General features: G+C 37.2%; 4 protein-coding genes, 4 long non-coding RNA genes, 2 other non-coding genes and 4 pseudogenes across 28 annotated transcripts; 9 read left to right on the forward strand and 5 right to left on the reverse strand.

The window, feature by feature from the left end:
- Nucleotides 1-52699: 52699 nt before the first annotated feature.
- On the forward strand, nt 52700-52803 carry LOC111556427. The gene has a single exon (XR_002735904.2). It is a non-coding gene; the product is annotated as a U6 spliceosomal RNA (small nuclear RNA).
- A 16934-nt stretch (nt 52804-69737) lies between these two features.
- On the forward strand, nt 69738-161955 carry LOC123380010. The gene is made up of 3 exons (XR_006585221.1): nt 69738-69971; nt 154305-154377; nt 161897-161955. It is a non-coding gene; the product is annotated as an uncharacterized LOC123380010 (long non-coding RNA).
- Nucleotides 161956-165055: 3100 nt separating this feature from the next.
- LOC123380012 lies at nt 165056-166076 on the reverse strand. Its single transcript, XR_006585226.1, has 2 exons — nt 165394-166076; nt 165056-165292 (listed from the first exon to the last, which is right to left on the reverse strand). It is a non-coding gene; the product is annotated as an uncharacterized LOC123380012 (long non-coding RNA).
- Nucleotides 166077-166142: 66 nt separating this feature from the next.
- Nucleotides 166143-212047, forward strand: CCDC39 (coiled-coil domain containing 39). Its single transcript, XM_004001176.6, has 20 exons — nt 166143-166376; nt 174101-174220; nt 176068-176214; nt 177421-177579; nt 178335-178427; nt 178524-178652; nt 182271-182462; nt 185199-185302; nt 185635-185767; nt 189083-189277; nt 190216-190380; nt 193074-193211; nt 195460-195668; nt 203110-203233; nt 207059-207218; nt 207637-207743; nt 208258-208398; nt 208549-208728; nt 208873-208958; nt 210216-212047. The coding sequence occupies exons 1-20, from the start codon at nt 166287-166289 to the stop codon at nt 210370-210372; spliced, it is 2829 nt and encodes a 942-aa protein (XP_004001225.2). The 5' UTR covers nt 166143-166286; the 3' UTR covers nt 210373-212047.
- Nucleotides 212048-213133: 1086 nt separating this feature from the next.
- Nucleotides 213134-223334, reverse strand: TTC14 (tetratricopeptide repeat domain 14). 3 transcript variants are annotated; one of them, XM_004001175.6, is made up of 12 exons: nt 223023-223330; nt 222397-222521; nt 222092-222291; nt 221071-221155; nt 220771-220900; nt 220335-220490; nt 219866-219937; nt 219075-219194; nt 218849-218971; nt 216519-216636; nt 215487-215596; nt 213134-214652 (listed from the first exon to the last, which is right to left on the reverse strand). In XM_004001175.6, the coding sequence occupies exons 1-12, from the start codon at nt 223181-223183 to the stop codon at nt 213740-213742; spliced, it is 2313 nt and encodes a 770-aa protein (XP_004001224.3). In that variant the 5' UTR covers nt 223184-223330; the 3' UTR covers nt 213134-213739. The 3 variants fall into 3 exon arrangements, 2 of the variants coding, with proteins under 2 accessions (XP_004001224.3, XP_019695638.2); XM_019840079.3 differs by having other exon boundaries at nt 222894-223142; XR_006585222.1 differs by lacking the exon at nt 213134-214652 and having other exon boundaries at nt 215537-215596; nt 216034-216636; nt 223023-223334.
- Nucleotides 223335-223358: 24 nt separating this feature from the next.
- On the forward strand, nt 223359-665898 carry LOC123380011. 2 transcript variants are annotated; one of them, XR_006585224.1, is made up of 10 exons: nt 223359-223475; nt 225582-225673; nt 357236-357313; nt 468296-468485; nt 534138-534264; nt 538575-538627; nt 538903-539063; nt 638417-638448; nt 662509-662565; nt 663556-665898. It is a non-coding gene; the product is annotated as an uncharacterized LOC123380011 (long non-coding RNA). The 2 variants fall into 2 exon arrangements; XR_006585225.1 differs by lacking the exon at nt 638417-638448.
- Nucleotides 381874-382266, reverse strand: LOC101092343 (annotated as a pseudogene).
- LOC101092093 lies at nt 409450-410718 on the forward strand (annotated as a pseudogene).
- Nucleotides 665899-668708: 2810 nt separating the features above from the next.
- On the forward strand, nt 668709-671074 carry LOC111562268. Its single transcript, XR_002745347.2, has 2 exons — nt 668709-670340; nt 670618-671074. It is a non-coding gene; the product is annotated as an uncharacterized LOC111562268 (long non-coding RNA).
- An 18499-nt stretch (nt 671075-689573) lies between these two features.
- LOC111556481 lies at nt 689574-689731 on the forward strand (annotated as a pseudogene).
- A 44450-nt stretch (nt 689732-734181) lies between these two features.
- Nucleotides 734182-962508, forward strand: PEX5L (peroxisomal biogenesis factor 5 like). Of its 16 annotated transcripts, none has more exons than XM_045037231.1 (16): nt 734184-734603; nt 794455-794526; nt 859177-859242; nt 861561-861665; nt 870218-870329; nt 878236-878430; nt 881945-882068; nt 882975-883071; nt 893777-893872; nt 941250-941366; nt 943854-943997; nt 946855-946925; nt 948452-948649; nt 949314-949479; nt 949869-950026; nt 956133-962508. In XM_045037231.1, exons 1-16 carry the CDS (start codon nt 734583-734585, stop codon nt 956335-956337), a joined length of 1947 nt encoding a protein of 648 aa, XP_044893166.1. In that variant the 5' UTR covers nt 734184-734582; the 3' UTR covers nt 956338-962508. The 16 variants fall into 16 exon arrangements, with proteins under 16 accessions (XP_019695640.1, XP_044893166.1, XP_011284358.1 ...); XM_023260371.2 differs by lacking the exon at nt 734184-734603 and adding an exon at nt 791850-792949; XM_045037236.1 differs by lacking the exons at nt 734184-734603; nt 859177-859242 and adding exons at nt 791850-792070; nt 795875-795988.
- Nucleotides 962509-968707: 6199 nt separating this feature from the next.
- USP13 (ubiquitin specific peptidase 13) lies at nt 968708-1086645 on the reverse strand. The gene is made up of 21 exons (XM_023260372.2): nt 1086340-1086645; nt 1064597-1064722; nt 1053039-1053099; nt 1043667-1043788; nt 1037893-1038035; nt 1036080-1036264; nt 1029064-1029158; nt 1027552-1027739; nt 1022588-1022659; nt 1021868-1021961; nt 1011934-1012059; nt 1010056-1010209; nt 1007509-1007683; nt 1000657-1000745; nt 998196-998318; nt 996556-996582; nt 993350-993493; nt 990345-990511; nt 988634-988787; nt 975241-975325; nt 968708-973594 (listed from the first exon to the last, which is right to left on the reverse strand). Exons 1-21 carry the CDS (start codon nt 1086505-1086507, stop codon nt 973501-973503), a joined length of 2592 nt encoding a protein of 863 aa, XP_023116140.1. The 5' UTR covers nt 1086508-1086645; the 3' UTR covers nt 968708-973500.
- LOC111556470 lies at nt 1066947-1067106 on the forward strand. Its single transcript, XR_002735942.2, has one exon. It is a non-coding gene; the product is annotated as a small nucleolar RNA SNORA81 (small nucleolar RNA).
- Nucleotides 1086646-1089582: 2937 nt separating the features above from the next.
- LOC111556497 lies at nt 1089583-1089736 on the reverse strand (annotated as a pseudogene).
- Between the last annotated feature and the right edge of the window lie 23793 nt (nt 1089737-1113529).

Consider the following 1113529-nt stretch of genomic DNA (forward strand, 5'->3'; position numbering starts at 1 on the left):
AGTTATCATGTAGTCAAAGAAGGATACATTCGAAACCCAAGAACAATGTGAAAAATGACCAAATGCATGAAATAGGAACATTCAGTCCAGTTAAAGATTTTTAGTTTGTTCACATAGAATATGGGAATATTTCTATGTCATTGTATTATGCACCTTAATTGAAACATATTGCACTCATATTATTTTCTACCAACCTGTAAGCTCTTCGAAGGAAGTTTTTGGTTTATACTCAACTGCACTTGGTATTTAATAAATATTTACTAAATAAAAATTTAGTCAACATTAGGACGAATACTGTAAGCCATGTTAAGAGGTTCGGAATTATTGTATTTCTGAAAGGCAGCTGTGTAATGTAATGTAAAGTAAAGTAAAAACACTAGAGTCAAACTGCTAGCTTGGCCACTAACTAGCTACAACCTTGGGCAAATTATTTAACCTCTCTGTGCCCTGGTTTTATCACTTGTAAAACTGGAATGAAAATGACTACTCCAAAAGAATTGATATAAGGATTTAATGAAATAATATATACAAAGAACTTAGAAGAATGTCAGGTATATTTTAGATAGATGTTTGATAAATGGCGATGATGGAGTCAGATAATGAACAAGCCACCACAAGTTCAGAAATAGGGTGATCACTTAACTACGTTTGGGTTTTAAGAAAGAAAATTTATCAGTAGAGAGGAACATAGATTTAAAAATCACAGTAAAAACAGAAACCAGATAAAAGGCTATTGCAAGCTAGATAAGAGATAAATAAAACCCAAATAAAAGCAATAAGAGTGACGAAAAAGAGATAAAATTGAGATATTTAAAACGTTGAAGCAATGGGACCTAATAGCTAGATATATGATGAGAAATGAGAGACTTAAGGATAAATGTTAGCTTTTACCTGGGCAACTGGGCACATAATGATGCTATTAATTTAGAACATAAGGGGAGATTTGTGGAGGGAGATAAGTTCTGTTCAGGAAATACTGCATTTGAGATGTTTTCAAAACACTCTGTGAAGGTTTAGTAGAGGTGTAGGGTAGAGATTAAGTTTTGGGAGCCTATGGTGAATATTTAGCATTTAAGATTAGGAAAGCGGATGAGATATCCTAGGAAAGCTTTTGAGGAGAAAGTAAAATAAGAGTGAATGCAATTTATAGATGGACCATCTGTAAATGGATGGTCCTTGTTTTTAGGGAACTTTTCTTCTTAGAAGGTAAAAAGCAGGGGCGCCTGGGTGGCTCAGTCGGTTGAGCGTCCAACTTCAGCTCAGGTCATGATCTCGCGGTCTGTGAGTTCAAGCCCAGCGTCAGGCTCTGTCTCAGAGCCTGGAGCCTGCCTCAGATTCTGTGTCTCCCTCTCTCTCTGCCCCTCCCCTGCTCATGCTCTGTCTCTCTCTCAAAAATAAATAAACATTAAATAAAAATAAAAATAAATAAACTGCACAAAGAACCCCTAGTGTTTTCAAATAAATGAGTCTCACACTTAAATTAAAATACTGATTCTCCAGGCACCTGGCTGGCTCAGTTGGTTAAGTGCCTGACTCTTGATTTCGGTTCAGATCATGAACTCACAATTCATGGGATAGAGCCCCGAGCAGTTAATCAAGAGCTGAAATCAAGAGTTGGATGCTTAACCGACTGAGCCACCCAGGTGCCCCAAAATAAATAAATATTTTTAAAAAATAAAATCAAATACTGATTCTAACAAAAATGGTAATTTTAATACTCTAATCAGCACTGATTCTAACAGTACTTCTGGGGTTTAATAATAATAACTGAGCACTCATTACATGCCAGACACCATACTCAGCTCTTCTACATGTATTGCTTCACTTAATTTTCTCATTAGCCCTTAGAGGGGTGGCCATTATCATTCTTCATTTCACAGAAGAGAAAACCAAAGCTCAGAGATGTTAACCAATCAGCTTAGAATTCAAATTCAGTCTTTCTAACTCCAAAGTTCATGTTTTGAACTGCCAAATTATCATATCTTAGTACCATTAGCAAGCTAATTAAGGTGGAATGGGCACAAGGGTTAAATGATAAGAACTGCCTCAAAAGATGGTGGAGGAAGTCAGGATAAGAGTGGACGAATGGGGCACCCAGCTGGCTCAGTTCTAGAGCTTGCAACTCTTGGTCTCAGAGTTGTGGATTTGAGCCTCATGTCGGATGTAGACTTAAAAATAAGATATTGGGACACCTGGGTGGCTCAGTCAGTTAAGCATCCAACTTTGGCTCAGGTCATCATCTCACTGTTCCTGAGTTCAAGCCCCTCTTCTGGCTCTATGCTGACAGCTCAGATCCTGGAGCCTGTTTCAGATTCTGTCTCCCTCCCTCTGCCCCTCCCCCACTCACACTCAGTCTCTCTCTCAAAAATAAATAAACATAAAATAAAATAAATAAAATAAAATCTTAAAAAAAAAAAAAAAAGGAGTAGACAAAGGATTTGATAATGTAGCCAAGAACAGGAATCTGAATTTGAGAATCAGGTATTGGCTACTGACCTTCTGAACATACTTCTACTTTTCTTAGTCCTCACTGGTATTACCAGATCTCAGACTTTTCAGTCCTGGATTCTATGCAAAGCACATAGGATACACTTTCTTTCTTTTGAAAAATTATGTATCTTCTCTTGTAAGTTTTTCTTTTTGTTGAAAGTTATATCTAATTTAAAGAATCAGTTAGTTCTCAACGAATTTTAGAAACTTCAGTGCCCCACTCTCATCTATAATCATTTCCCCTTTCCCAGAGATAACCACTTATAACTTATTAGCTATCTTCTGTATCTCAGATAATAGGTGGGCATTAGCTATTGACTTCCCATTGTGGAAAAGGAGGCCTTAGGTCTTTTCTTTTTACTACCACCACAGCACATGCACACTTTCTATTGTTATCCTTTTACTTTAGTCTTATTGGAATTTAGGTTGGATCAGTATATTATATTATGTAATAATAGTATACATTATACTTATATAATATATATTCATATACTCAGAGGTGAGCCATAAGATAAATAAGAGTTAGTTTTCTGGGATGACTTAAAATTTTTTTTTTAATGTTTATTTATTTTTGAGAGGAGGGGGAGGGGCAGCGAGAAAGGGGACACAGAATCCAAAGCAGGCTCCAGACTGACTTGGGGCTCAAACTCACAAACCATGAGATCATTACCTGAGCCCAAGTTGGCCACTTAATCGACTGAGCCACCCAGGCACCCCCGGGATGACTTTAAAATTTTCCTGGAGGGGCACCTGGGTGGCTCGGTTGGTTAAGCGTCCAACTTCGGCTCAGGTCATGATCTCACCATCTGTGAGTTCAAGCCCCGCGTCGGGCTCTGTGCTGACAGATCAGAGCCTGGAGCCTGTTTCAGATTCTGTGTCTCCCTCTCTCTCTGCCTCTCCCCTGTTCACGCTCTGTCTCTCTCTGTCTCAAAAATAAATAAACATTAAAAAATTTGTTTTTTAATTTTCCTGGAGTTTTAAATTATTTTGTTAACTTGCATAATGTTTTAATTATTTATCAGCAATTCAATCCCAAACTTTTCACTAATTGTTTAAATGTCATTTCAACAAGTGCATTCGCAATAAGCCATTCTAACAGGTTTGTCTTAAAAAAGTATCTCTCAGGGATTTTTTTTTAACTTTTTCTAAACTGAACTGGTTATACTCTTCACCAGACCCATAGCTATCATCCTGAGATCTTCCTTCACCAACATCCTAGGGTTTCACTTCACCTCTCTCCTGTATTAGAGTCTCGTTTATCTCATTTTTTTTTAAAGATCATAATCTTCAGTTGCTTCCACAGAAAGAATGTGGGGAAGTAAATTTTCTACATTTTTCTGTATCTTAAGTATTTTTATTCTACTTCATAGATGATGATAGTTTGGCTGGCTATAAAATTTTAAGTTGAAATCATATTCCTTCAAACATTTGAAATACATTGCTCAAGTATCTTCTTGTTTCCAATGTTGCTATTAAAAAGTCTAAAGCAGGGGCACCTGGGTGGCTCAGTCAGTTAAGAATCCAACTCTTAATTTCAGCTTAGGTCATGATCTCATAGTTCATGGATTCAAGCCCTGCATTCCGTAGGGCTCTGTGCTGACAGCATAGACCCTGCCTGGGATTCTCTCTCTTTCTTACTCTCTGCCCTTACCCCCACCTCTCTCAAAATAAATAAATAAACATTAAAAAAAAAAAAGAAAAGAAAAGTAAGGGACTAATTAACAGAGAAATCAGGATAGCAGTTACCTCTTGAGATGGGAAAAGGAAAGATTTTCAATCTGAGAGGAGTTTAAAAAGGGTTTCTAAGATACTGGTAATGCTTTATTTATTAAGCGAATAGGTTTATGGAGTTCAACCTATTACTGGTTTTGTTCTCTAGAAGATCTGCTTTTTAAATTTTTTTTTTTTAACGTTTATTTATTTTTGGGACAGAGAGAGACAGAGCATGAACGGGGGAGGGGCAGACAGAGAGGGCTCCAGAAACAGAAACAGGCTCCAGGAAACAGGCTCCAGGCTCTGAGCCATCAGCCCAGAGCCCGACACGGGGCTCGAACTCACAGACCGCGAGATCGTGACCTGGCTGAAGTCGGACGCTTAACGACTGCGCCACCCAGGCGCCCCGAAGATCTGCTTTTTATATGCTTTTATGAATACATGATATATGTACAGTTTTTTAATGTTTATTTATTTATTTTGAGACAGAGAGAGAGAGAGAAGGGGAAGGGGCAGAGAGAGGAGAGAGAGAATCCCAAGAAGGCTCCTCAATGTCAGCAAAAAGCGTGATGCAGGGCTTGAACCCATGAAGTGTGAGATCATGACCTGAGTCAAAATCAAGAAATTAGATGCTTAACTGACTGAGTCACCCAGGTGCCTGTATCTAAAAATTTTAAAGATGATTTTCAAACAAAAAAAAAATGATAGGCATTTCCAATTTTACTATAAAATTCTTTGTATTTTGGATTTAACTTCTTTGGCTAATTTTGACTCTACAATTTCCATAACTGCAGAGAATGTATACTTTGTAGTACTTTCAAAATATATTTGGTGGGGGTGCCTGGCTCACTCAGGTGGTAGAGAATGTGACTCTTGATCTCAGGATCATGAGTTCAAGCCCCACAATGGGCCTACAGCTTACTGGAAAAAAAAAAAATACACACACACATGTATATATACACACACATATAGAGAGAGACACATATACATATTTAAATATATATATTTGGGATAAATAAAACTACTTTGAAACACCACTGAAAATTTTTTAAGTTTATTTATTTATTTTGAGAGAGAGAGCAGAGGAGGGGCAGAAAGAGAATCCCAAGCAGGCTCTGCGCTATCAATGTGAAGCCGGATGCAGTGTTCGATCTCACAAACATGAGATCATGACCTGAGCTGAAATCAAAAGTTGGACACTTAACTGACTAAGCCACCCAGGCACTCCTGAAACACAATGGAAACTTAATAATGTTTTCTCTAATTTCCAATATAAAGAAAATTTCAAAGCCAAAAAGATGGAAATAAATAACTTCCAAATATTTACTGTTCAATACTCTCAAGAGTTAATAAGATAGGAGAGGGAAATGATTTTATAAGACATATTTTTAAACAGGCCATATCACTTCATAATGATATGAAATGTGCATCAAAGAAAATTATTCTAAAACTCTATGAAGGACAGCAGTACCACAGTTCTGGTCAATTATGATAAGAGGAATTGGCTGGAGCCCATATAATCTGAATGTGAATTTGATTAAAATTGTTTTGCTTTAAATCTATACTTGGTGATGTTGAGAAAAAGATACTTCTATATAAATAACATTTAATCAGGTAGATTCAGTTAGGCAAAAATGGGAAAGAAAACATCTGTTCTAATTGAGGGTAAACAGAAGCTTTTTTGGTTGTCTTAGATTCGATGAATCTTTTGACCTGGTTTAACTGTTTTGTTTGTTTGTATTTCTTTGGTGAGTTTTCATTCTGTTCTCTGTGAATAAGCTAATGATTTAAGAAAACGGAGTTGCAGTAATTCTTCTAATGACACATTTCTATTAAGAAACCATAAAAGCTGGGGATGTAGAAGTTGTATTGGATTTAGTTCACTAAATAAAGTTAGGTTCTTATCCATAATAAGTTTTTTTTTTTCCTCTGACAAGTATTATTAGATGTGTTAGTTAGCATAAGCAATGTAAGCAAATACATTTGTATGGAGACTAAGAATTTTTAAAAAGTCTAATGTGATCTTAAAGAATAACTAATTCTTTTAAAAACTGTTCTTCATTTATCTATCAATTAAATATTTCAGGGATATATACAATATAGGGTTTAAAAAAATGTTTATTTATTTACTTTGGGCGGGGGGGGGCGCGTGTGGAGAGCATGTGCATGTGCACATGTGCAAGAGGTAGAGAGAGAGGGAGAGAGAGAATCCCAAGCAGGATCCGTGCTGTCAGCTCAGAGCCCAACACATGGCTCAATCCCATGAACCATGAGACCGTGACCTGAACTGAAAGCACCCAACCAACTGAGCCACCTGGGCACCCCTACAATATGTCAAGCATTTGTTAAGTATCAAGTATATAAACAGCAAAAATACATATATACAGTTAATTTCTTTGACTCTCATATTCTTTTTATGGGTATATGTTGAGCAAAATTTTTTATATTATGTGAGTTACCCCTCCTTTCCCCACAGAGTAAACAGTGGGAGAAAAGGGGGAAAAAAGGAGATAATACTTGGATCTCCAATTTTGTATGAATTCTCTAATTTACTAATTACATTGTACATACACTTTAATATCAAAATAGAAACCATACTACTATTATTCATAGGTCACATTGTATTTTTAAACTAAGATAACCTTGGTATTCATCATGAGAAAGACCAACTTTACTTGGGAAATGGCTTGAGAAGTTAAAAAAATTGTTAATGCACCCATGAATCTTGATATTTTATTACAATTTTATTTTCTGAAAGTTGCCTATGGATTTATTTTATTCCTTTTTCTGATCTTGCTTTGTAAATTCTTTTTCTATCATGGCTAGAAAATAGAAACATTTTCTTCTCTACTAAGAATTATCTTCTTAGGGAAAAGGATGTCCTTAGTAAGATGACATTTTTTTGAGAATAATATGTAATTAACTCATAACAACTCAACAAGTGTGATAACTCAGAATTTCATTTTAATGACTCCTCATTCAAAAACACCAGTTTTCTAGGCAAATATGTTGTGAGGCACTTTAAGATTGTTTTGCTATTACGATTGCATTTTCCATGCAAAAATGTTCATACAAATGGATTACAGGAAGAGTAAACTGATCACAATCTTAGGGGATTGCATTACTAGTAAAATTATTTTTTTAAATAATAATTTTCAGGGCATCTGGGTGGCTCAGTTGGTTAAGCGTCCAACTCAGCCCAGGTCATGATCTCATGGTTCACGAGTTCGAGCCTGGTGACTGACTCTGTGCTGACAGCTGGGAGCCTGGAGCCTGCTTTGGGTTCTGTGTCTCCCTCTCTCTCTGCCCCTCCCTCACTAGTTTTCTCTCTCTCTCTCTCTCAAAAATAAATAAAAACATTAATTTTTTAAAATAATTTTCAATAATGAAAATAAAGTTTTATGAAAGGGAGAAAGAGCTCCAACTTTAATTTTCCATTCATCTTGCAAATATTTATTAGACTTTTACTGTGTTATATGTTATCCTAGGTACACATATGATATAATAGTATGAGAAAGATGGATAGAGTCATTGTTCTCTAAGAGATTTCAGTTTATCAGGCAAGAAGGTGACTGAACAAGGAATTACAATAGAATAAGACAGGTTCCAGATGGGGAAAGGACTGGGTTCTATTAGAGCACAAAACAGGGCATCATAATGTAATCATAGGGAGAGGCAATGTATTATTTCCTGGAGGAAGTGAGGTTTAAGCTGAGATCTCACAGTAGGAAATTACATAATACATCTATAATTGGAATATATGGGAATTACAGTTTACCCTGCAACAAAGAAGGGGGTAAGTGGTGCTGATCTCCTTATACATTGGAAAATCTGCATATAACGTTGACTTCCCCAAACCTAACTACAAACAGCCTGCTGTTGACTGGAAGCCTTACTGGTAACATAAACAGTCAATTAACACATATTTTATGTATGCATTACATATTGTATTCTTACAATAAAGTAAGCTCTCTTAGAGAAAATAAAATTTTATTTATAAAATCATAAGAGAAAATACATTTATAGTACTATGATATATTTATTGAAAAAAAAATCTACATAGAAGTGGACCTGTGCCATGCAAACCCATGTCGTTCAAGGATCGGCTGTGTAATGAAAATACTTAAAGACACATCCGCAAACCTTCAGTAACTTGACATTTGACAGGTAATTGATTTTTACAAATAGACGATCCTTAGGTGAGTAACTTTAACCCCACTGTAAAGAATGGGAAACATGTTAAGGATGCTAAGGATGCTAAGGTGGGATTCTAATCCCTTGAAGCAATGTGAATGGAGCTTAGGTATATTTTTAAAAAGTATAAATACATAAATTTGACACAAAAGTTTAGGCCTTTCTTACATGTCAACTTAAAATCAAGAGAACGAAGAATGTAAAATGTTAAGTTATTCAGGAAGTCTCAAAGCATACTGAATAAGACAGTGACAAAGTTTAGACTCATTCCACCATCAATAATCATCAACACATTATTATTTTGTGATAAAACGTAAAGGATTTTTGGTATTACCAAGGAATCCAGTATGTAAAAATACTTTTTGATTATTTTAAGAACGTATTTATAAAGCCACTTGTATGAATACCACTGAAGGAAAGAACCAATTTTAAAAAATCAGGTTGGAGCTTCACAGTCTTGCCAAATTGTCTGAGATCTCTGCCAGAACCTATCACACAAAATTATTCTGAGAAAATGAGATGTGTTTTATAAACTCCTAAAGGCTGTTTAAATCTCCTCTCCTCCAACTTTCTCTTGTACCCTGAGGGCTGCCACCAATGCCTACTATGTAATAAAGTAAGCAAGGAATCTCTGCCCGATGGAAGTATTTCTAATCCTATAACAATGAAATACTGTTTGACAGAGAAGGGTGTTACTCTGTGTGACCACCTGTCTCTTCATGATCAACTCTGCTTTTATTTCTTCTCTATTTTAGACTTCATTGTAAGCTTGCCACAGAGGAAACTGTTAGTTTTGTAACATTATGGAAAATTAACTACTGCAGTAAACCCTAATTACTTGATGCTGGTATTCTCATTTTGGTTCAGATTTACACATTTTAGAATGAATGGATCTGGTGGAGGCATACAAGCAGTGTTTCTCAGGGCTATTCCAATTTTGTGATATGAGAGCTATGACTTCTTTGAAATGCTTTGCAATGCTGTGTGTAACCAGACCTAACTTGAATTATTTGACTTCTACAGCAGTTTTCTCTAATACTTGATTTTTATAGCAGTTCTCATAAAGCCCATCCCGCTGGCAACTGACTTTGTCCACCTTGTGGGATTCCTTAAATTTGGTAGTTAATTTCTATACTAAATTTCCACATGTTTATCTTCTTTCTAGAACATAAGCATATAGTAGGCACTCAAAAATGTATTGATTAGTTAATAAATGCAAGTGTTAGAGTTGTATGCCTCTCCATATCCTGGGATTTGGCAAAATAAATCACATAAAAATCTTAGTAGAAATTCACGAGTTTTGAATTCAGAGGGATTAAAATTGCAGTAATACTTTAACATTTCTAAACATGTTTCCACTTCTTTAAAATGGGAATATGAGGGGCACCTGGGTGGCTCAATCGGTTAAGTGTCCGACTTCAGCTCAGGTCATGATCTCACAGTCCATGAGTTCAAGCCTCGCGTCGGGCTCTGTGCTGATGGCTCAGAGCCTGGAGCCTGCTTCCGATTCTGTGTCTCCCTCTCTCTCTGCCCCTCCCCTGCTGATGCTCTGTCTCTCTCTGTCTCAAAAATAAATCAAAACATTAAAAAATTTTTAAATGGGAATATGATACCCATGTTAGTAGAATGTTGTGGGAGAAAAACACCTAATACTTAACACTTATAATTCCATTTTCTTTCATCAAAATACATATCCTTTATAGATCATGAACTCTTTGGGAGCAGGGACTATATGTTAATCACATCTCTACCTTAAACACTTAACAAAATGCCTGGTCTGGCAAAAGTATTTGGCAAATTTTTTTCATTTAATTTAATTAATGCTATTGAACAAATGGTAGTGGGTCTCCTATAAATAAGTTGGAGACTTATCATAATTGGATATTTCATTTATAGATTTATTTTCAGCTAGCATGCTTTCATTTTTCTTCAGTTATGTAGATGTCAAGATGGTCAATATTTATTGGATACTTAGTATACTGTATGTGTTAAGGCTTTCAGTAATGTTGGTTCAATTGAATTGTGGGGCTGTTATACAAGAGGTAAATGATATGAGTCCTTTCCCTCAACCAGCTTACAATCTAATTGTAAATACAAAAATGTTCTTATAGAAAAGATTAAGAGAATTTTTATTTCTTTTTATTTTTTAAAGATTTTATTTTTAAGTAATCTCTACACCCAACACGGGACTTGAATACACAACCCTGAGATCAAGAGTTGCATGCTCTAGCGACTGAGCTAGCCATGTGCCTAAGACTGAGAACATTTTTAAAGCAATAAACAAGTAAATGAGACATATTAGAGTGGCTTTCGAAGTTTTTACATCTTGAACCAGAGTAAGAAATACATTTTGCATGGTGACCAAGCATATATCCACATAAATAACTAAAACAAAGTCATGAAAGAATGCATAGTCTTATTTTATGGTTAAATTCTATTTTTTTATCCCATCCTATTTCATTGTATTTTGTTTAATTAAAAACATTCTAGAGTCTGCCAACTAAACTTAGCTTATGACCCTATAATGAGTCATGGCCTATAATTTGGAAAACATTGAGCTTGTTAGATTACTAATAATACTTTTTCATTTACCTATGATAACATGTTTTCTGTGCTTTCAATTTTTGGTTCTACGAAAGTTAAGGACAAGTACATAAAATGACTACTCAAAAGCAACCATTTTGTATGAGGAAGAAATTGTTTGACAGGAATAAATTTGATAAAGCTATGGGTTTCTAGAGAGAATAATCCAGGGCCCTAAGTGTGAACTAGGCTAAGTTAAGTAGAGAACTGTAGGAACAGGAATGGTGAAAAAGGCATTGTCCCCAGAAGCAGGGAAAATAAAGTGGCATCAAATGAAATCAGAGCAGAGCCAGAGACATAGAGAGGGAAAGTGGCTCATCAAGACATTTGAGATATGAGATCAGGTAAGAGAATCCAGGGGGAAAACAATTTGACTTGTAGTCACTTGGGATGACCCCAAAATACTTGATAAAGTATTGTGGAATAAGGGGACTATGATAGTCAGCTAAACATAAAGCAGAGTTGATGTGAGGCTCCATACTGCAAAATTGGTTTCTGGGATTATGTTTTTGCTTGCAGATTGGTCATTTAATATGGTTTCTGCCTCGATGTTTCTTTATGTGGTCTCAAAGTCACTCTGAGTTGCTTTTAGAATTGAATTAGTAATTTATACTAATCTATCTTTACTCTAACACATAGTCTCCTTTTAACCAGCCAATTTGTGTCAGACCAGAAACATTCATTTCTGAGATTATAAAGGTACCATTTGTCCAGTACTTATAATGTGTCAGGCATTGCTGTAATCACTTTGCACGTGTCAATTCATCCAAACTTTGGAATGACCTTTTGAGGTAGATGGTATCGTTACTCCCTATTTTATGAATAGGTTGCATAGGCAGAAATAATTTGCCCGACATCATACAGCTAGCAGGTAGCAGTGTCTGGCTTCAAAGTCCTTGTTCTTAAACATTGTGTAGTACAGGCTGCCTGAGGCTAGTATCTGAGGACCATAGCAGTCCTCAATATTGTCCAGGGCCTAGCCAGCTGATGTAGGATGCCCAGGCATACTCTTTTGATGATTCAGCAGTAGCATACATAAAATATACACATTGCAAAAACTTAGGAACAATGATATGCATGAAAGAAATGATAAATTAATCAGGCATAGACAAAATATTTAATGTCATTACAATGTGTACAAAGAAATTACATTAATTTTGATGGGATTAAGCAGGGCAAGCTACTTCTGATATTAGCAAAAATGAAAGCGTTTGATAGACAAGGAATTACTCCCAGCTAGAGAAGATGCACTACCTCTTTTGACCACAATTTAGACCTTTTGCTGGATATTTTCTGTTTGCTTTGCTGGACCCTTTCTCTACTCTTTCTTTAGATTAGCAACCTTTAGCAGCAACCAGGGAGGTTGACCTGCATAGGCTGCCTCACAGGCTTTTTTTTCTTTGACCTCTGAGTGTTTGCTGCTAAGAGAGAACCCCCGCAGGAGATGGTAGAAGGGCCATGAGCTATTCGGGAACTGGTTCCACCATCTAACATATATTTGCATCTATTGACTGAAGTTAGAGTGCCTGTCAGACCCTCTCCACAGAGCTTTCTTAGTCTCCAGGTTCTGGAAGCCACACATCCCCTTTGCTCTGCAGGCCTTGCAGTGGCGAGGGAACCTAATTCCTACTGCACTATCTCATATGGTAATTTCCCTATATCCTGGGGGCACTTTTACAATAGGTTCTCTCTCTCTCTCTCTCTCTCTCTCTCTCTCTCTCTCTCTCTCTTTTAATTTGTTGAGAGAGAGAGAGAGAGAGAGAGAGAGAGAGAACAGGGGAGGGGCAGAGAGAGAGAGCGAGTGAGAGAATCCCAAGCAGGCTCCATGTTGTCAGCATAGAGCCCGATGCAGGCCTTGAACTCATGAACTGTGAGATCATGACCAGAACCGAAATCAAGAGTCAGACCCTTAACCAACTAAATCACTCAGGCGCCTCTACAATAGTCTCTTTAAAAAAAATTTTTTTTAAGTTTATTTATTTATTTTGAGAGAGAGAGAAAGTACAAGCAGGGGAGGCCAGGGAGACAGAGAGAGAGAGAGAGAGAGAGAGATTGAGAGAGAGACAGAATCCTAAGCAGGCTCCACACTGACAGCCCAGAGCCCAATGCAGGGCTTGAACTCATAAACTGTGAGATCATCAGCTGAACCAAGACCAAGAATCAGTCGCTTAACAGACTAAGCCGCCCAGGCACCCCAATAGTCTCTTTTTAAAACTGTACTTGAGGGGCGCCTGGGTGGCGCAGTCGGTTAAGCGTCCAACTTCAGCCAGGTCACGATCTCACGGTCCGTGAGTTCGAGCCCCGCGTCAGGCTCTGGGCTGATGGCTCGGAGCCTGGAGCCTGTTTCCGATTCTGTGTCTCCCTCTCTCTCTGCCCCTCCCCTGTTCATGCTCTGTCTCTCTCTGTCCCAAAAATAAATAAACGTTGAAAAAAAAATTAAAAAAAATAAAAATAAAAATAAAAAAAAAACTGTACTTGAATGATCCAATTTGAGTATGTCATCAATTTCCTACCAGTTCCTCACTGATAAAATCCTTTAGGACTCTACTGCTTTTGACCTTACCCTAAAGAATTTGAAAATAAATAATGTAAAATGCCTAGGATATTCATAACGCATTTTCCCCAACACAATGAAGTAATACTTATTCTCTTGTGTTTCTCCATTCATAACATGGTAAAAGAAAGAAAGAGGGGGTACAGGAAGAAAAAGAAGTAGAATAAAAACAGGAAGTTAACAGTAAACCAGGAAACAAAAGGAAATTAAGGTCAATCAGATGGGCAGTAGGGTCAAGTCATGAAGGGCTGAGTTTCTGAGGCCATCAATCCTGGGCTCAACCACACAGACACTTAATAACAGTGTGACATTGAGAAAGTTACTTTCCTTAAAATTTGAACTGTTGAAAATAATATTTCCTACCTCATAACACTTTGGTAGGGATTGAGGAAAAAACATTTGTATCAATTCCTGGCAAACTTAGGCCTTCAGCTACTGATTTCTTTTTTTCTTTCCCCTAGGCTTTATTGAAGACTACTAAAATATCATGTAACTATTTTGGGCGTATTTTCATTGACATGAAATTAATTCAGAATTTGAAAGAGAACCAAAACCTACTCTTTCTGATTCCTAACACAAAAGCAAAATTAATCATTCCAACCTGCTCATAACCTGTTTCATAAATTTAGAGATTTAAGCATGAATTCAAGATTTTCAGGATCAATTCAGTTCATATTCCATAAAATAGAACTTTTGGTTTAATAAGGTAAACACAAAAATAGAACTTAACAATAAAATATCATAGAGGACACCAAAAAACATGTCTATCGGTTCTTGGATAGTTATTTCATTTTACCAAGAAATTTTTAGAAGAATCATGTGTAAAACAACCAAGAGTATTTTGATTCACTTAATATATAATTCACCTCACTCTCTGGAAAATGTGATTTTAAAAATGTGGAATGCTTAACTGGTAAGTATTAACACTTGAAAAATAGTATTAAATACACCAAGAATATTCACTGCTTTCTTTTAATTATTAAGAAATCATTATCCACTGGGGCATCTGGGTGGCTCAGCTGGTTGAGTGTCCAACTCTTGATTTCGGCTCAGATCATGATCTCATAGTTCGTGGGATTGGGCCCCATGTTAAGCTTTGTGCTTACAACACGGAGTCTGCTTGGGATTCTCTCTGCTTTCTCGAGCTCTCTCAAAACAAATAAATAAATATTAAAAAAAAAAAAGAAATCATTGTCCACTGGTTATCATTTTGCCTCTTTTCTTATTTTCCCATTGAATAAATTAAGAAAAAATACACACTTAAAATATATAAAAAACATATATGATATGTAGGTATATATGATATATTTTTAACATATTATAAATATATATAAATATTAATAGATTCAGAAATATGTTATATATAATAATATATTTTTCATAATCCAAGATGAACAAAATGAAAATTTAATGAATATATGATACAGAACTTACCACCATATGTGCAATAGCTCTCTAGCATAATTGATGGTATTCAATAGGAATATAGGTATGATTATTATGGACCCGTACTTGGAAATCACTGTTTTTTCTCAGTATGACTTACAAAGTACAAGGTGTATATAGCATTTTGAAACTTTCCTGTAGCATTTAAAAATCAAATTCAGATACAATGTACCACGTAGCAGAGAAAATCTTCAAATATAAACTCAAGAACATTTAAAAATCAGGGGCGCCTGGGTGGCTCAGTTGGTTAAGTGTCCGACTTCAGCTCAGGTCATGATCTCATGGCTTGTGAGTTTGAGCCCCACATCAGGCTCTGTGCTGACAGTTGGGAGCCTGAAGCCTGCTTCTTATTCTGTGTCTGCTTCTGTCTCTGCCCCTCTCCCGCTTGTGCTGTCTCTGTCTCTCAAAAATAAATAAATGTAAAAAAAAAATTATTTAAAAATCAAACCTAATTGCATCCATACCATGAATGGTATGGTGTTCATGCACATATGTGAACACATATGTGTATATATCACGTATACAACTGAAAGGCATTTGAAAAATATGTATGCGATCATAAATAAAAATTAGTGCCTTCTAAGTGTAGAACAGTATAAGCCGTCTTTTTGATAATGGAAAATATTAAATAAGAGATATGAATCACTTTTGTAAGAAAGGAAACCAGTTTTAATTAAGGGGAGATTTTGAAGCAATCATTTGGCCCCTCAGTTTACTCAGCAGCAAAGCAGTAAATGCCCCTGCTCTGAATTATTTACAGTACCTTGTTCAGCAAATTAGCTGAACCAGTTGGGCTAAGATTCAAAGTTGCACTTCAGACTGAATTTTGTTATACTCTCATTTCCTTCATAGATTTCCTCCTCCTCTGTCACCTGATACCCAAATTACAAAAACATACAAGGTCTCTTAAATGCGCTACAGAAACCATATTCTACTACAAATACAAACTCTAACTCCTATTCTTGGTTTACTTTTAAGTTTTGTGAATCATGCTTTATGCTGAAATCATAAAGCATAGCTAGTGTTGGATATAAAGATAGTTTACATTTTATGATATTATCACTAATTCCTGTTTTTAATTTGTTTGCTTTGTGTCTTTTCCACCTCCCCATGGGGCTTTTTTTTTCGCTAGTCATTGAAAACAAACAAACAAATCTACCTCAGTGTAACTTATGTTGCTTGAGAAAGCCGTTCCCCCTGTCAGTTTTTCTGCTGAAGTTTAAATTAGACTTACATTAAGGATGTCTTATGGTTTTCTTGAACTCCAATATAATAGAAGCTGAATGTAAGCTTCATGGCAACAATATTTTTTATTTTGCTCACTAATGCAGTCCAAATACAGTGCCGGTACACTGTGGAAGTTTAATAAATATTTGTTGACTATGATCCTTTTTTACTGTAACAAATATAAACAATACAAAAATGCTTAAATTTAAAAATAAAAGATTTGTCTTCCATCATCTTGATTCTCAATAACTACTATTAAGTGGTATGTGTCTTTCAGACTTTGTTCAATGTATATCTACTTTTTTTTTAGTTCTTAGTGATAATACATATTTTATATGCTAATTAGTTATATATATTTCTAATTTTTTTTAACATTTATTTATTTTTGAGACAGAGAGAGACAGACCATGAATGGGGGAGGGTCAGAGAGAGAGGGAGACATAGAATCCGAAACAGGCTCCAGGCTCTGAGCTGTCAGCACAGAGCCCGACACGGGGTTCGAACTCACGGACCGCGAGATCATGGCCTGAGCTGAAGTCGGACGCTTAACCAACTGAACCACCCAGGCGCCCCAATATATTTCTTATTCTGTTTCTATGCTTTGCCCTATTTTTCATTCTAGGAAAAAATGGTAAATATAACAAGCTTCTGCTCTATGGCATCAGCTACAATTCATTCCTATGTTCAGTCACTGCATTAGTATTTTAAAATCATTTGGTGGGTTAAGTCACATTCTGAAATTTCCAGAAAGACTATTCTGATTTGTTACTAAAATATTATATAAGCTTGGAAAAGTTATTCACCATCTCCATGCTTTATATTCCTTGTCTATAAAATGGAGGCAACCTATGAGTATGTGGCAAACTTTGGTCATAGAAAATGAATAATGAGTAGAAATTTCACCTCTCATGATCTAATCCCATGCCACCCCTGAGTAGGAATGAAATAAATTTCACATGCTGCAAAAGTAAGAGCTGATAATAGTCCCTTTTTTTCCTGTGTGATTAATAACATCATTTCAAATATAAGCTTTAAAAATTTGAATAATATTGGAACACTATGGCATCATACAATCAAAACTTGAGAAAGTATTTATAATTATAAATCACAAGTGATATGAAACAGTTGGGACAGTTACCTAAACTTATTTAGGGTGAATCAGAATTAGAATGAAAATGTCTTACGGATTTTACTAGTGCATTTAAAAATTCTCCCTAATTTTGTAAGCATCTTTGCAGATACAAAGGAAAACTTGATTCTACCTCATTGCATTTTAAAGCAATCTTTTGGGGTACCTGGGGGGCTCAGTCAAATAACCGAGTCTTGACTTTGGGTCAGGTCATGATCTCACGGTTCAGGAGTTCAAGCCCCACATTGGGCTCTGCACTGACAGGGCAAAGCCTGCTTGGGATTCTCTCTCTCCTCCTCTCTCTGCCCCTCCTCTGCTCATGCGCATGCTCTCTCTCTTTCTCTCTCAAAAATAAATAAATAAACTTAAAAAAAAAAAATCTTTGGTCAAAGTACAAAGAGATTGCTCTGGATGTTAGTATAAAAACGCTGAGGGGGCGCCTGGGTGGCGCAGTCGGTTAAGCGTCCGACTTCAGCCAGGTCACGATCTCCCGGTCCGTGAGTTCGAGCCCCGCGTCAGGCTCTGGGCTGATGGCTCAGAGCCTGGAGCCTGTTTCCAATTCTGTGTCTCCCTCTCTCTCTGCCCCTCCCCCGTTCATGCTCTGTCTCTCTCTGTCCCAAAAATAAATAAAAACGTTGAAAAAAAAATTAAAAAAAAATGCTGAGAGAGTATAATTCAGGTTTTTTAAAAGACTCAACTGAGAAACTGAAGCCCGTTTTATAGCCTTCTGAGAAATCTATTTACAAAGTCTCTGGAAGTTTTCTTTATTTAGTATGTTTAAATTAAATTCAACCTGGCAGGAAGTTTTGTTGAACAAAAATTTCTTACACATACAAGAAATGTTATCTGTTGCTGTACTTGACTGATATCTAACTTAGCATTTGTGCTAATTGGAAATAACTCAGTGTCCATTCCTTTATAGGCTCTTACACTGCCAAATCACAGACGCTTTTTACAACTGGCTGCCTAGGAAGACCTAGGGTATGACAGTAAACAAGCTGAATAACTACTGAAAACGATATTGGAAAGAAAATTAGAACATATCCCTTGTTACTGTTTGGGCCCCACAGAATTTTTCATTATGCATTTTGCCTAAAGGGCTTTATGAAGTTGAGAAAACTAGTGACTGAATTTTAATATATGAAATCCACACCTAAAAAGAGCGGATCATGACCCTACTGAAGTCTAAAAATACCCTCTGATGCCTTCAGACCTTGATTCTGTTACAATATTCTTCTTAGGTTGCTAAACTAAGAATTACTGCTAATGGAGACTGTAATATATGAGGGAGATTTGGTGTAGTTGTTCAGTTTGTTGACCCACGAACCACAAGAATATTTGATACCTTATGTAAAACTTTTCAAATTTCTGTTTCCTTTCTGCTGAATGAGAAAATCTATTTATAGATTACATGATAACATGAAAAGCATGGCAGGGGTTTTTGTTTTCAGGCAATAAAAACATAATGGAAGTCTTCCCTGGTAATGAAAAACAGTTTGACAAGTGTAATTCTGTAATTGCTTAAACGAGGACCACTTTTTAAAACCTGGTCTTTCAGTTTTCCAACTGGTTGTGAAAATCAGATACACCTCTTAGTAGTCGTTCATACATCGTACCTATTTCTTTCTTATTATAGTTTCTTTTAATTTTTTAATTTAAAAAAAAATTTTTTTTTTGAGAGAGAGAGAGACAGTACTAGCATGGGAGGGGCAGAGAGAGAGAGAGAGAGAGAGAGAGACAGAATCTAAAGCAAGCTCCAGGCGCTGAGCTGTCACAGAGCCCAACGTGGGGCACAGGCCGCAGGGTGCAGGGCGCAGGGCTCAGGGCTCGAACACACAGCACAAATCGAATCATGAGATCATGACCTGAGCCAAAGTCAGAGGGTTAACCGACTGAGCCATCCAGTTCCCCTTTAGACCTTGTAACTATTTCACAGGTATGTCTCAGTGGTTAATGGAAGTACCAAGACTTGAAAGGTGTATTCTAACATATGTAATGAGTGGTTACTGAAATGCACAAGGGTGAGAAGAAGGAAGGAAGGAGGGAAGGAGGGAAAAAAGGAAAGAAGTAAGGGGGGAGGGAAGGGAGAGAGGAAGAGAGAGAGGGAGGGAAGAAGGAAGGAAAGAAATTTGGTCTAATAAACCATGCCTAAAATCAGCCTGCATTCCCAAATAGATTAGTCAGCTCGGGAACTTGTCTGTTGCAGTTCCATTTGGAGACATGAGACATTTATTAAGCATACTATTTTAGGTAACATGCACTGCAGGCAGTGATCTAGTTGTTCAAATAATATGTTATTATAACCTGTTAGATAATTCTCTGTATGTAATGAAGTAAGAACTTGAAGCAAGCATATGAGAGTGACTCAAAGGGTATTTTGTTGTTCTAGGTATATACTGTCTCGATTGATTTTTCAAAATGCTGCAGAAAAATATGAATAAAGGAACATCTATGGTATGTTGTAGCATTGTTTGTAATAACTAAAAATTGGAAGGAACCTAAATATCCATTAATAGATATGGTTGAATACATTATAAGCACTCCAGTGTTGAATATCATGCAGTCGTTAAAATGAGCTCTGCACAATTGGAACATTTTCAAAACAAATTATTAACTAAAAATGTAAGCCACAGAACAATACATTTACAATTATTCCATTTGTGTAAAAATATTTAAAGTTATATGTGTGTATGTATGCAAATACTTATCAAAAGGAAAGGAACTTTGAGATTGTTTGAATCATAATAGAACGTATTCATGGATTACTTAAGAAATTAAACAGACATCTGAAAATAGCAGTTATATTTGGGTTCAAATTGGTTCATTGTGTGTTTAGCATGCAGCTGGGTACAAAATTAGTGCTCTTTGTTCTAGTTCCTTTGGTTTCTTGTCAGTTTTTAAGGCAAATATATTACAGTTACTGCTTACAACATATGGGCATTCCATCTGATTTCCAAAATACAGTGAAAATAAAATCTGTCAATCTTAGAAAAAACTCACTTAAGGAGGTTTAAGAAGAAAAGTCTGGGAGCCCTGCCCTTAGTTTGTTTTGGGATAAGGCTCTCAGGACTTTAAAATAGAATTCCTTATCATAATTTTTATTTTTAATTATAATCAGTTCATTAGACTTCTCAATATTCGTTGAGGCTCTGAAGGTACTAAGCCGACTTAGTGCTTCTAAACCAGGGCCACTGAGATTTTCTCAAGAGAAATCAAACTCACAAATAATTAGCAACTCCCCCTTTCTCCCCCAGCCATAAAATAAGCAGGATACTAGGAAGAGAAAAATAAAATTTGATGTCACTGTTATCCGTAAAAGTGCCTTGATTGCAGAAAACCTAAAATTATTTCTCAGTTGTCTTAAACAATAAGAAAAATGTGTAATTTCACACAGCAAGGGTTTTTTCCAAGAAGGCTGCCTGGGAAGGTAATGGGTCACCAACAGAGAATCTGAGAAGTGGGCTATTTTTTCTACCAACAACTAAGGTGGATCAGTCTTTATAAGTACAGAAAAATGACTCATGTCATGGGAGTTGCAGTTCGAAGGGTCCAGCAGGATAGTCTCCAAAGAATCTATAAAACCATATTTAAGAATGACTCAGCTTAAAAAAAAAAAAAAAAGAATGACTCAGCTTTAAACATCTGCCAAACCAGAGAGTACAAAGCCATTTTAAAATAGCACTAATCATGGAAGAACTTTTCTGCCTCCCTTTCCTCTCCTCCCTCCTAGTCCTCCAACTTAGTGGGGTCAGCAACAAGAGCTGAGAATGTGGGAGGAGGTAAACAAACAAGAAAGAAGTCTACCATATCCCCTTTTGCAAAGACCTGCCTACCATTAAGCTCTTGCTAAGTAAGGGGGTGAATACAGAAATCCTTTTATTAATGAAGATTAAAATGCTGAATTAACATAATGGCCTGGAAATTGGAATTTTGGATTCCAGCAACTGTATTGACTGCATAATGTGATTTAAAGTGGTGGGTGGCTCAGTCAGTTAAGCATCAGACTCTTGATTTTGGCTCAGGTCATGATGTCACAGTTTGTGGGTTTGAGCTCCATGTTGGGGCTCTGCACTGACAGGGCAGAACCTGCTTGGGATTCTCTCTCCCTCCCTGGCTCCCCCTCCCCCTCTCGTTTTCTCTCTCTCTCTCTCTCTCAAAATAAATAAACAAACAAATAAACAAACATAAAGATAGTACTAAACTATTAAAAAAAAATAAAGTGGTGGCTCAACTTTGTATAACATAAGCATGAAGAGGAAAGTTAAGGGAGAATTTGGGTTATCTCCCAAATACCCAGAAAGAAATTCTTCTGTTGAATATATTTTCTGAGGGAGATTTGGAAATAATTATCTCTTTAGATTCATGGACTGTCTTCCTTTTTTTTTTTTTTTTTTTTGGTATCTTTACACAGTTCCCTTCCTATTGTATAGTATGCACAAGCACTTAAATGTTCTTAAGTCACTTCTAACAAACCTCCTCATTTTCACATTCCCCGTGTGCTATCCTGACCTCTGTCTCTGCTCCTTTTTAAGATCGAACTTCCAGAAAAAAGATGTTTATGTTTGATATAGTTGACATCTGTTATTTGTATCTGCCTAGCATTTGGGGGGATGTGAGTGGGAACTGTTCCTCACCTACTCCATGTGGGTGGGTATCAGAGGTGTCTATACCAGGACCTTGAATTCTTGACCTCAGCAGTGGGCATTTGATACTGACTCCACAAATCATAGTGGTCCACCTCTTTGGAAACAGTGATTGGCCTAAGAATAGACCACTCTTTCGCCCATTGAATGATCTTGGCAACCTAATCAAAATCAACCAACTGTAAATGTAAGGGTTTATTTCTGTACTCTTAATTATATTCCATTAATCTATTTGTCTAACCTTATTCCAGTATCACACTGTTTTACTGCCGTAGCTTTATAGCAAGTTTCAAAATTGGAAAGAGTGAGTCCTTCAACTTTGTTCTTTTTTTCCAAAGTTTTGGTTATTTTTGGTCACTTGAATTTCCACATTAATTTTAAGGTGAGTTTTTCAATTTTTTCAAAAATTGCAGTTGGATTTTGATATGGATTGTTTTGAATCTATAGATCAATTTGAGGAATATTGACATCTTAATTATATTGTCTTCCAATTCATGATCATGGAATGTGTGTACATTTATTTAGATCTTCATTAATCTCAATAATATTTTATAATTTTCAGTGTACAAGTCTTGGACATTTTTTGTTAAATTTATTCCTTAGTTTTTTATTCTTTTTGATGCTATCATAAATGGAATTGTTTTATTCATTTTGCCTCAGATTGTTCATTGCTAGTGTGTGTAATTGATTTTGTATAATGATCTTATATCTTGTAAACTTGCTAAACTTGTTTATTAGTTCTGACATTTTAGTGGAGTCCTTAGGATTTTCTACATACAAGATTATATCATCCTCAAGTTAGATAGTTTTGCTTCTTCCTTTCTAATCTAGATGTCTTTTATTCCTTTTTCTTGCCTAATTGCACTAGCTAGAACCTCTAGTCCAATATTGAACAGAAGTGGTGAGAGCAGAGCTACTGTTTATTTATGATCTTTGGGAAAATCATCCAGTTTTTCACCATTAAGTGGATATTAGCTATGGGTTTTTTGGAGATTCCCTTTATCTGGTTGAAGAAGTTTCCTACTGTTTCAAGTTTGTTTAGTATTTTCATCATGAAATGTGTTTGAGTCTCTAATGGTTTTTCTGCATCTAGGTCATTATGTGGGCTTTATCCATTTTTCATCTTATGTACTTTACTTATTTATTTATTATTTATTTATATATTTATATTTATTTTTAAGTAAGCTCTATGCCTAATGTGGGGCTTGAACTTAGGACCCTGAGATCAAGAATTGCGTGTTACCAACCGATTCAGCCAAGTACTCCCATATGTACATTTTAAACTTCGATAGGCAATCTTAAATTGCTCTTCCTAAGCTATTTCTACTTAGCTGCAATTTATATTGCTGACACTTTCCTAACTGTCAGCAATGATTGTTATTAAGGTCAATCTAATAGGTAAAAAATGATATCTCATTGTTTTACTCTGCATGTTTATGATAACTAGTGATTTGAAGATATTTTAATATTTTTCTATTTATGGACATTTATATTTTCTTCTTGTGAACTGTGACAATATCAATATCCTTTAGTCATTTTTCTACAGCCTCATTGATCTTTCTTATTTGTGGAAACTCCTTATATACTGTAGGTATTCATTTTATGAACAGTTTAGGTATTTTATGCAAGTTCACAAAAAGGTAATTATGAAGAATATAAAAAAATCATTCACTTTGCCTTAATCATGCATTAAAATTACTTTTTTGTTAACATCTTACATGAATAAAACTCAGGGACTCTTTTTTTTTTTTTTTTAAGGCCTTAACAAGGTAAAATGTTTACCGTAACATCTTTGACACATTTAAGATTATATTCTGCTGATGCCTTTTTGCTAAAGAGCTGATCATAAAGGAACTAAAAATTTCTGGTGTTAAAAACCATCATTATAACCATGCCCTATAATTTTTCACGTTGTTTCTGTACTCTTTCAATTATATACTAATCTGCTCTTGCCTGCTGAACAGAATTGGCATTTCCAAAGGAAATGCTTTGGTTGTTTGTGTCTTTCAAGGAATTTTAATATTTTATATAATTTGTTGAATTTTATGACATAAAGTTGTTCATAATATTTCCTTATTATACTTTTAATATCTGTAGAATCTGAAGGCAATTACTTCTCTCATTTCTGGTCTTGGTCATTTGTGTCTTCTCTCACTTTTCTGTATCAGTCTGACCATCAGTTTTTCAATGTTACTGATCTTTTAATATAACCAGCTTTTGTTTTTATTGATCTCTAATCTGTTTCCTGTTTTATTGACTTCTGCTGTGGTTTTATTTTTTCCTTTATTCTGCTTACCTTGGGTTTCATTTGATCTTATTTTCTTAGTTTCTTATGACTGGAGATAAGTCATTGATTTGAGGCCTTTTCTAAGATAGGTATTTAATGTTATAAATTTTCCTCTAAATACTGCTTAGGGTGTATTCTACACATTTTGATGTGTTTATATTATTTCAGTCACAAAGACTTTCTAATTTCCCTATTAATTTCATTGACCCATTGGTTATTTAGAAATGTTTTTTTAGTTTCCCAACTTTATTTTATAAAATTTTTTTAATGTTTATTTATTTTTAAGAGACACACACACACACACACACACACACACACACACACACAGAGGGTGCACCAGTGGGGGAGGGGCAGAAAGAGAGGTAGACAGAGAATCCCAAGCAGGCTACACGCTGTCAGCTCAGAGACTGATGAGGGGTTTGTGTGCTGTGCTCCTAGTTTCCAAACTTCAGAGAATTTTCCAGATTATATATATTTTTAAGGTTTTTAAAAACTTATTCTGAGGTAGGAAGTGCAAGCAGTCAAGGGGCAGAGAGAGAGACGGAGAGAGAGAATCCCAAACAGGCTTTATGCTGTCAGCACAGAGCCGATACGAGGCTTGAACTCATGGAACCGTGAGATCATGACCTGAGCTGAAATCAAGAATCAGAGGCTTAAGTGACTGAGCCACCCAGGTGCCCCTCCAGATCATATTTTATTATTGATATCTGAAATAATTATACATTCTTTAGAGAACATACTTTGTATGATTTCAATTCATTTAAATTTTTAAGTTTTGGGGGTACCTGGGTGGCTCACTTGGTTAAGCCACTGACTTCGGCTCAGGTCATAATTTCACAGTTTGACAGTGCATGGCCTGCTTAGGATTCTCTCTCTCTCTCTCTCTCTCTCTCTCTCTCTCTCTGCCCCTCAGTGTTGACAGCTCAGAGCCTGCCTGCTTCAGATTCTGTGTGTGTGTCTCTCTCTGCCCTTTCTCTGCTTGTACTGTCCCAATCTTTCTCAAAAATAAATAAAAACATTAAAAAAATTTTTTTTAATATTTGGATTTAAATATATCTCCTTGCTATTTATTTTCCATTTTTGTTTTTTGTTCACTTTTCACTCTTTTTCTGCCTTATTTTGGACTAATTGAACATTTTTATTATTCCATTTTATCTCTATTGTTGGCTTATTAGCTGTGACTCTGATGGTTATTTTAGCTATTGCTTTAGAGTTTACAGAATATATCTTTTTTTTTATTTTTATTTTTTTTTTAATTTTTTTTTTCGACATTTATTTATTTTTGGGACAGAGAGAGACAGAGCGTGAACAGGGGAGGGGCAGAGAGAGAGAGGGAGACACAGAATCGGAAACAGGCTCCAGGCTCTGAGCCATCAGCCCAGAGTCCGACGCGGGGCTCGAACTCACGGACCGCGAGATCGTGACCTGGCTGAAGTCGGACGCTTAACCGACTGCGCCACCCAGGCGCCCCCAGAATATATCTTTAAGTCATCACAGTTTATCTTCAAGTGATATTAAATCACTTACCATATGGTATAACAACCTTATAACAGTATATTGGCATCTGTTTCCTCCCAGTCTTCATACTATTGTTGTCATACATTTTACTTCTACATATTTTATAAACCCCCAAACATTATAATTTTGCTTTAAACAGTCAATTATATTTTTTATTTTAATGTTTATTTATTATTTATTCTTGAGAGATAGAGACAGAACACAAGCAGGGGAGGGGCAGAGAGAGAGGGAAACGTAGAATCCGAGGCTCCAGGCTCTGAGCTGTCAGCCCAGAGCCCAACGTGGGGCTCGAACCCACGGACCCTGAGATCATGACCTGAGCCAAAGTCGGACACCTAACCGACTGAGCCACTTAGGCGTCCCAGCAATTATCTTTTAAAAATATTTAAATAATAACAGAAAATATTTTTATAGTTACCTACATAGTTTACCATTTCTGATACTCTTCATTCCTTTGCATAAACCCAGATTTCCATCTGCTATTATTTCCTTCTGATTGAAGGACTTCTTTCAACATTTTTCGTATGCAGTTTTGTATGCTGATGATGAATTCTTTCAGTTTTTGTATATCTGAGTAAGTTTCTTTTTTGCCTTCATTTTTGGCAGATATTTTTGCTGAATATAGATTTCTAGGTTAATGGCTTATTCCTTTCAGTATTTTAAAGATGTTACTTCTACCCTCCATTGTTGCCAACTAGAAATCTGTAATCTTTGTTCCTTCCATACACAATGTGTCTTTTTTCCTCTAGCTGCTTTTAAGATTTTCTCAGGGTCACCCTAAGAATACATGCAGCTTCTGACTGTTGAGTTGTATCTGTTGCCTGGAACAGATAGGTAGGTAGGTAAAGTGATAACCTAAAGTTTACCAGTCACTAAGAAAAACTCTTCTGCAGCTCCAGATGTTTTGTTACTTTTTTTAGTCTTCTCTCTGCTTTTGTATTTTTCATTTGGATAGTTTTTATTTCCACATTCTTTTATTCAGTAATCTTTGATTCTGCCATGTCTTCCTCTAGTTAGTTTTATCCAGTGTATTTTTTCATCTCAGATATTATAGTTTTCATTTATTTATTTATTTATTTATTTATTTATTTATTTATTTATTTATTTATTTTAAGTAGGCTTCATACCCAGTACAGAGCTTGAACTCATGACAGTGATATCAAGACCTGCACTGAGTTCAGAAGTTCAACCAACTGAGCAACCCAGGCGCCCCTCCAATATTGTAGTTTCCATCTCTAGATGTTCAATTTATGTCTTCCTGAAAATATCTTCTTTGTACATTCTTCATCTAACTTACTGAACATATGGGTATATAGTTATAATGTGTGGAATACATGTCTTAATGTGCTTATCTATTAATTCTATCATCTGTATCATTTCTGGATCAGTTTCTATTGATTACTTTTTCTTTCCTTGCTTATCTGCACACTGGGTAATTTTTGACTGTATTATGACATCGTAATTTTACCTTATGTGGTAAAAGAGACATTTTTGTATACCTAAGAAGATTTTTGAACTTTGTTCTGGGATACAGTTGAGTTGCATGGGCACTGTTTGATCCTTTTGGATCAAATTTTGATAGGCAATACCAGCATAGCATTTAATCTGGGGTAATTTTGCCCCATTTCTGAGGCAAAACCTTTTGTGTAGTTGACCTTATATTGCATGAATTATGAAGTTTTTCAATCTGAGTGTTGGTAACTGGAACTGTTTCTAGTCCTGTATGAGGTTTGAGGCTTATACCTGTAATCTTTTGAACACTTCTCCCCCGGGTCTATAGTGGTTTCCTTATATGTATGCATTGATCAGCACTCAGCAGAGTACTCTAGGGGGAACCTGTGCAGATCTCTGGAGTTCCCCTCTCAGTGCAGATTTCTTCTCTATGGGACTGTGCTTTGTGAACTCTAACTATTTTGGCCTCTCAAATGCCCAGCTCCAACCCCTCACATCAGGAAGCCACTGGGGTAATTCTTGTGTCACAGCCTGGACATTCCCTTAAGGCAGTTAATTGGGCAACTGTAAAGCTCAATTTATTTGTTTCCTGTCTCAGAAGTCATTACCCTTTCTTATTTAGTGCTCAATGTCTTTTAAAACTATCATGTGATGTATTTTGTCAGGTTTTTGGTTGTTTCAAAAGGGAGTGTGTATCTGGTCCTAGTTACTCCACCTCGGTCAGAAGGAGACATCCCTCTTACTGTTCATTTAACTGTCCTTTTGCCCAAACAAGTTAAAGCCTCAGCTGTTCCCTCCTTTGTAATTCAGACTACTCAAAATCATCTCAGCTCCAGGTATTTCTGGTATCTTCCCTCTGATCACATTATACCTGCTCAATCTTTCATTGTGTTGTATATTAGTTGATGGATTAAAGGACCAGTGCTAATGACCTAATGTATCTTTCATTCTAGCAATTAAATTTTTCAAAATGTTTTTTTTATTTTTAAATGTTTATTTGTTTATTTATTTATTTTAATGTTTATTTATTTTTGAGAGAGACAGAGATAGAATGCGAGTGGGTTGGGGCAGAGAGAGAGGGAGGCACAGAATCCGAAGCAGGCTCCAGGCTCCAAGCTGTCAGCACAGAGCCCAATGCGGGGCTTGAACTCACGAGCTGTGAGATCATGACCTGAGCCAAAGTCTGACACTCAACCAACTGAGCCACCCAGGCGCCCCTTTATTTGTTTATTCTGAGAGAGAGAGAGAGAGAGAGAGAGAGAGAAAGAGAGGAAGAGAGAGCTTGAGTGGGGGAGGAACAGAGAGAGAGAGAGGGAGAGAGAGAATCCCAAGCAGGCTCTGTGCTGTCAGCACAGAGCCCAACATGGGGCTCAATCTCATGAACAGTGATATGACCTGAGCCAAAATTAAGAGTTGGAGGCTCAACAAACTGAGCCATCCTGGCATCCCCCCCCCAAATTTTCTTAAATAACACTTTTTTTTGTTTATAATAATAAAAATGCACATTCTAAGGAGAATGTGTGAAGAAGAATCTGAAAATCACCTGTAATTAATTTCTCTATTTAGAGAGAAATGCTATAAATATTTTTTGGTTTATCCCAGGATTTTTTCTGTGTATTTTTTTAAATTTATGGAAAAATATATCCATTTTTATATATACCCATATATATATGTGTGTGTGTGTGTGTGTGTGTGTGTGTGTGTGTGTATTTAAATTTTAGTCAGTTAACCTACAGTGCAATATTGGTTTCAGGAGTAGAATTCAGTGATTTATCACATACATACAACACCCAGTGCTCATCACAAGTACCCTCCTTGTACCTATCACATATTTAGCCCATCCCCACCCACCTCTCTCCATCAACCTTCAGTTTGTTCTCTATTATTAAGAGTTTCTTGGTGGGGTGCCTGGATAGTTTAGTCATTTGAGCGTCTGACTCTTGAATTCAGTTTGGGTCATGATCCCAGGATTGTGGGATCAAGCCCCAAGTCGGGCTTCACATTAAGTGTGGAGCCTGCTTGACATTCTCTCCCTCTGCCTTTCTCCCCTGTTCACACATGTAATCTCTCATTCTCTCTCTAAAAAAAAAGTCTGTCTTCTTTCTTAAATTTCCCATATGAATGAAATCATATGGTATTTGAATTTTGCCGACTTATTTCACTTAGCATAAGGCATTCTAGCTCTATTCATGTTGTTGCAAATGGCAAGACTTCATTCTTTTTGATTGCCGAGTAATATTCCATTGTATATATATACCACATCTTCTTTATCCATTCATCAGTTGATGGACATTTGGACTCTCTCCATAGTTTGGCTATTGTTGATAGTGCTGCTATCAATTTTGGGGCACATGTACCCCTTCAAATCTGTGTTTTTATATACTTTGGATAAATACCTAGTAGTACAATTGCTGGATCACAAGGTAGTTCTATTTTTAACTTTTTGAGGAACCTCCATACTGTTCTCCAGAGTGGCTGCCCCAGTTTGCATTCCCACCAATAGTGCAAGAGGGTTCCCCTTTCTCTGAATCCTTGCCAACATCTGTTGTTTCTTCTGTTGTGAATTTTAAGCCACTCTGACAGGTGGTATCTCACTGTAGTTTTGATTTGTATTTCCCTGATAATGAGTGATGCTGAGCATCTTTTCATGTGTCTGTTAGCCATCTGGATGTCTTCTTTGGGAAGTGTCTATTCATGTCTTCTGCCCAATTCTTAACTGGGTTGTTTTTTTGGGTGTTGAGTTTGAGAAGTTCTTTACAGATTTTGGATACTAACCCTTTATGAGATATGTCATTTGCAAATATCTGCATTCCATAGGCTGCCTTTTAGTTTTGTTGATTATTTCCTTTGCTGTGCAGAATCTATCTTTTTTTAATGTTTTTTTTTTAAGTTTGATTTATTTATTTTGAGAAAGAGAGAGCACAAGTGGGGAAGGGACAGACAGAGAGGGAGAGAGAGAATCCCAAGCAGGCTCTGCACCACCAGTATGTAGCCCGATGCGGGGCTTGAACTCACGAACCTCAAGATCATGACCTGAGCTGAAGTTAGACTTAACCAACTGAGCCACCAAGATGCCCTATGAAATGTTTATTTATTTTGAGAGAGGTGGTGGGGGAGAGAGAATCCCAAGCAGGTTCTGCACTGTCAGTGCAGAGCCCGATGTGGAGTTCAATCTCACAAACTGTGAGATCATGACCTGAGCTGAAGAGTTGAATGCTTAAGTGACTGAGCCACCCAGGCACCCCAGAAGTTTTTATCTTCAAATAGTTCATGTTTGCTTTTGTTTCCCTTGTTTTCGATGACGTGTCTAGTAAGAAATTTCTCCTGCTGATGTCAAAGAGGTGGCTGCCTGTGTTTTTTTCTAGGATTTTGATGGTTTTCTATCTCACAATTTGGTCTTTCATCCATTTTGAATTTATTTTTGTGTATGGTGTAAGAAAGTGGTCCAGTTTCTGGTCACCTGTCCAGTTCTCCCAACACCATTTGTTGAAGAGACTCTTTTTTCTCTTGGATATTCTTTCCTGCTTTGTCAAAGATGAATTGACCATATAGTTGTGGGTCCTTTTCTGGGTTTTCTATTATGTTCCATTGCTCCATTGTTTTTGTGCCAGTACATACTGTCTTAATGACTACAGCTTTGTAATATAGCTTAAAGTCTGGAATTACAATGCCTCTGGCTTTGTTTTTCTTTTTCAAGATTGCATTGGCTTTTTGGGGTCTTTGTGGTTCCGTACAATTTTTGGGATTGTTTGTTCTACCTCTGTGAAAAATCCTGGTGGTATTTTGATAGGGATTACATTAAATGTATAGATTGCTTTGGGTAGTATGGACATTTTAACAATGTTTGTTCTTCCAATCCATGTGCATGTAACGTTTTTCCGTTTCTTTGTGTCCTTTTCAATTTCTTTGATATATGTTCTATAGTTTTCAGAGTACAGCTCTTTTACCTCTTCAGTTGGGTTTATTCCTAGGTATCTTATGGGTTTTGGTACAATTGTAAATGCGATCAAGTCCTTGTTTTCTTTTTTTGCTGCTTCATTATTGGTGTGTAGAAACACAACAGATTTCTGTATGTTGATATTATTGTGTATTCAGAAAGAAATACTCTAAATATTTTGTTAGTTTATCCTAGGGTTTTTTTTTCTGTGTATTTTTAATGGAATCACAAATATGCAATTCTGCATCCTGTTTTTTTCACTCCACATTTTAGTAAGCTTTTGCTCTGTTATTGAAACTTCTTTGAGAAGAAATTTAAGTGGCTGCAGAGTATCCAGTTTAACAATATTTGAATATTTGGGTAGTTTCCGATGTTCACTATTTTATATAACACTTGACAAATATATTTCTGTCTCTGATTATTTCTAGAATAAAGTCTCAAAATGGAATTACTAGATTAAAAGGTATAAGCCTGTTTAAAGTTCTTAATGAATATTACCATTTTTCCCTCCAGAAATATTATACCAATTTGTACCCTTACCAGTAGTGTGTGAGATTATCCATCTCATTATCTTGTTTTTATTAAATATCAAAATAGCAGGGGCTTTCTAGAGAGTGGGGAAAAACTTATTCACAAGGAATTACTTTAGTGATGGAAATTTCATGTGCTATAGTTGATAGTAGATCCTAAGATCTCTGAGTACAGTTGTCTAGTTTGCACACTGAGCAGAAAGACCTAGCTGAGGTGGCCAGGGGAGGTTAAAATCCAGTTCATGCTTTGCTTTCTAAGTTGAATATCCATAGGGCTTTTTCTAATTCAAAAGAACTATAAAGTCAGGTGGTGGCCCTGATAGCTACGATTTATCCATGGAATTACCATGTGTAATGCTAAGTCTGACACTGCTAAGTGTTTTAAATGTATTATCACATTTAGTCGTAAGAACCCTGTATTGAAAGTATTATTATTTTCATTTTTGAAATGAAAAAGCTTATAATTAGAGAACTTATATAGCCTTACCTAAGTTGCAGAACTGATAATGTATTGCAGTCTGAATTCAAATTATAATTGTCTGATTCTGAACCTACTATGTTACACTGTCAGTGATTGATTTTTAGTTAAGTTGGCCACGAAACATTCCTCAAATCTTTCTGGTAGGTCTTTTAGGCAGATAAAATGGTCACAGTTTATCAGTCACTAAAGAAAAATAAAACAAAGATAACATGATGGTTTGAAAACCTTTGTCCTCTGACGAGGGATGAAAATTTTTTACTTTGATTACCCAATGTACATACAGGTTGATTGTGTAATAATAGGTGATGTACATTTGTAAAAGTAGACAATCTAGGAAAAGCATATTCCCATTACAGTTTTCTACGTACTGTTGTATTTTGTGGTGAGGAACACCTAAAGAACAGTACTTGCTCACACCCCTCACAAAATATTATGGCCAAATCAATTTTAGTAGAGAGCTGTGAGAGAAAGTAGGATGAGCAATATAATGACTTGGTAGGAAAACGATTCATTTAATGTCCTGTTAACTTTTTTTCAATGATAAGCCACAGTGGAGTATTACTGTAATCATTCATTAAATCAGGGATGACTATAATTCTTCATTACAAAGAAATTACCTATCTTGTAATCTCTAAATCTTGGTTCTGGCTCTCACTTGATGCAAGACACCACTCAGTGGGGAGCAAGGCCCTGAGTGGAATATCATGATCTTTCATTTGTCATTTGTCTTTCCTTAGTTCCATTCTACCTACTGGAGTGTGATTCAAGTGGTCACGTTGCGCCTACTTAAATACTATATTCATTGATATTTGACCCTTGGGAAAGAGGTCGGTTATCTCCCACATCTAACAAGCTCTGGTTATAAATATAATATCTTCCCTGTTCTCCTAGGCAAAATAATGCTCACATTTGGGAGCTCCAATTGATTCTGCAGTAATCATTTTGTGAAAGGCAGAAATCACTGAAATTTCACCTATTGATAGAAAGGTAAATATAGAAAAGGCACTGGTTATGGTTACGGAAGAAAAAAAAGTATAATTATTCTGTTTGCTTTAATTAGTTTAAGATGTTTGTAAATGTGTTGATTTCTGGGTTTTGACTGCTCTTCAATGTTATACTTTAGATAAGCATGTTAATCAAAAATCCAGTCAACATTATGTGTTGATCCTTGGGGGAAAATAGAACTTGGATGTAATAGAAACTTAGTATTTTTTTTTAACATGTGTTGTATGGCTTGATGAAAAGATTGATGTATGTAAGAATTCGAGGCTTCCAGTTTTGAGTAAATGAAAGTTGGCTTGAAGTGCAATACTTTTAAAGTACATTCATCCTCTGGCCATCATCTAGGTAGGGCTTACATTTTCATTGATTTGTAGTCTAGATAATTTATTTATAAAATTGGGAAAAATTTGGGAAGCTGGGAAAGGGATTAGTCTTATCACTTGGCTATATCGTGACAATGTTTCTGACATTTTAGGGTTACTATTTATTGACATAATATCTGGGATTCTCTTTCAATATTTAGTTTCAAGAGTAAGATAAAGAGGCAGTGATGAAGCTCAGGAATGCATTCTGTCTAAAAGACAAATGTCATGATTACTCTTTGCACACAACCTGCAATCAGGGACAATATGAGCATCTAAGGTTATAAAAATTCAAACCCTAAGTGCTGCATAAAGGGTGCATCCTTATATACTTGAAACATATTCCATACTACTTTGGCTTTAAATCTCTCTAATTTTTCTATTCGATTACAAGTTATTCATTTGGGGAGCAATAAAGAAATTCCAACTTGAACTGCCTCACATCTTTTAATTGGAATTTTCCCAAAGCACAAAAGTAAAAATGTAAAAGTTGCTGTATTTCATTAGTTTTATTCTTTTGAATGTTGCTACGCTGAAAGCTCTGTGTGAAATTATTAGAAGACAAATTTTCAAATGGTTGTAAAAGAAGATGCATATATGGGGACTCACTCAAAGGGCATTATTTAAAAAAGAAATTTTCCAGCCACCCACATCTCAGGGTGGCTATGCCCATTCAAGGATAGAGAATCCACCATCTGTATGATTATTTTTACATTTGAACTTTTTTTATACACCAGAGAGACTCAAAACTTTCAGGGTCATTTGCCCAGCATGTAGTGGAATGTCCTGTGCAATAGATTCCAATTAATATAACCACGTTCAATGGCCGTGTACCACCAATGATGTGTAACTGCTTTCCACTTGGCTTTATATGGCACTTCTTTGTTGCAGCTGCAACCAGGTCTATCGCCCCTTTGATAAAAATTTCAGTTACCCCAGGGAGAAGCTTTTAACTTTATTAAGCATTGAAGTCTGCACTTGTGTTCTTCTTTGGAAGAGCAGATCAAAAGCACACTTTCTAAGGAAGTAATCTGAAAAATTAGGATAGCACTTGCGGACTTTGGCAGTAATGTTTTTCTGTAATTGAAACCTAAGAACCTGTGTCAACTGACTAGACTATTATGAACTTCTTAGCATTTAACAAACCTTTCTCTTTTTTTGAAAGTAAATAGGGTTCCTTGATTCTATTTAACCAGTTCTTTAGCATGCTGTGTTCTTTTTGTTGTGGTTAAGAAAACCTCAGTCCAGGTTTAAAGATAGGGAACTGACAATCAAGGAAAAAAGCAATTAGATGATCAAGTTGTGGTATAGAGAAAAGCCTGTGGTTTTCAGTTCTATCTCTGGCATTAACTCACTGTAAAAACTTAATTTTTCTGGGCCACAGTTTTTTCATCTTTTAAAAATGAAGAGAGGTTAGCTGATCTGTTAAGATTTCTGCTGAATTTGAAATTCTCTGAATTTAAATGTTGGTCCAGACACTGGCAACACCTCCTATTAGCTTTGAATCTCCTGTCTGTTTCCATCCCAGGTTTGGTTTGGCAAAGGAATAAATATGGTGCTGTTATATCTTTGAATTGAAAGGAGATATATCTGGAACATTGGTTAAAGTCAGAGTAGTACTGGGGCATGTGGGTGGCTCAGCTGGTTAAGCATCTGACTCTTGATTTTAGTTCAGGTCATGATCTTATGGTCATGAGATCAAGACCTACTTTAGGCTCTGCACTGATCGCGATCACGGAGCCTGCTTAAGATTTTCTCTCTCCCGGGGCACCTGGGTGGCTCAGTCGTTTAAGCGTTCGACTTTGGCTGAGGTCATGATCTCATGGTTCGTGAGTTTAAGCCCCATGTCGGGCTCTGTGATGACAGCTCAGAGCCTGGAGCCTGCTTCACATTCTGTCTCCCCCTCTCTTTGTCCCTCCCCCACTTGCTTTCTGTCTTTTTCTCTCTCTCAAATATAAATAAACACTAAAAAAATTTTTTTTAATAAAAAAAAGATTCTCTCTTTTCCTCTCCCTCTGGCCCTCTGCTGCTTGCTCTCACTCTCTTAAAAAAAAAAAAAAAAAGAAAGAAAGAAAAGAAAAGAAAAGAAAAGAAAAAAACAAAAGAAAGCCAGAGTATTACTACTTCACAAAGATTGGACTGAGTCCTATTTCTCCCACAATCCCAAGCTGTTAGAATTTTGTAAAAAGCACTAGACAGACTTCTGTTGAGAAAATTGCCCCTTACACACACACACACACACACACACACACACACACACACACACCCCACACATACTTCAGATTCCAATTTGTGGGATTTAGGCCCTTGGAAGGGGTGCCCTGAATCAAAATGTAAACCACATATTGCCTATAGACTGAATGTAATTCCTTGTAGCTTTTTGTCAATGGCTACTTCAAAGGTAAGCACTAAATGTAAAAGTATTCAAAATGTTTTAGTATTAAAAAGTTGGAACAATTTTGTTGACCAATTCTTTCTAAATTTTAAGTTGTAATGCTTAGGAATCAAGTTGGGGCCATGTCTTTCTTCAGGATCTTAATAATTATTACTAAGATAGGGTTAATATTATTAGAGACCTATTCTTGGGAGGTAGGGATTTAGGAGCCAAGTTTCTAATCTCAGACCTTCGGCAATTTATATTTAATATTGTACAGTTCACTTGTTCTGCCTGTCCTTTGTTTTCTTATCTTTTATATTACACCAAACCCCTACAAGTGTTAGGTTTTTAAAGGTTAATTACAGAGTGAAATCTGAAACCATTTAATTAAACTTTGTGTACTCAGTTGTGTTGAAATCTGCTGATGTATATCTTGAACATTGAATGGATCTTTGACTAATGCATAGTTTTGTAAAATTATTCATTGGTCATTGGGAAAATATTGGTTCACCAATTTATTCAGATCTTCTGAATGTTGACCCGTTTCATTATACAACATAAAAAATTGTGTTAATGTCACTATTATTCTCATTACAAAAGTCTTTCAAGTATTGAGAAATTGTAAATTTCACTGTGGTAAACTCAACTTTTCCAAAATTTAAATTTTCTCTTGAAGAAAATACCATCTGCTGTTTTCTTTGAAGTGACGGGTCAGCTTGTTCATTTAAAAAAAAACAAAAAAGTAAAAGTCTACCAAATACCCAATCTGGTAATCCATTATTTGTCTGTCACTCTTTTTTTCAAGTAAAAATGAAGTTTGATGAAAACACAGGGTGGTTCTGCTCGTAGCTCTATTGCACAAATTTCTTTTCCTGGCGACAGGCATCATACTTCAGTATGCAGAAGTTCAGTGTATTTCCCATTTCATCATATGGAATATTAGTAAGATGTTTAGATTTAATAAAGTTAATCAATTTTAGTGCCTTATAAAGGACATTCTTACATGAGTGGACCTGGTATTTTATTTATATTATGAGCACATGATGGTGGAGAATGTAACTACCAGTGTGGTTTGGTGTCACTGCCTTGATTCTTCTTAAGGGACCAACAGTTTTGCCACCATTGGTTTTGCACCACTAGTAAACATTAACATAGTAAAGAAGAAAAATAACATCTCAGTTTTATTATAAAAATAGTTTGGCCTAGCAGACTCCCTGTAAGTGTCTTGGAGCCCTCAGGAGGATGCAGATTGCATTTCGAAAACCACTGGACTAGAGTGACTTTTCCCCTTCTCCATTTGTCAGAAGAACAGGCCAGCTTTTCCTCGCTCCATTTCTGGTTAAGTTGCTTCATCAGAAGTAAGGAATTGTTGACAACGAGGCTCACTTATTAGAAGCAGAGACCCACTCCCTAATGACCAGATTGCCCTGTCTTGCTGACTGAAACAGAGTTATTAAAAGTAAGAACTTGAACTAATACAGTCAGTAACTGGCAAGCAGTATGCAATCTCTTCTCACTCTCCTTGCCTTTTTTCCCAAGGTGGGATAATAATATACAGAATTTAAAGAAATTCTTGTACGGGAAAAAGGCCAGGATTTGCATTTAGCTGGAGACCAAAGCCCATGTACTTGGCTACTACTTTATACTGACTCAAGTGCCGCTCTGAAAGTCAGTGATTCCAGAAAACAAATCTATTCCAGGAGTGGCAGGCGAGGCTGCTGGTAGTAGAGATAGGCCCCACAGACAACCTTGCAAGTGTTTAGGACTAACGCATATGGAAAGGATTTGGGTAAACTGGAAGGATTTTAGCAAATGCAACAGATAAAAAGTTTTTAATCACACAGAATGAGGCAACAGGACATGGTGGCTTAAAGAACAAGCTTTGAATATAAACTGTTCACAGCTCAGAACTACCATTATCCAGCTTTGTGATTTTGGGCAGGTTACGTAGCCTCTCTGTGCTTCAGTGTACTCATTCATAAGATGAAATGATTAGATATGATGATGATAATAATGCTCCCTGTTGAGGCTTCGGTTAGTAATGGTCTGGTAAGCAGTAGAGCATGTGGTAAGCAGTAATGAATCTCGGCCATTTAAATTATTCATAGGGCTGGGCACATGATAACCATGCAGTATAAATTGGCTATTATCATTTAACAAGCTGCCTCTTGCTTCTCATTACTGGTACAAACACAAGATTCGTTTGTTATTTATTTATTTGTTTGTTTGTTCCACAGTGATTTACTGATCACTTACTATGTAACTGTCCCTGTGCTAGGTGATGAGCCTGCTTTGGTTCTATAGTTGCCAGCTCCAATATTATCTATTATTTCTTTTCCTCTTATCATAGAGAAGTAGTATGTTAGCTTTTCATACGTTTGCTTAGATTGTGCAGTTCATGTCAATTACCAGATAATTTTCCTCTGTTTTTTTGTTTTGTTTTGTTTTGTTTTTGTACAGATGAGAGCCAGCTTGTTAATAATTTCATTTTGATCCTTAGGCCAACATTTAAAACCAAACAAACATAGATTGGAAAGTAAGCATCTCCCATTTTCTAATATTGTTATTAAGATTTTAAACATTCAAGCCTTGGGGAGCCTGGGTGGCTCAGTCAAGTGCCCGACTTTGGCTCAGGTCATGATCTCACGGTTTGTGGGCTTGATCCCCATGCAGGGCTCTGTGCTGATAGCTTGGAGCCTGCTTCAGATTCTGTCTCCCTCTCTCTCTGCCCTTCCCACACTTCTGCTCTCTCTGTCTCTAAAATAAAATAAGCATAAATTTTTTTTTTAATTCAAGCCAAAAAATGTTTTATTTGGTTTGGTTTCTTTTATCAGCATAAAAACATAAGATAGTATGACATGGATGAGACATTGATGATTACATACAGATTATCTGAGAGGAAGAGCTCTAACATTTTCCATCACCTGTAACATACTCAGCAGCTCCTGAAAATACCTTAACTGAGTATATTCAGATGAAAATGGAGTCCTTCACTATTACCCATATCACAAATAAATTTCCTTAAAATGTAAAGATTCTCCCTAAGAAACCAAGAACATAAATGCTAACAATTTATTCACTGAAACCAAAAGTAAGATTTGAAAATTTAAAGAAGATAATTTTTGAACAGTAGGAAAAGCTAATCATTTTTATTTAATAGCTTTTAAAAGCTTCATTCTTCCTCGAAATTTAAATTGTTCCTAATCTTAGCAAACACTAAAAATGTATAAAAATCATAATACAGGTGTACAGGAAATGTGTTTTTAAAATTTCATGTTTGACAGATTTGAAAACTGAATCATATTTTAAATGTATTAGGAAAAATCTCCATATAAAAGAATCATTAAGATGAACCCGTTCAGTAAGAATTTCTACTGTTAACCGCAGAAAAATCCTCTCTACAATTATGAGTGTCTAGATTTGTGTATTCCGTGTATTTTGAGGTAAAATATGCTATAGTAGAGGCTATTATGCTTACATGTATAATAGTAGAAGCTATTATTTATTATCAAGTTAGAATCACACCATGTCTCGGTCACTCTTGTGAAAAGTATCCTGACGGAAATAAACTGTAACGTGAGTCATGAACTGAGCTTGCCACCAGTGATGGAATTAATTTCAGCATGCATTCTCCTTGACCTCTTGGCACTGTTCAACACTGTTGGCCACTCCCTTTCTTGAATGTGTTCTTGTTTTGTCTCATATTGACACACCTTTCAAATATTTTTCTCTCTGACCTTTTTGGCTGCTTTTTCATTTTCTGGTTTCTTCTTTTATACTTCTGGGTATCAGGGCTCTTTAGGTCACAGTCCTGGGGGATTCTGTTTTTCAGAGTCCATACTTCAAGGATCCAAATTCTGGTCACAAAGCTTAAACTTACTATAGGTAAGAATTATGTGCCTATGTTTCTTAATACATAAAAAGGAAATAATAGTAATATCTACTTCATGGGTTCATTGTGAGGATTAAATACTTATATTAATTAAATATTAATTAAAGAATTAAATATATATTTATATCTATCTATTCTATCTATCTATCTATCTATCTATCTATCTATCTATCTATCTATTTGGGCTTCATGCCCAATACAGAGCCCAATTTGAAGCCCAACATGGAGCTTGAACTCACAACTCTGAGACCAAGACCTGAGCTGAGATCAAGAGTCAGATAGTTAACCATCTGAGCCATCCAGGTGCCCTGGGATTAAGTATATTTTAAAAACATTTAAAGAATTTAGAATAGTATCTGATATGTAATAGGCACTCAGTATGCTTTGTTTTTATTCTGCAATATATTCTCTTCCTAAGTAATTGTATCAATTTCCACCCATATGCTGATAATGCTAAATTTAGATCTCTAGTCCAGATGTCTCTTCTGAGGTTCAAATTTTATATTTATCTGACTACTCAGTATCTTCTCTTACATGGCTCTCAGATACTTCAAACCATGTTCAGAACTGAAAATTAAATGATTAACTTCCCTTCTTCTAAATCCCTTCCCCACCCCAAATTTGGTCCTCCTTAAGACATTACAGTATCAGCAAATGGCATCTTAACCACCTCCCAGTTCAAACAAAAACTGGATAGTTAAATTTTTAAACATTTTAACTTTTTAACATGGAAAATTTAACCTACAAAAATAGAGACAATACCTGACTTCAGCATTTGGCATGCCACTCTTGTTTTATTTATATTCCTACCAGTCTACCACATCCCAAACTGGATTAATTTGGAATGAATCCTGAACACTATACTATTTTGCACACAAGTATTTTCATATATGTCTCTAAAAAGATAAGGATTCTTTAAAAAAAACTTTATCAAAATATCATAGATTGACTCATAATTATTATTTTTTAAATTTTATAATTTTTTTCAAGTTTATTTATTTATTTTGAGAGAGACAGAGAATGTGAGAGGGGAAGGGGAGACAGAAAATCCCAGGCAGGCTCTGCACAGCACAGAATCCAATGTGGGGTTCAAACTCATGAGCCACGAGACCACGACCTGAGCTGAAACCAAGGCTCATCTAACTGAGCCACGCAGGCGCCCCTTATAATTATTTTTTTAATGTTGATTTAAATCAGAATCCAAATAAAGTCCACATATAGCAATTATTGATGTGTCTCTTACATTTATTTTAGCCCCTATTATTCCTCCCTCTCCCCGCGCTTGTCCCAGAAATAGATTTGATGAAGAAACAGCCATTACCTTGTAGTTTCCCTTTGTCCTCTGTATTTTTTGTAATGTTCATCATGATAAGTGCACTCCTAACCCCCTTCACCTATTTCACCCATCCTCCTCACCCACCTCCCCTCTAGTAACCATCTGTTTATTTTCTATAATTAAGAGTCTGTTTTTGGTTTTGGTTTTGGTTTGTCTCTCTCTCTTTTTTTTTCCTTTGTTCATTTGTTTTGTTTCTTAAATTCCACATGAGTGAAATCACATGGTATTTGTCTTTCTCTGACTGACTTATTTTGCTTAGTATTATACTCTCTAGCTCCATCCCTGTTGTTTGCAAATGTCAAGATTTTATTCTTTTTTATGGCTGGATAATATTCATATATATATATATATATTATATATATGTATGTATATACATATATACATATATGTATATACATGTATACACATATATGTACACACATACATATATATATGTACATATACATATACATATATATGTATACATGTATGTGTGTGTATATGTGTGTACACATATGCTTTATCCATTCATCTAGAGATGGACACTTGGGCTGCTTCCATAGTGTGGCAGTAGACATAGGGGGGCATATATCCCTTTGAATTAGTGTTTTTGTATTCTTTGGGTAACTACCCAGTGGTGTAATTACTAGATTGTGATTACTAGGGTAGTTTTATTTTTAACTTTTTGAGGAACCTCCATACTGTCCAGGTTTTCTTTTTTACATCTTCCATCATGAAGCAAGTAAAGTCTGTCTTTCTTATTTTTATGATCTGGATAAGCTTTTGATGGTCATTATTTAGAGTAGATCCATTATGCCGACCATGGTTATAAAATGTTGTTCTATTGTTGCTTCTTCATTTATTGGCTGAAACACTTCTATAAAAAGAAACTTCCTGTCACAACTTTTGGTTACCCAGCAGTATGTTTTAAATGGGAAAGGCAAAATCCTCTATTCTTTCCCTTAACTTATCAGCTTTTAGCATAATGAGTTGATTCTGTATCATATTGCATGGATGGCCAATGAACTTTTAACAATATTTGTACATGTTTCAATCCATTGCAGCAATTATATTTGTTGATGCTCAAATTATGCCATCTTTGACTAGTAGGAGTTTCTTCCAATTTGGCTCCTGATTCCTTCTGACAAACTTCAATAGTCTTTGGTAGCCTCATTGTTTTCTGGGATGATGAGATATTCCAGGATCACCTTAGACATTCCTTGCTTCAGCACTGAAATCATCTAGTTTTGCAAGGAACCCAGTGTTGGAAAGTGGTATTGAGATCAAAATCTTGATTTTTAAGAGTGCTCACTCCTGCTGCATTTGTCGTCATATCTAGGCTTGTTCAGAGCACAGAGCTAGGAAATACATAAATATTTTAAAAGAGAAAATATGATTTCACAACATTTGAAATTTAAGGTTACAATATTTTTACTTAACTTCTTTGATTTTATATTTATGATGTTTTATACTACTGTAAAAAAATATTGATTCTTAATGGCATAAACATCATTACTTATTTTCTTCTTCCTAGATTGTATATAATAGTTTTCAAAATAACAAAACCAATGCTATCTCTAGCAATATGATTGCTGAAAAAATTTTAAGATTTTTTTACAGTTTGGGCCACCTGTGTTGCTCAGTTGGTTAAACATCTGACTCTTGATTTTGGTTCAGGTCATGATCTCACAGTTCATGAATTCAAGCTCCACATCCAGCTCTGTGCTGACATTGCAGAGCCTGTTTAGGATTCTCTCTCTCTCCCTCTCTCTCTACCCCTTCCCTGCTCATGCTCACTCTCCTTCTCAAAAATAAATAAATAAAAACCTAAAAGAAAAGTTTTTTTTTTTTTTTTACATTTCTTGTATTTATGTTGGTCCTAAGGGTGTATCTGACTAGCCAAATAAAATTATTATGTTTTCAGTTCATTTGAAATAACTCTTTCTGTGTGATTATGCCATCAACTCATTGCATAGATTAATTTGTTTCATTTTGCTTCAGAGGTTTAGGGATTTCTTTTTTTTAATAAGATCTTAATTTTTTAATTATGTAAAATATTTGTATGGTTCCAAAGAATTCTACCAAACAAGGTATATTCAAAGAGGTCAATCATCTATCTCCATCTTTATTATAGTTTCTTCTTTCTACCTAGTATGTAGCCATTTAAAAACTTTCTGCTAGCCTTCTATTTAAAAAAAAATTAGCAAAAAACATACATGCCTTTGTATCCTCCCTGCTTTTAAAAGCATGTCATACATACTTTTCTTCAATTTGCTTTTTTTACTTGTCTGTATACTCTGGAGATCACTTTTATATGAGTATATAAAAAGAGCCCTATTTCCTTTTATAGTTGTGTAGTACTTCATTGAATGGATATATCATGGTTTATTCAACCAGAATGCTTTTGATGGATGTTTGGATTATTTCCAGTTGTGTGTTGGTAAATGTTTACCAATTAGCTCTTCTTAGGGGAAAAAGTTCTGATTTGAAGTGTTTGCATATTTCTATGTGATGTAAATACTCCTACCATGGATGATTTCAAGCTACTAACATCATGTCACTGGATGTGAAGTTGGGAAGTGACATACAGTAGCATGCCATTATGTAGTATTCCCACCATTCATAATTCTCAAGAGACACATAGTAATAAAATATAGTAAAATAACTAGAAATTGATGAATTTTGAGTACTTACTATCTCTGTTCTTAAATATAAGGTATTTAATTGTAAGCTTATATAATTTAATTTTTAAAAAATGTTTATTTATTTTGAGAAAGTGAAAGAGAGAGCACAACAAATGGAGGATGGGCAGACAGAGAGGGAGAGAGAGAATCCAAGCAGCCTCTGTGATAGCACAGAGCCTGATGTGGGACTCGATCTTACCAACAGTAAGATCATGATCTGAGCCGAAATCAAGAGTTGGACACTTAATGGACTGAGCCATCCAGGTGCCCCATATGTAGTTTAATTTTAAATCACTATGTTCAACAACCAGTTTACATAATCCCTGATAATTTAACAACTAATTCTTGTAAGCAATATAAGTCAGCTTTAGTATACTCATTGGTTGCTATTACAAATGTTGCTGTGATGAATAGCTTTGCAAATATATCAATTTTGTATATTTGCCAGTTTATCTTTGGTATCAACTTTTACTGAGTCAAAAGATAAATGCTTATGTTGCTAACTTCTCTTCCAAAGAGTCTGTGCAATTTAGCATTCCCATCAGCATTAAATGACATTGTTTCCTTGAGTCTCACCAACAGAATATGTTACCAAAATTTTGGATTTTTCCCTAAATAAGTGATCTTGTTATAGATCTCATTGGCATTTATCTTATTATGGATGGGGTTGACCATCTTTTCATATCTGTTAGTCACTACTGAAAGCTCCTTCCTGCCTCACTCCACATATGTAACCCACTATGAAGTATTTTTTTCTTTCTCAGTCTCATGGCACATCCTAGTAAAAGCTGAAATCTCATCTGGATTAATGTTTGGACTTCCTGTCTTGTCTTCCCACTCCATTTGTGCCTTTTCTGATCCATTCCCTACAGATCAGCCAGAGTAATCCTTCTGGTAAAAACAGAATCATATCTCACTTGCTTCTAATACTTCAAAGGCTTCCCACTAAACTTTAGATTCCAAATTTCTTAGATTGACCAATAGGCCATTGGAGAGAACTTTGTCACTGGAAAATATGGTGTGAAAATGGAAGGAGAGGATTTTTCTTACACTACCATTGATTAAATATGTCATTAATTAGGGGCTCCTGGATAGCTCAGTTGGTTAAGCGTCCAACTTCAGCTCAGGTCATGATCTCGTGTTTCCTGAGGTGGAGCCCTATGTTGGGCTCTGTGCTGATACCTCAGAGCTTGGAACCTGCTTCGGATTCTGTGTCTCCCTCTCTCTCTGCCCTTCCCCCCACTTACGCTCTCTCTCTCAAAAGTAAATAAATATTAACAAAAATTTTAAAAAATGTTACTAATTACAGACTTATTAAATAAGGCTGGAGTTTATTTGGGAAGACTTTTTTTTTTAAGGGATACACCAACTTTTTATTCATTGAAAAGTATACACTCCAGAGTCCTTAGATATGCCAAGGACTCACATCTAAAGGCAGAGCCCTCGATTCAGGAATTATTCCCAGAAAGGGAGCTTTTAATCCCCATTCAGCCAAGCATTCCACATTGATTCCTATTGCAGTAATTGCCAGGGCATTTTCACTGTCACCGAAAAGGGGGGAAAAGGGCAAGGGAAAAGGTTCATATAGGACAGATGTACCTTTTCTTTAAGATTTTCCAACGTGTTTTCCACCTGTAACTTGTCATTTTTGACACTTTCAAGTTCAGCTTCTGTCCTTTTGTATTGCTCTTGGACTTGACGTCCAAGACGTCATCTTCTCTGTGGGCTCTGCCTTGCTCTTGCTTCAGGGGTTCTACCTCATTCAGATAGAAATCGGGCTGCCAACGGAGGCTGTCATTTTCTTCCTTCAGAAATTCTGCCTGTGATATTAAGCTGATTTCCCAGTTTTTTTGTTCGTGTTGTTTCTTCTATTTCATCATCAGACGTCGCCATCTCTTCTCACCTGATTCTCTTTAATTCATCATTATGTATGTTATGAATTTCCTCAGCTTGTTTGCACCAAACGCTGATGTTTTTATGCTGGGCTTTTGTGAAATGGTCCCATGCCTTTTGTTTGGGGATGGAATGGCACACAGCTACTACCTGCTCCAATTGAATGAGGATTTATTCAGGAAGACTTCTTAAAGCAGGTGATGAATGTGACCTCACGGAAAGAAGAAGAATGTGTGCAAATGCCAGTAGGCAAGAAATAGCAAAGCTTTCCTGGCAATAGGAAGCAAGTGAGAGAGATAATAAGTGGAGAAGGAGCAGCGAGGTAGAGTCAGAGATTGAGAAAAGCTTAAGCTCCAGTGTTTGAGGCTTCCAGAAATAAATTCTAAAACAGGACTGCAAAATTTATGGTAAGCTTCAAAGACATCTGTTTGATACTTTAAACACCAAAAATATAATGCAATATAATTGTAACATTCACAAGATGATTACAGAATTTATACAAAAAATATTAATTCATAATAGGCCACAAGTAGTGTAGTATAATAGTTCTATGAAGCATGTCTCTTTCAAATTGCTGGAGTATCCCTAACAAGGACTGTGCTATGGATTAAATTATGTGTTCTATTCTAGATTAGTCAGAGTTCTCCAGAGAAACAGAATTAATAGGATATGTGTGTGTGTGTGTGTGTGTGTGTGTGTGTGTGCTTGTGTATAAAGAAATCTATCATAGGGAATTGCCTTATGCAATTATGGAGGCTGGCAAGTCCCAAATCTGCAGGTTGGAGACCCTGGGGAGCCAATGGTGGTGTTTAGTTCCAAGTTTTGCAGACTGGAGATCCAGGAGAGGCAATGGTGCAGATGAAGTTAAAAGGTAGTCTGCTGGAGAATTCTCTTGCTCAAAGAGGCTGGTCGTTTGTTCTATTCAGGCCTTCAGCTGATTTGATAAGGCCTACCCACATTACGGAGGGCAATCTGTTTTACACTGAGTTCACCAATTTAAATGTTAATCTCATCCAAAAACATCCTACAAGTTGACACATAAAATTTACCATCACAACCCCAATAAAGATACATTTAATTCCTAACCCCCGTACCTCAGAATGTGACCTTATTTGCAAATAGGATCTCTTCAGAGGTAATCAAGTTTAAGTGAGGTGTCCTTACCAAAAGGGGAAATTTGGACATAGACATGCACAGAAGGAAGACACAGAGATAATGCTACCTATAAACCAAGGAATCGCTGCGCTTCCAGAAGCTAGTAGAGACATGAGACAAGAGTCTCAGTTACAGCCTTCTAAAGGAACCAACTTCACTGACACCCTGGATTTAAACTTCTAGCCTCCAAAACTGTGAAACAATAAATTTCTGTTGCTTAAGCCAGCCAGTTTGTTGTACTTTGTTATGGCAGCCCCAAAAACTAAATGCAGAGTGTATGTATGACCTCCGTTGGAGATAGAATCCTAATTTGACACCATAAAGTTGACACTTAGACCAAATGTTTCTAGGTCAATTCACTAAAAGTCAGTTTTCCAAAACCTGTCAAGAACAGTTTAATGACAACCATTTCACTGTAGTAAAGGACAAGACTAAGACTTTGGAAATATCTTCAATAGTTCACCAAACTGCTCTACAATCATCCTTTCCACCTCAACTATTGGTAGACTCTAGTAGCTGCACATCTTAAATCTTACATCTTACAAAATACATGTGGTCAGTTATGAAAACGGCTGGTCCATGGTAGCTGTAATCTACATTAGTGTGCTGACTCCCCCAAGCTCTAAAGTCATTGTTGGATTCAAGTTACCCATTTAAACAGAATTTGGTGAAGGAAGAATCTGTTTTAGTTAGCAAACTAAACATTCTCCTTAAAATGAAAAAAAAAAGTAATTCTGCTGACAGTGTGGTCCTATCATGTTCTTTGGATTTAGGTTCTGCGGATGTTTTAAGCTGTAAAGTTCTGTGTCTTCTGTTTCTTAACTGAGAGGCACTGTGGTATAGTGGATATGGTTATCAGAAAGCCTAACACTGTTGCCACTCACTAAATATTGTTGAAAGAATAAAATTCACAAGTCTTAGAGTCAGTCTAGATTTCAATTCCAGATCTACTTTCTAGCTGTTAGACCTAGGATCGGCCATTGAACTTCTCTGACTCCCAAGTTTCTGTTTCTCTAAAACAAGGGGGGAAACCCTCCAACTTTTTCTTTCTTCTGTTATCTTTCACATTATCTGCAAGAGTGTCTTCCTTAGGTAATTTTTTAAAAAAATTTGTGATTTTTAAAAAATTAATAATTCCTGCCTTGTTTATTTCACAGAAATGGTGTGAAGACCAATGTGATGGTAAATATAAAAGTACTTGACAAAATATAAAGTAATACATGGATATAACAGATTATTATCCTGCTAAAAGCATCAACATTCTCAAAACAAATATCTCTCAGATTGAGTATTGTGAAGGTATATATATATGTTCTTTTTAAGACAAGAAAATGATTTTAATACTTGTTTGTAGTTTATACATGTATATATGCACATGTAGATTTTTGAAGCCTAGGATTGTAATTTATTTAAGTGTAAAGTATAACTTCTAGGGGCGCCTGGGTGGCTCAGTCGGTTAAGCGGCTTACTCTTGATTTTGGCTCAGGTCATCATCTCAGTCCGTGAGTTGGGGCCCTGTGTTGGGCCTGCTTGGAATTCTGTCTCTCTGTCTCCCTCTCTGCCACTCCCTGATTGGTGATCTCTCTCTTTCTGCCTTTCTCTCTCTGTCTCTGTCTGTCTCTCTTTCTCTAAACAAACAAACATTTAAAAAAATGAAGTATATGGGGCGCCTGGGTGGCGCAGTCGGTTAAGCGTCCGACTTCAGCCAGGTCACGATCTCGCGGTCCGTGAGTTCGAGCCCCGCGTCGGGCTCTGGGCTGATGGCTCAGAGCCTGGAGCCTGTTTCCGATTCTGTGTCTCCCTCTCTCTCTGCCCCTCCCCCGTTCATGCTCTGTCTCTCTCTGTCCCAAAAATAAATAAACGTTGAAAAAAAAAAATGAAGTATAACTTCTATCCAGTTAAATAAAGTTCCTTTTTAACATTGTATTACAGGATTGTAAACTGATATCTGAAATCCAAAAATATTTTTAGAATACAAAATCTTTTTTGTAACTGATTTATAGTAAAATTGGATTTGAACTATTTATAGTCTATTTATTGCGCTTAATATGAATATTCATACATTTCATTGCAGAAGAAATATTTCGTTCCTCCTACAAAGAGCTTAAGGAGGCCAGACCAATGAAGACTGGAAAATTAAAGAATAATATAAATGAGGTATTTAAGCTGCATATATTCAAAAGCTAAAATATTTAGTGCAAATGATAAGTTTCATGTGTTATTAGACAATAAATAAAATAAACAGAGACTCTAGTTCTGTCAACTTCTAGAAAGTTGAAAACAGTTTTATTGAATGATTCATGGTATGTTCAAATTCGACACAGTCCTAAAAAAAAAAAAGTACAGTTTCTGAAATGAATTTTAATTTTTCCTAAACAAAGAAAAGTAACCCTGATTCTTCAGAACTTTTCTTTCATCAAAGGTGAACCATCATATAATAAAAGCTCTTTGTCCTGGATGCTTATGAAACTTTATTATTGTTCCGTGTATTGGGTCTGAAGAGGTGTAGGATCATTGTCAGTCTTAAGAAATAGAGAATTTGATTTCCAGATGTTGGCTTCAACTTAGAATAAGACTCATAGAGAGTTCTTGACCTTAATATTTGCTCAGCAATCTTTCACGGCTCTGGCATATTTCATCCCATTTTTACAAGGCACAGCTTTCCAAACCTTGCTTACTGCCTCTGGTGTTCCAGGGCAAGGTCAGACAGAGTGCCCTGTGTTAATGTTGGAAGTGTAGGCCTTAGCACCCTCAGTGAATGCTGCCAATATCCACAAAGATTTGCTATTTTCCTTTAGAAATAAAGCCCTATTTAAGCCTCAGACAAAAGATGTAAGCTTTCAGGTGCTTGTTTAAAAATCTAAAATGCTTTGAATTTTCAATCCATCTATCTTCCTTCACAGGTCTGTCTGCAACATGCAATTTATAAAAGAAAGGAATATTTTCCTCCAATAAATACTATATTGCTATTAGAAGACCCAATAAAAAGCGTTTTCACTGAGCAAATAACCATTGTAGGACAGTGATCAGGAAAAGAAAGTTTAGATTATAAGAAACTGGATTCAAATTCCAGTTCTGCCAGAGCGTTTGGGTGGCTCAGTCGGTTAAGCGTCTGACTTCAGCTCAGGTCATGATCGCATGGTTCATGAGTTCAAGCCCTGTGTCAGGCTCTGTGCTGACAGGTCAGAGCCTGGAGCCTGCCTCGGATTCTGTGATTCTCTCTCTCTCTCTCTCTCTCTCTCTCTCTCTCTCTCTCTCTCTGCCCCTCCCCCACTTGTACTCTGTCTCTCTCTCTCTCTCTCTCTCTCTCTCAAAAATAAATAGAACATTAAAAAATTAAAAAAAAATCCAGTTCTGCCACCCCTACTTGTTCTGTGACTTTGGGCAAGTGACTCAACATCCTAGCCTCAGTTTTCCCATCTATAAAATGGAGTCAATAATAATACCTATAGTAATAGAATATTGTGAATAATAAATGTAAAACATTTAGCAAATTTCTGGACATTATATGTAAGAACTCAAGAACTGTTAACTTCTTACCATTATTAGCAGTGAATAAACCTATAATATGTCAAAAACTTTAGCTCGCAAAATACTCCATTGTTTGACCCTATTTCACTTCCGTCCACTTCAGTGGCTGCCACATGCCTCATGTTCTGTCCCCTTCACAGTCTGTGGGAGCACATTTTTCATTGTACCTGAGAATTGTGAGAAAATCTAATGTTTCAATTATTCAAATGTTACTGACCAATGTGACTGTGACCTAGAGTGCTATCACAACTGTGCTCTCAGCCTCCGGTTTTTAAAGTCACATTAAATATACTTCTGCTGAGTCATTTTACTTGAAGAATCCCTTTTTCTCTCTCCAAACTAGAGAGACCTGAGAGGGACTACCCCTCCGCCACTCTATTAAAACCCTCATCCTGTATCTTATCAACAGGGAATGATAGAAACAAGGTTTATAGGCAATCCAACTTTTGTTAGACTGATCACGTTGGTTTTTCAATATATGAATATGAAACTTACAGACTGGCCCTCGCATTCTTCCCATTTTCTAGAACACAACACATCATCTAAAGCAAAAACTGAGTTCTCTGTTTCTCTTCTCGACTACCTACTATGTGTCAGGAAATTAAAATATTTGTTATTAAGGTACATTTTAAGTTTAGTAATATTCACCCTGCAAGTTTTGACAAATGCACACAAGTCCACCACAATTAAATTAAGGAATAGTTCTCTCATTCCATATATTTCCCTGTGCTTTTTTTAAATTTTTTTTTAACGTTTTATTTATTTTTGAGACAGAGAGAGACAGAGCATGAACAGGGGAGGGTCAGCGAGAGGGAGACACAGAATCTGAAACAGGCTCCAGGCTCTGAGCTGTCAGCACAGAGCCCGACGCGGGAATCAAACTCACAGACTGTGAGATCATGACCTGAGCCGAAGTCGGCCGCTTAACCGACTGAGCCACCAGGCATCCCTTCCCTGTGCTGTTTTGTTTTTTTTTTAATTTTTTTTCTTTAACATTTATTTATTTTTGAGACAGAGAGAGACACAGCATGAACGGGGGAGGGGCAGAGAGAGAGGGAGACACAGAATCGGAAGCAGGCTCCAGGCTCTGAGCCATCAGCCCAGAGCCCGACGCGGGGCTGGAACTCGCGGATCGCGAGATCGTGACCTGAGCTGAAGTCAGACGCTTAACCGACTGAGCCACCCAGGAGCCCCTGCCCTTCCCTGTGCTTCTTAAGATCACCTCCTTCTGTGACCTCCAACTCCTGGCAGACATTGCTCTACTTTCTGTTTCTATAGTTTAGTCACTTTTCACATATATTGTCTCAGTTAATATTACCTAAACTCTGAGATAACGATAGTATTCTTGTGGAAGAGACAGAATTGACTGTCTTTCTTTGCTCATTTCAATATTTTTATTTATTTTATTTGCCATAAGTGATATTCAGTATCTTTTAGCTTTCTCATCAACATAGAGCCTTATAACAAAGTGTCTGGAAAAAAACAAAAACAAAAACAACAGCTGCTATCAAGTCAAGTGATGAGTTTCATGGTTTCCCTCCCTCTAATTAAAATTTCTTTTCTTTATTTTTTCTTTATTCCTTTACTTCTTTAAAGGGGAGAGAATTTTCTTCTGATATCATATTCTTCCTTCTCAAAATGTGAAGTTTTATTATTCAATTTCTGTAACCTAAAACCATTAACTGTTTACCTATCTCTGACCCATTGAACTTCAACCATGAATGGGAAAGAAGAAGCAGTCAAACATGAATTTTATGATAATATTTTCAAGCTCATGCCAGACACCCCTCAAAGACATCTTCTGTCTGGAAGAATTGACTAGGGATTCATTCATGCAAATGAGTTCAGGACTGTATTTATCTTGATTTGTCCAAGTTGGTTTTTTTGAAAGCTAAAGTCCTGACCTTTTATCTCTCATTGTGAACAGCCACAATAAGATGGGAACAAAGAGAACATGGAATTTCCCAAAGTTAGAAGGCTCCTTTGATTGCCTTGCTGTGACTGGAGCTCAGCCATGTGTGGCTCCAAGCTTTAAATACTCAGGTTTCTGTGTGGGAACAGGGGTGTCTGTCTGGCTCAGTTGATAGAGCATGCAACTCTTGATCCTGGGGTCATGAGTTCAAGCCCCACGTTGAGTGTACAGCCTACTTAAAAAAAAAAAGATTCTCTGTGAGAACAGTGGTGGTATGTGCCTGTGAGTTTAGCAGTCACATTAAACCAGCATCACAGATTTAGAAGAAGCTTCTTAACAATCTGTATAGCTATTTATTTATTTATTTACTTATTTACTTTTTTATTTATTAATTTTTAGAGAGAGAGAAAGCACACAAGCAGGGGGACAATACAGAGAAGATTAGCATGCCCTGTGCAAGAATAGCATGCAAATTTCTGAAGTATTCCATGTCTTTAGAAATGGAAAGACATTCCATGCACATGGATTGGAAGAACAAACATTATTAAAATGTCTATACTGCCCAAAGCAATATATACATTTAATTCCATCCCTATCAAAATGCCAATAGTATTTTTCACAGAACTAGAACAAATAATCCTAAAATTTGCGTGGAACCACAAAAAACCCTGAATATCCAAAGCAATCTTGAAAAAGAAAAGCAAAGCTAGAGGCACCACAATTCTGGACTTCAAGTTATATTACAAAGTAGTAATCAAAACAGTATGGTGATGGCACAAAAATAAACACATAGATTAGTTGAATACAATAGAAAATCCAGAAATAAACCCATAATTATATGGTCAATTAATCTTTGACAAAGAAGGCAAGAATATGCAAAGGGAAAAAGACAGTCTCTTCAGCAAATGGTACTGGGAAAAATAGACAGCAATATACAAAAGAAGAAAACTGGACCACTTTCTTACACCACACATAAAAATACATTCAAAATGTATTAAAGGCCTAAATGTGAGACCTGAAATCTTAAAAATCCTAGAAGCAAGCACAGGCAGTAATTTCTCTGACATTTGCTATAGCAACTTTTTCCTACATATGTCCTTGAGGCAAGAGAAACAAAAGCAAAGACAAACTATTGGGACTACATCAAAATAAAAAGCTTCTGCTCATTGAAGGAAACAATCAACAAAACTAAATGGCAATCTACACAATGGGAGAAGATATCTCAAATGACATATCTAATAAAGTGCTAGCACCCAAAACATATAAAGAACTTAACTCAACACCCAAAAAACAAATAATCCAATTACAAAATGGGCAGAAGACATGAACAAATATTTCTCCAAAGCAGACAGACAGATGGCCAGCAGATACATGAAAAGATGCTCAACATCACTCTTCTTCAGGGAAATGCAAATCAAAACTGCAATGAAATATCACTTCACACCTGTCAGAATGGCTAAAATTAACACAAGAAACAACAGGTGTTGGCAAGGATGTGGAGAAAATGGAACGCTCTTGCAATGTTGGTGGGAATTTAAACTGGTGCAGCCAGTATGGAGGAAAACAGTATGGAGGTTCCTCAAAAGTTAAAAATAGAACTACCTTATGATCCAGCAATGGCACTACTGGGTATTTACCCAAAACTGCCCAAACACTAATTCAAAGCAATGCATGCACCCCTATGCTCATAGCAGCATTATTTGCAATAGCGAAGAAGATATGGAAGCAGCCCAAGTGTCCATCTATTGATGCATGCATAAAAAAGAGGTGGTATATATAATACAATGGAATATTAGTCATCAGAAAGAATGAAATCTTGCCATTTTGCAATGACATGGATGGAGCTAGAGAACATAATGCTAAAGGAAATAAGTCAGTCAGAGAAAGGCAAATACCATAAGATTTCATTTATACGCGGAATTTAAGAAACAAAACAAATGAGCAAAAGGGGAAAAAAAGAGAGACAGAGAGGCAAATCAAGAAACAGACTCGTAACTATAGAAAACTGATGGTTACCAGAAGAGAGGTAGGCGGGAGGAATGAGTGAAATAGGTGATGGAGATTAAGGAGTGCATGTGTCTTGATGAGCACCAGGTGATTAAAATAAACACTTATGGGGTGCCTGGGTGGCTCAGTTAGTTGAACATCTGACTCTTGATTTTGGCTCAGGTCATGATTCCACACTGACAGCATGGAGCCTGCTTGAGATTCTCTCTCTCTCTTTCTCTTTCTGCCTCTCCCCCACCCACTCACAATGCTTGCTCTCTCTGTCTCTTTCCCTCTCTCTCAAAATAGATAAATAAACTTAAAAAAAACTTGAAAAAAACCCAAACAAAAAAGTAATTAATGGCTGGAAAGTCTCCAAATTTAGTGAAACATATACTTATATATTCAAGAAGCTTGGTGAATCATAAACAGGATAAATTCAGAGAAATCTACACCCAGGTGCATGAAATTCAAGCTGTTAAAAACTGAAGACAAAAAGTCCTGTACGGAGCTAGAGAAAAATGAAGCATTAAATATAAAGGAAAAGTGAGTTGAATAAATGAGAATTTCTCGTTGAAAACGCCAAGCCAGAAGGAAGGGAATTGCCACAAGATTTTTAAAGTGCTGAAAGATATGAAGCCACGGGCTCCTTGGTGGCTCAGGTGGTTTTGTGTAGGACTCTTGATTTTGGCTCAGGTTATGATCTCATGGTTCGTGGGATTGAGCCCTGTGTCAGGCTGTGTGCTGACAGCATGGAGCCAGATTGTGATTCTCTCTCTCCCTCTCTCTCTCTGCCCATCCTCCACTCATGCTCTCTCTCTCTCTCAAAATAAATAAATAAACTTAAAAAAAGAAAAGAATCCAGAGTTCTATATCCAGTGAAAATTTCTTTCAGTTAGTAAAGGTGAAATAAAGACATTCTTGATATGGGAAAACTAAAGGAATTCATCACTAGCAAACTGCTCTGAAAGAAACAATGGATGAATTCTTCAGATGGAAAAGAAATAACACCAGAGAGGAGCCTAAAACTGGAATGGTAAAAATGTGGGCAAATATAATAGACTATTCTCCTTAAGTTCTTTAAACAATATATGGCAGTTAAAAGCAAAAGTTGTAACATTGTCTAATGAGGTTTTCAATATATGTAGATTTATAATACATATGCCAACTGCAACATAAAGACGGAGCACTAAAAGGATCTATATCTTGATCGGGTTTCACATTCCACTTGAGGTGGTAAAATATTAATTTTAAGTAGACTGTGAAAACTTAACTATGTATATTATACTCCTTAGAGAAGCCAGTAAAAAAATTATGCAAAGATACATAATTTAAAAACATAATAGGTACATTAAAATGGAGTACAGGGATTCCTGAGTGGCTCAGTTATTTAAGCATCTGACTCTTGGTTTCAGCTCAAGTCATGATCTCATGGTTTGTGTGTTGGAGCCCTGCATTGGGCTCTGTGTTGCCAATGTGGAGCCTTCTTGATATTCTCTCTTCCCCCACTTTGTCCCCCTCCTGCTCTCTCTCTCCCTTTCAAAATAAATAAATAAACTTAAAAAAATGGAGTACCAAAATTTCAAATAATCTAAAAGAGTGTAGGAAATGGAAACAGAGGAACAAAATACAAGAAGAAACCGAATGCAAATACTAAAATGATAGACCATAACTTCAGTAAATGTAAATGATCTAAACACACTAATTAAAAAAGAGAAATTTGCAGAATGGATAAAAAACACCATGTGCTCCTACAAGAAATTTACTTTAAATTTAACAATATAGTAGATTAAAACCAAAAGGATAGAAAAAATATACAATACAGACACTAATCAAAAGAAAGCTGAGTGACTAGATTAATATCAGACATAGTAGACTTCAGAACAAGGAAAATAACCGGGGATAATGATGGACATTACATAATGATAAAAGGGTTAGTTTATTAAGAAGTCATAATAATCCTAAATGTGTATGCACCTAGCAACAAAGCTCCAAAATATATTAAGAAAAAAGTGATAGAACTAGACAAATAAAAATTATAGTTGGGAGTCTTAAAACTCCTTCATCAGTAATTGGTAGAACAAGTAAAGAGCAAATTAACAAAGATATAGGACTGGAAAACACAATCGACCAACTGGATCTAATTAATATTCATAGAAAATTCTAACCAATAACAGTAGAATATATTTTTTCTTCAATGCAGTGAGAACATTCACTAAAATAGGCAATATTCTGGGTCATAGAACAAAACTTAGAAAATTATAATTAATTGAAATCATACAAGGTATGTTATCTGAATATAATGGAATCAAACTAAAAGAAACCTGGCAATCCTGAGTATTAACCAGTAGTGATAGAGTTTAGTAGATTAAGAGCTTGAATTCTGGTTTCAAAGAAGCAGATGTGAATTATGACTCTGTTACTTACATGTTTTGGAAACTTGGACAATTTACCTAATTTGCTGCTTTCTTTTCTTTTAAAATTTTCTAATTTATAAAATAAGCTTAATAATGATCTCTACCTTACAATACTTTCAAGAATAAATCAATAATTCATTTATACAAAGTACATAAGGCAGTTTCATCACCTGTTTGTGTTCAATAAGCCTACGTTCCTATTATGAGGAAAGAGCCATTGTTAGAGGCAAAGTACTGATAACAAAAGGTGATAGTAGCTATTGATTTTAAAATAAAATATATGAAGGACTTCTTGCCATTAACCCAGCATAACGTATTTTAACATTTTACTTGAATATCACCCATTTGTCATTGTGGAAATGTTTTTATTGTAAGTAATACTGGGGATTGATTCACATTTCAGAGACCAAACTTTACCCAGCACTGGTAGACTGTATTTTCTAAGATTGAGTCACATAGCAACCCTCTTGACCACCTCCTCTTGACTGGTTGATTTTGTTGATGAAAATGTGAACCAGGATTGGGAGAGAGGATTCATTCATTTCAGATATTATTATTCAGCACCTACTTTGTAACAAGCACTATGTTAGCTAATGGGTAAATAGCACCAGAACTGATGGTCTAAAGTGGAAGCCAATACAACAAATTATAATTAAGTAAGGATTGGATGATATAACTGCTGGTAGACAAAGAACACCTTGAGTTCAGTTTCCCTTTGCAGTTGCTTTTCCATTATTCATTCTGGTAAGTGTTTAGGGTAGAAAATAGTATATCAAAATATTTCCCTGGGCTGGTGGATGACAGGCAGGGTGGGGAAGGGAAACACCCTTCAGATGTGTCCCAGTATGTTCATAATGGTGTCATAGACCCAAAGAAGATTAGAACACACTGTTGTAAGCTCATCAACCAGATCACCTTTCAAATTCAGAGATGCCAAAAGATTTCAAGATTCCAAAATTAGGATCGCCTTGGTTTCTTCAAGCGAATATGTTTACCAGCATTGCCAATATGATTTTATGAGTTATTCATCAAAAGCTGACCTGAGGGAAGGACTCTGCTCATGCAACGTAGAAAAGAATTTTATTGTAAAGAAAATTACTTTCTATAACTAAAGTCTCTAATGGCATAACATTGTGGTTTCCAATAATGTACAGGAAACAGGTGTCTAATGAAGCCAGAAGAGACAGAGATAGAACTCAACATATGAAATGGGGGTTAAATCAAATCTCATGATCAGCATATGTAAATTGATTTCTCAGGTTATGAAGAGCATAAGGAGGTAGAGTGAAAAAGGAATTTTAATGACTGAAATAACTGACTTGTTGACCATACTAGGGAGAAGCATGACTCTTTAGTTTTGGATCCTTCTGTATATGGTTATAAAAAGAGCAGGGAGTTAAAATTAGCATGAGCATTATTTTAGCTATTTTGTTAGGCTTGGCATCTTGCTGAATAGGATCATTCAATGTATTAAGCTTGAATCAGTTTCACAGAAACCTTTTTGTTTTTTAAAGTTTATTTATTTATAGAGGCGCCTGGGTGGCGCAGTCGGTTAAGCGTCCGACTTCAGCCAGGTCACGATCTCACGGTCCGGGAGTTCGAGCCCCGCGTCAGGCTCTGGGCTGATGGCTCAGAACCTGGAGCCTGTTTCCGATTCTGTGTCTCCCTGTCTCTCTGCCCCTCCCCCGTTCATGCTCTGTCTCTCTCTGTCCCAAAAATAAATAAACGTTGAAAAAAAAAATTTAAGTTTATTTATTTATTTTGAGAGAGAGAGAGAGAGAGAGAGAGAGAGAGCGAGCATGAACAGAGGAGAGGGAGAGAGAGGGAAAGGGAGAGAAAGACAGAGAATCCCAAGCAGGCCCTGCATGGTCAGCACAGAGCCTGATGTGGGACTCGAACCCATGAACTGTGAGATCACGACCTGAGCTGAAACCAAGAGTTGGATGCTTAACCAACTTAGCCACCCAGGTGCACCTCTCGGAAACTTTCAACAGGCAAGATAAACTCCTATTTTTATGGTAGATCTCCAAAGCTCTAAGAACAGTGGCCCAAACTATTAATGAGAACAACGCCGTCTTGCTGGGTTGGCAACGCCTCATGGATTGCATATAATTGAATAACATACTGAACATATAATTGAGAAACATACTGCACATGTCTTTGTGGACTTAGAAATGTTGGATAATCTTAAAAATTAGAAGATTCTCGAAAGAGAATATTAGTATAAAGTTTTATAAAGTATGCACAGGTACATTTATTCCATCTTGACAAGAACTAGTCGTAAGAGAGGTTATTTATTTTTTTTATGGATAATCAATCTGAAGCTCAGAGAGTTTAAGTGACTTACCAAAGTTCAAATTATTGGGAAGTGCTAAACTAATACGGATATGTAAATAATCTCTATGGAAATATTGTTCAAAGAGGCACACATTTACAACAACTTTCAGAGATACCACTGTTGTATAAATATCAAATAATTTTATGTTGAGATCTTGTTTTTGGCTTGGTAAATGTAAACGAACAATTAAATTATTAATTACCATCAATAAATGACATATTAAGCTTTCATTTGGGTTTTGCTTACATAAATAATACGAACTGATACTAGAATAATTTTAAAGGAGAAATAAACCAAAAGAATATTATCCATCCCTCAAATTTTTGGCCAGAGAAATCACTGATAAATTTTAATGTATATCTTTCTTTTTTTTCAAAGATTTTATTTTTAAGTAATCTCTACACCCAACACGGGGCTCGAACTTACAACCCTAGATCAAGGGTTGTGTGTTCCAACTGAGCCAGCCAAGCACCTCTAAGGTGTATCTTTCTTTCTTTCTTTTTTTTTTTTTAATATATGAAATTTATTGTCAAATTGCTTTCCATACAACACCCAGTGCTCATCCCAAAAGGTGCCCTCCTCAATACCCATCACCCACCCTCCCCTCCCTCCCACCCCCCATCAACCCTCAGTTTGTTCTCAGTTTTTAACAGTCTCTTATGCTTTGGCTCTCTCCCACTCTAACCTCTTTTTTTTTTTTTTTCCTTCCCTTCCCCCATGGGTTTCTGTTAAGTTTCTTAGGATCCACATAAGAGTGAAACCATATGGTATCTGTCTTTCTCTGTATGGCTTATTTCACTTAGCATCACACTCTCCAGTTCCATCCACGTTGCTACAAAAGGCCATATTTCATTCTTTCTCATTGCCACGTAGTATTCCATTGTGTATATAAACCACAATTTCTTTATCCATTCATCAGTTGATGGACATTTAGGCTCTTTCCATAATTTGGCTATTGTTGAGAGTGCTGCTATGAACATTGGGGTACAAGTGCCCCTATGCATCAGTACTCCTGTATCCCTTGGATAAATTCCTAGCAGTGCTATTGCTGGGTCATAGGGTAGGTCTATTTTTAATTTTCTGAGGAACCTCCACACTGCTTTCCAGAGCGGCTGCACCAATTTGCATTCCCACCAACAGTGCAAGAGGGTTCCCGTTTCTCCACATCTTCTCCAGCATGTATAGTCTCCTGATTTGTTCATTTTGGCCACTCTGACTGGCGTGAGGTGATATCTGAGTGTGGTTTTGATTTGTATTTCCCTGATAAGGAGCGACGTTGAACATCTTTTCATGTATCTTTCTAGTGTTTCATATAAGTGTGTGTGTACACACTAAAATATATGTAAGTATAATAAAACATAACCTGCAGACATATATATGCACACTTAAAATATGTATGCATTTTTTGGGGGGTGTGGGTTGCTCAGTCAGCTAATCATCTGACTCCTGGTTTCTGTTCAGGTCATGATCTCATCTTTATGAGACTGAGTGTCTCACAGGGCTCTGAGCTGGGCATGAAGCCCATGTAAGATTCTCCCTCCCCCTCTGCCCCTCCTCCACTCTTGTGCACATGCTTGTGTGTGCTCTCTTTCAAATAAATTATCAATAAAAATATGTATGTATTTTTAATTTCTACACCATATACATGTATATATATACACCTGTAAAATAAAATAAGACTATTCTATATATTCTACTTAAGTACTGAGTTTTGAACTTGTCATGGACATCTTTTCATTCACTAAATATACTTTTACAACATTTTTTATGGCAACAATTGTTGAACATTTTAGATTGCTATTATGAACAGTACTGTGATGAACATCCTTGTAGTTTTAATTTTGCCTGCATTCTCAATTATTTCCTTAAGGCAAATCTCTAAGCTTGAATTTTGATGCTTGTTGACATATTGTCCTTCAGGAAGTCATACTTCCATCAGCAGTGTGTATGAGACTGCTTGTTTCCTTACACACATGCTAATATAGAATATTTTCAGGTTAGCAATTGGCATTTGTTAACATCCCTACGTGCCCATAGTTCTGTCCTCTTGAGGATCTTGTGTTCTAAGTGACTGATCCTGAGATACATGTGCATAGGGGAGTGACAGGCAGACCAGCTGGGTTTCGAGGTTTAACGAGATAATCCATGTTCAGCATGTGGCAGAGTATCTATATGTAGTAAATGCTAAGTATATGGTAGCTATTTATTACTGTTGTTATTTTAACTTGGAATCTTCCCCTTCATCTCCATCAGGAAAAGTCTTATTCTTTCAGCACCCAAATAAAATATAATATTTTAGTCATCTTTCTTGATTTCCCCAAGGATGATTTAGACCCTTTCTCTTTGCGCTCAGCGCACTTTGTATATATTTCTGTTGTAGGTCATATCACATTGTAACATAATTATTCTTTTATCTCTTTGACTCTCTCAGTACATTGTGAATGCCTGTGAATAAGGGCCGTGTCTTATCTCTTCCCACAGCACTGAGCACAGGCTCTGACATATGGTAGCAATGCAATAAATGTTTGTTACATGAGTAAATAGTTGGAAAGCAAAAGAATAAAGATTTTGCTCTTCAGATGGGTGACTTGTGCCTTCCTTATGACTCCGCATCATAGGACTTAAGTTTGGAAGAAAGTGGGTAAGGACTATGCTCCTAGTTCCCTTGGAAGTTGGCAATAGAATTAAGAAAATATGAAGCAGCTATGGGGAAAACTATGGCTGAGGGTGTCATTGGAAGTTTCATCACAATACCAGTGGTGTGTGGATTTGAGTTACTAACAGCTCCTTCTTTTCATCCTGTTTAGTAAGAGTATGCCATTGAAGAGGAGAAACCTGCCAATTTCTTTAAAGGAAGGAAAGCTAGCAGATTCTCATGGGGGTGTCTACCGAGAGTACATCCCTCATCCCTAATCCACTTGGATGGGCCATTTTGCCACTGTTATTCTACCTCCTCCAGGACATAATTGAGCCAGAGTAGATACCTGATTCAAGAGAAACTAATCCATTGATATACAACTCAGCGTTTGTCCCTTGGGAATTTGGAATTTGGACTCACAGGTGCTGGCACTAATTAATTCCTGCTAGACCTGAGAGAACATGTAGGGACACTCAGTGTGGCAGACTTGGCTTTGTGTACCAAGTAGCCAAATAAGCACTTCTGCAGAGCAAGAATGACATAAATGTGCACAGTGAAAGAAAAGCATGCAATCCCATACAGTGAAAGAGGTTGAGGAGGAGAAAGAAAAGAAAGGGAAAAAGAAAGAGAAAGAGAAAAAGAGTTAGCTGCCCGCACTGTCTGGTTCTGGCTCTGGTTCTGTGTGGGGCTTCACCGGGTTTTGTAAGTCCCAGAAGATATCCTTAGATTAATTTAGAACATTTTCCATATACTCTTGTTATCTGAGTGGTGTTTGTTACTTTTAATCCAAGGAATTTTCAGCAAGGCAATAAGTTGTTGGTTTTACATAATGCTTGATGCAAAAGTTAGGCTTAAGGACATTTAGCCAAGGTGTCAAGCTGGGGTCTCAAAAAGACTTTCTGTCTTGATTGTGATCCAAATGGGTCTTGGAATGTACCCTGGGCCCACACTGATCCTAATGTATCCCAGAGAATCTCAGAATTTATGGGCCAGCCTTGCATTTGAGCACATTGGTAGAACAAAGAATTAAGGACTTTTGGATTAGAAGCAGCCTGCTGACATAGGGCAGAAGATGCAAGGTTTGCTAACTTCCTGGACAAAAATTAAAAATACGCCTGTTGGGTGACTTATTCAAACTTTTGAGACTGAAAGGGCACTATTAATAGTTACACCAGAACAACAGTTATGAAGTGGATCTGTCTTCAGAAAATACAGCACTATTAATAGTTACACCAGAACAACAGTTATGAAGTGGATCTGTCTTCAGAAAATACAGTGGATCTGTCACCATATCTTTGGGAAATTTGCAGTGATTTACATATATATTTAGTTAGCAAAGGTTTTAAGAACCACTATTTATTTTTATTTGGGAATAACTCATTTATTCTTGTTGTTTAAAAAAATCTTTTTTATCATAGATAAAAATTATAAAATGTAGACAAGCAGAGAGAATGCAGTAAAACACCCTGTCACTTCTTAAGGATAATGACTATTAATATTTTGGCATATATCTTTCTAGATTTGTCTAAGTATGCATATGATATATTAAAATAAAAATTAGATCATATTTTACATATTCTTGTATAAATTGCTTTTTAAAAAATTGCTTTTTAATGTCCTTACACATCACTATCATTTTTAATGGTTATTTCCTGATTTATTTATGATGTACCATAATTTGTTTAACAACTCTTTATTCTTGGCTGTTTAGTCTTTCTCCATTCTTCTTAATTGTGCTTTAAAAGGCCTCTTTTCTCCTGCAATATTTTTTCTTATAAAGTAAATGCAGGAAAGTGGAGGTGATTTGCACAGAGGATCATGCCTTCAAAGATCTTTCAGGTTAGACTGTACACATAAGTCTATTAAAGCATTTTAAGTGGTCATCAATTCAAATGTCAGGTTTCAATTTTTTTTTTCTTTCCTGGAAGACAAAGGGAAGCATTTGGAAGCAGGACCTGGGCACCCCCTTGTGTCACCTGGGTGGAATGTCCTGCCAACATTCAACATCCCTCTGCAGAAGAACAGATCTTCCCAATGCTGAGGAAGAAGCAGATTTTACAAAAAACACTGTGATGGAAATCATATAAAGACGGTGTAATTTGTCCTTATATGCTTAGAGATTTTTCTTACCATGAAGTGGATCTGGCTTTTGAGTGTCATTAGATATAATTCTCTTTTTATCGTGATTAACCTTTGGTACAAAATTATTTTGCATGATTGAAAAAAAAATTTAAACATACTCACTGTAGAAAATGTAGAAAGTTGTTGAAAAATAATTGTATTACCGTGACTTGGAAATAACAACTATTAACATTTTGATGTATTTTCTTCCAATATTTTTTCTGTATTTATACATATATAATTTTTTTTTTAAGTAGGTTCCACGCTGCATGTGACCCTGAGCTCAAGACCTGAGCTGAGATCAAGAGTCAGACACTGAACTGAATGAGCCACCTAGGTGCCCCTACATATATAAGTTATGTAACAGATAGTATAATAAAGGTTTTATAGCATTATTAAGTATTATAGTATTATAAGGACTTTCTTCTTACCTTTTTAAAACTTGACCTTAAATTGTTATTATTGGAAAGTCAGGTTCTGTATCTTTCATGTTCACTGCTGAATCTCCAGTGCCTAGCAAGATAGATGGCACATTAGTAAAAACTTGATAAATATTTATTTGATTACTGAATCTTAGTATATGTTGTAATTTTCTTAACCATTCCTTTCTTGCACATCATTTCCTGTTTTTTTCACTACTGTAAATCACATGATGATGAACTTCTTTATGCATTAGCTTTATCTACCTTCATGAGTTTTTTCCCTCATGTAAGATTTTTTAAATGCAATCATTAGATCAAAAGGATCTACATATAAAGATTCCAATTACATGGTGCCAGACTACTTTCCAATTCACCCAACACCAGCAGGACTTATAAAAAAATGGCAGAGCTATAAAATCCAACTAAAATCTTCACTCTGAAGCCTGGGTCCTTGACACAATTCTATGCCGCTTCTCTATCAACCTAGTTACAAAATGATTGAACAGTGGTAATCTAAAGATTCTGAATAATTAATTCTGGTTTATCAAGCCAATAATTCTAGTACAAAAAGAGTTTCGTAGGGCTTTAATTTAATGAAGCCCTTCTGACTCATGATAACAGGGCCACTGCTAGTCCAAATGGCACTTCTATATAAAAAATGACCCTTCTCCAATATATTTCAATACCTCTGCAGGAAAGTTTTCTTAATCAATACATACACCTATGAATATAGAGATGTGAGTTGCATCCTCTCGACCCATGAGGCATAAAACCTGGACTACTGTGTTTCCTAACCTTTTAGGAATTCTCTGTTCAATCCAGACTAGAATTGTGTGAGAATACAATGTCAACCTCAGTAGACTATGTGTTTTAGAAGCCTCTTTTTGAAAATTATTACAACTTTCATCCTTCTTTTGGTCTCCTGGATCCTCTTTGTGTCTCTTCATTTTTATAATGTTTCTGCAATCTCATCTACAAATCATGTTCTGCGGTCATAAATCCTCTCAGTTTAAATAGTGATGAGGGGAAATTTTATTTTAAAATAAAATCATTTATTTTCAATTATTTATAAACTATTTGCAATTTTAATATATATTGTATATGTAAATATATATTTATATATATAAATATATACTGTATATAAAAGCCAGTTTCATGTGTGCATGTTTATTTGAAACAACTTTAAAGACATAAATTTATTAAAGAAATCATACCATTTTATTTCTCTGATATATTCAGCCAGAGAATTTTTTTTTAAATTTTCTTAATGTTTATTTTATTTTTGAGACAGAGAGACAGAAGATGAGAGGGGGAGGGGAAGACAGAGAGGGGGACACAGAATCCAAAGCAGGCTCCAGGCTCTGAGCTGTCAGCACACAGCCTGATGCAGGGCTCGAACTCGTCAAACATGAGATCATGACCTGAGTTGAAGTCAATGCTCAACCAACTGAGCCACCCAGGCATCCCTCAGCCAAAGAATTTCTATTGTCAATTTGATTATCTGGCCCTTTATTGGATGAAATTCCATCAATTTTAAAAGTATATTTTATATTCAACCTTGACATCTCAGCTTCTAAATGTAAACTTGTGAATACAAGCAGTGTCTTCACCCAGAGGTATTATTATTATAATAAAAATTCTTTATAAATATTATATTATGAGTGGCCTAACAAGTTGAACAATTGTGACAACATCTGTACCTTGACTTTTAATTATTGAAACATTGTTGATGTACTCCTACACTGGAAGAAAAATTTTAAAGGGCATGATTTAATTCAAATAACACTGTGAGACTTTTTTACTCAGTAGATGCAGGTGAATAATTTCACTGAAACTAGAATTTTCTCTTCTATTTTGTTCTGCTGCTGCCATCTAGAGTAAAAGTGAAGCAAAGGAAACATGTTAACCAAGCAATGGAGAGAATCCAGATTCAATTGGAAACGGGGAACAGCGAGGGACATTTCCCAGAGCTCCTGTGAGCACAAATGGTGAATAAGTAGTATCTGCTTACAGTAGCTTCTGCCTTCCTCTTTTTGTCCCCTTTTCTCTTACTTGCCAGTATCTTTCAGGGTTCCTGGGCCTGAAGATGCTATTTTTAACTTCTTATTAAAATGTGCTTTCTGGACAGGATCTAATAAATACATTCATACTCAGGTATAAAGGATAAATAAACTAGATCCGTGACCTGTCACCTCTCTACATCCAGGTAGGGATAGTTTTGGTTGAGTGTATTCAGATGCAAATGGCAATACAATGATAAAGCCTTGAGGATTTATCTAGTTTCGTTCTCTGCATCTGGCTTTCAGCAAGACCACCCGTAACTCCACTGATGAGGACATCACGTGAGACCTCGACATTAGTATACAAAAGACCTGTTGCACGGGCTTTCTCTGATGACTCTATGATGTGCTCTCATTGCATCCAGAACTTTGCTAAGAGAGCTTCTCTCTCACTTTATAGTAATTGTTTCATTGTCTGTCTACCCCGTTAGGTTATAAGGCTTCCTAGGGCAGAAAATGATGTAGCTCTTAGGTTGAGTTAACATTCCATAAATGGGCTATGAAAAAAGCCCATAATAATGAAGAAACAGTATTATCTTTTTTTTTTTAATTTTTTTTCAACGTTTATTTATTTTTGGGACAGAGAGAGACAGAGCATGAACGGGGGAGGGGCAGAGAGAGAGGGAGACACAGAATCGGAAACAGGCTTCAGGCTCTGAGCCATCAGCCCAGAGCCCGACGCGGGGCTCGAACTCACGGACCGCGAGATCGTGACCTGGCTGAAGTCGGACGCTTAACCGACTGTGCCACCCAGGCGCCCCCAGTATTATCTTTTAAAATTTATTTGAGTTTCTTGTTCTCAAAGTAATTTAATGTGGAATATTATTGTAATGCCATTAAAATTCAGGCAAATAGAGCAGTCTACAGAAAAGAGCAACATTTAAACTGTTACAGAGTTATAAAATTTGAATTTGCTATTACTGTTATCAGCATCACTTAAACCATACCTATCATTAGATGCCATGTTTGAATAAACCGCAATAAATTTCCGAAGTGCAGGTGTGCCACCGGCATTGAAGCTATAATATCCTTATTCTCAGCAGTTAAATATATGACGAGTTAGATGAGAACGGAATATCTACATAATCACTCTAGGTGGAGCAAATAGTAGAACAACAACAGCAATGGAAAAAGGAAGTCACAAAATCAGGAGAGATCAGGACAAATATAAACACTAAAAAAAAAGCATCATTTATACTTATTGCTAATAACAACAGTGGCAGATAAGGCTCTGCCGGTCTAGTGAAGGGCCTTCGAATCAGAGGCCGTGGAAACCCTGAGGAAGGACCACTGATGAGCTGAATGACAATAAAGTTTATTTATGTGGCAAGAATTTCTATGGTACTTACTAATCAGACATATACAAGGTTCTAGTAATATTCATCACTAACATAACCTTCGATTATGAGAGACCACTGGAAAAATGTCCAACTAATCTAAGTTCAATAATAATGGAAAGATCTTAACATTAATCAGCCTTCTTTGGGGGCTATTCATGGTTCCAGTTTAAATGGAATACTGTCATAATCTCATTTGTCTCCCTCCCCCCTTTTTTCCTTCTTTCTTTTTCTTTCTCCCAAGCAGCTATGAGGGTAGTGTAAATTATTATTCCTCTACAGGATTATTCCATTCCTATACTAGCATCCGTCTTTTGAGAACACCAAAACTTTCCAGCTACAACCTATTCCCCTTGCTTCTACTTCATCTCCCATTCTCTTTTTAACCCATTCCAATAAGGATTTTTGATCTCATCATTCCATTTTGTCCTTACCATATTATTTTTAAAGATGATCAAATATATGTATCTTCCCAGTATCTATCAATTGTCTATTTTCTATTCTCATCTTACTTGACTTCTCATCCGTATTTGAAACTGTTGATCATTCTCATCTTTTTGAAAAAAGTTTTTTCTCTAGTGTCCTGCTCTAACACACTCAGCTGGTTTGCCTATCCACTCTGTGGGTAGTCTTTTTCTACCAGAATTCCACATGTTTGGGTTGTTTCCAATAATTTGCTATTACAAAAAATGGTGCAATAACAACCTTCTATAGATGTCATTTTACATATCTAGGACTGTATTTCTAGGATGTATTCCTAGAATCAAAGAAGATATGCAATAGTAGTTTTGGCAGTAATGTTAAATTGTCCTCCATAGTGACTGTACCATATTGTATTCCTCCATCAATGTCTGAGAGTGACTTTTTCTCAAAGCGTTTTCAACAGTGTGTTAATTTTTTAACCATTGCCAAACAAATAGGTGAAATATAGTATGACAACATAGTTTTAATTTGCATTTCTCTCATAATGAGCTGATGAGAATTTTTATGTATTTAAGACACATTTGTTTTTTTTTAAAACGTTTTTCTAAAAATTTTATGTTTATTTTTGAAAGAAGAGAGAGACAGAGTGCAAGCAGGGGAGGGACAGAGACAGAAGGAGACGCAGAATCTGAAGCAGACTCCAGGCTCCGAGCTATCAGCACAGAGCCGGATGGGGGGCTCGAACCTACAAACCTTGAGACCATGACCTGAATCAAAGTTGGATGCTTAACTGACTGAGCCACCCAGGTGCCCCTATTTAAGAGACATTTGTACTTATTTTTTTTATAAACTATTGATATCTTTTACATTTTTCTATTGTGTTTTTGTTGCTTTTCTTGCTAATTTATAAAACCTAAATATATGTTTTGGAATTTATCCCTTTCCATTGATATGAGTTACAAATAATTATTTCCTGTTTGTCATTTTATTTTTTTTTTCTTGTGCTCTTTTTTCCCACAAAGAAATTTAAAAATTTTCACAGGGTCAAATCATTGATTTTTCTTAGACGGCTTCTAAAATGTAAAAGCCCATCCCCCTACCCCCACCTCCAAAAACTCTTCCTTACCGTGCAATTATGGAAAAATATTTCCTATGGTTTCTTACAGTTCTTTATGGCTTACATTTCTACATTTAAATCTTGGATTCTCTGGAGTCCATTTTGAAGATGTGAGGAATGAACTAAAACTTACTTCCTTCCCCAACTGCTGCTAGTTCCTCCCTCCCTCACTTCATAGGTGCTCAAGTGACACGCTTGGTCGTATTAATTAATTAATTCTGCAACAAGCTTTCTTGTTTCCATTTGGTCCAGGGCTTGGGTGAGGGGTTTGAAGGCTGCCCAGTGGCTTCAGGGAGAGGTGAAGGCAGAAGCCCTGACGCCAGGGGGATGCCAGAGGGGCCCCTCAAAGGTAGCTGGGCTCTGGAGGCTTCCAGTCTTGCTTGAGGGTGAGCCTTCCCGAGATATTCATCCAGCCCAGCCCAGCCCAGCCCAGCCCAGCCCAGCCTCAGGGCCAGCCAGCCTGAAGCGGTTACTTACTCAGGTGGTCGCCCCTCTTCTTCGTGAGTTTCACCTGCTCATCCAGGAAGTGGTTTTCCGGGAAGTCAGTGAGTCTGCGCAGGCAGAACCCAGGGCGCGCAGATATAAAAGGGCCTGGCTCTGGTTCTTCTCCAGGTTGGAGGCGGTTTCCGTGGCATCCGGGGTTTTATCCCACTTACCTTGAGTCGGCTTCTGACTGCAAGGGAGCGCGGCCGCTGCTCTGGTTTTGCATCTTCAGTGGACTCTGGGTAGCCTTGCAGGTCTCCTTAACAGAAGTGGCCCACGCCTTCAGAGCCACGCGGTGGGTGGAAATAGAAGCCAGAGAGAGGTAGGTGTAAGAGGCCCGCAGATGCCTCTGGACGAAGCACTTGGCAGTGGCTTCCATCCGGGTGGAATAATTCTCACAAATCTGGGAGTTCACGGTTGATAGGTTTAAATAAAGAGCTAAAGTCAGAAAACGGTGTTGGCTGGTCCCAGAGGCAGAGGATGGCTGAGATGGTTCTGTGGGTTGTGACTGGAAAAGAGGTCGGAGGGTGGTTGGAAGCCGGAAGATGGGGTGTCTCTGGGTCTGTTCTATAAGAACAGCAAGAGATGAACAATCTGCAGGACTGCCCTGCCATCCACTTGCTCATTTTAAATCTACTTATTTAACTGGTTTAAAATGCTGCTTTTAATCACAATTTACTTCATGCTTTTTGGTCCGTTTTCTGGACTTCCTTTTCTATTCTTTTTTTTTTTTTTTTTTTTTTTTTTTTGGACTTTCCTGTTCTATTGAGCTGTTTGCATATTCATATGCAAGTGCAATACTGTTGTTATTTTTATACTAAATATCTTTTTTTAATAATAAATATCTTGTAGGGACAGTCTTCTTGCTCTTGTTTTTCAAACAAAATCCTGTCAATTCTTTTTTACCTTTCCAGTGAATTGAAGCTTATTTAGTTCAAAACATATCTGTTAATCTTTTTACTGGGATTGCATTTTATATAAAGATTAATTTGGGGAGTATTAACCGGCTTTTTGAAGTTTAGTGCTCACACACAAGGACATGTTATGCCAATATATCTGTTCATGCTTCCTGTTCCACAATAACGTTTTAAAGTTTTCCTCATATAGATCTTGCATATTTCTTGCTAAGTTTTTAAGTATTATATCCTTTATTGGTTGCTATTTGTGACCTGTCTTTTATCTTACATGAGGTTGTTTTTCATCCCACAGAAAATTTCCATTTTGAGGTAATCGTACTTTCAGCATTTACCAACATTTTCCTTTATGGTTTTGCAATTCATGTAAAATTTAATTAAGAAGACTTTCCTTACTCCAAGCCTTACTTAAAATTCTCAGAAAATTATATTTTAGTCTATAATTAAGAGGAATTTTAGTTCATGTCCATAGGGCCATAGAAATTTACACTTAATTTAGTGAATTTATTTAATACTGAATTTTTTCTTTAGCTTTCTATTTTTAGAAATTTCAAATTTACAGAATATTATAATTTTTTTATGTTTATTTATTTTTGAGAGCGAGAGAGACAGAACATGAGTGGGAAAGGGGCAAAGAGAGAGGGAGACACAGAATCTGAAGCAGGCTCCAGGCTCCGAGCTGTCAGCACAGAGCCCAACGTGGGGCTCCAACTCGTGGACCACGAGATCATGACCTGAGCCAAAGTCTGCCACTTAACCGACTGAGCCACTCAGGTGCCCCATTTTACAGACTATTTTAATGAACAGTGCAATAAAGTGTCAGTTAAGTGTCCTACTTTGATTTCGGCTCAGGTCATGATCTCATGGTTTGTGAGCCCTGTATCAGGCTCTGTGCTGACAGTGCAGAGCTTGCTTGGGATTCTCTCTTTCTCCCTCTCTCTGTGCCCCTCCCATTCTCTCTCAAAATAAATAAATAAACTTAAAAAATAAAAAATAAATAAAAATAAAATTATAGAAAAACAAAAAGAAAAAAAGAAAAACAGTAAGAAAATATAGAGGGCAGCATTATAATGTTTAAAAACAATAATGAAATCAATTTTCTACTCATTGAGATTATTAATCTTGATGGTATAGATTCATTGGATAAATCATTCAAAAGGTTTGATGTAGTTATGTCAAGACATGGACAAGTTCTGGGGTTGTACATTTTAATACATGGCACTATTACTGTTCATATCAGAGTAGTTTTATTGTCCCTTTGATTTCTTCTTTAATACAAAGTGATTAAAATGGGATTTTATAATTTTAAAACAGACATATATATGTATTTGGATATCATTATAATTTCTAATTTTATTGCATTGTGATGAATGAATTTAGTCTATATGCTGTTGGTCTGCATTTCAGATATATTGAGATTTTTCTTATTGGCCTATATGTGATTCTAATTGTGCCCTCTCCTTCTCTTCAGAGCTAACAGTTATCTTGGATTTTGTCTTTAACATCACCTCACTTTTCTTCAATATATTGTTTAGTTTTGCCTGTTTTTGACCTTTATATAAATGGAATATTACTATTTGAACTCTTATGATATGCTTTCCCCATAAAATGTTTTTTGTAATTCCTACGTGTTAATGTGTGTAGTTCTATTAATTGCCTTCGTTGCTAGAAAGTATTAGAGATACTAATTTATTGAAAATTTATTTTTTTCAATTGTTGATGGACATTTGAGTTAATTCCTGATTTTTTTTAAATCCATTACTAAACAAAAACAAAAACAAAAACTGAGCTATGAGCATGGCTTTCCTGATAGTTCACGCCTGACTTCTCTAGATAGATTTTGTGTCATTGCATCCAGTCTGACAGTTTTTGTCTTTTAAGTGGAGAATTTAGTCCTTTTAGATTGATTATGATTATTGATATATTTGAATTTTTTAATGGATCTGAATGTGAGTCGCTAAGCATTGTCAGTTTGCTTTCCAGAATTTGTGTGCTAGTTTATACTTTTGCCAGTAGTGCTCGTGGGTTACCATTCCCCCCCTTACCAACATTTGTTGTTATCTGCTTGCCTATTACTTGTCATTTGTCATTTTTACGTATCTTGTTTTAATTTGCATTTCTCATATAACCAGGGAGGTTGAAGATTGATATCATACCTATAAAATATAGCTGATTTCATGTGTATGTAATTATTATGTATATGTATATTATTTGAGAGTAGATTGCATGTACATGTACCACTTTATCCCTCTAATGCTTTAGGGCACATTTACTATGAACAATAATGCCCTGTTAATGCAACAAAAAATATAGTTATCAAATTCAGGAAATTTAACATTGATAAAGTACTTTAATCTATAGTCCATTTTATAATTTTGTCGAGTTGTTCCAATATTGCTTTTTATGACATTTTTCTCTCCAGCACAGAATTCAGTCCAGGGTCATATATTGATTTAGTCATCACATCTTGAATCTGTAAGAGTTCCTCAGCTTTTGGCATTACTATTTTAAAGAATATGGGCTAGTTATTTACAGTAGAATGCCCAGTTTGGTTTTGTCTGGGGATTCCTTCTTAACTGTATTTTGTGAGAGAATTAAGCCCTGGGGTATCCACTGTGTAGAATTTCTTTCTTTCCTATGTATCTAGAATGGAGTATTGACAAAATAGCTACTCAAGTCATTTTCTGTAAGGCTAATTCTGTTGTGGAACCCTGTATGAGAAAAGTTGGCTCTTTCCTCATGATTTGATTCAGCTTATATATCACTGGCCAGAATATTCCATAGGTGATATTGTGTCCCTCATTGGGGAGTTTAATTTTGATTATGCAAAGTGTTTTCTAGTTTTTCCACCATACAGTTACTGCTTTCCTCCTTGTAACTAATAAACAGTCTTGGGGATACCCTTTGAGATCATGCAAACATCTTGCTGGTCCTCAAACTTTCCCCTGTAGATTTAGCATCCATTGATGATACTTGTTCTGACAAATCATTACTATAATGGTTGCACAGTGCAAAAAATATGAAGATATTCCACAGAATGCAGCACAGAAAGATAATGATGTAGAAAATAGAACTTATTCTGAGGCTGTCATGTGGTCTTTCATGTACCCAGTCAGAATTCCTGAAGGAGAGGAGGGAGAGGCAATACAAGAAGAGATAATGGCTGAGAATGGTTCAGAACTGATGAGAGACACCTGCTGCAGATATAGGAAGTCTAAGAATCTTAAGCAAAATAAAGAAAAGGATGTCCACATTCACATATATCATCATCTATTAACACACCTTATGCAGAAAGAGCAATGTTGATGGTGGCTTGGTAGAAAAGGTGTGTCAGTACCATTCCTGTTACAGCCTTGTCCCTGACCTCTAGAGACTCTATGGATAAACTCTATCCTTCCTTTTGAGATAATAAATTCCTTGCTTTTTTTGTTTTTTGTTTTTTACAGTTTTAATGTCCATATTAGTTTCCTAGGGCTGTGAAAAAGTGCAACCTAGGTAGCTTAAAACAACTGAAATTTATTCTGTCCCATTTATGAAGACTAGAAATCTGAAATCAGGTGTTAGCACACCCACACTTTTTTTGAGGTCTTTAGAGGAAGACCTTTCCTTATCTTTTCTGGCTTCAGGGAGCTCTAGGTATTGTTTAGCTTGGGCAGCATAGTTTCAATAGCTGCCTCCACCTTCACATGGCATTTCCCCTGTGTCTGTCTTTTCCTCTTCTCATAAGGACACTGGTTATGTTGGATTAGAGTCCACTCTGATGACCTCATATTAACTTGATTATACCTGCAAAGACCCTATTTCCAAATATGGCCACATTCTCAGGTACCACAGGTTAGAATTTCAATATATCTTTATTCAGGACACAGTTTAAACCATGATACATCCTAAACACTAAAGTCCATTTTTGCCTGTTTTTGAACTTGAGATGAATGGAATCATATGTATTCTTTTGTATTCTTCTGTATTCTATGTATTCTTTTGGACTTGTTTTTCATCAGTTTGATCCATTCACATAGTGGTGTGGGGTTGCAATTTTTTTCATTTTCATTGTTTTGTACTATTTAGTTGTATCAATAAACCACAATTGATTGATCCATTAATTTTTTTTTGGTGCAAAAAACGGTAGTTTTATTAAAGCATGGGTACAGGACCTGTGGGCAGAAAGGGTTGCCTATCTATCAATTTTAGATGACATTTAGGCTGTTTCCAGTTTTTGCTATTATGAACAATGTTGCTATAAATATCCTGCACAACTATCTTGGTGCACGCATGCAAGAATTTCTTTAAAACCTGTATCTAAGAGAAAGCCAGGTAGGGCATAGAATTTGTATATCTTTAACTTTACTAAAAATGCTAAACTGGTTTTTCAAAGTTTTAGAGACAATTTACATACCTATCAACAGTGTGTAGAATTCCATATTTTGTCATGTTTATTGGTCATTCGTATTTTTCATCTTGTGCAGTTTGACACTTTTTCCCATTTAAAAAATTGTGTTCTAATTTTTACAGATTTTTATGAGTTGCTTATATTTTCTAATTTGGTACAGTATTGAATTGAAGTGGTCATAATAAGCGTATTTGTCTGGTTCCTGATCTCAGAACAAAAGCTTTCAAGTTTTTTTAATGCATAATGTTTGCAATACCTTGTTTGTTTGTTTGTAGATACCTTTTATTAGTTAAAGAGATTATCTTCTTTTCTTTTTTTCATGTTTTATTTATTTTTGAGAGAGAAAGAAAGACAGAGTGCAAGTTGGGGAGGGCAGAGAGAGAGAGGGAGACACAGAATCCAAAGCAGGCTCTAGGCTCTGAGCTGTCAGCACAGAGCCTAATGCGAGGACTCAAACCCGTGAACCGTGAGATGATGACTTGTGCTGAAGTTGGACGCTCAACCCAGTCGCCCCAATTATCTTCTGTTCTTAATTTGCAGTGAGTTTTATCATGCCTAGAAGTTAAATTTTTGTTAAAAGTCTTATTCTGCATGTAGATAGAAGATTGTACGCTTTTTCTCTTTTAATCTGCTAATATGGTAAATTACATTAATTGATTTCATAAGTTAAAACAATCTTGCAAAAAAAAAGACAAAAGAAAACAACAAAAACAAAATAAAACAATCTTGTATTTTTGGAATAAATGCAACTGACACATGATAAAAATGGTACTTTGTGTATACTGACTTAGTTTAGGATTTTTGTATCTATGTTATAGAATCTAAAATGCCATTATTTTATATATCCGTATGAAAGAGCAAAAATCCTGCCAGTTAAACTATGACACAATACTTTTTTCACGTAAATTAAAAAATATTTATTGAAGTACCCTTTTTGGCTTAAACATAGATCTTATTATCAAAAAAAATGTTAGCAAGATAAATTGGTTAAGGTGCTCCTAAGGTGTCTTCATAGCAGCTGTCCTGACTATATTACATTAAATCTAAAACTAAGCCTTAGTCAGTGGTAATACCGTATTTCATCAAGTTGAAGACTATCAATTGCTTGGGTGAAGATATATCCCTCCAGAGCACATTTGCTTTTGCATGTTATTGTGAGAACTGGAACTGTTTTTTCTTGAGTATTTGACGTATATATATTTTTTTGAATCTTGTTTTGGATTTACTTGTGTCATCTAAGAATGCTGTGCCTTTCTTTTTCTTTTACTTGACTCTAGTGATTGACTGGGAGAGGTGGCATAGGTTATAGATGGAGTATTCCCTACATACCTTCATATGAAGAAACTCTTCATATCTTCAAAGTTGCCGTCAACACTGGGCATTAACCTGCCTCTCTGGGCTAAGGGCTCCACGCTCACTGCTCCTGCCTGAAATAGGAGCCCTCTACTGCTGCACATTAGATAGATAGGGGTGGGATAGTAAATATGAGACCTACCTAGCTGTTCTTTCTGTGGCTTTCTAAATAATCATCTACTTTTCTTCAGCTTTCCTCCAGCTCCCCGTGTCTGCCACCTCTGTCTCAAAATCCTCCTTGAGCTGCTTCTGCACATCTTTTACTAATTTCTGACTATGGGGCTGTGATTTTTCCCTTAAATAACCTCCACTGCTTCCCAGTGGGAAGCATATGTTATATGTTTTCTATACCACCATAATCATCTTTTATTGTTATCCTAGGCGGTTGTGGATTTTTTATTATTATTATTATTATTATTATTATTTTAATTTTTCTAATGTTTATCTTTGAGAGAGAGAAAGAAAGAGAAAGAAAATGTGAGCACGGGAGGGCCATAGAGAGAGGGAGACACAGAATCTGAAGCAAGCTCCAGGCTCTGAGCTGTCAGCACAGAGCCTGACATGGGGCTTGAATCCAGAAACCATGAGATCATGTCCTGAGCCTAAGTCAGATGCTTAACTGACTGAGCCACCCAGGTGCGCCAATATTATTTTTCTATTTCTAGAAATCTGGGGTGGGATGTGAGGCTAGAATGTGCATTCATACCATAGTATTTCTAATCTCCTCTACCAGTAGTTTAACAGTGGTTATGACTAGGTAATTTAAAATTTATGTTTGGTATATTTTTAGTTTGTTTTCTTTCTTTCGTTCTTTCGTTCTTTCGTTCTTTCGTTCTTTCGTTCTTTCGTTCTTTCGTCCTTCCTTCCTTCCTTCCTTCCTTCCTTCCTTCCTTCCTTCCTTTTCTTTCTTTCCCCAACATGGGGCTCAAACTCCCGACCCTAAGATTAAAGGTCTACCATGTTCTACCAACTGAGCCAGCCAGGAACCCCAGCTTTTTAAATAATGTATATATATTACTTGGCTTAATTATATTTCCAATTACAAAAGTAATTGAAGGGGCACCTGGGTAGCTCAGTTGGTTGAGCATCCGACTCTTGATTCCAGTTCAGGTCATGATCTCATGGTTGGTGGGATTGAGCCTTATGTCAGGCTCTGTGCTGACAGCAAGGAGCCTGTTTGGGGTATTCTCCCCCCACCCCCTCTCAAAAAATACATTTAAAAAAAAGTAGTTTAAGTATGATTGTACAAAATCAAAAGTGAAATTCTCATGGAGAGAGCCCAAATGTTCACCAACTGATGAATGGATAAATAAGATGTGATATATACATACAATGGAATATTACTCAGCTATCAAAAAAATGAAATCTTGCCATTTGTAATGATGTGGATGGAGCTGGAATGTATTATACTAAGCAAAATAAGTCAATCAGAGAAAGACAAATACCATATTCTTTCACTCATATGTGGAATTTAAGAAACAAAACAGATGAACATATGGAAGGGGGGGAATACAGGGAAAGAAAAGAGAGGGAAACAAACCATAAAAGACTCTTGATAGAGAATAAACTATTGGTTATCAGAGAGAGGTGGGTGGGAGATGAGCTAGATGGCTGATGGGTATTAAGGAGGGCACTTGTTGGGATGAGCACTGGGTGTTGTATGTAAGTGATGAATCACTGAATTCTACTCCTGAAACCAATATTGCACTGTATGTTAACTAAAGTTTAAATTTAAAAAAAAGAAGTGAAACTCTTTCCTCCTTATCACCTCCAATCTCACTCCTCAGAGGTAACCACAGTCTTCATCAGAATTTCACAATCTTAGCATTATTGGCACATGGGCCAGATAGTTTTTTGTTATTTGGGGATGTCTTGTCCATTGTGGGATGTTTAGTATTCTGATTTCTACCAGGGATGCTAATAGCAATTCCAAATTGTGACAACCAGAAATGTATTCATACATTAACAAATGCCTCCTGGGGGCAGTGGGACAAAGATCATCTGTGGTTGAGAACCATTGGTCTAGATTTATACATACATATACATTTAAAGGAGAATATCTTGGGGGCACCTGGGTGGCTCAGTCGGTTAAGCGTCTGACTTCAGCTCAGGTCATGATCTCATGGTTAGTGAGTTTGAGCCCTGCATTGGGCTTTATGCTGCCAGCACAGAGCCCTCTTTGGATTCTCTCTCTGCCCCTCCCCGACTCATGCACATGCATACTGTCTCTCAAAAATGAACATTAAAAAATTATATAAAGGAAAATAACTTGTTATGCTAATAGTAAATGCTAAAACATTCTTGGCCTAGGAGCTTCTAAGTCAATACGCTAAAGTATGCTCTTTGAATACTAGCCTGATGCTAAGAGTATTATAACAAACAAACAAACCCCCAAATTAGTATTCTGTGGTCAAATAAATTTTGGTAACACTGAGTTAACAAAATTAAACTGGTTTCTTTCCTACCTGACTAGTCTGAATCTTTAAGTTGCTACTGTGCGTTGTGAATCTCCAGGAGGCAGCCTTAATTGTACTGCTCTCAAGTTTATATGGCTGCAGAATCTTTATTTCATGGAGCATTTCATGGGACTAATGTTCTATGGAAACCCAGGGGGAATTTACACATTGATCTGCTGAGTATAAGAAAGTTCATGGCAGATTTTAGACAAATACAAAGCTGAAACAATTAAAACACAAACAAGCAAAACACGGGAACTATTTATGGCAGTTTTTAAACAAATATAAAGCTGAAGCAATTAAACTAAAAGAACTATTTTATATTCCCAGTATTCTCTCATCTCCCTACTTTATCTAGTCTACTTTGAGGAAAATCAACCTGAGGTAAATTCAACAGATAAATCAGACAAAGAGATTGGCAGCCCCACTTGGCATATGAAAAGGTATGTGACTCTTTCACCCATGGGCCAGTTATTTATGGAAAACCATTAGTTGCCAAAAAGGGGAAAAGGATACCAGTTCCATTTCAGAAGAGGCTTGTTTCCTGAGTGGCCATAATAGCTCTTAAATTTCCCCTCTGCTCAAGATTGTAGGCCACTATCTGATTATTTTATTCCTCGTTGGAATAAATGGATAAAGTCATGGTGTTCAACAGAATTACAATGGCATAGTGTTTCTCTCTCTTTTAACTATCATTGACTTTCTAACAATTTACTAGGTCTTTAGACATTTTTTTAAAATGTTTGTTTTGAGAGAGACAGGGTATGAGTAGGGGAGGGACAGCGAGAGAGGGAGACACAGAATCTGAAGCAAGCTCCAGGCCCTGAGCTTTCAGCACAGAGCCTGACGCGGGGCTCAAACTCAAAACCTGTGAGATCATGACCTGAGCCGAAGTTGGATGCTTAACCGACTGAGCCACCCAGGCTCCCCAGTAGGTCTTTAGACCTTAAAACAGAATTCTTATTAGAGAAATACAAATGAATGAAGATCTTTATAATGTTTCTCTCAGATTGATCATCACTGCTCATGTGTGGTGAATATAAGGCCTTTTCTTCCTTGTTTTTGTAGCTGGTAGACAAGACTCAGATTGGACTGTAGGGCTTGGGGCAGAAGTGTACTGCAAAGAGACACTATTGATTCAAGTGAAGGTAGTCTGGGGATTAGTTGGAGGATGGTATAAAAGACAGCAGGGATGTAAATGAGCAACATTTATGCTTTCTTGTCCTTTTCTCTCTTCATGAATGAAATCAGAAGGTGAAACTAGGGTGAGAAAGAAAGAAAAGCTGGAGGTAGAAGATGTAGAGGGTGATATTTATGTTACCTCTGAACCATTTCCAAGCTGATTATCCAGTATTCATAGTTACGAGAGAGAGAAAAAATTAAGAAGAAAATCACATTGACTCATTCAGTGAGGCCAGGGCAGAAAAAGTTGAAGTCTGTTCTAATCTTATGTAAATAGTTTCAATTTCCATTTTTTTAAAAATTTTAATGTTTATTGATCTTAGAGAGAGAGAGAGAGAGACAGAGTGTGAGCAGGGGAGGAGCAGAGAGAGAGAGGGAGACACAGAATCTGAAGCAGGCTCCAGGCTCTGAGCCATCAGCACAGAGCCCGACGCGGGACTCAAACTCACGGACCGTGAGATCATGACCTGAGCTGAAGTCAGGCAAACCGACTGAGTCACCCAGGCACCCTCAATTTGCATTTTTGAAAGAAAAGCAGCATTATAAGAGGAGCCTATGTCATAGTATTTATTCTCATCCATGTTGACACCAGAGGGCACTAGCAAATGTGTATAAAAAGTTAAAACTTTAAAATTCAGAGTGCAAAGCTGTAAGCGTAAATCCTGCTGAAGTCTGTTACCTACCCTGTATTTTTTATTAACCTATAGACTGAGATATTTATAACGACTCTTACATGAAGTTCTCAGTTTTTAAATCTCAAACCGTTTTAAATTCAGATGACTTTTTGATATGATCAGTTATGACAGGTTATAACTATTATAGAAATCTTAATTAAAAGAAATTTGTGCTTTGAGAGGCAGTGGTGGTACCTGTATTATCCTAGGGTGCCATATGGTTGGGGCTTTACAGTTTTTTTTTTTTCCTTAGCTATCACCCTGATGCTCTGTCTTGACTTTCTGGGCATACTTTAAGAAGATAGTCCATGTATTTGGAGAGAGAAGGGTAAGGTGGAGTGAGGTTGAGAGGGATGGCAATATAAGACCTGACAGGAAGTTTTGGACAGATTGAAACCTTGGAGAGAGGGGAAAAAAAAAGATATCCTCTGCACCAAAAGAAAAGAGAGAAGAGATAGATAGATTGAAATTATGCAACACATGACTGGCTCAGTGGGAAGAACATATGACTCTTGATCTTGGGGTTGTGAGTTTAAGCCCCACCCTAGATGTGGAGATTACTAAAAAAAAAAATTATACAACACAAGTTTCAAAAGAAAATACACATAGACTTTGTAACATAATGCTGTTTAGTAAAAAACTCAATAAATTTTATTTTGAAAAAAATGTTTATTTTGGAATATTATAAGCATGGTTTGTTTAAACAGTAATTACATGTTTACTAATTAAGGTTACACATTTCAGGTTTTCATTTATTTATTTTTACAAATGAAGCTAGGAAAAACTTGAGAATTAAAGAGACTATCATTATTTTGGTAAAACAGAAGAAAGTAATTATGTGTTCAGGACTTGGTGTCAAGGACTTATTTTTCCCAATAGAAATTGTATGGGAAAGAAAAGAAAATAACTCAACTAAAACTTAAAATAAAATTTGTTGAATGTAAACTTGGTTTCAACAGTCTCAGTTGGCTGTAGTGCCACTCTTTGCAATTTCTCCTACTTCTAATTCTTCTTCTTTAACGTTTTATTTTATTTATTTATTTTTTTTGAGAGACAGTTCAAGCAGGGGAGGGGCAGAGAGAGAGGGAGACACAGAATCCGAAGCAGGCTCCAGGCTCTGAGCTGCCAGCACAGAGCCCAACGTGGGGTTCAAACCCATGAACGTGAGATCACGACCTGAGCTGATGTCAGATGCTCAACCAACTGAGCCACCCAGGTGCCCCTAATTCTTCATTTTTGTCACCATAACAAATGTCAGCAAACTACATGGGGTTCTCTTAGATTGAGAAAAAACTTCTCTGCTTTTGTTTCTGTGATAAAATAAAGCTGATATAAAAGAAGATGACAGACTTTAGTTTTTCAAAATTCTCATCATCCTTAGAGTTATGCTTGGTAAAAATCCCAGACTAATTCAGGAACCCTGTGCCACATCTTTTCGATCTGAAACCTTGAAACAAAAGCAGATGTCGACTGCCTCTGTTCATTAAGGACTCTGTATTTGCCAGCATCTAACCTTGATGCATTCACAAGAAATCTAATGGAGCCAAACCTAGGAACATGTTTGCTGTTTTATTGATAAATTTATGAAGGCACAAAAAGGGGTCTCCGACCAAAAACTCAACATTTCTCCAGAAAAATTACTCTAAACCATCTCTTCTATAAATTTCCTCTCAGCTTCTAGTCACCAGGTATCTCTTCTGTTCCATTCCATGCCCTGATCTGCCCTCAAGAAACTCTTAATTCTGCTGCTGCTTCTTCCCCCATTTTATTTTTCAGAGTAGCTTCTTTATTCCAATGAAAAATGCCATTTTCCCATGAAAAGTGGGAACCATCTGAGACTTCATTTGGCCAGAAGTGGCTATCAAAGAAGCATCTGAAATAGAATTGGTCTCTACTTCTTTTCTTTTTTTCTAATGTAATTTTCATTCTAGCTACTGAGAAGTATTGTTTAGAAGTGATACATGCTTGTACAAATAAACAAAAAGAAGAAAGTCATTGTTTTTTCCCTATGGAGTAGTGGATAAGAAGGTAAAATTACCAAGATTTACTTATTATGGAGAGCATATAACCCTACTGCTTGTGGAATATTTTGAAAGACTTAATTTTGCTTCTAACACATTGTAGAGGACTGAGGCTCTTTAACTGCTTAAGTGCAGAACGAAAGTGTTCCTTCTAAAATGTACTACACTGGTAGATTCTTAAGGACATTGACATCAGAGTAGAGCTCAGTTTCGTGGTGTATTAATTTTTTGTTGCATAACAAATCACCACAAATTTAGTGGTATGCAAAAAAACCACATTTATCATCTCCCAGTTTCTATGAGTCAGAAGTCCAGACATGGCTTAGTTAGGTCCCATGCTCAGAGTCTTAGAAGGCTGCAATCAGTGTGTTGTCTGAACTGTGTTCCTTTCTGGAACTCTGTTCTCTTCCAGCCTAACTTGGAACTTGTTGACAGAATTCACGTCCTTGTTTATAGGCCTGACATCACTATTTTCTTGCTGGTTATAAGCCTAAAGTTGTCTCAGCTCCTAGAGGCTACCTAAAGTTCCTTCAGCCTACCACAGTTATGTGCTTGTAAAAGACAAGAGATTCCTGGGTCAGAAGTTAAGGATAGTTTATTACTCACAGTAATAGTAATAGTAATAGCTGGAGCATCAACATTTGCTTAGGTTTTCCTGTGTTGCACTTCCCACAGGGCCATGTGAAGAGTGCCCCATAGAAAGATGCCCACACATGCAGTGGGTTGCATTACAGGAAAGGAACCCTAAATTTAAGGAAACCAGATCTTTTATAATGGATACTAATTATACCTGCCCTTTGTTCTAAAGGGAGATACTATATCTTCCAAGACTGTTACATAAACATTCCTGAAAAGATAGCTCAAAACAAAGACAGTTAGTGCCTCTGTCTGAAAAACATGGATAATTATCTCTTAACAACAACCACTGTACAGTTTTTGAAATTAGGATATTAACATTGATATAATACTATTTAATCTAAAAACCTTATCAAATTTTACCAATTGTTCCACTAATGTCCGCTTTCTGCTATGGGATCATATGTTACATTCAGTTGCTATGTCTCCTTCATCTCCTTTAACCTGAAACAGTTCATTACTCTTTTTTTTTTTTTTTTTAGTTTATTTATTTATTGAGAGAGAGTACAAGTGAGAGAGGGCAGAGAGAGAGAGAGAGAGGGAGAGAGAAAGAATCCCAAGCAGGCTCTGCACTGTCAGTGTGGAGTCTGACTCAGGGCTTGAGCCCATGAACCATGAGATCATGACCTGAGCCAAAATCAGACACTTAACTGACTGAGCCATCCAGGTGCTCCAACAGTTCATTACTCTTAGTCTTTCATAGTCTAGACACTTATGGAGGTAACAGGCTAGTTATTTTGTAAAAGTCCTGCAATTTTGTTTTGTCTGATATTTACTCACTATTGAATTCAGACTGTACATTTAAAAAGTTTATTTTGAGAGAGAGAAAGAGCGCACTTGCGTGAATGTACTCATAAGCGGGGGGTGGGGAGGCACAGAGAGAGGGCACAGAGAATCCCATGCAGGTTCCACACTCAGCATGGAGCCTGCTGTGGGACTCGATCTCATAACTGTGAGATCATGACCTGAGCAGAAATCAGGAGTCAGATGCTTAACTGACTCAGCCACCCAGGCACCCCAAATTATGCATTTTTAAAAATGTTTTCTAAAATTTATTTTGAGACAGAGAGACATGCATGTGAGTTGGGAGGGGGCAAAGAAAGGGAGAGCAAGAATCCCAAGCAGGCTCCACACTCAGCATGGAGCAGCTCGATGTCATGATTGTGAGATCATGAACTAAGCCAAAATCAAGAGTTGCTTAACCAACAGAACCACCACCCAGGCACTCCCACATTATGCATTTTTGATGAGAATACCACAAAAGTAGTGTTGGCTTTTTTTAGTGCATTATATCAGGAGGCACTAATATCATTTTATCTCACTGGCTAGTGACACTGATCTCTTGGTCAGCATGGTGTCTGCTGGATTTTCTCTGCTGTAGATGTAAGATTTCCACATTGTAATTAAGAAATCTTTGTGGGGAGATATTTTGAGACTACATACATCAGTTGTTTCTCATCATAATTTTGCCAGTGAATTCTAGCATCCATTGATGATTCTTGCCTGGGATAATTATTGTGGTGTTTGTCAAATGGTAATTTAAAACAAATTTTTTTTTGTTAATGTTTATTTTGAGAGAGAGACCGACAAAGTGCAAGTGGGCAGGGAGGGACAGAAAGAGAGGGAGACACAGAATCCGAAGCAGGCTCCAGGCTCTGAGCTATCAGCACAGAGCCTGATGCAGGGCTTGCACCCATGAAACGTGAGATCATGACCTGAACCAAAGTTGGACGCTTAACCAACTGAGCCACCCAGGTGCCTCTCAAATAGTAATTTTCTATTTCCTTTAGCATTTATTAGGTGGAAGGTGGAATACTACTGTAAGGAACAGCTTTACCTTTTCCCTATTTATTAATTAAATTATTTATATCAGCATGGACTCATGCATGATTATTTTTATTGGGGGGTTCAAATCCATTATTATTATTATTATTATTATTATTATTATTATTATCATCATCATCATTAGTTTTGGTCCAGATCCATTAATGTTACTGTTTTCTTACTCAAATTGTTGCAGATTTGACGACTGGGAATCCCTTTCAGTTGGTGGCTGTTGTGTCCTTTTGATATTCCCCATCATTTTCTGAATACTTCTTTACTTGCTAACAATGTCCATTAGTCCTGGGATGTCATTGCCTCTGGACCTTATCAGCAGATAAACCTAGGAATTTTATGTACACACACACACACACACACACATTATATCTATATACTAAAAACCATGAGTTTATACCCCAATTCCATTCCAATACAATCCTACAATGTTTTCCCCTTACCTTATTTTTAACAAATTTTATTCTAATTTTCTATGCCTCTTTGCACAATTCCCTCTCTTTACCCCCAGCTTCCATTCACTGATTTCCTTCCCTATACTGTTGTTTTTTTCAAAATGTCATGTATTTGGAATTGCAGAGTATATGGCCTTTTGTGTCTGGCTTCTTTCAGTTAACACACTGCTTCTGAAATTCATATATGTTACATGTATTAGTGGTTTCTTTTTATTGGTGAGTTGTATTCCATGGTATGGATGTACCACAATTTGTTTATCCATTTACCAGTTGATAGACATTTTTGTTGTTTCTAGTTTTTGACTTTATGAATAACTTGTTATAAACATTTTACACAGGTCTTTAACGATAGTTTTCCATTTATTTTTTTTAAAAGTGTATTTGTTTGTTTTGAGAGAGAGAGAGGGAGATGCAGAGAGAGAATTCCAAGCAGGCTCCCTGCTGTCAGTGCAGAGCCTGATGCAGGGCTTGATCCCATGACTGTGAGATCATGACCTGGGCTGAAATCAAGAGTCAGATGCTTAACTGACTGAGCCACCCAGGTGCCCTAAAAACATATATATTTATATATTTTTTTATTAGAGAGCATGCAAGTGGAGGAGAGGGGCAGAGGGAGATAGAATCTTAAACAGGCTCCACACCAGCATGGAGCCCAAGGCAGAGCTCCATCCCACAACCTCATTTATTTTGAATAAATACTTAGGAGTGAGATTGCTGGATCATGTACTAAGTATGTTTAATTTTATAGGTGCTGCTAAACTATTTGTTAAAAATTATCTGTACCTTTTGCATTCTCACCAGTAGTGTTTGAGATTTCCATTTGCTCCACATTCTTGCCATTGCTTGAAATTGTTAGTCTTCTGAATTTCAGCTATTCTAGTCTGTGTGTAGTGGTATCTCATTGTGGTTTTATTTTGCATTTCCCTAATGATCAGAGATGTCAGCTGTCGTGCCATGTGTTTATTTGCTCTCTGTATATCCTCTTTGGTAAAGTGTTCTTCAGATGATTTTCATGATTAGGTGGTTTGTGTTCTTATTATTGAGCTATAAGAATTCCCATACGTTGTGGATATTTCCCTCAATTTTTAGAAGTTTATCTTTTTATATTTCCCCACTTTGTCAATTGTCTTTTGATGTTGTTAGTAGTGGGTTTTTTTTGCCATAAAGTTTATTTTAAAAATTGTACTCCTATTTATAAATTTTTTAAATGTACACTGGATTTTGAGAGGCTTCCTAAGCCTTTTTCAACAATGGGAGTTGAAGAGGAAGTCACTCATGCTTTCTTCTAGTCCTCTATATTTCTATTAAAATATTTATAATTCATAATCCATGGAGTTTATCCTTGTATATGGTATAAGGTCTGTGTCTAATTTTTTTTCCAAGTGGTTGCCAGTTGACTTAGCACTATTTATTTTTTTATTTTAAAGATTTTATTTTTAAGTAATCTCTACACCCAACATGGGACTTGAACTCACAACCTTGAGGTCAAGAATCACATGCTCTACCTACTGAGCCAGCCAGGCACACCATCCCAGCACTATTTGTCAAATCTATGCTTCAGTGATTTAAAATGGCACTTTTATCATATACTAAATTTCTACTTGTATTTGGGCCCATTCCTGGGCTTTCTATTCAATTGCATTGGTCTGTTAGTCTACTTTTGCATATTGTTGTAATTATAGAGGCTCTTTAGTATGTTTTAATGTTAGGTAGGACTAGTGCCCTTCATATAATTTTTTTTTTAGTGTTTTCCATTTTATTTTTGCATTGCATCTTTGTTTTTCCATATGACCTTTAAAAAAATCAATCTTTTAATGTTAGAATAGTTTTAGATATATAGAAAAATCATAAAGATAGTACAAAGAATTTCCCAAACACTTCATGCCCAGTTTCCTCTGTTAACATCTTACAAGGGTATGAAATTTGTCATAATTAATGAACCAACATTAATACATTATTATTAACTAAAGTCCATACTTTATTCATATTTGATTTTTTAAGTTTTTTTATTCATATAGTCTTGATTTTTACCTAATACCCTTTTCCTGTTCTAGGATACCATCTATGATACCACATTACATGTAGTTATGTCTCCTTAGTCTCCACTAGGTGTGGCAGTTTCCCAGACTTTCCTTTATTTGATGACTTTGATAATTTTGAGGAGTATTGGTCAGGTATAGGATAGAAGATCTTACAGTTGGGGCTTGTCTGATGTATTTCTTGATTAGACTGAAGTTACGGGTTTTGGGGAGGAAAACCACAGACATAAAGTGACATACTTATCACATCATATATCAACATGACTTATTACTTGGCATTAACCTCAAGCACTTGGCTGAGGTAGTTTTTGTCATGTTTCTCCAATGTAAAGTTACTCTTTTCATACTCTTTATAAGGAGGTCAGTATACACACTCTGCACTCAGAGTAGGGAGTTATGCTCCCCTTTTTTGAGGATAAAGTATCTACATGAATTATGTAGGATTATTCTGGAGATTTATCTGTTCTTCCCATTTACTTATATCAGTATGGACTCATGGATATTTATTTTATATTTTGGATTATAATCTAATACTTGTTTATTGTTCAACTTTTTCCAACTTTGGTCATTGGGAACTCTTTCATTTGATTCCTGTGTCAGTCAACAGACCCCTATTACTGTGTTTTATGTTTGAGCACTTTCTTGTACCCTGTAATATATGCATTTTATACCTTTTCAAATCATTCCACAGTTTTTGGATGTTATTATTTTAAAATTTCCTTTGCGTTTCAATTTGGGAGTTTCTACTGATCCATCATCATACTCACCAATTGTTTCCTCATTTGTGTCCAGTCTACTGATGAGATCATCTAAGACATTCTTCATTTTTGTTACAGTGGTTTTGATTTCTAACATTTTCTTTGGATTCTTAAAGTTTCCTTGTCTCTACTTAAATTACCCATTTGTTCTTGAATATTATCTACCTAGAGTCCTTAACATACTAATTATAGGTATTTTAAATTCCCTGTCTGACAATTCCAACATCTGTGTCATATCTGAGTCTGTTTCTTATGCTTGCTTTGTCTCTTCAGACTGATTTTTTTCTTGCCTTTTGGCATACCTTGAAAGCTGAATACGATATATATATCAGATATAAAGAGCTGAGGTAAGAGGCCTTTAGTGTGAGGATTTATGTTAATGTGGTTAGGAGTTCAGCTGTTTGCTGGTCACTAAAGTTGGCTGCGGCTGCAAATTGTTCTGTTTTCCTTGTTTTTCTCTTTTTGAATGAGGGCTTTCCTAAATATTTCTGAGTCGATGTTTTGCTTTAGCTTTAATTAGCTCATTATATTGGAACACTTTGGTGTGGTGGTAAAGTGTGGCGGAGCATTCTATAATATTCCAATTAAATCTCAGTGTTTTAGTAGGTCTTCTCTTGGGACTGTGACCTTCACATGTGTTTTCCTCTTTTCTTCCCCCTCTTTTCCCCCCGTTATAATATTCCCAGCATAAGCCCTGACACCGTTTGAGTTTTTTTTAAACCCCTTTAGTTGAGACAGGACAGGTAGAGCGTATAGGAATGGGAGGAATGCTTTACTTCAAGGAATCATACCAGGTTCTCAACAGAGAAGACTAAGAAATATTCCACATGACTCTGTGAAAGTCATTTCCCCTGGGAAGTGGGACTTTGTCATAGAGAAAGCTCAGGGTGTATTTTTATATTTCCCAGTGCTTTACTCTTTCTCTTTCCCTGCAGAGCCAAGAGGGCATATTTCTTGCTTTTCTCTGTGAGAACCTGGTGAAGGTGCTAGAAAAAGCTCACAATATTGCAGCACGATCCCCCAATCCCTACTGTTGCCAGGAGTTTCCCACTCTCATGCTAGTTCATATTTAGCTTCCCGTAGTTTGTCTAAAGGACCATTTAAATGTTCCTACCAGTTGGAGTACCTGGGTGGCTCAGTACGTTAAGCATCTGACTCTTGGTTTCAGCTCAGGTCACCATGTCACAGTACCAGTTTATATTCCTACCAACAGTGCACAAGAGTTCCTTTTGTTCTATATTCTCACCAACACTTGTTATTTCTTGTCTTTTTAATTTTAGCCATTCTGACAGGTGTAAGGTGATATTGTGGTTTTCACTTGCATTTCCCTGATGATTAGTGATGTTGAGCATATTTTCATGTGTCTCCTGGCCAGCTGGATGTGTTCTTTAGAAAAATGTCTATTCAGGTCCACTGCCCGTTTTTTTTTAATGTTTATTTATTTCTGAGACAGAGACAGAGCATGAGTTGTGCAGAGAGAGAGGGAGACACAGAATCAGAAGCAGGCTCCAGGCTCTGAGCTGTCAGCACAGAGCCTGATGTGGGGCTCGAACTCATGGACCATGAGATCATGACCTGAGATGAAGTCAGTTGCTCAACCGACTGAGCCACCCCGGTGCCCCTCCACTGCCCATTTTTAAATCAGATATATATACTTTTTGGTCTTGAGTCTGATTTATTAGTTTTTAATAGTATTCTTTAACCTATTACCTACATAGCAGTGGTTCACAATGGAGGTGATTTTGCTCCTGGGGGACATTGGCAATGGCTATATTTTTGGTAGTCACCACTAGCATCTAGTGGGTAGGGACTAGGGATGCTGTTAAACATCCTATGTTGCACAGGACAGCCCTCACAACAAAGAATTATCTGAGCCAAATTAATAGTGCTGAGGTTAAGAGACCTTGCTACATAGCAATCAACTTTTCTCTTTCTCTTTTTTTCTCATTTCTTAGTTGCATTATTTCTATTTTGTAACAGCATCTAATATTTGCACATTATTATTTCTTTGTCATTTTTTGAGGAAAATCTAGAAAAATATTAAACTACAATCATATTACGTATACATCACATTCATTTTGGCTGATGTTTTCTCAGTTATCTCTTAACTGGCCCAAAAAAATACAATTATCATTACAGTATATTTTCCATGTTGTTATAAACTTTGGTATAAATACCTAATATAGTATTATATAAATATATATGAATTCATTTACACACTGTCAGAAGGCTTGGTTGTTTGCAGTATTTCCCTATTATACATTTTATAATGAAGATCTTTGTGCAAAGTTTATTTTTCTGAATTTAAATTTTCTTTCCAGAAATGGAATCACTGAGGTCAAGGGCATTCACATTTTTTAGGGTCTTGATATCTAATGTAAAATTGCTTTTGAAAAAATTGTTGTCAATTTATATATCCAAGAACAATAGGATGTCTAGCACTGGAATTTTGAATACCATGACTGATAATAGGAGATTTTCAATAAGAGGCTTTCTATGTCATTGTAAAGCCACTTTATACAGGTGTCTTTTTAGTTTCACTAATTTGACTACATTGCCCACCCAGTCATCGCCTCTATAATGAGACTAATTCTGAATAAGAGATAATATAATCTCTAAAAAACGTGTCTATTCCAGCCCAGAAGAACAATACCTGACATTTTGGGGATGGCCTTTGGATACCATCTCAGTGGCTGTCAAGCTTTAGTGTACTTAGTAATGGGAGGGGTGGAGCTAAGGGTCAAGAATATACAGAATGTGGGCCTCAACTCTAGAGTCTGAGTCAGAAGGTCTGGGGTTTGGGCCCTGGAATCTGTATTTTTAACAAGGGATTCTGGTGTGATGGTCTCTCCCCCTCTGAAGAGAAACTCTGTGTATTAAATCACTGATTAATGTTTCTTTCATGATTAACAATGGTTGATTGTGAAAAGGGAGACATAGGGTAAAAATAACTGTGGACAGTGCTAAGTTCAGCATATTGAACAGGTCTAAATGTATTTTTCAGAATTTTTAACATGCTAAAGATGGTCTGTGACTTTCCAAGGAGGATTTAGTTTTTTTGTAGACTACTCCAAATTTACATAACCCACTGAATTTATTTTATTGTTTCTTTTATTTTGTTTTGTTTCAGGATAGGCCATTATTAACATCTGGTGTTCTTGAGGACAAAGTTCAGAAATCTAGGCCTAAGCAGTTTTTCCTATTACAGGATTTCCCATTGTCCCTTTAGTACCTTGATAGATTCAATAAACTTCCTCAGGCACATTGCTTTTATTATAGTTTAGGCAAAATAAAATCTTTGTATTTTGTAAATCTGAATTATCAGGGCTGGACTAAGTGACTTCCTAGCAATCACACATAAACTTTTTTTCTTTATATTCAAATGCCTTTTCTGTTCATTCTCTTAATAGAAAGTATATCAAAACAACCTGTTTTCAAGCCCTCCATTTCCTATTAGTGCCTATTAACTAAAGTAAGATGTGATCTAGAAGAACTTCACATAATAGAAATCAAGCCCATGTGACCAAAAATTTTAACACTCATGTAACAACAACTGCTTTAGAAGCATCAGGGCCTTTATTGTTTAGACTTTCTGATGTTGGGGTTTTATTCAAAGGGTTATAAAAAGGTCTTTTGAAACACTCCTGTAGCAAATTATTTTGGCTGAATTATAAATCCTCAAAAGTGGGGTTTTATTATAATGGAAACAGAATAAACTCTACCAGTGTTTGTAGGCAGCACTGTATAATGAGGATTGAGTGCATTGCTATGTTATGACTGCAAGTGTATCTTTTCACTATTTCAGTAAAGCACTCCTAGCTTTTATACACAGTGTTATTGGTCAAGTGCTTTGTGAGTTTCCCTGTTTCTTTTCATCTGATTGTTTAACACATCTTCTTCATATGAAGCACCATAATCCCAGATGACCCTGTCAGTTTTAAATTATTAGTCCTGCATCATTCTCCTGTTAGAAATGTTCCACATACTTGTCTGTGGAAGTAAATAACCGCTTTAGCTTCACATGTCAACAACTCTATAGAATGTTCTAGCCAACTTGGATGAGTCCTATCTTAATAGCAGCATCTCAGATTTGCTTGGCTGATAAGATAAGGAAGGACAAAGATGGTTAATTAACTAACTTTGTATTGATGCTTTATAATTTACAAAGCATTTAATATACATGATCAAATGAGAGAAACCCCGAAATGATTCTGTGAGGCAGATACTGTTTTTATCTCTATTTTCCAAAGGTAGAGAAGCTGAGACTTAACTAAATGGAGTGACTCATCTAAATGTCTTATTGAGAAAAAGAAGCCTAGGACCCAGAACCAGGCAATTTGATGTGAAAACCTGTATTCTTTCTATCACACAAAGTTTCATTTTTCTAAGTCACCTTCCACTCAGGATAACTCAGAGATTTGGTTGTTTAAATCCCTGCTCCCCTTAAAGATCACCAAGAAACCCACTGACTTCCCAGTTACAGACCCTTTCCATGTGACCTCATGAAGGCAGTGGGATGTAGGGAACTGAGTGAGTCACAAAGCCCTGGGTTTGAGAATCTGCATCTACTTACTAGTCTTGTGACCTTAAGAATGATACCTTCCATGAGCCTGGTTCCTATTTGTGAAAATAGTGTAGCACTTCAGCAGGTTGTTATGAAATTAAACAAGTGTTATGAAAATATGAAAATATTTGTAGAACATGCCCAGCATAATACCAAGGATATCCAGTAGCTTCTCAAGAAAGTGGAATGGTAGCTATTTTTAATCTCACTTGCAGAATTTGACAATGTTGAATTTTGCCTGAGCTTTCTCAACCTGGAAAACAGTAACATTAAGAAATCCCATCACTCTCCATGCTCTGGAAAATTACTTAAGACTCACTGATGCCTCCCTTGTTGAAATATAGCAAAACCAGGGGCACCTGCCTGGTTCAGTTGGTAGAGCATTTGACTCTTGACCTTGGGGTTGTAAGTTTGAGCCCTGTGTTGGGTGGAGAAATTACTTAAAAATGAAATCTTTGGGGGGAAAAAAAGATTTTTCTCTAGGGGCGCCTGGGTAGCTCAGTAGGTTGTGTGTCCGACTTTGGCTCAGGTCATGATCTCACAGTTTGTGAGTCTGAGCCCTGCATTGGGCTCTGCACTGATAGTGGGGAGCCTGCCTGGCATTTTCTCTCTCTCCTCTCTCTCTGCCCCTCCCCTACTCATGCTTTCTCTCTGTCAAAAATAAATGAATACACTTTAAAAATAAAAAGATAATAAAACAAATATAATAAAGCCAGGCACAGACCCTCAAAATTCCTGTTCTTTGCCACATAGATGATCAGTTGAACTGTTTGTCCCCACTGATCATTTGCAACAAAACACTTGTTAACCAAAGTTTGGTTAATTCTCTATCCTCCAGGATCCTGAACTTTGGTGCACCCTTTACATGAACCAGCTTATGATTATTCCTGAGGGATGGGAAGGTAGGAGGGGAAAAAGGAAAGAGCAAACTGTTTGGTGTTTCTTATTGTAAGAACGCTAATTCCACTACCTCAGGGCCCCACTCTATGACCTCATTTAATCTTAATTATTTCCTTACTTCAGATGCAGCCACAATGGGGGGTTAGGGTTTTAACACACGTATTTTGGGGGTTTGGAGGTCACATACATTAAGTCCATGACACACATACTTACTATAAAGCGGTTAAATAATGAGTTTATAAAAGGTGCAACTGGTCCCTTTTACTTTTCTACTTCTACCCCAGAGACCACCACTGTTCAGGAGTCTTCCTATGCTCACACAAACATTCATGGAGGGGGTGGATACATGTGTGTGTGTGTATATATATATATATATATATATATATATATATATATATATATACACACACACACAACATTTATATTTGTACACATAGCCACATATGTGCAGTTACTTTTTGGTCTTAATGGAATCATACATTCCATATTCTGCATTTTGCTTTTTTTATTTTATGGTACATTCTGGACAGCTTTCCAACTCAGTTCCTGTGGATCTATTTTATTATTTTAAATAGCTACTTAGATTCCTTTTGGTACCATTATTTGTTGAAGGACATTTAGGTTACTTTCATTATTTTCGACTATGCTACCTTTTAAGCATTTTAAAGCAAGGATAAAAATCAGTACAGTATAAACCTAGTTTTAAATAAATAAACATTTTTAGAATGCTAGAATGAAATCTAAATGTAAAGAGTCCTTTTCTATGATGGCAGAAATATAGTTTCATTACTTTAAAAAATAGTTTGCTATATCCTCTGCTTCATACTTGGTAAGGTTACCGAACATTTTTTTTCAGTCTTCATTTAAGTCTTACCATCAGAGTGTTGGGGAGTTCTGCTGCAAAGAGGACAAATACTTCAACTATTGTGTGAGCTACTTAGTTTAGTTGTAAACATTAACCAGAATTATTTTTAGTTGCATTGTCATCCCCATTATCATTTTAATTATATAAAGCAGGAACTTCTTTTTGGAGAAATTGTCAAGAAGAATGTATATGGGATTTCACGTTTGGTAGACTTGGGTTTCAAACCTAGTTGAATTGTGTGACTTGGGAAGGTTAACTTTACTTCTCTTGACTCAGTTTCTTCTTCTGCTAAACAGAGAGAATTGAGAGGGGCGCCTGGGTGGCTGGGTTGGTTAAGCAGTGGACTTCAGCTCAGGTCATGATCTTGTAATTTGTGGGTTTGAGCCCCGCGTTGTGCTCTATGCTGACAGCCCAGAGACTGGAGCCTGCTTCAGTTTCTGTGTCTCTCTCTGTCTGCTCCTACCCAGCTAGTGCTCTGTCTCTCTTTGCCTCTCAAAAACAAATAAAAAAGGTTGAAAAAAAAAATAAACAGAATTGAGAGAATCAAGAAGTCAAGGGAATGAAGAGCCCACTTGCGTGCGTGTGCAACAATGCTGACATACCATTTATTTCTCACTATATGCGTTAGTGGTGGGTGGAGCCTATAGTCTGTAATGTCCTTCTGGCCCTCCTTTGAAAGGGTTTGAAATATACAAGCAGTAATATTGGAGTTCTTTCTCTGTAACAGGTTTACACAATGGTTAATCCAGTCCTATGCCATTTCTCCCTTAAATTGTTTTTATTCTGTGCACACTTGCCTTTTTTTGTTATGCAAGCATTTTAAAAGTTATTTTGAGGGGAGGAATATTGCTAATGCTAGGCTGTTTTCAAGAAAAGGTCAGGACAGATTTTGATGGGTCAGGTTACTTCCTCTGGCATCCTGTTGGAAAGCATCTGAGAGTGTCTGCAGTGCCCTTGGGCAGTTCTTCTGCTGAGTATAAACAATTGGGTCCCTGTCACACACTCCAGCCAGGTCTGCTCTCAGACTCTTCTTCCAGACTCTTACAGTAGGAGGGTGGTGGGGTTGAGGAATTGGCTTTCTGAGCTCTTTCCCCAGAGCATCAAAAATGACCTGGCGGCAAACTGTTCACCAAAGCCTAGGAATACAGGATACTCTTTAGCTGGACACAAACTCTACTCCGTCTACATTTAAAGGAAAAAGAAAAAAAAAAAGCATAGACATTGTAAGCTGTCAATACAAAGCCAAAGGTATAAAAAATAAAACAAAACTAGAAAGTCTTCCATATTGCCTTCTTACCCACTGTTCTTGAAACCAATGCACACAGCTTGATGTATATAAAAATGTAAAATATATCCTTAACTCTACATATGGGGCTGCGTGCACATGTGCGCGCGCGCGCGCGCGCACACACACACACACACACACACACACACACACACACACACCATCTATCTACCTATCTATATCTTAACCTGGTTGTGTGTGTAAAAATTTTGTTGTTGCTAAAAGTGGTGTCATAATCATCATATATGTGTAAGATAGTAGTGCTAGGGTGGCTGGACATAAAATTATAGAAGCATTTTGGCTTCCATTACTTTAAAAAAGTAATTTCACATATTTAAACTTCTTTCCCTCTCCTGGTCCCCCCAGCCTCCCAGCAGGCAGGCCTTGGAAAGCCTCACTAAGATCTTTCTTCTCAAATTTGCCAATAATTTCTTCCATGGCTAAGTTTCTCCTAGTGTAGAGTTTGTGTAGGAAAATGGTCTTTTTTGCTTAGGTATGATCTTTGTAATTTTATTTTTTTACTTCTCCAATTTGTAGACTAATAGATAGAAGGGACTTTTTTTTAGAGTAGAATAATTTGAGTATTTATTTTGGAAATCTTTATCTTAGACTGTTGGTTTTGTGTCTAGCCAAACCACCCCGAGTTCAAGCTGAGACACATACATAGTCTTTGTCACAGCATTTATTGAATTCTGCCCCCCACAGCCAGGCATTATAATAACTACGTTAAAAGATATTTATAAAACAAGTTAGTTATGCCACAATTTAAGGCTTATGTCTTCTTATTTTCTGAGGGTACACAGAGCAGTTATTTCTGATTATAGTTCTGATTAAGCCAATAATTGGAAAATAATCACATCCAAATGGGCTTTAAGATCTTGAATGGCACTTGGGCACTAACAAATATTTCTCCTCCAGGAAGCAGGCGGTGTGGAAAAACACAGTACAAGATGCTTTAGGATGGGTTTGCCTGGCAGTCATTCTGTATCTTCTACGGTTATCTGCAGAGAAGGACTGGCAGGGAGCGCTTCAGTTCTATAGAGTGGAACAAATAGCGATTCTGGCACTTTGCCATGTTGTTTGGCCTCAGGGTAACTTGCCAGGTCTTTAAAAAAAATACATGTCATTAAGTTCTGATTTACTGCCTATTTCCAGGTTGATCCTGAATAAAGTTCTATCTTTCCAACTAATCTTTAATCCCTGAGGAAAGAGTTATTGGCAGCCAGGAGTAAGGTGTTTTGGATGACCAGCGGTTCTCCCCCTCAATCAGTTGCTACCTATTGAGAGCACAGTTGCTCTTTTCCCCTCTTCATGGTTTCTTTGGGCATTGTCCCTCTAGCCCAGGTGAGTTGAGGTGATCAGCAGTGATGACAGAAAGCCACAACTTTGTGATTATTTTTGTACCTGAATTGCATTTAAGAAAGAAGTTGCGATGACCTGGATATGTCTTGCTTAAAAAGCACCATTATTTTCCTCTAGTATATTATGTTTTAAAGGTCTATTCATTCCTTTTTTTTTAATGCTTGTTTATTTTTGAGAGAGAAAGAGAGCATGAGCAGGGAAGGGGCAAAGAGAGAGAAGGAGACATAGAATCTGAAGCAGGCTCCAGGCTCGAGCTGCCAGCACAGAGCCTGATGTGGGGCTTGAACCCACAGACTGCAAGATCATGACCTGAGCCAAAGTCGGACACCCAACTGACTGAGCCACCCGGGTGCCCCAAGGCCTATTAATTCTTGAGACAATTTTTAAGTTATTGTTGATACGTGTTTCTATGTTTTATAGGGTCCATGAGAACAGGAACTTTTTTTATTGCTATATCCCCAGTACCTAGATAAGTACCTGGCACACAGTAGGCCCTCTATAAATATTTGTGGAATGACAACTGATATTGTTGCTTTACAGCTTTCAAGGGTCTCAGCCATAAGAAAGAGATTTTAATGTTATGTGTAGTAGGTGCTAGGTGTTTTTTTGTTTTATTCACTAGCAAAGATCTGTAGTTCAAATTCCTTGATAAGAAATATGTTCCCAAAGCACCAGGAAAAGAGCTCTCCATAGGTCCTCAGTAAAGGTTGCTGAGTACAGACTTCTTTCTAGCGACATTTGGTTGAGAGGTGGTTCAACTCTGAACCCTCTCCTGACGTGGCCAACAAGAGCACCAGTGAGGACCCACTTGTTCATGTGGAACCATGGATCATGAACTTTGGTTTTATCCATTTTCTTGATTTGTTGTCAAATGAAATCATTCCTGTTTACTTGCATTGCAGTCAAAGCACCACACACATGAACAACCAATATACAAGCCACCCCGTGTGACTGCCTCTGTTTGTTGTATTGTACGTCTCCTGTTTTCTACCAGAAAAATCTTTCGAATGCTTGTCTGTGCCACTGTGACATCTTTGTGACAAGATGTAAAAGATAAGGGCAAAATAGGAACTGGTATAGGGATTATTGTTGTCTTAAGAAACATCACGTATACAATGTTATATGAAAATTATAGTATAAACAGTTAAAAATGTAATTAATAAAGTTCAGCTGAAAAATGGAATGAATGAATAAGGAGTAAATGGACAAAAAATAGTTAATATAAAAATCCATGTGTCTTGTACAATTACTAGATCTCAGCAATCTTGTTCTTTTTGTTGGCAGCATATGTATATTACATGGTCACATGTTTTAAAATGCTGTATGTGGATTGTCTATATCACCATAAGAAGAATAGCTCACATTTCATAAATTTCATTGATAAAGTACTGAGGAAAAGATTCGCAGAGATTGTTTTCCCTCAATTCATTCCATTCATTTTTTTTCTCTTCTTTTGGCTAATTATTCATTTATCCCATTACCATAAAAGGTGCTAGGTTTGCTAATACACTGGGGGAGAAAGTGTGATCTTTGGTCTGAAGATGCGACGGGGACTTTGTTAGAAACAGTTTTATTAAAATAATGCCTTAATTGCAAGAGATTTGGAAATTCTGATGTCAAAGTCTGAATTAATTGCCAGAAAGGGAAACCTTTTTGTTGTCCTGTTTAATATGCTCCTGCTTGACAGGGGCCTTAAAGCTGGTGTGTTCAAAAACTGAGTCCAGTGGGTTGAATGGATTCTGATCCTCTCAAGGTGGTTCTGATGAGGCAGTATCCAAGAGCACTTAGGTCAGAGTTAATGCTCGTTTACTTGTTGTTGTTGTTGTTGTTTTCCTTCAATTACTGCTTGACTCCTCTAAACATGATCTGTGGTTATTTCAGAAATCACCAATTCCTTACCATCAAAAATGGAACCAGATTTCTGAGAGCAAATTTAACCTGTATTTGAGAAATATCATAGTTGCTCAAAGTGTCTTAGACTGTGTTTGTTTTCCTTGATGCAATGCTTTTAATTTCTCACGCTTGTTTTTAATAAAAACAAAAAGTGAACTGAGAGGGGACGCTATCATAACATGCCTTAATCATGGGGAAAGGTAAAAACATACAGGAGATAGGAGAAAAATTATATTGCATGGCAGGAAAAAACCCCACCCAAATGCACATTGAATTTGGAGCCCTTCAATACTTTACTGCATGCAAACTTTACTCTTTACTCTTCATTGCTAAAGAAACTTGTTTTAGTTGCCCAACTGAGAAGGATTTGTTTTGCGTACATTTGTGGAGATGGCTAATTTCAGTCACATTAAAAGAATACATTTTTACATGTATACATATATACATATTTATTTAAAATTACTCTTTTTTTTCCTGTAGGCATGACTTTTGTTGTAAACTGTCTTGCTGAGTAGCCTGTGTTTCTATATAATGAAGTACCACTGGAGAGAAAAGTCACTTGTGGCAGGTAGCAAAGAAATTTCAATAAAGTAAACTCTTAGTATTATCAAAATTATACATTTGGGGCTGTTAGCATGGCCTAGAAAAAGATGAGGACAGGCTCATCTCATTAAAAGAGAAGAAATAGTGGAATTAGCTTGAATCTAATTACAAGCCACACTATCTAATGTAAAAACATGACTGTTTTTTCACTCCCATTCATTTTGACTAGTAATTAGTTTTGGCCTCTAAAATGCCACCCTTTAATCATCCAAACACAGATGTGATTTGCCGTGCAATTTAATCTTGCTTTAATGAAGAACTAATGGACGCATCGCAAATTACTTTCCCTGTTGGAGAAAAATTCTATTTCCTGCTTTTCAAAAGATCAAGAGTATCTTGTGATAATAGCCCAAGCGGCCCTGGCAGCCTCACCGCACAGAGCAAACAAGCTCTTTTACTCAACTCCCAATTCAATGGAGAAAAAGAGGCTACAATTAGCAACAAAGCAGGGGAAACGCAGCATTACAGCCGAATCACTTTCTGTAGCTCAACCCCCAGCAACCACTGGCTTGTTAGAGCCAGGTCTAAAGTGTCAGGCACGAACAATGCGCTGTGATAAATTACTCTCTTCAAACAGCTGCACTGCTAATTTTCAATTATACACACAAATGGCTCTCAGATTGGAAGAAAATGGAGTGCATGGGGAGAACAGTAGTAGATTTCTATGTTTGTTTGGTAGTGAGTATGGAGGCGGGAGAATGACATCTTGAAAAGAAAGCCATAGTGAGGAGTCAGTGTTTGAACTTCAGAAGATGATCCATGCGAAATCTTAGGGAGACCTGTGGTTTCCCCATTTTGCTCTGGGCTCTGGAAGGTGTGAAATTTCGAGTTACTCTCCTTCGTGGGTTTGTTTGTTTTGACCCATCACTAACTTATAATGAAAATTTGCTACTGACCTTGCTGCTGCTCTGATTTGGTGAGGAATCCCAAAGCCTCCGTTCCCTGGATACCTTTCCTTACCATTGTTGTACAAATCCTTGCAGACGCTTCCGTCTCCTTTCCTACTTCCCTAGTTCCCACCAATCTCATTGTACTTCACCCCTTTACTCTTTTTACTCCCGTCAGCTACAGTCCTTAAAGCCAGAGTTCAGTGCTTTATGCCTAGACTCTGAAGACACATCTCCTCCACCCAAATAAATTCACCTCTTAGAGGAAGGAAAACTTTCTCAGGGTTTTTTTTGGTGAACAAGATTTTGCCAGCAGGGTACTCAGGTTTTGCCCTCAAATGAAAACAGGTGTCACGACATACTCCTTCTTAATTTTTGGCTCAGAGATGTGAAGTGTAAATTAACACACATTATTATTCTGTTTTCTTTACCCATGTGTTTTCCTTGTGTCCTAAGTGCCAGATTATTTTTTAGTTAGTTTCAGAATTAGAGTTCAGGGAGGTACATGCTGCTGGACCATCTCTTATTCTTTCAGGAAGAAAGAATGGTGGACCTATACCCAAACCTGCCCCACCCGGGACCACTGGCATGTACCTTTGTGGGACAAGTGCTCCCCTTGCCCCATCCTATTTGATCAACTGTGGCTATTTCTCAAGAAACAAAAGGCAAGCGTTGGCTTTTTCATAGAAAGACACTTGCTAAAGATCTGAATGGTGGCGCAAATTTACTTTCGTCTAGAAAACAGAAAGACTGTTCTTGATTAATCTGTTTCTGTCTTATTCCAAGCAGGAGGCTATAGGCACAAGTGCCTTTAGCTCACTTTTTTGGAAATGGATTTGTGACCACGGGAGCTGCTCTGTTGTCTTGAGGCAAGGATGTTGTTGTTGTTGCTACTGCATTTTTCACCTTGAAGATGTCATAAATCCCTTGCTGCTATCAGCATCAGTTCATTGTGTTCAGTGACAATGATGCACTGAGTTTTGGGTAACTGTTGGGTAACAGTCTGGGTAGGCAGGCCCCTATCTTACTGTGCTGATTTAAGCCCAGGCTTCCTTTGACTTTAGTAACCGGAAATAAGACAACAAATGGTCTCATCTGTTTAAGGGCCACAAATTAACAAGACATAATAATTTGACCAGAAGAGGATAATGGCTATTAACTGTTCTGATTTCTAACTGTTTTCTAGAAGATTAAATGTAATGTAAATTAATGTTCAAAGGGGCCTCCAGAATAGAATTTGTTTTATTTTTTAATGTTTATTAATTTTTTTTGAGAGGGAGCAAGAGAGAGAGAGAGGGAGAGGGATAGAGAGAGAGAGAGAGAGAGAGAGGGAGAGGGAGAGAGAGAGAGGGAGAGAGAGAATCCCAAGCAGACTCTGTGCTGTCAGTGCAGAGTCCGATGTGGGGCTTCATCTCACGAACCATGAGGTCATGGCCTAAGCCTATATTAAGAATCACTTAACGGACTGAGCCACCCAGGCGCCCCATGGAATTTGTGTTAAAAAGAACAACCATTTTATGTATGTATGTATGAAAAACCATTTTATTTATTTATTTATTTATTTATTTATTTATTTATTTTATTATTATTATTTTTTTAATGTTTATTTTTGAGACAGAGAGAGACAGAGCATGAACAGGGGAGGAGCAGAGAGAGGGAGACACAGAATCCGAAGCAGGCTCCAGGCTCTGAGCTGTCAGCCCAGAGCCTGATGCGGGGCTCGAACTCATGGACCGTGAGATTGTGACCTGAGCCGAAGTCGGACGCTTAACTGACTGAGCCACCCAGGCGCCCCTGAAAAACCATTTTAGAAGGGAGGGTAGGTTAACCACTTCTGGAGTAGTGTTCCTCAGCAAGGAAAGACTCTAAGCATTATATGTTTGAATTGGGAATATTACCATTCAGAGAAGACTATTGGAAAATTTGAAATGCCAGTTATTAAAAGTTACTTTTCTTGATGCAGTTGGGGAAGACTACTGGGGGGTGGGGGATGGTTGTAATAGTGAGTGGAAATGCGGTACTTTTTTTTTTTTTTTTTTTTTTTGCTGAAGTGGGATTTTATTCCTTCTACTTTATAATCGTTACAGAAATTTAAACCTCAAACCATTTCAGCCCAAGCTTATACTAAGCTTGTTAGTGGTTTCTGATGCTGTGGACGATAATGCTGCAGCATTACCATAAATCAGCAGAATTAACTATGATCTTCAGAAGCATGCTTGAAAGTGGGTGACAGAAGTCTGCAATTTGGTGCTCTGAATATTATGATAACATTCTATATTAAATGTTCATAATCTACTTAAAGCTGAGCTTCAAGTACATTTTGTATTTGTGCTTTGCCCAATATTAAAAACCTGTAACAATTATTACAATCCATATGAGGCTTCATTATTTGCAAATGAAAAATGTAAAAATATATGGTCACATATGTACCAAGTGGCCTTTTTATTAAATTTTTTAAAGTGTTAATTTGTTTTTAATCTAAATGTGGTTACTGCTTTGTCCATTTAAGAATTGGCTTAAAATTGTATCTTTATCACATTACCATTCACAAGGAAAATCGTATATAGATTCAAATACATTTTGGATATTATATTGTAAACTTCTAAAATATGTTATTCACTCTGCCTTTTGCATCAGATGCCAGTTTTTATATAATCTTACGCCTTGAAAGGGTCCATATTGGACACAAAGTCCCAGAAGCTAACACCCTACTTTGGAATAAACAATAATTAAGGTCTGTAATATGTTTTTTATACACCCCCCCCCCCACCTCTACTGCGATGACCTACTCTCTGACTTGGTCCCCAAATGACCCATTTGTGAGCAAATTGAGGTTTCTTTATTGCCCTTGTTATTCTGTGTTACATTGCACATATACTAAAGCCTATTCCTCAGTGCTCTAGAGGTGAGACGAAAACATCTAGGCAAGTCATTCTTAGCAGGTGGGTAGAAAGTGAATTTTTTTTACAGTGTTGAAAAAAATACAATTGTTCATTGCTTAAACTGAAACCATCACCCCACTGGTTAAGCTTACTTCTAAATAGCACCTCCAACAAAGGTTATATAGCACAATTGGTTGGCTAATTCAACAGGCAAGCAAGTTAGATACACCAAGCATTTTAAATATGTAATTTATTGGCCTAAAATGAGGATCAAATGATGCAAAATGTAAACTCAACTTTATTTTCCCACTGGTTTTGTGCAAGTGTGAGGAAATAAGAATTTTGACAGTATTTTTCATTTACAATGGTTATATAGAAAAGCTCATCTAAACCAGATCCTAAATGGGATTAAATGTGATCTATTTTAAATGGATCATCTTATAAAAACCTCATAAATTTCTAACACTCAAATGCTTTCAGAGAAGCTCTGCCTCTTAGGTCTTGATTGGGGATGCGGGAGGACTGAGTCCTTGAGATTCTGCAGGGCACAGTGCTTTCCTCAGCGCCCTCGTTCCCTGCCACCGCAGCCAGCAGTTGCCAGCAGCCCTCCCTCTCAATGTCTCTGTGCCCATATTTCATCCATAAAAAGAACATCAAGAGAAAAGATCCACAAAAGCACTTTGAAAGGAGAAACTGCTATGTGTGTGCAAGAGATACAACAGAGTAACAATGATAAAAATCACAATTTACTGGATACCTACTAAGTGCTGCAGAATTTAAATGCTTTACACACATTTTTCAAACTCTTACAAACAGCAGACAAGGTAGGCATTTTAACTTTTATTTTATAGATGAGGAAATTGAGTCTCCAAAGAAGTTAGCTTACGATGACCAACAATTTGAATCCAGGGGACTGATTCTAAGGCTCATAATTTAAATCTCTGGACTACTCTGGCTCTAATTATTTAAATATATCTATATCATCATCATTTTAAAATGTGTGTTAAAATGAATGCTCTAAATTACATGGTCAATGTGTTATCACTTATGAAAACTAGGATTTTGGTGAATTTCTTTTCCAAGGGAACCAGATTTGAAAGGCATTTATCTTTTGACCATATTATTGGGAAAACAAGGAAATGTTGGGGTTGCTGGGGGGTTGGGGTTCTCAGAAAACTCAGGGACATAATGACTTTGGTATAAAGATGTAGTGGTTGAATTTGCTACTTTAAGTAGCTTCAAACTGAGACTTTCTTTTCTTTTTCTTGGCATGGTATGCATTAATGATGTTTTCATCAAAAGTAGCATTATTTTCCCCATGAGTCTAGCAAAGTTACAAGAATAAATGGGCATGTAAGGTATACATGGGCCCCTTGGCATCACTGTTTATAATACTACAGAAAATTTAGGAAGAGAACTATGTTTAGAGACTTGCCTTATCAGTAGCAAAAGAAGATGATATGCTAGTCAAGATATGCTAATATGCAGAGGGGTTTTAATTCAAGAATAGACCAAGGAATCAGTGGGACAGAACATAAACATAAGATCAATGTATACATAGGGATGTAGTTATAATAAAAGCACATTTCAAATCAGGGGAATAGATGAACTCTTCAATCCATGTGTTGAGATAATTGGTTGCCAGTTTGAAAAAAAAAAAAACCGGCAATTATACCTCTACTGTTTACAAAAAAGTCCAGAGGAAGTAATAATATAACAAGCAGGTAAACATACAACAAAGCCAACAAAATAACACAGCCAGAAAAATCCTAGAAGAAAATATAGGAGAATTTTTTTTTTAACATTAGGGAAAAATGTTTCTTTAATTTGATTTTTTAAATCTTTATTTATTTTTGAGAGAGAGAGAGAGAGAGACCGAGTGCGAGTCGGGGAGGAACAGAGAGTGAGGGAGACACAAAATCCTAAGCAGGCTGCAGGCTCTCTGAGCTGCCAACACAGAGCCTGACGCAGGGCTCAAACCCACGAGCCATATGAGTTCCTGACCTGAGCCCAAGTCAGATGCTTAACCTAACTGACTGAGCTACCCGGGTGCCCTAGGGGAAAACATTTCTAAGCAAATCACAAAACTGCCAAGTCATAAATGAAAAGAAGTGACAAGTTTAACTACAAAATCAAAATCTTTTCTATAGCTAAAGAAAGACCCATTAAAAAATACTAAGACAAGTAAAGGCTGGAAGAAAATATCTGTGATATATGCAATATTCAAAGACTTTATACTACAATATGTAAAGTTCTCCTAAAAATCCAACAAGAAAAAGAAAACTATTCCAATGGAAAATTGAACAAAGGATATGGAGAGGCAATTAATTCCTGGAAGATGAAATACAACTAAGTAGTAAACACAGATGCATAATTTCACTAGCATTCAGGGAAATGCAAATGAGAACAAGTTATCTTTTATCCATTAAAGTAGCACAAATTTAAAAGCGTACTCATATCCAGTGTTAGGCTATAAAGAGCACACTCATACTGTGGTAGAATGTGAGTTGATACAATGCCCATCAAAATTAAAAATACCTAAACTACCTGACCCAAACAGTCTACTACTAAAAATAATCCTATAGAAATATTTTGCACATTTGCTCAAAGATACACGTACAAAGGTGTTCATGATAACATTTCTTGCAATGACAGAAAATTGGAAACATATTAAGAGTTTATCAACATTAGGATAATAAATATGGTACAACCACATGTGGAATGTTATACAGCCATTAAAAAGAATGAAATATAGCTATAGATCAAAATAAGTCCATTGATTAATGAAAAAAGACAAATCTCAGAATATGTGTGCTGTAATCCTTTCTATGTTATCTATATGTATATGTGTAGTACATAGAAAAGTTCTGGAAATTGTTAATATGGGAGGTAAAGCAAGACTAAAATTGGCAAGTTGCAAAGTGTGTGTGTATGAAGGTTTTACTCACTATACTTGTGTATTGTTTGAAAAAATTTTTTACAATGGTCTTGCTTTTTTATTTTATTTTTTGCAGTGAAAGTAATAGTAATAAGAAACCCAACCATGTAAACAAAGCATATTATGAGGAAGACAAAAGTTCTTATTAACATATCCTTGCATATTTTCTAGTTGCTAACCCTTTCCACAGTTTAGCACTGAGGTAAGAGAAAGAACTTTTGAGTCAGATATGTGCAGATTAAAGTTCCAGTGGAAAGTTGCTGAAACTTTGGAGGACTCAGTTTCTGCATCTGGAAAATGGGGATGGTGGTTCTTATCTTACAAGATTGTTGTGAGGGTTTATGAGGTAATGAACCTCAATTGCAGAGCTTGCAGTCTAGCCCAGAGTCAGAGTAGATTAATGGTGGCTCTATTTTTATAACTTTACAACAACTCTGTGATGTGGGAAGACATATTTAAACTCTAATTTTTTTTTACAGATGGAGATATTCAGGCTCAGACAGGTTAAATGGCCTTTTCAAGATCAGACAGAATCTGGGACTAGAATCTGGATCTAATTATTATTATTTTGGCCTCTGGTTCTTTTTCTTGGAAGCTGAAGAAATTGAAGGTTGGATAATTTTTACTCTAAAAATTACCAATTTTTTTCTATATTTTAGAAACTACTACTGTCACCTGTGAAATGTTAAAAAAAAATAATAATTTGCAGTGGAACTTGGCATTACAGGAACCCAGTAGCTCTACATAATTTTTTATGAATTGCCTGGCTTCTAGTGTAGAAATATCTGTCATTACTGGGGCACTAGGGTAATGAAAAGGGCAGATGTCTGTTCCTTCCTTCATCTGATTCAAATAATCTCTCCTTCCAGACTCCCATCTCACCCCAAGTAGCCTGCCCATTCTTGAAACTCAGCTTTCCCTTTTAGTTGATAGGATCGTCTTGTCTCCCGCTTGCTCCTCTGTCACCCTGATTCCTCTTTTGTAACTATAGTGCAGTGCCTGCTACTCATGTTCATTGAATGATGAATGGTTATGGAGTTTCACATGATCTTTTTTTTCCCTAGTTCATTAAGGAGACAGAATGTTTAGTGCTACAGATTTCAGTTCAATATAAGGAAGAAATATCTAGCAATGGGACAGGTTGTCTGGAAAGGTTTGAGGATCATCTGTCAAGGATGTCTGCAATGAGTAGGAAGCTACAAGATCATATATACAATCTCTTCTTGACTCTGGGACTCCAGAATTTTAAAATAAGTGTTGAGAATTTGTTTCTGTTTTGTTTTTGTATCGGATACTTGAATCCTGACGTTAGGTAAAGATAATAATTTTTTATTTTTTCTTCATAGAACTCAAAACCTAGAATTAATGGGTTGGCAGACATGGGAAAAACATAATCTTAAGGAATCAGTCTTAGGACTGGAGGTTGGTGGGAAGCTTAGAGTCTGGCCAAGCAGGGCATGAAGGACCTGGGAAATTGACATGTCTTTTGGGGTGTGCTTTCTTGGAGGAAACCGAGCTGGATGCAAGAGGATATCCAGAGACATCAGTAGGTGGTGTCTGGTTAGATAGCAACATTAAATGGTAGAGTTAAGAGAAAGGTGTTCTCAAAGATCAACAGAGAATCCTACACTAGGAACCATGTGGAGATTCAGGAAGAAGCCTGAGGCAAAAGTGGAAGAAGGTGGCTAGACCTCCATCTTCAGACTGGAATTCAGGGACAGATCTCCAAAGCCACAGGTGACTGGGGAGAATCAAGTAGGTGTCAAGGTAAGAACACAGTGCAGAGCATGGAAGTCACTACTCAGTTCAAGGGATAAGGTAAGATGCCTGGTCAAGATAGAAATCTAGTTACTAGAAATGGAGATCAAGGTCAGAACACAAAACACCAAAGACAATGACATAGGATTTTTAAGTTACTCCTACATAAACCAACATTAGGATGAGTTCTAAAATAGCCTCTCTTGTCCCCAAACAGCCAGGAAGCATGTAAGGAACTGTTTTTACAGTTAATAGCCAAGTGGGACATTATAGTGGTAAAATAAACTAATATAGAGGCCATTTAAAAAGAAATGAAAAGATATGCAATATATCACTTTATTAAAAATGCTTTCCTCATACCTCCCACCCCCCATTTTGTTTATTAGGAACATTTTTGCAGGTGAAATTTCATTTAGTTTTACATTAAGAAAATTAAAGAAGCAGTAGCATTTCTTCTGTTATTTTTTTTACAGTAATTATTTTCAACTTTTTTTTTACTATAAACTACTTTTTTAAATGGTAGAATTATTTGCTCAAAAATTATGCTTATGTAGCAGATATGGTGTATATATCCAATGGAATACTACTCAACCATTAAAAAAGGACTGAAATTTTGCCATTTCCAACAACATGATGGACCTTGGGGGTATTAAGTAAAAGTAAATAGAAGGAGAAAGACAAAAACAGTACAATTTCACTCATGTGGAATCTAAAAAACAAAAGCCCACATATAGACACATACCAGAAGGGAAGAGGGTTAGCGGGTGGGCAAAATGGGCAAAATGGGCAAAGGGGGTCAAATATATGGTGATCGATAGTAACTAGACTTTTGGAGGTGATCACTTTGTAATGAATAAAGAGGTAGAATTATGAAGTTGTATACCTCAAAATTATATACCAATCCTACTCAGTAAAAAAAAAAAAAAGTACGCATAGCCTAAACAAGTAAGCAAACAAAAAATTATGCTATGCAGCTGGAGAAAAAAATGACCTGTTGGTTGTTAATAGTCACAAAATTACCACTTAGCATTATGCAGTTTTTATGAGCCATCATCTATTTCGAGTAAATATTCCTGTGATCTGGACCTAACAATACTCTTTTCACAAAAAGACCAACTAATCAGGTTACTCTGATCAGCGCAGAAAATAAAATCAGGATCTTTGGGCCTTGCCTTTGGCTGTGGAACTAAAACTGGGTCTCTAATGAAAACATTTTAGAAGACCAGAGATGGTATGAGTTTTCTTTCGGTTGACCACCGTAAGGCTTCAAGGACTTCCTTCCCCTATGAAGACAGTTTTCTTCAAGACTGTGGTCCAGACAGACACTCCAGGAAGCCAGCAGGTAGCACACAAGTTTTATGAGGGCTTTGATTTGCATGAAGTCTCCTGCACACTTCTGAGCAAAGGACGACAGGAGGGGGAGATTTTCCATGAGGAGATTCGTTGAGTTTTTGTGCCAATTGAAGACTATGAATTAATGCTTTTCTGATATTCCTAAAATTAAAACCCCATGAACTAACCATTTCAGGGTATTAAGCTTTGCTTCAAAATGCATTCTCCACAGATGAATCAAAGGGCCTAATGCATTTGCTATTTGGAAATAATAAAGCATGAAATGGGGTGCAGGACTTATATATTTACATAAGAAGACAGAGCTGGAAAAGTTTAGGAAAAACAACAACAGAGGAAGGTGCCAATGTGAGACTTGCTCTGAAAAAGCAGATGTGTAAACTGCTCCTCTTCAAACTGCCACCAGGTTTATGACAATTGAGATGCAGAAAGGATTTCGGAGGTGTCCCCTCTTCCTTGGGTTCCCTACAACTTCCTCTAGATTTTGGCATTTCCCTTGCCTTGCTGTGTACTCCCAAAGGTCAAAGAGAAACAAAGGAAAAGAAAAACATTTTTTCCCCAAATTTTCAGTGTTGGTCAAGAATCACAATTAGGAAAATAATATTTAGAATGGAAGAGAAAAGGTCAGGTATAGGAACTATAGGAATACCAGAGACCTAATTTTTACCTTAAAATCAAGTCAATTCAGACATTGCATTTTGTGTAAGAAAAAGCTGTCTAAATCACATGTAAATGTGTACAGCCTCTTTGCAATCTCCTATACCACCTTGTGGCCCTCAAGGTAATTCCATTGAAGACTCGTGGAGTCACATAGTGTTGTAGCTATGCATTGAATATCCTGTTAAGGTAACTAGGATTTTTGTTGTTGCTGTTAAACAAAGATATCATTACAGCATCTTTTAAAATTTTATTTACTCACAGCAAAACAAATTCACATCCAGAGTCCTGCTTTACAGTCCCTAGGCAAACAGAGGCTGTGTCAGTTAGCATTGAATTTGCATGTGATGTCCAGTCCAAAGTTACAGAGACTTAAACAGGATTAAAAGTTTACTTTTCTTTCAAGTGGAATTAATGTGGAGGTAATGAGTCCAGGGCTGATGTGGTAACTCCATGGTCATCAAGGAGCTCAACTCTTTTGTTCTTGCTGCTTTGCCATTCTGAGTTTATCCCATGTCCAGAAACAGAAGTTCTTGCTCCAGTCATCATGTTTGTATTTCAGCAAAGGAAGGAAGCGAGGGAGGAAGGAGGGAGGAGAGAAGGAAGGAAGGGTGAGAGAAGGAAGGGAAGGAGGAAGGAAAGAGGGATGAGAGAAGGAAGGAAGAGTGAAAGAAGGAAGGAAGGAGGGAGGGAGTATAGAAGATGGAAGGTAAAGGAGATTACCAGAAGCTGCCACAAAGCTCTTCTAGTGTATTTCTAAACCCATTGCTTAATTTAATGGCTATAGCTAGCTGCAAGGAAGGCTGGGACTGTATTCTTTATTCTGGGCAGTAAAGTGCTGGTGTTTTATTAGTCAGGAAGAAGGTGAGAATGAATTTCAGAGTAGATGGCCACCAATCTGTGTTTGCATGCCAGCTAGATTCTTATTCTCATATCCAGTCTTCATTCTGTTTATTTCTTCACTTTTAACCAAGTTTCTCCTGGATGCAAGTACAGAGCACCAAAACACCAGTTATATTATGCAATGCCTATAATAATAATTGGGAAGACAAGAGGTAGAGATGGTTTCTGAGAAACAAAAAACAAGGAGGAAAGGCCCTTTTCAACTTTTTCTCTCTTGCCCCCCTCCACACAAACTTGTATTACAGCATTTTTTTTTCTTATTACTTTGCCAAAGCACCTCACTATGTAGTTGAAAATGTTTCCTATGATCTGGAGAAGAGAAGGATGACCATTACTTGGCTTTTTTGGACTTAATGGCAGATTATTTGACAGGTCAGCTGGTTTGTCTAGGGAATTAGTGTAGAAGAAAATATATAAGGGCCATCAATTATAAGAGAGATGCAAAATCTTTTTTTTTTTTTTTTTAAATCACTGTTAGCTGAAGGAAGTCAAAGCCTTGAGTTTTCTTTGGTAATTTCAAATACTTTCATTATATATCTTTTGCTCTCAAGTTTTTGCCAACCATGATAACCAGTAAAAATGGTGAGTTTTACCTATAACATCAACATGTGTTCAGTGTTAGAAATTCATTTGTTATCTATTTCATCTTCAGGGTATGAGTTGCCTTAATTAGGTGAAGTTATCTGGTAACATTCAAAGACAAAGTAGAATGAAGACTTGATTGTGCTGGCCTTGAGAATAAAATGATGTGAGTTAAGACCAAAATAATGTGGAATACCTGGGTAGCTCAGTCGATTAAGCATCTGACTTTTGCTCAGGGCATGATCCCACAGTTCAGTTCATTAGTTTGAGCTCAGTGAGGCTCTTGCCCTGACAGAGCGGAGCCTGCTTTGGATTCTCTGCCTCCTTTGGATTTTCTGTCTCCCTCTCTCTCTTTCTGCCCCTCCTCTATTCGTGCTCATTTGCGCTCTCACTCTCTCTCTGTCTCTCTCGCTCGCTCGCTCTCTCTCTCTCACACACACACACACAAATAAATAAACATTAAAAAAAACAAAAATTAAAAAAAAATGTGTTGATTAGATGATAGTGGTACAATATGGTAAAAATAACATATACTAGAACTGTGTTTCTTAAACTTGAGTGTGTACGATAACTGAGGGGTTTGTTAAAAGTATTTGTTCCTGGTCCAGCCCCCAAACCCAGGTTTATCCCATCTGGGATAGGGCCCAGGAATCCAAATTTTTGACAAGCATTTTAGGACCAAGATTTAAGAAATACTGACCTACACATTCCAGTAGCATGAGGACATTGATAGAACATGAGGTTTAATACGTTAAGAACTGGATTTGGCTCATCTTCCCCATTTACTAATTCTGGGAGCTTGGGCAAGCTACTTAACCTCTAAACTCAGTTTCCTCATTTTTAAAGTGGGTAAATATATAACTACCTTATAGGATTGTTTTTCAGATTAACTGGAAAAAGACAGGTAAAAGCATACTGTACATTGCTTGGTGCATAATAAACACATAAAAAAGTTCCTCCATCATGGCATAACCTGTTGTGCTCCATAGAGACTATCTACTTGAAAGCTCCATCACTAAGCACCCAAAATTCCTACCAAACAATCAGGCCTTTGGGTTAAAACACTGTCTTTAGAAAACACCTGTTGTTTCAAAATAAGTCACTTGGAACTGCTAACCCTTATCTGTTGCTTCCTGGGGTTTGTTGTGTGGAACAGGAGTCCCATGAGACATTTAAGAAGGGGTATAAAAATGTGTTTTTTGGTCAAATAATTTTGGAAAATATAGGATTAAATGGAATCAATAAAGTTTCTTTAGTATGAGACTGCTCTGAGCCTTTAAAACGTTAATGTACAATTTGAGTTTATAAGAGGGAGTTTTTGTATAAACAACTTCCAAATTTAATGGGAAAATCCCTTTTAATGAAACTTAATCAGGGTATTTGGGTCTACAGAACACACCTGAGAAACACAATGACATATTTCCACACTCTGAAATTTTAGATTTGCTAGCCGAGACCAGTAAGTCATGAGAGACACTAGCATGGTGATTTAGGGGAGAGGGAATAGAAAAAAAAGCATGGGACGTGCGATCTCGCCTGAGAGGGCAGATCCAAGTGAAGAGCTCCCAGCAGCCAAGGACATCATGGGGATTCCAGGGGTCCTGGAGGCCCTAAGTAAGAAGGATTCAAAGTTAAAATACCGTAGTCACAGTTTAATACTGCTTGGCTGGGGGCACAAGTTCCCCACTTGCTTTCTCGGTTCTAATTTTTACTTTTATAGTTTCTGATCTGCCTAATTGAGGTCACCCAGGTACTCACAATGAAAGTTCATTCCTCTTCTTTTCCACCAAAAAAAGCAAAACTCTTATTGGGTATTTAACATATGTCAGACATTGGACTTGGAACTAAGATTCAAAAGATGAACAAGTTATTTATGTTCTTTAAATTTTTTTTTAAAATGTTTTACTTATTTTTGAAGGAGAGAGAGAGAGAGAAAGAGAGAGAATATGAATGAGTGGGGGAGGGGCAGAGAGAGAGGGAGACACAGAATCTGAAGCAGGCTCCAGTTTCTGAGCTGTCAGCACAGAGCCGGACTCGGGGCTCAAACTCACAAGCCGCGAGTTCATGACCTGAGCCGAAGTTGGATGCTTAACCAACTGAGCCACCCAGATGCCCCTATTATTTATGTTCTTGAACACCATCTAGTAAGAAAGAAGTATAGGTAAATAGATGATTAAGATTGTGTGGTAATGTCAATTAAGTTACATATACCACTTACAGTGAATGAGGGACAGTGTTTCAGGAATTGGGGGTATCAGGAATATTTCAGGTATAAAGTTATGGTTTAGCTATTTCTTGAGGGAATTAAGGGTTGCCTGAAATGCAAAGGCTTAGAAAAACAAGGATAATAAATTTCTAGAGGACAGATTTTTATCTGGAAGCAAAGGAGCTCTCATATTTAATAGGAGCACATAGTCCTTTTATGTCATAAAGGATTGGAGGTAAATTCTTAAAACAATGATGCTAAATCCCCCTGTAATTAAGAGCTATTTTTCATTCATGACACAGTGATATTTATGAAAAAAAGTCAGCACTTAATAGGCTACAGATAGAGGAACCTAATGGACTGGGTGGTCATCCTAATGGATTTTCCTCTCAGGTGGGCTTTCTTGGAAACCCGCATAGTCACTGCTGAGTCTTGTTTTTATCATCTGTGCTCTTTGCTTAGACCAGTTCTTGGATCAGATTACCAATCTATTTTCATCTGAAATTAACTTGTGCTCCAAGGGGGAAATTCAAGCCTCAGACATAACCAGTGTGAAAATATCCCTCAGACATAACCAGTGTGAAAAATATTGGTGACTGATCCATAGTACCATCTTTTCCTGAATTTATGGTCTAAAAAGAACATTAGACACACAACTCATTTGCTACAGTTACCTCTTATATGGGATGATTCCTGAAAATTTCTTAAATTGCCATTTAAATTGATAGGGTCTGAGCACTCTGAAGTTAAAAAAACAAGAATTGACCAATTTTGTTTTTCTCCTCTCTTCCTTGAAGCAGTGGTATTCAAGGTTTCAATTTAACTATAGAATGACAAACAGAGAAAATAGGAATTTCTCCCTAAGCGGGAACACTATATGAAATGTGAGGTTTAGGGACATGTCTAATATCTCTTTTTATTTTTCCTCGTTTCTTGTATGGTTCCTTGTTGGTTTGTTGGTTAGTTTGGGGAGAGAAGTACTATAGGCTCTTAGAATTAGAACCATGAAGCTACTTTCCTGAACAAAAATGGCTTACTGTGAAGGTAGCCAGAGAAGCCATCTCTCTGCCTCAAAGTAAGTATCTCTGATAAACACCTACCTTTTTTTGCAACACTCTATGTATTTAAATATTTTTTTTAAAAACCTGGAATTTTATGAAGTAAAGCTGTTTTCTCTTAATTTTCAGGGAACAGGAGTTTTAAAATATGCATAGGAAAAGCAGAGATAAATGTCCATAGACCTATTAATTATTTAAGTTCTGATAGGGGAACAAAACTGTGCGATTAAAGAAATAAGAATGTTACAAGCCACTAATGTATATGCCTCCAGTACTTTTCAACAAAATGTAAAAGAGAAAAATAGAACAGTGTCTCCTTCATAACTGCTTTTGCTTTAGGCAAAACTTTGGCCATGAGGTCTGCTGCCTTGCTTCCGTGATTTTCTTATTTCAACAATTGCACTAAATTCTGGGTAAATTAATTTTCCCTCAAAGTGAAAGGCTCTTTTAATAATTCCTTGAATGTTCACATCATTGTCATTAATGGGCTTTGTTCTGTTCGCTGTAGGATAACTTCTTTATATACTTGTCCTTTCAAATGCTTGCTTCCCATGAATAGACATCATAGTCACTTGAAAAATCTCCTGTAAATATGAAAATTTTTTCAATATTATCAACCATTGTCTCATAATTTTCTTTTATAACTCTGACTTGGAATTACAGAAACCCTGGTCATGAATACCAGGTCAAATTCTATACTTGTAGCTTGAAAAAAGCAGTTTGATAATAAATACAAAGCTTATTGTAGTTAAAAAAAAAACCAATAGTAAAGCATCAATATGGGTTAGGATTCTGAAGAATTTATATTTTAAGTATCTTTTTGTTCTCATTCTATACTTTGAGGTTTAAACTGAGAATTCAAGATATAAAAATATGAAGGGTTAAGAGTTCAAGGAAATGTCATTTTTGGAGACCATATTCTTGAGGTTTTAGTTGTTGGTTTTTTGTTTTTAATTGCCAAGAGATGTATTCAGAGTAGAATAGTGTTAGACCTGTAGGCTCCATTGAGTTACACACCTGACTGAGTTCATCCATTGACTCCTCCACCCATTAGCTGTGCAACTTTGGTACATTCATCTATAAGTTGGGGATAATAGCAGCTATTTCAAAGGGATTTTTATGGAAATTAAATGAAGTAACCTATATAAAGGGCTTGGCAGTGTCTTAGAGGTAGCTATTATTTTTATCATCAAGAAAGCTATTGTTGTTGTCTGTATCTATTATTTTGGCATTGTATGATATTTGCAGCAGGGAAACCAAATAATTCCAGGAATGAGAATTTAGAAACTTTCTTTTTTGTAGAGCCCCAAAGAACCATATTCAGGGGTTATAGTACTATCATTTGAGGGGCTCCAGTAAAAATACAACTTTCCAGGAGAGCTATGTGATTAAATTTTATTTTTGTGTCCTCCAAGTGACTGGCTAGCCATGTAGAGCAGGTGAAACCCACACTCTTAGTTCTCAACATAGAACAACACATCATCAGGGGAACTGAGGGTAAACTTGCACACCACATACCCAGTTGTGTCAAGAAGCACTTTATTTTTCTACAGGTAAAATTAATGTCTGACTCTAGCTCTCATTCCACTGAGAGACAGGAATTCAGTTTCTACCTAATTCAAGTTTGCATCTAATCCTGCAGGGTTTACATGGAGCACATTCAGTAAGGGTTTGGGAAGCTTGGCTCAAAGAGCTGGGTGCAGGATTCATTTTCCAATTCATTTTATTTTTCTTATTAAAAATATTTTTAACATTTTTGAGAGAGAGAGAGAGAGAGAGACAGAGTGCAAGCAGATAGCAAATAGAGGTTGTCTAGACAAGGGGAAGTTAAAGGACAGAGGAGGATACAAAAGAAAATAGTGTTAGAAGGTTAAAATGGATTGGAGAGGCACCTGGGTGACTCAGTTGGTTAAGTGTCCGACTCTTGGTTTGGGGCTCAGGTCATGATCTTGCGGGTTCATGAGAGAACCTGGCTATTACTGCAGAGCCTGCTTCAGATTCTGTGTCTCCCTCTCTCTCTGCCCCTCCCCCGCTCATGCGCGCGCGCGCGCGCGCGCGCGCGCGCTCTCTCTCTGTCAAAAATAAACATTAAAAAAAAAATTAACAAGCCTGTGAGTTCTCTGTGTCTCTGTGTGACTATGGACAGTTAGCATTTACCAACATGCATTGGTCTGCTTTCTCTTGTTTAAAAAAAAGAAAAAAAACTTTAAAACTGGGGTTATAGAAGGTCAGCAAAGGGTGGGTTTGAGATGTTTGGGTGGGGTAAGGGGCATTTTGACAACATGGCTTCTCCTTTGGCATGTTTAATTGTGATGTTTAACAGACATCCTTGCAGTTGAAGATGGCACTTTTAAAATGAAATTCTCTCTTAATGATGACTTGAGACCTGTCACTCAGTGAGAGAATCAGCAGAACCGGTAGGATCTTATTTGGAATTGACATTCTCTGTTGTAATTTTGTTCCTATCTATCTATCTATCTATCTATCTATCTATTTATTTATTTTTCAACGTTTATTTATTTTTTTGGGACAGAGAGAGACAGAGCATGAACGGGGGAGGGGCAGAGAGAGAGAGGGAGACACAGAATCGGAACCAGGCTCCAGGCTCTGAGCCATCAGCCCAGAGCCTGACGCGGGGCTCGAACTCACGGACCGCGAGATCGTGACCTGGCTGAAGTCGGACGCTTAACCGACTGCGCCACCCAGGCACCCCGTTCTTATTTATTTTTAAATTTTCTTTTTGTTTCACTGGAAAGGAAGGATGATGCTCAGTTTTAAATGTTAAAAGTGTATGAGTTGCATTGTTACAATAAAACTAAAGGAGTACAGGGGGGCCTGGGGGGCCCAGTCAGTTGCGTCTGACTTGATTTCCGCTTAGGTCATGATATCATGGTTTCCTGAGTTGGAGGTCCACATTGGGCTCTGTGCTGATAGTGCAGAGTCTGCTTGGTTGGGTTTCTCTGTCTCCCTCTCTCTCTGACACTCCCCTGCTCATGCTGTCTCTCAAAAATAAATAAACGTAAAAAAAAAAAAAAAAACCCACCTAAGTGTGTACACAAACACACACACACACAGCCGTGAATTCTAAAGAGCCTGTAATAGTAATCAGAAAGTAAGAACTAAGGGGCGCCTGGGTGGTTCAGTCGGTTGAGCATCCAACTTCGGCTGAGGTCATGATCTCACAGTTTGTGGGTTTGAGCCCCGCATCAGGCTCTGTGCTGACAGCTAAGAGCCTGGATGGAGCCTGCTTCCAATTCTGTGTCTCCCTCTCTCTCTGCTCCACCCCCACTCGTGCTCTGTCTCTCTCTCTGTCTCTCTCCTTCAAAAATAAATAAAAACATTAAAAGAAAATTTAAAAAAAAAGAATTGAATGCATCTGTACTCTGCATTCTTTTTTAAAAACTTTATTTATTTTGGGAGAGTGGGGGGAGGGGCAGAAAGAGGAAAGAGAATCTTAAGCAGAGCCAGATGTGGGGCTTGATCTCATAAACTGTGAGGTCATGACTTGAGCCAAAATCAAGAGTTAAGACACTCAACTGCCTGAGCTACCCAGGCACCCTAAGTACTCTGCCTTCTTGTAGGCCATCCCTCCTTCTCTGAATAATGAATAGTTCTGGCCAAGTGAAAAAAGTAATATAATATTCTTAGAAGGGAGAGATCTTGTTAATATACCCAAGTTTCATCCTGTTACACCAAACAATCAGTCAATTCAGACTGTGGATGTGGATATTTGTAATGATTAAAAATATGAATCAGTGATACTTCCCTAATATCCTTTGGTTATTTATTCACCATGTAAGATGTGCAAAGAGATGGAGAAAGTGTTTTTTAATCAACCAGTTAGCTAGTAGGTTTGGGGGTAGGAGTGGGATAGGCATTGCACCATATGAGTTATTCTGCACAGTTTAGCTAATGGGAATCATTCTCCATGGCTAAGAGTTTGTGTGCATTGCTATAACCACACTCTTCAAAATGTAACAAGCTCCTATAAGAGAAAGAAGTTGGTAAGTGTAAAACCTGGTATTAAAATAAAGTGGTGGTAATGTTCATGCCAATATAAAACAATGGCAAAGGCAGCTACCATGCAGGCTGTAGGATATCTAGTGATATAGTGGCTAATTTCATCCCTGATTTGTTCCCTTATGATAGAGAACTTATTCATAAAACATTTGTTGAGCACAGAGCACTGGACATGAAAAAACAGTAATATACAGACCCCAGTGTGGAACTCGTGGTATGGTGCAGGTGGACCACTCCTGATTACCCTCTCACGCTCCGACTCTCCCAGTTTATATGGATTATGATCAGGGTTAAGACAGTCCTCCCAAACTTTATTTCTAATTAGTTTGAGCTGTTTTGTAACACATAGATTTATTCTCCTTAATGGCAAAGAGTGGTGAAGATGAGCAACTATTGGATATTATAATTGAGTGCATTACTTTTCTTTGATAGCTTTGAAATGCAGAGCCAGGTGTAGGAGAAAAGGTGTTTTTCTTCTCAACTCATTTATTCTCTTACCCATTTCTTCTTTTCTTCACTCCCTATCTACCTGCTAGAGCCACAGTGAGACTTATTTTAATTTCTAAAAGGCACTTCTGTGAGGGAGAGAGAAAAAAATGTTACAGTGGAAATAAACGTTGGAACAGGCAGAGTGCCCTCTATGAAGGACACTGAAGTAGCTAATAGTTCCCCTAAGATATTACCAGTGAAGTGGTCCTATGTGAAAGAAAGGTGGCATGAAAGATCATTGCTTCAGTTATTTTTAATGGATTGCTATTCCCACAAAGATCATGTGGGGAATGGTTCTGATTGGTTGACTGGTGCCATTAGAGGTAGTTTGTTTAGCTGTGTGACTAATGCCACTGTTTTCAAGGTCTGCTCATGGTACTTCAATTAGATGGAGGCTGTGGCAGTTAGAGAAGCTTTCTTGAACTCTTCCCTGAGTTTCAGGAAAGGAAAACTTTTCCATTAACTGTGAAGTTTAGAAAAAAAATCCTATAATGTATTTCTTAACCAGATTAGAAACCAGAACCCTGGTAGGCTTTTGTTTAGCTATTTTGCTGAGGGTGTTCTGCTGAGGCCATGCAAAGAATGAATAATTCACATTGAAAACCTTAGCATTTTACTTAAAAGCCTTATTTTCATTTTTGGAAAATGTGACAGCAAGAATTAGTACTGGCACTTCTGTTTCAATAATGGTGGTGATGTTTAAATGACAACAAACACATAATTGGACTTACATGCACATTTATGGACACAAAAATGTCATTACCTATTTTGGTGGAACATTTTACACTTACTCTATAAACAACAAAAATCAGCTTAAGTTGTTTTCATCTATAAGCAATGAATCAATGTGAGAAACCCTTGTGGCATTCACACTTTGAGAAAAATATTCTTTTTCTAATTCCCTGATCTTGAAAGGATGAAATTGTTTGTTTTAAATAAGATCTTGATGAGTCCTCCTAAAATAAATGTTAACCCATTTTCATAACATTCCTAAAGTTCCTTTGAATATCAATAATTAGACTCCTCCTCAGATTAGAGATAAACTGTAGCAGAATGATTTTTATGCTTCCCTCAGTTTGATTGAGCTGAAATTGTCTGAATAATACAGGGTATGAGATTGAGCATTTTATGGTGAGAACAGAGGAAAGAGATTAGGAAATCGAATGTTGTGGGAAGAATGGGGGAACTCATTAATACTACCGTGGGTACCAATCATTTCACCCATGGAAAACACAAGATAAATAAGTATGCAGTGCAACAAAGTAAAACAACTCTTCTCTCAAGATTACTTAAATACATAAATAACTTAAAAAAGTAAAAATACATTGCCTTAGTAGAGTGTTTTCCTGGATGTTGCTAACCTTAAACATTACAATATGCATTCGATTTGAGTGGCCATGAAACATTGATAGGTTTCTTCTAGAGACCCTTTTAGTCCACCTATTAGTTGGGACATATGGGTAAATTCTGAGAATTAAATACATAAAACAACTAGCTGTAGATATGTTAAGATCGACTGTTCTGTCCTTAACAACTTTAGAGGATGAATCTGTGTTTTCTGTCTTTCAGTGGCTCAATAAGAATGTAGCTGCTGCTGTGTGTTTTATGTGCTCCCTGTTCCTTTCTCAGGTCCAAGTGATGCTCTGTTCTTGCTGTTTGACCAGGTTGCTCCATAACTCAGGAGCCCTCAGTGGTTTTTGTTTCAAATACAACTCACTTCTCTAGCACATGGTTCTGTACAATTTGTGTTTATCTTGGGTTCTGCCCAGGAATGCAAGCTGTCTCAAATGCAGTCCACAGTGGACCCCTTGCACCTTTGATCCCTGACATCTGGCTTACTGCTCCCTGCTTGGTCACTGAGTGCCTTCATGTTCTTTGTCCTATCAAATCTAACCCCAAGAAAGATTTTAAACTCACAATATGGTTGAAATCAATTATATTGTTTGAAGTGTTATGTCTCTTTGGCATATCTACATTTACTAGCCAACGCAAGTTTTAGATAATAAAATTATTCTTTATTGGTAGAATTTTAAGTCTCAAAAGACCTAGGAAAATTTTTTGGAGGAGGGTGGGGGTGCAGGTGAGTCAAGGGGTCTTGTCCAGAACCTTGGAAAATACTCCCAGTCTCTTACTCTGCTTACTTATAAGATTAGTTCTGGTGAGGCATAACTCTCCTTCTCCCAAACCATCTCTCTCTCCCACCTTTATACTGAAGATCAGGGAAACCTCCACTAAGAAGCTTTTCTTGATTAGTTTCACCGTGCCTCAGCCAGCCTGTTTAAATTCTGGCCTCCTCTTCCACTGTTATCAGGCTGTTAAAGACCTCCCACTTTTATAGGCCCTACCCTACATCATATCACTTCAAAATGCACAGACATCCCACATTAACTATATTTATTTTTTCTATAAAAACAATTTAAAAGGATCATAATACTTTTACATCTAGAATTTTTTAGCTATGTATAACTTGTTTAAGATTGACTGTAATATCTTGGCAATAATTGTATATTTTCAAAAATCTTTGTGATGAGAATATATACCTTTTTTTAAAATGTTTTTTTTTTTATTTATTTTTAAGAAAGAGAGTGTGAATGGGGTGGGACAGAGGGGGGTGGACAGAGGATCTGAGGAGGGCTCTGCACTGAGAGCAGCAAGCCTGATGTGAGTCTCTGACTCATGAACCACGACATCATGAGCTGTGCCAAAGTCAGACGGTCAACCGATTAAGCCACCCAGGTGCCCCAAAAATATACCTTTTTTAATGTAATGAAGTTTTATGAATATTAAATTTCATAGACAATTAAGAATGCATTAGGGTGACAGTTTGTGGAAATATAATTAGCACTTGTTAATTTACTTTAAAAGTTTTTTTGGGGTACCTGGGTGGCTTAGTCGGTTAAGCATCTGACTCTTGATTTTGATTCAGGTCATGATCTCACAGTCAAATTCCTACTTGGGATTCTCTCTCTCCTTCTCTCTGCCCCTCTCCCACTCAAATAAAAAAAACATTAAAAAAATCTTTAAAGTTTTTTGTATCTTGAACTAAATTTTCTTTTCAGGTTTCAAATATTTTTACAAGTTCACAGAATGCTCATAGGCACTCATTTTACTGATTTCTATGTATCAGGCAGTGTACTGGCAGCTGGAATTAAAAAGCTGAAAAGACAAAGTCCCTGCCCTCAAAGAGTTCAAGGTGTGACAAAGATATTTAAGTAAATAATACCCACACAGTGTGGTAAATGTGCTAATAAAAATAGCATTAAGCACACAGATGACTCTGAATAACTCTGCCCAGCCCAGCTCCCAGGGCTTTGAGCATAGCACTGACTGACTTCCTAGATTGAAGAGTCCCTGGATCTAGGTACTTCATAGAGGATTGTCTCATTGATTATTTTCACATTCTACTTAATAGCTAATACATTCTTGAGTTCTTGTAGAAATCTGGAACATCTACCAGAATTGGTCTGACAATTTTCAACCCATCAGGCCACACTTTGTTTCCAGCTGCCTTCCCTTCTGCTGTAGAGATAGAATATGAACCACAGGGTGATCCGTTTGGATGTGATCTTCTTCACAGAGAACCTTTGAAGTCAATGCTAGCATGATTCCATTGAATAGGTGAGAAAATAAAACCTCAGAGGAGATTCATTTGCCTAAAATCAGGTGGCTAGTAAAATGGCAGGGCTGAGATTCAATCTCCTGTGTGTGGGACTCCAAAAACCTTACCCTCACCACTCTGTAGATTAGGACACTGAATAGCTCATCCTCAAATGCATTTGTGTGGCTGCTGTTCTCTAGGTAACTTTGTATATACGTTTTCTCATTAATTTCCTTCTCTGTCGATGAAGTGTAAAGGGACTTTGAAAAAGGAAAAAAAAAAAAAGAGAGAAACTCTGTCTCAAAAAAGAGGTAGAAAACTTTTATTGGGAAAAGATAACTCAGAACGGAAAAAATACTGAGTATAAAATCATTCCCTCAAAACCCTTAGCTTTTCCCATAGGTTCTTTTATAAAGTGACAAGCATTTCCATCTTCACCCTACATTTTTTTGCCTACCTTAGCAAGAAATATTTTGCTTGATACATAATTTTTGATAAGGGAAGATTCATCAGAATAAAAAAAAATCTATAATATTTCATATACTTGAATGAATTTTAGGATGGAAGTTAAACAGAACAATAGGAGTATTCATATTATAATAACCATTTTTAATGATCTAATTTTCAGATTTTGTTAGAAGCTGAGAGTAGAACCCACACAAACATTGAGTTAGTGAAAGGTACTAATAGCAAAAATTCCTCGGAGTCATGAAGATTAGTCTTTGCTGTAAGTTAGGATAATATTCTGTTAGAAGAGTTCTGATTTTAGTATTGTGTAAGCTGTTTTCTTAATACGTATCTACCCTCTGCCTAGGTGATATTCATGAAATAAGGCATAGATAATGCATTTAGTAACACTGAGCTGAATCATACAAAACATAATTTGTGTGCAATTTTGGGGAGTGTAAAATAAAAGTTGTTTTAAGTGTTAGAAAGAGAATCCATAAAAATAAAGCATTTTAATCAGAGAAAAAATTCAAAAGCTTGTGTCATAAAGGAAAACAATTTACTTGTGCTGGTACCCTTAATAAGTGCCCCAAAGCGTTCCAGTGCTGTTACATTCTCTAATGATATTACAGTATGTGGCACATCTCATCTAATCTGTTAGTAAAATCCTAAAGTCACTTATGTCAGTCTCTAATGCAAGCCAAATGAGTCTTTCCAGTAATAAGAAGCTTCGCAGAATTAGTTTTCGTTTTGCAGAAAATTGCCATTGGGGCTGGCACTTTTATCTAAAAATTTCACTCGTGCATAAGCAAAAAACTCATATATTATTTGGTTACATTCCATCAGTATGAGAAATAACATTGTGAGAATTCTATGCATGCTAATGATATATAGAAATCCACCTGCTTTCAGATAAAATGAGTTTAATTTTCTGTTGCCCACTGCCTGGTTGGCCTTTCATAAATTACTTATGCACAGCTATTATTAAAATAGAAGGAAAGCAAATTAGAAAGTCCTCCTATCTCTCTACTGGATTTAGCCAAGGCAGGGCTGTGACAGCTAGAGTCAGCGTTTTTGAAAAAATTCTGCTCTCTTGAAAAATTTTGCATCTCTATACAATTCTATACCACTGTTGTAAACGTTCTGACCTGCCTTCTTACCAAATTAACCTAAATCCTTTCTATTTTTCAACATTAATGGAATCCTCTAGAGTCCTGCTGATATATATTAAAATATATTTATTGGTTAATTTGAATTCCAGCATTTTGTACCTCATTTCCAGTGCTCCTGTTATATCTGAACAGCTTTGAGCTTTAGCATTAAAAACTTACAAATTAAGATACATACAGTACATCTTACAATTATCAGATCAAAACAACTTAACTTTTATTTGAGTATAGAATGGCAAATTTAACTTTCTGATAAAAACAGAAAATGAAGAGTGTGAAAGAGTTAATTGGATTTCGAAGGGTGTTTTTTAGATGGTGGGGGAGGGGTCTTTATTGGTCAATGAATACTTGACCTTTTGGTTTTAAGGACAAGTGAAAAGTTTTTATTTCTAGAGGATTTTGAAGCCCAAAGTTCCCAATCATTTAAGACTAATTTCTATTAATTATTTTGCTCTGGTCAATTATGATCACAGGCTTCTTAGAATGTATCAGGTGACCATGTCTTTGAAGGCTGAGTAAGCATCCATGAGGTTCTACCCTTGCCATGCTGTGGTGTTAAAAGAGCTATCAAAGTACTGCTTGCAAAGTGACTTCAACTGCAGTTCATATTGAAAAAGATAAAATAAAGACCACTTTCAAGCCATTTCATAAAATCTCAATATAAAGAGATCAGTTTTTAAGACAATTGCATCCTATGCCAGGAAGGATGGTTATATTACTCAAGTAGCAGTTTAACCTAATATTGGAAAATAAAATATGCTCCTCAGTTTCTCTTGTTAAGATCTTTTTTATAGTGTTTTGATACAAGCTTTGTGTATAACTCAGTGGAGTTTTTAAGAATATCGTGATAGTATAAGTTTTTAATACATATAAAATTGAAAATATGTATTTGTGGTGTACGTGCGAGGTAAGGGTGGAACAGTTTTAGGAAACTATGGTGGAATAGGGAGGGAGACACATACCTCTTTTTTTCCTCATCTGTGCCCTGAATTCTAACTAGCCATTTTGTTTTCCTCTTTGGGAGGAATCTTTCAAAGGTAACCAACGAACTTACACTGATGTTCAAAATAGATGTTCAAAAAGAATACCAGGAAAACAAACCTAGCAACACAACTAGAAGACTTACAAATGACTTTGAAATTCTGCTGTTGTAAGATATCAGAGGAAAATTTTATTTTCAGGTCTGTCTACAGCAGTGTTCACATAGAGTCATCTTCCTCCTAATAAAGTTTAATGATAAAATGTTCCTTCAGAGAACCAGATGAAAAATACTATTTATATATCCAGCATCATTAATTCTAAAAATTCAGCATGTAATTACATGGTCTTATGATGCCTTTAAAACTATTCTGAAATTTGCAAAGTGAATTATCTCAGAAAGATAGAATACAGAATTTAAGATCAGTCAACCATGATATGTTAATCATCTGTTTATAAAATACTTAACTAGCTGAAGCTTCTTAGTTTGTCATGTTTTTACCTTGGCAGTGGTGGTTTGAGCCAAGAAATCCCATTGAAGACAATCAGAGTGTCATTACTCCCCAGGCGTCTGCATAAAGTCTAGCACCTGCATGAAAAGAGAAACATCTATTCCTTTAGATACTTTAAATTGTCAGCATGGTTGGCATTGTGTAAACACAGCTTCCTATCAGTTCTAATGGTTACTATGAAGAAACATAAATCTAAATTGAGAATAGAAAATGAATTGAATTATCAGGATAATTCAGACAAAAAGCCAAAATAAAGTTTAACAAATAAGCCAGTCACATGCTATTCCTCAAAAACTGTAACTTTTCCTCAGACCGGTTGCTTTGAATTAATTCATCATTTAATTTATCAGTTGTTTCTCTGTAACTTGCTTGAAAGACAGCATGAATGGGGTTGTACATGAATGGGGTTGCAGCATGAATGGGATTCAAAAGCTAGGAACTTTTGAATTTGACAGAGCTAGATTTGAGACTTCGTTACAGCATTACCTAGTGATGTTATTCTTGCTAGGTATATAACCTCACTTAAGCCTCAGTTTCTTCATTTATAAAAATGGGATAATACTTTACTCATAGTTTGTTGGAAGGATTGAATAAGATCATGTATAAAAATTATTTACTTTTGAGTTTGTAGGTGCTCGATAAACATTAACCTTACTTTAGTGCATTTAATCAGCTGTAGGTATGTAAGGCTTTTTTACTTAAGTTTTTTATTTTTATTTTAGAGAGAGGGCATGAGCAGTGGAGAGGGGCAGTGGGGGAGACAGAGAGAGAGAGAGAGAGAGAGAGAGAGAGAGAATATCTTAAGTAGGCTCTATGCTCAGTGTGGACCCCGACTTGGGGCTTGATCCCACGGCCCTGGGATCATGACCTGAGCTGAAAGCAATAGACAGTTGCTCAACCGACTGAGCCACCCAGGTGCTCCTGTAAGGCTTTTTATTTTTATGTATTTATTTTTTAAAAACATTTTAATTTTTTTTAAATTTATTTATTTATTTAAAGAGAGAGAGAGAGGAAGTGCAAGCGAGGGAGGGGCAGAGAGAAACAGAGAGAATCTCAAGCAGGCCCCACACTGTCAGCACAGAGCCCAACATGGGGCGTGAACCCATGAACCATGAATTCATGACTTAATGTGAAATCAAGTCACCAACTCAACTGACTGAGCCACCCAGGTGTCCCCACCCACCCAAGGCTTTTTAAAATGTGCTACAGATCTTATACATTTTTTGGTAGTATTATAGGTATGATTTCCATATATAACTTCCTTTTAGTCATCTGTAGGTATATAAAAATATTTTTGTTGTTGTTGTTCTTTTAGATCTTATATGTGGTTTTATAGTGTATTGGTATGATCTCCATATATAACTCCTCAGTGTATACATCCCTGAATACAAAATTTTGTACATTTTGGAGATTTTGAAAATATGAAGGATATCAGTATATTCTTGAATATGAAAATACTTGAGATGCTCATTATAGAATATGTATTTGGGAATTATAGAACACTAAGTTAAAAAATGAAAATCTTTCCATATTCCAAAGATTTTTCAGTTGTCTTTTCAGCTAATTTCTATACATTTATCTATATGTTTAATTGAGATCATATTGTATTTGCTAAGATTTGGTACACATTTAATTTACTAACATATTAATCGTTCCTGATGACCTAAATATTTTTATAAGCACAATTTTTAATGACTGCAAAATATTCAGTTGGGTGACCTTACAGTAGTTTATCAAACCATTTGCTATTTTTGAATGCTTAGATTGTTTCTAATTTAGGTCTATTGTATAAATTTATTTAACAAACATTTTTTTGTTGCTAGTGGGTTTGAACTGTTTAAATGTGTATTTGAATTGTCTTTGGAGAATCATCTTTTCTTATCCTTTTATCATTTTTCTGTTGGTGTATTTATCTTTTTCTTATTGACTTATAAGACCTATGTATATATTAAAATATAAATCCTTAATCATTTTGCATTTTTTTGCCTTTTAATATTATGTTTTAAAATATATATAGTTTTACACTTTTATAGTGAAAAAGAAATCCTTCCTTTTATTTGTAATAGTATAAAATTTAATACTTTTATAAATATTACTTCCAAATATTTTACTTTTGGAAAGTAGAAAAATTATTGCTTAAAATTAATTCTTTTTATAGTTTTATTAAAAAATTTTTTTTAATGTTTATTTTTGAGACAGAGAGATAGAGACAGAGCATGACTGGGGCAGGGGCAGAGAGAGAAGGAAACAGAATCCAAAGCAGGCTCCAGGCTCTGAGCTGTCAGCACAGACCCTAATTCAGGGCTCGAACCTGTGAACTACAAGATCATGACCTGAGCTGAAGTCAGATGCTTAACTGACTGAGCCACCCAGGTACCCCTAGTTTTATTTTTTACATTTTATACAATTCACCTGAAAGTAATTTTTGTATTTATGAAGAAGTAGGGTATTAGTTTTATTTTTTTCATAGAGTAGGCCACTTTTTCCTATTTCTTATATGAACAAGTCTCATAGATTTATGATACTTTCTGACTTCTCAGTTATCTATTAGATCTGTTTACATCTGTTTATCTGCAGGTATTATTTCTCCTCTAATATTGTGTTCTTTTGTGCAATACAAACCTGGGTTATTTTTATCACTATTTGGGCCATAATAGTTACAATTACAATAAATGATAATTATGAAGAGGACAAGAATTATCAGTTCAGTCAAGTCAATGACCTATTTGCTAGGTAACCGTGGTTAAACTATTTACCCCACTTGGGGTAAGTGAAGTGGGAAGGATCTGTAAAATGGGGACAATAGTATCTGGTGAACATTGTGGTTGACTCCTCACTAGGCATTTTACTCTAAGTCTTTACTCCAACAGTTATGATGGTCTCATCATGGTTAACAGAAATTGGTTTAGATAGAGTCCTGTCTAAGCCAATTTGGGCCAATGACACTTGAGAAAAGTCTTGCTTAGGGCTTCTGAAAGGAGTAACAGATGGGCAGGATAGTTCTGGCCTGTCTCTGACACACACATACATTCCTCTTGAACATGAACAAGGAATTCCATTTTTTCTGTCTACTAGTGGCAGTCATCTTGAGATTGTGAGGCAAGTCAGTCTGAGGACTAAAGCTGACTCAAAGAGAAAGAAAAAGCTGAGGAAATAATGTGAAGTAGATCCTGAAGCCCTTATATCCCTTTGTCTGAAGCCCACACTACTTCTGGAAGGTCACTGTTGAAGTTGGAAGCATCCTGATTGATACATATTCCCTCTTCCAAGTTTAGTGTGACAAGCAAATAAAAGCATGATTCCTTAGTGCTTTAGACTATTGCAGCAATAATATGCGGTTGTCATCATCAAGATGTCATTAAATATGAAAATGTTGCTGTCATTATCCATGGGTTAGTCGATCACTCATCTATACCAGCAAAAAATGTTTGAGCATGTAGCTTCAATCTGTTTATTTATTAGCTACATTACTGTGCATGTATACATGATAGAGTGTATATTAGATATATATAACATTGCATATTATTGTATACATTATAAAAATTCACAGAAAAGGAGGGAACTAAGAAGAGAAATAAGAAATAACTAATTTAAAATCATTTTTTTTGTTCACTGATGTTACAAAAAACTTTTTCCTAACAGCATCATTATTAATTTTTTGTAAAGTATCTGCCGATAACACCCCATTGCCAAATACCATCATAGAAAAGGTCAACAAATCATGAGCAGTTATCTTTAAAAAAGTGGCACAACTCTCCTCATTAACTTCAACAACTCTTTTAAAGGGCTTTTTAAAGAAACTACTACAAACACCTATAACATACCAGGCTTTTCATGGTCACTCCCAACCTATTTCAGATATTGTAAAGATTCTATTCTTTTTTTAAAATTAATTAGTTTATTTTGAGAGGGAGAGAGCGAGAAAGAGAGAGAGCATAAGTGTAAGTGGGGGAGGGGCAGAGAGAGAGGGAGAGAATCCCAAGCAGGCTCTGTGCTGTCAGTTCAGAGCCCCACACAGGGCGCAATCTCATGAACTGTGAGATCATGACCTGGGCCCAAATCAAGAGTCAGACACTTAACTGACTGAGCCACTCAAACGCCCTCAAGATTATATTCTTTAAAGTAACATCTGTGTGTATACTTAGCCTTACACATAAGCTGCAATAGGCTATAATATGCTGAAAGTTTATAGACTTTCAAGTAGGACTTTCCTGTTGACCCTCTGCATTGCTAAAATCACTTATTTCCCTTCACCATACTGACAAACCTTTCCTGTTAAGTTGACCAATTTAGGGTGTCTATGTCAACTATATAATACTTCTAGTGTTTATTTTATTCCTTTTTAAGAAAAATATAAATATAAGCTCATTATTTCTTTCCATAGATCAATGGATTATCTTATGTCCTTTTGGTCTATGAGCATCCTGCACTGGGATCCATTAGTTACATATCACTTGTGAGCTGTTATTAAAGAAAAACTAACAAAGCCTTTATACAAATCTGTTTTTTTTTTCAAAAGCAGCAGTCATGAGATAACATGTCAAAACAGTTGAAAACAGATCCTACGAGAAGACTACTCTAGTTGACCCACTGTTATAAATGCAATGGCTCTATGCCATACATAGATCTCATACAATGGCAAAGGTTTGTTATGGTATGAATTATAAAGCTTGTAATCACAGTCACAAATACAAAATAAGACTAGTTTTTGCTAACAGGGAAGTAGAGGAAAAACAATACTAAATCAATGAGATTTGTTCTACTGGGTAAGGGACAGGACTAGGAATTTATCATGGTGTAACCAAACCACATGAAGTATTATCTTAAACACTTTCCACAGAAATAGAGAGCCAATAACATTTTCATTTATTTGTGGTAAAATTTAGCTGGATTGAAAATAAGGTAGAAATAGTTACATCGGGGTACTCTGAGCTCTTGGCATGTGAGTTACACTGTATAGCCAAAGTGTATTGCTTCCTAAGGACTAAACACTCAATAATCAACCTTTTTATTATATTTTAATTTTTCTGGTATGAGTTTCAATCATTTATGAACTAAGCAAAAATTTCCAAGACTCTTCTGTAGATTGTTATAGAGGGCTCATCTGAAGTGTGTAAGACCATTTGTTACATCATTAAGCAACTCTCCACACAGCCACTCTTTTTGAATTCTTGCTTTGCTTTTTACGGTGTCTCTCCTCATTTCTTTTCCTTATATATAGTTATTTCTTGTTAATAAACTAAAGTCTGCCTCTCCAGCCCTTCTCTCCCTTCCTAATTTGATTCTTTAAATCACTTTTGGCCTTGAAAGAAGTTAGAAATGTTCATTAAAGACTAAACTGGTTTTGATTACTGGCATAAGTTCTCTCCTATGAGCAGACTATAAATTTTACTGCCTGAGTATTATAACGTACATTTTGGTTACTTAATATTATTTTTTTTGGTTTGGGGATTGGTGAGGAGGCTACAGACCCATGGTTCAGAGTGGGTTAGCTGTTACTTAAGCACACAGTATTTTCTGCTTTTGACTTGGTGGTAGTGGATTCCTTCAAATGTGATACATCTGTTGATTGCTAAGCCTTTAATACACAAAAGATAATTATGACTCATTTCCTGTTATCCAACTTCCTGAAAATTTTTTCTCTCAGAACAGGGAATTTGGAAAAACATGTAAACATCCTAAGAAATGCCAAGAAGGAATTCTGCACTGAACATTAGTGACACCCTATTTAATTTTTGTTATTGCCTTAATCTAAGACCAAATTACAAAGTATTAATTGACCATGAATTGTTTCTTATTGACTTAGGAAAATTCAGAGTCATTGCCGCAATTTTTGGCTGAAATAAAGAAGTAAATTGAAATAGTAACTAAAATAAAATAAAATAAAATAAAATAAAATAAACTGTATTATTTGCCCTGCAATAACTTTCAAATTATTTGACTACTTACCAAACTACCTAGGGTTGACAGTGTTTACTTGATATTTGAAGTGCATTTCATAATATTTTTTTTGCAATTTTGTAATTATTTAAGACCTATTCCTTGAGAAGTTACAGAAATTTAGTAATCAGAATAAAGTCCAATACTACTGCTACTTTCTATCTGCTTTGTATTTACAATCTTCAAAGCATTCTGTCTATAACTTACTTTTTTTAGTTTTTGGAGCAGTGCCAAGAGGCAAATGGGGCAGGTATTAGAACTATTTTACAGATGAGAGACTGAGCCACTTTAAAATTGCAGCTAAGGGACTGACCAAGGTCACAGGGCTGGCTCGTAATTGGTAGGACTGGGATGTCAATGTCTTTTGCCCTTTAGCATGCTGCCAGAGGGGGCAGTTCATAGAACTGTTACGAAGGTGAATGCTTGATAAAGACCTACTGATTAGGGGCACCTGGCTGGCTTTGTCAGTAGAATGTGTGACTCTTGATCTCAGGGTTGTGGTTTCAAGCCCCAGGTTGGATGCACACCTTACTTAAACATAAAATCCTAAAAAAACAAAAACAAAAAAAAACAAAAACAAAAACAAACCCCACCAAGAACCTACAGATTAATTGATTGGTAAAGAAGCAAGTCCTCTCTAACTGAAGTGACAAGAAGCTGGCAAGGATCTCAGAACAGACCTGGAGAGGACCTAGCATGTGCCTGTGCATTTTCATTCTCAGTCACTGCTAGACCCTGTTCGACTGTGGATGAAATGGCCCAGGAGTCCTTCTTCCCTGACAGTGGCTGTTATATGTGAAGCAACTCTCCATTTAACTAGGATTAAGGAGGGACCATAGAAGAGTGACAAAGGGAGTCATCTCCTTACTAAAGAGGCTGAAAAAATGTTCAGATTCACAGTTGTTAGAAACAGCAGATCTTTGACACCATACCCATGTGGAAAAAGACAACTGGTGGAAATTCCGGTCCTTCAAAGTTCAAAGTTCCAGGACTTCAGAGTTCTGTTGTTTCTTTGAATCTTCGAAAAGGACTTTAGGATGATGTACCACATATCAATACATATAATATTTTACAATAATCAGTCCTTTGTCCTCAGAAGTTAATTTTCTTTTTTATTTAGCTTAGGACATATCCTAGGAACTTACTAAAGGGCATGCTACAATATTAAGAATTCTATAATTAATGTTGGCCAGGATTTGAATTTAAATCCTTTACTTTTCAGGGTCTAATTAAACTGAGACATTATTGTGAGTAGAATGAGACATTTTCATGACCAACCATATATTAATGGTTTAACGTGTAAGGATTTTATGTTAAAACTTTAAAACATATTTGGAATAATGCGTTTTCCTTTGAAGTTGAGTAAAGTGAAAAGTTATCTTGCCTTAACATGAAAGGAAATCACCTTTGATATAAGAGGCCTTAGTAGGGCAAATATTATTTTATTTCTTTACAATACTCAGTAGCTCTAAAATACACCATAAGATTGTAAATGTAATTATAGACACAACAGGAAGATAACCGCTATAGTTTAGTAGGTTTTGGTTCTAAATTACTAATTCATCTTAGATCACATTTTTAGCTGTTCAGTTGAACTCTTTGGGGAATGTTAATATTTGCAGGTAGCTTAACTGCAAAACTGTTGATATTATACAATTGTGCATTCAAGTGCTTAATTTCAGGTTATACTTGGGCTATAAAATGTAGTTTAATATATGTTCTAGAAAGTAAGCAATTAGAAAATAATCATCTGTTGATGTTTATCGTGTACTCTACAAAAGAAATAGTATTCATTTTCTGGCAATTATTTTTCCCCCCAGAACTATAAATTGTATGCATTAACAGCATTAACATCTTAGATGTCTACAGCAATTTTTTCTCAAATAATTCCAGTGCTTTTTACATCTGTTATTTCATTGAATCTTAACATCACTGTGTTTCATTACATTTCAAACTTACTAATCAATGTTAATTGAAAATAGTATTATAAAACTTAAACCTGAAAGAGAAATGCATAATCTGAAGTTTATAAACTATAAATATTACAAAAAGAACAAACCTCCAAAAATGCTCTGTTCCATAAAAGAATATTCTTCAGATTTCTCAAAGACCAACATATTAGTTAGGTTATTTAAAACTCAACTAATGTTGAATAAAATCACCAGATATAAATAAAACAGCCAAAGATGCTACAAAATAAGCCTTCAATTTTTGTGTAAAATAAAAGTGTGTTTTCATGCTCATACAAGCTTATAATCTTCTTCTGCCCTACTTCTCTGATCTTAGGAAGAAAGGATCAAGTTCTTTTGTTTTTTTTCAGTTTTGTCAAAATAGAAATCATAGATCTTAGGAGAAGGGGACAGGGAAGCGCAAAAAAGGTCAAAGCTGAGGGCCCAGGGGACTGAAAAGAAAGCTGAATACATTTTCCCTGAATCCGACTGCTTTCTGGAGTTGGCTTATCAAAGTCTCGTGTTGTAGTAGTAGTATAACTGTCATTCAGATCTATATTCTTCCTGCAAATAGAAAAGTAGCCTATTAATTTTAGGAAGACTGTAATTTTCACAAAGCCCTTAGATTAAGGCCCAGCTCACTGAAAGGAATGGATGAACACTGAGAGATGTTTAATTTAAGATTGAACTTGGACGATTTACCTTTGTCACCACCAGCAAATCCCAAAGTTGGATCTCTTGAAATTTACTATGTTTGGTTTCAGTAGCACAGGGGTTAAGTTTTCTTCCAACTTGCCCTAGGCTCTTCTTAGGAGCTGGGAAAGCAGTTCTCCCAATTCCCAAGTAAGTTTATTCAAGACAGCATAAGGCAGAGCTCAAATTCTTCTGTTGAGAACTTATCACTACTCAAACCATAAGGAAATCTAAAGAAGGCTGCCAAAATGCTTCTCTGCTCCCTTCCCGCACCAAGAAAGAGATAAAAATGGAAGATTTATAGAGCAAACTACAATGTGTGGAACACACACACACACACACACACACACACACACACACACAAATTTTTAAAAACCCTACCACTTTGTCTTATTTGCATGAGCACAAATCGCTTTCAACTTAATGCCAGAGAAAAAGGCAACATTCCCTGTGATGACTTACTGAAAAGCTCACTGTATTTGTTTGATAATGGATTTTAGTTCATTGTCATGTACTTCACTCTTCATCAGCAGGAGCACTTCAGGGTAAAGAAACAGGCTTTTACCACACTGGAACAAAAGCTATATAAGAAAAAAAAAATCCTGAGCAGATGGAATATTATTTGCATTTGCACAAATAGTGCTTTTTAGCACAATTCATATTTCTCCATTGTGAGCTAAAGTAAGCCAGATGTGTCTACAGCATGCTGCAGGCGCAGAATCGGCTTTTTGTTTGTCAGACTCAGAGGTCTCAACCTTATGATATCTTTGTACTTGTATATCCATTAGTTTTATTTCATTTACTTATCAGGAGGGAAAAGAAGAAAGTGGCACTATGTATCTAAGACCATTGCAGAGATGGCCAAATTAACTATTTTTTATTTTCATGAATGAGGATCAAATAGGTTTTAGTTATCTGAATGTCCATCTAAAGGTCTAGATGATGATGTGAAATTAAAAAGCAGAATATAAGTGCAATAAAGTTCAGTTCTCTATGATTGCATTAAATAATCTTTGACATATTTTTTGTTAAGTATCTCTCATGAAAAGTAGATCAACAAATTATTTGACATGATAGAATTAAAATAGAATTTTAGGTCTGAAAGGGATCTTTGACACTATCTTGTCCAACTTCCTCACTTTACAAGTCAGGAAACTGAGGCTCTGGAACTGAAGTGACTTATATGGAGTGGTACAAACGGGATTGGAGCCTGGGCTCCTGACCTTGAATCCAGTCATCTGTCTCTATATCAGCATTTAATAAAAGATTTTACTTGGGCGCCAAGCTCAAAGAGGTTTGATATTTAGGCTTCGGAAAAGTTAAACTAACAAATTTTTCTCAGCTGTTAGTGTGTGCCGTCTGTGTTGGACCTTTCTAAGAGCAGGAAATATCAAAAGCAGCCTTTCCCAAAATTATTTGGGACCTCCTTTTTCCATAGTACACACTAAGGGTCACTTGTGTAGAATGTCCTTTTGGGGATTGCAGCAGTGGAGCACTACATCTCCTCTATGGTGAAAAGACAATGAACCAGTTGAAAGAAATCACAGGAAAAAAAATGAATGACTTCAAGTTCTGGGAAAGATAAAATGAAGATATTCAGTTTAAGTAAAAACAATGAGTGATACATATATATTTTTAAATAGACTTATGTCCAATGTGGGGCTTGAACTTATAAGATCAAGAGTTGCACGCTGTACTGACTTGAGCCATCCAGGTACCCCCAAAACAATGAGTGACATTTTTAAAGATACTAGACACTGTTTTTTTTTATCAGTTAACATTCATTTGTTTCATTTCTTAAACCTCTGCTTTCCACGTTTTCACTGTGCCTTATATATAATAGTATGCTTATTCATCCATGCTGATAGAATAGTGGCTGCTTTCCACCTGTGCTAACTCAGGGTCTAGGGGGTAACCTGAGAGGCATTTTGAAAATATTTTTTATTAGAGAGAGAGTGTGTGAGGGGCAGAGGGAGAGAGACAGAGAATCTTAAGCAGGCTTCATGCCCAGCATGGTGTGTGATGTAGGGCTCGATCTCATGACCCTGAGATCATGACCTGAGCTGAAATCAACAGTTGGACGCTCAACTGACTGAGCCACTCAGGCACCCCAAGAGAGCCATTTTTATTTGGCTTTGAGATGCTTTCATTCATTTGACCATTTACTCATTCATGTTATGATGGAGCTCCTGCTATGTATCAGGCACCGTGCTAGACATTGAGACAATAGAAGTCAATAAGATAGAGCAGTTCTCCTCAAGGAGCTTATGGTCAGTTTAGTTAGGGAGAACAAAAAAAAAGAAAAACAAGCAAACAAAATCCAAACAAGTAAACAAATATATCAAGAAAAAAATCAGTAGTTATGATAAAATACATTATACTATAATCTATGTCAAATCTTCTAGCATACTCTCTGATGTCATCATGTACAATAAGTGCATGTAATAGGATGCCATGGAAGCATATTATACAGACCAAGAGGTTGAGGAAAGCCTTTTTCAGAAAGGCTATCTCAGCTGAGACTTGTAGGAAAACCAGATGTCAGCTATTGTTAGGCATGATGGGAAAGGGAGAAAGAAAAGGCATTCTGGGCCATTCTACAGACTAGAATGTGCAAAGACCAAGAGGTGAGTGAGAACTTGGTATGTTCTATGGGTTCTGGTGCTAGTGTTTCCATATGCTGGGGCAGAGATTATGACAAAAAGGTTAGAAGATATAAGGCTGGAGAAGTGAGTAGACACCAAAAGATGAAGCTCTCGGGAACTGTGTTAAGGAGTTGAGACTTTATCCACTGAACAGTGAGTATCAGAGGCCTCTGAGGGATTTTACCTGGTCAGATCTGCACTTCAGGATGATCACTCAGCTTGCTGTGTGGACTGAAGGGGAGGTGGCAAGGCTGAAAGTACACAGACAAGTTAAAGCTGTGAAATCATTCCTGAGGAAGATGCTGGTGAACTGAACATATTGGTGGTGATGGTAATAAGTGGACAGTGTGAAAAACATCAAGGAGGCAACATATGCAGTTCTTAGTGATGAATGACTAGTGTGGACTGAGAAGGGAGAAGACTCCAGATGACTCACAGATTTGGAGCATTTGTAGGTTGCTTTACTTAGTCATATCTGGTTTAGGTTTTTTTCTCTATAACCATCTGACGGCAAAGGAGAAAAAGTGCCTTTACTGAGATTTGAAATGATATAGAGTCATAGAGACGCAGATAAATATTTAATTTGTTTTCCCTAAAAGCTGAAGTTAAAGGAAAAAATTTTAATCTGTTGTAAAAATGTAAACATTTGTATCTTACTAACTTTTTAACTATAAAGGAAGCACTTTAATTTAGGAAATGTGCATGATCTATATGAGTAGAAGAAGATAATGTGTCATTTCTCACTCAGAAATATTTACTATTTTAACATACAGATATTTCTTACTGTCTGGATGCTTATTATCTGAATTCAGGAACTGAATTTTGATAGCATGGAATATTGTATTTCTTTCTAATCTTTTTATGTATACATTTTACAAAATTGGCTTCATATTGTATGTGTAATTGTGTCCTGATTTTTTTTTTGTTTAACATCACATTGCATACACTTGCCCTATGTTATCATATAATCTTGAAAAATGGGATTATACTGATGATACAATAATCCACTGCACTGTAATTTATAGAATCATTTCCCTATTGAAGAACATTAAGGCTATTTTTTTTTTTACCATAAGACTATGGCAATGGACATTTTAAAATACAATATTAGCCTTTGATTGTTTCCTTTACGATAAATTTCCAGAGGTGGAATTACTAAATCAGAAGTTATTCACATCTTGAAATGTCTTTAATAGATAATGCCAAATTGACCTTATACTTTATATCAATATTTTGAGTGTTCCCTGTGTTCCTGGAAGACTATTTGAATATTTCCAGAAAGCCGAAGTATTTTTAAATCAGGAATACATAACAGATATTTGAATTAAAGGAAAATGTGACCATTTGCTTTGTTATTCATTTGAGAAGGGAAAGTAGATATACCTTCCATAATAACAAGTGCACAGTGCCTCTCACACCAAGTGAACACACAGCATTTATCATGGCCCACAAAGGTGGGGATGGGGAAAAGAGATCTGATCTGATATGAAATGAACTTCTTTAGTTATATAGTCAGTGGAGAATAAATTGGGCAATGCATGATCAAACGTTGGACTTACATACTTTCATCAAGAAAAAAAGAAAGTTCTTTGTCTTCCTTTCCACTTCCCAAGATATTTCATACAGACCCACTTCTTAACTGAATTCCTTTTCCAAAATGTTGTATAGACATTTATCTCTTCTCTGCTCTTCCTTCAATAGCACTCTTCCAGTGCTAAATTATAACTTTTAGAGTGTTTGAAAATTCAATGAGCACTACAAGTACCGGCATGTCATGTTACCCAGAGAACTTTCCAGACAAGTACCATCTGATGTCTGGAGAGGAGTGGAGACTTGGTGTCCAATGGAGTCTATGCTGGGTTCATTACAGGACTCGTGAGCCAGAACCACATAGTCTTCTCTTTAGACAACCTCTTCCAAAACAGCAACAAAAATGAAGTATATCTGGGTATCTTTTTCAAATTTAATGTATGTGTGTTTATAAGACAGTATTCGGTGAATACTTGAAAAATGTATATATCATTCATTCATACCTGTGCGTGAGCAGTATTCTTCATAGCCAACAGAGCTCAGTTCAGCACAACTGCAAGTAGGTTACTGTAAGGTGTTTAAAATAAAATTTCTTCTAGTCAGTTATTCTTTTAATATAAGTGCCTATTTAAATGTGCCTGTTAACTTTTGTTGAATAGAATTCGTTTGTCGCATTAAAAAAAATACAAGTCTCATACAAATGACCATCATACAAATGTAAACACATGGCAAAAAGTTTTTAAATGTTTATTTATTTTAGAGAAAGAAACAGAGCATGAATGGTGGAGAGGCAGAGAGAGAGAGAGAGAGAGAGAGAGAGAGAGAGAGAGAGAGAGAATCCAAAGCAGGCTCCAGGCTCTGAGCTGTCAGCACAGAGCCTGATGCTGGGCTTGAACTCACGAACTGTGAAATCATGACCTTAGCCAAAGTTGGATGCTTAACCAACTGAACCACCCAAGTGCCCTGGCAAAAATTTTTCGACTTATTAGTCATTGAAGGACTGTCATTGAAACAATTATGATCATATTGAAGGAGACTTTGAAAAGCAGAGATATGTGCAAGTAGTTAGGAATGCGGAAATGAACGTACTAGTAGATGGAAAACTGGTTAATATTCTTTAGGGCAATAAAATGGTATGTTTGAGGTTATCTTTTCTATAGGGCAAAAGTCAATTATACCTCCACTGGACAAAATTTATTTGTATTGCCATTACCAAGAATAATTGCATTACTATTTAGGTTTGTTTGTTTGTTTGTTTGTTTTGCAAGTAAACTTCCACCTCTACAGAGTTGTAAAATAGTTCATAGAAAGTTAATTGGAGGTACTATACATTGCTACAAAAGCAGATAAATCCCGGAGGATCCTCGGAGGACATTTAATAATTGTTTATGCCCATTTCCAAGTTTTGGATATTTTTCCTGACACAATCATGTCCTCCATTTTGGTTATACATATTTGAAATTTTTTCCTATTGTTAAAAAACTGTCCTATTTGTCTCACTTTCAAGTTACCTCCATGTTTCTTTATTTCCCTTTATCAGTCAACTTCTTGCAAAGTTGTCTAGACTTTCTGCCTTTATAACCCCCCATCTCATTTACACAACAATCACTATAATCTCCTTTGAAACTCAGCCTTTCAGTAGAATTGGAATTACAATGATCATCCAAGTCTTATCTGCCCAATCTCATGCTATAGTTACAGACCTTGTTCTGCTGGATCTTTCTAGAGCATTTGGCACTGTTTAGCACTCCATATTTTCCGAAATGCTCTTCTCCCTCCGTTCCATGTCCCTGTTTTCTCCTGATTACCCTCTTACTTCTTGACTTCTTATCTACTCATGCATGAATTCGGCACACATTTCCTGAGAGGCTGGCTGGTGCCAGTTACTTTGTCAGAAAACAGAGACACAAAGATGAGTAAGACACAGAAGTATGGTAAGTAGAAATAAATTTATAAACAAATAATATCTACTGTTAGTCTAGTGTATTCTGTACGCTAGTCACTGTACCAAAAGCTTTATACATATCCTTTTTCCTCAAAATAACCTAGCTAGGGAAGTATTTTCGTCCCCGCCCCCATTTTTTTTGTTTTACATAGGAGAAACTCATGACTCAAAAGAGGTTAGATAATTTGCCAAAGGCCACACAACTAGTGGATCACAGAGTGGAAATTCAACCCAGGTCTTTCTAAATCTGTAGTCTGTATTCTTGTCCTCAGTGCTACAGAATAAAAGTATTATAAGAATTACAATAAGAATATTATTGTGCAAAGTCCCAGGGGCTTGGCACAAAGGTTGAACCATTCAATTCTATTAGAGGATGAAGAATGAAAGATCCAACAAAACCTTGAAGTAATGTTATGATTGTGTCATGTCATTACAGATGAATATACATTCATGAGGTAGACAAAGGGAAAAGAGCACTCTAGAGGGAGGGAGCATGAATAAAGACCTACTCTTTAAATGCTGATGTTTTCACATCTAGTGGGTTCACCTTTTGCTATCTTTTATTTCTCACTTTATGAGCCATCTGTGAACAATCTCATCCACTCCAGAGGCTATAAACACTGGAATAGCTATATTAGTCTCAAGCCTATATATCTAATGTGATCTTCTTAAGGATCACCAGAACTATATTGGTAACTCACTGGATGGCTCTATTTGCATATTTAACAAGCACTTTAAATGGAACATGATTTTTTCCTTTCCAGCCAGTGTTTCCTCCTATATATACTTAGATTAACCTGATTTCATAATCTTCTAAGATTTCTTATGTTTCCTCAATATTTAAGACTCTTTGAAAACAAGATCACTGAGAACCATTATTTCCCTCTCTTTTTTTATTTTTTTAAATGTTCATCTATTTTTGAGAGAGAGAGAGAGAGAGAGAGAGAGAGAGAGAGAGACCGAGTGCAAGTGGGGGAGGGGCAGAGAGAGAGGGAGACACAGAATCTGAAGTAAGCTCCCCCCTCCGATGCGGGGCTCAAACTCATGAACTGTGAGATCATGACTGGAGCTGAAGTTGGACCCTTAACCAACTGAGCCACCCAGGTGCCCCTATTTCCCTTTCTTAAATATCTCTTGATTCTGTTTTATCCTGCTATTCTGGCTGCTGTAGTCTTGGTTCAGGCATTTATTATTTCATTGAGTATATAGCTTTCTAATGGAAAAGAAGCAATGTGGCATAGATATAGTAAAGTGGAAAGAAGATAGGCTTTGGAGTTGAACAAGTCTTTAGAATATAATCTTCAACTCTTGATAATTAAATAAAGTTTTGGAACTTACTTAACTTACTTGAGTCATGATTTTTCCCTCTATAAAATGAGGAATCATGTCTACTTTTCAGATTTATTGTAAACATTTAATATGATGTGCATAAAGTACCCAGCACCATGCCTGGAATGTAATAGGTATTCAGTAAATGGCAGGTATTTTTTATACTTGGTTGTTGAGTGAAATAAATGCAGTTAAAAGACAAACAAAAGAAGAGTAATATTGACACATGCAGCTGAGAATCTTAAGACATTGTCAATCCAGGGCTGACAAAACATCCTTAGAGCTCTCTTTTTCCTTTTACCTATATTTTTCTAATATATTGGCATGTGTTTTACACAGACTCAATGTAATGGCCAGATGGTTGCTGGGAACTCTAAGCTTATATCCTTAGACTATGTTAACTGAAAGGATTCATGGGTTAAACCTCAGGAAAGAACCCAGATTCTCCATGTGACCTGAGTCACATGCTTACCCATGAACCAATCATGTGTCCCAGGAAATGTAGCATTAACCCTGACCCAACCTTATGGCTCTGTGGGACATTGTGATTGACAGTCCCACAAAGACTCTACAAGTGGAGAGGAAGTTCTCATGAGGGAATGAATGTTTTCAGACAAAAACATGCCCACCATACCTTTCCTACCCAATCTCCTTGTCTCCAACATTTCTATCCACTGTATCTTCCATGATATAAGTGAATTATTTTTCTAAAATGTAGAGTGTATTATGTGAGTCTCGGAACCTTAAGAACTTGTACCTTTCTTAGAGAACATAGAGCCATCTTCTTTAGAGGGCTTCAAATTGCACACTATCTGACTCCAACCATTCTTCCATTTTTTCCCCACTGTGTACCAACAATACCATCCATTTCCTCAACATACACTGAATCTTCCCTCTCTTTTCCTCTTTCCCTCTTGAGCCTTTGCTCAAACTGTTCTTCTTAGAATGACCCTTTTCTCCATGTTGGCCTGGACGTGGCCAATCTGTCTTAATAGACTACAATGGAATTCATTCTTTTGGTTTATCCAGAACTCCTCTTTCTAAAAGAATCCTCTTCTCTCCCATTACAATTATGTGTTTCTGAAAGCCTTACCAAACACAGTAGTGCCCCAGTTTGGGCTACATGACCCAGGCCAAACATATCATGCTTATGGCCACAATGATTGATCCAAGAATGAACAAGTAACCCAAGCTGGGCCAATTAGAGTCCTTTTGAAAAATTTTAAATTTATTTTTATTTTTTTTAATTTTTAGAGAGTGAGAGAGCAAGCAGGGGAGAGGGGCAGAGGGAGAGAAGAAGAGAATCTCAAGCAGGCTATATGCTCAGTGTGGAGCCCAATGCAAGGCTCCACCCATGACCCTGGTAGCATGACCTGAGATGAAATCAAGAGTTGGATGCTCAACCGACTGAGCCATCCAGGTACCCCTAAAGTGAAGTCCTTCTTAGAACGAAGGTAGGCAAGATAGATTATTTCTTTCTGAGTCATTAGTTTGGAATGATGTGTAGCCCAGAGCTACCAGAGACTGTATCCCCTAAACAAAAAGAAAGCATACATGCAGAAGGCAATGAGGCCAACATGTAAAGAGAATCAGATAAGAGAGGTGGAGAGACTAAAAGTTCCTGTGTTCCAGTCCTTATTTTAATAATGCCAACCCATAATCAATCTCTCTCTCTCTCTGTCTCTCTCTCTCTCTCTCTCTCTCTCTCTCTCCCCCTCCCCCTCCCCCTCTCCCCCTCTCTCCTCAACTGTTTGAGTTGAGGCTCTATTACTTGAAAGAAATAGTCTTTCAGGTCCAGCTTGAAAATTTCTTCCTTTGGGCAGTCTGTCTAGACCGAACCATTATAGACCTGTTTTATTATACAATTACGGTCTGCTTTTTAGAAGGTATAATTAGGTATTTACCTACTCCACTATGATCATTCATTCAGTAACATTGGCCCAAGTGCTACCATGTTTCTGGCTGTGCTAGACTGAGAGCTTAACTCCTACCCCACTCAGCACAGGGCCTTGTACACAGCAGAGTTAAAACATGGTTATTAAATTGAATTGCCAAAGGTCATTGAAAGAACGTTTTCTTCCCATTGTGCTTGATAACATATATTTCTCTTTCCATTCCAAGCTCTGCATTGGTAATAGAATCACAAATAATCTAAAATATTTCACTAAAAATGTAATTTTTGAAAAAAATATGTGAACAACTGGAGAACATGAGCTACATTAGAAGCAGAAAAAGGTTAAGTTTTCAAATAATGAACTCAAGCCATTTCTATGTCTCACCTCTAAATAGCAGGTACAAATTGGTTTATTTGCATTTTCTTGGTTAATTACACATTTTGGAACGATCTTTCCATGTGGAAGTCATTGATAACAGGATCTAATTCCAGAGACCAAAGTGCCATTAGTTTCTTTGAATTGAAGCATTTTCAGAGGTTGGAGTCAAAGCCTGGGAATTAGAAATCGTGGGTTTTAATTACATCTTGGTCACAGATTGGTTGTTTTCTTGGAAGCACATAACCTCCAAGAATTCAAGTGCGTGTAAAATGAAGATGAGAATCTTTGCCTCCTTCAACATCAGACTTTTATGTAGTTTAATGAAATATTACCTAAAAACACCTTTGAATTCCTAGGATGGTAGGTATTACTTGAACAGAGTGGCTATTTAGCTTCATGAACAAATAGGTAAATTAAGGTTACTGGTCCAGTGGAGAGCAAAGTCTAGTTGTTTGCAAAGGATGTCACAGAAATAGAGAAGGGAAAAAAGTTGGTCTGGATTGAGTGCCTACTATACACCAACTGGGTATTGGGCAAGGCTCTTTATTTATCTTTAATCCTTAGAAAATTTTTGTGAGCTAAGCAGAGAATACATTTTACCCATAATGAATCTGAACCTCAGATACCTTAAGTAAGTAATTTTCTTTAGAGTTACACCAACAACAGCTAGATGATGGTCTGTGTGCTGGTTTTTGTAGAATTAATTGTGATGTAAAAAGGCTGTGCTGCTGGTCTGGCAAACTGAGACATTTACTTATAACATTTAATAAAAGCTAGGTACCCATTTTGGGTGTCTTTTCAAAAGTTTTATATATTTTATTCCAATTATTGTCAGCAATAAGGGGAACTTTGTTTTTGCTCTATCAGAGTGACTCATAAATTTAAAAAGCTTACCCTTGAGTTTGTCTCTAGATGGAACTATAGGAATGCTATGGGCAACTATTCTCAAACTCTAGATTAGGCATTAGATTCACTTGTGGAGCATGCTGGAAGCAGACTCTGAAACGTGTGTGTGTGTGTGTGTGTGTGTGCGCCTGTGTGTCTACACTCTCCTTTCTGAAATAGGAAGATAGTGATCCCAGAATGACAAGTTTCCTGTGAGAAGACTAAAGCCAGTCCTGTGGAGATAGATGGGAGTGAGAAAAACTATGAAATCTAGGTTCTCTTTAGGGTAACCTAGAGTCCCTAAACTCACTCTATAGTTGCAGGCATTTCTAACTTGGGTTCAGAATTGGCCTGCTCTTCATATGACCCACTTGGCAGAGACAATACCTGGTCCTGAAAGGTTCTCTTCTCTCATCTTGGAGCACGTTTGAGTCAAAACAGCTAACAGAGGTGAAGAGACAGCATTCTGGGTGAATATGCGAAGCAGCTAAAGTGAGAATCCTTTGGCAACAAGCCAAAAACCATGCCATTAGGGAGGCTGCACCCCTTTCAACCACCAGATAAGACAGGATAATACCTTCATGTTTCACATGGCCAATTCATAATGTGGCACTCGAAGAGAATCAAGTCTGTCAAGCTTGTGTCTATATTATCTGATTTTTCTCACACTTCCCCTGCCATCCCCCATTGTGTCAGAAGTGCATTACTTGTTGGAGCAGTGAGGCTCAACCAACATGGAGAGTGGGGCTGGGAGGATTATGGTGAAGAGCAGTGAGGCTCATCTAATGTGGGGAGTGGGGAGAGCAGGGAGACATACGACAACACAAGCTCTGCTTTGACTCATGTGACCAAATCCAGTTGAAAAGCCAGTTCAGATTTTGGTGTAACAACTCTATTGGCAAAAGACAGCAAGAATTTTCCCAAAGCTGTTTCTTTTGAATTCAGATAAAATAGTGTTAGAAGGATGGAAATGCCACTCCCTTAATTTATTTTATTAAAAAGAGGTTTTGTGTGTGTGTGTGTGTGTGTGTGTGTGCACGCACGTGCGCGCGCATTCATTACTCCCTACATGGAAACACGGAAGGAGTCTCTCTTGAAAATGGCCCTAGTGTGCTAAAGGATAAAGCTATTTCACTGACCTTTTTCTTCTCCATAAGACACAGGAAATTTAACCTGATATTTTTTTCCCATGGAAACTGGCAGTAGTTAAACAATACAGCATGGGTGTCAGATAAGGATTAGGGTGTATGAAGGTCCACATTTTGATTCAAGACTGTATCCATATGCAAAAGCAAACAGTCTGTGGCATAGTCAAAACAATCAGTGTAGGCTGACTATGGATTCTGAATAGTTCATGAAAATGGTCCATTATTAACCAATACAGGAATAGTAATCACATTGGTTATTAAAACTGGCTTTAGAAAACATGAAGGTCATTTAAAATGTTGACAGTTTGATAAGTTTAAATATTTCTGATTACACATGATGCCTTGCTTTTTTAAATCTATGTACTAAAGAAAAATTTAAATTCTTCAGGTGGGAATACCACTTAGAAAGTTCATGGTGGGGCACCTGGGTGGCTCAGTCAGTTGAGTGTCTAACTTCGGCTCAGGACATGATCTTGCAGTTTGTGAGTTTGAACCCCACATTGGGCTTGGTGCTGTCAGTGCAGATCCCACTTTGGATTCTTTATCCCCTTCTCTCTGACCCTGCCCTGCTTGTGAGCTCTCTCTCTCTCTCTCTCAAAAATAAATAAACATTAAAGAAAAAATGCATGGTAACTTTTACTAGAGAACTTCAAATGTACCTTTTTTTCAAATTAAAGGTTTTTTTTTTTTTTTTAAATTTTAGAGAGTACAGGTGGGGGATAGGGACAGAGGAAGAGAGAGGGGGGGGGGGAGAATCTTAAGCAGGCTCCACGCTCAGTGCAGAGCCTCAGGGGGGCCTCCATTCCATGCCCCTGGGATCGTGACGTGAACTGAAATCAAGACTCGGATGCTCAAATGACTGAGCCACCTAGGGGCCTCTCAAATGTACTTAAAAAAATTAAAAAAAATTTTTTTTAATGTTTATTTATTTTGAGAGAGAGAGAGAAGGAACAAGCAGAGGAGGGGCAGAAAGAGAGAGAATCCCAAGCAGGCTCCACACTGCCAGTGCAGAGCCCGATGCAGGACTCGAACTCATGAACTATAAGATCATGACCTGAGCCAAACTCAAGAGTTGGACACTTAACTGACTGAGCCACCAGGCATCAGATGTACTTTTTAAATGAACATTAAAAAAATAATAAGTGATAATAATAAAAACAGCTTCCATTTACTGTGTAGCAACTATATAGATGATACAGTGGTGTTTAACACATATTATCTCAATAAATTCAAAAGCCCTATATTCTTAGTGCTGTAGTATCCCCATTTTACTGATGAGGAAAATAAAGCCTGGAGAGTTTAAGGTCACACAGCTAAAAAAGGGGTGGATGTAGGGATGGAACCTATAGAAGCCTGATCCCTGGAACCTGGCTCTTAACGATTACTGTATCCTAGAATCACAACCCCCTTCAGCATAGCCCAGGGATGTAACAAGAGGAATTAAATGGCTTGTCATGTTAAGTGGGCTTTCCCAAATTAATAAATTAGAAGTTGTTACTAAATCACATAAAATCTTCATTAAAGTAAATCAAGTAATCTTCCTTGCTTGCTAGCTTGATATCAATAAAGGATGCGGCAATCCCTCTCAAAATAACATTGCATTCTTCACAGAGCTAGAACAAACAATCCTCAAATTTGTATGGAACCAGAAAAGACCCTGAATAGCCAAAGCAATCCTGAAAAAGAAAACCAAAGCTGGAGGCATCACATCCTGGACTTCAAGCTGTAATACAAGTTGTTATCATCAAGACAGTATGGTACTGGCACAAAAACAGATACTCAGATCAATGCAACAGAATAGAGAACCCAGAAACGGACCCACAAACATATGGCCAACTAATCTTTGACAAAGCAGGAAAGACTATCCAATGGAAAAAAGACAGTCTTTTCAGCAGATGCTATTGGGAAAACTGGATAGCAATGTGCAGAAGAATGAACCTGGACTACTTTCTTACATCATACACAAAAATAAACTCAAAATGGATGAAAGACCTAAGTGTAAGATAGGAAGTCATCAAAATCCTAGAGGAGAAAACAGGTGACAACCTCTTTGACCTCGGCTGCAGCAGCTTCTTACTTGACATGTCTCCAGAGGCAAGGGGGGAAAAAGCAGAAGTGAACTATTGGGACCTCATTAAGATAAAAAGCTTCTGCACAGTGAAGGAAACAATCAGCAAAACTAAAAGGTACCCAATGGAATGGGAGAAGATATTTTCAAATGACATAGCAGATAAAGGGTTAGTATCCAAAATCTATAAAGAACTTCTCAAACTCAACACCCAAAGAACAAATAATCCAGTGAAGAAATGGGCAAAAGACATGAATAGACACTTTTCCAAAGAAGACATCCAGATAGCTAACAGACACATGAGAAGATGCTCAACATCACTCATCATCAGGGAAATACAAATCAAAACCACAATGAGATACCACCTTACCCCTGTCAGAATGGCTAAAATTAACATCTCAGACAACAACAGATGTTGGCAAGGATGCGGAAAAAGAGGAACCCTTTTGCACTGCTGGTGGGAATCCAAACTGGTATAGTCACTCTAGAAAACAGGATGGAGTTTCCTCAAAAAACTAAAAATAGAACTACCCTATGACCCAGCAATTGCACTAGTAGGTATTTATCCAAAGGATACAAAAATGCTGATTCAAAGGGACATATGCACCCCAATGTTTATAGCAGTTGTATCAACAGTAGCCAAAGTATGGAAAGAGCCCAAATGTCCATTGACTGATGAATGGATAAAGAAGATGCAGTGTATATATATAATGGAATATTATTCAGCAATCAAAAAGAATGAAATCTTGCCATTTGCAACAACATGGATGGAACTAGAGTGTATTAAGCTAAGCGAAATCAGAGAAAGACAAATATATGATTTCACTCATGTGGGATTTGAGATACAAAATAGATGAACATCAAGGAAGGGAAGCAAAAATAAAAACAGGGAGGCAAACCATAAGAGACTTAAAAAAAATTTTTTTTTCAATGTTTATTTATTTTTGGAACAGAGAGAGACAGAGCATGAACGGGGGAGGGGCAGAGAGAGGGAGACACAGAATCGGAAACAGGCTCCAGGCTCTGAGCCATCAGCCCAGAGCCCGACGCGGGGCTCGAACTCACGGACCGCGAGATCGTGACCTGGCTGAAGTCGGACGCTTAACCGACTGCGCCACCCAGGCGCCCCCATAAGAGACTTTTAAATACAAAGAACAAACAGGGTTGCTGGTGGGGTGTTGGGTGGGAGGAAGGGCTAAAGGGGTGAGGGGCATTAAGGAGGGCACTTGTTGGGATGAGCACTGGGTGTTAGATATAAGTGATGAATTACTCAATTCTGTTCCTAAAATTATTACACTATATGTTAACTAACTTGGATTTAAATTTTAAATTTAAAAAAAAATGAAAAAAAAAAAGGGTGGACTAGGGAGACTAGATTTCCAGTTAAAATTAAAAAGTTTACATGAACAGCCAAGCCTGGTTGTTCATGTAAACTTAAATAATGTAAGCTCCATCCTGCTGTCAAAAAGACTCCAGAGATATTCTATTAGATTTTCTTTAGGTTGCTTTTAAATTAAGAATTGCTATCTAGAAAAGAAACATATTTTCATTGTAAAAATAAGAAAGAAAAACACAAGTATATTTAAGAAAAAAATCATCCATTCATAACTCAGAGACCACCATTTATGTCTGTTGTTCATATTCTTCTAGTCTGTTTTTTGTGCCCATATACAAATAAAATATTTTTTAAATAAAAAATATTTTTAAGTAAAATATTTTTAAAATATTGATTTTTTTATTTTTTAAAATAAAAATAGATTTAACATAATATTATTTTATTTACTGTCTTCTCTTATCCATATATCAATATATGGTTCTGCAGCTACAACCCAGCTTTACATCTTATGAACTGTGAAACTTTGGGAAAATGGCTCAATTTCTAAGTGCCCCATTTGCTTTTCTGTAAAATTTAAGAGATATTAGTACTTTATAGTGTTGTCATAAAGTTTCATTTTTAATATATGAAAAATGCTTAGAGCAGTGCCTGATACATAGTAAGTACCACATAAGTGTTTGGTAAATGAAAAAAAATAAATATTGGAGCAAAGGATATGCATTTTTAAAGGATTCTGATGCATATTACCAAATTACTTTCCAGAAAGATTCTACCGATGTATAGTTGTTATAGCAGGATGTAAGTGGAGTACCCACTTTCCTGCCCCCATGGCAAAGTGATTTAAAAGTATGGGAGGTCAGGCCACCTTATCTCAAATTCTGGTTTATCACCCAGTAGCCACGATATCTTGTGATATCTTGACCATGCTAAGCTTTATTTCCCTTTTCTGTAAAATGGGAATGACAATAAATATATACTTCACTGGAATGCTGTGAGACTAAGACGAGTTTATGTAAATAAAGTGCTTGGTATAGTGCCTAGCATAGAGAATGGAATCCATAAATATGAACTACTAGTCTATGTTTGCAGTCTCTCCATTTTATTTATTTTTATGTATGTATATATGTCTTTAATGTTTATTTATTTTGAGAGAGAGAGAGTGCAAGCACTCATACATGAGGGAGGAGGGACAGAGAGAGAGAATCCCAAGCAGGCTGTGTGCTGTTAGTGCAGAGCCTAATGCAGGGCTCCATCTCACAAACTGTGAGATCATGACCTTAGCCAAAATTAAGAGTCTGACGCTTAACCAACTGAACCAGCCAGATGCCTTCCATTTTAAAGACAAGAAAAATTAGGACCAGAAAGTATGTCATCCATAGCTGAGACACTAAGGTAATAGGTCAAAATGACACAGGAAATCCAGTGAGAGAAAGGAAATATCTGGTTCTAGGTGATACATTTTTTGTGCATAGCTGATCAACATAGATCCCTTTTAAGACATATTTTCAGGATGCCTTCCTGTGACTGCTCAGCATATATTAGTGACATGGACAGTGAAGGCAGAAAGTATGCTCATTAAACCTGCCAGTGTGAGGGAGGGAGTGAGCGAACTTCATCTTGAAGAACCAAGAAGACATGATTCTACAAGGAAAAGTGATAGATGGCTACTTGGAAAGAAAAATCATTTGCCCAAGTGCCAAGTGGGGAATGAGTGATTATGCTCAAACCAGGCAGCAGATTAGCCAGTCTATGCAAAACAACAACAACAACAACAACAAAGAACCCAAACAAGCAAACAAAAACTTATGATGAATAGAATTCTATAGATTAGGTTGACCTAGGAGACTTGAGTAGATAAACTGAGAATGGGGTGGTATTCTTCTGTTTTTGGACACCACTGGTCAGCTTTCTGTAAGTAACAAGGTGGATTGGGTTCCCTAATTAGCATCTTGCAGAATATAGGATGTCATCAGAGACCTACAATACATATGTCTGGAAAGAGAAAAGGACCTAGCATTATTCATTCTGGGGAATTTAAGTCAGACAATTTTGTTATTGTTTCAAGTATAGACAAGACTCTCTTAGAAGGAAAAGTGTACAGTTGTTTACTTCTACTGAGAATAGAACTATAGGAAGTGGATTTCAAACTGCAGCATGAAAGATTTAAGTTGGAATGATTGAAGAAATATTAGTAATATGAACCATAAAACATTGCAAATGATTACCAACATAAGCTATGTAATCTCTTCAGAATTATTTAAAATAGGACTTTTTTTTTTTTTGTATTGGCTTTAAATTATTTTAGTAGGTATTAACTAAAGGCAGGAGAATAGCCTGGGTAGACTCTCAAGGTTCCTTTCTATGATTTGATGATAAAAAAGACTTGATCCTATAAAGATTGCTCTGGCTTCTTTTCTATTGCAGCTACCCAAGGAACAGCTGTTGCCTTGACAACAAGAGACAGTCTTAGGTTCCTCATATGCTAATAGGAAAACGGCCAATTTTCTTGTTCATAAAAGAAAACTGTTGGTTAATGTGTGCATCTCTCTCTCTGTCTCTTTTTCTCCTACCATTACTAACCACCTCTACGTGAACCTCAGTGAGAGGTAGAGTTAAAAGAAAGAGGGTAGAATAGTTTGTATTTTCAGAAATCCTCACTGAAACTTAAGAAACTCATTCACAAAGGAGTTTGGAGTATGATAATGACATGGGAATAACAAGAAATCAGCATTCAGTGTGCAGAGAAGAAAAACAATGGAGAGCATAAAATTCTAAGTCTACAGTAGAGTATAGGCAGACACTCTGAACAGATTGCAAGAGGAAAGATTCAGTATACCTTCACAGATGCCTCAACACCGACGACATCTGCCAGGCAGTTTCAACCACTTCCAACTGTCTAGGTGCATGTATATGCAGACATCATCAACTTTTGACCAAACTGAGTAGATTGTATGTGAATATTATAGAACATAGCAGAAGAAAAGCAATTACTTCCAAACACAATTCACTCAAGTAATAGGCAACAATTAGTTCTCCCAGGGAAAAAAGCATGTAATAATCCCTGCTTTCTCCTTTGCTATGTGAAAGATAGCCAAATGCAGGCTAAGAAACACATTGACAGCTGATAAAAAGTACTTTGAGTAAACTTACTCACATATTATGTGGACAGCTATAGCTCATTGAATAAAAGCAGGCCACCTCTCTGCAGTGTCTTTTAATGCTTTATGAAAAAGCCAAGTTTCTTAGCCCTGTGGAGTGGTGCTTTTTCCATATAGCAGTATGGAAGGTGCAGGCTGCGGCCCCATACCAGCCTTGTTTTTATACTGGTTTCACATGGATGGTGTGTACGGCATCATGACAAACACACGTTTCCTTGTATCTTTACCCTACATTTTTTGACATAGTAGTTATATGGTGGGTATGTTTTTGTTTACTGTTTTCACCACTCCTCATTACTTCCCAAGGATTTTGGTGGGGGGGGGGGATATTGTTAAAAAGTGTTTTTCTTCTGATCATAAAATAATTAATGCTCATTATAAAGGTATAAAAAAGTTTACAAAAAAACAGAGGGAAATGAAAGAATCTTTGTTTTATTTTGAAAAGCAATGCTAAATGCAAAGGAGCCTGTTACCAGTCCATTACCAGTATTTGTTTTACTAATTGCTAGGACAGCATAAGAAACAGATTATATACTTCCTCTCTCTGCCTTTCCATGTCTACCACGGGCCCTGGATAATAAGAACACTGATGATATACACAAACCTGCAGGAACCTATGGGTGTTACTACATGCTCTAATGACTTAAAGAGGGGGATTGTCAAACACATGGGAGAATATATAAGGTTTAGAAAGCTAGGTGAAAACACATTTACAGTTTGACAGTATAATTTTAAGGAGGTTTTGAAAACTTTGCTATTTGTGGGACAGTATTGCTGGCAGATTTTGGAACTAGCTTTTCTCATCCAAAGCCCACTGGTCCCTGATATTTCCAACAGGATGAGAAGACCACTCTCTTGGTTAGTCCTACCTCCAAAAAGTCACAAAGTCTTACCGTCTGCCTCTCTTATTTCAGATCGTCATTACTGTCTCTTTTCCATTTGTGTCTCCCAATCACAATTATTTGATGTATCCCTATTATCTACAAGAAAATATTTTTGTGACCTGGTACCTTTCAACTTTCCCAGCCTCATCTCATATTGCCCTCCTAGGCAAATGCTATGCCACAAAAGTTACCCCATTCCCCATTCAGCAGTGTTGAACTACTTGTAATTTCTCACTTGCCTTTATCTCCCAGGTTCAAGATTTTCCACAACTTTCTCCCTCAACTTTTCACCAGAAACCTTTGTATCTCATCTTTGAAGTTTCAGGTAAGACCCTATTCAATAGGTGACTCATCTGTCCCTGATGCCCTCCTACCTGGAGACAGACATGCTTTCCTGATGATTCCTGATAGCTTTTCCAAACCGTGTGCACTCTGTCTGCTTTAGTTAATTTAATGAAAGTTCTGGAAGGCAGCATCCTAGTCTGTTCCATTCACTGATACAATGTCCCTATCACTTACTTCAGGGAGCGTGTCACACATTAGGTGCTCAATGACTATACAATGAATCAATGAATGAATGTCTACTGTGTGCTTAATGCTTGGAAGCCAGGGTTAAATGAGCTACACACTCTCTGACTTATGTTGCTTGTAGTGTAATAGGAGAGGTGGAGAAGTAGAAAGTGTAAGTGCCATGACAGTGAAAATATGATGCTGGGGAAGCACATTTACATCAGGGAAGGTTGACATTAGCTGGGCAAATATGGGAAGAGTGGACCTTATAAGCCATGTTAAGGAGGCCACTGAGAGCCAAAGAGAGGTTTTTGATTGGGAAGGATAATATACTGAGATTTGAAGTTTAGAAAGATCTTTTTTGCTGAGGTGTGGAAATGGTATCAGAGAGGTCAATTATGAAGGCAGTTACCAATTAGGAGGCATCTTCTCTGCTTAATGGTTAAACTCTTTGAGGGAAAGAATAACCTCATTTTCAATTTTGTAACTTAAGGGCTAGGTCAATTTTTTTTTTAATTAAAACATTTTAAGTTTATTTAAAAAAAGAGGCAAAGAGAGAGGGAGGAGAGAATCCCAAGCAGTCTCTACACTGTCAGCATGGAGCCTGATACAGGGCTTGAACTCATGAACCATAAGATCATGACCTGAGCTGAAATGAAGAGTCAGACGCTCAGGTGATTAAGCCACCCAGGCACCCTGGGCTTGGTCAGTGTTTTAACAAATGTGATGTTTCTTTTATGAATGAAGAACTGCTTTTATGTCCATTATCGTATCTCAGAAAGACAAAAACAAACCACTTCCTTTAAGAAGTTGTGTCGCTGTGGTTCATCTAGTCATTGGGTCAATGTTACTGCTTCCAGGTAAGCTAGTTACAAAGGAGATTTAGTGGCACCCAACCCTGAACTTGCTCTCAATAGACATATAAGTTGATTTATCTTATCTATATTATAACCAACTATATGAATTGTATTTTTTTTTTTTTTTTGGCTTTTTCATCAAGATGTCATTCCTGGATTAAGACCGTGGCTTTTTAATGTTGTGTAGTCTACTCAGGAATAACTGATTCAGTTTTGCCTCCTTGAGTTTGTTCAAGGACTGGTCAAAGCATTAATGAAAATATGAATAAAGGAAAGCATAAATGACGAAATAGTCAACTAAAAGGTTCCTACTGACTCCCTTATATTTGTATTAAAATCTAGTCCTTAAAGTGATCTAATTCACTGAATAAAACCATTTTATTAAGCCTTTGGTCAGCAGATTATTAATACCTATATTATGTATAGAACTCATCTAAAATTAGTGACTATAGCTCTCCTTTTTCTTTGGATACAATGAAAAGAGTAAAAAAATTTAAATAATGCAAAAGGACATTATGAAATCATATCACCATTAACTGAATCAAAATTTAATACAATAAATTAATACAGTACTGAAAATGTTCTAATTTTTATATTAGTAGTTGATGTCCCCTTATTCTTGATTTACAATAAAATGATTTCAAAGCATTTTGAATTTGTTAGCTAATAGCATTACAATCTGCACAGTAAAAGGAGACAAAAAAATATATAACTTCTGATTCAGATTATATGTCAGTTTAGTTGTGTTTATAATATGTAATTAACATAAATTAACCATTTGCAGGTTGCTGGGTGATACAGATTATTTGTGCTGGTACCTAGAGTCTCTACTTGTATAAAGCTTTCAGGTTTTGATGATTCACAAAGAAACAATTTGTATGGTCAAGCTTAATTGCTGATTTAACAATAAATTTTATCTTTATAAAAATTTATATACCTATGTTTTTTGCCGTATGTTATCTTCTTACATGGTAAATTTACATATTGATCTACCCATTACAATCCTAAATTTAAACTTTCATTGTTACCTATTATCATTGTTATGGCTGCTTCATAATAATAGCAAGTAGTAATATTGAGAAGAATAAGAAGGATTCTGACTTTGCATCTGGATGTTTTTAATGGACTGACATAGAATTCTGTGTGACACTAAAGATTTTGTCATTTTAGAGTGAAAATGAGCTGAAGAAAAAAAAACTGTTAATAGATTGTTTGGTTGGTATTTGGTCCACAATTATTTCTGGGGGGTTTTCTACTTAAGTACATCTTTAATGCTACACCCAGAGATTTGGCTCAGGTGTCAGGAATAATAAGCTTTATTATAATAGTAAACCTTGGTGAGAGTTCTGGCTAAAAAAGAGAGAAAAGATAAAAAAGAAAAAAAAGGGCATTTGTGGTACTTTACATATACAGACATGTAGCACCATCTACTGGATTAGAGTAAATGAATAAAATCTGTAAAATATGTATTTCCACTAGCAAAAGTATGAACCCATGAATGTCAAAGGTTCGTATAGTATTGGTTTAGCCAATTCTTTGGTTGTAAGTGGTTTTTGGATAGGTGAGAATATTTGATATAAAGGACCTTCTTTTTCCCTTTGTCCTTGCAGCTAAGAAATAGTCACAGACAATTGTTAGCTGTTTAAGTTACCCATCTACAGCAATTGATTTTACACATGTACATTTGTGTGTGTATGAACACGTGTGCGTGCACACACACATACCCTACTGTACCCGACTCGATTATGTAATACTTTTTTACAAAGCAGTGGTTACCATGGGCAAAATAACTTTTGTGGACATGTATTTCTTAGAAAAGGATATTAGTCTGTAAGTAGAGAGGTTTTTCTTCTACTGTTTCTCTGTAGTAGAAAGTGTTTTAAGTATAGTTATGGCCTCCTGTTACCAGGAGAAATAAATCCTTGGGAATAATCCATTCATTAATTCAGCAAGCATTAAGTAATTATTGTGTTTCAGAAACAATGATAAAAAGATTGAAAAAAAAGAACAGTGATTTCAAAAATACTGCATAAGACTGGGCTGTGAGGTGAATGTTCCTTTGTAAAGACTTACATCCATCTTCTTCATTAACAGGGTGCATCAGAGCAGTCAAATATCTGAGACAGCCTTATGAAATGTACAGGTTTGCAAGATGTTATAGATAATGGTCAATATATTCACCACTACAAATGTGTTTTACACAAGTAGGGAGGTTGAGGAATAGGACAGTTATAAGACTCCTCTGACATTCTTCCCATAAGACTGTTAGGTCCTTATCCAAGTCATTATCTATTTCATAATATTGACTATTCCTCTGGAGGGAGTGACTACTTCAGCAGCAGAAGCATAAAAACATTGCATGGTGAAGTACATGTTATAGCCACTGGCGATCTTGGAAGTTTCTTCTGAGTGTGTGTAAATACTCTGAATCTGAATCATATGCAACTATATTAAGAATGAATTGCATAAAGGAAAATCTGAGAAAATGGAGACATTCACCATTTTCCTGGGTAGGAAGACAATAAAATAAAAGTTTCAGTTTTTCTGAAATTGTTATGTATATTCAAAGAAATTTCAGTGAAATTCCTAGGGTCCTTCTCTTTTTTTTGGCGGGGGATGAGGAACTTAACAATTTGATTTCAAAGAAGTGTTTCAGAATAGACAAAAATAGTTGTGATGGTGGTGTTGGATGGTATGTTTGACTCTAGCATATTAAGAAGCTGTGTTACCCAAAACAGTGTGGTACTTTTACAGAGATAGGTAAATACATCAATGAAATGCCACACACCCAGAAACATACCTTTGTATATATAAGAATGTAGTATATAAAAAGGACACGTTTCAAAACAAAAAGCAAGATAGACTATTTAACAAATGGTGCTGGGAAAATTACTATTTGTTTTGAAAAAGAGCTATGAATCTACTTCCTCTCACCACAAACATCAATTTTATGTGCATTAAAATTTTAACACATAATTATAAAAGTACTAGAAAAACTATTGGAGGTCATTTTTATAGTGTTCTGGAAAGGGCTTTCTTTAAGTGTGGTACAAAACCAAAGTTATTGAAGAAGACCAACAGATTTAATTACATAAAAATTTAAAATGCCTCTTTTAATTCATGTTTATTCTTTTGGCAAATTTTTATTGAGCACTACTTGTACAGGTATTGTTCTAGTTTCCAAATATAGGGTGAACACAGTGCATATGGTCCCTACTGTTGTGCATATTATAGTCTAATGGCAAAGATAAAAAAATAAGCAAACCAGCAAATAAAAACATTAACTACCAATTGTGGTGAGTTGTCAAGTAAAATTACAAAATGTGAAAAATTTGCTTTAAGAGGAAATAACAGGAGGGGTGCCTGGATGGCTCAGTTGGTTAAGTGTCCAACTCTTGACTTCAACTCAGGTCATGATCTCGTGATTTGTGAAGTCGAGCCCCGCATTGGGCTCTGTGCTGACAGTGAGGAGCCTGCTTGGAATTCTCTCTCCCTCTCCCCCTCTCCCCCTCTCCCTCTCCCTCTGTCCCTCCCCTGCTGGAGCACATGTTCTCTCTCTCAAAATAAATAAGCTAGGGGCGCCTGGGTGGCGCAGTCGGTTGAGCAGCCGACTTCGGCTCAGGTCATGATCTCGCGGCCTGTGAGTTTGAGCCCCGTGTTGGGCTCTGTGCTGACAGCTCAGAGCCTGAAGCCTGTTTCAAATTCTGTGTCTCCCTCTCTCTGACCCTCCCCCATTCATGCTCTGTCTCTGTCTCAAAAATAAACAAACATTAAAAAATAAATAAATAAATAAATAAGCTTAAAAAAAATGCAGAAATACCAGATATAAGGAGCAGTCATCATTCTTAATTCTGAGATAGAGTGTCCTAGGAAGAAGACCCTGTCAGGGCTCACTGAATGGCAAAAACTCCTTGTACTGCTGGTTGAACTTGCTGGGGAATGAATGGGGAGATGTCTCATTAGAGGCACTCTGCTGAAAAACTGCCCAAGTTGGGGTGGGGGTAGGTGCTAGGGGAAGCTGCTATGCACTGCAGGAGCTGGGAGCTGGAGAAGCCACCGGCACTGCAGGAGCCTGATGCTACAGATACTGCTTGTGCCAGGCAGGAACCAGATGCTGGAGAAGCTGTGCGTGCCTCAGGAGCCTGCCATGTGAGAACACTGGAACCAGGAAGAAAAAACACATTTTCCCTCCTGTAGGGTCTCTTCTGTGCCCTCTGTTGATAAAGCTTGATTTTGTACCAATGGTCAAAGGAGAAATATTTGAAGAGCCCATATCTGTCTTCACAGAGCAGACAAAATGGGTAAATTTGGAGCTGAAAGGCAACACATTGCAAAATGGCACAACATAGTACTTTTCCATTTATTTGAAGTTTTAAAGAGAAGAAACTAATTTATGATAGAGAAAACATTGGAATAGTAGTTGCCTCTGGGGGTTGGGGGAGGTGAAAGCCAGGATTGACTGGAAAGAGGCAAGTGGGAAATTTTAGAGTAGTGGTAAGTTCTACATCTTAAGAGTTTAGGTTAACTGGATGTATGCATATGTCAAAACACAAGATTTGTGTATTTCCTTGTATATAAATGTTACCTATATAGGAAAGAATATAAACAAAAGTAAACATATGTGTGGTGAAGCATTTAGGTGGAGAGTATATTTATTATTGCAATTTACTTTGAAATGCGTCAACACAGACTGATGAATGAATAGATTGATAGACAAGTGTAGTAAAAAGTTAGTGGTAGGATCTAGGAAACATCTAGATCAAGGGGATATTGATGCTCACTGTAAAATTATTTTGACTTTTCTGTATGTGGGAAACATTTCAAAATGAGTTCTTGGAAATAAAAGATTACCTTAACTGTTGAGGGAGAATGGATTTTAGGGGAGCAAGAGTGGAAGTGGGGAGATGGATTGGAGTGGTGGCGGTGGCGATGGAGAGAAGTAGAATCAATATAAGCCTGGGGGTAGAAGTGATATGTCCTAGTGATGTATTGGAGGTGGGAGGTGAGGAAGAGGATAGAAATCGGTATTGACAGGTGGGATCTGATTTTGTACAACTGGGTATATGGTTTTGGTTCTACTGTGCTAGGGAAGACTGAAAAAGAGGCTTAGAATATGTGTGGGATGAAATCAATAATTCTGTCTTGGGCCTGTGTATTAGATTTGAGACATCTCATCTAGGAGACATCTCAATGGAACTGTTAGGAAGGCAGTTGGATATACGTTTGGAGTGTAGAAGCATTTCCACAGCGAAATGCTAATGGAAGTCGTTAAAGAAACCTGTGGTATTTATTATTTAAAAAACTTTTTTTAATGTTTATTTTTTGAGAGAGAGACAGAGTGTGAATGGAGGAAGGGCAGAGAGAGAGGGAGACACAGAATCCAAAGCAGGCTCCAGGCTCCAAGCTGTCAGCCTAGAGCCTGATGCGGGGCTTGAACCCACGAACTCCAAGATCATGACCTGAGCCAAAGTCAGATGCTTAACCGACTGAGTCACCCAGGCACCCCAGAAATCGTGGTATTTAAAGCCATGAAAATGGGTATGATCACCGAGGAAGCAAGTGTAAGAACAGAAGAGTAGAGAGGCAAGCTTTGCATCTTGGGGAAAGCAACATTAAGAAGCTAATCAGGACAAGATAAAGGAACAAATGAAATTGAGAGGTTAATGGGAAACTGACAGTCCTAAAAGTGGAGAGAAGAACTAGGGAAGGAAAAGCTGAGCTGAATGCAGCCCACAGATCTGGCAAGTTGATGATAAACTTACCTGTTGGAATATGAAGCATACTAATGGTGACAATAGCAGTTTCTGAGGTGTTTATGGCAAAATATACCAAAAGTAAAGTTTTAAAAACCCCACAAACAGATTGGGAGAAAAATATTGTTCATACAAACATGTCAGATACAAACATACACAGAGAATACGGTCCATAAAATAGAAAGCACTGCAAAAAGAAGAGACAACCTAATGGAGTAAATGGGCAAAGGATATGATACATTTTATTTATTTTTATTTTTAAAAATTCTAGTATAATCAATGTACAGTGTTATATTAGTTTCAGGTGTATAATATAGTAATTCAATTCTGGACATTACTCAGTGTTCATCATAAGTGTACTGTTAATCCTCTTGACTTGTTTCACCTACCCCCCACCCACCTCCCCTCTGGTAACCATCTGTTTGTTCTCTGTAGTTAAGAGTCTTTTTGTCTTTTTTTATTTGTTCGTTTGTTTTGTTTCTTAAATTCCACATATGAGTGAAATCATACGCTATTTGTCTTAGGATCTGATAAATTCTTAGCAGAATAAATGTGATGCTCAGTCTCATAATTATAAAATTGTCAATAAACAATGAGATACCACATTTTTTCTCTTTAGGTTGTAAAATATTACTTTATAATATACAGAGTATGCAAGAACACTGCCATATTCTGTTGGTATGTAAAATCTTTTTTTTTTTTTTAATGTTTATTTTTGAGACAGAAAGAGACAGAGCATGAGCAGGGAAGGGGCAGAGAGAGAGGGACACACAGAATCTGAAGCAGGCTCCAGGCTCTGAGCTGTCAGCACAGAGTCCGACACAGGGCTCAAACTCATCAACTGCAAGATCATGACCTAAGCTGAAGTCAGATGCTCAACCAGCTGAGCCACCCAGGGACCCCGGTATGTAAAATCTTTTTGAAAGATAATTTAATAGTATCTCTCAAAATAAAATTGCTTATACATGTTTTTTATTAATTTTACTTCTAAGAATATGCCATACACTTATGCCCACACATAGGTGTGCAAGGTTATATCTTATTCACCAAATTGAAGACACCACTGATTGAAATATGCATCCCAATTTTAGAGATACTAAAATATGAAAATAAGTCTACCCCAGACTTGATGAAATACAGTGTTACAAGATGTTCATTGTAGCATTGTTTAAAAAGTTAAAATTGATGGATAATATTGAATTTTAAGCTGCTGTTAAAAGACCAAGGATCTAATGTACTAATACAGAAATATGGCCACTATTGTTAAGTGATAAAATGAATCTGCAAAAGAATATTTATAATATGATTCTGTTTCTGTAGGAAAAACTAATATATCTATAGATTTATTTTTTTTAATTTTTTTAATGTTTATTTTTGACAGAGAGAGAGAGAGAGAGAGAGAGAGAGAGAGAGAGAGAGAGAGAGAGAGATAAAGCATGTGTGGGGGAGGGGCAGAGAGAGGGAGACACAGAATCTGAAACAGGCTCCAGGCTCTGAGCTGTCAGCACAGAACCTGACGCGGGGCTTGAGCTCAGGAACAGTGAGATCATGACCTGAGCTGAAGTTGGACGCTCAACTGACTGAGCCACCCAGGAACCCCTATGGCTTTATTTTTAAAAATGCTGGTAGGACACATGCCAAACAGTGGCAACCTCCTGGGAATGAGGTTGGCATGGAGGTGAAGGATATCTTTTCTTTTATACACCTATCTTCCTTCCTTCTCTTTCTTTCTTTCTCTTTCTTTTCTCCTCCTCCTCCTCCTCCTCCTCCTCCTCCTCCTCCTCCTCCTCTTCTTTCTTCTTCTTCTTTCCTTCCTCCTTTTCCTCTTCTTTCTTTCCTTCCTTTCTTTCTTTCTTTCTTTCTTTCTTTCTTTCTTTCTTTCTTTCTTTCTTTCTTTCTTTCATCACATTATTTTTGCAAAACCAAAATCTCTTCATATTTTAGCCTGAACAGTGTGATCTGGATGAAGTTATCTACTTGGGAATGAAGCAGTAAAGGGATAGCATCTACCTTAGCATTTTGTAATTAAATTGAGTATTTCATGGTCAGCAACAAGGCTTGAAAAACTTTGGGTTTTGTTTCCAACTCTAGATTTTAATAAGTTCAATAGAGTTATAATCTAGAAGTTGTAGAATTATAAAAGTGGGAACTAGATGATATGGAATGCCGTGGTGATGAGGTGGAGAAGCATGACTATCATTTTAAGGCAGAAATGTAGAATTAGGAGGAGGCATGGACATTTTGCACAAAATTCAACACTGTGTAATTGTCATCCTGAAATTCAAGAGATAGAATCCCTGAGATACAGGAAATGTGGCTCTTTGCATGAATTTGGCTGCCAGACTTCTTATGTCCTTGGGCCTACAGGAGTACACAGCAAAGACAGCTGCAAGCATGCATTTTGGCAGCTCCTGCTAACACTGAGAGGGGTGGATCAACAGATTGGCACAGGCTGAGGCAGCTGCCTCAGTATTCATATTAGTAATGGGGATGAGAAATTAGAAAGGAATGTTTAAGACACATGGGCAGTAGCAACACTAATAATTTTAGGAAGCACACTGCCATAACAAATCTCAAGTATAAATAACGATGTGCCATCTTAATATATGCTGGATGCTAACATTTTCATTACTAGGAATGAGTAAATTGTTATAAAATAGAAGATCATCTTTTATAAGGTTATTTAGACTCTAAAATTTCGTTATTCCAAATAGGTTGAAATTTCCTCTACAAGCTTTCTCCTCCATCACGTTGGGAATTTAGGCATTGCAGAAGTGAGGAATAAAATGCCGTGGTAATTCTACCATCTATTGAAGATATTTCTAAGAATGTTGTATATGTGAATAAGTACAACGTTTTCTACAGTGAATGATGTTTCACCACACTGTGCTGCATTTTATATGGTCTATAAAGACACGCATATGAAAATTATTTCTAAAAATGGTAGTTGTATATATAGATATAGTATTATTTCAGTAAAGGGATTTGTTCATTAAACTTTGACTCATGAAATATACTATGCATAGTCAAATGTATAAAAGTCATTTCTAAGAATAATAGAATTCTGCTGCATCTGAGTAGTCATTCAGTGAAATAATGTATGCTGCATTCAATATATCTGTAAAATATGCCACATGTATAAAATGTTTCTAGTGTTAGAATTTAAAAATATAAATTGTTTTTAAGAACACAAAAAGCTAAATCTAGTCTTTGAGACTAGAGAAATATTCCATATAATTCAATATATGGAAAACCATGTAAACACAAAGAGACAAAGCTACTACAAGATTTCAAAAGCATAATAACAAACCAACAGTAAAAAGACACTTTCAGTGGGGCGCCTGGGTGGCGCAGTCGGTTAAGCGTCCGACTTCAGCCAGGTCACGATCTCACCGTCCGTGAGTTCGAGCCCTGCGTCGGGCTCTGGGCTGATGGCTCAGAGCCTGGAGCCTGTCTCCGATTCTGTGTCTCTCTCTGCCCCTCCCCCGTTCATGCTCTGTCTCTCTCTGTCCCAAAAATAAATAAATGTTGAAAAAAAAATTTTTTTAAAAGACATTTTCAGGACAATTGAAGAAATATAAATATGAAACAGTTATTAGATGATATTCAAGAATTTTGATGTTATTAATTTTGACCTATGTGACAATAATACTGTGTTTGTGTTAGAAAACATTGAATGTTAAACATTAGTGATGTATGCTCAGGTAGTTGGGGTAAAATATGATGTCTGATTTGTTTTAAAATGCTTTAGCAAAATAATATAGATGAAGTGAATGTGGCAAAATATGTTAAATCAAGATAATGAGTATGTGGGTGGGTATGTGCGCTCTCTCTCTCTCTCTCTCTCTCTCTATATATATATACACACATACATATACATATATATATTTAAACTTTTTATAATAAGCTTAACAAGATAATGATAAAATAAAATTCAAAAGGGCAAAAAAGGCTACAGATAGTTGCTTATTCGATAAGCAAAGTTAATTTATGTTCATGATGCCGTAATAGAGGGTATTTCAGCCAAGAACAACTCTCATTGCAGACAGCATAGTTTGTAGTAGGAGATCTGTATCCTCATTTAGGTTCTGCTGACTTTAATCGCTTCACCTCAGGGAGCCTCAGTTTGTTTGGAAAATAAAAGGATTAGATTAGTTGATAGTTTTATCCTTTCCAGTTCTGAGATGCTAACCAACAGAGGCGGTAAACTCAAATACCTACCAGTGCTGAGCAGGTAACTCAAATTACTGAATAGGTGTAGCGCTTGCCACTCTAACTGGGACTCTTCTTCAGCCGAATGCCTTCATGATAATGTGGACTCAGTGTTGCCTAGCTTTTTTGGAGATTAGGAAGAAATACAGATTTTTATGTGAAATTGAAGATTTGTGTATGTTATAGAAAACGTACAGCGAAAAGTATAGGAGTGGTGAGGCGGGGGTGGGGGTACTACCAAACCCTGCTGCAGTCCATGTCCGCGGTCAGCTAAGACGCTGCGAAGGGCAGATGAACACGGGGAGGAAGACCAGGAGATTAAAACAAAAGATGGAAACACACATCAGTGATTCTAGGGAGTGAATTCTGCTTCAAAATATCAGTCTACCTCAGCCGACGAGATTTCATCTACGGATGAAACTCAAACACCACTTGAAAAGAAAAGTCTGTTTTCGATAGTTCTCATCTTCTGCGTGTGATCCAGCAGTTGCGGGGCGCAATGCCATTCCCGCTCCCAGTGTCCCCCGGAGACCGCAGGCGCCACAGACTTTACACTCTCTGGGAGCGCCCCGGGGGACGATCCCGAGCTGCAACTTGAGGGATAGTTATGCTGGGGCCGCCAACCCCAGCGAACCTGTGGAGTAATTGCTTCGCTTCCTCGGAAGTTTAAAAGAAAAGCTGCGCGGGACCGAGGCAAGAGTTCTCAACCGGAAGTTTTGCCTTCCTGCTTGAGCACTTCCTGTTTGGTAACTAAGGACGCGGGGCGGTTGCTGGGGTTATCGTGGTAATTACTAGGGAGATTTGCGGGTGTAGGGAGTTGCCTCGTGTGCTGCTCCCAGGCTATACGAGAAGGTGGATCTTTCCTCCCCACCCTGTCAGAGGTTCTCTATCCTTTTGCCATCATGAGTAGTGAATTCTTGGCGGAGCTGCATTGGGACGATGGGTTCGCCATCCCGGTGGCAAACGAGGAGAACAGGATCCTGGAAGATCAGGTAAGGGTCAGGTGAAGAAGGCCGGGAAAGGGGGGGTAGTTTCTTGGTTGGCAGGAATACCCCAACCCTTTTATTCTTCCCTTTTCCGTCCCCAGTTTTATCTCTTTCTGTCTAATGCTCACCGCACCATCTCCTTCCTCCCTAACCTGTTTGCCCATTACGGTACTTGCAAAGCATTACAAAATGTATATTGAAAGGATGATTGATATTCGCGACTATAAAGTCTGAATCGTTATTCTCTCCCCTCCCACTCCATTTCGCCTCAGGGGCAGGAGAGGAAAGTCTGGTTCCTGCGTCCCCTTTTCCCTTCCTCAGAATTAAGCGCGGCTTGTAAAGGGACTCTGAGGTTTTCCTAGCAACAGTTGTTTGCGGATGTTTATAAGCAAATCACGCTCTGGTTGACATTACTTTTTGAGTTTCTGCCTAAGACATTTAAAGTTGAAAGGGACTTGAAGAAATATTTTCAAGAGAGACGTTCGAGTAAGAATGTAAAATGTGCAGTTTACAGCTTTTCAAAGTGAGGATGTTGTCACAGAGTGTTATAAAAATATTTTACGTTGTAAGGAATATTTTACACCGGCTTGCAACCAATGAATGCATAGTAGTTGTTAAAAATAAAATTGCATCTGGCTCAGAAAACTTTTAAAAACCTTTAGCAGTTAAAGTTCTGTCACATGGCAGTGTGTTGTGTAGAGGAGGATCCAGAAACAGATGATGTTTACATTACCTTGTAGAATGGAAGAGAAGGTGTTCTTCCCTTGGAAAAGAAAATGAAAATCCATCACTGTTTTTTGAAGTTTTTTTTTTTTCAAAATATTCTGACCTGTTTACTAATGTCTAAATTAGATAGCTGCAGTTTTTTGTTGCTTTGTTTTAATGAAGGGCAACATTAGGGAATATAAGAAATTTGGCACTAAAAAAAACAAAAAGCAGAAATTTGGCATTGAGTACTGAGGAATAATAATATTAACAAGTTTCCAGCCCTGGGTTCAGATCCTACTTACCAGCAGTGAACCTGTTTCTTCTTATATAAACTGGAAATAAATAATCATTTCACAGGGTTGTTTACAGCTCTAAGGATATTAATGTGGGTTAAAGTTCCAATCAAATATTAGTTTTTTTTATTATTGCCATAATATTTGTCTCATATGATTTTATATACGTATTAATTATATTAGCTATTTAAAAAATATTACGGAGTAATAAAAAGAAGAGTGAGGGCCAGAATCACTTTACCTGAATAAACAGTGGCATTAAAAAGGCAACTCTAATAAGTTTAAGATATTCAAACAGAAGGGTAAAAAATAAAAAATACCCACTGTTGACTCTAGAAGTGACTATCATGGCATTAAACAAATATTCCAGACATCATAGTCTACAGTTATATAGATAGAAAAGACAGACAGAAGTATCATTGTTTTTTAAAATTTAAATCCAAGTTAGTTAACATATAGTGTAACAATGATTTCAGGAATAGAATTTAGTGATTCATCACTTACATATAACACCCAGTGCTCATCCCAACAAGCGCCCTCCTAAATGGCCCTCACAGATTTAGTCCTTCCCCCCCACCCAACACCCCTCCAGCAACCCTCAATTTGTCAGTTCTATGTATTTAAGAGTCTCTTATGGTTTGTCTCCCTCTCTGTTTTTATATTATTTTTGCTTCCCTTCCCCTATATTCATCTGTTTTGTATCTTAAATTCCACATATGAGTGAAATCATATGATATTTATCTTTCTCTGACTGACTTCCTGTAGTGTAATACACTCTAGTTCCATCCACATTGTTGCAAATGGCAAGATTTCGCTCTTTTGGATCACCGAGTAATATTCCAGTGTGTGTGTGTGTGTGTGTGTGTGTGTGTGTGTGTGTGTGTGTGTGTGTACCCACCACATCTTCTTTATCCGTTCATCAGTTGATGGACATTTGGGCTCTCTCCACACTCTGGGTATTGTTGATAGGGCTGCTATAAACATTGGGGTGCATGTGCCCTTTCAAAACAGCACATCTGTATCCCTTGGATAAATACTCAGTAGTGTAATTGGTGGGTCGTAAGGTAGTTCTATTTTTAGTTTTCTGAGGAACCTCCATCCTGTTTTCCAGAGAGGCTGCACAGCTTGCATTCCCACCAGCAGTGCAAAAGGGTTCCTCTTTCTCTACATCCTTGCTAACATCTGTTGCTGCCCAAGTTGTTAATTTTAGCCATTCTGACAGGGGTAAGGTGATACCTCATTGTGGTTCTGATTTGTATTTCCCTGATGATGAGTGATGTTGAGCATCTTCTCGTGTCTGTTAGCCATCTGGATGTCCTCTTTGGAAAAATATCTATTCATGTATTTTGCCCAGTTCTTCACTGGATTATTTGTTTTTTGGGTGTTAATTTTGTTAAATTTCTTACAGATTTTGGATACTAACCCTTTATCTGCTATGTCATTTGCAAATATCTTCTCCCATCCGTCAGTTGCCTTTTAGTTTTGCTGATTGTTTCCTTTGCCATGCAAAACCTTTTTATTTTAATGAGGTCCCAATAATTCATTTTTACTTTTGTTTCCCTTGCCTCTGAAGACATGTCAAGTCTCCAGAAGTTGCTGTGGCTGAGGTCAAACAATCAGGTTGTTGCCTGATTTCTCCTCTAGGATTTTGATGGCTTTCTGTCTTACATTTAGGTTTTTCATCCATTTTGAGTTTATTTTTGTGTATGGTGTAAGAAAGTGCTCCAGGTTCATTCTTCTGCATAAGACAGAAGTATTATTAAAATGGAATCCTACTATATGTGCTGTTTTTAACATAAACATTTTATTTAATAAAAATTTTAATTTTATTTGTCTTAAGAGAAAAAAAGAAAGGAATTATTGAATTTCAGGTAAATATTACTTGATTACAAGAGATAGTGATTGCTAAGAAACTTTCTTAACATTAAGAAAAACTGCATAAGAAGAAATGGTTAGATTACTGTTTAAAAAATTCTTTGTTTCATTTGTAGGCAGTTATGGGTTGACTCCCTGCCCTTTCATTTTTCATTTTTAAAGCAAAGAACTTAGCTCTCTCACTTCTTTACACCATCTTTTTACCCATATTACCACTATTAAAAAATAGTGGTTTTATTATTTTTATATTATCAAGCTTTATTTTTTATTCCATTCAGTGCCTTTAATTTACTACAAGTGTTTAGCCTTAATTTTATATGAAAAAAAATTTTAATGTTTTTATTTATTTTTGAGACAGAGAGAGACAGAGCATAAGCAGGGGAGGAGCAAAGAGAGAGGGAGACACAGAATCTGAAGCAGGCTCCAGGCTCCGAGCTGTCAGCACAGAGCCTGACACTGGGCTGAAACTCACAAACCACAAGATCACATGACCTGAGCCAAAGTCGGACACTTAACCGACTGAGCCACCCAGGCGCCCAGCCTTAATTTTATATTTAAACTGATTTAATGGTCCTTAATGTAACCACTTTTATTCAGTTTATCTTTTCTTGGATTTTTCACTTTGATTCATCTTTTGCCTAGTTGGGTCCTATCCTCAAATAGTTGTTTCAAGAAGCGTCCATTGTTTTTTGCTTTTGATTCCTTGCATCCTTGGTTGCCAATTGATTTCTTGCATTGCTTGCTTTAAGTTTGTATTCCTTTAATCACAGTATCAGATCTTCAAGATACCTTCTTTCTGCCTCTACTCCTTCCTTCTGAGTCCTGTGTTTTTTTAATATGGACTTTTTTTCCCCAGACCTATTTCCCAACTGTGGACTACAGAATTCCCTTTATTCTTTTACGTGGTTGATGCTCTACTTCCTAAGTCACATATCTTCTTTCTTGGGTTATCTCCTTATCTCCTTATCTCAAAATAAGGAATATTTCCTTGTGTCTTCCTAACAAGGGTGTATAGGAGGTAAACCCTGAATCTGAAAATGTTTTTTATTTAATCTCATATTTGATGGTGTTGGCTGAGTCAAATGTTCTAGGTTAAAAATTTTTTTATGAAGAATTTGGAAAAATATTATCTTCCAGTAGTGATGTTGGTGAGTAATCTGCTATTAGAAATGTTTCCATTTCTTTGTAGGTTGCAATTTTAATGTCTGGAAGCTTTTAGGGTTTTATGTTTACATTGTAGTTTTTTTTTGGCAACTATATCATATGTTTGATTTTCAGGTTATTTGTTGCTTTTTTGTAGCACCTGGTCTCCTTTTAGTAGTACAATATCATTTACAATCTAAGTGTGTGTGTGTGTGTGTGTGTGTGTGTGTGTGTGTGTGTGTGTGTTTAGTTCTTTTTTGTGTCTTGAAGGATCTTTTTACTTGTTTATCTTGATATCTCTCACTTGATGTAAGTCTTCAATAAATATCTGGTGGTCCTTGCATGTCCTTTTATATTTAAAAGGAGCAAAAAATGCCTGGATATTCTGTGGGGAAGGAATTATCAACTTGTGGAGAGTTAATCATTATGCTTTCATTAGGAAAGCAGATGCCTTTGCTCTGGGTTCATTATGCAATCATAAAAGTTAATAACTGATGAAGAAAATAAAAGTCATAAAGCTGTATGCACCAAACAACATAGCAACTAAGTACATAAAAGTAAAAACTATTATAAATACAAGTAGACTTTGACAAAAATACAGTTGTAGTAGGATACTTCAATATTGACATCAGAATTGGACAGTTCTAATAGACAAAAATAAGAATATAAAGGTATGAATAATGCAGTAAAAGTAAAAACAGAGCATATATCCCTTAAATAAACAGTTTAAAAAATATGTCTGTAAACCATTTAACAAAGGTGGATCATTTACTATACCAGGATGAAAACCTTAATACATTAAAAGTGAATGATATGGGAATGCAAGCTGGTGCAGCTACTCTGGAAAACAGTACGGAGGTTCCTCAAAAAACTAAAAATAGAACTACTACCCTACGACCCAGCAATTGCACTACTAGGCATTTATCCAAGGGATACAGGTGTGCTGTTTCAAAGGGACACATGCATCCCCATGTTTATAGCAGCACTATCAACAATAGCTGAAGTATGGAAGGAGCCCAAATGTCCATTGAAGGATGAATGGATAAAGAAGACGTGGTATATATATACACAATGGAGTATTACTCAGCAATCAAAAAGAATGAAATCTTGCCATTTGCAACTACGTGGATGGAACTGGAGGGTATTATGCTAAGTGAAATTAGTCAGAGAAAGACAAAAATCATATGACTTCAATCATATGAGGACTTTAAGAGACAAAACAGATGAACATAAGGGAAGGGAAATAAAAATGATACAAAAAACAGGGAAGGGGACAAAACAGAAGAGACTCATAAATATGGAGAACAAACAGAGGGTTACTGGAGGGGTTGTGGGAGGAGGGATAAGCTAAATGGGTAAGGGGCACTAAGGAATCTACTCCTGAAATCGTCGTCGCACTACATGCTAACTAATTTGGATGTAAATAAAAAAAAAAAAGTGAATGATAAACCTTAAGGACCTTATACAAAGTGAAATAAGATGGACACAAAAGGACAAATCCTGTATGGTTTCACTTATATGACATACCTAGAGTAGTCAAGTTCATAGAGACATAAGTAGAATGGTGATTTCCAGAGGCTGGGTTGGGGGGAAGAGGAATGGGGAGTTAGGGTTTAATGGGCACAGAGTTTCAGTTTGGGAAGATGAAAATTTTTAGGTGGATGGTGGCAATTGTTGCACAACACATAAATGCACTTAATGCCATTCTTCTTCTTTTTTTAAGTTTATTTATTTTGAGAAAGCACACAAGCAAGGGAGGGGCAGAGAGAGAGAGAGAGAGAGAGAGAGAGAGAGAGAGAGAGAGAATCCTAAGCAGGCTCCATGCTGCCAGTGCAGACCCTGACGTGGGGCTCGAGTGAGATCATGACCTGAGCTGAGATCAAGATTTGGATGCTTAATGGGCTGAGCTACCTAGACAACCCGATGAATGACACTCTTCTTTTTTTTTTTTTTATATATGAAATTTATTGACAAATTGGTTTCCATACAACACCCAGTGCTCATCCCAAAAGGTGCCCTCCTCAATACCCATCACCCACCCTCTCCTCCCTCCCACCCCCCATCAACCCTCAGTTTGTTCTCAGTTTTTAACAGTCAATGACACTCTTAATGTACACTGAAAAATGGTTAAAATGATAAAATGTATGTTTATGTACATTTTACCAAAATTAGAGAAATGAGTGGTGGGAATTTTATAGGCCATATGTTTCTGATCATAAGCCAATAGGATTTATAGTAAATGATTTAAAAAATTATTCTCCATTTTATGGACTGTTTGCCCGCCCCTCCCATTCAAATGTTGAAGCCCTAATCTCCAGTGTGTTGGTATTTGGTGGTGCGGCCTTTTGAAGGTAATTAGGCTTAGATGAGGTCATGAGAATGTGGCTCCCATGATAGTATTATATCTTTATGCGAAGCGGAAGAGAGACCAGCGCTCTCTCTCTCCACCATTTAAAGATGCAGCTAGAAGGCACTGTCTGCAAGTCAGGAAGAGAGATTTCACCAGAACCAAATTTTCTAGTACCTCAATCCTGGGCTTCCTGGCCCCCAGAACTCGGAGAAATAGATTTCTATTCTTTAAGCCACTCAGTCTATGATATTTTGTTATGGCGGCCTGAGCTGACTAACACATCCATCTTAAACACTTAGGCCAATTTCTCAGAAACCTAGATAACTCTTCTATCATGGAGAAATTGAAAGGGAAAAGTTAGTTTTTAGAAAACAATAAAAAGAGACTGCTTCATACCTGTATCCGCTGGAAATAGGAAAAATCTTACTTAGAGAAAAGTTACAGGCTTAAATGCCTTAAATGCCTTCATTTTTAAATCCTCAGCATATGAATTCGAGGGTGACACAGACATTTAGTCTATAGCATCAATGTGACAAAAAGGTAAAATAATTAAAACCTGTTCTTAATAATTTTTTAAAAAAGAATAACAAAGTGAACCAAAGAGGGAATTAGAAGAAAAACTGAAATTAATGAAATAAAAAGCAAAAATACATATTTAGTATGATTTACTATGTTTAATGAAATACAGGAGATAACATGTAGTACATTAGTATTTTATTACTTATTTAAAAAATTCAAATAGCGTCTTTTGCACTTAGTGGATTTGTTGTGCTCCTCCTGGGTTGTAGCCCCAAATTTGGGAACCACAGATCAAGACTATAAGGAAGGATATTTTTGTTATGTTGAGCTTTTATATTGTTTTGAGGGGCGACGTATTCTAATTGTCCTGGGAATCTATCTTGTAATTTCCTAAAGTTTTTTGTTTGTGTGTTTGCTATGCATTTAAATTGTTTTGTTTCTACTCAGGGTTTTAATTCAATGACACACAACATACATTAAGAAAGAGGTCTTAAGCACATGGAAGTTTGTTCTGTTCTGTTAAGCTCTGTCCAAAATCTGTTTATTTTGAATAGCTCAGGGAGGAGCTTATTATACCTGATGTCCGCTGCTTTTAAAATTTATGGTTTGTGTTCTGTGTTTTTGTTACATCTGTTATTATGCTCTTGTTTGCTCTAGAGATGTTGTGGTTTAATTATGTAATAGGATCTCTTTTTTTCCTTTTAAGTACTGCTGTATGAAAATTGCGTTTTAGCGGTGGTTCCTGAAAGATTTCTGAGAAATCTTAGAGATTTCTATTCTATTTTAATATAGTGCTAATTTTCCCACAGCAATGTCTAAATTATCACATGTATTATTTACAGTTGTCAAAGCTGCAGGAGGAAAAGTCAAGCTTGCAAGATCAGCTACGTGACTATGAAGATCGAATTAATGCTATGACTTCTCACTTCAAAAATGTTAAGCAAGAGTTTTCGTTTACGCAGGTATAGTAATGTTGACATTCATGTTGATTAGGTCATGTGTAGTCATGAACATTTCACATTGCATATACATCTGTGATTTTATTTTAGACATACACGAAACTTTAGCATAGCTAACCTATTGTGAATGTAACCTTGAACCTGAAAGTAAGTAGGAAAAAAAGGCTTTTGAGGAATTCGCTACCAAGTTCAAGGAATAATTAACTCATTTGAAAGAAGAAATCATTCATACAATGTAACGTAATATTAGGCAGCAGATTATATGAGAAGGGTACAGTGACGGCAATGAGAAAAATTCTAAGCCAAAATAGACCTAATGTAACATGTGACAGAATTTCCACCTCATTTTCACTTTTACAGCATGACCCACTGGGGCCTTTTTGAGTGGGAACAAATAGTTCACACATTTCAGTAGCCCTTAGGACACCACAGCCCTTAGGATCCTGAGATAGTAGGAAAGTTAAATTATATCTAAGACACTAGTTAAGATAACTGGGGAAAGTATAATGCATTTTAGAAATATTACTACAAATAATAAAAGTTAAAACTTAGAGTGATAAGTATATTTGTTTTATGGACAATCTATTCATGTGTAGAACATCATTCCCTGATGATGCCCAGCAAATAGCTCAGCAAATCAGCATTGGAGAGTTTACTAACTTCCATATCAAACTATTTTTTTAAAAATGCATCTACCTTTCTTTGAAAGGTATGTAATTCTTAATAGTGAACAAAGCATGTTTTTAATACCAATTTATAATTAATATTGATAAGTAACCATTTTGTGGTTTACAGATTTTATTAGGAAGCAGTAAATTGATGAACTTTTAGAAGCAATACTTGAGAGTTTTGAATCCTGATATGATTAATTAATAAACTGAACAACATCATTCTTTAAGTTATTAAACCACTGAGTTGGGGATTTGAAAGTCAGAGATTCTAGGGGTGCCTGGGTGGCTCAGTCGGTTAAGGGTCTGACTTTGGCTCAGGTTATGATCTTGTGGTTCATGGGTTCAAGCCCCACACCAGGCTTTCTGCTGTCAGCCTGTCAGCTCAGAGCCTGGAGCCTGCTTCAGACTCTGTGTCTCCCTCTCTCTCTGCTCCTCCCCTGCTCACACTCTGTTTCTCTCTGTCTCTCAAAAATAAATAAATGTTTAAAAATTAAAAAAAAAAGTCAAATTCTCTGTGGGTGTATATTTCATTATAGTCAAACCTCAGTTAAATCGGATAATAGTTATAGAAGACAATAAACTTCCTATAGCATTAACAGCTCTAATAATGTAAAAATAATACTGATGGTGATAACTTAGAAGCACTACAAACTCAGTAGTCAATAAATACAATTTTATTGAGTAAAGCTTAACACAAAGGCATGGTTGTTTACTAATATATTCTATGAAATACTTATAACCATCGGTGTTTACATAGTCATTTATAAATTATCTCTGCAATCAGCTTATGTAGTCAGTTTATAGAAACAACCCATTTCCTAAAGTATTTTTAAATAAATTTTATTTATTTTTTAGGTAAGTCATGAGTTATATCTTTTTAACTCTTACCATATAAACTTTGATTTTCTGCAGTTTTTCTAGACCAACATAAAATCTAAAAACGGCTGACAACAGTATTTTCTTCTAGGTCATTCCATGAACTGACTTTCTTACAACTAGTAAGCAACACCAACTACACTGAATTGTAAAGTCTAACATGGTTTAGGTTTCAGAGAAGTGGAATTACTAGTACTTAATCTAAGTATTTTGTGGGAACTTTTTTTGGGCTAATGGGTTATTATAAATATTGTATAATGTTAAAAATTAAAAAGTCTTTCTATCTTGTAAATTATTCTGTAGTCTCTTTGTAAAGCAAGAGAGCATGAGATTGAAAGTGAAGAGCATTTTAAGATCATTGCTGAGAGAGAACTAGGACGAGTGAAGGATGAAATCCAACGACTACAAAATGAAATGGCTTCAATACAGGAGAAGAAAAGTGATAAGGAAGTATGTGTTGAAATGTTACTTAAAATTTTGTGCTATTAGTTCTTTTTTCCCTCACTAGCAAACACTGATTTTCTTTTCTTTTTTCTTTTCTTTCTTTTCTGTATGGGAAGGGCATTCATTAGTTTCCTGACATTTACAAAAAACATTGTTTTTTGGACAATGAAAGGCTTGCGGAGTTGTCATTTGAATGAAACAATGATAGAATGTTGCACTTATTTTCCTACTATTCATTTGCCAAATAGTCATTGAGCTATACCATATGCAGAGTACCATACTGGCTATCTACTATGCAATACTAAGCCTCATTTATTCATAAGTATCATATGATACTAGGCATAATTTATTCATATATTTTTAAGGACCACATTAAAAATTACTTTTAATATTTTCATTTTTAATTCAAAATTTTTACCTTTCATATTAATTTATCCGCCTATGACTCTAATATTAAGCTACTGTAAACTCTTTTTCTCTTTTCCTTCATTTTTAGTTACCTGATTTGGACGTTCTTTCCAAATTTGATTCTTCTTTTTACATATGCATATATATATATATATATATATATATATATATATATATATATATAAACACACATATATATGTATTTGTATGCATACATATTTTACTATATTAATTTGTACTTGTTTACATATTGATTTGTTTTCTTTTGTGGATCTAGATTTGTTAAATGAATACATTTACAGAAACATTTTTATTCCTTAACAACTATATTTATTTCAATTAGAAGTACTTCTAAAATTTCCATACGACCTCTTAGTGGCAGCAATCTGATTGGAGCTGTAGGGGACTTGTCTCAGGCTTGAGTTAGCATATCAAGTACATTATTTTTATTCAGATTTGGTGGAGTGACTAATATTAGAGATTGCTCTGGGGGAGTTTCCCTAAAGCCTTTTTAAACAACCTATGGCTCAACTATGATTCTCATCTTTTATAATCTTCTCCCTTCTATTTTATAACTAAAGAATTAAATATAAATGTGATGGTTACATGATTAAATATGGTATGTTACACACACACACACACACACACACACACACACACACACACACACATATATATGTGGTGGTAAGAACAGGATTTCTTCTTTCCTTTTTAATATGTTCTATAGTATGTAATGTTTTATTTTAGTTTGTATAGTAAATAATATTTTGTAATTTCTCCCTAACCCTTTTCTTTGGAAATTAGACTAACATATTTAAAACTACTCAAAAATTGGATAGTTTGAAATGTCAGATGAACTGGGACCAGCAAGCCTTGGAAGCCTGGTTAGAAGAATCAGCTCATAAAGACAATGATGCCCTCATTCTTCAGAAGTACGCACAACAAGATGATAATAAAATTAGGGTGAGAAATTATAAATTGTAATGTTAGGTTTTCTCTGAATCTGTAGTATGTGATCCTTTTTACCGAAATTAGATTTATAATTTTAAAGCAGTAGTTCTTAAACTTTTTTGAGTCAGAGACTCCTTTGACAATCTAATAAGCCAAGGATCCTCTCTTTAGAAAAATGACTGTACTCAAATAGTTACAAAATTTTACTGAGAGTTTTATAGATCCTCTGAAACCCTCTGACCATTTAGGAATCCACAGACTCAATTCTGATTGAGAAGAATTCTCAAAAGTATTTCAGAGAAGAAAGTTTTTTACTAAAATGTTGTATAAATATTTTAACTACTTTTATCTAAATAATGGTTTGAATTTAACATCGTGTTTGCTGATTTGAGACTATAGTGCTATTGATTACTTAATATATTATTATAACCATTACTTAAAATCTACTTGTAATTAAATCTGTTAATACTTTTGTATTATGAAACATGCTATTTTCTAATGGATATGATACAAAATGCATTATTTTAAATGACAAATTGTTAATGTTTTTTCTAACTAAAAAGTATTAAAAGTCTTTTTAGAAACAATTTAGTTTTCATTGCAACCCTTTGGAATTAAAAGGAAATGTATGAATTATTTCGTAGTTGTTTTAGATGGCAAATAAATGTGTATCTATAATATAATAGTACTTAATGTAAGACATGCTAATAGCTTTTAAGTGAATAAAACAACAATTTTGAATATTTTTACATGTAACTACATCATAGGCACTGACGTTGCAATTAGAAAGACTGACTTTGGAATGTCATCAGAAAAGAAAGGTACTTGACAACGAACTTACAGAGACTCTAAGTGCACAGGTTAGTTTAGTGAGTATTTTTATTTCTTAATTGTCAAAGGGATGTATACAAAAGCACTTAAATTCACAAAAATGTTATTTGCTCTGTATTTGACAGTTAGAATTGGATAAAGCAGCACAAGATTTTCGTAAAATTCATAATGAAAGACAAGAACTCATTAAACAGTGGGAGAACACAATAGAACAGATGCAGAAGAGAGATCGAGACATTGATAACTGTGCCTTGGTAAAGTAGTTGTTTGGTCCTTGCAATGTTCAACTGTATTATTCTCTTTTGTATTTAACCCATTCATTTCAAATGTAACTCACATTGCTATTTGAAAGTCACTTTTGTAGCAGGGTTTAATAGTTTTGGTAAATGTTTTCCAAGCTTAACTCTTTCCATTTAGATATGTGATTTTATGAAGATTATTTACTTATGGTATAATGACGCTGAAGACTGGATCCTGTCATCTCTGAAATGTGGAACAAGAGAAAGTCAATAGATAATGTTGGTGCAGTAAAGCCAATGCTCTGACTTACACATGGTTATCCACAGTGTTTTGAATTTAACGTATGTGCTATTTGGTAGTAATTACTGGTGTAGGGAAATGAGATTCATGGATAGTCAAGAAACAAAAAGGGAGAGTCAGGAAAGAAACCTAAACTGTGATAAAGCTTTCACTTTTGAAACTGAGGCACCCATAATAGGTTAGAAGCATGGAAGGGAAGGAATACCACACTGATTAAACATAGACCTAGTGTTATCTTTTGCTATTTTCAGAGGTTAATTTAGAAGTTTTTTTGAAAATCATTAAGGAACAAAATAGGGGTGAGTAAAGATGGGAAGATTAGGGAAAGTTGGGAAGGAGAAGGAATTGAGGAGGAAAGAAAGCAGATGAGAAGATGTTTTAACTTCCATTCTAAATCTACTACATGGAAAGGCATTTGGCAAGCGGCTCAGGTCACTGGAAGTTTGGAAATCTCATATCTGTATGAGGTTTACTTGTTATATGTGACTTAAATGTAAATATTTTATTTTAAATGTCTGTAAGTGACCAACATTATCAACAAAGTGGCCTATGCCTTCTTTGGAGGGACAAGGGAGAACCAGTTTTGACTATGAGTTCCACTTAATTCTTAATGCTGATCTTGGTTTTAAGCATCAAGTCCTGACTGCTTCCTCTTTGTAAATCAAATGTGATAGATCCAAGACTGCAGATCTATGTGCAATAGAACTGCATTCTCTTACAACCCCACAGCTAAATTGACTCAGCCTGCTGATTTGGCAAAATATACAGCTGGTCTCTGGTCATATTCATATTGGTTCCTTATTGACATCTCCTGGTTGTCTGTATTGTAAGAGAATAGGGAGGATGCTAAGAAGTGGCTCCATAGGTAGGGGTTTGCTTCCAAGTGTTTAAGAACTGGCTCCCCATTTGTAGCATTTCTGATTTCTGTGGTGAAACTACTTCCATACCAACATGACTCTGCTCAACAGAGTTGAAAAGAGATGTGTCAGTCAGTTCTGGTGAGCCAGTGAAAGCCAGTTCATACCGCTAGAGGATTTAATCTCTTGTTCCTCTTCCTCCAAAACAGTTCCTGCCTTCTTAGTGTCTTCTTGGCAGGAGTCTGAGTATATGAACCTATGAACCTGAAATTGGCTTTTTTTTTAAGTTTACTTATTTATTTTGAGAGAGAAAGGGAGGGAGAAAGCGTGCTTGAGAGTAGGGGAGTGGCAGAGAGCGAGGGAGAGAGAGAATCCTAAGCAGGCTCTGGGCTGTCAGTGTGGAGGCTGACATGGGACTCCATCTCATGAACCATGAGATCACTACCTGAGATGAAATGAAGAGTTGGATGCTTAACTGAGCCACCCAGACTCCCCTGAAATTGGCTTCTTAAAATAAACTTTTATGTCATTTAGAAAAGGAAAAATATTTTTCTATTATGCTTTTATTCCAGTGTAGAAATTTTGGGACATTACTGTACTTATCAGCATCACCTACATAAACTTAACTGTGAGTAGATAACACTGTTAAAAAATGTGAAGGTTGAAGTAGGTGTTAGAATATCTGGTTAAATGGTAGAAAAATCAATATAAGGCAGAAAATTCTCGAATGGTCGTTTGACATATATGAACTTAGGAAGTTTTGACCCGTCTTTGGTTGAATAAACACAGCAGATCTACAGAACGCTACATTATATAATGTTAATTGTTATAGAAAACATATAGGAATACTAGACTAAATAAATTAAAGATTTTTAAAAAATGTAGTACATTTCAGATATATATCCACTTAATATGCTAATATGTACAATATTACCTGCCGCATTTCTAAAATTTATTGATTTCAGATACCCTCTGAAATTATATGATTTCACATACCCTCCCCCAACCTGATTTTCTGTGATTAGTTGTTTGGTGGGACCCCATTTGGGAAAACTTGAAAGAAATACATTTTAGAGTAAATTTTCCTTCTCCCTCCAATTCATTCAATATATTGCTGTCAACATCACTTGTAAAAACCATAGATGGCCTTTTTATTCCTCAGCTCTAAAATCTTCTTTGTTTCATGTTGCTTAAAAATTGAACCTCTTGGGGGATGCCTGGGTGGCTCAGTTGGTCCAGCATCCAATTCTTGACTTCATCTCAGGTCATGATCCCAGGGTTGTGGGATTGAGCCCTGCATTAGGCTCCGTGGTGAGCATGGAGCCTGCTTAAGACTCTCTCTCTCTCTCTCTCTCTCTCTCTCTCTCTCTCTCTCTCTCTTCACCACCGCCCCTGACTCCTCCCCCACTTGGGCTCTCTCTCTCGGAAAAAAACACAAAATTTTTTTAAAAATTGAAGCTTTTTAACATGGCAATTGGAAAATTGAATTTATTCACAGTTGGGTCCTAACCTCTACCTTTCCAGCCTCATTCCTTTCATCTGTACCTGCCCCTTCTTAATATATGCCCATTCTATGCCTGCCTTCCCACCCTACACCTTAACCACATTAGAGCATTTATGCATATCCATTTATTTTTTTAGGTCTGACTTAAAAGAAGCCTCTTAGGTAATGCCTTTTGATAATTCTTCTCAGGTAGACTTCATCATCTCTTTGTTCCCATGGTGCTTTGTTCACATCTCAGTTACTACTTTGTATATTCTGTTTATTTTGTATTCCTAAGACCAAAGGTCTTGAGTGAAGGTATTCTTATTGAAACCAATAACTAAAATGTTATTCTCAAAAGATGAAAAAAAAAAAAAAACTAGTCCTGTGAAATATGTGGAAAAACCATTGGAATCCAACTTTCTATGTAGAAATATTCAACAGTGTTATGTTTTTTTAGATGTCACCTTTTGTTGATAAAAGATTGATATTTTTCTCATCTCTTTAGCCAAGTACCAGATTAAAGAGAAAGAAATCCTTAAAAATATGAGCTTATAGATATTGATGTATAGCCTATTAATATTTTGTTTTTATTCATATAAAAATAGACCTTTTTTTTATACATTTTTAAATGTTTTATTTATTTTTGAGAGAGAGACAGAGTGCAAGTGGCAGGCGGGGGGGGGGGGGAGGGGGCAGAGAGAGAGGGAGACATAGCATCTGAAGTGGGCTCCAGGCTCTGAGCTGTCAGCACAGAGACTAATGTGGGGCCTAGACCCATGAACTGGGAGACCATGACCTGAGGTGAAGTCAGATGCTGAGCTTCCCCGGGGCCCCGGGGCCTCTAAAAATAGACTCTTTAAAGAAAATATTGTCCTAAGAATTTTTGATACAATACTGAATTTGGTTTAATAGAAAAATAATAACTCATTTCCTTTTTGTTTGTTTTGTTCATCATATTAAACATATATTTAACATATTTTTAATCTTAGGCATTAGCAAGGATAAAGCAGGAAATAAGAGAAAAAGAAAATTTGGTTAAAGAAAAGATCAAGTTTTTGGAAAGTGAGATTGGAAATAACACAGAGTATAAGAAAAGAATTTCTGTTGCTGATCGGAAAGTTTTAAAATGTAGAATGGAGTATCAGCGTCATGAAACTAATAGAAATCAGCTGAAGGATGAGGTATGTTAACTAATAAGACTGGTTTGTGTGTTTATGACAAATTACTATAAAAATAAGCATAAAGGCTCTCCTTCGATTAAGGAACTGCCTTCTAGTTCTTTGTCTTATGTCCCTTCACGTTGTGGAACTTTTTGGGTATTCCAATGGCGCCCTGTTTGGTGAAGGCAACAGGAGTGCTAGTCATATCACATGTGGGATGAAGGGGTCCCCCTGGAGTTGTATAGCACACACCTTGCCTGTCACATGTGGTGTTTTGTAGGTGACTTGAGGCAAAATGCTCCTGAGGGGTCTAGACTGGGAACCATGATTATAACTTCCAAAGGGGCAGATGTGAAGGTGAATATTGTAGTGATGACCTGAAGTGGACATATAACATGTCCAGTGCTACATATGTATGGTGGTTTTAACTCAGAGTAGGTGGAGCTATTTGCTTAAGTTCAGTTTCTCACCTTGAGAAGGGATAATATTTCAGTCTGGTAGTGAGACAGTGTAGGGGTAAAATACCTTGAACAGAGAACAAAACTTTTCCTGCTTTGTTCATTTCTTCTTTCGCAGGCACACATGCCCAACTAGATTGTTCCATAGGGAGTGTTAGCAACAAAGGAATTTTTATGAAATTTGTGTCTTGAAGTCACATTAGCTGAAGTTACTGCTGTTTAGTCAGGAAACTGGAATATTGTAGAGCATTTCATTCTATAAGTTGTTATACTTTTTATTTCTGATAAAGAAGGAAAGATGTTTTATTGTCCAAAAAAAGAATAATTACTTAAGATCCTAAAATAGTAAAATAAGCAAATTTCTTGCCTAAATTAAATGTCATTGCTAATAGTTCATTCTTAAAAATTTTTAAATTGCAGAAAAGAATGCAGGGATTCATTCATTCATTTGTTCATAATTTGTTTATTGAGATGCAATTCATATATAATAACTTACCCTTTTGAAGTATGTAATTTAGTGGTTTTTAATATTTCATAGGATGTGCAACCATTACCACTATCTAATTTTAGACTGTCTTTTTCTTTCAAAAAGAAACCTTTTGCCCACTAGCAATCACTCTGCTTCCCTCCACCTACCCAGCCCTGGCAACTACTAATCTACTTTCTGTCTCCATGGATTTGCCTATTTTGGACATTTCATATAAATGAAACCATATCATACAGAGCACTTTATGTCTGGACTCTTTTACTGAAATAATGTTTTCAAGGTTCATCCATGTTATATAGCATGCATTAGTACTTCAATCATTTTTTTCTCTCCAAGTTTTAAAATTTTGTTAAAGTACACATAACATACAGTTTACCATCTTTTTAAAAAATATTTATTTGGTGGGGGGAGACACAGAATCCAAAGCAGTCTCCAGGCTCTGAGCTGTCAGTACAAGCTGTGAGATCATGACCTGAGCCGAAGTCAGGTGCTTAACTGACTGAGCCACCCTGGCGCCCCTACAGTTTACCATCTTAATCATTTCCCAGCATGCAGTTCAGTGGTGTTAAATACATTCCTAATGTTATGCAACCATCACCATCATCCATCTCCATAATTCTTTTCTTCTTGTAAAACTGAAACCCTGTACTTATTAAACAGTAACTCCCCATTCCCCCCTCTTCCCAGCTCCTAGCAACTACCATTTTGCTTTCTGTCTCTAGGAGACTACTCTAAGTTAACTTCACATGAATCAGACAGTATTTATCTTTTTGTGACGGCTTATTTCATTTATTTTACTTAGCATGGTGTCCTCAAAGTTCATCTATATTGTAGCATATGTCAAGGTTTTCTTACTTTTTAAGGCTGACTCCTATTCCATTGTATGTGTGGACCACATTTGGCTTACCCGTTTATCTGTCAGTGGACACTTGGGTTGCTGCCATGTTTTAGCTATTATGGATAATGCTGCTATGAACATGGGTGTACAATTATCTCAGAATTTCTGGATGGCAATTATGGTAATTATGTTTCTGATTTTTTAAGGGACCACCATAGTGTTTTCCATAGTGGCTGTACCATTTTACATTCCCACTAACAGTGCACGAAGGTTCTAATTTCTCCATATTCTCACCACCACTTGCTATTTTCTTTTTTGGCGACAGTCATCTTCATGGAAGAGTGTGAGGTGGGATTTCATTGTATTTGACGTGCATTTTCTTAGTGATAGATGATGTTGAACGTCTTTTCATGAGCTTATTGGCCATTAGTATATCTTTTTTGGAGAAATGTCTATTAAAATCCTTTGCTTATTTTTGAATCAGTTTATTTTTGTTGTTGTTGATGAGTTTTAGAAATTTTCTATATATTCTAGATATTAATCCCTTAGCAGGTATATGATTTTGCAAGTATTTTCTCCACTCTGTGGACTGCGTTTTAACTCTGTTGATATTGTCTTTTGGTGCACAGAAGCTTTTAATTTTGATGAAATCCAATTTGTCTATCTTTTGTTGCCTGTCATATACAATTAATCATTGCCAAATCCAATACTGTGAAGCTTTTGCTCTTTGTACCTGTCACACATCTATGTGGGACTCTGTAATTTGCCAGTATCATACAATAAGTCATTGAAAATGTAATATCAGATCAAAAAGAAAAACTGTTAATATGTATTACAGAAACATCGTTATTGTGTTTATGGGTATGATGTAGGTTAAAAGTTAATATGTTCAGAACAGAACTTCTCAAAAAAGAAATTACCTTATAAGATGTAAAATAAATATATATAATTTCTGTCTGTTAACTAATAAATAGCTGGATTCTTTAAAAGCCACTGTGAATAGAAGTTCTAGTGATTTAGAAGCTCTGCGGAAAAATATTTCCAAAGTAAAAAAGGACATTCATGAAGAAACAGCAAGGTAAGAAAAAAGATATTTAAATATGTTTATAGTTTTTGACTACTTCTAGAAAAATTATTAAATATTTAAGTTTTTGTTAAATAACTGAAAAATTATAGCTACTAAATTATTAAACGTGAAAATAAATTTTCCTGGGTTTTTCATCATAAAGGCTTAGGAATAATATTTTTGTGGCTTATTAAATATGTATTTAATAAATATATAGGGTTTACATAAAGGTAATAAAAAGGTTTATGGCAAAAGAAACCTTCAAATTATATGAAGATAAACTATTCCTTGTTTGTATTAATTTTAGACATGTTTTCTATTTTTTCTTCATAAACTCTCTCCAGGTTACACAAAATTAAAAATCATAATCAGGTTGTAAAGAAAAAATTAAAGCAGATAACTGAGAAAACTATGTCTGTAGAAGAGAAAGCTACCAATTTGGAAGACATGCTAAGGGAGGAGGAAAAAAGTATAAAGGTAAGGTTTACTTTCAGTTTTTAAAGAGTCACAATACATTTAGCAATAGTGAATGAGACTCTTGCGATTATGGGATAGGAGGTCTTTTAAGAGGCTCTGCTTTCTGTTGTGATCCCATTTGTAATTTGTAATCAGAATTTTGAGTTGTTAGACCTCTTTTTATGTGTGGCTTTCTAAAGAGGTTTCTGACCCTCTCTTAAAGCTTCTAATTCTCCTTTAGCTTCACGTTAAGCATTTAATATTGATGTCTTCTTTTGAAGGTTACAGGTAGCCCCTCTACCTTGGATCTCATTCCTTCCCAATGCCTAGTGTGTCCACGGCTCTGCTTGTCATTCATATGTATGTTCTTATATTGTAAACGTACCTGGAAAAATGCCTGTTTTACAATTGATTTCCATCTTTACAGTAGGCTGTCATTTTTTTGTTTTGTTTGTTTGTGATCATATTCCACCCCCCCCCCCCCCCAGTGGTCTACGTTTATTGCCTGTATTTCTTTATCATTTAATGTCTCTGACAGTCTGGCGCCATTTATTAGTAAATGGGCTCTTAAGTGCTTTACTTTACTAACTCTATTGGAATCTCTTTGACATCTTGGTAGCATTTAGGCCAATTTTGAGGAACTGGAAAAGGCTGGTTCACCATTTCCTCTTTGAAAACTTCAAAGTGACTTCTGTGACCTGACACAATTTGCACCACTTCCTGCTTTTTTGCCTTCTTTGAGGGGCAGCTGAAGATCATGGCAAAAATCCCCCATTTGCTGCATATCCAGTATGGTTTCACTTATATTTAGATACAATCCAGCTTCTGCAGTATGCTGTTGTATATTTAAATTCCTGAATAACAAAGTCATGCATCAATATGGACTTGAGCAGTATTTGAGTCCAAATCACACAACATTATTTTTAAAAAATTATGTTTTTTTGTGTGTATGTGGTTTTTTTTTTTCTCCTAAGAGAATGATTTTCAGTTGTCCATGAGATGGGACTATATTAGAACTTACTAGAAATCTGTAAAGACTGAAATTCATATGAAATAGGACTTTTGATGATGACATTAAAAAGGAATTACAGGGGCGCCTCGGTGGCGCGGTCGGTTAAGCATCCGACTTCAGCCGGGTCACGATCTCGCGGTCCGTGAGCCCCGCATCGGGCTCTGGGCTGATGGCTCAGAGCCTGGAGCCAGTTTCTGATTCTGTGTCTCCCTCTCTGTCTGACCCTCCCCCATTCATACTCTGTCTCTCTCTGTCTCAAAGATAAATAAATGTTTAAAAAAAAAAATTAAAAAAAAAAAAAAGGAATTACATTGTAGGGGCACCTGGGTGGGTCAGTCGGTTGAACGTCCGACTTGGGCTCAGGTCATGATCTCACCATTCGTGGGTTCGAGCCCCACGTCGGGCTCTCAGCTGACAGCTCGGAGCCTGGAGCCTGCTTCAGATTCTGTGTCTCCCTTTCTCTCTGCCCCTCCCCCATTCATGCTCTGTCTCTGTCTCACAAAACTGAATAAAAGTTAAAAAAAATTTAAAAAATGAGTGACATTGTTGAAATTAGCTACGTTAGAAAACAACATAGGATTGGCAGTGTATGTGTGCTGCTTGTGCTGTAGCAGAGTTATATTCATAGTCTTGAGTTTTGTAGTTCTTTGGAAAAATCCTTTCTTTGGAGATGTACTATGTTATTAACCACCAAGCACTGACTTTAAAATGCCAGGCAATCTTTGGGAAGGAGTTAAAACTAATAAAAATGGTCTATTATATAAAAATGAATTTTATAAGATTATATTCGATTATATTTCTTACTTTGTGAAAATTTAATGTGCCAATCACAGATTTTTCTTTTTTTTTCATATTGAAGTTCATTTGTTGCCAAAGGGAAATATGCTTATCTGGCTGTAAGAGCACAGAGGGAAATTATTTCAACATTTTAAAATGATAATTTCAGGGCACCTGGCTGGCCCAGTCAGTAGAGCATGCACTCTTGATCTCAGGGTTGTAACACCCCATGTTGGGTGTAGAGGTTACTTAAAAATAAAATCTTAAAAAAATAAAATGATAACTTTCAACAGATGTTGGCATGGGAGACCTATTTGAAGCCTTGAACACATGGTCATGTAGCCTTGAGGTCAAGACAAATCTGCCTCTTGAGAAATGAGCAGTGGGAATCAGGGACTGGTTTCTGTTTCCTAGAAGGCTGCACGTGTGGGGAGGCCAACTGGAGGCAAGGTGTGAGTAAGGGGTAGTGCCAGTAGTGTGTTGGGCCAGCTCTTACCAGCTCACAAGAGTTGATAGTTATATTTTCTGGAATTTTGCAAGTCAGCTGCTAAACATAGCTATTATTAAAAATTAAATTATATAGACTTATAATTAAATACATAATATTAAAAACAAAGTAATCAGTACTGAGCACTCATCACTTCCAAATTATTTTACTACATTTTACTATTATCTGTTTATACTCTTAAGTTTAAGGTTACTTCCATTTACAGTGTACGGTGTAACCTCTGTACAGTAGAAATGCTACATAATAATCTGCTACTGCATATCACATCCCAACTCTGCATTTAGTAGAATCGTGTCAGTAGCTTGAAATTGGCCAGATTGGGAATATTTATACAGTGAAAATCAGCTTCTTCCCCCTAATCTCCCATCTGCTGGAAAGCTGGTGGTGGTGGTTAAATATTTACCTGCTCACCACTGGATAGTGTCCAGAAGAAGGTGGGAGATTGAGTGATGTGAATTCTTCCCTGTAACACTCTCAAGACTTCAGCAACTTTTTTGTGAACTTACAGGCTGTGTTTCAGCAGTATATTTTCTTTTCTTTCTTTCTTTTTTTAATGTTCATTTATTTTGAGAGAGTATGAGTGGGGGGAGGGGCAGAGAGTGAGGCACAGAGAGAATCACAAGCAGGTTCCATGCTGTCACCACAGAGTCCAACCTGGAGCTTGATCCTACAAACCATGGAATCATGACCTGAGCTGAAATCAAGAGTTGGATGCTTAACTGACTGAGCCACCCAGGCACCCCTATTTTATTTTCTAAGGAAACCAGTGAAATAGCCAAGTTCCAAGGTCAGAGTGACATGGGGTAGAATTAAAGATGATAGATCAAAGTGAATGATGTGGGGATAGAAAACTGCTATTCTATCTACTAGAATAGACTACAAGAAATGTTGGAGATGTACTGAAATTGTGGGAAGGGCATTTTTATATTCTGAAGGGCTAAATGTTGGGGGGTTAGTGACCCCCCAAATTATAATGTTCGTATAATAAAACCTTTCAAAGTATTATAATTTCATTGATCACTATTATTCTTATCATCAGGAAGTGCAAGTTCAATTGAACATAATGAAAGATGTGCTATTTAAGAAAGTTCAGGAATTACAGACTGAGACAATGAAAGAAAAAGCTGTCTTATCAGAAATTGAAGGAACTCGTTCCTCTCTAAAGCACCTCAACCATCAGTTACATAAACTGGATTTTGAAACCTTGAAGCAGCAAGAAATTATGTACAGTCAGGTAGATGATACTCTTATTAATATCTTCCATATTGATTTGTTATAGTTGCGGTGGTCAGGATACTGCAATGTCCTGAAAAAAACAAAGATTTTGAAAGCACTCTTGGAGGGATAGATGGATGCTGAAGATGGGGTTTCATGTTTGGTCAGTAGTAGGGTAAGGGAGCCTTAAAAACTATTTTTTTTCTTGATTTGAAATAAACTGGTAAGAGGATAGACAACTCTAGTAAGGGACAGCCATGCTTTAAAGGAACATAGGGCAACCAGGCCTGGACTGAAATAAAACAAGGAGTGAGATATATGAGACCTGGAAAAATTGAGTCTTAGCTGTGCAAACATAGACATCCCACCCCAACCCCTAGACTGATAGTTTAAAAGTATTTTAAAAGTTTTTCTTATTTGTTCTATTCATAGATTCTGTCTCATGAAGCCTTAATATGACCCCTCTCTACATCTTAATTTCCCTGTCTAATGTATTCTTAGTTTCTCAAAATTAAAGATGCTAAAGTATTATTTAAGAAAATAATTCATTGGAAGTTCGTTAAATTTGAGCCATTTGTGGCTAACAATTCGTGACTCCTTTTGTGTATCCCTTAGAAAATGTACCCTCGAAAATCCATGTTCTTGTAAATACAGTGGATTTACTGCAGTTCCATCCTAGTAGTAGGAGAAATACCTTCCTAGCTGACTTCTTATATTTTCAGAAGATTACTTCTATGTCACTATTATGTATCTTGGTTATTGAAGAATAGTTTGCTATTTCTCCGCTTAGAGTTAAGAAGGATTTTATATTACAAATTATTGAAGGATTAAAGTGACTTTAGTAAATGATGACACCTAAGACTAAACTTATAAGAAAGTGTTTATTGTGTTTTTACATTTGTAGAAATGGTTTTAACTTTGTTTGTCTTTACTATCTTTTTTTAAATTATGTAATAGGATTTTTACATTCAACAAGTGGAACGCCGAATGTCACGATTAAAAGGAGAAATTAATTCTGAAGAAAAACAAGCTCTTGAAGCAAAAATTGTTGAACTTAAAAAGACATTGGAAGAGAAAAAATCTACATTTGGCCTTTTGGAAACACAGATCAAGAAGCTTCATGTAACTTAGTCAAAATACTTTTGATGCTTTAAATATCCTAGTCATTACTCTGTTTTAAGTCAACATGTTCCTAAGACTTTACTTTGGATAGGATGATTGCCAAGTTACCTGCATATATAACAAACGTATGAACTAATGTTCATGTTTCTATACTGACTATGAGAGAGAATATAACATTACCATTGATTATGCATTTAATATATTCCAAGTATATTACATGTCTTTAGCATTTCATTTAATCTTTATCAGTGTCTTGTGAGGGACATGTTATTATTTGTGTGACAAATTAAGTACATTGTCCATGGTTACACAACTAGTATGTGGAGAGCTAGGATGTGATCCCTGGTCCATCAAAATACTCTTAAATAGTACCATGATTTAAAACATTGATAAATTCCATTTTTGATTTTGTTTTTTCCAGATAACTTGATTGCCCTTTATCACTGAAATGACCCTTTATAGGTCATCTGTTGTTGTTATTCATATATTTACTTGGTAACAATATTTTGAATGACTATTTTGTTAATAAGGTAAAAATGTTCTTCACCTTTCAGTATTTTAATGTTTATGGTCATATAAAACCTGTATTAAGGGAACCTATGTAATGTAAAACCTATGTTAAAATTTAACTAGAAAGTAAGAGTGAAGGAGTGAGATTATGGATCTGAATGGGATGAGAACCCCAAAGAATTTGTCATTTACAATTTGAAATGCTTGTGTTGAGTGTCCTCTAGTGGTTATAAAAAGAATTGCTCTGAATTCCTTTAGGGCTACCAAGGTGAAAGTGAGCTCTTATTTTGTAAAACAAACAAACAAATAAATATTTATTTTAATATATTTTTTAGTTAATATATAGTATAGTAATGATTTCAGGAGTAGAACCCAGTGATTCATCACTTACGTATAACACCCAGTGCTCATCCCAACAAGTGTCCTCCTTAATGCCCGTTACCCACTTAGCTCATCCCCCCACCCAACACCCCTCCAGCAACCCTCAGTTTGTTTCTCTGTATTTAAGAGTCTTATGGTTTGCCTCCCTCTCTGTTTTTATCTTATTTTTCCGTCCCTTCCTCTATTGTGCTCATCTGTTGTGTTTCTTAAATTCCACATATTAGTGAAATCATGTTATTTGTCCTTCTCTGATTGACTCATTTCACTTAGCATAATACATTCTACTTCCATCCGTATTGTTGCAAATGGCAAGATTTCATTCTTTTTGATCACTGAGTAATATTGCATTGTCTATATCTACCACATCTTCTTTATACATTCATCACTTGATGGACATATGGGCTCTTTCCCTAATTTGGCTATTGTTGATAGTGGAAATGAGTTTTTAAAGATATTAAAGCTAGTTAGCCTTCTAATGAAGGTTTGCTCTTCTAAATAGTAGCATGACATTGTGAAGTCATTCTGCATTACTTCTCCCATCCCACTCCATCTACTCTTTTGCATAATAGAAACAAAGTCCTTCTGCTTGAAAATCACCTTCAGTTAAAAGTTTTTCATTCTAAAAGTTAATTTTATGAAATGACATGTTTATAAAAAAAATTCTTACTGTCTAACTACAATCTTAGGCATTTAAAAAAAAATTTTTTTTGAGAGTGAGACAGAATGTGAGTGGGGGAGGGGCAGAGAGAGAGGGAGACACAGAATCTGAAACTGCCTCCAGGCTCTGAGCTGTCAGCACAGAGCCCAACATGGGACACAAACTCACAAGCTATGAGATCTTGACCTGAGCCAAAGTCAGAAGCTTAACTGACTGAGCCACCCAGATACCCCTACAATCTTGGGTTTTGATTTCTCAGAGAAATATAGGTAATGAGAAAGGCAGGAAGGAGGGAGAGAGGAAGAGAAAGAAAAGGACAGAGGGAGAGAGAAATAGAACTACATCTTGAAACTAGAATGTTTTTGCTTTAGATGCCCAGACAGGACTGAGAGCACTAACCTTGTTCTGAGCTCTGGGTGAGTGGAGAGATGCAAACTGTTATAAAAACAGTAAGCTGGTATCTGGGAATGTGTGACACAGTTAAGCATCTACTGGAATTAGATCTTTTCTAGCATTTTTCTCTCTAGCAAGATGTGATTATACATGTAATTAAATAATAGTAATAATACATGACATTTCTTTGTGTCAAACACTGTTGTATATACCCGTCAACAGTAACATCTTTAATCTTCACAGTAGCCTAGGGAAGTAGGTGTTGTTACCATCTCTATTTTAGAGATGAGGAAACTGAGGAAGAGATTACCTACCAGGGTCAGATGACTAATGTGTAATTGAGGCCATCTGATTCTAGAGCTTGTGCTGTTAACAAGACCCTATGGTTTTAGACTGTTAAGGTTTATACCTTCTGTGACTTGGGTTGAATCAAATAATGAACTTCCTCCTCATATTTCTACCCATAAATGGCAATCATTCAGTAATTCAGGATGAACCATACATACTATTTCCCAGAATTAGAACCTAAGCCAAATCAATAAAATCAATAGGTGATAAAATGAAAATGTTTCTATGTGAATATATCCATGTATATTATATTGGAAACATTAGAATGTGAAGAGTGAGATTTAAAAACCCAATTATCATAAATATTCAATGGAGCATATAATTTAATGTAAGATATGTTTAATAGTATGTGCTTAATGCTATTTAAAATATGTATTTATGTACCTTTTCCCTCTTTTTACAGAACGATCTTTATTTTATCAAGAAGTCACATAGTAAAAATTGTGGTGAAAAACAGTCCCTCATGACCAAAATAAATGAACTAAACCTTTTCAATGACAGATCAGAGAAAGAATTTAATAAAGCCAAAGCTTTGAAACAGGTGCAGTAAAATCATATATGCATATATTAAAAACCACATGTTTTAATACTAATTATAGAAAAAATTTTAAATATATCAAATTATAAGGAAGTAAACTAAGTAAGTCACTATAGTAGCTGTATACTAGAGAAAGTGTTAAAGTTATATTATTTCCTTTCAGTCTTTTGAAGAAAATTGGCTTTATATATATTATAAAAAAATGGAAAATATATGATCTCCTTCCATGTATGTCTCCAAACATTAAATATTAAACATTAAGTATTCTTTAAAAATTATTTTTAAAGGCTTTCTACAGGTTATTGCTGAAGTTACCATAATTTAGTTAACTGTCTCCTGTTTTTTGGATACGTGTTTATTTCCAATGTTTGGTTATTCTGTTATAGTAATCTCAGGGGTGCCTGGCTGGCTCAGTTGGAGCATGTGACTCTTGATCTCAGGGTCATGAGTTTGAGTCCTACATTAGGTATGGAGCCTACTTAAAAATATTTTAAAAAATAAAAAAACATAAATAGTATTATCATATACCATGGACATATATCATTGTATAATTGTTCAATGAGTTCCTTAGGGAAAATTTCTAAGTGTATAATTATGGTCCAAAAAGAATGAATATTTTCAGTGTCTTGAAACTATTTTCAAGCCTAATTGTTTTCTAGAGGATTCAGTTAATACTCCCATCAACAGGGTGTAAGCATTCTGTTGCATTCACCACCAGTAAGTCTGGATATTATAATTTATAAAACTGTTGCCAATTTGATGGGCAGACATAGTATCTCATTGTTTTAGTGTAAATTTTTTAAATTGGTGACACGTGAAAACATTTCATGATTAAACATAAAATTTAAAATATTTATGTTTAAATAAAAATATTTAAAACATTTTTTCTATCATGATATATTCCATAATCTTTCTTTTTTGGATCTCTAGTTTATTATCTTGGCCCATATTACCATTAGGAGATATATACATACACACACACACACACACACACACACACACACACACACACTTTTTTTAATGTTTATTTTGAGAGAGAGAAATAGAGAAAGAGAGAGACAGCATGAGTGGGGGAGGGGCAGAGAGAGAGGGAGGCACAGAATCCAAAGCAGGCTCCAGGCTCTGAGCTGTCAGCACAGAGCTCAATGTGGGGCTTGAACTCGTTAACTGCAATATCATGACCTGAACCTAAGTCAGACACTCAACCAACTGAGCCACCCAGGTGTCCCAGGAGGTTTATGTTTTTAAGTAGCTTTGCAAAAGACCTTCATACGTAAAAATATTAACTCTGTCATAAACATTGTCAATATTTTTTCCATTTATGTTTAAATTTTTATTTAGGTTTTTGACATTAAAAACTTAAAAAAAATTTTTTTTAATTTATTTTTGAGAGAGGCAGAGACAGGGCATGAGCAGAGGAGGAGCAGAGAGAGAGGGAGACACAGGTCTGAAGTAGACTCCAGGCTCTGAGCTGTCAATACAGAACCTGACATGGGGACATCATGACCTGAGCTGAAATTGGACACTTAACCAACTGAGCCACCCAGGCGCCCCCTTAAAAACTTTTCTTGACATCAAATATTTAAGTGTTTTTCCCTGCATAATTTTTATGCTTAGAAACTTCTTTATCATACTAAAAATCAAACAAATGTTTACTATTCCAGTAATTGCATTGGTTTCATCTCTTAAGTTTTTCATGCTTCTGGAATTTATTTTTGGTACATTTGAGATGTATGGATCCAATCTTTTCTCCAACTGAAAAGCTATGTTTTGAAATAATAAAGTCTTACATTCAGGAGGGTTTGTTTCTATTCTGAAAATTGATCTATTTGTGTATTCTTGTATCAATCCCCTATCCATGACTGAATTGTTTAGAATAAAAATTTTTTACACATTATTTTGTGAGATTTAATTTAGAATATAAATGTGCTTATCCATAAGGCTTTACATATTTCCTAGATTGTAAATTTCATTTTTAGGAGTGACTTCTTTCTTTTTTCTTTTAGTAAAATTTAAATTTCAAATTGAAATATAATTAAAGACTTGAAATAACTATAACCCCTTTCTTAAAATAAAAAACGAAGAAAAACCATCACTCAGAGCAATCTAAATTTAATCCTACTTATCTTGGTCAGTGGTCAAATTAGAAAATGTTGTATTTTCAAGTTTGACTTTTGTGGCAATAACAAAAAAATTTTGGTTTGGGTATAACATTAATTATTTCAATATCTGACAATTTTGTTGTTGATAGGATTTGATGATAGAAGACAACCTTTTAAAACTTGAAGTTAAGCGTACTCGAGAAATGCTTCACAATAAGGCAGAAGAAGTACTTTCTCTGGAAAAAAGAAAACAACAATTACAAAGAGCTATGGAAGAAAGAATTGAAGAAATTAAGGTTCATAAAACAATGCTTGCATCACAAATAAGATATGTTGATCAAGAACGGCAAAACATAAGGTAATAATTCTAGTTTTAAAATACTGCTAAAAGTTTTTGAAAATGTGTGTCTGATGTTAGAAGAACTGACTGGATGTTTATCTTCTCCTTGTTTGAAAAGGCTTTTAATATATAGGGCATATTTTAGTCATAAATCTATGCTTTTTCCTCTCTATCTTTTTTAGAAAATTAATTAATTATTTAATATACATCCAAGGTAGATAGCATATCGTGCAACAATGATTTCAGGAGTAGATTCCTTAATTCCCCTTCCTCATTTATCTCATACCCCCTCCCACAACCCCACCAGCAATTTCCCCCATTGAGGATAATTTTTAAAAAATAAAAAAAACATAAATAGTATTATCATATACCATACTCTCCCCCTATTTCTACCTTCTTTCCACAAGCAAAAACAGCTCCCTGCCCTCCACGGCTTCTTTTTCCCCAAGTTCAGCTCTCTGTGTAACATACCTGTCAAGTTCTGTGGTTCAAGTTTTGCATATTGTTTTGTTAATCCTCAAATAAGTTTTGTAGGTATGCAAGATGGTTTAATGTGGATCTGGCTGCATTTCAGGGATGAAAGATGCAAAATAAACTTCCATGCCCTTCCACCATCTTGGCCTCTCTTCTCTCTTTCCTTTGAATCACCCTTCATTCTTTAGATCATCCTTTTTACAATGAGATCAATAATTCTCTTGGAACTGATTTTTGTGTATGGTTTGTGTTAAGAGTTCAATAACATGTTTTCCTTTATGGATACCCAATAGCTACATTTATTGAAACATTTTAAGGGGTTTTGCATATATTTTATAAAAAAAGATTTATTCCTAGCTACGTGCTATTTTTAAAAATGTTTCTGTCAATGTTATCTCCTATTAAATTATTTCATTTTTGGTTTGTTGCTGGCATTGTAAGAAATACAGTTGATTTCTATATATTAAGAATCCAGCAACTTGCTTAAACTTTTATTAATTCTGATAGTTGATCTGTAGATTGATTTCTAGGTATTTCATTCACATCATTTGCAGTGACAGTTTTGTGTCTCCCTTTTCAGTCTTATAACTTCTCTTTCTCTTGACTCACTGCCCTTGTTATCTAACCTTTAGGTCAGTGCTGACTAGCAGTGGTGACTGCTAGTCACCCCCTTGTCTTGTGCCTGATTTTGAAGGCAAAATGTTCATTGCTTTATCATTAGGTATGAATTGTAGAATTAAAAAAAATACTCTTTAGAAGATTATGGGAGCACCCATCTATTTTCATTCATTGCTAAGAGGTTATTTTGTTTCATCAAAGTGGATGTTGACTTTTGTTATGTGCTTTTCCTGTATTCACTGATATGATGTAGCTCCTTTAGTCTGTTAATATAATTAAATATACTGATTGCTTTTTCAAAGTTCAAACAACATTATATTCCTGGAATAAACAAAACTTCTCTGCCACATACTACATTTTGTATATATCTAGATTTTGTTTGGTAACATTTGTACACAATTATTGCATCCATGGTTATAATTCTCCTTTCTCTATTGCCCTTGTCAAGTCATCAGATTATTAAGGTTATGCTGGCTTTCAGAAAATAATTTTGTGTGTTTCTTATTTTTCTATAGTCTGGATAAGGCTGTGAAAGAGTAGAATTATATCTTTCTTGAATTTTCAAAGATCTTACCAGTAAAGCCATTGGAGGCCTTTTTAAAAAAAGATTTTAAACTGTTGGTTCAATTTATTTATTGACCATAAGACAGTGCGTATTTTTTATTTATTCTTGAGTCAGTTTTAGTTAATTATATTTTTTCCTAGGAAAAATTTCCATTTCATCTAAATTTTCAGTTATTGCCATAAAGCTGTTCGCTGTATCATTTTATTATTATTTAAAATTTTTTTTAATATTTATTTTTGAGAGAGAGAGATAGAGCGTGAGTGGTGAAGGGGGCAGAGGGAGAGGGAGACACAGAATCTGAAGCAGGCTCCAGGCTCTGAGCTGTCAGCACAGAGTCCAACATGGGGCTCAAACTCACAAACTGTGAGACCATGACCTGAGCCAAAGTCAGACACTTCGCCACCCAGGCGCCCAGATTTTTATTATTTTTTAATAGCTATAGTGTTTGTAGCTTTTCATTCCTGGTAATGGTTATTTGTGACTTCTCTGTTTTAGGAGGGATCATCTTTCTTATAGTTAATGAATGTTATTACTGTTTGAAAAAGAAATGTTTCTTGATTTTTTTCTATCGTGAATTCATTTTCTATTTTATTAGTTGCTGCTGTCACATTTATGATTTTTTTCCTTCTATCTTTGTGGGTTTATCTTGATGTTCTTTAACTTCATGAGAGTGATGGTTAGCTAATTATAATTTTCATCTTGAAGGCTAAAACAAGTTAGCTATCTCACGCAATTTTTTTCTTTAAGGGCCAAATAGTAAATATTCTAGGTTTTGTGGGCCATGTGGTCTCTGTTGCAACAACTCAACTCTGTCATTGTAGAGTGAAAGCAGCTATAGATACTAAGAAAATAAATGAGCTTGGATGTGTTTCAATAAAATTTTTGGATGCTGAAGTTTGAATTTCCTAGAATTTTTACTTTTCATGAAGTATAATTTTCCTCTCATTTTTTTTTTTTTTGGAATAACTTTACATTTAAAAATGTAAAAGCCATTCTTTGCTCATGGGCAGGCAGGATGTTTTGCTGACCCTAGATTTTTATCACTGAGTAGTTCATTTTCCATTGCACACGTCTACCCCAATTTATGTGTATATTTGAATTATTTCTTGTTTTGGCTATTACAGATTAGGCTTTATGAATATATGTTTTCTTGGTATGAATATATACTTCCTTTTCTCTTGAGTAAATACCTAGAAGTGGATCATATGATAGGTATTCTTTTTGTCTTCCCTGTCTTTCATTGGCTTTACTGAATTTTTTCTTTTGTTTCCTCTTTTATTATTTGGAATATATACATTCTAATTTTAATATTTTTGTTGGTTATTCTTAAATTCAAAAGAAACTTTAACCTTCCCATTTCTCTGTGAATACTGAAGATTAATTAGCCTCTGATTTTTTTCATTCATAAAAGAGGTAAGACCTTAGCATCTTTTATTGCTATATTTCTCTCTCCAACTTTCACATATTGTTGAAATCACCAATTAGAGTTTTAGGTTGTTATTTATTGTTTTTAATATTATGTCTCTATTTTTAAAGAACTCCTTTGTCATAACTTGTGTTAAACTGTACAGTTGCCAGCAAGAATTTCAATGTAGCTATATACTTTTTTTGATTTAATATTCTTTCATGTATCCTTTGTCATCCTAATTTCTGGATTCTCATTTCATTTCTCTGGAGTATGTTTTGAATTATTTTCCAGAATTGATGTTTTCTGAAATTTTTGAGTCCTTGCATGTTTAAAACATATTTATTCTACTCATATTTAAATTACAGTTGAACTTTGAAAGCATTGTTTTGTATTCTTCTAGATGATAGTGTTGTTTATGAGAGGTCTGATTCAGACTAATTCATTTTATTTTGTATGGTGTCTGGTTTTTGTTTGCTTTCTGAAAAGGTTTGGGACACTCTTTTTATCCTTAGGGTTGAAGAATTTCCCTATGTGTCTGGGTGGTTCTTTTCATTTTTTATTTTTGTTTTTTCATTTTTCTTGTTTGAATTTTGGTGAGCTCTTGCAGTTACTTCATTAATGCTTTTCTTCAGGTCAGGAAAATATTTTTCTACTAGTTCTCTAATTTTTTTCTCATACTATTCTCTGTTTTCTGATTTGTTGGCTCATTTTTAGTGGCTATTGGTCTTCTTAGATCTGTCTTCTGAATTTCTTAATTTTACTCTCATTTTAAAATTTCTGTTCTTTTTATTCTACTTTTAAAGATAGTCTCATTCTCTGTCTCCCTCTCCACTTCCTTTTTGCCTGCTGTTCATTCTCTGCCCCTCCTCCTCTTTCTCTCTAGATCACTGATTTAATCTTTCTTATTTACTACAATTAAATTGAAAAGGGAAAACTATTTGCAAGGATTTTTGTTCCTTCATTGGTCCTTTCTTTTCATACTAGCCCATTCTTGCTTTATGGATAGTTTTGGATCCAAATTCTCTCATCTTTTCGAGACACTGGGATACTTTGAAAGTTCTCTTTTGTCCCATGCATTATTTTTGTATCTCCTAGGGTATGTTCTGTGTTTGCTCATTTTGTTCTTTTCATTTATCCCGTTAACTTCCCAAAATGTCTGATAGTCTTTGGCTTTCTGTTATATTTATTAACAAGTGTTTAATTAATAATCACGATGATTGATATAGTTAGCTGGTATGTGTGTCTTCTGCAATTAGGTAGATCTTTTTTTTCCAGCCGGCCTCTCCTGTAAAGGGAGGACTGCTTGTAGGTGCTGGGCTAATCTGTCCCTTCAGGGTCATAAGGAGTTTTTCCCTGAAGGAGTTTATTTTGGGTGATAAAGACTTTATTTTCTTTATGGATGGAACTTTGTTTTTTTAATAACCTCCACTTTCTTGGGGGCCTGGAATTACATCATGTTCTGTTTTACTTTTCTCTCTAGCTCCAACATACAATGCTAGGAACTTTCGTAATTTGGGAGGTTCTCATTGTAGCATAAATAATTCCTGCCAGCATTTCTGTATACTTTGAGGGGTTGAGGAGAGTGGCCCAAATGTTCTGTAGCAATCCTTTTATTAATTACTTTAATAAATGTCCTCAGAGATCATTCTTGATCTTTTTCTTATTTCTGGGCTTGAATTTTCTCCACACTTCTTTGGTGAAACATAGCTCTTTTTTTTTTAACTTTTTAAATGTTTACTTATTTTAGACAGAGACATGTGAGCAGGGAAGGGCCAGAGAGAGAGGGAGACACAGAATCTGGAAGCAGGCTCCAGGCACTGAGCTGTCAGCACAGAGCCTGATGTGGGGCTTGAACCCATGAACCACAAGATCATGACCTGAGCTGAAGTTAGATGTTTAAATGACTGAGTCACCTAGGCACCCTGGTGAAACATGGCTCTTACTTCTGCATTAATCTTCTGTACATATCTCCATTTTCCCCCCATGTCAGTCATATCCCATTTGTTTCTCATTTTTTTTGTGAATTCATGACAAAATGTGTCTTTCTTGTTCCCAGAGCTGTGGTGGGTTTTTTCCCTTTATTCTTTAACATTTTAGGAAGGAGAGATATACTTGTACTCAGTCCACCATCTTAAGCTGGAAGGCCAGTTATACAAAGGATGAATGAATATTTTTTGATAATACAGCAGTAGTACTGTTACTGCAAAGCTGTAACTTCTGTCACTTAATATATTTTACCACCAACTTTCTTTAAGAGTAAGAAAACTGGTAGGTTGAAGATCTCTGTTTGCCATGGTTAGATGGTGCACCTTCATGATGTTGTAGTAGGCAAATGAGTCATTCTTCATGTTGCCATGCAAATATTAGCATTATTAGTATTATTATAAAATAAGTTTCAAAAAGTTCATAAAATAGGAATTTACTGGAATAAAAGGAAAAAATAATCAGCATATAAAAATTCTAAATCTTGGGAGACAATTCTTCGTGGGTTTCTCATATTTTGTATGCCTTGCAAGGAACGGTACTAAGTTTCCTGTTCTGGACTATCTTTAAAAAATCTTGGTAAAAAACATATTAAATATACCATCTTAACCATTTTTAAGTGTACAGTTCAGTGCTTAATATATCTTTAATATTCACATTGTTGTGTCAGATCTCCAGAACTCTTTCATTTTCTAAAACTGGAATTCTATATGCTCTACACACTAAGCTTCCATTTCCTCCTCCCTTCAGCCCTTGGTAACCACCATTCTTTCTATGTGAATTTGACTGCTTTAGATACTTCATATAATGGAATCATGCAGTATGCTATCCTGAGGCTGTGAAGTGATACTGTGGTTTTGATTTCCATTAAACTATCTTCTAAAAGATGTTCGGATAGTGCCAGAGAGCAGCTCCAGCAACCAGGGGTTCCTGAAGGATGAACGGCATCAGCGAAAAAGTGAAAACAAAACAAAACAAAAATAAAATGGACATAGACAACAGCAGTGTGTTGAACTGGCTGATTTATTGTAGCAAACGTGGCATTATATTGGCTAGTGATTTCCTTGTAGCATATGTCATCTATGTTTTGACCTAATTTTGAAAATGTTCCTATGTGGAATCAACCTTTAAGAAATAACATGGCGATTTTCTCATAATGTCCCGCCCTTTGATTATTGATTAATCTCTTACATTATTCCATTATGGACCTGCGTTTATCTATAATCTTATAAAGCATTTGCTTTGCTGTTTTCATGAAAGGTCATCTCTCTCTCAACACCTCAAGTGGAACAGTTACAGGGAGATGACCTCCCGGTTGTTTTTTTCCGAACCACTTGAAGCCAGAAGAACAATGTGTTTGCCTCGGTCCGAGGTGCCAGGAAGGGGCCGAAAAAGCCTTAGAAACCCATGCCTCATACATTCTCAGAGAGAGAGAGACAATGCACCTAGGAACCAATGAACCATTCTGTACCTTAACCGACTAGGTTCAGTCATCATCTGGAATGCCTCTGGGGGCCAGGTGGGCCTAGGGGTTGAAGTCACCTGTGCCCAGAGATACACTCCTTAGGTGCTGGAGTGGGGCTTTCAAATCCATGTGTCTCTGCTTTCCAGGTCCTCTTTGCTGACAAATGCATGAGGTTATCCTTCCTGTAAGTAGAGGAGTCTCCATAGGGGATGGCAAGGGCTAAATGTAAGGCCGCACAATTTCTTGCGGAACCTTGTTTTCTTTCCTAATGGTTCTTTTCCCAGAGGGCCTGTCAAGGGCAATTCCCCAACAGACAATACCCCAGGTACTTTTATTAAGGCCAAATTACCTAAAAGCGGGAGTACAAGTACTGTCGGTGGGCTGCCTTGCAGTCACCAATCCGTCCACAGCCTGGGCCTTGCCATCAGGCTGGGATAGCTCGGCTTCCAGCAGGACACCAAATAGCTTCAGAAGCTAGAGGCAGTATCCTCCCTGTGGAGTAAATATTGAATATATTTGCTTAGTTTCCATTATAAAATATTTGGCTTATCTAGCTTGAGGTTTCTCAGCTGTGATACAAACCTGTGGTGTGTGTAGCATCCATTTGAGCCCCTTCTCAGCTTCATGGGATTTCAAGAGCACTGCAAGCAGGAATCTCATGCTGCTTGGTATGCCATAAATGATAAAGTCCTTTTTCTCTGACCTAGGAATCTTGTGCCAACATCCATGCCAACATCCATGAAACCATGGCGGGCTAACTTCTCAGCTTTCAAATAGGGTGAAGCCTGAGACCTTCCCACTAATTATAAATTGAAAAGAAAGAACACATTTAACCTGTTTGATTTCAGTAGTAACACAAATGTCTTATAAGAATACTGTAGTCCTTTTTGAAAAAGTACGTTATTTGTTTTTCAGTGCTTAATTTTTCTTTTTCTTTCCATTTTAGTGCTGAGTTTCATGAGAGGCTAAGTAAAATTGATAAGCTGAAGAACAGATATGAAATCCTTACTGTTGTTATGCTGCCTCCTGAAGGAGAAGAAGAGAAAACACAGGCCTATTATGTAATAAAGGTAATCTTAATCGATTCATAGTTGTGATAAAGTGAAGTATCTTTTGTACTGGCAAGTATTTTGCCAGCTCTTTGTTAATAACCAAAATGTCAATGTTTTTTGTTTTTTGTTTTTTCTTTTGCCATGCAATTTCAAATTTCATGGCGCACTCATAGCTACTAGATTAGAGCTATAAAACATTAGTGGTTAGGTGGAGGTACTGAAGGTATTTTTATACACCTTGAGTCCATGAGGTCAAAGAGGGGTCTGGACGACTCTTTGATACTTTTTTTTTTGGCTATCATTTGTGTCATGTCATTTTCCCTCATTTATTCAAGATTTATAATCTGTTTTATCCTAAGACCTGCATGTCTTTAATAAACACTCATGTAACAACCTGTTCAACACCTCAGGCTCAAAGCTTTACTTCCCCATAGCTATCTGCTCATATGGCTGTATCCTAGACCACATCATCCCCTGGAGCTACACCACCTTTGAATCTTATTCTCCAATTTACCACTGTAGCTCTGGTAAGGCAGATATCCAGAGAGCAAGAGGACTGTTCCTTTGCCTTCATGTTAGATGGGAGACAGACACATCAGGTGAATCTGCTCTGTTCTGATGTTTGAGAGTTGTCTGCGACTTCATGGTTATCTTTACCTAGTAACCCATAAGGAGAAATGGAGAAGTGATCAGAAATCGGATGCATTTCCCTGAGTACTGCTATATTCATCTTTCCCATGTAGAAAATACCCTGAATAGGTGTGATTTACCTTACACAGAGGTCTGGGAAGTTACTCAAGACACTAAAAGGGAATGGAAAATTTAATTCATTTTTCCTCTATCATACACTGATAGGAGGGAGAACATCTCCCAATTCACACCTTTAGAGGATGGCCCTCATGGATGGATGTTCCCTTTCCTTTGAGTTGTATTTAATCTTCCAAGTTTCCTTCTATAGCCCTTCTTTGAGCATGCTCGCGGGGCTCGAACTCATGGACTGCGAGATCGTGACCTGGCTGAAGTCGGACGCTTAACCGACTGCGCCACCCAGGCGCCCCATGTGATGAGTTATCTAAAAGCACTGGTGTTAAGAGTGCCTCCATCATCAAGTGACCTTGAATAATTTATTTAATCATTTGGGGTGCTTAGTTCCCTCACTTGCAAAATGAGGATATTATTACTTTTGCTGTGAGAAGTAAATGAAGAAATATATGTAAAGCTCTTAAACAGTGCCTGGAGTAAAATGAGCCCTCAGTAAATGTTAGCTGTCATTATTTTTATTGCTGTGATGATGATGGTGGTAATAATGCATCCATTTTTCAGGAAAACAGGCAAATTTTTTGAGGAAAAGAGTATATGCCTTCTGTTCACAGTGAAGTTGCTAGATAAATGTCACTATAAGGGATATATAAGATGAATACAGGTGATCAGTTACCTTCCCAGTTTCCTAATGCCACTCCACTTTCCATCCTCTCCAGGGTCCACAGCTTGCCACATTATTCCATGTTTCATTGTATAGCATATTTAAATGTTTTACTCTTAACACTTACATGTGCCAGATGTATAAAAATGAAACTATTTCTTTGTAGCTAAACTCAATGTATCTTACATAGTCCTTATAAGGAAACAGCTCAACTCTGACCACAATTTAATGAAACTATTAGAAAATGAAATTACTAGAATATGCTTTAAAATGCTGACAGAAAGAAGTAAATAAAAATTTCACCCTAATATCAGCTTTCTAAATCTACAATAAAAGGTGTACATTCTCTATTCTCTTAGAGCCTAAAAGGATCATGGAGTTTCTAGAAGTTTAAGGTATATATGGAATTAGATCAGAAAATATGTATAAATGTACAAACTCAGCACCTTTGTTTGACAAATAAAGAAACTGAACTTGGAGAAGGAAAGTGAATTGTACTCAACTCACTTGTAGGAAACCCAAAACTAAAATCTAGCTGTTTTGATTCATTCTAGCTTTCTCCCACTACAATATTTTTCTTTTCTTTTTTTTTTTTTTTAAGTTTATTTATTTTTGACAGAGACAGAGTGCAAGCATGAACTGGGGAGGTGCAAAGAGAGAGAGGGAGACACAGAATCTGAAGCAGGCTCCAGGCTCCAAGCTGTCAGCACAGAGCCGGATGCGGGGCTTGAACTCACGAACCGTGAGATCATGACCTGGGCTGATGTTGGACGCTTAACCGGCTGAGCCACCCAGGCGCCCCTACAGTATTTTTCAAATAAAAAACTTGCCAATTCTATACTCCATGTACCGGAATTATAATTTATCTAAGAACTTTTTCTAAGCTATATTTTTTATTATGTACTTTTTACTACAAAAATGTGTAACATATTTTGAAGCATAACAAATACAAGTGAAAATGTTAAGAGTTAAGGAATTACCAATAATTTTTTAAATGACCACTTTCTGGGGCGCCTGGGTGGCTCAGTCGGTTAAGCGGCCGACTTCAGCTCAGGTCATGATCTCGGGGTCTGCGAGTTCAAGCCCCGCGTCAGGCTCTGTGCTGACAGCTCAGAACCTGGAGCCTGTTTCGGATTCTGTGTCTCCCTCTCTCTCTGACCCTCCCCCATTCATGCTCTGTCTCTCTCTGTCTCAAAAATAAATAAATGTTTAAAAAAAATTAAATAAATGACCACTTTCTGGTTTAAATACACATACGTAGGGATTGAATAAATTAACAAATGAAATTATTAGTTGATTTTGATTAAAGATGTCTTCTGGCACTTTTTAATATATATGTACTATCCCTGTCAACCTTTATTTAGAGAAATTCTTTGAAACTTTTTGGATTCAACTCTTGACAGCCTAACCCAGTGACAGAGTTAAGCTGGAAAAGTCACTGAGTATGTCTACTACTGAGGAATTTTTGGTTTTCAGCAATTTATAGACTGTATTTTTTCCCAGCCACTTTTAGCAATTATCTTTCTTTAATTTTTAAAATTTATTTTTAAAATATGTAAAATACACTTAAAATTGGCCACTTTAACAATTTTTTAAGTGTGCAGTTCAGTGGTATTAAGTACATTCCCACTGTTGTGCAACCAACACCAACATCCATCTCCAGAACTTTTTCATCTTCCCAAACTGAAACTCTCTACCCGTTAAACACAGAGTCACAGTTTTTCCCTCCCCTCGACCCCTGGCAACCACCATGCAACCTTCTGTGTGTGAATTTGACTATAATAGGCATCTCATGTAAGTAGAATCATGCGGTGTTTCTTTTAAGGATATAGAATGCTTCACAAACTTGCATGTTATTCTTGTACAGATGTCATGCTAACTTTTTCTACTCTGATTTTAATATGTGCTATTGAAGTGAGTACTCTGATTTTAATTTTACTTAACTGTTCAAAGATGTTGAAATCCTGGGTTGGAAATACTAAGCATTTACTTTCCTAGGTGTACCTTGCTCACCTTTTTTATTCCTGACTTAAAATGAGAAAGTATTCCTAAGCCTCTTTCAGGCCAGAAACATACATTCTCCTTATTGAATATCTAGTCTGAAGCCACCTCCAAGTTAACTCTATCTCCACTAAAGTTTATACCTGCTTTCTGGTAATTTTTGTTGGAAAGTCTTAATGCAAACTTTGGTTAGTTACTACAGTTCCATCACAGTTTGTATCCTATGTGCTATATTTTGAATGTCTTGGGGATTTAGTGTTCTACTCTAAATCAAGTGCAAGAAATAAATGCTTGATGCTGCATGTAGGCCCCAAGGTAAATTGGTATTGTTGTGAGTAAACTATTTCTTGCCCTGAAAACAGACACTCTCCCCCATAGTAAATAATTTTATTCAACCAGTTCTATTCTGTATTTCATAGGCTGCTCAAGAAAAAGAAGAACTTCAAAGGGAAGGTGACAGTTTGGATGCTAAGATCAACAAAGCTGAAAAAGAAATCTATGCTCTAGAAAACACCTTACAAGTGCTGAGAAGTTGCAACAACAACTATAAACAGTCTTTTAAAAAAGTGACTCCATCTAGTATGTGAGAGTTATTAAAAATTTTATATGAATATATGCAATTAAAGCTGTAGCTATTTATTTTAAAAAGAGGAACATTGTGAGACAAGGAAAACAAGAATGTACCATGTTTGATGGAATCAGAAAAACTAATCACCTCCCCCCCTTTAAAATAAGGGCTAAGGTGTTATTTCCATTATTCTAGTGATACTGAATTCTCACTTTTCTAGGGAATTAATTTCAAATGTGAAGAAAATGGCAGCATATTGGCTATGTTGACAAAACAAGAATGGCTACTACATGACCATATTGATTTTCAACAAATAGACATAAGGAATTTAACCTCCTATAACAAAAAATGTTAGAAGTTTAATAGATAGAAGATTGAAGCTTGCTTTCTACACAGCATGTTAAAAATTTAAGAATTCTCTAATTCTAGGTGATGAGTATGAACTAAAAATCCAACTAGAAGAACAAAAAAGAGCTATTGATGAAAAATACAGATACAAACAAAGACAAATCAGGGAACTACAGGAAGATATCCAGGTAAATTCTACACACTTTAGTAATAAGTCCTTAGTAAAAGTTAACTATCATTATTATTACACCTACTATCTTGTTATCTTGTACAAAGAAGACAATTTGTTTAGAGAAATAGAGAGTAAAAGTCTCATTTGAATGAGAAAAATAAGTGACCAAAGTGTTAAATAAATTAATTAAAACCACAATACTCAGCACAGGATGGACTGCTGATAATGACTTCTTAATTAGCTGATGAACTATAGCTAATTATCCATTAAATTTTATTTAATAAATTTTTATTTCATTCAGTTCCTTAAAGGTCACCTTAAAGATTGATCCTTAAACAAAATTTGAAAGATAAAAATAATCTAGTAGAAAGTAGTTACTAAACCACATCACTGAAAGAGAAAACAATGTGTTTGGTAAGCAAGCTTTATATAAAAACAAATGAATTAAAATTAAATGAATACTTGAAAATTGGCAAGTTGTAAGTTATTGATTCTAACCAATAAGTATGTTAACACTTTATTTTCTGCAGAGCATGGAAAATACTTTAGAAGTTATAGAGCACTTAACAAATAATGTCAAAGAAAAATTATCAGAGAAGCAGGCTTTTTCATCTCAGCTACATAAAGAAACTGGGGAGCAGAAGCCAAAATTAGAGAGAGTAACTAAACAGGTATCACTGTCTTTTTAAAAACTGACCTTTGATATTTGTACGTTTTGGAGTTACAAATGGTAACTCCAAATCCTCCTTCATCCATCCATCAAAAAATATTAAGCTCTGGAAAATAGGTTTAAGTAATAATTGACTACTATTGACCAACAGTGTGCAAAACTCACCAGGGAAATCCGACTTTTGAAAGACACAAAAGAGGAAACACTAGAAGAACAAGACATCAAACTTCGTGAAGTGAAACACTTCCACAAGATCATTGATGAAATGCTAGTCAAGGTCACTGAAGAAAATGCTGAAATCCATATTATCCTTCAAACATACTTTCAGCAGGTAGTAACAGTACCTTCCAGTTAAAATATTTTTTAAACACTTCATGAAATAAACAGTTTATGGCATTTATCATAAAGTGAGGTCTAACTAAAAATATTCTGAAAATGCAGTGGTACTAATTATCGCTGTTGAATATTCTTCCAGAATGGTTTAGAACTACCTACAGCTGGTAGTAAAGGTAGTCGCCAGACTTCTAGATCACCTTCACAGACTTCACTGTTGTCAGCAAGGTAAGTGGAGGCTTAGAAACCACCTGTTAATAACCCTCTAACCTATGCAAACACAGAGCGATTGGAACTGCCAGTGCTCTCCTGACCCTTACCCACTATGTCAGTGTCACATATGCAGAAAACAGCTAGCAGGATAAGACTCTTCTGATTTCTGTCTGATGTCAGTTTCTATTCGGGCATGGAGTGCTTTGTGACTAGCAGCTACTGCAGTAGGATAAAGTATGGAATTCTGGAGGTTACATCTTGCATGGTCAACCCTGAGTAGGGGAATTTTTTAAACCATAAAAAGACAACTTAGATGTACAAACATATGGAATATGATTTTTATTATTGGAACCACGTTAAAAATTTTTAAGTTGTCAGAATTTTACTTTGTTTTTCCTGCTTTATTTTCCTAACAAGGAAATGATTCTTTACTTTGGCAGTTTAGTTTTATCCAGAATTCTATCAGGTAGATAGATGTTTAACCAACACTCCTGTACTTTGCTGACAAAATGAAGTTAATGATAATCCTAATTTTAAAATTCCTAATCTCCTACACTCAGTAGCCATTTGCTTTTCATTAGTTGCCATAGAGCTTTCACAAAAAGGGACATCCTAAAACGTTGTTTGAAGTAAAACAAAACTGTTCCTACATAAACATGGGAAGCAGTCACCTGAACATTGCTGTACTTTCATATTTTTAAAACTTAGCATTCCAGAATCATATAGCCAGTTATGCTTTTCAAATGACCCCATCACTTTATCCTGTCAATAGGACTCACATTTTCTTCTATCTTCAGTTACATATTGTTATGGTCACTCTTGCCAGCACCCAAATTCCCTTGGCTCTCGCTTTATCTTTTATGCATAATGACTTTTGCAAAACCTTTAATGCTTAATGATTCCACTTCTAAAATGATTATAGTTGAAAATATTTTTCTCAGATTTGTTGAACTAGTTGAAACTGTATTCTTGCCTTTTTTTCTTTGAACTATTTTTTTTTAATGGTTATGCTTTTAAAATTTAGTAGTACTATTAAGAATATATACTTTTTGATTTGTATTTCCCTGATAAGGAGCGACGCTGAACATCTTTTCATGTGCCTGTTGGCCATCTGGATGTCTTCTTTAGAGAAGTGTCTATTCATGTTTTCTGCCCATTTCTTTTTGATCTCTTTATTTTCTTGTGGGACTATGGTATCATTTGCTATTAGTTAGGGGGTCTCTACTGATACAAAATTTGAATTTAAAATCATGCTTTTTTTTTTCCCTCTAGATCATCCAGAAGTACAAGTACTTCTGCTTCTCAGACTTCAGTTAAAGTATTAGAGCTGAACTTCCCAGACTCTTCTCCAGGAATTGGTAACACAAGTAATAGGCCAAGTGCTACCAACATCTCTAGTAATGGTAAAAATAAAAAAGGCAGCAAATAAACATATTAATCTCTTTTGTAGAAGTTGTAAACACAAAAACAAAAATCTTACTTCAAAAATAGTGAATATCCCCTATGCTTTTGGGTGCTGTGTAATGTTATAATCAAGGCCTAATGAAATCATGTTTAGAAATACATAATGACTAGACCAAAGTTTAATCCAGTGGAAGATGTGAAAGCTGTTAAAAAAAAAAAAAAAAAAAAAAAAGTCAAGGAATTTAGGTCTAAATAAGCCAAAGAAACATTTAATTTTCTTAGCTTTTGCCACACTGTTTTCTTCACAGAGAAGGAAAGCAGCAATAGCAGATTCTTAACAATGCCACATGTTCTATAAGCATAGATAAAATTGTTTTTCACTGTTCTTTTGATGTTTGTTACATTAGAAAATAGTTTGCTTCATTATTTCACACTAGCCATGAAACTACATTCAATTGTAATGTAACACAATCTTTCAGGCAATTTATGAAGAATCACTGTCTATGAATAGTTTATAATACTAACATTCTCACTTACCCTAGAAAATCCTGAAGTTAGGTTTTCTTTATTCAAAGAAACAGGTTTATTGGACTTCTGGGGGAGAAGTCTGTTAGTTTATTCTTTTGGTATGATTCTAAAATTTTTAACCAAAAAAAAAATAGCATTTACCCTCCCCCCTCCAAGAAAGCAATTAATAGGAAAAGAGATAGCACTATGTATCAATAAAAATATTTAAGTTCCTAGGAATTACTCCACTTTGATCTTGAAAGAAGTCAAACACATTAAACATTTTGCTCTCAATATACAACCAAGCATAAAGAATAATAATGTATTTTCAAGATGTTTTTTTCCCAAGACTTTCTTGATTTAATAAACAAAGAGAGCTAGGTATGATTTGATTTGCAATAGGAACTCCATATATTTACAGTGGAGGTGTAATACCAGATTTAGAGTCATTCAATTTATACCTTATTATATACCATGTGCCTAACACCCTGAACTCTTGAAACAGTGTGGAGTAGGATTATGTTATAAAACTGGCTTTTAAATAAATGTATTAGAATCTATGTACTTTAATGGAGTATTTCTCCTTCAAACCTCGGAAGAAAGTATTTGTTATGACAGTTGTCATTGTTTAAAAGTGTCATTTGCAGTTCCTTTTGAAAGGTAGTAGTGGCAATAAACCTGTCTTTCCTGATCATTATTTGAATATTTTATTATTATTTTTAGAAATAGCCAGGAAATGGGATAGCCAAGTCCAATGAATAATTTTTTTGTAAAACATGGTTGTAAATGCGTGAGATTCAGGAGACCTAAAAACGGATTTTATGGTCACTTTGTGTGTTCACTAGTTCTTATTCTCTGCCCTAAATTACTTTGTAAATTACTTACAACTTACATTTCAATATTAAACACTATCTTCTAAGGAGGCAGGGATAGTCTTACTAGCTCTGTGATCTTGGAGAAGTTACTTCTACTTTTTTCCTTATTTGCAATACTGAGACAGTAACAGTTACCAACATCACGTTTATTAAAATAGTCAAATATATGCAAAATGTACAGGGCCTGACACAAACTGCACAGTAACTTCTACCTGTTGAGTCACCACCCAAAGGCTAGCACAGTATTTGTGGGATGGTTAGGTTCTAGGTCAGCATACAAGCCTACATTTAACTCCTAAATAAAGTAACAGTTCCTGCCTCATGTGTTTAATGCTAAATGGTGACACAGGGATCAACCCCATTAACTCCAAATCTGGAGTTAACTTCCATATATTGTGTTAGAAATTTATTTACTTATTAAGTCAAGACACAGACTGGGTATGCAACTACAGACATAATAAGGAGAAAAACTGCTAAAGATAATCACTAGCAATTCTTGACAAGTAAATAAAATGGTTTAAGTAAAATACTAAAGATGTACTAGCAATTCCTAAAGGTCAAAGACTATGTTAAGAGATAGTTTTCATGCTTTACAAAAACCACTATGTAGGACTATGTATGGATGATAAAGGAGGTACACAGAAAGAACCAGACTCTTTTGAGTTTCTTGTACAAAGATGAACACATGAGTAACCTTTCTACTGCTATCAACCATGATTTTTGACCAGTTTTTCTCTATTCCATTGCAAAACAACTGTAGCTTTTTCATTAGGCCCCCAGTGCTGAAGTCTGAAAGCCACCAATAGTACATACCTAGCAAGAGTGACTTAGAGTGATAGCATTAAAGGTCTGTTGTCATTTACAGCATCTAGAATCTGAAACTGGAAAGATTCTAAAGACCATTATAAATCAACAACAATGACTCCTATCTCTATCTCCAAATCTGTTTTCAAATTTGGGAGGATCTTTAGATCCAGGTCACTTCTTCAGCTCTAGTTGCTAGAATTTATTCTGAGTAAAACCACTTTGTCGGCCTACTCACTTATTCAGACCTACGAAAGGAGGCATCAGGGAAGCATTAGGAGAGAGATATTAAGAAAAGAAGAAATGCAGGCCAGTTCTAGGTTAATTAAAAACATGCCCAGTGCCTTCCCAGCTGCACATATGCAGTACTAGGACGGTTTCCGAATTTTCTTTCCCTTAGGAGAAAAGCAGATTTACAGTGTGCTTCTCTTGCCACTGCTGTTTTTGCTAAAAGGATTCTTTTTATTCTGATCTATTCTTGCTTGGAACATAGACTCTGAGGGTCTTGCCAATATTTAAAGTTAAGAAATTTCTTAGGGCTATACTGTTAACAAGGTTTAAAAAAAAAAAAAAAAAAGAAAGAAGCAAAATCAGCCCCTATTCAGTTTTCATGGCTTTATTCCTAAACTGGTACACAAACCATATTAAGTCAAGCTTCAGAGGTCATTTAGGCAAGACAGATAATCTGCAATATAATCTTAGGAGTTCTACAAAAAAATTGTTACTCAAATGATCAATAAAAAATGGCACCTAAAGAACAAATACTGTAGATCTCTTTCAAAAGCTGAGGGAAAAGAATTTAACAGAAACGACCGTTAAATAATTTTTGAAGAAAACAATCCAAGTGTTCAATGAATAAATTTAATTTTCTCTCAAACAGCAGGATAAGGTGGACCCAAGGAATTCTCATATACTTTAATACAGTGAAGAAGCAATACTATGAGAATTATCTTTAGGTGAAGTTTAAATCATCACAGTAAGAAATACTGTACAGAAACATATACATGAAAAGCCTAAAAATCAAGCTGTGAGGACACCCACAACTGAAACAAATATATTTTGAGAATAGCTGAAAAGCATTTGCTTTCTGCAATCTCTACAAATAAAATAGCTTTTGGAGTGGAGATTTCTGCACTGGACTTAAATAAAAGACCCCAAACTTTCATGAACAGCCTTTTGTGTAAGAGTGCTGATTCCCTTGGCATATTAATTTTTTGGCTTATTTCCTTTTTCTTTTTCAAATGCAGCTATCTGATTAAATATATTGAGTAAATTTTGAGGTAAATTTTTTTTAACTCCACTTTCTGACTGCTCTTTGCTATTTAGTCCATCTGTTTCTGAAGCCTCTGTTTTAATGTCCTCCTCGTAAGTATCCTCTATTTCATATTCTCCTTGATTTTTATTTAACTGGTATCTTTGTTCATGTCTACCAAAATCACGTGATCCAGAATAAGTATATTTTTTATATTTTTCAACCGATTTATAAGAGTAGTCTGAGCTGGCTGGTGAAGTGGAATGCCTCATGGAACCTGGCTCCCACCTTCTATAGTGTTCTTTTCTTCCCTCTGTATCTTTTTCAAATCTTCTGTAACCATAAATTTTCACCTTGTCCTCTGAATTCCTATAAAAGGAATCTGAGGAATCTCTTCTACTGGAGAAATGTTTTTCTGATTTATATGGTTTTTCTGCTTTGCTACTACTTGCCTGAGAATAAAAATCTCTTGGATCTTCAGACCTACCTCCAAAATCATCCGGAATTTCAACTGAAGATGAAGAGACAGGGCATCTATCTTTCTCTTTTACCTGTTTCTTTTGATATGGTAACCTATCCTGCTTTTCCAGTAGTTTTTCCACTTCTTGTTTTTGGTTAAGAAAAGATGCTAAAGTATTGGTTGGAACTGGGAAGAACTCATCTTTCCTATTCTGATCTATCTGACTTGAGGATGCCTTATTAGCTAAATGCCTTTTGGAACTTCGAGAAGACTCTGAACGGTTCCTCCTATGTTTCTTATGCCTTTTGTGACCAGAAGAGGAAGAAGATGATGAAGAAGAACCAGATTCATCAGCAGAAGAAACACTTGAAGAGGAAGAAGTTGATTTTCTTCTTTTCTTCTTTAGCCTAAAAAATACAGTTAACCCATCAGATGTTAAGTACAAAAATGTTTCTTAATTATTCATAAAGATTTTGGTTCTATTTTAAAGTTCTATTGTTAGTTCTCCTTAAAGGTTTCCTAAAATCTGTGGCTTAGATAAGCAATTACTATAATAATCTTAGTTACTACAAGGTCCAATTTTACCAGGAGGCATGACTTTTGGGAAAAAATACTGGGTAGACAGTTGTCACTGAAAGTAAATCCATCATTTCTGAAGACAGTTACATTTCCAACATTATCTAAAAAACTTAAGCCCATCTGAACACACAAAGGATAGAACTGAAGTCTTATATCCAGCTAGCTGTAATATATGTGGTTTCTCCACCTTAACACTATTGACATTTTCAACACCTGAATAATTCTTTGTTGGGGAGGTAGGATGATGGTGGGGGGGTATGCTACCACATCACTGTAGGATGTTCAGCAGCATCCTTGACTTCTAGCCATTATATGCTAGTACCACTTCCAGTTATGATGACCAAAATATGTCTCCGGGGGGAGGGGGCGGAGTTAAAGCTGCCCCCAGTTGAGAACCACTGCTGTAGATCTAAAACATTTCTCTCTAAAATACAGGTAATTAAAATAACTTATATATTTTATTGTTTGTTTGCAGAATTCTACCTTCAGATTCCACTTTGCTTAATTTCTTTTACAGAAAAACTTGTGGTATACATACTTACAAAGTATCACTGATTATAACTCAACACTTTTTTTTTTTTTACTTACATTACTTCCATATGGCACTTTGGTTCAACTCAGTAGTTGCTTTAAGTTAAAAAATACTGAATGTTATAGTTTACCTTTTCTCCTCTTTTAAGAGCTTACGCAACTTTTCTGCACTTGTTTCTATTTTCTTTGTTTTCTGCTTTTCTTCCTTTTCAGCTTGTTTTTCTCTTAATTCCAAAGATTTCTTTTAGAACCCAGATATCGGAAAAAACCACACGTTAAAAATAGCAGAATACATAAAACCCAGTTTTCAAAAGACCACCCCCCCCCAAGCCAGAAATCAAATGGGGTATACCCAAATCACCATATATCCAGCATTAAAGAAATATTTTTAATATAAAAATTAATCATACAGGTGTTTGGCATTAATCATTGGAAGAGCCAGAGTAACATTGAGGACCATATTGCAGTTGGTATTCCATGAAAAAAGGGGAAGCCATCGCATTGGTACCCATGACCCAGAGTGCAAGAAAGGGAAAAAATAAAATATATATAAAATACATGAAAAAATATTTTTTAAAAAATTGAAAAATTTAGACAGGACACAAATTTTATAAATAAAATTCAAATAAATTCCATTAAGGTGAATTGTGGGGGGAATCACCATGTTCAAATACAAACCATTTAAAAAATAGCACAGCCCAGTTGGATGCATGATTACATAAGAAATCATTTTCCAGTTTGAGGATGGGGATGAGCAGCACCAGATGTCACAGACACAGCAGCAATGGTCCAATTCAGAAGAAAATGCATGAGAAAACATTATCATCAGTATTACAGGAAAAGGCAGTTTAAAATATTTCTCAAAGAGGTTTTTATAATTAACTCAATTACAACAACACTGAATTTGTAACCATCAGGAAAGCTCACTACAAGGACAATTCCCAAAACTACATACCACACATAGGCAGTAGGAATTTTCTCATAGGGCTATTTTTACTTTTACTATGAAGCAATGTCAAACCCAATTAGGTAAAGCTGTATCTAAAAAGAAATTTTTTATAACGTCTTACTAAGTAATCTAGAATAGTTTTCCCGAGAAGAAAGTTAAGTTTTGGCATTAATTTCAAATATCACTAAATTTCTAAGAGGAAATAAAGAATCACCTGCATATATTTATGAAGCTTCTGCAAAGCATCCTCTGCATCTTTAAAAGTCTCATCAAGAGCCAAAGCTTTCTTATAGTAACTTTCAGCATTTAAAAACTTTTCTTCTTCTTCTAACCTAAATTTGAAACAAAAGGTTTAGCTTTCTGAAAAAACAAAAAATTCCTCATTTATACAGGTCAGAGATTTATGACAGAACTTAAAGAAAAATTTTTTAGCAAATCATTTTCCAAACTAAGCAGTACTTAAATCAGGTACTTTTTACTATTTCTTTGGTAAAAAGACCACATAAACCAAAAAAAAGTCAACTCAGATATGGAGAACAGATTGGTGGTTATGCGGGGTTGGGGAGGGTGGCGTTGGTGAAATGGGTGAAGGTGGTAAAAATGTACCATCTTCCAATTAAAACATAAATAAGTCCTGGGGATGTAATGTACACCCTGGTGACTACAGTTAATGATACTGTATTACAGAAAAACAGTACTCCATTACTGGTAACTAAAGACAAATGTAGGTCCAGCATGGGGATTTTAGTCTGATACATGAAAACACGTTATCAGCCAATGTCTTCAATAAATTTAGTATAATCTTGAGCTTTAGCATAGAATTATATAGGTTGGGTGCACCTGGGTGGCTCAGTTGGTTAAGAGTCTGACTCTTGATTTTGGCTCAGGACGTGATCTTGAGGTTCTTGGGATCAAGCCCCACATCAGGCTCTGTGTGCTGACAGCATAGGGGCTGCTTGGGATTCTTTCTCTGCTTCTCTCTTTCTCAAAATAAATATTTAAAAAAAAATTACATAGGTTGGCTTTTCCAATAGTTTATGAAAAATTTTCCCAGAATATTCACTAATGAAGTTGGAAATACCAATGTATACATGTACATCACAAGTAGCCTTCAGAAAGAAGTATTAGATTACAGTCATGTCTACACTATGAAAAATCAGAATTAGAAAGGGTGGATACAAAGCAGAAAGGATTTCCAAAGTACTTTTGGTTTTTCCTCCGTTTTTATTTATTTTTGGGACAGAGAGAGACAGGGCACGGACAGGGGAGGGGCAGAGAGAGAGGGAGACACAGAATCGGAAACAGGCTCCAGGCTCTGAGCCATCAGCCCAGAGCCCGACGCGGGGCTCGAACTCACGGACCGCGAGATCGTGACCTGACTGAAGTCGGACGCTTAACCGACTGCGCCACCCAGGCGCCCCTTGGTTTTTCAAAAGTAGGAAAAAGTAATTACTGTGAAACAGAACAAAACCCAAACCCCAATGGCTTCAATGGGATCACTTCTGTATCACTGGATATGGGCAGTAAGGGACCAGTTCAAGGCTATCAACATTTTTGGCTTGGATAACATATAGATGATGTTGCCATCCACTCAGCTAAACACCAATATGTGGGTAATAAGATAACCTTATTTAAGTAGCTGTCTACCTAATGAGAAAGTAAAAAGGTGCTTCAGTCACTTCGGTACAAAAAGAAGTTCTTGAGTTGAAAACAAATATTGCAAATCTCTTTAATTTAGAATTATGGAATGATCATACAAACTGGATTAATAAAACAAATTCATGAAACAGAAAAGTGATAATTCTATTTAAAAAAATTAGTTGCAAAAAGATGCTACTAATAACAAATTGGTTTTTAGTTGTTAAAGTAGGCTATAACCAAAAATATTTATATTGGAATATTACATTTCTTCACATTTTATAAATTAGACTAGCCTGTAAGTCATTCAATATTTATGATACAACTATGCAAAGTAGTATGCCAGCATCTCAAGACAGTAACTTAAGTTATAGGGTTTGTTCTTAATGATTTGCTCTTCCATTTAATCTGAGTTTGTGGATTTTACTGCACAGATCAGAGTAATAAGCTGAATGTAATGGCAAAATATTATTCACAACTAACTACAAAATTCTCAATTCATACTTCTGGCATTATACCACTGGAATGATGAAATAAATTAAAAATCCAATTCCTCTCTATTAAAAAAAAAACCCTCTTGTGTGCGTGTCCAAGAAAAGAGTACTTCCCTTATTTTTGGACCTTCACATTTATATTTCTATATAAGGAGAATAGATATTCAGAACAATGAACTCAAGACACTAAAATATCTCCAACCTCCCATCATAACCTCAGTAATAAGGGAAAAAACACTAAAAGGCTTAAAAAGGACTATATTTAAAAAACATTTTCAACCAAAATTGAAATTAAGAGTGTTCTGAATTAAGTGAGTTAAAGATGCTACTTCCTTACATTAAGTTTAAGATTTTATAGTAGCTGCTTGAGTATTAGATCTCTACTTAATATTAAAAAAAATTTGACACTTACTGCCCTCCTCTTTCAACAAGTGTCTGACAGAGGTATTTTCTTGCATTCCTATGAGTTGGACAGTTTTCCAATGCAAGCTCAAAATCTTCTATTGCTTTGTTCAGACTTCCTTTTGTTGCATATCTAGAGATGTGAAATAAATTAGAGGAATTTATCTTCTGAACTATTAGTAAATCTTACATTCATTTACCTTATAAATATTCCTTAAAAGCCATGATCCACTTACAATGCTCCACGAGCCACCAAAGCTTCCACATTTTGTTTGTCTATTTCCAGAGCCTTATTATATTCATTCATAGCATCTACGTGGCGTCCAACCTTAAAATAATCAACTCCAATCTTCACACTAAAAAGACATTTGTAAACCATCACATGCATTTCTCAGAATATCCAAACATAACGTTAGCATTGATAAACTTTTATTTATTTATTTATTTATTTATTTATTTATTTATTTATTTATTTATTTATTTTTCAACGTTTATTTATTTTTGGGACAGAGAGAGACAGAGCATGAACGGGGGAGGGGCAGAGAGAGAGGGAGACACAGAATCGGAAACAGGCTCCAGGCTCTGAGCCATCAGCCCAGAGCCCGATGAGGGGCTCGAACTCACGGAGCGCGAGATCGTGACCTGGCTGAAGCCGGATGGTCAACCGACTGCGCCACCCAGGCGCCCCGATAAACTTTTAAAACAAATCTAATTTGGCTAATATTTAGTCTGCAATACTCTCAATATACATAGAGAGTATTTTGCCTTTCAGTAACTTTATAACAAATATCTATGAATCCATATTATCAATATACTAATTCCTTTTGAAAACATGGAAAATGTTGGTTAAAACTTAAGTCTGTTAAGCTTACAGCACCATTCACACCTCTAAAAAAGCTAATGTCAAAAACACATCATTTTAATTCATTTATAAACAAATTTGGTCTTAGTAAGGACTTAAGAATGCCTGCCTTATCCTAACCTTTAGACTAGATAATGCAATTGTTGAAAGATAAAGTTTTCATACCATTTTAAAGCCCAAGATGCAGACTGTTTCTTTCTCAATGCAGAAGCAAAATCATCTTCAGAGAAATTTTTGCTGTTCAAAGAAAATGAAAGTCAAACTATATGCTTTTTTTTTTTTTTTGGTAACAATCCTTCACTCTAACAGATAAAAATTCAACTCTGAAAAAGTAAATCACAGGCAAGAAATCTGTATTCCACATACAAAAGAATATTCTTAAACTCTCAGGAATGACTATTATTGTCAAACAGTATTTTTAACCCAAAATTCTTATAAACTTTCTGCATCGTTCTCTACACATATCATCACAACAGATTCCATTCCAGGAGATAGGATCATCTAGTTCACTCGCTTTTTAGCATATTGCAGCTGCTAGGCTTAGAATAGTCAAATATGTCCCTCAGTTATATAGCTTTTGATCTCAGCACCATTTACTTCACCACTTCAAAGAATAATAACTAATTTACTATACCTTTGTAAGCCTCGCATTAAAGATGGTGGATTAGATTCATCTATTCCTAGTTTTCCTAGAAGGAATTCCACTACTCCTGGATTAGCAAATCCCAAGGAACTCTGCATGACATTTTCATAGGATTCCAAAGAATTGCTATTTAGTTCAATACTTTTCCTTAAAAAAAACAAAACACACATACAACAAAAATATAAAAATGACTAAAATAATTAGCATGTTCCATTTCTATTAAATAAAACTCGTATCATTTTTGTACACAAAGGTACAGTAATATTATTTTGGTTTCTTTTACTTAAGGGTTATAAAAATAAAATGAGCATATTTTGAAATAAGAGAAATTAATTTTCTACTTTGTTGTCACAAGTTGGACACAATTTGGTTTTTTTAATCAAGCAACTTTTGCAATTAATTTGTTGAAATAACATGGATAACTTACCTGTAGTACAAAGGAAGCTCTTCAGAACTAATTACACCTAATTTGATACCAGACAGATGTGGTGGAAGAGATGAACTATATAGAGACACTGCAAGCTTTTCATGGTATCTGTCAATATCTTTGATTCCAGCTTAAAAAAAAAAAAAAAAAAACAACAACTAAGCTGATTAAAAAGAAAATGCAAGCTAACATAAAAACACACATGTTTTTCCAAACACTACTCTCATTAGACAGATTTTCAAAATTAATATAAAAATCTGACAACTGTTACTTTTTTATTAATATGATGAAACTGATCACCTCGAATAATGTCACCAGTTTGGTAATATGATAAAGGATCCCCATGGTTACTGTGAGAAGGTACATCTCTTAATGGACAAAGAGCCTGCAATGAGAAGTATTTTAAAATACCAGACATTCCATTCTTTGGTGAGAAATAACATCTTTTATCCTAGTTGTTCAGTACAATGAGCTAATAGTTGACACAAACATTAAAAAAACTAACACTCTAAAATCTAAATTTAAGGATTTTAATTATAAGCAACTTCTGTGCGCATAGTACAACAAGTTCTCTGGTTCAGTTCAAAGACTAAAATCTCACAAAATTTGCAATCAGTTCTAGGAACCAAATGTAAGTATGGATTATGAAACACATAGATATTTTGTGCTTGTTAAAAACAAAACTAAAACTGTTCAGAAAGTAGGAGAATTCCAGTGAAAACTAAGTGCAAATTCTCCAAAGTTTATGCCTATCATCCAGTCTGTGATGCCTTCTGCTTTTCTTCCTCTATCATCTACCTTGACAGACGGCAAATATCAAACCTTTTAAATTGACACATTATTTCAAATTCAAGACAATTCATCTTGGGCAAAGTATCTTATTATAATGCACAAGCCATTTACATTTAACTACTGTAACTATATAAATAAGAAATTTGTTTCTAAATTACCCACACGTAAGTATCTAATGCCAAATACTAAATAATTAAGAACATGTTCAGCTAGGAGAAATAAGCCTGGAACACCAATGAATCTCACCACGTCCACTGATATCTGTAAGCATTTAAAGAAGGACCCTACCCCTGCCAACCAAAGGGACCAAATAAACCTCCAAAACCAGAAATGGAGGGGGAAACTACACACGTAACTATATCACCGTTCTTTCAAAAAGAAAGAGTATTTTATTTTTCTCCAATACTTATTTCTCGAAACTACGGCAGCAGGGTACACTTAAGCATAACTGGATGCAAAAACATAATTTTTGCATTGAGATGACTCTTATCAAAAACAGAAGCAATCAAATAACTGAAAAATAACTTACTGTGATTTCTAAGTGGGATATATCTCTTATGATGCCACTGCCTAAACAAATCAACACCATGAAAAACCCAAATTCCCGAATGGAACTAATTCTTCCAATCACTATATCACCACGCTCAATATCTCGGAAAAACAGCTCTCTCCGGTCCATACTAGGGATCTCCATGAACTGCTCTAAAGGTGGCATGATTGCATAACCATCTGAAAAAAAAAATTAGCAAAATTACAACTGCTTTGTGTTTTGCTTCATCTCAAGTGCCATTAAAATAACCCAAACCGCAATCAAAATATTTTAAGAAAACTCACCTTCATTGTCTTCATTGACTTCAGAAGTTGCAGGTGCATCTGATTTCCAGGAAAGTGCAAAAAGCAAATCTGCCTTTTTGGAAATGAATTTTTGTATTTCAATGTTGTCAACTCTCTTCTCTTTTCTTAAAAGGAAACAAAACTTATGAAAACTGGATTATGGGTAAAACCTTTTTTAGCAAGGCCAAGCTTATGCTCTTGGCTTTTATTGCCCAAGCAGATCCATCCTAAGCTCTGGGCCGCACATCCTGCGAGAAAAAGTTTTAATCAGAGACTCCCTCATTCGCCAGCCAGTAGGTGGAGGGCGGGGAAAGTTAAAAAGTAGCCCCCGCAGCCCGGGGCGGGGGGTGGGGGGGGGTACTGCAGAAGAAAGCCCAAGGGATTTTGGATAAAGACTCCGTGCCTCCGCTAGCCCGCACGGAAGAAAAAGTTCAGTCCGCTTTCCGCCTTTCCCTCACACCCGCAGCGCGGACCCTCCGCCATTCAGCCCTCGGCACCTGCGGGGCAATCCTCACGTGTTCGCGGCCGCTGCTCTGCTCCTCCAGGACTCAGCCACCCGGCGGCGGTAGTGGGGCCCTGACCTGCGTCCCCTCCCCCGCCTCACAGAGGCGGCGCCGTACCATTACCTGCCCTGTAACTGCTGCTGGGGCGGCGGGCCCCGGGCGGGCTCGGCTGCGGACCCCAGGAGGCTCCGGAAGTGCGGGTTGTCTTGCTGTTCGCTCCGGAGAAGGGAGAGCAATGACGGCCCGTGGTAATTCAATGACTGCCGAAGAAGGTCCCGGTCCATGGCCAGAGATTGCTGGACCCAGTAACAGGTGGGCTGCTAGGTGCCCCCCGCCCCCACCCCGTTCGGTGCTCACTACTTCAGCTTGGTGGCCCCCGAGACTGAGGAAACAACCTGGAAACTGCCGGAAGGCCACATCACAGACACACAGTTGTCTGCCGGAAGTGTTCCGGGACCGCCCCAAGCGGCGGCGCGGAGGAGCTCAGCCTCGGTCTCGCGAAATGGAGCGAGACTACGGAAGCCGGAAGCACTGGGTTAAGCATTTCCTGAGCTAAGGGCTGCCTACGGCTCCGAGGTAGTGCTCTGTGAGAAAGTTTTTCAAAATTTCTGTGATGTTATTACGTTGAAATGGCCCCGGCTCTAAATCATCCTCTTATTTAGTGAGGCGCTTCTAAGTGCCATTGCCAGGGTGAGAACCCCATACGAGTTACAAAGTTTCTTCCTTCAGAGTGCTCGCAGGATAAGTCATTCTCTATGTCTCACATACAACCACATTAGAGTGACTGCTCTGGGAGATTTTCTGGTAGTCTAAGGTCAGAAGAAAGGAAGGATACTAGCATCTATTAAGCACTGGAATTGTGTTGTCCATCCATACTCCATTCACCCTGATGATTTTAGAGTTAGCTTAAAATGGCTGTAGACGTGCATACATGGATTCTATTTTATTTCTTTATTTAAGTGGTGTCTAAAGATTTAGTGCCCACTAGATTTACTTTGTAGTGCTGTGTATTTAAGTCAATGTATTGTTTTTGTGGGTAATTCAAGTGATTTTCAAATATAATTGTGATTTAGGCTCCCCCCCCCCCCACCTTAGTTAATGACTTGAGCTGCTAACCGCTTTAACTCATTATACTCTCTCGTTAGAGATTGAGGACACAGTCCCAAGAGTCTCAACAAATTGCTCAATGCCACCCACCTGTTAAAAGGTTAGAGTTAGGATTCAAACTGAGGTCTTAATACATCTTCACAGACACAATTGCTGAAGAGTGTTTTTATCATATAGAAGACATAACTTACTCTGATTTTGAGATAATATGACCTTATTTCAATATATTAAAATCTGTTCCACTTAAGTATGTATAGTTTAGTATAGTCCTCTTGAACAAAAATAAATGGTAGCAGTTATTCCACCTCCTCTCCAGCTATGTGTTTTCACTATCTCACCACTTGGATAGAAAACCCAGCCCAGAATATAGTGTATGACTCCACACTATTTTGTGAAAAATCCAGGCAGATTGTTTACTGAGACTTGAGAAGATGCAACAAAGAAGAATGCAAGTTTAAAAGATAATAAATTTTAAGCCACTATGGGCACATCAGGAAAGTTTGATCAATGGCACAGACCGACTTGTGTTAAGCTATAACTCTAGAGAATGACTGTTACTAGGAAAGAGGAATTATCACTGAAAGCCAACCACTAAAAATGAACTGTATAGACATTCTGGTAAACACATGATTTTAGTTAGAGTTGATCTGTTATTGAGGATCTAATTATCTCCAGAGGGACTGAGAAGCCCAGTGTCTGAGAACCAGATGCCAGGCAGCGGCACTTAGTCTGAGAAGGCCACTTTGTGAAGGCATTCTTGAGTAGCACATGTCTTCATCACTATGGGATCTGTCTACTGTTTTTCCTGATTTTAACACTAAACTCCAACCACCCCATGTCTTGAACAGCTAGAATTGCTGTGGTATTACCATGAAAACAGGAGAAAGTAGCTGCTTTTAGAGGGTAAACAGTGTTCATCAAGAGTGGAATTTATCAAGTGCTTGCTCTATACACAGTAATGATGGGAAAGAAAAAAAAACTTCAAGCAGGTGTAATCAAAACTTAGGCTGGGTCTTATCTTTGGTTAGGGCTGGCCTTACGTGGAAGTAGTCACAGTACTTATGTGACAGAGACAATCTTGTTCTTCACTTCTCAAGTACTACAATCACAGTATGGGAGTAAGCCTTTTACAGTTACTAATGTATTGGAATGAATTTTCTGCTGGGATAGATATATCCTTTGACTTTTGAGGCCACTGAGCATTGAATCTTTGACATAGGACTGGAGGAAGTGAGGAGAGGAAGTGAGGGGATTAGTTGCTTTTCATCTTGGAGAAGCTAGTCCCACATGCAGGATTTCTCAAGGTGGACATAGAAAGAAAACACTTTATTTTTCACTTCTTGAATAATTTTGTTTACTGGTTTGACCTTTAAAAGGATCTTTTAAAAATCCTGTTCAGTAGGTTTTCCAGATTAAACAGTATGAATCATCATGTGACTATATGGGAAGGAAAAGAGGGAAAGGATTCAAGACATTCAGATCTTTGGTGTCTAGATCCTGGGCCTATTTTTATTGTGATATAAAATTCCATTTTAAATAAACACATATGTACATCTCTTAACACATACTCTCTAGGCCCTGGAAATGTAAAGATGAAAAATACTCCTGATTCTTGAATGATGCACAATCCAATAGAAGATTAGACATAAGAAGAAATGTGACACATGGTAAGTACTATTGTTATGGACATCTACTAGGTGTCTGCTTAGACCCCTTATTTTTCTTGGGGGTTGAGGTAGTGGGAGTTGATGGAGGTAAGAAGGAGAGGAGGAGGCAAGTGCATTCCAGGAGGGGTGGGAAGGAGTAATATAGTTAAAGAAGTAGAGATGTGAAAAAGCAAGATGTGTTCTGGAGACAGCAAGTGTGAAATTGAGGTAGGTAGGGTTATTTTAGTTATGGACATTTTAGTTATATACATCATTACAGGTAGGCTGTAGATTGGTGAGAAGAGACCCGTTTCCTCTGTGTGAGAATACACACACACACACACACACACACACACACACACACACACACACACAGATTAAACGCCTGATTTTTTTTTTTTTTTTTTTTTTTTAGTAAAGGACATAAAAACTTAGCCAGAGCAAGGTAGCCATATAAAGCAAGGGCAAAAGCCGCATATCTCAAAGTAGCTTTTCTTGGATCCCCCAAGTTTCCCAAAATAACATGCAGAGCTGCTAGTGACACAGTGTGCAAAAGATGAAGTCTATCTGGACTTGAGAAACTTGCTTATTACAATGTGGGAAGGACTATACAAATAATCTGTGACTATATAAGAAATCTGTAGACAGGTTCTTTGTAGTTCTTGGCTCTGATGTAAACAATTTCAAAAAGCCTCATCCTCATCTGAGATTGAGGATAAGATGTTTGTATCAGGAAAGTGTGGGTAGAACCAAATAAGACCATAAGTATGTTAATACTCCTCCCTTTAATTTTTCAGTATTTTTTTCTATTCTTTTTCTTAAGAAAATCCTTTTTTGTTGCTTAAGCCAGCTTGAGTAAATTTATGGTTTGGAACCAAAAGAATCTTGACTATACTAGGAAGCCACCAACTAGTAGCTTCTGCTGTTTCTACTCTGCCATTTAAAAAAATTAAAAAACAGATATAGAAAGGTTGAGAATTTGTTCAAAAATGAACTTTAGAATCCACATTATCTTAGTATTTATCTAGTATTCTTTCTACCATGCCATACCATCTAGAGGATTAGCTGAAACCATGTTCTTTAAGGATATAGTTGTAAATGTACATGTGTGGAATTTATTTTACTTTAAAAATATCTATTATTATGTTAACTTGTTACAATGGCCATGAGCCTTTTTTCCCCCTAAAATGGGGCCACTTGGTTTCATTCATAGGCATATGGTGCAAGAGGCAACTTTGCTTCCATAGAAGGTAATTCACTTTGTTCTATTTAGAATTATATTTGGAGTCACCTTGGGTTAACTTAAAGAAGAATGAGGAATACTAAAAGAAAGTATGGCTAGATCAGCCAAAAATCCATCTTCATTATTAAGGAAATAATTCAGACTTCTTCTGATAAGGTTTCACTCATTCAGTAGTCTTTGAAGGGATTATACCACCTTCTCTCTCTTTTTTTTCATATCACAGATTAACACATTTCATTAAGGAAAACATTGTCAAATATTTATCCACACGAGGGTGCTGTAAGATCATTGTGGATATCAAGTTTTCTATCATTCACCAGAAAACCTACTGCCAATTAAACAAGTATTGTGGCCTGCCATGTAGAATCATTTTAAGATAGTTCTGTCTCTAACACCTTCTCCATATTTTAGTTATTGGTAAATTTTTTGAGGATACTATTTTAATATGAGTTAGTTCATATCTCATTGTCTTTGATTGATTAGCTCCGTAATTTTGAATTTTTCAAGAGGAAAGATCACTAATTTTAGTTACAATTTAGGCCGATTAGTTCTGAACAGACCCGGAGGTGAACATTGCATAACTCCAAGGAAGAGTGGGGGTGTTTGCACTGTTAACATTTACATCATAATCTATGTATGCCGTATGTGGAACTCCCAGAGTTGTGGAATATTGGACCATACACAGTGGCTGTCTACAGTGTTATTCCAAGCCAGCCATTTTTGTGTGTGTGTGTTTGTATTTGTTTACAAAAAGGACTTGGGAATAGGATGAAGATATTTCAGAACAAATCCATCATAATGGGGAAAAAAACAATTGAAAAGATGTGTGCAATACTGACATGGAATAGGTCAGTGTGCTTATCTTCAGGTACTTTGTCAGGACTGTTTAGAAAGATACAAACATACACATTTCTTAGATTCTCATTTTGTGGCAGTTTCTCAGAATACTATGCCAGGGAACATGTCAGAATTATAACAAAAAAAATTGACAGTTTGATGTTAAATAAACAGTATTCTTTGTCAATACATTCTGGATTGGTTTGATACTCATTTTTAATGTAATTTGGACATTTCTTTGAAAATGAGTAAATTGATTACCTTTTGATTATTAAACCATAACTCCTTTTTATTTTATTGGTGGCAGCACCAAAGGGGAATTTCAGAGACTAGAAATGTATTATTGTTTTAGTATATTGCCACTTCCTTAATGGAATCCGTTGGAAGATCTAGAATATCTGGTTAAAGATTAAATGACATTTGATTATTGGTAGATAGACTCTGATTTCTAACGGCAATTAATTGAATGAATGAATGAATGAATGAATGAATGAATTTGACAATTATTTATTGAGGGTTGGGCACTGTTTCAGATTTTAGGACTATAAATAGTGAAAAAAAATCAAGATTTCTGCTTTCAAGAGATTATATTCTGGTGGAGGGAGACAATGAGCAATAAACATAATAAATAAGTAAATGGTGTATATTGGAGAGTGATAAAACCTATGGAAAAAAATAAATCTGGGAAAGGGGCACTGGAAGTGCAGAGGAATGGGTTTAGTAGTTTTAAATAGAATGATCAGGGCAGGTCTCACTGAGAAGATGACATTTGAGCAAAGACTTGAAGGAGGTGAAAAATTAGTCATTCAGCTTTTTTTGGAAAAAAGAGTTTCAGGCTGAGGGAATAGCCAGTACAAAGGTCTAAGGCAGGAAGGTATGTGGTGTATTGAGGAACAGCAAGGAAGACAGTGTGGCAGGAACATAGTGATCATGAAAGTGCGGAACTTGGCTTTTACTCTTAGCGGAATGGGCATTGTTTCAGGGTTTTAAGCAGAAAGATGTGTTATGACTTTGATTATAAAAGGATCACTTCAGCTGCTATAGAGATTGGAGTTAACTAAATAACTATTGCTTATGATAGAAGAGAAAAACTTTTAATTTTTTTGAAGTTTATTTTTGAGGGAGAAAGAGACATGAACAGGGGAGGGACAGAGAGAGAGGGAGACATAGAATCTGAAGCAGGTCCCAGGCTCTGAGCTGTCAGCACAGAACCTAATGTAGGGCTTGAACCCATGAACCATGAGGTCATGACCAGAGCCAAAGTTGGACACTCAACCAACTGAGCCACGCAGGCACCCCAGAAGGGAAAAACTTTTGTAAAAGACTAAATATCTCTTGTGTCTTAGGAAACAATTTTATTTTAAAATTTACTCATCATCGCATAGAATGAAAATATGAGGTTTCATTGGCTCCAAGAAGATTAAGAGTGTCAGCAACTATTTATGATGAGGTAGGGAGTTATCATAATGGAAACAGTTTAGCCCAGGAGTCCAGGCTGCATCTTGGGGGCAGATCATCTAATCTCCCAAGCTTCTTGTCACCTTTTTTAAATTTTTTTTTTCAACGTTTATTTATTTTTGGGACAGAGAGAGACAGAGCATGAACGGGGGAGGGGCAGAGAGAGAGGGAGACACAGAATCGGAAACAGGCTCCAGGCTCTGAGCCATCAGCCCAGAGCCCGACGCGGGGCTCGAACTCACGGACCGCGAGATCGTGACCTGGCTGAAGTCGGACGCTTAACCGACTGCGCCACCCAGGCGCCCCAGACCTCTTGTCACCTTTAAAACTGAGGGCCTGGACCCTTTACATTCTCTGTGCTATGATAAAAACAATCCAAGTGCTAAAACTTCATGTTTCTCTTTAAGCCACTCTGCGTCTTTTTCTATGAAATCTGCATGGAATTTTTTTTTTCCTTTTACATTGCATTGCTGGTAAGTTCCCACTGTGGATGGTCTCTTTAAGTGAATGAGTTTCTCTAGTTCCAATTGGTTGTGTCTAGAAAAGAGACCAGACATATTGAATCACTGTACTGTACACCTATTAACTCTACTGGAATTAAAATAAAAACACATAGAAAGAAAGAAAGAAAGAAAGAAAGAGAGAAAGGAAGAAAGAAAGAGAGAAAGGAAGAAAGAAAGAAGTCATACAGAGAGATTGGCTGGTCAGCCTCAGGTAGTCTCAATGTGGCACTTCCATGACATAGTCCTTTTATCAAGCATCCATTTTTCAAGAGTAGAAATTCAAGATAGGCTTAGCAAACTGATAGACACTAACCAAACAAGCTAGACACTGATTTAGAAACCATATTGATAATGTTTTAATGGTGAAATATAGATGCTATGTGAACCGGAAACTCATATTGAATATCAATATATTTTCCCATAAGAAGCCAACTTTAGTCAGAGGTTTATTTGTGAGCCTGGAATCAGAGCAAAAACAGTCTGTTAGGTGATGTTAATGGCTAATTCCATCAAAGTATGTAATCTGATGCATTTATTTCCTCTATATGAGTATTTCTAAGGCTATCAGATACTCAGCTCACATAGGCACCCCCTACCTCCCGCTCTCCCTCCCTCCTTCTCTGTCTCTTTATTAGCAGTTATATTCTCTCTCTATATATATAACTGCTGCTTTTGAAGCAGTTTTCAATGATTTTTTCTTAAAATGGAAGCCCAGTATACAAAAAAGAACTGCAGAACTACCTTTGTTGAAGCTATGATAGAAAGATAATGAGATCTCAACCCGTTACTCCCCTCCACCCCTAACCCCCACCATGCACATACCAAATGGTGGCTGGATAGATACCTTTAAGGACTGTCTCAGACCTATTAATGGGTTACTTTTTCAGGTGGAGTTCAATATCACTGATTATGTTTTAGCTTAAGTTATCATATTCCAGTCCTTCTTCTGTATGTCTATACTGTATCACTCTGGAACTGTGTATTTCTCAGACTCTCTAGTCAAACACCATTTTATCCTTCCAGGTTTTACTTTCTCAGGAGGTAATTTGATTTCCAAGTTCAGGAAGGCTCTATTCTTTGTCCTAATAAAATCACTATGAGTCTTTTTTATGATTTGGTCTCTGCCTATGTATCCTATTATATTTTCAGCTCTATCTGTAAATCATTAGGATTCAACTGCAAAGATATCCTTTTTTTTAAACCACATAGATTTTCTGATATTTCCAAATATTCCAATTTTTTCCCCAACCTTAGAATTTCTGTACTTGCTGTTTTCTGAAATGTTCTTCCCTCACTTTATTTTCTTTTTCTTTTCAGTTCTCAGCCCAAAGGTAGCCTCTTCTCTGTCATAGCACTCCATTTATTTCCATAACAGTTATCATAAATTTTTTTCCTTATTATCTCTATTCCCCACTAAGATCCATGGAGGTGGGGCCTTATCTGTATTGTTCATGCCTCTATACTCAATAATAACTAGATCAGTGCCAGCAAATATCAGGAATTAAATAAATGTTTGAATGAATGACAATATAAAATACTTATATGTATATATCACATTCACAGTGAAGGATAGGTCAGAGTATGTCATATATGTCCGTTTATTTATTTATTTTTCGCCTGGTTTACATTTGGTTTTTGTCTTTTATCTTGTGTTAATTGTTGTTAATTTCACTGTGTCTCTGACTAAGGATAGTTTCTCTAGGGGTTCTGTGCATATAGGACAAATATCTGTATCCTTGTTGTATTAGGGTTCTCTAAAGAAACAGGATAAATAGCATGTGTACATATAGAAACAGATTTATTTTAAGGAATTGGCTCATTGGATTATGAAGGCTGGCAAGTCCAAAATATGCAGGGTGGGCTGGCAGGCTGAAAACCTAGGAAGATTTGATGCTGCAGTTCAAGCCTGAAGGCCACTGGGCTGGACACCAAAGAAGATCCAGTGTTGCAGTTCAGATCTGAAGGCTATCTGGTGGCCAAACTCTATCTGCTGGCTGAACTCACTTTTGCTTGAGAGATGTCAGTCTATTGTTCTGTTCAGGCTTTCATCTGATTAGATGTGGCCAACCCACATTATGGAGAGCATTCTGCTTTACTCAAAATCCATCAACTTGAATGTTAATCTTATCCCAAAATACCCTCACAGAAACATCCAGAATAATGTTCAACAACATATCCAGGCACCATGGTCCTGCCAAGTTGATACAAAATTAATCATCACAATTGTGTTATACTTCAATGCCTCATTTTAAGACAGTGAAGTTTATTCGGAGTAATACAATCTCATGATGGTGAAGCAGCCACGTTCATATTATATGAAGAATAGCTGAGGGGCGCCTGGGTGGCGCAGTCGGTTAAGCGTCCGACTTCAGCCAGGTCACGATCTCGCGGTCCGTGAGTTCGAGCCCCGCGTTGGGCTCTGGGCTGATGGCTCAGAGCCTGGAGCCTGTTTCCGATTCTGTGTCTCCCTCTCTCTCTGCCCCTCCCCTGTTCATGCTCTGTCTCTCTCTGTCCCAAAAATAAATAAACGTTGAAAAAAAAAAAAAGAATAGCTGAAAGAATTGAGAATGCTTAAAAATTCTCTATTGTTCAATATACTGGGTTCCAGTCTTGTTCATACCCAGTGTTTTTCTGAGTAGAACCACCACTTCTATCATAATTATAATATTAATTATAAACATTTCACTGTCTCGGTTTGAAATTAATGTCAGTTAAGGGCCTTTATGAGCAAAATTTCTAAGCTTGTAATACTTTTATTTTTGCTACTTCTAAGATGTAGAACTTAAGATTTCTTATCCATCACAGTGATTTCTGCAAGATAACTTCCATGTTAAGCACTGAGTAAAAAATTATCTACCATTTTTTATGAGTCACTGATTCCAGTTGACTTCCCTTTTTGAACTATAAAACATCACTCCTAATTGTAGCAGCCCAGGGTTTTGCTGTTAACCCTGTCCTACCCATTTCTGAGGCTACCTTTTAACCCTTTCTCCAACAGTAGTGAACAAAACCAAACACTATGATATTAGGAAATTTTTTTGTTTTTGATTTTGTTGTTATTTTTTCTATGACACTTAGACCTTTCAATAGCTTCTGATCCAGAATTTATTGTATTAATTTTCATTGGTGTCATGGCGTCTAACATGAATATGAGAGTTGTAATTCATTTGTTCACCTAATGTTTATTGCCTATCTATTTGTGCCAAGCAGCTCTAGGTGCTGAGAATTCAGTGATGAACAAGTCAGAAAAACAGCCAAAATGAAAAAAGGTAGCATGAATGGTTATTGCTGATGATCCTTTATTCTGTGTCTGTGGACTTAGATGTAGAAGAAAAGTGGATTATTTTTATAGCTTTTGTCAATTTCACAGAATAAAAGAACCTTTGAGGTACCTTTGTTACAACTTGAAGATTTAGAGGAGAATAAAATCCATAATAGTATAGTATATATTTATATAGCATATAGTATAGCATATATTTATGTATATTTATATAGTTATTTCACAATAACTAATACCATTGCATTAATTATCTCTGTATAATTAAAATATTTCCAAGCCTTTGTCATTGGCTCTTACTTTTGGCCAAATTAAGGATAACTTATTTCTTGAACTGTATAACAAGAGTCTTTGAGGGGCCCTTGGAAGTAGTGACATAAGAACCAAGTCAGTGAAATTTTTATACTGTTTACTAGAAATTTATTTTATGGAATATTCTCAGTTGACATAATCCCTTTTCCCAGTGTTCATGGAGAGAGAGAGTAGAATTGTGAGGAAATGTTCTTATGATGGATTATATTAAAAGTGATTAAACAAAAATATATCTTATATAAGAAATACTGAACATATTGATACCATATTACTGCTGAAATTCTCTGGGCAATCTGAGGGTTTATAAACCTATTTACTTATTTGTCTTTTTCAAACATTGATACCTTACCTCTGGAATTACTAGAATTCTGGAAATTTGCATAGATGTCCCTTTGACTATTTGACTAAATACTAAGCTGTATGTATATAGGGTGAGACTCTACAAGTCTAGAGAAACAACAACTACAGGGAAGCTGTAAGCTGAACAACCATCAGAGTTTTATAGTGGTTGGAAGATGCTTGCATTCTGACCAACTAGGGTAGAAAGGCCTGTTGACATGCAGAATTAAATGGAGATCCTAAAAAGGTATACTTTTATATATATTTAAATATATATATATATATTTATATATATATATATATATATTTAAATATATATATATATATATATTTAAATATATATATATAATATATATATATATAATAATATATATATATATATATATATATATTTTTTAGACCTTCTTAGGGCTAAACCTAGTCCTAAAGTCTGTTCTAGACTTGTCTTAACAAAGTTGAAAAAGCTTAAAAATTATCAAGTTAATTTCCAAGTAAATTAATTGCCTGCCAGCATAAAACTCAACTCCCTTTAATGAAACACATAAAAATCACTCAACAATAAAATTCACCATGTCCAACATCCATCAAAAATTACCAGACATGCAAAGAAGCATGAAAATGTGACCCACAACTAGGTTAAAAAAATCTATCAATAGAAACAGAAATGACAGAGATGATAGAATTAACAGACAAGGACTTTTAAAGCAGCTGTTACAAATGTGTACAAAGATTTAGAGTGGGAATGGAGAGAGAGGCAAGGAAAGAGCTTCAGCATTTTTTATGTGCATTTCTCCCTCAGAATGAATTTGGGGGCAAGTATAGAGAGAGGAGGGAGTGGTGGTAAATCTTTTCTTCCTGTCTTCATTTGATAGGGTTATTCTCTGAATCATCCTTTCTCTCTGGGACTGTGGTAGGCTTGCTGAGATTCACTACACCACAGCACAATGGTATAGAGAACAATGTATAGAGAACAATGGTATAGAGAACAATGGTATAGAGGATGCTGAAGCAATGGTGTGGCACACAGCAAGTGCCTGCTGGCAATCCTAGATCTAAGAGGTATGTGAAAAAGAGCATTTCTCTGTGTCAACAAGCAAGAAGGACTGAGAAGACTTGTAGGAGTTTTATCAGCCTCAGCTAGGGTAAGAAGACCCCTAGGGAAGATGGAGAAAGATCAGAAGAGGATGCTGCCACATTTCAGTAGATTATCAATATGGTGGAGAAACATGGTCTCCAAGGATACCAGCTTCAAAAATTAAACCCCTTAAAATCCAGAGTGGACAACCCTTCTACCTGGATGTCATAGTAACATTATTTAAGTCCTCCAGCCCAATACCAACCAGAGAGGAGAAAGAGGACAGAGGGACAGTAATCTCAAAAAGTACAGTAGTTAAGGTGGGAGCAGGGGGAGGGAAAAGGCTTAACCATGGTTTTACTTTCTGTAGTTTCAGTTACCCATAGTCAACTGCAGCCAGGAATCCAGTGATCCTCCTTCTGATATATGGTCAGAAGCTCAATAGCTTAATGCTAAGCCACAATATCTACATCATTAATCTTACCATGTAGGCATTGTATATCTTGTAACATCTCAAGAAGGATGAGTAGAGTACAGTTTTGAGAGACAAACCACATTAACATGACTTTTATTCTAGCATATTATAATTGTTCTATTTTATTATTAGTTATTGTTAATGTGTTAGTATGCCTAATTTATACATTAAACTTCACCATAAGTATTATGTATAGGAAGAAACACAGTGCATGTAGAGTTCAGTACTATCTACAGTTTCAGGCATCCATTAGGGGTCTTGGATGTGTCCCTGTAGATATGGGAGTGCAGAATACTCTGTTGAGGTTTTCATTTTGGTACATCTCAATTTGTTTCTTGTTAAACAGGCTAAAAAAATGATTTCTTGCTCCCCAATTGCTTTTCTAAGCATCTAGCTCTAGATCCATTACTGGATAATTTTAGAGATGTGCTCATTCTGTAGAGGAATAAACATGAAGCAAGCCTACAAACCTATGAGAAGGGAATGAACCTTGTGTAGGTAAGCAATTTAAAAACTAATATGTAGGTACATTATTGAGAGCAAAGGTAAAAAACACACTAGACAGCTAAAAATAGTCTTCTGTATGCTTTTAGAGATGTGGTGATTAAGTACTTGCTTTCTTCACTTTGTCTTATCAGCAAATACACAGCTGCAATAAAAAACTCCACTTACCCTGTCAGTGTGATCTGAGAGCACTGAATCCTGTATCTACCTGGCTAAAGCTTGTCTTCCCTAAACAGGATGATGTAAAGGGGATACACATCTAGGTTCAACCTTAATAGTCCCTTACTACTTGCATGATAACATTCACTATGGTCTGCAAGTTTATTTAGTGTCCCTGGTTAAAATATAATAGCTCTACTCATTACCTTATTATACTATAATTTCTCTGGGACATAGACTTTCATTTCTTCAAGATTGATTTTAAAATGCTGTCTAGTTTTAGGTCACTTGAGCTTTATTGATTCACAGTTCCTAAAATAATCTAGGCCTTTCCAGCTTTAAATTTCTGTGACAGTGTGATAATTTGGGGTTTAAAACCATTTATGTTGGGAAAAAAAAGATGCTTCAGAGAAAAATACCCCAAAGTGTAATTTTATCAATATTAACATCAAATTGACTTATTAATTCATTCTTCTATGCCGGTAGTTTGGGAAGAAAATTGAGCTAACAACCGAAACAGAAATGGCTCCTTCTTTTCAGGAATTAGCAACCTAAAGAGAATACTTACATTTTGCAGTGTTTATAGATCTAGAAAGCTAATATAAATGTTTAGTAGCACAAAAAATTAAATTATTGCATTATGGGAAGTTTTATATGCATACTTATATAGGTGTTAGTATATACACACACATATATAAGTATATACATATAAATAAATATGTCATGGCATCATTGGCATAAAATATGGAAATTAGAAGAAAAGTGGAAGTTGTTACTGCTTTTCCTTTCCTTTCTTTTCCTTTCCTTTCCTTTTTTCTTTTCTTTTTTTTTTTCTTTCCTTTTTTCTTTTTTTTCTTTTTAGTAGGCTCCATGTCCAGAGCAAGACCCAGGCAGGCCTTGAATTCACGACCCTAAGATGAAGTCCTGAATGAGATCAAAAGTCGGTTGCTTTAACTGACTGAGGCACCCAGGTGTCCCTACACTTTTTTAATGCAACTTTATCAGTCCAAACTAATCAATTCATATATCCTTGAATGCCACGATAATTGAGAGCTGAGAAGCAAACTGAGTTACCAAATAGGCCTTAGTGGTCATTTGTTGTCTTTTAGCTGCCTAGGATCCATTTTTCCTAATTTTGGTAACAGTACCTACCTTTCCCCCATGCTCTGTCCTTGGGCTTTGGGTATCTTATATTATTGAGTCTAAGGATAGGCATGTGACTTAGTATAGACCAGTCATCATATTTCATTCTTCTGATAAATTTGATTGGCTTAGGAATGGACAGTGATTTGATTTGGCCAGTAAGAATCAAGCCCAGGAATTCTGATTAAACTGTTGAAAGAACCTTGTGTTTTTTACTTTAGTTTTTACTGTTTTTTCTGGACTTCAATCTTAAATTGCTATCATATATTTTGCCACCACATAGAAACTTTGAATAAAGTCTACATGGAAGAGAACAGAGCTAAGAGATGGAAAGATACTGAGCCCCAGTTGCATCCTTTGAGATCTTGGATGAAGCTGGGCCTGAATATAGAACTACATCTATAGTTTTCAGATACATAAATTAATACATTACCTTGTTTGCTTAGATGAGCTTGAGTTACATTTTCTGTTACCTGCAGCAAAAGAGTAGTATATTGAGTATTTTTCATTTGCCCTTCAGATTCACTATGGACTCTTCACTCTCTGTGCCCCAAGGTACTGACCTATCTGGACTATATCAAAGAGTTCTTTTGCCCTGTGGCTTCTGGTTATATTCAGCTGATGGAAATCTCCCTGCAGAGTAAATCCAGGGCATTTATTCCCTCGGGGCTCTCCCTGGTAGATCATAATAAGTTGGCTAGTCTAGTCCCTCTTACAAAGGCTATAGACCTTCCCCAGTGCCCTTCTCTTTCCAGGTTTGAGTAACCATTTTCTCCCTCCATACCATCAAATGTAGGATAGTAATACTTCTTCACAATTGCTAGTTCTGCCGTAAAGCGTTATTCCTAATCAATTTCCTGTAACAGTTCCCATGCTTTTGTAGTCTATTAAAGTGTCCTCAATTATCCAGTTTGAGTGAGCCATCTCTTCCTAGTTGGACCTGAGTGATACTTACTCTATGTATCTTGGTCTTCAAAATAAATGGAAAATTCAGTAGTTTTAGAAGACACTATCAGATTTTCCATTTGCATATTTATTTCTTCGTAATGAATGCTCAATTGAGCATCAAGATAAAGAGTTCCAATTTTTTTCAATGCATGGAATTTTAGTAAGTCTTTGGTGAAGAGAAGTTAGGGCTGTTGGTATTTATATTAGCTGGGACTTATTTTTAGATTTTGGATTCTTTTCCAGTCTGTCACTCCCAGAAATTTCCTTTTAATGCAAACATGGTAGAATCCTTCTTCTTTATTATCCATGGTAGCCGTGTGTAAGCATTACAGTGCTCTCACAAATTTCCATTTTCACTTTTCCAGGTCCTAGAAAAAGGACTTCTTGAATTTCTGTGAATAAATGAATAAAGAAGTAATCTAGAAATGCATGCCAAATTAAATGGCAGCAATTTATATGCAAGTAAAGCATTCATTTACACTCTGAGTTTATATCTTGTAATTACCTGGTCACAATTTTCTGTTGTACCATGTACATAAAAAGAATTTCCTAAGCACATTGACAGTATTAACAAAATTTCAGGTATATGTTTAAAACTACTTAAAGAGAACAAACTTTCCATGGGCCTTTATATACCTTGGAAGGATACAACTACAAATACGCTAATTTCAGATTTACTCATTGAAGCGATTTTTGAAGACCTCAACTAGGTATCATATAATTAGTCTGTATATTTAGTAAGATTACTTTAACATTATTTATCATTCAGATTTTTACCATGGTTAGCCTTCTCTTTAATTAATCTGAGTGTTGACTGCTGATGAACTTTTTTAGTGATAGAATATTTTAAGAAATTAACTATATTGAACATATGTAAAAGATTAACAATAGCTGGTTATTCAACATTAGTCTGAAGGCATAGAGTATATTAAGTAGTTAAGATGAAGCACAATATTATTTATGCTTTGAGCTGAGAACACTTTACTAAGTTAATCAAGATACTTTTCACCTCATCTGGTTTTCTTGGCTCTTCACTTATAGCAAGACTTTCACATTTGGACAGTTTGAACTAATAATAAAGATATGGTTGTCATATTTTTTTGAACCACATCATCTATTGATGGTGATAATGCAATAAAATATTTGAAATTGCTCTTGACCTAGGGAAAAAAAAAACTAAGCTATAGTAAGGTTGCTATGTATATCATGTTATATCTGTAGCATACTTCCTCTCGATCTCTTATCAACAGCAAAATAGCTTAAAAAATATGTGCCAGTTTTCAGGGAAATCTAATAGACTTAAGAAAATATGTACTATAATAATAATGTTACACAAATGTTTGTAATAGAGATTAGTGCTTCACTATGCTAGGTAACTGTTGATTAAAGAGTACAGTAAGATATGGTTTCTGCTCTTAAGGAGAGTATAATCTGAGAGAAGTGGACTATCAACACAAGGCAGCATTAGAAGCCATGACATTTCAGAAGTCAGGATTACTGAGGACAGTTAGATGAAGAAAGAGGCAGTGTATATGGAGTGCTGGTCATGGAAATCTATAATCTGGGGTTTAGTCCTGTCTATATCACATGCTAGATATGTGACCTTAGCTACAAGTTCTGGGACACGGTTCTCAAAATAAACATAGTTACTTATCTGGCTGCCCCACAAAATCATTGGGAAAATCTGTCTCATACCCTCAACTTTCCCCCATTAAATTCTCTTTTTTTCCCCTTTCAGTTTCCTCTGATATGTCTTCTAGAATTACGTCCTCAGCCATCTTTTCAATTCTATAATGTCTTCCAAAGAAACTTCCTGGATGTACCAAAGGTCCCTTAAGCCCCACATGTCCAAAATCTGAATTGATAATCAGGTTTCTTAGACAGAGTATGTTTAAGATGATAGAGTTTTCCTAGTTGTAGTTTTCACACCTATAACTTTAATTACCAGTACATTTAGACTGGGAAAGTTAAAAAAAATGTGGTCATATTCCCTTTCTTCCTTCCTCCCTCCTCCCTCTCTTCTTTTCCTCTTCCTCCCTCTCTCTCTTTCCTTCCTCTTTCTTTCTTTCTTTCTTTCTTTCTTTCTTTCTTTCTTTCTTTCTTTCTTTCTTTCTTTCTTTCTTTTTTTCTTCCAAAAAGTAACACCCTAGCATCAGCTTGTAGGAAAAATTAGAAAGAATGGAGAGTCCAAGTAAAAGATTATGAGAATCTGTGTACAGTCAATGGTAATAGGAGTAGATCATAGGGCCACGTTAAAGAGTTATTTAGAATAGGCAGATTTACCCTCCTATGTTTTGGAACATAGGAGTGTTAGGATTACCTGATCTTTGGAAGTTTGCTAGGATTCCCTTGTGAAACTATTTTGGCTTTGTGTTTTTGTGTGCTAGTGTTTTGATTAACTATCTCTATTTGTTTTATGGAAATTAGTTTGACATTTTATATCTATTAGGGTCAGTTGTTGGAATGTATGTTTCATTGGTTGACATCCATGTTTATTTGCACAGAGTTGTACCATACAATATGTTACGATTTTTAAAAGTTTTCTTTAAAAAAATTTTTTTAATGTTTATTTATTTTTGAGAGCGCGCGCGCACACACACACACACACACACACACACACACACACACACACACACGCATGAATGGGGGAGGGGCCGAGAAAGAGGGAGACACAGAATCTGAAGCAGGCTCCAGGTTCAGAGCTGTCAGCACAGAGCCTGATGCAGGCCCAAACTCACTATCTGGGTCACGATCTGAGGTGAAGTCGGATGCTTAACCTCCTGAGCCACCCAGGCACCCAAAGTTTTCTTTTTTTATAGTTATTTCCTTATTATTTTTATTTTGTATTTTTGTGGTTCTGTTTTGCTTGATTAATTAGCTAGTGGATTCTGTATTTTGTTAGTTCTTTCTAAAAACCCAGCATTTTTATTTATTTATTCATTCTACTTTTTTTGTTTATAACTCATTATTTTTGCTATTATTTAAATATTTCCCTCATTCTGTGTTTATTTTTAACTACCTTAGAGTTAAATTTTATATTACTCATGAAGAATTGACATTGTTGTGATATTAAAAAATACTGTTTAAGAGCAAGGAATGTCTATTAATTTAAGTAGATATTTATTTTACTTCTTTCATTTTTTGTGTGTATAACCATACAAAGCTATGATTCTTTTCTCTGGTCTTTGCTTTAACTGTATCTCATTGATTCTAATATATAGTGTTTTCATTACCATTACTTTTATAAATTTAATTTTGAAATTTCAGTTCTCCTTTGAATTAAGTTGTTTAATAGTTATTTAACTTGAGATAGAAAGGCCTGCTTATGTTGTGGTTTTGTTATTAGTATCTATGCCATTTGTTAAAAACTTTTTTGGAGAGAGAGACAGCACATGTGAGCAGGGAGAGAGAATCTTAAGGAGGCTCTATGCTAAGTGTGGAGCCTAAAGCAGGGCTTGATCCCACAACCCTGGGATCATGACCTGAGCTGAAATAAAAAGTTAGATGCTCAACTGACTGAGCCACCCAGCCGACCCTAATATCTGTACTTTCATATGAGAGAATTATCTTTGTATCATTTCTACTTTATGAAGCTCATCAAGATTTTCTTGGACCATAAGATATGGTCTATCTTCATGAAAGCTTATCTGCTCTTGAAGATATATTTTCTATTTTGAGGATATAAAATCTGATATATATTCATATAATTTATTTTGTTGATTATGTTGTTCAGGCCTTTTAAATTTATTTATTTTGAGAGAGACAGAGAGAGTGTGAGCAGGGGAGGGGCAGAGAGAAAGGGAGAGAGAGAATCCCAAGCAGGCTTCATGCTGTCAGCATAGAGCCCTACATAGGGCTTGATTTCACGAAAGTGTGAGATCATGGCCAGAGCTGAAATCAAAAATTAGATGTTTAACTGACTGAGCCACCCAGGCACCCCTGCCCATCTGTTTATATTTAAAGCTTCTGGATTATTTTGTTTTATGGGTTTCTCTTATATATAGCATAGAATTAGGTTTTCTTTTCTTTCTTTATAAAAAATTTTTTTAATGTTTATTATTTTTGAGAGAGACACAAAGCAAGAGGGGGAGGGGCAGAGAGAGAGAGAGGGAGACAGAGAATCAGAAGCAGGCTCCAGGCTCTGAGCTGTCAGCACAGAGACTGACACGGGGCTTGAATTCACAAACCCTCAGATCATGACCTGAGCTGAAGTCAGACACTTAACCGACTGAGCCACCCAGGCTTTTTCTTTTAATATGTTAATTAAGTCCATTTAAATTTATTAATATCATTGGTAATTTTGGTCTCTGTCATCCACACTTGTCATTTTCCCTTTGTCCTTTTTTATATTCCTTTTGATATTTAGGAAGGTTTATAGTCTTTGTTCTTGTGGTTACTTTTATACTAATTGTAATAATTTTTTTTTTTTTATATAATGCCCTTAGTATTACCATCCCTTACTTAGGCTTTTGTTTAGCTCATGAGTTTCAGATGATATCCTTTGACTCTCACCTATTGCCTGTGTTGGTACATAGACATCTTATAATTTTGTCTTAATTTTTTATGTAATTTTGTCTTTCTTAAATTCTCCCAATGTTTGGCTAACTACTTCACATCTTTCTGTTGCTTGTTCATTTTTAGACTGAATTTAAAAATTTTATGTGTCTATAATTTCTTGTTTTATTACATTTAGTTTATGTTGAAACATTGTTAATTTTCTCTTTTGTGGTTGACATCTTTCTTCTTTCTGTCAGTCTTTTTGCCTTTGTTATGTAATTTTTGATAACATTTTATTTCATTTTTGGATGCGTATACTTAATGCATAGGGAAATTTAATGATGAGCTTGGGAATACTGCTAATTAATGGAAGAATAGAGATTACCCAGGTCTTTTGACTTCTAATGTATGACCTTCCTGAGCTATACTAAATTTGAAAGGACAGTGTTCCCATGAATAATAGAAGCAAGTCTACTGAGAAACTGAATATACAAATAGATATTGGCCAGACCATATATATGAATAGAATTCTGATCCATAATTTGCAGCATCTTGTGCAGGAAACTAACCTGTTATCTACAGTAAGCAGTCCAGGAAGCTGGCTTTTATAAATCAGACTTATAGGAAGTCAGACTGCTATCTCTGGTAACAATCAAGGAAACCAAAAATAACCCCTGTTACAATCTGCCCCAATGGCAAGAAACTGGTTAATAACTAATAACTAATTTCCTAATTTTCCCCTTGTTTCCAGTTTAGAACCAACCAGAGAAAGCTAAACATGTACTCCTAACCAATTACATAGGATCTCCCACTTCTAGTTAGATAGCTTATGGCTTCCCGAGGCCAACAGCCTCTGTTCAAGGCATATGTGAAGGCTTTTCCTTTTTTCCACTATAAAGCTTTCCCAGTCCTCTGCCTGTCTTTGAGTCTCTCTCTGTCAAAATGCAAGTAATAGTGGCTAACTCCTTTGCTATAGCAATCTCTAAATAGCCTTTGCGAGTTACATTTAGTTGGTCTTCATTTATTTCCATACTGCTGTTACTTGTAACGAAATATTTCCTTAAACATAGCTTAGATATGATTCTCTCCAATAGAACTACCTTCCCCTTAACCTATTTACATTGTCTTATCCCCATTTCTCCTTCTTCCTCTAGTGTATTGAACTACCAACAGAGGTCTACTCATTGCTCCCTAGTGTCATTTTTGAGGCCTTTATCTGCCACTGTTCTCCCGTTTCTCATCCCAGGTTCAGATAATCCATTTAGGCTACTTTATCCCCACTTCCAACATTGATTACTGGCTTCCATGACCCATTCCTGTCTTTACCATATTGCATGGGATATGTTTACTTTCTCAGTTCTGAGTCATCCAATGAAGAAGCTACTATTCATGTGTGGCCCTTAAACACTTGAAATGTAGCAACCCAATTGAGATGTGCTACAAATGTAAAAATATACACTAAATTTTGAAGATGATGTAAGATACAAAGAATGTAAAATTCTCAATATTTTTTCTATTGATTTCAAATTGAAATTTTGGTTAAACAAAATACATTATTAAAATTAATTTCCTCTGTTAATTTTACTTTTTAATGTAGCTACTAGAATCTTTTAAAATACATATTGGATACACATATTTCTCTTGGGCAGTGCTGATATCACTCCTCTTTGACTTCCTCACTATCCTAAAATCTGGCTGTACTGAAAAATATTAATAGCTTCCAAACTTATAAGCCTAACTTTTTTCTTGGTCTCCATTTTCATTGGTCTTTTTTTCTTGTGCTTCATGCAGCTGAAATTTTCCTTTTTTTTTTTTTTTTTATTTTCTTCATCTCTTGACTTCTACTCAGAGCTACCACAATTCTTATCCAATTTCTCTCACTATTATTCTCCTGTTCCTTTCATTGGTTTCTCTTTTCCTTACCTTAAGGGTCTAGAGCCATATGCTTTGATTGTCTTTCTTCACTCTTTCCCTTCAGATGTTTCATCCATTTTATCCAAACCATTGCATAAATGAAAATAATCAAATCACCATCTCCAGCTCTTCCCCCTCTTTTTAGCTGTAGTATTGTGTCTGCAGTTGTCTGTTAGACATTTCTTTTTTTTTTTTTTAATTTTTTTTTAACGTTTATTTATTTTTGAGACAGAGAGAGACAGAGCATGAACGGGGAAGGGGCAGAGAGAGAGGGAGACACAGAATCGGAAACAGGCTCCAGGCTCTGAGCCATCAGCCCAGAGCCCGATGCGGGGCTCGAACCCACGGACCGCGAGATCGTGACCTGGCTGAAGTCGGACGCTTAACCGACTGCTCCACCCAGGCGCCCCTGTTAGACATTTCTATTTAGACATCCCATCCTGTCATCAATTTGAAAATTTCATATCTTTTGAAACACATCAATTTGCTCTCAAAATCAGTTCTCCTTTCTATTTCTGTTGGTGGTGTCATGATTCTCTTTATCACTCAGCTTGAAATGTCTGATTTAAGTAGGACTTTAAATCTCTCCCAAGGCTCTCCTATCCTTGCAGTCAGGAAGAACTGAAAGCTGTTCCTTCATAATCAATTCTTCCTTCATAATGTCCCTTCTACCTGCTTTTTGTCTCTGGTGCTACAGATGGATGTTGCTCAGACGGCTGTTGCTTTCTGAACCTAGAGAACCTGGGTATGAAACACCAAGTGGTGGGATGGGGAGGGATGATGGCCATTTCCTAGATAATTACTCCAAAGTGATTTATTCACAGTATTTGTTGTTGTTGTTGTTGTTGCTAACAGATATCACTTTATCTCACAAAGGAAATTAGGATAAAAAAAGATACTGTTCTTATATAGTCATAGTCAGAGGCAGCATTGTACAAATAAGACTGACCCCTGGTTATTTTCTGTTTAAGATGTTAGAAAAATGCTTTATGGAAGAAATACATATGTTAGCACCATTTAAAAACTTTTCTTTAAACTACTATAACCTTCATATATCAGGTAGACTTTTACTTTGCTCCTAAATATTTCCCACAGCTATGATATCTGTAATTCCATGTAGAGGAACATAAAAATTGTATTCTACAATAGAAAATAGCAATTAATATACACACATAACTTAGGAAAGGGAATGCATTTTCTTAAATTCACTAAGCCAGTTTTGCTCACTGTATGATCTTATAACATTCTGCATCACAATAACTAGAGAACCAACTAAAATTCTTATCCTAGACCCACTGAATCAGCATCGATGAGATTGGTGACTTGTAACCTGTGTTTCAGATTGACTCCTCTGAGTTGTATTTATGCACACTAAGATTTGAGAACCAGTAAACAAAAACAGATATAAATGATACCAGTACAAGGAGTATCTCTCCTTAGAAAAGCAGATTCCCATCTAATTATGGGACAGAAATGAGACTAGGTACACGGAAATCTAAATCATAGCATGTCTTTGCCAAGCCTAGCCCTGTAGTTACTGATCTTTTAAGACAGACAACATCAGAATTATGTCACCAACTTAAATAACAAAACAAAAGAGCAAAAACTTTCATAGGGAGATGCACCAAGGGAACCATCTGTCTTTATGAGGTGTTTTGCAGAACTTGAAAGAAAAGCATAGTGTGTCATGGGTCAGTGGCAGGAGCAGTAACAGGGCACAATCCCTTAGCATTTTCCTCTTTGACCAGCCTGCCCAAACTCAGATATGACTTTGTATTCTCCCTCCTCTCTCCCTCTCTCTCTATTTGTCTCTATATATCTATCTCTATTTCTGTCTCTCTATATATATTCAAATTGTATTTGAATTGCCTAATTTGTATCCAGAGCCACTCAAAGATCTTTATGCTTTACTTCCCTGCATTTTTCTGCCTCACATCTTTGAGAATGGTGGAATATCTTTTTGTGGCCAAAAAATATCATATAGAAGCTTCAAAACAATTAAAAGAATGCATAAAGTGGTTTTTGTCTTTCTAGGAGCTACTTTTCTATCCAAAAGAAAAAAAAAGGAGGGGAAGAAGGGGAACTTAAAATCCAAAATAACAAAATGTTAAATAGTTAAAAATACTGTCAGTGATGCAAAAGCCTTAGTGTTTACACAGCCTTTTTCACAGCCTCAATATGTGTCCTATAAAGAGGATTTCAGAGCGCTCTGACAGCATTATATTTCATAGTCAATGTGGCTTGAGTGATAAGGCTCATGTATTCTTTCACTCTTTCAATGTCTATACTGTGCTTGCATTCTGTCTTTTCTGCCTGTATGTCTGTGTTTAATTCTTTACCTCCAAATAAGGGAAGATGCCTCTGACTGTGACTATGTAAGAACAGTGCCTTTTAAAAATCCTAGTTTCCCTTGTGAGATAAAATATCTGTTCATTTCTGAAAGTTTATTTCTATGCTTTTTATATATGTAAAATTTTTCTAGCCTCAGACAGCTACTTATAAAGTGGATATACTATTACCACTTGCTTACAGAACACAAAAATCCCTGGGTTGAACGTCTGCTGCATTATTATTTATTTATCTTCTGTTCTGACACAAATAACATTCTTGCTCAACAGACAGTGAAGTCTGCAAGTGAAATATCACTCCAGAAATGGAGTACAGGTTTGCCAACCAGTGACCTGGAACCAATCCTTACTCAGTGGCACCACAGCATACATAATACAGAGGTGTAAGAGAAAAATAAAAATACATCAGAGTACCCATTAAACCTGTAACAGACTTGTTTCTAGCCCAGCTCTTTCTACCCTTATGAAAAAGAAAGGAAGTCTTATCAATGAAGAAGGACCAAAAGGATTGAGCATAAGGTGGATGTACTTTCAAAAAGAGAGTTGTAAATATAGGTAGAAAGAAGATAATGAGACCAGAGCCTTTGCTGGATCACTGGGTTCAGCAGTGGCCTAGCAATGAGAGAATGTAATGCTTTGGGGAAATCTTCTCTGGGCAATCTTTCACTCCTCCCATCTGTGTCCACGTTCCCACAGTAGCTCCTCATACTACCCCTCTCCTGGTTTGAAAAGAAATAAAGCACTCTTCTAGCCCTCTTGATTATGGAGAAAATAAATAGTTCAGTACAAGCAAAACAACCAAGAAATAAGAGATATAATGAGCACCAGAGACAATGCTGCTTTAGAAGAAAAGGGAATCGATATGGGCTGGTGTATTTAGAAGCTGACTCAGGCTAAAGTTGGATGGGGGAGGGCTTCAGCTGGAATTGAAGAACAGGTAGAGTCTGAATAGGTGGGGACAAAAAGAAGACCTCTCTGAGATATGTTAACTGGTATCAGGCCAAAGATGGAAGGCAAAACAGATTTTTTCTTTCTTTCTTTTTTGTCAGCGCTTTAATGTTCTTTCTTGAAAAAAAAAGGAAGAGAGAAAGAAAGAAAAAGAAGAAAAGAAAATGAATGACAGTTAAATTCAAGCATCTCTCTATAAACACTTCCACAGTTATAAAAAAAGCTTCCTTTCCTTAAGTTTTTTTGAGATGACTAGACATCACAGCTTGACAAGATTATCTCTTTTCAAGGGCTTGTTATAGTGTCAGGAACAATTTAGTCACCTCTTTCAACTTTGCAAACTGGGACAGTCTGTAAAACTTGCAAGTTAAATTCTGAGTACATATCAGAGTATCAGGGTGGGGTTTGGCAGAATCCTGTCTTTAGATTCTTTGAAAACTTCTTTGTGCAGAGGTTGCCAAAAGAGTTGAGGACATAAAGGATTACAGGATTCTCTATATCTGGTAAACTTATTGGTAGTTTGCAGTTTTCCTCTTATCATCAAATCAGCAATTCTAATGAGCAGCTTGGGAATGTGCACAATAAATACTCACTAAAGAGCAATTAGAACAAATAACCATTGAACATTCAATGAAGAGGAAGTTTACACATTTCCCTAAAGTAATTAACACTCCTTTTCCTTGTTTTGTTTAAATTTTGTTTTTACCTAAATTACCTTAATGCTGCCCTTAGTGAAATAGTTTAAAATAAGAGTCATTGGAATTGGATCTTTCTTGATTAAGTGCTAGAAATACAGAGGTTAATTAGACCAAAACTGTATCTGAATCTGTTGAGTACAGATTAGTAGTCCAGACATTTTTTTAAATTTTTTTTAAATGTTTATTTAATTTTGAGAGAAGGAGAGCTAGAGTGTGAGAGGGGGAGGAACAGAGAGAGAGAGGGAAGACACACAATCTGAAGCAGGATCCAGGCTCTGAGCTGTCAGCACAGAGCCCGATGTGGGGCTCGAACTCATGAACCATGAGATCATGACCTGAGCCGAAGTTGGATGCTTAACCAACTGAGTCACCCAAGCACCTCAGTCCTGACATATTTAAAGGATGTCTTGCTCAGGTCTCACATTAATCTGTCTGCTTTTAAGACCTGAAGGTTGGGGCGCCTGGGTGGCGCAGTCGGTTAAGCGTCCGACTTCAGCCAGGTCACGATCTCGCGGTCCGTGAGTTCGAGCCCCGCATCAGGCTCTAGGCTGATGGCTCAGAGCCTGAAGCCTGTTTCCGATTCTGTGTCTCCCTCTCTCTCTGCCCCTCCCCCGTTCATGCTCTGTCTCTCTCTGTCCCCAAAAAAATAAACGTTGAAAAAAAAAAAAAGACCTGGAGGTTTGCATCATCATTCCTGGAGCTCCATTCAATACCTGCATGTCTGTAAAAACAACATACACAGAGAACTGATGACTTGGAAGCATTATCTTGAATGGGGAGGATTTTTTCTTCCTCATATCTTGCCTTAGAAGCAGCTAGTACCAGTTACTTCACTTCAAGTGCAGCTGAGGTAAGGCTTAGAAATGTTCTGAAAGTCTAGTCTTAGAGAAGAAGCATGAGTGAAATGTCTATGAGCCCTGAACCAAAGAGTGTCAACTCAAAGATACATATCACTGAAATTCACAAAGCACATCTCTTGCAAATATGATGGCTCTCAAATCTTTTGACCATTTTCCAGTGGAATAAGAACTTGGAGGTAATAATAAAGTGTTAACCTTCCGTCTCTATCCTCCACCCCTCATCCCAGGAGTGAATTTCATATAACTTTTAATAATAGAAGTGTGAATGACTCATATTAGAACTACGCTTCATGCTTGCCTTGAAGACCTGTCAGCGCAAAATTATAGCCCAAAATACTGTGAGTACAGACATGATGTCACCATAAACAGTAGCATAAACAACCATCAACAAACTAGATTGGTAATTTTGAAGCTAAATGAAAAGCTTTTTATATTTAAAAAAGAAGAATTGAAGCATTAATGACCAGAGCAATTCATTAATTCATTCATTTCACAAACCTGTTTTTGTATGGCCTGTGAACTAAGGATGGTTTTTACATTTTTAAATGGTTGTAAAATATACAAAAAAAAATCTTTTGTAATATGTGAAAATTACATAATATTCCATTTTCGGGGTCCATAATAAAAGTTAGGGTACAGTCACACTCTTTCATTTATGTATTGTCTCTGGCTGCTTTTGTGCTACAAAGGCAAAGATGAGTAGCTGAGACCTTATGATGTGCAAAGCCTAAAATGTTATCATCTGGCCCTTTACAGAAAAAGTTTCCTAGCCTCTGGCAAAGACTGTAACAATTTAAATGACCCCCTATTAGCAGCAGCATCAGTCTTCAACTTTACAGCTTTTCTCAAAGGTCTTAGATTAAAGGTCTTTAGAATAAAATAAGACCCCCAGAAACCTAAACTTTTTCTGATGGTTCATGTTATATGTCAACCTGATTGGATTATGGGGTGCCTGGGCATTTGACTTGACATTATTTCTGGGTGTGTCTGTGGGGATATTTCTGAGTGAGATTAGCATTTGATTTGTTCACTAAGTAAATCAGTTTGTCCTTGCCAGTGTGTATGGTGTCATCCAATCTATTGAGGGCCTAAATACAATAAAAAGGCAGGGGATGGGAGAATTTGCCCTTTCTGCTGACTACTTGAACTGGCATATTGGTCTTTCATGCCCTTGGACTGAGACTTACACCATAGCTCCCTTGATTCTTAGGCCTTTGGTCTTGGACTAAACTATACCTTCAGCTGTCCCAGGTCTCCAGCTTGCAGATGGTAGATCATGGGACTTCTCAGCCTCCATAATCACATGAGTATCTCGCTCCCTCCCTCTCTCCCACCTTTTCTTCCTCCCACCCTTTCTGTCTGTGCGCACACACACACACACACACACACACACACCCAATTGGGTCTGTTTCTCTGGGAAACCTTGACTATACATTTTTATTTACAAATGCCTAATAATGGATTGATGTATTCAATAAGGCCAATAATCAATTGGTGTTGGGCCAAAATAAGAGTGACTTAAAAAATTCTGATATGCTGATTCATGAATGGAACAAACTTGACTGCATGGATTGTCGATCAGTTGCAACAAAAATGTATGGTCCTGAACCAAGCAAACATTTTGACAGAAACATCATCTCAGTGATCTAAATTGTATCAGAGATTTTCCCTGGGAATCAGGAAACATGGTGAATGTATACTTAAGATATCAGAAATCCTACTCTTAGATTTTGTTTATTTAGCAGACCTTGAGACCTGTTGCCTTCTCATAAACGTAGTCAGACCTATGGTCACTGGCTAGGTGACCCTGAATGGGGAGGATCTCTCTGAGCTGCTAGACTTTGTCTGAGAGTTGACCTGTAAGGAGACCTCCAAATTTTGCTGATTAGAGAGCATGCCTTAGATTATTCTTCTGGTCTTACCACTCAATAGGCAGTTGTTTCAACCATCCTCTATCTTCTCTGAGCCTTAATTAAACACTTTCAAATTGATATTTGGAATTCTTATACTACAAAAGGAGCAATCATCAGATTTGCCCCACACAGCCTGTCTGTGGAATTTTTTCAGCTTCTCTATTGGCAGCCTCACTTTCCCCACCACTTTTATCCACTTTCTCTGAGCCTTTTTCTAAGTGGTTGCCCCAAACTGAGATTGTCTTTAGGCCTATAATATTTTAGGCTTGACTTGGTATTTTTCCTTCAGTTTCAAGCCTGCTTTACCTACAATCCTATCCTCCAGCTCCCCAGATCTAAAATTTATTTAGATCTAAAATTTATTGTTCTGTTTCATCAGACAATTGAAGAACATTTAGTCAGGATTCTCTAGAGAAATAGAACTAATAGGGTATGAATATATGTGTTTATATATATATCCATATGTAAATGGGGGAGAGGATGTGTGTGTAATAGGATGTGTGTATATAAACATAAACGTGTGTGTGTGGTGTGTGCATGCACGTGTGTATACACACATATACAGAGAGAGAGAGAGAGAGAGAGAGAGAGAGAGAGAGAGAGAATAAGGAATTGGCTTTTGCAGTGTGGGCTAGCAGGCTGGGGACCCAGGAGAGCCAGTGGTATAGATGAAATCTGAAGACAATCTGCTAGACAATTCCCTCTTGCTCAGGTTCCCTCTTGCTCAGGGTAGTTGCTCTTTTTATTCTGTTCAGCCCTGATTTCATGAGACCTGTCCTCATAAATAATCTATTTACTCAAAATTGACCAATTTAAATGTTAATCTCATCCAAAAACATGTTCTAAATTGACACATTAAATTAAACATCATATTAACTATACCAAACTTTGGTTTGGTTTGGATATTTAGCTAGCATTTATTAAGTGCCTGCTGTTTGTAAGGCACTTTATTTCTATTTGAATCCTATAGCAACCAGCAGGTTGGGCTATACTGCATCATTTTACTGAAGAAGAAACTTAAGCTCTGTGAGGTTAAACACATTGTTCAAGATTACACAGAACATAAGTGGCAAGCCCAAGGTGATAAACTCAGACTTCTTTAATTAAAAAATTTTGGGGGGATGCCTGAGTGGCTCAGTTGGTTAAGTGTTTGACTTCAGCTCAGGTCATGGTCTCACGGTTCATGGGTTTGAGCCTCGTATCGGGCTCTGCTGACAGTGTAGAGCCTGCTTCGGATCCTCTGTCTCCCTCTCTTTCTGGCTCTCTCTCTGTCTCTCTCTCTCAAAAATAAACATTAAAAAAATTTTTTTAATTGAAGTATAGTTAACACACAATGTTATATTAGTTTCAAGGGTACAGCATAGCGATTGGACAGCTCTATAAGTTATGGTATGCTCAAAACAAGTATAACTACCATCTGTCACCATATAGCACTATTATAATACTATTGACTATATTCCTCATGCTTTACCTTTCATTCCTATGACTTCTTCCATAACTGGAATCCTGTACCTCTTATTCCCCTTCACCCATTTTTCTCATCCTTCCATCCCCTTCTCTCCCCTCTGGCAACTACCAGTTTGTTCTCTGTTTTTATGGGTATATCTTCTGCTTTTGTTTGTTTGTTCATTTGTTTTGTTTTTTAGTTTCCACATATAAGAATCACATGGTATTTGTCTTTCTCGGTCTGAGTTATTTCACTTAGCATAATACCTTCTATATCCATCCATGTTGCTGCAAATGGCAAGATCTCATTCTTTTTTTGTGGTTGAGTAATATTCTGCTATATATCTATACTACATCTTCTTAATCCATTCATCTATCGATGGACACTTCGGTTACTTCCATATCTTGGCTATTGTAATTAATGCTACAATAAACATAGGGGTGCATATATCTTTTCAAATTAGTTTTTTCATTGTCTTTGGGTAAATACCCAGTAGTGAGGTTGCTAGATCATGTGGTATTTCTATTTTTAATTTCTTGAGGAACCTCCATACTGTTTTCCACAGTGACTGCACAATGTACCTTTTCACCAACAGTGTAGGTGGGTTCCTTTTCCTCCACATCCTTGCCAACATTTGTTATTTCTTGTCTTTTTTTTTTCTTTTTTTAAGAGAGAGAGCCAGAGAGCACAAATGTGCATGTGAGCGGGGGAGGGGCAGAGGGAGATGAAGAGAGCATCTTAAGCAGGCTCCACCCTCAGTGCAGAGCCTGACATGGGGGCTCAGACATGGGACTCAGTCTCACCACTGTGAGATCATGACCTGAGCTAAGATCAAGAGTCAGATGGTTAACAAACTGAACCACCCAGGCCCCCCTGTCTTTTTTATTTTAGCTATCCTGCCAGGTATAAAGTGACATTTCATTGTGGATTTGATTTGCATTTCCCTGATGATTAGTGATGCTAAGCATCTTTTCATGTGTCTGTTGGCCATCTGTATATCTTTTTTGGAAAAATGTCTAATCAAGTCCTCCATCCACTTTTAATTGGATTATTTGTATTATGGGTTTGTTTTGTTTTGTTTTGTTTTTGTTCTTGGTATTGAGTTAAAATCCAACTTGTTTGACTCTAAAGTCTATGTTTTTTATATTGTGCCATGGTATCTGAGAGGTCAATGTTAGCTTCTGACTTCTTGGTTGTCAGTACCAACCAATAAGTACAACTTACTGATATACAAAGCCACAATCTATGCAACTTCGTCAGCTGTATGTTTTTTTTGGTACTTAGAGTGGAATATGGCAGATGTCAGGAAGCAACAGGCATCTGCTCTAGCCAGAAATCTACACCCACATAAACATCAGTTGCCTAATTGTTTTCCTTCATATATCCTGATATTTCTCAGAAGTACACCATCTGCTCATGGAATAGATACCAGAATATGTCTGCAGGAGTTTTTTCTTGTCAAGTTATCTTTCCTCTTATAATGTATTGCTTTGGTTCTTATGCATACTTAATCTAATCCTGTATGGAAGCACAAAATATCTGCCGCCTCATCCACCCCAAGGGAAGGGGGCATATGTAAAATGGATTAAACATGAAGAAGCAGAATGTGTGGAGATTGATTTCAGCTTCTGGGGTTTGATAGGCCTGGCTTTAGATCTTTGTTCTACCTCTTGCTATCTAAGCCTTATTTTCCTCATCTACAAAATGGGGACAGTGAAAATACTGCTTACCTCATAGGGTTTTGGGAAATTAAGGTAGTATTGGAAACATTTAGCACAGTGAATATTTTGTAGTAAGAGGTATAGGTTAGGTAGGTATAGGTATAGGTATAGGTTAGGTATTTTTATCATTATCTTTTTTTTTTTTTTCACGCATGACTCTCCCTTACTGTGAGTAGACTATGGATAATTGCTGTTTCATTTGCTTTATATGGTAGATAACATTTTTAAAAAATCAAACTGGCCTTTCATTAAGTTGTTTATTCAAAAAATATTTAATATGCATCAAGTATTTCTTCTGGTTACTAGAAAGAAAATGATGAGCCAAAAGACAGGGTCTAAGACAAGGCCTAAGACCCCTTGCAGCCTAGAATCTAATGGAGAAGGAGATGTTGAACAAATAACCATTGAACAGGTACCATACATGCAAAATTACAGTGAGGGGAGAATGAGAACAAAGAGGGTGGGGAATTTTATGTTGGGAGTGAGGAATGTAACTTTATAAGTGACATTTTAATTATAATGGAATTGTGATGGAATAGGATCTCACTAAAGGAGGAGAAATGCCAAAGTAAAAAAATATTTTAGAGGGACTTATATGTTCATTGTTCCTCCCTTCCTTTCCTTTCTCCCTCCCTCAGTTACTCAAAGCTCATGACAGTGTGAAGGGTAATGTTCAATTGGCATGCACTGTATGGCTCTTCCAGGTATTAAAAATACTGAGATACTTTTTTTAATGCTTGGTAAAGAGCTTCTTCTACTCCAAACATTTTGAGTGGCCCTACTCTCACCCCCACTGCCTTAGTCCTAGCTAGATCCTCCTCCAGAACCCATCAGATTTCCCCTAAATCAGCCACTAAATGGTTGATGCCTGCCACAAAGTGTCCTCAGAGACCAAAAAGGACCTACTTCCTCTTTGGCAAGCTCAAGTCTATTTTACTAGGTCAGTACTGGTATCATACTGGTTGTAAAATATTTTTAATGTTATGTCTGGTTAGGATATCAACATTTCAGTATCTATTTTATCATCTGGGAGAGGTATGATAAAGTGATAAAATGATCTAAGTCAGTCTTAAGAGTTAAATTCTCTTCCTTTGTCTCAATTTGCTTATAGTTTTTAGTTTAGTTTATTATCTGTAACCTTTGAGGCTGACAGCAGGGAATCTAGCATCCATTGTATGAAGTGCTAACTTAGTATTTCATCTTAATTCCTTGGTTCATTGTGATTACATTTTACTTCAGGTTTGCTTGTTGTAATGACAGAGTCACAGAAGCTATAATCTATTATCCAAATAGGGTTTAAAATGTGTAGGTCTAATCCCAGTAGGTTTGCAGAGGGCACAACTTCAAATCTTTTTCCAAAGAATTAAAAGCATAGTTCTAGTTAGCACACAGAAAAAGGCTGTTTCTCCTAATACTATTTTGGATATTGAGAACTATCTTGTTTCAACTCCTATGATTGAGCTGACAAATTAGCCAATTTATTTTATTTTATTTTTTTCAACGTTTATTTATTTTTGGGACAGAGAGAGACAGAGCATGAACGGGCGAGGGGCAGAGAGAGAGGGAGACACAGAATCGGAAACAGGCTCCAGGCTCTGAGCCATCAGCCCAGAGCCCGACGCGGGGCTCGAACTCACGGACCGCGAGATCGTGACCTGGCTGAAGTCGGACACTTAACCGACTGCGCCACCCAGGCGCCCCAACAAATCAGCCAATTTAGACATGTTTAGTTTTATTATTTCCTGTATATATGGAAGTGGAATTGTAGAATTTGCCATGGGGTATTTAATAAAAAGAAATGGGCTTTATGTATTTTATGGTCTTAATGTTTATTTAGAGGCATCTGGGTGGCTCAGTCAGTTAAGTGTCTAAGTCTGATTCAGGTTATGATCTCATGATTTGTAGATTTGAGCCCTGCTTTGGGCTCTGCCCTGACAGCTTGGAGCCTGGAGTCTGCTTCAGACTCTGTCTCCCTCCCTCTCTCTCTGCCCCTCCCCAATTTGTGCTCTCTCTCTCTCTCTGTCTCAAAAAAAACATTTAAATAAAATAAAATATTTATTTTGAGAGAGAGAGAGTGTGTGTGTGTGCATGTGAGAGAGAACAGGGGAGGAGTAGAGAGAGGGAGAGAGAGAATCCCAAGTAGGTTCCTCGCTGTCAGCACAGAGCAATATGGGGCTCAATCTCACAAACTGCAAGATCATGACCTGAGCTGAAATCAAGAGTCAGACACTTAACCAACTGAGCCACCCAGGTGCCCCTATTTTGTGGTCTTTTAAACCACTGGATAGTTAGTACTTCTGTAGATGTTTAAGTGAGGAATTAAAGTTTTTAGGACATGTGAGTGGGATCTTCCAGGGCACTTCCCTGAACTATCACTAGAAACAAGGGCTTCTTTTTCACCTTTTGTGTATGAGCTATGTTTGACCTATTTGATCTCTCATGATAAGGAAATTGGGTTCTGGGAAGCAGCAGCGTTTCCTTTCCATACATTGTGTATGCATGCCACCTAACTAACCACAGGTTTTAAAAATAAGCAATATTATTATTCCAAAGTTTCCATCTGAGCTGACAAGCATCAGTCTTAGCCAGCAACTTATCATTTCTAATGATTAATAGACAGTATTTGGAGAATAAAAGACTGCTGAGCAAGTAGCCTTTGTCACATAAAAAAAATAAAAAAAGAATTCTCAGGGCAGTGTAGAAAATTTCCACAGATTGTAAAGACAAAAGGAGCAGGGGGCTGCTTTAATTTCTACATCTTCACATGGCATGGAATTTTAACGCAGTAATTATTTTGGCATTTAATGCTAATGAGTTAACTTTTATCCAGCATATACATAGCATTTATATTTTGGTAGGAAAAAATACAGAACATCACAGTAGAAGTTCAAAGATTTCAGGAAGTTTTATTGAGATAGCAAAATGGATAACGAGGCCATGAGGGAGTATGCCCATCTCAAAGGAAAAGAAAGCATTGAAAGCCTTCCCTGACTATCACTGGGGAAAAGAGGATACAAGAGAAGAGCAGTACCAATGGAGGGGATATAGGAGCATCTACCTGCATTTGGCAAGAAAGGTGGCATTATGGGCAGCTAATCCGACCAATCTGCCCTAAGATAGATTGGTGGTGAGGTTATCAGTCTATTCAGAACGTGACAGAGCATGTCAGTCTATTCCACTGATCCTGTGAGTATCACAGTGTCATAAAATGATGGAATTTGGAGGATAATTCATTTGGTTTAATATTTATTGAGCATGTACTATTATAGCTGGCCCTGCGTAGGCATTGAAGATAAATCAGTTAACAAGATACCCTAGGTTTCTGCCCTCAAAAAGGTTATCATTAACTAAATTACAAATATGATTTTGGGTAATGGAAAATGCTATGAGGAGAAATGAAGAGTAAGGTAAGGGTATAGCAAATGATGGTTGAGTTGTTTTAGATAGGGTGGTCAGAAATTGCTTTTTGTGGAAGATACAGTTAGTTAGGGATTTGGATGATATGGAGTTGCCAAGCATATAAATGTCTTTGAGAAGAGCATTTCAGGCAAAGAAATACCAGTGAACTGGGTCTGAGGTGGGAATAATTTTGCATATTTGAGGAACAGCCAGAAAGTTAGTGACGTAAGTTGTAAGTTAGGGAGTGTGGGCAAAAATGAGATGGAAGAGATAGTTAGAGCCAGATCATGTAGACTTAGGCCTTAGTAAGGAGTTTAGATTTTATTCTAAATACTATGGAAAGACATTGGAAGGTTTTGAGTGGGGGACTGATGTTATATGTTCCATGTTTTAAAAATGATTACTCATATGTTATGTGAAGGTTAGACTATAGAAGGGTAAATATAAAAACAAGGGAAGCCAATTAGGAGATAATTGCAGTATTTCAGATGAAGATGTGAATGAAGATGCACCAAGTGGTAGCAGTAGAGTAGTGAGAAATGGTTTGATTCTGGCTTTGTTTTGATAGCAGACGTAAGAGGACTTGCTGATGGGTTTGAGTGAGAGAAAGGCAAAAGCCAAGAATTGAGTTTTAACCTGAGAAACTGGGTGAATATTTGTGCTCACTACTATAAATTCTCTAAGAAACCAATGCCAGGGAGGATGCTGTAATTATAAGTTATTATCCATTTTTCCTTAAATGACCATACACAGTCTCTTAATCTGTCATCATCAGCCCCCAAAACCTGCCAGGTCATCCATCATCAGAGGGGCATGATTACAGTGTTTTACAGAGCCAGAATTGGCTCAAATCCTGGTTCTTCCATTTACTATATGTATGACATTGGCATGTTAATTGCTGTGCCTCAGTTTCTTCATCTGGAAAATGGGGATAAAAATAATGGTGCTTATACATTAAGAAAATCATTTACCATGATCAAGTGGGATTTATTCCTAGGATGCAAGGATGGTTCAGTATTCACAAAAAAATCAATGTGATATATCACATCATCAAGAGAAAGGATAAAAACCATATGATTGGGGTGCCTGGGTGGCTCGTTGGCTGAGCATCTGACTCTTAATTTCAGCTCAAGTCTTGATCTCAGGGTCCTGAGTTTAAGCCCCATATTGGGCTCTGCTCTGGGTGTGAAACCTACCTAAAAATAACCCAAACGTATGATTATTTCAATAGATGCAGAAAAAGCCTTTGACTAAGTACAACACCCATTCCTGATAAAAACCCTCAACAAAGTGGGTTTGGAGGGAACATACCTCAACATAATAAAGCCCATATTTGAAAAAAACACAGCTATAATCATACTCAATGGTGAAAAACTGAGAGCTTTTGCATTAAGATCAGGAACAAGACAAGGATGTTCACTCTCACCACTTTTATCCAGCATTGTACTGGAAGTCCTAGCCATAGCAATCAGATAAGAAAAAAATAAAGCCATCCACATTGGTAAGGAAGAAGTAAAACTTTCACTATTTGCAGATGACAACCTGTAAAACTTGAAAAACTCCACCAAAAATCTACTAGAACTGATAAAGGAATTCAGTAAGGTCACAGTATACAAAATCAGTATACAGAAACCTGTTTTATTTCTATACACTAATAACAAAGCAGCAGAAACAGAAACTAAGAACATAATTCCATTTATGACTGCACTAAAATAATAAAAATAACATAAAATAATAAACTTACCCAACAAGTTGAAAGACCTGCAGCATGAAAACTATAAAACACTGATGAGGGGCGCCTGGGTGGCGCAGTCGGTTAAGCGTCCGACTTCAGCCAGGTCACGATCTCGCGGTCCGTGAGTTCGAGCCCCGCGTCAGGCTCTGGGCTGATGGCTCGGAGCCTGGAGCCTGTTTCTGATTCTGTGTCTCCCTCTCTCGCTGCCCCTCGCCCGTTCATGCTCTGTCTCTCTCTGTCCCCAAAAAAATAAATAAACGTTGAAAAAAACACTGATGAAAGAAATTGAAGATGATACACATAGAAAGATTTTCCATGCTCATGAATTGGGAGAACAAATATTGTTAAAATGTCCCTACTATCCAAAGTAATCTATAGATTTAGTGCAATACCTACCAAAGTACTAGCAAACATGTTTCACAGAAATAGAACAAATAATCCTAATATTTGTATGGAACCACAAAAGACCCTGAACAGCCAAAGAGGTCTTGATAAAAGAAGAAAAAACTGGAAGTATCACAATTCCAGATATCAAGATATACTATAGAGCTGTAGTAATCAAAACAATATGGTACTGGCACAAAAATTGACACATAGATCAATGGAACAGAATACAAAGCCCAGAAATAAACCCATGATTATATGGTCAATTAATTTTTGACAAATGAAGCGAGAATATGCAATGGGAAAAGACAGCCTCTTCAACAAATGGTGTTGAGAAAAATGGACAGCTACATGCAAAAGAGTGAAAACTGGACCACTTTCTCATACCATACACAAAAATAAACTCAAAATGGATTTAAGACCTAAATGTGAGACCAGAAACCATAAAAATCCCAGAAGAGAACATAGGCAGTAATTTCTTTGATATCAGCTGTAGCAACATTTTTCTAGATATGTCTCCTGAGGTAAGGGAAACAAAAGCAAAAGTAAGCTACTTGGACTACACCGAAATAAAACGCAATGCACAGCAAAGGAAACAATAAAACTAAAAGACAACCTACAGAATGGGAAAAGATATTTGAAAATGACATATCCATTAAAGGGTTAGCATCCAAAATATATAAAGAACTGATACAACTCAAAACCAAAAAAAAACAAAAACAAAAACAAAAAAACAAAAAAACACCGAAAACAAATAATCTGATTAAAAATGGACAGAAGACATGAACAGGCATTTCTCCAAAGAAGACATACAGATGGCCAACAAATGCATGGAAAGATGTTCAGTATCACTCATCATCAGGGAAATACAAATCAAAACCACAATGAGATATCACTTCACGTCAGTCAAAATGACTAAAATCAAAAACACAAGAAAGAACAAGTGTTATTGATGATGTGGAGAAAAAGGAACCATTGTGCACAGTTGATGGGAATGCAAACTGGTGTAGCTACTGCAGAAAATAATATGGAAGTTCCTCAAAAAATTAAAAATAGAATTACTATATGATCCAGTAATTTCACTACTGGGTATTGAAAGAAAGAAAAATGAAAGAAAGAAAATGAAAATACTAATTCCAAATGATATGCACCCATATGTTTATTACAGCATTGTGCAGGGACCGAAGCATTGATCTAGTCATGTTTGTGTTCATGACATGGATTCTAGGCAAAATGCTACCTTTAATTAGTTGCCCTATGTCAAAAAAGTCACTCAACCTCTTTGCACTGTAGTGCCTTGCATGTACAGTAAGAAGAAGGGAGCAGGTGATCTTGGGTTCTGTGCTAATCACTGGACCAGTAATGTAAGATTTAAGTGATCTTGTAACATTTTCATTGTCTTTATTGAGTCTTATTCAAAGGAGTCATCCACAGAACCATTTGAAAAATATTGGCTGTAGATAGCTCAGGAGTTGAGGGAGAAGTTAAAAATAGAATCAGATAAATAGATTTTCCCTAAATAAAGCAGTAATCAGCTTCACAGAATCTGAGTATTGGTATAAGGAGAGAGTAGCAGGGTACTTTTAAGAGCTCTTCCTGGGAAACTTTGTGGCTACCAGATAACATTAGTCCAACCTTGCTGTGTCCTGCCCTGAGCTCATGTGCCATTCATAGTTACTGCCTCTACAGTTTGGCATTCTTCTCCCCAATGCTGCCTACAGACTTTACTTGCTTCCATGAAGTGCACTGCTGTCAGACTGTCCCTAAGCATGCTTTATCTGCTCCTGTAATGGGGGCCCAGACTGCTTACTTCTTCTGGAAGAAACCATCTGGCCCACCTGTTTGGCTTTCTAGGATATCTGGTACATTTTGGTGATTATATTTCCTTTCATTTCCCATTGTCAGTTTTGTCTCCCATAGTTGACCCAGTGGATGGGCCATCTAGTCCTTGGACTGTGGCATTCTTTCTAGAACTCCTGAGCCCATTCTGACAGCTGGGTCCAAAGGTTTTCATCTTCACAACAGTTTTTAGGTCTGCAGGGGTTGGACCACTCACAAATATTTCCCGGTGTCACCTCCAAAAGGCTAGTTTTTCATCATGAGCTTTCTGGTGGAAGGTCTGATCTACATGGCTCATTCTTTCAGGAATGAGCTGAAAGCTTCTAGTGCTATACCAAGGAGCATCTGGTACCATTCCTTAACACCCTAGCCATCCATTTAGTTCTGCTGACTCTCATGGAAGCAGTCTGTTACTTACTGTGGCTTGTTGAAAAAGTCAGTGGGTTTGGCATATTGTCAGGACTAGAGCCAGATATCTGACCCACAGGCTACTATTATTTTTTTCAAAGGATGCTGTCAAAGGGTTTGAAAGGATATAAAGCTCATTTACTGGACAAGCTTATTATTTTGACATAAAATAGATCTACAAGGCATTTACATGGAGCTAAGGATAAAAACAGTGAAAAAGGCACATATTCTTCCTGATAAGGTCTGAGGCATTGAGAGGGCTAGGAAGCAGTTACAGATTCTTTTCAACATGTCTTTCATGCATGTATGCAAATTGAGTAATAGAAATGGTTCTAAATGTGCTATGTTTGCTCAAGGTAGGTATGCAAATTATTATTGGTTATATTTTCTTTGGTTATATGGGACTATTTTATTTTTAATTTTTTTAATGTTTATTTTTTTTGAGAGAGAGAGACAGAGTGGGAGTGGTGGAGAGACGGAGAGAGAGGAAGAGACTGAATCTGAAGTAGGCTCCAGGCTCTGAGCTGTCAGCACAGAGCCTGACATGGGGCTTTAACTCACTAACCGTGAGATCATGTCCTGAGCTGAAGTTGGATGATTAACCGACTGAGCCACCCAGGCACCTCTTTATGGGACTATTTTAAAAGAAATGAACACAAATCCCTGTCATATAGATGGCATTAATAGATAATAAGTAAGAATTTATTGTTTAAGTAAAATAATGAAATGTTTTACTACAAATGTTGGGAAACATTGCTGTCAACAGAAAAAGTACTTCAATATTTATACTTAAAAAAATTTTTTTAATGTTTATTTTTGAGAGAGAGAGAGCACGAGTGGTGGAGGGGCAGAGAGAGAGGGAGACACAGAATTCGAAGCAGCCTCCGGGCTCTGAGGTTTCAGCACAGAGCCTGATGCGGGGCTCGGACCCACAAACCTGAGATCATGACCTAAGCCAAAGTCGGAGGCTTAACTGACTGAGCCACCCAGGCGCCCCTCAATATTTGTACTTCTGACCCCCAAATGAAATTTAGGTGGCTAACTTCAAAATGATTTATATTTACTTAAACATAGTATTGATTTGTGCATTGTTAGGCACTCTAAATATTTATACTCTTTCAATCTTCAAATGTTTTTACGTGGTTCCTATGGTAGAAAGAAAACAGTCAGATATAAATTCAAATCCCAGCACTGCCACTTATGAACATGTTTAACCTTTTTAACTTTTAATTTTTCTTCTGTAAAATTGGGATAATAATAATGTTTAATTCATAATATTTTCAAGATAATGTACATACAATATCTAGTGCCTGGCACAATTAAGTACTCAATAAATGTTAATTATTTATATTAGCACAATACCTTACATATAATAGATTCCTATAAACATTTGTTGAATGAATGAATGAACAAGTAAATAACTTTATTATCACAGAACTTCAGGAATATTTTATCATTTATTATAATTTTACTCTGTTCTTTTTCATAGATCCAACGTATCACATTTTTTCTTCTGTGAATACATGTACCCTTTCTTAACCTCAGCCATTTGGTGTCATGCCAGGGAATCATGGGATATCATGTTTCTGAGGCTAGGCTTTATTGGCCATTTGTCAAGGGGGTCATCCTTTATTTATTTGGGAACAAAATGGACATGGAGCTACCATACACAAGATTTGGGGTATTTCCCTCCCAAGAGATAAGTTATGAACATTAAACATAAACATGAAAAGTAACAAGAACTTGAGGTGTTCTTAAGATTTCATCATGACTTGCCCTATATCATAAGGATTTTTCATGCTCGCTATTTTGAAATATTTATTGGAAGAAAGTGGAATATACATTTCAGTGTGCCAAGTGAGACCAGAAAAGTTGCACTTGGATTTTGTCACTAACAATCATGTTTAGTATGAAACAAGGAAGCAGATCAGCTCAGCTCCAATGAAGCAATAACTGGACAAACATTTACTTGTCTTCCTCTCCTACAGTTAGATGTGAATGGGGATTCATCATTGTTAGGAAATTTAGAACAATAAAAGGAAAGGAGCCTCACAGAAAAAGAGCTGAGCAAACAGATGTGGGTACTATTTGATTACTTCTTAATTTCGTTTTTAATAGAAAATAAAATAATTTTATTGAAAAACCATTCTGACTGATGTCTGTTTCTAGAAATTTTGAAATTTTCCTGTACTGCTTCACACAAAAACTGATAGACTAATTTCTGGCCTAAAGAAGAGGGCTCCCTAATCAGTGGCCAAGAAATTCCTCAAGCAGTGTCTCACTTTTATTTATTTATTAATTTAAAAACTATTGAAGTATAATTAACATACAATGGGATATTTGTTTTGGATGTATAACGTATTGATTACACAATTCTGTACATTACTCAGTGCTCATCAAAATAGGGGTAGTCACTATCTGTCACCATACTTACAATATTGAATGTATTCTCTATGGTATACTTTTCATCTCTGTGACTTATTTATTTTATAACTGGAAGTTTGTATCTCTTTTTTCTTTAAGTTTATTTACTTAGAGAGAGAGAGAGTGAGAGAGCATGGGACAGGCAGGGAGAAAGGGAGAGAGAGAATCCCAAGCAAGCTCCACACTGTCAGCACAGAGCCCAATGTGGGACTCGAGCTCATGAACTGTGAGCTCATGACCTGAGCCAAAACCAAGAGTGGGATGCTTAACCAACTAAGCCACCCAGGCATCCCTGGAAGTTTGTACCTATTAATCACCTTTATCTACTTCAACCCTCCTCCCGCCCCCCACGCCTCCACCACCACCACTCTCTTCTTTCCTGACAATCACCAGTTTGTTCTCTGTATTTAAGAGTTTGTTTTGGTTTTTTAGATTTCGAATTAAGTGAAGTCATATGGTACTTGTCTTTCTTGTGTGACTTACTTCATTTAGTATAACACTGACTGGGTCCATCCATGTTGTCACAAGTGGCAAGATCTCATTCTTTTTTATGGTAGAGTAATATTCTATTGTGTATGTATATGTATGCCTGTATATATGCATATATACGTATAAGTATGTGTTTGTGTATGCACACACACATGCATATACCACATCTTATTTATCCAATCATCTTTTGATAGACACTTGTGTTGTTTCCATATCTTGGCTATTGTAACTAATGTTGCAGTCAACATAGGAGTGCATATGTCTTTTCAAATTAGTATTTTTATTTTCTTTAGGTAAATACCTATTAGTGGAGTAGTGGAATTACTTGATCATATGGTATTTTTATTTTTAATTTTTTGAAGAACATCCATACTGTTCTCCACAGTGGCTATGCCCATTTACATTCCTACCAAAAGTGTACAGGAGTTCTGTTTTCTCCACGTGTACAGGGGTTCTGTTTTCTCCACATCTTTGCCAACACTTGTTATTTCTTTTTGATGCTTCCATTCTTACTGGTCTGAGGTGATATCTCATTGTGGTTTTGATTTTAATTTCCCTAATAATTAGTGATGCTGAGCATCTTTTCATGTGTCTGTTTGTCATCTGTATGTTTTTTAGAAAAATGACTATTTAGGTCCTTTGCCCATTAAAAAAAATTTTTTTTAAGTTTATTTTTGAGGGCAAGAAGGGAGAGAGCAAGTGGGGCAGGGGCAGAGAGAGAGGGGGACAGAAGATCCAAAGCAGGCTCTGTGCTGACAGTAGAGAGCCCAATGTGGGGCTTGGACTCATGAACCATGAGATCATGAGCTGAGCTGATGGCAGACACTTAATCGACTGAGCCACCCAGGTGCCCCCCCCCACCCCTTGCCCATTTTTAAAAAGTTTTTATTCATTTATTTTGAGAGACAGCATGAGCAGGTGAGGGGCAGAGAGAGAGGGAGATAAGAATCCCAAGCAGGCTCTGTGCTTAGAGCAGAGCCTGACATGGGGCTCAATCTCAGTAACTGTGAGATCATGACCTGAGCCAAAATCAAGAGCTGGATGCTTAGCCAACTGAGCCACCCAGGCACCCCTGCCCAGTTTTTCATCAGATTAGTTTTATGTGTGTTGACTTCTATAAGTTTATATATATATAGGCTATTATCCACTTAGTTCATATGTTTCATTTACAAATATTCTCCTATTCAGTAGGTTGGCTCTATTTTGTTGATGGTTTTTTTCACTGTGCAAGCTTTTTATTTTGGTGTAATCCCAACAGCTTATTTTTGCTTTTGTTTTGCTTGCCTGAGGAGGATATGTTGCTAAGGCCAATGTTGAAGAGATTATTGCCTATGTTTTCTTTTAGGAATTTTGTGGTTTCAGGTCTCACATTTAGGTCTTTAATTCATTTTTAGTTTATTTTTTGTATATGGTGTAAAAAAGTGGTCCAGTTTCATTCTTTTGCATGCAGTGGTCTAGTTTTCCCAGCACCATTTATTGAAGATAGTTTTTTCCTCATTGTATATTCTTGCCTCCTTTGTGGTAGGTTATTTGACCATGAGTGTGGGTTTATTTCTGGGCTGTCTATTCTATTGATCTATGTCTCTGTTTTTGTGTCACTACCATACTGTTTTGAATAGTATAGGTTTGTAGTACATCTTAAAATCTGGGACTGTGATACCTCCAGCTTTGTTATTCTTTCTCAGGATTGCTTTGTCTATTTGGGATCTTCTGTTGCATACAAATTTTGGGATTATTTTGTCTAGTTCTGTGAAAAATGTTGTTGGTATTTTGATAGGGATTTCATTGACTCTTGTTTTGGGTAGTGTGGACATTTTAATGATACTTATTCTTCCAGTCCATGGTATATATTTTCATTAGTGCTGTCTTCAATTTCTTTCATTAGTGTCTTGCAATTTTCAGAGTATAGGTCTTCTACTTTCTTGGTAAAAATTATTCCTAGATATTTTATTCTTCTTGGTGCAATTATAAATGAGTTTGTTTTCTTAATTTCTTTTTGCTGCCTCATTATTAGTGTATAGAAATGCAACATATTTCTGTATATTTTGTATCCTGCAACTTTACTGAATTAATTTATCAGTTCTAATTTTTTTTTTGGTTGAATCTTTTGGGTTTTCTATATATAGTATCATGTCATCTACAAATAGAGATTATTTCTTTCTTACCAGTTTGGATGGTTTTTATTTTTTTCTCTTTTCTGATTGCTGCAGCTAGGACTTACAGTACTATATTGAATAAAAGTGATGAGAGTGGACATCCTTTTCTTTTCCCTGAACTTAGACGAAAGCTCTCAGCTTTTCACCATTGAGTGGTAGTGCCTTCCTGGTGTGGCAGTGCAGGAGCCACTTTGGAGGCTGGGGCTGCCTGCCTGGTGTGGCAGTTCAGAAGCCACTTTGGAGGGATGCCTGCCAAGGCAGATAATTTTGACAGGTGGGTGGGTCTGTGGGGAAATGCCAGGATGGGGGCATGGGGTGCTAGCAAGGAAGATGGAGAGTGTTAGCACTCATTCCCACAAGTGTCCAGCCATCTAAGCAGAGGGGTTGGGGAAAGGGAAGGTGTGGGCAGGAAGAAGAGAAATGGCTCCTGTGAGCACTTTTGTTGCCAGAGAAATCACCTGCACATCCCTTCCCCTTCTGCACATATTCTAAAATTATTCAGTAAATCTCCTTCACATATACCCCAGGTGCTTTTCATACTGCTATTTCTGTGCTGTGTTTAGGCCAAGTTATTTAGTATACTGGCTCATAAGGATGGGGACTCAGTTTTCTGCTCCTCTCTGGCTCTCCTGGAGTTAAGTCCCAGTGGTTTGCAAAGCCAGGTGTTATGGGGATTATCTTCCCAATGAGGGTCCCCAGTGTCAGGGTATCTGATCCTTTCACTTCTCCATACTTGTGATGTCCCTCCCATTTGTGGTTGGTCACACATGGTGGGCAGATTTGGTTCCCAGCTGTGTTTCTGCCCTCCTACCCTTTTTGATGTGACCTTCCCTTTATGGTTAGATGTGGAAGGTCTGTTCTGCCAGTCATCTGGTTGTTTTCAGAGTTAGTTGCAAAGATGTAGCTGTTATCTTGGTGTGTCTGTGCAACAGGGTGAGCTTAGGATCCTCCTATACCACCATCTTCCCAAAACTCCAGTGTCCTACTTTTATTGTCTGGTTTTATATTCCTTCTGGATTTCTTTCTTTTTTTGTATTGAATTTAAATATATTCAATAGTTGTTTTTTCATTATTTTGTTTTTATATATAAAGGTGACTTTTTTTTGTAGTTTTATGGTTTTATTAACACAAATACAACATGCACATAAGCTGATTCGTTTTCTTTGCTTTGCAGCCTGGCATTGGCATTGATCACTCTGATGGCCAGCTGGGCTGCTCTTTCCACAGTGGCTTTGTGGTTCTTGGAGGAGACATTGTAAGAAATCTCTGCACAGTAAGATTTGTAGAACATGAGTAGCACTTCAAGCTCTTTGATGTTGTGGACTAGGAACTTCCAGAAGCAACTGGGCAGCATGTGCTTTGTTTTCTTGTTGCTCCTGTAACCAGTGTTGGTCTATCAAGATCTGGTCCTTGTATCTTCTGTGTGCCCTATTGTCAGTGCCTCTGGATTTCCCTTATTTGTGCTTAATTTTGACGTATCAATCGACCATGATGTTGAGTAGGAGATGGCTACCACCTCCACAGGCAGCACTGAGGGAGAAATAAAAAACAAAAAACAAAAAACAACTTTACTTTTTAATTCTACTTTGACTGAATGACGTTGGTCAGTATCAGGATGGCAGTGAGAAGGTTAGTTGCCTGTTAAGATGTCTCTTTTTTGATGCATTCATTCTGCTTCAGGATTTCCTTGAAGGAACAGAAGCTTGAGCATATATTAGGTTGCGTCATAAGAAAATGCTGATATTTGACTGATTTTGACTTACAAAACTGGCAGTTTCACATAATTCAGCCTAATTAATCTGAGTTGGATTCCTGCCTCAGGGTAGAATTATTTCAACCGGGTTAGAGAGATTGATATATAAGGTGGAGTGCTACTTTCACAACTAGTAATGGCCACCATAACTGCTGTGGGAAACATCTCCTGGCACACTCTAGCCAGAGTGACAGTTCCGCCTTGTAGGTAGATCTACACAGGAAATTAAATGATAAGTCAGTTCTTAGCAAAGCTGCAGCCTGTATTCCATCAAAGAGTATGTATATCTCTTTTGAAGGAGAAAAAAAAGATTATTAAAAAATACCATTAAAATATGTACAAACATAAAACTAGGTATAAACCATTTTTAATCACCAAGATTTATGTAACAATGAAACAAAAACTGTAAATCAAATACAAACAAAAGTACAAAACCAATGTAATTTAGGTGAACCATATTGATTTAATAGAACAGGTTTTTTTTCCCCCTCTAAATCGCAGATTGCATCATTGACATGGCACTGATTTCAACAGTGAGTCTTTTGAGACTGCATGATTAACTATACATATGCATGCAAACACTCAGTTTTCTTAGCATCATCTCTGCTGTGAAACCTCCATTTGTACAGCAAAGAGTGATGCCATTTAGTTTTTCCTTGGTGTGGATTTGATCAATTCTACTCTTTTGGATAGAAGTTAGGCATTTCACAATTAAAAGGTACTATTTGGAGCCAGAGCTACCTTAAACACAAGCACAAATGCCTCTTTGTTTCTGGTCACCCTTATTAGGATTCAGAGGGTAGCTCTTTGGTGATCTAGGTTTATGTGAGGATCTTCTGTTAGATTTCACACCTTATGGGGAGCCCTGTGCCTTATCTATAACATTTTACTAGTCTTTAATATAGAGTAATTAGTAAGTAAAGGGTTTTCAGTTGCTATTGTTTTAATAATATCTTGTTGAATTTAAGACCCATCTATGAATTATCCTGCCTTGGTTGAGTTTGTATCCCTCTGTTTTTCTTTTCAGTAGATATTTTTTTTTTTCTGTCAACTATCATTAGATTAGAAAAACATTACCAAGTTCCCATCCAAACCTTCCATTTCCTAATTGCTGACAAAGGATTATGGACTTCAGTCTTTATGGGTATGAAAAAGATAAGTAATGACTCAGGAATTAAATAACTGTACAGAGATTTTAATTTCAATTCCGCAGTCAACATTGCGAAAATATCATTTTATTATTTTAGGAAGAATAAACAACAACAAACAAATCTTTTTAAAAGAAACCTCAATTGTATCAAAGATACCCTTGTAGTAGGTTTTTTTTTTTTTTTGAAGAAAAAGTGTCCAAACTCAATTACATTCTTTCCTTTGATTTATAGTTGATGAGTAGATAAAGGGCTCTTGGTCTAAATGTCAGCTGTTACTTGAGATATAAGGCAAGAAAAATAGTTCATACTCTTAAATGATTTCTGGTGGGGTACATTAACTATTCAATTATTGATGAAATTAAGACATTGCAAGATGATTTTAAGGAGCAACATTCTAAGATGTAACATATAATTTAGTTAATTTGAATATTTGTAATATATCCTTCTATTGTAATTGTAAGCTTTTAGTGACTGAAACATTAGAGACAAAGAACAGTCAGAGAGAATGAAATTATGTTTCTTTATATATCACTCATTAGTGTATTCAACAAACATTAATTGAGCATTTAGCCCTTGACCTAGATACCAGAGATATAGACAGAGATACTAGAAGTGCTTTTCTACTAGTTCTCTATCTGGAAAACTACTCATTCTCCCAGAGTCAGTTCAGAGGATATTCCCTGTACACAGATAATTAGTTGGTCAAGGCTTTGTGCTTTGTATGTTACTTGTTTATTATATATTGCTTGCATATTAATAAATAGATATAAGTAACACATATACCAACTCATATCTACCAACTTGAGTGTAAACTCTTCAAGGACAGGTTTCACTGTTACACTTTTAATATCTTTCCTTTTTTCATTTTGTTTTCCTATTTAAATTGTGGCAATCTTTATGTCTCATTCTCTAAATGTTATATAAATAGCGTTTATTTATGTAGTTAAATATTTCTTGATTTTTATTGGCATCATAGTATCACATGTATAAGCCATAATTGATTTAGCCATTCCTCTACTTTTGGACAATTAAGTTATTTCCTGTTTTCTAGTATTATAATAATGCTGAAATCCTTGAAGATACTTATCCATATCTCTGATAATTCATTTAGAGTTATACATTTCTAGAAGTGATATTACTGTGTCAAATGATATGAGCCCTGTAAATGTTCTCACTATAAATGGCCAAATTGCTTTCTAAGAAGTCTGTTCCATGGGTAATAAATGAGAATGCCTGTTTTATCTTACCCACTCTTCCCAAACCTAGACATATCATTCCAAAAACCTTTGACAATTTGGTATGCAACACCAAATAGCTCTTTTTTTGATTTCTTGAGTGATTTTATGTTTTATATTATCTGCCCTAGTAATTTGGGCACTTGAGTTTTTAATCATTTGACTATTTTCTGTACTAGTTTCTAGGCAAAGAGAGGTTTAAAAGGTTAAAGAAAACTAAAATTCAAAATATACTTTAAAAAAAAAAAGACTGTGGAGTCCAACATGGGGCTCAATTTCATAACTGTGAGCTGAGCTGAAATCAAGAGTCAGGCACTTAATGGCTGAGCCACATAAGCACCCCTTAAGTCAGTTTTTAATTTTTTTGGTAAGTTTATTTATTTATTTTTGAGAAAGAGAGAGAGAGAGAGAGACAGAGAATCCCAAGCAGGCTTCATGCTTTAAGTGCAGAGCCTGACATGGGGCTTGAACTCACGAGATCATGACCTCGGCTGAAACCAGGAGTCCAATGCTTATGGACTGAGCTACCCAGGTGCCCTAAGTCAATTTTTAATTGTTGATAAGTACAGATACTAAGGTATTTACCATTGTGGTAGAAATAACTTATGAAAAAGATACCCCTATCCTTGTTGTTCAGTCACATATCACATAATTATATGTGTCATTCTTTCCCCCAGTTTGCAGAATAGCATAAGGTATGTCAAGGAAATCTAAGGAATTAAAATAATATAATAAACTGTTGTATGATCCTTTACCTCAAAACCCCAGGGTTCATCGTCTTGCCACTTCAAAGAATGAAGAGGTAGACACAAAATGAGCAGTAGGCAAAAGTTTATTTGAGCATAAGATTGGAAAGTAAGAATAGTATGAAACCTCTCTTTATAGAGAGGGGGCTTTCGAAGGTGAAAGCCTGTGACAATAGTCAAGGGCCTTTGTTTTATAAGGTTTTGGTCAGCCCTCCTTTCCCTTCCCCCTTCCTTGTTTCTTCTCAGGTTCTGCTCTCATTGGCTAGGTAACTCTAAATGCCTAGTCATTCCTTCTTGATTGACTCATTTCTGTAGATGAGGGGTGGGTGATAAGTTTTGTGGTTTATTTTTAGTTAGATATTTTTTTCAAATTCCTGAGGGGAAGGTGAAGGTGAGGGGGAATAAGTGGTATCTGTTACATTCTTAAGAGGAACCTTACGCCTGAGGGGGTTTGCTGTGGTCAGACACTCCTAGCATTGTTTCAAAATATGTGTTTTTCCCCACCCAGGGGCTTCAGGTCTTTCCCTCTGCCTACTGAATCCTATCTTTTCCTATCATAAAACTAGGATGGCATATCCTTAGTTAAAATTAAACAAAAACAATAATGAAAAAAGAAAACTCTGGCCATACCAAATGTTGGAAAATTTATAGAGCAATTAGGACTCTCATGCTGATGTGGGCTAGCAAGATCAGAACTGAGTATGTGGAAGTATGAAATGCTTTCCTCTCAATCCTCCCCTAATTTTTAACTTTATCTCTTGATTTGCCTGAGATCTAGGGTGAGGCTCTTACTGACATTTGTGAAGGATAGAAAATGGCTCCATAAGAGTCCTTAAAGCCAGAGTGAGAGAAAAGAATCATCACAACAAATGAAGGTGTCTGTCCCCATGAGAAGGGAGAATTAGCATAGGATACAGATGTGAGACTAAAATTTTTTCCTGCTTAGACCCTTGTGGGTGCTTATGACCCTGGAACAGAGATAGTTGTATGGTAAAGTTGAAAGCACTTTATTACTATGAGCCCTGCTCATAGTTTCTGCTTTCAATTCCTTCTGCCTTCATACGTGAAGAGATGAACAAGTGGAAATAATTTCTTTCCAGGTGTGGACTAGAGGTCAAGATTGGGTTAACATCAGTGTATTAGTGACCAGAATAGGGTTGTAGGTGGTGGTTATGCCAGGAACTTGGAGGCAGGCAGGATGATGTTCCAGGCACCAAATTTGAGAAAATAGATACTTCAAAGGATATCAAAAGTTATTACCACCATGTGGGTTCCTTGCCAAACATAATTATTTGTGACAAGGGAAATTGTACTAGCCAAGAAGAATGTTGGCTAGTATAAGAGCAGTAGAAATAGTAAGCTGTGTAAATTCTATGTGAGATATTCCTTATCCTCTTTGGAGTATCCAAGAAACACCAGAAAGAATAGAAAGGCTGCTGTTTGGCAAGTTGGGGACTATTATTCTAGTGACATTGGGAAAGAGCTTTAAAGTGGTCATGTGTAAGCTCCACAAACAAATGGTAGCGAGGGAGTAATTTGATTTAAAATGGATTTTATAAAATAAGTTTTTAAAATCTAAGTTAAAATCATGATCTGCATAGAAAAACCATTATTAGCCAAAAGTGGAAGGGCAATATCTTTCACATTATAAATATGATAGACTATTATACAGTTTATAGGTTTGGTCCATAGTTCAAAAGCTGGGGTCCCGGGTTAGTCAAAGTGTTTTTATCAGGTGCTGCCTGGGACTGTTCATTCATCCCCATATCTCATGTTTTATCCATGTAACTCAAAGGTATCTGTTATGGTGTCTTTGTTACATTTATCCTGTTGTCTGTTTTCATTTACTTCATTTAGTTCAGCAAACTTCTGCTCCCTGGTTATCTTGCTGCCATCTCTCTCTGAAAAGATCAAGGCTTTTACCCAAACATTGCATCCATGCTGTGGATGTGCATCCCTTTGGAGTAGGATGTGGGGCTTTGAAGCAGTTTAATTTAATTACATTCATTTGAATGTCCTGAAAAATGACTACAGTGCTCAATCAGTTTTTTCTCTTTAGGCATCTCCCTTTCATTTATGTTTGGGGGAAGGATGAGTTGGGGGAGAGGAGAGAGGGAAGAGGAAGGAAAACCAGTTCTCCTTTAATCACCATTTAAGGCTTTAAGAAGAAACATCAAAGAAAATAATTCCATATCTTAATTAAAAAGATTCAGCTCATGGTAAAAAAAAACTGATTTGTAAAAATACATTTGAGTTTTAACTTCAAAGTAGAGTCAGAATTTTTATAGGGGTTACCATATGATTATAACTTTTTTTTTTTTTTTGGTAGCTAGATTTGACAAGTGTTTATTGTGGACTTACTCTGGGTCGTGATCATCATATGTAATAAATAGATAAAATCAGGGAGTATCCCTTGAGGTAATTAATATTTAGTCTTATTTTACAGATGAAGATGCTGAGGTGAAATTAAGTCCACCTAATAAGAGGCAGTATCAGGATTAGAATTCAGGGCTACCCATTACTCTTCCTTTTTGTCCAGACCAGTACTTTCTAACCTGTAACCTGTACATCAGTCATCTGAGGATTTTGCTAAACTGTGGGTTCTAATGCAACAGGTCTGGGATGGAGCCTGAGATTTTGTTTTTTCAAGATCCCAGGGGATGCTGATGCCACTTATTTACAAACTACACTTTGAGTGGCAAGGCCGTAAGCTCTTATCACTTTGAGAACTAAAAATGACTTTCTGTAATGACAAGTGAAGATAGAGCAATTAGTACACTCATTAGCTTATCAGTTTGCTTATCAAGTGTTTAATTTTTAGAGAATCTTACATTGGTTTTTGATAATCCCAGAGGATAGTGGTTTTGTATACACTTGGTGTAGACTGATGCAGCAAATACACAATGTACTTTTGAGAATGTGATCTAAAGTGGCAGATACTAGCAAGAAAATTACTCTGTGCTTTTTAAGTGACTTAATTTTTTGAAATAATAGCTTGAAAACAAATCCAAATTAGATAATGTAGAGTAATTATGGCAAAGAAAGTTTGGGTAAATCCTCAGTAAAATCACTTTCTAAATCATTTGTGTGGAAGATGTAATTGGAGAGAATGATTATACCCCTACCTTTCTTCTGTTTTGTTAAGCTTTAAATAGACAATGAACAATACCAGCTGTAATCTAATTGAAGTCAGCAGTCCCCAGGTGTTCAGAGAGGCTGCTCATTCAGTCAGAGTTTTCCAAATCAACCCTTCTTGGGATAAGCCCTTGTAAGGGCTTTAATATTGAAGTATATTTCTTTTCAGTGTTTGTAAATCAGTGAATTATTTTCTTGTGATTAAATGCACTAATGAAACTTAATTTAAAACTTAACTAAATTTAATTTAATGATAGTCAAGACAAAATTTCACTGATAGTAGAAGTTATACAGGAAGTCATTTTTTAAAATTCTTTTTATTTTTTAAAATTTATTTTGAGAGAGAGTGTGAGTGGGGGAGGGGCAGAGAGAGAGAGAGAGAGAGAGAGAGAGAGAGAGAGAGAATCCCAAGCAGGGTCTATGCTATCAGAAATCAGGAGTTGGATGCTTAACTGCCAGAAACACTTAGGTGCCCCTAGCAGGAAGTCCATTTCTAAAAAGAGTATTCTAAATATTAGAATAAACGTTAGAGTTAGAAGTACTCTTAGAGATGAGGATGTCATGGGCCCCATTCCCAGTGTCAAGTGAACATATTGAGTCCTAAACAGATTTAACAACTTGCTGAAGGTCAGCTTGTTGGTAGCATAATTTTTATTAGAAGTGTGGTCAGTGATCACAAAGTGAATTGCTACCAGAGCCAGGTAAAAAACAATTTAGATTTATAAATTATAACATCAAAGAGATGTTAGGGAATGGGACAGATGTCTTAGGTGAAAGGGTCACTGCCACACAGATCTAGCTGATTATTTACGTGTGAAAACAGGGACTCAGTATAGCCAGATCATCTGATTTTTAAATAAAAGCTGGGAATCCAGGAGTGCCTGCGTGGCTCAGTTGGTTAAGCATCCGGCTTCGGCTCAGGTCATGATCTCATGGTCTTTGGGCTTGAGCCCCACATATGGCTCTGTGCTGACAGCTCAGAGTCTGGAGCCTGCTTCGCATGCTGTGTCTCCCACTCTCTCTGCTCCTCCCCTGCTCATGCTCTGTGTCTGTCTTTCAAATATGAATAAACATTAAAAAAAATTTTTTTTTAAAGCTGGGAATCTGGAGATTTTATGTAAAAGATTTCAATTTTAGGGGCGTCTGGGTGGCTCAGTTGGTCGAGTGCCTGACTCTTGACTTTGGCTCAAGTCATGATCTCATGGCTTATGAGTTTGAGCCCCGAGTCAGGCTTTGTGCTGACAGAGTGGAGCCTGCTTGAGATTTTCTCTCTCTCCCTTTTTCTCTCTGTCTCTCTGCCCCTCCCCGACTTGCTCGCACACACTCTCTCAAAATAAATAAGCTTAAAACAATTTTTTTTAAATTTCAATTTTAAAACGCTGACAACAAAGAAAAAGAAAAACAGTGTGAGTCAGACAAAACACATTTACAAGGCAGAATTGGCCTATGAGGCTGCACTTTTACAATTTCTGATCCAGGCTTTTGATCTCCCAGTTTAGTATACCTCTACCAGTGATTTTTAACAGTAATCTGAAGTTCTTTAAGTTAGTAGCTAATCTAAAAATTGAGCAGAGGTCAGGTGTTTGGGTTTCTAGTCCTTCCAATTCCATATCAACAAAGTCTTCACATGAAGATCCTTTGGAAAGAAGGTTTCCAAATAATAATGAATAAAAACTTAAGATCTGAAGGAGTTAGGATAATGGAGAAGCAGGGGACCCTGGGTTTTCCTAGTCCTTCAAATGCAACTGTATTGAGGTCAGATCACTTGGAACACTTAGGAAATCAATCTGCAGGCTGGCAGAAAGATCTCCATGATTGGAGGGAGACAGTGTGGCAGGTGTGAGGTGCATGGAACTGAATTGGGGGAGAGAAAATGGTGGTGCCATGGAGGGGAGGGAACCATTTCTGTGGAGAGACAAAAGGGAGAGAAAGAGAGAGGGATTGAAAGAGTGTAGCATAGGTTCAGACAAGATGAAAACATCTCTGGACCATGGACTGGGGAGTGAGAAGTATTGAGCATCACAAGTGTTTTTTTGCAGTAGTGTTTGGAGCTTGAACTCTGAGGTTTTGGAAGTACATAGCTTTCTGTGGAGCGGAGCTGTGCTGTGCACTCCTACAGAGGAGGGAGCTGGTCCCAGAGTGCAGAGCGTGGTATAGAGATCTCTGGGGCACTTTGGGAGAGAACATTCCCCTTCCTGGAGTACTTTTGGAAAAGGGTATATTGCCTCCTCAAGGACAATAGCCCTGTAGGTTCCAGAAAATCCTTTCATCTCAGGGGAGAGTGACACACCCATAGGGAATATAACCTTTGCTGCTTTTAATGGTGCTACACCATAGATTCCTGGCACTGCTCAGGCATGGGACTGTTTTTCAGGGACAAAGGTCTATAGACATGGTAAGGAGAGGCTTTATTCTTGAGGGGGTGGTGAGTCTGTGCAGTGCTGGGTCCTTTAAAATTTCAAGTTTTGAATCTCAGCTGTGCACCAAAGAAAAAATGCATGAGAGAGCTGTAGTGCAGGGTGAGCTGACTGCCCTCATTATTCTGTGAGGGCTGCCCAAACAGTGGCCAGGGGGCAGGGGATGTAAGATCTCCTGTCCAGGACGAGAGATTGGGGTGGCACTATTTCCCCCCAACACCAACACGGTGGGATGTCAGAGAGTAACACAGCAGCTCCCAGTGGAGATGAGACCTGCTTACACCAAACCCCATCTCCTGTGCCTGGCAACTACTTATTTACTGGGATAAGACAGACTCTGAGCCAAGACCGTGGACCTTTCCTCCAGAAGACCCACATAGCCAGCACCCTGCATGCACCACGTGTATTGAAAATTGTGTGCTTCAAAATGGCACCTGCAGTTCTGGTGGAAATAGGACCAGGCTTACTTTCTTTTCTTTCTTTCTTCTTCTTTTATTCTTTTAGTCATAGTTTCTTGTTTTTTGTTTTGTTTTGTTTTGTTTTGTTTTCATTTCCTTCTCCCTCTCTCTTTCTTTCTTTCTCTCTCTCTTTCTCTCTCTCTCTTTTTTTTTTTTTTTTTGATCAGTCTTCTTTAGTGTTTTCTTTTTCTTTCCTTTTTCATTTTCCTTTTCCTTTCTTTTTCTTTGGAATCAGCCTGATAGTTTTTTGATTCACTGTTGGGTTTTTCTTTTGTTGTTCCCTTTCCTTTTCTTTTTTGGAATCAGGATTTGTTTGTTTTCCCTTTTTTCCAGGATTATTTTAACAAACCAATCAAAGCACACCTAGTAAAAGGTCCAAACACTCCCCACTGCAAGAAAGGAGGAGCTCGGCAGAGGACTGACCAGTGGGAAAGAGTAGCCAAAACACAACACAGAAGCACACAGCATACACCAGCAACACTTCCTGAAGTGCCAGGCTCTGAACAGTATATGACCCCTTTTTAATATAGCAGTACTCTCAGGTGCAGGAAACATAACAAGCTTTCAACATATGCAAAAGACAGAAACTTAGGCAAAATGACAAGATGGAGGGATTATCCCCAAAAGAAAGGTCAAAAAGAAATCACAGCAAAGGACTTGCTCAAAACAGATGTAAGCAATATATCTGAACAAGAATTTTTTTGAAAAAAAGCATAGAAGACACCAAAGAAACCCTTGCTATAGAGATCAAAGACCTAAAAACTAGTCAGACTGAAATAAAAAATGCTATAGCTGAGATGCAAAACCGATTGGGTACAGTCACAATGAAGATGGAAAAGCAGAGGAGAGAATAGGTGATATAGAGGATAAAATTATGGAAAATAAGCTGAAAAGAAGATGGAATGGAAAGTATTAGATCATGAGGAGAGTCTTAGAGAACTAAGTTATTCCATAAAATGAAACAACATCTGTATCATAGGAGTCCCAGAAGAAGAGTGGGGGGAAAGGGGCAGAAGATTTATTTGAACAAATTATAGCTGAGAACTTCCCTAATCTGGGAAAGGAAACAGGCATTCAAATCCAAGAGGCATAGAGAACTCCCCTTAAAATCAACAAAAACAGGTCAACACCACTATAAATCATAGTGAAACTGGCAAAATACAAAGATAAAGAGAAAATTCTGAAAGTAGCTAGGGACAGAAAGTCCATAAGCTACAAGGGTAGACACATAAGGATAGCAGCAGACCTGTGTCCACTGAAACTTGGCAGGCTAGAAGAAAGTGGCAGAAAATATTCAATATGCTGAATGGGAAAAATTTGCAGCCAAGAATCTATTATCCAACAAGGCTGTCATTCAGAATAGAAGGAGAGATAAAGAGTTTCCCAAACAAACACTAAAGGAGTTCATGACCACTAAACCAGCCCTGCAAGAAATTTTAAGGAGGACTCTCTGAGTGCAGGGAAAAAAAGACCAAAGCAACAGACTACAAAGGACCAGAGAACATCACCAGAAACACCAATTCTACAGGTAACACAATGGCACTAAATTCTTATTTTTCAGTACTCACTCTGAATGTCAGTGGAGTAAATGCTCCAATCAAAACACATAGGTTATCAGAATGGATAAAATAAAGCTATGATCTATATGCTGCCTTCAAGAGATTTGTTTTAGACCTAAAGACATCTACAGACTGAAAGTGAAGGGATCAGAACCATCTATCATGTGGATGGATATTAAAAGAAAGCTGGTGTAGCCATACCTGTATCAGGCAAACGATATTTTAAAACAAAGGCTGTAACAAGAGATGAAGAAGGGCATTATGTTGTATTTAAGGGTCTATCCACCAAGAAGAGGCACAATTGTAAATATGCCCCTAACTTGAAAGAACTCAAATATAGAAATCAATTAACAACACATATAAAGAAACTCATTGATAATAATATCATAAAACTAGAGGACTTTAACACCCTATTACAACAATGGAAAGATCATCTAAACATAAAATCAACAAGGGAACAAAGCTTTGAATGACACCCTGGACTGGATGGATTTAACAGATTTTTTTTTCAGAACATTTCATCCTAAAAGCAGCAGAATACATATTCTTCTCCAGTGTACATGGAATGTTCTCCAGAATAGATCCCATACCAGGGTCATAAATCAGCCCTCAACAGGTACAAAAAGATCAAGATCATACCATGAATATTTTCAGATCACAATGCTATGAAACTTGAAATCAACCACAATAAAAAATTGGAAAGCCCTAAAATACATGGAGGTTAAAGAACATCCTACTAGAAAATGAATGTGTTAACCAGGAAATAAAAGAAGAAATAAAAAATATACATGGAAGCAAATGAAAATGAACACATGACAATCCAAACCCTTTGGGATGTAGCAAAGGCAATTCTGGAAGAAAGTACATTGCAATTCAGGCCTATCTCAAGAAGCAAGAAAGGTCCCAAGTACACAATCTAACCTTACACCTAAAGGAGCTAGAAAAGGAGCAGCAAATATAACCTGAAGTCAGCAGAATAAGGGAAATAATAATGATTAGAGCAGAAATATATGGAAACCAAAAAACCAGTAGAACAGATCAACTAAACTTTGAAGGAATAAACAAATTGATAAACCCCTAGCCAGACTTTTATCAAAAAGACAAAGGACCTAAATAGATAAAATCATGAATGAAAGAGGAGAGATCACAACAAACACCACAGAAATACTATGACAAATTATATGCCAACAAAGGAGGCAATCTGGAAGAAATGGACAAATGCTTAGAAATTCATGCACTACCAGAACTGAAACAGGAAGAAATAGAAAATTTGAACAGACCCATAACCAGAAAAGAAATTGAGTCCATTATCAAAAATCTCCCAACAAACAAAAGTTCAGGGCCAGATGGCTTCCCAGGGGAATTCTACCAGACATTTAAAGCAGAGTTAATACCTGTTCTTCTCAAACTGTTAAAAAAAAAATAGAAATGGAAGGAAAGCTTCCAAACTCATCCTATGAAGCCAGCATTACCTTGATTCCAAAACCAAAGACCCCACTATAAAGAAGAATTGTATGCCAATATCCCTGATGAACATGGATGCAAAAATTCTCAAATAGATACTAGCAAACAGAATTCAACAGTACATTAAAATAATTATTCACTGGGGGAGGAGTTAAGATGATGGAACAGCATGAAGACCCTGAGCCTGTCATATCCCTGAAACAGACAGATCAGCACCAAACCATTTTGAACAGCTAGAAAATTGATCTGAGGATTAACACAACAATCTGCATTACTTGAACCACAGAACATGGCAGATACGTGGTGTGGAAAGGTGAACTGGGGAAGAGGAAAGCCACGGAGGGTAGGGAGCTGTTTTTGTGGATAGAGCTCAGAGAAAGGGAAAGGGGAAGAATGTGGCATATCAGGATCGTGTAAGAAAATCACTCCCTGGAAAGTAGCTGGAGTGGAAGAGAAAACATGAAAACATGTGGGACTGAACAAGAAATTTGTTCCCCAAAACCACTGACTGGAAGAAAGGAGAGGGTTTCAATACCACCAGGATTCTATAAACAGTGGACCACAGAGTCTGACCTTTCAGAACTCAGTACCTATCAGTGCTCTGGTGAGGAAGCAGGGCGAATCCCCAGGAGCAGGCAGTGGGGTCTGATGACTTCGTGTGCTACACGGCAGAAGCGGTTCCCTTCCTTGGAGTTCATTTGGTAGAAGCCATACAGCCTCCCCACAGGCAAAGGTCCCAGAAGACCCCAGAGAACAGCCTATGTTTGGTGGTATTGGGACAAAGATGCCAGAGTGCGTTGAAACCTGGTGCTGGCTGTGTATTCTGATTTGCCACAATCTCTGAACTTCTGTTGCTGTGTGATCACATGAACGTTTCCTGGGGCAAGCTGGCACTTGGCCATTGCTTAGCGGGACCTTCCCCCAGAGCGTCGGAGCGGGTCCAAACCATGGGGGTCTCTAAAGCATGGTGTTTTGAAACACAACCCCATCTGAGATAAAACTCTGGAAGGAGGGACCGCCTGGCAGGTGGACAGCTTAGACACAGAAAGGGTAGAAGTGAGAAGTGGCCAGTCCCAAGACAAAGGAGGGGTGTTTGGACACAGACTGCTATTTACAAGAGACTCATTTTAGAACTACAGACAACTTCAGATTGAAAGTAAGGGGATGGAGAACCATCTATCATGCTAATGCAAAAAAATTTGGTGTAGCCATACTTATTTCAGACAAACTAGATTCTAAAATAAACACAGTAACAAGAGATGAAAAAGGTTATTATATCATAATTAAGGGGTCTATCCACCAAGAAGATCTAACAAATGTAAATCTTTATGCCCCTAATGTGAAAGCACTCAAATATATAAATCAATTAATCACAAATATAAAGAAACTCATTGATAGTAATACCATAATAGTAGGGAACTTCAACACCCCACTTACAACAGTGAACAGATCATGTAAACAGAAAATCAACAAGGAAACAATGGCTTTGAATGATACACTGGACCAGACTGACTTAAGAGATACATTCAGAACATTTCATCCTAAAGCAGCAGAATACACATTCTTCTCAAGTGCACATGGAACATTCTCCAGAATAGATCACATACTGGGACACAAATCAGCGCTCAACAAGTACAAAAAGATCGAGATCATACCTTGCATATTTTCAGACCACAACACAATGAAACTCAAAATTAACCATAAGAAAAAATCTGGAAAGACCATGAATACTTGGAGATCAAAGAACATCCGACTAAAGAATGAATGGGTTAACCAAGAAGTTAAAGAGGAAATTAAAAAGTACATGAAAGACAATGAAAATGAAAACATGACAGCCCAAAACTTCTGTGATGCAGCATTGGCGGTCATAAGAGGGAAGTATATAGCAATCCAGGCCTTCCTAAAGAAGGAAGAAACGTCTCAGACACAAAACCTAACCTTACACCTAAAAGAGCTGCAAAAAGAATAGTAAATAAAGCCCAAAACCAGCAGAAGAAGGGAAATAATAAAGATTAGAGCAGAAATCAATGATAGACATAAAAAACAACAACAACAACAACAGTAGAACAGATCAATGAAAGCAGGAGCTGATTCCTTGAATGAATTAACAAAAGTGATAAACACCTAGCCAGATTGATCCAAAAGAAAAAGGAAAGGACCCAAATAAATAAACTCAAGAATGAAAGAGGAGAGATCACAACGAACACTGCAGAAACACAAACAATAAAAGAATATTATGAGCAAGTATATGCCAACAAATTAGGCAGTCTGGAAGAAATGGACAAATTCCTAGAAACATATACACTACCAAAACTGAAGCAGGCAGAAATAGAAAACTTGAACAGACCCATAACCAGTAAAGAAATTGAATCAGTAATCAAAAATCTCCCAACAAACAAGAGTCCAAAGCCAGATGGCTTTCCAGGGGACTTCTATGAAACACTTAAAGAAGAGTTAACACTACTCTTTGAAGCTGTTCCAGAAAATTGAAATGGAAGGAAAACTTTCAAATGCATTTTATGAGGCCAGCATTACCTTGATTCCAAAACCAAAGACTCCACTAAAAAGAAGTGCAGACCAATTTCCCTGATGAACATGGATGCAAAAATTCTCAACAAGATACTAGCCAACTGGATCCAACAATATATTAAAAGAATTATTCACCACAATCAAGTGGCATTTATGTCTAGGATGCAGGGCTGGTTCAATATCTGCAAATCAATGTGCTATATCACATCAATAAAAGAAAGGACAAGAACCAAATTATGCTCTCAATAGATGCAGAGAAAGCATTTGACAAAATACAGCATCCTTTCTTGATAAAAACCCTCAAGAAAGCAGGGATCGAAGGATCATACCTCAAGATCATTAAGGCTATACATGAAAAACTCACTGCTAATATCATCCTCAATGGAGAAAAACTGAGAGCTTCCCCGCTAAGGTCAGGAAAACAATAAGGATATCCACCCTCACCACTTTTATCAACATAGTGTTGGAAGTCCTAGCCTTAGCCATCAGACAACACAAAGAAACAAAAGGCATCCATATTGGCAAGGAGGAAGTCAAACTTTAACTCTTCAAAGATGAAATGATACTCTACATGGAAAACCGCAAAGACTCCCACAAAAAACTGCTAGAAGTGATCATGAATTCAACAAAGTTGTAAGATATAAAATCAATATACAGAAATTGGTTGTATTTCTATATAGCAGTAATGAAGCAACAGAAAGAGAAATCAAGGAATTGATTCCATTTACAATTATACCAAAAATCATAAATACCTAGGAATAAACCTAACCAAAGAGGTGAAAAGGCTATACACTGAAAACTATAGAAAGCTTATGAAAAAATTGAAGAAGACACAAAAAGATGGAAAAATATTCCATGCTCATGGATTAGGAGAACAAATATTGTTAAAATGTCTATACTACCCGAAGCAGTCTACACATTCAATGCAGTCCCTATCAAAATAACATCAGCATTCTTGACAGTGCTAGAAAAACAACTGAAAATTTGTATGGAACCCAAAAAGTCCCCGAATAGCCAAAGCAATCCTAAAAAAGAAAACCAAAGCTGGAGGCATCAAAATTCCAGACTTCAAGATGTATTACAAAGCTGTAAGCATCAAGACAGTATGGTACTGGCCCAAGAACAGACACATAGATCAATGGAACAGAACAGAGAATGCAGAAATGGCCCCATGGACATATGGCCAACTAATCTTTGACAAAGTAGAAGAGAATATCCATTGGGATAAAGACGGTCTCTTCAGCAAATGTGTTGGGAAAACTGGACCGTGACGTGTAAAAGAATGAAACTGGACCACTTTCTTACACCATACACAAAAACAAACTCAAAATGGTTGAAAGACATAAACATAAGACAGGAAACCATCAAAATCCTAGAGGAGAATACAGGCAAAAACCTCTTTGACCTTGGTTACAGCAACCTCATTTTTTAAGAATTATTTTAAATGTTTATTTTTGAGAGAGAGATAAAAAGAGTGTGAACAGGGAAGGGGCAGAGAGAGAGAGAGGGAGACACAGAATCTGAAGCAGGCTCCAGGCTCTGAGTTGAGCTGTCAGCACCAAGCCCGATGCAGGGCTCAAATGCACAACCTATGAGATCATGCCCTGAGCTGAAGTCAGACATTTAACCAACTGAGCCATCCAGACACAGCAACTTCTTACTTGACATGTCTCCAGAGGCAAGGAAAATAAAAGCAAAAATGAACTACTATGACTTCATTAAGATAAAAGCCTTCTGCATAGTGAAGTAAACACAAAACTATTAGGCAACTGACAGAATGGGAGGAAGATATTTGCAAATGACATATCAGATAAAGGGTTAGTGTCCAAAATCTACAAAGAACTTATTAACTCAACACTCAAAAACAAATAATCCAGTGAAGAAATGGGCAGAAGACATGAAGAGACAATTTTCCAAAGAAGACATACTGGTGGCTAAGAGACACATGAAAAGATACTCAACCTTACTCATCATCAGGGAAATACAAATCAAAACCACAATGAGATACCACCTTACACCTGTGAGAATGGCTAAAATTAACAACTCAGGCAACAACAGGTGCTAGTGAGGATGCAGAGAAAGGGGAACCCTCTTACACTGTTGGTGGGATTGCAAATTGGTCCAGCCACTCTGCAAAACAGTATAGAAGTTCCTCAAAAGTTAAAAACTGAATTTCTCTATGACCCAGCAATTGCGCTACCACGTGTTTATCCAAAGGTTACAAAAATGGTGATTTAAGGGACACATGCACCCCAATGTTTATAGCATCACTAATAGATAAATTATGGAAAAGAGCCCAATTGTGCATTGACTAATGAATGAATAAAGAAAATGTGAGATATATCTGTATATCAATGTATATCTCTATATATCTATATAGATATAGACATACAATGGAATTTTATTCATCAGCCAAAAAGAATGAAATATTACCATTTACAACAACTGGATGGATCTAGAATATATTATGCTAAGCAAAATAAGTCAGAGATAGATATGATTTCACTCATATGTGGAATTTAAGAAACAAGACAGATGAACTTAGGCGAAGAGATGCAAAAATAAGATATGAACAGAGAGAGAGGCAAACCATAAGAGACCCTTAAATACAGAGAGTCAAACTGCTGGAGGAGTGATGGGTGGGGGGGGGGATGGGCTAAATGGGTGATGGGCATTAAGGAGGGCACTTGTCAGGATGAGTACTGGGTGTTATATGTAAGTAATCAATCACTGGGTTCTACTGAAATCAATACTACACTCTATGTTAACTAACTTGAATTTAAATTAAAAAAAAAACACTGAGACCTTTCTCACTGCCTTTGTTTTAATTTATAAGGCCAGTGAAGAAAAATAAAATTATAAAATAAAAGAGGAATTCCTGCCTCAAGAGGGAGCTATCCTGAATGGGCATTGTTCAAGTTTCCCCAATAATACAGCACTTTAATTAGCTAATTTTGGTGCTGGTTATTGTTGAATATACCTGTGAAATATACATTTATACACACATATACGTACATTTATACACACATATACGTATATGTACGTATGCGTATAAGAGAGAGTGGACACTCTAATTAGAGATAGAATCATCACTTTTTTCTTTCCTCTCCTCATGGCATTGAAAGAGAACTAAAGCCAGTCACGAAGAAATGAGATATTGGAATAATAGTGACATATGAAATGGAAGTGGGGATATGGGATGAAGGAGACAATCAGTACTATTGACCTTTGGCATTCTTTCGTGGTCTCAAATATTTGTGAGCTTCCTGAAAGTTCAGGTCATAGTGTATAGTTGTTTTTCTAAGACATAAATTTTAATTGCACAGTCAGTGGTTGCAATGGAGAACAGGGACACGGATCTAGTATGTGAGCTTAGACTACCATTCACTATTTGCAAGGACTAAGTAAACTAATACAGATAAAGTGTATCTAGCATAGAGAAAATGTTTAATCAATGGTAGCTCGTATTCTTAATTGTTTCTTTGTGTGGCTTTTGTTTTCTACTTATTACTGTCCTTATAATAATTCTTATAAAGTTATACATTAGTGAAATTTATGGGGCAAATTACTTTCTGGCATGGTATTCCAAGTTGGGGATTGTCCAAGATACCAAAACTTATTCTTTGTAGATGTCAAGGGTTCATTCTGTTTGTCTCTGGGATCTCAAGGAGAATTGATAATGTCAGCCCAGTATATAAACAGACCAATATAATTAAGGTGCTGTGTCTTTATTTTTGAGAGGAAGGATTTAAGTTGAAGAAATTGAAGTTAAATATCTAAGCATATTTTGGAAGATGGGTATAATGGAAATGGATTTCAGTCTCTCTGGAGGGAAACAACTAGATGCTAGCCCAGAGGAAAGTCTCAGAGCTCAAGGCTGCTTCCACACAGCAGTTTGAGGATAACTTAGAAGCCTTGTGAGTCCTTTGAGACTCTTGCTGTTCACTAAATCACGTTTTGTACTTCCTTATCATTACCATCTGTAGATATTAAGGATTATGTCTGACCAATGATAATTTAATTTTAATTTGCTGTTGATTTTTTCCACAAAAAGCTTATTTTCATGGGACTTAAACTTTGGGTTAATGCTAATATAGAAGTTATGCTTACATTTTGGTCTAATGAATATAGAATTAGAAAAATTTATATTGGTTCTGAGTAGTCCAAAATATGGACTAGAATAAGGAACATAAAGAAATGGAGAAAATCTTAGGACTTATTAAACTATAACATTTTATAATTAAGTGAAAACTAGTAAAGGTTATATATACATCAGACCTGATTATTTTTTCCTTTAAAGATACAATTTTAAAAATTGAATGTAAAAATTCTTATACAAAATTATCTTGAGAATTTATACTTTTCTGTCTAGTTATTTACCTTTTGCATTTTTTAGGAGTAGAATTTACTCAATAAAGTATTTTCTTTCTTTAATATCTTATAACTATACTTTAATATCCTATCCTGATTACAAAATGATGTACTAGCAAGGCATTTGGAAACAAACTTTGGGACCTTTGAATCTGTTTTTAAAAATCACCTCTATTGAGCTGTCATTAACATACAATTCACCAATTTAAAGTGTACAACTCAGGTGTTTTTTGATGCAACTTTACAGGGTTACTCCATCAAAACAACAACCTAATTTTAGAACATTTTGTTCTGCCTGCTAAAAGAAACCCTATAACTATTAGCAGTCATTCCCCATATTTCCCCAACCCCTCAATATTAGACAACATTAATCTATCTTTTCCATAGATTTGCCTAGTTTAGTCATTTCATATACATGGAATGGCTTTTTGCACTTAGCATAACATTTCAAGATTTATTCTTGTAGCATGTATCAGAGTTTCATTCTATTTAATTACCAAATAATATTTCATTGTATGGATATATCACATTTTATTTACTTATTTACCACTCAGTGGGCTTTTGGGTTGTTTTATTTTTGGCTATTATGAATAAGGTCGCTATGAACATACGTGTAAAGTTTTGGTGTGAATATATGTTTTCAATACTCTTAGGTCCAGGAGTCGAGTTACTGGCTCAAATGGTAACTTAATATTTAAGTTTTAGAGGAACTGGCAAACTGTTTTCCATAGTGGCTGCACCAACAATGTATGAGAGTCCTAATTTTACCTTCACATCAGCAGTGTATGAGAGTTCTAATTTCTCTAGTCCTTGTCAAAACTTGTTATTTTCCATTTTATTTTTTTATTATTACAGCTAGTGAGTATAAAATGGTATCTCACTGTGGCCTTAATTTGCATTTCTCTAATGACTCATGATGTTGAGCATCTTTTCATGTGTTTATTGGCTATTTGTATATTTACTTTGTAGAAAAGTCTATAGCCTTTATTAATTTTAAAAATTGGGTTATTTGTCTTCTCATTATTGAGTTACAAGAGTTCTTTGTTTCTTATGAGCATTTACTAAAAATAATGTCTGATAATTACTTAGTACACAAAAGTCCTTGAGTGGAAATTGGATCTCTTTTCTCATTGCCCTTTCAATTTGGCCTTAATGTGCCTTCTTCTAAAGTTCATTGATGATCATATATTTAATATTTTTTAACTGTATTTTATCAAGAACCTTCAGCTCAAGTTTATGGCATATACCTCTGTCTATATCTGTGATGACTTCATATTACTCAGTAATTCCTCATACAAGTAAGGTGCTTAATCAATCAATCAGTCAATCAAATATCTGATGTTTATTTCATCTTAATTCAACAACTGTTTACTGAGTACCTATTTTTTTTTCTCATTGTTTTGCTAGAGATAGTCTTGCTAACAGACTTTCTCCCTTGCTGGCTGTGATAAGCCAAGCTGCCATATTGGAAAATGCCTTGTGGAGAGCCCCATATGGCAAGGGACTGAGTGCAACCTCTGGCATACAGCCAGCCAGAAACTGAGGAGCTCAGTCTGAGAATCTGCAAAGAACTGAATTCTTCCAGTTATCATGTGAGCTTGGAATCAAATCCTTCCCAGTCAAGTCTTCAGATGAGACCTGAACCCTAGCCAACACCTTGATTACAGCCTCCTGAGAGACCCAAGGCAGAGGACTCAGATAATCTGTCCCCAAATTTCTGACCCACAGAAATCCACAGAGATAATAAATATGTATTGTTTTAAGCTACTAAATTTGTGGTCATTTGTAGATAACTAATAAGTAATTAATAATTAACGCATTATTTTTGAACACATTAATTCATTTCTTATTCTCATTTCTCTAGTTCAGGGTTTGTCAGCTTTGACACTATTGACATTTTGGTCCATGGAATTCCTTGTTGTAGGGCATCCTGTGCATTGTAGGATGTTTAGCAGTAGCGCTGTCCTCTACCCATTTTATGCCAATAGCACCCTAGTTGTGAGGAATGAAAAATGTTTCCAGACATTGCCTAATGTCTCCTCAGGGAACACCCCATCTACATATTGAGAACCATTGTGTTCCCTCTATTTAGAATACATTTATCTATCATTGTTGCCTGATGATATGTTATAACACAGTTCAAATGCTATGTCTCCTGACACCTTGACTGAGGGAGATTGTGTATAGACACATTATTTCTACTGGAGAGGTTTCTCCAAATTCCTTATGCACCAACTGTAATGGTATAAAATTTGAGGATGACCTCATTATTTATTATTATTTTTTATTATGTGTAAGATTGTGTAAGGGGATAAAAACTTTCTGTTGCCCAAGGTTTATAGAATATTGATTTGAAATTATGATATGTGACCTCAAGTAATCAAATTTATGTAGTCATTGATTTAAATTGCCAAACTATAGTAGGAAAGGGAAAAACAAATATTTTCCATTGAATAAAACTTTTCATGACAAATTTTAAAATATAATCATTGTCAAAAATAATCAAAGTTCTTTTACTGTATTTACTAACAACTTTGTACATGTGGACTCTGTGAGACATTTTGGCTCTGATATCAAAGCAGTGACATAACTCAATTTCATACATAATTTATTCTGTTTTTGAGCTGTGCCTTCATAAGCACATTTTAGTGCATAATTAAGCTAAATTTTATTTAGTTTATTTTATTACACTTTTGGAGATCATCTACCCTGTCTCTGACTTGAATTTATAAATGCTTTAATAATTCAATAATGAGACATTGGAGTAATTTTCTTAAATTAAAAAAAAAAAGGAATCTCTCATGGAGGTGGGAGCTACAGTGTTTTCAACTCTCTATGGAAGCTAAACTCCAGTAATCCCTATATGAATTAAGAGTAAAACATCACTCTTATTTTCTCTAATTTGGCAAATGATACAGATAATAAATTTCTCTACTTCTTCCACCTTGCAGTTAAAAAAAAACCCAAGACCCTAATTTGAGAAGAATGTGTTCTTTTCAGTTGGCTATTTGTAGATTTTTATGGACTTGAAGGTCAGACTTAATTGTTTTATTAACTGGAGTCTTATGTTGGTGTTGTGGTTTTGGTATTTCAGTTAATTTTTTATAAGACCAGAAACTCATCATGTATGGAGCTTCAAGTTCATGGGTAGCTTAGAGATAGGGTGTATCCTCTATACAGTATATAATGGTGCATACTATAAGGTTGCAAGCTCCAAAGAATGAAACTTGAACTGGTATAAGCAAAATACAAAATTTAATACTTAATGTAACTAAAAGGTGTAGGAACTATGGCCGGCTTTCAGATACAGTTTGACCCTGAGGTTCAAATGATATTATCAGGACTGTGTTTCTCTATTCATTGGCTAGGTTTCCATTGTTTTCTACTCTAAGGTTTGAGTTTCTAAGAGCATCGTGAGTGCTTGCTGTGTTATATTGCTGGAATAAGAGAAGGGGCAGTTCCCTGAAGAAGAGGAAGGGTTTCAGGAATGTGAAGTATTCTATTCAGAAGATGAGATGGGTATGGACAAACTAAAAATAGATACCTACTTTAGAAACCAAATTTTAAGCGTGTGACCTGATAAAGCATCTGTAATCAAAGGAAAAGGAATTTGAATTTGAATTGTTAATTGCATCAGATTTTAATAGCTTTATTCATGCACCTCAGCAGTAGGAATATACATGCCAGGAAGACCAGATGTTCATCCTTCTCCTTGAGAAATACTTGTTTTACTTCTACCTATGTTTATTTCTACAGCACTAACTTACTTCTGTTCTAAGTGGACACGTTGTTTATATTTCTTAATACAGTTAACAATCTGTTTCTTTAAGATTCTGCATATTTACGATTTATTTCACTATATGTTGTTTTGTTGGTTTTTTTTAAATATCAGAGGGAAATTTCTGGGCAGGAAGCTAACAGTTGCCCTATTTATCCATTAATCCATTCAGACTTTTGGAGTATTTTGTACATTTTTCTAAGGAGACAAAAATAATTTTAGCAGAGTGATTTCTTTTGCAAGTAAATTCTTATGTACTGAATGTACCCTAAAGTTTTACTTAAGAAACCTGTTTTGTTCTGCACAAATCATAGTTTGTCCATGTTTAAGAAAATTTAGAGGATTAAGAAGAAATCTGTGAAATTGTTTTCATTATCTGCTCTTGATGCAGAAAGATTTTAATAGTTGCTGCTTGAGTATTTTTCACTCTATTTTTTCCTTTTACCTTACTCTACCTTTCTCACCATGCTTCATTTATGATAATGGCACCCTCATGCTCATATGTGTCTAAATCCCAAACCTGAAGTTATCATACATATCTCCATCTCTCTCAGCCCTCATCAATTAATCACTAAATCCCATTTATTCTATCTCCAAAAATCTTTCAATCTCCCTGCTCCTTTTCACTCCACCACTACAGGTCTTCACAGTTTCTCAGCTATCTATTATCATTCTCCAAACTGGTCTCTGCTTTCAGTCCCGCTTTACCCCACTCTCCCAACTATGGCCCCAGCCCCATCTCAGCCCTGCAGCCACGGTTATCTTTCTGATACGCTGATTTGATTGTATAACTCTTTCCGGATGAATTCTCATAGACTTCAGGATGTGGTTCAGATGCCATGGCTTGGCACATAAAGCCCTTTGTGTTCTAGCAGCTGACCACTTACTCAGCTCAATTTTCTGCCTTAGTGGCATCTGCATCCTTTGCTCTAGACAAATCAAATGCCTCTGCGTCTTTTTCTTTCAGGCACATCACATTTGTATATGACTTTATCTCTCCTCTTTCTTCTGCCTAGTTCAGTAACTCTTATGCTTCCTTCAAAATTTGGTCCAATCATTACCTTTCTTCTGATGGTTCTCAGAATCACTGTGGCTGAATTTGATGCTGTTAATCTAACCTCTTCAGCATAGTTTCCACACTGTCATATAATTATTGATTAACTTGCTTGTTTCCCATACAATAATGCAATGGCTTTGAGGTTAAGGTCTGTGTCTGGAGTAGTTAGTATTAGGCCCTTAGGAGATGCTTAATTAAATATTTATTAATTTATTATTAATTTATTAAATATTTATAAATATTTATTAATTTATTAACCATCACACATGGTTAATTTTATGTGTCAACTTGGCTAGGTTATAGTCCCCAGTGACTTGGTCAAATACTAGTCTAGATGATGCTATGAATATATTTAGTAATGTGACTAACATAATCAGTAAAGTACATTCCCTTTCATAATATCGATGGGCCTCATCCAATCAACTAAAAGTCTTCAGAAAAAAATTAGAAGTTTCCTGGAAAAGAAGGTATTCTACCTAAAGACTATAACAGAATCCTACTTGAATGGTTAGTCTGCTGGCCTGCCCTGCAGATTTCAGACTCAACATTGCAATTTTAACTCTTGTCTGAGTCTCCAGCTGGCCAGCCTGCCCTACAGATTTCAGACTTGCTAGTCCCCACAGTTATAGGGGGGTTAAAATAAATCTTACTCTAAATATCTATATCTATATTATCTTGGATCTGCTTTTTTAGAGACCCCTGACTGATACAGAATGTATTAATTAATGAATTGAGGATGTTCTGTACATATTTTATCCCAAGCATTTGGAGAAATACTGTAAATAAGGAAATGAAAGAATATAATTTACCTACTTCTAAATTGAATTAAGCTCTCACTGGAAATTTCTTATAGGAAAATTTTGTTAAAAACCATATGTGCAAAATTTTTAGTGGAGTATGTCTGTGACACTTAAATATTGCATCTTTGTAGCAATTCATCAAGTGAAAACAAGGCCTTTCCACTGGAGGTTTAGGAAGGCCAACGTAATATTTTTTAATTTCAATTTTATTTTTTCATTGAAGTATAATTGGCACACAATGTTACATAAGTTTCAGGTGAACAACATAGTGACTTGACAACTCTATAAGTTATTCTATTCTCACCACAAATAGCTATAATTTGTTACCATCTAGCTCTATTACATTGCTATTGACTATATTCTGGATGCTGAATGTTTTAACCCTGTGACTTATTCATTCCATAACTGGAATCCTGTACCTCCAACTCCCCTTCACCCATTTTATCGATTCCCCTATCCTACCTCTCTGGCAGCCATCAGTTCTCTGTATTTATGGGTTTGTTTTTGCTTTTCTTTTTCATTCATTTTTTTTAGATTCCACATATAAGTGAAATTACATGGTATTTGTCTCTTTCTGACTTATTTCACTTAGCATAATACCTTACAGATCCATCCATTTTGTTGCAGATGGCAAGATCTCATTCTTTTTTACAGGTGAATGATATTCCATTGTATAAATATACCACATTTTATTTGTCCATTCATCATATTGACACTTTGGGTTTCTTCTGTATCTTGGCTACTGTAAATAATGCTGCATAAACATAAGGGTGCATATATCTTTTCATATTGGTGTTTTCATTTTTTGTTTTGGTAAGCATCCAGTAGTGGAATTGCTCAATCATACGGTATTTTATTTTTAATTTTTTGAGGAACCTCCATACTGTTTTCTATAGTGGCTGCACTAATTTACATTCCAACCAATAGTGCAAAAGAGTTTATTTTTCTCCACATGCTCACCAACACGTGCTATTTCTTGACTTTTTGATTCTAGCCATTCTGACCCGTGTGAGGTGATATCTCATTATGGTTTTAATTTGCATTTCCCTGATGATGAGTGATGTTGAGAATCTCTTCATGTGTCTCTTAACCATCTGGATGACTTCTTTGGAAAAATCTATCCAGGTGTCTGCTCATTTTTTAAATTGGATTATTTGTGTTTTTGCTGCTGAATTGTATAATTTCTTTATATATATTGGTTATTAATCCCTTGTCAGATATGTCATTTCCAGATATCTTCTCCCATTCAAGTTGTTTTTTTGTTTTGTTGATGATGTCCTTTATTGTGCAAAAGTTGGTTTTTTTTTTTTTTTGATGTAGTCCCAATAGTTTATTTTTCAAGTTTATTTGTCTATGTATTTTGAGAGGCAGGGAGAAGGGCAGAGAGAGAAGGAGAGAGAGAATCCCAAGCAGGCTCTGCACTGCCAATGCAGAGCCCAGTGCAGGGTTTGAACCCACAACCCGTGAGATCATGACCTTAGCTGAAACCAAGAGTCAGACACTCAAGCAACTGAGCCACCCAGGCACCCCCCAGTAGTTTATTTTTAATGCTTTTGTTTCCCTTGCCTGTGGAGGCACATCTAGAAAAGTGTTGCTAAGGCTAATATCAAAGAGATTACTATAGGAAACCCAACTTTAAAAAGTTGGATTATGGTGGCGCCTGGGTGGCTCAGTTGGTTAATCATTGGACTTCAGCTCAGGTCATGATCTTGCAGTTCACATGTTCAAGCTGCCCTGTCAGGCTCTGTGCTGATAGCTCTGGGCCTGGAGTCTGCTTTGGATTGTGTCTCCCTTTTACTATGCACATCCCCACCCAAATGCTCTCTCTGTCTCTCTGTCATCCTCTCTCTCAAAAAATAAACATTAAAAAAAAAAAGTTGGATTATGGGAGGGTGCCCAGGTGGCTCAGTCAGCTAAGTGTCTGATTCTTGATTTCAGTTCAGGTTATCATCTTAAGGTTCATGATTTCAAGTCCTGCACTGGGCTCTGTGCTGACAGCACGGAGTCTGCTTGGGACTCTCTTTCTCCCTCTCTCTCTCTCTTCCCCTCCCCAGCTTGCAGTCTCTCTCTCTCTCTCTCTCTCTCTCTCTCTCTCTCTCTCTCTTAAAATAAATAAACTTAAAAAAAAGTTGGATTATGGGATAATTGGCATTCTTGATTCTAAAGTTGTTTTTTATTTATTGATACTTTTGGTGACAGAGTTCTGGTCAGTTTTGAAAAATAATCAAAATATGGCTTGCTCTCCTATTTACTTGTTTCTATTAAATGCCAAACATGTGGTAAAATATTGGAGCCCTTTGAGTTAATTTCCACTCACTTCCTTAAAATACTCTATGAGGAAATGTAGTGCAACAGTGGAATTTTACAGCTATCTGGGCATTGACTTGTCCTTTATCTAAGGCATTATTCATCTCAGTGGACAGACTAATTTTCTTTCATCTAGATATCAGAAAAATAGATTTCCCATATGATGCAAAAATGAGCCAAAGAAAATATAAATATGTGTATGTAAACTAACATTGCTCTAAACTAGTAAGTAGGATCTTGAAATTTAAACAATTGCCAAGTACCTATGAGATAAGTAAATTTAAAAATAAAGAATTTTTAATGGAAACATAAATGGCTGCAAGGTATGCAGTCTTCTTTTGGGTCTTATTTTTGGTATTATCAGATCTTGTTTTACTTGATCCACCTTTGTCCATTTGAGCTAAATTTTAACCCAGCATTTGTTATACTTCTGCTATGAATAAAGCCCTATGCTAGATGTTTTGGGTGACTCAAAGATGATATGTACCTTGAAACATGGGGCTCGAACCTATGAACCATGACACCATCACCTGAGCCTAAGTTGACACTCAACCATCTGAGCCACCCAGGCCCCCCTATTTGATATTTTAAAGCCTTACATAAAATGAACTTTTTAAAATGAAATTTTCCTTTTTTTTCTTTTATTAAGTTAAATCTCTATTTTTATTTTTTCTCCTTTTAATGTTGTTATTATTATTTATTTATTTCAGGAGTACAATTCAGTGAATCATCACTTAAATATAACACCTAGTGCTCATCCCAACAAGTGCTATTCTTAATGCTCATCACCTATTTAGCCCATTCCTCACCCAGCACTCCTCCAGCAACCCTCAGTATATTCTCTGTATTTAAATCTTTTATGGTTTGCCTCCCTCTCTCTTTCTTTCTTATTTTTCCTTCCTTTCTCCTATGTTCATCTGTTTTATTTCTTAAATTCCACATATAAGTGGAATTCCACATATGATATTTATCTTTCTCTGACTATTTTGCTTAGCATAATACACTCTAGTTCCATCCACATTGTTGCAAATGACAAGATTTCATTCTTTTTAATTACTAAGTAATATTCCACTGTATGTATATGTGTGTGTGTATACACACACACACACACACACACACACACACACGCTACATCTTCTTTATCCATCAGTTGATGGACATTTGGGCTCTTTCCTTAATTGTCCTGTTGTTGACAGTGTTGCTATAAACATTGGGGGGGCATGTGTCCCTTTGAATAAGCATTTTTGTATCCTTTGGATAAATACCTAGTAGTGCAATTGTTGGGTCGTAGGATATATCTATTTTTAATTTTTTGAGGAACTTCCATACTGTTATGCAGAGTGGCTGCACCAGTTTGCATTCCCACCAGCAGTGCAAAAGTGTCCCCCTTTCTCTGCATCCTTGCCAACATCTGTTGTTAATTTTAGCCATTCTGACAAGGGTGAGGTGGTATCTCATTGTGGTTTTGATTTGTATTTCCCTGATGATGTGTGATGTTGAGCATCTGCTCATGTGTCTGTTAGTCATCTGTATGTCTTCTTTGGAAAAATGTCTATTCATGTCTTTTGCCCATTTCTTCACTGGATTATTTGTTTTTTGGGTGTTGAGTTGGTAAGTTCTTTGTAGATTTTGGATACTAACCCTTTACCTGATATGTCATTTGCAAATCTCTTCTCCCATTCTGTCAGTTGCCTTTTAGTTTTGTTGACTGTTTCCTTCACTATGCAGAATGTTTTTAACTTAATGAGGTCCCAATAGTTCATTTTTGCTTTTGTTTCCCTTGCTTCTGGAGACATGTCAAGTAAGAAGTTGCTGCGTCCAAGGTCAAAGAGGTTGTTGCCTGTTTTCTCCTCTAGGATTTTGATGGTTTCCTGTCTTACATTTTGGTCTTTCATCCATTTTGTGTTTATTTTTGTGTATGATGTAAGAAAGTGGTCCAGTTTCATTCTTCTGTGTGCCGCTGTCCAGTTTTCCCAACACCATTTGCTAAGGAGACTGTCTTTTTTCCATTGGATATTCTTTCCTGCTTTGTCAAAGATTAGCTGGCCATACATTTGTGGGTCTATTTCTGGGTTCTCTATTCTGTTCCATTGAGCTATGTGTCTGTTTTTGTGCCAGTGAATTTTTCCCATTTCATAAATAGACTTTTGTTAATAATCTATACTGAACTTGAAGAGAAAGAATTCAAACCTCACAGTTTTAATAATCATAGTAAAAATACATAAGTATGCACCTCTTTTTTACTTCTTCCCATTAAAGATGAATCTTCAAAGTGGAAAAGATAATGTAAACTCCAAACTACTATGAAAATATAAATAAGAGAGTGCTGAGTTGTTTTAAGTTTAAATATTTAGTCTTAATTAAATTGAATCCTAGAGTATGAAAGAACTTGTGGTTAGAGTCACAGGCCAATCTGTGATTCTGAAGGGCCCCTCAGAATGGGAATGGATAGGATGTAGAGATAGATAGCAACTTTTTCAATTGTGTAAAGGGTGTGTGTCTTGGATATGGGTGGGGGAAGTGCAGCTTTTAGGAATAGAATAATGAATTTAACAGCAATTCCTAAAAGAATTCTGGAAGATAAATTAGTAGATTTTTATGTACATAGAAATAATGTGTTAAATATTATGAAGTATCAAGGGTTCAAAAAACAAGTTGTGCTCAACTTGGTTCCTTTTTATTTAAATTTTTTCATTAGATTAGTATATGTTCATCAAAGAAAATTTGAGTCACCCAGAAAAGTATAACAAAACAAGTAATCTAAATACAAACTTTATTGACATTTGTGTATGTTTCTTGCCTTTACTTTTGGGACTTCTACATACTGTATTTAGAGGTCATTTTTAGATTTAATTTTTACTAAATAAAAAATACAAATATCATTTGTTTTACATTTATCAAATAATTCTTCAAGTCTTATAATGATTAGCACTCCCTTGCCCTATTCTTTCCAATCCTAAAAGCAACTATTTTTGAGTGTTCTGGCTGTTTCTTTTTGGGGGGCAAATTTACTTTTGTATTTATAAATAATTGATTTTTACTGTGATGATGTGACTTTTTAAGATTTATTGACTTTTTATCATGGGAGATGAGAATTTGCTGTCTTGCTTCAGCACTACCGCTTACCCTACCCTCCACTTTTACCCACATCTACCTTGTTTTCTCTCATGTTATTATATCACAGTTTTTTGATAATTAAATATTTAGTGTCTATGTTATTGTGATGGTTATATAAATATTATTTCTAATCCATCTCTTCAGTATACTATGATTATATTTCTTTCTTGTAAAACTTTTTGTTTTGTGGAGAACTTTTTTATTTGCTTAGTTTTTAATGTACTTGTCATTAAGTAAATTGCTTATAAATTCATTCCAACACATAAACCAATTCCTCAGTTTCATTGTTTCCTTTGTGACAGATTTGGGTGACATATCTTCGTGGTATATCTAGAGCCGTCTGATCTCATGCTCCAGTATAGATGCATTACTCTCTGAGCCCACTGCTCAGCTGGCTTCTTGGGCTTTTATTCCCTTCACAGTCATCCTACTGATTATGTGTACCTTTTTCCTGAATTGGTTCCCCTTTTTCTGGATTTTATGTTTCCCTATTTGTATGTTTATTCCCTTATTTTGGTAGGACACATCCTTCCAGGCTTCCTGAGAAGTAATTCATCAAAGTATACTTTTTGAGACTTTATATGTCTGAAAATGTTCTTATTTTGCCTTTAGTCTTGATTGATAGTTTACAGACCTAGAAGTCTAGGTAGGGAATATTTCTCCTTTATAATTTTGTAGATATTTCTCTATTTTTATCTTTTTTGGTTTATCATTTCCTCTTTAAAAAAATTTTTAGTGTTTATTTTTGGGAGACAGAGACAGAGCACTAGTGGGGGGCGGGAGGGGTGCAGAGAGAGAGGGAGATTCAGAATCTGAAGCAAGCTGCAGGCTCTGAGCTGTCAGCACAGAGCCTGGCATGGGGCTTGAACTCATGAACTGTGAGATCATGACCGGAGCAGAAGTCGGATGCTTAACTGCCTGAGCCACACATCATGCCCCTATCATTCCCTCTTTTTAAATAAAGGCAAATAAAAGTATGTATACATGTATGTAGAAAGTCCAATTAATCCTTGTGTTTTTAGTCTCACCTGTACCCCTACTTTACTGCTGTCTCCAGTAATAGAGTCTTTCTGGGATTTTATGGTATAAATCAGGTAATGTTTTGGCTCCTTTAGCGACATTTTTTTTTTGTTCTAAATTGGTTACTTTTCAAATTCAAAATTTTATTTTAATCATCTCTTGTTGGCTATCTTCTTTTCCATATTCCTTGTTCTTTTGACTTTATGACTTTAAAAGTTCCTGGCATTGTAATGGGTTTTTGTGAGGGAATGGAAATAAATTCATGTGTTCAGTGTACTTCTAGTTGGTCTCTCAGAGTTTTTCTTCCACTTAATATTCTTTTTTTTTTTTTATTTTGTATTTATTTTTGGGAGACAGAGAGACAGAGTGGGGAGACTCAGAAAGAGAGGGAGACACAGAATCTGAAGCAGAGCTTGATGTGGGGCTCGAACCCATGAAGTGCAGGATCATGACCTGAGCCAAAGTCAGACGCTTAATTGACTGAGCCACTCAGGGGCCCCATTCTTCTACTTAATATTCTATGAAAGTCTTTATATTATCAATACTCTTATATAAACATTAGTTAAATAAAAATCAAATATTTGCATAATATTGCATGAAATGATTGTGCCATTTTTAACTTCTTTTATTGTTATATATTTCAATTTTTAAAATCAGCAATGACCATATTTCTCTAAAAAATTTGTTCAATATGTGGAAAATGTTTTCAACTAAGAAGGAATTTACTAATGATAGGCTGTAGTATCCCATAATGGCCTTGTCCTATTAACATTTTTTTTAGTGACTTTGATGAAGTAATTTTTCAATGATTTCTTTTGTCTGTAGGATAAGGTTTAAGACAGATTCAATTTATTTTTTCATGATTCAAGAAGGCATACTTGGATAAAGGTTTTAAGGATACAGATTTTAGTTCAATAAAAGAAAATATTTCCAATATATAAAGTCATTCAAAAAAGAAATAGGCTACTTAGTCTGAAAGTAGGCCCCCTTTACTAAACAATGAGCCCTAAAAGAATGGTGACCATGTGGTTTCCTACAGTCCAGCCATCCCCTAGCATAGTGTTGTCCCAGAGTAGAGATTTTTAAAAAAAAAAATTTTAACGCTATTTATTTTTGAGAGAGAGCACAAGTGTGGGAGGGGCACAGAGAGAGGGAGACACAGAATCTGAAACAGGCTCCAGGCTCTGAGCTGTCAGCACAGCGCCTGATGTGGGGCTTGAACCCACAAGCCGTGAGATCATAACCTGAGCCGAAGTCGGACGCTTAACCAACTGAGCCACCCTGGTACCCCAACATTTAATCTTGAAAGCACTTATGCTAATTTATTATTAGACAGAGTTGTTACAGTAGCAGAGATACCTGTTCTTAGTGAAAAATTCACCTCTAAAGTCCCTTCTATCTCTGAAATCTTCTCCATCTAAATGGAGACCCTAAAAGCCAGTAGCCTATAGCAGGGGAAAATGAATTCAATATTTAAAAGTCTTTTTTGACATCTATGCAGAACTGTTACCATTAGTGATACCAAGTTAGATAGATAAGTCACTTAGATATGTTGTTTGTTTTAGCAAAGTTTTATGACCTAATTTGCTTTAGCAGGGCTTCACATGGCTCCATCTTTTCTTCCCTGTAATCACAAGCCATTGTTCTCTACTTAAAGTTGATTACAGAGAGAGTTGTTTTTCCTCTCATGGTGTCCTCTTAATTTAGCAAAATCATTTCATTTTGATAATTCTTCTGCCAAAATAATGAAAAATTAAATTATGTAATCAAATATGAAACTTAGTCATAAATGTTTATATTTTACAGTTTTAATCATTTTATAAATTAATAACTTCCTTGCATCTGTATTTGTCTTTTTTCTTAATATACACATTTTGCCTAAATGGTCATCATTATTTTGCCTTAATTACACACTTAGAGTGGCATAGGAATTACTTGGAATTTATAGACAGCAAAACTTCAGTTCTTTTTTTTTTTCTAACTTCTTAAATATTTATTTATTTTTGAGAGAGAGACAGAGTGCAAGCAGGGGAGGGGCAAAGAGACAGGGAGACAGAATCTGAAGCAGGCTCCAGGCTCTGAGCTCTTAGCACAGAACCTGACACGGGGCTCAAACTCAGGGACTGCGAGATCATGAACTGAGACGAAGTAGGACACTTAACCTACTGAGCCACCCAGGTGCCCCAAAACTTCAGTTCCTTGTAAACTATCTAACACTATGAGTGTAAAGCTGAAAATTGTAACAATTTTTAAAGTCCCTAAGAAAGACACATAACCCTTAACGTTCTATCTTGTGTTGCTAGATAGTCTTTCTGGTTTCTCTGGCTTATAATCAGTCATTTTAAAAATCAAACATGGAATTAGCAAGTCTTGAAAACATTTCCCTGGGCCCTTGAAAGTAGAATTCATCTAAATCTAAACTTTCATACCACTTCATCATGACTTCTCTTAAATCATTTATCACTTTGACCTTGTATTTGTCATGGCTAGAAAGAGCTACATCTCTGTAGGGCAGGATCCATGATTGAGGCCTTTGAATTTCCTGAAAATCCCTACCTAGAGCTCAAGAAATATTTTTGAAATAGATTAAATTAAGTATATGTTTGAATCCATATTTTTGTGGTGATAAAAACATTTATATGTTATATATAAATGTTACAGAAAATAATATTTTACTAATTGTCGTCATAATTACTTCTGGGAAAGGAACTACCTCATTCAGAAAAATGCCTTCATAAATGGCTTTGTCAGGTGGAAGGTGATGCCCCAGGGAAAGCATGAATAAGAAATAAATAGGGATTTCTGGGTGTAGATGAGAAAAAATAGAGGAAAGGGAGGAGGCAGATGAAGGTGACTGTGTTGGAAAAAGAGGCTGCCACACCACTTGGCAGAAAGCCTCAGGATCTAGAGAAAGTAGGAAATTCCAACTTTGGGGTGGTTAGGAATGTCCACAAATACATGTGACCAATATTTTAGTTGAAATTGTTTGTGCTGCTCTAGGTAACCCCATTACTACCCAACTCTGGAGACATGGTTCACAGAATATAGTGTACTCACCACTATGAGACCAAACCTTCATTCAAGGTTGCTACAGAAACATTCCTTGAGTGAATAGTTTGGAGAGGGAGTAATCAAGGAAATTTGGCTGAGTCCCACATTTGGTTTGGTATAGAGTAGGAAGAAGAGAATAGCTATAGAAACTGACACTTAAAAAAATCAGAGATTTGGAGCTGTGAGTGAGAATTAGCAGAAGTCATTGGCCTTCACATAGCACTTGGGGTAAGGGATAGTCCTTCTAATTTTATTTATAACTCAGGCAATGTGATTTCAGATGATATCTGGTTTACATAGGCATGGCTGAGGTTATCAAAGACCTAAGTCCTCTTCATCTTCTCAATAATAGGAGATTTGTTTTTCTGACAACTCCCTACAAATTCATTTGTGGCCAGAAAGTTACCGAATCACATAACCTGTATAATCACTGAGATTTAAGTAAGTTGCCTCATGATAAAGCCAGCTCTGTTAGAAAAAAAAAGTAAGCATACAGTATGTCAGGCTCTTTTTAAGGACTTTACATTATGTTGTATATGGACCTTATATATATTAACTCTTCACAACAAGCTCACAAGTAGATAGGCTATTATCCTAATTTGACAGGGCAAATGGAGGCATGGAAATGTTAAGTCAGTTGCCTGACCTCTCAGAGCCAGTAAATAGCAGGGATAGGATTTAAACGAAGGTAGTCTAGTTCCAGAAGCCAAGTTCTTTTTTTATTTCTTTACTTAGCAATTAAAAAAAAAGTTTATTTATTTATTTTGAGAGAGAGAGAGCATGAGCAGGGGAGGGGGAGAGAATCCCAAGCAGGCTCAGTGCTGTCAGTCCGGAGCCCACTGTGGGGCTCAATCTCATGAACCATGAAATCATGACCTGGGCTGAAATCAAGAGTTGGATGCTTAACCGACTGAGACACCCAGGTGCACCCCCAGAGGCCATGTTCTTAATAACTATGCATATTCTGTCCTACTGTACTTTTCAGCATAGTCTTAAAAAAGCCTAAGCCACAAACAAAGGTGAAATCATCTTAAGGTTTTAAGTAAAAAGAAAGGTAGGTCAGCAAGTAAGAATAGCCCTGCCTAGCTGTTCTGAACACTGTTGTTACTTATGGTAGGAACTGTTGTGAAATTATTTAATGTTTGTTTCTTCATTTCTTGAATTTTAAAATGAGAACCATGCCTATTCTGATGCCTTTCATAGTAGTTTTGAGAACATGAATACATGGCTGAAACGTTTCATTAATGTGGAGTAAAGTCCCATAGAAATTACAAGGTAATAGTTTGGAAAATGCCTGGGGTATGCATAAAGGTTTATTACTAATCTCAGAGCATGTGCTGGAGGGACAGAGAACTTTGGGAGATTTCTGTAAGAACAAAGGAGCTGGTGAGTGTCATTTCCCTACCTCACCCCCAAGCCTAGATGCATGGATACCTGTAGGAACCAGCACAACATGAACACTCTCCACCTAGCATGCTAACAAGGTGACTGGCCCCCACATACTCCAGCAGAAATTCCAGTCTCTATCACAGCCTGGGGAGGAGTTCTCCTGGGTGGTTGCAGGCCCTCTCCCACAGCAGATCAGTGCAGAGCTTGCTGTCACCACACACCCTGCCCCCACGTTCTCCTGTGGTCCTGCCTCCTCAAATTCACCCTTGACTAGGACCCATCAAAAGCAGTGCCACAAGCCTAGAAGTGGGTACACAGCCCTCATGGGTCAACACACCCCAGAGTGACTCCTGCCCCAGGAAGAGGAGAAGAAGACCACACACATAATTCTATCTGTGGCCCTAAGGGGCAGACATTGGGTCTAACTTTAGGTCCCAATGAAAGCTTCTCAGGGGACAACACAGAGAAAGCACCCTACAATTTGGTGCTACTGTCTCTATGGCAAGCACCTGGTCTAACCAGCTCAAGCCTAGGGCAACTCCAGACTGGCCCACTAACAACAGGGACCAAACTCTGCCCACAACAGGCAAAGAGAGACATTGCAGGGTGCCTGGGTGGCTCAGTCAGTTAAGCGTCCAACTTTGGCTCAGGTCATAATCTCACGGTTAGTGGGTTCAAGCCCTGCATCAGGCTCTGTACTGACAGCTCAGAGCCTGGAACCTGCTTCATATTCTGTGTGTCCTTCTCTCTCTGCCCTCTCCTGCTCATGCTCTGTCTCTCTCTGTCTCAAAAATAAGCATGCAAAAAATAAAAATAAAAGCCATTGCAAACAACTAGACTGAAGGCAAATGTGGCTCAGCCACAACAGTAGAGCACACACAACATACCTAGGAGACACCCCTGAAGTACCAGTTTCTGATGAAAGGGGACGTTGCACTCCAGGGCACTGGAGGACCTCTTCTTTGTAAGGCCACTACTTTCAAGAGCAGGAGATGTAGCTGATTTTCCAAACACACAGAAACAGACACAAAGAGTTATTCAGAATGAGGAGACAGAGCAAGATGTCCCAAATGAAAGAACAGGACAAAATCACAGAAAAGACTTAAGCAAAATGGACATAAATAATATGCCTAATAATTTAAAGTAATGATCATTAAGGTATTCTCTGAACTTGAGAACAGAGTGGAGGATATCAGTGAGACCCTTAACAATAAACAAGAACAAGTCAGAGATGAAGAAAATAATAAATGAAATTAAAAATACACTATATGTGATAATAGTAGACTGTGTAAAGCAGAAGAATGACTTAGCAACCTGGAGGATAGATTAATGGAAAGTAGTCAAGTTGAGCAGGTGAGAGAAAAAAAAATTATGTGAAATAAGAATAGACTTAGAAAGCTCAACAACATCATCAAGTATAATAACATTTGCATTGTAGTCATCTCAGAAGGAGATGAGAAAGAAAAGGAAACAGAAAATTCATTTGAAGAAATAATAGCTGAAAACTTCCTGAATTTGGGGACAGAAACAGAAATCCAGATCCAGGAAACACAGAGTACCCTCAACAAAATCAACAAGGAGGTTCATACCAAGACACATAGTAATTAAAATAGCAAAAAGCAGTGATAAAGAGAGAATTTTAAAAGCAACAAAAGAAAAGAAAATAGTGACACACAAGGGAAATTCCATAAGGGCATCAGCTGATATTTTAGCAGAAACTTTGTAGGCTATAAGGGTGTGGCATCATATACTTTAAGTGCTGAAAGAAAAAAAAAAAAAACAACAACCAAGAATACTCTATCCAGCAAGGCTATCATTCAGAAAAAAAGAGATAAAGAATTTCCCAGAGAAACAAAAGTTAAAAGAATTCATGACCACTAAACCAGGCCTACAAGAAATGTTAAAGGGGACTGGTTGAGTTGAAAGGAAAGAACATAAGCCAGAGTAAGAAAAGTAGAAAGCACAGAAGCAGTGAAATTAAGTATGTGTATAAAAATCAAGGGATTCATAACATAAAAGAATGTAAAGTATGACAGCATATACCTAAAATGTTGGGGGCAGGGAGGAGTAGAGAATGGATTGAAATTTAAGCAACCATCAATTTAATATAGACTACTACATGCATGGTAACCACAAATCAAAAACCAGTAATACATGTACAAAAAAAAAATAAAGAGAAAGGAATCCAAATAGATCACTAAAGAAAGGCAGCAAATCATGAGAGAGAAAAGAACAGAGAAGAGCTACAAAAACAACCATTAAACAAGTAACAAAATGGCAGTAAGTAAATACCTACTAATAATTATTGTGAATGTAAATGGACTAAATACTCCAATCAAAAGACACTAGGTGGAGAATGGATAAAAAAGCAAGACCTATCTAAATGCTGCTTACAAAGACTCCTTTCAGACCTAAAGACAAATGTAGATTGAAAGTGAAGTGAAAAGCATTTACCATGCAAATGGAAGTGGAAAGAAAGCCAGGGTAGCAATAGTTATATCAGACAAAATAGACTTTAAAACAAAGACTGTAACAAGAGACAAAGATGGACACTATATAATCATAAAGAGAACAATGCAACCAGAAGGTAAAACAACTGTAAATATTTATGTATCCAACATAGTAGCACCCAGATACATAAAACAGCTAATAACAAAAATAAAGAAATTGATAATCATACAATAATAGTAGAGGATTTTAACATCCCACTGACATTGAGAGATACATGGTCCAAACAAAATCAACAAGGAAACAGTGTCTTTGAAGGACACATTGGACGAGATGGATCTAACAATATACCCAAAACATTCCATTCTAAAACAGCAGAATGCACATTCATTTCAAATGCACATGGAACATTCTACAGAACCATTATTATACTATATGTTAACTAACTTGGATTTAAATTTTTAAAAAAAAGAATCACATGTTAGGCTACAAAACAAGTCTCAACAAATTAAAAAAACCGAAGTCCTACCATGTACCTTTTCTAACCACAATGCTATGAAGCTAGAAGTCAATTACAAGAAAAAATCTGGAAAGAACACAAATACACAGAAGTTAAATAACAAGCAACCGAACAAGAATGGGTCAACCAAGAAATAAGAGGAAATAAAAAAATACATGGAGATAAATGAAAATGAAAATACAATGGTTCAAAATCTTTGGAATGCAGAAAAAGCTATTCTAAGAGGGATGCTAATAGCAATACAGGGCTACCTCAAGAACCAAGAAAAATATTAAATAAACAGCCTAACCTTACACCTAAAGGAACCAGAAATAGAAGAACAAACAAAACACAAACCATCAAAAGGAAGGAAATAATAAAGATTAGAGCAGATTAAACAAAATAGAAGATAAAAAGTAAAACAAAACAAAAAACCAATAGGATAGAAAATGAATCCAGGAGCTGGTTCTTTGAAAAGATCTACAGAATTGATAAACCTCTAGCCAAGCCTCATCAAAAAAAGAGAGAAAGGTCTTAAACAAAATCAGAAATGAAAGAAGAGAAATAACAACCAACACCACAGAAATACAAATGATTTTAAGAGAGTATTATGAAAAATTATATGCCCAAAATTGAGCATCCTAGAACAAATGAATAAATCCTTAGAAACATATAAATTCCCAAAACTTAAATAGAAGAAATAAAATATTTGAACATATAATCAGCAAAGAAATTGAATCAATAATAAAAAAACTTTTGGGGCACCTGGGTGCCTCAGTTAGTTGAGTGTCCGACTTCAGCTCAGGTCATGATCTCAGAGCTAGTGAGTTAAAGCCCCATGTCAGGCTCTGTGCTGACAGCTCAGAGCCTGGAGACTGCTTTGAATTTTGCATCTCCCTTTTTCTCTACCCCTACCCCATTCACACTCTGTTTCTCTCTCTCTCCAAAATAAATAAACATTAAAAAATGAATTAAAAAAAAAACTTTTGACAAGAAAAAGGCCAGGACCAGATGGCTTTAAAGGCAAATTCTGCCAAGAATTTAAAGAAGAGTTAATACCCATTCTTCTCAAACTACTCCAGAAAGAAAAGAAAACTTCCAAATTCATCCTATGGGGCCAGCATTACTTTGATATCAAAATGGGATAAAGACACTACAACAAAACGGAACTAGAGGTCAATAACTATGATGAGCATAGAAGCAAAAGTCCTCGACAAAATATAGGTAAACTGAATTTGACAATACATTAAAAACTCATTCACCATGATTTGGGTGCCGGCGTGGCTCAGTAGTTTAAGCTTGGTTTTGGCTCAGGTTATGATGTAGCGGCTTCCTGGGTTTGAGCCTTGCACTGGGCTCTGTGCTGACAGTGCAGAGCCTGTTTGGGATTCTCTCTCTCCCTCTTTCTCAGCCCCTCCCCACTTGCACTGGCTCTGGCTCTCTCTCAAAAATAAATACTTAAAAAAATAAAATAAAAAAGTCATTCACCATGATCAAGTGGAATTTATTCCTGGGATGCTAGGATGGTTCATTACTCACAAATCAATCACCATGATTCATCACATCAAGAAGAGAAAGGATAAAAATGATCCATATGATCATTCCAATAGATTCAGAAAATGTATTTGACAAAGTACAACATCCATTCATGATAAAAACCCTCAAGAAAGTAGGTTTAGAGGGAACATACCTCAACATTATAAAGGCTGTGTGTGAAAATCCCACAGCTAATGTTATACTCAATGGAGAAAAATGGAGAGCTTGTCCATTAGGATCAGGAACAAAACAAGTATGTCCACTTTCATCACTTTTATTCAACATAGTATTGGGAGTTCTAGCTACAGCAATCAGACAATAAAAAGAAATAAAATTAATCCAGATTGGTAAGGAAGAAGTAAAACGTTCACTATTTGCAGATGACATGGTACTATACATAGAAAACCTGAAAGACTCCACCAAAAAACTACTGGAACTGATAAATGAACTCAGTAAGGTCACAGGATACAAAATCATTATATAGAAATATGTTTCATTTCTATACACTAACAATGCAACAGTAGAAAGAGAAATTAAGAAAACAATCTCATTTATAATTGCACCAAAATTATAAAATACCTAGGAATAAACTTAACCAAGAAGTTGAAAAACATGTAGCATTAAAAGTATAAAACACTGTTGAAAGAAATTGAAGATGACACAAACAAATGGAAAGATATTCCATGCTCATGGATTGGAAGAACAAATATTATTAAAATGTCCATACTACCTAAAGCAATTCATAGATTTAATGCAATCCATGTCAAAATACCAACAACATTTTTCACAGAACTAGAACAAATAATCTTAGAATTTGTATGAAACCACAGAAGACCCAGAATAGCCAAAGCAATCATGAAAATGAAGAAGAAATTGGAGGCATCACAATCCCAGAAGTCAATATATACTACAAAATTGTAATAATCAAAACAGTATGGTACTCACACAAAATCAATGAAACACATAGATCACATAGACACATAGATCAATTGAACAGAATAGAGAGCCCAGAAATAAACCCACAATTATACGGTCAATTAATCTTCAGTAAAGGAGGAAAAAGTATGCAGTGGGAAAAGACAGTCTCTTCAACAATGATGTTGGGAAAACTGGACAACTACATGCAAAAGAATGAAACTGGACCACTTTCTTATACTATACACAAAAAGAAATTCAAAATGGATAAAGACTTAAATGTGAGATCTGAAACCATAAAAATCATAGAAGAGAGCTCAGGCAGTAATTTCTATGACATTGGCTATAGAACATTCTTCTAGATACATCTCCTGAGGCAAAGGAAACAAAAGCAAAAGTAAACTATTGGTACTACGCTAATAGTGTAAGAAACTTCTTCACAGAGAAGGAAACAATTAACAAAGGTAAAGGACAACCCACTGAATGGGAGACAACATTTGCAAATGACATATTCAAAAAAGAGTTAGCATCCAAAAAATATATAGCACTGATACAAGTTAACGACAAAAAAACCCAAATAATGTGATTAAAAATGGGCAGGAGACATAAACACTTTTCCAAAGAAGATATTCAGATGGCCAAAAGACACATGAAAAGATGCTCAACATCACTCATCATCAGGGAAATGCAGATCAAAACCATGATGAAATATCACTTCACATCTGTCAGAATGGCTAAACTCAAAAACACAGGAAATAGCAACTGTTGGTAAAGATATGGAGAAAAAGGAACCCTCATGCAGTGTTGATGGGAATACAAACTGGCACAGCCACTATAGAAAACAGTATGGAGTTTCCTCATAAAATTTAAAAATAGAATCACCATGTGATCCAGTAATTTCATTTCTGGATATTTACCCAAAGAAAATGAAGACTCTAATTCAAAATGGTAAGCACCCATATGTATACTGAAGCATTATTTACAATAGCTAGATTATGGAAGGAGCCTAAGTGTCCATTGATAGATGAATGAATAAAGGACAGGCAGGTATATTCATATAATGGAATATTACTCAGCCAGAAAAAGAATGTAATCTTGCCATTTGCAGGATGGATGGAGCTAGAGAGTATTATGCTAAGCAAAATAAGTTCAGACAGAGAAAGACAAATACCAGATGATTTCAGTCATGTGGCATTTTAAAAACCAAAATAAATAAATAAAGGAAAAAAGAGACAAACCAAAAAACACTCTTAAGTGTGGATAGCAAACTTATGGTTACCAGAAGGGAGGTGGGGGGGGGGGTGGATGGGTGAAATAGATGAAGAGGATTAAAAGGGCACACTTCTCATGATGAGCACTGAGTAATTTATAGATTTGTTGAATCACTGTATTGTACACCTGAAACTAATATGACATTATATGTTAACTATACTGGAATTGAGATTTAAAATGTCATGTATAATGTGAATTCTCAGCTAATGGTCCAGTGGAATTGGATAATGCCTCATCAACTCTTTGAGTTGAAATATGGAAACTACCATAAGTCAAGCTGTAAACGACATTTCCTATACCCTGAGTACTTTCTTAGTGATATAATGAAATGTGAGGAAAACAGATGCTGGATTGGTTAACCCCTCAGCCCTAGCCAGACTTAAATTTTTTTTTTTTTTTTTGTATTTCTCATTTCAGTTTACTGTTTTAACATGTCATCTGTGCACACTAAATTCATTATGTAAAATGGGCTCAGGATGTTCCTCTTTGTTATTATCCCCCAGTGTGTCCAAAGGCAAGAGTCAGAGAGGAACTGGCAAGTAAATTAAAGGCCTTGGATTAGAGTGTATAGGAAACTAAATGGTGGCAGTGCATCTATCAGCCACACCGTTTGGCAATTTCAGTGCAATTACACTAGGCTCAGACACTAAATATAAAGTGTTATACAAACAGATTTAAAATGGGTGAGATGGAAGCCTATAGCACTTTTCTAGGATTAACACAACAGCCACTGTGAAGAGACAGAGAATCCCAGTGTATGTTCAATTTCTAAGAAATAGCAATTTGAGCAGAAGAAGCTCCACAGTGCAATATAATAACATTATTTTCCGTGTATAGTTTAAGACATAATGATTACTTCCCAAGAGGGCAGAGATCTTTGTAAAAGGGAAAGGTTATTGTGATTAAGGCAGGAAAAGACCAGCTAAAAAAGGAAAAACGAGATCATCTAAAAAGAAAACTTCAATTCGTGAAAAAGAAAATACTTAGACTATGTTGTATAGTTCATTCCAAAAACTGTAATGGGTGCCTTAGAGAAGGGATAAAATGATGAGGAAGGGAGGATCCTACTGGAGAAATGTTGGTTCAGCCTGAGATAGATCTGAGTGATGATAATTGATAATGAGACCCAGGAGATTTCACCCAATTTTACATAACAAGTTTGGTAAGCTTTTTTTTTTTTAATGTTTATTTATTTTTGAGAAAGAGAGAGAGAGCACAAGCATGGGAGGGGCAGAGAGAGAGGGAGACACAGAAACCAAAGTAGGCTCCAGGCTCTAAGTTGTCAGCAGCACTTTCCATGGTGTGGGTAGCAAACTTATGTTTGCTTTTAGTTCTAAAAGATAGAGATTTGTTTTAAAATTAAAAAAAAATTGAGTGATACACACTATAAGAAATTCAGTTTATTTTAATATATTTGCATTATTCTTGTTGCAAAGAAGATTGGTTAGAGGAAAATTGATTAATGTTTAATAACACCTGCTTTTTATGATACTGCATGCTTAAATCACAATGAAGAATCAGAGGGTACCTTACATTACATAATATGAAATATTTTAAAGAAAGCTAGTTTTGAATTCTGCTTTTTAGGTTTTTATTTATTTATTAAAAATTTTTTTCAACATCTATTTTTGAGGGAAAGAGAGAGAGCATAAGTGGAGGAAAGACAGAGAGAGAGCGAGACACAGAATCCGAAGCAGGCTCTTGGCTCAGAGTTGTCAGCACAGAGTCGGATGCAGGGGTTGAACCTACAAACCGTGAGATCATGACCTGAGCCAAAGCCTGATGCTTAACCAACTGAACCACCAGGCTCCCTTCTGCTTTAGGTTTTCTGCTTTAGGTTGTGCTTAAATCATAATTCAATTCTCAGAAGACCTTAAATCATTTAGATATATGTATATTATAGAATGTGAGGGCGACCTGGCTGCGACATCTGTCACTCCATTGATCGCCAGGGTTGATTCGGCTGGTCTGGCTGGCTAGGCGGGTGTCCCCTCCTCCCTCACCGCTCCATGTGTGTCCCTCCCTAAGCTGCAAGCTCAGTAGAAGAGGATGACCTTCACCGATAGGGTAAGATCATTCTTCGGTCAAGGGTTCTTTGGTCAAGGGTATACAAGTAGCTGCGCTCCCTTGCTAGAACCTCCAAACAAGCTCTCAAGATATAGGTATGTTATATATAAACATTCTCTAGCAATTTATGAAATCAGGGGAAAAGTTTAATCAACCCTATGGCTTCTATCTTAGTGATTTAGTTACTTAATGTCCCTAGCAACTTTGATCAAGTCTTAGTTTGTAATTATTACAAAAGTTACAGACTTTTCCCCTCTTAATGGGGAAATAATAGTGAATATCTCCTCAACATCTCTCGTATTCTTCTTCCTTTTCTTTAACAAGTACTAGATCTACTTCAGGCCCTCATTATCTCTTCTCTGGTCTATAACAAGAACCTCTTAAATGGTCTTACTGCTTTCTGTTTCTTTCTTCTATCATCCAACCCACCTCCTGAGGACTAATCTTGCTAAAACAAAGCATAGGTTATGTCATCTTCTTGCACAAAATATTTCAATAATTTCCTATCACAATCTGATCTAAGCTCAGATAGCTTGCTTTGATTTGCTAGGCCATCACAATCCAGTTCCTTCATATATTTTATATGTTCTAGTCAAAGTTGGTAACTTCTCTGTAAGCATTCCCACCTCCACACTTAAGCACTTCCTATCTGGAAAGTCTTCCCTATCATCTCTAGTTGCGGAAATCCTCGTTATCCTGCAAAGTCTGATCTTAGCAAGTGCTTTCACTCTAACTCTACTATGTCCCAGCCCATCCCAGTCCAGCCAAGATGAAGTGAGTTCTTCTTCCTCTGAATTCCCAAACTTTTCTGTGAACTAGCCTTATAGCAGTTATCATTGTCTTCCTTGCATTATAATGATTTGTGCTATATGGCAAAGTCCTTGAAGACCAAGATCATATCTCCATCCCTATATCTCTCCACAGTACCAGTGGCCTACACATTGTGTTGCCTAATAAATTCTGTTGCTTGGCAGATGTATTTTAAAAATTTTTTTTAATGTTTATTTTTGAGAGGGGGGGGCGGGGAAGGGGCAGAGAGAGAGGGAGACACAGAATCTGAAGCAAGCTCCAAGCTCTGAGCTATCAGCACAGAGCCCGACATGGGGCTCAAACCCATGAACCATGAGATCATGACCTGAGCTGAAGTCAGACGCTTAACCAACTGAGCCAGCCAGGCATTTTGCTTGACAGACGTATTTATTGCAATATTGACTTGCCCAAACATTGCAGTTGCTATACATCTTATTGGGAGAAATTGGGGGCTTCCAACAACTTTCAGTTACTTGTTTTGAAACTCTACTCATTTTAGGCCACATTTTAATGTAAAAAATTTTAATTAGAGTTGATAAAACTGGACACAATATGAGAAGAGTGGCAGAAAAGGAAATGCTACAGATTGTACTTGTGAATTTGTTGAGCTCAGGATAAAGAAGCAGCATCTGTTCCAGAAATATCTACCAGTTAAGACCCAAGAAGTCAAACATACCTAACCATCCTGCATATCACATTTTTTCAGCAGGAGGTGCCAAGAAGAAAAGGAGCAATCTACCATCTGCTAAACCATCTGTTTCATAAGACCTATTCCTTATTTAGTGCCATCAGAGTTTTCATTTCTTTAAAAAAAAAAGATTAACATTGTCAAAGACCCCCAAATAAGAGCATATGATAACATTATCTAATAGCCATCTCAGTTAGCAGCAGCTTTTATATTTCTCAAAGTTGTTTCACTATTGAATTATGTTCTTTCCAATGTGTGTAGTATGGAAAGAGCACAATCTATGAATCAGAAGCCCTGAGTCTGAATCAATCTCTGCTTCCTACTAACTTACCTAGGGCAGTTGCCTACCTCTGACCTTAAACTTCTTTCCATGTAAATGGACATAATATTTACCTCAAGGATGGGAGCTAATATGTAAGCCCCTTGAGAAAGCAAGAATTTTCATCTGTTTGTTCACTGATGCATCCCAAGCACCCAGATCATTGGCACATAGAAGATGTTCAATAAATACTTGTTAATGGGTAATATCAAAATAAAATTGATACCTATTGAAATGCTTTGAAGAGTATTTATCCAAATAATAGAGTTTTAGGTTTAGGAGTGTGTCACCTAATTCAGTTATCTTGTTTTATAGATAAGTAAACTAAGAACCAGAAAGGCTGACCTGCAAAAGATCTTGAAACCACACAGTTGTGAAGCTAGCACAACAATCCAGGCTTCCTAAATTCTAGTTCAGTTCTCTTCTGTTGAACCACACCTTCTTTTTTAAATCATATGATCAGTCCATTACCTTAGTACAGTATTTTACAGACTTCAGTCCTGTGTGTACCACTTCATGTATTTTTGCCGTGTTTACATACATTATTATTTCCTTACTATTCTTTAGGTTGAGTTAAATCACTAAACGTAAACACTTTATCTGTGTCTTATCTTAAGCAATAATGCCCATGGAATCATTTGTTATTTCAAGTATACAAGAAAATAACTAATGTTTTCTTAATGTATATTAAAATGAAAAATGTACACTTAAGTACTATGTAAAATTGTTTTGCCTATCTGCAGTAGTACATATTTCATATTAGGGAAATACTGCTTAGAACTATCTGTGATGCATTATTACTTTATATGAATATTTTTCATAGGATAAAATAGCAAAGGAATTTCTAATATAGTCAACTCATGACTTTTTATATTAAAGGAATATAGATAATTTAAAATATGAAAAAATTATAAATTTAGCTTACATTTTTTTCCCTCTTGTTCTGTCTCAGTGGAAATGGAGGGTAAGATTGTTGTGCTATTGTAGTGGGTATAGAAATTTCATAGCTACAAAGTTGGATGTGCAAAAATGGAAATTTATTTCTTTATAATTATACTTAGTTCTCCCATACCTGCTATTGGTGGAGAATTTAACTAGTCACTGAGAGGTTAATATAGATGCTTGGGAATTTTGTCTCATCTTTTTTTTTTTTTTTCAATAAATACATCATCAAATAAGGGTCTTGTCTTTTCCCTTCCTCTTTCCTTTTTCCATGAGGAAATCTAAGGTCGGCTCAGAGTACAGTGAGTCGGTGGCAAAGAGGGTGCTGTCATATCTGAGCTCAGGTTCTCTTTTTTCCTCTCTGTCCTTGCAGTTTCATTCCTTTTCAGTCCAAAGGTTTTGTTTTGTTTTTAAATATTTTTTCACGTGTGTCTCAAAACTAGACTTCTACATGAACATTCATTATTCCACGTTATAATAGTTTACGGTGTGCTTGCTATATGCTGAAACCATCAAGCTGTTAGTCTTTTTGGTATCAAAAATCACTTTTCTTTCTCCTAGGATCCCACCTCTTGAAACTGAAAACCTTTACTTTAAAGGCTGTTAGCTTTGTTATGGGCTTTTTGGAGGTAATGTGAACTGTAGAAATTTCTAATCCTAAATCATTCTTGTGATAATATGTGTCTCTGAATAGGGACAGGGTCACATACAGGGAAGTGGAGGAGAGGGAAGGCATATCAATCGACAAAATGCTTATTTCAATACACTATGCATTGTACGAATCCTTCATCTGTATATGCACTTTTAACTGTTCCTTTATATTATCTTTGTTTTTCAGGCAAAAATAATCATAATCCCTAATTTCTTTTTTCAGTTCTCATTTTTAAAATCCTTTAATCAATTTGCTGGCTCTCTGTGTTATCCTCATATTATATGGATACTACAGTTATAACATCTATACTTGTGTAGCCTTTTTAGTTTTGATTAGAAAACCTTTTCATATAAATACCTCTAATTTTTCCCTATAAATCTATTAGGGAGATAGTAATAGTCACAAAGACAAGGAAATTGAGGACAGAAAAATCTAATGATAAAGTAATGACATTTTTTTTTAAAAAGTATAATTATGAAACACATACGTACATATTTATGGAGGACATAGGAAAAAGATCTTATAATTTTGGGTTTTTTAAACTAATATTTGATTGATTAAAGTTATATATTACAAAATCTATTTTTTATTAAGCCTTAAAGTTCAGCTTACTTTTTGCCATTATTTTTTAAAGTCTAGTATTTTTTAATATAAAAGTAACATTTCAGTGTTTTGGGGTTAAAATTCAATTAACTCAGTTGTAACAGATTTAATTCCTCTGAACAATTTGTTCTATTAATAAACTTCTAAATTGCCTTAAACATTAACATTTCATTATTAAATTTAACATATTCAATACTTTAGCCTTTCAAATATCCAAAAGGGAAGATTTATAGTCCCAGTGAACAAAACTTCCTGACAACTTTAGCAACTCTTACAAACTTAATTAACCTTAGAGGGAAGCATTATGTTAACCATTCCAATGTTTTTTAAAAACTTAAAAAATTCTCCTATACCTGAGACCTTAAAATCAAAGCTTAATATGTCAGATTTTCTTAGATATTGTAAACATTCTATTTTAAGTTTATTTATTTATTTTTGAGAGAAAGAGAGAGAGTACAAGTGGGGGTAGGGACAGAGAGAGAGGGAGAGAGAATTCTAAGCAGGTACACAGCCTGATACAGGGCTGGAACTCATGAACCATTTGATCATTACCTGAGCTGAGCTCAAGAGTCAGATGCTTAACCAACTGCCACCCAGGTGCCCCTTATAAACATTTTAAGTAATAAACATTATCTTAAAGCAAATGCAAAAAATATGAATACTAAGATTTTGTCATACTGTGTGACTTCCATAGTTCACTATGTAGGTTCCTAGAGTTGTAAAGTCACTTAGCCAAGTTAAAAGGAACACATTTTACTAGATTAAAAACTCGATATTTTAATACATTTGCTTGGAGGTCAGATATTCTAGGTTGAATCTAAGGACCATAAAATTTTAGTATGATTGTGCCCAAATTATACATGGGAACTCTGGAATCATTCTCATCATAGTTACTGTACCGGGGACCTGGAAGTAGACTTCCACTCTCATCTGGGGTTTAGTCTTGCAACTCCTTACTGGTTCTTTAGTAGTCTTTTTCATGTTTTATCTTCATCAAATGATTGTGTTCAATTTATATTTTTAGACTTTGATTAGAGTTTGCATTATTTTTTAATTCAAGGTCTTCTAGGGGTTTTGTTTTGTTTTGTTTTGTTTTTTAGCTCTATAATAGTTTCAATTTATCTTGGTTGTCCCTCAGCCACAACTCTGTGGTCATTTTAATACCAGTTATTTTCAGTGTGCCATTTACTATTTTTTTTAATGCTTCATCAGACCTTTTAAGTCTATCAATAAGTTTTTTTTAAGTTCAAACACAATTCCAAACAGTCTGTCTGTTCCTTTTTCTTTTCAGCACTGTAGAACTCCCTTCTAAAGGTCTCTGTCTCGGCAGCAGCCTGAATGACTGTTCTTTGGTCTAGTGCAAGCTGTCATCCTGAAATTTTCCTTTGTTGCTCTCTTGTTTCAGGTCCCTTATTTTCTGGGTTCCCACTTTTTCCTCTTTTTTTTTTTTATATGAATCCTCATTTTACTGAAACATGTAGTCTAATAGCTTCCTATTGCCTCCATACTTGAATTCCACGGGAAGAATTATCTCATTTCTTGTTATCCTACCCTGCCAGTACTGAGATGTCAAATTCTAGTCATTTTGTAAGATACTATTCCCTTTGGCTTTCCCTGCTGGAAGTTTGCTGACAATCCTTGTCTACTTGGTCTCCTCTAATGTTATTTTAAGGGAATTTATATTACATTTAACTGGAAGTTTCTACACTTCATTTTAAATTTCTTCTCTCTTACCACTTCTTTCTTATGACCAACCCAAAAGAAGTGCCTCACAGAGTAACTGCCACATATTAACCCTCAGTATTTGTTAAGTGAAAGACACATAGATGAGGTTGTTGATCTTCCTACATACTATGGAAGAAAAGACTTCACTAGTTTGTCAAAAAATGTATCACATTATTTATGTAGAAATTCAAAAGGCAAGTTTTTTTTCTCTTTAATTTTTATCAAGAGGCTATTGTTCGTAAGAATTTTTTTTTAAAGGCATTGAGGGAACATTAAAAATCTGAGATCTGTATCAATAAGAATAAAATTTAAGTCATGTTAAATAGATGGTTCTTGTAAGTAAGTAAAAACTGACATAGGTGCATTAGAAAGCCATAGTAATTCTTAATAAGTTTCTTAATTAGGAAAAAATAGCATGCCAATGGCAAACATTAGAATGACTAAACCTGAAGTTCCTTTGCTCTTTATTATGTGAAATGACCATATACTTTTTTTTTTGTTGTTCAGACCAGGACTGTTCAGAAGTGAAAGGGAGGGAGGCCCTATCAATTATGCTGCAATTGGTGTAAACCAGAACTGTCCTAGGTGAACTGGGATAAAAGGTCTCTTTACTGATATTGTACATAAGATTGAAGAAGACCTAGATATAGTACTTGCAGAAGAGAAAGTTAGGGTAAGGTTCTGGGAGATATCCAGGATATTGTGGATCTGTAATGTAAGTAAGATACAGGATTGCTATTTTAATAAATAAAATAGACTATATATTTAGTCTATCTGAAGGGCAATATATTCAATGAAATTAAAATAATAGGTTTTTGAAGTTTGAGATTCATCATCAGAACAGGTTATAAACTTATTAGAAATAAAAGATTTCCCCCATTTAAAGTAGTTAATCAGTGTATCATAATGAGAAGTAATACTATATTCTAGCTTGGGAGTCTTCTCTACAGTGCCATCACTAGAAGTAAAGGAAAAGAAAAGAAAAACTTGAACCCTCTCAACCCCAAAAACAAAAACAAAAACCTCACCACAAAATATAATTTGCCTCTTCTTCCTTGTATTATCAAAATAGTTCATTGTGCTATTCATAAACACTACCTTCATCTAGAACCAAATAGCACCCTTCATCTAGAACCAAATAGCAACCAAATACAACAAAATGTTTCTCTATAAACTTTGAAATTTATTATGACAATATAATTAAATAGATAATTTCTTGTCACTATAAATAACTTAAAAATATTAGGCAAACTTAGAACCATTTTTATCATGATTAGACATTAGCAAAACATTGATTTTTTTGCAGTTTCTATTCTATTTTGGCCATTTGAGTGATGTTGAGTTGTGCTGCCTCATGAGTTTTTGGTTTGTCTTGTTTCTGAAATAGGTTTTTATTAGTTTAGTTTGGAGGGAACATTCTGCCACATGCCATACACACACACACACACACACACACACACACACACACACACACACAATTGCCCCAAATCTAGATAGTTTAAAATATTTGTCAGTATTGCTTTCTGGTGACTTTACTCAAAGTAGTGATTAGATAAAATACTAAGATAGAGGAATTCATCCCAAAAGAAAGAACAAGAAAAGGTCATGGCCAGAGATCTAATTAAAATACATACAACTAATATCCCTGATCTAAAATATAAAATTTTTAAATTAGTTTTCTTTATTTTTGAGAGGCAGAGAGGCACAGCATGTGTAGGGGAGGGGCAGAGAGAGAGAGAGACACACAGAATCAGAATCAGGCTCCAGGCTCTGAGCTGTCAGCACAGAACCCGATGCAGGGCCCGAACTCACAAACCGTGAGATCATGACCTGAGCCAACGTCGGACACTCAACTGACTGAGCCACCCAGGTGCCCCACCCTGATCTAAAATTTAAAACAACAATCATAAGGATAGTAGCAGGGCTTGCAGAAAGCAAGAAGACACCAGGGAGTCTCTTGCCACAGAGATACAAGACCTAAAACTAGTCAGGCCAGGATAAAAAATGCTATAACCAATATGTGAAACTGGCTGGATATAATGGCCACAAGGGTGGAAGAAGCAGAGGAATGAATAAGTGATATAGAAGATAAAATTATGAAAAATGATGAAGCTGAAAAGAAGAGGGGAAAAAATGTTGGATCACAAAGGGAGACTTAGGGAACTCAGTTACTCCATAAAATGTAACAGCATTCGTATCATAGGACTCTCCAAAGAAGATGAGAGGAGCAGGTTTATTTGAGAAAATTATACCTGAAAATTTCCCTAATATGGTGAAGGAAACAGACATCCAAATTCAGGAAATACAGAGAATTCCTATCAAAATCAACAAAAGTAGGCCAACACCAAGACATATTGTAGTAAAATTTGCAAAATACAGAGATAAGGAAAAATTTATAAAAGCAGCAAGGGAAAATAAATTCCTAACTTATAAAGGGAAGATAAATAAGGTTAACAGCAGATCTATCCACAGAAACTGGGCAGGCCAGAAGGGAGTGGCAGAAAATATTCAATGTAATGATGGGGAAAAATATGCAGCCAAGAATACTTTACAGCAAACCTGTCATTCAGAATATAAGGAGAGGCAAAGTGTTTTCCAGACAAAAACTAAAGGACTTTGTGACCACTAAAGCAGTCCTATAAGAATTATTAAAGGGGACTCTTTGAGTGGGAAAGAAAGACTAAAAGTGACAAAGACCAGAAAGGAATGGAGAAACAACACTCAACAGTAATAAAATAGCACTAAATTCATATCTATCAATAATCACTCTGATGCAAATGGACTAAATACTCCAATCAAAAGACATAGAGTATCAGAGTAGATAAAAAAAAACAAGACACATCTATATGCTGCCTGTAAGAGATTCATTTTAGACCTAAAGACACCTGGTGACTGAAAGTGAGGGGATGGATAACCATTTGTTGTGCTAATGGACATCAAAAGAAAGCCAGAGTATCCATACTTATATCAGACAAGTGAAATTTTAAATGAAAGACTGTAAGAAGAGATTAAGAAGGGCACTATATCATAATAAAGGAGTCTATCCAACAAGATCTAACAATCGTAAATATTTATGCCCCCAACTTAGAGACACCCATATATATAAATCAATTAATAACAAACATAAACTCATTGATAATAATACAATGATAATAGTAGAGGACTTTAACACCTCATAGCAACAGACAGATCACCTAAGCAGAAAATCAACAAGGAAACAATGGTTTTGAATGACACACTGGATCAGATGGATTTAACAGATGTATTCACAACATTTCATCCTGAAGCAAAGGAATACACATTCCTTTCAAGTGCACATGGAACATTCTCCAGAACAGATTAATACTGGGATACAAATCAGGCCTCAACAAAAAAAGATACAAAAGATACAAAAAAGATTGAGAGCATATCATGCATAGTTTCTGACAACAATGCTATGAAATTTGAAGTAAACTACAAGAAAATATTTGGTAAGACCACTAATACTTGGAGGTTAAAGAACATCCTACTAGGAATAAATGGGTTAGCCAGGCAATTAAAGAAAAAATAAAAAATACATGGAAACAAATTAAAATACAACAGTCCAAAATCTTTGGGATGCAGTAAAAGTGGTTCCAACAGGAACATGTATAGCAATACAGATCTATCTCAAGAAGCGAGAAAAGTCTCAAATATATAACCTAACCTTACACTTCAAGGATCTAGAAAAGGAACAGCAAATAAAGCCTAAAGCCAGCAGAAGGGAAATAATAAAGATTAGAGAAGAAGTAAATGGTATAGAAACAAACAAATAAGCAAACAAACACCACAGTAGAACAGATCAATGAAACTAGGAGCTGGTTTGTTGAAGTAATTAATAAAATTGATAACTCCCTAGCCAGAATTACAAAGAGAAAGGGAGAGAGAGAGAGAGAGAGAGAGAGAAAGGATCCAAGTAAATAATATCATGAATGAAAGCAGAAATATCACAACCAACACCACAGAAATACAATCATAAACGAATATTATGAAAAGTTATATGACAACTAATTGGGCAATCTGGAAGAAATGGATAAGTTCCTAGAAACATACAAACTACCAAAACTGAAACAGGATGAAATAGAAAATTTGAACAGACATATAACCAGTAAAAAAATTGAATGAATAATCAAAAATCTTGCAACAAACCAAAGTCCAGGACCAGATGGCTTCCCAGGGGAATTCTACCAGACATTTAAAGCAGAGTTTATACCTATTCTTCTCAAGCTCTTCCAAAAAATAAAAATGGAGGGAACGTTTCCAAATTCATTCTATGAAGCCAGCATGACACTGATTCCAAAACCAGGCCAAGACCCCACTAAAAAGAATTATAGGCCAATATCCCTGATGAACATGGAAACAAAAATTGTCAAGAAGATACTAGCAAATTGAATTCAACAGTACATTAAAAGAATTATTCACCACAATCAACTGGTATATATTCATGGGTTGCAGGGCTGGTTCAATATTCACAAGTCAATCAATATGATTTACCACATTAAAAAAAGAAAGGATAAGAACATATGGTCCTCTCAATAGATGCAGAAAAATCATTTGAAAAAATACAACATCCTTTCTTGATAAAAACCCTCAAGAAAGAAGGTATAGAAGGAAATACTTCAAGATCATAAAGGCCATATATGAAAGACCCACTGCTAATATTATCCTCAATGGGGAAAAACTGAGAGCTTCCCCTGTAAGGTCAGGAACACAACAGTGACATTCATCCACCACTGTTGTTCAACATAGTACCAGAAGTCCCAGCCTCAGGGCTCAGACAACAAAAAGAAGTAAAAGGAATTCAGATTGGAAAGGAAGAAGTCAAACTTTCACCATTTTCAGACAACTTGATATTCTATGTAGAAAATCTGAAAGACTCCACCAAAAAATTGCTAGAACTGATACATAAATTCAGTCAAGTTGCAGGATACAAAATCAACATGCAGAAATATGTTGCATTTCTATACACCAATAGTGAAAAGGAAGTCAATGAATCAATCCCATTTAAAATTGCACCAAAACCCATAAGATACATAGGAATAAACCTGACCAAAGAGGTAAAAGATCTGTGCTTTGAAAACTATAGAACACTTACGAGAGAAATGGAAGACACAAAGAAATGGAGAAACCTCCATGCTCATTAATTGGAAGAACAAATATTGTTAAATTGTCTATAGTACCCAAAGCAATCAACACATTCAATACAATCCCTATCAACATCATCATCCCTATCATCAACCACCAGCACTTTTCACAGAGCTAGAACAAAAAATCTTAAAATTTGTATGGAGCTACAAAATACTCCTAGTAGCCAAAGCAATTTTGAAAATGAAAAACAAAACTGGAGGCATCACAATTCTGGACTTCATTCTATATTACAAAGTGATAGTCATTAAGACAGTATGGTCCTGGCACAAAAACAGACACATTGAACAATGGAACAGAATAGAAAACCCAGAAATGGAGCCAAAACTATAAGGTCAATTATTCTTCAAAAAAGCAAGAAAGAATATCCAATGGAAAAAAGTCTCTTCAACAAATGGTGCAGGAGAAAACTGAACAGCAACATGCAGAAGAATGAACCTGGACCACTTCCTTACACCATACACAAAAAAAAATTCAAAATGGATGAAAGACCTAAATGTGAGACAGGAAACCGTTAAAACTCTACAGTAGAAGACAGGCAGCAAACTCTTGGACCTTGGCCATAGCAACCAAGAGACTTCTTACAAAGATATGAATAGACATTATACAAGACAAATACAAATTACCAATAAACTTACAGAAAAATGGATGCCAGAATCTTAATATTGTAGCCAGATTTTTTTTATTTAAAAAATTTTTTTAATGTTTATTTTTGAGAGAGAGAGACAGAGCATGAGTGGGGAAGGAGCAGAGAGAGAGAGACACACACACAGAACCTGAAGCAGGCTCCAGGCTCTGAGCTGTCAGCACAGAGCCCGCTGTGGGGCTTGAACTTATGAGCTGGGGGCTCGAACTCACAAGCTGCGAGATCATGATCTGAGCTGAAGTCCGACGCTCTGCCGACTGAGCCACCCAGGCGCCCCAACATTATTAAAACTTGTAACTCTCATGAATACCAATATAAAACACTTTGGCTAGGTCATCTAGATTTCACTACTAATTCTGCAAATAAAAATCATAGGGTGAATATCATAGAGTTATAAAATCAAGAGAAGCCACATTGTTATCTATGGGAACATGTCTTACCTCTACTTTATTTGCCAAAATCCTGCAATAGTGACTCTTATCTACATTTATTGTGCAGAGCCTTCTAATAAAACTTATAGCAGTCCACATTTTTGAAGAAATAAGTTCTTCACAATTGGCCCAAAATATGAAGCATTTATGTTTAGCTTCCTCTGAGTAATGCACATGTTAATAGTCTTACAGCTTTTTGTGGTTTGTTTGTTTTTTGTTTTTTTTTTTGGCTTTTGATCAGTCTTTATCAAATCCACTACAGGCTTCAAGTCCTCAGGTTTTACAGGGCAGGCAGAGCACATTTTAGTCTGTACAATTCATAGAAAGTTCTCACAGAAGGCAGTGAGAGAAAGAAGTTCTCTATTCCCTTTTAGCGTCTTTAGTACTAGATTCAGGTATTTCAACAGTTAGAACACATGGAAATAACAGAACACAGGAAGGGGAAAGAGTAGCTTCCAACTGTGAGCTCTGTATCAAAACAGTTACTGGTAGTGAAGAAAGTTTTAATTACTAAATAATCAAGAATGCTGGATTCTTGATTAGAAATATGACCAGCCATCACAAACTAGTGGTCCTAGTGCCAAATTTAGCCTGCAGATATATGCATTTGGCTGGAGAGTATTTTTAAAACCTTAAACTTGAATGCTTTTTTAAGTTAGTCATATACATTGTAGCTCACCATAGGCAGTACCAACATCTATATGCCTGTCTCCTGAAGGAATTTGGGAATGCTATATGCTTTAAACTTTCTTAATGTTTTGCTATGTAACAGTATTAAACTATAGTGAAACGGTAATCAGGGAGAGATATTGGGAAGCAATCTTCCTAATCCTAATAAGAATGGATATTTTCAGAATCTTTCCAGATCCAGCCTTTGCTTACTGAGATTTCTAAGCTTCCAAAGGGTTCATTAATCATGTAGATGTCAAATGACTATAGAATTAAGACCTTGAAAGAGAGAATGCATATGTTAAGAAATGCTAAATGTGTCCTATCAGAGCTCCATCAACATCAAAAATAATAAATTCTTGTAAGTTACAGGATATTCAGAAATATTTCTGGCATTAACCAGATGCCTGTGCTCTACTCACCCTTACTTCTACTAAAGTTAAATATTGTCAAGATTCCTTATAAAAGAAGTTTTGAAGCTTTGAAGACGGGGAGTTCATCCTCCAGAATTCATTTTGTTATAAGCAGTCATGATGAATCTGGGAGGAGGGTTATCAAGTCAAGGGCCATGAATTTAGTTTTCCTGCTTGCCACATTTCAGCTGAGAATTTTCAGTAATTGTACCACATAGTCTACAATGTTTTAAGGGTTAAAGAAAATTCAAAGGTTTGTCTTTTTAAATTTTGGATTCTACGGCTATTGATTTGTCAATATTGACAGGATTGACTGATCTATTCTTACAAGATGAGGTGCAGCTTGGCTGACCCATTTTTTTGGGATGGGAGGATTAATGAGCTCCCTAAATCAAAACTTCTGAGCAAAGGAAGAATTTTGGAGGAATCACTAAGTATCCTAGTTACACAGTTGCTATTAATGACTGAATAATTTTTTTCTAATTTGGTTAACAAAGTGAGACAAAGAAAGAGGCAGATTATTCTATTGATTGTTTAAACATTTAATAATCTGGAGACACAGTGCTGGAAGCTAGGATAGATAGTAGCTAAGGGAGTGGGTTGTGTAGTTGGAGGACCAGGGATTGAATCCTGGCTACTTCATTTACAACCGATGTGGGTCTTGCCAGTCTCTCTCAAAGTCCATCAGTTGATTCTACGGAGATGATAAGAGAGGGGCTAAGAATGTGGGATCCAGCATTAGACTGCTGGTTTAAGTTCTGCCATGTAATTCCAAGTTGTGTGATCTCATCCAAGGTATCTAACCTCTCAAAGCTTTAGTTTTGTCATCTATAAATGGAATTAATTAGAGCAAGGTTTAATTTATGTTAGTGAAAATCAAATGAGACAGTGCCAGGAAAATGATAAATGTGCAATAAGTGATTCTTTTCTTCTTCCTCCTCCTCTCCCTCCCTCTTTCATTTTGGTAGTAGCAGTGACAGTAGTAGTATGATTATCTTATCTCTCTTTGGTTTTGTTTTGTACTTGAAACCACTATTAGGGCAGGGTTTGTCTACCCAGCAACAAACATATGGCTCACATTTGCCAACTCTGGTAGACTCCACAGTCAGAGATTTTAAATTTTACCTTACATAGAGTTACAGATGAAGGTCAATGGCATAATTTCTCTGGTGAGAATAGAATTAGATATAGGGTAAAATCATGCTGACAGACTCATTTAACATCAGGGGAAAAAAAGCCCTTGAATTCAGGGAGCATACTCTAAAAGGGAAGATAGACAAGCAAAAACAATTGGGTGATTGGAGTGTTTTTTGGCCAGATCAAACACACCCCCAGTGGGGTAACACTGATGTAATATTTGAAGAGAAGGTATCAGCTATGAACTTTAGTTGATGAAAATATTAGAATTTGAGACTAGTCTCATACTCTGGTTACTTTTCTCTGCAAAGTCTCTAGCCTGTTGAGAATGGAATCTCCAACTTGGTGAAAGAACTGCTTTTTTGTTAAAAAGGGTTCATTTGTGAAAAACTAGACTGAATACGAAGTATTATTAATCCATGTTCCTGTGTCACCAACATAAAACAATAAAGGAGGCTCTTTTTTCCATGAACTAATTTTCTGCCAACCTTCAACTATCTCATTCAGTTTCCATGAATTCCAGGACAGACCTGGCACCTGGAAGATGCCCAGTAAATGTCTTTTGAATGAGTCACTTCCAACATTGACATGTTATTTTTGTAAGAACTTTACTTCCAACTTCTCCTCAAGTTTACAACTAGTCTAAAACAAGGTCAGACACAAATGTTATTCTTAATTTCACACCATCACACAAGCTATCAATTTCTCTTTGTTTTTGTTTTGTACTTGAAACCAATTTTAGAGCAGAGTTTATCTACTTATGAACAAACTTATGGCTCATATTTGCCAACTCTGGTAGATTCCACAGTAATGGCTTTTTTATTTTATTTATTTATTTATTTTTAATATGAAATTTATTGTCAAATTGGGTTCCATACAACACCCAGTGCTCATCCCACAGGTGCCCTCCTCCTCGCACCCCCCATACACCCTCAGTTTATTCTCAGTTTTTAAGAGTCTCTTATGGTTTGGCTCTCTTCCTCTCTAATTTTCTTTTTCCTTCCTTCCCCTCCCCCATGGTCTTCTGTTAAATTTCTCAGGATCTACATAATAGTGAAAACATATATTATCTGTCTTTCTCTGTATGGCTTATTTCTCTTAGCATAACACTCTCCAGTTCCATCCACGTTGCTACAAAAGGCCATATTTCATTCTTTCTCATTGCCAAGTAGTATTCCATTGTGTATATAAACCACGATTTCTTTATCCATTCATCCGTTTATGGAAATTTAGGCTCTTTGCATAATTAGCTATTGTTGAAAGTGCTGCTATAAACATTGGGGTACAAGTGCCCCTATGCATCAGTACTCCTGTATCCCTTGGGTAAATTCCTAGCAGTGCTATTGCTGGGTCATAGGGTAGATCTATTTTTAGTTTTTTGAGGAACCTCCCCACCGTTTTCCCGAGTGGCTGCACCAGTTTGCATTCCCACCAACAGTGCAAGAGGGTTCCCGTTTCTCCACATCCTCTCCAGCATCTATAGTCTCCTGATTTGTTCATTTTGGCCACTCTGACTGGCGTGAGGTGATATCTGAGTGTGGTTTTAATTTGTATTTCCCTGATGAGGACCGACATTGAGCATCTTTTCATGTGCCTGTTGGCCATCCGGATGTCTTCTTTAGAGAAGTGTCTATTCATGTCTTCTGCCCATTTCTTCACTGGATTATTTGTGTTTCGGGTGTGGAGTTTGGTGAGTTCTTTCTAGAGTTTGGATACCTGCCCTTTGTCTGATATGTCATTTGCAAATATCTTTTCCCATTCCATTGGTTGCCTTTTAGTTTTGTTGATTGTTTCCTTTGCAGTGCAGAAGCTTTTTATCTTCATGAGGTCCCAATAGTTCATTTTTGCTTTTAATTGCCTTGCCTTTGGAGATGTGTCAAGTAAGAAATTGCTGCGGCTGAGGTCAGAGAGGTTTTTTCCTGCTTTCGCCTCTAGGGTTTTGATGGTTTCCTGTCTCACATTCAGGTTCTTTATCCATTTTGAGTTTATTTTTGTGAATGGTGAAGAAAGTGGTCTTGACTCATTCTTCTGCATGTTGCTGTCCAGTTCTCCCAGCACCATTTGCTAAAGAGACTGTCTTTTTTCCACTGGATATTCTTTCCTGCCTTGTCAAAGATTAGTTGGCCATACTTTTGTGGGTCCAATTCTGGAGTCTCTATTCCATTGGTCTTTGTGTCTGTTTTTGTGCCAATACCATATTGTCTTCGTGATTACAGCTTTGTAGTAAAGGCTAAAGTCTGGGATTGTGATGCCTCCCGCTTTGGTCTTCTTCTTCAATATTACTTTGGCTATTTGGGGTCTTTTGTGGTTCCATACAAATTTTAGGATTGCTTGTTCTAGCTTCAAGAAGAATACTAGTGCAATTTTTATTGGGATTGCATTGAATGTGTAGGTAGCGTTGGGTAGTATTGACATTTTAATAATATTTATTCTTCCAATCCATGAGCAAAGAATGATTTTCCATTTATTTGTATCTTCTTCAGTTTCCTTCATAAGCTTTCTATAGTTTTCAGCATACAGATCTTGTACATCTTTGGTTAGGTTTATTACTAGGCATTTTATGATTCTTAGTGCAATTGTGAATGGGATCAGTTTATTTGTCTTTCTGTTGCTTCATTATTAGTGTATAAGAATGCAACTGATTTCTGTACATTGATTTTGTATCCTGCGACTTTTGTATCAGTTCTAGCAGACTTTTGGTGGAGTCTGTTGGGTTTTCCATGTGTAATATCATGTCATCTGCAAAAGTGAAAGTTTGACTTCCTCTTTGCCAATTTTGATGCTTTGATTTCCTTTTGTTGTCTGATTGCTGATGCCAGAACTTCCAACACTATGTTAAACAATAGCAGCGAGAGTGGACATCCCTGTTGTGTTCCTGATCTCGGGGAAAGCTCTCAGTTTTTCTGCATTGAGGATGATATTATCTGTGGGCTTTTCATAAATGGCTTTTATGATCTTTAAGTATGAGCCTTCTATCCCGACTTTCTCAAGGGTTTTTATTAAGAAAGAATGCTGAATTTTGTCAAATGCTTTTTCTACATCGATTGACAGGATCATATGGTTCTTATATTTTCTTTTATTAATGTGATGTATCACATTGATTGATTTGCAAATGTTGAACCAGCTCTGCAGCCCAAGAATGAATCCCACTTGATCATGGTGAATAATTCTTTTTATATTCTCTTTATTCAATAAATTCAATTCAATAAAATGTATATTCAGTTTGCTAGTATCTTATTGAGAATTTTTGCATCCATATTCATCAGGTATATTGGCCTGTAGTTCTCTTTTTTGTTGGGTCTCTCTCTGGTTTAGGAATCAAAGTAATGCTGGCTTCATAGAATGAGTCTGGGAGTTTTCCTTCCCTTTCTATTTTTTGGAACAGCTTGAGAAGGATAGGTATTATCTCTGCTTTAAATGTCTAGTAGAATTCCCCGGGGAAGCCATCTGGTCCCAGACTCTTATTTGTTGGGAGATTTTTGATAACCGATTCAATTTCTTCACTGGTTATGGGTCTATTTAAGTTTTCTATTTCTTCCTGTTTGAGTTTTGGAAGTGTGTGTGCTTAGGAATTTGTCCATTTCTTCCAGGTTTTGTTGGAATATCCAGTTTGTTGGAATATCATTTTTTATAGTATTCCCTGATAACTGCTTGTATTTCTGAGGGATTGGTTGTAGTAATTCCATTTTCATTCATGATTTTATGTATTTGGGTCATCTTCCTTTTCTTTTTGAGAAGCCTGGCTAGAGGTTTATCAATTTTATTTTTTCAAAAAACCAACTCTTGGTTTCATTGACCTGCTCTACAGTTTTATTTAGATTCTATACTGTTTATTTCTGCTCTGATCTTTATTATTTCTCTTTTTCTGCTGGGTTTGGGATGTCTTTGCTGTTCTGCTTCTATTTCCTTTAGGTGTCCTTTAGATTTTTGTATTTGGGATTTTTCTTATTTCTTGAGATAGGCCTGGATTGCAATGTATTTTCCTCTCAGTACTGCTTTGCTGCATCCCAAAGCATTTGGATTGTTGCATTTTCATTTTCATTTGTTTACATATATTTTTAAATTTCTTCTCTAATTGCCTGATTGACCCATTCATTCTTTAGTAGGGTGTTCTTTAACCTCCGTGCTTTTGGAGGTTTTCCAGACTTTTTCCTGTGGTTGATTTCAAGTTTCACAGTATTGTGGTCTGAAAGTGTGCATGGTATGATCTCAATTCTTTTATATGTATTAAGGGCTGCTTTGTGACCCAGTATGTGATCTATCTTGGAGAATGTTCCATATGTACTCGAGAAGAAAGTATATTCTGTTGCTTTGGGATGCAGAGTTTTAAATATATCTGTCAAGTCCATCTGATCCAATGTATCATTCAGGGCCCTTGTTTCTTTATTGATCCTGTGTCTAGATGATCTATCCATTGTTGTAAGTGGGGTATTAAAGTCCCCTGCAATTACCACATTCTTATCAATAAGGTTGATTTGTTTGTGATTAATTGTTTTATATATTTGGGGGCTCCCGTATTTGGCACATATACATTCATGATTGTTAGCTCTTCCTGATGGACAGACCTTGTAATTATTATATAGTGCCCTTCTTCATCTCTTGTTACAGCCTTTAATTAAAAGTCTAGTTTGTCTGATATAAGTATGGCTACTCCAGCTTTCTTTTGAGTTCCAGTAGCATGATAGATAGTTCTCCATCTCCTCACTTTCAATCTGAAGGTATCCTCAGGCCTAAAATGGGCCTCTTGTAGACAGAAAATAGATGGGTCTTGTTTTTTATCCATTCTGATACCCTGTGTCTTTTGGTTGGAGCATTTAGTCCATTTACATTCAGTTTTATTATTGAAAGATATGGGTTTGGAGTCATTGTGATGTCTATAGGTTTCCTGCTTGTAGTGACGTCTCTGGTACTTTGTGGTCCTTGCAACATTTCACTCACAGAATCCCCCTTAGGATCTCTTGTAGGGCTGGTTTAGTGGTGATGAATTCCTTCAGTTTTTGTTTGTTTGTGAAAACCTTTATCTCTCCTTCTATTCTGAATGACAGATTTGCTGGATAAAGGATTCTCGGCTGCATATTTTTTCTGTTCATCACATTGAAGATTTCCTGCCATTCCTTTCTGGCCTGCCAAGTTTCAGTAGATAGGTCTGCGACCAGTCTTATGGGTCTACCTTTGTAAGTTAGAGCCTGTTTATCCCTAGCTGCTTTCAGAATTTTATCTTTATCCTTGTATTTTGCCAGTTTCACTATGATATGTAGTGCAGAAGATTGATTTAAGTTACATCTGAAGGGAGTTCTCTGTGCCTCTTGGATTTCAATGCCTTTTTCCTTCCCCAGATCAGGGAAGTTCTCAGCTATGGTTTGTTCAAGTATACCTTCAGCCCCTTTCTTTCTTCTTCTTCTGGAATAGTAATGGATTTTTAAATTTTTCCTTAATTATAGTTACAAATGAAGGCATATAAAAATATTTGCATCTAGTTGACATTATCTAATAATTTAATTAAGAAATCAGAAAAAAATGACTCATTGGTAGGGATTAGAGATTGACATATCTTTAAAATAATAGAAGTTTCTGAACATAGCTATTTCTTTTCACTAAGCCAATCCATTTTGACAAAAACATTAAGCTGTATATTATACTGTATATAGCTATATACTATAATTCCAGGCTATTTATTTCCTTAGTAATTTTACTCCCTTTTAGCAAAATCATTGGCCTGTAATAGGCATTTCTTATCTATATTTTGCAGATTTACAAACTTGACAATCTATTTGTGTATTCCTTCAAACCTACCTTTCTGAGATCCACTGAACATGTATCCTTTGTGGAATTTCTGAAATTCATCACTTTTTGCCCTATCATCTTTGTTTTAAGCAGTAATTAGCTGACATCTAAACTTGAACCATAACTTCTTTTTTTTTTTTAATTGACACACAATGTTACATTAGTTTCTGGTGTACAACATAGTGATTCCACAAGTCCATAAGTTATGCTACGTTCACAAGTGTTACTACCATTACCATACAATACTATTATTTTTATAATTTATTTTTATATTTTTAAAATGTTTTCATATTTACTTTCTGTATTGAGTTGATATTATTATTTTTTAAATTCCTGTATACTTCACATGCAGTGTTATATTAGTTTCAGATTTATAATATAGTGATTCAACAATTCTATACATTACTCAGAGCTCATTTGGTAAGTGTACTTTTAATCCCCTTCACCTATTTCTCACATCTCCCCTACCCACCTCCCCTCTAGTAACCATCAGTTTCTTCTCTATATTTATGAGTCTGTTTTGGGGGCACCTGGATGGCTCAGTCATTTAAGTGTCTGACTCTTGATATCGTCTCAGGTCATGATCTCATGGTTGATGATATCAAGTCCTGTGTTGGGCTTGGCACTGACAAGGGGGAGCCTGCTTGGGATTCTTTCTCTGGCTCTCTCTCTGCCTCTCGCCTGCTTTCTCTCTCTCTCTCTCTCTCTCTCTCTCTCTCTCTCTCTCTCTCTCAAATAAATAAATAAACATTAAAAAGGTCTGTTTTTTGTTTTACCACATTTTAAAAATTTATTTCTTAAATTCCACATGAGTGAAATCACATGGTATTTTTATTTCTCTGACTTACTTTGCTTAGCATAATACCCTCAAGGTCTATCCATGTTGTTGCAGATGGCAAGATTTAATTCTCTTTTATGGCTGAATAATATTCCATTATATATATATATATATATATATATATACACATACATACATTACCTCTTCAGTGGACTCTTGGGTTGCTTCCATAATTTGGCTATTGTAAATAATGCTGCAATAAATATAGGGGTGCACATATATTTTTCAATTAGTGTTTTTCGTATTCTTTGGGTAAATAACCAGTAGTGGAAGATCATATGGTAATTCTATTTTTAATTTTTTGAAGAACCTCCATACTGTTATCTACAGTGGCTATACCAGTTTGCAATCCTACCAACAGTGCATAAGGGTTCCTTTTTCTCCACATCCTTGCCAACACTTACTATTTCTTGTGTTTATGATTTTGGCTATTCTGATTGGTGTAAGGTGATATCTCATGGTTTTGATTTGCATTTTCCTGATGGTTAGTGATGCTGAAGCATTTTCATGTGTCTGTTGGCCATCTGTATGTCTTCTTTTGAAAAATGTCTATTCAGGTACCTGCCTATTTTTTAATTGGGTTATTTGTTTTTTTGGTGTTGAGTTGTATGATTTCTTTATATATTTTGGGTATTAACCCCTTATTGGATATATCATATGCAAATTCTTCCAATCCATGAACATGGACTATCTGAACCATAACTTCTTAATCCCTTCAATATTTTATAGGTTTTAAGTATATACTTTTGCTTTTCATTAAAAATTTTAACCATTTTAAAATTTCTAACTATGTACCTACCCTTTGTTTTGTCCTTTCTATAATATGTCAATTTCTGGTGGCAGTGTGGAAAAACCAGCACATAACACACTGTTCAGAAAAGTCAGTGATTAATGTACAGCATGGTGACTATAGTTAATATATGTGCCATATAATTTAAGATTGCTAAGAGAGTAGATCTTAAAAGTCTTTATTAGAAGAAAAAATTTTTAAATTTATTTATTTAAATTCAAGTCAGTTAACATATAGTGTAGTACTGGTTTCAGGAATAGAACCCAGTAATTCATCACTTACATATAACACCCAGTGCTCATCCCCAAAAATGCCATCCTTGATGCCCATCACCAATTTAGTCCATCTCCCACCCACCTCCCCTAGAAGAAAAATATTTATAACTGTGTGGTGATGGATGTTATCTTATTGTGGTAATCATATGTAATATATACATATATCAAATCATTATGTTTTATGCCTAAAACAAATATAGTGTTATATGTCAAATATATCTCAATTAAAAAAAAATAAGAAAAGAGAAACTGAGTTTAACTCTAATTTAGAATAATCCCAATATTCCCAATAATCCAAATATGTGAAGATTTAGTAAGCATCTAATAGCATTTGTTTTTAAGTGATTATTTCATCACATAGAGTATGAAGGGAAAAAAATTTTAAAAAGTTTATGATTTCCTGCTTAATGGAAGCAGCAGAGAAGAAATAATGCCACCAAATATTATTTACTTTTTGCTATCTACTATCCCAAGTTATTTACAATCATTATCTCATATAATCCTAACAGTACTTTGAGGTAATAATTATTTTCTTGCTTTATAAATGAAGGAATTAAGGCTCCCAAGGTAAGTTGCCAAAAGATACACAGCTAATAAATGAAGGAATTGTAATTTCAATCCAATCTCTGTGGCTCCAAAGACTGTTTTAATAGCTATATTGTGTTACCTTTCTCCAAGGACACTAAATGTCCATGATCCCCATACTTGCGTCCTTTATTGCCTTGCTGCTCAAAGTATTGGCCATGTAAGTATTACTCCTGACCTCAGAGCTTATTAGAAATGCACAATCTTAGGTCCTATCCTTAACCTACTGAATCAGAATCTTCCTTTTAAGAAGACCTCCAGGAGCTTTGCACATTAAAGATTGAGCATCTAAGGCCATCCACACCTTATTTTCATTTTTAATCTTGACATTGCAGGCTCATCTTCTAATAGTTTCAGTTTTACTTCGATGTTTCACCTGTTCCACATTCATGCCTCTGTGACTTTGTGATTCCTGCAGCATGGAATGTCCTCTTTCCTTTATTTTCTCCATCTAATGAAAGCCAGCACATTCTCCAAGAGCTGATTGTTTGTTTGTTGTTTATTTCTGTCATCTAAATTCCAAAGTTTTCATAGGATTCACTCTTGGTGTTGTACATTTTATTGGTTTAGACAAATATGTAATGACATGTATCCACCATTCAAATATTATACAGAATAATTTCACTCCTTAAAAACTCTCTGTGTTCCACCCATGCATTTCTAACCTCCTCCCCAATCTCTGGCAACCGCCGATCTTTTTACTGTTTTCATAGTTTTGCTTTTTCCATAATGTGATATAATTGGGGTCACATAGTATGTAGCCTTTTCAGATTGGTTTCTTCCATTTGGCAATACTAATTTAAGTTTCCTCTACATCTCTTCATGCCTTGATACTTATTTCTTTTTATCACTTCGTACTATTCCATCATCTGGATATACCATAGTTTATCCATTCATTTACTCAAAGACATCTTGATTGTTTCCAAGTTTTGGTAATTATGAATAAAGCAGCTATAAACATGTGTGTGCAGGTTTTTGTGTAGATGTAAGTTTTTAATTCATTTGGGTAAATGCCAAGGAGGTGAAATGTCTGGATAGTATGAGGAGAATATTTTTAGTTTTGTAAGAAATTGTAAAACTGTCTTTCAAAGTGACCACCATTTTGTAATCCCAACAGCAATGAATGAAATTTTCTGTTTTCCACATCCCCTTGCCAGTATTTGTTGTCATAAATGTTTTGTATTTTGGTCATTCTAATAGATATGTAGCAGATTCTCATTTTGTTTTAATTTGCAGTTCCCTAGGGATATATGATGCTAAACATATTTTCATATGTTTACTTGACATCTGTATATATTTTTGGTGAGCTATCTGTTTAGGTTTTTAGGTATGGTGAAACTGGAAGACATCCTTGCCTTGTTCCCAATCATAGTGGGAAAGCTTTTAGTTTCTCACCATTAATATGTTTCCTGCAGGTTTTTGGTAGGTGATATTTCTCAAGTTAATAAAGTTCCACTCTATTTTTAGTTTTGAGATTTTTGTATCATGAGTGGATGTTAGATTTTGTCTTTTTTTTTCTATTGATATAATCTTTTTTTTTCTACTGATATAATCATATGAATTATCTTCTTTTGTATGTTGATGTGATGGCTGGCATTAATTGAGTTTCAGATGTTGAGCCAGCCTTACATATCAGAGGTAAGTTCCTTTGATTGTAGTGATAATTGTTTTCGAACATTGTTGGACTCAATATTACTAAGAATTTGTTAGGGGTTTTTATACCTCATGTTCATAAGGGATATAGGTCTATAGTTTTCTTATAATGTTTTTATCTGGTGTTGGTGTTAAGTAATGCTAGTCAAGAACTGATTGTTTAAACACAACTTTTTTCTTTTGTATTCAGATCATTTGGAATTCATAATTCTTTCTTCTAGAATCCCACAGTCATTAGCATATATTTCCACTGTAGTCTCTGATTGCTTCGCCTTGGAGAAGGACTGTCACATTTGTCTTCACATCCCTACATTCCAGCCAGAACACTTTCTTTGCCATTACAGGTGCTCAGCAAATGTTCATTGGCCAAATAGATAAATGGTATGAAGAGTTTATCTTTCCATGCTTTCTAGAAACTTTCAGTTTCAATTTCTTCTTTGATCTAAAGGTTATTTAGAAGCATGAATCTTAATTTCCAAGTAGTTAACTTTTTTCTGGTTACCTTTTAATTATTTCCATTTTTATTGAGTGGTAAATATAGACTCTGCTTTAAGTAACTTGTACATGATACAAACTTATAAATGGACATAAAAAAGAAGTTTTTGGAAGATAAAAAGTTTTATATACATTTATGAAATTTAGCTTACTTTTATATTCAATTCTTCTGTTATATTTATCATAAAATCTAATTCTGAAAGAGATGTTAATATTATGTATACATAATAATTATATATTATCTAAGGAACAAATATAGAGTTCCAAGCATTCAGATGAGTCCTGTGAATATGATGAGTTGTATTATTAAAAACTCCTTCTCTTAAACATTTTCACCCTCCTTTTAGACTGACATGCATTATAATATCAGTGTCTGAATTGTGCTATGGTTTTACCTGATATTACCTTTAGCAGCATTTATGCAATAAACAAAGCATATTTCATTTGCATGGATGAGACAATCTGATCTTCTTTACCCCCACCCTCAAAACCCCCAACTTTCTTTAGGACAGACATGACATTATAGGCAGGAACTCTTTCTTCTGTTATGAAAATAGTAGCAATTCTCCATTTGCAGATGGTAGAGTGGTCTCAACAATCAGACCATAAATTTATAAACTGTAAAGGAGTAGCCGCTCTGGCTACAGAATTAGTATTAAAAAAAATGCGTGACTTTCTCCCCGTGTGTCTCTGTCTTCAACTGCCACCTTTGCTGTTCCTCAGCTCTGTGTTGTGAGTTGCTCATTTGGTATATCATCTATTTGTGCACAGGACAAGAGGGATGAAGCAAGGAGGCTGGTTTGGCTCAGACCATTCATTAGGATCTTTGGGGTCCAGGGTCTTTGTTCTTGGGCACCCTGGGAAGGGCAGTGGATGAAAAGACAAGTTGAATAAAGGGGAAGGTGTCTAGGATACAACTATGAGATGTGACCTTACATAATAATTGAGGAGACATGTTAGCTCCCACTGCCTAATTGGGTTTGGTTCATTTTAAAATTCTGTTTACTTTAATTAGGTTCACTGCAGAATGGGAAGCTTGCTGAGCTTGAAAATTTCCTGTCTCACAAAATAATAAAAGAAAGTTGGCTCCCTTGGTGGGCTTTTTTTTTGTTGCCACTCTTTTACTTCACTCCTCAGCCCTCAATAACTTTAGACATCAGTGGGACTCTTCCCTGAGATGATCTAGATTAAATGAAACCTGTCATTAGGCATTTGCTTATTTCCTTGGAGTCAGCTCAAATAGGTATACATACCGTTTAATCAGCTCCTGAAAAGAAGCTGGGATGGGGTGAGGGTACCCACTGGAGACCTTTTCATTCTACATTCAACAAAAGAACAGCTGGTTTTTTAAGCATGTAACTCAATAATATTCCTTTTTTTTTTTTTAATGATTATTCTCATGGCTTCTAATTCTATTTCTTTACCTCTTCTCAGAAAGGATCCTAGCAAGAAACAAACATAACATGCAAATTGGATATCTTGAGTAGAGTTTAATAAGGTGATAATTTATAAAGGTATAGGGTCAGGATTTAGGGAAAATACAAGAGATAATATGGAAATCTGGGTGTAGTAACAGTGGTCTGTTGCTAGCAGAAGCTATGGCCTTTAGTTGAGGGTCACAGTCTAACCCATGGAAACCTTGTGGAAGGAGTAAATACCCAACCTCTCTTATCTCTTATCTTTGCTGGTGCACATCCCATTGACTGCACCCAACTGAGAGCAATAGTACAAGAGAGCTTGAAGTTGTTATCCTCTTCCCTTACCACAGAGCAGATAGAGAATGGATCTGGAAGGGGCAAAGGGAAGATCATTAACATTCTGTCTGACCTCTGCTTTTCTGAATCTTTCATGGGTTCTGTTTCCTCCTCCTTCCCACTACACACAAGTGCTCTCTTTAATCATTGCTTCTTCTTTTTTTTTAAGTTTATTTATTTATTGAGAGAGAGACAGACAGACAGAGACAGACAGAGACAGAGAGAGAAAGCACAATCAGGGGAGTGGCAGAGAGAGAAAGGGAGAGCGAACACACCAGGCAGGCTCTGTGCTGTCATTGCAGAGCCCAATGAGGGGCTCCATCTCACAAACCACAAGATCATGACCTAAGCTGAAACCAGGAGTCGGACACCTAGCCAACTGAGCCACCCAGGCGCCCCAATCATTGGTTCTTCTTTCTTACTCAAAGTTCTCTTCCTTGGTGATCTCACTGTTTTTCACTTTCTTATAACTACCAAGATTCTGTCAGTCTTTTCTAAAACTTCAGCTCTGTCTCTAGCTAGGTTGGTTTTTTATTTTTTTGAGAAACCAAAACCACAAAATAGGTCCTCTTCCTCTAGGGCCACCATAGCCCACTATATATATATATATATATATATATATATATATATATATACACACACACATACATATATATATATATACACACACACACACACCTCTTTTACGGTGTAAGGACTGTGGTAGTCTGCATATTATTCACCAAGAAAATTGTAGTCAACATAGAAAACAATATTTTTCCTTTCAGCATAACTAGGGAGGATCAGATATCTATTTTCTGATTCCATGCTGTTATGTTTATTTAGTTTGGACAGGCTGTACCTGCAACTGCTGGTATGATCAGTTAGGATACCTTCACATTATAGGGCATGCAGAAGTTGAAATTAAAAATAATTCCTGAGATATAATGTGTGATTAGAGCATAGCAATGACAACCATATACTGGGTAAATGTCAGTGACACTGTTCCAATTCATTGGCCTAAGTATGCTGACTCCAGAGCACATAATATTAATGCTTCACTATTCTGGATGTGGGAATTGTATGGAAAGGGAGGCATCAAAGTTGATGCAAAAATTTTGATTCCAAGTTTTGGGTAAAATGATGAGAAGGCAGCAAGTTTTGAGGGGAGGATGAAGAATTCCATTTGTATTTGTGCTATCTGAAGGGAACAGTTCATTAAGCAATTGGATATGGGAAGGGTGCAGGAAGTGTTGGGAATTTAGGAAAAAAATTGCATCCAGAGAGAACGATTCAGGAGTCATCAGCATAGAAGTGTTGGTTGTATCTGTCATGAACTTGTCCCTCACAAGTATGTAGAATCAGACGGAAAGAAGAGCTTAGTTTTTATCATCTTCACTGCTACTATCTAATCCAAGATTCCAACATCTTGAATCTTTTGCAATAATCTCCTCTGTGTTCTCTATTTTGATTCTTTTTTTTTTTTAATTTTAAAAATGTTTATTTATTTTCAGAGAGAGAGAGGCAGACAGAGCATGAACAGGGGAGGGGCAGAGAAAGAGGGAGACACAGAATCTAAAGCAGGCTCCAGGTTCTGAGCTGTCAGTACACAGCCTGATATGGGGCTCAAACTTGTGAATTGTGAGATCATGATCTGAGCTGAAGTCAGATGCTTAACTGACTGAGCCACCCAGGCACCCTGGATCTTTTTTTTTAATGTTTATTTATTTATTTTGAGAGAGGGAGAGAGAGAGAGAGAGAGAGAGAGAGAGAGAGAGAGAGAGCGCACAAGCAAGGGAGTGGCAGAGAGAGAGAGGGAGAGAGAGAATCCAAGAAGGCTCCACACTGTCAGTGAAGAGCCTGACATGGTGCTCTATCTCACAAACCATGAGATCATGACCTGAGCCCAAACCAAGAGTCAGACACTCAACCAACTGAGCTACCCATGTACCCCTTGGCTCCTATTCAGTACATTTTCCCCAAAATCCTGCAGCCCAGGTGATCTTTTTAAATGTAGGTCTTCAAGTTTAAAGCCATCAAAGCTTTCTCATTATAGTTGGAATAAAATCCAAACAAGTGCTTTGGAAGGTCTAAAAGACCCTGAATGTCTATAAGGCACAGGCTAGGGCTTCCATGTAACTTTATTTTATATTGTTGTATTGACTCTGTTTAAATTTCATTCATAAGTGGAATTTAAGAAACAAACAAATGAACATAAGGGAAAGGAAAAAAGAGAGGGAGGCAAACCATAAGAAACTCTTAACTACAGAGAACAAACTGAGGGTTGCTGGAGGGGGAATGTGTATTAAGGAGGGCACTTGTGATGAGAGCTGGGTGTTCTATGTAAGTGATGAATTACTAAATTCAACTCCTGAAACTAATATTACTCTGTATGTTAACCAACTAGAATTTAGATAAAAACTTGAAACATTAAAAACAACAACAACAACAAATTTCTGGCGAACACCAAGCTCTATTCCACATCAGGGCCTTTGTTCCAACTCTTCATCTGCTTGTTCCTTTTTATCCTTCAGTTATCAGCTTAAATGCCATTGGCTCAGAGAAGTTTCCCCTGTCCTCCAAATGTAAAGAGTTCTCTGTAACTAGCTCTTGTCCTTTGCTTCATAGTATTTGTCTGAATTTAGAATTATATAATATTTTTGTGTTTACTTTTAAAATATCTACCTCTCCTATTGGACTGTAAGGACTCTACTTAATAGTCAGTGCCTACTACATAGTAAATACTCAATAAGTACTTGGTGAATTAATGAATCTATATTAATTCATCTATATTAATATATACTTCAATCACCGATATCTCTGTCATTTATTTATTCTCTGTATATCATATATTTTTCTGTCATTTATTTGTATGATTCTCCGTGCATGGGTACTAAGTAGCTGAAATTCTAAAGCTTCATTTTTTGGCTCCCTACAGGTACAAGGAGATTATTATTATACTTTATGCAAGCAATTACAGATGAATTTCTGTCAAGATCAAATAAAGACAGCAACATTTAGATTGAAGACAGGAATGACCTTCTTTCTCTATGTTCTATTTAGAAAAAAACCTCATTTCCATAATTGGCTATGGTGTTGTCTCTAAATATTATGCAAACTACCTTGAATTCTTATAATGCAAGTTGGGTGATAATGAAAAATGAATAGCAGTGGCCCCAAAGACAAGGAATCCTCTGGGTATGATTTTTTCCATTTTATTGTTTTAATTTTTTCCAATATACTTATGGAGCATAGCAAGAGTTAGCATTCATGAAATAGAGAAAGGTGGGGTAGAACCTGTTCTTTTAATAGATCTCTTTATTTTTTACTCCTTTTCTACTTGTTTTTGTTTCTTCTAAGGTAGATGGTGAGAGAAGGGCTAGTATAGGAAAAGTGAAAAATCTTATGTATAACCTGGCTGTAAAAGCCTCCTAATAAAGAAGGCTCTGTGCAGCCAGTGTATCCGGGCTGAGCTCCTGTGACCCACCCTCAGCCTCTACCCCTAGAGATACATAGCCTCTTCCTCTCTATCCTGGGTTTCTCTGTTCCTGGCAGAAAATTAAATTATGAGGGGTAGCTCGAGTCTGGTTATCTTTTGTGGTTTCCCATTTGCACGTAGGAACTGACAGTTTTGCCTTAACAATGGACGATAAGTAGGCTGTACCCTCTCAGCTCCTTCTCTCTTTGCCACCGTCATGGGAAGCTCTAGTCACCTTCATACTTTTCATGTGGGAGGCAAATATCCATCTTCCTGTTCTGAAATATTCCCACATGCCAGGGGTCATATATCAGTTGTCTTAGAATTCCAGTCTTGGTGGTCATAACCTTGGTGGTCTGGGTTTTATGGTTCAGCAAAACCCCACTCCCAGAAGTGAGATGTTCGTCTCCCCTTTCCTAAGGTTCTTTCAGTCTTTTAAGAGTGGTTCTTTAGCGATTCTTCTACTGGGGGAAGAAAAGAAAGCCAATGTGCTTTCTACTTTTATGAATCCCCTTGCCAAATATTCTCCATTCCTTCATCTTCTGCCCCTTACAGTTTCTTCTCAAAATAGTAGCCAGAATAATCCTTTGAAGAACTCAAGTTAGATTAGGTCACTTCATTGCTAAGAATTCTCCAATATTTTCTCAACTCATTCAGAATCAAATTAAAGGTTTTTATCTTGGCCCATATGTCCCCTTTCATCTGCCCCTCAATATTTCTCTGAACTCATTTCTGCTATTCCTTTTCTTTGGCTCATTTTGCTCCTTGCTTTTCCTTGAACACACCAGTCTAGCTCCCTTCTACAGAAATGTTCTTCCTCCAAGCATCCATTTGGCTATCTGCTTCTTCTACTACTTGGATGTCATCTTCTCATAGAGACCTTTGCTGACCACCTTATCTGAAACAGCCCTCCCCTTCTTCTGGCATCTCAACAATGCTGACAGTGAATATCCTGGTGGGATTGGGTTTTTTGGTTTTTTTTAGATCCAAAGCCATTATTTATTTACTTTAATCTAAAGTTATGATGTAAATTTTTTCACTCTATTGATTTTAGTGTATCCATTTAGCCCATATGTTCTTGAAAAGGCAGAATCATGACCCTTTTTATTAGTTCTACAGAAAATAGGTACTGAATAAATGTTTTTTTGAGGTTTGGAGAAAAATCCAGATAGACTGAATAGTTTTTGAAGCTCTCTAAAAGCTCACTCCAGGACATGTAAGTTACTGATTTATACAGTTTGGTTATTGAAAGTTATGATGAATTTTTAGTGAGCTTCCTATTCTGTGGTTTCTACTCTAACCCTTTCTTTTTTTTTTTGAATTTTTTTTTCCAACGTTTTTATTTATTTTTGGGACAGAGAGAGACAGAGCATGAACGGGGGAGGGGCAGAGAGAGAGGGAGACACAGAATTGGAAACAAGCTTCCAGGCTCTGAGCCATCAGCCCAGAGCCTGACGCGGGGCTCGAACTCCCGGACTGCGAGATCGTGACCTGGCTGAAGTCGGACGCTTAACCGACTGCGCCACCCAGGCGCCCCTACTCTAACCCTTTCTTAATAACACTGTCACACCACAGTTTCTAAAGGACTGCTTTATTCACCTTCCTCCTTTGCTTAAAACCTTCAGAATCATGTGCATGTGGTTGTATGTGTGCATATGTATGCATGCATGTACATGTTAAGCAAAACCTTGCTTGCTTCCCCCCTCTTCCCTTCTACATCTCTCTCTCCCTCCCATCCTCTCTGCCATGCCACCTTCCTTCCTTCCTTCCTTCCTTCCTTCCTTCCTTCCTTCCTTCCTTCCTTCCTTTCATTACTATTATTTAGTAAGCACCATTATATATTATATTTTTGGTATTTTACCTACAAAATGTCCCTATAACCCTTACAACACATTGCAAGGATCTATTTTATTCTCATTTTACAGATGGACTGGTTAAGAAGTCTCTCCCAGTTTACCTAGCTAGTAAGTAATAGAATTGCAACTAGAAGCCAAATCTGTCTATTTTAAAGCTGCTGCATCAATGTTTCCTCAATCAGAGGAAATATAAAAAATACTTTTGTTTGTGTTTTATTTTTTTACACTTTTTTATTGAGGTTTGATATAGCTACACAAATATTAAGTGTTCAGTTCAATGAATTTGTATATATATGTTCATCCAGGTAACTATCACTTGAATCAAGATATACGTTTTCAGTCCCTTTTTAAAGATAAGAAAAATTTTCACAGATGGTCAGTGCTGATTTAAATTATTTTTATTTTATTTTTTTAAGAATGATTTTTTAGATGTTTATTTATTTTTGAGAGAGAGAGAGAGAGAGAGAGAGACAGAGTGTGAGTGGACAAGGGGCAGAGAGAGAGGGAGACAGAATCGGAAGCAGACTCCAGGCTCTGAGCTGTCAGCACAGAGCGCAATGTGGGGCTTGAGCTCACGAACTGTGAGATCATGACCTTAGCCGAAGTTGGACACTCAACTGACTGAGCCACTCAGACACCCTAAATTATTTGTATTAAAATAAAAAAGTTATATATAATCCATTTGTGTTTGTAGTTTTTGCATAAGAATAAAAACAAATTTTATAAATTTAATATGAATGAAACTGAAAATGTAGCAAAATCTCAATTAGCATAAATTTAATGAGACAGATAATGTTGTGGTTTGCTAAAACCACATCTCTACTCAACATGTGAATATAGTGTTGATCTTAGAGATACGTCTTTTGTTTTTGTTATGCCTGTATCATTGTGTGGTATCATTTTTTCCCATTTGAATTGCTTCAGAACCTTTACTCATACATTACTCTGTGACACCATTAAGACCTTGTTTGGTGTGAATACATCATTTATGTATCGAGTCAACTTCTATTTTTTTCTCATGAACCCTCAATAATTAGAGTAATTAGCACCAATATAACCACATACATACACAGGTATGGGCGCTGAAATCTTTTGTCGATACTTAGTATTGAGGTGGCCACATGGATAAATCTACATCAACTGTAAATATTTGCTTAGATAAGCAAATAAATGAAAAACAAAATTAAACTATTTTTGTAGAAAGCTTGTGGAGATAACTTCTTGTAATTGTGAAAGTGTGAAAAGCCTTGGATCACAGTGACCATATCATTTTGGAATTTGTGAAACCAAAGAAAGGGAATTAGGGAATGTCAGTAACACTAAGTCATGCTAAGTAATGATAGCTTTGCTTATTGAACAGTTACAATATACAAGGCACTGTACTAAGTGTTTTACATTTTCTCTAATCCTCACAGAAACAATTATCCCAGTTTTAACATGAAGAGACTGTGGCTTAGAAAGATTAAGTAATTTGCCCAGTATCACAGATAATTAGTAGAGCCAGATTTTAACTCAGGCAGTCTGCATTTAGAATTATGCCTCTAAGAATGTAGATTTCAAAGACTTTTTAGAAAACATAAGCAGACTACCTTAACCAGTGAACTTGAAAGAAATGTCTCAGTAATGACAGCAGGCCTTCACATGATATGTTGACTTTACAATTTGAGATTACTCCAGTGATGGAGGAAAGAGAGGCACCAAATAAACCTATGTGGTACACAAGAATTGAGTGATATGGAGGAAGAGTGCCAGTGGTGTTTGTACTTATTTTTCTACTTGCACTTTATGATCTTTAAAGAAAAAATGTAGGAGATTAAAATTTCAAATTTCAAAGGGATACCTTATCATTTAGGATTAGGTTTGGCTGCTAGGAACTTAAAGTTATAGTATCTTAAATAGGATAGAAATTTCTTTTTCTTGTTAAACTGTGAAGGTGGATAATCCAGAATTTGTATAGTGTCTGTATTTCATAAAGTTCTTATGACCCAGCCTTCTTTATGGTTCTTTTACGTATAGACACCATTCTGAAGGTCACCTCATGTTCCAATATGACTTCTCTAGTTCCAGCTATCACATGTACGTTCCACCTACCAGGAAGGAGAAGGGGAAGAAGCACATATCTGTACTCTAGAAAGATACTCTTAAATTGCACATACTAGCTCCTCTTACTTCCCTTGGTCAAAATTAGTCAGATGGCCACACCTAGCTATATTGAAGGCTGGGAAATAGAGACTTTAGATAACTGTGTTTCTACCTAGAATTTTGGAGTTCTATTAGTAAATTAAAAAGAGATAGACACATATTGTGGGGCATCTAACAAATTTTGCCACATAGGTATAACCAAATTCAAATAGAAGAGTAACAGAAACCTGTAATAATAGTGTCATAAAGGATAAAAGCCTAGAATAATCTGAAGCATCTAAAAGATTTGGCTTTTGATTATTTAAAATTTTTTGTTTATTTTTAGAAAAGTAGAAAAACAGGTGATAGTTCTCACTTGGGGAAAATTATAACATTAATAGGTGATGGGAAAATAGTAGAATGAGTCCTCTATTTTTTTCACCTCTTCTATCAAAATTTATTATTAAATTGGCAGAACACGTTGATGAGAAATTGAAGGCTCAAATAATATAGCACCTTGATTGTTGCCCTCATTATTGTTTTCCTGCATTGTCTCAGCAACCTTCTTTAAAAAGTTCTTGTTGTTTCTTGGCATACATTTCCTTCCCTCACCTTCCAATCAAGTAAAGAAGACCACTTCTTTACTCCCAAAAATTATTTCTGTAAAAATAAATCCTGTCATTCCCCTACTTAAAAACATTTTTTTTTTTTGGTTCTATATACTTTATAGGATTACACCTAAACTTATCATGGTACATAAAGCCCATCATGGTATGTTGTGAACTTTCATCTCATCTGTCTATTCCTTTCATGGTTTTTGAAACTTTTCAAAAATTATGCTAACCTTTTTAGTATTTCCTGAATTTTGGATCTACTGATCCTTTTGTGCAAATGCTCTTCTGTTTGGGGGAAATTCATGGACAGTTTTAAGACCTAACTCAACTCACATGTCTCCACCTTTTTCAACGTTTTTATTTATTTTTGGGACAGAGAGAGACAGAGCATGAACGGGGGAGGGGCAGAGAGAGAGGGAGACACAGAATCGGAAACAGGCTCCAGGCTCCGAGCCATCAGCCCAGAGCCTGACGCGGGGCTCGAACTCCCGGACCGGGAGATCCTGACCTGGCTGAAGTCGGACGCTAACCGACTGCGCCACCCAGGCGCCCCTGTCTCAACCTTTTTAAAGCCATGCAAAGGTGGATAGCTTTTCCTTTGTATCCACATGGCATTCTGCACATATTTCTATTGCAGCACTTGTCATATTGTAAGTAAATGTGTATTTATTTACATGTATTTCTTCTCTGCTAAACTCTAAGCTTCTCAGGAGAAGCAATTTTAAACGTATTGCTCAGCACTTAGTGAATGTTCAGAATGGTTATTGACTGATTGACGAGAGTATGCAGATGGTTTACATTAATTCAAGTCCTCAGGGTCAAATGAAATACATGCTAGAGTAATTGTGATTTAGGAACTATTGCCAGGTATCTTGGAGGAATTTTGGGTAGTGTAAGTATCAAAGGACTAGAGATAGGCAATATTCCAGTTTTCATAATGGGTGTAAAAGTATGCTAGAAGTCATAGACTCACAAGCTTTAGGCCATAAAGCACATTATTAGATAGATGACTTGTGAGTATTTTAGAGAAAATACTGAAAAGTACATTTCTATTGTTATATTTTAACCCTGCCTACCTTTATAAAGTATTAAGAGGCAGGTGTTGATTCCTAGGAACCTGTAAATGTTTGCTTAGGACAAGTAAAATTGTGTGAAACTCTTTTCCTGTTTTTTGTTTTTTGTTTTTTTTTTTTGAAACTTACTGAATCGTGGCTATATATTCTGTAAGGCATTCTGTACATATTTGATGTCCCTCATGTACTCTCTATTGTGGTTTTATGTGGATCAGATGATGCATATTGTGTATTGAAAACCACAAGGTTTTCTGTATTTTCTGTATTCAGGGTTTCCCTACTTTCAGTCATTTTTTTTAACACTTTAATATTTTTTTTGCCATATTCACACAGCATTTCTACTTTTAACATTTATTTATTTTTGAGACAGAGAGAGAGCATGAACAGGGGAGGGTCAGAGAAAGAGGGAGACACAGAATCTGAAATAGGCTCCAGGCTCTGAGCTGTCAGCACAGAGCCCGACGCGGGGCTTGAACCCACAGACTGTGAGACCATGACCTGAGCTGAAGTCAGACACTTAACCAACTGAACCACCCAGGCACCCCTCATTTCTACTTTTATATACCTAAAATTTTTCTTTAAATCAACTTGTTGCTTAAAACTTAAACTTAGCCTTATTCTAAAAGAAAATATCTATTATGTACCAGTGATAACTTTTCTAATATACCCTATAATACATACATAACAGTGAACAAAAAAATGATGGCCCTGTGTCATCTTGAATGCAACCATTATGTAATTTTATCACATTTTATGCTGCAATCAGTAAGTGAAATATGGGAGGTATTTAGGGCTAATTCGAAGTACCACTGAGTGATTTTTTTGTCCATTGCATCATGGCATGGTGCACAATGGCAGTTGATTAATGGATTGATATCAAGTTGGAGGGGTTGTTTTGAGTGACAAATTACAAGGCTATGACCTTTGTTCTAACCTGATTCACAATTTTATTAGTGACCGGAAGACATAGGGGTGAATGGGTTCAGTTGGAAATCGCTTCCAGGGGTAATTAATTTACTGGATGATAGAAAAGGTTAAAAATTTTTGGCAGGTTTGGATTATAGGCAAATAATAGTAGCATGGTAGGAATTAATGTGGAGAATACACAATTAGATTAAGACAGATCAGTGTTCACATACAGAAAGGAGATGATCTGGCAAAATTACTTTGGCATTTTAATTGGCTCTAAACTCATTAGTAGCAGAAAAGTTTCTATAAATGCCCTAGAAAGTAAATGCAAACCTAGATTTCAGTCATGAAAGTAATGACTTTAAAATCAAGTGTCCAAATTCAGAGAGTTAAGCATTTTACAGCTGATCAATCTATATCTGGAATATTGTTAATTCCAAGATATTATCCAGAAAAATTATATAGCTGGAGACCTTATCATATGAGAGAGAGAGTTAAAGGAACTGGGCATGGTAAGCCTGAAGAAGAAAATTTTAAGTTGGGGCATGAGAATTGTTTTCAAATGCAGTATTGGAAAAGCTTTTAACATAGAAGAAAAAATTTATTTATTCTGCATCGCCTTAGTAAGTCGATTTGACTTCAGCTCAATAAAAATTAAAATAACTGAACAGTCAGGGATGTTTCCTCAAGGGAAGGAGCAAGCTGCCAGGATTGCCATATGGTCATATTTGGGGGGTGTGTATGATGTGTCTAAATTGGCAGAGAGGTGATCTTTTAACTTTATATGATTTTAATTTTTACGATGATCACGTCATCAGAAAAAAAGATAATTCCCTTTGAAAAGTGAAATTTAAAACTATGTGAGAAGGGGAGTGGCTGGAGGAGACTTGTACTTTTGTCACTCAATACTTGTGTATTTTTGACTGCCTCCTTAACCTCCCTGAGCCTGAAGACCCTCTTCTAGACAGTGGGAATAATAGCACTTTTCATGCTTGATAGTTGTGAAGATTCAATTAATGCTATGAATGAAAATTCCTGACACAGTAGGACTTAGGTGTATGTAGTTTTCTTTTTCTTTTCTTTGGTCTTGATTTTACTGTTGGAAAGGACAGCCAAAAACTAGTGGGAAGCTGGAAACTTAGTCCTAATTTTGGACCTTAAACAGGTAGTCCTAACTTGTGATTTGGAAGTCATGTGGTATGGGAAAAGTAATACAGAAGAAAGAGAATATATGTGTGTGTGTGTGTGTCTGTATGTGTATGTATTTAGTCACTTCTGGGAGCCCTTGTAATGTCATAGTACAGTCTTCACAGATGAGACCTATATTCATTATTTTCTTGCTTGTCTTAATGGCCAATCACTGAGCAATAAATCTGTGGGCCACATGGCCTATTCAGTTTAGCTGCAATATGGATAAAATTATGAAATCATCCATTTCACATCCCTGTTAATTGAGCTTTTATAGTAATCAAATTAGGTAGTTGTTTAATGATCCAATTAACTGTTCTACAAATTGACGCTTAGATTACTTCATAGAGCTCTTACCTAAGCTAAGTACATATACTTGAAAGTTTAAGCTAGCTTATTACAATAATACTCTCAGCTTTGACTAACTTTGAGGGGAAAAAAAAGTAAATGAAAGGAGACCTCAGGCAAACAAATCATCATTCAATCCAGGCCAAGAAAAAAAAGTCTTGGCAATTCATTAGACATCACGTCTTCATTTTTAGATTCTATATTTAAGAAGTTAATACCATTTTTTTCAAAAGATTATTCTCCTACCTCGATATACTGCCACCAGGTAACAATAGCTGCTACTGTTGTTAGTTCCAATCTTTCCAAAATGAAAGATTTAAGTTCTAGAACCATTCTCAAGGATTTCTAAGCAGTAGTGTTCTTCTTGTATCTCTATGATTTAGTTTTCTGTGTATTTTTCTTTTATCTAAAAAATAAGCTCTGCTTTTCTCAAGCTTAAACAATGTTAAACCACCACTATTTTAAAGATGATAACTTAGATCTATGTGTCTGTTTTTGTGCCAATAGTACACTTACTTGATGATTACAGCTTTGTAATACAGCTTGAAGTCCAGAATTGTGATGCTTCCAGCTTTGGTTTTCTTTTTCAACATTACTGTGACTATTAGGGATCTTTTCTGCTTCCATACAAATTTTAGGATTGTTTGTTCTAGCTTTGTGAAGAATGATGGTGGTATTTTGATAGGGATTACATTGAATGTATAGATTGCTTTGGGTAGTATAGATATTTTAACAATATTTGTTCTTCCAATCCATGAGTATGGAATGTTTTTCCATTTCTTTGTGTCTTCTTCAGTTTCTTTCATAAGTTTTCTATAGTTTTCAGCATATTAGGTATTTACCCAAAGGATACAAAAAATGCTAATTTGAAGAGGCACATGCACCCCAATGTTTATAGCAGCACTATCAATAATAGCCATATTATGGAAAGAGCCCATATGTCTATAGACTGATGAATGGATAAAGAAGATATATAAGAAGATATATACAATGGAATACTACTTGACATTCAAAAAGAATGAAATCTTGCCATTTGCAATAACGTGGATATAACTAGAGTGTATTATGCTAAGCAAAACAATTCAGTCAGAGAAAGACAAATACTGTATGATTTCACTCATGTATGGAACTTAAGAAACAAAACAGATGAACATAGGAGAAGGAAGGAAAAATGAAAAGGGAGTGGGAGGCAAACCATAAGAGACTCTTAAATGCAGAGAACAAATTGATGGGAGGTAGGTGGGGGGATGGGCTAAATAGGTGATGGGCATTAAAATGGGCCCTTGTTGGGATGAGCATTGGGTGTTAAATGTGAGAGATGAATCACTGGGTTCTGGTCCTGAAACCAATAGTACAATGTATGTTATCTAACTTGATTTTTTTTTTTAATTTTTTTTTCAACGTTTATTTATTTTTGGGACAGAGAGAGACAGAGCATGAACGGGGGAGGGGCAGAGAGAGAGGGAGACACAGAATCGGGAACAGGCTCCAGGCTCTGAGCCATCAGCCCAGAGCCCGACGCGGGGCTCGAACTCATCGACTGCGAGGTCGTGACCTGGCTGAAGTCGGACGCTTAACCGACTGTGCCACCCAGGCGCCCCACTAACTTGATTTTTAAATAAATAAATTTTAAAAGAAGATGATAACTTAGAAAAAAAAAGTATAGAGGTAAATGTTTAAGGTACAATCCATTACCTTTTCCAGTAATTCTTCACTATTCTTCCATTAGCCCACAAACTTTTTAGCTTGAAATGAGAGCACTTGCGGTCATGTTCCCTCTTTGGAATGTCTTGGTCTCAGTGTCTGGTTTTTCTCAGCAGCTAATGAAGAACTGCTTCAAGAACAGGCAACCCATTGGTCCTTTCTCTTTTCCCTTCCCCAAGACTATTACATTGATCACAGAAAAGGTTTAGTTTGCCTTTATAGTTTTGCTAGTTTGTAACCCCCTTCTTATTTTTCTTTAATGCATGCTAATAGCCAATTATAAACTAAATTCCTTTCTCAAAAATCAGCAATTGAGTTAAAAAAAAAGCAACCCTTGGAGGTTATACTGGCCTTCCTCTGTAGATTTTTAGTTTAAATCTTTAGTTTAAATCTTAATATATAGTTTCTTTGCAATTTCCAGAAAACGTATTTGTATTACCAAAGATGGATTATAGTAATTACCACTAATTTCCGTAATCAAAATGGATATAATTTTCTTGGGAATGATGACTTTAATTTTTAAAATTCACTTGCCAGCATCAGTAATCTTCACACTGGTGAGGGTAGAGTTAGGGGAGAGAAAGAGGATAAAATAATGGAGATTGTTGTGGTCCCAGTTTGCATTTTCTTCTACAGTTACTAATTGTTTGACAGTTACAAAAGGTTTTAGAATATGAACTCTGCAACTGTATTTTTAAGGTATTCATTAAAACCAGTTATGCAAGTCTCCTGGTGCTTGCTCTGTTGCTCAGGCACCTAAATGACCTCAATCTCCTGTGTCATGCTATTTTTGAGCAAGGAGAAATTGCTTGAGGCCAGACTTTACAAAAATGGAGAGGAAATTGTATGTATAGGAAAAAAGTCCCTATGTGTTTAACTGACCACTTCACCAGTTACAAGAAAGATTCTTCTAACTCAGTAGCTTTAGCTGTCAAAGAAGAAATAAGAAGTACAGAATAAGTCTCAGGCTAAAATAAGAAAAAATACATCTTATGCATAAAATACATTTATGTGCAAAATGGATAGTGCTTGCACAGTTTTTACATAATTTTTAAGAGATATTTAAGGGAGGCAAAAGATCAGATTAGCAAATTTTTCTTCTAGAGATCAACAGGAGAAACTTTTAAATAACACTACATACAGCTTTCATCTTCAGAAAGTAAAATTCTTTCTAATGTCCAGTGGGAATAAAATGATTTCCAAATTATTTCTCTAGAATGTGGTAAAAATATATTTTGAATAGACATTAAATAAAGGATTCCTAGTTCCAATCAAAACAAAAGAGGTATGGAATCAACATGACATGGTGGAAAGAACAATGAAAAGGGGAGGAGAAAATTTAGATTCTAGTCTAGGTTCGTCACTTTAATAGCTGTGTGGCCTTGGGAAGCCTTAATTCATAAGCTACTATTTCTTCACTGGCAATGGAGGAATAAGAATGTATGGCCCACCTTCCTCACAGGGTTTTCTGATGAACATCACTTAGGAATACTGAGAAATGATCTGCCATAACAGCCACCATCAACCCCACTTGTTCCAGGAATTGCCCCAAAGAGAAGCAGAGGATTTTCCCTTCCTCTTTTTGAAATGTCTCTAAACTTCTGCTAGCCTTTTTATAGTCAGCCAAAGACTGTCAGTTTATCTGAAGACCAATTGGAAAGTCTTCTTCTACTTTCAGAATCCCCACCTTTATGGAACACTTGCCAATCAGAGATTGTCTCAGTATTTCCTGCATAATACTTAGTCTCCTTACTAAAACTTTTGAAACTCTGTTGAAACAAAAGATGGGTTTCCTTGCTACAAATCTTTATACCTTTGTTAATATTGTCTCGGACTTAAGTTTTTCATTGATAACATTTATGTGTTAGCATGTATAATGAATGTTAAATAAATATAAGACTGCTGCTTCAGAATTTTAAATTTGTTGAAGGAGATAGTAAAACCTAAAACTAAAAATTTCAGGAATCAAACTTAAAGTTCATTTGGGAAAGCATACTCTAAGGAGATATCTGTTTTCATGCTTCACAATCTAGGCCTCTCAAATTTGATAATAATCACTAATTTATAAGGGCTTTATGCATACCATTTTGGTGCCAGTTGAGTGTATCTCTCGAGGCTGACTGTCTGGCTTTGATCCCTGGCTTTACCACTTATTAGCTATATGATCTGGTTCAAGTTACTCAGTGAATGCTAACATTTATGGAGCACTTACTATAGGTCAGGCACAAACATCTTATGTGAATTATGGATTATTTTACTGAATCCTCAATGAGATTAATATTATTCCCATTTTAGAAAATCTAGAAAGGTCAAGTAATTTTCCCAAGATTACACACGTAACAGTTAACACATAAACAAAACAAGAGTTGTTAATAGCATATAGGTCAATGTGTTGAAATGATTATATGAGACAAAGCTTGTAATGTGTCTAACTAACCAACACATAGGAAGTATTCAGTAAATATTCCATTGTTCTTATCGATGTTACTAGGTGAGCATAATTAACTACATTGTTAAGATAGGAAACTTCAATTGATCTTAAAAAACCAAACCAAACCAAACCAAACCAAATACTAGAAAGAGTGAATTGACACATTGGTACTCTAAAATAGAGACCATTAGATTAGCCAGATAAAAATTTCATAAGCTTTTTTTTGGATGGAGAAATAAAATGCTCTTTACTTGAATCCTTGCAATTGACACAGGAGAATGTCGAGAATGTCTCTAGTGGGAGACATGTAGGGGCAGTTGTGAAACAAAGGCAATAACTAGAAGAATTATAATGGTACACTGTTGAGGGGTTGAGTTTGTGGAGTGGCATACCCACCTATGACTCATTGCTGTTCTAGATTTACTTCATTAGAGGTCAATATTTAAAACTATGAGATATGGGGAGCCTTATATCATGATTCAATATTTGAAATGCAAGTGACTTATAGATTATTTAAGTTGTTTGAAGGATTGGGAAAATAGTAGTGGCCTCTAGATTATAGTCTACCGTAGCAGGGCCTTGTTACATAGATTAATAGAATCATCTCAAGTAAGTTTGGCTAGTCAGTGAGGTAATATAGAAAGATCTGGGTTCCTCAAAAAACTAAAAATAGAACTACCCTACCACCCAGCAATTGCACTACTAGGCATTTATCCACAGGATACAGGTGTGCTGTTTCAAAGGGACACATGCACCCCCATGTGTATAGCAGCACTATCAACAATAGCCAAAGTATGGAAAGAGCCCAAATGTCCCTCGATGGATGAATGGATAAAGAAGATGTGGTATATATATACAATGGAGTATTACTCAGCAATCAAAAAGAATGAAATCTTGCCATTTGTAACTATGTGGATGGAACTGGAGGGTATTACGCTAAGTGAAATTAGTCAGTCAGTGAAAGACAAAAATCATATGACTTCACTCATATGAGGACTTTAAGAGACAAAACAGATGAACATAAGGGAGGGGAAACAAAAATAATATAAAAACAGGGAGGGGGACAAAACAGAAGAGACGCATAAATATGGAGAACAAACTGAGGGTTACTGGGGGGGGTTGTGGGAGGGGGGATGGGCTAAATGGGTAAGGGGCACTAAGGAATCTACTCCTGAAATCATTGTTGCACTATATGCTAACTAATTTGGATGTAAATTTAAAAAAATAAAAAATAAAATTAAAAAAAAAAAAAAGAAAGATCTGGGTCACTGCTGGGAATTTAAAACCCCAGTAGAAGTGGCGCTACTTCAGAAGAGTCCTCTGAGGATGTAAACGAAAAAAGCAAGAGGGGGAAAAGGAGGCCAAGAGGGATATCAAAAACACATTGTGCTTAGTTTATCATTTTTCTTGATTTCAGCCCCAGTTTTAACAGTGTTCATAAAAGAACAATGATTCCATTTACCTAATCCCAATTGATTAATTGATATAAACACTTTAAGTGCAAGGCATTGTGAAGGTAATAGGAATTTAAGACTAGGTAGGAGAGGACTAGGGTCATTTCAGGCCAATAAATGAGCTGTTTTGAGCTCATTTATTTAAATTGTACCCTGTAATAGTTGCCTAGACATTTAAACTCTGGGCCTCAGTTACTTCATATGTAAAATGAAAATTTTGAACCATATGATCTCTGGGGAATTTTGCAGCATTAAAATGTTATGATTCTCTTTGGCTTACTTTTAAGGAAAAAGTATGAACCTCTTTGGTTAATAAAGAATCAAGGAAACAAGCTCTTATCTTACAAGGGTGCATCCAAATGGATATGTGCATATGTACATACTTAACCACATATATACATGTTTGGCATAGTTTGAGACATAATGTTTGGCATTATGAGGATTATCATGAAAAAATACTAGTAAAACTGGAATGAGTGACATAAGATTGAAGTGATATCCAACTTAAAAAGTATTTCTGTCTTTGCAGCATGAAAGAACATAATAACACAGATGCTTTTACAAGGAGAATCTTCTGGCTAAAGGTTAGGGGGATGTAGCAATTCATGTAAGTAAAGTTCAAATTTTATTTACTCAAAAAGTAATAGCATCCTTTGCTCTGTATCCCTGTGCCCTTAAGACTATAACAAATCATCCTTGAGTTTCTTGTCCATAGTTTGAAAATGGCTTTATCCTAAGAATTTTTCATTTTGATAAGTGTTTATCTCAGAAAGATTAAGCCAGGATTCTCTAAACTCACCCTTGGGAAGTATCTTAATTTAGTTTTTCAAATTACTCAACCGCTGCCAATGTTATTTTGACAACTTCTTATTCAAGAAGTCTCATGAATTTAAAAGTTTATGTATAGCCAACAGATCTATTCCTCATGAGATATGGGATCTAAGGCAGTGAGACTCCATTCTTTCTTATTAGTGGAAGTGACAAGACTTACTAGAAACTGAAACAATGGGGTCAAGCACTGAATAAAGAAAAAGGAAAAAAGCAAGGCTGGGAGACTCTCAACCCAAACTAAAACATTCATGATGTCCTATAAAGAGATGGTTGTAGTTGGAGTTTCTGAGTAACAGAACACTATTTAAGAGAAACTGCTGATGATCATAAAAAGTTATAAGCAATGACAGGAGAGCCAAGGACAGAGAAGAGAAGATGAATTCTTCTTGTCTTGTGTAAATGGAAGGCCTCAATGCTTTTCAGTATGATTTGTTTAAGCTGCTTGTGGTTATCAGTGGGATACACAAGAGAGATAGATCAAATTTCAAAGAACAATTTGAAATTTTTGATTATTTCTGCATATCCAGTAATAAAGACAATGAAGAAATAACCAAAAGTTTAAGACATTCACATGCTTATAAAATGTTTTCACTTATTCATTATTCTTACTTTAATAAGGACATAACTTGAGTATCCTTCATATTCTAATCACTGGATGAAATACAAGAAAAAAGAAAAAGGTCCTTGCTCTTAAGGTGTTTAAAATCTATTTGGAAGTAAAATATAATGCTTTTGTTTTTATTAATTCTCCATGTTGCTCTAATAAACTAACTCATATGAAGCTTAAAAATTCAAGTAAAAGTTTTTCCTTTGAAATGCTTGCGAGAAGTTGAGAATAGCATTTCCTTTATGTAAAAACTGGCTAAAAGATAATGCAGCCTATTCTATTAGGCTATTAGAGCCAAATTTATTCATCTTCAATATGCTGTAATTTTATTCAGAACCTATTTTTATTCTGCTATATTCTTCAACCCTAAAATTCACATGGCCCAAGGGAAAAACGTCTTGGAATGTATCATCTGTTCCACTCAGTAGTTAGACTGCTGAAGTTCCAACAGCTGGAACATATTCCTGCTTTGCATCATCTCCCTTTATCCCCATGGAGCCCTTTAGACTTGTTCTTACTCCCCCTGCTGTCCTTGGGGGAAAGCTTTTAGCATCTGGTAGCTGGGACTACATGTAAGTTAGACATAGATGCTTTTCTCTGTTGTTTATGGTCAGTATTTCAGTTTTCTGGTTCAGTCTGAGCATGTAAAGCATGATAGTGGAGGTGTGTATGTTTTTCAGGCAGGTGGGAGTTCTGGCAAAGTGAGGAAGGTGGTATGAGACTAGAAACTATGTAACATTAGCTCCTTTGATAAAGATGCTTAAGTTACTTCCTTGGGAGATGAGAAAATTCTAGGGAAATGTAACAGTTGTCTTAAAAACCCTGAAAGGTTGATATTTGAATTCAAAAAGATTTTGGTGGCTCTTGGAGTCCTAGTAACTCCTAAGGAGTGGAGGATAGTGGGAGCAACTTTTGGCTCAGCCTCAAAAAAAGAATTTTCCTATCCCTATTGAAGCAGAAGCTCAATGACTACTTGTGGTCTTTTTTTTTTTTTAATTTTTTTTTAACATTTATTTATTTTTGAGAAACAGAGAGATAGCATGAGTAGGGGAGGGGTAGAGGGAGAGAAAGGAAGATACAGAATTCAAAGTAGGCTCCAGGCTCTGAGCTGTCAACACAGCCTGACACAAGGTTCAAACCCATAAAACATGAGATCATGACCTGAGCCGAAGTCGGAAGCTTAACCGACTGAGCCACCTAGATACCCTAACTGCTTGTGATCTTGTAGAGGTGAAGTAAATGGGATTAGTCAAGGTGATGGGACCTGGATGGGAGTTAGGATAAGGATGGCAAATTGGTTTAATTCCCCTGCCAACTGTGATCAACTGGTAAAGCCTGCCTGGAGTCCAATGGGCCTCTGACACTGTCCAAGCTCACGAGGAACAAGTAAGTGCTGTGATTGATTACAATAGATTTGCATGCCATACATTTTCTCCCTCTGGGATGTTACTTCACTATTATTTCCATTCCTTAGATTCTGTGATCATCAGTGGTACTGCTTGGTGTTACTTGGCAATATACTCAGCCAGCTCTGTGCATTCAAAACACAATTTCATATCTACACTACTTGTCTACTACTTCTTACCTTTTGTTACCCTTGAGTGGTTAAGTATATAATTGTGTTGACCTGATTAGACTGAAAGATTATAGAAATTTTACTTCCTGCTGTAATGAAATTACAAGGAAGCATAGTGGTATATTGGAACATAATTTGACTTCTACCCTCACCATTTCACTGAGACTACATCCACCAATGGTGCCACAAATGATGTATGTGTTTCCAAAGGCATGAACACTTGACAGCTTCTTGAAATATTTTTGTCTCTTGGCTCTTACCATGCTATTTCCTTCTGCTTTTCTCCCACCTCACTCCTTCTTCTTAGTATCATTTACTCTCATCCAAGGACCAAAGTAAGATCCTCTTCAAGAGATGATTAAAATGTATCTACTCTCTCATCTGCCCATTCCTGTAGATTTTAATTCTGTTCTTATATTGATAATTCCAAAATTTCTAAACATAGGTGAGAACTTTAATTTTCACTCTTTTTTCTAATCACTTGCTTGAAATTACCTGTTAGATGGTTCATCTAAAACTTGCCATTCAATATGGACTCCTGATCCATCCCCTACTTTGTTTTCTTGTCCTCTTAATCATTCCATAACATAATTAGCCACCCAGCTCCTCATCCAGGAAATGTAAGGATTATTCTTTTTTTTTTTTAATTTTTTTTTCAACTTTTTTTATTTATTTTTGGGACAGAGAGAGACAGAGCATGAACGGGGGAGGGGCAGAGAGAGAGGGAGACACAGAATAGGAAACAGGCTCCAGGCTCCGAGCCCTCAGCCCAGAGCCTGACGCGGGGCTCGAACTCATGGACCGCGAGATCGTGACCTGGCTGAAGTCGGACGCTTAACCGACTGTGCCACCCAGGCGCCCCTGTAAGGATTATTCTTGATTTTTTCCCTTCCCCCACTTCCCACCCCTCATCTATAATGATAGATTTATCATTATAAATATCTCAACTACATTTTGGCTGTGTCACTTCTCTCTCTCACCATTACTATCACCCTGGAGCAGACTACTCATGTCTCTCATCTGGACCATTGCAGTAACCTCCTAATACATGCCCCACCAAAGTTCAGTATTCACACAGTAGTAAGAGTAATCTTTCATTCATTCAACATTAACTCAACATTTAATTGAATACATGGAGGGATTATCATAGATGGAGCTCTTCAAGGCTCTTGGGGTCATCAGGGAACAAGCAAAGTTTTCTGACTTTGTTCTAGTAGGAGAAGATACACACAAAAAACAGGAAACACAATAAATAAATGAAAAATATAATAAGCTAGTTGATGTACATGCTGTGGAAAACTAAAAGTAAAGCAACTTAAAGGAGTTAAGGAGTGCTGGAAAGTGATAGTACAGATTATAATATATAAAAGGAGGTCAGAATAGGTCTCATTAAGATGATCTTTTCATGAGAGAGTTAGCCAAGTGGACATGAAGGAGAAGAATGTTCTAGGCCAAAGAACAGCTAGAGTAAATGTCTTTCAAATGAGACAGTATCTTGTGTGTTTGAGAGACAGCAAGAGAACCTGTATGGCTATAACAGAGTGAGTATGTGAGGAGGAGTGTGGGAAGAGATCAGAGTTAACACGACAGAGACCGTAGAGCTACATGAGAGTGTCCTACAAGGGCACTGTAAGAACTTCGACTTTTACTCTCCTTGAAAAGAGGAGTCCTTGGATAGCTTTGAGTAAAGGAGTGAAATATAATATAAATTACATTTTAAAAGGATCACTTTGGCTGCTGTTTAATAAATATTAAAGTTAAGAGTATAATGCAGAGACCAATTAGGAGGCTATTGCAGTAATCTAGTTGAGAGATGATGGATATTTAGACCAGGATGGTAATGGGAGAGGTGGTAAAAATTGGTTAGATCTTGGATATATTTTGCAGATATATCCAACAAGATTTCTTGATGAATTTGTGTGGGATATGAGAAAGATGTTTTAGGAATGACTGCAAGTTTTTAGGACTGAGCAACTGGAAAAAATGGGGTTGGCATTAAATGAGATGGAAAAAATTGAGGAGGGATAGATTTTAATGAGAAGATCAGGAGTTTTAGTCTTGGTCATGAAAACTTTAATATATTTATTAAATATTAGAGTGGATGTTGAATAGCAGTGGAATACACAAGTCTGAAGTTCTAGGAAACACTGAACTGGATGTTGTCAGTATATAGATGGCTTTTGAAGCCCAGAGTCTGGATGAAATCATCAAAGGAGGCTTGGATGTATTCCAACATTAAGAGGCTGGAGAGAAGAGGAGAACTCATAAAAAGAGACGAAGAAGAAGGGATCAGTGAAGCTAGAGTACAAAAGAAAAGATGTAGAGCTTTAAAAACCAAGGGATAACTGATGAATGGATAAATAAAATGTGATATATATATATGTATATAAATGTATATATATATATATATACACACACACACACACACACACACACTTTTACACAGTGGAATATTAGTGATCAACAAGAATGAAATCTTGCCATTTGCAACAATGTGGATGAAATTAGAGTGTGTTATGCTAAGTGAAATAACTCAGAGAAAGACAAATATATGATTTCATTCGTATGTGGAATTTAAGAAACAAAACAGATGAACTTAGGGAGAGGGGCACAAAAATATAAAAACAGAGAGAGACGCAAACCATAAAAGACTCTTAAATACAGAGAACAAACTGAGGGTTACTGGAGGATATTGGGTGGGGGGGGGATGCGCTAAATGGGTGATAGGCATTAAGGAGGGCACTTGGGATGAGCACTGGCTGTTGTATGTAAGTGATGGATCACTAAATTATACTCCTAAAATCGTTATAACACTATACGTTAACTAATTTGGATTAAATAAAAAAATAATAAATAAAAACAAAACAAAACCAAGGAATAAAAAGGCATCAACAAGGAGCAAGTCATTAATTGATAGATTGAATAAGATGAGGACTGGGTTTAACAATACAGTTAAGGAGTTAAAGAAATCTGGGCAGCAGAAGTTTTCTTTGAGGATGGATAGAAAAGATTTGTGTGGGTTTAAGAGAGAAAGGAACATCTTCTATGAAGTATTTTTGTCAAAAAAAAATCAGACTTCGATCTAGCTTCTGGACCTACTAGATTTTAGAAAATGCATACAGGAGAGGAAAAACATGGGCAAAATGCAGACCTTAGGAACTTAGAACAAAGGGACTGGTTTCTTTAAAAAATACATTGCCATTGGTATGGGAGGAAAGGAGAGAAGTAAAGAAGTGGAATCACATAGATTAAAACAGATATAAGAATATGGTGACCAACATTTCATTTTGTCTGTGATTATCCTGCTTATTGTTAATAATGATTCCTTTTCTCTCAGATATGTCCTAGTTTGGACAATAAGTTATAAAGTCACTCTATGCAAGTATAGACTTCATTTTAATCAAACAATAGACTGTAAAAGAAGTATTTATGAGATAATTTGGAAAATTGGAATACTGATGATCCATTTGGTGATATTAGAGAGTTATGGTCAGTTGTTTTAAGGTAAAATTATGTTGTGTTTATATTTTTAAAAAGAGATCTTATCTTTAGATATTTATAGATGGAGTGATATACCAGGAATTGGCTTCAGAATAATCCTGTGTGTGTTTGTGGGGGGTGGGTAGTAGTTAGTAGCACTGAGAAAACTAGAACTATATTAGGTTTATAATTATTGACACTGGGTGATGAGTATATGGGGATTTATTACACTATTCTCCTTTATTTTGGATTTGTTTAATATTTTCATAATGTTTGTTTGTTTATTTAGAGAGAATGAGAGAACACAAATGGGGGAGAGGGGCAGAGGGAGAGAAAGAGAATCTTAAGCAGGCACCATGCCACACATGGAACATGTTGCTGGGTTCAATCTCACAACTGTGAGATCATGACCTGAGCCAAAATCAAGAGTAGGATGCTTAGCTGACTGAGCCACCCAAGTGCTGCTCATAATAAGAAGCTTAAAAAACAGATATATAGGGAAAATGGGAAGAGGGAAAATAGAAATAGTGATTAGACATCACTTTTGAGGCATCTTCTAAATTGTCGACATAGTATATCTCTCCTTTTATTTAGGTTTTCTTTAATTTCTCTTAGCAATGTTTGTGGTTTTCAGTGTAAACATCTTGCAAATGTTCTATCAGCTTCATCCTTAAGTATCATTCATATATTTTATGCTATGGTAAATGGTATTGATTTTTAATTTCATTTCTAGTATCTAGAAGAAATATACCTGATTATTGTATATTGATCATGTATTCTGGAATTTTGCTAAACTCGTTAATTAGTTATAGTAGGTGTTTTGGTAGTTTGCATACAATTGTTTACATAGATGATTTTTTAATTTTCAATGAAGATGTCTTTTATTCATTTTTCTTGCCTTTTGTACTTGTTTGGAACCTCCAGTAAAATGTTCAGTGGAAGTTGTGAGAGTAAACATTTTTGTCTTGCTCTTGTTCTTAAACAGAAAACTTTGTCTTTCACCATTAAGAATGATATTCTCTGCAGTTTTAAGTGCACTTCATTAGGTTGAGGAAATTCCTTTCTATTTCTACTTTACTGAGTGTTTTCAACATCTTATCTGCACCTATTGATATCATCATATATTTTGTTTTTCTTTTTTTAGTCTGTTAATATGGTAAATTACATTAAACTAACTTTGTATTATTCAAATACAAATTGTCAAATGATATATTTTCTCTTTTTGTAAATATTATATGTTGGGTTTGCTTGTTAAAGTTTTATTAAGAATGTTTGCATCTGGGGCGCCTGGATGGCTCAGTTGGTTAGGCCTCTGACTTCAGCTCAGGTCATGATCTCACAGTCTGTGGGTTCGAGCCCCACATCGGGTTCTGTGCTGACAGCTCAGAGCCTGGATCCTGCTTCAGATTCTGTGTTTCCCTCTCTCTCTGCCCCTTCCCTGGTCATGCTCGCTCTCTCTCTCTCTCTCTCTCTCTCTCTCTCAAAAATAAATAAATACACATTAAAAAAAAAGAATGTTTGCATCTATATTTTGGGGGAAAATTTAATTGATCCATAGTTTTGTTTTCTTGCAATATTCTTAGGTTGTGGTATCAGGGTAATACTGGCCCTATAAAATGAGTTGGGAAGTATTAACTGCTCTTCAAATTCTGGAAGACTTTATGTAGAATTCATACTATTTCTTCTTTTAAATATTTGGTAGAAGTTAATAGTGAAGTCCTTTAGACATGGAAAGTTTCTGAGAAGATTTTAACTACAAATCCAATATATTTAATAGATATTAGGCTATTCAGATGATCTGTTTCTTCTTGTGTGAGCTTTGGTAGTTGGTGTCTTTAAAGGAATTTGCCCATCTCAGTTGTCAAATTTATTGGAATAAAGTTGTTCAAAGTATTGCCCTTTCCCTTTTTAATATCTGTAGAATTGCTTTCTCATTCCTGGTAGGTAGTTGTCTCCACACTTTCTTTCCTGATCAGTCTGACTAGAGGTTTATCCATTTTATTGATCTTCTCAAAGAATCAATTTTTGTTTTCATTGATTTTTGTATCATGTTTCTGATTTTCTTTCATTGATTTCTCCTCCGATATTTAGTATTTCTTTTTCTGCTTCCTTTGCATTTTGTTTTCTCTTTTTATGAGATTCATAATATGAAAGGTGAGATCATTAATTTGAGACTTTTCTTCTTTCCCCATGTAAGAGTTTAGTGCTGTAAATTTTTTCTTTAGTAACTCCTTTAGCTGTATTCTATAATTTTGGTGTATTTTAATTTCATTCAGTGTGAAATATTTTCTAATTTCTTTTTTGCTTACTTCTTTGGTCCATGGGTGATTTAGAAATGTCGTATTTTATTTCTAAATATTAGAGTTTTCCAGAGAGGTTTCTGTTATTGGTTTCTAATTTAATTTCATTGTGGCCAGAGAACAAACTTTGTATATCTTGAATCCTTTTAAATTTGTTGAGACTAATTTTATGAGTTCAAATGTGGTCTATCTTGGTAAATGTTTAGGTATACTTGAAAAGAATGTGTATTCTACTGTTATTGAGTGGTATGCTATATAAATGTTAGGTCTAGTTTATTGGTAGCATAATTCAAATCTTAAACATCATTATTGATGTTCTGATCACTTCTTCTATCAAGTTGAAATTTCTTAGTATAATTGTGAATTTTCTGTTTTTCTTTGCAGTGCTATTAGATTTTCCTAAATGCATTTTTGGGGGGGTGTATAAATGTTTTCTTCTTTTTTTAAAAAAAGATTTTTTTAATGTTTTATTTATTCTTGAGAGAAAGACAGACAGACAGATTGTAAGTGGGGGAGGGGCAGAGAGAGAGGGAGACACAGAATCCAAAGCAGCCTCCAGGCTTTGAGCTGTCAGCCACAAGCTGCAAGATCATTACCTGAGCCAAAGTAAGACGCTTAACTGACTGAGCCACCCAGGTGCCCCATAAATGTTTTCTTCTTGATTAATTGACCCCTTTATATTTTGTTGTGTTTATTATTATGTAAAGAATTATATTTTTAAATGAGTATTGCTGATAAAATAATATGTATCATATATATTTGTATATAATATAAATATATATTATATATGTATAAGTATATATCCTATATATTTGTGTGTATACATATAAATATATTTATAGAGAGACTTATTCATAGCCACTTTTCATAACTTTCTTATTAATTCTAAGTTTTTTGATGATTTTCTGGAATTACTGGATATGTGATCATATTTTCTGCAATTAATTATACTCTTGGTACTTTTCTTTCAATTTCTTAATGTGCTTTTCAGAACTTCTAGAACACTTTTGTTTATTCAGGACTTTAATGAGACTGACTCAGTAAGTGTGATTTTGGCTGCTGAGTGGAGATATAAAATCTTTACAATATTAGGAAAGTATACTTCTAGTGCTAATTTTTATATATAGATTTTGTTTTTTTATTCTTTGTCAGCATGCCATCAGCTGATTTCAGAAGACTTTTTTTCTGTAGGTCTCAGGCTTTAATCCAGTTTTGCCCCTCAATCTCTCCTGAGTCTCCAAGTTGCTTTAAAGTCCTTGAGCTCAGGGTATATATTTCCAAACTGGCAAAGAAATAATTGAAAAACAAGTGTTAGCTATGCTAGATACTCACTTAGAGGCACCTCCTGATTTCAAGGCAATTTAGGATCATAGGTAGAACTGCTTCTACCACCGAGATCCTTCCAGTTGAAACCTGTATTTTAAACTACTCAGAAATATACATTTTGTGGTGCTTCATTCACTAAAAAAAATTTCACTGACAGAGCTAAATACTGTTGTATCTGAATAAGTAACTACTCTTAAACCATGTTTGCACTGGAGAAGTTTAGTCTTATGGGAATTTCCTGGATCAGAATATACAAGGAGGGGCAGCTTTTAGTAAAGGATAAGTAAAAGTACAAGCCATAGACATAGGTTTTAACTGAGTATACCCACATGATGGGTTTTGAGCAACCTGTACTTTCCTTTTTATTTTGATGAATTCATTTTGGTGTTTTCTTCTCTGTATCTGTTTTCTTCCTTGTGTAAGCCACAGTGCTTATTATAATAATTATTTCAAGGATCTTTCAAAACAGACACTTTTTATGGTATCTGAAAAAGTGCCAGAACATTCCTGTATTCATTAGAGGAAACAATTTTTCAACCTTGATCACTTAAATTGCAAAAGTTGTACCAATACTGGATCTACTTTTATTTCTTATTTTTATTTTTTAAATTGATAAATTGAAATTTAATCAAAATTAAAACATTGCCTTTCAAGAGATAGTTAAGAAAGTGAAAACTCAGTTTATAGCCTGAGGAAAAATATTTGTAAGATATATATCTGATACATGACTATCATTCTAAATATACAAATAGTTTTTATAACAATAGTAAGAAAAATAACACAATTCAAAATAGTGGCATGGATCTACTTAAAAAAATTTTTTTTAATGCTTATTTATTTTTGAGAGAGAGAGAGACAGAGAATGAATGAGGAAAGGACAGAGAGAGAGGGAGACACAGAACTCAAGGTGGATTCCAGACTCTGCACTGTTAACACAGAGCCCGATGTGCAGCTTGAACCCATGAACTGTGAGATCATGACCTGAGCCAAAGTTGGATGCTCAACTGACTGAGCCACCCAGGCGCCCCTGGATCTACTTGTAAGGTTGTCTCATTCATTCATCAAATATTATTGCTTTACGTAGCATTTATTAGTATCAGGAATTATCTTTGAAAATAGGAATATGAAGATGAATAAGTCATAATCCATGCCCTCAAGGTGATAATAGTCTAAAAAGGGTAATGTTTAAACAAAACAATTCACATTAATATGGTAAATGCTATGACAAGGTACTTTGAGAGTATAGAAAATGGTTATCTAAATCAGAAGTTCAGGGAAATTCATTGACAGTGGTAGTGAATATTTGTCCTCCTTCTCTTAAAATAGAATTTTCAGTTATGTACATATGTACTCAGCTATAGCCTACATTTCAGCCATTTGACTAAGTTGTAGCCAAAAGAATGTGAAGGGAAGTGATTTGTGTTACTTCTGGGTCACAGTCTCCTTCCTTCTCTGTCTTCATATGACATCCTAAAATGTGAGATTGTGAGGAGTCATCAGAAACCATAGAGAAGAGAGCAACATCCTAGAAATAATGCAACAATAAAAAGATTGGATTCCTGACAACCTTATAAATTATTAAGCAGAATAACCCTCATCCAGACTACTAATATAATAGAGAAATAAATGTTTACTTTGTTTAAACCACCCGTTAATATGAGTCTGTATCATCATAGCCTTGTCTAGATACAAACTACTATGGTGAGCTTTCCTCAGCCTTCACTCTCTTAGACCTTTCAGTATACTTTGGTCATATCCTCATATTTAAAAGCTTCTTTATTGATGTCTTTGTTCTGATTGTCTTAATGCCTCTCAAATGTTTTGTCAGTCTCCTGTAAGACTCTTTTTTCCTGTTTCTCCTGCTAATGTGGAACTTCCCCAAGGGCTTTTTTTTCTTCACCCTCTTCTAGCTTTACTCATCCCCCCACCTTAGAATTCCATGACTTTAAATAGTCCCCCTTTGAAACTGATTTCTAGAACTCTATTGCTCTCCTGAACTCCTGGCTTGTCCTATAGGCTTCAGATATAGGTTTCCAATAGACTGCAATAAACTTCCACTTGGAAGTCTTGCTGCCATTTTATTTTCAGTTTAAATTAACTTTTTTTAATCTTTATTTTTGACAGAGAGAGAGAGAGAGAGAGCGAGAGTGAGCGTGAGTGAGGGAGGGTCAGAGAGAAAGGGAGACACAGAATCCAAGGCAGGCTCCAGGCTCTGAGCTGTCAGCATGGAACCCAGTGGCGAGGCTCGAACTCATGGAGCATGAGATCATGACCTGAGCCGAAGTCGGACACTCAACCGACTGAGCCACCCAGGTGCCCCTATATTCAGTTTAAATTTAAACTCATGTTGCTCTCTAACCAAACTTCCTTCTGGAGTTTGCTATGTATGTTAATGACATCATTATCCTCCTAGTCATTTATGTTTAAACCTTAGCATTGTCTTTAGTTTCTTCTTTTACCTGTCAACTGAAATTTAAAATGGTAGACTACCTGAATGACTTCCTTTTATCGTCCTGCCTCCCACAGTTCTCTCCATAAAGACGGAGATGGTAATTTCTGTATCCAGAACGCTTTTAATTCCCATTCTCCAAAGCCTGATCAAAGTAGCTGGTTTCAGGCCTCTGTGGGAAACCTCAATCTAGGTAATTCAGGAAAAATTCTCCTGACAATTCAATTAGGTTCCTCCATGCGGTTTATGAACCCATGGCTCTGACTCCTCTTCTTTCATATTACTGCTAATTCCTTCTTCTTGCATCTTTTTTTAATGTAATTCCTAGCTGTCTAACTTTAATGTGCACATATTCCCTTAAGTATTTGCCCATTCTTTATTTGGAGATTATCATTTATCCTCTTCTACTTGTCTGTAAACATATTGCCACCTTTCCTCCCAGTTTCTGCCATTTTCAAAGATTTTTATTATTTTATTATCAAGTAGTTGGATATTACTACTCTCAACAATTCAAGGGATTGGTATTGGGTGGTGTTGTTAGTTTACTGACTTAGAGCTTTTGAACCTTCTTCTCTCGTATACAAATTTGAGTTCAACGTTTGAGGCAGAACTTGTAGCCCAACCACATATTAGCTTCTTGATTTCCTCCTCAATTCCTAACACTGGTATCTTCTCTCTACTCCCATATTACATTATAAGGCCCAACAGACCTTGTGTCAAAATGACTTCCACTTATACCTCTTTATAAATATGCCCATTGTCACCATCTTGGTTTAGGCTTTCATTGCTGCATCCCTTAATTCTTTGTATTGTCCTTGGGCCTCATGTTTCCACTTGTATCAGTTGATCCCACAGCTTTCTTGCCAACTACTGCCTTCATGTCACTTCCTGTTCATAAACCTCAAATGGTTTTTATTTTCTTATGTTAATGTGCAACCAAGACTCTTGTTTCTTTTTTAGCTTTTTGTTCATACCCTCTCATCTGAGAGATCATCATCTCTAAGATCACTTCTTCCCCCCAAATACTTAGAAATGCTTATGTCCTTTTCAATCTAGTCAAAACCTATTTTTGAGACCCAAACACACCCATTAAGCTTTTTCAGAGCATCATGACTCATAATGGTTATCCTCTGAGTGAGATTTTATGGTTATATAAGTTCTTCTCTAGCTAGGAAAATCTTGGTTTCCTCTTTTATTTATTTATTTATTCATTTATTTACTTATTTATTTTTGACTATAGCTGACATCAATGTTACATTAGTTTCAGGTGTAAAACATAGTGATTTAGCAAGTTTATATGTTATGCTTTGCTCACTGCAAGAGACTACTGTCACCATACAGCTATTACAATATCATTGACTATATTCCCTATACTGCGCCTTTTATTCCTATGACTTTCTCGTTCCATGACTAGGAAAAGATAATGGGTCTTTATGTCCCACCTCCCTCAGTTACCAAGTGTAGGCCACTCTGGAAAATGTGGCCTCAAACAAGGAGGGCTCTTTGCAGCTGAAGTGGACCCAAAAGAAGCTGGCAGCTGGAGGCTGCCTGCTGACCACACTCCCTTTATGTCCCTGAGCAGAAAGTCTCTCCTTGAAGGGGTATCTGGTGATGAATCTCAGTGGTTAATATTTGGTTTATTTTGTTTTTCTTCATGTTTAGTCAATCAAAAGTTTATGTCGTTTACTTTCAGTTGTGTAATAATAAATATATTTTAGCTTATAGATAGCCCTGTGAGTATTACTTTGGCATCATCCCACAGGTTTCAATATATAATGATGTAATTGTTTTTTCTGTGTAGTTCATAATTTTCATTTAGATTTCCCCTGTAACCAAAAAACTATTTAGTGTTATGTGTTAAAATTCTTAGTGATGAATATAAAAAATTCATTATTGTGGAAATTTTCAAATTTTGAATTGTTAATGTAATATGTTTGTAATATAATCTGGATACTAATGGATACATATTGCTTATTGTATATATTCTTATATATTGTATACATTTTTTATTAAACTACTTTTATTCATAAATATATTTTAACTTAAACACTTACGGAGTTATAATAATTAAAAGTAGTTTTCCACTGTGCATGATATTTACTGGTGATATGATCAACCAGGCTGAAAATGAACAAGTAATGATGTCATAGTGGCCAAATCCACTTGATTATAGGGTGCAATGTGGATAACTACATAAAAATTTTAATGCAATTTTCCTCAACTAATGATTCATAAATTGTAATTCTGCATTGCTATTATTGTCTTTTTTTTTTTTGTCTTTTAAGTCTTTGGTTTTATAACTCCTTTCAACCTTGAATTTCAATCACATTGAGAGGGATATTGATGAATAAATAAGTGGGTAGAAAGATCATGACTTTTTCTTTAAGTTATCTAAACTCTAGAATATTATTAACACAGAACAGTTTTACTCCTACTTACCTCTCCTTTGCTAAACACTTACCAAACAGTATAGCAGTGTGAAACTCTGGAAAGTAAAGAGGTTATGTGAGACTGGCTTTGTATTTTTTGAGATTGTTTAATCCATTTTTCCTGTCTCATTATATTTCATATAATACAGTTCCAATTATTTGTCTCCTTCCCTTCATTATGGTACCAGAATTGTCTACATGTCCCAAAAAGAATGATTACTTTTTCTCCTTTTTTTTCTTCTGAGAAATACCCTGTTACATTTTGAAGATAAGCCATTATTATGGCTGTTCATATCAATGTGAAAGTAGTAAAATTCTATCAAGTGTCAGTACTCAATTTACAGTGATGTTTCAACAAACTCTATTTGCATCCATATTCTACTTTATATACAGGCCTAAAATTATGTTTCATTTCTTAACACCACATCTCTAATTGAAAATAAGAAAAGTCAAGGATAGGAGGCAGAAATGATAACTTTGAATGTAAAAATAAGAATTTTCACCTATAGGAAGCCATCGTATTTCTTGCTCCAGGGGATTGAATACACCATAACATAATGTAATCTTTAAAAGCATAATGGGACAGAGACAACTGTGAATAAGATGCACAAATTTTGACATCAACAAATTGTCCAAGAATCTATGTACTATACCTGGGACTGACAAACATTCCATTTCTTTTAACATTTAGTTACTTTAAAAATCAAACTGCTTGAATAATTTTTTTTCTTTTTTAAAATTTTTTTAATGTTTATTTATTTTTGAGAGAGACAGAGACAGAGCATGAGTGGGGGAGAGGCAGAGAGAGAGGGAGACACAGAATCTGAAACAGGCTCCAGGTTCTGAGCTGTCAGCACAGAGCCGAACTCAGGGCTCAAACTCACAGGCCGTGAGATCATGACCTGAGCTGAAGTCATGCTCATGACCTGAGCTGAAGTCGGACACCCAACCGACTGAGCCACACAAGCGCCCCAAAACTGCTTGAATACTTTTAATGCCAGTATTTATGCAAGACTTCTAAAGCCTGTTTAAGAAAAAGAAGTCTGAAAACACAATATTGCATTGTGTCATTATATACTTACCAAAATAGAGCCTAGTATAAAACCAACCTTATAAATAGCACTATTCTAAGAGAGAACAGAAATGTTGATTTAGTAAGGAAAATAACAGCGCCTGCACTAAGATAAAAAAAGGCAACAGTTAGTAAAAAAAACTTGTACCAACACCTACAGATTTATCTGCAAACATTACTATTTTTTTTTAATTTTTAAAAAATGTTGGGTATAGTTGACATACAATATTATATTAGTTTTAAGTATACAACATAGTGAATTGACAATTAAATACATTACAAAATGCTTAACATGATAAGTGGTGTTACTGTTACCATACAAAGTTATTAAAATACTGACTATATTCTCTATGCTATACTTTTTTCATCCCTATGACTTATTTATTTGAAACTTTTTTCCTTGATGAGCCTGGCTGAAGATTTATCAATTTGTTTATCTTTTCAAAGAACCAGTCTTGATTTAATTGATATCCCCTATTGTTTTTTAATCTCTGTTTCATTTGTTTATGTTCTGATCTTTATTATTTTCTTCCTTCTAACTTCAGGTTTTGTTTGCTATTCTTTTCTAGGTCTGTCATATGTAAGGTTAGATTATTTGAGATTTGTCTTGTTTCTTGAGGTAGGCCTGAACTGAGATAAATTTCCCTCTTAAAATTGTTTTTGCTGCATTCCAAAGATTTTGAACTGTTGTGTTTTCATTTTCATCTGTCTCAAGGTATTTTTTTTTTAATTTCATTTTGACTTCTTTGTTGACTCATTGGTTGCATATGGGGTTTTAGGCTGATATAGATGTGTGTATATGAATATATATCTGTTCTACCTCATCAGCCTACATATATATATGATACATATTTGTGTATATATTATATATATATATATGTGTGTGTATGTATATGTGTGTGTGGGTATGTATGTGTGTGTGTGTGTATCAGAGTTGATGGAATGCTCTTGTTCCAGAAAGACAGATTGCACTCAGCAGCTTTACTGTTTCTGTTGATCCTCAAACATTTACCATTTCAACAATTCTTCATTTAAATGGAAAACATTTCTCCTGCATTGACCCCACTGCAGTCTAATCTGTTTACATATAGTAGTGATGTTTCTATAAAGTTGCCACAAACACTGAATTAGTGAATACTGAACTATTGCGCCTATGATAAATACAGGGTTCAGTTTCTGCGAGCCTTTGGTCACAGCATTTTTGTCAGCTGAAACACCATTTGCTTCATATAGGTTCATTTGCCAAAGTCCTTGTAAAACGAGTCAGTCTCATACGCATTGACAGCCTGCTCTTCCACATAACTCTGTTTTTGTATAACACCTAGCAGGTATTTTAAAAAGTTCTTCTGCAGCTTTCTGATCTGCAGAACCTGCTTTCCTGGAAGTTTAACATTTTTTACTCTTTATTGCCTTTCGAAATATGCAAGCAGCCAGAACTAGCTAAGAAGGGTTTGACATTTTCTTGACCCTAGGTAACATGACCATAAATTTCTTTGATTTTCAGTCTTACAATGGTGCTCTCCACTATGCTTTTTTAATTGGTTTTAATCTGATGAATCCACAAATTTGTTCACTTTACATATTTTCCATAACTTCATTGCACATATAGATGTTACTTTAGCACTTCCAGAGTGTCTTCATGTACAAATAAGCAAATAACCTATTTTTTTCCTAGAAGTACCACTTTTTAGATTTATTAATGTTTGACTCTTGGCCAACAGAACTATAACTCAGTCCTGAAGGAAGCTAATCTAATAATCTTGTAAAGCACCAGCATAGCCTTTTGCACTTAGAAACACTAGATAGCACTTCAGCACTATGTTTGGGGGTCATTTTCAACAGCAACATCACCAACAGAAAGCTCAAAAATGTGAAAAACGTTAACACTAGACCACAAGAAAAAAAGTTGTTTACAGTAAGAAAGTTGAAATAAGAAGACAGAGGTTTCTTCATTTGACCTCAGCTGGTAATGTGTTAGTGAACTCAAATTATTATTCTTCATTCTGTGCATGTCCATGAGTGACCATGAGAGAGTTGTGGAGATTGATTTTGAGGTTACAAATAAATTTTAGTGAGTAGATGAATTTGCAAATATGGAATCTGTGAATAATGAGGATTGACTATAGTTGGGCAGATGATATCAGGGAAATTATCTATATTCTTTCCATGCCAATGTGGCTACTGAATAGACCCCTTCACCACAGACTGCCATCATTCTTTGTATACAAAGTGTCCTTAGAAGATTGTTGTACAAGGTAAATAAGGTCAGATTTTCAACATCATTTGGTATAAGTTAAAGAAAAGGCTTGTTTGGAAAACTTAAGATCTGAGAGCCAGTATAAAGGGGCACACAGACCCACATCGAGGGAAGCAAGCTGGGTCAGGGGCAAGATGTAGGAGGGTTACATTCCATGGTAGGACCCTTCCTCCTTATAGGAAAGACATGAGGGCCATCTTGTCTGTTGGGAATAGGATGGTGGGGGGAACAGACTACATGGGTGCCAGACAGTCTGAATTTAGATGTCAGCTATTTTCAGGAGACTTCTGTGAAATCTAGCTGCTCAGCACCTGGAGAGCATAAAATCTATGGGAAATTTCAGACCTTTTTTTCATGGAGAAGAGAGTCATGAGACTGGTGAGCTGAGTTCAGGTGCAGCCCTTCCCATTCTCCCCTCGCATTAAGGGGTCTGGACAATGCAGAGTGAGCTTCCACATCACTGTACATCAAATCTCATAGCACCATGTGGTAGTTGATTTATTGTTTGTGTTAAACTGATTTCCAGATTGGAAAACAATCATTATGCTTGAATGTGATTTTCTATTGCCATTTTTCTCCCTGGAGACTAGGATTGATTGATGTCAACCTGATCAGAGAATGCCACTTTATATTGAGTACTCTGTATTCAAAACTATTATAGAATATGTGTAGCAAATCTAGGTTGTGCTATTTAAGGTAGCTATGTACTTTAAGTTATAGAACTTCCTTTAGAAATCAAAGCCCAAACAAATGGATCCATTTCTGTCTCCCCTCGAAAAAAGGACACTTATCTATTCAACTTGGAAAATTAGCTAAAAAAGTCTCCAAATTAAAATAAAATCTAACATTTAATTTTATTATACCATATTTTCTACTGCCTTTACATTCCTTAGCTTTAAATTTAAAGGTTTTAAATTTTTAATAGTTTAAATTTCCTATATTAAGGACCTTTCCAATTTGTAGTTGTAAATCTCTTTAAAGATTAGGGGCGCCTGGGTGGCGCAGTCGGTTAAGCGTCCGACTTAAGCCAGGTCACGATCTCGCGGTCCGTGAGTTCGAGCCCCACATCAGGCTCTGGGCTGATGGCTCGGAGCCTGGAGCCTGTTTCCGATTCTGTGTCTCCCTCTCTCTCTGCCCCTCCCCCGTTCATGCTCTGTCTCTCTCTGTCCCAAAAATAAATAAAAATGTTGAAAAAAAAATTTATAAAGGTCATATTTTACTAGAGATGGTAGGAGGACTGGCCAATACTTCTTCTCATTTATTTTTTTAAAGTTTTTATTTAAATTCCAGTTAGTTAACATACAGTGTAATATTAGTTTCATGTGTACAATCTAGTGATTCAACACCTCCATACTTCACCAGGTCAGGTGCTCATCACAAGTGCTCTCCTTAGTCTCCATCACTTACTTCACCAATTCCCCCACTCACCTCCTTACTGGTAACCATCAGTTTGTTCTCTATAGTTAAGGTCTGTTTCTTGGTTTGCCTCTCCCTGCTCCCCACTGTGCTCATTTTTGTTTCTTAAATTCCCATATGAGTGAAATCATATGAATTGTCTTTTTCTGTTTGACTTATTTTGCTATGTGATTACAAATGACAAGATTTCATTCTTTTTTATGTCCAAGAATATTCCATTGTGTGCATTATACACACCACACACACACACACACACACACACACACACACACACAGCATTTTCTTTACCCTTTCATCAATTGATGGACACTTGGGCTATTTTCATAATTTGGCCATTATAGATAATGCTGCTATAAATTATAAATTCCAGGGTACATTTATCCCTTTGAATTATTGTGTTTGTATTCTTTGGGTAAATACCTATAGTGTATTTCCAGGATCTGAGGGTAGTTCTATTTTTAGCTTTTTGAGGAACTTCCATAGTGTTTTCCAGAGTGGCTACACCAACTTGCATTCCCACCAGTGATGCAAAAGAGTTCCCCTTTCTCCTCATCCTTGCCAGCACCTTTTGTTTCTTGTGTTGTTGATTTTAGCCATTCAGACAGATATGAGGTGATATCTCATTGTAGGTTTGATTTGCATTTCCTGATGATAAGTGATGTCGAGTATCTTTTCACGTGTCTGTTGGTCATGTGAATGTCTTCTTTGGAAAAATGTCTATTGTATTCTGCCCATTTTTTAAAAAAGTTTTTATTTATTTATTTTGAGAGAGAGAGAGAGAGAGAAAGAGAGAGAGAAAGCATGAGCAGGAGAGGGTCAGAGAGAGAGAGAGAGAGAAAGAGAGAGAGAGAAAACAAGGATACCAATTAGGCTTTGCATTGCCAGTGTGGAGCCCGATGGAGGGCTCAAACTCACAAACTGTGAAATCATGACCTGAGCCAAAGCTGGCTACTTAACTGACTGAGCCACCCAGGTGCCCCTATTTTTGTGTATGGTATAAGAAAATGGTCCAGTTTCCCTCTTTTGCATGTTGCTGTCCAGTTTTCCCAATACCATTTGCTGAAGAAGTTGTCTTTTTCCCACTGGATATTATTTCCTGCTTTGTTAAAGATTAATTGACTATCTAATTGTGGGTTCACTTCTAGGTTTTTTACTCTGTTCTATTGATCTGTATGTCTATTTTTGTGCCAATGCCATAGTTTTGATTATAGCTGTGTGATATAACTTGAAAGTGTGGAATTGTGATGCCTCCATCTTTGCTTTTCTTTTTCAAGTTTGCTTTGGCTATTCGGGGTGTTTTGTGGTTCCATACAAATGTTAGGATTCTTTGTTCTAGCTCTGTGAAAATCCTGTTGGTATTTTGGTAGGGATTGCATTAAATCTGGAGATTGCTTTGGGTAGTACAGACATTTTTAACATTATTTGTTCTTCTAATCCATGAGCATGGAATGTCTTTCCATTTCTTTGTGTCCTCTTCAGTTTATTTCATCAGTGCTTTATAGTTTTCAAAATACAGGTCTTTCAACTCTTTGGTTAGGTTTATTCCTAGCTATATTATTATTTTTCGTGCAGTTGTAAGTGAGATTGATTCCTTAATTTCTCTTTCTGCTGTTTCATTATTGGTGTATAGGAATGCAGCATGTTTCTGTATAATTGATTTTGTATCCTGCAACTTTACTAAATTCATTTATCAATTCCAGAAGTTTTTTGGTGGAGTCTTTCAGGTTTTATCTGTATAGTATCATGTCATCTGCAAATAGTGAAAATTTTACTTCTTCCTTGCCAGTTTGGATATCTTTTATTTCTTTTTGTTGTTTGATTGCTGTGGCCAAGACTTCCAGTACTATTAAGTAACAGTGGTGAGAGTGGACTGTCTTGTTCCTGACTATTGAAGAAAAGTTCTCAGTTTTTTTCATTTAGGATGATGTTAGCTATGGGTTTTTCATATATGGGCTTTATCGTGTTGAGGTATGTTCCCTCAAACCTACTTTGTTGAGGGCTTTTATCATGGATGGAGGTTGTACTTTGTTAAATGCTTTGTCTACATCTATTGAAATGATCATATGGTTTTTATCCTTTCTGCTACTGATGTTATGTATCACATTGATTACTTTGCAAATATTGAAGCACCCTTACTTACTGGGAATAAATCCCACTTGATCATGGTGAATGATTTTTTATTTTAATTAATTAACTAATTAATTAATTTAATATAATTTATTGTCAAATTGGTTTCCATACAACACCCAGTACTCATCCCAACAAGTGCCCTCCTCAGTGCCCATCACCCACTTTCCCCTTTCCTCCACCCACATAAACCCTCAGTTTGTTCTCTGTATTTAAGAGTCTCTTATGGTTTCCCTCCCTCCCTCTCTGTTTGTAACTTATTTTCCCCTTCCTCTGCCCCATGGTCTTCTGTTGAGTTTCTCAAGATTCACATATGAGTGAAAACATATGGTATCTGTCTTTCTCTGACTGGCTTATTTCACTTAGCATAATACCCTCCAGTTCCATCCACGTTGCTGCAAATGACCAGATTTCATTCTTTCTCATTGCCAAATAATGAGACAATATATATAAATATTGTATATATAATATATACATATATATTTACATATGTATACATATATATTTACATATGTATATATTATATATACAATATTCCATTGTATATATAAACCACATCTTCTTTATCCATTCATCAGTTGATGGACATTTAGGCTCTTTCCATAATTTGGCTATTGTTGAAAGTGCTGCTATGAACATTGGGGTACATGTGCCCCTATGCATCAGCACTCCTGTATCCCTTGGGTAAATTCCTAGCAGTGCTATTGCTGGGTCATAGGGTAGTTCTATTTTCAATTTTTTGAGGAATCTCCACACTGTTTTCCTGAGTGGCTGCATTAGTTTGCATTTCCACCAATAGTGCAAGAGGGTTCCCATTTCTCCACATCCTTGCCAGCATCTATAGTCTCCTAATTTGTTTATTTTAGCCACTCTGACTGGCGTGAGGTGGTATCTCAGTGTGGCTTTGACTTGTATTTCCCTGATGAGGAGTGATGTTGAGGATCTTTTTATGTTCCTCTTGGCCATCTGGATGTCTTCTTTAGAGAAGTGTCTATTCATGTCTTCTGCCCATTTCTTCACTAGATTATTTGTATTTTGGGTGTGGACTTTGGTGAGTTCTTTATAGATTTTGGATAATAGCTCTTTGTCTGACATGTCATTTGCAAATATCTTTTCCCATTCCATTGGTTGCCTTTTAGTTTTGTTGATTGTTTGCTTTACTGTGCAGAAGCTTTTTATCTTCATGAGGTCCCAATAGTTCATTTTTGCTTTTAATTCCCTTGCCTTTGGAGATGTGTCGAGTAAGAAATAGCTGCGGCTGAGGTCAAAGAGGTTGTTGCCTGCTTTCTCCTCTAGGGTTTTGATGGTTTCCTGTATCATATTCAGGTCTTTCATCCGTTTTGATTTTATTTTTGTGTATGATATAAGAAAGTGGTCTAGTTTCATTATTCTGCATGTTACTGTCCAGTTCTCCCAGCACCATTTGCTAAAGAGACTGTCTTTTTTCCATTAGATATTCTTTTCTGCTTTTTCAAAGATTAGTTGGCCATACATTTATGGGTCCAACTCTGGGTTCGCTATTCTAGTGAATGATTTTTAAAAATATATTGTTGGATTCATTTTGCTAGTATTTTGTTGAGGATTTTGCATCTATGTTCATCAGAGGTAATGAAGTTCTCATTTTTTGTAGTGTCTTTATCAGATTTTAGTATCAGGGTAATGCCTCATAGAATGAATTTAGAAGTTTTCCTTACTTTTATATTTTTGGAATAGTTTAAGAATAGGTATTAATTCTTTAAGTATTTGGTATAATTTGCCATTGAAGCCATCTGGTTCTAGAGTTCTGTTTGTTGGGAGTTTTCTGATTCAATTTCTTTGCTGATTATCAGTCTATTAAAATTTTCTATTTCTTCTTAATTCTGTTATGGGAGGTTATATTTTTCTAGGAATTTATAATTTCTTCCAGTTTGTCCATTTTTTTGGCATAAAGCTTTTCATAATATTCTCTTATAATTGTATTTCTGTGATGTTGTTTGTTATTTCTCACCTCTCATTTATGATTGTACTTATTTATGTTCTTTCTCTTTTCTTTTTGGTAAGCCTGGCTAGAGGTTTATCAATTTTATTAATTTTTTCAAAAAAAAAGAACTCCTGATTTCATTGATATGTTCTATTTTCTTATTTTCTTTATCATTTATTTCTGCTCTAATCTTTATTATTTCCTTCCTTCTGCTAGCTTTGGGCTTTGTTTGTTGTTCTTTGTGTTGCTCCTTTAGGTATAAGATTAGGTTGTTTATTTGAAATTTTTCTTGCTTCTTGATATAGGCGTTTGTTACTATATACTTCCCTCTTAGAACCACTTTTGCTGCATCCTAAAGGTTTTGGATTGTTGTGTTTTCATTTTCATTTGTTTCCATGTATTTTTTTAAAGTTTATTTATTTATTTTGAGAGAGAGATGGGGGGAGGGGCAGAGAGAGAGGGAGGGAGAGACTCTCAAGCAGGATCTGTACTGTCAGCATGGAGCCCGATATGGCGCTCAAACTCATGACCCATATGACCTGAGCCGAAATCAGGAGTTAGAATCTTAATCAACTGAGCTACCCAGGAGTGCCTAGGGAGACCTTCTTTAAACTACCTGAAGTTTGGGCCTCTTGCTATCTCTGGGTTGAGCCATTCATTGATCCACACTGTCGCAGAAGTCTGGATTTTTCCTTTGTAGCATTTAATACAATTTAATTTGTGTAATGATATAATATTTAGTCTTCCCCACAAGCCTGAAAGTTCCACAAGGTAGGGACTGTTTTCTATTGCTAACCATGGTATTACCAGGGCCCCAGTACATTGTATACAGTAGGTACTCACTCAGTACTCTCTTAGCAGGTACACCCTTGTCCCACAAATCTATCTTATTAGATACTCTCCAAGGACTAGGTGGAGAGGTACCTAAAGTTTATGAGCTTGGTGGTGGAGACAGTGTCTGAGCAGTCAGAGAGATGGAGGAGTTCAGAGCTGGTGCAGTGGGGGAAGCAAGAAGGGATACTGAGGACATTAAAGGATGCTCATCGGATGAGTTTGCCCCTGTGCTCTCAACATCACATTTTCAGCCCAAATGAGTCCTTCTTCAATCATTTATGAAATAATTTCTTTAGAGGAAGAGGTAAACATCTGAGTAAAAAACCAAGGCCAAAACAGCTTTGCAGAATTATAACATGTCCCCGAAACCAGTTACAATTCAACTGGATTAGACTTCAAGAGAGAAATGATTGTGTTCCTCCAAATAATCTTCAGTTAGGAAGCTCCCACTCCTCCCAAGATGTGGAAAGATGATTACACCTTCTGCTGTCAGTTGCTGAGAAAGAAGTTTTTTCTCCTGATGGACCGACCAACACTATTTCTTTTTTGCTGCTCTTTTCCCTTCTCCTTTCCTTGGTTTCCCCTTGCCATGAAGCTTCTTTAGACGCATCTGCTCCTCTTTGAAGTCCTGATGCTCATCTCTATAGAGGCCAAGAAAACATAGTGTCCCCATGAGTGCAAAGTAAGTGTTGTGATTTGGATACCAGTCATAAGTCTCCTTCTTCTTGGCTAAAGGCTACTCACTGAAGAGCTTCACCACTTTCATGTTTTTAGAATCAGTGGGCCTGGCAACTTCACCGAGTAGCCGGGCACTGAGACAACTCATGTGCAAGGCATATTCTGAAAGTGAAGACATTTCCTGAGCAGCAAGGAGCATGAATCCCTACACGCAACCTTCCTCTCCCATGCGCCCCTCTCCTGGAAGGCCCTCCCCTCTGTCCACGTATTTTTCCATTAATTTCCTGATTGACCAATTCATTGTTTATTAGCATGGTATTTAACCTCTGTGTATGTGGTCTTTCCTGATTTTTTTTTTTGTGGTTGACTAATAATTTCATAGGATTGTGATCAGAAAAGATGCATGATTTGACTTCAATCTTCTTAATTTGTGAAGGCCTGTTTTGTGGCCTAATATGTGATCTATTCTGGAGAGTGTTCCATGTGCATTTGAAAAGAATGTATAGTCTGCTGTTTTAGGATGGAATGTTCCTAATGTATCTGTTAAGTCCATGTGGTCCAGTATGTTATCCAAACCATTGTTTCCTTGTTGATTTTCTGTTTAGATGATCTGTCCATGTGTGTGGTGTAAAAGTCTCCTACTACTAATGTATTATTATTGATTAGTTTCCTTGTTTACTATTAATTGTTTTATATATTTGGGAGCTTTTGTATTGGGTGCATAAATACTTACAATTGTTATATCTTGTTGATTTGTCCCCTTTATTATTATATAGTGTTCTTTTTTGTCTCTTGTTACAGTCTTTGCTTTAATTTAATTTTAAAAAGTTTTTTTTTTATGTTTATTTATTTCTGAGACAGAGAGAGATAGAGCATGAGTGGGGGAGGGGCAGAGAGAGAGGGAGACACAGAATCAGAAGCAGGCTCCAGACTCTGAGCTGTCAGCACAGAGCCTGTCGCGAGGCTCGAACTCACAAACCGTGAGATCATGACCTGAGCCAAAGTCAGTCACTCAACTGACTGAGCCACCCAGGCGCCCCTACAGTCTTTGCTGTAAAGTCTAGTTTGTTCAATATAAGTATTGTTACTCTGGCTTTCTGTTGACATCCATGTACATGACAAATGTTTCTCCCATCTACTCACTTTCAATCTAAAGATGTCTTTATGTCTAAAATGAGTCTCTTGTAGTCAGCCTATAGATGGGTATGGTTTTTGTTGTCCACTCTGTCACCCTGAGTCTTTTGACTGGAGTGTTTTGTCCATGTACATGCAAAGTAATTAGTGATAAAAATGTATTTATTACAATTCTTTTACTTGTTTTGTGGTTGTTCCTGGAGATTTTCTCTGATCCTTTCTTGTCTTTCATGTTTTACTGATTTTCTTTAATGATATATTTGGGTTTCTTTCTCTTTATTCTTTGCATGTTTATTAGTGGTTTTTGATACATGGTTTTTGAAATATGGTTACCATTATGTTTGTATATAACCTCTTCTGCATATAGCAGTCTATATTAAGTTGTAGGTCATTTAAGTTTGAACCATTCTTTTCTTCTGCCCTCCCCACATTTTAGGCATATGTTGTTATATTGTATATCATTTTTTTTTTAAATTTTTTTTTTCAACGTTTATTTATTTTTGGGACAGAGAGAGACAGAGCATGAACGGGGGAGGGGCAGAGAGAGAGGGAGACACAGAATCGGAAACAGGCTCCAGGCTCTGAGCCATCAGCCCAGAGCCTGACGCGGGGCTCGAACTCACGGACTGCGAGATCGTGACCTGGCTGAAGTCGGACGCTTAACCGACTGCGCCACCCAGGCGCCCCTATCATTTTTTTTTTTTTTTGGTGCGTTCCTTGACTGATTTTTTACAAAAATATTCATTTTTACTGCTTTTGTGTTTCTTACCTTTATACTCTCACTTTTGGTCCCCCTTTGCACTCAAAGTGTCCCCTTTAATATTTCTTGTGTGGCTCCTTTATTGGTCACAAACTCCTTTAGTTTTTATTTGTCTGGGAAACTATTTCTCCTTCTATTCTGAATGATAGCTTTGCTGAATAGAATATTCTTGGCTGCAGATTTTTCCCATTTAGCACTTTGAATATGTCATGCCACTCCCTTCTGACTTGCCAATTTTCTGTTGAAAAATATCCTGCTAGCCTTATGGGTTTTCCCTTGTAAGTTAATGACTTATTTTGTCTTGGTACTTTTAAGAATTTTTCTTTATCACTATATCTTGCAAGTTTACTTACAGTATGTCTTGATGGGAATTCTCTGTGCCTCCTGGATCTGGATGTATGTTTCCTTCCCCATATTAGGAGACTTTTCAGTTATTATTTCTTCAAATAAATTTTCTGCCCCTTTTCTCTCTTCTCTTCTGCTGGGACTCCTATAATATGAATGTTATTATGTTTGATGGAATTACTGAGTTCTCTAAGTCTATTCTCATTTTGCATAATTCTTCCTCTCTTTTTTTCCACTTCATTGCTTTCCATTGCTTTGTCTTCTAGGTCATTAATTTGTTCCTTTGCTTCTTCTAGCCTACTACTGTTTATTATATCAAGTATGTTTCTAATTTTGTTTTTTGCCCTCTTCATCTTTGATTGATTCTTTTTTTAACTCTTTTATTTCTGTGGTAAGGGTGTCACTGATGTCTTCCATTCTTTTCTCAAGTCCAGTGAGTGTCCTTAGGATTGCTGCTTTAAATTTTCCATCAGACATGTTACTTATATCTATTTTGCTTAGATTTCTAGCCATGGCCTTATCTTGTTCTTTTATTTGGTATAAATTCCTCTGTCTTGGCATTTTGTCTAAGTCTCTTCCTGTTTCTCTGTGTTAAACAAGCCAGTTATTTCTCCTGCTTCTGAAAATAAGAGGTCTCCTGCTTCTGAAGAAGAGGTCATGTAGTGCCTAGGGCCCGGTGCTTCAGGAGCATATCCAGTGTGTGCTGCATGTGCTTTGCATATGCTCTAGATGCTCTGTCCTTCAGGCCAGTCATCTGCAGAGGCTCTCCTTGCTTGCTGTGGGCAATGTTTGGTCCCTGGCCTGAGTGTGGTGAGTTTTAATTACCACATTCTGCTCTGTCTCCTTGTGAAATGCAATCTGTCACCACTTCCACTGGAAGTGAGGTGCTGTAACTCTCTGATCAGAAGACATAGTGTGGGCAGGGGTTTGTGCTGGTCTTCTGGGGGAAGGGCTGGCCTCACTAGGACTGAGGAAGTGTGACTGACAAGGGAAGTTCCACCAGAGCACAGTGGGGTGGGGCTTAGTGTAAGCAAGTTAGGCAGCCATTTTTCTTTTTTTTTTTTCTTTTTTTTTTTTTTATTTTATTTATTTTTTTATATGAAATTTATTGACAAATTAGTTTCCATACAACACCCAGTGCTCATCCCAAAAGGTGCCCTCCTCAATACCCATCACCCACCCTCTCCTCCCTCCCACCCCCCATCAACCCTCAGTTTGTTCTCAGTTTTTAAGAGTCTCTTATGCTTTGGCTCTCTCCCACTCTAACCTGTTTTTTTTTTTCCTTCCCCTCCCCCATGGGTTCCTGTTAATTTCTCAGGGTCCACATAAGAGTGAAACCATATGGTATCTGTCTTTCTCTGTATGGCTTATTTCACTTAGCATCACACTCTCCAGTTCCATCCACGTTGCTACAAAAGGCCATATTTCATTTTTTCTCATTGCCACGTAATATTCCATTGTGTATATAAACCACAATTTCTTTATCCATTCATCAGTTGATGGACATTTAGGCTCTTTCCATAATTTGGCTATTGTTGAGAGTGCTGCTATGAACATTGGGGTACAAGTGGCCCTATGCATCAGTACTCCTGTATCCCTTGGATAAATTCCTAGCAGTGCTATTGCTGGGTCATAGGGTAGGTCTATTTTTAATTTTCTGAGGAACCTCCACACTGCTTTCCAGAGCAGCTGCACCAATTTGCATTCCCACCAACAGTGCAAGAGGGTTCCCGTTTCTCCACATCCTCTCCAGCATCTAGAGTCTCCTGATTTGTTCATTTTGGCCACTCTGACTGGCGTGAGGTGATACCTGAGTGTGGTTTTGATTTGTATTTCCCTGATAAGGAGCGACGCTGAACATCTTTTCATGTGCCTGTTGGCCATCCGGATGTCTTCTTTAGAGAAGTGTCTATTCATGTTTTCTGCCCATTTCTTCACTGGGTTATTTGTTTTTCGGGTGTGCAGTTTGGTGAGCTCTTTATAGATTTTGGATACTAGCCCTTTGTCTGATATGTCATTTGCGAATATCTTTTCCCATTCCGTTGGTTTAGGCAGCCATTTTTCTTGCTGCACTGCCTCCCACAGGTGGTTCTGTGTTTATGCTGAGGAGAGGCAAGAGAAACAGCACCGGCCAGCTCCTGTGTTCCCTGAGAGGTGTCTGTATGAATGCTGTTTCTCAGGGACTTACTTGAGAAGAGCAAATAGTCTCCCCACTGTGTGCCCCAGGCACTCTTCAGATTGCTATTTCTACGCTGTCTGCCATGGGTTGGTTGCCTGCCTTCTCTCCAAGAGCAGTGTAGTGCCCTTGGGGCTCTATCCCAGCCAAGCTCGCTGACCTCTAAAACTCCAGGTTTTAAGTCCAGCTGGTTGCAAGAACTCACAAAATTCAGCCCCTCTAATTTCCCAAGGCAATGGCTATGAGGAAACATTCTCCTTATGCATTCCCCTGTGTGGTCATCTCTGTCTCACCCTTTTCTGTGACCACAGCTCCCTCCCTTCCACAGCCAGGATCCATTTCTCCCCTAAACTATATCTCTGTGCTTCCTCCTTTCTTCAGTGTGATCACTTCTCTCCCTTTAGTTGTGAAGTCTGTTCTGCCAGCTTTCAGGTCAGTTTCTTGGGTATTTGGGATGATTTATCTAGTTGTATTCATGGGACGAGGTGAGCCTAGGATTCTCCTATTCCACTGCCATCTTCTGGTCCCAATACCTTCTCATTTAGAAGTTACAAATTCCACAGCCTCAAACTAAGATTGCAAAATAATCATTAAAGAATTTTCTCCTAAAACATCAGCCTTGGAGAATAATTCTTGAATAATCATTGTTAAACATATAATGCCATGCATTTCTATATTTTCAACCTTTACCCATTTTTGTTTTCCTATTTAATTAGGTCCAACTTTCTAAACACAAACTTAAGCCAAACACATAAAAAAATAGTGATTTAAAGCACAAGTCTGTAAGAAAAGATCAATATACCAGTTATTTCAAGATCATTTCAGTTCAATATATTGGGAGCAAAGATCCATTCTGAAAATGAAAAAATACGTAGTTTAAAAAATTCTTAGAGGCATAAACCAAATTCTTATCCTTCTACCTGGTTGGTTTTACAAAGAAGCTTCAGAAATATTTGACTATAGTTTTAATGATGGAAATGTTATGTTTTCATTTCAAAGCAATGAAATTCTGATGTTTAATGTGAATCCAGTTGGCTCTCTTTTGTGCATTCATAGTTTCAAAGGCTAGAATTTGTTATCGGCAAGGAGAGAGATTTAAGCTGCACACATAAAAACAAAGTTACTTAGAGTTCAAGGTTTTGTCTTGTAAGTAGCATTCCACTTAGAGTTTCAAAACTTTTTACTTTAAAATACTTTACTTGAAACCAACCTTTTTTAAGGGTGTTCCTTCTGAGAGGATCAATAAAAGTGCAGCATTATCCCACTCTCACCTCTTAAGACCTTTTGCATTCATCCAGTTTTTCTTATTTTTTACCCTTTATCTTGCTAACAGTTCTCAGAGATTTCTTCTGTGTTCCTGTGAAGGTAAGTTTCTTGTCAAAGAAGCATGTCATCTTCTGAGGTGGCTTATTCTGTTTAGCTACCCTGTCATCTTCGATGTCCTTGTTTAGGGCAGTCCAGTGGTCCAGATACAAGGCCTAGATCAGCTTCTAGAGATTCTGATCATCATCTTTGACTTGTCATCCTGGAGTCACAACAGTACCCATGGAGACAACCTTGATATAGAGACGGGGTAGATATTTTTCAGTTTTCCATAGTTACTATATTACTATTTATAGCTAATTTTCTTCTTGGAAACTAGGAAGAGAGGGGGAAAGATCTTTTCTTGTTTGTCCTTGAAAATCTCTTTGTGACATGGCATGACTACCACTTTCACTGGGTTGGCTGCTACTCTGTCACTTCCAATACCCAAGTGGCCTGGGCAGAGTTTACTGTAATGAGCAAACTCATTACATCTCTGCAAGCTTTCTTTCTTCTCTCTCTAGCCCTTTTTGATTTACTCCTCACCTCAACCAAAACTTGCTTACTGATCTTCTGGTCCTAACTGTTAGGCAACTTTACCCTTTCTCAACTTTACCTTTTCAGAGATGACTCCAGTTCTATTCATTCATGCATCTGTCACCAGATTCTTTCAGGGCCATGAATTTCTCTCCATTTCTATACCTGCTGCTATAATAAATCAAATGTTTACTGGTTAAAACGTTGCATCCCTTTCTGACCCCCCATCATGAGGATTGAATTAGTCTATTTCTGCATTTTTTTTCTGCCAAGCACTATTCTAGTCTTCCTGCATTTTCCTTCATGCAGGTAAAGTTAGTTACTAGTGTCTCTGCAGAGACTAGCTCACACTCTGCCCATATGCCAATTTATTGATTCCTTGAGAAATCTAAGTAGTGAGTTGACACAACCTTTCCAATCCCCACCCTAACTTAGGTCATTGGGAAAATGAACTTCCATTACTTCCCAGTTGCAAGTAGGAAAGAAATTCACTTTTTTTAAGTGAAAATCTAGTTTAAAGTTTTTTCTAGGCAGGGGGATTGATAGGTAGAGTAAATGAGACATCATTGATTGGAAGAAATAGTTGACATATTATCTACATCAACATATGTACATAGAAAAATAATTATGCACTGTTTCCAGAAAGTATCTTGGGTATGTAGAATGAAATGAGCTCTATTATAATATATGATCCAAAATTCATCTTTCAGGATGTTATTGTTGTCTTTTAGCACAAACCCCTCCAAACCTCTTTCTAGACCTTTGCCAAAACGTGAAGATATCTACACTATGTATATCTCCACCTCTAATTATGAATTTATTTTCTTATGGTTGTCCCCATTATAATGTCAGTGGCAGGGGCGCCTGGGTGGCTCAGTCGGTTAAGCGGCCGGCCGACTTCGGCTCAGGTCATGATCTCGCGGTCCGTGAGTTCGAGCCCTGCGTCGGGCTCTGTGCTGACAGCTCAGAGCCTGGAGCCTGTTTCAGATTCTGTGTCTCCCTCTCTCTGACCCTCCCCTGTTCATGCTCTGTCTCTCCCTGTCTCAAAAATCAATAAAAAACAGTAAAAAAATGTCAGTGGCATGATGCAGGTGTCTATTACTAAGAAAATTGTTTGTCACCAACATGACTGTTACCAAGAATTACAGCCCCAACTGCTTCACGTGGTTCAATAGTATACTTGGGGTACCTTACTTTTCTGGCCATATGTTTGTAAATAATCTTCAACTTCTCCCTCTTTTTTATTTTTTACCTTTAATCTATTCTTCCAAAAAGTATTGCTGACCTATGTATGTGTTCTTCTGAATTCACTGACTTTATACATTCCATTTTTTCTAACTCTGATACCTTCTCCTCCTCCATTGCCATGGAGTTTTTCCTCTCTGAATTCTACCTGTGATCACTATTGCCTATTTTACATAAATGATGTAAATGCTTTTGTAGAAGTGTGAAGGAATTGCTGAATGGAATCAGAGGAAGGAATTAGTGATTTTGCAAGCAAAGAGAGGGTTCCTAAAAGGTTTCCTAGAGGAATTAGAATCTGGGGATATTTGAGGAATGCACAAAATAGGTTAGGAAGGGCATTTTAGGTGATGGAAATAGAGTTAGAATAGCACAGGGTAGCTGAAGTGCAGGTTTGAGGAGGGAGGTCAGGGAAGATACCGAAGGGCCTTAAACTCATGCTAATGACTGAACTTTGTCATCTGAGATCTGGAAAGCAAGTAACTGGTAAAATATTATATGTATTGCAAACATATACTGTCCTTATTCCTTAGAGCAGTGAGTGTGCGCCTTGCTCCCTTCCAGGTGTTATAAAGCAGTTTTGGTCTCCAGAAACAATGAGGGGAGGAATAATGTTCATGGTTCTTACTATGTACCTTGAGTAGAGTTCTGGCACTAGAGTGGCTTCCATAGTGAGGATAACACTGTTTGGAGTACTGTACCTTACATATCATGGGTGCTTGAACATGTTGTTGAATGAGTAAATGGAAAAAAAAATCCTTCCCTGGCATTATTCTCCCCACAAAATCAGAAGTCCCTTTTCATACACTCCTGTGGAAAAAAACCCAGATTCTCCTCAAATACAGTTCTAGTATTTCCCACCCCCTCTGCCCCCCTCCCCCCCCCCCCCCCCCGCAGTTACATTTCCTTAAAATTTGACTGCACCTTGCTATTGGAGGCCACTTGGGGGGGTGGATATGGTATGGGCTTCAGGGCCAGGGAGACTCAGGTTCAAATCCTCACTTAGTAATTGTGTGAACTTGAATGATTATGTAACTTTCTAAACCTTTGGTCATCATCTTTACCCTATCAATGAAGAAAGGTTGCAGTAAGGAGAGAGAAAATGTCTGTAAGATACTTAAGCCAAGGTTTGGCTGCAGCCTTGTCAGAGGCACTCAAAAGTATATGTGTAGGAAGTCTGAAATGGAGTCAGAGGGAGAGCTGCAGAATTACATCAGGGTCACCATTTCACCTCTCCACCACTCCTCTACTTTAGTCTTATACCACCCCCACTCAGGCTCCTGTCTGAGTTCAATGCATGAAATAAGTTAGAATCAGACAGGGTTCATTCCATTTAGCAGGTATAAATCTCAGTCTAAAAGACAAAATTGTACAAGAATGTTAACTTTATTTTTTAAATAAGAATTAAATGTTCAATTTAATGGAAAGGTAGAACCATAATTCAGTCAATGTGACATTCCTTCTTATTAACTTATACCTTTTAGCATAAATTCCAGGAGACTTTCATAAGCCAAATCATTGGGAGGACACATCTAGCCCTTTTTAGTGTCAGGTGCCTTCATCAGCATTTGATGGAATGAACTTTGGTCTTGGTGGTAATTTCTAGGTCCTTTCTTATTTCTTTTTAAGCAGCTGGTTCTCTGGGCCATTCCTGTACTGTTCTTAGAAATATAGGAAACATTCTGTGCTCCTGAGCCGTGTCATGTCACAGGAATCCCTAGGGTACCATCTGAAGACTAATTATACAGCCATCTCTTCTGTGAGCAGCACAGGAGATGTGGAGAACCTTGGAGTATTGCTGCTTCCCTAAACTTTACCCAGGAATTGGGGCATGGACTCATCCAAATTCACCTGTACCTGGTGTTTAGGCAGGGTCTTCCTCCAATGATTTCTCTAGTCCTAGGAACTTTTATTATTCTCTAGTTAATTTTTTTTTCTTTTAGCTTTACTAGGATTCTTATAGATTGTTTTATCATAATAATTTTTTCCTTTTGTCCTCTGATTCCAAGGTTTTCAAGTTCAAAAGCCAGAAATAAGACTTTTTTCTTCTTTTTATCAAGGCAATGAGTGTTATTGCTGCTGAATTGGGGGTGGGGGTGAGGAATCAAGGGATATAAATAATGCAGGGAGGAAATATTAGTTAATTTAAAGCCTTAGCCACCTCAGTTTTTATATTTTCTCTGTTTAAACCATCCCTGATTATTTTTCCACATGTCACCTTCTTTTGCCCTTGATATTATATATTGTCTAAAGCAATTTTCTCTTCATTGCCAAGGGCATCTTCTCAAGTTGACCATGTTAGGGTAAGAAGTAGGAATCTAATCTATGGACTACTCAGTATATTATGAAAATAGTTTGGGATTAAATAAATCAGTCATTTAAAACTAATGTACATATATACACCTCTCTGGACTATGTTTTAAAAGACTATAAAAGTGTGTGATGAAACTCACCTTGAAATCATTAGATTTGTGGTGTTGTTAGGATAGAAACTTAGGTGACTTCTTTTAGTCCAGTTGCTAAATTATAATATTGAATTTACTTATGTAAAATCTAAGCCAAACTATATAAATGCCAGTACTTTTTCTTCTTTTTATGAGTTTCACCTTTTTTGTGTCCTATCATTAAAATTAAATTTATTAACAACTTGTTTTTTTCCTGCTGCATTGGTTTTATTTATAAATATTTCTATAAATACATCTCACAGAAATATTTGACAATTTAGTTTATCGGGAAAGTTCATACAGTAACTTTTCAAACCAGTAAAATCTGGTTTCCTAAAGGAGCACTTTAAGTAAAATGGGAAATAGGAAAAGAACATGGGAAAGGAACTAAGTAAGGTATCAGTCTTTTTATTAGACCGTCATGATCAGATGGTTTCTTTGTCAGAGTAGAATGTCTATATCTGAAATAAATCTGAGTGTCCATCAGAATATAAGTGAAATATGTAATGACTTGGAATGTAAATCTTAAATACTGATTTGTGGGGCAAGTCAGTCAAAAGTTTTTTTGAGGGAGATGAGAATACAGTTTAAATGAAAACAGGAAAGCCTTTTCAAGATTTAGTAATCTGCCAGTCCTCATCCATCTCCTTGTTCTCCTCCTCTCAAGTCTACATATATAATAGAGAAAAGAAAAAAAGAGTGAATGCTTCATTTTCAGTGAAATAAAGAAAGAATGTGACACTTAGAGAGCTTTCTTTTGAGAACTTATTATGAGGAAAAGGGCCAGAAGATTGTATGTATAGCTTTTGTTAGTTTATAGGAAATGGTGTGTTTGAATGGATGAGGATTTACATTAAAAGCTTAAAATATGAAGCCTAAAATTATATTAGAAAAACCAAAATGTATTATTGTCACTCCTCTATTAGAGGAAGTATAAGGGGATCAAATGATTGGTAGATCATTATCAAGGCAGAAAGAAGGGAAAGGCAGGGTTGAGAATGCCCGTGCCATTTCTGTTCCTCTGCTTCACTGCATTATGTTTTTTAAACTTCACACATTCATATCAGGTAGATGCTGTTGTGTTTATTTCACATTTTAGAAATCAGGCTTAGTTAAGTGAAATATTAAGTGAAACATATTAAGTGAGATAATTTGTTGAAGGTCACCAGCTCTAGCGTCACCTTCTACCATTCTCTACCTCACCTATTCCACTTAGCCACTGTTGCATCTTTGCTCTTCCTTGAACATCCCTTGATGTTTCTTCTGCTCAGTGCTCTTTGCCCCTAGCTATTATTGTGGTTATATCTCTCTCTTTATCAAGGTCTTTGATGACATATCATTGCAGAAAAGCCTTCCCTGATAACTCTATACAAAATATCTTATATGTCATTTTTAGTAGGTTGTAATATTACTTTGGATAACACTAAGAAAGAAAAGTACCAATTAAGCAATGATATGACAGTTTCATAATATGCATCCTGATTTTAGAGATGTTAAAATGTGAAGAAAAATTTTTTTTAGAATCAGTGAAATGCAGTGATATTGCCTATTTCCTTACCCCAGATTATTTCTCTTTGCAACACTTATCACTATCTGATATGATCATGTACATTTTCTTTATTGTCCCTCTCTCTACACTAGGTACATATAGGGAGCTTTGTTTTGTTCATTACTAGTTGCAAAGACTGGCTAGGTGTGCATCATACCCATCTTCTCTCTTTGGGGGGCACTCAAGTTTACATTCCCAAGCCTTTGTTTCAGTTATGGTGGAGTCATGTAACAGACTTCTGGACAATGGGATATAGGTACAAGTGAGATATTCCACCCCAGGCCTCTCCTATAAAACTATTCTGTAATTGTCCTAATGGTTGGAGCCACTAGTGGTCAGAGACACTAGAAGGAAGAAGCCCTGGTCTCTAAATGATGGTGTAGAGTAAAGCCCATCTCCATCCCCTCACATTGACCTACATTGGATTGTGATGTGGATGAGAAATAAATTATCAATTAAAGCTACTGAAATTTGAGCTTTTCAGTTATAATAGATAGCTTATCCTTATTAATACATTGCTGTACCCAGACTATGCTTGGCACCTAGCAAGCTTTTTATAATTTATAAGGATAGAGAAAATTAAAGGAATGGCAGTTTTGTGTTAAAAGATGATTAATTTTGTTTGTACATAAGGCATCTGCATAGGCAGGTGGGGGCTACTTCTTGTACCTTTTCCCCACTTCAGGTGGCCTGGAAGAATTTGGAAGGACTAAGAATCAGAGGTTGCAAGTGCTTAATTTCTAGAACAACTAGGGTCAGTAGAATGAGTCAATGGGAATTTGTGGAAAGAGAGGTGGTCAGAGAGAGAAATTTTTATGTAGGGATCATTAATTTTCAGAAATTAAGTAAAAATAGGTTCAAAGTAGTTAGCAGGGAAATTGCGATGTTGGATGGACCAGTGAGTTTTAAAGTCAGCAAAATGGGGCCTCTGGGTGGTTCAGTCAGTTAAGCATCCAACTCTTGGTTTCGACTCAGGTCATGATCTCCCAGATTCATGGGTTCAAGCCCCGCATTGGACCCTGCGCTGACAGTGCGGAGCCTGCTTGGGATTCTCTCTCCCTGCCCCACCCCTGACTTGCACTGTCTCTGTCTCTTTCAAAATAAATTAAAAAAAAAAAATAAAGTCAGCAAAATGAACTTATTATGGGGCAAGGAGTAAGATGAACTATTTGTTGAAATAATCCAGGATGACAATTACCTGATCCATTTCTTTAAACACCATCTTCTTTAGGTATCACCTTTTAATTGTATTTTGCCCTGTTACTGATCTATCTGTAGAGCTTTCTTTAGGTAGGTTCAAAGAGGTCTTTCATAGTGGGTGTTGTGGAGGTGATGCCTGAAAGAATCTCAACTGCATTTAAAGATCTGAACTTACTCCTAAAAGACTTCTTATTACTAATAGTTCTATGGCTAGCTATATGTATTATCAGTTAGTATATGTGGCTTTCCTTTTCCTGAATATAAGTTTAAGTAACTCAGGAAACCACAATGAAGCAGAAGGAATATGTCAAAATTCTGAATAACAAAAACTTTCTTTTTTTATAAGGTCTGTAGTTGTAAAATCAACCATTCATTCATATATTTGCCTTTCAAAGCCCACTATTCAGTTTGAATTTTTAATTCCTTCTCTTTAGATCAGCTTTGGAAGTTTCTGAGTATTTGGCTGTTAAAAAAGGTGTGTGTGTGTGTGTGTGTGTGTGTGTGTGTGTGTGTGTGTGTTTATGTGTGTGTTAGGATAGTACTCCTCTATAATTGATTATAACCTGCCCCTCTAAAACTGTCAAGAAACTTCTACCTCACCCCTCATTTGTTTTTGTTTCTCTCTTGTTCCCACTTTGGGAAGAAGGAAAGGCAGCTGGTTAGCTGGTCAGGGGGATGATATTGTATAGAAAAGAACTATTTTATTTATGTCTCTCATCTCTATATTAAAATGTCTGAGAAATAGTCTCAAGGTTGTGGAATCTCACAAAATTTAAGAATAGGATTAATCATGGGCACCTGTGTGGCTCAGTTGGTTGAGGGTCCAACTTCAGCTCAGGTCATGATCTCGTGGTTCACGAGTTTGAGCCCTGTGTTGGGCTCTGTGCTGACAGCTCAGAGCCTGGAGACTGTTTTGGATTCTGTGTCTCTGTCTCTCTCTCTGCCCCTCCCCCACTCATGCTCTGTCTCTCTCTCTCTCTCTCTCAAAAATAAATAAAAACATTAAAAATAAGAATAGAATTAATTTATTTCCTTTTCATCTTTCAGGGCTTAGCTTAGATGTTATCTTCTCTAGGAAACAGTAAGTAAATTCCTAAGACTGGGTTGAATGCTGTCTCCAGGTACGCTCCCAGCATGAACTCATCCAAGAGGCATAGTCTCTATCTGCTTCATCATTGTATCTTTATGGCACAACACTGGAATTGATAAAATATTCAATGAACATCTTTTGAACAAAGGAGTAAATGAGGTTCTCTTTTTGCACAACAGAATCATCATGGGAGGCAGTGATTATTTCATTTCTCCAAGGTTATTTTAAAGCCTGCTATATAAACATGCTTTAAAAAAGGAGAAGATAAAAAACAGACTACTTTGGGTTGAGCATTTATTTCAAGTCAGACGTTCCTTTTCTTATTTTTCTTCATTATTCTCGAACTACTCAGTATGAGTTTGTTGGAATAGGCTCCCATCTAATTTGTAACACATATTGAATAGACATTTGGCACAGCTTCATAATAATCCATTTTATCTGCAAAATTTGCAGATTTTATCTTCTTTGGCTGTTCTTAGTTTTCAATTTAGTGCCATGGGCTTTAGGCCAGTATAAAAGTTTCAATTTTAAGATAAAAGTTTGAGTTGATTGCCATCTTAAGATAAAACTGAATTGATTTGGTATTTTAAAGCTGTTAAGTGTAACTCATACATGGTAGTCATGAAGGAATAACACTCATCCTTGAATAAGACCTTAGTTAAGAAGAAGCCTTAAGGCTCATTGATTTTCCCTGTTAGGATGTTGTGAGAGGCAGGATGACAGGACCTATCTGGCAGAAATCTCTCTGTGACATTGGTTATGGAGAGGTGGAATGAGAGATGAAGGGGAATGAGGGAAAGAGGTGGGACTAAAATAAGGGATAATAGGACCAGATGGAGTGAGGAAAGGGCAATATTAATAAAAGGAATGACAAAATAGGAATGACAAAAAAAAGGAATTAACAACTGCTGTTGTGCTCTTACAGATAAGACAGATATACAAAGAAATGAACAACTCCCCCTCCAACATGCCTGTTTATATCTATCACCTAAATCTAGAGTATTTGCAGAGAGACAGAGAGTTGTATATAACTGGTATGCCAATAAGCACACAGAATGAATTGATGACTCTGGCATGAAAATATGGTATGTCATGAAACTCAGGAAATCACAATATAATATGATTCTGTGGAGGCAGCACGTGCCTGGCATGTGTCAGCTCTTCAGAAAGTATTGGTTGACTATTCTGAATTTTGAATAAGATGCACTTAAAGTTAAGATTAAGAAGAGGAGAACTAGTTGCAGAACCTGAATAAAGAAATGACCATAGGGCACTGGGATGGCTCAGTTGGTTAAACATCCCACTCATGGTTTCCGATCAGGTCACAATCTCACAGTTCATGGCTCTGCCCTGAAAGCATGGAGCCTGCTTGGGATTTCCTCTTTCTCTGCCCTCTCACACCTGCTCTCTCTGTCTCTCTCTCTCAAAATAAATAAATAAACATAAAAAAAGAAATGCCCATAATTGCCCATTATTTTTAGAAGTTTTTATTAATACCCTGGAAATGAATTAAGGATAAGTGAATTAAGAATTGAATAACTCTAAAACTCAGATAAATAGTTAAAAATTGACATTTTAGATTCATTTTATATTATATTTAGACTATAATATTTTTTCTCAATTAATTCCTTTTGCTATTCTTAAAAAATCTCTAGTTAACTTCTTCAGGTATTGTTAAAAAATAGATAGATGATATTCATTGGAGTGAACAGACAGTGTTAATAATCTCTTGGTGCCTCACCAGGAATTGGCCGTGTCTGGTAACCAGATCTGAGTCTCCATTCTCTAACAGTGTTTGTTATATTTTGAGCAGTCAGTTAGTATTTATTAATGACTTAACTGTTTGGTAGCTGGGTACATGATCACATGGTATCACATATACGCACTGATGATGGAATTGTATGTACCTCCCAATGGTTCTGTATTGAACTGTTCTGCTTTACAAGTAAAAATATTTTTTCCTTAAAAGGCACTATTACAAGCTACATCTTAATTATTGGCTTTGTTTTTATTGCTAAAATAATCATAGGCATAGATAAGTCAATTATTTCCTGTGTCACAAGGATTTGATCTTTTTAACATCTGCCCAGCTGTTGCATAATATTTTAAGCTAAAAGTATCAGATAAACACAACACTACCAATTCGGTAACATTTCACCAAATAATTATTTCTCTCTGAAATCCCTGAAGCAGTGTTTTTTCTAGTATGTAACCTCTCAGGATTTGTCTCTATATTGTTTAAACTTATATTACAAATAACATACAAAATGTTATAAAACCAAGGCAAGTCATAGAAAGAGTGAATGTATTCACAACTTCAGTAGACCATGCATAAATTAAATGGCACTTGCTCTCCTTTGATGTTCCCATTTCTAGTTTTCTCTTAAACTGAATCCCACAAAGAATTCTAATTTAACTGAAATTCTTTGAACTCATTGACAGTTTGTGGGCTATTCAGGAACTCTAATTAGCTTTAAATCAGTTTATCTGCAAATGACTTTTCCATTTCTGATTCCTTCTAGCAATTAATAGATTACTAGTTATTAATGGCTCTAGACCATTTATGAAAAATTTGGCCTCCATCTGAAAACTTGATGAATCTTTAACATTGAACTTCTTTTGTCAGTGGATTTTTTTTCCTAATGAACTGCAATTAAATTGGAAAAAGCAGATTGCAAAAAATGTTTGACAATACCTTTTATTTAAAGCACAGAGACAACTGAATAGAAGTACCTAAAATAAAGTAGGAAAGTGAATAATGGCAAATGAATTTAGTGAAAATAATATGTATTTTAAAAACCATTAATATATTCACATAACGAGTGTTTCTCTATAATTTTTTCTCCCCTTGCTCCTTTCAGATTTATCACGTTCATCCACAAACTCTGAAACAACTAATTCTTGTGCCCTACTCTTGAGATAGATAGGCAAATACTACCATTCTACTATTAGCTGTACAATACTTGACATGTCCTATAGTTTTATAGTTGGGAAAGCAAATAATCAGGCTGTAAACTCCCAGGGGTGGAGAAATTAAGGAATTGATCCAAAATCATAATGAATGTCAGAATAATTGTTATCTTTGTATTCACAATTTTTTGGCTCCTATACACAAAGCTTATCTCTCCATTTTCCCTGTGGTTTCTGATTCCTCTTCCACTAATCCTTTTCTTGCCATTCTCCATGCTTTCTAGTTTTACTCATTTTCCCATTCTAGTTTGTGGACAGAGATACCTCTTATTTTAAATTCCCTTAGCAAAACTTATTCTGATTGAATAAAATTAGAGTAATTTTAGGCATAGATTGTCTTTACTAATAGGAAGATGATCACTTAATTTCCTCCCATTCACTGGAAAACCTGTCCATCACTTCATTCCCCTTTCCTTTTTTCCCTTATGCAATAGGGGAAGAGATGTTCACAAACAAGGGTTTACTCCCTTTGCCTGTGCTCCTATCGTATTCTAACACATCTTCTTCACTGGTTTTGTCTTTTGCTTAAATTATGCTCAAGTTTTTGCCATCCTAAAAACAGCAAAAAAAAAAAAAAAAAAACCTCCCTTAGTTATATTTTCCCCTTAAACCTTTTTTTTGCCTTGGCAATCTTTCCTTCACTACCAGGAATAGAAAAAGTCATCTAAACTTATTATCTCTCCTTCTTCCCCACCTGTCTGCTCTTTAACTCATTGAAATCTGGTCTATATTCCTGTTGCTTGACTGAAATTATTCTCATAGATATCATCAAAGGTAGAGTAATTTAACCCAGTAGCTTCATTAAATTTCTTCTCTTTTTTGCAACATACAGCGTTGTCAATCACATCCTCCTGTACTCTTTCCTACTGGGGCCACAAAACAAGTTTCAACAAATTAAACAAGGTTGAAGTCAAACCATGCATCTTTTCTGACCACAGTGCTATGAAACTAGAAGTCAACCACAAGAGAAAATCTAGAAAGAGCAAAAATATATGGAGGTTTATAAACATTCTACTGAACAATGAATGGGTCAACAGAAAATAAAAGAAGAAATAAGAAATTACATGGAGACAAATGAAAATGAAAACACAATGGTCCAAAATCCCTGGGGTGCAGCAAAAATGGCTCCAAGAGGGAAGTTTATAGCAATACACATCTACCTCAATAAGCAAGAAATCTCAAATGAAAACCTTACGTTACACCTAAAGAAGCTAGACAAAGAACAGCAAACAAAATCTAAAACCAGCAGAAGGAAGGGAATAATAAAGATTAGAGCAGAAATAAATGATATAGAAACTAAAAAAAACAATGGGACATATCAATGAAACCAGGAGTTGGTCCTTTGAAAGATCAACAAAATTCATAAACGTCTAGCCAGACTCATAAAAAAAAAAGACTCAAAAAAATCACAAATGAGGGAAGAGAAATAGCAACCAACCAACACCACAAATATGAACAATTGTCAAGAGAATATTGTTAAAAAATTATATGCCAAAAAATTGGATAACCTAGAAGAAATGGATACATTTCTGGAAACATATAACCTACCAAAACCAAAGCAGGAAGAAAGAAAATTTGAACAGACTGATTACTAGCAATCAAGTTGAATCAGCAATCAAAAAACCCTCAACAAACAAAAGTCCAGGATGACTTCAAAGACAAATTCTACCAACCATTTAAAGAAAAGTTAATATCTATTCTTCTCAAACTATTCCAAAAAAATAGAAAAGGAGGGAAAACTTCCAAAATAATTCTATGAGGCTAGCATTACCCTGATACCAAAACCTGGTAAAGACATCACACAAAAAGAGAACAATGGCACAGTATCTTTGACAGATCTAGATGCAAAAATCCTCAACGAAATACTAGCAAACTGAATCTAACAATATATTAAAAAATAATTCACCACAATCAAGTGGGATTTATTCCTAGGTTGTACAAGTGGTACAATATTCACAAATCAATGAACATGATACACCACATCAATAAGAGAAAGGATGAAAACATGTCATCACTTCAATAAATGCAGAAAAAGCATTTGACAAAGTACAACATCAATTCATGATAAAAAAAAAACCTCAACAAAGTAAGTTTAGAGGGAACATACCTCTTATATGAAAAATATTTGCCTTATATGAAACACCTACACCAAAATCATACTCAATGGGGAAAAACAGAGCTTTCCCTCTAAGGTCAGGAAAAAAAACAAGGATATCCGCTTACCACTTTTATTCAACATAGTACTGGAAGTCCTAACCATAGCAGTAAGACAACAAAAAGAAAGAAAAGGCATCCAAATTGGTAAGGAAGAAGTAAAACTTTCACTGTTTGAGAATGACATGATACTATAAAACGTTAAAGACTCCACCAAAAAACTGCTAGAACTGATAAATGAATTCAGTAAAGTCTCAGGATACAAAATCAATGTAGGGAAATCTGTCACATTTCTAAACACTGATAATGAAGCAACAGAAATAGAAATTAAGAAAGCAATCCCATTTATAGTTGTACCAAAAATAATCAAATACCTAGGAATAAACTTAACCAGGGAGTTTAAAGACCTATGTCATGAAAATTATAAAATACTGGTGAAAGAAATTAAAGATGACACAAACAAATGGAAAGACATTCCATGCTCATGGATTGGAAGAACAAATATTGTGAAAATATCTACACTTCCCAAAGCAATCTCCAGATTTAATTTAATCCCTATCAAAATACCAACACCACTTTTCACAGAACTAGAATGAATAATCATCACAGAGCTAGAATAAATAATCATAAAAATTTGTATGGAACCACACAAGACTCTGAATAGCCAAAGGAATCTTGAAAAAGAAAAACAACACTGGAGATAGCACAATTCCAGACTTCAAGTTATATTCCAAATCTGTAGTAATCAAAACATCATGGTACTGGCACAACAATAGACACAGAGATCGATGGAACAGAATAGAGAACCCATAAATAAACCTATGGATTATGTGGTCAATTAATCCTTGACATGGAAGCCAAGAATATGCAATGGGAAAAGACAGTTTCTCTACATGCAAAAGAATGACACTGGACCACTTTCTTACACCATATACAAAAATAAACTCAAAATGGATTTTGGACCTAAAAGTGAGACATGAAATCCTAAAAATCCTATAAGAGAGCATAGGTGGCCTACCATTGACCATAGCAACATTTTTTGAAATACGTCTCCTGAGGCAAAGGAAACAAAAGCAAAAAATAAACTCTTGGGACTACATCAAAATAAGAAGCTGCTGCACAGCAAAGGAAACAATCAACAAAACTAAAAGATAATTTACTACATGGGAAAAGATATTTGTAAATGACATATCCAATAAAGTGTTAATATTCAAAATATATAGAGAACTGATACAACTCAACACCCCAAAAAGCAAATAATCCAATGAAAACAGAATAGAAGACAAGAACAGACATTTCTTCAAAGAAGGTGTACAGATGGCCAACAGACACATGAAAAGATGCTCACTATCACTCATCATCAGGGAAATGCAAATCAATAGTTTTGAGATATCAATAGTCTTGAGTCAATGAGATATCAACTCATACCTGTTATAATGGCTAAAACAAAAAACACAAGAAACAATAAGTATTGGAGAGGATATGGAAAAAAGGAACCTTCTTGTACTGTTGATTGGAATGCAAACTGGTACAGCTACTGTGGAAAACAGTGCGGAGATTTCTCAAAAAATTAAAAATGGAACTACCCTATGTTCTAATAATTGTACTACTGGGTATTTACCCAAAAAGTACAACAATATTGGGGCACCTGGGTGGCTCAGTCAGTTAAGGGTCTGACTCTTGACTTCAGGTCAGGTCATGATCTTACGGTTTGTGAGTTCAAGCACCACATCAGGCTCTGCACAGAGAGTGGGAAGCCTGCTTGGGATTCTCTGGCTCCTGTCTCTCTGCCCCTCCCTCACCTCTTCTCTCTCTCTCTCTGTTTCTCAAAAAATAAATAATCCTAAAAAAATACAGGGCCATACATGCGCTCATGTCTTTATTGCAGCATTAACAATAGCCAAATTATGGAAGCAGCAAAAGTGTCCATCAACAGATGAATGGATAAAGAAGAGGGAATTCGCCATTTGCAGCAAGATGGATGGATGTTGAGAGTGTAATGGTAAGTGAAATAAGTCAGAGGAAGACAAATACTATATGATTTCACTCGTGTGTGGAATTTAAAGAAACAAAACAAATAAACAAAGGAAAAAAGAGAGAGCAAACCAAGAAACAGATGGTTATCTGTAGAGAACAAACTGATGGTTACCAAAGGGAAGTGGAGGGGGGTGTTGTGAAATAGGTGAAGGGGACTAAGGAGTGCACTTACCATGATGAGCACTGAGTAATGTATAGAATTGTTGAACCACTGTGTTGTACACCTGAAACTAATTAACACTGTATGTTCATGTACTGGAATTAAATTAAAAAAAAAACTTAATAAAAATCTTTTCTACTCTGGCTTCATATATGACTATATTTTCTTTGGTTCTTTCCTTAAAGAATTATTTTCTTCTCTCTCTTTCTTTCGTTGTTTATTTCTCTTCTATTAGCACTTTAAATGACTAACCTTTAACTTTTCACCAACGTAGAACAAAATTTCTCCCAAATGTATCATTCCCGATCCATGTTTTCTCCTGAGTTTCATCTATATTTCCAACTGTTTATTACCCATTTCCTCTTCAATAATATCTTTTAGCAATGTCCATTTTTACATTCCTAAGACGGAGTTTATTATCTATCTCCTGCAATCTGCTTTTCTTCCTGGATTTACTCCTCAGCTAAAGTTTATCAAAGTCAAATCCAGGAGAATCAATTAAACTTGGAGTCAGAAGTCCTGGAATCAAATCCTGGATCAGGATCAGATTAGTTTTCTGATTTTTTTAGTTTCTTCACCTGAGCCTTCATTTTCTCACATGCAAAATAGTAATAATAATACTTCACAGAACTTAAAAACAAATAAATGAAGATTAAAAATGAAAGCATCTTGCAAATATCTAACATATAATCATCACTCAATAAATATTAGTTTTTTTTCTTTTCTGCATTGCCTTCTTCCTGCTGAAGGAAGAGACTACCACACAATAACTAAAACAAACAGATAAAATCATTAGATGGAGATTTATTAGAGATCTAATTTTTTATTTTTAAGAACTAGATAAACTATCATAGTACGGATGTACTACCATTTTGTTCAGCCATTCCTTTGTTAGACAGTCATGCTGTCTCTAGGGAGATAAGAATCTGAATTGTAATAAGCACTCCTAAGGTGTTATGTGTATTGAAGTTTGAGAACTGCTTGTGCATGGGCTACAATTCATATTCTTCAGCAGGAGAAACCCTAATGAAGTAGCTTGGCAACTTTGTATTTTGACATTCTCCATGAACTTTGTGTTGTACTCATACTGGGCTGCTCATCACTCAAACATGTACAGAAAATCCTCTTCTATTGTCTCCTTAAATTTTCGTCCTTTATGCTGAAATATTGATTCACCTTGTAAACTCCTGTTAATCCTTGAAGGCTACCTTTTAAAGGGAATTATTTATAACCTCATAGATGTTCCTAGGCCTTTTAATATACTTTTTAAAAAAATTTTTTTATATATGAAATTTATTGTCAAATTGGTTTCCATACAACACCCAGTGCTCATCCCAAAAGGTGCCCTCCTCAATACCCATCACCCACCCTCTCCTCCCTCCCACCCCCCATCAATCCTCAGTTTGTTCTCAGTTTTTAAGTCTCTTATGCTTTGGCTCTCTCCCACTCTAACCTCTTTTTTTTTTTTTCCTTAATATACTTTTAATTGCAATGGGTAGAATTAACTGCCTCCTTTTCCCTCTGGCAGACTGAGTTTTCTTGAGAGTAAGTGTCAAGTCTTGTCCATATGATCAAGGTCCAATGTACCTTGCACATTGCCAATCATATATAATGCATGTAGGCTGCCTTTGATGATATATATTTATATATCCTAGAAGAATCATAGAACATCAGAGGAAGGAGATTTTGCTTGACCCCACTTACTTATAGATGAAACTAAAGCCCAGTGGTATTCATGATGAACTAACTATACTGTTGTCCTAGATTTCTTTGGAAATAAAAATTAACTTAAACATGGACACTTTTTAACAGAAACTTTGTGTTCTAGATTGTTCATTGGATTAAACATTTTAAGATTGTTCCCTTTTAAGATAAGTTACCTTTTAACCCATGTTTATTTGAAATGTCCTATACAGAGCTTAGAGTAATGCCTGTTTCCATAATTTTGTTTTATTATTTTTCTTAGTCACAAAAGTAACACCTGCTAATTTTAAATAGATGAACAATCCAACATGTACAAAGTAAAAAACAAAAATTCACATACACATGCACTTCCTGACTCCCACCTTCATCAAATCCTCTTTTTTTCCCGTGTTGTATCCAGTTTTTATAGACTGATATGTATTTCTGTAACTTTTATCTATGTTCATATAAATGTACATAAGAATAGTTTTTTTTAAAACATGTAGCTATGTTTGTTTGTTGTTGATGGAATCATACAAACTGAAGTATACTTTTCTCACTTCATAGTATATTATTTTTCTAGTTAATAGATGGAAATCTAACTTGTTTTTTTTAAGGGCTAGATAAAATGTGATACTATGGATGTACTCCCATCTAGTCTACCATTTTCTCATTGTTAGATAGTCATGCTATCTCCAGTTCCCCCACCCCCCACTATCCGTGTGCTTAAATTAACATTCTTGTCTATGTACTATTGGTTATATTTATATTGAACAGATTGCCAAGAGTTAAATAGCTTGGTTGCAGGATATTGTATTTAGTTTTAATAACCAAATTATGTGACAGCATGTTAAACATCTTTTTTTTGTTTATTGGCCATTTGAATTTTCTCCTTTATGAATTACATGCTGATATGCTTTGTGCATTCACCCACTGATTTATTCTTTTTTATAAACAATAATTGTAGGCACTCTTTAATATTAACCTTGACTCTTAGATATGTAACTAATATTTATCTTTATTTCTTTTTTATCTTCTGTCTTTTATTTACAATATCTTTACTCTACGAACATTTAATATTTTTGTGTTTAGTTATTTCTATCTTATCCCTTATGGATTTCTATATTTCTTATTTTTATTCCAAAATGTTTCCCAATCCCAATTTGTATACTATGTTTTAGTTTTCTTCTAAAAATTTAATTTTTTATATTTAAATATAAAATATTAAAATTAGCTTAATTTTGCCTTCTTCCAGATGGGTAGTCAGTTCAGTCAATAGAATTCATTATGTCAACTATTCTTTTCCCACTAAATTGGATGTGACTTATGCCATGTATTATGTTGTCATATGTTTGGGGCAAGCAGTTTGGGGAAGGAGAGGAATTCCCTCACTATCCATCATTAAGGAAATAGATATGACAGATGTAGCAGTTACATAGCAGGGAGGTTGAGGTAGGAGATGAGGTGGCAGGGAAATTGGCTAACACTGTAATTCCTTTAGTATTAATTTGCTGAATCATATTTTCTCTTTCTCCCTAAATTATACCATTTTAGTAGCACTTTATTATGAAACAGGAAATGATTGCAAATAGTTTGTACCACAAAAGATTTACAGATATGGCAAAGTTTTTTAAGTTGTTAAAAAAAATATTTCCAAGTTTTCTTTAACAAAAAGAGAAATGTTAGCAATTTGTTGATATTTTTGGAAATTAGAAGTGACTGCCAGAAGACTACTGGGAGATTTAAAAAAAATAAATATATTTAATCTGTCTTTTTAAGGTGATTTTTATTTTATTTTTTAAAGGTCAATTTGCTTTTTAATATACAGTTTAACTATATGTTTAAAAATATTTTTTAGGGGCGCCTGGGTGGCGCAGTCGATTAAGCGTCCGACTTCAGCCAGGTCACGATCTCGCGGTCTGTGAGTTCGAGCCCCGCGTCAGGCTCTGGGCTGATGGCTCAGAGCCTGGAGCCTGTTTCCGATTCTGTGTCTCCCTCTCTCTCTGCCCCTCCCCCGTTCATGCTCTGTCTCTCTCTGTCCCAAAAATAAATAAATGTTGAAAAAAAATTAAAAAAATATATATATATATTTTTTTAATATAATTTATTGTCAAATTGGTTTCCATACAACACCCAGTGCTTATCCCAAGTGCCCTCCTCAATGCCCATCATCCACTTTCCCCTCTCCACCACCCCCCCATCAACCCTCAGTTTGTTCTCTGTATTTGAATGTCTTATGGTTTGCCTTTCTCTCTCTCTCTGTGACTTTTTTCCCCCTTCCCCTCCCCCATGGTCTTCTGTTAAGTTTATCAAGATCCACATATGAGTGAAAACATATGGTATCTGTCTTTCTTTGACTGACTTATTTCAATTAGCATATAGTGATAAGAATATACCTTTTTTTCAAAGATTCACACTAATGAGAAATCATTTCAGTATTGTTCTGTTGTTATATTTTGTTGCTGAAAATGTCTATTTTTACTCTCCATCTCGTAGACTTAAGTCTTTATTTAGCACAGGGAAATTTCTTCTGTTATTTCTTTGTTACCTCCTCATTTTCTTTCTATCTTCTTTGGAATTGTGAGTTTTCATATGCTTCGGTCTCTGGATCTGTCCTCTCTGAGTCTTTTACCTTTCCTTCATGTTATTCATTTCTTTGTGCTGTATGAGACGTGTATTCTCTGTGTTTCTGCTGTGCATATGAGATGTGTATTCTACCTGATTAGTTACCATTTTTTAAAAAATTACCTATTGACATTTTAAGTTAAAAAATCACATTAATGGGGGCAGAGAAAATCATAAATTCTAGGATTGTCATGTAGATTAAATAAGATAGTATATAAAAAATCATTTAGCATATAGTAGACAGGTTATATGTGATAGCTCTTGGTGATATGTGGCAGTTTTTAGTATTATGCTTTGCACAGAGCAACCCTTCTTTGTATTGTAAAGGCATGTTATCATTTCCTTTATCTTTACAAACATAGGACAGTTTCCAGCTCATCATTATGCTAACTTTATACAGTCTAAATTAATAAACAAAAAAATAAATAATGTTTTTTTTAACTGAGATTGCTTCTGCCATTAGACAAAGTTGTATGTAAACCTGGAAAAATGTTAAACCAAAATAAACTTCCTTCCTATTCTATTTTCTCTTTCTCTTGAATCTCAAACTGTTTCTATTTTAATACAAGTTAATTTAACAACATGAATAACTAATTGGAAAAAGCCTGAGTTTTGGAAACAAGCTGTGGACAACTAGATACAAGACAGAAAAATGTGCCATAGATCATGTTAATAATCAGAAAACTATGGCATTGGACAATGGTACCATGTCTTTATTTCATGGTATATGAAGCAACCGAATGTTATTGGCATAGTTTACTATTGCTGTCAAATGTAAACATTGCCCTAACTCCCAGATATTTTTTTCTTTATGAAATACTATATGAGAGGGACTACTTCAAGATAACAAAATAGTTCATTTTTCCTAGTTGTAAGCATTTACTTAGTGATAGGGAAACATAAATATTTCTGAATCATACAAAATCAAGCAGAAAATATAAATTTAACTCTGCAATACTTTTCATAGAATAGGAAGCTGGAAACATGGGCTCTTTATTTTGGGGAGCCTGTTTTATTGACTGTGGATGGATCAGAACATTTATCTATTGATTCAATCATCTATGTTAATTAATGAAACAGAAATTTTTACATTTTAATGTCTTTTGATTCTGAGAATCTTCTATTTTTGTGGCCTTTGAATGAAACCTGTAAGTGTGCCATTTTTCTAGTAGTATCTTAAGATATGGATTCTTTATTATTTTATCTTTTCAGTGTGAGATGTTATTTGTATATTTCTATAAACTGAAAGAATTTCTTATTCCAGTGATCAATGAGATCTGCTCCACTTCCATCAGAGAACTCATATTTTGATTGAGGAGAGAGTCAAACAAGTAATTCAAAAGGGATGAGTATAAGGAAAGAGACATGGATAGATTCTATAGTAGCAGAGAGGAAGGAATGATCAGTTTTTCCATGGACAGTGAAGGCGTATCTGGGAGGTTTCATTGAGAAGATAATAGTTAAATTAAAGCTTGGAAGATAGATAAGCATTCCCCTGGTGGACGAAAGACAGAAATTCATTACAAATAGGAGGATGACTATGTCCAAAAGCAAGAAGACAGAAAAACACATGGTATGTTTTATGAAATTCAAGTGGTTTAGTGTTTTTTTTTTTTTTTTTTTTTTTTTTTTGAGTATAAGGTTTAGGGTAGGGATTTGTTAGAAATGAGTTTGGATTAATATAATAAAGCAGATTATGTGGATGGTATGAGTTCTAAGGGATTTTCATTGTAGGATATACCTTTCAGGTAATCTATTTGTAATGTAGATACAGTTCAAATACTAAAACAACCCACCTGGGTTCACTAAAATAGGAACTTTATAAAAGCTATATAATATGACATGCATGCCATCGTTTGTTACTTATTTCCCATGAGTATTTTGGGAACTATTTATGAACACATAAATAAGGTCAAAAGAACTCAGATATAGACAATGAAATTACATTTAAATTACATGTAAAACTAAAATTGTTAAGTATAAAAATGAATAATTACAAATACTAATAAAATATTGAGATTGAAGTAAACTTTAATATTAAAATATTGATTTGGTGGGATTTGGGTAGAGGAGGAGGCGAGCTAGCTCTGAGCTGAGGCGGCAGCGGGGTGTGTAAGGAGTCTGTGGCTAGGGACCAGCACAGAGGCTGGCACAGAGAAACCATGGCCCTGCAGGACTTGGGCACCTTCTGCCTGTTGCTGCTGTACCTCCACGGGGCCTTGATTGCTGGGCAAGATTTCTATAAGATCTTGTGGGTGCCTCAAAGTGCATCTGTAAAAGACATTAAAAAGGCCCACAGGAAACTGGCCCTGCAGCTTCATCCTGACTGGAACCCTGATGATCCTGGAGCTCAGGAGAAATTCCAGGATCTAGGTTCCACTTATTAGGTTCTGTCAGACAATGAGAAACGGAAACAATATGATAGTTAATAGTGAAAAGGGGTTAAAAGATGGCATTAGAGCTCCCATGGAGACATTTTTTCTATACTTCTTTGGAGATTGTGATTTCATGTGTGGAGGAACCCCTTATCAGCAAGACAAATTTTCTAAGAGGAAGTGATATTATTGTAGATCTAGAAGTTCCTTTGGATGAAGTATATGCAGGAAATTTTGTGGAAGTAGTTAGAAACAAACCTGTGGCAAGGCAGTTTCCTGGCAAACAAAAACACAACTGCCAGCAAAAATGTGGACTACACAGCTGGGCCCAGGGTGCTTCCAAATGACCCAAAGGTGGTCTGTAATGAATGCCCTAATGTCAGACTAGTAAATGAAGAACCAACACTGGAGGTAGAAATAGAACCTGTGGTGAGAGATGGCATGGAGTATCCTTTTATTGGGGAAGGTGACCCTCACGTGGATGGAGAGCCAGGAGACCTGAGGTTCAGAGTCAAAGTTGTCAAGCACCCAGTATTTGAAAGGAAAGGAGATTTATATACAAATGTGACAATCACACTAGTTGAGTCTCTGGTGGGCTTTGATATGGATATTACTCACTTGGATGGCCACAGTGTACATATTTTCCAGGATAAGATCACCAGACTAGGAACCAAGGTATGGAAGAAAGGAGAGGGCCTCCCCAACTTTGACAACAACAACATCAAGAATTCTTTGATAATCACTTTCCATGTAGATTTTCCAAAAGAACAGTTAACAGAGGAAACAAGAGAAGGTATCAAACAGCTACTGAAGCAAGGATCACTGCAGAAGGCATACAATGGACTACAAGGATATTAAGAGTGAATAAAATTGGACTTTGTTTAACAAATGAATCCATGAAATTTATTATCAACAGGGTGTGTGTGTGTGTGTGTGTGTGTGTGTGTGTGTGTGTGTGTGTGTTTTGTTCTTATTTTCAATATGCAAGCTTGGCTTAAATTTTTCTCCTAATGATCATCATGAAATGAATAAGTGGGTTTAAGAATTTGTTCATTTGTGTTCAGAAACGAATGACCAGCAAAAAGTTTAATAATACCTCTCCCTTTGGAGATTTAATGGATTTAATGGATTTAATCCCCTTGGAGATTTGGAGATTTAATGTCTGGTGCTGCCACCTGAGACTCAAGAATTAAAGCTGCAAGAGAACTCCAGGAGCAAAAACAAACAAACAAACAAACAAACCCCCACAATATAAAGGGTTAATTGTTAGCTATTTCATTCAAATGCCATTTCATTCAAAATGCCAACAGAAGTGTGTTTTTAAATACATTTTGTTGCTAATTTTTTTTTTTTTTTGCAATTCCAACACAAAGTAACTGAAATAAGAACACAGTCTAGGGGTGCCTGGGTGGCTCAGTTGGTTAACCTTTGGACTTCGGCTCACGTCATGATCTCACAGTTTGTGAGTTCAAGCCCGGTGTGGGGCTCTCTGTTGTCAGCACAGAGCCTGCTATATATCCTCTCTTCTCTTCTCTCTAGGCCCCTCCCCAATACGTGCTCTGTCTCTGTCTCTCTCTCTCAAAAATAAATAAACATTAAAAAAACAGTCTAATGTTTCATCTATTTATCGTTAATGGAACAATTCAAGAGGAAATCAAAAGTTGGCTGCATAGTAATTTGGTCCAAATAAGACAACTCTATAAATATTTAGAAAATTGAAAGTATTTTTATCTTTTCTTAGAGGTAAAGTTCTTTAAGAGTTCAGATAAATGAAGGCTTATTTCTAGTTGGGAAGGGTAGCATTTTAGAGTTGGGATTATGAATGGTGGGCATGCATTAGTAAGTTTGAAGACTTACAATAAATGAAATATATTCAGGAAAAATAGAATGAAATACTACTTACCAATGAAACAGAAATTTGTATCTAGTACCTCAAGAAAAAAGAAATTGTTGGCTTCCATAACTGAAGAGTCATGTATGACTGTATCCAAGGGTTCAATGTCATCACTAATCTCTGTCTTACTCACTGTTGGCTCCATTTTAAGGCAAGTCCCTCCCTACCTCAGTACAGGCCAGCATTCTCAGACATACATGCCATTCTCTTAGTAGTCTCTGCAAGAAGAAGCCTTCTCTTTCACTATTATCCCAACATACTCCCCATAATTAGCTATGTTTGCTTTAACTGAGATTCCAAGCTCTTTTCTGACCTAATCAACATGGCTGGTGGTTAATTCCTGGGCTTGGATCATGAAATTCCTTAAAGTGCAGAAACAGGGATAACCTGAAAATTATATGATCTTAGGGTTTGGGAAGCAGTTCCTCAAATGAAAATCTAGTAGATCCTGGGCTGGGAAATATAGTAGTTATCTGTTGTTATCAACTTATATTTTACTGTTTTTATTTTGAACTTGGTACAAATGGAGTATCTGTGAATTTTTATTTTATCAAAATTAATTAGAACAGAGAGCACTAAGATATGTTCTTGCTTGAGGAAATCTTACATTTCAAGAGTTATAGGTTCACAGTAGACTTACATGATTGTAATCTTCCTTTTCTGATACAAGTGACTGCAGACTCACTCTTGAACTTATGTTCCTCATGAACTGATAGTCTGTAATATAAAAGGGCTACAGTACAAGAGGAAATTGGGATCAGAGAGGAGAAAACATGGTATAATGGGAAGGTAATTTTCTCACAAAATTTAAAACGTTAAATATTTACATACAACCTACCTTGATTCAAACAAATATTTTCTAGTTCCTGTATTTCCCTGCTGTTAAGGGGCTCAAAAAATAGTGCAAAAAATTAATAGATTAAAGGATTGTTACAGTGTAGTAAATATATTATTAGAGGGTACTATGGGAACCAAGCAAAGGAACATTTTTCTAGGGTGCAAAATGGGATGCAAATGTGTTTTGGAAGAAAGTATGGTCTCTAAGGATTATTGAAACATAATTTCAATGTTGTCCAATAATTTAAATATGAAATTTCTTAACAGTTAAAACGAGTAATAGAGAAAAAATGTAATTTAGGTTTCATTTCCTATAAATTGCTTTAGTTGGGACATATTCCACTGACCTCTCTTTCATAATTTTCAGCTTATTAATTTTAGACTATTTTGTCCTCTACATTAACAGTGAAGGATAGAATTTTAGAATGTAGGAATAATAACAAAACTAGAAAATAAGTTTTAAAAGGATACTGTGAATAAAGCATTTCTTTTGCAATTCTCTGAGTACTCAGCAAAGCTCTGGTTTTACTCAATGAGTAATTAGAAAAACACTTCTCTACACAACTGTCTTTATCAGATGGCAGAAAATCTCAATGGAAATGGGAAGGGAAATACCAATGTATGGGTTCCTGCTTCTTTACAGATGTCAGATTATCTATTCCCTTGACTCTCACATAGGATAATTTAGTTCTTGTCTCAGCTTTACCAGTTAATCAGTCCATGGGTAGTTTTAGGTACTTTTTAAAAATTTCCTTAGCCATAAAATGGGAATAATAGTCACATTTCTTACTTTAGTAAACAGACATGACTGCTTTCTTTTTCTTCCCTTCCCTTCTTCCCTCTCTCTGCTTCTTCCTTCTATTCCATCTTTTTTTTACCCTGAAAACATTTCATTAGAGCCCACTAAATACCTGGCATTGTGATTAGTGCTGGGGTGCAAAGATTAAAATGGCATTGTTCTTTTCCTCAAGAGATCAAGGGCAGTTAGGGAAACCAAATAATGAACAAGTAATGTCAATATAGTATGATCTGTGTTCTAGAAGAGGAGGGAGTCATACCTCAGGCCACTAATAGTATTTTAATAATTGAGAAAAGAAAAATATATGTCTGCATCACATACACAGAATTCCTTGTAAAATCAAACCTAAGTGGAGTAAATAGCAGTTACTTTAGCATATTAAATTACGCAATGAGTCATGAGTAATGAGTTCAATTACTCAGTGAGCTATATCATAGTACACATTCACTGGGCCTTTGGAAGTGGTGTAAGAGAACTTTTTTCACATTGATATTAGTGCTGCACTCTGTCTAACTGTTCCATAGCAGTGACCATGAGTTACTAATATTTCAGAGCTCTGGTGGGGATTAAAATGTGTATGAAAGTGCTAGTCTTGTGTTCATAGCATTTTAAAAATTTTGTTTACTTATATGTTCAACAAATACTTATTGTAGACATACTGTATGTAGTGCAGTGGCTAAGCATTGAGAAAACAATGCAAATACACACACACACATGCACACATAGGGGAATATTATTTAGCTTTGAAAAAGAAGGAAATATTATCATTTGCAACATTATGCTAGTGAAATAAGTCAGATACGGAGAGACAAGTTCTGCATGATCTCACTTGTATGTGGACTCTAAAGTAGTCAGACTCACAGAAGAAGTAAATAGAAGGGTGGTTACTAGGGGCAGGGTAGAGAGGAAAATGGGAAAGTGTTGATCAAAGTGTACAAAGTTTCAGTTACACAGGAAGAATAAGTTCTGGAGATCTAGTGTATGGTAAGGTGACTATAGTTAACAATTCTGTGTTGTACACTTGAAATTTGCTAAGAGGGTACATCTTTTAAAGTGTTCTCACCAGAGAAAAAGGAGAAAGAAAGGAAATGGTAATTATGAGGTGATGGATATGTTAATTAGCTTGATTGCGGTGATCATTTTACAATGTTTACACATACATATCAAAATATAACTTGTACACTTTTAATATATACAGTTCCTGTTTGTCAATTATACCTCAATAAATCTGAAAAAAATACAATTCCACTAAGAGATTAGTAAAAAAAAATAATAGTGGGATTATTCCAAGATTAGAAATAGAAAGAAAAGAGCAGGTTTGCATGGGAGGAAGAGATGATGAATTTAATATTGCGTATGTTGAATTTGAAACAGTACTAAGTGTCTGGCATTCAAAAGTGCAATCTGGTTTATCTGTTTTGGAGTCCTTGGGCACATAGGTAGACACCCTCAACGATTTCTTGTCCTTTTTTAAAAAATGTCTTTTGCTCTGAAATGACATGAATCATAAAGGACATCTCTAAAATCTAATAAATAAATTATATCAGTTTATACTTAGAAAAAAAAGATGGTTTATGTGTGTGTTAGCAAACACTTGACCATGTAATACTTGTATATGAAAGTAAGCTAATCCATTTCTTCTTTTCTAATATCACACAGTGTTGTTCAATATAAGAGGTTACTGGAAAGGTAGAAGGATAGAATATGAATCAAGAAACAATCCATTTATATGTGGAAAGAGAACTAAAGGCTCTCAGAACTGTGGGGTCATTATTATCTGTTTGGTTTCTTTATATCATAACAGAGCTATTATTATTTACCAGTCTTCCTGGGTACCAGAAAATATACCTTTATTCTAGTAAAAGGTCAAGTATTTTATTCACTGTGTGCACTCTTCCTCACACTCAGACTTTAAGTAGTAGTTGTTTCAAATTCATGTCATAAAAAAAATAGATAAAAGATGTCCAAGATAGTCTTTTTTACTCCCTTTCAAAACAAATCAGGTAATCACCCGTATTTGAATGAAAAATTAAACTAAAACCAAGTAAATATATTTTATGGAATAGAAAGTCTCTCATTGTCTAGGAAGATCAATACCAGGATTTTGTTTGCTGATGAAAAGAAATGCTACAGAGAATAATAATAAGAATCACAATTTCCCGTTTGCATATATTTTTTCCTAAAGTGTTTCACAGTTTAATTCTCATAACAACTTGTGAAGTAGGTAGGGAAGATACTATTATTCCCATTTTACAGATACTCAACTTCCTTAGGATTTAGCTATTATTCAAAATTAGTGAGTTTGAAACTGGGGTCTAGAGTCCACAAGAAGTACTGTGGAAGTTTTGGAAGTAACACAAATTATGAAGTTTAAAGATACAGTACATTAAAAATACACAAAATTGGTACATTTCCCTAGCAGTAAAGTGAAGGGTTTAACCAAATATGTCTAAGGTCTTGTTTACGTAAACATCCTATCAATTATTCCATGAACAAATGTTGTGTCCACTATATACACTTCCTATTGCCCAGAAGTTTAGTGCATCATTTCCGGCCATGATGTATGTTGTTTCAGTATTCATTCCAGAGACAAGGATTGCTAACCTCTACAATAATTTCATAATTCTCCATATTATTGTATCTTGAGAATAAATAATTGCTTTGTACAGGAATGAATATTATTGTCATTAACTTATGTTTTATATGACAGCTACTTTCAAGCATTATTTGAGATGACTAAATAACCATAGCCTGCATTAACTGAGATCTTATTCTGTACCAGGATATATGGGCTCTACATGCATTTTATAAATTAATACTCCAATAGTGCTGCAAGATAGGTAATAAGAGTATTCATATTATCCTTATTTTACAGATTAGAAAGTATAGACATAAAGGAATCAAATGATACAGTGAAAAAGGCTAGGGATTAAATTCCTGTCTAGGTCTGGTTAACTCCAAAGGCTACCTGCTATGGAGTGTCTCTAACATAAAACATACATGTAATGTGGAGGGAAAAAAACAGAATAAAAGCTTTTAGAGAGAGAATATAGATGGCAATAGCTTAGTTGGTATAAGTATCTACCATATCCAGCTCCAAATTTCCTGACAAAGCAAAAATACAAAAGTGTTTGTGTTGGGAATGATCAATATAACAAATAGAAACATACATTCAGTTTTTTCTTGATAGTAACTTTTAGAACTGTTTTGTTGTACCTCTATACAATAGGTATATTAAATAAGACAGTGTTCTACATCTTTTATAAAAGATTTTGCAAGGACATAGAAATCTTCTTTGAATGGATGAGTACTTGCTTGAGATTTGCTGTACTCTTAACTTAGTGGTTTGCTATTTTTTGATCAAATATTAGAATCTTTTAAATCAGTATTTCTTCAGATATTTTTCTGCCCTATTTTTAGCCCTCTTGCTTTATGGAACTCTGGTTTTATATATTTTAGACACCTTGATAATGTCTCACATTTCACTGAGGGTTTTTTTCCTCCTTTGTGTCCTGTTTGGATGTTTTTACTAACTATGTTCAAGTTCAGTGATCTTTTTTCTGTTGTCTCCAGTCTGTCATTAATATTTTAAATAAATTTTTTATTTTATATTTTGTATTTTTCAGTTCTAGAATTTTTATTTCATTCTTTTAAGCAGTTTTCCAGTCTGTCCTGAAATTCCCCAGTTGTTTTCCCACTATAGTAATTTTTTTTCATTTATATGTGTTAACATAATTCTGCATAGTTGTTTTAAAGTCCTTCTCTGATAATTACAATTTCTGGGATTTCTTTTTTTTTATTTCATTTTTTTTTTGAAATTTACATCCAAATTAGTAGCATATAGTGCAACAATGATTTCAGGAGTAGATTCCTTAATGCCCCTTACCCATTTAGCCCATCCCCCTCCCATAACCCCCCCCCCCAGTAACCCTTAGTTTGTTATCCATATTTATGACTCTCTTCTCTTTTATCCCCCTCCCTGTTTTCATATTATTTTTGTTTCCCTTCCCTTATGTTCATTTGTTTTGTCTCAAAGTCCTCCTATGAGTGAAGTCATATGATTTTTGTCTTTCTCTGACTGACTAATTTCAGTTAGCATAATACCCTCCAGTTCCATCCACGTAGTTGCAAATGGCAAGATTTCATTCTTTTTGATTGCTGAGTAATACTTCATTGTATATATATACCACCTCTTCTTTATCCATTCATCCATCAGTGGACATTTGGGCTCTTTCCATACTTTGGCTATTGTTGATAGTGCTGCTGTAAACATGGGGGTGCATGTGTCCCTTCAAAAAAACACACCTGTATCCCGTGGACAAATGACTAGTAGTGCAATTGCTGGGTGGTAGGGTAGTTCTGTTTTTAGTTTTTTTTGAGGAACCTCCATACTGTTTTGCAGAGTGGCTGCACCAGCTTGCATTGCCACCAACAGTGCGAAAGAGATCCTCTTTCTCCGCATCTGTTGTTGCCTGAGGTGTTAATGTTAGCCATTCTGACAGGTGTCAGGTTAGGTATCTCATGGTGGTTTTGATTTGTATTTCCCTGATGATGAGTGATGTTGAGCATTTTTTCATGTGTCGGTTGGCCATCTGGATGTCTTCCTTGGAGAAGTGTCTATTCATGTCTTTTGCCCATTTCTTCACTGGATTATTTGTTTTTTGGGTGTTGAGTTTGATAAGTTCTTTATAGATTTTGGAAATTAACCCTTTATCTGATATATCATTTGCAAATATCTTCTCCCAATCTGTCGGTTGCCTTTTAGTTTTGCTGATTGTTTCCTTCACTGTGCAGAAGTTTTTATTTTCATGAGGTCCCAATAGTTCATTTTTGCTTTTGTTTCCCTTGCCTCCAGAGACGTGTTGAGTAAGAAGTTGCTGCGGGCTAGATCAAAGAGGTATTTGCCTGCTTTCTCCTCGAGGATTTTGATGGCTTCCTGTCTTACATTTAGGTCTTTCATTCATTTTGAGTTTATTTTTGTGTATGGTGTAAGAAAGTGTTCCAGGTTCATTCTTCTGCATGTCGCTGTCCAGTTTTCCCAGCACCATTTGCTGAAGAGACTGTCTTTATTCCATTGAATATTCTTTCCTGCTTTGTCACAGATTAGTTGACCATACTTTTGTGGGTCCATTTCTGGGTTCTCTGTTCTGTTCCATTGATCTGAGTGTCTGTTCTTGTGCCAGTACCATACTGTCTTGATTGCAGCTTTGTAGTATAGCTTGAAGTCTGGGATTGTGATGCCTCCTGCTTTGGTTTTCTTTTTCAAGATTGCTTTGGCTATTCAGGGTCTTTTATGGTTCCATACAAATTTTAGGATTTTTTGTTCTAGCTCTGTGAAGAATGCTGGTGTTACTTTGATAGGGATTGCATTGAATATGTAGATTGCTTTGGGTAGTGTCAACATTTTAACAATATTTGTTCTTCCTATCCAGGAGCATGGAATCTTTTTCCATTTTTTTGGTGTCCTCTTCAATTTCTTTCATATGTTTTCTATAGTTTCCATTATATAGATTTTTCACCTCTTTGGTTAGATTTATTCCTAGGTATTTTATGGTTTTTGGTGCAACTGTAAATGGGGCCAATTCCTTGATTTCTCCTTCTGTCGCTTCATTGTTGGTGTATAGGAATGCAACCGATTTCTGTGCATTGATTTTATATCCTGCAACTTTGCTGAATTCATGAATCAATTCTAGCAGTTTTTTGATGGAATCTTTTGGGTTTTCCATATAGAGTATCATGTCATCTGTGAAGAGTGAAAGTTTGACCTCCTCCTGGCTGATTTGGATGCCTTTTATTTCTTTGTGTTGTCTGATTGCAGAGGTTACGACTTCCAATACTATGTTGAATAACCACGGTGAGAGTGGACATCCCTATCTTGTTCCTGACCTTAGGGGGAAAGTTCTCAGTTTTTCTCCATTGAGGATGATATTAGTGTTGGGTCGTTTATATATGGCTTTCATGATCTCGAGATATGCTCCTTCTATCCCTACTTTCTTGAGAGTTTTTATCAAAAAAGGAAGCTGTATTTTGTCAAATGCTTTCTCTGCTTCTATTGAGAGGATCATATGGTTCTTGTCCTTTTTTTTATTGATGTGATGAATCATGTTAATTGTTTTGCGGATATTGAACCATCCCTGCATCCCAGGTATAAATCCCGCTTGGGCGTGATGAATAAATTTTTAATATATTGTGGGATCCGGTTGGCTAATATCTTGTTGAGGATTTTTGCATCCATGTTCATCAGGGAAATTGTTCTATAGGTCTCCTTTTTAGTGGAGTCTCTGTCTGGTTTTGGAATCAAGGTAATGCTGGCTTCATAGAAAGAGTTTGGAAGTTTTCCTTCCATTTCTATTTTTTGGAACAGCTTCAAGAGAATAGGTGTTAACTGTTCCTTAAATGTTTGGTAGAACTCCCCTGGAAAGCCATCTGGCCCTGGACTCTTGTTTTTTGGCAGATTTTTGATTACTAATTCGATTTCCTTACTGGTTATGGGTCTGTTCAAATTTTCTATTTCTTCCTGTTTCAGTTTTGGTAGTGTATATGTTTCTAGGAATTTGTCCATTTCTTCCAGATTGCCCATTTTATTGGCATATAATTGCTCATAATATTCTCTCATTATTGTTTTTATTTCTGCTGTGTTGGTTGTGATCTCTCCTCTTTCATTCTTGATTTTATTTATTTGGGTCCTTTCCTTTTTCTTTTTGATCAAACTGGCTAGTGGTTTATCAATTTTGTTAATTCTTTCAAAGAACCAGCTTCTGGTTTCATTGATCTGTTCTACTTTTTTTTTTGTTTTGTTTTTGTTTTTGTTTTTGTTTTTGTTTTTTTGGTTTTAATAGCATTGATTTCTGCTCTAATCTTTATTATTTCCTGTCTTCTGTTGTTTTTGGGTTTTATTTGCTGTTCTTTTTCCAGCTCCTTAAGGCATAAGGTTAGGTTGTATATCTGAGATCTTTCTTCCTTCTTAGGAAGGCCTGGATTGCTATATACTTTCCTCTTATGACTGCCTTAGCTGTGTCCCAGAGGTTTTGGGTTGTGGTGTTATCATTTTCATTGACTTCCATATACTTTTTAATTTCCTCTTTAACTGCTTGGTTAGCCCATTCATTCCTTAGTAGGATGTTCTTCAGTCTCCAAGTATTTGTTACCTTTCAAAGTTTTTTCTTGTGGTTGATTTTGAGTTTCATAGTGTTGTGGTCTGAAAATATGCATGGTATGATCTCGATCTTTTTGTACTTATTTAGGGCTGATTTGTGTCCAGGATATGGTCTATTCTGGAGAATGTTCCATGTGCACTGGGAAGAATGTATATTCTTCTGTTTTAGGATGAAATGTTCTGAAAATATCTGTTAAGTCCATCTGGTCCAGTGTGTCATTCAAAGCCATTGTTTCCTTGTTGATATTTTTATTAGATGATCTGTCCATTGCTTGAGTGGGGTGTTGAAGTCTCCTACTATTATGGTATTACTATCGATGAGTTTCTTTATGTTTGTGATTAATTGATTTATATATTTGGGTGCTTCTACATTTGACGCATAAATGTTTACAATTGTTAGGTACAACTTCAGGGATTTCTGTGAGTCTTTTTATTGACTGATTTTTCTTTGGTCTGTGTGTCACTTTTAAAAAGTTTATTTGCAAAATTAAAAAAATAATACAAATTTATTTGCATGTCTAGATATTTTTTATTGTATACTGTATATTACAGGTAATATGCTATGAAGATGATGAATTTTAATATATTCCTCTGAAGAGTCCTGGGGTTTGTTCTAACAACAGTTAACTTGAATGAATAAGGTTTGGCTTTATGCTTTCTTCTTGTGGTCTGTTTCGGTTTTGCCATTAGTCTTAGGGCAAATATTTTAATTCTAAGGCTTAATTTGTATTCCTAGAATGTGGCCATTCTGGGATATTAATGGAAAACTCAAGGTTTGGAACTCACATTCCAAACTTTGTCTCCCCTGTGGTAGGCAGAAACTGAAATATCTACTCTGATACCACTGTACTACCAAACCTAGTGCAGAATGTCCAAGTGAGTATTCTGTACTTATCTTGTACAGACCATGTGCTGAGGAAATTTCTTCTTTATTTTCCAAAGTGTTACCTGAGATGGGATCACTTGAGTTGCTCCATAAAAGTGTTTTTCTTAGCTATGCTTCTGAAAGGTGGAGGTAGAAAATACAGAGCCAACTTTTTCATTTGTCCTGTCTTTGGGTATCCTTCAGATTTACCCAATGTCCAACTGTGATGATCTCCATATTTTCCATTCATATTTCACCTTGTCTACAAATTTCCCCCAGGGTCCTGGTAAACTTTTGTTGAAGGTGAAGTCAGGTTATGCCCCAGAAACTCTGTTTAGTTTATTTTCTCCTAGGAGCCTTATTCTTATTGCTGCATTATTGACTTTTCCTACAGAATCAGATTTATTCTTGTGATTAATTTGTTCAAAGTGGAATAAAATATGTTTAAGGATACATACATGGGTGACAAAATGATAAAGAAATATAAAAGAATTATTAACATGGAAGACAGTGGTAATCTGTATAGGTAAAGGAGAAGATTATGATTAAGGAGGGGCTCACAGGATTCCTGAGGTACTGGTAAAAGTTTTTTTTATTAATCTGGATATATGGTTAATCACTGTGTTATGATTCTTTAAACTATACTTATTTGTTTTATACACAATTTGTGTACACAATTGTGTATTTCCCAATTTTTAAAGGGAAAACAACTTAGTACAACTGAAAAAAAGGACAAAAGAAAGGAAAGGAAAGAATGAGATGTTAGAAAATGACTTCTAATTATACATTTATATTGTACATAGGAAAACTAATATGCTATTTTCAGAAAGTACCTTGCTCAACAAGTAGTTATTGATGATGAAATTCCAATAAGCAATTAATTAAAATAATGTCCTTCCCTGTGGAAATAAAAAGTAAACATTTAAAGTGTGATACACCAGGGCTCATATTCTACCTCTGAGAGATTTTACTAGTGTGATTTGGGGCAGATTATTTAATGTCTCTAAAGTTCAGTTTCCTCAACTATAAAATGAGGATAAAAGTAACTGCCTCACAGAACTGTTGTAAGGAATAATGAGTTAGCATATATAAAGTACTTCCTAACACAGTAGGTTCTCAATAAATATGTCCACCAATCCCCCCACCCTCAAATTTATCCCCATAGGTATTGAGCAACTAGGGATAAGAGTAAAATCCATAGCCAAATTAAATTCTTTGTATTAATTATGAGAAGCTTCTTCAATTCAGCTTTCTTGGAAATTTGTTTTTTATTTTAGATTCAATAATTACTCGTGATGTCCCATTGTTATTACATACCCAATTATTTCATCCTTCAATATCCTTAAAATTAGTGCCTCTAAGCGTCCGACTTCAGCCAGGTCACGATCTCGAGGTCCGTGAGTTCGAGCCCCGCGTCAGACTCTGGGCTGATGGCTCAGAGCCTGGAGCCTGTTTCCGATTCTGTGTCTCCCTCTCTCTCTGCCCCTCCCCCGTTCATGCTCTGTCTCTCTCTGTCCCAAAAATAAATAAACGTTGAAAAAAAAAAATTAGTGCCTCAGAGGGGTGCCTGGGTGGCTCAGTTGGCTAAGTGTCTAACTCTTGATTTCGGCTCATGTCATGATCTCATCATTCACGGGTTTGAGGCCTGCATCAGGCTCTGCACTGACGGCATGGAGCCTGCTTGGAGTTCTTTCTCTCCCTCTCTCTCTCTCTCTGTCTCTCTCTCTGCCCTTCCCCTACTCTCTCTCGAACTCTTTCAATATAAATAAATGAAAATTTAAAAAAATCAAAACTTCAGATACTTTAATTGTTATTAAAGCACATGAAAATAGAAGATAGAAAAATAAAACAGAAGATAGGATCCGTGTGTAAGGAAGAAACAGATTGGATGCGAACAATTGAACTATGAAAAAGGGACTCACAGCAAGTTTACACAAAGTCCTCCCTGTTTTAGTGGTTCACATGATAGAATTTCCTTGTATTAATCAGCAGCTTCCCAAGAATATAGCCCTATGAAGAAGCACGTAGCCTCAAGAGCTATTGCTGTACCTAGAATGAATCTTTGATGACACAGAAAATATTTTCCACAGGTTAGCAAAGGCCATTTAAAGATACATGGAAAAATCTCTTTGGATTTTTTTCTAAGGCTAAATTTATGCAAAAGCATTTTATTTTTATTTTTTTTAACGTTTATTTATTTATTTTGAGAGAGCATGCATACTCTTTTTCTCTTGATGAGTCTGGTTAAAGCTTACCAATTTTGTTTATGTTTCCAAAGAACCAGCTCTTGGTTTCATTGATCTTTTCCCTTCCTTCCTTCCTTCCTTCCTTTCTTCCTTCCTTCCTTCCTTCCTTCCTTCCTTCCTTCTCATTAGTTCATTCATTCGTTTGTTTCATTTATTTCTGCTCTTGTCTTTATTAACTCCTGCCTTATACAAACTTTGGACACCATTTGTTCTTATTTTTCTAGTTCCTTTATGTGTAAGGTTATATTGTTTATTTGGAATTTTTCTGGTTTCTTGAGGTAGGCCTGTATCACTATAAAATTCCATCTTAAAACTGCTTTTGCTGTGTCCCAAAGATTGAGCCATTGTGTTTCCATTTTCATTTGTGTCAAGGTATTTAAAACAATTTTTTAAAATATCTTCATTGACTCATTGATTGTGTGGTAGTATGTTGTTTAGCTTCCACATGTTTGTGTTTTTTCCTGTTTCCCCCCGCCCTTCTAATTGTTTTCTAGTTTGATATCATTGTGGTCAGAAAAGGTACTTGATATGATTTGAATCTTGTTAAATTTATTGAGACTTGTTTTATGTCTTAACATATGATCTGTCCTGGAGAATGTTGTATATGCACTTGAAAGAATGTATATTCTGCTGTTTTTGGATGGGATGTTCTATATATATCTGTTAAGTCCATCTGGTTTAATGTGTCATTCAAAGCCACTGTTTCCTTACTGATTTTCTTTTTTTTTTTTTTAATTTTTTTTTAAGTTTATTCGTTTTTCAGAGAGAGAGAGAGACAGAGTATGAGCAGGGGAGGGGTAGAGAGAGAGGGAGACACAGAATCCGAAGTAGGCTCCAGGCTCTGAGCTGTCAGCACAGAGCCTGACGCGGGGCTCGAACTCACATACTGTGAGATCATGACCTGAGCTGAAGTCAGACGCTCAACCAACTGCGCCACCCAGGCGCCCCAATCTGTCTTTATGATCTATCCATGGATGTACGTGCGATGTTAAAGTCCCCTACTATTACTGTATTACTATCACTTTCCCTTTATATATGATAATATTTATATATTTAGGTGATCCTATGTTAGGTACATAGATATTTTGAATTGTTATATTCTCTTGTTGGATTGTTCCCTTTATCTCTGACTCTGAACTGTACTATTGATTATGCTTATATAATGCAGCTCTAGGGACTCACCCAGTTGCTGTCCTCACCTTGCCTCCAAACACAAAGCTGCCTTAGCATATCAAAGCCAGATTTTTCTAGACTGGTAATAGAAGAACATCCCCATGGAGGTAGGAATAGCTGTATCTTACAGCCATAATTTCTTCTCCCCAGATTGAATTTTTTCTTCTATATTTTTCACCAGTAGTGCTGTCCTCACCTCTGGTCTCAGGAATTTGTTTCTCTAAAATATGGATCAAAGTAGGACTATAGAAACTTTCCTTCATTTTTCAGTAACATGAATCTAGAAATTCTTATCAAATATTTGTTAATTGTTGACTGTTCCCCTGGCACTGTTCTGAGCCTAGGGGAACGTAGTAGTCAACAAAGCAGACAAACACACCTATTCGCATGGAGCTTGCATTCTTGTGTAGATCAGAAAGTAACATTTAAAAGTAGATTTACCAAACACATGGGAAAATACAAGGGAAAGATAAAGAGCTGGTAACATGTAATTTAATAACCTTGCTCATAAACCTGTCCTCTTCTCTGTCCTTAGCCAATGACCTATGCTAGAGGGTTCTTAACAAGTCTTTGTCTCAAACTGTCATCAGATGTTTCTTTTCTAACACGTAGGAGTGTCTTTAATCTTGACTGACTCTTGCAAGTCAAAATGGGAAGTGTGGGACCTAGAAATACATCTTACAAAAATCAGCGTCTTGTCTCAGAACTAGTCTCATTGCCTTTCAAAGGGTAGTAGAGACTGATCAACTACTCACAGTTTATGTCATCTTTTTCCATCATCTAAGAGCAACAACATTAAGTAAGCAATGATATTCAGTAAACACAAAATGAGTGCTGGGGCTATGTACATACTGCAGTTATGTAGTGGGAAGAATGGAAGTATTTAATCACATAGCCACATGCACACACATATACATAGAAGCATGACATTTTAATTTAGTTGCTAAGTTTATCCTTTGTTTTATTGGTAAGTACACAATTCTGTAAAAATATTCTTCTTCCTCTCACAGAACATGACTCAAAAATTTATGTATTCTGGGATATTTTAGGATTTGTTATTTAAGATGGCATGCATACATGCTACATACACACATACTTGTAATAAGTAATTTGACTAGCTTAGCTGGGTTCAGAACCTGCTGGTATCAATAACATCCTCCTTCCACTTTCTTTGGGTTAGCTATATTTTTTGACCATGCAAAGAGTTTTACCATGAGTTTATTTGCCTTGAATGTATATGCTCTTTTGCTGTCAGGACTCCCAAAGAATAAAATGTAGATATTTATTATTTCTTATCCTATCTTTAGCTAGAGCATAATTTGACAGATGCCTTATATATATTTTAGAGAGTTATTTAAGAGGGATTGTTTCTGTATGTGATATAGAACATTTTTAAGTTTATTTATTTTTATTTTTAGTAATCTCTACACCCACTGTGGGGCTCGAACTCACAACCCTGAGATCAAGAGTCTCAGGCTCCTCTGATTTAGCCAGCCAGGTGCCCTAAGAACATTTTAAAGGTTTATTCTCTAGAAAACACTTCAATTTTAAATCTGTGGCAAATTGTCAGGTTCTGTTCCATTTATTTTTCAATGCTGTTAGGATACTGTCATGCTGTGCACTTTTCAGAGGTACATTGCATTTGGGGATGATTGAAAGCTCCAGGTATCAGTGATTCTATCAAATCTGGTTACATTTCTGCCTTTGGGAATGATTGAAATCTCTAGGTATCAGGGATTCTATCAAATCTGGTTGCATTCCTGCCTTCTTAAAACATACTAGGAGGAGACTTTGATTCTGGAATAAAATTATGAAGGCTTTCATAATTCTTAATCAGCTCTCTGTTTTATGGGCTTGTTTTTGTAATGTAATTTATAATACTTCATGGTCAATTCTTTTTTCCATGCTTGCAAAAAGATTTTGCTGAAGATCTTCTATAAAGATGAAGCTGTTTAGCACACAGGCTCATTATAATATCTTTTATCTATAATCAATGGTCTTTTCTTTGGTCCTATCTTTTGTCTTTCTTTAAACTCCTCCCCAGGCCTTCTGATATGGAGCTAGCTCCATCCCTGCTTCCTACAAACTGTAAGTGCTTGTGACTTTTATCATTTATACTATTATTAATGAGAAGGAATTTTCTTATTAAAAATACCAGGAGTAGAACTTGCACATTCTGTGTGCATATGAGTAAATTCCAACTGTGTTCTTGGCTCATCTAACTTCTGTGGTCCCCAGAATAAGGATACTCTCAATTTGTCTTTTTTCCTTTTCCACAATATGAACCTATGCATATTCCCTTAAATTTGCTGACTTAACGTATTCTCTTTCCACTAAACTTTATACAAATCCCTCCTCCAATATAATAGATCTTCTTCTAATCAATACTATCTAACTCCAAAAAACCAAATGATTCTTTAGGCATAGGTGAGAAAAGAATTCTATAAATGAAACATATGTTAGGTTTTTCCTCTACTGTCATCCTTTTTTCCTCTAAAAAACTATTTTAGAAATGACTCTAATTAAATGAGCCTTCCTTTACACAAATGAGAAACTTGGTTAATTAATATATTCCACATTAAGGATAATGAATCAGTAGAGAGGAAAATACATTTCTTTTATAGCAATTTCAATAACTGGTATGATTAGTACTTTAAATACTTTCATATCTTCTTTCATCTCAAAGTGAAAAATTTAGATACTGTCCTTTAAAAGGAAAAGTTACATTATCAAGAAAGTGAAAAGACAACATACAGAATAGGAGAAAATATTTACAAATCACATATATGATAAGGACTTAATATCCCCAAATATATAACAGATTCTCAAAATTCAGCAATGAAAAGACAACTCAATTAAAAAATGGACAAAAGATTTGAATACACATTTCTCCAAAGAAGACATATAAATGACCAATAAACACAGGCAAAGATGTTCAACCTCATTGGTGGTTAAAGAAATCCAAATCAAAACCACTATGAGGTACCACTTCCCACCTTCTAGAATGGCTATAACAATGTGGAAAAATTGGAGCCCTCATACAATGCTGGTGGAAATGTAAAATGTTACAGCCCCTGTGGAAAATAATTTGGTGTTTTTTTTTTCCAAAAAGTTAAACAGAATTACTATATGACTCAGCAATTCCATTTCTAGGTACATACTCCAAGAATTAAAAGCAAGGATTTAACTAGATACAAGTGTGCTAGTGTTTATTGCAATCTTGTTCATAATAATAGCCAAATGTGCAAATGCTCACGTACCTCAAATATCCATCAAGAGATGAATGAATTAAAAAAAATATGGTAGTATATGGAACAGAATATTACTTATCTATAAAAAGGGGTGAAGTTATTATATCTGCTATGATGTGGATAAACCTTGAAAACATATGCTTTGTGAAATAAAGGACAAATATTGTATCATTGAGCTTACATAAAATTTCTAGAATAGGTAAATTCCTAGAGACAGAAAGTAGATTAGAAGTTATCAGGGGAATGGGGAAGAGAGGAGGAATGAGGAGTTATTACTTAATGGTTACAGAGTTTCTGTTTTGGGAGATGAAAAAGTTTTGGAAATATTGGTGACAGTTGCCCAACGCTGTGAATGTAATTAATGGCACTGAATCGTATACTTAAGAATGGTTAAAATGGCTAATTTTATTGTATATAGCTTACCACAATTCAAAAATTTTTTTAAATTTCAAAAAAAGGTCAGTTATATTAAGGATGTACTTTATTTTATGGTGTGCTGGTAAAAATTAGTGTTTATGGTTATTAATTCCAAAGAAACAACCTAAAAGTTTTTGTCCCTATATTCAAGTTTTCCTTAGTGTTGGGATATGAAGAGTATCTCTGAGAATTTTTTTAAATGTTGTTTTCTCAGTATGCCCCTGAATACAACTAAAAAACCCAGAATTGGCACACTGATTTTCATTAGGGGCATATGACATGAATAACTAATTCAAAACCATACATGACAAAATTATTTTAAATGATCAATTCCTATAGAATGGCTCATATTCTTTGTGCAGCTAAATAGTACTTAGCAAATCTATATGGCTCCAGAGAGTCCCATAATTTACATTAGCAGGCTTAACTGAAGTAATAATTCAAGTGGAAGGTAGATGTTCTTTTTATAAGCTCTAAAAGAAAACATCAAATCTGAAGTGGCACTCAGGGATTTTTATCTCAGAGAAGGCACTAACATTTAGAGGCTTGCTTTTAAAAAATTTTGCAACAGCAACAATAATAAAAAGATAACAAAGGACTTGCTTCAATTCTTTTGCAGACCAGAGAATTATAATTTGGGGGGCAAACAATGTTACATTTTTAAAAGATTCTTTAGGTTAGCACAATGAAAGTCTGCAGGGCTTCATAAAATTTAAAACTCTATCCTATCTATATATCCTAGTCTATCACAGATAATACCTTTAAAAGGTTTCTCGTCTTTATTTTGCAAAGGAAAATATTGAGAGATGTTGGTTTGGATACCTATTTTTCTGCATTTCTTCTGGTCCTGTGACTTCATGTTCATTTGGTCATACAGGATTCTGAGAGGCCCTAGAAATGACAGGTTTTTTTTTTTTTTTTCATTCTAATCTAGCCTGCCCAATCACTCAGCACCTGCTTGATAAATCTTAGCCAATCACTTAAGAGCAGAGTTCCCTTAGGAGTACTTGACTAATTCAAATGCTTCTCCATAATGTAAAATCTGAAGAGGATGAGAAAGATGGAGAAATGTTTGACTTAAGTACTAATAATTTTTGCCAGCACCTTTTGCCAAATAGCAGGAGAGATTGAAGAAAGTCTGGTGCTGCCGTATCTGAGAGGTATTCTCCAGCAGACTGGGCTGCTTTATAGAGTTCATAGAACCAGATTTGCTCCCTGCTTCTAATAAGTATAAGGGGACATTTTTTCATATGACATTTTTCATTTCATGTACTGATTCACTCCTGGGTTTTATTATTTTTCATGTCATCCGTTTATATATTTTGATTATCCCAGTTATTAATTGCATTTTAGCCTTTGAATTTTGTTTTGTTTGCACAATAGCTACACTTACCAAATGCTTACTATGTGTAAGCATTTTATATGTGTTAATGCTGTTAAATTCTTACAACCACACATAGTAAGTTACCATTATCTTCATTTCAGAAGAGGAAAACAAGGCACAAAAAAGGTAGACACACATAGCTTTTATATGATGGAGCTAGGAATACTGACTCCACAGCTCATGCTCTACCATTACATTAAATTGCCTTCTTTAGTATATTCAAAATCTTTCTATATTGTTATTACCACATGACTAATTGAATTCTCAATAATTGTATTAACCATAGTAAAGCCTATTTTATTCATTTGCCAAATATTTATTCAGATCCTATTTGTATTAGTTGCTGCCAAGACTATGGAAAGCAGTAAGGTGAGAATGGTATTTTTCTAGTGGGTATATGAGTTAAAACTTCAGAGACAGATTTTCTATGAAGCTAATGAAGCTTATGTTCATCTGCTTAGGAGCTTGCCAAAATCATGGGAAGGGTCCAGGCTCTCTATGTGACTGTGTTCACAAAGTCAGAAGTTTGGTAACATTTTCCAAGATGAGATATTTTGATTGATCAAGACTGCTGTCTTTTTACTCTGACTTCTCTGCCACACTTCTAATATCAGGAAGCATTGGAGTGGCCAGGGTAATTTTGGGGATCCAACTAAAAGGAAGTTGTGTTGAGAATACATTTAGTTTGAGTTTTTTAGAATATATTTGTGTGACTAGCAGTCACTTTCTTCTATAATAAAGATATTGCTAGACATCCCACTGTAGGAATTATCTCCAAGATACACTTTTGAGTAGAAGTAATGAATTAGGCTTTTGGATTGTTTAATAATCCACCCAGTGAAAGGAATGCATCATATGGACACATTGGGAAATATTTTAATATTTTAATTTGGTATTAGTACTGAAACTGATGAAGATTATAATTCTAGCACAGATTAATGAGTATCACTAAGTCAGTGAATATGTTAGGTTAGTCCCTAGACAAGAAACATGAAAAGCTCTGAGATCATAGAACATACATAGGAAAGACACTTAATAGAGGTTTTTCCAAATATGATAATAACTCAAAAAATATACATGACATGGCCAAAAAAATTGTAAAGCTAAAAAAACCATTCTAAGTCACTTTAAAAAAATTCCAATGAATCATATCAGAGGAACGTCTGATTTTTTTTCTTAGTCACTGCAGAATAATTATATTATAAAACAATTATCATATTTAAGAGGTGTTTGAACATTTTTTTAATGTTTGTTTATTTTTGAGACAGAGAGTGGTGGAGGGGCAGGGAGAGAGGGAGACACAGAATCTGAAGCAGGCTCCAGGCTCTGAGCTGTCAGCACAGAATCCAACATGGGGCTCCAACTCACAAACTGTGAGATCATGACCTGAGCCGAAGTCGGATGCTTAACTGACTGAGCCACCCAAGCACCCCAAGAGGTGTTTAAAGAGTATGCAACGAAAAATGTAGGAAAAGCCTATTCTAACTGCATGTCAGGCAGTTAATAAAAATATGCTATATTGCTGGATTTCATCATGTTTGTGGTTACTTGTCAACATCAACATTTATAATATGTTGTGGCTTATTTTCTCATTCTAAATTAATATTTTCTTGTGCATCTAGTTTTGTATTTTTTTCTTAGAGAGGACCCCCACAAAACCTGAATGTGTCCCTGAATTTCTGCATAGTATTTTCAATTTAAAAGTATTTTCACATTTGTTTTTCAAAATGATTATCCCTGTTTTTCTTGATATGGAAAAGGAAGCTTTAGAGGCTTCAGTGACTTGCTCGTTTCCACTGGGGTCTAAAGTTCAATACCCAGGATTCAGGCATAGATTGCTTGATTCTATTGTTCTCTCCCCTACACCTCACTGCATTCCATGCCTGAGATTTGTTAACTAAAGCAAAATCTCCCAGAAAAGCAATGCCAGATTTTAATGAATTGGCATGACCTTGTAAGGAAAACAGTAAAGATCTAAATGAGCATTTAATAAAAACAGTCTAAAGTTAGACTTTGCAACTTTGGAGTTTATAAACATTCGGGGACACAAAAAAAGGGGCTTGCTTGTTAAGCAAATGAGAAAGATTGATGAGGGTAAAAGGGAAGGGACAAAAAACAGAACAAGCTGTTTTCAAGCACTTTGTTTTACTTTTATATGACAAACTTTTCGTGACCTTTTATTTTCTTTAAGCTTAACTGATCACCTTAGGTTTTAGAAAGATGTTGGTGTACCAGACTGAATGATGCGTATAGTTGTCAATCTATAATAGGTTTTTGTATGCACACAGTACTTCTCATTCATTGTTGTATCTCTAAATCCACCAAGTCATCACAACAACCTGGGAAATCTTATTACTTATATAGCCTTTATTGCATAATCAGGCATGAAGGTACTTTACTGTATACCAGGCACTACATTTTTACATATATTAACCCATGTGATAGCCACACAAAGTCTTATGAGATTGGCATTATTGATCATTCCCAGGTGGAAATTGAGCCATGGAAAGGTTAAGTAACTTGTTCAAAGCCATGCAGTTAGATAAATACTTAGACTTTGGTACATGAGCTCTTAACCAGGCATTATTATCCCGTTCTGTTTATCATATCTGTGAGATGGACGATGCTGTTGGTAACATTTTACTTGGATGCATTTATTGAATATGAAAGTTATAGCTATAGGTCATGTTCTATATGCAGTTGGCTCCTTTATTTTATCTTTATTTCTATTAAATTAGAAATTCTTTCATCATAATTATAAGCTCTTGGAAATGGCAGCAAGTGTTTGTTGGCACTGTCATACAGTTTCAGATTTCCAGACTGCATATGGATCCAAAAATATGAAGAAATTTTCCATTGAAGTCTACTTTGAGTACTCTGAAAGATGCGAAGTAGACAAGGTTAACATACATTAGTTCTAAGAGCTTCAACTTGGGATATATAGCCAATGGTTTTCCAATCCACTCTTTAGGTAGTGCTTACCTTTGAAAGTGCAACCCATATTCTGTTGCACGATTTCAATTTGGATTAAAAATAAGCCTAATTTCTTTCTCTGGCCAGTACAGAACTGTTGGCACTCAAGTTGCTTGTCTCATAACTTGTCTTCTTAAGAAATCCTGATATTCTCAATCTCAATAGCAAAATTTTGCATTTTGGCCATAAGGCGATAATTTCAGGCTGATCAAGATATAGAATTTATCTTTGAGGCACATAGCTTGAGCAAGTCCCTTGAAATATTAGAAACCATCTTTTCTGGTATTATGAATTCATGAAGGAGTGGTTTTATCTTGCTCATCTTTTCAAAACCTCATGTGTCAACAGCCAGCATTATTTAGTGGGGAAAGTAGCCCTGTTATTTCTGCCAGTTTCTCTGTAGAGCTCACTGAGGACGTCATTCCTGTGCAGCCTTCCCTCACTTCTCAGTGCCCTTAACTTAACCCCTACCTCATTACAAAACTCCTCCCTATGGCCTGCTTTATTTATATTCATGGTGTTTATCATTTTCTAAAATACTAAGTTGAACTACATGCAATTATCATTTTTATAGAACAAAGACTATCAAATATCAACTATTGAATTCACTTAATTATTTGGTTTGTTGTTTGTCCTCCCCCCAACCAAGACACACACCAAAATGACAGAGATTAGTTTGTCTGCTTCATCACTGACTTATTCCCAGCCCCACAAGTCAGTGCCTGTCAGATACAATAAAAGTTTGTTGAATCAATTAAACCATGTTTGAAATTTGAATCATTTCCTTGAATACTGAGTCAAGATGAGGAGTTACCAACAGCTATCTGTGAATAAGGCAGAGTGTGGCCCGGCATTTGGGTGCAATTTCTTTATTTTTCCAGCAATACTTCTGTTTCTTGGACACACACACACACACACACACACACACACACAGCTTGCACTGTACGTTCTAAGTGCACATTTTCTTCCAATGAGCATGTCACAGCATTTGCTTCTCCACATTGTTTGTAATTGATATTAAATGACATCTAATAGTGCCATTTGATAGAGGAATTTATCTAGAGCTCATTCTGCTCTTCCTGTGAATGTGATACTTATTAACTTTGTAGCTAATTTAGCAAGCCTCACAGTAATAACAGAACTTCTAGCCCTTTTTCCTCTGAGCAGTACAAGTATGAAGGAAGCCTCTGTGGTTTTGGTCACATCTCCCTAAATTGATTAACAAAGTTAATTAACAAAGTTAACAAAAGTTGCTAACAAAGTTAATCAATTTCATGCTGGAAACATTATTATGCATTCAATCTGGTAAAACGTAATTGGTTTGCCAAAATGGTCACTGTGCTGTGTTTGAAAATGAGAGACTTTCTTTACCTCATTATTATTTCACATGGTCTCATAACAGATAATACATCGAGGGATAGAGGTGACTAGATCTCTTGGCCAACAAAGTCTACTTTCTAGATATTTATAGTTGTGTTTGTTATTTGCCAATAATCATTATACTCATAGAATCCTTGTCAGAACAACATTTAATTTCCACACTTGCACAGGAATACTGTGATACATACATGATGATATTCTGAACTGAAACCTTTATTTACCCTTTCTATCATTGCTTTTATGCTTTTCTGAATTACTGTGAGTCATTGATCCTTTTTTTAGATACAACACAACACTATGATAATTTAAAATGCCTGCTTTATGAAAATGATGTGAAAATTCACTACCTGAGATTAGTTCACCTTCTTAACTTTGACTGTAGTGATCCTTGATGCTCCTGTACATCATTTGAGGAAATAATGATGATTAACAAGCAACAATATTTGGGGGATGATAATAACTAACCTTGCATTTCACATTTATGAAATGTAGGTGGACAAAACTATAAATAATTGCTTTTTCTCCTAAAACTGCCAAACCACCCTTGAACCACTTGATAATATGGGAGCTGTGGTGTGCTGGTAACTGTTAACAAGAGATTCTCAGGAGAGGAGGGCCTTTGATTGGTAGTGTTTGCTAAATTTCGTGGTGCAAATATTCCCACTATCGCCAATTTCAAGTTACTACTAGCTGTCAATATTCCTGAATGCTTAACAGTTGGTTCTCATAAAATCAAAGTTACATTAGCCTGTTCCAGCATCCATTGCAGGGGCTATGCACCAATGTTGAGAAACCCTGGTCAAAGAGAAAAAAGTGGCTAACTACTCTGAATTAACAACTGTGGCTTAAATTATAAGACTTCCTTTACTTCCATTTAGTCATATGGCTTAGAACTGGTTTACTAGATGCAACTAATTATAATTCAGCAGAGATCCTAAATTTAAATGAAAGGAAAACTTTATATTTATAGCCTGATTTTATTAAATATGTGAATTTAAATTGGAAAGGGACTAGAACATAAATACTTAAACCAAATGGGTCACAGATTTATTTGAATCTGTGAAAAATTAGTATGTAGTGAGTTTAATTGTATCCCTCAAAAAAGGAATGTCCAAATTATAACCCCTTCATCATACCTGTAGATGTGATTCTACTTGGAAATAAGGTCTTTGCAGGTGTAATCAAGTTAGGGATCTCAAGGTGACATGATATGGATTTATTTTGTCTTAAATCCAATGACTGGTGTCCTTATAAGAGAAAGGACACAGAAACACAGACACAGTGAAAGGAGGGGCATGTGAACATGAAGTCAGAGACTCGAGTTCTTCTGCCACAAACCCAGGAACACCAGGAATTAGAAGAGGAAAGGAAGGATTCTCCTGTAGAACAGGAGAGCACAGCCTCCTGTAGGGAGCACAGCCCTGCCAGCTTTTTGATTTCAGACTTCTAGTCTCCAGAACTATGAGAAAATAAATCTCTGTTCTCTTAAGACACCAAATGTATGCTAATTTCTTATAGCAGTCTGAGAAGACTAATACACAGTATAACAAACTAGTAGCAAAACAAGGAACAATACTGTTTGGCTCATTTCAATTTTCAACTGAATTACACAAAATTTCAATTTTTTAAACTTTATTCTTATTCCACCTAAGAGTTCTATTTCTGTCACTATTAATTTAGATATAAATTATTTTATTGATTAAAACTAACCATTAAATTGGATTTCTTATAACTATTAAGTCTTCCTGTAACTAAGATAATCGTTTATGAGTACCACAACTAACTAATGAACTTATTTAGGAAACTAGTGTTCACAAAATCAAATAAATGACTCTAGATGTTAAGTATGTAATTTAAATGAGTGGATTTGGCTGGATTTGGCACTCAATAGTGAATGAAGGGGCCTCTAGAACCTAGGGTATTCATGCTGCACGTGAAAGAAATCAGCTATTCAACTAGCTGTTTGTTGCCAGTGGAAATGTGAGTTGCCAGATCCTTGGGTTTTTTGAGGAGAACCCAGGAGTCTAGATTTTTATGTGATATCCCTGAAGTTTTATATGTTGTCTCAAAAAAAGTAAAACAAAAACAAAAATTTAAAAAACAGGAAAAGGAAAAAGAAGGAAAGAAGAGGGGAATAAAAGGACTAGTTACCTGCTTTTGGACAAGTCTCTGACCTACGCTTTATATAATAACTTGTGTGTTGAAAAATTTGTGTAAATTTAATTATGGCCACTGGGATTGTTTTTTTAATGCCTTTCATTAACAATGTTTCGAATAGAATAGGTTTAAAAGTCTCTGTCTTTTCCTCTTGGTCAAAGAAGTCAAATAGTTAACGATTTTATGGAGAGAAAAATCTTAAATGTCTGGGAATTCATTTTCCAAATAATTTTAAGGTAAAGATTTTCAGATAATGAAAGTCTTTTGTATTGTAAAAAGTACCTAATTTATTTTGTCAGTTTGGCTTTTCATATATTAAATTTTGAGACCAGACTGTTTTTGTAATAAAAATTGTTATTTTATAAAGGACTTCGACCTCTCATCTCATGTTTGAAGCCTACAACTTTCAGAACTTAGTTATTGTGTCTTAGAAATTTCAACCATCCCGGTTGAAAGAAAGTGTATTTTCTCAATTTTAAACCTACATTTAGGAGATGTATTTTTAGCCATGGGGATAAAGGTGAAGTGGTTCACTCTGCTGGTGTCATGCTGTCTTTAAATTTTATGAAAAGAAGGAATTAGGAGCAATTTCTGGACAATGTACTGCAGGACATAGAGGCTGAGGTTAATTTATTTTGATTCTTTTTTGCTACCTACTGTGAAGTTACAATGGACAGGTGACAGTTTACATTACCCAAAGGCACAATCCTCAGCAGAAGACTGAAGACATTGTCACAGGAGCTGTAGGTCAGTGCTCAGGGCACAGAGGCTTTGAGAGGGTGCACAGAAGTGTGCCAGGGTTAGACAAGACTTGGCTGCAAAGGGAGAAAACCGATGAGGCATGACATCATACTGGCAAATGAGAAAAGTAAGCACCCTTATTGATCAAAAATGTTGAAGGAAAGACAGCTTTGCCTCATGGAGCAAGATGGAAGGGTTTACAGTGAAGATTAGTTTAAAAGAATTAAATAAGTATGGCTAATTGGGACGAATATTTTATATACAAATTTAAATAAGTATAGCTGTAAGTAATTCTTTGGAGTTTTCTGGGGAAGCAAATGGATTCATGGAAAATGAGTTACCATAGGATTGGGAGGTGAATGACAAACATTTGCTATAGATAGAGAGATGGCTTAGGACAAAATCCAGAGGAGGAATAGCTGAATACTTTTCTGCATAGAAAAAAATATAGTAAGGTTTCTTCTTGAGAAAACTTGTCTTAGTCAACATTTTCAAATTAAGAGGTAAAAAGTAACTGACAGGAGGACAATGTAAATATCCATTTTGCATTTAACCTTTGTTATTTATGAATTGAATATCCTGGTCAATTGATATATATCCTAATATATCTGTTTGTGTGGGCAAAAAATAGCAGATGAGTTTCCTCCCCTACTTTTATTATTCCTATTATTTTTTAAAAAAAATTATTAGTAAAACAGTATGTGTACATAGTCTAAAAGGTACAGTACTCTAAAAAGCTTATAAGAATAGATGTTCTTGACTCAACTCTTCCCTTATTTCTGATCCTGCTTAAAAGATAGCCATCTTCTGTGCATCTATTGGTGTCCCTCTAGTGTTACTTTAATACATTTAAATAATGAATTTATTCTGCTATTCTTAATTGGTCAGTTTGAGACATTTTCAATGTTAGACATAAAGATGTAGATACACGCTCTGTGTCTCTTACCACACACTCTACTTTTCTTTTGTTTTCCTAACAGAAGTTTCCCTAATTCCAGGATAAAGCAATTGTCCACTTGCATCTGGGACTTATAAACAAGTCTAGTGAATGGACCTCAAGAAAAATGATCAGAAAACTAAAGTGATCAGAAGGGTAGAGATATGCTGCTTATAGCTGACCAGTAAGGTCTCTTTAGGGGAGAAGAGACCAAAGCTGATACTGGACATGATTAATATCTAAGAATATATAAATGCCATGTATAATATAAGACACGGACTTCTTCATTCATATTTGAAATTCTAGGAAGTAAAATTTTGAGTAAACATGAACACTTTATTCTAAAAGTGCTATTGTTTTTTAAGAGAATGAGCCTACTTTGCATAGGCACTCAGTTTATACCCTTAGAAGACCTTATTTTTATAGCTGGGATAGACAGCAGTGGACATATGTGTTGTGTGTGTGTGTGTGTGTGTGTGTGTGTGTGTGTGTGTGTGCTTATTAAAGACAGAGTTTACGTTAAAAGCCATTAAAACTTAATTGAATTGAAAATTTTATCAGCATTTGTGAAATTTTCCATGCCTTAAATTGTGTATTGTCTGGGATTTTGCATCAAAATATAGAATAGCTTCCTAAGTGTAACAATAAATAATACATTTCCTGAACTGAAGAGTGATGCATAATTTTCTTCTCACATGCACACACATAAACCCTAAATAGTGTTGGCTCTGTGATTTGTCTTGGGAGACAAACAGTGAAATCACATTTTAGCCTGGGCTCAGAAATCTATAAAGAATTTTTGTTTTGCACAGATAAATAGCACTTGTTATCATTTTACTTAAAAATAAAATATTCTCTTTTGGCAAAGTCCACCTCAAAAGGTGTTTCCATAGAAACCTGGGAAGAAAAATGGGAACATCACTCTAGCTCTGCTCAGAATGATCTACAGTACCCAGAGATTTATTTAATTTATTTATTAAAATATTTTTTATTGAAGTGTAGTCGACACTTAATGTTACATTAGTTTCAGGTATACAGTGTAGTGATTTGACAACTCTATCCATTATGCTGTGCTCACCACAAACGTAGCTACCATCTGTCACCCTACAATGCCATTATAATACCATTGACTATTCCCTATGCTGTACCTTTTATCCCTATGACTTATTCATAAACCAGTTATTTATAAATCATAACTGAAAGCCTGTATCTCCCATTCTCCTTTACCCATTTTTCCCATTCTGCCACTCCACTCCCCTCTGGCAACCAGCAGTTTGTTCTCTGTATTTATGGGTCAGTTTCTGCCTTTTGTTTGTTTTATTTATTTATTTTTTTAGATTCTACATATGGGTGAAATCATATGGTATTTGTCTTATTCTGTCAGATTTATTTCACTTAGTGTATAATACCCTCTAGGTTTATCCTGTTGTCACAAATGGCAAGATCTCATTTTTTTTTAATGGCTGAGTGATATTTCATTGTCTCAATATACCATATTTTCTTTATCCATTCATCTATAGATGGGCTTCAGTTGTTTTCATATTTTGGCTATTGTAAACAATGCTGCAATACATAGAAGTGCATATATCTTCTTGAATTAGTGTTTTAATTTTCTTTGGATAAATACCCACTAGTGGAATTACTGGATCATATGGTATTTCTATTGTTAATTTTTTGAAGAACCTCTACTGTTTTCCGCAGTGGCTGTGCCAGTTTACATTCCCACCAACAGTGCAGGAGGGTTCCTTTTTCTCCATATCCTCACCAACAGTCATTTCTTGTCTTTTTTATTCCACCTATTCTGACAGGTGTGAGGTGATATCTCATTGTAGTTTTGATTTGCATTTCCCTGATGATTAATATGTTAAGCATCTTGCAGTGCTCAATGATTTAAACTTGGCCTGAGACAATATTACCTATGGTCATTACCATAGATACATGGTCATTACCATTGGTTGTTAGTAAAAGCAATTTATCTATTATATGTACATTTCTTAAACAGTTGATTTATTGCTCTTACCATTTTGGGATTGGGGTTATTTTCAGTTATTATCATCATTAGGATAGAAGAAACTCCAATTTTTATGCAGTAGCTATAACTATCTGGACAATTTTAGAACCCAGGGGAAAAAGATGCACTACTTTTATAATTCTTCCACATTTCATCTTATTCTGATTGAGGTATCTCCCGAGAATTAGGAAGCAATTTATTTTGTAAACTATTTATATTGTACTTCAGGGATGGTAAATAATTTTATTCCATGAACCAACCCTGAGCTAGATAGGATTGGCACTGCTGGGAACATTGTGCAAAAAGCCTTGCCTAACAGTTCAGAGTGATGAGTTTGATTAGCAGTGTCTTCCAGGAGTTCAGAATGTAGAAGTGATAGCCTGCAGACTATATTTTTACTATCCTTGAAGTTCTAAATTCATGGTTATATTCAACAGACTCATGTCTTAGATCCATCTATTTACTCTAATTTACTATAGCTAGGTCTCAGTTTAAGTTTCTATTTCATATGATATTAGAAATATTTTTGGAGAATAACTTCAGAAAATTTTCAGATATGAAATGAAATTTTAGATTTTCCTTCTCTTATATCAAAAGCCTGTATAGAGGTACCTGGATGGCTCAGTCAGTTGAGTGTCTGACTTCAGCTCAGGTCATGATCTTTGTAGTTCAGGCCCTGGGTGGGGTTCTGGGCTGACAGCTCAGAGCCTGGAACCTGTTTTAGATTCTGTATCTCCCTCTCTTTCTGCCCTTCCCCCACTCATGCTCTGTCTCTCTCTCTCTCAAAAATAAATAAACATTTAAAAAAAAGCCTAAGTAATTCCAATTATCTTCTCATCAAATTGATGTTTAGGAAGAAAATGGGATAGAAGAAGTAATGAGGAATTCCTAGCTAATGAAATAAGACAAGAAAAAGAAATAAAAGGCTTACAGTTGGGGAAGGAAGAGTAAAACTATCATTGTTCACAGATAAAAAACACAACAAACAAACAAACAAAAAGCCTTTCTGGAGCTAACAAACAATTATAGCAAGGTTGTGGGATACAAGGTTAATACATAAAAGCCTATTACTTTCCTATGTACCAGAATGAACAAAATTTCCTGTATAGAATTTGAAATTAAAAACACAATACCACTTACATTAGCAGTCAAAATCTCATTAAGTTATTTTCTGGAGATCAACAAACTGATTATGAAGTTTGTGTGGAGATGAAAAAGACCTAGAGTAATCAGGATAATATTGAAGAGAAGAACAAAGTTGAAAGACTGACACCACCTCAGTTCCAACTTACTAAAAAGCTACAGTAGTCAAGATAGTGTGGCACTGGTGAAAGAACAGAGAAATAAATCATTAGAACAGACTAGAGAGCTCAGAAGTAGATCACAAAGATAAACTGATCTTTTTTTAAATTTTTTTTTATTTATTTATTTTTTCAACGTTTATTTATTTTTGGGACAGAGAGAGACAGAGCATGAACGGGGGAGGGGCAGAGAGAGAGGGAGACACAGAATCGGAAACAGGCTCCAGGCTCTGAGCCATCAGCCCAGAGCCCGATGAGGGGCTCGAACTCACGGACCGCGAGATCGTGACCTGGCTGAAGTCGGACGCTTAACCGACTGCGCCACCCAGGCGCCCCGATAAACTGATCTTTGACAAAAGAGTAAAGGCAATAAAATGGAACAGAAGTGATCTTTTCAACAAATGGTGCTGGAACAACTGGACATTCATATGAAAAAAAAATGAATCTGGACACTGACCTTACAATCTTCACAAAAATTAGCTCAAAATGGATCATGGACCTAAATATAAAACACAAAACTATAAAGCTTTTAGAGGATAACATAAGAAAAATCTAGATGATATTGGGTTTGGTGATGACTTTAGTCAAATGACAACACTAAAGGCATAATCTATGAAAGAAACAATTGATAAGTTGGATATCATTAAAAAATTTCTGCTCTACAAAGACACTATCAAGAGAATGATAAGGCAAGACACAGCGCGGGGGAAATATTTGCAAGACACATCTAATAAAGGACTATTATTTAAAATATACAAAGAACTCTTAAAGCTCAACAATAAGAAAACAACCTGATGAAAAAATGGGCCAAAGACTTTAATAGACACCTCACCAAAGAAGATATACAAATGGCAAATAATAATATGAAAAGATGCTCCATATTATATGTCATCTGGAAATACAAATTAAAACAACAGTAAGATGCCATTACAAATCTATTAGAATATGGCCAAAATTCACAACAATGATGACATCAAATACTGGCAGGGATGTGGAGTAACAGGGATTATCATTCATTGTTGGTGGAAATGCGAAATGTTTCAACCACTTTGGAAGACTGTTTGGCAGTTTCTTACAAAACTAACATATTCTTACCATATGATCTAGCAGTCACACTCCTTGGGTATTTATCCGAAGGAGTTGAGAACATATTCACACAAAAACCTATATTCAGATGTTTTTATAGCAGCTTTCTTCGTAATTGCCAAAAACTTGAAAGCAACCAAGATGGCCATTTGTAGGTAAATTCCATTTAGACAATGAAATATTATTCAATGCTAAAAATAAATGAGCCATTAAGCCATAAAGAGACATGAAGTAACCTTAAATGCATATTACTACGCGAAAGAAACCAATCTGAAAAGACTACACACTGTATGATTCCAATGATACGACATTCTAAAAAAGGCTTTATAAATTTGTCCAAACCCATAGAATATACAACACCAAGAGTGAACCCTAATGTAAAATATGGAGTCTGGGTAATGATAACAGTATAGGTTTATCACTTGTAACAAAATGCACCACTCTGGTGGAAGATGTAGATATTGCGGGAGGCTATGCATGTTTAGGGGCAGAGAGTAAATGAGAAATGTCTGTACCTTCCACCCAATTTTGATGTGAACATAAAACTACTCTAAAAAAATAATTCTATTTAATAAAAACAAGTAATGGAGCACCTGGGTGGCTTAGTCCGTTAAGTGTCTGACTTTGGTTCAGGTCATGATCTCGTGGTTCCTGAGATTGAGCCCCACATTGGGCCGTGTGCTGACAGCTCAGAGCCTGGAGCCTGCTTTAGATTCTGTGTCTCCCTCTTTTTCTCTGCCCCTGCCCTGCTTGCACTCTTTCTCTCAAAATAAATAAATAAACATTTTTTAAAAATAAAAAAAAAGTAATGCAAGGAGAAAAAGAGTAAATACAAAAAAATGAGTCATGGGTACTCAAAATCCTGATAAATAGTAAAATGTCTTCTCTATGCTTCCCTGATTTCTGCATTTCTGTATTGAATATATATCAAACTCATATGTATTTACCAAGACACTAGGTATAGACCCATGAATGTCACTGTGAAAAATTGAACAAAACAAACAAACAAACAAGATCTTACCACTTTTTAATACTAGCAGCATGAAAACATGAGGATACACTACATTTTCTGATGAAATCAGTCCGTGCATTGGCATATGAATTTGTTGCTACTGCCAAATGCATCAATCAAATGTTAATTTATTTTAACTGACATGTTTAAGCATCATCTTGGGGGAGGGAGGATAAAATACATTTTTAAATTGTTACTAGCATATATTGTTTCCCAAAGTACAGAAATGATATGGGCAATAAAGTAAGAAGAGTATCTCTTGGGAGTAGAAAATAGGCAGGAATCAAACCATTTCAGCAATATGTGATGTTCCTCTGAAAAATAAACACCACAGATAATTCCAGTAATTAGAAGAATTAATTGTAGGGGCGCCTGGGTGGCGCAGTCGGTTAAGCGTCCGACTTCAGGCAGGTCACGATCTCGCGGTCCGTGAGTTCGAGCCCCGCGTCAGGCTCTGGGCTGATGGCTCAGAGCCTGGAGCCTGTTTCCGATTCTGTGTCTCCCTCTCTCTCTGCCCCTCCCCCGTTCATGCTCTGTCTCTCTCTGTCCCAAAAATAAATAAACGTTGAAAAAAAATTTAAAAAAAAGAAGAATTAATTGTAAATATGAAAAGAAGTTTAAGACTAGAATAGGGAAATCAGGGCCCTCTCCTATACTGACATTTTATTCTGAATATGTTTTGTGTGTGTGTGAATTCTGTATGGTTATATAATTCTATTCTGACTGGAAACAAACTAAAAGCAATGTGGTTTTTTCCTTGTAATTAAATAATAAGGCCAAATATATTTTTTACATACCCCTGTGTTGAATTTACAGTTGTGCTGTATACCATACAATTCAGTCCAGTCTAAATCTAAAACTTGCTTGTCAGCAATCTTTAAAATATACAACCCTCAAGTAGAGAAGACACTTTTGATAGGATTTAAATTTTTGGACATCCTAGCAGAATTTTTGGAAAAGCTTAACATGTATTGCTGTTGGTTGTGAATTCAATTTAAAATCTTGTATAAAATTTTTTTCTATGATTAAGGAGGATTTTAGAAGTTCCTATACCACAACTCATTCCTAAATATGGGAAAAATAATACCACTGTCTCTGTCTCATTTAGTCATTGTATTTTTTTAATATAAAAGAACCATATTTGTGTGAAAATGTGACCTTTATAGGATTATAAATGTCAAAACATGGCCTTTTTAATTTTTCAACTTTCTGACAAATATTTAACTTATTTACTAATGTCAGCTATTGTACTTTTGCATTCCTAGCTGTTACCCTAGTGGTTGACACGTAAATACCTCATAAATGCTAGTTGAGTTTAAATGAATTATTTGAAAAAATTCAGTTCTTTAGAGCATAAATCTTATCTCTGTCACTGTCATCACATTACCATCATCAGATATTTATTAGCAGCGCTTTGTTAAAGTAGAAGAAAGTCTTATTTATCAGTGAAATCACATCTTGTGAGAAAGATAGAGTCTAGCAACAAATAGTTTGATCTGGAAAATAATATTATGGTTAATCAGTGAAAAAGGACTTGTAGTTTCCAGCCTTGTCACTCTAGCTTCAGCAGCAGGACTTTTTTGCCCAACATCACTACTCCAGTGCCAGGTTTTGATCTCTAATATGTAATCTAGCTTACTCTAGAAGCAGACACGGAGGCAAAGATTCTAGTGCAAAGAGAGGAATCAAAAAATGAGCTAGGGAAGGGAATGAAGCTGATAGAAGATACATGCCTTTGCATGTTTTGATTACTGATAACTTGGAACTCTGAGAATTCATGTGAAACTCAAGCCTCAGTATTATGCCACTTGTGGATGAGTGAGTTGGAGCATTTATACCTACCTTTCATGAATCATTGGTTGAGGGCTGCTCCCAGGTGGTATCAATTCCTAGCATTTCCAGCCTACCAATGAGAAAGTGGAATGCAGCCACAAGAACAAGCCTTTAGGTACAGAGAAGCAGAATGCTAGCATTTTAGAAGTGGTGCTCATGATAACTGAAATAATAAAGCCAAGGGGAAAGGGTGGGGCAGGGATTGTGTCTTATACAAATATTATTCTCATCTAAAAGGAAACAAGACTGCAAGATAGCTTATTCCAGGTCTTAAGTCACGAACAATTTAAATAGATAGGAAAAAAAAAAATTGCTGTTGCTAGAAAACAAGGACATTTTAAAGGATATTGTGGCAGTGATAAAAGGAAACAGTTGTGATAATATAAGCATCAAACCAATGGTGGTAATTGTGGTCAATTGAAATAAGTTGAATCTGTATCAGGCCATGAATTCACAATAATATAAAGTATACAAAACATAGTTGTAACAAAAAAAAAGAAGACTGAACAGAATACGACATGTGTAATTCTTTATTATTAAAAAAAATAAAGGAATGCTAATATATTTGGATATGTTGTTACTTCTACTTAATGCACATATGCTAAGGTACTTACCCATAGTAGGTACCTGATTCCAAATAAACACAAGGAACTATGAATAGAGTCCTGGTAAAAGTAGCAGTTACATGAAAGACTGATCAGTACTGGTGGTCACACATGATAACCAGCCAGGAAGAGAATTGATCTGTGAGTCAGCATCAGTGATCACACACAGTAACCAAGGAGGAACAGGCCTTAACTATGTATTCAAGATGATAAATTAGTTTCATGAACTAAAAAAGACAACTAATGGCTAAGGCTCACCCAATACCCACCCATCTCCTGGGAGATACAACTTCAGATGGCCTTACTGATAAAAATAATAATGGTAAATGTATAAAACTCTAATAATGTTAACAACATAAATCAATTTCCTAGGACAGGACAATAGATTATAGTAAATCTTGCCAAGTGATAATTTTAAAGTGTACCTTGTAACATAACCATTCAGAAAAAATAATTATTGCACCATCCTTAAATGGAGCATTTTGATTATAGATTCTGAAATACAAAGAAATCTTAATCCATAGTTAAATTTTTATTGTTGGTGATAGTATCAATGATGTTGTTTTAGATATATGCATATACTTATAAGTGTATATTATAGGGAAAAACAAGCAATTAGGTTAATGTTAGGAATCAAGATTTTCAGAGAGAGAGAGAGAGAGAGAGATTGAGAAAGAACCAATGAGGTTAAGGAAAGTTATGTTATGTGAAAGGAAAGTTATGTTTTGTAAAAGTAAAGTTATGACTTTAAATTTCAGTTGGAAATATTAGGCAGAATTTGTGATGTTTTTTCTCTTTTTGTAAAAACTAAATATGTCTCAAGTGTGTCCACTGAAAAGGCATGGAAGTATGACAACCCAGGAGCAATGAGCATATAGAATGCCTAAATTGTAGTATTGAAATTTGTCTGTCTACTAAAAGGAATCAGAGCTCCTTGGGGGAAATGGCCAATTCCACAGGGGTAGGAAACTTTAAGATGAGTCTGTGAGATATCTTTGTGCCAGAAAGCAAAGGAGCTAACAAAGACTGACTAATGGGGTCATAAAGGAAACAGGAGACAATACAAAGAGACTCCTTTTGCCAAAGTTAAGACTGCACCTGGTTATGTCATATTAAATGTAAAAAAAAAACCTGTGTTTCTAATGGTACAAAAAGGAAGAGGAGGAGGAATGAAGAAAAGAAACATACCAAATTCATTGGAAACCATTGGATGTTGCCAGGACATCAATTAAAAAGAAAGAATTAAGCACTTATCCTGACTCTCTTTATAAATTTTATTTCAGTTTAACTGCATAGGCCTGTGAATAAAGGTATTCTAAAGGTATTTAGAATATTCTAGCTAATTAATACAGAAAGATAAGAGAATTATAGAATATCCATTTTGCCAACACTAGTGAAATAAATTAGGCAATGCTCATTAGTAAATGCTAATTTACTGTTAGGCGAAATGTTGATAGAGAACTTTACAATGAAGGAAATCAAGCTCATCAATAGTGCTGATTAATCTCAGCACTATTAAAAGTGAGATAATGAATGTGCCTTTGGATGTGGTGGAATGTTAAGGAGACAGCACCTTCTGTGTAGTATTCTGAAGCCTTTTCCCCCAAATATTGAATGTGAATCAGATAAAGCCTTTAGCACCAGTTTCTAATCTACAGGAAATAAATACATGGAGATAAGGAACCAATCAGTTCTATGAACAAGGAAGCAATTAATCACATACGTGTTGCAGATTTTCTAGAGGACAACTCACTGGCTTCTCCAACAAATTAGAGTAATGAAAATTAAAGATACTACTCTAGGGGCGCCTGGGTGGCGCAGTCGGTTAAGCGTCCGACTTCAGCCAGGTCACGATCTCGCGGTCCCTGAGTTCGAGCCCCGCGTCAGGCTCTGGGCTGATGGCTCGGAGCCTGGAGCCTGTTTCCGATTCTGTGTCTCCCTCTCTCTCTGCCCCTCCCCCGTTCATGCTCTGTCTCTCTCTGTCCCCAAAAAAAAATAAAATAAAAAACGTTGAAAAAAAAAATTTAAAGATACTACTCTAGGTTCAAAGAGACTTAAAAGCAATTTAAAATACCTGACAAATATAGTGAGTAGATTTGTTCAAATACTTATTTGAAAAAACTTAATAAAATAAATAAGATAATTTGAATATGGGCTGGGAATTGGTCATAGTGAAAAACTATTATTTTGTTAGCTATGATGATAACATTGAGGTGATATTACTCTACTCCCGTTAAGGGGGAAATGACATGATGTCTTGAATTTGCTTTAAAATATTCAAGAAAAAGAGAGGGAGGGAACAGATAAAATAATTGTAGCAAAATATTGATGGATGTTGAAGGTAGGAGGTGGGTATCTGATGGGTTGCTTGTACTTGCTACATTTTTGTGTGAAGTTTTTACAATAATTTTTTTTAAATACCTTTTAGGAAAAGACACCAAACTGCACAAAAGTAACACCTTTTGTGAAAGATATGGATTTTAAGAGTTTAGATTTGAAACACCTTGACAGAAGGAATCAAGTACCTTAACTTAAACAATAAACAATCCACCAAAAACCTATACTTTTGACTATTCTGGGGAAACTAGCAAACCTGAGAAGGTGTCAAAATAGTCCAAAACTCTGGAAGTTATTATAATAAATATAATAGGAACTCTAAAAACATAAAGTAAAGAAATGAATTAGACCCTTGGTATTGATATTTTAGAATAGCTTTAATTGTATACTTAGTAACACATTGTATAATTATTATATCTGTGTGTGTTTTGATATATTTAAAAGAATCAGTTATGCTAAATTATAACTGCAATTTTGTACAAAGACAAATTGTGATTAGTGTTTAAATGTTCAAGAAAAGTTGGTTTCCAAAGTTTTATTTACCAGATATATGATTTTAATAAATTGGACATTAACTAAAGTAAGGATAATTATGAATTTTTCACTAGATGTGCAAAGGACCTTGGAGATTTATTGAATTAATCCTATATACCCACTATTACAAAAACACTGAGAGAATTAGTATTTTAAAGAGTTTCAGTATTTTTACTAAAGGAGAGAATTATTCTCTGCCATGAAAATTGACACACACTGCATTTCATTTTGTTGATGAGTTCTTTTTCACAGAATTCTATCCATTTGTTAGACTTCTAGTATGTTACCGTCACCGTTTGAAAAGGGCAGGGATCATGACATTGTATTTTTGCAACTATTGGCATAAACTGATTTGATTGTCCAATGTTTGTTTAAAATACATGAGATTGTATATGTCTATACCTTGTTCATGCAGACTGGTGTCTTCTTTAGAGAACAATTGTATTTGCAATATTCACCACTTGGTAGATAATTATGATGACAATGATGAGAAAAGATGTCATTAAGTTATGTTGATGGACAGTGGTTCTCATGAGATAATATAAGCAATGTTTCTAAACTGTAGGACTTAATAGCTATATTTTTATTATATTAGGATGGAAAATACAGTTACTACTTGTGCAGTCACATGTCTTCTGAACAAGATTTCTTACATAATTAAGAGCTTTAAGAATGATCCAAAGAACATATACTCCCTGTCATTAATACACTTTATATTTCAGGGAATATGAAGATTCCCCCTACCCTGTCCCAAAAGATGCCAAACTAGAGCTGCCTGTTCAAGAAGAGACTGATGTGTTCTTAATTTTCACAAATATAATATCTTTTTATTCCCCTGAAGGAACACCACTCTCAGGAAAAATATATCACACCTCAGATTGCTGTGACAGGCTTCTCTCAGATGCAAACAGCTATCTATGTTTATAGCTTTGAAAGTAAGTTACCCTTTGAGCCTGGGGCATATTAATGTGCTTAAATCCAGAAAGCCCTTGTACAAAAATATGAAGTAGAAGAAGCTGATTCATGAGGTGCCTCAGTGGCTCAGTTCGTTAAGCATCTGACTTCAGCTCAGGTCATGTTCTCATAGCTTGTGAGTTCAAGCCCCACATCAGGCTCTGAGCTATCTGCTCAGAGCCTGGAGCCTGTTTCAGATTCTGTGTGTGTTTTCCTTTCTCTCTGCCCCTCCTCTGCTTGTGCTCTGTCTCTCTCTCTCAAAAATAGATAAATATTAAAAAAAATGTTTTTAATTAAAAAAAGAAGAAACTGATTCATGTCCTTTTTTCTTTTTTTGGCATCTCCTTTTACTCCCACATGGTGCCCATGTTTATGTGGTTTCCCATCGTTCCCTCACAAAACCTGTTTCTAGAAATTGCTGATTACTGACACATTTTCTACTGGAAACAGGGCTGTATTTCATGCTAACTTACACACAGAAGATTCCAGTGCTTGAGGTTTCTGTTTGTCCTAGATGTTTAGCACAAGAATGACAAGACTATGTCTATTAAGCCCTTTATCATAATGTATTGTGCTGTATAGTAACAAAATATCAAGAAGGCTGCAGGTATTTAACGTATTTCTGATAAATTGCTTTGTACTCTGTTGTTTCAAATAAAACAAGATTTGCCATTTATTAAGCACTTATTGATTTCTACCAAATTCTTCCTTATTCAAAGGAGTTTCCTTCCATGATTCCAACTTTTTTTTCATGTTGTTATCATTGCACCTCAAACAATTTCTGATACTAAAGATAAAGTTAATTCATCCCAAAGTAGACATTGGGAGAGTAAAATTTCTAGAGCTTAATATATGTGGAAAGTATTTAAAGGGTTGCATTTAAAAAAAAATTTTTTTCACGTTTATTTACTTTTTGAGACAGAGAGAGAGACAGAGCACGAACGGGGGAGGGTCAGAGAGAGAGGGAGACACAGAATCTGAAACAGGCTCCAGGCTCTGAGCTGTCAGCACAGAGCCCACTGCGGGGCTCGAACTCACGGACTGTGAGATCATGACCTGAGCCGAAGTCGGCCGCTTAACCGACTGAGCCACCCAGGCGCCCCAAGGGTTGCATTTTAAACAAGGGCCCTGCATTTTCTTTTTGTACTGGGCCTTGCAGATTATGCAGTCTGCCTGACCAAGGCTAACCATATATACTGTACTCTAATAACATGATTAATTTTGCCTATTTTTACAATGTACATAAATTGAGATACACGGAACACACTCTCCTTGAGTCTTGCTTATTTCACTGAACAATATATTTGTAAATTCTTCCCTATTATTGTGTGTAGTTGTATATTTTTCACTTCTTTTATTCTAGAGCCTGAATTTTCAATTTGTGGCATTGGAAGCACTTGGTGGGCTTGTTAAAACAGAGATTCCTGGGCTCCACCCTGGGTTTCTGTTCCAGTAGGTCTGGGGTAGGGCCCAAGAATTTGTCTTTCTTTCTTTCTTTCTTTCTTTCTTTCTTTCTTTCTTTCTTTCTTTCTTTCTTTCTTTCTTTCTTTCTTTCTTTTTAATGTTCATTTAATTATTTTGAGAGAGTTCAAGGAGGAGTGGGGGGGGGGGGAGAGAGGGAGCGAGGGAGAGAGAGAGAGGGAGAGAGAGAGAGAGAGAGAGAGAGAGAGAAGAGATACCAAGCAGGCTCCATGCTGCCAGCACAGAGCCTGATGTGGACTTGAACCCACAAACTGAGATCACGACCTGAGCTGAAACCGAGTCAGTGCTTAACTGACTGAGCCACCCAGGTGCCCCAAGAATTTGTCTTTCTAATAGGTCAGTGAGAGTGGTGTTGATGCTGCTGGTCTGGCAATGTGGTTATGGCTCCTGCCCCAAAGAATAGGTATCTAGTTAGGGAAAGACATAAAAGCAAACAGACAGTTCCAATGCAATAGTAAATATTATGATAAAAGTATGCACATGGTGCTTTGGGAGCACAGAGAAGAAAGAAAAAAAAAGAATGATGGAAATAGTGGAAAAACATCCTACCTGAGATAACCACTGGGCTATATTTGGAGATGGAGTGTTATCTATGGAGGGAAAGGTAATTCTAGGCAGAAGAGAAAGGTTTGTAGAAGGTTGGGTGAGGGACTAGTAGATAACATCTAGGGAATTGTAGGAGGTCCACTTGGCAGGAACATTGGGTGAAGTTGCAGAGATAGCCAGAAGAAAAAAGAAAAGGAATATGTCTTGAAGTGACCAAATTAGTTGACTGGAAATACAGCATCAGTTGAATGAATATATTTTACAATCTAAATTTACATCAAACTGATGGGGGTATATGCCTTACTTTAAGCCCATATAGAAAAATCAAATCCTTTACATTAGAAAGAACTATCAGAAAAGTCCTAGTTTTTTTCTGTGTTACATTTCAAACAGGAAACAAATTTGCTTTTCCAAATGGGTTTATGTCACTATTTAAATGAGATATGCACTTTTTTACCTTTCTAAAACAAATGCATAGTTACATAAAGGATAATAATAATAATATTTATTGAGTGCTAGGCATTGCCTCATTTAATCCTACCTGAAATCCTATGAGTCATGAATTATCATCTCAATTTTACAGATGAAAAATTTTACTTAACCTTAAGTAGTTTGGTGAAGGCCACACAGTTAATATGGCAGATCTGAAACTTAGGTCAGATTCCAAGGCTGTGCCCTTAAGCACCAGTGTCTTCCCTTTGCTATTTCATATTAAGCATAATAAACTAGAGGTGCAGTTTAGAGACATAAAAAGATCATGTAGGTAGGATCTACTTGGGCTCATTCCTTGGAGATATCTCTCCTACCCTACCTTCATAGAGCCAACAGTCTAGTAGGCAACACCTATATAAACACAAGTGGATGTGATAAATTATTAACGGGAATAACTGGGCGTAAATGAATCATAGTACAATTCTATTTAATGAAAGGAGTAGTAGAAGTATACAGAAAGAATTCAGAAAGAAGGTAAGACTCAAGCTGAGTCCTGCAATCCATGCAGGTGTTTAGCATATAAGGGGAAAGTGCCTTCTAGGCAGAGGAAACATTTTGAGCAAAAGCATTGTATATTCTAGGAAGTCCAAATAGTTCCATCAGGTTGAGGCATGGGGTGAATATGGAGGAAAATGAAACCAAAAAGGTGAGTGCGATTACCTAACAGAAGGCCTTATAAGCCACTGAAAGGCATGGGGACTTTATGACTTAGGAGGGAAATATTGAACAGGGGAATCACATGATCAGACTTACATTTTCATTTTAATTTTTTAAAATTTTATTTAAATACAAATTAGTTATCATATAATAATGATTTCAGGAAGACTTATCTTTTTAAAGATCAAGAAAGCAAGGTGAAGGATGGATTGAAAGAAGGCAAAGAGACCATTAAAATTTTTTCATCATAATGTAAGCTAATTACATTATGTAAGCTAATTAGAATGTAATTCTAATATTAATCTGTCTTTGCCTACCATATTATTATCTACAAAAAAGCAAAAACAATGGTAAAAAATGTCATTCTGCTGCACTTCTTCACTTAAAATCACAATGTCACTAGGAAGAAAAATAATACAATAGACCAGCTCTACAAAAAATTTGCAAAATTACAGATTTAAAATAAATTAAATTGTTTATGAAAACAAATTTTTAAAAATTTGTTGATTTGTTCTGAGATTACAAGATTGCAGAGAACTTATAAAGGTTTAGATATAATATTTAATCAAGAAATAGGAGTAATGATGTTTTATTGATTATACCAACTATAGAGCTATACTAGATGCTGACCTCCTTATGGACAGGAGTTTTAAAAATTCAGATATATTTTATATTATAACCATGTACAGTTAGTATTGATGTATATTATTTCATTGAATCCATATACCAATTCTGTGGAGCAGACTGATATCATTGCCACTTTAAAGATAAGAAAATTAAGGCTTAAATAATTTATCCGAGATCATATAGTAAGTGGAAGAACAGAGATTTAAACTCTGACTATATTATTCAGGATATGCTGCTATAACAAACTACCTCTGATTTTGGTATAAACAACCGAAGTTTAATTCTTGCTCATTTTACAATGTATAGACATGGGGGAGAGGGCCTCTGCTCCATGCAATCATTCAGAGACCCAGGCTGATTGTGTTTAGTGTAACAACTATCCCCTAGGGCTTCTGATGCTTTCATTGGATACTCCACATGGAGTCAATAGTTTAAGGAAAAAAAGAGACAGTAAGGATATTTACCTGAGGCCAAGTACAGTGGTTATGGTAATTAATTTTGGACCGGAATTTTAACAGCTTTTTAAGGTGCTATGAAGTTTCATTTGAAAAGTTTTTATTTTGTCCTTATAACATCATCTTACAAAATGTTTAATTTTTCTCTGCTCTGGTCCTGTTATTGCAACAAGAGGGATCAGGGTAAGAATGGTGAGACTTCCTGCTGGGGGAAAGTTGAAGAAATCAGCATAATGCAGTTTGGCAACCTGCTAACCCATAGAACTATGTAGGGTTACAGTGATCATACTAAGTTTTAGGTACACAGCTAAATTTGAGAAATTCATGCATCACTTCTGCCCACATTCCACTAGACAGACAAACTCAGTCCCATGGTCCATCTCAATGTATGGAAACACTGATAATAGCTTGATGGTGTACTAAGAATGGCAACAAAGATCTGTGAACAGTAGTCACCTCCATACTCCCCAGATTTGTTGTTAGCTCCTAAGATTCATAAGTAGTACTTTATAGTTATTTGTACGCCCCTTGGCACCTAACAGAGTTTGTGAGATGTAATAGACTCTCAACTAATTGTTTAATAACTGTATGAACTCTCTAGCTCACTTCTTAGCTTCAGGGCCATATAAAGACCTTCATAGGCCTTACACACTCTTATTTAGAAGCTGAAACCTACATTATATCAAAATACCACTGCACACTCATATACCATATTAAATATAATTTTACCAGTAAGATTTGAAAAACATTACATATTTTGATTTTGAAATTATTTTACCACTCTCAAATGGCAAAATTGTTCAAAAACACTATTTATTACATTGAAGAAGAGAAGGATATCAAGGCTTCATAGGTAAAATTAAATGCATTAGTAAATTCATGTTCATTTTAAAAGATGTTTCTGCTAAGTATGCTTTCTCTTCAGTGGTTAAATGTAAAAATAGAACTTCTCACTTGAGGAGCCTCTGAATTAGGTTCTGCATATGAGTGTGAAAAACCATTACTGACAGAATTGCAGTGTAAATAATTGTAAGTAATTTTTAAAGATAGGTCTAGAGCTATGTGACTTCTAATTTTGACCCTCCAAATGAAAACTATGTAGCCCATGATTAAATTGAATTTTTCATTACGTGTTAGAAAACAATAAAGAGGAAACAAAACAATCTGAACAATGCTTAGAACCTCTTTGCAAGGAATTTAAATGAAGTAGGAAAGAAATTAGTATGAAGTGGTTTTTGTCATGTGTTTTTCCTTCTTGTGTTGCTGCTAAATCCCTAAAGTCCTGTGCCATCTTTCTTCATACCCTAAATTATATTTTTGCTTGTTTCTGTTGAATTCTCAACACTCAGTTGATAAAGTTCCTTTACTTTAGCTCCTGGACAAAATTGGAGGATAATAAATGCAAAAGATACAGAATGCAAAAGAAGCCACTATGGTGTCATGGGCCTGGAACCAGGAAAGGCCTATCTCTCAATCTCAGCTCTACTAGCTGGAAAGCCTTGGACAGAGCTGATGTTCCTAAGTTTCATGTTCTTCATCACTAAAATCATGGGGTTTTTTTTTCAGGATATTTTTCAAGGATTTGAAATTATATACAGTAATGTTCCTCACTGTGTGTCTGGTGCACAGAGATTATAAGTAAGCTGTAGCCATTATGTGGGTTCTTTTTCTTCTCTCTATCCACAGGCAATTATTGAGTATATATTATGTGTTCTGTGGACTAAGTGGAATATAAATTAATTGTAAGATACACTACCTGTCACATATAAAGACATGACAGGTAAATTAAGGAGGGCTGAACCTGGAATTACTCTTATGATCTAGGTGGGAAGGCCAGCCACAATTATTAAAAAGATAACAGAAAATAGTATCTACAGTTTTGCAGAGTCCTCTGGAGGATTCAGCATACAAGGGACCCATTGTGGTTGCAACATGTGATACAAAAGATGACAAGAACCCAGGAGTGGGTGCTTCTCTTAAAGTCAAACACATAAGCCAAACCAGTCACATCTTTCCACAGACACAAAATCAATAGTCATTGTGCTAAGCTGTGGAACAAAACTCAAATCTCTGGTAGGGACTGGCATTAAAAATGTAGGACCTGCAAATTCTGAGGTTCTTAACAAGTTTATTAAGAGATGTTTCAGGAGACAGAAACCAGGGAAGACCTGGTTAGCAGAGCTGGGATACTGAGCAGGGACTGAGTCCCAAGAACTAAGTAGAACACATTTTTCAAGGCTGGGCTTGATGCTAGAGTCAGAGAAGTGATCGGTATGATTGGATGGTGAGATAATACAAAGATTGGGTTATCAAAATCAGACACATGAGTGACAGATTTTGGCCAAGAACAAGTTTTAATAATGATTTCAGGGACACAATCAGGAGACATAGATGAAGCAGGGAGAGATCTGAAATAGGGCACCTTACTGGGTCCTTTTTTTTTTTTTTTTCCTCTGCGTCAGGATGATCCCTGGGCTCAGATTAATATATGAAGTCTCCAATGAGATGTTAACTATGGAGGAAAAGCTTTTTGGGTTGTAAAACATCTCCATTTTAAACTCAGATAGTTGTGTAGTTTATATGACACTTTCCATGAAGCAGTCTATAAATCCATTGATTCCAGGTATGTTTTTACCATAAACAATTTTATAACAGATATATCCTATTGATGAGGACTGTATTGCTAAGCAAATACCATTAGTGTGTTTGCTAGGAGTCATTAGCCTTAGCATGTTTAGGAGGATATTTGACAGGGTCATCTTCTTTTTCCTTTCCTGGAGGTATTCCATGTTAAATGGAAAGAGTGAATTGCAAATCTTCTATTTAACTATTTACTTTCCAGATGGTAAGACCCAGAAAATTGGAAGCAAGCCAAATTCCCTCCTTCCTAAAATCTGAAATTTTGGAGTTTGACTTAACAAGAGAACTGATAGGTGGGAGAAATACAGAACTGGAGAAAAACTCAAGGAACTTTTGTGCTTGTCCTTACCTTTAGTGAATAAATTTACTCTATCATTAAAGCTTAAAAAGGACAAATGGACATATAATAAGTAAAAAGTACCTTGAGAATATGGATAAAGGAAGATCAGGTGAATTGGAGTAATGGGCGGCAGGGGGGGGGGGGGGTTGTGACCTTCTTTGTTTACCTTATCTTTTAATTTAATCCTTTCTCTTGACCTGTAGTGTTTTGAGTGTGTTTTCAGTTTCTGCTCTGTGCTGATGAATGAATTTCTGTGCATAAAGTCAAGGCTCACTCAGTGGAAAATCCCAAGTAGAAGTATTAAAGTTAAAAGAGGAATATGAGAGAGGATTTTAATAGATAGGTGGTTTCTATGTATTGAACATACTTGACTTAATTTATCATTGACTTATAGCCCATCGTCAAGACTGAAGACCTCTCCTAGTAACATTTCACACCAGTTGGAAATATTTTGTAGGGTTATCCTATTCCCTTCGTTTCTTATACAATATTTAACACCCAAACTAAAGCAAACAGATTAATTTCCTTCTATGTTGTTACTTGAAGTTTCTTGTCTATTCAGTCTTTGCCTATAATTCACACCTCAACAGGAACTAAAAATATCACAATATACCTTCATAAAAATATAGAGAAAGAGAACAAAGTTAGGCAAGACAAAGTTCATCATATAATTCACCAACAATTACTGCTGTGAACCTGGCTGGCTTTGCATCATCTAGAATGATGGGCTCTGCTAGAACCCTATACCAAGACATTAAACAGAACTTTTATTAATGATATTTAAAGGCTGACAGCAAGGCAGAGAAAATGTGCATAAAAAGACCCCACCGTTTTTCTGAGTCTTCTGGTAAATAATGTGAGCAGTGACTCCTCCATTACCTTGCAACATTTCATCTACTGTTGTCTTGAAGTATTATTTAAATATGTTTCATTGTTTTCTACATTCCCATGCTTGTATTTTTCTTGCTGAGTTTTAAGCTTTTAAACAGCACAAGCAGTATAGGTGTTCAGCACATGTTTCTTGATTTAATTTGTAGATCTAAGGGACCACAGGAAAATATTTTAAAAATTAGTCTCTGGTATTCTATCTCGGCCAAGGCACATTTAAGAATCTGTAAAGACAGGCCAAATACAGGCCAAGTACAATTTATAACAGAAAATTAAAAACATATATTTAATGTTTATTTACTTTTAAGAAAGAGAGACAGAGCACAAGCAGAAGAGGGGCAGAGAGAGAGACACACACACACAGAATCTGAAGCAGGCTCTAGGCTCTGAGCTGTCAGCACAGAGCCTGACACAGGGCTCAAACCCACAAACTGCAAGATCATGACCTGAGCTGAAGTTGGACACTCAACCAACTGAACCACCCAGGCATCTCTAAAACAGAATATTTAAATTTTCTATTGGTGGGTACTCATTATTTCCAGCTTCATTTTAGGAGCCTATACAGTAGTACAAAAATAACACTGGGCCTAAAGAGAAAGAAAGATAAAGAACATTATGTAGCATTAAAAGGGAATTAAACTGCAATCAAATAAAATTTCTTGAGTATAGTTTGAAATGAATTTTAAGACAAAGGGTTAAAAATTTTCTAATCTTGGGGCCCCTGGGAGGCTCAGTTGGTTAAGTGTCCGACTTTGGCTCAGGTCATGATCTAATGGTTGGTGGGTTCAGCCCCATGTTTGGCTCTGTGCTGACAACTCAGAGATTCTGTGTCTCCCTCTCTCTCTGCCCCTCCTCCACTTGTGCTCGCTCTCTCTCTCTCTCTCCCTGAAATAATAAATGAATAAACTTAAAAATTTTTCTAGTCTTTTAATAGGTTTTAATTTTTATTCTTAATCTATTCTATTAATCTATTAATCTATAATCTATTAAGAATAGATTATTCTTAATCTATTGTTAACTGCTTACGCAGTTCCAAGAAAATCTTTACTAATATTTATAATGTTAGTCAGATTTCTATGTCAGTCACATTTCAATCAGAAAAACAAATGTTAATTTAAGCATCCAGCTGGGGTCTCAAAAGTGGATGACAATTCTCTGGAGTTTTGTCCGGAGGCCTTTGTTAGACTGTTCTTCTGCTCACATTGCTAGCATAGACTCCTGGCTTCTCTTCAACCTTCCAGATCTAGCCTAAGTGCTTCTCATTGTCAGAGTGTGACTCAGATTGTTAGTTGTTCTGGAAAATGTAGTTTTGACATCTTACCTGTGAGGCAGAGGAGATATAGAAAGGGGTGGACAATGATGCCTAGTAGACCACAGATCATCATCTGTACACTATCTGTTCAGCATTAAAAAAAATTTCAAGCAGTTATAATACATGATTGATACATTAGTATTTACATATTTGCTTCAAAGCTACAGTGAACTTCCTTTTCAGATAGAAATGGGGCATTTTTAGATATATTCAAGGAAATTAAAAATGACTCTAAGTCTCATAGTTGGGAATAGTGCCCTGGGGAAAAACTTTTTGTTATGTCGCTTTATCATCAAAGCAGGTTCTGACACTGGAGCATCGCAGCAGAACATTTTTACTTTTGTTTCATGCTGTAAGAGTTCCATGAACTAGAGTGAACCAAGTTTTCTCATTTTTGGGTATCATAAACATGACTACAGGACAATAATGGAGAGGCTAACTTTGTTATCTTTTTCTGTTGTTAGGAAGAAGTTTAAGAATGCTGGATATAAAAGGCACTTACTACTGTTAACCATATCATTGTTGAGGCAAGGATGTTTAGAAAACAAAATTTATTGTTGACTTGTAAACTTTTTTTAACCAATGTGCTTGTTATTGTTATGGGTATGACTATTAATTGTTGACTTTTAGAACTCTTTCTATATACCAGGCTAGTGCTTTCCGTGTGCAACTTAAAAATGATGATATGTATTAACCATTAATATCTTCATTTTGTGGAAAAGGACAAATGAGATTAACATCACAGTTAAGTGACACTGCCAGTAATTGAATCTACCCGGCCCTTGCTTTTAACCAATTGTATGACCATTTTTAGTTAAGAGTAACTTTAGAGAGAGCTAACGTATGCATTTTATGCTCCAGGAAACTAGAAGCTGAAGAGTCGAAGCCTCTTGCCTTTGGTTATATGGTTGACCCTTAAAAAGTGGTTGAAATACATGAATCCATCTATAGTGGATTTTTTTCTATATAGTATAGTATTGTAAATGTCTTTCTCTTGCCTAAGGTTTTCTTAATAACATTTCCTTTCCTTTAGCTTACTTTATTGTAAGAATACAGTATATCATACATATAATATGCAAAATATGTAACTAACTGTTTATGTTAGAGGCAAGTCTTCCAGTCAGCAGTAGACTGTTAACTACTGTTAGTAGTTAAGTTTTGGGGAAGTCAAAAATCATTTGTGGATTTTCAATTGTAGGAGGGTTGGCACCTCCAACCCCCATATTGTTCAAGGGTCAACTGTACTGCTGCTAATTGCAGAGTTATTGTGGTGCAGGTATAGTAGCCAGGTCAGGCTAAGTTTGACTGTAGTAACAAATGGCCTAAAATCTAAATGGCTTTAATACAACAAATATTTGTTTCCTCTTTTATAAAGTCTAAGAGAGGTCAAGCAATCCCACCTTCTGGAATACTTAGCCTCCACTCACTTTTAGCTGCCTAGGACTAAGTGACATGTTAGATTTCACTCAAGAGAATTAATCAGATGACCTCAACTTAACTGCCAGGACAGCTGGGGAATATAGATATCCTAAAAGTGTGGTAAATAGATAACATTGTCCCTATCATAGCAGAAGTCCTGATATCCAGTCACATACTCTTATTATGACATTATTTTGCCTTTCACCCCATACATTCTAGCTTTGAAGCTAGTTTGATATTCTTCACTAATAGTATTCTTAGTTAAATCATATCTATTTACATAAAATCTAGGCATTCTGGTCTTTTTTTTTTTCTTATTTAAAAATATTGGGACACCAGGGTGGCTCAGTCAGTTAAGCATCCAGCTCTTGAGATCTTGGCTCACGTTGTGATCTCACAGTTCATGAGTTTGAGCCCCACATCAGGCTCTACGCTGACATCATGGAGGCTGCTTGGGATTCTCTCTCTCGGCCCCTCCCCCTTCAAAATAAACAAATAAATGTTTAAAACAAACAAACAAAATAACAACAAAAAAAACATGTACACCTTTCAACGTAAGTCCCTTATTTTAGGTGAGATGGGGGACACATCAGGCCTCAAAGAAACAACTCAGGTTTCACATTTATTTGTTCTAGTTTTATAATGCAAATGGACAACTGTACACATTCCGTATCCTCACTTCCTATTTTATTTATTTATTTTTTTATTTTTTTATATATGAAATTTATTAACAAATTGGTTTCCATACAACACCCAGTGCTCATCCCAAAAGGTGCCCTCCTCAATACCCATCGCCCACCCTCTCCTCCCTCCCACCCCCCATCAACCCTCAGTTTGTTCTCAGTTTTTAACAGTCTCTTATGCTTTGGCTCTCTCCCACTCTAACCTCTTTTTTTTTTTTCCTTCCCCTCCCCCATGGGTTCCTGTTAAGTTTCTCAGGATCCACATAAGAGTGAAACCATATGGTATCTGTCTTTCTCTGTATGGCTTATTTCACTTAGCATCACACTCTCCAGTTCCATCCACGTTGCTACAAAAGGCCATATTTCATTTTTTCTCATTGCCACGTAATATTCCATTGTGTATATAAACCACAATTTCTTTATCCATTCATCAGTTGATGGACATTTAGGCTCTTTCCATAATTTGGCTATTGTTGAGAGTGCTGCTATGAACATTGGGGTACAAGTGGCCCTATGCATCAGTACTCCTGTATCCCTTGGATAAATTCCTAGCAGTGCTATTGCTGGGTCATAGGGTAGGTCTATTTTTAATTTTCTGAGGAACCTCCACACTGCTTTCCAGAGCGGCTGCACCAATTTGCATTCCCACCAACAGTGCAAGAGGGTTCCCGTTTCTCCACATCCTCTCCAGCATCTATAGTCTCCTGATTTGTTCATTTTGGCCACTCTGACTGGCGTGAGGTGATACCTGAGTGTGGTTTTGATTTGTATTTCCCTGATAAGGAGCGACGCTGAACATCTTTTCATGTGCCTGTTGGCCATCCGGATGTCTTCTTTAGAAAAGTGTCTATTCATGTTTTCTGCCCATTTCTTCACTGGGTTATTTGTTTTTCGGGTGTGGAGTTTGGTGAGCTCTTTATAGATTTTGGATACTAGCCCTTTGTCCGATATGTCATTTGCGAATATCTTTTCCCATTCCGTTGGTTGCCTTTTAGTTTTGTTGGTTGTTTCCTTTGCTGTGCAGAAGCTTTTTATCTTCATAAGGTCCCAGTAATTCACTTTTGCTTTTAATTCCCTTGCCTTTGGGGATGTGTCGAGTAAGAGATTGCTATGAGGTCAGAGAGGTCTTTTCCTACTTTCTCCTCTAAGGTTTTGATGGTTTCCTGTCTCACATTTAGGTCCTTTATCCATTTTGAGTTTATTTTTGTGAATGGTGTGAGAAAGTGGTCTAGTTTCAACCTTCTGCATGTTGCTGTCCAGTTCTCCCAGCACCATTTGTTAAAGAGGCTGTCTTTTTTCCATTGGATGTTCTTTCCTGCTTTGTCAAAGATGAGTTGGCCATACGTTTGTGGGTCTAGTTCTGGGGTTTCTATTCTATTCCATTGGTCTATGTGTCTGTTTTTGTGCCAATACCATGCTGTCTTGATGATGACAGCTTTGTAGTAGAGGCTAAAGTCTGGGATTGTGATGCCTCCTGCTTTGGTCTTCTTCTTCAAAATTCCTTTGGCTATTCGGGGACTTTTGTGGTTCCATATGAATTTTAGGATTGCTTGTTCTAGTTTCGAGAAGAATGCTGGTGCATTTTTTATTGGGATTGCATTGAATGTGTAGATAGCTTTGGGTAGTATTGACATTTTGACAATATTTATTTTTCCAATCCATGAGCAGGGAATGTCTTTCCATTTCTTTAAATCTTCTTCAATTTCCTTCATAAGCTTTCTATAGTTTTCAGCATACAGATCCTTTACATCTTTGGTTAGGTTTATTCCTAGGTATTTTATGCTTCTTGGTGCAATTGTGAATGGGATCAGTTTCTTTATTTGTCTTTCTGTTGCTTCATTGTTAGTGTATAAGAATGCAACTGATTTCTGTACATTGATTTTGTATCCTGCAACTTTGCTGAATTCCTGTATCAGTTCTAGCAGACTTTTGGTGGAGTCTATCGGATTTTCCATGTATAATATCATGTCATCTGCAAAAAGCGAAAGCTTGACTTCATCTTTGCCAATTTTGATGCCTTTGATTTCCTTTTGTTGTCTGATTGCTGATGCTAGAACTTCCAGCACTATGTTAAACAGCAGCGGTGAGAGTGGGCATCCTTGTCGTGTTCCTGATCTCAGGGGAAAAGCTCTCAGTTTTTCCCCGTTGAGGATGATGTTAGCTGTGGGCTTTTCATAAATGGCTTTTATGATCTTTAAGTATGTTCCTTCTATCCCAACTTTCTCAAGGGTTTTTATTAAGAAAGGGTGCTGGATTTTGTCAAAGGCCTTTTCTGCATCGATTGACAGGATCATATGGTTCTTCTCTCTTTTTTTGTTAATGTGATGTATCACATTGATTGATTTGCGAATGTTGAACCAGCCCTGCATCCCAGGAATGAATCCCACTTGATCATGGTGAATAATTCTTTTTATATGCCGTTGAATTCGATTTGCTAGTATCTTATTGAGAATTTTTGCATCCATATTCATCAGGGATATTGGCCTGTAGTTCTCTTTTTTTACTGGGTCTCTGTCTGGTTTAGGAATCAAAGTAATACTGGCTTCATAGAATGAGTCTGGAAGTTTTCCTTCCCTTTCTATTTCTTGGAATAGCTTGAGAAGGATAGGTATTATCTCTGCTTTAAACGTCTGGTAGAACTCCCCTGGGAAGCCATCTGGTCCTGGACTCTTATTTGTTGGGAGATTTTTGATAACCGATTCAATTTCTTCGCTGGTTATGGGTCTGTTCAAGCTTTCTATTTCCTCCTGATTGAGTTTTGGAAGAGTGTGGGTGTTCAGGAATTTGTCCATTTCTTCCAGGTTGTCCAATTTGTTGGCATATAATTTTTCATAGTATTCCCTGATAATTGTTTGTATCTCTGAGGGATTGGTTGTAATAATTCCATTTTCATTCATGATTTTATCTATTTGGGCCATCTCCCTTTTCTTTTTGAGAAGCCTGGCTAGAGGTTTGTCAATTTTGTTTATTTTTTCAAAAAACCAACACTTGGTTTCGTTGATCTGCTCTACAGTTTTTTTAGATTCTATATTGTTTATTTCTGCTCTGATCTTTATTGTTTCTCTTCTTCTGCTGGGTTTAGGCTGCCTTTGCTGTTCTGCTTCTAGTTCCTTTCGGTGTGCTATTAGATTTTGTATTTGGGATTTTTCTTGTTTCTTGAGATAGGCCTGGATTGCAATGTATTTTCCTCTCAGGACTGCCTTCGCTGTGTCCCAAAGCGTTTGGATTGTTGTATTTTCATTTTCGTTTGTTTCCATATATTTTTTAATTTCTTCTCTAATTGCCTGGTTGACCCATGTATAATATCCATGTATAATATCCATGTATTAGGATAGTACATCGTTAGTAGGGTGTTCTTTAACCTCCATGCTTTTGGAGGTTTTCCAGACTTTTTTCTGTGGTTGATTTCAAGCTTCATAGCATTGTGGTCTGAAAGTATGCATGGTATAATTTCAATTCTTGTAAACTTATGAAGGGCTGTTTTGTGGCCCAGTATATGATCTATCTTGGAGAATGTTCCATGTGCACTCGAGAAGAAAGTATATTCTGTTGCTTTGGGATGCAGCATTCTAAATATATCTGTCAAGTCCATCTGATCCAATGTCTCATTCAGGGCCCTTGTTTCTTTATTGACCGTGTGTCTAGATGATCTGTCCATTTCTGTAAGTGGGGTGTTAAAGTCCCCTGCAATTACCACATTCTTATCAATAAGGTTGCTTATGTTTATGAGTAATTGTTTTATATATTTGGGGGCTCTGGTATTCGGCGCATAGACATTTATAATTGTTAGCTCTTCCTGATGGATAGACCCTGTAACTATTATATAATGTCCTTCTTCATCTCTTGTTACAGCCTTTAATTTAAAGTCTAGTTTGTCTGATATAAGTATGGCTACTCCAGCTTTCTTTTGGCTTCCAGTCGCATGATAAATAGTTCTCCATCCCCTCACTCTCAATCTAAAGGTGTCCTCAGGTCTAAAATGAGTCTCTTGTAGACAGCAAATAGATGGGTCTTGTTTTTTTATCCATTCTGATACCCTATGTCTTTTGGTTGGCGCATTTAAGCCATTTACATTCAGTGTTATTATAGAAAGATACGGGTTGAGAGTCATTGTGATGTCTGTATGTTTTATGCTTGTAGTGATGCCTCTGGTACTTTGTCTCACAGGGTCCCCCTTAGGATCTCTTGTAGGGCTGGTTTAGTGGTGACAAATTCCTTCAGTTTTTGTTTGTTTGGGAAGACCTTTATCTCTCCTTCTATTCTAAATGACAGACTTGCTGGATAAAGGATTCTCGGCTGCATATTTTTTCTGTCTAGCACCCTGAAAATCTCGTGCCAATTCTTTCTGGCCTGCCAAGTTTCAAAAGAGAGATCAGTCACGAGTCTTATAGGTCTCCCTTTATATGTGAGGGCACGTTTACCCCTTGCTGCTTTCAGAATTTTCTCTTTATCCTTATATTTTGCCAGTTTCACTATGATATGTCGTGCAGAAGATCGATTCAAGTTACGTCTGAAGGGAGTTCTCTGTGCCTCTTGGATTTCAATGCCTTTTTCCTTCCCCAGTTCAGGGAAGTTCTCAGCTATGATTTCTTCCAGTACCCCTTCAGCACCTTTCCCTCTCTCTTCCTCCTCTGGGATACCAATTATGCGTATATTATTTCTTTTTAGTGTATCACTTAGTTCTCTAATTTTCCCCTCATACTCCTGGATTTTTTTATCTCTGTTTTTCTCAGCTTCCTCTTTTTCCATAACTTTATCTTCTAGTTCACCTATTCTCTCCTCTGCCTCTTCAAGCCGAGCTGTGGTGGTTTCCATTTTGTTATGCATTTCGTTTAAAGCGTTTTTCAGCTCCTCGTGACTGTTCCTTAGTCCCTTGATCTCTGTAGCAAGAGATTCTCTGCTGTCCTGTATACTGTTTTCAAGCCCAGCGATTAATTTTATGACTATTATTCTAAATTCACTTTCTGTTATATTATTTAAATCCTTTTTGATCAGCTCATTAGCTGTTGTTATTTCCTGGAGATTCTTCTGAGGGGAATTCTTCCGCTTGGTCATTTTGGATAGTCCCTGGCGTGGTGAGGACCTGCAGGGCACTTCCCCTGTGCTGTGGTGTATAACTGGAGTTGGTGGGCGGGGCCGCAGTCAGACCTGATGTCTGCCCCCAGCCCACCGCTGGGGCCACAGTCAGACTGGTGTGTGCCTTCTCTTCCCCTCTCCTAGGGGCAGGATTCACTGTGGGGTGGCGTGGCCCATCTGGGCTACTTGCACACTGCCAGGCTTGTGATGCTGGGGATCTGGCGTATTAGCTGGGGTGGGTAGGCAAGGTGCACAGGGGCAGGAGGGGCAGGCTTAGATCGCTTCTCCTTAGGTGATCCACTTCAGGAGGGGCCCTGTGGCAGCGGGAGGGAGTCAGATCCGCTGCGGGAGGTTTGGCTCCGCAGAAGCACAGAGTTGGGTGTTTGTGTGGAGTGAGCAAGTTCCCTGGCAGGAACTGGTTCTCTTTGGATTTTGGCTGGGGGATGGGCGGGGGAGATGGCGCTGGCGAGCGCCTTTGTTCCCCACCAAACTGAGCTCTGTCGTCAGGGGGCTCAGCAGCTCTCCCTCCCTTTGTCCTCCAGCCTTCCCGCTTTCCGAGCAGAGCTGTTAACTTATGACCTCCCAGACGTTAAGTCACGCTTGTTGTGGGAACACAGTCGGTCAGGCCCCTCCGCTTTTGCAAGCCAGACTCGGGGGCTCTGCTTGGCCGGCAAGCCACCCCTCCGCCCCGGCTCCCTCCCGCCAGTCCGTGGAGCGCGCACTGCCTCGCCGCCCTTCCTACCCTCTTCCATGGGCCTCTCGTCTGCGTTTGGCTCCGGCGACTCCGTTCTGCTAATCCTCTGGCGGTTTTCTGGGTTATTTAGGCAGGTGTAGGTGGAATCTAAGTGATCAGCAGGACGTGGGGTGAGCCCAGCGTCCTCCTAAGCCGCCGTCTTACAAACCTCTCACCCTCACTTCCTATTGAAAAATGTCACTCTAGCTGCTGCTCTACTTGGATAAACTTAGATGAAGTATCTATAGAAATATGTCATTGTAATAAAGAAGAGAATTTGGCCAAGAATTGACATTCTTTATGTTGCTCTGCAGAGGAAAGATATAACAAACCTGAACAATATATTTGGTATATGAACTAATGAGTAGGAGATATATAATGGTGAAAAAATTTAAATATTTATTGAGTAGTAACTAAACACAGAGGAGAAAATGTTGATTCTGTTCTACACTGACACCGAAGAGTCATCAAATATGGTTAGACAGCTCAATATTACCAAATAAAGTGCATAGTAGAGTGCTAACTCAATGGGCTCGGTGTGCTCAAATCCTGCACATCCCAGATGGACTGTTTCTTAACTAGCTCCTGGGAGACAAACTCTGAGCCCTTGAAATATCATGCCTGAAAAGAGTATCTTTGTATACCTGAGACCTTGGACCACAGCAGATGGTTTATGCTAACAGTGAAATTTATGGTGAATGCCTCTTTTTATCTTTCTTCAGCCATGCTGTATTAGTTTGACCTCTGGTGGGGGGGGGGAGGGGGAGAGTAAGAATGGAGTTGCTACATGACTGACTCATAATAAAAACCTAGGACACCAAGGTTCTAGTGAGCATCTCTGGTTGATAATACATCTCAAATGTTGTCACACATTGTTCCTAGCAGAACTAAGTGCTGTCTATGCAACTCTAATAGGAGAGGGTAACTGGACGCTTGTGCCTGGTTTCTCCTGGACTTTGTCCTATGCATCTTTTGCTTTTGCTGATTTTAATCTGTATCCTTTCACTGTGATAAATTGCAACTGTGAATATAAGAGCTTTTCCGAATTCTGTGAGTTCTAGTAAATCATTGAACCTAAGAGTATCTTGGAATCTCATGAAACAAAAGATGAATAAAAGTTAATAAACAGAAAAAATTGTCCAGTAGAATTATGAGATATAAATGTTATAATAATATATCAAACATTTATTGTTACGATTTACAATAATTTTCCATAATTTATTTGTTATAGGAATTCAAAGGAGTGAGAATCACTTCAAACTATAAAGATTGAGCAAGGTTTTATTTAAGAAGAGTCAGGATGTTAACTGGATCTCAAAGGGCTTGGGAGAGGAAAGAAGACAGAAAAAAGTAAGGAAAATGCAACCCAGGGTCAGCGGCAGTAAGCAGAACACCTTGGCTGAAGTATGAATTTGAGGAAGGTAAGTTAAGAGTTAAAACTGGGAATATAGGCAGGGAGAAAATTGTAGGGTCTTAATGCTGCTGTTGTTTACCATAAAACTAAAAGCTAAACTTTCAGTAAATTAAGCTAATCAAATTCCAGAAAGTTTTTGTGTGGAGAGAGTTCCCTATGGGGGCGGGGTCTCCATAGGCTGCTAAATTTTTATCATAAAGTAAGTCTTACTGCCAGAAAAAAGTCACTGTAATAATAACCTAGTAGGGTTCCACATGTATCCCAATACAGTAATGTCCACATCAAATTTGCACAATTTATTACCACAAAATTGAGGTGTCTTCAGCCAGAAATTGGAAGATTCACCTGTCATCTGAGAATCCAGTTGTGTTCTTTCTGGGTTTTTGTAACATCACAGTAATAAAGATTTTGTAATCTGAATTGAGCTCACAATTTTGATAATGATTCACAATGCAAAACTGTTTCCAGCTCAGCTTCCCTGTGGCTTCACTGGCCCTAAAGTCCCCAAAATTGCTGTCGTCAGGAAGATACACTGGTCTTACTTTTGTTGTTACTCACTGAGTGCCCTAAATACATACCATTTTCTTTGGAAATGAATTGTGGCGGAATGGGGTTGGAGTGGGTGGGATTTATTAGGAGAAGATGTTAGGTTTATACAATGGTTTGAATTTCAGAAAGGCAAGAAACCTCATGTAAAGGTTAAAAGGTTGTAACCATGGACAGGCCACCCCTCATATTCACTTCTTTAACAAACTACTATACCAATTAGCCCATTTCCTTTCCCCTCAGCTCTATAAGCATAATGTGATGAAAGTGGTGGATATTTTTATTTCAAGTCTGTTTCTTTCATCAGGAGTGAGAAACAGAGGTACATTATATTTAATAGTCCTCTTTGTTTCACTGAAAAATCCATATTATTATATTATTATCTCCAGCCATATTATTGTTCAGACTAATTTTATCATAGCTACATACTCTCACATATCTTTCTTTTTTCTTTTTTAATTTAAGATAATTAACATACGGTGATATTAGTTTCAGGTCTACAATATAATGATTCAACAATTCTATACATTACTCAGTGCTTATCAAGAAAAGAGTGTTCTTAATTCACTTTATCTATGTTGTCTCTCCTCCCAACCATCTGCCCTTTGGCAACCACCAATTTGTTTTCTGTATTTAAGTCTGTTTTTTTTATCTTTTTTCTTCTTTGTTTATTCATTTGTTTTGTTTCTTAAGTTCCACATGTGAGTAAAATCATATGATATTTCTATTTCTCTGATTGACTTATTTCATTTACCATTATACTTTTATATCCATCTGTGTTGTCAAAATAGCAAGATCTCATTCTTTTTTATGGCTGAGTAATAAATATTCCTATATTTTCATATACATATATATTTATATCACATCTTCTTTATCCATTTACCTATCAGTGGACACTTGGGTTGCTTCCATAATTTGGCTTTTATAATTTTTAAAAAAAAATTTAACATTTATTTATTTTTGAGAGAGAGAGAGAGAGAGAGAGAGAGAGAGAGAGAGGCTGAAAGAGGGTGATAGAGGATCTGAAGCAGGCTTGGCACTGTGAACACAGAGCCTGATACAGGGCTTGAACTCATGACCTGTGAGATCATGACTTGATTGGCTACTATAATTAATGCTGCAATGAATGTAGGAGTGCATATATATCTTCAAGTTAGTGTTTTAATTTTTCTTTGGTAAATACCCAGTAAAGGAATTACTAGATCATATGGTAATTTGATTTTTAATTTCTTGAGAAACTTCTGTACTGTTTTCCACAAAGGTTGCACCAATTTACATTCCCACCAATAGTGCACAAGGCTTCCTTTTTCTCCACATCCTCACCAGCATTTGTTATTTCTTCTCTTTTTGATTCTAGCCATCTGACAAGTGTGAGGTAGTATCTCATTGTGGTTTTGATTTGCATTTCCCTGATAGTTATTGATGTCAAGCATCTTTTCATATGTCTGTTGGCCATCTGTATGTCTTTTTTGGAAAAATATCTATTCAACCGCTTTGTCAATTTTTTAAAATTTTGTTAATTTTTTAAAAATTCCTGTTAATGTACAATATAATATTAGGTTACAATATATTGATTCAACAATTCTATATATCACCTGGTACTCATCACAGCAAGTGCACTCCTTAATCCCCATCACCTATTTCATCCATCCCCCCCACTCCCCTCTCCTCTGGTAACCAGGACTATGTTCTCTACAATAAAGGGTCTGTTTCTTGGTTTCTCTCTCTCTCTCTTTCTCTCTCTCTCTCTTTTTCCCTTTAATCATTTGTTTTGTTTCAAAAATTCCATATATGAGTGAAATCATATGGAATTTGTCTTTCTCTGACTTATTTTGCTTACCATTATACTCTCCAGCTCCATACATGTCACTGAATATAGCAAGATTTCATTCTTTTTTTTTCTTCCAAGTTTTTACTTAAATTCCACTTAGTTAAAATACAATGTAATATTAGTTTCAGGTGTAGGATTTAGTGATTCATCACTTACATATAACACCCATTGCTCATCACAAGTACCCTTCCAAATACCCATCATCAATATAACCTATCCATCTCTGCCCACCTCCCCTCCAGCAACCCTTAGTTTGTTCTCCATTTTTAAGAATCTGTTTTATGGTTTGCCGCTCTCTTTTTCCCTGCTATGTTCATTTGTTTTGTTTCTTAAGTTCCACATATGAATGAAATCATATGGTATTTGCCTTTCTCTCACTGACTTATTTCACTTAGCATTATACTGTCTACCCCATCCATTTCATTGCAAATGGCAAGATTTCATTTTTTATGGCTGAGTAATACTCCATTCTATATGTACATGCCACTTTTTCTTTATTCATTAATCAGTGGATGAACATTTGGGCTTTTTCCATAATTTGGCTATTATTGATAATGCTGCTATAAACATAGGGGGCACATATCCCTTCAAATCAGTATTTTTGTATCCTTTAGGTGATTATCTAGTAGTCTGGTTGCTAGATCATATGGTAGTTCTGTTTTTAGCTTTCTGAGGAACCTCTGTACCATTTTCCTCTGTGGCTATACCAGAATGCATTTTCACCAATAGTGTGAAAATCCCCCTTTCTCTGCATCCTCACCAACAGCTGTTTTCTCCTATGATTTTAATTTTAGCCATTCTAACATCTGTGAGGTGATCTCTCTCTCTTTTTTAAATGTATGTATTGTTTAATTTACATCCAAGTTAGTTAGCATATGGTGCAACAATGATTTCAGGAGTAGATTCCTTAATGCCCCTTACCCATTTAGACCATCCCCCTCCTACAACCCCTCCAGCAACCTTGTTTGTTCTCTATATTGAAGAGTCTCTTATGTTTTGTCCCTCTCCCTGTTTTTATATTTTTTTGCTTCCCTTCCCTTAAATTCATCTGTTTTGTATCTTAAATTCCTCATATGAGTGAAGTCATATGATATTTTTCTTTCTCTGATGGACTAATTTCACTTAGCATAATACCCTCCAGTTCCATCCATGTAATTGCAAATGACAAGATTTCATTCTTTTTGATTGCAGAGTAATACTCCATTGTATACGTATACCATATATTCTTTACCCATTCATCAGTTGATGGACATTTGGCTCATTCCTACTTTGGCTATTATCAATAGTGCTGCTAAAAACATTGGGGTACATGTCCCCCTTCAAAACAGCACACCTGTGTCCCTTGGATAAATACCTAGTAGTGCAATTACTGGGTCATAGAGTAGTTCTATTTTTAATTTTTTGAGCAACCTCCATACTGTTTTCCAGAGTGGCTGCACCAGTTTGCATTCCTACCAGGAGTGCAAAACAGATCTTCTTTCTCCACATCCTCACCAACATCTGTTTTTGCCTGAGTTGTTAATGTTAGCCATTCTGACAGGTGTGAGGTGATATCTCATTGTGGTTTTGATTTGTATTTCCCTGATATTGAGTGATGTTGGACATTTTTTCATGTGTCTGTTCACCATCTGGATATCTTCTTTGTAGAAGTGTCTATTCATGTCTTTTGCCCATTTCTTCACTGGATTATTTGTTTTTTGGGTGTTGAGTTTGGTAAGTTCCTTATAGATTTTGGATACTAACCCTTTATCTGATATGTCATTTGCAAATATCTTCTCCCATTTCATTGGTTGCCTTTTAGTTTTGCTGACTGTTTCCTTCACTGCACAGAAGCTTTTTATTTTGATGAGGTCCAATAGTTCATTTTTGCTTTTGTTTCCCTTCAGAGACATGTTGAGTAAGAAGTTGCTGTGGCCAAGTCAAATAGGGTTTTGCCTGCTTTCTCCTCTAGGATTTTGATGACTTCCCATCTTACATTTAGGTCTTTCATTCATTTTGAGTTTATTTTTGTGTGTGGTGTAAGAAAGTGTTCCAGGTTCATTCTTCTGCATGTCGCTGTCCAGTTTTCCCAGCACCATTTGCTGAAGAGACTGTCTTTATTCCATTGGATATTCATTCCTGCTTTGTCACAGATTAGGTGGCCATACATTTGTAGGTCCATTTCTGGGTTCTCTCTTCTGTTGCATTGATCTGAGTGTCTGTTTTTTGTGAGTACCATAATGTCTTGATGATTACAGCATTGTAATACATCTTAAAGTCCAGAAGTATGATGCCTCCAGCTTTGGTTTTCTTTTTCAAGATTGCTTTGGCTATTTGGGGTCTTTTCTGGTTCCATACAAATTTTAGGATTGTTTGTTCTAGCTCTGCGAAAAATACTGATATCATTTTGATAGGGATTGCATTGAATATGTAGATTGATTTGGGGAGTATCAACATTTTAACAATGTTTGTTATTCCAACCCGTGAGCATGGAATATTTTTCCATTTTTTTTGTGTCTTCTTCAATTTCTTTCATCAGCTTTCTATAGTTTTCATTGTATAGATTTTGGTTATGTTTATTTGGTTATGTTTATTCCTAGGTATTTTCTTTGGTATTTTCTTTCCTAGGTTATTTCCTAGGTATGTTCTTTGGTTATGTTTATTCCTAGGTATTTTGTGGGTTTTGGTGCAAATGTAAATAGGATCAATTCCTTGATTTCTCTTTCTGTTGCTTCAATTATTGGTGTATAAGAATCCAACCAATTTCTGTGCATTGATTTTATATCCTGCAACTTTGCTGAATTCATGGATCAGTTATAGCAGTTTTTTGGTGGAATCTTTTGGGTTTTCCATATAAAGTATAATGTCATCTGTGAAGAGTGGAAGTTTGACTTCCTCCTGGCTGACTTGGATGGCTTTTATTCCTTTGTGTGGTCTGATTGCTGAGGCTAAGACTTCCAATTCTATGTTGACTGACAGTGGCTAGAGTGGACATCTCTGTCATGTTCCTGACCTTAGGGAAAACTTTTATGATCTTGAGGTATGATCCTTCTATCCCTACTATCTTGAGGGTTTTTATCAAGAAACGATGCTGTATTTTGTCAAATGCTTTCTCTGCATCTATTCAGAGGATCATGTGGTTCTTGTCCTTTTTTTTTCATTTTTTAAATGTTTATGTATTTTTGAGACAAAGAACAACAGAGCACAAGCAGGGGAGGGGCAGAGACAGAGAGGGAGACACAGAATCTTAAACAGGCTCCAGGTTCTGAGCTGTCAGCACAGAGCCCAGCGCGGGTCTCAAAGTCAGGACAGAGATCATGACCTGAGCTGAAATTGGATGCTTAACCAACTGAGCCATCCAGGTGCCCCTCTTGTCCTTTCTTTATTGACGTGATGGATCACATTGATTGTTTTGCAGATATTGAACCAGCCCTACATCCCAGGTATAAATCCCACTTGGTCATGGTGAATAATTCTTTTAATTATCGTTGGATCTGGTTGGCTAGTATCTTGTTGAGGATTTTTGCATCCATCTTCATCAGGGAAATTGGTTCTCCTTTTTAGTGGGGTCTTTGGTTTTAGAATCAAGGCAATGCTGGCTTCACAGAAAGAGTTTGGAAGTTTTCCTTCCATTTCTATTTTTTGGAACAGCTTTAAGAGAATAGGTTTTAAATTTTCTTTAAATGTTTGGTAAAATTCCCCTGTAAAGTCATCAGGCCCTGGACTCTTGTTTTTGGGAGATTTTTTATTACTAATTCGATTTCTTTACTGGTTATGGGTGTGTTCAAATTTTCTATATCCTTCTGCTTCAGTTTTGGTAGTATATATGTTTCTAGGAATATGTCAATGTCTTCCACATTGCCATTTTATTGGCATTAAATTGCTCATAATATTCTCTTATTATTGTTTGTATTTCTGCTGTGTTGGTTGTGATCTCTCCCCTTTCATTATTGATTTTATTTATTTGGGTCGTTTCCTTTTTCTTTTTGATCAAACCGGGTAGGGGGTTATCAGTTTTGTTAATTCTTTCAAAGAACCACCTCCTGGTTTCATTGATCAGTTCTACTGTGTTTTGTTTTGTTTTGTTTTTGTTTTTGTTTTTTGGTTTCATAGCATTGATTTCTGCTCTAATCGTTATTATTTCCTGTCTTCTGCTGGTTTGGGGTTTTATTTGCTGTTCTTTTTCCATCTCTTTGAGGTGTAAGGTTAGGTTGTGTATCTGAGACCTTTCTTCCTTCTTTAGGAAGACCTAGATTGCTGTATACTTCCCTCTTATGACCACCTTTGCTGTGTTCGGAGGTTTTGGGCTGTGGGTTATCATTTTCATTGGCTTCCATGTACTTTTTAATTTCCTCTTTAATTTCTTGGTTAGCACATTCATTCTTTAGTAGGATGTTCTTTAGTCTCCAAGTATTTGTTATTTTTCCAGATTTTTTCTTGTGGTAGATTTCGAGTTTCATAGTGTTGTGGTCTGAAAATATACATGATATGATCTTGATTTTTTGTACTTGTTGAAGGCTGATTTGTGTCCCAGTATGTGATCTATTCTGGAGAACGTTCCATGTGCACTGGAGAAGAATGTATATTCTGCTTTAGGAAGAAATGTTCTGAATATATCTGTTAAGTCCATCTGGTCCAGTGTGTCACTCAAAGCCATTGTTTCCTTGTTGATTATCTGTTTAGATGATCTGTCCATTGCTCTAAATGGGGTATTGAAGTCCCCTACTATTATGGTATTTTTATTAATGAGGTTCTTTATGTTTATGTTTGTGATTAATTGATTTATATATTTGGGTGCTTCACATTTGGAGTATAAATGTTTACAATTGTTAGGTCTTCTTGGTGGATAGACCCCTTAATTACAATATGATGCCCTTCTTCATCTCTTGTTACAGTCTTTATTTTAAAATCTAGACTATCTGATATAAGTATAGCTACTCCGGCTTTCTTTTGTCAAGTATTAGCATGATAGATGGTTCTTCATCCCCTTACTTTCAATCTGAAGGTGTCTTTAGGTCTAAAATGGGTCTCTTGTAAACAGCATACAGATGGATCTTGTTTCCCTATTCATTGTTATCCTGTGTCTTTTGATTGGAGCATTTAGACCATTGACGTTTAGAGTGAATAATGAAAGATATGATCTTATTACCATTATGTCACATGTAGAGTTGGAGTTTCTGGTAGTGCTCTCTGGTCCTTTCTAGTCTTTGCTGCTCTTGGTCTTTTTTTTTTCTTTTTTTCTGTCTTTTCTCTCCTCAGAGAGTGCCCCTTAAAATTTCTTGCAGGACTGGTTTAGTGGTAACCAACCCCTTTAATTTTTGTTTTTATGGGAAACTTTTTATTTCTCCTATTTTGAATGACAGCCTTGCTGGATAAAGAATTCTTGGCTGCATATTTTTTCCAATTCAGTACATTGAATCCTGCCACTCCTTTCTGGCCTGCCAAGTTTCTGTGGATAGGTCTGCTGCGAACCTGATCTGACTTCCCTTATAGGTTAAGGACTTTTTTCCCCTTGCTGCTTTCATGATTATTTTCTTGCCTGAGTATTTTGTGAATTTGACTATGATATTCCTTGTTGATGGTTGGTTTTTGTTTAATCTAATGGGAGTCCTCTGTGCTTCCTGGATTTTGATGTCTGTGTCTTTCCCCAGGTTAGGAAAGTTTTCCACTATGATTTCCTCACATAAATTTTCTACCTCTTTTTCTCTCTCTTCATCCTCTTGGACCTCTATGATTCTGATATTATTCCTTTTTAATGAGTCACTGAGTTCTCTAGTTTTTATTTCGTGCTCTTTTGCCGTAGTCTCCCTCTTTTTTCTGCTTTATTATTCTCCATAAGTTTGTCCTCTATATCGCTTACTTGCTGCTGCAGCTCAGTTATAGCATTTTTTGTTTCATCCTGACTAGCTTTTACTTCTTTATCTCTGCAGAAAGAGATTGTAATCTATTTTCAACCCCAGCTAGTATTATTATCTTGATTGTAAATTCTGGTTCAGGCGTCTTGATTATATCTGTGTTGATTAAGTTGCTGGCTGTCATTTCTTCCTGTTCGTTCTTTTGGGGTGAATTCCTTCATTTTGTCATTTTGGAGGAAGAAAAGGAATTAATAAAGTTAAAAAAATAAAATTACAAAATTTAAAACAACACAAAGAAATCAAATAAAGGATGCTAGATCCTAGGTGTGTTTTGGTCTGGTTGTTGAAAGAAGCTTGATGGATTAGAGAAAAAAGAGAAAGATAAGAAAAAGGAAAAAAAGGAAAAATACAAGGAAAATGTTTGAAAATTTGAAAAAGTGAATACAATAATATAGAATAAATGAAATGATGAAAGTAAAATGGAAAGTAAAATGGAATAATTAAAGAAAAGTCTTTTAATAAAAATGGAAATTAAAAATAGATTTTTTTCTCTTTCTGTACCAAGAATAAGAAAAGAAAAGAAAAAGAAAAAAAAAATGAATGCAAAGACCAGTGAACAGAATGAAGTATGATTGAAATTACATCAGGTTTCCCATAGAAGTCAATCTACGAAGCACTTTATAGTCTGTAAACTAAGCAGGTGGAGAGACTTGTGTTTGTCAAGAGCGCTGTTGGCCCAGTTGGGTGGGGTTTACTCTCCATTCTCCACTAGGTGGTGATGCTTAGCTTACTGGGGTAGATTGCTGTGGCGTGTGTAGGCGTGTATGTGCATGCACTGGAGGGTTGACAATGGCGGCACCCAGCTACCCAGTCTCTAGTATCAGAACTCTGACCTCTCCACAACTGGCAATCAAGCACCCCTCTTTTGTCTCTGGCTTCCATCTACTCCCTGCTTCTACATTGTCTGTGACCAGGCCATCAGGCTGCCAGGCGGCACCTCCTTCCTGAGTTTTATCTCAAATGGGGCTGTGTTTCTCAATGACTTATTTCTGAGGGACTGCGGCTTTGATCTGTTCTGACCTTCTGGGGTTGGGTCTCACTAAGCAATGGCTGGTGCTGACCCCAGGAACGTTCATGAGACCGCACAGCTGCAGATGCCAGAGACTCCGGCTGGGTGCCAGCCCACCCCAGAAAAAGTTTGCACAATCTTGTAGCGGCAGTGTTTCAGGGTTTATGGAAAATCACAACACACATCTGGTGCCAGGCTTCACCCTTAACATCCTGTTCCAACACCAGTGAATGTGGTTGTTATCCAGGGTCTGCTGGGACCTTTGCCTGTGGGGTGGCCACACAGCCTCTACCAAATGTCCTCTAAGCAGGGAACTGCTTCTTCCCATGTGGCCCAAGGACCCCTTGAACCTTGCTCTCTGCTCCTAGGGATTCACCCTTCCCACCAGAGCACCTCCAGGTATCCAGCTGTGGAGTTTCAGATTCTGTGCTCCCCCTGTTTATAGAGTCTTAATGGAATTTAAACCCTCTCCTTCCTCCCTTCTCCTTTTTTTGTCCAGTCCCTGTGGCTGTTTCCAATTCTCTACTTTCTCTCTAGCTGCTTTTTGTGTGTGTGGGGGGGTGCTTTTCCTATATTCTCCCCCGTCTCTGTCCTCTCTCTGAAAGCAAAAACAGCTCCCTGTCCTCCGCAGCTTCTCTCCCCCATCCTCTCTCTCCGTGCTGCGTACCTGCCGAGTTCTATAGTTCACGTTGTGCAGATTGTTGTGTTATTCCTCAAATCAATTTTCTGGTTGTGCAAGATGGTTTAGTGTTGATCTGGCTGCATTTCTTTAGAAAAATGTCTATTTATGTCTTCTCCCCATTTTAAGCTAGATTATTTGTTTTTTGGGTGTTGAGTTTGATAAATTCTTTATAGATTTTGTATACTTACCCTTTATAAGATATGTCATTTACAAATACCTTCTCCAATTCTGAAGATTGCCCTTTAGATTTGTTAATTGTTTCCTTCACTGTGTAAGAAAGTGGTTCAGTTTCATTCTTTTGCATGTTGCTCTCCAGTACTCCAAATGCCATTTGTTGAAGAGACTGTCTTTTTTCCAATGGTATTTTCTCCTGCTTTGTCAAAGTTTAGTTGACCCTATATTTGTGGGTCATTTTCTGGCCTTCCTTTCTTTCTTTTTTTCTTTTTCCTGGGTTTTCTATTCCATTGATTTATGTGTCTGTTTTTGTGCCAGTACCATACTGTCTTGATGATGAGACCTTTGTAATATAACTTGAAGTCTGGAATTGTGGTGCTGCCAGCTTTGCTTTTCTTTTTCAAGACTGCTTTGGCTTTTGAGGGTCTTCTGTAGTTCCATACAAATTTTAGGATTCTTTGTTCTAGCTCTGTAAAAAACGCTATTGGTATTTGGATAGGGATTGAATTAAATGTGTGGATTGCTTTGGATAGTATAGGCATTTTAACAATATTTGTTCTTCCATTTCATGAGCATGGAATGTTTTTTCATTTCTTTGTGTCATCTTTAATTTCTTTCACAAGTGTTCTATAGTTTTCAGAGTACAGATCTTCTACCTCTTTGGTAAGTTTGTTCCTGGATATCTTATGGTTTTTGATATAGTTGTAAATGGGATCAATTCCTTAATTTCTTCTGATTCATTATTGGTGTATAGAAATGCAACAGATTTCTGTACATTGACTTTATATCCTGCGATTTTACTGAATTTGTGTATCAGTTCTAGCAATTTTTTTGTAGAGTCTTCTGACTTTTCTTCAGAGTATCATGTCATCTGTGAATAGTGAAAGTTTGACTTCTTCCTTGCTTATTTGGACCTTTTATTGCTTCTTGTCTGATTGCTGAAGCTAGGACTTCTAGTACCTTGTTAAAATAACAATGGCGAGAGTGGACATCCCTGTATAGTTCCTGACCATAGAGTCAGTTTTTCCCCACTTAGGATGATTTTAGCTGTGGGTTTTTCTTATATGGCCTTTATGATGTTGAGTTATGTTCTCTCTTACCCTTCTTTATTGAGGGTTTTTTATCAAGAATGAATGCTGTACTTTATCAGATCCTTTTTCTGCATCTATTGAGATGATCACATGATCCTTATCCTTTCTTTTATTAATGTGGTGTGTCACGTTGATTGATTTGCAAATATTGAACCACCCCACAGTACAGGAATAAATCCTACTTGATTATGGTGAATGATTCTTTTAATTTACTGTTGGATGGGATTTGTTACTTGTTGAGAATTTTTATATCCATGTTTATCAGGGATATTGGCCTATAGTTCTCTTTTTTAGTGGAGTCAAGGTAATGCTGGCCTCATAGAATAAGTTTGAAAGTTTTCCTTCCATTTTTATTTTTTGGAATAGTTTGAGAAAAATAGGTATTAACTGTTCTTTATACGTTTGGTATAACTCCACTGTGAAGCCACCTTGCCCTAGAGTTATATTTGTTCGAAGATTTTTTTTTTTAATTTTTAAAAGTATTTATTTATTTTTGATAGAGAGAGAGCATGAGCAGGGGAGGGGCAGAAAGAGAGCAAAACACAGAATCTGAAGCAGGTTCCAGGCTCTGAGCTGTCAGCATAGGGCCTGACATGGGGCTCAAATCCACGAACCTTGAGATCATGACCTGAACTGAAGTTGGACACAACAAATGAGTCACCCAGGTGCCCTTTGTTGAAAGATATTTGATTGCTGTTCAATTTATTTGCTGATTATGGGTCTGTCCAAGTTTTCTATTTCTTCCTATTTCAGTTCTGGTAGTTTGTATGTTTCTAGGAATTTATCCATTTCTTCCAGATTGCCCAATTTATTGGCATATAATTTTTCATAATATCGTCTTACAATTGTTTTTATTTGTTGTGTTGGTTGTGATTACTCCTCTTTCATTTGTGACTTTATTTATTTGGGTCCTTTCTCTTTTTATTTTGATAACTCTGGCTAGGATTTTATCAATTTTATTAATATTTCAAAGAACTAGCTCCTGGTTTATTGATCTGTCCTATTGGGTTTTTTTTTAGTTTCTATATCATTTAATTTTGCTCTAATCTTTATTATTTCCCTCTACTCCTGGCTTTAGACTTCATTTGTTGATCTTTTTCTAGTTCCTTTAGGCATAAGTTGAAGTTGCATATTTGAAATTTTTCTTGCTTCTTGAGATAAGTCTGGTGTTGCTATATACTTCCCTTTTATGAGTATTTTTGCATCCCAAAGATTTTGGACTGTCATGTATTTATTTTCATTTGTTTCCATATTTTTAAAATTTCTTATTTAATTTCCTGGTTGACCCATTCATTCTTTAGTACAATGTTCCTTAACCTCCAGGTATTTGTGGTCTTCCCAAATTTTTCCTTGTGGTTGACTTCAAGTTTCATAATGTTGTGGTTGAAAAATATGCATGGTATGATCTCAATCTTTTTATACTTGTTGAGGCCTGATTTGTGACCTAGGATGTAATCTGTTCTGGAAAATGTCCCATGTGCACTCGAAAAGAATGTGTATTCTGCTGCTTTAGGATGAAATATTCTGGATGTATCTATTAAATCCATGTGACCCAGTGTATCATTCAAAGCCATTGTTTCCTTGTTGATTTTCTACGTACATGATGTATCCATTGATGTAAGTGGTACTCTCCCTCCATGCTGATATATATGATATGATGCTTCTTTTTGTTTTGTGAGTCCCTTGACAGATTTCTATAGATAAACATAATTGATTTTACTGCTTTTGTGCTTTAAGTCCCATACTGGTTTTATATGTGATTAATCCATTACTTTTATTATAGGCTTGCTTTTATTTGTGCATTTTTTTCTTTCATAATTCTTTTACTTCTGAATATGACTTTTCCTTTCCACTCCCCTTAACAAGGGGAAATTGTGTAAGCCTGGTTTAGTGGTGATGAACTCTTTAACTTTTGTTTGTCTGGAAACTCTACCTCTCCTATTGTAAATGATAAAATTGCTGGGTAGAGTATTCATATTTTCAGGGTTTTTTTCTTTCAGCACTTTGAAGATATCATACCACTCACTTTTGGCTTGCAAAGTTTCTGATGAAAAATCAACTTACAGCCTTATGGTGTTTCTGTGTGTAACTATTTTCTTTTGCTGCTTTTACAATCTCTTTATCACCTTTTTGTCATTTTAATTACTATGTGTCTATGTGTCTTGATGTGGACCTCTTTGGGTTAATTTTGTTGAGGGCTCTTTGCACCTACTGGATCTGGATGTCTGTTTCCTTACCCAGATTAGGGAAGTTTTCAGCTACTGTTTCTTCAAATAAATGTTCTGCCCCCTTCTCTCTCTCTTTCCCTCTGGAATCCCTATAATGTGAATGTTATCATGTATGATGATGTTGCTGAGTTCCCTTAACCTGTTCTCATTTTTTTATTATTCTTTTTTCCTTTTGCCGTTCATTTTGGTTACTTTCCATTGCTGTGTCTTCCAGGTTGCTGATCCATTCTTCTCCCTCCTCTAATCTGCTATTGAGTCCCTCTACTGTATTTTTTAATCTCAGTTATTGAGTTATTCATCTGTGATTGATCCTTTTTAATATCTTATTACTATTTGTTGAAGGTCTTACTGAGAATACCTACTCTTGTCTCAAATCTAGTGAGTATCTTTATGATCATTACTTTCACTTCTCTACATACGTATTGCTTATCTCTGTTTCATTTAGCTTTCTTTTTTTGCTATGGTTTTATCTTATTCTTTCATTTGGGATATATTTCTCTGTTTCATTATTTTGTCTAACTCTCTGTATTTGTTTCTTTGTATTAGGAAAGTCAGCTAGATCTCCTGCTTTTGAAAGTAGTGGCCTTTTGAAGAAGATATCCTGTGATGCCCTGTAATGTAATGTCCCCTGTTTACCAGAACTAGTCATTTTAGAGGTGTCGCTTATGTGGGTTGCATACACCCTACTGTTGTGACTGAACCACATATACCTTCAGTCCAGATGGCTGCAATAGCCCACTTTGCTTATTGTGGGTGCATCAGGCAGGGTTAGGTCACTGTGCTATTGGCCAGTCTGAGGCTGCTGTGGGCTTGTAGTTGGGCAGATGCCTCCCCTCAACTTGTTTGCTGGGACTGCAATCACACTGACCTGTCAGGAGCTCTCCCTGCTTTGTCCCCTGAGAGGCTTTTGTTGGTCAGTAGGGCTGGCAGACAGACCAGATTCCTGCCACCAGTCTGTCTTCCAGAGCTGCACTTGTTGCACTGATTGGCAGGGTACTCCATGCTACTGGCTATAAGGTTTGGCATGGACTGGAGGTGCACTGCTGTGTGTGGTTATCTCCCCCTCTTTTCAGGGCAGGAGTCACCTTGGAGTGGTGCCAGTCCCTGCTGGGGCTACTTACAGGGTGTTGGGGGGCTTTGAGAGGACACCTGCTGAGTGGGGCAGGTTGGATGCCGTGGATCTGTAGGGGAACATGGGGGTAGGGTGCACAGTGCTAGCAAGATAGGTGGAGAATGTTAGTGTTGGTTCCTGCAAATGTCCTGCTATTTAGGTCGAGGGAACAGTGGAGAAAAGTGGTGCCTGCCAGCTCTCTTGTTCTTAGAAAAGTCTCCTAAAAATCCCTGTCTCTCCAGTGCATGTTCTGAGGTTAGTAAATAAATCTCCTTCTTGTATACCTCAGGCACTTTTCAAACTGGGGCTTTTATGCTGTATGTTGGTGGGGTTATTTGTTAAACTGGCTCTTTAACGTCAAGGACTCAGTTTCCTATTGCCCTCCTGCTCCCCCGAAGCTAAACCTGCTGAATTAAGCCCCACTGATTGTAAAAACGCTTGAGGTTAAACCCCACTGCTTTTCAAAGCCAAATATCATGAGGGCTTATCTTTCCAGTGCAGGTCCCCTTTGCCTGGGGTGTCTGATCCTATTGCTTCTCCATTCCTGTATCCTTCTCATTTGTGACTAAGTCTCACAGGGAGTTTGGTTCCCAACTGCATCACCACCCTTCCTAACCCTTTCAGTGTGGCCTCCTCTCTAAACTTAACTGTGGAAAGTCTGTTCTACTACTGGTTTTTGGGTTGTTTTAGAGTTAGTTGCGCTGATATGGCTGTTATCTTGGTGTGTCTGTGGGATGATGTGAGCTCACATTCTCCTATTCTGCCACCTCCCAGAAATCTCTCATGTTTTTTTAAAATTATCATCTATACTTAACTTACATGAATAGTTTCTTCAGCTTCTTCTTAATATCTAATAGACATCAGCTTACAATATGACTGCAATTGAGCCATTGAACTCTTTCTCCAAAATTGTATGGTTTCCATGTATTCTCTATCTCAATACCACCAGTATCAACCCAGACCTCAAAGTCAGAATCTGAAATTATTCTGACGTTTCCCACTTATTCACCCTTTCTTACAATCAATCATCAACTCCTGGCTAATTTATTTCCTGAAAACTTTACCATCCTGTCCACTTTTTCCTCTTTCTATTACTATTCCTTAGTTTAGTCCACCATTATTTCTTACATGAATTGTGGAAATAACATCTTGGCTGGTTCCTCTGTTTTTCATCTTCTATCTCCTAATTCATTTAAAAAATTATCATGAAATATTGCACTAAGTTTTCGGAATGCAAGGCAAGAGACACATGATAGTCAGTGTAGAACTTTCCTGCCACTTTCACCCTTCTCCCTATCCTGTTTAATCCTGGAGAGGAGCTAGGGAGAGGGGAGGAGGTATAATGAGGAAAGAAAAGAAACCAGCTGTACTCTCTCCTCCCCTCAAGCAGGCCTGCATTAGGATGAGAGACAAACTTTAATAGGAACATTTTGGGATGGAAAGGGGAACTCTGATATAAACATGTTGATTTTGAAATCTATTCGGCATTTGAGTAAAGATGTTGAATAGGCAGTTGGATTTATGAATCTAAAATTTAATGCTGAAGGATGTCCACTCTCACCACTTCTAGTCAATATCATACTGGCAGTCCTAGCCAGAGCATTCATGCAAGAAAAAGAAATCCAAATCAGAAAGAAAGGAGTAAAATTGTCTCTGTTTGCAGATAGCATGATCTTATATATAGAAAACCCTAAAGACTTCACACAAAAAACTATTATAACTAGTAAACAAATTCAGTAAAGCTACAGGATACAAAATCAACATACATAAGTCAATTGTGTTTTTATATACTACAATGTACTGTCTGAAAAAGAAATAAATAAAACAGTCCTATTTATGATAGCATAAAAAACAATAAAATACATAGGAATAAATATAACCAAGGAGGTAAAAGATTTCTACAATGAAAACTTAAGATATTGATGAATGAAATAGAAGATACAAGTAAATGGGAAAACATCCCATGTTCATGGATCAGAAGAATTGATATTATTTGGGTAATGTCCATATCCCCCAAAGCCATCTACAGATTCAGTATAATGCCTATCAAAATTCCAATGACATTTTTCACAGAAATAGGAAAAAACAATCCTAAATTTGTATGGAACCACAAAAGATGCCAAAGCAATCTTGAGAAAGAAGAATAAAACTTGGAGGTACAACATTTCCTTATTTCAAACTATATTGTAAAGCATAGTAATCAAACAGTATGGTGTTAGTATAAAAACAGACCCATAGACCAGTGGAACAGAATAAACAGACCAGAAATAAACCCCTACACATGTGACAAGGATTCCAAGAACATACAATGGGGAAAGGAGAGTCTTTTTTATAAATGGTATTGGAAAAACTGTGTATCTACATACAAAAGAATTAAATTAGACTATTTAGATATAGATATATAATTATATAAGGTATAGAATTATCTTATATACAAAAATTAACTCAAAATGCATTAAAGACTTGACTTGAATGGAAGACTTGAAACCATAAACTAGAAGAAAACTTGGAAAAAGCTCCTTGACTTGGTCTTGATTTTTCGGGTGTGACTCCAAAGGCAAAAAAAAAAAAAAAAAAAAGAAAAAAAAGAGTAGTGGTACTACATCAAATTAAAAAGCTTCTGCATTGCAAAGGAAATAATCAACAAAATGAAATGGCAACCTACTGAATAGGAACAAAAATATTTGCAAACCATATATCTGATAATATTCAATATTGAAAATATATAAAGAACTTACAAGTCAATAGCAAAAAAACAAATAATCCAATTTAAAAATGGGCAAAAGACCCAAATAGACATTTTTCAAAAAAAAAAGACATATAGATGGTGAAAAGGTACATGAAGAGGTAGTTAACATCACTAATCAAAACCCCAATGAGATGTCACCTCACACCTGTTAATGTATATATAATATATGTATAATATATATAATGTATATATATAATGTATATATAATAGTTATTATATATAATAGTTATATATAATAGCTATTACATATATATATATATATATATATATATATATATATATATATATATATGAAGAAATGACAAATGTTGGCAAGGATTTGGAGAAAAGAGAATCCTGTGTACTGTTAGGAATGTAAAAACCTAGACCTAGCAATTCCACTTCTGGATGTATATCCAAAGGAAACAAAATCATTAACTTGAAGAGATATTGGCACTCATGTTTATTGCCACATTATTGACAATAACCAAGATATAGAAACGACCTGTCTGTCAGCAGATGAATGGATGAAGAAAATGTGAAATGGAAAACTAATCAACAATAAAAAGAAGGAAATCTTGCTATTTGAGACAACATGAATGAAATTTGAATGCAGTATGTTAAGTGAAATAAATCAGATAGAGAATGACAAATACTGTATGATCTCACTTAAATATATGGAATCTAAAAAAGTCAATCCCATAGAAACAGAATAGAATGGTGGTTGTCTGGGGCTGGGGTTGGGGGAAATGGGGAGATGTTAGCCAAAGAATATAAACTTTTAGTTATAAAATGAATGGGTTCTGGGGGTCTAATCTATAGCATGGTGACTATAGTTAATAATATTATATTGTATACTTGAAACCTACTAACAGTAAATCTTAAATATTCTCAGGACACACACACAAAGGTTATTATGTGAAATGATGGATGTGTTAACTAACTTTATTGTAGCAATTGTTTCACAATATATACATAGAATAGATCATGATGTGTACATCCTAAATTTATACAGTTTTATTTGTCAATTGTGTTTTAATAAATCTGTAGAAAATGTAAGTGAAAATGAAAAAAAATTAAGTTCCCCAAAATAAAATAATTAAATTAAATTAAATTAAATTAAATTAAATTAAATTAAATTAAATTTAAAAAATTTAAGCCTGGAGATCTAGATTTGGGAGTCTTCAAGATATTAGTGTTGTCAAAAGCCATGACGCTAGATGAGATCACTAGAGGATAAATGTAAATAAAAAAACTGAGAGGTTCAAAGACTGAGACCTGGGGACTTCCAGCATTTGGATGATGGGTTCTTAAGGAGGGAATGTTTCCAGAGATATGAAAAGAAAACCAGGCTAGTGTGGTGTCCTAGAAGCAAGGTGAAGAATGTGTTTCAAGGATGTAGACTGTTGGCCTTTGTGAAATGGTGTTGAAGAGGTTGTAAAATGACTTTTGAGAACTAACCATTTTATTTAACAACATGGAGACTGTTGGTGACTTTTCAATTTCAGTGAAGTGTTAGGGGCAAAAGCCAATTTGAACAAACTCTAAAGAGAACAAGAGAAGAATCATAGAGGGTAAAGAGTTTAGACAAGGGGAGGAGTTTTGATCTACAAGAAAATGGGGTGGTTGCTGGAGGCAGAAATGGACTGTAAGAGGATTTTTAAGATAAGAGGTGTTTATATGACACTGAGCAAGAGAAAATTGGTGACACAGAAAAGAGAGAGGAGAGTGACTGAAGCAATGTTCCTGTATAAGCAAGAGGGGATTGGATCTGGTGCACAAATGGAGGTGTTGGATTAATTAAGAGCCTAGATAGTTCTTCCAAATTAACAGGAGAAAAGGCAGAGTATATGGGCATAGACAGATGGGTAGATGTCATGGTGGCAGCATGTGAAGCTCTCTTCTGATTGCTTCAGTTTTCTCAGGCAAATAGGAAGTAAGGTCATCAGCTGCATATGAGGTATTGAGAACTTTGAAAAGTCCCCTTCCCATCAACCTATGTAAAACTTAGCCCCCTTAGCACTCACCACTAGCATAACCTATATTTTGCTTACTTCTTATATGTATTGTCTACTTTTCCCCTGGAATGTGAACCCCATGAGAGTAAGGTTTTATGTTTGACGTATTGACTGCTGTAACTGCAGAACCCAGAATATTACCAGGTAACTAAGTATTCATTCAATATTTTTAAAATTAATTAATGGAAGGTTTTATGATTATTAAAAGTGGGGTAGATTGGATTTTTTTAATACAAAAATAAAGGAAGCGTCTGAGTATAATACAGGAGTGACTGAAAAAGCTATGGGACTTGGGGACATAGCATCCTAACAGTGGGAGAAAACCAGGCTGAGTGGTTAGAAGAAAAATAAGTTGGGTTCCACTGACACCTTCCTGAGCCCAACTCATTCAATAAATTGGTGATAATATTTCATAAGTTTTAGGAAAACGAATATCTTCACTTACCTGAAAGCATTCTAAAACTTGGAGAAAATAGTGTTAGACTGCTGTGGGTTAGATAAGTATGAACACTGAGTTTTTTTCACAAAATGCAGCAAAACTTCAGGTTCGACAATCTGACAGTATGACAAATTACAGGACTGGTGGCCAAAGGGAAATGAGTCTTAATAAAACATTAAAATTCATGGCTATGTGACTTACTTTTTGAGCTTCATATGCTTCTCTGCCAGAATCCAGCCCATGCCATAGTAACTAATTTTTACAGCAACATATTTTGAATATAGCTGTGTCAATAATAGTTTCCAGTTACATAAAACTATTAAAAAATGCATCGAGTCACGTAGTCAGGGGACATATGAAATAGAATCAGAGACAGAAGTTATTGTCATATGTTAATGTGTGACCACACATTCATACTTAAAAAAAAAAAAGATCACCTTTTTGTTGGCAGTGTACTATTGTGAGTCAATAGAAAGAGAGCTAGGTAAATAAATCAAATAGACTAAAATTTGAATCTTTATGAGCCAGATGAGTCAGGAGCAGAGAAACCAATCTAGGTCTTCCCTTCCCCTCCCTCTCTCCCTTTTCCCTCCTCTTCCTTTACTTTCCCTGCTGGCGAGTTTTAATACAGAAAGTTCACGCAGTTGAGGAAAGGAAAGGGATCTGTTGGGCAAGGGATCAGTTTGGGCCGTTCAGAGATTAGTAAGAACAAGAAGCAGCAACCTCTATTGCTGAAGCAGCAAGGAGATGGTAGACTACCTTGTCTTCTTTTCTGTGGCCTCCCGGTCTCCAACAGGTCCCAACCTTACTTACTACCCCTTGGCATAATATATCCAGAAGCCACAATAAAGGAGCCTGGGAATTGCATTTTTAATAGAGAACAGGCAGAATGAGAGCAGAGAATATTTGAAAGCAAAGAAACAACTCAGAAACACTGTTCAACCTTTTATTAGCTGTGAGACATTGCCTTAACATTTAGAGTCTGTTTCTTCATCAGCAATATGAGAAGAGGGATACCTACCTTATAGTTTTGTGACTCCAAATGCAATAATGAATATACAGTGTTTAGTTTATAGTGGGAGCTCAAGACATATTTCCCCCCTCCCATTTAGAAATATTCCTCAAAGTATTGTTTTCCTAAAAAGAAGAAAGTAATGATTCTTAAGAGAATTTGGCCACCAAATCTTACCTTTAGCTCTGCTTTAATTTCAGTAATCTTCATCAAAAGGAGCACAAAATCCAAAACTGACTCAAAGGGGCAGTTCTCAAAGCTCACATTTATCTAGAATTGTTTTTTTGGATTCTTGGTCATTCCCACATTCCCCTGACAAGATAATGTTTGTAGTAATGGCCACAAAAATCAATGTACAAGTGTTTCAAAGAGACTAAAGTCAATAGCCCTTAATCCTTGCTGGTAAAATAGGATGTTGTAATTTTTCATAGATCTTGAAAGAGGAATTTTAATGGGTGCACTAAATCCTAAGGGAGATTTATCTCTTGACAGTAAAACCCACTGCCAAAGTTAAAAAAAACATGCTCACGAAAGTGTGCATGAGGAAACACAGTAAAATCTCATTTATTTAGCTTTTCCTAATTTGAAATTGGGGTAACTTGGCCTTGAAAAGATTTAAGTTCCTGCTGAATTATCTAATTTAATTCATCAAGCTCTTACTGAGTCATTTCTGTCCCAGGGCTCGGCTCATGACAGCAAATTCACAGCACTTGTAACATAGTCCCTGCTTTCAAGGCATTCTTGTCCGGTAGTGTTTCCCTTGGTGAAAACTTTGAGTAAATTATAATTCAGGGAGCAAACTTTAGCTATTTAATAAAAAATTCTTAGTAAATTATATGACTCATTACAAATAATTTTCATCTCATTAAGTATGCTGTGAACTGTTATTTTGCTTAAAGTGTCATTGCAAGAAAATGAACAAGACTTTTTTTTGTTTTGTTTTGTTTTAGCAGATAGTCCTATGATCAAAATCTGACTTGTGACATGCTAGATTGATTTTGGACAAATCATCGACTTGTGGATAATAACATCTGCTCTGTAGTATTTCCATGGCAGTTAACTAAGGAAAGGTATAAGAGGATTTGGCCCACCACCTGGTTCCACATGCTTAAGTAATATTTGATGATTCCTGTTCTTCCCTTCTCTGGGAAATGTTCTACTTTTTAGTGACCAATTCTAGTTATCCAGTCACTGGAGAGTTTAAAGGGTTTTGTTTTGTGTTTTTAACTTACACATATGAAAGTATAATGGGGGGATCAGTTTTTCTCCTGATAACAAGAGTATTATAGGAATTTAGGAACTCAAGGAAAGTATGTGGAAGCAGAAAAAAAATTTCTTAACTTCCTTTCTTAGAGGTACCACTGCTATCTTTTCAGTATATTTTCCCTTTAATCTTTTGATCAACGGTTTATGTCATTGAAATGATACTGTATATGCATATGCATTGTGGTATCTCACTTTTTTTGGATAACTTTATATTACAAGCATTTTTCCGTGTCATAAAACATACTGTAAAGCAAAATGTTCTATTATAGATCTCTATCACAATTATTCAGGGGGATTAAATTATTCCCTTAATGTCAGGCCATTTGCTTAAATTCCATTTTTAAATTATAAATAACACTGTAAGTATGTTAGCATATAAATATATATCCACATTGCTGGATTGTTTCATAGAGTAGACAGCTAGTCATATATTTATAGGCCAAGTTTATAATTTTTTTTAAAGCACTTGATAAAACCTACCAAACGTAGTGTATCAGCAGTAGCACAGTTATATACATATATATATATATATATATATATATATATATATATATATACATATATATATATATTTTTACATGTTTAACTTTAAGGAAGAAAATAATGTATATTATTTCAACTTTCAGTTGTTAAGTAATGAGACTGGAGATTTTCTTTTTTTTTTTTAACTTTCTTTTTAATGTTTATTTTTAAGAGAGAAGGAAGAGACCAAGTGTGAGCAGGGGAGGGACAAAAAGAGAGGGGGACACAGAATCTGAAGCAGGCTCCAGGCTCTGAGCTGTCAGCACAGAGCCCAATGCAGGCTCGAACTCACAAATGGTGAGATCATGAACTGAGTTGAAGTCAGATCCTTAACCACTTAACTGGGCCACCCAGGTGCCTGGAGATTGGCGATTTTCTAATAGCTTATTGGCCATTTGAATTTCTTCTTTGGCAAATTGCTTGTGAAAGAGCAAATTTTTTTCAGTTCCATTCAGTAAATACTTCTTTAGCATTTTCTTTCTTTTCTTTTTTTTTTTTTTTAGAGAGAGTGAGCGTGCATGCACACGTGCGCATACAAGTGGGGGAGGGGCAAAGAGACAGGGAGAGGGAGAATCTTAAGAAGGCTCCATCCTCAGCATGGAGTCCAACACAGAGCTTCATCTCAGGACCACAAGATGATGACCTGAGTTGAAATCAAGAGTCAGATACCCAGCTGAGCCACCCAGGTGCCCCTCTTTAGCATTTTCTATGCTCTAGATGTTGGACAACAGGAGTCAGTGGATAGAGAGGCATAAAATGTAATCCCAATCTTTAGAAATTCTAAGCATCCAAAGAGAGAAGGATTAAAAATGAGATCAACAATGGAAATAGAAACAGTTTTCAGTTAGAATAAAGAGTGATTAATCTTTGAGGAAGTTTTTGAAGAACGAATAGAAATCTTTTAGGCAGATAATTAAGGAAAGAGTTCTTTGGAACAGACAGTTAAGAACATACACAAACCCTGGAAGTTTGGAGGAATAAATGTTTCAGGAACTAGAAGTAATTAGCAACAATTGGAGTATAAAATAGGTCAAGAGAGGATGGAGTGGGAAGAGGTGAAGATGGGAAGATGGAGAAATTTGCAAGAAGTAGATCATGAGAACCTCATATTCCATGTGAGGCAGAATGACTCGACTCTGAAGGTGATATGTAGACTCTGAATTCAGCCTTTTTATTTAATAATTTACAATTTAATAACTAATAAATAGATAGCAATTTAAGCTTTTAAAATGCCTCATCTGTAAGCTAGAACAATCTGTTTATATTTTTGCTATGCTAAACATGCTATGGAAAAGCCAACACTGATTATGTGATGTTACCTTGGAGACATGAAAATTATTTTGTGAAGCAGACTGATTGCCTTGTCCATGTGCATTCCCACCAGGGTCCAAGTATTTCCCAGATATCACACACATCTTTTATCTACTTAGTTCTGAGAAACTGTGACACTTTTCATGCCACAACAAAATTTTATGTATTTTAACATTGTCAAGCAATTTTCATTTTATGAAGATTCAGCATCCATGTTTTTACCAAGCCATTGCATGACTTTTCATTTAGGGATATAATTAAACCATACTTCCCTTTTTGTATGTTAAGGCTTAAAAATATAGATGTTAATTTGACAGCTAACTATCACCTTCCCCCTGAAGGTCAAGGAGTCCCAACTAGCCTCAGGCAAAACTACGTAGGGATCCTCTCTCCTGCTCTAGTTCTGTCAGTGCTGCAGACACAACCATATTTGGCAAGTGAACATTGGGTGGCAGAAGTGCAGAGAATTATTTAAACAATAACTGAGTGTTAGGCTACTTCCATGCACTTCTTAAAAATAAACTTTTACTGAAGTACAATATACATGCAGAAAAAATGCAAGCAAGTATATAGCTAGATGAATTATCACAAAATAAGCACCTGATATAAGCACCACCAGGTCACAATATATTACCAGAAGCCTCATTCATATCTTCTCACATCCACTCATACCAAAGCAATCATTATCCTGATTTCTAATGCCACAGATATCCTTTTCCCATTTGGTGGTTTTAAAAAAATGATCAGTGTGTCTGTGATTTTCTTTTTCTCAACATATGAGTCCATCTTCACCATATTGTAAACATACCAGAGTTTCTTTTTTTTTAAGTTTATTTATTTTTGAAAAAGAGAGAGCATGAGTGGGGAGGGGCAGAGCGAGAGGGAGAGAGAGAATCCCTAGCAGGCTCCATGCTGTCAACACAAAACCCAGTGTGGGGCTTGCTTGAACTCATGAACCTTGGGATCATTATCTGAGCTAAAATCAAAAGTCAGACTCTTAGCCAACTGAGCCACCCAGGTATCCTTCTGACATACCTCAATTTCTAAATTCACTTTATTTTTTATAAACTTTGGGAATGTTTTCAGTTTATGGCTACTACTAATAATGCTGCTATAAACATAGCGGAACATGATTTTTGGTGTGCATATGTGTGTATTTCTATTGGATATATATCTAGGAGTGGACTTGTTAGGTTATATAGGTACTTACATTGACAATATACTAATAGATACTATCAAATATAATTCCAAAGTGATTATATAATTTTTTTGTTCTTATAAGAAGTATATGTATCTGCACTTTATCCTTACCAACACGTGTTATTATCAGTTTTTTTTAATTTTTTTTTCTAGCCCTCTGGAAGGTTTGTGATGGTATCTCATTTGGTTTTAGTTTACATTTTTTTATGATGCCTAATGCAATTGAACATTTTTTCATATGTTTGTTGGTTCTTTGTATATCCTTTTTAGTGACATGTCTATTCATGTGTCTTCCTCATTTTTTATTTTATCATTTACCCTTTTACTTACTAAGTTATGAGAATATTTTATAAATTCTGGATACTAACCTTTTGCTGGTTATATTTTGCAAATATCTTCTCCTAGCATGTGATTTGTCTTTTTCCCTCTCTTCATGGTGTCATTTGATGAACAGAAATTCTTTACGTATATATATACATATATATATAATTTATTGTCAAATTGGTTTCCATACAATACCCAATGCTCATCCCAAGTGCCCTCTTCAGTGCCCATCATTCACTTTCCCCTCTCTCCCACCCCATATAAACAGAAATTCTTAATTTTTTTAAGAAGGAAGTATTTTTTTTAGATTTTTTAAAATGTTTATTTATTTTTGAGAGAGACAGACACAATGCGAGTGGGTTAGGGGCCGAGAGAGAGGGAGACACAGAATCCCAAGCAGGCTCCAGGCTCTGAGCTGTCAGCGCAGAGCCTGACGCAGGGCTCTAACTCACAAGCTGTGTGATCATGACCTGAGCTGAAGTCGGATGCTTAACCGACTGAGCCACCCAGGTGCCCCAGAAATTCTTAATTTTAATGTAACCCAATTCATCAGTCTCTTCTTTTATGGTTAGTAATTTTTTTGAAGTTTATGTATTTATTTTGAGGGTAGGGAAAGGCAGAGAGAGGGAGAGAGAGAATCCCAAGCAGACTCTGTGCTGCCAGCACAGAGCCCAATATGGGGCTCAAACCTATAAACCATGTGATCATGACCTGAGCCAAAGTTGGGCACTTAACCGACTGAGCCACTCAGGTGTCCCTGGTTAGTATTTTTTATATTATGCAAGAACTCTTTTCACACCCTATTTGTGTACCTTGAAAGGGAATAATGAAAGCTTTGTTTTCCCTTCAGAAGCTTAATTTCTTTGTTATTTGTAACCATTGGGAAATTAATATGGGCAAGGCAATTTTAAGAATATGGGAGCACTTGAGTCTGTACAAACTCTGATCAATTTGTTTCTTTAAAGAGTGTTTTCGGTCTGAACTCAATTTTTTTGAAAACCAGGGACTCTCTGTAGCCATTTATTCTATCAGTACCACCTTCTCAACCTGCCTCATGGTGAAACCAGACACCTTTAGTCCTATCTAATTGTCTAATGTTCCTCTTGAGGGAGGAAGTGAGGAAGAAAATGTTTTGCTTATCCAGAATAGATCCTGTATCAAGGTTGTTTTTCACCCTCTCACCAGCAGTGGGGTATGCAAGACAGGCACCAAGTGTCAAAATGACATCTGTGAAAGAGTGTCAAGGATATTAACCAAGAGGGGCATATCCAGTTGTGTTTTCAGATAAAGGTGGGTCTGGGTTGAGTACCAGAACCTTGCTGAAGAACTGAAATGTGGTTTGGGCCAACCCAAGAGGGAGTGGCTGTAATTTCTTATGAATGGCTCAAATATGTTTCTGGAATAAGTCACATGAGTAGAACAATGACATGGAACATATCTGGAAGTACTCATTGCCAGACAATTTTTCTCGCATATTTTCTTTCTTTACATGTTAGACATTTCTATATTAATAAAATCCTCCTAAAATTTAATATGCTAATTTTAGACATAATATAATATTAAAGATGTATGATTCTCTCCAATAATCTCCCATAAATAAGAAAATACTTTTTATTTCTGAGAGTTATGTTTATGTCAAGAGGGCATCAGCGTGGTATTCCCCTAAGTACGGTGGAGCAATGTGTGATTCTGTCTTTCTTTAAAACTTCTTCATTAGAGATCAATAACCTTCCAGTGGTACTAATGAAATTTCTTGTCAGCAGAAGGCCAAGGAGTCTAAGATAAAATAGCTCTGCCTTTCCCTGCTTTCATTCTTATACAGAACATTGTTCCTTTTTAAGGAAGTATGGTCCTATAATCCTGCTTGGCTGTAGTTGCCAGCCATTCCTCACAATGGTAGTCAAGTATATTTATTTTATGTGCATTTTATCAGGTGAAAGAGACTTTATGAATATTAAAAATAGGTCAAAATAGATCAAAGAACAATCTGGTACTATTGGTCAGAATGCTCTGCCAACTGCTCCTTGTACTTCTCATTCTCATTTCTATAACTTTCTCCCCCCAGTTTTCATTCATTTCTTGTCCTCAATTACAGCTTTGGGCACTTCTTTATATCAGTTAGTGTCCCCTTTTTTGGACTTTGGCTGCTCCTGGAACCTTACCTCTTGGATTACATGTCGTGCTGTCTATATTTTCTTTGTTGTAGAATCTACTTATATGTAAGTGCAATCTACTTATACGCAAGTGAAGCTCAAAAATATTATCTATGTTGGTGGATGGAATTCAAATCCTTTTTTCCCATCAATTCCCACTTGTCTCCCTACCACATTCTATCCTAAATTATAGTGAACTATTTTTAGGCCTCCAAATACCTCCCCCACCCCACCCCTTCTTCCATCTGTCTCTCCTCTATGTGATGAGGCCTTAGTGCATGCTGCTTCTTCTGCTTTCAACCCTTTCTGTTTCTATCTGCTCTTGTCCTATACTGCTTCACAATTCACTTAAGGCAACAAGCCTCCCAGGAAGCTTTCCTAATTGCTTTTCCAACCCAATCCCTGATCACTTAAGTTGTCTTGGGAGGCTTTTCTATGGATCCCTGTAGCTCATTGTGTGTACCCCAGCTTGGCATTCCTCACACTCTATTTAGTTATGTGGGTATTCATCTGTCTCCCAGACTAGACTCTAAGTTGCTTTAGATCAAGAATCCCATATTTTTATTTGTTTTTTTCCCAACTCCTGTGGCAATACCTGATACACAACTGGCAAAATATATTTGTTGATTGTTGAATGACTTGAGAGAAGAAGCCCTGAGAAAATAGCAGAATGTCTTACAGATCAATGTTAAACTCTTGCTAACTAATTTGTAATTTCATTTTGGATCTTTACAAAGATCCAAAGACTCTGCTAACACTTCACATCCTAATAGAGGAAGAAAATGCTTATTTTTTTAGAATCTGATAGAGAGAAGCATGCTAATTTGCTTTCCACTAATTTCAGATTTGTAAAAATGTAGACAAGGACTGAGCTTCAAGTTTAACAAATATGTTTTCAAAGATTGTACAGTTTCTCTTGTATTGTAGGCAAGAATATTTACATTATTCAAGGAAACAAATGTTTTAAGTACTAATTTAAAGGAAAGAAATTCATATGGTGGTTACTAGTTATTCTCATATATTTATTAAAGTTTTATGTTATAAATGTGAGCTAAAACTTATAGAATAAAGAGGGAGACTGGGAGAAGCCAAGATGGTGGAACAGCATGGAAGTTTTTTGTGTGTCTCACGTCCATGAAATATAGCCAGACCAATACTAAACCATCCTACACACCTAGAAAACTTATTGGAGGATTAACACACAATCTGCACAACCTGAACCACAGAATTCAGCAGAAAGAAAAAAAATTCATTTTTATTTTCAATTTTTATTAAAAATATTTTTATTTAATTTTTGTTACTATATTTTTTACTTTTTTGTAAATTTTTCCAAATTCTATTTTACTTCCATCATTTTATTTTAGTTACTTCAATGTATTCACCTTTTCAAATTTTCAAACAATTTCCTCTTTTCTTTTTCTTTTTTCTTTTTCATTTATTTTCTTTTTCTTGAATACAGAAAGGGAAAAACTTATTTTTACTTTCAATTTCTATTAAAAATATTTTTATTTAATTTTTTTACTATATTTTTTGCTTTTATGTAAATTTTTCAAATTCTATTTTACTTCCATCATTTTATTTTAGTCTACTACAATGTAGTCACATTTTCAAATTTCCAAACGATTTTCTTTTTTCCCTTTTTTTGGTCTTTTATCTTTTTCATTTCTTTTCTTTTTCTTGAATACAGAAAAAGAAAAACATTCATATTTATTTTTAATTTTTATTAGAAATATTTTTCTTTAATTTTTTCTACCATATTCTTTACTTTTGTGTATATTTTTTCAAATTCTGTTTTACTCCCATCATCTCATATTAGTCTACTTCAGTGTCTTCATTTTTTAAAATTCTCCAATGATTTCTTTCTTTTTCTATCCCCCCCTTTTTTTCTCTAATCTGTCAAACTACTTTAAACACCCAGACCAAAACACACCTAGGATCTAGCATCATTTATTCAATTTTTGTGTGTGTAATTTTTTAATTTTAATATTTTTTTAATTTTAATTTGTTTAATTTCAATTTTTCTACCTCGTTAATTCCTTTTCTCCCTTCAAAATGACAAAATGAAGGAATTCACCCCAAAAGAAAGAACATGAAGAAATGACAGCCAGGGATTTAAACAACACAGATACAAGCAAGATGTCTGAACCAGAATTTAGAATCACGATAATAAGAATAGTAGCTGGAGCCAAAAATAGATTAGAATCCCTTTTTTTGCAGAGGTAAAAGAAATAAAAAATAGCCAGAATGAAATTAAAAATGCTATAACTGAGCTGCAATCACGGCAAGGATGGATGAGGCAGAAAAGAGAATCAGCAATATAGAGGAAAAACTTACAGAGAATAATGAAGCAGAAAAAAGAGTGAGTTTGAGGCAAAAGAGCATTATTTAAGAATTAGAGAAATCAGTGACTTATTAAAAATGAACAATATCAGAATCATAGGAGTCCCAGAAGAGGAAGAGAGAGAAATAGGAGTAAAAGAGTTATGTGAACAAATCATAGTGGTAAACTTTCCTAACCTGGGGAAAGACACAGACATCAAAACCCAGGAAGCACAGAGGACCCCCATTAGATTCAACAAAAACCCACCATCAACAAGGCATATGATAGTCAAATTCACAAAATACTCAGGCAAGGAGAGAATCATGAAAGCAGCAAAGGAAAAAATTTCCTAACCTACAAGGGAAAAGAGATCAGGTTTGCAGCAGACCTATCCACAGAAATTTGGCAGGCCAGAAAGGAGTGGTAGGATATATTCAATGTGCTGAATCAGAAAAATATGCAGCCAAGAATTCTTTATCCAGCAAGGCTGTCATTCAAAGTAGAAGGAGAGATAAAAAGTTTCCCAGACAAACAAAAATTAAAGGAGTTTGTGACCACTAAACCAACCCTGCAAGAAATTCTAAGGGGGATTTTCTGAGGGGAGAAAAGATGAAAACAAAATCCATATATATATATATATATATATATATATATATATATATATACACATATGTATATATATATATATATATATATATATATATATATACCAAATAAATAAATACAAAATAAATACCAAATAAATATATATATATATATATATATATACATATATATATATATATACCAAATAAATACCAAAAGCAACAAAGATTAGAAAGGACCAGAGAATACCACTAGAAACTCCAACTCTACAAGCATCATAATGACAATAAACTCATATCTTTCAGTACTCACTCTAAACATCAATGGACTCAATGCTCCAATCAAAAGACAGGGTAACAGAATAGATAAGAAAACAAGATCCATCTATACGCTGTTATAAGAGGCCCACTTTAGACCTAAAGACACCTTCAGATTGAAAATAAGGGGATGGAGCACCATCTATCATGCTAATGGTCAACAAAAGAAAGCCAGAGTAGCCATGCTTATATCAGACAATCCAGACTTTATTTATTTTTTTAAATTTTTTTTAATGTTTATTTCTGAGACAGAGAGAGACAGAGCACTAGTGGGGGAGGGGCAGAGAGAGAGAGGGAGAAACAGAATCCAAAGCAGGCTCCAGGCTCTGAGCTGTCAGCACAGAGCCCAACGCTGGGCTCGAACTCACAGACTGCGAGATCGTGACCTGAACCAAAGTTGGACGCTCAACCGACTAAGCCACCCAGGCGCCCCAGACAATCCAGACTTTAAAATAAAGACTGTATCAAGAGATGCAGAAGGGCATTATATCATAATCAAGGGGTCTATCCACCAAGAAGACCTAACAATTGTAAACATTTATGCACCAAGTGTAGAAGCACCCAAATATATAAATCAATTAATCACAAACATAAAGAAACTCATTGATAGTAATACCTTAATAGTAGGAGACTTCAACACCCCACTCATAGCAATGGACAGATCATCTAATAAAAAAATCAACAAGGAAACATGGCTTTGAATGACACACTGGACCAGCTGGACTTAACAGATATATTCAGAACATTTCATCCTAAAACAGAAGAATATACAGTCTTCTCCAGTGCACATGGAACGTTCTCCAAAATAGGCCATATACTGGGACACAAATCAGCCCTAAGTAAATAGAAAAATATCGAGATCATACCGTGCATATTTTCAGACAACAATGTTATGAAACTCAAAATCAACCACAAGAAAAAATTTGGAAAGGTAACAAATACTTGGAGACTGAAGAACATCCTACTAAAGAATGAATGGGCTAACCAAGCAGTTAAAGAGGAAATTAAAAAGTATATGGAAGTCAATGAAAATGATAACACCACAACCCAAAACCTCTGGGCTGCAGCAAAGGCGGTCATAAGAGGAAAGTATATAGCAATCCAGGCTTTCCTAAAGAAGAAAGAAAGATCTCAGATACACAACCTAACCTTACGCCTTAAGGAGCTGGAAAAAGAACAGCAAATAAAACCCCAAAACAGCAGAAGACAGGAAATAATAAAGATTAGAGCAGAAATTAATGCTATCAAAACCAATAAAATAGAACGCATCAATGAAACCAGAAGCTGGTTCTTTGAAAGAATTAACAAAATTGATAAACCACTAGCCAGTTTGATCAAAAAGAAAAAGGAAAGGACCCAAATAAATAAAATCAAGAATGAAAGAGGAGAGATCACAACCAACACAGCAGAAATAAAAACAATAATGAGAGAATATTATGAGCAATTATATGCCAATAAAATGGGCAATCTGGAAGAAATGGACAAATTCCTAGAAACATATACACTACCAAAACTGAAACAGGAAGAAATAGAAAATTTGAACAGACCCATAACCAGTAAGGAAATTGAATTAGTAATCAAAAATCAGCCAAAAAACAAGAGTCCAGGGCCAGATGGATTTCCAGGGGAATTCTACCCAACATTTAAGGACGAGTTTACACCTACTCTCTTGAAGCTGTTCCAAAAATTAGAAATGGAAGGAAAACTTCCAAACTCTTTCTATGAAGCCAGCATTACCTTGATTTCCAAAACCAAAAAGAGATCCCACTAAAAAGGAGAACTATAGAACAATTTCCCTGATGAACATGGATGTAAAAATCCTCAACAAGATATTAGCCAACCGGATCCAACAATACAGTAAAAAAATTATTCCCCATGACCAAGAGGGATTTATACCTGGGATGCAGCGCTGGTTCAATGTCTGCAAAACAATTAATGTGATTCATCACATCAATAAAAGAAAGGACAAGAACCATATGATCCTCTCAATAGATGCAGAGAAAGCATTTGACAAAATACAGCGTCCTTTCTTGATAAAAACCCTCAAGAAAGTAGGGGTAGAAGGAGCATACCTCGACATCATAAAAGCCATATATGAATGGCCCAACACTAATATCATCCTCAATGGGGAAAAACGGAGAGCTTTCCCCCTAAGGTCAGGAATAAGACAGGGATGTCTACTCTCGCCATTGTTATTCAACATAGTATTGGAAGTCTTAGCCTCTGCAATCAGACAACACATGTCTGGTTGCCATGCCCCATAATCTAGCTTTAAATGAGTTGAAGTCATAGGAGAAATGCAGAGGGACTGGTGGGGGGAGCAAGTAGAAGGGCCTCTACAACACCCACAGGGAAATCCTCTAGACTGCTGGGTGCTTAGCTCTCTTCATGTGGGTGTTTCTGCCCGCAGGCCTGAAAGGAATGAGCACAGCTCCCAACAGAATATATCAAATCACCACAGGATGAGTCCTGATTTGAGCTTGTTACAGAAATTCAGAATCTTCAAGAAAATCAACAAGAACCAAATAGTATATCTGCTTCATTTTAAAAATTCAGAAAGTTAAACATACTTATTGGGAATCTGTATCAGGAATCAACTATATATTAAACACTGTTCTAAAAAGCATAGGTAATATAATAAAAGAGTTACTAAACAAATCACCATGGGATTGAAATTAGAAGTGAATGTGGCAATAATTGTATCATAGACAAATTAAAATGAAAATCATCATAACTAGGTTAATATGTGCATTTTCATTGTCTTCAACAGCATTGATTCCATTCTGTGTGCAGGCTATGTTATTTTAAGCTTTGCAATATAACCATTATCAGCCTCTAGCTAATAACAAGATGAATACAAAGGATTTAGGCCCATTCAGTATTCCAGAAGAAGTGAAAAATAATACATAGTATTTTAAGAAATGAATTAGCAGCAACTTTCTATACCTCAGCTGACATTCAGCACACAAGTCCACATTTATTTGGCCTCAGGAGATTGTTGTAACTGGAGGGGAAGAAAAATCAAAGAAACACATTTTTATTGAGCAGAAATCTGAGGAGTGTCATTTTATTAGCAAAATTTGGGGCCATAATTTTAAAACTGTATTTTTACCAAACTAGTACTGACAGTATTGGGTCACTCTGAAAGAAATAATGGTTACATCATAAGTAAAGTTGTTAAGAAGAAGAATTTCTTCAGGACCATAAACAAGAACTGCTGTCCCATGGAAAATACTGGGTCTTTGAAGTGGCATCATGGAAGATTTTTGTAATATATCATAGCTTCACAAGAAATACCTTAAGCTTTTCTAGAAAGAAAAAATTAACAGCAATAATCTTTCTGAAAGGAATCTATGAAATGAATTTCTTCTACTGGATACCAAAGTAACTAATGTAGCTATTTAAACACCTTAAGTCACATATAAGCAGATTATGAATTAACATGTAGCCCCATAATAGATAATCTTCACTTTAAATGATAGCTGAGTTTGAGGTGCCTGGGTGGCTCAGGTGGTTGAGTGACCAAATCTGGACTTCAGCTCAGGTCATGGTCATGGTTGGTGGGATCGAGCCCCACATTGGACTCTGTGCTGACAGCATGGAGCCTGCTTGGGATTCTCTCTCTCCCTCTCTCTGCCCCTCCCCCATTCACGTGCACTCTCTCTCTCTCTCTCAAAATAAATAAACTTTAAAAAATGATAGCTAAGTTTAAATAAGATCGGATTTTTAAAATTTGTACAGAGAATCTTACTTTTGCCATCTCTTTAAAATTAAAGTGTATTTCCTTTTGGAGTTAAAGATAGTGTCTCTGAAGACTTGAGTTAAACACCTTTGATGATAAAATAAAACCTAGTGGTCAAGTCCATGCTCTGCTTACCATCATGTTTTACAATAGCAAAAATGTGTGGAAAGACAAAGTTCATGCTTAGCCACTCACATGTTTTTAAACCAAATTATCTTCCTTCTTTTTTTCACAACTTTAAGAGATTCCTTTGCCATTCTCTCCCAGCCTGTCTATATATTTTCCCTGCCAAATCTGGAATTTCCTTAACATTGCCTTTAAGAATCCTTGAAATTGTTACACAGCTATTTTTCCCCAATTTTTGGTTACATTCCTTCCAAATGTATACATAGTTAGGTAATGCTAGCTGTTTAACAAACTATTTCCAAAATTTCGGTAGCTTAACATAATATAAGGTTATTCTATGCCCATCTAATACTCTAATGTGTATGTTCCTTGGTTGGAGGGCAGGCTTCTACAAGGAGATTCAAGGACTTGGCCTATGCCGTTACGAAGGCCTACCATCCTCTCACATGGAGAAGGTATGCTTTCTTCCTAACAGCCTTACCTGGAAGTGATTTGTAACACTTACTCTTTGCATTAACAAAAATTTCCTGTAGCTGACTCAAATGTGAAGGGTGAGTAGAATAATTGCCAGTGGATTATCTGCTTCCTAACCACAACTCTCTACTAAGAAAAAGAGAGCACTGAGTTTTATTAACAACAGGTAAATTTTTCTCCCCCCAATTTGCAGTAGAACTAAGCTGCAAACACACTTTGTCAGGAGGTAGCACTATTGTCAATTGAGGGACTCCAGCCTTAAAAGTCCTAATTTATATCTAGGCTATGCAAAATTGAGATGAGGAAATACATTGAAATTTCTTTATAGTACTTCAGCAAAACAGTAAATTTTAGAAACTAAAGATGACTATAGTAGTATAAAGCTTGAACCATGCTCTTGCATTACTCTTAGAAAAGTGGGCAGAGTTTTGCGTGTGGGGGGAGGGGGTAATATTACTTTGCTACATTTATCCATATAAACCTCTGAAAGGCAAAAGTTTGACTATCTCTGGCTTCAAACTCCGGCTACTCTACATAAACTTCATCCCTTAAATCTGGGCACAAGTTCCAAAGCAAATTTATGAATCTTGTACAAATTTGAAAAATGATATACAGTGTTCTCTGTGTCAGATTCTTAATTTAGTATTTTTTGATATTTTAGCTTCTAAATATCAAGGATGTCCTGATTGAAGTAGAGATAAACATTAGATATGGCTCGTGGGTTGGGCTGGCTGAACTGTACTCCTCTCATCTGTATATTTTTGTCAGCTGATAACTGACATAGAAAACGGAAGCATTTATAAAGTGACTTCCAGAAGAGATGACCTGATGGAATCCAAGTTTCCAAGAATGGTGGACTCCCCTAATCAAAAGGAAAGAGGACTTGGGTATGGTTTGCTCAACTGAAGAATGGAACCTGGAAGCTAAAGAGTAGTGGTTTGGAGCTAGGCATGAGGGTCAGTACTTTACTATGACATTACTCAGATTCTTAGGCAGCATGTCAACCCTGGGGAGAAGCTCTGCATGTACCATCTCATTAAATACTATAACATGCACCCCAGCTGTGAGACCCTTATAAACAAGCCTACCTCACCTGGCTCCAAATTCTGTCACCCTGCTCCCAGTGTTCTCTGCTGATAGGTAAAAGCTCTGCCCTGCTAAGGCGCAGATCTCATCATCTGTACTAAATACCAGGGTTGCATATACAAAGCTGTAGTATACAAGTCAGCAGTCACTAACAATGTAAGAAGATTCTTCCTCTTTTTGTATAATTTTCAGTTGGCAGAGAAGCTCTGTAGCCTATTTACCAGTCTCCTGTTACTACTTGGTATTGGCACAAATATTGTCCTTGGGATACAGTGTCAGATACATAAGATACCTAGTCAGACTAAGGTGCAAATCTTCACTCCAGCACCTGCTCCTTAAATGGGCCTCAGTATCCTCAAGTTTAAATATGCAAAATAGTAATATATGCCCAACTTCCATTAGAGGTTTTTTTTAAGGATCAAGTGAGATAATGTTTATGAAAGTGTGTTGTGAAACAAAGTATTATAAAAATTTAAATAAATTCTTTTTGTACTATTGTTGTTGGTACTTTGTAAAGGAAAATAGGAAAAACTATTTGTGAGAAAAAAAAGGCTTCTCTGAAATTCTTACTCCGCAAGAGATAGTAGTCAAAAGTATTACAGTTGGCAAAGTCATTTTCTTTTGAGTAAAGCTTAGTATTTTGTTACATCTGATGAGGAACAGAGAAGACAGGATTAAGAGAGAAGCATTAGCCATGACTGAAAGAGAAAGCATTGAGAAGTTCTTTGTATGGGCATTTCTAGGTGAATGATATTACAAAGATGGTCCAACTAATATGAACTTTGTAGAAAATGTTAAATGATCTTTGAAGCAACAAATAATACATCTTGATTCAGCGTGGTACGAGATACCTACTTTTTAAATGAAATGATTTAGGAATCTATTTTCAATGTGAGAAGAACCCATAATTCAAAGGGGTTAATCATCAATTATTAGTAGTTAGAATCTTGTTTGTAGCTAATAAGGGAAATTTGAGACATTCTTCATGAACAGTTCATATTAAATTTTAAACTTCTTTTCTGGATGCAAAGAATATGAATGGCTGCATTACTGGCATGAACTTGGATGTCACCTTCAAATTTGTACCTGATAATTTTAAGACACAGTACACATTTTGAAAAATCCAACATTTAATTCAAGCTAAAGACAAACTCCTGGAATAAATTTTTTTTTTCTATTTCATTTCTACCTCTATTCCATTTCATTAGCATCAATAGGGTAAATGGCATCCTAACGACTTAAAGTCATTAATATAGTTCACATTTAGTCATTTTTGAGTCTGAACTCATTTCAGCTTAGTCTATGTTAAAATATTCCTAATGAGATTGAAGTGAAGGGCCTGATGTCTGGATTTGATCATAGTTACTTCTTAATCAAGGAACCAGTTGAAAAAATATGAATGGGTGAACACTAGCTAACACCATAGCTAGGAAAGCAATCCAAAATGAATTTCCTGAAGATTGTGATTATTAAAATTCACCTTGCTATGCAAAGATTCACTCTTGAGCCAGATAATCTTTTCTTTGCACTTATCTTTTCAAATTTCCTAGGGAATGGATTTCCCAAAAATTCGTTTTTGACATATGTCCCCCAACTCATTTACATGATGCTGCACAGGGTTTAAAAGTTACTTTAAAAAATGTACAAAGAATAACTGTTCTTTTTCTGAAAGTTACTGAAATTGGTCAGTGAGTTAAGTGTAATATAAAATATAATGGGCTAAGCAGGAATGAAGGGGGAAAGGGAGAAAATTTCAGAGTAATTTCAAATACAAAAATCCATTCATCCACAAATGCCACTTTATCCTAAGAATTAGAAATTTAATAAAGTTTATCAAAACAAATGAGAAAATCTCATAACTTACTAAATTGTGAAAAATCAAATTAACATCATTTCTGCGATTACTCTATTTGCCCCAAGTTTCCATTGTCCCTCACCTACTTCAGTCCCTCATTATGTCAGCAATGTTTTCATAGCCTCCTAACCAATCCCCTATGTCCTTCCCTTCTGACAATCCTTTCACCACTTCCATCTGATCTTATTCCCACTTAATACCAAAATGTGAGTTTGAGCCCTGTGTTGGGCTCTGCGCTGGCAGCATGGAGCCTGCTTGGGATTCTCTGTCTCCTCTCTCTCTGCCCCTCCCCCCACTTGCACTGTCTCTGTCTCTCTCAAAATAAATAAAACTTAAAAAAAATTTTTTTTTAATGTGAAAATGACTTCTGCTGCCTGTAGGTTGAAATTTCAACTACCAGGCTTTCAAAGGCCTCCATAGCAAGAGATCTCCCAACCTTTCTTGCCATATGCACTGCTTGGATTCCAACATCACTAATGTAGATGAGACTTAACAGGAATTATGATTCAACTAGATTTGATTAAACTAAACATGACTAGAAATATCTCTAAAGCATCTTGCATCATTTCTAGAAAGTAGTAGGTATTAATAAATTATATCTGCCATTATTGTTTTTGCTGTTAGTGTTATTGTTGCTTGTTATCTCTGCCTGGAATGCCTGCTCAGGTCTTATCCTTCTTTAAAACTCCTCAACTCAGGGGCACCTGGGTGGCTCAGTTGGTTGAGCATCTGACTTTGGCTCAGGTCATGATCTCATAGTTCATGGGTTCAAGCCCCTCATGGGGCTGTGTGCTGACAGCTCAGAGCCTGGGCCCTGATTCAGATTCTATGTCTTCCTATCTCTCTGCTCCTCCCTTGCTTGCACTCTGTCTCTCTTTGAAAAATAAATAAACATTAAAAAATTAAGGGATGCCTGGGTGGCTCAGTCGGTTGGGTGTCTGACTTCGCCTCAGGTCATGATCTCACAGTCCATGAGTTCAAGCCCTGCATCAGGCTCTCTGCTGATGGCTCAGATCCTGGAGACTGCTTTGGATTCTGTGTCTTCCTCTCTCTCTGCCCCTCCTCTGCTCATGCTCTGTCTCTCTCTGTCTCAAAAAGAAATATAAACATTAAAAAATTTTTTTTAATTAAAAAAAATTAAAGCTCCTCAATTCTAAGGATCATCTCTTCTTCACTGTGCCACAGCACAATATTGAAACCTTAGTTTATAACTCATCATTCTACTTTATAGTGGTGTTGTTTTGTTCTTTCATTGTCTATCTTTTCATTATGATAGCTAACTCTTGAGCAATAGAAACTGTATTTCCACCTTAGCATTAGGACTTTTAAAATATTATTTTGTATGTAACAAATAGTAGATGTTTTTTGGATCGAAGGTATGACATAGGAAAACCAATATAATATGTTCAAATAAACTGCAAATTTATTTTTTTAAATATGGCTATGATAATCAATAACATATTGTTCCAAATGGGGACACTTTTAGCATTTTAGAGTTAGAGAGGATATTACTTATTATTATATGGGGATAACAGGTACACACTGGAATGTATGGTCATCATGACCAAAAGAAAACTCCATGAAAACACAGCTAAATAGTGCAAAGATTATCCTAATTATATTACTTCTTCCTTTTGGCCATCATGAAACCAACACAGTTGCAGAGAGAAAGTTGAGTCTGATCAAATTTTTAAAATATGGAAGTGTGCTAATAGAAGCAATTGGAATATGTGTCAGAGTTTGAAGGTCCTTGAAATTAGCTTGAGTTGACCAGACTACAGATTTGAAATGAGCTCCCTTCTCCCATTCACCTGGAATGGAAAAGACAGACTATTTTAAATTTGCCTTCCATGTTGATCAGGAATATAATGGGGGGAGTGTCCCTGGGCAGAGAAGCATGCTGCCCTTGCCTTAAATTCTAAAACCCTTGCCTTACCTCTCCTCTATTTCCAGAACTTCTTGGGTTTTAGCCACATAAGCTGTAGCCTTCACATCTAAGTGCATTTTTCTGTTTCCACCCTCCTGTCTTATCTGTTAATGCTCGGTGACTTTTTTAAAAAGGTTTTATTCACCCTCAGTACATCCTAAGTGAGAATGTTTTGGGGCCATTAATGATGTTGCCCACAGAATGTGAAGGAAGGCATTTTCCAAAGAGGGGTGTGGTATCGGTGGAAGCAGCCTTGTGTAGGTAGAGCAGGAGGTTATGTGAGTCAGAGAATTTGCAGGGTCCACACTGAAGTCAAGAGGACTCTGATGAAGTAGGGAGCAATGCTTTCCATCCCAGATCTCTTAGAGACAGGACCTCAGTTGAATCGTTTAGCGGTGACCTTTACATCACTGTGTGAGCAGCTAGTCAGTCAGCAGCCAACCAAAACTCAGAGTGACCATTATATCACATATGGTTTAATGAATGGCTGTTAGTATTTTTCCAGGGAAACACTGAACTTAGAGCTAGGAGACTAGAGCTCAGGATGTGATCTAGGTAGGGTCACCAACCAGCTGTGTGACTTTCAGCAAGTCACATAACAACCCTGTGTCTTGAGTTACAGAAGACAGTAACAATCATTGAGTACATCATAATAATGAGAGTAGATGGGAAATCACTTGTTAAATTGTAAATCACTTCAAATGTCCTGTCCTCTATTATTAAAGTAGGCCACTTTATTCCCTATATGTTATACTTTGAAGCCTTTGAGATATGATTGTTTCTTTTAAGTACTGTTCTGAGTGCAATTAAGCTGTTTCTTTTCATGATTGCAATTTTTGGGCCACATTACCTCAAGACAAGTATTATTACTTAATGAAAAACAAGTAAATGGATTTTGCTTTTCAAATTAAGAAAATTAGCTTGAGATGATATGGCTTTTGACAGCAATAATGCTTGTGAGCCAAGCTGTCTAATTTGGAATGCAGATACACTCAACTATGTAGGATTTAATTGACTCTAAAAAAAGAGTACATTGTTTTTGAAGCACTATGGTATCTTAATGTGACTAATTTCATTAATAGTTTGAGGGGAAAATACTAGAATTTTGATCCAGTTCAGCTCTGCCAATCAGTTCTCTGTGACCTGTGGTAAGTCACTTAACAAGCTAGATCTTAATTTCATTTGCAAATCACTTGGAGTAGATAATATCTAAAGTCCTTTCTAATTCTAAAACCCAGACTATTTCATAGCCATTATAATTTTAAAAGCAATTTTAAATTGAAATCTTTTTTCCCCTTTTATTAAAACTAATAAATGCTTGGTTGGGATTAATTTACCCAGCACCAACCAAATGACAGCTCAATGACAGTATTTACAAAATGAAGTTGTCAAAATGAAAGAGTGACTTTTTGGGAAAGAGTATTAAAGTGCAATTGACTTTGAAATAACCTGCCTAGGCATGGCTCACAAATTCTATCCAAAGCAACATTTTGAGACTGTTTGCTTAGTATGCAAATTAAAATCATCATTAGAAGATCAGTGGCCATGTGGTGGTTCTATGATTAATGATTTCCACGGCCAAAGGGAGAGATCTGAGTTAATTAGCTTGCCTGATCTCTTGCCCTCTTTGCCTCCTGGGACAGAATCCGGTGCAGAGGTGTTTCCTTGGGGGAGATGGAGGGATCCTCAGTAGTGGATGCCAGACTCTTAAACTGACCATGGTGATCTTATCCAATTCATCACCCAGCCTTTTTAGTTGAAGGAAGGTCATTCCTTGAAAGACAAAGTGATGATGATCTTGGTGAAGAACCAGAGTTATTAGGTCACTGTATCTTAATCCCTGATGGAAATCAAGGTAATAAATTGTGGAAATAAAAATACTTACCAGGAATTAAGAAAAAAATGCAAATTCCAATTTTTTTTTAAGGAAAAAGTCCACACACTTTTTTTTTTTTGCATATTCCCCTCTCTGTTTTTGCTTCTTTGTTCTTACCTTTACCATAGACATCTCTGTGTAGTAGAAAAAACAGTCTCTTGGCTTTCCCACTAACTTGTTTTATAATCTTGGCAAGTGAGTAATTCTCTGGGACCATTTCTTTGCATGCAAAAATGTTTCTAGCTTTAGCAGCTCTTCAACTCAGTGACTCCATAACTCCTTTTATTAAAAAAAAAAAAAGACTGTAAGGCTATTTATGAAGTCTGAAGATTACGGAAGTCATAGGTCAGAAATTGGTCAGGCAAAGAGGATTTAAGAAGACAAAGCAAGGATGATTGGGGGTTTGAAGTCTCAGTCAGGTGGTCTGTGACCAACTAGGTCAGCAAGAACTAGAGTTTCTGGAAAGACCTAAGCTGTTTGCACTTTACCTGAAAACCATCATTCCTACCCTGGACACTTGAGTTACTCAAATAAGTCAGTTCTGGAAGTTTTAACCCAGTCTCATATTATTCCAGTCATCTTCACTTCTACTCTGTGATTGCCAAGCTCTGATGGCAAAAATAATGCAAACACTCAAACTGATATCACCAAAATCCTGACCCTTCATCAGTCATCCCAAACCCCACTCCACTTTCTCTCTCTCACCCCTCCTTCTGAGCAGAAAACTTTTCTCAACCTCACAGAAAATAATAGATTTTTTTTTACCAGGATCTTTTCCATGTTTCCCTATTTATTAACTTTCCTCCCAGCATATAAATTTGGTTGTTTTCCCTTCTTAAAAAGTAATCCTATGTTCTCTTGTGGTTACTTATCTATTAATTTCCTTCCTTTCATGGCCAATCTCCTAAGAAAGGGTTTGGTGCTCTTTCTTACTCACCTTCTATTTGTTTTTCAATCAGTTCTGTGTGGACTTGAGTTCCCTCAGAAGCAGACTCTGGTACAAGGATTCAAGTGCAAATAGATTCTTTGGAACTTGGTCCCAGGCAACACATTAGAGGTAGAAGAAAGCAAGACAAGGAAGAGAAGGATGCCAATCCAGGGTGTATAATCAATCACTTTTATGCTGAAAGTTCTCAAATCTGTATCTCCAGGTAATGTCCCAAATTCTAGGTCTTTATTTGTAAATCTACTAAATGGCTCTAACCAAATATCCATGGCATCTGAAACCTGACATCTACGAATATTGGTGTCATGGGTTCAAGACCTGGCTCTTCTACTTAACTACATGTGTAAATAACATTGAGCAAGTTATTTAACCTCCATAATTCCCAGATTACTTCTCTATAAAAACAGGGACAATAATAGTATATCAATATTGATACAATACCGTGATTTGATAATTAAATGAGGTTGTTTGTATTAAGCACTAAGCATAGCGCCTGGTATGTAAGAAGTTATCAGTAATCATTGGCTTCCATTTTTAGTGTAATAAGGCCTTTCTCCACAGACCAGTTTATTAATATAAATTGCCCATCTTTGTTAATGACATTGCATCTACCCACTTAAATCAGAAATTTCCAATCATTCCAGAATCTTTTACCTACTCTGAACATCAGGCACCATATTCTGCCAGTCCCACCTCCTACATATTTCTTAAATTTGTCATTTCCTCATCATCCTTTTCCCTCTGCTTTAATGCCACCCCTTGTCAATTCTTACTTAGATTAAGATTCCTTAGGGGATTCTTCCTGTCCACAAAACCTAGCATAGTATCTTACAAAAAGTAACCATCTAATAAATGTTTGAATGAATAAATATCATCAAATTATCTCTATTATAATAAATTGTACCACACTACTAGATGCCTAGGAATCTTCCCTGATTCCACTTGATTCCTCATAGCACACGCTTAATTCATGGCAACCTGTTGCCTCTGCTTTCAAAATATACCCAGAAGCCAAGCATTTCTCAATACCTCTCCTAATACATTCCTGACTTAAGACCAGACTTGTCTGTCTACTCAGTCTGTCTACTTCTCTTGTCTTCTCTATGTCTGCCACATGGAAACTGGAGTGATCAAAGCATAAATTAGATCTTACCGTGCCTCTGCTTAATACCTTCCTGTGGCTTCTTAATAAATTCTTTAATATCATCTGCAAGGACTCCAAAGTCCCCCACTGACTTCTCTCACTTTATCTCTTCTTTATCTATTATCTTCTTCTTGTCTCTTCATTCATGTTATTTTTCACTATGGCCTTTGTTCTGCACCTGGAGCACACCAAATGTGCACTTTTTTGCAATGCTTTTTTCTGTTTGGACCAGCCACTCTTCCTTGGGGCTTCACATAGCTGCATCTTTTTCATCATTCAAGTCTCTGGGCGCCTGGGTGGCTCAGTCAGTTGAGCGTCCGACTTCGGCTCAGGTCATGATCTCGTTATTTGTGAGTTCAAGCCCCGCGTCGGGCTCTGTGCTGACAGCTGGGAGCCTGGATCCTGCTTCCAATTCTGTGTCTCCCTCTCTCTGCCCCTTCCCCGCTCATGCTCTGTCTCTCTCTGTCTCTCAAAGATGAATAAACGTTAAAAAAAAATTATCATTCAAGTCTCAGTTCTCCACACTTATCACTGCCTAATTTACATCTTTACATCTTATTATCTATCTCTGCAACCCCACTCCTAGAGTATAAGCTACATGAGGCAGAATTTATGTCTATAATTGCTGTCTCCCAGGACTTGAAACAATGCCTAGCACATAGTAGGAGCTCAATAAGTACTTGTCAACAAAAATATTTACTCTGTTCAAAACCTAGGCTCGTGTAGGACACTAAATGGTAATAATAAAAGAGGGGGGGGGTTAGAAGATTATCAACAAGAACATCAACAACACTAACAAGACCTTAAATGCATATAAATAGGGATGTGAAATGAATTAGAAAATAAATTGGAAATAGCTAATTTGTTAAGATGATAAGATTGTGTGTGTTTCCTTTTAAGAAATTCTTTAATTATCGTTAATGTAGAGTATTAAATGAAAATTATGAGTTGAGTACTATGGCAAAATGTCCTGTGGCAATTCTCAGAAGGAAGCATTTTATGACCAGGGTAGTCTGAGAAGACAAACTTCTGTTACTGAAGGCATTTAGTAGACAAAGAAACTATTTGACATAGTATATAATGAATATTTTTCTTCTTTAGTTTATTTTCCAATAATGGTTCTGAAATTTTTTAATTACAATAATGTTAACATCTTAATGAAATAGAACATTTAAAGTTCTCACTCACTGATGGGCCGAGTTGATATAAGTTTTATGTGTGTGCATGAAGGGGCAATTAGCAGACATATAGGAAGATGCTTCTGGTTTGGGGCCTCTGGCTGCTCATCATATTGCAGGTGGCATAGCCACTTGTCACAGCCTCCCCGTTCCACTTAACCTGGAAGTTCTAAACAAGTTTCTGCGGTTCTCTTGATTTCCCTTGAGAGTCCCTGTACCAAAAGCAGCTCTTATGGTAAACTTGAAATGAGAAAAAAATTGGTCAGAGAACACTTCCATGATTCCCATTACTAGAAAATGCTGCTTCTTTTAATTATAGCACAGATTTTCAGAGTGTAATTTAGAGACAAAAAAGAAAGAAAACTATTAGAATATTTTTTAAAAGGGAGGAGCAGGAGAATGAGTTTCCTTGTTTTGGTGTTGTTATGATTGAGGAGAGAGTTTCAGCAGTCAACACAAATGAGATAATTTTGTCTTCATAAACCACTCCTTGGTTGCTACTTAGGTCAATAATGATAAAGTAGGATACATGAAAATCACTTTACAAATTAGTTTCTCATGATTATATGGCTTAGCCAAACAAAAATAAGTAAATATAGATAATTCTGTCAATAGTAATACAAAATCTGAGAAATAGTCTCATTCTCATTCCCCAGAACCAGACAATGACAAATCAGAACACTTAGAAAAATTAGCTGGTGGTTTCATATTTCTTCACCCCAAATACTGGTAAATATAAATTTTATATTCATTTAGACTTTAGCATTGACATTGGCTGTTGTGGCAGAAATTGCCAGCTAATGTCACCAAATCTTTCCTTTTCTTGCTGGATACTCAGGTAGACTGTATTTCCCAGCCTCCTTTGCAGTTAGATGTGGCCATGTGAGTAAACTTTAGCTAATAAAATGAGATTAAAGTAATGTATATCCTTTTAGAACTGGTCCATAAAACCTTTCGTACATAATTTCCATTGCCCTTTTCCCTTCCAATTTGATGCAAATGAACACAATGGCTTTGGAAGCAGCATGTTGAAGTTATAGAACCACAAGATAGGAGAATCTGAGTCATTGAACTATTTGGTAGAAAGCCATTTGTCAAGCAGGGTTTTACCTAAGTGAGAAATGAGTTTCTCTCATGTTAAGCTTCTGAGATATGGGATTCGTCTCTTACATTCGCTAGTGTTCCCTTTACACAAATACACCTGATTACAGTTGTTGCTTTTTAATTAAAGGTCCTATTGGTTCTGTCACAAGCTTTTCATAAAAAGTGCTGAGAATTTTAAACAGTATTTTTAAACTCATAATCTTACTTTTTTTTTTTTTACTCTGTATGTAACTTAACAACAATTCCCAATTGGGAAAGTTCTGTCCATTAATACATATTATATAACTGCCCAGAAAGCTAAGAGCTTCCTGACTGAACTTTTTCTAAGTCATATAAATTTATACACTGATGACTTTTTAGGCCACTTTATTAACAATTAAAGTCAAATAGTTACATAGTTCAGAACTGTGGGCATATATTATAAAGGAAATAAAGAAGTAAAATCATTATGTTAAGTAATTCTAAGGTTTCCAATCTTTATCCCCAAATGGTGTATTGAAATAAATCTCTCTCAAATGCTTCTGAGATCAGGTCATAGATCTTCATTTTCAAGCAATTGGTAAAACAATATCTTTAAAAAAAAAAAGGACACGAGGGCACATGACCAATAGATGAATGAATAAAGAAGATGTGGCATACACACACACACACACACACACACACACACACACACACACACACAGAAGAATATTATGCAGCCATAAGATGGAATGATATCTTGCCATTTGCAACAACATGGGTGGACCTAGAGGGTATTATACTAACTGAAATAAGTCAGACTGAGAAACAAAAATACCATATGACTTCACTCATGTGGAATCTAAAAAAACAAAACAGGGAGCCTGGGTGGTTCAGTCAGTTGAGCGTCCAACTTCAGCTCAGGTCATGATCTCTTGGTTTGTGAGTTTGAGCCCCATATCAGGCTCTCTGCTGTGAGCATAGAGCCTGCTTCAACCCCTCTATACCCACCCCCTTCTCTGCCCCTCCCCTGCTCCCCCATGCACTCTCTCTCTCAAAAATAAATAAACATTAAAAAAATCTGTTTAAAAATAATTAATTTTAAAAAACCAGAAGAATAAAAAACAAACAAACAAACAAAAGCAGAGAACTCAGTAAATACAGAGAACAAACTAATGGTTGCCAGAAGGAAGGGGGATGGAAGAATGGGCAAAATGAGCAAAGGGAATTGGGAGATACAGGCTTCTAGTTATAGAATGAATAAGTCACAGGAATAAAAGGCACATCATAGGGAATATAGTCAATGATATTATAATAACATTGTATGGTGACATAAGGTAGCTACACTTATGAACATAGCATAATGTATAGAGATGTTGAATCACTATGTTTTACACCTGAAACTAATGTAACAGTAACATTGTATGTCAACTATACTTAAATTAACTTTTTAAAAAGACACATGGCCCGTTCTCCAAATGATGAAAATATATATTGGTATGTCCTTTCATGACAACATGGATTGATGTCTTTAGATACTTACTAATTAAAGGAGGATGATGTGTCAAAAAGAAGTTTTATCAGGGGCACCTGGGTGGCTCAGTCAATTAAGTGTCTGACTTTGGCTCAGGTCATGATCTTACAGCTCATGAGTTCAAGCCCTGCATCAAGCTGTCTGCTGTCAGCACAGAGCCCACTTTGGATCCTCTGTGCCCCCTCTCTCTCTAACCCCCCCCCCCACGCGTGTGCATGCATGCACACACACAAGGGTGCATGTATTGTCTCTTTCTCTCTCAAAAATAAACATGAAAAAAAGAGTTTTATCCAGAAATACAATTATAGATTATGATACAATTGTCCATATAAGAAGCTTTTCTTTTTCAATCTTACGCTTTTCTTTTTTTAAAACTGGATACACATTTGCTACTGGTTCCAAACCAAGATTCTCTTCTTAAGGAGTTAATTCATGCTTCCAAAACCTTACTGCGCAGATAAGAAATCAAACTGTTCTCTGGTTTACAAATTGTAGATTATGGAAATGAATTCCAAGGTGTTGACTCATGCATGCAGTTATATCACTCTATCAGTACTCAATTTGTATATGTGAATATTTATGAACCCTTGGAGGTGTACAAATAACATGAAAGAATTCTTGGTAAGGAAAGGCAGTAGTCTTCTTAGTGAAAGTCTAAAGAAGGACTAAACTCAAATTTGATGAACAACTTTCTTAGGAACAGAGATTATCAATTCAAACTCCTTTTATAATTACCATCATAGTCTAGATGTCAACTGAATTATTGTTACCTATGCTTTCTCTCCAATGTAACCCAGTCACATGTGTGCCAACAGAGCATTGTTTTTTGAGTGTTCCTAGCCTTCACAAAATGGAGCTGGGCATTAAAGAACTCTCGGTAATAAGTTACTAGTTGGCACTAGTTCCCAGCTGCTTCACATGGCAAATCCATTTTTGCTTCAAAGCTCTTCACCAGTTCTCATCCAAATAGTGTTTTTTTCTTTATCCTTTCTTCCTTTTCTCTTAATTCTGCCTCCTCCCATCCCCACCCCCCAAGAAAAAAGATAGTATTTATGAAGTCTTTACCATTGTGTCCTAGGCAGTTCTTCCCTCCCAGCTTCTCTTCATTCTGTTTCCTCAGTCAAAACTTACTTGGTGGAAGGAACACTGAAATGGAGTCAGGTGACCTCAAAACTTTATTGCTTACAAGTAAGCAACCTAAATTATCTTGCTTTGAATTTTTTTTTAATCTGTAAAATGGACATAAGTATACCTAGGCCAAACGATTGGGTACAGAAACAATGTTCACAAAAGCACCTAATAGAATTCTTGGCACAGAGTGGGAACTTAATAAATAATAGTTTTTGGGTGCCTGGGTGGCTCAGTCAGTTAAGTGCCTGACTTGACTTCAGCTTGGGTCATGATCTCATAGTTGTGGGATCAAGCCCCGTTTCCGGCTCCGTGTTGGGCATGGAGCCTGCTTAAGATTCTCTCTCTCCCTCTCCCTTTGCTCCTCCCCTGCCCATGTTTTCTCTCTTGCTCTCTTTCTAAATTAACTAATTAATTAAACATTAGCATTTTAGTTTTTGTGTTATATAAATCGACCCCGAACTTAGTAGCTTAAAACAATAATGATGATTTATTATTTCTCGTTGTTTCTGTGGACCAAGAAGTTCAGAAGGGCTCAGTTGGGCCATTGTTGCTTAAAGTCTCTCATTCAGAAGCAGTTAGATGTCAGCTGAGGCTGCAGTCACAGAAGGAAGTGGAGGATCCAAGGAGACTCACTTGCATAGCTAGTAGGTTAGAACTAGATGGAAAAACTAGAGGTTTCAGCTTCTGTCTCTGAAGACTTCTACAGAGCTGCTTGAGTATACCCATGGTATAGTGGCTAGCTTCCCCCTAAGTGAATGATCCAAGAAACCAACGTGAAAATTGTAATGCCATTTATAAATCAGCTTGGGAAGTCACATACTACCATTTCCACCATATGCATATTGGTCACACAGAGACAACCTCAATTTCATGTGGGAGGGATTTACATGAGTGTGAATACCAGAAGATGTGGATCATTGGAGGCTATCTTGGAGGTTGGCTACCATAGTTAGATATTGATTTCCTCAGAGAAAATGCTGACAGCCTAGACTTCAGTCATACTAACTGGACTGCTTTCCAGTTTCACCTTGAAGTATTCCTTTTTAGGCTACCTAAGCCCAACCTGCCTCTCTTTACCTTCTCTCTCTCTCTCTCTCTCTCTCTCTCTCTCTCTCTCTCACACACACACACACACACACACACACACACACAGGGCTAGCATCCATATCTAAATTTTGCACACATTATTTTTCAAATTGGTATCATCACTTTTAAAAAATAAACTTTTTTTTAGTTTAGAATAGTTTTGGATTTACAAAAAAGTTGTACATATAGTACAGAAAGTTCCCATATTTCCCCTGCCAAGTCTCCCCTATTATTTTAGGCAGTGCTTTGAAGGAAAGAAAGAGTTTTGAATGACTTGTTATCTAAAACCCATGTTAGAAAAATAATGTGAAATTAAGGTAGAGTTGAATTATATGATTTTTGTGATCCTATTTAGGCTTCTACCACAAGATTAAATAGGAAAATAGTGATTGCAACTTTTAAGTAAAAAAATGATTTGAGTAGTGATTTAGCTTTTTGCATAATTAATTATTAAGTGGAAGGAGACTCCCTGGATTGAGGTGGAAAAAGCAGTTTTGTCTCACTAAGCAAAATGTTTGTATAGTGATGTGTAATATAGATAGCTAGGTCACATTTAACCCTATGGGGAAAGAAGGAAGGTTATTGACCATTTACCGATGAGCAAACTAAATAAAGCTCAACAGAACACTCTCCAGACCAAGCCATGACCAGAGACTGACTGACTAGATGTTAGAAATCAAGTGGGCTAGACCAAAGATCCATAGTCCATATAAAGATTCAAGGAAAGAGGTCTGAAAGTAAAATGAAGGGTATTATCTGGAAGATCTTTTCTCTGTTATGGAACACAAGTGTGTAGATTTTCAGGGTCCACAGCAAGTCTGAAGACATTAAACTTGAGAAGCACAGACTGAGAAAGGGAGGTTGCTGTTTTAAGCTACTTTCTCTATCTGTCTCTCTCTCTCTCACACGTGCATAATATCTTTTAATTCACTCACACTTGATTATTTTGTTGTGCTTTGAAAATACTGAAAGGCAATGAAAATGGGGAAAATCCTATAGCAGACTCCAAAAGCTTCCTACAAGGTCTTCCTGCCCCCAGACCCACGGTTCTCCAATCTAACATTTTTAGCAACTTCTTGTTACCCACTCTCCAACCAAGAAAACCCCCACACATCTGAACATGACAACTCCATCATACCTTAACCGCAAAATGCAGGCCCCACACATCTGAACATGACAACTCCATCATAACTTAACCACAAAATGCCAGCCTAAATGTGTCATCTTCATGCCTTCAACCTGTGATAGCTGTAGGATAAGTGAACCTCTTCAGCGTGAGGTACATATCTTTTAAATATCAAGTCCTAAAGTTCCATTGTAACCTCATTTCTCACCACTTTCTACCATGAATATTATAGGCACATAAAACTACCTATTGTAGGGTAAAAAGGGCTGGTATTCAGACAAACGCAGCATTTTTACATGAGCAGTTTTGTCTACCCATAATGGTCATATAGTCATGGTAACAACTACTGCTGTATTTACTGAATACCTACTTATGACAAGTATTGTAGTGGTACTTTACATGTTACATTTCCATTAAACTTTATAAAAACCTTCTTCACAGTTATTCAGAGTAATCTCACATTTAAGTGGAGAAAACAGATTTAGAGGTTAATTTTAACTCAAGATACACAGCTAATAAAAAGGTTTAAAACTCACATGTGTTTGCCTTGAAAGCCTGTTTTCTCTCTCCTTTGTAGTATATTGTCATGAAGAGCTATGATTTTGGAGCCATATGGTACTGTGTTTAAATCTTAGCCCTGCCATTTACAGGCAGAATAACCTGCCAGTTCCTCATTTGTAAAAATGAAAAATTTTTACAAAAAAATTTCCTGAGAATCAAAGGGGAAAACAGATGTAAAATATGTTAGCTGCTAGTATTATTGTATCTCATCACATCTGCTTGTCAAACTCTACTTATTTTTTAAAACCTAGTTTGTTACCTCCTAAATTGACACCTTCTCTGACTCTGCCAGGCAGAATTGTTTTCTCCTGAGTTCCCATATGACTTTAGTCTTGTAATCATTTGTCTGTTCCTCATTAGGCAAGAGGTTCTGGATATCATTTGTTATTCTGTCTTAGTCTGGGTTCTCCCTGAAGCAGACTCTGACACAAGGATTTCAGTCAAGCAGTCTTTTGAGAGGTGCAAAGAACATGTATAGATAAGGAAGGAAACAATCATGGAAGGGAACACAGCCTTTAAGAGATATGTTATTAAGTCAACTTTTGTGGGTAACTGATAATTACTATCCCATTAGGACACTCTGCAAAACTATGCAAAAGTTAGCCAAGAAGGTGGGATCTGGGCCTACACTGATTAGTCATTGGTTACAAGCTACCACTGTAGTGTACAGGCACTTTAGGATTCTGTAATATATAGACATAATGGGTTCTGGAAGCCTGAGGACTGCCCACCAACAAAGATACCAGTGCTACATTTGAAAGTAAACTGATGTATGGTTAAGAGGATCTGACAGAGCAGTAATGGAACACTGAGAGTGTATGGTATATATGTCTCAAATTATTTTTGCTTTAATTGAATTTATTACACTATCTGTGCATTCATTCATTTGACCTTGATATTTATCAATCTCCATTCACCTTAGATTTTCTTGCATAATAACTAGTACATAGTGTGCAACCAATAAATGATTGAAGAGGAAAGAGGAGGGAAGAAGATTTAAAAAAAGAAGAAAAGAAGGAAAGGGAGAGAAAGGAGAGGAAGAGAAATGCATGGAAGGGAATGGAAAGGAAGGGAGGGGAGGAATAGGGAGGAGAAAGTAAGGCTGAACGCTGTGCCATGATTTGGAATGGAGGAATCTCCCTTCTTTTTACTTCTCATAGCAGCAACAAATAAAATGCATAAATATGCTAAAAAAATAAATAATTACCAGGATGGCTTACATAAATCTGTCTAAATATGAATTTAGGCATTTAATATGAAAATGAATTGTAGAATCAGAGTTAGAGTTATGGCCTTATGCTTTTTCCTTGCCTGATCAAAAGCCAAAAATTTTCTATAAAGCTGGTAAGGAACCCTAACCTTTAGCATATGTAGTTTGAAAAAAGATTCTAAAAAAGATAAGTGAGGATTTTTTTTTTGCTGTACTAGGTAATGAGTTTTATAATGGAAACACAATTGCAAGTTACATAATCAAGTAGGTCAGAGCTATTGATCTGCCCAATGACAAGACTTCCTGAGTGAATTGCATTATTCCAAAAGGATGGTTTGAAGGCTAATAACGGCAAAAAGTGTTACCTGAATTTTGTACCTACAATAGGATTAGGTCTGTTGCTCTGTACGTCAAAAATGTTAGGCTACAAAAGCTTTCTGAAGCAATGTAGAATGTGAACACAGCACTGGGAAGCAGGTGCAACACTACCTCTAACTAGCTTAATGTGACTTTGGAGTCACTACAAAAACTCCTTGGGTTCCAACTTCATCGTTCGTAATATTAAGACACTGGACTTAGTCAGAAGTTGGAAATTCAGATGTTGCTGCCTCCTGAATGAATGGTAGGGGTGGTGGTGAATAGAAGGACACATATCCCATCTAATGAGGCAGTCATTACTCAGATCCAACCAATGGTTGCCATGCTGAAATTTCAGTCTTGGGCTGTCAAATCTCCTAATATTTCCTAAAAACAAAAACATGACATGTATGTGAATTTTTCAGATTTTAATGTATTGGTATAATTATTATGAGAAACACAGTGTGGGCCAAAGAAGGCTTATCAGCTCTGGGCAGAATATAGCCCACAGGTTAATACTCACCTCTGGATTAGATGAACTTCAAATGTCCTTCTAGTTATTCATATTTTGAAAATGATATACGGAGGCATAACTGTTCTTCTAAGACTGAGACACCTGTGCATAGTACTGCTCCTGTTCCTACACCTGCTTTCTTCCCCAAAGGGATTTCTGTACCTTGGCCGAGGTCCAGGGAAGTCACCAGTAATCTTGCTCAGCTAGGAAATTCTGCAGCATCTTTAGCACTCTTTCCTGATTACCCAGCTATATGTCCTAAAATCCATCCCAACTTTGGATAAACTTTTATTGTTTATCATAATGTAGGTTACGTTAAAGATTGGGTAGGTCTCTGGAGCCTTATTGAAGTCTTCCTTAACATCTTTGAACCCTCCTTGATCTTTAATTAGGATTGGAGAGATTGCCATCTTTGAAGTCAGGTTACACTTCATTCCTAGAGGATGCCACTAAAAGTTATTTCAAGTGAATGACAGAGAGCATAATCTAGACATAGGAGACTAATTCAGGGAGAAGAGCAATAGAAAATACAAAAATAATATATGGAGCAAGGTGTGATAGTGGGATAACACAAGAAGGGATGGGGGCCACACCTGAAGGGATCCCTTGAAAAATAATCTCTTGTCCTGAGATGGATGGGACAAATAAGAGCTTGTGAAGCAAAACTGTTGAGAAGGAGAGAGATCATATAGCCAGTTGCTTTCAATCTTTCTTGTAAAGTAGGTATTAAGGTTTTATTTAGAAAGCTAATACCAGTAGGCTAATCTTAATGTTTATTTATTTTTGAGAGAGAAACAGGGAGAGAGAAAATCCCAAGCTGGCTCTGTGCTGTCAGTACATAGCCCAATGTGGGGCTCAAACTCACAAACCATGAAATCATGACCAGAGCAGAAATCAAGAGACAGACACTCTTCTTGAGCGTGTCTGAGCGATTGAGCCACCCAGGCACCCTCAGTAGTCTTTGAGGAGGGACAAAAAAAAAACTAGAAAAAGTGTTTTTTTTTTTTAATGTCATAGGTAGATAAATGTAGATGATTTTTTAAAATGCCAAACAGATTTAAGATTTAATAGATTTGAGGCAGCAAATCTGTAGAACAAAATGAACCAGCTTATTGCCTTTGTCTAGGAAGGTAATTAGCAGCTTTAGGATAATTGAAGAAGGAAAAAAGAGTGTAGGGTGGGAGGAGGGAACTGTTCGTTTCATAGATCTGGGATATGGAGTTATTCTGAAGGATGCCAAGTTTCAGGATGTGGTTATGCCTGTGGGTGGCTCAAATGGAGCAGAGATGAAGGCCATATGTATTGAGAAGGTCGTGGAACCGGGAGGCCAATGGGGGAAGAGGTTAAAATTACTAAGGAATGTAGCTGCAGAGTACATTGGAGACAAGTGCTATTTGAAGAAGTTAGGGGGTTATTCTGGAGGTTAACTGTGTGGGGACAGTAGGGAGCAAGCAAGGAGCTTACTATTCTTGTTCTGCGAATTTTGACAGTAGCAGAAGGGCTTGCTTCCAAGAGGAGAGAATTATCAGGGAAAAGGAATTGTTAGCAAAAAAACACCATCTCATTTTTGGTGAGAAGGTAAAAAGAGTGACTCAGTAATGTTTTCTGGCAATGGGGGAGGGGTTTCAATGGAAAGAGAGAGCAGAGGCTCATGGAAGAGATTATAGGGAAGGAACAGAGCTAAGCTATAAACAAATGAGAAGAAAAGAAACCAGCAAAGAGTAGCTTTGAAATCACAGACCTTGGATTTGAATCTGACTTTGCCGCTTACTGGCCATAGAAATTGATCCAACTTTAGACACTCACTTTAAGAAAAATAACAGAGGAAGTGACACTGGAAAGATGGCAGACTAGGAGAACCTAGCCCTTGTGCCCCCACCAAAAACCCCACAATTTTACAACTACTTACTGATGAGAATATCTCCGGAGAGTTCTGGAGTACACTTAAGAACCTGTGGCAACCCAGTGGAGCACAAAAAAACTGAAAATGGCTGCATAGAAAAGTATAGGAAGCATTTCACCTGGATCCTCCATTCCACAGGCTGGCAAAATTTGGGGCCAAAAGGGATCCCCTTGTCCCATGGGGGAAAAGGAGACCAGAAGAACTTCGACAGCCTTCATCACTGAGGATCCCAGAAGCTCTTGCCACAGCCATGGGCACCTGCAACTTGCACCACCAAGGAAGCTGACAGAGCTGCCTACAGTTTAAGCCACTGTATGCTCTCTAAGCAGGAGCTGTTCCTTCATCCCCCAAGGCCAGAGGTGCCATGCCTTTCCCTTTCTTACCCTACTCCCTGCAAGTCCTGGTGCCACAGTATGGGTGCCCATGCCCCAGACACTGGCACTGCTGCTGAGCATGCATTTGTGTTCCTGGCCCTGACACCAGGAGGCTTCCCCTCAGCCATGACTACCTCACCATGGGGGGAGAGAGACAAGGAGGCCCTCACCACCAGCAACCCTCACCACCACTGTGAATGTCTTCAGTACAACTGAAGTTAACTTGAGATCAACTTAAAATAGGAAGTTATAACTAGTATAAAATCTTTTATGCAAGCCTTGAATTAACCACAAAGAAAAACCTATAATAGATACACAAAAACTAAGAGAAAAGAACCAAAGCAAATCACTACAAAAACCAAATAACAAAGGAAGATAGCAAGAGAGGATGAGAGCAACAAACAACAGAGCAGCCTAAGCTGCATTAGCTTTATGGAAAATTGACTGCAGACTGGTTGTGTGACCTCACGCTAGCTACATTACTTCCCTAGTATCCATTCTCTATTTCACAGGGTTATAGGGCAGATGAACTGAAAGAATGTAAATAAAATACCAGTGTCTGGCATATAGTGAATAATTAATAAATGGCAAATAAAAAATAATTACTGGATTTTGCAAACTGGTAACACTTTATGTATCTGATTATATAGTAGGTGCCATCTAAACTCTCAGAGGCTATAAAGGACTTTTGTTTTTGTGGTTTTCTTTTTAAGACAGGATGAGCCACTTGGGCATTTTTTACCATCCTCTTAGAACTGGGAACCCCTTGGAATTACTATAATGGAGAGCTTGGAATCCAGAGGAATGGGGTGAGGGAGCAGTTTTAAACCAAAGCAGTGAAGGCAAAATAACTTATGGCCTGTCCATAAGGAGATCTCCTCAAGGATTGATTCCCTTTCCTTTTACCCTGCTAGGTGTGACTGGTACATGGGCTCAGATATGAGCATCCATCATATCTTTATACATTCCTGCTAGAAGATCAGGAATAAATGAACAAACACACCCACTTTTTGAGCAGCTTTGGCATACCAGGCATTGTGCTGGACCTGCCAACTCAGTTAAGCTTCACAGCAAGACTGTGCCCATGAAGGTCGTCAATATACAGATGAAGAAACAAACATGGAGAGAAGATCAACCTATTCAGCCCTCACTTGGAATTTTTGTGGAAAAGTGAAAAAGCCCAGGGTGGTAAGAAGCTGCCCTCCATCTGTGTGGTTCTCAGCTATACTACTACAGAAGTGCCTGAACCAACTGGCCTGGTTCCCTTCCTGCTAGTCCTGGTCCTGTGGCCAAGCTGGCACTGTCAGCCACTCTCCAGAATTCTGTGCATCAGGCCACGGGGGCAGAGCTAAGTTCCATTAAAGAGTAAACACCAGGAACAGGTATGGAAGTGGGAGCTGGTTAAGAAGTTGGAGAAGAGGAAGGAATGTTATCTTCAATGTGAAGACATTAAGTAGAAGTTCAAATATTTTCAAACATACATCTTTGGCTAACGGTAAGAGTAGTTTTCTTACCACCCCCCTCTCCTCCCAAGCCTTGAGACAGCATTAATTAGAATAGTTGCTTTATTTTAGTTTTTTAAAAAATATAATTTATATAATTCTGACATGAAATTCTGTATTTGTAAACAGATAGATTAAAAGGCCACTATTTTATTTGCTAAAGGAGTCACTGAAAAATTTTTTTAACCAATCAATACCCTTAGAACATTTGAAAATGGATCCGTTTCTTAAAGATTTGGCTATTATCCTAAGCAGCAAGGTATACTATGCATCAGACAAAAAGTTTCCCATGCCATTAATGATGGTATCTGTATCTAGTGACTTAGATGAAAAGTAAGAAAGTACAGAAATAATTTTATTCCTGCCCTTTGCCCTTTCCCACTCTGCCAGACTCTGACCATCAGATCTCTGTGCTGTTGGCTACCCTGAACATTCCTTGTCCCTTTAGCATAAGAGGTGAGGGAGCAAAGTAAGAGACACTGTTACATGTGAGTGAGAGAGGGGGGTGAGTGCCACAGGTTGTGTTCCCTGAAAAAGCGGGTCCTGAGATGGGAGTTCAATAAGCAAAATGTCTACACAAGAAAGGGAAAGGGTGAGGAAGCAAGACTGGGCAAGGGGAGATTTCAGATCATTCCATGAGAAGAAATTGTAATGGGCTGAAATGGACAGGGCCCCATGCCTTCATCTTGCTCAGTCACTGGATGCCAACCACTCAAAAAATGAGGCCCTGGCTCTCTGCAGTTGAGGCAAACTGAAGAAGCCAGTGAATAGGGGCTGTCTGCTATCATCTGCTTCCTTACAGCGGACAGAAACATATTCCTTGAGAAAGAATAAGCAGCACATTTCTGTGTCTGTCACAGTCCGTTTGTGTACTCCTTCTTCACTTGCTTTGGTAGTATATCCTCCAGTATTCTGGTGGACCTCTTTTCCTAAGAGGAACTTAGAAAATAGAAGTTAGTGGGATAAACTATAGCTGCCACAGGTAAAGTTGGTCTAAGGGTAACAGCTGGTACTCCTTGTCTCACTCCTCCACTCAACTTTCCAGAATCCCCTCGTCTTTAGCTTCCAAATCTGCTCTTTTCCACAGCCGCCTGGTAGTACAACCCAGACCCAGTGGTTGGGGGCTGATAGCTGACACCGCATTCCCTACATTTACAGCAAGTCCTTCTTTGAAGGCAGAGCTGAGCAGTACATTTCCATGTCTGCCATTGGAGAGTGGTATTTTAAGCACCTCTCACAAAATGATAAGACAAATATAATTTATATTGGAATAGTAATTTGTCTATTATCTTGTGTTTGTATATTTATTTTTGTTTTCCAAGTAAGCAAATAATAATGATTTTTTTTTGTTTGAAATTTTAGATTTCTCTTTAAAACCGCACATCTCTAGGGGAGCCTGGATGGCTCAGTTGGTTAGGTGTCTGACTCTTGACTGTGACTCAGGTCATGATCTCATGGTTCATGAGTTTGAGTCCTGTGTCGGGCTCTGTGCTGACAGCAAGGAGCCTGCTTGGGACTCTGTCTCCCCTTTTTCTCTGCCCCTCCCCTGCTTACTCTCTATCACTCTCTCTCAAAATAAATAAAAATAAACTTAAAAAAAAACCCAACCACACATGTCTGGATTACTAGGTAGAACAGGGCAGGAGGAAATGACTGTCTGGCTCTTAAATAAGTATGAGATTTTTTTATTCAGTAGATGGTTTTGTGTTGAAGAACACAGGCGCTCTGGGGTGTCTTTCTTCATTCCTTAAAAAAGGAGGCATAAATTCCAAAACCAAAATAGTCTTGTTTGGATATTTAGGATTCAGTTATTTTTCTGATAATAAAAACTTCAAAGTGAAACAAAGTTGTGGTAAAATTAAGTGAATCCTAGGGATATGTGGTAAATCAGAATAATGAGAAGACAACTTTTCAGAGAGGACTGTTAAAAAAGCCCCAAGTAGTAGAGGCCATCATCAAGATGAGCAAGGAATGAGGAATAAATTCATTCTCTAGTGAACAGACTCTTAAGAGAAGCTAATGCATAAGTTAACTCCCTGGGAGGATGCTCTGCTCTCCACAAGCCACCCAACAGGCTCAACTCATTGATAACACAGAGGCTTCTTGCAGTTTCTTGCACAAGCAATACTATCCTTTTGTCCATGCCCAAGTGTGGAACCCACTGGGTGCTGGAGTCCTGTGTATCAGTCAGTAAGACTGAGTTATAAATACTCTGATTATTGTGGCACGCCTGGGTGGCTCAGTCGGTTAAGTGTCCAACTTCAGCTCAGGTCATGATCTGAGTTCAAGCCCTACATCAGCATGTTTATATGTATATATACATACAAACAAACTTTGCAGATAAAATCCAAATATGATTCATGAGATAACACAGATGCAAACACCTATATATATAAATCTGCATGTTGGCAAAAGAACCAAGTTATCAGTTAGCCAAATGAGTCTTACCTAAGTTCTGAAAACAAATTAACTTTTAAAAACTACAGTGTAAATCCTGGTAAAGGATTATTACATTAAGTTCTTTAAGGGCAAGGACCTTTTTGAAACTCCTAGAGTGGTACTTTGCATATAGAAGTTACTCAAAAATGTTTGCTGAATGGAGGATAGGTGGATGATGAGTGAATGATATTTGATTACCTACAATCAAGATAAGAGAAAGAGTTAATCCTTAGGAGCTGTGTTAGAGTTGTGATTTACTTCACCTAACTCAAATCAATGCTAATGGTTATAATCGCAGGGATTGTTGGAAATGCAATGGACTTTAGGAATCATGTAGTTAAATTATTTTACCAATGAGAAAAGTTAAATTCAGAGTAGTGAAATGACTCACATAAGATCTCTCAACTACTTTGTGATCTGACCTGTTTTAGACCCCAGGAATTCTGGCTTTGAATTCAAGGTTCTGCCAAATGGTTATCAAGAGATCTTAAATTGGTTCCACATAGTCATGTTCATCTGTATCATGCCATATATGTGAGTATGTGTGCATGCACGTGTGTGTGTGTGTATGCAATATTTCTGATTCCATTTTCAGATTTCTTCTTGTTTTCTCCTCACAGCACCATTTGTCCAGGGATGGTCAACCCAATAGGCATATGCATGTAAACCATCTTTCCTCTTATCTTCCTTCCTTTCCAGTACAATTTCTCTTTGAATATTTTCTTTTTGTAGATACTTTATTTAAAATTTTTTTAATGTTTATTCATTTTTAAGAGAGAGAGAGAGAGAGGGAGAGAGAATGTGAGCGGGGGGAGGGGCAGAGAGAGGGAGACAGAATTGAAGCAGGCTCCAGCTCTGAGCTGTCAGCACAGAGCCTGATGCAGGTCTCCAGTTCATGAACCACGAGATCATGACCTGCGCCAAAGTTGGATGCTTAACCGACTGAGCCACCCAGGCACCCCTTTTTGTGGATATTTTAGATTTAATCTCATTTTAGATTCCAGTAAACCTGATCATTGAAAACAGTTGGGGCCCTATCTCATGTGCCTGTTCTGTTTACAGTCTCTATGCATTGAACATTTCGGTCTTCTGCTTGTGCAGTTACTAGATTTAAGCTATATCATGTCATGCACTTTGCTGTTCACTTTCCATCTCAGATGTCCTCTGCAGCTAACCTTTCAACAGAGCACCTGCCATCATCATTAAAGGGTCCACAGAGCTCTGTTACAGAGTAATAACCTTGGCAGCCTGTGCCCTGTGTCAAACCCCTCTCTACAGCCAGTTATAGAATTTGGTTCTCTCTGGAACTCAGTCACTCGTAACACAGAAATTGGCCTCAGTGACCTTTCTATTTTTAATTGCAGTCTTATTTTCCTTTTTCCATCATTTCTCTTCTGCTTAGCCTCTATAATGCCTTGTTTCAGGTCAGGCTCAGCTCAGCTTCCACTTTCTTCATTTAACCTCTCAATTCTCCTGACAGCTCATTCTTTTCCTTTGTCAAAGCTGCACTTTGCAGAATGTTCTCAGTCTATAATTGGAGTTTGGGTTCATGCTTAGCAAAAGTATGTATGCATTTTATTTCTAATTATAAAGTACTACTTTATAACTTGAAAGAAAATATTTATTGAGCAGGAACTGCAGTAAGCATTAGGGATGGAGCACTGGTTGATGTTGTCGCTGTCTTCAGTGGCGCTAACATCCTAGAGGGGACAGCAGATTATAAATTAATGTACATTCAATAGAAGTGAGATAGTGATAGTGCAATGAAGAAAAACAAAGCAGGGTGAGGAAATAGACAAGAACAGAAAGGTGAAGAAGTAATATCTTGGGTAGAGTCAGGAGGACCTGTCTAAATTGAGATCATAGAGGAATGAATTGAGGAAGTAGACTCTGTAAAGGCCAGGGGAAGTAGGTGCCAGGAATAAAGGCTAATAAATGTTGAAAAGGGAGGCCACTGTGACCTGTGGGTACAAGAGGGTAGTGGTGGAAAGGGGGAGATGTGGGCCAGGGACAGATCTCATACAGCCCTAGGGAAAAACTTAAGGAAGCCACTGGAGAAGAATAACAGAATGATATGGTCTGAATTATGTATTAATAGAACTATTCTGGCTGCTGTGTGGAGAATTGGCTGGGAGGTGGGGGAAGTTGGGGTAGGCAAGAGTGGAAATAGGGAAGCCAAGTAGGTGGCTATTCAAGTAAGATTTTAGGCAAAATTTTAAGGATGGCAGGAGAGGTTATCAGAAGTGGTCAAATTCAGAATATATTTTCTCTAATGTATGCTCCTCTGAAGAGAGGAGTCAAGAAATTAGACTTAGATTTTTGGCCTGAGCAAAAGGAGAATAAAGAAGCAATTAATAATTTGTAGAAGCCTGGGAGGCTGCACATATCTCATTTGTGTGGTAGACAGGGAAGAAATTCAAGAGTTCTGATTACATGTAAATTTGAGATGCTAGACTTGGAGAATTTGAGATGCTAGACTTGGAAAATTCAAAAGAATGAAAAGGCATTTAAATAATCTCAAATACCTATTAACATTATAGTTTTTTTCTTTCTGAAAAAATACACTTTATATTTTTTATTTAGCTTTAAATATACCTTATTTCAAAATAATTGTGTTCTTTGAACTCATGTACAAAACTATACTTACTGCATTAGATGGTGTTTAGATGTGTAAAGGAAAATTTCTGAAGTTTCCCTGTATGCAAACTGAAAATATCTGTGCAAGTTTTAAATATACAAGTCTGAAAAGACTCCAAGAAAGTCCAAACCTTAACATTTTAAAAAGTTGCTAGTCTTCTCTCAATATAAATGCAGTGTGGGAACATTTTAGTAATAGGTGGATATATAAACCTGTCTCTATTTCCTTAGTTATATGTGTTTAGTGTTAATAAAGAATAGAGCAGGATAAGGTCAGCTTCACAAGAAGCTCTGTATTAGTCTGAGGAGAAGGTGGTATTGATTTTTAGAAACTTAGAAGTTGCAGTGGTTTGCAAAGAAACATCCTGGACTGAGAGTGAAGAGAGTTGCTTTCCAGTCCTAGCATTGTCACTTTACTATGTGGCCATCAGTCACATGATCTCTCTGGCATACATTTGAAGTTAGGTCTACACTATTTTGCTTATATAGCTCATAGGACTATTTTGAGGATTCACCAAAATAATGTATGTGAAAATACTTTTAGCATGGTGAAACTATAGAATATTTTATATATAATAGGTGGATATGTAAGCCTCTATTTCCTTAGTTATCTGTGTTTAGTATTAATAAGGAATAGAACAGGATGAGGTCATATATCCTACAGATTACATAGGCACAGTTTTTGTTATGTTGTACCATACAAATATGCTAATGGTGGATTTACATGTATAAAACAATCAGTTTTCAGGGCACCTGGGTGGCTCAGTCAGGTAAGCGTCTGACTTGATTTTGGCTCAGGTCATGATCTCGTGGTTTGCGTGATCAAGCCCCAGGTTGGGCTCTGCTCTGACAGTGTGGAGCCTGCTTGGGATTCTCCCTCTCTCTCTCCCTCTCTCTCTCTCTCTCTCTGTGCCTCTGCCCCTCCCCTGCTTTCACTCCTCTCTCGAAATAAATAAATCTTTTTTAAAAATCACTTTTCTTAAGACTAACAGCTATAAAATTACACATTACCTGGAATTAAAGCTGTAATTTTCTCATATCTTAATATCACAATACAGATAATTATAATTAGAATAAAATGACATGTAACATACCTTATCTACTATGATTTACTGACATAAACAAACATGGCAATTGTTAATGAATCTCTATTAGGAGAACATGTGGGTAAAAAAAAAAAGCTCAGTAGGTGATATAATCTGAGCATCCACTACCAACCAAAAGTTTTTCTGGGTATCCTGTTAATTTTTATGTGAGATACCTGCATAAATATAATTGTATAATTCCTGTTCTAGAGAAGTTGAAATCATCTTTGAGGGTGTATGTATGTATATCTATTAGGCTTCTTTATTTTATTTGTATAACTTCATGTATATTCTACCTTGAATTATAAATATCTTTCAAAAACTGTAGAAAAAGATATGCCACATGGATAAAATTGAATTGAATGGAGATTCAACAGCAATGCTAATTTATACAGCTAAAGAACTTTAAGTCTTAAAATTATTCATTTTATTTCATAACCTCACATAAGTAATATAGAGCTGTTCTACAGTGAACATTGAGTAGGCATGAAAATACACTTGTTACTCATAAAGTGTAATAAGACTTATTAAATGTATATATCTATACCAGCAGGTACATTGAAAAGAGCATATGAAAATTGTTTCACTTGTTTATTTATATAATGCTTTATTCCAAAAAAAATACTTGAATTTTTTAATGAAACAATATCAGTAAAATGATATGGTCAAGGAAAAGGGAAAATGAAGGTGGGAAAAAAAAACATGAAGCTGGGAGGCCATGTTATTACAAAAACACCAATGCCAAAAGTACCTCACAAGGGATTTGATAACTCATATTTAGTTCTGAGCTTCCTGGAAGGCCCAGCACAAGAGGAAACATGAGTTATGAGACACAGTGTCAATTTTATGAAAGCAAAGCAATTTGCTGCAATGTGGGAATTTTTGTTGTTATTGTGTTTTGTTTTCCCCAAAAGGAACACATTTGTGTAAGTAGGTATAACTTGAATGGTATAAGCTGACATTTCCTTTTCTCATGTAAAATGCTGTGGTTACCAGTTTGGTAATGAGTCTTGAAACTGAGAATCAATCTGTATAATCCGCTGGTGCCACAGAGATCACCTATGCTTTAAAAGAAATTTCAAAAAGTAATCTAATTTGGCAAAGTAGGCAATGACCTAGAAATTTATGATGAACAAAACACAGGGAAGTAGGAGAGGTTTGCAAAAGAAAGGGTATCAAGCTAAAATCTGAAACTATGGTCTTATATCTGATGCCATTGCTTATTATTAGTTTTATTACCAACAAAAGGGAAAATTTCTTAGCCTGCACTTTTTTGTTGGAAAATTTCTGATTTTGATATGGATGACATTTAATCTACCTTTCTAACTTAGAATCTGAGTTTGCAATTATACTCTGGAGTCAGATAAACAAGGTAGGTTGTCTTGGAAAAAGAAAATAATATTCAGGACAATAGTGAGTGTGAGAGTAACAGAAAAAAAGATAATGATTCATTATATGTATTAATGTATTAATTCTGTCATATTTTAAAATATCTAATTTTAGCATAAAGATTTTAGCAAAGCTTTTCTAAGAGTTATTTTAGAAAACTTTTTCAAACTGTAAAATAAGAAAATGATCCAGTATTTGGAAGATAAAATTAAAGACAACTGCTATACTTTATGTATTCATTTCTTTTTTTATATCAGTAGGTTTATAACATTGTTTTCTGATTATATAAGAAATACATGTTCATTGTTTAAAAAAACTGGAAAGAAGGGTAAATAAGAAAATAAAACTCATCCATACCTACACCTCCTGAGAAAAAGTCACAATTACTATCTTGGTGAATTTCCCTCTAACACTCTTTCTGGGTATTTAAATATGATAACAAAACATTTATTAAGTTTATTATGTGTCACAAATTATGCTAAATACTTTACCGGCATTTTCTCATTTAACTTTTCAACAAACCTCATGCGTGTGTATATATTAGTATTTAGTATTTAGCATATATATGTATACATATATATACTAAATTTGTAATGTCCCATATGTACCATTTTAAATTCTCTTTTTTTCTTAGGATTATATTGTGAACCGTACCTCATATGTCCTAGAGGTACTCTTTTGGTGTTCTGGGATCCAAATGTCTAGTGTTTGGAGAAGGGAGTTCCCTACACCTTCAACAGGCAATACTCAGACACTGCAAGGTATCCATGAACTTAACTCCATTATACTCAATTCTGACACCATCTACCCAGAGGTACCATCAGATTCCACAGTTTAAGTATTCCATCCTACAAAACTGCCCTCTCTCCCCTTTTCAGGAAGCCAGTCACCAGCCCAGATTGTTACTGTACTTCTGACTGACTGGCTATAAATCAGAGGTTCTCACTACCCTCTCCTCGGGTTTGATTAATTTGCTAGAGTGGCTCACAGAACTCAGAAATATTTTACTTACTAGATCACCAATGTATTATAAAAGTATATAACTCAGGAACAGCCAGATGAAAGAGATGCATAGGGCAAGGTATGGTACATGGGAACAGCATAGAGAATCCATGCCCTCTCCAGGTGCAGCATTCTCCCCAAATCTCCACGTGTTCACCAACCAGAAGCTTTCTGAGTTTTTTGGAGGCTTCATTATATAGCCATGATTGATAAAATCAGTGGCCATTGACAACTCAATCTCCAGCTTGTCCCTTCTCCTAGAAGGTCTGGGGTCGGGACCAGAAGTTCCAGCTCTCTAATCACTTGCTTGGTTTCACTGGCAACAAGCCTCTATCCTTAAGTGCTTTCCCAAGGTCACCCTATTAAACATGACATAAGATACCTTTATTACACTCAACACTTAGGAAATTGTAAGAGTTTGGGGAGCCATAAGTCAGGAACCATGGAGAAAGACCAAATACATATGAGAAATATATTTTGGTTATCTGAATGACCAAATATACACTTTTCTTATAAATTACAGTATCTAGGTACCCATTACTTCATGGCACCCTCATCTCATAGCCTGCAAGGGATAGCAGTATGACCTCATGGTCCCAACTTCTGTCTAACTGAACAAGAATAAACTCCTTGCCAAGTAGGGCCAATCCACCAATGCTGCCTGAGAAAGTGGAATTGAGACAGACTGATAGTAGAAAACCCAATTTAATAGCATGTGTATGGGAATCCACCCAGACAAGATATTCCAAAGACAATGAGGCAACAGGAAGCTTACCTGAGCTAAGGAGAGGGGATGGTCTGAGGACACAAAGGGGAAAAAGTTCATTAGCAAGAAGGTGCAAGGAGATGTTTAGAAGAACAGGTTGCCCTATTATGCAGATAGGTTCCTTAAGTAAGGGGGAGTCTCTGTTACTAGCTCTCTTCCTGTTGCAGGCTCTGCTTTCCAGTGTAAATTTAGGCAGTTGTGGGGGAGGCAGAGAGCTTTTCCTGCATCTGCTGAGTATTTATGACTTTTAACTTGAAGTAGTCTTTATGCCAAAGTGGCATATTTTGGGGCATCTCACCCTGCACCCCTTCAATCTCATAAAAATAAGCTTTATTCTGATGTGAGGGAAATTAATGATCTTAGACGTTAGACACAGCCTTTTATTTTACATGTAGTTATGTATTTTGTGACTATCTTAAACTTACACAGTGCTTTACTCTTGAAAACATTTATTCAATATTCATTTAACAAACATTTATTAAGTATATACAGTGTTCTAGAATGTACCAAGTGCTGGGACACAGTAATAAATAAAACAGTCCCTGGCCTAAAAGCTCAATTCTCATATAGGATTTACGTAACAATCTCAGAAAGTTCAGATAATCTTGGGAATTGAAGACAAAAATTATTTCTGAAAGTATAAATGTCTCTATAGTATAAGAAATAGAGGTAGTGGCACCTGGGTGGCTCAGTTGGTAAAGTATCAGACTTTAGCTCAGGTCATGGTCTCATGGTTCGTGAGTTTGAGCCCCACATCAGGCTCTGTGCTTATGGCTCAGATCCTGGAGCCTGCTTCAGATTCTCTCTCTCTCTCTCTCTCTCTCTCTCTCTCTCTCTCTCTCTCTCTCTCTCTCTGCTCCTCCCCCACTTGTACTCTGTATCTCTCTCTTACTCTCTCTCAAAAATAAATAAACATTAAAAAGAAAAGAAATAGGGATAAATTACTTGACTTCCTTCTTGTCAGCCAGGAGCTGAGTCTACCTAGAAATTACTACATATTAGAATATTTCAACTAATCATGTACAAAGGTATCATGTGATTACAATTTAGTATATGATATGCACATGTGACTCAAACACCAAGTACTACTCTCTATTCTATTTACAAAAATTGATAAGAAAAGACTTTCATCATATAAAATGTGTAGAATGTCCCCAAACTCTGTTTTATTTTTATACATTCTCTGTAACTTAGTTTCTTTTTTTTTTTTTTTTGTAAGAAGAGGGATTTGATCCTAGTTAAGAAAACACAATTCAGTACTATTGCATGATTGTTTCTGTCTTTGAACTGCATTGTCGATAACACTTCAAAAGAAACTGGGTATGGAACCTGACACATAAATTAAAATGTCAACATTAAATTATATCTCTATGATAAAAAGGGAAAAAAAACCCTCACAAGACTTTTAACACACTCCTGATGTCCTATTGCTTTGCTTCTCAGCCTCAGTTTTTCATTTGTCCAAAAACTATTTCTGTGACAGAAACATGCCTTCTTTTTATTAAGAAGATCTAGCATTGTAACTCTGTTAAAAGAGAGAGAGAGAAAAAAAAACTCTTTAGAACTTAGCTTAGAAGCTATCTTCTGGCCCTGGCCATGAAAAGTAAAGATAAAATCACTTTTATTTCTCCCCAACCCCCAACACACATACAATGCTCCAAGGACTTGCTTTCCCATTCAAAAAGTGGCCTAGTGATTGGAACGGAGTCAGGATGTACTTATAGAAAGACAGATTATTAGTAGGCCATGTCAGCATAATAGTAGCATAGTGTTATAAACATCAAGGAACATAATTCTCTAGTCCCAGTGCTAGTGGGTAGCAAGTTAAGGAATTGTTATCTGAATGTCTGTAGTATCAAGGCACCATGCCTTCCAGCATGCTTCACTGAAACAACTCATAGATATATCCCTTCTATTTTTCTAACCATTTCCCTATTCTTATGCTTCTTTTTTGTGTAGTACTGAAAAAAGAATAGTTTTATAAGTCAGAAAGATGTGGGTTTCAATCTTGATGCCACTTAATAACTGTGTCAACTTGGTCTTAAACTCTTTAAACTCTTTAAACCTCAGAATCCTCACCTGTGGAGTGGTTGGAAAGACCCTCAAGGAGGTGGAACATAAACCTCCATTCCTTAAGTGTGGGCTGTGCATAGTGGTTTCCCGTCTGGTGGTTTCTTTTTCCATCCAAAGAGTGCATGAAGAAAAGAGGAAAAACAGAGGACTTTATAGCAGAAAAAATCTGACAAACACTCCCCCCAAGGTTAACATCAACAATGGTGAATCATGTTGATAACATATATCCTAGACTTCATGTGATAAGAATGACACTTTTCCTTTGTGATCTTCCTTCCCGAAAAACCCATAACCCCAGTCTCATTATGAGAAAAACATCAGAAAAACCTAAACTGTAGGACATTCTGCAAAATGTCCCAACCAAAACCACCCAAGAAGGGGGAAGTGACATTTATCTTTACTTGTTAATGAAGTTCAAAACATTTTTAGTTACATAGTGTTAGACAATTATATATTGTTCAAAATATACATTCCCACCCTATTGACATCAGGTTTGGCCATGTGACTTGCTTTGACAAATGAAGTGTGAACAGAGGTGAAACGTGTCCTTCTGAGCCTTTATCTTGTGATTTTGTCATGCTGGGTCTCTCTGAAACCTCCATGAAGGCCTCTTTGTCAATCAGCCCTAAGTGAAGACAGTGAACTGCCCATTGGCAGTTAATCTGTGATAGACATGTAGCATAAGAGAAAGAAATGTTATTATATGCTACTGAGATGTTGGGGGTCATTTTATGACAGCAAAACTGAGCTTAAACTGAGGACCTAACTCTAATCAAGTAATTCAATCCATACCTTTTCCCCATGTTTCTCTCCCCTTCTCCTCTCTCCATGTTTCCCTCCCCTCTCCTCCCCCTCTTCTTCTACCAACTTCTTAGACTACATTTACTGATTTCTGAGTTTCTCCTTCCTCTAATAACTCTTTAGATTTGAGCAGTCCAACATCCCTTCTTAAATTTGCTTTTAGCTATTTCTGTCACTTTCATTTTTCTTGTATTTTCAGCCAGAGGCACCAGTTAATGATTGAGGTTCAGATAAAATCCCTCTGCTACTCATCTGATTTGCCCTTTATTCACCCCACATTTGTGTCCTGGTGAAATTAGATTAAAATTAACATCCAGAAACTCTTTGAGTGAGAGAAGAAACCACCACAAGGGATGAAGGTTGTTTTTAAAGAAGTTAGAAGCTGATTATAGGCATGTAAGTCTCATACTTTTTTTTTACTCTTTGCAGTAGCTATCTCCTGAATCACTGCCCAGTTGCCAGCTGCAAGTCCTAGCTCCACAGTAAGTCCGGCCAATTCTGAAATTCTAGTTGACTCATCCAACCTTCATGTTCACTCAGGGCTTACTTAAACATCCAAAATGACTTAAAATGTAGATTCCCTCATCCTGACATATCTGCACCTGGTATATGATACAAAGGGTAAATGGGCAGAAAGAACTCCTCTTAATCATGTCCAATTTCAGTTTCACATGCATGCAACGTTTATGAGAACATAATGTCATTAGATTTATCCAACCTTCACAAAATAAAACTATCCATTCAACCATTTTTACAGGACATAAATGTCCACAGCACAAAGCCAAAAGAATCTCTTAAGGGTGATGCTGTCAGGCAATAGCAGAAGGAGTTGGTGTTCTGGAGTCAGACACAGTTCACACAAGCTTTGAGATTAATTTCATTGACACAAAGAGAGAAGGCATTGCTGACTGCCAACAGGTAAGCATACATACAATTTTTTTTTTTAGTCCTGTAAAAAAGATTGAGGAGTTTGATTTGCTTTCTCAGTTTCAATCTTAAAATTCATGTTGCCTTCTAAAGAGTTCATTTATCTTTTTCATGTGAAGATATAGAAAATGTCTGCTTAGATGGGTGATTTGGGCATCTGGGTGCAAAATCGGAGGAGAAGGGTCAATCTGTAGGAGAGTTGGTTGTTTAAGAGTAGCTCATGTATTTCCTCCATGAAAAGTCCTATTAGCACAGTGTATTGGGGGGATTAAAAGAGACAGTCACACAGCAGTGGGGTGTTATGGTGGGAGAGAAAAGAACATTATTGGGTTTCAGGAAAATACAAAAAATTCTAGAAGACAACCTGGTATAGGATACATTTTTATGGTATAACGACTTAGATGTATAGTTGAGAAGGAAAGAAAATTGTCCCGTTTATTTTGCCATAATTGGCAATTAGACAAAATTTGTAGAAATCTGCTTCCAAACCCTGTTGCAATCTGATGGTGAGTGGGATTCTACAGCTTCTAAAAAGCTGATTGGGCAATTTTCACAATGTGTAAGAATCTCTGCAGAATTTCCTCTACTATTCCTTTTGTGACTAAGAAAGAGGGGGAAGAGAGGAAAGTGATGGATGGGACAATCCAAGTAGAAAACATAATTGCCTTTGAAGTTTTGTTTAATTCAGCAAACTGGTCTCTAAATTTCTGAGCTTACTATGGAAACTTTTGTTGGTCATCAAATTTTTATTTTTCCCTATTGCTTGCTCAGTTGTTTTTATTTATGTGTGTGTTTTTTAGATTACTATCTGCTTTAAATCTTATTGTTAAAGTTTCTTTATGGGAGCAAGAGCCAACTTACTAAAACTTTAAACTTTTTTCATGTACAAAAGTTCATTATACTGTCTTGATAATGGTTTTTTAAAATACATATTTGAACACGACTTACACCATCTGCTTGAAGACAAAGCAGAAAAGTCATGTATTAAATATTCTGATCACCACATACAGTTGCTAAAAAGAATAAATCAATAGAAACAATTAAAAGTGTGTCAAACATAATAAAAAAGAACAATTACCAATCATACAGATGGTTATCATCTTGACAGCTTGAGATAGAGGTTAAGCCCAGAAAGTACAGCATTTGAATTCATGAGAGAAAGGAATGCACTCTTAAAATATCAAAAAGTAGAATCCAGTACTTTTCAGAATATATTTCTTGTCTTATTAGGACTTGATGTAATGCACTCATGAGATCTAAATGAAACATAATGAATTGTTAATATTGTGTGTACTTGTGGCTACATCATTTGTAGAAAACTATTATTTTGAAAACATCAATATTGAAACATTAGCATATTACTTAAAAATAAGGAGGATGGATGAGCACTAAGGTGAATCGCTAGGAGTAAAATTCCCTGGACTTCTAGCTTCAACGTCTGGCTAAACAAGGTCTTTGAATTGAAGGAGAATAGAAAGGGAGCCTGAGATTTAGGGGATAGGGTGAATGCGTTCTTTGTTGGAATGGGCACTAGTCTACTCTAGGATATTATTTATTTCCTTGTGTACTAAGTCTAGATGATCCAGGTATTTGGAGTTACTTGACCGGTAACATATATGCATATGACAAAGAAATAATAAATACTAATATAAATAGAGAAAAATGTGTTCTGGATGTTTTACTAGACAATAGGATTAGTCATATCACAGGACTGACCTGTAAATTTGTTTAGATTTGTTTGTATATGTCTTTGTTAGTAACTTGCCTCAATGTTGAATCCTCTTCCCAAGCCTGTCTAGCACCCTCAAAAAAAAAAAAAAGAGAAAATTCAGAACTTTTATCTACTCTATCAGAACTCCTAAGAAGTACTTATCCTAACTTAAATGAACTGTTCTATCACTTGTTTCATTAGAGTAGTGACTCCTTGGCTTTTCATTATAGGAACTATATTTTACCCATTCATGGTGATCTTGTGTCCTTCTGATGGAATAAAAGTTGACACATTTGTGCCTTTGCTTATGTGCTCCTCCTCCTGGAATGCCCATGGCTCTAAAGTTGGTAAACTTTATTCATACTTTAAAGCCTAGGTCAATGGTATCTTCTTGAAGATTTGCCATACAGAGCAGGCAGTCAATAATTAATGCTTCTTTACACTTATTAAAATGTGTGGTCGAATATATAAATCTTTCAACAAGATTCTTTTAAACAAATTTTACATCATATAGTTGCTGATTTCTAGTTAGTAATGTTGGATTTAAAACTAGCGGTGAATTTCAAAGACTTGAATTAAAAACCTCATACTGCCCCTTACTATTTAAAAAAAGGCTCTTATATTCCAATAGTGGAATGCTTTTTGTTTTTTCTTTTATCCTACATAAATGTCTTAGTTTCCTTTTATTTATTTTTTCCTATTACACTGTGCAGCAGACTTGGCTTATCTTCATGTACATCATATTTTTTATCATGACTGCTATTTTCTAACCTTTCATCACATGATAAACTAATCCATTGATGTATTATCACATCTGGGAGCATGCCATATCCAGGAGCGAATCTTACAGTTATTACAGCTCAGTTTTTTTTAATGAAAGTATACATTTTTACTAAAGGAATTTTGCCTTTTGAGGGTTTTTTTCCAACTAAGACAAACTCTTTGAATGTTTTTATTATCATTTTGATAATTACTGCTACTTCTCATACAGTTTTATTTTTATGAATAAATTGCCTGAGAGGGTGACTTTGGCTTCCCAGGAGCCATTTATGCTGACTTTCTGGTTTGTGTTAAGGTCACCAAACAAATAACTTCAAAATTAGCAAGGTATTAGTATATTAAATATGAAATGAGATTTTTTAAAAAGTGTATATGAGTGGATAGCATCTGAATTCCTCTTAGGGAGACAAATGTTTTTGAAAAGGAAAGTGCCTGTGGTGTGGAAGATGAGGACTGAGGATTACAATATATGGAAGCATTAGTCAAGTGTTCAGCAAGGAAAGTTATCACAAATTTGGGAGTTTCAGTGACGACAAGAAAAGTGAGAGAGGGATTAGTCAGACAGGGGAAGTGCTCAAATTATATGGCAGAAGACTGGAGCCTGAAGAGAGCTAGTTGATGCATAATTTCTTCTAGCAGAGCTATTGAAGGAGTTTTAAGAAAGGGATTATCTAATATTCAGTTTTAAAATGTTTTCTATGTAACTTTGTGCTGTAACTGCCTCTTCCGTTGTCTTAAAATTTCAGAGAAGTCATCTACACAAATAATTGACATGATTTTGAAGAAATCAAGGAAAAGTCTTTGCCCCTTCCTGTTTTGTATAAGACAGAGCACACAGAATAATCACTGGGGATGAGATAACAGTAACACTCAAAGTTCAGCAAGAATAGAAAATGAGACCTGCTGGTGTACACGAAAACACCAGCTAATAAACATCTCTCTGAAGTTAGAGTAGTGGGGAAAGGGTGCAGGTTTCCTACTTCCTGAAGTGATAGAAGGGTCGAATAAATTTTATGTTAATCTTAAAAAAAAGTGTTGGGGTGCCTGGGTGGCTCAGTTGGTTAAGTGTCTGACTTCAGCTAAGGTCATGATCTCGCAGTCCATGAGTGTGAGCCCCACTTTGGGCTCTGTGCTGACAGCTCAGTACCTGGGGCCTGCTTGAGATTCTGTGTCTCCCTCTCTTTCTGCCCCTCTCCTGCTCTGTCTCCCTCTCTCAAATATAAATATATGTTAAAAATTTTTAATAAAAAAGCAGTGTTAATTTTGTTGACATTTGGGATACCTGTATAAATAATAAATACCAGAACTATAAAAATTACTTTTATAAAAATTTTTTTTCTAGAAAATGGTACTATCAATCCAGATTTTTTCTTTGTCATCTGATTATGTCATATTTTTTATGTCATCCATGTGTGTGTGCTGACACTGGGACATGGAATGGAACAGAATCCAAAAGCCATGATTCAGGTTCAAATCATTGTTTGGAAATATCATGGTGACAATACTAGTTCATGCCTGGTGCTTCACTAGCTGTGTGATATCGGGCATGTATCTCAGTAGTGTTATGCCTCAGATTTTGTTTTTGTTGTTGTTGTGTTTTGTAAAAAAGTAAATAATAATCTTGGGGCACCTGGGTAGCTCAGTCATTTAAGTGTCCAATTCTTGATTTAAGCTCAAGTTGTGATTTCATGGTTCATGGGATCCAGCCCTGCCTTTGGATCCACACTGCCAGCTTGGGATTCTCTCTCCCTCTCCGCCCCCCACCCCTGCTCCTCACCCTGCCCACAGAGTCTCTCCCTCTCTTTCTCTGTCTCAAAATAAATAAACTTAAAAAAAATCTTGGAATAGCTTTGAGAATTAAATAATATAACATATGAAAAACATTAAGCACAGTGCCTGGAACCAAGTAAGCATTCAATGAATGGTAGCATTATTTATTTGTTTGGCTTAAAATTATTATTTGGAGAAAAAAGTTAACATTGGTAAAATTATTCACATTCCTTTCAATTCTTATCATTCCAGAGAGCATTGTCTGTAAACATTTGAGAAGGATTTTTGGAACAGAATTTTAAAGAATTGAGGTTTTTCAGCCTACATCAATGTCAATCTCATGGACACTATAAATTTATACTAACTGAATGAGGCCTACGGGAAATCTCAAGTGACCCAAGGGCGTTAGTTTCCTTCAAATCCTCCTACCAACTGATTTGTCATCCTGAGACTGAATTAGCCTAGGTTGAGACATAATCTTTCACAGATGCCTCACAAACTGAGAAATCACTAGAAGAATCCATAGCAGCTGGTGGTACAAAAGCCAAAGTCATAGATTGCATGTTGAATATGTAATGCTGCCACTCTAACCTTATCCCAGAAAATTTTCTTTTATCATCAAGATTTAAGTATCAGAGTTTAGGACTTCCTCCATATTCTAGAATGTGGCTTGAATATCATAGATTAGAGATGATGAAAAAGACTTTGTCATAGTAGGAGGCAACTCTTTCTTAAAATTGAGAAAATTGAATCCCAGGAATGTTAGTAACTGCTCAAGTCTATAGCAAGTCATGTACTTCTTTTAAATGAAATAAAAGTAGAAAACTATATGGTCTGACCTCTAGTGTGGTCACCGGTAATTAATTTTTGTTACAACCTTGTTGAGGCCTAATTGACATACAATAAACTACATATATTTAAAGATTATATGTTGATTAGTTTATATATATATATATATATATATATATAGAGAGAGAGAGAGAGAGAGAGAGAGAGAGAGAGAGAGACTAATAAAGCCCTCACAACAATTAAAACAATGTACATATTCTTCACCCTCTAAAAATTCATCATGTCTTTTTGTGATATCTTCCTGCTGCCCTCCCTTGCTGCCCTTCCTTGCACCCTACCTCTATTGTCCTAAGCAATATATGATATATAACATATATAATGATTATTATAGTTTAATTTGCATTTCCTAGAATTTTTATGAATAATTACACATTGTCTATATTTTGTTTGGCTTCTTTCACTCAAAAAATTATTTTGAGATCTATATCTGTCTTTGCAAATATCAACATTGTACCCTTTTATTGCTGAAAAATATTCCATCCTGGAATGTACCACAATTTGTTATTCATTTACCTAGTGTGCAGGTGGTGATGGTAGACATTAGAGTTATTTACAGTTTTTGGCTATTAAAAATAAAGTGGCTATGAGCATATATACAAGTCTTTGTATACAAGTCTTTGAGTCAGACTTGCTTTTGTTTTTCTTGGGTAAATACCTAGGACTGGGTGAAATATTAGAATCATTTTCTGGGTATGTATTTAACTTTTTAAGAAATGGCCAAACTGTCTTCCAAGGTGTTGTACTGTTCCCAAGAGCAGCATATGAAAGTTCCAGTTGCTCCACATCTTTACCAACATTTTGTATAGTCAATCTTTTTTATTTTAGCCATTCTGGTGGATGTGTAGAGGTATGTCATTTCAGTTTTTATTTGTATTTTACTACTGACTAATGATATTGAGCATATTTTCATGTGCTTGTTTGCCATCTATATCTTTGATAAAATACCTATCACGATCTTTCGCCCATTTATTTTCTTGGTACTGAGTTGTAAGATTTTTTTACATTATTCTGGATAAAAGTCCTTTGTCAGAAATTTTATCTTGCCTTCACATTGGTTGAATGCAAGTGGTGAGATCAGATGTCCTTACCTTCTTCCTGACTTAAGGGGACATTTCACCACCCAGATGTTGCCCCTTATCAGGTCAAGGCAGTTCCCTTACATTTATTTAACACAATTTTTTTTTGTTTTTTGTTTTTTTGGACAGAATTCCCTTAGTGCCATAGGAGAGAGCTTATCTGTGATATTTAGCATTCTCCACAGGCATAGAACCTCTTATGTAAAAGTAAAAGTTGAAAGCATGTATGGGAATCAAGCTATACTAGCCACACTAGAAACTAATACTTGCTTCTGAGAGGAATGAAAAAATATCAATACATGTGCCTGTGTTCTTTCTATGCTTATGGTAGAAATTAATAGTTGATCAAGCATTCTTTCCCAGGGACCCCAAATGCAGACAGAGACACCAGATCATCACAGAGTCTAAGTAGCCACTAGAGTTGGCATGTGTGATGAAAATTTGCTATCCCTGATCTATATAATATTTCCACATAAAACATAAAAAAAATTCAGTGATTTGGCAGAATACAGATGTGGGTGTGATATCACTTGGTTTCTGGATATGGTCAGTAAACAACTTTAGAAAATCATCTTATAGCTTTGGGAGGCTTTTCATAAATATTCCTTCAAACAACCTTGTGGAGAGGGCAAGGATCTGGAGAAGCCTGATCATTTAGGAAACTGTAGAACCATAAGATGTTCCTGAAGGAAAGTTTTCTTAGTATCATCTAACTCAGAAGTACTGTTTTTAGCTTCAGAACATTTTCTTTTAAAGAACCTTACAAAAAGTCCAATATATAATAAGCCAGATAAAATTAAGACTGTATAGTTTCCTCATGTCCCACTCTTCCATCTCTTGGGAGCCCCTGATATATCTCTTTGAAAAATGCTAATGCTCCATTGAGCAAAGTTTCAAAACCACTGGTCTTATCCAACTTTCACTTTGTGAAGGTTGAAGTGTAAGGAGTGATGTCAGGTGCCTAAGATAACCCGGGTAGAGAATGACAAATGAGACTTGAAGACAGACATCTTGATCCTGGTCTGATATTTTCTTCTGTATTATATACATATGATTTGTTAAAGATAATATTAAGACTATATGGCTACATAAAACTTTACAAAGCACTCTTTCACTTATGATATCATTTGGTTCCCAAGCATCTTCATTTCCAAATCAGGAAATTGAGGCTCAAAGAGAAGTAACTTTCCCAAGATCACAGAACTGATATGTTGTTATATTGAGGCTCAAGTACAGCATTACCTGTACTTAAGCTAATATGCCATGCATTCTCTGTACCCACAGAAATTCAGAGCTCATAGACTTCTGCCAAGTTCTAGACTCGTATATCCAACCACTCATGGGCTCTCTTCATCTCCACCTTTAATGCCCCACAGATATTCCCAACTTGTCACATCCAAGGTTGAACTAACATTTCTGTTCCCCCCTCAAACACATGTAGATGGGGGTTGGACATCTGTGTTTCAAAAAGTCTCCCTAGATAATACTAATGTTCAGCTAGGATGATGAACCTTTTGTCTAGAGAATAGAACCCCAGCTCCGTAACACAGCAAACAAAATCTCCGTGACATTCCAGGCCACATCTCTAATCTGATCCTCTGCTACTCTGTGCCTGACACTTTGTACTCTAGGATCATAATATTTGCAGTTTATTGAACTTGATACATTCTTTCACCCTTTTGCACAATGTGTTTCTTCTGTCTTCCCAGATACCTAGCAAACTCTTATTTATCCTTCAAAACCCTGCTCAAGCAGTGTCTCTCATGTGAGGATTTAACGACCTCTTCAGGCTCAGCTCAGGCTATTCTTGTTTCATCTTACTATGTACATTATTCTATTATTACATTTATAATAATAACTCACTTAAATGGTAGTCTTCTTATTAGACTGTTGACAGACCCTTATCTTGTTCATATTTTTTATGTAATGGAAATGAAGTTTTTCCTGTCTATCACCACTTCTCATTTTCCCTCATTTTGCCTCAGTACAATTTTCCTGATTTTGTAAGACCATGCTTTCTCCTGTACATGAAGGAACCATGAACTTAGTTCACGGGCATCTCCTGCATGTTATCTATAACAGAAGTGAAGGGATTGGCAGCAAAAGTAAGTAAAGTTAATAATCTAGAGATAGATGACCACAGACAAAAGTGCTATTAATTGACCAGTTAAACAACACATATTTATTATGTATCTGTTCTATGTTTGGCACTGTATTAGACATCCCAGCATTACAATAATATGTAATCTTCTTTGCCTGAGATTTCAAACTCTCTAGTTTGCCACCTTGACCCATATGAAGGACTTGAGGTATGTCAAGCACGTTTGAAGCTCAATGATGAATAAATAGGGAGCAACTAATATTTACTCCCAAAACCTTAAAATAAGAAGAATAAGCAACACATTATATGATTTGTTTATAAGGGCGTTTTCCAGCCTTATGGTACATCCCTATAATTCTTCAAGTAGAGTCTCTTCTTGTTAATACAAGGGTCTGATCCCTGTTAAAATGTAAATAACTTCAGAAAGGAAAACATTAAGTTATTATTAATTAAATATGTCTTCCCGTTAATGAAATACGTAGGAGGAGAGTTTTTAGGAGGACAGAGGATGAGAGCAGAAGGGAGCATAGAAAAGAGGCATTGGCAAGTGGGCAGAAAGTTGAGTGGAGTGCTGAAAGAGTAGGTGACTCCACAAAGGCCTTGTCACATGAGTTATGGATGATTGTTTTGGCTGAGCGAAATTAAGGTGGATTGTTATATAAGATTAGAAGAATACTAAAATTTGGCTATTTCTAATAATTTTCAAAAATGTATGTACTAATATAAAAACTAAGTAAGTACTAGAGTGAGTGAATCAAAAAGTTATTGGTAATGAAGCCACTATGTTAGAGACAACCAAATTATCCAATGATTGAGATAGTTCAATAAATTATGATACTTGCAAACATTGGACTTCTTTACAATTATGGCAAGTGATATTCTAAGATAGTACATAATTTCTTAAGATATTATAGGATAGGAAATATATTCAGGATAAATAGTGACGTAAAAAATTGTATTATAAAATAGTATGTAATATGTGATTCTAGATTTGGGGGGGGGAAGATAGATAGATAGATAGATAGATAGATAGATAGATACAGATAGATAGACAGACAGACAGATAAAGGATATGGATAAAGTATCTAACCCTGATTTTAAGTGACTACCTTTTCAGGAGATGGGGGAAGAGACTATAAACATTCATTTTAAGGAAATAAAATTTTTTGCCTATCTATGTTCTTTAATTTTATTTTGAATTACAATTTTAAAACTTTTATCACCTTTTTAAAGGAAGTCCAGTTAGAAGTTATAAAATTCTAATGCATTCTGTAAGATCACATTAAATTATTAATTTTAAGGGACTATGTGGGTGAATGTGCCAGTGAGTACATGATTAAGAACCCCAGTAAGGACTTTGCAAAGAACAGAAGTGTCTATACGTTACTCAGTGCTCATCATGATAAGTGTACTCTTAATTCCCTTCCCCTGTTTCACCCATCCCCCCACCCACCTCCCCTCTGGTAACTGTCAGTTTGTTGTCTATAGTTCAGAGTCTGTTTTTCGGTTTGTCTCTTTTTTTCTTTGTTAGTTTTGTTTCTTAAATTCCACATAAGAGTGAATCATGTGGTTATTTGTCTTTCTTTGACTGACTTATTTCACTTAGCATTATACCCTCTAGATCCATCCATATTGTTGCAAAGGGCAAGATTTTATTCTTTTTTATGGTTGAGTAATATTCCATTATATGTATATACCACCTCTTCTTTATTCATCTAGAAGTGGGACTGCTTCTATAATTTAGCTATTGTATATAATGCTGAAATAATCATAGAGGTATATTTATCTTTTCAAATTAGTGTTTTTGTATTCTTTGGGTAAATACCCAGTAGTGGAATTACTGGATCATATGGTAAACTCAAAACCGTTAGAAGTCATGAAATAATAAAGGTTAGAAATAAATGAAATAAATAAGTGAAATAGAAACTAAAAAAAAAAACCCAAAAACAAAAATAAAAAACAAACAAAAGCCAATAGAACGGATCAGTGAAACCAGGAGCTAGTTCTCTGGAAAGATCACAAAATTGATAAAGCTTTAGCCAGATTCATCAAAAAAGAGAGAGAAAGAGGGGTGGGGGGTACTCAAGTAAACAAAATTAGAACTGAAAGAGGAGAAATAACAACTGACACCACAGAAATTAAAAGGATTATAAGAGAATATTATGAAAAATTATATGCCAACATATTGGACAACCTAGAAGAAATAGATAAATTCCCAGAAACATGTAACTTCCCAAAACAGAATCAGGAAGAAAGAGAAAATTTGAACAGACCAATTACCACCAATGAAATTAAATCAGTAATCAAAAATATCCCAACAAATAAAAGTCCGGGAACAGATGGCTTCATAGGTGAATTCTACCAAACATTTAAAAGAAGAGTTAATACCTATTCTTCTCAAACTATACCAAAAAAAAAAAAAAAAAAAAAAAGAAGAAGAAGAGGAAGAAAAGTTTCCAAATTCATTCTATGAGGCAAGTATTACCCTGATTTCAAAACCAGATAAAGGCACTACAACACAAAAGAACTCCAGGCCAATATCTCTGGTGAACATAGATGTAAAAATCCCCAACAAAATATAGCAAATTGAATCCAACAACACATTAAAAAAAATCATTCACTCAATCAAGTGGGATTTATTCCTAGGATGTAAAAGTGATTCAACATTCACAAATCAAACAACATGATACACCACATCAACATGAGAAAGGATAAAAACCATATGATCATCTCAATAGATGGAGAAAAAGTAGTTGACAAAGTGCAGCATCTATTCATGATAAAAACCCTCAACAAAACAGATTTATAGGGAATATACCTTAATGTAATAAACACCCACATATGAACATATTAACAAATGAAAAACCCACAGCTAACCTGATACTCCATGGGGAAAAACTGAGAGCTTTTCCCTTAAGATCAGGAAAAAGACAAGGATGTCCACTCTCATTGCTTTTAGTCAATGTAGTACTAGAAGTCCTAGCCGCAGCAGTCAGACAAGAAAAAGGAATAAAAAAACATATAAATTGGTAAGGAAGAAGTAAAGCATTCACTATTTGCAGATGACATGTTACTATATATAGGAAACCCTAAAGACTCCACCAAAAAACTACTAGAACTAATAAGTAAATCCAGTAAGGTCGCAGGATACAAAATCAATATACAGAAATCCGTTGCATTTCTATACCTAATAATGAAGTAGCAGAAGGGAAATTAAGAAAACAATCCCATTTACAATTGTACCAAAAATAATAAAATACCTAGGAGTACACCTAACCAAGGAGGTGAAAGAACTATACTGTGAAAACTATAAAATATTGATGAAAGAAATTGAAGATGACACAAATATAAATGGAAATATATTCCATGTTCATGGATTGGAAGAACAAATATTGTTAAAATGTCTCTATGCCCAAAGCAATCTATAGATTTAATGCAATCCCTATCAAAATACCAACAACATTTTTCATAGAACTAGAACAATCTTAACATTAGTTTGGAACCACAAAAACCCTAAATAGCCAAAACAATCTTGAAGAAGGAAAAAAAAAAAACCTGGAGATATCACAATCCCAGATATCAAGAGGTACTGCAAAGCTGTAGTCATCAAAACAGTATGGTATTGGCATAAAGATAGACACATAGATAAATAGAACAGAATAGAGAGCCCAGAAATAAACCCACACGTATATGATTAATTAATCTTTGACAAAGAATCCAACAATATGCAATGTGAAAAAAGATAGTCTCTTCAACAAATGGTGCTGGGAAAACTGGACATACAAAAGAATGAAACTGGATTACTTTCTCATACCATCCACGATAATAAAGTCAAAATGGATTAAGGTCCTAAATGTGAGACCTGAAACCATAAATATTAGAAGAGCACACAGGCAGTAATTTCTCTGACATCGACCATAGCAACATTTTGCTAGATGTGTCTCCTAGGAGGGAAACACAAGCAAAAGCAAACTATTGGAACTACATCAAAATAAAAAGCTTGTGCATAACAAAGGAAGCAATCCACAAAACTAAAGGACAACATACTGAATGAGAGAAGATATTTGAAAATGACATATCCAAAAAAGTTAGTAAAACTTATACAACTAAACACCAAAAACAAAAAACAAAAACAAAAACAAATACAAATAATCCAGTTAAAAAATGGGCAGAAGACATGAACAGACATTTCTTCAAAGAAGACATACAGATGGCCAGTAGATACATGAAAAGATGTTCAATATCACTCATCATTAGGAAACACAAATTAAAATCACAACAAGATATCACCTCACAACTTTCAGAATGGCTAAAATCCAAGACCCAGGTAACAAGTATTGGTGAGGATGTGGAGAAAAAGGAACCATCGTGCATTGTTAGTGGGAATGCAAACTGGTGCAGCCACTGTGGAAAACAGTATGGAGGTTCCTCAAAAAATTAAAAATTGAATTAAAAATATTTAAAGTCAAATGAGATTTGCAAGGCAAATCAACTCCATTCATGGAAATAAACATCTTTGACAACGATGAAAATTCTAGAACACCTGACAATTGAAGATACTAGTACAAAATGATGCCAACTGCCAAAATAGATGATGTGCAAGTATGAGGAAGATTGCACATGTAAGTGAAACTACATGGACCCTAAATGCTTCCACTTCTTAGTCTGGGGAAATTAGCCATCCCAGTAACATCATTAATATAAACCATAAAAACTAAATGTGAAATTCAAAAGAGATTGCATGGAAGGATGTATTTATTACTATATTTAATCAACATAATGCAGTTCACAGTGTCTGCCTATACATGTCTTACTCCTTGCCCCCTTTTGAACTCAGGATCAGATTTTTGGGAGCCTGTTCTACTTCTCCAGTATTTAATTCAAGGAAACAGTAAATCAGAGATTAAAATCTCCTCATATAATTCTTGGATTCTCATTTTTTTTAATTAAGCTTACTGACTGTCAGTGGCATTATAAAACAAAATGTCTAACTTTTCCACTATCTCCTAAAATGTCTGCTGCAAGCAGAATCAAAATTAACAAAAGGAACAACTCAGAAATAATACAAAGATCTATGTGGTGCATTAACACTAGGAGGAATTTAAATGCAACATGCAAATATCAAATGACATTTACAAAGCACATACCCTGTCTAATTCTTCTGTGAGCTAATACGGTAATTACAGATGTTATACTTTCCAACAAAATCACCAGTGAGAATATAGCAGCCAGAAAAATTTGAATCATGGGGGAAAAGACACAAAGAATTACTGAAACTCTCACCTACTCACATGAAAAATTCAGACCGTTGATTCTGCTAATACTGGCTGACTGCTCCTTTTCCTCCTTAAAAATAACTGTGACGAGGTACCTGTTAGAATAAATATCATATCTATATCTATATCTGTATATTCATCTGTTATATGTATTTGTGTATCTGCATGTAAGTATATCTATCTAATTTGGGCTTCAGTCTGACATATTAAATAATCTGTTGCTATGGTAAATTAAGACTACCAATTCTGAAGAGCATCCAATTTGTAACCAATGACTAACTACACCTTATCAAGCAAAGCCATTCTCTGAAACAGTTCAGCTTAATAGAACATTCTGCAATGATGGAAATATTCCACCTGCACTCTCCAATACACTAGCCATTAGTCCCATGTGGTTATTGAGCATTTAAAATATGTTGGAAAAGCAAAAAAATAAGAAAAGAAAAGAAAGAAACAAAAGAAATGTGGTTAATGTGACTGAAGAACTAATTTAATATATTTCTTTAACTTTAGTTAATATTAAGCCAGATTTTCTGTTCACTACCACATTGGGCAGTGGCTTTAAAGTAAAAAAGCTCAAGAGATGATAGTGATGAAATGCAATACAAGTAAGAAAGCCTTCATTTGCTTATCAGCTGCTTGCATATGAACAAGCTGAGCTTCTATTCCCTTCTATAGAAGTAAGCCATGGATTGGTGACAGAGAAGGTAATGAGTGGAAGACACTCAAGCTATTTGAGATGTTTAGGATTGTTTTTTGAATGTATCATACATTACTCATCTATTTATGCAGTAAACAGTGCAGTTCCTAGAATAGAATAGATGGTCAATGTTTATTTTTTACTATTTTGAATAAGGTTTATCAAAATTAGAAACAAATCCAAGCATCTGAATTCTAAAAATATAAAATAAACAAAAGACAGTTGACTGTGTTCTCTTGTCCATGATTTGTTTTGGACAAAACTTTGGCTGTTTGTACATACCCGATAAATATTACCATGTTGAAATCAGACATTTAAAACCTTATTACTGTTAAAATACAGAATGTCCCCATAAAAATATCTTCACAGAGATTTGATTTAATTTTTTCCCACACCTGTATAAACAATGGCTATGTGAAAAAAAATTCTCATGTTATGTAAAGCTCTGAATACACTATTATGTTGTTTCATTTATGTTCTAGGTAAGATTCCAAGTGCCTATTTCACTTTATAACTTAGGGCTAGAAAGAAAAATTTATCTCAGTTAACCGCCATGCTCCATTTTTAAGGAGAGCTGTGTATTTACTTGGAGGAATGTGAACCTCTTGGTCTTGGTAGCAAGGAAGCTCTGACAAAAAAAATAAAAGGTAAGGTGCACTGTTGGGAGACAATTCCATGGCATTCTCATATTTCTGCATGTCTTTCAAGTGAGGCACTAACTACTCTTTGTTCTGGATTATTTTTTAAAGATGTTTTTTATAGCAAACAGCTTTGAAAGAGATAACACTTCCCTCCAGAGCAAAGTACAGGAGGACTATTGACCATTATAAAAGATTTAGATTCTCTGAGCCCAGAGTTGCTGTCCTGTCATACAACCCATTGTCTGTGCTGATATCACCTGGCTTTCTTTGTACCACCCTGTGGCAGCTGAGACTCAGGGAATAGTTGGGGTGTAGAGGGGTTTGGGGGGTTAGGGGAGGCTCGGACGGGGGACTGTAATTACTCTGGCTACTGCTAATGGCTGTAACAGTTCTTTGTCTCTGACTCAGGAGTCTCATGAATTCTTCCAGCATACATGAAACTGTGGCAGGCCAATTGTTAATTTGCAAGGAGGTTAAAACCCCAGACTCTTAATAGATCTTGATGCTCTCATGTTGCAAAAATCCTAACCTGGGTTTTTGGTATGATTCTCTCCTCTACATGGCTCTTGATTATCATTTTAGCTGATTTATTTTATGTGTCTTTTGAAAGTTGAAAATTCAAATATTTCCATCATCTAAGAATGAACAGAATGGTGATAAATTTTATGGCTGCAATTTTCTATGGGTTTTTTTAATATAATATGGTTCTTTTATATAATAGAAGTATACATAAGACATCTTTCCATCTGTATATTTTCATGATGGTAAAGTACACATGATATATAATTTACCATTAGTAACATATTTTTAATCTTTAAAATTGATTGCATTAACTAAAAGTATGAGAATTTAAGGGCAAAACAAGCTCTTAAATAAGTTTCAAGGTGTTCATCAAAAGATGAACGGTGGGGGAGGGGTGGGGACCCAAGACTGAAATCAGATGGGAAAGCTGGAGTATTATTATAGAAGCCTGAGCTCATTGTTGCAAAAACTGGTGTGAGAATCAGTAGAAAGCAAAAAAGAGCCATCTCAGGGTAAGGTCAGTCATGGTAGCAAAACAACAGACAGGGTACACCAAAGAACACAGATCACAAAAATCAACAGAGCAAAAAGGTAGCCCACAAAAATGGGAGAAAATATTTGCAAATCATATATTTGAAAAAGAGTTGATATCTTGAATATATGAAGAACTCATAACTTGACAGAAAAAAAGGCAACTTATTAAGAAATATGCAAAGGATTAAAAAAAAACAAAATAAGTGTTTGCAAGGATGCAGAGAAATTGGAGCCCTGTGCGCTGTTGGTGGGAATGTAAAATGGTGTAATGGCTATGGAAAACAGTATGCAGGTACCTCAAAAAATTAAACAGAACTACCATATGATCCACCAATTCCACTTCTGAGCATATACCCAAAAGAATTGAAAGCAGGGTCTCAAAGAGAAATTTGTGTGTGCAAATTTATTCACAATAGCTAAAAATTGGAAGCAACCCAAGTGTCCATTGATGTATAAATGGATAAACAAAATGTAGTATATACATAAAATGGAATATTAGCCTTTAAAAAGGAAGGGAATTCTGACAGTGCTACAACATGAATGAACCTTGAAGACAATATGCTAAGTGAAATAAGCCAGTCGCAAAAAGAAACTGTATGATTCTACTTATATGAGGAACCTAGAGTAGTTAAAATCATAGAGACAGAAAGTAGATTGGTAGTTTCCAGGCGCTGGGGGGAGGGAGCAATGGGGAGTTGTTCTTTAATGTGTATACATTTTCAGTTTTGCAAGATGAAAAGAGTTCTAAAAATTGGGACTATACAACAACAATATGAATGTAATATTGTGGAACAGTATGCTTTAAAAATGATTAAGATGGTTAACTTTTATGTGTATTTGACTACAATTTAAAACACACACACAAGACAGGGAAGAATAGAACTTGGTCAGGTTCTCAAAATGGGGTGTAACTCAGGAGTTAATAACCCTGAGTTCAAAGCTAATCTCCATTTAAGTCTCCAAGGCTTCTTTCACTCCACCTAATCACAGTGGGTTCAAGAAGAATTTTCGGTTTTCCTTTCATGCAAAACTTAGCCTTAAAGTCAATTAGACACATTTTGATAGTGTCATAAATATCTTCAGATTAGTAGTGACTCAAAATAAGGGAATTATACCCTCTTTTTTAACTTTAAAATGATTTTTAAAATTTTTTTTCATGTTTATTTTATTTTTGAGAGAGAGAGAGAGACAGAGTGTGAGCAGGAGAGGAGCAGAGAGAGAGGGAAACATGGAATCCGAAGCAGGTTCCAGGCTCTGAGCTGTCAGCACAGGGCCCAATGCAGGGTTCGAGCCCATGAACTGTGAGATCATGACCTGAGCCAAAGTCTGACTGAGCCACTAAAATGATTTTTAGTTACACAACTAATGTATAAATTTATCACCTTGTAAAACACTAAAACATTACAGTTTAGGTCAAAGAACTTTGATGACTGAGGCCTACCCCAACATTTATTCTCCTTTTTTGACTTAGTAATGAAACCCCTCATTTAACCTGGAGACACAGTCAGGTAAAACAGCAACAGCATTGTACATTCTCTTTTGCAATTGGAATCTACCACCTGACAAAATTCACGCTGATAAAATGGAGATCAAAATGTTTTATGACAACATCTGTGAAATTGTCTTAAAGAATAGCTGCTACATGTGTTATATTCCTTTTTTTTTTTTTTTCTCTCTTTGTTCCTCCATCCTACCCCCTGGAATTTAGAAGTGATGGCTGGCACATGAGTCATCATTCTGGGCATGAGAATTAAGGTCACACTGTAAGGATGGCAGAGAAGAATGCTGAAAGTAACCCCTCTTCTTATCTTCATGGTATCTTCATACTTGCACTTTGCATCTCTGGACTTCCCTTATATGAGAGAATAAGTCACTATTAGGTAGGCTTTTTTGTCACACAATGCTAAAACTAACCTTGAAAGACTATCATCATTATTTGGATCCCTTCTTTGAACTATTCCACTCTCATCTGAAGGTAACACTGTCACCAGTTTGGTGTGAAACCTTCCATACTTGTCCTATAGACTTATGTGCGCCCACAGAAAATATATAGTGTTGCTTTTTGAGATTTTATGTTTTAGTTTTCTTACCCAAATGTCATCACAGATTATATGCTATGCATAGTGTTCTGCTACTCACAATTTACTTAATCTCAGGTGTAGTATATTCTGAAGCAGATGCTTTCAAATGTAAAATGTAAAATGTTGCAGGGTCATACTCTATCCCTGACCCCCTCCTAACCTGAAAGTATATAATGAGTTACCTGTCACAACCCCAGTGCAGCTCTTCCTGTCCATGGGTCCTGTCCCCATGCTTTAATAAAATCACCTTTTTTGCACCAGAGAGGTCTTCAATAATTTTCTTGGCCATTGGCTCCAGACCCCACGAACCCCCCATCACCCCAAAACTTCATCACTGTTACTCCGCTATCCTAGATTTGCTAAAAGTAACTTATGAAGCTAGCTTGAGGAGAGTCTGATTTGCCCTATATAAATGGAAATCAGGCCTGAAATAACTCTCCCACAGGTCTTTCAATTCTAGAAGTTTAAGTCTGAGGACTTTTCTGCTTCAAATCAGCTATTTAAACGTCAGAATTTTATGTCAGTGTGGTTCTTCATAGTGATGATGTTTGGGGTTGATGGTGGGGTGGTCTGGAGCTGATGGCCAAGAAAGAATTCTTGAAGATGTCTTTGGTGCAAAAAAGATGATTTTATTAAAGCATGGGAACAGGACCCCTGGGCAGAAAGAACTAAGCTGGGGTTCTGAGGAATGGTTGGTTTTATACTATGGAGTTGGGGAGGTAAAGTCAAAGGGAGGCCTCCAGAAGGACTTTGATATGTTAAAGATGACTCCTAAGATACCTGAGGCCTTGCTATTGTCAAGCTAAGGTTATTTTCCCTCTAGTAAGGCATTAACTTTAGGATGGTAGGGAGTTCCTGGAGAAATGTCATATATACTCTGTATTTGCCTCAAGTATTTGTCGATGGGCTGCAGGTTATGAGGAAATTTAATTTTACCTACCATTTCCCTCTGCCTTTGTTCCCCATATCATTGTGGAGGGGTGATGTTGGGGCTCCAGGAAATGGGAGTCTTTTGGCTTCTGGAGATTAGGCTATTGATAAGATTGCCTTTTTCTTGTAATTTACTAAGATATTTGTAAACTAAAGGAGACTCATGTCCTGTATGACTGTGATCTCTATCAGTTGGTCATTTGTTTTCTTTCCTTTCCTTTGTCCTTGGGCAGTCAGGAGTGCCTGAGGAATATTACATACATCCCACCTGGAGCTAGTATACGCTAGCTTGCACTTTGTCCTCTGCCCAGCCCATGTTCAGTCATCAGTAGGAGACTACAGCAGCAAATCTGCTGTGATGTATACACATTTCCTGTGAGCATTGTTGCAGGGGAGGCATTTCACCCAACATATTAACATTGCATTTGATTGGTAATTTTCAGACCATGACTTCGAAATGGCCAATGAAGCTTTTGTGACAGATTAAAGCTTAACCCTTTTATATTTTGTTTCTCACAATGCTTCTCATTGGAATTTCTGAAGAATTCCAGAATAATAGAAACTGAGCACTAGGCTAGTAGGGCTTGGCACATTTAAGGTACTTAGTAAATGTTCTTTGAATGAGTGAAAGAATGAATGAGTGATTAATAAACAAAGCAAACTAGTCTCTTAAGAGTAATTTTTTAGTTCTGTAAGTAAATGTGTGTTTTCTCCTTCCCCTTGTTTTGGAAATGGAATGATTATCCTTTCCTCACTAGGCACAGATCAGGTTCATTGACATTTGCCTTCTCATTTAGAGACTTTCTGTCATATTCAAGGAACATCAACAATTCCAATTCTGAGAATTGCTCAACCCAGCCATTAATTCAAAATGATTTTCTTCATGCTAATAGAACATCATTGGCAATTTATCTTTTGTGTTGTAAGGAAACAGAACTTCTCTGCCAATGAATGAAAATTTTCAACAATTTGCATGATACCCTAAAGCTCATATACAGGTATATTACTTAAAGTTGGCTCTGACAAGCCCAAACACTTCTTTAAGGTCTAGGTCAGCTTTCATGTTTCATTGCAGGCTGGTTCCCACATACTGACCTCTCCCAGACTATCCCCTCAGCATTCAGGGTCAGGGGACAGAGGCAGAATGCAACCTGTGGTGTTAGAATCCTTTGCATGGCCTTAGCACTTAAATGTTTGCAAAGTACTTTCCCATGTGCCATCCTCCTCCTTGCAACTACCAAAGAGAAAAATGGAGGCTTTAATAATGGTAGCTCTCATTCTACACTAGATAAGGCACTAAGTGCTTTTAGCCATCATCTCATTTATGTGGCTTTACTGTTTGAGGCAGAATCTTAACTCCATCACATTGTATGTAGATGTAACCTTCAGTAATTTTTAAACTTCTCTTAGCTTCAATTTCCCAAACTGTAAAAAGGGGAGAGTGAGTATAGTATAGAACGCTGCACAGTACAGCGCTGTTTGGTGCATAGGAAACTATCCATAAAAATTAACTATTATTATAATGATCTCCACTGTACAGAATAAAAACTGAGGCTCAGGTTAATTCCTTTGCCAAAATCACACAGTTAGTAAGTGGTGGGGCCACAAGTCAAAAGAATATCTGATTGAAACCAGAATGTAGTGAAATCCACCAATGTTATATTGTTTCTCTGAGAATTAAAGTGGCATTCTGTCATTGTCAGCCCCTGCCCAGGTGAATGCAGTGAGTACCCAGTAGATTAAAGGCTGACCAACCCTCTGTCAGGGCCAATGCAAAACCTCTGAGCAGGAGGCCATTCACTTTTGCTTTGTTAACTGAAGGAATTTGGAAATGGTCTTCTGATACTCTGCATCTAGGGGATTAAAGAACATGGGGAATTGCTTGATGCATTGGACACTTTGATGAATTTATAGGCTTATAATTTCTCGATTCTAAGCCCATCCCTACATCTCCTCCCTCCCACCAAGCCATTTCCATCTGGCTTCCTCCTGTCCTACCATCTTGCAAACTGGAACTGCTCTGTTCTCTCAGGAATGTGGTACCAGAAGCAACTAACTCTCTGGTCAGCTACAGCTGGGACCTGCCAGATACATTTATGACTCTGAAACCCATCCTTGGGTTCTGTGTGCTAAGCATTTCTAAGCACGCAAGTCCACATCTGTCTGTCTCCAAATGGGCACTCTTATCTACTCCACTCTACAGTTTCTAAGATGATGTAGGGATAGGAGAACAAAGTAGATTCTCCTTTTGTTTTTTAAGTTTATTTTTTTATTTTGAGAGAGACAGAGATGAGAAAGTGGTGGGAGAGGAAGAGGGAGAGGGAGACAGAGAATCCCAAGCAAGCTCTGCACTGTCAGCATGGAGACTGGTATGGGGCTCAAATTCACGAACTGAATCGTGAGATCATGACTTGAGCCAAAACCAAGAGTCAGATGCAAGAGTCAGACTGAGCCACCCACACACCCTGCAAAGTAGATTCCTAATCATGAAGTGGCCACATAACAGTTGGATTCTTGATCATCAGGTGAAAGCAGGAGGCACCAAGACCATGAGAATGGGTTTCCAGCACCTTGCATGTTGGAGGCCTCAATCCCAACCAGGGAAGCACAGCCTTTACATTCTGCTTTTTTTGGGAAATGACCCTGTGCACTGAGTTAAAAAAAGAAAACAAAAACAAACAAACAAAAACCTCTTTATTTAGTTATATATTTATATACATATTCAATATATAATAAATATAGCTTATATTTACATATATACACATATATAAAATATAATGTATGTATATTAAGAAATTTATTTTAAGGAATTGCCTTGTGTGATTACAACAGCTGACAAGTTATGAGATTTGGAGCTGGAGAGCCAGGAGAGCTAAGTTCCATTTTTGTCTTTTTTTTTTTTTTAAAGTTTATTTATTTATTTTGAGGTTTGGGGTGGGAAGGACAGAGAACAGGGAGAGAGAGAGAGAACCCCAAGCAGGGACCCCGATACAGGGCTCAAACTCACACTGTGAGTTCATGACCTGGGCCAAAGTCCAACGCTTAACCAACTGAGCCACCCAGGTGCCCCATAGTTCCATTTCTAAGGCCAGCTGGCTTGAGACCTAGAAAGAGTGAATGTGTCAGTTTGAATCCAAAGTCACAAAAAAATGAATATCCCAGTTCAAAGTCAGGTAGGCAGGAAGATTTATTTTTTATTAAAGGGAAAGTCAGCCCATCACTCAATGTGGCCCACCCCCACTAGAGAGTGCGATCTGCTTAACTCAGTCTATCTAGTTAAATGATATGCTCATCCAAAAACACCCTCACAGAAATACCCATAATAATATTTGACCAAATATCTGGGCACCCTATGGCCCAGTCAAGTTGACACATAAAATTAACCATAATATTTGGGATGGTTTGGGAAAAAACAGGTTGTTCTCATTTAGAATTGTTTGCCTTTTCTGTCTCTTTTCTCATACATGGCCTCAAGCCAAGGTGGGTTTCTTTGGGGTGACATTAACTTATTGAAACTTCTCTACAGTCCAAGGTAGCCTATTACTAGCCTTGACAATAAATGGAGACTTTGAGAGTTTAAGTAACTTGCCAAGATTATAAAGGATACAGCCAACATTTAAACTCAGTTCTGCCTATCTCTAAACTTTCACTTTTCCATTCTTCCCATGAGACCTGCTTCTACGTCTCACTAGTTTTCAATTTCCTGTTTAGTCACCTAATCAATACCTCCTTTTTAGCACCACCCACTACTACTCACAACTTCTGAAGATGTAGACTCCCTTTAGACTGTGACCCTACCTATAACTAACTGGGGTTGCATTTCTCTTCGTGGCACTTGATTTATGATCATATCAGCCTCTCCCTGGCCATGATTCTTCTTCTGGCTAGCTCCCCTTCTCTATTACCTCTTCCCTCCACAACCCAGAGTGCTGTGCAACTGGGGTTATGCTGCGAATTATCCCAAGTCCTCATAGGAATTAGAAGTGATAAATCCAGGAGTCAACCCAAATTTTCATATCTTAAGCCCAGTGCACTGGCCTCATGGCCAGGTATCTGCAAAATGGGTGTGTGCTCGATGATCCATTGAGGCAGTGGCAAGAAATTACTAGAATGTCTATTTTTAATTTATTGTTTTAATTTAAATTTTTATGCTCTGTTATAGTAGTATATATATCATTTATAAATATATACACATGTATTGGAGAATATTACTTTTTTAGATGGATAAGAATGCCAAGTTAGGGCTAAGATTCTGCATTTTTAACAAGCTCTCTGCTGATATCCATATTTTGGTTTGGAGCCATACTTTGAATAGCAAGGGTCTCTATACCACACTGCTTTTCTTGAATTAGTGCTATGGGGATGCCGTGAGAGTTAAATACATGGATATAGGATGAATGAAAACAAACAAATCAAGATATATGTGTTCAGATATTATTTTGAATTTTTTTGAAATGTTGCCTATTTAAGAAAAACAGTACCTGTATTTGTAAAATAACTGCTAAGATTAATGTGAAATTATGTTAGGTATTATATTATTTTATATCAATTCCTATGACAAATTGTATTTGGTTTTAATCTTCATTTGGGATCATATTCTAGACTAAAGATAATAACAGCAGAGTGATCAAGTAATAGAGTTTAATTTTGAAATCTGATGCAAACATTTCAGAGACCCCTTTCTTCCTCCTCCCTTTGTCCCCAGCAGCTCTTGGGGAGCCTAGGAAGAGCACTTCCTCTCATAGCATTGCCCGAAGTCCAGCCTAACATTTCAAAATTCAGCCCTTATCTTTCTGGAAATAATGGATCTACTCATTGACTGGTAACACCTTTCTTCCAGCAAGTTCTAGGGAGTGAATGAAGCTGGAGGCATTGAATTTAATAAACATGTAGGCTGTGGTTGAAAGGATTAGAAAGCAGCCAGAAGGCATGTCAGTTACCCTCCAAGTGGAAGAAAGTCTGGGTGGAGACAGGTATCCTGTATCAGGGGTGGGGGGGCTAATTTGGGTTATTTGTGCCAAAATTCTGTGGGCCCCAGAGTTATTGCAGAATGTAGAAGAGAAGAGGCAAGTGTTCTGTTGGAGTCACAGGTAGCTTCTTACAAGAGACTTTCTTACTATCTTTGATTTTACTTTTTAATCTTCTTGGTAGTTTATTTTGTAACAAAAAATTATTGCTTTTAAATGTAGACTGTTTCATTCTTGGGAAAGAAAAGAATTCATTTTAGTGAACCAATATGACGTACTTATGAACGGTTCTGTTTAGTAGCTAGATGTTTTTTAAGAAATAGATGGTTTAGAGAACAATGACAATTTTCGAGGACATTATTATTCTGAAGGCCCAGTTTATGTGTATTTTCTACTGATTATATGGGAAAATTAAAAATCTCTTTGGGAGTGATAAATTCATGGCAGACAGATGGGAGTAAATATTTTTATAAAATTTTAAGCACTCCTTTTCCATCCTTTATTTAACATTTTTGTGTTGTCTTTATATTTACAAACTATGTAAGAATTGAACTAGTAAACATTTTCAACCATGTGCATGAGCAGGGAAGGGGCAGAGAGAGAGAGAGAGAGAGAGAGAGAGAGACAGAGACAGAGACAGAGACAGAGAGAGAATCTCAAGTAGACTCCACACATGGGGCTCAAACCCACAAACCATGATATCATGACCTGAGCCAAAACCAAGAGTTGGGCACTTAACCAACTGAGCCACCTAGGTGTCCCAAAAGCATTTTTAGATCTTTCTTCTTTGCCATTTCTTGGTTTACATCCTTTATGTTCTTAACTTGTACTTATTTTAATATTTGGTCTAAAACACAATATATTTTATAAGATGAATTTATAAGATAATTTATATAAGATCTGAATTTGACTTATAATATGTTATTGTAAGCACATATTGTTCCAACTGATTAGTTTCTCATAAGCTTTATTATTCCAGAGTTTTGGCAAGTCATTTGGATACTTACTATTTATTAAGTAATGTTCAAAAAACTATCTTTTAGATTCTCAGAATCTAGAGGTTGATGGACTGTCTCTACACTCAAGAATCTATGATTTGAGGGCGCCTGGGTGGCGCAGTCGGTAAGCGCCCGACTTCAGCCAGGTCACGATCTCGCGGTCCGTGAGTTCGAGCCCCGCATCGGGCTCTGGGCTGATGGCTCAGAGCCTGGAGCCTGTTTCCGATTCTGTGTCTCCCTCTCTCTCTGCCCCTCCTCGTTCATGCTCTGTCTCTCTCTGTCCCAAAAAAATAAAAATAAAAATGTTGAAAAAAAAAATTTAAAAAAAAAAAAAAAGAATCTATGATTTGAGGGTCAGGTTTTGAAATGTTTTTATACAAGAATTTCTTTCTCTTAATTATGGCTTCTCTTGTTAATATGCTTTGTTTTATCTATTTTTGCAGTTATTTTCTGTTAATCTGTTAATTGATGGAAACTTTGATATGAATATGCAGACTCATCTTTGTATTATATTTCTTAGAATTGGCTCATAAGTCCCATATAATGAAAGCAGCTATGTTCCTGAATCCATATATTGGACCTCTCCCCTGAGCTGATGATTTCATGTTAGGAACTCAGAATGTACCTCTGATGAAGTCAGGGTTCTGATTCTGAGTTCAGTTTCCTTGTGAACCAATTATCCAATTCACAATTATTTGTGAATGATGTTTCTGAATTTCCCATTGGTTGCATGGGATTCAAGTGAAAGAGTTGAGAGTATTGCCCAAATCCACCTTCACTGGTGTAAAACTAAATGAAAGCTCAGGTTCTATAGTCAGAAGAATCATTTTTATTTAATCATGAGGCACTCTGCACTAGTTTTTATAGCACATGGTCAATATATTCCTGGATGAATAAATGAACTTGGCCTAGAGCCTGTGCTGTGTTAGGGCCTAAGGTGCATGGGAGGCCAGTCTGCATTAGAGGGAGAGAGGCCACCAAGGGTGGAAATTACACAAGTGGTTGCTTCAGTGTGGGGGTTAAGAACATTGCTAACACTGGAGGATATAAGTACATCCCACTGATTCCAGACCCAGGACACAGCACAGGAATGTTATAACAACCCTGCAAAACCTTTTCATTATCAGCCTTTGGGAGCTATGATCATGTTCTTCTGCATCCAAAGCCTTAGATACAGGACTCTCCCTGGGATTGCAAAACTGGAATACTGAAGGGGCAAGTCTGTAGAGGAGCCCTGACTCATCTCTAATTTCTGCTCCTTTCTTTTTTTATTTTTTCTAATTTTTTTAATGTTTATTTTTGAGAGACAGAGTGCAAGCAGGGGAGGGGCAGAGACAGACACACACACACAGAATCTGAAGCAGGCTCCAGGCTCTGAGCTGTCAGCACAGAGCCCACCTGCAGGGCTTGAACCCATTAACCATTAGATCACAACCTGAGCCAAAGTCAAACGCTTAACTGACTGAGCCACCCAGGCACCCCTCTTCTTCTCTCTTTCTTAACACACCTCACATTGTATTGTTATACTGGTTTTTTTCTGTCTATTTTTCCTTCTAAATTCTGAACTCTTTATGGGCAACAATTCAGTTATTCCAATGTCTAATGGTAGGTGACCAACTCAGTTGGCTCTCAGTACATGTTTGTGGACTATGTAGATGCTAAACAGGGATGGATTCTGAGAAGTAAGATGTCAGCTGGTTGGAGGAAGGAAAAACTGGAAGGTCTCCATAGAGGTGCTGATGACAGATAGAAGGAGTTTCAAGGAAGGCCTGAGGAAAAATGACATCTGTTGCAAGGTGTGTGTTGGAGACTGGGCAGGAGCCAATGGCAAGAGCAGTGCTGAAGAGTGCTCCAACAAAGTGCAGGCAAGTACAAGAATCCTCTAGTGGTCCCTGGAGTTGAAGTCAGCACTGAGTAGACTGAAGACCTCAGGAAGCCAGAGTGGTAAGAGCTGAGGAACCAGTAGCCAGAGCCACAGTGCAGGTTGGAGGAGGCCAGGACCCACTAGAATTATCCCTACAGGAATGGATGGAACTCACATTGCCCACATACTGAGAGGATCAATGTACCAGGGAGTTTCACAAACGGAATCTCAGTGACCCCTTCAAAAACCCAATGTGTTAGTATTATTACGCTCATTATACAGATGAAATTGAAGCTCATAAACTTGCCTGAGCACACGACTAGTGAGAGGCAGGACTCTCACTTTAAACCCAGATTGTATGACTCCATGTTCAATACTGCTATCATTGCAACACATGCTTAGGCCAACCAACCTGAGCATCACTTGGACCATAAAGTGGATGTCTCGTCATTGGGGGAATCCAGCTTTGCATATCAGTTCTGAAGAACCTGAAGTAGTATCTTCTGGGTGACAGAGGCCACATACTCTCAGTGAACAGTGAGTAGTGGTTTCAGGTTTCCACATAAGGACTCATGTTTCAAAGAACATAGTCTCTGTCCCCCACTGGCCAGTAGAGTTTAAGGAAAGAGCTACATTTGTATAGAGATGAAAGTAATTTTACTATATTCTAAAACGTCTATCAGTTTATATTGCATTATTTCTCTTAGTTTAAATTGGTCATTTAGTTGATATTTCCTTCTGAATGTTATCAATTAAGACTTAAACTATTCAATCTTCTATGCTAAAAACAGCAGTAAGACCTTATCATTCATGGTATATTTGCCCCTTTGGCAGAAAACAAAAAAGAAAACACTGTTGCTTAAAAAAAGAAATAAATATCCCCCTTGTTAATTTCAAAATTTCCTGAGTACCCACAACTACACAACGATTAGTTGCTTAGAGATAATACAACATTAGTCTATGTCTTCAAAGAGCTTACATGTAAACAGCTAAATCAGACTTAAATGGTTGCTAAGTAGAACTACAAATAATATGCCCATGGCAGCTCAGGGAAACCTCAAGAGTCGGAGTGTAATAATGACTCTCATTTTAGTAGAAACTTAAATTCTGAAGGATGAGAAAGATTTCAAGGTTAAGACACCTGAGAAAAAGTGGTTCCATCATTGCCTTGCTCTAAGGTCTTTTGCTCATTTTAGGATGTATAGTTCAGTGTTAAAGAGTCAGCTTTGAACCAAATTACCTGCATCCCTGGCTTCTGCTGCTTACTTTGAACAAGTCATTGATCTCTCTACGCTTCAGTTTTCTCAGCTGCAAAATGGGGTAATAATGGTCCTTCCCTTTTTAAGGTTGCTATGAGAACCTAAATCCATCAATATATGTGAAAAGTATTTGAAACACTGCCTAACACATGGTGTTATGTAAGCCTTAGCTACTATTATTCTCAGTACTCTTTAGTTTCCTTAAATCTAAAACAGAGATAACAATACTGGCCTCACCAATTTGTTGTCAGGATTAAATAAGATCATTTATATTAAGTACCCGGCACACAGTAAACATTAAACATTAGCTCCTTTCCTACTTTATTAAGAGAAAATTCATTTCCTCAGTTTAAAATAGACAATAATATGCACACAAAAAATGTAGCTTACAGTTTGCCTTTTTAAAAATTGTCATGGTAAAGCTTTAGAAATTTATAAGCATACCAATAAAAGTATTGCCTCAAGTTTTGCTGGACAGTGTATTATTTATGCCCAAGTTCCAAAGTTTATAAAGTTCCCAAACTTGACATGGCAATTTCCACTCAGTGAATCCTTTAAAAAGGCTTATTTATGTCATCATTTCAGAATAAAGCAGTCCTATCAATATCTGTAAGAGCTTTGCAACACTCATTTCTTCCACCCACTCTAACAGCTTTAAAGTCTGTAAGCTTGTCAAGAAACTTGTTTTTCATTTCACTTTGGAACTCTCCAAGCTAATGAATGAGAAGGCTTGCATTAAAGGGCATTTATAATAACAGTAATAAAACACTCATACATTTGGAGATAAACCAGCTTTAAAAATGAGTTTTGGCTGTAAACGTATTGTTTCACATTAGCATATATTTTGAAAAGGGGCCCCCACAAAGGCATGCAAATGTTTGAGAGTGGGCAGTAGTATTTTTTATTATTTTCTTCATAGACTTTATTTTTTAGAGCAGTTTTAGTTTTACAGCAAATTAAGCAAAAGATACAGAGATTTCCAACTTAAGTCCCCCCCCCGACATGCATAACCTCCCCCATTATTAGCTTCTCCCACCAGAGTGGTACATTTCAACTGATGAAGTTCCATTTACACATCAAAATTACCCAAAGTCCATAGTTTACATTAGGGTTACACTGGTGTTGTACATGGATTTGGACAAATTTATAATGATATGTATCCACCATTATAGTATCATACAAGAGTTTCACTGTTCTAAATATATTCTGTGCTCTGCCTTTTCATCCCTCCCCCTGGCCAACCTCTGACAACCAACTGATCTTTTTACTGTCTCTATAGTTTTACCTTCGCAGAATATCATATAGTTGAAATCATACAATATATAGCCTTTTTAGACTGGCTTCTTTCACTTAATAATACGCATTTAAATTCTTCCATGTCTTTTTGTGGCTTGATAGATCATTTATTTTTAGCATTGAGTAATATTACATTGTTTGATGTGCCACAGTTTCTTTATTCATTCATCTACTGAAGGACATCTTGGTTGCTTCCAGGTTTTAGCAATTATGAAAAAACCTGCTACAAACATCTAAGTATAATTTTTTGTGTGGACTTGTTATTACCTACTTTGGGTAAATACCAAGGAACAATTTCTGAATCATATGATAAGATCATGTTTAGTTTTGTAAGAAGCTGCCCAACTACCTTCCCAAGTGGCTATCCCATTTTGATTTCCCACTAGCAGTGAATGAGGGTTCCTGTTTGTTGTTCCACATCCCTGCCAGCATTTAGTGTTGTCAGTGTTCTGGATTGGGGCCATTCTAATAGGTATGTATGACATCTCATTGTTATAATTTATATTTTCTTGATGACATATCATGTAGAGGATCTTTTCATATTCTTATTTTCCATCTGTATATCTTTTTACGTGAGGCATCTGTTTAGGTCTTTGGCCCATTTTTTAAATGAATTTTTTCATTTTCATATTGTTGAGTTTTAAGAGTTCTTTATATATTTTAGATAATTGTCCTGTGTCACATGTGTCTCTTATAAATATTTTCTCTTAGTCTATGGCTTTATTTTTTATTTTTAATTTTAATGAAGTCCAATTTATTAATTCTTTCTTTTATGAACTGTGCCTTGGTGTGGTCTCTAAAAAGCCATTGGCAAGCCTTAGGTCATCTAGATTTTTTTAATGTTATTTTCTAGGAGTTTTACAGTTTTATGTTTTACATTTATTTCTATGATCCATTTTGAGTTAATTTTTTGAGACGTGTAAGGTTTGTCTGTGTTTAGAGTCTTTTTTTTTTTCTGTATGTAGATGTCTAGTTGTTCCAGCACCATTTGTTGAAAGGACTATCTTTGCAACATTGTGTTGCCTTTGCTCTTTTGTCAAAGATTATTTGGCTACATTTTTGAGGTCTATTTTTGAGTTCTCACGTCTGTTCTATTGATCTATTTGTTTATTCTTTCACCAATACCACATGGTCTTGATTACTGTTGCTTTATAGTAAGGCTTAAAGTCAGATAATGTCAGTCTTCCAACTTTGTTTTTGTCTTTCAATATTGTGTTGACTATTCTAGTTCTTTTGCCTTTCCATATAGACTTTATAACTAGTTTGTCAATATCCATAAAATAACTTGCTGGGATTTTTATTGGGATTGTGTTGAACCTTAGATCAAGTTGGGAAGAACTGACATCCTGATAATATTGTTTTCCTGTCTGTGAACAAAATATCTCAACATTTATTTAGTTCTTTGGTTTTTTTTCTTCAGAGTCTTGTAGCTTTCTTCATATAGATCTCATACATGTTTTATTAGATTTGTACATTAATATTTCATTTTGGGGGTGGTAAGGTAAATGATATTGTGTTTTTAATTTAAAATTCCACGTGTTTATTTCTAGTATATAAGAAAGTGATTGACCTTTGTATATTATCCTTTCTGTCTTACAACTTTGCTATATCACTTATTATTTCCAGCAATTTTATTTGTCAGTTCTTTCAGATTTTCTGCATAGATGATCATGTTGTCTGCAAACAAATTTTATTTTTTCCTTTCCAATCTAGATATCTTTTATTTCTTTTTCTTGTCTTACTGTATTAGCTACGACTTCCAATATAACATTGAAAAGAAATGGTGAGAAAAATCCTCATCACCTTGTTCCTGATGTTACTGGAAAAGCTTCAAGTTTCTCATCATTGAATATGATATTACGATAGGTTTTTTGTAGATGTTTTTATCAAGTTGGGGAAGTTCTACTCTATTGCAAGTTTACCAAGAGCTTTTTCATGAATGGGTATTGGATTTTGTCAAATGCTTTTTCTGCATCTATTGATATGTGCATCTATATGATTATGTGATTTTTCTTTTTTAGTCTTTTGATGTGATAGATTACATAAATTTTATTTTGAATAAATAAAAACTATTATATATTTATTACTATATATTAGATCAATTAAGAAAAACAAACATAGAAATTTTAATTTTACCTTCACTTATTCCTTCTCCAATGCTTGTCTTTTCTTTATGTATATCTGAGTTTCTAGCCTATATTATTTTACTTCCCTCTAAACAACTTCTTTTAACATTTATTATAAGGCAAATCTGTTGGCAAAAAATTCCCTCAGTTTTTGTTTGTCCAGCAAAATCTTAATTTTTTTTTTCAGTTTTGAGGGATAATTTCCTAGAGTACAGAATTCTAGGTTGGTAGCTTTTTAATCTCAACATTTTAAATGTTTTGCTCCATTTTCCTTTACCTTGCATGGTTTCTGAGGAGAAGTCAGATGTAGTTCTTATCTTTTTTCCTTTATAGGTAAGATGTTTCTCCCTATCTGGCTTCTTTCAGGATGTTTTATCTTTGATTTTCTGCATTTTAGATATTGTATGCCTAAGAGTTTTGGTTTTTGTTTGTTTTCATTTGTCTTGCTTGGTGTTCTCTGAGCTTCCTGGATCTGTGATTTGGTGCCTGAAATTTATTTCAGGGAAATTCTCAATCATTATTGCTTCAAATGTTGCTTCTATTCCTTTCTCTCTTTTTTCTCCTTCTGATATTCCCAGTATATGTATGTTATGCCTTTTGTACTTATCTCACAGTTATTGGATATTATGTTTTGACTCTTTTAGTCTTTTTTTTTTGTTTTGTTTTCCTTTTCAATTTTGGTGGTTTCTATTTGATATATCCTCAAGCTCAGAATTTTTTCCTCATTGGTGTCCAGTCTACTGATAAGGCCATCAAAATCATTTTTCATTTCTGTGCTTTTGATCTCTAGAGTTTCTTTCTGATACTGTCTTAGAATGTCCACCTCTCTACTTACATTGCCCATTTATCCTTGCATGCTGTCCACTTTATCCATTAGGGTACTTATTATATTAACCATATGTGTCTTAAATTCTCAGTCTGATAATTCCAACATGACTTCTATATCCGAGTCTGGTTCTGATGCTTGCTCTGTCCTTTCAAACATGTTTTGCCTTTTAGCATGTCTTGTAATTTTGTCTTGATATCCAGACATGATGGACTGAGTAAAGGGAACTGCTCTAAATATGCCTTTAGTAATGTGGTGGTAAGGTATAGCGGAAGAATAGTGCTATGACTAGGTCTCAGTCATTTGGTGCATGTGCACTTCTGGACTATGAACTTCATAAATGCTTCTCAGGTCTCCCCACCCCCTTAGATGGGATAGTATAGGTAAACATTAGGGCTGAAGATGGTCATCTTCCTTCTCAAAGGTCAGTTAGGCTCTAATAAAACCCTAGTAGGTTAGGCTTTAGTTAAATAGTTTCTCTTAAGGGCTGACCTTGTTAGGAAGAATAGAATGCTGAGATATATTTTTAAATGACTTCTTTCCCCTCTCCCTGTTGATTGAGTCCCCAGAGGCAAAATTCACAAAAGCATGAAGTACCCCCTCCCCCCGCCCCCCGCCCCACATCCCTCCACCTAGGTCTCTCTAGAGTGTTTGACTCTCAGCTCTGTCCACACTGAGCCTCCAGCAATTGATCAATTACATTTCAGGTTTTTCTTATCCTGGCATTGGTTCCTATGAAGGTTTTTACGTCAGTAAGTTGTGATTTTCTGTGTCTGCCTTTCTGTCTCTCTAGTTTGGGGGCAGTGGTTTGCCCTGTGATCTTACCTTTCTTCCTTAAGAGATGTAAGAAGATGTGCTTATTTTTCAGTTTGCTCAGGTTTTCACTTGTTAGAGTAGAGTGGCAATTTCTAAGTCCTTTTGTGCCAGACTAGAAACCAGAAATCAATAGTAGTATTTTAAACTCCAAATATATTCCATCTATTTTCTCATTTTGCATTTCAGGGTTTTTTAAGGGAACCAACATTTTGCCCTTTGGAAGAAGGGCAAATGCCCTTTGTATCATTTGCTAGATTCATTCCGCTTTACCTAACATCATCTTCCTTCCATTTTGCTTGCTTTTCATTCTCCTTGCCAAAATTTTTCTTAGGAAAGTCTCTGTTATCAGTGGTTGAGTAGCATAGAAGAACCAGAAACCACCAGAACTAGGAATGACCTTAAAGATTACTTACTAGAACCACACTTGAGATGCTTAAAACTCTTCTACAATATTCCTGACAAGCTGACACCAGCTGCTTGCACATACTGTTGTGGAAAACTCACTACAACCTATAACCAGTCTATTAGACAAGCACTGTTTTGGAATATAATCAAAACCACGACATTTTACTTCCTTTTGTCACTTTAAAATGTACTTGGGGGCACCTAGGTGGCTCAGTTGGTTAAGCGTCTGACTTTGGCTCAGGTCATGATGTCATGGTTTGTGAGTTCGAACCCCATGTCGGGCTCTGTGCTGACAGCTCAGAGCCTGGAGCCTGCTTCGGATTCTGTATCTCCTTCTCTCTCTGCCCCTCCCCTGCTTGCTCACTTGCTCTCTCTCTCTCTCTCTCTCTCTCTCTAAAAAAAATAAATAAACATTAAAAAAAATTTTAAATGTACCTGGTGGGAGAAGCTTTCACTAGCCCCTAAATAGAAACTTGGCAAAACCCATGATGCTTCTGGTTGCTCATAGTTAATACACAGTGCTATAGTCTTTTTAAGTCACAAGAGTACATTCTTAATTCTATAATTAAATATTCAATTCAATATATTTGTCAACACTTCAGTATTTTTACAAAGACACAAATCTCTTTCTACTCTACCCATTCCAGCAAAGCCCTTAGTGGGGGTGATCTACCTCTTTCATCCTGGCCTACCTAGCTAATCTTGGTCTTAGACCTTTCTGGAGTCAGAGTATAGGAAGAGAGAGGGGAAAAGGGAGTAGAAAATTCTTACTCCACAGAATTACCATAAAATTGCTGAAATCAAACTTTAGAGTTCTTCATTTGCAAAGCCCCTTCCAAGGCCGTCTAGCTAATTTTATATTTATGATGTGCTTTCTTCTTTTTCGCAAAGAAAGCTTCTCAAATTCTGTGTTTAGTACCTCACCAGACCTGGATCTGCCCTTGTGTCACAAGTGATGCCTGAAGTCCACAGTCCATAGTTCTGACTAATGATTACACCTGATGACTCCTGAATAGATGCAATTTGTGGGTTCTTCTGAGGCTCTCCTGCTGGGTTCCCCTGAGATGACTCTCAAGATACCAGAAGTTTCACCCTTTGACTAGTTGTTCTGCCTCCCTGTTTTTAATTTCTGATTTTCCAGTGGTCTTCCCTAACCAAACCCTCTACTGGACTCCCCTCTCCCTCCAGCAGAAGTCCTCTTAAACAGAATATTATAGCAAGTTCCACATATGTTCTTGGGGCTTCATGTGCCTTTGACCCACCATTGGAAAAAGGGTATATTTATTCAACATAGAGTGTCTGTTTTTGCCCTACCCCCTAAGACTTCACATCCCAATCCTCAGAAGTTGTGAATGTTACCTTATATGGCAAAAGAAACTTTGCAGATACAATTTTAAGAATTTGAGATGAAGAGGTTATCTAGATTAAACAAGTGGGCCCTAAATATAGTCACAAGTGTTCTTATGAGAGAGACAGAGGGAGATTTGCCTATAGCATAAAGGGCGATATGATGATGAACACAGAGATAAGAGTGATTTTCTTTGAAGATGGGGAAGGGGCCACCATCTAAGAAAGGAAAGTGGATGCTGGAAGCTGGAAAAGGCCAAGCAATGATTTCTCCCTCCAGAGCTTCCAAAAAGAAACTACTCTGTCAATACTTACTAAGTAAGTCTGATCTCAGACTTCTGACCTCCAGAATTCTAAGAGCATACATTTATGCTGTTTTAAGCCATTAAGTTTGTGGTAATTTTTATAGCAGTAATAGGAAAACTAATAGACCCTTATTAGTCAGAGACCATTATAGCTTCTTGAGACTCTTGATGAAGAAGTCATGTTGCCCAGAAGGATTGGGCCTCCTGTTTAAAGATATTTAAGTAGAGAGCAATGGCCCTTCCTGGTGTCCCAATATCATACAACTTAAATGCACATTCTAAAAATGGTTCCTTATGTTTTGTTGTTATTGTTGTTGTTGGGGTTTTTTGTTTGTTTTTCTTTTCTTTTTTTTTTTTTTGAGGTGGGTTTTCCCAACTAAGTCCTACCAAATAGATTTTATCAAGTCAGATGTTTACTCTGACTGGTTTGGGGGGCCTTCTCCAGTTCTAGGAAAATAAAAATAAAGGCAAACAAAAATACTGATGGTACCACTACATGGGTCCACTGCTGTAGACAGCTCCAGTTTCTTTTCACTGAAACTTACTTCTTTTGTTCTAAGAAGTTCAGCAGGCTGCATTACTGCCTTCTGCTGAAGAGCTTTAAATAATCTCTGCCCCACACTATTTTTGGCATCCAGGACAATAGATTATTATAGGCAAAAGAAAAAATTCAGGGCAGTACTCCAAAAATAGGCCTTCTCATTTTGAAATGAATTATCTCTTACTTGGTCCCAGGGTAGCTTGCAGGGACAAAAAAAAATTTACCCAGGGAAGCAAAGCAAGAACTTTGATGGCATTTTGCAGTAACAAGTTTGGGTTGATTCTATTTTGTTCATTCTTTAAGTTTGATCAGTTTCCTGTGTTCATTTGCATAACTACATTTTACCACATTCCTCCAATAACTGGATACTCTGGCAATTTCAACTTCGCACTCTTAATATAGCTTTTATTTTCTTAGCAAAGCACAGAATGCTAAGAAAATCTCAAGCAGCAGCATCTGTGTTCTCTGCCTTGCTATAGAAATTATATTTGTGTTTTAATAGATGTATGAATTTATATACATATTATTGTATCATTTGCAAACAAAGATACAGCAGCAATATAACAACTCCACAGTAAACCAGTGTTATGCTAAACACTTTTGTTGATGTCTCTAATTATTCTATATATAGACAAATAACATTTTTTATCATTCTTTACTGTCTCTCAGCAGAACAAAATCAATTGAATTTACATCAACCTTCATTTGTGGAGCACATGTGGTATACTACCAGATGACATGCTGGACACTGGTTACAAAAGTGGCATTCATGTGTTCCCCTTAAGGAGCTCACAGACAGAAAAGTAATGCAAACATGCAAAAGAAACCCATTCCAAATGTGAGGATAGTGTAAGTACAGATGCAAAGATGATACAGAAGAGGAAGCAATCACTTCTTTTTGGGAGAGGTCAGGAGAGCCTACAACAAAGAAGTCATATTTGATCAGAGCCCAGCATTTTTGTTTTGTAGAGTGTTTTGTTTTGTTTTATAGGACCAAGAATGCAATGGGGAAGTATATTTCAAAAGCAGCTAGCAAAAGGAACAAAGGCAGTAGGCTATGCAAACGCTCAGTATATTTGGGGGAAAGCATGTGCTCAACAGAAATGTAGTAGGCACTGCCTACTCTTTAAGCCCCTGAGGAATAAATGCCAAAGGTAAGCTAGGCAGAGAGTCTAAGGGGACTACTAGTTCACAATTACCCACTTCCTTGCCTCAAGTGCATGGATACACCTGAGCAAGCAGGCAGAAACATCAACTCTTCATCTTCCAACACATTCATCTTGAGGTCAGTTCCCTGTTTTCATGTGCAGTGAAGTGGAAAGGAGACACAATAGATAGCGGAGAGAAAATTGGGCTGGAAATCAAAAGACTTAAATTTCAATCTAAGTCACTACCTACTAGTGATTGGATTTTGTGTTTGACCTTCCCTGAGCTTTAGTAGCAATATCTGTAGAATGGAAATAACTGCTCTGCCTGCCTTATCAGGTGATTGTGCACATCAGTCATAAGAATGAGCTGTCCATTCTGAAATCTCATTAGGTATTAGTTTCTTTACATGCATCACTTCTAATTCTTACAACAATCCTGTGACTTGAGACTTACCAATCTCATTTTTTCAAATGATTAAAAAAAAAGTAAATGAGATTCTTTTCCAGCCTTATTGAGACATAATTGACATATACTACTGTGTAAGTTTAAAGTACACAACCTGTTGATTAGGTACACTTGCATATTGCAAAACGACTACCATAATAGTGTCAACTAACACCTCTGTCCTGTCACATAATTACTGTGTGGTGTGTGGGGGGGGGAGGGGGTAAGAACATTTAAGACCTGGTCTCTTGGAAACTTTCAAGTACGTAACATAGTATTCTTAACTATAATCTTTATGTTGTATATTAGACCCCCAGAACTTATTCATCTTATAACTGGAAGTTTGTATTCTTTGACCAGTGTGTTCCCTTTACCCCCACAGTCTCATCCCCTGATAACCACCATTCTATTTTCTGTGTCTATAATTTTGGCTTGTTTAGATTTAGTAATATCATAGAGTTTGTTCTTCTCTGACTTATTTCACTTAGCATAATGCCCTAAACTAAAATTAAGCTGCTTCCCCACCCTCCTCCCCATGTTTTTTTTATGACTTGTACTATTTTTGTAAGTTGAAGAATAGTTAACATATAATTTTATTTTAGTTTCAAGTGTACAACATAGTGATTTGACATTTATATACATTTTGCAATGCTCACCATAAGTGTAGTTACCATCTGTCACCATATAACATTATTACAGTATTATTGACTGTATTCCCCATGCTGTACTTTCTATCACCTTGCCTTATTTGTTTTATAACTGGACAGTGGTACCTCTTAATCCCTTTTATGTATTTTGGCCATCCCTCCCACTCTCCTCCCTTTTGGCAACCACCAGTTTGTTCTCTGTATTTATGAGTATGTTTCTGTTTTTGTTTGTTTTGTTTTTTGGGATTCCACATATAAGTGAAACCATATAGTATTTGTCTCTCTCTGTCTGACTTATTTCACTTAGCATAATACCCTCTAGGTCCACCCATGTGGTAAATGGCAGGATTTCCTTCTTTCTTGTGACTGAATAATATTCAATTCTATATATATATGTGCCACATCCTTATCCGTTCATTCATTGACAGACACGTAGGTTGTTTCCACATTTTGAGTATTGTGAATACTGTCTTAGTGAACGTGAGAGAGCAGATATCTCCTCAGTATCCTTTGGATGAATACCCAGAAGTAGAATTGCTGGGTCATATAAGAGTTCTATTTTTAACTTTCTGAGGTCACTCCATACTGTATTCCATAGTTGCTGCACCAATTTACATTCCTACTGACAGTGCATAAGTGTTCCCCTTTCTCTATATCCTTGCTAACGCTTGTTATTTCTTTTCTTTTTGATAATAGCCATTTAATAGCTGTGAGGTGATATCTCATTGTGGTTTGGATTTGCAATTCTCTAATGATCAGTGATGTTGATCACCTTTTCAGGTACCTGTTGGCCATTTATATGTCTTTTTGGAAAAATGCATATTCAGTTCCTCTGCTCATTTTTTAATTGGATTGTTTGTTTTTTCTATTGAGTTATATGTTCTTTGTATATTATAAGAACATATAAATAACACGGTCCAAGATGCCTTCTTTGTTTTTAGTGACTTCCAGTAGTTGAGGGTATGCCAAGACTCATCAATGTCTCTCTCAGAGGGGAGGATTGTAGTTAGCACTTAAATGTAGGCTGTTTGGAAGCTGACCCTTAGGCAGCAGCTGGGAAATTTATGTAGTTAGGCCCCTTCCTTATAGAAACTGGGAGGTGGGCATTTTTGCCAGATCTCTATGCTCTAGGCCCTGGAGGTTAGGGGGTATGTCTGAGCCTTTAGGAATTTCTTTGCTACAGTTCTGTGGGACTGCTGAATGCAATCTGGGGGCTTATCCCTCAGATGGCAGTCATAAAGGTGGTGTGCCATACATTTGTATAAAATCTTTCCAGAGAGATTTTGGTGACTTGGATTACACCAGAGGGAAAGGGCCGAAGGGAATCTGCCAGTTTTCTTGGTCCCTGGGGAGAATCTCTGTTAGTCCTAGATGTGTTTTAAATTAGAAGTCTGACCCTCAGGCAGCAGCTTTTAACTATACAAATAGACCTCTTTCAGGGAAATTATGAGAGCCAAGCATTTTTGCCTGTTTCCTCAGCACTGAGCCCCAGAGGGATAGCGAGTTAGGAAATGCTTCTTTGCTACAATCCTGTGGGCCTCTTGAAGGAAAGTCCTTGGCTATTGGAACAAGGCAATCTAGTCTTTTCCCAGGGGAGGCAGCTGAAAAACTAGGGTGCAGATGTGTGTACAAGCTCCTTCCAGTGATATACTAGTGACTTGAAGTGGTCCATTTTGATATGCTCAATGATTCAAAGTGTAAGAGTCACTCAGTTTCTGGATTTCTTACAAAAGGAATTGTTCCATGTGTAGTTGTACAGTTGGTAGAAGAGGGGAGTTCAGGAACTTCCTATGTCACCCATCTTTGAAGGCCAAATTGTTGATTCACAAGCTCCTTGGGAACTTCCCAGGTGAAATCTGAAACTAGCCCCTAGACATAGATGGCAGAGAGAGACTGAAGAAAGAAGCAGGACATTCCAGATTGGTAGATGACCTGTTTAATAAGCAAGGGAACTTACATATGAGGCTTATCTTGGGAGGCCACAAAATTAGTAGATCTCTGGACCTACGCACCAAATCTTCAGAGTTTATATACAGGCCTTACTTGGGTTCAGTCACATATACCATCCAGATGGTCTGAGTACCACATCACTATCTCCAGGCTATGTCCTTGGGGCGGCATCTTGGGAGCAGGGAAGGCAAATGGAACCCACATTTCAAGGATAGGGGAAAGAGTGAGGAGCCTTCAGTTGTTAGGGTCCACCTCACGGGGCAGTCAACAGTCACATCATATCAATGACCTCTCCCAACATAACTCAAGAAATAAGTGAGATTAAATAATTTTTCTGAAGGCCAAGGACCCTAGAAAGTGATGAGTTTGAATCTGAACTTACTCAGATTGGTTCCAGAGTTGATACCCATTTCTTCTTATCCACTGATTATCAAGTGAAATAAGTATTTTGTTGGTTTGTAGAGGGAAGCAACCTCCAAAAGTAGGTATTGTGATGGTTGCCTAATTGATTATTGAGGTTGTTCAGATTCTGCAAACACACTGAGAGTTTAAAATTGTCAGATGAAATTATCAATAGAAAACAAAACTATTATGTAGCCATAAGTATTTTGTCATACTGTACCCTAGGCTATAAACTTTAGTACAAACTTTCCATTTCTGCTGTGTTCACCACATGTTAAGTGTGATGGATTGAATGTGAGGAACGTAATCTAGATTACCTAGTCTATAACATTGCTGAGAGTCCAAAGGAATAGGTGCATGGTAATTACTAACAGTGAGTGACCCAATGAAGAAGTCATTTATTTTTTAATTTTCTTTCAATATACCTGAACTACATAAAAGAGGATATCCTGTTTTTGTGCTATTTTTCTTTAACATCTAACATTGATAATTTACAAATGGCAGTCAAAAAAAAATGGGCAAAAAATTGAACTAAAACATTTATCTTTAGTCTTTGTTGTCTCCATTATATCAACTTCCCTTCCCAAGTTTTGAAGATCTTTTCCTCCTTCCCATTCTTTTCTAATACTTTCTTTTCTGTTAGCCAACGATTTCTTTTACTGAAGTTTAGGTGACACTTGTTTCTATTGTATTCAATTCACAATGTTGGCAGGTAAGCTTTAACTGGGTTGTCAAAAAGCTTTTCCATCACTGCAGCACTTAGAGATCTAAATCCAAGTGAAATCTACATGTTCATAACTGAAGATATTTTTATTTTATTAATAAATAATATAAAAGTTTGAGTTTTTTATACTGAAAAGTTTAAAACAGACCTTGTCCTTGATTTTAAGAAACTCAGCTAAGTTGTGAAGATTCATTATTGACCATCAGGAGTGGTGGTAGCCTAATATAAATGCTGTCAACATAAATGCAGTTTAGTTCAATCAGTGTTTATTAAATGCAACTATTTGCCAGTCGCTGTGTTCAGCATTGAAGATGCAAGATAAATTTTATATCTTAATAGCTATAATTTACTGGGCACATTTAATTTATTATACCATTTACATCTTACAACAGCCCTCTGAGATAAAAGACTGTTGTCTCTATTTTTATAGATGAAGGAACAGAGGTTCACAGAGTTTAGGTACCTCATCCAGTAACACGTAGCTACCAAGTACCAGGATCAGAGTTTTAATCTGTTAGAAGCTAATTCTCACATTCTTATGTTATACTATTTTACATCAGAGTCAGAGTCCCAAACCTCTAGTAGCTTATAATTTAGCAAGCAGAAACTATATGTGTGTGTGTGTGTGCGTGTGTGTGTATATATATATAGTTAATGTATGTATGTATACATTATATATATTGTATATATATTATATATACTATATATATTATTTATATAATGTATAAAGTATATATATGTGTATATATATATATATATATATATATATATATATATATATATAGTTAATGAAGAATAGCAATTTAGAATATTCCAAATGCCAGAGAATGTTATATCCATATACATGGCCAGTGTTTGAAACTGCATTGAGAGGGAACACATTGGAGTTCTCTTCCCTCAACTGGAAAGGAAGTCTAGGATTCAAAGAGGCAAAGATGATTTGGAAAGGTGTTTAAGGTAGATAAATGGAAATAAGCAAAGGAATAGAAGCTTAGAAGAGAGAAGCTAGAGAATGGTAACTGTCTGGTAGTTGTAGCAGACAGTATGCACTGATAAGCAGAAGGAAAAATATAGAAAGATTGTCTAGGGCCAGATCATAAAGAGTTTGCATGCCATGCTTTAAGCTTTATTCTAAGGCAAGTGTTCCACTGAAGGGTATTGAGCAGGGGAAATGTGTAAGAATTGTGGTTTAAGAAGATCATCTTTCAAGAGTATGAAGGTTAAGTCAGGAGAGAGAGGACTGAGGAGGTTGCAGCCATGGAACTACAATAGCTTGATGATAATGAAGGCTTAGACTTTAGCCATGGAAGGGAAAGGATAGCTTTGACAGCTTGGTAGCCACACAGATTATACATCCAAGATCCCCTCCTAGTTCTGGATTTCTAGGTCTCCTCTTTAGAAAAAGGCCATGATAAGGAGATTGAGGAGGAGATGAGAAGAATAAAACCTCACCAAGGCAGGGATACAGAAGAAAGAAGCTAAAAATATCCTAAGATGTATTTCTGGGTTACATGAGACACAGAAATGCAGGTAACACTAAAAGCACACTTCAGGAAACTAGCAGAAGGAACTGACTAAAATCCTTGCAGTCAGACTAAGAGGAATATATATAAAGCAAACAATGATTGTTCTGTAATTTCTGAAGGCCCCACTGAAGCTAAGACTAAGGAAAAACATTTCAGATCTTTGGAATTCTGCCTCAACAAGGTATGACCTGGAGTCTGTTTACTCTATATTCCCAGGGAAATATTATATGGTTTCAAATGACTGCCAGTTTTGACATGTAACTGCTGTGTAGTAATTTGCAGTCATGTATGTTTTATGTCTGTCTTATTATATGACTGTCCACTTATGAAGCATAATTAGGACCTAGTAAGCTGTAAATAAGGTAGAGTTTACTTTCTGCCAAATTCCTTAATGTAACTGTTACCCTTGGCACAAAAATTACAGTTGCATGGGCTTCTTAAATAAAAACTGCATAACGATCTTTCCATCTGTCAAAGTTGCATAATTAAAGGCATCAGCAGTGCATAGAATTAGCACCTCAGGTTTTGTTCACAGGTTTGGACAGCATCCATCATCATTTTGACAGATGGAATTGTTTTTTTCTTTATTTTTCCATGTTTCTCTCATTTCTACGGCTACATAAGTCCCCATTGAGGGCCCCTTGGAAGACTAAGAAACACAGACCTGGGATAATTGACTGCAGGCAGGATCTGTTAGCTTGCTTCATTATTTATCACCAGACGTAAGCTGAGACTCTGCGCACCATTAGAGAGAGGATCAATCTGCACTGTTTATCCCCTTGAAACAGGAGAAAGCTATTATAAGGGTACACGAGGACACCTGGCATTTTCTAAGATGGAAAGAGGAAAAGGTGACTTCTTTGCTTCTTGGTGGCATTTTCTGAGCACCTGCTATGTACTCGGCTATTGGAGTTACTACAAGAATTACAGATGAGTCAACACTTTCACCTGCATATTCTAGCCCTAGTTTTCACATTAAATAATAATAATAACCAATATTATTATTACAATGAGTGCCAGGTCACAGACACTCCTCAAGTATTTTCTTAATTTAGAGATGAAGAAACTGAGACAAAGACAGCTAGAATCTTGCCCAAAGTCACATTGTAACAAAAGCAAAGTTTGACTCTTTACTCAGAATAGTCTACCTTAATAAAATAATGTGGCTTAAGTAGTTGGCAAAGTGATTTATTTCTTTCCCATACACAGAAGGATGTCCATAAGGGAAAGAAAATAGAAAATTAATAAATCTATTATTCAACTCAAGGTAGAAAAACAGGCAATCCTCAAATCAGTAGAGGATTGTGTTCTAAAAATGTATTTGTAAATTAGCTGTTTGGCATTTTTTCATGAAATGATATGATGTCTGGGATTTGTTTCAAAATAATCAGGGTGAGGAGGATAAAATAAGATTGGTCATGAGTTGATAATTGTTGAAGTGGGTGATGGGTACATGGAGGTTTAAAATACTATTATCTCTATATTTGTACATATTTAAATTTTTTCATAATAAAAAAGTTAAAAAGGAACTGATAAAAACCTGGCAGCTTCACTATGGAGAAACATACAAATGCGTATATGGAACATTCCACATAAAATTCCCAAGAATCGTTGTTGCACTGGCAAACACAGACTTTATACAATCTGTTTCAAATTGTAAGAACTCACTCAAATGGCTATCATATTGCAATTGGTTTGAAGAGTAAAATGTTTTCTAATTTCCCTTTCCATTTCTAAGAGTCCATAAATATCTGCTAGGTGCCTATGTTAGTCTGGGTTCTCCAGAGAATTAATATTTTATTCATAAAATATTTATATAATAATAATATGTAGATATATAGGTCAATATAGATGTACAGATATATACACAGAGATTTATTATAAGGAATTGGCTTACACACTATGGAGGCTGATACGTCCAAGGATCATAGTCAGCAAGGTGGAGACTAGAGGGAAACAGCAGTGTAAATTCCAGCCCAAGTCCAAGTCTGAAGGCAGAAAACTAATGTCCCAGCTTGAGGACAGTCAGAGACAGTAAATTTTCTCTTGCTCTACCTTTTGTTCTATCCAGGCCCTAGATGGATTGGGTGATGCCCACCAACATTGGAGAAGGCCATCTGCCTTACTCATTCTATCAATTTAGTATAATTTCAACCACAAACAGCCTCACAGACACACCCAGAATAATGTTTCAACCAAATATATGGACACCCATGTCCCAGTCAAGTTGACATATAAAATTAGTCATCACAATGCTTAATAAATTATAATGCATTCAGAGGTGAAAACAGTAGGAAGAATCAGGCAAACCAGCTACCTAATGATACACCAGATCCCTCAGTGAATCTGTAATCACAAGGAATTTAATAGACCTGCTGGTATCCTATTGATAGACTCCATGTTAAAAATGGAACCCTAGGGGGCGCCTGGGTCATTAGGTCCGTTAAGCAGCTGACTTCTGCTCAGGTCATGATCTGATCATGGTTTGTGGGTTTGAGCCTGTCGGGCTCTGTGCTGATAGCTCAGAACCTGGAGCCTGCTTCAGATTCTGTGTCTTCCTCTCTCTGTCCCTCCTTCGCTCATACTCTGTCTCTCTCTCTCTCAAAAATAAATAAACGTTAAAAAAATGGAACCTTAAATGGAAACCCCTAAATGGAAAGTTGTCTACTCACTTCACATCAGCTATATCTGATGTCTCTATTGGTAGGTAATTGGTTTTCCTTACAGTCACAACTACTTCCTTTTATTCCTTCCTTCCTTCCTTCCTTCCTTCCTTCCTTCCTTCCTTCCTTCCAGAGAGATAGTGATCAAGGGTTGTGTACCAGGTACAGTGCTAGGTACTAGGAATATAGCAGTGAATTACAGACATGAATCTGGTTTACAGTTTGTATGTAAAAGAGGCTTCGAAGTAAAATCTGGTTGAAATGAGGGCAGGAAACTTGTCTTGAGTCTTTTCTTTTTGCACAACACTTGACATAGCACTAATAAAATTCTAATTATTTATATCAAATAAACATAGATAATAGAGGGGGGATAACCATCTTCCCATCCCTTGATGCTGCCACTAGTCCTACCCTTTACCCAAGATCTTAAAGTTTATTAAGAAAGATAGACAATAAACAAATCAATATACCATTGCCAATTGTGGTAAATGCACTGAAGAAAAATATAGTATGTTCAAAATATAATAATGAAGCTTAATTTAGATTGGGATGTCTTTCCCTTTGAGAAAGAGACATTTAAGCCGGGTCTTGAATGAAGCTATATTAGTTTACCAGGGCTTTCACAAAAAAATACCATGGACTGGGTAGTTTAAGCCACAGAAATTTATTTTCTCACTGCTCTGAAGACTAGAAGTCTATGATCAAGGTATCAGTATGTTTGGTTTCTCCTAAGGTCTTGTCCCTTGGCTTGCAAATGGCTGCCTTCTCACCGTGTTCTCACATGGGCACTCTTTGATCTGTATCCTGATCTCTTCTTAAAAGGACACCAGTTACATTGGATGGGGGCCCTTCCATATGATCTCATTTTACCTTAATTACCACTTTAAAGGCTCTGTCTCCAAATATAGTCACATTCTAAGTACTAGGGTTTAGACTTCAAAATAAGAATTTTGGAAGGACACAATTCAGCCTGTAAGAGGGGCCATCCAGGAAAAAGGGGATGGGAATGGAATAGGAAAATACATTGTAGATTTGGTGACAAAGCATAAGGAAGCTCTTATCTGATAACTTCTATTTTCTTTAGGATGTCTTGAGCAGTGTCATTAGCAGAAAATGACCATGGTGGGAGGAGAGGAGGAGAGGTCAAAAAAGAAGAGAGAAGTTATGATCTGCTAGTTGCTATGGATAGATGATCAAGCTTATTGTAAGAACAGATTTCTGGTCAGTGTCAAGGACTCAGATGAAGGAAATGAACAATGTGAGTCTGCCTGGGGGTGTAGTTTTGCTCTGCCATCTACTTAGCTGCTTTGGTGAAGGCTCAGCAAAGATGAATGATGGATTCATTCATTCAGGGTGGGGTTTGGTCAGAGAGGTGATTGAAGAGGCACTAATAGTGGTATTGGGCTGTGGAATTCAAGCTAGATAATCATGGAGGAGAAGGAAGGTAGGGAATGATGGATACAAAGGAAGTGGAGAAATCAACGGACAATAAACTCTAGTGGATCCTGGTGCCATCTTCACTACAGAACTGGATATATCTCCCAAGAAAGTTTATGCCACTTCAAACCCCTTAATCCAGAGGCCAAAAAGCATCCCATTAAGGGATTTTGATAGGAAAATTCAAATCACATTGCTATGTTGGTGAGCATACTGATGACTCCTAGACCAACTTTTTACCTCCACCCTCTTCTTTGTGTCCCACTACTTATCATTTACAATGGCATACAAAAGAGGTCTGAAGGACTACCTTCAGTTACCATAGATTTGAGAAAGCAGAGGTTGGTGCCAAGAAACCTTATTCACACTAAATATTACTATAGATCTAAATGTCAAATGCTAACAGAAATTCACCAAAGGATTACTTCTAAGAAATGGTGGAATTCATTATTTTCAGAATTTTACTTACTCATTATTTATAGGTTTTGGCTTCTCTCTGCATTGTAAACAAATGCAAATTTTATTTTGCATAAGTATGTCAAGTGATGCTTTGTGACCAAGCCAAACAGACTTGATTTAATGACTATAGGGATAGGCCCAGTCCCAACTGCATTAATTGGTAAAATATTTATGACCCATAGTATCATAATGTATGTGTAAATGTAAGTTGGACATTGGGTGACCCAGATACCATGAGAGTGCCATGTCTATGATTGGATTAATTCCTCTGGACCCCACTTTAAAATATCATTTGGTGCTGAGGACAACTAGACAGAAACTCCAGGGAGGGGGCACAAAATAAAAAGGTAGGGAAACCACCTCAAGGCTGTGTCATAAAATCAGCACTTAGCAGCTCACCTTCAGACAGATATAGCAAAAGCATATCAATTTATGGCTTGCCTATGATGTATCAGGCCTTTTTACATCCATTATTGCCTTAATGTTAATAACAGTGTAAGGTAAACATTTACTGGTTGGAAAACTAAGCTCAGCCAAGATGAATGACTTGCACAAAGTCATGTGTCCAGTAAACAATAAGCCATCATTCCAACTTTAGTTTGTCTTGTTCTTAAAGCTCTTCCCCCCAACCTTTACCTGCTCTTACCCTGTGCTTCTTTGAGAATAGCCCTTTCCCTGCTTTCATACCTGCTCTTCTGTCTGCCCTATGATGATTTTCATCTCCTTCAAGGCTATTCATATTCCTTGTACCTGTTTTCACCTGGATAAAAATGTTGGGGCAGGAGAGAACACATGTTCAAAATTGTCCACTTGGCCCCCATTGTCTCTCTTGACAAAATTACCTGTTTAAGTAGATAATACTCAGTTCATTTATTTTATTAGTGATGGCTCCACTAGTTCCATTGCAAAAGAAAAAAGACAGAAGAAACTGACAAATTGGCTAATAATACTGAATTAATTTACTTGAGTCTCATTTATTTTATTGTAACAACAAATCCAAAATGTTTGACTCATTGTAATCATCATTTTTAAATATTTAACAATGAATAAGATAATATACACTAAAAACTGTGGAGTTTTTGGAAAAGCAGCAAACAAAATTTGATAATAGATTAGCTAACAACATCCAACCCCTGCTAGGTCTTACAAGGCCTTCCTACTAAAAGTATGGCAGCCTTAGCATCTGCTGGAAGCTCATGAGAAATTCAGAAACTGAAGTTCCTGAATCAGAATATGCAGTTTAAAAAGATTCCTACTTTATTTGTGCATACATGGAAGTTTGAGAAGTACTGTTATAACATATTTACTTTTAATAGCCAGCAAACATATGAGTGTACATGGAATCACTCTTGCTGGAGTAGTTTTTGAAATAGTAGAAAAGAGTAAGTATTTAGGTGTTAGACATACTGGTGTCAACACTTACTAGTTTTGTGACTTTAGGCAAGTTATTTAAACATATTTAAGTCTGGGAGTCTTTATAAAGATAAGAAAAGGTCAAATGGGGCAGATTGACAATCAAGAGGAACACCAAGGCAAAAAGGCAACAGGAAGGAGAAATGGATTTTGATATAGGGTATGCTAGAATGAAGAATTGGAGAACAGATTTTGAAGAATACTCCTTCACCTGTTACTGGGAATGTCTACTTATAAAATCTGGTTGACAATTATGAACTAGATGTGACAAATTTTGCCTTTGTTTTTACTATGCTTATAACCTTTCAGCAGTGTACATTTTGGATATATAGTCATATACTATAGGAAAGCATCAGAAATGGTAAAACAGAGGTGACTTAAGGATAGACAATCAATTTAATGGAAAAGTTCTTACAAGCAAAACAAAGTCTTACAAAAATACATCTTTGTAATATATCTTTCACTATTACTCTTGTAATCAAATGAGTTTAGATTTTTATTTTCTGTATCCAAAGTCTATTAGTTTTTAAAATCCAGTTTGCTAAATTCTAATGATTTTTTTAACTTACCAGGAATATTATCTTCTTCAGGCAGAATAATAGTTTAATCAAAACATCTCTAATTTCTTTGATATATTGATATGATTCCAAAAATGATGAAATGAAGCAGAAGTTCATTTATTTCAGCATTGATTAGATAGAGCAAAAGGTAAAAAATTATATTGGAGACACTATTCAAGTAATTTCCCAGACATTTTTTTCATAATTCTCTTGCCAAAATATAGATGCTGCTAGTGTTTCTTTGAATGATAGCATTACAGCAAATATTATTAAGGCAGTGTTTATTTTAAATGGGAAACCAAAAATCATATTAATAAGTTGTAAAATACTCTTCCCACTATATCTGATGTTGTCTTTTCCCACTTTTTTATTGAAATATATTATACAAAATGTATGGCCTAGAGTTCCAGGCATAGATGCATAGATGACTCCAAAATAACATGGAGAAAAAAAGAAAGAAAGCCTTACCACTATTTGATGTTTATGCTATGTTTTTGATGGAGAAGTTTAATTGGGTCAGTCTAGACATTGGCATGGGGATTATTGTTTTTATGACTAATTAAATTAAACTTACACATTTGAACAGACCTGTGACAATCCTGTGCACAAAAATTTTAAAATTAAATTCCAGTACACAATATTGGCACTTACACACATAAGAAAAAACAACAAAAACAACTTTGTGTGACTTAAGGCATTTTGAGACTTTTTAAAAAAACTTCCTTCTAATTTTAGCAAATCATCATACTTTCTTTAATTTCTGGAAAAAAGCTAGAACAGAAAAATTATTTTAATAAAAATGTTATATCAAAAACTAGAGAAATCAGAGCAAGATTTATAGCACATATTTCAAAGAAAGTAAGGAGATTATAGAAATCTAAAACAATGCATAATTCATGACAAGTCTTGGCATATTTGAAATGTAGTTGAATATTAATTGGATACCCAGATAGAAGAAGTTTCTATAAATTCTGCCCTATGATGAACCTATGGAAAGCTTTTTATATTTGTATAATAATTCAGAAGCGCCTTTGCAAAGAGAAAGCTGTTCTTTGGGGATATTCTAATATAAAGTATGTGCTTCTATTTAAAGACTGAGTTGAAAAGTTGGGAGTACCTCATAAGAATGACTTCTGAATCATACGTACATTTTTTATCATTGAGAAAAGAGGGAAAGCTTGTATCACAATGATGATTGCAAAATTGTTGATATAGGGCTTAAAATTGCCTTAACAACAAATGCTATCATTTGTGATTCAATCATACCCACAACATAAATGCACCAGTCATATTGCCTCACAAAATCTGCGGATCAAAAGTAATCTCTCTTAGAAGGCTACTCCAGTCTTCAAATTTCTATGTGTGCACTAAGGATTTTGAGATGTAGTTGCACCATAGCCTATTAATACATCAAGTTCAAGCTTTATAGGCAAGTAGTAGTTAATGATCCAAACTATGCAAATGACCAACTGTAGCCAGAAAGTTGCATATGGCAAAGACAAATATTTTCAGAAAAGGCAGGTATCTGGAAATATAACTTGTGCAATAACTGACCATATATTTTTTGGTTATTATATTATATTATATTATATTATATTATATTATATTATTATATTTATTATATTATATTGTCTGTTAACATTTAAGTAGCTTATGTTGAGAAATTATTTAGATGAAAGTGATTGGCAGAAAATGGAAAAAGATTTAGACAGTTGTGTAGGCTTAAGATTGTATTGTCTAAAGCAGAATAATTACTACTAATGCTTGTTAGATATTGCTGTTTTCCCTTACAATAATAAAGAAACCTCCATTATGGTAAATTATTCCAGGCATTCATATAAGTCAAAGTAAACAAAATTCTCTCCAAAATAAAATTTTTAAATATGAAGACTGAGATAAAATAGCGATCTCCTACATTATCACAGACATTTCAACATTGCTTGTGATCCTGACCATATCAGTTTTCTAGGGCTGCCAATGAAGTACCACAAACTAGGTAGCTTAAAGAAACAGAAATGTGTTCTCTCTCAGGTTAGAAGTGTGAAATTAAGGTGTCATCAGGACCATGATCTCTCTGAAGGCTCAAGCAGAGAACCCTTCTTTGGCTTTTCTAGCCTCTGATAGTTGTTACCAGTCACTGACATGAATGCATCACTCTGATCTTTGTATCTGTGTTTATGTGGTCTCCTTGTTTCTGAATCAAATTTCCCCCTCCTTATTAGGACACTAGTCAATAGATTAGGGCTCAACCTAATTGAGTATGACCTTATCTTAACTTGATAATGCCTACAAAGACCTTATTTCCAAATAAGGTCCCATTTTGAGGTCCCTTGCTTAGTATTTCAACATATCTTTTTTGAGGACACAATTTAATCCATAATACTGGCCTAATATTAAGTAGTCCAGGAATAGTCATTTATTCATTCATTTACAAATGTTTATTGAGTATCAGGCACTGTTATAAACAAAGTAGACCAAATATTTGTCCTCAAAGAGTTTATAGTCTGCATTCAACAATACCCTGTAGCTGCATATACTTTATAATTTAAAATTATATGTGGTTTATAATTTGGCAAAATTATTTAATCTAGACTTCTGGATAAATCTTCAGAATACCCTGCTGTATATGCTGAGTAAGTATTAGCAGCTACATTTTTTTTTGCAAGGGGAAACTGAGGCTTAGAAAGGTTAAATCTTGTCCAAAACTGCCCATATGGTAAAAGCAAAGTTGGAACCAGAACTGAGGTCAAAACTAACAGCATATAAAATGCTGGATAGTATCCACTTGCCATTTATAATTAATAATGAGCATTACTGCATATTAGAGTATTTCACAGCTCATCATATAGAAATATGGTTAAAAAGTAAAGGACAGTAGCTCACAAAGCAAAACATGTTCCTTTATTTTGACAAATTTATTTTATTTTTAATTATTCATGATACTCCAGCAAACATTCTGTGGTATATTTCCCAAAAAACAGTAACACCTTCGTTGTTGCAAGTTGTGGCAAGAGGGTATTATAGATTTTCACTGAGGAATAAAGTGAAGCTAGATTTTAATATGAATTCATAGAATCATATTTACACTAGGATTTCAGTGTTAGAAATGATGAAAGGACTCTTAAAGCTCATGTTATTCTATCTCACATCTCTACAACAAGTATCTGGAAAGAAGATCATGGCAATGAAGAATTTAAAAGTGTGAGCATGGTGTATTCATTCCCCTATAATTAATTTAGGTAACGGGTGATGTTTTGTATATCCTAAACTATAATGAGTAGTAAAAAATACACCAACTGTGAATGAACCATCATCTTATCTGATGAGGTAGTAGTGGAGGCAGTGGTATGGTGAGGCAGTAGATCACCCCAGATTCTATCCCATAATTGTGTGTTGTGCGTTGCAGTCTTTCAGCTTGTTTTTGGCACACACACTGAGAAATGCTTTCGCAGATACACAATTCTTAGCCCCCTACAACAAAGAGGCTGTCAGTGCTAAAACCAACATTAGGAAACAGGGAAGAAACCGTTCAAATCTGAAACCAAGGTGATAAAGAAATGGACTCAAAATCCACCATAAGGCAGATGACAAATGGAAGCATACATCACATAACAAGCCTCTACCTTATACAACAAAACAATGTTGTGTTAGTGACTCAATAATAGGGATGAGCCAGAGAATGAATAAGCAGGAGAAGGAACTGGAAAGAAACAAAATTCTGGGAAGATAAATTGCTACTCATGGACAAACAGAGGACATACTGATTAATTTAAAGAAAAAAAGAGTTACATGTTTTAATGATCATGGATCTTTGGGTCATCTGCATGCACAAGTGGGTACATTTCTTCTTCTTTTCCCATAATGAAGGATCTCCACATGAGAAAGTTAGCTACTTTGGGAATATACATTTGTATCTTGCAATATAGATTCTTTTCATTCTCTTAAAAACAACCAGAGAAGTATTTTCTTATGAATAATTCATCATCTACTGTGGTCTCTGAGGTCATTTTTGTCACTCATGCAGACTGCGTTTTTCCCCTACACTGTAGTTGTGTGTCGTTAGCTGGATCCTCTCATTTCTCACTCATGCTAAGGGATTAAAGATTTTATGCCCTCAGTCCTCACATATGCAAATCTCTTAGCATGACTTTTCTGCTGGTATTCTCCTGCCTATAATCCATTTCCCCTTTTTCTGATAACAGCCTTGAGCATATCCCTTAAACTTTTTGCTCGTTTCCCATTCTCAGAGGAGGATGCTCTGGAGGTGGGAAAATGAAGCACACATAGCTAATCATAGCCCTCAGAGCTCCTAGAATCAGTGATTCATCACGAAAGGGGACATGGCAGAAGTCAGGCCAAAGAGAGGTGGCTCTGGGACATTTGCTAGATAGAATTTGGGGGAATGAAAAGCTTTCTTTCTACTGGAGTTCCTAACCCAATAGGGTATTGCTCGTGGCTGCCAGTGACATTTTCATGCCTGAAAATAAGCCCAGCTAGAGAAAAGTAGAGGCAAGAAATGAAGAGAGAAATATTTTCAAACTTAATGTTTAAGCACCTCGATTCAAGTGTGCCTGAAAAAGACACCTCCCCTGGACTTTTCAGTTAGTTTGGATAATAAATTCCCTTCATACTTAATACAGATTAAGTCCAGTTTTCTATTGTTTTCAGCCAAAAGCTTTCTGAGTACTCAACCATTTAGGACCCAACACAATTAACCTCAAGTTTCATAATTTTTTGCTCCAAAAATATATACTATCTGTCATTTCCTTTCCTTAGCCCCTAGTCCTACCATGCTATCCATGTCAGAATCATATTGTTCTGGATGGGAAAAGGGGAGCTATTATTTAGAAAGATAATTTATTATACATTCTAGCTCCATCCACACCATTGTAAATGGCAAGATTTTATTCTTTTTGATGACTGAGTAATATTCCCATTATTCCCGTTATATATATATATATATATATATATATGTTCATTCTTCAGTTGATGGTCATTTGGGCTCTCTCCATAGCTTGGCTATTATTGATAATACTGCTATAAACACTGGGGTGCCTGTACCCCTTAGAATCTATACTTTTGTATGCTTTGGGTAAATACCTAATAGTGCAATTGCTGGATGGTAGGGTAGTTCTATTTTTAGTTTTTTGAGGAACCTCCATACTGTTGTTCAGAGTGGTTGTACCAGTTGGCATTCCCACCAACAGTGCAGAAGTCTTTCCCTTTGTCTGCATCCTCACCAACACCTGTTTCTTATGTTGTTAATTTCAGCCATTCTGACAGGTGTGAAGTGATATCTCATTTTGGTTTTGATTTGTATGTCCCTGATGATGAGTAATGTTGAGCATATTTTCATGTGTCTGTTAGCCATTTGATGTCTTCTTTGGAAAAGTGTCTATTCATGTCTTCTATTTCTTAACTGGGTTATTTGTTAGTATCCAAAATCTGTAAAGAACTTACCATACTCAACATGGTGTTTATCACATATGTCATTTGCAAATATCTTCTCCCATTCTGTAGGCTGCCTTTTAGTTTTGTTGATTGTTTCCGTTGCTGTGCAGAAGCTTTTTATCCTGATGAAGTCATGTTTGCTTTTGTTTCCCTTGCCTTCAGCAACATGTCTAGTAAGAAGGTGCCGCAGCTGCGGTCAAAGAGATTGCTGCCTACGTTCTCATCTAGGATTTTGATGGTTTCTTGTCTCACATCCATTTCCTGTATTTCATCAATTTTGTGTTTATTTCTGTGTATGGTGTAACAAAGTGGTCCAGTTGCACTCTTCTGCATGTCACCATCCAGTTTTCCCATCATCATTTGTTGAAGAGACTGTCTTTTTTCCATTGGATATTCTTTCTCACTTTACTGAAGATTAGTTGGCCATATAGTTGTGGGTCCAGAGCTAGAATGTATTATGTTAAGTGAAATAAGTTAATCAGAGAAAGACAAATACCATATGATTTCACTCATATGTGGAATTTAAGAAACAAAACAGATGAACAACATATGGGAAGGGTGGGAAGAGAAGAGAGGGAAACAACCCACAGGAAACTCTTAATGATGGAGAACAAACTGAAGGTTGATGGAGGGAGGTAGGTGGAAGATGGGCTAGATAGATGATGGGTATTAAGGAGGACACTAGTTATGATGAGCACTGGGTTTTGTATGTAAGTGATGAATCAGTGAATTCTACTCCTGAAATCAATATTGCACTTTATGTTAACTAAAATTTTAATTAAAAAAAGATAATTTATTATAAAGATAGTTCATACTTGTCCTAAAAATATCCATCAAAATAATATTGTATGAAGCAAAAAGTACAAGACATCTGGTTATCTCCCTCCTCTCTTCATCCTACTTCCACTTTACTGTTATCCAGATATTTTAAGTACAAATACAAACATGTGTATCTGTGTGAGTATGTTGGGTGTTGGACAAGGGATATAAATTTAAAAGCACAAGACAGCATTTAAACACAGAAGGTATATCCACATTTGCTGGTGTCCTCATAATACTATAAAATTTTTTAAATAGACACAAATTTCATATAAATAGTATGACCCTGCCTTAAGAATCACCACAAAACAGCCTCTTCCATAAACCCCTCAGTGAAAATTTGAGACATTTTGGTCTCTTCTCCTGGAATTCTTTGTTTATTTTATTTAATTCTGCTTCACATTGCAGATAGCTGTCTACACCTATTTTACCCTCTCTGGACAGTAAGCACTTTGAAGGCAAGGAATTAATTTGATTCATCTTCATATTTCCAAAAGTTAGTTCAGTGGTTAATTTATGTTTTTAGGTGAATTAATGAGTGAGTGAATGATAAATAAGTGATAAGAGATCTCTTTAACAAGTATTCTCTTAGGTTGAATTTCAATAATGGCTCTGCAGACATTCTCCTGTATTTTAATTTAAGAACATTCTTTCAGAGTTCCTCTTATACTAGTAGAAATCAGACAAGTGATGAGCAGGCCTTTAGTTCCAATTCTTTTGGAAGAGCAAACACTAATCTGAGTTTATCTCATCCTTTATCACTACAGAACAATGACAGGAAGAGGAAAAAACAGCTAGGACACAAAAATGATATCCTCTGGAATTTTTTACATGGACTTCAAATAGTTAAATAGATCTTTTAACTTGAACCCTGTAGTGTTCAGCCTTGATCCTGTGCCCCAGCTAATAAAGAACTCTTGGCTTGTTCTGGAATTGGACCTCTATTTATTAATTTATACCTCATTTCCCCCACCTTCATTCCCTTTTAAGTTTTCTAAGTTTTGGAACTGGAACCTGGTTTTCAGACTGAAGGATGAGGACAATCTAGGGGCCACAGATTTTTACCTGCTTGCTCTGATTTCCAAACATTGCCGGTTCCTGGATCCTCATCACCCTGGCTCTATAAGTTCTTGTTTAATCTTCTAAATACTTACTGCCATATTGCACTGCCAGCTACTTCTGTTTGTCCTCCACCTTAAAAGGGAGGCAATGTAACATAATGAGTAAACAGTCAATGGTAGAGTGAAGCCTACATCCAAATCCCAGTTTTGCCACCTAACAGCTGTGTGATCTTCAGTAAGTTAACTTCTCTGCACCCACCTTTCTTGTAAAAATGGGATTTACATACCTTATAGATCATATAAGGAGTGTTTTTAGTGCCACCTTCAATCTGCATTTATTTTTCCCTTGTGCCACTTACTTTCCTTTTCACTCTCATCTCCATTTATTCCTTTTCATGATACTACAGCAAACATTCTCCATGCTCTTCCCAAAATCATAGTCAGCAAGAAGTCTACAGTTTCTAGACTCTCTTGCCAAATTTCTTTGGTGACCTTGTACAAAAGGGCTGGGAAGTTAGGAGCAAGAGAGAGCTATTATTTTTATTTTTTATTTTTTTGCAACAGCTGCTGTCAATGCTGGGCTGCAGGAGAATCTATGGCAATTTCAGGAGTATTCAGGCAGACTGCAAACTCCGCAGATGTTGTTTGGTCCCAACAATAACAGCAATGGTCATACTATAGCATATCTGTTCCAATTTCCCAAAAGTTAAGAACATTGACAATGAACATTGTCAACTATTTTATCCAGTTTAGTAATTAATCAGATAACCAGCAAGATAGTCAGGTAGTACAAAAGGGAGAATCTGAAAATGGAGAGTTATGTAGTCAGTTACACAAAATAGTGAAATGAATTTTCTAATAGATACAAATTGCCTACAAGGCAATAAAGTATACCCCCCCAGTGTTATCTTTGCAACTGGACAAGGATTATTTGCATTCCTATCAGATAAAAACCTACAAATTAACATGTAACGTGTATTTTCACTAAGTCTGGACAAAGTAACTTCTCCTAAAAATCCTTGGATGAATCTGTTTAAAAGTCTCGTCATAAGACAGTGAAAAAAATATATGCTGCCCAATTTTTTCCCTCATTTCAAATTTTGGAAAATGCTTTTGAATAGAAATAAGGAAAATGGTGCTCTTATTATGTAAATGAAACTTTAGGCATAGCTAACCTCCTCTATCCACTCTATCCAGATTGCTACCCAGCAAACTCTTCAAATAGATAATCTGGAGCCATTGTTGCTTAAATGGGATATGGTGTATTAGTGTATATTTACACTAGTGTAAAGTGTGTAGTCAATAATAAGTGAGAGTAATAACAGTTTCCACTGTTACTTTTTTTTATTATACATGAATAATCAATTAGATGGAATTTAGAGCTATTTTTTCCGTCTCTGCTTCTCACTTTCATGGTTAACTCTAGTTTTAGGACCTGGCCCCTCTTAGGCTGTCCAGTTATTCTAGTTAGTCATGCCATTTACTGGAATATTACAGGGATGAATACAAAAGTAACTGTTGACTTTTCTTAAGTAGTTAGATTGGCACAGGAAGAATCATTGTCTCATTCATTTTGTCACTTTGCTGAGTCCTTAGAAAATATGACTGTAAAATCAGTACCAGATGGAAGGAGCTATGGCTAGGATTGTACTGTGCATTTGCCCAGAAAAATTACCTTCTCAGTTGGCCAAAAAGGTACGGCCATGCTGCTCCATCTTCTAACCACATTTGTGTGGCACTGGAGCTAGCTCCCTATTATCTAGCAAAGCATGTGTACATACAGTATAGCACCTGGAACACATCCTTGTTTGCCTAATGAGGAGGGATCATTAACTTTGGATTGGAAAAATTCAAAACAATTTTGAAAACTCCTAACCCATGGTTCTATATTTAATTCAGGAAGACTAACTCAATGTGGACATGAAGAAATGTATTAAGTAATAAGAAACAACTCAACTCCCTGAATTGAATTAGAGAATATTGGCCATTTTTCTCTAACAATTTATTTCAGGGCATTTAAAGTCATCAGCACTTTACTTTTAGTATGACTCTAATAAAGTCAGACTTTGTTTCTTACAGTTCAGCCCCCATGACTGAGTACACTTAATCACCATCTGAGGCTCCATGTGTTTCTGTGTGTGCCCTTCAGTCCCGGATTTGACCAGTCCCATTCCTAACTGGGCATATAATTCAATGAACCCACGATTTCCAGTTGAAGAGATCAGCACTAGATTTGCCTTGATTTGATTTCACTCTGATACATGACAGTGTTTCCAGCACACACAGCAATACCAGCAACTAAACCTCAACTTGGGTTGCCTGATTGATTCCCAACTTCCATAAGGATCTGTATTGCCTCTCAGAATTTGAGATTTTCCCCTCAAATTAGTCCTATTGCTAGCTAGATCCCTCCCTGTACAGACAGACTCCCTGGAATTCAGATATTTTCTTGGGTTGGGAGTAATATCTATGCTAGACAGCAGTGGTCATTTCTCACCTGCTTATGGTAAAAAAAAATAAAAAATAAAAAAAATAAAAGACCTTTAAGATCTTCCCTGCTTGCTTTCTGGACCCATTCTTATTTGAGGTTTTCTAATAACCATCCTTTGCTTGCCGATGGATTTTCATGCTTGTTATTTTGACCAACCCTGAAGTATCTCTGTAGTGACTCACTGACCCTGATCCCCTTCTGTTCTCCTCCATGAATTCTACTTAGACATTGATGATTTCCATAGGAAGAAGAAGAGTAGAAGAGTAATAGTGATTGTCTGTACACAATTTATGGTGTATATAATCCTTAAATATGGGTTATGTAGGTAACATAAATTAATGATTCACGCTTGATAAGGAGTTAAAGACCAAAATGCTGTGCAACTCTAGGGACCATCATTTACTGAGAATCCGTGTGGATAGTATCTCCTTGAATCATGCAGAGTGGTGGTCCTGATAGGGACTCATATGCCACACATGATTGTTGCCAATCTCTTTTTCAAGAAACTTGGGAATTTATTTTTTTTAATCTCACAATTTTTAAAATTTTTGCAATTTGTTGAAAATGTTTACAGTACTATACTGGCATAAAATGTGTCAATTAGCAAGCAGCATTTGGCCCATACACCACCAGTGTGAGTCAGTCACTGAATGGTCTCTAGAACTGAAGACTGTGAGAGAGGAAGCAAGTTTTATTCTTCAAATATGCCCCTTTTGTCATGTTGGAAAATTGGAAACATATTCTAATATTTTCTGATAATCTTCCTTAAGTAATATTTTTCTATTTTGTATTCTTGTGCTCATCAACATTTTTGTTCAGAGGAAAAATTTATTTTTCAATCAGTCATTCAACATAGGCAGTTACCATAAAATTGCTCTATTAGGTTTATGCAGTATCATATCAATCATAAATATAGTTTAGTTACATATTTTGACAAAAACTCTTTACATATGGGTGTATTGTGATAGAACCTTTAATGAATTTTGACTGGTTGAATTTGTTTCAGTTTGATTTCTTTGTAAAGTCTGATAGTCTTATACATTTATAAGAGTACAGATTACACTAACCACCCATAGAGAGAGGTAATACTGTGTACTTTTGTTAATACATATTATATAACATGAAAATTTAAAACTTTGGCCTGATAGTATTCCTTAAGGTCTAATATAAACTCATAGTCTAGCAATGTCTTTACATTTGGGACCCTAAAGTAGTTTGCAATTTTTCCTTCAGAGTATCCCTAAATGCCATGACTGCTCACCTCAGTCTTAAATACCTTTGCTATTTCATGTCTTATCTGTAAAAATGACTTTTGCTTTATAATTCATAAGATGTCTATGAATAATCAGGTAGCCATTGATAAAATAGATTTACTCTGAATTTAGGAATAATAGACTTTAGGTATAAGATTTTCCCTGGGGGGGGCGGGGAAAGGATGTTCTTACTGTCTATTATACTGAACAGGTTGCTAGATCATGAAGTAGGGAGACAGATATTAAATGAAGTAAAACTGTCCCCTTTTGGTACTCAGAACTTAAAGCTGTCCTTATATAGGGACACTTAATGTGAATTAGCACATTTCTCCTGGGAATCAGTGGTGACAGAAGCTTAATACAGTTGCCTTGTCACTAAATATACCCCAATATGCAAAACTTTATGAGCCAAATTGAATAAGGATTTAAAAGATTTCCTGAAGAACCATTGAGCCCTTTCTGGTTTTAAAGTTCAAAACTATTTTTAATTTTTTTTTAACGTTTATTTATTTTTGAGACAGAGAGAGACAGAGCATGAACGGGGGAGGGGCAGAGAGAGAGGGAGACACAGAATCGGAAACAGGCTCCAGGCTCTGAGCCATCAGCCCATAGCCTGACGCGGGGCTCGAACCCACGGACCGCGAGATCGTGACCCGGCTGGAGTCGGACGCTTAACCGACTGCGCCACCCAGGCGCCCCCAAAACTATTTTTAAAAAGTCTTTGTTGAATTAGGGTAGTCCTAACACAGGTCTGCTGGTTGGGAAGCCTACCAAAGACACTGTTATCCAAGGGAAAGTTACCATGAGGAAAAAAGAAGGTACATTGGGTCCAGACATTTGTGGGAAAAGGTTGGTTTCAGCACTGCATTTGGCTGAAGCTTGAGAGCTTGTCCAGGTTTATCTGCCAGGCATAGAATCATGTTTTGGGGAGGAATGGCTGGCCTCAGAAGCATTAACTAAGACAGCAGTTACCTTGGAGGCCAAGTGTGGGACACCATTGCACTGTGTGCCAACAAGGATGTCATTGTGCCTAGACAAGATTCGGGTTCCACAGCAACATGAATGGCAGTGTGCAAACCAATGGTGCTATCTAATTAATTGGACTTTCTATTTTTCTTTGCTTGGCATTTTGAGAAGGAACTAAACCCTATGGACACAGTAGACCCTGGAGTTCTTAAATGCGTCAGAGGAAGGATAAAGAACATAAACAGTTAATTTGAAAAACAAAAAGTGTACTTATTTATACAGTGTATCTGTATTATACTGTAAGTTGGTAAAGCAGATTATGCCAGTTACTTGTGGAAGACCTGCATAAACTCTAGTCAGGGGGCAGGAGCTGCCCATAACCACATGCCAGTCTAGAGATGAGATGGAACATGCCTGGCGAGAGATCAAAGGTTTCTTTTACAGAAGGCTGAAGACCCTGGACTCAGAGAAGAACCTGGGAATGCTCAGAAGAATCACTATAGAAGAATAGAGTAGTACCCCTCTCCTGAATCCAGAGCAAGGGAGAGCATCCAGAAAAAACGGGGCATCTATAGAGTGCCAGGCTGAAGAAGCAGTTGGCTCAGAGAGACAGACAGACAAAGCAGCTGCACTAAGTATCTATGCTAAGGCTGGACAACAGCAGGTGCATAGAGGTGGCCAGGTTCTTAGAGATCCAGTCTCCAGGGCCATGCTTGTATTGGCCCTCAAGAAATACTATCTGGGATCTGCATCAGCCAGTGAAGGGTTGGAACAGACAGAACTCACCCTATGAACCTGAGTGAGCTTCCTTAGGATCTTTGAACATATAAGAAGAGTCATTAGAAAAGTCTGGACATCTTGATAGGGTGGGCAGGTGGGGATCTCAGAGTTAACATGCTCCAAGCTAATAAACTAGATATTCCAGCCATACATGCTTATTTAAATGAAATGTCTTCATTTAAAGAGTCTACTATTAAAGAACAAAAACTCAACTGAGTAATTTAAAAGATCAAGTTGACTTTATTAAATAATTCTGAATTGGTATTCATTCTATTTAGCATATAGAAAGGAGTTCTAAGGAGCTGTACAAAATGGAAGGTTTTTAAACTAGAGAGGGAGTGGAAAGAAATAAATTATTAGCATTGAATGCATTGCTTCAGGTAAGGTCACCCCCTTAAGGGATATGGGAAGGACCTATCAGTGGTTTTACTCACCTGCTAGTGTTGATCATGCAACTTTAGTTTGCTGGTTAAAGTTCACATGTCTGGGAGTTGGGGTTAGGGGTAGAAACTGCAGTTAAGTTAGGTATTAAGTCTTCGTTTGCTGACGTGGGACCTTAACACAAGTGACTCCATTTTGAGCCTGTGGTTTTATTTTTTAACAATTCCCCCCTTTTAATCAGACTCTCAGCCTAACTGAGAAATATGATCAAAATATAAAGAATCAGTGCCACTCTCAGCTACTGTTCTGTAGTTCTTACAGTTTTTGTGAAATTTTGTTGATCCTTTGTGTGATATTAACAGGTCAGGACTAACAGGTTCACAATTTTTAAGTTGATGATCCTCTTCATTCCTTTTTGATATTGCGTTTTTAGGACGATCATTTGGTTGGTAGTTAACAGCTGCATTTAAAGCTTTTGAGAGAACATAGCACTCCAGGGAGATTATTACAATTACTATAAACAAGATAATTCTCAGTGTTCTAAGTACACTTCAGAGTCATGGTTCCCAAACTTGCCTGATGATTGAGGGTGATAGAGATAGTGATAATTTCAAGAGGTTAGTAAGGTCTTATTTAATGCTTCTATGATTTGCCCAGTGAAGTGGGTGCCTCAATACTGGAAATTATGGAAGGTATACCCCAAGTGGGAAACCCATTTTCTAACAGCTCTTTTGCCACTGTTTGGGCATCAGCTTTGTGGCAGGGGAAGGCCTCAACCCATCTACAAAAAACATGCATATAACAACAAGAACGTATTGATAACCCATACCAGGTAGCAATTGAATGAAGGCCAGCTGCAGTTGTTCACACGGTCCCCAGGGAAGAGGTTTAAGGCCTCTGGGAACAAAAATAGTTTTTTTAGGATTATGGACCTAAGATAGGTCAGACATTAATGTAAACATTGTTTTTTGCAATTTCATATGTCTCCCTGCCACTGTTTTTGTTTGTTTGTTTGTTGTTTTAATAATTTGAGTCATCTTAAATGTACCACGGTGGGTGAAGGAATGTGAAAATCAAAAAAATGGACTTTGCCAGGGATCCAGGAAAAATCAAGTGGCCATCTTGGGTTTCCTATAGCTGTGAATGTTTATTGAATTTACAATCATTATTTGCCCCATTTTATTTCTCTAATTTGGGAACAGACTGTTGCCGTGTCACAAGCACATCAGGATGGCAAAAGTCTGGCAACAAGAGGTCATATTTTGTAGAAGCAGAATGGACTTACCCACAGGTGCCATAGCTTTTACAGATTCTTTTGCTGCTGCCTTTACATGAGAGTCAGGCAGAGCATTTCTGTGATACTCATGCTTAGTCTTTATAGTGTGATCTTCAGTTTTGATAACAGTAGTTTCAGAAGATAAGAGAATAGCAGTAAGAAGGTCATTTACTTGTTGTTTACTGTGGATTGGGGTCCCAGGGGATATAAGAAAACCCCTTTGTTTCCATAACATTCCAAAATCATGGATGGCCCCAAAGCCTATCAGCTATAAGTACAAATATTAAAAATTTGCCCCTTTGATAACTGGCATGTTCTGATAAGGTCAAGGAGCTCTGCTTTTGAGGCTGATTTAGTTTGTGAGAGATTTCTCCTCTAAAGGAGCTCATATTGGATGCTAACAGCATAATCAGCCTGGAAATTCCCTTTTTCATTTTTGCAGTATGACCCATTAACAAACAAAATTAGATTGGGATTAGTCAAAGTCATAAATCAGAACATGGTGTCATGAAATGGGAGGTGATGGGGCTCACCTTCATCAGGCAGCAGTGGTAAATGGCAGGATTAGGAACATTGCATCATTTAAGATGTAGATTATGTGGTGAAAGCAGAGGATCTCATAAGAAATTGGTCTGCTTGGAGAGAAATGTTGAGTTAATTCAGAGTTAAGAAGACTTTGGACAGTGCATGGAATTTTCAAATAAATATCATTTTCTAAGGTTACATCGGCTGAGGCTTCTATTAACTTTGCAGCTGTGGCTATATAGCCTTAAGGTAGTTCAGATACGCACAAGCAACAGAATCAAGTTATATACTATAGTAGGCAATATGACTATGTTTATTGCCATGTTCTTGCATGAGCATTCCCAGGGCTTCATTATCCTTTTCATGTACAAATAAGGTGAAGTGTTTTTGAATAGTTAGGTAGGACAGGTCACTTTTGTAATATTTGTTTTAGTCTTATAAAGGCCGGATCGTATTTATCTTCCCAGGGAAGAGACTTGGGGACTGAAATTTTAGTAAATTCACAAAGTGGGGAAACAAATAGAGCAAAATATGGAACACGTGGTCTGAAATAGCTAGTTACATTTAGAAATCCATGAATCTGTTGCTTCATTGTGGGTCTAGGAAATTCCTGGGTTAGCTTAATTCTTTTTGGAGATAGCTGGACTCCTTCAGCACTTAGATTATGACCTAGGTAATGAACAGCGTCCAAAGATAATTATAATTTTTTTAGATACTTTATGTCTTTTTTCAGCTAACCATTGTAACAAATAAAGGGAATCCTTTATGGACATCTCTTTGGTAACTGAACACAGCAAGAAATCAACCATATATTGATTGGGTTGATTGGGTAAATGGGTTGATTTTCCAGGGAATTGGAGAGTACTTAAATATTGGTGGAGCACTTGGCAGAAATAAGAAGGAGCCTCAGTGAAACCCTTCAGGCATAACTGTCCAGGATAGTTTTTTGATTATAAAGGCAAATAGATATTGACTGTTGGGATCTATGGGGTGCTGAAAATGGCTGAACAAAGGTCTACAGGAGTGAACCATTTGAGTCTGGAGTGTCTTGTGACAAAAGGAGGTTCATGTTTGGAATAGCTGGGAAATTAGGAATAACTATTTTTTAATGTTATTTATTAATTTTGAGAGAGAGTGCATGAACAGGGAAAGGGCAGAGTGAGGAGAGAGAGAACCCCAAGCAGACTCCATGCTGTCAGCACAGAGTTCCACAGGGTTCAGTCCCACAAACCTTGAGATAATGACCTGAGCTGAAATCAAGAGTCGGACACTCAACCATCTGAGCCACCCAGGTACCCCAGGAATAACTATCTTGATGATAGCTCTTAAGTCTTCAGCAAATCACCATCCCCTCCTATTGGTAAGATCTGTATGTTACAAGGACTGGTGCAGGGGATGACTAACCCCTGGGTGATTAGATCTTCTATTATTGGTATGAGGCCTTGTATGGCCTCAGGCTTTAATGGATATTGAAGCAATTTAGGAAGAGGTTTAGTCACATCTGTCTGAATTGTTATAAGCTCTGCATTTTTTTTCTTCTAATGTCAATACTGGAAGTAGCCACAGATTTTTGGGCGCCTCAATTAAATTAGGGAACTTTTGTTGGAATTATTCCTCTTCTATATGAAGGACAGGAAACTCTAAGGTAAGGTCTCCATTGGAAGTAAAACATATTAACTCTTAATTTAAAAAGGAAATCTCTACCTAATAGATTGACTGGAGCTGTATCACATAGCAGAAAGGAATGTTTTCCAGTAAAAGGTCCCAAAGTCATTTGTACTAGTTGGGATAGAAATTGTCTCTGAATTTTATGATACCCTTTCCCCACACACCATAGGAGCCTTTCTACTCCAAGGGATTTGTTGTCTTATGAGAGTGGGGTTTAAAGTAGAAACTTTAGGGGCATCTGGTTGGCTCAGTCAGTTAGGCGTCCAACTTCAGCTCAGGTCATGATCTCGCAGTTTGTGAGCTCGAGCCTTGCATCCGGCTCTGTGCTGACAGCTCAGAGCCTGGAGCCTGCTTCAGATTTTGTGTCTCCCTCTCTCTCTACCCCTCCCCCACTCATTCACACACACTCTCTTTCTCTCTCCCTCTCACAAAAATAAACATAAAAAAATTTTTTTAATAATAAATAAATAAAGTAGAAACTTTAGTAACCCCAACATCTACCAGAATTTGGCAAGGGTTTCCATTAGTTTTAATTTTAGTTTTTCTTTGGCTGTTTAAGGGCAGTAGTTTACCAGAGCCCCTTAGAGCTCTACCAGTTTTAGGAAGGGCTCATAGAGGAGTCTCCTTGGGTGCAGTCAACTGAATGTTAAGGAATTTGTATAGGACCTTTGTGGACAACTTTTTCTCTAGTGCCCCAATTGAGTACAATTGAGACATCAGCCTCTGGGCCAGCTTTTTGATGTTGGGCCCCTGGTGGAGTGTAGTAGGAGGCCCAGGTGCTATTTGAGGTCTCTGGCCCTGGTGCTGTTGTAGCTGTAAGGCCATTAGTTTGGCAGTCCTTTATTTATGATCTTGGCCCAAAGCTATTTCAAAATATTCAGCTATTACCATGAGTTCAGTCAGGCTGATGGCCTTTCATCCTATTTTCTGTCTTTTAAATAACCCACTCTTCTCAGGAGATAATCCATTTACAATAGGGCAGCAAGAGCAAGTAGGGTGACCTTGTTTATTATATGGACTCCAGAATACTTCAGAAAGAGGGCTTCCAAATGGGCTTTAAAGTCAGCCACAGATTCATCTGTCCTTTGTTTGTTTGTATATGGAAAAATAGAGCAATCAGCATGGGCAGAGAAGACTCTAGGAATGGCTTGTAAAAAGAAAGTTGTTATTTTGTACGCCCTTTCTGGTTGAAGGTCTTGATTATCTTCCTTGGGGTTTTACTTATTTTGCTTCTTGCATCCATTTTTGAGCCTCCCCAGGTCCTACCAACTTGTGCACAAGCTGATATAGATCTGGCAGCCTGGGGTCATAGGCACTGATAATGACTGTAAATTCTTCAAGAAACATTTGGGGTTTCTCTGTAGGTTTTGGAAATGCTTTAACTATAGTTCTTCATTCAGCCTTTTACTGAGGGGTGAAATACCTAAAGGGGTTAATTGCAAACTTGCATAGTTTTATTTTAAAAGGTGACTGTTTAATAGTCTCTTCAGAGTAGAAAGGTGGTTCAGGTAAAGAATTAGTTAAATGTGAGTGCTTAGGTAAAGAGAGATAGAGGGAGGGGAGCAGTAGGAGTCACATGCTATTAGGAGTCAGTCCTATTGTCTTTTGTTTTAGCTACCTCTTGTGTCTTTAATTTTTCATTAGCCTTCTCTAATGAGTCTTTTAATGAAGCTATTTTAGAATCTTGAAGCCTTTTGGAAGCTTCTATATACCAATTAAAATAGGTATCCCATTCTATTTGTTTAATTTTCAAACCCTTACTTTCAAGTGCACTTCTCAAATGAACAATCTTATCTGATTGGAAGTTCCCCATAATGGCTATTGTAATTCTAGACTGTTTTCAGAAAAATTTTGCCATTTTTGTAAGTATTCACAACTTCCAGGACCATAGTTTTTAGACATAAATAAGCAAGTGTGCTGGAAGGCGATGTGCTTAACTTTAGAATTTAAGGATCCTGTTAGCTTAGACTCTGGACTTCTCAGAGCCAAGCTAAAACCTAAAAGGGATGTGCCTCTGGTTCGGGGATTGTGCAACCAGTGTACCTCATTGCATGAAAGTTTTCTTGAGGTTGGCAGGTGACCAAGTGTCACTCTAACTCGTTCCATGACCAACTTATCTTAACAAGGGAATCTTTGAGTTAGGTGGTGAGTGCTCTAATAGCTCTTAAATGCTCCTCCTGTGCCCATCAATTTTTGCAGCTCTTTGGCCTCTGAGATCCCCATTAGCAATAGCCTTTATTCACACAAAACAAGACAAACAAACATGCATACATCAAGACACCAGCAGTAACCAAAATATCACTGTCAACTGGCCAAGAGAAGGCTGTGCACACTACCAGCAAACCCCAGTGTGGACTAACCCAGCAAACCCCAGTAAATGGAAACTGCAGAATAGATCTGGGAAAAAGGATTCCAAACAACTGGGAATTGTGGACGGAACCAACAACTAGGGACTTGGGTTCTAGGTGGAACTATCTGCAGCTCAAGCTGCTTTGCTGAGCCCTGGACTAGAAAGCCAATTAGATCAGAAGCTCAACTCAGAAAGCAGAACTCAAACTTACAAACGAAATTCCTACCAGGAAATTCTGGTTTGGCTAGTTAAAGGTCACGTTTCTGGAGTGGTTGAAATGACAGTTAGGTTAGGTTTTAAGTCTTGGTTTGCTGATATGGGAGTCTTAACATGAGTGACCCATTTTAGACCTGTGGTTTTCTTTTTAACGTTAGTAAAATTGACATTCCGGGAATGTGGTTTCAAGGGACCACTGTCACTTTGCTGTGAAATCTTAGGTCCCAGGTTGAAATACATGATCCAAGTACAAAGTTAATAGCTTGGATTTTAATTCCTTCTCTGCACCCTAGCAACTGCAGGTAATCTCATTTCTCTAAACTTTAATTTTCATCTATAAAATGGGAATAAGGTTGTCATGCTTTACATGCAGTAAGGCGTGTAAAGTTCTTAGTAGAGTGCCTATCAATATCATAACAGATAATTTTAGAATGTGAACTGCAATGTGCTATTTTTATCAATAGGTACAGCACATGACTTGTATCAGAAATTTGGGGGCTCCTGAGTGGCTCAGTTGGTTAAGCGACCAACTTCCGCTCAGGTCATGATCTTGCAGTTTGCGGGTTTGAGCACCTCCCCCGCCCTGTCAGGCTCTGTGCTGCCAGCTCAGAGCCTGGAGCCTGCTTTGGATTCTGTGTCTCCCCTCTCTCTGCCTCTCCCTCTCTGCCCCTCCCCCACTCACATTCTGGCTCTCTCAAAAAAAATGAATAAACATTTAAAAAAAAAAGAAATTTGACTCATTGAAATCTTGTACAATCAGAAGGTTATTTCCAGAGAACCTTTCTATGAAATCAGTTTGTGATTAAAACATACAGCCTTTTTTTCTGAAAGCAGTTTGTGTCAGAGATAATTTATAAAAATCATTGGCTACTGATCATTGCTTGAGGTGAAGACTTGCTTTGACTGCTTGCTAGTCCAGTCCTATGAGCAGCTGGATGTATGAGGAATGCTATGGTGAGAATGCTGGTCTCTACTGCTCCATCTCTTTAAGGTCAGAACATGCTTATACATCATTGACTCTCTCCTCCTGCACTGTTACCTCTGAGCTATTAGTAAGGTTTCTTTTTCTCCTTCAAAATGCCTCTTGGACCATCCACTGTCAGTACTTTCCTGCCTGGCTCCCTACCCTACTCTCTGGAGAACCCCCATGGCCACTTTATCCTCACTGTAAGACATGAAGCCAATTTTGTCATTAGACTACAGGGATTTAAACAGGCATAAACCAAAAAGTTTAATATTTCATTCTCAAGTGAGCCTGCACTGATTCTAAATCCTAGAAGAATTGGAGGAACAAGCAAGAATCAAGGAACAAGCATGGAATAAAGGAAATAATATAGGACAGGACTTCCTCCCTCAAGCCCTTCAGGGCATGGAATTCAAACTCCAATGACAGTCTCCATGATTGGGTCCCACCTGATTCTGCCTTTATTAAAGTTAAAATAAAAAAGTAAAATTAAATTAAATTAAATTAAAATTTAAAAGTCACTATTTGTTGAGCAGTATCTTTATGCTATGTGTTGTACAAAGCACTTCACATAACTACTTCATTTAATACTGACATGAACTCTAGTAGGCTAATTGTATTCTTATCCCCATTTTATGTTGGAAAAAATCTAAGGCTAAAATAAATGTTACTTGCCCAAAGTCTCACAACTACAAAAAGGCCAAGTCATGATTTCAGCCCAAGTTAATTCAATGCCAAAGCCCAACTCCAGGTGTTGAATCTTCGTCATTTAATTCAATTATGAGTTTTTCTTTTCTCACTTCATGTTGAGATCCCTGCAGTCTGATAACTGAGGTTCCTGCTCTAGTCCTCTCCCCATCTCAAGCTATGTGCCAACTGTCCCCGGAAATGCGTGTAGCCTCCTTCTGGCCTCTTGTGTGAGCACAGATCAATAAGGAAAGGATTAAAATCAATACAGAGACTTGAAGTTAGCATGTGCTTCATCCTTTGCCTTCTTCAGTATCAGACTTGGTTCAAGAACACCAAATAAAGCTGCTGCAGTTCTCAGATACATTTTATATAGAACGGACAAGGAACAAATGACAACTTAAAGAAATAGTAAATCATTTCCCCTCATAAAAAGTATTCTTTATGAGATCATTCTTCACACTTTGATTCTGCTGTTTCTTGTGCGATTAATTTATGCAGTTTTACCAGCTGAAAGCATGGGTAGGCCAAACATGCTGATGCCAAATTTTCAGTGGAGATGACACAACAGAATCTGAGATCCACCACAGCAGAAGGTTCAGAACCAACAGTCAGTATTTCTTTTTCAAGCTTACAAAAAAGCATACAGTCCCAAACAGTGAGCAAACTGTTCTGACTTTTTCCCCATGGCCTATTAAGGGTATAGACCTATTATTCTTAAACAGTCCCAAAGAGGCTTTTGAAGGAGTAGAAGTAACTAAAGAATAATCACAAAAGAATTCCTGACTTTTGCTTTCATTTAAAAAAACAAAACAACAATAAACGTTTAATATAACCATATCAAAATTTTCTACATTACAGTAGATGAAAATATCATTTATAATTCTACTCCCTAATACAACTACTAAGAATATCTTTATGTATTTCTTTTCATCATTTCATTATCTTTTTCCTGGTTGAAATAATAATGCCCATAAAGATGCAAGCAAGCAATTCATAGAAGAAGAAGAAATGGAAGTGAACATTAAGTATGCTTCACTGAAAATCAGGAAAATTGAAATTAAAACAATGAGGCATTATTCATTGGCAAAAATTCAAAGATTAAAAATATTCACTTTTGGATACTGGCACAGCTATATTCCATTTGCTGGAGTATATATTGGAAAAAGGACACTGGGGGAGAAATTTGGCAGTATCTATTAAAATTCTATTTTTGAGGTATCATCCTACAGAAATGTTCACATACATGTACAAAAATATATGTGTAACAGTGCTCACTGAATAATTGTTTGCAGAGTTAAAAAAAAAGATACCATCTAAATCTGCATCAGTAGAAGAATGGTTAAATAAATTACAACATGTTGATTCTGGCAACAGTAGATGTTTAATAATATGACATAATGTTAATAACAGCAATGTCAGTTATGGGAAAGATTTCCAAAACATTTCACCCACTACTAAAAACATGTTCTAGAACTACAGATTTAATGTATCTCATTATGAAAAAAATGGCACATGGAAATGTATAGGAGGTGAGAAGGGAAATGCATGAAGGTACTGACAATGATTACATATGGAATCAAGAGTCAGATTAGAAAAAGTCATAAAGAAGTTTTTTTGTATAGTCTTTTGAAAGTTAATGATAAGATAATATACATGTATTTGAATTTTTATAATGCAATTATATACCTATATTTGTTGTGTAAGTTTTAAAATGTTGGACTGAAGAAATTATCATATTCATGTAATTTTAGATATCATCAGGTTCATTCAACACTATATCCAAACATTTTCTTTGCTTTTAATAACCACTATTTTAATAATATAAAATATCCCATCCAGCAAATATGCCACTTTACATAATAACTCCCCTATTGCTGTACTTTTACATTGTTAACACATTTCACTATAGAAAATGTTGCAATATACATTTTTTTAGAGATAGCGTTTTTAATTTTCTTCATTTGGAAATAAATTTCTATAGGTTAGAGCCCCAGGATGGGATTACTTGGTGGAATGTTGAGAATCCTATTGAACTGAAAAATCCTCTTGAAACCAAGAGCAAGACCCTATTGCTCCTGACCCCTTCTGCCAAGATCTTATTGACAGTCTCCCCTACAAATGGAAACGCTCTGTTTTATTTGGTCAGTTTGTCCCCTTGTACTTTTATCTAAGTGATTTGATCTCAAATGATAAACAACTGATATTTCTACCATCTCAAATTTTGTGGCTGAACCCAGCTCCAAAATAGTAAGGTGAAGCAAGGTGGCAAGAAGGTGGCTTGTCTTTATCATAATTTGCCAACATGAAGACTCAGACATCAGTAACTACTTACTATTCCAGAAAGCATTCTCTGGTTGGTTAGGACAGTGTTATAGAACATCTTTTCCCAGAAGGCAATGAAGTTGCTCAGCAAGAGCAGCCTTTTGTGGAAGAAAAACCTGATAAAGATTGAGTAGCCCCAGGAAAGTTGTGCTTTCTTCTTGGAACAAGGTGTATCTTGAATTATGTGAATTCAATCTTGGTGAAAACCAACTGCCTTCATACAGCCCAAGATAAACATTTTCACTTGTTTTGTTGTTCCCTGAGTACCTGATCCTGCAGTCTTTTGCATACAGATTTACTTAGGAATTCTGCTGCTAACACCATCCATTCTTTTGTTCTGAACCCTGATCTGCCTTTTAGGAAAAATATCGAGTTTTTCCTTGAACCCTCTGGAGAAATCCCCAGGGAAGTTTAGAGTAAATGCTTTAATTAAGTGACTAGCAAAATAATACAGTAGAATTAGAAAGTGTATATAACCACAAATATATAATAATCAACAATTATATATAAGTCATTTACAGTGCCCCATCAAAAAGTGAAATCTTGAAAGTGAGAATGACCTTTGTGGCTGCCTAGATAAATAAATGTGACAGAAGTGAAGTTTCAGGGTATCCAGAGCTATGTCATAAAAAGCAATATGGCCTTCTCTGCTCCCCATTCCCACCTACCCTTGATGCTTACCCTTGGAACTCAGCCACCACATTGTGAGGAAGCATATCATTTTGGAGGGACCATGTGTGGGTATTACATCCTATATGTTACTCTCCACTAAGGTCTTAGTCAATAGCCAACATTAACTACCACAGATGTGAATAAGCAAGCTTCACCTTGGTTCTCATCTGTGGGTAATACTGCCTCCCTGGGGAGGGAGGGAGCATTTGACATTTTTTGGTTGTTATGACTAGAGAGAGAGTACTACTGACATCTAATGGGTAGAGACCCAGAATACTGCTAAACATCCTACAAATTCCAGTCCCTTTCAACAGACAATATCCAATGCACAATGTTAATAGTACTAAAGTAGAGAGATACTCTGCTTTAGAAGACTCAAGCCTCCAGTCTTTGAGCCATGCCAGCTGATTCTAAATAAAGCAGAGACAAGCTGTCCCTGCCAAGCTCTGCCCAAATTGCACTTTCATGAGGTGATTTGTTTTGCAGCAATGAATAATTGGAACACTGTCTAATAAGTGGAAGAACTGAGTCCTATCCTCAGGTCTTTGTGACTCTGAAGCTCATATACCTCCCCTGCTATCTTGAAGGGACACAGCAACAAAGAAAGAAAAAAGAGCAGCTTTACCCAAAGTGTGGCTGAGACCTGGGCACAGAATAAAGGAACTATGACTATTACCGAGAAGAATCAAAGAAATATTTCTCATTGGGTAGTCCTTTGTGTTCCTAATCTCAAACTCAACACTAACTACTTTCTTCTTTGGAAAAACTGGGGAGAGAAGTCTCAGTTTCCTTGTCACAAGTTTCTCATGAATATGCTTTTGAGGGTTTGTTTTTGTCTGTTGGCCCCAAATACTCCTCTAGTAACTTCTACCATCTGAGATTCTAAAGAGGCTCACCTTTCCCCTAGTAAACAGAAAAGATTGTTTTTCACAACTACATTTTTTCCCTAGAAAGAATTGATCGATCAGGATCTTTTCTCAAACCATACCACACCCTACTTTGTTCATAAAAATCCTTTAAGCAATCAACTGATTTCCTAAGTATCTCACCATTTCAAAGTGGGAGGGACAGCATCCCAGTAATTCTACTTCGGATGTCTTAAAAAAAAATAATCTGAAGTTTAGAGAAATATTTATGAGTAGAACTGTTCATGGAGAGATTATTTGTAAGAGTTAAAAGCTGGAGAAAAAAACGTTAAGGTCTGACAATAAGGTAACATAAATTTATTGTATAAATCTACAGCAAAATACCATGTGACCATTGTTCTATTCTGGGCCCTGCTTCTAATCTTACTTGTTATACCTTCCCTATGCAGTTGATCTACTCCATGGCTATGATGACCACGCCTGTTTCTCAAGACTAGATCTCACTTCCAAGTTTAGACTCAACATATTTAAATTCCTACTGGATACCTCTGCATCGATGTTGTTCAAATCCCATTATCTTTCTCCAAAATTTCCTGTCCTACATTCTCTATTGGAGTTACTGACAACACCTTCTGCCAGATCCCAAGCAAGAATCATGGGCACCATCTGTGATTAATCCATTTTTTTTTCCTGCATGCCCCATATCCAGTTAATCCTATATTCTTTCATTCTATTAAGTCTCTCCTAAATTTCTGTTGAATTAAGTTTCAGTTTTCTTACCCAGTTGCCACCACGCTACCTCAGGTCACCATCACCTCTTAACCTGAATTCCTGCAGTAGATTCTAAATGGATCCCATTTTCTACAGCCAAAGTGATCCTTTTAAAACACAAACGTGATCAGTTCCTCTTGCTTAAAGCCCTTCACAACATACCATTGTTTTAGTATAAAATTAAAACCGCTTACTGGGTTTTGAAAGGCCATTCATCTCAGACCATTCTAATTCTCCAAATCTCTTTGAATGTTATGGTCCAGCCAGCTATGGTATTTACAGTTTTGTGATATTACATTCATACTTTAGGGCTTTACACATACACTGTTTATCTCTAGCTAGATCACTCCTCCTCTCATTCCTAATCCCAATTTGTTACTAACCTGGCTAATGCCTGCTTTAATTTTCTGCTTTCAATGTCTAGAAACGCCAAGTTTTCTTACCTCGTATGCTGTTCCATGTTCATGGAATTCCTCCTCAACATAGGTAGACAGACACATTAAACTAGTGTGGTAGGTATAAAAAGTGCCTCTCAGCTCTCCTAGTATGGCATACAGATTAGATTGATAGCCATAGTGTCTTTGCTCTGAATCCAGTACTGCCTTTATACTAAGGCCAGACTTTTCACAGGCTGTTCCAAGTCACTAGCAGGCCCATTCCTGGGAGACAGGAGATTCCTTTGACAAGTACTTTGGCTTGGGGACTCCACATTAGCCTTGCCATACTTCCTCAGACTTGTGCTATAGCCTGTGACATTTCTTCCTTCTCTGTCTCCTTTAAAGAAATCAGACCTACATCCTGATCTGATGACTCTTCTAATCTCCTCAAAATTCCATCCTGTTATCCCACATAGACATTTCCTTAGTAAATATCTGTATAATGAATCATCCTATCTTGGCACTCACTTCTTAGAGAACTAATGCAAGTTGTATTGAGAATGGTCCAGGAAAACAGATGGTTCATTCACCTGATGGACATAGAGAACAACATTCTATTTGTTAGGTGGGGCATTTATTTTCATGGATAATCCCTGGAAAAAATTAACAGCTCAAATGATAAATATTTCAGTAGTGGTGGCCTGATAAAATGCTTTGGTGAGAGGAATGCTATTGTAACAATTCACTGGCTTTGAGGACTTTTCCTGGGACATGGGCTATGTCACTCTGGCAAGGACTACAGGAAATATGGCAGACTTGCAGCTAGGATGGCCCTTAGACATCTGGAAAAAGTGGTGGCCAGTGTCCAGTGATAAAAAATATCTGAGTTGTTCTGGTAGGTGACAGAGAAAGGAATATAGAGGCTGAAGGAAGTGAGTGTATTGCAGTAGATATGTTGTGAAAGACCAGAAGACTAACAAAAGACTGAAGAACAGTGCTAAGGACACACCATTCATCAAGTCCTTTAGGAATCTGCCACTGAAAGGGACACCAGCATACTAAGAATCCAGTAGTAGCTGTCTTCTGTAGGGCAGTGCTGATGGTAGAAAAAATAGTCACAGCGTTGGGCACTTTAATGGCCATGATAGTGATGGTTCCCCAAGGTAATAGGGGCCATGTAGACATCAGTAGCCAATTATTATTAATGACCAGAAGAGTCATAGATTGCTGGTAATCAGTGGACCCTTTTAATCTGGAAACTTAGATTTTCAGTACTTGGACATTTTCTTTCATACATTATTTAATAATTTATTTCTTTCTATATTATCTGTTTCTGGAATTCATTAGCTCAGTGGTTTTTCTTCTTAGATTGATCTTTGAAAGATTTTTTTCTATACTTTTATCCATTCCATATATGTTTTTTGTGTTGCACTTTCTAAAAACTCTTCCAGGGGCGTTTGGGTGGCTCAGTCGGTTAGGTGTCCGACTTCAGCTTGAGTCATGATCTTGTGATCCATGGGTTTGAGCCTGCATCACGTTCTGTGCTGATGGCTCAGAGCCTGGAGCCTGCTTCCGATTCTGTGTCTCTCTCTGCCCCTCCCCTGCCCATGCTCTGTCTCTCTCTATCTCAAGAATAAATAAACATTAAAATTTTTTTTTTAATTTTAACTTTGTCTTCCAACACTTTTATTGATTTGTTGTTGTTTTCCTGGTTCTTATATTTTAGTTTCTAAGAGTTCTTTCTTGGTGTTGTTCTTTTTATATATTATCCTGTTATTATTTCATGGGTGTGATTTCTTCTCTTATCCTTCTGAGGATACAAATTATGAGGGGGGTGAGCCTTTTTTTTTTTTTGTCTTTGTTTCCTCTGAAGATTTTGTTCTCTGTTTGCTTTGGCCTCTCACTTTCAAGTTAGAGGTTTTGTTTAATTTTCTTGTAATCTGTAGCATGCCATACATGTTAAGATAAAGATTCCACAAATATGGCTGGAGCTTTTCTAGGGGAAGGAGGAGAAAACATAAGCTTTTAAATTGGTAGGCTTCATTATAGAGTGATCAGGCATGAAGATAGCTTTTTAGATAGCAAAGCCTAATGTAACTGACATTGGGACCGCTTCTCAATTTGCAAGAAAAGAATCTTATTTTCTTCAGCCTGAGGTAGGTAAATTGCTGGCTATTGTTCTGGGAAGGGTGTTGGAGAGGACTCATGATTAAGGATACAGACCTCCCTGGATCCTTCTGTTTTCAACCTATGTACCATCCACTGTGCCTGGACTTCATTTTATTTCATTTCAGTGTCACTCTCTGCAGGCATCTAGGTTACAGCTTCCTTCCCTTGCTGAGTTAGTTTCTATTCCTTCATTTTTTCTCTTTTTCAAAAATTTATCATGACTCATCTGCTTTTGTCTTCTCTCCTGATCCATTTATTTGTACCTTGTAGTTCTATGCTTTTAAAAGATCCTTCTAATGATATTTCAGAAGGAATTCTATAGGGAGAGGAGATAAATACATCTGTTCAGTCACACTCCCATCTTTTTCTTCCTGGTTTAAATGCTACTTTTATCATACCCTAAAATTGGCATGTAATTGGCAATATTTTAAAGCATTCTAATCTATTCTGCTGTGCTATCTAATTATGTAACAGTACCAGATTTCTAATTATCATGACTTTAAAATGTATTTTCATATCTGGCAGTATAATTCCTAATCATAATTCTTCTTTTTTAAAATTTCAAAAATTTTCTTGGCTGTTCTCACACTTTTTAGATTAACTTTAAAATCAAGTTGAACAAATTTATAAGTCAATTTGATATAATTGACTTTTTCTATTAGTGTCTCTACATTTAAGAACTTTGTATAAGTCCATTTATTCAGTAAAGTTTTATGTTTTTTTCATACTAATACTGATTAATTCCTAAATCTATTCTCAGGCATTTCATGTTTGCATTTTATTTTGAAAAGAAACTTTTAAATTATATTTTCTAATGTGCTTACACAATGAGAAACTGTATTTTTTTAATTTTTAAAATTTTTTAAAATTTTTTAAAATTTCGTTTTATAATTTGAAATTCTACAGGTTGCTTAGTATTTTAGTAGGTTCCCTCTGAGTCACTTAGGTTTTCTGGGTACATAATCCTATCATCTGGAAATGATAGTAGTTGTCTGACTTTCAAGAATGATTTTTACTCATTTTCCTGCATTATTACACTGGCTTCCATTTGAAATATATACTTAAATAATAAAAAAGATCAAATGCCACTTTTATCACTTTGGTAGCTATGTAGCCACTTAACTTGTTTCACTGCATTAGTTAATAGTGTGTTATTACAGTAATGCTGGCAATCTAAAAATGACAGAATATCGCTCTTAGAATTAATATTAATGGAAATGCGCTTAGGAAGCCATTGCTGTTGGTTTCTGCTCTAATCCTCAGGGGCCAGATTGCCTGGATTTGAATCAGTGATGTGCTGGAGCCTGCTCAAACAGGCTCATAAAAGCAAATTGTGTGCATCTCCTTCCAATTCCACTCACAGTGTTGATTTATTGGTAGCTGGAAATTGATCATGGTGGGAGTACTTGCAGACACTACAAGTCAGGGACTTTCGGAGAGAGGGGAAGGGAGAGCAAGGAGATAGGCTGTTTGTTAAGCATTGCCAAGCATTTACCAGCACACTACTAGTTTGAATCCTTATTCTGTTGCTTACTAGGTAACTCTGGGCAAGTTATCTATCTATATCTCAATTTCCTCATTTGAGAGTGAGAAAAACACTAACGACTCCCTCATAATTTGTTATGAAGATGAAAGGGATTAAAATGTATAAAGTATTTAAAATAGTGTGAGATACATTACAATCATTGCAATTTTCTTTTTCTCTAATTTGTAACTTTTTATTGTATCCTTATTGTGCCCTTCTTTCTGGTCTCCTTAGTCATGTGTTTCTAACTTGCATTGAGTACTTATTTCATGTATTTTAATTCTTTCTTATTTACCAACAGCCTTTAAGACTATTAATTTATCTCTAAATTCACTTTTGACCACATTCTATATTTTCCTTATATATTTTTGTTTCATTTTATTTTACATAAACTTTGAGTTGCAGATATTTTTCAGAGTAATATATGCACAGGGTTACATAATAGAGTTCTGAAGGATCTGTAAAGAAAATTAACCAACTTAGGACCTAATATCACCACTCAAATGTCACTAACTAGTGTTAGCCATTTTAACCAATTTTGTTTTAATTCCTCTAGTGATAATCTATTTATCTCTAAATAAGATCGATGAACTTCTATTTCAGGATTCAAATAATTTAGATAATATCTATTGACTTCTTGTTTTAATAAAGAGTTAACATACTTCTGTCACTCCCTCTTTCCTCACTAGAATTATACCATTGTTTTCAATTTCCATTTATAGTAACATTCTTAAACCATCACTTCTTTTCCAACTAACAATATACACATTTTAACTAATCTCTTTGTATGATAAGAACATTATCATTATTCCTCTTCTATTGCTTTTCCAAATCCCAAATGGTATCAGTTTTATCATAGCTTTTCCATTGTCATTTTTAATAACATTTTTATTTTCTTCTCTAACCTTAGTTTTTTCATGGTTTAATTATAAACTGGTTATAAGATTCTATGATTAAAACCAATACACAGTAATGACATTATAATGACTGAGTTTTTCGGCTGTTCTTTTAAACAGTTTTGTCAGATTACCTGTACCATAAAAGAATATTCTTGGGCCAAGTTCATATTTATTATTTTTGTCTACACTCTACTGAATGATACAAGTTAGCTGGCTGACTCCCTGGATTATGTCTTCCTTGTATAGTTGTGTGTGTGTGTGTGTTTTGTAGTGATAGAATCTCTGCTTGCCTTTGTCTGTGTGCTGTTATCATATAAAGTATTCCCAAGCTCTCCATCAGAGTTTATTTTCCATCACATTCTAAATTGTTTTGGTTTTTCCCCAGAGTCCTTTGTTCTCCCATCTCTCCAATGTGGATTTGGAGGCCACGGATAGAACTGCACTTTCCCTCATTGTTCCCTGACCTCACGTTTTAGTTCATTCCCTTCTTTCAACGGAATACATCCTCTTGAAAAATAAAACCTAAAAAAGACAATATCTGAGCCCTTACATGTCATAAGATATTTTTATCCTGTCCTCACACTTGATTGATAATATGACTGGGGAGAGTTGAGTATGAAAATTGCTTTTCCTCAGCTACATGAAGGCATTTGCTCCTTTGTTTCATAGTATCCAGCATTTCTGAGAAATATGACTTCAGTTGGATTCTCATTCTTTTGTAGATTATTTTTGGTTCCCTTTGGAAATTTCAGGCACTCGTTTTTATGCTTGATTTTCTAATACTTCACATGGATCTGTCAAATTTGAATCTTTTATTCATCTATCTTGTCAACACTTGAAAATTTTTCCTTCAGTTCTAGGAAATTATACTTTTATATTTATAACTTATTTATATTTATAATTTAATACCATTCTTTCCAGCTCTTCTCTGTCCTCTCTTTTTGGATGATCTAGTAATTGGATATTGGACTCCCAGAATTGACCCTCTGTGTCTCTTATCCTTTTCCATATATTTTTATGCTTGTCTTTTTATTACACATTCTGTTTAAGTTTTTTAACTTTATGTTTCAAATAATCATTATTTTTTTAATCCAGTAATCATTTATTTAATTTTTAAGCGTTTTATCTTATTGAGTTTGCCTTTCCCATTGAAGATAGACAGTACTAGTTTTATTGCATGCATTAATTATAGTCTTGAATTTTTCTGAGATTAATAATTGGAGCTTTCTTTTTCAAGTTCTTTTCTTTTCCCTAATTTATTTCTGTTTTCTCTAGAGACAGTTTTTCCATTTTATTCTCTTGGTTTGTTTGTTTGTTTTTGTTTTTGTTTTTGTTTTATCATGCTGCAGGCTTTCCTCAAATGTCTGGTGATCTTTGTGTTTTCATTTATATTTAAAAACCTATAAATGTAACTTGGATTTCCTCATTGAGGCAAAAATATTTAAATAACTTTTAATTGAAAGAGCTATTTCTGTTGATTGTCTTTTGTTTTGTTGGATTTAAACTCTTCTAACTAAATTACTATTTGATTCTATTGATATCAGGAGCTGTGACCTGTACAATTTTCACTCTTGAAGATAAATTAAGATTCAATTCGTGGCTTATATGATTAGTTTTTATAAATATTTCATGAATATTATACATACACACACATATATATAATCAGGTTTAATAATAACATGTTCAAAATATTTCAATCTTATTAATTTTTGTCATATTGATCTGTCAATGACTGAGAGATTTCCACTAAACTCTCCCTTTACAGCAGTACTAACAATGTTTTTATTTTCCATATATTCCATTTTTAATTTGTAAAATATTAATGAAAAAGCAAAGCTAGTATTTCAAAATCCACATTACACACCACCCAGAATTAACATAAAATATTTGTTATATTTGCTACAGTTCTTTAAAAAACAAAAATAACATTTTATTTAGTTAATTAAAACTAAATAAAATTTTATTTAAATGAAATGACATAAATAATATAAAGTTGGATTCCATTTGATCCTCAGAGAAGCCTATTCTCCTTTCTCTCCCCTCAAACAAGAATGAATTTGTTGTATATTTCTTCAGTCTATGTATCTATTTATTTATTACATAATAACATGAATATGCAAATGTGCATATATATATATAACATTTCTTGGTATTTTAAATTTTTCTCTCAATTATATTATACTTATGTTTCTTTTTACAGCTTTTTAAAAATTCAACATTATGTTTTAGAGACTTAGTTTATTCATACATTTTTATTATTTTCAGTGGTGTTTTTCCTAGAATTGTCTTGCCAGTTCTTGGGCTTCTCCTAACTTTCTGAATCAAACTTTTATTGTTGGAATTTCATGAAATTTATAGATAAGAAGAAAATCACCATGTTTGCAGGATTTAAAAATGCCACCTAGAACCTGATAAATTTCATTATTGATTTATATTATTATAATTTAAGCATGCCACTTAGAAATATTAAATACCTAGATTTTGTTTTGTTTTTCCCAATTTCAACTCTGCCTTTTAATTTCTGAGTTTATTCCATGTGCATTTGTTTTGATTACACATACATTTGTGCTTGTTTTTACCACACTATTTTGTTTTCAGTTTACCATATTTTTCCCTTCCTCTATTTCTGGAATAAATTAAGCTTTATTAGTTCTTTTGTTCCCAAATAGTAGGCTGCCTTAAAATTACATCTGTAAATAGTTCCTTCAGTAAATGTCTATGAATGGCAAACTTTGTTAGTGTTTTAAGAAATTCTGTATGCACTCTTGATTAATACTTTATATGATAGGTATTCTCTGCACTTTGAAAATATTATTCCATTGGCCTCAGGCATCCACTGTTGCCCCCAAGAAGTCCACTTGTTATTGGTCTACTTGTTGCTATTTGGGAGACTTTGTTTTTTTCTTTGGTTGCTTTTAAGATTTTCTCTATATCCTTGATATTCTGCAATTTCACAACAAAATAAACTTTTAAAATTGAGATGTCTTTGACCTATAACGTGTTAGTTTTAAGTATACAAAATAATGATTCGATGTATGTATATATTACAAAATGATCATTGCAATAACTTATCATTTATCATCATATATGCTTTTTTTCTTATGATGAGAACTTTTAAGATTTATTCCCATAGATCTTTTAAAACACAATACAGTATTGTTAACAGTAGTTGGCATGCTGTGTATTACATCCCCAGGACTTACTTATCTTATAACTGGAAGTTTGTGCCTTGACCAACTTCACCCATATTTTTACTATTCCTCCCTGGTACTGTGTCTCTTCAATGTTAGGGTTCAGAACTATCTATCTATCTATCTATCTATCTATCTATCTATCTTTAGAGAGAGAGCATGAACAATGGAGAGGGGCAGAGGGAGAAAGAGAATCTTAAGCAGGCTGCATGCTCAGCGTGGAGCCCAACTTGGGGCTCAATCCCACAACCCTGGGATCATGATCTGAGCCGAAATCAAGAATTAGATGCTTAACTGACTGAGCCACCCAGGCTCCCCAGGACTCAGACCTCTCTTGACATTATCTCTGAATATTGCCTCTCCCTCATTTTCTCCTTTTACAATTATTATTATGTATAAAACCATTTAGACTTATGAACCATGGCTTTTAACTATATTTTGGTATTATCTGTTTCTCATAATCTCTTCCTAATAAGTCATCTCTATCTAATTTTGTTCATGATGTCCACAAACAGAAATCCTTAATTTTGATATAATCAATCACTCTTAATTAATGGCTTAAAAAAAAAACCAATGACTTGGTCTGATGAATTTTTTTAAGAACTACTTCCTACCTATTTCTCCTATTTATATTATAGCTTTATATTTTACATTTATATTTATAATTGATCTGGTCTTATCCTTCATGTATGATGGTGAGATATATTTTCTAATTCCTATGATTTACTACTACTTAGTTTCTACATCTTAGACCTGTTTTAATAACTTACAGTTTTCCAGAATTTATTCATCTTGCAAAACTAAAACTTTATACCCATTTAACATTTTCCTTTTCCTTTACCCCCAGTAACCACCGTTCTATTCTCTGCTTCTAAGATTTTTACTATTTTAGATGCCTCGTGTAAGGGAAATCATGCAGTATTTGTCCTTCTGAGACTGGCTTTTTTCACCTAGCATAGTGTCCTCCAGAGTCATCTATTTTGTCACAATTGGAAGGATTTCCTTCTTTTTTAAGACTGAATAATATTCCATTGTATATATATAAACCACATTTTCTTTATTTAGTCATCTGTCAATGAACATTTGAGTTGTTTCCGTATCTTGGCTATTGTGAATAGTGCTACAGTGAACATGGGAGTGAAGATATTCAGGATCCTGATTTTAATTCTTTTGGATATATAGTTGGAAGTGAAATTGCTAGATCATATTGCAGTTTTATTTAAAAAATTTTAAGGAATCTCCACACTGTTTTCCTTAATGGCTGCACCAGTTTACATTCCCACCAACAGTGTACAAGAATTCCAATATATCTGCATCCTTATCAAGACTTGTTATATTTTTATTTTTTGATAATAGCCATCCTAAAAGTTATGAGGTGATTATCTCATTATGATTTTGACTTGTATTTTTTTGTTGACTAAGGATATTAGGCAATTTTTCATTAAAATAAAACAAATAATTTCATTATTTTCTTTCCTACAAACCATCCATTTGAGATTTTCAACTGGAGTGGTATAAAGTTGTATGTAATTTCTATAATTTCTATAATTTTAATTACCTTCTCACCTACTTTGTATATACTTCAACTTCTAATTTTTGTATGTTTTCTTTCTTTTAAACTAGATTTGTTAGAGAAATTGTCTGTTTTATTCCTCTCTTTTGTTTTTGGTGTCTAAAGGTTTGACTCTCAAGTCGATTCATTAATTTGACTCTTTCAATTTCAAACTTCTTTTTTATAACAATGATTTAAGATAACAATGATATCAAGCTATGAGAAATTCAAATACTAATAAATACTAGAAGAGACTGCAGTGAGAGTCCAGGCTTCTTAGAGTTATTTCATGTAAGCCGTGAACATTTTAGCTGATAATTAAAGAACTAAGGTACATCTTTATTACATTTATTACATGGGCCTAAAAATATTTTTAATGAAAAAAAAAGAGATGATATCTCCAGAGTACCAAGGGGTAAATGACATGAATTAAAATTTTCCACTAGGCTATCACTGACAAATGAATATATATATACATATATCCTATATATATACAGGATAGTCTCAAATACTCAGGAACTCATAAATCTTGTCTGAAAAATCTGCTTGAAGACACAATCCAGCCATCTTAAAGATGAATCAACAAACTAACTCACAAAAGGTGATGACACAATAAGGATAAAGAAACTGGCAGGAAGTTCTGAATCCACTTAAACATAGCCATCACTGTGGCTACAAAACAAAGTAATCATTTCAATTCTTGAGTTTAAATTCCATAATTTAAGATCATAATGTTTTAATGTAATAGTATAGAGTGAAATAAATATTTATGGAATAAAAAAAATCTCAAAAACATCAATAAAAATGGGTTGAGGGAGGACTTGGAAGGGAAAATGGTGAGAGAGAGGTAAAAGTGGGAATGTTTTTGACAATCAAACAAAAGATAAAATTTCATTTCTGAAGTTGATATACATTGAAAAATATGTTTTAATCACATTCATGAAAGATACGAAAGACTTTAAATGGAGGTTTCAGAAACAGAGTATATTTATTTTAAAGCAAATGTGTAACAACTTTTAAAAATTGATTACTGATAAATTGATTCTAAAAGTCTTTTTTTAAAAATGCATTTATTTAAAGCCATTTAAATTGTTTACAAAGTTGTAGCAAATACTCAAGAGACAGGCTTATTTGAAGTGGGAAATGTAATTTTGTAGGTTTCTTTTTACTTTTTTGTTTTTGCATCATAAACTGAATTATAAAGAGGTGTTTGTAAAAAAAAAATAAAAATAAAAGAGGTGTTTGTAAGATCATTGTGCATGGTTTATAATGTAAATAGTTTTAAGGAGATGATGGCTAGGGTTAGGAGGTGAAATTAGTAGTTAGAATTGGAGATTAGGGTAGAGCTAGTTAGTGTTTGGAACTAGGATTTGGGGTTAGATATCAGAGATTAAATTTGGCATAGAGTGGAAGAAGTATAAAAGTGTTTGGAAGGTTTTTTATTTATAATGTTGACTTATTAAAGATATATTTTGATACCTAAGTGTTTCCTTACTACTGTTGAAAGATATTTTCTTTAAAAAAAATACATGTGCCCTCCATTTGTTGCAGCATTATTTACAATAGTCAAGATATAGAAGCAACCTAAGTGTTCAATAGTTGAATGGATAGGGAAGATATAGTGTGTATATATATATAGTGTATATATATATATATATATATATATATATATATATATATGTATATATATATTATATATACTTCTTCTATACTATATACTATATATACTATATATATATATATATATATATATATATATATATATATATTCCATCCATATATATATCTATGATGGGATATTGCTTAGACATAAAGAAAAATGAGATCTTGCCATTTGTAAGATGGACTTTAGGATGGACCTAAAGTGTATTTGCTAAAATAAATAAATCAGAGAAGGAAAAATACCTTATGATTTCATTCATATATAGAATCTAAAAAACAAAACAAGTGAATAAACAAACACAACACAGAAACAGACCCATAAATACATAGAACAAAGTAATGGTTGCCAGTGGTGAGGAGGGTAAAAGGAAGAGTTGTGGGAGGTATAGGTTTCCAGTTATGAAATGATTAAGACACAAGAATAAAAGGTAAAACATAGAGAATATAGTTGATGGTATTGTAGTAGAATTGTATGGCAACAGATAGTAGCTGCTCCTGTAGTTAGCATAGCATGATGCATAAACTTGTCAAATCACTGATCACACCTATGTTGTGAGTGTTAGTCCATTTGATGTTGTTCTCTTAAGCTGTGTTTAATTTTTAAATTCTTTTTACTACTCTGATGAATTGAGTTCCACTTGCTTTATCTTCGAGTTGGCTTATTCTTTCTTAGACTTCAGTCTTCTATTGAACCCATCTAGTACATTTTTCAGTGAGTTATTATAGTTTTCATCTTTGACTTGTTTAGTACTTCCTTATATTTTCTCTTTGTAGAAGTCTTGTGTTCATCCACCCTTCTCTCCAGTTTAGTGAGCATTTTTATGACCATTACTTTAGACTCGTTATCAGATAAATTGCTTAAGTCCATTTTATTATTAAGTCCCTCCCCCCCCCCCCAGAGGCTTTATCTTGTTCTTTTATTAGGAACATATTCTTCTTTTTCTTCAATTTGTTTGACTCTGGTGTACACAGTAAATGAAGCAACCACATCCTCCCTTTAGTTTGTGGGCTTCTATTATTTGATGGTCTTTCCTGTTCCTTAATTGGATGTTTATTCTCCTAGATTTCATTACAAGTGGGTTCTTGTTTTGTTTTGTTTTTATATTCAAGACCTAACTCTATTTTGAAAGCTGTTTTTACATGTTGTATAATATTGGTGTACACTTTTTTTCATATTGATAGTTATACCACCACCAGGTAAATTTGATAATTTTTCTCACTATTAACAAATATTGAGTTTCCATGTATTTCTGGAGGTGTTATTTGGTTCCTTTATCAATACTAAATATCATTATTTTGGGTTGATGTGCTTTAGAAAATATTCAGATATCTAATAATTCAGATCTCACTTCATTCTTTTTCATACTTCTCTATTTTTAGGAATTATATTCTTCCATGTACTATATAAGATTACTCTTGCTATTTATTATCAGCCAGACTCTGCTCTATATCTTCTCTCTCCAGAACCCAGGCTGATGAAGCAGCCACCATTTTGAATGTTGTATCACTTCCTCTGGTGTACAGCAGGAAGAGGAGGAAGAGGAAGAAAGGTGTCCCAGCCTTAGGACCCAAGAAAGGGAGAACCTTCCATTGCCTTTTTGTTCAAAAGATACTTTCAGTGGTATAGAATCTGGGCCTGAATTTTTTTCTTTCAGCACTTTAAGTATGTCATCCCATTGTGTTCTAGCTTATAGGGTTTTTAATCAGAAGTCTGCTGTAATTCTTATTTTTGTTCTAATATGTGTAATGTGTCATTCTTCCCCCCTCCCCGACCTTTGGCTACTTTTAAGATTTTCTCTTTCTCTTTGGATTTAACAATTTAATATTATATGCCTAGATATATGTAGTTATATGAGTTTCGTTTGTTTTGTATTTACCCAGTTTGGGGCTCTCTGAGTTATTGGATCTGTTAACCCTTTATTATTATTAATGGAAATTTCTTAACTATTATTTCCTCTAATACTTCTTCTATGTTCCATTCTCTCTCTCTTCTCCTTCTGAAATTAAAATTACACACATTTTAGACCTTTTGATATGTCCCACAGCTTTTGTGCTGTGTGTTGTTTTTAAGAAATTTTTACTTTATAATTTTTATTATCCTATATTCCAAGCACACTGATTCTTTCTTTGGCTTAGTCAAGTCTGCTGGCTAAAGGCATTCCTCATCTCTGTGATTGCATTGATATTTCTAGCATGTCCTCTTCACTCTACTGAAATTCTCATCTTCTTCAATTTCCTTCATAAGCTTTCTATAGTTTTCAGCATACAGATCTTTTACATCTTTGGTTAGATTTATTCCTAGGTATTTTATGCTTCTTGGTGCAATTGTGAATGGGATCAGTTTATTTATTTGTCTTTCTGTTGCTTCATTATTAGTGTATAAGAATGCAACTGATTTCTGTACATTGATTTTGTATCCTGCAACTTTGCTAAATTCATGTACCAGTTCTAGCAGACTTCTGGTGGAGTCTATAGGATTTTCCATGTACAATATCATGTCATCTGCAAAAAGTGAAAGCTTAACTTCATCTTTGCCTATTTTGATGCCTTTGATTTCCTTTTGTTGTCTAATTGTTGATGCTAGAACTTCCAACACTATGTAAAACAACAGCGGTGAGAGTGGACATCCCTGTCGTGTTCCTGATCTCATGGAAAAAGCTCTCAGTTTTTCCCCATTGAGGATGATGTCAGCTGTGGGCTTTTCATAAATGGCTTTTATGATCTTTAAGTATGTTCCTTCTATCCCGACTTTCTCAAGGGTTTTTATTAAGAAAGGGTGCTGGATTTTGTCAAAGGCCTTTTCTGCATCGATTGACAGGATCATATGGTTCTTATCTTCTCTTTTATTAATGTGAAGTATCACACTGATTGATTTGCAAATGTTGAACCAGCCCTGCATCCCAGGAATGAATCCCACTTGATCATGGTGAATAATTCTTTTTATATGCTGTTGAATTCGATTTGCTAGTATCTTATTGAGAATTTTTGCATCCATATTCATCAGGGATATTGGCCTATAGTTCTCTTTTTTTACTGGGTCTCTGTCTGGTTTAGGAATCAAACTAATACTGGCTTCATAGAATGAGTCTGGAAGTTTTCCTTCCCTTTCTACTTTTTGGAATAGCTTGAGAAGGATAGGTATTATCTCTGCTTTAAACATCTGGTAGAACTCCCCTGGGAAGCCATCTGGTCCTGGACTCTTATTTGTTGGGAGATTTTTGATAACCGATTCAATTTCTTCGCTGGTTATGAGTCTGTTCAAGCTTTCTATTTCCTCCTGATTGAGTTTTGGAAGCGTGTGGGTGTTTAGGAATTTGCCCATTTCTTCCAGGTTGTCCAGTTTGTTGGCATATAATTTTTCATAGTATTCCCTGATAATTGCTTGTATCTCTGAGGGATTGGTTGTAATAATTCCATTTTCATTCATGATTTTATCTATTTGGGTCCTCTCCCTTTTCTTTTTGAGAAGCCTGGCTAGAGGTTTGTCAATTTTGTTTATTTTTTCAAAAAACCAACTCTTGGTTTCGTTGATCTGCTCTACAGTTTTTTTAGATTCTATATTGTTTATTTCTGCTCTGATCTTTATTATTTCTCTTCTTCTGCTGGATTTAGGCTGTCTTTGCTGTTCTGCTTCTATTTCCTTTAGGTGTGCTGTTAGATTTTGTATTTGGGATTTTTCTTGTTTCTTGAGATAGGCCTGGACTGCAATGTATTTTCCTCTCAGGACTGCCTTCGCTGCATCCCAAAGCGTTTGGATTGTTGTATTTTCATTTACACTTGTTCCCATATATTTTTTAATTTCTTCTCTAATTGCCTGGTTGGCCCATTCATTCTTTAGTAGGGTGTTCTTTAACCTCCGTGCTTTTGGAGTTTTTCCAGACTTTTTTCTGTGGTTGATTTCAAGCTTCATAGCATTGTGGTCTGAAAGTATGCATGGTATGATTTCAATTCTTGTATACTTATGAAGGGCTGTTTTGTGACCCACTATGTGATCTATCTTGGAGAACGTTCCATGTGCACTCGAGAAGAAAGTATATTCTGTTGCTTTGGGATGCAGAGCTCTAAATATATGTGTCAAGTCCATGTGATCCAATGTCTCATTCAGGGCCCTTGTTTCTTTATTGACCATGTGTCTAGATGATCTATCCATTTCTGTAAGTGGAGTGTTAAAGTCCCCTGCAATTACCACATTCTTATCAATAAGGTTGCTTATGTTTGTGAGTAATTGTTTTATATATTTGGGGGCTCCTGTATTCGGTGCATAGACATTTATAATTGTTAGCTCTTCCTGATGGATAGACCCTGTGATTATTATATAATGCCCTTCTTCATCTCTTGTTACAGCCTTTAATTTAAAGTCTAGTTTGTCTGATATAAGTATAGCTACTCCAGCTTTCTTTTGACTTCCAGTGGTATGATAAATAGTTCTCCATCCCCTCACTCTCAATCTGAAGGTGTCCTCAGGTCTAAAGTGAGTCTCTTGTAGACAGCAAATAGATGGGTCTTGTTTTTTTATCCATTCTGATACCCTATGTCTTTTGGTTGGCGCATTTAGTCCATTTACATTCAGTGTTATTATAAAAGATATGGGTTTAGAGTCATTGTGATGTCTGTAGGTTTCATGCTTGTAGTGATGTCTCTGGTACTTTGTCTCACAGGATCCCCCTTAGGATCTCTTGTAGGGCTGGTTTAGTGGTGACGAATTCCTTCAGTTTTTGTTTGTTTGGGAAGACCTTTATCTCTCCTACAGACTTGCTGGATAAAGGATTCTTGGCTACATATTTTTTCTGTTCATCACATTGAAGATCTCCTGCCATTCCTTTCTGGCCTGCCAGGTTTCAGTAGAGAGATCTGTCACGAGTCTTATAGGTCTCCCTTTATATGTTAGAGCACGTTTATCTCTAGCTGCTTTCAGAATTTTCTCTTTATCTTTGTATTTTGCCAGTTTCACTATGATATGTCATGCAGAAGATCGATTCAAGTTATGTCTGAAGGGAGTTCTCTGTGCCTCTTGGATTTCAATGTCTTTTTCCTTCCCCAGATCAGGGAAGTTCTCAGCTATTATTTCTTTGAGTACACCTTCAGCACCTTTCCCTCTCTCTTCCTCCTCTGGAATACCAATTATGTGTACATTATTTCTCTTTAGTGCATCACTTAGTTCTCTAATTTTCCCCTCATACTCCTGGATTTTTTTATCTCTCTTTTTCTCAGCTTCTTCTTTTTCCATAATTTTATCTTCTAGTTCACCTATTCTCTCCTCTGCCTCTTTTCAATCCGAGCCGTAGTTGTCTCCATTTTATTTTGCAACTCGTTGATAGCATTTTTTAGCTCCTCCTGGCTGTTCCTTAGTCCCTTGATCTCTGTAGCAAGAGATTCTCTGCTGTCCTTTATACTGTTTTCAAGCCCAGCGATTAATTTTATGACTATTATTCTAAATTCACTTTCTGTTATATTGTTTAAATTATTTTTGATCAGTTCATTAGCTGTTGTTATTTCCTGGATGTTTTTCTGAGGGGAATTCTTCCGTGTCATCATTTTGAATAGTCCCTGGAGTGGTGCGGCACTGTGGGGCACTTCCCCTGTGCTGTCTTGAATAACTTGCGTTGGTGGGCGAGGCCGCAGTCCAACCTGATGTCTGCCCCCAGCCCACCGCTGGGGCCACAGTCAGACTGGTGTGTGCCTTCTCTCCCCCTCTCCTAGGGGCAGGATTCACTGTGGGGTGGCGTGGCCCGTCTGGGCTACTTGCACACTGCCAGGCTTGTGGTGCTAGGGATCTGGCGTATTAGCTGGGGTGGATCGGCAAGGTGCACAGGGGTGGGAGGGGCATGCTCAGCTCGCTTTTCCTTTGGAGATCCGCTTTGGGGGGCGGGGGTCCTGCGGCACCAGGAGGGAGTCAGACCCGCTGGAGGGATGGATCCGCAGAAGCACAGCTTTGGGTGTTTGCGCGGAGCGAGCAAGTTCCCTGGCAGGAACTGGTTCCCTTTGGGATTTTTGGCTGGGGGATGGGCGAGGGAGATGGCGCTGGTGAGCGCCTTTGTTCCCCGCCAACCTGAGCTCTGTCATCCGGGGCTCAACAACTCTCCCTCCCGTTGTCCTCCAGCCCTCCCGTTCTCCGAGCAGAGCTGTTAGCTTATAACCTTCCAGATGTCAAGTCCCACTTGCTGTCGGAACACACTCCGTCCGGCCCCTCCGCTTTTGCAAGCCAGACTCTGGGGCTCTGCTTGGTGGGTGGGCCGCCCCTCCATACCGGCTCCCTCCCGCCAGTCCATGGAGCACGCACCGCCTCTCTGCCCTTCCTACCCTCTTCCGTGGGCCTCTCGTCTGCGTTTGGCTCCGGAGACTCCATTCTGCTAGTCTTCTGGTGGTTTTCTGGGTTATTTAGGCAGGTGTAGGTGGAATCTAAGTGACCAGCAGGACGCGCAGTGAGCCCAGCGTCCTCCTACGCCGCCATCTTCCCAGGATCCTCCCAATCTGGCCTGTTTAAGCAGGCCTTAGATCCCTGGGTTTGTGAGATGTGGCTTTTCCAGTGGTTTCACCTCTCTTCTCCCCCATGGAAGCCAAATCCTGCCTTTTGTTTTCAGGAGGTCTGGTGTGGGAGTGAAATTACTGCTCTCTCCCCAACAGAAAAACTGTAATGATTTAGGACCAGGAAAGTTTCTTACCACTTCTAAGATTGAGAGCTTTCTTTTTTGTTGTTGTTTTCTTTTTTTGTTTGTTTTGTTTTATGTTTTGCTTTTACCATTTCTCCAGCTGTAGTAAATCTTCATCAATGTAATAGAGGTAGCAAGATTTGCTTCCCTTCCCTAAGAAGCTTAAGTCTTTTGTTCTCTAGGTACATAGGACCCAAGCAGTTTATGCCTTTCCCACAGGGGAGGCCACTCCTTCTCTCAAATCTGTACTACTGACAGAGGTTTCCTTTGGTCTTCCACTGGGTCTTTCTCAAAAGTATCCCCACAGAGGCATATTAGAAGATCCTATGAGTTGGTACAATATCTCCTTGTATCTGTTATCTCTGGAGGTTTTACATTCTCACACAAGCCCATATTTGGTTTTTAGTAATATGTTCAAAACCTTAGCTACATTCTTCTCTGCTTGAATGGTGCCTGGCATATCTTCCTCCTGTGATCTGCCAAAAGAGAACCATTATTCATGCCCCATCTACTTGGAGACACTTAGATTTCAAGTGTCTACTGAAATCTAATTTCTAAGTACTGAGTGGACCTAAAATGACAGTTTTCTAACCAGTTCAAGGAAAGTTAGGATTTTATGGTTTATTTTGCTTTTCTTTGTTATTGTGGTTATTGACAACCAGAACAACATTTTTCTACTCTTTGTTGTGGTTCTTCTGTTCTGAAATTTTCTTGTTATTGCCTTTATCATATTGATATTTGTATTGTTTCCTTTCATTTTTGGTTTTATGTTTTAATAGCTCTCTTGTTTTGTCCTTTTAGTGTACTTGTTCTCAGTAGAGATGTACTACCCTTAGAAAGGGCATTTTAAAAATTTGTTGGGACAATTTTGTTTGTCCCAGTGATTCAAAGAGACTGTTACTCTTAAATGGGTAGATAATAAATACTCAGTGCTAGACATCTTGCAACATGAAGGAAAGTTCCACATATTAAAGAATTTTCTCGTGCCATACAATTTTAAATATCCTAGTGCACAGTCATATAAGTAAAAACTATAGCAGTTTAGAACATAGATTGATTTCAGACAGGAACATAATTCTAAAAATAATTTTTAATAAATACTGAATGTTATAAAATACAACTACTTTCTTTTGTACTTAACCAAATTCTGGTCACTCTTTTGTAAATAACTTCTCCAGTGGTAATGTTGCTTATAAAGTTTGAGTCACCAATATAACATACCTCTATCAGTCTACCTTTCTAGCTTTGGCAATCAGTTATTTTATGTAAAGCTATGGACATTTAACTACTTCATCTATGTCTTCTAGTATTGCCATACATGAGCTTTTACATGTTGGAATAATTATTTGTTTTGTAAGCCACTGAGATTCTGGGATTGTTTGTTACACAACATAACTAACAATCCCCAGCACAATTTACGTTTCTTAGAGGACAGTTATGAGTGAACTCTATCTCTATCAGCCCTGTTCCCCTTACGTTCTAATAGCAAAACATTGTTGTTGCTTCTATAAAGTGAATGACACCATTTCTCATTTCTAGAATTGCTATTGGTATATCTCTAGTTTTCACTATTGACTGGATTATTCACACAGGAATCTTTACAGGGTAGGGTATCTTATGCAACCTTCCCCAACTTAAAACAGAAGGCGTCCATATTGAATGGTACTAGTAACTTTGGTTCAGTGATTCCATCCTAGACTCCTCTGTAAGAACTCAAGACAAAGAGAAGGAAGGTAATAAAAATCTCCATTTCCTATGAACATATGAAGGATAAAGAGGTGGAAACAAGAGATAAAGACTCCTGAAAAGACAAAATTGGCATTTTATGAGGCCTCCCTGGCTTATTCATCACAAACCCATTTTTTAAATGTAGCTTGTTACTGAAAATAAAGCCCCATTCAGAGAGGCTGAAAGAAACTCACACACTCTGGGGAGCCAGATGGTCTTTTATTCATAAAATTATATCACTTCAGGATATTATAAAAGTTTCAAATAAATGGAGGCCACAAAATATACTGAATTTCAACCTGAAAGAAGATTTTTTTTAATGTCAATACATGAACTGCTGTGCACAATAGTCAGTAACTATGGATAAGTTGTTTTGACTTTAAACTGCTATAAAGAGGACATTGGTTTCTTTTCCAGTTTAGAGTATTCTTTTTCTCTTTAGTGGCAAGGCGAAGGACATATGGCTGAAATGGGTTGACTACAATTAAGAAATAAAAGAATAGGAGTGCCTAGGTGGCTCAGACAGTTGAGCCTCCAACTCTTAGTTTCAGCTCAGGTCATGATCTCACATGAGATTGAGCCCCATGTCAGGCTCTGTGCTGAAGATGTGGAGCCTGCCTGGGATTACGTCTCTCCCATTCTCTCTGCCCCTCCCCCCACTCTCACTCTCTGTCTCTCTCAAAATAAATAAATATTTTTTTAAAAAGAAAGAAAAGCATAAAAGTGACAGGTGGATTTACTGCCTTCAGGGATTTTCCATTTTTTAGACATTTGTGTATGACATTTGACTTGGTAATCCTTGGCATTTTCAGACTGTCTAAAAGGAAAAAAGTGGAGTGAAAACTATAAGTAACAAAGTAGAGAATGAGGGGAGGGAAAAAGGAAGGAATAAGGGAGATAAAAAAGAGGGTAGGAAGTAAAGAAGGAAGGAAAGAGAATGGAGAGAAAAAGAAGAAAGGGGAAAGGAGTAGACAAGGAAAGTTATATAAGGAAGCAGGGCAGATATTTATCAAACACACTTATCCAAAGTCTTATGACAATTGTATTTACCCATTAGAAAGAGGTTGCTCCAAAAATAAGCATCTGAAAAATTTTATTTTATTAAATGTTACTGTTGCTTTTATAACTAATGCTAGTGTACAATAAAAGTCAGAACTTATGTGGTGATGGAAATGGCTTAAATGGAAACAGTATAAATTGAAAATACATGATATAATGCCTGACAATCATAACTTGCAATCATCATGTGATGAAAATCTTGGTTCTAAGTGCCTTGGATTTTAAATTTTAAAATTATTTAAATTACAGAAAAGTAGAGTTATACACAAAATTTTATTTCTAATTTTATCATTGGTAAATTATGTCTTTTGTGTTTTATTCTGTGCAAAGACTCAATTCATTCTTTTAATTTTTTAAATTCATTTTGGAGAGACAGAGAGAGACAGAGCATGAGTGGGGGAGGGGCAGAGAGAGAGGGAGACACAGAATCCGAAGCAGGCTCCAAGCTCTGAGCTGTCAGCACAGAGCCTGACGCGGGGCTCAAACCCATGGACTGTGAGATCATGACCTGACGCTTAACTAACTGAGCTATCCAGGCACCCCAAAACTCAGTTCTTACCTCAAGGAATATTAGAGTGTTTTCAATTAGATCCAAAATATAATGGCATAATATAGAGGCCTCTGGATGAAGATCGTTTGGAAGAAATGACAAAGTACCTTCTCTGGCCATTTTATCTGTTTACTTTCTGACTTTATAGCATCATCTGTCCTTGCCTTGTTGCTTTTCCACATCTTGGAGATCCAATTATTGCTCAGTGAAATATGGGGCACAGATAACTCATCTCTTTAGCTCAGAGCCCTTTAGCATAAGAGGAATTATACTCAGGAAACTAGGATTAAAGAACTACACTTTAGAAGCCTTATCTCCACCTGGGTGTGATAGAGATTATGAGATCCTATACCTTGAGCCCAAGCCTAATGTCATAATGGGATGATACTTTTTAGGGTCTCAAAAAAGGGAGGGAGTTACTGTATTTTGCATGTGGAGGAAACAAACAATTTATGACAATAGTGCAGACTGTGTTAAAGATGAAGGTAAATTCTTTGATACTCCTCCCATTGAGAGGTGGAGGATGGGAGAATAGAAGGGTGTCTGTAGCTACTTACCTTGAATCTGGGATGAACTGTAACTGCTTGGACCAACAGAATGCAGTGGAACTAATGCTGTGTCACCTCCAGGATTAGCCTTTATGACACCCAGCACTTTCTTCTTCCTTTTTTGGGGGAGTCATGAGTCATTCTGCAAAAGATCTGATTACTCTGAGGGAACTATGGTGTGAGCAAGCCCACACTAGCCATGTGGAGAGGCTGTGTCAAGAGTGAAAGAGAGATGCCTGACCAACCCTCAGTAATTTTAGTTCTCTGCTCCACGGAATCATGACAAAATATTTTTAATTTGTTGACTAAAGCCATTAAATTTGGGGGCAGTTTGTTTTATAGTAATAGATAATTGAAACAACAGGTGAAAGTATCTTTTTTGCTTCCGTGTTCTTCTGCCTGGAATGTGGACACAAGACTTACGGATCTGAGAAAACTTTGGAGATTGTGAGACAATGAATACATACATACATACATACATACATACATACACACATACATATGCCTATCAAAGACAGAAAAAGTTTGGGTCCTTGCTGACATTGTTAAGCCATCCAGACCATCAGGCTCTAGACTGGCTCTTTTGGAGACAAATAAAGCCCTCTCTGTTTAAGCCAATATTATTCTGATGTTCTGTCATTTGCCACTGAATACATTGAGGCTGATACAACTATTAAATATCTGTTGATCAGTTGGCTGAATCCCTTGTTTCTCATCTTTTTTAATAGTTTATCTTCGACAGGATAGTCTCTTTGGGGTTTATGGTTGGTACCTACAGAGCACACTTGGTGCTTCTCTCAAGAGGTGCTCAACTGTGGTCAGTCTCCACTCATCATGTTTTTCTAGCCTTTGTTAGAAAAGTAGAAGGGTGTTGTTGTTGTTGTTTCTAAGCAACCCTTGAATCTTCAGTCCCAAGTGTGTGACTCTAAGATTTCGAGTCATTTTACAGTAAAATGCCTTCTATTTTTGCCTCAATTTTAAATTAGAATGAGATCCTTCTGAATGATGCAGACATTTAGCACAGTCAGAAGTTCCCCTTGCCCTTCATCTCTGGCTTTTAAGCTCTTTTTAAAATATTTTTTCTCAGCAAAGCATGAAAGACGAAATAATAGAGAACGAAATAAAAACTCTATATGTGATCATCTCTCCTAATTCTCAGAAACTGATGTCTTTGATAAAATAATTAGGAAAAAAAATTGCAATCACATCAGCCATACCAGAAAACGTCTCAATACTGACTAAAATGTGTCACCTTTCCCCCATTCAGGTTTAGGTGAGGGGATATTAGCAGAGTGAGTTGTAAAAAATGTTCTGGTTTCTTTTGCCTAAAATTTAATCTCTCACGGCATGGAAGAAGAGGGGGCTTTGAAGTGTAAGGGCAGATAGAGCACAGGAATTATAGTTTATCAAGGATGGGTTCGAATTTCTGGCTTTGTTTTTTAGTAAGCTGTATAATCCTGAGAAAGTCCTTTCAAACTCAGTTTCTTCTTCTGTCAATGTCCATGGTCAGGTCTCAGAGAGCAGGCTTGTTATGAAGACTGAATGAGTGTACATACATACACTCTTTCCATTATAGACAGATATAGACAGGGACATAGACATAGACAGACATGGGCATAGACATAGACATACACACACACACTCTAGAACTAGCACATAGAGAAGAAATGGTAACTGCTGACTTTGCTATCAAAGGAAGTGATGTACTTAAAACTTAGCCTTTATGGTTGCACCTACAATAATCTTTTTTTTAAATGAGTTTTGAGAATTATCATAAATAAATTCTTTAGTGCCTTAAAAAGCAATGTTCTGCCTTTAAAAATGTGAATAAAATAATTATAAACCAATGAAAAACAATGCTAACACACTAAGGTGCCTGTATTTGGTGCAGTTTATATCTCAAGTCTTCTAAATGGAAGTTTGGAAGAAGTAAAACTTTGGAAACATTGTCTGAGCCAAAAGCTAAGAGTTGCTAAATGTAGAGTTGAAGATAAATTAACTAAGTGGTAAAATGTAATAAAGCAACAAACCAAAAACTGTGGTACCTCAACAAATAAAACATAAAAAATATCTAGTGAATCCTGATGGCTAAAATGATTTCGTAACCATTATGACTTCCTTAGTTTCTCCAATATATTGTCTCTGAATATTTGTACTTGCCGTTTTATGAAAAGTAGCACATCTTCTCAACTACACTTTTCCATTGAGTGAAATCAACTGTAGACTGTATGTTTAATAATGGAATGCAAGAGACCCTCTGAGAATACTTTTTGTTCTACAACTTAATATTTATTTGGACCTGTTCACCATATGATAAGCTAAGGAAAATTCTATTTAGTTTACAGAAATTACCTTTACAAAAATAGTCTACTCCTGTTAAATGATATTATTAAGACCTAATGATTTGCTTTAAAACCCAAGTCTGCATCACAGTATCACAGTTGGAACATTTACTTCTTATAATGATAAGTTCTGCTGATGTGTGTGCCTTTTAGAAAGAGGATACTTGGGGGCAGGGGGACTACATTCCTTATGTTTTCCAAGAGTAGAAAAATGAACACCAAATAGGACGTTTTCAAGATAATTGCCTTTTTTTCATTAAGGTGACTTTTTGAGAGATTATCTTTACAATTGGCAAAAAAGCACAATTGGCACAAAGCACAATAGCACATTGGCAAAAAGCACAATAATTTGCACATATTAGACATGAACTGTGTAAAATTTCTTTTAGAAGAAAGTCTTTTATATATGAAAAGTCAGGCAAAATGTATGCAAAATATGAGAGTTTACTGATTGATTCCCTCCTTATTTTGCTAGGATGAAAGGCTTTGCATAGCTACATTATTCAGGTAAGTGGTTTTTGTAATAGTATAATCAGTTTAAGTAAATAGGCTTCAAGAGAAGTCTTTTAGTGGAACAAGAACATCTTTATGCCAGTGCCATTTGAAATCATTACAGTACACGATTACAGGAACCCAAAAGTAACAAAACATCCTATAGAAACTCAAAGAAAAAACACCATCAAAATTAAACTACTACTTTTGGATACCTCATTTACATAACACTCAAGGAAAAGAGAGCTAGCTTTTGCATCTTTATAGAAGTCTTCAAGCCTCCAAACATCCCTTAAAAAATTTATTTTTTAAAGAAAACCCCTCTATTGAGCATGTGCTATATGCAGTCTGTTGTAGATGAAGTTGGAAAAATAAAGGAAACCATCCTTGATCTTGAGACCTACTAGTTTAATGACAGATACACTTTGCTCTTGTTCCCTGGTTAAGAGCAACAACAGCAAACAACATTTAGTTTTCTATTTCATGATCCTATCAAATCTCTGATTAAGAACAAAGAAAATTGGGGTTGCCTAGGTGGGTCAGTTGGTTGAGCATCAGACTCTTGATTTCAGCTCAGGTCATGGTCTCATGGTTCCTGGGATGCAACCCTGTGTTGGGTTTTGTGCTGAGAGCATGGAGCCTGCTTGAGATTCTCTCTCTTCTCTCTCTCTGCCCCCCCCCCACCTCTCAAAATAAATAAATGAACATTAAAAAAGAAAAAAGAAAATAATAGACTTCCTGGAGTGAAAATTTTCAAGCCTTCAAACTGTAGCCCAGCATCAGCCTTTCTCCATCTTCAAGTGATATTTAAGGGTCAGCTTCTCTCCAGAGCATGGGGGGAGAGAGGAGATTTGGCCCCTGTCTCCTCCTGAGCCATCTGTCAGCAGTTGCTTCTCTAGGACTGTGGTCCTTTTCAACTCAGCCTTAGCAACTCTTGGACCATGGGTAACTGGCTATTATCATGGGATAAACTGCTGTTATAGTCACTCTAATTTAACTTTTAAAAGTTGTTTCAATTAGGACTATGCCTAAGATTCACTCCCAATCAACTAACTCAGGATCTCTGGGGTGGGCTGTCAGCATGGGCATTGTCTTAAAACTGTTCAGGTGTTTCCAATGTGCACCCTGGGTTGTGAAGCATCACCTATAAAAACTTCCCAGAGGGTAGGCCAGAGCGTGCACTTGACAGTCCAGATGAATTTTGGAATTATGGACCTGGTACAAGAATCCCAGATGGGTTTGGCACTTACGATTTGGATTTAAGATTTGATCCTCTTTGAAATCTGTTTCACCAGTACTTTGTACAATATGTCCCTCTGTCCCTTCATTCTTCTTCTAGTACTATTCTTCATGGTATAATTTTTGCCCAGAATAATCACTCAAAAGTGCAGACATACATGCATGATCCTCAAGGACTAATAGTTTTATTTTTGGGGTTTTTTTTTAAATAATACAGCTTAAAGTCACATTCAAGAAGAGAAACAGTTTTCCTAAATTTGACAAAATCTGGGAAATTGTTCTGCCGCAAAAGGAGAGATTGGTATACATGATTATGTGGAGTTGCAGATACCTAAAAGAAAATAAGGAATGAGGAACATTACAGAGTCCTGCCAAACAACATAATCACCGTGATGGCAACTCTGAATCACATATGAGTGGAAAATTTAAAAGTGAAGGATTTTGTTTCACTGGGACAAGCCCTACCCCCCACTAATCTCTGTAGGTAGTAAAGGAATACTAAAAGTATTTTTATTTTCTCTGTCCATACCCTTCAGGGCTGGAGGTGAACTCGGTACTGCTATGCAAATCACATTACTACATTTGTACCTTCTACAACAGATTATGGAGGAGATTAATCTCAAATATCCACAAAATGGTGGAATACAAAGTGTGAAAGGATATAGCTGCCCACTGTGTTCAGATCAGAATCTATTAGAGAGACACCCTTTACTTCCAGCAGGCCTTCAAGGAGGAAGTCAGCTGTTGTCTAGTACCTTTAACAAAAGAATCCACATAATATAATGTAGTGGGCTAATTTACATAAGACTTTTGAATAGTTCATTTACAGGAATTGGCTATAGCGTAAGTGAACAAATAAGATTGCTTATAGCAATAAATTGTGCAAGTTTTGTGGCTATTGCAAACCACACAATTAATTTTTTTTCCTCTAAGAGATTTTTTAACTATGTAAACAGTTGAATGTCACAAAGATTCTTGTTCTTTTTCCTTTGAATATGGAAGAAAAAAACTGTGATCATGATAACAAAAAACAAGATGAATAGAAGCTATGTAAAATATTTGCCACAATTGTTGAGTCCATATCTCTTCACTCAAAGTATTTTATGATTCCTGGAATGTTAATATTTGTTATCCTTACCTTCTTTATCTTACTACAAAGAGCAGTAAACAGCACAGTTCTGGAAATTTCAAAGAGTTATTTTTTTGTCAACAAGATTATTTTCTCCAAGGGTTCCTTATCAAATGCCATTATGGTCTATAGGTTAGTTTAATTTTAACCAAGACTAGTTTCAGTTTTAAAGCATATGATTTTGACTCCAAAACAGATTATTGAGTAGCAGCTAAATAAAAGCAAGGTTTATAAAGTGGCTAATGGTAAACATGAAACATTCCTTAAGTGGAAATTTTAAAATGTCTCCTGGGCAAGTATCTTTTGGACAATTTTGGTGTTAATTTATAACAAAATAGGCAAAGCAAGTTAGACAGTTTTTTGTTTTGTTTTGTTTTTTACTGAAGAAATTCTTAGAGCTTTCCCTATGGTTATATGCACTATGAATCTTTGAGAGAAAAATATAGCGTACAGCCCTTCTCAAGTTTACCTGATTGAAAATACCAATTTTTTTTTCTTGGAGAATCTTCCTTGAGTAGTTTTCTGGATAGCAAACCTAGAGATTGATCATGGGTCACCTTGCTATTGAGATGTGGACCAGGCACCTTGGCAGAATGGGCATCACCTTCTATATTAGAAACGCTGAATCTCAGGCACTGCCCAGACCTGCTGAATTAGCATCTGTAAGATTCCCAGGGTGATACTTTGCATATCCAAGTTTGAGAACCCTTTAGTTAGAAGATAATTCTGGGTCCAATGTGAAAAATACTTATGTTTAGATAAGTGTAATGCATTGTCATCTTTCTGCAATTTAAGTGGAGAGGATCAGAATAGGCCACCCCAAAATATGCCACTTTAACATAAGGATTATTTTTAGCTGAAGCCATTGAAAATCAACAGATGCCTTCCCTTTATGTGCCTAAAAGCAGAGCATCAATTTTCCTTTGAAGAAGGTGCCCACCTCCCATACCAGGGAAAGAAGAGATACTTTTGTCATCTAAGATGGGGAGTTGACACCAAGATGAGTTTGCATAAACAGACCTCACTAAAATAGCCCTTATCTTGGGGTGCCTGAGTCATTCAGCTGGTTAAGTGGCCAACTCTTGATTTCAGCTCAGGTCATGACCTCATGATTTGTAAGTTTGAGCCCCACATCGGGTTCTGTGCTGACAGTGTGGAACCTGCTTGAGATTCTCAATCTCTCTCTCTCTCACTCTCTCTCTCTCTGGCCCTCTTCCACTGGCTCACATGCACGTGCATTCATTCTCTCTCTCTCTAAATAAATAAATATATAAACTTTAAAAAAAGAAATAAAATAAAATAAAATAGTCCTATCTTTTATTAGTTCCCCCATATATTTCTTAGTCATTTCCCCACAATTTATTGTCCCTTGGTGCCCCAAACCCTCTTTGTTAAAAGAGTCTATAAGCCCAGAGTCTAACTATTTCTTTGAGTTTTACTTCTTTTCTATGAACTCCTGGGCACATGAATTTAGTAAAAATTGTGTGTTTTTTCTCCTATTAATGTCTATTGTTAGTTTAATTTGGAGACCCCCATTTACTGAATATAAGAGTAGAGGAAACTTTTTCCTATCCAGTATAAGCTTAATGAAGGCAAGAATTGTTTCTGCACAGATGTATCCCAAACACCCAAAACAGTGTCTGTGGAACATTATAGGTATTCAACAAATGTCTGTGGATGTAATGACCTATTATCCTATCCAACTGATTAATTATACATTATATGATCCTCATAGTATTTAATCTTAATGGAACATTATCTAGATTTTAATGCCTTAAGGAGTTGAGCGTGGATTTAGGAAGAAGAAATGGTGGTTTTTCCAAGAGGCCTCACTACAGAATAACTTTCAGCCTCCCAAATAGACTTAAATGTATTGTATACATTATCAAGACTGTATTTTTAAAAATCTGGCTGTGGGGAAATAACTAATAAGTATATATCCTATACGTCATGGAAGTGAGATTTCCTACAAGTGTTTTATTATTCTCATCCCTAGATTGACTGTATTTTAGCAACTTTTCTCCCAAGTTCTCTAAGATTATATATATAATATATAATTATATATATATTTTATAATATATAATATATAATTATATATAATTATAATATATAATATATATATTTTATAATATATTATATATATATATTTTTTTTACTGTATGAGGTGTCTTTCTGCAATGATTTCTTTGGTGTATGTTTTTCACTCTGGGCCTATTTCTTCCTCCTTCCTTTAATTCTCAGAGTCACATTCTTGTAGATTGCAAACCTTAAACTGCCACATGATTTCAAATACTAATGTGGTTTGCAATTAAGTTCCTGATCTTTATAAATTGAGATAATGTATTTAACTCCTATTAAGAGTAATTATGGAACATCTTTGATGTGGAATTATAAAATATGGACACATTTTCTGATTCAATAATATAGAGCTTTCATATCTAAAAATACTATAAAAGCATAATTCAAAATAAATGTGCAGTTGATGAAATCAAGGGCACCTTTATGTGATGACAAATGGGTTGCTGTTTGTATAGGGTTTGAAGACATACTGAAGAATCTCCTTTCCTCTACCATTACCACCAAATAGTTCCCCTTATAATATTAATATGGACTTACACTTGGTGAGTAGTAATTCTGTAAGAAATCCAATCCTTTACCTTTGGACTTGCATTTTCTTCCATGTCTATTTTTTCTAGCTAATCCCTCCATACCTTATGCTCTAACCCACTGGACTACTTGACATTCCTCAGCATTTCATTGCTATGGACCTATGCTCAAGCCATTTCCTGAAATACTCTTCCCAGTCTTCTCTCTGCTCATTTCTCTGCCTATATACCTATAAAGTGAATTCACACAAAGTATAAACCCTTCAGAGCATAGTTCAACTATTAGCTCTAGGAAGACTTCCCTAACTTCTCACCTGAACTCCACTGTACTGGGTGTTGTTTCTATTCCAGATAAACCACTTTATATTATTCTGTCTGGGAATATCTTGGTTCTGTATCTCACTACATATGCCCAATTAGGGCCTGCTAAATTATGAGCTACTCAGGGATGGGTGTCATGTTTTTTATCTGCATATTCCTAGTACCTAGTATCACAGACTAATTCATTTATCCAATAAGCATTCTAAAGAACTTAAAAGAATGACAGACCAGTGAATAAATGAATAATTTGGTCCCAAAAGTATGTAAGCAATGCAACTCTTCTAAGCAAGACATACCCAAATCCAACTTAGTATGCCATTCCTTTCTTCGTTCATTCTTCACATGCTTTATGTAATGTTATATTATAACAATAACCACAATTTATCAAGCATCTAGCATGAAGCAAGTACTGTGCTAGGTTCTTTGAAACAGAGACACAAATACCTTACTCTGAAGTTCTCAGGGTTCTCATGGCCTTCTCAAATTCCAAAAAAATAAATAACTTCTTTGGCAGTTTGTGTCTTTCAAGAAATTGATTCATTTCATCTAAATTATTGAATTTATGGGTTTAAGTATTCCTACTTGAACAGATGTTTGTACACTTCATCTTCTTAGTGGCTTTATTCACAAAAGTGAAATAAGCTAGATACAAAAGGACAAATACTATATGATTTCACTTATATGAGGTACCTAGAGTAGTCAAATTAATAAAGACAGAAAGTAGAAGGTGGATCTCGGGGGCGGAAGGAAATGGGGAGTTATTATTTAATGGGTATAGATTTGGGAAGTAGAAGTTCTGGAAATTGATGGTGGTGATGACTGCACAACATATATTTAATGTCACTGAACTGTATATGTAAAAAAGGTTAAAATGATAAATTTTATATATATCTTACCAGGATAAAAAAATCCCTGGGGCACCTGGGTGGCTCAGTCAGTTAAGCATCTGACTCTTGATTTCAGCTCAGGTCACGATCTCACAGTTTGTGGGTTCAAGCCCTGCACTGGGCTCTGCATTGACAGCACAGAGCCTGCTTGGGATTCTCTCTCTTCTCTCTCTCTCTCTCTCTCTCTCTCTCTCTCTCTCTGCCCCTACCCCACTTGCACTCTGTCTATCAAATAAATAAATAAATAAATAAATAAATAAATAAATAAATTCCTCATGATTAAAGTAAGAAATCTAACAAACTAAAACAAAAACACTGGAAGAAAATATGGAATATTTTTAAGTTTGAACAAGAAAAGGCACAATAAATAAAATTAATAGATTATATAAAGGAATAAAATTCATACTATTATTTCATACTATAAAAGAATCCCTTCCAAACAATAAGAGAAAGCAAGTAAACCAAATAGAAAATGGACAAATGATCTGAACAGACAATTCAGAGCACACGCCTCAAAACCATACAAAACTAATTCCACATTGATTATTAAACACAACAAACTAACTACAAAATTTAGCAGAAAATAGAGCACATTTTAGAAATGCTTGCTACATAAGATACCAAATCCATAATCTAAAAGGAGAACATCAACAGATTTGACTAACCCCAAATTTTAACCCCATCTACAAGACACCATAAAAAAATAAAATGATGATGGCAGATTAGTATACAAATCATATAAAGAACACCTATCAATTAATTATAAAAGAAAAAAATAAAGCAAATGGAAGAAAGTCAAGAATTTGAATAATTCCCAGAAGAAATACTAACAAACAAATACTAACAAATGGCTAACAAACATGGAGGGATAACTTTATAAATAATCAGGGAAATGCATTTAAAAATATTAATGGAATAATTTTTACTATTAGATTCATAATAAAAATTTAAGAGAAATAATATGCAGAGTTGGCAAGGCAAGTTCCTCACCACTGTACAGGAAATATAAATTGGTACCAAATTTTTTAAGGGCAATCACAAGCTTGATCAGAATTTAAAATTGGCATATCTTGGGGCTCCTGGGTGACTCAGTCAATTAAGCATCCAACTTCAGCTTAGGTCATAATCTCAAGGTTCATAGGTTCAAGCTCCATGTCAAGGGCTCTGTGCTGACAGCTTGGCAGAGCCTGGAGCCTGATTTGGATTCTGTGTCTCCCTCTCTCTCTGCCCTACCCCTTTCATGCTCGCTCGCTCTCTCTCTCTCTCTCCTCTCAAAAATAAACAAGCATTAAAAAAAGAATAAAATTTTTAAAAATGGCATATCCAATGACCAACAATTATTTGTAAGAATTTATTTGATATATAAAAAAAGATGTTCACTACAATATGATTGTAATAATAAACCATTGAAAACTAAACAAGCATCCATAAAGAAATTCTTAAATTATCAGTTGTTAATACTATGGAATACCATACAACAGTTAAAAATAATGAACTAGTGTGGGGAATAAGCTTAGGAATTTTGCACCAATGGGTTAACAAGGTTTAGGATGAAAGCATCCAAGATTGGGTAAACAGGGCAAAAGCACCCCCAGCCCCAGTATAGAACAAAGGCATAGAGAAATAAGAAGCCACAGGATGAAAACATCCAAGATTTGATAATAAAGGCGGAAGTGCTCCAACATAGTACAATAACAGAAAGCTGCTTTCACAGGAGGGAAGGACCAGGATAGGTAAATAGGTAAATAGGGATATAGACTGCCAGCAGGGTGAAGTTGCCCAGAGCTGAGCTAATTAGCAAAAGAAAGGTGCCTTGTTGACCCTAAGGTAGCATGTTCTATCTCTCTTATCCCTTAGGCAAGTTAAGATAAATAGAAGGTGTCTGGTGCCTGCTGTAAATAGCCATCTGCCCAGCACTAGGATTTTGTTTTGTATTGACCCAAACCCCTAACACTGCATATCTTCGAAACCCCCTTTCTCTCACACACATAAGTTATATTCACGGTTTCATTGTCTCTTTCTGCATGTCCATCACACTTGTAGACCTTCTGATCCTAATAAGAATAGACCAAGGACCATTACTCTTGTCTCCTCCTGAACATTAGCCTCTCTTGCATTTTAATTCTGCACCTGCTGTCTTGGTGGATAAGAAAGAGCTCCAGACCCAGAGTCTATGACAAGTTAGATGTATAAATACTATCATGGAAGTCTCATAGATTTAGTGAGTAAAAAGAAAAAAAATGTAGAAAAATACCTATAGTATGAGCTCATTTTTATAATTTTACAATAAAAATTACAATAAAATTGGGGCATATGGGTGGCTCAGTCAGTTAACTGTCCTTAGCCTGGAGCTTGCTTCAGATTCTGTGTCTCCTTTTCTCTCTACCCCTCCCCTGCTCATATGCTGACTCTCTCTCTCTCTCAAAAAAAATAAAACATTTTTTAAAAATTTTAAAAATTACGATAAAATTACCCAAAAAAGCCATATCTAATTTGTTTCTGAGTGGTAATAAAGGGAGTCTTTTTCCCCCCACACATGATATTTTTCCCAAGAATGTATTCATGTATTTTATTTTTAGAATATATGGAATGCAAACACTTGTGTATTGTTAGAAGAAAAATTTTTAAATAGGGAAACATAGACTCAGAGGTTTTGAAATTCAGAGTTTCTTTTTTAAAAAAATTTTTTTTCATGTTTATTTATTTTTGAGAGAGACAGAGACAGAATGCGAGTGGGTTAGGGGCAGAGAGAGAGGGAGACACAGAATCCAAAGCAGGTTCCAGGCTCTGAGCTGTCAGCACAGAGGCCAACCAACACGGGACTCCAACTCACCAGCTGTGAGATCATGACCTGAGCTGAAGTCGGATGCTCAATCGACTGACCCACCCAGGCACCCCAGAGTTTCTTTTTTTTTTAATATTTATTTATTTTGAGAGAGAGAGCACAAGTAAAGGAGGGAGAGAGAGAATCTCAAGCAGGCTCCGTACTGTCAACATAGAGCCCGACATAGGGACTCAATCCCACAAACTGTAAGATCATGACCTGAGCTGAAATCAGGATTGGATGCTTAATTGACTGAGCCACCCAGGCACCCCTGAAATACAGAGGTTCTGAAAGCTCACAATATGTAGTTCAGAATCAAGAAAGGCCTGAATGAAGACTCCAGTAATACTGTGCATTGCAGGGTCTATCCATACTCTTTCCTCACTTCAAAAGAGGAGATTCTCCCTAGGGCTTTTGAGGACTTCTATTTCCTGTTCTTTTCTCCTTTTCTCCCTGGTTGTCCCCATAGCACTGATCAAGAATGAGAAAGTCCTAGGAAAGGATTAATCCAAAGCAATGAAAATCTCCCACAATCTTTCCTGATCCAAATTTTTGACAAACCTTCAACAAGCTCTGCTTACTTAGGTTGGAGTCCCGTGAGCTTAACATGGTAGTCCCACCATCAGCAGCCATACCACACCATACCACACCCACCAGCCTAAGACAGACACTCCTTTTCTCATCATACATAAAAAGCATGTGGTCATTGAGTGCCTCAAGGAGATGCTCAGTTGTCCATGTCCTTTTTTCAGGCTACTCATCTGTTTTGGTAAATTTTCCTACCAATGACTCCTTATCAGGAACAGTAAAGGTTAGATATCATTTAGTTAAGATGAGTAGTTCTGTTTAATAGGAGCCAGGAGCTGTGGCCCAGAAAATGCAAAAATATGTATATACATTACTCTATTTAGCTTCCTAAGTCAATTGTGAGATACAACTTATTAATATCCTCATTTTACAGATGAGTGAACAAACAGTAGCTTAACGGTGTTGAGTAATTATCCAAGTTCACTTGGTTAATGAGTTGTAGAGTTAAGATTTAACCCAAAATTCAAACCCAATCAGTCTGATCCCTAACCCTGTAGACTTAACCACCACATAAGGATAAATATGGGCTCAACAAGGAAATATTATTACTCAAAAAAATGCAACCTGTGGCTTACAACATTTTAACGCAAGCAATTTACTTACTTCTGAGGATATTTACATGACCAAAGTTACATGAAATAGCGGGATCACGTCCAACAGTATGAGTGAACTTACTGATTTCATTCTTGAAAACTCTGCCAGCAAAACCATGTCATCTTTCCCATTTTACAGGTAATACCAGCCAAGAGGTTTAAAATCAACTTAAAGCATGTCCATTCATGATTCATTATTCTGGAAAACCTCCCTCCTATATTCATCAATGAGAATAAATTCTTCTCTAAGGAGCCCTCAGAAAAGCCTGTGTCAAGAAATGATTCAAAGTTTATTCAGATTTTAAGTGCCTTAAAAGTTAGGGTAGATAACTTTCTTCTATCTCCAGTACAGGGATTGCCATGCACCTTTCTAGACTTCTATTAGGAAAGCATACTCCTTTATATTCATTCCAGGCTGGAGACCTGAGAGAAGCAAAGAAATGCTCTGAAGCCCAGTGGAAGAAAGCATTCACATCAGGCACCTAGATGTCTTCTCCCTATACATCCAACTACATAAAACAGGGATTTAATGAGAAGAAGAAGCTGGAATAAATGAGAGAAGCCTCCAAATTTTAATGACTTAATACTTTTACTTCAGAACCCATAAACAATCCTACCATCTGGCCTTATTTTATTTTTTATCTCACCAGGGGGAATCTCAGCCTACTACATGATTTAAAAAAAAATACACCACAGAATCAAATTTCTTCTTTCTTCCCAACCTCCACTTCCAGCTCTGAGCACAGTTTTGAAAGCAAATCTTCGCTATTATTCTTACAGAGAAAGAGTTCTGGCATGGATGAAAACTCAGAGTAAGACAAGCACAAAAGGTGTTTTGTTTCTTTCAAATCAGCATAATTTATACAGTTGTGTATAAGAGCAAAGCTGTTTCAGGGAAGCAGATGTGAGCAGGGACTTTCGAGTTTTGGCATCATGTCCCTCAGAGTCATTTTCCTTCTACCTTTAGTGTCTCCACTCAAACAATCAGAAAAAAATAGAGACTAAAGAGAACCCTGAATAAAGAGAACCAAATTAGTTAGACAATAAGGACACTCTGCTTTCTTTTCAGAAGCTACCTCACTTTAAAAACATCTTTAAGATAAAAGAGCAGAATACAAGTTATAAGTTTAAAGAAGGCAAGCTGCCTCAAGTTTTATAAAATTCATCTCTTTCCTCATGGCTCTGACACAGATTGGAATTTTCAGAGAGGGCCAACTCTTGCCCAGAGGTGATTTATTTTATTTTATTTATTTATTTTGAGAGAGAGAGAATGAGAGAGAGAGAGAGAGAGCCGGGGAGGGGCAGAGAGAGGAAGAGAGAGGATCCCAAGCAGGTTCCACTCTGTCAGTGCAGAGCCCGACACGCAGTTCAAACTCGCAAATCACGAGCTCATGACCTGAGCTGAAACCAAGAGTCTGGACACAACAGATTGAGCCTCCCAGGCTGTCTGCCACCCAGAGGTGAATTTGACACATACTTTCATACTCTAGAGGAGAAAAAAAGCAAATGAAAGAGTTGAATCTGGGGGCTCTTAGATGGCTCAGTCAGTTAAGCATCCAACTCTTGATATAAGCTCAGGTCATGATTTCACAGCTCCCAAGATAGAACCCTGCATTAGGCTCTGTGCTGACAGTGTGGACCCTGCTTGGGATTTTCTCTCTCCTTCTCTCTCTCTGCCCCTCCCCACTCATTCTCTCTCTCTCTCTCTCTCTCAAAATAAATAAATATTTTTTTTAAAAGGAGTCAAATCTGTTGGATGAATGAATGAATGAATGAATGAATAAATAACACCCTTCCATAATTATTGCTTATGTTCAAATTGAATATCATTGGCAATACAGTTTTAGTTTGTGGGCCAAAGCACATTTTACTTTCTTTTAGGTTATCAATATATCTTTTTATTGACCCCAAACTAATTCAACTATGTGTAAAGGAAATAGCCCTATTGATTCCCCAACTCTCTATCTATGCCTTAACATCTATAAAGAGGGCCTACCTGGTAGGAGAGCACAAAAATAAATAGCTAACACTCATCAAGTGCTATGTATGGGCCAGGCAGAGAGTAAAAAGCATTCTCTGTATATTATCTCATTTAATCCCCACATTTAGCCCAACTAAATGTTTTATCATTAATGTTGTTATTATTATTATTTATACATGAGGTTTCTGAGCCTCAAATATGTTAAGTAAGTTGAGTTTACACAGCCAATAAGTGGCAGTGCCAGAGTTTGGAAGTCCAAGTCTGCTTTTTGAAACTGTGCTTTTAATTATGATATATTGTATTAGAAAGATCATAAGTTTTGGAGATATCCATACTCCAGAGCCAAATCCCAGCTTAATCATGTACTATCTGTGTAACATCAGGAAAATTGCTTCACCACTCTGAGGCTCGAATTCCTCAAATGTATATATAACAACAAGATGTCTCCAAGCATTATTGGGAAGTTTAGAAGCAGTTTAGCATGGGCCTTGATTTGTAAAGGATTCTAAATACATGGAGCTATTGTTTTAGTGTTATTAATTATATTAAAGAATCCAATAATCGGATATTGCCCATTCCATCCCAGTAGCTTGCTGACAATTTGGAATATATGATTCTATGGCTTCCCTCTCAGGTCTATCCTTTAAAAATTAGTGAATTTTTGAAGAACATTTTGATAATAAATAGGTCAAATTATATTTCTACCTTTTCAAAAGAAAAAAATTCCATCAAGTACATTCCCACTTTCATTGCTAAGAGCTAATATAAAAGCTGCCATATCAGCAGAGATTGTATTATTCTAGAATTTTTTCTCCTAGAACTTTGTGGAATGCACTATTCTCTTAGAATTCCATTTCCCTTCCCTTTTGAGGACACAAAAGCAATAGTATAGTGTCAGCCACTGCAGGGCTGCAAAAATGTTTTTGTATTTCTATTTTGTACGTGAAAATTAAATTTAATTATTCCTCAACATGTCAAAGACACTCATCAAGTTAGGCTAGTTTATGCTGAGTGGAAACTGTGAATAAGAGTTAATTTGGAAATACTTGTTTCCAAAAATCTTCCTGAACTCTGAGGAAGAATTACTATTTGTGGCAATACATATGGGAAACCTACTGTGCTGACTAAGAAATGCCATTTGAGGTGGAAAAGCTGTGAAATGCACTGCACCTATTAATTCCATCACATAGTAAATCTTTCACTGAAAAGTTATGCACTATAAAGCTTTGTCCCTAGGAACCAGCCCCAGGAAGTTATGATTGCATTAAAAGAGTCAGTAGGGATTTACAGAACATATCAACCTTATCATATTTGATAGAATCCTTTCAAAAGAAAAAAAGATTGCTGACAGGCAAAAACATGGTCATCATGCATGTCTGGGATGTTTTGAAACTCTTGCATAAAATATCAGAAGAAAATATATTACACCCAGGCTGTAATGAGTTGTTTTGTGTCTAAGTAACTTAGATGGACAAAAAATATGCAACTGAGGAAAGAAAGAAAGGGGATATGGGAGCAAAAGATATGCCTGGTAGCTGATCCCACACAGACTTTTCTGTTGGGTGGCTTTGTTCTACTGTTTACTATGTTTCTTTGAGTAAGTCAATCACCCATTATGAGCCAGAGTTTCCTCATCTGTAAAATGAGGAAATGATATTGTTGGATGGCTTTGAGGATTAAATGAGATAAAAGATGTAAATTTCTCATAGGTAAAAGGCCAATAAATAGCAGCTCTCATATTTCTTAGTTTGGTTGTAGCATTGTTCATAGAGTGAATGGAAGCGGTGAGGAAGCAGTCTCTAGAAATGATTTCAATAAGGAAAAATGTGATTCTTTAAAAAAAAGTTTTGTTTCAACGTTTACTTATTTTTGAGAGACAGAGACAGAGTGTGAGCAGGGAAGGGGCAGAGAGAGAGGGAGACACAGAATGTGAAGGAGGCTCCAGGCTCTGAGCTGTCAGCACAGAGCCTGATGTGTGGCTCAAACTCACAAACCCTGAGATCATGACCTGAGCCAGTCAGACGCTTAACACACTGAGCCACCTAGGTACCCTGGACAAGTATGATTCTGATGGGACAGGCAGAACATGTCTGGGAGATGAGGATTTGATGTCAGTTTCAAATACATAAAATTTCAGATGCACATTAGACCAAACAACCAGAACACACATTTCTTTAGTCTTTGAGATGAAAGTTATTATGAGGAGTTAGATAAAGCTGATCCCTAAATTAGCCAAATACATTTTTTTAATCAAATACTTTTAACAAGAGCTACAGTACAGGTAAGCCATTCCCTCATAAATATTTGAAAAACGAATTGCATAGTAGTCAGGGTTATTCAGAAAAAAAAAGTCATAGAAGCTGAGAAGTCCCATTATCTGACATCTAGAACCTACAGACCCAGGAAAGCTGGTGGTATGGTTGCACTCTGAGTCTGAAATTCCAAAAACAAGAAGAATCATTGGTGCAAGTTCTAGTCCAGATCTGAAGGCCTGAGAACTGGAAAGCCAATTGTATAAATTCCAGTCAGAGTATGAAGTCCTGTGAACCAGGAGCACCAGTGATCTAAAGGTGGGAAGAAACTGATGTTGCTCCCAACTCAATCAGTCAGGCAGAGAGGGAATTTTCCCCTTCCAACAGTTTGTTCTGTTCGTTCTGTTTGTTCTGTTTAGTCCTCAGTGAGATAGATGATGCCTATCCACATTGGGGAGGGCAATTTACTTTACTCAGTCTGCAGATTCAAATGCTAATCTCTTCCAGAAACACCCTCACAGATATATGCAGAAATAATGTTTAACCAAATATCTGGGCATCTGTGACTCAGTCAAGGTGACACATGAAATTAACAATTTCAGATTGTATATAGAATCCAGGGGAATTGTGACTGGTGACAAAGCTAGAGGAGTCCATATTTCATGAACAGATACTAGAAAAAGGGAATTTGACTTTTCTAAACCCTTCTATGGTTGTAGTAATAGGTCTAGCAATAACATTTTTATAGTAATGAAGAAGAATCCTTTATATTAGTTAACTTCTTCACCATAGGCAAAAGTGCATTCATATCTAATATCTTACATATGCAGCCCCATGAGGTAGGTAGAGCCAATCAACTTACAGATGAGAAAAACAAAGCTAGGAGAGGTAACATGGTTTGCACAAGCTCATTCAGCCAGTAGTAGGAAAGCACAATAAGCATAAAAGTTCATCTGATTCAGCCCAGCATCCTCAACACCACACGGTACTGCCTATTATTATTCCTAAATTTTTTAAAGTTATGGTACAATATGTTAATTTTCTATGACTCTCCATCTATCATAAAACAAATTTTCAAATAGCAATTTTAAAATGTCCTGTTGCCTTTAGGTCATCAGTTACATTGGTGCAATCCCACCAACACATCCCTTAATGCTTTTCTAATGAGATAGAATTTCCCATAAACAACATGCCAAAGTCTTGATACCTAAAGTAATTGCATGCCATGTCAGTCACTATCTCTCACTTGTTGCCACGGCTGCTCCCACTTCAGTGCACAACTTTGCATGGATAGAAAATTGTTAACCATGTCACTAGACTTTGAAGATAAAATTATGAAGTGCCAAAAGGAGCTGGCAGGTTATAAATGGGTATCATTTATTCATATCTCATGATAATATCTACAGACTCTAGGAATTCTGATAGCAATTCCTAACTACCACTTATTGACGATAGCATCCAGATTTGTGGGGTTTGTGTTCCTGACTGCTGAAATGTAGCAGGGAGATTAAGAATACACACACACACACACACACACACACACACACCATTATAATTAATTTTGGCAGCCATCATATATCCTCTATAAAGAAAGAGTGGCAGTTGATTGCAAAAAAAAAAAGATATAGGTTGTAGAGTGGTTATTTTTGTTCTGAAAAGTTCATGCTCATGAAATGACTTTCATTTAAAACTAGCTACTTTGTATTTTATATTTAGAAGACTTAAGTGTTTCGTTATGCACTTAGTACCTACAATTTTAATTCATTTTCTATCTTCCACAGCTTTTAAATTGGACCATTTTATGAACTTCAGTGAAAATAAAAAGCAAAAATGCTATTTACTTTTCTCTTTGTCTCTCCTTCTTGCTGTATCATCTTTTACAATAATGGTGCCAAAAATTCTCAGTATTATTACTCATTGACTTCTCTGCATGTCTCTGTGCTTTATATAATGTACACACATATGTTACAGAGCCTAAATTCACATGGCAGAGCTTATAGGAACTTTAGAGACCACCTAATTGAGCCTTGACTCAAGCCCCCTCATTTTATAAAGAAATCTAAAGCTCGAGGAGTCAGGTGACTTTCCCAAGATTACATTGCTGGCTGGTCAGAATTGGCACAAGAATTTAGCTTTCTATCTAAGAATTTTTCCATTTTATAAAACACCATAAATTTGGGGCATCTAAGTGGCTCTGTCGGTTAAGCATCCGACTTTGGCTCAGGTCATGATCTCAATTAGAGCCCCGCATAGGGCTCTATGCTGACAGCTCAGAGCTTGGAGCCTGCTTCGGATTCTGTGTCTCCCTCTCTCTCTGCCCCTGCCCTGCTCATGCTCTGTCTCTCTCTGTCTCAAAAATAAATAAAAAGTTTAAAAAATTAAACATTATAAACATAATTAATTTATTTAAAACATTTATTAAACATAAAAAAATTAAACATTATAAATGTGCATGTTAGTATTTTTCATTAATTAGCATCTAGCAATAAATAGAAAAAGTCATGATTCTTCTCTCAACATAAGTTGAAAGGTTTCCTCTTAGGAGTAATGACCTTTCCTGCACATTACCCAGCAAATGACCACTTATATGATGTGTGAAGTCTGAATTTTACTCAGATTTGTAATATTTAGGCAGTCTAGCATTTCATTTTGAGGTGGTTTTGTAGGACCTTTCATTACTAGGCTATCTGTCCTCTCTGGCTAGACCATAATTTGACCCTTTGTATTGAAAATTAAATAAAAAGAATTTCATTCTCTTTATATCACATATAATGCAAGAAATCTCTAGATATTTTCTATAATTATTGCAGACCTCCAAAGCCTTCTTTGATAGTCCAAACAGTCCTGACCCCTGGAGGTGATATAACTTGTGTGGTAAAAGGGGTGAGCACAGAAATTTGCCAGCAATGTCCAGGCAAGTCCCTATAAGAAAAACTATAGGACAGTTACAGGAAAAGTGGCTGAGGAGTGGGAAGGAGTGGTTGACCTCTTTTATACCTTTAAATGGGGCAGAAATCATGTGTCCACATGCTATTCAATAATAAATTATTTTTATTTTGTTTGTGATATACAGGATGAGTTTCTGTCTGATTTATTTGCACATCAACATGTGTATATATGTGTATCACAACAGTAAGCAAACAGGATTTCTAAACAAAGAGGCTTTAGTAGAGATCTACCCCTTCCCCATTCTCGTTGCAGATGTACAGTACTTCTTTTGGGAAGGGATACATGACCTGGCAGTACTTTGCTTCAGAGAAGTCAATCATGGTCACAATCTTTCCATCTATCTTCTTCTGATGGAAAGAAAAAAATCATGTAGGAACTCTTAACCCCATAGAGAACTTCTTTTTCACTGGTCTTCTATAATAGAAGAGTAATAATACATGTCCAGTTAGTGCCTGAGCAAATTCAAACTTACATTTTTCTTCTGATCAAGCATACTTCTCGTCTTTTCCAGAAGGTTTTTGCTTTCTTTTCCTAAAGGTTTTTGCTTGTTCGTGATTTACTCAATTATTGCCTAATATGTTCCAAGCACTTTTCTAGGCATATTAAGATGAAGAAATACAGTGCCGTCTTCGAGAAACACATCATCTTATAAAAGTAACAGGTTGATAAACAAATATTTGTCTTTATATTCCTATAAACAATCCAAACCCCCAAAGACCTACAGCTTCAATCTTATGTTATGTTCCCTTCTGGTCCATCTAGGTGTTTATCTTACTTTAGAGCACTTATGTCTTTTAAATGTTCTCTGTATGAATGATTTATCATGAAGTGTATTTGGAGCAGGGTTTCTCAGCTTAAACTTGAACTCAAACCAATTGGAATAAGAAGTCCCCAAATTTGTTATGCTCATAAATATTTTATAAAATATGGAAATTAGCTGTTAACTGAAAATTAAGAACAAATGAACATAGGCCTCTTGGTTTTAAAAGTATTTTATAAAGAAAATTATTTTAAACTATTTACTAAAATAATTTCATGCAAAAATAGTGTAATGAGTCCCCATGTACCCATCACTTAGCCAGTTATAACCAGTCCACTCTGTTTCATGTTTTTTTTTCTTTTTCCTTTTTTGTTCTTTTATGGAAAGTGCTAGAGCATTTTAAAGCAAATCCACAGAATTGTATCATTTCTCCCGTAAAAACTTGATACCTTAATAGAAAGATTATTCTTAAAGAACATACACACACACACAAAATAATATTATGACACCCAACACAATTAACGATAGTTCTTTAATATCTAATTCCTTGTTTATGTTTAATTTTCCCCAACTGTCTCAAAAATCGTCTTTTTAACACTTGATATAGGACCATTTGGCAACTGGTAGATTTTTCTATTAAGTCTCTTTTAATGGGCATCCTTGTACTCACCCCCCCCTTTTTAATATCATTTATTTTGGGGGAAAACTAGAATTTCTTACATTCTGGATTTGGCTTATGTATTTTTGCAGTGTAAATTAGCATACGGGATTCTGTTTCCCTTTTTTTTTAATTTCTTAAAGCTAGTACTTATATCTGCAGGCTTAGTTAAATCAAGTCCTTTTTTCAGGGATATTTTATAGGTAGTACTGTGTAATTTCTATTGCTTTACATCATGTGACACATAATATGTGTTTGGTTTACATTTGGTGACATTAAGATTAATTACAGGGCTCAGGTGGTGTCAGTTCAGATCCATTCATTATAATTTTCCATTAATCATTCACCTAATGGTTTTAGCAGACACTGTTGATTGTAACCTACATTCATTAGTTCATTAGGTATTGCAAAATAGTTATTTTCTAATTCTGTCATTTATCCTGAATTTATTAGCTGTGATTCTTTTCTTAAAGAAGAATTTTCCTTCACCAGCTATTTGGTGCCCTAAAATAGTGTTCATCCCCAAAAAGAAGAATAAATGATTGATCCTCTACCTTTATTTATCAATTTTGAAAATAGTGAGTTGGTGCCCTATCTTGCTTTTCTACTGGGTCTTTATGATGGTTTAAAATATCACAATATTATTTTTCATTTTCATTTAGCACTTCTTTATCTTACATGGTTCCTTTTCTATGACATCTCAGTCTGATTTCAAAAAGGAACATTCTCTTAAATCTTAAATCTTCTTGAGACCATAAATCATGAATCTACTGAAAATTCTTCTTCTTTGTATAAGTCAGGAAGGAAAAGAAGCCATGCTAGCTTTTTCAATTGGTGGAAATGTAATCTAGAACATTGGTTACAAAAGGGGTGGGAGGTCTAAAGAAATACAGAGGTAAAGATATCAGTAACAGCAAGAAACTACCACCCATGTGGGCTGAAGGACAAAAGGAAAGTGGTGGTATGCAGTGTCCACAATAATTTTATCACTAAGGCCACTGGAGCACCTGCAACTGACATTGGAGCCACTGCTATTACCACCACTACACGAAGCGTGGAACTCACCTTTGCACTAATGCTGCAGTAACTGAGAAGACTTCTGTCACTGTTGCTGTTGGAACCAGAATACCTTAGCACTATGCTGATGGGGATGATAAAGCACTCCCTTCTGCCACTGCTGCTGGACTGAATTGTCTGAGAAGAACCCATGAGCCTGCATTCACTCTGTACAGCTGTCACTGCCAGAGGAGCTACTAAAATCCTAAAATAGGAGGAAAAATGGCTTCTTCGTTTCCTCTTGCCTGTCAGTCTAGTCTCCTGCAGTCTTCCCATTGATAGAACCTGACCAGAAGAACTACACTGGCAAGGGAGTCTTTGAAATGTAGTTTTCAGACTTTGATCTTCCTCCAATATACAGCAAGACATGATGGTGCAGAAATGAAGCTGACAGCAGATGGACAAATGACCACACATGCTCCTTTTAGTAAATTCATTATTGCAGAGGGAGCCAACTGCTCCAAATGCTCAGTAATACATGGAGCTGCAGAATTTTTTTTTCAAAAGTCCTGTGATTTTCCTTGCTTACTATTCCATAAATAGGAAGTTTTGTGTCTGTCCACTGTGCTCATATAGTCTTAAATAAGAGTTAAACCTTTCAGAAATTACAGAGAGGACTTTAGTTTCAAATAAATGGCATAAAATTTAAAAAATATATAAATATTGACATCAGAGCATTTTGAGGTCAAACTATCTGGGAAAAAAAGAAGAAAACAAAGCCATGGTCTTTAGTGGTAGCTTCAGATCTATAAAACATCGTGGATAGGATCTCTAAGGAAAACCCTCTACCAAACTGGATCTCTGCTAGGTGATAGATTGTGTCTGGATCCAGGTTGGGCCCTTTCCAAGTAGTCAGTATACTCTTACTGCAGCCAATCTGTAAACATGAGGGGAAGCCAAAGGGATACTCTAGAGTTCCTCAGACTGTCTTTGTATCTTAATGCAGGTCACAAAACCTTTGCCTCTCATTATAAATGTGTCATGTAAGTGGGCTTGTTTCTACTTAGTTACCTGGAATGACACCATGGGTCTCCCATCCCTTTCCCCTCATCTTATCAGTGTTTTACCTTATAAACATGTCTCCAAATGCCTGGTAGATGGTTGATACTTAGCTTTGCTTTCCAAGGCTCCTAAAAATTTCTCCTTTGTATGCTTTCTCTTTCTAGCTTTGTAAATAGGAATTAAAGAGGGGAATCTTAGGCCCTGTACTTACAAAATAACCCTGCTGAAAAATATACCTGTCCTATAATTTTTATTTCAGTACTTGCCCTAACATGCTTCATTACTTGTATATAGCTACAAAATTTATTTTAAAATGTTTCTATCTATATGATGTATTAGTAGTTATTTCAGAAATTTTATGTTAATGTATTAAATAATATATTTATTTAATAAATTTTATTTAGTCATTTAGTGAAAAGGTAACATCTTCCCATGGTTAAAAATACAAAATATAAAAATGGTAAATAGTGAAAAACCTCCTTCCCATCTGTGTGCTTCAGCCGTTCAGTTCTTTTCCCTAGATTCAGCTCTCGTGTATTTTTCCAAATATATTTTATGCATGATAGTATATCCATATATCCTGTTTTGCCTCTTGCTTTTTTCACTTAATATATACTGGAGATCACTTCATATCAGTACATAAATAAATGTCAATTCCCCCACACATAGGATAAATTCCTAGAAGTGGAGTTACTGGATTAAAGGTTATAGTTTTAGAAATTCTGATGGGTATTGCCAAATCATCCTCCATAGGAAAATTTATATTCCTATCATCAATGTATAAGAGTATTGGTTTCCTCACATTCTCACCATCACAGTGTGTTAAGCTTTTGATCTTTGGCAGTTGAAGAAACTGTCATAACCAGTGTAATAAAAGAAATTCTTATATTATAAATGAAGATAAGCATTTTTGTATGATTAAGTACTATTTTTATCTCCTTTTCTGTGAACCACTGATCCATATTCTTTGTCTATTATTTTTTCAATTGGTTTAATAGTCTTTTTCTTATTCATTTGTAGAAATGCTTCATTATTTCAGGAAAACTAGCCCTCTTTTTGCAAGCTAAGCTGCAAATATCTTCCTATTGTATCACTTGCCTTTTGTCTTTGTTTATGGTCATCTTATATACGAAAGTGAATTTATCAAGCTTTTAATTTATGGATTTTGAGTTTTATGTCATAGCTAGAAAGAAATTTCTGAATAATTAATCTATGGATTTGAGCACCTTTACAGTCTACTAAACTGTTTAATTTATTTGTGTCTATTTCTGGGCTTTGTATTCTGTTCCATTGATCTGTGTCTACTCTATGCCTTGTGATGCAAGTATTATTCCTTTGTAATATGTTTACTCTCTGGTAAGACATCTCTCCCTTGTTAATCTTATCTTTAGTACTTTAATGACTTTAGGATCTCAAGAGGTTCTGAAACTGCAGATGTAGGCCATCTTTTTTAATATCCATTTAACAGGAAAAGGCATTGGGTGAGTCATAGTCTATGCAAGCATGGAGTCAGTATCCAATGTCCAGGCTTTTTTTTTTTTTTTAATACAAGTTAACATATGGTGTAATAATGACTTCAGGAATAGAATTTAGTAATTCATCACTTACTTATAATACCCAGTGCTTATCCCAACAAGTGTCCTCCTTAATGCCCCTTGTCCATTTAGCCCATTCCCCCACCTAATACCCCTCCAGTAACCCTCAGCTTGTTCTTTATATTTAAGAGTCTCTTATGGTTTGTCTCCCTCTCTATTTTTATATTATTTTTGCTTCTCTTCCCTTATGTTCATCTGTTTTGTATCTTAAATTTCCCATATGAGTGAAATCATTTGATATTTGTCTCTCTATAGCTGACTTATTTCACTTAGCATAGTACATTCTAGTTCCATCCACATTGCAAATGGCAAGATTTCATTCTTTTTGATGGCTGAATAACATTCCACTGTATACATATACCATGTCTTCTTTATCCATTCATCAGTTGATGGACACTTGGGCTCTTTCCATACTTTGGCTATGGTTGATAGTGCTGCTATAAACATTGGGGTGCATGTGCCTCCTGTATCCTTTGGATAGATACCTAGTAGTGCAATTACTGGGTCATAGGGTAAATCCATTTTTAATTTTTTGAGGAACCTCCCTCCTCTTTTCCAGAGTGGCTGCACCAGTTTGAATTCCCACCAGCAGTGCAAAAGTGTTCCTCTTCCTCTGCATCCTTGCCAATATCTGTTGTTGCCTGAGTTGTTAATTTTAGCCATTCTGACTGATGTGAAGTGGTATCTCACTGTGGTTTTGATTTGTATTACCCCAATGATGAGTGATATTGAGAATTTTTTCATGTGTCTGTTTGCCATCTGGATGTCTTCTTTGGAAAAGTGTCTATTCACGTCTTTTGCCCATTTCTTCACTGGATTATTTGGGTTTTTTTGGGTGTGGAGTTTGATAAGTTCTTTATAGATTTTGGATACTCCAATGTCCAGGCTTTTTGCTGGATGCAGAGAGAATTTCGGTAAACTGGTGATTTAAAATGGTAACTTTTGTAGTCATCATAATTTAAGAAATTTGGAGACTGTTAAATAAATGTTACTGTGTAAATTTCTGCCCCATTCTGCCTAAAACTAAAGAAATGAGGGAGTTATCATTTCAGAGAGTCAATAGAAAAGCCAACACAGATAAAGGGAAAAAAACAGATTTGGCATTGGATCTAGAGCAAAGCATGAAGACCTTGAATCAACACTACATTTATGAAAATGGAGCCAGAGACAAGTTACGTGTCTACTTATATACCTATTTGGGTGATCTTCAGTCATCTTTCTTAGTTTATGTGAATGATTCAGCTTCAACTCTGATGTATTAAGTTGTTACTGTCTGCTCTGGGAGAAAAGCAATATAGAGACACTTGTAAAATCCTTGTAAAATCCTGGAGTAAATTGTCTCAGTGAAAAGCCTGTTTTGTCACTTACTAGATGTGGAACTTAAACAAGATGCATGAACTCTCTGTGCAGCTCCCTCCTCCTCCCCATTTTCCCTATCTGTAAAATGTAAATAATAGTAGCTCTGCTTCATTGGGGTGTCTTGAGAACTAAATGAGATTATATGGCTGGCACTTAGCATATTGTGTGTGCCGATTAGGTACTAAATAATAGTTATTGTTAACTGTAATGATGATCATAATTTCATTTATTTTAACAACTATATGATGAAAATTTATTTTTATTTTCACTTTACAGAAACCAAGGTTTTATGTCTTTCCCAATTTCCATAGTGAGGCTGTTACTGGAAGAAGGGTGAGATTCAAACCCTGTTTTGAGAACATTCCAAAAAAGCCACCTGTTTATAGCTCTAAATCCTAAAATTACATGTTTTCTAAATCTACTACTGACCAAAATAGAGATCTCCCAACTTTTTCTTGTGCCTCTTCTATCGATTACTTCTCTAGACAAGATTGATTGACTTTAATGACCCAAAATCCTTTGTCGCAATAAAACTGACCTGTATTCCCTCTGTCAGTACTTTATTATATGTCCTCAGTCACTCTAGAAACAGTGAAACATAATACCATTAATTGTCATTGTATCCTAGAATATCCAGTCAATTTTGAGGCAAAGCCCTGAAGCTTTTTCATTAAGGTCTTCAGTATTTTTTTCTTTGTTCACACTCCTTAATAAAGTAATGAAAATGAAATCACCACTGGTGTTTTCACACTAAAAGGACTGTCTTATTCAGCCTTGTGTTCCTTGCTATACCCATAACAAATAAATCTTCTCCTTTTATGGATGAGGAAATTCAGCATCAAAAATTACTATTTTCTCCAAGCTCTTATCTAAGATGGAGTTGAGATAAGTTCTGGAAAGTGTCAGCCTTCCATTTTCTAGACAGGAGAATACATAACTTGGCTTGTTGACCTAAAGAATGCTGGGCCACGTGTAATGTAAACCTCTCGAGTAATTCAAGAAACTGACTTAGTATTTCAGTGCCATGTTAAGCATAAGAAGATGACCTAACCTCTAAGAGCTCCATGTGAAATGATAGATGTAGGAACATATGGTTACATGATCAGTTTTTTATGGTTTAGGTTTCAGGATTTTGGGCAGGTTCTCCTCTCTCTCTCTCTCTCTCTCTCTCTCTCTCTCTCTCCCTCTCCCTCTCCCTCTCCCTCTCCCTCTCTCTCTCCTCTCTCCCCTTATTTATTTAGTTGTTTATCAGTCCATTTGACAAACACCAAACTTCTGGGGAAAATATGGCGAAGGCTAATTAATCCCCATTGACTATTCCAGCATCACAGGACACCACTGGAATCTTATCTGGAAGATTTACCAAATCTTGGAGAAAGTGGAACAGGAGTCAAAGATACAAACTCAACTCAGACTGGTCAAGTAACTGGGAACTTACTGGCTCTCGTAGATGAGAAGTCTACAACAGAGCAGATAAGTACTAATTTTTGGACTAGGTGCCACTTTTCCAGTGAATCCAGCAAAAGTCCCAAGATTCACTCTAATTAAACCAACTTTGTTTACATACCTATCCTTGAATCACTGTTCCCAAAGAAGGGAAAATACAGTTTTTCCCAGTCTTGGAGTTGGAGTTAAAGTCATGTTTCTACTTCACTCCATGCCCAAAAATAAGTGAATTGGGAATAAAGAAAGGATATTTTCTAAAGGATAATCAAAGTGGCATTACCAGAAGAAGGAAGGGATAGCAGGCAAGCAAAAACAGATGTTTATCATGCATGATAAAAAATGTGATGAAACATATTCTGTTGTTTCATTCATTCATTCAAACATTAAGAGAATAAAAAATATTACAGCACAGTCTGCCTTCGAGGAAATTATAGCTTTTAAATAATATCAATACATTATTATTATGATATACTAGGTTCCACTAAAGGAATACAAACAAAATAAGCTATGAAAATACATACTAGGTCCATCAGTTATATTCGCAGATGCCTTGGCTATGATTTTGTTATTAAATTTCACATTAATTCCCACCACTAACATGCTAGTACACACGAGTTTGAAAAAAACAAAGACCTCACTCATAATTCTTGCTAAGGTGCATAGCCTTACTTTAGGTAGGTCATAATATAATACAGAATCAACAGCTGAGGTAGTGGTTTTTCATGATCTGCCACTGCTTGATGCTTCTAGAAAAGAGTAAGCTGGCAGCATCCACATTGAGAATGTGTTAACTTTGTATACTACAATTTACTTTTTGATGTACAATGCCACAACTACTATTAAATTTCATACTATGGCAGGCAGTTATTTATTAGATAGGAAACTGCTCTCTTTAAAAAATGTCTTTCACTTTTCCACCACTTTAGTAGCACTGCAGTTTAATTGAAAATTAGTCCAGTCAATCTGCCGCGGGCTCCTGAGAAATAATTTGTGTGAATAACTACCACCAAAAACTTCCCCAAGGAAAAGCTTTCATCAGGACTGAGAACACTTTCTGATGATTCTAATAATTACCTTTCTTTGAGTTTCTGGCTTACCGATATGGTTGTCATAAAGTGCTTTGCTGATTTTCTTTCATGCCTCTTGCCTTTATAAATCCCACAACAGAAGGAGAAAACTGGTCAGGACATGAGTGTTTTTTAAGTACTGCTTTGCATGAAGCGTTTATTGAACAAACCCTGAAAAATATTCTTCTTGAATGTATTAGAACGTGGACCTAATTCATGCTTCTAAGTCCCTAAAGAATTTTCTGTGATATGGTTGTTATGGATAATGATTCCACGAAACATAACTATTGCCATGTGTCTTGAAGATATCTTAGTGAAACAAATGTTATTTAGTTTAATTGTCCCTGAAAGCAGAGTCAGAAGTAAGAACCAGAGTTCAAGTAGTTTATTTAGGAGGTGATCTTAAGAATCAGGAATGAGGGAGTAGAGACAGTGAAACAGGAAAGAGAAAAAGTCAGTATAAGAGTGTTTTGTCAATGTCACTATTGGGAGCATTGGGATCTCAATTTTACTGGGATTGTGATACATTTGCAAAATACTTCCCAGAATTTTCCAGCCAAAGGACAGGAATCTGGGGCACTTATCCACTGGCTCCTATTCAGTACTCTGCAGGGTAGAAGTGGAGAGAGTGGGCATCCTTGTCTTATTCTTCATCTTAGAGGAAAAACTTTCACCCTTTCACCAGTCAGTACAATGTTAGCTGTGGACTTGTCATATATGTCCTTTATTATGTTGACTGATATTCCCACTAAACCCACTTTGTTGAGAGTTTTTATCATAAACGGAAGTTGAATTTTGTCAAATTCTTTTTCTGCATCTATTGAGATGATCATATGATTTTATCCTTCATTTTGTTAATGTGGTATGTATCACATTGATTGATTTGCACATGTTGAGCCAACATCGCATCCTTTGAATAAATCCCGCTTGATCATTGTGTATGACTCTTTAAATTTATTGTTGAATTTGTTTACTGTTATTTTGCTGAGAAATTTCGCATCTAGATTCATCAGGGATATTGGCATATATATTGGCATGTATATATATATTTTTTGTGGCATCCTTGTCTGGTTTTGCATCAGGGTATTGCTTTTTCAATGAGTTTGAAAAAGTTCTCTCCTCTTCTATTTTTTCTTCTATTTTGAAAATTATTGGTATTAATTCTTCTTTGAGTATATGATAGAATTCACCAGTGAAGCAATGTCATCCTAGATTTTTGTTTGTTAAGAGGTTTTTGATTACTGATTCAATCTCCTTACTAGTAATCAGTCTGTTCAGATGTTCTATTTCTTCATAATTCAACCTCATAGGTTACATATTTCTAGGAATTTATCCATTTATTCTAGGCTGCCCAATTTTTTGGCATACAATTGTTCATCGTGGTCTTTTTTTTTTAATGTTTATTTTTGAGAGAGAGAGAGAGAGCACTCATGTGATTGGGGGAGGGGCAGATAGAGAGGGGGACAAAGGATCCAAAAAGGCTCTGTACTAACAGCAGAGAGCCTGGAGTGGGGCTCAAATCCATGAACAGTGAGATCATGACCAGAGCCGACATCAGATTCTTAACTGACTGAGCCACCCAGGCACCCCGTTAGTAGTCTTTTACTGTCCTTTGTATTTCTGTGGTATCGATTTTAACATCTTTTCTTTCATTTCTGATTTATTTGAGTCCTCTCTCTCTCTCTCTTTTCTTAATCCATTCAGCCACACTTCCAGACTGTCATGTAATTGGGATCATAGAGATATAGGTTTTCCATTTTGGCTTCTGTCACTTAGTAATATGCATTTAAGATTCTTGTGTTGCTTTGTAGCTTGATAGTTCATTTATTTTTATCACTAAACTATATTCTATTGTATGGATGTAACACAGTATAGATTTATCCATTCACCTATTGAAGGACACCTTGGTTGTTTCTGGTTTGGGGCAATTATAAATAAAGCTGCTACAAATATTTATGTGTAGGGTTTTGTGTGCACATAAATGTTCAATTTATTTGGGTAAATACTTACAAGTGCAATTGTTTGATCATATAGTATGCATATGTTTAGCTTTATATCAAACTGCCAAACCATCTTCCCAAGTCCTGTATACCACTTTGCATTCTCACCAACAATGAATGAGAGTTCCTGTTGTTCTGCATCCTTCCCAGCATTTGGTGTTGTTACTATTTTGGAATTAGAGTTGGTATCCCATTACTGTTTCAATTTAAAATTCACTGATCGCATGTGATGTTGAGTACCTTTTTATATGCTTATTTGTGTCTCCTTTCCTTTTTTTTTCATGGTTAGGTTAACTAAGGTTTATCATTTTTGCTGATCTTTTCAAAGAAGCAGCTCTTGGTTTCTTTGATTTCTGGTTTTCGAATTCATTAATTTCTTCTCATTTTCTTCTCCTCTGCTTGCTTTCACTTAAACTGCTCTTCCTACTCTAATTGCCTTAGGTGGAAATAGATTATTGATTTTAGATCTTTCTTCTTTTTTAGTATAATTATTCAATGCCATAAATTTCCCTGGAAACATTGTTTTTGCTGTATCCCACAAATTTTGATATTTAGTTTGAAATATTTTTAACATTTCTTTGGTGACTTCTTTCATCTGCTTGTTATTTAGAAGTGTGTTGTTTAATGTCTAGTTATGGGATTTTTCAGCTGTCTTTCTGTGCACTATTGTCTGAGATTATTCTTTATTTGATTTCTACTATCTTAAATGTGTTAAGATGTGTTTTATCATCCAGAATGTAGTTTATCTTGGTGAATGATCTCTGTGAGTTTGAGAAGAATGTGTAGTCTGCTGTTGTATGAAGTCTTCTATACATGCCAATTTGATCTAATTGATTGATGATACTATTCAGTTAATTGTATTCTTAGTCCTTTTCTGCCTGCAGGATCTGTCAATTATTAAGAGAGGGGTGTTGAAGTTTTCAACTACAATAGTGGCTTTGTCTGTTTCTCCTTGCAATTCTATTGGGTTTTGCCTCATGTATTTTGATACTGTGTTGTTAGATGCATACACATTAAAGATTTTAATTTCTTCTTATAGATTTGACCCCTTTGTTCATTATTCAATACCCCTCTTTATCATCAGATAAAGATTTTTCTTGTTCTGAAGTCTGCTTTGCCTGAAAATAACTATTCCAATTTTCATTTGTTAGTGTTAACATGGTATATCTTTCTCCATTCCTTTACTTTTTAATCTATCTGCATGTTTCTATCTAAAGCGAGCTTCCTGTGGAAAACATAGTTGTGTATTTTTTTTTTTTTAATTTTTTTTTTCAACGTTTATTTATTTTTGGGACAGAGAGAGACAGAGCATGAACGGGGGAGGGGCAGAGAGAGAGGGAGACACAGAATCGGAAACAGGCTCCAGGCTCCGAGCCATCAGCCCAGAGCCCGACGCGGGGCTCGAACTCACGGACCGCGAGATCGTGACCTGGCTGAAGTCGGACGCTTAACCGACTGCGCCACCCAGGCGCCCCATAGTTGTGTATTTTTTATCTGTTTTAACAATTTGTCTTTTAATTGGCATATTCACATTTTAAGTAGTTATTGATATGGTTGGAATAATATCTGTCATGTTTGTAACTCTTTTCTATTTTTTTCCACTCTTGTTTGTTTCTTGTCTTTTCCTGTTTGTCTGCCCTCTATGGTTTTAGCTGAACATTTTAATTCTATTTTCTATCCTCTTTTAGCATATCAGTTGCATAAATAAAAAAAAATTAATGTTCATTCATTTTTGAGAGACAGAGAGAGACACAGGGTGAGTGAGTGAGGGGCACAGAGAGGGAGACACAGAATCTGAAGCAGGCTCCAGGCTCTGAGCTGTCAGCATAGAGCCCAATGCGGGGCTCAAACCCATGAACCGCGAGATCATGACCTAAGCTGAAGTTAGACGCTTAATCGACTGGGCAACCCAGGTGCTCCCCACTTTTTAAATTATTTTTTAAATACTGCATTAAATATTTTTAGAGGTGCCCTAGAGTTTGCAATATACATTTACAAGTAATCTAATTCTGCTTTTTTTTTTAAATTCTACTTTCAAGTAACACTATACTACTTCATAGAGAGTGCAGGTACCTTATAACAAGGTATTTCCAACTCTTCCCTCCCATCCCTTATAGCACTGTTGTCATTCATTTCACCTATCTATATGCTATAATCGCCCAGAACATTGTTGCTATGATTGCTTTGAAGAAACAGTAATTGATTAGATAAATTAAGAATTAGAGAGTTGTATGTCAATTATACTTCAATAATAGAAAAGAATTAGAAAAACAAGCTATTTTTCTTTGCCTTCGTTTATTTCTTCCCAGGTATTCTTCCTTTCTTTATGTAGATCTGAGTTTCTGACCTGTATCATTTTGTTTTTCTCTGAAGAACTCTTAACAAACCTTGTAGTATAGGTGTAATGGTGACTCCCTCAGCTTTTGTTTGTCTGAGAAAATCTATTTCTCCTTCCTATTTGAATCATGATTTCACTGAATACAATTTTTTATACAATTTTTTTATGTTGGTAGTTTTCCTTTAAAAATCTTAAATATATCACTCTACTCCCGTTACATTTGCATGGTTCTTCACTAGAAGTCTGATGTCATTCTTATATTTGTTCTTCACAGGTAAAATGTTATTTTTATCTGGCTTCTTTCAAGATTTTCTCTTTGCTTTTGCTTTTCTGAAGTTTGAATGTGATATGTATAAGTGTAATTATTTTTTGGTATTACTCTTATTTGATATTCTATGAGCTTTCTGAATCTATGGTTTGGTATCCGTCATTAATTTTGAAAAATTTATAGTCAAACATTTCTTTCATTCCTTTCTTTCCTCTCTTTCCCGTATTCCCATTACATCTATGTTATCCCTTTTCTAATTGTCCCACAGTTCTTGGATATTATCTTTTTTTTTAATCTTTTCTCTTTGCATTTGAGTTTGGGAAATTTCTGCTGATGTGTCTTCAAGTTCACAGATTCTTCCCTCAGCAGTGTCCAGTCTTTGAAATGAGCCCATTAAAAGCATTTTTCATTTCTTTTATAGTCTGTTTTCTAGCATTTACTTTTGATTCTTTTTTAGATTTTCCATATCTTTGCTTACATTATTCATCTGTTCTTATATGTTATCTACTTTTTTCCTTGGATTCTTTGATACATTAATCAGAGTTATTTAAAATTCCCTATCTAATAATTCCAAAATATGTGCCATATCTGAGTTAGTTTCTGATGTTTGCTTTTCTTTTCAGAACATGTTTTTTTGTATTTTTTTTAACACAGCTGGTACATTTTTGGTGTAAGCCAGATATGATATATTAGGTAATAGGAGCAGGTAATGAGATTTTTACACTTGATCTTAGCCAAAAGGCCGAGAAGCAATGTGATTTTTGGTGAGGTTGTATGATAATATTTCTCCTAGGAGATAGGCTGTGTTTAATGTTTGCTGTAGCTGTAGGTGCCATAGGCTTCAGCTTCCTCTAGTTTCCATGTGTTTCTTTGTTTTGTTTGTTTTTACTCCCCTTGTCTTTGTGCTTAACTAAGTTCTTAAATTGAGTCTGTCTTACAGGTGTCTCAGCTGTAATCTACTGACATACTGAGGTCCTGCTGATGTGATGGTAAGGAATTATGGAGGAAACATTTTCTATAATCTTATGATAAAAATCTCATTTTTCTAGGGAGCATAAGTCCCTGGGCTTCAGTAGTGCTTCTTACCTTTTGTTTTTCTCCTTTCCTCCTTACCAGTGATAGGAAGGCTAAAGGGGACTTGATGTGGCCGAGTGCCCTCTTTAGGTCAAATAAGACTCTGATAGTGTAGTTGCCCTTGAAGGGTAGGTTTTTCCTATAGAGGGGCTCTGGGAGTATTTCAAATGGTTACTTTTTCTCTCCCCACAGAAAGAAAATTTTCTCTCATCTTCAAGGCAAGAATCTGGTGAGATTGCTAGAGGTTAAACCCATGAACATGTGGGGGTCTCTCTAAGACTGGGCCCTAGGAGTTTCTAACTCTCAAGCTAGTCTATATTCAGTCTCCAGAAATTCATCAAAATTATCATGTGAGTGTTCCTACCCATTTATGTCTACAGTGCCTTCTGCCTCAGATAAACTGATCTCAGCTGTGGTTCTCTATATTCACCAGTCTTTCTAGATTTGGGTGTGGCAATTTGCTCTGTAACTTCAGTTCTTTGATGGATCTAAGAAAAGTTACTGCTTTTCAGCTTGTTCGTGTTTTTCTTGTTGTAAGCATGGGAGTGACAACTTCCAAGCTCTTTACATGTCATTCTCAAAAAACATATTTTAACACCCTTATTGAATTGTATTTTACATATTATAAAATCCGCCTATTTCAAATGTACAATTGAATGTTTTTAGAAATTTACTGAGCAGTGCAACCATCATCATGTATCAGTTTTAGAATATTTTCACTTCCCAAGTTGGGGAATATACTTTTGATAACTCTAACTCCCTTACAGAAATCCTCCCACATGTCCAGGCCTAAATGCCCTTGCTGATATTCTCCAAAGTTTTGCTCTATCTGGTAAAATACTATGTACTAGAACTCTTCTTTCTCTCAGTTTTGTTTACTTCTGTGATTGGATTTGGAGTTAGAAGATTCCATGTTATCACTTACTGTCTTTATCATCATAGGCAATTCACTTTAAACTTTGGAGAATTTCCTGAGTCAAGAAGGCAGAAATTATTTATCCTGATATACCCTACAACTAGCAAAATAGTGGGAACATAAGTGATAATCATTAAATATTTGTGAACAAATCTGGAATCACTTTCAAGATTCATGAAATGGTGATATTGGACAAGATTAGGAGGTGTGTTCATGAATCTATGTACACAGTTTTGAGGGGTACAGGAATGTCATGATACCATATAAAAAATTGGGGGGCTATAGCTTTCATGAGATTTTCAAAGGGTTCAAGCCCCAAAGGAGTGAAGAGCAATGGACTAGATAATATCCAAGGACTTTTGCAGCTCAAACATTCTGTCAGTCAATATATACCTGTATTTTTTGTTCCTAACTCGGGATTTTTATAACCCAGATGGTATATAACTTAGAGCCTTTTGGCATTTGTCTCTAGTTATTAATAATATTTCCTATTATACCACATATATGAATTTGTACAAGCACTGGTAAAAGGTAGAGCCCACATTATTTAGGCTCAAAGATCGCCAGGTACTAATTCCCCCAAATCTAAATCTTGGTATCTCACCACCTCTAGCACACCATGAATACTGAAGTTGAAGGACTGAAGGGAAAATAAATTACCAGGTCTGCAAATCAGACTTGGGCTTAACTTATCCAAATAGCAGCATGTGTGGAAGAGGTTAAAATGAGAGTTTAGTTTGCCTAGCCAGACCCAAGAGCCAGGCTCTGTTTAGACCTGCTTATCACTTCAAAGTAAAACACAGGATCATCCCTTAAATGACCACCATGAATTAGGTCACAACTCTTCATTTTTTTAGGAGGCAAACAGGTGGACAAAAGAGGCAGATCTGATGTGGAAAGAAGGTGCTGAAATTTCCCTCCCTCCTACCTTGGACATTGAAACTTACTTTGATTGATAGGCTGTCATTCATCACTCAAGCATGATTTTGCCTTGAGCGTAACTTGAATTTGAAGAATGCTTTGTTGTTCTAACAAATGCTTTATTGTTCTTGCTACATAACCTTTCCGCAGGCCAACTTCTGTAGCATTTCCACATATCCTCACTCAGCCATGAAGTTATTGCTAATATTTAGACTCTTGACAGATTGGATTTATGCTTAATCAAAAACTTTTTACTCACTCATACCAAATACATACACACAGATATGTATATATACATATATAAAAATTATATACATATTTATACAAATATATACACACACACACACACACACACACACACACATACATATTATTTACCAGTAGGTGTAAGTCAATAAATATTTAGCAAATTAATGAAAAAATTCATAAATGAATCATTGCTGACTTAAAGTTTTAGCTTAATGGAGTGACTATCACTTCATCATGCATTACATCTACTTAAATCATTGTTTTTCCATCTTGCCCCAACGCATACATGGTAAAATATAGACCAGTAGGAGCATAGGATAGGGACAGATATACTTAGGGAATACAAAACACCAAGATCATATGAAGAAATTTTTGTTTCTTGAATCCTGAGATACTAGAAACAACAATGAAGTATTATCTCCTGAATTGTGATGATAGTCTGCTAAAACAGGTAGAGCATGATTATATTTATTTTTCAGAGAAGCTGAAACCAAGTGAAAGTAACAAACTTGCCCAAGGTCGTAAAGCCAGTAAGTGATACAGCCAAGCCATGAATTCAGTGCCAATTCCAGTTTAGCACACAGCTAGCCTTCATTTTATGCAGAGCCTATTCAGACTGAATATAGGGCTTCATTCATACAGTAGGTCCAGGTTGGCCCACAGAAATAAAGCAAAGGAGAAGTGTTCTTTAGTTTCTGGCTGCATTGTAGCCTATCTCTGAGGACTGAGCTGACATATGGTTGTGGCAAAGACTTCTGACTCATGTATTTTATGCTAAAGAGTCCTCCAAAACACCTGGGAGTTTAGTCTCATTAGTAAGAGAAGCACTTAGCTGCTGAACCCACAACTGCACTGCATTTTCATTTGACATTCTTAATTAAGATTGATTTGCTAGTAGTATATGGGGTGGGGAGGTGGTCTGAAATGAACTTACTCATAAATGGATAAGTCATTAGTATTCTAGGAGAGACTTCTAACAATCAGTAAGACTGGGGTAGAAGGATCAGAACACAGAACAGAGTTGGTGGAAACTTCCCCAGCAATAATAACCATGGACTATTTTCCTTGATAAATCAGGATCAAATGCCTAGGTCAGTATTTACCAAACCATAGAATCACCTACGATACTTGTTTAAAATGTAAATTCCAGGTAGCCCTCCATAAAGATTCTGATTGTATAGTTCTTCGGTGTAAATTAGAATAATCTGTGTCATTAAAAAGCACTGCAGATGATACTGATGTAAGTGCTTGAGCTGCACTTGATAATAACAGGCCAAGTATATAAGAAGATAAGTCAATATTCATCTAAATAACAACAGATTTATAAATAATATAAAATAACACTCAACAGAGATGATATGGATGCAGTCATATTAATATCTGTGAGGCCCTAGATTTCATGGGACCACAAATAATGAAGTCATAAAACAAAAGCAGGGTCAACTTTTGCCTGGAAAATTGGGGGAGGGACCATAAAGTTTCCCTTTTGACAATAGTTCTGGAACTTGACTTCCACAATTCTGTGCAATTCAATGAAATATTTTTTCAGCACTTACCACATGCTGGTACCTAAATCTCTACCGTCTCATCCATCAAGCCAAGTAAAGGAGACAGGTACAGACAGATAGATAGATGTAGATGTAGATGTAGATGTAGATATAGATATAGATATAGATATAGATATAGATATAGATATAGATATAGATATAGATATAGATATAGATATAGATAGATACAGATCAATACAGAGGACATATGATCACTGAAAACCAATATGATAATAGACTAAAGAAAATGCCTGAAATTTTATTATTAGACTAAGTCTTTGAAGCATACTACAGACATGAGCCCCCTGAAAGAACTAACACAAATTGGCATTGTCCATGATATCCATGTGTTCAGTAAATATTAAACGGATAAAGAGAACTGGCTACCTAATTAACTAGATAATTCAGTACAAATTATTTTTGTGATAATTGTGGTAATTGGTTTTCATTTTTTATTTGCACTGTACTCTTTTTATAAACTATATATATTATGGGGCCACCTACCTACAGGTATTCAAAACCCCTATATACTTCCAAAAATTGTCCCTGAGGTCTTCTTATATGACTTATCCTAGAAGATAGTGTAAAACATACTATCAAGAAATGAGAGAAGAAGAACAGGGGGAAAAAAACAACAAAGAAAGTCATGAAAGTACAGAATAAGTTGATAGAAATAAATCTAAATATATTAGTAATGACATTAAATATAAGTGGACTAATTTATGCTTTCAGCCAAGATGAATGAAGAGAAGGAACAGGTTTATTTTATTCACTTTAAACAACTAGAAAACCAGAAAAAATACATGAAACTATGGTTTTCAGACATTGGACAAGAAGCAACGCAGGCCTATGATTCCAAAAGGAGGAAAATATGCACTATTGCATCAGATTACTGCCTAGAGATAGTTTTTATGCTGCCTGTTTCACAAGAAAAGGGAACCCAAATAGAGCCCTTTGATCCTGCTGAGTTGGGAAGGCAGAGGCTGAAGTTTAGAAAGGCCATAGTGGCTAGAAATTGTAGAGAACAGAATTGTAAAGGAGAGAGCTAGACAGAAGAGAGAGAGAGAGATTGAGATCTGTGGAGGGCTTTCCCCCTGTCCCCCACCCTGAGTATTTGGCTGAGTCCTGATATGCACATATGTGAGAGGGAAAGAGAGTGTGGTAAGAGGATCACCAAGGTGAGGAAATTTGGCAGGATATTAGAAAGAGTCACAAGATTGTCATGGAAACCTACTTCTGGAAAATGTTATATAGATCCACATGTCCACAGCTACACTATTTATAAAGGGGAAACACTGAAAACATGTCTAGTAATTAGGTAATTATTGTGTAAATTGTGTTGTATAAAATAGATAACATTCTGGGGTCTTTGAACCCAAAGAATCTATGAATTCTGCTGCTTACAGTAAATTTTGAGGACATATGTATTTTGGGAACATTCAGTGGTTCTTAATCCTGTACATATTCGAATCATCTAGGGTTTTTATTTTTTTAATACTGATGATTTGGACCCACTCCTGATTAAGCAAATCTGAATTTCCGAGTATGAGGCCTAGGCAGCAAGCCCTTGTATTAGTCTGGAACACACCAAGGGATGAGAATCACTGGAACAGAAGCATCATCACTTAAATCTATTTCTCAAAAGGTTTTTCATCTAAAATATAAGAATTACTTTTATAGATGAAAATAGTATGCACTCATTAAAAATGCTTATTACAAAGATTGTGGAAAACATGCTAAAATACTTATAATGTTGAAAAAAAGTTCAATGCTAACCTGTATGTGTACTGTGATTATTATAACTACCTGAAGAACATATATAAAGGTAAAAGTGCTGAAAGAATGTATGACAAAATATTGTGAAGAATGGTTTTAGTATTTTATTTTCCAAAATTTCTGGTTCATATTTGGGTGGGGGTGGTAATCTTTGAAGGACACCCAGCAAGTGGTGTGTAAGGACACCCTGGTGGGTTGCCTTCCGGGAGACCCTCTGGTATCCTTAACTTCCTGACATTTCTCTTTCAGACTCAATATGCCACTCAGTCATTGTTCAGTGCTATCTTCTTAAAACTAATAATTGGGATGGCCTAACTTAAGGATTTCCCTGCAGGATGTCTGATTCTAACCTCTGCCCTTTGCCATGACTTTTAGTCTTTCAGATCTCCCAAATCAGAAGTTTCAGATCCATCATTTCTTTGGAATCATGGTTATAGAATAGGTATTTTTCTTCCCTGAAGAGACCTAAATAAAAAGATGAACATTTGGGATCCTAAACTCTTTTCCCACAGAATGTGGAAAATCCCCTTGTGTGGAAGCTAGAAAATAACTGATGCTAACCATAGCAAGGCACAAAGCATGCAACTTTTAACTACTGCAAGACTAATAGACTGATTATAACCTCTTTCCTGCTGGGCCTGAAAACCTGCAGGCATTCTTCTTTCCAGAAGTTAGATAATAGTCCCTGTTGTTCTTTCTTTTAATTTCATAAAATAGCAAATCCCTGTAGTCCTTAGTGATTTAGCCAAGTAAGCAATTATAGGAAATTGCTGGATCCATCTGCTTTTCCCCCAATAGATTTGAAGATGAGAATGGTATGTTCAGTATTTCATTCTTCCAAAAAGTCAATCAAACTCCTACTGCTTTGTAAGGTCATTGAATACCTCCTGCTGGCTCCTTCCAGAACTCTGGTTGGGAAGCTTCCTAAAACAGCAGTGCTGGTATATTAGTCAGGTCTCCTTTGGTTGCAAATGGCAGAAACCCCTCCCACTAGCTTATGGATAAACAGCAACAAAAAATGACAGTAGGTACTATGTAATAGCTCACATAACATAAAGTCTAGAAGCAGGCTAGATGCAAGGTGTCATCAAGCATCTCTCTCATTCTCTCAGCTATACTTTCCTGTATATTCACCTGTTTATTCACCATAAGTCTCCCTTCAAGTGGAGGCAAAGATGGCTGGTCCTACCCAACTCCAGGCTCACATTGTCCTTGCATATGATCAGAAGGAAAGAGGTCATTTCTCTCCCAGGATCTGCATCAATCTCTGTAAAAAGTTTGTCCCTACTTAGAGCACACAGTCTGAGTGTGGTACAGCTTGAACAAGTACCCCAATAATTGGCCAACTTAACTTAGATGCCTATTAACATGACTCAAGGACTTGTAGTCTATGGTCTCACCAAGTGGAGGGAATGATTTATCTCCACCATAATGTATATCTGAAACAAGAGTAATCCATTTAAAATTATCAAGAGCAAAGGAGAAAGAAAATTTAGTTGAAAAAAATAATTTTAATAACTTGTTACTGAATGATAGAGGTAATACAGTCAAGAAAAAGACTTAGAGAATTATAAAGGGAATCAAAAACTGAAACTAAATAATCAAATTATTGGCTTTTAATTCCCTTTATCCTTTATATTCCTCTCTGAGTACCTATTTTATGATGGTGTGCAAAATCAACATGCCTTTAGAATTTTTTTATTTCTTCTCAAAGCACATATATTTATAATACACATATATTTATTAAGCAACTATCATAACAACAGAAACATAACACTAAACAAAAATAAAGAAATATCTGTCCATAATCTTAACCCCATGAAGAAAACCATTAATTCAAACAGGAAACTTGATTTATTCCTATTTCTCTTCAGTCTTTGTCCATGCATAAAATTTTCTAGTCTAATAAAAATTCATATAGAATGTCACATTCCAGTTTTAAGCACAATATATCATAAATATTTCTGTGTTGCTAAATAATCTTTATAATAATAATTACAATGCCTGCATAATATTTATTGATTAGATATTTGCTATTTCACTTAACCAGTTTCTAATGCTTAAGATGATGTTACTTTTCAGTTTTAATGTAACATTGTAATAAACATATTTATGTGGGAAACTTTACATTCTTTTTAAACTTTCCTTAAATTCCAAGAAGTGGAATTATTGTGTTAAAGGTACGAACAAATTTAATGACATGATTGTTGCTACATATATGTGTTGTTTTTCACAATTATTCCAATGATTTACATGAAATATGAATACACCATTTTACAATAACTACATCAACTTTGGATATTATAAAACTTTACCACAATCCCTGATTCTCCAAACTAGAGTAGTACTTCCTGATTCCCTTTGTCACCTTCTATCCCCATACTCTGCTTGATTTTCTCCTCTAACCCTTTTCATTACCAAGAGATATTTGTACTTTCTTTTAGCTCTTCTGTCATGCTGTCAATTTAAACATGTTGTTGATTAAGTCAGAATTTTATCTGTTTTATTCATGCTGTATCACTACTGCCTACCAGAGTGCATAGTAGTATATCAATGTTTTCCCTGAGCTTACTTTTTCTTTATAGAAGTAAAATTTACACTAAGTGAAATGCACAGATCATAAATATACAGTTAAATGAGTTTTGATAAATGTATACACCATGTAACCAATACTCTTTAAGATTCTTAGTGCCTACTTCCAGTCATTACCCATTCCACATTAGCAACCACTATTTTTATTTCTATCCTCATGGATTCGTTTTAACTCTTCTAAACCTTATATAATTAAAATTACACAGTATGTACTTTTTTATGTTCTCTTTCACTCGATATGTATTTGAGATGTATCCATATATTTGTGTGCATCAGAAGTTCATTCTTTATTTGTTGAAGAGTACTATTCCACTATATGAATATTTACAGATTCCTACTGATGGACATTTAGGTGATCTTCAGTGTTTAGCAATGATGAATAAAGCTTCTATAAACATTCTTGTACATACTTTTTGGCCATAGGTAAAAATATAAGAGTGAAATTGCTAAGTGGATGTTTATTAAAAATAACTACCAGTTATCTTCCAAAGTGGTTGTAACATTTTATACTCCTACCAGTAATGTCAACCATCTGTCAGAGATAGAACATGTTATCTTTGCTGTGATGCTACTAATCTTTTTCATTTTAGCTATTTTGGTGGTTAGGTAGTAGCATCTCATTTTGGTTTTAATTTGTATTTCACTGATGACAATTATACTGAGCACCTTTTATATGCTTATTGCCCATTCCCTATGTTTTTTTTGTGAAGTGTCTTTTTACATACTTGGACATTTTTAATGGGTTATCATTTTTATTGATTTTTTATCTTATGGATAGTTGTCCTTTGTTGTGCATATGTATTGCAAATATTTTTGTGCAAATTTGCCTTACTTAATTTTCTTACTAATATCTTTTGATGAGCAGAACTTCTAAGTTTTGATGAAGACTAATTGATCAATTTTTTATGAATAGCTCTTCTTTTGCCCTGCCTAAGAAATCTGCTGGTAGTAATACAGATATAGTCTCCTATGTTTTATTCCGTAAGTTTTGTATTTTAGCTGTAATATTTAGGTCTGTGAGTCATTTCAGATTATTTTTATACATAGTTTGAAGTAAGAATGGAGGCTTATTCTTCTTTCTATACTTTCATTTCAGGATGTCTGACATTTGGAGTCAGAAAATACTTTGTTGTGAGAAGCTACCCTATTCATTGTAAGATAATCAGCAGCATGCCTGGCCTTTACCACCTAACTAGATGCCATTAGTGTCCCTACTAATTGTGGCAGTCAAAAATTTTCCATATATTGCCATATGTCTCCTGACCATTCTATCTCCAGGGAGTTGAGGGGGGGGGGAGGTGGCATTGCCTCTGGTTGAGAACCACTGGTTTATAAAATTGTTCTGACATCATCCTTTCACCATTAAATTGTCTTGGCATCTTTTTCAAAATTTAATTATTGTATATATGTGGATTTTTTTCCTGTATTATCTGCTGTTCATATGATCTGCTTGTCTGAATTATACCAGTACTGCAGTTTTTATTATTTTAAAATCAGGTAGTACAGAGTGCTTCAACTCTATTCTTCTTTTTCAGGATTTTATGATGTTGAACAAAATCAAATTCTGAAATCTTCTAAAAAATATTAGTTCTAGTAGTTGTTTTATAGATTTCTGAGGATTTCCTACAAATCCAGTAATGTCATTGGCAACTCAAGATAGATTTACTTCTTCCTTTCCAGTAGGCATGCCTTTTATTCTTTCTTTAAGTTTTTATTTAATTCCACATAAGTAACAAACGGGTAATATTAGTTTCAGGTGTACAATTTAATGATTCAGTACTTCCATACAATACCTGGTGCTCATCAAAACAAGTACACTCCTTGATCTCCATTAATTGTTTAGCCCCCTACCCACTTTACCTCTGGTAACCATAAGTTTGTTCTCTATAGTTAAGAGTCTGTTTCTTGGTTTGCCTCTCTCTCTTTCTTCTCTATGCCCATTTGTTTTGTTTCTTAAATTCCACATATGAATGAACCCATGTAGTATTTTTCTTCCTCTGGCTGACTTATTCCACTTAGCATAATACTCTCTAATTCCATCCATGTCATTGCAAATGGCAAAATTTCATTCTTTTTTTATGGCTGAATACTATTCTATTGTATGTATGTACACACACACACACACACACACACACACACACACACACACACACGTGTACCACATCCAATGGGAAAAAGACAGTCTCTTCAACAAATGGTGTTGGGAAAACTGGACAGCAACATGTGAAAGAATGAAACTGGGCCACTTTCTCACACCATACACAAAAATAAATTCAAAATGGATAAAATACCTCAATGTGAGACATGAAACCATTAAAATCCTAGAGGAAAACAGGCAGTAACCTCTTTGACATCGGCCATAACAACTTCTTACTAGATATGTCTCCTGAGAAAAGGGAAACAAAAGCAAAAATAAACTATTGGGACTTTGTCAAAATGAAAACTTCTGTACAGGAAAGGAGCAGGCAGCAAAACTAAAGTGCAACCTATGGAATGAGAGAAGATATTTGCAAATGACATACCTGATAAAGAGTTAGCATCTAAAATATATAAAGAACTTACAAAACTCAACCTCCCAAAAATGAATAATCCAATTAAGAAATGAGAAGAAGACATGAATACACATTTTTCCAAAGAAGACATACAGATGGCTTACAGACACATTCCTTTTATTCTTGCCTTGTTGCACTGACTAGGACATCTGGTACAATGTTAAACAGAAGTGAGAAATGGCAAGATTTCATTATTTTTTAACGTTTTATTATTTATTTTTGAGAGAGAGAGGCACAACATGATTGGGAAGGGGCAAAGACAGAGGGAAACACAGAATCTGAAGCAGCTCCAGGTTCTGAGCTGTCAGCAACAGAGCCCAAGGTGAGGCTTGAACTCATGAACCATGAGATCATGACCTGAGCTGAAGTCAGATGCTCAACCAACTGAGCCACCCATATACCACACCCATATACCACATCTTCTTTATTCATTCATCTATCAGTCGATGGACACTTGGGCTTTCTCCATAGTTTGGCTATTGTTGATAATGCTGCTATAAACAACAGGGTTCAGGTGACCTTCAAATCAGTATTTTTGTATTCTATGGGTAAAAATCTAGTAGATCAATTGCTGGATTGTACAGTAGTTATATTTTTAATTTTTTAAAGAACCTCCATACTGTTTTCCAGTATGGCTGCATCAGTTTGCATTCCCACCAACAGTGCAAGAGGATTCCCCTTTCTCCACATCCTGACCAACATCTATAGTTTCCTATGTTGTTAATTTTAGCCATTCTGACACATATGAGGTGATATTTCATCATGGTTTTGATTTGTATTTCCCAGATGATGAGTGATGTTGAGCATCTTTTCATGTGTCTGTTTGCCATCTGGTTGTCTTTTTCACCTTTTATTTCTGAGTCTATCTTTGGAACACATCTTTTTTAGATAGCACATAGTTGGGTCTTATGTTTTTATATAGTCTGACAATCCCTGTCTTTAAAGTGGAGTGTTCATGCTCTTGTCTCCTCCTGGACATTCCCTGTCTTGCATTTCAATCCTATATCTGCTCTCTTGCTGGACAACAGAGAACTCCAGACCCAGAGTCTATGACAAATTGGAAAGTCAGCTACATCTTCTGGTTTTGAGGATAATGCCTTGTGAAGAAGAGGTTCTGGAGTGACCTACAGTGCAGTTTCCCCTCTTCCCCAGGACTTGGAGCTTCAGGCTACTTCAAGGAACAAATCAAAGCACACCTGGGAGGGTCCAAAACCTCACTACGAGTAGGGAGATAAAGTAACCAAAGTCACAACAACAGAGAGCAAGTTACACTCTCCAAAAAAACATCTCCTGAAGGGCCAGGCCCTGGACAGTGTATGACCCCTCTTTAATATAGTAGTACTTGCAGGTGCAGGGCACATAACAAGCTTTTAAAACACTTAAGGGACACAAAACTAGTCAAAATGATGAAACGGAAGATTCTCCTCAAAAGAAATCCCAGGAAGAAATGACAGTTAAAGAATTGCTCAAAACGGATATGAACAATATAACTGAACAATAATTTAAATAATAGTCATAAGATTAATCACTGGGCTTGAAGAAAAGCATAGAAGACAGCAGAGAATCTATTGCTGCAAAAATCAAGGAACTAAGAAATATAGTCATGATGAATTAAAAAATGTTGTGAATGAGGTGCAAAATAAACTAGAGGCAGTGACAGTGAGGAATGAAGAGGCAGAGGGGAGATTAAGTGAAACAGAAGATAAAATTATGGAAAAAGATGAAGCTGAGAAAAATAGAGATAAAAACATTCTGGACCATGAGGAGAGAATTAGAGAACTAAGTGATTCAATGAAAATGAAACAGAACAATATCTGTATCATGGGAGTTCCAGAAGAAGAAGAGGAGAGAGAAAGGGGCCAAAGCAATGAAAAAATCATTGCTGAGAACTTCTCCAATCTGGGGAAGGAAACAGACACTGAAATCCAAGAAGCACAGAGAACTCCCTTCAGACATAACTTGAATTGGTCTTCTGCATGATGCATCATAGTGAAACTGGCAAAATACAAAGATAAAGAAAGAATTCTGAAAGCAGCTAGGGATAAAGGGCCTTAACCTACAAGGGTAGACACATAAGGATAGTAGCAGACCTATCTACTGAAACTTGGCAGGCCAGAAAGGACCGGCAGGAAATTTTCAATGTGCTTAATGGGAAAAATATGCATCCAAGAATCCTTTATCCAGCAAGCCTGTCATTCTGAATAGAAGGAGAGGTAAAGGTTTTCCCAAACAAACAAACGGAAGGACTTCATCACCACTAAACCAGCCCTACAAGAGATCCTAAGGGAGACTCTGTGAGTGAAATGTTGCAAAGACCACAAAGGACTAGAGACATCACAACAAGCATGAAACCTACAGATAACACAGTGACTCTAAACCCATATATTTCAATAACATCACTGGATGTAAATGGACTAAATGTTCCAATCAAAAGACATAGGGTATCAGAATGGATAAAAAACAAGACCCATCTATTTACTGTCTACAAGAGACCCATTTTAGACCTGGTGACATTTTCAGATTGCAGGTGAGGGGATGGAGAACCATCTGTCATGCTACTGAACGTCAAAAGAGAGCTGGAGTAGCCATACTTATATCAGACAAACTAGATTTTAAACTAAAGGCTGTAACAAGAGATGAAGAAGAACATTATATCATAATTACAGGGTCTATCCATCAAGAGCTAACAATTATAAATGTTTATGCACTGAATTTGAAAGCACCCAAATATATAAAACAATTAATCACAAACATAAGCAATCTTATTGGTAAGAATGTGGTAATTGCAGGAAACTTTAATACTCCACTTACAACAATGGAAAGATCATCTAGGCAGAAAATCGATAAAGAAACAATGGCCCTGAATAATGCACTGGACCAGATGGACTTGACAGATATATTTAGAACTTTTCATCCTAGAGCAAAGGAATACACATTCTTCTCGAGTGCTCATGGACCATTCTCCAAGGTAGATCACATACTGAGTCAAAAAACAGCTCTCAATAAATACAAAATAATTAAGATCATACCATGCACACTTTCAGATCACAATGCTATGAAAGTTTAAATCAACGACAGGAAAAGGTTTGGAAAACTTCCAAATGCATGGAGGTTAAAGAGCATCCTACTAAATAATGAATGGGTCAACCAGGCAATTAAAGAAGAAATTAAAAAATATGTAGAATCAAATGAAAATGAAAATGACAGTCCAAACACGTTTGGGATGCAGCAAAGTCAGTCCTAAGAGGAAAATACATTGCAATCCAGGCCTATCTCAAGAAACAAGAAAAATCCCAAATACAAAATCTAACAGCACACCTCAAGGAACTAGAAGCAGAACAACAAAGAAGCTCCAAAACTAGCAGAAGAAGAGAAATAATAAAGATTGGAGCAGAAATAAACAATATAGAATCAAAAAAAAAAACCCAGTAAAACAGATCAATGAAACTAAGAGTTGGTTTTTTGAAAAAATAAACAAAATTGATAGACCCCTAGCCAGACTGCTTAAAAAGAAAGGTAGAGGACCCAAATAGATAAAATCATGAATGAAAATGGATTTATCACAACCAATGCCTCAGAAATACAAGCAATTATTAGAGAATACTATGAAAAATTATATGCCAACAAACTGGACAACCTGGAAGAAATGGACAAATTCCTAGACACCCACACACTACCAAAACTGAAATGGGAAGAAATAGAAAATCTGAATAAACCCATAACTAGTGAAGAAATTGAGTCAGTTATCAAAAATCTCCCAACAAATAAGAGTCCAGGACCAGATGGCTTCCCTGGGGAATTCTACCAGACATTTAAAGCAGAGTTAATACCTATCCTTCTCAAGCTGTTCCAAAAAATAGAAATGGAAGGAAAACTTACGGACTCTTTCTATGAAGCCAGCATTACCTTGATTTCCAAACCAGACAGAGACCCCACAAAAAAAGGAGAATTACAGCCAATATCCTTGATGAACATGGATTCAAAACTTCTCAACAAGATACTAGAAAATTGAATTCAACAGCATATAAAAAGAATTATTCACCATGAGCAAGTGGGATCCATTCCTGGGATGCAGGACTGGTTCAACATTCGCAAATCAATCAATGTGATACATCCCATTAATAAAAGAAAGGATAAGAGTCATATGATCCTGTAAATAGATTCAGAAAAAGCATTTGACAAAATACAGCATCCTTTCTTAATAAAAACCCTTAAGAAAGTCAGGCTAGAAGGAACATACTTAAACATCATAAAATCCATTTATGAAAAGCCCACAGCTAATATCATCCTCAATGAGGAAAAACTGAGAGCTTTCCCCTGAGATCAGGAACATGACAGGGATATCCACTCTCACCACTGTTGTTTAACATAGTGTTGGAAGTCCTAGCATCAGCAATAAGACAACAAAATGAAATCAAAGGCATCAAAATTTGCAAAGAAGAAGTCAAACTCACTTTCTGAAGATAACATGATACTCTACATGAAAAACCCAAAGGACTCCACCAAAAGACTGCTAGAACTGATACATGAATTCAACAAAGTTGCAGGGTACAAAATCAATGTACAGAAATTGGTTGCATTTTTATACACCAATAATGAAGCAACAGAAAGAGAAATCAAGAAACTGATCCCATTTATAATTGCACCAAGAACCGTAACATACCTAGGAATAAATCTAACCAAAGATGTAAAAGCTCTGTATGCTGAAAGCTTACTATAGAAAGCTTCTGAAGGAAATTGAAGAAGACACAAAGAAATGGAAAAACATTCCATGCTCATGGATTGGAAGAATAAATATTGTTAAAATATCAATACTGCCCAAAGCAATCTACACATTCAATGCAATCCCAATCAAAATTGCACTGGAATTCTTCTCACAGATAGAACAAACAATCCTAAAATTTGTATAGAACCACAAAAGACCTCAAATATCCAAAGTAACATTGAAAAAGAAAACCAAAGCAGGAGGCATCACAATCCCAGACTTTCACTTCTACCAAAAAGCTGTAATAGCCAAGACAATATGGTATTGACACAAAAACAGACACATAGACCAATGGAATAGAATAGAGAACCCAGAATTGGACCCACATATAAATGGCCAACTAATCTTTGACAAAGCAGGAAAGAGCATCCAATGGAGAAAAGACAGTCTCTTTAGCAAATGGTTCTGGGAGAACTGGACAGCAACATTCAGAAGAATGAAACTAGACCACTATCTTATACCATACACAAAAATAAACTCTAAATGGATGAAAGACCTAAATGTGAGAGAGGAAACCATCAAAAACCTAGAGAAAAAAGCAGGCAACAACTCTCTGACTTCACCCACAGCAATTTCTTGCTCGACACATCTCCAAAGGCAAGGGAATTAAAAGCAAAAATGAAGTATCGGGACCTCATCAAGATAAAAATCTTCTGCATTGCAAAGGAAACAATCAACAAAACTAAAAGGCAACCGATGGATTGGGAAAAGATATTTGCAAGTGACACATCAGATAAAGGGTTAGTATCCAAAATCTATAAAGAAATTACAAACTCAACACCTGAAAAACAAATAATCCAGTGAAGAAATGGGCAGAAGACATGAATAGATACTTTTCCAAAGAAAACATCCAGATTGCAAACAGACACACAACGAGATGCCCAATGTCACTCATCATCAGGGAAATACAAATCAAAGTCACACTGAGGTACCACCTCATACCAGTCAGAGTGGCTAAAATGAACAAATCAGGAAACTACAGATGCTGGCGAGGATGTGGAGAAATGGGAATCCTCTTGCACTGTTGGTGGGAATGCAAACTGGTGCAGCCACTCTGGAAAACAGTGTGGAGGTTCCTCAAAAAATTAAAAATAGATCTACCCTATGACCCAGCAATAGCACTGCTAGGAATTTACCCAAGGGCTACAGGACTACATGTACCCCAATGTTTATAGCAGTGCTTTCAACAATAGCCAAATTATGGAAAGAATCTAAATGCCCTTCAACTGATGGATGGATAAAGATGTGGTTTATATATACTACTTGGAATGAGAAAGAATGAAATCATGCCATTTACAGCAACAGGGATGGCACTGGAAGCTATTATCCTGAGTGAAATAAGTCAATCAGAGGACAGATATCACATGTTTTCACTCATATGTAGATCTTGAGAAACTTAAGGAAGACCATGGGGGAAGGGAAGGGGAAAAAATAGTTACAGAGAGGGAGGGAGGGAGGCAAACCACAAGAGACTCATAAGTACAGAGAACAAACTTAGAGTGAAGAGGGGGATGGGGGAGAGGGGAAAATAAGTGATGGCCACTGAGGAGGGCAATTGTTGGGATGAGCACCAGGTGTTGTATGTAAGACAAATTGGCAATAAATTATATTTTTAAAAAAAACCATCTAAAAAATAAGTAAAATAAAGTGTTCAGTCCATTTTCATGTAGTATAATTATTTTTTTTTTAATCTGAGCACAGTTGACACACAATGCTACACTAGTTTTAGGAACACAACAAAGTAACTCAAGTCCACACATTATGCCATGCTCATCATAAGTGTAACGATCTGTCACCACCCTATGCCACCACAATACCATTGACGATATTCCTCATGCCGCAGCCCCCATTCCTGTGACCTAGTCATTCCACAACTAGAAGACCATATCTCCTACTCCCTTTTACCCACCTACCTATCACCCAACTCTGGCAACCATCAGTCTTCTCTTTGCATTTGTAGGTCTGATTCTGCTTTTTTGTTGTTTATTCATTTTTTAAAGTCCATATATAAATGAAATCATATATTTGATTTATTTAAAATGATCATATGACGTTTTACTTATTTCACTTGGCATAATACCCTTTTATGTCCATCCATTTAGTATAATTATTGATATGGTTGGCGCTACGTCTATTTGGTTTCTAATTGTTCACTCTGATTTTTGTCCTTTTTCTTCTTCTTGTCCCTTTCTTCTTCCTGTCTCCCTTATTTGGAAGGATTAGCTAAATATTTTTAGTATTCCATCTAATTTTGCCTATTGACTTTTTAATTATATATCTCTTACTATAAATTTTTGGTAACCATCCTAGTAATTACAGTATCTATCCTTTACTTATTATTGCCTACTTAAAAATAATATTTAGCACTTCAGATGAAATGTAAGAAACTTGGAAGAACATATCCTATAGTTCTGTTTATTCTTCTCCCATCCTTTGTGTTATTGTTGTCATACATTTTCCTTCTATATATAAGCTAAACAGGACATGTGATATTTTCATCTTAAGCTCTCACTTGTAAAGAAATCAAGTTGTCTTTTAAAGAAATTAAGAAATGTAAAAGGTAGTTTACATTCACCTAAATAATTATTTCCAGTGCATTCCATTCCTTTCTGTAGATTCCAATTTTCATATGATATTGTTTTGTTTTTCTTCAACCTGAAAAAAAAAACTCAACATTCTTTGTAACACAAAACTTCTAACAAAATATTCTTTCACTTTTTATTGTAGATAGTTTTCTGGCTGGCATTTTGTTGTTGTTGTTGTTGTTGTTGTTCAGTTACTTTGAAGATGTAATGCTTTTGTTTTTAGCTTCTATTGTTTTTAGTAAGAAATGAGCCATCATTCTCATCGTGGTTCCCATACATGAGTGTGTTCTTTTACCTCTAGCTGCAGGACTTTTTTCCTTATCTTTGATTTTCAGCAGTTTAACAATTAGGTACCTAGTGTGGCTTCCTTTGTCTTTATCCTATTTGGATTCACTGAATTTCCTGGATCCCTGGGTTGATGTGTAGGGGAAAAAATGTGGGGCCATTCTTTCTTAAAATATATTTTTGCCCATTCTCCATATCTTTTCCCACTGAGGCTCCTTTTACAATGTGTTAGATCACTTGATATTGTCCCATGAATTACTAGGTCTCTGTACATCTTTGATAATCTTTTTTCTTAATCTGCTTTGGTTTGCATAATTTCTATTTATGTTATGCTTTGTTAGGATGAGTTTATTTGGGTTTAACCCCTAGTCCTACTGCATGGCACTTACTTACTCTAGAGTGTGTTTTTCTTCTAACGTGCACCCTAATGGATTTCCACTGGATATTTGAGGTAGGCAGTAAGTTCTCTCCAATTTAAATGGGGTGACCTCCACCTCCTAGTATTCTGTGACCTCTCTTGCATCAGTTGCTTCTCAACCCCTTGCATAAGTTGTGATGTGTTGCACCCTTTTGTCTTACCTTGAGGAGTCAAGACCAGACCTTATTTAAAAACATGAGGAAAACCCACATGTACACCCAAACCCAGCTTTCTGTTTCCAGTCTCTGCTACACAAATTCCAACCATTTCTGCAACCGTAAACTATGATCACTGTCTCATAAGAGGCAGATGTCTAGTTTCTGTCTGGGTTCATTCAGAAAAATGCCTCAGGGCAGAAAGTTGGGGTTAACATAGAGCTCATCACATGTGTTTCCCTTCTCTCAAGGATTATAGTCTTGCACTGCCTGTTTATCTATTCCTGGAAACAGTACCTCATTTATTTTGTCCAGTTTTATGGTTGTATATATATGTCAGGGCAAGTACAAAACCAATATCTTAGTCATGGCTAGATGTGAAAGTCTATTGCATCTTGGCCTTTTGGCCAAAACTAAGTGTAGTATCTGTTCTTATCAGTTCAGCAAACTTTGAAAAAATAAATAAATAAATGAATTTTGGCAAAATCAGGAAATTTTTTTAAAAGTATGCTTTGCTAATCATCTCCATCCTCGGGGCAACCTCTTACACAAACTCATCCACCTGTCGTGTGTCCCTTTTACTAGAAAAATGCTTTAGATCAAATCCTTATTAACATATTAGTATATTTGCATTTTGAAAACATCCTTTGAAGTAAAGCCTGAATACAAAAATAATAGAGAAAATCAATGAAGCCAAAGTAGGTTCTTTGAAATGATAATCAACAAAATTGACAAACTTTAACTACATTGACTAAGAAAAAAAATCTACCTGATCTAGCCTAATGATGAGCTCTTCCATTAGTAATTAATGATCTTTGCTTTGTTCATGTCATCTGCTTTAGAACCTGAATTCTTTCAAAGAAATGCTCCTCCTGTTTCTATAAAAATAGTACTGCTAAAATATATTACATAACACTAATATCTGGAAGTCTCTTCATGGTAAATAAATGTGAAATATCATTTTTGATATTGAAAAAAGTAGAAAAGTTAGAAAATAAAAAAAATATTTAAAATTTCATGCATCTCCACTAGCTAATAAAAAATTAATGGACAAAGAATGTTCCTTTTGATCCTCAAATTGCCCCCTCTCATTTTTGCCATAAATTTTGCATATGGCAAGCTCATTACTGATATTAAATATATATGTACCACCTTGACACTACATTTAATCAAATACATACTTACTGCCTTGATACTACACTTATAGCACAAAAGAACAAGTCTATGCAGCTAACAGTCTTACTAATCTCATCATTTTTTTCTTCAGATCATGGAATTTTCTTTTTTTGCATAATTCTCCATGTTCTTTTCTCCTTATTACTGTTCATAACCAACAGAGAGGATGGACAAGAGTGGCTACAAATTGAACAATGTTTATATTTCATAAGAAAATTGTCACCATGGATACCATATGTTATGATGCCTCCTCAGTTTGCATCCATGTACTATATTCAAACATCAGGAGAGAGATTGAGGAATCAGAAGATCTTGCTTGTAGTTCTCTACCTTTTACTAACAAGCTGTAAGACCACTGGTAATTTCATTTAATATCTTTGGTGCCTTGGTTTCACAATCTGTAAAATGATGAGGTTAGACTAAAGAATTTTAGTATGTAATAATTACTAAGCACTTTCTATGTGCGTGTTTTTATGCCAGGAATTTTATGTATTTAATGTTATTTAATCTTCACAGTAATATGTCTATGAGACTATTTTTCAATGTTCTCCAGAGAAAAAGAACCAATGGGACATATTTAGATATACAAGAGGAGATTTAGTATGAGAATTTGCTCTTGTGGTTATGGAGGCCAATAAGTCCCATGATAAACTGTCTGCAAGCTGGAAAACTAGGAAAGCTGATGGTGTAATTCAGTACAATGCAAGAGTCCTGAGAATCAGGAGGAGACATGGCTGCTAGTATAAGTCCCAGAGTCCACAGGCCCAAGAACCAGGAGTTCCACTGTTGGAGGGCAGAAGAATATGGACATCCCAAATCAATAAAAGACAGAGTGAATTAGCCCTTCTTACTCCTTTTTGTTCTATTTAGGCCTCCAGTGGATTGGATAACTCGCACCTGCATTGGAGAGAACAATCTGCTTTACTCAGTCTACTGTTTCAAATGCTAATCTCATCTTGGACATACCCTCACAGATCTACTTCTTAAATTATCACCAGCTATCTGTGCATCCCTTAGTCTACTCAAGTCACACAGAAAGTTAACTATCACGTAGGCAGATATTATTATTATTATCCCATTACATCCTTGAAAACTTGAGGTTAAGCATCATTAAAGACCTCTTCTAAGTAGTAAATAAAAGAGCCAGAATTGGACTTAAATCTGTCTGACTCCTGGGCCCAGGCTGGTAACCCCCACAATTTCAAGCAAAACATATCCCCATTTTTTTCTTTAAAATATTAAATTTTGGGGCGCCTGGGTGGCACAGTCGGTTAAGCGTCCGACTTCAGCCAGGTCACGATCTCGCGGTCCGGGAGTTCGAGCCCCGCGTCAGGCTCTGGGCTGATGGCTCAGAGCCTGGAGCCTGTTTCCAATTCTGTGTCTCCCTCTCTCTGCCCCTCCCCCGTTCATGCTCTGTCTCTCTCTGTCCCAAAAAAAATAAATAAACGTTGAAAAAAAATCAAAATATTAAATTTAATATCCAGTTGGGGAGAAGCTTACATGCAAACTGGAGTCGTGTGACTCCTCCTTCTACTGAGCACAATCCAGGCTTGTACTGTGTTTGCATGCTGTCTGTCTGTCAAATTTAGTACCCAAGTAGAAACCTCGTCTAACACAACATTCTGCCTAGAGGTTCACACATTGCTAACACTCAGTAACTGCTCATAGCAATATGAATGGCATCTGTTTAGTAAAAGGAATTTTGCCACTAATATTTCTTTTCTATTAGTTCAAATATGTATTTAGCAATTTTAACTGTTGAAAATATTCCAATCTTCTTAGTATATATAAAAGATTATTTATATTAATATTAGCCTATGATAGCCCCAGTTTGGCATAGTGTGGTTCTAGATAGACTGCACTCTCTGTAAATATACCTAGCCAAGATCTATTCCAGTTTATTCATTCATTTAGTCAGTCAGTGAAAGCTTAGCATTTAGTGAATATTTAGGCATATTATTTGCCTGCCATTGTGCTAAGTACAAGATAAAAACAAAGATAATTCCAGCCTGAAGAATGTATTGTCTAATGCACTGCAGTTTGCAATATAGGTAAGTAAAAGTAGACAATTACAATTTGATATAATAAGTACTAATAATTGGTAGGGTTAGTACTACTCCAAAGGGGGCTTCTAAACCAAGATTAGGGATCAGAGAAGTCATCCTACACAAAGTAATATCCCAGTAAGACTTGGAATGTTCTCATAAATTAGCCAGGTGGAAAACAGATGGAAGAAAATTCCAGAGGGAAGAATTTTTTCAAAGAGCCAAAGATTAGGGAAAGAGAATGACATTATTCTAAAATCTGAATATAGTTCAGAATGGCCCCCCCAAAAGTTGGTAAGAAATGAGATTGGGAGGTAGGCAGGTATCATCCCAAAGGACCATATAAGCCTTATAAGCTCCATGTTAAGCCATAGAGTCTTTACCTGAAGGCAGCCAAATAGGTTTAAATAGTGAAATAGACGATTAGATTTACATCTTGAAAAGGTCACTTTGGCTGCAGTGTAGGAAGCAAACTACAACAAGTAAGGATGGACTGGAAGAGAACAATTGGGGGCCTTCTTAAAATGGTGGTATCCATGGGGCGCCTGGATGGCGCAGTCGGTTAAGCGTCCGACTTCAGCCAGGTCACGATCTCGCGGTCCGTGAGTTCGAGCCCCGCATCGGGCTCTGGGCTGATGGCTCAGAGCCTGTAGCCTGTTTCCGATTCTGTGTCTCCCTCTCTCTCTGCCCCTCCCCCGTTCATGCTCTGTCTCTCTCTGTCTGAAAAATAAATAAACGTTGAAAAAAATTAAAAAAAAATGGTGGTATCCAAAGGCTCTGGATGAATTGGAGTCAATTGAGATAAAATTAACAGTACCTGGTAAATTATTAGAAGAGAGGTAGTTGGGAAGGAATAGGAATCAAAGACATGCTTGTGTTTTTGGGCCTGAAAAATTAGATGAATGGTAGTTTTATTCATTGGGATAGGGAAGATGTAAGGAGAAGCAGCTTTGGGGTCAGAAAAACTGATTAATTTCATGTTAGTCAAGCCACAGAGACAGTGTTGTTGTTGTTTAGAATATATTATATGACTATTTAAATTCTGATGTAGTACTAATCTGTACCACAAATTAGTACATGTTAGTCAAGCCACAGAGACAGTGTTGTTGTTGTTTAGAATATATTATATGACTATTTAAATTCTGATGTAGTACTAATCTGTACCACAAATTAGTACCTGTGAAACAGAGTAGGTGCAGTTTTATCTTACTCTATCAATTCAGTAGATTACTCTAAAGGTGATAAAAAATGGAGATTATTAATCCCAAACAGTATTGATTCTTGAAGAAGGTGATGGTAGAACATATCTCATGGCTGGACCAGAACCTGTGGGGGAAAGTACTATTCTGAGCTAGTCAGTAAAATTATACAATCTTATATGGTAGCCTGGACACATACACTACAATACCAGTTCTATGTGAAGTAACTGAGCAAGAGGCCCTGAAAGATTGCAAACCAATCTCAGCTGATACAGAATTTCTGAAAAAAAAGTGGCTGCTTCCTTCAACATGAATAAGAGACCAGGTGATATAAAAGAGTAAACCGAATGTCCCAATCCATTCGCTTTCACTGCCGTAGAATTCCTCCCAAGACTGGTCCCATTCACTGAGTGAAACAATTGGAAAATCTGTCCACCAAATTGCCTGATATAAACTAGGATTATCCCTAAATATCCTATGCTTCCCAGCTGAATAGATTTCTTACCCACTCTACTCAAGTACTTTACCTCTTTAAGCACCTGTGCATCTGTGTTTGTAACTCCACCACAGAAGGGCTCAATGACTTCAGCCTGGGTGTTTTTCAGGGAAGGTGTTAAAACCATAGCCATAAAATTGAACTATATAATGCAATCCTTCAAAATAGATTAACTGCAGGTATCTTAATGAGTTGATGTAATGGAGGATGTCTGCCAAGAAGGATGGCTTTGGCTTGGAAGCAACTGATCTTCGTCCATCCTTCTGATGATAATTAGGTAATATGTCTGCTTGCCTATTGTTTATTGAGGCCAATCCTAATTTATGGCAATAAAATCATGCTCCCAATTTAAAAGGGAAATCTTATGTTTTTGTATTCTATAGTGGAGTGGCAAACATGGTTTAAAGTCATTTAGATAAAAGTCATCCAATGAAGGATGCCCAAGGGCATTCCTGTTTTATGCTGCTCTGCCTTGTCCTCTTTAAAATGATTACTTTATCTATTGAATTCTCAAGGTTGTATTATAAATAATGTGAAGAACACCTTTGTAATTATCTCCTTAGATTAGATTTCTAAAAGTGGAATTATATCATGAGTCAATTTTTTTTCAATTTACAATTTAGTATATTCACAAAATTACTTACAGAAAGAACTACCCATTTAGCTCCTATCAGTAAAATGAGAGTGAGTCTTTCCTTAACACCTTCATTAATAATAGATTGTATCTATATTTTTAATCTTTACTAATCCAAAATCCAAAATATATTTCATCATTTATTATTTTCAATTATCTGATTATTAATGCATTTAGATATATTTTCATGTTTCCTGGCCATTTTTATTCTATTAATTACCTTTATATGACTATTGTCTATTTTATTACTATGCTATTGATTTTTCTTCTCTCATTGTGGATCTCATTTTTTCTCCTGATTTATAAATTTATAATGTTTTGTAACATTAATATTTGTCTCATATTAATATCATTGCCTCCTATTTTTTGACATATATATTTATCTAAACTCTATACTTTTCTAAACTTTATACTTCTGACATATATATATATTTATCTAAACTCTAAAGTTATTCAGATTTTCTTTCCTCTCAAATAAGTCCTGAGTACATTTTTCCCTCATTATCCTAGTGTTCTTAATTTTGTTAACTAGATTCTTTTGTGCCATTTTAAAAGTACCCACATAGCATATATTTCTTACATTTAGTAGTTAATTGTTGTTCCAGGATATGTTGCCAATTTCTGACCTCACTATCAGTCCTTGTCTTTAGGTTTAATTTCAGTAGGTTTTTATGTAAGAATCTATGAGTGGTAAACTTTCTAGAACAACTTCCTGTGCTTGGAAACAATGATTTATTTCACCCTTACTCTGGAAGGATATTTTAGTTAGGTATAGAATTCTGGCTTAACAGTTATTTTCCTAGCTCTTTGAAGATATTCTTCCTTTGTCTTCTGCCAACTGTTGTTTCTAATGACAGTTTTATTGCCAATCTGCCTATCTTTCTGGTTATCTTGCTGTTTGATGTTCTGAAGTTTTACTTTAATTTTCCTGTTAAGTGTATGAAGAGTGTTAAGGGTTGAGTTGTGTCCCCTAAGAAAGATATGCTGAAGTCCTAACCCCAGTATCTCAGAATGTGACTCATTTGGAAACAGGGTCCTTACATGGGTAATCAAGTTAAAATGAGGTCATTGGGGTAGACTTTAAATAAATATAACTATTACCCTTATAAATAGGGGAAATTTTGGACATAGAGACAAACATACATAGAAGAGACAGAGGCACAAAGAGAATGCCATGTGAAAAGCAAGGCTGAGATTGGGGTGATAGACCTATGAACAAAGGAACACCAAAATTGCCAGCAAACCACCAGAAGGTAAGAGACAGAGGGAACAAATTCTTCCTCACAGCTTTCTGAAGGAACCATACTACTACCACCTCAATTTTGGACTTCTAGCCTCCAAAACTGTGAAACAATAAATTTGTATTATTTTAAGCCACCAGTCTGTGGTACTTTGTTACAGTAGCCCTAGGAAATCAAAACAGTGAGCATTTTCAAATGAGGCTTGTGTGTTTCTTTAATTTAAGAATATTCTTGGGGCGCCTGGGTGGCGCAGTCGGTTAAGCGTCCGACTTCAGCCAGGTCACGATCTCGCGGTCCGTGAGTTCGAGCCCCGCGTCAGGCTCTGGGCTGATGGCTCAGAGCCTGGAGCCTGTTTCCTATTCTGTGACTCCCTCTCTCTCTGCCCCTCCCCCGTTCATGCTCTGTCTCTGTCCCAAAAATAAATAAACATTGAAAAAAAAATTTTTTAAAGAATATTCTTAAACATTATATCTTCGGATATTTCTTTTCTATTCTTTCTATACTCATTTCTAGATTTTTATTAAATTTATAATGGAATATCTCAATTGATCCTCCATATTTTTTAAATTTTCTTTGAGTTTTAGTTGACATCCTATGCCATATTCCAATTTGCTAATTCTATCTTTGATTTTTTCTATTTTACAGTTTACCCAAATATTGATTTTCTTATTTTTATTCCAATATTTTCATTTTTCATTTTCAAAATTAACCTGCAAGTTAAATAACCTAAAGTTAACCTGAAGTTAATTCAATGTCTTGTTTTTCATTTTATTGGTTTTGTTAGTATTACTTTACTTAATGTGTTTGAATTTTTATTTTGAACTTTGACCTTCTGTGGAAATTTGTTTTTTACCTCTATGCCCATTCCCCCTTGTCTAACTGTTTTACAGTTATCTTAAACTCCGCTTTATCCCAGTGTCCCCTTCAAGTACTTGATGATATATAGTCACTGAGCCAGCAGGGAATTGGCTCAAGTCTTGCTTTCAATCTGTGTCCGCTTACTCCTGTCTCTCAGTATGCACAATATGTAATCCAGAAAATTGTTGGTCACAGCTTTTTACACCTTCCTTTAACAGGTAATGGAGCTCTAACACAGCTGGTTTCAAAAGCAGGAAGCCTGACCCTAGCCTACTATTTTACATGGGCCACATTTAATCTCTGTTACTCTGTCTTAGCTTTGCTTAATTCTGCTCCAAATTTCAGTAGGGAATATGGAGTATACTTATTATATTATATTTTTGGTTTTCTCTTGTGTTTTCGTAGGCATAGGTAAATTTTTAGTTCATCCATGTCTTTTTAATTTTTCACTTTAGAGTTTATCATTGTTATATATTTAGGATGGCATGTGAGGACTCAAACATGAAATCACAAATTTATCTTGAAGAGAAACCCTGATTCCTTTCTAACTTTAATTAAACCTTTGTGAGTCATTCCTAGTTAACTCCTGCTAACCTGTTTCCATAGTTAAATGTGGAAAACTCTTTTGGCCTGGAACTCCGTTGGCCTTGAACTATTCCTAGGCTGTAAATAAATTAGGCTTAAATAACTTTTGACAAAATCAGGCTAAGATAGGCCCTATTTTTTTTTCTAGGTTGATAAAATACACATATACCAGTACCAGATGCAATGTGAACAAAGAGAGATAAGTAATGATTTTTCCTTAATCCTGAATGCTGAACTGGGATTATTTTCCTTCCATGATGCTGAGTCAAGGTTATTGGACCTTACCACTTCAGCATATGGAAAAGAAATCCAAAAAAAAGAGACATATCCACTTGCAATGATTTTTTAACTTTCATTACATAAGAACTCACCCCACTACCAAGCCTAGGGAACATGTTGTTGTAGGATCTAACTAAGAGCAATTCTCCTCTTTCCTGGAGTAGAAAAAATGATGAGGAGCCTTGAACTCCTTCCTTGAAAACTAGCAATATTAATTTTCCTCAAAACCTTTTATTGTTGTTCCATATCTTCTACCTTTAATGAAGTCAGTAAGTCTGAGATTGTTTTCCCTCTTAGTGAATGTCCTATTTTTGTCAGTCTAGCTGAAGGACTCTTTATTTGTCATCGAACTACACTAAGATTCTGTTCCTAATTTACCTGGGTATGGTTTATATATTCCTTTAGACTTTGAGCTGAAAACCTAGTGTATGAGCCCATAGTTCTTAAGTAGTCATTCAGTTACTAGGGGCTGTGTGAAGAGTAAGCTAGAGAAACTGATAGCCAAAATTCAGGTGGATTGTATCTGCCTACTTCTCTGAAAATTTGAGTACCATACTCTTGAAGTTTTCCATGGTCTTTAAGGAAAGAGTACCTACTATTTACCTGTTCCCTAGCTTTGGTGTCCCTCATCAGTCTTTTGTATATTTCAGTAAGTAGCACAAATCCCCCACCACTATCACTATGACCACCACCAAGTATTATTTACAGTCTTTTTTTAGGCTTAATCTTGCCTCCGGTCATGCACCAGATTCCTGTTTAAAACCCAACTGGAAGTTAAAATGGTAGCATAATGTGATTTTTCCATTAGACTTACTCCTGTCCTATTCTGTGGAGGAAGGATAAGTTTCAAATGGACAACTTCCATTTTTTTTCTCCCATGGCTCTCTTTTATCACTTGAACTTCTTCACTCACTGATCCAAACCTCAGCGTCCTTGTTTGTCTTTATCCAAATGTATGACAAGCTCATCAAATCTGGTAAGCTTGTAATATGACTTTGTGGTCATACCTCTAGTATTCCTAAAGATAAATTTTTATCTCTATTTTGCATTCGTTTCTGTAAACTGTAGGTAAAGTATAAATCATGCAAACATGTCCTGACTTTGCACTCTTTCCCCGAAATTTATCAATACATTTGGCTTTAAATTAGCAATTTATAACAAAAAGTGAGAACTAGTAAGTAATCAACTGAAGAACAGAAAAAAGTATAAAAAGTAGTCCAAAGTAGTCCAAAGTAGTCTCAGTAGTCACTGAGAAAGGCTGCTAGGAGTTTGGTTTGGCTAAAACATAGATTATATCTAAGGGAGCCATATTTACTTCTTAGGTTCTTATCAGAAAGTGTCAGATAAAAATTAGAAATAATAATACTATAATAAATTTTATTGTTCCTTATATTATCATAGGACAATGCATTTGACAAAGTAAGACCTATTTTGTGGAATAAAAAAGAACAAAGGAGTAGAATTCATAGGATATTGGTTTTTTCTCTTTCTTTCTTCTTTTTTTTTTTTTAACTAGAAACAACTAGCTGTGTGTGTTGGATATGGCCCCTACCATCTCTGGGGTTTCTTTATTGCAGTTCAAATTAGAGAATGAAATTTTACTCTATAGGGTTATTCCATGCTGCATTTATTTAGGCACAAATGGTAGAAAGATGACTTCTCTGTAGGTGAAGTTGCCTGCCTACAGGAAATGTGTTTGATCTCTGCCTAGCCATTTTCTTCAGAGTTTTTGTATCCATAATATCACACTCAACAATCACAAAAAAATAATTGGTAAACCTTAATTGAACATATTCAAAACTCTTCAAGCATAACCCAGAAGAAAAGATTTCAAAATTACACCTACATGAAATGTTTATCTTTTTATAAATTTCTGTTTGAATGGATTTTGAAGCAAAATTATATTTTATTTTAAAAATAGAGTCAAGATAGTCATGATTAATATTGTTTTGGGAATAATTTATTATAACATAGTTTACATTCAGAAAGTGACTTCTGAAGAATCTTAACGACCCTTTCCAAATTGCTTTCACCTACCTCTGAAGTGAAGGACATTTTACATAAGCACAAGGTGGAAAAAATTAAAATATATACAGCCATGGTTATTAATAGGAAGGCAGGTGGCACTGATTAAAAGAAAACAGTAAAAATTCTCATTTGGAAGTAATTTCACAATTATGTACTATGGATTAATTTAGTCTGGAAACTACTATATGAAAGAAATGCAAATTTAGCTGAGCTTTCTAATTATGAACTATTTAAGGTAAAAAATTATCAGCCTAATTACGTTATTCTATACACAGGATCCCATGGTTAGATATTCTTATATCTGAATTTCTCTGCCATCACCTGTCATTGCTATATACTGTCTTCCAAGAAGTGGATTTTAAAAAAAGGAAATAGCCATGTTATTTGACATTTTGCTCTATTTTTCAATACCCAGTGTATAATGAATGCTCAATAAATATTGATAAATAATGTCTTTAATGAGAATCCAGATTAAAATGAATGTTTTACTGTTAATAATCTTTTCTAAGCACAATGCAGTAACTAGGATCATCCTGACATAACTTCACATAAATCACAAACTGGATAAGTTTGGGCAATTGGTTCACATTACCACCTACCATTTTCACTTATCATTTTATATTATGAAGTCTCCTTAGATAAGAATAGAGCAGACCTTTGGTAGAGTGTAATCTTTTCAGACATCTCATAATTCATTTATGCAATGCAGAAATGAAAATATTTTCAAGCTTTTAGATAATGATGCCATTGGCCAGGCAAATGACTTTGAATAGCAAAGAGAACAAACTTCTCATTTTGCTCTACTTTTCTAAGACATTACTCTTTCCAACAGTGTGCACTGCCTAGTTCTCAAAATCATTGTGAATAAGAATAATCTAGGACTGTTGAAAAATATTCAGTTCATGAATCTGACTTAAAGAGATTCTAATTAAATAGGAAATGATGGCTGCTGTGACAACTTCATTGGACTATGGGGTAGCAGATGTGAAATATTTCTCTTTATTTTGAAATATTTTTCATGGAACCTAAAGTATTATTATAATAATTAACACCTGGGTGGCACAGTCAGTTAAGCAATCGACTCTTGATCTTCCTTCATCATGATCTCACGGTTTCTGAGTTCAAGCCCCACATTGGGCTCTGTGCTGATGGTGCAGAGCCTGCTTGGGATTCCGTCTTCCATTCTGTCTGCCCTTCCCCCCACTTGTGTGTGCTCCTGCGCTGGCACTCTCTCTCTCTGTCTCTTAAAATAAACAGGAGCACCTGGGTGGCTCAGTCGTTAGGCATCCGACCTCAGCTCAGGTCATGATCTCACAGTTCATGAGTTCGAGCCCTGCCTGGGGCTTTGTGCTGACAGTTTAGAGCCTGGAGCCTGCTTCAGATTCTGTGTCTCATTCTCTCTCTGCCCCTCCCCCACTTGTTCTCTGTCTCTCAAAAGTAAATAAAAATGTAAAAATAAATAAACAAACAAACATAAAAAACTTAATAATTAACACCTCTCAGGAAACAATATAGGGGGGCGCCTGGGTGGTTCAGTCAGTTAAGTGTCAACTTTTGCTCAGGTCATGATCTCGTGGTTCATGAGTTCAAGCCCCGTGTTGGGCTCTATAGTTATAGCTCAGAGCCTAGAGCCTGCTTCAGATTTTGTGTCTCCCTCTTTCTCTGCCCCTCCCCTGCTCATGCTCTGTCTCTCAAAAATAAAGCATTTAAGAAATTTTTTTAAAAAAGAAACAATATAGGAAAGGATTCTTTTTTATTTTTTTAATATTTATTTATTTATTTTGGGAGAGAGAGCTCGAGCAGGGGAGGGGCAGAGATACAGGGGGACAGAAAATCCCAAGCAGGCTTTGTGCTGACAGCACAGGGTTTGAACCCACAAACCGTGAGATAATGACCTGAGCCAAAACCAAGAGTCGGAAGCTTGACCAACTGAGCCACGCAGGTGCCCCAGAAAAAGATTCTTTTAAAAACATTTTTTCTAATTATAAAAATATTATATGTTCATTATATAGAAATTTGGAAAATAATGGAAGGTACAAATAAGAATCTAAAATTTGACCATATCCCACTATGGGGAGATAACAGCCATTAACTTTTCTTCCCTTTTTGGAGCATTTTAATTGTTTTATTTAAGAACGAGGAATATTGCAATAATTATATATATTTATATAAGTAAATTTTCACAAACTATACCTGTGTAACCAGCTTCCATCTCCCAGATCAAGAAATAGTGTATTACCAGCAACACAGAATCCTCCCTTTGTCCCCTTTAACACAACCTCCACAAAGATAAATACCCTTACACTGACTTCTAATGCTCTAAACAAGTTTTATCTGCTTCTGACTTATATATATAACATCTTCTCTCACTCATCTAGACATTTTTGAAATTTGTTCATATTGTTCTGTTGCAGTTCATTTGTTTTCATAGCTGTGAATATAGAACCAGTTTGGGGCAATTACAAATAGTTCCCCAGTTAACATTTTTGTGCATGTTTTGTGCATGTATATGTACATTGATGTTAGATATTTACTTAGGAGTGGAATTGCTGGGTGATAAGATGTGTATAGAATATGCATATGTTTAGTTTGCTAGACACTACCAATTAGTTTTTCATAGTAGTTGTACCAATTTATATTCCTACTAGCAGAGTATGAGACTTTTAGTTGCTCCACATCTTCACCAAAACTTGGTATTTTCTTTCATTTTCATTTCAGCCATTTTGGTTGATAAAAAATTGTCATATTGTGGTTTTCATTTATATTTTACTTATGACTAATGAAGTTGAGCTTGTAGCTATCATTGACATTTTGATAAATTTTTTTGTCTTTTTTTCTGTGTGTCTGTATATGCATGCATGATATTTTAAAATAAAGATTATGTTGCATATTCAACTATATGAACATCTAAAATTACATCATGAGAATTCTCCATGTTCATAAGTATTCTTCAGAAATGTTAGTTTTAGAATATTGTTCTGACCCATCTCACTAGAAATAATTAAATGACACTTATTTTTCTGTCTGCCTTATTTCACTTATCATAATACCCTCTAGGTCCATCCATGTTATTGCAAATTTTATTCTTTTTTTATGACTGAATAATTTTCTATTTTACATATACCACATCTTCTTTATCCTTAATCTGATGGACACAGTTTGCTTCCATATTTTGGCTATAAATAATGCTGCATATATCTCTTCAAATTAGTGTTTTCATTTTCTTCAGATAAATACCCAGAGTGAAATTTCTGGATCATATGGTTGTTCTATTTTTAATTTTTTGAAGAACTTCCATATTTTTTTCTATAGTGGCTGTACCAATTTACATTCCTACCAAGAGTGGATGAGGGTTCCACTTTGTCCACATCCTATATAATTTCACTTATATGTGGAATCTGAAAAATAAGCAAACAAAACAAAATAGAAATAGACTCATAGATATAGGAAACTAACTGTTGGTTACCAGATGGGAGAAGGTTTGGGGGGCAGGAAAATAGGTTATAGGGATTAAGAGGTACAAACATACAGTTATAAAATAAGTCATGGGCATATAATATACAGCATAGAGAAGATAATAATATTGTAATAACTTTGTATAGTGACATATGGTAATTAGACTTATCATGTGAATCAAATAAAAAATGTCTAATCACTATGACATACACCTGAAACTAATAGGATATTGTATGTCAGGTATACTTCAGTTAAAAAAAATTAAATGATACTCTAATATCTGGACAAAAATAGGGAAAACAAATATCTGAGAAAACAATAACTGAAGTTTGAACAACTGACTTCACTAAATTAGTTTCTAGTTTTCTCTTTTTGTCTTGTCTAAGTCATGGACATGAAGTTGATTAAACTATGATTTTTTTTATCACATGATGAAAAGCAGTGGAATGGACCTAGGACCCATAGTGGTCAAGTCAAATCAGGATGATGGCACATTCCCTAACTATGTTGGGAGGGTATGTGCATATCAATGAGGATCATTTGAATCTGAGAACAGTTTGTACTATGTAAGGCAAGGAATTGTGGTAAATTAGAAACTATTATTATAATTTTACCACAGCATCTTGTAAATACGAGCCTCTCAAAAAATGTTTGCTCCAAGTGGAAAATAGAGGTGGCCAGTCCACAAGTTAAGGCTATTTTGCGATGTTCTGTAGTTGGAATGTTCAAAATTCTAGACTACGTACAAATGCCATGAGAATTAATTCCACTTCTAATCATTGTGAAGTAGAGAAATTTAGTATGGATCATAAAATGCCCCATTAGAATAGACATAAAAGATTCTAAGAAAAAAATTTTAATAAGAATACTGCTATTAACTAGAGGTTAGGCTTAACTTGTAAATATCCATCCAAAAATGGTAGTCTATTACTTGTATACTCCTCTATCACACTGATTAATGAACATGTTTTTCCACGGCAAATGGTCACTATTATTATTTTAATATTACAACATGTTAATATTAATGGTTTTGTATTATATAATCATTATCTGAATTAATCTCCATAAGTCTGTTAGGCAGGCTGGTAGATCCTGTCTGTCATTTTATAGATGAAGACACTGAGGATATAGAGTCTAAGAGTGCTGGCCATCATCACGTGATTAATAAAGGCAGTCAAAATATGAATCTAGGTCTTCTGATTCCAATCTGTTTATATCTGGTTCCCTGCTCCTTTTCCCTCAGCAGCAGGAAGTTTGTTCAAATTACCTAGGTATTTATTCCAGATCTCCATTTTACTTTGACTGTCTAAACCTAGTTTAGGGCTAATAAAACAACTCTGTTTAGAATTTATTTTCAGAAAAATGCTTTTTATAAAGTAGCATTCAGAAAATTCTTAAGACTGGACCAGAGTATGGAATAACTCCTACTTACCTATCAACTCTCAGTTCAGACAGGACCTTCTTTATTAGACCTCCCCCACAGGACTTTGCTAAAAATGGGAAAATATAATGCAAAAAAAATTTTGATATATGCAAAATATGTATTTAGTATATGGTAATTCCTTTCTCTTATGCCCTGAGACCTTTCTTCTATGAATTCAATCTTCAGCTGTTGATTAATGTGTCTGACATATTGTAGATGCTCAATATATATTTAATACACAAATAATTAGACAATAAGAGCTAGTTTGAGCAGGGCTTTGTGAGAATGGATCCCAGAACTGGAAGAGATGGGCAGGCATGCTGGAGAAAGGAAGCAGGAAATAAATCAACTTTGTTTTTGGTGGAGTTCTACCTAGGGCTAATGTTTGGTGACAACACTCCTTCAGGCTTCATATAAATCTTCTTGAACTCTGGTTACCCATTTGCCATTTCCCACCCAAGATAGGTTTGAGCTACAAATGTCAGTTGAGGTCCCCCTGAAGCAGATGAATACCAAAGTTAGTAGATAGGAAGCAATTTTTTGGAGTTGGCACAGAGGATGTTTGCCAGATTTAGCAAACAAAAATATAGGATTCCCCAATTCATTTGAATTTCAGATGAAAGATTAATACATTTTAGTATAAATATGTCCTATACCTATATTTTATCTGGCAACTCTAAAATAGGGCCATCAATTGAGTTTGGTAATAAGTGTTTTACTGAATTTATTAATGTCCCACTTTTCTCTAAAAAAAGATTCATACCAGCTTACTGCAAAAAGCACAAGATATGTTAATAAATTAGAAATAGAAAACTAGGAATGAGTAAAATCTGTAATTAATAAAATTGAACTTTAAATTGTTCCCTAAGCTTTCTGAAACAGTGCAAACAATTCATGATAAATTATGTATGTCTTACGATTAAAAAGGCCATTTCTTAAAATGAAAAAAAACATTATTATCATAAAGAAGAAGTGTAGTATATTAGACTATATTTCTAGTAAGAGTGTTTGGATTCAAGTCTTTAAGCAAGTCACAACAGCTCTTTGAACCTCAGTTCAAAGTTTATCTATGAAATGGGATTATCTTATTCCAGTTATCTAGCTATGGCTGTGTAACAAATTACCCTATAACTTAGTGACTTCAACAACCATTTTGTTATAACTCATGATCCCTGGATCAGGAGATTTTGTAGACCGTAGCTGGATAATCTATGCGCTCAATGCAGCATTGACTGAGATCACTCAGTCAGCTTGGATATATGCTCTTTTGAAGATTCAAAATGCCTTCATTCATCCATCTGTGACTTAGTAGGATTATGTGGAAGGCCAAGCACTTCTTGGACTGTAGCTCAAGGGACCCACATGTGGTATCTCCAGCATGACAGTTTCAAAGTAGGTGACTTCTAACATGGCAGCTCAGGACTCTTAGAGAAATTGTTCTAAGACAAAAAGTAGACACAGAGCATCTTTTAGGCCTGGGCCTGGAAACAGACACACTGCTACTCCTTCATATTCTATTGGTTACAACAGTCACAGAGCCAACCCAGATCCAAGAACAGGGGACACACACCCTACATCTCCATAGGAGGACTGTTTTAAAAAACAGTGTGGCCTTTTTTAATCAGCCACTCTGACTCTTTACCAAGATCGTGGGAAGATAGATGAGATGACATATCCACAAGTACAGATAATATAAATGGCCTATTAACATCTACGGTGCCGGGCCTATTAAAATCTCTTTTAACTATGGCCTCAACCTAATCCCTACTACAGATAATTCTTTAAGCCAGGGAAAAGGTATAAATGTGCTATGTACATCAGATGATTGGAACCCTCACAAGTACTTCTTTGAAAAACACAAGAACCCTGGATGTTAAAAGCAGCTGATAAATCAGTTACTGAGTACTAGCTGTGTCTGGATAGTAAGCCCTGCTCTTCTTAAACCATTGGACCAATAACAATCATCTTGGTTTACTCAGCCAGTAATTTACATGCCTAATTTATATTAATAGTAGTTCCTATTGGAAAATTGGAAAAACTCTCAGTATTTTAGAAACTCTCAACACTATAATTTTTTTAAGTAGCTGGTTCATATGAGAAAAGGGATTATTTTCTTTTAAAAAAAAATGGTGATTTTGTTTGTTCATTAACAAAAGAAAACTTCCATTAAAACTTCACTTCACAGGGGCTCCTGGGTGGCTCAGTGAGTTAAGTGTCGTGATCTCACAGTTCATGAGTTTGGGCCCCACGTCATGCTCTGTGCTGCCAGCTCAGAGCCGGGAGCCTGCTTCAGATTCTGTGTTTCCCTCTCTCTCTGCCCCTCTCCCACTCCCATTCTATCTCTCTCTCAAAAATAAATAAAACATTTTAAAACATTATTTAAAAAAATTCACATAATGGGTTGCTAGCCTAAGGATATGCACACAGGATTGATTCTGTGCCATAATGTTCCTTCCGTAATGCTGGACATGCCATTCCCAGCTCCATTCAGCAAAAGCACCAAGATTTGAGAACAACCGAAAGCTCTTCCCATTCTCTTTTGCCCAAAAATAGTTCTGCTGTTATCTTCATGGGGTTATTAATCACTTTCTTGAGCTAAAGAGGTGGTTTATAAAAACCTTTGTTTAAAATGGCATTTAGCCATTTTAGTTGCTAACATAGGACCTTACTGCTGGAGAGGACTCCAGTCTCTTCATCCTTACCTATAGCCAAGGAAACAAAAGCCCAGGGAGGTAAAGTGATCTGCATAAGTTTATAGAGCTTTGAGTAATAGGGGCAGAACATGATATAACAAATTTATATCTGCATAATATTTGATAGGCCACAAAGCTCTTATGCTTATTTTATGCCATTTAATTCTCATGACATCTTATAAAGAATCTCTGAAAGCCAAAGCACTTGAAGAAGAGTCAGGGGTTCTTTCCACTGCACATGTGCCCAACACCTAGGCCCTTAGAGAATAGGACATGGGACAGGTATATTTGCTTTGTATGATTGGGAGCGGTAGAGGGATGGAGATGATCCATAGTCCAGAAAGACTGGTCTAGGAAGCCAAGCTTGATGGGTCATCTGAGTGAGGAGGAGGAGAGGAGTGCAAACTGAAGCAGGAGGGCCCAAAGGAAAACAAGCTATTGCCCAAATATTTTGAGGGGTTAATCTGAATAGCTTCATCTTTTTCTATGAGTTCCTTTAATAACCTTAAAGGGCACCTGGCCTCATATATTTGTATCTTAAGAAGAAGGACTTGCCTGAATACAGGCTGCTTAGCCTTTTCTCCTTTACTTAATTGCTTTTGCTGAACTGTCAATAAATTCCCAAGTGTCTGAGCTAAGCAACGATAGGAATAATTTCCATTTCTGCTTCTCTCAGCATGAAAGAAGGCAATCTCTTTCCAATCCAAGGAACTTGGTGAGCAAACATTAAGAAACACCAATTTCTCTCGTCCTTTTTGCTTGTTTAAAAAGAAAATCATAAAATATGATTTTTGTTTGTTTCTTTTGCAGCAGGAAGTATTTGCCCCCAAGCTTCTGAGATGTTATTTTCAGGCTTGTTCTGTCTGTCAATATCTGAAGAACACTTCACAGCAATGACATAGCTTTTGAGTGCATGGGGAGAAAATGAGCAGCAAACAGACCCTCAAGAGACACTGCTGCCACCATAGAACCTGAAAATATGGCTCCTACCTTTTATTGGTGTCAGAAGACCTTCAATTGTGGGTCTTTCATCAACACATCCAGTATTTGCATTTCTAAAGTCCTGGAGCTATTTTGCAGTATTTGAATTTAGATGATAGATAGCTGATTGATAGATGATAGATAGATAGGTAGATAGATAGATAGATAGATAGATAGATAGATAGGTATATAGATAGATGATAGGTAGATAATAAAGAGACAGAGAGAGAGAGAGAGAGATGGGAGAGAGACACTGACCCTAAATGTTCCTTGATCCTGGAAGAACATAAAGTGACACAAGATTGGCATGGACAATAACATTAATCCCAAGAGATATGATTGTACTAGAAATTTCAGATACTCTCAGGAAGATTTTTTTTCATAATTAAAATATTGAATTGCTTTTATTATAAATCACTTTATAATTTTGTCTTCAATCATGAAATGATAAAAAAAAGACCAAGAGAGTTCCCCTCATCTCCACACATTCTTCTCCCTACACCTGCAATACATACCCTCCCTATAATCCCAATCCTAGAAGTATCTACTGTTACAGTTTTAATATAGTCTTCTGGACTTGTATTCACAAAATAAACATTTTGAACTAATGTGTTCATATTTTAGATAATGTTCTATAATATGCTTTGTAATCATAATATGTTGTAGCCATCTTTCCATTTTAACACATATTTTGTAATGATTACATAAAAATACATTTCCTGAAGTTCATTTTAACCAAGACTCTGCTAAGTTTAGATGGCTTCCAAATGTTTTCTATTTGAAATAATGCTACAACAGACATCCTTAAATTTATATCATGATACATTTTAATGAGTATATCCGTATGGTAAATTTCTTATAATGAAAGTCTTGGCCAAAAAAATTGCACATATTGTAAGGTAATACATTTTACTAGATTGCCTTCTAGGTTATATGACATTGGTTGCTCCCACTACGAACATGTAAACATTCCTGCAAAGATTTTCGTACTGACAATGGCTGCTTCATTGGAAGAGATTGTCTCTTCCATTAAGTGACTATTGAGAAAGTGATAATTTTTCCAGAAGTAAAAAAAAAAAAATCAATGGATAAGACATCATGAAACTTGAAGAATAGTCCAAAACCACAGTAGTGACTGGATGGCTTTCTGCAAATATGGTGCCAGATAAGACATTTGACTGTTTAAAAAGTATATATTCCCATGTTTTATTGCAGGCTGTATAAGTCCTCTAGCAATTACTTGATGGGATGTATTTGAGTTATTTTCTTTTTTCTTCCATAGGAATGCACTTAGAGTATAGTATAATAGGTGAAGTACTGGGCAAGAAGTTATGGTACATGGAGCTGATACCAGCTGTGCCACCAGGTAGCATGTGAAGTATACAGTAGGGAAATTGATTTGTCAGGGCAAATCACAGGTCAGGCTAGACATGGCTATTTAAAGTCAGGCAAACATAACAGTTGTAGCTATTGGTTGTGGTTAAGTGAGATCTGAGGCAGAAATACTGGTTCGTATCAGCAGAAGTCAAACTTGGGTGAGAAATGAGAAGAATATACTCCAAAGCAAGCAGAGCAAGAGGTTCAGAGAAGAAAGTGCCTCACAGAGTAGTCAAGGCTTGGACTACTGCCCCCAGATAAATATAACTTAGACCTGGTCGAAGGTCTTCTGAATTGTAACATATTGAACAAAGATATAAATGCACACACACATAATGCAAATACACATATATGCATACATATACAAGTATATACATACATACATATATGTATTTGTATGTCTCTGTATATGTGTGTGTGTCTATATATATAGATATAGATATATTTAAGGATATAGCAGTAATCAAACAAAATCTTTGCTCTTATGGAGCTAGTAGTTTAGTTAAGCAGACTAAAGATTCTGATCACCAGTTCCAGTGTGTATGTGTGTGTGTGTGTGTTATGGAGAGTTTTCTCTACACTACCAACAATCCTTGAACACTAGTAGGGTGTCCTACCATTCAGTTCAATTCTGATGCTATCTACCCAAAGATAACAGATTCCAAAGGTAAGGAATTCAGTCCCACAAGCCCGCCCTTTGCTTCAAATGCCAGTCACAAGTCCAAATTGTCACTTGTGCTTCTGACCTACTGGCTATATATGAAAGGTTCCAACAACCCCTTTCTTGGATGCAATTAATTTGCTAGAATGATTCATGGAATGGAGGGAAACATTTTAAGATTACTGGTTTATTATAAAAAATATATAACTCAGACACAATCAGGTGGAAGGGATATATAAGACAAAGTATGAGAAAGGGGTAAAGAGTTTTCCAGCCCTTTCCTAGGCAAGTCTCACCAAATTCCCCCATGTTCACCAAGCTGGAAGCTCTCTGAACCCTGTCTTTATTATTTTTTTTTTTATGGAGGTTTAGTTACACAGACATGATTAATTAAATCATTGCCATTGGTGATTAGGTAATTGAACTCCATCCACAACCCCTCTTCTTTACCCTGGGTGGGGTGGAGAAAGTGGGACTGAAAGTTCCAACCCTCTAATGATATGGTTTGTTCTATTGGCAACCAACCCCCCATTCAGAGGCACAAAGCAAAAGTCACCTTATTAACATAATAACCAATTCCTTTATCACTCTCATCACTGGAAATTCCAGTGGTTTTAGGGGCTCTGTGCCAGAAATGGAATGAAGACAAAATATATTATTTCTTACTATAAATCACAACATCATAGGAACACAAAAAATAAGTAGGAAAATATATATTGAAGCCAGGTGGCAACAACTGCTATGAAAAAAATTAAAGCAGACATTGGTGCAGTCACTGTGGAAAACAGTATGGAGGATCTTCAAAAAGTTAAAAATAGAACTACCCTATGATCTAGCATTCACACTACTGGGTATTTACCCAAAGAATGCAGAAACAATAATTCAAAGGGGTATATGCCCACTTATGTTTATGGCAGCATTATTTATAATATCTAAATTATGGAAGCAGACCAAGTTGTCCATTGATTGAGGAATGCATAAAGAAGATGTGAGATATATATATATATATATATATATATATATATATATATATATATATTCCATACAGTGGATTATTCAGCCATTAAAAAGAATGAAATTTTACCATTTGCAACAACATGGATACAGCTAGAGAGTATAACGCTAAGTGAAATAAGCCAGCTAGAGAAAGATATATATCATATTATTTCACTCATATGTGGAATTTAAGAAACAAAACAAATGAGCAAAGGGGGAAAAAAGAGAGAGATTGAGACAAATCAAGAAACAGACTCTTAACTATAGACAACTGATGGTTACCAGAGAGGAGGGGGCTGGTTGGGGGTTGATGGGCTAAATAGGCGATGGGGATTAAGGAGTGCACTTGTCATGATGAACACTGGGTGATGTATAGAATTGTTGAATCATTATATTGTACACCCAAAACTACTATAACACTGTATTTTAACTGACTGGAATTAAAATAGAAACTTAAAAATTAAAGCAGGAGGGGCGCCTGGGTGGCGCAGTCGGTTAAGCGTCCGACTTCAGCCAGGTCACGATCTCGCGGTCCGTGAGTTCGAGCCCCGCGTCAGGCTCTGGGCTGATGGCTCAGAGCCTGGAGCCTGTTTCCGATTCTGTGTCTCCCTCTCTCTCTGCCCCTCCCCCGTTCATGCTCTGTCTCTCTCTGTCCCAAAAATGAATAAACGTTGAAAAAAAATTAAAAAAATAAATAAAAAATAAATAAATAAATAAAAATTAAAAAAAATTAAAGCAGGATATAGGACATACAGAGTAATTGGGGTGCTATTTTAGATAATCTGATTAGAGAGATATCTTAAATGATGACTTTTGAGCAAAGTCTTGAAGGAAGTGAGCAAGTTATCTATGTAGATGGCTGGTGGAAGAACCTTCTATGTATAAATTTCTGAGGTTGGAGTATGCTTGAGGTAGTGGAAGAGTAGTAAGGAGCTAATGTGCCTGGAATCAACTGATGAACAAAACCAAGTATAAGAACAGATAAGAGAGGTTACTAGGATAGACCATAGTTATGCAGGCCTAAGGACTCAGATTTCATCAGAAGAGTGTTATTCTGGCTGCTGTGGAGGAGTCTTCAGAGAACAGTAGAGTGGGAATAAATTATAATGTAACAGAGAGATGGAAAAAGTGCAGGCATGAAGTTCTTGAGTCTGCAGAGGAGCAAGGGTAGAATCAGGAAGACCAGTTAGGAGGTTACTGCATGTCCAAGTGAAAATGATGGTGACCCAAGCTAGAGTGGTAGCTAGAGAAGTGGAAAGAAGTAGCCTACCTCCTTCAAAGGTAGACAAGATTTGCTGAAGAATTGGCTTTGTAATATGACAGGAAGAGAAGAGTCAATGATAATTCAAGGTTTTTTGATCTGCATAACTGGAAGAATGGTATTGCCAGAGGGAAATCTCTGGAAAGAACATTTAGAAGGAAATGAGAAACCAGAGTTTGATTTGAGGAGCCTGTTAGGTTTGAAATGTTTATTAGGCAATTAAGGGCAAATGTCAAGTAAGCAGTTAGAAATATGAGTCTAGAGTTCAGGGGCAAGAATAGGCTGGACATAAAAATGTTGTGTCATCGATGTAAAGAAGCCATGGAACTGGATGAGATCATTCAGAGAAAGGATGCAGATAAAGACAAGACCCAAGGACTGAGCCCCAGGGCACAGCCTTGGTCAGAGGAAGAGGAACCAGTCAAGGAAAGGAAGAAGGAACAGACAGTGAGGTAGAAAGAGGCTAAAAGAGAGTAGTGTCCCAGGGGTAAAATGAAGGAAGTGCTTTAAAAAGTGGTGACAATTTATATTAAATGCTGCCAAAGGCCGAATAAGATGGGGACTGAGAATTGACCATAGGATTTGATGATATAAAAGTCATTAGTGACCTTGACAAAGAAGTTTTGGTAGTACAAGGTGGTCAAAAGCACAAATAGATTAAATTCCTGAAAAATTAAAGATAGGGAAGTAAAAACATCTAGAAGACACAAATTTCTCAAAGAGTTTAGTTGTAAAGGAACAGAGAAAATGATCGATAGCTAGAGAACAATGAGGAGTCAGGAGTGTGTTGTTGATGGAACTAATGGGAATGAGCAGTTAAGTGGGAACAAATTAAAATGTAATAGAGAGATGGAAAAAGTGCAGGCGTGAAGTTCTTGAGGATACAAGGGAGAATGGGATCCATTGCACAAAGAGAAAGTTGGGCCTTAGGAGCAGAATGTTTGTCTTTGGGAACAAAAGAAAAATAAAGCATTCAGGCACAGATCCAAGTTGACTAATAAATGTGTTAGTAGGAGAGTGTGGAAATTATCTTCTTAGTTTTTCCTATTTCCTATTCCCAGTGAAATAAAAAACTGAAGGAGTCACTGAGGGACTCCTTGAAGTGGATTGACTAAGGAAATAAAGCAGGAATGCTGGGAAGCACCAAGAACCTACTTGAGATATGTGGTTCTGAATTTAAAGTGAGGTCAGCAATGTTTAACAGGTATGAAAATAATGGGCGATTGGATTTAATCAGATTTGGGTTTTTTCCAGGTGATTGTGACAGAAGAAAGGAAGAACAGGTAGTTAAAGAGGTAATCCTCCTCATCATAATTACAATCATAACAGTCAAAATTTAATAATCATCTCTGATGTGCAAGACACATGGTCAGTCTCTACAGAATTTATCTACAATGTTTACAACAAATTCATTGTTATTATTATTATTATTATTATTATTATTACTACATAAGTTTCAGGTGTATAGCTTTATAATTTGAAATCTATATACAGTACAAAGTAATCACAACTACAAGTCAGTTACCATCTATCACCATACCATATGGTTGACCTCCTTCACCCATGTCTCTCACTCCCTCACCCCCATATCCCTGGTAACCACTAGTCTGTTCTCTGTATCTATGAGTTTGTTTTTGTTTTATTTTGTTTATTCATTGGTTTTGTTTTAGATTCCACATATGATTTTGACTTTTTTTTAGATTCCACATATAAGTGAAATCATACAGTATTTATTTTTCTTCATCTGACTTATTTCACTTAACATAATATCTTTAAGATCCATCCATGTTGCTGCAAATGAGAGATCTCATTCTTTATGTCTGAGTAGGATTACACTGTATAAATATGCCACATCTTTATCCATTCATCTATCAATGGACACTTAAGTTGCTTCCATATCTTAACTATTGTACATAACACTGCAATGCACATAGGTGTGCATATATATGTTCAAATTAGTGTTTTTATATTCTTCAGATAAATTCCAAGAAGTGGAATATATGGGTCATTTGGTAGTTCTATTCTTAATTTTTTGAGGAAGCGCCATACTATTTTCCATAGTGGTTGCACCAATTTACATTTCCACCTATAGTATATGAGGGTTCCCTTTTCTCCACATCCTCTCCAACACTGTTATTCTTTGCCTTCTTTATAATGGCCATTCTAACTGGTGTTAGGTGATATAGCATTGTGCTTTGATTTGCATTTCCCCAATAATAAGCTTTTTCTGTGTGTATCTTCATGTGTCTATTGGCCATCTGTATGTCTTCTTTGGAGAAATCTCTACTCAGATTCTCTGCTCATTTTTTAATTGGGTTGTTTGGGGTTTTGTTGCTGAGTGTAATTCTATATATATTTTGAGTATTAGCCTTGTATCATATGTACGGTTTGCATATATGTTCTCCCATTCAGTAAGTTGACTTTTTATTTTGATGATGGTTTCCTTTGCTGTATAGAATCTTTTTAGTTTGATATAGTTCCATTTGTTTATTTTCAACTTTGTTTCCCTCACCTTTGGAGTCAGATCCACAAAGATGTTGCTAAGACCAAAGTCTAGGAGTTTATTGTCTTCTGCTTTCTTCTGGGAATTTTATGGTCTCAGGTCTTACCTTCAGGTCTTTACTCCATTTTGAGTTTTTGGATATGGTGTAAGATAGTGATCTAGTTTCATTCTTGTGCATGTGGCTGCCCAGTTTCCCCAGCACCATTTATTTTATTTGCTTCAGTTTATTTATTTTGAGAGAGAGAGAGAGAGAGAGAGAGAGAGAGCAAGCGGGGTAGGGGCAGAGAGAGCGAGGAAGAGAGAATCCCAAGTAGGCTCCATGTTGTTGCATAGAATCCACTGTGGGGCTCAAACTCACAAAACATGAGATCATGACCTGAGCTGAAACCAAGAGTCAAATGCTTAACCAACTGAGCCACTTAGGTGCCCCTCCCAGCACCATTTATTGAAGAGATTGTTCCTTCTCTATTGTATGTTCTTGTCTTCTTTTTCATGGAATAATTATCCATATATATGTGGGCTTATTTCTAGGCTGTCAATTCTGTTCCATTGATCTGTATGTCTGTTTTTGTAACAAAATCATACCATTTTGAGTACTATAGCTTTGTATGATAGTCTGAAATCAGAGCTTTCTTTCTTTCTCAAGCTTTCTTTCTCAAGATTGCTTTGGTTATTCAGGATTTTTTATGGTTCCATACAAATCTTTTAATTATCGGGGCGCCTGGGTGGCGCAGTCGGTTAAGCGTCCGACTTCAGCCAGGTCACGATCTCGCGGTCCGTGAGTTCGAGCCCCGCGTCGGGCTCTGGGCTGATGGCTCAGAGCCTGGAGCCTGTTTCCGATTCTGTGTCTCCCTCTCTCTCTGCCCCTTGCCCGTTCATGCTCTGTCTCTCTCTGTCCCAAAAATAAATAAACATTGAAAAAAAAAAAAAAATTTAAATAAAAAAAAAAAAAATAATTATTGTTCTAGTTCTGTTAAGTGTGTCATTGGAATTTGTTGCGCTGACTCTGTTGATTGCTTTGGATAATATGGGTATTTTAATGTAATTAATTCTTCCAATGTATGAGCATGGAATATTTATATCCTCTTCAGTTTCTTTCATCAGTGTCTTATAGTTTTAAGTGTACAGGTCTTTCACTACCTTGGTTAAATTCATTTTTAGAAATTTCTGTCTTTCTGATGCAATTGTATATAGGATTATTTTCCTGATTTCCCTTTTTAATATTTCATTATTAATTTATAGAAATGCTTCAGGTTTTTTCTATTGATTTTGTATCCTGTAATGTTACTTAATTCATTTATTAGTTCTAAAAGTTTTTTTGTGTGTGTGGATTCTTTAGAGTTTTGTGGGGATTTGTTGTTGTTGTTGTTTTTGTGTTGTTTTTTAGAAAGAGAAAGTGTGGAGGGGGGGAGAGGGGCAGAGGGAGAAAGAGAGAGAATGTTAAGCAGGCTCCATGCTCAGTGTGGAGCCCAAAGTGGGGCTCAATCCCACAACCCTGGGATCATGACCTGAGCCAAAATCAAGTGTTGGATGTTCAATCGACTGAGCCACCCAGGTGCCCCTCTTTAGACTTTTTTTTTTAATATAATATTATGTCATCTGAAATAGTGACAATTTTACTTCTTCCTCTCCAGTTCTGATGCCTTTTATTTCTTGTTCTTGCCTAATTGCTGTGGCTGGGACTCCTAATACTGTGTTGAATAAAAGTGGAGAGAGTAGGTAGACATCCTTGTCTTATTACTATTCTTAGAGAAAAAGCTTTCAGCTTTTCACCATTGAGTATGATGTTAGCTGTAGGATTGTCATACATGGCCCTTATTATGTTGAAGGTACATTTCCTCTATACCCACTTACTGAGAGTTTTTTTTTCATAAATGGATGTTGAATTCTGTCAAATGCTTTTTCTGTGTGTATTGAGATTATCATATGATTTCTATCCTTCATTTCGTTAATATGGTGTATCATGTTGATTGGTGGATGTTGAACCATCATTGCGTACCTGAAATAAATCCCACTTAGCTATGGCATTTGATCCTGTTAATGTGTTGTTGGATTTAGTCTGCCAATATTTTGTTGAAAATGTTTGCATCTATGTTCATCAGAGATATTGGCCTGTAGTTTTCTTTTGTGCATGTGGTGTCCTTGTCTGGTTTTGGTATTAAGGGAATGCTTGCCTCATAAAATGTCTTTGGAAAAGTTTGAAAGGATAGGTATTAAATCGTTTTTGAATGTTTAGTCTGATCTTGGACTTTTGTTAATTGGTAGGCTTTTGATTACTCTTTCAAACTTCCTACTAGTAATCAGTCTATTCAGATGTTCTACTTCTCCCTGGCTCAGTCTTGGAAGATTATAAGTTTCTAGGAATTTATCCATTTCTTCTAGGTTGTCCAAGCTGGTAGCATACAATTGTTCATAGCAGTCTCTTAGGATCTTTTGTATTTCTATGGTATCAACCATAGATATACAGGAGGAATTTTAATCTCCTCCTTCATTTCTGATTTTATTTTATTTTATTTGAGTCCTCTCTGATTTTTTTCTTGGTAGTCTAGATAAGGGGTTGTCAATTTTGTTTATATTTTCAAAAAAACTACTCTTTTTTTAGTTTACTATTTATTTTGAGAGAGAGAGAGCATGCGTGAGAGAGGGGGAGGGGCAGAGAGAGAGGGAGAGAGAGAGAATTCCAAACAGGCTCCAGTGCTGTTAGCATGGAGCCTGATGCAAGGCTTGAACTCATGGACTCTGAGATCATCACCTGAGCTAAAATCAGGAATCAGATGCTTAACCAACTGAGCCACCCAGAAACCCCATCCAAGAACCTACTCTTAATTTCATGGATCTTTTCTATTAACTTTTCAGTCTCTGTTTCATTTGTTTCTGCTCTGATCTTTATTATTTTCTTCCTTCGGCTAATTTGGAGCTTTGTTCTTCTTTTTCTAGTTCCTTTAGGTATAGAGTTATGTTCTTTATTTGAGATTTTTCTTGTTTCTTGTGGTAGGCCTGTATTGCTGTGAACTTTCCTCTTAGAACCACTTTTGCTGTGTCCCATAGATTTTGGTATGTTGTATTTCTGTTTTCATTTATCTAGAGTACTTTTTTATTTCTCCTTTGATTTCTTTGATGACCCATTGGTTGTTCGAGGGCATGTTGTTTAATCTCCACATTTTTGCAGTTTTCTCCATTTTCTTCTTGTAATTAACTTCTAGTTTCATATCACTGTGGTTGGAAAAGATGTTTGATATTATTTCACTTTTATTTTAATTTATTGAGACCTGTTTTGTGGCCTAACATGTTATCTATCATGGAGAATGTCCCATGTGCACTTGAGAAAATGTGTATTCTGCTTCTTTTGGATGGAGTGTTCTACATATATCTCTTAAATCCATCTGGTCTAATGTGTTATTTAAGGGTGATTTTTCTTTAGTAATTTCTTGTCTGGATGATCTTTCCATTGATGAAAGAGAGGTATTCAACTCCCTTACTATTATTGTATTGCTTTCAATTTCTCCCTTTAGATTTGTTAATATTTGCTTTGTATATTTTGGCACTCCTATGTCGAGTGCATATATATTTATGAATATTATATTTTCTTGCCGGATTGACACCTTCATCATTATGTAAGGCACTTCTTGTCTTTTATTAAAGTTTTTGTTTAAAGTCTATTGTCATGATATGTATATATAGCTATTCTAGATTTTTTTTCATTTACATTTGCATGGAATATCTTTTTCATCCATTTACTTTCAGTCTCTGTGTGCTTACTTCTGAAGTGAGTCTCTTGTAGGCAGCATATAGATGGGTCTTGTTTGTTAATCCATTCAGCCATGCTGTGTTTGTTGATTGGCAAATTTCGGCATTTACAGTAATTATTGATAAGTATATACTTATTGTTATTTTGTTAATTGTTTTCTAGCTATTTTTGTAGTTCTCTGTTCTTTTCTTCTCTTTTTTCTTTCCTCATAGCTTTATAGCTTTCCTTAGTGTTATGTTTAGATTTCTTTCTCATTTTTTTGTGTGTATTTACTATAAGCTTTTTCCTTGTGGCTATCATGAGGTTCATATAAAATATCCTATGTAAATATCAATCTATTCAAAGTTGATACCATCTTAATTTTAAACAGATTACAAAGCTTTACCTTTTTAACTACCCCCCTCCCCCATGTTTTATAGTTTTGGTGACACATTGCACATCTATTTATTTTATACCTCTCTTAATTATTATAATTTTAATTTTACTATTTCTGTCTTTTAACCTTCATGCTTGCTTTATAAATGATTGATCCACTATCTTTGTTATATATTTACCTTTTCCAGTGATATTTTTACTTTTGTGTGTTTTATTATTAAATAGTGCCATTTCTTTTTAGCTTAAAGAAATCCTTTTAATATTTCTGGTAGGGCCCATTTAGTAGTGATGAACTTAGCTTTTCTTATCTGAAAAGCTCTTAATTTCTTTTTTAAATCTGAAAGATAACTCTACTGGGTAAAGAATTCTTGGTTGGAAATTTTTTCCTTTCAGCATTTTGACTATATCATGCCACTCCTTTCTATCCTATAAAGTTCCTACTGAAAAATCTGCTGAAGGCCTTAAGGAATTTTCCTTATTTGTAAAAGTAGTTTTTCTCTTGCAGCTTTTAAGATTCTCTCTGTACATTTTTACTGTTTTAATTATAGTGTGTGTGGTTCTCTTTGGATTCATCTTACTTGAAATTCTCTGGGCTTTCTGGACCTGGATGTATGATTCCTTTCCCAGATTAGGGAAGTTTTCAGTCTTTAGTCCTTCAAATAAGTTTTCTGGCCATGTCTCTCTCTTTCATTCTTCTGGGATCTCTATTATGCAAATGATGCTTGATCTTCTCCCAAAGGTCCCTTAATGTATCTTCACTTCTTAAAAAAATTTTTTTTTCATTTTTCTGCTTTGTCTGGGTGAATTCCTTTGCTTTGTCTTCCAGCTCACTGATTCATTCTATTTTATCAGTATGTTTTTGAACCCCTCTAGTATACTTTCAAATTCAGTTATAACTTATGTTTAGTGCTTTCTTATATTTTCTTTCTCTTTGTTGAAGTTCTTATTGTGCTCACCAAATTCTTCTCTTGAGTTCAGTGAGCATCTTTATGACCATTACTTGGACTTCTTTATAAGGTAGTTTGCTTAATTCCATTTCATTTTATTCTTTTTCTGAGGATTTGTCTTCATTTGTTTAGACCATATTTCTCTGTCTTCTCATTTTGCCTAACTCTGTTTTTGTTTCTATGTATTAGGAAAGTCAGCTACCTCTCCCAATCATGAAGGAGTGGCCTTATGTAGGAGATGTTTTCTGGGACCTAGAAGCACAATTTCCCCTGGTCACCAGCACCAGGTACTCAAGAGATGCCCCTGTGTGGTTTGTGTGCAACCCTCTTGTTGCAGCAGTCCATGGCTGTGGCATGTTGGTGAATAGGACTGAAGCTTGATATGGCTGCAAGGTGGATCTGCTACTGCTGCAGCATGTTGGTGGCTAGGGTGCTCAGCAGGTCACATCCTCTGGTACTAGCAGATTAAAGGGAGAATTCCAAAATGGCACCCACTGGCACCAGTTTTAGTAATGTGGACTAAGATCACAAAAATGGCTCCTGTTAGTGTCTTTGTCCCTTGGGGAAGTCCCTGCTATTTTTTTGCTTCTCCAACAGATTCTTTAAGGCTAACAAATGGGTTTCCTTTACCTATGGTCAATGTGCTTTTCAAATTTTTCAAATTAGTGTTTTTGCAATGATTTCCAGGTGAAGTAAGTCTGCTTAGGCCTTTTAAGAGCAGGTTTTCCATCCCTACAGTTTTAGTTTTCCTGAATATAATTCCCATTGATTCTCAAACCCAGTGTTTTGGGGCTTGTCTCTCCTGTGCATAATCTAAGGGTTGGGGTGCCACTCACTATGGCTGGGGTACAGTTTTTCTCCTGGTGGGTCCAGGTCTCTGCCTCTCTTTCTCGTCTCAGTGGTATCCTTTTATCCTCTATTGTGGGATCTCACTTCATTTAATTTCAGGTCCTTTTAGAGTGAATTATTCCATATGTAGCAGTACATTTGTTGTGTCCAAGGGAGGAGGTGAGTTCAGGATTCTGCTACAGCACCTGCAACAAATATTAGTGGTAGGTATTGTTATTCCCATTTTACAGGGGAGGAAAGAAAGGCCCAATGATATTAAGTAATTTAGAAAAACTAAATACATCTTGTACATATCAGAGCTGAGATCAATGATATTTTACATATCTTAAATTGATAATGATGACTGCATTATTATTAATTTTAATTTCCCATCCATGGCTCATTAGAAGAGTAACAGCGAGAAAAGAAAAACATGATTACTGGAGTCTGCTTTGGAAAACACCTCACACACACACCTTAACCAATCAATATTAGAGCTTCCAGACACACTAATTGAAATACTTGGCAAAGTTTTCTGTTTTCAAAGACTTTTGGGAGAATGATGGAGAATGAGGAGAGAAATCAGGTTCTTCAAATTGAGCTAAGCCCAAGGAATTGATTCTAAGAACTTTGAAATTTCTTGAAACATCTTTTACTTTAAAAAGTTTCTGCAGATCTTTCTATTACTCATGGTGGGAGCTTGGTCTCATCTTTTAGGCTCAGTACTCCCGAGGAAAAAAAAAGTCAGGGGGCTTTGGGGATGACAACTAGAAGAGTAAGATTCTGATAGAATGGACACTGAGGAGGAACATTGCTCTGCATAATAAATTAAAGGCCCTCTTCATTGAGAGTCATTTCTCAGTGGAATCCAGAAATATGTGCAGGTTTAGGTGCCCTGGACCCAGGAACAAAGTACTTGGTCAAAGTCATTCCTGCATAATAAAGAAGAGTAGGCCCCTCTAACATGGCATTGGCCAAGGAAAATAGGAAAATGGCCTGCTGGAAATAGCAATATCTACTCTCAAGTTGTGTTTTCCATCTTCTACATTGTAAACTCCATTCTCCATTAACCTTAAGATTTCTATAAAGTTTTATTAAAAACTACAGGCTGGTCTTACAAGTTTAAGGAATTTTGATGGGACTTGTGTCCTCACATGGGACAAAATGTTATTTGAATTGCTCCAGAAGCCTGAAAAATCATTACAAAAAAGCAAGACACCCCCCGCCTCCTGCAAAAACAAACAAACAAACAAACAAACAAACAAAAGCCATTCAGATGAACAAGGGACCTTTAGTACTTGTAGGAAATCTCAGAAAGGGGAATATAAGTACAAACAGGACTTCCTGCTAATCAAGTGATATGAAGAGCTCTTGAAGGCTGGAGAACTTGGGGACAGCTGAGTTACAGAAATGGTTTGTATCTCTCTATCATATAGTTTTAATAGTACTTGTAAATATTTATGTTCTTTCTTTACAGATAATATAATTAATTATAAGGTATCCTTACTAATGTGAAATTTGTCACCTAGAATTGCTGGCTCCTATCTTCTTGCTCATGATGCCACTCAAGAGACACAAAGTAAGAGATACAAAGTATGAATTCAGATCCAAAAGAGAAAGAGAGAGGATTCTGCTAAGGACGTATTTATAAATTATTTTCTTAGAACCCATATCATAAACTTAGGTTATAATCATGATAAATTCATACAAAAAAACCACATTCTTCCCACATCCCTGTTCAAATAGTTTCACTACCCCCCCATTCCTGAAGTCAGCTGAAGTAGAGTTCTGAGATCTTCATTTATTTCTCTTCCTTCTTTTACTTTTTGAAAAAAAAGTAAATTTTTCCAAAATTCAAAATATATAGAAATACAATGTAAAACTCAACATGATAAGCAATGAATCACAGGAATCTACCCCCAAAACCAAAAGCACACTTTATACACTGTATATTAGCCAACTTGACAATAGATTATATTTAAAAAAAAAAACCCAACATGAATTCACAGTATCACAGAGAAGACACTGCTAACATTTCAAGGACATTTAATTGCAGTATAGATATCAAAACTACATGCACACCCCCCACAAAAAGCATTTCTTATTATCTTCATTATCTTAAAATGATCTCATTCTCAAAAAGTGTTGGATAGCAAATTTTTAATTAACAGAAGCCATATTTCATTACTTTAAATTAAAAAAAGTATTCTCAGCCCATCAAAACCTTCCAAATGATTTCCCCAAATATCATTAAAATACTCTTAAACACAAAATTTAACAACCCACCAAGAATTTCTGCATGATATAATGTTTATAAAACACCAATGACCTAATTCTTAAATTCTTAATGAACTCATTAGTATGTATGTTTACATACAGTACAAATGGAATCTGCACATTAACAAATACAAATATCATTTTTCCTTTATACCTCAGGAAATAAACAATAAACAATTGTAACATAAATAATAATATAATGAATTAGATAATAAAAATAACCTCTGAATTGGACCTGAGCTAGCAGAGTCCTTAAGTGCTTCACAGAAGTTACATTACTGGCAGTGTTAAATGTCTAGACTGCAGGGGGAGAGAAGGAAAAGGATAGTGATAATGCATAGCATATTTACACTCCTGTAGGGAGCAGGTGCAATGAGCCTGCAGTGCTCTGTACATCCTCTTGCCAGGACTCAAGGGCAGCTGAAGAGTCTTCTCTAGACAACATTTGCAAATTCCTTATAGTTTTGCTTTTAATTTAGGTAATGAGTTTGGATAGTGAATTGGTTAGTCAATTTTTTTTATAAATGATTTTTTTACAAGTGATTACAATGTTTATATGGTGAAAGTCAGCATGGACATACATATTTATATGTACGTACACGCACATACACTGCATATATACATATGTATTCTGCTATGTAATATTATGATAGATACCACTTTTTTCACTAATAGTTACTAAAAACATTTTCCATGGCATTAGTTTCCAAATCGCTGTTTTTAATGTTGAATAGTGCTCCATAATATCCAAATTAATAAATTACTATCTTCCTATTGTTGGCCATTTAAGTTGTTTCCAATTTTCCATTTTTATAAACAATGCTTCATTTCTAAATGTCTATGTAAATTTGTGATTATTTTTAAATTATTTACAGTGGAAATACTAGCTTTTCAGGAACAAACATTTTTGAAGCTTTTAATCCGTATTGCCAAATCATTTTCCTGGTAAATTGCTAATGACAGTACCCCTCACACAATGTAAGAAAGTATCCATTTCAAATACCTGTCCAATACTGAACATTTTCTTTTATCATTTAAAAATTTTTTTAACCCTTATTTATTTCTGAGAGACAGAGAGAGATAGAGCATGAGCAGGGGAAGGGCAGAGAGAGAGGGAGACACAGAATCCGAAGCAGGATGCAGGCTCTGATCTGTCAGCACTGAGCCAGACATTGGGCTTGAACCTTGAGATTATGACCTGAGCCGAAGTCGGATGCTTAACTGACTGAGCCACCCAGATGCCCCGAACATTTTCTTTAAAAAAAAAAAAACACTTTACCGGAGCGCCTGGGTGGCTCAGTAGGTTGAGCTTCCGACTTCGGCTCAGGTCATGATCTCACGGTCTGTGAGTTCGAGCCCCGCCTCGGGCTCTGTGCTGGCAGCGTGGAGCCTGGAACCTGCTTCAGATTCTGTGTCTCCCTCTCTCTCTGACCCTCCCCCACTCATGCTCTGTCTCTCTGTGTCAAAAATAAATAAACATTTAAAAACAAAACAAAGAACATTTTGCCAACATGATAAGTGATTATGGTGCTCCTGTATTTAAGTGACCATTTCTTTCATTTCCATTTTTGCTAACTTTCTAATTTGTTGAGAATTTATATTTATTGACCATTTATACTTCTTTATTTTGTGAATTTTATATTCTTATTGGAATTTTTGTTTTTTATTTATTTATAAAGGTTTTTGCATATTAAGTGTAATTGCCCATTGTCTGTCTTCTTATTGGACAATGTGTTCTTATTGGATTATTTATTTTTTAATTTATTCATAAATGTATTTGCATATTAAGTATAATTGCCCTTTGTCTGTCTTTTACATTGTGAATATCTTTTCTTTCCAAAGTCTGAGAGATTCCTAAGCTCAAGCTATATTCTCACTTACCAAATTAGATCAGTACCATTAGGAGTACTTGCTGGTATAAAATGAGCCTCCTCAATTGATTACAGCAGAGAATATATCAAATTTCCCACCTACCCCACCTCTACCTCAAAAGCTTTTCTTATTCATATAGGGTAGGGAACTGTATCTTCAAAGCTGGTCTAGGCATCCCTAGGCCTGCCCTGATTTTCAAGAAAGCCCAATACGTTTGTCAGGTAGTTCTTACACCGTTTTTTCTGAAACGGTCAAGTCCTGAGATTTCAGTGCATTTGGGCCAGGTAAACAGGATTGGCCAAGGTTGAGGCCTTGATGAAGTTAGTCCCTTAAATTGTCTAGGCCTCAGTTTCCTCATCTGTAAAATCAAGTGCATGATGCAGGTGATTACCAGCATCCCTTTCAGCTCTACCCTTCTGTGGGTCTTAATACTGCAGGTGCCTGACAATAACTTCTCATTAGAGGACTTAAAAGATTCTGTTTGTTTTGAATGCCCAATTCTTTACTAAATGAATAAAACTTGTATTTTCTTTTCTTGATTAGCATTGGCATGTTTCTTGCATATTTACTCACTAAGAATTAATTGCATCACTTTGGAAAATTCAAGCCTCTTTATCCATTCATCTATCAATGGACACGAGCTGCTTTCATATTTTAGACATAAATAATGTTGCATTAAGCATAAGGGTGCATATACCCTTTGTGTTATTTGGGTAAATACCCCAGTACTGCAATTACTGGATTGTAGAGTAGTTCTATTTTTAACTTTTTAAGTAACCTCCATACAGTTTTCCAGAGTGGCCGCACAGTTTGCATTCCCACCAACAGTGCACAAGTGTTCCTTTTTCTCTACATTCTTGCTAATACTTGTTGTTTCTTGTGTTTTTGATTTTAGCCATTCTGACGGGTGTGAAGTAATATTTCATTGTGGTTTTCATTTTCCTTTCACTGATGACAAGTGATGTTGAACACCTTTTCATGGCTCTGTTGGCCATCTGTAAATTTTCTTTAAAGAAATTTCTGTTCATGTTTTCTGCCCATATTTTAATTGGGTTATTTCTTTTTCTGGTATTGAGTTGTGTCATTTCTCTATATATTTTGGATACTAACCCTTTGTCACATATGTCATGGGCAAATATCTTCTACCATTCAGTACATTGTCTTTTTGTTGTCTCAGTGATTTCCTTTGTTATGCAGAAGGTTTTATTTTGATGAAGTCCCAATAGTTTATTTTTGCTTTTGTTTCCTTATCTCAGGGGACATATCTAGAAAAATGTTGCTATGGTTGATGTCACAGAAGTTACTGCCTGTGCTCTCTTCTAGGATTTTTATGTTTAAGTTCTTACATTTAGGTCCTCAATCCATTTTGAGTTTATCTTTGTGTATAGTATAAGAAAGTGGTCCAGTTTCATTCTTTTTCATGTAGCTGTCCAGTTTTCTCAGCACCATTTGTTGAAGAGACATTCTTTTTCCCATTGCATAGTCTCACCTCTTTTGTCAAAGACTAACTGACCATAAAATCATGGGCGTATTTCTGGGCTTTCTATACTGTTTCATTGATCTATGTGTCTATTTTTGTGCCAGTACCATACTGTTTTGATTACTACAGCTTTGTAGTATATTTTGGTATCTGGGATTGTGATACTCACACTCCAGCTTTGTTTCTCTTTTTCAAGATTGCTTTGGCTTTGGGGTCTTTTGTAGTTACATACAAATTTTAGGGTTGTTCTAGTTCTGTGATAAATGCTGTTGGCATTTTGATAGAGATTGCATTAAATGTGTAGATTGTTTTGGGCAGTAGAGACATTTTAACAATATCTGTTCTTCCAATCCATTCATTTGTGTCATCCTCAATTTTTTATCAGTGTTTTATAGTTTTCAGAATATAAGTCTGTCACCTTCTTGGTTAAATTTATTCCTGGGTATTTTCTTATTTTTGATGCAATTGTAAATGGGATTGCTTTCTTAATTGCTCTTTTGGCTGCTTCATTGTTAGTGTATAGAATGCAATAGATTTTGGTATATTGATTTTGTATCCTATGATCTTAGAGAATTAATTTATCAGTTCTAGAATTTTTGGTGGAGTCTTTAAGGTTTTCTATACATAGTATCATGTCATCTACAAAGAGTGAAAGTTTTACTTCTTCCTTACCAATTTGGATGCATTTTCTTTTCTGTCTAACTATTCATTCATTGCATTTCCTCCCATAGGATACTAATTCATTTTTTTAAATTCAGATATCAGCATTTTGTGGCATAAACTGAACTCTATCACCATTAGTATACTTTGAGTTGATCATACTCTCAAATTCCTTTATGCAGTGTTGAATAGAATTACTTGTTCCACATCAGTAAAAGCACATCAAGAAAAAGACACTTGACTTCATTGGTCCTTGCAGTCTTTATTTGAGAAAGGAGGAAGTCAGACCACAGAAACTATAAGCTTTTTTCCAGCCTTAGCATTGTGTGATTCTACATAAAATCAGCAGTTTCATTAATATTTTATTTAAAAAAAATATATCTGAAATGTGCCTTCAGAGTAAATCATTTTAAAATTATTTTCAAAGATTTTATACTGTTCTAAATACTTCTAAAATAATTTATGTTATTTAATTATTATTGAGAACTTTTTACACTTAACATGTTATAAGTTATTTTAACAAAACACAAAATAAAACAGGGTCCTTGTCTCTATCTGCCTACACCTGATGAGTAAAGAAGCACTGAAATAATTAAACAGGGGAAAAACTTTATGAATTAAGAAAATTTTGTACTGTAAAGGAGTTCCCAGCAAGGGAATGTATTCAACTGGAGGATTAATGAAGGCTTTATGAAGGTAATGGAATTTGAGACCAAACTTGAAAAATGCATGAACTTTCATTCCAAAGGAGTAGGAAGAGAGAATACATTCTAAGACAAGGAAAGAGTATGAGTATAGCTTGAACTGTTTGGAGATTAATATAATAGTATAGTTATTTAAAAAGTTAGGGAATATACAGAACTGAAAAAAGACAGGGGCCAGTTTATAGAAGACCACTGTATTAATAGTCATTCTTTTGGTTACACATACAGAAAATTCAACTCAACCAGAAAAGAAAACGTATTAACTGAAATAACTAAAATTCAGAAGAAGACTAGCTTTACATATGGTTTATTTAATGGATCAAATTTTGCTCCCAGGAGACTGACTAGACTATTTCTCCCCCACGTTAATTTTCTTTCCAATTTTAGAGTGCTAGATGCTGGCAGATTCAAGCTTACATCATTAGTGCACCCAGTCCAGAAGAATCAGTCTGCTCTGAAATAGTCCCAGAACTGAGTCTATTTGCCCTGGTTGACTGACTTGGATCAGATGCCCAGCCCCAGCTGTGACCAGTGGGTATTAAAGGCACTGTTTGCTCACCCAGGGTCATTTGTTCCACCCCCAACGCCTCATAGTAAAATGTTTTCCACCACACAAATGGGCAAGAGTGGGGAAGAGAGAGTTCCTCAAAGCAGAGACAGTTCTTCCTCCCACTAGAAGAAGATATGGCTTTGGGTGGCAAACTATATTCCATGACTATGAATAAAAAGCTAAAGTTTTAGATATTAGTAGGCAATAGAAAACCAATAAGGTTTTTGAACTGAGCAGTAAATATGATCAATGCTGGTCTTTATGAAATTGGTCTGGCTGCAATGAATATGACCGGCGTGGGAGATGGGTGGAGGTGGTAAAAGTAGCCTTGAGACTGGTAACAAGTTTAAAGAGTCTGTGGTAGGATGGTGGTAGTAAGAGTAGTAAGGAGGAGTCAAAAGCAAGACACATTTGTGGGGTTTTTTGCAAATATTTTTTTCACCAGGACTAGGAAATTCTCAAAAGTACATTTAATATTTTAAATGCAATATTGGATTACTGAAAGAATATTGTCATAAAGAAAAAACAAATGTAAATTATTTTAGTGTAATTTCCTAAATTGGTTTAATAGGAAGCCCAACTCTGAAGCCTCCAGCTTGTTTATTCATTTGGAAGAACATTGCTGCCATCTCCTAGTCACCAGAGTCCATGTACTTTTCTTCAATCATAATTCCCCCTGGCAGCCTGGGGTCTGCTGTGTGGGCTTCCAAAATTCTTTCCAGGTCTAATGCCCTGAACACCAGTTAATCCCATTCAATGTGTCAAAGACACAGAAAGGGCAAGTGGGCAAACTTTAACAAAATGTTCCTCCTTCTGATTGAACAATAAAAACCAATTAGTCATTTTAATTTGGGTCTACAGTTTTTTGACTTTTGTTCTCTCCTACACCATCTTTGAGCAGCAGGGTTTGAATTGTACAGATTATAAAAGAATGGTTGAATCACCACCAAAAGACTATTATTAATGATTTTTTTTAAGTCCACAAGCATACTGACATCATCATTATTACTCAGCTTTTTAAAAGATTTAATAATACTGAATTTTCAATAGGCATTTAAAATGCATGAGGATTCACTTATTAATAAAATTTAACTTGATCAATACAAAATGTATTCTGCTACCACTCAACTCTTTAATTTAATTATAATGATTAAAACTAAAAGCAGTATTAGCACATTTCTTGCTGTAAAAAAGCTGAGTGTGCTATGATTTTATATCAAGTCCTCTGGCCACTGAAAATACAGTGAGATTATCTTATAAATAGAAGAGAATATGCATTGTGCTTTTCTCTTGCTACTGATGTTGCTCATGACTGTCATTGCAAAAGGCAAGAGCTAGCTTTGCCATACACTTACATCAATAAATAAACCACCTAGGCCACAGTTGCTGCTCAAATTTGATAGTACATACAAAGCACTTGGGGTTCTCGTTAAAACGCAGATTCTGATTCAGCAGGTCATGGATGGGGCCCAAGAGAGTCTGCAGTCCCAGGAGACTGATGCTACTGGTCAGTAGACCACACTTTGAGTAGGAAGGGTCTTTGAATTTAAAATGAGACTTATTTTCTGGAACTGGGACCTGGTGTTAAATCATGCCCATTTTAGGCTGCAAAACAACAATGTGAAACGAATGAGATGTAAATTATCTTCGTTTTCTTCAGATGCATTGCATGCCTTAATAATATGAATTACTTTGAGTTTGAGTTTAGCTGGGCAATCATAGCCCAGCCACTTCTAAGTCCGACTGTTGCTAATGGTGGTATTAAGGCCAGTGAATTCTATACCTGTGTACAGGTCTGGTTAGAAAAGATTCATTAGTAACCATTCTTTGCACAGTGTGTACAGAGACTTTATTTTGCTTCCTATGATGGTATTGTTTGAGCTTGACACATATTACCAATTCATCTTCAAAGTTGTTTTTCCATGATTCTAATTTTTAATATGAAAACTAGAAAATCCTGTGAAAGGTCAAATAAAGCATTTAGATGTTTGGCAGAGTTTTCCATTTTTATTCAAATACTTCTGGTAATCCAAGTGGCAGACACATAGGTGTTGCCACTTGTCTTTGTTCCAAAAGAACCACACCTTTTCCAAACTGCTGTATCTCTGGTTTGTTTGCCTTATGTCAGTTTACCTTATGATTCCCTGGAGTGAACAAGATTACACAAAGAGATACTTTCTCACCATTACTGAAATCAGAGGGTAGAGAAAGTTATGCACATTTTCTCCTTTCAAGATCTTTTAAAAACCACCTATTTGCAATTCATAGCAAAAAAGATTTGCACAAATATAATTATATTATGATTCAGCTTTTTGTTAGGTGTATCATAAAATCCTTAGCATTCACTGGAATACAGTTCATACCTGCTTTATCTTATGGATTTTCTACTGGTATATCTATTTGCACATGAAAGTTTCTTTTTTGCACCAAAACACCATATTACTTAGCCAAAATCCTAAATTTGGATGGCAGTTTTTGGTCTAACCAAATAAGATGTATAAATTGCTAGCTGGTTCTGTGAATCAAAAGTATCTTGAAATACTGACACTTGGATTAATAGTCAAGATTTTGCTCACAAAGCTTTTATTTATAAGCTGTGAAGGAACTTTCTGTGCTATGAAGAGGATTAAAGTTCAAAACTGAAGGGGAAATATTTGACTAGAAGAGGTTAGATGTAAACTTTTAGAGAGGGGAAATGGGAAGTTGTGGAATCTCTGTAGAGATTTGTTTATTTATTTATGTATTGATTTATTTATTCATTTAAAGAAAAGTCTAGGTAAGTTTATCTTTCTGGGATGATATGGTCTTATTCATCAATGTATTTCTGCTTTAGCACAGCACTTGCACATACTAAGTTCTTAATAAATATGAATGAAAACAGGGATGCCTTCACAGATTCACTTACATTCCTGAGATTTGTGAATGTAGGGAAAACTAAATGAGTTACTTAGGTTTTTAATAAATTATATACATTTGGGGTGCCTGGGTGGCTCATTTGATTAGGCATCTGACTCTTGATTTTGGCTCAGGTCACAATCTCACATTCATGGGATCGAGACCTGCATTGGGCTATGTGTGGAGCCTGCTTGAGATATTCTCTCTCTCTCTCTCTCTCTCTCTCTCTCTCTCTCTCTCTCTCTCTCCCTCTTCCCTACTCTCTCTCTAAAATAAAATTTAAATTAAAAAAAAATTTTTTTAATGATATATTGAGTTTTATCTCCAACTCTAGGTAGTTGCCATGCTGTGATGGCTCCTTGAATCTGTCATTAGATAATAGGAAGCATAGAATGGATTGGAATAGTTTGGCTCCACTATTACTTCATAGAATTCTAGCACCTTCAAATCAAAGAGAAGAATTTCCCCAAGATCTTTATACCAATATGCTAGCATTTTACAATAAATATTTCCCTTCTTTTAAATTTGTAGAGCTTGACATCTCAGAAAATGGTCACTCATCTTCTCTGGAATGGAAAAAAGTCCATTTACATAATCATATATGGTGGCTTATAATTTACAACTCCCTTTGCATGCATTCAGTCCTCAGCAGCCCTGTGTAGTAGGCTGGGAAGATATTTGCCTTACTTCAAAAATGAGGAAGTAGGGGTACCTCGGTGGTCCAGTTGATTGAGCATCTGACTTCAGCTCAGGTCATGATCACAGAGTTTGTGAGTTCTAACCCCACGTGGGGCTCTGTGCTGACAGCTCAGAGCCTGGAGCCTGCTTCATATTCTGTGTCTCCCTCTCTCTCTGTCCCTCCCCTGCTCATGCTCTCTCTCTCTCTCTCTCTCAAAAATAAATAAACATTCAAAAAATTTTTAAGTGAGGAAGTAGAGAATTAGTATACTTGCTTAAAAGAGCAGTGAGGTAGGGAGATGGTATTAGCATTTCTGCCTGCAGACTCCTATCCAGTTCTCTGTCCTATAAAGAACAATAAGACAGGTGGTACTTTACCTTTTACAGTTCCTATGAACATGTCTCAATTTTCAGGATAAAACCATGAGTTTGTCATGCAGGGTTTGGATATAAAAAAGCTGAAGTCTAAAGAGGGTAAAGGATATTTCCCAAAGTTAACTATTGGTGGAATCTAATAGGAATCCACATCTCCTGCCTTTAGAAGTCTTAATCATTTTGTGGTTGGCTGGTTGGTTGGTCAGTCAGTCCATTGTTTTTGGACCACAGACGTATTGGATTAGATTAATCATTTCTTTGATTTATGCCACTCTTTCCTCACTAGTCCATGCATAGCTGTGTTTTATTTATATAGCAATTTTTATCGGATAATACACATCCATGAGTCACCACCCAACCTAATAGCTAAGACATTGACAATTAACCTTCATATAAAATGCCTCCCCATTTCTTTCCCCTGCTTCTCTTTCCCTAGGATCACCAATATTCTGAATACTATATTCCATATGGTACATGATATATATTTATGTTCTTAGGGAGTTGATATATTTTTTAACTTTATGAAAGGTATATCATACTATATGCACTATTTGGGGGATTATATTATGTTGTATATAACTTGGGGGGCCGGTTGCTGTGTAATTGGAGATCTTATTACCTAACAAAACTAGGTAGTCACAGTATACATATACATATACATATATGCACATGTATATATTGTATATATATTTATAATGTAGAAGCTACATAAAACTATCCAGTGTCTTTAACTTGAGATATGTCTAAATGCACTCTACCTGTATATTACATGCTAAAGATCCATTCATTCAACAAATATTTTTAAAGTACCAACCATGCGGCAGGAGGTATATTGTGCTGATACATCCGTGCAAAAGCAGATACACTCCTCTCTGATCGCATGGAAATAACATTGCATAGAGAGAGACAGACAATAAATAAAATATGTAAAATACATGGGATATTAGATGATGTTAAGTGCTAGGGAAAAAAAACAAATCATAGAAGGCCTCTAGGGACTGGGGTTTGGAATTTTAAATAGGGTGCTCAAAAATGAATTGAGGGTGGGTGAGTGGGGCGAGTCTTTATTCACTCAATGATAGGGAGGTAACTTGTGATAGCTAAATCAGAACAGAAGTAAACTCAGGGACACCTGGGTGGCTCAGTTTGTTAAGCCTCCGACATGGGCTCAGGTCATGATCTGAGGACCGTGAGTTGGACTCCCTCATGGAGCTCTGTGCTGACAGCTGGGAGCCTGGAACCTGCCTCGGATTCTGTCTCCCTCTCTATACTCCTCCCCTGTTCGCTCTTTCGCTCTCTCTCGCTCTCTCTCTCTCTCAAAAATGAATAAACATTAAAAAAATTAAAAAAATAAATAAAAGAACAGAAGTAAACTCTTCGGAAACCCCCACGCTCAGCCCATTATGTCTGTGCGATGACAGGCTCAGTCGGTATGGATGGCCCTGGAGACACAATGCATTTTTCTCCCACTTTTCTTACATCTGACCATCTACTGTGCCGGAATCTCCGTGCATGCGGCCGCCGCACCTGAACGCCTTGAGCGACCACCACTCACGGGCACTTTGCCGGCCGCGTGCATGCACCGCCTTCGGGCCTCTCACGGGCCCGCCGAGAACGCGCGCGCGTGCCCGGCCCCGCGGCCTCTCGGCAGAGACGCGGCCGGGAGGGCGGCGCGCGCCCCGCTCGGCAGCTGCTGCGGCGGCTGGTGTGGGCGCTCACGTCAGGGTTGGGAGGAGAAGGGGGTTCGTGACGAAGATAGAGAGACATGAGGCAGCCCGGCAGGAAGCGAGAGAGTTCGGTGGCGGAGTGAGTTTTAGAAACGCCCGGCGAAGCAGGACCTGAGCCTGCGGGTGAGCTTGGCCGCCTGGGCTCCTCATCTCCTCCGCGCGCTCTCCTGTGTCCGCTTTCAGCACCCCGAGCGGAGAACAGTTCCCGTCAGCCTACAGAGCGGCCAGGGGGCCACAGTGGCCGGGCTACCTGGAGCCTTCCACCCGGCTCAGGGGCACCGTCTGAGAACACACTGTGCACGCCTTCTTCTCCCCTCTGTTGGTGTGCAAGTAAACACGAGGGAAAGCATCCGGCGGCCTCAGGGAGCCCTGAAGAAGCCGAAGCAGAATGTACCAGGGACACATGCAGGTAAGACATTTCCACCGAACTGGAAAGAAATCTTGGGGGGCTAATTTAAGAGCAAGGTGGCTCACTAAGTTATTGTGGTCAGGCGCTGCCTTCACACAGTTCAACAAGTGAAGTGGTGCAACATGACCATGACATTTCTGTCCAGTAAACTAGACAGGTTTCTGAGGGTGGGAGAAAGGGAGGAACGACCTCGGAACTTCGATTGGGGAAGTTTGTTTTCTGTGCATTCCCTGAGCCTGTTTCTTTAAACAAGATCAAGGAATCCAAACAGAGGAAACCTGGAGATGACTGTGTTTCCGTTGTAATCCTCTATTGATGCAACTCGGCATGTATGTCAACTGAAGGGCAAACAATAATAGAAAGACAAAGCTTTTCCTTTACCATCTGCAAAGGTTTCTTGACAGTTAGAACACTTTGCCACTTTTGTATAATTTTTTAAAGTGATAATTTTTTAAATGGTTTGTGCTGTATTTTCCCCCTTCAGAGAGTGGGACATTGTCACCTATCTCTACAGTCACAGGATGACTTGGGAGGATGAATTTCAAACATATGTCCAAGAGACTCTAATGTTTTTCAGGGAAGATGCTGCCTCTGGTTGTTAATGCTCATCTGAGCTGAGCCTCTGCTTCTCTCTGATGCACTCTACTCTCTTGGGAAAAATTATTTTAACCTTGACTTCAGTTCTCATTCACATGGTTGGTTCTTCCTTACAAAGGCAGCTGTACACTTTGGGGAAAAAAATACTAACTCAGCTTCCTAAAGTATGAACTGAGCTCTTTTTGCTGTTCTAAATGCTTTAGTCATCAGGTTTGATGTTTGGAGTTCCTTTCCATTCCAAAGATGGTCAAATATAGTCATCATATGTGGTATCTTCACACTAGTGTAACATGTGTGAATATTGACGATGTTGCTTCTGTGTCTTTGGAGCAATTGAAAATAGGTAGATATGTTATTGCATTCATAATTTAGTATTACCAAATATTTAATTTCTAAGTCTGTGGGGAAATTCTCTTAGACTGTAATTTATTTTTATATAAAACGGTATAATCAGTGTCATAAGTTTTGTAAGATTTCTGAATCAGCACTATCAGAATTCCAAAACCATTTCCCATATTACTGACATCATCCTGTTTGAAAATTATTAATGGAATTCTATCACAGTTGATGGACAATAATTAGTCAATGAAGTATATTTCTAAGTATATATAATAGATATGGTCTACATGTTTCTTATTAAAGCTACGTTAATTGGAAAGTTTAACAACAAAGGAGCATTCAAACATTCAGAAATGTTGAATTCAGACTGCTGAAAAAATTAACAAAGGATCATTACTATAGTTTTATGTTTCATATGTCCCTAAGAATGATGCTTACAATTTTCTATATTATCTATTTATTATCCCTAAGCAGTTTCTTCACTGGAGTAAAATAGGAAGGTTTTACTGAATAGTGTCAATCTTCAGAAAATTGCTCATTCACACAAAATTCACAATTGGTTACTTGGGGAATTTACAAAAACTTTTCACATTATTTTTTTGTTGTTTAAAATATGTTTTTGTGAATGAAGAATTGAAGCAACAGTCTGGTAAATCCAGGCACCCAAAAACAATTCTAACCCAGTGTTCTGAATATTTCAAGGGAGTATGTTAGTGAAACTTGAATCACCTAGAACAATGTCTGAGGGTTTCATTTTACTTTGGAAGAATAAACAATATGTAAGATTCTGCACATGCTCCCAACTTCACGTTTTGTGTTTTTTTTTTTTGCTTGTGCACTACTGTAACAGCAAATATGATGGCTTGCAGTAAAACTCACAAATCTTTGCTGCCAAGCTTAACTTGAAAACATTACTAAATAAAGACTGTAATCAATATGCTTGCCAAAATTTCAGAGCACAATACTTTTTTTCCCTATTTACTATTGACCATTAATGTTAAATATAAAGCTTCTATGGCTTTAATAGTGTAGTAGCTATTAAATGATATATATGATCATCTGAGTGGGATTTCCTCTTCCCCAGAAATAATGCCTATTACAACCTGATTTATAATATTTGCTTACATTTGAAAAGGCCAGTCTCATTCCCAGAGAATAGTATTGAGCCTGTAGACAAAATCTCCATTGTGCTGATATATTCAGGGTAAATAAAGAAGCCTTCCTTATCAGAGATAGCACCATCTTTCTGTGTGTCCCTGATGGTAATCACAAAGGAGCAGACATATAGCCCAAACACTCCAAAATTTTAATTTTTAATTTTTTAATTTGTGATTAAAAATCTGAATATTTATTTGGTAAATTGGACTAGGAATGAGTAGATTTACTAACACTTCTGCCAACTTTGGAGTTCATTTGAAACACTGGTGTTACTTGGCTGATATCTTAAAATGAGAGTGAAAAAAAACATTTGCAATCATTTGCTGTGCCTTCTAATTCTTCTCTTTCCTGTAGAGATTCTAAAATAAAATGTTTGTAAATAGGCAGTCTTGAGTGGGGAAGGTATTCACAAGAAGCCTTAAAAAATAGTTTAATTTAAAAACTCCTGGAGTGCCTTTGTTTTTACAACTAAATGATTTTGTAAATAAAATCTATTAAGTCTTTCACAGATAGCTAATTTTCCAGTTTACCATAGAACCTGAATTCATTTTAGAAGCCACAGACTTTCAAAAGCATACTCTGCTAGCACCTTTGAAGATAAAAGTTGACATCCATTGTAGATAGATAAAGCAGAGCATGGCAGCATATATTTCTTGGTTTCATAGTAAATGCCACAGGTATATTTCTTAGGAGCAGGGCCCTAGAGTTGCACTGTTTTCCAACTGCCTCACTAGTTATTTCCAAGGGGAATTTATCACCCAAGCAACTTAAGCAAAGCTCGTTTCCTTAGTGACTATTTTAGATTTACTTTTTTTTTTCCTTTTGACCAAGAGGGCCAATGGTGATTAAATATATTTTAGAATCAGTTCAGACCGAACTCTTTATTCCTATTAGATACCCTTCAGTCTTAATCCTTTCAATACCTCTGTATGCTCTGTACTGCAATGCTTATTCGTACATGTGCATGTGAATTAACAGTGCCAATTAGAGCAAAATAATTACATGTCTCTGAATATTTCCTTAGCCAAACTTTTTTTTCTGGGAAGGTATAAATATAGACTAATGTAATTTCAATTTTGAACTGAGGGTTTGTTTTTTTTTAATGAAGCATCCTCAGTAATGCTTTTGTTATAAAAGAAAATTATTTCAGAAGGCAGTCAAACAAAAAATCTAATTGTAATTGTAACTGATCTTCATTATGAGCCTTCCAAACCAGACTTTTTTTTTATTTACTTAAGCTGGCTAAGGAAACATTCCACATCCTCTGGCTTCACAAGACATTAACTAAAGAAAATTTAAGTGACAATAATTGTAAGATTATTAACAGCTCTAAAGTAGCCGTTTTATCTGTTTTCCCCAAAGGAGTTTTGTGTTTGTATTTATTTTTGACATTACTTAGCTTTAAAAAAAAATCTTCATGAAGGGGAACAGGTTGGGTAACATGAATTATGCTAATAAAGTAGATCTGGCCACAGGAGATTCATTTAGTTTCACTAGAAACAACAAATATAAGAAGCCAATCCAAGATAAGATTATAAAATGTTATTTCAACATCTGTAATAGTAGTTTGTCATAATTGAGACCCTCAAGCAAAACTGTAAACTAATATTTGTCATGGGTATTTCCACTTCTCTAGAAGATCCATTTTCTCTTCCTTGATGCCACCATTTTCTATCCTATGTCATTCCCTTTATCAACCTTTTGCTAACAAAGATATAATTAATACTAATACACCACATATACACATACACACACCTGCAGTGGTATTTGCATTTTCAAAGGAGAATCTTTGAAGATTAGCTTGCTGGAGGGGATGTTTTAAAGAAAATGAGGCAATGCTGACCTGAGACTGGGGTTGGTTGTTTTGGTCAGATGTAGCTGCTGCCTTTCCCTTTCCCCCATCTCAAATGGCACCTGCCCAACCTCCTCAAGGTCTTCCTATGAATGATAATCAACATTAATACTCATTTATTGAATGAATGTATAGTCTGAAATAGTATTAACTAGAATTCTGCTGAAGGAAATGCATGTACAGTGGGGCTCATGCTCAAAATATGACACAAGCTCCAGCAAGATGTTGAAGTGCTTTCTGATATATTTATAGCAAATCATGCTTGATATGGGAGTAATAGTGAGCTTCTAACACTTAAAATTATAATACTTATGGTATAATATTGATTAACCTGAAAACATCATTCCCCAGTCATACTGGCCAACAGTTTATATAATACACTTACTAAAAGACACACAATATGTTCTTCTGAGATTTTGTTTATGGTTTATAAACATTCTTCCTAAAAACACATGTTTTAAGGAAAAAACCTCCAGCACATGAATGTTTTGATTATAACACATTTTTAAAGTAAAGACTAAGAAAAAGTTAGAAGAGAACTTGTTAATTTTAAAATCTTGAATCTCTAGTATTACTACAGCCAACCTAGGAAACATTAAGGTGTGATGTATCATGTAGTCAAAACATCTGGCAGTCTCCTTTTTCACACTTTTCATTGAGATCACATGTTGCCAACACAGGCATAAGCTAGAGCTGTTTAAAGGTTTTATATTCTAGAATTAACTTCTTGATGCACCCATGGAATAACTAGTGTGCATTTCCTGCATTACAAGTGAAGGTAAGCCCCACTTTAATGTTTCCTTATTAAGAGACTTAAGTCCAATCTGAGTGTTTTGTGGCATCTAAACCTGCTATAATTTCAAATACACTGATAGAGGAAATGTTGCCAAGGAACTTGTTGCCAAGTTTCTGAAAATGTATCACCTTTTTATAATTAAGAATTTATTTACTACAGCATGTAACCCACGTATCAGGTACCAAGACCAGAGTGCTATGAATTAAGGGTTACATTTCTGTTAATTACCCCTTCCTTCATCTCCACCTCACCCATTTCCACCCCTCTTCCCTGTGCCATCTCCTTTACTAAGGAAACCAAATTGAAAACTTCTTTCCCCATTCTATTCAGAAAGATTTTTGTGTTTTATATATTATCATATTATACAGGAAGATAGTTAATACCCTATTGGTTAAATATCCAGATCATTGCTGAGTGTTGAGACCTCAGAGTATAATATAACACACTGCCAGTGTTGTCTTAGTATGTCATTTTTGACTGATCTTTATAAGTGCCAGTATACTACTTCTATTGAAACTCCATTAGATAAATGACCATTATTATTCTCCGTGTGAAATTTTACTAAAATGATCATTCCTATGTATAATTTTTAGGCAATCACTGTTAGAGATTGCACAGATGAAAAAAAGTGAGCTCATTTAGAGAGGAAGAGGCTAGTTATCCACCATTTCATTCAAGAGTAACACATAGAAGCTTGCCAGCAGCTCTGAAATGGGGGGAAACCGGAGCCAAGTGGGAGAATTTGCATTGAAGGTGCTTACAGAACTCCCCCAAACCCCTGCTCATGCATAGATTCCTCTGAAAAACAATAAAAACAACAACAACAACAGGAAAACCCTGCAAGTGGGACTTGGTATAGTGAAAAAAAATTTTTTTCCAAATAGAATGCCATATGGTGATCTATAAAGTCATGAAGATTCCAAGAGATGATTGGTGTTGTAATGCCAGAAATCTACCTAGGTAACCACAAAATTCCCACTCTCACACACCCTCTTAAAATTTGTGTATTTTTTAAAGCAACTGGTATGATAGAGGAATTCACCCATTTTATATGATTAATTATTGAAGGAACTGGAGATGTTTAGTTTGGAAAGTAAAGACTCAAAGAGACCGCGATGACTCTATATAAATGCTTGAAGAATTATTATGCAGGAAGAGGGTAGAATTGTTCTGTATGGTCTTGAGGGTTAAAACTGGTATTGTATCAGGGTGAAATGAAAATTCCTGTGATAATAAAAAGACCCTGGATACATTACCCAGTTGCTACTGAGTGAGATGCCTGTTTGGAGATGGACAAAGCCTAGAACGAAGGGAAGAGAGCTGAAGGTAGGCATGGGTCCCTGTGCACACACAAGCTTCTGTTCCTAGGCCATTATGCCTTGTGGGAAAAAATCCAATAAAAAGCACCATAAGATGGTATATGTGTTTGTGTGTGCATGTCTGTGTGTCGTGCCAAAAATAGTTATAGTCGAAGTAATGATCTAAAATAATAAAGATTCATGATATGCTGGGGGATTAATTCATGGCTACCTAGAAGTAGACAGAGCCATGCCAGTAGGCAAAGTGATCAAAAGTAGTAAAGGTCAGAAAATATGGAAGCTCTTTAAGGAAAAAAGAGACAGGAAAACATTTAAACATCATGAGAAGACGAAGCTGCTGGAGTTGTGAAACATCTTTTTACCTCCTTTCACGTGGGTGTTAACTGTAACATGCATGCTTATACTGAATAATATCCTTTGGTCACATGGGAATGTAACATCTGATTGGGCAGGTGATTATGTGCACATGAAACACTTGGGAGTTTGTTGGAAATGCAGAATCTCAGTTCCCACCCCAGACCTACTGAATCAGAAATGAAATTCCTCAAGATACCCAGTGATTGATATATATATGTATGTATATATATGTGTGTATATATGTATGTATATATACATACATACACATATATATGTATGTGTGTGTGTGTGTATATATATATATATATATATTTTTTTTTTGATGTTTGAGAAGCACTTATCTGAAAACATTTACATGGAGAACAAGGCCTGATTTGTTGCACTGAGACCCTAGCAAAAAGCTTGATTCTTGGGTAGCTTTCTGAGATCACAGAGACATGATGGTGTCCCTGACAGAGGGGCTGATAAAAGCAACTATCACAATTATGTTTGAATAGAGTTTCCTCCTTATATCAGTATCATAACCTCCACCCAGTTGGTTGTAGTTTTTCTGTCTGGAGAAAACACAAAAAACCTATTATATTCCACCTGAATAAAACAAACCTTCAAGTAGCTAGAGAATTATCATGTCCTCATCTCATTAAATCTTTTCTTCTCCAAGATAAACAACCCAGTTCACTCAATAATTTTTCATGATGACATTTTTGATGTTTTAATGGCTCCACGAAAGTATGGCCCTCTGAGCAAGATACACTACTCAAGATGTGACCTGACCAATGCCAAGCCTGTGAGACTGTTTAACTCTTGGGAAAGACATCTATTCAGACAGTTTTATGATCTCTAGACTAAATTGTTCTCCAAATTGTTTTGATGTTTCTATTCTCTGAATAACTTGGGAGTTATCTCACAGTTGCTAATCTTTATACCAGAATAATCTTGGATCCAAATGTCCTCATTAGAATATTCTAGGTTAACAGTTCCTTATGTCTCCAACAATTGCACTCATGTTCAGTTTTGGGGTCATAAAATCCTGAGTTTGAAAGACTCTTGAAAGTGTTGTGTTCAACCATCTCATTTCACAGATGATGAAATTAAGGTTCAGAAAAGTAAAAAAATTGCTCACAAAGTCCCACACAAGTTAGCAGAGCTAGCACTTGAGGGAAAGCTGCCTTCCCCCAGTGTGCTATTTCCATTAAACTATTTTTCTTTATTTCGATATTTATTACAAGCAAAAAAAAATCTAAGTGAAAAATAAACAGTATAATAAACTGCTCAGTATCCCCAAGTATCTTGGTGTTTAGCATTTAGTCACAAAAATTGATATTTTTCTGCTTTTCAGTTTTAGTCTATTTGATATTTTATATATTCAGTTTGGTAGTCATTTGGTTGGCAGTGGAAGAAAGTCGGATCTGTGCATGTGTTTTAAAAGTGGAATGAGGCACGGTGAAAAGTTGTATCATTTGTTAAAGGTGTTTCTCCTTGGACTGACTTGATTGACATTTGAGTAAACTGGTTGGAGTCTTGGTGGTTTGATAGGTTCTTGGAACTAGCTGCCTAAATATACAAGTTAATCAGCCTTGGGGTTCTTAGCTATAAGCATTGGAAACCAACTCTGGCTCATTTAAGCAGAAAGGGGATTTATGAAAAGTATATATTGACAATTAATAAACATAGGAGGAATGATGAAAATCAAAAAATCACCATTTTGCAATCCTCTTAGTAAAAATTGATTCAAGCAAGAATGATAAATGGATGCTGAATCTGAGCTGAAGAAGGGGGCAGTTCGAGGAGAAACAGGACATTTATATAACATCAAAATATCAACCATCTAAATTACAAGAGAAAAATATAATAACTTTTCAGTGAAGAAATTGGACAACATCCTAACTAAGTAATCAAAATCAACATCACCAATATGGTAATCATCTGCATATTATCTCTGGATGTGATGCCCTGAGAAGGACACAATATCACTCATATAATATTACTGCTAAGAATTAGCAACTTGAATCTAATCATGAGAAAATCTCAGACAAACCCCAAATGAGGGATATTCTATAAAATAAACAGATTATTTTTTCAAATGTGTCAATATCTTGAAAAACAAGGAAAAACTGATATATTTACACATTAAAAGAAGACTTAAGAGATATGACAAGTAAATGCAATATATGATCCTCTGTTGGATCGCGGACTGGGAAAGAAAATTGTTATAGAGCACACTGTTGGCATAATTGAAATATGAATATAGACTGGAGATTAGATTAATATTAGTGTTACATTTCCTGAATTTGATAACTAAACTGTGGCTGAGTAAGAGAATACCCTTGTTTTTAGGAAATACATGCTGCAATTTAAGGAGGTAAAGGGGCGTAGTGTATGTAACCTACTCTAAAGTGATTTAGAATAATGTAAATAATACTATGTATAATATAATTACATAAAGAGAGTGGGAGAGAGAGAAACAGAGAAAGAGAAAGAAAAATATAGGAAATGTTAAGAATTGGTAAATCTGGGGAAAGGGTGTTATGGAAGTCCATAAACATGCAGTTTTTTTGAAGCTAGATATTTTTTCAACATAAAAAGTTTCTAAAAGTGTTTTTTTAAGTACATTGGGGCACTCACAGACTTCTAGAACTAGGCTTGGGATGGAGAGACCAGGCATCAGGCAGGGCACAGCCTCAGTCAAACCTCAAACCAGGCTAGTGCAGACCCCACTGCTGTCCTCACAGAAAAGAAACCTCAGTTTGCACCCTTATGCCCTAGACTTGGTCACTGGTTCAGCTGCTCCTCACTGCTGCTGCTTCCATGGAAACCCCTGTTGGATCTTCAGCTGCTCCCCCACCCATTTCCAGGATGAATTCTCTACTGTGACTGCTTCTGTGTGCCCCGAAAGTCCCAATTCAAAGTGGGGACAGATGTGGCTGGTTGGTGGAGCTGAATCACACATCTGTACCCTATTTGCAAGGTAGTTTGGAAAAGTGCATATCTGCTTACCACCAAGACTCCAAAGGTAGGCGATTTTCCAAATACAGAGTTTATTTGGGAAAGTTAAAAAAAAAAAAAGTCAATGCCCACTATTACATGTTACAGATATTGCTTGAAAGTAAAATAGATGCCTCTCTATATTGACTTGACTAAAGTCGAGTCTGCCTTCAGGGAGAATAGTTAAAAGAAAATAATTTTCTTTAAGCTTTTGTTGGGTGCTGCCTGCTATTACATGCAGGCCTATAGAATACAGTAAAACTAGAATATATTGGTTTATTAAATCATGCAGCATAGAAAAACAGAATGATCCCTCCATCATCCATCAATGTCCATCTACTGCTCACTCCTATTCTTTTTGAAAAATTGGAAAGAGCTCTGTGAAGAATTTAGTAATTAATCAGGGAATTAAAATACATATCATGTACTTTAGTGATAAGAACATTTTTTCTCCATATGCAGGAATTTAATGTGAAAAACTGGACACGTTAGTGTTTCATATTCATTCAAAGGATGATTATAATAAAAATGGCCTGTGTATTTGAGTCTTTAATTACTGATATGCAATCTATTATATAAGTCTTTAGTAAGATATATGTAAGACAAAAAAAAGTGTTCTTAAGCTTGAGGCAAGATTAAATGAAAATAGAAGCTTAGAAATATAAAGGTCTTTGGAGTTCATATAGCACAACTTTGTCACTTCATATATGAGGAAAGTGAGGGCTAGGTCTTGATGGAATTAATTGCCTCTCCTCAAAATGGAAAAAAAGTATGCTGAAAGCCTTTTGATGGCATGTATCATACATCACTTCATAATCCTCATACCTGAAGAGGGACAACGTACTTGTGCTCCAGGATCAGACAGCCCCAAGTCCAAACCCTGGCTTCCCTAACATATTGTCTGGGTGATCTTGCTCTAATAATGTACCTTCTCTAAACCAATAAATGTACCCATACATTGTGATGACTTACTCAGGATTAGCTCTTTTGTTTTTATGGAACTGGCAAAGTGTTTTCTATACATTGTGTATGAAGGAAGAGGTTCTGCCATAGCAGTGCCTGTCATAATTGGTTGTCTGCAGTAGTGGCAGACGCTTGATTTTCTTGTTCTCTCACTGTGCTGCATGTCTTTTTCATTTCCCCATCCCAAACGCTTGCCTTCTGTACACTGAATATTTACTCATCCTTCAATATTGCACTTAAATGTTATCTCTTCAGTGAGTGCTCTTCTGTGCCCCCACCAGTGTTCTCCCATATTCTCCCACACAATGCAGAATTAGCGATCTCCTCCTCAATGTTTCCTTAACATCTTAAATTCATCACTAATACAAATAATTACCATATAGCTTTAATTACTTGTTTCTGTCAATCTCCCCAACTAGTAAGCCTATCTGTGGCAGCGACTATATCCAATATATCTTTGTATTCCTGGAGACTATTAGAATTAGGTACATACTATTAATGTAGTATTTACTGAATGAATGAATGAATGAATGAATGAATGAATGAATGAATGAAATACTGAGAAGAGTCCCTTACTGTCCTGAATAAGGACTCCGAAGTGCAATTGGGATAGTCTTCCTGATTCTAAGACACACACAGCCCCAGAATCTGGTCTATTCCCATGATTTTCAGGAGTGAATGCATATGAAGTGAAGTTTCCACACACTTGAAAGGGAATCAATTACAGGGAAACCTTATAAGCCTTATAATTAGATTGCCACTGTAATTAACCAACACTCTGCTGTCAAAGCAGTCTACGCAATTTAATGGGTTCAAACCCTTTAAAGCCTAAGGACAGTCTGGAGCTGCAGACTTAGAAATGTAATAGATTCTCCTAATGGTTTCTAACTATAAGTGACCAAGGTCATTTGGAATTAGAATCCATGCCTCTAAGGTTCTAGACACCTCTTCACCAGCTCAGATAGTTGTCAACAGAGATTTTGATCATAGTGCTAACACACACACCCGTGAGACCGCTGAGATGACAGAACATCAGTTAGAACTGCCCTAGGAGGCCGTCATTTGCTTACACCCAGTTGTAAGAGGTTGCTTATACCTCCAGACCTCACCTCCCCATTTACACACACACACACACACACACACACACACACACACACACACACATTATTCCAAGGATCCAAGGAAGGAGCTGCACTCATAATGGTCATCCAAGGGACATGTCAATTTTGTAAGACTGTCTGAATATGGAGATCTTCTTATGTTTCCCACAGTTATTTTGACATGGGAGCCTGAGATATGTAGGAGAAATTCTTCCCATCAGGTACAGGGTAAAAAGATTGAAATATTACATGTCAAAGCTTTCTCTAATAAGAGAGAAGAAATAACTATGCCAGTGATATGTGTCCCACTTCTGATCAGATTATAAAAAGGGATCTTCCCTGGAGAGCCAAATACATGGACTCTCTTTTTTCCTGGAGGACACAGTCTCACACCCAGTCACATGATTTAGAAAGTAGAGTTAGGGGGTTGGATTTCAGACCTGACTTGTGCCCTCTCATCCAGACATCCTTGTACAACCAATATGTACAATCATATGTATGACTCTGAAGAGGGTCTCCTCTACGAACATTCTAATCTGTGGTGTGTGTGTGTGTGTGTGTGTGTGTGTGTGTGTGTGAAGGGGCATGATGAAAGGTGAAGAAGTGAGCTCTATTTTATCAAAGATATTCAAACACAGATTGGATGTGGGTTTACTAGTCTTTATGGAAGATGGTTGGCTTAGAGGATTACTGGCTTTCCTTCCAGCTCTAGGATTCTATTTTTATCAGGCCCTTAATTAGTGATACAATACATCTCTGAATGTTGGTCAGGGCAGATTTCCTCACTTCACTAATAACCGTATCTTGGAAAATAAATTAAAAGGCTTTGCTAACATCAAGATACTTGTTATTTCTTATGAAGTCAAAGATCAACCTTCCCTAATACTTCAAGGGATGTACTGCTTGGGAGGATCCTGCCATACCTCTTCCCCTACCCTTATTCTGCAAATGACAAGAGATATTTTTCTACAAAGCTATCCTCAATATGGCAGAACTCTCAGCTATGATAGAATACTGATTATCTCTGCTACAATAGTCACATTTTGTGAAAGCCTTATAAAAGTTAATCTTTAGAATGCTTCAATGAGGTTGGCATAGGATAGATATTTTATCTTTGTTATGCTGATAGAGAGAATGCAACTGACAAGGTTTGAGTGCCTCACCCAAACCCCTACATCAAATCAGTTGGGAGACCAAAATTTGGGTCTATCTGGTTTCTTTACTCTATTTCTTGAGGGTACATAGCAAATTCAGGTCACATGTCTACATCAGTACCTCACCTATTCCAAACTGACTCAACTAACAGTGAGGGTACAAAAAAAGATTTTGCAAGTTTTCTGGAATATTGCATGGTCTTGGAGGGTAGAAATCTCTGAGGCATTCTTTCTGTCATTTATACAGGACAGGTACTAAATCCATACAACTTTATCAGTTCTCTGAATTCAGCATCTGCATATATTTATTTAGTACCTTGAGAGTACCTTTGTGTGTGATGGGGTACACTCTCCTAGTGGAGTACAGGGCAGCTGTGAAACACCCATATTTTTGTACAGAAAGCCTCCCTAGAATCAAAATTTACCCAGCAAGCCAGGAAAATAGCGAAGCTGTGGGATTCACCAGAGCTCAGAAGCCCAGTGTAGATCCCTCTGTGTTGCATGTATAGAAGCAGAATATTGGGTTGTGTGTATAAATTAAGCCAAGATGTCCCCCCTCCAAAATCTGTCACTTACCTAAATATTTAACTTTTATGTTTTACTTTTTATTTTATAAAAAATTCAAGGGGCTCCTGGGTGGCTCAGTTAGTTGGGCATCAGGTTCTTGATTTTGGCTCAGGCCACGATCTCATGGTTCATGGGATCGAGCTCTGCATGGGGCTCCGTGCTGTCACACGGAGCCTCCTTGGGATTCTTTTTCCCTCTCTCTCTGTCCCTCCACTGCTTGCGTGTGCATGCGCGCACTTTCTCTTTCTCTCTCAAAAAAAAAAATAATAACAATAATAAAAAAATAAAATAAAATAAAATAAAATAAAATAAAATAAAATACGTGACTTCAGTATTGAAAAATTAGTCACCGTTTACTTGGGGGAGGTCTCTTATTTTCTTCCTCTCTTAGACATCCATTTTTTCAGGGAACGAGCAAATTCCAGCTTTGTTTAAAGAGAACTTCTAAATGGCAAGATCAAGATTACTGTGAAGGAAATATACATAGCTCTTACTAATCTCAATTGATGTTAAAATATCTGTTTAAAATGGAGACACTGCAAAGCATAAGAGACTCTTAAAAACTGAGAACAAACTGAGGGTTGATGGGGGGTGGGAGGGAGGGGAGGGTGGGTGATGGGTATTGAGGAGGGCACCTTTTGGGATGAGCACTGGGTGTTGTATGGAAACCAATTTGACAATAAATTTCATATATTGAAAATAAATAAATAAAAATAAAAAATAAAATAAAATAAAAATAAATAAATAAATAAATAAATAAATAAATAAATAAATAAAAATAAAATGGAGGCACTGGTCCCTGATTTCTTGAAATTGATTTTGAACTTTCCATTACTTTAGGAGCAGAAGGTCAAAATTAACATTATAAAAATCAGAATGTGATAGTATTGATCAACTAATTCAATGTAAAATTAAAAGTACCAAAATAAAAGTCATAATTTCTTTCATAGTTGATTTTATTCAAATTAATCTTTCAGGGGTCAACTCCCAGCACGTTCATGTAATTTTTCCCTGGTTTCAGAATCAATGATAAAAGAATTTAAATGTTCTGTGTTATGTAAAGGAAGCATTAACTAATGTTCTGTCTGAAGAGTTAAAGTACAGTCTTTTGCACCTAGTTTGTCAAAAGTTATTTTAGCTGTAGCTTGTACTGTACATAATTCTGCCATTTTACTTACTTTTTAAACTAATTCTTCCATTTTTAAGAAATGGATAGTCAGCCTGTTTGCAGATAAGGAAATGTTAAAGTAGCTAAGCTGAAAACATAGTTAATCTGTTATCTGTGCTCATCTTAAATATGTATCTACAAACAAGTTATTTTTTTCCAACTAAATACCAGTATCACTAACTGACCTCTACCTGGTCCAACCCAAAATCAATATGTCTCAAACTGGATGTGTTATCACCACCAACAACCTCCCATAAAGTCTGCCTCTTCTCTTGTTTTCCAAGATTGTTTAATAAAACCACCATCTACTCAGTTACCTAAATTAGAAACCAGGAGCCATTCTCTCCTCTTCCTCCTTCATCCTTACTCCTCTTTCTTTCTTACTCCCAGAATCAAATCTAAATGTTCTAGCCCTTGCTTCCTAATTCACTCCTACCCTGCGCTGTCTCTCCATCCTAACAGCCATCATCTTAGATTACTTTATCACCCTTACCTAAAGAGTCACTCTGTGCCCCCCCCCCCACCCCCGCCCCTGCCTCCAGCCCCACAGCTAGTCCTTTTGCTCAGGGTCACATGTATTCTACCACTATCTTTTCTGCAGCATTGATTTGATCATATCACTCCTCTATTTAAAGTCCTTTCAAGGTGCACCATCATCTGTAACAGTGTTTTTCCAAATGCAATCTTTGATTGAATTGTTATCTACAATATTTGTTTAAAATCCAGATTCTTGGACCCCACTGCAGCCCTATCGAATCAGGCTCCATGAGAGTAAGGCCTGGGAATTTTCACTTTAACACTGTGCAGGTGAATTTAGTGCACACTGAAATGTGAAAACACTGGCCTCCAGAATAAGATACAACTTGAAGGGCCCACTTTCTGGCATTCTCATTTACAGCTTCCCCATGAGCACTCTGGACCCTAGTCTTGCTAAATTTTAGTGTTTCCCCAACTGCACCTGTGCTTCCATGTCTCTGGCCTTCTGTAATGATGTTCTCTCTGACCAAAACACTCACCATCTCACCAGCTTGGTTAATCCCTCTTCATCCTTCAGAACTCAGGTCAAGGGTTATTTCCTACAGTGAGTCTTCCCTGAGTTTCCAGGACTGAGGTAGATACCCTCCTCTATGCTTTCTTACACCATGTGCTTGTGCAGACCTGTGTCTTACCTCCCCTCACCCTATTCTCTGCTGAGTTCCCTTGGCTGTGTCTTGTTCATTTTTCAATCCTGGTGCCTAGCACAGAGCCTCCTTATGGTGAGTGAGCAATGCATGTTGGATTAAGTCATGAATCACTGAACTAATTCATCTTTTAATTAGCCTAAATTCATCTATTCAGTTTGATTTAAACTTCTGAAGTTTCTCGCAGACCAGTATAGACTGAACATCTTATCTGGGAACTTTGCAGATAGAATTAAATTAAATTATGAAAATGAACAATAGGCATACCTCATTTTATTGCACCTCACTTTATTGTACTTCGCAGGCATTGTTCTTTTTACAAATTGAAGGTTTGTAGCAATCCTGCATCGAGCAAGTCTAGTGGTGCCATTTTTCCAACAGCATTTGCTCACTTCATGTCTCTGTGTCACATTTTGATAATTCTCACAATATTTCAAACTTTTTCATTATTAGTATATTTGTTATGGTGATTTGTGATCAGTGATCTTTGGTCTTACTATTGTAATTGTTTTGGTGCACCACAAACCATGCTCATATAAGACAGTGAACTTAATCAATAAATGTTGTGTGTGGTCTGACTACTCCACCAACTGACCATTCCCCTGTCTCTCTCCTCCTCCTTTGTCCTCTGTATTCCCTAACATGCACAACAGTATTTAAATTAGGCCAGTCAGTCACCCTAGGATGACCTCTAAGTGTTCAAGTGAAAGGAAGATCACACATCTCTCACTTTAAATGAAAAGCTAGAAATGATTAAACTTACTGAGAAGGGTATGTCAAAAGCTGAAATAGGCCAAAAGCTATACCTCTTGCACCAAACAGTTAGCCAAGTTGTGAATGCAAAGAAAAAGTTTTTGAAGGGAAATTAAAACTGCTAGTCCAAGTGAACACATGAATGATAAGAAAGCAAAACAGCCTTATTGATGATATAAATCAAGTTAGAGCAATATGAATAGAAGATCAAACTGGCTACAATGTTCCCTTAAGCCAACACCTAATTCAGAGTAAGGCCCTAACTCTCCTCAATTCTATGAAGGCTGAGATAGGCAAGGAAGAAGCAGAAGAAAAGTTCAAAGTTAGCAGAGGTTGGTTCATGAGGTTTAAGGAAAGAAGCCGTGTCCATAATATGAAAATACAAGGTAAAGTAGCAAGTACTGATGTAGAAGTCACAGCAAGCTATCTGTAAGATCTAGCTAGAACAGTTAATAAAAGTGACTACATACACTAAATAATAGATTTTCATCATAGACAAAATAGCCTTCTGTTGGAAGAAGATGCCATCTAGGACTTTCATAGCTAGAGAGAAGTCATTGCCTGGCCTCAAACTTCAAACATAGGCTTGACTCTCTCATTAGGGGCCAGTGCAGCTGGTGACTTTAAGTTGAAGCAATGCTCATTGACCGTTCCAAAAATCTTATGGCCCTTAAGAATTATGCTAAATCTACTCTGCCTCTCTCCTATAAATGAAACAACAAAGCCTGGATGACAGCACATCTGTTTACAACATGACTTACTGAATATTTTAAGCCCACTATTGAGACCTTCTGCTCAGAAAAAAAAAATCCTTTCAAACTATTACTGCTCATTGACAATGCGCTGGACACCCAAGAACTCTGATGGAGATGAACCACAAGATTAATGTTTTCTTCATGCCTGCTACCACAACATCCGTTGTGCAATCAAGGAGTAATTTTGACTTTCAATTCTTATTATTTAAGAAATACATTTTGTAAGGCTATAGCTGCCATAGATAGTGATTCCTCTAATGGATCTGGGCAAAGTAAATTGAAAACCTCTGAAAAAGAATTCATCGTTCTAGATGTCATTAAGAACATTTGTGATTCATGGAAAGATCTCAAAATATCAACATTAACGGAGTTTAGAAGATGATGACTTTGAGGAGTTCATGAAAGAAGTAACTGCAGATGTGGTAGAAACAGCAAGAGAAATAGAATTAAAAGTGAAACCTGAAGATGTGACTGAATTGCTACAATCTCATGATGAAACTCTAACAGATGAGTAGTTGAGTAGTTGCTTCCTATGGATGTGCAGAGAAAGTGGTTTCTTGAGATGGAATCTACTCCTGGTGAAGATGTTGTGAAGATGGTTTAGAATACTACATACACTTAGTTGTAAACAGTGGTAGGATTTGAGAGGATTGACTTCAATTTTGAAAGAAGTTCCACTGTTGGTAAAATGCTGTCAAACAGCATTGCATGCTACAGAGAATTGTTCATAAAAAAGGGGTCAGTCGATGTAGCAGATTTCATTATTGTATGATTTTAAGAAATTGCCACAGCCCCTCCAACCTTCAGCAATGACCACCCTGATCAGTCAGCAGCCAGCAACATCAAGACAAACCCTCCACCAGCAAAAAGATTATGATTTGCCGAAAGCTCAGATGATGGTTAACATTTTTTAGCAATAAAGTATTTTTAATTAAAGTATGCACATTGTTTTATTAGACATAATGCTATTTATTACACACTTAATAGACTACAGTATAGTGTAAACATATTTTTATATGTACTGTGAAACCATAAAATTCATTTGACTCACTTCATTGCTAGATTCTGCAACCGAACATGCAAGATCTCTAAGTAATGGCTGTATTTCCTTTAAAAAACATTAATCCTGGGATGCCTGGGTGGCTCAGTCAGTTGGGCATCTGACTTCGGCTCAGGTCATGATCTCGCAGTTCGTGAGTTCGAGCCCCGCATCGGGCTCCATGCTGACAGCTCAGAGCCTGGAGCCTGCTTTGGATTCTGTGTCTCCCTCTCTCTCTGTTCCTCCCCTGCTCTCTCTCGCTTTTAAAAAATAAATAAACATTTAAAAAAATTTTTTTAGTCATTAATCCTGAGTAATGCATTCAAATGTCTGTCTGATTAATGAAGAGGGGTGGGGCAGGTGTGAGAAACCAAATAAAAGGAGCCAGTGGGCAAAAAAATTGGATCCCAGGACTCTTTTGGCCTAACTACTATAGGATTTGGGGAACACCTTTGAATCTCTGAGAGTCCCAGTTTTCTCATTCACAAAATAACTAAACAGAATTTTAATTTTTCCCCAGTACTATTATTTTATTATTCTAAACCAAAATTTAGTGAATTAGCATTTTGAAATATTTTAATGGAATAAAAAAGTAAGTTCAATAAATTATATATAGAGTTTATCATATACATATGTATATATATGACATTTGATTTTAGGGAAAAAAACTATTGATCCAACTTACCAAAACATTAAACCAATACTATATTTACTTTTTTTTCCTGCTTAGTTATAATATTTTGTTGTGTGGGTTTATATTTGCATGATTTACTTATTATATGAAATGATAATCATCTGTTATTCATCTCCATGAATTATATTGCTATGAGTGAAATGAATATCATAGCATTATTTGGCTGCATAGATGACTTTCACATTTTCCTTATGGTTTTCATAGACAGGGGAAAAATTTTTGAAGGAGGTATTAATTTAAGTTATAGCATTCCCTATCTGTGTGACCTTGGACAAATTTCTTAACCTCTCTGAACATCTCAAAATAGAAAATTGTAGCATGCAATAAGTCATACAAAAGCTTAATTGATTTCTGACTCTTGATAATAAGAACACAGATTTGTTGCCAAATTCTAATACTAGATTCTCTGTTTAAGAAATACCCTTATATTATTGAGGGTGAAAATGGGTTGTTCACAGTATTTAATTAACATGGAGTGTCTCATTAAGGCAGTGACTAGCACTTTTTAAAAACTCTACAATAAGATTATCATAATGAAAATTAAACCTTCAAACTAATTAATGGAATAAGTTGGTTGCAGTAAAAAAGTATTTCTATGCCCTTTCATCCCTCTGATTTCTTCTATGAACCCCAAAGAAATGTGGGTATGGTTGTGCTGTTCACCTGATACAGCGCATCTATAATGGGAATGGGAAACTAGACCCTAAAGCTATGTTTCCACTTTGTATCACTAAAATTGCCTTTTTGAAAATTCAAAATAAGCTGACCTCGTAAGTCAAAAGTAGACACCAGAAGCTAAAACTCTAACCAGAGCCAGGAGCTCCCTTTTATAGGAAGCTGGCAAATTTAATATCTCAGGGCAGTGAAAGTTTCTGACTAATATTGATTTTATTAAAGAACCAAAAAAACTTGATCAAATAGGAGGCATACTTAACAATCACACTTGTACTCTAAAAACACAGAGACTTTAGAGTTCAAATTCTTCACTTTACTCCCAACTATGATTCCATATGGCCTAACATAGCCTATTTGAATCATTCCATGGCCCTGTCCAGAGCTTGTTTGATGCTATCCCACTTAGTAATGAAAAATTTATTTGTCATTTTTTCCCTCTCACTTCTCACCCCCCATGCACACAATTAAAATAGACACCAATGCATAGAGATAAAAGAAATGCTTTCTAAATATTGACTATTTACACATGACTGTAAAATGTAATTGGTTGCACCGATCTCTGTGGCTCCAAAATGCCTCTACTAGAGTAGTCCAGAAACCCCAGCCCTACTGTTCTGGATCATAACGAAACTCCCTGACAACTTGAACAAACTGAATTTTTGCAAGTCTCCACGAGCCATCCCAGAGGCAGGGGGAGCCCTTTGAGAAGCATAGCAACTGGATGTCACCAAACAGGACAGGCAGGCGTGGATGACAGGCTTGTTGGGAACTGTCTAAATGTTGTACTTCAAGCCTTCTGTGAATTGGAGTGCTGCTTTTCAGAGAGGCAGCTAATCTCCTGTTACAGTGAACAAGGTCTCCAGGCCAACAGAATCTCTTTTCCTCCTACCTAAAAACAGACCAAACAAAAGGCTAGTTTGGAAATAACTGCACAGTCACAAATATTTTCATTGTTTTTAACCAGAACTTTTTACTAAAAAAGAAAAAAAATCATGTTCTGATTTATATCATAGTTTATATTCACAATACTGTGGTCAAGTCAGAAGGACAGGTCATATCACTAACAGAGGCACAGATTATTAGTTACTTGCCATTTCTGGTAATTGTCGGTTACAATGGTTAGTGGTAAAGCCAGGACTAGCCTCCCAATTCTTGTATGAGCTACACACTGCCCATATTGGTTCTAGCCCACTCAGTAATAAAGTTAGCAGACCTACCAAAGGATAGAAAAAAATTGAAAGTATAAATCTAGTTATAATTACAATTAATGTATTTTTTATTTATGAGAGGAATACAATATACAGGTGCAAAATCAGAACACTACCTTTAGAGGTAAAGGACATTCTCATGTAATATATATGTTCCATACATCACCTGACACACTATACAACCATAACAAATATAAATCACTGAAATCCAATTTATTTTCTGGCTACACTCCCAGGAAAGCTTATCTGATTTCCAAGCTGTGGGTGCTAAAATAAAATCTGAGAAACACAGAGCAGAATAAGAAATAGATCTCTTCTGCATATCTGATATCCACCCAACCTGAGTCCTCATTCTTCGTCTTACTTTTTCTTTATTTTGAATCCTGATTCCCTTCTCTATACCTAAATCTTTTATGCAACGTGCATATCCAAGTTTTATTGATGGAAGTAAATGCCCACTTATTCATTTATTATCAAATATTTTTGAGCATCTTCTCTTTTTATAGAAACAAATCTTTATAATCCCTCTCATGAGGGAATGTAAACTCTATCTGAAAAGATGCAAGAAAACTTGCATATACAAAGATCTGATTTAAATAAAATAAGAAAACAAAGAACATTCACAAGACAATATAATTAAATGTGGAGTATATGGAAAATGAGTATTTAAAATATGACTCAGTTGTGCAGGACGTATAGAAGTAGCACACTCAGTCTGAGAGTAAATTAATAAACTATTTATGCAGTGTATTGAATTAAATATCAAAAAATAGTCCCAAGACAAATAGATTAGTTTTTTTTAATTCCTCTATTGAAAATGGCAGCTTCTCACATCGTTCATACTGACCACAGCTTTAAAATATATTTTAAGAATGTATAAAGGGAGAGAAACTTGTGAAGGCATTCTGGGGCTTGAATCAGTAATCCATATGTAATTTTTTTAACATTATTTCATAGCCTAGATGTTATGTGAAGGAAAATGTCCCTTTCCAAAACCAGAGAGAAAATCATGAAAGATACTACTGTCTGGAGATAGGTAAACATTTAAGTTAGGTAAACGGCCATTTCAAGCTATTCATAAGTCAAAAATATAGTGGTCTAGTGGTTTTCCTGATATTTTTCATAACAAAAACTTAGACTCAAACCTGTAAACAGATCTTTTATCCTTTTATCATGACACAGCAATTTAGCCACTAGAGAGAATCTTTTATAGAAGTTAACCCAGTATGAAATTTCAGTATGAAAATATAGTTGCTTATACAGATATAACATGTTAATGAACATTATTCACTCTTCACTAAAAATTTTAATAATAATATTTTAAGTTAAATATTTGACTTAATGAATTAGTAATACTCTATTCTTCAAGATTCCCATTGATTTAAGTGTGTTGATTAGCAAAGCAAACAACCCAGACAATAAATGCAAAATTATGTACATTATAAAAGCATTCAGATATTGATGTGAATAAACCAACCAAAATAATAAATAGCAACATTTAAGAATAATACTTTAAAACTACGTATAGTATTTATATCCTAAAAGTGATAAAAATCTATCAGTAATCTTCTGAATCTTTGGAAGCTCAGCATCATTCACCTTGGAGGTGAAGGTCAAGTCCAAAAACACATCACTTCCAGAGCTAAACCTAGATCCAGTTGCTCTGGTAGTATACATCTACTTTCAAGAGAGAAACCAGCAAGAATTTTCTGTGTTGTTCATCCTTGGACAGATAACCCAAGCAGATATATTCAAGGACAAATTAAACAACGGTATTAAAGGTCCCTTGGGGATAGAAGTTCCACGTGAGCACCTTTTAAGTCTCATCTATTTTAAATTAAAAATTCCTTAAAGACAGCAGTAGGATCTTATTCACATATAGAGAGAAATAAATATAGATATAAAAAGTATTTCATAGCACTGAGCTGACATTTAGTTAATAGGGTGTTAACTTAAACATTAGAGATAGCAGCAAGGATTTATATAAAACTTTGAATCCTATTATCTAACGATCCATCAAAGTCATTCTTCTCCATGGTATGACCTGCCACATTTTCTGTGAGGATAAGATTGAGATGCCAGAATAAAATGAAGGTTAGAATTAAACTCAAAAAGATGGAATATTTCATGTTATGTTGGTGATGGTAGTAGTAATAGCATTTACTTCTTGCTTTTTATGGAAAGAAATGTTTTTTCCTCAAAGTAGTCATGCCCATTTGTTGTTGCCTAAATTACGATTAGCCATTATTTTTCTGCCTTTATAAATTTAATCCCAGATACTCCCATTATATTTTTCTATAATTTTACATGTTGATTATTCATTCCACTTTTACTCTTTTATTTATTCATTATACATTGATTGAGTGCCTAGTATGTGTCAAGACAAAAGTCCAGACAATTAATTTCAAAACTCTGCCATCATTGCCTCCCATTTTTTCTAACTTGGGTCCTTTCTACAATTTGGCTTTCTCTCCTGTGTAGTGAGGAGATTAGCATACCGTATGGTCTGAGAGAACCTCCAACTCTGAAATTCTGGGTCAGTAAAATAAGGCATCAGGGATGTTGCTTTGATTTAGTATTTAATAATACAGAATTATGATCACTTTAAGAAAATCTTGCTATGTGAGACAATTATGGATGCTTGTACCATGAATGATGCTTGTTCTTCCTATTCTTCCATTATACTGAGAACTGATAGTATATAACATTACATCAGAATTAAATTTTTTTGTTGTTTTGCTGTTGTTTTCTTTATTATTTTTTTAATTTTTATTTAAATCCAAGTTAATTAACATAGAGTATAATAATGGTTTCAGGAGTAGAATTTAGTGATTCATCACTTACATATAACACCCAATGCTTGTCCCAACAAGCGCCCTCCTTAATGCCCATCACCCATTTAGCTCATCACCACACCCAACACCCCTCCAACAACCTTCAGTTGTTTTTCTCTATTTAAGAGTCTCTTATGGTTTGCCTCCCTGTTTTTATATTATTTTTGCTTCCCTTCCCCTATGTTCATCTGTTTTATTTCTTTTTTTTTTTAACGTTTATTTATTTTTGAGACAGAGACAGAGCATGAACGGGGGAGGGGCAGAGAGAGAGGGAGACACAGAATCGGAAGCAGGCTCCAGGCTCTGAGCCATCAGCCCAGAGCCGGACGTGGGGCTCAAACTCACGGACCGTGAGATCGTGACCTGAGCTGAAGTCGGATGCGCAACCGACTGAGCCACCCAGGCGCCCCCATCTGTTTTATTTCTTAAGTTCCACATATGAGTGAAATCATATGATACTTATCTTTCTCTGAACTTCACTTAGCATAATACATTCTAGGGGCTCCTGGGTGGCTCAGTCAGTTAGGCATCTGACTTGGTTTTGGCACAGGTCATGTTCTCATCGTTTTGTAGGTTTAAGCTGTGGTTGGGCTGTGCACTAACAGTGGAGCCTGCTTGGGATTCTCTGTCACCCTCTCTCTCTGCTCCTCCCTCACTCACAATGTCTCTGACTCTCTCAAAATAAATAAATAAACTGAAAAAAATACATTCTAGTTCATTCATGTTGTTGCAAATGGCAAATATATATATATTTATTTATATATTATATATTTTTTCATATATATTATATTATATTTATATATTTATTTTATATATATTAATAAATATATATTATATTTATATAGTATATATTATGTTATATTTTATATATAATATTTATATATTATTAATATATATTTTTATATATAAGTGCAAATATATATATATATATACATACCACATCTTCTTTATCCATTCATCAGTCGATGGACATAATTTGGCTCTTTCCATAATTTGGCTATTGTTGATAGTGCTGCTATAAACATTGGGGTGCATGTGCCCCTTCAGTTCAGCATTTTGTATCCTTTGGATAAATACCCAGTAGTGCAGTTGCTGGGTTGTAGGGTAGTTCTATTTTTAATTTTTTGAGGAACCTCCATCCTGTTTTCCAGAGTGGCTGCACCAGTTTGCATTCCCACCAGCAGTGCAAAAGGGTTCCCCTTTTCCACATCCTCATCAACATCTGTTGTTTCTGAGTTGTTCATTTTAACCATTCTGAGAGGTGTGTGGTTTTGATTTGTATTTCCCTGATGTTGAGCATCTTTTCATGTGTCTGTTACCCATCTGTATATCTTCTTTGAAAAAGTGTCTGTTCATGTCTTTTGCCCATTTCTTCACTGGATTATTTGTTTTTTGGGTTTTGAGTTCTTTGTAGATTTTGGATTTAGAAACCTTTATTTTGGAGGAAACAAGTTGTCTGTAAGTTATAATTAAATTCCAATAGCTCATTCTCAAATTTGACAAAGGTAGGATTTGAGTCCAGAAAATCTGGTTCCAGAGTCTATTCAATTTGTGTACACTATTATTAAACAACCATGTTTTAAGCATTTTCCAGAGTGTTAGCAGTAAAAGATTCAAAGATGAATGAGGTATGGTCCTTTCCTCAAGGAGTTTACAAAATCAACTCATCTGTCAGCAAAGCATTTCTCTAAGGCCCTGGTAAAGAGGAAGACAGAGCCCTCTCTGCCCAGAATCCCTTTCCTTTCTCACAGCACTTTTACAAGTGGGTTATTGTTATTTGTGTTCACCTCTTGGATCACTTGCTTGAAAGGAATATACCTTATTTGCGATCATTCTCTGTGTTGGCACTGAATAAAATAGTTTTAAAATGATGGAAGTAATACACTGATATTTAGATGTAGTATGCATCTTATGGTAGGTACAGTGTAAGGATGAAATAAGAGCCTTTGGTGAAATAGCTATAATTACAAGATCAAAATCACCGTAATAATCCCAGTTCAGACTTCAGGATGATTGAGTTTTGTCTCTACCAGAAGAAAAAAAATTTAATGGACAGAGATTAAGCTTATTTTTCATTAAGTACATATAAGACAGACCACACTTTTTATTATGCATTTTTAAGACTATTCTTATGTGACTTAAGAGTTTAGCTCCTGTTAAGCGAGACTACTTTCTGTTATCTTGTGTGTGTGTTTTTAATAAGTTCCCAGGTTTAAATTTCTGATATGCTTTCTGGAAGATACAACCTCTTACCTTGTTTTTAAAGTTTTAATTAAAGTACGAGCTCTGTACACCTGTTATTTGGGAATTTTGTGTCTCTTTTCTTGGCCTTTTCTTGGCACTTAAGTCATGTATTTTGCACATTGTCCCTTAATTGAAGCACAGAATTCAGAAGAATGGTTCCCTTCTCAACTAATAGTTTCCTAAGAGAGACCTGCTGACATGTCACAGAAAACATTAAACATATTTCATGAATTTTCAGTCTGCTCTCAGACTCTTCAAGGACGTAAGCTTGGGTGCATCATCACATTTCCCATTTGATGATGCTAAGATTTCTCAATGTCATTAGTCCACACTTAACAGTTATGGCAGTTCACAATGGAATATGATAAATAGATGTGCTAAACAAGTTCAACAGAAGTTAAAAAGCAATTACAAAATTGAAATTTGTTTTTTTATCATAAAAGCCTTACATGCTCATTGTAGAAAATGTGGATAATAAAGAAATAATACAAAATCATCCTCAGTACAATAGTTATTAATTTTTTAGTCATTTTCCTGGACTATTCTTTCCATAAGTGGAGGTGAATATCCCCAGGAAACCATGAAATACCAATTATATTTTCTACCTGGTGTATGAATAATAATCATAATAGCCAAATTTTATAGAATATACCAGGCATTCTACTAAACATGTCATATACATTATTGAACTTATTTCTCTCTGGAAATGAAATTCTTTGTAGCTCCAAACCCCCAGGTAGAGTCAAAACTAATTGTTTCAGTCACAAGTGATTTAAAATTATGGTAAATAAGTATTAAAATGATAAAGATTGGGGCACCTGGGTGTCTCTGTCAGTTAAGCATCCAACTCTTGATATTGGTTTAGATCATGATCTCACAGTTTGTGGGATTGAGCCCCACATGGGGCTCTGTGCTGACAGCGTGGAGCCTGCTTGGGTTTCTCTCCCTGTCTCTGCCCTTCCCCCACCTGCTTGTGCACATGTGCACTCTCTCACTCTCAAAATAAATAAATAAATGTTTAAAAAATTAAATAAAATGATAAATATGAAGACATGCATCTAAGGAATTTCTTTCTGATAAAAATAAGAATTTTAAACATAGTAAAACTTAACCTTATCTATTATTGTTATCCAAAAAAAAATGTTCATTTTGATTTACCGAGACCTAATTGGAAGAAAAATTAAAGTATTGAGAATTTTGAACACATACCTGCATGCACACACATAGGGACTTATACTAATATGTGTTACATTAAGTTAACCTTTAACATTGGTATTTTAGCATTAAATTAGCATTTAAAATTACTAAATGTATTATAGATAGTACATTGTTGTGCATTTTCTTAATTAGAAACCAATCATTTATAGTTTTGTATTTGTATAAAAGCATTCATGCATGTTTAATTATATAAAAATAAACACTAACTTATTCAAAAGAACAAAACTGATAATTTTTCCCAAGATGAAAACAATCTAGCAAAAAGTACTGCTATGAAAACTACAGAAAGCCCAAATGAGAAGCATTTGCAATTTCTTACTGAGGATTGCTGAATAATTAAAAAATTTGTAATCGTAACATAATTGTGAATAGAATTCTATTCTTTTTAGCTCGTGGAATGAATACTTGATTTTTTTAGTGTGATTAAGAGAGATGTATTTTAAAATTAACTCTGTGTCTCAAAGAATAGTCTGATCATATAGTCAGGAAATATATACTAAAATAAAAACACTCAAAAGGATTATCATAGGGGCGCCTGGGTGGGTCAGTCGGTTAAGCATCCAACTTCGGCTCAAGTCATGATCTCACAGTCCAAGAGTTTGGGCCCCACATTGGGTTCTGTGCTGACAGCTCAGAGCCTGGAGCCTGCTTCAGATTCTGTGTCTCCCTCTCGTTCTGCCCCTACCCTGCTCACACACACTCTCTCTCTCTCAAAAATAAACATTAAAAAAGATTTTTTTAGAGATTTTCATAGGTAATTTAATTTATTCTTCATATGTATATTACATATTCCATATACTGGAATTTATCATTCTCTTGCATAATATATATTTCATAAAATAAAGACTATTAACCTTTGTATTTTCTCCTTATTGTTGAAATCTTTTGTCTATTACATTATGTCCTTGTCTTAATAAAGTATGTTAAACATAAAATTAAAAACAATTTAACCCTCTTTTTGTAGTGCCTGAACCAGGGTCAACATTGTATACACCTATTCTCCTTGCTGAGTGCTATAAGCATATAATCTTTCTAAGGAAGATACCAGGCTTAAATCATACTGACTTCCAGATAAAACTACCAGTTTGGGTTTGTTGCTTTCCTTTTATTTATTTACTTATATGGTTTAAATGAAATCTCTATTATCAGTTGGTTGTGAAAGAGATTATGGGAAAAGGGATCATTTGCCGCTTTCTCATAAAAAGATTTTACAGAAATACTCTACTTAACTGAATATTGTTTTATGCCAGTGTTCAAGTAACCCTATATTGATCGTGGTTGATAGATGCTAGCATTAAAATTTGGATAAAGCAAATTATCTGTCTATTATCATAACATTTACAAATAAATAAGGAATCCTCTTCTTCCATGCTCATCTCAGAGTAGTTTTTAAAAGTCTAATTACAGATTGTATCACTACTCTGTGAGGAGCTATTTACCAAACCTGGGGCAAATGGGATTATCATAAAGGTGATGGATATAAAGCCATTAAGGATTAAATTATTTTAGGCTCCATGATTCCTTTCCACTAGGCAAATTGCCATGAGATGATAAGAGGAGAAAATAAAATTAAGAGGGCAGGTTTGTTTTATTTCTGTAAGTGTTGCAACTGCCAAGTTAGATACTGAATTTTATGGTTTCTTCTTAGGTAGTGCTAAGAAGCTATACTCCTCACCATTCTTACCTTGCAAAGTTCAGCTCCTAGTTGCTTTCTGTCTTCAAAAAGACTATTTTTGAAGTCTTCTAGAGTTTAAAACATAGCCCTTTTTTAAAAGTTTATTTATTTATTTTGAGAGAGAGAGAGAGAGAGAGTGCAAGCAGGGGAGGGGCAGAGAGAGAATCCCAAGCAGGCTCTGCACCGTCATCACAGAGCCTGACACGGGGTTTGAGATTGCTGTGAGATCATGACCCTAGCGGAAACCAAGAATCAGGCATTTAACTGACTGAGCCACCCAGGTGCCCCTAAAAATAGCCCTGTAGATGTGTTCTGGTGTCATTTCTCTGTAAAGGTTAAAAAGAAAAGGAGAAGGAAGAAAAGGATGAAAGAGGGAGGGAGGGGTCACTCACTAATTGAAACTTATCATTCAATAAAGAGTAAAAAAGACTGTATTAGCAAACTATATCTCATTTGCATTCAAAATCTAACATTCTATTTCCTTTAAATTCACTTAAACAAATTATCACAAAGACCTATTAAACAATGCTCTTTATAATTTTCTATGATGGTAAAATATGGGAAGGAGAAGGTCACATCATCAAAATGCTTGGCAACTTCTGAATTATTAAGTATCTTGTGACCATAGTCGCATGCATTCCCCTAGGTCATCTTTTCAGGGGAGGATGCTACTGTTTTCTTACAATATTGCTTACACTGCCCTTTTCAGTAATTAGTGTAATTTGACTCATTTGAAGATAATGAAGCCACCTGCTCTGAATAGCTAAACCACCATTAATGCTGAAAAGCTTTACTTTCATCAACAAAAAGGTATGAAGCAACTCCTAATCCAACTTTGCTTTTGAAGTTTCATTTCCCAGAGAATTTTTAGAAGCATCATGATGTGGATGTCAATAATACACTGTAATTGACAACTAATGTTTTCTTTAGGTGGAGATTGCCAAGGAAATTTTTCAAGGTGTATTAGTTTCATTAGTTCACAGAGTATAGATGGGAAGGAAGGACAGATGTAATGGATGGATGCGGTCTTTTACTACGGCAGGCCCTGTGAGAGGGGTGTCACTTTGAACCTCATTTAACTGGCACGTTTTGCCCAAGACCACATAGCTAATCAGTGAAGAACCTTGTATTGAACACAGGTTTCCTATTGGCCAGCACCTTTTCTACAACCCTTTACCAACTCTCTTTTATTATTTATGGCATTTCACAGGGAGTGGTTCTTAAATTTTTTAAATACTTCAATGAATCACACAAAATTAATGGCAATTAATGCCACAAAATGTACACAAGAAAAGTCAGGTGGCAATGGCATAGAGCACAGATGAAAATAGAGGATATTATTAAAGTTTTTAAAAGAGATGACAGTTTTATACAGTAAAAGCATATAATTGATACTAGGTGTGAGAGAAGTTAACTGAGAAACGTGTTTTACCCATATATTAAATTTCAGTTGCCTTAAATGTAAGTGAACTAGAAGAAGCATTAGTTGTTGAGTCATTTGATAAGCTACACCTGTAATTCAGTTTTGCCTCTTTAGACTAATTGTTATCTTTTCTCAGTGAATAAATCATATAGAAAGTCAGCTAGAGTTTCTCAACATCGGTACTATTCACGTTTTAGGCTGGATACTTCTGTGTTGTCAGGAGCTGCCTTGTGTATTCTAGATGTTTAGTAGCATCCCTCTTGTCCACCCACTAGATGCCAGTAGCACCCTCCCTGTTCTGACAATCAAAACTATCTCTAGACATCACCAAATGTACCTGGGGTGGGGGGCAAAAATCACCCCCTGGAGAGAACCATTGGAGTAAACAAGCATTTATTTATTGAGCACTTACTATATAAGGCCAGGCATACAGAAATGACCTAATCAAAGGCACTGTTATCACAGAAATTACAAGACAAAAAGACTATATAATGCAGTGACAAGTGCTGAAAAGAAAAATAAGGCATAAAGAATGATGTAGATGACATTTAGATCAGCCCTCTCTGAGGAGGTGTCTTGAGCAAAGACTTGAAGTGAGATGTGAGTATCTGGGGGAACAGTGTTTCAGATGGTTGGAATAGCATAGCAGACGTAAGGGCCCTAAGACAGGACCTAATTTTAATTTCTAAGAACAGTAAAAGGCCAGTTGTTGTTAAAGTAGAGTGAGTAAGTTGAAACGAGGTAAATGATAAAGTCAGAGAAGCAGGCAAGGATCAGATCATGCAGACTTCTAGATCAGCACTTCCCAGTAAAACCTGCTGCTCGATGGGAATGTTCCTTATACTGTACTGCCCCAAACAGTAGCCACTGACCACATGTGGCTAGTGAGCACTTGAAATATGGCTATGTTAACTGAGGAACTGAATTTTTAATTTTATTTCATGTTAATTGATTGAAATGTACGTAGACACATGTGGTGAACTACTGTATTGAGCAGTCTAAGTCTAGTCCATAAGGACTTGGGATTTTATTCTAAATATGATAGAAAACTATCAGAAGATTTTGAGCAGAGGAAAGACATGATCTCCTTAACTTTAAAAAGACGGTAAAAATAATAAAATCCAATATATTTTTCTCCATTTTAGGAGATCAGATCTAAATCTAGTGAGAATTTCAAATAAATAACTTGCATTGGGTTCCTATGATCTTCTACTTCCCTGGTCCTTTTAAATGGCTTTCCTTTTGTTTTTGTTTGTTTGTTTGTTTGTTTGTTTGTGTGTTTTTGCTTGCTTAATTTTGTGAAACTGTTTCAAATCCTTTTTGGAGTAAAGATAAATATAATCTAAATTAATTAATGGTAAATAAGTGGTAAAAGGTGGCCATAAATCCATTAATTAATGATTGCTAAAATTAAGCTATTGTGCTTTATGAGGACATGTAACAGGATAGAACCAAAAATTGAAAGATACTAAAATAGTTAATGAATGTGATCATGAAACAACCCTCTATAGTTACACATTGTAGTTACCTATAATTTTTAAGTAAATGAATCCATTAAAAAAAAATGCTGTCTACAGACTGTTTCAATTCTTGTGACCAAAATATGGAGAAGAGAGCCTAGTACATAAAGGTTAAATTCTGGTGAATGGAAAAAATAAATTATCTAAAAACTGGAAATTTTCTTAACCACTTGGAAATAACAATGATGAGTAAAATTATCATTTACCCATCAACATTATGTTTATCATACACAATGAAATGAAGTTAAATTTCTGCAATTATTTGATTAATCTGAAGTATGCAAACAAATTAGTCAAACATACTATTCTAAAAATCAGCTTTTGAGCTGAGTGAAAAAGTCAGAAAATGGTACCAAGAGTCTGGCCATTAGTAAATATGATTTGAGGGTTCATTTTCACTTTTTGTGTTCTTCCCAGTGGCCCTCATTCCTCTTCCCCTAACTTTGTTATTTAAGAAAAAAAATAGGCACGTTTATCTCTCACAGGCTTAGGACACCCTTTTGACTTTGTATGTTTGCTTACTACTGCATGGGTTGGGTTAATGTACCCTTGTTAACAAAAATAACTAATAAATAAGGAAGAAAGTGGTGAAGAGAATGTAAGACCTTGATATGAATGGAAATTAGGTTGCTGAAGTAATTAATTAAAAATGTCATAGACTGCCATTAAGGGGAGGATTAGCAATTAAAGCAGAGAGGTTTTGTTAATTACTCAAGGTTGAAGCACAGAACAACCTGAGAGCGATGAATCCATTAATGAGTATCACTTCAAGGGAAAACTGGGTAAATGTTTGTGTCACTTGATTAAAGGTGTATTGAATAAGTTTGAATTAATAACAAGAGCAGGAAACTTCTCAAAGATAAACATGAAAAGATGGATGCCCTTATGCCTAGATATTGCATGTCTAATAGTCACATATCACATTTATAAAAATTTCAATTTGAACAGATAAGAAAGGAAAGTATGCCTGTGCTAGGAGTAAATTAAGACTCATCAATTCATTTACACTTAGTTATTTTCAATTTTATTTTTCTGTTCTAAGAAGTAGTAATTTAATGCATGGTAATTTGTTAGAATTTCACCATTCTTGATGTCTATTTTTAATACATGATTTCTCTTCCAATCATAAAGATTATACCCTCCTGCTATATATTGTGGGGGGGAAAATATTAGTGTCTTATGCTTAAACATTAACACAATAAGAAAAATATGTTCATGAGCTAAATTTTATTTTAGAAGTCTTTAAAAGCTTTTGGAAGATTTCATAAAGTTACTTTAATATATTCTCGATGCTGTTTTTATAAAATGTTAAGCCAATTTTCACTAGTCAGATTCATATGAAATTCCTAACTTTTAAGTAATTCTAGTCTGTATTTTGCATTTCTTTTATCCAAATTCTTATAGAGTGATTCAGATCAAGGTCAACTATATACTCTGCTTTGTCAAAGTCAGAGATGTTCAAATTTGAGTCCATCTGGAGTGCTTTTGAAAGCACAGCTCCCTGGGCCCCATCCTGGGGATTTCAGCATATCTTGGGTACAACCTAGAAATGCCATTTTTAACAAAAATCTAGGTAGTTCTGATGCAACAAGATTTTGAACCTCTGCAAAAAATCAACAAGTTAGATAACTCACTAGTAAGTTTCCATTTCATTTTGTTTGGTATGTGTTTGGGTCCCTGTATATATTTGATATCATGTTCATTCATATTAATATACCCAGTTATTTTGGATAGTATTTCAATATTTTATGAACCATATATAGTTCTCTTTAGCTTGACAAAAAAATTTTATGTTCAGTTGGAGTCTCCTATATATCTTCTCTCCAAATCTTACCAAAAGATAACCATGAAGTAAATATTCTTAATAACTAAAAAATTAATTTGGCTTCCCTGTTATGAATATAAAACTATGAAAATGTGATCTGAAATGCTTTCACTAAATTTGGACATCTCTACAGCTAGCAAACAGACATCTCTAGAAACATTAAGTTTGAAGACCATAGAAATCTACTGGTAAAGTGTTCAGGATTTAATTTCCCAACCATTTTTTTATTCAGTTTAAAGGCAAAAAATAAATTATAGGGTAGCCTTTCTAAACTCTTACTATTCAAATAATATTACTTTCAAATTGGAAAGGCTATTTCAAATAGCACTCTCTTCATAACTGAAATTGTCAGATGAAGGGAAAAATCTAAGATTCCCTATATAGACAGTCAAGGGAGATATTGATGGGAATAAAAGCAGTGATCAGTAGAGCGTTACCACACATGCCTCATTGGTAAATTCAAATCATGACTGTGCCTTCTTCACTTATTTGCACAACAGATTTCTGCTAGATTTTAAGAAATTTAATTACTCTTATAATATCACTTTAGTAATCAAAGGGAGCCAAAGTAGTCTTTTTAAGGAGCAATTGGTAAGATGCAACTATTATTTATTTGCTTTTGTTCTTCTTAGCAACTTTTAAGTTAAATTCACAACATTTCATGTAAAATATATAAAACTATCTTCCAAATAGAAAAACAATTGTACCACAATTAAACTTGAATCAAAGATCTGAGTCCTCTGGAGCTTTTAAATACGAAAAGGTTCTATTTTCATTGAAGTTTATATTTTCATTAAACCTTTAAAAGAATGAATACATATAAATATAATTTTTGAGTGTACATAAGTTTAGATACATTAAAGGATTAAAATATCAATAATATAAATTTGATCAAATAATTATATCTTGGCTTGCTGCAGTTTGGCATTAAAATGTATATGGGTGCCTGGGTGGCTCAGTTCGTTAAGCATCCAACTCTTGATTTCGGCTCAGGTCATGATCTCACAGTCATGAGTTCAAGCCCTGCATCAGGCTCTGTGCTGACATCTCAGGGCCTGGAGCTGCTTTGGATTCTGTGTCTCCCTCTCTCTACTCTTTCCCTGCTTGCACTCTCACTCTCTCTCAAAAATAAACCTTTGTTTTTAATGTATGGCAGTTTGGGGTTTTTTTGTATTTATTTTTGTTTTTAGTACATAGTCTGAGGCCACAGAAATAAGACAGTCCTTTAAGCATAGAGCATAGTACAGATTGTTCTAATAATGGATTAAGACACAGATGTTTTTTGTGTTTCGCATGATAGAATAGAGTGAGCTAAGCTCCCTTTGGAGACAGTTTTCTGAATCAACTTGTTTACAGAGCTGCTAAGACTTCTGGCTTTATTTAGAAAATTCTCAATAGGGTATTTGAAGCCAAGCCCCAAATTCTCACCTGAATTGTGTCAGTTTACATCTCCGTGAATAACCCAGAATGGATCAGATTTATATCACTCTTTTCTCTGTTTGAAAAGGAAACTCTTTGGTCTCATCTATCATAGTTTCCTAGCCTGTGAAATGAGTGAGAATCTATCTAAAAATAACATTTAGGATCCCCTCCAGATTTCACATGCTATGAAGATATAAGATCACTTAGATCTCTTATGGGACATTCTGTATTGTTATTGCAATTGTTTCCTGATTTAGCAAGATTATTGACTATACTTGTGAAATTATTCTGAAAGGAAGAGTTTTATTACATTGCCATTATCTCAGTCTTCTCTTATAAAACAATTTGTTAGGTGGTCTCTCCACAATTCTAGGAGAGCTGACTTTCAGTGGTTGAAACTGAAGTATATAAATTTTTTGATGAAAAAGTTAAGAATATGCACCAAAGAAGATAAACATTTGATAGACAAATACAGGTTTGGAGAAATATCTGCAACAGTTCACAAAGGGTTAATAGCCATACTGTGCAAAAAGCTCTCAGAAATTGCCAATAAACAGACCGACAGCCTGGTTAAAAACTGGGGAAAAGATACAAGGGGACTTTTCTAGGGGAGAAACTCCCAATGGGCAGGCAACAAACGAAAAGATGTTCAAGTGAATTGACAGGGAAATGTAATGAAAAACGTTTACATCCATCTGTCCAAGAAAAAATTTTAAAGCAATTTATACCTATTTTAAAAAATTAAAAGTATGTATACTCCTTTATTCAGCAATCCCACTCCTAGGATCTGTCCCACAGAACAAAAACAACCAGACTTAAGAAAAAAATGCACAACGATGCTAATTACAACATTGTTCAGAACTGAAAAAGAAAGGAAACCAAGTGAAATGCCCATTTAAAATAAAGATTGAAGGAGTGCCTTGGTGGTTCAGTGGTTTAAGTGCCAACTTCACCTCAGGTCATGATCTTGTGGTTTGTGAGTTTGAGCCCTGTGTCAGGCTCTTTGCTGATAGCTCAGACCCTAGAGCCTCCTTCATATTCTGTGTGTGTGTGTGTCTCTCTCTCTCTCTCTCTCTCTCTCTCTCTGCCCCTCCCCTGCTCGTGCTCTCTCTTTCTCAAAAATAAAATAAACATTAAAAAAAACACCTTTTTTTAAGTTTGAAAAAGTCATGGGCATCCATGCCTGGGATAACATGCAAGCACTGAAAAAAAATGAAAGTTGATTTAGGTGATTGTTTATGAGATGTTTATGTAAGAGGAAAATAAGACACAAAGAAGAAAGTATAATATCATACTATTTGTAAAACAGTGACAATCCCAACTAATGTATATATGTATATGATTAAATGTATTTACTTACAAATATGTGTGTTTGACTATGACTGTGGCTATGATTGTTAGTTATGCATGAAATGGGTAGAATGATATAAATATATTGGGAAGCAGAAGATGTAGGCAAGCAAGATAATAAAACAAAACAAAGAGTAGACTATAAAGCATATGATATGAACCCATTAAAGTGTCAAGTTACATATGTATATAATATAGGCTTAAAATATTTCATTTAAAATGATTAAAACTTAATATTTTCAAATCAAATTTGCACATCATTGCTTGAAAGAATAATGAAAAAGAAATTTAACTAACATTATTTATCAACTGCAATTCAAAGGATGTACATGTGGGTTTAACTACAAGGACATGGTCTGAAGTCTTATTTTATGAACAATGAAAACAAAACTTAATAAAAATTTAAAACGTCCACCACTAGTGTTAAACTATGTAACACTACACAGCCATTGAAAATGACATTGTGAAAATACACATATTTACAGGAAGGAAGCTCATGATATATTAAATTAAAACAGTTATAGAAATATATATATATATATATATATATATATATATTACAGTCCCCTTTTTATCATTTATGTATCTATCAAAAACTCAATAGAAAAATGGGCAAAATCAGAAATAACTGATAAGCTGGATTTCATTAAAATTAAGAATTTCTGCTCTGCCAAAAATAAAGTCAAGAGTCTTAGAAGAAGCAATAGACTGGGAGAAAATATTGGCAAAAGACACAACTTATAAAGGACTGTTATCCAAAGATACAAAGAACTCTAAAACTGAATGACAAGAAAACAATTTGACTGAAAAATAGGCTAAAGAACAGGAATTAAGCAAATAGATTTACATTTCAGCTTTAAAACTGACTAGCCAAGAGAACTCATGGAAATGGACCCAGTACCTTTACCTCTCAGTTTTCTCATTAATAAAGGATGTATAATGAAAGTCCCAGGAGGTTGTTAAAATTAAATGAAATAATGTAAGTAGAGTGCTGAACAGAGTTCCCGGGACAAGGTAGGCACTTAATAAATTATTGGTACTAACAATCAACAGTTTAGATATTATCATAATGATAGAACATGATGAGAAATAGGAACTAATGGAATAAAAAAGAGTTTAATGTTATTTTGAAATATAAGGGGTATATTTAAGTAAGATATGGCCAGGATCTTTTCTCTATTGAAAATGATTGATAACAGTACCAACATGAGATTTCTAAATGCTACGACCAAACATTTTTTATTAGCATAGACACATAGACTGCTGGAGCTAGAAGACATTAGAAATAATCTCATCAAGGGGGGCCTGGGTGGCTCGGTCAGTTAACAACTGACTTCGGCTCAGGTCATGATCTCACGGTTCACGGGTTCAAGCCCGCATCGTGCTCCGCGCTGACAGCTTACAGCCTGGAGCCTGCTTCAGATTCTGTGTCTCCCTCTCTCTCTCTCTCTGTCCCTCCCCTGCTCGTTCTCTGACTGTCTCTAAAAAGTAAATAAACGTTAAAAAAATTTTTTTAAAAAGGAAGAAAGAAAGAAAATCTCATCGGATCCAATCCTTTTACATATAAGAAAACCAGGGTTCAAATGCTTCAAGTAACTAGCACAAGGTCAAATGGGATTGACTGATGGTGGCAACACTATGGGTGATGGGGATTAAGGAGGGCACTTGTTGTGGTGAACACCAAGTGTTATATGTAACTGTTGAATCACTAAATTATTACCTGAAACTAATATACTGTATGTTAAATAACTGGAATTTAAATAAAAACTTTAAAAAGACAGCAAAGATATATCTTAATGTATACTTGACATATTTATATCAAGTGTTAGTGACTATATTAATCAATTTTTGTTTCTCATTAACTTTGCCTTATGCATTTAGATTATAAATATTCAATCAAGATATCCTGGTTTTTATCAACAAAGCACTATCCAATGAAACTACATCTAATGTTTAGCTTAATTAAGCCATACTTAACACTATAATAACTGTCCTCCATGTGAATGTTGGGAAATACGTGGTAAGGGGTTGATTAGAAAGTGACAAAACCAAATGTGATTTTATAATATCCAAAAACATACTCTTAATTTCAAGGCACCTCTATACTGATACATGAGTCACATTTTTATCATCTGAGTTGAAATGTACCTGTGAAAAACAGCTAAGTTTGATTCCTTTATGGCATTCTTTTAGGTGACCACTTTTTAAAACAAATATCATGGAATGATTCAAGTTTACTAGAAAAGTCACTATTCCCCATGAATCTTTTCCGTGATCTAAAATTTTTGAAAATTGTATATATATAGAAGGTCTGTTCAAAGTAGCAAATGATTAGTAGAAAAAGTCCCATTTAAGGTGTTATCATGCTCTCCTAGGAGATTGTGGTTATTGTTTATGTAATTCTATTAAGTATCTACACTTTAAACATTTGCTAAAGAATGCATTTAGGATACCAGGCTGAATATATTGGTTTTTATGCTAAGATGACTACATAAAAATTGCGTTTATATGAAGATCTTTGAGTAATTATTCATAGCAAGATGCCATCTTGTTGGGATGTGGAACAGTGGGAATTAAAGTTCAGAACATTTAAAATTTTTGTGATATGGGGGACACCTCATTTATTGACAGTATGATGGCTTGAGGAAAAATGGTAGTTGTGGTACCACTCAGCTTCCATTTAATATTTAAATTGAAAGCCATAGATAATCATAGCCACATCAAACTGGGGCAGCCAGAGCTCAGTTGCTCTGGTGTGTAATAACTGGTTCATCCACATAGTTAAAGACAATGAAATCTGAAAATATCGCTCAGCCCTCTGTGGACAAAGCTGGTCTAGGATACATTGGTCTGTCCAAATATTCTATAGTTATATATAATTAAGGTAAACTCCCTCACTCTATCACAAATTAAAAACAAAACAACAACAAAAAAACTATTGGCCCTGAATGCAAAACCACTAAGTTTTAAAGTTAGCAAAGGCAAGTTTTTGAAAGTTGGCCATAGTTCTTCAAATAGGAAACTTATAAGAATCACTTTAGTTCTAAGAAATCTTGGCTCATACCTGGTCTCATACCTGAATCCTGAAGCCATAACCTTGCCTGTTCACTTGTCCCATTGGTTTTTTCTGATGGTAACTACCTCTCTGTGTGCTCTCTGTAACTTTTTCCTGCCACACAATCAGGCTTTGGCATTCTACCTAAGTTTCCAAACCCCAATATTCTGATCTGCCGACCTGATTTAGTTTACCCCATCCAGGCCTACAATGATCATTATACCTGACCACACCTTATGGTGCAAAAGATGAAGGAAATCTTTAACTGTATAGCCACACATTTAGAAATTTGTGTCAAAAAGGATTTCAGTGTATCAGTTTTTACTTTACTGGACTGCTATAATACATGGAACAGCTGATTCTATAGACCCAGGCTAATGGGCCATTAGCTCCCTTTTTCCCAGTGCTTCACCTTTCTGCTGCAGACATTAATAAATCTACCCTATATCATTTGGCCAATTACTTAATACAGTATACTCTTAGATTTCATGGGGTCTACAGACTGATCTAGATTGCCCTAAATTTAATAATTTCTTACACTAGTCAGAAATGCAATTATTCTGATTGTGAAGCACTGCTTAGTTAGGGATACTGGGTTTACTTATGTAGTTTTCAACCTTTAGCTTCACATTGGAATTACCTGAGGAGTTCATTTAAGTAATTATCCTTTTAAAGCAGTACTGATGCCCAAACCCAGTCTAGACCAATTGTATCAGAATCTCTGGGATTGGGACTTAGTTAGGCATTTGTGTAGATTCAAACCCTGGCTTTTCCTTGGGAGAGCTACTTCTCTTTTTCTCAGTTTCCTCATCTGTACTATGAAGGTAATAAAGTTCTCAGATGGTTATAGTGAGAACTAGATGAATAAATGTATGTAAAACAGAATAGCCTGGCTTATCATAAATATTAGTTATTATTTCCTAGGGTTATAATGAGAACAAAATGACTTAAAGTGTTCAATAAGTATTAAACTCATGGATAAAAGAATTTTGAAACACTAATGTGCTATTCAAATGTAAAATATTTGTAATATTTTGTATTGCATGTGGTGTATGGGTCTGAATATTACAGGAATTTAAAGTGTACTTTAAACTTTACATTGCTATAATGCCAAGCACAATACATGTTCTTAATTCAAATCTTAAAGTTAATTTGGTTGCATTTTAAAAGATTATAACCACCAGAAATAATTCTGTAATGACTACTGAAAATCTCTTGACAATAGAGTGGAATGGGAAATTTTTGGAAATAGTTTTATCTAGATAGTGAGATAGGGTACTGGCCTAATTCATTTCTGTCTCCTGAGTGTTGTACAGTGACTGGGACATATTAGGAACATGATAAATAAAGGAAGAAATTGAGAGGTGTGGGCAGAAAGGGTGCATGTACCTCTCTTCATTGAATGTATGAGCCCAGAGGAAAATATTATGGAATATATTCTTAAGGACATACATTATCTACTTTTTATTAATTTTTATTTTAAACAACTTAACTTTTCTGTGTGATTCAATTGTTTCATCTTTAATATTAATATTAGCATAAGAATTAGTATAACTATTCAACATGATTTAAAAATTTTGAATGCATTTTGTAAAAGTTTAACTGTTAGTTCAGTGGTGGAGAAGAGAACAGAGAACTGGAAGGGCGGGTTGGTTCAGATTAATTCAGTTGGTTTCATCAATACAACAGTACTATTTAAGCTGGGGGTAGGAGGAAGGCCAATCTTTATCAATCAAATAGTCAACTTTTAGTTTTATTGAGTGCCTGCTCTGTATCAGAAACTATAGTCAGTGCTGGTTGGACAAACAAGGCAAGTATAAGCTAAGGTCCCTGGCTGCATGTAGTGGATAGAGTCAGGCAACTTATTTCTGTTCTATGGCCTAAAACGTATTCCTACCACTGAGTTGCTGGTTTTGTTGGGAGGCCTGTGCAAAAAACTGTCAGTGAATTTAGTCAGTTCCAAGACCAATGCCAGAAAAAGTATTCCAAGTCAATCCTCCATTCTTCATGACATAATATGTCTGCCTTTTAAAGTTTTATCTTGATAATGGTATTTTACTGATTTTTCAGTAAAGAATCTTCCAACATAGCACAAAGAATATACATCCCAGTTTATTCATATATAAACCCCGACTTGCCAGGCCATGGCAATTTCATTCCTCTTGCTGATATCTTCATTCAGGCTTGTTACCTGTGATTTGGCTCCTAAATACATTTGTGTCTCCACTTTTCACTCCCTTCAGTGAATTCTACACCTTAGTGGCCTGATTAGTTTTTCTGAGCAGCTGTTTACACATACACATAAAAACAATTGAACACCAACATATTCCTTCTTGAGAAATATATTTTCACATCCAATTTCAACTACTTCTATTTGTTGCATTAGAATGGAGACTTAAGCTTGTTGTAGCCCTTCTAGTTGGTTAGGAAATACTGATTTTGAAAGAAATGAAGGAACTGTATGGAGCAGCTTGTAGAAAGCACTAAATCCCCCTCAGTATTTTGAATTAATGTTATATTTTATTAGGCTTAGCCTCTTTCTTTAATTAACAATTGTCCTCTTTCTTAATCACTTTTACTAATTAAGTGACTTGCCAATAGTTTAAAAAGAAATAATAGAATTAACAACATTAAAGATCATCTGGTACAAACCCCAACTTTGAAAGTCAAAAACAGCTCAAAAGAGTTGAGATAACTGGCCCTCTAGGAAAAAACTGATAAAAACAAGGCTAGTACCCAGATGTTGACACAACCAAAGTCCTTCACTACCTACTTTCCAAATCCATCATCTGTAGTCATTCTTTCTCTGTATCCTTAATATTTTGCACCATCCCTGAAACATACTATAAAAATCCAGTTTGTGTTAAAAGTAGATTTAACAAAGAGATGAACTTGAAAAGGATTAGCAACCAAGGCTCGCTGCTGGGGTCCTGCTCCAGTTACTTGACAACAGCATCTGAGTTCGGTTTAGTCAAGCTTTTTGTAAGGGAAACGTTAGGCCAGAACCCTTCATGTTGCTTGGTTTTAGGTTCACAGGAAAGCGAACCGTCAAGGGAATGTTTTGATGTATCCATGAACTGCAGCTAAGCCATTCAGGGTCTTCTTAAAATAAAGCTCCGCTGGGTTTTCTCAGTACAGCCTTCTAAAAGTTGACACAGCAAGAATTGCTTCTCACCAGGTTCTATTTTTAAATCCCAGTCAAAAAAAATTTTTTTAACTTCAAGATTGAGTTTGAGACATCTTTGGTGAGTCTTACCATCTTGCTAGAAAGATTGTGTAGTGCTTATACACTGTCAACTCAACCTGTTACAAGAGGGATGGAAGAAAAGGAGGGAGGGTAGAGGATGAGGGCAAGAGAAAGAGGGGAGACGTAGAGGAGGGAGAGGAAGGAAGAGAGGAGAAAGGAAGGAAGAGAAGGAGGGAAAGATATCAGCTAATAATAGCTAATATTTATTGAGTGTATTAAAAGTGTCAAGTACTGTTCTCAGCACTTTATATGTATTAATTAATTTTTTCCCTCAACAACTCAAGGAGATAGGTTCTGTTATTATTCTCAAATGAGAAAATTTAGGCATAGAAAAGTTACATAATTTGCCCAAAGTTATATGGTAGAGCTGGCTTTACCAAGAAATCTGACCTCAGAGGCTGACCTTTTACCTCTTTACTATATGCTCTGAGTTGAAGTTTATCTAAAAAAAAAGCACAAAGGGGTTGTTGGCTTTCCTTATTTTTTTCTTTTCTACTTAACCAAATATGCATTTTTGCATTAAGTCATCCAAACTGTCAATCAAATGGAAATATACTGAAGGCAGGGAGATGTGCTGAAAAGAATCCAAACTTTTGGATTGGTCAGAAAATCTTATGTTCTGTGTTTGATACTTATAGGTTGTATGACTTTGGACATGACCCTGAAAAATAATCCTAAGCCTTTAGGACATTCCATATCCTTATTCAAAAACTAAGAAAAAATATAAACAAACTCATGGTATTAGTGAGAATTAAATGAGATAACATATGTAAAGTCTTCATTCAGATGGATAGCAAACCATCCTCCACAAGGTGAATTTATTATAACAAACTGAAACTCTAAATGAGTCATTATCACCTTATTATTGTTACATGAAGTTGTATTTATACAGGAAATAAATCTTCCTAGCAACATGAGATTGTTCCTATGAGTGCTAGCTGTTATGATCATTATTCTTATTTGGTATCAATATGTGCATATACTGTGTTGGGATCAATATACAGGTAGAATAATACATTAATATTTCTCTGCTAATGGAGGCACCTGGGTGGGTCAATTGGTTGAGCATCCAACTCTTGATTTCGGCTCAGGTCATGATCTCACAGTTCGTGGGATTGAGCTCCATGTCAGGCTCTGTGCTGACAGTTCAGAGCCTGCTTGGGATTCTCTCTCTCCCTCTCTCTCTGCCTCTCTCTTTCTCTCTCTCTAAAAATAAATAAGCTAAAAAAATATTTTTAAAAAAATATTTCTCTGCTAATGAACTACTCTTTCCAGAAACTCTTAGCTCCCTTAACTTTCAGAATCTGTCTCATCTTGTATCCCCAGACAAATCTTACCAGCATTGCCCCTGAACATCAGGTAGTTGAAGGGCTCTGCAGGAGCCACCAGGAAGTCTGACTCATTCTGTCATACTGTGGGACTTCTTTTTAGCCCTTTAGTGCTGAGTCCTCCTGCATCTGTAAGTAGCTCTCAGAAGCCTAGGTCGGAAGCAGGTTTCCTTGTTTGCAAGCAAAGTGGGACTGAGGTGGAGGCAGAAAGGCCCCAGAGAGACACTAATCAAGACCTACTGCATCTTTCTGAAGGAAGTAAGTAGAGAGGGGATCCAGGCGTAAAACCAATAGGACCCAAACTAGGAAAACAGAGAAAATTGGGTTTAAAGCTAAGATTGGAAAATCTTGCCTGGATTCTCAAGGCTCATCATGTGACTCCAGCAGCCTGAGATGGTGGTAGAAAGAAGCCATTAAAATGGATGGTGTCCAGCAGCCATTCAATGCTGGTTTGTACTGGGCATGGTAAGAAGAAAACAGATATATTGCCCTATCTGCTCACCTCTAAATTTGAACGCCGAGTTGAGGTGTAGTCAACAGCATATATAGAATGACCTCTGGAAACTGTTCTGTTGTTCAGGCCTGCAGTTGTTCTGGAGCTTTTTTGTATGTCATTCATCTATTTCTGTCTTATTGACTGAGCCCTTTCATATTTGACCTAAGAGTTGGGTGAAACCCAAGCTACTCTGGCCTTATGCAGGGTAACACTGTTATGCTAAGTAGGAAAAATAATAATAACAGGACCTAATATATACAAAGCACTATTCCATGTGCCTTGGCTGGGAGAAGTCAAGACCTTTTACCAAATTCAAAATACTCAGCCCTTGTTTCTATTGTACAAGAGCTGAAGTGCATCGTCTATGCTGATGATAACCATGAGATATTTTTTCCATCCAAAGATGCAAAAAGAGCACAGGACCAGAAGGTCAACAGACCTGAATTTGATTCTGTGTTCTAGCATTTTCTAGATGGATGAAGCACTTTTTGTCTCTCATTATCCATTTCCTCAGCTTTAAAAAGGAGAATAATACCTACCTTCATGGAATGGCCAAAGAAAAGTAAAGGATATAAGCCATGTATGACTATTTGTAAATGTTAAAGCTATAGCCATTAACTGTAATTCAAATATATACTAAGTAACACACAATTAAATTTATCATAAGACTAACTGGGTAATTTTTGACATGGTCTATTATGTTTTACACCAGAATCCAAAAGAGATAAGTTGGCTTTAGCGTTAAGAGAGAAGGAAAATAAAAACTAATTTTCCAAGGCCAAAGTGTTTTACCACCTCAAAACAAGTTTCTAGTCTTTCTAATCATAAGTGGTTTTCAAACTTTTGTCTCAGAGTCCCTCTGTATTCTTAAAAATATTAAAGACCCCAAAAAGCTTTTGTTTGTGTAGATTTTGTCTTATTGGCATTTATTGTATTAGAGAAGAAAACTTTAAAAAAATTTAACCATGGATTTATTAATCTTTTTAAAATAGCAATAAAACATATTACATGCTAATACCACTAACATTTTTTTGTAAAAACTCTGTTTTCAAAACAAGTAGAAATTTTAGTAGGAAGTGTGGTATTATTTTTCATTTTTGCAAATCTCTCTAATAGAAGAGCTTATAGAAAGTTGAATTCTTATACCTGTTGCTACATCTGATGTGTTGCAATTTTTTTCTTTTTGGTTGAAGTATAAGAAAAAAATCTGTCTTCACAGAGATATATAGTTGGGAAAGGAAGTAGTCTTTTCATAGTCTTAAATACTTAAGGGTATTCTTTGATTCTGCACCAAAACTTAACAGGTGATATTTCTTAAAGTTTAGTAGCACTACAGAATCTAAAATGATATCAATGAACTTTTTATATCTTTTACCTATTAATATCCATTGGTTTTCTTTACACTCTGCATGTATCCTTAACTCATGCATAGTTTTGATAACCTACCATGCATTGGTCATTTGGAAAATATTGGCTCACTGAGTTATCCATATATTCAACTATTGCCATACTTCATTATATAATATCAAAAAAATTCTTCATTAGTACCTCTGATCTCATCAGAAATGTCTTTAACTAATGAGAAATTATTAGGGTGGCAGTGGTAGGTATGTTTTTCAAATTCTAGCTTTCATTGAAAGCTTGAATTTTGGCAACAAATATTGTTGTTTTCCTTGAATTGAAAATCTCCTTCATTTATTTTCAAGAAAGAAAGTGCCAGATTTCTAAGTTTATGTAAACATAGTTTGTCCATCATTTTTAAGTAACAATAATTTACATTTATTTTTAAACGGCCAGTCCTGTTCCCAGCTAGTAGTTTGGTGCCACCACCTTGATTTATGCTAAGGTGCTAGTGGTTTTACCCCTGTTGCTTTTGCACTATCAATACAAATTTCAACATAGCAAAAAGGTAAATAATGTTTCAATACTACTATGAAAATAGCTTTAACTTCACAGACCACCTGAAAGAATCTTGGCACCACCAGGATTCTATGGATATACTTATGTGTTATTTTCTTTTATGTGTTAAATGCATTCTTCATTCTGATGGTTTCCAGGATTTCTTAAACTTTGTTAACAAAAACTGTTAATGTAAGATGGATTTGGTTGTGTAATGTAGATATGGATGTGTGTTAACTTGAAAAGATATTCACAATATATTGTTAAGTAAAAGGAGTAGTTTAGTATTTGTACTACAATCACAATTTGTCATAAATATATATATATGTATTTATGCACATATATTTATACATACATTCATATCTGTATATGTCTGTAAACTTTTTTTTTTGGAATGGCATCCACTAAGGAAATTAAGAGGAGCTAGAAGTTATGCAAATAATTAATCTTTTTTATTTTTTGTCACAAAGCAAATATATTTCATTAAATATTTACTGAGTACCAGGGCGCCTGAGAGGCTCAGTCAGTTAAGCGTCCGACTTCAGCTGAGCTCATGATCTCACCGCTTGAGAGTTCGAGCCCCACGTCAAGCTCTGTGCTGACAGCTCAGAGCCTGGAGTCTGCTTCAAATTCTGTCTCCATCTCTCTGCCCGTCCGCTGTTGGCACTCTGTCTCTTTCTCTCTCCCTCTCAAATATAAAAAAAACTAAAAAAGTAAAAAATGTATTTACTGAGCACCACCAATGTGATAGGCACACTTCTGTACTTTAAACATAACTTTTTTAGTGTTTCTTATGAGGAGAAGATGTTGTTTTATAAGTTTAAAAAGCTTTTTCCATCTGGGGCACTGTACTATCCATGGCAATTTAGCTGTTCCTTAGTAAAGCATTGCTTCTTCTCTCTTTAAAACCCCCACACTCACCTACCCAGGACAGTTTTACAAGAGTGCAGTAGTTTTTAAAAGACTCTTCATTAAATTCAGTATCTACTTCCAAAGATGTATTTAAAGTGATCATCAGTCATTCTTCTGTGTCTCAGTAATATATTATCAATATATTATTCACATTGGGACATTAATTTGATATTGCAAGGAGAGTCTTCAAAGGAACCCTTACAGTTCTCTCAATCAAGTTCATGCTCTTCATCACTGATGAACATCAACATCTCTGCTCTGTGTTGTTCAAGAAATAATTCTCATCGTGTCTTCAAAATTTTGTGATGACTTCCATCATAGAAGCGTCTAAGATTTGAGGTTTTATTCCTGAGGAGGAGAAAAAAGGAAAAATGTGAAGATTAAAATTGAAAGAAGACTTTCAGTAGTCATCTGTACTCCCTGGGATTCTAGAAAGAAGTTCATTCTGTACCTTTTAGGTTTGCTTACACAGCTGAAAGTCCTTCAATATTTTTTATGTAACATGTTAACTATTTTTGAATATTGAAACAAAACAATGTCTCATTAAGTAGCAAGAGTCTCCAAACTTTGAGCAAGAAGATAAATATTGCAGTTGAGTCTGCCTTACTCTACCTTACCTTACTCCAACTTTCCCCCATTAGAGTTTTATCCTCTGACAAGTTAAAAACAAGTGAAATGCAATGGAAGCAACTGTTTTTTGTTTTTTTAACCAAGCTCTAAATATGCCATCTCCAGGGACACCTGGGTGGTTCAGTCAGTTGAGCATCCGACTTCGTCTCAGGTCATGATCTCATGGCTTGTGAGTTCGAGCCCCGTGTTAGGCTCTGCTGTAAGCTCAGAGCCTGGAGCCTGCTTCAGATTCTGTGTGTGTATCTCTCCCTGCCCTTTCCTCCTCCCCTCAAAAATAAATAGAAACATTTTAAAAAATTAAATGTGCAATCTCCACTCTTTTAAAAGCACATTACTGTTTGATGATATCCCGAATACACCTGAGTAAATATACATCTTTGCAACATTTTATTAATCCCTGGGTGGGAGAGTTCTTAGGTTTGCATAAAGATGTCAAAAATCACAATAAATCCTTTTAGATGTGCTGCAGCACTGAACAATTTCACATTGTATTTTCTTAAACAGTCTCTCTTTGTTTTTGTCCAATAACAAGAAACAACAAGAAAAGTTTAGATATTGCTTTAGGACTTTACAGAGTACAAAAATATGTATCCTTTGCTTAGTGCAAAATGTTTTCCTATCTTAGTCAAATTATATTACATCTCTCTCTAGCTATCCATCTATCTCTGTATCTCTCAAAAATCTTTTTTTAATTTGATTTTTTTCTAAAATAATTTTGCACATGACCAAGTTAAATGAGTGCCTAGAGTGTGTCACTTGTTGGCCCATTCACTGTTCATTTAATTCCTGACTACAGAAAATGTGGATACTTCTGTTACTTATAATGGCCAGTATTGAAGAAGTAATCTCATGATACAGAGTGTGATGAATTAAGCATGTCTTACTAAAACTGATGTGTGGTCAGCTAGCTCAACTTATGTTTAAATGGGACCCATGACTGTCACACACCAACCTCTTCAGTAGCCCCCATTTGCTCTCCTTGCCTCCAGTCTTCTTTCCTCCAGTCCATTTCCCACCATTTCCCTGTCCATTTCCCTGTCCATTTCAGTAGGGTGGGCTTCCTAAAGCACAGATACGATAATGTCACTCTCCTGCTTAAAACCCTGAAACTGCCGCACATTGCCTTAAGTGATTTTTAAGACTCCGCCTTCCTGCCAGCCTCATCTGGCATCCCTCCCCCAAACCTCCAATCTGCGCTAGCCACACCATCCTCCTGTCAGATGTTAGAAGGCCCTTCCATCTCTTACCTTTGGTCTTAACTCTTCTGCACTTGCTTCTTCATCACTCTTATTCACGCTTGCTCCCCAGACCCACACACACAGACCAGCCCTTCTGTTCCACTGGGATGGCCTCTCCTCATCATTTGGATCGCAGTGTCGTGCAAAGTATAAAACACATGAATAAAATGAACATACTTCGTGCTCATGCTTTGGAAAATTGAAATTGCCATATTTAAGAATCTTCTTATATCCCTTATCACCAAACAAGAGAGGTTTTATAACTGTTATTTTTTGAAGACCAGTTTCTTTCTTATTAGCTGATAAAGTCATATAAAATTTCCTGTACGAATCACCAAAGTGCCAAGATACCCTGGTATTCAAATGCATTTGTGCTTGTTTTTTCCAGTAATGGAAAAATGTAATATCAAATTTGGTAAAATGTCAGAAGTAATCCACTACCTATTACCTTTTTTTGTGATAGCAACACATAACTGTATTGAATGAATCTAGCTAGCTTCCCTAGTGCCAAAAGGATGACCATGCATCAACATGAAGCCACCGTTGTTCAGACTCATACAATTCTGCCTAACAACCTCAACAGGTACTTGAATGCCCAACATTGCCACATAATCTGCTTTTTATCGTCTTAAATTAATCTTGCCTTCATGACTCAAATACATAATCTCTAGGCATTAAACTCCTTTTTACTTGAGCCATGGATTCACAGAATATTTGAGCTCAGGTGTTTGGTCACAATACTTTATATAAATGAATTATTTTAACTTTGCCTGTAATTATAAGCTGCTGTGTTTTCCCCCTAATTAGTAGTAACACTTTTTATATCAACCAAGGTTTTAGTTGATGTTTTTCATAAAGTAATGTATGCAATTGGCTATGTCCTCTAGACTCTGCTGTTTTAATTGTTCTTTGATTACCACGTGTCCAGTGGATAAACAAGCTGTCTGTGGCCCCAGATCTTTCTTGTCCCTGTGACTTTGAAGAGCTTCTTCAACAAGTAATTACCCGAAAGCTTTTACCCATGAAGAAAATGGATAGGACCCCCAGACCTCCCCACCCTTTAGGGATTGCCATGTCTTATTTGTAACATTGTCATCAGTGAATATAAACCACTGGAGAAAAGGGATGAATTAAAGAAGCCATAGGGAGATTGATGGAGAAATGATGAGAATTGTGGTGTGGATTTAGGATTCCTAAGGTTATTAAGGCCAAGTGGGAGAGCCCGAGATGAGAGTAATGGCTATGCCTCCGGGAAATGTCACTTTCAGGAACAGGAGGGATTTATTCAAAGCTGTCATGTCTGTCATGTCTGTATGTAGAGCCACATGGAGAAAAAAAAATCCACAAAATTCATTTGAGCCATAACAGAAAAGCTACTTATAAATCCATGAGTCACATAGATGTAGCTTTAATGGTAACTTAAATGGTAACTTTAAATGGTAACTTTTTGTATGGATTTTATGGCCAAAGCACAAACTTTGGTCTGGCTCTTCTTGGAAACAAAATTTCATGAAACAAATTTTTCTTGAACATGTGTCAACGTGTCATAACAATGTGCTTGTTTAGAGAATGTTTGACAATAGAGAAATAATATATTTAGGGGGCAGAATGCTTATGGAAGCAACTCAGTTTTTTTCTTTAATTTTATTAAAATTAAAAGACTGCTCTTTTCCTTTACGAGGCATAAAATCATCATGCTCAGATCAATTGTTACAAAGAAAGTCAGTGGCAGGTGTATGCCAGGTGTGCTGACTACCAGCAAGAGAGAAAAGGACCACTGGAGAGGCTAATGATAAGCACAGCTGTGTTTGAGATTGGGTAACATGGTTCCATGCCATCCACTAGGGCCAATTCATATAAAAATAGGAAATCGTGTCAACAGGGATCAGAAGAACATCAAGTAATAGTTTAGTTTTAAATGGATTATTTCTTTTTTTATTCTTCAAGTGGCAAAGATATAGAATACATAGTTTGCCCTTTTATTCATTTGTTGTTGTTGTTGTTGTTGTTGTTGTTGTTGTTTTTGTAGGGGGCAGAGAGGTAAATGTTTTAAAGTGATAGTAGTATTCATTTGCCATCTGGGGATCCAAAATAATGACAGTTCTCTCAGGTTCCTTACCTATCTTTCACCACACCACTCCAGTGCTGCTGTTTGAGTGATGACAGGTGAAATTGTCAAATGCGACTACTTGTTAGTTTCACCTTGCTTTAGAAAGAGCACCAAGACTACATAATGCTAAGAAATCTAGTAGATAAAAACATATCGTTTTTCAGTCATTGTCTTCAGCAGACGGAAAACAATTTTTTTAATGTATTAGTCATTGCATGCTACATACCACTGCACTTACAGTTTTAAAAGCTAAGTCTACAGAAGATGAGAAAACTTATGTTTGTAGAGACAAGAATCTTCCAGATGAAAGAATTGGACTAAGAATTTTCCTGTGAAGAAGGACATCATATTTTGTTTGTTTTCTCTTTGAATGTAGTTTTGTTTGATTTGGGGACTGAGGGAGGACTAAGAAGAGTTTACTTATTGTCCTCAAAGTAATGTGGAACATTGCTGAATCTGACATAACTGAAATTTCAAGTTTAATTTTTGTTGTCTGCCTACTTAATCTCAATAAGCCACCAGAGCACTACTGTTTCTCAGAGCATATGTAACCTTTCTGAGTAGGCATTAGCCTTCCTAGCCCTGTTGAAGCTTGCTACTTTGGTTGCCTGTTCCAGAGGTGAATGCTTGTTGTTTAGCCCAAAGTGAACTTGTTTACCAGAAACGTTGATGATAAAAGGATATGAAATTGAGGACGTGATGATTAGTATCAACTGGAACTGCCTATCACAGCATGAAGTTGTCCCTTCGAAAAGTTGAGTTGTTTGATCACTTGCTTTTTACAGAACTATAAAAAAACAAAAACCAAAAACAACAGCCTTTTGATCAGAAATCCTCTTTCCTAATTCTGGCAATAGGACCTACAACGAGCACTTAATGCTAGAAATGTAGTTCACTGATTTGCTTTTCATATGAAAGCAACAATTTGCTGTAGAGGAACAAATCCTGAAGTTTTAGTGTTCTTAGTTTAGAAGCTTACTGAACAAATGGGTTTGCTTTTCTGAGTTTTAAAAGTAAATTAAATAAGATAAGCCGTGGTGGGAAGAAGGTGTAGAAATGTGATACTATGCACTGTACTTTCAAAGTGTGTCACAGCAGATAGATGAATAGATATGCAAAAAAGCAAGTATAATAAAATGTCAGTGGTAGAATGTAAGTAGGAAGTATATAGGTGCTTGCTTTAAAATTCTTTTAAATTTGCTGTATGTTGGAAACTTTTCACAATAAATATTGCAAAGGTGTATGAGAAGGTAGATACCTAATACAGAATTTGTGTACTTAAGAAAATGCCGTTGCATAATGATATAAGATTGAGTAGCCTTAATGACTGTTTATGTTGAATTTTCATCTTTGGAAAACTTGGAGAATACAAAATAGTTTTAAGAAGCTTTATAAGTTCTTTAGGTTATTTTCTAAAGATCACAAGCCATGCTAAAGATAAGAAAGCCAGTAAGGAGGGACTTTGAGGCTACAGTGAAAATTGTATTGTGCATCACTGCCATTTTATTATCCAACTATTAAATAATCAGAATGCCTATTTTCCCAGTTAGATTTGAATTAAGATTTTAAAATATTACTAAATATCTGGACATATGCCTATGACTTAAAACATGGTTTAAACTGCATCAACGTATTTGTTGTCTTTATATTTCTTTTTTCAGCCAGAAATATACCTTTAGAATTGAGTTTGATTGCCATAGGTGATGTGTGCCCAAACCTGGCCCAAAACTCAAAAACTGTTCCCTGTGGCTATTTTGTTTTACCATATATATGTTTCACCATACCATAACATTGTTTTACCATACATGTTTACCATACCATACTGAGGGTGGGGTAGTGGGACACAACTGTAAATGTCTTTTAAAAACAAACAAAAAAATAGTTTTTGAAAAATGCCAGACTTAACAAGCCCTCTGCAAATGATTCTCTTGATGATATTTTTCTTTCAGAAAGTTGATTTCCTCCATACTTATAAGAAAAATAAAAGATCTAAAAATCATCCTTTTAGTTAGTAATGTGGTTACGTTCTATTTCAAAAGTCTGTCCAGGTTTATGTCCTAATCACAGGAACACTCTCTTATTCCAGGCCTTTGGGAAGAAACACTTCCTTCTCCCTTATTTCCTGTTTTCTCTTTTTATTGTTTCTTCGGCTCCTATAGCAGTGGTGTTTGTGGCTGTGCTGACACTGTGCATCTTTTAAAAAGAAGGGACATGGGACCCAAATGATATCAAAGAATTGAGAAGCTTAATATTATAAAGGAGAGTCAAGAGGAAAGAGGCATATTAAATGCAATAAACAAAACATTCACTTCACCATACTACCACACTTGCCACAAGGGACGTAAGCAATAACTGTAGCATGAATCCCTACATTTTTTTTTACAAAATAAGCTTTTATTCCTCCAGAAACATAATAAAGGAAGGGTAAAGCCCTGACCCAGTTGTTTTTCTGCAAAGTAGACTTTAAATGAGTCTTTTCTATGGCAATTTTATGGATCTCTCAAGCGATCACACTTTGTTTACTTTCTTTTTTATTATGAAAGAAATCCATTCTTCTTTCAAAAAGTACTCCCAAGTATAAAGAGAACATATAGATCATGAATAATTCCATTTCCCAGAGAAAAGGACTTTTAATATTTGGTATGTATCCTTACAGATTTCTCTTCTATAAATATATGTCAAATAACTAAATTTTCAAAGAGAAACACGCAGTTTTTCTCCAAAAAGCGTTTGTTCTTCCTTTCTTGCCTCGTGAATTCTAGCCCCTCATTCTCTGGCATCTACAGTTTTACTTTCTTCACTAATTCCTTCTTGAACTATAAATGAACTTAGTACCTTTACACAAAGGAGGGGGAAGCTACAATTTTCCCAGTATTCTTTCCCTCTATTTTTGTCTTTCCACTCCATCTTCCCTCCTACCCTTTTTAAAAATTTTTTTAATGTTTATTTATTTTTGAGAGAGAGACAGAGATAGAGCACGAGTCGGGGAGAGGCAGAGAGAGGGAGACAGAATCCAAAGCAGGCTCCAGGCTCTGAACTGTCAGCACAGAGCCGGACTCGGGGCCAGAACCCACGAACTGTGAGATCATGACCTGGGTGGAAGTGGGACGCTTACCCGACTGAGCCACCCAAGTGCCCTCCTCCCACCTTTTTTAAAAACTGTGGTAGAATACTTAACACGAGATCTACCATCTTAATAAATTTTTCCCTTTCTCTTTTCATTCAAGCTTTTCTAAAGGCAAATAAGTTCCTTTCTCAGTATCTGTACTCCCTTACCACCAATGTAGCCACTAGTTTACTCTGATCTTGGCTCCAGGAATTCTTCTCTTCCTAAGGTCCTTGATGGCTGCTAGAATGTCCAATACAATGAGAGTGTGCAGTGTACATCCTTACCTAACCGTTCATCAGCATTTGACAGTAGAGCTCTTTCTTTGACTGTATCCTCCTGGTTCTCCTCCTACACATAGGACCGCTCCTATTCAGCCTCTGCCCATTCTTTAAACATAACAACTCCCCGGGACTCTGGCCTTAGTCCTTATCTCTTCTGCTTTCTTTTTTAATGAGCTCAGCCAGTCCTGCAATTTTAGTTATCCCCAGCAATCCATATATCCTGCCCTTATGTCTCTTCTCAGATATCGACCTGTGTATCCAAGTGACCCACTGCATCTTTCCACTTGGAGGAACTTTCCAAAGACATCACAAACTCAGCATATATCTTTTCAGCACATCATTTCTTTTCCCAATCCTCCTCCCTCTCATGGAGACCCTATTCAGTTGGTGGCAACACCATTTAACAACTGTAATAGTGTAAATAACAGCAGAGACATTTGACACACTTGTCAAATTTGACCATTGAAATAAGTAATATTTACATTTATTTTGACATCTGTAGTCAATCACAAATTGCACTGGGGGCTAATTCATACTATGAGCTCTAAAAACAGACTGCTAGAGAATTTGATAATTAGAAGTCCATTGGTGACTGTGAATACAATTACTGTAAATTGCAACCTGATTGTAATTGGTTTAAAAGTGAAGAGAACGGAAGGAGCTGTTACTAGTGAGCACAGACCAGCTTTCAAGTTTGACAGTGGGAAGATAAGAGAGATTAAATGAATGTCTTTAGGGGAAAGGAGATGTGAGGAAGTCATCTTTTAGAACAAGGAAAGCAACAATTTTGCTAGCTGTGGGAAGAAGGTGGTGGAGAAGAAAGGATAGAAGATAGGGATAATAGGAAGATAAGAATTGAATACTGACAACCATAAAAAAAAGAGAGTAGGGGGATCTTTGCTGCTTTTGTCTATATTATATATTCTTCGTGTAACATTTGTTTTACTAAATTCAGGTCTACTATTTGTCATTAAATAAATAACAGTAAAAAATATTTTTAAAATATTTACATGTAACTTTTTAAAGTTTTTGTTTAAATTCCAGTTAGTTAACATACAGTGTAATGTTAGTTTCAGGTGTACAGTTTAGTGATTCAGCACTTCCATACATCACTTGGTGCTCATCACAAGTGCACTCCTTCATCCCCTCACCCATTTAACCCATCCTCCCACCCACCTCCCCTCTAGTAACCATCAGTTTGTTCTCTATAGTTAAGAGTGTTTTTTGGTTTGCCTGTCTCTCTTTTTTTCCCCTATGCTCATTTGTTTTGCTTTTTAAATTCCACATATAAGTGAAATCATATGGTATTTGTCTTTCTCTGATTTATTTCATTTAGCATAATACTCTCTAGCTCCATCCACATCATTGCAATTGGCAAGATTTCATTCTTTTTGATGGCTGAGTAATTTTCCATTATATATAATGGAAATGTGTGCATAATATATATATATATATATATATATATATATATATATATATACACACACACACATATATATACCACATCTTTATCCAGTCATCAGTCAATGGACATTTGGGCTCTTTCCATAATTTGGCTATTGTTGATAATGCTGCTATAAGCATTGGCGTGCATGTATCCCTTGAAATAAGTATTTTTGTATCCTTTGAGTAGATACCTAGTAGTTCAATAATGCAGTTGTTGGATTGTAGGGTAGTTCTATTTTTAACTTTTTGAGGAATCTCCATACTGTTTTCCCAAGCGGCTGCACCAGTTTGCATTTTTCTATGTAATCTTTAACCTTTACATTTATTTACATTATTATTCTGTAGTCAGGCAAAAATTGCAATTGAGGCTAATTTGCACAATTAACTAATTAATGTGTTTCTTTTCCTTCTGAAAATTTCCTTCCTGTATTCCATCACTAATAAGTATGAAGAATCCTTTTAATTTGACAGATGTCTTTCGGTTAAAACTCTTACTTTTTTTTTAATAAACTCCTATTCTAAAATGAACAATGAGAGTTTCATTTTTCAAATCTCTACCCCACCAGATTTTGTTGTTTTGTTTTGGTTTTTTGTTATTTTGCTTTTTTGTTACTACTTGAAAAATTTTCTTATATAATGCATCCTATATCTGTGGGCATGTATTGTTTTTCTATATAGTTTCCAAGTTTTATAGTTTATCTAATTCAAGTGAGTAAATCTACATTTCTGTTCTACTTTTGTGGATGAGAGAATGAAAGGTGGGAAGCAGGAGGTAGATAAGGTTAAAGAGAGATGGTGGAATGTCTGCAGAAAGGAAAGTTTACCAGTTAGACTCAAATTCTTAAGAAAACTATAGCTCTGATTCAATGGTATTAACAAAGTTATCAGCACTAACAAAAAACTAGGCAGTTCTCCTTGCAGTTACTCAGGAAGGAATCAGAATGGTGTGGGGAAGATGGGAGGGCTACATTGGACACTTAGCCAATGTCAAAGGAGTTATAAGGAGTGAGGCATCCTCGGCAAATGACTATTTTCTTTCTCTCTTTCCTCACTTCTCCGGCCTCAAAGTCCGCACCATTTTAGCTCCACAGCACTGACACTCCCTTCTCAGCTGCTCATAGATGAGCAGTGCACAGAATCTACCATCAGCAGGCAGCATGCTAAGGTTGTGGTGGAGAGGGCCTGACCTTATTGCCTCAGTTGAAATCCTCAGCTCCAGTGTCTGCCAGAAGAGGTGGGAGGGGCACAGGAAGTGACTACCCTCTGGCTTCTCCTCCCACAGAAGCCCTGCCTCCTCACGCAGGACAGTAGAGAGGTTAGCTTTCTTTCTCCTTCTAGTTCAGTCCTTTGGCTAATGTGAAAGACCACGCAGAAGCTTTGGAGTTGCTTTTTGTGCTTGAAAAAAGTGCATAGATAGAAGACAGGGATTCCTGGCTGGGAGGAGGGAGGAGAGCTGAAGATCTCTGCCTGGGCTGGCTGAGCTAAGCAGTCAAAGTGGGAAGCTGAGTGCTTGAAAGAGGATTATGCTCGCACTAGAAATAAGCAGTAAGTGAGCGAATAACCATTATGGTTTAGAAAAGGATTAATCCCCCTGGGGTTATGGGGTGAAGTAGAAAATATTGCTTAACTCTAGAGTAAAACTGTAAGGCTTCTGACTCTGTATACAGTTGTGTGCTGTTTGGAGAGTAGGGGCTTAAATGCAAAATCAGAGCTCTAAATGCCTCCTCCCACTCTTGGAAAATGCCAGCTTCTACTTAGAATAGTTGTGGATATAATCTCCTTCCCTGACCTAGCCTCTTTCCAGGAAAATATATTCCTAAATCAGTAAGGAAGTTGGGATTAAATTGGAAAGGTGGAATTTGGTAGTGGTAGAATTGCAATCTTGAATTATGTTTGGTGAATGCTGACATTGTTATATCAGTGAGCAGTGATTTGTTAATCACAAGGAAGTCTGAGATTGGGGCATTAAAAAGGGAAAATTGAGAGCTTTTATGACAAGGAGGCTGAATAGTCTATATGCGTACGATGAAATATAAAAATGTATATAAGTAATAATAGATGGGGTGTTTTAAGGAGCATTAAAAGTAGAACAGCAGTCAGGAAACCTAGAAGTGCTCGGATAAAATTTAGTTAGAAAAGAAGAGATTTTAGTTTCAATGACTTTTTGTGCTAGCCAAAAATTTCACAATGTTTACAAAGTCAAGACAATGATTCAGGGATACTTTGATTATTGTCATACATTATAAATACTGTTGCTGGGCAAGATCTGTGGTTCTTTGGTCAGCAAGTTCTGGCAATGACACCACTGCCGCTGGTGCAAAGAATTCTGGGATGCCTGACAGTGAAATGGATGGAAGGACCCACATTCCAACTCTACTTAATGTCCTTTTGTCCAGAAATCGGGTCATGCAAATGAGCTACTTGGTACGTATATAGATCAATATTCAGAAAGGCATTTCTAAATGTTTTGTATTAGGTCTCTGGACAATATCTTATGGCAACCAGTAGACTAAAAGGATACAAAAACAAAAGTGATAGGAAGGAAGTCAGCTTGACTGAAACCAAACCTGTTCTTTTTGTTTTCCATCAATCCTGAAATGGAACCTCAAATGAGCAGAAGAATAATAGAGAGAAATACTGTGGCCATCTGTTCTGTTCTAAGTGGCTAAATTCATTAATATATGAATGAGAATTTAGATTTTATTTATGCATCCTAATACTTGAAGGTTCAGAAATCTCTTTATTACAGAAAAACCCACAAAAATAAGAAGTATGTCTATTGGGGAGGAAGGGGAAAAAATAGACAAGAATTATATCCCACGGTATAAGGAAGATTTACATCATGTTCACTGAAGGATATAGTTCTTCCCTCAATGAGATGGGGATCCTAATACGGCACAATAGATGCAAACAAATATTTTTAGTTCCCTTAATTCTGGGTGATGCAGTTAATACAGAAAGACAGATGCAGTTAATTCAGAAGACAAAGAAAAGATTCTTTAAAAAATAATAACCTTGAACTACAGCTAGCTATGTAGTGAATTTTATTTTCCTTTTCTTACTGGTCCTCTACAGAGGTACTATGATTTCTGAAATTATGAAGAAGCAATCTTCCTTTTCTAGTATTCCTATCAACAAGTGCACTGGGAGAAAGGAAAAAAAAAGACTCAGATGTATTATCTTTCCCCTATAGCACAACAGTAAAATGGTTAAAATGATCTGTGACATTTTCTAACTTTACAACTTTTGCTTTGGGGAAGATAGTTGGGGGTTAGACCTGGGTGGGGGAAGGGAAGACAAAATGCCAATAAAGTGCATTTTTAAAAAATGGTCTATATTCTTCCAACTTTTCAAACTACATAATTTTGAAAACTATCTTACATATCTTTTAAAAATTATTTCTGAGTTATTTTTTCCAGTGTTAGTTTTCATTGGATTTGTAAGCAAATGTAGAAAATCTGTAGGTTCGTTATCTGAGTTGTATAGTGCTTATCTTATTCTTACAAATATAAAAGGGATTAAAATAAAACATTTAATCCTTGAAGTCTTAAGCATAGTGCAATTACTAAATGCAGTTTCAGTCTTTAATAAAAATGTGCTGGGACTCTTAAAGGAATTGTTGATCTATCTCAAATTACTAAAGAATCTGTTTTGAAACTACAAAATTGGAAAAACATAACAATATTCAGAAAAAGATTAAAAGTGTAATTTGGATGGGAGAGGCTAGGCAGAAATACTTGATGCGTAATTATAAGCCTAAAGTTTGACAATAAAAACATTTGCTGTTGTCCACGAGAGATTGATATAAAAAAATGATGTATTTTGACAAGTGAACAAGGCTAAGTAAAGTATTTAAAAAGTATTAAGTGGAAATTAACATTATTAATGGAAAGAAACTAAATGATCATTTAAAATTATTCTTTCACAAGAAAAGTAAAGAAAAAGGATATGGAAAACTAAGCAGTGATGAAGACCTCGAAATAATTGTTGATCAAAAGCAGGTAAGTGAATGCTTACATACATTTTCTACTGTTGCACTGTAGATCTTTGACAACTGAGGCCCTTTGAGTGTTCGGTCCTGCCCTGGTGGCTGTATTAGCCTGTCCAGCTGAGGCCCGCTTAACAAGATAGATTTTGAGAGCAGCTAAGCCTCCCCCTATGATCCCTCTGATCCACTGACTTCTACATGATGTCAACATGCATGTTCTATATATAAAGACAATGAAAAATAGAACAAGATAAGAGGACTTTTTAGAAAATTACATGACCCAGGGAAAAATGAATCAATACAGCAATGATAATTTGGTTGGAGAAAAAAAATTAAACAAGAATCAGAAAGTGTGTTATTTTGAAAGTGAGAAAGCTAACATTAGTGCGAAACAATGAATATGCTTTAAGGGAAGGGGGGTAAAAGACTAAAAATACTGGGAAGTTGAAAACATATACATTGCCCAATTTACTTTATCAGAATATCTGCAATAAATATAGAGATCTTTTTTTTTAACATAAAGAAGAAGCTACTTAATATTCTTTAATACTGCCTGTGATTTGAAAAACATCTAGCTTGGATTTTATATGGGCCCATAAGGTGGAATGAAAGCTGCTTAATAGACCATAAACAATGACATACCAGGTAATGGAAGGTTTCCAACTAATGCCACTGAATTGGCATTGGCCCTTAATATCTCTGTTAATTATTGAGGAGACAAGATAACTGCACATCTATTTAATGTGTAAGTGGCGCTAATTCTGAGGGTGATGTAAGCTCAGGTGGAGACTGAGAAATAATTCAAAGGAGTCTGCGTAGATGAAAAGGTTAGAAAGAAAGCAGTCAGCAAGTTACAGGAAGGCAAGTTGCATTTGGACAGTTTCCTAATTGTGCAGTTTGTTTTGCATCATGACAACTGCATTAAAGGAGCCATTGTGTATATTTCTGAAAAAAAGAAAAATGACCACCAGAAGAGAGCAATCAGGAGCAGTTGAGTTAGAGACCTACTTCTTAGGTCTGGAATAATTGAAGTAGTTGAAATGGTCTTCTGGGAGAAAACTCACCAAAAAAAAAGCATCTCCCCAGAAGTGCAGAATATGTTGATCTTACAGGGTTCACTCAGACTACCTTCAAATTAATGTTTCTTGCCTTATCTTTACTCTCCTGCTTTTGAGTAAATTGGGGGACAAGGAGTACAGGTCGGTGAGGACTTTGGCCATGTATTTCTGCTTAGTGCCAAATTGTCAGGTTAGTTAATAGGATAAGTGTGGCTGGAGCTCGAGTGCTCTGCTGGGCTATTGGCTATCATTTTAATTATGCCAGATTAATTACTTGGAGCACACAATCTCCATCTCCCACAGATCCTATTCCTAGACTGACATTCTCATTGAAGGACTGGCAGATGAACTAATGAAATACAATTGAGTATATTATGAGAACACACATACCTATCCATTTCTCTATTAAAATGAAAAGTAAGTTATTTTTTTATTTCTTCCTTGATCATGTATAAGTCAAATGTTTATAATGTTTTTATAATGTTAATGTTAAATGTTTTTTGTAATTTGTTAGTATCATCCTACCCTCAAAGTCTGCTTTTCTTTCTTCCTTCCTTCCTTCCTTCCTTCCTTTTTTTTTCTTTGCCTTAAGCTTTTTTTTGTTTGTTTTAACTAAATTTTGGGATTCAGAAAACCATAAATGTATACATTGAGATCTCTGGAGTGGAAAGCCCAAGAGAGTCATTGTTCTTTTTTTCTCATGGTACCTTTCACAACATGTATGTAGTTGTCCCTAAACGCATTTTATTAACTGTTAAGGGAACCGACTTTGCTTCTGTTTCAGAAAATAATGCTATTTTATACCTGGATCAAATAAGGGAGGATTTGATTTGCTCAGTCATTGTTTGCCTCTGTAGTTATCATGTTTCTTCCTGTGGCATTGCACCAGTTGGAACCAGTTGGCAGTGACCCAGCTCTGCTGAGTCATTCATGTCAAAACACATTTTAAAAGGCGAGTAATTATGAATATGAGTTGGCTTCCATGTTTGCTGTTGGCAGTAAGACTAGTCCTTCCTTTTTGGGAAGGTTTACTTGGTGGTGATGTGAGCAAATCCTAGGTTGAAATAATGACAATGTTGATAACTCAAAGCAAAACATTTAGGAAAACACTCTAATTAGTCTTTATAATACCACCAAAAATTCTTTCTGTGCTTAAGAGATCAACATTAAAAGTGTGTATGTGTGTAAAACACATTTGTTTAATATTGCTTCATCTCATAGATATTATATTGGGGAGGAATCTTTATGCTCAATTTATTCTTCCTATAACATTTTACAAACATGGTAGATATTTTTGTTAGTCAATCTTCATATAACTGCCAAAAGAAAATCTAGAGAAGATAAATAAAATAGTTGGAGTGCTGTGCTGGGCAGAAGTCTACTAATCTCATTAAATCTGTCATTCAGAAGCTGTCGCTCTACAAATGCTGTGCAAGCTATATGCCATTTTATCAGTCGTGTGATTTGCAAGACTTGTACTTCCACAAAAAGTTCACAATTTTGCTTATATAAGCAAATTAATAACAGAAATAGCACAGAGTGTGTGGATTTTGTTCTCCCTGACTGCCTCCATTCAAGGGGGTAAAAGGTGATTTCTGTTATTTTTACATGAGAAAAAGTGATTTTGGAAATGTGTAAGGTTTTATTCTTAAAAGACAATATTGTTCTTTTCTCTTTGTGAAATTTTATTAGAAAAATGTATTTGAAATACATATGAAAATGTTCTAGAGAATTCTTAGACTAGTACTAATGTCCTAAAGTAACAGGTGCCATATGTAATCACACATATGTACACACATATATAGTCATTTAAATATAAATGTATGAGACTGGCATTGGAGCCCATATTTTCCACTAGAAATCCCTAGAGTTTTCAAACTTCAAGCATAGGAAAGCAATCGAAGGACACATATTCAATTAAAATCTTAATGGTTCTAAACCCCAGACATTTGACATAAATATATGTGTATTGCATTATTTATATAATCAGTAATATAATTATTAAATTATTACATGTAATTATTAATAAATTATATATTTGGCTTTCTAGAATAAATATTAAAAGAGAAATTTTAAATGTATATTTTGGATCATTTTTATTATTCTTAAAATATTCTTTCCTGATTGATCTTGTAGATCTTGTTTAGGAATAGGTTTCATGTACATATTAATTTCCTTTTGAGATTTTAGGGATGGGAATGAGGGAGTAGATGGTCAAGTACCTTGAGTAAGGGATCGAAAACATTATCTACTTTGAATAAATAATAAATTCATTCTATTTTAAATTGCTATTTTTAATTAGAATAGAGCCACCTTCATTTTTAATTAGACTAGAGCCACCTTCATTCAAGGTTTATGACATGCTGGACCAAGATGACTTTTCTTCTAAAATGTTTTCAATTTCCAAGTTAACTTAAAGGACCTAACAAAAGGTAACACAAAAGTATAGAATTTATGATTATATGAAGGATACACTCACAGGCTCAAATATTTAAAGAATGGTTTTAACAGTACGTCATGGATCCAGTTGGTTATAGGACTCGGAGTTGCAGCTGCATAGCCTTCAGTGCAGTAAGGTGGGGAAATGTCAAATATCAGCCAGTTACAAGAGGAACAATTGTACAGAGGTCAGAGCAGTGGTTCTCAAATATTAGCAGCCTCAGAATCCCCTGGAAGGCTTGTTGGAGGTTTTGGCGTGGGGGAGGGGGGGTGGGGGAGGTGCGGGCATCCCCAGAGTTTCTGATTCTGTAGGTAAGAGGTAGGGCCAAGAATTTGCATTTCTATATCCTTAGCTCCCACTGCTGGTCCCAGACTACACTTTGAGAACTGCTGGACCAAAGGAAACAATTATTGTAGTTCTAAAGGGAAAAAATAGTTATATAAGGACTTGTAGTAAATTCTACACTCTTCAACTGAGCATTACCTGGATACCTAAAGACTAGAATTCATAGACATCCAACTTAATGATGCTGAAAACAAGAAAACCACAGCCATTTATACTCAAAGGTGCTTTTAAGACCCAGGTTTGTAGTATGACTAAATTCCACTCAATAGCCTTGTGAGCTTGAATCAGTTTGAGGTATTTATTTATTTGTCAAATATCATTCTGCTCTTACCATCTCTTAGAGTTTCTCTGAGAAGATAAAATCTATTAAAATGCTTTATAAACTGTAAATCGTTATGCCATTTTAATTAACTAGTCATTACCACTATATCAGTCTGCTTCACCTGCCACATGAATTATCATAGACTAGATGGCTTAAACAATAGACATTTATTTCTCACAGTTCTGGAGGCTGGGAAGTCCAAGATCAAGGTGCTGGTATGGCCAGTTTCTGGTAAAAGCCCTCTTCCTGGCTTATAGATAGCTGCATTCTTACTGTACTTTCTGTGTTTTCATATGGCAAGGAGAAAGAGCTCTGGAGTCTCTTCCTCTTATTAGGGCCCTACCCTTATGGACTCATTTAACCTTCACTTCTTCTTGTAGACCCTATCTCCAAATATAGTCACATTGGGCTTCAACATATGAATTTGTGGGGAGGGGTACAAGCACTCAGTCCCTAGTACCCCACAACCCCAATTTAGCAGAATATTGAGATCTAGAAAGGTGAATCAAGTTGCCCTGAGTCCTGATTAGGTACATAGAGAACACTGGAAGCCAGCCCTCCCTCCTGACAGTCCAATACTCTTTCTGTCACTCCATGTAGCTCTCTACAGTTGCCCATTACTGTCATCCCATAGGTGGGTCTTAAGAAACTATTTTGTTCCAGTGTTTTAATTATATAAATATACTAGGAAGTATCATAATTGGCCAGTATTTATTTATTGAACCCTCACAGGGATAATCTTTTCCATAAACACTGCTTAACTGTTTACTTCCCTCTTGGCCCCTATGGATTTGTTAGGAGAGAAATGCTCTTCAGAGTAAGTGTATACAGAAGTAGAGCTAAAAGGTTGTTGACATTCTGTTACTCTTCCCTTCCCTACAAAACTTCCTCAGAGAGGAGGCATGAGAGCACCATGGAGAGAGACAAAACATACTTTTCTTGGCCCAAAACCTTTCTGAGAGTGTCCTTTTAAATTTATAGGAGAAGCCTGAGCAGAAAGCAATGGAAACTAGAATTTCTGTGATTTTTCTCTAAAGAAAAAGAAGAAACAAAGTATAGCCACCCCCTTGTATTTTCAGGAACATGGAAGCATTTGGATAGGATTGAAATTCTATCCTAGTGGTCATTGTGGGAATGAATCCTAAAGAAGAGAATACAAGCCATCATGAAATAAAAATGAAAGAATGAGAAAAACCAATGAACAGGAAAGGGTACCCAACTTCCCTCTGGTGTTAACAGTTAGTGTGGTCGTATCACCATCTAAGCAGCTGACACGACTCTTGGACTTAAAAATGCTAAAGGGATGGGGATGATATGTGTCACTGCTTTGTACTCAGCACCATCTGGCCAGTGCTTTCTTTGCCATTACAATATGGCAGCTTAACTTAAATATAATTCAGATCCTATTACTTCTGAGGAGATTTTTAAAGTGTGAGACCATGTTTCTTGGTATCATGTGTAAAACTGGCCTGGAATACCTTCTTGGGGATCAGTATTGGTCACCAAGAACAGAAACCCCTCTAGAGTTGCAGAAAAGAGACCATCTGGTCAGCCTGGAGATTCTGAAGCAGGACGCTCTGAGACACTGAAAGGACAAAGCACATTCTGCAGTTGTGGTTGCCCTCATTACTCTCAGAGCAGACAGATTCATTAGTGCTTTCCTTAGGAAAGACTGATAGATGAGAAATGGTTCAATGAAAATAAGGCATACGTATTTGTGATGAGAGAGACTGAAGCTATTCAAATTTGCTGTCTATCTGAAATCAACATTGTAGTAAACAAAGATTCACTACTGTAGCCCAATCAGTGCCATCTTGTCTGCAAAGCTATTTATCATCATAAATATTGTACAAGAAAGGGGAAAAGTTTTCCACTAGGTTAAGTAGAAAAATTACTGGAATAAAGGCATGATCACCCTGCATTTTATTCCTGAATATTTCCTATTTTTGTCAAGAAACAGAAAAATCATTCTGAGTTACTGGTAATTTGGCAAGGGTGGAGTGGGGGGAAGCATAGTAATGCAAAATATTTTATTTTATGTTTTCCTTATAAACTCACAATGGGGAGTTTATTTTTGTTTGTTTAACTTCATGCATTTCAATTCAGTGTACCAATTCCCCTAAGCATCACCTCTGACTCTAAGGAAAACAAAAAGGGTAGACCTAATATCTTAATTTCAGAGTCTTCTGACATGTTACTGAGATCTGAAGGTAGAAGCCCAGAAGATGTAGATGGCCACTCTTTATAGAGTGACACAGAGACAAGCAAGAGAAACCTGAAGTAGGAGACCATCATTCTAGCTTCTAGTCTCGACATTGCTACTAACTAAGCAGAAGACACTAGAGTGAGCAATTTAAGTTCTCTGGGTTTCTATTTCTTTATCTCTAACGTGGAATAACACCATCTGGCTCAGATGTCTGTTGTGAGATTCAAATGGGGATATCCCCCTGGAGAACCTTGCATTCAGTTCATCCTCTTTTGGTCAGAACCAAGCCTAGAATCCAGGGCCACTGCAGCCTTTCTTTCATGTTCTTTCCACCAGCAGCTCATGCTTCCCTGAACATCAGGTTGGTTGTTGCATTGCAACATTTTTGCTTTGCTTATTCCCACTGCTTCACAAGTGTTCTGCATGCTTTCTGTAAGGTGCCATCAGGTACTCTAGTACTGGCTCCTCTGTCCCCACAAGCTTTGGACATTGTGCATATATGACAAAGTTGTTACACAGTGGTAGGAACAGGGCTTTCACAGTCAGGAATCTGAATTAAATCTGAATGAAAACAGGGTATGGTCACATAATAGTTTTATTATGGGAAAATTAACCAGCCTCTATGAGCCTCAGCCTGCTGTCTATAAAATGAGGAAAATACTATCTATTTCATAAAATAGTTGGGAGGATTAATAAGTTGCTGTATATAAATGCCTAGCAAAATGCATGGCATAATAAGTACTTTATAAATGGAAGGTACAGGAATCAGGGGGGTGGTGATGGTAAAACTCTTAGATCTTTTATTGGCTGTACAGTTCCCTTGGATTTCTTCAGGACTGAGTTATAATAATTCTAAACAACCAAGTCTATTCTGGGGTCATAGATACATCCTTCTTGGATCCACTAGGTACAGAAATGAGGAGAATAGATTGTGTATAAGGAAAATAGGGAGTGAGGGAGAAAGCCTCACAAGCTGGCCCCTCTAGAGGTGGCAGCACCTACCAGATCCAGCTAATTGCCATCTTGTTGGAAATTGGCTCCGAGTCACCACATATACTAATTTTTCAAGAGAAGCAATTTGCTGCTTTTTAAATGTTTAAAATCAATTTAAAGTTGTTACAACAATGTGTAGTCAAACAAAGCAGTCTGAGTCTATATACAACCCTGGGGTTCCAATTTGTGACCTGTTATACTCATGAGATTCTAAAATCAAAGGAGAGTAGGATGCTGACATGGGCCTGGGTGGGCCTCTGCTCTCCCCTTCTTATTTCTCTCCTGCTTTATACCCTCCACCTTGAAAACTAACTTAACCTAGTTGTTGATGAAAATAATGAACATTAAAGTACAATTGTCAGATGGTTTTAAGTCTTCCAAGAAGTTCTAAAACCCAAAAGGGAACTGAACCATTTAACCTAAAATGTAAAAGAATACTCATCTGATAAAATGAGAAGGTCAGATATTATAAGCAGAAGGCATTGCCGATATTTCCTCCTATTCAGGTCTTTGGCCACCTCTTGGCAGCCTAGCATCTCAGTGAGTACACAAGTTACCAACATTGTTGGATAGCAAGCATCAGCTTTCCTCTACCAGTCCATCTTCCCCAATTTTCCAGACAGTAATGAAAATAACAGGGCTCGGTTAAAAACTATAATCACCAAGAAAGATCATGAATTGCCACCTCAAGTTCAACAAATATGTATGCATCACAGATCTTTATTTTAAAGTATTAATATACAGTCTATGTTCATTACATACAATATGAGAAAAACCTGGACTTTCCAGTTGGAAAAATATAGATGTTAAGTAATTTTCAAATAGCCCATTTTTTTTTCTTTTTAATCGAATGGTGAAAGGTGCTGGCAGCATGTTTAGTCAGTGAGAAAATAAAGCAAAATTGAAATGACATGAGCTGACATGCTGGGTGTAAAAATGATGTGATATATGAAAATAACAGCCAGAGATGGTAATACTTAAAAGCAGACTCAGCCGATTGGAATGCAACTTGAAGAGAAACCATTCAACCTTTCACTGTGGAAGATTTGTTGTGCTTTTACTGGCTTGTTTCTGGGTTTGTTTTGAGTTTTTGGTGGTTGTTTTTGTTGCTGTTTTAAGTAGATTCATCTGACCAACATGAGAACCGTAGACATCAGAGCTGTTAGGAACTTTAGATAATCTAATCCTGGAGCTTTCAAACTGTGCTCTGCGGGGCCCATTCTGGATTGTGAATTGGTGGGGAGGGCTGTCTGTGATGTGGCACCATCCCTTAGAGAGCGAGTCAGCCACTGGGTGTGCAGACAGGCTTTGTTCAATGAAAGGGTGCTGCTGCTAAGAAATTTAATTATATTATTCTAGTTCCATCAAAATAAGTTAAATGAGTTTAAGAGTAGGGAGATAGCTTGACTGTGTCACCAGGTTATTTTATATCAGGTCTGCAGCCTCTAGTGTTGGGTTCATTCATCTATCCTTGTAACTGCCTTTCTAAATTAAGCTGCTTATCCTTTCTTCTATATTCCCTCATGCTGGTCAGCTAAATATACCAACCAAGTCAGAAAAATCACTTGAAAGAAGTGTGCATTTCAAGTGCACAGCTTAATCTATGAAATTTGTTCTGGTAAATTTTTATGAAAGAATGTTTACATGAGATGCTTCCTACTTCATAAAGGGGATCTCACAACTTTGTGACAACTTCCCAGTATATATCACGATTCAGGTATTAAGGTTTTAAAAGTGGAATTTGTATCTCCTAAGACACCCCTAACAAGATTAGCAAAATGCTTCCTCCATGCCGAAGCAGACAGTTTCTACAGCTCATCTCAGGTCTTCTCCACCTGGATCAGTTTATCATCTCCTTCTCCGTTGGCTGTGCGCATTGTGGGCCGTGTCCGTGGTTCCACATGGAGTGTCCCAGTCCATCCATTTTGAGATGCGCTGCCAGAGTTTCACCCTGCAGGTGAACTCACTGATTACTGGTCGGATCGGTGGCTGTTGCCATAAGGGTTTTGAAAGCCAGGTGTGGGTGGAAATATTTATACTCATATTTACATTACATATTCAAAATCTGATAAATAAAGATAAAGGAGCAGACACACCATACAAATAATTTTTTTTTCTTATTTTGATATTTAAACAGCAGAGAGAGTTAAGAGTGTAACTGTCTCTTCTTCCCCTTCTGACTTTGGACCCAGATGTCTGTGATCTGCCATGGCCCCGACCTTGTCATTTCTGTGGTTGTGCATTTATTTCTCTCCCATCCAGGCTTCACCATACCGAGGCCTTTCCTTTCTGCTCAGCCCCATTCTCTGATCCCTGCCTCTGGAATGTGTCTCTTATTCTGACACTGCATATATAAGCTTTGACAGAAACGCAGTTCTTGCAAAACTGCTTTTTTTTTTAATGCTCCACTGCTTCCTTCCCTTTCTCCAAAACAACTCTACAATTCTGTCATTTCCATTTTAAGTCATTAATTTTTCACATGGTCTACCGCCAATCATAGTGAGTACCACTTCCTTCCTATCTTGTGATCTGGGGAAAACACATGCATACACAAATGATCATTCAACACAATTGTTATTTATTCCTCACCATAGTATTTTTTTTTTTGGCCAAATGATCTCATTCTTGAAATATATGAATAAGTGACTTATTACAGAAATGGTGAGAGAATGTACCATCTCGGCTTTGTGCGGGATGTTCTGAATAGAAAAAAACATTCATTCATCACTTTTTTCCAACAAAATTATCTCATTTGTATAATTTATGAATAATTAATGAATTCTTGTGGTAGAAAAACACTAAACAGTTTATGGAAGTAGTTTTCTTCCAGACAAAGTTTGTCCAATGATCATTTCCCTAGAGTCTCAGCTTCTATTTTTAAACTTTAAATGTGCCCCCAAAACTGACGCATTAATTTTTGTGAACTATGGGAGTAGTTTCTGAAAAACAATTACTGAGTGATGGTGCATTCGTTGATGGATTTTTTTAATCAACTTGTTTAGTACAGAATAAAACAAATTGAAGCTCATGAACAGGCTTACTCTTCAATTTTTATGCTAAAGATGGAAAACCTTGGAAACTTTGCTTTTGCAGAAAGGGAAACAATTTGTTTTTCACTAAACGAATGAGCAGTCTTATCCTTCCATCCAAACTCCAAGGAACTTGATTTAAAATCATCTCCCTGGGGGTCTATGAACCACAGTAGCCCAACAAGACATGCCCCGTGAACTCCAACACTGCTCGGCTTAGTGTAGCCCACAGGTGGTAGGCACCCAAGACTGCAGACAACCAAGGCTTGTCACCATCTCCCAAATAAAATGCAAACCCTTCAGTTGAACTTGCATGCTGTGCGTGGCCCAGCCCCTGACCACCCTGTTATCCTCATTCAGTGCCGCCTCCACTCTACACCCCATTCATATTGAACAGCTTGAAGAACCCCAGGTGTGTAACGCTCTTCCTCCCTCTTGGCCTTCACTCTCTATATGTATACGTGCATACAGTCTGTATCACAGATCTTCTGATATGTCCCTGGGAGTGAAGGGTATAGGTTGGAGGGATGGAGGCCTCCTCATGGTTCTGACCGAAGCTTTCCCCTTTGCATATCCAAATGCTAAGAGAGGAGAGAGAAAGAACAGTCTCTCTTGGCTCTGTACACAAGCAGACTTCTTAAATCCTAAAAACGTGGGGAGAAATGAGGAAAAAATGAAAAACAAAAGTAAAGTCTACTCCTGAAGAGGAGGGGAGCAAAGGGGAAACAGAAAAACCTGGGAGTCTTTTCTTTACAGAAATTTGATATCTAAATAATTTTGCTATGTATTTTCAGTGACTTTGTTGTAGGAGAAAATGTTTAATTATGTTTAGTACATTTATGGCTTTTGTGGTTCTAAAAAAAAATTAGAGCTTGATTCTGCCCTCTTCCCGAGGTTCATCCCCCCATGTGATATGCAGGGGAGCAGTGGAGAGAGAGCACAGCAGGACCAGCTCAGGGGATGTTGGCAACATTTAACTTTCCAGTATTCAAGGGAGACAACTAAACAGGGAATCATATATTTAAAAATCGGTTCTAAGATAAACTATGTGAACAAAATTAAATTGTCTTTTATTTTTCTCCATTACGAAGTCACCTAATAAAATAACTTCTGGAGGAAGATACATGTTTTAAAAATATGTGTATTTCAGTGGAAATGATCTAACCTTTTAGATAGATCACTCATTTATTTTACAGAAACTTCTTGGCAGTGCATTTCTTGCTAGGTGTTTGCCAGTTGCTGGGACACAGAGATGACATAAACATACTCATGGCCCTTGAGAAGTCAACAGTATGTTGCGGACCTTCTTAGATACCAACACTTAGCATTTACTATGTGCTACACCCTTTTGTAAAGCTTTATATAGATTAACTCATTTAACCCTCCCAACAACTCCATGATGTAGGTCCTACTATCCCCATTTCATCATGCACACTAACGCACAGGGAGTTTACACAGGTCTGCTACACTGCACAGCTATAAGGAAATGTGCTGTGTGCAGCAGTATATGCAGCCGTGGGTCCCAGGAGTTCACAATTAGGAGGTTATCTTTCCATCATCCTTCCCTGACTTATTAGGGAGATAGTAGATAGATATATTAGTAATGGTACTATCTTGACTGTGTTAGGAAAAATAATGTAACATGGTAGAATCTGAGAAAGCCTTTCTGTTTATAAAGGAAAGATGCATTTGATAAAGAAAAGCATAAATGAATTAAGATGGGTAAACTGGAAAAGAAATATTCTCCCTTCAAAAAAAAAAAGTATTCTTGTGTGTGTGTGCGTGAGAGAGAGAGAGAGAGAGAGAGAGAGGCAGAGAGACAGAGAATGTGTGAATACATAGCCATAAACCCACATACCCCAAAGCAAACCTATGAAAAATGTCAGTTGCCCAGTCCTAGAAGAAATGCCCACCTCTGAGGCCATGGGGACACTGCACTGCACTGAATGGTGGGACAAGGTGACCAGACTGTCTTGCAAGGGAACCAGTAAAATGCACATATTGCATTGCAGTTGCTACATGTGCTTCATGTCCTCCCATTTGAGGTGCTTCTCATGATAAATCCAATCCTTACTTTGTGTCTAGAATTACCTCTGTGCTCCCCACATTTGAAAAATTCCATGCCTGGAAGAAAACCAGAAAGTTCGTCACTTCAGCCTTTGTTAAATAACTTTCTGTTATGGGAGTAGATTGCTGTGCTCTGAAAATGTCACTCTGACAGCTGCCCTACAGTGGCTGACCTTTCTTCTCGGGCTGAAGTCCCTGCTGAACTGTTCGGTAGAGCTAGTTTATCCCAACTTGCTGGCAGATCTCCAGTTTCTCTGCATGCCCATTTGGAAAAGTGGTCTGAGGGTTGATATTTTGCCACTTATGACTTTCACCCAAAACACCTCTGCCCCTCTGAGCTTCTTATGATCCCTGTATCCTCCCAAAAGCAGCGCTCTGGTCTTCCTCCACAAACCTTACCTGTTAGTGCTGGAGGGTCACCCTTGGGGTCCCTTCTCCCTGCTTACTCTGCTTATTATGAGTATATGAAACCCTCCTCAGAAACTGTGGATGAGGGGTGCCTGGGTGGCTCAGTCCATTAAGCATCAGACTCTTGATTTCAGCACAGGTCATGATCCCACAGTCATGCGATTGAGCCCCATATTGGGCTCCACACTGAGCACGGAGCCTGCTTGGGATTCTTTCTCTCTCCCTCTCCCCTGCTTGCACACTGTCTCTCTCAAAAAAAAAAAAAACAAAAAAACAAAAAAAAAAAAACAAAAAAAAAAAACTTTGGATGAGACAGGAAGTCTCACCCTTGCTCCCAGGAACTCTTCATTTTGCATACTCTCTCATTTTTGCATGGTCACAAGCATAATTTTCATTTTTTGCAGAGTTGCAGTCAGTATGAATTCAGTTTCATTTCTGTTTCTTTATGTAACATCATGCCACACTTACTTTTCCACATTGATATTTAGTTTTTATAAATGTCACTTTAATGGTTGCCTTATATTGATTCAAGGTGATCCTTAGGCATTTTTTTTCCATGACTTTCCCTGACTTGAGTAGTGACCATCCAAAGCTATCTCTTCTTCTTTCAGGATGCAGGTTATCAAATAAAAAGAAAAGGAAGGGATTGCCAGAAAATCGTGTACATTACTATGATTAGACATATACGGATTGACCATGAATTATGCATGATGTTTATGGGAATTTGCACAGTGTCATCTTTTAATATCCCTGCTGCACCTTTAAATATCACTGGAGATGTCACCATGCATGTTGCTCTGCTCTCATAAAACCTTAGCTTTAAATCACAACCTACATGGCAGTTATATGGGATTCTGCTTCCTGAGGCTGACCACAGCCAAATTACAAACATTGATTTGCATAAATTTGGCTTGCATGAATTTTTAAGTTTGCTGAGAAGGGAAATTGACTAAATATTGTTAGAGCCACAAATAACTTGGGATATAATTTACTTTTGTGCCATATGGATTGAGGACACAGATGTATGGACCCACTAGGATATTCCTGTGCCAAAAAAATATATAGACTTAAAGACCCATAAGTGAAGCAACTTATATGATGGGAGTGCCACTAATTGCGTTATAAAATTAAGCCCTATGACTTCTTCATATTGAAAGGCAGTGATAAAAATAAATAATTATGAATGCATTTTAGAGTATCTGGTCTTTTCAGTGAGTATTCTAACTTAAAATTTTTTGCTCAGGTCCTAAAATGCAAAGCTAACTCTACAGTTGCAAGGGGTGCAGGAAGTTATTAGGTCTATTAGCAGAGCTAAAATACAACTAGGATGCTAAGATTCAAGTTCCTTGCTCTGCCGATGACTTTCTATTTAACCTTGAACAAATCTCTAAGCCTTGACTTTCCTATCAGCAAAGTGATAATATTTTCCTTACTTCTATCTCACAAGAATGCTGGAAGAATTCCTTAAAGAAAACTTAAAAAATAATCATCTGAACTACCCAAGAGGATTACTTCCTGTGAATAAATCCAAAACCGTATCATCTGTAAGGATGCCACTCACTAATGCTCTGGGGTTGTAAATTGACCTCTTGTGTTAAAGAGCAATTTAAAAATGAAATTCCCTGTAGAAAAATGAACACATCCATTATTATTACTTTTAGATCAGTAATGCTTGAGGAGAGAGGCAATGCGGCTTAATTTTATGAATTTGCAGGTGATGGAATTACATTGCATTTCCTTTTGAGTGATTCATAATTTTCTCTCTAATCATAATGAGAAAAAGAGTGGATAAGTTTTCATATTTATGTCTTTCGACTGTCTTGCAAAGATTTATGTTATAGATGGTTCTGAGGAAATAACATCAGTACTGATTTTGTTCTTTTTAAATGAACAAAACTTTTTCCTGGAAAAGTAAAGCTTATGCTGAGGCTTCTAAACTTTACTTAGTGGTTGAGAAATATTACATTCCAAGTAAAAACAACATAAGCTATCTGTTCCTTAGGACTAGAAAAAGGCCTCCTAGATTAATTTTAACCCCTGAGCCTTCTTTTTAAAAAAAAAAAATGAAAAGCATGTAGAATTCATAATGAGTCTTTAGCAGAAAAGTCACATAATATCTCTCAAAACACAGAGAAACCAAATTAACCTCAGCAAGGTAGGAGCCAGTGAAAGAACTTCTTCTCACAAAGTAAGTTGACATTTCAAACTGCCCTATATAGTTTGAAGGGAATTGGTCCCTTTATCAATAAACTCTCTTCAGAACAGTTATTTCAGGGCACGCTGGTGCAAAAGGTTAGTAACCAGGAATGAGTTCTTATTTTTACTCATTTAGAAATCTGCTTCTGACATCACAAATAAGGCCTACAATCAGCTTCCACAGAACATCCAGCCTATCAGAATGAGGAAAAAAAAATTTTTAAGTGCATAATCTTAAAGTTCATGGTGGAGCCAGAGTTAGGGATAGAGTAAAGGAGGGTGCAGAGAAATTTAGATAAATCAGTTTGTGCGGAGGTCATTTTAAACACTTGTGTAAGCATTGTAGATGAGATTGTTGGAATTGGTTGGAGCAAACTTTAAACCCCAACAGTCCAGTTTAGTTACATTATGACAGAAGTGGGGGGGAGGCAGTGAGAATAAAAGGAATTCACATTGTCAAGCACATGTGCTAGACAACAACCTAACAGGTATTATTGTTATTATGCCAATTTTTCAAAATGGAGGGGGGGGGGGAACAAACCCAAAGCTCAGAAGGATCGAGAAACCTTTTTGAAAAGAGTGATATAACTCATAAAGCTCCAGAAATGGAATTGAAATAAATTCTTCCTCCAAAGCCCATGTTCTTCCAGCCAGCTGCCTTTCCACAAGCCATCAAGAAAATTAAACTGCACCACATTTTGTTTAATTTAAAGACACAGCCCTTAGTTACTGTATATATTGCCTAGTACCCTTGGGAGTTTAAATAAAAGAGCCTTCTTTGAAAAAAAAGTCACAGATAGCAAAGAGAAAGGTGGGGCTGAGTCAGGGTCAAAGCAAAGCCCCTTCTGATCACCTGCTGGGGAATTGCCAGTCCCTACCTAGAGATTCTTTGGAAGAAGTTCAGTGCTGAATAATGGAAGTGAGCAGGCAGAGGGTTCTAGAATGCCGTGTCCTGTTTCCTGCTTTGCACATAACCAAGTCTATATTTCACTCATAATTGGCCCAAAGACAAATTGTACTGGAAAAAATGGCTCATTTCACCAGGCGTTTCTTCTATTCTGAGCACCAAAGCTTCTATATTCATGACCGATTTTCTTTTTTCACTGAAAGTTAATTCCTAAGCTTAGTTCTTGTAGATCTTAAGTTAGTAAAGCTATCCAAGGATGGTACAAAAGAACAAAAAAGAAATCTCTTTGGAACTTAAGAAGCAACAGGTTCCCCAGTTGGCAGGTGAGATCACGCTTACATCCCTCTTGGGATATATAGAACTAATAATGTTGAGAAACATAAGAGTTAAAATTTTTGTAACTTTTTTACAAGACTAAAGTAGACAAAGGGGTCACCTACACAGAATATTTCACTTTAGGGGGTATCTTGAGTCTCTCTGGCCCACTTTTAGCTTCATCATTCATTAGTTGCCAAACATTTGCTTTCTCACTACATTCATGTTGGTTGACCAGGTCTCCCCTTCCAGCTCTTCTACTTCTCTTATGATTTACTGCAGTTTGGCTTTTGAATCTATTCCTCAGAGAGGCTGTCTTCCTTCACTTTTCGTGGAATGGATTTCCTAACATCATTCCACCATTTCCATCCTGAGTCATGGTGAGACCCTCCCATAGCTCAGTCTCTCCATCACTGAGGATGAGTCATTTAGAGACATTCCTTATAGCACCGTGGAAGCCATTTATAAATGATACAGCCTTCTTCATCTCAAAACAAAGCAAAATGAAATTTTTGACAGTTAAATAGGTCAAGACTTTTTATTAAACAATGCAAACCTCCTTGATTATGCCAGCATACAAATATGCCATATTGGATGGCATCAGTAGCAGAATCTTTAAATAAAATAACTGTGAACAGTTTAAGCCACTTTATTTCATTGCTTTTAATTTCACCACCACCCTCATCATCACATATTATTGAAAACCCACCTTGGACCATGTGGCATAAACATCGTCCCTGTTCTTGAGAATTATATGTTCTATGTATATTTAGGCAAATAATGCCTAAACAAAGTGGATTTTAAAAGGCAGCAGTTTGTCTCTCTCTCTCACTTAAAAGAAGTCTGTAATTACACTATTTAGGGTTGGTACAAGACCACTCCAAAGTCATCAGAGATGAGGGCTTCTCCCAGCTCTCTTTTCTACTGTACCTTGAAAGAGGCCCTGTTCCTCATATTCCAAAATGGCTGCTGAATCCCCATCAATCATCTCTGAGTTCCAGAAAGCAGAAGTGAGAGAAAGGCAAGGGAGCATCTACCCCTCCTTTTGCTCCTCTCTTCCTTTTCTTTTATCCACTTCTCCTTTTAAGGAGACTTCCCAGAATTTCCATAGAGTCATTTTGCTTATATTTCATTGCCTAGAACTTAGTCATATGATCACAACTGATGACAGGAGAGCCTAGTTCCTGGGAAATATAGAGTTATTTGCTCCACATGGTAATATGTCCACCTAAAAAGCATGCTACTAAGAAAGATACTAGGGTAGAAAGTTAGCAATCTCAGCCATAATTGTCATTCCAAAACTATCAAAAATTTCACCTCTCAAGTCAATGACAAGGGAAAATAAGCATATATCACACTTTTTTTCTGATTTTTTTTAGTGTCTTACAAAAATTTTTTGTGTCTTACAAAATCACAAAGCTGAGTATTGTTCAATTAAGCATGGCAGGAGGGCAGGAAGAACTGTTTTTTGAAGGAATATGCAAAGTGTCTGCAGTAAGAGCCTTCAGCATTTAGCAGCACAAAAGGGAATAGACTCATGCATATTCTAAAATAAGAAAAGGCCAGCAACACTTGGATCTTCCGGGAGGAATAATGATGGTGCCATCTGATACCCTTTGCCATTGGGCATCATACATATGCCTCCAGCACACATTTTGCTCTAAGCCACTTCTCATGTTTCTCAATTACAGAATCTTGCCAATTCCATCTCAGCCTTTCCTCACCCCTCACTCACTCCATCAGGAGTCCTTCAGTCTCGCCTGCACTCGTAGTTCCTTTGACCCGTTGGGGACATACAGTGTCAATGAGGGGCATGTTATGGTGATTTTACTTCTGTTTCGTACACAGTGTAGTGTATATTTTCACCAAGATTGTAAATGCCTCAACAGCTAAGTCCAGTCTTTACTCCTACATTAGGCCTCATAATGCTTCCTGCAATGCAGTGTAGGTAACGGGCCCTCGGTAGATGCTATTAGAGCAAGTAAAATATGTGAGAAGATAGGAAAGAGGGACTTTCTTTCAAGGCTGCCCCCGTTTTCCAGCATGTTTGACTGCGAGGCTTGCGGAGACCCCAGCAGCACAGGGCAGTGCGAAGGGAGGAAAAGCGGCCGTGAGCGTCAGGAAGCTGGCGGTGCAATGCAAGTGTCACTAACGGAGAAGGTTCCCGTGGCACTGGGATTTCAGGCAGCACTTTGTGCTTTAGCCGCAGTCTCACAACACCATGGGGTCAGTTCACGTACGACAGACCTTCAGCAAAGGCCGATGGTTCAGGGAAGGAAGCTGTCAATTGGTAGGGGAGGTGATCAGGGTCTAGGCAAGATGATGGCAGGGTCCCAGAGCAGCTGAAAGTGAAACCCAGTTGGATAGATTGGGCCAACATTGCCAGGTCTTATGAGGAAGAAACTGCATGTTACTCATCTTTATGTTCCCAGCTGTCCACACTCTCCTGCTCAGCAGTAGGTTTCTAGTAAATGCTTGTTTCTCCTGTAGTTCCCTTGTCCATGACCACAAGACTACTCCAGACTCTACCTGCTGGTGGAATAAAGCTACCCATTCCTTCCACCTTTGAGCACCCAATTGGTCTTACCTTGCATGAGGAGGATAACATATGGTAGCTGGGTGGGAAGGCCATCTGCCCCACTCAGTTTCTTTGTGTTTGGAAACAAAACATATTACTCCCTATTGTAGACGGCAGTCCAGCATTAACACAGGCAGTTTTGTGTGCAATTCTACCAGATGTGTTATATAAAAAGAGAGACTTCATGGGTTCTAAATGCAAAAGATAGCAATTGGTTGGCCTTTCATTTTTTAAAATGGGGAAATAATTTCGGGTACATCCATATTAGAGAATACTACATACTTGACTTAAAATCATGCTGACAGAGTTGATACTGACGAGGCGAAAAATACAGCACATTAAGCAAAACACAAAGGCAAAACAACAATTTGGAGAGATCCAACTGTTAAAACATAATTAGCAAAAAGGACTCTAAGGAAAAGTTCTAAAATATTAACCGTGATTATCTCTGGATGCTGGAATAAGTGATTTTTAAACTACTTGTCTGTTCTTTTTGGTTCTATATTTTGCAATTCATTCATTCTTCCAAGAACAATTTTTGAATATAAAATACCTCGAAACTGACTAAAAGTAAAAAATAATGGGAAAGACCTGTATAATTAATCAGAGCAGAAATAACGCTGTTCCAAACACCAGCCACAGAGAGAGGCACGTGTTTCATGTAAATAGAAGAGACACAATGGAATTAGAACTGGGATCTGCTTACTGTTGGTGTGGCCTTTAATTAAATATTATTAAAGTCTTTTCCCATGAATGTAGATATAATGATTGCTGTGCTTAAAATCAACATCAGCAAAAATGGTTTGAAAAACTTCTTAGTTGCCATTTTATATAATTGTGTTAAAAGCGCATTTAACAATGAGCATTAATAGCTTTAGCTGCTTCAGATTAATAAGCGAGTTGAGTTCTGTGCTTCCACAGAGAGAACATCTGAGGTAGGCATTCCTTTTGTTTATCTAGTACTTTGTTTTTTCAGTGGCTGGTGGGGATGGGGGATTGAGGAGAAGGGAAGAATCACAGCCGGCACCTACCCAGCTTTCAAAGTGATAGTGTCATCTATAATTTTCCAGGAGTAAACTGGTCACTCCAGCAGGGAGGAAATTTCCCTGAGACCTAATTCTCTCCTTGGCCCCACACACCTAACTGTATTTCTCCCGTGCTGCGTTCCTGTCTGTCTCCTCACTCATCTTCTCTGGTGAGATAACAACTCTGTCAGTACCCGTTTCCAATCTCTAATTTCCCCCCTTGTAATTTCTCACCTTGCTGACCACAGTCAAACAGGAGACAGAGAAGCTGAGCTGTTTTTGGCAGATGCTTTAGATAAAGACCAAACACAAGCGAAAATCCTGCAGGAAGGAAGACAATTTGCTAAATAAGGATTGCATCAGGATTCTTTTGTGAGATTTGATCATTTAATAGCTTCAGGAGGTGTCTGTGCCTCAAATGCAAAGACCATAATATGAAAATGTGGACTGAACCTCCAGGTCACTTGCTTTGAAATACAAATCCATAAAACTTATAGTTGTGGCAAGTCAAACACATTTTTATTTATTCCTGGATGTTAATTAAGAAAAAACATCTAATTAGTAACAGCGTTCTTCCGATTCCTCTTTTTACCATTCACTTTTCCCCCCTTTCAAAATCACTTTTTTTTTTTTTACTGTTTATTTATTTTTGAGAGAGAGAGAGAGAGAGAGAGAACCAACAGGAGAAGGGCAGAGAGACAGGGAGACACAGAATCCTAAACAGGCTCCAGGCTCCGAGCTGTCAGCACAGAGTCCAACGCGGGGCTCGAACCCACGAACCACAGGATCATGACCTAAGCCAAAGTCGGACGCTTAACCGACTGAGCCACCCAAGGCACCCCCTCAAAGTAACTTTTGATTATAACATGTACAATATGTTTATTGTAAAAAAAATTTGAAACTACAGACAAAGGAAATCCTATTTCCTCCCTACCAGTACTATCTTTATATTGTTTCTGCTTTGCTTTGAGGAATCAAGCTACTGTAACAGAATGAGCATTTCAAACAAACCCGGGTTTTAATCAGAACTCTGCCACTTTCTAGATGTGATTATGGACAATTTCTTAACCTCCCTAAAGCTCTTATCCTTGGCTAAAAATGATAGTTATACCTGCCTCATGCAGTTGGCATGAGAATTAGGAGTAATGTGTCCTTGGCACATAGTAAATGGTTAATTACCATTTTACAATTTACCATAATTGTTATGGTAAATTTTACAATTTACCATAATTGTTATTATTACCTTCTATGTTTAAGAGCTTAAATTTAAACTTTTTTATGGCATTTTTAATGCTTAGTAATTGCAATACTGCTTCTAATAGATGACTATACCTATCTGTGGAACCGAGAAAGACCACTGCCAGTTTCTTAGGTGAGTGCACTTGCCCGGTGCTACAGAAAAGGATTTGCCACGTCTGCCCTGCTCATTAGTTTGTGAGAACCTCCGTTCAATAGAAAATTACCCGAGGAGAGGGGGTCCATGTCTCACCTACTGTGAAACACCACACAGCCAGTAACTGCTCAACCCATACCCACTGCTACTGATGTTGTCCCACGGAGCTAACAATACATGTCAGATACCGCTCATTGATCCTTCTCTTTCTGTCCGTGCAAAAATCCCTGTATATCCCAGCTCTATTTGATAACATGTAGAGGTGGGTCCTTGTTGTTCAGGAAAGCCTGAACCCACAAAAGCTACCTTCACTAATTGAAGGCCTTTCTGGTGCTGGTATTGGTAGGAGAGCCTCTAACTCCTGGGTTCGCCACCGCAGCCACACACAGCAATAATATGAGGACTTTGACAAAACACCGATCGTGGGTCCCACCCCCAGGAATTCTGATGTAATTGGTCTGCAGCTGGGGGCTCAGCTCTAGCTTAGCTCACCTCATCCCGAGCGCCCACTCTTTCAGTAGCCGCTGAAACCATTACCCTGCTCAGAGCTGAGTCCACGTGTGCTTTGCAAATTTATTGTTTCATCTTACTTGCTTCTTGTTCCTATCACCACTTCTATTTCTATCTTAGTTAATCACCTAACTTCTTCATCTCTGCTATTTCTCTCTCCTCAGTCTCCACATTGGACCATAAACAAGGAATTTCAGTGGGAAAATAAGGGTTGTGTGTAAGGAAGTTGGGAGAGGGAAGGTCTGTGGCAAACTAGTGAATGAGTGCCCCAATGAGAATGTTCAGATGCAAAATTTTCTACATTGTAGATTAACCAGACCCACGTCTTTTTTTTTTAATGTTTATTTATTTGAGAGAGAGAGAGAGAGAGAGAGAGAGAGAGACAGCCGGAGAGGGGCAGAGATAGGGGGAACAGAGGATCTAAAGCAGGCTCTGTGCTATCAGCACAAAGCCTGATGTGGGGTATGAACTCACAAACCATGAGATCATGACCTGAGCTAAAGTTGGACGCTTAAACGACTGAGCCACCCAGGCACCCCTAATAAGGACATCTAAGTGTCCACTGAATTTTGGCTACTTGTAGGCCACAAACTTTTAAACTTTTTTTTTCTTTTCCAATTTTGGAAACTACCATAGTCCTACAATTCCACTGTGCAACCACATAGAAGAGGCAGAAAATATACCGGGCAGGCCTTGAGTGGAATATAGCTGAGACGAATGAGTGTGCGTAGAGGGACGAGGGTTCTGATCTGGACTGTGTAACAGCCTTCCCATCAGAGCTGCCCAGTAGAGGAAGTGGCTGCTGTGAAGCAGCAAGCTTTGCACCAGGAGAACAGGGCACTGAGCTAAATAAATCCCACAGCACTCCTAAGGAAAGGTTTCTTCCCATGGATGGATGGGAGGTATACTTCTGTTAAACATTTACTGAGCCTCTAGTACGTGCCTGTCAAGATGCAGAACCTTCGTGGAATCTGCAGTCCTTAGCTAACCCAGAATTGTGCTAAGAAGTTTATATACCTTCTTTCTTTCACCTTTATCATAACCTTGAGAAGCAGGTGCCATTAATCCCCATTGAAAGATTGAGGAAGTTGTTGAAGGACACAAGATAGTGGCAGAGAGAGGACTTTAACTGGGATTAGAAGTCTGTGCTCTTAATGACTATGCCAAATATCCTCTCCCTCAATGGGGACACCAGCTTGGAATCCTGAGTCAGCTCAAGCTTTAGCCCATTGCACACTCTCTAAGTCATATCAAGAAGCAGCAACCTAAGAACCCCCATCCACCAGCTCCTTTCTGGTTACTGGGGATGTGATACAGGGACTGCAGTTAACTTGATTCCATCCAGTCAGATCACAAGGGAACCAGGAGAAAATTATCTTAAATTTTTTTACTCTGCTGTATCTAAAGCAGACAGTAAGACAGATTTTCTGAGTGCACGCACAGCACAGCTTTTCTCAGTTTAAATGTGACTTTGAGGTTAACATTGCAACAAAATATCAAGAAATAAATGTATTGAGAGGCAATCAATCTAGCTTTGTGAAGTGTACATAAAAAGCTTAGGAGACCTGAGTTCAAGTCTTGATTTGGCCACTTACTGGTTTGTACTCTTGCATTTCATTTTATTTCACTGAGTTTCAGTTTCTGCATGTAGAGAAATGAGGCTTGCAGATTGTTGTGGGGAAACACATCGCTCCATTAAGTGTTTGTGTTCCTTCCTTGAACAATGATAGAAAAACTGCTAAAAGTGACTTAAAATGGGAATAAATTGAAATCTTACAAGGTTTACAAAAACTGGTTCACAAACTCAATACAGTAGTAACAGGTGATATGGCCATTTTAAACAGCATAATTAGTTTTGTAAAACATATTTATTGTTTTAAAGGATGAAGAGAGGGAGAAGGGAAAGGGAAACTGACATTTGTTAAGCTCCTCATACATGTCAGGCCATGCTAGACCTTTCCAGACAGTTCATTTCATCCTCACAACAGCACTGTGAGATGGGCAGTTTTATCTGATTTTCACAAATGACGAACCCTAAGCCTGAGAGGTTAAGAAAATTGCCTGAGTGCCCAAGACTGGATTTGAACTGAAGTTGCCAGACTGTCTGAGATCTTCTACCAGGGACCAGGGCGTCTTTTGATTCTTGTTGAACAAAAGTTTCTTCTCGGGAGGCTGGGTTGAGTATAAACTTTTCATCTCTGAAGCCAGCAATCTACTCTCATCTGAGTTAATGGTTGTTCTTCTAACAGAAACTCCTGTGGACCCATATTTCTAAAATTTCTGATATGTTCTCTCGACTCTCTAAGATTTGGAATAACTTCTGATGAAAGATATTGATATCATCCATTTTTTTTTTTGTATGGAAAAGCAGTCTGTGCATCCATAAATAGTCCACATTGTAATTTCAGTGGCTATACGTTGACAAACTTTTTCTACCATTGTAGTTTCTTTGGGGGTGGGGGATATATTCTTCTGGAAATTTTTTGAGACAGTCCCATGGAAATGAAGCATTTTTTGCTCTAATCTTTGAATTACCCAGTTTTACCAGGAAACTTTATTTGGTCCTGTTTCCTTCTGCTCTGCCCAGGGAATCTGAATAGTTGACGTAGATAGGAAAAGGGAGATGGAGTAGAATTAGTAGAATCAAGCATTGTGTTGAGAATTGTGACTGAGCCCTTCAAGAGACCTTTGTCTGACTTAAGCATCTAAGAATTCAAGCCCTGTTTTTCTTTCTCATAGATAATGACAGCAGTGGGCCACAGATGTCACATGCTTTGCATGCACCACCTCGTCTGTCTTTTTGTGATTCTTCATGTGGTAAAAGAAACTTTGCTCACAGAATTCAGATTGCATTCAGCTTCCCTGAGGATTAGTTTCCAGTGAGCAGAAACTGAGTTTCCATATCTAAATGCTATAGCAGAGAATTTGACTAATTGAACATGAGTTTCTGTTCTCCTCACAATAATTTACTGCAGGCTAATTGTTACACTTTTAAAGGCTTTGAATAATTAATTAAAAGCCAATTTTCATCTTCGTTCATCCAGCTTATTAGATGATTTCCTTTTAGGAAGTGAGGAAGTAGACGTAATTCATTTTGCATCAAATGAGCAATGCACTCATTTATGCAAGGAGTAAGTATCAGCTTAGCTATCTCTGCACTAAAAGATGGGATGATTTGTTTCCCCCCCGTCAAGGTGGCCACTGGGCACACAGTGAGTGCTTGTGCTCGTGCAGTACAAATGCTGATGGTGGAGATAACTTAGTATAAAGATAGTGCTTTAAGTCCAGGGCAAACTTCATGTACCATAAATAGAAAATTAAGCATGATTCTAAAAGAAAATATAGTTTATAAAAAAAAATCAACCCTTGTATAGTACTTCATTTGTGCAAGTGCTTTGGTATATATCATTTGATTGTTACACAACAACCTTGGATGTCAGTATTACTATTATCCCCATTTGATGAGAAAATCAAAGTTCAGATTACACTAGCACATTGCTGAAGGACACACAGCTTTTTTAATTTTTTTTTTTAGTATTACTTTAATTTTATTTTTTTTAATATTTACATCCAAATTAGCATATAGTGCAACAATGATTTCAGGAGTAGATTCCTTAGTGCCCCTTACCCATTTAGCCCATCCCCCCTCCCACAACCCCTCCAGTAACCCTGTTTGTTCTCCATATCTAAGTGTCTCTTATGTTTTGTCCCCCTCCCTGTTTTTATATTATTTTTGTTTCCTTTCCCTTAAATTCATCTGTTTTGTCTCTTAAAGTCCTCATATGAGTTAAGTCATATGATATTTGTCTTTCTCTGACTGACTAATTTCACTTAACATAATACCCTCCAGTTCTATCCACGTAGTTGCAAATGGCAAGATTTCATTCTTTTTGATTGCCAAGTAATACTCCATTGTATATATATACCACATTTTCTTTATCCATTCATCCATCAGTGGACATTTGGGCTCTTTCCATACTTTGGCTATTGTTGATAGTGCTGCTAAAAAAATGGGGGTGCTTGTGTCCCTTCGAAACAGCACACCTGTATCCCTTGGATAAATGCCTGGTAGTGCAATTGCTGGGTCGTATCGTCATCTATTTTTAGTTTTTTGAGGAACCTCCATACTGTTTTCCAGAGTGGCTGCACCAGCTTGCTTTCCCAAACACACAGCTTTTAAGTGGTAGAGTCAGGACTGGAACCTAGGCCTCCTGAGGCAATAATGTTATGCCCCTTCCACTGTATCTGCTTTAATTAACATTAAAGGAGAAAAAGAGAGGTCAACTTGAAAGCCGTGCCCTTTGGTTGTTTTAGCTCCTGTCACAAAAAGCAGCCTGCCTCGAGGGGCTAAACCAGGGTGTGGTATCTGGGAGGCTGAGTTGAGAGGTGAGACTTGTCACTGCACATCATCTTCCATGTATGCACCCCAGAGAAGGCAAGAGCTTGGGAGAAACTACCCATCTCACGGGCCTGGGCAGGGAGGGAGAACCTGGATGTAGCTGGGGACCAGAAGATTCAAAAAGAGGGAGATCGCACTGCTCTCAAAGGAGCCTTGGGCACACAGAGAGGGAGTGGTCAGAAGCTTCATCCAGATGATCACTTGATCCCAGAGTGCTTCCATTGTTCTGGCTTCTGTAGACACAGCCCTGTCCCAAACAGCCTGGTGATGTGCACCACATTGAGGAGTGGCCCTCCTCAGACTCCACGTGTAAAGTGCTCTTAAACAGTCAAAACATCACAAGTATTGGCCACAGAAAACAGTGCTCAAAGGAAAAATGGGTCCTTTGCTTGCTTGGAGTGATACAGAAAAGGCGGTCACAATTATTTTCAGTCTGGCAGCCACTTCCTGGGAGGATTCCATGGAGTAATAGATGTATTTATGGCAACAGTTTGTTGTAAAAAGGCAGAGTGAACCTTAGATGTACATCCTCTTCTACCTATCAACCTTCTTTTTGAAATGACTGGTTAATGATCTTGTTACTTTCATAGGAAGAGATGTCCTATTCCTACAGCTAGTATAAACTATATCAAAAAGGTTTGGGTTTTATTTCTTTCCTTTAAATTTTTGTAGCTACCCTGACTCCCCACTGTCACCTACTAGATTAATTAGTGTTATGGCAAGAGCTTGAGCTTTAGCACTCAAGACCAGGGTTCAAATCCAGGCTTTGCTACTCATTACCTGTGATTTTTGAGTCAATAACTTCTCTGATTATCAATTATTTCATCTGTAAAATGGGGGATGTGCTACAAATCTGGCCGAGTTGTTAAGAGGTACATGAAGACTGCATGTTAAATGCTTACCGTGACATTATATTCAGTGAAACAAGCCAGACATAAAAGGACTAATGGTGAGGGTTGCCTGGGTGGCTCAATCAGTTGAGTGTCTGACTTTGGCTCAGTTCATGATCTCACGGTTTGTGGGTTTGAGCTCCGCATCAGGTTGTGTGCCGACAGCTCAGATCCTGGACCCTGCTTCCGATTCTGTGAGTGTCTCTCTCTCTCTCTCTCTCTGCCCCTTCTCTGCTCTCTCTCTCAAAAATAAAATAAAAACATTTAAAAAAATTTTTAAAGGACAAATAGTGTATGGTTCCATATGTATGAAACACCTAGAGTGGTCAAATTCACAGAAAGAGAGAGAAGAACAGGGGTTGGCAAGGACTTAGGGAGTGGACAATGGGAAGTTAGTGTTTTGTGGGTACAGAGCTTCAGTTTGGGAAGATGAAAAGTTATGGAGATGGATAATGCTGATGGTTTCACAGCAATGCAAATGTACTTAATCCCACTGAACTATACACTTAAAAATGGTTAAACTGGTGCATTTCGTGTTATGTGTATTTTACCATAATAAAATAAGTAATTTTTTTCAATGTTTACAATAGTACTTGGCAAATAATGAGCAATAAATGGTACTGCTAATCCTGTGTCCCACACTTTGCATATGTCTTATATGCCATGTTTCACATTGTATTTTATCCACTGTTTCTGTCACTATTGTTGTACTTCAATTTCCCTGAATGTAAAGAACTGCTGAGTATATCTTATTCATCTTTCCTGACTCCACACTGTCAGACACATGGTAAGCACTCAATAAATGATTTGGGGGAAGAGAGAAAGTTGCTAAATGCCCCTTCCCTCCTATCTTTTACATCTTAAAGCCACCAAACCTAGTCATAGTTCCCTCATTTATCTTGGGTGTTAGAAGATCTTTATTTGGACTAAAGTAATGAGCTCACACTACTATACAAATGTATTAGGTTCTTTAATCTTTAATAAGTGAGGGGGAAATTTCTCTAAATTGGGTCTCTGTGGATTGAATCCATGCTGTTCTTAAGGAGTTATATTTTGCTCTAAAAATACAGGCAGAACAAAAATGGAGCTTAAGGTTGCTATTCCTTTAGAGGGAAATGAATACTAGGTAGAGTTTATCTTACCTGAATATAACTGAAGCCCCACATGGTGCAATCTATATGCTGTGTCATTTCAAAGAAGCAATGGCCAGTTGTCATAGCTTTGGAGAATACTCTAGATCATTAATGAAGTTTCCTGAAAATGGCGAGTGAGGAGTCGCACAGCACCTCACACAGAAAGTCTCCCAAAACCCTTCTGTGCATCCCTTCCCCTCTCATTAAACTTTCCCACTAGCAGGAGCTGCTAACATCAGTCCCCCTCTTCTGTCCCTCTCTCTCTCCTTCCCTTCCTCCCTGCCCATCCCGTCCTCCATACTTTGTTCTCACCCCTCTCTGCTCATCCATGCCCAAAGTCCAGGCTGCTGGGACTGACCGTGCCCTCTGTGACAGTCCCTGGGAAGCGTGGTCAGGTCCCCTGCTCTGACTAGAACCCAACAAGAATCGGCATGTATCCCATCTCCCTCCCTGGAATTCGGTGAATAAGTTTAAAATCCTGCACCTGATGAAATGCTGAAGAGCCCCAGTGCCAAGCATTTCTGGGCTGCACTGCTAGAGAACGAATTGGGCTGTGATCATACCACTCTCATTTTCTTTTTTTATCCACACTCATTTTATAGGATGATAAGTTGATAGTAAATTATATAAATGCATCCTTTCTCTGGGTAAGTGCCTTGCAGCCTTTTCAGCTGTGCACCATCAGACCCTGCTCTTCCCAGGCTGCTCTCCAAGGAAACTCACAGACCTTGCCTGTGCCCCAGACCTGCCTGGTCACTTGACAGAGATCAAGGGCAGCAACTCCTGGCTTGGCTGTAACCCCTTCATGGCTCATGAGCATGTTAGTTGGGCTGCTGGACTCTAGGTGATGAAAGCTTAGGTGACAGTAAACTGTCAACTCATTGGACTTCTCTGCATGCATTAGATGACAGTAAACTGTCAACTCATTGGACTTCTCTGCATGCATATAAATGAAGGGCCTAACTGGGTTGTATGTTCTAAGATCTATTCCAGGCCTAAAAGTCTATGTGTCTAGTTAACACACAAAGGCACATGTGTCAGAACCTAATGCCCAGCCTTCACTTTCTTCAGACTTCCTTTGAAGCTGTAATTTCCCCAAACCTAAACATCCAGCCTCATAAAAAGGAGTCCACATAGGAAACTTAATTTCACAACAAGGAAACTGAAGTGTAGTTCTTAGGTGCAGTGAGTTTCCTGGAGGAATTCAAGTGGCATGACATCATGGGGCAGAATTCCAATAGCACAAAGCAGCATTTTCCTTAGTCCATGAGCCATTCATTCATTCACTAGACCAGGCCATCCGTTTAGGGCTTGTGTCTTGTGATCTCCATGAATAAAACACTTCTGACAATTGCTGCATCAGAACTTAACCGCTAATCCAGTAGGTGACTGTACATTGAACTACAGAGGAGATTTAAGACTGGGGTCTAATGGCTTAAGACAGGCCAGCATTGGTCTCACAACCTGCAGGAAACAGCATTTGTAGGTCCCAGGGAACTTACAAGATGCAGCAATGCCCTGCAAATCAGTTTCTAAAATGGAACAATGTCTTCTTTAAATTTGAAACACTCTACGAAAGGAATTTGAGCTTTTAGCCTATCCTTGCATATCCTCCTTGAGGCATGTCTAACTTGATAGCTCCTTTCCCCACTTAAAGTATTTACCTTTTCATTGTGTTTCTCTGTGTTATCTTCCCCCTAAAATCTTACTTTGTGGAGATTTGTTAATGAACCTTATAATGTCAATCTCAGTGGATACAGTTTTATTAAACACACTGTTTCCCTTACCCACCAAAGTGTTAAAGGATGGTTTAGAAGTTTGAATTCATCATGCTGATCCAATTATACTAGACAGCTCTCATTGAATCTTCTGAGTAACCAGATTTGAAGGCCTTTTGTGCAGATGCACAGTTCTGAAGCAGACTGAATATCTTCTAACTTCTCCTCCAACCAAGTTAGGAATGAGCAGGAGTCTTCTCTAGCATCTATACTCCACTGAACTTAATGGGAAATATGGTGGGCTGCTAGCCCACGTTTTAATAAGTGAAAGGAGGAATTTCTTCCCTGAATGTCATAAGCTATTTCATCTCTATGGAGCTTTACTTGAGAGGGTTCATCCCCATTTTTGTATTCACCTCCAAAGACTTTATCCCAAAGATTTTTGCCTCTTCAGAGCCAGTCTTCCTGATGTGAAGGGTTCTGATACCATAATCATGTGGTGGTGATGGTGGTGGTGGTGAAAGTAATGTTGGAGCTGGCAGAGGGAAGAGGGCCAGTGGTGGCAACAGTGGTGGTGGATGTGGTGGGAGCAGAAGTGGGGATTCAGGTGCAAGTGATCAGGTGGTAGACAGAGGCAGCAGAAGGGTGACGGTGATGGAGGTAGAGGAGAGGTGAGGTGGGGGTGTTGGCAGAGGCTGTGGTAGAGGCGGTAGAGGTGGGGGTGCTGCTGCTATTGCTCTGTTTAGATGTGGTCAAGAGGAAGCAAGCAATGCTAGAACTGCTAGACATCACCCCGATTTTCAGATGAAGAAACTGAAACCCAGCAAGGAGACAGCATTATCATTTCACACAAGAGAGGCTTTATCTTCCTGCCCCCTTCCTGTTTCAAATGCGCAAAACCTGGTGGTTGTTGGATGGTCTTGAGAAATGATGCTAACACCCCTGAACTAGGATTCCAGAATGACCAAATACTTAGAACCAGGTATTCAGAAACACTAAGGACACCCTGCTTCTGCCAAGCCAAGAACTGGCCTGATTCCACCTCATCTTGTTATAAATGTCTTCTAGCCACTGTAAGGGCAACCCAAAAAACACATTCTGTGCAGCTGGGACTTGCAGCTAAAACTGGGGAACACATTGGGCTTTCCCGGAGAAAATAAATTGAGGCAATTGTTATAAGATGGTTATGTAAAAGGAAGCCAGAGTTGACAGATTTTAAGTGTGCTTGAAGGCAAAACTGAGTGCTTAACGAACGGTATTTGATTTTTTTAAAACAAACTTTCTCTTTTAGAATAGCTTGAGGTTTACAGAAAACCACTAGGATAATAGAGTTCCCATGTACCCTGCATTCACTTTCCTCTGTTGTTAGCATCTTACATTACTCTGGTACATTTGTCACAACTAATGAAACATTGGTTCTTTGGTACATTGCTATTAACTAGATTCCACACTTTATTTGGATTTTATTAGTATTTTCCTAAAAGTAAAACCATATGGGCTTTTTACAATTGCAACAGGGTAAACATCATCACACTAGTAGCTTAAAGCTCCTGAGGATAGGATCTACTTTTATGCATGTATTTATATTTTTTAGCACCTAGTATATAGTAGGGGCATAATAAGCATGTGTTGGCTGATCAAATGACTATAATATCCCATTAATTCCATTTTAGTATACAATAATGCACTCAGTCCAGTGATCATTTTGTACACCTGGAATTTAAGTGAGTAACCAGGGAAACTCAAGCTGTCATATAGGCTGTCCAGTGTACTCCACTTAAACTTTATTTTTAGAAAGCCCAGCCCAGGGCATATCTCAGTGCTGAAGGCAGTGCTTATAGCCATGGCATATGGGTTAAGCCTTCCAAGGCAATCTTAGAGACAGCACAAGAGAGAAGGTTTGGTAGGTCAAGGATCCTATAAATCACCATTCATCCTGATCTTTCTTCTTGGTGACTAGACTCCAGAGAGGTACATGACACCCTGTCCCTTCTCCTATCAGGAGCACCTACACATAATTATGTCCAGCCCTCTTGGCAAAGGCCTAATTTTTTGGTAGTCAAACTTCCTTTGCAGATTGAAAGTTTTTCTTAAAGTTAACAGAGCAAAATTAAGCTACCTAGAAGGGACTAAAAGGGGGAAATCATTAGATTCAAAGCTTAAATTAGAAACTAAGTAACTCCTTTTGATTCAATAATAATGGCTAACATTTCCTAAATGTCAAGTACTGCACTAAGAAGTTTACTAACTCACTTTATCCTTAAGAACACAAGAAGTAGGCTCTCTCTTACACAGACGAAAACTTCTTCATCTCCTTCTTACTCCACATGTTCAAATGAGTAGATGGGTCCCATCTAACATGTGTTAGCATCTTTCATACTGAATTATGGTAATGTACTTTGTCAGTGTGTGAGCCTGATTCCAAAACCCTGAAAATAGTAGCAGAGGAAGAATATCAGCATTCAGAAACTATTTTGCCTGACCGTACCACCCTCAGTTCCCAATTCCCATCCCTCTCATTCTCTTTCTTCTCCCTCCCTGCCTCTCTCTCTCTCTCTCTCTCTCTCTCTCTCTCTCCCTCTCGTACATATACATGCACAGATGAACACATGGTAGAAGATAGGCCACAACTATGGCTTTCAGCATAATCTGTACCGCCTGCTTTAAGTTTTAATAAGGGACGAATCAGTAGGTTAACCTTTTTAAAAAAGGTGATGCATTTCCTCTTATTAAAGTAATATATAGTCATGGTAGGAATGAATAACAAAAAATATGAACAGGTTTAAAGAAAACAAAAATGACTGTAAGCACATCCCAAAGATAGCCATTACTATTATTTTGTCGCAATTTCTCCAAATCTTTTTTCTGTGTATATATGGTTTTCCTTAATTGAAATCAAATTGCAAATAAACCTTGATTGTGCTTTTTCTCACACGTTATATATTACCATTTTCCTGTGTTATAAATTCTTCAAAAGTACCATTTTTTAGGGAATAATAGTATATTTAATAATATAATTTAGGGCTAATGTAAGTCTTTCACTTTAATAGCCTACCCCCAGCTCCCCTGCCTCCACACACACAATGATTTAAGAAAATAATTCTCATATAATAACAAAATCACCCAGGACTTTTAAGAAGCTCGGCTTCTTTTCTGGATTTGATTCACAGCCAGATTACTTCTGACAAAATCTGGTACTTCTGACAAAACCTGGTATTCAGAATGCTATAAAATTGACATCTGACCATTTGTAATGTGGGGAACACACAAACATAATGACTCTTTACAAGATTTCACTAGTAATAAAATAATGTTTTAAAAAGAATATTAATTCAGTCAAATGTCTGCTACATAAGACAGTATTTTAGAGATGGTAGTTTCCAAGCAATTAGAGTATCAGGTATTGATCCTTTGTGTACTCAGCAAAAAGGCACACAGTCACAGTAATAAATGGTTTGCAGAATATAAATTGATGTTACATCCATAATACTATTACCTAATTAAATAATTTTTTACTTGTTCCATGTTGTGTTGATGAGAACAGAGACAATATAGACTTTGAAATCATATGTAACTGAATTCAAATTCCAGATATACTATTCAGTAATTTCATTTTTCTAGATAAGTTGTCTACCTCTGACATTGAGAGATCTCATTCACCAAATAAGCATCATAGGGCCCATCTCATTGTGTTATTGGTGCTAATCATTAATTGAGACACTTTGTTTGAAGGTCCTTAACAGTGCATGATAGACAACAGAGGCTTCATAAATGCTAATTCTCACTGCCCTTCCTTCTCCCTAAATAGCCTGGTTTACCCAGCAGACATTTAGCTTAATTCCTGGTTCGGTACACACAACTTTTTAAATTATATATAATATAATATAATATAATATAATATAATATAATATAATATACAACATAATTTATATATATATATATATATATATCTTGCCATATCCACTTACACAGAAATATGCTATATGGAAATGCAAATTTTACTCAATGAAAATACATATAGGATAATTTCCAGAGTAGCAGCTATTCATGTGCACAAATTGTGTGCCAGTCGGCTCAATCTGGAGAGGGTTGGTGCATACTGGATGTGAAAGCGAGCTGGCCAGGGCATCTGCTGTGCTCATCAATTGCCAGGCTGGATTTGGCAGATCTGCCTAGCTGGTCCGGAAGGATATTCCCTTCTTTTGTGTCTCATTAGGTCCTTCTGAATACTGGAACAAACTTCGCAGATAGAGAAGTGATCTTCTTCCATCAGGCATGTCTGAGTGGGCCACAATTCAAACTCAGCGTCAGAAAATGTAGGGAGCAGACTATAATCTGAATCATTGCTACTCAAGGTTGCCCATCAGCCCCACAGACTTACTGAATCAGAATCTCTGGGGATGGGCCTCTTCAGGGACTCTGGTGCTCACAAAAGTTTAATATGAAGTAGAACTACATTCATTCAAAGACTATTTTTTGCGCATCTGCCATTCTCCCCTTGCTCACTTGACACTAGAACACAGGCCTGTACCTTGAAATAGGAAGAAGAAAAGACTTCACAGTAACTAATTAAAACTCTTAAAATTCTACCTGTGTTTTATCAACATTTCTTGTTCCAAATTTCAGACTGTTTTCCAATTTCAGTTAAAAATCCATTTGAAGTGCTTGCTTTTTAGTACTAGACATTTTGCTGGTGTTGAAATTAGTTTTCTCAAACGAAGGGATTGTACTTGGCTCCACTGCCTCCAGTCATTTCATCTAGGACGAGCTCCCTGAAGTGCCAACGTTAGCAGCATTGGCTGGTACAGTGGGCGACAGCTCCCACGTGGAAGGCACATGTGCACAGAGCACTTGTGCAGCAGGTGGCCATAGTCATTTCCATGACTTGCTGTAGATTTCCTACTAACAAGAGTCACTGGTTATGTGAGCAGGAAGAACACACATGGTCCAGAACAGCCATCACTGCTGGAAACAATACAAGATATATGTGCATAAGAGTCTGGGGTCACGAATTATGTCATCAAAGGTGCCCTTATAAAAAAAAGTTAAGAACACAAATGGAGCTTAAATTAAATTTATTTTTCCAATTTGGAATAAGAATTAAATCAAATTATATTTGAAACCCTGTCACTTGTGACGTTTAAAATGTCTTAAATGTCTTTGCCTAGTGTATACTCGTCAGAATATCATAAAGCAAAACCAAAACATTCAGCTTCATTTCATTTAAAATACAAAGATAGATCTTTGTTTTTTTTCTAATTATAAAGTTTATACCTATTCATGTATAAAATTCATGCAAACATAAAGAGCAAAAAAAAAAAAAAAAGGGCAGCTCAACTTCACCATCCTAGGGTAATCACTTTCAACATTTTGGGGATTATCATTATACATGCCTACCTATAATCACACACACACACACACACACACACTTTTACATAAATATGATCATAATATACTTGAGATTTTGAACCTCACTTTTCCCTTCTTCCCTATGTCCTGGAATTCTTTAGATTTTGGTAAATATAGATATGATTTATATTTTTAACAACTCTATAGAATTTTGTTTTATGGGTTAACATAATGTGTATAACTAATCCGAATTCATAGACTTTGGGTAATTTTCATTTTTCTATAATTTTAAATAATATTGGGATAAACATTCTGGTATATGGGCATATTTGTACTTTGTGGGTCATATCATTAACGTAAATAACTCAAAGCAAAATTATTGAATGAAGACTAGGCATTTAATAATTTGATTCCAAAACATAAAAAAAGTAAAAAGTTGATTCCATCAACAAACTGCCCCCCAAAAAGGCTGTTAATTTCCCTCCTCTTGACAGGGAATGAATATTATTTCCTTATACACCAGCCAAAAGAGTGTCACTCTTTTTTTTTAATGTTTATTTTATTGAAGAGAGAGAGAGGGCAAGCAGGGGAGGGGCAGAGAGAGAGGGAGACACAGAATCCAAGGCAGGCTCCAGGCTCTGAGCTGTCAGCACAGAGCCGGACACAGGGCTCGAACTCAAGACCAAGTTGGATGCTTAACTGACTGAGCCACTCAGGTGCCCCAAGGGTGTCACTCATTTTAATCTTTGCCAAACTCATATACAAAAATTGATATCTCATTTTTATTTCTATTTCTTTTGTTACTAGTGAAATTAAAGAAAATTGAGTTTAAGATATGAACTTAACTGAATATTTCAGGACCTCTTTGATTAGCATTTGAGTTCTTGGGAGCATGCTATATCCAAGGAATTTTTCATGTATAAGCTTGGAAGTGACACTTCTTTGAACTTCTTTGGGAGAAAAACACATAGCAACTTTCTCTTAGAAGAAACAGATAAGAGTAATTTAAATACATCAGAGCATACGGCTTTGGGCATCTCGTCATTTTTCTAAGATATTTTTAATCTTGAAAAAAGTATTTGGGGAACAGTCATCCTTTCCAATGTGATTCTATCATTATAAATAATTGTCAAATGTGATTTCAAATGCAGGCTGAGAGAAAAATGATAGTCAGAAAGTCTGGGTTCTGTTCTGGTTTGCCATTAACCAGCCTAATGACCTTATAAAATTGACTTCACCTTTATAGGCCTCAGTTTCCTCCTCTAAAATAATGAAAGGAGCTGAACAGGTGTCCTTTGAAGTCTTTACAGCCTAAGATGTGATTATGACCTGCATTCTAAGGATAGTAGCTTTGCCAGACTCTTTATTGACAGTTACCCAACCCTAGCACTAATTTACGTCTATGCCTCCATCCTGGACACGACAATAGATATTGAGTTTAAATATTGATCAAATCCATGTAATCCATTTTGATTGTGGTAACATTAAGTTAGATAATTCAGAGAAATATACCTTTTATTTTTCATATGAATGTGTGTGTGTGTTCAGTCATTCATTTCTCAAACATTCCTTGAGCAACTACTTAATGCCTTACAAGCTAGTACTAGACTATAAGAATGAACAAGACAGACTTCCTTCCTTAAGAATCTCAACATGGCAGATGAGGAAGTGGACAAATAAACAAACAGGTATTGTCTGAAAGAAATGTTGAAGTTATTCTTAAATAATACTATTTCTTTCTCAAAAATCACATTTTTATGAGATGGCGTTTCCCTTTTCCTCCATTCACTACACAGATAAAAATGATGAAAGGTTTGAGCAAACATGAAATGGCTTTTGGGGAAGAAAGGACAAATTCAGGCCTTTTTTGGGATTAAGTTATCCAATTTGTTTTTTAAGTTTATTTATTTATTTTGAGAGGGAGAGAGCATGCTATAATTTGGGGAGGGGCAGAGACAGAGGGAGAGAGAATCCCAAGCAAGCTCCATGCTGTTAGAGCAGAGCCCGACCCAGCAGTTTATCCCACAAACCACAAGATCACGACATGAGCCAAAAATCAAGAGTTGGATGCCCACCCATTGAGCCACCCAAGTGGCCCTAAGTTAGCCACTTGAATGACAGATCCTAATACCTCCTCTTATTTTAAGACTCAAATATAAACAACCTAGAAAGCATTTACTGTACCTGAAACCCAAACCTGGTTTTTTAGACCTCATAAGTTACAGAAGGATGAGGTGTAGTACAGGACCTTCCCACTAAAGCAGGACAGGCCTAGGGGCAGAGCCCATCCATAGGAGACTCATCTGGATAGGCAAAGCACCAAGTTTATGGGCACCAGGAACTCCAGTTTTAGTTGACACTAATAGGTAGTTTCCTGGAGTTCTAATACGTAGGCAGAAGCTAACTATTCTGAACCCAGAGTAGGTGATATTAGCGTCCCAAGAGGGTGGCATTTGGCAACTGGGAAGCCATTCCATGCATAACAAGGGCCTACCTCCAAAGTCTGGGATTCAGCTAAACTTTTACACTGCTGGAAAGGAAATCAGATACTGTCTAAGAAAAAGAGCTTATCAAAGGTAACAGAAAAAAATCGGTAACAGAAAAAAATCAAAGGAGAAATTCAGTTTTATGACCTAATCCAGTAGTTCTCAAACTTCAGCATGCATCAGAATCACCTGAAGGACTTGATAAAACTCAGATTGCTGGACCCTACCCTGAGAATTTCAGATTCAGTAGGTTTGAGTAGGCCAAGGATTTGCTTTTGCAACAAGTTCCCAGGTAGTGGTGATGCCTAGATCACGCTTTAAGAACCACTGACAGAACAGACAAAGAGCTCGCTCAAGGCTCAGCAACTCAGACATAGAAACTCTGTTTCCCATTGTGGGCTCTGAAAATAAGGAGAGTACTCTGGAGCCTGTGATTTTAGCCACAACTGTATCCTGATCTGATGAGCAGGTGACTGTGACAGCAAGGTGGGTGTTCGCTGACTATGGAGACAGAACAACAAAGTGGGCAAGGGCAGTGTGACCCAAAGTTGAAGAGGTACTTGGTTCTGGAACAGACACCATAGATGGGGTGTTGAGGAATACCCATGATCCCAGTTGTGGGGAGCAAGGAGAGGCTAAGGTAGGTTTTCACAAGGACTCATCACTCTCCCTTGAAACCAACGGCTGTTACTGGTCACAACATGTACCTGTCCTTCATGTATATTTAAAGTATCTATATCTGAATTCTAGTCCAAAGTATTAGATCTAACCCTTAGAAATTGCCAATATTTAATAGCTTTTGACACACAACACACACGCACATACACACACGCATGCACACACACACACAGGGCAATTTCATGAAGTCCAACCTAATATAAACTAGACTATGAACTGAAAGTAAATGCAAAATTCTTTATACTTAACTCAGCCATTTAAAAAAAATACATTTAAAATGAGGAATCAACTCCTGGGTTGTCCGCATTTAGATTTAAGCCCTTTGAGGATTTTTCCACAGCAAATTTTTCATCCTTGAAACTACTTTCAGAGCCAGAGCTGACTCTGATCGGCTGCCCCCTGCTGCCAGATGGGGAAGCAACCTGATTTTAACTGTATTTAGGAGGCTAGAGCTATTTAAAAAAAAAAAATCAGGATTTCTAAATGTCACTCAGGATTATCCTTTGTTTCAAATAATCCTTGCCACTGCTTTTCTCCATTATAAGATTATTAAGACTTGACAGGTTAAGTCATTATCATGTGATCCCTACTAGCCTGACATATTTCCCTTTGGGATATAACCCAGAGTCAGTAAAGACGGTAGAATTACAGTTGGACTCTCAATAACTCACACTAATGACGGGGACAACTGCTTACAGATTTCAGTCATCAGGCTAAAGAGGATGTAGTGAAAGGTAATAGAATAAAGGGGCTTCGAGTGTGGATCTTGGTGATTTTGCTGGAGTGAGTTTGCATTTAATTACCTTCAACAAAAACTGGGGTTTGTGCTCTGGTGGTTTTGTTCTCTGTGTGATAAAACTGAATGAGTATAAGCCAGCTCCAGTCCTTTGCCCTCAATTCTTCTCTGTAACACCAAAGGGGACTGCTGGGTTTTTATAAGAATCACTGAGCTTTAGATTTAACACAGAAAGAACTATGTGCTCCAGTTGGTAACTGATGGTTGCTTGTGGAAAATGACGGAAGTGCTTAAAATTCTATCCAGAATTAGTTGGAAAGTTTAGACTGTAATTCAGATACACAACTGTTTAAATGCCGCCCCATCCCCACCACCATTTTTCTTGTATTTGAAGGCCACTGTATGCACTATTTCTGAAGCTTAGGGTGGGGAGGGTGTGTGTCCCCATGAGGCCCTAGCCCTTCCTTATTCCCTGATTTGTAGGTTCCCTCCCCAGGAACAGTGAGCCTTGGACAAACCAGGGGTCCAAAGGGAGTGTTACAGATGCTCCCAATTGGGTCACAGGCTGCAAACTTTGAGAATGACTATTCTGAATTATAGTTAAAATTTAATTCAGCGAATATTATTGAATTTCTCTCTGTAATTCAGAAAGGCTCTGGAGACACAGGAATAAATAAGTCCCATCTAAAGGCTCACAATCTCATTTCTTATAAGTGCACATAGGTTGGTTTTACTCAGTTATTATTGAAGTAAAGGAAATTGTCACCTCAGAGTTTTTCCTCCCATGCAAACTGTGCATCAGTATGCCAACGACATGAGCATTTGCTGCACTTTACACCTATTTCTTGCAAGATGAAAACCAAAATCTTTAACTTAGCTCATAAAGTTCAGCCCAGAGCTGTACAAACTATTTTTACTGAAGGGCCAGCTTTGTTTTGTTTTGTTTTTTAGCATCTACTCTGTTGCGGATCCATGCTTTTATAAATGTGATAAAGGCTAATTACTCAGATAAATGAAACAGAAACAAAAAGTCATGCAAAATGCAAGCCCAACTTTTTTATTATTAGATTCAACAAAAATAAACTTACTTTGTGAAATTGCTGTAAAAATGTCTAAACGCATACTTTCAATGTTTAGACTTATTGCAGTGTGGTGACAGACAGTGGAAACAGTTCACAAGTCTGTACAGCCCACTGAGTAACACAGCGTAGCCCCTTCCTCTCCCTGTCATTCTGCAGGCAGCCACGCTGACCTGCTTCCCCTTCTTACATGTGCCACTCTCCTGACACTGGAGTGCTATCCCCTCTCCCCAACCCCTTCGCGCCTAATTAACTACAACTAGAACCACCCTTCAGATCTCAAGTCACATGTCTCTGCCTATCCTGACATCTCAGATCTCAAGTCACATGTCTCTGCCTATCCTGACATCTCAGATCTCAAGTCGCATGTCTCTGCCTATGCCGACATCCTAGACCTGGTCAAGGCCCCTGTTCTGTGCTCTTGTTGTACCGCGTATCTCTCCTTATCCCACTTACCACCATTTGGAAAAATGTGACTCCCCCCACTAAGCTGTAAGCTTCACAAATGGAGTGCTGTCATCAGTCTTGTTCACCAGTGATCCCAATGCCTAGCGCAGTGGCTGGAACATACTAATTGAAAATACTTATTCAATTAATAGATAATTAAAATATAACTTGAGTTCATATCATTCAAATCCCTATTTTACAAATGAGAAAACTGAGCTGCAAAGAGATTAAGAGATTTGCCCCAAATTTCCAAAGATATGTATATATCTTACATATATATATACATAAAGATATATGTATATATTATATATATACATAAAGATATATGTATATATTATATAGATATATAGATATAGATGTAGATATATGGATCTGCCAAAGTCCACACCACTCCTTTTTTATGACACATATTAAAATGAGACATTACACAGACATTATGAAAGCTGTTTTGGATGATAGCATTTCTATGAGTTGAAGCCTAGTTTTCAATACTACTCCATTTCCAAAGCTATCCAAAAATGCACAGTTAAACAAATTTTATTTTATAATCCACCTATTCATTCCACAGATGTTTGCCGAACACCTATCATGTGCACAACTCTAAGTGCTATAGATTTAGCAGCAAATGAGAAAGCTCAGGCTCTGCAGAGCAACAGTCTCAGTCTAGTGGGAAGGATAGCAGCTAACACTTAGAAAAATACCCATGATTGGTAATAAGTTCTATGAAGAAAACAAATGCAAGATAAAAAGATAGAGAACGGTGGAAGTATTATTTTTTTATGATATGATTAGGGGCCACTTTGAGGAGATGACACTTGAGTTGAGACCTAAACATGAAAATGAAAAGGAGCCACAAGGGTCTGGTGGAAGACAAGAGGGATAGCAAGTACAAAGCCATGGGGGTGGGGACAAGTCTAGTTCTGTTCTGTGACAGGACACAGTGAATGAGCAGGAGAGGGTTAACCTCAATGTTGGAGAGTAAATGGGGGCCAATCATGGTTGACTGAGCCTAAAGGCAACATCATGATCTGATTTTCCTTTTTCAAAATCCCATCCTGATTTTTAAGGAGAATACTATGGGGGCAGGTGGGGAGGAGGAAGCAGGAAATCAGTGAGGAGCGGTCCAGGTGAAAGATGAGAGCAAGGTGCCATCAATGATGATGTTGAGATGGTGTTCAAGATTTATTCTGAAGGGAGAGTTGAGAAAGCTTGCTGAGGGATTGGATGTTGGAGATGAGAAAGAGGATTTTGATCTGACCAATTGAGTGAAAATTAGTGCCCAACACAGGAATGTTAGAAGACTTAAGAGGGGTCTTTGAAGGACAGAGATTGGATTAAAATCAAGGATAAAGCAGTGTGTGCAGTAAATAATGCACAATATGGACCACAGAGAGAAAAGAGTTTTAAGTATAATCCAAGTAACTGAAACATTAACACTTTTATAAATATTGGTATAGTTTTTTGTTTGTGTCTGGCCCAAAATCAAGATAATTTTTCTAAATTTACAGATAATGAGTTACTATTGCTCCTGGAAAATACATAGCACTATGTTCAAGGTTATTTATTATAGCAATGATTTTAATGACAATAAGAAATAATCTAGTCATTAATAAGATACCAGATATGTAAGTTAAGGTATACCCTTGCAACAGAATATCATACACATATAATAAAACTGAAGTAATTCTCTGTGTACTGATATAGAAAAATCTTTAAGATGTATTAAGTGATAAAAGCAAAGTACAGAATAATTGGTATAGTATGTTACCTCTTGTTAAAAAGGCAGGAAAATGAAAATATGTGCAATATCTGTGTTTGCTTGTATAAGCAGAAAGACACTTTGGAGGGATATGTAAGAAACTACTCACAGTGGTTATGTATGGTTAAGGCACTCTGGATGGATGAATTAGGGAAATCGGGGATGGGGGTATGAGGAAGATTTGCCACTGGATACCTTAATTTTTTTCTTTTTGAGATATGTAACATCTATTCAAAAGAATAAATCAACAAAAAAGAAATATAACATTAGGCCGAGTTCCAAGAATGCCCAGTATTATTATCACTGAAAACACACTGCTGCCAATGAAAACTTTTTAAAGCAGGGCACTTCCTCTAGCCTCTGAGCATCTTCCCTGGGGAAGGAGAGGATGAATTTCTAATGTGAAATTCCATCTACTGGACTTTCCAATCCTAGTCTCTCAGGTTTGCACATAGCCTTCCAACTTGAGTTTAAAAAGAGCCAGAATGTCTGGCTTCTAAGACAAAAGTGATAAGTAAGTCGTTTTATTGTACTTGCCTGATTGCTTTCTTCTTATACTGCCAAGGTCAGCACTTTACAGCCCTTCTTTCATTCATGTATTCAACAAATATTGATTGAGCACCTTCTATGTGCAGTGCACTGCACTATATCCTAAAATACAAAGATTAATCTAATTTCTCATTGATTCTCTTAATATATTTAAAGTATAAAGTGGCAAGGAAATGCCATCCTCTTTGCAGCTGTGGATATTTCCATGGTCCTAAGAGATTAAGTACTTAACAAAAACAGGATATGTATTTGCCAATTGGTTCTAGGAAGCAAAATCCACTTGATCCCATTTTTTTCTAGGTGATAATAGGGATCAAATTTGACTTTGGGGGAAGGTAAGATAGCTTGTCTCTTTTCTTATGGTTAGTGCTTATCTACTGTGGTAAGAGTATGAAGTACATTGTTTCAGCTTTGCACTTAGGTTTGAAAACATTCATTCACTCATTCGTTGACTCATTCATGCATTCCCAAGACCCTGATCCCATCCCAAGGGCTGATACCATCCCATGATGGTAGGAGCTGAGGGAGGTATGAAGATAACTCAGATTTGGGTCCTGTCTCAAGAAGGTGATCCGGTTGGCCAATAATGGCATGCTCATAAATAACTGTAATACATGGCAGAAGTGATCAGTGTCATAGGAGAGGTTCAGAGAAAGAGTTCTAAAGAGAGAGATCAGCTGAGCTGGCAAGGCAACAAGGAAGACTTTATCCCATAGCCCCACGCAGAGGGTTAGGGATAGGTCAGACCTATCCCAGACAAAATTGAAGTCTGTGAAAGCCTCCTAGTCTGAGAGATGCTTCTCTATCCAGTGCTCCCAGTGGATGATACCTTTTGATTATATATGTTAGCTTGGAGGTTTTTTTCTGTGTCTTTGAAATACATTGATAGCTCTGATGACAGTTTTGATATTTACTGCCTTCTTGAGCATGATGTCACCCGGCTTAGAAATAAATATAGCCCCAGCTTGTCCTGCAAGTAAACCAAATCAATAACCCATTAGTCCAATACCATAAATGAAAACAGATAAAACTCCATTAAAAATAGCCGCCAACACTTTTTAAATACTATGCTTACCTAACTTCACAAGCATTGCTTCTTTTAATCCTCACATCAAACTTAAAAGTTAGACACTATTATTACTGTGTCTAACATTCTACCAATATTTCTACTACGAAGAAATGGAAGCATAAGGAGATTGTTACCTATAGTCACACAACTACCAAGGGGTAGAGAGCTGGAGCTGTTTCCAGATCTGTCCGATTACAAACCCATGATGTTAACACTATGCTATTGGTTTTCAGACTTTAGCATGCATCAGAATCACTCATAGAGCTTGTTAAAACACAGCATGATGCCTTCATCCCTAGAGTTTTTGATTCAGTGGGTTGAATATGGGGCCAAGAATTTGCATTTCTTTTTTTTTTTTAATTTTTTTTTTCAACGTTTATTTATTTTTGGGACAGAGAGAGACAGAGCATGAACGGGGGAGGGGCAGAGAGAGAGGGAGACACAGAATCGGAAACAGGCTCCAGGCTCCGAGCCATCAGCCCAGAGCCTGACGCGGGGCTCGAACTCACGGACCGCGAGATAGTGACCTGGCTGAAGTCAGACGCTTAACCGACTGCGCCACCCAGACGCCCCAAGAATTTGCATTTCTAACAAGTTCCCAGGTGGATGCCACTGATGCTGATGCAGGAGCTGCATTTTGAGAACCACTGCAAATCTGCTACACGTGTACCAATGATAGCTTTCCCACTATTCTTTGGAGGAACTTGAACCCAATCTCACTGGATAAATACTTAGGCCAACTTTCTCTTTATTGGAATAATCAAGAATTCACTTGAAGTCTTTGAACAGACTGACTCACAGAGAATTTAAAGCAAATAACCAATATATTAAATTTCCCAATTTAATAATTCATTTCCTATGAAATGAATATGGAATTCTTTTTCATTAAGGGCAAGGATGATCTTTCTGCATGAATTATGAAGATATTTAAATTAGTTGAATAGCATTCTAATAACCAGCTTATGATAGTTTCAGTGAATGTTCTGTCCTTCAAACAGGGCTATGATATGAGAAATCAAAGCAGGGAAGCTCTGAACAAATACCATATGATTTCAGTTATATGTGGAATTTAAGAAACAAAACAAAAAAAAAAGAAAAAGAAAAAGAAAAAAAAAGAGAAAAAAAAACCCAGACTTAACCATAGAGAACAAACTGGTAGTTACCAGGGGGGAGGTGGGTAGGGGGATGGGTGAAATAGGTGAAGGGGATTAAGAGTACACTTACTGTGATGAGCACCAGAGTGATGTATAGAATTGTTTAATCATTGTATTATACACCTGAAACCAAGATAACACTATATGTTAATTATACTGGAAGTAAAAAATACATTTAAAAAAATGGGGAAGTCCTCGAATTCTAAAGGTTGGCACTGGATAATCGAGAGAGGAGATATTTTCCTGGCACATCTAAATGAAGAAAGAGGTATTTGTCTTACATCCTGCTATTGTCTCTTCCCATAATACCCTGTGCTTCTCCTTTATGTCACTTACCACACTTGAAAATATTTGTGTAATGTCACTCAGCCCTTCCAAATTGTAAGGATCACATCTGTTTGTCTTGTTTACCACCATCTCCCCAGCCTGTTACAGTTCCTGGCAGTATTTGCTGACTGGCTGACTTACTGCTCTCTAATCCATAATCTTATAGGCAACAAATAATAACCACAGCAGTTACAAACCTGCCTAGCTAGCACCAGAGAGAATTTTTTACAGAATATTCAATAAATACTTGTCCAGTGCAGGGAGTCGAGGAGGGAGAATTATGTGAATACTCCATAAAACAGAAGGAACATGCTTTTTGTTGCCCATTCCTGAGCCTTTTCCTGAAGCACTTATCTGAGATGACTTCTTCCTGTTCAATGATTTCTGGGCTGTAATATAAAGAAAACACATTGCTTGAGGAAAGCTACAGTTTAATGAGGCAAAAAATAAAAACATCCTATGAATCCAGTCCAGCTGTGTGGATATTTCCTGCCAAAAGGTGTAGGAGTTGGAGTAATAGGGGATGTGCATGAATGTGAATGAGAATGGATGTCTAGAGTCCCAGATGGATTGCAAGCTATATCAGGAAAAAAACCAGTGACTGTGTTCTCATTGTCATGCTCCAGATGACACAGTAGCAGTCCCTACCCTTGTACACCAAGGGAGAAGATGCTGACTGAGTCATCTCGCTCAGATTCTTGGATCACATATGTCTCTCTTCACTCTCATTGTGGTTGTGATGATACTTGGTGGGTTGCAAAGTACTAGAAGAATCAATCATAAAGGCTGATAGATATTAAAAACTTTGGACGGGCTCCAAGCAAATAATTAAACAAAATACATTTGTAATGTAGTTCAAATGTGACTTGCCAGCATCAGAGAGATAAGTACCATCTGTGCAAACTGAGACTTAAGTAAAAGTCTTCATTCTGCTAGTTTTTTAAGCTCATATTCGACTGACATGATGATGTTTATTGGATTATGCTCTAGTGTGATGCTACTAGCCATTATGGATAGACACAGTAAGAAACGGCCTAATAGAATGCATTCATTGTCATGTCTACCTTAAAGATATTTTTAGAACATTATTCATTATATTTTCCAGTGCCATTTCCTAGGACAAAATTCCTTAGGAAGGAGAAAATTTCTTTTTAGAAGGGCTATACATGTCTAGAGCAATTAGTTTGCTTCCTGCCTTAAAGAAACTAGATATCGTGTAACTGATTAGGATTCAGTGTTCCTAGTTAGAAATAAATATCTTAGAAAAATGGAACTTGGGGTGCCTGGATGGCTCAGTCAGTTAAGCATCTGACTTCAGCTCAGATCATGATCTCACAGTTTGTGGGTTCGAGCCCCGCATCGGGCTCTATGCTGACAGCTCAGAGCCTAGAGCCTGCTTTGGATTCTGTGGCTCCCTCTCTCTCTGCCCCCCTCCCACTCCCACTCTGTCTCTGTCTCTTTCAAAAATAAATAAATATAAAAAAAGAAAAAAGAAAAATGGAACTCATGGTATCCATTTTAGTACTAGACTTGCTTTTGGCTTTATATTATGCTACCATTGTTTTTCTCCTTGAGTCTATACACATCTGCTATGTGTTTTCTTTCTCTATTTTATTAATTTTGAAAGCTAATATATCCATTTATGTAGCAAAGTGCAAATAAGTTCATTCAAAAATACTTTTTGAGCATCTATTAAGTGTGAAGAACTCTCCTAGGTGTTGAGGATTCCACATAAACAAAACTGATGTGGTTCCTATCTGTACTGATGGAACTAATGTTTGTGAAAACATGAAAAGTTTATTAAGGCATGTCTAGAAAATAGATATATTTTCTCTCAGTGCTCCTGGGCAAATTAACCTCTTTGAAGCTGTCTTCTTTTTATTAAGCTTGGGAATAATAAAACTTTCTTTCTATAAGATTTTTGTAAGGATTATATTAGATCAAACACATATTGTGTGCCTGTCGTATCATAGGTTCTCCATTAATGCCTTTCGCTTTTCCCAATTAAAACCATAATATGGGGCGCCTGGGTGGCTCAGTTTGTTAAGCATCAGACTCTTGATTTTGGTTCAGGATTCTTGATTTCAGGTCAGGTCGTGATCTTGCAGTTCATGACATGAGATCAAGCCCCGTGTTGAGCTGTGCGCTAACAGCTGCCGAGCCTGGGTGGGATTCTCTCTCTCCCTCTCTCTCTACCCCTCTCCCACTCGTGTGCTCTCAATCTCTATTTCTCAAAATAAATGAATAAACTTAAAAAAAAAAAACATGATATGTTTTGTTTAAATGCTTCTGGTTTTACCAACTCTGCTTTGGAAAAATGGATATTTTGGATTCTCTGTTAAAGCTAAGGAGTGGATGCTTAAACACAAGTTTCATTTTATTAAAGACCCAACATAAAACATAAAGAGGTTAAGAAGGAAGGAGAGCTTAAGTGAGTTTCCCTCTAAAAAGGAAAGGATTAAGAAAGAAGACCCCCTCGGAAGGAGAAAGAGCTGGTTCTGATTAGGAGAGACAACAGACGGATATGACAGAGCTTCCACCCAGATCATAAGTTGAGGGCTCCCACTTTCCTATCCATTGTGTTTTGCCTCCATGAAATAAATTTGGAGCAGGGAACCTAGAGAAGCAGTTCCTTTTCTTTTTTCCTGACGGACATTTGTCAGGTCTCTCTCTAGGCAGCTAAGAAAGGCAAGCACTTCTAACACGCAGCTATATCAAGGAAGTTACCCTTAGCTGTTTTAAGGAAGTTATTTGTTGTTTGATTTTTTTCTTCTTTCATTTCAAAGAGAGTTGGGGGAAAGCCCCTGCTAAACTTGCCTTCTCATTCATCACAGGAATGTGCACAGAGCAGACGTCCCAGCCGTGAACCCCTGCTCCAGGCACAGCCACTACACGCCTAGTTAGTGGCAGCCTATTCTGTTCGCAGACAAATTACTCAAAAGGAAGTAAACATTCTCCCAAATCCTGACCCTGTAACTTCTACATGTGAAAAGCATGGAGCCTGAGTTCCATCAAGTGTGACTTAAGGTGCCTGTGAGAGTCCCATAATCATTCACCAAAATAGGAGACAAGGAGTAGTTCTGACTAGAAGGCTTTTCATAAGCCTGAGAACCGTCTCCATTTAGCTCATGCTTTATAAAGTACCTGAAGGAAGGCAGTCTGCTATAGTCGTAGGAAGATCCTCAGCTTCAGAGTTAAACAAAACCAGATTAAGTCCCACAACTGCCACCTTAACCCTCAGCATTATGAAAGGAAGTATGAGGACCTACTTTGCTGGAGTGTTTTAAGGATTCCATTTGATTTCCGACATAAAGAATTCGACAGAGTGTCTTGTTACTTCCCTGACCTTGCCTTTCCTTTTGTGCTAGTAACTGTGGTGTACACAAAAGACAATCTGGGATTTATAGATGTGAAGCCATGAGCACATAGAATGAGATGGTACTTGATCTGTGGAATGTGCTTCCCAATCCACACTGGCCTTGAGCTGGCCTGAGATATAAAGTACATTAGAGAATTCAGTAGGGCTTGCAGTTGAAGTCCCTGAAAAAATTCTCAGATCTTTTCATTCCATAGGACCCCTTTTCTTCTCTACTGTCTGTGGATAAGTCTCATCAGTACACACAAATATACACTAATTGGCACGGTGCTTATAGCGTTTAAAAATGGTGATACCTTTTGCTTTGCCCAGGAGAAGAAAGAGATGAGAGAGAAAGGAGCAAGGAAAGAAAAGAGAAGAAACTACTGTCTATCAAGTGCCTTACAGTGTTCGCTCCCTTTGCTGAGTTCTTCCACACAGCTTTGTAAAGTGGGTATAATCATTCCCATTTTAACAGATGAGAACGGAGAAGCTCAGAAAGGTCCCTTTACCCAAATTTGCACCCTTGTAAGTTGGAGTGCTGGCATTTAAACTTAGACTTTCTGCCTCTTTGTCCAGAGGCAGGTAGAAAGGGAGTTCAGTAAAAACTATCCACTTCAATGACACTGAAAAAGCTGGTTTGCCATAGTGTCTTCAGGACTTTTCACAAAAGTTACCTAGTGCAGTACAAATTAAAGAGCATACAACTTGGGGTTGAATATGCCTGTGCCCAAATCCTGGCTGTCACCATACCCTCCAGCTATTTGACCTATGTAACAACAGGAATTTATCCACATGTGGCTACTTGGTATCCAGTGTGTTTGTCCAAGGAAGACATAAACTGCAATAGAAGTTCCCCGGTATCACTGAGTAGAACATGGTGGTAGTAGAAAGGCATGGCTCACAGTGGGGGCCCCTGTGACAGACAGGCTTGGCTTCTAATCGCAGCTTTCTAGTAGACAATAAAACATAGCCGTCAAAAACACAGACAGACTCTGGACTTTTGTCCCATCTCTGACACTTACTACTTCTCCCACTGACTCTGTCTCAGTTTCTTCATCTGTAAATGGTTATAAAAAAGAAAAATATGGACCCTAAGGAGTTGTTGTGACCTAGGTACTGTTGAAATATATGTAAAGTACTCAGCACAGTACCTGGTACATTTTAGATGCTCAGTAAGTGATTACTGCTCATTACTACTACTGCTATTACTAGAGACCTATCTTTGGGCAAGTTATTCTCTGTGAGCTTCAAGCGCCTTTTCTGTAAAATGAGGATATAATCATATCCACTTCAAGAAGTGCTCATGACAATTCAGTTGGAAACTTTGTAGCTTGCTTAATATCATTTTGGTAGTTATTTTTATTAGCTAGATGCTCTGATGTTCATTTCTTCTTTGGACCATGACGCTCTTCAGATAAGTTTACTGTTCTGAGTAATTTCCTCAGAGGTAGAAATTGCTGTGTTCATTGTTAGATGTCAAGTAAAGAACTATTTTATTCTTGGCAGCTTTAAAATGAAGAACACATCAAATGCACAAAGCCTTCTTCTTCAGGGGTGACTCTCTAACACTGTCTCTGTGCCCCCTTCATTCTCACATTGTTCAGGAAATCGTTTCACTCGGAAAGTCAGAAAATGTTCTCTTGCCTTCCTCCAGGCAGAACACATAACCACTATATTTCTACGTAATACATCACTGCAATTTTCAACTTTTTCCAGTAATCTTCAAAATTCAGTGTCTTCTCCACATAATCTCTCAGCACTAAGTTCATTTGTGTTGGTTTCAAAATCACCGGACATGTACCAGACCTTCCTTAAGACATCTTTGATTCAAGTTACAGTTTCTTCTCTTTTGCGTTATTTAACCTCTATGCCAGCTGAGTCTCCCTAAATCTTGAGATCAAGATAAGATTGACTCAAAGCTCTCCTGCGCTGTGAAATTCAGCACCTCTCCATCCCCGCATCATTTCACAAGATTTCTGCAAATTTGAAGGTTGCTAAATTCTCTGGCTCTAAGCTCCTACTTCTGTTTTACCAGTCTTAGGTTTGTGGATTTTTAAAAATTCATTCAACAAATATTTAAGCACCCATTCTGTATCATTTACTGTTTGGGTTCTTCATATATAGCACTGAACAAAACATACAGTTACTTCTCTGTTTTTCTCTCCTTCTTCCACACCTTGTCAATTTGAATGTGGAATTTGGCTCTATTCTTCAATTATAAGCAAAAGGCTACATCTTACAGAAGATGTTTGTAACTCCAGCAGATATCACTAAAGGTTTGGGGATATAACTGCAAGGGGAGGGAGGTTGAAGAGAGGACTAACTTACCATCAAAAATTTGTTTTAATTATGCAAGCTTTTTAAGTTTATTATTTTTTAGCACTCTCTACACCCACGTGGGGTTCAAGCTCACGACCCCCGAGATCAAGAGTCACATGGTCTTCCAACTGAGCCAGCCAGATGCCCCTAATTTTGCAGTTTTTTAAGCCAATCTTCTTTCTCTCCTTTCTCCCTCTTCCAAATTGCTACTATATTTTAATCCAAAGTAAGTATGATTTCCAACCACCCCCACAAATGGCTTTGCAGAAAATATGAAAAGTCCATGGATGAGCCATAAACTCATAATAGCCTTTCCCTTGGCTACTAAAATGAGATCAAAAGGTTTTAAATTATTACTGCTAAGAATTGCATTACGTTCTTAGCCAGGAGCCATTCCTAGTCTGCCTGAGATGTTGGTGGAAGAGTTTGGAGAGGAGGTGGTTTGGAAGAAACCTCAAGAAGTCTTAGGTAGGCAGGACTATATATCATCTATTCATCCTTTCATGCCTTCATTCATTCAACAAGCTTTTCACTTAACACCCCTGTACTCACAAGACTGTGCTTGTAGCAACACAAAACAGAATATGAGTCTCAGTATCCAACTTCAAGGAGATCACAGTCTAGACTTTAACAAAGAAGAATGGCGATTGAGCTGGATATGAAAGAATACATAGAATTCAACAGGAAGAGATGAGGAGATGGGAATTCCAAATGAAGGGAACAGTTTCTGCAGAGACCAGAAACTTGCATCCATACAGCCTTAACCAGCATGGTGAGTGGTGCAGAAAAGCTACCAAGTGAGGCGCTACAGGACAGGAAGTGATAGAAAAAGATTCTACAGACATAGGCAGAGATACAGGCACAAAGTGCTCCCCCCCCCCCTTCCAGGAAGAACATTCTATGATGCCAGGCAACTCCTACTGTTTGGACTGTCCTCTGTGGAAGTTTGATGCCCTGAGGAATACTGACTTTCTAAAAGCTTTCTAAAAGTTAGTGAGACATCAACTTTCTGAAGCCCAAGTTAATCAAAGGCAAAATCCAGTTTGTGTATTTTTGTAAACCCTTGCTCTTGCCTGTGCAGTATCATATGGTGAGAAATATTATTGATAAAAGATCCCAGAGTCCTGAAGTACCTAATTTCATTGTTCATTTTGAAGAAGAGGAAAGAGATAAAAATATTAATATGGTACTATGTGATTTTGAAATAAAAGTATAAACCTTCACAGAGTTTAAACTGAAAACAGATGAGTAAAATTCTACAGTACTAATTAAGAGAGACTTAAATGGACAATAAGCTCCATAATGGATGAATCCAAGTTAAATTCTTACAAAAACTGTCAGTCGCTTTCTTTTACTGGGGCATAGTTTGTGTCATTGCTGTACCTGAAATCACTATGGTATTAAAATATCCAAAGATAAGAAGTACACTTCTATTTCCAATTAAGTCTTCTCTAAGACAAGAATTTTTTTTAATGAGGGGAAAAATGCAAACAACTTCGTTTCTTCTTTTCAAAGAAAAGGTCAGAGTAACTCTAAGCCCACTGAAATAATTGTTTTTTAAAGTTGTTGGAAAGGTCAGGCAGAAAAAAAAATATTTCTGGAATTTCTAAATCTTGATGACTTTAACATAGAAAGTTCTACAACAGAGTACATTGTGTTTTTACTGAAATTTAAAATCTCTTAAAGCACATTTGTAATGAGGTCTGTACACAATTTATTATAAATGGAAATAACACTAGAAAATGAATCTCAACTTTTTTACACTGCTGCATTAAGTTGGCCATGATTTGCATATGGGTATAGATATAAATATGGATAGATATACAATACATACATTTAAGTATGACAGAATATATATGTGTTATACCTAAAAGCAACTGTGATCTGTGATGAACTAATGGGAAAAACAGGAAGTAGACCTTTAAAATAATTTCTCTTCTTAGGGCACCTGGGTGGCTCAGTCAGTAGAGCATCCAACTTTGGCTCAGGTCACAATCTCACAGTTTGTGAGCCTGAGCCCCAAATCGGACTCACTGCTGTTGGCGCAGAGCCTGCTTCAGTTCCTCTCTCTCTCCTCTCTCTCTCTCTCTCTCTCTCTCTCTCTCTCTCTCTCCCCCTCTCTCTTTCTTTCTCTCTCTCTCTGCCTGCTTGAACTCTCTCTCTCTCAAATATAAAAATAAAAACATTTAAAAAATGAATAAAATAACTGATCGTCTTGATGGTAACATTTGAGGAAAAGCAGTGTTTAAGAAATTAAAAATAAATCTTTGTGTTTTTAATCTAGTGATATACGACAGCGTTTCAATTAACCAGAACACTCACAGCCATTTGAATGTCATATTTAATTGAAATTTTTCATCACATCAAGATTGACTAAAGGAGAAAAACAAATTTTTTTAAAGCGGCAAATGTTTCTAAAATGTATTCCTGCTTCTTTCTGCATCACTAAGTGCAATACACTATACCAAATTCTTTCTTTGAAGGATGGGGGTATTACAGGCCTCGGGGCTATTACTCTGGTGCATCTTTCCTGATTGAATAGTCCCCAGGTGTCAGAGATGGGCTGAATGAATATAGACTGACTGTGGTACGTAACTTGGAATCTTCAGAATCTTTCAAATGAGTTTATTTGCTTGTAAGTTAATTTTTATTCTAAACATGAAATTTTCTGGAAAAGTTAATTGAGAATGCTGGTTAATTAGGTGTTTGTTTTACTGTACCTGAACAGATTAATTGGCTAGAAGGAAGGAGATAATGTGGTATTGTTAATGTTGGTGGGGGTGGGGGGGAAAGAGGAGTAACTGTAAATTTTCAGATAAATTGATTTGGATAGGTGTTTAAACCATTTGGAGCTTTCTTCAATTTAGTGTTTATAGGAGTAGCTTAAGTAGAGAGGCCCCTGGGTGGCTGAGTTGGTTAAGCATCTGACTCTTGATTTCAGCTCAGGTCATGATCTCACAGTTTGTGGGTTCAAGCCTGCTTGGGATTCTCTCTCTCCCTCTCTCTCTGCCCCTTACCCACTCGTGTCTCTCTCTCTCTCTCTCTCTCTCTCTCTCTCTCTCTCTCTCCCCCACAAAATAAATAAATAAAAACTTAAAAAAAGAAATATCTTAGGTAGAGAATTCAAGACCTCTTATACTTTCTGGGAAACTTTTAAGAGTTTTATAAAATTTGGCATATGTTGATATGGAAACAACTAGGATCTTCATGTTAAGTAATTAACTTTTTTCTGTATATATAACATCAACCTACAATTAGTGTAATTTCACTCAGTCTAATGAAATATCTGTACCATGTAGTTGCTTTTTTATCTTTGAACTTGAAAGACCATACTGTATTATTTAGCAAGATGAAATGAGTTTAGGCCAAATCTCTTTTAAATGTTAATTTAATCTATTTTGATATATATATATCTCAGAGTTTGGAGGAAAAAAATTTAGAGGATAGCAGAGAATCTATTTTTAAGAGATTCAGAAAAACTTCATAGGCAGCTTAAAATTAACATTATCAAATTACTCTTCTGCCTATTTATAGTGACTTGGGACACAGATTATGAACATATTTCCAGTATAGGAGACACATACAATCTGCCTGAAGCAGAATGTAAAAATGACCCAACACTTTTGTGAACTAAATGGTTCATCAAACTGTTCTAGTTCTTCAGAATTAGAAACAAGATATGAATATGGTCCCTATTTAATAATTCATCAGACAAACCAATGAACTAATTAGTAGAAACATATACTTTTAGAACTGCTGGAAATGTTTCAATAATCTCAAGGTTCTCTACACTGAATCCTTTCTTAGACTTTGAAAGTTGAGAGTCATCTTTGTTATCATGATTATATAACTTTGGTTGAATACATTTCCTAATATGGCTCTATATTTGTCAGTCCTAGAGCACATAAAAGACCCTGTGAATTCTTTAGCAATCTAATGGTACCTTGGAGTTTTGCAGTTGTTGCTTGAATTGGCCAGATCTAGACTAGCTTTGGATTTCTATTGTTAGGGCAAGTTCATTAACTTTTTCATCTCGTTGTAGTGTGGCATTATCAAATTACTCTCAAAATAATAAATAGTTCTTTTAGATACTATAGACTCTCAAATACATATAGAAAATAATTTACTTAACAAATGAGATTTGGCTGATTTATAGAATTGTTAGAGCCTACTGAATGCTCACTTTTACATATCACCTAGTTGATTATCACAAAAACCCTGCAGAGTCAGTGAAGCAGTTTATAGTATCATTCCCACTAGTAACCTAGAGAAAACAAAATCCTCTGCCTTAGGTCACACAAGAACGGAAAGGGTAGTCTCTGAGTATTAAACCCTGGGTTTCCAACTTCATGCCCCATGTTCTGTGAACACAGAACCCAACTAATTAGCCTCAGTAGCCATATGTATATAAAGCCATGTTGCCACACACCACTGGGTTAGAGTGTCCCTTGGCAGCTTGGAGTTGATAGATGAGCAAATGGAATAATACCAAAGGAAAGGTAGGAGCTTGAGCCATTTCCTTCCCTTCCCGTTTTGTCAGTTGAAGGAGAACTTCCAAAAACGGCAACATGTAATATAGAGCACAGGACATGGGTCTAGACACAATAGAGACACTGGCTTCAAAACCACTAGAATACTGACTCGCTGAATGGTCCACCTGGTTGTCCTTTCAACACAGCCTCTCGTCTTCATGGGTGTCCATACACAAGGTAGGGGAGAGAATCGAGAGGTTGTTCTTTCTTTTTTAATAGGTCTTTAAGTGGTAACTTCAAGAGCAAATTTCATACATCTATTGATATTTATAACAGTGTCCTACATTTGGAGTTAATCAGGACTGTGATTTTAGCCGGAAAGTTTGACAGAAGAGTAAAATGAACTGTTTTATGTGTCACCTGCATAATAATAGAAATGTGAGTTACAGATTTATGGTGATTAGAAAGAGGAAAACTGACTTCATTTAAAACATTCAGGCACTCCAGAAATCCTGATTCCTTTAAAGTCCCAAGCTGACGTCTTCATACAGAACAGTCCAGGCTATTATCTGACAGCCAGAGACAAGCCATAAGCTCTGCCACAAAATAAACTGCAGAGATATTAGCAAGAGCTTGTGGGAAAGAAAAAAAAAAAAAAACCTGTAATACATGATTACTTCCCAATTATTCTATTTTTTTCAACTGTTCTATATTTATGTACATATCAACTATTTTAACTAATTGAAGTCTCTAAGATGTATATAATTTAATAAACTTTTAGCTGGGAATAAATAACTTCCTTGGACAAGTCAGATTTTGAAATTAAAAGTGAAATGCTTTTTTACAAGAAAATTCTTTTCAAGAAGTTCCAAACTATAATTTGAGGTCATGTGGCAGAAACCTCAATTCAGTTTGAGAAGCACAGCTCCTGCTGGTGCAGGCTGACCACTCCAGGCACGATCTTCATCTGAGTTTCTTTTAGGCAATTCTCTCTGACAAGTAGGTCATAGTCCCCGACAGGACACGACAATAGTGGCCAATTGTGGCCACCTGCGTTCAGAATGTCTAGTTTGCAGTATCTAGAAGTCTCTGAGCAGATTAGAAGTAATAAAAGGAATTCTCTGTGAAAGCTTATAAATAACCCTGCTACATACTGATTGTCTTTGGATATTTCTAAACAGTTTTCTGAGGTACCAAAGGAAGACCACTTTGTAATCAGTAGTTGTTTACTTAATCTATGAGCTTACTGGAGCTTCCATAACAAGTACCACAGGCTGCATGGCTTAACCAACAAAAATTTATTTTCTCACAGTCCTGGAGGCCAGGAGTCTGAGATCATGGAGTTGGCAGAGTTGGCTTCATCTGAAGCCTCTCTCCTTGGCTTCTAGATGGCTGTCTTCTCTCTATGTCTTCACATGGTCTTTCTTCTGTGTCCTGTTTTCCTCTTCTTAAAAGAATACCATTCATATTGGATTAGAGAACGCCTTAATACCTCATTTTAAAATCGTATCTCTAAATAGAGTCACATTCTGAGGTACTGGGAGATAAGCCTTCAACATATGAATTTGGAAGGGGGTGGGAGGGAACAGCTCAGCCCATAACGTTTATTAATCCCAGCTCATTAGAAACTGGTTTCTCGTTATCCACTGGTTGCTAGATTCAATGTCCCCGTCTTGCTTTCTGATCCTTGATTTCTGTGTGTTACTAGTCCCTTTTGGTTTAGGTCATCCCAACCCTGGTGTTTGATTGTTCACTGCAGAGATTCAGACTTAATTTGCTCATGGATAAGACCTCTTATATGTACTGTGACTATTCTCTGCCTCTGTTGCTGTTATGGAAGTCTGTTTACTCTTTACACCTCTATTTTTCAGTTGTTTGCTCCTCATATATTCTCTGTGGCTTCCAAACTCAAATTCATTACAGTGTTTTCTACATTAGCCAAAAGCCAGAAGCAACCCAAATGTCCATCAAGCGTTGAATAGATAAATATTCATTCATATGAATGGTGGTATATTCAGATGATGGAATACTGCGCAGTGGTAAGAATGTCATAACACTTACTCCATGGATGAATCTCACAGACATAATATTGCATCTTTTGCCATCCATCTCATAAGGACAATTAGGCCATGGAGCCCATGAGCTCAGCAATAACAGTTCATAGTTGACTAATTTTTATCGAATACCTACAATGTAACAGGCATTGTGCAAGTGCTTTCATAGATAATCTTATTTAATTCTCACAAATTTGTGAAGTACTATATCTGATTTTCAGAAAGTAAAATGAAGGTTTAGAGAAAATAATGTATAAAAGGCAGAGCTGGGGTTAAAACTTCTGTCTTCTGACTTCAGTCCCAGTGTTGGTGCCCACATGCCGCATGGCCATCCCTCTTTCTCTTCCAAAGACTGTGGAGGCTACACGGGGTCAATTAACTGGTAATCCCTTCAACCATACCTGGCCACACACTCATTAGGGTTCACAGCTCCAAGGTGTCTTCATTCTTTCCCTAACTCTTATCCACAAGGTGAGAGAGACTATTCATTCCCTTTCAAGGGTCAGGGAGGCATTAGGGAGGAGCCAACCCACACATTACCAATGACTCCCAGAGGACTATTTGGGTAAGCAGAGGTGCCAGAGACTGATCCAGAATTTTAGAATAGGAATTCCCACAGCCTCAGCTTCTCTCTTAGAGCTGTTTCAGGGAAGTCAGGCAGATGGAATACCTTAGCTGAGACTTTCTTGGCTAGAATTGGCCTAGTTTCTTAATTTACTTTTCTTAAGTTATGTCAATAAAACTAGAACATTTGGTGACTGGGGAACATGCTGGTAAAAACACTTGCACCTTCCAGAAAGTGAGGAAAGCCGCAAAGAAGGGTACTGGGTGCTCAGGCTCCAAGTCCACTACTCTTGTTCAAAAATTAGCAATTGAATTTACCTGAAACATTAATAAAGGGGACAAATTCCACTTCACTAGCTAATAGTCCTCCTCTAGAAAAAAAACAGATGCAGTATAATTCTTCCTTGTGACATCTGGATAAATTTGCTATCTCGAAGTCAAAAATTTGGTAGCAATATATTAATATATGGCCTTTCCATCTATTTTAAAAGGGGTGTGAGGACTCAGTCTCTTTGCTCTGAGATAACTGTCAACATTTAAAGGTCTCCAATTTAGTAGGGGGATGAAATTCTTTCTTGTGACTTGTTTTTGACTTGGTATATGGATATATTACTTATTAGGGGCAAGAAGTTGGGGGATGCATCTAATCACTGATTAGTAAGTTTCACAGAAACTGTTTCATGGTCTTAACCACATATTTACCTACAAGGATTCTTATGTATTGTATTTATTTTGGAAAATTTTCCAATCTTAGAAAATCTGGAAAAGACAGAAATGATAAAGAAACCATATTTTATTTTTGTGACATGGTTCCTCCAAAGTTTCCTTCCCACCTACCTTCAACAGTCTAAGATCTTACGTACTGCACTAACCTGGCTATTGCATATGCTTAGAAACCAGACCTCAAGACCTCTTCTCCTAATTCTTCTCAGAAAGAGGCCAGGTCTCAACTTCCTTACCCTCAAAGCACCATTGATTCAGATTAGTCGAAGCAACTATTCTAAGCACCCATGCTGGTGAAGAATAATTATCATACTTTCTCTTGAATGTTGGGGCATCCATCCATTTGTGCAAGTAAGATTCAAGCAGTCTGGAGTACTTATATTTGGGGAGACATTTTTCAAAAAGAAAACAATAACAAGGTAATCTTTAGGACTTTGTGTTTTTCACTGGTTTCCTTTTTCTTATAAATAACCCCAGAAAAGTACCTTGTTTTGCAAATCATCTGAGATATTTAACAAGGGACTGAAAGTAACAAGAGTAACCTTTAATTAAGATTACATTTTTGGTTGTGTATTTCACATATTATTAAAAGTCTCTAAAATATAAATATATTATAAAATATAACTTTAAATAACAAATTTTGGATTTATCATAGAAAACAAGAAAACAATACTTTATTCTACATTTACTTCTTAATTATCAAATTTATATTATTTACATAATATATAAATATATATTAAATAAAATATGTAAATATATATTGTTTATATTTATCTCAATGTTGAGATAAAATAGGTGCTAAGTAATTTAGAGCCACATTAGTCAGAGTAAACGTGATAGTAAACTTAACCAACTCATCACTGGTTATAGGTGAATGAGAACGGAGTGCTGTCACCTTGACCTTTTGTCAAGAAAGCTTGCTAAGCACACAGGTAAATAAGCCCCAGGGACACAGTGACAATTAGGCTTAGGCGGGAGAATGTTTAACCTTCTCAACAGAACAAACAAATGGTAAATTGTGGACAAATGGATCTTGTTAATTAAAAATAAGTCTTATCTGTCCTTCAGAGCAAATTTCAAACATATTTACTTGGCAACATATTATTAATATTAATGAATTTTTATTGAGATGCTTGAAACTTATTTAAATGTCTTTAAGACTTTTTATCTAATTCAGAATTCACTTCCTGTCAAAGTTGGCCATATTATGTGATTTCAGTATCTTAAATAACTTGAAAACAGCATCTAATACTGTACTAATACTGTACTAATACTGTACTAATAACTTGAGTGTCTATTTTATATCTAATCGTACAAAATGGTTCAAAAGAAATTAGCATAGTCTCCACCCACACAAGGCAGTTTTTTTTTTTTAATTTTTTTTTTTCAACGTTTATTTATTTTTGGGACAGAGAGAGACAGAGCATGAACGGGGGAGGGGAAGAGAGAGAGGGAGACACAGAATCGGAAACAGGCTCCAGGCTCAGAGCCATCAGCCCAGAGCCTGACGCGGGGCTCGAACTCACGGACCGCGAGATCGTGACCTGGCTGAAGTCGGACGCTTAACCGACTGCGCCACCCAGGCGCCCCACAAGGCAGTTTTTTGATGAGACACAATCAGAAACCATTTTACAAAATAGAGGATTATAACCAGGTCCCTGGGAGGAGGCTAATCTTCATGCACAACTCAGGAATTTGGAGTGCAAGGCAGTGCTGTTTCTGTCTTGAGGAAAAGAAGTTGAAAAAAACAGTGAGGAAAACTTTGGAACCAGTTGGTGACTCTAGTCATTGAGGGCTGTTTTTTTAATAAAAGTAGAGACACAGGGTGACTCAACTTTCTCAGAAGTGCTCCTGGATGGTCAGGAACACACCCTGAGGCAGGAGAGAATGAAGTGCTTAGCCTTGCTGTCTGGTGTGGAGAGATTACATTTTAAGAATCCCATCAATTTTACACAGCAATGTTTTCTGCCTCCGGCCTAAATGTTCCAGATTTTCTGAGTGTGTTTTAAGAACTACAAGATAAAAGCTACTGATTGGGCACCCAATAAGATTTGTAAGTACTGTTAGGGGAGACTCCCTGAATCCTAACAAAAATAGTGATAGCAGTGGCCATAGCAAAGGGGCCTGTTAGGGTGGGAACAACCACCGCCAAAATAGAGCCCCCAAAGATGACAGCAGAGCAGACCTGGGGACGCCACACTGACTCTTGAAAAGACATGACCCAGGCTCAATGTAGGCATTAGGCACTGTGGACACAGTACATAGGGCACTAGATGCTTTTAAGGGCCCATAAAAATGTTTTAATCTCTCTTAAAATCAGAGCCCCCAAAATGACTGTTATAACAATGGATGTGTAATAATAAATCCAGCCTGGATTACGTTTGTCTTTATAACAACACAGTCATAAGATGCGACTTTTGACTTTTTTTTTTTTAATGGAGGAAGGGACCCATGAAGGCAAAAGTGCTAGGGCCGCATGGTAGTCAATATCCCTCTGCACCAATCACTCAGGCCAAGGAGCGTGAATGTGCATGTGGGGGGCTCAGAATCCTGGTAGAGTTCCTAGAATAGGTGATGGATTGGAGCAGAGTGTACCTCTCATCTGGAAAAACAATGCTGTGGAAGAAAAACAGGATAGTAAGGAAGAACTATATGGAAGCCCTCACTGAACCAATAGTGAATACATTATGATTTGTGAATTCTACATATGAATCTCTAGTTAAGAATCTCTGTCCATGCATCCTAGTTGTTTACATCTGGATCTGTGCTTTCTTCTATATGATTAGAAACAAGGATTGGCCAGTAGACCCAGATTTAGTTCTATTTGTACGGCTTTTAAAATTTTAAATTATTCTTTTGGAGGAGGGGATGGGGATGAGTTAACTGTAACTGTGATAGAACCAGCCTGGTCTAAACCCTCCTCTAGTTTGAAGAAAGCTACAGGAACACACAAAATGGGAAAGGACACAATATGGTAGGCAGGGATCACCAGCATTCAGAGGATACCAGGAAGCATTGTTCTGACATTTTCCCATGTTGGAAAATGACACTTACCATGACATTTACCTTCCCAAGTAAAAAAAGGTTATCCTGTCTCTGCACGTGAGAGACAAGACAACCATCAGAAATTAGCTTTTTTGTGGGTAGCTTCTTACAGGTGCGTTTAAGTCCAGGGTCCAGATGTTATGAGATTTATAATTTTTCAACATATGCAAAACTGAATATCATTTCATTTAAAACAACGTTGTTAAACTAATATCAGTGGCAAGTATTTGCTTGCCTACATGTATATATGAAGAAATATATTTAATATACTCAAACTTGTAAAGTTGATGGTAGTTTGCCTATTCTTAAAACATTCATCCTAAAAAACTGTTTAATCTCCAATATTGTAAATATGAAACTTTGGGAAAATGCATGAAAATGTCAGGTTTGCTATTTTTATTTTTTATTAGTGCTTTTTCTTAATTTTTGGCAACAGCATGTATTAATTTTTATAATTATAACCAAAGAAAGTCTATTTTTTAAATTCATATATTAGATAATTTGGGGTTAACAGTGATGTTTAGTATTATAGTCATTTACTTTTCCCCTAACTTACTTTTTCTCCATTTCTACTTTTGAATATCTCTGTTGAAGGCACTCTGGATTATTGTTGATAGATTAAGAATAATAAAAATGATTTTTAAATTACAATCTGCATAGTAGCAGTAATAGAATTTGCAACTACAAAATTGCTTATGAATGGGACATGTAACTTTGGAATTGTATACTTGAAGTATTTTGTGCACCCAAAACCTCAGGACAATCCTAGTAAAGATGGCATTTAATAGCATCAAGTTAACATTTAATAAGAATTAAAGTGATGCTAAAGCTTATAAACCTGATAAGATCTATGGAATAAGAAGAAGTGTATTTACATGAAATCTGTAGGTTAGTTTTCCATAATGATAACAGAAACAAAAACATTTCATTCAAAATATACTCATAAGTGAAGTTATGGATGGCTGATTCTTACTGACGGTTGCACACTGAAGAAAACGTTTTTCAAAAATATTTCCTTAGACCCACACTCTGCAATTGTACTGAGAAGTGGCTCCTTCTCGAAACTTAAGTGGTATAGACAACCTGCATTTATAGCAATCAGTGAGGCGGATGTGGGAGAGAAGGAAGCACACAGTCTGGGAGGTGGCTGTGCCTTCAGTCCTGGTTTAGCCACATACTGGCTTTGAGGCTTCAGCCAAATCACACCATCACACACACACACACACACACACACACAGCTCACGATCAATCTGGCAAACACAGTTCGTGCCCCACAGAGCTTTCATGTGATGGTACAAATAAAAATAGGTAAAACACCTAGCAGAGTGCCCAGCACATAGCAGCTTCTCCAAATAATTTAGTTCTCCTCCCTATGAAACCGGCCTGGAGCCAATACCTCCACATCCAAAGATGTCTGGTAGCTTTCACAGCCTGGTGTCCAGCCTGCGAAGATCCTGTGACTTCAGTACTTTGTACTCTGTTGTTTATGTACTATGTTAACACAGACAAGTGAGCCAAAATTATATTTTCTTAATAAATGTCAATGTCACTTGCTGTACTATCTGCATTTCATTCATGTATGCCTGATCTTATAATAGAAGTTAACAAAAAGATTGTTCTCAAGAATTATTATTTGTTAGAAAAGTGATCATTTTATATATATCACTGGTGAGGAAACAAAGTGATAAAAGAAAAAAAAGAATATTGAAAAATTTTCTACAGAAAATCACCAAGAAAAATAGAAATCTCTACATATGGTGATGTTTTCCAAACAGTCAATACCACCTCAAGAAATTAAAAAAGGAAGTGAGGAAAGGTGATTTTGAAGTATTATTTGAAAAGAAATAGGCTGAAATAAATTGCTGGAAGGTGTCCCAATGTGCTAATCAACTTGTAACATTGCACTATTCTTTTCTGTTGTTGCTAAGAATTACACAGAAGCATACAGTCTTAATGTACTCTAAATCCACTTGTATGCTTAAGCATATATTTCATTTTTGCTCTCTCTGTATTGTTTCAGATAATAGATTAACATTGAGTCTTTGGTGTGGTTATATTTAGAAAATTGAGCTTGAAGTCTAGATAATTATGCATACATATTTCTTACAATGTTTTAAGCCACTGACTTCAAAAACGAAAAGACTTGTATGGGTGTATCACTGTCAGCCCTGCACAGCTGCTGATAAGCAGAGTAGTATCGTTCCCTGAATTGCCAAATCCATTATCAGCCAAGTTCTGAATTCTAGAAGTGTTACCCCCACAAGATAAATGGACATGTCAGAGATAACACAGCTTGATTTGAAGATACCAGGTGGAGGTGGCAATATGGTCTGGGGGAAATCTTGCTTTGCTATATGAGCATATTCATCTGATTTGCCAGTGGTTGTGTACGCTCTGTCTGGAACCATGGAGATGTCATTGTGGCGGACCTTCCCGTTCTGTTCTCCGACGGTACCACACTTGTAGAACAGTGAGGCTCGTGGGGTAATAACTCAAAAGCCAAAAGGTGTAAAGAAAAAAAGTTGCTAGCAGGCACTAACATGGGTGTCATGACTCTTTTCAGGTAGTAGGTGTAACCTTGAAGAAAAAGTGGCACTGTCTTCAAAAAAGTGACCTGACCCTGGCTTTGGTGGGTTTTTCTGCAAGAAATAAAAAGCACCGCATGTGTTTATTATACATCCTTTCTAGCTGACCACTGCTTTGTTCTAGAGTTCAGCATGAAAGGACTAATTTTTGTTTTGTTTTGTTTTTTGTTTTAGTGAAATGGCATGTCCGTTGCTAATTCTAGCTATAATAGTTGCACATGTGAAAAATATCTGTATGTAGTTTATGATTGGTAGCATTTCAAATAAATGGTATATTGAAATATTGACCTGAAATTTTTTGAGATGCTTATCAATTGACATCTTTTCTTAGCCCAAGAGCAGATTCTGAATTATTATTATTATTTTAAAAGTATACCTTGTTATTTTAAATATATTAGGAATTTAAATATAAGCATGCCACTTTGTTTATTGCTATATTATTAGAACTTCTTGGAGCATGGAAAGAATTCTTCACAAATGATTTTGCTCTTTTAAAAAAATAAGCTGCAAATATATTTGTTAAACTATATTTAGTCTACAAATGAGTGTAGCTTTTAAAGCGATATCACTTTATAGTATGTAATGTTTCATCCAAATAATGTTTATAGTTTGAAAAAGTGTTAAATAGTTTAGTAGTGCCATAATAAATATTTTCCCAGAATTCAGAATTGTATGCATCTCCGTTTTAGGAAGTTCCCATTGCTTCATAAAGAAAAAACCTGGGATCATTATGCACCCCAATTTGTTATGCAGTAAATCATTGTTTTTCTTTATTTTTCCAGAAGTCAGTTATTCTAAGGATTGTGGCCATATAAACTTTCCAGAACACATATGGAAATTACTACTGTTATATGTGCTAATAAAATCTCTAGTAGTTGATATTCCATCATGGAGATAACACATTATCATTCAGTAATGTTATTTCTTAAGTCAAAACACACCAAAGAAACTTTCCGCCTTGTAAAGAGATTCACACATGTTAAAATCTATAGAGAAAGTTTTTCTTTGTTTTCATAAGTAAAAGCTGCCACTCATTACATTTTAGAGAAGCAATGCCTGAGAAAATAGACAGTTTTGCTTCCTAGAGTAAACCTACCTTCTAAATACTTAAAAGCCCTCTTGCAAGCCCAAGATAATAATGCACTTCCATCCTTTTTTGCTGCATGGAAACTATCAAGATTTATCAACCTCTGGAGTTATTATTGACCCTAGCTCTTAATTACCTTTCAGATAACAAACCCCCATATGTTCATTTTTGTATCTTTGCCTATGATATCTCTATATGCTACATTTGTATTTTAAGTAGATTTACAGCACAGATATTCATATGTGCTCTTAGTATAAAATTATTTTCTCTAGGGAAGCTTTGCCCAGAGACCTGAGAAAATGGACGTTTTGTTTTTAAAATGGTTAGAGATTATTTAATTTTTACATAGTATAAGATGTTTCTAATTGGGTTGGGAAGGTGATATTTTGTTTTGTTTTTTTCCATTATGCCATATCTACTCACAAAAACTTAATAGTCTGGTAAACTAAAATGACAGGAAGCCAGTATACCCCTTTACAGTCCCAAATTCTGCTTGTGGGAAACAAAAAATGTGGGGATATACACACACACACACACACACACACACACACACACACACATATCAGTGCCTCAGTTATCAACCATCCTTTATTTACACCTAGATTTATGGGATTCTCCAATTAAAAGACATTTCTAAACTTCCATTAAAATTCTTCAATCTCAAAAACATTGAGAATTGCAGACTTTTTTCACCAAGGTCATATTATCTCCACGAAATACACAAGCTGGGTGAATTTCTGTGATGTTAAGCCACTGAAGAATTTTTAGAAGTTTTATGACACTTTTACTCTTTTTATGCCCAATCCAATAAAAAATGACAGACTCCAGGGACCACCCAGCAAAACCCCTCTGTGGGAGTCAGACACTGATCCTAATCCCGATCTCAGATGCAGACTCTGTCATTCAAAACATTTAAGAATGTTATAGGAACAATTTGTAAATTAACATAATAGACAATCCATAGTGTTTTTAAATCAATACTATAAAAATTATGTTCATGCCATGCAAATTGCTTTAAAAAATATTATACATATAAAATACTATGTTAAAATTAAATATGTCAGCTGTAAAGGTGAAAAAGTAGGTAACTAAAAGTTCACAAATAATCTTTTTTCAGATTTTGTGTGTTTTCTCCTCAGCCAAAAGCCTCAAGATTCACTTGCAGCAGCCTACCTCTTCATTTATGTTGGATTGCTCTTTAAACATTAGAATATCTTGTAATAATAACTTAAAGATTTCTCCTGACACAAGTCATTGTTGATTTCACTGTTATAGGGAAAAGGCTCTAGGGCGGCAGATAAGGCTGTTGCCATGGTGATGAAGGAGATACCGAGGGAGGAGTCTGCTGAAGAAAAGCCCCTCCTTACTATGACATCACAGGTGGGCAGACCCATAGGGTTCCTGTAGGAAGCTGACATATGTTAATCTATCAGACATTGTGATTTCTAACTAGCAAAAAGAAAAAAAAAAAAAAAAACATTAACTTGAACCAATTTTTAAAAAACACAGTTTCAATGAAATAATTATACAATATAAAATGAAAACCAAAATTGCTAAAAAAGGAAAATTCCATCATTTAGTCATTTGTGGATATTAATGTTCATTACTCAACTTTAGTTTTAAAAAAATGTATGTGCAAGTAAACCATGTTGCTTCTTTATAAAGGAATCTTGTTAACAACTTTGGGAAAGAAATAACAATTAAGCTAATGGTACATTTGAACAACAACCAAAAAAAAAAAAAAAATCAAATTCCTGTGAATAAATACAAGTTCTATTGTATACATATGTCAGTTTACCAGTAGAATATCTAAATTTTCTTAAATGTTAAATATATTTATGTTGTGACTATGCATACTACATATATGTCTATACATATTTATGTGGATACCTAATTTACAGGAATGAGCCAGAAGTCCCTGAGTCCTCATGCAGAAAATGGCATTTGTGACCTTTCTTGTACTTAGTGACCTTGAAAACAAAAATATCATCTCTATTATACACACATGAGAGCCATTTTCAGCATTTATTATTACAAGTATAGAAAAAAGTTTGCATTTGTATGCAAAGACACGCTGAGACTGTGAATCCTGTATGTCCTCAGGGACTTTTGAAACACCCTGTAAAATCCACATAAATATGTATAGTATACTCATCACCACTCTGTGGAACTATCAGTTTTAAATTTTTAAATGAAAAATATTTTTACTTGCATTTATCTTATAATTTAGATTAGATTGTTATCTTAAACATTTCTTTTTTTCTGTAATGCAATAGTAAATGCAGTGATTCAGTTCCAATTATATGAACATGTCTAGAATTAGAAACATGTCCATTTACAGTCCTCATGAAAGGCATTTATATCAAAAGCTAAATTATGGCAACTTATTTTTAGAATATCATCAGATCACATCCCCAGCTGCTGCCAACATGTGTGGTTTTATTTTATTCTAAACACTGCGTTGTAAGTAATGGAAATCATAACAACATACAACAATCAAAATTGAATAATAAAAAAAATTATTAAAGATTCCTAGGACTTTGGGTTAAATTTTATATTGTGAGATTTTTACCCATAAAGAAGAGATGCTTCTTCCCAGTCACACATAGTGGTAGTTACAAAGAAATATGCTTTATATTTACCAACGTCTCCATTCTTTACTTAATTTACATAGTAAAACATGTACAGTTTTACATTGATCTCCTACCCTTTGTAGGATCCATGTCCAAAATACGCAGCTCAGAGTTCCTCAGGTAAATGCTAAGGGAGGTGAGAACTAGTTGGGAGTTCTTGGCTAACGACAGAGCCATATTCATCAGTAGAAGACCTATCCAGATTTGCCATTGGCATAGTCGTACTACAATATCATTTCAGATTATCACAAGTTAGGACAGGCCCCAGGACCTAAGATTCTTTCCCCCAAACCATGCAATGCTATGTGCTTTCCAGTAATCCCTTTCAAAGGTCCAAAATTACCATTATAACCTACACTTGAATTTAAAATTTAACACAAAATACATTTTTTATTTTTTTAATTTAGAAAAGAAATTGTGATTACCATTTTTTCATATTCAGAACATTTGTGTGTAGCAAGTTCCTTCTTTAATCCCTGTCTAATGTTTCATTAACTGTTTTTGAGGTTCTAGTTACAATTTTACTGCATGAAGATTATGTAATGCTTTCTTTGGTGCATCATATTCTTGTTGCATACTGGCTAGTTTATGAATCAGCAAACAGTTCTGATTCATAAAACGTAATGCATCTGTTGTGATGATAATTTTATGGAATTAATTTAGTGACAGCTATGATACAATTATTTCTCAGTCAAATACAGCTTTATTAGTTGACATACTTTTTCCACTATACACAAGTGGCTTCTTCCCTGCTATGCACCAGTGGCGTGCACAAGCCAAAAAGCAGCAGAATGATCTGAAAAAGTGAGTACTTCTCATAGCAACCATAGCATCCAATCCGTGTACCATACCACATTCTTACTTGTTATCCTGTGTGAATGTATTAGTGTCTTGAAATATGTCTGTCCAAGCATCTCCTGTATAGCCCCTTCTGACATAGCGCTACATACTACTGACTACATTGACTCATCTTCATCACTGGTATGTCAATGCCAGCTGCCCATTCATAGATTCCAGATGTGTCTGAAACTAATTGCTGCTCTCTCGATAATGTCCTTAGAATAACCATAATTGATAAAGTACAAAATAAGTTCTTGAAACACTGAGTCCTAACTTGTTTACTGACTGTTCAGTCAACAGGTTGTAAGTGTAGAATAGCTTTTATTGCAGCATTTTTTGTATTTTGTGATTATTACAATCACTTTTAGAGAGATTTAACCAAACATAATCCAGTGAAGTCATTTATAGTACACTGAACAAATTGAACTAAAACGTGAGAGTTGGCCAGATGACCCGAATTCAGAAATTGCTAGGCCCTCTGAGAATTCCTCTTTTTGTTTACTTTCATTATTAATTCTGTATTAGCAAACAATATGTTAAGCACTTCATAGAAGCTCAGATTCATGCTGTCCTAGACTAACACTTGAAGTCAAGCAGTATGTAAACAAGTGTGCATTGATGAAAGGTTTGAAGGAAAAACAGTACGTCCTCAAGTCTTTGAGGGAAAGAGTTTCTCTAGACCTGTGCTGTCCAATACAGTAGCCACTAGCCATGTGTGGCTATTGGGTGTTTTGTGACTACCCATAATCGAGATGTGCTAAAAGTATAAAATACACACCAGATTTTGAAGATTTTATTCAAAGAAAAGTAATATAAACTGTCGCATTAATAATGTTTATGTTGATTACACGTTGAAATGATCATTTTTTGGATACATTGGGCTAAATAAAATATATTATTAAATTTATTTCCTGTTTATTTTCAATGTTTTAAAAGCGGCTACCAGAAAATTTTTAATTAGCAAGTTCTCATTGTATTTCTATTGCACAGCACTCCTCTAGACTGTAATAGTATAAATTAATCCAATTTGAGGAAGAAGAAACAACTATGTGCCAAAAGATTGCTTATATCATAGAAAAAATTATTATTCTTTATGAAAATGAAATTGTTAGCAAATATTTTTTCTCATAAGGAACCATCAGAAATTTCCATTTTAACCACATCCCATAGCACTTTTTTAAGCAAGATATCTATAGAGTATAATATCTGAAAAGTGTGTGTTTCAGATCTCTTCTTGCTAAGGGAATTTTTTCTTCTTTTTTTTTTTTTTTTTTCGCAAACTCAACCCTTGTTTTTCTATCTGTCCCCACTCCTGATACCTAGATACTGATATTATTTTTGTGTCTTATAAACATAAAAAGAATAATGTCCTTGATTGGAAAAAATGTTCTCAAGGCTGCTAAATATAGCATTGTTTGGGTTTCTATTACCAACTTGAAATAATTGCTTTATGTTCTCCTGCCTGCCTCAATGTTAGGACTACCCAAGCTGTAAACAGTAATATCTATTCATTTCCCCATGAACAGATTCACATTGTTTAAGTCTAACTATCCTGTCAGGAAAATATAGTCAGTTGGTTGACATTTAGATCAAGTCAAAGAGTTGCAAGTTATTACATGGTTATCCTTTACTGCGGTGGGGGGAGGAGGCAGAGCAGAACTATTAGTACGATTGCTAGCTCACAAGAAATTACTTTGGTCGGGTGTCAGAGTTACCATGACAAAACTCTCAAAGTCTAAATATTTAAAGGATGCATCCTAATGATTTAATTAGTTGTCTTGGGGTTTCAGTGGATTGAGTCAGTTAACTTAGTTTTGACATGGTCACTATTTTGATGGGCACCACACAAATTTCTAAACTTGCATAGGACTAATAAAGCCATAAACAAGTAGTTCAATTATGAAATTATGAAAGAAAACCTATTTTAAAATGACACATACTTTGCATCAACAATGTCACAAATAATAAATGAATTTTCAAAATGCACAGATATACTTATTAAAATCATATTTATGTTTTTATATAAAACAAAACAATCTTAAATTTTTCAATTTTATTTAGATGAGGTAAGATACATGGTATATTATTACAAACTTTTTAAATTAACAGTTCAAATATGAGATACTTGTAAACTGTTTTTTAACTTATTAACTTTAACTTTTGAACTTTTAAAATTATTAAGTACTAAAGTGTTTAAAAATAAAAAGAATATTTTACTTTAAACTAAAACAACAGTTTGAGATCAACAATCTGAAGTGTAAAAATTATGGAATAATGGATTATTATCCTTTACAGACATTGTAAAATGTATTTTGGTCTGGTGTTAATTCTTGGTGATATAAGTTATTACAAACCTTTATTTAGCTCTGTACTTTTTAATGAAATACCTAAGCAATGTATTGTTCAAAGATAAATAAACATATTTAAGTCACAAAACAAACAATATAAACATACACTGGAGCTTAAGTAACAGGCAGTATTTAAAAGCAAAATACTCTACTTTCATCTTGGTTAAACATTCCCCTGTAGCTTAGACTACATAATAATTTAATTGTTAACACTGAAATTAGAGAAATCAAGTTGAACTAAGGCAAATGCATTTTTAGATAAAGTTTTCCAAGAGGCAATAATTTATTAAAGCTGATATTATTGTCTGCATTCCGTGCAATACTAAACACTGGATGTAAAGTAAGAACCAATTTGATCCTGTGGGGGTTAATAGTTGCCACATCAACTGACCAGTCTAAGTCATAAGTTAATTGAAGGCATTTGGCAGAATATTTCATTCACAACCTATGATTACAAGGAAAGTAGAAATGTGCAATAGTCTTTGTGAATTCTGGGTGGCAAGGAAACCCCTACATGTAAGTGCACAGCTTTCTTACTTCTGCTCTTTCCTTTTGTTTCTATGTCCATTGGCCATGTAAGGTTCTCCCTCAAAATCTTCAAATTTGAATCTCTGAATTAAAATCCCTGAGTGAGGGGCGCCTGGGTGGCTCAGTCGGTTTAAGAGCCCGACTCTTGATTTCGACTCAGATCGTGATCTCACAATTGTGAGATCGAGTCCTGCTTCCAGCTCCATGGGTGGAGCCTGCTTAAGATTCTCTCTCTCCCTCTACCCCTCCCCTGCTTTCTCTCTCTCACTCTCTCAAAAAATAAATAAAATAATAAAATAAAATATAAAATATAAAATATAAAATAAAATAAATAAATAAATTCCTAAGTGAGGTAGTAATGTTTTCTTGAAGTATCACTGGCCTCCCATTTGCACTGGGCCATGTCCTTCTTCCAAGAATGGCATGGGGCAGGCCTATGCCCTTATTTTTCTCATTAGGCATTCAAGCTTTGCATTCTTGACTGTTTGGTAAAAGCCTTGCATTTAGAAATGAACCTTTAGATAACTTTAAGTTTCCAAACATTTAAATGGCATGACCCAGGGAGAAAATGGACTTAGATTCAATGGTTTAAAGCCTGCCAGGAACTTGGTAAACATTTCTGAGGACCACTGGCCTGTCTGTGAGTTGATCAAACCCAGTATGAAATTGGGGATGCCCACGTAATCATTCTTTTGTACAATTCACCATTCAGTTAGACTGTAAATCAGTCAATGTTTATTAAACTGCTGCTATGAGATACAAAAGTTACTTGGATAAGGTCTCTAGCCTCAAAGAGGTCATAGTCTAGTAGGGGAAAAAACAGGTGAAACTAAAGTTATAAGACTGGGTAAAACATGGCAAGAAGGAGATGCTCTAAGAAGACACTCACTGCCTAGTGCTGAAGAAGGTTCCCAGACAATGTGCCAGTAATGGGATCCTGAAAGAGAAGTAAGAATCTCTGACCATTAGAAAGGCTTTGAAGTGTTTTAAATATTGAGAAGAGAAACAAAGGAGAATAAGAAATGAAAATTTTAAATGTAAACAAAGTAAGAAGACAAAGGCCCTAAAAACTAATGTAGTGGGTCATTTTAACTCAGATCTGATCATCTGATTAATCCAAATTGCAATTACTTTAACTCAATTATTTTAAAAAATGGAAATCTTTTGACTCACCTTTTATTATTTTTTGACATCAATATACTCTGTACTCAAATGATGAAATGAGGTAAGTTCATAAAGTATTTTCCAACTGAAGGAAGTAACTCTAAGAGAAAGTCAATAAGTCATCCTACCAATGAATAAGGAGAGAATAGATTAGTCTACAATTTGGAAGCAAAGTTTAGAGGAACTCTTTGGGAGATTCAGTTCATTTTGCAAGTTTCCTTTAGGACCTAAAAGATTTATTCTCAGGTCACCATAGGAAAACCATAAATTTGTTTGAAAATGAGGAGGGGGCATATGAGAAGCTATTCTTATTTATACAAATACAAATAAAATAGGACTTAGTATGGCTAAAATAATGATTCCCAAATTCATCCAACTGAGGACGCAGTTCAGAATTGGACAGTTTGAGGTAGATATTTTTACATCCTCAGTTTCTGCAAAATCACTGTCCCATTTGGTAGGCATTTATTGATCCCCTCGTACATGAAAACATTCTATTAGAAGTAGTGAAGGATATAAGTATGAGTAAGACATAGCCTCTGACCTCAGAACTTATAAGAAAAGATTTCATGATATTTCTTGTTTCATCTTCCCTATCTCCATCAAAACCAAAAAACTTTCAATTCCTAAATTACCTTCCCATGATATCTGAAATCTGGCCCTTTGTCCTCTTCACCCCAGAGACCTGCCACCATCGCCCACTCCACCCCCAGAATTTCCCAACAGTTAAACTGTGCCCCATTTTGAAAAACACAGACTCAGAAAGTAGTTTGTTATTTCCTTTTTGATTTGTATCTATGCAAGAAAGCCACAGGAACAGCTCAGTTATGGAAATTAGGCAGATGTAACAACTCCATCAGTCTGGGTTTGATGTGTGCTCAGAAACAAGACAGTAGATGTGGAAGAAACACAGACCTTATGAGGCAGAGGAGAAGCCATACCTCAGTCCTGGACGCCATAGGGTCTCTCTGAACAGCCTCCTCTTTGGTATTTCTTTCTTCCTATGTTGAGAAAAGTCTGAGAATGCTAGAAATACTTTCTCCAGAAAATAAGTCTGAAGTTTCATGAAGAGAGAGGCTCCAAAAAAATATTATCTTTGATAGATAGACTTACCTAAAAGGATAAGCCCTCTCAACTGCCTTTTCCTTTGTTTTTCCATTCAGACATTTTTATGTGGACAAAAGCCTTTCTAGAAATACTTTTATCAAATTAAGACTATAATTTTTAATGTTTATATCTAAAAGTACCTACAGAAATCTAACACCCTGGTCTTCTAAAACCATAGTTAATCCAGGCCCATTTCACACATTTACTCACAGAGCTGTGATATAAGAATTATTATTAGTCCCTGTTTACAAAGGAATTTATATCCAAAATGAAGAAAAAAAAATAAAGAAAATAAGACTTCATCTTTGTTTCATGTGTCTCTGAAAATGCAGACTTGCAAATCAGTATTTAAAAATCTAGAGGTTTTAGGCACATCTTTTTCTTAAGTAGAAAACTGGATGGTTATGTCCATTTTAAGATAGGCCAATATAAAAACTCCTGAAAAACGAAAACAGTTAATTTAGGAATTAACCACTTTAATGTCATGATTATATTTCTTCCCTTAACCATGGAAGCAGAACTTAAGGAAGTCTGGATTCTAAGAGGTGCTGAATAACTGAAAGTTAATAATTGGCTGCCACTGCTAATTAGAGACCAACTAAAAATCAAACTGAAGGATTTCTAAAATTAGAGAACAAGCCAATGGGAAAATACAATTGAATTGACAGAAATCTATTTTACATATAGATTTTCAGAAACATATCCACTGGATACCTATATAGTTAATATAACAATATTTTCTACTCTCCCAAAATAATGTTTGTTATGCTCTACAAAAGCATCCCAAGGAAATGTAAGAAGGATATGTGCCCATAGATGTCTTGAGTTTTTTTTAGAGAGAGAGAAAAGAACTTTTATCCACACACATACAGATCTCTGTGTGTTTATCACATAATACTGATGGCCCATCCTAAACAGAATGTGTCACCTCAATGTCTGGGGCCAGTATATCAGGTCTCAGTAGTGTTTTGTCCAAGTGAAGAGTGGGATTGGTCCTTAGGGACTGTGATTCATTAAGTGTCATTTTCCACATATTGAAATTAGAATTCTAAACAGTACTAGGAGAAAAAAAAAGGCTTGAGCTTTAAAAACTGAAATTGGCTGCATCCAACATATGTTGACAGTGCTAAAAGGCTCATTCCCCATCCCTTGATATCTTTTTTCTTTCTTGCCCTTACCTATTTATTTATTTATTTACTTATTTATTTATTTATAAGCTTGCTATTCTCATTTTGTTGCAAGGCTGCATTTTAATTCATCTGATTCTGCAGTGTAACAAAGCCCTTTGATACCTGTGTTCATCTGTTCTCAGCTGGTGAATGAACAGCAAGAAAGCAGACCCCTCTTGAGTCCCTCCATCGATGACTTTCTTTGCGAAACCAAATCGGAGGCAATAGCAAGGCCAGTAACGTCCAACACAGCCGGTAATTCTTTCACTTTTAACTGATCCTCAAGTAGAGCTAATTTTCACTATAGTGAAATGCATATTTTATTTCTATAATGCATTTTAAGTAGAATAATGTTTGCAACCAATGAAAGCTTAGAATATATACTATTCAACATAAAATGGTAAATCACTCTGTAATATAAAAGAAACTGCAATGTATATTACCCAACCAATTTTGCTGAATATTAGCAAATGAATCTTTTCTGTGCAGATTTACATCTTTGCATCTCAAGTCACATTACAAGGAATCTTTAAAACAAAAGCATCTATTTCAGAGTAAGTTTTTAAAGTTGTGGCTGGAAATATTTTGTATGACAAAAGTCCAAAAATGTAGGCAGCCCCTGCAAGTGGATTGAAATGACAAAATTAAAAGTCCTCGAGACTTGAAATGTTGAAGAGCCGATTTCATTTTTCTGTCATGTAAATGTGTTACTTGTTTCCTCTTACAATGATTTCTTTGCATATTCTTCTGGAATTAAAACATACCCAAACAGTGAACTATCATCTGTGTAGGCACATACATATAGGCACTAATAAGTATTCATCCAATGAGTGGATGCAGGATCCCACTGGTATGAATCACATCTCCTCTAGTACCCTCTGCATTTGCCAATTTTCACTGATGCTAAAACTAAGTCACTTAGTTAGGGCCCACCCCGAGGGAGCTACATAAGATGTGACGCAAAAGCTACTTTTCACCTTCTGTATCAGAGACAGCCTTTCTGCATTGATTTTATTCAGTCACCACTCACATTCAAAGGCATCTTGTTCAACTAAGGATGAAAAAATGATGTTCAGAATCAAAGAACAAAGGCTATGTTAGATTGCAGGAAAGAATTTAATGGAGAAAGGAGAGAACAGTTACGTGCTGCCCTGTTAAATGCATCCATTTCCCCATCATGTCCTCAGCTTGCTGTTTCCTAGTATATTTTCATTATACTTTTAGGTAAGTGAAAAAAAATCACGAGTGAAGGAAATTGTGGGGTTTTTAAATGCTAAAAATTACAACGGCAAAAGTTAACACAAGATAGAAGCTTTATGCAGGAGTATAGTCTACAGTGTCTGGAGTCGCAGTTCACAATGTCAAAACCCAGCTGTGCCACTTAGCAGCTCTTGTCCTTGGGAAAGTTGCTTAACTAAGTCTGTTTCCTCATCTATAATGGTAACATCTCATAGGTTACTTGGGAAGATTAAATGAAGCAATCTACGTAAGAGCTTAATACCATGTAAGCTCTAACAGATGTTACCATTACTGTTAGGTATCAGGTTAGGAAAACAGTATACCCGATGCTTCTCTGTTCAAATGCATTAACTTTCTTTATATCACACCAAAGCAATCATTTTCTAAATTCAACTATCACTTTGAGTAATCAAGCAAATAAAATTATACTTGGTACATTTAAGCAGGAAATTAATAAGTTCAGATTTTACCTGATCAAATTTATCCTTCTTATCTATGAAACTAGAGCTCATTCCTCCAAAACTGGAGAGGAGCTTTGTGTCTCTCATTTCAGGAAAATCCATGAGAATTGGATGCACTGAGAAGTTCCCATTGTTCTAAAAAAAAAAAAAAAATCTGCAAAGGATAGAGTTCTCAGATCTTGATTCCAGTACCTTATGCACTTTCCAACTCCCACTAATGCTAAAATTAAGTCACTTAGGAAGGGCCCACCAGAGACAGCAACATAATACTTGATTCAAAAGGCACTTTCACTTTGATTTTTCCAACATATGAAAGAGATATATGAAATACTGGAGAAAAAATTCAAAAGAAGATGTAATTTCTTACGATTGCAATACTACAATATTGCCTTCTGTATACGTTTTCTAGATTTTCATGACAAGATACCACAAATTGAGTGGATTGAACAACAGAAATTTATTGTTTTGTAATTCTGGGAACTAGAAGACCAAAATTAAGGTATCAGCAGGGCCACTCTCTCTCTAAATGTGCCCAGGAAGAAACTGTCCTGGGAAGGACAGAAAGGAAAAAACTTTCCTTTGCTGATAGTTCATTGGCTTGTGACAGCATAACTGTAATCTTCACATGACATTCTTCCTATGTGCATGTCTTCCTGTGTTTGTGTCTGTCTCTGTATCCAAATTTCCCTTTTTCATAAGAACACCAGCCATATTGGATTCAGCACCTCTTCTACTACAATATGACTCATCTTAACTAATTATATTTCCAACAACCCTATTTCCAAATAAAGTCACATTCCAAGGCACTAGGGGTTAAGACTTCAACGTATGAGTTTTTTTACGGGGACACAGTTCAATCCACGGCACCCTCCAAAGTAGGGGTTCAAGAATAATGGTATTTTGAGATTGTGAGGTTTTCTTCTCTTGTCCTCATCACTCAGTGCATCTGGGTCACACAGATTTTTATCCTGAAGGAATACTCTTATTTGATAGTGTGTTTTTTTAATCTTAAAAGTATATCTCAAGGAGGAAACTCCGTATTTTTTTTAATGCCTAAGAAATACACTTTTTTCTTAAATGTTATAGAACCTACTATTGATACCTCAATATGGAACATTATTATACATCTCTAAACAGGAAAAATTTTAGCATACAAACACTTTGGAAAGAATTCCAACGTGGTCCAATAATTTTATAGCTAAGGTTTCTGGGGAAAATATATAGTTACTATTTTCTGTCTAAATTTTTAATAAAAAAATAATTTGAAATAGAATATTGTTATTTTATAGAATACTATGAAAGTACATTGACAAATCAGGACAGTGTTTGAACATTGTCTGTTACACCCCAGGTATTATGTATATCTTGATGCTTAAGGAATGGATATTAAACAATCTTGGAGTAAAATATGGAAGAAAACCTGCTTCTAGTTTATACCAAGTCCGTCAAGAAGACTAAGAGAGTCACTTATACCTGACATTTTCTTCCAATAAAAAATAAAGTGTGCCACCACCTTGACATTTACTTAAATATTTAAAGAACATAGTTCTTATATAAATTAGCATAAAATAAACAATATAGGAAATATTTATTTCTTCCAAATGTCACTCAAATGATAGGATTTTTTTCTCTACTGATCTTAAAAGAACATGTCAGTCTTCTGTCTCATAGAAGTTCTAAGTTATAATCTTTTTCTAAAGCATTGAGTTATCTTTTTTACTTTCTGCTTGTTTCTACTTGTTCTGCTTGTTTAGGATTAACTTTTTGTCATCCAATAATGATAATATCAAGCTGATCAAATAAAGATGTTTTTAATTTTGTTGTCATTAATACCCCAAATTATCTTTAATTCATCTGTAATCTAGATGGTATCTAATTCCTTGACCCTCTCAAACTGTATCCCTACATGGTAGGTAAGGTAAGATCATTACTAATATCCTTGATTTTAAAATGACAAATAAATACATATTGTCACAGATGCAAATATCAAATGTTCAGAAAGTAACTAGACAATGGATATTTTAAGATCATGATTACATTATAGAACAACTATTTACTCTAAAATTTGCAAAAATAACTTGTTGGTCTATAATCTCCCAAAAAACCTAACATATGTCAAAGTGCAGGAAAGATTCTTTTCTAAAGACCAAGAAAAACAGGGGATCCTTGGTTTGCATTTATCAATGTGCATAATCTAAAAAAATTTTATCCCCAAACTTGAGCCATTAGTTGGATACGATAGAAGAAACATTTTTCATGATTTAAAAAAAATAATTTCAACTCCTTATATGGGACCTGTGTACCTGTATAAGTGACCCATATGTATAAGGGAAGAGCCACCCTTAAAGTTCACACTCATGTCACAGCCACCCAATTAAATATTTTAATTGCAAAGTTAGTGTAATATTTACAAAATACATTTCTCTGAAGCCCAAGTAGCTGTGAACCCAATGGCATGCCTCTTGAGAGAACTTAGAAATGTAGAAAGTAGCTCTAATTACATATTCAGATAAAATAAGCAAAAATTTGTTGAATTATTTAAGTCCATTTTATCTATTTGACGTCACTGGCAAAATTATTCCTAAAGGACTTTGCTTTGTAGCCACTATACTAAAGAATACCATGTTTCTAGAATAACTGCGTAGCTTACAAAACAGAACAGAGATCTCATCAGCTCCTTGTGGCACATTCTGTGGCCGCACCAGTCAGGGTTGTTTCATGATCTGCTCTCTCTAACCACTCCATGTAGATTTATTCCTTAAGAGAAATACACTAGAAATCTGAGCCTCATTATACTGTAGTGGTGTAAATAGCATTGTGCTTACCATCAAAGTATCAAATCAGAGCTTCATAATAGGTGCTATTTCATTCTAACTGTTTTAAGCAGCCTCACCTCCCACAGCCCAAGTAATCTAGCATTCATAAACATCTTCAGTGCCCTGTAGGAGCCTTGCAGTTCAATATGTTGTGATCTTCAATTAGGTATCCTTGAGATAAATGGAAACAAGTACTTACATAGCATCTTACAGCTTTCATCTTCAGGAAATTCTATCCAATGAAACTAGGTGATTTAAAAAAGAAGAAGTAGGGGTGCCTGGGTGGCTCAGTCGGTTAAGCATCCAACTTCGGCTCAGGTCACGATCTCACAGTTAGTGGGTTCGAGCCTCGCATTGGGCTCTGTGCTGACAGCTCAGAGCCTGGACCTTGCTTCTGATTCTGTGTCTCCCTCTCTCTTTGCCCCTCCCCTGCTCATGCTGCCTGTCTCTGTCTCTCAAAAATAAATAAGTGTAAAAAAATTTTTTTTAAAAGCAGTTTTTGAGATTACCAACTATTTAAATTCTGCCTCAGACTACCCAAACTGCCAGATTGGGAATAACCAAAAAAATAATCAAAGCCGCACCAATATTTCTTCCAGGTTCAGATAAAGTGTAGTGAGGAGTGGTAACAAACACATGCTTGGGAGTGACAGGGCCTGTGTTTGCATCCTGGCATGGACACTGATCTACAAGCTGTATTAGTTTCCTATTGCTGCTGTAACAAATTACCACAAATTCAGTTGCTTTAAAACAACACCAGTTTATTGTCCTATAATTCTGTCAGTCAGCAGTCCTAAAATCAAGGTGTCGGCAGAGCCACATTCCTTCTGGAGGCTCTAAAGGAGAATTTGTCTCCCTGCCTTTTCCAGCTTCTGGAAGTACCTGGAATCCCTTCGCTTGTGGCCACTTCCTCCATCTCCAAAGCCAGCAACGTAGCATTTTTAAGTCTATTAGTTTCTCTCTCTCTCTCTCTCTCTCTCTCTCTCTCTCTCACACACACACATAAACATATACACACATTTTCACATCCACTGTAAGAGGTGGTTATCTTCATTTAGACACACAGATTCTGGAACTCAAACTTTAATGTGTCTAAGAGAATCTTTAAAATCCGGTTACAAAAATCAGCAGAACAATACCCCCTTCCATGCCAAGGTATGCCTCCTTCGAAGCCCAGATGGAACAGTGAGACCCTTATTTCAAAACTATTAACTAAAGTGCATGTGCATGCAACACACTCACACACACGTACACACACACACACACACACTTGCTAAAATGCATTTGTCTTCCTCCAGAAAGCAAAAGGCTGCATCCATCCTTGTATGCTTTTGAAATTGTAGTCCCCAGGGACTCTCTCAGCTTCAAAGCTTACCATTCAACCTCCAAGCCACCCCCTTCATCAAGTGGGTAACAAATAAGGCCTTTTGTGTGTGCCAAGCATTTGTTTCATGTTTGCTGGGAAAAGAACAAAGGAACACAGAGCTCAGAACCAACACAGGAAGTGCTCAGGCCAGTTTGGAGAGGGAAAGAATGTTACTGAGAGAAGTTTGAAGTTGCGGTTCACTCTTTTAGTAATTCATTTGTTCTGAATGGTGAGAAGCAGATATAGAATTAAATTAATACTCCATCAGTTATTATTCCGTAATAAATATACTTCCTATATACAAGTAGACAAGTCCTATATAATTTACTGCTAAAAGAAGTGTAGGAACAAGTGACTAATTCCTAATTGTTTGTACAATTAGTAAAAAGACATATATGGCATTCCCGAGACTGTTACCCACTTCCTTCCTTCTGTTATAAGGAAATTTTGGTAGGCCTAGAATCTCTGCCAACATAATAGTGGCCTGGAAATTTCTGTTTAAACATTCAAAGAATATGAAATGTGTTACATCCTAGTCTATGTTGGCCACTTGCCATGTTTAAATTTGAGACACCAAGCCAGGCGGCTTACCTCTAAACGCCACTTCTTTCTCCTCACGTTGAGGTTCTTGCTAGCCACATAACACTCCTCATATTTCAGAGCATCTTAGCATTGGAAGGGGGTTCCCATCTCCTCCGGAAGACTCAGAGGAGATAAGCTGATGCTCTCAGGCCATTTTATGATAAATTTACTTCATAGCATCCTCTGTAACCAATATCTTTGTCTCATTCTCTGTTTTATTCCCAGTGATGTTCCCCCTTTCTGTCAGCGTATGGATCTGCTTCTTGCCCAAAATAGAAAAACAACAGGGAGAATAGGAGGAGATTAACAAAAAGAAAAGCATCACAAATTGGCCACCAAAGAACGGAAATAACATTTGTTGAGTACCTATTGTATGCCTAGCACTTCACATATTCAATATACAAATTAGATGAGTTAATCTTCACATCTTATCTAAAAGATAGACTTATTAATTCTGCATTTTTCAGAGGAGGAAACTGAAGCTCAGAGAAGTCAAGAAACTTACTCCAAGTCACACAGCTAAGCAGTGGTAGAGTCAGGTCTTTCCACTTCACCATTAACATCCCATCACTGTGATTTGTAATTGAAATCAGAAACTGAGAATTTCTCAATTCTGTATTGAGAATACAGCTTGACAAACTATCCTAAGGACGCTATAGGGGTGGTTAGCTCATGAGGACAGTGGTACTAAAGAAACCCAGGTTGTGAGTTCAACTGAGGTCTGACCCACCTTGAGTGCAAGGGGGGAGCAGATGGAAGAATGTTGAGATATCCACAAAAATGCATTCCCTACCAGGAGGACCTGCTGGGAGATCAAAGAAAAGGAGTGGTTCAGTCTTGGTTGTAGACAGTGCCAGAAAGGGCTAACACAAGGATTTCTCTGTCACTTTGATGACTTTCCTAAACTAGCTGGGGGTAAAGTGATTCCAGGCCAGAAGTCAGCCTCTTCCGGTACTTGAGCTGGTAGAGAGGCAGGACTGGAGGGACCTTCCCTAATTGTAATTTTCCATTTCTCACAATGAGCTACTCAAACCCTGGTTACTTGCCGTGTAAGAGAGAGGAGGATGAAGAGTCACAAAGCTTGCCTTTTTAATTCTCATTTGCCTAGTTTGCATCTGAACAAATGATTATTTCTGTCTTCATTAGAGTATTTAATACAATGTAATCAACCTGCTGGGAAGTTAAAGTGTAGCCCTTCTATGCCTTGTTATGTTGAAATTTAAATTTGCATATTAAACAGCAAAGGCATGACATGTGTTCCTATTCATCAACTATGGATTGTAAGATACTTCTCTAGTGTGAGCCCAAACAGCAAGCCGTTCTCTGATTGAACTGCTTAATTAAATAAAAAGTGATTAATAGCATTCCTTTATATCCTATATGCTTTAGTAGTTTGAAGTTTAAACACAAAGACATTTAAAAAGTTTTCCAAATCTTCCTCATAACTGTTTTGCAAACTTTCATCCCTGGTAAAGCTGGTCTAAGTCCTATTTTGTGGGTTTGTACTGTGCCAAGTAAAGGAGAACACACAGCAAACTTTCCAGTCTAAACACAGACCATCTTTACAAATCAACAGTCATCTAACTTAATTTCATACTTCTGACCACAATATTCTTCTGCACCCAACTGAATCCTATTTTTAAAAATAACTTCAGAGCAGTGAGTGGGCTTATCTTAACCTCTTCCATCTTTGATAGTATTGACCACAGGCTTAGATCTCCTTGACCTGAGTGAACCCGTCTCTCAAACCCAAACCAAAGCCAAGAAGTTGGAGGCCTCATCGAAAACCTCATCCCTCAAGAAAAAGGCTGATGGATCTGAACTCATCAGTGCGGATGCTGAGCAGAGAGGCCAGCCTCTCCGAGGCCCAGAGACTTCATCCTTAGATTTAGGTAAGGTAATAGCATGTGTCGCCTGCTGCTTGCCCCTGCCTGAATACAAGGAAATTCCACAAATGACATTAAAACCATGGGAAAGGAGTAGAAAAGATTAATTCCATGTAGGAAATGGGCAGCACACACTTTTGTTCTTGGATTAAATAGCAGTTGGGGCATCCAATTTTGCATAACTGATGTGGATTCATTCATTTATTTATTCAACCCACATGTGTCGAATTCTTGATAGATGGCAGGTGCCATATGAGGCATTGGAGTTACAAGTAAGAATAACACATGAATCTTGCTCTCTAGGAGAATTTAGTCTAGATTGGGAGGTAGCCAGTTGAGAGAGAGAGAAAACAACTTTAACACAAGGTCCAGGAACAGCCAGCCAGAACATGTAACATGCATGGGGATGTATCTGATACAATAATAACAGCTACCATTTATTGATGGCTTATAATGTCCAGGACTATGCTTGCATGATTTACATGTATTAGCCCATTAATTCATCATAACTCTGAAATAAGTGAGGAACCAGATTTTCAAATTTAAATAATCTGCCCAAGATCTCAATATAAGAAAGAGCTAGAATTTGAGCCTAGTTCTGATTAACGTCAAAGCCCATCCTGTTTTCTACTGTACATCTTCCTGAAAAAGGAAAGCTTAACTCATCTCATGCAACCAGTCAAATTAAGGTCTGCTTTATCAGGAGAAAGAAAAACGACAAGTATTTCAGAACATGTCCCCTCTCCCCTGCCATGTCCCTCTCTGAGGCCTTTGTCTTTGGAGAAAAACTTTATAAGTATCTCCAGTACTTCCTCACTATCCATGTGTTCTAGGTTTAGTCAGTTGTACAAATGAATAAATGAAATTTACACACTTATTTAAGGATATATTAAGTTCATAACAATATAACACAATAAACTTAAAAATGAGACTTTTATGTCTCTGCTTTTAAGAAGATGTTCTGTGAAGAAGTCATAAAAATACCTAAAGAACTATGGAGGACATTGACTACCTCCTATCTTTCTATAAATTAAACCTATCTTTCTATAAATTAAAAAACTGGACCCCAAGGCTGTTTAAGTGATTTATTTACAGTCACACACTTATTAATGAAAATGAACCCAGCCAAGTTCTTTAACTGTAAGAATTAAACCACAGGGGAAAAAATTGTTCTAGCATTCTCTTGACTTTCTCCATTGCACCTTTACTTTCTCTTCCCATTATTAATTCACTCCTTTGATGAACTTAATCAGTTTATACAAAACCTGTGAAAAGTGTTCCACTTTCTTCTCACCTCCTTTTAACAGTGGGGCTCGGGGCGCCTGGGTGGCTCAGTCGGTTGGGCGTCCGACTTCGGCTCAAGTCATGATCTCACGGTTCGTGAGTTCGAGCCCCGCGTCGGGCTCTGTGCTGACAGCTCAGAGCCTGGAGCCTGTTTCAGATTCTGTGTCTCCCTCTCTCTCTGACCCTCCCCTGTTCATGCTCTGTCTCTCTCTGTCTCAAAAATAAATAAAAAATGTTAAAAAAAAAATTTTTTTAAAGTGATGCTTATCTCTTTAAACAGATTTTTTTCCATTTTTTTCATTTATTTCTTTTTTTTTAAATTTACATCCAAGTTAGCATATAGTGCAACAATGATTTCAGGAGTAGATTCCTTAATGCCCCTTACCCATTCAGCCCATCCCCCCTCCCACAACCTCTTCACCAACCCTCTGTTTGATCTCTATATTTAAGAGTCTCTTATGTTTTGTCCCCTTCCCTGTTTTTATATTATTTTTGCTTACCTTCCCTTAAATTCATCTGTTTTTTATCTTAAAGTCCTCATATGAGTGAAGTCATATATTTGTCTTTCTCTGACTAATTTCGCTTAGCATAATACCCTCCAGTTCCATCCACGGAGTTGCAAATGGCAAGATTTCATTCTTTTTGATTGCCGAGTAATACTCCATTGTATATATATACCACATCTTCCCGGATATTTGGGCTCCTTCCATACTTTGGCTATTGTTGATAGTGCTACTATAAACATGGGGGTGCATGTGCCCCTTCGAAACAGCACACCTATATCCCTTGGATAAATACCTAGTAGTGCAATTGCTGGGTGGTAGGGTAGTTCTATTTTTAATTTTTTGAGGAACCTCCATACTGTTTTCCAGAGTGGCTGCACCAGTTTGCATTCCCACCAGCAGTGAAAAAGAGATCCTCTTTCTCTGCATCCTCATCAACATCTGTTTTTCCTGAATTGTTAATGTTAGCCATTCTGACAGGTGTGAAGTGGTATCTCATTGTGGTTTCCATTTGTATTTTCCTGATGATGAGTCATGTTGAGCATTTTTTCATGTGTCTGTCAGCCATCTGGATGTCTTCGGAGAAGTGTCTATTCATGTCTTTGCCCATTTCTTCACTGGATTCTTTGTTTTTTGGGTGTTGAGTTTGATAAGTTCTTTATAGATTTTGGATATTACCCCTTGGTCTGATATGTCGTTTGCAAATATCTTCTCCCATTTCATCAGTTGCCTTTTAGTTTTGCTGATTGTTTCCTTCACTGTGCAGAAGCTTTTTATTTTGTTGAGGTCCCAATAGTTCACTTTTGCTTTTGTTTCCCTTGCTTCTGGAGATGTGTTGAGTAAGAAGTTGCTATGGCCATGGTCAAAGAAGTTTTTGCCTGCTTTCTCCTCTAGGATTTTGATGGCTTCCTGTCTTACATTTAGGTCTTTCATTCATTTTGAGTTTATTTTTGCATATGGTGTAAGAAAGTGGTCCAGGTTCATTTTTCTGCATGTCGCTGTCAAGTTTTCCCAGCACCATTTGCTGAAGAGATTGTCTTTACTCCATTGGATATTCTTTCCTGCTTTGTCAAAGATTAGTTAGCCATACGTTTGTGGGTCCATTTCTGGGTTCTGTATTCTGTTGCATTGATCTGAGTGTGTTTTTGTGCCAGTACCATTCTGTCTTGATGATTACAGGTTTGTAATACATCTTGAAGTTCAGGATTGTGTTGCCTCCAGCTTTGGTTTTCTTTTTTAAGATTGCTTTGGCTATTTGGGGTCTTTTCTGGTTCCATACAAATTTTAGGATTGTTTGTTCTAGCTCTGTGAAGAATGCTGGTGTTATTTTGATAGGGGTGGCATAAACAGAATTTCTTTTTATAAACATGCAGAAGTGTCTCAAAGTCACCTCTTTAGCTAGAGGCAGGTAGGATAGTACTCCATATGTTCATTCCATGGGGGTTCCATGGACTCATACACAGAATTCAGAATGCACACAGCTCTTGAAACAAATTCAAGTAAAAGAACTTGATTGTTTAACTATAAGTAAACCAATGTTTCTTAATGGGTCTCATTTTTATTTAGCTGCACATGTTTTAATTAATTTTCATGCAACCTTAAAACACTGGTCTTAGGTTTAGGAGCATCAGTTGAGTGAAGTTCACTTGTATAAAACTTCTTAATCTTGATCTCTCTTCTGTCTGTATCTCATATTCCACTGTCCTTTTACCCCTTTCCCATCTCCTTCATAGACATTCAAACACAACTGGAAAAATGGGATGATGTTAAGTTTCATGGAGATCGAAATAGCAAGGGGCATCCAATGGCAGAAAGAAAATCATGCTCTTCTAGAACTGGATCAAAGGAACTCTTATGGTAAGATATTGTAATATCAGAAAATAGCTATTGATGTGTCAACTGTTTGGGTATTTCTCCTATGTACTGAAATAGCCAATGAGTTAAATCAATCCAAATACTTGGTGCCATGTATAACCCCCTATGTTTCAATGTTAGTTATCATAGCTTCTAAAACTAAGAATTAAATCTGAATTGTCAAAAATTCAACCAATAATGACTTTGGTAGATTCATAACCAGTATTCAATATTTCTTTAATATTTGTTGATAATTTTCTGAATGTGTAACTGAGCCGATCAATAAAAATAGGTTTATGTATGTACGTACATATGTGTGCATATTCAATATATTATATGAATGGCAGTTAAATTAAATGTTTCTGGTTACACAGGTAACCTTTTCTGACCATCTTAATCATCATTGTCAGATAATACACTAATTAAGAACAATCTGTGGATGCTCATGAGAAAAATTGGCCACCTGAATTTTACCATGTTTTTAAGTCTTCCTGAAGGGCAACATGTTTCAGTCTCCTGTTGCCCCTTGCACATCTCCACTTATGGTGACATTTCAAATTCTGTGTAAAGATCAAATCACACCTGGGTCACTGTGAGACACTCCCCTCCCAAAATACTTTTAATAAAGCAGAACTGCTTGTAAGAAAAATGGGATTGTGTTTATTTACTTTTTGTACATAATTGAACTGAATTCTAAATCAATCAGATTTAGATTATGCCTAGCACACTGCAGCCACTTAAACTTCAAACGTGGTTGTGTAAAATTATATAAAAACTCTCTTTTTCATCAAAACTCTGATGAGAGCTTTGTTATCATGACTCTCAATGATCCAGATTAACTCAGTTTCTTGACTGTCTTCCTAGCTGAATTTGTTTCTTGATGTAATCTCCTTTTTTCATCCCCTCTAGGTCCTCAGAACACAGATCTCAACCAGAACTAAGTGGTGGGAAAAGCGCCCTGAACTCTGAGTCGGCTTCAGAATTGGAATTAGTGCCTCCAACACAGGTCACAAAGCTGATTCTTTAATCCACCCACCTTTTCTAATAGATAATTTATATCATAAATATTTTATTTAAATTTTCCAAAAAAAAAGTTTGAAGTATTTTTTTCTGTATTTCATATGCTTTCTCAGTAATCTGTCTCAAAGCTTGAGACAACTAATGATATATGTGTCTATTTGGCTGGAACATGTCTCAACGAATTCACTATATATTTAGCACTTTTTCTTTGTTCTACCATTTACTTTTCCATCGTTTTGCAATATAAAATCTCTTCTACTCCAGTATTAGCAAAATTTATAGAACAAAACACAAAAAAGAGGAACTTACCTATTGACTCTTCATTCACATGTATGCCCTGTGGACCAAGGTACTTACATATCGGGATCCTGACTGTCACATTAAAGTAAATTTCATGTTGAAGAATTAATAATTACAGTATTAGCAGTAATTATAATAGTAAGAGCTACCATTTGTGAATGCCCACTAAGTATTAGGAACTTTACTATGTGCTTTTAATATGTTACATCCAATACTCAAATAATCCTATGAATTGTTATTAGCCTCATTTTAAGGATGCTTTAAAGAGTCTTGGTAAAGTCAAAATCCTTTTTCTGAGACACCCAACTAGTCACTGATGGAAGTATGGTATGAACCGGATCTATCTGTCCACTACTTGACCCTCAACTCCAGTGTAACTGGCTTGTCTCTAACTAGTTCTCTCCTTTGGGTAAAACTACAGAGAAGGCCAAAGTCAGCCTCAATCTTTTCATTGGCACAAACACTCTCTAAGGATGCAGCCTTGATCTAAAACCACAAAGATCTCTTAAGAAATGTGTCCACATTCATGCATTCTGCAATCTAGTTGAAAGTAAGTGAGATGGAGTAAGCAAGAGAAATTTTCTTGAATTTACTAGATCAGACTAAGAGATACTGTGAGGTGAAGTAAAGGGATAATTATGATAATAGCAAATATTATTGATTGTTATGAGAAAGTCTTCTAATAATACATGTTAGCTCATTTGATCCTGACAAATGGCTATATGAGGTAAGTTTATTTATTACCCCTATTTCGTAGATGGGAAACTAAGACACAGTGAGATTAGGAAAATTGTCCATGCACCCAGAACTGGTAAGCGGCCTAGAGCAGGAGGACACGGATAAGAAATGTTGAGGCAATGGAAGGCCACTGGAAGCAACCACTAAGAGAACCGACTCCTGTTCCCATTTCTAACATTCACTGGAGAGGAGTGGGCATTACTGCTTCCAGGACTCTGCTGGAAAACAAGTCAGCTCACTTCCAGAACAAATAAACCTAGAAAGCTTAATGAATTGTAAATATAGCATAAAAATGTATTTTCATCTCTGTATTCATTCTAAATGTATTTTTTTAATTGATAACATTTATTAGAGAAACATTCTTATTAAGTGCATTAGAGATTTACATTCAGCTAAAGTAATTGGTACTGTTTCATAACCTGGAATCCTTGGAAAAATTTAATGTAGCAATGGAACATTTGTTTCTGTAGAGCGGGAGATTTGGCACAGGTGGGCTGTGTTCTACCCAACGCTGGAGGGGCAGAGGATCAACTGGGGCCCTCAGTTGCCGTGGAGACCCACAATGCATTTATCTTGTTATTCCAATGACTGCTCCTCTCCTGCTGGTTGTCTGATTTCATCCCACCACAGCATCCTTCCTCTTGCTCACTGGTGTGCCTTTAAGCAAACACAATGTGCTTTGGAAAATTTGTGTGGGATTCCCGATATTGTCCTCCAAAACATAATTTAAAATGCACCATGACAGTTCTGTCTAGATAAATTGTCATGAATCCTTTACAGGCTCACCAATTATATGTAAAGAATTTATCCCTTAATTTGCTTTTTTTGTGTGTTTGTGACGTTTATCCATTTTTGAGAGACAGAGCACAAGCAGGGGTGGGGCAGAGAGAGAGAGAGGGAGACACAGAATCTAAAGCAGGCTGCAGGCTCTGAGCTGTCAGCACAGAGCCCAAAACAGGGCTCGAACTCACAGTGAGATCATGACCTGAGCCGAAGCTGGATGCTCAAACGACTGAGCCACCCAGGTGCCCCCCCCCCTTAATTTGCTTTTTTAGAAACACTGCATGCTTTTCAAGATTTTTCTAAACTAGGAATATCATAATCTCCTAGTTTTAAGTCTACCATATGGTTAAATAAGGACAATTTCATGAATTGGGGAATTTAATCATCTGAAATACTAAATCACTCAAATAAAGCAGCAAGAGCATAGGCTGATTAACCTAATTGTAATAAAAGACAGGAAGGTGTTTTAACTGTTAGAAACATACTGCCCTTAAATATATGATCTTTCTAGGTAGATAAGATGATGAAGGTGATATAAAAATTCAACTTAAAACTGGCTTGCAGACTATTCAAATAAACGATTTCAGCTTACCAAAACTTATTTCTGCTCCACTATCACACAGATAGCTCATGAGAAAATCAAGGAAATGTTTTCTTCTCTCTCAAACCAACATAAATTATCTTAGGTTCAACAGGTAACAGGTGAGGAGCTATTTGCAAGCTTTATTTAAAAATCATATTTCAAGGGCGCCTGAGTGGCTTAGTTACGTGCCAACTTTGGCTCAGGTCATGATCTTGCAGTTGATAAGTTTGAGCCCCGCGTCAGGCTCTGCGCTGACAGCTGGGAGCCTGGAGCCCACTTCAGATTCTGTGTCTCCCTCTCTCTCTGCCCCTCCCCTTCTTGCACTCTCTTTCTCTCTCTCTCAAAAATAAATAAACATTTAAAAAATTTTTAATCATATTTCAAAAAAATTATATTTCAGAATCACAAAGAAAATGGAGAATTCTTATGTCAGCTCCTTTTCTTTTCAAAATGGAGAACAGGAAAAGCATAGTCTGGTCTCTTTCAAATAGTGTTTTGAATACACTAATCAGTGGCAGGAGATTATGATATATTATATAATCTCTATGTATTTAAGAATAAAGTTTCGGGGCATCAGGCTGGCTCAGTCAGTTAAGCGTCAGATTTGGCTCAGGTCACGATCTCGTGGTTTGTGGGTTCGAGCCCATGTCAGGTTCTGTGCTGATAGTTCAGAGCCTGGAGCCTGCTTTGGATTCTGTCTCCCTCTCTCTCTTCCCCTCCCCTGCTTATTCTCTCTCTCTCTCTCTCTCTCTCTCTCTCTCTCTCTCTCTCAAAGATAAATAAACATTAAAAATTAAAAAAAAAATAAAACAATAAAGTTTCTTGACACGCAACCATGTAATTAGTATTCCCTGAAGTTAATTGTTTAAAGAAATCATACAATCTGAAAAATTAGAAAACGCTTGAAATGTTGAGGCAAAACACAGGTAATGATGTAAAATTAGCTTTTTCTATAAGTGGGTTGAGATAGAGGTGGGGCAAAAGAAAATGAACCCAGCTTTTGCTGGAAAGTGACAGTTAAGCATTTCTTTGCCAAGTCTGGACACTGGAAGGATAGCTCCAAGACGGGTTCTTGCCAATTGAAGTTGGACTTAATGAGAAGCTGCAGGAACCAGGCTCTCCAGTACTTAGTCATAGTTATGCTGCTCTCTGATTTTGCTGACCTCCACATAGAAAATGCTTCCTTCCATATAATCATAATTCCATCAAGTTGGCAGTATCCCAAACCAGAACAATTGCAACTTTTAAAAAAAAAATTTTTTGACATTTATTTATCTTTGAGAGACAGAGACAGAGACAGAACGTGAGAGGGGTAGGGGCAGAGAGAGAGGGAGACACAGAATCTGAAGCAGGCTCCAGGCTCAGAGCTGTCAGCACAGAGCCCTACGTGGGGCTTGAACTCACAAGCTGTGAGATCATGACCTGAGCTGAAGTGAGACGCTCAACCCACTGAGCCACCCAGGCACCCCTGAACAATTGTAACTTTAAGATACAAGTGCAGATATGTTTTCTAAATTCTTAAAGGAGCAATACAAACAGAAATGCATTCTTAATAGCTGTCCTATTACACACCTCATGTGTATAAATGAAATATTTCAAACATATTATTTGAAATTCTTGCAATAATCTTGGAAATTAATATCCCCATTTCTCACATGAGAAATTCACCTTGAAGAGAAGTAGCAAAGGGAAGAAGAGCCAGCCTTCAAATCACCCATCAGCTTCTAAAGCCCTGTTCCTACCCACAAGCCACCTCGTATCAACTACACCAAGCTTATTCACCCGAGAGAACTCACAAACCATCTATTTCCCTTCTCATTGCAGTCCCTGATTATTACTTACATTTCTAGGATTAAGATGAGTTAAGGGATTTTAAAGAATATCACTTTCTTCCAGAAGCTTTGTAAGATAAATTAGGATTGCCATCGGATCTGAGGCCGTGCACAATTTTGTGCCTCCCTCCCAAATTCATTCTGAACCTCCACTCTCTGCAATACTAATAGTTTGCATTTAAGCCCATTTCAGTTCAGCAAATGTGATTGAATGTCAACCCTCCAAAAGCTACAAGTAAGGCAGTGAAAAAATTAGAAAAAGGAGTTCAATTATAAGAAGTATCAAGACCTTATGTCTATTAGAAACAATTAGATGGTACGCTATGTAGTTTTGCTTGTTGGAAGACAGTGCAGGATCCACATCAACATCCCTTTTTCCCTCTTGACAGCACACCAATGAGGTGTGAGTGAGCTACCAATGAGGAAGGAAGCAAAGATAGAAGGAAGGAGCAAAGAAAAGGCAGAAGGGCAAGAACAGCCGGAAGGCAAGAAGGAAGGAAAGAAATATGGAAGATCACTTTCAGCATAGTAGGAAATCTGCACATAGTAGGGACTCAACAAATACTTGCTGAAGTGGAAAAATAAGAGAATACTAACAGAGGAGAAACAACTCTTGTCAAATTTAACAATTCGAAAGTAGTGGCTAATTATTGTTTAACTAAAGAGCAGATCAAAATAAAAATAACATAACAAAATTTTATTCTTTTATCATTTTGGAAGCTAGTTTCAAAAATAATTTTTAGTTACTCATGATAACAGACTATCCCTCTCTTTTCAAAATCAGCACTGATTTGCTTCAATGTTCTACAACATAGAATTTCATAATGGTATGGAGATGGGAACCATATGTGCCCGCCTTGCACAAAGCTCTAGAAATTTGCTCTGACACATAAGGTACGACTTTTTTGTGTGTACCTTCAACAATAAATATCTGTTGACTGATCAAGAAAAAAACTGTGATCATCTCAATGAGGCAAGAGTTTATCTGTTCTGTGTAAGGAACCAATTAGTCTCAGGGCACCTGTGTGGCTCAGTCAGTTAAGCGTCCAACTCTTAATTTTAACTCAAGTTATGATCACACAGTTTGTGAGTTTGAGCCCCATGTTGGGCTCTGTACTGATACTGTGGAGCCTACTTGGGATTCTCTGTCTCCCTCTCTCTGTGCCCCTCCCCTACTCACATGTGTGTGTGTGTGTGTGCACATGCTCCCTCTCTCTCAAAATAAATCAATTAATTAAAAAGAATCTAACTAGTCTCTATTAACCACTAAACAAAAGTGCTCTGGATACAGATAATTTTTTAATGAATTTCTAAAGTCACACCTGACAAGCACTAACCAGAAAGGTGATAACAAAAGCCAAGTTTTATAGCACTATGTACTGAGCATTTTGTGTGTACATTTACATGAGTTATTGTACTTAATTCTTGTATGGACTCTATAAGTGAATATACATTTTGCAGGTGAGAATACTGAGGATTATAGAGATTAAGTAATTTGTCCAAGGTCACCAGTTACTATTAAATCCAACCAGGATTTGGCCCCAGGCAGTCTGACTCCAAAGATTATGCTTTTAAATACTGTGTTATGCTGTTACCCAAAGTCTGCTAGTTGTTATAAGATATTTTTCCTTTCTACAGTTAAGCAGCTCCCATTCCCCATCAATCTCTTTTGAAAAGATACTGAGATTTTTAAAACTGTGTTTTGCTAGGAAATCTCTAGCAGTAATGTAAAGGCAATTGTATAAGGAGTTACGAAAGACTGACATAGAGGTTAGCCAACGGTTATTATGCTAGGACAACCACAGCTACAAATACAGTAATTTTCAAATCATAATTTTGAATAAAGAGAATAAAACAATATTCTTAAGGAGTTTTTTAATTCTTCTTATCCTTCACCCAGTGCTTATCATTCAGAACAAACAGCAGCTGGGAGAAAAAAAACAAATCCTTTTTCTTTAGAGAGTGTAATACCTTAAAATCCAATTAGCTTAAACCAATTAAAATACTATTTTTAAAGCCAAGGCACTTCCAGGAGGTTGTTGTAACTGTGGAGCATTTTTCAAAATCATGCGATGATGCAAAGTAATGCCGACATCAGAGTATATTTGTAAACTCCGGAGTTCCACTTGCCTACACGGAATGTCAGCATCTGATCAGAAGTTCTCATCGTGGGGCCCTACATCAGCAGTATCAGCATCACCTGGGAACTTGTTAGAAATGCAGATTCTGGCCCCCACTCCCACACCTACACGTACTGAAGCAGAAACCCTGGTTGTGGGGCCCAGCAATCTGTGTCTGGACAAGACTTCCAAATGATTCTGATGCCCACTCAAGCTTGAGAACTACTAATATAGCCACTGTGATACCAAAACAGCCACAACTCAAATTTATGGCTATCATTGTTTTGCTGACCATTCCTCTAGTCAAGTACTAAACAATATCTGCAGCTTACCAGCATTGCTTATGTTTTCCCAGACGACAGTTTTTTGCCTGTAAAGAAATTAGATTAAAAAAAAAAAAAAGTCTTGGTTGAAAGAAAGGCTGATCTTTAGGTGTTAGAATCCGTATTTCACTGTCAATCCTAAACTAGCATGTCTGGGGGCTGAAAAGTTTCAGAACCTTTTTAGTTGCATATTACTCTTGGCTTGAAAAATGCCTTTGTTTGCAGTGTTTTTCTATATTTTATAACATTTAGCTTAGCTTCCTTGGACAAAATAAATGGCTTTAAAATGTGAGGTAGACAATAACTTGTCTTAGTAATGACTTAAGGCCTTTCTAACTGGGTGGAAAATAGCACTTACCTAAATAGTAACTGTACTACTGAAATAAAATTTCATTTGCACAGTAGGATTCTGTTTACACTTGCTGTTCTAAGCGGCAAAGAGAACATGAACTGTAAGTCTAGAATGCTGAGAGAGAGATTTTGCCTCTTCTTCCTGATATATGGTGCCCTTTGCGTCCTGTGATTCATAATCCACTTGGGTCGTGAAACATTGATGAAGGGAAGCCAGTGACAGTAATGGAGTTCTGTTAGGTCAGGCTTCACAGGCAAGACAGATCATATTTCGCTGGTAAAAAGTGCCTCTAATAAAAGGAGATGCCTTGGGACAAAAATATTAGTGCTTTCTCTTTCTTCTCATGCCATTCATGGGTCATTTATGACATTATTATATAAATACACAGCTTATTTCTCACCATGTGTCCACATTTTTAAAATTTATTTATTTATTTCATTAATGAGGGAACCAGCAGGAAGACAAAAGAGTTAGTTCCAAAGTAAAGGAACAGAGATGGTTGGGAAAGAAATGCCAGAAAAAGATTTCCAAGTTTGATACAAGATTGGTTAACTTTCTACAAGACAATAAGATCATATCATCTTTGGTGTTAACTTTGTTACCAGGCTATACCATCCTAACGACTTACCAGTTTTAAAAATTTGCAAACCATCTGCACCTTTATATTTGTAAAGTGACCGAAATGTATTGTGACCCAAGAGTGTCAGATAAGGGTGGTAGCGGGATGAACAGCCGTCCCCAAAAGATCTGTGTCTGCATCCTAATCTCTGGAACCTGTGGTAGTCAATCCCACTTATGTTTTTGGAGCTCTCTCCCCCCAGCCCCGCCTCAATTATCTGGGTTGAGAGAAAGTAGTAGCTTTCACAAGGCCCAGAGAACAAGAGAAGGTGCTTGTTCATGGTGGTCATTGAGCCTGGCCCACCTGAGAATGAGGCACTGATCCCCATGCAGACTTGGATGTGTCCTCATCGCCCTCCCTCTTCTGACCACACACACTATTCCAGAGGCCTTACCTCTGTGTTGCTAACAGGCCTAGCTCTTTACTAGGTGTTCCACTAAGGCACCCTGCAGTCATTCCCCTTCCCCAGAATCAGGGCACAGGGCCTTGCTAACACAGACCTCTGCCACTCCAGGCACAGAACCAAAAAATAAGTCCCCTCTCAATTTCCTACAAGTTCTCCTTAGCCTCTTGGATTTACCAAGAAACCTTAACTGAGAACACATAGTGTTCTGGGAGTAGGGAAGAGAAATACCTTTAAGTAATTCATTCACATATTCTCCAACAGCGTATCTTCAACAAGTATTTACTGACTGCTTATGGAGCAGCTACTGTTTGTAGGAGATACCAGGGACACAGCAGTGAATATATCGAGGAGAAAACATGAATTAAGGTTCCAATAAATTAACCTTCCTTGTTCATTAGTGCGAAACACAGTCTAAGACTGTTATTTATGCATAACAATTTACTTGTGCATAACAATTACATCATTATTGTTTTCAGCCCACTATATTCTTGAGGACTTCTTGGTTGATTCCCTCAACCGTGCATGAACCTCTGAGAGAGTTTTCTGTATTTTGCATCTTTCCAAAATGGCCACTTGAGCACAGCCTCCTGTGAGAGGCAGTATAGTGCAGTAGTTATGAACATGGCTCAGAGCATCAGCCCTACCACTTACTAGCTGTGTGATGTTGGGCAAGTTAATTCACTTTCTGTGCTTCAATTTCATTGAGTTGGTGATAATACCTACTTCACAGGTTATTGAAAAGACAAAGTGAGTTATAGTATCTAAAGGACTTGAGGCAGCATCTGGCATGTAGTGAGCTCTGGTATTACAACTGTGTGATAATAAGGGGGTAGGGGTCCTCTTGAGAACCAGCAATGATGGAGAAAAAACTGAGAAGCAGCTGAGCTATATAGATGGTAAGTGCTCAGTGAAGGGCAACGTTTTGCTGTGGAACAATGGTTTTCATACATGACTGCTTTTCAAAATCACCAAAAGAGCTCTTAAACATTTAGTGCCCAGACCCTACCCCCAGAAATTCTTTAACTGGTCTAGGGTGGGGCCCAGGCCTGTTCAAGTAACTCCCATAGAAGCCAAGGTTGAGCATCTCTAAAGAAGAGTAATCAAACACCTGGGTAAAAGGCAATAAAAGGGTGTAGAGAGCTTCATTCCACAAGCATCCCTCTTCCTGTTCCCCAAGGTCTAGCTGCTTTATCAGGACAGTCCCTCATCCTGCAGTCTGTAGGCATCTTTAGGGTATACATCACTTGTCAGGCCCTAGGCTGGGTACAGGGGAGAACAGAAGTTCGCAGACAAAATCCTACCCTCATGGATCACACAGTGTAGCAGAAAGACAAGAAAATAAGCAATTACATGGAGAAAAAAAATCACACCCTGAGTTCTCGTGGGGAAAGGCCTGAACAAACCACAGTATATACTTTACTAGGAAATCCCTGGGAAAGAATAGAGTGGATCTATAAATACTAAATATGGACACTCTCCAAGATATATTGTTGAATGAAGAAAAGTAAGCTACAGAATAGCATACCCTTGATGTCGCCAAAATTTTTGTAACACGTTACTGTCTAGGGTACATAAATATATATGCAGCCAACAAGAAGTTCTAGAGGTACACCTCTTATTTTCCATGATTCTGAAAACATTAATTTTTTTCAAAAAGAATGTATTTAGTTTTTGTGAAATTAAAAATTAGCAACATTTAGGGGCGCCTGGGTGGCTCAGTCGTTTGGGCGTCCGACTTTGGCTCAGGTCACGATCTCATGGTCCGTGAGTTCGAGCCCCGCGTCGGGCTCTGGGCTGATGGCTCAGAGCCTGGAGCCTGCTTCCGATTCTGTGTCTCCCTCTCTCTCTGCCCCTCCCCCGTTCATGCTCTGTCTCTCTCTGTCCCAAAAATAAATAAACGTTAATTTTTTTTTTTTTAATTAGCAACATTTTAAAAATTCCAGCAGATCTTTGTGGGGCTGGAGGCTGGTCTTCTGAATATTTGCATTTAGCTAAGTGAAGATGTCTTTCACAATGTCTGTTAATTGTGACAAACTTGTTGACATTAACAAACATGATCTTATCTAAGTGACTACCACTTAACAGAGCAATGTCCTGAGGATATTGGGCATGAGGCAGATGTGTGCCAATAGAGGGAAGGCAAAGGAAAGAGAATTCACCATGAGGATCTGCTGTGTATGTAAGGAAAAAGGTCTAGCAGCACCTTCCATCTCTGCAGCTTAGTTTTACCCGAAGCTAGTCCTAACTGGAAGCCTGAATATCAGTTTTTAGGTCTAGGCTTCTAATGGAGATTCTCCATCTTAGCTGCATATTAGAATCCTATTGGAAGGCTACTAAAATATCAATGCCTAGAACCATGACCAATGAAAGTAAGATCTTTGGGAGGCTGGGCCTGGGCTTTGGTTTTAACATGACCAGGGCTAAGACCCACTCTTAGAAGAATCATGCATGCAGGCTCATACACATTTTGGTACCATCCCAGTTTGGGTAACATCATGCTTGCAAAGTACTCCAAAAATAGCATCCTTTGCAGATGCTTCTTAAACTGTAGGGAAATATGAGAAAAGGAAAAATATTTGTACTTTTGTATTCAGTAATTCTAGTAGTATAACACCATGCATTTGGTTTATTTCAGGCTCGATTGACCAAAGAACAGCGCTGGGGAAGTGCATTACTTTCCAGAAACCACTCCTTGGAAGAAGAATTTGAAAGGGCAAAAGCAGCAGTGGAGGTAACTTTCTTTTTAAATTATTTTTCTGTTTCATGTTGCTGGGAGTGGAATTCAAAAACTCAGACTTCAGCAGGATACATATGAAATGAGTCTTACTTTAATGACACGAAGTAACCATGATAATGATTATTAGAATAAGATCTGTTACCAGAGAACTTCTGACTTGGATGACTAATAAATGCTAATTCCTGTGCCAATTCTGTGATAGCTTAACAATCTGTCTGAAGTCCTGGGTCAGAAAGATCTCTGAGCCTCATCTGTGTTCCATGATGAACCTATGTAATGAATTTGCTATGCCTCTGTGAGGCCAAGTTTCATGCTTGATATTTCTGTCTCTCTAGCATCCAGCACAATGTCTGAAAGGCAGAGAAATTCATGTTCCTCCTGAAATATACATTTTTCTAACTGAGTGAGGTAAAAAGCAAGGCGTACGTATTCTATGAGATATTCTAGCCAGTGGATATCCCATCTTGACTCGAGTCATAAATTTTTACTATTAAGGTTGTCCAAAACAATGGCAATGTTGATAAATCAAATGAAATGCTTCATTTGAATATTTATTTCTTTTTTAAAATTGTTCTAGGGGCGCCTGGGTGGCGCAGTCAGTTGAGCGTTCGACTTCAGCCAGGTCACGATCTCGCAGTCCGTGAGTTCGAGCCCCGCGTCGGGCTCTGGGCTGATGGCTCGGAGCCTGGAGCCTGTTTCCGATTCTGTGTCTCCCTCTCTCTCTGCCCCTCCCCCGTTCATGCTCTGTCTCTCTCTGTCCCAAAAATAAATAAAAAACGTTGAAAAAAAAATTTTTTTTTAAATAAAATTGTTCTAATGTTTATTTATTTTTGAGGCAGAGAGCAAACAGAGGAGGGGCAGAGAGAGAGGAAGACACAGAATCTGAAGCAGGGTCTAGGATCTGAGCTGTCAGCACAGAGCCTGACGCGGGGCTTAGACTCAGAAAACGTGACAGCATGACCTGAGCTGAAGTTGGACGCTTAACCAACTGAACCACCCAGGCACCCCCCTTTTTTTTTTAGCCTCCTAATAAGAAAAGCATAAACAGAAAGAGGAAGAAAGGGGGAAAGAAGGAAGAGAAGCCCCCAAAGAAGCAACCTTTGCTGTCTTTTTATCAATTTCCTCCCTGGTTGGAATCACAAAGAGTACATTACAGACACCATCTATGATACTCATCAAAGCTTTGCTAGATTGCTATGTAAGAGTGGAGCTTTTCACCAAACTCAAGTATGAATTTTTTAGGATCTCTATTTCCATCAATGATTTGAAATCTTGAAAATTTAAAGTATTCCTGTGATATGGTTCATTTATGTGGCTATCTTACCACTAGGATTTGGATGAAATTATTATACTATGAGCAGTCTCCATACTTGAAGTGCAATTAAATCATATTTGCAGTTTCATATTGAAAGGTTTTATAGTCTAGGAAATAATTCTAGCCATAATTTAATATCATCATTCATCAATCCAATAAGAACAACTTTATCTCATCACAATACAATTCACCAAATTTCTTCTTTTAATTTTATCCCTTTTTAGTTTAAAAAAAGTTAATGCATTAGTGTTCTTGAATGTGATCAATTGATATATTTGACTGAGACCAGCTGAGTGCAATCAAATTGTTCAACTCATGGAGCCTATAACTCAATTTATCTTAAATGTAGATTTTTCCAGACTTAAGAGCTAATTTAAATTCATCTTTTGAATTCCTACTATGTGTAGCACACTGAATTATCACCAAAAAGATGATTTAGAACCATAGAATCTTGGGTCAGTAAAGACATTAGAATTTATCTGGTCCCATTTATAATGAGAAACACAATGGGTTCAACTCAAAAGACCTAATTACAAAATAGCATATCAATAAGGAAAAATTATTCATTTATCCATCTGTGTGTATGTGTACATATATTCATAAAATCATTTCACCTTAGTTTTGGGGAGGCCTTAGTAGTTATCTATCCCAACCAGGCACATAGAACAAAATTCGTTTCTTTTCAAACATACTTAACAAATTATTTATTCAAACATACCCTGTTTCTATTTGAATACTTCAAATTAGGGGCAATTTCTTTTCTAGAAAATCTGTTTCTATTTTGGATAGTACTAACCATTAAAAAGCTCTTCCATGTATTATGCTGAGATTGGCCTACCAGCAACTTCCATTTCTCTTTCGTCTTGGCTTTGCTCTCTGGAACAAGGCAGAATTAGTTTAATCCCTTCTCTACATGATGTCCACCTGACCCCACAAAGCCTTCTCTTGGCTTCTCCTTGTCTCTCCTGGGAATTGAGAAACTGATGTGTTATTCCAACTTATCACTAATAGCTAAATGACAACATACATTTCATCAACCAATATGGGCTTCAGTTTCCACACTTCTATGGTCCTTTCCAGTTTAGAATCCTTGGAGGCTGTAAGTCACTTCAAGCAGTTATTCATTCACCAAACACTGACTGTCTGCATGTGCTAACTTCTGAACTAGGTATTAGATATAAAGAAATGAGCCAACCCAGCCTAGCTGTCTAACAGCATGGACCAGAGGACCAACTTGGACAAATCACTTGCTCCGTCAACTTTAGTTTCCTCATCTGTGAGATGAGGGGCTTGGATTTCTAATATACTAAAATCCTATGAGTTTATGGCTTCAAGGGAAATGAATTTGTAAGTAAAGAATTCCCAGCAAATCAGAAAATTGTAAGCAGATTGCCTCATCTGGAAGCCTGGAACTGAGAAGCTTTCTTAGGGAATGAGGGAAGATGTTGCTGACCAGAAGGTATGAACAGGTGTGGAGAAAAAAGGCAGGGGATAGAGGGGAGTATTTCACTAAGCTGATGGTAAATCAGACCTACAAAACTTCACATGTATGTGGACTATTTACTTCCTAACATTATTCTTATCCAAGGGTATAATCTAATTCATGGAGAGGATATGATGAAAGGCATCGAAGTATACATGACCCAGCCTTTGACCCAGCCACTCAGAATTTATCCTAGAGAAATAAGTGTGAAATTTTACAATAATTTTTTAAATAGTGAAAATTTGGAATCAGCTTAAGTGTCCCAGAATAGAGAAGTAGCTAAATTATATCTCTATAGTAAAATGCTGTGTAACCATTAAAAACTACATTATGGAAAATATTTAAGATCATGTAAAAATGTCCAGTGATGATTGGAATAATAATGTATTTTACTGACAGTTTTACAATATGATCCCAACTTGGTAAAATGAAAATGGCATAATGCCTAACATGTTAAAGTGCATATGGTGTGCCAGTCAGGAGAATTATATGGATGATCTCGTTTAATCCTCATAGTAGTCTTATGAAGAAGGTAACATTACTATTCCCGTTTTGCAGATGAGAAAACTGAGGTTTAAAGAGATTTCAGACATTTCTATAGCATTTTATAAGCAATTACGATCGATTGAAAAATGAGTAACACTCATTTAGCAAGTTTCTAAGCCATGGTTTTCACCCAGACTCCAGGGCCCATATTCTGAATTTCTGCAATTTATAAGCATAAAGAGAATCTGTTAACAGCAGTTATATTGGCAGGCTGGGTTTGGAGTGATCTTACTTCTTCCATTAGCTTATCTGTATTTTCCAAATGTTCCATCATAAACATGTATTATGTTTGGTAATCAAGGGAAAACTGGTAAGTTGTAGACACTGTAGTGGGGCATGAGATTCTTAAAAGAACGAAAAGTGCCTCGTTCTTCATTGCAAAACAAATAAAGAAAGGTGCTGTGGATTGGCTTTATTAGAGACGGTTCTCACACTAGTAAGACATAGGAAAATCATGCCTGGAGGAAGCTGAATTTTTCCAAAGTCTCTATCTTATATTTTTATATCATCTGTTTCCAATATTCCTTCTACTTCATGTTTTATTCCATCTTTAAACCCTATTTTTCTGTCGCCATCCTAGCTCTTGACCTGATACCGGTGCCCTTTCCAGCTCCTTCTGCTCCTCGGTCCCCTGATGAGCCTCAGGGGCTTCCCTCTGTTCCTCTCACACGACAACCTCATTGCCCTGCTCTGTCTTCTGTGGGGACCCGCTCCCCCCAGATCTTCATGTGGCAGTTTTCTTCTTGTCATCCAGATTTTAGCTTGAGTGCCAATGCCTCAGAAAAGCTGAACCTGACCACCCAGTTGCTATCACAGAGCCTAGAGTTTTGTTTTTCATCCTTATATTTATCACTGGGTCTTTTCTTGTTTGTTTCTGTCAGTTTGTTGTCTGTCTTTTTACTTTAAAATGTAACCTCCGTGAGAAAGGGGAACTTGTCTCTTATTTAGAGCAATGTCTAGAACAATATCTGGTACCTAGTAGGTAATTCAGTAAATACTTGTTGAATTAATGGATGGCTGGCTGATTGTTAATCACCTAATGTGGTCAGCACTTCCTTCTCTCTGTTTTGCATGTAAAGTACCATATCACCTCCTAATATGATTTAGTATTTACATTTTCATTGCTGATTGGAGACAAACAATTCTGTCTAGGGCATATAGATTTCGGCCAAGGCTATGCTGAAGTGTCTTGTGTGGTTGTCCTCATCTCAACATCAGTCAGTGAGACACATTTATAACAATGCAGGTAGCACTGACCAGTCCTTGCCATGAGTAATATTAGGCATGTTTTATATTTTACATGGTACGAACTGGTTTTTACTTCCACAGCATAATACATGGCAATGTACAAATCAAATAATGTTTGAGCTAAAATGCTCAAAAATAGTCTCTTCTACTAGAGAAAAGACATCTAATGCCACATGCACATTTATTGCATATCTTAAATGAGTTGGGAATCTGTTTATGTGCAAAGGCTGACATTGCTTAGGCTCAAGCTGAACTGTTAAATCAAGTAAGGCTTTGTACGGTGGAGGGGGAGGATGCTTTTGCCTCTGTATCTTCCATTTTATTGAAAAATCACCAAAACTTCATCTCTGTTCAAAAGTGTTGTAATTTTAGGACATAGAACCAAATATTCATATTCTAGACTTTAAAAGAAAAATCTTCCCTGAACAAGAAGGGAAAGTAACTTACTTTCCTCTTGGATTTTCTTTCTAGCCAGCATCTAGCTAACGCACTGTCAGCTACAATGGGTCTCTAGGAAGGATGCACAAGGAGTCTCACAAGTGAGAAGCAGGGAAGGAGCCCTGGGAGCTCAATGAGGCCTGAAGCTGCCTCCCAGGAATGGAGATCCCTAGTGGGAACTGTGTTGCATCTGTGGAGGAGAGAGAAGTCACGTGGGCAGTCAGCACACTTGCAACCACACATGAAAAGTATATCCTTTATCCCTATTTAGCAGGGAAGGAAAGAGCCAGCATCTGGTAGTATTGTATTTCGCTGGTTAGTCTCTCTAGGTGCCCCAGCCTTCAAATTAATTGGATTTAGTAACAAATTGGTTCTTAGTAACAAATTAAGCTCCTTCTATAGGCCAGGCACTATGCTGGGTGCTAAGAATACAAAATTGAATAAGACAGCCTCTGCCCTTAAACAGCTGGAAGAATCACAGATATATGCACAGAGCTCAGAGGATCACTCAAGTATAGCTTATCACATGATGTTGCTACTATGGGTTTACACGGCCACCTCCACACTTGGCTTTGACTTCTTCCAGGCAGGACCATGTTGCATCCTTCTTTATGCCCTCAGCACCTTTCAGAGAGTCTGGTGCAGAGCAAGGCCCTACAAATTTTTGCTGGGTGCATAAAGGAACAAATTAGCAATTGATTCCTCAAATGCATGTATTTCATCCAAGCATCTCTTCATTAGTGGGTGCTTAAGAAATGTCACAAACCTACTAACAGAAGATGAACTTTGTATCCCTGAAATCAAAGTCACATTTCACTTGGTCCCAATACTATCATAATGCTTATTGTACACGTTTTAATCAATGTTTTCACAGCTCTAATTTTACCCAGAGGGAGGGATCCTTGTGAGCAAATTTTGAAAAAGAATAATGACATGTGTGAATAAGGAAAAATGAAGATGCACAGACAAAAGGAATATAGTGGTCAGAAGCAAGAAAAAGAACAGGAAGTGTAATTTTAAATCCTCTTGGCTAATTAATTGAGTCTACTAAAACCTTTAAATTCTAGAAATCTGATTTCTCCTCAGGCCCAATTCTCCTGTTGAGCCTCACTTGTGTTATTGCATGTGGTAGTTTAAAATGTCCACAAATTCTTTGACATTCCCTTCAAAACATGGAGCTTAGTTCTCCTTCTCTTGAGTGTGGGCTGGGCTTAGTGATTCACTTTTCATAAATAGAATAAAGTCAAAGCCATGGTGTGTGACTTTGAAGATTAGGTCATACAAGCTACTGTAGCCTCCTTCTCGCTCGCTCTCTCTCTCTTTCTCTCTCTGCTCACTTGCTCTGGAGGAAATCCAGCTGCCATGTCATGAGAACCCTTGGCAGTTGAGAAGCAAAGCATTCTACCAACAGTCAGGGAGTACCTGATGCCTCCTTTCAACAGCCACGTGTGTGAGCCATCTTTGAAGTGGATCTCCCCAAACCCCATTAAGCTTTTAGATGACTGCAGTCCCAGCCAACAGCCTAATTCCAACCTCAGGAGAGACCCCAAGTAAGAATCACCCAGCTAAGCTACTCCCGAAGTCCTGACTCCCTCAGAAGCCATATGACATAGTAAATGTTTGTTTGTTTAAGTTGCTACATGTTGGGTTAATTTACTAAGCAAATAATTATTGTGTTGTTCTACTCCTCCAAGCCCCATTCTATTTCATACTCTTCCTCATCTCCATTCCCAATCCATTTCAGTACTTCAAAAATGGAAAGATTACCCTTGTAGAATAGAAAGAAGGTATTCATTCACCCTAGAATGTAGTCTTTCAAACCACCCCCTCCCATTTATTCTGGTTCTCAATTTATCTTCTCTGATCCCCAAGGGAGTATGAACAAAGACCTTTTAGTGACAGTCCACGTTCCTTAGGGACATATTCATCCCTTCACCATGGATCTGGTCAGGGTCTTGCCTTTTCTTCTTCACAGTGTTTACACATCTCTTCATGACAAGTCTCATTTTTTCCATTTCTATGTCCTATCACAAAGGACATGGCCCTCAAGATAACTTCTCTTCAGGCATCAGGCTAACTTTCCTTCTAGCAGAGCTTTATGAGAAATCACAGGCAAATTGGTAATTAGTGTTACCACTAATGAACATGGGTAGTAAAAGCATTCCTTTTTCTAGAAATATGGGTGACCTTCTTTATCTCTCCATATTCAAAACAACCCAACAGTTAAATCCAGTTCTAGGGACATAAGCTAAAAAGTTCTTTCCATATAGAAATTTTGTTTTCACCTGAAGTTATTCTGTGCATATCTACCATGGATCTGATAGGAACCTCAGAAATAGTAAAAGATTGAAGGAAATTGGAGACCATCCTCTAACTGTTTTGATTAATATAAGATTATGTAAAACACTACTGACTTGGGTGTACTCCTACCATGACAATTATCTGTCTTTATCACCCCCTCATATTTCCTTTTGCTTTCTATGACAGTGTCACCTCTTTGAAGAATGTAGAAGAGATTAATGGATTAAACATTACTTAAATCATTCTGACTTAGATTCAATATCCAAAAAGGAGAAAATCTTTTGAAAATATCTGAAAACATTCTTTGGGCAATATTGAAGGAATCTTGAGATTAACTACCAGGATACAGATATCCCAAAGCTTATAATGTCATGTTAGTGAACATGCTTCCCATGTCAACCTGTAGATAGATTACATAAAGATTATATGTATTCTGCAAACTTGGGATACTGTGCATTGGGAAGCTGGCAAAAGTTCCTTTTTCCTCATATTGAGTCATTTTCCTTTCATTTTACACAAATTTCCAAAATAATATGAAGCATAGAGAAGAATTATTGCAGAATAACTTGTGATAAACCCTCATAGGTGATACGGATGAAAGTATAAAGAGGTGTAAGATGGTCTTAAATAAATTTATGGCCAGATGATCTATTTAAAGGAAGAGGGTTATTTAGAGTCTGCCTGTATTTTTTTAAAGTCAGTGCTATGGATGGTTATCATATTCTTCTACTGTCCCTTGATATCCACTGTGTAAATGCTAAAGTAATAAAATCTTTAACTTGACCCATTCTAACAAAACCTCAGTTATCCATGGATTGGTCTTCTAGACCATCATATTTGTATACTAGCTTCAGACCAAAAAGTAGCTTGGATATAAGCTCCAGACCAAAAAAGAGCCTAACTCCAAATCAGAGAAATATAGGATCTGCATTCTGGACATGATCTCATCAACAGACATTTACTAAGTGAATTGGTGCAAAAGAAGGTGAACGTGAAAAGATACACACTCCATCTGAGCCAGCCTTGAGCGGTTACAGACTGTTCTGTGCCCTGTGCGTTGACTAAACCTGGACAATAATTTTTATCCCTTCCTGTACAAAGATATTTTCTAAAGATCGGTCAGACTGTAGTTGAAAGTAATTTAAACCATTTGTTGGAAGATTCTGTACACAGGAATCACATGTTAAACTCACCTGGAAAAGGTGAAATAGCATATAATGTACATAGGAAAAGTCTCAAATTAGATGTGGATCCTGGTTCTACCCATTTGGGCCAGTATCTTACCATTTGGGCCTCAGCTTTCTCATCAGTAAAATGAGAGGTTTGAATTAGATTGTGTTTTATGTAGTTGGTCTATAAGATTAGGTGGAGAATGGATGAGCATTTTAATAATTATGCATTTATTTTAACATATATTAGAAAAATATAACTAGAACTTCAAACTGATGACTTTGTGGACATAATTTAGACAAGGATAGAGTAGACTTCACCTATTTAAATAAAAGAACTGTATCAATTACAACATACATTAAGTAAATAAGATAGAATATGGAAATGATAAATTGTAGTTAGGATCAAATGACTCAAGTTTCAGAAACACTGGGATTGATGATTGTGAGACCCAGTATTAGTTAGGGTAACACTAGCAGCCATACAATATTCCTCAAAATGCAATTGCTCAAACAAAATAGTTTATTTCTTCTGTTAAAAATAAAAGTGCCAGACCAGCAGGCAGATCTGCTCCATGCCAAAATTCACCCCGGTTCCTTAGGGTGTTATCCTCACTTGCACGGTCAAAGCCAAGTCACAAGTGCTTTCTTGCTCCACCCCCAACCAGGGGAAAGAGACGTTGGAGGAGACAGACCCACCTTCCTAAAAGCTCCAGCCCAGATGTCATCTACTCACACTCTATTAACTGGAGCTTAGTCAAACACATCACATCACCACCACCACCCATTCCCCAAACTATAAGAGAGGCTAGGAAATGACCACAGTGCTATCACTACAGAAGAAAGGAGAGGATATTTTGACTGATAGCTAGCAGTCTCTGCCACAGGTACCTTCCAGTCCTGATATTTGTAAGAAAATTAGAATGCCTCTCCCTCTTCTCTTTATCTTTTTTCTCTCCCTCTGCCTGTCTCCCGCCCTCCCCCTCTCTCTCTCTCTCCTCTGGATTTCTTTTACTTTTAGGAACAGTTATTAAATAACTCTCTAGGAAGTTTGTGTCTATAGGAAGAATAATGTAATTCTATTTCTCTAGAATATTCCAAACTCCATCTCTTGAATAACAATGCTGCCCCATATAAACCAATCATTAGTATTCTATAAAACTTCCTATAATGTTGAATATTATTATTCCCAATTTATTGAAAAGGAATAAAAATAAGATCTATAGGTTAAATGTCTTATTTCTGTCAAATAATGGAAGTCAGGAATAAAATAGTCTAGTCTTCAGTTCTATAATTAATTCAGTAGAGCTATCTGCCCATTTTGGCTTTCAAAGGCTTTTTATAAAATAAAATCAAAACACTAAATGATGAGAGACATCTCTTTTCTGATGACACTTAAGCTGCACATTGGTTTAATAAGTAGAGCATCAAACACACAACCATAGAGAGTTCAGTGGAGAATCAGTAACCTCTCTGTGGGCAAAGTGTCATCTTGAATTTCCTTTATTCATTTGACTAAGGTATATGATATATCATATAATGCTGGATACATAATTGATGTTCAGTAAATAAATATTTCCTATTGATTAAGAAAGCAGTCCTTTTCCATGAAGGTAACGAGTTCTATCTCTTCTTCCTAAGTGATCAATCATCGGTTTCTTAGATCTTATATTAGGATTCTCCAAAGAAGCAGAATCAGTAGGCTATATAAAGACAGAAGAAGAGGGAGAGTGATGTATTAGAAAGACTTGGCTCACACAGTTATGGAGGCTGAGAAGTCCCACAATCCACTGTCTGCAAGCTGGAGACCCAGGAAATCTGGTAGTGTAGCTCCAGTCTAAATCCAAAGACCTAGGGACCAGAAGAGCTGATGGTATAAGTCCTGGTCTGAGGACAGAAGACCAATGTTCCAGCTCATTCGGATAAGCAGGGAGGAGGAATTCTCCCTTCCTCTGCCTTTTTGTTCTGTTCAGACCCTCAACAGATTAGATGATGCCCACCCACATAAAAGATGGCCATCTGCCTTAGTCTGACAATTCAAATGCTAATGCCATCTAGACCTGCCCTCACAGACACACCCAGAAATAATGTTTAACCTTGACACCCCATGGCCCAGTCAAGTTGACACATAAACTTAAGCCTCATAGATCTTAATGATGGTCCCAGAGGTCCCCAGTCTTCTCTGGAAGAGGTTACTGTCCTACAAGAGATGTCACAGGCCATGTTAGAGTTGGTACCTCATACCAAGGATTTATAGGGCCCACTCCATCACTGCAGAGAAAGGGTTGAAATTCAGGGATGCTAAGGGACTTGTCCAAGCACACACTGCTGATTACTGGCAAGCAGAACTAGGGCCCATGTTTACACATTCCCTTGGAGCTAGTTTTTTTCCTGGCCTGGGAGGTATTGATAGAAGGAGGAAATTCAGAATTCAGATAGTAAATAATATTAAAAATTATTTGAACTTGAAATTTAGTTTGGAGGTGTATTTTTTTCTTACATCAGATTTCTTTTATTAATATGTTTATTTTAATTTATATTAAAACTATTTGTTATTCTTTGAAATACACATCAGTCCCTGCCAAGGGCAGCCATCTTTTTTAATAGAAAGGCGAGAGGCAAGGACAGAGAGTAAGTAAAAGGCAGAAAGGTATTAAAACATAACTGGAAATTATCAATACCACACATCCAATTTATTCAGATGAATTAGATTTCCTGTGAAATGCCAAATTGCATGATGAAATCTGAGAATAAAAGACTTACCGGGAATTCTTAGCTACTTTGCATCCAAAGAGTAAAAATGGGGGCGCCTGGGTGGCGCAGTCGGTTAAGCGTCGGACTTCAGCCAGGTCACGATCTCGCGGTCCGTGAGTTCGAGCCCCGCGTCAGGCTCTGGGCTGATGGCTCAGAGCCTGGAGCCTGTTTCCGATTCTGTGTCTCCCTCTCTCTCTGCCCCTCCCCCGTTCATGCTCTGTCTCTCTCTGTCCCAAAAATAAATAAACGTTGAAAAAAAAAATCAAAGAGTAAAAATGGATAAGTAAATAACCTTAAGTCAGGCCCTCAAATCAGAATGTCATGATTATTAAACACCAGTTATGTACTACATCAGAAAACTTGGGTAATCATAGTAGAGGGATGAGTGGATGAGCTCTCCATGTTTCTGAAGTGTTTCTGAAATGCAAACATAATACAATATAGACTGACTACCTGATCTGATGACAGAAGGGAAATAAGTAGATCACTCTATCATTAAACCCAAATGTGAAAAAAGATTTCGTTTTCATAGAATAAGTAAAACCAATCAGAATGTGTTTCCCCCGGTTAATCTCAGGTGTGTTTCTGTGATAGGAACAGGATGTTTACCGAAATCATTTATGCAGCCCCCAAAGTAAAGGGGGCTTGAGAAAATTACATTTGAAGTTAACCACTGTGAGAAATAAACCCACTCACCCAAAGGGGGGACACAGAGACTCAGAGCACAAAGAAGTGAGGCTTTAATCAACATTCTTGCATTGCAAGAGTGGGTGTCTGATGGACAAGCACACACCGGACAGTTACACCAGGCAATTTATCTCCTAGCATGCAAGTCTCTACTTCATTGGCTGAGTACTACAGAGGTTAAAGCCTTACCCAGAAGTCGCCTATGCCCATGTAAGGCAAAAAGTGCATTCCTTGAGGTGACACAGAGACTTCTGTTCTTTAGTGCATGCTCATTGCAAAGCTAACGGAATGGAGAGGGGAAGAAGAACCAGGAAGTAAAGTGTCTAAGGGTTTGGGACTCCATTTTGGGAGGGTGGTTGTGTTTCATACATATTTTCATTAGGTTGCAAACCTATTTTAACTAAATAGCACAACTTTTATTTAGTATTTCTGAAAATGAATCATCTTACTTCTCACAACCACTTCCTTTTCTAAATCATTTAAGATTCATTTGTCTTCAGCGAATTGTCTTCCTTTTCAAAATGAGCTGTTTTAGGATACTAAAGCATTTATTCTCTACTTATAGTAAATAGATATTGGATTGTGAGCATCAGATTTAAAAAATCACATCATAAATTAGGTTTTAGTTTTAACTGGCCAGGTGGCAATAATACAGCATGGCCTTCAAAATTAGAATTATATTTTTTATTAGATAAGTTTGATGTTATGGATCCAGTGATTATTTTGATCAATAATAAGAATGTACCTTATTCAAAATAATAATTTTGCATCCTTCAGGTTGTCTGGGATGTTTGAGAACACCCACAATGTGTGTTTATGCACACACACACACACACACACACACAAATACACAAACACCACTGTAAATTTAGGTAGAGGTCCTGATTTATTCAGGCAAGGACCCCACACATAATGGAACTAAAATGGCCACATGAGCAAAAGCAGACACAGTTTCTCAATCTAGCTCCCTCTAGCCCCAGAGTCCCTAACCTAGGTGTGCAGCTGGTGATGACACTACCTACACAAGGCAGTCTTCTTACACTTGGGCTTTGCATCATTACTCAGGAAGAGCTTACATGGTCTGTCCTGAATCCGTTTGGTCCTCAGGCTAGATGCAGTGTCAGGAAAGATGGGGCCTCGTGCTATGTGTCCCCTGAGGGAGGGGGAGAAAAGTAGCAAGGATATGGCTCAGTATCCCCAAACAACCCGTACCTCTAGTTCCAGACTTTCCAGAAAGTCTACTGTTATTCTCAGAAACATAATCCTAACTTTTACAAAAGTTTAAAAGTATATATGGACCTTGAGAAAATAGCAGAAGGAAATGCAAAGATATCAACAATGATTAATAATTTATCTCTAGATGGTAAAATTGAGAGATTATTGACTTCCATTGGCAATTTCAATGTTTTTTCAAGTTATCTATAATGATAATGTATTGATTTCATAAACATACAAAAAGGTTGTTTGTTTTTGTATCAGATCAGGGTCAACAAACTTTGGTTATAATTCTCTTCCCTAGCTGCCCTGGCAGGCTGGGAAAAGTCTCTTTCCCTCTGGGCCTCAGTTGTTACTTTTGTAACATGAGACCATGTTATAACTGGGAAGCTTTCAAAAATCCTGATTCCTGTGTCCCACCCCAGAGATTGTGATTTCCTTGGTCCTGGCTATGATCTGGGCTTTTTGAAAAGATTCCCATGTGACTCAATGTTCAAACAAGCTTGGGAATCTCTGGATTCCAAGATTTCTAAGCCTTTCTTCTGTTGAGATGGTCTTAGAGTCTCTGGTTGTCCACTTTTGCCTAGGGCTATCCCTGAGCATCAGTTCTACTTTAGCAATTTTAGCAATTAGTTAATTTAGTTCAATTTTAGCAGTTGCCAAGAAAGAAAGAATATTCCAAAACTTTCCTAAGTGACCCATTTTGATGTCGTGCAATAGTGTCAGTCAGAAAATATATTTTCCTCGTGTCTACTCTAAATTCCTGCTGCAGCAATTTAAGCCATGATGGGAAAAAAGAACATCTAGTTAGGATGTTGGATTTGTTGTTGAATTCCTTGCATGAATTGACATCACCAGCTTGGGTCATTTTCACTGCTAACAAAGTTCCCTCATTACCAGATCTTTATCTAACAAGCTCTTTGTCAAGGTTCTAATAGAGGGAAAAGCAAGTTTACATACTGCTATAGTCCCAGGCTATATTTTCCAGTTTCTTCCAAAGCCATTTCTAGATCTGTGTTGCTGTGAAGTCCTTAGGGACAGTGTATTTTTAATCCTTTAATGTTTTATTTGACCTGAGAATAATAATTTCAAAGAGAATATATCACTAGGATTGAAGCATTTTTTGAGAGATAAGCAATCATCTTCCTCCTTACCTACTGTATTTATATCTGGCTTTTCAGTTTCTTCCCATCTCTATCTGGCCTTCTTCATTGTCTTAATTGGCTACTGAACTATATATCTTATCATATTTTTACATTTTATTTTAATATGCTTTATTATTGGTTGAATATTCCTTTAATGTTTCTTATTGCCTAGCCTTCTTCCCAGATTTTCTCTATCACTCTTCAGTGCTTTTCTCTGCTTTATTAGTATACTTACTGAAGTTAACACATTTCAACAAAACTAGTTACAAGGGACACGTCACAAGACCCAATCTGGGCAAATGCTCAAGGTTCAACTAAAATGGCTAAAAATACTGTGCCATTTACAAAATAATTTTATCCCACACTGAAAAAATACAGGTTGATGTTCTTTACATTTGCACCAGAATTCAAGAAGGATGAATGACATGAACATGAGCCCTCTTTTTAAATTTTTTAAAAATAGGTTCCTGTTTTAGCTCTTAACACTAGCTCCAAAGCTAACTTTGTTCTTTATATACTTATGACCATTCAATGTGAACCTTTCTTACGTCTTGCCATGCCCGTTCATTTGCGAATGAAACTAGAAATAGTTCCCTGTCCTGGTTACAGAACTCTGGTTGCAGAGTCCTGGTGAAATCTGAACCGCATGGAAGGGCTTGGATCCACCTCACAGCTGTGTCACATCTGTGTTTTAGCAGCAGGCTAAGATGCAGCGACTCTAAAAAGTTGACGGTGCGTGTGTAGTATTGCCTCATTGTTAAACATGAGATAGAGCAGCATTGCAATCCAGTAAAATTTTTCCAATTCATTGGACTTCTTTACAATTTTTAAAGGATCTTTGAAATATCTTCAAAAGAACAGGAGCATTTTACATAAACCCATTTAACAATGCTGACTGCTAAGGAAACTTTATGCTATGACTTTAACCACACTGTATGCTTTTTATTTTAGTTTAGTTTAGTTTAGTTTACATCCAAATTAGTTAGCATATAGTGCAGCAATGATCTCAGGAGTAGATTCCTTAGTGCCCCTTACCCATTTAGCCCATCCCCCCTCCAAAACCCCTCCAGTAACCCTCGGTTTGTTCTCCATATTTAAGAGGCTCTTATTTTTTGTCCCCTTCCCTGTTTTTATATTATTTTCATTTCCCTTCCCTTATGTTCATCTGTTTTGTCTCTTAAAGTCCTTATATGAGTGAAGTCATATGATATTTGTCTTTCTCTGACTGACTAATTTCACTTAGCATAATACCCTCCAGTTCCATCCACGTAGTTGCAAATGGCAAGATTTCATTCTTTTTGATTGCCAAGTAATACTCCATTGTATATACATACCATATCTTCTTTATCCATTCATCCATCGATGGACATTCAGGCTCTTTCCATACTTTGGCTATTGTTGATAGTGCTGCTATAAACATTGGGGTGCATGTGTCCCTTTGAAACAGCACACCTGTATCTCATGGATAAATACCTAGTAGTACAATTGCTGGGTTGTAGGGTAGTTCTATTTTTAATTTTTTGAGGAACCTCCATACTGTTTTCCAGAGTGGCTGCACCAGCTTGCATTCCCAACACTGTATGCTTTTTATCTCCTTTACACCAGTAATATCTAAGTTGTGTCTGTGGTGCAATGGTGATGTTTCTAAAGCCTTGTCAGTGGAGGTTTCTCTCATATAAAATGCGGATGTGATATGTACAGAATGGAAGGCATCTTCTGTTTCAATAAAATAAGCACATGTAGAGAGCTCTGAGCCTGTTGTGCTCCCTTTTTCTGTGGGTTTGATAAGCTAACATAAACCTGCCCACGGAAGCTGAGGGAAATACATAAGGCAGGGAGAACAACTTAAAGTCATTAGGAAGTTGAATTGATCCTCACAAATTGAATCATACATTCATTTATTTGCCTAAAAAGCATTACTTTATTTATTTGTTTAAGAAGTGACTATTATTGTCAGACCCTACGTTAGGTACTAGCTAGAGATATCAAAATGGGAGACGCTATCCCAGCCCTGAACTTACTCAAAATCTGGTGGAAGATAAAGATAACTGAGAATTGTAATATGGTGTAATAAGTACTATGATACATGTAATACCCTGGTCCCCTGAGGGCATACGGAAGGGAGACTTACCTTGTGTGGCAAGGACCAAGGAGGTTTCCCAAGAGCAGGCATACCACTCACAGTTGAACCAGAGACTGGGAGTAGAAGGAAGATGGCATTCAAAAAGGAGAGAAGAAAATGTGCAAATGTGTGGATGAGTGTCTGGTGTACTGAGGTCCTGCAGGTGTTACTCTATTTGCTTAGAATGGAGGGCGGGATGCAGGCGTGAATGGGAGATGAGATGAAGAGGCAAGCAGAGGGAACAGAAGGCAGATCAATCATTTATGCTTTTCTTCAGCAGATTGTATGGAATATGTACTGTGTGCCAAGTGATGCATTGTACTAGCTAGATCCTAGTTTTCTCCTGTCTCAGAACCCATGCCTTCCCAGTCTCCTTTGCTGGCTTATCCATTTGTATCTTTCTTCTAAGTAGTACATAGCCCAGAACACAGCCCTTGCTCCTCCTCTCTTCTCCATCTACATTTTTTCCTTCTCTATCACTTTCAGTCCCATGGATTTAAATTCCACTTATAACCTGGTGGCTCTCATCCAATTTTTCACCCTTGATGTCTTCCCAGAGATTCAAAATTGAATATCTATTGCTTACTGACACTACCACTTGGGTTCTAGTATCCATTATACACTTAACAAGTCTACAACTGAACCCTTGATTTCCCATTCCAAACCACTCCTTATCCCAATACAGTAATAGCACCACAATCTGTTCACACCAAAATCCTGGAAAATGTTCTTCCTTTCCCTATTACTCCACAGCCAATTCAGTGGGAGGTCCTATTGAAGCAACCTCCAGACTAAAGAAATCCCATTATCTCCCATGCTCAACCCTTCCTTCACACCAACAGCAACCCTGGCCCAAACCACAGCCATAGCCTCCTACCTTGTCTCCCAGCTTCCAGTCTTGCTCCCCTAAAGAATCACATATTTTCTTCTCAAGGGAGTACATCTGATCCTATTATTTCTCTGCCAATACTGCCAGTTAAAATATGCCAAAATAAAATGAGATACAAAGTTTTTATGTTATGGCCCATGGACATAATGGGATCCTGCTATCATTCCTTCTCATCCCTCCTCCCCACACAATAGGACATTCCAGCCACACTGGCTTTTCTGCCCTTTCATGCCTCCAGACTCATTTCCATCTCCATATTCTCTGTCTGGAACACTCTCAACCAGACTGTTTAGGTCTCAGCTCACAGGTCACCCTCTTTGAGAGGTCTGCCTTCATCATCTTTTCTAAAACAAATCTTCCAGAATTATCCTATGTAACCATTTCTCTAAGAGCTCATAACTATCCAAAATTATACTATATGATTTATTTATGTATGTATGTATATATGTATGTTTTTTCTGTTAGTATATCCCTTCACCAGACTGGAAACTGCATGAGAATAAAGAGTTTGTCTTGTTTACTGTTGTATCTCCACTCTCTAGAATGGCACACAGATATATAATCACAAACTGTGATTGCAAGTGAAGGAAAAGTACAGTAGTTATATGAGTTTATATGGCACTGGAAAATAGAATTCAACCTTTTATTCGATGTACCCAGAAAATCCTGTTTATTCTCTTCAATATAAGACAGTAGCACAAGAGCATAACTTAATAGTCTAGCACTCATTTGTACATTTCTGCCCTATTTTCTTTAGGAAACCTTGATCAAATGGCAATGTTTATGATTTTGCAAAAGCTTCACTGAGGAGGTATCCCACTTATTTTTTTAATGTAATATTTAGATGAAGAACATAGCCAGTATTGTTTGTCACCATTTGAAAAACATTATGCTGAATTACAATATATTCAAAGAAAAAAATTACAAAGGCCTAGGAACAATTAAGTCTTTACTCAGAAACTATTAACAAGCAATTTATGTCAATTGCTTTTTAATTTATACCTGATTTTGTAAACAAATTTGAATAATCTTCTTGAAACTGGAATTTTTTCTGAATTTAGAATTTTAGAGTCAAACACTTATGTTTCCTTACCTTAAGGCAAAAGGGAAAAGAAAATCAGTAGCATTACATCATAATATATCACCTGCCATAATGAATCCCCACCTCTTCTACCAGAAAGAGTAGATTTTTCTCTTCTCAAAGGCAAAAAGCCTCTCCTTTGACATGATTATCAGATTCTAGACTTGCTGAGTAGTGTAGAGGCTATGGTCTCCATAACAACCAATATTAACAGCCTGTGTTGGAAATTTTTTCTCCTTAAAAGCCTGGTATTAGAGCGGCATCTGGGTAGCTCAGTTGGTTGAGCGTCCAAACTTCAGCTCAGGTCATGATCTCGTGGTCTGTGAGTTCGAACCCCGTGTAAGGCTCTGTGCTGACAGCTCAGATCCTGGAGCCTGCTTGGGATTCTGTGTCTCCCTCTCTCTCTGCCCCTCCCCCGCTCATGCTCTGTCTCTCTCTGTCAAAAATAAACGTTTAAAAAAAATTTTTAAAGCCTGGCATTAGAAAGCAAGCTACATCAGAACACTGAGGGAGGAAAATAATATTTTAAAAATACATATAGGGTGTTTTCTTCTTAGTGGAAAGAATCAATACACTGATTAAATTATTTAGTTTTCAAATCCTTTATTCTGAGATATCTTTATTTGCTGTTGTCCTACCATGCCATAACTTATTAAGCATCTATTATTTGTCAAATTTGTATTAAGCTTTGCACATAGGCTATATCACTTAATCATCAAAGTAATCCTAAGAGTTAAATTGTAATAATCCACTTGCAAATGAATAAATTACCCAAAGGCACGCATTATACATTAGTAAATAACAACAGTCAGGATTCAAACCCAAGCCTTGTGGCACTAAGGACAGTGGTTTTTCTGTGCAAAATGTTGCCTTCTCTAGAAATTTTGAGCAAAATTTCCCAAGTTTAATAATAGAAGTGGACCTAGAATCTAAATATTTTAACTCCCAGGAAATTTATACAACTTATCAGAAGCAAATGAATTTATAACTTCAAGAAAAGACATTGTTAGCATTTCTTCAAGAAAAGATATAGCAAAAATCTCCATTATTCTTTAATACAGTTGAAGTTGGATTCTTGTGTTTTAAGGATATATGAATATGTAGAGGCAGCTCTGGTGCAAGCATCCAAATTAAATGCAATTTAAGGGAAATTTAATCTTCTGAATTCTGAATTTTATTTCTCTGTTGTTAACCTGCTTAATTCCCCTGTCTCAAACTATTATTAAAATAATCAAAGAAACAAAACACAAGTGGAAAAAACTCTTTGAAAGTACTGGGTAATAAGAATGAATGCCACTAAAATGCCAGAAACCTTGAAGAATTTCTAAAAGTATTTTAAGACCATTCTTAAAATAGACTACATATTGTCTTTATTAACAATCTAGGTCTGAAAACTTGATTTTTTCAAAAAAAAAATGAAACCTTGATTTTTCAGTAAACACAAGAAGGACAAAGTAGAAGTAGAAAGGAGTAAAAGGGATAATAAATCTCTCACCTTAAATAAAGGAATTCAATGTAATATTTATTTTTGAATCAATAGTAAATAAAAGATCAAAATTGTTTTTAATTGAGTGGTAACTATGAATACAATAAAAATTAATGTAATACTTTCAAATTAATAAAGAACCAAAAAAGGAGAAAAAAGCTTATCAATAGGGCTAATGATGAGGGGAAAGAGCAATAAATATAAATGAGTTAAATTCTTCTATTAGAAAACAAAGATACTCTCACAGTGTTAAAAATTAAAAAAATAAGTGTTTTCAAAAGAAACACAAACAAAATTATACGGGAAAATTCATAATACTGAAATGGGCAAAGCTATACCAGACACACTACCAGTTAAAGCAGAATACAAACCAAAAAGAATTAAGTGGAATATAAAAGACAGATTATATTGATTAAAGGTAATTTTACATTGAAGATATAATAGAAAATACAAAATTAGAAGTACAATGAAAGTTCTGCAATATAGTAGAATAGATACCCTCTGGCAATATGTATATAAATATTTAATATTTACTTATAAATACAGATATTAAATATTAAAACCATCTTTTTAAATTTAAGGTTAGTTTTAAAGAGAATAAGAGAAATCCTTAGAATCTAAAACTATGAAGTAGGAACATAAATTCAAAGTATAAACAAGCACTAATACTAGCAGCTACCCTAAATTATCTGCTAATCCCTTTTACCTACAGCTATGGATTTTGACAGTCACCTGGTGATAATTGACAAAATAGTGAGCAAAAAAACACGGGAAGTAAAGTTTTAAAAATCCAGAAGCCTTAAAAGACCATGCTTCAATAAGAGGGGGAAAAGTGTATGTTATTAATAATAGATCAGGATGTATTAATAGACCAGAAACTTTGAGGAATTCTAAAAAAATGTAGGGCTAGTTGGGGAGTAGTCCAAGACAATTTGGAACATTGAGCAGTCTTCATGCACATTAAGCTATAATTCGTACAACCTGCATGGTCCTAAAACTGTCAATCCAGGAATTCAATTTGAAGTATCCCCTCATGGTACCTACAGCTGCCAAACACTCATACACAAACACACATGCTCACACACACACACACACACACACACACACACATATAGACATCAACACACATACATGCATAAACACATATATACATAAACACATACACACATTCTCCCTAAAAGAACACTTCTTAAACCAAGCCTCAAGACATTGTCACAGAAGAACTTCCAAAAATATAGAAGTTCAAAATCAGGTATCTCAAAACACATAAGAAAGGAAACCATGAGTGAAAGTCAGCAGAAACAGTAAACAGAATGATCAGACCTCAAAGACCTGAGATATATCAGACATAGAATATAAAAGAATGTTTAATATATTTAAATAAATAAAAGAGGGAATTGAAAACATGAGAAAAGACAAATGACTAGCAAAAATAACTGGGCAAATTTGGAAAAATAGAACTTTCAGAAAAAAATATAATAAAAATTCTAATTGGAGTCTAACGTTTTGTGTTGTTCAGGGGCAAGATAAATATATTTATTAACTTTAGACTTTTGTTAATTAAGTATGTTAAATTTATTTGTAAAAACTCACTTAAAACATAAGGACACAAAAAGCTGAAAGAAAAATTTGGAAAATATGCCAGGTAAACCAAAAGTAAGCTGGAATAGCTATTGGTATCAGATTAAAAAAAAAAAAAAAAAACTTAAAGCTAAAAGGATTTCTAATTAATATAAAAGATTCAAAAGATTCAATTTGCAGGAAGATAAAACCATTCCAAACTTGTATGCAACTAAAAAGAGGTATTCCAAATATATAAAGAAAAAATGGGCAAAGCTATAAGGCAAAATGAATAAATCTGCCATCATGGTGGATATTTTAATATGCATCTCTAAGAAATTTATCTTGAGCTGAAAGAGATTACTAGAAATATGAATATTTAATCTAATAGATATATATAAAATGCTGTGTACAAAAACTACAGAATATACACTCTTTCCAAGTACACCTGGAACAGTTACCAAATTCACTCATGCCATATAGCAAGTCTAACACATTTCAAAGGATTAGTTTCATGTAAATCATGTTTTCTGACCACAATGCAAAACTCCATATATTTGGTCATTTAAGAACACACTTTAGAATAAGTAACTCATAGCCTCAAAAGAAATTATGATAGGGAAATTAATAAGTTCTTACAACTGAGTAATACTGAAATACTCTGAAATGAAAACATAAAATATAGATAAAGCAATATTTCAGGAGTACTAGATACTCTTAAATTTTTTTATGATTTTTTTTGAGAGAGAGAGAGAGACAGAGCGAGCAGGGGAGGGGCAGAGAGAGAGGGAGAGAGAGAATCCCAAGCAGACTGTCAGCATGGAGACCGATGCAGGGCTCAAACTCACGAACTGTGAGATCATGACCTGAGCCAAACCAACAGTCAGACGCTTAACCAACTGAACCACCCAGGTGCCCCTAGATACTCTTAAATATTTAGATTAGAAGAAAAGTCTAAACATTGTAGATTAAACATCAACCTAAGACATCTAAAAAACTAGAGAAAGAACATTAACTCAAAGAAAATGGAATAACAAAACAATAACCTAAGCATAAATTAATAAACTAGAAAACAAAGATATAATAGAGAGGAACAACAAAGCCAAAGCTTAGGAGTGCTTTTTTTTACTAATAAAATTGACGAATTTCTGATAATGTTGATTTTTTTTTTTTTAAAGAAAAGGACGTAGGGGCACCTTGGTGGCTCAGTTGGTTGAGCATCCGACTTTGGCTTAGGTCATGATCTCACAGTTGGTGAATTCGAGCCCCACATTAGGCTCTGTGCTGACAGCTCAGAACCTGGAGCCTGCTTTAAATTCTGTATGTCCCTCTCTCTCTTTGTCCCTTCCCTGCTCGCTCTCTCTCTCTCTCTCTCAAAAGTAAATAAAGATTAAATAAAAAAATTTAAGGCACATATAGATACTATTAGAAGTTAAAAGAGAGCTATATCTAAAGATAGCATATACTTAAAGGTAGTAAAGAAAAAAGTCAAAAGTTAAAAAATTTAGACAAATGGAATAATTCTTAATAGAATATGATTTATCAGTGCTGACTCAAGAAGATATATGCAACCCAAATAGCCTTATGTCCATTAAATAAATTGAATCATTAAAAGTCTTCCCATTAGCCGGAGAAGGTTTTACAAATTTTCTACCAGGAATATGTATGTAGGGAAGAAAAATGTTCAGTTTCATTAGTTACCCTTGTGGGAAAGAACTATTTACAATGATAATGCTCAGAAGAAGCTTGCACAATATTTCTGAAAGGCAACTCCACAATACATATCAAAATCTTCAAAATGTTTGTGCCTTTGACCCAGCAAGTCTTTAATAATCCTAGAGAAATAGTTGCTCATGTGCAATAAGGATACATGCCCAATTTATTTGGTGCAAATTTTTACAATAGGAGAAGGTGAAATGTATTAAAATAGATCCATAAAATGGGATACTACAGGGCCATTAAAATGATGCAATAGTTGTGCATCTAATGACATGTAAATATGTTCATAACAAAAGGTTACACAACCACACATACAGGAAGGTTTCATTTCCACCAGTAAATAATAAAATAATTATAATTGCTAATGCTTATTGAGCATTTATTATGTTCCGCTCTGCTATGTATTTTATAAGTATTATAAAATCTATCCCTCACAGCTATCCTTTGAAGTAAGTGCTTTAACTTCTTTTTTTAATATTTATTTATTGTTGAGAGAGAGAGAGAGAGAGAGAGAGAGAGAGAGCTTCAGTGGGGGAGAGGCAGAGACAGAGAGAAGGAGAGAGAGAACCCCAAGCAGGCTCCGTGCTGTCAGCACAGAGCCTGACAGGGGGCTCAAACCCATGAACCATGAGATCATGACCTGAGCCGAAACCAAGAGTCAGACGCTCAACACACTGAGTATCTAGGCACCCCTAACTTCTTCTTATAAATGAGAAAACTGGAACTCAGAGAAGGAAGTAACTGGCCTGACACTCAGTTCATGCACAATTGTTTTTATAAGTATACATAGTGGGAAAGCCTAAATTAAAATATATCAAAGTACTCCCAGTTACTATATCTAAGTAGTAAATTTAGTAAGATTATTTTTCTTTTTATTCATCCATTTTTTGTCTACAAGAATGACAATTTGTCTACAAGGAGGACATTTTTGTTTAATTTTTGAAGCATTTTATCAAAAACTATCAACCCAAATACAAATACCTAAGAGAAACAAAAGGCCTGTCCTCTCAAATTTTGAATGAGTTTGGGAGGTCTCTAAAAATACACTAACACTTACTTACATCTACTTTGAAAGATTTAGGTGATCCCTAATTTAAATCTGTTTTAATCCTTCTATTTTCTGCCATCTGGACAGTTAATGGGCTCTGGGGAGTTCACCAGATGAAAACAGAGCATGTTTATAGTTTATTGTCATTAAATACTTAGTTAAATGTGGGACCACAATTATCTCTGAAAACAGCCTTTTAATTATTCAAATGTCATGACAGCACAGCTTAGATGCAACAATTGACCTTTACATTTCTCTTGAGTCAGCAGTGTTCTTCAGATTCTAAATATCATTTTAAAAAATAAATCACAAGCTCTGGCTCCAAGGGGGAAAAAAAAAAAGCTCCTAATGTGGTTTTGTCCTCACAGAACTTAAACAGGATTGTTTGTGCTTGGCTAGTTAGCCCATTCATTATACTGACTGATACATTGTGTCACATCTCTTTGGACATTTAAATCATACAAGAAAAGTATTTTTATAAAAACAATAACACCACCTGATTCTAGTGTAACTCTTCACAGTTTACAGAAAGAGTTACCTAACATTTGGAAATTTAAAAAAAGGTTGTTTGATATGGCTGGTCACATCGTTGGGGAGTGATGGTACCAGGAGAAGAGTTCACGTCTTCTAACTTCTGGTCCAAAATAATTTTCAACACCCCCAAAAATTCCTTCCAGGCAACTGTGAGCTACTTGAGGTCAAAAACTGCCTTTTTCAGCTCTGTAGGCCACGAACATAACACAGGAATAGAGTCTAGGTTTCAATCTATGTTGAGTTGATTTGAACTACACAACCTATTCTTTACATGTTTTCCTATAGATAGACTTTTCAATTAGTCGTTTTAAGAACCAAAATTGCCACGAAAATAGATTCTTGCATTCTAAGTCTAAGAAATCTTTTCAAGTGAGGCATAGTTCTCTGAACACAGGTCATAGGGACATCTACCCAGTTCTTTCTGGACTAATCTGATAGTGTAGTGAAGCACCACTTACTGGAGTCAAGAAGACCTATGTTCAAATCCCAGTTCTGCGGCTCTGTGCCATTTTCCTTGGACAAGTTATTTAATTCCTGTAACATCAACTTCATCATTTATAAAAATGGAAATAATGCACATAAGCTCATTTGAGAAATTAAGTGACATTAGGGTGTGAAAAAGGGTGCATCTCAGCAAGCTCAGGAAATGATTCATTCAGAACTATTTGTTGAGCACATATCAGGCACGAGGTCTCTTGGCTATCATTTCATTCATTTAATGGCAGGACTTGACAGAGTGAGAGTAAAAGAAAATTTTACGCTATCTTCTGCCCATTCAAACCCATTTGTGAGCTAGTTTTATCCTAGCTCTGACTGAAATCATAGATTGGTCCTTTATACTCATTTCCCATGGCTGTTGTAACAAAACATCACAAACAGGGTCACTTAAAACAACAGAAATTTATCATCTCAGTTCTGGAGGCTAGAACTCTGAAGTCCAGCTGTTGGCAAGGCCCTGCTCCCTCCCAACCCTACAGGGGAGGATCCTTTTTTGCCTCCTCCAGTTTCTGGTTGCCCCAGGCATTCCCAGCCTCTGCCTCAATCCTCGCATGGCTGTCTTCCCTCTGTGTCTGCGCCTTCACATGGTGTTCTCCAGTCTGTGTGCCCCTGTGGCCAAATTTCCTTCTGCTTATAAGGACACCAGTAGGACTGGAATGGGACTCACCATAAGAACTTCATCTGGACTTGATTACATTTGCAGAGACCCTGTTTTCAAATAAGATCACATTCAAATAAGATACCAGAGGTTAGGACCTTACCATATCTTTTGGGAAAACACAATTCAGCCTATTGTTTTTCCAGTCACTTGAAGATAATAAAAAGTCCTCCAGACACTTTCAGCCCCAAAAGCAGTGTTGTTTCAGTAACTAAGACGCACAGTCCTCTATAATAATTACAGGACTCCTTCCATATTCACAACATAGAGCTTCTCACCACCCCCAGCAAGCTAGGAACACCATTAGGCCCGATCCTCTGTTGTTGGGAAGCTGCCAGGTAGATCTTCTGGCTTCTGGCTCCACTTTCTCCCACTCTGTTCACTAGTCACAGCCTCAGAGCCCTCCAGGGTGGGACCAGAGCAGTGAGGACTAGGGGAAGGAACCCAGCCTTACGTGGCAGGTACAATCATAGCCTGGCATAAACACTCTCTGGGCTCAGTGGGATATATAACATGTGTATATTCTCTCATGTTCTGCTTTCATGGGTCTCTCAGAGATTCTTCCTGGGAATATCCCACTTCAGTTCCAGTGAAGTCACCAATCCTCACCCTTCCAGGAAGTCCTCTGGGGTAGAATTCCAGATAGCTCCAGGATGGCTCAGCCCTTGGTGGCTGGGTAGCTTGGTAGATGGTTATACATCCTTGACCACTGCCTGGAAATGCTCTCCTCTGGTGCCTCCAGGATTAGCTCTTTGATAATGAATATAGGCAAAATGTTGGAAATATATATGTACATATATACCGTTCTTTTAACAAACCCTATATATGTAGTCAGGCACCTATTATTCATTCTTTTTTCTTTCCTTTTTTCAGAATAGCAGCCAACGCTTAAACTGAAAGACTCCCATTTTAACATTCCACTGTAGTTGCCTTCATTCCTGATAGAAAAGAAGCTGAGAGCAGTATCAATGACCTTGTATTTCTAAACAGAATGAACTTGGTTTGTCTCAGAAAATTAAGTGACAAGAGACAAGCAGAAGGGCTTTGTTCTGCTCTTTCCTCCTATCAAGATAGTATTTGCCAAGCAACAACATTGATTGATCCTTAAAGCTAAGGATAGGTTAGAGCTGCAGAGTAGGACAAGGGAAACAAGACTGCATTAATGAAAGGGTATAAGAGCAGGTATCAGAAGGTGTGGGCCTGGACCTGGTTCACTGATTAGCCATCTAGTGACCTTGGAAAGTTCACTTATGAAGGTCAAATAAGTTAATGCACTTGAAAGCTCTTTAAAAATTATGTACATTGAAGGTGACAATATTATTGATCTTAGTAAGAAGCAATGCAGTTTTGTTACTAAATCCTCTTATTTCTTCACCTAGAAAATCTCTGGTTCACTCCTTCCTCTCTGCTTTTGTTGCAATCACCCTGGTCTCAACCCAGATTCATGCAATAATCTAATTTATCTCTTCTCTGCCCTACCCCCACAATTCATCCCCACAGGAAGGAGTTGGACTAGATGCTCCTAAGGCCTCTTCCTTCCTGATACGATGTTCAGATTCTATGAGACAAAGAATAGGAAAAGAAAACATGGCTATTCTTTTCCCTAGTCCACTCACTTCCTTAGCCTTGGCTACGATTCAAATAAGGCATTTGGCTTATCAGTTAAAGTTTAGATAAATGGGGGTGCGGTGGGCGGGGGCAGGGGGCTACCTGGGTGGCTCAGTCAGTTAAGCGACTTACTTTGGCTCAGGTCATGATCTCACGGTTCGTGAGTTTGAGCCCCGTGTCAGGCTCTGTGCTGACAGTTCAGAGCCTGGAGCCTCCTTCAGATTTGGTGTCTCCCTCTCTCTGCCCCTCCCCTGCTCGCTTGCTCTCTCTCTCTCTCTCTCTCTCTCTCTGTCTCAAAAATAAATAAACATTTTTTTAAAAAATTTAAAAGGCATGAAATTGTCAGAGGAAAGCCAGTTAAATGAAGATCAGGATTTTTCAGATACTTCATAGTTTCAGTAGCTCCACAAACACTCCAAAGATGGTTGTATGTACTATTACAATGTATGGCAGTGTCTTTTTATTCTTATTTGCCCTCAATCCATGGCAATCTGGCTTCTACGTCTATTCCATGGGTGTTGCTCTGGACAAAATCATCACAGCTCCATGGCTGTTCATGCTCACAGATGTGCTCCAGCCACAGCCCTCCACACTGATAAACACTGTTTCCACATAAGGATTCCCTTATTGGGTTTTCTCTCCAGTGAATTCTTCCTCCTCTAGTACTTACTGCTGATGTTCCCCAGAGTACAACTCTGAACAGTCTGCTCTCCCTCCTGATGTACTCTCACTGGTTCAACAAATCCCTTCATGTGATTCCAGTCACCACTGCAATCAGAAAATCTACAGCTCTGGCTGTCATTTTCTTTTTGAGACCAAACCCATGTAACCAATAGCCTCCTAGACATCTGTGCTCCAACGTACACTAAAAGCACCTCAAACTGCGCATGTCCAGATCTGAGGTCTTCACCATTCCCCTACTTCACCTTTTCTGTTATATCTTTCAAATGCAACACTGAATTCCAGGCACCATCTCTTACACAGACAACTCCAACAGCCTTGTAACTCGTCTTGCTGCCTCCAGAGGGGATAGAATGCCCAGTTATTCCATTCTTTTCATTTCAGTCAGAGTAGTCTTTCTGAAGCACAGATCTGCATCATGACTTCCCACTTATCCTTAGAATAAAGTCCAAATCATTGACCTAGTCTTATAAGGTCCTTTGTGATCTGGACCATCCTCAGCTCTGACTCCCCACCTTGATGTCTACATTAGCATCATAATAAATCACCAATTCCCAGAATAAGCCATGTAATCTTCCTCCTAGCCTTTGCACATGCTGTTCCTCCCATCGGAAATGTTCTTTCCTCACCCCATTACCTGGCTAACTTCTATTCACCCTTAGAGTCTCAGTTGGCTTTCACTGTATCCAGATCCCTGAACTCCCAAGTCTAGGTTGAGTTCCCCTCTTCTTTGCTCCCAGAGCACCATTTCTTCCCTTATCTTACAGGCCTGGATTGCACTCAGCTATGCCCCACCACACTGCACACTCCAGTGGCAGGATCAGCATCTGTCTTATTTATGCTATACCCTGTATACTTTATAACATTGCCTGCTACATAGTAGACCTGTTAATAATTCTGCTAAATGAGTGTACTATGTGTAAGTATATAGAATAAACTATTTTGAGAAGATTCTACCCTTCAAATTTTATGAAATACTTTAATAAAAAGGGTTCTGTATGAAAAAAAATCCACTTTATACAGACATTATAAAAACACTACTATCTTGTACATCTAAGTATTTCTCTTTAAAAGTATTGCATCTGACCTTTCAAAATGTGTTTTAATTATAACATAGCTCCAAATACCAATATAGGTATATGTCATTTGTAAAAGTTAGCAAATTTTGCCAGTACAATCTAATAATTGAAAACAGAGGAATGTCAATCCATCCAGAACCTCTTTTCCATTTTTTGTTAGGTTCTGTAGAAAAGAGTGCTCCAATGGTGGATTTTTTTCCAGGGCCGATGGAGTCTCTGGCCTGGTATTATATTGGTCTTCTCTTCTGGTTTTGATACTGGGAATGAGGCAGCCACTGCCAGCAAGCTAGATTCAATGCCTAGTATCTTTGGCAGAGAAAATATTTCTCCATTTCTATCCAAATTAATCCTCACAGGCCAATAAATCAATACACAAAGAGCATGTGTGATGATTTTGACCATCTGGAATTTTTCTAAGGCGTTGGTGGTCATAACAGAAACTACCTGGCTCCACAGTAGCTATGAGTATCTAGTTATTAGCTCGAACTAGCATGAGCACATCCCCCTTTCCATGTGATAGCACCACCTGATCCAGGGCAAGGGAGTTCCTGGCAGCTTTTCCTTATCTTTGCCTGATCATTCAGTCAGCTAGTTTGATTCCAGCATCAAAGAAAACAACTTTAACCCATTTCTCCCCAATACTCTCATAAAATAACAAACTGGATCTAGACTATCTTCACACCTGGTCAACCATTATAACAATCGGGTAGTCAAAAAGAAAAAGGAAAAAAGTCAAAATAGCAGTACAGTATGATCAATATACCAGTGATTTTTTAATCTGACTTTTCCAAAACAACTGACCCAATTTTTTTTTCCTTAAATACGCCCAAAGTGTGGGAGGAGGAAGCTTTTCACAGTGTAAGGCAGTGTCTACATGGTTATTAGATATAACAAGTTAAATTCTTTATCACCAGGAAAAAATGCTACAAAGGAACTGCTTCTAAACCAATGGCTCTAGTGGCCTTCCCTGCAGCTAAGGGAAAAGCTAGGGAAAGGAGAGGAGGAAAGAACCTGTTTCCATGCTCAGACAGTCTAAGGTTGCTTTAGTTGTACCAATAAATGCTACCCCTGGTGGGCTCTCTGTCCTAAATCCATTCATTATTTCACTCAGTGCTCACAGCAGCTCCAAATCACTCCCATTTGTCAGTTCGCAAACTGACGTCTGCATACGGAGGGCAAGGAGAGATTGAAGAAAGAGGCAGACCACTCCACATTGGTAGGAGGCAGTTTAATAAGCAAGGGAACTTAGTTACAGGGCTTCTGTTGGGCAGCAAGATGAGTGTATCTCTACATCAACCTGCCAAATCTTAAAAATTTATCTAGAGACCTTAACTGGGTTCAGTCACATAATTCGCTGCATACGGTTGCAATAAAATCGTACTATCTATAAAGTCTACATCCTTAAAAATGGCTCCAACAATGGGAACTGTAGGCAGAATGTATATGCCAAGGACAAGGGAAGGGGTGAGGAGCCTCCAGTTGCCAGGATCCAACTGAAGAATCAACCAGCAATCACTTCCTCTTAATAACCTCTTCTAATGTCTTACCTCTCCTGATTGGCTCTTAGAATCTTATGTGTCCCCCTCTTCTGCAATGTGCCCTGAGTGGTCAGCAAGGGTGTTAATAACATGGAGGTGGTTTGTTTGTTAGTTGTCTGACTGCACTGGAGGCAGATACTATAGCAACAATACAGGCAAATGTAAAACAAAATAGATTAAGATGATTACCAAAATAACAATTTTTTCCATCAAGAACCCCATGATCCAAACCCCTGATTTACTTAGTCCCCTAGACTGGGGTTCAGATCACTCAGGGCATTCGTTATATTTTTATATGATTAAAATAGATGATACATACTAGATTCATCAGGTATGAACACATAACATTTTCTTTGGATAATGGCACAGGTGCCTCCCCACAAAGCAATAATAATGCCCAAGGCTATCCTATTTTGGAGGACAGCTTTTTCCATCAGAGACATTTCAGTATTCATTAAGGACAGGCTTTGCTGGCTATCAGTTAAGGTTTGTTGGGTGAATTTAGTAAGAGCTTCTGTGTGTACCATATCATCCTCCAGGCCAATGGAGAGAACAAAGAAGGCAGCCAAGAGATTTTATCAGTGGAAAACAGAACATACCCACCTGACCTTGAGGAGAGGGAGGTTGGCAGCTTTAGGAACTTGACCCAGTTGTACATACCATACATGTTGGCCAAGGGAGGCAGCGCTGTCAGGCGTGAGGAGATACAGTGGTGGTGGGAGATACTAGACCAGAACCCCTCTCTCGGTGACACATGTTCCATTCCATGTATCGTGCATTTCAACAGGTTCAGCTTGTAGCAGGACAGTGGAATCTCAGTGGAGACTGAGTAGTTCCCCACACTTAGAGGTGTAAAATAATCTACCCATTCCAGTGGGACGTCTTATTGCAAATTCCAGTAGATGACATCTTTCCCAGGCACGATGGGGTTTGGTGTTCTCAGCAGCACATCACATTGATTCATGGTGAGAGCTGGGCAATGGCTGTTTACCATGACTTTTTTATCTTTACAACATCAAATGTCTCAGCAGCAGTCTCTAGTTTGGCATACAGAATAATAGTCCCTACTGGTTGATTATTCAAATGAAGTAAAGCCTGGGACAGTACTTTAGTCTATCCAGCCAGGGTAGTTTTACCTGATACTAATTTAATTTGTTGCTTCAATATTTTATTTTTTCCTTTCTTTAACCCTACTGCTTGTGGGTGGTTATAGGGGGCATGGAACCATGGAACATGGTCATGTTCTTTTGGCCAGTCTTGCACATTATCACTTTTGAAATGTGATCCCTGATCCCTGTATTTTTGACAAGGGTGTCTGTACATGGTACTCAGCTTTTCTAATTCTTTAATGGTAGCAGCCTGGTTTGCACAGTGATGGGAAAACTTGGGTTAGGCCAGATACAGTGTCCCCATAAACCAAGGCATATTTAGAACCTTTGCTCTTGAGGGCGGGGCTAATATAATCAATTTACCAATCTTTCACAGGTTGGGAACTCCCATGGATGTCCCCAGACTTCTCTAGCAATTGTCTTGGGCATTATTAAGAACACACAAGATAAGCTTTTAATGCATTAACCAAGTCAGTGTATTTCAAGGGCAATCCTGCATCCTGCATCCCACCTGAATGCTAGTGGCCGTTTATTCCTATGCATCCAATCTTTTGTATCTACTGAAGAGTCAATTGCTAGCACTTGTGTACCCAGGCTAAAGCATCAGCTTCCTGATTGCCAGGAAGGATCAGTGTCTTATTATTTAAGGCATGGAAAATAGTGAGGACTGCCTCAGGCTCCTACAGATGAAACTGAATATATATCTTGGAATATGGAAACTGAATTTCCATATATCTTGACCATACAAGGGCATTCATGGTCATCCATCTTTAGGCTTCCCATTGTCTAAGCCATAGGGTTAATCCCTTTAGAACAGCCCAACTATATGTAAAGAGTTAACAGCCAGGGCTCCTGAGCAATCACAGACAAAATGGTCCGAGTTCAGCCCACTGGCTGCTGTGATTCATTCTTGTTTCTAGGCATCTGTATACTAGGCTTCAGTGAGAATTTCCCCCATTCTCTTTCTACCGGCCACAAGGGTCCCATAGGAATAGGGGCAGGATATTTATAGGATCTACATATCCTACAGGGTCTAGTAGCACCTGCAATTCCAGAGACGGTGGGCTAGCAGACAGGGTGCTCCTCTGTTGCAAATAGGCATACCGTTTAGCCAAAGTGGGAGTTTGATCCATGGCAGAGGTAGATCAGTGAAACATATTTTTAATTCATCCGTTGATAGGAGGGGAAGTTCTTATCATGATATACTGTTCCTTTGTGAGAAGCTCTACCTAGAGGAGCACTGTGTCCACTGCTAGCAGCTGTTGCTCTGTGGGGTACATCAGGTTTCTCTCCCCTTCCAGAGCTGGGACAAAAATTTTAGGGGTCTTCTCTCCTTCTGTTGTCCCTGCCATAGTACCCAACCCATACCTTCTGGAGTCACAGACACATCTAATTTAAATGTTAGCCCTCTGTGAGAAATGTCCAGAGCTTTAACCTGCCTTACTAGTGTTTTTGCCTTCTCAAAAGTGACTTGTTGTTTTGACCCCCCAGTTCCACGTGTACCCTTTTTCTTACTAGGTGGTATAAAAGGCAGAGGCGCTGTGCCAGGTGGGAATAAAAGTCCTTCTAAACCCCTAAATCTCTACAAAGATTTTCATCTCTCTCATGTTTTGTGGGAGTGGATAGGCTTGCATCGTGTCAATCATAGCTTTGAGGACAATGTGTGTCTTATCCAACCAAACAACTTCCAAAAACTTTATGGCAGCACCTGGGCCTTGAATTTTCTGGGGTTTATTGCCTATCCTTTCCTCACAGATGTCCAGCAAACCCCACAGAGTATCCAGCAAATCTTCATGTGTTAACATTATATCATCAATAGAATCGGGCCATTGTATTGGGCTACCATCCCATGACATAATATGAAGCTTTGCACGTAGCCTTAGGGAAGCACTTGAAGGGTCCATTATTGTCTCTCCCACATGAAGGCAAATTGATCTTAGTTATTAGAAACCTGTACTTGCCAGAGTCTTTTCCATGAATCTCGTTGAAGATGAAGCACTTTTGCAGGAACATTTTTGCAAAAGCATCAGAGTAAAATAATAACTGTCTATAAATGACAAAAGACTTTAAAAATGGCCATTGTTAAAGATCTGATGAGAGTTCATTATAATGCAATTGACAAGGAGATTTACTTATTTCTATGACATACATTTTAAAATTGCGACTGATAACATTATATACCAGGACATATCAGATTTTTAGGAATTCCATATAAATATACCCTAAGGAAAGCTTATCTGATATGCACTCTTTTTAATTTAGCATATCAAATAAGCCTAATTAGTTTAATATCTCCCTTTGATAAGGAGAGAAAACACATCTTTTGAGATGTTCCAGGGATCTGAAAAATCCCTAAGTTAGGACAAGGTCAACAAGCCCTCATTTAAATTTGATTTGGTGAATTTTGTCAAAAATATCAAAAAATTTAAAACAGTTGATTAAAAAGGGTCATAGTTCACCATGAAACAATACTTACTTATCATTTTAACCAAAGTGACAACGATTTGAAAGGCAAATACAGAAACTCATATAGTTGTAAAAAAAAAAACTTAGCTCGGGGAGACTTGGTGGCTCAGTCAGTTAAGCATCCAACTCTTGACTTCGGCTCAGATCATGATCTCATGGTGCAGGGTTGGAGCCCCGCATTGGACTCTGTGCTGAGAGAAGGTGCCTGCTTGGGATCCTCTGTCTCCCTTTCTCCCTGCCCTTCTCCCACCCTCACGCACGTGCACACGCAGTCTCTCAAAAATAAATAAACTTAAAAAAAAAAATTATCCATTAAATAAAAATCTTAGCTCTTTTAATGGAGAAGACTCAGTTTTTCATAAGTAATCAAAGACCTGATAAAGACCATATGACGCAAAATGAAATTATTTTGATAAAACATAGAATCTTTGTTTTCTAGGCAGATTACTTAAAAGATAAAGGAAAACCTTTCATAATCTCATCAAGGACAAACCAATAGTCCAAGAAAACTTTGTCCCTGTAGCAGATGAAAGAAAATAAAGTTTCAGTTTTACATAAATACACCATTGATGTTAAAGCTTACTTTTCTTGGGCGCCTGGGTGGCGCAGTCGGTTAAGCGTCCGACTTCAGCCAGGTCACGATCTCACGGTCCGTGAGTTCGAGCCCCACGTCGGGCTCTGGGCTGATGGCTCAGAGCCTGGAGCCTGTTTCCGATTCTGTGTCTCCCTCTCTCTCTGCCCCTCCCCCGTTCATGCTCTGTCTCTCTCTGTCCCAAAAAATAAATAAACGTTGAAAAAAAAAATTTTTTAAGCTTACTTTTCTTTAAGCCAATGAAATAGAGCTCTTTTGCAACTTAATTTTGGTAATTTTGGTAATTACCAAATTAAAAAGAAAAACATCACACATGTAATATATGTCCATGGACATACATAACAGACACACAGACACAAAAAAAGATCCCATAGCTTTCCTTCCAAAACTCTAGCCATGAATTCAGTACAACAATATAAAATTCACTAGTTTATAAAGCAGTTAAATACAAACGTGTTTCTGGCAGATGAAACAAGTAAAGGTTACCCACTCATATGGCTAAAGTTTTTTATTACTATTTGTAGAGAAGACTTTTAAGATTTGTATGTGCCCTTTAATAGTAATCTTTTGGAGGCTGTGGACTAGATTTGGGGCAAGGGAGTTTCTATAGCAAACTGTATTTTAGAAAGCGTCTTTCCCCCTTTTCTCTCTTCAGTCCCAGGCAATCGTGGGCAGGGTTTTAGTTGTCTCCTGTGGTATTTAGATTTCCAGGGAATGATAAGACTTACAACTTCAAGGGACAGAGAAAGAATGCAAGTTTCTTCTAGGAGTTTTAGGGGTATATTTCTTCATTATTGGAAATCTAGAGTAGTTACTATTTAAATTTTCCCTTTGTGTTAGGAGTCAAACTTCACGAGACTGTCAGTTGTCACTGTCAATCACCATAACATCCTCCTCTTTGCTCTTGGCTCTCTTCACTTTCCTAGAGATTTCTCCTCTTAGTATCCCAATCAGGCTTTGTCACAAGCTCTTGGATCTTAACCCAAGGCATCTTGTACCCTTTTAGCTTTGCAAAATTGACCACCAAGTTCCTCAACTTATTATCCTCCTCTCCCACCTTTTCTGCCAGCCCCAAAGCTGGCAAAGTAGTGGACAACTGCTTGTCCTTCTATAGCTCAGCTCTTCCAACTTTCTAACTCAACTTCAGCCTCTAGTTGGGCATCAGTGACCAGCCAAGCTGCCCACATGAGAGGCCAGCCCACTGTGGCAGCCACTCATTTCCCTTCTTTGCTGCAGTGTGCTATGTGTAGTTTCTCAAACACATATATCAAACCTGCTAGCATTTTCAGGGTGTCCTGAGACTCACATGGCGGTCCACGAGCATCTAACATATGTGACCACCTCTCCTCACATAGAGATCAGTGGCCAACACAGGATTTCCCCCGTGAATGCCTCTTTCCCAAGGCCCATTACTTTGGTCTCCTAGCTGGCTCACCAACTGTTGGTTCCTAAACTGGGCCCATACACAGAAGGCAAGGAGAGACCTACGAAAACGGCGACCACTCTAAATTGGTAGGTGGCAGATTTAATAAGAAAGGAAACTTGCATACAAGGCTTATCTTATGTGGCTGCAAGAAGAGATCTCCACACCTGCCCACCAGAATCTTAAAAAGTTTATATAGAGGCCTTCACTGGGTTCAGTCACATATACCATCCAGATGGTCTCAATAACACCTTCCTCTCTCAAGGCCGCATCCTTAGAACAGCTTTTGCTATGGGAACCGTAGGCAGACCATACATTCAAAGGATGGGGGAGTACGTGAGGAGCTTCTAATTACCCAGGTTTAGCTCTAGGACCAACTGGCAGTCACATCCTCTCAATTACCTCCTCCAACAACATCATTTTAATTTGGAAAAACTGGGACATAGACTTTGTAACTTATTCAAGGTCACACCACAGTTAAGTGGCAAGAATGAGATTCTGACCAGGTCTAACCCCAAAACTTCCACTCTTAATCACTATTTCTAATACGAAAAATGTTTGCATGTTTTGCAGACCCTGAACCAATCATAGAATTTAAACATTGTTGGTCACCAGAAAAAAATAATTTCTTTATCAAAGATTTTCTGTTATTGAAATTATTTTAAAAGAAACAACAATATAGGAAATCAGAAAGTTGGGGGAGGAAAGGCTAGCTAGGAACTCCTTAGAATTCCCATGACATTAATAAATTAACTGTTTTCATTTTTTTCATATTCCTTCCAGTCTTTGTCCAATCTGTATATGTAATTATATGTATTTTCAAAGCCATTTTAAATGAATAGCTAGTATTGAAATGATAAACTCATCAAATGAATTGTCTTCTTAAAAACAGACAAAAAGCGTTTTAATTCTTCCCTCCACATTCTGGGTTTCATTTCCTCTTCTGGAACAATAACAATGACAGATTCTTGAAGAATTCTGATTCACACAGCAGATGTGAGGATTAGAGAACCTGCTGGCTAATTGGAGATAAGTTTCACTGGAAAAAGTCACATGAAAACAAACTATATGTGGTAAATTCCTACCCCTGAGCTTCTCAGGATATACCGAATTTATCCCACCAAAGAGTTCTGTTTTTGTAGAACTTCAGATGCCCTGAGTCTCTACATCAGCATTTTCCAAGCTGTGTTCTAGAGAACCCTAATGACAGATGCACACTTAGAGTTTCAAGGTAAATACATTTAATGACTACTGTTTACATCCCCGCTGAGAGATTTAAAATGTACATTAGCATATGAACATCCTGGGAAGTCATGCAGTAAGGAACGCGTTCACTTTTGTCCAGAAGTTGCAAACAAGCTACTTCCAGGAGCCAGGTGGGTAAAGATAGTGATCTGGTGGTGGCTGCGATGAAGTGGAAACTACACGTACCACCTGACAGTTGCTGCTTCTGGTCCACGTGGGCCTAATATTAGCATATCTTCATGAGATGTCTGAAATCTGGGTTTTGATGGAAAGTTTACATCCAGTTTGAGTGGGGAAAAAAACATGTCTCTTGGCTAGATTGGGCCCCTAGGCCACCAATTGGCAGCCTCTGGGTTAACCTAAGGTTTCTCAAGCTCATTTGACTACAGGACTCTTTGTTTCTAGAATACTCTTTGGGGAAATGCTACCACACTTCATTCTCCTGCCAACCCTTTAAGGTCACTGTCTACATCTAGTCTTCCTCCCGTGCTCCAGTCTTCCAACCTAAAGTATGTTCCAGTTACTATGATTGTGTAATAAATTACTCCAACACTTGTGGCTTAAAAAAAGCAATATTTATTTTGCTCAAAAGTTGTAGTTTGGGTAAGTCTCAGAGAGCATGATTCATCTTTATTCCACTACATGTCGGTGTGGCTCAAAGCCTCGTGGAGATGGTGAGGGATGGGAACCATCCAATGGCATTCTCAGGGCACCTGGCTCGTTCAGTCAGTGGAGCATGTGACTCTTGATTTTGGAGTTGTGGGTTTGAGCCCCACATTGCATGTAGAGATTGCTTAAAAATAAAATCTTAAAAAAAAAACAAATAAACAAACAAAGGCATTCTCACTCAAACGTCAGGCTTATGCCAATAGTCACCTGACACCTTAGCTGCAATGGCTTAGAACACCTACATGTGACCTTTCTTTGAGGCCTGGGCTTCCTTGCTAGATATCTAGCCATCTAGATAGCTAGATTCCAGGAGTGAGCTGTCCTGACAGGGTTACAAGAGTGTGGGAGAGGTGCTGGTGCTTGTCTCACAGAGTCAAAGAATGAGTTTCATGGACAACAGAGTGAGCGAAACAATAGAGTTTATTGAGGAAAGTACAAAGCTCTCAAGAGTGAGAGGGGTCCCAACTGGGTAACTGCCAAGGATTTTTGTCTTTGACTTTTTATCGGGGCCTTATCAGAAAGTTGTGACACTCCACTTATGCACCTAACCCAGGCAGGTCTAGAATATGTTTATCCATTTTTTTTTCCAAACCCTGCCACAGCTTCAGCCTCCCACTTACAGCTGCAACCTTCCCAAAGAGTCCGTTATCTCCCTGACTAATGTGAACCCTTTTCCTTCCCAAGAGGAAAAGGGAGAAGCAGGCAGAACCTGCATCACCTTGTAGGATCTAGCCCCAAAAGTCACAGCACGTCATTTCTGCTGCATTCTATTTGTCAAAGCAAGTGTTCAAAGACAGACAAGTGACTCCACCTCCTTAAAGGAGGGTGGCAAGGTTCCGAAGAGGATGGGGGACCGGAAATACCATTTTAGCCAATTTGGAAGATGCAATCTTCCAGAAAAAAGAAAGAATGAGGGGCACCTGGGTGGTTCAGTCGGTTAAGCATCCAACTCTTAACTTCAGCTCAAGTCATGAACTCATGGTCCTGAGGTCGAGCCTGGCATCAGGCTCCATGCTGGATGTGGAGTCTGCCTGAGATTCTCTTTCCCTCTCCCTCTGCCCCTCCCCCACTCGCACATGCTTGCGCTCTCTAGCTATCTCTCTCTTTCTCTCTCTCTCAAAAAAAAAAAAAATTCTGGCTCTTTCATTTAACAAAAATAATGTGACTTCGAGCAAGTGATTTCATCTCTTTTTGCACCATTTGTTTACTGTATCCTGAATTACAGTTGCCTCTGCTTTTACTTAGACTGTAAGCATCTTGAGAGTAGCACTCACATCTAAGTTTTTTGTTTTATTCTTTAATGCTGCTGTAATGCAAGTGCAGACACGTACTTGGGGTTTAGTACATATTTCTAATACCTTATTTTATTACAGCTAGTAGGGAGATTCTCAGTAACTTTTCACCGCTTGTAAACATGGTCGAAGGAGACGAAATGCCCCCCCCCCCAGAACTGAATCACACTGCCTTTAGTTCATTATTGTTCTGTGTTGGTCTCAGCCTATCAATGACCGGTGCTGTGGCTGGACCAGCGCCTGTGGTTCTTATTATGATTTCAAGATGCTCTCAGCAATAACCACCAGGAAATTTTGAAAGAGAAAATGTTTCTTATAAGTTCTGAAAATTACATGGCCCACCTGGAGCCACACAGTGAGGTCATGGGTAGAGAGAAAGAGAGCAGACCCAGGGTTCTGCTTTTATTGGGGTTGAGGGCAGGGGACCTAGAGTTTTGAGGGCTCATTCTTCATTGGTTTTAAACCATTCACTCATTTAAAACAGAAGTGCAGGAATTTAGAGCCTGGGAGGAGGAAAAAACAACCAGCCCAAATGGTCAGTTATTGAAATCAACCAAGCTGTCTAAAACAAAGTAGCCTTGGGAGTAGGGGTGGGGGAGGGGGCGAAGCATGACCTGGCTCCTGATCTAAAGGCAAGGTGTCTTTTATCAAGATAGCCATTTTGAAGTGGATGCCTCACCAATCAAAACTTAAGTCAAACATTTGCCTTACAAAAAGAAAGCCAACTGTCAGGGCTTGCACTGGAACTATCCATCCACATGCCACTTCCTTTATCACAGGACTTGTGACCGTATGGATGTGAGGCAAGGCTCAAACCCCAGAGCCCTCCCATCTTCTCTTTTAACTGAGCCAGCCAGGCTTCCATGCTCCCATCTCCTTATGCCTATCCCAAAGTAGCCCTGTTGTCCTCTATCACCAGCTGCCCAAAGAGCCACCAGGAAGCCTGCTGAGAAATCGGCCCCACAAAACCTTATGCCCAAAGCAGCAGCAAACCCCAGATTTGGTCTGCAAACCTCCAGGCCCAGTGCACCTATAAGAGTAGTTCTTTGCTGCGAATACAGATACCAAATGGAGCCACAAACTGATATAATCTTGTCAAACTTTGGCTCCACAAAGGCATTCATTTGCTAATGAATATGCTAAAATCTCTTTCAAAAATGACCATACCCATTTGAAGGACAAGTTTTCCTCATTGTGCATTAATACTCCATTCCTCTTTGCAGCTTGCCCTGGGAAGAAGACTAGAAAGAACAGGAAAATATCTTAGATTCTGACATCCTCCTCAAGCTTGTATTAAATTATTTCTAACCTCCTGTGCCCTTTCCTCTCCTTCCCATCATTTCCAATTTTTCCTCCCCACATTTCTGCAGCCAGCCTGCTACCACATTGTTTGGTGAAAGCCTCAGGCTATTTGCCATGTGCCTGCCAACTTCTGCAGTGATGGCCGATTTCATTAAACAAGGAAGCCTGTCTAACCCAGAGGCAACCAGAAAATCTATGTTGAGTGCTAGTACCAATATTTTTGTTTTTCAACATTTCTGAACCACGGAGTTAACAAGTTATGCTATTGCACCCTCGCTATCCTGAGAAATAATTTTTTTCATTTATGAATATAAAATTACAGTAACTACTGATTCGTTTGTTCTTAATGTTACTAGTTTTAAGCACTTCACATACATTGTTTCACTTAATCTGCACAACCACTTCAGGAGACTTTCTACATTTTACAAACGAGAAACTGAGTTAAAGAGGTGAGCTGAATTGCCAAAGGTCTCTTGACAAGGGACATAGCCAGTTTTGCGACCTGTTTTACTTGATGCCAAAGCCCATGGATTTTCTTCCCTATACCATTTAGGTTGAGAAAGGGGCATGCGTGACCCTTTTCTTATCTCATAGAGATTTTATTAATTTTGAGCCTTCCTGTTTGACTCAATTTGTCAGTTCATTGATAACGTTGCGATCAGACACACTCAGGGTCCTAAGAGACCATAGAATTCATTAGGTCAAGCTAATCTGTGAATCGTCTTTACAGCACTTCTCACATTGGTCATTGCACTTCTGCTTAAAGACTTCTAATGTTGGGGAACCCAGTCTTCTGAGGAGGAAGCAGCCCATTACATTTTCGGGCATTTGATTAAAAATCTGCCCCCCAAGAACTGCCATTCATTCACCCTAGTCCTTCTGTCTGCAAGACAAGGCTAAACCTGCTTACTCAGCTCCATCACCCTGTGAGCGTTGCTTTGCCAGTGAATTGTTTCATAAACCAGGTTAGTCCTGCCTGCCTATTTACTCTTGCCTGAATAGATGCCAGTTTGCCAATGCCCCTCACTACATGGCCCCCCCAGGACTACACCCAGAGCTCAAACTAATTCTGACCAATCAAAATTCTATCCCATCCTCCATCAGGATGCTGACCATCTATTCTTGCAGCCCCAGGTTGAGTATGTTCTTTGGGCAGCCACATGGAATCTTGGACTATTAGCTTTTAGTCAATAAGATATGTGAGTACAGATGTTTTGGCCACATTTTGCTAACCTGGGCTACTAGATCCCAGGGCAGTAAGGTCTCTAACTGATCCGCACATAATTTCACGTTAACAAAAACTGTTTGTGGCAAATATTTTACCCAAGCTTGCACAGTGATTTTCATTTCTTGCCATGCCTCTTTTCTTCTGCATATAGATAATGGATTGCTTAAGTTTTGATCCAGTGACAGTTAATCAATAGATGTCTAAAGAAAGAAAAAGAAAGTCAGACTCCTCACAGACACAATGGGCATTCAATCTTACATCAAACAGTTCTTTCACAGCACAACCCCAGGATCCTTCTAATCAACAATTATGTTTGACTACAAAATTGAAAGTATCTCTGCTTTAACTCAAGGATGACCAAAATAGGGTGGTGAATGGGAACTGGCAATATGCTGTTCTTCCTTAAAAGTCCCTGGTTCTAAATTAAATTGCTGATTTTTTTTTACTCTTTATATTTTAATTTCATTAATATTTAATTTTGTCATGGTTCTTATAGAAATTTTTATGTTCTAGTTTTGCAGTCAAAAAGTAAAGGGAAAATGTCAGCTTTATTCTTGGGAAAATGCTTTAAAGTATAATTTTTAGAGATCAGTGAACAGACTAGAAGCCTGCTTTCCATCCCCCTTATTCTGATCTTTCGAGCCAATCTGCGTAAACAAACCTGAGTGTCTAATCAATTCAGGCTTCTTACCTTACAGAGGACAAAAAAAAAAAAAAAAAATGTACAGGTGACTTTAAGCACACAACTCTCTTCTCTCCAACCACTGATACAGAATATTAATTCGAAGGAATTCGAAGAAGCAAGAGATGCCTCTAGTGTAGGGTCTTTTGGAGAAAGACCATGGAGGAATTGAAATTGAAAAGAAGTATTTTTTAAACAAATCTTACTTTTTCACAAAAATAACGTGCTAGCAGGGCACCGGGGTGGCTCAGTTGGTTAAGTATCTGACGCCTGGTTTCGTTTCAGGTCATGATCTCACAGGTGCGTGAGTCTGAGCTCCACATCAGGCTCTACGCTCGGTGCAGAGTCTGCTTGGGATTCTCTGTCTCCCTCTCTTTCTGCCCCTCCTCTGCTTGCTTGCTCTCTCTCTCTCTCTCTCTCAAAGATAAATATATAAACTTTATATTAAAAAAATAGGGGTGCCTGTGTGGCTCAGTCAGTTAAGCATCTCACTTCAGCTCAGATCATGGTCTCTGACAACTCAGAGCCTGGAACCTGCTTCAGATTCTGTTTCCATCTCTCTCTGCCCTTCTCCCATTCATGCTCTGTTTCTGCCTCTCTCTCAAAAATAAATAAACATCAAAAAAATGTTTTTTTAAATAAAATAAATAAAAATAAATAACATGCTAGCAATAGAAAATTTTGGAAATGCTGTAAGATACAAGGAATGGTAATGGGACAAATTACTCACAACCATGAAAGTAGTACTATGGGTGCATTTCTCTACAGTCTTTTTTCCCCAACACAGTATTTGTTGTTGTTTTCTATCATTATGATCATACTACTTATAAAGGCCCAAAGCCTGCTCCATGCTGTAATAACTCTTCATAAATACCATTTTAATTGCTACATAACAGTTTTTTTCCATAATCTCTTAACTTTGCTCCTATTTTTGAATAATTAAGTAGAAGGGAAAGATTTACATAGAGGAAAGTTATCTAGAAAAGGGTACGTATTTACAGCAAATTAAAACACCAGGATACTCATAGATGTATATTTGGGCTTGGAGGTTGTAGGTGAGATCTTTGTTTTATTCTTTATATTTTTCTCAGTGATACAAAAACACTAATGAACACACCTACACTTATTTAACATTTACCATATACTTCATGCCACAGATATATTTTCTCATTTAATCCTCATAACAACTAACCAAGATCACTGTTATATGTTCACTTTAAAAATAGGGAAAATGAGGGGCGCCTGGGTGGCTCAGTCGGTTAAGCAGCCGACTTCAGCTCAGGTCATGATCTCGCGGTCCGTGAGTTCAAGCCCTGTGTCGGGCACTGTACTGACAGCTCAGAGCCTGGAGCCTGTTTCAGATTCTGTGTCTCCCTCTCTCTGACCCTCCCCCGTTTATGCTCTGTCTCTCTCTGTCTCAAAAATAAATAAACATTAAAAAAAATTTTTTTTAAATAGGGAAAATGAGACCTAGCGGAGTTAAGGGTCTTGCAAAGGTTAGTGATGGAGCCACATTTTTTTCCCAGTTCCACCTGAGCAGACGGCTACCCTTCTCAACCACGATACCACATATCCCAAGCTTTCCATGAATATCAACCACTGTTATAATCATTTTTAAAAATGAAAGTAGATTGCAAATAGCTCATTTCTGATGTAGGCAGATAGCTTATTACCTGTAGAATATAAAAAACAATCTACCAAAATCCCAGAACAGCTAAGAAAATCATCAATACATAAAATCCCTTCAGTCCTATCTACAATGGTTAAAATTCAAATATGTTTCAGGTTTCTCTAAGATTGATTAGAAATAGAAAAAAAGAAGCAGTGTTAATTGCAGTTACATGAATGAAATCTGGATTCTGAGACTGGATGAAAATTGTGCTAAAAGTAGTCGTCTGTAATTAAATGAAACTGTGCTGTGCACTTTAATTAGTCAGCATAATTTGTTCTAAGTGGTAAGTCCTGGAGTATCTCGTTAAATAAGAGCCTGACAACCTCACCTTAACTGAGGTTCTGTTTCCTATAGCAGTCTTATTTATGCATCCACAACTCTAATTTGAACCTACAGGAAAGGTGATGCATCCTTTTGTAAACCAGCTGTACATGTTACAAAATCTTCTTCATTATTTCATTCAGAAGACTTGGGAAAATCAGTAAACATTATAAAATTCACTTGATAGATTTATCTTTGTTTCTATGCAGAGAAGCTGAACTACATTTTTGAAAAGCTATTCAAGAAAATGAGTCTCTAAATTTTTTTAAGTCTATTTATTTATTTTGAGAGAAAGAAAGCATGAGTAGGGAAGGGACAGAAAGGGAGAGGGAGGACCCCAAGTAGGTTCCACGCTGTCACCTGAGAGCCCACTGCAGGGCTCAATCCCCCAAACTGCAAGATCATGACCTGAGCCGAAATCAAGAGTCAGATGCTTAACTGACTGAGCTACCCAGATCCCCAGGTCTCCGAAATTTTTTTCAAATTCCTCAGGACTTAGATATTCAGGTTTGTGGTATTTACAAAGGTCAGATCGTTGTTCTTCTTCATTGTTGTTTTGAACCTTTAAAAAATTATAACAGCAATGCATACTTAGAAAATTCAGAAAGTGCAGAAAAGTATAAAGCAGGAAAAACATCACCCATCATCCCTTCATTCAAAGACAGATTACTCTTAACATGGCAGTGTATGTCCTTTTAGTTTATTATCAAGCCATTGCTTTTGTATATTGGAGATCAATCTGTTTGCACAATTTGGAATTCTACTAAAAAGACTTGTTAAAAAATAAATTTTGGATTTTATTCCTAACCTTAACCTGGATGAGTGGTGGCCATTCCATGTGCTTCTAGCATCTCAGACACAGATTGTCAATGTGCCTGCTGCCCTGAGCCTTCGTCAAGGGGAGGCCTCTGCTGAAGGGACAGGACCCATTCCTGTGGTAGGAAGGCATAGTGTAGACATAATAAAGGAGAATGACAAGACCGACTACTTACTTAGAAGCCTTGGATTAAACAGATTGGGTTGGCCCTTAATCCCCAAACATTTACTTCCGGAAGAAATAAGCTTAGAATTATCATTCGGAGCAACTCTGAAGAGTTCCCACCAGAGAACAACCACTATCAGGCACAAGTGTAGAGAAGATGGTAAGATAGAAGGACTGAAAGGTGAACGGCAATCCTGAAGGTGTCAGCAAGTCACAGGACTTAGAATCATAGAAATTGAGATTTGCAGGTAGAGCGTGCATGTCAGTCCCACACTCAGATGTTCAAGGGAAAATCCCTTGTTTTCTTTAAAGAAAATTAAGTGGTATCTAAGCATCGCTCTTACCAACTGGAAAGTAACATAGTCTCAGGCACCAAATATGGAAGGATTATGGGGTGTCAGAAATCAAGGGCAGAGTCTTCATCCTCCATCTGTTCATGCTGATGGCTAACAGCCGACAAGCCCCAAGTAGTTCCTTGAAATCCAGTTTCTCTCGATGTCCCTGCCATGTGGGAATCAGAGTTCAAGTCAGCCCCCCAGCCATACCCTCTGGCACCCTCTTGGAGGTCAGGCCAGTTTGCAGGGGAAAACCTAAAAGCTAAGCACCAGTCTCCCATTCATCTCAGAACCCACCACCCTCCTTCTATTTTCCCACCCCTGAAAATTTCCCCTTCCTCTCTCAGGTTCTCTAAAATATTTGCCCCTTTCCCCTCACGCCAGGACACCCAAAGTAACTCTCTCCAGGCTTAACAAAATAGAAGCTAATCAGGGACAGATCTTGCAGAAAATTTCTGCTTCAGTCCTCCCCTGAAGTAAAGGAGAGCCAATGTCCTGGTTTCCCTTTTGGAAGACATGAAGGAAATTATAAAGAGAAAAACACAAAGTAATGTTTTCCAAAAAATCATCCTGCCATTGGTAAACCTTAACTAAAAGGACTCCATTAAGTTCACACCAAAAGACAGTCTCAATGTTTTAGCCCTACGAGGCCATGCTTGCCGTAAGGTGATGAGCATGGGCTTAGAAGCCAGACCGAGGTTCTGATCCTGTGCAATCCTAGCTTTAGGACCATAATCCTCTAGACTCAGTTTTCTCCCAGCACAGTGCTTGGCACAGAGTAGGGTTAACTAATGTTATTTTCCCTTGTTCATGGCCAGCTGCCTCCCCAAATCACTGCCCCTCCAGTCCCAAAGCCACTGCTCTAATTCCTCATATCCTGAGAGCGACTCTAAGCTCTAATTCCTCATATCCTGAGAGCGACTCCTTCCTAAAATATGTGGCTGGTACCCACACTTGAAACTGCTCAAGTAATGGATTTTTAGTTGAATTTGGTATATATGATATTGGTCCTTCAGATGGTAACTATTTTCCTGCTGGAGAAAGTCACAACCAATCCAGTTCAACACTTTGACCACTAAGTACCCTCCAGAAGCTCTTCAACCATGAGTATCATTGGATGTGACCAGTTTGAACATTTTATTCCTCCTAAGAACTCCTTTTGATCTATGAGTAAAACTGTCTTCCTAGAAATAACCCAAGTGACATAGCATGTTCTTAAATCCATCTGTCTTCATTTTTACTATCTCCTAGTCAGATACAGAGTTTTGGGATAAGATGCAAGCAGAATGGGAAGAAATGGCCCGGAGGAACTGGATATCCGAGAACCAAGAAGCCCAGAACCAAGTTACAATCTCAGCTAGTGAGAAGGTGACCAATTCTGTTCTTATATATGCTGACCAGTTTTCTCAACCTCTTTGCATCATATTTTTATAAATTAGTTAATAACTATTTTGTGAAAATGTTAAGAATTCAACAGACAATTTAATGTCAATCTGATCTAGAAGAAATTCTGGTAAATGAAAACAATATAATCATCCAATGTGTGAAGACAGCAAAGCTGGAATGGAATATCCTTATTTTTATCAACGTTAATACAGTTTGGCAGTCAACAAGAGCTTAGATCCTGACTGCTGGCAAGTTACTGAACTGACTGACATTGAGGGTGGGTTGGAACAAGAACTGGCTGATCCCACAATGTTTTTTGTCAGTCATTCATGTGAGCCATGTGGATGAGCTAACAGAAATGGTATCAATGGACAGGGGAGTGAAGTGGGGGCTTAGGGCTATATTTCACAGGGTCCTCACACAGCTCACGAAAGAACTACATGGAAAAGATACCCTTCACACAGCCAGGTCCAGTCCCAAGGGGATTCCTCAAAGATATTCCCCTGATAGGAGCCCCAGCAAATGTGAGAGTTCAGTGAACAACCAGCCAAATTACCCATGATGTCCCAGTTGCCCTTGGATTTATGCTTTTAAAAACATTTTCAAAAATAAATTGAAATGATTCAAAAGATAGAAAAAATATGGAATTTTCTAACTCAAGGGATACACACACACACACACACACACACACACACATAAACATATATATGTTTGTATTATGGACTTTTTATGGTAGAGGAAGTCTCAATAGTATTCAGTTCTGGATAACTTCAATTTGTTCAATCCAACAAATATTTATTAAATGCCTACCTTGTAGTAGATATGATGATGAATAGTCTCCAATCTTAGGGGATTTTCAACCTACATAGTCATTCATTAAAACGTCTTCCTTACCACACCATTCTCTGTCCCTCGGTAGGCCAGGCATTCTCATAAAATCCGAAGAACTATCTTGTTAAAAATAACTCTTGGGGCGCCTGGGTGGCGCAGTCGGTTAAGCGTCCGACTTCAGCCAGGTCACGATCTCGCAGTCTGTGAGTTCGAGCCCCGCGTCAGACTCTGGGCTGATGGCTCAGAGCCTGGAGCCTGTTTCCGATTCTGTGTCTCCCTCTCTCTCTGCCCCTCCCCCGTTCATGCTCTGTCTCTCTCTGTCCCAAAAATAAATAAACGTTGAAAAAAATATATTAAAAATAACTCTTTTCCACAATGAAATCAAAACTAAGCAAGAAGAGAAGACATTGATACAGATTGTCAGACTCTAGGCTATAATTCATGCACCTGAGGCATGGCTGGGCCCTGAGATTCTTGTCCCCGGGACCCCATATCTGTCATACCACTACATAAACTGGTCATACCCTGTGGCTTTAATAAGGGGGATTGTCTTTCTCAATGCCAGTGGAGAATGAAGGTCTCCATTTAATGTATTTTAAAACCTTAGTAGCATCACCAACAGACTAGCTTATTTGTATCTATCAAATTAAAAGGACATTATGATAATCTATGCTGGTAAAGTTGCAACAAATCATTTCTCTCAGATAATTCCAATAAGAGTTTAACTTGAGACAAACTTTCTCAAAAACAGTTATACACATCAAGGGCTCCAAAATAGTTCATAACCTTAAGTCTAAAGAAGCCCTCTAGAAGTCCATCCTAACGTAATAATCATATGCAGACAAAGATTTGAGCATGAGATCTTCACTTTAATCTTATTTATGATAATAAAAAAATTGAAAGTAGCCTGAATGTCCATCAGTAGAAACTTAATTAAATAAGTTTAGGCACAAGATAGATAATTTTAAAAACCAAATGGGGCACAAGCTACAAAACTGCATATATATAAGCTTATTTATTTAATTTATATATTCATAAAAATATTAGATTATTTATAAATTCTGTATTTTTTACATTTTTGAAATAAAAAATCTATAGCTTTAAAATATGCATTTTCAATGGGGCAGTATGGCCCGCCATGGGGCAAAAACTGGTTCAAGGAGCAGGAAGGTAAAAAAAAAATCTCAGATATTGGAATGGTTTGTAGACCTCCAAAGGGCCAAAGCATATACACAGATGTACAGTATGTGGCATTAACATTTGAGGGGAACGGATGGTAGCACTTAGCGAAAATATGTCCAAAACTCTGTATTTTTTAAATCTTGGGGAGAAATGATTGAAACAAAAAGAACAAAAGAGCAACAGAGAAAACAAACTCCAGAATATCAGCAGTGATATTTAGGTTGTAGCATTATGGGTAACTTTGCTTCTTTTTATATTATTCAATAACAAAATAATGTCATCTAAACTGTATACAGTGAGAATGTACTACATTCATAGGAAGGAAAGAAAACCAGTAATTTAAATTTAATTTTAATTAAAATAAATACACAAATTCAAATTCAAAAAGAGCTTACTGAACGTGAGAATGAAGAGATAAATCAATGGATCTTGTATTGGCCCTTCTCTGCGTTGTAGGGATATTACTTTCACACCGAAAATCCCTTCAAGGACTGGCCGGGAGCATTTGAAGAGGGCTTAAAAAGACTGAAGGAGGGGGACCTGCCCGTCACCATCCTGTTCATGGAGGCGGCAATTCTTCAGGACCCTGGAGATGCAGAGGTATCCTATCCCCTTCGTCCTGCCAGGCTCACAAAGTGACTACATGTAAATGAGGGACACAGGATGCCACAGAGTTCTACTGGGCTGCATTTTCTTCAGTTAAAGGTTCCCAAAGGAGTTAACCTGGTTTACTGTGCTGTGTGTTTGAAAGTTACAAATAGGTATACCTTTCTCTAACCAAATCTGCAGTATCTACAGTGCCCAAAATAAAAGGATGGGGACAAGAAATGAAAAACCAAAATTGCCAACCTAGAGGCTCAGCAATAGTTTTCAGGGGCCAGTGTATAGTTCCATCTAGGATTAGAGCCATACCCTATCTCACCCTTGATTTACTCATTCAATGTTTATTGAGCACATACTATGTCCCAAGAATTGTGCCAGACATGGGCTTCAAATATTGAGGAGCTGGAAAAAATGGAACCATTGAAAAGACACACTTGTGTTCTATCTGGAGAGACAAGTAAATAAATCAATACAGTGTAAGAAATGCAGTGTTAGAGTATGTACAGGATGGTAGGGGAGCAGAGAGCAAGGGTCCTAAGCCAGCCTTCTCCCACAATTAAATCCAAAACTGAGCTTTGAAGGAGGGAGATTAATTAAAGACAGCAGGGGATTAGAGATGTTAAGAGGCAGTGGTCTGTGAGTGGGCAGTGAGGCATGAAACACTGTGCCAGGTGGAGAGGGGAGAGGAGACAATGGCAGGAGAGGAGGTAGGAAGAGGTGGGTAAGAGTCTGAACTTCATGAAAGCAGGGGACTCTACTCAGCAGAGGGATATAATCAGATTTGAATGTTTGAATTGAAAAACCCCTTTCGCTGAGGTGTAGAAGGTGATGGAGACCGAGGCCAGGAGACCACCCAGGGAGGCTTCCATCATCCTATTTTGGTCCCCCATGTTTCCAAACCTGCGAAGGCCTATAATTAGATAGCAGCAGGTGTAAAGTTTTAGTTCATGAGTAATTTTCAGGAATTGTCTTATAAAGAATCTTCCTTATAAGAAATTCACAGAAATTTTAGGGAGGGGTATACACAGCTCTGAGATGGCAGTATACAATAGTGGTTAAGCTTCTAGGCTCTGCTGGCCTAACTGTGTGGGTTCAAATCCCTGCTCTACCACTCATGAGCCATGAGCCATGTGATCTGGGACAAGTCATGTAAACCATCTCAGCTTCCATTTCCTCATATGTAAAATGGAAATCACATTACAATAACTATCTCACTGGGTGTTGTGAGGATTAAATTAGGTCATACAAATAAAGTGCTTAGTTCAGTGCCTGACACATCAGTAATTAGCCTTCATCGTTACTATTGACTGTACTTAAAGTCTGTATAGGAAGGACGAGTAAACTGATCACTAGGTTAAAGCCCTGGTATCTTGTTAGTCAAAACGTTGACAGTGACATGAGATTGAACTGAGAGTTGGAATTGTGAACCAAAATATTGGAACCCTGGAAGGTTAAAAAAGATGTATATACATTATTATCTCAGATTCATAAATGAGAACATTAGGGCACTGATTAACAAATGGATCCCAACCAAGGACCCAGGGCCTCTGAATCTTGGAGACCCCTAATTTAAGATAATGGGCAATTTGTGAACAGTGAAAGTGACACCCTGCTCAAAGGCTAACAAGAAACCCCCAGAGAAGAACTGTTTCATCAATCTTAAGAAGCATTCTAAGATGTATGGAAGGTGAGCTCAAAATAGGGGCTGCTCTGTGTACGTCTGAAAGATTAAAGAGAAGTGCCAATATTGGGGGGGGGGAATAATCAGTATTTTTTATGAGTTGATATGGCATGGGTAATAGTAACCCATGATGGGAAAAGCCAATATAATTCTTACAGCATTTCAGGCTGAGTGTAGGTATTTTCATGAATAGTTTTGCTTTAAAATGTCTGTAGGTGGGAGAACTATGCACTCCCCAAACCCTTTTAAATTCCTAAGACTCTAATACACCCCCATCCCCAGTAAATTTGAGGACAGTGTCAGCAATGAGAGGTTGGTTCATGTAGATTGCTCTTGTAATGGTGCGAGAATTATTGTTCTTATGAGTATATAAGGAGAAATTTCTTATATTAAAAACTTTCATTGTCGATATGAAATATGTGACCTGCTTAAAGACATTTGTCCCATTGTTGACAATAACATAGAGTGGGAGCAACCTTATAGCAGTAGGGAATTGGTTGAGTAAATAATGGAATATCCACTCAACAAAATTTAAATTGAAAATTCTAAGTATCATGATTTTGTAAAACCATTAAAAGTGTTGCATTAAAAGTGATGCATGATAAAGTATAAGTGTAGGCTATAAAATTATGTCTATATTATATTGCATTTTATATGTGCCTTATGCATTTTAACAGTGATATTAGAGCAGTGAACACATTGGAGTGGAAGATTTTGTTTTCTTTTCCCTAGTTACTAAATTTCCTTTACCTCTTATAATAACAGTCAGACTTGCATTTTTACAAGCTGATTTCATTTTGTACATCTTGAGATTCCTTACTATAAACTTTAGACTCTTCAGCTACATTTCTGGGTTATTTTTGCACCCCTTTTCCTGACAAATGCATAATTTTATATGTTTATCTTTTGGTTTTAAGACACCTAATATCATGAAATCTCGGATATTCAAATGTTTCCATGGGTCACAGGCGAATAAATCCTGAGAATTCGTAAGTAATAACAGAGGATCTTGACCCAGATGTCAGAAGAGCCTTTGGATAAAGAAATGCATGTGACATTTTTCCCTTTTACAAGACTCTCGCATCTCAGACAGGTCGCTCTGCACTGAGGAATCTAAAGCACAGGAGTGAATCTGCTTCCTCTTCCAATGTTGACCTTGGTTGTTTTTTGTAGGCATGGCAGTTCCTCGGGATAACCCAGGCAGAGAATGAAAATGAACAAGCAGCTATTGTCGCCCTCCAGAGGTACATGAAACTAAGTGCAAACTCACGGGCCTAGTGGACCCTGGCTAATGGACTTCTGTTGTTTCAGACTTGTATTTTAACCCTTAGGTACATTATGAAAAATTTGGCCAGGATAAGTGCTGAGATGCCTCGTATTACACTTAGCTGTGGGAAACAAGAATTCATGAAGAAATGATGTTCCTAAATCACAGTGTTTTGTCACCTGCAAATCAGTTGACCGTCACTGGCATGAAAGTATCCATGTCAAAAGCAGTCATAAAATAGACTTATTAAATATATAGTTCCTCTTAACTTTGTAACCTTCTGCAGCATTTGAAGGTTTTCCTCAGGAGAAAATATACTCAAAATAATCTCAGTGTAATTTTAGCTCCTTGTGTCTACAGAGAATCTCCCAAGATAGTTTCAATGACCTATCAATACCAAAGTATCACTACCGAGCCCCTGAGTAAAGGTCTAGGCTACTTTGGCTGGACGTAGCATCACATTTTACCTGATTAGAGCCCCTATTTAAACCCTGAAAAAATAGCCCTACCAAATAGACTTCCCCTTTCCCTACTTAATATATAACCACCCCGCCTATATAATCTCTCGCTGAAGCACTGATGTAGGTACTAGGGGTTGCTACTCAAAGTGTTCTCCAGGGACTACCAGCTTCATTATCACCTTGGAGTTTGTCAGACCTGCTCAGGCTTGGGCCCACCCCAGGCCCACTATATTACATAATCTGCCTTTTGCCAGATCCCCAGATGATTCTCATGTACATCAAAGCTTGAAAAGCCCCCACTAGAGGCCAGTGGAATAGCGTGAGGGGAGCAACTATAGCCTGTGCCTCCTGCAAACCCACCTCAGTTGTCTAGAAACACAGGATTCTCCCTCTCCTTTATAAAACACTGTACAGCCTTTCATCTTTGGATATCCAAATTTAGCTCAAATCAGTTTGCTTTGTGGGTAATATACATTTACTATATTAATAGTAGAGCAGCACTAAAACAGTGATATCCCTGCCTCATGAAATAAAGTCCTAAGAAATTTTGTGCAAGGATTAGCCACCTTTTCTATAGTTTTTAAAAGCATTTAGGGGAACCTGGTGGCTCAGTCAGGTAAGTGTCTGACTCTGGATTTCGGTTCAGGTCATGATCTCACAGTTGTGAGATTGAGCCCCATGTCCGGCTCTGTGCTGAGTATGTGGGGCCTGCTTGAGTTTCTCTCTGTCCCTCCCCTGCTCGTATGCTCTTTGTCTCTCAAAATAAATAAATAAATAAACATTTTAAAAAACATTTGTTAAATTACCAGATCTAGCACTCAGCAAGATGAGTTTTAACTTTCTTACAAATATACTTAGGTCCCAATTTTGACATAGATAAATATGGTATTTTCCAGGGGCTTAATATAAACTTCGCAATGCTCTTGCACCATTTAATTAGTAAAGGCTTCAAATTTCCTAAAGAGCTGTTAGAGTCAGTCTCAGAAAAAAATCTGAAATAGGCTTTTTATTTATTTACTTATTTATTTATGCCTTGATGCAGGTGCTTAGAATTACAGCCCAACAACTTGAAAGCTTTGATGGCTCTGGCTGTCAGTTACACTAACACTGGCCATCAGCAGGATGCCTGCGAAGCTCTAAAGAACTGGATTAAGCAAAATCCAAAGTACAAATACCTTGTGAAGAGCAAGAAAGGATCTCCAGGCCTTACCCGGAGGATGTCCAAGTCTCCAGTTGATAGGTATGCTTCTAACTAAACAACCGTGGGCAGTAAACACCCATATACACAATTAGTCACCTTAAGGGTAATTAACGAGCCTCACCACCAGCCATTCCAGGACAATTGTAGGACAACATCCTGCTAGAAGAGCATCTCTGATTAAAAAGATTGATGCTGAGACCAGAACCAACAATTGGACACATGATCAACGTTGTAGTCACTCATAGGCATTTATCTGAGTACCAGAATTCGAAGCAAAGTGCTGTGGACATATAATTAACCTAAAATAAGTTACAAAATGTACCACATTTCATAAAGACTGAGAATTGGATATGAGTAAAAACGGAAGTCCTTTCTTCTAGGGGTTTTGTTTCTATCAGCAATAAATCATGATGTTAAATTCTTTCTCATAGAGCCTTGGGGTTTTCCACATTGGCTCTCACAGGATCAATGAAACTCTCCTTGGGAAGACTTGACTTAATACAGTCTTGTTTCTGTGTATGACAAAATATTTCATGAAAATCAGCAGGTATTTTTTAATGTGCAGTATTAGTCCTCTCATTAAGTGAATATATTTTAAGCAAGATTTTTCCAGTTTGTAATGTTCTCTTAGAACAGTGGACATAATAGTAAATAATATATGTTCAGACTATTTGGATTATAAATCTCATTTTTTCCCTTGCAGCTCTGTTTTGGAGGGAGTTAAGGAATTATATCTGGAAGCTGCCCACCAAAATGGAGATATGATTGACCCAGACCTACAGACAGGTCTGGGAGTACTGTTCCACCTGAGCGGAGAATTTAACAGAGCAATAGATGCATTTAACGCTGCCTTAACTGTTCGGCCAGAGGTAAGTGCCCAACAAGAAACCATAAGGTTCTCTGTTAAAAAATAAGTTGCCGCAGGCTACACTTTGCACATTTCTGCTACACCTTATTTGCCTGCATCCAGTGGTTTAAAAAGATGAGTACTAATGATATGCTTCTGTGGCTGTTAATACTTGAGTACCTAAAATAGAAACACGAACTACCTGACAGCATCAAATGATAGCTGCTCTTTGATGAATGAAAGTCATTTCACAAAGCTGTCCGTAAAATCATTTGAGTAATTTACCACTGTCATGGTCCCCATCCATGAGCACTGGATAAATTTTTCGCCACCATCCTTCTTCTGCAAGAAATATGGGAATACTCTGTCACCGTGACTCGTACTGGTTGTTAGTTCTAATTTTGTCATCAGGACTATTCATTATGGAACCGTCTCGGGGCAACCTTGGCGAACGGAGACCGCAGTGAGGAAGCTGTGGAGGCCTACACACGAGCACTGGAGATTCAGCCAGGCTTCATCCGATCCAGATACAATCTGGGAATAAGCTGCATCAATCTGGGCGCCTACAGGTGAAGTATGGTCACAGGCTGAGAACCATGAGCCACATGCAGGGCTGAGGTGGAATAACCTACCTGAAAGATTGTTTCCCAGTGAAAATACCTCCTTTTGTAGGAGTAACCCTCCTCCTCTTGTCAAGGGAAAATTTGAACCCTCGGATCCTGGGGCCTGTTGCTGCAGGAACAGTGTGCTTCAGTGTTTCTCAGCCTGTGGCGAACAGCGGATCATGGAGGCAGCTTGTGAAATGTAGATTCCCAGGCCTCTCCCCAGAGATTTCCATTCAGTCAGCCTGGGTTGGGACAAGTTAGTAACACTTCCAAGGGCAAGTGTTTGAGAAACTTGAACATTCCACCCCTTCATTTCCCAAATAAGCAAAAAAGAGAACCTTGGGGGATAGGGACAAGGGAACCAACAAAATGAGTTAAGAAGGTCCAGGGTCAGTTTTTGGCAAAGCACAACAAAAAGTCCAGGTTTTCTAAAACTACTTTGCCAGTAAAGTTGGCTAAAAAATGATTTTAAGAAAAAATTTTAAATGGTGGGTTTATGGTTTAAAATGTCTTTCTTGTTCTGTCATGATTCCTCATCATCAGGTCTATATCATATATACTATTTTTTGTGCATCTACAGGGCCCATAAATGACCTTTATTTCTTTTAGGTAATGAAAGTATAGGTAATTTTTCCTTCTTTAGCTTTCTACTTTTTCGACTTTCTAAATAAATAGGTATTATTTTCGTAATTGGAAAAAAGAGAATTAAGTGTTAGTTTTAAATCCCACAAAAAATGTAACCCTTTCTCATTCTCAGAAAAAGCCTGGCTTTTAGAATCAGACAAGCTCGGATTCAAATCACAGCTATGCCATTTACTGGTTTTGTGATTCTGGGCACATAACTGTGAGCCTCAATTTCTTCACCTGCTTAAAAACAAGTGGTGATAATATTTATCCCGCAGGATTATTATGCAGGTTAAACGTAATTGCCTAGCACAGAACAGTAGTCAGCATTTATTATTATGATTCTGATCATTGCCATCATCATCAGTATCCTTATTATCTATTCAGATAAGTCATCAGAGAGCTACATTAACTGGCTTGCAATCCCTTTGACATCTGAAAAATTGCTGTTTCTGAACTGCTTTGGGGATTGTGCCATTGGCAAATATTGACGTTTCAGAAATTGGTTGCTACATTTATACTAGAAGAATCTTAGAACATTAGTCACTGGATTACTACACCCGTCCTCCGAGAGGACCTTGTTCAGGTTAAAACCAGGAATAGCTGAGTGACTCTGCAACTGGTTTGCTTTATTTCATGGGCACTGTGAAGTGTGCGACTGCAGAGGCCCTCCTTACATCAGCTCTGCAAAGGGTCACGGGAGAACCTTTGCTGCCCCCTCGCACATCAGCTGTCGAAGGCCTGGCAATGTCCATTTTGTATACGAAGTTCATTCTGGTCTCATCTGATTTTCCTAGCCCGATTTTATCTTTACCCCTTTTAGTCACTTAACTTTCTAACTATGTCATATAGATGTATTTAATAAGATACCTTAGGTCCTTTGTTGGAACAAGGAGAGATGTAAATAAATATGTATGTACATGTAGTCATATTAACTTCTATCAGAGGAGGCTTTTATAAGGCTTCTGGTTGAGTAGTTCTTAACTGTAACTCCTCGTTACAGTGTAGAAAACAGTACTTGAGATGCCAATAAAATACTTTCTTGGCACTTACATGTATAAGCCTCAGTAGGGCACCCGCTTGCAGAAGGCCTTGAAGGTCCGTGACAGGTAGAAATGGGCAACTCTACTGAGAATGGATTTTTAATCCTCAAGCAGAAAGTCACCTGTACAGGAGCAAGTCAATTTTAGAGTTGCCATATAAAATACAGGATTCCCCGTTAAATTTTAATTAGATAAACAGCAAATACGTTTTTAGTATTTTCCAAATATTGCATGGGACATGCTCATACTAAAAATTATTGTTTATCTGGTATTCATATTTAACTGTGCATCCTGTATTCTTACTTGGTAAATATGGCAACCTTGATCAAATGGCTACCTAAAAATTTCAAAACATCTCAGCTAAGCTCTGTGGGTCCTTTATCGTCATGCTGGATGTGGGAAATTTTTATAAGTACTAAATATTTTGGGTTTTTTTTCCCCCTGAGAAAAAGAAGACCACCAAGTGAGACATAAACCTTAAATGAATTCTGAAAATAAGTTTAACTCGAGGTATAAGTGGATAGTTAAGAAATAATAACCCTCAATAGAGATGTGGCTGAGAAGAAGAGCCAAGAGCTGGTTCAGATACTTCCATACCCACCAGAGTCTTGGAATTTCTCCCTCAAGGACTGCAGGTGTCTATGTACATAGCTATAACACTTGTTGTTTGTCATCGCACATTTTCTTTTTTGTTTGTTTTTTAGAGAGAGGGAGAGAAAACGTGAGTGGGGAGAGGGGTAGGGGGAGAGAGAGAGACAGTCTTTTTTTTTTTTTAACCTTTATTTATTTTTGAAACAGAGCACGAACGGGGGAGGGTCAGAGAGAGGGAGACACAGAATCTGAAACAGGCTCCGGGCTCTGAGCTGTCAGCACAGAACCCGACGCAGGGCTTGAACTCACGGACCGCAAGATCATGACCTGAGCCGAAGTCAGCCGCCCAACCAACTGAGCCACCCAGGCGCACTGAGAGAGAGACAGTCTTAAGCAGGCTTCATGCTCAGCGCAGAGCCTGACGTGGGGCTCAATCCCATGACCCTGGGATCATGACCTGAGCTGAAATCAAGAGTCAGATGCTCAACCGACTGAGCCATCCAGGCACTCCTGTAATTGCACATGTTCTATAAAGAGTCAAAGCAAGTCCCCAGTACTTTATACAATTGAAATAAGGAAAGGAAATTGTTGGCGTGAAATGTGCAGCTCAAAATGCTACCCCTCTATCAGCAGGAGCTCCAAAGGATCTTAAAATTTTCAAGAGTGAGGACTCTTTTTAATGAAAACATAAATCACATCCCCTTTCATGTTAATGTTTTTAGTATTAATATAATGAGGGAAAGATATTATAAAATGAGGAATGCTTTTAAATGAATGCACTTTATTAATCAAGACATACATGAACAGCTTATTCACATATATGTGTGTGTGTAAGCCATTTAAAAACTATTCATACATATACATGTACAATCTTCTGAATCCCCCAGAAGGACTCTGTGTTCCCAAGTTGGAGAACAGATTGAGACTATCTTCATGGGGACCGCTTCACATTGCCTGGCAAAGTTAGCATTTAGACTATTCTGGTACTCTCCCTGTCCCTCAGAGACCACTGCCACACATGGGGCAGCTAGGAACAGCCTGTGCATGAGGAGATTCCGGGGTCTTTCTCCCCCAGAGCTCTTACGAGCCTAGGATGATGAGAGGAAATGGAATCCTTGTCATTTGAGCTGCCATCCTGGAACAAGGAAGCCAAAAAGGGCCTCCAAAGTAAACCCCACATGTGCATCTGTTTATAAACCCTCCTCTCTTGCTTGATTACTAAACATCCAAAAGAGATGATTAGAACCCCAATCCCTTCCATTAGCCAGGTTGCCAAATACAGTGGAACCATTTACCAGTTGCCATTTATTTCCAGGCAGTCTAACAATACAGATGAACCAATGTCTAGATCGTGTTCATTGGAATCAGAAGTCCAGCCTCACTTCAAAGCTTCTTACCAGATTCTTAATAATGACCTTGTGGGATTAAGTGGGATCAAATGTGTGAAAAGCTTTTAAGAAGAGTAAAGCAGATATAAATTAAAGCAGTGTCATCATTCTTAGCAAAGACCAGTTTGATACAGAATACATGCTTCTGGGGACAGAGGTCCTGAGAGTGCAGACAGAAAGCACACCGGGTACATGAGCAAGAGAGCAGCTGTGGACAGAAAGAGCTGGAAGGTTCACAGACCTGGTGTTCTCAGGACTCCTTTACACTTTTAACAATTATCAGGCACCTCCAAGGGCTTTTAGGTGGGTTGTGTCCACCAATATTTACCATATTAGAAGTTAAACTGAGAAAGTTTATAAGATTCATTTAAAAATAATAATTAACTGCATGTTAACATAAATTAGACATTTTATGAAAAATAATTATTCCCCCCAAAAAAAAATGTTTAGCGAGAAGAGTGGCATTCTTTTACCATTTTTGCAACTTTTAAAAATATCTTGCTTAGGGGCGCCTGGGTGGCTCAGTCAGTTAAGGACCAACTTTGGTTCAGGTCATGATCTCATGGTTCGTAGGTTCAAGCCCTGTGTCAATCTCTGGGCTGACAGCTCGGAGCCTGGAGCCTGCTTCAGATTCTGTGTCTCTCTCTCTCTCTGCCCCTTCCCTGCTCATGCTCTGTGTCTATCTCAAAAATAAATAAAAACTTTTTTTAATATCTTACTTAATAGAAGACAGATTCTCATATCTGTCTCCACATCCAATCTATTGGGATTTTACATATTGTGTAATCACTGTACAATTCCATTGTACATTCATGAGAAAATGAGAATAAGGTAAAATAATGTCTTGGAATTATTGTAAAAATAATTTTGACCTCACTGATCCTAGAGTTCCCCAGACCACACTTGGAGAACTAGTGATCTAATAAAAGATTTCACATAAATTGATCCAACTGTACCTCACACAACAAGGTTTTAAAATGACTTCTTGGGGCACCTGGGTGGCTCAGTCAGTTGAGCGTCTGACTTTGGCTCAAGTCATGATCTCACAGTTTGTGAGTTCAAGCCCTACAAGGGGCTCATTGCTCAGTGCAGAGCCTGCTTCAGATCCTCTGTCCCCCTCTGTCTCTCTTTCTCTCAAATAAATAAATTTTAAAATGACTTCCCATAGAACAGAACAGACAACTAACAAGGGCTTCAACTACATGTGGCCATGGGAAGGACCAAGTGGGGAAAAGACATTAGAGAGTGGATTCCACGTGGCTCAGTGAGATATTGGGGCAAGGGCAAGAATAGTTGAAGATGGCATTAGGTTTTGGTGCTGGGTCACTGGTTGGATGCTGATGCCATGAACAGAAATCAGGAGAACCAGTTGTAGGTTTCCCCCACCCCCATCCCATTTTCCATATTCTAAAATGAAGCATCTTTTTTTTTAATTTTTTTAATGTTAATTTATTTTTGAGAGACAGAGCACAAGCAGGGGAGGGGCAGAGAGAGAGAGGGAGACACAGAATCCAAAGCAGGCTTCAGGCCCTGAGCTGTCAGCATAGAGCCCGACACGGGACTCGAACTCACAAACCACGAGATGATGACCTGAGCTGAAGTCGGACGCTTAACCGACTGAGCCACACAAGCGTCCCTAAATACCAGGTGTTAACAGAACTTCTAAGTGGAGATTACCAACAAATTATTAGAATCAGAGTCACAAAAGGGAAGAACTGGAATGAACTTATATCACCTAGACCATTTGGAGATGAAGAAAGTGAAGCCCTTCCTGATGAACTTGCTGACATCCCCAATCCCTTCTGGAACAGGGTGGGGTATTAATAAATGCATATGTTTAAAAGGAAAAAAAAATAAATGAATAAAATGAGTTCAATTATCCCTATTATACAGTTGGGGAAATGGAGGCTTGGAAAGATAATAAATTTGCCTAAGGCTAAATGCTTAGGATTCCAACCCAGATGTTCTGAGAGCAAATCAATTCAGCCCCAGCCGCCTCCCATATTACTATCACTAATAGGAAAAGTTAAGCCACTTTGTTTCTGAGTAGGGCCAGATGCTTCCTCTTCAACCCTAGTTGTATAATTCACATTTGCAAATGGATTCTGTCTTTAAATTACCCCTGAGGTAGGGGAGAAAGGAATGCATTAATGAGTTAGCAATGGTTTTGCTATTACTCTTTCTGTCTCACATGACATTCTTAAAATAAAATTCCCTTTTTCTTTCTGGTTTTGCTATACTGAACAATGATTTTTCACAAAAGAATAATGAGACAACCAGAAGGTTGTTCCTCTGATGATCTAAAACACCTCAGAGAGGTGATTTAGGGTTTTGAACTAAAAGAAGTTAATCCATTTTTGTTTTTTAAGTTGCTAACTCTGAAATTTGTTGCATTTTTAAATATCTGTTTTTCTACCCTCTTAGAGAAGCGGTCAGCAATTTTCTCACTGCCCTCAGTTTGCAAAGAAAAAGCAGGAATCAACAGCAAGTTCCTCATCCTGCAATCTCTGGGAATATCTGGGCTGCCCTCAGAATCGCACTTTCTCTGATGGACCAACCAGAACTCTTCCAGGCGGCTAATCTCGGTGACCTGGATGTCCTCCTAAGAGCTTTCAACTTGGATCCTTGAAGGAAAAGAAAAAAAAAATTAAAAATGATAAATCCTTATCTGTGTAATTGTACTAAGAAATGCAAAACTATTTTATTATGAATTCCAAAAAGGATAAAACCAGATGTCCAAAAGGCCATGGTGATATGACACAAGGGAACTCCTACAGACGATGCCCAGTCTCTGTTCAGATTCAAAAGCACAAAATGTTGTAGAGTCAAGGTTGGGCTCAGAAGAAGAACTGAGAGACACAAAGACAAACCAAGATAAAGTAACCGTGTGTGAATACTCTTCACAAGCTGCAAGCATATTCAAAACATGTCCTTTGGGGTTTTTGTCCTCACTTTTGCAGCTGATGACACACCTAAGGAACTTGCTCATAGGACACCTGGAGAAAGCACTGCCTCTGATCAGGGAATTCTGACTGTTTCTGAACTATCCCCTGCAATTCCCCCTTTTACAACGTAGTTTGGGCCAAGGTGCATGCACATATATTAACCCTTGACTAAAGAGAGGCATTGCTTAGACCTGTTCCGATTTTAACTTTTACTGTAGCCCTTCGACTCCAGAGAGGGAGCTTTGCTGGCAAAAGCAGTTTTTGCACTAGAAATTTTTGCTGTTCCCAATCAAAACTTTTCTGGGACTGTATATACGCACTTTAATATCTTATTTATGCCTTGCTGGAGTTTTGTTCCGTTGCTCCAATTTTTAACTTAGGGGTGAAAGATTCAAGAACTCGGCCTTGTTAGATCAATGGACCAAATAAAAATTCCTGAAAATAGTTTTTCATAGTGTAGAGTTTTGAAGGAGTTTTTCTCAAAGCAGATAGGACACAGGGTGTAAATATGTCAAACACAGATCTTATTCACATGTTTTCTGGGACCATATGAACTTAAGCAAGAGACATTGTACTGTCCCTTCATGCATTCTCTGCAGGGAGGAATTTGGATGATAACGGGATTTCTATAGAGCTAACATTAACTTGCTTAAATGTCATACTTTACTTGCTTTCTGACTGCCCTGCACACCAATATTCCTTTTAAACTTTTAATATTTTAAATAGTATTTCGTAAGAGTGATAAATACATTTTTTCCTAAAAATTAAGTGTTTTCTTAGTTCCATAATAATCTGCATTGCTCTCCCTTCTGCATTCTAAGTGATAGAAGATCAATATTTTCTAGCTGAATCTCACTGAATGTCAGTGGTTTAATATGAAAGATGCATGCTCCTTTGGCTCTCATTTGGAACATTTATCAAGTGTCAGGAACCTTCTGTCGGTAGTGGTGTTTTATTTCATTGATTACATTCTACTCACTTCTGCAGGGTGTGTTGTGCCCTGTTGGGGCTTGATGATTATTTGGATTGACATCATTTTTTAAAGAGTTAGAAAAATTGTTTGCAAAATGCTAACCAAAACATAAGATCGCCAGTGTCCAATTCTAGCAAGTTGTTCTAATAAGTGGTCCCATTCTTCTTTATTGTTTCTCCTTCCTTTCTTCCTTCCTTCCTTCCTCCAGAATCTTCCCCAAAGCAATCTGATCCCAACTTTTTCTTCGTGTTCTTTGGTTAATAGTAGCTGGTTACTCTCATGATTATAGTTACCAAGCAAACAGCATTTGAGTCAAGACAGTTTAATTGACTGGAGAGTTAGCTTCTCCTGGTGAGGGCGGTGGAGGAGGGGAGAGGGGTGTGCAGGTAGAAATCCTCTCCTCTATTACCTTGGAAGTTCCTCAGGTAGGAAGGGGCCTCAAGGAAACAGGAAACCACAAATCCTTGAAGTTCATGTGTGTTATAATGACAGAGTTTATAAAGATGAAGAGTTTGTAAGGTTTATAAGGACAAAGAGCCCTGTGGTGTGCCAGGCTTTCATCTTCACTGTCGAAGCTCACTTGGGCAAAGGTGATGCCCCCAGCTGGACAGCAGAAGGCAGAGGCATTAAGGCATTCACCATTGGGCAGTCATGACAACCCAGTCTTTGCCTACTTCCTTCCAGTCTCAGCAGCAAATAAAGCTCAAGAATATTTTCAAGAATATTCTTTATAATTTTAGAATCCTAGAATTCAGTCTAGGAAGGACTCTCGGGGCCAGAGTCCAAGTTCATGGCAGCTGCCTGCTTGAATATCCCTGAGAGAAGAACATCCATTCCCTGCATGTCCCTCCTGCCAATTCCCGTGCGTTCACTGGCTGACTAGCTGATTTGCGTCCATTGTAGTCCATTAGGAGCCTCTGAATGCAGGATTCAAAGCCAGCTTTGCAGGTTTCTGTTTATGATGCCACTCTATACTTTCAACAGTAACTGAATTTGCAGTAATAACAATAGGCTGTTTTCTTAGATTTGTTGGCCCTACATGCATGACATCAGTTAATAGTTTAAAGCCTGACAGTAGGGTAAATGCAGGATACTTTGATTTAATTTGATTGTTGCTAAGTGGTGACAAATTTTGCAGCCCAAGTTTGATTTTGCTGTCAGAATACCAAGTGAATTCAGAGGAGAGTAGACAATTTCCCATTCCCATCATACTTGGATCATTTCAGTAGCACTTTCTTCAATATATCTAGTGTCCATCAGAACCAAGATTTTCATAGTCTGTTGCCTATCAGGAAGTGCAGAATTATTGCCCAAGATATTTTTCAATAGTATTTTTAAACAAAATTAAGTAAAAACAGTTACTAAAAAATAAGTGAAAGTTTATAGAAATCAGAGCACCACCAAAAATTAGTAAGATTTTAGAATGATCTTTATTGTATGCATTTTTCAAGTATATACACATTTTTTAAGACAGAACTGGTTTTGGTATCTTACCCTGGTGGTATGAAATTGTCATTTATTCTTTCCATTTCAAAAGGCAGGTGTCCTTGGTTCCTGTCTAAGGCACCCTGAGAAGGCTTTGAGTTCCTTTTTTCTGAGAGTCTTACTAAGTAACCCTAAGATCTCTTAGAGGATGGTACTGGTTTTCTAGAATGGCCCTTCAGTTGCACGGATGCAACTTTTAAGAACTTATTTTCACTGGCAGATTGGATGAGAATGCAGAGAAATCCAGTGATCACTGCTGAATTTCAAGATATGTTACACCTATGTCTAGTGGGCTATTTCTATGTGCTATTGTACCTTGACAGTGGGGATGAGGCTTCCTCTTAAGGTCATTCCCCATGACACCTAAAGAAAGGCAGATATTGTCCATCAGGAAGCTTTCAGCAGACGCTATGAGCTGTGCTTTCTCAGCCAATCTGTATTTGAGCTAGAATGGCAAATTAGAGACACTTCACTGGGCTAGAATGTGCAGGACATACTCACCTTCAGAGTTGGATGCCACTCTTCTCCTTTTCTTTAAAGAGAACTATTATGTTGTATCTTGGGTCCATGTCTAGATACTCATACTAGGTAAGTCTTTCTAGTATATTCCTGCCATACAAGCAAGACTTGAACACAAGTATAGCTAGTCTCACATACAACAGGAGTTCCCAAAATCTCTTCCGTACACTTTATCCATGAGCTCTTTGGGAATATAGAGAAAGCAAGATGGTCATTTTGTGTCCCTTCCTCATTTGCCCCTGAATCAGTTCCACAAGACTAGACTGCACTTTAAGTTAGTGGTTGCTATTGTTTTATACCTTGAAATGATTCTGAAAGGATTCTAGAAACAGGGTATTCTGAAGGTTTCATTTGTGTACCAATTTTTTTGAGTCCTCATATTTTAGAAATTATTAAACATGCACACACATGATTTCAACTTTGTAAAATGATTTCAAATTCATTCCATCTCCAGATTTTACTGCACAGTTTCCCTGTCATCTCAGTATTTATAGAACTGGTTGAAATTAAACTGTTTTGAACTAAGAAGTAGATAGATAGATATATATTTTTTTAAAGAGTGTTCATAGATGAACTCTGGCATAAGGTTTGTAAAAAGGCAATTTTTAAAAAATAAAACGTATAACCTCAGGTAAAAAATAACGCATGCATTAGTACTTGCAAATCTGCCTACTCAAATATTAACCAAAGCATGCAAGATAACTGTACTGAATGTAAATTTACCCAGTGCATGGTTAAATCTCATAGGGTAGCCTATTTTTCCTTGCTTCTGAGCAAGGAAACATTTTCATGAACTTTGCGTTATAGTTTTACTATTTGCTTTTAATATCTTCTTGTCAAGACTGTTTTCCTGCTATCACACTACACTGAACTTTACAGATATTCACACATCTGGCTTATGCAGTGTTGCAGCCAGTGCCAAACGAATCTACTGAGGAATCCAGGTACTTAGACATCTAAACAAGTTTTAAACCAGTTGAGGCACAACAGATCCAAAACTCAAACAAAATTCGTGTGTCTGAACACTACTAAATGCAATTGTGTTGATTGCCTCCACAGAGTTTTGGGTTCAAAATTCTGAATCGTGCATTTCAAATATTTTCTAAAATTTAGGAGTAAATTAGAAATACTGACCTTCTAAATAAGGTGGGAAGGTTGGGGTAATGTCAGGCACATGAAAACCACCATAAGGCAAAGTGGACGTGACGGCTTAATTTCCACAAATGTCACATAGTGACTGTGTGGGTGCCACACCATTGGCCTCAACATGGCCCTATTTATATGATGAGTGAGTGAGCTATGTGGGCCCCATCCCTTAAGAAACTGGACTTGGTCTGTATGTCTAAAAACACTGAAAGTCAGAGATAATGAGGTGATTTCATGGTCACTCAGAATGAACTTGGAAGTCCTCTCACTGCCTTTTTCTGTAACCCCTGCTTCATGAAAAAATAAGGGCAAGGAGACCAGAAATGGAGGGAGCAAAGCTCACTAAGACAAAGCTGGGGGTGAGTCTTATGTTGCTAACAGCTTTGTCACCATCTCACACACCGCCAAACGCACACATATAAGCTCAAAGACGGAAATCCTCAAACTCCTAGCAAAGACTCGTGTGGAGGCATTAAACAGTTAAAGAGGAGAAAAACCAGAAAATCAAAAGTGTGAAGTTTAACAACCTCTCACGTGGTATTTTGCCTTGAATAAACTTTCCGCTCCCTGTGACCTCTGCAGACTTACCAAAATAACACACTCTAGAAACCAGTGCCCCAATCTCAGAACTGTTGTCTCAGGACCTTCTCTACAAGAGAAAACTAACTTGCAGTGTTGCAGGGTGTGCGTGCAAAACCCTGACAGGCTCTTCAGGACGCTTTTAGAAACCCGCATTCGAAACAATATGAAGATGAAAAAACAGCAGGCAGTTCTTTGCTCAACAATAAAATGTGTGACTTTTTTTTTTTTTCTTTGAATTTCTTGGAGAGGGGAAATGGACTGACAAAACAATAGTAAGGGATATACATACACAGCTAGGTAGTTTGGCATTTTCACTGAGATATGTAAAAAATTAGCTTAGATACCATAAAGAATTGTACAATGCGAGAAATGGTTCATGATTGAATATGTTGCCAGTAGTTAAAGGAAATAAAGCAAACCTAAATTTTTACCAATGTCCCCCCATATCACCTGACTCAAACCCTCTTCAACTTTCATTGCCCAAATTTGTTTACATTGGTTGAAAAAAAAAACCTGATTAATTTAATAAACTTTTTACAAACTATAACAGGCATTTATTAACTATTTAGAAAAGACATTTCTATATATTTTGTATATCTACGAATATTGCATATCTAGTCTAATCTAAAAATATTAAGACAAATGGCAAATTCTTCTGTGATGCTTCTCTATGCTCAATAATGTTTAAAATCTTGGGATTTCATTTTTAAGCTGAAATAGATAACAAAAAATTTAACTTTAAATGTTTACATTGAGTTTTTAAGTTAAAACCAACCCAAATTAAGTGACCTATAGTAAATTAATGGCAATGGGGTGAGGGTGTAAAAGTTACGGGCATACTATGTGATAATGTATCTGTGTATTTAGTGAAATATTATGTATCATAGCACAACTCTGTTGGATAATAAGGCTTCATCTTAGTATTTCCCTGCATTGCTCTTTGAAATAAAACTACTACCATAAAAATAACCTATCATATTGATGTGTTTAATTTACTCCTTTGGCTTATAATTTGCAAAGTACCAAGATTAAGGTAGTATTTTTGTACTATTATTGGAAGCATGCCTTCCCTTTTTCACATTACTAAATTGTATTTATATTTGTGCAATTTTAAACTATGTTTTCAAATAAACTTTGTCTGTGGCTTCAAGGTCTTTTGAGAAATCTTTCAAAATGGGATTTGGGGGTCAGAATTGCTTCAAATCATATATAATCCAATTTGTACTATTGATAAAAAAGGTCTTTTATTGAATAACCACCACATATGATGTTGCATGAGCTATCTGGAAATCAAGAATGCATTTTTACATATAAAACAAAACTTTAAAATCTTCTTCCTTTGTTAATTTTTTAAGAGTAAAATATTTAACCTGAAATTGGATTTTGTGATTTTTTTTTAGAATAAAAATATTAAAATATATTTCAGTTTTAGGGTCTGTTTTTTTTTCTTTTCTTTCTTTTTTAATCAGTCAATAAATATTTGCGGTTCTATTAGAACCTCAATAAATATTTGAGGTTCTATTAGAACAGTGCACATACTGTTCTAATGCAGGAGTGGTAAGTAAATCAAATCAAACTTGCCCTTGAAGAGCTTAGATTTCTGTGAGGGATCAACAAATACTTTAACACATAAGGATGTCATGTGCCAAAAACTGCTAGAAGGACAAGGCAAATGAGATATTATGAGAGAAACTGGGGGCTCCTTTTTATCCATAGATGGTCAGGAAAGATTTCTCTTAGGTGATGTTTGGGCTGAGCTTTGAACACCAAGAAGCCCACCAAGTGGCACTGGGAACAGCTCTTTGAAATATTCTCGGCAGAGCCAACAGCTACCACAAGACACCAAGGCAGGAATGAGCTTGGCATGTTCAAGGAGGAAGGAGCCCAGGATGGCGAGCGCTGTGAGCTGGGGAGACCTTAGGAGATGCCCTGGCAAAGCGGGAGATTGTTGGTGGCCTTCCTGGAGCACATAAAGGGTGGATTTGCCCTCAAGCAGAGAAGGGATGCCACCGAGACAGATGTTTCTGTTTCCAGAATGTTTACTAATGAAGTCCTTGAGTGGTCAGGTTGGTGATGCAGGAACAATAGGCTTGAAGAGAGCCACACAGGCACACTGAGCCCCCTTTCTCCCTCTTCACTAAGTCCTCTTGCTATAAAGCCAACAACCTGGTGGAAGTTCATTTTCTCCTCTATCAAATCAGGCTGCACCTCCTTCTTTCCCACTTCACGGTTATTTTACCCAGCGGTGAATTGTGGCTCCTCTCCCGAATCCTTGCATAACTTAAACCTTTTATTATGTCTCTTAATCCTTTTTAAGCGTGAATTCTATTTCCTCAAACAGCTGCTTCACTCCATGTGTATACATGAAAGCAGCCCAAGGTTTGAAGTGTTTTTCACATTCTTTTACAAGGCTCCTCACAGTAATGCCTTACCTATCCAGTACTTTAGGGCTCACAAGGATGTATGTATTTTTTTTTCTTACTTACACCTCATAATAAATAATGCTGCCTGAAAGGAGGTTAGAGGGGGAGCGAGCCAAAGCATAAGAGACTCTTAAAAATTGAGAACTGAGGGCTGATGGGGGGTGGGAGGGAGGGGAGGGTGGGTGATGGGTATTGAGGAGGGCACCTTTTGGAATGAGCACTGGGTGTTGTATGGAAGCCAATTTGACAATCAACTTCATATATTGAAAAAAATAAAAAAATAAAAATAATGCTGCCTGGTTATCAACTTAATGAATCAGAACCTTGGAAACTGACAGTTAATTTTAGTATTTTCATCTAAGGAATTAAGCCATTTGATTCTTAGGAGGCCCCCTGCTTGAGTTTGCTCACCTGAGTTTAGAAGGGTGGAGACCAAGCAGTGCAGCCTTCCCAGGCCAAGGTCTTTGAAAAGGAAAAAGAAAGGAAGCTAACACTTACTGAAACCTGCCATGTGCCACATTCCTACGCCATTATTTCTACTACGCCATTTTAACCCTAATGCACACTCAGGTCCTCTGCTTCTCCCCTCCTAATAATACACACAGTCTATAATTAATATTATTGCAAATGATGAACATAATAGCAAAAACTGTGCCAGGTGGAAGAAAAGCATCTTACCGATTAAGAACTGACTAAAGATCACATCTACTATTAAAAACTGCAAAAACTGGCCCAGGAAAAAGTAAGCTTGAGAGAAACCTTACCAAGACGATGGCTAAGAGTGCTTACAGGAAAACTGGCTACTGATTCAAAAGCATGACAAAAGAACAAAATCTTGACAAAATCTAGAGTGGCAAAATTTGACCTGGTAAAGGTGGACCCGCTGGAAATCATGGCCACAAAAGGGACTCTGCAATAGGAAAAGTTCTAATAGGGAAAATGTGATGAGGACCAAAAGCTGAAGACTCAGACTGTCTTCATAAAATTTACAGAACTGAGGGTGCCCGGTGGCTTAGTTGGTTAAACATCTGACTCTTGGTTTGAGCTCAGGTCATGATCTTGGGGTTTTGTGAGTTCAAGCCTTGCATTGGGCTCTGCATTGACTGTGCAAAGCCTGCCTGGGATTCTCTCAATCCCTCTCACTCTGCTGCTCCCCCACTCGTGCTGTCTCGGTCTCTCTCAAAATAACTTGAATTGATACCAATTAAACTAATTTCATTAAAATAGAAAGGAGAATATAAAAGCTTGGAGAGAGTTCAACTGGATAACTGTTTCACACCTCCCCTCGCCTCGAATCTCCAATCTCCCCCACCCATGGTCCCTCCAAGCTGAGGATCTCACTTCTTACTTCCCTGAGCAAATTAAAGCAGGCAGGACAGAATCCCCAGACTCTCAGTGCTCCCACTCGTCACAGCTGCATCTGGCACTCTTATCTCTGCCCTCCTCCTGTCCCCAAAGACGGGCTCCCCAGCCGGTGCCTAAAGTCAGCTCCAACTGAGCACGAGATCCCGTCACCTCTTGCCTGCTCAAGGGCAGCAAACAGCAATTCTCACCTTTCTGTCCTACATCCTCAGTATTGTGCCTATTTGACCATCTTATTTCCCATATTTAAAAACAAAAACCTCTCTTGTTCCCAGCCCACGTCCTGTCAGCCACCATCTCTTCTTTGCTTCCCTTTGTGACAAAATTCCCCAAAGAGTGGTTTGCATTCATCTTCTGCAATTCCTCCCCACCCCCCAAACTGTCCCCTTGGAGATCACCCATGACCTCCAAGTTGATCAATTGTGTAGTCAACTCATCTGACTTAACCTACCACAGTTACTTGGCAGTTGATATCTGTTGCCTCCACTTGGCTTCCACTTGCATGCACTGTTCTCTTGATTTTTGCCCACGTTGGTGTTCACTCCTCTCAGAGTCTCCTTTGCTGGCTCATCTTCTCCTGGACTTCTTATATTGAGCCTTTGCTCAGTCCCTGGACCAGTTCCATTTCCTGTCTTCCTCCACAGGTGATCATACCCAGTCCCTGGTTTAAATGCCATCTTTAGTTTTTTTACTTCAGTCCAGACTTTTCCCTCAAAATCCAGAGTTGTATATCCAGCTTCCCACTCAACATCAACCACAGAGATCTAACAGGCATTTCAAATTCAACACATCCCAAACTTGCGATCATCTTTTCCCATCAATACCCCCCAATCCCACCAAGCCTTCCCTATCTTTGTTGATTGCAACTACATTCTTTAGTTGCTCAGAGGAAGAACTTTGGGGTCTAGCTTGGCTACACTCATTCCCTCACATGCCACGTCCTGCCCACCAGGAAATCCTACTGGCTTTACTTTCACATGTATCCAGAATCTGACTATCCTTGCTACCTCTACTGCTACCATCCCATCTATGTGAGCCATCATCCTAGCTCACCTTGCTTACCACAGTAGCCTCTACTTTTATCCTTGCCTCCTATCAGCTAATTTAGAGAACTATCTTCCTGAAACTTTGGTCAGACCAGATCATTGCTCTACTTAAGAGCCTATAATGACTCCCAGTGGCACTCCAGAGTCAAGCCCTTCCAATGCCTCCTGGCTCAGGCAATCTGGCCCCTCTCCAACATCTTCCCCTACTCCTCTTCCCCTCATTCCCTTCTCTCAAATCACACTGGTCCCCTTACTGCTTCTCTGACATAATAGATTATGCTCCCACCCTGGAGCCTCTGCTCCCATGAGTCCCTCTGCCAAGCGTATCTTTCCCCCCCCCCCCCCAAATATCCATTTAGATGACTCCTTCACCTCCTTCAAGTCTTGGTTCAAATCTTACCTCCAAAAAAATGCTTTCCCTGCGTACCATATTTAGTAGCAAAATCCACACCTCCCCCCATTCTGCTGTTCATTTTTTCCCTAGCACATAGTACCTTTTAACATATTATATAATTTACTTATTTCTTATGTTTAGCATCCGGCTCTCCCTGCTAGAAAATAAACTCAACAAGGGCAAAGAGTCTGGTCTGCTTTGTTTACTGATATATTCTAAGAAAAGCAATGCCCAGCACATAGATATTCAGTATTTATTGAATGATGAACCATGTTATATACATTAACAAAATAAATTGGCTTAATGACATTATCTCCAGAAAAATACTTTGGGGGAAAAAAGTCATCGATGTTGGTATAATTCTGATTCTTTACAAAAAAAAAAAAAAAAAAGATTTGCTAGACTGAAATAAAGGGTCAAAACCTCCACAGGGTCAAAGTGCTAGTTAAAATAGTGATGTAAAATAGCACAGTAAAAATATCCTGTGCCACCAGACTGTGAAATGTTTGACGTAACTTATCTCATGTATTATTAGGCCCCCTGCACAGATGACAAGACTGAGTTTCAGAAAGTCAAGTCTCTATGCCTCTACTCTTGCCGTTCTGTCTGCCCCCTACCTCACTGAAAAACTTTTCCTAGTAAATTTTTAAATAATAGGTTGCATGCGAATGAGAATAACTTACTGTTTCCTATTAAATTTCCTCACTACAAATGATTTGCCACTGACCACATTCGAAAAGTGGGACGTTAGATTCAAACAGTGCATACACACCATGGTAGACTCTCCCACTGGGCACAAGGAGACAGAACAAAGTGAATGTAAGCAGCATCTGACTTGCAAACATTGTCCTAAAAACTTTATAATGTGTGAGTCATAAAAAAAATTCTCCATCCCAATCATTCTCCTCTTCTCACCAAAACATTATGGCACAACACTGATGTTGGTCATTTTACTTGGATTTTTAAAAATGTATAGATTCTTTTAAATTTTTTAAATATTGAGGGGCACCAGGGTGGCTCAGTCGGTTGAGCATCGGACTTTGGCTCAGGTCATGATCTCACAGTTTGTGGGTTCAAGCCCCCCGTCGGACTCTGTGCTGACAGCTCAGAGCCTGGAGCCTGCTTTGGATTCTGTGTTTCCCTCTCTCTCTGCCCCTCCCTGGCTCATGCTCTGTCTCTCAAAAATAAACAAACATTAAAAAGAAAAAAAATTTTTAAGTATTGAATGGACATGTTTTAAGTAGTAATAAGCATACCCTATATGGTAGGCAAAATAATGCCTCCTCAAGGATTTCTATATCCTAATCCCCAAAACCTGTGAATGTGTTATCTTACATGGCAAAAAGGAACATTGCAGATGTGATTAATTTAAGGATCTGGAGATGGGAAGTTTATTCTGGACTATCTGGGTGGGCCCACTGTAATAAGGGTCCTTATAAGAGGGAGCAGGAGAGCCTGTCAGAGGCCATAGGACAATGGACACAGACACTAAGTGACGTCCATGTTGTTAGGAGGCCACAAGCCAAAGAATGAGAACAGAAGAGTTTCTAGAAGCTGGAAAAGACAAAGAATGGATTCTCACATAGAATTTCCCTGCCAAAAGCTAGGTTTTAACGCTGTAAGACCCATTTTCATACTTCTCACCTAATAAATGTGCTCTCTTGAGCCACCAAGTTTATAATCCTTTGTTACGGCAACAATAGGAAACTCATACAACCTACAAACATGGTGCCGTCGAAATGCTGAAATCCCTTGGTGCAACCAGTATTGAGCACGCTGGCACCTGCATTAGGGAAGCTACCAGCAAACTGAGAGCCACAGAACCACAGCAGGGTCTCCACTGACTCCAGTATTGCACCTGACATCCATTCGAGAAAGACTAAAAGACTTCCCTGCCTCGGCCCCTCCCACCTTTACAGAAGAAACATCTTGCACCGTTGCTGATGTTCCACTACTGATGGGAATGAGGCGGCCTTGGTGCCCACACTGAGAAACCCTAAAGAGAAATAAAATCAGTCACTGTCTTGGGTTACCTGTTCCATTGATGGATGAGAACCCTCCAAGGGCAGAATCAGTTTACTTGGCATTTTGCAAAAGAAAAAAGAGCCATAAAGGAACCTCAGATTGTGAGAATAGCTTTTAATTTTAAAACAACTGAAGCAATAAATCATCCATCTCTCTTTCCATCACAGGCAATGCTCTCCCCAAACAGTTGAGATATTTTAACAGCAGCTGTGACTAGTGCAAAATAAAATAAATACAAACTCTTTCAGGAGTCAACCTCAAACCTGCTGGGCAGGTGGGCGCAGGCAGCAGGCTCAGCCTCTGCCCAGGCCGATAGGAGCGGCGAGATTTACACCATACATCATCACACCCAGCTCTAAACGGACCACACAATACCTGGGGAGGGGAAACCACAAGAGAATGTTGCCTAAGGTGGAGCAAATATGCCCAGCACCCTCATGTAGCCAGCATCCTTGGCACATGGAAGATGCTTGAAAAATAAGTGCAAAGTTAGCTTCTAAGCAAAGCTGAAGGAACGCGGTTTGGGGCTCATTTGCTTTAGTTTTGTTTTGGTTTGGTTTTTTTATTGGAGTCTTATACATACTGGTTTTTACATAGGAAGTCTTCTGCTGTCTGGAAGGCATTCTGTGCCTCACTGAGCTGACTCCAGCGAAAATATGTGTGTTGCTTCTGTCTATTGGGAGAATTACCTTCCACACGTGGCATCTCACTGCTGACTCCACACCATCTAGAACCTAGAGCAGCACCTGTCCAAGTGCAATGCCAGCCACATGTCTAATTTTAATTTTGGTAGCCATATTAAAAAAAAAGAGAAAAAGGAATAAGTGAAATTTTAGTAACAGCTTATTTATCTAAAATATTGTCATGTTAGCATGTAACCAATATAAAATACTGATGAAATATTTTACGTTCCCTTCTTTTTGGTACCAAGCCTTCAAAATCTGGTGTGTGTTTTACACGAACAGCACAATCTCGATTCGGACAAGCCAAATTTCAAGAGGTCACTAGCTACATGTGGCTACTGACCCCTGCACCCAGTAGCACAGATCCAGCACATTTTAATACAAACTCTTTCAAGATGATTTACGGTGTAGGGAATCTTCATGGCACTGGGTAGGTGATCTTATACACCAACGTAAGAGTACAAAATCTTGCTCTGTAACCTAGGATTTCTGACCGAGGCAGAGGGTGAAATCACATTCCATCTAATCCCATCCCCTGCTCCTGCTCGGCACCTGCCATCTCCCCAACAGACTACAGAGATAGTGTAATTTAGCAACAGTGATGCTCACAAGAGGAAGAGACATCCTTTCTGTGACAGACAACTTTCTCAGTACTTACTTGGGGATCATAGCTATCACTGAATCAGAGTAAGAAAATCGTCTACACACGTTACAGATTTATTTGCTGAAAAGTGGTGCCGAGCTTTTTCATCGCAGGAGGTGTTTTAAACAGACTTTTTCATTTTTGAAGGGGATGCGAACAAGGTATCTTGTGGACTAAGAAGTGGAAAGTTTCAAGAATGGGAGAGAAAGAGGATAATTACCAAAGGAAGTGGGAAGAGAAGTTGGGGTGGGGACACTAAAATGATGCAGATTATACACTGGGGAGTACGACCTATAACAAAGCAACAAGTTACATCTAACCTCTGTGTGCTCCCTCATCCCACATGTCTAACCCCCATAGTAACTATAGGAAAATAAAAATAGAATCGAATGTTAGGGCAGGAGGGGACTTCTGAGCTAATCCAGCCTACCGCACTCATTGTAAAGAAAAAGGCCCAGAGAGGTAAAAGGCCCACGGCACCCGGAGTGGCGTCGGGCCACGAACCCAGGTACGCACACTGGACGCTGCAAGTCATGGGAAAGAATGATGTTGGGAGTCACAGGCTCAAGCTACTTGTGCCGGGCTTCCTGTAGCCCAAAGTGAGCATGGGGGAACAGCAGGCACATTCTCTTATAGTTGGAAGAAAACAGCCATGTCAATTCAAAATACCGAAGCAATGTTGACGTAAATGGCATTAAAACATGATTCTTCCAGTAGTCCTTTCTGCATGCTTTTTTTCCCTTAAAAAAAAAATCCCCCAATCTGAACCAAAACTGGATTTCTGATCAGTTATACGGGCATTCAGATCAATTGACAAAATAAAAACTTTGATACATTTTCCAAAGACACATTCATTGGGATTTTACACAAATGGATATCAAAAGATATTTACAGGAAAAAAAAAGGTGCACTCTTTCACACGTACACCCACACACGGTGAGAATTTCACAATTACACCACCACGCCTCACACAGAGGACTCCTAACAGGCTGATAATCTGACAAAATCCACACATTATTCCAGTTTTCAGTCACAAATAATCTCGTCAACATACATGGTAAAATTAAGGAGTATGTTCCAGACTTTTATTCCAGGGAAATCTGCCTCGTATATATTAAGGTATACATATAAACACACTTTTAAAAGCAAGAAAGAAACACGTTATTTGCTCCAGTTTTTCCCCAACTCTCAATCTGAAATAAAGAATAGCACATATACAAAACTTTGCCTTGTAGAAATAGCCCTTTGTTTTGTGAGGCAGGAAAAAAAGGCAGCCATAGTAATATTCTCTTACAATATGTTTAGGCATCAAAAGGGCTAAGTTTATTTTTCTACTTAAAGAAATTAAATAATGGATAGCCTATAATCTTGTACTGATTTTACACCATTTTGCAAAGTTTTATTACAAAATTTTTATTTTGTTCAAAATACACATGCTATCTTTGTTCACATTTCAATCCAAACGCCCAGTTATCCCCCGACCCCCGAAGAAGGCCTTCACTTTGTAAGAGCATTGAAAACAAGTCATTTTTCACGTGTGTTTGGAGTCAGTATTCTAGGACACTCAGCCAAGGAGACTGGATTTTGTAAGGCTGCTTTGTGTAGGAATTTCTACAGGAGCCAGGGACTCATGTGACAGAGTGGGGCTGCTTTAGGATCTCCAAAACAACACTAAAAGGCGGCACTGGTGGGCACAACCGAGTAGAGTTACTGCACCGTAAGCACCCTCCTCATGCCAATTGCATTTGTTCCCAAATTGAAGAAAACATCAGACGAGAGAAGGAGGGAGCACACTCTACTGGGACCCACACGGCATTCCACCTGCTACTCTTTCAAGGGTCACCGTATCAAACCTCACATATCTATCCTCAAAGCACAGCTGGAAAGAGAGAGCAGGTGTTATCGTGCAGATAAGGAAGCTGAGGCACAGGGAGGATGAGGGTCTTGCCCAGATAGGGGCAGCACCCAAGTCTCCAGGCTCCCAGCCTCGGGCTCAGTGCTCCTCAGACATACAGCGTAGCTAACCTCCTGTAAAAGGAGCCCCGATCTGAACCAGAATCCTGACTGCTCACAACTCACCGTGTTGTAATCCACTTGTCCATGTGGTATTTTACCCAACTGGTTCTACTTTATTTTCCTACAGTTTCTAGACAGATCCTTTCTACCAATCAAATGCACGTTAGGCAGACTGCAGTAGATCCTTCTTCATTTGTATGGATAATCTGAAATAGAAACTCCAGAGACTCTAGAATTCGGTACAGAGCTGCAGGAAGATTATAAACCACTCTTGTTGCACTTTTTCATCACATTTGAAACCCTGATCTAATCCCAGGTTGCAACAAAAATACTAAAACACCAAAATGGAAATGATGGTTTTTCACAATGTCATATAAAGCTTCCTTGCATCTGAAGCCCTGAAGGTGCCCAAGATCACGCTGCTGGTCACAGCAAATAAGCAGCAAAGGCAAGTCAGGAGGTGATTAGCCCAGAAAGGGCCAAGAGGAGACTCTAGCCCCAGAAAAATGTAAAAATGGAGGCAGGCAAAGAGCTCAGGGACAAGAAAATTACAGACAAATTTGGGGCACTTAGTGTGATTCCAGGGAGTTGTTACATGTTATGGTAAGATTAGCTATTTTAACTAAAAATACATACTATGCCTTAGGGAGAAGGGCTGCTGAGAACCAGAACGCATCTACTTTTATGTGGCAAAGAACAATGTTGTGCTGCTGTGGGCATCCGGCATTCTCCCACAAAATGTCACAAACCCAGGTGGATTCTTGACAACACTTTTTTAAAGGGACAACTCAGCCCTCTTTACTCCTGAAAATCTAAGTGGGGAACCAATTTTTAAAACTGTTCCTGAGTTATAGTTTCTTTAAAATAGTTACTTGCTTTTCTCAGCTATGCTTAAGACCAACTGCTTTAACCTTTAAAAACTAGCCCGTCATAGATTTCCTGGTTGACGATAACAGTCTCACCCTCACACATTCACACAATCACATTATGAATTTTGATACGATTAAATTAAAAATACCTTTCATTGCAGATGCTCTTATCTTCTATACATGGACAGGTCAGAAATTGTGTGTAATGAAAAAACTATGTCACAAATAAAGCCCATCCCATTACTGATTTTTGATATGAAACAAAAATGGGCTTCTCATTTATTTGGGGGTGAGGCCACACCATGGGCCCCCCAAAGCATAACAGAGGGCTGATGGCACATTCCCATTTTTGGTGTGACACTGGCAGATCCCCCACCAGCAGTATAAATACTTTTTTTTTTTTTAAATCATCCTCTCCTTGAACATTTATAAAAAGAAAAACTATCTACAGTAGTGTATCATCACTAATAGAAATTCCTTCCCAGTTCTATTTCAGAAGGCGTCAAATGATGTTCTTTAAATAAACTATAAATACCCCCATGTATTCCTTCATTTCATGTCTGGCTGTCCCAACTTCTGTTTTTTTTTGTTTTGTTTTTGTTTTTTGTTTTTTTTTTTTGTTTTTTTTTGGCAAATTAAAAAGGCGTGTGGCTTCTTCTGGCCAAGTGGCACATCTGAGGCTCAGCGTGGTACCCTGTGGTAAAAGTACATGTAGCCCAGGTCCTTAGGGGGCCTTTCTGAGGCACACACCCTGTGGTCATTGTAGATCACCCATCTGAAAACAAAAGAGGAGAATTCGAAGCTTAGCGGAAAAAAAGTTACTGCTCCATCCTTATAATAGTCAAGGTGTTTTAAGACAAACCCAAGCCTGTTGTATAAAAAGGAACAGAACACTGGTGGGAATTTACTACTACTTTTTTTATTCTTGAGCTCAAAAGTGGTCATTAAAGGGGTTTCCAAACATTTTAAACCCTTTGATCTCATAGCCCCTTTTGTAGAAATCCATAAATGGCCTCAGAAATTAAGTCAAAGAATTATGTACGACAGCACTTATTTCAGCCTGAGACATAAAACTAGGTAAAAATAAGAAGTAAAGAGCCATGTGGTGAACTACTGTACAACTATTAAAATGTCTTCAAGGAATATTTGGTAAAGTGGGAAAATTATTTCAATACAGTATGAAGTGGAGAAAAAGGTTAAAAAATTGTATGTGCTGTGTGCATACCTTACTCTTTTAGAAAAGTTGTAAATACATACGTATATTTATATGTAGCGTATGTACATAGACATATACCCTCTCCCAACGAAAATAATAAAACAAAGAGAAGCGTTATCAAAATATAAACAATGATTATCTTTAGGCTTTCAAATGACATATCCTTTGCTTGTTTTTGCACTTTACAAATTCCTTGCCATAAACTGTATGGCTTCTTAAATTATAATTAAGCTCATTTTCTTAAGAAGAATATTTTGCTTAGTAATAAAAAAAATTCTCACTATAAATCAAGTGTCTGTGCGCAACTGTTTCATTAATCAAGTTAAGATGACACCACTAAAAGACATACCAAAAAGGGGCACAACCAAGTCGCAGGGGTGGGGGGGACGTGTCTCCCCTGCAGTGCATCTTGTTGTATAAGATCAACATCCCACCAGGACAGGGCAAGACTCCATTTCTCCAGCATCCCAGGGGCTGAGCATTGCCTCAAGCAGGAGGCCGACACACAGGCTGCTCAGAGGAAAGCTCAAGGAAGACAAACCAGTGGGGTGTATGGGGATCCAGCCCAAGGAGAAGGTTCTGAAGAGAGCAGCAACCTCACATGCCGTAGATGTCTTATTCCCGGCTCACCACACACATAGCAATTCTACTTAAGAAGCCAAGAAGCCCACTGTAAGGCCACAGTAAGGCAAAACAGTGGATGTTTAGGGACGCCAGATAAAACACAGGATACCCAGTTAGATTTAAATGGCAGGCAAGCAACAAACATTTTTTAGTGTAAATACATCCCACGTAATACTGAAGACATGTTTATACTAAAAAGTTATTTGTTGTTTATCTGAAATTCAAATTTCCAGGGCATCCAGTTTTCTCATTTTGTTGGCTAAAACTGGCAATCCTATGGAGGTCCCAAATATCTACACATTCGGCTGGAGGATGTATCTTTATTTTGGGAAGTCACTTTGGTATAATGGTTGAGACAGGCTTTGAATACCAGCTACTTACAGGCTAAGTTCAAGCTATTCAACTTCTCTGAGCGTCCTGTGTCTTGATGTGTAAAATGGCTTTAAGAGTATATCCCTACAAAACCATTGTTGAGAGCCAAATGAAATACTATAACAATAATATACACCTAGTAGAGTCCCTGGAATACAGTAGGTGCTTAATAAAACATGGATATCATTTACCTTCTAAAAAAGACTTACCTTCCTTCCTTTTTAATATGGCAAACATAATGGCCACTCATTGTAGATGTTCCCATGTGACTGATGAACGCAAATAATTCATACACTATGAAAGAAGAAACACCTCTGTTACAAGGCAGCATTACCAGAAACCAAAGCCGCTTCTGATTAGAATTTAAAGCCAAGAACAGTGGGGGCGCCTATGGGGCTCAGTTGATTAAGCATCCGACTTCGGCTCAGGTCACGATCTCACGGTTTGTGAGTTTGAGCCCTGCACCCGGCTCTGTGCTGACAGCTCAGAGCCTGGAGGAGCCTGCTTCAGATTCTGTGTCTCCCTCTCTCTCTGCCCCTTCCCCACTCTTGCTGTCTCTATCTCTCATAAATAAATGAACTTAAAAAAAATAAAAGCCAACAACAGTGAACCCCAGCAACTGTTTAGATTGAAAGACAAAGACTGTTTACCTTGCTATGCTGAGAACACACACACCCACCCCCCCACACCCACACCCAAAGTGACATCAAATTTGACCTGCAAATTCATCACAACACAGGACATAAACTATCAAAGCACAGCTGACATTAGATTCCTGTCTGGAAGGGGCTTTAACATCCCATAGCCAAGTCTGGTGGCAAGCTCATGGGTCTAACGGGGAAGTCCTGGCTCTCTCACTTCTAAGCAGCGTGAGAGCAGAAAGTGGTTTCCTCTTTCTGAGCTCGTTTCTTCACAGTGATTAAAAAATCCACCCACTTCACGAGGTTGTATAAGGCGTAAGTGAGCAATTCAGACTAAAATACTATACAAATGTCAGGATTATGAGAAAGACAGCAGAGAGCTGTTGTCATTTATAGAAAAGGATAATGCTTCACAGTAGGCTTCTTGTGGATTCTGACTTGCTCACAACGATACGGGACCAAAATTCAGACTTCATGCTTTCTGAAGAAGAAAATATAGGGCCTTAGTGTAAGACCGATGTTTATTCTCTAATAAGTACCTCCTGCCATCTAGCGAAGTATTCTGGACATCCCCATTCTGAATGAATTTCAGCTCATGCTCCCCGGGCCAGGCCTCAATCTAAAAACACCGAGTGGGCTCCATGGACTGGTACCTGTCCACTCTGCAAACTGTTACAGGCCACGACGGAGTGTTTACAAACTTTCATAATAATTTCAGAACGGTATTCATGTCTGTTGAATCTCATAAGGAAAGACAATGAGCTTACCTGTTCATTTTTCTAGTGCTTAATTTGTATTGCATTTTCCAAAGTATTGTTTCTGGACACACTCTTTCCCTTGACCCTCCCTCTCTAATTCCTTCTCTCCTTTGCTGTTCACTCAGGCTCATCCACTTACTTTCCCACAAGTCTCGACCTTACTCCCCCTTCACTTCACATCACACACTGCTGATCACCTACTCCTTCCTCAAATATTTGCCCCCAGGACACAACTGTCTCTTGGCTGTTCAGCTGCCTCGTGGGCTCCTCCTCGTCTCCCTGACCTTCAAACACTGATGACCTGGAACTTAGACCTCAGACCTTTCTTTTCCCCATTCTACACACACTCTCTCTCTTTGGGTGATCTCATCCCATTGCATGGAGTCAAACGGAATTATTTTCTTAATTTCTGGAATGTTCATTGCTAATGCCCAGAAATACAATTGAATTTTGTATGCTGATCTTGTTTCTTATAATCTTGTTAAATCCATTTATTAGTCCTAAAAGTTTTTAGTGAATTCCTTTGGATTTTCTATATACAAAATTATATCATCTGCAAATAGACAGAAGTTATACTTCTTCTTTGCTAACTTGGATGCCTTTTATTTCTTTTTCTTGCCTAATTGCCTTAGCTAGAATATTCTATTACAATGCTAAATAGAAATGGCAAGAGTGGACATCCCTGTCTCGTTCCTGACCTTAGAGGAAAAACATTTAGTCTTTCACCATTACGCATGATATGAGCTATGGGGTTTTTGTAGATGCTCTTTGTCAGGTTGAGAAAGCGCCTTTCATTTCCAGTTTGTTGCGCATTCTCTCTTCAGCCTTATCCATCTCAGTTAATGGTGATTCCATTCTTCCATTCAGGACAAAATTTTGACTTCTCTCTGACACCCATCTTTATTTTTCTTTTTGGTAAATTTTTTTGAGTATAGGTGACACACAATGTTATATCAGTTTCATGTCTCCTCAGGCTCTTTACACACATCCAATGCATCAGCAAATCCTGTCAGCATTTCCTTCAAAATATATCCAGCATCCAACCACTTTTTACCACCTCCACTAGTAATGCCTGATCCTAGTTACTGTCATCACTTGTCTGAATTTTTACAACAGCCCCCTATCTGGGCTCCTTGCTTCCTCCTTGCCCTCTACTGACTATTCTCAGTATGGCTGTCACAGCGGTCTTTAAATGGAAGTCAAACTGTGATTACTACTATTCAAAACCTTCCCAGTGGCATCCTGTATCTCACAGTAATCTCTTCCTCTCACAATGACCTATGAGGCCAATCTCCTGCCCCTCTCCCCCTCACTCCACCCTGGCTCCTCCCCCTACCCCCCTCACATCACCTCAGCTACTTCCCCCCTCCCCCTCACTCCACCCCAACAATTCCCTTGCTCCCCCTCACTCCATCCCAGCTATTCCCCTTCTCCCCCTCCCTCCACCTGGGCTACTCCCCTTCTCCCCCACACTCCACCCCTGCTACACACCATCCCCCTTACTCCACCATGGCTACTCCCCCCTCTCCCTCACTCCACCCTGGCTACTCTCCTTCTCCCCTCACTCCATCCCAGCTACTCTAACCTCCTGGCTACTCCTCAAACACCCAGCATGTTCTGGCCTTCAAGCCTCTACACTTATTGTTCCCTCTCTGAAACTATTCTTTCAGATGTCATTTACTTACTTCACTCCTTACTTCATTGAGACCATGGATGAAATTATCACCTCGGAGAGGACTTCCTGAACCACCTTGTAAAAGAGTAACTCTCCCTTCCACCCCCACCCTCACTCCTAAGCTCACCCGCAACCTTGCTTTATTATTGTCCACACAGCATGAAGCAACTCCTGTCACATTACATACTTACTTGTGTGTTTATTTATTGTCTATCTCCTTTTATCTCAGATTAGAATATATCTCCGTAAGGATAAGAAGTCGGTCTGTTATGTTTACTGAAATATTCCTGACACAGAGAATGGTGGCTTAGCATGCAATAGACGCTTCATAGGTATTTGCTGAACATATAAATAAATGTATGAATTAGAGAACAACTCCGTTCACTCCATTTCTTCACTTGTTTTTATATCATCTTATATTGTATATATTTTATAAACCACCTACCAAAATATAAATTAGTAAAATAATTATTAAAAAAGGGGGTTCCTGGGAGGCTCAGTCAAGCATTTGACTCTTGATTTCAGCTCAGGTCACAATCTTACAGTTTGTGACTTCGGGGCCCACGTCGGGCTGCAAGCTGACAGTGTGGAGCCTGCTTGAGATTTATTCTTTACCTCTCTCTCTGCCCTTCCCTCCCTCCCTCCCCTCTCTCTCTCTCAAAATAAACTTTAAAAAAATAATTATTAAAAAAGATATCACTCAGAGGGGATTGCCTTTCCCATCATTAACTAAATTTTTGTTGTTAGCTGTCGTATCAACTGATGACTAAATCAATCAATCAATAAATAAAATCCAAGTTTAAAACCTGAAACCAGGGGCGCCTGGGTGGCGCAGTCGGTTAAGCGTCCGACTTCAGCCAGGTCACGATCTCGCGGTCCGTGAGTTTGAGCCCCGCGTCAGGCTCTGGGCTGATGGCTCAGAGCCTGGAGCCTGTTTCCGATTCTGTGTCTCCCTCTCTCTCTGGCCCTCCCCCGTTCATGCTCTGTCTCTCTCTGTCCCAAAAATAAATAAACGTTGAAAAAAAAAAATTAAAAAAAAAAAAAAAACCTGAAACCAGGCAAAAACAATTATGAGTGGCAATCATTTTGCCTGGCACTTAGTTTTTGAAATAGTGACCCAAGCACCCTTTTTGGTCTTCCCTCCCCTTTGCCCCCCCAACACTAAGAACCCACCCTACAGTAAGCAAGGGAGAGTGTGGGCAGAGACCGGTTCATGTTTCTAGACCCTGGCTGGTTTTTAAAACTCTTTGGAATGGGGTGCCTGGGTGGCTCAGTTGGTTAAGCATCCAACTTCAGCTCAGGTCATGATCTCAGTGGTTCTCGGGTTCAAGCCCCACATCTGCCTCTGTGCTGACAGCTCGGAGCCTGGAGCCTGCAGCCTGCTTCGGTTTCTGTGTCTCCCTCTCTCTCTGCTCCATCCCCCCCCCCCACCATTAACTCTCTCTCTCTCTCTCTCTCTCTCTCTCAAAAATGAATAAACATTAAAAAAAAATTTTTTTTTAGCTCTTTGGAATAATTCTATATCAAATTCCAATACTTCAGTCTGAGGTACAGTACTGGTCTCCCAAAATGAAGCTGCTCTCTTAGAGTCTTCATGAAATAAAGACAGGACATGATACCCTAACCAAGACTTCCCCCCTCCCATGGAACTGATCCCCAAAACAATGACGTAAATAATTGAACAGAGTATCTAATGAACATTGCTCACAATAAGCACGGGTCATACAATGAAACATGGCTTAGACCCCAACACAGCCAATGAGTTGACAAAACAAGACAGAGAAAGGGATGGATCCATACATTCCCAAGCCCCCAAAGGCATTTCTCCTCTCTTTGGTTAAAAACAATTCAATGTATACTCAGAATCATAAAAATGAATTAAAGAAAAAAAGGATTAGCATAAATCTTAGTCCTATAATTAAAATTAACAATGTTTATCAATATAAGCAACCACCCCATGCGTTATTCAAGACCTCCTGCTGGAACCGCCAGCAAAAGAGAGCATCTCTCCCAATGCATTTGCAAAAACTCAACAGGTAAGAAATCTCAATTGATATTTGCTTCCAAAAGAGAAAGTGAAGGCGAATAAACCCAACAGGGCAGCTACTGCTGATTCTTCTCCAAGTTCCCAGAGGCCTCCCTCTAAAAAAAACAGCATCAGTGCACACACTCCCCAAAAAATGTGCAGACCCCTCTTCACGGAGATAGAAAAAGCAGTTTGAGGGAAGGCAAATCATTTTTTAAATACTGACTTGCAACAGAGAAACTCTGGGAAGTACCCGGAAGAGCTGGACAAAATTGCCTAAACCACTATGTCCCTCTAGAAAGCCAGAATTAAACAGTGTCTCCAACTCACATCTTTCCCCCTCACTTCCCTCTCCCAACAAAACTTGTCCTTTTTTGAACATTAGAAAAATGTGTCCAACCTTCCTAATATGAAGAATGTTTTAATATCAAAATTTTACCACCACCGCCCCTAAACAACAAAACAGCGACTATGTCCTGATTTTATTCTTTGAGAAAGGACTGTCAGAAAACAAGGGTGGCACGTGGAAAACAGAGGAGCCAGGCAGCCTGCCCTTTCATGTCATATGGAGGAATGGCCACCCAAGGGTTGTCTAGGGTAGGGACTGGCATACTATGATGGCTCATAAGCCAAATCCAGCCCTCAGACTACTTCTGTACTGCCAAGGAGAAAGGAAGGAGGAGAGGGACAAAAATACCAGATGACATAATTATGGCCCACAAAGCCTGAAACATTTACTCTCTGGCCCTTTAGAGGAAAGGCTTGCTGGCCTCAGTCTAGGGGAATGAAAGTTCATCTCACTGCTTACTACTGACTAAAGGTCCCAGACTTAGTAAAGTTACTCGTTAACTTGTAGATTTTTGTTTGGTAAAAATACAAAAAAATTCTGTCCAGTGGAATGTATACCCTCAAGGATTTATGACCCTGAGACACTAATTTTATATTTAACTCAGCAGTCAAATTATCTTTCAACATCCTGGCTTCTCCGATTTTTTGAACCAGTAATAAAAACTAACTGGTCCCCTCAGTAATTAAGGAGTCAAAGAAAATCTGTGATACGTGCTCAGTTTATATGTACCTGAAAATCATGGTTTTACCTTTTTGAAAATTATAGTTCAACAACTCGTAATGACCTAAAGCAACTCTAGATTCAGGAGTGCAGTTCAATGAATTTATATTTGTTAAGCCATTATAGCATCTATATGCTGTATATCTGAAAAGCAGTACTATCTTGTAAGGGTGTGACACATTAGTTCATCTACAGAGCGTGCACAGAGTACACAAACACCAACAGACTCCTTGAAAGGACCAGTGAGACCCCAGGGGCTCCACAGCTTTTTGGTAAGAAACCCAAACTGAGTCTTCCAACTGAATCTTCCTAACTGGAATAACTGGATCCATTACCCACCTCTAACTCCTTCTGTACAACGGTGGGGGGGGGGGGGGATATCATTCCCAATTTATTAACATTTGACTCACAAATACCTTATATCTGCAAACAATTTCTACCCAGAACAGCTTGATTTCCTTCATCACTGCTCTGAGAAAAGAACACAGTGGGAGGTGGGGGGGGAGAGAACAGGGTAGATTTGGATTTGGAGCTTTGAGAAAACTTCAGAATTCCCAAAAAAAGCAAAAGGAGCATTTGGGTAAATCAAGAACAGCTTAAGGCAGCTGACAACAAAGACAGAGTCTTAAAGAGCCTACAAATGGGCTCCCCAACCTCAGCCAGCTCAAAATTACCAAAACCTCTTGACTTTCTTATACTGCCTAAAACTCTAAATATCAACCAATCCCCTCCAAAGCTTAATAGTTCTCAGTCATTCATACTTTAGTATAAATTAGCTTATTTCAGACTGGCTTCCTCTTAACTTCCAATAATGCCATTTTAAAAAAAAAAAAAAGGCCTATAGGAATTACAAGCAGATATTGAAATGCATGGGCTCAGGAGCCCAGCTGCATTAAGTGTGTGTTGCTTTCCAGAGACCACTTGTGTTTAGCTCCGCTGCATGGTTGTACCTCCTGCTCTGTGGATCCTATTCCCGTTGCATCCCTCAGGGAGCCTGACACTTTGGGAGACCCACCATTATATAAATGTCTCTCTGCTCCCCTTGCTGGAAAATCTCAGCTGCAGTAGAAGCTGTCTGTGCCATTACAGCGATGCGGCTGAAGGAGCCAGAGCAGATTTTGAGTAATCACAGCCTAATCACATTTTAATTACATTGGCAATCAGTGAGTTCTTAAAAAAAAAGAAAAGAAAAGAAAGAAAGAAAGAAAGAAAGAAAGAAAGAAAGAAAGAAAGAAAGATTAAATGCTCGTTAAGCACAACACAGAAACAGAAATAATTTTGCAAATGGCAAAAGCCCAGATAGGTCAGACTGAAAGGCCTGATTTTTGCACTTTTTATAATATTTAAAAACTCAACAGAAAGTTAGGTGATAGCCCTAAAATGTGCAGAATATGATGATAAATAGAGCCTTTTGAAAAACAGACTCCTCCTTCCCTTCCAATTTGGAAAATCTTCAGTAAGATGAAGGAGGAGGTACACAGGTTTCAAAATCAGACAGACCTGAATCCCAATCCCAAGCTGGTTCTCCCACCACCAAGTCACCTAACTTGTCAGGTCCCCATTTCCTCATCTGAACACCCAGCCGTAAGGAGTGAAGGAAAGCTGTGGAGGAAGTAGCAGGTGCCTTAGCAGGCATTCAATAAGTGACATGCTATTTCACCCAGTGTTGTTAGCATTAACCGTTCTTTTTTCTTAATTTTTCTAAATGTTTATTTTTGAGAGAGAGAGAGACAGAGACAGAGTTCTAGTGAGGGAGGGGGAGAAAGGGAGGGAGACACAGAATCTGAAGCAGGCTCCCAGGCTCTGAGCTGTCGCCACAGAGCCTGACGCAGGGCTCCAACTCACGAACCACAAGATCACAACCTGAGCCAGAGTCGGACACTCAACCGACTGAGCCACCCAGGTGCCCCAGTACAAGTGCTTCAGTAATCCCTGTCCTTATATAGTCACTTTTTTCCTAATTCAAACACCTATCTTGCCATTATTGTCCACATTAACATGGTATAGTGATGTCCCAGCAGCCACTGTCCTCCTTCTTAAGGCAATGGTAACCTAATCTGGCTTGTAGGGTGGTGGTTCCCAAAGTTTGGCTGAATTAGAACCACCTAGAGGGCTTGCTGACTCCTAAATTGCTGGACCACCTCTGAGGTCCTAATTCGATAGGTCTAGAGTGGGGCCCAAGAATATTCATTTCTAACCAGTTTACAGATGACGCTGATATTCCTGGTCCAGGACCACTCCCTTCCCTTCTCAGATCACAAGCTAGGAAGGAAGGTCTCCACCCTCAGGTTCCATGATGGGTCCAGTGATCAGGGGAAGGCTGGGCAGCACATGACTCAGATTCTCAGGACCTTCGCTAAGAACTCCAGGACAGTACTCCGCTGGATTTTAACCTGGAGACATACATTGTAGGAGGCACTGGAAGTCACCTCAGGGCCATTAGGGAGACGCTGTCTGAGAGTGGCACCAACCCAGAGGAAGCAGAGCCAAGGGGAACAAACAGATAAAAGGGTTTCAGTCCCAGGGGCGCCTGGGTGGCTCAGTCAGTTAAGCATCTGGACTTGTGATTTCAGCTTAGGTCATGATCCCAGGGTTGTGGGATCGAGCCCTGTGCTGGGCTCCTCGTGGAGCATGGAGCCTGCTTAAGATTCTCTCTGTCTCTTTCCCTCTGCCCCCTCTCCCCCTCACACTAGCACATTCCGTCTCTCTAAAACAAACTTAAAAAAAAGGGGGGGGGCTCTGTCCCAGAATTAAGGGCATGGTCTCCCTGGGACTGTCCAGGTTTTATGATACAATACTTCCCTTTTTGCTTAGATAAGTTTGGCTCAGCTCTCCTTCCACTTACAGCAGAACCGGAACACGGAGTTTGTTGGTTTTACTTGGTTTTCCTGTCGGTTTTGGCTCTTCATTTTGCTCCTAAATAACAATTACCTAAACCGTTAAATTGTCTCCATTACCACCAAGTCAAATGTCTCCACCAATTCACCAACCCAAAAAGAAGTCCAAAGCAATGTTTTGGGAATGTAAACAACCTACCCCACACAGAATACACATCTCCCAAGGTGAACCTCTATGAGTTTAATGTAATTCTAACTGAATCCCTACAGAATGGCCAATTACAAGATCAGGAACTTTCCAAAATTCAGCAGTAACAATTTAGAAAACATAATGGGGAAAAATTATATTTAAAAATACATTAAAATTATATTCATAAGTAACAGAAAATGTAATTCTGAGAAGACACTAAGCCACAAATACACAGGAAGTTTATGAAGAAAACCATATAGCTTTGCAGGGGTGGGCGAAGGGAGAGGTGAATAAAAAAAAAAAAAAAAAAGGATAAATAGCAAGTTTCTGGCCAGAAAAACTCAAAATTGTCGAGCTACCAGGTATTCCCAAGCTAATATGCAATATATGAAACTCTCATACAAATCAATAAAAAACAGATGAAAACCTCAATAAAAAATGGGAAAATGGACCAAAGGAAATGAGGAAGTGATTAACACAAGAAGAAAAACAACCAGCCAATACAAATATGAAAACTAAGGGCAGTACTTAGCCTGACGGCACTGGTGCGAGGGACAGGGGAGCAAGAGAGTCACCAGAGCTGGCTTTTGGGGGCCAGTGTAATAATCTGCATTAAAACCCCGAAAATACACAGTTTTGACTCAAAAACTTCACTTCTGAAATTTACCCTAAGGAAATAATCAAATAATTTTTAATAGAGAAAAAAGTAAGGGAGCACAGAAGAGAAAAAAACTTAAACATGGAACAAATGGTTACTATCTGGACAGTGACTGAAGGAGGTATTTGTTGTACTTCTGTAAACAGAATTCGTCCTTTAAGACATGTATTATTTAAAAAATAATTGCTATTATCTTCTGGATGTAAAAATAACCCTATTATTTGAAACTCTTTCTACAACTGTCTTTTATTTATATGATTAGTTGGCCTAAAATCAGGTGTATAAATTATGGTACTACTGTGCATGGGATATCATTGGCATACGTTCAACGATTTAGACTTACATATATGTACACACACAGGGGAAAAGCAGGTTGTAAACAGCATGTACAGAATGAATGTTTGCTTTTTTTATTGTGGTTGTTTTTAATTTTATTTATTTTGAGAGACAGAGCACACAAGTGGGGGAGGGACAGACAGAGAATGAGAATCCCAAGTAGGCACTGCACTGAGAGTGCCCACCCCCCATACCAACATGGGGTTCAATCCCACAAACTGTGATATCATGACCTGAGCTGAAATCAAGAGTCAGATGTTTAACCGACTGAGTCACTGAAACGTCCCATGAATGTTCTATTTTCATAAATATACATATTTATATTCATTTTTATACAGTTTCATAGAAAGGCCTAAAGAACACACACAAAATATTAATAGTGGTTATGACTGGGAAGTAGGATTGTAAGTAATTTTTATTTTCTTCTTTTTATATATCTGCACTTTCTCAAGTTGCTAAAATTATTAAACACCCTTTTTAGGGGCGCCTGGGTGGCGCAGTCGGTTAAGCGTCCGACTTCAGCCAGGTCACGATCTCGCGGTCCGTGAGTTCGAGCCCCGCGTCAGGCTCTGGGCTGATGGCTCAGAGCCTGGAGCCTGTTTCCGATTCTGTGTCTCCCTCTCTCTCTGACCCTCCCCCGTTCATGCTCTGTCTCTCTCTGTCCCAAAAATAAATAAACGTTGAAAAAAATACCCTTTTTAATTATAAGAAAAATAATATAAATGTTAATATTTTTAAAAAAAGAAGTGACTGACATTTGAGTTTGGGAGTGCTAATGCAGCTAAGTATAAGAAATCATCTTTTTCTTTTCTTATGATGTATGTGATAGAACACAAAACAGTACACTACCAATTCCTCCATCTGGCACTTAATGGAGACAGCAAAAACTTTATCTCCCAACATTCATTCATCCTTCATTCAATCATTCATTTTTATGATCACCTCCCATGGGCAAGGCAGATGGTGCTGGAAAGTCTACTTTAAAAATATTCGTTTTTCTTAAAAATCAGATACAAAACGCAATGGGTAAGTTAGGGTGGGTTATACTTCTTTGGCGTTTCATAATTAAAATTTTCACCTACTACTGCTTTTAGATGCAGTATATTCTATACCTGATTTCTCATGGTGCATCACTGTCTCTCCACCCTCACCCACAGGAGCCCTAAATTTGGGGGCAGTGAAGAATAAGACCACAGAGCTTGGCCCCAAGTGCCTGCAACTTAAAGATGCTTAAAAGCATCATCGTGACATCCCATTCAAGGATGAAACTCAAAACCAGCAGCACCAGGAGTACCTGCAGATCACTCCAAGTCAGTAAGCCCAGGGAGATGATGTGGCTGTTCCAGACCATTAGTGACCATCTGTAAGAGATGGTCCTTCCAAGCTCCATCAGAAAACAGGAAAATGTAAGGATCAGATTCTCCCTCTTTCTGCAGCCAAATATCTTGGCAGCTTTACAATGGCCCCATCTTGTGGTTTATTCCTTCCGTGAGGACGTACCATCCCCAAAGAAAAGTCCATTACAGAAAATCAAGGAAGAAGTGGACCGATAGATATGTAACATGTAATAAAATCCTGCTCATGAATTATTGAGTAACATCCATTAGTCACCAATTTCCAAAAAGTAATATAAGACTCTTAGAAGAATATGGAAGTTAGGAGAACTAGATCTCATCCTTTTCTTACCCAGTAGGCATAACAACAGTTTCAGTGAAGAAATTCCTATTTTATATAAAAGAAGAAGAAAGTTTCCCTCCCACCGTCTATCTCTAGAGGTAAATCAATATACACATTACAGATCCTGTAAGACCACTAATGCGTGGACCATTAATGAGAGCTACAGCTTTACTATTACAGGGAAAAATGCTGCTAATGTAAAATTAATTAAATCCAATTATTTTTTACTTGGTACTTTCTATGTGCTAGACACCATGAGCTTTACAAAAATAAAACAGCCTCTCCCTTCCACAAGCTCCCAAACAGGAGATGCAAATATTTACATAAATAATTTTATGTTGCAAGATGAATTTGAAACTTCTAATAACAAAAGAATAAACATTATGTTATAGGGGTTTCAGGCACAGGCTCTGGAGGCAGATTACCTGGATTGGAATTCTGATTCTATACCCATCACTAGCTAGCTATGTAACCTCAACAAGCTTAACCTTCTCTTCTACCTCATTTTTTTCATTTAAAAAATGGACATAATAACGATATCTACCTCATAGGATTATTGTGAGGATTAACTGTGGCACAAACGGAAGTATCATTAATATCAGTATAATTATTACTGGCATGAGATAAGGAAGCACTAATTATGAAGATCCTGGGAAAGCAGTCCCACGGAATAGAATCTGTAGCCAAGTTCTGAATAATGGTAAGGATTTTAGTGGGAAGTGATGGGAGAGAAGGGCATTTCACAATTAAGGATTAACCTGAGCAAAGGACTAGAAGTAGGGAGAGTCGATGCCCTGAGTAAGCTGGTGTTGTGGCTACAGCAGCAAGGCAGCTGAGCTATATGTGGTGGGGGAAGGAGGTGTGCAAAAGAAATAATGCTGAGCAATGAGGCGCGCTGGCATCTGACTCAAGGAGCTGGTGACCACCAGGCTAATAAGACAACACTCTTCTAGAGGCAATGACAGCTCAAGAAGCAGGGCATCATAGTGGTAAAGAACATGAGATTCTGGGTTTGAATTCTAGCTCCATCTCTTAAGAGCTGTGTGACTTGGGCAAGGACGTAATCTTTCTGTGCGTCTGTTTTCTCACATGTAAAATAGGTGTGTTGAAGATTAAATGAGGGTCTATATACCAAGTTCTTAGAACAAGTGCCTGGCACCTAGTGATACATATGTGTTTGCTATTAAAAGGTTGAATACCGTATGACTCTCGATCTCAGAGTCGTGAGTTTGAGCCCCACACTGTGTGTAGAGATTACTAAAATAGATAAATAAACTAACTAACTTAAAAAAAAGTAGAATACTGGCCTCTTCCTCTTGATAGCTCTTCAGAAAATTATGAGCAGTTGGTATGGGCAATGACAGGGTCAAGGGTATAAGACTGCTTTTCAATTATTCAAAAAAATACTACCATGAAAGTAAATGCTCTCATTTGGACAAAAATTTCCACAGTCCATGAAAAAAATTTATCTCAAAGGAGTGACAAACTGACAGCAATCACTAAGCTTAAGCACACACAGTTCTAGGCAACACGACTCTTGAGTTTGTCCAAGACTTCATCAGATCACCACGGCCATGCAAAAATGGCAAAATGCACCATTTACGAGAAGACGGTATCTGTGTTGATTTTGGATGATGGCAAAGGTTTTAATGTGAGTTGGGGTGGGGGGGGGGAGGAGGGCATGAGCCAATGGATGGTCATGATTGCTCAGACGATCCCTAAGGCAAGAACTTACTTCCAGATCCATCCTTGACTCTAGGTCCTTCAGGCTTGGCCTCAGAAATAATGTTTGCATTGGCGTTATTCTCCATCTCGATCACAAAGTCACTGTCCTCCTCAAACTCAGGGTGACTAAAGATCCAATCCAGGGCTCTTTCCAGGTTATTATTCTAATAAAATAAAACATTTTTACAATGAATGCAGTCCCAGGGCCTCATTATATCCTGCCCACTTGAACCAGGATGTCAAGCAGATAAGACAGGAGGCCTGAATTCATTAGTCCTAAGTGCTTCTGAGTGAGAAGCTCTGACCCTGCATATGAAATGCACATTTAGCTGGTATTCTCTGAGTCTCCCAACTGGGGTCTGTAATTGGATTCACCAGAAAACAGTTCTGAGCAGCAGACCAGCATTCCAAAGTCCATATCAGTCTTAGCTCAGTGTTCCCACAGGCTAATGCTACTGATGAGGTGCAGAATATCAAAGAGTATTGCCTATGTCTAAGAACAGCCCTTTTTCAGGCCACAATAACTGCATTCACCACATTCCCTATTAACTGTGTTTTCTGCAGAGCCATGCCAGGTAGAAGGGATGCCAATGTGAGTACCATGTTAGTGCATCTTCTCCCTCAATGTCAGCAGAACTGTTGAAATTGCAGTAGAGACAAGATTAATGCCTTGATTAATGGTGACAGCATTGGTTAGTTAGGTTATATTGTTTTAAACTGAACTCCATGAAGTTCAAACCAATTGACCATAAAAACATTTTCCTCTGTTTGTGATATCAATGGCAGGTTAAAGAATTTGTTTCAACATCATCAGAATCTCCAATGAAACACTCAGGCAGTAAAATAAGTGGGGCAAAGCAAGTGCCCCGAATGAAAACTAACTCCAGTTGAGATATTTCAAGCATTTTAAAGGGAAACAGATTGCTCCAGCCACACCCCATGCATCAGTTGAGAATTGTTACATGACCTCAACAATGGACCCCAGCAGGCAACCAGTCAGGAAAGGTAAGAAAGAATCAGTAGCAGACATCCACTCAAAAATGGATATGGTGTGGCAAGGGAGGGTGGGTTGAAAAAAAAAAAAGTACTTTCCCTCAATATTAAACAGGTATCTGTACTATAAGAGGAAGACTTCTATGTACCCTCTAGTTTCATGGTCTCTTCTCTCCTGATAACATCAGAAGTTCATTAATACCAGAAGCATCTTCTCTCTCCTCAGAGAGAAACAGAAATGGAAAATTCCAGAAGCCATTCAGTCTTCTCTGTGAGGACTTTTGATAGACACTTCTCCAAGGTCTTGGTCTCAGAAACGTAAAATTTCTCCTCAAGAACTGCCTTATTGAACACTGAATCTAATGCATCCTTCTCTGCTCTAAGGCCACAAGGAAGCTCCAAGTCAGATCTCAGACCCCTGCGAGTAATAAACACCAAGATGATACAGTTTCTTTAGGTTTGGTCATCTTGCCCTGGCTGCATTATCTCCTTATTTTTATTTTTTACTCCTTATTCTTAAACTGTCCATATAATTCCCCCCAATCATTTATTTTAGCTATATATATAATATATGCAAATATAATCTCTATGGGCCATGGTGGGGTACAGAGTGAGATGAACATGATTCCAAATGATCAAAGGATACTGGAAAGCCCAACGGCTACTGGCAGAAATACATATGACCTCCAATAAGTGGAGAGTATTCTCACACTGTCTCTCACGCTTACCGTGGCTCGTAGCGCCTGAATAGCCTGATTCCGATGGAATCCCATGGAAGTAATGATAGCTACAATTTCCTCCGGAGGTTGGTTATCCAATCCAGTAGCACCAAAAACAGAGGCCCCAGCAGAAGCCGCTCCTCCATAACCAGGCATGGTCAGTGGTTCGGCAAAATCTGGGGAAAATAATCATTCTCAGGACTTTTCCTTTTTTTAGTCTTGAAATAAACAACATTTTAGAGCTAAGAAGGAAAAATACCTACGAAATTATAATAATCAGGACAGTTGGTACTAGCATTAAGGATAAACATACAGATCAGCTAAAACAGAATTCAGAGAGTCCAAAAATAAACCCATAGATTTATGGTCAGTTGAGTTTTGACAAGACCACTCAATGGGGGAGGGCAGTCTTCTCAACAGATCGTGCTGGAACAACTGCATGTCCACATACAAAGAATGAAGATGGATCCCTACCTCAAGCTATATTCAAAGATTAACTCAAAATGGCTCCCTGACCTCAATGTTAGAGATCTTAGGATAGGCAATGGCTTCTTAGCTATGACAACAAGAAAACAAGTAACAAAAGAAAAAACACAGAAAATTAGACTTCATCAAAATTGCAAACTTTTGTGCTTCAAAAAATACCATGAAGAAAGTGAAAACACTCACAGGATGAGAGAATATATTTGCAAATCATGTATATGGTAAGGTACTTGTATTGATTATGAAAATAACTCTTACTACTCAACAATAAAAAGACAAATAATTTCATTAAAAATGGGCAAAAGTTGGGCTGCCTGGGTGGCTCAGTCAATTGAGTGTCAGATTCTTGATTTTGGCTCAGGTCATGATCTCATAATCAAGATCAAGCCTCATGTCGTGGAGCCCGCTTAAGAGTGTCTCTCTCCCTCTGCCCCTCCCCCACTTGCACACACACATGCTTGCACAAGTGCTCTCTCTCTCTCTCTCTCTCTCAAAAAAAAAAATGGGCAAAAGATTGGATAGACATTTCTCCAAAGAGATTTAAATTACCCACAAGGACATCAAAAGATGCTCTACCTCATTAATCATTAGGGAAATGCACATCAATATCACAATGAGCTACCACTTTCACATCCACTGGAATGGCTATAATAAAACAATAATAACAAGGGTTGGTGAGGATATGGAGAGATTGGAGCCCTCATACATTGGTGGTAGAATGTAAAACAATACAGTCTGATTGTTGAAAAACCTGCACTTTTATGTTATGGAGATGGCTTCTTTCCTTCAATCTTATGAAATAACCTGTGCTAGCTTCACACTTTTCTTCTATGGCTTCCTCACCTCTCCCAGACTTCATAGACCGAAGAGAGTGAGGGCCTTGCTCTAGACTAGGTTTTGGTTCAAGGGAATGTTGTGGCTGGTCTGATCTTGTGTCAAAACCACTAAAACTTTCTCCAAATCAGCAATAAACCTGCTGTGTGTTCTCATCACTGGTGTGTTCAATGGAGTAGCACTTTGCATTTCCGTGGAAGAATTTTTGCTTTGCCTTCACAACTTGGCTGTTTGGTGTAAGAAGCCTAGCTTTTGGCCTCTCTGTTTTCAATACGCCTTCCTCTCTAACCTGAATCATTCCAGGCTTTTAAGTTAAAGTGAGAGATGTGTGACTCTTCCTTTCACTTGGACACTTAGAGGCCAGCATAGAGTTATTAGCTGGCCTAACTTCAATGTTGTTGTGTCTCAGGGAATAGGGAGGCCCAAGAAGAGGGACAAAGACAGGGGACTGGTTGGTCGGTGGAGCAGTCAGAACACACACATCTGTGGATTAAGTTTGCTATCTTATGGGTGCAATTTGTGGTACCCCAAAACAGTTACAACAGTAACATCAAAGATCACTGATCACAGATCACATAATAGAATAATGGAAAAGTCTGAAATATTGTGAGAATTACCAGAAACGTGACACAGAGACACGCAGTTAGCAAATATTGTTAGAAAAGTGGCACCAATAGACTTGCTCAACAGAGTTGCCACCGACCTTCTGTTTGTAGAAAGTACAGTATCTGCAAAGTGTAATCAGATGAAGTACAGTAAAATGAGATATGCCTATATTTCTAACTAAGAAATGATAAGGACTTGAAATAGAAAACTGTGCATGAAGAAATGGGGGTTGTTTAGTTAGCTTTCACTTCTGTCTACTTTATTAAGGTATAATTCACACACCCTATAATTCACCCACTTGAAGTGTACACCCAGTGGTTTTCAGTAAACAATATTGCCCACTCAACAGACTACAGTATAGTGTAAACATAACTTTTATATACACTGAAAACTAAAAAATCCATTTGATTCACTTTATTGTGGTGGTCTGGAACTCAACCTACAACATCTCTCTGACATATACCTATATGTCCCACATCTTTCCACTGGTCTTTTTGCCACTGAATTACATACTTTAAAAGGTGAATTATGGGATGCCTAGGTGGCTTAGTTGGTTGAGCATCCGACTTCAGCTCAGGTCACGATCTCACGATTCGTGGGTTCAAGCCCTGCATCAGGCTCTGTGGCGACAGCTCAGAGCCTGGAGCCTGCCTCAGATTCTGTGTCTCCCAATCTCTCTCTGCCCCTCCCCCACTCACATTCTGTCTCTGTCTCCCAAAAACAAATAAACATTTTTAAAAAGGTGAAAATAAATAAATAAATAAATAAATAAATAAATAAATAAATAAATTTAAAGTACTCACTAAAAAAAAAAGGTGAATTATATCTCAGTAAAGCTATTATTTAAAAAAACAGAGACAGTGAGAGTAAAGATTAACACTGTGACTGCTCCACAGGCAAAGTGCCACCTCTCTGAAGCAGAAAAAAAAGTGACCTAAAAAGTTAAATTATGAGGGGCAGGAAAAAGTGAGCTAAGAAGCTAAATCATGAGCTAAAAAGTCACATTCAGAGGACATGTTAGTATCTCCATGGCTTAGCAACACTGAAGATCTCATCAGACTCCAAAGCTATTCCCCTTTCCAACCACTGACCTGGCTCTTCCATGTGAACAATGATCCAGTTGAAGGCCACTTCAGCTCCCATATTTCCAGTAAAGTACACAGCCTTCCGACACGCTTCTAGAGGGAAACCCATCTCGGCCAGTTGCATCACTGATGACTCATCAATGTCTGAGGCTATGGGGCACAACAGAATATTCTGGTGTAAAAATGTAAACTCTCTTCTTGTCTTAGCTTCTCCTCACCCACTATCCACGTGCTATCCAAACAAAGTGCTATATTTTTGGTGGTTTAACTTTGTTTTGTTGTGTTTTAAGTCATCCAAATATTTAGCTATTTGAGCTGAGTTTATATCTGACCTAAATAGGAACCATGTTAATTACCTGGACAGCCCAAGCACGGAAAAATCAATTCCCTAATTTCATAAGGGGAGATTTGGTATATTCCCAGAACCATTTCAACCTCTCAGATCATCTCAAGACCTTTCCTATAGCAGTTCTTCTATGACTGAAATCTGAAGAGAAAAGAATTATCTACAGGCCTAAAAGCCTATTCTTTAAATCCCATAGGAAATTATACCAGGCCTTTAGGAAAATATATGTATTTTATATATACCAGGTCAAAGGAAATAATCAGCTCTGGGGAAATGGAGAGCCCAAATGTTAAGTAGAAAAGACAGAATATGTTCTGTAATGGTATACATTTAAGATTTTGAAAGAGATAGCCTTTATAAACCTAACTTAGGCTTGGACACAGAGCGTTTTCTTTTTTCTTTTCTTTTCTTTTCTTTTCTTTTCATAACAATAGATAGATGTTGGTGGAGATGTGTGTGCATACGTATGTGTGTGTGTGTGTGTGTGTGTCCATGTGTATACATAGAAGCACACGTCTGTATATGTATAATGTACAAAAATATACATTAAAACCTACAGGCATGTGTATCTATATATATGTACATGTACACACATACACACATAAATACATGCATGTATAATGCATACATATATATAGGCCAATAAATTTTTTGTATATACTTTTGCACATGTATATACATGTTTATATAGATACACATACATGTATGCATAAATGCACACATAAACACCTACATAGTGCTCTCAAATTATCCAACAATTAGGGGGGAAGAGGAGCACAAAATATATCCCTCATGTTTTCCGTGTCGTGACGTCTCTACTGAAAATTCTGCCAAAGACGGCAATTAGTAGAACATAGTAGTAGTAGAACTGAGGATGAGAGATATCTTTTCTATAAAAATTATATCCAAAATGTATTTATCATACAAGGAAGATACACAGAACATCCTATCAAGACCAAATTTTAAGAAAGCAATGATTTAAGACAACAGTGGCTCCCAAGTTGTGTTGTATGGTGGCCTTGTGTTCCAAGAGAGATGTCATTATTGAACCACAAAACAAGGGGTTTCCATGGCCAAATTAGTTTTAAAATCTACATTCTCTATTCTCCCCTTAGAAATTCACAAGGTGCATCAGCATAGTGAAGACTCAAACATCCTGTAATAAAGACTCCTACAGTAAAGAAACTAGGAAACTCTACAGGATACCTTTCAACATCTTATAAGACTCTAATGTTCCCTACAATGCAGTTTAAGAAGCGCAGCTCAATAAATGGTGTATGTATGTCTATAATAACATATTAGATTGAAAGCGTTTAATTCTATTTTTGTGAAAAATTACGTGAGCCAGGCATGGGTCAAGGACAGGGGAAGGATACATGCCAAGAGTTAACAGTGATTATAGATGGGTGATGAAACCATAGATGGCTCCTACTGCTAATCCATAATTTATAAATACCTTTTTACTTTCATAATAAGAAAATAATCAAAGTTATTCTTTTTAAAAATCTGAGAAAGGAAGGATGCAAATGTTAAACAATCCCAGATCACTCTATTTCTCCTGTTGAGTACAGGTAATTGCTGATAAGACGGCAGGCTCAGATCTAGGAGGAAATCAATGGCCAAACCATTAACACTGGAAAATGGCTGAGTGCTTCCAATCAGAGACAGACTCCTCTGGCATTCAGGTCCAACCACCCATCACCTCCCCTGGGGCAAAAGCCTTGCAAGGACAGCTCTCTGGAGGATCTGGAGCAGCCAGCAAACCACTCACATTCCAGAAAAGGTCAAGTGGCATGAAAAGCACATTTGACTCCTAGATCTGGTTCTGGTCCCAGCTCTTCGGTCTCTGAAGTTTTCTGGGTCTTAATTTTATACTCTGTAAAAGGTTACCTGCCCTGCCCTTCTTACTGTGAAAATCAAATAAGAACCTGGATTTTGCATGAATAGTAAAACTATTTATCATTGGAAGAATTTATGAAATAATAAATGAAATATAACTCATGGTAACCATTTAAAAGTAGTAACAGCCATTGTTATTGTTATAGATTATGCACAGAGACAATGGCTTTCCCAAGACCCTCGCTGACCGTAACAGCTTCTTCTAGCAAAGAGCAAATCGTAATTGACCAAGGAAAAGAAATGTGGAGGTCTAAGCCACATGATCAATCATTTGCAAAATACATGAACTTCTAAATTAACAATAGTTTGTCTCCAGGAGAGCTTTGTAGACAAAAAGATTGAGAGTATTTAGTGTTAAACATTCCTTCTTCCTCCTAATTAATCTCTAAATATTCATTATAAATAGTTTATTATGTTCTTTTCAGAAAACCAAGAGTACCAATTCCCACAGGATTAAGGAACTAAAAGTCTACAAAATTAACACAATCCAATGACACTAATAACCTTTAGAGTATTAATTAATACAGCCATGTCCTGTCCAACAGCAGGAGTGGAAAAAATGCTGGGCCACAGTGCCATCATTGCTCTAGAGCCCTACTCATGGCCAGAGTGGGAAGAAATGGCATCATTAGCCCACCTTCACACCTGAGGAAACTGAGGCTCAGAGAAGTTAAGTAAATTTTTCTAGCTTGCACAGTCATAAATGGCAGGGCCAGGTTTCCAATCCGGGGCTGGTTGGCTTTCATCCTGATGATCACTCTTCTGAGCTACAGAGCCATTTAATCACCATGTCACTGGTTTACATTTACTGGTAACTCAACTTGCAGATGAAGAATCATTCCTACCCAGGAAAAAGCTACACACATACACATGTAGAGAACAATGCCCCTTTATTGAATTCCCAAAGATAAATGTCAGACCCATGACAACTGTAGGACAACTGAGAAAAATTTCGAAAGATACATACGGTCTATCAGTTGGTTCATCAGGCGATCTGGAAATTAAAGGAGAGGGAAGAAATGAGACCAAAGCATGGCAAAGAGTTTTAGAGAAAAAAAAAGAATTCATGCAGGGCACTCTCTAATCCCTCAACCCCGAGGGATTCCACACTGTTGTCAACCACTCAGCTCCCCCCAACACATACCACCAAGTCTGTACAATATGAAATCATCACAGTAGGGAGTGAAAATAAACAAGGTTTCAGGCATTTCAATCAAATAAAACATGATGCTCTGGTTATCACCTTAATGAACGAAATGATTTATCTCCCTGTATTTCTAAGAACTCTATATAATTACAAACTAAGGATTCTGTTAGAAACATCAGAGAAAGCAGGAGCAGTTCTAATGAACTATAAACCATCTTGTATTTCTCTGATGCTCACACTGATCTCTGCTCTCTGGCCCCTTGAATGGACCACCTATGCCACATAACAGAGTGTGCCACGTAGAGTTCCATTCCCTACTTTCCATACTCTACAATTTAGCATTTGCCTTAGCACTAGAGAATAATGGAACATAGATGCCTATCTTGAATATGATCTTGCTCCTTCTGGATTCACCTTACCCTTCTTTGGCACCTGAACTTGGTCACCAATAATATTCAATGCTCAACTAATGAAAAACCTTTGGTAGAGGGGCCCAGAGTGCTCTATCACTATTAATTCACCTAATTAACTGATTAAAAAGGTGAACAGTAAATAGATAGGTGAGCAAATGAAACCACAATGAAACCTATTTCATCAGTAACTGAGCTAACAATAAAACCAAGATTTTTTGTCCCTGTCCTCCGATCCACAAAGATGAAGCAATTCTTTTCTGTATGTCCTTTTCCCTTAAAAAGTTAAGTATTCTAGGGGTGCCTGGGTGGCTCAGTTGGTTGGCATCTGACTTCGGCTCAGGTCATGATCTCACAGTTCATGAGTTCAAGCCCCGCTTTGGGCTCTGTGCTGACAGCTCTGAGCTCAGAGCCGGCTTTGGATTCTGTGTTTCCCTCTCTCTCTGCCCCTTCCCCACTCAGGCTCTCTGTCTCTGTCTCTGTCTCTCTCTCTCAATAATAAACATTAAAAAAAATTTTTTTAAGTTAAGTATTTCTAAATAAAAATTTATTCTTCACAGAGCCAGCTGCTCCTTTGTATGAAACAGTGACTAAGCTGGGGAGGTAAAATGTGGTCAAGATTTTTAAAACCAACATGCACTATTGAACTTCCCCTTCTGGCTGTCCAACCATACTCCCAAGAGGACACAGCTCCTCAAAACTAAAAGCCTACTGAAAACACACTCCTTATCTTCCCTACAGGTCCGTTTGGGGGAAGGAGAGGCAGAGGAAGCCAGAGACAACATAACCTAAAAACTGTTTGGAGATTTGCTGCCCTCTGTTGCCAGTGATTTCTGCAGGTCCATTTCATTTACTCATCATGGGTCTGTGCCTCCTCCCATGACTAATTTAAGTTTACTGTTGCAGCCAGGCCTCCTACTGTATGTCTGTGGTGGGTTAAACACAGGAAAATGGCCAAGGGACAACAGAGTGGTGGAAGAGAAGAGACTCTTCATCTTCGGGTGGGGCAGGGAGACAGTGAGAGAACATCCTCCTGACAGAAGATGGTACCTTTTGAGTCATCAGGAATGACGATAGGGGGGCTGATGTCCGGAAGTTCCTCCTCTCCTGGCTGTAACCCCCTGGCTCGGAGATGGTTGATATCAAGTAGGTCTGGCATGTCAATAGAAACATCTGAAAAATTAGAGAGATTACATTCACCAACTCTCCAAAAACCCACAGTCACCCCCTAAAACCAGCACCTCTAACTCTTATGTACATGTGTCTAAGCAGAGCTAAGGGATGCTTTTCAGTTCCCTGGAGTAGATCACTGGACCAGTAAACTCACTGAGACTAGTTAGATTTAATGGAGAAGCAGAGGGAAAGTACAGAACATTTCACACTGAATAAGCAAGAGGTTGTAAACTGGGAACCCAAAGACTATTTGTGGCCCAGACACTTTCTGTTTAATGTTTTTAAAATGTTGGCAACAAATTCCAATTTTTAAATCATTAGATTTCATTTAAATATCCCTATTTCCAGCTTATTTTGAAAAACAGAAAGCTATAGCATATTCTTAAATGGTAATAACTGCCTGGGTCTAATTTTCAGCTTCCACTCTAGACAATATGTGCCCTAGAGCCTATCACAGACCCCACTGCTGCCTACTGATCCTGAGCATCATATTTGTGCTATTCTGATTCTTCTGGTAAAGAAATGTTTTTCTAAGCCATGTCTTTATCCAAAGTGGAAATACCCAAGAAAGACCAAGATAGCCAGGCTACTCATTTCTTATATCCAATGTACTTCTTTCATTTACATTAATCCCTGTGCTTGTTAGGCATTTGAGTTTGCAGCCCCTAGATTATGCCTTTTCTCAGATCATGACAGGCACTGCGATCATTCTAACCAAGGTAATAAAGAATGAAGTTTTAAAGAAATAAAATTGAATCTTAAGTGTATTAGGCTTGGGGTATTTTTTTTTAACTGCTCAGGTCAGTTGTTATTGTGCTGACTTACTTAAATACAAAATTTATTAGTCTAAAAGTCTGCTGAGATTTAGTGTTCTATTCAGTTATGACAATAATGAAAAATGGGTCCCAATGTTGGTGAGGGATAGGTCTCTTGGGCTAGCACACAGAACCTGAAAATACTATCCCCAAAACTAGCTATGATGTCAGATAAATAAATCCTATTTTAAAACAACAACCCAGAGAAAAAGCTTAGTTAAAAAAATTTTTTTCAATCTCAGGGGATAGCAAAAACAAACATAATGTCCGACAAAGTCAATACAGTTGTTCCTCAACAGAAAAATTCAGGTTCATTAAAGCTTTGAGGCTCCTTTAAATTCAGCAAGTCTATGAAATCTGATCTGAATTTTTACAGAAAATCCAATGACAAAGAAAAATAAGAAAGCTGTTTCCAAAGCAGTTAAAAGCCTTTAGAAGAAAGCAGTTTTCTCTCTCAGGTACTTCCCAGGTCCACAGAGGAAAGGCTGAGTGATGATCATCCTGCCCGCAAAATCATTTCACCAGGAAAATCGAAGATGTGCTGCAGAATCAGTCACGGCCCTGCACAAGGTCACGTGGCAAGCAAGTGCCATGTCAATGGAGTGCTAGAGGTTCTGGGGAAATCCGTCCTGCTGATTTTACATTCTTTCTACCTACCCCCTTCAGATGAGCAGACGAGTGCTTAATTAACCAGTATAAGACCTGAGTTATTTTTTAAGCCCTCAAAACCAGAAAATCTTTAAGACTGGCAAGCAGCCTGAGCTACCTGCTTGAGAAATGACAAAGAGTAAAACTGTCCATCCGGCACTGAAGACAGCCTAGTAACACCTTGATGTTGGATCATGACGATGGAGAAAATGTTCTCATACATTGTCTAGAAAACTAACCTCTAACAAAGGCTTCTGAAATTAGCAAGAAAAAAACCCAAGTAAGGCAAAAATCAAATCCCTTTTTTGACTATTTAATGCAACTGACTATACTCATTTTGTTATTAATAAAATTTGTATGATTTAAGTGACTGTTCTCAGCCACACCTGCCTACTTTAGAGGCAGAGGAGAAATAATAAGAGGAGTGTGTACCTTCAATTACCTGCACCTCCAAGTGTGGTCTCTGGACCAGCAGCACCAGCAGCATCAGTATCACCAGGGAGCTTGTTAGAAATAAAGAATCCCAGGCCCCACCCCAGACCTGCTGAATTAGCACCTGCATTTTGCCAAGATCCCAGATAATTTGTGTGCATGTTAGAGTTTGGAAAGCATGGTTTATTTGATAATGTGGAGATGTCATTTTCACTCTCAGAATCCAGTCATCCCAGAACGCATCATTACAGGGGTGGGCAGCATGTGATAGTTTTTATTATGAGTGCAAATCATATACTGTGACTCAAAAGAGAAAGGTGAGGACAATGGAAAAAGAACGAAATGGAACTATTTCTGACAGCCAACCACATGGGCCCTTTCACACGCCATTTTTTTAATGGCTAATTTGATGTTTCAAGCAAAAGCATGCAAAAGATACCTACCAAATTTTTTGGGAACCCAGTCAAGACCAAAAGTGAACTTCTTTATCTGCACTACCAAGTATTCAGGGAATGAGGCAAAGCGAGATGTTCTGGGAAACACAAGGGGATTAGATCAATGAAACAAGGCAATCAGAATCATGATTATAGTTCATGAAGCATCCAAAGCTTTGTCTGAGGCACACCTGGCAGTTCCAGTGACTGCACTGAGAAGGAAGGACACTCAAACAGACACAAGACACACACTCACCCGCAACCAGTCATTCTTCCTGGCCTTTTCCCAAGGAGAAAATGTTTAACGGAGGAGAAGGTTGTCCTTAGAGAGTGATTTGGAGCATGGTGCAAAATTACACTTTTATTTTGCTGTGGCATTTTGTATTTCTGAAAAGTACTTTTCAACTGTAGACATCTTTTTCTAAAACCCTTGCTAGAATTTAGTACAGTTTAGTACCCCTGAAAAACGCAGAGGTTAGGGGTGCTGAACCCCCCATGGAATCAAAAATCCACATATAACTTTTGACTCCCAAAAAACTTTACTAATAGTCTACTGTTGACCAGAAACCTTACCAATACCATAGAGTCAATTAAACATATTTTATGTTATATGCATCATATACTGTATTCTTACCGTATAAATACGCTAGAGAAAATATAACACTGTACTGTAAAAAACCCACTGGACCCACACAGTTCAAACCCATGTTGTTCAAGGACCAACTGTGTGTGTGTCTGTGTGTGTGTGTGTGTGTGTGTGTGTGTATTATCTGCAGGATAATACGTGCATGTACTACATGTTTGTATGTGGGGTTTGAAAAGCTTCACAAGTTGGGGCGGCTAGGTGGCTCAGTCGGTTAAGTGTCTGACTTCGGCTCAGGTCATAATCTTGCAGTTTGTGGGTTCAAGCGCCATATTGGGCTCTGTGCTGACAGCTAGGAGCCAGGAGCCTGCTTCAGATTGTGTGTCTCCCTCTCTCTCTGCCCGTCCCCCACTCACACTTTGTCTCTGTCTCTCAAAAAAAACAAATAAATAAACATTAAAAAAAAATAAGAGGAAAAATGAGAAACGGAAAAAAAAGAAAAGTTCCACAAGCAATCCTGACATACCCCCAATCTCTGCTCCCACAGAGAATCACTATCTTACAGCACAAAGTTGACATAAGGAGGGTTTATTGAAACTTTGGTTGAGGCTGACTACTGAAAATGCCAACACCTCATTAAAATACTACTGTATCTAAAATCCATGATCATGTGAATCCTAAATATATATAAATATATATACATAATGAGATAAGCATCTAAAATATCTAAATCTGACCTTACATTTTTAAATTAATACATATGGTCAATATCTCTAGACTTTAGTTTGACAATTTCATGCAGACTATTTACCTACTATACCAAATTCAAGCCCCAGTTCCAGCTCATTCTCTCCACATTTATCACCTTGTTTATAACAACCATTTCTATGTGATTGTCAATGTGGATATAGTAGGTTATGTAAAAAAGAAAATAAGCTGTAGACAGATACCATGTCTTAAAATGAAAGATTCTCGAACACCGTCCCCACAAACTCTACTTTTCATATCTAAGTCATTGCCTTCTACCTGGAATGCAGTGGCCCCAGAATTCAGAAAGCAAATACAAATGCATTGCTGCCCCCTAGTGTAGAAGAAAAGCCATAGTACAGGGACAAAACACTATCCAAAAATGGGTCAAAATGATGTGGATTTGGGTCTAGAATATGCTACCTAATTCACTCCAATATGGACAAATCACTGACCCTCCCTGAGGCTCCATTTTCACATCTACAAAACAGATTTCTTAATCATATCTACTTGCCAGGACTATGCAATGTTCATAAAATGATGTGAAAGCACTTGGCACACTAGAACATGTACTATGTATACCGAGGGAATTAGCACGATTATTTTGTCATAAAAGAGCTAGAATCCATGGCATTGAACACTGACTCGGTCTATCACTGACCTGTTTTTTGTCCCAAGCAAGTCACTTAACCTCTCTGTATCTCAAATTCTCCAACACAAGGATGGTAGAAGGGTCCAGGCAATAATGTAAGGGAGTTCTTTAAAAAACAGGAACTTAGGGGCGCCTGGGTGGCGCAGTCGGTTAAGCGTCCGACTTCAGCCAGGTCACGATCTCGCGGTCCGTGAGTTCGAGCCCCGCGTCGGGCTCTGGGCTGATGGCTCAGAGCCTGGAGCCTGTTTCCGATTCTGTGTCTCCCTCTCTCTCTGCCCCTCCCCCGTTCATGCTCTGTCTCTCTCTGTCCCAAAAATAAATAAACGTTGAAAAAAAAAAATTTTTTAAAAATAAATAAATAAATAAATAAATAAATAAAAAACAGGAACTTAACGATCCTAAGGAACTTATCTATTATTACCCTGGTTCATTCTCCAGAAACTATAATATTATCTCTAATTAGGCTTCCTACCTTCTGAGAAGCAATAATAAACATCACTCTTACTCCAATATAGCCAAGTCCTAATTTCACCAAAATCCAACCAACTCCAGCTGCAGTATTTTCAACTAATGTAAAAATGTCACCTCTCTGACCTCTTCTTCTTACCACATCAACTTAAAAGCTGGAAAACATGTAATAGTGAGATCAGCCAAAAGTCATCAGTATATCAGTTATTTCCAAAATGTGGTCGAAAAGCCCCAAGACTCTTAAAATTGCTCTGTGGTCAGTATCTGGGTGAGTAAATCAGCTGGTGATACCATGGGCAGTGCAGGGAACTGGAGGCTGGGGTGTGGTGGGAGAGGGGTGGATAATTTAACACATCCCTTTGTTATGGGTAACTAACTACCAACCTAAGAGTACCAGAAATCAGATTAGATGAGCCCACATTATATTTACCCTGTTAGGTAAACATGCTATATATTATATTCATCTTTGTAGCCTGTAGAGGGTCTCAAATTGAATCACACAGACAGTAACTGCTCAATATATACCTGTTCAAAATAATCTCAAAATCAGTAATGTGCATTCATTAATTGCAGGTTTGGGGCATCAAGTGTGTTAGTTAAATCTAGCAAAAAGGGTAATTTTTGCACCACTTACTCTTTTATTCCTAAAATTAATTCCTGGAAATTAAAATTCTTCCTGAAAGACCATTAGACTGTAAACCATTCAAAAAGATCTAGGTAGACACACAGCAAATTTACCTCAAAAAACTGCTATGGGGACTAAATCAGTTAGTATACAAAGTGCTTAGAATTGTGCCTGACAACACTGTTGCACTGTCTACTGACAACCTATTATCATCACTTAAAGTATATCAATTGTTTGCCAATCATAATCAAGGCAAAAACACTATGAAAGCCTTAATAAGAAAATATATAAGCTGTCCTTCTCTGTGAAATTAATATTGTCCACTGTATTGAAAACCTGGCAACTAAAAAAATACAATTCTATTCTTTCCATTGAATATGTTGAAAATATGACAATTAATCAACCACAGTCCAACTGTATAACCTAAGGCAAGAAAAAAAAGGAAAGGAAAGATAAAAACAACGGTAATAGTAATTACAGCATGTGAGGCACTATACAAAGCACTCTGCATAGTTTATCTTGCCTTAACCTTCACCCCAACCCTAGGAAGAAACTATTATTATCCTGGTTTACAGATAAGGAAACAGGAGCTTAGGGAGATGAAGTCACTTGGCCAAGGTCACATATCAGTAAGTTCTACACTGGGGATTAAACACTGCCTGTCCATTCAAAGCTTGCACTCTGGAATCCTACACTGTACCTTCCTCTTCATAAATGATAAAAGTACACACAAAATCTCTCCCTATTGACCCTTCCCCTGTGAGCTGCTTAAAGGCAGGAACTAGGTCTTGTTCAACTCATTGCCTAGAATATTCCAGGTGAACAATACTTGCTAGGTGAATGAAATGTCCAAACACTAATATTCTTCCCAGAGACTGTCTGTTCAGAACTATTTGAAGAAAGAGTCTTTATTCTGGTCTATACTGACTGAAGATCTACAAAAAGGACATTTTTTTTTGCCTCTTCCTGGTCTTTCAGTGTCTGGGTCTAACACAAGAAAAATTCAAGACCCTAAACTAACATAAGGAGATCGTGTCTATATTGCTAGAAATAAGAAAAAGAAAAAAAATCTTTTAGGAATCTCCTGAACTGTGTCTCCCAAAACTAATACTTGAAACATGATAAGGCATAATAAGGAATATGCAAGGCTTTGTATAAGGGTTATAAGGATATAAGCAGATACGAAATGATAAGGGAAATTGGATACTATGTAACAGAGGAATTAAGAGTTTAAACTTTGAACTCAATAGATCTGAATGAATTCCAGGTCTGCCACTTACTGGCCAATTATTTCTCCTTTTATCTCCTCATCCATAAAATGGGGAGAATGGCACCCACTTCACAGTAGTACCAAGAGGATTAAATGACAATTGATGGTAAGTGCTTAACACATGACCTGGAATAATAAATGGACCAAAAAATGGTAGCTGCTTTATTAACCTAACATTGTCTTCTCCTTTTCCACAAAGACCAGTTTGCAATTATTAACAACTGGATACATCCAGTATTAATTTTTTTCATATACATAAAAGAATGAGAGCATGTATGTATGTAAAAGACAGAGAAAAGGAATAAACGTGTTTAATATCTACTGTCAAGGATTAGAGAAAGCAGAAACCCCTCCTCTAGAGAGTTATGTTAGCACTGCCTACAACTAAATATTTTGTAGTGCTTGAAGAAAAAACCAGGTAAGCAAGCATCATTCCTCCATTACAGATGCAAGAAGGACACTGGGTGGTGACTGTGCCCTGGGATAGAACACAGGCTGGGAAGTGGACACAGGAGAAGGATCTAGATCTCCTGATCACTCACCCTGGGGTGAGAGCCTCTGTCTCTGGAAAGCTAATGCCTCCCAACTCCATTTTAACGATGGGCCTTTTCCAAGTGATAAGAAGGCTCCTTTCTGCAGACCCAGAGAGTGTGTCACACCTTGCACTTCTAAGACACAAGGCTACTTTTCTGAAGAACAGAAAAGGGTAGCCAAGCAGACAGGTATATGAAGAACAACTCTGCAGCTTACATCTGATGCTGGGGACTTTCTAGGTGGTCAGGTCCCCTGGTCACTTCTATATCCCATACATAAACAGAATTAAAGCGCAAAGAGAGAAGGATAACTGTTTGAGAAATCTTCCACCTACTGTCAATAATTAAAGCAAAACAAAACAAAATAAAATAAAATCGTTATGTTGTATACCTTAAACTTACACAGTGTTATTATATCTCAATATATATCTATATATGTCAATATCTCAATAATATCAATGATATCTCAATAAAGCTGGAGGAAAAATAATTAAAGAAAGTGGGTCTACCACTAAGATACTGTGTAGATGTCTAACTGCCCAATGATGTCTCCAAGTTGCAATGAAGTAAATTTCACACATTTACCACACCAACTCATCAATGTTTCTCTACAAGGACACACATACAACACACACACACACACACACACACACACACACACACACACACACAACACAGACCCTGTAACTCAGCAATCCTAGGATAAAAACTTACTTCACATTGAATAACTGATAAAGGAATGGAAAATTATTAACCTCATTTGGATATGAACAACATTTAAAACAATCATTTTAAGAAATTATGGCTTTTTTAGCTCTTTGAAATAAATCTTTGTGCTTTCCCATTTTTAACATATGAAGTCAATCATCTGAAACAAAGAGGAATCCCAGGGATGGCTGTTCCAGAGAATAAAGGATTTAGGTTTGACGGCTACTTGAGGTGATAAAACATCCAGCAGTAGCTCTTCAACCTTCATTCCCCTTTCACATCAACTAGATAGAGCTCAATTTTTGTCAGGAGGAAAGATGGCCAAAGAATATCTAAAAGGAGTGGGGGTGCCTGGGTGGCTCAGTTAAGCATCTGACGTTGGCTCGTGAGCTCATGATCTCACAGCTGGTGGGTTCGAGCCCTGCATCGGGCTCTGTGCTGACAGCTCAGAAACTGGAGCCTGTTTCAGATCTGTGTCTCTCTCTCTGTCCCTCCCCCACTCGTGCTCTGTCTCTCTCTCTTAAAAATAAATTTAAAAAACAAAGAATATCTAAAAGGAATAAAATTCCCAGAACCAAACTTCCAGACCTCCCTTCATTTTACGTGACTATGAGGACTTTACACATTTGACTGTATAAAATCGATTAAGATGTCAAGTGCAGAAAAAAAAAACAAAAAAACTTATGTACCTGACAATGAGGCACACAATGTGGAAACTGAACATCTCCTAGCTAAGTCCTGAGCAGCTCATTTGAACAAAGAGCAGGAGCCCTATGTCCACTTTGAAATACCCTGAGAGCCCTGGTCACCAAGTTCTAAGCCAAATTTTTAATTATGGAATTAAACTATATAATATGGAGTTTAAATATTGAAGACTATCATGAGTATTTCCATAATTTCTTCATTAATATCATTCTTACCATGGGGTTGGGGTAGGGGGTTGTTGGAGTTCTTGACTACATCCTCTTGGAAAAAAGAAATTCCTAATAGAGGATAAACCACAGCCTTGCCTTTAAAAGGCATTAAAAAAAAGGCATTCCCTCCCTAGCACATAATATAAATTATGAACATTTTATTGGGCAGGTCTCATACAAGTGAGCTCTATAATTAGGGCTGTATGATTCATTATCCCATCTCACGTGAGCAAGCATGTGCAGACTTATACAGTTCCCTGCTACCTCTCCCCTAGCCATTCCCCACCTGTCAAGGGTCCCCCCTCACCCCACTCCCACCATACAAGAACACACACACAGGTGCACACATATACACACTTACTTAACACCCGCAGACTTTGCTTGTAGGGCGCTGCTCCAGAAGTCATCGACATTTTCTGGTTCAGAAAAGGCCTGAAGGCAGGCACTAAATGGTATCTTGGCGCGAACCAACTCAGGAAGGGGTCTTCTGTTTGCTTCTGCTTCCCTTCTCGTTAATTCATAGGCAATCAGTTCATCTGAGTAAAAGAGCACATGAATGACCTTGTATTCACTCTTATCTTCTTAAAGTGAAAAACTCCCCCTTTGGCCAACCTTCCCGAAGACTTCTGGGCTGGGGCAAGATTGCTTACTTGTTGCCCTCCACAGATCCAGAAAAGCCTGCTGAAAGGCTGATCTTGAGCCATCTTTAAAGTGGCACTGACAGACCGCATGAACCATTCATATTTTTTTTTGCCTGTTCTTCTTTGAGACTGACAGGAGGGACCTGTGAACTCCAGCCCAGATCAGAGGTTCTGCCCTCATGTGTAATGTGAGTGATGCAGGAACCTGGTCTTTCATTCGTCCAGAGGTCAAGGCTGGGATTACCCAAATGCCACCTTCCGATCACAAAGTCTTCACAGAGAATTTCACACTGAAAGAGACCCAAGGGTCATCTCTTCATTCTGATTAGAGGTCATGGAGGGTGTGGACCAAAGAGCAAAAGACCTATAGGGGCCAGAGTCCTCTACCACACACAGCCTGTGATTCTAACCAATGCTGCCCAGACAACTCAGGTTGAGGTTACCCACCACCTCAGATAGCAGAGCCACCAACCTAGAAGGCCTTTTACACTATTCCTGCTCAAACAATTAAAATACCAAGGGAAAAAGAAAACATCACATCATCAACTTCCCAAGAGTCAGCAGATCTGCTCTTGGAAACTGCCTATTAAGTCAAAATTTTATATAATTTTGAAAGGGACTTTTTGGGAATTCCTTTTGTTAACCAAAAAAAAAACCAAAATAAAACAAATTACTCCTGAATTATCCAGTTTTTAAGCACCCTTATGTACCTATGTGTTTTCTTAAGCACATCTGAGCATGGGTTTAAAATTCATTGTCCAGCCCACCATCAGTTTATGATGTACTTATATCTAGGATGCCAGCATTAGGTGTTCCCAACAATCAATTCCCAGAGACTAAATTATAAATCTCCTTTCTGAAAAAGAATAGTTACTACTCATAAATCATAAACAATGAGTTACAGAGGATCACAGAACTGAGTAGAATATCCCCAAGGCTGGCAAGAGAAAGCAATCAAGTCTTATTCTAAAACAGAAACAAACCACAGACCCCTACCCTCATTTCTACATTATATAATGAATAAGAATTTTAAAACTGGTCCAAAGTTGCAGGAGCTTATAGAAAATGGAAATCATTTCATCTTAAAATCATCATAATCCTCATTAGCACAACAAACTGACCCCCCCCAAAAAAGGGAAAAAGGCCACCCACTGAGTTGGTGACCTTCACAGAAATGACCAGTTCATAGGACATAAGTAACATAGTAGATAATACCCTTCCTCTATTCTGCTTGGGAAGAACCAGATAAACAAACTGAAGGAACCTTCTCCTGAGACCCCAGCCTGGCCATGGTTCCTCTACCTTCTTCTGAAGTCCAGAGACCCTTCTAATGGGTCTTGGTCCTGCCCCACTTCATCTCCCACAGGAGGCATTTTCAATACTCAGAGGTCAAAGCCAGGTTATTTCGAGATCTCTGCTAGAATGTCTCACATCAAAAAATGCAGTTCTGGGGGCGCCTGGGCAGCTCAGTTGGTTAAGTGTCCAACTTCGGCTCAGGTCATGATCTCACAGTTCGTGGGTTCGAGCCCCGTGTCGGGCTCTGTGCTGACAGCTCAGAGCCTAGAGCCTGCTTCGGAATCTGTGTCTCCCTCTCTCTCTGCCCCTCCCCTGCTCGTGCTCTGTCTCTCTTGGTCTCAAAAATAAATAAGACATTAAAAAAAAATTTTTTTTAAATGCAGTTCTGGGGCACCTGGGTGGCTCAGTCAGCTAAACATCTGACTTCAGCTCAGATCATGATCTCATGGTTCGTGAGTTTGAGTCCCACATCAGGTAAGCTCAAGCTACACTTTGGGTGAGCCCACTTCTCCCTTTCTCTCTCCCTTTCTCTCTCTCTGCCCCTTGCTCACTTGCGCCCCCCCAAAAAGAATAAATAAAAAGAACGTAGTTCTGATCATTTCCCTCAGAACTTATAGCACAACTCATGAGTGCTAATGTTCAAAGAACTTTCCACATTTATAATTACAAATAATGTCCCACCAAATTAAGCTGACTCCAAGCCAACTGGTTGGTCAAATTTATAGGCACTAAAATAGGTTCGATCCGTAATCCCTCCAACAAAAACCTGTGATGCGTTGGACTCTTCTCACAAGAAAATCACACGGGGACTGAGGAAACGAGGAAAAGAGACGTGCCAACCAGACACCATCTGGGCTGGGTCTACTCCTGACGCAACTTGGCAGTGACTGAACCGTATTCCTTCTCTCCAGTTCCGAGGGTTTTCACGTATGAGAAAGCACACTGCTAGTTTCCCACTTTGGAACCATTACCCTTGTTGGTTGCTGCCTCCATGGCCACAGGTAACTGCATCAGGTAATCCACCCTCTCCGTGTAGCGGACTTTCCGGGTCTGACAGCACTGAATACGTTCTTCCACCAAAAACCGAAAAACATCACTTGGGTTTTCTGAGCCAATGCGGTTCCTCTGAAGATTAGATTATATCAGGTTAGTAAATTTAGGACTATTGAGCCATAAATAAAAACTGGCATAAAACAGAGTATCTATCAATCTGGTGTAGAGATTGGGCATTACTAAGCATTCCCTCTGGGCATGGCAGTTCACCTAGAGTACGTTCCTAACAAAACACTGGCATTTCTCTAAAGTCAAAAAATGGGGGACTGGTTAAACAAACTGTAGTTCATCATGTGAATTAACATTATGCAGCCATGAACAGTTATGAAAGAGGGACTGACCTAGATGGAATCAGAAGAAAAGGGGTGAGGGAGCCATACTAAAGACAAGGCAGGGGGGAGGCGAGGGTAATAAAGGGTTGCCCTGGAAAAATTAAGGCACATATGATATGATCATGTAAATGCATTTGTGTAAATTATATACAAATAAAAAAGAAATCATGCTACATCCAAATATGTAACGATAATGGGCAAAACATTCACAACAGGTTAAGTGGAAAGTAATGCTTATAGGGGCGCCTCAGTGGCTCAGTCGGTTAAGCGTCCGACTTCAGCTCAAGTCATGATCTCACAGTTAGTGAGTTCGAGCCCCGCGTCATGCCCTGTGCTGACAGCTTGGAGCCTGGAGCTGCTTCAGATTCTGTCTCCCTCTCTCTCTGCCCCTCCCCTGCTCACACCCTGTCTCTGTCTCTCAAAAATAAATAAACATTAAAAAAATTTTTAAAAAGAAAGAAAAGAAAACAATGCTTATGAAACAGTCTGGAGAGAATTAATAAATGCACCCAGGGAGGCACCTGGGTGGCTCAGTCGGTTAAGCATCCGACTCTTGATCTCAGCTCAGGTCTTGATCCCAGGGTCGTGAGTTCAAGTCCCAGTGGGTTTGAAACCTGCTTTAAAAAAATGCACCAAGGGGTGCCTGGGTGGCTCAGTCAGTTAAGCGTCTGACTTCAGCTCAGGTCACGATCTCGCAGTCCGTGAGTTCGAGCCCCACATCGGGCTCTGGGCTGATGGCTCAGAGCCTGGAGCATGCTTCCAATTCTGTGTCTCCCTCTCTCTCTGCCCCTCCCCCGTTCATGCTCTGTCTCTCTCTCTCTGTCTCAAAAATAAATAAACGTTAAAAAAAATTTTTTTTAAAAATGCACCCAGAAAGAGACTGGTAGGTCAGACACCAAAATGTTAGCACTGGTTGTTGGTAGGGGCTGTTCTCACTGGTGATTTTTATTTTCTTTCTGCCTTTTTATATTTTCCACAAGAACATGTTTGTAATCAGGAAAAAGCGGCTGTTTTTTAAGAAGGGGAAAAATAGTTTAATCACAAATTCTCAGTAGCTTTGAAAAACCACAGCATTTAATGTGATTTGACTCTGCTGTAAGTAGAACGTGCCCATCTCTTCTGAGTGGTGGCACAAGGACACCAAAGACTACACCCGCCTCTTAAGGAAGTCTGTCATGGAGACCAAAAAACCTGTGAATGAAATTATGGACAAACACTCTTATAAGTACAAATTAAAGAAGAACAGGAAGATCCAGAAGTGCTAGAAAACAGGGACTGAGAAGCGACTCTGCCAAACGGGCTGCGCAGAGCAAGCCTCACACCAATGCCACACGAGCTTGGACCATGAGAGATTCGGGAAAGGGGCGGGGGGTGGGCACCCTGGCCACAACACAATGGGCTGCACCTGAGGACTGGGCACACCTCTTACAACGCTTTGAGCAGTTTGGAAAACCGCCTTCTCACCTCTACTAGATTCACCAGGTGCAAGAAGAACTCCTGGGCATCCTGCTGTCTATTAGAGGAGAATTCCGGGTGGCTCTTGCTTACGAAGGCCTTAAACATGCGTGGAGAGATCCCATTCTGTTGAGGCTGAGATGTAAAAATAAAACCAACTTACAATAGTTTCACACCCGTTAACAGCACTGAGCAGCCAGCAGGGTAGGGATGACCATAAGTCCCAATTTTCAGATGAGACCACTAAAGCCCACAGAAGTTAAACAGTGATGACAGCCAAGGTTCACCCGACGTTTAGTGTGCAGCAGGCACTGCACTAACGAAACACAGGAGAAACACCTCCACTCTCTAAAGAAAGGCATTCATTATTCGACCCATCTTCACAGGACATGCTCCAAGGCAGGCCATTATGGCCCACTTCAGGGCAGGCGAGAGAGGCAGGAGTGGGGGTTCTCTGAAGGAGGCCAAAGGGGAGGAGAGCTCTGCAGCACCCCCTTCCCTCCTTGTGAGAGAGTCTGAGAGAAGCCCCCATAGAGACGGGGGTGCAGCAGACCTCATTTTATCGTGCTTGACTTTACCGTGACTCGACGATACTGTGTTTTTTTACAAACTGAAGGTGTGTGGCCGCCCTGCACCAAACAAGTCTGTGGGCGCCATTTTTCCAATTGCATTCGTTCATTTTGTGTCTGTGTGTCAAATGTTGCTTAATTCTCAAAATATTGCAAACTTTTTCATTATTGTATATTTGTTATGGTGACCTGTGATCAGTACTTACAACTCACCGAAAGCTCAGATGATGATTAGCATTTTTTGGCAGTAAGGTATTTTTCATTAAGGTATGCACATTGTTTTGGGGGATCTTTTTAGACATAATGCTACCGCACACTTAATAGGCCACAGTGTTAGGGCGCCTGGGTGGCTCAGTCGGTTGAGCATCCAACTCCGACTCAGGTCACGATCTCTCGATTCACGAGTTCAAGCCTGGAGCCTGCTTCAGATTCTCTGACCCTCCCTTGTTTGTGCTCTGTCTCTGTATCTCTCTCTCTCAAAAATAAGTAAACATTAAAAAAATAAAATTAAAAAAAGTAGGCCACAGCGTCGTATAAACATAGCTTTTATATGCACCGGGAAACCAAAAAATTCATTTGGCTCCCTTCATTGCAGTATTCCCTTTATTGTGGTGGTCTGGAACCAAACCCACATTCTCTTCGAGGTATGCCTGTACCTCCAAGAGAGGAAATGGCACAGCATGGCCCCAGTAACCGCTGCAGAGTGCTCAGGCTCATGAGCGTGCCCTTGGCTGTTTCTGGATCAGAGCACGGGTTGTTTCCAGGAGCTTGCCCCTTGCCTGGAGAAGCTGGAGGAGGCTAGCAGCAGCTGCCAGGATGACAGAGAGCAAAGAGTGGGTGGCAGGGACAACTCTGATAGATAAGGATATGTGAACTTCCCTGGGGACCAGAAAAATAGTAGCCAGGCTCCTTCAGAAAGGACACTGCATAAGATGATGGAAAGTCAGCTGGCAGAGGAGACTGGAGGCAGGAGCCAAGGTGGGGGTTACAGAAATCAGTTGAACAGAAAATAGGGAAAGGTCCCTGTGGAGGTCCCTGAGGAGACAAGCAGGGAGGAGGGACACCTCTAAGGAAGCACTAATGTGCCCCTACAAAAAGGCTAACCATGGCAGAATACACATGGCAGCCAAGAGGAAGCCAAACACACTAGCTCAGTGAAAGGCTCTGTCTCTTGTCTAGTATCTCCATCCCTTGATCCTTACTTGACTTTAGAGGAGCCAGAGCCAGAGGGAGCAAGGACACAAAGCTACCAGAGGATGCTGATGCTAGCTAGCCCTTGTGCACTGCTGGTTTCCATGACTCCCGAGCCTGGTAGGGGAGAGATGCTTTCAACTGCCTTTGATGTGAACTGGACTTTTTAATGCTGGTAATCTGCAGGAAATCACTGGAAATCTAGGCGATCTGCCTGAGATGCTCTGAAGAGGCAGAACAGGATGAGTCCATATCACCACGGAGGACAGAGGTGGGCTCATGATAAAGCTGTTTCCTGAGTCCCCTCCAAGTTCACCCATCTAATAATGGTGTTACATGTCACTTCACTCAACACTCACAAGAACCCCGCAAAGAAGGGACTTCCGTTATCCTCACTTGATAGCTAGAGAAACAGAGACGGGCAGAGAAGTGCCAGACAGATCTTTCAACTCAAAGAGGTCTTACGACCAGATTATCATGCAGCTAACAGAGCAGAACCAGAATGAACTCTAGTTGTGATTCCAATTCCAAGCTCTTTGAAGCAAAGATAGGGAGTGGCAGCTGTAGCACACAGTAGGTCTCAGTGAGACAAACCTCAGCTTGCCAAGCAAGCAGAGGAAGTGGTTCATGTACTGTGCAAACTGTGCGGCTGCTGCACACCTACTTCTTCTCAAAACCTCCACTTGCTATCCTGAGAAACTTAACAGAAACCCATGGGGGAGGGGAAGGAAAAAAAAAAAAAAAAGAGGTTAGAGTGGGAGAGAGCCAAAGCATAAGAGACTCTTAAAAACTGAGAACAAAATGAGGGTTGATGGGGGGTGGGAGGGAGGGGAGGGTGGGTGATGGGTATTGAGGAGGGCACCTTTTGGGATGAGCACTGGGTGTTGTATGGAAACCAATTTGACAATAAATTTCATATATTGAAAAAAAAAAACAAAAAACCTCCACTTGCTCAGCTTCTGGGCCACCTTCCCCTCTGCAGTCCAGGGAATGTGGTCCCTGGGCAGGCCATCACTGAGCACACAGCACAGCGTGCCTCCCACTTCCTGTAACTTCCAGTCTGCTCTGGCCCACCTCCTTGGCCTCACTGCAGGCTTTAGCAGGTGGAGGCCACGTTTCACACTTCTATGAGATCTCCTAGACATCCAGGTCAATGCCTAGGGTCCAGGGACCATGTTAGGTGTACACAATCACACAATCAGATGCAACGGGGGATGGGAAAACTCTCGTACCCATCTCCCTGCAGTCCCATAGCGGCTCTACGTGTAAAATCTCCCCAACACATATTTCCTAAAAGCAACGTTTCTAATAAAACTCTGGTGATTTTTCCTATCTTGTTGAATATATATGTGACCTAACCCTGTCATCCAGTATTTACTAATCACCTACATCACGCAGAGCACTACTGGGGATTCTACCTTCCGAGAGCTGAGAGACCATGGGGAAATGAAAGACAACACACGTGTCCATAACAAATGCTGAGGAACACTGCAGAAGACCCACAACAGCGCCAGCAGCTCTTAAAGGAGAATTCTCCAAAGTGGGAGCATTTGGGCATCTGAGGACCTGGAAACTGTACATAAATGACCAGCTTACACACATGCGTGGCGTCAGATGTGCTTCCAGTGCTAGATGAAGACCAATTTACACCTGATAATTAATGTTACTACCTGTGTATAAAGACCTCCCGGGGACGATGTAACAAACGTAACTCTCTTCACTCACACTGCTTGATGCCTGTCTACCACACGGTGTCACCCAACACAAGCACACAAAAATAATGCCTTGCATCACGGCTAACATTTATTCATTCATTTAACAGAAATTTACTGAGTGCTATAACATGTCAGCCATTGTTCTAGGTACTTGGATAAATACTTACTAGATGTCAGGCATAGTTCTGACTACTTTATACATGTATCTTGCTTAACTCACCTAACCTGACGAGGTGATGATAATGATGATGATTTTCTCCACTTGACAGATGAGGAAACTGAAGCAAAGAAGTATTAAGTAACTGGCCCAGGATCACACAGCTACAGAAGTCAGTTACTTGCTATCTCATTGTCTGTCTCCCTGTGTGTGTCTGTCTCTCTCTTTATCCCAGGTCTTTTTTTTTTTTTTTTTTTTTTTTTTTTTTTTTTTTTTTTTTTTTTTTTTTTTGTAGAGAGTGCACAAGCAGAGGAGGGGCAGAGAGGAGAAGGAGAGACAGAATCCAAAACATCCTCTGTGCATCATCAGCGCAGAGCCCGACATGGGGCTCAAACTCAGGAACCATGAGATCATGACCTGAGCCAAGATCAAGAGTCAGACACTCAACCAGCTGAGCCACCCAGCACCCCTATCCCATGTCTTAATACTGCTAGTAATAATTACCAGCTCTCATCTCTGATGGCCCTGAGTCCATCTCACCAGTTGCTGAAAAAAGGAAAACAGTATGCCTTGGACTCTGACTGAGCCCTCTTCAAACCCACACACGCTTCTGGAGTCAACATTCCAGGCCAGTCCAGCAACTATTCCTCTGCTCTTGGCAGTGCAGAGGCACCACACGGAATGAGTCTTTTCACATTGAGCATTTATCTTTAGGCATTCACATACACACTCACTCACTGCCTGCTGCTGATGGCATTTCTTCCTGCAAGCTGCACTTCAACCCGATGTGGCTGCCAGTCCCCATCAAAGCAGCTGCCTTGGAAAGTTCAACAAGTCAGTAAATTCAGAAAAGCTGGCTGCTGCTCTGTGCCATTCACTGTGTGGTCGTACAACTGGGAGGAGAAGTTTCAACAGGGACTGTGGTGAGAACCCCAGCACCTCAGCCCCGCACTGGGCCGTGGCCCAGCCTCATTCATTACCCACCCCCACACCTCTTCTCTTTCTGTGCCCATTTCATTTGTTTTCCCTGGACTGACCTTTCTTAATCCTTTGTTCGATCCTCTGTCAAGCTATAGCTTGTTTACCATTGAAAAGTTATTTGAAGAAGCTTCCTAACCAGAGAGACGCTATCTCTTCCTCTCCACGTCACACTGCAGACCAGCTCCCGGCTTTCACCGGGTTCAAGCATCTTAGTTAAAACTAGCTGAACTCCACAGTCAATGTCTTGGTCATCAGCTGGCCTGTCGGCCTGTGCCCATGCCCCACACCTTTTCTATCTGACTTCAGATGGAAGTCTTACTAATTCCCATACTCAACTATTAGTATGTTCCCTTCATATCTAGTATAGTCCAAAATCTTCCAGATCTAGCTTCCAGCTTATCAGGAACACAAGCTGAAAAAGGCAACAATCTTTAAAGCAATCCTGGGGCAGATGATTCAGCTCCTTCCATAAATCAATAGCTTGCAGAAAAAAAGGGAGGGGGATTTGTAAAAGTCATCTTTGATACTGCAGGGGAAACTCCGGGCATGGACTGCATATTAGATGATACTAAGGAATGGTTGTGAATTTTGCTACTGTGCTACTAACACTTTAAACAACTTTTAACATGATTTTTATGGGGTGGGGGGAAGGCATTCTAGTCACAGTTGCATACTGAACATGTACAGGTAGAAAAGGAGGATGCTTGGGTTCTGTGTTAAAATCCTGCGGGGAAGAGAAGGGAGAGGAAGGGGAGGAAAGAGGAAGAGAACAGGGAGGAAAAGTTGAGCTCAGGGGGGACTGCTGAAACCAGACTGGCAGAATGGTGATTGCTAAAGCTACACAATGCTACTTGTGTGCATATTTGCAAATTAAAAAAAAAAAAAATTTTTTTTTAAGACCAGGCTCTGGATAAGGCAGTTAAAAGAAACCAAAAAACCAAAATAAGAACCAAAGAACGAAGTCACAGAAACCACATCTCTTAGTTGGCAGTGGGTCACTGACATCATCCCAGTGTCCCCTATGGGCCTATCACCACACAAGATGAGAGGGAGTGACCAGACCTGACCAAGAGTCAGATCTGCCTTCAGGAAGCATGCACTCTCACCATGAGCCAGCTCTTAAAACACCTGAAGCAATGGCTAGTCTCAACAACTAACTTTATTAAGAGGGAGCCCCAGGAGTCTCCAAAATAGCAACCACCTAAGGAACCTGTCATATTTATAGGATACTGTACTTACTTTCTCCATCAGCAATTGCAAAACAGATCAGCTAAAATTAGCGAGAGGACTACGGTGTTCAGAATCTTTCCCACATGCTTATTTATACAGGGCTTTCTGTTTAACTCTGCACCAAGAAAGCAGCCAGATACTCTCCACTCACATTCTGCTGAGCCTAAAGCTTTAATTAATAAACACACAGGAAGAGTGGGGCTTTGTATCGCATTAGAGCAACACCTGTACGGATATTTACATTGTAAGACCACAGGAATAAAAAGAAAGCTAGATGCATCTCAGCCTGTCCCCAGTACACGTGTATGGCATCTGTTCATTTAAACTTTTGTTAATCTTAAACCATAAACCTTGGGCCAGTAGTTCCTAACCCAGATTCAAACCCCAAATCTCCAAAGAGAAAGGAACAGAGGGCTTTCCCCAAGCTATTTTTCATATTTCAAAAAGTGAGTTAGAAATGTTACATTTTCCCCACCAAGAAAAATGGAGGTTAGCAAAAATAAAGCTCTTATGCTTGGGAGTAAAATTACATCACCTCAAAGCAGAACACTGGTAATCTCACGGTGATCAAAAACTAAGACCGGTAATTCCTCATCAAGTATTTTTTTAGAGGGGAAATCAAATGAATTGTCATGTAAGAAATGCAGTTTGTTTAAAATACAGAATTGTTTAAAACATGTTATCTTCGAAAGAAGAAATAAATTAGAGTCATTCAGCATTAAAATGTGTGAAAGCATGGTCTTAGAATGCATAAAATCAGGAGTATTTTTTGAAGAAGAAAAAGCGTCCTTTTATAAAAGTGAGGAGGTTTTATCTACAGCAGATGCAATTTAATTTTAAAAATCAATTCAACAAATTCATGTAGAAATGGCAGTGCCCAAAACAAATACAGCAAATCTTTTTATAGATGAAAATGTGCATTAAGCATGTGTACATAAAAACTAGATTTTGCCTTGGTCTACAGAAGACCAACTTAATACTAGGAAGCATGTAGCCTAGAAAGGACCCAAGATGTAAGACAGAGGTATTGAGAAACACAAGTTGCTGGGCCACCTGGCAATTCTGCAAACTTTAAGGACCCCCTGTTGTCATCCACCTACACCATCCACACACTGAGGCACTGGAAAGCCTGAAGCAAAGCCAGAACAACTATCAGGGATGCAGAATAATGTAGGGGTCAAATGCAGACTCAGGGGCCAGCCTGCCTGGTGTAAATCCCAGTTCTGCCACTCACTAACCGTGTAACTTTAGGCAAGGTTTCTGTGCATTAGCGAACATACAGGAAGAGCCAGGCCTTTCCTCAGCACTATGCAATCTTAGCGATTAGTATTGCTGGTGGTGGTGGTGGTGGCCGTGTAAAAAGGCCTTCCCACCACATGGTGGCTCTGACTTCTCTCTCTAGCTCTCTCCCTTCCACAACACATTCCTCTTGTAACCCATCCCCTTCTCTGCTTTAGCACACCTTCTTTCTTCTCTTAGGGCATTTCAGGCACATTACAAATCACAAAAGCCACAGGCCTGGGACAAGGCCACCTCACCAAAGGGCTCCTGACACCTCAGAGAAGAGTCTCACAAACTGGTTTCTCTGAAACCAACTGCCAGTGAAAATCCTGATGCCTCAGAAAGCAATTCCCTCCACTGGGAGGGGAAATGGAGATTTTACTATGAATCACTTGTCTGTTCAAATAGCAGCTTAAAACTGACTCCCCCAGAGCCACAGATTGTATGGTCAACTCAAGCTCCTTTTGAATGTTAAAGAGACCCTGGTGATCTCTGAACCAAAGGCTCACTTGTATCCCACCCAGCTAGATGGTCTTCCCCACACTCCCAAGATGCACATTGTACTACTGGTCACATTCAGGATCTTTTCTCTAAGACCATTAGATCACGGTACCTTGGAGCAGGAAAGGATTTCACAGATCATCTAGATTAAAGGTCACACACTCAAATGCAACAGCATACTGGCCAAGTCACGAATCACAAAGGGACTGGAGCCAGCTGGGGACTGTGTGTCCTGTTTGAAGGGAGGGCTGCTACTCAGCTCCAGCCATCTGCTATCATGGGCCTGGAATCGCCACAGGGTCTTAGTGTTTAAGAGAAGCTGGAATTCAGGTGTTTATGTGTGGGCCAAGGAAACATACCTACAGGCCAAATATGGCCCAAATGCTGGGTTACCCATGTTGGGCCAGACAAAGCTGGGGTTCCCACTTGTAGGCTACAGACCCTGGAGATCACAGAGCTACTGTACCACAGTCACTAAACCCAACAGTGAGGAGGGGGCAAGGGCCCCAAGCAGTCACTATTCATAGAATTTGAATAAATACATGCCTTACTCATATAAGAACTACTTTTTTTCTAATGTAAAAGGACACTGTAATATTAACCAAACCAAACTTTACTTGCAAATATTACTAAGTTGATGATTTTTATTCTATATTTTCTCAAATGAGGAGACTCCAAAAGCACAACACCAGGCAGGAATACACACAGATTTTATTTACACTGGAGAGACAACCTTCACACCTGCAACAGTCACAACCACCACCCACACCAATTCTGCCATTTGACCGCTGGGGTTGGAAGCTTGCATGACTAGCCCACGATCTCACAGCTCCTTGCAGAGCCAGGAAAGGAAGCCAGAGTCCCCGAGTCCCAATCCAGTCTCCTTCTCCTCCACCAAGGAAGGTGGGCTCTGACCCAGAAGTGTCCCACAAAGTGACACAGCATGGATGAAAACCCAGGATAAAATGTGATGAAAACAAAATGCTGGGCCCAGCTGTTTTCACCATCACCTCTTCAAGGATTCATGGGAGCTCAGAGGTGGAAGAAGCCTGAATAACCCCCATACTCCAGCCCCACATCCAAACCATCCCTTCAGCTGTGTCCCAGATGAGGGCCTTCCAGTCTTGGATGGATGAAAGACTCGTTATCTCGCCATGGTGGATACCAACGCATCTCCCTGCCCCCACACCACTCTGATCTCCCAGCCTGGCCATTCGGAGTATCTATTTCCCTCTCCACCCTCTTAAGCCCCTTCCTTCTCCCCACCTCTAAATGCTCCCTTCATAATCTCCCTTCTCCCAGCTTCTCCACTTCCCCCAACTAGCCAGCTTTGTTATGAACAAGCGTTTATTCACTTTGAATTCCTGCTGTCAGTCTTGTTAAGGATGACTGACTGAAGGTGGGAACACAGAGGTCAACACTTGAGAAACAGATTTGCCCACTAAGTCAAAACAGAGCACTCTGAGGGCAGAGCAGGTGGTAGAGAAAAGGGGCACGCACTCCATTCAGGCCATATGCAGCACCACGAGCCGGGCTGCCAAACACAGCTGTGTAAGCTGTGTACTGCAGAATTTCAAGGGCACCTCTCAAAAAGACCAGGTTGTGAGCAGTGTCCTCTGGAGTTGAGCAACAGAACCACCCAGGGAGGGGTCAGTAGCCCATTCTGTAGGCACATGGAAACGCAAGTCTCCCTATTAGGAGACGGGGTGCATCTTTCATTTATTCTATCAATAAACAGTGACTGAATGGCCAACTGAGTCTCTCATATCTGAGTGTGGTTTACAAATCTGCTAGGAGCTTACCAAAAACGAGAACCACCCAGCCCTCCCCAGAAATTCAGAATTCCCAACTCTGAAGGTGGGAGCAGGGTGGAGGAGGAGGTGGAATAAGAATGTGTGCGTTGCTTTTTAACAACCAGCTTCTTGAGAAATCCTAGCAAACAAAGTTGAGGCCTAGGAGAAAAAAGACATTATAAGGGCCAAGATTATGCTGCCCAAGGAGAAAATGTTTGTATATTTGTATCAGGTTTATTCCTTCCATCTCAGCTCTATCTTATGAAGAACACTGTTCTGAAAACCAGTGACAATGGCACGCACATAAAATCCATAAAGCAACTATGACTAGAAACACCAACCCTAGCTATTTCTTACCACAGCTTTTAAGAGCACACAGACACCCTAGACTCCAAAATGAAATAGCTATTCTAATACCTTCCTAAATTTACAGCCACCAATTGCCAAAACATAGGAAATCCATATTTTAGCTGGTTAAGTCCCCTCCTACCTGCATATCAATGTGGCAAACACTGGGACACATACCTTGTGTTCTTCCTTCATCACCTGTTCAATGAGTTCAGATTTCACTGGAGGCTTTGAATACTGGCCTGAGAGAAGGCCGTGTCCTAACTTAGTCCTGGACAGGAGGGACAAAGAAAAACAAAAACGTCATTGTTGTTTTCCCATAGAGATATTAACATTATCTATGAATGCTTTTAGCTGGAACATTTTATCTTGGTTACTCAAAAATAACTTATTTAAGGTGGCCTGGGTGGCTCAGTCAGTTAAGCTTCCGACTCTTGATTTTGGCTCAGGTCATGGTTTCACAGTTTGTGAGTTCCAGTCCCATGTCCAGCTCTGTGCTGAGAGTCTCCTTGGGATTCTCTTTCTCTTTCTCTTTCTCTTTCTCTTTCTCTTTCTCTTTCTCTCTCTCTCTCTCTCCCCCCCCCTTTCTGACCCTCCCCTGCTCACACTCTCTCTCAAAATAAATAAATCTTAAAAACTTTAAACACTAACTTATTTATTTCATTCTTCTTGATACCGATGTCATTTTTAAACTAGCCTCAGTCCTTTATAAATAACTATTAATATCTTTCTTCTTCTAAAAGTAACACACGCTTATTTTATAACACTTTTAAAAATACAGAAAATAAAAAAGAAAAGAGAATTGCCTTTAATTCTGCAACCCAGCAATAACCACTAAGAACACTTACTGGATACTTTTCTAAAAAAAACTTTAGATACCTTTTAATCAGCACTTACATCTGTGTGTTGAAATCCTGTGTTGGATCTAAAGGAGAGTAGTCAAATATTCTTGGAAGATTTCCCACATACCTAGAAAATGAGAAGGGAGAGTCAAAATGTAGGAAGTGAATGAACAGAAATAAAATAAGCTGCCATCCTAGCTAAGACCTTCTTGTCTTTCTATCAAAGTTAACTCATCCACCCAAAGAAAACTTTTCCTGAAATCTTACCTTTACAGCTATCTTCATGGCCTTCCATTGTGCTTCTATCAGTGGGCCTCAACCCTGGGTGCAAGTTAGAATCACCTAAAAAGTTTCTCAAAAAATTACCAAAGCCAGGGTCACCCCCAGATGTTCTGATGTTGTTGCCTGAGACTGAGGCTTGGGCTTTGCAATCTTTTTAAAGTCCCCCAAATGACTATAACAGGTAACCAGAGTCAGAAACCACCGGCTAATGCCATCACAACTGCCATCTCAAAAACAAATGGTAAGACTGGAAATTATCCCAATCATATCAAAATGAATAATGATGATAACAGGAGTAACAACTATTATCCCTTAAGGGGTCTCTATATAACCTGGTTGGGTCTTCATGAAAACCATATGAGGAAGGGATGGTTATTGTTACCCATTGGAGAGATAAGAAATCAGGATGCTTCCAAAGTCACCCAAGGAAGGAGTGATGAAGCCCAGAGTGCACCCAGGCAGCCTGGCTCCAAACCTATGCTCTGAACCAGTTTTCTGGAAGTACCTGCCCTGTCTGTGATCCCTTGAGCAGTCCCCAACCCGTCCTTCTGACCAGTTTACATTGACAGAGCAGCGCCAACTTCCACCACCCACAGCTAATCTCACTATACAATCATTCACTTCTCAAGTTCACTTCCTATTTCATACCCTCTGTTCTGTGCTGTTCATCTTTCCATTTTCAAGCTTTAACTCTCTGAGTGTGAAAGCTCTAGAAAGAAGAATCTAGAAGCAGATCCCTTTTACTGGTACTTCATGCACTCTGCTCTGCCCACTTCTCTGACCTCATTCCCATCCCTCTCCCCTAGACCACAACACACCAGCCACATGCCCTTCTTTGCCAGGACATGCCAAGCTCACACCTGCTTCAAGGTCATGCCATCTGCTCTCTTTCCCGGAATGTTCTCTCCACAGACCCTTGCTCCATCTCAGGTCTGTTTAAAAGGCACCTCTCCACCCGTCCTAATTCCCTATCACCTGACCCTGGCTGACTTTCTTCTTGGCATGCTTCAGTATTTGCAATTCTATAATTTATTTATCTCCCTGTTTATCATCTCTCTAGAGATTATATACAAGAGTATAATCTCCATGAAGGTAGATACATGATCTGAACCACTGCATCTCCAGAACTACAATAGCATCTGACATGTAAAAGGCACTCATAAAATATTTGTGGGGGGCGCCTAGGTGGCTCAGTTGATTGGGCATCTGACTCTTGGTTTTCCTCAGGTCATGATCCCAGGGCGAAGGGATCCACCCCACATCAGGGTCCACACCCAGCATGCAGCCTCTTTAGGATTCTCTCTCTCCCTTTCCCTATCCCAATCCCTCGCTCATGCTCTCTCTCTCTCAAATAAAAACATTTTTAATTTAAAAAAGTGTTGAATACATTTATATTGTGTAACCATATAACCAATTTCCATAACTGACTACCTACAAACCAACATAAAAGGCATTACTATAATAAAGCCCTAGCAGAGAACCATGACAAATAGTAGTCAGCAATGACTTCTAATCAGATCCCCCAACTACTGGACACTTGTAGGCACCTGCTGTCTACAAACTCAGAATTTATTCCCCATATTATGTACTTATGCCAAAATTAACAGAGCCCACTTCTCTGGGACAGTCCCATTCAGATGGTTTTTGGATGTGTCACTAGGGCAACAATTCCATCTAGAAATTTTCTGTCGACCAAGAGCCAAATAAGAGATCAACCAAACTTTGGAACAAAACTGTCCACAGCCAGAGACTGTACTGAGGAATTGTTAAAACAACATGATGAATTCATCAGCCCTCCTACAAACCAGTCTTTATCATATCTCGAACATGATATGAAGATGAACATTAGTGAAAAGGCTTATGCTTTCAGGCAAGATTGGTGGAGAAGAATAAAAAATTAAAGGTGGCAAATCTTTGATGTCAGAAAAGCCCATTTTGCTAGTAATTTATATTACTTTTCTAATCGACGAGAAATATTCTTCATTACAACAAAATTAAGTTAAAACACAGAAGCAATGCTGGATACTTTTTAAAACACGTATTATACCTTTAGTTTGCAATCTAGCAGTTCTCAAAGGAAAAACAGTTTTGCTATCTGATAATCCATCTTAGCTCTCATTCAGTTTGTACACTACACCAGGTTACTTAGACTGGATCCTCATCAGAAGTATTCTGAAATGTAAACTGGGTTCTGGTGGCAGAAAGAGTATCGAGGAGTCAGGCTGACATTTCTAAATTACACTGTGGTTGTACGTAAGGCATTTAATCTCTCTGTGAGACACTCTTTCTACTTACAAAATGGAGACACTGTCCCCTGAATCTAACCCCACTGAGTTAGTCCCGCTGGGGAGAAAGGAGTCAGAAAAGCAAGTATTTCAATCAACTGACACTTGGTAAAAGAATGAGCAGACTGAGGATGAGTATGAATAGATTGCTCATGTTCAAATATATACAGTAGGGGCGCGGGGTGGCGCAGTCGGTTAAGCGTCCGACTTCACCCAGGTCACGATCTCGCGGTCCGGGAGTTCGAGCCCCGCGTCGGGCTCTGGGCTGATGGCTCAGAGCCTGGAGCCTGTTTCCGATTCTGTGTCTCCCTCTCTCTCTGCCCCTCCCCCATTCATGCTCTGTCTCTCTCTGTCCCAAAAATAAATAAAAAACATTGAAAAAAATTTAAAAAAAAAACAAATATATACAGTAAATGTGCAGAAATCAGAAAATTAAATATTCAGTAATATCAAATTCTAAAACTCTTGAAACAACACTGAGCTGAGAGATTTGAATCTTAAATCCAAAACACAGATGTGAGGTACATTTTTTCATTAAAGAAAAAAAAAATCAGAAAGATAAAACTGTTCATCAAACTTTGGAGGGTAGAAAGCATTTTCAAAAACTATAGACTATAAAGCACTGAAAATGTTGGATTTTGTAACCAAAGAACACAAGTTTCCTCCATTCTAGTTTAAAAGAAATAGTGATTATACAACACCTACCATAAGGTCTTTCCTTCAATATTTTTTTTAAAAATCCTGGACCATGAGACACATAAGACGAAGTTATACTGTCTCCCAAATAACAATACACGTAGGAGACAATGGCAAAAATTTGTGAAAATAACACGATGTGTGATACATAACTTTGAAAAGGTTTTCCCATCTCAGAGCTTCAAACTTGCTCTTCCTCTAAAACCCTCCGCCCCACTCCTCCTGCATATGGGTCAAGGTGTATGCCCCTTTGCATGTCCTTTCTTCAAAGAGATCCTCCCTGATCACCTCTTCCCCTTTTCCTCCGTGGAACTTACTATGTTTATAACCATGCAGCTGCTCTTCTGATCATTTATTTATTCAGTGTCTGTTTGCCCAAGTGGGGCCAGGCACCGTGTCCTTTTGTTTACCACTGAACCCCTGCACCCAGCACACTGCTGAGCAGAGCAGAACCACTCCTCATTGGCTGGATGTGAAAAGGAAAACTAGACATGCAAACTAACCACAAATTTCCAAAGCTAGAAAACAGCAAGAGGAATGAGTATTCAAATACCAAGAGAGGAAAGAAAAGGATATTTGATATACTTTTGATTAACCACCATTAAAGCAATTAGCATTTCAACTCTACGTGAGTAAAAAATTGTCCTGTGCTGTTCCTAGTGTGCTGCCTACCCCTCCATCTGTAAGCACATGTGTCCTCTTCCATACTTGAACCATGGTAGAAACCTACCCGCTCTGGAATACACTAGAGATAATTTTCTTTTTCTTTAATTTTTATAATTTTTAATTATTTGGTGGGGGGGAGTGGGAGTTAGACGATCCAAAATAGGCTCTGTGCACTGAGAGTCCAATGTGGGGCTTGAACTCATGAGCTATGACATCATGACCTCAGCCAAAGTCAGATGCTTAAGGAACTGAGCCACCCAGGCACCCCAAAGATGTTCTAAACACCCACGAGTGCACAGCCACACTCCCAGTCTGTGCAGCGACCCATCTAAGCCCAGCCTAGGGAAGAAAAGGGCCACAGATACAGCTGCTCTCCCCCTCCATGTGGGAGGAAGAAGGCAGCCCCATACACACACAGTTAGGAAGCACCCTACATCAGTGGCTCCCAATTATCTATGGTGAAGGGCCAGCTGTTTTATTTCAACTCATACAGGTGACTCCTTTAAAAAATATAATAAAAGAAAAAATGAAACACCTCTCATAAAGCATGACAATGTCAAATTGCTACAAAAACTTCTAAATCCTCACTCAATTTCCATAGTTATCACAGATCCCTATCCAGCAGTCCTAGGACCAGTGCCAGTCTGTGAACCACATTCTGAGTAGGAAAAAAATGAAAAGCTTAAATCCGCCAAGAAACTCCACTCACCAGGAGGGCAACACTGATCAAACCGATCACTGAATCTCTCCTAGAGCATCTATAGGAAGGAATGTGGCAGGCTTCCATGAAGATTGATGATTAATATTTTCTTGGCATAGAGGGTAATTGATGGTCTAAAAATGGAAGCCATTATTAATATGACAAACCCCTGTGAGTTTCTCAGTTACAAAGCTCTCCTAATCTCACCTGATTCCCGTCACACTTGACAAGTGTTCTCACCCAGCTCCAGTGCAAGGAGTCACACCATGAGGATGTGGTGAAATGTCCTGCAGCTGAGGAAGACAGGGTCCCCGGCACATGCTGAGTGGACTGGACGTGGAGTGGACGAAGGGCAGCGCTGTGCGCACAGGTCTGCAGGGGGACACTTACGCTCTCTGGAATTCTGGGATGCTGAAGATGGCCTGCATGACCGAACTGAGATAGCAGCTGTTGCCCAGGTTCTTGAGACCCGTGTACCCGGGGCCATACATGGGCTTCAGCTTCGTCCCCGTCTCCTGGATCACTTCCCACTCGCTGACCCGCGGCTTGATGTCATTGTCCCGAAGCCCGTTCTCTGTCTGGGGCAAAGTCAGTGAAGGAAACCAACCTTACTTGTAATTATCACCCAAATATCATGTCCCAAGAGTTATTTCTAACAGCAGTGGATGTTTCTGTCCCTTTATTCCTCCAGCTAAGCAGAAAAATAACCTAATTAAAGAGACTGAGGTAGTGACAGCTGCACAAAAATGTCAACACGCTCAATGCCACAGAACCACATGTTTAAAAACAGTTAAAATGGTAAATTTTATGTTATGTATGTCTCTCCACAGTAAAAAAGAAACACATCTTTAAAAGATTAAAAAATGAAAGAGAGGGGGCACCTGAGTGGCTCAGTCAGTTAAGCGTCTGACTCTTGATTTCAGCTCAGGTCATAATCTCACAGTTCATGAGTTCAAGCTCCGTATCAGGCTCCGTGCTGACACTGCTGAGCCTGCTTGGGATTCTCTCTCTCTCCCTCTCTCTCTCTCCCCCTCCCCCACCCATGCTCATGCTCTCTCTCTCTCAAAAATAAATAAACTTAAAAAAATTTTAAATGAAAGAGACTGAGGAAAGGAGATAAGAGGAGGAAGAAAGACAAATAGGAACTGAAAGAAAGAAGCAAGTGGAGTGACTTCAAGGGAAGAGACAACACAATACTGCAAACAGAAAGGCAAGAAAGCTGGAGAGGAAAGCGAAGGAAAATCATGGGCCTCAGGAGTGCCCTGAAATAAGAGGGGGGTTTAAGAAGAGCACAGAACGTAAACTAGAAGGTGACATGAATGAGGATGAGGAGACGGGGGAGGAGAGCCTGAGGACAGGGAGGCGGGCTGGGAGGGAAGGGCCACAACAGAGCACGCACACTCAAACAGCTCCTCACAGGGACAAACATTACATAGGCATGATATCGGCTTGAAAACACAATATTAAATGAAGCAAAGCTTTTCCCATCAACAGTATGTTGGCTTGTTCTTTCCACCCCCGAGCTCTGCTTCCCTTCCTGAAATTAATTAAAGTGATGTCGGTCACAGATCATTTTAAAGGTCATCTTCCCGTACCTTCTCGCTTCAGCGAACAAGGAGTGATTCATGCAACTCTCCATCAGAGGAGACAGAAATTTTGCAAATAAACTCCAACTAAAACAAATGGTACTTGAGGAGGTGCCACTTTTATTATACCATTAAAAAAGTATTCTAAGCTGGTAACCAAAAGAAAATGCTAATGAATTAAATCCAAGAAGTAAATGCACATATTAAAACCTAAAACCTATAGAAGCAAGATTCCTGTTACAGGAATTACATATTAAATAAACCAAGTGGTTCCCTCCCTGCAAGGAGGGAACACAGACAAAGTCGACCTTCTTACCCCGTGCATATGAAGCATATCAATTCCAAAATGCGCTAAGTGCTTGGCCAAATGAGGATCCAAAACAGGTTCCTCTTCTTGAAAAGAATAAACATCTAGAGGGTGAGGAGAAAACAAGGAATGAGATTTTTAACCAAGTTGTTCAATATTCAACATGTATTTATTGAGCTCCCTCTATGCACCAGGCTTGGACATATCAATGAATAAAGTCAAGAGAAACCCCTCCTGAGTTTACACTCAAGTGGAGAAAGGAAAGATGATAAACAAGGAACATAATAAAGATAGATTTTGTAATTATTCCCATATATCAAATCTTGACATTTCAAGAAGTAATTTTTTAAAAAGGATTTCTGGGGCGCCTGGGTGGCTCAGTCGGTTAAGCGTCCGACTTCAGCTCAGGTCACGATCCAACAGTTCGTGAGTTCGAGCCCCGCATGGGGCTCTGTGCTGATAGCTCAGAGCCTGAAGCCTGCTTCATATTTTTCCATCTCCCTCTCTCTCTGCCCCTCCCCCACTTGCTCTCTGTCTCTCTCTCAAAAATAAACAAACATTAAAAAATTAATTAAAAAAATGATAAAATAAAAAAAGGATTTCTGAAACAAAAAAATTAAAAAGCAGCATCTAAAGTTAAAATAATTGAAATTAAACAGATGTAAATGCCTAACAATTGATTGCCACGGCAGGGGGAGGCTGGGAGGGAACAAAGGGAACGCACAGGCCCTGGGGAGCAGCTGAATGGCTGGGGTGAGGTTTTAAGTCCAAGACAAAACAAAATTCTGCCTGTGGAATCCTCTATGGTCTCAGACCTACCAGCTCACCAACTTCCACCTCCCACCTGCCGCTTCATCCCTTCTTTCCAATGTTAGTGTCCACACCCCACTGGTGAGAGATTTAGTGAAGACTGTTCAGTACTTCCCAAATGCGTCCACCTCATAGCACACACAGAAAATGAGGATGCATGTGGCACAGCAGGGTAACTCAGGAGGTCCAGCCACCCCAGGCCCGGTCCCTGGGCACCAGAGCCTGAGGGATTAGCATCTTGGCCTTCTTGGCAAATAACCCCAAAAGCTTTCCAAACTACTGTCTTCGGTGTCCTGACACAGCAGTGCAGTTGTGGGAGAGGGAACAGATATCTTCAGGCCCATTTTGCAGGTGAGGAAAAGAGGCTCATATGGTTAAATAATTGGCCTCAAACCCCACAGGTGGCTCAGAACCCAGGTATCCTGACCCCCCCCCCAGTACTTTTTTCTCTGTGCCATTCTATTTCCTTAGATCTCTCAGGAGACTCAGAGACTTGGTGAGGCATCATCACAAGCCCTTAACAGGAATGAAGAGTCAAAAATCACAATTTCTTGGGGTGCCTGGGTGGCTCAGTCATTTAAGCACCCAACTTCGGCTCAGGTCATGATGTCATGGTTCATGGGTTTGAGTTCCATGTCGGGCTCTGTGCTGACAGCTCAGAGCCTGGAGCCTGCTTTGGATTCTGTGTCTCCTTCTCTCTCTTTCCCTCCCCCACTCATACTCTGTCCCTATCTCAAAAATAAATAAACATTAAAAAAATTTTTTTAAAAAGATAGCATTCTCTAGGACAGGAAAAGACAGACTGTCCAAAGAGGTTCCTCCTCTTTGGAACATCACAGGGAGAATAAATAAATACACACACACACACACACACACACACACACACACACACACACACACACAGAAACTATGGTAACCTTCTGACCCATGTGGAGACTCATGGCCACCAAAGGAATTCAGTCTTTCTATTATTAATAGATTAAATGTTGTATAGCTTTCTCTGCTATCCCTCTTCCTCTAGGGACCCATTTTAACTTGTAGGTAGGCAGCCTTCATTTATATTCTTTCTTTAGTACAACTCCATGTTCTCAAAAGCAAAACAAAGGACAAAATCCCCAGCCCAATCAAGAAAAACATCCCCCTCAAAAGAAAGAAAGAAACAAAGAAAGAAACAAAGAAATACTTCCCCAAAAGTTTAAATACTAAAAACACCAACAAAAATCTTTAAACTAATAATTTGAAACAAATATATAAATAATATTTTTTAATCTATGGCAAGTAACAAAAAAATGCCACTCAAATACTAGCTGGGAGGTGAAAATGACATTCCCTAGGCACTTTCACTTTGGTTATTATTAACTAATGAAACAGTTTTGAAGACTTAAAGAGTTTAAGACTCTAATTATTTGAACTTTATTAGAAAATAATAAAATTGCCAGAAATGAACTGATGGCATTGGCTTAGGATTTTGAAATAAGTGAACATCACACAGCACTCTATAGTTCTTGTTAGGCTCATGCCATAATGAGAAATTAATGTTTCCTACCTCCAGTCATTAACTGCTCCAAAGATTTGGTCAGACATGATAGTTATTTTTTACCACAATGATAAAAACAGTTCTGTGAGTAACATATAAGAAATCTAAAAAGGAACTGTGACCCTTTTGGCAATCATGAAGAATTTATAAATGACATGTGACATGTAGTCATAGAAAAAAAAATGTGAAATGGACTCAGGAAAGACCATCCTGAGATGTACTGAGTTGGCACAGGGGTTGGTGGGGCAGGCTATTTCACAGCTGCTGTGGGCATCTCCAGAAGCTTCTCCTGAAGCCACCATAGCATTATAGCTTCTTCTTAAGTAAACTAGTTTCACAACAGAAGAACAAAACACCCTCTCCTGCCTCTGTCCTTCCTCAGTCCCTTCCTACCAAGAACCTCATCCTTGCTTTGCCAAATCAATGTCTCCTCCCATAGAGGAAAGTTTTTTATTTGTTTGTTTGTACAGTGATCTGTTTCTTGGTTTGTCGCTGTACCCATGGAAACCCAGAATGGAATTTAATACGGGGCCCATTTTTACTACCCATGCCACCACAATGGCCTAGCTTGGATGGTCCAGGCTTCTTGGAAGAACTAATTCTAAGTTGTGACCTCAAGGTGAGTAGGAGTTTCTCACTGAACAGGTATATCCTTATTGGGGAGAAGGAAACCAGATGATCAGATCACATTGCCATTAAATACTTGAGTCTGCAACCTGCTTGGATTCCATGTGCACTAAGCAATATTCTAAATATAAGTCAGCTCCCCACAGGGAAGGAATGTACTGGTCAAGCCAACATAAACATCCCACTTACAGGCAGTTGTGGTTCTCACTATAAACTAAAAAATAAACACTTTCTTGTGAGTTGAATTAGCCTGGATGAACCCAGCGAATATAGAAATGGGACCCTTGGCAGTGGTACCTTCACCAGGAGGTGGCCACCCTAGACAGGGGGCACCATACCCTCCTAGGCCTCAATGTCCACAAGGCTCATCATCAAACATTAAAGCAAACTTCAGGTATGTTTTCATTAACTTATTTGACTTTAAAATAAATGAGTTATAGTTAGCAATCTATTAAACAGACTTAAAAGAAACTAAAATTGATACATCCATAAACTAATATGATAATTAGACTAAAAATAATCATTGTGCAACACTGCATAAGGCAAGCAGAAATCAAAACCCTGATCTTTCTTCAAAAAGTGAACATTATTGCAGGTGAATCAATTCAAGAACCCTCATCACAAGCTATATGATCTACATCGCTGGTTGTCTTATGCCTTCTATGATAGAAACAGAAGTACTTATTCAAATGTTCTCAATTACATGAGAGGCAAAACCCTGAAAGTTGTCCCTCCTCTACGAAAAAAAACAGGGGAAAAATAGGGGAACCCATGTGCCTCAGTCAGTTAAGCGTCTAACTCTTGATTTGGGCCCAGGTCATCATCTCCCGGTTAGTGGCATTGAGTCCCGAGTAGGGCTCTGTGCTGACAGCACAGAGCCTGCTTGGAATCTCTCTCTCTTTCTCTCTCTCTCTCTCTCTCTCTCTCTCTGCCCCTCCACCACTTGCATGTGCAGGCACGCATTCTCTCTCAAACATTTTAAAAAAAACAAAACAAAACCAAAAAAAGCACTTAACTGTGGCAGATAATGAATTAATATTCTTAGTAGCTAAAGAGTTTTTTTTTTAAACAAATAAGGAACACCTACACATACACTACTAGAAAATCAACCAACAAAATTCACAAATAGAACTACAAATGGCCAAAATTACTATGAAAAATGTTTAGCCTTACTAGTAATGCAAAAGAAAACAAGATACAAGATTAGCAAAGGTTTTTAAAAGTTGTGAATACTTGGGGCACCTGGGTGGCTCAGTTGGTTAAGCGTCTGACTTCAGCTCAGGTCACGATCTCACGGTTCATGAGTTCAAGCCCCATGACAGGCTCTCAGCTGTCAGCGCAGAGCCTGCTTGGGATCCTCTGTCCTCCTCTCTTTCTGCCCCTCTCCTGCTTGCTCTCTCTCTCTCTCAAAAATAAATAAACATTTAAAAGAAATTGTGAATACTGAAAGTTGTCAAAGATTGGCTAAAATGAGTATTCTCATACCCTGAGAAGTAAATTACTATGACTGTTTAAAGAAATTCGGCAACTGAAAATGTAAAAGGATCAATCCTTGTCCATAAGAATTTATCCTAAATATATCATTAGACAAACATCCAAAGATTTCCATATATGTAAGGATACTCATCAGAATAGCAAAAAAATTATAACAACTCATAGGAGAATAGTGAAATAATTTATGGAACTATCATAGAATATTTATTGAAGAATATTTAATAACATGGAATATATACATATTCAATGTTAAATAGAGGAAAATAAGGAATAAAATTTTATACACTATGATTCCATTTTTGTAAAAATGTGGGGCAGGGGTTGAGGGTGCTGTTGAGTGTTGTGTAAGAATTGATCAAGGCCTTGGGGCACCTGGGTGGCTGAGTCAGTTAAGCTTCTAACTCTTGATCTTGGCTCAGGTCATGATCTCACAGTTCATGGGCTTGAGCCCCACATCTGGCTCTGCACTGACAGCACTCAGCCTACTTGGAATTCTCTCTCTCTTCCCTCTCTCTCTGCCCCTCCCCGACTTGTGCACTCGTGTTCTCTCCCAAATAGATAAAAGTTCTAAAAATGTTAATTAAAAAATTTTAAAGAAAGAATTTATGAAGGCCTTAAAACATGGAAAAAAATCTAAAAGGAAATACCCAAATTGTTAGAAGTGATTTGCCAAATGGTATTACTAGTGATTTTTATTTACTTCTCTAAGCTTTTCTGTTTTCTAAATATGTTACACTAAATATCTGCTTCTTGTCTAATCAAGGGGCAAATATAAAACATTCCTTCCTCAAGCTATAAGAAAAAAAGCTTTAGATGTACTCTAAATCATAGTTTGAAAGTAAGTGTCATGCGGAAAAAAGGCTTCTGGAAATTTAAAGATGCACAGAGAACAGAATTAACCCCTGCCTTTATTATTAGCATACATTTAAATAGAATTTAACTATTTAAATACTTACATACCAGTTGGTTTATTTAACAAAAGTATTTGGGCATACCATGTGTAAGATTTCATACAGAACCCAAAGATGAGTAAGACAGAGCTCTGCCCTAAAACAACTGAAATTTGAGAACTAAGCCATGTATACAAATAGTTGCAGTCTTAGGTTGTTCTGAGAACTGGACTTCTAATAACTGGTATTATCAAAGCACTACAAAAAACAACATAGAAAGAAGACACATCCAAATTATTCTCCCCTTGCAATTTTGCCCATTAGAATTCCTACATTATAAACCCTTCCCTCTGTAGCCCCCTAAAAGGACAATGATGGTTGCCTCATACAGCAGTCATTCAACATAGGGAAGACCTGTAAGAAACTTGCTGTAACCCCCAACCCAACTTCACGTCCTGAATTTCTTCTTCAGATCCTAGAACTCTTAGGATTCAACCTGGCTTGTGGAGAGGTTTATCCATTTGCGGGAGGAAGGTTTGGGACCAGGAATTGGGACTTTTGCAGCTACTTATCTCTAATGAGTTAAACATTAGTCCACTAACTGTGGAAGCAGGAAAATAATCCAAAATGTGAATCAAAAGGTCTTGACATGACTAAACTGTCAGCCCTCAATTATAAAACAAATGAAAAACAAAACCTGTTTGATGGAAAAGGCATGGTAGACAAGAAGTATGCCACATTTGGTGAAAACACCCTAACCAATTAACTCTGAAGCAGGCTAACTCAGTCCTAGAACGAGAACAGAAGAAAAGACAAATGTCTTTGTACGTCTCTTAAAAAAATCATCTTACCTTAAAATGAAGAAGAAACAGAGACTAAAGCTTGGAAAGATGAAGAAGACTGACCCAGCTGTTGGTCCAGATCTATGCTTAGTAAACGTTTTCAATGACACTTACACGATGGATTCTTATGGCCATTGCTCAGTATTTAAGTTTCTTGTTATTGATCCTGATATGATTTCCCTTTTCCATCACAAAATGGTAGATGGAATTAACTAAACAAACGTGGCCAAAAAGTAACACTTGAGAGCATACAGTGTGAGAGCATAAAGACAGCCAACTCTGAAGCTGACAGTACAAGCAGGAACCAAATCCAACCCTTTGCTGCCAGCTGATGTCACACAACAGCCTTTAAAACCCCTCTTCTCCATAATGAACCCATTTGCTCCTGAAACGATACTAACCCCTAATGAATTCTAGGGCTTCCCTCTACTGTGGTTTGATTATCCCTGTTCACTTCACAGGTCTTGGTTCCTACCCCTGTCCTCTTAACCAAGAGATATACAAAAAGATAATAATAAGAGTGAACAGTAGCAACTAACTTTTATTAAGGCCTTAACTGTATGAAGTGGGCTAAATACTTTATACACATTAGCCTCCCTCCCCTATGAGGGAGATGCCCGGATCATCCTCAAGATGAGGAACTTGAAGCTGAGAAGTATTTGAAAACTTGCCCAAGACCTCACAGCTAGTACGAAGCAGAATCAAGATTCAAACGTGAGCTATGTCATGGCCTCCACCCTCCACCCTCCACCCTGGGAATGAAGGCACTGGTTAAATGAAGACGGAGCCACTGCAAGTTCCCCAGGTCAGTAAAGGCACACTCACCTGCCCCGTCAGGAGTGATGGTTCCCAGTTTCACAGCCAGAGGGTAGCCCATGTCTCTGTAATGCTCCAGCGCGTGGCCATTGCCCCCGGAGCTGTCAAAGAACCATTTCCCACACAGCACGGAGCCATCGGTCAGATTCAACCAGAGGTTTTCCCGAAGGTCACACCTGGCACACTTCCAACCACTGAAAAAGTCATTGAAGAGCAGTTGGTATGGCCAGAACTCAGAGCATAGTTAGAAAATTAACATCTAAGAAAACAGAGTGTCTCAAGCTGGGGGTCACAGGAAACGGTCAGTGGACAACAGAAACCAGTGCTTCTTTCCTCCTTTTCTCCCTTCAAAATATTAATGTCACCCCTCTCAGAGCAGCAGGACCAATCAGTACCATCTGCCTCCACAATGGGTTTTACCTTAGAAAACTGACATAGAACCTGAGGTTGGGAGGAGAGGTCATTTCCTTAAAATTCCGACGTGAGGGACACTAATAAATAATACGTAAATCTAAGATACTAAGGATCCCATGTATAGAAACATGTAAAGTTCTAAAGCATTAGCCACACTTAGTAAAACTAGTTTAAACAAATGCTACTACACAGTAAATCTGTATTAAGTAGAAAGAATGTCAACTTCACTGAAGGTTAAGTGTCGGGTATGTGCTAGGTACCTTCCAGAAGTTTGATCACCTAATTCTCCAGAAGTCTGATCTCCTAATTCTAATAAACACCCTTCCGAATCAGTATTACCAGCCCCATTGTCAAAGGGAGAAACTGAGGCCCAGAAGTAGTCTGTCTTCCCCTAAGACCACACAGAATGGGAATTCAGTACAGGCAGGATTCAACAAGACTAGACACCCTCCTAATCCATCCACTTTTTGTCTCGAGTACCTGCCTCTGAAACACAACAGACCTGATAGGAGATGCTAATGTAGACCAAAGAACATTCCAGCCAAAAATGAGACAACCAAAGACTTTTATAAGTTGGGGTCCCCTAGAAGCAGACTCTGAAACAAAGATCTGAATGTAAATAGCTTGTTTAGGAGGTGATCCCAAGAAGCACTGTAAGAACATAAGACTGGAAAGGTCAGGAAGTCAGTCCAGGCATGTCAACAAGATGACCATCATGGGCAACTGGGGCTCAGTCCAGTTGGGGAACTCCAGGAGATAGGCCCACTCAAGGGGTAAGGGTCCAGGGTATTTATCCATCCACTCCACAGCCACTGGTTGAGGGTTTGAGGGCTGTTCCAGGAGGATAGGAAGGAACATTAACTCTGTGGCATTTCTAATTTTTTTAATTTTTTTTAATGTTCATTTTTGAGAGAGACAGAGACAGAGCATGAGCAGGGGAGGGGCAGAGAGACAGGGAGACACAGAATCCAAAGCAGGCTCTAGGCTCTGAGCTGTCAGCACAGAGCCTGACATGGGGCTCATACCCACAAACCACAAGATCATGACCTGAGCCGAAGTTGGATGCTTAACCATCTGAGCCACCCAGGCGCCCCAACTCTGTGGCATTTCTAACTGACACATGGCCAGGCCTACCTAGCCTCAAGCAGCCAGAGAAAGCCCTCAAGCAAAGAGTTGCAGGTACCTGCCACTGGAAACGTAGGGGTGGGATGGGCTCAGGGGTATGGGCTCGACATGTTCAGAATCCACAAAGGTAAAGATATTTTTGGAAAGAATTTTGAGCTTATTTTTAATCAAAGGCATCTGGTAAAAATATGTGTAACTGCTAATTCAGAGAAAAGGTAGAAAAGTAAATATTCCTTTGCCCAGTTTTAAGGGGTAAAGTTCCATTTCACTAGCTGATGCTCACCTTGGAGGAATCCTGACTCCATTGTCCAACTGGGTAAGGTTATTGGCATATTTGGATACTGGCAATTCATTTTCCCACGTGTCTGGGTCCTGCTTTCTATATGGAGATTTTGAGCTGAGAACTGCATCACAAGCAATTGTTACCTGTAAGACAAACCCAGGTATCATATGTAAAAACAGTTTGAGAGAACATCAACTTCTAGAAAACAAATTTAAAACTTTATTAATAAATACAGGCTAATCCAAGAAAATTCAAACAGCAGTTGCCATAAAAGCAAGATCCTAGTTAGCTAATTCCAGCACTTTCTCCATGAATCTAGCTAGGTTTAATCCCTAACCTGGCGTGTGCAATATTATTGATAATGACACAAGATAGCAAGAAACCAAATCCAGTTTGTAAACCCAAGCACAGGAGTCAGATTTAACGATTTCTTAGCAAGCTGAGTGAAAAGTATATGGCGAACAATTTACAAGAGTGACATTAGCTACAGGAATGCCTAGGATTTACCCAACTGGTGTGTTTTCCTCCTAACAAATATACACCCAGATATCCAATATCCTCAACTCATCACACAATGGCATGTGGTCAAGGGCATTTGAATGGAATGCAAGCAGCACGGCTCCATTTCTTAATCTGGTGCAAATGTGACCCTGGATGGGGACAGGCCTAGGTGTCTCTGTGCCAGATCAGTCGACATCATGAGCAAATCTGTGATGTCCAGCTTGGCACCAACTGACCACAGGGGAAGGGGATGCAAATTCTCTGCTTTCTCCCAAACCGTTATGATCCTGGACATATGCCTTATCACCACATTTGCCATTTACTTAATGCTATAAAAACTATCTCTAGCTGTCTTTAAAAACATATTCTGGTGGGAATGTAAAATGGTACAGCCACTTTGGCAAACAGTTTGGCAGCTCCTCAAATGGTTAAATATACCTAGGCATCAGATGGTTAAACAGAGTTACCATATAACCTAGCATTCAACTCCTAGGTATGTATTCTAGATAAATGAAAATATGTACCCATACAAAGACTATTGTACACATATGTCACAGAAGTATTATTTATAACATCCAAAAAGTAGAAACAACCCAAATGCCTGTTAATGATAAGTGGATAAATAAAATATCATATGTCTACACAATGGAAATCCAACAATGAAAAAGAATGGAGTCCTGATACATGCTACAACATGAGTGAATCTTGAAAATATATGTAAGGTTTAAAAAAGGCCGGCCACAAAGAACTATGTACATCGTATGATTCCATTTATATGAAACGTCCAGAACAGGCAGTTCCACAGAACAGAAAGTAGATTAGTAATTGCCAGAGGCTGGGAGGGATGACAGGTTGAGGGGTGATGGCTGCGGGCTAATGAAAATATTCTACAGTGAGATAGTGGCGATGAATGCCCAACTCTGAATATAATAAAAGCCACTGAATGGTTTTAATGTTTTTTTTTTTTTTTCAATTTAGGTTTGTATTCTACATCACTAAGATCCCACACAATTAGCTGAACTTCATGCACAGTATTTTCCCCTGGGTGGCCCTAGAATTCATTAAGAGGCAAGGAAGGAAGTTCCCTCAGCTGCCATCCACCCCCACCCAAACCATGAGCAATTCCTATCACTCCTACATGCAAACTCTATTTGGAACCTTCCTCTTCTCAACTTCAACCACACTCCTCTTGTCCCAGCCACTAAGACAGCTCACCCAGACGGCTACACAGCAGCCTCCTTGCAGTTTCCTTTCTCCTACTCCTGCCCCTCTTCTGCAGAGCAGCCAGAGCGGTCTGCTGTGAACATCAAATCCTATCCTTCTGTGGCATAAAACTGCAAGGTACTACCAAGTGATGACACAGTCAGGAATAAGGAAGAGGTCTCTGCCTTCAAAAAAACTCATACTCCGGGGCGCCTGGGTGGCTCAGTTGGTTAAGCGTCCAACTCTTGATTTCGGCTAACCGTTCCTGAGATCGAGTCTCACATCAGGCTCTGTGCTGACAGCACGGAACCTGCTTGGGATTCTCTCCATCTCTCTCTGCCCCTCCCTGGCTCATATGGGCTTGCGCTCTCTCTCCTACTCTCATTCTCTCTCTCTCTCAAAATAAATAAACATTTTTTTAAAAAAAGCTTATACTCCATTACACGTCAGGCATCCATAAATATATCTAAACCTATTAAAGAGATATTCCTGGGGCACCTGGTGGCTGTGTCAGTTAAGCGTCGGACTTTGGCTCAGGTCATGATTTCACGGTTCAAACCCTGCATTGGGCTCTGTGCTGACAGCTCGGAGCCTGGAGCCTGCTTCTGATTCTGTGTCTCCCTCTCTCTCTGCCCCTCCCCCCCCTCATGCTCTGTCTCTCTCTCTCTCAAAAATAAACATTAAAGAAAAAATTTAAGAGATATTCCCATTCATCTCTCACTAGAAACACTTTTATACATACAATTAGTCTTTTCTTTCAATTATCAAAATTCATCTCCCACTTCATTCCAGGAATGACCCTAGAAAACAGGGCTGAGGTCACCATAAACCCCCTTCCTGATTCTATGGGTTTGGGCTGCCTTAACACTTCTGTGCTGCCTTAGCACTTCTAACTACACATCCGAATCTTTTTAGTCTGGTCTGTTATTACAATCTCTTTGTTGCTTCAACGACTACCTCAATCCCTTCCCTGTCCTCCTCTGAATCTTCTCCACCCCATTAGATCTTTTTAAAGTGCTCTGGTTTGCAATGCACAATAATGTTGACCAAGATTTGACTATAATATTCTCTCTTTTCTTTGAATACACTTCTTGGTGACATTCAACAAAATTTCCTTAAACTTCTGGGCCACTATAAAATACTGATCTAGTGTTTTCAGAGTATCATCTGAAATCACTTAGTGACCATTTGTATGGATCACAGCTGAAGATCAGAATCCATTATCCTGTAATTATACTATGAATTATCTTTCTCTGGTTCCCTGGATTTGTTGTCCAGAGTGAAGAGAAAGAACGTGATACTAGTCCTGGCTCCATCCCAGGTCTCCATAGGCTTCAAATTCAGTAGTGTTCTGGAACTGACTCAAACTGGCTTACAAAATTGGTTGTTAAATTTTAAGAAATTCTTCAAGATGGTTGTTAAGCACAGCCATTAGTTTTGTAATTAAATTACAAAAACTTACAATTAAGTAAAATACATTTTTAAAAGGTAACAAATATTCAAAACTCTTCACTTCCTGTTCTACTATAACTTCCGATCTTCCGTGTGCTCTTGAGGTTATTTACATCTACGTTACGTGACTGGTGGAAATTCTGTTTAATGGTGTGCTACTGCGCGTTCTCTTTTCAACACTGCATTCAGAGACATCATGTTAGCCTGAAATCAGCCATGGTGGGAATATTCACACCATGGAAATCATCAAACACTACAAAGCAGGGCTTTTCCCCCAGGGAGCTGGTTGCTAAATATTTACAAGCACACCACTGCTTGAGTTCCTGATATCTAAAATGCGGCATTGGATTTCAGGCTGTAAGATCCCTACTGAGCTTCAAATGCTATGTGTCTGTGAACTCTGCATCACTGAGAGGTGGTTTAACTGTCCGGGACCATCCAAGGAGTTCCTATCTTAAACTCAATTTTTTCTGTGCTGAGAAGCTCAAAAGATGAAGCAAGAGTCATCTGGTTGGGTGATTTTGAGCTCAATAATGTTTGTAATTTAAAAGCTTTAAAAGAGAATATCAAACACCAAATATGTAGCAGAAGCATAAAAAGAAAATACAGGAGCTAGGTTTAAATAAATAAATAAATAAATAAATCCTATTAATTATTTTACCATCAGATAAATACAGGTGTTTCCTTCAATCTCTCCACCCCAACTTCCAAATAATCCTCCCTCTCCCCTTTTTTAAAAATTCTTTTTAAGTATTTCTTAATTCTAAAAGATTCTGTGTTAAAAATTATAACATTTATTGCTGGATTCAGATTCCTATGACACTTCAATTTTAACTAAAAGTATTCACACTTCAAATTATATTGTGAATACAGGAATAATTAAAAAACTAATAATTAAAGGCTCTTTCATCAACTTTTTTCACACAGACTTTTCCTTCTTAAGTGAGTGAGATCAAAGTATATTGTGAATATAAGAATAATTAAAAAACACTTAAAGGCTCTTTCATCAACTTTTTTCACACAGACTTTTCCTTCATAAGTGAGAGAGAGAAAAACTATTTCTCATGACATTTATTCACAATGTGCTTCTTTCTTTCTTTTCCGACAGCAGACATATGAGTTTTATTAAACAAGGGCAGGCAGTAAGTACTCTCAGTATCATGGAGATACAAGCTTTAGTATATAATTTCAGGTAATGGGACGAGGTAAGACCATTTTGCCCACTCATATTTTATCCTTGGTAACAGCCACATGAGTCAACACAGGGAACTGGAGAAAGGAGAGGTAATTTAATTCTCTGTGCACTGCTAAACACTTTGCACTTAGCACTAAAAAGGATAGGTCACATATAATAATTAAAGGAAAGAACTACAATAGGTAAATACACAACATTTTCATTTCTGTGGTCTTGTATTTAGGGATAAAGTAGGTCAGGGGCAAAAGAGGTTGTATGGTAGAAACCTGGTCCCTAATGACATGGGAACCCCAAGCACAAACACCCTCCCCCTCCTGGCAGAGGCAAGTGAGCAGGTGGCTGTGGACACAGAGTCACACAATGTCCTGAAGATTCCGGGATCTAAACACCTGGCTTTTGTTCTGGAGTGTGAGGAGGGGAAAAAAAAGAACTAGCATACCTAAACTCAACTGACCCTGACCCCACTACTACTGGTGGCCAGGCTCTGACAATTCGGGGTATGCCCGGATTGGAAAAGAGGAAAAGAAAGGGAAGAGAACAAAGCAGAGAAGGATGGGGTGAGGGAGACAATACAGGAAAGAACAGGAAACACAGTTGTGTCCTTGTAGGAGCTCCACGCCCCTTCACAGCCTCAAACTAAAACAGAACCTGGCTTCCTCACCACTGCTCAGGAAGATGAAAGTCATTCCACAAATAAAAAAAAAAAAAAAAAAAAAAAAAAAACAAGGGAAGGGAAGAGAAAAGAAATCCACCACTAAATCTAAATGTTAAAACCTAGAAAGTAATCTTAGTCCTCATGAGGAACAAAACTTTCAAGGAGTCTCACATTACCACAGAGCTCCCGCAGACTTGTGATTTGTAAACGTTTGGTTATTTTTATAATCGTGTTGCGGTTGTTTTGGCAGAGAAGTCCTTATTTCTCCCCCAAACAAAATCTCACACAGAGGGCTAACATGCAGAAGATATAAAAATATAGCCACTCCTCTCATGAGAAGACACCCCTCTCCAGCAGCCCCTGCATATCTCAGGGGCACAGTGTGAAAATCTAAGCAACAGACTGTGAACTACAAGCAGCAAGAAGCCAGCTCGCCTGGCGGAAGCCAGCCCACCTTGGTGGGGAGACAGGGGACCAGCTCACGGAGCAGGAGTGGGGAGCCAGGCCACCTGGGGGGAGGCCAACCCAATGTTTGTACAGCACCGGGAGTAACGCGCAGCAAAGGGTATCTGGCCCAACACTACTGAGACCTCACCCTGCAAGACCCTTTCACAGAGAAGAAGCAGTATGCTCATGATCGTGCTCATTCTCCTCTTCTCTCATTCAACCCTCCTTCCCCACCTCCACATGCACACACACCGCACACGCACACACACCTGACACAGAGAGTCACGCGCATCTAGCTAGCAGCCGTGCACACTCACTGACCAGGGCTGGTAACTCCTCAATATTTGGTAGTGCTATTTCATAGTGGTCTGGGAATATAACAAGTTTGGCTTCATCTTCATATTCATAATCGTCGCTATTTAAATCGTCATCAGTATCTAGATCTGAGGAGAAAACAAAAACAAAGAACAAGAAGTGAAGAGAAAACATTCTACACCAAGGCAGCACTCACTGGGAAAGCCAGAAATCCACAGCAGTGACAAACAAAGGTCATGACATTTACGATTCCCTCCTCTGACAACCATCCATCTGCCCCAAACCAGGAGTAAATGTAGGTCTACCATCTTTCCTAAGTTGTGAATACTTACTAATAAGTGACAGATGTATAAAGACTGAGTCCTATCATAAAGCTTTACAATTAAAATAGATACACGTGCTAGATATTCAATTCTTAAAGATTTTTAAAGGAATAAATTGTTAATTATGATTTGCCGGGTACCAGGCTCCTGATTGCGTAAGAATGGGTTGGAATGTCTTTCGTAACACTGTAAGATGGAAGAAAGCACAGGATTTCAGAAGTGATAACCCAAGGTTCGATCCCAGCTCCAAAATTTAATGTAACTTTGAGCAAGTCACAAACTCTCTAAACCTTAGTTTCCTCACGTGTAGAATGGAGATAACAGCTCTTACCTCACACAGTTTATACAAGGGTATGTAAGAAATTGTAGACAAGAGATCAGGCACATAACGGGTAGTCAATGAATGAGGGCTATTTTTTAAAACTAAAATGTCAACCTCCCTCTCTCTGTCTCCGTCTCTCTCTCTCTGTCCCCTTCCCCCTCTAGGAGTTATTAAAATACTGCATTGTAAACCAGAGGGGAAAACTCCATAATATAACTAGTCCTGTTGTCCTCAGGCTGTGCAGAATTTCCAGTAAGAAAACTGAGCTCCTCTAGCCTGTTATTTATCAAGTCATCACCTATCTGCTTGGCTAATCTCTGCTAAAGGTTAGGTGAAGGCTCAAGGAAATGTCTTGTCACCGTATTTCCTTGGACATTTCAGCCTTACATTCACATGGATGCCAGGATCCCAGATCATGTTTGTATATTTAGATGTTTGGAACTATGGTGACAAAGAGCGCTTGAGCCATATTCCACTCACACCACACATAAACAGGTACACAAACATGGGTCTATAGATAGGAAGAAGTTATTTTCCCAGACGAAGCAGCTGCCTGAGAACCAAAGGATCTAGGTTCTGTTAGTACCTTCTTGTTTGCCTCCAATCACAAACTTAGTATCTTTTTGTATACAGCGCTGCTCCTGAATTCTCAAAAGGAAGGCAGTGTTAAGTGGAAAATGAGATACAGGGAAACACAGTCTCAATAATTTTTAATAAAAGGTCCAAATACTAAGAATCAGAAATACCAAAATAAAGAAATAACCAACATTATTAGATAGCTATAAGAGTTCAAGTTGACAAAAAGCAATGTCAAAGAGGATTCTAAGAATTTAAGAAGTCACTAAAGGCGTTATTTGCTAGATGGAATGATGCCCAATTCATGAATCATTTAATAAAAGCAATTAGATCTTCAAATTTTTTTAAAGTCACTAAAGGCATTTATTTAAAGGAAATGATTCACAGACATTCTACATGTAATAAAAATTCGGATGCCCCAATATCTATAATTTTAAAAATTAGAACCTAAATGTTCAATGAGAATGGTGTTGAACCCAACAGAATATTATTTAAATATTTATTTAGACTATGTAGAAACATGGAAATATTTATCCTATGGCAATGTTAAAAATACAAAATTCATCTTCATGGTAATGACAACTTTGTAAAAGTTATGCCCACAGACAAGCAATAGAAGGAAACCTGAACAAATGAAAACAGTGAGTGTGTGGGCTTTTTTCTATTCTTTAATCCTTATTATATCTTCTGTGACAATTTTAAGGAACCAAAGTACAACCCTTTTGTTTTTGTGTACATATTCGGCTCATATAACATATTATCTAAGTGCCTCTTGTCCACAGAAAACACACTCACTGAATGCTAAGTCAAATCTTACCTGGCCAAACACAATGATAAACTAAGTCCAAAAAAAAATCCTGCTCTGTCATTTACTAACTATGTAATCCTGGGCAAATTCTTTCCAAGTTCATTTTCCTCAGGAGCAAGCTATGAATAATGTTATGTACCCCCAAAAGATTGTTGAAAAGATTAAACAAGATAAGGTTCTAAGGCATCTAATATAGGATCTGGCAGGTATTAGGGGCTCCACAGATAGCAGCCGCCATCATCACCATCAACACCTTGTCTACATTCCTGACAACCAACATAATCAAAAGTGCCTCCCCTTCCCTTTGGTCACCCAGCTGCAAAGCAATCCTGAAATAAGTTTCAGAAAGACCATGACATCTGGTGGGGATCCTTCTATGAAATCTCGGTATGGAGAGGATATGAACTTCAAATGCTTCCAGACTGTAAGCTGTCACAGCAGGAAACCAGTCTTATTCACTTTACACACTCCCAGCCCCTGCACAGTACCCAGCACATAGCACACACTCAGTAAATGTCTGTGAAAGGAGACTCCAGGAAGTTAAAGACCCCAATATGCTACGGACAACAGCTAAGCAAGAGCATCAGAAGGGTAGTTGTGGGTTCGGGGTTTAATTGGTAACTGATATGTGTTTAACAATAAGCAAAACTGCTGTTGTGCAAAAAGCAGAATTTTACTGGGCTTTTTTTTTTTCTTTTTCTAAGTAGGCTTCACGCCCAATGCAGAGCCTAAACTCATGACCCTGAGAGAGCAAGACCTGAGCTGAGATCGAGTCAGACACTTAACTGACTGAGCCACCCAGGTAACCCCCTTTGTTGAGCTTCTTTACACTTAGTTTAGAGTTGCTTTTATTTTTTTTTTAATGTTTATTTATTTTTTGAGAGAAACAGAGTATGAGTCGGGGAGGGTGAGAGAGAGAAGGAGACACAGAATCTAAAGCAGGCTCCAGGCTCTGAGCTGTCAGCACAGAGCCCGACACAGGGCTTGAACTTACAGACTGTGAGACCGTGACCTGAGTCGAAGTCGGACACTTAACCGACTGAGCCACCCAGGTGCCCCTGTTTTTATTTTTAATTCAATGGGATGGAAGGGGACATGATCTTTCCCAAACATTTTTATCCAAATGAGAGAAGAGTCAGCAGAAGTAACTTACACTCTGATTTTAAGGGACGAATCTACAGTTTCTCCTAAATATATATGACCCCACGTCCTAAGTATAAATCTACAATTTCCAAATTTCTCTAATTAGAGTCTTACCACTCCCCAAAATATCTGGTTGAGGAACCTACAGAGAAATTATACCCTAAGGACCAGTAGGACTAGGACTCCCACCCAACCTCTCCCAGCAGGTACTTTCCACTACGACTATTAACTGGCAATACCTGGATGGTCTCTTTTTCTAAATCTAAAAACAAACAAACAAACAAGCAAACAAACAAATAAATAAAATTAGTCTTTATTTTATTTATTTTTTGAGAGAGAGAGAGAGAGAGAGAGCATGAGCACGTGAGTAGAGGAGGGATAGAAAGAGGAGAGAGAGAATCCCAAGCAGCCTCCACACTCAGCACAGAGCCCAATGCAGGGCTTGGTCTCACAAACCTGGAGACCATGACTTAAGGCTGAAATCAATGCTTAACTGACTGAACCACCTGCGCCCCTTAAAAAAATTTTTTTAATATCTTTTCCCACTTCTACTTCAATGATCCTCTCAGATCCCTGGGAGAAGTGGCTGGGACCATAGCCATTTCCAAGAAGTTACTTGCCTAAGCTGGGAAGAAGCACCATGGAAGAAAAGATCCCTGTATCAGACCAGGGCTCTGACGCCCAGCTCAGAGTTCTCCCAGCCTGACCAGATTAACTAGTTTGTACCCTACAGGTGAGCAGTTTGGCTGCTCTAGTGCTATGAGATCTGCACTAGGTGGGGGAAATCTCCTTGAACACAGACCCTGTTCTGGGACCTACTTCAGAAGGAAATGGCAAAATGGAGTTCACTAGAGCCTTCTGGCCGTTACAGGTACAGTTGAGTTTTCTGAACAGGCCCACTCCTAGAATTTTTCACAAACGCTCTGTTTTCAACCTACTTCTCATCAAGTATGAATGCTAGGGCTAAAACCAAAAAGGTGGAAATTCAAGCTCTCTGAGGTTTAGTCACGGTTCTTCAATGTCCCAGACTTCAGACACAAAAGAACTTGACTCATTTACTCCTACTTGTGAAAGTGGTGGGAAGGAGGGGAAGTCAATAAAAATGTGAATATTTAACACTATTTATGACATACCAAAGATATGCATTAAATGTACTAGCAAGTATTTACACATTTATACACATTTGTAGCTTGACTGTAAAAAAATATGTAAGATGAGGCCAGAACCACATCATGAGTCCTGGGGTATTCTTTGAAGATCCTGGACTCCCTTATATTCCCCCCTTCTCTCCTTCCATCTCATAAAACAGTAAGTTTTGAATCAGCTTAGCCCAAAAATTCACAATCTCTCATACTGTTGTAAGTTATCTTTTAAAAGACAATCTAATAGCATCCCTCTCTAGCTTAAAAGCATTAACACAGAGCTACCCACCTTCTCAGTACACAGCAGCGTAAAGCATCCCAACGATTTTTGCACAGCAGCCCTAAGCCAAAAGAAATGCCTAAGGGCTCTGTTTATTTAGTAGTTAGGTCCAAACAACTTAATAAATATTTATGTTTTAATGATTTAGTAACCATTTGAAAAAATATACATAAATTGAAAAAAATGTTTTATTTCACTCTTAACCACAATCCCTTATGTGTGCACCTGTTGGGCACTGCACAACTTCTTAAGTCAGATGTTAACGCTGCCTCCCTCATTTTCTGTTCCACATTTATCTTCACATGGTACCTGCCTTTTGCCATAGAAACCACCGAAAAATCAGCTTCACAAAGAGGCGAAGTCACTGAAAGGACTATAGGATACTCAAATAGTAAAACTACAGCAAGTTAATAGGTCATGCAATGTTGTGCTCGCTTCAGCAGCATATATACTAAAATAGGTCATGCAATGTTCAAGTACCACTGTCGTTTCCTTGAAGAGTTAAAAATATCTTGTGGTGCACCTGTGAACTCACTGTAGCACCCTAGGGTGCCTCAGAGTACAATTTGGAAACTAAGTGTTGATGGTTCCCAATTGCCTATAGGTAAAAATTCTAAAAGCATGATACATGTCTATACTATTGCTGTGAAAAATATAAAATATATATAAAAATGTGCAAACAGAAAATACTGTTTGTCTCTGGGGAGAGTAATCAAGTAACTACGAGACCGAGAAGCAAGGATAACTTACTTTTCATTATACAGCCCCTCATAACTTTTCAATTTTAAGCTATGTCCAAAAAACATTGTTCTAAAAATGTCTTTTAAACCCTAAATATAAAAAGTAAAAATTTAAGTGATTCAAAAATTAATAATTGTCACTGTTGATTTAAAAAATAAAAAAAATACACCAGCTAAAGCTAGAGCTGAGGCAAGGATCCTTAACTGTGACTTCGCCTGAATGGACATCAAGGTAATCGGGAAGACTGACTTGAATGTTGAAGGGCAAGATGGTGCTCAGGAGACTTAGATAAGCCATTCAGCACCAGCTAATGGCCTCAGTTTCCCTTATAAAATCTGGAGTCATAAATGAATGATTATAATGTCACCGTTAGGCCAGTGGAAAAGGAATTGGTCACCAAGTCATGAAGCGACTGGGGTACAAGAAGCTTTGATGAGAACGTGTTAGTCAGCTGCATCTATTTTATGAGGGGAAGAGGAGCATCAGGATGACATTTCGATAGCAATGGAAAAGTGCTTTCCAGTCACAGAAACAAAGAGACTATATAAGAGAGTTCTGCGTTCTCTTCCTCTCCAACAAGAGACAACCCAACATCCCTTTTAGGTAAGGAGTCTGTGGCAGAGACTACCAGCTGCCTCCCAGTAGTCACTCTCCCCTGCGTCTTTAGTAACAGACTTTACTCAATGACGCCAGCTAATAAATTTTACGTACTCTCCAGTCTCCTGTACAACACATGGTACAGCCACGTGACCAAGTTCTGACCAGAGAGGTGTAAACAGAAGTGTTGCTTAGGGATCTGTGAGAAGGCTGACAAAAGTAACGACCATGAAGAGACCATGAAGTTAGACTCACAGGCCAGGATGGAGGGTGAAGCAGAAATATGGGAAGGGTCTAGATCCTGATGAACATGAGGGCATCCCATTAGCCTAGACTTGATACTTCCCTACATCCTCTACATGAGAGAGAAATATACATCTACTTTATTTAAAGTCACCAATATTTTAAGTTTTCTGTTCCATACACCAGATCTAAGCCTAATGTGGTCCTTCACTGAAATTAATGCACAGGCCACATCAACTTGAAAACAGCTGTGATCAGTGTAACAAGAGAAAAGTCACTGCTATTGGGGGACATGAAGCATCATATCAAGGGAGCTATAAAGGTGGGCTTATAAAACCAAATTCTTACTCAGATGAAGTAACTAACCTCATTTGTGAAGCATCTGGGTAACAAACAATAGAGAGAAACAGGGCCTGGGCAAGCCCCAAAGTACCAATGACGTTCGAATTTAAATTTTTTTTTTAAACCCGGTACAGTCCAAATAGAATATCTTTGCTGGACTGTGAGTTTTAGGGATATTCTGTGGTTTCCTGAGATATGGAATATTGAGTGAACACAGACCACAGTCTATAGAAATGGATCGACTGGAATGAAATGGTAGGTTAGCATTCCCCAATGAAAGAGGTCCACACACTATAATGCACAAAACCTCAGTGCTTACTTTTGGCTTAATTCTTAAAATAGCTAAGGGACACCTCGGTGGCTCAGTTGGTTAAGCATCCAACTTCAGCCTAGGTCATGCCCTCGTTCCCGATTTCAAGCCCCACATCGAGCTCTGTGCTGACAGCTCAGAGCCTAGAGCCTGTTTCAGATTCTGTCTCTCTCTCTCTCTCTCTCTCTCTCTCTCTCTCTCTCTCTGCCCCTCCCCCACTCACTCTCATTCTCCCTCTCTCTCTCTCTCTCAAAAATAAATAAAACATTAAAAAATGTTAAATTTAAAATAGCTACTTTACCATATCCTCTACCACCAAAATGATCACTAGAGAAATCAAACCGCAAGGTCTTTCAGGCAAAAGACACAAAGGCTAAAGGGCAGGAAGTCAGCTAACATCTTCATTCAATCAAGAAAATAATGAAAAATAACAACAGTAATCAAAAATGTTTAATTATTTCCACCTCTAAGAATACCACGCTGATATCATTTAATTCAGAAGTTACATTATCTCTGCAAGCCAATTTGACAATAAATTTCATATTAAAAAAAAGTTACATTATCTCTACTAGTAGAAGGGGGCCTGCGGCTAATAACCAAAGCATCAGAATGCATACAATCATTTCAGCTTTGAGGCCCATTCTGAGCTGGTTTGGGGTTAGTTGGTTGATTTGAGCTGTGGTCCAAAGACCATAGAGAGGTGGGAAAGATTGGTCAGGCTGGAAAAGCCAACAACAGATAAGCCTCATAAAGTAAACCACTACTGAAAATCAGGGCAGAAGACTGCAAGCATGAGCTCAGTGTAGAGTAACAGAGAATCAAGGCAGGAAGGACACTCAGCTCCATGACTGTGTCCAATGGATTTCCTTTCCAAATAATTAATGTGTCTTTTCATTACAATAGTAGCACATGTTTGTTATAGAAAAACTTTAAATACGGATAAGCAAAAAGAAGAAAATAAAAATCACCTCAATCCCACCAATGGAAAAGAGCTACTATTAACAATCTGGAATATATTTTGCCAGATTTTTCTAGACTCTCAGTTATATATGTATACGTGTATGTATATACCCACACATGCATGTACACACACATACATATATGTACACACATGCATACACCCATACACACATATACACACACGCGCATATATTGTATAGATTTTTTTTTACCAAAATGAAATCATAACATGCAAACAATTTTTAAATTTCTTTCAAACAATAATCCTAGGCATTTAGGGATATAAACTTGCTTGTTCAAAAATGATCAAACCACTTTTTCTCCTGGCAAAAACATATCAGAAGCTTAACGTGAAAAATTATCATGATTATAGGATATAGAAATTAATGCTCATTAGCATGAATAAAACTGGCTCTTCTAAATGAGGGAAAAGAAAATCACTGCTAGGCACATACCACAGTAATCATTGTGGCAGGCAAGATCCCATGACAGATGATAAAATTAGTGCACAAAACTGGGGCGCCTGGGTGGTTCAGTCGGTTGAGCATCCGACTTCGGCTCAGGTCATGATCTCGCAGTTCATGAGTTCGAGCCCCGCGTCGGACTCTGTGCTGACAGCTCTGAGCCTGGAGCCTGCTTCAGATTCTGTGTCCCCCTCTCTCTCTGCCCCACCCCTGTTTGTGCTCTGTCTCTCTCTGTCTTTCAAAAATGAATAAACATAAAAAAAATTTTTTTTAATTAGCGTGCAAAACTTTGAAGAGAAACAAGATACCAGCATAGTCTCAAAGTATTACTCCCAAGGTATTTATTAATTACACTGAATCTTCACAGTGGAGAATCCCAGCAGACACACCACCTTAAAAAGGGATCAAGGTTAACAGCACCGATATAAAGACACCTCAGCATCACATGCCCCCAATATCATGCACTGAGGAGGGCACATCACCTCTGTGGTGTTCTTGCCAAAAATGCAACACTTCAGACTTACAAGGAAACAGACAAAATCAAACTGAGGCCCATTCTACAAAAATAACTAGCCAATACTCTTCAAAAGTGTCACAATTATTAAAGACACACAAAAAAAAGACTGGGGAACTATCAAAGATTAGACAGGACTAAGGAAACATGACAACTAAATACAACATGGGATCCCAGAAAGAAAGAAAGAAAGAAAGAAAGAAAGAAAGAAAGAAAGAAAGAAAGAAAGAAAGAAAGAAGAAAGAAAGAAAACACTAACGGGAAAAAATGGTGAAATCTGAATAAAGTCTATAGTTAGGCTAATATTAAAAAAAGAAAAAATGTCTCTACTTTCAGAGCAGTGAAAAAAGAGAGCAGAAGCAGAATCACAATTAGTCTCCAGTCACTGTAAGTATAATTGCTTCAAAACACTAAACCCAACTAAGAGTACTAGAAGCATCTTTCACCACTATGTAAACACAAAGTGGAGGCAGATCATCCCAAGTTAAATTGGTACCTCTTATCCTTAAACTGAGGAAAAATAAATAATCTATTATTCCAAATCAGACATGCACATGCACATACATACACACACAGAAAATCTGGACACACTATGGATTACTATTTACATTACCTAAAAAAATCTTGGAATTCCTCCTTTTTGGTAAAGCTCCACCAGATGCCCCTCTTACCTTCTGAAAAGAAAATAAGAGATTGTTAAAATGCAACATGCAGAAGAGACGACGGGGGAGTTGGGGAGGGAAAGGGTTCTCAGTTGTTAACAAAAGGCGATAGGAAATACTCAACCTGACCAGAGATTCCAGGATAAACCAGAACTTGACCCAAGTCAATGGAGGTAGGTGAAGGGCAATGCTGTTGTTCCACCTGATTATTTTCATCAAATTATCAAGACCACTTCTGGAAAGGGACGTAGAACCGGGGATCAAGGTGAACTAGAAATTTCAACTTCAAATTGGCACATGCTCCCAAAAGGCTAGAGTCCATGCCCAATGATGGAACTATTCTGGAGAGATGGTGGTGGATCCCAGAGGGAAGGCTCTTGTTCCCCTGCTACCCACTGGGTCCCTGTGCTTGGTCCTGGGTATGCACAAAAATTACTGTTGAAAGAGCTAATAAATACTGATTAGCTGTCACTGATATTCTGGTCATATTAAATCTCAATCTAACCTCCCTAAACATTTTGGAGCACCAACTAATGGTTAGTTGCCATGTTAAGCTTCGTGTATTTTCTACCTCTGGTGGAAGTACCTGACAGCAAGGAAATAAATGTCCATTCAAGTGGTTAAGCAAAAGAAGTCACTCATTACCTTTCTGACAAAAGGGTTTTACTTTTACAAAAAATTTTACTCTCAAACAGGATTATAAAATTTTTTTTTCAAATGGCCAGAATGATATTTCCACACTGTTTGTTCTCTCAGTTATTAGAAAAGAGTACATTTCCAGCGCACCATGGCGTGCTGGTCAAAGCCTGGCATCTTTTCAAGTGGCCACATGTTATAGCAGCATCAAGGCCTTGCTGCTGCTTTAGTTTGTCCCATTATCAGTCTTAAGTCTCCTTTGCCACATTTTATCATTTGGCATTGAAGGGTGACTCATCTTTGTGATTATCACATTAAGTTTACAGCTTCTACTATAAGTTTATGGTTCACATCTTAAGCATGTGAATATGATAGAACACATTAGCTCAAAAACCTGTCTCTCCAACTACTTGTGCCAAATTCATGTCACCTCTCTTAGAATCCCTCTCCACCAAGGTCTCAGAGCCCCTGCTCCTCTCCCCACCTTGTGCCTGCATCAAAAAAAAGGGATGAAATAAAACCTGTAGGCACATTTAGCAATCTTAGAGTCACTTGAAATCTCCATACAGAAGTTTATGGCATGCTTTTAACTTTTCCAACCTGTCTCCTCCACTTCTGCAGGATGGTAGAGGGAGAAAAGAAGGAGAAGGGCTGCATGAAAACCTGCTAGAATATGAGGTTCTCCTTGATTGTGAGATCCACACCTTAGACTTGGATTAGATACACTTCCTTACAGGGGAAAAAAAAAACTAGGTCTTCTTTCCAAAAACCATCACCTCTGTGCCTGCCTCAGTCTCCACTAGAAATCAACAGGGTTTGAAAAAAGGCAACTCCTCAGTCAGCAAACATGACTGTGCCCATGGGTAAGGCTCTATGCTGGCACTGAGGCTGCAAAGTGAATGAAGACACGCTCCATTCCTTGATGAGCCCACGGGCACAGTAGGAGAGCATATATACAAACAGCACTATAGATTCTGGTGAGTATTAAGGGAAGTGTGAAAAAGGTAGGATTACAAGGAGGAAATGACAGTTCTTCTGGGGTGGAAGCTGTGGGCAGAGCTGGTCAGATAAGAAGACCAGCAGGTCTGGCATTGAGCGGCTGCTCAGCAAATATTTATTTAATGGATAAATGGATGGATAATGGATAGATGGATGATGGATGAACGGATGAATAGACGAATGGATGGATAGATAGCTGGACAGATGGACAGATGGAGGATGGACAGGTAGATGAATGGATGGATGGATGGATGGATGGATGGGATGGATGATGAATGGATGGATGGATGAATGGATGGATGAATGGATGCATGCATACATGCATGATGGATAGATAGATGGATATGCTGACCACAAGGATACAACAGGTATAAGAGAAATGAGACATCCCAGAGAGGAAAAACAGCATGTACAAAGGTATGAAATCATGATGTATTCCAGGAAGAAGTGGTTAGATATGTCTAGAGCACAAAGCTGACATAATAAAAATAAGAGTCAGAAAGGCTATAGAGGCCAGATCATGGAAGGCCTTGTAATCAAACAGAAAAGAATTTTGGATTTCATCTTGCAACAAAGGGAGATACAGAGATTTAAGCTTCAGAATGCTACAGATATGTGCATTTGAAAAGATCACTCCAGGTGTACCATGAAGACTGGGTAGGATGGAAGGCAGCAAGTTTGAAGGAAAGGAGATTAGTCAGGAAGCTAAAGCATTAGTCCTTTTAAGGGATAATGAGCCCTCAGACAAAAACTACAGTGATGGAGAGGACAGGATGGACTTCAGAGCCATTTGGGAGGTCCAGATAACTAGACTTGGTCACCAACCAGCCATGGAATGAAAGCAGAATCCAAAATGTCTAGGTCTCTAGAATTTAAGACGAAGGACAACTCTGAGAAAGAGGATTATTCATTGAGTCTGGACACACTGAGCTTGAAGTACCTATGAGGTGTTCAAGTAGGAAAAACCAACTCAGAGTCAGATGGTCAGACTTTGGCTCTGGAAAGATACTGATTAGTAAGTCATGAGTTCAGAGACAGTGATTAAACAAGTAAATGGACAACACTGATGAGGAAGAACAGTTTTCAGAGAAAGATAGTCCGAAGGCACCCTAGGAAGTGTGGATATTTAAGGAATAAATGAATGAAGAGATGCTAGTGAAAGAAAGTCAGAAAAGGCAGCCTAAAAAACAGCAGGAAGCCAGGAAAGAATGGTGCCAAAGAAAGCAGGAGAGGAGCGGTTCCAAGAGGAAAACAAGTTCAAATGCTTGTAAGGCCAAGTAAAATCAGAGCTGAAACATATCCACCAAGCATGATAAATGAGCGGTCACTGCAGCCCTGGCAGTTTAGTGGATTAGCAGGAAGATCAACCGGATGGCAACGCTGAACTTCCAGGGAGGTATAGTAGAGATGATGAGAAGTTTTTAGAGACACTTACTTTAGTTGAAGAATAGGATGATCAAATGAGGACACTATACAGACAATTAGTGATGTGTTCTTTTTGTTTGTTTCAAGTTTTTATATAAATTCTAACTACTTAACATATAGTTTCATATTGGCTTCAGGAGTAGAATTTAGTGATTCATCACTTACACACAACACCCTGGGCTCATCACAAGTGCCCTCTTTAATATCCATCATCTAGACCCCCCATCCCCCACCTGCCTCCCCTCTGATAACCATCAGTTTGTTCTCTATAGTTAAGAGTCTCTTATGGTTTGCCTCCCTCTCTTTTTTTTTCTCTTACCCTATGTTCACCTGTTTTATTTCTTAAATTCCATATATGAGTGAAATCATATGGTATTTGCCTTTCTCTGACTGACTTGTTTCACTTAGCATAATACACTCTAGCTCATGTCCTTGCAAATGTCAAGATTCCATTCTTTTCTTAAGGTTTATTTATTTTTTCTGAGAAAGACAGAGACAATGCATGTGAGCAGGGGAAGGGCAGAGAGAGAGGGAAAAAGAGAATCTGAAGCAGGCTCTGCACTGTTAGCGCAGAACCTGACAGGGGGCTCGAACTCATGAAGCATGAGATCATGACCTGAGCTGAAGTCAGACGCTTAACTGAGCCACACAAGTGCCCCAAGGCTTCATTCTTTTTGATGACTAATATTCCATATTCCATATATATACTTATGGAATGTATACATATTTATGGAATGTACACATATATACATATATACACACCACATCTTCTTTATCCATTCAGCAATCATTGGACATTTGAGTTCTTTCCATAGTTTGGCTATCATTGATACTGCTGCTATAAAAATTGGGCTGCATGTGTACCTTCCAATCTGCATTTTTGTATCCTTTGGGTAAAAACCTAGTAGCACAACTGCTGGATGGCAGAGTAGTTCTATTTTTAATTCCTTGAGGAAACTCCACACTGTTTTCCAGAGTGGCCACACCAGTTTGCATTCCCACCAACAGTGTAAGAGCATTCCCCTTTCTTCACAGGCTAGCCAACATGTGCAGTTTCCTGTGTTGTTAATGTTAGCCATTCCAACAGGTATGAGGTGATACCTCATCATGGTTTTGATTTGTACTTCCCTGATGATGAGTGAGGTTGAGCATCTTTTCATGTGTCTGTTGGCCATCTGGATGTCTTCTTTGGAAAAATGTCTATTCATGTCTTCTGCCCATTTCTTAACTGGATTATTTGGGGGGTTTGGGGTGTTGAGTTTGATAAGTTCTTCACAGATTTTGGATACTAACCCTTTACCAGATATGTTATTTGCAAATATCTTCTCCCATTCCGTTGGTTGCCTTTCAGTTTTTGTTGACTTCCTTTGCTGTGCAGAAGCATTTTATATTGATGAAGTCCCAATAGTTCATGTTTGCTTTTGTTTCCCTTGCCTCCAGAGACACATTGAATAAGAAGTTGCTATGGCTAATGTCAAAGAGGTTACTGCCTATGTTCTCCTCTAGGATTTTGATGGTTTCCTGTCTCACTCACATTTAGGTCTTTCATCCATTTTGAATCTGTTTTTGTGTATGCTGCTAAGTGGTCCAGTTTCATTCTTCTGCATGTTGCTGTCCAGTTTTCTCCACACCATTTGTTGAAGAGACTGTCTTTGTTTCCATTAGATATTCTTTCTTATTTTATCGAAGATTAGTTGACCATACAGTTTTGAGCCTATTTCTGGGTTTTCCATTCTGTTCCATTGACCTATGTGTCTGGTTTTGTGCCCGTACCATACTGTCTTTATCACTACAGCTTTCAAATATAGCTTGAAGTCCGGAATTGTGATGCCTCCAACTCTGCTTTTCTTTTTCAAAATTGCTTTGGCTATTCAGAGTATTTTGTGATTCCATACATATTTTAGGATTGTTTGTTCTAACTCTGTGAAAAATGCTGGTAGTGTTTTGATAGGGATTGCATTAAATGTGTAGACTGCTTTGAGTAGTACAGACATTTTAACAATATTTGTTCTTACAATCCATGAGTATGGAATGTTTTTCAATTTCTTTGTGTCATCTTTAGTTTCTTTCATAAGTATTCTATAGTTTTCAGCATACAGATCTTTCACCTCCTCGGGTTAGGTTTATTCCTAGATATTTTATGGTTTTTGGTGCAATTGTAAATGAGATCAATTCCTTAATTCCTCTTTCTGCTGCTTCATTGTTGGTATATAGAAATACAACATATTTCTGTACATTGATTTTTGTATCCTGTGACTTTGCTGAATTCGTGTATCGGTTCTAGCAATTTTTGGGTGGAGTCTTTAGGGTTTTCTACATAGGGTATCATGTTGTCTGCAAATAATTCTTTGCTGATTTGGATGCCTTTTATTTCTTTTTGTTGTCTGATTACTGAGGCTAGAACTTCCAGTACTATGTTAAATAACAATGATGAGAGTGTTGTTCCTGACCATAGAGGAAAGCTCTCAGCTTTTCCCCATTGAGGATGATATTAGCTATGAGTCTTTCATATATGGTCTATATGATGTTGACGCATGTTCCTTCTATCCCTACTTTGTTAAGGGTTTTTATCAAGAATGGATGCTACATTTTTTCAAATGCTTTTTCTGCATCTATTGCAAGGGTAATATGGTTCTTATCCCTTCTCTTATTAATGTGGTATATCACATTGATTGATTTGCAAATATTTAACCACCCCTGAAGCCCAGGAATAAATCCCACTTGATCCTGGTGAATAATTCTTTTAATGTACTGTTGAATTTAATTTGCTAATATCTTGTTGAGAATTTTTACATCCATGTTCATCAGGGATATTGGCCTGTAATTCTTTTTAGTGGGGTCTTGTATCATTTGGGGATCAAAGTAATGGTGGTCTCACAGAATGAGTTTAGAAGTGTTCCTTCCATATCTATTTTTCAGGAACAGTTTAAGAAGAAAAGATACTCTTTTTCAAATGTTTGAGAGAATTCCTCTGGGAAGCCATCTGGCCCTGGACTTTTGTTGGGAGATTTTTGATTACGGATTCCATTTCTTTGTTGGTTACCAGTCTGTTCAAATTTCCTGTTTCTTCCCATTTCACTTTTGGTAGTTTATATGTTTCTAAGAATTCATCCATTTCTTCCAGATTGCACAATTTGTTGGCATATAATTTTGCATAACATTCTCTTATAATGTTTGTATTCCTATGGTGTTGGTTGTGATCTCTCCTCTTTCATTCATGATTTATTTGGGTCCTTTTTCTTTGTTTTTTTTTTTTTTTGATGAGTCTGGCTACGGGTTTATTAATTTTATTAATTCTTCCAAAATCCAGCTCCTAGTTGCATTGATCTATTCTAATGAATTGTTTGTTTGTTTGTTTCCACATCATTTATTTCTGCTCTAATCTTTACTATTTCCCTTCTTCTAGGTTTAGGGTTTATTTGCTGTTCCTCTTCTAGCTCCTTTAGATATAAGGTTAGGTTGTATATTGAAGACTTTTCTTGTTTCTTGAGGTAGGCCTGTATTGCTATATAATTACTTCTTATAACTGCTTTTGTGGCATCCCAAAGGTTTGGGAAGGTTGTGTTTTCATTTGCATTTGCTTCCATATATTTTTTTTCTTCTTTAATTTCCTGATAAACCCATTCACTCTTTAGTAGGATGTTCTTTAACCTCCATGTATTTGTGGTCTTTCTAAATTTTTTTCTTGTGATTGACTTCAAGTGTCCCAGTGTTGTGATCTGAAAATATGCATAGTATGATCTCTACCTTTTTGTACTTGTTGAGGGCTGATTTGTGACCTAGCATGTGATCTATTCTGGAGAATGTTCCATGTGTACTCAAAAAGAATGTGTATTCTGCTGAGCTAGAATGAAATGTTTTGAATATATCTGTTAAGCTCTCTGGTCCAGGGTGTCATTCAAAGCCCTTGTTTCCTTGTTGATTTTCTGGTTGGATGATCTATCCATTGTTGCATGTGAGGTGTTAAAGTCCCCTACTCTTATAGTGTTATCACTGAGTTTCTTTATGTTTGTTATTAATTGATTTACATATCTGGGTGTTCCACAGTGGGGGCATCAATATTTACAATTGTTAGATCTTCTTATTGGATAGATCCCTTTATTATGATATAGTGCCCTTCTTCATCTCTTGTTACAGTCTTTGGTTTAAAATCTAGTTTGTCTGAAAAAAAATAATAAAATAAAATAAAAAAATAAAATCTAGTTTGTCTGATATAACTATGGCTAATCCAGCTTTCTCTTGAGGTCCATTGGCATGATAAATGGTTCTCCATCCCCTCACTTTCAATCTGCAGGTATAGGTCTAAAATGAGTCTCTTGCAGGCAGCATATAGATGAATCTCATTTTTTTATCCATTCTGATATCTTGTATCTTTTGATTGGAGCATTTAGTCCATTTACATTCAGAGTTACTACTGATAGATATTAATTTAGTGCCATTGTATTACCTGTAAAGTTGGTGTTCATGGAGATTTTCTCTGTTCCTTTTTAGTCTTTGTTGCTCTTGGTCTCTTTCCCACTCAAAGAGTCCTCTTTAATATTTCTTGCAGGGCTGGTTTAGTGGTCACAAACTCCTTTAGCTTTTGTCTGTCTAAGAGTGGTGGTTTTTTGTTTTTTTTTTAAGGTGGGAGGAAAAAGCCAGAAGAGGGAGACATTGAAGAAAAGGGAGTTAAGGAAGGAGCAAGTTTATGAGGAAGAGGAAACAGAGCTGTGAGGACAGACAGAACATAGCTTTCTGCTGGGATGGAGGAACCAGATGCAATGGGTTCCCAGGAGGCAAGACAGGAGTTCAGGAAGTTCCTGTCCAGGGTCCCTGTTTTCTTGGTAAAGTACCAGTCAAATTGTTTTCTAAGGATGGAAGTCTTGAAGACTGCATCCAGAATCTGGAGTGGGAGAAGGTGCAGGCCAAATTTGCTGGACAGTGAGTGCGCCCAGCAGAGGGGGGAAGACCAGGAGTCTGACATGGCCCCAGACCATGGTGGTGCAGAATTGCTCACAGTATGCACACAGAACCCATGATGATGCTGATGGCATGACTGGCTGGAGCTCTGGGGACAGTGTAGGCGAGACAAAGGGCAAAGGATCTTTGAAGGCACTGGTGGTAAGAGAATGTTTCAAGTCATGAGAAGCAGGCTTAACAAACAGAAGCAGTGGCCGCCTGGACAAGTCATGGGCCTGGAAATCTCAAGGAGGGAGAACAACAGAGTGAAATCAGAATAAATGAGTGACAGAGCTAAACTGAGAGAAGGTTGTAGTCAGGGAGTGAAATATTTAACTGAAGACTTCAGAGGCAGAGTTAACTATGTGAAATTACCACCATTCCGCAATTCTGCCACAAGCTTAGTGAGCAAGTTATTTCAAGCTTCTGGGCCTCAGTTTCATTCCCCACCCCACCCCAGTTTCCTAAAACTTCATCATTTTATACTAGGACATCTGTTCAGGACAAAGCGGACCTCATAAGAATTGCTATGCCCCACATAACAGGAGCAGTGAATGTAAATCATGTAATATCTGGCCAATATTAGACTATTTTAATCATTGAGGTGATGGCTTATCTGACCTCCTGGCCTCTCTTCCTCCTCTTCCTCCTACTCTGCCCACTGTCCAATTTTGGGATCTCTCCTTTGTCTGGAACTTAAACAGAGAATATATTAGGCAGGCTAGCATGAACGATTAGATGAACCTCAAATCAGCACTGACTAGAAGTTCCGACAGTCTACTAGCTATTAGGACTGAAAGCTGAATAGTGTCGCTAAGTATAAAAATCAATACTTGAAAATTAATAACATCCCCAAACATCATCAATAACCAATTAAAATATAGTAAGTAAAAGTTAGCAGTAACAATAGTTACAAAAATTACAGAGCATTTAAGAAAATCTTACAAAATGCAAGCTCTTTTACTGAAAATTACAAAATACTATTGAAGGAGACAAAAGAGAACTGAATACTGAACTGATTCAAAATGAACTATGTCATTTTGAATACTCATTCACTAAATATTTATGAAGCACCTACTGTGTGTTGGGACAGCTAAGTGCTGAGAGCACAGAACTGAACAAAACAGACAAAAAGCCCTGCCCTTGTGGAGCTTAACCAATGCTATAGATTATAATCTACAAATTCAATGTGATCCTGATCAAAATCTCAACAGGATGTTTTAAACTAGATGAACTGATTCTAAAATCTGTATAGAAAAATAAATTTCTAAACCCAGAAAAGTTCTGGAAAAAGTGTTTGTACCACCAGATATCAAGGCTGGCCACACCAATGCAGATTCAGAAAAATAAGATCAACAGAAAAGAACCAAGAGCCCCAAAGCAGACCCAACTATGAATGGCAAGTTAAAATGTACGAAAAGAAAGGACAGATATCATATGTTTTCACTCATAAGTGGAACTTGAGCAACTTAACAGAAGATCATGGGGGAAGGGAAGGGGAAAAAAAATAGTTACAAACAGAAAGGGAAGGAGGCAAACCATAAGAGACTCTTAAGAGAATAAATGGAGCGGGGATGGGGGAATGGGGGAGAGGGGAAAATGGGTGATGAACACTTAGGAGGGCACTTGTTGGGATGAGCGATGAATCATGGAAATGTACCCCAAAAACCAAGAGCACACTTTACACACTGTATGTTAGCCAATTTGACAACAAATTATATTAAAATAAATAAATAAATACATAAAATAGTTTTAAATGAAAAAATAAATAAATAAAATATACAAAAAGATGATACTATAAATCATTTAGAAAGATTGCACTAGCCTACCACAGCAGGAAAACTGGTTTTCAGTATGGAAAATAAAAAACAGATTCCCATACTTCACACAAATACAATAAACTACAGATGGATTAAAATCCAAAAATGCTAAAACACACATATGCTCATGCAAATACACATGCACTTCAAAAAAAAGTATTAAAAGAAATACTGTTATGACCTTGAGTTGGGAAATAATTTCATAGATAAGATACACAAGGCACAATTCATAAGAGAAAAGGTTAATAAATCTAACATTGAATTCAAAACTTCTGCATAGGGGTGCCTGGGTGGCGCAGTCGGTTAAGCGTCCAACTTCAGCCAGGTCACGATCTCGCGGTCCGGGAGTTCGAGCCCCGCGTCAGGCTCTGGGCTGATAGCTCAGAGCCTGGAGCCTGTTTCCGATTCTGTGTCTCCCTCTCTCTCTGCCCCTCCCCCGTTCATGCTCTGTCTCTCTCTGTCCCAAAAATAAATAAAAAACGTTGAAAAAAAAATTAAAAAAATAATAATAAAAATAATAAAAATAAAAATAAACTTCTGCATAAAAGAATTCATAAATGAAGCAAAAAGATAAGCCATAGACCATAAGAAAACAGGAAAAATCAGAGAAGAAAAAACCAGAATGGCCAATAAACATATATAAACATGTTCAACCCTCACAAAAGGAAATGCCAGTTATTTAGACGCCACTTTACAACCGTTAGATTGGCAAAAATCAAAAGTCTGACCAAGTGTTGATGGGGGGTGGGAAAACAGGAATTGCTAATCAGTGCAGACAGAAGTAGAAATTGAGTGCAACCACTCTGGGGAAAGATTTAGCAATACCTAGCAAAAATGAAAATAAGTACCTCTACAAGCCAGCATTACCACTTTGAGATATACTTATTTCCAAAATAAATCTTACACATGTACCCCCGGGAGAAATGAATAAAAATGTTAATTGTTGCACTATTTGTAGAAGCAAATAAAAAAAGGAAACAATCTAAATGTTCATTAATAGAACAAAAGAATAATAAATGACAAGGTACTCACAAGAGGGAATAACAAACAAATAATAAAATGAAGTAAGTACATTCAGGCACATTGCAACATGAATAGGTTTCAAGAACAATGTGAAAAGATAAAGCTCGACACAGAATTATAAGTAACAGTTGGATAGTATGTATCTACATCTTTAAACCATATAAAGTCATTCTACATATTGTTCATGACTATCCATACGTAAATAAAATAGAATGACCTATATAGGAACGAGAACAAATTTGCAGCCATGGTTACTACTGGAGAGGGAAACAAAAGGGACTTGAACTTTCAGGAAAGCTCTTTCTCTCGCTCAAAACAAAACAAAAAAATCTTAAGCAAAAATTTCCAAATATTTTTTACTTTTGATTTTTGCATTTCTGGCATTATTTTGTGTACTTGTCTGTATTTTTTTGCTTAACTTTTTTTTCATTCAGTTGACCCATGTCTTCTTGACACCAATCAGAAATTCAGAGGAAGAGAAAAATTAAACTGAGTTACACAGGGTTTGGGGAAACCTGTGAATTTCTGCAAAGGGTCCCATTTTTGTTTCCCATCCTCAAAAGGAATAAGAAGTCATGTGGGCACAGTAAACTCTCCATGTGATAAACCACACCACGACAATGCCACAGGAAAGATACCAAGGCCAGTTCTCCAAACGTGCAGCTCACCTCTCGCACATGTCTTTTCAGGTGCATGTACACACTCTGTCCAGTTTTTCGAAAATGTCTTTCAACATGTTCCCTTCCAAAGGCCAAAAATGTATTCATGCATACATAGAGTCCACCTTCAGAATTCTAGAAGAAAGAGACAGGTCACAACATTAGCCAAGGATATCTCGCCACGTCATTTAGATAAAGAAAAGGGAAGGGAAAGAGGGCAAATGATGAAGACAAAGCCCAGCAAAAGGCCACCTGGCTGTTGTAGTCATCTGCAATGACCCTCTGAGCTTCCACAGCCACCCACAGCATCAGCGTCTGCCCCAAACCTGGATTCCAGGTGCTCCGGACAGCTGCTCACAATCTCCCAGTCAGGCGAGAGCCTCAGAGGGCCTGGGAAATAAACATGCTTGTTGGACTCTCCAAACTTGGGTACGGGACCAAAAGGGAAACGAGAAGTTTGGCCAGTGAACCAACTACCACCACGGCAATCCTGTCTCATCATTCTCCCTCCCTGATCAGTGCAAGTCTCCGGGAACATAAAGTTTTATATTCTTTTAGCAGGGGTTCTTCGATTCAAAGATATTCTTCTCTTCTTTCAATGACACAGAATATCTGTACATACAGAAAATCAGTACATACATGTACTCTATATGTAAAATCCTTAAAAATCTAAAAACTACTAACGAGTAAAACTAATACATGAATTTAGCCAGGTCATAGAATACAGATTTATAGGCAAAAATCAATTGCAAGTTTACACTCTGGCAACAAACACTTGCAAATTAAATTTTTTAAATTTGACTATAAAATAGCATCCAGAAACCTCAGTTATTTAGCTGGTGCTTCTGGATAACTGTTTCCCTTTGAAAGAGATCATTTGAATAAAACTAGAAAAGTTCTTCAGAGGCATATTACATTCACTTGATCATCAAATTAAATATTTTCAAATGTTTTTTTTTTTAAATAGGTGTTTTTTGCATAGTCATAACCCTTAAAAAACTTGTTATCATTATAATGGCCAGTTATTCATTAAGCCCATTAAATTGAGCACCACATATTGTGATTAAAAAAAAAAAAATAACACTTCCATTCTCTTCCAATAAAATGGAACCCAATCAAAAGAATTCAAACCAGAAGATATACCAGGGAAAATATGAGATTTGTAACCAGGGTCCTGAACTACCACTAATTAGCTCTGTGGCCTAAGACAGGTTGTCATTCAGTCTCTGAGCTTCAGGATTCTCCTTTACAAGCATGGCTGCAGCAATAATTCCCACCTCACATGGTTTCGTCAAGTTCAAAGAGGATGAGATACGTTCTATACTATAAAGCATTCATAGCAATTATTTATTATGAGCTACAGGTCTGTGTGCTACACGTATCTCCTATTAGCTCAGTCATTTTATAATTGGAGGAAACAAGGAAGAAAACAGTGAGCCAGTCAGCCACACAGGCTAGGGGCAACAAATACTAATCTATCAGAAAAATATGTTAAGCCACGAGCAGGAGAACCAAGAAACCAGCAAACAGAGGAAGAAAAGCGTTCAAGTGCAGCATTTTTCTGGAGAAAAAAATACACGATAGCTATATAATGCAAGAGTTTATAAAGTAATCTCTAAAATAATCACAAGGTCTTTGCTAATTTCATTGCCAAGACTTCTTGACTTCTTAGGAAATTTGATAAAAATTTAACATACCCCAAACATTCGTTCTCAGTCTGGAGTCACTTGATACTGTCACAAAGTCGATAATCAGAGAGGAAAATGCTTCAGCACTCACAGACAAATGGCCCCACATAGGAAAGGATTCTATTACAAACATCCATGGGTCTCCTCCATCTGACACATGCTGGCCTCTGAAGCAGTATGTGCCTGTCCACTAGGGGCTCCGAGATGGAGGCACTGCCCACAGGACTTGCCAGCAGTACGAAAGCTTCAGGACACAGTGAGACACAAACCCCCTCAAAGCTACCCCATACAGAACAAACACACACTTTAGTCTAATGGTCTAACGTTTTCTTCCCTCCTGCCTTATTAATGTCTAAACAGTGGCCCTATAAGACACTTTATTTTGCATACAAAGACAGTACTCCATGCCATGTGCTCTGAACAGCTTCTTTCATTAATGATGACCAGTGTATGCTGACAAGTCTATCCCTCCCGTTTCCTCTGTGACCAAAGCACAGAGAATAGTTTTAGAGCCTGGGATCAGAGCTGAGCTAACTGATTCTTAGTTTTCAAACCCTCAACCTCGTGCTCTCATTAACCAGCCACGCCCCCACTAAGATTACTGCCCCGGAAAATGCCCGTAAAGCACTTGCCTTCTTGTGGCCAAGAGTACAGCCATGAAATCGGGCAGGACCTTCCTTCATATAAGCACTGTGTCAAAACTGCGGAAACTAGGATCACATCTTGGTTTTTGTAATAATGTTGGCAGAGTACACACACTGCACTAGATTGTGAAGACTTGGGGGGGCCTCTCTCTTAATGTCCTTCATCTCAAGATTTGATGCGGTATGTCTTTAGAAAAAAATTTTTTTTAATGTTTAAAGAAAAAAATCATTGTTAGAAAACTACCAACGAACAATGAAATACAACTCAAAGAATATCAGGGCAGAATACAAAATAATACTTTTCTCAAGTCATGGTGGTAGAGTGCTTATTAAACCAGATTACAGGGCGCCTGGGTAGCTCAGTCAGTTAAGCGTCCGACTTCGGCTCAGGTCATGATCTCACAGTCTGTGGGTTTGAGCCCCGCGTCGGGCTCTGTGCTGACAGCTCAGAGCCTGGAGCCTGCTTCAGATTCTGTGTCTCCCTCTCTCTCTCTGTCCCTCCCCTGTTCATGCTCTCTCTCTGTCTCAAAAAAAAAAAAAATTTTTTTTAAACAGATTACAAATGAAATTCATATATATTGCATTAATATTTTAAATAAATGGTAGCATATGAATAGAGATTCCAAAAACACATTCTATGGTAACTGCTTAATATATATCAAACCACAAGAAATGCAAAAATAAGGGGGAATCACTAATAAAAGTTATTGGGGAAGTTAGATACCAGTATACAATAAAATTAACCTAGATCCGCATCTTATGCCAAACACTGTATGTAATAAGGTCCAGAGAGCTCCAAGAGATAAGCATTTAAAAAGCTGGAAATGAGCCGCAGAATAGCATATTTTATCCCACTTATGAGGGGGAAATAATTTCTGGCCGTGAAAATACAGCATAGAAAGATGGCGTAATTGAGTATAAAAATGTAAACACTAATGAACAAGTTTTATACCACATAATATAATGAAACAAATAGAAAACCAATCATCACAGAATGAGGAAAGATGACAAGTACAACGAAGAAAAGTTTATATCCCAGCTATGTAAAAACTGATAAAGTCACAAGACGTCAGCATTCAGGTTCAACTTGGTAAGTTTTTCTTTTAAGATCATTTAGTTTTAACTGTGAGAAAATATTAAAATCAAATCATCACATCCTCACTACCTCCTGAAGTAATAAGCATGGTAAAACAATCTCAGGGCAGGGGCGCCTGGGTGGCTCAGTCAATTAAGTGTCAGACTCTTGGTTTCGGCTCGAATTGTGATCTCACGGTTTTGTGAGTTCGAGCCCCACATCGGGCTCCAAGCTGACAGTGTGGAGCATGCTTGGGATTCTCTGTCTCCCTTTCTGGCCCTCCCCAACTTGCGCTACCTCTGTCTTTCTCAAAATAAATCAATAAACTTAAAAACATTAAAAAAAATCCCAGGGCAAGTATATGCCTACTAAACCAGCAGAAAGTATGAAAACTACAAAGCCTGAAGCCACAGAGAAAACCTGGATGGAGTCTCACAGTATAAATCGGTTCCATCCTTCTAGAGATCAATCCAACTGTGACTCTTTGACACAGTTATTTCTCCTTTGGGTACAGACTTCAGGAAACCAAAATAAAGAGAAAAGAAAGCTAATTTGCACAAAATATTCATAGATACACTGTTTATAATAGGAAAAAGAGCTCCCAAACAAAGGAGCTAAAATATGTGGCATATAAACAAAGCAAAATGCTACAACGTTATTTAAAATGACATATTACGAAATATGTGTAATGTACACAGAACATAAGTATAGAATTGTGTATAATTTGCACAGAAAAATAATGTTCATGAAAAAAAATACATGCTGATGACAGGGAGGAAAGAGAAGAGAAGAAGGGAAGTCTGTTCATTGACCAAGACCCAAAATGAAACTGGAATGTGATCAATGTTTTATATTTAAGTTCTTGACCTTGGTACTCACAGCCTTACCTCCTGTTACCTTTGAGCTTGGTCTAAAGAGGTGTTTGTCAAACTACTGTCATGAAGAACCAGGTTGTTTTCTGTTGTGTTTTGTTTTGTTTCTGTTCATTAAGGAAAGATATGTGGTCCCACTGCACATGACTAGTCCCTGGCTCAGCCAGATATGAACTTCCTCCCACGTGTAAGTCCCACAAAACCCAAACGGGTCTATATGCTGTCCAAACAAACTAATCCACTGCTCACATGCTTGGATGTGGCTACAATGTCAAGTTGCTATAGAAATTACTAAGTGCTGGGGCGCCTGAGTGGCTCAGTCGGTTAAGCACCTGACTTGGGCTTGGGTTATGATCTCACAGTTCGTGGGTTCGAGCCCCACGTCGGGCTGACAGTGTGGAGCCTGGAGCCTGCTTCGGATTCTGTGTCTCCCTCTCTCTGCCCCACCCCTGCTCACTCTCTCTCTCTCTCTCTCTCTCAAAAAATAAACATTAAAAAATAAATCTTTAAAAAAAAAAAAGAAAGAAAGAAATTACTAAGTGCTTACTCTCAATGTTTGTACTTATCTCTTGGCACCAGTCAGCTGACCACACTTGAGTAGCATTGGTCTAGAGCTAGTGGCTGCCATGTCCACACCCCATTCTTAGAACTGCCCAGTTCTGGAACGGGGCAGTTCTAAGAATGTGTCATGGTGAAGAAAGTGTGACTTCAAGGACCTTCAGAGACACCAAGCCTTCAGAGCAGCCCCACATCAAAACTAGCTACACACACCGATGATGCCTTCACGACTGTACAAGCGCCCCCGATTCCACGCCTGTCCACTTATCCACCTGCCAGCCTCTGCCCATGACCACATCTCCTGACTCCTCACCCAGTGCTGCCAGTCCTGACCTTCAAATCCGTTTTTATTTCAGAACCGTTAGCATCTCGCTCACTGAAATCTACAGCTGTGAGAAACCCATGCTTCCTTCATTTGAGGCCACTACGTTCAGATGCTGAATCACACATTCACTCCTTAAGGGTAGGGAAATCATGTCACATTCATTACTAAATTCCAACAACAGTACTCTCTGGTGCAGAGCAGAACTGAACAAACATATGGAATGAGTGGAAAAGTCTGTGTAGTTATCTCTCACTCGGCTACATAGTTTAGTCTCTCTCTCAAACTGATCCTCAGTGTCCTTCTGATTTGGATTTAAAACACTTCAGAGCACAGGCTCCATCTCAAGTCACTAAACAATGAGGATCACCAAAAGAAAACAGATGACCGTGCATAGAAAAACAGCCTCAGGTGGCTCAGTCAGTTGAGCGACCGACTTCGGCTCAGGTCATGATCTCACAGTCTGTGAGTTCGAGCCCCGCATTGGGCTCTGTGCTGACAGCTCAGAGCCTGGAGTCTGCATTGGATTCTGTGTCTCCCTCTCTCTCTGCCCTTCCCCCACTCATGCTCTGTCTCTCTCTGTCTCAGAAATAAAAAAACATTAAAAAAATTTTTTTCAAAAAGAAAAACAGCCTCAGGCACCTGCAGGAACACTAGGTTTTCAGGTTTGTTCAGTTAAAGTCAAGCCCTTAGCAGCTTGGACACTTGAACCCCATTACCCCAGCTCTCCTACTTTCTGTGACCAAGCCAGCCTCCTTGGCTCTTCAGGACTGTGGCTGCCATGTCCACACCCTATCCCACCTTGGACCCTATCTGGCCCCTGCTTCCAGAGGTCACCCAGCCCAGAACGACCAATATGCGCTTCCCTGCATGTTTTTAGCTAAATAAGATTCTAATTAGCATTTTCATGATGCACTAAACAGAAATGTGACCAATGTGTAAGACTTGATTTAGAAACCTGAATTCACAAGGAAGTCAAGAAATACCACTCAGGGCTTCTCTGAAGTTCTATAATGATTCCCATGACAATTCTCCCACCTCACAATCAAAGTAAGAGAGAGGAGCAACATTAGAAGCCCATATGTTGTTTAATTGCACTCTTCAAAGCATGTCAATATAAATACGATGGATGCATAGCTGTTCATTTATTACTTTACATTGTATTATCCTACATGCCGTTCAGAAGTAACATCAAGAACGAAGTCACCTTTTTTTTATACCGCTGCCATTTAAAAGAATATTAAAACTGAGGTGAATATAAAGGTCAAGGTTACATGTTTTCAGAATAGCAAGTGAACAGTCATTTTAAATAAAAATACACCACATTGTCAATCAGTAGGTGTTCAGAGAACTTTGTTTACGATGGTGTGTTCTTGGAGACTTGGAGACCAGCCTCCGCTGGAAGACAGGAAGGGAGAGTGAGCCTGTGTGAACAGTGCACTCAGGAAACAGAGCGCTGCGTAACACTTGTTTTTATAACCACTGAACAGTGTGGAAAACAAGCGGTCATTGCCGCAAAGAGAAACATGATGTAGGTAGATGGAGTCACAACAAATCCACGTCCAGGACAAATTACATACTAACACCCAGGAAGACTGTGACTCACACACGCATGCAAAAGGCAGATGAAAAGGACAACACAGTATTTTCTAGAACACTGATTTTTTTAAAAGCAAAGAAAAAGAAATCAACTGACAAGCTGCTTGTTACAGTAAAAGGAAATAACCTGAATGCCCAAGTATATGGTACATTCATGAAATATAACACTCCTCAGCCATTAAAATTGATTTGTAGTGAGTAATTCCTGATATAGGAAAAGCACATGGTATTTCTGAGTGAAAGAAGCAGGTAACAAACCTGTATATGACGTTACAATGGACACAACATGCGTGCACTACACGGCATGCGATGTTATCTCAGCATGAAGAGATAATGGATTGCTTTCCTCATGTTGTCTTTTGGCATTTTCTCATTTTTCTTCAGAAAAAATGATTCCTTTTGGGGGGCACCTGGACGGCTCAGTTGGTTAAGCATCTGACTCTTGACTTCAGCTCAGGTCATGATCTCACAGTTTGTGAGATCGAGCCCCATGTCAGGTTCCACACTCTGCTTGAGATTCTCTCCCTCCCTCTCCCTTTGCCCCTCCCCCACACATGCTCTCTCTCAATCTCTCAAAAAAAATTGATTCAGGGGTACTTGGGTGGCTCAGTTGGTTAACTGTCCGACTTCGGCTCAGGTCATGATCTCACAGTTCGTGAGTGTGAGCCCTGCATCAAACTCTGTGCTGAAAGCTTGGAGCCTGGAGCCCCCTTTGGATTCTGTGTCTCCCTCTCTCTCTGTTCCTCCCCAGCTCACCCACTCTCTCTCTCTCAAAAATACATAAACATTAAAAAAATTAATTGATTCATTTTTAATAGTAAAAAACAATAAAATTTTTCTTAATTAAATATGTTTAGAACCAAATATACGTACACATAATAGAACAAATGCTCCCTTTTCTTAACCCAAGCTTTCCTTAGGCTTTAACAACCAACTTCATAGCTTTAAGAGTCTGTATCTTCTTGCAACTCACAATAAAAGTGTGACCTGAAAAAACTAGAGATTATTTCAAAAGCTGTAGGTAAGGAAATTTGGGAACACACAATAAAAGAGGTGATGAGGAATATAATCTCAGGGAGACAGATGAGAATGTGATCACAACAAAAAAATGAAACAAATCAAGGACACTGTACCCCAGCTCAGGTAGACACCATGCATGTTTACAGAAGGGAGATTGAGAGATCGTCTGTGTGAAGGGCAAAACAGCTACAAAAGAGAATGAAGCTGTGATGCCTTCTCTGGGGGCAAGAGAAGTTGGTGGGGTGTCGAGCAGGAGGCGTTTATTCAGCAGAGAGAGAGAGAGAAGCATAGTTGGTGCTCTGATGACATGTAATCCTACTAAAAGATCACTCTGGCTACCGGAGGGATCTATAGGGTGGGGGTCAAGAGAGTATATGGTCATGAGGCTATGCAATCTAGACCCACGCTACCACTGGCCACATGTGAATATTTAGATCTAAATTAAGTTAAATTAAAAGTTCAGTTTCTTGGGGTGCCTGGGTGGCACAGTCAGTTAAGCGTCCGACTTCAGCCAGGTCACGATCTCGCAGTCCGTGAGTTCGAGCCCCGAGTCAGGCTCTGGGCTGATGGCTCAGAGCCTGGAGCCTGTTTCTGATTCTGTGTCTCCCTCTCTCTCTGCCCCTCCCCCGTTCATGCTCTGTCTCTCTCTGTCCCAAAAAAATAAACGTTGAAAAAAAAATTAAAAAAAAAAAAAGTTCAGTTTCTTAAACACACTGGCCACATTTCAAGTGCTCAATAGCCACATGTGGCTAGGGCTTACCATATTGGACAATGCAGATACAGAACAACTCCATCATCACAGAAAGTTCTTTTAGACAGTCCTTGTCTAACTAAGTAAGGCAAAATGGTGGCTTAGCCTGGGGGAGGTGGCAAGAGGTCAGGGAAGGGGACTCATAGCAGAGATGGGGAAACTTTGGCAGATGCAGGTTATAATTTTAGGATAGAACCCATAAGCAAAGAAGATGGATTAGATTGTAGGGGTTTGTGGGAAAGAGCAGGATCAAGGACAGCTCCTGTTTTAACTCTTAGACTCGTAAGACTACCCACCTCTCTCTGCTCAACTCTTGCTTCCATCAAGCAACCACCTGTCTATTAATTCTGCCCCGCAGGTACTTCCATATATCTGAATGGTAGATTTAAAGATTCCAATGACCAGAGCACAGATTCCCAATACATTCTGGCTTCTAGAGCAAAACAAACAGACAGGAGTTTGTAAGTGCAAAAACTAAGTACAGGCAGATGGGAAACAAATGTGCAATAAGAAAGTAAAACAAGGTTCCAGAGCAAGGGCAGCCAGCGTGCAATCCACAGAAAGCAGAAATGTGATGGTAAAAAAAAAAAGCACTGTCAAAAAATAGTTCACCAGTAGAACAGAACTTCCAGAATGCAATATTTGCAAACTATAAAACCTTGCTTCCAACGGCAAATCCACTGAAATAAAATTATCCAAATAAATTAAGTAGAAAAAACCAAATGCATATAATCCCAGGAGAGTGTAGGTCTCTCTGCTGAACATCGATAAATCATGCTTGTAGCCGTGAAGTGTTAAGAAAAACTAGAAATGTTGATGCAGTGATGATTCTTCCAGTTTGCTCCCACTTTGACGTTTTCCTCTCTGCAGAGGGCTCCCACGTATGCCTCAGAGCCATGCAGCCAACCCAGACAGCTAAAGGCAGAGTTCAAAGAGCTACATTCTGACACACCACAAATTTACTGTTCCACTGAAGCGTCATGTATTAGCTTTTTTCCTAAGGATAAAACCAAATGCTTGCTCTGGGTATTTGGAGCAATGAGGATGCTGTCACCAGAACGGATGGGGAAGGGTTAGGGCAAGGCCTGTGGAGCAGCTACTATGATGCTCATAGGACACATGGGCAGAGTAAAAACCATCAGAGTGAAGACACTGAGGTGAGCGTCCTCAGCAGTGCTAAACTGAAGCCACGATCCACCTAAGTAGTTCCCAGCTGACACACAAGAAGAGAAAATGTGAAACTACCTTGTCAAAGGTAAAAACCTGTTATACTCATTTCTTCTCATTTTTAAAAAGAGATGGCTTTCTTCAGGATGCATTTCCCCTGACAAACTCTATTATATGTGAAGATTAGGTTTCCAGGAGAACCCATAAAAGCCCATCACTATGAGCTGGATTTGAGTATAATAGCGCTGAACAGAGTACCCCCCGTCCAAGGAAGCCAGCACACATTCACGTCCAAGGCTTCTGCTGTAGGGCAGAACCTCATGCAGAATTGCCAAGTACAGGATGTCTGTCTCTCCTTGGCAACCCCAAGACCCTATAAATTCCCATCTCACCTTCTTCTCAGAAGGATCCCTGCCACGAAATCCCACTAGAGAGGTAGATAACATTAAGTAGGTTTAATGGGAAGCCATGTTTATAACAACCCTGCAAGGTAGGTACTACAGAGACAAAGGCCCGGCGAAATTCAATGAAAGTAAGGCACCAGCTGAAGTCATGCTGCTACTCAGTAGTAACAGTGCAGGGGGGAGGGGTGGAACCCAGGCCAGTCTGGCCCTCCACATGCTGCCTGGTGCAACAGAGAAGCAGATGCTGTTTTGGTGGCAGGAGCTAGGTGGGCAGCTGTCAGTAAGCACACGCCACCACGGGAGCTCGGAGAAAAGAGCAGTTTCTTCTTTTTTTTTTACCAAAGCTGTTTCATTCCAGGAAAGCAGACCGGGCAGGCAAAGGAGAGCACACGAGTAGGTGGCTTGTGCCAGGTGTTCTGCCATGCTGTCCTGAAGGGGAGAAGAGAGGCTTCAGCAGGCCCCGCCATCTCCACTTCCCAAACTCGGAAGAACGGCTGGGGTCCCCGGGAGACGGCTGCTCCAGGCTGACAGCTCCCTGACCAGACAGCAGCGACACCCAACGTGCTGGGGTCCAAGACCCTGGCGAAGCAGCTGCAGGCTCTGGCGGCCCCACGGCTCACCCACTCTCATCAACTGATGTCCAGCCACTTGGCTGGATCTGTCAGTGATCCCGCTGCAGGCCTAGACATATAGTGCACATCAGCTGGGGCTCCTTCCAAAGCTTCAGGCTGGAGACTCAATGGCAGAACCTACCTAAATGGCACGTCCAAACGAGCAATTCAGCAGCTGTACCTAAAGGATACAATAGGTGAATTACTTTCACCCTTGACCCCTGCCTGCTCCTCTTTCCTCCTGGCCAGTCAATCCACGAATCCCACTAATAGACCACCAAGCCTATTTCTTTTTTTTTTTTTTTTTAAGTTCATTTATTTATTTTTGAGAGAGAGAGAGAGAGAGAGAGAGAGAGAGAGAGGAAGAGAGAGAGAATCCCAGGCAGGTTCCATACTGTCAGTGCAGTCCCATGCAGGACTCTGTCGCTCGAACCGTGAGGTCATGACCTGAGCCGAAGTTGGACCTTAAAATGACTGAGCCACCCAGGTGCCCCTAAGCCTATTTCTAACAGCTGCTGGGACAGAGACATCTGTGTCCTGGTCACCACTGTATAGCCGCACCCAAAAAATCAACCAAGACCAAAAAAGCAACCTTTGGTTTGATTAGGAGAAAGTTTCCATAAGTGCAACTCACAAGAGCTATTCGCCTCTAGGCCAATCGCCCATGGAGTCCATATGGGGCAGATTTACTCTAGTGATTTTATTTCATAAAACAGTAAAGTCTGCATGTATTCCATCTATGACTGCTCGTGCAACGTGATTATCTGTTCAAATTTCTAATTCCTGGAGGACACAGGGCCCCAAGCTCCTGAGTTTCTCCACGCAGTACTCCCCCACCTGACTGACCATCTCACCTACCTCATGTATGCCTTTGATACGCTCCTTCTGTCAGGCTCCAGGCCTTGAAGTCACCTCCAGCTCCTTCCACACCTTCACCCACCGCATATTCGGTCACTAAGCTACACTGATCAAAATTTCTGAGTTTGTTCCCGCCACCCTGCCATCTCTAGCCCCACTGTCCATCACCCCAATGAAAGTACCCACCCCCAAAACTACAGGAGCCCTAGCTCGATTCGCGTTCAAGCTCTCCCCACCTCTCAACCTCACTTCTCACTCCACTTCCAGGACAGCCACAGCAAATAACCACTGTCCCCTAGCTCATAACTGGCCAGCCCATCCGGCCTAACCTTACAAGACCCACCATTACAACCCACAGAGGATTCAGTCCTGCTTTCCAGTCTCCCCCTCTTCCTTACATGTGTGCAGAACTCGGTCCCAGCTCCGTGCCTCGGTCCCCTCCTCCCACAAAATGCCACTTTTTCAGATCCCATCCAGGTGTCCAGACCAGTAACTTTGCCAGATTTTACTGATTATTCATTCTCATGTCTGAAATCTCCATACATTACAAGTGCCATGTTATTTAAAACTTAAATACCCTATTTAGTGCTGCAGGGTCTAACCTCCTGACACATCAGGGCTTAAGTCACTTCTGTGTCATATACCAGTCTTTGAACAAGTCCCTGAACAAGCTACCTAACCTCTCTGACTCTCAGTTTCCTCTTCTGTAAAATAGAGTGACAATAGTAGTTATAATTTACAAGCCAGTTACTATTGTAATTAAATGAGATGTATATAAAAGTACCCAGTACCGTGTTTGACACCTAACAGATACACAAAATTGGCACTCATATTTCACCATGCTAGAAACATCCATGCCATACCCATTTTTACTGTGGTCCTGTGTCCCTCCTAAATACTCCCAGAGCAGTGCTACATGCATTGTAGGTTCTAAGTAAGTATTAATGCTTGCTAATTAACACAAAACTTTTATTTAATTAACTAATTTATTTTGAGAGAGAGAGAGAGAGAGAGAAAGCCCAGGAGCACAAGCAGGAGAGGGACAAATAGAAAGAATCCCAAGGAGGCACTGCACTGTCAGTGTGGGGCCCAATGTGGGGCTCGAACTCATGAACCGCGAGATCATGACCTGAGCTGAAATCGTAAGTCGGACACTTAACTGAATGAGCCACCCAGGTGCCCCCAAAACATTCTATTTTTAATCTCATCACAGGAAGCACATACTATTGTGCACCTCAAGCAACATCTCTAGTCTGCAGGCATGTTCAGATTCATTCAATTCTTGTCATTATTGTATTGACCTCCTGTTCCAGCCCTAAAAATAGCTGCTCTTGTTCCCATCTTCCCTATGCATGGGGACAAGGGGAGTCCTGGGCTGATGGCCCACAATACTGGACGTGAGCAGCAGCACAGATGCCTGGGCTACATCCACAGAGACCAGCCCTCCTGTCACTTCCCTCAGGGCCACCATGTGTGAACACCTCTACCAAGATCCCTGTGGCATCTAGAATCACAACACACAAAACACTCAGCAAGTACCCAAGCCAATTTTCCCTAGCTTGACAAGGGTCAAGCTTACAACTTTTCAGATTATAATATGACAGAATAAATATATGGTATTGGTTAATTTTAATAACATTTTTTATTCCAAAAGATATGCTCATGATTCTTAAAAAATAGGGGGAAAAAAGCGGACAGATGCAGCGTGACTAGCACAGGTCTACAAATGGCACAGTCTTCTGTCTTCTCTTTTCCCTTTAATTCTCTAAGACCCCAACTGTTCCGTGTCCTCGACAAGCAGTATCCCAACCATGATGGAGATGTACAGAGTGTTTTGAAAGCACAGGAAAACAAGTGTCTAACTCAGCTGGGGGGCGGAGGGGCAGTGGTGAGGGCCTCACAGAGAACAACCAAGCTGGTTTTTAAGGATCAGTGGGGTTTTCCCAGGGGGGGTGAGAGGTTGGGAGAAGCCATTCCAGGCCAAGGGAAGAGCATAAGCCAACACATGGAGTGCTGAAAGCATGGAGCGTATGAAGAAGGCAAAGTCCCTTGGCCAAAGGGACTGTAAGCAGAGGGCGGGTGCTAAGTAACAACACTGGCAGGGAAAGTTGGATCGACTTGGTAAACTGATTTGAGGTGCTGTGTTAGGAAAGTCTCAATGGTGCTTTGAAAACATCTAGGCAGGGAAATGGCATGGTAAGACCCATGTTTTAGAAAAACTGAGTGCACTATGGCAGACTGGAAAGGAGGCAAGGTAGTCAGTGAAGAAGCTTCTTGCACAAGAGTCCAGGCAAGACATGATGAGGGCTTGGGCCTGGGCCGAGGATAAGAGAGGAGCCTACACCAGAACCTGGTCTCTAATGGGAGCCACACCATGTCCACAGCAGCATTACACACAACAGGCAAAGAGTGGGAACAACCCAAGTGTCCAGCGGCACGTGAATGGATAAACACGATGCATTATACACATACACTGGAATGTTACTCAGCTTTAAAAGGGAAGGAAATTGTGACACAGGCTACAACATGGACACCCCCTGAAAACATTACGGCAAGTGAAATAAGCCAGTCAAAAAGGATAACGACCGTGTGATCTTGCTTAGATACAGGACCTAGAGCAAATTCATAGAAACAGAAAATAAAATGGAGGTTGCCAGAGGCTGGGAGGATGGGGCATGAGGAGTTATTGCTCAAGGGGGGGGCAGAGTTTCAGTTTTGCAAGATGAAGAGTTCCAGAGATGGGTGGTGGTGATGGTTTCGCAACAATGTGAACGTACCTAAGGCCTACTGAACAGCAGACTTAAAAACGGTGAAGATGGCAAATTTTATGTTATGTGTATTTCACAGTTTCTTTAAAAGCAGGAGAGGGAGAGGGAGGCAGAGTTGATAATATTGTACATCTCCTAGCCTGTGGCCCTAAATGAAGCGCAGCACCTTTACGGAGCTCCAGTCCACAGAAGGACAACACAGGGGAATGGAAAGAGAATTCGGAGTTGCACAGATGTCCAGACTCATTACAACTGAGAACAAAAACTTTCCCAAAAGGCTCCCTGACAGGATCAGCATCGTCCCTTACACTCCTGAACTCTAAAAACGATACAACTTAAAAGGTAATTAACGGCAGCCAAAAAGAGATAGGAAATGACTTCTTCATTACTCATTTGGAAAAGTGGGATTCTAGCGTACATGGGGCAGATTACACAAATAAATCAATTCACTCCTTTCTGAAACCCAAAGAAAAGAACTGTAAAAATGTTATTTTCTTTAAAGTGTATTTATTTTTGAAAGAGAGAGAAAGCACAAGTCAGAGAGGGGTAGAGAGAGACAGAGAAAGAGAGAATCCCAAACAGGCTCCGCACCGTCAGTGCTGAGTCCGATGCAGGGCCTGAACCCACGAACTGTGAGATCATGACCTGAGCCAAAGTCAGACACTTAACCAACTGAGCCACCCAGGCACCCCGCAAAATATTATGTTTTTAAACACATAAACCATAGAAACAGGACTGAAGATGGAGGAGCACTAAAAGACTAAGACGAGCTGACAAAGCTGAACCCTAGGCCTGCAACAGAGAAAACCAAGACCCTATCTTACATATACCCCTGAATTTCCAAAAGGCTCCACAACCGGCAGCTCCAGGTAACTCTGGAAACTGGGGTGAAACAAGGGGTAAAACAAGACGGAAAGTTTGGGGGCACCTGGGTGGCTCTGTCAGTTGAGTATACAACTTCATTTAAGCCCCACATCAGGCTCGTGGGAGCCTGCTTCGGATCCTCTGTCCCCCTCTCTCTGCCCCTCCCCTGCTTGTGCTGTCTCAAAAATAAACAAACACTTAAAAAAAAAGAAAAAGGGAGAAGGAAGGTTTGGAAATCCATCCAGGTAAGCAGTCAGAAACCCAAATCCCTCCTCCACTCCCAGTGGTGCCTCCCACACTGGTAACCCCTGGAGATTTATTCTCTGAAGCAGGTAAAAACACAGCAGTCGGGTCTGTGGGACAAGGAGTTCAGGTAGGAATAAGGGTTCCATTCTGAATACATGGAGACTTAGAGGTGTATGTGTAATGTATGTCTATCAGTCCAGATGTAGACCCAAAGTACCAACTATTCTAGGTATTTCAGGCAGGGAGGCGTTTAACACAGGGCATTAGAGGTTTGCATAACAATCATGGCTGGAGCTGTGAGAGCCAAGGTCAAAGAAACCACCATTCATGTTCAGGAAATCAAGATGCACAAGCATCTTAAGAAACTGCAAAGATGATCCCAGCTCCCCCATGGCTGAGGTAGCTCTGAGTCCCAGACGGATACTCCGAAGCTGATGAAAATCCCACATATGGTATGTGCCTTTGCTGCAATAGCAGTAGCAGCTTCTTCTGAAACTCTCGGTGGCAGAACCGAAATCACAACCCTCCTGTCAAAGGATTCTGGCAACTGTAGTGCCCAGGTTCCCAGCCCCTACAACATGGGAGATGGCTTAACAAAACGGGTTGAGGACCGGGAGACCATATCCAGCCAGTATCCAACATCCAGATGCCAAGACCACCCTCGCGCTCTCCTCCCACTCAGTTCCCTGCTCCCCAAGTACTGGCGGACAGACCTTCCCTTTCCCTTTCCCGGCAAAAGAGAACAAAAATCTCCCAGCCAGTGGCCAAAGGAAAAAAACAGGGTGCTAAAATGTTAGGTTCTCAGAGAAACAGCCCAGCCAGATCACACTACAGTGACGCTCACAGAAGAATAAGGTATTCTCATCTCCAAAAAGGCCAACAATTCCCAGCAAAGTAGCTGTAATTTTTTTCTAAAAGAGTCAAATTCTCTACATTTCAATTTGCTTCAAAAAAATGGACATGAGTTTAAAAAATAATGTACATGACACATATGACTTCTATAGTTAAGATTAACAATCAATTATTCAATCCCCACATATGTGAAAACGTGAACCCATAAAAGCCACAACATAGGTGAGATGTGTTACTGAAGCAGCCAGTTGTACTTTTCTTACCTAAACTCTAGATCTTGGGTTTTCAAAGTATGACCTGTCATGCCCCCAAACCCTTAGTGATCTACAAGGTCAAAACTATTTTCATGACATGAACTTATCTGCCTTTTTCACTCCTGTTCTATCCTGAGCATACAGGGGCATTTTTCAGAAGACTACATGACATCTGATGACATCATCAGCCTAATAACTAACAGAGCAGAAGTTGTTTTCAATTTTTCTGTCTTAATCTCTAATATGGTAAATATAAATAGAAACCACACAAAATCTCTTTGGGGTCCTTGAAAATATCTGAGTATACAGGGATCAAGAATCTTGAGAATCATTGCTATAAAACAATGTTTTAGAGGCGCCTGGGTGGCTCAGTCGGTTAAGCATCTGACTCTTGGTTTTGGCTCGGGTCACGATCTCTCGGTTCATGAGTTCAAGCCCTGCTCTGGGCTCAGCACTGCTGGTGCAGAGCCTGCTTGGGATTCTCTCTCTCTCTCTCTCTCTCTCTCTCTCTCTCTCTCTCTCAAAAATAAATACATAAACTTAAAAAAAAATGTTTTTGTTAGTTGCTTTTAGAAAGGAACTTTTAATATGTAAACCTGATTAAAATTAGTTTGTTTATATCTTCAAAGAGGAAAAAATAAATGTTTTACTATCTTGTATCTGTTGATCCCTTAGGAGGAAGAGTTTTCTACACAGATCCCAAATTATTTTTCCCCTACAGTAACCACCATGATGACAAGTCTCATTGCCTGGAAGGCAGCTCACAGTGAGTCCCTAACAGGAACTGTTCCTACAAGTAAAGGATCGCAAAGCCTTTCCCAACGGATATGTAAACCAGCCCCTACCATGAGGCCCCAGTTCCCCAGAGTTTTACAAAGACTTTCAGGAATGTGGAGAACCAGCAGTGACATCTCAACATCACCAAGGGGCCTCAGAGCTTCAGAGAATGGGAAACAAGATCCCTCTGACAAAATAATGCTGATGCTGGAAGGGAAGGAGAGGAATGAGGGACTCTCACATCCTCTGGAGCCACCTCTGCAGCTGCTTGTCACAGCAGGTGTGGCCTGAGACCTCTCTCTTCTCAGCAGCTGCTGGTGCTGGGAAGCCTGCTCAGCCCCTCTGGCACAAATACAAACCTCAAAGAGTGAGAGCATTTCACTCCTGGAGCACCTTTGATCAACAGACCACGGGAGCCAGTGGATAAACACTCCCCTCGTCCATGTCCCAGGCGGAGGACACTGAGATACATTCAACAGTTCCCCAGGGAGTCCCTGGCTGGATTGAGCACCAGTGGCCCACTGCGGCAGCCGGCTCCATAACTCACTCTTGGATTGGCTTTCCCTTTTTCCTTTTGTTATTATTCCCTTGGACGTTCTTCCTCTTATGTTCCCTGGGATACCCTTCCAAAATAAACTGTCCATGCTAAGCTCCTGTCTCAGTCTTTCAGTTGACCCCACCTAAGACAAGGCATAAGATAAGCTCTCCACATCCAGACAGGTGGGGAAGGGACATAGCACAAGAGTGGCCCTCCTTGTCCCCATTCCTAAAGCTTGGCAAAAAGCTTCACATCTAGCAGATGTTTTAAAACTTCCAGTTAAGTGAAAAGAGAAGGAAGTGATGACAAACTATGGAAGACAGACTGTAACTGCTCTGTTGTATGACATAGACTCTAAATAAAATGGGCTTCAGAGAAAGGGATGAAGTCTCATGTAGAAAGGGAAGGCTGAGAAAGACTCCCAAAGATGATCAAGAAAGGAAGGTGGCTCCAGGAAAGGAAATATGAGTCTTAGCCACTGGAGACCCAGAGACTGGCCTCCCCAGAGCTGGAAACCTAGAAGCTGAGGGGAGGCAGGACAGAGTGTATGCAGATGAATGAGGGGTTCGACAACCAAGGAGAGAAGTAGAGTTTATATGGTGATCCATGAAGGCTTGTGAGAAAAGTGCGGACCAATGTCTTCACTTAACCACACGAACCTTTCTATATAACTCTGAAGACTGGGCTTACAACCCATGACTGACTCTCTTTATCTCTTTCTTTTCTTCCCATAGTGATTACTAATTGGCCAGGCACTCTTCACATATTATTTAATCCACAAAACAACTCCATGAGGTAGGTTCTATTATTGCCCCCATTTTACAAAGGGAGAAACTGGACCACAGGCAAGTTACACAGCTGGGAGACAGAGCTTGGGTTCAAACCCTGCCAGTCTGGTTCTCTCTCTCACATCTGTCCCCCACCATCAATAAAGTCACCACATTTTACATGATAATCCTACATGATTCCTTTCACACTGTTTCTTATATGTTGTATCCTCAGCATTTTCAGAACCTACAACCACATGTAATTCATACATTTCCTAGGCATTAGTTGAGTTCCTGGCATATACATATGCCAGATGCTGCACCAGCAGCTGGGGATAAAGATGCAAAGTCCTCACTCTCCAGGAAAGTCCCATTACACATCTTGCAAGATGAACCAAGTCATGGAGAGGTGAACCTGTAGGTCAAGGTGAGAAGATGGGCCTGGGATGAAATTGGGATGAATTGGTAGGTGAAAAAAAACAAATTCTCACTCATTCCAGAAGTGTTACTGAGTATCTGCCATGTGCAAAGTCCTAGAAGACAGGAAGGAAAGGAAGGAACACTGAAATGAGTTACCATACAGTCCAACCCAATCCTCATACCCACACAGGTGAGGAATAACAAAGCTGTTCACACCACGCCTGAGACATAGTAGATACATAATTAAAAAATGATCAATTTAGTCTTCCTCTAACTCCACTTTAAATCACATAACTTACAATTTTCCATAACTGACCACATAAAATCAAGATCCTGTTGTAGGTATTCAAGGCTCTCATCGTCTACTCTCTACTTACTTGGTTCTGACCTCACTACTTATTAAATCAATCTTTTTCTTCCCAATACATCACAGGCAAATAAAGAGAACACATTCACACTTTATGTGTCTGCCCATGTGATTTACCTTTACTGCACGTTGGTCTTTTTTTATTTCTATCCATCTTTACCTATGGCTACTTTCAAAAGTATCCAATGCTAGGATGATAATTTTTTCCACTCACATGGTTTTGGCCTTTCCTCTACCACAGTCCTGTGGCACTTGTAGATTAAAGCCTCTGGTGTGTTTGGCACCAGTGGATTTAACTGTTTGGCTCTCACAGTCGAGCATGTAGGAGCTGGCACACAGTAGGTGCTCAAGAACCTGTATGTGATTCAGGATGAAGCAGTACCAGAGAGAAAGATCTTGCGTTATCATACATAGTGTTTTGACATCACTTGTTATAAAACCTTCTTTCTCTTTCTCCCCATAGATAATGAAATATAATGATTCATCAGCCTTGTAAATAAGCCCAGTCTCCCCAAGGAACTACTGTGACATGAATGAAATCATCATTTTACACTGGACACGATGCTTCTAGAATGGTGTTTGGCACACAGTTAACTCCCAGTAACTATTTGTGGAAGTGAATTAAAACAATCAGCTTTTTTTTCACACCTGCCACATACTATATAATATGGTAAAGATTTTTAATACCAAAGTTTTAAGAATTTGAAGAGCAGCGCAGATCAAATACAGTAAAAGTAGCTTTATCCACTCTACATGTTGTGCTATCCTGAAAGACTAGGCCACTCTCTTCTTCCTGGACTTCACAATCGGTCAGTTGCTTAAGTTAGGGAAGACCATCATCCCTCTCCACCCTTAGGAGCTATTAATGGGAACCTGCCCATCACTAGACACAAAATCTGAAAATGGCATTTTCAAATACTTTGTGGAGAACAGGATTTAATCACACCGCTGACAGTCACTTTAAGTAGTGTGATCACAGTATGTAAGTATTAAATACAACCATCTCATTCCACTTAGACCTTTTTGAAAGAAAATAAGTAAGTAATGAACGAAAAGCAAAATTTTTATCCCCCAAATGATCTGAAATTAGCATAAAAGAAAAACTAAATATCCTAGAGAGAGGATATTAATTCCGGGACTCCAGTGTATAACAAACAAATATGCTTTGACATCAGCCAATATCAACCCACCAGATAATAAAGGATACTTTGGAAAATTGGTCTCTCATTTGGTTTTTCTTTTTTTTTCCCCCCTCCAACGATACTCTACATAATGTGAATAAAATGTGTTAGACTATTGTTTGAAACCTGCCTCAGTCCCTCTAATCCAATGCACCTCCCGGTTGCATTGAGATCTGCCGGTGACACATGAGATCTAAAGTGGGTGGATAAAAATAACCTGGTCCTCAAAAAGACATGATAAACGCCAGACAGCTGAGTCACTTTGAAGCCCATCTGACTCTTGAAAGGGACATTCACCCTCCTTTTCCTTGTCACACATATACATACCACCTGGTGAAAAACACCACCAACCTCCCTGGGTGGAAGGCGGTGATCTGTCGTAACTTCCCCCTCCAGTCTCAGGTCACAACCCGCGACTAAACTTTTAATAATTTATACTAATGCATCTCAGCCCCAGCTACTCATTTAGAAGAGGAAGGGGAAAGACTTAAAGGAACCGTAATAATCCAGTAGACCCCCTATTTCTGCTGCCCAATTGGAGGCACCCGAAGGTTTCCTGTGACATTCTAACGGGAAGAAAAGGAGTGGGGGAGCAATGCAAAGTGGAGATAGAAAAGCTCAGCGAGGAAATCAGAATCGTCCAGGAGCGGGAATCCCTGGGCAGAGCAAACGGTCCCAGAAAGAGAAGGGTTGTGCGTGTCTACGGGGGATCGATGCGGTCCGCCCGCCCGCCCTCCACTCTCGCCCCGGGGAGGACGCAAATCATCCGCAACGTGCAGTTCAGATCAGGGAACTCTTCCATTGGATCTACCTTTCAAACGGTGGCGGGGCTGGGGCCAGGCAGCTGGGAGCTGGGGCCCAGTCAGCCTAGGAAGGCTGGCGGAGCTCAGCCTCGGCGACCCAGTGCTCAGCTGCAGCAGCCTCGGGGAAAGCAGCGCCCGGAACGCAGCAGGCGCTCACTAAGTGTTTTCCGAACTGCAGTGCCCCTGAGCCAACTCCGCCGCCGCGGGAGGAGGTCCCCCGGCTGCCACTGCGCATCTTCTCCCCCGGCTTCACGTGCCGCCCAGTTCCGCGGCTCGCGGCCGCCACAGGCCGCTGGCACCGCGACCCTCCCCCGAGGCGCCGCGAGCGCCGCCGAGCCTCACTTACGGGGGAGTCGTACGAGAAGGCGCACTCGTTCTTGTACACCCTGTCCCCCGACCTGGGCACGCGGATCGTGGGCATGTGGGGCACCAGCAGCTCGCCGATGTCTCCCGCAGCCATCTTCCTGCTGCCGCTGCCGCCCGGCATGCCGAACAGGGCGCCCCGGCGCTGCATGGCCGCGGCGCGCACCCGAGCCGAGCCGAGCCGAGCCGGAGCGCTGGATCTGCCCGCGGCGGCGGCGGCGGCGGGCTGCGCGGGCGACCGGAGCCGAGCCGGGGCTGGCGGGCGGAGCGGGCCGCGGGGCGGGAACGGGCACCGGGGGCCTGGGGCGGACGAGCGGGCGTGGGGGGGGGGGGGGGGACGCTGCTATTTTTAATCCAATGGCGAATCGCCGGCCCAGCTGCAGCGTCAGGCGGGGCGCTGGGGAGCGCCAGCCGCAGCGCGCCGGGGAGGGGGCGCTGGAGAGGGGCCCTGCGCCCCGATCCGGCTCGGCAGCGGGGGGCGGGAGACGAACCCCCGGGGCGCGGGCGCGGGAGCCGGAAGCGGGCGGGCGGGACGGGGGGGACACCCCCCTCCCGCCCCCGCCGACGGGCGGCGGTGGGGCTGCCCCAAGGTGTTTCCTACCCTAGATCGATAGGTTGCGAAGGGGCAACTCCGAGGCAGCTAACACAAAGGGCAGAATTGGGGGGGGGGGGGGGGGGGGGGGTAACAACCGCTTGCTTTTAAAACAGCTGAAGATAAAAGCGGGTGCTTCCCCTGCCTGGGTAGGGATAGGATTCGACGTGCAAATCCGGATTGCACAGCTCCGGGCCCAAATCTAAATTTGCGCTTTGCACTTAGGTGTTAACCTCACTAAACCTTGTTCTTCACTTTTTTTTAGCATCTAAAGCTTATTGAAAGAGAATAGAATAGGATCCAGTGAGGATGGACATATATTTTTGCAATAATACAGATTTTTCCTACGCATGGAGAGGAAGATCAAGATTTTTTTCGGGGAGGCTTTATATTTTTCTCTTTGGAACGTATTTTGCGTGATGTGTTCGAGGCTTCTGCGTTGAACATTGAGTAGCCTCGTTTGAAGATCTTATTCAGACACACATATTCCTGTCTTGCAGGTCCAATTCCTCAAAATAAATAATGAAGGGGGGGGGGGGGACTAATTTGCAAACTAGCTTGCCCTACAGCATACTCTTATTTTCTCCAAAAAAAAATTCTTAAAACAGGTTCAGTTCCGCTGAGGTTCGCTAACTACACGCAATGTAAAGGGCGGTAATTCCTGACAATCACTGGAACGCAGAAATAGCAAGAAATAGTGAATAAAAATGCTTATTTCTATAAGCCTCTCCCAGATCAAATTGTCTTTAAAATATCGGGTTTTTTTTCTCCTTCCCATTATTTCTGTTACTCTGCGTGATTCTGCAGATGTGCGGGTTCAGCTGGGAGACAGGAAAGGTACCTAGAATTTAATGTGAAACAGGCAGAGATGAACCCTCGCTTGCTCAGCTCTTCTTTTTATTTTTTTTAATTTTTTTTAACATTTTATTTATTTTTGAGACAGGGAGAGACAAAGCATGAACAGGGGAGGGTCACAGAGAGGGAGACACAGAATCTGAAACAGGTCCCAGGCTCTGAGCTGTCAGCCCAGAGCCCGACGCAGGGCTCGAACCCACAGACCGCGAGATCATGACCTGAGCCGAAGTCGGCCGCCCAATCAACTGAGCCACCCAGGCGCCCCGCTTGCCCAGGTCTTCTAAATTCTCATACCAACAGGCAAGGCTCAAGCAGACTTCACATCCAGGTTCATGGATGATGCTTGCTTGTCTAATTACAGGGAAAACTTTACCCAAAAGCACTCAAAACCTACAGTTTAAAAATTTTTTTAGATTAAACGCAATTTAAATCGAGACAGTTTTTCACCCTTCAGACTGATTAACATGTATTGCGTTGGCCTGGGTATAGGAAACGGGCCTCATATACATTGTTGGTGGGAGTAAAAACAGTAAACAATAACAATATTATTGACCATAATTTTATATGCATATACTGTTTCCAGTATATGACGCTGCAGATGACCAGGAATTCCTCATCTAGACATTTATGCTACAAATAACTTCACACTGTGTAAGGATATTTGTTAGAGCATTGTTCATAGTAAAAAAAAAAAAAAAAAATGGAAACAGCCTAAAGATCCATGTGCAGGAAGTGGTTAAAATACAGCACTGTTGAGAAGAAGGAAGCACTTGGTGTGTGGTGATGTGGAGCGATATCCAAATCACATTACCTGAGAAAAAAAGCAAAGTGTATATCGGTGTGCAAAAGCAAGGACTGCATGCAAGGCACTCTGATACACCCTGCATACCACAGGCCTTCCTTGCAGGTGGTTGCACCTGTGGTAAATACTCTATCTATACACATCCAGAGGCTACTGTAGATATATATATGTAGATATATATATATGTATATATATAACGCGCGCACGCAAGCGCGCACACACATAGTATATGTGTGCGCATGCAGGTGCATGCGTGAGTGTGTGTGTCTGTGTATTTGGCCTTCAGATGTTTCTAGAAGACTACATAAGAAACTAATGACAGTCAGGCTCTATGGAGAGGGACATAAAGCCAGAGATTAGAGAGCGATCTACAGCCAGTTTTTACCTTTCTCTAGAAAGGTACGTTTTTATTATGTGCAACTATTACTTTAAAAAATAATTAAAGTAGCCTGGGTGGCTCAGTCAGTTGAGCTTCCGACTTTGGCTCAGGTCATAATCTCATGGCTGGAGAGTTTGAGCCCTGAGTTGGGCTCTGTGCTGACAGCTCAGAGCCTGGAATCTGCTTCAGATTCTGTGTCTCCCTTTCTCTACCCTTCCCCCACTTGCCCTCTTTCTCTCTCTCTCTCTCTCTCTCTCTCTCTCTCTCTCTCTCTCAAAAATAATAAAACTTAAAAATAAATAAAAATAAAAAAATAATAATAATTAAAACTCAATTATACACTCTAAGTTCAATAATCAGTTAACATGTTTTTGGTATATTAGGTTCACATACTTATATTGCTTTCAAGATGTCATTGCAAATGGGTAAAAACCAACATACATTTTGGCAAGACTGGAAAGACATGTAAAATTTAAAGAGTTATGTTTAGAATTTGGTTATAGGATTTTGTTTCTATTTTCAAAATGTCTCCAACGATATTACATTTGGTTTATAATATAAAAAATGTACCAAGACAAAAAGAGAAACTTCACTGAAAAAACCTGGATCAATTACAGAAACTTTTAATTTAATTTTACAAATTCTACATATGAATTAATAACCGGACTATTTCAATGAGAAAAGTTTTCAACCAGCAATAGTGGTGCTTCATGTAAACCTCATTGGCACCAACACTGCCACTGCGCAAAGTTCAACCTGACTATTTTACTAATGGACCAGTTTCTGCATGTAGATCTTGATCAAAGAACAGGAATAAAGTGATGATGGGTAAACAATTTTCACTTCCAACATAAGTTCACAGTCCTTCTGAAGAGATGTCAGAGAACCTAAGACTAAGAACTAACTTGTGTCCCATCAAGTATTCAGTCCACCATGTCACTCTACTGCTCAAAAGCCTCTTGGTAGGACATTGGCAGTGAGTTTGCCTCCCATGACCTTGCATTCAAGGACCTCGCTCTTTGGCACTCTCTCAGACTTGACTCCCACACCTTCTTCTGGTGAGGTGGATTATATTGTACCCAGGGATACATGTACTTGTCTCCTAGACTTGGTTGAAAGCTCTCCGCTCTCATTTGTATCTTCTCAATCCTTTCAAGCCTTTTCTGACTGTTCCAACCCTCAGGGATGGGTCTTAAATGCAGACAGCCCCTACTGCCTGTGCCTATCATCGCATACTGCCACGTGACTTCTTTTGTACTGTTAATTCGTCTTCGTTCCCTATCCTTTCCCTCTCTAGAGATAATACACTGTTTGAAAGAAACTCTGTTTCTTAGGATCCTTGCACATTGTGGAAACTCAGTGGAATAGTGCGCGCCCATAAAGGTACTGCTCTGTTTATTTTGGGCACCCAATAAGTATCTACGAGGTGAATGACTCACATCTGTGACATTGTAATAGATATGTTTTGCAGTCAGCTTTGTGTTTTATGTAAAATACATTGTTTCACAAATGCTGTTCCCAGAACTGACATAGGTTACATTAAAACATGACATGAATGTTACTGTGACTAATGCCAAAAAGGGGAATTGGGAAAATCTACAGAGAAAAAAGATATCTTAAGTATTTCAATTAGTGGAATAGCTCTTGACCTCAGATGCCCTCCAATAATGCTCAGTGATCTAGTAAAGCCATATACGGTGATAGCTTGTTGTGGGGCATATCCATAAAATTTTCTATCCTGGCAGCTAGCCTCCACAAGAAGCACAGGTTATTAAGTGTAAAAACAATAGGTCACTGCTTGAGAAATGTACTGCTTTTTCCATTTAAGAAAATCTCTAGGGACTCCTGGGTGGCTTAGTCAGTTAAGCATCCAGCATTGGTTCAGGTCATGATTCTTGTGGTTCATGAGTTCAAGCCCCACATAGGCATGTCTCCTGTCAGCACAGAGCCTGCCTTGGATCCTCTGTCTCCCTCTATCTCTGCCCCTCCCCCCTCTCAAAAATAAACATTAAAAAAAAGAAAATTCTATATTACCATCAAAAGTCATGTTATAAGAATATTCACTGACATGGAAAAATGTTCACTATAATGCAAACTTCAAGAATTGGTAATAAATAAACATATACACTATTATTTGCTTAAATACATATACACACACAGACACATATATATAGGCATAGCATAGAATAGGGATTAGATTGGAATGGATCATATGTTAATGGTAGTTATCTCTAAGTGAAAAAAAGAAATTTTGTGCTTTTCTGTGTTATTGCAATGTTTTACATTAACTATCCATTTATTATTTTTTTTAATGTTTATTTATTTTTGAGACAGAGAGAGAGCATGAACGGGGGAGGGTCAGAGAGAGGGAGACACAGAATCTGAAACAGGCTCCAGGCTCTGAGCTGTCAGCACAGAGCCCGATGCGGGGCTTGAACTCATGGACTGCGAGATCATGACCTGAGCCGAAGTCAGTCGCCCAACCGACTGAGCCACCCAGGCGCCCCCATTTATTATTTTTTTAATAGGGGAGATATTAACTTTTTATACTATCACTGATTATGTCAATTTCTTGGCCACTTGCCCTCTTTCTTATCTGTTTGTCCCTTTCACCACACATATAAAACTAAACAAGTTTCTTATGGACAATCTGCATAAGTAAAAGGTAGGTTCACACTGGAATGAGCAAACTCCTTGAACAATTCTTAACATCAAGATGAGATAAGCTGTTAGTCAATTTAAAAGGAAATCTGAGATCCCTGTTCACCTCTTGGGGTTCTGTGATGTGTAATACTCACCACAGTTCTTCCAGAAGCCTGACTCATAAGTTACTCATAGAGATAGGTAGGCATATTGCCTTTCAGGCCAGTCTGACACCATCCCTACTCATGTCCACTGTCATTTCCATGTACACACAGGAAGACATGTCCTCTGCTCAGGTGTGGAAAAGACTATTGTAAATACAGTAAAACACACACACACACACACACACACACACACACACACACACACACCATGGGGCCACAGATTACTTTTCAGTCTTCCTAGTAAATGGGCAAAGCAACCTAAATATGATACATACTGGCTCCAAAATCCAAAGAAACTCATCAAACATTGTGCCTCATTGTTAGTGATAGGGAGCTCAAGATGAAGAACTTAACCTTCATTTTTCTATATTATTAAACTCCCCTCCGGAATTTCACTGGGATGGCAAGCCCCTGTATTTCTCAGAATATATCTCCTACCCTCTGTCACAGGACATCTGCCACTTCCTGCTCCCCAGGTCCTGTCTGCACATTGTCATTACTGTCGGGATTAACATGATGTCCTGTAGATGCTGATGGCCAAGACCAGGAGTCGGTGCACTGCGGCCCATGGACCAAATCCAGCCTGCCATCTGCTTTGTAAATAAAGTTTTGTTGGACTCCAACCACACTCATCCATTTGCATATCATCTATGACTGCTTTGGTGCTATAACAGCAAAGTGCAACAGAAACCATATGGACCCAGAGTATTTATATCTGACCCTTTATAGAAAAGTTTGCCAACCATTGGTCAAGATCAATACAGGTTATACGTTATGATCCAGAATCAGAGAATTGGCATCACTTTAGACTTGTGCTACTTACCTCCAGATGATGGCAAACCTGTTTATCTGAATGGAACAAATGCTTTCACCAGATCAGTAGCTGCAAAACAAATGCCAGGAGATGTGTTCATTTGTTTCAGTAAGGAGATCATCTCTAGAATACCAGCTAAGTTGAAATCACCACCCTGTTAACTTTACCCCAGTCCACCAGCATTCTCCATTCTAATGGTGAAAATAATAGGAAATGATGGGAGAAGGAATGGGAATATGATAGCAATCATCAACTCTGTGTCTTCCTGGTCTTTGATATAGTTTCACTGGAAGAGCAGCTTTATTTCATGTTTACACTGTTGTTAGGGAGAGAAAACACCAGTGGCTCCCTCTTGGTTTTTCCTACTCTAGTCATGATTACTCCAACAGGGAAGGGAGCCATTGTGCAGATCCTACAGTTCACTAAGGTCACGTATTCCAATAATACTTTCAAGAGCTAGAGTACTATCTACAGGATGAGCTTGGGTCCCTCTCTGCCTACCATGAGGCAAACAGGAGTCAGAAGCTCACACATCAGGGGCACCTGGGTGCTCATTTGGTTAAGCATCCAACTCTTGATTTCAGCTCAGGTCATGATCTCACAGTTTGTGGGATCGATCCCCGCATCAGGCTCTGCACAAATAGCATGGAGCCTGCTTGGGATTCTCTCTCTCCCTCCGTCTCTGCCCCTCTCCCCCTTTCTCATTTTCTCTCTCTCTCTCTCTCTCTCTCTCTCTCTCTCTCTCTCTCTCTCAAAATAAATAAACACTTAAAAATAAATAGGGGCACCTAGGTGGCTCAGTCAGTTGGGTGTCAGACTTCGGCTCAGGTCACGATCTCACAGTTCTTGAGTTCGAGCCCCACGTTGAGCTCTGCTCTGACAGTGAAGATCCCACCTCAGATTCTCTGTCTCCCTCTCTCTCTGCCACTCCCCCGCTCATGCAGCTCTTTCTCTCTCTGCATGAGAGAGAGAATAACATAAACATTAAAAATAATACAATAAAAATAAAAATAAATAAAATAAAAATTACAAAAAAACTCATAAACTCACACGTCATCTATTCCCAATAAGCCTCTGCTCTGGCAGATAGGAGTGGCATTCCACCAGGCTATAGTTCTCATCAGAGACAGTTTCCAATAGTCTCTAAAAACTTTGGATATTTCTCATTCTCCAGGACACAGTTACTAGGGGAGTGGTTACGGGGAAGGCTAGAAGGAAGGTGCACAGTGTCCATATTTGGTAATACTGTAGTATCTTTCTTGAGGAACCCAGCCTCTTCTTCAATCAAGAAGCTCTGTAGTAGGGGCGCCTGGGTGGCTCAGTCAGTTAAGCGTCCGACTTCGGCTCAGGTCATGATCTCGCAGTTCGTGAGTTCGAGCCCCACGTCGGGGTCTGTGCTGACAGCCCAGAGCCTGGAGCCTGTTTCAGATTCTGTGTCTCCCTCTCTCTCTCTGACCCTCCCCCGTTCATGCTCTGTCTCTCTCTGTCTCAAAAGTAAATAAACATTAAAAAAACTGTGGTATCAACTAACTCCTGTCTGTGACTGTGACTATCTAGCATGGCGGCTTGATGCAGGTCTTTGCTTGCTAAACTTGGATTTGAGGAGGGTGGGATACATCTTAGTGGAATGTCCACTGCTTGCACTCCCAGGAGCCCCACGATAAACGATAGCCAGAGTTATCTGTGAATTAGCCGTTCCCTAAGATCTGTTAATCACGTTTAGATTGCTGCCTAATACCATAACCATGCCAGCTTTGCTCGTGGTATGAATTACCACCACCCGGGGCATCTCTCTAGGACTCTTAGCCCCACAGAGATCAGAAAGCCCACTTCAGGGAAAACTTTTGTAAGAAGCACTCCGACCTGTTGGAATGATTAGTAAATTGCTTTTGAAAGACTCTGAGCCCCACTGGAGATATATTTGATAGGTCAGATTCAGCATTTCTGTGTCTTCAGTCCCTTCTTCTATGCTATGCCAAGGGACTTCTAACCCTTTTGTCATCCTTTAGCATGAGTCAGCATTTGGGCAACCCAAGTTTGTATTAGGATCATGCCCATGCCAAAGCATTTTATACAGAATGCCTGCTGAGTAAATACACATTGATCAAATTGGCTTGATCCAAATTCATGTTTTGCCCTGCTTGATTAAATATCCTCAAAATTCATTCCCACAAATATTGCCCCATTTTACAGAATTATGCTCATTTTATGCTCAGCTGATCCCCATGATTCCTTTGACTATAGCTGCTGAATTCTTTCCACTCTGATTCTGCAGTTTACCCTTAGGGACCACGTTGAGTTATCAATGAAAACAGTTATCAGTAGAAAACACTGCAGGGGTGCCTAAAGGGAACAATGCTAATGAGAAGTGTTAGAGATGGAGTTCAGAAGGATTTCAGAATTGGGGATTCTCCATGTCTCCTACATACTCCTAGATTTTCCACGTCAGTTATGGGGACCCTACTCTTTTCTCATCTGTGCTGTAACATGAACATAAAATAAGTGAAAAGAAAAGTGAGACAGCACTTTCAAAAGTTGGATTTGATTTCTGGACTCTGATTCTGCAGCTGCAAGCAGGAAATAATCATTTTATCATGGTCACGTAAATACTTTGAGATTCATCCTATGCCTTAAAGACTATAAATATTTGAGCATGCCCATCTCTTGCATCAAAATTGTCCAATGTCTTTTAAAACAGAGCCCTGACATTTCCTTTTCCCTGGGGTCTAAGGCAGCCACCTTCCCCCAGATCTTCGTGGTTCTGGACATACAATCACAGACAACACAAATGCTACCTTGGTTGATCTATTTCACCACTCAGTACTTATAGGCTGCTAGTTTCTGTCTTGAAATTTGAATGGAAATCTAACTGCCTTCTATTCAATTTGTAACTGAAAAACAATTCCAATACCCCCTCATCTCAGAAGCCGCAACTTGCAACACATTCTCTGAGACTCACAAAGTTAGAGTTCTTCTATTATAAGCAATAGAAACCAGCTCTGGCCTACCTAAGCAATAAGGAGTGTCTTGTAACAGTAATGGATGACTCCCAATACTGAAGGATAGGCTGAACCACCACAAACTAAAGGTCCAAGGTCACAGTAGTGGCCACTTATAGACCTTCTTTCCAGATGCTGCCACCTGTTAATGGGACAATAATTTCATTCCATCCGTATGTGCCTCTACTCAGGATCCAGGTTTTTGTCATGGAAAACAGGCCATTCTGCAAAGAAGGTATGTTGATCACCAATACATACATACATATATACATACATACGTGCATAATTGCTACTATACTCACCTTGCAGAATTTGTTACAAGGATTTGAAATATCTGTAAAGCTCTTAGTCAACTTCTTGGAACATGCTAACCATTCTTATTGTTTCTATCATTATCCACAAATCTGACTCTTTCCTTCCTGTCTATGGGAATGACAGCAGGTTACTTTGGGGAACTGCTTTCCTCCATACATATCTATAACTGTATCAGTCTACCCAATATTCATTGATTACTTCATGAACATTCATGCTTTTAATTTTTGGTCATGATGTACCCCAGTTGGAATATATTCTCCTTCATTCACTAGATTTATCTAAATTCTACTTGCCCCACATTGTCCAGAAAGCCTATCACATACACATACTGTCTATATCACTCGTTAGCTACTAACGTGTGTATATATTTTTTTTCTAATTTTTTTTTTGTTTTTAGAGAGAGAGCGCAAGCCGGGGAACAAGGGAGAGGGGCAGAGGGAGAGAAAGAGAGAGAGAGAGACAGAGAGAGAATCTTAAGCAGGCTTTATGCTCAGCACAGAGCCTGATGCTGGGCTTGATCCCACAACACTGGGATCATGACCTGAACTGTAATCAAGAAGCAGATGCTCATCTGACTGAGCCATCAGGCACCCCATATATAAATATAAATATAAATATATATATATATAGATAGATAGATAGATAGATCTTTTATTTATGCACTCTAAATTTCCCTAACTAAATTGTAAGCTGCATGCGGCCAGAGATCATTGTAATACGTCTTTGTATCCCCAGGCCTAAACCTTGCTTCTACATAGAAAAGTTGCTCACGATCCGTATCAAAATAACACCAGCATTCTTCACAGAGCTAGAACAAACAATCCTAAAATTTGTATGGAACCAGAAAGACCCCAAATAGCCAAATCAATCTTGAAAAAGAAAAGATAAAAAAGAGGTGATACACACACACACACACACACACACACACACACACACACAATGGAGTATTACTCAGCAATCAGAAAGAATGAAATCTTACTATTTGCAACTATGTGGATGGAACTAGAGGGTATTATGCTAAGTGAAATTAGTCAGAGAAAGACAAATATCATATGACTTCACTCATATGAAGACGTTAAGACACAGAACAGATGAACATAAGGGAAGGGAAGCAAAAATAATACAAAAACAGGGAGGGGGACAAAACATAAGAGACTCTTAAATATGGAGAACAGAGGATTACTGGAGGGGTTGTGGGAGGAGGGATGGGCTAAAGGGATAAGGGGCATTAAGGAATCTGCTCTTGAAATCATTGTTGCACTATATGCTAACTAATTTGGATGTAAATTTAAAAAATAAAATTAAAAAAAAAGAGAGAGCATAAAAAAAAGAAAAAGGAAAAGGAAACCAAAGCTGGAGGCTTTGTTTCTTGTTCAGAGAAAGAGGGAGACAGAGGATCTGAGGCAGGCTCTTCACTGTCAGAGCAGAGAGCTCAACGTGGGGCTCGAATTCAAGAACTGTGAGATCTTGACCTGAGCCAAAGTCTGACACCCAACCCAGATCAATGGAACAGACCCACAAACGTATGGCCAACTAATCTTTGACAAAGCAGGAATGTTTTTATCTGCTCACTAGATGAATAAAGAAAATGTGGTGTATATGTATATATATATATATATATATATATATATATATATATATATATATATATAATGGTATATTATTCAGCCATAAAAAGAGTGAACTCTTGCCATTTGAGACAACATGGATAAACTTGGAGGGCATTATGCTAAGTGAAATAAATTAGACAAAGAAAGACAAATACTGTATGGTATCACTTACATATGGAATCTTTAAAAAACAGAAAAGCTGATTTCATAGAAACAGTGTGGTGGTTGCCAGGGGCCATGGTGAGGGAAAAGTGAGAGCTGTAGGTCAAAGGACATAAACTTCTTGTTGTAAGATGCACAAGTTTGGAGAATCTAATGTACAGCATGATGATTATACTTAATAATATGGTATGGTATACTTAAAATTTGCTGAGAGTAGATATTATGGGATTTTGCCACAAAAGAGAAAGAAAGAAAGAAAGAAAGAAAGAAAGAAAGAAAGAAAGAAAGAAAGAAAGAAAGAAAGAAAGAGAGAGAGAAAGAAAGAGAGAAAGAGGAGAGTTAATTATGTGAGACAATGTATATGTTAATTATCTTGATGTTGGTAATCATATCACAATGGGTATATAGATCATATCATCACATTATAAGCTTTAAATATATATGAAAAAAGAAAAGAAAAAAGAAAAGAAGTTTCTCAAAAATGTTTGTTTTCAAGAATGTTTATTACTGTAGAAATATTGCTAATTAATTTCCAATAACCATCTCCTACTCCCTCAGAAAAATAAACTGTCTAATATGCTCAGAAGGAAAACCATATGTTCCAAATTTGCATCTCAGTGCATCTAGTATGTTCTAGACATTAAGATGTAAGCAGAAGGTTATGCCTCTCTGATGCCCAGCATCTGGATGTGACGCCTGGAACTCCAGCAGCCATCTTGGAACTTGAGGTGACCCTAATCCAAGTGTGACAGAGCATAAAAATGGAAATATACTGTGTCCTTGAAAATATCTTAGAGCTGTCTTCTTCTGAATGGTCTTACATAAAAGTTAAATAAATTTTTATCTTTTATCTTGTTTGTCACCTTTTTTTGAAAGGGGTAGTCAGTGGGTGATGCTCCGTTACAAAGAGCTGAATATAATTTCTAAATGGTACAGCTACTATTAGAAAATTCAGACCAAATTTTTAAAACTCTGATGACTTATTATTTAGTACTAAGTAATTATACTTAATTAAAAGCTCTTATGATCTCATGACTTGTACAATAAACTAAATAACAGCTCCCTAAAGATATTCACTTCCTAATTTCTGGAATTTATAAATATTGCCTTACATAGAAAAAAAAAAAGTTTGTGCTTGGCATGTGTGATTAAATTAAGGATCCTGAGATGGAGAGATGATACTAGATTATTGGAGTGAGCCCTAAATGTGATTACAAATTTTCTTATAAGAGAGAGAGCAGAATGAGCTTTGACATACATAGAAGACGAAAGGGCAATGTGATGATGTAGGCAAAGATTGGAATGATGTGGCTACTAGCCAATGAATGCTGACAGCCACAAGAAGCTGCAAGAGGCAAGGACAAGTTCTCTCCTAGAGCCTCCATAAGAGCATGGCCCTGGAAACCCCTTGACTTCAGCTCAGTGATACTGACTTTGGGCTTGACTTCCAGAACTGTGAAAAAATAAGCTTCTGTCATTTTAAGCCACCATATTTGTGGTAATTTGTCACAGCAGTCATAAGAAATTAATACCACTTTCTTTTTATTTTTTTGGTGTTTATTTTTGAGACAGAGAGACAGAGCATGAGCAGGGGAGGGTCAGAGAGAGAGGGAGACACAGAATCTGAAGCAGGTTCCAGGCTCTGAGCTGTCAGCACAGAGACTGATGTGGGGTTCGAACTCACAAATGGGAAGATCATGACCTGAGAGAAGTTGGAGGCCTAGCCGACTGAGCCACCCAGGTGCCCCAAATTAATAGCACTTGAATTACCTCTCTACTTCTCTTCTAATAAGGAACTATACTTTCTTCTATAAATTACCTATTACCTTTTCAACTCCTACCTCCCAGCATCTCATGCCCGACACATCACCAATGCCCAAAATATAGTTGATAAATGTGTAAGTCCATACTTTTCCCTTGCTTACCTAAGATGCAACGTTTCACAAACAATATACACAGGGTTAATTGTCAACTGCATGACACAGGTAACAATTAGCTTACTGGGGGAATGCACAAAATAAATTCAAAGAACAGACTAGTTTGACAAGAATCAAGGATCCAGGAAGTTTATCATTGAAAAGAATATGACATTGCAGGAAGATTGGAGAAGGGAAAGGACTTTGGGTCTCCTTCTTACAGGCAATGGAGGGTCACTGAAAATGGTGAGTAGGAAAGTGACACACATGAAACTGACCTTTGAGGAAGATGAAGTTGGTGGCAAGATATGACTTAAGTTGCAGGGGGACAGCAGCTGGTAGAAAGAGCCTGCAGGGGGATATTGTAAGAGTGCATGTAGCAAGAATGACCAAACCGGGGGAAGCCAGTGGAAATCATGTTATGTGAGAGAATTTGCAAAGTAAAAGTCAACAGGACATTGATTTGGGAGAGTGAAGGCCAGCACTCTGCTCCCAGCTGTGGCTATCCAGCTGTGCTTTCTACCTATATCACCTGAGAGAATTAGGTAACAACTCCATACTGTGTCTCTTCATCTGTAGAGTGTTCAGAAGATAATATATATATATATATTTTTTTTTCTTTTTCTATGGATGAAAAAAAAATTATATTAGAATTGCACCTTCCCTCTCCTTTGCACATTCATTAATTTCTGTATTTTTTTTTCAAACTCAGACATCTCCTAAATCCTCCTGAAAGGATGCCATGACAAGAGACCACACTGGGAGAAAGCTCCAAAATATGGAGGAAGTTAAGATGTGCTAATGAAACTTCTGACACATACGTGTGGTGCCAGTCATTGTAAACTGTGTTGTATCATTTCCAATGTCATCTTGACAGCCCCATCAAATTAAATAGTTTGCAAATACAGCTTAAATAGATGAATATTTCTCAAGAAAAGTATGTCCTATGAAATTGAAATTGACAAGAGAAGAAGGACAATAAAAGGATGAGGAGGAGGGGGGAGGGGGAAGGAAAAGAGAGGGAGAGAAATAGGAAAAGAACAACAACATATTAAGCTTCTGTTACACCTCGGGCTACATATGTGTTATATCATTTAATCTTAGCAAAACCCTAGAGGTAGGGCCAGTTATTCTCCCCACTTCACAGATGAGGACATCAAGGCTATACAAGATCAAATAACTTGCCAAGGTAACACCTCTAGGAAATGAAAGAATTAGAATCCAAAGCCCTAATGCCTGCCCTTTAAGAAGCTTATAGTTTCAAAAAAAAAAAAAAAAAAAAAAGAAGAAGAAGATGAAGAAGCAGCTTATAGTTTCATAAGACAAAAGTTAAATACGTGGCACAAATGAAGAAACAAGACAGCATGGAATCAAGGTCCATGTTATATATTACATTATTTGTTCAAACTTGTTCATCCCTATTCTGCCCTTCTCATGCTTCCCTCTGGGTAGAATAGGGTCATCAAAGGTTGATTGAAGACACGTAGTGAAGAGCCCAGCAGACTCAAAGCTAACTCCAGCCCTTAAGACTAAGAAATAGTTGATGATCATCATAAGCCACTGAGATGTTGGGGTTGTTACCAGAGCAGAAGCTGACTAACACAGACCTACATGTACAATATTGCTACTGGTATTCAAGTTTCCAGCTAAACTCTATTCCTCTTTCCATTTTTGCCAAAACAAAAAGCAATATCCCTTTATCCCTTTTTTTTTTAAAGTTTGTTTATTTATTTTGAAAGAGAGAGGCAGAGAGAGAGAATCCCAAGCAAGCTCTGTACTATCAGCACAGAGCCTGAGGTGGGGCTCAAACTCATGAACCATGAGATCATGACCTGAGCCAAAATCAAGGGTTGGTTGCTTAACCAATTGAGCCACCCCGGTGCCCACCCCCCTCCTATTTTTAAAGAATATAGACAAAAATGTTTCTGGAACTAAATATTAGTTCACTCAGATAGAAATGATCATTACATTTTCCCACCATGGTGGTCCTAGAAATAGAAACAACATGAAAACATTGAGACAAAACAAAGTTAAAGGAGTAAAGCACAAAATCATCCAGAATTCTTTCACTCAGAGCTAACATTATTAATAATAGGTGAACTTCATTCCGGGTATCTCTCTCTGTATATCTATGGATTAAAAGGTAGATGGATGACTAGTCAGAAATAATTTCTTAAAAATGAAACACATGATACTTGAAGTAAGCTTGACTTTTCTACCTATAAATGACCTGACTTTTCTGCCTGGAAATTTCCCTACCCTCATGTTATTTTTTAAATTTTTTTTTTTCAACGTTTATTTATTTTTGGGACAGAGAGAGACAGAGCATGAACGGGGGAGGGGCAGAGAGAGAGGGAGACACAGAATCGGAAACAGGCTCCAGGCTCTGAGCCATCAGCCCAGAGCCTGACGCGGGGCTCAAACTCACAGACTGCGAGATCGTGACCTGGCTGAAGTCGGACGCTTAACCGACTGCGCCACCCAGGCGCCCCTATTTTTTATTTTTTCTAATCCAACACGGTTTTATCAACTACAGTCACCATGTTATACATTAGAGTCTCAGTATGTATTCATCTTATAGCTGAAAGCTTGTACCCTTTAACCAACCTCTCCCTATTTCCCTCATTTTTAAGCCCTAAATGCTATTAAATTAGAATACGTTTTAGCACCTATTTTTTTTAAAAAGTTTTTTAACATTTTATTTTTTGAAAGACAGAGCACGAGCAAGGGAGGGGCAGAGAGAGAGGGAGACAGAATCCAAAGCAGGCTCCAGGCTCTGAGCTGTCACAGAGCCCAGCACGGGGCCTGGACCTGAGCCAAAGTTAGACGCAACCAACTGAGCCACCCAAACACCCCCATTTTAGCATCCATTATTTCCTAGAGCATAGTATGTCTTTTTTAGCATTGGCTTAATTTCTTCCTCCATTTCTTAGAAATTCCCTTCTTACCTCTCTAGCTCAAGGATTTTAGTGCTTGCTCCTATTTCATGTTGAACAAATGTGGCATTGGGCCAAAGGAGGGCTTCCCAAGAGGCTTATTCTCACTGCCTTCCCCAAGGAAGTGAGCTACTAATGCCAGTGTCCTTGGGTTCTTCAATACCTGTTACCATATTTCTGCTACAGCATGCCCCCATCTCTTTCTCACTTCCTTCCCTCCCCAAAAATGTTTGACCTCAAGTAGGTAAAAATGAAAGGATACTCATGTCTGACTTCATTCTCTTTCTCTCTCTCTCTCTCTCTCTCTCTCTCTCTCTCTCTTCCCCCTCCTCTCCCCTCTCCCTTTCTTTCTCCCTCCTTCCCTTTATTCCTTCAAGGATCTGAGGTCTTTTCTTTCCTGTTTGGACAGGACTTCCCTTACCTTCAAGTTGGCATCAATCTTCCCCTTTTACTAGAGTCATAAAATGATGCTACAGTTATGAGAGCACAAAGTGTATAATAAAGATTTTTAAGAATCTACTTCCGATCCCTATGCATTCGTGCGAGCACAACATCATCTTTGGATCTCACATGTCACTGTTGGTGTACTGACATGATGTCCAGAGAAGACAGAGCAACCTGGAAATCTCCCTTCTTAATCCAACTTTTGAAAGATTTTCTAAAGTATTTTGCTATGGGAGCAAAAACTGTGGTCTCCAAGTAAATGCAACAGAGCCGTGCTTCCTTCTAGGTATAGAGAAAGGCTCTGGTGCTGAAGAGCAAGAACACCATGATATGCAGGGGCGCCTGGGTGGCTCAGTCAGTTAAGCGTCTGACTTCAGCTCAGGTCACGATCTCGCGGTCCGTGGGTTCCAGCCCCTCGTTGGGCTCTGGGCTGACGGCTCAGAGCCTGGAGCCTGCTTCCGGTTCTGTGTCTCCCTCTCTCTCTGCCCCTCCCCCGTTCATGCTCTGTCTCTCTCTGTCTCAAAAATAAATAAACGTTAAAAAAAAAAAATCTTAAAACAACACCATGATATGCATAACAAATGGAACGACATCTGGAAAACAATCCGGCTAAGGAGAAACCATGGTCTCATATCCAGGGTAAAGTGGTCTTCAAGTTTCCCAAGAAGGACTCTGAGACGAAAGATGCGCAGCTTGCCAAATAGCTGCCAGCCACTGCTTATGTTGATGCCACAGCTCCGTGCAAGGTCACATACTCAGTCCAAAACTGAGTCTGGGTCTGGGAAAACTTCCTTTTTTCCAGCCTTGAACATCACAACCAAAGTCTCAGGGATACAATCGAAAGCGTGAGGGATGTGCCCCTGAATAAGACAATTGAAGGTGAAGGTGGAACACAGCAAAGCCATATTGCCGAACATGTTGAATATTTCCTTCAGGTCCATCACCCAGCAGGTGTTGCAGCTCTTACAACCCCAAATGCTTTACATTCTTCCTTGCAGTAGGGAACCTACAATGCCATCAGCATTTGTGAACTGGTTCCCCCAGATGCTCCATCAGTACCCCACTCTATCATCAGTGGCTGTAAGTGGGGCCCAATTGGCTCTGTGGAGACCAATTTCATCCTTAACATGATTTGGACTGGCAATGGTTGACAGAAGCAAATGTCAGGGAAATCAAAAGCTCACAGTGAAACATCAGGCACACAAGAAAACGCGTGATGAAGGAAGACAGCTGAAATAACCAACACACAAAGACGTGCCTGCAAGACTTCAGGTCCTTGAATTCTCAAACACAGAATATAAAATAACTATGATTATCGTGTTCAAAGAAATGAAAGACAGATTTTTAAATGCCTACAGGGAACAGAAGACTACTTTCCGAAGAAATGTGTTTTGTTGGCATTAATCATCTTTTATTGCAATTCAATGAAGATATCAAACAATTTAGTAAACAGTGTCAAATGCCAAGATCTGGAATGCTGAGCAAAGGTGTAAGGTCTGTGCTGAGTGGGACATAATATGTTGAGAATTCCAGTGTCAAAAGAAACAATCTGTGACAACATCGTACCATCAGGTCTTCAACAGACATGAAGACTTTACATCTTTAGGCCTTGAGGAAATTGATGCCCTCTTACACGGTCTACGGGAGTATGAATTGGTTCAACATCAACAGGAGGGCAACTTCAAAGTCCAACGTCTAAAGCCTAAAAAACATACTCTTTGGCTAAAATCTCCCTTCTGGGAGTTTCTTCCAAAGAAAAAATTAAGAATGCATGGAAAGGTTTAATTATGATATTAGAAGCAATATAAATATCCAAAAATTAGGGATTGTTAAATAAATCATGCACATCCAAGGGGAAGGAGGAGACTGGGCACTTAGAAAGAAATGTGCTAGAATGAAATTCACTTTGCTGTGTACCAAAGCCAGTCCTGCCCTTCCCCTCTGAGACAGGTGTGCTTTTGTTTGTTTATTTTTAATTATTTTTGAAATCTGGTAGAATTTTTATGTTTATTTTTTTAATGTTTATATTTGAGAAAGAGACAACACGTGCACAAGCAGGGGAGGGGCAGAAAAAGGGAGACAGAGGATCTGAAGAAGGCTGTGTGTTGACAGCAGAGAGCCTGATGTGGGGCTGCCACAAACTGTGAGATCATGACCAGAGCAGAAGCCAGACATTTAACTGACTAAGCCACCCAGGTGCCCACCCACGTGCCCCTGGTACAAGGTTTATTTGATGCAACCTTAAGCTACTTACTTTATTTAACCTTCTGAGCCTCAGTTTTCTTATTTAAGTGAAAACAGTCATATCTATACTCCAGCATTATTGTAAGAAATAAATAGGATAAAATAGACAAAGTGCTTAATTAGTGTTTGCTATGTTTTAGACTCAGTAAGGGGTAGCTACTTCTAATTCATTTTTTTAAAATGTGAAACATAATAAAATAGCATCACAAGAAGTTGGATATTTGAGAGAAAAACTAATTCTTCTACCTATGTCAATGATTTTATCTCTTCTTGTTTCACGTTTAGATTTTGTTCACATTTGCCATCATGGTGGGCATACACATTTCTTTTGCATATTATTTAAAAACTTTTAAATTTGAAAGTAATACAAAATAAAATAGTACAAGGAATGCTCACATACTCTTTACCCAGATTATCCAGAATTCTTGTACTTCACATACTTGAATTTGCTCTCACTCCTGTGTGTATAAAAGGGTGGTAAGTGAGTGAAACACACATACGTACACACACACACATACAGATGTATAGATATACACATATGTTGCATTAGTCTACAAGTGCTGCCAGAACAAAGCACATAGACAGAGGGACTTAACCAACAGAAAACATTTTCTCACAACTCTGAAGGCCAGCAGGCCAAGATTGGGGAGTCAGCAGCATTGGTTTCTCCTGAGGCAGCTCTCCTTGTAGAAGGCTGTCATCTCCCTTCATCTTCCCATGATCTTCTGTCTGGACATGTTTTGTTCTTTTTTTAAAAATGTTTGTTTATTTTTGAGAGAGAGACAGAGATACAATGTAATGGGGGAGGGGCAGGGAAGAGAGGGAGACACCGAATTCAAAGCAGGCTCCAGGCTGCAAGCCATCAGCACAGAACCCGATGTGGGGCTCCAACTCATGAGCAGTGAGTTCATGACCTGAACTGAGGTCAGATGCTTAACTGACCGAACCACCCAGGAGCTCCGTACATATTTGTATTCTAATCTCCTCCCCTTAAAAGACCAGTCATGTTGGATTAGGACCTACCCAGTGACTCATTTTAACTTAATTACCTCTTTAAAGACCCTACCTCAAATACAGTCATAGTCTCAGCTACTGAGTTAAGACTTCAACATATGAATTGTGGAGGAGACACAATTCAGCCCATAACACACACGCACACACACACACACACACACACAGATCTAAACCTATATATATAGAGACACACAGATGCACATATATATAATACATGTATATATGTGTACATATATTCATATACATATGCATATATATATGTATCTATACACATGCCTATGTGTCCATGTATATACACACATTGATAAATATAAAATATAAATGATATTTTTTCTGAACCATGTGAGGGTAGGTCACAGACATATCACATATATCACCTTTACCCTAAATATGTCTATTTCCTAAGTTTCTCATACAACCATAGTGTCATCAACTTCTTACTGTCATGCTACTTTTATGTGATTCACATTCCAAACTCTGATTTTGCCAGTTGATCTAATATTCTTCATAACAATTCCTCTCGCACCAGTGCAGCACAGTGTCAAGTATTGCATTTAATTGCATGTCTCTCTTCATCTTCTTCTTATGTGGAAGATTTCCACAGACTTTCCTGGTGTTTTATGGCTTCATATTTTCAATAAATACACTTCAGGTTTTTAAAAAAATGGAATACTTACCATTTTTATTTGGCTGATGTGTCCTTGTGATTAGGTTGAATTACACTGAGGTTATACATTCTTTTTTTTACAATTATTTTTTTATTTTTAATATAATTTTTGTCAAATTGGCTTCCATACAACACCCAGTGCTCATCCCAACAAGTGTCCTCCTCAATGCCCATCACCCACTTTCCCCTCTCCGCCACTACCCATCAACCCTCAGTTTGTTCTCTGTATTAAGAGTTTGCCTCCCTCCCTCTCTGTTTGTAACTATTTTCCCCTCTCCCCTTCCCCATGGTCTTCTGTTAAGTTTCTCAAGATCCACATATGAGTCAAAACATATGGTATCTGTCTTTCTCTGACTAACTTATTTCACTTAGCATAATACCTTCAGTTCCATCCACATTGCTGCGAATGGCAGGATTTTATACTTTCTCATTGCCAAATAGTATTCCATTATATATATAAACCACATCTTCTTTATCCATTCATCAGTTGATGGACATTTAGGCTCTTTCCATAATTTGGCTATTGTTGAAAGGGCTGCTATAAACATTGGGGTACATGTGGCCCTATGCATCAGCACTCCTGTATCCCTTGAGTAAATTCCTAGCAGTGCTCGTTCTTGGTTGGCATACTACATAGGTCGTGTTCTTCCTAGGGTATTATACATGTGTCCATCATATGTGGTGTTAATTTTTGTGTGTGTGAGGTCAGGCCATTAGGTCAAGGTGTTGCCTGACTTCTCCACTGCATAATTACTGGGTTGTTGTTTTTTTTAAAGCTCTTTGCTTTTTTCTTTCTACCTTTTTTTTTTTTAATGTTTATTTATTCATTCTTCTAGACAGAGAGAGAGTGAGCAGGGGAGGGGCAGAGAGAGAGAGAGAGACAGAATCCCAAGCAGGCTCCGTGCTGTCAGAGCAGGGCCTGATGTGGGGCTCGAACCCATGAACTGGGAGATCATGACCTGAGCTGAAACCAAGAGTCTGAGGCTTAACTGACCGAGCCACCCAGCTACCTCCATAATTACTGTTTAGTATGCAGTTACTTTTGCATCCTGCTCTTTTCACTTAACATTATAGAAGATTGAAAAAAAAAAAAACAATATAGAAGATTGGCAGAGACCACAAGTTTCCCTTCAACATCCATTCTCCAAAATTTTAAGCTGGACACATTTCTTGAAATTGGTTATAATCACGTGACTAGGTCCTGTCCAATGATGTGGGAACAGAAGTGACATGTGATTTCCAGGCCTGTGTTTTAGAGGGAAAGAGCATGTCTCCCTTTTTTATTTCCCTCTTCCCATGGGCTGGGATTTAATCCTGACAGTGGAGGCTGGATTAGTCATCTTGGACCATGCAACAGGAGCTGCATGTGGAGAATGGCAGGGCCAGGAGACAGAAGGAGCCCAGCTAGCATCCTGCTATTTTCATGGGGGAGAGCCACCATACCTTCTGACACTTCTACAAAGTAAAAAAGTAAACTTCCATCACATTTGTGATATATTTTAGGTTTCTGTAATAGCTTCAGTAACTCTTTTTTTTAACTAACATAGGTGTTTATCCTTGTTGCCACATAGTTTCATAATTGTTTTTTAACTGCTATATAATATTCCATCAAGTGATGTGCTAATAAATTAACAACCATTCTCCTATTAAGTATGTATTGCTTATGTTTTTCCCCTATTATATATAATGTTATAATTAAGAGTTTAGTATATATAACTTTTTCATTTTTGTGGATTATTTTCTTAAGGGAAATTCCTAGATATGTGATTATTAGGTTAAAAATAGAAAAGAGATCACAGCTCTAGGTACGTTTTGTTCAAATGTTTTCCAAAAAAGAAATTCTGTGGTTGGATTCTGATATGCAGTGCTAAATAACTTATGCTTTTGGATAATTAACTTAATGTGATGCTAAGTGATTTTCTTTAGCAATCAATATATAGTTTAAAAACAAATCAAAATGTGAATTAAGGTTAGTTATAATTGATGCATAAGAGGATATTTATTTCCATATTTTCCAATGTCAATGGTACTTCCATCTTAATGAAACATACAAATATTTGCAAAATGTGAGCATATGTAGAACGTATACCATACAATCCAGCAATTCCACTTCTAAGTACTTATCCAAAGAAAATGAAAACACTAATTTGAAAAGAAATATGCATTACTATGTTCATCACAGCATTATTTACAATAGCCAAGATATGGAAACAACCTAAATGTCCATGGATGAATGGATAAAGCAAATGTAACATTTATATACAATGGAATATTACTCAGCCATAAAAAAGAATGAATTCTTGCCATTTGTGACAACATGGATGGACCCAGAGAGTATTATGTTAAATGAAATAAATAAATCAGAAGAGAGAAATAACATATGACTTCATTTATGTGTGGAATCTAAAAAACAAAACAAACAAAACAGAAACTGACTCATAGATACAAAGAACAAACTGACGGTTGCCAGAGGGAAGGGCATTAGGGGGATGGACAAAATAGGTGAAGGGGATTAAGAAGTACAAACTAACAGTCCTAAATAAGACACAGGGTTGTCATGTACAGCACAAGGAATATCGTCAACAATATTGTAACTGCTTTAAATGGTGATAGATGATAACTAGACTTATTGTGGTGACCATTTCATAATGTATATGAATATTGAATTACTGTTATACACCTGAAACTCCTATGATATTGTGTCAGTTATTTTTCACTAAAAAATAATATAAAAGCAAAAAAAATGTGGACATGTTCCTGGAGGATATAATAATTCATCATATCATGACTGAATTATTGCTTTTTCAATTCTCCATTTGATTACATAAAAGAAAGTCTCGATTTGGTACTGGTATGTTTAAACACCACTAATTTCCTTTTAGAATTCTCCATTTTCAACAGAGAGTGAGCCAGGTCTCAGGCAACAGAATCTAGGTGGAATATAATAGTTATATCTGTGATTACTTTTTAATTATGACAAGGGGCTGATTTTCTGTTCATAGTCATGACATAACATTTCTTCTTTCAAACTTAGTTTAAAAAGGTCAAGGTTAAAGAGAATAACCATATATCATATGTGGAGGCAAAATAGAAATGGTTAAAATCAAGCACTGAAATTTGAAAAATAGTGACATAAGGAAAGGGATTGGGCTCAGGAATTTACTGCAAACTCTTTTTTGATCTCCAGCAGAGTGTATTTGTTTCTACAAGAACAGTATGGTTAATTTACATTGTACGATTTGGTACATTTACACTGTAAAAATTTGAACTTTTCCCATGATTTGGAACTAGTGTCAAAAACATTGCCTATTGGCTTTAGTCTATCTTTAACTCCATTATTCTTTGAAGTCAATAGGCCTGAAGCAGAGATAGTATGGGATATTTAGGAATTTTCTTGAAAAAGGAGTGGACCATTTCAATCTTTAGTTGGCAGACATAAGTCTTTATCACCTATTATTTACTAGTGTAGTAGGCACTTTACAGACATTGTCCCAGTAATCTATACAACAGTACCGGGGGATGAAGAACATAATCTCTTTTAGAGACAGGGCTCAAAGCAGTGAAGGAAATTTCCCAATGTAAGACAGAAGGGAAGATTAAATATAAAATTCCTAGTGTTGGGGTGTCTGGGTGGCTCAGTTAGTTATGCATCCAACTTCGGCTTAGGTCATGATCTCATGGTTCGTGGGTTTGAGCCCCATGTCAGGCTCTGTGCTGACAGCTCAGAGCCTGGAGCCTGCTTCGGATTCTGTGTCTCCCTCTCTCTCTCTCTCTAAGATAAATAAACACTTAAAAAAAATTTTTAAATTCCTAGTGTAGTGCCTGGCACGTGTAGCAGATACCAAGTAGATGGTAGTCATCATTATTGGCCTAGTAATTAGCAACTCAGGATTTAGTCTGAGGTCTGCTCAATCCAAGCAGGTCCATGCCTTTGTGTAACACCATGCTGGGCTCTGCAGAATTGCAGAAGAAAAAAGATAGATAACCCCAAACAATAGTAATTCCATGTATCATCCACTCAACAGATCTTTACTCAGTTGTTTACTATGTTCCAGATGCTATGAAATGAGCTTACAATCATTCCATGTACACTCAGACTAGCTTGGGATCCCACAGGTTGCTACAGTGCCCTTTTCTTCCTATCAAACCTAATGCATAGAATTATTCTGCTTTGAGGTCTACCATCTATGCTAAAGAGTAAACTAAACTGTGGGGAGGAAACATGTTTACTGCGATGACCACTTTATCCCTTGTATGTATCATAGTGACCAATAAGCTTAAATATTTGAATTAGAAAAAAAAATGCATAAAAATCAGTATAAACATATATATTCTAGCTTTATATTAATATTTACCTTCAAGAAACACTTAAAAACCTTAAAACACACACACACACACATACACACACCCCAAAAAAACCCTATTATATATGATCCCGGCTATGGTAAAAAATAAAAACTGAAAGAAATTTCTCAAATTTCTTTATGGGTGGTGGGATTAATAGTATTTTTTATAATACTTTCCATTTTTCTATGTTGTGTTTCTTACATCGATATTAGTAGAAAACAGAATATAAAGTAAAACCTAATGATGACAGAAAATAACCTGTAAAGTCTAAAAAATATGAACGTAAATGTGCATGTAGCATCATGTACAATTATCATACTCAAGACCTATATTCTTCCATTCTCCTTACCCTCTCCTACAAAACTGAATGATTCATGCAAACAGAGGCTTAGGGACAGCATACCCTTCTCTCAAATCCTTTGTTAAAAATATGAGGTGGTTGGGGTGCCTAGGTGACTCTGTCGGTTAAGGAGTGACTTGTCTCAGGTCATGATCTCACAGTTTGTGAGCTCGAGCCCTGAACTGTCAGCACAGAGCCTGGAGCCTGTTTCAGATCTGTGTCTCCCTCTCTCTCTGCCCCTCCCCTACTCGCTCGCTCTCTCTCTCAAAAATAAACATTAAAAAAAAAAAAAAAAAAATACGAGGTGGTAAGTAGACCGCATGGGGAAACCTTCAGAATGAAATTTGGAAGTAGCTAGGTGAGGCAGCCCTCTGCTGGGTAAATAAGAAAACACAGCTACTCCAGAGGATCTTGGCTGGATTGTAAAGGGCATTAAGTGCCTTCAGGGCATCAGGGCACTGAAAAGATACTTCCTGAAAATATGGACTTTTGAAGCTAGAGGTCATTCTGGAAGTTGAAGTGTAAATATTGATTTTTGTAAATATTGAATATGTGTTTAAAATCTGAGCCTCAATCTCTCATCTGTAAAACATAAAGTGATAGTACCTCATAAGGTGATTTTGAAATTAATGTGAAAATGCAGTCATTTAGCATAGTGCTCAACCAACAGTAAATGCTTAACACATGACAACCATTATTTTAGCTTTTACTCACATTTTATAATCTTGGCAAGTAATCATTTTACCTTGTGGAACATCTCATGTTTACAAAAAAAGGACTCTAAGAATCTTAAAGAGATTGCATCTAAGCAAAAGATGTGCACATCTGTGTGCATTTAAAAAGAACAACATAGGGGCACCTGAGTGGCTCAGCCAGTTAAGCATCTGACTTCGGCTCAGGTCATGATCTCACAGCTCCCGGGTTTGAGCCCCGTATCAGGCTCTGCGCTGACAGCTCAGAGCCTGGAGCCTGCTTCAGATTCTGTATCTCCATCTGTCTCTGCCCCTCCCTTGCTCATACTGTTTCTCTCTCTCTCAAAAATAAACAAACATAATAAAAATAAAAAGCACAATATTATACTACATCTGAAACTAATGTAACATTGTGTGTCAACTGTACTTCAATAAAAATCACTTTAATGACAAAAAAAGTTTATGGCCAAAAAACATGAAAATATTAAACTGAGATTTGTTCACTGAAAAACTGTTTATTAAGGTGTCATTAAATGTGTAGATAGCTTTGGGTAGTATTGACATTTTGACAATATTTATTCTTCTAATCCATGAGCACGGAATGTTTTTCCATTTCTTTAAATCTTCTTCAATTTCCTTCATAAGCTTTCTATAGTTTTCAGCATACTAAATGAACAAATCAGGAGACTATAGATGCTGGAGAGGATGTGGAGAAACGGGAACCCTCTTGCACTGTTGGTGGGAATGCAAACTGGTGCAGCCACTCTGGAAAACAGTGTGGAGGTTCCTCAGAAAATTAAAAATAGACCTACCCTATGACCCAGCAATAGCACTGCTAGGAATTTACCCAAGGGATACAGGAGTACTGATGCATAGGGGCACTTGTACCCCAATGTTTATAGCAGCACTCTCAACAATAGCCAAATTATGGAAAGAGCCTAAATGTCCATCAACTGATGAATGGATAAAGAAATTGTGGTTTATATACACAATGGAGTACTACTTGGCAATGAGAAAGAATGAAATTTGGCCCTTTGTAGCAACATGGATGGAACTGGAGAGTGTTATGCTAAGAGAAATAAGCCATACAGAGAAAGGCAGATACCATATGGTTTCACTCTTATGTGGATCCTGAGAAACTTAACAGAAACCCATGGGGGAGGGGAAGGAAAAAAAAAAAAAAAAGAGGTTAGAGTGGGAGAGAGCCAAAGCATAAGAGACTGTTAAAAACTGAGAAC

Source organism: Felis catus, chromosome C2, assembly GCF_018350175.1.
Source record: "Felis catus isolate Fca126 chromosome C2, F.catus_Fca126_mat1.0, whole genome shotgun sequence".
NCBI lineage: Eukaryota > Metazoa > Chordata > Mammalia > Carnivora > Felidae > Felis > Felis catus.

Excerpts from the sequence above, each read along its gene's own strand:
- CCDC39 (XM_004001176.6), top strand. The coding sequence starts at position 166,287 with ATGAGTAGTGAATTCTTGGCGGAGCTGCATTGGGACGATGGGTTCGCC. Across the intron at positions 177,580-178,334 it reads AAGATGATAATAAAATTAGG|GCACTGACGTTGCAATTAGA; the intron begins GTGAGAAATTAT and ends ACTACATCATAG. Across the intron at positions 208,959-210,215 it reads ACTTCACTGTTGTCAGCAAG|ATCATCCAGAAGTACAAGTA; the intron begins GTAAGTGGAGGC and ends TTTTCCCTCTAG.
- TTC14 (XM_004001175.6), bottom strand. The coding sequence starts at position 223,183 with ATGGACCGGGACCTTCTTCGGCAGTCATTGAATTACCACGGGCCGTCA. Across the intron at positions 220,901-221,070 it reads AACTGGTGACATTATTCGAG|CTGGAATCAAAGATATTGAC; the intron begins GTGATCAGTTTC and ends TTTTTTTTTAAG. Across the intron at positions 219,195-219,865 it reads GCATCTTGGGCTTTAAAATG|TGTGAAGATTGGAGTTGATT; the intron begins GTATGAAAACTT and ends ATGTCTTTTTAG.
- PEX5L (XM_023260371.2), top strand. The coding sequence starts at position 792,857 with ATGCCTGACAGTGAAATGGATGGAAGGACCCACATTCCAACTCTACTT. Across the intron at positions 883,072-893,776 it reads AATTAGTGCCTCCAACACAG|GCTCGATTGACCAAAGAACA; the intron begins GTCACAAAGCTG and ends GGTTTATTTCAG. Across the intron at positions 946,926-948,451 it reads GCTATTGTCGCCCTCCAGAG|GTGCTTAGAATTACAGCCCA; the intron begins GTACATGAAACT and ends GCCTTGATGCAG.
- USP13 (XM_023260372.2), bottom strand. The coding sequence starts at position 1,086,507 with ATGCAGCGCCGGGGCGCCCTGTTCGGCATGCCGGGCGGCAGCGGCAGC. Across the intron at positions 1,012,060-1,021,867 it reads TGATGAAGGAAGAACACAAG|CCTCAACAGAATGGGATCTC; the intron begins GTATGTGTCCCA and ends TTTACATCTCAG. Across the intron at positions 988,788-990,344 it reads TTCAGGCGCTACGAGCCACG|AATAATAACCTGGAAAGAGC; the intron begins GTAAGCGTGAGA and ends TTATTTTATTAG.